Raw genomic sequence first — 1,106,100 nt, forward strand, 5'->3', positions numbered from 1 at the left:
GTTGTTTTTCGATGTAAATAGACGATTATTAGTCTTCAATCAAAATCATCTGTATCGAGGAATACAAATCACGTATTATTTGAAAGAATTCTTTTCCTCTTTACTCCCCAATGTATGTTTTCCTCCCTTTCTTTTACTTTGATAATCCCTTTCTTATGTTTTCTATTTTCTTTTCCTTTTTTTTTCTTCCCTTCCCTGTTTCCCCATATATCGAACTATGTCCATTAATGAAATATAATTCGACGATAATCGTTCGGTAAGAAAAAATAAATTTTACGGTAATAATAATATTATGATGTTTTATTTTCATTTTGTTCGTCTAGATTACATCAGCTCAGTGTTTATTTATTTTCTATGCGTATTCGCGCATTTCAATGCGTCGTATTATTTCTTTTCTACGTCGAACGTAATATCGAGAGTAATATGATATTGTAAACATACTTTCGTGCAGGTTCGAACTTGTCGGCGAACCTCCCCACTCCTCTCCACTCTTCTCTAATCGAACGTTGCTATGTAGATCGGGTCGCGCGGCTTTTACGACTTCGTTATTTATTATTATTATAATCTAATTATAATCTACTATTCGATTATCTTCTTTTCTTCGATCATCTTTCTAATTGTCGTATTTATCGAAATTAATAGAAATTAATAGAGATTAATCTTTCATTATTGCAAATTTTTCAAATAATCAACATTGTCTCTAAGAGCAAATTATAATATTCCATGTTTTGTTATAGTTTTCTTCCAGTTTTTATTTCTTCTATGGAATTGCATGGCTCCTTCTTGATGACGGCCTTCACGATGACTTTTCCTGGGTTACCAGAGGATCGACGACCCTGTTCTTCGCATTTAATGGTGAGTCGCATGCATTTTTGTTCCTCTGGTCACTCAATCATGTCGTAGGATGAAAGGTCCGAATCGACACGGGTGACTAGTTGTATTACGTAGAATTTTTGACGAGCATAGTGCTCGCGGGTATAATACCCGCCAGTAGTAACATTTTCTGTCTGTGTTTTATTTATTAGCTCAGGATAGGTTTTCTTGCACATCGCGGTTTTAAATATTGAAAATAATGCATTAGTGTATGAGCGTAACATTTATATATTACAATATAAGGAATTTGTACGAAGCACATAATGTTGCTAATGTGTATGCATATATGATCGAAAATTACATATGATGCATCAAATGATGTATATTTAATGTAACTATGAATCTTAAATGTATGTACAAGCATATGTACGAACATTCAAATAAATAACGAAATGATTTTGTTTAACTACTTTATAGCGGAGAAGTCTGATTCCCTTAGACTTCGTTACTATGAAAATTTCAATTATTATCAAAATTATTTTAATGCTTATGATGATTAGATTTAATCTTTATCCTCTATTTTACGATAGCATAGAACAAATTTGTTATTTGAGTTTTATATTCAGCATAATTTCCGTTAAATGTGAAATATGAGATTTGAAAGCACGAGTAAAGTTTAATTTTGTCTGTCCGTTAAAATGTATCAAATTTCATGTGCAAGAAGACAGTTCGCGTGAGGTGGATTTCAGAATCAAAACAAGTTTTCAATGTTTCTTTGTATTTAAAAAATATGTTTTGATAAAGAAATCGCCTGAGGATATTTCTATTTAATATTCAGTTAATATATCGATAATCATTGATACATATATTATTTGCAAATTAGTAAAGTAAAATGAAGATTAAAGTAATCTTTATTTGCCAATTAAATTTATTTAATAATTTTTAATTTAATTAAATTATTAAAATTCAGATCACATTTGAGAGCATTATCCGCTTAGATGCAAAATATAATTGTTAATCATACTTTTAGCATAGGATTTTCAGATTTAACCCTTTCCATGTTCATTGCCAGGACCCCATTTACGTGCCCAGGTGCTACTTGAGTGGGAGAAAGGCAATCAGCATGATGACTAGTTGATAAGCTTAATAACTTTTTAGCGACTGACGTTGCGTTAGTGTGTCGTGCACGACGTATTTTCCACTGTGTGTGTGTGTGTGTGGTTAGGCTGTGGAATTGCGTCGATTTTACTATTTATTATAATTTTCACAGATATGTGAATCCAATTACAATTAACAATAACAATGCTACTACATACGTACAATACATTATAAATAGTAATATGAACGTACGTATTAAATTACAATGATAATTACATTGATTAAGATACAATGGATGATATATACATGATTATATATATGCGATTATGAATATTCGATTAAAATTACAAAATATAAATATACATGATACTGTTACGCAATGGCCACTAGCCACCGTCAGTCGATTTCAGGAAAATGGTACGTACATTAGAGTGTGAATGTGTATGCGAAACTCGGGTGTCGGAGGCGTCCCGGGACGCCTCTCTAGTGTAGGCCTTTTGCGCCCGGGTTATGTGTGAGGACCGTGGAGCGAATGTGTTGGTGTGCTTGTTTTGCTATTTTTCAGATTTTAAATATAGGTTGCCGGGTAGGATAGGTAGTATATCTTCTGGTATGAGTGTTAACGATAAGTAGGTAGGGCCGGGCAGGTTGGCACAGTCTTCCGTCGGGTAGGCGCGTTTTCGCGTGACCAACCTGTTTCAGGAAATTTCATTTGAAAAATCGACGGTGAAGCTGACATCACGAATGGAGCATACCATTTGTCTTGAGCTTTGCCTATCGACTTTTCGAACATCGCGGTCGTGGTCGCGAATGGGGCATAGGTTCCGAAACGAACGTTTATCGCTCGAGCACGCACATGCGAACGGACAGCGATCGCTACGATCGTTGGTCGTCCATGCGCACTTGAATTAGCTTCCGCGATTTATATTTTTATTTCACCATTATAAGTTATTTTTTGTTTTCCGATTAGAAAGTCTCGAGCTAGATTTAAGTTTCAGCGGGCATCGCGCCCGAAGAAAGAAGAGGCTATGAGCCGAAGAGGCCCGACAAATTGTCATAGAAGAGGGCAACTACTAACGGCTTTCCATTCTCTGGGTAATCCAGAGGATCGTGTATAGTTGGAGCACTTGTTAGATAGTTTCATCGATTCCTCCATAATCATGGACTTCTACCTCGTAGTTGTTTTTTAGTAAAGTATCATGTTCGAAAGTTATTCTATTTCATCAAGTGTAGTGTACGATATATTAAATTCTACATTTAATTCTCTGTCAGCGTGAACACAACTATTGTAGAGGTATTCGTATCGCAGTCTCATAATAAAAATTTAATATTAATTCCATTCCTAACTAACCAACGCCGTAATCTTCTTTTATGAATCATAAAAAATTCATTAGATACCCGTCTGCGTTTATACGTGTAACAAACGAAGATTCTTTCATAGCTACTGTCCTTATTGCTCTCGATTGAGTCGAAATTAAATTGAAGTTGAATATACATTACTACTGTGTTCTCGTTGGCGAATCACAGACAGCGTAAGGGAGCCTAAGAACTGATTTTCTTCGGAGTCGATGTCCCAGAACGCGAGACATGAAGTTCTATATGATGTCAGATTAACGGTCAATATATTTGTCAAATACCATAGTCGATGATCATATCACGCGAGAGTATACAGGATAGACGTTGCATTATTCTCAGTCAGTGTGAAAACCTTGTGTCATTAATCGAAGCTGAAACTGTTCGAAATTCTTTGAAGAAAAACAAAATGATAGGTATCATGTAAAAAGTTTTGGAAGGTGACGCTCCCCTAGATAAAGCGTTAGCCAAGTCGAGGAGACGAGTTAAAGTGCTTATGAACGAAAGAAGACGCGGAAGAAGCGTAACGCAAATAAAGAAGCTGGCGTAGTTGAGTTTTTTAAACGAGGCTCAAAAAAAAAAAGAAGAAGAAATAAGTAAAAATATAAAAGAAAAATAGCAGCGAAGTTGCGGTCGTGTCGTAAATTCTGTTGCTAACGCAGCTTAACGATCTCTAAATCACAATATTATAAAGAAAGGATGCAACAGATTCATATTCTAAAAATCATCGTCCGTGATAATTAGATACAATTCTGTTATACCTATACTCGTAAATACACTCACAGCATTCGCGTAATATGACGAATATTTCGTTAAAAGGAATTGAAACGTGTCGAACAAAGATTAAGCGCGTTATAGAGCATCGTTTTGCTTCCCTGTAAAAACATAAACACGCACGAGTATCGTTTTTATCGTCGATTTTTTCGCCTGGAAACACCCGGAGCGTGCAATATTTATTTTTGAAACTCGAGCTCGGTGTTTGAACGCGTTTTATTACATTTCGACTTTAAAAGCGGTATATGAAGTCGCGGTAATGCGACGCGATGCGGACGATGCAATGGCAATAACCGGGCTGGGGCCATCAACGAAACGTCGACTGTTCGTCAACCGCAATACGCATCAACCTCGTTACGAGACTGCCGGACATTCTTGGCGTCGTCGCGACAGCGCGCGCGTTACCGCTGACTAAATCAGTTACTGGCGCTGTCCACGTTTCCTGCCCGGATATTCCACTTCGATATAGATCTGCTAGTAGCGTTGGTACCTCGGTATTTTGCGCCATTTCGATTCACGAGAACGGCTCTTGATTTCCGGCGTTCGCCTATCCACTTTTATTCGTTTCCATATATCGATCACTTTGGCGCTTCTTCTTTCTTTCTTTTACAAGTTTACATCGTTTTTTCTTTCTCTTCCTTCCTACTTTTATTTTCTTCGGCCGATACTGTGGAGGAATGTTGGTTCGCGAACAGGATTTTATACGCTGGAAAAACGTAGAGTAGTAGAAAGTAGATTCAGCGACAAAATGATAAAAAGGTAATGATAATGGTACTTTGTAAGAAAATGCTAATAAATAACGATAACTCTCTGGTAAAGTTCCTGCAATTTCGTTCGCCCCATTACGTGTTTATCCACTTTTCCTTTTTTCTCAAAAGAGATATAGACAGAATATGATATACGAGGAGAGATATACACAGAGCGTAGGGAAAATCGTGTTACTTTAAAAAAACTACTTTATTGGACAATTTAGGTACATTTAGTCGGGCGAGTATCGCGATTCAAAGAACCGAGATAAATTTTCGGCGTTTCCGGTACGCGATAGCGAACGCGTGCGGCTTTTCCGCCAGCGGAGACGTTAAAATTTTTACACGGCTCGTAGTTGACATGAATTTTCAATAGCCGCAACGCTTGAACGTGGAGTGCTGCGCTACTTCTGCACTTTGCCTGTCACAATAGAGGCAGCCGCGGCACGACGCGACGTGACTCGAGCATAAAACGTAATATCCCCACGGCAGGAGACGTCGTTGCACTTAATTCTTCTACTTACGGCTCGTTCCGTTTCAGCATACGTTAACATTCACCGTTTGCGTGCCTCTAAATGCCATGTCGTTACTTGCCAGGTAGAAATTGACGAAAATAATAGCAACACGCGTAGGATTTTTTAACGCAGACTCACCCATTGTTTTATTATCATTTTTTTCTTTTCAATTTGGAGGATCTTTACAATTTGTACAGGAGGCACATTCGGCACAAATTGTTATGGCATTGCGTGTGTTTCTTCGATAAGAAACGTCTGTACAATAGGTGCAAGTTTGCAACTAAAGTTGTGAAAGTAAATAGTAGATCGTGGAAGAAGGTTGCGGCGTAGGATTTGTAAAAGTACACTAGGTTTTGCTTTTCATGAAACGTCGATTTTCGCTAAATTGTATTTTTTCCAAAGCGGGGTCCTGCACGCCAAAATTTTATTCTTCAGCTTCAGTCTATTTTCGCATACAGTAGAACAATTTTCTGTCAATTATTCGCATCTCTATCTTACTGGCTTCTCAAATTTTAGAACTCGATCCTCTCGAAAACGGATCCTCCAACGAAAATTGGTTATTTTTGATTTTCATTTTATTTCCGTCCATAAAATCCGTAAAAATTTGTACCATGGATTACGGAACACTCTGTATAATATATAAACCAACAACACATATATCTATAATGTAGTCGATCAATGTTGGAAGCTGCTTGCAACATACTTGTGCTGATCGTTAATAATAAGTGCAACGAACACGGAAGAAGAAAATGTGAGGCAGCAGCACGTAGGCAATAGAAATACAATGGTGAACATGTAATCGTGCGAATGAGAATGCGGAAGACGCGTTTCAAATTGAATTCTTAATTAAAATCGGCGGGAAGCACGGTGAAAACGTCTGTCATTTCTGCGAATGAATTTTCAGCGAATTTCCGTGAAAATTGTTATTTATTTCTTTTGTTTGATAGTCTGATTAATACCCCTTTCTTTATTTTTGATGAGAAGAGGAGCGCAGCATTGCGCTGCATCAGACTGGACAAAAATTAATAGCGTAAAAGCGATAAACGCAGAGGTGGACTTAATTCGTTTATTAATTCTGTTGTCTGATTGTCTGTTGTACGAACATTTTATGCTATTCGATTATTTCGAAAGTGTGGTTTCCCGTTCTTGCTCATTCGGAGGAACGACTGGATAATTTTCTTCGTACGCGCGGCATATTTTAGTTTTTAAATTCGCGTGGTTTAAATCGTTGGATCGTAGAGAGCGTTGAGATTCCAAGTTGCGGATAATCTGAACCGATCAATTCGTAACTTCAGAGGGATAATTTAACGATAAACATTTTACAATGTATCTATTTTATTTTCAAAGCAGGCTAAAGCATACGGTGGGTAATTCTTGTTAGCAAGAGTACGTACCAATATTTTGTGGTGTCATCGGCTAACTGGATTTCATTCGTAAATCATGCAGAAATTTAACAAACAAATGCCAACGGAACATGATTGAAAGCGGAGCTGTTATAATTTGCAGAATCGCGTTTCCTCGTTGAAATTGTACGACTTTCGATATGTTGGCGTGTGTTTCGGAAATCCAGTTAACCGAATGAAGTTAAAACGAGCTGACATTTCACCGTGAAGTTTTATTGCACGTTGCGTTTAGCAAACATGATTTCCCATACTTTACTAATATCTAACTAATGACGGAATATAGAAACGCGTTTGAACAATTAACAGATTTATCTTGAATCGCGAATACACGTTTCGTTAGCAGGAGACACAAAGTCCAATGTTATTTCGCGCGAATAGTTCAATAAATTTAATATTATCTCATATGAATTCGTTTTGTAGATGTACAGTAAGCTACAACCTAATGTTTTCTTCTAACGCACACATAATATATTCGTAAAAAGATGCTATGAGCGTTGAAATACGATTCAAGCCGTTGTACGTAGATGAAATTATTTTACTGTTGGAAAAATTGTACTGTCCAAGCAGTACGTGTTACAGCTTGTTTGGATAGCGGGTAATGCGCCAACGATTCCTACGGTTCGCCGTAAATCCGAACCTTTGCACAGGTTACGAGACGCTGTACGGTGACACGACCGGTGAAGAAAGGAACGAAGAAAAAGGGGAAAAAGGTAAAAGGGGAGGAAAAACGTTATCGGAATGGTTAGTAGCGAAACCGCAGTGGCTAACATTGATTTTTACGGGGGGTTGTGACTTTTTGAAGGCCACGGATGGAATGAAAGCTACGGCCTTCAATTCCCTCTCGTTCACTCGTTCCGATCCTTTACGTCCTCGCACCCAACGTGTTTTCCTGCGATTCTTTCTCGCTTCCATGGACGCCGAGGCGTGTCAACGCGAAATCTCGTTCAATCTTCCCATCCTTTCTTCGACGCTGATCTCTCTTATTATCAAGGAAATGACGAAGAGAGATTGGTATTTTTTAATGACAACACGTCGGGTTCTATCGATAGAGATAATAATAGAGATAAGATCTGTTCTCTTAATATAGCCAAGACACGACATGAAATTGCTTCTCGATGGTCTTCCCTTTGTTCGCGAACGATTTATTTCTCCTTCGTTTTATGATTTTTCGTGTAGATATAGAGGAACGTCGAGACGATCAATATTATCGTTAATATCTAACGTCCTCAACATTATAGCACGTAAGAGACACCCTCTAGGCTCTGCTACTCTCTAGACGATCGGTATATATTGTCAATAGAATGTTGAGCATCTTAAATATTGATAGTTTCGATGGTTGGAACGGTTCTTTAGGTGGGCGCAAGTGCTCTGTCGAGATTAATAAAAGCATAAGCAGTCTTCGTATTTTCCATTATTTTCTCTGTGTGTATGTACCGTCCAATTAATCGTACGGCTCTACTTCTTGTTTAATCGATACCACCTCCCGCGAAGAATATTTTTATTTATTTAATTCAAGCATTTTTGTATCTTTTTATTATTTTTTTATAAACTGAGGGGTAAATTTCTTTTCAAGTATATTTATGTATTAAGTATACTTTCCGAGATGCTCGAGCGGTTCGAGATAAATCGGACACGCCGTAGAAGAAGCGACGAGGACAACGGGGCTAATTGATACCAAACGATCGAAAGTTATAACCTTTGCTCGATTAAATAGCCGTTTTCAAACACGTCGTAACGCGTGCACGCCGTAATTTTGTTTAACCGAGACGCAGAAGCAGCATGTGCTTCGCCTTGGAACCAATATCCATTACCGCGTTAATACACGGCGCAAATTGTCTTTCGTCGAACGTTCGCATCCAAGTGACCTCCGTTTAACAGAATTAATCCTATAATCGCCGATGGCATTATCGTAGTAACGTTATCATTCTGATAGAGCACTTTCAAATGATTATAGACCAGTCCCTTTAAACAGTGGCTTCGCGGCTGCCTTTATCGATTGATATTCAACAGTGCATTTTCAATACGAATCCATGTTGCGACGTACGCGTCGTCCGAACAAAGCCGATGGACTTTAACGAAGTTTGCCAAGGCATTTACGGGCAAAGGATCGTGGCCTGAAGCTGGACCACATATTTCCTGCAGGCTAGCCTCTGTTTAATCCTGTATCGGTCCATGAAATTTAGTGCTTCTGCCCGAGCAATTTTTTTCGTTCATCTACGGACCGTTCTTTCGCTTCGACGTTGTTTGATTCACACATTTTAATTCGTTCGTTGCTCTATCGACGATTAATGAATGATCCACGTTGCTGGTAACTAGACGTTACCAAAGAAAGCTCAGAATATGCCGTAGCATTGTGCAAACAATTTTGGCTAAATGGGTCGGTACTTTAATTAAAGAAGCAGAGTTAAAGTTGCTTACTGCAATATTATTTTGTCAACTTTTAAGTATCTTTTGAGATGTTTTGTAAATTGAAGGAACTTTAATCGTATAACGTTAGCAGATTTATTATGGCGTAGTAAATGAGAAATTGCTTTAGTCGGCCAACGATGGATGTTCGTGAAACGTTCAGCGATAGTAACGACAAGTATTCGTGCGATAAACGACGAACAAATATTGTCTGCTTTATGGCGATTTAAATCAGCGCATCAGGATATAACGCGAATTCTTTCTATATCGGATATAGCGCGAACTCAAACAATTACCGATATTAATCTTCTTTATGGTTTGTGATTGTAAAACCATCATTAGTAACACCCGTGGATGTTGTCGATGGTTTATCAGCTTGCATGACTACCTAATAACGCGAGTACGTAACTGATGAATATTCATTAAATCGAATCGGCATGAAAATTTGCCGACAAAACCTGACGGAAAATGAAGTTTACTCTGTTCAATTTTCTCGCTTTTATTTGCGCAAGATCGATTCACGCTACAGAGGGATCGTTAAACTTTTGTTATAAATTTATCAGTTTTCTAGTTGCGAGTGTTAAAAGCGCAAAGATTTTGTTAACACGATTTCGTTAAATAGACTTTATTGTGGCAAAACAGTGCCAAAAATTGTAGTCTTTTCACCCTTGATGTTGTGTAAATTATAAATTATTAACTGGCTAAAGGAAGCTTTGCAGAGAAAGTTCCAATAAACACGGAAAATGATAAGAATGGTAAAAACGAGCAAATACATTATACATTTTTCATCTCAGTTAATTCATATAGAAGCATTTCATAGGAATAGAATAAAGTTATTTCTAGTTTGAAAAATAATTGCCAACGATCTAAAAGTATTATGCTTGTAGATTCAATTATGTTATGAAAAATGGTGGGAAGTTTTAATGCTTTCATAAGATCATTAATTCGATCGTTACTTCGGATCTTAATTACTTTGGAACCGGCTGTAATTTTTAAATTAAGCTATTAGCGAAGTTGATTAACCAACTTTCTACGTAGCGGCTATCTACGGGATGATGGAAAAAAATATTAATTTAAAACTTTGACGAATTCGCCGTTGTCATTAGCCGGACGATACGAGAAGTACGAGATGGCTGATGAAAGAACGAAAGTCGCACTCTAATAAACACGTTACCAACGTGTGGCAAGAGCAGTCGAAGCGCGTAAAAGTTATGCGAGCCGCCGCTGCCAAAGAATTACCGGCTTTAGCGGGAAGCGGGACTTTAAATGACTGCTATAAATTATACCGGCAGACAGTGGAAGAGTACATCGATGGTCAGACCACGCGTAGTCGTAGCAGTAGCGTTAGCCAGGAGAAAAGTCGTGTGTGGGTCAGACAGCGAGCAGCGAGAGCACAGTTACATAGTTTGTGCTGGCTATTCATTTTGAACAGAAAGCACCTTTTGGACAACGGGTTAGCGTTACGTCTACAAATGAATTACGGCCATCCTTTTACAACTTGGCGGCTGGTTATTAACTTTGATATTAACTTCCCTGTATCCAGCGGTCTGTGATAATTCAGCAGGTATTTGGCCAGTGTACGTTCGCCCGCAATCGATCCAAGTGCTAAATTGCATGCATAGAATAATTAGAAGAGGAAGAGGACGTGGACATTTTGTGAGATAGAAATTAGAGGTGGGAAATATAAATAATATATACAGGGTGCGCCAGTATATTTTTCTGTCAGTTGCGGCCATGTGACAAGAAATGTTTCGAACTTTTAATGACGTCGAGTGTACTACTCGCGGGTTTCCCTCGTGAAAATGTTTCTCGACGGGTGCAGCGTTTAACTCGGTCCGCATATCGATAAAATCTTGCATAATTTATCATCGTTCTTTAGTTGGGCGCGACGGGTATATTGGCGAATGCAGAAAAAGCTCCTAAATAATTTCGAAACTATATTCGATGTTGTGTGTGCACATGCAGCGTTCCTTCTCTTCTCAAATCTTCGTGCAAGTACATTTGCGAAACATCGATTTCCTTTCGTCGAAGAAGAAACTCGTTTCAACGTTTTCCACTCTTGTCAAGTAGCACGGTTGTTTGTGTCCCGAGGCATTCTACACGTATTTCCAAATTCCGCGTCCGATATTTTGTTGAAACGTAGACTCGGATTATTACTTTATTGAAATTCAAGACGAACAATACGCCTTTCGTTGGTGTACTTGTTTGGAAATTCGAAGAGCAAGTCAATATGTAATAAATACTTGATGAAAAGGAATACGGAACTGGATATGCCATATGTACGTAGAATATGAGAATTTGCCGATTGTGTCGCGAATACTGGGACACCCTGTGTGTAATATAAGGACGTGTACGCCAAACCATGTTGAATTACACAGCCAGGTTTCATCTGGCCGCGAAAAAAAGTAACGTCAAAACTTTCCGTTCGAATTAGCAAAGGCAGTCTTGTCGAGGGGCCAGAGTCCTAACTGGCATTCCCCGTGGCGCTATTAACAAAGTGGAAACGAGTTTTCCGGCGCACAATGAAGCCAGACCACGCAGCACTTGCGAACTCGCAGATTAATCGGGCTTTCGGCCAAATAACATTTATTCTATTATCGAACATGTATTTGAAATTCAAATGATTTCCCGCCGGTCGAACAGGTGATTCCATCAGCGCGGTATTACCGCATAAAATCGATGCACCGCGTTTCGGACCCCCTCTGTACCCTTTCAGCATGTTAATAAGACCGAGGCAACTCGCTGAACGTTAATCACGAACTCCATGAAGCGACGATAATTAGGCCGAAAATGAAACGAATCGGTCGCATCGTTTAAATACACTGGAACAGAGGACTTGGCTTACGTATACATATCTAACTTTCGTTCATTCTCTCATCTTCTCACACGACCATCCCAAACTCACGTATCTCCTCATCTTTTCGTATAATATATCCAAAAATAAAAGTTGCCAGAGTTGTTGCATTACTTTCGTCACTGTAGTCTAATGCTGAGAATTCTCGCATAAGGGATAATTCAAGTACTTGGTGTTTTTGGGCTTTAAAACTGACCTACATACGTATGATATATTTGTGATTCTTCCATTCGGTTTTCAATCGTAATTTTATTAGTAATTTTATTGCTTCGACAGTTTGACATCTGATGTATCATTTTTCATCATTTTTTATCATTTCGTAGGAATTTTCAGTCGCATCCACGATGTGTTTTTGTCATGATTAGCTAAATCAACGCAAAATAACGTACTTATGAAACACACACACACATGTATATATATATACATATATATTGTTCCATGGGGAATCAGGAACAGGAACATTCACCAGGACATATATATTATTACACATACGTCCCACTTGGGTTGTAAAGGCTGTAAGGACTGTAACGACTGTAAGGGCTGTAAGGGCTTGTAAGGGCTAACGTGATTCCAGATATTGTTACGAGGCGATGGTCACTATCCTGTATTACATCTATGTTGTAGCAACAGATATAAGCCTATAAGATATGGTTAAGCCTATTCTTATATACTATGTATATTATAATCTAAATTTCTCGTAACACATACGTTTCTGTAAGAAATTATAATACGGTATCACACGTGTGTACAGTGTTAATCTACATATAGTACACGATTGCTAACGAAACAACTCATTTACTTTTCTTTGCGAGTATTTATACGGTGTCGAGCCATTACCGATTATTTCGTCCTTATTCGCTGTTGAGTTTCGATAGGCGATCGAACAATATACGGACAGAATACAGTCGTTCGGTAATCGGCACGCGACTATCATTTGACCGGCAAAACATTTTTTAAATGCTCGCCATTGTTGCTGCAGCGATGCGGAGGAGTGTCGATAATAGGCTGTTAAAAGCGAATACATTTGTATTTCAAGTATATGCAAGAACGCGAAGGTGTCGATACCGAGCTGTTACTGTTCGTTTGCTCTATTGTTCAGTGAACGACGGCCTCTAGATGGGCTTAGTCTCGAGCTTAATCGAATCTAGAGTGAAACGCTACGAGATGGAGTTTTAAACGCTGTCGAGCACTCAGCTACCGTACACCACATTTATCTAGTCTAAGGCTATTTTATTCTATAAAACAACTTTTATACTGCGTTCACGTTGAAAACAGCTAGACGCACGATCGCTACTAGAATGATGAAACTTGTCAAAATGACGGGTGTCGGGTGTTTTGTCTCGGCGATTCGTAAAAACATGCTCGTGCTTTTAGCAAAATTAATGTTGGCTTTTGTTATATACATATATAAGTATATACATCGGTTGACGAAAATATTGGAACACTTACAGGAGGTATCTTTGATGTATACGTCGTATGCGTTACGAGAAACGTTAAAAAATTGTATCTTGGTGGAATTGAAATATTATAAATTAATACAACATCGTTATTAGAGGCTCTTAAATGAAGAAAAAGTCGCTTCATTCTAAAAAGCCAATTATTAGATAAATGTTACGAATAGAGTGGGAATTTTCATGAAAATTCATAGAAATCTTTGAGGATACAATTAAAAGAGCAGAAACCTGACGGGAGACATGAACCGACGTTTTTAATTTTGTAAGCGTTGAGCACGGAAGTTGTGAATCGACATTTTTCATTTCGTTTGATTTGAAATATTTCTGAAAATTGCACGGGAACTGGGATAAAATTTATTTTACGGTATAACGTCGACATATGTTAAAGTTAGGTGTTACTTAATATCCTGAACTTGTATTTGTCGAGTTTGTTCGTTCTGATTTCCTCTACCTTCGTGTACTGTATTCAAATCTTTACGATTCCTCCCTTAAGCTGGACTTCTTCCCGTACGACAAATGTAATACGAGAGTTTCTATGTGGTAGTTGAAAAAGCCCCTGGACATTCTATTCACGGCATCGGTTCCTGAGATTTTCCAAGATTGCTCGACAGTGGATTTCATTTGACGATGTATCGCAACAGTAAATTTTTCCTTCTAAATTCCGCATCACTGTACTGTGATGAAACTTTCATTTAACGAGCAAGAGGTACATGAGATTTGTTGCTTAATATTTTTTACTGTGATTAATACGTTTTTACAATCACACGTGATTTACATTAACACCATTTCAATTATTCTATGCTGTTGTCTATATAAGACTCTGAAAGATCGAATCGATCGACTCGGAGCTTTTTAAATTTCCCAATTTCGTCATTCGCCATTCGGTTGATGTTAGGTCTACGAACCAATAATTCAATTTTTCCAGCGAAATTCAAAATCTATTTGAAGAAGAAAATGCTGCAAACTGTTGAATCAATGTATTTGCCTTTGCGTTTTATGACTTTGAGCCATCTATCAGGCAAGTGATGAATTCCACCATGGAAGAATGTGTCTTTAAACAAGATCCAGGCGTTAGGACACTGACAAAGGAGAACGTTCCGTGAAATTGCCGCCTGACAACGCTAGGTCATATACTGCTTCTATCACAAAAGACGTCATAATACGTCTTGCAGCAGCCAGTTTATTCACTAGGCACCGCTCCTTCGGATTACACCTGTTCCGATGCAATACGCCTTATCCTATACTCGTTCGCAATTAGTAGGTGAAATACAATCTCGGAGTAAAGAAAATTATCTGATACATTGTTGCTAATATCCTGATTATATGCTAAATTTTCCGAAATATTTTTATACGCAAATACGAATGCCAAGTTCCCCTTTATCCGTCCAAGTAACTGAAATAACCGAAGTAAGTCAAACAGAGCAGAACCTATTATTAATATTGTCTTAAACTTTCACACGAGACGCGGATGTACTTGAACTTTGGTACCTGACATGGTGTACAGTCGGGAAACACATTCGAACCGCGGGAAGTTAATAATTCGGAACAAAGCGATATACGGCTCATAGAAGTAACAGAAGGTAGCATAAAGATCATATTAGAATAGCCTCAAATTCTTATGCTTCTCAGACAGACGTTGAAGAACAATGAAAAAATGTAGTTTATCGTTTGATATTCGATTAAAATTGAAATATTCGTAGATCACGATTGCCTGGTTATGATAATTTGTAATTTACTTCCTTGACGTCGATGTTATTCGATATTAATGTAGTAACTTGTTGAAGTGGTCACCACTTCTACGAAAACTCCACATCTGGTCTTTTTAGTTTTCTCAAGTGCTGAAGCCATCGACAGCATATAGACAAAAGACTAGCACGAAGGCAGACCATAAACAGTAGACAGGCGCTAGCGTGCGGATCTGGACCAGCTCAAATTGTATTCCTACTTATTATTACACTTCTCTATTAAATTAAATATATATATTTTCTACCTTACACTTTATCCACGCGTTTTCTCTCTTTATACATCTGATAACCTCAACATAACTGAATGGGTTTTAAAGGAAGGACAAGTAACGATGTTTTAGTTTAACAAGCAATACTCAATACAACGAACTGATTACAATATCGTCGTACGTCTTATTATCATACTCGGCTCTCAACTTCCCGATTCATACTCTCCGGCTTCTGCACTCACTCTTTCTGACTTCTCAACTAACACCGTACGACTTGCCAACTAACTCTGTCTCTAGCATCCCTTTGTCTTTTTTCGCCCCACCACGCATGTGTTCCGCGAACACCCGTGGCCAGGGTCACTTAGGCCTTTTCCACGAAACTATTCACTTGAAAGGACCAACGACACATTGTTGGACCCGACGGCGCCTCGACTCTCGCGACATTGTTTACGGTTAACTAGACATTTTTCTTAGGCCCTTTTCCACGATACTAATTAATTAAACGCGTAGCTATGTATCATCTGCATTCTATTTTTGTTAGTATAGCGGGCTCTATTGTAAGTATCGTGGTTATTACGATTTTAAACAAAAGCCATTTCGGCAGATAGAAGTGCAAACTGTACTTTAATTATCCGCATAGGTGTTTACAATGTACATTCGATGTAACTGGTGCATATTATATTTATGTATATTAGGTGCATGTGTTATACGTGGTGCAATTTTACTAATGGAACGTTCATTACTGGGTTAAACGAACATTTCGTCATACGTTCGTCGTTAAACAGAAAATAAACTGCATCGTGGAATCATAAAATTCGTCTCTCCGTTTATTTCTTGTTGTCCATTACTTATCGTTTTGATGTGAAAAATCGTATTTATCATTCGATGAAGTCTAAATATAGCGGAACGGATCCACACACACACACACACACACACACACACACACACACACACACACACACACACACACACACACACACACACACACACACACACACACACACACACACACACACACACACACACACACACACACACACACACACACACACACACACACACACACACACACACACACACACACACACACACACACACACACACACACACACACACACACACACACACACACACACACACACACACACACACACACACACACACACACACACACACACACACACACACACACACACACACACACAAAAGCGCGCGCGCGTATAGAAGAAAGACGGTAGAAAATGTATATTTCGTTAGGTATCTTCTGACGTTCCGTAGTTCGATTATACGATAATAAGAAGCGTGGGAAATGTAATTCATTAAAGATAAGCTTGGTCCGAAGAAGTTTTGCGCCGAAGGAAGCAGCAGATTATCGGTTTATAGAATTTTCAAAGAACTGAACCGTATATCGTGGAATAGTAAAGCTTCTCTCCATAAAGTTGAAGATGACTGCAGTAAAATCACATAACGTGTTTATTTATAAGAAAAAAAAACCGTAAATTCGTAAGCCAGAATTTTCAACAAAGCACCTTTCTCTTTAAAAACTGGAGCATGAAGTCGACCTTTCCATTTCTCGTTAGAAAATAATTACTCTAAAATGGGGTTTTGCTCTATTATTTTCTCCAAAGGGGGATAATTTCCGTGTTTCAAAACAACAATAAGATCTTTGCATTTCGCGCCCTGTTGTGCCCTCGAATTTGACTCCTTTTATCTTCTGTAATAAATTACTTATTACTTGTTGGTTTACGATGACACACTCGCGTTTCAGCGATTCCAGATGTTTCAGTTTTTAAGAATCAAGGTACATTCACATTGGCCAGCAGTTTGGAAACGCGATATGTTTCGTTGAATCCACGTATATGAATAGAAAAAGAGACTTCAGCTGAGACGCAAAGATATGGATTTTTGTGCTTTTGGTCCAAGTCCAGGTTAGGTTGGATTATGCCATACTATAAACTCGTTCCATTCACAAAAGTGAAAAGTCGTCGTTCGCGTGAATTTTCTCTCTGTGTCGCAGCGTGGAACAGCGAAGGAGAAGTTAGAACACAGGTAAAGACACGTTGGAGGAAGACGGGGCGAGGTAGAAGTTGGACGGTAGACCCTATTTGCGCATTCGATATCGCAGTTCAATCTTTCCCGGATAAAAGATCTCTGGCTTGGTAAAAGAGCGAGCAGTAACTGGACCGAGGGAAATGGATCTGACAGCAGATTACCGCAGGTGAAAGTGAGATTTCCGAATGTCTTTATCCGCGTTTTCCAGCTAGTCGCCGCGATATCGGCAAACTGTCGCAGGAATGCTTATCTGATTATCAGTTGAAACATTTATTTCTGCGTTAGATTACGCTGCACCGAGAGAGCAAAGAGAAGCATAAGTAGCAAAGGTATACTTATACTTGTACTTAAAGGTATACATATACTTGTACGTCGAAACATTTGAAAATTAGAGCAGTTGGTTATGTTGGTCGATTTTCTGGAAGAGTGGCATAATTAGGAAAAATGTATTTCTCCCCATCATTCGGGTTGAGAATTGAAAACCTACAACTCGTGTAGCAAAAATATTATTCACGAGTTTTGGCAGTTACCAATGTCAATTTCCTTATTGCATACATTAGATTTCAAGAATTCCATCGCGTTCGAATATTGTACACCGTTACACGAGTACGTTTATGTGGTGCACGTAACTGTAACAAATAACGGAAGAATGAAAGAATCAAATAATTGGATACCTCGTTGGCCGTATAGATATGATTGAATTACGTTCTGTTGCAGAGAAGAAGCACGTCCCGAAATACGTTTGTGCGACGGTGTATACGTGCCAGCAAAATGAGAAAGGAAAGTTAACGTTTGTATAATTTATATGCCGTGGTTTTGTTGTTACGTTTAGAGAAAGTTAGTAGACGAGCTAAGAATCAATCGAGCAAAGTGCCACGCTGCACGCAACATTCGACTTTATACTAATCGACAAGTTAGACTAATCCACAGGTTATACTAATCGACAAGTTAGAGTAAATGCGGCTGGCCCACGATAGTCGACAAAGTTCCCGAGATTAGGTAGCTACCCCAAGACCCTTATTCGGCATGAGTTGGCACAACACTATACAATATCGTATAATAGTGCACCTAGTACTTAGGACCATTACGCCGAGGGAAGGACGGCAAGCAACGTAAACATCGTTGTTCTGGAAAAACACGCGTGTACGTGATCCTTCGTGGATGATTGTCGCACGTGGCTCTAGAAACCCTCAAGCTCCTTAAAACTAGAATATTTTTTAATATCGCTGTTCTTCTCAGCGCTTTATACACGCTTGGAAAAATTCCGTCGACGATTTCAAACATTACGTGACTTTTACCGCTGTCTGATGTACTTTACAAAAATGAAGAAATAGCTCGCAGTACGTAGGTTGAGACGCGATAATTGCATCCTAATTATGCAGAATCCACTAGCAACCCGTAACGATCTGAGAGCGAGAAAATGTAATTAAAATACCTTGAGATAAACGTAAATGCAAATATAATTTTGATAAATATGAATAGCTGTTGAAAGAAGTCGAGCTTTCTTCCTATCGTGTAATTAATATTATCTTAAATATTACTTTTTGCGAATTGCTATTATCGGAAAAATGCAAACAATCTGCCGAAACGAGGTGGCTCGTCTCTTGCAAGTTTCAATGTTAGAACATCTGCCACGAGCAACTTGCTTCAGATTTATTGTTTCAATAAGGTCGGAGAATTCATTTTGCATGACCAAGAGTGATTAGATCGAAGAGCGTTAGACTGCGGATTTTTAAAGCGGTTGTTCAATTTTGTTGCTTAACACAGCGAAAGTAACCAACCAACGACTTAAACGGTTTATTTCTCTGTATTACTTCTTCCATATTCGTATTAAAATATATTAAGGGAAAGAATAGTCGTTCGATCTGTACAATTTCGTATCAAAAGACTCGCAGTAATCTCGCAGAGCTGTCCATCTGTTGGTATTAGAAGTGGTACGTGACTTCAGTTCTATATGTAACAATCCTTCAGTCCATGCTTTTGTTTGTTCAAAAGCTTATCTAACCTGCTACTCTATCAAAGATAATACCTGGTGCTCCACGAAAGACACACGTTAGCTCTGCTCAACGATGATCTCCCATATTTTTTATGTTCTTATACCTAGCACATGTCTGGTATCGTGGTCATTTTGTGGCTCGGTTATGCGCAGATTTGTATTTTGCAACCCGTTTCTCAAATTGTAGCAGAAATTTCTCCTGTTGTCCTTTGGTCTTTTTGTATTGAACATATTCGTGACACTATCATCGGCAGATATTGGATTTCTACATTTACATGCAATCGCGACTCAGAAATTTGAGAGAAATTGGAGGAAACAAATTATCGTTACATATTCACGGCACGATTTTGACTACGATTTTGTACAAAAGTAATTTTCGTATTTAAACGTTACAATGAATATTATAGTCGACGATAAATCCAGACTTTAAAGCAAAGTTTCTATGACGAAGCTCCACGACGAAGCATGACTTGTGCAGCAGTTTGTCCTTAACAGTACTTCACCTTTAATCGAGCAGCCATGGAAACCCCATGGCTGCGGACGTGACCCATGATAAAGGTATCAAACGGAGGAGGATGGAAAGTTTCAAAGTTGAAGCTCTGAAATTTAAGTTACTCCATTTGATGTTATAAAAATTACAGAGAACGGTTCCTCGAAGAACGTAATCCTGTAACTTGCGAGATCTTTTGCAGTGTCTTGCAATTGGTTTCGCTGGCTAAACGTTACACCATCCGCGATTCCAGTAGGAAATAACAAAAATGACGAACGAAAACGAGATAAAGGGTAGAAAGAAGGGATACAAAATGTATAAAACGAAAAGAGCAGGGAAGCTTTTTCTTTACCTGGTAGTTTGTTTAATATTTTTGTTTAAATTTGATATAGAGAGGCTGAAAATAATATAGTGTATTTTTTTAGTGAAATCATTTTTCAAATACCGTATCTTTTCATTAATACACATTTTCATTAGCGGGTGATATAAAATGTAATAAAAATATGAATTGTGCGATTATTATTTGGGATATTTTATCTCTAAGTGTTTTTATATTAATAAATATCATCGTAGTTCGAATAGGCAAGATACTTAAACAGGAAAGAATAAGCTAAACGGAAAAAAGTTGCCTCAGTTGCGTCAGTTTTTATTGTAATTTTGGGTATGTATCGATTAGCCTGTTAAAGCAAGTAATTTACGTAAATTGCCATGTAGACTGAAAAGAACGTCTTAGAATAGGAAACTGTCCCAACTCTTTTCTCTATTATTGTTCTGTATCGAGAAAAGGTCAAGATGAAACTTTGTACTTACCGGAATTGTTCCCGAATAAATTGAAAAACTTAGAATGTGCTACCTGGAAGTAAGAAAACTTTATATAGCGTTTCAAAATTATTAATAGAATGACAAACTCTTTCTACGCCTTCAACCAACGCGTAGACAATTAGCCTCAGTTATCTATATTTTTAAAAGAAACAGTTCAAGTTAAAATCAGTAGTAGCGAATTAAATATCTTTAAACCAGGAAGTTAGCATGTAATTTGAACGTAGTTTAAGAATAAAATAACAAGACGAAAATTAAGAATAAAAAATTGCGTTTTCGCCTTTGTTTTTTAGTTATCGATATACGTAGAAATAGAGCAAACCTTCGTACACGAACGAGAGGAGGTCATGTATACACACATGTATATGTATATTTGTAATGATAAAAATTTTGAATTTGAGAATTAAAAAATAGCGGAATCATATACGTAATATACGTAATTAAAAAAGTCATATTCATCCTCCTATAACCTCTTAACACCGTTTCGACTCATTAATCGTTAACACTCGGGTTAATTGACACGTTGCAATATGCATTTCCTTGAAACGAAGTGCTATCCGATAACTGGAAATTAAGCAACGAAGACAAATCGGTAAATTAAAAAGCAACGATGACGCACGGTGACGTTGACAGCAACGAGGTCGCTTTAGACAAGATTAATTTTCATAATTTTTATTAGAATCTTCCATCTCGCCGCGTGATAAACGACCTGTGGCTCAAATTTTCTCGATATCCGCGCAGCTACGACTCGTGGTAAGGTTGCAAGTAAACCGTAAACGGAGTAGTACAATTTCTTCTGATCTTAGAGTTGGAACTCGTCTCTGGGAAGGCGAGAAAAAATTTTTATGCGATTCGATGTGTGGCTTTGAATTTTTTGCACATACGTATCCAGTCGATAAAAGTTTCATTTGTTTTATGAGAAATACCGACGTTGAGCGGCGTCTTTCTTTTACAAACGCGTCTTTTACAACGGTGCATCCTTATACAAACATGAAACCTAATCTGTCAGACGTTGTGATCTTTATCTTGATAGAGCAAAATGGACCGTACGTAATTCAATAAAATAATATAAAATAAAAAAATGTGACGCATCGATTATTTCCTTTTGAAACTTCTCGGACAAGTTGATACATCGACTGTCTGGTTTGAGAGCGTGCAAATACTATTGCACGCTGGTGTAGATAAAGATTTTGATAATTTCGCGATATTCGTCGGGACGCACAAATAGCGATCAACGACAAAAGGAATTTCAATCAACGCTCTCGCAAGAGAACCGCGTGGTTCGGTCGTGTTTGAATATCCATTGATAACGTGGCTGTCAGAGATCGATCGTCTGGAATGCCGTGACAGTTTTATCAGCGCGCAAGAAGAGGGTAGTCACTCCGGGTTTGGTTTGTCATGGCAAAGTGGCTGGGTGGCCACCTACGTCGTCCTTCCTTTTATTCTACCCTCGATCTCCTATTTTTGTCAGCAATTTCCTCGTCCTTTCCACCACTCGTTCCTCTTTGTCACGTCTTCTCCTATGTTTCCCTCCATTTTCATCACCTTTCGACCTCTCTACTCGCGTCTCCTTCGTTTCGATCCCTTTTGAACCTCGTCCAGAGTTTGCCGGTGTCTTTGGCATTTCAAGGATTTATTTATGCGTGCGGTGGTCGGCGTGTTGTCTTAAACACGCCAGGTCCGCAGCTAATGTTATTTTCCGATGATGTCAAAGGGGATCCTATCGACAGATAGTCTTTCGTATCTCGCGTACAATTGCGGTAGATCGTCGACCACTGTTTATAAGACAAATATCGATTTCTTCATCTTGTTTGCTCGTGGCGTATCTGTTTTTTTTTTTTCAGATAATCCTTTGCGATACGATCTACTCGTTTTGTCGTCAATCGTTGCTTTCTTATCAGGCTCGTACCAATTACGCAGGAAAACGAGCTGCTTGTTGGGTGATTTGCAACTTGCGTGGGTTGCAAAGTTCTATCGCCGGTTGAATCACGCAAGACGATCCAACGCTCGCATTCTTCTCCCTTATCGTCCTTTTCTGCGATAAAAGCAACGTAACAACAACTTTGCTACTTGTTTCGTAGTTGCTTGAAAATTGCCCTTCACTGTAACATCTAATCTGATCGACTTTCTCTTCCGATCGAACCCTCGTCAGAACAAGCAACATTCAGCCAAGATACACCGATCGCATTCAACGACGCGATCGTGTTCACAAAGCAGAACGCGCGCTGGATCGTTAGAGTTTGATAACTGTTCGAAATTAAGGACTCGTTGCAGGCTTTCGTCGGGGAATACGCTTCGTTACCTTCGATGCGACGTCCTTCATCCGCAAGTCGGCCTTTGGTTCTTCCCTTTGGCCGACGATTCTTTCATCTCAAAGGAGATTCAGTTGGAAATTGCGTCATCCGTCGATGCAAAATCCAACTGGATCAGTCGGTCCGACGCCGGGGAAAGGCCTGTTGCAAGGTTCCAATTAGCATCGAGCATCGTGAAAGAGTCGTGATGGACGTGCGCCTCTGGCTACGAAACCGCAGAATCGCACGGTGATTATCACTGGAAGAGAAGGAGCAACTGCGCGGCAGTTTGCAACCACATGAATTTGCGGACGAGGCTGATGCACGGTGCGCGCGAACAACATGCACAAGCAGACGCGAAGTGATTCATTATGAAAGAATAAGAAGAAAGAGCGGAGTAACATTTTTCCACGTGACGCTTCGTTCCCGAGAAAATGGAGTTTGGAAATTTATTAAGTACGCTTGAACATGATTAATCCCGGACTGGACAGAAATAAATAATCGACAGGACGTTATCGTAGGTGTGAAAATAGGTGGAAAATGTAGAAGAACATTTTTCCGCAAGAAAAATCTATTGTTTCTGAGAAAAATAAATCCCACGGCTTATTATACGCGCATACTAGGCCAGTTTTCAGTCAAACACGTTCAGACTCTATCTTCTTGAAAACGAAAGCTTAAAATCCGCGTGATAGTGTGTTTCCGCTGTTGCGTGTGTCGTGTTCGGTTTTCATTTTTCCTCTCTATTCGAACTTTCTTCCTTTCTTCTTTTTTTATTTCTTAATAACAAGAACCGTCGAGTAAGAGGAACACTCGCCATTTGGTGTTTTCGATCTAGACGTTTAATGGAATATATTCTATATAAAAATAAAATAATAAATAATAAAATATTCTAGTAAATATTTATAAATATAAGTATTCTAATAAAAAATATTCTAAATATACAAGTCAACGCTTGTTGTGTAAATAGTTTTACTTCTATCGGATGAATTTGCGAAAGAAAGTTTGGATAGAAATGTCGCGAATGTGGGTAATAGAGTTACAAGTGCATCGAAAAGATGTAACTCTTGAATATGAAATTTTATCTGAAATCTTGTCGGTATACCAGAGGACAAAGTAAAACGTCACCCACATCTTTAGCATATCAGGTGACGTGTAGTCCAAGAATCGCGTGTACTTTGCGTTAACAAGCGAAAAAGTTGGGAAGAATGATTTATAATGAGGAAACGCGAGCGCGCACATTTTTGGATATTTCTTCAGGTTGTTTTTCATGGATGGAAAAGTACCCCGTGTCAGATTATTGATTCGAACACCGCTACCTGTCCCATGAGAATCCTCCGTACTGTGTAACTGGAAAGCGGCAAGGCATAAACATTGTTCATCAGGAAAATAGGATGTAATGTGATTTAATAAAGGCGAAACAATCGAATTGGAAAAGCTACAGGAAGAATACAGATCGAAGATTTCAGGGAAGAAATGTCCAAACTTTAATTTTTTAGCGCAACAAACGAATAACTCAATTGGCAACTCTACAAGAAGAATACAGATTGAAGATCGTAGGAGAAAAAAGGCCAAACTCTAACTTTTCGCTATAACAAACGAATAAGTCAATTGAAAAATCTGCGAGAAGAATACAGATTGAAGTTTGCAGGAGAAAAAGGTTCAAACCTCGCTTTTTCACTGCAACAAACAAATAGTTCAATTGGAAAATCTGTAAGAATACAGATCCGAAGATCGGGGGGGGGGGGGGAAATGTGCAAACTTCAGTTTTCTAGTAGCTACGACGAATCTGATAATTTCGATGAAAGTGATAAAATTATGGATAGAAATACGAGAGGGAAAATTGGCCAATTAGTTAATTACTTTTTGAAATATCGTGTCAGCCAATTTAAATTAGTTTTACAGTGTGCATTTATGGGATTTACTCGGATGCAATTCTCGCTGTGTTTCTAATTTTATCAATATCTGGAACTCCGCCATAGATTTTTTTAATTGGTATATTGTGGTTTTAAAATTTGTACGCGTATTTCGACTCGGCAATCGAATATTTTTAGTTGAATAATCACAAATACTCAAGGTGTACCTTTCATCTCGTTTTATTTGTTTCGCAAAATGACAAAATGCAGCTGTCATCTTAGATCGGAGTGCCGCTATATAAAATATAAGAAATTAAAAATCACTATAGACATAAAACGTACGCTATTAGAGTAGTCTGTTTCCTAAATCCAAAGATAGATAAACTACCAATAGAAATTCAAAGGAAAAAACAAATAGACGTATGTAAAAATAATTATAAATATTGCTTGTCCGATAATAATTATCCTGATATTTACTCTGCTCAAAATAGCCACATTGGCAGCAGAAAAGCCGTAAGGAATTTTTAGAAACGATGACCTCGAACGCGTCGTCAGTATCTTACTTCTTTTGTAATGCGAATCAGGTCGGATACATGTTGTGGCTTGGAAGAAATCTTTCCACCGCAGACCGAACCTTTTCTGAAAATACCTAGTGATTTTCCTTCGTACACAACACATGGAAAAAAATCGTAGCTAATTCATAGACACCATTGTCTTGAATTAAACGCGCAGTATTGGCTCTATTCTTATAATGAAAAGTACCGCCTATCGAACGAACTAGAATAACCACCGACAATGCTGATGCACGCTATCAGTAATCGATAAAATGATAATGAATAGAAAATAAACGACGTAGCGAGGAGGGACGATAGAAGCGTGTATGCATATCGGATATTTTTCGAAAATTAGCGTCGAACATTTTAACAGCGGAAGAATTTATATAATTTTGTTTTACTACAAATTAGTTTTGTATTTTGCCTTGCCAATTTGTTTATAGGTTCCAACGAAGCGACTAGAAAATTTAGAAAATTTGACGAGTGGAAAATTTAAATAGGAAATAACATAATCATACGTATAGAAATGTTGATTAGATCTGAAGAAATCTGCATATCGTTTTGCCACTTTACAAGCGCGCAGTTTGTATAAACCGATGAACAAACTCTGCATATTTATGCATTTGCCATAAACGTGCAAAAACGTAGCAAGATGTACAGAAATTCAGGAATACACGAAATGTGGAAAGCAAAGCTTCGAAATGTATAATGTTCTTTGGTTCAACTTTTAATTTTCTTCAGCTAGCGTCTCTAAAAATATAAATTTGCACAACTCCACGCGATCTACTCATGAAATAATTATCACGAATAAATTGCGTTCCGCGGGAAGTATTTCTTCGCGAAGACAGATAGCTAGCGGAAAATTATCCGAGATTATAAAATTATAAGCTCGTCGGCAATGAGAAGCTACGTTTCTGCGGATATATACGTTCGTCCGGGTATACCGCCAGTCGTCTGCAAGATTTATCAGATTTTAATCCATGTTATTCTTCCACACGGTCCCAGGTTTATCTTCTCGAAATTAGAATGAGATGGTTGGTCGTTAAATGTTGACGATTTTATCCGCATTGAGAACTCTATCCATCGTATATCCATCGTATATCCATCGTATATCCATCGACCGAACGAGAAACATGGGGCACAGCGATCTATTTAAAAACAGGCGATCGATGTAATATTTTTATTCTGCTGACAAGATCACCGAACGAAATGCTTTGCCCAGACAGTCTATAGAATTTTTCTCCACCGTCCAGTCTCCTTTTTTTTTTTTATCTATCACCGACAAGCATACTTTTATCATCTGTGCCAAATGTCCTTGATGTTCGCCACTCGTCGAGGTCAGACGTCACGCAATGTTTCGGAAGGGGCAATTTCGTCGAATATCATAGTCCACTTGCTTTGATATTAGGCGTAAAAAAGAATCAAGGGCTTGTATGAATCGATCAGGATATTTTTATTCCTTTATCGTCGTTTTATCAGATTTCTTGATTATTTTATCCCTCTTGTACGTAGATACAGCAGCATGAAAATATTTGCAAACACTTACAGAGAGCTTTGTACATGTATCACGTGTTGTACCACACGAGACATTTTCAAGTTTCATTAACATCGTAATGAGAGTCGACTACTATCATGGTTATGTCGATAAATTCGCTTGGTCAATCAAATTAAACGACTTCCGGTTAAATCTTCCTGGTTGAGCATCCGGCTAGAACTTCCGACTCGAGTCATCAGTTTGATCAGCCAGCCGGAACATCGTTCAGTACAGATGGAGACAATGGGGCCTGAAACCCTGAGTTTCAGCTTTGCCCTGGAGAAATAGACTGCAATGTCTACGAAACGTTGGCGTAAAGTGAAAGTGCAACAGCTACAGACGATTGCCATCGAAGAAGTCAATATCATATTGATGTATCACCATGGTGAAACTTTGCAATCTATATCGATAGAGTTTGGAAGAAATCTGGAAATATACATCGAAGCTACTAAATATTTAGAGCGAGTATATATTGGGCTGAAGTCACGAAAGTATTTCTTGTTCTCCGCCTCGCAGCCCAAACAAAATCTGGTTGTAGAATTTCCCGACCAACCCGCTAGCATCTCTGAAGGAGCTGTCCGAAGGAGCTGTCTCGAGTAGACCGTAGATGTTTGTGCGTTTGTGGAAAATTTGAAGGTTAAAAAATATTTTCCAAACTACACGGAAATTGTACTTTTATAATCAAAGGAATGGAATCTTGGTTTTGTAGAAATTTCGTTCATTCACGTGAAACGGCGATGATCGAAACAGGATTTGAACAACTGTTTATATGAACCTCGGGCAACGTACGTTTTCCAGGACTGCATCAGATTACGTTCTATTCTTACCTCAGCGTCTGCAACGTTGACAAGACCGTACATACATGCATACACGTACACGACACATAGGCACCCACACAACATACGTACGGAGAAAAGCCTGATTTCCGGCCAAGACGTCTTCTTTTAATTTGCTCGCACATGGATCGGTATTGGTTTGGACTAGATTTTTTCGAGCCAGCGAATCCAACGAGCAATACGTATGTGTGTTACATACATACTCGTGGTACTTGTCAATGTTGCAGTTGGTTGGGCCCTGCGTGGATCGTCGTCGTTGCCAGTCAAAAATTTGTCTCGATGAAGTCATGTCTCGATGGAAACCGATATCGATTCTCTTACGAATTATATTACATAGCAAAGTACATTCATAAAAATATGTCGAGTCGTGAGCTGGTAATTTCGAAGAGCACGCGTAAGCTCGATAAACGCGATTCACGTAGAATCGAAATTGTGTAGGACTCATCGATCGACAAGTTGGTGGTCGACGAATCCGAGACAAGCTTGGCGGTTGCACGTTAATTACTAGGATGGTTGATGAATCGTTGGTTCGTAGATGGAGTTAGGACGGTCCGTACTCGTGGAGGACGATTGTTTTCAAAGCTTTGGCCCGTCTCGAACAATCGATAAATTTTCCGCGGTTCCCGTTGCGGCAAGTTCGTGAACCACGGTCACCGTGACGAGGGTATTCTGATTAATTACTTAAACTCGTATTGCCCGCCAAGAGCATCTCGTATTTCTCATCGGGCACCGTGTTAATTGTAATTATGTTACTATCAGCATCGCCCATTGTGCAAAGTACAATCCTGTACCATGCTGTTCAGTTGGTTAAGTATTCGTCGTGACAAGAGTCGTTGGATCGTTGTTGTTGCTGCCGCTATCGTTGCTGCTATTGTTGTTACCGTTGATTGCGTCCGATGGTTCTAACGGTACGTAGCGCGACGTCGAGTCGAGTTACTAGCGAGTATCTAGACTGCTAGAATTTATGACTGTCTCGTATGATGTATGGCTGTGACATTTGTTCCAAGTTATTCATCGTGCAAAGTTCGATGGGTCTGTAACAAATATCGTTGCGACGTGCTCGATGCTTTACTCGCATAGTTTATTATTTCTTCTGTCTATCACACAGATACGTTTGACATGGATATAATTCCTGCACAGAAGGAAACGGAAACGCGTGTCAGTCGGATAGGGTCGTCGATCGTTCAACATTCAACGGTTGTTAAACATTCCTGAAGTGTTTTGCAAAGAAATATATTCTTATAAGATGGTGGCGAGGGAAACATCGTCGTTTATCAACCGAAATATTATTCCATTCAGTTTGTTCGTTGTTAGATTCTTTTCCCTAGCGGAAAGCCGAAGAACGTAATTCCAAGAATATAAAGTTAGAACAACGTTGTATATGGTGTACTTATCACTTGGCTCTGAGTTCAATATAGATCTTCATTTTTAATTATAATCTCAACGATAAGAAACCAACATACAAACATCACACGCTGAGTTTTACATATATCAAATTATTTTTCTACATCTACTGTATCAACTAATATTCACAGTCGTGCAAGTAACATCATCGCTAGAAATTAAATTCCACTCACCAAGTCGAATGCAGCCATACCGAAAAGAATGGCAATGACTACGAGCGACCTCATAGTATTGCCCTAACTACCGGGGAACTAGAAAAACGATTAATGGGGCGATACAGAGCCAAAGAAAGCGACTGCTCTCTATCGCTCATAGTCGTGTCACGCGTTGCTATGTACATATTTATATGCCTTGGTCGTATACGTGTCGCTTACAGCCAAAATACACGTGCTCGTCTTTACGACTCTGATCGTTAGCTCCATCAGAAATAACCAATCAGACCCGCGTGTCTTGGCCTAATCGTCTTACCGGCTGTCTGTTATATCAACTGTTGCTCAATTACATTGACTGCTCTCAATTTACTGTTATGTCACGCGTTGCTACATCGTGTTATTTGCATGTGACGCTTTCGGCCAGTACGCGCGCTTATCTTTATGGTGGCGTTTGGTCTGTCAGAAATAAACCATCAGACCCACGTTCCCTCGCCTAACCAGCTCCGTATTGCACCGCACCGACGATTTCAACGACATTCCGGTGTTCTATCCCATTTCTTTCTATCCCATTCTTCGTGAATATTTCATAGCGATTTTATCCGTTGGATACAATCTAGTCAGAATCTTCTTCCTCCCTTTGATCAATCTGATCGTTGGATGCTAATCTTCTTATTAGGAGGACCGAAGTTACAGCGTCGAAGGAGTGTTTGCAGTGCACACGTGTAACGTATGACGCATCTAGCTTCACGCGCGTCTATGTAGCGGCGCACCTGGATCCGATTATAGACATGACTTATCGCACACAACATTAGGTTTATCGGATAAGTGTTTGCGGGCGTGGTGCAAGGAATATCCATCCCCTCGGAGACTATTCCCTTTGATCTCCGACATAACAGATTTTCTGCGATAAATGCCGTTGCATTTTTTACGCCGCTTCAGCTCCCGTGTACTCGGCTAACCTACATGTCTCGGTTTACTTAGCAACAGCAAGGTGTGGAATGAAAATTGGTGTGGAAGGGGTGCAGAGTAGGCGAAGCCGCAGGGACTACGCGTGATATCGGAGATTAAGCTCCTCCGCAATGGCGAACGGAGTACGATTTCGCGAAAGACAAATTGTTGTGAAAAATTGTCGCTCGGACTCGCAAGTTCCAAATTGTCGATGAATGATTGAAAATTGAAAAATGAAAATATACTATCTGCTAATTGATGTACATTCGGCAATACGTCGCGTTAGACTTTTTAGAGGACGGCCACTAGTGGACAGTGACTGAAGGCGTTATAATGCTATAGGTATTTCGATTTCTTCGAACCTTGTAATATCGTATCTAGACGAGATCCTTAAACTGCTTTGAATAGTTCGTAAATAGAACTAATTGTCTCGCGATTTTTACGAATTAATGCAAACGACGCTTCGTATTTCACAGAATTTCATTAAAATTAATATTTCAACAATTTCCAGAGATTTTCTATGATCATCATTAATTTACGCAATTGTAATTACGAAATTTTATAAGATCGAATCAAGCGTGTGCAGTAACTAAAATGATTCGTTGCACACGTTCTGTAGAATGCACGGAGATTTTACTAATTAATTGCATTCGGCACAGAATGTTGCAACGAGTATACATATATACACACTGACAATATAACAATCGTAATTAAAAATTAAAAAGCGTATTCATAAAATGATAGATGTTGTCTTGTACCAAAGGCTTGTCGTTTTTAATAATAAATGCAATCTTTTCGTTCATCGTCTATTTCTTATCGCCGGTAAAAAATTCCATTCCAATCTAATTCGCTACAGATAAAATTAAAACGACGATAAAAATGCATAAACGTTAGTAACAACTGCATATATGACGTCGTTTCTTAATTATTACATACACCGTGACTGTTTCATGGAAATTAGAGCAAAGGAAAGTGTGTTCTAAATAACTACGGGTGCTCGTGCTTTAAACTGTGTATTACACGGTAGAAAATGCGATTCGAACCTTGTTTTTTCCCCCTCGAATCTTCGATATGGCCGGTTCTGCCCCCGTATTCGTAACCGTGTCACGAAGCATTGGAACAGAAGGGTGCTCGTCGACTTTCTCGCCTTATTCAACGTCGTATCGTCACAGTTTCTTATTAATATTCTTTGTCTTTCTATACTTTTTAAAATACAACTCTTGAGAGTTTTCTATTCACTTTTCCTAGCTTTTTCTATTTCCACGCGTATAACTCGCAATTTATTAGGGCTGTCTTCCATCTGCAGCGTGGTTCACACGTGGCGATTAAACCCTTTTCACCGCGTATATCACTCGTCGCTCCGACAAAAGATACGTACATCCGCTACCCCTCTTTTCTGCCATCTCTTTCAACCTCGTGCTCCAATCATTTCTGTCCCTCCTTACCGCCGGTTCCTTCTCTTCCGCATTGTTTTTTGTCCTTCACCTCGTTCTCGTCGTTCCTTAATCCGCGCCTATTTCTACCGTTTCCTACTTCCTCTCGCCATCCTTCACCTCTCGCCTCCATCCTTACTCTCTCCCTCTCACTTTCTGTCCCTTTTCAGCCCGCAACCCTCTTTGATCCCCGTCCAGTCTCGGTCCATTCTCTTCCTCAGATCTACTCGTCTATTCCAACATTTTCTCGCTCGTGCACCTCTTTTTCCATCCCCTTAACCGTCCTTCTTGGACCGACCGACTCCATCCGAACCTTCTCCTTCTCTCTTGTCAGCCATCTCTCTTCGATCCAGTTTCCTCTTCGTTCCACTTTCCACCCCGTCCTCCTTTTGCCCCTCTCTCACTCTGTCTCCCTTTCAAGCCTACACGGCTCGATCCCTGTCGCACTCACGACCAACTCGTTCCCTTTCACTCTCGCCGCGTACTGCGTCTCTGTTCAACCAGCGCCCTCTTTCATCCACTCTGTCGGCCTGTTGGCGTCTCCGTTGGACGTAGTCGTCGCGTCGCACGGATCGGTCCTGCGCGATGGGGATGCTGCGAGATAATCGTTCCCCCTTCGGCCCGCGAACAGCCGACCCCTTTCGGACACCCCCGCGCCGAGGGAAGCAGCAGTAAGAGCCAGGCCGCCGCCATAGCCGCTCCCCGGGCAACGAAGGAGGAGAAACCGGCGTACCATTCTCTTTTCCTTTTTTCCTTTCTATTTTTCTCTCTTTCTCTCTTGCGATCCGCGAGCGAAGATACGCGTTTCTTCCGCGGCGACGTTGTAACCTGCACCAGCTCTCTGCACGAGCTGTCCACTCGTCCAGCGACGCTGTTCGAGTAACATCGAAGGGCAGACGGCAGCCGAGCATCCGTCAGCGGATCATGTGACGCGGACCTGAACACGCTCGACGTTGCCCTTAAACGCGTGTGCTCGATGACAGCGGGCGAAACGGCGCTGCCGACGACGTCGCCCGTGCTACGTCTTCGATTCGCTGCGTGGAACGTGGACGACAACCGGTGCAAGTTGGTGCCAGTGCGCTAACCTCGATTCCGTGGCATCGCGACGTCACGAACCTCGCGGACTGCGTTCACCGCTCGATCGCTAGCTCTCGCTGAGATTACGCCGTGTGCGCGGTAAAGAAAGCAGCGGGTCGCCAAGCTCTCGCACGAGATGCAAAGCTACGATGACACCGGTCATCGTGGAGAAACGACAGCCTGGAATTAGTAATCGGCCAATATCGACTAACGGTGGTATCGTTTGATGACTCGAAGCGACGCACGAGAACGTGGTCCGCGATGATGCTGATCGTTCGTCGTCACTGCCGAACATGCGTTGCATCGTAAGTCGCTTTCAGCGATCCAGCTTGCTTGCTTGCCTACGATATACGGCTGTCGCAATCGTTCTGGTGACGTGATTCCAAAGGATCGTCCACTAGGATGGTGGCGAGGGTCGTTGAGATGGGAAATGTTGACGCACGGCATCCCCACGTTTCACAGCCTCGCTGCATCGACGTGTTCGGCCAAGCAAGGCCGACGTTCTCGACGAGCTAATTGATTTATATCTTCGGGAAAGCCTGGCCGGTGAGCGATCTCGGCGTCATCGTTCGCTGCTCGGTAACAAAGCGACAGACGCTCGACGAGATGGCCGAGAGATCGCGCGAATGAAAGAAGAGAGTATATCGGCTGAGTATCCTTCGAGGGGAACAAAGAAGAGGAACACACGTGTTGCTCGAATGCAAAGCAGCTTCTTATACGTCGAGGCTGTCGTTGCGTGCTCGCCGCAGCCAAAAAGTTACGCGAGATTGTGCAACGTGCGAATCGATATCATTCGGCGGAACGTCCGAGAGCGATCCGAACAGCTATCGTATTTTACTTCTCGCGCAGAGGATAAAATTCTGGCCTGGTGCGACTTCTGTGCGCCACTGGATGACCTTAACCTTTCGCGTTTCGGGGGAAGAAGTGGTCGAGGGATTAGACGTCGGACAGGGATCGTGGAGAAGCGTGAAAATTCGAGAAAGAATCCCCCTGCGACGTGACGGATCTAATTGAACGTATAACTGTACGCTCTTATCGACGAGCAGCCCGTAGAAGCAAGGGACGGAAGAAAGGATGAGAGGCACGTTGACGCATTCGTGCTGGATTTTTAGGCGAACGATCGCTGCACGCGTTTTGTACCGCGACGATTTCTCATCACGTACGCCACTATGAATCTCATCGACCAACATAGTGATTCGTGCGCCGCCGAATCGTAACGCAATTACCAAGTGTCTTCTAAACGATAAGCATCGATCATCGACATCGAACGAATCTCTCCTTATTGAGAAGCGCGCCGCACGACGGAATATTTATACCGAATATTTCAACAGCCACTTATTCGATCGAATACGATCGGCGAAACATTATCCATAACCGCATACACGTAGAGCGAACAGACGCGCGAGTAACTACGTTCTTCTCACGAACGACAAACGTACGAGCCCCCGGTATCGTCCAAGTTTCATCAGCAACGGCCAACGTCGAAGACGCTCTTTGTAAACGAGTGCAGTCAGCGGCGCATACAAACAGCTCATTTGCATTCTAACGATAAGCAAACATGACCGGACGGTTCGCCTAGGTTTGGAACGCAAGTCGGCGATAGTTTGATCGTTTCGGCAAGATCGGTAGCGCTGAAACGTGGTGCACGTTCCGCGACTTTGGACACTGTGCTTGGGACTGAAGCGCGGATCGGTGGTGTCGGCCGATCGTGTTGAGTCATCGTGTTGGGCCTGCGATGAGTTCGGTTCAAGGATAAACTCAACTTGTTGCGAGAGAACACACGTACACGAGGTGGGTGGCGGAGGAGGAGTAGATGCGTGTGGAAGTGTGTCTTGACGTGAGGCGACGCTTTGGTGCGAATGTGTGTCGGCTGGTGTGGTCGTTGGTGTCGCTGCTGATGGTTGCATCGCAGCCAGCCGTAAAGGAATACGCTATTTCGCGCGAGTGTCGGTACCGTGGCGTCGTGGAGGTGTCGTTGCTCGGTCGACCGGTGTCGATTCCCTCGATGATCGATCGACGACGCGGCCTCCGTTTCTTTCGATCGATTTCGCGACCGTGTTGTATCGAGCGGCCTGGTCGTTCTCGCTCGTCCGTATTTTCAACCGCGTCGCACACGAGATGAGCAACGGGAGCAACGTGCTCGTCGAGCATCGGTGTTGGTGAGTATGGTCAGACGTATGGCGTTCCTCTGCCTCTCCATCCATGTGTGTCGTATGTGCGTGTGTGCGCGCGCGACTCTCGCTCCGTATGATCTACGTGTGCATGATCTACGTGTGTAGGTGTGCGGAGCCGTGGGTGCGCGCACGATAGGATGGTTAGGTACTTAGTAGCTCGTTACTGCCACCGAACTACCATCGAAGTAGTTTAATCCAACGACGTCGCTGCGTGTTGTATTAATGTCCTGCTATTAAACGGCACTAACTCTTTCCAGACAGACCGCTGCAACTAGCGCGCAAGCAGACGCCTCTTTTTCCCTATCGATAATTGGCTCTTTCGATTTGCTCGCAGGTGATATCGTTCCAAATCAATGGTTGTTGTTTTCTATAGGACGAGGTAGGTCAGTCGCGACGTGTGTTTAAAGACTACACGGGAAAAAACATGATAATCCAGTTTGTTGGTTTTCTGACTTGTATACTTTTATTTATATATCGACTGTAGGATCCGTGCAGAAGCTGAGGCCCGAGGCTGCGTATTTTTCATAGAGTACAATATCGAAAGAGCGGCCTGCCAGCAAATATGAATAACTCTTTTGTATAATGCGTTTACCCGACACTTTGTGCGTATCTTATCGAAACATTAAAATATTTATTTAGAGCATGGCGATGTGACTCTGTACGCATTCGATGGGAACTTATAATTCGTTCTTTGAGCTTGAATATTTCTTTTGTATACTTTTCAGTACTTCCTAAAGAATTTTGGAGAAATCAAGACCCTCTTTTATTTCCTTTTTTATTTATATCGCGATATTACAGTCTTTGAGGGAATGCAGGACATAACTGCACGCAGATAGATCTGCTTTGGCGAGTAAGAACTTTTTTAGTTATTTTTCGTAATTACGTTAGCTTAGCTTTTCGGTCCGTTTTGAGTGAAAATTCACCTTTACTATCTATCTAGTTGGTAGAGAAATCCATTAGACGTTAATATATTTGCTGTTATGGCGGCGAGATTTTGTCAACTGGCAGAAATCGATGGAAAAGCAAAATTATATTCGGTAAAAGAGAAGCGACAAAAAGTAGGTTCTGCCACGTATATGCATCGAAACTTTAAGCCGGTCTCTTTAGGAGACGAATCCCTTTATATTCGGATTTTGTTTCTCGGCTTTGGTTTATGTTTGCGACACTCGAGAAGAAAAATGCAGATGAGAAAAGTACATAGGGAAAGAAGGGAAGTAAACAAAATACGTAGAAAGAAGAAAGTAAAATACAATATCGTAGGAAAGGCGAGCACATCGAAGAAATTTGTAAAAAGTTTCATTTAAAAATTGGAACACGATAGAGGTACAATTAGAAAGAATATAACGCGACATTACCATAGCATGGATGCTGCTGATATTACAATGTCCAGTCGCAACGCAGTATTCTGATATATGTTGAAGTTATCTCTATTCTCAAGTTTTACGTTCTCCACGAAAAACATTGTAAAAGTTTTTTGGTCGTCCCGCATGTGACGCCTCGTCCTCTCTAACCGTATCATTATACTTGCTCTTGGCGGAATTTTTAACTCGCGTCATCTATGTACACACTCCTTTCGTAAGAATAATTTTCAAGTTTCGAACAAAACACAACGATTCCTTGGTATAAAAAGTAACATAAATGAATTGCCCTTCGTAAACTGGTTAGATGTATAATATCCGTAGATATTGCGATTTCAATGATTTAGTAATTAATACTATTGTTACTCATGTAGCAACCATAACGAATGTAACGAATATTTAACGCGTAATACAACACGAACGTAACAAATAGCCGAATCTCCTGCGCCGTAGGCAATAGGATATTTTATTCAAGCACGTTGTTTTCGCTCCACCATATCGTTCATTATTGTGCAGGTGTATTTTAAGTAGAAACAACAATGATTTCAATGATTTTGTGTAATTTTATTCTATAAATAAGAGACACGCGTAGTATTTTTCAGATATTAATCACTCTTGACGCGTTTCTCTTAATTAATTATTTATAGACGCATCGACTATTCTAATAATTAATTCATTGCAGTGATGGGTCGAGTTTCGTCATTTTTGCGAAACGTTCGTTTGTCTTAGCGTTGTCGAATAATATTAACCATAAAACTATTTAATTAGAAAGTGAGATTAAGAGCTGGGATCAAACAGCATCAAACAGCCCCGAAGATTAAAAAATAAATAAGATCAAATGATTGAAAACGAAGAATTAGATAAAATGGAAGATTTGCTTCAGTCGCTGGAGCAGGTATTAAGATTTTTCCCTGTCGCAGCGTTCGTTTGTTAGAACGCTGGTACTGCATTTTATCGGATTTTGTGCAATTACAGGATCAACGAGTGGGGACAAACTGCGGATAGAGAGCGAGACGAATTAAATTTATGAACGTCTAGCAAATATGATTGGGGTGATAAACGATAGAAAAACACAGGGTTCCTGCCATATGTGCGACGTTTATGTGACGATATTTGAGGCACGTGGCAGAATCGTAAAAACGGGGGCGCCAGTTTTAGTATTACCTATTCAGGACAAGGGAAAAGACGTTGAACCCCTAAAATTTGTAATTTATAGCCTGTTTGGTTATTTTATTTGCTCAGATAGGCTTGCCTTAAGCTTTATTTCTTTCCTTGCAGAATTTATAACTTTGGTTATCCGCAGGTATTAAAAAATTTACCCGATCTAATGCCATTCCACGCACATCTTTATATTTTACCATAAATCTACTATACGACCCACGATAAATTAGTTCTAGAGCCTGTTTCCTCGTTGATTTACGAGGATAATTATACTTGGACGTACTGATTGGAAATCATTTCGATCCTTTTCCGCTGCCTGTCGCACTGTGCAAAAGGGCGAAGCCAAGTCTCGAACTTCCACTTTGTTACGAGCATGTTTGAGAAAGATTTGTTCACAACGCATTAATTTTTATACGAATAGGACTTTTTGTAGTCTTGCTCGAGGAATGTTTAGCAACGGGAGTTGAGGAAAATTGCTTTACGCGAAAAATTTGCGACTTTGGTCGATTTATGGAAATAAGGTCTCGTTGCGTAATAAAGTAGAAGCTTTCGTCTATACTTTATCGTGCGTGTAATACTTCACTTCTGTACAGAGTTGCCTTAAAATAATTATTTTCTAGTTGGACGATTTCCCCCGTTGGTTGACATATTCGTGAAATTTTTCTCGCTTACAGAATTCATCGACGAAACGTTCACAAAAGCTTTGCATTAATCCACACGTTAAACGAATTAGGGGCAATCGTAATCTATTTTGAAACTATCGCGTATTTGATGAAACTTCGGCACAGCACTTACAGCGAAGTCGAGTACACGTGCACCGAAAAGATTTTCAAACTCGATTTTCCCGAAACTTAAATCTTTGACGAACAAATATTATTCCTTCTTTTCGAGTTATTTTTACAACGAGTTTACGATCTTCGAAGATTCGATGACGAAGAAAATGTAATATGTAATATATAATGTAAAAATATAACTAAAAATGAAATTAAACCAACGGAATATGGATATTAGCGTGTAGGTTGAAAGTTAGGCGGCGTTGTCGCACACTAATTACATGACTCGTATCCGCAAGTACCAACTATTCGTAAATTTAACGATAGCAGACGCTCTGTATCGATTTCTCTCAGCAAAACCGTCAGAATAATTCTTAAGAGAAAACTTTGCACGTACCAGGACTAGTTAAATGAAAGTTGAAATTGAAATGAAATTAAAGTAACAGAATATGGATATTAGCGTGTAAGTTGAAAGTTAGGCGGCGTTGTATCAGACTAATTACATGACTTGTATCTGAAAGTACAAACTATTGGCAAATTTAACGTTAGCAGACACTGTATCGATTTCTCTGGCCAAAACTGCCAGCGTCGGAGAATAATGCTTCGGAGAAAACTTTTCACGTGCCAGGAAAAATTCTGCCTGGCAATCTGAGCAATCCGAGCAATCTGAGCGACGTGCAAGGTGTCTATTACTCGCGTAACGGAATTTCGCGCAGGTATCCCGAGTGGAGAACGAATGTGCCCGTAAAGTGAAATCAAGTGGCTTATTAATCTCGCATAAAGCGCGGCCGAGGAATTGCTGCTCCAGCCGGAAGGAAATTCGATCGGCTGCGACGGAAGTTGTAGCGCAGGAACCTGCTCTTTAGTCGCAGCCGCATTTCATCCGTGAAGAATCGCTTAGATTATCGTTGCTGGATTGCTTACTGCGAGATGCCGCAACTATCGGTAAAGCGAACGTCGATGGAACGTGACAGGGGGGATGCGATAAAAATTCAGGCAAATTTATTAGAAACGATGGCGAAGATCTCGAAAGAGATACCGAGAGAGATTGCAGGATCGAATGAAGCTAGGTCAATCGTAAAAATTCTGATTAGTTTGAAGACGCATTAGAGATAGGAGTTTGAGATCGAATTGAGATTAAAACGGACGAATAATATCGTTTCCCCTGTGAATATTCTTGCGTCAATCGCGTGATCCGTATCGGCCGACCTAAAACAAACTTTTTTTTAATGACGAACTTGCCTTTATTTTTGTATCGCGTTTAAATGTTTGGAATGAAAAGAGCCAAGAATGATATTTGCATAGAGAGTTTCATAACTCAGTTGCAGAAAAGTCCTGAGCTTTTCAAAAGTTATAATTGAATGCATATGTCAGTGATGAAAGTATGCAGGGATTTGAAACGCATTTCAAACTTTCAAAAACTCGACCCTATATAACATGGTTTAGAGACGTATGCGATCGAACGAATTGTCTTACATAGAAATTATACGATATCACGTTGCAAAAATATTGTTCAAGATATTTCTATTATATTTTCTATTACGCCGATGTTTATTGTGCGATTTGACTTGGACCGATTTTTGCGAAAAACTCAAAGATACGAATAAGAATACTAAGACAATCCTTCATCTAATTTCCATTTCTTTTACTTATATTCATAAAAAGACAAATTTTTCAGTAATAAACAAACGCAGTTGCAAATTGTTACCGCAATGAGTAACAAACGATAGCAATTCTTTCGTCTGCTTTCGTGAAATATCATACGGTCTATCCAAAGATGAAAGAGTTTACGCATCCACACGGATAATCGAGAAGATATGCCATTTATTTCAGTTCTATTAAAACTTTACCTTTGTATGGCTTTGATCGAACCTCCAATTTTATCTGACTGGTACAAGTGGAGGCTCAAATTGCAGCAAGATCACTTTGCAACCCTTTGTATCACGAATATACCCTTTAAGTCTTTGATCCTATGAATGCCTATATGCGTTAAGCAAAATCCATTCTCTTGCTCTACGAACACACGCATAGATATATGGCTGGCTACACGATGAAGAAAATTCCATTGCTATATGAATACACGCAAACGAAGGAAATAATGGTGCAAGTCTGTGTACCAAGTTGTTGCACAAACAGAAACACACACCCATACGTGTCTTACAATCGCGAATTGAACGTCACTTTACGATTTAACGTAAATTGCAAGCTCCTAGACCTTTTCAAGAATTTACGTACGTCGTAATTAATGTTTCCAACGTTTGCCGCGAATATTAATTAGTAAGAATATTAATTAATAAAAGCATAATAAATAGACGCGTAAAATCCACTTGTTTACTTTTATATCATTTAATCGCGTTTTAATATCAAACCTACTTAGGACACTCGTGCGTATGGTTTTCACGTATGCTTTCCAAATGGTAACTATATCGTTGCACTGCTTTGCAGCCTATCCGTTCGCATACTCGCTGATGTTGGATTCCATCCGTGCGTTATTACCGCGATTTATTCATGAAACAGCCGACTCGCGTCTCACATTTATTCGACAGTTTTACAACTGTCACGCGAGCTATCGGTTCGCAATAAATACAGGAACGCCGGTGAACAGAGCGTACGCTTTTCCTTCGATATGATAAATCGAAGATAGCAAGGAAAGAAAGAAAGCGGCCACCTGCAGGGCGAAACATTCGACCTTGTATGGAAATTTAGCGCAGTTTATACGATACCCATAAACCATCCAGAGCTTGCAGCTTCTGCAACAACCGATTCAACGCTCTCACGAAGCTCGCTGCTTTTTATTTCCATCGTCGGTTTCCTCCGGCTTCTCCCATCCCTCGCCTTCGTTCTTCCCCCTTCGTTCTTTTTGCGCGTCCCTTTTCCATCCTCCCCTCTTTGTCTCTGTCTAATTTTTCCGTTCCACCGCTAGAGCAGGCATATTTGGAATACCAATTCGTTTAAGACGAGCAAAGAATCACAGCAGAAATATCATAGGCAAACTAATAAACTTTCGTATTATTTCAAACTCTCTGACACGTTTTAACGACCACTGCACCATTCAATACTTCTTCCACTCTGCAAATTGAATAGAAAATCCACAAATGTGCTGTATCGTTGGCGGTGTTAGAAATTCGATAGCGTCAGTGGTTTTTATTTCTTTTCTTCCCCAAGATACTCGCCAGTCTCTTAAACGTTCCAAACTAGCAACAGCGTCTGAAATATGCCGATCGTCCTCTGTCTATTTCTCGATTTTTCTTGCCAGCGGCGCGCCGGCAAATTTATGCATCATCCGACCGACGCGATAAATCATCCAGTCACCGATTTCGTCCGAGCGACGAAATAATAAATCAGCTTCTTGCGGCGCGTCCCCCAAGGCGTTGGTTTACTCTGCCTAGTGGTGGCAGCGTGTTCGATCCGCGAAACTCGATCGAGATTTACGAGACGCGGCGGCGTTGCTCGAGCTGAGCGCGCTATCGCCACGCGCGACGTTGTCTCGGCCTGATTGCGTCACGCGTCAGAAATCGCATCCGTTTTGTCGACGCCGGCTCCAACAACGTTATCTCCGCGATTCTTCACCAGCGGAACCGTTGCAAATTCACCCGCGGATGCGAAACAAGCGCGAATGCCAACGAGGCTCTCCGCGGAGCTGAGAATAATGCTGGGATTTTTTAGCATCGAGCGAGCACGAGGCGCGAATGTGACAAGCGACGACGTTCGTGGATCGAATAAATCTCGCTCGATTTCTACCCCAGAGGAAAGTACGCACAGCCAACCGACGCTACAACTCAGAGAATCAAAGATTACGATTGAGAGAACAGAGGACTACAATTTTCGACCGAAACCGCAGGAGCAAACAAGCAATTGTAACGCACAAGTGCAACGCTATACCGCAGAAAATATTACGCTTCTATACTTGCGTAGAAATATTGGCTTTCCGCGATTTACATAGATGGTCTCGAAGTACAAATGTAATTTTTCCCCAGCTTGATCTCTTATCGGAAGAAACTTTTCTCCGTATGCTGTGCATAGCCTACGACACTGCAGCGGCGCACGCGAATCGATCAAGACCCGTAAAGTTAGAACCGGTTAAGCGGTTTTTAAGTTACAGAGGCGCGAACAACCGTACATTAAGGCTAAACACGATGAAACAGTGTTCGTAGCGTGGTCGGGTAAAAATATCAGCACTTTCGGGATTAAAGACGATAAGAGCGTTTGAAAGGAGGAACCGCGGCACTGTTTTACGCAATGCAAACGACACTGCATTAAGTGTATGGCCGCTAAAGGGGAGCACTTTGAACGCGTAAAGCAATAATTCTCGTCAATTATTTCCGCGATTTAGTAGACGCACGCAAGTATTTGTACGCAAAGTTTCATCGAGATCAGCAACTTGGGATCGCGTAACGCTGCTTGTTAGTAACTTACTAACCGTGCAAAATAACTGTTAGCTCACTGTTAGGCGGAGATGTAGAAACGTTTCTGGCCGCAGATAAATTATCGCGTTTGAAGAGCGAAACAGGTGCTGCGATATTAGCTTCTTAACAGATTTACGCGGAGCTGAGCGTTTGTTCGTTGATTTGACGTGCAGCGCGCCGAGATAATTATTATCGGAATTATCGCAGCATAAATTTGTTTAGCTGCAATCACCGCACACCGTGCTCTCAAATTATTCTCTTTTTACACTTCAATCATCGTAGCCTCGTAATTATATCGATACGTCAACTTGAAATCGCTCGATCATCGCGCCCCTCTAAACCCAATTCGATTAGCTTTCACGACGAATAACTTTCTTTGCTATAATCGTTCGTGACGGCTATTGTCTTTGAACCGTAGCGAAAGCTTTATCTTTCAAGTATACGAAAAATGGAATATCCCCCGTTGTTTTTAAACCAAGCGATTAGACTCTCCGTATGTATGTAAGTATGCAAATAAAATACCTAGCGTAGAATAATTGACGTATGAACACGCGCGAAGAACAGCGTGAGTTGTATCACGAAGCGTATGACGCGTGGAAGATGTTGGTTGCTATACTGAGAACAACGTGCTGTTGCAATAACGCGGGCTTTACTTTTTAGACATTACGTTCGTGATTAAAGTTGCAGGAAGCTAAAAGCATTGTTCCTATCTACATTTTCACCCTTGGCAAATTTTCTCGAGAGTTTAATAAATAATACTGAATTCTTTGAAATAATTATGATAGACGTATACGAATATAGCTACGCCATATTTTTAAGACGCGAAGACCACGCGATAAGCCGCTCTTTTACAAGTCGTTTTCTGTCGGTCTTCTAATTTTTAATATCTTTATACTTTGCGACGAAAAACGCATATATTGGCACACAATATGCGAACGTGGAAAGAAACTGTTCGATATTTTAAATTCAGCGTTTTTACGAGCAATATGTTTTAATTGCGAGGAAGGTGGGAAAAATGCATGGTTACTACGTGCTTTAAAATAATATAAAATCACAATTTCGTTGGACGTGCCTCTAATTGACAGCGCATTGAATTTTAATATTTTAAAACATTTACTAGAAAAATGGGAAATTTGATTCATCACGTTCTTTTGTGCGGAAAATACAACACATAGAAAATAGAAGGTGATCGTAACCTGGTAAAGACGAAATAAATTCCTATCCACTTTCCAATTTATTACCAATTTCCCATAAAAAATATGCATCATCGGACTATCTATAACGTCCCTAACGTCAATTTGCATCTTCCAAGGAGCTGCTTTACCCTCCGATCGTATCGTATTCCGTAAAGTCGTCGGCGTTTTAAGCTCTCGCACTGTTATCAGCCAGACTATTTGCCTTCTTCGTGGATCCGAGGGCAGCGCGTTGTACCCGGCAGACTGGAAAAATTATTGAGAAGCAACGGAAGAGAGGGGAATTAGAGAAACTCTGACAAAAAGGGAATAAAATTTGTGTACAACGAAAAATTGAAATTTTCTAAAGATATGTCGCGGTTAATTAACAGACAGTCGAGAAGAACGTGGACGGAATCAAGTGAGAGTTTGCGCGCACACGAAGAAGCGAGGCAAGGACGCTCGTTAAGCTGGATGCTGTTTCCGATCTTTGTAGCGGATTTAGAGAAAGTAACGAGGAAAGATTAGAGAGCAGCCGGTGAAAAAGTTGTGCAGCTTAACGTGGACAAACGACACGGTGTTGTTGGCAAGGCAGCAGGTTGAAGCGAGAGAAACGACAAACCGTTTGGAGAAACAGCTGGAAAGGGAAAAGTTGATACCGAGGAAGAGGAGAAGTCGAAGATGACGATGATTTTCAGAGGAGAAGACGGAAGCAGCTTCTTCCGTCGTAGAAAAAGTCCACGCTGTCGTCTCTGTTTCGACTTTTCCTCGTACGATGGTGCGAAAAGTGCGTGAGTGTGGTGAGTCGGCGGTTTCGAAAGTAAGTTGGGCGGCGTTGTGGCAAATAACGAAGCAGCATTTCCCCTGAAATCGCCACAGTCTCGGCGAATAAACCAACGTGCATTATGGCTCGCAGGTCGATGCTTCCTATCGGAGCCATTATCTCGTTTTATTCGAAGCAACGGTGCAGGCGCGCACGTTGCAATCTCTTGTCGGCATCGTTTATCGGCTGCTTTTGTGATGCTGCAGCGGAACTAGTTTATCGCAAAATGCCTACGCAAAATATTGGCCGGCGGTTAGCGAATTTTGTATTCGAAGCCTGTTCTTCGAACGCCCATAGCCTGTGTGCGCTAGCTACGGGCCAAAATGTAGCGTGTTCGTGAATCAAACGATCGAGCGATAGCAAGCATAAACGCCTCGCAATTGCCTAATTAAATATGTGTATGTGTATTAAATTGAGGCGAAGATTTGACGAATCTCGAAGCACCGAAGAACCATAATTTTGGACAGTGTGGTCGACGAACTTCTCTGTCGAAGCAACGTTGGAACTATAGAACAGAAAAGGTATAATTCTAAAGCGCGACGCTACGCTGTACACCTGTACACTATACGTACTGTATAACACAGTATACCCCTGTAGAAAGTTTAACAGGAGCATAGACGCCGATTTCTCATTTCGCAAACATTCCAATTTTTGCAGTATCCAGAGAGCACCAAAAAATGATTAAAAAAGTATCATAATATATATATATATATATATATATTACGTAAAACAGTAATAAATATTACAGAGAGACGTATAACGCGAAAGCATAAAAGATAAATGAAGGTAATAAATCGAAGATAAAGGCAGTTGAAATGAATTATTGTATGAAATGCTACAAACTAAGGATACGTGGGTGTATCGAACGAAGAGATAAAACTGCGAATGAGAATTGATGTAGATATTATAGAAACCATTAAAGCAAAGTGTCTCAGATGGTATGGACATTTATAACGAATGGGAAAGGATAGATGGTCAAAAAAGATATTCAATCGGACTGGAGAACCGGGAAGGGAGAAGATGGCAGGTAGCGAGAAAGTCACGGGAAAATGAAGGCAAACGAAAGATGATGAATAAGGGATCCCAGAGATGGAATGTGTAAAATTCAGAAAATTGCTCAAACGCTTCGCCGCCGGTGTGTTTCCGTGATAAGAGCGCGAAATTTTACTGGCGATTAATGGAATTTTCTATTAATAGGACAATCGCTTTTCACGTGTGAGATTTCATTCGTTCAACTAGATTAATCGACAGATTCTTGAAATATTTATGGAGCCCATGTCTCCTCGTCTGTCAAGTCACATAATTCCGTCGATACAAGCGACTGCACAGAGTTACGTTCCTTTTGTACTTGGAAACATCGAACCTCTTTTTCGAACGCCACGAACGAAGACGAAACCTCTTCGTCTTTGTCGCGACGAAATTATTTTATTACGTCAGTGTATTTAAGGTTTCTCTACTGTCGCCAGCGTCCGAGGAATCTACGTGCTTTGGATAATTTTCGATATCGTCTTTCTGTTTTTTCAATGTCTGTGGTCCCTCCAACATCGCTTTTGCCCATTCCCTTGCGCTTGCACCACTTTCGAGTTGTTTAAGCGTGTCGTGTTTCGTTTCGACAGTCAGAACGCTGTTAGTTTCGTATTAATTTCATAATGGGACGTTTTAATGTTTAATCGAGCAGCCGTCAATTTCAAATACATTCGAAAGCAAACGTCAAGTGTTACATATTCAGTTTCAATGCGGATGCGGATCTCTCCTTTAATATATCTACGTAGACAAAGTATTTTTGCACTTTTGCGCTTTCAAATTCCCCATAAGCGTGTTAAAATCCTCGCTCTAGTTGCAGTCTTTTCTTTAAAACGTAGTTTCACGTAGTTACAATTTTTGAGACAGAATTACAACCCGCTTTACACACTCGCCACTTACGCCGTAATTACGAGACGAGTATAAATTATACTTGTTTATGCTAATTCTCGTTCGAAAGCCGTGCTTTGCCGCGTATTACGACGGCCAAAGGGTAGAAATTGCGGAAACACGGGGGAAAGGGTCAGCAGAGAAATCTGGTAACAGGGAAAATGGCGCTTTGGTTTTTGTCGCGCGACTATTTGCCCCTAAGCGCGGGTTAGAAGCAGCAACGAGGCTGCGAACGCTGGAAAATCACAGAAAAAGCGTTTCAACGCAGAACCTGGCCAAGGGATCGGCTTGAATTCAATGGAGTGTACCGGCACTTGCCTCTCTCCGCCGCTGTTTCATGCAATTCGTAACACGAGGACACCACCGTGTTCTACATTTTTTCGAGCGTAAAGATACTTCGCTACGCGATGTGCCGTAACTGGAAAATATTAGGCGAGAAACGAGATTCTGGAATGTGCTTAACACGAACCGCGTTGTACGCTCGGGACAAAGTTTAAGGGAGGTTTCTCGTGTAACAACAACGAAAGCGAGAGATTCTTTCGCTTTTCTCTTTTTCTTTTTTTAGACATAATTACTGGCTAGGTGGGACCAAAGCTTCGTGGAATGCGAATATAGTCTCGAGCTACAATTTTCTCTATTTTGTATCAATTCCTCGTATCGTTTATCAACTTGTTAAACTGCGCCTCGTTTGGTAACTTTTTAATCTGACGCGCGCGATAGTGGAAAAACTAATTGGCCAATCAATTTCGCACAGACCTCATTCGCTTCGTTACGAATTTCCACAGCAACGGAACGTCGAATTTTTATTCGATCGTTTGTTTGCAATATTCTTCTGGACAGCATGGACTCGATTTAGCCGCCGAATCAAGTAAATTTTCCTTCCGAACGCCTGCCACTTTCCACGTTCTCGTGCTTGTCTTTCAAAAATAGCCTCAGTTCCAGGCTTGACCATCTAACTTTGAGAAAAGTCGCAACTTTGGCATTCTGATTACTGCGACGGACGCTACGCAATGGTTACATTGTCAAAGACCATCAGAAATCGGCACCGGATTGAAATTATAGTCGAACACGCGTAAAAGAACGTATTGTATTCGAGGTACATGAAACAATGAAGTATCTTTTTCGTTTGACACTAATGTCTTTTAACCTTCGCTTAAGAAGAAGTTGAGATTCGTCAGGCGATATCGGTCTTCAAGTCTGTCTATTTGCATCGCGAAAAATCCATAAAAATCACTTGATTTTATCGTTGTTACATGAGAATCCGCTCTTAATATAATTGATGTAATTAAAAGTAGTTTTAATTCGCTAACGAATCGGAGGCTCAGTCCGAAAGTAAAACTTTGTACATATATGTACGCGAGTTAGGAGGCAAGTTGGGCAAGAAGAAAATTCGAAAAGAAACTTGGAACTTTGCACGAATGTAGTTCACGTGATTCTGGTAACGGAACAATTTCTTCTTCCTGCTGAAAAACGGTCGAAGGGGGTGGAAACACCCGCTCCGAGAGATTTTGACTTTTCGTATTATCGTGAATATTTAGGAAACTGTATGAAAGATGTAGGGAAAAAGTTAAATTAAAAGTTTGTTCAAGATTTATCTCCGCCATTCGTAATTTCTCCAAGTCCTATCTTTCGCTGTGACACACACGGCCTTGGAAGAGAGTATACAATTACAATAAAAAGATTTCCTACCTGTGCGTACGAATAAATTGATTGTTTCGTATAATGGCATCATTTTTCTCATTCAGAAGTCGGTCTTCTTCGACGTGTCAAATGAATATCCTTCTCGAGATGGTGCACTAAAAAGACCATTCTTTCCCTTAGAGTATCGCATCTTAAAAGCGTCAGCCTACATTTTTAACGAGAAACGCGAAAACATAAGAAAGTTATAGCATTTTCTCATAAAAATATTCCGTTTCGAAACCTACAGTGGGAAAGACTTTTTCTGAAAACGACGTCGCCTCGTCCGCTAAGTTTTTATCGTCGAAACATATTCCAGCATGTTCAAACTGCATTCTCAAAGTCTCTCCATTCGACGTCGTTGCTGTTGTTTTAAACAGCAACTACTTGAAAATTGAACTGAATTTGGCTGACCGATTAGAACGAGCGAGATTGGTGGAAGAGGCGTGACAACCCTCTAGGATTCATAAATTGCTTACCTTGATTGTACAGCACAAACTGTAAAGTATTTCAGTATGACAAAACTGCAAATACGAGAGAGGGGAACAGCCATAAATAACACGGAGAAAAATAGTTTATTTGTGGACAAACGCTCCATTTATTCACTTCGGCCGATACTTTATACGACGTTGCAGCGTCAATGCACTCGAACGTGTCATGTAAGTTTTATGTGTCTGCCAGATTAGCAAACACGAAGTCAATTTCAAAGGTCTATGTATACAAACCGAATTTTATATATTTTGTCACAGAAACAATTTATCTTACAACTCTTTTTTGTTTTACGTATTACATTTACAGAGCAGCGCAGAATACCTTAACATTTTTGCGATATATCGACGTGTTCGCAGAAGGCTCTTAGAAAGACTCGAATTATTTAATTGGTGAAAATTTCGGAACGAAATTGTAGCATAAACCAACTGAAATTATGTTAGGATCGGATCAGTGGTTTCATCGATGTTGAAAGATTAAATATTGAGACGGAAGAGATTAATATATCGTTACACTTTTACGATTTCATGGACAATAGATTGATTTTAATGCATATAAGTATTTAATAAATCGATATGATTTCATGGCGTAATAAATGCATATACGTTTTGGAGAGATTTTATTTTATACTCTTTTTTTGCCTTTTTCTTTTAACGCGCGTAATAATTTGCGTTGTTCCTATCTTTTGTTTAAATCAAATTGATAGGAAATTGAATCGGAAATCAAATTGATCGTTATATACATATTTGTTTCATCGGAGATCGTATTAATTTCTATAAGCTTTGGAATGTTTGATTTACAAGATCAGCTAATATTTAATATTACCGAAGGAGAAATTATCAACTAAAATCTTCGCTGATCAAAAACAATTTTCGTTAGGAATTGCATCAAAGAATTAAAAAGTCTCGCAAGTCTCTTAGAAGTTATAGTTGAGTAGCGATCAATCGATACGTAACTCAAAACGCAATTTATCTTATTTCCTTCGAAACGTTTATAACTTTTCCTTAAACCTTTTTATTTTTATTAAATAATGGAGGTTTCTTAATTTATTACAGGGTCAATGCTTACCGTCTATGTATATTGCGGTTATATTTATCTCAAGCTTAATCTAAACAAAGCAAAAAAAAAAAGATAGACCTTTGAAGCGATCAGCAAAATTAAACCTACTTTATACCTTTTTTTACATTTTCTAAGTTATTTTAGTCTTTGTATTTTCGGTTGGGTACATTGTCATTTTCTCTTTTCATCCGCTCCTTTTCTGCTTTCTATTTAATTTCTCTTTTCTCTTTCGCTGTTTGTCAGGAATTGTTATTTCTCACGATCGCAAAGCACAATCGGTTTATCGCTTTCCCGATGGCTCGGATCTAGTGATTTGAGTTTTCAACGAGATCAGTTTAAATATTATATTTAGGAACAACAGCGATCTGTCGTCCCTTCTCCTTTTCGTCGTTTCGTTTCGCTTTTAATTAAACGCATTGCTCATTTTATACACGTACACCGTCATAAATAACTTTTCCTTCTTTCAATTCGTTATTTATCAGTATTACTTGTTGCTTCACACGTTTCACTTTTAATCTCGAAAAATTCACAAGCCAACTTGGAGCATCACCAAAGTACCACTCAGCCTGATGAAAAAATATCTGTTCTCCTTTTCTCCCCTGTCCTTCCATTCTTCTTCTACCTTTAAACTGTCTTTTTACATCAAAAGCGTCTGTTTTCTCTCTTCGCGTCTTTCTCACATTTTTATTATTTATATTACATGCAAACGATTTAAGCACCGACTTTCGATTTCGACGGATTCAAATTATTTTAAACAAGTGGCAAATATAGAATAGAATTTTGCCCAGTTTGGAGATCCATCGAGCATTCTTGAACTTGGCTAATTTCATTTTCGACCGGAGTAAATAATCGACGGAGGGATTCTACGCGAATACAATTTTTTGATAAAACCCTGGGTTTTCCAGAAAAAGGAAAAAAGAGAAACAAACATGAGTTATGCGCGTGTACCAGACCGCTTATTAGCTAAACGTCTTCAAACTATTATTAATCTCCTAATAGCGGGTCTGGGAACATTGTGTTTTACATTTTGCACGTATCTCGGCACGCAGAACGATCTGCCGCTGATTACCCCTACGTAATCTGTAATTAGCCAAGTTTAAGCGTGCTCGACAATTTTCGAAACTCGATTTTCTCGAAAACCGAGCGTCGTACGAAACGATGTTAATTCATTTCCTCCACTTGTTTGTCTTCTCACGCGCAACCACCCTGTACCCAGTTGCAGCAGCAGTTACGAACCAGCCTGTATATATTTCGTTATATCATCGCTGCTTTCGCGATAAATTACCCGAGATCGACTACTAATTTCACGTTGCCTTTTATTCAGCTTCGTTGCAGCTTCGTCCCTCCCACTCTGCCTCCCTCTATCTCTCTCCTATTCTCTTCACCCCCTCGTCTCTGTTCATCCCTTGTTTTCCTACCTTTGCTAGCACGCGTCCTTGGGGCTTCCTTCGTTGCCGAGTAACTAAGTAATTATTGAGCTCGGTAGATCACTTAGGTGATTAAAGAAGGAAATGGATGAGCTCTCATTTCCCTTCGTAAGTATAATTGACAGGGAAGCCGGCCGTGCCACGTTACACGTATTTAAGGGAAAGCCTGTACAGGGAAGCGCTTTGTGACTGAATGGAGGCATTGAAAGTTGCAAGTAACCGGCTCGTCGATTCTTTCGTTTGTATTAATCGTCCATTGTCTCTCAGCGTTTCCTTGCGTAGTAGTGGTAGTAGTTGATGAAGATAAGGGTATTTAATGAAGTTTAGGTTGGCTTGTTTGGAAAGTTTCCAACGTTTCTGACAACTGAACGCTCCGTGGAAAAAGGCACATGCAACGACGATATCGCTTTAGGGGAGAAAAGGCTCGGGATAAAAGTAATTTTCCCAGCCAACTTGGCATTGAGTCGTTGTTTTAAATGGTAATTGGGTTAGATGATCTACGACGACTGTCGTATTGCCTTAGCTGCGAAATTTATTCTCTTGACGCGAAGTTTGTACCGATTTGGCATATTATTTCTTTTTTTTTTTTTTTATTACGTTTCGTTTCGAACGAACTCGTGCAATTTTTTCATACGAGTTTTCTATCAGTTTGATACATTATCCCGTTGAAAATAGCGTTTGGAAATAGATGGAGGAATATATAACACGTTAATAACGAAAAAGCAGTAATCAGTGCAACTGGTTTTTATTTGATTTAATAGTCATCGTCAACACGTTGAAGTTTTCCTTTCTTTCTCGCTCGGATCACGTTTCGATGATAAATACGCAGATTTTTTATCAGACTGCCAGCTAACTCCAGAGGATGATAACTATAAAAACACGGTTCTCGAATGTTTAATTAAATCTTGAGATTAATTTACGGACGATGCTCTTCTGTTTTTATGCAAATTTTACTGTCTCGTTATTAAGAAGGAAAGACTATTATAACGAAGAGCGCGTGTGTGCGTGCCTGCGTGCGAATTATGAAATGCCGAACGATATCTCTCTAAAGCGTTAAAATCAAGGCATCGGAATTGGGAATGGTAAAATTTCAAATTTTTCAAACGAAAACATCTTTGGCGTCCAGAAATTTTACGTTTTAAAAGTACCTTTTATCTATAAAATAACATAACGTACGTTGACACGGTGAAATATCGCGTGGCGAGCAAAGAAGCTTAAGCAAAATAGATGAGCAAGAAAAGACAATAAAAAGGACAGAATAAACGGAGCGTTTTGTCGATGGAAAGCGGCATCGATAACTTCTTATTTAAATAAATTTGCCAGCTACGCTATCGCGCCGTTTCGAGGTCGAAAGGATAGTGCTCTATAATGGCTTCTTTAATTGATTCAGCCCTGCTTATTCTAATTATCCGCCGGTGTTAGCAACACTGACCCAGCTACTTTGTCCACTTTATTTCCCTGGCCAAGCAGTGAAATTGGAGAATGGAATGCGTGGGAAACGGTGATCGGCTTATAAACTTATCCACCGTCTGCTTTTATCTCGACGAAATGTGTGTTTTGCTAATGCGAACGCCCTTTATCTCGAGAATTCAACCCTCTACGGTCCCGTCGCCTCTTCAAATAGGGGAAATCTCTACAAAATTGTATATATCGGTAGAACCTTTGTTATATCATAGAGAAAAATAGCCGAATATGGAACACCATTTTGTTTTTCGAAAGTCTTTCTTACGAAAGCAACAACGGCAGAGGATTTTTATGGCTGTTCAATTACACGTTTGTTTAACGTTCAGTTTTTAACATCACTTGTTTCGTACTTGCGACGCTAGGAAGAATTTTCAGTATCGAACGTTAACATCGGAAGAACAGAAGTTGTACCTGATACGAAACAGGTAGCGAAATATGGAATACCGAGATATTAGTTCATTACAGTCCTTACGCGTTAGTCGCCAGTCATTACTCATTGCACGTGACAATAATTGGCTCTATTTGTCAACGGCGATAATCACGCCCATAAGAACACCGAAGTCAAGCTGCGTTAGCCACGGATTACCCGGAACTGGCTGATCGTGTGCCGTCGGCACAAGAGCAAAAGAGACGGAGAGACAGAGGATTGAAAAGAGAAGGTCGAAAGGGCCGACGAAATGCGAAAGAAAGTGTTTCATTGGACAAAATAGGGGTAGTTAGCCCTTGCAAACGCCATCTCTCGAGATTTCCCCAAGAGAGAACATAAACGTACGTATACAAGTACATTTGGCTGTTTTCTTGGCAACTGTACGAAACAAGTTACACGACAATGTCTATGTTAATAGATACGATGTTTCGGAAATTATCAGAAATTTATCAAGAAAAATGTTACGTTGTTGGATCTGGTAAAACGTAATTTTATCAGGTATACATTTTTATATAATTTGTATATGGGAAAGAGAGAAACGATAGGTCAGTGAAAAGCACTGGTAAATACAATTGGTCGCGTCTGTCGTTCTTGGTCGATAATGAATCTCATTTAATGGTTCCGAATGGATAACCGCCTAACCAATCTGATTTCTTTTCTTCTAACGAACTTTCCCTTTCTAGCAAATTTTCCATGGAACTTTTTAATGGATTTTATAAGGCGACACACTGGATTCCTCGATAATTCAACTCTGCGTTCGGTTCGGTGATTTAAATGTCTTGTCAAATTTAACAAGCAGGTTAATCGAACGACCTTCTTCCGCTTCACTCGATGTAAGTTACGGGCTTTTGGGAAAGTTTTTTACGTCGTCGCTAATTTTGCAACTAGGCAAATTAGTTCCACCGTTTTACTGAATTTTTTGAGCCTTCGGCCTGGTTAAACTTTATATTTTCGTTAATGGCCCCTTATTGTATTATAAAATATTTACATATATAAATTTGGTCTTACTTTTACTAAAAATTAATCTCAACAGCAATGTATTTATAATAAATAACAAATATACAATATCGTCGTAAATACTCGTAAATTTACTACTACGAGCGTACCATACCACAGATCGTAATTGGAATTGTGAAATCTATTTGGCCTAAATTACGCAGAAACCTATCAACCCTCGATCGTCCGAAATTCATTGAAGTATATTTAGTTGGAAGTATATTTTGTTTGAAAAAAGCTATCGAACATATTTTATTTCTCGTCATTTACCTGCAATATTTTTTGCTCGCTTATCTAATAGCGAATAATATAATTAATACGTGGTTTGGATCTGTGCCGTATTCCGCTAATTTTTCTTGACGATGCTTAATGTTGATTTCTGCATAACTCGGCCCATTTAGTATCGTCGTACATCGCATTTACCGGAAACGAAGATGCGCAACAAATGAAATTGCTCAACGACGTAATCGTTGATCGATCCTTTTATTACGAGATACATCGTGAGATCCGATCAATTAACGATTCTCCGTTGAACGATATCGGCTCGCTGCATTAATCTTCGTCGTGCACGATTTCATGTAAACGAAATAATTCAGCCGACTGGTCTTTAAAGAGCTCGAAAGGTTATCTCTACAAGGTGATTTTACGATTTAACTTTTATGCACGCCCTTTGAAAACATAATAGTCATCCGCGGCCACGATTAAAATAACCTTGTAACCATTCGAGTTGCTCGTTATTGGCTGCAAAATAGAATTTTCTTGCACGCAGCGTGCGCGACACAAAGGTTAAATTTATCGGATACTTGTATATTCTATTTTAATTGTATCGAACGCCATGTGTTACACGGTTTAAAACGTATGAAACAGGACGGGCATAGTTCAAAGAATTGCTGACACGAAATAGAACGTTACGATGCATTATTTTGTCGAAGCGTTTTCGATAGTTTGTTGTTCGCGTGAACTAATCGGGCCCGTATCTTTGAACTTTATCGAACCCGTTATAAACGGAGAATTTTTTGACTATAAAACTCGTCGTTTTACGTAGCGAAAGAATCCCAAAACGTGCACCTCATAATTTGCAAGGACGATGATTAATTAGTTTATAGACTCTTGGCTGCCATTTATCAATTTCCTCGTCCTTTTACAAATCTCCTGCATTCGCGCATCAGTCTTACTTTTTCGTAGACTTTTTACATGATTTGTAGCACTTATTTCACTACCATTCGCCAAATCCATTTATTCATTCCATTTATTCTTTCCACGTTCGTTCCGTGTTCGTCTTGTTCGCTTTAGCCACTGTTCTAACGCACACTGGATTGTTCGAGCGATCTAGCTGGACAAAAGTCGCAGCTTGTACATAAATCATCGGTTAACCGGAAATGTTTATTATTTATTGGAAAAACAACATCGACGTTGCTTTACCACCCTTGAAACTTTCATCCCTCGGCAGCCCCCAACGATGCTCTCAAAGCGAAATTCATCCTGTCAACGCTTTTTACTAATTACACGCGTCAGAACCCACGAACGCGAACCTAAACGTATCATCGACAACTCTTGCAACGTTATGTCCAGTGCAGGTACAATTTTACGATTAGTTAGATGATAGATTGTCGTGGAATGGCACAGAATCTTACGTACCCATTGTGCGAGTAATCGTATGTACAGAAACATTTGTAAAGTGACAAGTCTAGGTAATCCGATAGAGTGTTGGAATTATGGATGAAGTAGCGGAAGGAACGTCTCTACTGTCTCGTAGACTCGGATGCGAAGCGAAAGCTTGGCGTCTTTGGCTAACCGAAGTTAACTATCTGTTTCTTCCAAGAATGCTCTTTTTACGCCACTCTTGGGGCTACCTACCGCCCAATCGGCGTTTTCTCCTGTCGTACACGAAGTTTTATCATTGTTGGTGGCCACGCGCCTTGCAGCATATGGCTCTTCTCTTACGCTTCTCGTCTGTTAAGTAAAATGCCACGCTAGTCCATAAGACTAGCCTTTTCTTCTTTTCTCACTACCTTGCGATAAAATAATAAACGATGGACCGAAGGAAAATAATAATACATGGGATAAAAGTATGAAGGAATTGGAGGGAAGATTTTCGATGGTCGTTTAGAAGAAGAAAATACATCAGCGTCGATTAGGATTATACGTGTATATCTGTAGGGAAAGGAGATTGTTGCGTTATAGGCGAATTAAGATACTTTCAATTAATTAATTACATGGCATAATCGTTTCGCTTTGCATCACTGTACCTTTGTGCGGCTATGTTAATGTATGTAAAACTATGTTAACAAGGACATATTATCTACGCAATTACTATCTCATATCAAATTATATCAATATTCGGGTAAACCAGTCACGATCACTTTGAATAATCGGTAATTAGATAAATTAATGAGAGAAATTAATCGAGCAAAGCAACAGCATATCGTCCCCTTCGTCGTATATCACCTAATTAAACTGATAATAAAAAAAAAATTGAACGTGTAATTACGAAATCCAATTAACTTTAAATTTTAAAAAATTGTCAATTTCTGCAAACGAGTGTAAGTAATTTTTGTCCCAGGCAATTTTTATCGTGTCAATATAATGGTCGATATCGTACTAGTATGGCAAACAACGTAATACGTGAAAGGTGGTAAAAAACGCGGCTTGTTCCACGATCGAATTTTATTATTTTACACGGGGAGAATCGGCTCACAAGTATTTCCATGTTGAAGGTTGATTCTCATTGGTGGAACTGATTTTCACTTTTCCTCGTTTCCCCGCAAATTGCATTCTCTTCCTGTCAAATGATAAAATTCGACGGCTGAACAAGCCGGGTTGTGTTGGTATTACTCATCGTGTGATATTATTCCACGCGTGTTCAGACGTAAATGCAGAAGATGCTGACGGCTAGAGCCTCCGATAGGGTTTTCAACTTACGTGTACTTTCCATACTGTTATATACCGTCTTGGGGACGCATCTGCATTTCCCTGTGGAACCAAGAAGCGAAACGTAGCTGGGTAAACATCCGTGGAATCGAAGTGAAAGGGTGCCGCCTTCATCTTCCGCTACTAAGGGCGAGCGAGATCGATAGGGGAAGAAAGATGAATGTACAGGGTGACTAGAAAAGAAGCGTGGACAAATCCTTCAAGTACACACACTGCCGCTTAAAAGTACAGAGTGGCTACACTTGGGTAGAGTAAGGCGTATTCAAATAGTCGTATCTGGTCGGTGAGTGGTTTCGAGAGAAATGACTTTTAGTATCCAATAGCCAGCCATCGATTTCACATACGTCCGAAAGTAAATATAATCTGTTATATCTTTGATTTGAATGCAGATACGACTTTCTTATTTAAATACATTCTTTGTGCTACCTGGCAGCAGGTGGTGTGACTTGATTCGAACGAAAGTTGGACGTACCTCCTTTTTGGGAAGAATTTTGCTGTTTCTGATGAAGTATAGCTCATGGTGTATAAAAGTAAATACACGAGCATATAAATAGGGAATGTAATATATATTTATATATAATATGATATAGTATCGTATAATAATATAATAATAAAATACCATATGTAATACAGAAGACTTCGATTTAGGTCAACGCAGTGATACAGATTTTAATTTGCACTTGTTTCTCAGGGATACTACGTGAAACTACTTCTATTAACTGATTGATTGTGATTCATGAGTAAAAATAACTTTTGATCCATTTTTAAGCGACCTTATATTTATTCAAATGTTGAAAAAATGGGATTCCCTGTCTATATGCTTCGCCACTGCAAATCCTATTTTTGTAAATTAATATATGGTTTATAGGACTCGACAATTATGTACATTAAATAACATTAATTGGCTAAGGGTGTCCTCAGGCAGTCAATAATATTGTCAATATTATTGTCAATATTTCAGCCTTCTGCTCTCAACGTCACCCTATAATATTGACAGTATCGTATTCACAATACATATTCCTTTAGTTGAAGACCTTGAAATATTGACAGTGTACGTGCGACAGGACACGTGGGACCCACTTCGGCAGCTGATTGTACAACGTAACAAAGTTCATATAAACATATGTTCTATAAGTATTGATAATATACAGAGTGTGACAGAGCACGCGACAGCCACTTCGCGAGCTGATTTTGCACCCACAAACAACGCTAAAGATTGGTACAAACGTATGTTGTATCTGTTTTCTTTTATGAGATATACCGTGCAAGAACCGGAAAATGTCGGCAATCCGATGCTCCGCACGGGTTTGGCCAGACTAAGATATTAAATTCACTCACGATCGTTAATTCGAGGTTAATTTAACGAAACATCATGGTAGGAGTAGTAATGTGTTACGTTTGCCAATATCACAGTGGTAGTAATATGAATCACATAGGCAACGAGTGCATTTGCATACTTCGTTATTAATTATCAGATTGTAGCGTATGAAATGCTCGTTTTTCTCGATTAACATGGACTTGCGTTTACTCTTGATCGGACTAACGATAAATTTATTGACTGAGATACGCTGTCTGTCGGAAGCTTTCGGTCAAATTGTAGTGCTATTTTAGCGTAACTTATCGTTAAGTTTCGTATTCTTCTTAAATCGAAAGATCATCATAATTTCTCAATTTATGAGATGCAGTGTATATCTGTACGACAGACTTTTACTTTCAGAAATTCTTTGTCTCGACAACGTAGTAAAATCTACACTGGATACGTAACAAGTTATCCCGTGAGATATCTAACAGACTGGATTGAATTTGCTCTCCAACCAACGATTTCAAACTTTCATGAACTTACTCTAGTTTGCAGGTTATAAATAGGATTTAGTTAAGAGAGATATTTGTGGTTGTGGATAAAGTTGCAACACCTGTAAATATCTCAACTATTACGTGTTTCGTGCTAAATTATTTATAGATTAACAGCAATACGTAGAATTTGAACCAAATATTTTATTCAGACCTACATGTATGACGTTTAACTAATATATTTTTTATTTTTTTTTACTTTATACACGTATGTATAAATTAGAGGCTTTATAGAACAAGGTTCCATAAAGGCTTTATGGAACAAGGCAGCTCGAAATATCCTGTACAAAATAACGATGGATATCAATTTTTGACAACGGTTGATTAATTCCTCATTTATTTATGATTAGCGCGTTTCATACCAACAATAATACTACATCGAATAAAAATCAAATAAACGAGCGATGAAATTCATAAAACAACAGAAAGTGAATTCGTAACCCTAATCTTATAGATTCTTCCAATACGTATTGTCAGTATTCAACCTAACGTTTCTAGCCGTGCAATAACTGACACTTCGCTTAATAAACTCTGTTGCTCAGAAACTCATATTGCTCTCCAGGATAACTCACATTTCAATGCGGTTCTATGGCATTAACTTGTGGTGGAGATAGCGTAGTTGCGGTACCACAGGTACGTTGTAAATTCGGTCGAAGTCTTACAACCTTTGTTCATTACCAACACACGGCTATGCTTGCTCCTAATCGCCAATTTCCTCGCTGAAATATTATTAAAGTATCGGATAATATCGAATATGCGAGTGTTTATCGGAGCAAATGTAAGAATATAACACAGCAGAAGAAACTAGGAATAAGAATGCAACAATCTTCTTGCAATAGACTATAGGCCTAAAGTACGAATAAATTATTATTACTATTATTATACAAAAATGTCTCATACTTTGAATCATTGAATCACATACTACATTGAATCATTCGTTGATTTTACCTGTTATTCTTTAATTCGTTTTTTACTAAAAAATTTGTTGACTTATTCTAGAGATAGTACGACAGGAAATATTCTATGCGAGTATAGAATATATGACAAGTATAGTAGAAATGTTGACTATAATAAAATGAGAAAATCGTCTGCATACAGGAAATTAAATTTCGTTTGTAAGTAATTTAGTGGAATTTAAGCGTTCGATGTATGCGTGTCTGTGAGAGCACGACAATTAATTGAAAAGTGAAAAAGTAAAATGATTTGCGTGCACAAGGATACAACCACAGATGGAAGATGATTAAAATCGAAGGATTGCGTTTCTGTACAGGACAAAGAATAATCTGCAGAGAAACCTCAGAACTAATCTCAGAAGAGAAAATGAGTTTCCATTATACGTATAAAAATGGGCGAAGAAAAAAAAAAGAGATTTAATTAAAAGTTATAAATAGTTGCGAAAAACGCATTGATTATTTTCTTGCCTATAATTGTCGTCGTCGCGATATTCGATCGTTCAGAAAACGGAATTATTTAAATGGACAAGGACGAGAAGAAATCTCGTACAGGTAGCAACGTCTTCGTGCAAGCAACTACTTGGGAAAGTGACTTTATTCGAATGAACGTCACCGTGGAGGCTTCTCGACTTTTACTTATCCGAATCCGCTTTGTATCTTGAAAGTCCTGCATGAAACTTTGGAAAATCCTATCTGATGGAAATCAGATAGAAGACTTCTGCATTGCCGCGGATCCTTACGGTAAATCTTGTTATACATTACGAACGTTTTATCGATTTTAGTTTGTGTTTCATATCTGCAAGAATGGAATGATCAGGCTGCAGATCTTTAAGCTTCTAAATTTCTTGCAAATGCATAAATATCTGTAGCTCATAGTAATCGAGATACAACTGTTAGAAGAAACGGGAAAGGTACAGAAAGAGCGCAGAACGTGTCTTACAGATTAAATAATTCGATTCCTTTATCGACAGCTGAACAGTTGGAAACTATATTTGGTTTCTACAGGGGAAAGAGTTGAAGGATCTTTTAAAATTGTTAACACGATCGTGATCGGTTACCGCGGAACACATGGAGGTTGCGAACACATATATTTCAGTTTTACGCCAACTCTCAAACTATTAATTGCTTTCCAAGACCGGGTCCCGTTGCGACTACAAACTTTTAAAGATTAATGGTATTTCCCGTGGAACTTTATTCTCGAATAAAACAACTGCGAACTGGCAGCCGGTCCGTGCGCTCCTGTTGTTTCCATTTTATCTATTACACGTGAAAGTTGCTATAAGTACATACAGTCAGCCAAAGAAGTCTACATGCGTGTCTTCAACGTGAAATATTACGGTGAAAACGTTGAATTTTTCTACACGTTAACGCACACATTCGAAAGTAATGAATGTAAGAACAAGAAAAAGTAAAGATAAACGATAAACGAGAATTGCATTGATAACTAAGTATACGTAGTTTTTAGCTTTTAGTTTCGCGTAGGCGATATGCCAGATGTAAATTCGATGTCGTAGAGTTTCGTCACTGTCCATACAAGGAAGCAAAGAAAAAGATCAACAGAGATAAATTGCATAGAAACTTATTTCCTCTTTAAAAATTCATCACTGTACTTACGTTCATCAGGTGTCTACCAAAGCATATAACATACACGTACTTGTGGTACCTGCTTCGCTCATGCGGAAAAGTGCATCAGGGAAGATGGAGGAACATAAGCACGTGGCTTCAGAAACATGAGAGGTGCATTAGATTAGAGTACGCGCGATATACATAATCAGTGCTATCAAACATACTTGCTTTCACAGAGAACATGAAAGTCATTTTAAAGATATGAATATATACTTTTTTAATAAAATGATAATACGATATAAAGCAGTATAAGGTAACGTAATACGATATTATAAAATTACGTCGCATTACGCAGATGTAGAATATTTGATCTCTACGAATGGTGGAAATTTTGGTCGAAGTTACCAATTGATATCGAATTGGAGAAAAAGTTACTCGGCACATCGGTTCCAAGAGGACTTTCCGTTCGGTAGAAAATTATATTTGTCGACTTTTTATTCAATTATATTTATCGAACATAAGCGTCAGCGCGTTTTGCGGGGATCGCCTTTCCCTTGGTCCTTTTCTTTCAGAACGACAGAAAGCAATTTAGCTGCGAATACGAAGGATCGTTCGATCCTGGTCGAATGCGAAACGATATTCTAAACTATTACGTGCGATCGAGATACGATTTCTCTGGTCGATAACTATCATACGCGATGGAAATGGAATTGCCCTCGCCAAAAATGAGTATACCAGTGTCATAAAAAATCTTCGATCACTCGCAATCATCTCCTGTAACTAGGACGTCTAACAATGGAATGTTTTTAATCGCGCTGTTTTTCCGAAAACTTTAATATCCTCCGCTTAAACGACAAACAAGTTTCTGTAACTGATTTGCCTCCTGTAAAAATTGTTAGGGCGACTGTTATCTTCCGTGCCTGCCAGGAACACGTTCTACGTACGCTAAGCTGCCAATTGGCGGATATCGTTGAAAGTAGAGTTCCCAGAGGTTGGCAAGCTTCGCGACGCTCCGGTTCTCCCTGTTAATTGATTTCGGATCGCGCGCGTATCCACCTTGGCTGCCGGCGAATGGAATTTCTCTGCCGGTGCAGGCTTTATCCTGATTAAATTCTCTGATTTACTATCAGCGTTATGGAAACTCACGAGAAAGTGCAAGTCCCGTTTGCATAGCGGAGCGCCGCTCCGGATCGATATACGTAGGAATGTCGGCGTTTCCGGTCCCACGGCAAACTTTTCCCAACCTGTCGATTCGAGCGGTTGCCTGACGACGATGCGTCTTCCGACACTTACGCCAAGGGACTCTTTCGCGACTCGAGACCTATATCTGTGTTCGATTTCTGTAGTTGCTTTCCGGCTTGAACCGTTTTCCACTGCCAACCGTACTCTCACTGCTCGTCCCTGCGACGCGAGAAACTCGATATGGATGCGGTATCGGTGAATTGTTGCGTGGAAACGTCGCCAGCGATGAGTCGCGCAACGTTCGATTAGTCGATGTCCCGATAATTCCCGCAATTGGAAAGTTTAAGCTCGACGTGTACCGATACATCGGTGCCAAAGTGACAGCGCCGACTGTCATTTACTCGTTAACATTAACTTGCTCAGCAGACCCGTTCGAACGATCGCTTCCAAAATTTAATTGAAAATTGCACATCCATTCGTTGTTTCTTTTATTCGTCTGACGTTATGTAGATTCCTGCGTTATCCGATTAATCAGTTTCCTAATTTTTCTCAATACAGGAATTTACACAAGGTTAAACGATGAAAAGAAAGAAGGACGAGTGTAAAGTTAGCGTTGAGATATCGACAGGTTGGTAGCTTCGTCGCAGTAAGCGTGCAATTAGGCAAAGAGAGCGAGGAATTAGGCGGCATCGTTGCTTGCTAATGTAGTAATCGTAGGTGGAATAATGTGAGAATGGACGAGGAATGTAGAGCGAGATCGTAACAGTATCAGTTATTATCCGATGTTCGTGTATATTCCGAATTTCATAAAGTTCACCTGAACACGTCGAGCTCGCGCGATCATCGGTGCGCTATTCACGCACGAAATTCAATAAAACGGCCAAAATAAGATAAATTTCATAGACTGACGAGTCGCCAATAGCGTGAACGATTTACGCAACATCGTCGGACAAAGGTGCGCAAATAAAATACATTTTGCAAAAATTAAACGTTACGGCGTAGCAATATTTCACCGTATCGCAGCTGCCAGGGCAAAAAATGTACAAAATGCTGGTGGTAGAACGAACGCGCTAAATGCTTCATTTTTACCCTTCCGCCGAGCATAAATCAACCCCTGGCCCTTTCAATATTTCAAGCTTCGTTCCAATGTATTTTTATGCAGACGCCGGGGCGATGGCCGGGCGCGAGCCAATCGAATCTCATCGCGAGCAACACAATAAATCGCAGACAATACATTAAGACAATGATAGCTAGCGCGGTGCGGCATATCATATTGTTGGAGACACTTGGTACGTAGTACGGTCTGTTCCAAGATATACAAGAGTCCAACGGGACTGTATGCTCCTGCAGGAGAGTCGCTATGGCAACCAGAGACGTCGACGTATACGCACAGGCGCTTCTGCCGACGCCTCGAGAGACGTGGTCGTCGTCGTCGTCGCGTAACACTCGCTCGAAATGCCAGACAATATTGGCCGAATTATTCACTGGGTCCCCACCGGAAACGATGCTATCGTCTTGACGCGTTGCCGCGACATCCACGACACATACGACGCTCACGACATCCACGGCTTGGGCCGTGCATGAATATCGCCATTTGATTTCGCGGAAACACTTCTGCACCGGCTGCTGATTATCCCACTGTTACCAAGCCACGAATGTGCTTCTTATCGAGCATTGAAACGTCCGTACAGGTTTTGTCTCTGCTCGCGTACGGATACGGACAGCTGCACGGTTTGAGAAGGAGCCTTTGTGCGAGAAGAATAAGAGCAGCTGATTGTCACGTGCACGTTTGACGTTGCTTGATGTATCTTTTTTAAATCTATTTATTTTACGTAAAAAGTTGCCAAAATGTTACTCGTTTGAGGGATAGATGTTCGCATTATGGCGCTAATGCAGGACAAAGTATCAACGAAGACATTTATTTACCAGTCGTATTTTGGCCATTCTACTGTTACTCGTAATATCGATCGTAATAGCCACTCATGATGTCCTTATGCAAAGTGGTGAAAGGATTCGATTTATCCGGAAGAAAGATACATTTTCATTATAAAAAAGGGCAATGCAACTATTAAATGCACACGCGACTGCCTGCAAGAAATATATGGCTCCAAAAATGTGGTACTTTTTGAATCGTTTATCTTCCTTCTGCAACATTTGCTTTTAATTACACTGGCTGAACTGCACTAAAGAGCTGTAACTTGTAACAACTGCTAGATTTAAAAAATAACGAATAACTTGTAGTATATATATGTGGATTTTGTATTTGCAAGAACAAACCATACATCGAACGAGAACTTCGCTGAACGTAACCGATCGATCGAACGAAAAGCTAGATATTAATAATCTTCGTATCTTTATTACAGATTTGTAATAGAGTGTTTACGACGTTTACACGTTTACCTAACATCTTTTTCTTATTTTTAATCGTGAAATATGCCGACATCGTCTGACGAGATAAAAATGAAACATTCTATATATTATACTATGCTATTAAGATACGTTATAATAACGCTATAATACGTTCTACTTAAGCGTAAAAGAAATATTTGCCAGGAATATCTTTTATACGTCGTTGCTGTCATTCCACGATCTTTTATTGGACAGAATGTGCAATCAGATGCCGTGGATTCGTCGCTCATTGCGTCTGCCCTGTGTTGTGTGAGATTGGCGATTACTAATTTACAATGCAGGGTTTCGAGTAATTAACGGTAGCTGAGCAGCAATGTGCACCACATCCGAGACCTGTGGTCTACGCGCTGACGTCAGGATTATACAGCAATTGCTATTGAACAGGCGATGACGATACCCTAATTAGTTATTCAGGTTCGTTCGTTGCCCCTTTGGTTTATGAACGTCGTAACATATCCATTTCCGATATATCGTTGCCTGCATAATGGTAGATATTTGTGCTACAAGGTGCAACAATCATCAGAGTGTTTCGAACGATCGAAAACGAGCGAACGATGATTTCTTAGATGTACAAACGCGATGAAAGGTGGAAGTTTAAAGTAGAAAAATGAAAATGGAATTTGTAAAAATGTATACGAATATCAGAAGAGTTAAGTTACTTTCAATTTTGGAATATGAACTGCCATTTTCTTGAAATTTTAGTTCCTCCGGAACGAGGCTTCGAGCGACGAAATTCCGTTCTTCGTTTTCAATTTATTTCAGCATATAGAACAATTGTTAATTAAATAGTCTATCGATCTACTATCGATCGGAGTCCAGCTGGAAATTGGTCGAAATCACGTGTACAGGGTGGTTGGTAACTGGTGGTACAAGCGGAAAGGGGGTGATTCTACGCGAAAAAAGAAGTCGAAAATATAGAATAAAAATTTTTCGTTTGAAGCTTTGTTTTCGACAAAATCGACTTTGAATTTTCGCTCGGTACGCGTGCACTTTATCATGTCTCGTTATAACGGATCTCACAGCACGCGTACCGAGCGAAAATTCAAAGTCGATTATCTCGAAAACAAAGCCTCGAACGAAAAATTTTTATTCTATATTTTCGACTTCTTTTTCACGTAGAATCACCTCCTTTCCGCTTATACCACCAGTTACCAACCACCCTGTATATGTACTTTGTAAGTCCTCGATTTTTCCCGAAAATGCAATTGCGACGACTAAGTCGTTTTCGTCCTATTTTCAGCCGTAGAATCCGCTGCTTGATCCCTTTCGTACCGTGAATTACGGGCCACCCTGCTTATCGTCTCTACGAAATAGCTTAGACCGAATTAAGAGATCGTATTTAATAGAGCGCAAAGTCGAGCTGTTTAATAGGATACAGTTTCGAAATACTTAATAGAGCATAGACTAGAAACTAATAGAACATAGACTGTTGAAGCGAACGTGGAAATTCCCACTGGAACACGTAGTTTCGGCAAGTTTCCAGGAAATCTTGACGCATCACTGGCGTCGCTAAATGCCTTAAACAATGTTACTGGACGAGAGTTGGGTACGTACCTCCGTGTTGGAGAGTTCCACTTTGCAAATACCCGAATTTCGTTGCGAATCACAACGACGTCTATTTGCGCCAACTTTTCGTTCACACAAAGTCGTTCGCACACTTGCCTTTTAAGACAGAAGTTAAACGCCTAGTTGCGATAATCGCGCGACTATCAGCTGCATATAACTTTCCATCGGTTTTAATACCATGCATTCCGCGAAAGCAGTTTCCAAGGAGCAGGAGAAAGGAAGAAAAAGTAAGAGAAGACAGAAAGAAGGAACTAGAGCGAAGCTACGATTCGCTCGGTCCATCCGATTTACCTAGCCCGGAAGGTTGGCAGGAGAAACGAAGCACGTGGTGAAAACCGTCGCGTCGTATCGTATCGTATCGTATACCTTTCCAACCTTTTCAATTCGTGGATCGATCCGTCGCTGGGCACGCCTCAAAACGTACCGCAATTTCCTTCTAATATCCCGGTTTAATTAGAGCTGATCGAATGGCTACGTATTTCAGCGGACTTTATTGCCTCTAATCCATTGATAGTCCTCGATGCGCGATACGGCGAACGCTGGAAACATTCCGCGTAACGTATTCAACCGGGCTGCGAGCTCGTAACTTTGATATAAAGTGGTAGGACGAGGTTTCGCGAAGTGGCGCGAAATGGATGGCCCTTACCCGTAAGCGGCGAAACGCTGCTACTGCCGAATTATAATCTGGTCGGTTAAATACGTGAAACAGGCCAGTAGTGGTATAGCTGGCGTACGGCTGTGTACATGGTTCCCCATGGGGAGACTCGGGCGGTGTTGAAACGCCACCTCCGAATAGCTTCATATTTGATAGCGCCGGCGTGTAACAAGGCGCGTACATATATAACTGTGCCACAGGGAGCGGTGATTATATTTGTGACGATGAAGAGTGATCCTCGACGGCCGGAACACCGGGGGAATCTGTTTCGAAACGCGTTCGACCGAGATTCCCGCTTCCAATCAATGACGATAGGTTCGTTGAGTCCTTTGTCATCGTTCGACGAGATTTCAGCTGAAACGCTCGCGTCTAGTTAAGGAGATGGATGCTACGGGATCTAGTATTTGCGGTATTTCCAGCGAACGCTGCATGTTCGCTGACGAACGGTCTTGTCGAAAGGTTCTCGTCTTGCGATTACTTGTGCAAGCGTAAGTGTACCATTGGAAAGAATTAGGGAACAGGGTACAGTCGCTGAGGAATGTTCGTCTCTTACATAGAAGATATTAACGCTTTGAGGATAATCAACAGGCTACGTAGCCTGAATTGCCGTGTACCTTTTGCAGCCATGGGAAAGATTCAAAAGGTCGCTCGACAAGTTCGTTCCGATTTCCATTTCCACGACAAGACGCCTACAGCCAGCACAACGGTATAATTTACCATGTGTTTGGCGTAACTTTGAAATTATCGTGGACTCGTCATAACCAACCTACGCTTATCATCGATCAGACGATCGTCTGTTATGCCGTTTCACGCTACAGCATTCTACTACGTTTTACATTTATTTTCATACGTTTCCATGCATTTCGCAACTACCAGCAACCAGCCTCGTAAATTCAACTTTGCTCCGGAACTTCCGTATCCGTGTATAAATGGTGGCTTATTAAATCGCATCGCGTTGCATTCGGATTGGGTTATCGTTGCGATCTTCCATTAGCTGAGATATCCTGCGAGCATTACGCTTGGTGACTCCGGCTGAATACGCCGCGACGTTTTATCGACGTTTTATCGATGTTTATACTTACATCGGTGCCAGTCGTAAAACAGCCAATGCAAAATATCGCGCAACCGTGTAAGGCCGTGTTTACGCGATACTTTTATTGGTCGCATCAACCCGAAGAAACTCGCCTGCGCTCCAATTTTTTCTCCGCCATTACGGCTCGACCGTGGAATTTCCGTTTCGGCTACTTTACCTCAAAGCAGCAACGAGCGAAACTGCATTACAAACAGGACGGAGAGATCGTTTTAACCATTGACGTTTTTAAACGAGCACGAATCAACGGAGCCGGATGATTTACCGTGAAAAAGTAGCGTTTGCTTTCGCGTCTCGGTCGCTGGAAATTGTCTCGTTAATCGATGCTTTCTGTGCTCGATCGTTAAACTTTTAATGCGCGCGCATAGAATTCGGGACAAAATAATAAGCGCGCTCAATTAGCCTAATGTTTCACGCGAGTTGTGCGAACGAAACGTCCTTATTTATACGTATGCACGGTATTGCGTGAAAAATTGCTTTTATAGGGCCTACTATCGGTTTTTGATGTTCCTCAACGAGAATTATACAGTTCTTGGTGTATAGTTTGACAGTAAAACTTTTAATCCAACAGTTTATCAGGAAAAATATCAGGTTTTTGGAGAATTACGAGGCGATGAACAGCGTAGATAATATGTATACGGTGGGCTCATATTTTACGTATTTTCATTGAATTAACTGACGCAGCGTAAATATCAGGGGTTTTCGTAAACAAATGAGAGCTTATCGTTAAACAACGTGCTTGCAGCGCAGCGCTGCCCAAGTTCGATTAAATTCCTAATTAAATGGTCCTTGGCAGCTCTCCATGCCGCAGGAGCCACTACATTTTCTCCATGAAAAGAGTTTAAAACAATCCTTTGTTCCTAAGGTAGCCGAACAGAAACGAACGAAAATCACGCATCCGTGTATCTACTGTACAGAGTAATCATTTCATGACAAAAGAACTCTATCTATATTTCGATACACATTCGATTCACAGATGCATTCTATCTGCTGACGTAATTTTCATTTGGAACATTGTTAAATATCGTACGCGATGACAATTTTACAATAGAACGTTGTCCAACGTCGTATCGTTCGTTTATCAACAGTTGGAATTTTTAGAGAGTCGGCCACTGAAAAGAGCGGAAAAGCGTAGAAAATAAAGGAAGGTAATAGGAGAAGGATTGGACGACGATGATGGATTCGAGCGTATCTTGATCGGATAATAGCAGAAGGAAAAGTGGCAGTGGTTGGCAGCGAAGATGTACGCCGAAACGTGCAGCCGTCAGAGTGTCAAAAAAGGCTCTAAGAGGTGTCATTCCAGCGCCGAATACTCTCAAGTTCGGATGCTGTACTAGAAATAATGTAGACAGCTATTCATTTAGACATTCGGTAGATTACTCGGAAGCGGTAGTGTCTTTGTGCTCGCGTCGCGTCCTGGAAGCCGTGACATTTAAAGACGAGTAATACAGATGCACGATCGTGAATCACGTTAGATTAAGTCGGGGTATTCAGAGCGCACACAACAGAATTACTGTGCGGCGTAAATTAATTTTACGAGCCGCCAGAATCCAATGCACGCGTTATTTAAGACTAATAATTTAGCGTGCTCGAAACTGTCACGTAGTAGCAACGGTGGTCGATAAATAATGCTTTACGTAGAAGGATGTTCCGCAGTATCTCGTTTGCCACGTTAGAAATAGAAAAGGTAATAAAACTCGTATGTCTTCGTTTGTGTAGTTTTGTCTTCTCTCTATGTTTCAAAAGTATTCGTTTCGTCGAAAGATAAACTACTCTTGCATCGCCGAGCAGAATAATTATTTATTTTCTTCGTTAAATAGAGTATGACTGACAATTTTCTGTTTCAAATCGAGTCCGTCGAAAATTTGTTTCCTTTTGTTTTCTTTTCTCGTTGCTGGTCATGACGCGACAACATGAAATCAAGTAGAACAAGTACCTACATAGTCAGACATCGTGCTCCTACAGGCAACGTGTTCATTTCTATCTAACGTACAATTTGGAGAATTTCTAACGAACGGACTTCAGCGAAACTAAAGTGTTAGAATCACTCTAATACGCGATATATGATACTCGTTACGTCGTAATCGTGAGTAATAGCGAGCGCGGTATAGCTGCTTACACGTATTAGCCCGAGCTCGACTGAGATTCTACTTTCAAACTCTCATTTCTACTCCCACACTCTCGAGTCAAGAATATTCGAATATCCCGCACCGAAACTTGCAAGGCGATCAACACTCGACAGATTTTAATGGATTTTGTCATTAATCGGTATTGACAAAATCCGCATTTCCTTAGTTGCCAACCCAGAAAATTCCATATTTTCATGAACTTTGCCAAATGGATGATAAATTGGTTCCTAAACAGATATTCCTCTCGTCTAACAAACGCTCGACGAGCACACTCGACGTATTACGAATCTTTGCGTATCTTCTCGCGTCTTTATGTACTTTATGTACATTTTGAAGATACTAGACGTATTAAGATTCAAAATTGATCGAGTTTTAAGACTCGAATCGGGTTCGAAGCGATTGGGTTTGAATTCGTCGCCGTACAGATTCCAGGCAATTGCAGGCGTCTCACGACCCGTCGGTCGATGCCTTGTCGCTTTAAATTGGTCGTTTAAATTGTACATTGTACAGACAAGCGGGATTCTATCGCAAGTTACCGGTCACTGCCAAAGTTTGCCGAGTTGTCGATTCAGATCGATTGTATCATTTCGTTTCTACGTTGAAGCAGCTTCTTTGCGCCTTCTGCTGTTTCGCGTATTTTTCGGCTCCTCGTGTTCCCTAAAATGTGTCAACTTGCGCGTTTCGCTCTTCAAACATGTAAATTTGAAGGCCCGACCGATTTTACGACCTCGCTATGTCGCTTCCGCGTACGTACGCACGTATAACACAACGCATACTTAGAAATTTATCCGATAATGTTGCGCTTAATTCAGCGAAACCGAATGAGCAACGGCCGAGTTCGTCTCAATCATCCGGCGATAATACGAACGCATCCATCGACAAGCGAGAAACGGAAGCGCGATCCCTTGTCGCTGTTCAGTCATTTACAATCAGCGCGTTCCGAAACATTGGAACGTTGTACATTGAACGTCTATTGCTTTGTATCCATAGGCAATGGATCGATCATAGCCAGTACGCACGTTACAGCAAGCTCCTTCGTGGCCGGTTCGCGAAATTTACATTCCAATTATTGACTCTACCGTTTTCCCTGTTATCTTCCTCGAGAAATATGTACTTAAGAAACGAGCCGGAAGAGAGTGTTATCGTTTTTAACGCGAACGTGGGCTAAACAGTTTCTTAACGAATTTCCCTCCACGAGAAATCGGTGTAAAACATGTTCAAACGATTCGTAACTTTAGAAATATGGATATCACGCGAAGCCTTGAAATTTGTCGAAGAAACGAACCGAATGAAAGCACCATCATTTTTAATTTCAATTCCAACACGAATATTCCTATTAATATAAGCCCAATAATCTCAAAATAGTTTTCATTTATACGGCTCGTATAAATGTATACGTAACTCTCTGTTAAGATAAATCACCTGGTATTTATGATATTTATGGTACTCTTGGTATTTTGAATCTGAGGAATTTTCTTGTCCAAGTCACCTACGATAAACGATACATATCTAGTTCCTCCGTTTCGAAACAGATTGAGAATATCCGGTTATCTCGCGAAGAAATAACTCGGACAAAAGCGGTCGCGATTGTCGACGCTTTTCCGCTATCTACGTCGAGATATTCGCCGCTCTTTGTCCGCGGAATAATTCGATATATCGTCGGCTGGGGCTTTTGCCCGTATCACGATTGTCGAGTGTCGTCGCTACTGTCAGTGCCCTTTTTATACGCAACGCGAGAATAATAGGTGGAAATAATACGTCAAGCCAACTGAACGCGACAGCTGAATGTCCCTGGTGTTCACTGTGCTTGTCCATTCTCTCTCCTCTGTGTCCGCGATCTTCGGCGCCGGCAACGATCCTCCCCACAATGATTTTCGTTCGTGAAATGTACATACATTTTGGTACTTTCCATTTCCACTTTCAAAAAGTGGACACTTTCAAAACGTAAAGACAAAAATAACGAACGAATTTGCGTGTCAGACGAAGATGAATCTACGCGTGTAGCATAACAGCAGGATTCGGACGATTGTAGTTCTTTCGTGGATTTAGCAATCATAGAAACGACGAATATTAGAAGCGTAATAAGATAGACATTACACAAACTCAACATTTTACACAGACGAGAGTACAATACAACGATCAATATGTAATGTACAGGGTGGTTGGTAACTGGTGGTACAAGCGGAAAGGGGGTGATTCTACGCGAAAAAAGAAGTCGAAAATATAGAATAAGAATGTTTAATTTGTGGCTTTGTTTTCGAGAAAATCGACTTTGAATTTTCGCTCGGTACGCGTGCACTTTATCACGTCTCGTTATAACGGATCTCACTGCACGCGTACCGAGCGAAAATTCAAAGTCGATTTTCTCGAAAACAAAGCCTCGAACGAAAAAATTTTATTCTATATTTTCGACTTCTTTTTCGCGTAGAATCACCCCCTTTCCGCTTGTACCACCAGTTACCAACCACCCTGTATAATATGAGTATCCTCGGTATTTTCAATAAATTATAACAAATAATTATGTTAAATTAAATAAAATTAAGTTAAATAATTATACAGGTCTACGTTGCTTGGGCTGTTTCATATTTTTGATTTCTCATTATTTCAAGTAATTCCTTTTTGCCCCTCTTCTTCCCCTCTTCGTTTTATTACTTTGCAACACGTTGCGAGTAATATTCTCCGTTTAAAGTTATCCTTTTGTCGTGTGCCCAATTTTTCTTTTTGTCTCGTGTTTCATGAAAGGTATTCAGTAACATCTTGACCACGATTTGTCATGCGCATGAACGAATGCAGGAAACTGGGTAAGGAAAAAGGTGTAACGACATAATGTAGATGTAAGTCGAGAAAACAACTTGTTGGCGTTGAAAGTGGTGTCTGAAGGGTGTTGCACTCAACGGAATGAAATTCGACGGAATATGTAACGAAATTCTGACTATCTGTGAAAGACGACTCGGCAATCTCGCCGTGTGATTGAAAATTTTGTATTATTCACGAGATGAAAGCACTGTGTGGAAATATTGACGGAGAATCTTTTACGAGTCAAATTGCAGGATTTATAAAAGTGCTTTGTATGATTTCTCTATGCAGCCTTTCGCATTCTATGCAACGCCTGATTAAACTTTTTGAATCTATCTAGTAAACGTTGCACCATAAAAAGAAAATGGAAGTAACACCGAATAAAAGAAGAAACACAGTCACGTTAACTGTCTAGTATCAGAGATTTTTTAAGAGAACAAAAATATCACAATATCTAATGTATATCAATGTACATATTATACGCAACACGTAAACTAATAAATATGTTTAGAAATAACAAATACATACATAGAAAAGATTTTTTGCACTGTAATACTTTCTTTGCAACGTTTTTTAATATTCTTCCATCGCTTTTCATTTAAAACAACTTTAAAGCTAAACACGTGTTTATCCGTTTGCTGGAAAAATCCTCCTATCCCATAATTGAACAATAAAGTGATACAAAAATCAGAAACTCAACAAAAACGTACCTATCATGTTCTACCCCCGTGATCTTCGTATTCCTTTGCTCCTTAAGAAAAAGATAAACACACTCGTACTATTTCGCGCTCTTGGAAACTCATGAACACCCAGATAAGTCGTATTTGCTATGAGCCCTTCGATTGATATAGAATCCACGACTGTTTAAAACTCGTGCTCTACTCTCGAACCATAAAAAACAGTTGGAAATTTGACAAGAAAACTCGAAGCTAACCGATGTATGATGTCGATGCAGTTTGATGGAAATTGGTCCACGGAGAGCAGATACTGGCAAATTCGAAGGTAGAGTTAATCGATCGGCTTATTAATGCGTCCGGAGGTAACTCTAGAATTCACCGTACCCCAGCAGAGTGTTGCCTCTAAACGAGCGTAACCGAAACCCTTGTTTTGTTAATATCAAATCACATGACTCACTCAGCCGAGTCAATTCGCTAACCGTTGCTCGAAATGGTCCTGACACACGAGCCTTCCTCCTGTCCGATCGGGGCCACGGATAATTGATATTAGCCATTTTCTCGAGGCTTCTTCTAATCCTCGACTCATTACTCGCTCATCAGCGTCGAGTATCCGATTCTGAAACGGCGGATCCTATTATCGTGACTTGGCAAGACCCAACCACGTAAATTTGCTGCCACAAATTATGAACAAGATATATTAGCCGCCTCTAAACGGGCCACGTGTGATGCATTAGCTTGGAGAGCGAAGGAACAGTAAATTTGTGAACAGCGTGGTTAATAATTGTTGGTAGATTTACGTTGTCCAATGTTTGCCCGTCTATTCTGTTTTCTATTTAGAGGCGAATAGTTAACGATTAATGCAAGGGATGATGGATCTTCCTGTAAAACGCTTTATCGATGAATGCGAAATGTTTCCCCTTCGAATGTAAAATTTTAATTGCAGTTTCTTCGAAATATCATAAATGGTATTTGATCGGAATAATTTTCACGCGATTCAACGAACCTTCTCGAGCCATTGTGCGATTTTATTATTTCAGGCTCGCAAGAAGATTCAATTCTAAAAGTCTATGATTCTTGCAATGATTTAGAAAATTGTTTATACGAAGCGGAATGTTCTTCCAATCTATCCCAAGTATGGTCCAATTTAGGTTTTCAATAGCTAGCTTTTCATCTGGCTGGTCAGTAATATTTTTGCAGCTTGTGATGGAATGCCGTTTGAATTTGGCGCGATCGGCTATTGTATTCTGTGAGCGACGTTAGCGTGATAACACTGCGCAGTGAGTTAGTTGAATGGCGTGATGCAATTGAATGTACAAATGTTCAAGTTCCACTTTTTCCTTTTCTTTTTCATGTTTCCCGTTTCGTTTGTTCCTTTTTCCTCTTTCGTGTGTGTGTGTGTGTGCTTTAATTTCGTTTCTACTTAATGAAGTACGTCAATGCAAAGCTGCTGCTTATGTACAATTCTATACAATCGACAAAAATAAACGGCCAGGTAGCGAAAGTAGATATCAATGGAGTTTCATCGAACTAGTACCAGTATCATATACTTAACTTTTATATACAGGGTGGTTGGTAACTGGTGGTACAAGCGGAAAGGGGGTGATTCTACGCGAAAAAAGAAGTCAAAAATATAGAATAAAAATTTTTCGTTCGAGGCTTTGTTTTCGAGAAAATCGACTTTGAATTTTCGCTCGGTACGCGTGCACTTTATCACGTCTCGTTATAACGGTTCTCACTATAGATCCTCGACTCCTTTTTTCGCGTAGAATTACCCCCTTTCCGCTTGTACCACCAGTTACCAACCACCCTGTATAATACACTACATAAAATAGTATATAAATTATATAGTACATAAACTGCATTCACATCTACTTCCACTACCTGTCCATTTATTTCTGTTCTTATAGTACATTATCGGCAGCATATTACCTATATCCTTATAGCGCATAGATTATTTAGTAAATAATAAAAATTAATATTTATACCGTATAAACGAGCCGTATTTAAAAAAACTCCATTAATACGTATTTACTTGACACTTTTACATTGATACTTTCGTCGCCGGCTACATTTACATATACATGCATAGATAATTTGCATTTCATTCTCCCTACCTTTCACTCTGCTGCCCAAAAGCCACGTTCGACAAACACCGATCGCTAAATTTCCAAGCACAGCGACGAACCTACTGCCGCTCGGCTCGATCATCGAGCGAATTGTCGTGCTCTAACCTGATTCATCCGCACCATTTTCAGGTACCATCGCGCTATACAGCGCTTTGACGGAAGTTAAGCATCGTGATCGTTGTGAAGAGAGCAAAGGACGAAGGGGAGCATCGAGTGGTTGGCAGCAGCAGCAGCAGCTCGTCGAAGAAAGCAAGCACGTGACACGAGTGCCGTGACCCGAGACACTTGTTGCACGGCTGCTGTCCCTTAAAGAGTCTGCTGGCTGCACGGCGTGTTCCTTCAACGCGACAGGATTAGTCAACGTTGAAAGTAACTAGAAGGAGGAAGAAGGGAAAAGAAAGAAAATAAGAGGGAAATAAGAGGGACGTACGTGTCGTGAATTCCGTCTAATATCGCGTTTCTTGCGACGTACTCGTGGCATGCCGGCGGCGTTTCCTTTTAACGTGGTTCGCGAGAAGAGGATCGTCCGTTGACGGGATGAGAAAAGCACGAGCTGTAGTCGTGTGATGCTGTCGAGGCGATCGTGGATTCGTCGTCGGCCAGCGAACGCACAGGCGACGCGTGGCTCTTTCTAGGATCAGTGGAATCGGAGTTTGGGGTTTCCGGGCGTAAAGAGGCAAGTGGATACCGGCAAGAACGGAGAACATGAACGTGATTCTGCGTTTAGACCGGTGACACCGGTGGCGGTTGTGTGTGCGTGGCTATCGTCGCTGGTAACTCCCAATTAGCAGACTATCACTGAGACGACGGATATCCTCACTCGGTGAGATTACTTTTTAGATTCTTTCGTTCGTTAAGTTGAAATTTCAGGCGAAATTTTTGAAATAGGAACTGTTATACCTTCATTTAGGAGACGCTGTTCGATCTAAAAAACAAATCTCGAGGTGACCAGAAGATTTCGAGGAATCGATAATAAAGTTGAGCAATTTTAGCGCATTTGATAAGTCACACGACTCTTTCAGCGGATTTAATTTGCAGAAATTAGATGGTTCTCTTGTCTGTTCCATTTCGTAGACTTTACAAAATTCTGTAGCAACAACGTTCCTATTTCTTGAAAGCAATAAAGCGTCGAGAAAAAACGAGGTTGCAAAACAAAGCAAGACGACATTCGTTTATAAGAAAATGTAGAAAATGTCTTTTATTGTTTGACAACGCAATAGAAGAATATTTTATGGTATTAACAAGATCTATTAATTTTTATATTAATAGAACATACTTTACACACACACACACATATTGTTTATCTATTTAAAATATAATACGTACAGAGAAAAGTCAATTTTCGTTAACTTGATAAGTATGCTTAATTAATTTAACGCGTAAATACAATATAAATTAATTTAAGCGCAGATTAACGCAAAATATAATCGAAAATGTAGCTCACAGAACATGAATTATGTACTAACTAACAATAAGTTGGTTAAACTTCCAATATCGAAATATAAATTATAGCGATTAGTATCTCCGAAATTAATTTCCATATTAAAATATTCAATTTTGATATTCCGGATTATGGAATGCATCATGAAATTATCAACGATTGAAGGAATTTAGTAATAGTCACACGTTCATAATGTACACACGATGTACATAGAAAATACGATAATTTCATTGCAAATACATACCAGCAGCCTCATTTGCATCAAAAGAATCTGTTATATGGTGAAATCAGTTACGTGTATAAATAAAAAATCGTAATAAAATTTTCCCGAGTAAATTATTCAATTAAATATCAATTATATTATAAAAATTATACTATTCGAATTTAAGTAACCAATCAAATTAATTGTTTTCATATCAATTACATTCTAGTTATTCGGGTGATTTCTGAACAAATAAATACTGATTATTAACTACTCTAGAATTACTAAAATTAGGTTATAGGCGTATATAGCGAATATGCAATAGAATTATAATTTTTAATCAAAGATTCAGGAACATATGCATACGTTATCAAGTATACTATTGTACATGCAATATGACGTACAGGATGTGCCACGGTTATCGTAATAATGTTAAGTTAATGTTGCTAGTATGTTTTGTATGAAAAAGAGGGATAAAAATATTATATAAACATGGGGAAGGTAATTGGTTTGTTAAAAAGTTATAACAAAAATACGGAATAACAAGAGATTGGTTTTTCGTCAGTACGGTTTTTTAATGAAATCTGAAACCAGACTTTCTGCCTGTATTGTTATTTACGAGTGCAGAAACAGTCTGATTTCTAGCAAGCGTGATTCAATTACGACGCGTATAAATTGATCGTTTTATCAAAGCAAATTAACTGCTCAAAACCGTTGTAAATATCTACCACGAATCAATTATTCTATTTGTTGTACCTTTTCTACCTTTATTCCATTTCGTTCATTAACGTGAATACACCAATTTATATCTCCAAACGAACGGCGTTTCTCGAAAACAGTATTTTCGAAATTGTGCTAATTACAAATCTGCTAACAATTATGCTAATAACGAAACGTGCAAAAATGGAGAGGATATTTCGCAACAGGGTAAAGTTCCAACGAAGATACCGTTCTGTGGTGTAATCTTTCTCATAAAAATACTGCAACGATATTTCATTTTTAATCGGGGAAAATTTCACGAAAATTAATTTCTACTTATAAAGACAGGCGAAAGATGATTTTGAAAATTCCGTGACCACGATTCTTGATGGAACTCCGAAATACTGAGATTTTAAGAGGCGTAGGCAAATTAGTGTTTAAATGGAAAGCTATTATAGAAAACGAAAAGGGAACGTTAGCGATCGAGTTCATAATTCTTTCCAGTATATTCACGTTAAACTTTTAATAAGAAAAACGTCACAACTTGTGAAACGACTTGCAAACAATGCAGATTTAAATTACTTTCAAAGAAGTAGTCGCGAATACACGCAAAATGCAACGAAACATTTCATAAACCAGTAACTCTGATGATCACCACCGCGATATAATACCGAACAAATTAAATTCCATCCGCCCTCTCATCTTAGCCTAACCAAATACTTGACTCGTTTCTCCCCTTCGATCAGAATACGCCCGACACAAAGATAGAGCACGCGAGTCGTACGTTACCGTGTAAATGGCTGCTGCGACATGCAAATAGAAAGAAAAAATGCCGCGTACAGGTCCCTTGTGTCCTTATTTAATCAGGCACGCGCACTGACGTTGCTCGTTGACTGCGGATTTTTATGCAAATCCGTATTTTCGAGAATATAATTAAAAACGGCATAGACGCAATAGAGAAATTGCTTTACCCTCCAAGTACGTAGTGTCATGGATACATGAACATCCGCGATCTACTAGTTCTCATCAGTCTGCCTCTGTCTCTCAGTCTCTGCCGCTTTTTCATCTCGCTGGCGCGCACCGCATCTCGATATCTCTACGGAATACACACTGTTGTTCCATGCAAATAAAACGAGCGCCGCCTGTAATCTAAAATCTAACGCGTGTAATTTAAAATGCGTAGGTGGATATCGTCGGGCTTGTAGACGGGGCGGGTTCGGCGAAGACAGGAAGAAAAAAAGACCGGAAGGCTGGATCACCTCCGTGGAATGTCTTCAGGCGCCAAGCGGCTGGTGCAGTCGCTTCGCGGCCGCAGCGGGGGTGGCAGGGGCAGCGGCGGTGGCCGCGGGGACGGCGGCGGAGGGGAAGGCGGCGGGGGCGGTGGCGGCGGAGCGAGCACCAGCGCGACCAGATTGTGCCATTACGATAGCGGTCACGAGCTCGACGAGATCTCGGTGGTTGGTGCCGCCATCAGGGGCAGCGAGGGCCTTCCCACCCCCACGACCCCCTGTCATTGCGGCGGCCTCAAGTATGGCAGCGGGCAAACGCTTTACAGCATCGCCGGCCTGGTGCCCCCTGCGCCCGCTGCACCTGCGCATGGAGCCCAGTCAGGTAAGTAGTATCGCTAGTATCCTCTCGTTGCCGTGGCTCGTACAGACACGTTCGGTAATTTAGTAAATTGTCTCGTATGAACGTTAACGTTTAATCGAGTGGTTTAGTAAAATGTTCGGTAATTTAGTAATCCACTGATCGCATCTGTAACTCAACTGTACTAATTCCTCACACTTTCAACCTAGATACTAAACCATCCTACGTATAAGCGATACTGGTGGTTACTCGACTGAATTATCGCACGTGTCTGTACTTCTGCCAGCCTTTATTTCCTTGTTTCAGCGTATCGCAATTACTTAGTTTACGAGTTAAACGGAGAATTGGCCATCGTCTTGGAAATAATATTTACTTTGTTTATTCGTAGCTCGCCCATATTTTGACGCGTCGTGCCATCCATCTTGGCCGAAGTTAATCCGTTCGGTTTTATTAAACTTTTACATCATACTACGCAGTTGATGCTACAGAAACGGCAGGTTTAGACAAAAGCTGCACTAGAAACAAATACTTGCCCGATAACACATTCCACGTAACACAAATCTCAGGTGTATTTTGCTATTCCCAAGCTTTATTCTTACGCGTATATCGAATAATTTGAATTTTCTTTTAAAATGGTAATAAAAGCACGTAACCTGCTTTTCAAGATCTTAAAATAAAAGGGACTGTGGAAAGGGCGGGCAGACGGTCCTTTCCAATTTTTATCCAGACCGGGATTTCCATAAGCAAGTGGATCATATCGTATCAAATTCTTTTGACAATGTTGTGCTTCACAAGGAACACTCGCGTTACAGGATGTTGAAAATCGTTTTTCTTGTTCTGTAGGATATGATCGTACTTTCGTATATAAAATTCGTCCCATGGTCCTCGAAATATTTTCGCATCAATCGATGACAAGTTATTGTATATCATTGATGATATATCGAATTAGTTGCCTCTTAGACAGCTCCTTCGTTCGTGCAGCAGTCGTTCTCAGGAAACACGTACAAAGTTACACATCGTATGAATTTCTCTTCGCGATACTATTTCCTTCGTCACGTGTGTTATGCGATCAGTTCCCACGTTAATCTTTCATCGAGTAAACACGATTCCTAACGTATTTCGTTTCCGTTGTTGAATCGACTGAAAGAAAAATTGAAGATTGTGTCAGTAGCTCCGATAACGTGAAATTTTTCTCCAACGTTCTAATTTTTAATCGAAAGTACATTTGTAATTTTAAAACACAAAGTGTTTCGATGGCGTATTTAAATTTCTCTCGGCAGCAATTAGCTTCTCAATTACCTGTTCAAATTTCACCGACTCGTGATACAGTTTCGAGTCTGGAATTTCTCTGCGGAACTGTATTTTATTTCGTCATAATTTTTCCTTTGGCATTTCCGACTACCAATATTTAATAGACTTGTCCGTAGAACGACTAATATATCGATTAATCGTAATTACTCGTTAATATCTAGAACGTTTGTGTACATCCTCACTTTTAATTTTCTCCAAGACTTTGCTAAATAGTATTGGATTTTATAAGATAAATAGGACGAACGCGAATGAAAGGCGCAAGATATGCAAATATGTAAAATAAATATTATGGTATTTACCGGGCTAAAGTCTTCTATAAATAAAATCAATCTCGCTACACCTTGATATCAATCTTCCCTAAAAATATACATTTGCGTAAATATCTTCGTTATTTACGAGCAAACTTACAAATTTCTCCTTAATCTCCATAAATTTGTTTCACTCGCAACTGTATTAATAAACTTGCCGTTAATGTGGTTTGTGATAATATTGTATCAGCCAGTGTAAACAAAATTTGATAATTCTCGATGTAATTTCCGCTGGAATATCTGATTTTATCGTGCATGTCAGCCATTCCACGTATGGCAATAATATCGACGTATACAAACGTATAGAATAACAGAAGGGTCCATCGCTGTTAATAAATAGTGCATTACAACGTCGTAAAAAGACATTTTGATAACGTAACGCTGTACACGTGTTTAACTTTAATTAACTATTTAATCGGTCGAAAGTTTGATTAACTGTTTGAACGGTACCTGATTATCTGCGCTTTCGTACTCTTTAACTTCACTCTTAACTCACACTCTTAAACTATCGGGAAAAAAATGAAGTTACGGTAAAGTTCAAAGCACCTCGGAGCTTTGGTCGAACGAGACTCGGTTAACCAAGACTCTCCGCTACACAAGGGGAAAAGCTAAACGATAGCGAGGAAACGTAGAATATTTGCATTTCCGAAACGATTGTCACTCTTCCGTAACAAACAGTATTCTAAAATCGTGCAGCCATAGTCACGAGAAAGAACGAATTTGCTCCATTGCTCGCTAACAGTGAAATTTTCAAATACCTGGTCCCTTTGAACGCATATCCATTCTTGTGAAATAGGTATATCCGCTAAAAGGTAGTTCACGATTCGCAAATTACTGGTCCGTAAGTTTCCAGAAATTTGTCTGCCTCTGCGTTTCCATAGAGAAACTTTCTTGTTGAACAATTCCCGTGAAAAAAGGTATGCGCCATCGTACGGTTGCACGTGCATGTCGCACATGCTCGTGACTTTCTCCGTACCGCGTTACGTGTAACGGTATAAAAGCTAGGGTTTTATTTCGATTTCCCGTCGCGTAGATTTCCATTTTTTCTGACGAATAATTCATGCAGCAGAGCCATCCTTGCCAACGATACTGACAAGTGCTTTGCTGCGATCTTCTACAGTGGCTACGAATAGTATCTTTTAATTTTGTTATTATTATTTATCGCTGTACATTACTTCGATCGTTTAATTATTTCTTTCATGATACATGTTCGTTAATTAGGTATATCGAGTGTATTAGTTCCATATCATTCGGTAATACGTACGTACATAGTGTGGTGCATGGTGCAGGAATAATTTACGGGACAATTATTTAATTTAAGTAATTAATTCAACATACGGTAGATCATTTCTTTATGTTACGACATCCCGCACGGAAAATATTGGATCAACGGAAACGTTTGCCTCTCCCTATTATGCAAAGAAATTTTATTTGTTCGTATCAATAAAGCATAGTATCAGTAATTAATTTATTCAAAAAATTCATCCAAAAAATCGAGGTAAAAGTCAGCGATAAAACGAAATGTTTCTTAAGGAATATATTCGAAGGGGTAAACATCGTGAAATTCTCATTTAGGAAGGTCCACGACCGGAATTGGAAACTTTTGAAGCGCCTCTTTTGGGCGGATCTCGGCCACTTCTATTACATCTCCGTTACAAAGGATGGCTAAAGTATGCAAGTGGGAAGTAGATGTGTTCAGTTAGGACGTGTCCGTCGGTCGAAGAATCTCGAGGAACGTCGCGATAACACTTTCGCAGAGTTCGCTGCCGTACTTGTGAGACTTTTAAAGGCTGACACTCTGAAGAGTGAGCAAGAAAGTTCGTACAGGTACCTAAGTGTTCTGTCGGAAGACACTCTGTACGAAGACATCCTCGGTGCAATGGATGTGCATGTTGGAGAGAGAAACTCGATTTCCGAACAGATAGCTTCATTTAAGATATAAGTACATTATCTAAGTTTTGAAGAAACCTATTTTTATCCGCACGTAACGACAGTCTTCTATTTGCGCGGATATTAATTTAATAAGATCGTGTACCAATTTGATGAAACTCTATGTTATATGTTACATTTACGTCCGTCGCATAATTCATTTGTACGTTCCGACTCACGTCAGGGGCATAAACATCCGCGTTTTACGTAAAAGGTTTCGGTCATTTTTCACGTCGCTGTGTTTCATTTTCCCTTGCAAACGCTTCACTCGTCGAAACGTTTAACTGTGACGCTTAGTTCCTAATAAGCTTAAAACAGGACGCGCAAGAAGACTCAGCATTTTGGCGAGCAAGTTTGAGCTAACGGCACCTAGCGTCCTATGAGCACACACAAGTCCTGACTTTGCTAAGTATCCGGGATCCCTGTACGCCTGGACACACTTAGGCAAAAGCTGTCTTGGCTGGCTAAAACGTTTTCGTGCACGAGCCTGGAAGAACTCTGACCAAGTTTTCGGATTAAGCTTAGAAAGCACAAGGAAAACTCGGCGCATTGTGCCACTAAAAGCGAATCTCCGTTACATAGTCAGATAACCATAGCGTCTATTCTTACCAAAAGTGATATTTCCTTCTTTTCCATCTCTTCCATCCATTAATTTAGTATCTTTAGTTGAGATGTTAGCTGTAGGATCTCTTCAAACGTCAGAGAAACGACACTTTGCGCGTGCCTTTTTACAAATATATATATACATTTCTTATTTATTAATCGCAGCCTCAAAACCAAGAACTGACGATTCCATTCTTCCCACATATCTCACCTCTCACTTCCCTTAATTTATTCGCCATCTTTCCCTACCAATCGACTACTACCTTCTTCTCATTGCTTCCACGCAATACTCCATTCGTAGTACCATTTCCATTTTCTGACGTTATTTCTCGTTAATTTTTTCCTCGTAACGGTTCTTTAACTTGTATTTTAACGTACACCTGCCACTGTTACATAACGCTCACCTGCGTTCACAATCCTCCGACCAATACCTGTTAAGACTCACTAAATTGCCACATCTTGTTCTAGCAATTATCTTGTCACTTTTCTCTCCCTTGCTTGCTTCCAGCCTCGTATTCCACCAAACTACCCTCGCCTTTGGCTCTCATAGTCTCTTCTTCCCAGTATAATATCGAAGAGATATAATTCTTTCTACCAACGTCCTGCTATATCCATTCCTCTCCATAAACTCGGATCTATCTTCACGGATAGATCCATTTCCCCTCCTCTATCGCGCCTTGTTATTCCTCTTTTGTGCGCAGCTTTTTGTATTTTAATATTAAAAACAAGAAAAATGTGGAATGTGTAGCTGGCAAAGATCTCCATAGGAGATTTAATTTTTACGGCAGCAGCGTCTGCTTATGTCGAGGCATTTAGCACGAGACCAGTGCATTCATGAGCAGCTATCAGCGAAGGAAGCTGCAGTTTGCGTTGCTGAGTGTGCACGTATACATAATAAAAGCGCGGTAATGCCTCTGGCGAGGCTCTCGCTAACACGTGCGATAAGAGGACAGCACTTTTCTCCGCAATTCGCCGCTAGATGCTATCCGCCAATTATTCGACTTGATTTGTCCGCTATTGCGATATTCTCGGCCAGCGGTTTCACGCTGAACGCGTACGTCACCAGGCACTGTAGCCGCCGGTACATAAGGAGTTTTTGGCTCGTCGAAGGCTATCTTGTTTGTTCGGTTGTACGCCAGCGGAATAGGTGTTTCCCCTGCCGTCGTTTAGTTTTTACGGACACACCGGAGGATTTTTGCTGCCGCGTTCGAACGTAGCGGCCGGAATTTTTTTGTAGGCAGAAGATTGCGAAGGTTGGTAATAACCATCATCATCGTTAGAGAACGGTAACGACCGGGAAGTAGCGAATGTACTTTTAACAAATACCAAACGTACACCTTATTGCGTGGGAGTAAAAAGTAGAACTGACACGTTTGTAATCTTTGATAAAATTACTTGGCAACAGAGTAAGACGGACCTAAAGGATTATTATAGCATTTATTATAAAATGCTTCCAATTATTAACTCGCAAGATTCTCTCTTCTTTACAGTTCGTGTGATACACAAGCACTAGGTAAATTTTTGATATATTCTCCCATTGGATCGTATTTGAATTCAGGCAAACTGATCTGTTTTTAAGATGTTCGATCGCTAGCATGCGTGTTGCGTAACTTGCTCGAGATACTTGTTGTTTGGATACTTGTTAAACGACGGAACTCGTTTGGCAGATGTCCTATATCGAATAAATTAATTAGGATACAGCAATAAAGCTATCGCGTAAGCTGAAATGTTCAGGTTTCACAATTCACGTTCTTAACGGCTTACCCGCTGAATTATAAAGCATATTTGTCTTATTATTTATGGAACGGATCACGTACATAGGTTGAGCACAGGTCGACGTTGACGTAATTGATAAATCATCGATGAATCCACTTCCGGACGTTTCTCGGCAATGCGCAAGTATCCTGTCCATCTTAATAGCCTACGAGACTGCCAGGATGGTAATTAGGCCGCTAGGGAATTAGGTCTAAGAACCGGCAGACATTGCGACCCTTGATTGCGCGTCGCATCGGAAATTCATTAGATACGCGTCAATTGTTATTAACATTTTAACATACTGCGACTGCTACTATCATGGAAATGGTAATCCGCTGAAATCGAATTGATTTCAGCCTGATGGCTTAGGAGGAAATTGGACTTGCGTCCAAGATCGCACGTGGCAGCCGAAAATGTATAAAAAGTCCAAAGCAGACAGCGAATCGTAATATTTGATCTGCGAAGGCGATTTCTATCCATTTGACGTTTTTCTAAATAATTACCTTCGCAAAAATATGGATTTGTACAAGCATCCACGGTCTATGGATATTTTTACGGTCTTACGATACTCGCATAATCGCAAATCTCGTGTGCACTTGTTTTTAACCGCTCTGTCCCTTACAGCGGCAGAATTTTGAAGAATTTGGAAATTGTTCGCTCGAGGGGTTGCAAGGAAACTTGGCAGAGCCAAGCGTCATTGTTTCTTAATTACCAACAACAAGTCGAATAAGTTCGTTGTGTAAACGCGGTTGAATGGAAGCGTGACGTTTGGCTGTGCTGGCAAAACCCGGACGTGAAATTTTAAGGGAGTAATTAAACGAAGGTACGCTTGCAGGCATTGCTGCAAAGTTGCCAAATAATTCGCAAATTCGCGCGTTAGCACTCTCGCCGGCGGCCAAAATGGAAAACCGTGGCAAACTTGCCGCCATTTCTGTTCCACCGACTATGCTCACCGGTGTCCGTGTTCCATTCCTCTTACTGTTGTTACTCCGAACGAATTAAGTATTTTTCTTCAGCATCGACGTCTTTCAATCTCGCCAAGTTTGCGATACGAAGTGAACTGGCTATCGATTGACATTTCTCGAAATATGTTTGAGATAGAATTTATCGTATTCGATCGGACTGATCATTTTTTGATGTTGACCTATTTATACCGAAAGACCATTAGTTTAGCAGATATTTTAACTTTTATCCGTGGAATTTGTCCTTATTTAACGTTTGAACTTACGACTGTCGAAGAAACGTGCTGCTCTTTTATCGGAGGAGAATGAAAGTTAATAAAGAATCCTCAATTCTTGATAAATTTTTAATTAATACGAAGTTGGTTAAAAGAGCGTTAAAGAGTCGCGAAATATCGTGGCAACCGCACGTCTATTATCCTCTCATAACACTAAATACGCAAGATTAATTTGGCGCACAGTAGCGTAGATTAACGTAATCTATTCACCAAGTTTATACGTGCAATTTACATACTGATACAACCGATTCTGCAAGTGAGTAATTAGATAGATTGCTTACGATGTTTATGCACCGCAAAAGTAATTTACATGTAATATAATTACGAAGATAACAGCGGGTAACGTTGTTAACAATTTGCTACGAGCTGCGCAGTTCTCTAGCGGCACCATACGTAATTGGTGGCAGTGGTTGATGAGACGCGTAATCGCAAGAACTATCAAATTTTCTTTCTTGGTTCGTCTCAAAGCACCGTTACAATTTTCTCTGTCGGACATACATCTTCCAAGTTATCGATATATCGCGAATATTTATGAAAAAATTCCTATTTTCACGAATATAATTTTAAAAGGGGTAGGTCTTGTATGTCTTGTATACTTTGACAAGTCTCGAGTTTAGGGTTTAGAGCGTAGTCGATATTTGACAAACATTTTCGATGCTTTGATCCAAACGATATCATTGACATAAAACATCAGAGAAGATCTATGAGGTTCAAGATATTAGAAATGTATCTACGCGAATGACTTGCAAGGTTTACGTGACTTGAAAGGCTTGCAAGTTTTCCAGGATTTACAAGACTTGCAAGACTTTCAGGATTTACAAGACTTGCAAGACTTTCAGGATCTACAAGACTTGCAAGACTTTCAGGATTTACAAGACTTGCAAGACTTTCAGGATCTACAAGACTTGCAAGACTTTCAGGATCTACAAGACTTGCAAGACTTTCAGGATCTACAAGACTTGCAAGACTTTCAGGATTTACAAGACTTGCAAGACTTTCAGGATTTACAAGACTTGCAAGACTTTCAGGATCTACAAGACTTTCAGAAATTTTAGTGTATCAAGTGTTGCAAGACTTTCGAAAGTTTCAGGCCATCGAGTCTTACAAAAGACTTTCAGCAGTTTTAGGGCATCGGGTTTGCAAAACATTGGAGACTTTCAGTTTAAGGTAGCAAGTCTTACGAGACTTTCGAGACTTTCCAGATTTCCCAAACCTTCAAGTGTGTTCAAAATGATTCGAATTCCGACAATTTCGAATCGAAGTGGAATCGTTTCGAAACTGAGAATCGAAGTGTACGCCTTTTTCAACATTTACGCGCGGAACTTACAAGGAGATAGGGCGCAAAATGTGCAGGCGAACGATACGAGTTAGATAGCGTGTAATGGACGCTCAGGCTGCTAATGATCTTGTCACCGAATCATCCAGGCCCCCGTTGCTATTAACGATACACGAAGAGATGAGAAATCATGGACGTTAATGCGATTTCGCGACAGACGCGCATTAATTCTGCACAACAACTACGCTCGTCCGCGTCCGCGTCCGCGTCCGCGTCTGTGCTCGATCGAAGCGATCCGCGGACGCAAACCGGACCAATTGAAATCGACAATCGGATAATCTGGCCTCGTTCATTCTCCGTCCGTTTCTTGATGATTTTTTCGCGCGTTCGTTGCGCGGCCTAGATTTGCTATTCGGTCAATTCCAGTTGCGCTTGTTTCGATCGATTCCGAATTGAATCAGCGTGGCCCGCGTCGAATAGAGTGGAATCTACAGACGAAAATGAAATTGCGATTGTTTGCGATTTATCCATCCCATATTCTAATATATCGCAGTAACGTTAACGTTCTTTTCGTAAATAGTCGCTAAAAATACTATTAGCCGATAATTAATCGTTTTAAAGCGCGACAAGCGATTTGAAGATATTAAGATAAAATTTCTGAAAATCTCCACCCGCAAAAATATTGTTACTGCCATATTCTGTATTATATCTCGTATATATCGTACGATCTTCGTGAATAAAATTTCCCCGTATCTGCGAAAAGAAGAGAGACGTCGAAGCTGATGAAAATTATTGCCCCTGTACACGTTATTGTACTGCACACGTATGAATTTATCTCGTTGCGTGCGTATCTATAAAACACTTTTAATGGGATTGATAAAACATAATCGTATATCAGGAAAATTGTAAGCAATCACCTTGATATTCTGCGATATTCCATTTCCCGTGTAATCCGAAAGTGACATTTATCCATACAAATTCCGTCGTCATTGAACTCGAAATTTGACAGTATTTCTGCATGCATAAGCGACGTCCATTAGTCTTGCCTCTCGTCATGCATGCATTTGATTAAACTTTTATTCACTTATCCAATGAACATTTCCGCTAAATTCCACGTTGCTTTTTATTATCGAGATGTTGTCTCCTGTGTATCAACGAATCGATTAATCGTTGGACCTGTTCGAACATTCATTAGCTCACCTAACTCGAAAATATGATTTTCAGAAGAATGTGCTGTACAGATCGGACCAGTGTAAAGTGTCACAATCTCTTTTCACCGATTCTCTTTCACTGTCGTGGATATCGACTTGAAATTTACACGCGTTAAACAGTTCAAAGCGGCTGACGCTTTCGAGCACAGCAAGTTGTGGCGGTGAGTTTCCTAGGCGCGCAAAGGGTGCAATTCCCATTTCTTTCTTCATGAAAACGTATCACGTTGTCCCGAAAATGTACCGACAACAAAATTCCTGGAGATGTGGATGCATCGGCGGCTTTTTTATCCTTCTTTTCCTATATTCTTTCGACGTTGGCGGCCCGGCCGAAATACTGTGACAGGAATAATAAAGACGGATCGGAGCACTCGAAACAGGTCAACCTTTATTTTTTGATTTTTTTATCAAGTGCGTTTCTGCTCGCACAAACGAACACTTAACGCGTCTAGTTTTACTCGTGTCCGGCGATTCCGATCCAATCAAACTCGAGCGAAATTCGACGAAATGAAATATTAGTTGGCGTTCCTACTCGATAACCGACGCACACGGAAAATTTTAACTAGACAGAAATTGGAATCGGACGCGAACTAACTGCACCAACGACGTGTGTTTGGACGCTTGTTTCTTGCGCGAATATGAAAGAAAAGTGTCGACGACTAGCGAAATAGAATAAAAAAATACCATTGCTCCGCGCTATTTTTCGCCAGAGGAATTTGCATAAATATCCTCGCTCTTCGCGTTATAAAGGACCTCTCGTTGGCAATTTTCGAAAGGACGAGCCACTCATTCTCTCTCCATTTTCCTTCTTCTATAGTCTGCCCGTTCTAAAATAGCTTTCTCGCCGCGGCTGCTATTGATATCACGCTAGTGTCATGTTAGATAGAAGGAGATCAATACTTTCGTACTCCGAACGCCTTCAGGAGTTGAAGGCGACCGTGAAGATTCCTTTGTAATAACCGCACAGCCTTTAACGAACGGCGATGTGCGTTATCATCAAGCTCTACTTCCTCCGCTTTCCTCATGCAGGACTGATTGACTTCCTATAGGACCCACGCTGTTTGCAATTGAGGCAATTGAGGCAATTAGAGGCGACGCGACCTAACCGCTGTCAGATATTGTTCCATCTGACTCATCCATTACGACACGAACGTTGCTATCGCAGCGAGAAATTTCTAATCGAAGGAAATTAATGGCCCGCCGTATCCGAAATATCCGCGAAATTTACGCTCGCGGATATTTCGTTTCGTCCGACTCTTTTTCCCTTTTCATCTACTTCTTCCGTAGGTTCGTTCGCTACTACGATGCTAACTTGTCAATTGTGAAATTGAGGAAAATTGTGGTAATTGAAATCGACCAACTGTCCTATTCGTCTTCTTATCTTGTATTGTCTGTAGATCATTTTAACAAGGTTTCCACTTTTATGGGCAGAAGATCTTGACAAAGTTTGGCTGCCAAAGGCCAAACCGTTCGTCCTTCTCGCGGAAAACACAGTCGAGAGGTTAAATTTTCCTGGAATTTTCACTCTGACAACCGGCTCGAACGCTAAATCGCTTCGTTCCGTGGCGGTGTAATCGCTGGTTACATTGACGTTTTTCGTCTCACCTTCGTCACGCGACTGGCCCATAACTTTAGCGCCGAAAATAAAACCACGACGCGATCCATTCGCGTTTGTCGATCGCTGTCTGGTACGACAAGTACCACGAACAAAACCGCTGGATTCTTCATAAATTCTACTGGCTTCGCGCCACCTGATAGTCGATAAAATCCGCCCTACATGAATTTAGTGTGTTGCCTTGATTTGCTCGGTTTCGTACATGGAAAACCGCGCATTATATTGGCTCGCCGCTATCGTATCTCGCATCCAAAACGATTAACCCGCGACGTTTTCATATCAGGTCTGTAAATATGAAACTAATAGGAATTTGCCTATAGATGGCCCTAGCTGATAATGTAGTTATCACTAAACTGCGTCGTTGATGCCAAAAGTCTTTGCTGACATCTCACAAACATTTTTGACTCAGAACAATACCGACGTAAGATTTTCTGCGTTTCTGTCCTTTCTCTGGCCGACTAACCAGTTAACTGTGTCCGACGACTATACTCGTCATCGCTTATTTCTTGCCACACGTTTTAAGCAGGCTATAATTTTTCGATGCAACAGCGAGGTGGTAAAAGGCTGCGATAATGGAACGTGCGAAATCGGCTTAAGCCGTTCGCCACGAGGAGCCTCGTGATAACTGGCGCGAGGCCAATGTTCTTTCGCGGTTCGGTCACGTTCGAATTTTAAATCGCTACAAAGCGAACTCCGCAGATTCATAAATCCATTTGCTAACCCCGTTGAAAGAGCCGGAGATAGAGCCGGCAGTGTTTTAAGGTGGTTTCGACATGACGGTTTCTCTTCTTTAATTTCGCTAGGGCAAACAATCGTCGATGAAGAATGCAGTTGCCGCTGTAGCTACATCGTCTCTGAGATTTTACGGTGCCTAGGTTGGCACTGTCGAGTTGTCAACGAGTTATTCGCTCGCTCCGTCAGCATGATTTTCGTCCGCTTGCCTGACTCACTGTTTACGCTTGCTCCATTTGTATCGTAACGTAGTCGTTTCAAGCATCGCCGGCATTGTCGCGGCAACGTTTCCTCTCAACCGGAATTTAGACCGCGTGCCGTCACTCCGTCCATTCAAATCGCTGTTACGCGAATTTTTATCCACCTCGAGCACCGACACAATAGCAGAATTAAACCTATATAACGTTAAACAAGCCAGGAAAATTCTCACTCGATGTTGTAGAACTACGCAAACTCTTAGAAAGATCGCGCGTCTCCAACGTACTAGAAATAGGCGAAGGATATGGACGATTTTATCGTCTTGTTGCACCAAATTTAGCGCGGTTCTAAGCATCGTTAAACGGAGCTGTGTTAAAAAATAGAATAGCGAGAGTCATCGAAACAGACGATGAATTTGAATGAACAGCGATGCTATTTTCACCGATGGCAAAAGCGCAATAGAAATCGTAATCAGAGAGAAATTACATAGCGTTTTTTTTCACTGTCAAGTGGCTTTTTTCATTGGTTCGCTCGTCGATACGCGACGCCCTCGTGGATTTTAATCAGACTGTTTTTAATCATTTCGTTGGGAACGAGGTTTGATCTTGCATGGTATTTTAATTTTTTCAAGGTCATTGAGATTCCATCGTTTCCATTATTTTTCGCGCCACAGTATGCTGATTAAAAACAGATCTCGTCAAAGTCCACGAGCGACAAATTCACCTTTTCATTCAGCGGCTACAGCTAAATTGGATTTAACAAAAATCAGTCGAGTTTAATATCACGATATTGCGTGGACGTTTCGTCGTTTTATTTTGTCGCGCTTTTAATATCACGAACTTAAAACCGCGATGTCTGATACATCGTCGCGATTTTATTTCGGTGACAGTGGCCACTGTGAGCTGTTCAAACAGCTCGCTACGTACTTTTCTTGCTTTCAGCTGACAGACGTAGCATCTCGAACTTACAAGAATATCAAACACCGGGTGACAAAGTTGGGCGAGTTAATTCTCCCGGAATAGCGCACACGCGACGGCCCTCGATTGTATATTATTCCCGCTGCATGATACGGCTCTGATTTATACAGGTCGTACACGAAATTGGGGAAATGGTCCGTGTCACGCGTACGCTCACAGTCGGCCAAGAAAGTCTAGAATAGGAAAGATCAAACTTTGGTGTTACGTAAGTGGCAAGAACCACAGGCATTTCTGAAGTTGCCGCATATGAATCGTGTAACTTTGAAACTGGAAATTCCGCGTCTTAGGAATTGCTCGACCCGGCTAATTTTCCAACAGATCCCCGATGAAATCGCAGGTGCTGTAAAATCAGCGCGCAACTCGAACCAACAACGCGGTCGAGAGGCGCGTTTGCCACGAGGCATAAAGCTCCATTCACACCGGCGATCGGGATACGTCGAATCAGGGAACAGTCAGGAGATTTTCGCTCGTCAAACGCGGTCGCTCTCGTTGGACTACGCCAGTGAGAATCGAGCCTTACGACCACCCACGTACCGATCCACTCTGTGGCAAACGCGAACGATTCGAGTCCAGAAAGCTGCTGAGCGAATATGTAAATCGCGTTCCCCGCAGCTACACACCGACGAAGGAACGTTTTACAAGGATTTTGGGTGCAGTTTGGAGCTTGGATAGCGTCCCGACGAGACACAGCTCGTTCTTCGATAAAGAGGCACGCGTTCAACCGCCACAAAAGCCCGAGTTAATAGCCCGCGTTTCACGAGCTTTATTTGGCTTACGCTTTCAATGGACCAGCCGTATTGTCGCCGATCGGCCCTGAAAGCTACCTCGCGCGGTTAATCAATCCGTTAAAGCAAAATGCTCTTCGTAAACGAGGAAGAGTTTGATACGCGGAACACTCGGATGGATTATGCGTTATAACTGCAGATGGATAATGGCAATTGTTGGAGTCGAAGTTACAGGTGCAATTAGTAGCATTCGTGGGATAGATATGACAGATCTTAGGATAATGGGTCGCAGACGAGCGCTTTATAATTGCCTACTGACCTACTTTGCCTAATTTTCGCGTTCATCGCGCGGTGATTCTCATTCGCGATCGTAAGACACGTTCGTTTGCAGATTGTTTCAGACCACGACTCGTGTACTTTACGTAGAAAATATGTCGCGACTTTACCTTTTTCTGAAAAGTTTGTTGTACGAATAGGCAAGGAAATGGAAAACGCAGAAGAAAAGTCAATAATTTTTGACCCCCTCTGGGCTGGATATATTGAAACTGCAAGGGAAATGTTTACTCGGTTATTTCCATCAAAACTCATCATGGAAGTGAAAAAGGGAGAAAGAAAGACTCAGGTCGTTTAGTCCAACTTTAAGAAAGTAATTCTGGCTTAAAGCGTGTGCCGATATTAACGTACCACGCTGCATATTTCCTCCCGATGGCTCTAAAGATCGTTGAATGGAAGTCGCGTCGTTCCATTGGCCAACGTGATAGCCGTCGATTCTCAGAGATTTGTAAGGATATCGGGTGAAATCTCGTTGGACCGGTTGGTCGGATCAAACGAGACGCGGGCATTGTGGATTAAGCGCTCGGAAACTAAAGAGTTTTTGATCCGCTTGATCCGCGGCATCACGGGAAGACCGGCGCGGATCGAAGCGCCGCTTTCTAAAGAAAACGGGAAAGTTGTGTAATCCAGTTGCACTTGCCGTGAGATGTTGCGAGCAGCTCGACAAAAGAGCTTCTTTGGAAATTGTTGGAACAGGCATCCAACAAAATCAGTCTAATCGCGTATTAAGTCGCGGAAGAAACGAGAGGCAAATGGTTGAACGCGACCTTGCCAATATCAGATTTATATTTTCACTTCTCTGTTCTTATCCACTGCTTTCATTATATAGATGCATTTATTTTATATATTTACATAGATTTTTATAATAATTTAAGAAACAGAAGAATAATTCACCTTCTCTGTCTTTATTGCACATAAATATATTTTATTTCGTAGTACGTTATCGTCTTATCTTCGTACGTGTTATCTTGCTCATCGTTAACTCGTATATTTTTGCGATCGATCTTTAAGTATTCTCATCGTGTATTATCTTATTCGTTATCCTCTGTCGTGTTATGCAGGGTGTTTGGTAACTGGTGGTACAAGCGGAAAGGGAATGATTCTACGCGAAAAAAGGGGTCGAAAATATAGAATAAAAATTTTTCGTTCGAGGCTTTGTTTTCGAGAAAATCGACTCTGAATTTTCGCTCGGTACGCGTGCACTTTATCACGCCTCGTTATAACGGATCTCATCGCAGATCGTTGTCTCGATGGATATTATCGCAGTTTAAGTTTGTTTTTGCCGTAACGGAAAATTAGGAATACATAATGAAATAATATGAAATAATCATAAAGTTTATTGTTACAAAAATTGCTGAAAATGTTGGCCATTCTGCCGAACACATACTTCTGCTCTTCTAATTAAATTTCTATGAACACTTTCTAACGTATTCGATTGTTTTAAAGTATGAAAGGCTACAATAATCTTTTCTTTCAATTGCTCGCAACTTCAACATAACGTAAATCGAGACAACGATCTACGGTGAGATCCGTTATAACGAGACGCGATAAAGTGCACGCGTACCGAGCCAAAATTCAAAGTCGATTTTCTCGAAAACAAAGCCTCGAACGAAAAATTTTTATTCTATATTTTCGACTCCTTTTTTCGCGTAGAATCACCCCCTTTCCGCTTGTACCACCAGTTACCAACCACCCTGTATATAGCATACTATTGCCGTGGACACGTGGATTTATGCCGCCTAAGTTTCACCAGTTCGATACATTGAAATTCATAGCACCTTATATATTTGCCAGGCAAAATGCCATCGAATAAATTAGCTCGTTGCACCAGCCGAAGCAAATTCATCAGTAACCAGCAAATTAACACTGTTGCGAAATGCATTCAGCAGTCTCGTGCATTTATTCGAACAGTGACTTTATATTCTTTCCTCGCGCCAATTTATTACCAAAATTTGTATCGTTTTCTACGAGGAAGCGAAGAATCGATGCCCGGAGATTTAAATAAAAGCTGAATTTCATATTACGTTACGATATATTATATAGAAGTCCCTATAGATTGTATGGTTTGGCTAAAAAGAAAGCAAACAACCGATCCATCAGAATTTGAATTCGTATTACAAACATAATCTCCACGCTGAAATACGTAGACACATAACTTACACGCCATATACGATTCTACTATGTTTAAAAACGTGTCAGCTCTCTAATCTTGAATATTTCATAGCTTCCAAACTAGTCGTCGCGCGAAGAATAAGAAAAGGAAATAAAAAATGACAGGATATATTCCTCTTTTGTCTGCTCGACGATATTAGAAACCTGTTGTTAGCATTTCTCGCTCCACCTTCTACTGTAATATCGTACGACGTTGAACACACACTGGAAAGAATATTAAAATGTAAAACGATTATTCTCCGGATGCTGAACGAAAACACCACCTTCGCGTTACCAAGAATACGACTAAATTCATCGAACTTGGTTCCTCTTTTTCGCTCTCCATTTATTTATTTCTCTGTCTTAAACGAAAGCGCCGAAGCTCGACGTCGTGAACGAAACAGTTTCGTAACATATTCCTCATTCATATATCCTTAACACGCGTTCAAAAGTACACAGCTCGAGCACATGGATCGCTATCGACAGCGACAAGCGGTCGTTTGAACGCGAGCACACGACACGCGCAACTCTTCTCGAAAGTTTCGCATCAGGACACGGAAAACTTTATTCAGCAGCGGCCGAGTATCGGCGAAACCGATTTGCACGCGCGAAAGCTTACCACCAACGTGGTGGCCGTCTGCACGGACTATACATAGATGGGAGATATTTCAGCTTTATATAGGCTTCACTTAGCGATCTCGGAGAAATTGCTCAAAGCTCTCGTCGTCAAATAGACACCTGCTGCGTGTCAATTCGATTTAACGTTAACGAAGTGATGCCACGGGGCTGCATTAACACGGCGTCGAAGCGAGACGCGAAGCCAAGCCCTGTCGAACAGGAGGGCGTCTCGAGGATAGAAAATATGTAACGGCGACGTTTTAAGAAGAGAACAGATGGGCTCTGTCGGAAACTGTTTCCGAAAGAGCGTTAAAGCCAGATTTACCACCGCCCCGTACCGAACCTCGTTCCAGACGCTTTTTATGGAGTCTCGCTTCGCCCTCCAAACAGAAATCTCCTCGGCGATTATCGCATGAAAAATGTACGAGTTATTAGCCGTACACGCGAATAACGAAGCTTCTTTTTAAGCGTTAAAAAGTTGCCAATAAGGCGAGAATTCAGCGTAAACGCAAAAGCAGCTTGCGCAGCAGTCGGAACGGAGGAAGGTGGGTGTCCTGCGAAATCGCCGCGCGATAACGTCAAACCACGCGTTGCTTCTGATACGAAAGACGTCGCAATGGGTCCCGGATGGGAAATTATGCATATTCAGCCGACGTTGCTCCGTCAGACTGTTACCGCTATCGAGATACAAAGTGCCAATTACCAGAAGGACCGTAGAGGCAAATGTAACGTCGGAGTTTGATTTTTGACTCTGTTTCCCAGCGTTTTACCGAGGTCTGTCCGTTCGAAAGCGTTCCAGCCTAACTGGCTGAATTTTACGGAGAAAGTGTATAATGAAACGAGTCGAATGGCAATATACTTAGCATAATGACGTAGAAGGAGAATTGCGAGCTAAATGTTAATATACATGTTAAAATTTGAATATCCTTTAGCGTACAGCGTTGGCAGGAGGTTCATTTTTCGTAGAAAGGCGGAAAACATTTTTTTCCCACGAGATTCGCAATCTCAATTTCTGAAGTAGGGTACTCGCCCGGGCATAATTTATTTTCGAGCACTTGAGCAAAATCGGCCGTAAAGCTCGGACTTTTATTAAAAGCAATCAGGCTAAAAGCAATCGACTTGAGTTAGTCGGACAAATGTCCACGGCACTCGGCTTTCAATCGCTTTAGCGAATAATTAAATCCGATAGCACGAGAATCGTTAATGAACCGACGAATCTGAAATCTATCGAGCAACGTCATAATAATATGTGCACCCGATCAAACGTAAAATACGATTCGTATCTCTGCCTTCTATTAAATGCAAATTTCCTTTTTCGAACGCGCGAGTTATTTGAAACGCTGAATTATCTGCTCACATTTCTGTTCATTTTCCATCGATGGACGAGCCTAACGCTTTAACGCGATCGTTTCCCTGCTGCTGTTTCATCGTCGAATCTTGCCAACACCTCGCGAATCGAAAATCCATCTACGACTACGACCATAGATTAAATAAATAGTAGACGGACAAACGAGCTTACTGAACGACGGCCTCCCCCGATACAAGGCGGTGAAAGGAACCTGAAAGAAATTAAACGTAACGTGACATTATACCAAATCAAGATATATTAAAAAGACATCGTAGGAGGAGAACGCATCCTCGACACGGTACGTCGCTTAATCTCTCGCAGAAGATTAATGGACCAGCCTAATCCTTTAACACGACCACGGCGTTACTCATTGGCCGGTCGTTTCGCCGTGGTAATGTAATCGCGGATCAAGCAGCTCTTTCTTCGTACGTATCCCCCGGCGAAAGGAACTCGAGCCTGGAAGATAGGAAACTAGCATAAAGGGCCCCACAGCGCGATTAAACGCTTCCTATGAAATGTTAAACGGCTGGTGGCGCGTTCAATGGGATTGCGCGATCCTGTGCACGCGTGATTAACGCGAGCTTGGAACTTGCCTTAATCACCCGACCGATCGTCCGTAATTCTCCTATCCTTGTGCCGCTATGCACGATCGAGCGAGTTGCTCGGTGATCGATTAACATCTATGGAAAACTTGGATTTCCCGTTGCTTTGTTTTGCCCTGCCTTTGTTTCGTTCGATCTCTGTCCGCGGGTATCGCGACGATGACGAACCAACGACAGGGAAAATGATCGTTTCACGAAATAAACGTGCTTGACGAAGCTGCGAGCTTGAAACGATTTTTGAGAATTTCATTTCTATAGACGTTCGCGTAACTTTGGCAAGAAAGGAAATCACGGTGATTGCGACTTCCGTGAGAAATGTTTGCCGAGGGGTGTAGAAATTTCGGCTCCGAGAGATTCCAGCGTGCCACCTCCTTCGAGCTTCTATTCTTCTCGTAGAAATTTGCAATTTTGGTCAGAAAGTTCTTACCGAGATGCAGAAAATTCCAATTCCGCGAAATTGTACCGCGCTACGTACAACCCCCTCGCAGCTTGCATTCTCCCGATACGAATTTGCAATTTTGCCGAAGAGATTATCATCGAGACCTGGAAATTTCATGCGACGTTGAACGTATATTTAAAAAAATAAAAGGATATTAAGAGCGTAAATGACTATGTTACGTTTGTGGAGAGCACAGAAATATATATATATATATATCTGCATAGTGGAGAGAACGGATTTTAATTTTGGAACTTGTGGAACCACACGACCGAAGAATTCACGTGTCACGCGATGCAGCACGTGGAAAAACGTCAAAGCTGCGAAACCCGGTTGCGGGACACGCATACAAACAGCCTGCATACGTTATTAATAAGAGAGGAAATTATAATAATTTAATAATATTACGAGATCCGCAGACAATTGAAAAATAATGAAATTGTAAAAATCGGCTGTAAGGTTCCTATTCTTCTTCTATTATTTAAGTTAATTAAAGATTGATCAATTTGAAATATTCCGGATGGAAAAGGAGAGAAGATCAACTACGAAAATTCAAGGCAATTATTACTACGATATTACTTTTTGCTGCTTGTTATTTATTACTTGTTACTCGCGTTAGCACGTGTTATTACAATGCAATATATCGACCTTCCGCGTCTCGATAATCTTCGTAAAAATATGCCAACCTCTTAGTTTCTTTGTATATAATTTTGTATTCCTTTATGCAAAATTTCTTCCGTACTTCATATATTTATTACCGCTTCCTCCATGCTATTATGCAGAGCGAACTGGATCCTACTGCATACACAAATAGGCAAATATTTAAATTGCGGCTATACATATTTCAGTCGTTGGTCGATGCATGAAAAAGTTCTTTCAGCAGAAATTTTTATTATCGAAGGGGAGTGGAAAAGGGGAGGGGAGGAATCCCACATCGGGAACAATACTTTCAGCGAGATTAATTTTTTTTTGTTCCGAAAATTAGAAAACGTAATTATTAAAATTATTTTATATTTTGTCAGAACAGAGAGAATCCTAATAACGTGAAAAAATTATCTCTATTCACGCATTATCCTAATTAACCGTTCGGCTCGATTCGTTTCATCGGCACTCGGAACATGTGAATTAATTATACAGCGTCCTGGAGACCGGGAAGATACGAATACTGAAAATCGAGACGAATGTCGGAGCAGTACCAGGTATGTAAATATGAAACCGGAATTTTTGTATAGAAAATACACGTTTATGAAAATGATTAAAAATACTTTATTCGAAGTATTGTCCATCGCTAGCTATACATTTTTCCCACCTGTCTGGCAATTGGTGGATGCCACGCCAAGAAAACTGTCGCTCTTTTGAGGCAAACCAGTCATCGAGGCATTTTCGTACATTTTCGTAAAAAGTGAAGCGCTGGTCAGAAAGTGCGTGTCCCATCGATGCAAATAAATAGTAATCGGACGGAGCCAATTCTGGTGAGTAAGCCGCGTGCGAAAGTATTTCCCAACTGAACGCTTCGATCGTTTCCTTGACCGGTTTTGCTGTATGCGATGGTGCATTATCACGAAGCAAAATTACTTTGTGTTGCCTTTTTCGATATTCTGGTCGTTTTTCACGCAAAGCTCGATTCAAATCGATCATTCGTTGTCGGTAGCGCTCAGTATTAACGGTTTCGCCAGGTTTTAACAGCTCATAATAGATCACACCCTTTTGATCCCACCAAACACAGAGCATTGTCTCATAGCAATACTCATAGCAAGAGTATGAATCGGGAAGTTGAGAGCCGAGTATGCTAATAAGGCGTGCGGCAATATTGCAGTTAGTTCGTTGTATTGAATATTATTTGTTAAACCAAAACATCATTACTTGTCCCTTAGCTACGACCCATTTAGCTACTACATTAATAACTATTTGCAAAGGAAAATCGCGCCTCTATACTATATATCCACGCCATATACTGTATACTAAACAATGTATACTATGCTATCCATGAATTGCAATTTTATACCAAACATTCACGGAATATTTTCCAGTAAGAAATCTCCAAATTTGTCCAAGCTTCCTGCAAGCGCCCTTCGATTAGGCGCCGTGGTTGCTGGTTAGAACCGGCAAAGTCGTCGATTATTTGGACACGCGTTTGGGGCCGGTCGTGTCATATCGATCGCCAGACGATTCTCCGCTAGACGATAGATGGAGAGCCGTGTGTAAAGCCCCGTAAAGAGATAAATGAAAAGGGTTGAAGCTGAAGCGAGACGCTCGTCTCTCCCCTCCGGCCACTTCTCTGTCTCAAGAAGCGAAAACGAACGATACAACGAACCTGAAACTTCCGACATTGTTAATGGTTCGAGGTATCGTCGGTAACAGAGAATTTCATTAAAACGCTGAGTTTCTGAACGCGATCCAATTACTTTAGTCGCAGCTGCGCGAGCAGCCGTTTCGTCGCGCGCGTTCCATTCGATCTTGGGCGAAGCTTCGAGTATTGGGTGTCAGCGTGTCTTTCCACCAGCAGAATATATACGCTACGAGCAGTTCCAATCGCGTTACACCACTTGCGCGTGTATTCGAACGATCAGGCCGTCTTACACGGAAACCTAGCAAACTTGCAAACGACAAAAAATTAGTTGAACACAGCGCGGATGCCTGCGGATGATGTGGTCTTCCTGTTGCGAGAAGTTGCTGACCCATGGAACGCAACTTTTACGGTACAGAGACATAACGTGGCAAGGAGACAGAGTGTCTCGTTGATTCGCGCGTGGAATAACAAAAATCAATTGTTATAGTGTTTAGAGATGTTTGTATAGAAAAATTATAATACTCGAACAACGCATAATTAAGGCGACCTCTGCATGTAAAAATCGAATCAGGAATCCATAGAAAAGAGATGTTGTTGACGCTTGGCGATCTGTTCGAATCAAACAACATTCGTAAAGGATAAATATAACGCGTGGAGAATAATAGCAGAGGATTTATCGCGAGAATGTTGTATTCTCGAAACTAAATTGCTCGGAATTAATGCCATTGTGACTGATAGTTGCAAAAGACGACGTTATACGTGTTTGCAAAAATCCGGTTAAAGGCGACGAAAGGGAAAAATTGAACGAGGGAAATCGTTCGAAAACACAGATGGAGAAAGTTTGGCGCGGCAAGTTTGGCACACGATCGTCGCGCGAGAAACTTTTTCATCCCTGCAGTTTGAAAAAGTTAGACAGGGTCAACGAGGTGTCGCGTATTTTGATACTCGGTTCATAATAGCGAAATATAGCGTTGGCCGTTGACGGTGAGAATTTCGAAACTAAGTTTTCGTTTCGACTGCGAAAAAATTCGCTAATTTCCCAACAAAACTCACGCTCTCTCCCGTCTTTAACTTTCATCGAGCTTCGTCAGGGACCAAAGTTGGTCTTTTTTCTGGCGGTTAAAAGCCGCACAGACTGTTTACTATAAAAATATTAAGGTCTATTAAACGAGAAACACGAGAAGACACCAGACGAGAAAAACGAGTTTCAATGTTACGAACTGTTTATAGTTTGCAGTTTCTACGATACGATAGAATTTCCAAAGTTCGCTCGTAGGATTCCGCCAGTAGAAAGTTCTTCCTTTTCGACCGTTCTTTGTTTACCAACGACTAAAAAATTACAAATTTCCGGTTACGCGAAGAGAAGCTGTGGAAAGACACGCGAACCTTGGTAAACTCCACCTGCGATTAGCTTTCATTCGCGGCGGAAGAAACGCGAAAGTTACCAACTCGCGGTAGAACGTACGTAGAAAGTTGGCGTTTCGTGGTTGACAAGGAGACAGCTAAAAAGAATGACGGAGGTGTCAGAGATCTGGATGCGTGCGGTTATTCGAAGAACTCGCAGCCGATGGAAAAGCCGGCGATCGACCTATGAATAATGTACGTACCACGACTGTGAACGACAATGACGAATTCGTATTCGATGCGTCCTTCTGACCACGCGAGACGAAGTGGATTAACAAACGAGCGAGCTGTTTAGATATAGCTGGAACCGAGAGGGATCGAGGATGCGATAGTTCGACTGGGGTTGGATCGTGGCGAGTCGCACAAACAAGCATTAATTCAAACCGTTACTCCCTTTGTGTTTGTCAAGATTCGCCGCTCGATAAGACGTACTCGTCGACCAACGCGGATTATTGGTCGATTCGGCCAGAAAATTGCCGCTATCGTCTCAACTCGCCAGCCAAATGGCGCGCTTCGAGCGCACGGAGACGCGATATCCGTTAAGCGATCGAGTCGCATAAAATTTGATCGATTCGCTGTGTTTGGTCTAAACGCAGAATATTTGCCAGCGGAACAAGTTCTACGAACAACGCGATACAGCACAATGTGGTGGAACGTTGCAGCGATAAATTTCAAGCGTCTTACGGGAGTTTCGGAATGCGAAGAACAACTATTTAACGAAACAGGAGGAGAACTATGGATGCAAAAAGCGACCGGACAGACTATTCAAGTTTCTCGTATGATTAAAGCAGCTCGTTCGAGAGACAGACATTTGGCAGACGGAAGCTTTATCACCGTAAATAGCTACAACAGTGTCAAACAGAATGCGATGGAAATCTAACGGAAAAGTAGATGGACGAGGAGAAATGTACAACTCGTAACGTAATTTATTTTGCATATTACGTACTTGCGTTACTTACGTACACGTCAGACTATACAGTCATAACGAAGTCGGCAATCGCAATCTCTATGATGTTATTATATGAAATATCCAATTACACGAACTCTTTGTCTTCTAACAAGATTGCAGAAGCAGATCGCGTACGCGTTTCAAACGTGAATACACTTTGCATATAACGTTCTACCTTGAAGATATTATAATACACAGAGCGTGTATTATAATATGCGTTGTAACAGAAGGAGCAACTGATATAGAATCGATGGAAGCGGATAAAATGTTAAGAAAGTACGGAGTACGCGCTGCCTATAATGTACTTTACATACACACACGTATAGAACGAATAGGAGATTCTTATTTATCGAAACAATTTCAAAAATTCTCAGCGTCATGCGTCGAGGAAGCAGGGTCGTTTGCAAGTCGCCGATGGAGCTGCAGCTGGGAAGAAAAATGTATCCGCGTCGGCGGAGACTGGTGACAAACGATCCTCGCAATTTACATGCCTAAACAGGAGATTCTTTGCGAAAGTCGTAGATTCTACGGACGATAGCGCTGGCCACGTGGCCATTAGCCGCGTCAAACGACTTGAAATTAATTCCTACAATCGGCCAGACGCGATTGATTGCAACGATTTCCCTGAAATTCCGGTATCGGACCGCGCGAGATGAATCGAAAGTTTCCTCGTTGAAGAACAAATGAAACGCAAAGAGAGACAGGGAAAGGAAGCACATACGTTTTAATCGTTCTACGCGTATCGAGACGAGTAAAAAAAATGATAGCGTCCGATGTGTGCGCGTTTGAACATCCGAGGTCCGAACATCTCGTTACATTTAAATTCGTTTCGTATCGCTGTTATTAATATCTGCGAGCGAGAGACGTACGTGCATTGTACGTATCCTTCATACGGTATGGAGTTTCTTTCTCAGTGCAGAAATTCCGAGAGAAGAAAAATCACATTCGCTGAAACTCGGTCAGTTCGTTTCGAAAGATACGAAAGCTAATTATGTCGTAATAAGCGTATCGAGAGTCCTGATACAGTAAACACATTCAAAAGCAACGATATCGTTCGAACGTATTAATGCCGTTTATGCGTTTACACTGGAAGCTATTTTAAACAATTTCATATTTTCAGCGATATTCGCTTGCACGCGTATCGCTACGATGCGCTAGCTAATTCAACCGATATCCATTTGTAACGTTAATATCGTTCAGAGTTGCAGCACATTATACAAGTATCGAACAACGATACTCATTGTGCAACTGTGCACTGGAACAACATTACGCGAATATTACGACCGACGGTTCTCTGTATTTAATCCGGCCGTACAGTTCGGATGTCGAAAAATGGCCTAACACCAAGCAAGGCGTTAAAGATAATGATTTTTATATTTGCGCTAAAATAGCATCGCGTTATAATACAAGTACGCGTCGAGTACGCGTGTACCCGAACGAATGATGATCAGACAGCTATTTCTAATCACACCTGTGTTCGTAAATATCGGCAACGCGATTTGTTTCACATCAGTGGGAGGTTTATTAATAACAAATCCGTAGCCGTGAGGATCATCGCGCGTCAGGCTATTCTGGTGGGTCTCTCGATCGAGATAAAATAAGACTTTGCTGTTACATGCATTGATTTTCACGCTTCTGCGGTGGTTTCAATCCCTTCGGACGCTGAGCCGTCGTTTTTAACTCGCGCTCGCCTCCATCTTTAAATATAATTTTTGATCGCAGCCAAGATGTTGTCGTACAGCTATTTCAAATAATTTGAAAACGTCAGATGTCCTTAAAAAGATCGAGAAACCCATTGTGGATCGCGTATCGTTGAAAGGGTTTTACAAAGTCTGTCCCTTTGGTACAGAGAATTTCACTTTTCATAATTTTTATCGTCCTGTTTCTTTTTCGTCGAATTCTCCAGTTGCATAAAATTGCACAGAAAAGAACCGAATTGTCATATAGTTTTCCTCTTATTCGAAATGGACTTGAGACCGCGCTCGAGTATGTCAAAACGAAGGGAAATTGAGTTACACCACTTTCGAAATGAACGTATCCATATCGCAATACGAAGAAGCAGGTAAATTAAGCGGCTCCAGCTTCGTCACGGAAGACATTGTAAAATTTGAATACCATCTGTATTAGCGTTTCGTATCGCCGGAAGATAACACAGCTGAAAATTACACTCGCGGGTTCGTTTTCCGCGGCGTGTCCCTCCGGAATAATTCTGCTACACCCATTATCCTCATCGATACAATCTGCACGGCACGCGCAAAAGCCAAGATATCGCGGTTCCCGCCATTATCCGAGCGATCTATATTTTTACACGTAATTGCCGCTTTTAATCGCGCCCTAATATCTGCCGAGGGAATAAATAAACCCGTTAAGCGTTGCCTTTAGCATCGGCTAATTGGCGAACAGCGAGCGCTCGTCCAACACTCGTGGGCCGAACGATTAACGTAGCGTCGGAAATGGAAACCGACGTTTCGTACGGTGGATCGTAAAGACTTTTCAGAGGCTCGATACGAATCTCGTACTCTTGCGTAAACGTTATTTATTTCCACAGTCCATGTATCTGCGATACGTAGAATTCTAGCGAATGTGTTGCGTATAGAAAAATTTCGTTGTCGTTTGCGTCGACGCCAAGCACGCGTAATTGTATCATCCGATCATGACGCACTGAAACGCGTACTCTGTGCTATTTACAAAGGAAGCTTATTTCGTTTCACGACCAAACGGTCTAACAAGATCATGCATACGTTGCAACTGAGCAGTATCATCGAAGCAGCACAGTTACTCATGTTGTTCAAACAGTATCACCGTGTATACTCATTGTCAGTATCCACATGGCACAATTGCTCAAATAGCGCGGGTATATGCCTTAATATAACGCCAATACGGGTTGTATTGTTCGACGCGTTCGATCGTAATATCGCTGACGAAGAATTACTTGTTTACGATCGAAAATGTTCTATTCCATTCGAATGGCTAAGGTTTTCAAACGATTTTAAACATTAACGCAATATCTATCGTGCCTACGTGAATTCAATTTCTTTCGTGATAATGCTGTTACGTAATTTTTCCTGCCTCTTTAGTTCCTCCCTTCTTTCCTTCGTGTCTCGAGCGCATCATCAAAGACGTGTCTTGAATTCTCAAGGTTCGCAAAATTTCAAGCAAGAACCGAGCATGACGTAAGAACATCAGCTTGAGGATAGGTTTTTCATTTCTGACGTCTCGAATAAAGTGTATACTCGAATTATATCGATAGTAATTCTCGATTCTCGATGGAGCAAGATACTCTGCCAAAATTCTCATTCTCTGCGCTTTCGCTGTGTAGACGCATTCTTCCAAATTCTTAACTGTAACTTACACGTACGTATTCGCACACACACCGTCTCGCCTTTGAACTCCGACCGGGGTTCATAGCCGCACGTATTTCCCACCAGCTTTTACGTTGGCGCGTTTCCTTTTTTCTATTTCTTCATCTGGTTCGCCTGATGCGGCTATTTGTAGCATGCGTTCGAGCATGTTCCCCGAAAATCCGACGTCCAATTTACATCTCACGTATGTTGGCGAGAGCATGACTTCGCCTAGACAACCTGTCGGTTCTTACAACCAACTCAACATTACAACCAACCAACCAAAATTCCCAATAGCGAATCCATTAAGTCGCTGTTAGATTAGCGCAAGACGCGGCATTAAAGCGGTTCCACCTAATCTTCCTACATTCCTAGATGATCTAAGCTCGAAGCTCATTGTTAGAACGGGAGCGCACGACCGCAGCTCGTCGGTTGGTTAACCAGTGGATTTCGATGCGACGCGTAATTCATAGGAGCGTGTTAATGAGATGCGAGCTGCGTCCACTCGATAGTGGCAAATATGCACGCGGCCAGCAGCAATACGCATTCGTTATGACGGTGTCGCGTGCGTTTGACAGGTATAATGGGCGTACGAGCGACGAAGCACGTTCTATTATAGTAATGGTCCGCTCTCCGACTCGGCAACCGTCGCCGTTTATAGCCTGTTACCTTAAGACGAGTTCTCGCTACGCGTATGCCGGAATTTTCTCGTCCGCTGACCGATTTAACGACCCAATTCCGCGCCCACGAAATGTTTCGTCTTCGTGAAACGCGGTCAGACCAGTCGCAGCCCTGTTTCTTTCCTCCCGGCCATTGATTTTCACAGTTTCGATAATACGTGTCGATGATCACGAAAGTTTTGTCGTGTATTACGTCCCAGCATGATCGTTACTCGATTGACTTTACGTTAGGATCGCTCGATAGACGAAGCTTCCCCTCGTGATAGAGGAACGTAGCCAGGCATGCAATGGTAGACACAGCTAATACGGAATGGCGCTCGTTTTTTAGACCTGACAAACGGATAGGCAAAGGAAGTCGGACAGGATTAAGCGAAGGTCGTGAAGAAGATCAGGCAGAAGCTGATCCCAGAGGATCGAAAGGACGGACAGAGAATTCTAGATTCTAGCTACGATCCGATGCACGGAAAATTCGGGGACCTGCGGATGTACAAATAGGAAGACCGTGTCCAGTTTCGACTGCCGACACTCTACACGACCTAGAGGATAGACACGGAATCCTGATTCTTTGCTACAATCCGAAGCGCGAAGGAGTCAAAGACCTGCAGAGATACAAATGCGAGGACTACGTTCAATTTCAGCTGCCAATACCCCAGAGCACCTAGACGATAGACACAGAGTCGTGAATTTTATCTGTAGCCCAATGTACCAGAGAGAATCGAACACCTGCAGACACGCCGATACGAAGACCATGTTCAGTTTCAGCTGCCAATACCTTGGAGTAGTTAGAGGACCTGGAAGATAGATACAGAGTCCAGAATTCTGACGCTTGAAGATGTATCTAGATGTTACGTAGAAGCTCTCAGGACACGCTAAGCGACCAGCTATCAAAGTCTGATAAAGTCGTACGGATAAAGTAATACAACGAATAAAGCGAGGTCGAAATCAGAGTGGTCGCGAGATAGATGGATTCGGACAAAGTGAATAGCAACACGTAATTGTAACTGGTGCCAGCGTGCGCGATGCAGAGGGTGTAAGAGAGATCGTCGAGGGGTAGCTGAGAGCGATAAGAAGCGCGCAAGGTGGTTAAGAGAACTGGGTCGCGTTATAATTGTTTTGGGAGTGAAGCGAGACGAAAGTGTTGCGGTGTTTTAAACGAACTTCAGCTTCGGAGATTTATGTTAGTTTTAAAGGAGTGAAATGCGTGGCGTCCACGGCGTTTACTTTCCGATAATGAAAATAAATATGAGACATTGCGAAAATGGAAATAGAAATGTTCCATCGTCTCGGAGGGGTTATAAAGATACTCATACTCCCAGCAAATGTTAGTTCGCAGCAACGTTTTTTTAACGAACCTCCGCCGGCCCAGAGAATCACGCGGTGGTGGTCAGGATGCTTTGCTCGCACCTTGTACACTGACTTGTGCCAAACTGCGACAAGCAGCCAACTACGCGACTAACAAATTGTCAGATGTCTTGGTAATTCTCTTAGGATCTCGAACATCTCGCCAATCTTGATAACTAGAGGGTCAGCGAGTTTGCGCTGCAGACCAACAAAGAGACTAAGCCCGCGGGAAGCTAACCTCTTGTATACTAATTGCGAGTGCACCGTGTTATGCCTTCAGCGTGCAGATGTCAGGATGTGATACTTTAGATAACCCGCAGATCTTATATCGCCATAAAGCAATCTCGAAGCCCTAACTTTCGGCTCCAATCGCTCGTCTATCGCGTGCCAATCTCAATTATTTATATATTTACATGTATATGGTTGCATGAAATTATTTACGATATTTCCATGGCCAGCACTTCCTGCGACTTCTACTACAACTCTGTTTTACGTTCTGTCTGTTACGACTCAACGGCCACAACTTTTCTTACTACTATGCTGTATCTGTTCCGTTTGTGTTGTATCTCGGACGTCGGTCTTCCCGAGAATTACGTCCTCGTTGCGTTCTGTCTCTGGGAAAGGTCTAGAAGCTCTCTGCTCTGTCAGGCTGGACGGTAGTTCGGTGGCCAACTTTGTGCAAAGTTCTACAGGGTTCGAGCCAGATGGCCATCGTCGTATAACGTTTAGAAACTCTGAACTTTATGACAGGATATTTGCTACCCAGGCATAAGAAAACGAGAAAACTAAATGCATTTTGTCTGTTCGATAAATGAACTACCGAATCACGTAGCGTTTTAACGTCAGCGTGCGGACGATAGCAGCGTCGAGTTCCATCTGGTGAAAGTAGCGATCGACTCGACCGTGTCATAAAGCTACGCGTGTAGTCGCTTAACAAAAACGATATATAGTCTTCTCGTCACGTCATCGTAAATCATCTAGTTGCCGTGTCCACGTAGCGAGGATACTTTTCCGAGAGACGGAACGCGTTGACTATTTAATGCGAGCCAGGGCACGATGTCTCGAGTCGAACGGAAACGCGGCAGCAGTTAGAAGATAGAACGGTCGGATAAGAAGGATCGTAATAGAATCGTAACAAACTGTTACGATTGGAATTCCTTCCGTCTTTAATTCTCCGCATAAAATTCCATTGCGCGCTCTATTTGCTTTCTCGAGAACACGCAGGTCTCAGAAGCAAATAAAAATCTTAAAACGTTCATTGAATTTGGAAGTGAAAAATAACAAACGACCCGCTTGTTCGCTCTAAATTGGACGAAAAAATGATAACTTTAAAGAATAACAGTTCTCATAAATGAAAGATTATTCTAACGTAACAACGTTGGCTGACATTGGTACTGGCGTTTTAATTGAATTCCCCACCCATTTATTTCGCATCTTTCTTCTTTTCACATTTAACAATTATACTTCCTTCGGCGTAATTAACGTACGGTAATTATGTGGACATTTAAAAGCAACGAGCAAACTCGTACTCCGTCAGAATGTTTCCATGTACGTCGTAGTTGCGACCAGTTTATTGGAAGTTTAAGCGGAAATTTCTTTAATTAGTTTCGTAATTGCTTCACGGTTTTTAGTACCGCGATTATCGCGTTTTATTAGAACGCTTCAACGGTCAGTCAGGGACGCAAGTTCCCACGTTTCAGTTAGAAGGATAGAAGAGGTTTTCAAGAAGAAAACCATTCCTTAGTCTTTCATCTTTCTTTTTAATCATCGTGCGCGTCGCTTTCAAAGATCGATAAACGATAACCAGAATGGAAATAAGAAGAAATGAATTTTCTACTTGAAAACTGTGTCTACGTCGCGGAAAAGCTCCGCTCTCGCATAACTAGTGGCCAGTGCGAACGAAATTGGCAAAAATTACTTGCTGTGTCACCGTTGTTACGCGAGAAACCGCCCTTAACGATAACATCTTTACCAACTCACGCTCTTCCTTCTGCTTATCAAAGAAGAAGAAAAGGGAGAGAGAACCTACTTATCCTATAAATATCATATCCTTTCTTTTTTCAAAGATGCTGCTATAGAGGAACAGCTTTTAACGTTCCAACGTAGTTTGCGGAAAAGCGGCCGTTCTCATTATCCTCTCGTTCTCGCTTTCTTATCTGCTGCCTCCCCTTAAGTTTCATCGAAGTCACCACCCTCCCCCACCCGCCCTCACTTTTCCCAGCTTAATTGAATCCGCAGTATCTTCGTAACGATTCACGGTGGAGGCCGGCGAGCTTTTATATTCACTGAAAGGGGAAGCTTTACCGCGAAAGCCAGTGGAATCGTAAAAACGAAATTCCGCCTATTTCAGCGAAGCTTCGCCTCGGGAACACGACGTTGCATCCGCTGCACGTGCTCGCCGTACATGATAACGCATGTACTTTCGTCTTTGAATACAAAGTTAGAGTTTCGTAACCGTGCATGTTGCAACGAAATCTCGTCAGCAACTATAAACGATGTATTTCGAATAAAAATGGAGCGGGCCAGGGAATGCCCGAAGAATATTCGCGAACGAGGATAGCTTTGATTTCCGACGCCGCGTTTGCAACCGCTTTGACCGACGATAGTCGGTGAATGCGTATATGCGAACATGTATCGCGCGTATTACGCGTATTACGCGTCGAGTATTCCGTATCGCGAAGCAGTTCCCTTATTCTCGCGTCGATCCGCGCGGAAAGTACAAATCCAGGTACAAGGAAACGCGAGAAGAAAATACACGCGCGTCGTGGAAGTAAATGTATCGGTATATTTTGTCGAACGCGTTATTCCATCCTAAATCATCGTGGAATTTGATCATCGTTCCCTCTCGACGTATATTTTTACGTCGTCGGCTAAGTTCTCGTATTCATAGCTCCATGGCAAGCGTTAAAACCTAACTAAAAGCGGTAAAACGTGACTCTCGCGGTAGCTGCATGTACATCGAAGGTTTTATCGGTACTTGCGTATTTGCGGCACGCAGCTGCATTAGTGGAAGTAGAATTTTCGAAACTATTTTCCTATGAAAATGCGAAAGCTTTCGGATAAAACTTTAAAATATCGCTTAATCCTCTTTCGGGCAAAGGAACGTACGGGGACGCGCGTCGCATGTAAAGCGTACACGAGTTGCTTATTTTCATATTCCTATCGATTTTGTATATCTCGATTTTTAATTGTACAACGAAAGCATTTCCGTGACGGTCGAGTCGAGTTTATCTTTTCAAAATTGAGCATTCGATCGTAGGATAAACGAGTCACACGTAATAATTTAGACGGAGAAGCTTTATTTCGAATCTCGCCTTGCAAAAGCTTGTCACTCGCCGTGATTTGAACATTTCGTACAAAACTGCGTCGAATTTGCCACTCGACTCGAGCGACGAACCAACGACGAGTCCTGTCGTTCGTAAAAGGAAACGAGAACACGATCGAAACGATTAAAAGGATGGAGAACCATTGACAGAGCTGGATTAAACCTTGGAGCAAACAGCAACGATAACGGCTACCGCGCGACGCAATTACGAAGGATTACGACGAAATCGTAGCCTGCAATTACCGCTAATAAGATTAAGCTGTTTCCAATTGCGACGAGAATGGTCCAAGTTATAAATATATTCCATTTGAATCCATAACGCGATCCGCGCTAATGGCGAAAAAATGCCAATCCTTCTGGCGAGTCTCAAGTTTTTTGATCAAACTTTATGGAAACCCGTAAAGTTTCTCGGTTTACAAAGTAATCTAAGAAGCTTTACTGTCCTCGCCATTTCACTTCGTTGAAAATACTTTCTTCCCACGACTTCTGTTTCTTACAGCGATTCGATTCTTATCGACCTGTTCATCCAGGCAAATGGTCCGCCTCTTATTCGAACACTTGAGATGGAACTAATTAACGAAATCGGACTGATCGATAAGGGAAAATTGATACTCCTCGAAGAATTCATTTTCATACATTTCCTCTTTGCGATTATCCTGGGAATACCCACCATTCTTTGTTCTTCGTTATTTATTCCTTTGCTGGCATAACGCATTTGCCTATAGAAAATATATTTCCACGGAGAAGTTCTTAAAATCTTCCATCACCGCAGCAACCGCAAAGGTTTCTTTGTCAATTCCGCGCGGTATATAGCGTCATCGTCCGATTGGCATAATTTAAGAAATATTTTTCCCACGATTTAAATAATTAATTTATCTTCGCTCGTTTGAGGGAAGAATATAATTTCCGACGAGTCCGCGGTCATCGCCAGACAACGGACAGAAAGGAATCGCCAAAGTCGCATAAGCTGGATGAAATTCTGATTTATCGACGATAAGATTTTTGTTATAGTCCGACTCTATCGCAAATAATCAGCTTACACGGTCGTTGCCGGCCTTTATATTTCGCTCGATGTCGTAGCTTTTACCGCAAGCTAGCTCTTTACCGAGATTAAATTCCAGTTCGGTAACCCTAGCAGCTGCCAGATATAACCTTCCAAGCTTTTCTTCGGTTTCGTCGTTCGTTCAATCGGATTTCAACGCGTCGAGAAATCGTCGATTTGTCACGGCGCAGAATTTCCACAATATAATTTTATTATTCGCTGCAATCCTATTTTCTAGTCTGCCGCGAGTTTCAAATTCTTCTTTCGTTACAAGGTTCCAGCGCGATCGTTCAATTTACCGGAGCCGAAGGATGTGAATTTTTTGGTTGGAAAATGTTTTTCGATTCGTCGATTATACGTACGACTATATCATTATTATTATTATTATTATTTTCTAGTCCGTGCCTTTCGGCTTTGGACGAACTTCCAGCTTTGCATCCTAACTCTAGCTTACATATTTCTTCATTTTTTCTTAAAACTACCGTCAGAAACTGCCATTTCACTACTGGTGGCTAGAGCTCTTGCGACTTTCTTCTTTGGTCTTCTTGCTGTGTGTCCATCTTGTCCCTTGCCTTCCTCTTCTCTATTACCACTTTTATCAGATATGTAAATATGAAACCGCGGTCAGTATTAACGGTTTCGCCAGGTTTTAACAGCTCATAATAGATCACACCTTTCTGATCCCGCCAAACACAGAGCATTGTCTTCCGTCCATAGCGATTTGGTCTTGTAGTCGATGTCGATGGTTCGCCTGGAGCTGAATATATCCACTTTTCATCGCCAGTCACAATTCGGTGGAGAAATGACTTTCTTTCGTATCTGGCGAGCAGCATTTCGCAAGTGGTTTTTCGGTTTTCCTGCTGTCTTTCATTCGGTTCATGTGGAACCCATTTTCCCACCTTCTGGATCTTTCCCATGGCTTTCAAACGTATGGAGACGGCTTCTCGTGTCACGTTTAATTGATCAGCGAGTTGTTGTTGCGTTTGAGCGTCATCCTCATCCAACGATGCTTGCAATTCGCTGTCTCGAAACTTTTTCGGTGGTCTTCCACGTTCTTCGTTCCTCGCGTCAAAATTGCCGCTTCTGAATTTTTTAAACCACTCAAAGCACTGTGATTTACCAAGAGCATGCTCACCGTAAGCTTCGACAAGCATTCGATGCGATCCCGCAGCAGTTTTCTTCATATGGTAACAGAAAATCAATGTTCAACGCTATTACAAACTATGCTGTTGTATGAAACTTGTATTGTTCTGAGTCGAAAATGTTTGTGAGATGTTAGCAAAGACTTTTGGCATCAACGACGCAGTTTAGTGATAACTACATTATCAGCTAGGGCCATCCATAGGCAAATTCCGGTTTCATATTTACAGACCTGATAGTTCTGCCAGCCCTTCTCCCGTCTCACTCAACGCTATACCTAAAACGTACGACTATAATTAGTTAATATATTTTTCGTTGAATGGATAGATTTCAATCTGCGAAATATTCAGTTCGCCTCGACGTCTTATCTTGAAGCGGCCGTGTGCTTTATTATTCTCCGCAACGTGCAACTATGTACTTAACTCGCTAACGAATTTTAACTTTCCACTTAGTCAGTTTAGTTAAATAGGAATCAAGGGAAGGCGGCAGTTAAATAGGAATTAACAGGAATATTAAGTATGTACTCGACTCGGCAACGAGTTTTAACTTTCCACTTGTTCGATTCGGTTAAATAGAAGTATTTCCTCGATAAATATAGGCAAGTAAGTTCACGCGTTGACTATTTTCGATGCTCCTTTTCTATCGCTACAGATATTAAATTAAATTTAAACGGAAATGAATAAAGTACTGGCGTCGATTTCATTAATTTCGTTTACCAAACGAGAGTGATTCGCGTAGATCTTTCACTCAACCGTGCGTCTATTCGGCAAACGTAATATCTTTAGTGGAAAGTGTTTTACAAGTTGCTAATGCTAGATGGAAACCAAATTGTCAATGGTAACTACTCGCAGAGAGGCGAGAGGAACTTCCTAACGAAGATGAATAAATCATCGACTGAGCACGGACAAGGTAAATTAATAAAAATCATTAATGGAAGTTAATTGCACTTGTGAAACGAGAGGCGAATATCAAAGGGAATATTATATCGAAATGGCTGCCGTATCGATTTTCCTATTTTCAACGATGATTTTATTGTGCAACTTCGTCGATACGTACACGTACACGCATACGCACATCTTCGCGTCGATATAACGACAGATAGCCCAACGATGATTTAGCCTAATGATAATTTATGACTCGAAGTCGCCGAGCTATGAGCTATGAGCTATGTGAATGGCACGGCTGTTTGGAGGATGCGCGAAACAGTTTGACGAAGGATAATTTGATAGAGAGGCAGACCGATGGCAAGCGAGTAGACAAAGTTGCATCGCCAAAGAATAGAGAACATCATAGTGATATCGTTTAACACTAAACATACAAGACCCGGTTTAAAACTTTAATCAAAAATCGTGCATTCATCGTCGTTTCTTCTATTCATCTGACTCTATGTAAATTCTTATATTATCCGATTGATAAATCTCCTCGAGTTTTGCTGATACGAGAACGTATATAAAGCGGATCTCGTGGAACCATCTACCACATATCCGTTAAGAGAAGACACCCGGTAGATCTTGCCACGCGATGAAACATCACGAACAATCTATGAATCCAAGTTTCAATTACGCGTATATCTTACACGCTATATGCGTATAGTGTAATTATAGCGTATACAATGTATTATGCAAAGAGGCGTGGGAGTGAATGGTGCGTGAAGAAATTCCGATGAACGAACGACAGAGTACGTAAAACGTATATAAAAGGAGTCAATAAAAAAAGAAAAAAAAGGACATGAATGGATAACTCGCTGTTTATATTTTCCGAGGAAAAAGCTATATTCGCTTACACTTGGAAGCAACGATATTCACTGGAACACCGTAGAAGGAAATATTTTTGTATTCTATTGAATCGACTCGCGAGATTTGACGAGCTCGAAAGCCAGTTTCTTGGCGATTATTCTTCCGTTATTTACAAGCTTTTTGCCGTCGTTTTAATAATTGCACGACGATCCCCTCTGCTCTCTCGTCGCCTTTCGTTGTTTGGAAAAAGTCTGCGGAACGATTAGATCGTTTCCGAGGGGAAAGAAAGAGCTCGAGTTCGCTTGACAACCGCACTCTGTTCGCTCCACGTAATACGAGGCGTTGCCTGGCTCCTCCTTTCCTTCCAGAAATGAGAAATAATGCTTGGCGCGCGTTTTGTAATTTATATTTATGGCGATGTTTCGAGATTTTTCTCGCTTCTTATAGATTTGGAAGCTTCTTATCGCGAACTGTCTCTCGGCCGTTCTTAGCCGCGATAATCGATCTCTTCTCGAAGCTGGATGACAAATTTCCAGCGTTTTAGTATCGGATCGTTTCATAAAGTTGTTCGCCGTGCTCTATTTGTCAAACGCCCGATGCGAAATTATAAAAGCGGATTATCAACGCGATTGTGAGTCTCCCGTCTTGCTCTACCGTTCCTCACCTAAAACCTAATTTTTCTGTATAGTAAAACGTCTAGGATTTTAAAGGCCCAAGAGACTCGCATAAAACTTTCCATCCTCAATTGTCTCCGATAGACTGCAACAGTCTGCATCGCGTACGCTCTTTAAATTACCACGATGCACTCGGACCATCGTCTACGACCAATGGAATAAGCAATTTACATTCTAGCGAAGAACCAAATCTCCGGTGTGCAAATAAACGACGCAAATTTTTCAGGAACTTCTCAGAGTTCATTTAGAAGGAACAAAAATACCGCGAATTGCTCGGCCAAGCCGCGTGCCTGTCGTTGCCTTCCGTAACGCGCTTTCAATTGCTACGCTCGCGATGGACGACTGTCTTCGAGTCATCTATCCAGACAAGTCCGTTTTGGTAGTCGTAATTCGCGCAACCGCAGCGGTTGCAACGCGCGCGAACGTTGGGGGAGCCGACGCGGTGTCGTAAATTTTTCGTCGCGACTTAATCGCGAAACAGAACGTTCTCCGGTTTCGCGATTAATTCGACCTCGCGACCCGACGTCGAGGATACTAACGCGGACGAGTGGCTACGAGGGAGCCCGATAAAAGGCAGCGCGAACGAGCATCATTTTTCTCGGCGCGCCGCGCGGCTGCTTGAAAATAATTTCACCGTAAAGCCGGCCAAGTCGGCATTGATTTATCGACGAGCCGGGCTAATTGGCGCCGTTTCTCTTCGTCTCGCCGGCAAATTTTTCCCGCTCAGCCGTCAATTACACTCGCGACGTGACCGAGCAGTGCGTTAGCGAGAGACGCGCGTCATCTCTGGATTCGACGAATTTCAATTAGCCGGATTAATCTTCCGGTTCGTTTCACCGAATCGTTGGCGCTGTACAAAGGCCAATTGTTTCCGGCTCGTGCATCGCGAACTCGCTCCGTTTCCTTTTTTTTCTTCTTTTTTTTTGGCAACGTACGGAGGATGTTTCGCGCGAGGAATATCTTCTGCCTCCGGCGCGTGATTTCGACGTCGTCGTTCCGTCCCTCTCTCTCTCTCGTTCCTTTTCTTCACAGTCTCGCGCTGCTTTAATTAACTTTTGCACAATACGCTTTGGCAAACAGAATCAAACTCGCAAACTCCGGACGGTTATCCATGGAGCGAGTGTGTCGTCCGATTTGGAACGCTGCTATATCTCGTCAAGCAGCTAACGAAATCAATCAACAACGGTATTTAAAGTATTTCGTTAAAGAGAAAGGACGAGCGTGTTCGCGCTTGAGCTTCGCTCGTGATAAATCTGTCGCTGAACGCAGCTGATTGCGCGTTTGAAAGCGCATGGAAGTTTCCGAATTAAATAGTGGAATTCTTCAGCGGAAACGAATTAGAAATATCGCTCTTGCATGATTTATCATCGAACGCGTTTGCTGTCGAGCGTTCAGAGGAAATTTACTCGAGTTCCATTTATCTTCTTCTTGGCGCAATTATCGTCCTTCTATCGATGTACGTGCGTGCCCAACACTTGGAACACCTTGAGCGTACATAATATGGAACGCGCCAATGCTACTGACGATCATGATAGAGAATTATATGCGTTTCGTTCAACGGCGTTAATTACTAGAGAGACGAGGATAATGAAAAATGGGTGCAACGTGTTCGGTGTCTTTGTTGCGGTCACGAAGAATGTGCTTCAGGTGCTTCATTCGCGCGTCGAACGCGTACAAGACGAAGAGAATTAACGTGACGTGGCGCAAGTTTAAAAAATGCAAGATATTTGTCTCGCCGCCTTTTTTATTTGCAAAGAGGTTCGTCGTTCGTGATAAGAACAAAGCTTTTGACCAGGAGTTTCACACTGGGTACCATTTCCACCTGTCACGAAAGGATGGTTTCCACGTGGAATTGGCAAGAAAGCTGCTCTTATCCTGTTTTTCACCGACGGCCTTCGCGTAGCTTGACCATTTTGTCGTTACATTTCTTTGCCATTGCTTCGGGGCACTTGAACCTCCGCACTTTTAACCAGCGGCACACGAATGTCCGCCGATCTGATCGCGCCTTGCCTGGTTAAAACTCGCGGAAAAGAAAGCGTCTCTTTCCCCGGGGAGCTTTTAAAATCAGCTGTTCCATGTTAAGCGCAGTTATGTTAAGCGTATTTGGCAACGAGACTAAAACTCGCAAGCTCCGAGTGGCTATTCGTAGGTCCACGTTTTCGTAAGTTTCTCCATTTTCTCTCAAGTTTCTTCGTGGTATTTTCCTCTTCTCTTTTCTAAGATTTCGCCTGGGCCTGCTTACCCTTCGTTTACATAGCTCGGCCAGGCTCTCGCGAACCTTTGTGCATTCGTCCCTTGTTGCTTTAACGTTTCCTCCGGCTTTTTCCATGCCGACTGTGCATTTCTCTGTCTCGTCGGTTATCTCCTTCCCCGAGATGCGACGCGCAGGAAATTGATCGCGCAACGCATAGAACTTGGTGTACGGAGGATCTCTTCGCGGAAAGACTCGAATTACTACGCGGTATGTTAACCGAATGCAGAAAAGGTTCGGCGAGTATTTTACGAGTCAGACAATCTTAGTATCCGAAAGTATCCTATGCATACAAATAAGGGAAAAAAGGGGCGATGAGGACCGACGATTTAGATAAGGCCAGCTTCTTCGCTTCGCATTCCGCGTAACTCCGTTTTTCTTTCTCCGAGTTTGAACGTCTTTGCAAGTTGCGAATCCTGAAGATCTTTCGGTGATAACCAACATGAGAAAAATTGATCGATTAGCGTACCTTTGGCATTTCCTTCGTTCGGTTGAACAAATCGGCGGAACAATCTTTGCGTATCGCAGCGTGTTTTATGCGTCGCCTCGAACAGGAAACGTAAAAAGTCCGAAGCTTGCGTAACAAATCAGTGTCATCGTAATTAAGACGTTGTTCGTTCGTTCTTTGCGATAATGGCACAAATGAAGAATGGAGGTTTCGAGGGAGACGAGTTTGAACGTTGCAAATCGTCGCGTAGTATCGTGACAACGCGATGGCAACAGAACTGCCCTCGCCTGGATAATTTTTCGCGACTGTCCTTTCTGCCCCAGTAACTGGAAAACTACGAATTTCGCAGCAAACGAGCGATACTATCGCCGCAGCGTCACTCGTGAATTTAACGAGGCGAATATAATTAGTGGCAATTGGCAGATTACAAAATCCCGCCGACAATTATAAAATTAATCATTCGATTATATTGTACATTGCGAATGAACTTTTGTTTCAAGCAAAATCATATTTGTCGCGAAATTACACAAGCGATTCAATTAGCACCGCCTGCGCTGCTTCCAACGATATTTTCCGCACGCAGATCGAACTCGATAAATTGCGTTTCCGCTCGTCCCAAATTTCAAGCATATTTTCTCTCGGCCAGTCGACGCTGCGGCTTCTCTGCGAGTTTTCGCCGCGTCGGTCGTTTCCGATTCGCTCGCCTGAAATACGAAACGGACCTCGGTCTCCCAACGAGACAAACAAAACCAACCGACTCGTGATTGAATTGCATCGCTGCTTTTGCCCAAGTACAGTTACTCCGGCTGCGCTTTACGTCTGACCAGAGGTAATTTCCTGTTGCGCCAACCGACCCAAGATTGCTGCTTTGTTTCATAGCGGCAGCCGCATAAATTATAAATCTATCGCGGGCAACTTGCCTGTCCACTTTGCGGCGAGCGCGTGAAATTAAAATGGCCAGCTAACGAAGCGTCAGGTGAAGCATCGCTAGGCATCGGCAAGCTCTCGGTAGACGGGAAATTCCTCTCGCGTAAACACCCGGCTCGTCCCGATGCGGCTCTACGCAATTCAATTACGGCGATGCGTCAAGAAATCCAACATCGACGTGGCTCGATGAATCCCAAGCAAACTTCTCGGAAAGATAACAATAACAACAGCCCCGTGGTACGTCAGAAACGAAGACTTTCGCGTGCAGCGCGCCGGCGGCAAACCGGAAGGAAACGCGTGCCAGCGCCGTAAACTCAGACCATAAGATCGCGCGGGAATCAACCGACGAGCCGTGCGAGCTGAAAAGAACCGACCAACTACTTTGTAACTTTGGTAACTTGGAGGGATTGTCAAGCCGGACAATAGCTCCTTGCGCGCCAGATTACCAGCTGAAAATTTCATGAATTGCTTTTATAGACCGGAATTGTCGCTTTTCGTATGAAACGTACAATCGTTGGCAAACTCGGTACCGGCTTTAACTCATTTTTCGCGAAAACGTAACACCGCCACTCGCGTTTGTACGTACATAACTTACGTGTGAACGAAAAGGTGCACGGCTCGTGGAAGGAACGAGACAGGAAGCCCGATGTCTGATACTTCGATTCCGGTACAGCTCGATCGTTTACGAGGTAATTAATTATTGGGAAAATGAAGGAAGAAGGAAAGAGGGAAAGCGTAAAGGAAAGCCGCGTAAGATCGTGTGGCAAAGCGAAACTGTATGCCACGCTTACTTGCATAAGTAATTAAAAAAGAATCGGCAGTCGTTTGAAAATTACTTCCCATACCGTGCAACTTTGTACCAGAATTTTAATTAGCATGCTTCTAATTAGCATAGTACAAAGAAACGAGGAAGAGATCGCCAAGGAACATCGGCAAGCATAAGATTCTGCTCCGTTTTCGCTAAAACGGAGGCTAAAATCTCAAAGTATCCTTTCATCCTGGCGAATCGTTGCTCGCGAATCGTTATTTTTAGAGCTGTGTTATCTTTCGCCGCTGCATAGTCCGACGCGATAATTCCTTCGTTTTTATCCGCACCGTGCATCGTGTCTTGTATTCGATTTGTATTTTTAAGGACCTCCGATAATTGCATACAGTCCCGCGAATTTTTTAATTGGCTCTCGTAGGCGATACTTGATAATCGAGTTCTTAATTATATCAGGAAGCGTACTATTCATTTTTATTTTATTTTTCTTTCCCCTACCGTCGTCTGTACCATCTGTGCCATTTTATGTCTGCAACTATTTCTGCCATTTATTTCTCGTTTACTTTTATTTGTATTTTTATTGTTTCTTTATTTGATTAGAGTACACACACACACGCATAATTTTTGCTGGCAGCGTTCGCTGCTTTTCCGTGGTAGCTTCGAGTTTCGAAAAGCACGCCGTTCGATCCTTTCCCATCGTTCGCATTAACAAAACACGTGTTTAAAGACTGTCCTCTGTTCATTGATTAAATTATTGAGAAGTGTAATAATAAATAGGAATACAATTTGAGCTGGTCCAGATCCGCACGCTAGCGCCTGTCTACTGTTTATGGTCTGCCTTCGTGCTAGTCTTTTGTCTATATGCTGTCGATGGCTTCAGCGCTCGAGAAAACTAAAAAGGCCAGATGTAGAGTTTTCGTAGAAGTGGTGACAACATCAACATAAATAATTTGCTACCGACGATAAGCACGTGCAAGGCAGGAGCACATTCCGCGCGGAGATTTCCAAGAGTTTCACAGACGCTTCTAAAGCCGAGAAGGTCCGCGACGTTGATCGAACCGAGATTATTCTCGGGAAAGCCGGACGACAAAGCACGGCTAGCAAAGGAACGAAATTTTCATTTACCGAGAAAGCTGAAAGCAGGCGAAGCACGGGAGCAACAACGCGGTCGAAAGAACAATTAATGCGAAGGAGAATGGAATAGGTTGGGGCGAGGCGAGCAGCCAGAAGAGATCCTCAACAGCCGTGGAAATTCTTTGACTCTGAAGAATTATCTTGCAGCTGAAGCGAAAGACACAGGGTATACTCGATCCTCGGCAAAGTAACGCATCGTTCCACTCTGTCATCCTATTTGGCTAATTCACTGCAAAGGCTTTTTGCTTGCGGCTCGGCGTGCAAGCGCAAAGGATTGAGCGAAAGTAGTCGCGCACTTTGCGGTTTGTGTTAATTTTATTTCGGTGGTTTCAAGGCGGTTACGATGATTTTAAAAGCGAGAACGTCGCGAACGAAAGAAGAAGAGTAGCGCGAAGTGGAGAACGGCAGCCTCGAAAGGCGGACGGTTTTGAAAACTCACGCGAAGCGTGCAAGCGTGTCGTCGCTTTGCCGAAAATACTTTGATGGGAAAGTCGTTGGAAATAGATCCAAACGTGCGAATACGAGATGGAACTCGCCTAACTCGTTACGTTTCGTCCTCTTTCTCCCAGCAATCTCGTAATCCATCTTCCGGACAATTAGCGAAAAGATCGCACGATGAATCGATGGAAATCTTGGAAGCGAGCAAAGTCAAAGTAAATCCATCGACAAGATCCATTGTATTTGACTTATCGACGTACTTTCGAGAGAACTTGGTACGAAAAAGTGCGACGCGATTGAACGATGCGATCTGCCCGGCCGGACGATATCGTCGACGCATCTCGAGCGAAGCCACCGCCGTCGACGATTCACCAGGTATGTAAATATGAAACGGGAATTTTTGTATAGAAAATACAAAAATGCATCCAACGATGCTCGCAATTCGCTGTCTCGAAACTTTTTCGGTGGTCTTCCACGTTCTTCGTTCCTCGCGTCAAAATTGCCGCTTCTGAATTTTTCAAACCACTCAAAGCACTGTGATTTACCAAGAGCATGCTCACCGTAAGCTTCGACATATGGTTTTCTTCATATGGTAACAGAAAATCAATGTTCAACGCTATTACAAACTATGCTGTTGTATGAAACTTGCATTGTTCCGAGTCGAAAATGTTTGTCAGATGTCAAGAAAGACTTTTGGCATCAACGACGCAGTTTAGTGATAACTACATTATCAGCTAGGGCCATCTATAGGCAAATTTCGATTTCAGATTTACAGACCTGATAGTTGGATGAGAAATATTCGAACAACCTTCCGCTCGCTCCTCGACCGTGTAACGCTCCGTGCAACGGTTATTTTGCCATTCGGCCACGAAACAATTGCTCAGGCGGGACAAAAGATGGTTGGCAGAGTGGCGGCACTTGGAAATTAATCAGTTACGCATTGTCCAGCCTGTATTTTATCAACATCGTTCCCATGGAAAATCCATAGTTCGCAGCAATTAGCTATGACTGTGTTGCCAGCGTATTCGTGAAATTGCGCTGCACGACAGGGACAGTCGCGCCAATTAAAACTCGCGAACGTAACAAATAACTAATGAGTGACGGACGTAGAGTTTCTGGCCGTGTACGACAGATCGGAGCACGATGGCCAATCCTAGGCGAACGCGCGACTAATTCGAGCCACGAAATTTTTGGCGAGAAGCTGCGATGGATATCGCGATATTTGTACGTCGGATAGAAACATTTTAGTGGAACGTAATTTGCCAGATATTTAGCGAGCGTGTTTTATTCGACCAACGTTCGCCATAGAACGACGCCGAAAGGGGCACAGCGAGAACGATGGGAAATACGAAAATATGAGCGGCAGGAGCGAACGAATGGAAATACAGGAAGAAAAATTGGAAGCGAGTAGAAAACAAAGTAAATGGTATAAAACGTAATGAGCACGAGAATACAAAAACGTGTGATAATCGGAAATTAACTCGCTGTAACAGGTCGACCATGTCCCGACGCACGTCGCATTAGCGTAAAATTATAAACATCGGCGAAGAATCGTTTGAAATTATCCCCCGATTTATCATCGGTCAACGTTTCGTCCGTGTATTTTATTCGATGCGTCATTTTACGAACACAACCAGGCGTAAAGTTTTTCCAAGCAGAACGGGGTCGCGAATGGGAAAAGTCGAAGAAGCGACGCTTTAAATCGACCCTTGGCGCTAAATGCGAGGCAACCACCTTCCAGACTAAGTTGGCGAGCAGAAAAATTGCCCCCCCTCGTCCTGTCGAAATCGAAGAAAACTTGGCCAGGCAATTAGCGAATATTCCGGCGAGATGGTACGTGCTACCTAATTATCCGAAACGAAGGTGCGAGCAAATAATACGGCTCGCGCTCGCGGATTCCCGCCTCCCTTTGACAGCTCAGCTTGCGGTCGAAGCTTGCCAACAATTTCTGAGCCAACCTCCGGCGAAGTTAGGAGCGTAACGCGGCTTTCAGGCCGCCGGGAACTTTGGCCAACTTTATCTCCACTTGTTTAACGCGCGGAACCGTGTTACTCTTCGATCTACCTGATCGCCATAAATAGATAACGATAACGTATCTTTGCGAAATTGAAATTCGCGGAAACGTCCCCCCCGGCCGAGTTAGCTCTACTCGCTTCTTCGTCGTTCGCGTGGGCGAGGATTCTAAGCGAAACGAACCGATCATTTACGCGGTGCAACTATCGTAGATATCGAGATTCGCTGATCTGCCGGCTGCAAGCTGGAAAACGTAGTTTCGGAAGATACGCGTTTAAAGCTTTAGGTTGATCTTTCTCGAGAATAAAAGGACGCACTCGTATTCGAGGTTATTCAGCTTGGATGTAACGTGGTCGATTTTTAGAATCTCAAAACACCCTTTTACCGCACTTTCATTTGTCCACGTTTATTCTGCGCTTATGTTTTCCTAAAAATAAATAAGTTATTTTTCGGATATTTATTTTTCTAGCTAACTCGTTCGTTTGAAAGCCAGCAATTTTAACACCTCGGCCATTTTTTGGAAAAACTAATAGTTTGCGAGATATTCCGTGAAATATGTTTGCAAGCCTTGGCTTCTCGGTCCGTTTTCACCCTTTCAGCGCGAATGTCAGCACGTAAAAAAGATACGCGTGAAATATTTTTTTCGAGAACTACGCGGCGCGCAAATTTCGTCGAAATGGGTATTTTACACGGCGTGTTGCTGCCGCAAGTAAGTCGGAAATTCTAATTGATTTCCAATTTTCGATCGTTTCGACTGCAAACATCTCGTACCGAAATACGATGGTCAGAACAGTCGGTTACTTTTGCACGTCATCGATCGCCGTTGGTTTTAATAAAATTGTTTGTCATCCCAGAGGTACTGCCACGCGTGATTTTCAGTCGAATCGGGATCACCTATAAATTGTCATATCATTCCGACGCGAATAACTTTTTTGATTCAGCCTGTGCCCCTGTGAAACGATGTGAATTTTTAATAAGCACAGAAGCGAAATAAATCAGACGGATCGAGCCTTTATAGAGCAAGGTTCTTTAAAATCGATACGACGTTCGTCCTTATCCATTCTACCATAAAGAATCCTCCGTACGTTTGTCTTCTGTAATAATATCACGTTAATTGTCAGGTAGCATGTCGGAGGCATTTTTGCAACGTGGTTGGTTCTCTGTGGAAATCAGCTTACGAAAGCGTTAAATATTCAGAAATGGGAAATAAGTACTCAACGATACTAAATACCTAGAAAAAGAAATGATTAGACACGACATAAGTAATTAATGGTATCCTTTGGCCAACGCGTCAAATTGTTTCCGGCGAGTTACCTTGCAATATTCGTATCACCGGAGATCATCCACGAGAGTCGACTTCCTCCGGCCGAGGATCTGACCAACGAGGAAGAAAAATGGGGCGGCGATGGCGTGGCGATTTTGCGATACACGACAGAGCCATTAAGCGAATTAATCGACGAGCCACGGACCGCGATAACTCGCAGAGGTTTCGTTAATTGATATTCACGATTGCCAAAGGGAAGGAATAAACGACGTGAATTCTCGTTGTCGCCTGATGCTTTCTGCTCTTCCTCCTTTCGGATCATCGAGCCTGATGATTCGAACAGCGGTGTGCCGGCTATCGGTGTAATATTTTAGTAACAGTTTTCGAACGCCGCACTGGCTCCGGTGAAAGCTTGTTATACGATTACGAAATTTATGTTCGAATAGAACAACCGATGCGAGAATATCTCTCACGCTTCCATAATTTTTTACACGCTATACGGATGGATATATGGTGCGCGTAGAGTGGCTGGCTCTTTGTTACACGTACGCAGGCGATTAAAAATTTGCATGCATGTGTTTTCGTCCTTGTGCAACAAAATTGCTGCGTAATCTGTAAAAATTGGATGCCGGTGAAATGTAGCTGGGATATCTCGCGCGATCGTATTTATGTCAAGCGATAACGTGGATTATATTAATCGACGATGCGACTAACGATATTCGCGAATCGACAAATCGGAGAGTGCAGGTCGCACTTTTCTTTCACCTGTTTTTCAATTACGAAAAACCATGCAGCTTGTTATATCGATAGGTGCCAATAAGGTAACGCGCAGCAAGAAAAAGGAAAAGCATCTTCGATTATGTTAATAGTATAAGATGTAACAGTGTGAGAAATTACAAATGAAAATAAAGAACAAATAAATTGTCATTATTGTTCATTATGTTATATTTTACAGTTTCGAGTGAAACAGGAGAATCAGACGATCGGAACAACGATAATTTACACGTCTTACAAGTGTGATTCTTTGAAATTTCCTCCGTTTTGGGATTTCGTTCGCTCTGTAACTCGAAGCTTGGGAAATTTCGCCGACGGTGATCTCTCGGCTGTACAAAGTAATGCTGACGCTGCTTTGAATTTTTCATCGAAATTTTGTGTTCTCGGTAGCCGCTCCTTTTTGTATCAACACGAACCTAAGAGTCTTTAAAGAAATCTCGCAGGAATTAATATCCGCTAGAATGGCATGTACGATCGTTCTACTTTGAGCTTCCTGAAAGAAGGAGGTTGAAAGTCTTTTGAGAAGACGCTCGAACGAAATAAAATTTCTCGTGTAATTTTAAAACACACGTTATTTCTCCAGAGAAGAGTCTTACCGATACACGATCTCTCATATTCTTGTTAATAAAGAGAGATTATTTCGTTAGGCGAGAAAATAGGGAAATGTTGATAAATTATACGATTTTAACGAAGGAGAGATTTCGCATTTTATACCGAATTCATAATTCACGATCAATACGTTCATAATACGTTCTACCTATGTAATTGATTTTATCGATTATACGAATTTAAAGGGACCAGGCAGGGTGCGTCGTTGACCGCAAAATAAATCGTGTCCGCTACACCGTACCGTTCTTCCAACAATAAGAATATGAGATACGTGCTCAATTTATATGACGGAAGGAAGCAGTGATTTTTTACGATTCAGGATAAATCGCCTGGTTCCCCCTGGATTACGCGATTATTAATGATAGGACGATTTAAAAGTTTGCTCGAAGAATTCCACGTCGCGGCGTCGTTCCTTTCTAAACATTCGCAAAATCCTCCGACGAATCTCTTCAGTCATATCTCTGCTCGGATCTTAACAATTGGTCGTATGAACTGAGATTCCAATGAAACAAAATTAGAGGAAATCGAGTCTCGGATGCTTCCATTGACGAATAAATAGAATAAAAATTGAAGGAATATCTAGTAAACAGTGGCTGGAGTCAATGAAGGGAAGCGAAGAGGTGTATCTTAATTGAAAATTCTACGTGCTACCGCCTGGATGTTGCTTATCTGCTTGGTCGTGACGCGTTAGCGGCCTCAGTTTTGCTTGGTCAAACAGTAGCGGACAAACAAAGCGGCAAAGATAAACTCGGTATTGTACACAAAATGCATGCAGCGAATAGTTATAAATGGTTTTAGCCCTCGTTGTTAACACGGTTTATATCACGCCATGTTACGTAGGTGGAGCATCCGACAGGAGAAAAGAGCGATGGTGCGGGTTTTGTAGATGTTACAAACTAACGGTAAATTATTTCTTCCGGTGCCAGTACACATAGGCGTATCGAGCGATCATTGCGAGAAATTTGTACGGAGACTGATCAACTGAAAGATCCTACTCAACGTTGAAAATGGAATTGCTTCTTTGGAAAAACTCGATGGAACATTCTGAGCGAGATCTCGCGAAGCCAGTGATCGAGCTACGACGAGCTACCGTCGCGAACTACAAAACTCGTAATCGTACTGAGCGCGAATACCGCAAGATCGCGATTTATTGAAATTCGATGATATCCTGTGACTTAATAAACGGAACATAGCTACCTGTATCAACCGGAGATTCAATCGCCTATAATCAGATCAAGCTTCGATAAACTGACGCTTGCACGCAGCGCTACTAATATCAGAATCAGCGAATCGATCAGAAACTCCGATCATCGTCACGCGAACTGCCCTCGCCGACCACGAACACGCGAACTTCTGCCATAACTTTGCTAGGTAGCGTCAATAATCGATGCTGCCCTGTGTCGATTGATTCTCCGGCAAAGATTAAGTTGGATGGAATTACCTGACCATAATCCGTACCATTGATAACGTATAATAGGATTTCGTAGCATTTCTACGTTTCGAGTTAATCAAAAAGACACCCGAAGAAGCTATCTATCTACTTTAAATTATTACTTATTCTTCTCTCGTTAATTATTACTCAGCCTGAAAAGTTACTCATCGTTGCTAGTTCTCCTCCTGGTTAATTTGGTAACAGGGAAATCAAAATCCTGATGTAGGAACAGCGTATCCAAAGTTGCTCCATTGTGCCTCCCGTTTCGTCTTCAGGATCTTCATCACGAGATTGGCTAAATCTTCTTAGCGATGATTTGTACACGTGTCTGCAGATAGATCTATTATAACTTCTTTGGCTACTCGGTCGGCTTTTCCATTCTGCGCGATTCCAACGCGGGGCAGAGGATCCATAATGCCTACTGTAAAATGATATTTTCTTTGCGAACAAGTTCCATATGAATTTCTAATGCTCGGGGAACAGTGTCCTTACTGGACATTTTGTCGTTAATGGGTAGTAGTGCACTTTCGGATCCAGACGGAATTAATGCATTGCAGTGGAATTTCTCTTTAGCTGTGATTCGTGCATGTTTAATTACCATAATCTCTGCCGCGAAGATCGATGCATCTCGCGAGTCTGATCCTGGTAGTGCATACACTACGTCTATTTCGTTTTTAGAAGCGTCAGTGTAGGTGGCAGTGTGTGGTCTTGCTACGTATTAAGTGTCTCATTAGTCAGGGCGGCAAACGCATCGGGCTTTTGTCTCGGGGTTTTGCGTAAAGCGAAATCTCCAGGCTGATTTCGATGCTCGGCATTGTCCAACGTGGTAATTTCGACAGTGTCCCAGGGTCGGTATATCTTCTTTTCCCTTTAATTAACGTTATGCGAGTTTCTGTACCGTGCCCATTGGCTCCGGGCTAATTTATCGCCAAACTATAAGTTGCTGTCAACTACCAGAACCAGAAATGGGTGAACGTTAATCGTTCAGCGAATGGAGGGAAATTTTGGGGCAGATCTCCAGGGGCTATCGGTAATCAGGCAATTGTTACGTGTTATGTTCTAGGGTTGTTATCGCAGAGAACTTGATATTTAAATGCTCTTCTGTATTTCGTATATTCCGCCGTAGAACGGTTATTCGAGCAATTTCGGTGTTGCAGATACTTCGCGTTAAATCGATTTGCGCGACGGTGGTACGAAGAGGTTTGCTAGGCGTTGCTGAGATTTTGCTATTGCCCCTAATAGCTGGCAACTCCGCGTACACCGGCGTCGTGCTAACCCGTGTCCCAGGCGACAAACACCAGCCTCACCGTCGCCTTAACGAATTCGTCGCGCTTTTCATTCGTTAGCCTGTCACGAAAGCGCGAGTCTCTCGTGATTGACTTCTCAGCGCTTCCTTCGACGACGAACGAACATGTCGCGTGAAACAACGAGTGGAAGTAGAAGCGCTGACGCGTACGGCCATTCGATGCCAAGTTAAGAGCCACAATGGGACTAGACGGTTTTATCAGGCGGCGATTTCGGTAATTTTGAGCGTCCGAATAGCCGTGGTTGTGCTCAGGCTGTACGTAAGAAGTTGCCGGGACTCTTCAGGGATACTCTCGCCGTAGGAACGACCGGTTTCCCGGCGACGATCGAATTCGACGGAATTACATCGGATCCGGAGACGCAGAATCACCGCGACGCGATATTGCCTCGTAATCGTGCGAGTTCATGCAGCAGGCAGCGTGTGCACGTACGCAGGTGTGTCTGCCACATGGATGCGCGTGTTAGGGCGTTGGTTAAACAAATCGCGGAGGCACAAAGCTCGGCGCGCTCAAAGCGTCGCGCGTGCGGCCTCTCTCTGACGCTATTGACACGCAGTGCGCTCTCGCGTTCCCTCGTGTCGCCTGGCCGTCTGTCCGGCGTTCTCAGTGTCAACGTTGCCGCGTATAAATATTTGCCTGCATCGTATTGCCGCTAGATTCGCGAGCGAAACGTACCTGCTTGCCGCTGCATCCATAATCCACGCGCTGGCAAAAAAGTGCTCATCCAAACGCATTTCCCTGATTCTCAACGGACAGCCGCATTCGCTTCGTTGTGAACGCAAACGTCCGTTGGCAACGCGGCGGCTCTGCAGGCTGCCGTTTACCCGCGTTTTATGCCGATTTAGATGGACTAGGCTGTGATTCGCGGGCTGCCTTTGAGCCTCTGTTTGGCTAGCTAATTAACGCGTGACGCAGCGTGCGGTGTGCGGAACGTCTGTGATTCGTCCCACGAGTGAAATAGTTTGTCAGTGATCGTGTGTTCTGCTTGGGAAACTCTCCGAACGCGGTCGATCCTCGAACAATGCGGAATCAGGGACGCGAAAAATCGTGTACATTCTGCCTGATGTTCGAAACCGCGATTGAAAGTTTGAGATACGCTCTGAGGCTGCTACGTACACCTAAGAAGCATCCAAGATGCATATAGTCAACAGGCAAATTCCAAGCACACGGTGTCTCCAGCAAATATATACAGTGCGGTGACCCTCGTGTCAGCATTGGGACGAACACCAAACACCTTTCTCCCAAGCCCTTGCCTGACCAACTCTTTCGCACAAATGGGTACATAGTTCTCTGACTTGATCTCTGTGCTGGCAAAATTTCGTAGTAGATACGCACCGATAATTCGCTCCGTGCATTTTTACGCGCTCAACAATTTTCCATAAATTCACGAACGATCCTCGTGGCTCTGAAATTACCAAGAAAACTCGCTGCTGTATAAGAAGGAAACAGAAGAATGAAGAGAAAAGGAACGTCTACTTGGATTAACGAAGCCGCAATAGAGTGGCTAAAGCGTCGCTCGGCTTCGAAAAAACTCAGGGGACTCGTAAGCCGAAAATTACACGCAGTTGTCCATAGATTCATAGATCCTACGACTGTGCCACCATTTGGATTATCATATCCCTTCGGGCATCGTCCCGCGCTCGAACGTTGTATCGAAGCGATGGAGAAACGTTTTGCCGTGTAATTTACTCGTTTGCCTGGAATTGGCCTATCGAGGTAATGGGCCATCCGTTGCATTGGACACCGGTTAAAACCACTGGCGACTGGTCAAAGTCAAATACCATGACAAATGCGTAGTTGTATAAACGCGCGCCTATAGGGCTACACGTATCGAATGGATTTATGGCTGAGCTTATTCCACGCGTATTGTATTATGGAGTAGAACGAAACAATATACGGTAGGGCCTCTTTATCCAAACGTTGGTAAGAAATATGAAAGTGTAAAATGCGCGAAATATCCAAAGTATAGCGCCTTGTATTTTACCTGACAGCCGAGACCAATTTTCTACTTTGTCAATCATGTTGTCGGAGCTATGAATTTTTCTAAAACCATACGGTCTAGTTATTGTCTGTTGCTGTTCTTGTTGCTATCATTAATATCAAAAGCTCAGACACGCGGGTATTTTGTCCGAGTGATCGTATTTGTGGAAAAACAGCTCGAGGCATACGTATGATGTAACGCGTCAACGAGAAAAATAAAGCGGAGGGCAAAGGTTGCCCATTTTAATGAGAGCTGTCGGTACACAAGAAACTTTGTCCAAGAAGTCTGCGCACCTCCGAAATTATTTAATGTCCTGTAGACTGGTACAACTTGCCAGACTCCTCCTCCTCCTCCCCCCTCGAAAATCGAATAAAAAAACAGCCTCGTTGTTTCTCGGACGCGCGAAACGTAGTTCTGTTCTACTTTGGCTCGTGGCGAGCCGAACGAACGCGATTTATTACCCCTCGTCCACGATCTTTTTCTCCTATTCTCTCCGTTTTTCTCCCTTTCTCTTTCCTTCTTTTCCTTCTTCCTTTTTTTTTCTTTTTAAGCTTTAAAAACCGATGAATTTTCCACCGATAGTAGGCAGATCGGGGGGAAATGGAATCGTTGGCAGTTAAAAGTGGAATCGTTGGCAGTTAAACGAGTAAGCTTTATGATCTATGCGCGGCTTGCTTCTCCGATCCAATTTCCAATGGACGTGCTGGTAACATTCGTTGTTTCTCGGATTTGTATTTCGAATATCGTCTTGATAGAAAGGTGTAATACATCATTTTCTACGCTTTACGACGTTTTAGTTTTATACGCCATAATTTCGTAGCGATTTGTGGTTTGATAATCTCAATTTAATTAATTTAATCAACCTATAACATTCTCGATCGAACGTTTTCGCATTACCATAATTCAGAAAGAGGGTAATATAGTTGGTGGGGTTTCTTAGCTAAGTACGCCGGCAGCAGCAGTGGCGTAAACGATATCATCGCGATCTATCTTCTTCTGCGTGACTAGCCATTTCCAGACCTCAGCATTTGTCATCGCTTAAAGGACCATCAATTTTCGACTGGACGATTCCTCTTGGAAATATCGATATTCCACGCACACCCCAGGGTTTCGAGCTAAATAAGTTTCCAGTCATGCTTTATTCGAGGAAAAGTGTTTGTGCCTCTGCCCGAATTATTTATACGTCCCCCGTTGCGCCCTTTGCTTCTCTCTCCTCTTCTCTTCTCTTCTCTTCTTCTTTTTTATCTCTGTCCGTTTCTTCTTTTCCTAGAACGCTTCGTCATAAATACCGTTTGAAATAATATCATGGCCTACGATATTAACAGCAGACAGACAGACGGACAGAGAGCATTATGCCCGCGTTACGTTCGCGTAGCATTTTGTAAAATCGAAACGCCTTCGTTTACGTCGTTTACCTCGCATGGATGAGCGCTTCAAATGTAAAAACGTAGCACGTACATCGTTCAACGCGTTCTTCGCCTACGAAAGAGTTTGATTTACACGAAATTACCTACTTGTCGCAATCGTTCAAATGTTTGTTGCTTATTATAGCAACCACGGCGTCGTAAATAGCTGTCAAGATGTTAACAAAGAGATTAATTTAGCCCATTTTCCGTCATTAAATTTTCCTGGTTTCTTGAAACAAAAAATAGGCCAGGAACTCGAAGACACAACCTGTGTATGTAATTTCACGCAAGACGTTGAAGACACGCTCCGTGCTACTAGGGAATATAATACCACGTCGTAATAAGAATTCGTAGTGAGCTATAGGAATCTTCTAGCTATGTGACAGCGTGAGTGACGCTGAAAAAATTACCTTACGTTTTCCATTGGTAATTCAGCAGAAATATAGCCACACGTCGGATTAAAACGTTCCAAACATTGACACTCGCTCGTAATTTAAATCGCGTACACCAATCGACGTTTCACGTTTTCGCAAGCTGCTGGTACGTCAAGCTTCCCCTTAGAACTCGTTTTATTCGCGAATGCAGCTTAGGACAATCAAAGACACGGATGATGATGGCAAAGCTTCTATGGATACGCGGATGGAAGGGCGACGAGGCGAGGATACGGCTTCCTGTGTTATTCGAGACAATCGTAACAGTTGGAAGGAAGGAGCCAATATCGAACGATCGATCTCTCGCATCTTGCGACACGCGGCGTAGCTGTAAGGAGTCGCAGAGCCAAAGGCGATACAAGTTGGACCTACCAGCTGATAAAGTACATTTTATTTCGCCTTCTAGAGGTTTTCACGGCGCAGCGGCAGGCAAATGAACGGAATTGCAGTCTCACGGAGGTTTTCGAATCGCACAGCTTCCGCTGTATTACGATAGAAATTGTACGTTTCCTGTCTCGAGCTTCCGTTCAGCGTACGTGTGTTATTCGTGCCAACAGTTGACGCTGTAAGTGGTAATGTAAATTAGTAGCGAGGACAGGCACGTATAAAGGACGATTTCTAAAGTTGGTTAGAAGAGCGTATTGTTTTAAGGGGGATAACACCTGGTCGTAGCTTTCCTTTACTCATTGCTGGCAAGCAATTTAGTCATAGCTTCCTTTTCTGTCCACAATTTTCCTTCGCTCGTATAGCGTCCTTTCGACCGCCACGAACTTAAGCCAAATTTATACCGTTTCGCTTTGCAGAAATACGGCGGACGAATGCCGCTTTCGTCTGTGTTTTTCACGCGCGGATGCTCGAGCAAAGACAACGACGAAAGTGGTACTTTGGAACTACGCGAAGAGTCAAAAATGCGAATCGATTCTCGAAAGCTCGAGCTTCAACAATTTCCTATCTTCACAGTTCTGTGAGATCGCGTTTCTTCGTATTTTGCAAAGAAGTACAATTTTCAAATGTCGTCGATAAGTCCTGTATTATCAATTATCGCTCCCCTATCATTCGATTTCGCGTGCGGTCTTCGATGGAAAATTTACCCGTCGACGTTTGATTAGACTCGATGTTGATTTCGGAAAATTCGACGCTCGTCTTTCAGCTAAACTGCGTTCTCGTCTTTCGGCCGTTCCACCGACGGCCGGATCATTCGATTTCACGTGACCACAAGCGAATCAGGAGCGCAAAGCCGATTACGCGGCCGCGATAACTATTATCACGGTTTACGCAGCTAATTGCTAAACTGCGCGAAACTTTGTCGTTTACTTTCAATTTGCGCACCGATCGTTGCAATCGACATAATCCACGCGATTGACGTATCTGACGTGTGAGTGCAACTTTGTCGCGGTAGATTTATCGCACGAAAAATACCTGCCTCGACATTGGCTCGTCCGTATCCTCAATTTCCTACGCCCCTGCGTAATATGGTGTCGAAAAAGACACACCACCGTGGTACCTCGTTAATCTGCTCGAACAATTCTCCAAAATCTGTTTTAACTTCGTTAGTCCTAGACGTAACTATCGGTAACGTCTTTTCGAGAACACGGTATGTATAGTTTAACTTGTATTTATTCTACAACAAGTAGAAAAATTGGGAAATAGAAATGGGATAGGGAAGAAGACGAGAACGGAAATAGAAATTAAAATAGCGATCGAGGTAATAGAAACAGGACGTTTATTTGTACGAATCTTTGATTTCTCCTCGGTAGAACTATATTTTCCCAGTGTAAAACATTTATACTCGCAAGGGAAATTCGGCAATCGGAAAATTCTCCAAAAATTCGGAGCTTCGAACAAACGTAGTTCGCGCGATGCCAATAGCCGAACAATTTTCTTTTGCTGCTGAAAAACAGCCCTGGGGTTTTTTGGTGGAATCCAAATACATGCGACGGTACAAGAGGAAATATCAAAAAATTATGAGCGCTGCGGATAAATTCTCAAAAAAGAGAATATATTTTTTTTAATTTATCGCATCCGTCGTACAGACCGCAAAGAAGACCGCGGCTTTTAATCGAACTTTTTTCCTTCGTCTCGCGTACTTCCTTAAATATTCGCGATTACACGAGGAGCGAAGATTTCTTTGCGAGGGTGTTTTTCACCCCCAGGATCGTTTCTCGGTGGGAGAAGAAAATTGCTGTGTTATTAGCATCGCGCGAAACTACGTTCGCGCAGAGTTCAGTCGGCTACGGATTTCACCGGAAACGTCATTTATTTTGCCATTTTACCGAGTCTGTCTGCCCGGTTGACTGCACTACCACTGCGCCACGACTTTAATACACGGTTATACTACTGGCAATAATGATAACGTTTATGACGTATACAGCCTAGCAAATATACTTCGCTTAGCATCTCTGCCGTGATCCTCGTGGATATTGATTCCGCCGACTCGTAAAGCTAAATGCCCTCGGTTTCCACGACGAGCTTCGACTCTTCCCACTTTGATATTTAAGCCGTTCAACGGGGTTGACCGACGGATGATGAAAGTTTGTTTTCAAAGAACCTTTGCGCGTCTTCGTTCTTCTTCGTCTTTTTCCATTTGTTTCTCTTTTCGTTTTCTATTCTTTTTGTGTGCGTGGGAATGAAGTATCCCGCGTTTCACGAGTTTTCAATTTGAAACTTCAAACGGTCGCCAGCACTGACTGTCTTTGGAAGGAACACGGAGCGCGTTGAATTTTTTCCAAGAGCAGAAGCACAATTCGCCAGCTTCGTATTATCCTCGGGTCTTTGGAATTTGTCCAGAGACCCGGACAATCGGTCAATTGGTTTAACGACGTTGTAACCGTAGCAAGTAGCCGCGTTTGTCCCATTGAAGGCACGTTGATGATAATTGCACGAACGCGATTGCGTTGTTTACCATCCACGAGCGAAGCTTCGAGTATCGTTGGTTCGCTGCAGCAACGACGCGATTAAAAAAATCACGTCCCTAGAAAATACGTGTGTTTGAACGTCGGTTGAATCGGTGAATCTGTTGGTTCCAAAATTGTCGACCTGTGAACGATTCTCTTACACGAAGCACTCGAACGAACTTGGCGGTTTCGCGCGTTACTCGTACGATCCGTTCCATATATTTTTAGCCAAACTGCCGCAACTGTTTTACACGTAGTCCATTACGCCCTTAACCACCGTCTGTTGGAACTAGTAAAACGAAATGCGAATTATACGGGTAGATTAAACAGCTGTGCTGCTAAACTTTTTCGCCAGTGTGTGTCACGCGCGGCGCGCATTCCAAGAGGAGGTGTTCCCTTAAGCGTCTAGGTATTTGCAGCGTAGGGTTCGTCAAAGGCTTCTAATTAAAGCAAGCCAAGCGGTTAATTTCAGAATCCGTTACGGTCATCCGCATACACGTTCGTCCGTTGGTCTTGAAGATGAGCTTATGTCACGTTAATCGCCTACACGACGGATATACCGATTTCTGTCCTAATTAAAGTTGCAGCCTCGTCGGATCGTACGTTGATGGGGTTCCGTACGTGCAAAGTGTCTGCCTGTCGGTTGCCTGTTCGACGAACAAAACCTATGGTTCCGAAGCGATTACGTTAGGGCCGACAGGAAGAGTAGCGTCTGCGCTGTTTTTAACCAACTTACTGTTGCGATCTCTTTGAAAAGCGAAGCGACGACGAGTATACTCGTCAAACGCAGCATATGCGTGGCAGGTTGGGACGGGACTATTCTTCCATTTTATTGGCGCAATCTTCTGCAATTATTAAATTGAAATTTACCAAATATGTAAATATGAAACTGGAATTTTTGTATAGAAAATACACGTTTATTGTATGAAAATGATTAAAAATATTTTATTCGAAGTATTGCCCATTGGTAGCTATACATTTTTCCCACCTGTCTGGCAATTGGTGGATGCCACGCCAAGAAAACTGTCGCTCTTTTGAGGCAAACCAGTCATCGAGGCATTTTCGTACATTTTCGTAAGAAGTGAAGCGCTGGTCAGAAAGTGCGTGTCCCATCGATGCAAATAAATAGTAATCGGACGGAGCCAAATCTGGTGAGTAAGCCGCGTGCGAAAGTATTTCCCAACTGAACGCTTCGATCGTTTCCTTGACCGGTTTTGCTGTATGCGATGGTGCATTATCTTGAAGCAAAATTACTTTGTGTTGCCTTTTTTGATATTCTGGTCGTTTTTCACTCAAAGCTTTGTTGTCGGTAGCGCTCAGTATTAACGGTTTCGCCAGGTTTTAACAGCTCGTAATAGATCACACCCTTCTGATCCCACCAAACACAGAGCATTGTCTTCCGTCCATAGCGATGTGGTCTTGTAGTCGATGTCGGTGGTTCGCCTGGAGCTGAATATATCCACTTTTCATCGCCAGTCACAATTCGGTGGAGAAATGACTTTCTTTTGGATCTGGCGAGCAGCATTTCGCAAGTGGTTTTTCGGTTTTCCTGCTGTCTTTCATTCGGTTCATGTGGAACCAGAAGGATCCAACCAGGGAGACAGTGGTCGTCGTTCTCAATGATCTCCAAAACTTCTCAAAAACCTTGCCGGAATGATCGTATGATCGCGCCAATCGCGCGAAATTTAATAAAACTTTGGGCAGCGGATTGATAAAGGTCTGCTGCGTGGAATTTACGTCGTTGATGACAGAGCAGCGAATTAAAATTTCCGGTAGCAAACTGCTTCACGATTTCCTGATTAGCGTCTCCGTATTGTTATCCGTCTGTTTCACCGTCGAAACTAAATTCCAGTTGCCAGCGACGCGTTCATCGCATTGGTCGTTGTTTCCGTTTGTTTCTGCTCTCTCGCTAACTCGCGAAATAGACGTTTAATTCATGAACGTGATTTGCGAGAGGAAGGAACGAAGCGGGTAAAGTTATAAGTATACAGTAGAATACGTAGCTTTAGTTCTCTGAATACGTTCTCATATCGGATGTTTAACATCGATGTTTACTACTGGCGAACAGTTGTTGTTAGAATAACTTTCGCATCAACGAAACGTTCTGTACGCGCATGTACGATTAGCATAAATTCGACTATAGCAGCTTTATTGATATCAATTTGGAAGTGCGGTGCACCACGAATTCTATTTATCGATGTTCAACTTGGTGCCGGAGTTTCGGTCGATTATCGTCGTAGTGGAAAATACTTAAATTGTCCGATTGTTCGATTCTTCTGAAACCCCTGGAACGAGGTTTAGATCGGAAGGATACGATATCCTATTCCTAGAAGTTGAGCGCTCCGAACGACTAATTATTTCTCCAATAACCTGGTTCGATCGTTACCTTGCGTGCGTGGCAGGTGTCCTGATACTAACGAGGGCGTAGAATTCTACAATTAAGTTGGAAACGTACGGTAACAATGGGAAAGCGGTGTAACAGAAGCGCATGAAACATCTACGTATTCACAGATCGTACGTTGCTCGGCGTAGGACGTTTACGCGTTTCATTGTCCACTTTAACGTAGAATACTCGTAATTAGCGTGAGCGGCAAGTTGGATAAAGTACGGCCAATGTGAATATGTTAAACTTTCATGTATCGTCTGTAGGTTGAGTTATTTGCAACAGGAAACCACGACATATTGATATAATTACTGGTAATATCGCGATACGTCTATCGATGCGTATGATATTATTCTCACCTACGTCGAATAATTTCCACATTATTTTATCGTTCTATTTGTCGTTATTCGATTTCATCTCCGTGTTTGTTCTTTCGATGTTACTCGCCACGTTCGTCTTTATGAATTTCAAATTCCGACGGATTAATCGTATCGTTGATAATTTGCAGACCCTGCTCATCGAATTTGGACTACGTATGAAACCGTACTTGGCCAACCAAATTATTATCCAATGCGTAGACGCTCGAGTACGTAACAATTAATTTATTACTGCAACATATCGCACAGCCAAATCCGACACGAAAACACCTAATACCAGGCAATCTACCTCTTTATTCGAATGCCGTTAACTGTGTCTCCTCCCACCAGCCACTTCTTGTGCATCCAACGTCGCATCACCCGACTTGAATTTGAAGTTTACTCGAAAATTCGCCGTGTTTCGTAAAACTCGGCGGTAGACTGCGGATTTTTATGCGTCTCCAAGATATTTGAAAATATGCGAAATTTTACAGAATGCAATGATGGACGAAATGATAAATCGCGGTTCTGTGGTTTGTAATTCGCATAAAAATTCTCAGGCTGCAACAAACTCTATAGTATCCTTATGTGTTTCGTAATTGGTGTAAGCATTTTTATTAGAAACGTGTTAGGATAAACCCAGAGTCGCAAATTTGGCTTGCCCCTTTCCGCACGAAATCGTACACGAAGCATTTCCGGAGATTACGGCAAATGAACCTGCACCAGTTTCAAAATATCCTCACGAAATTCCATTTATACATGTTTGTAAATTTGAAAGTTTCATTCGAACAAACTAACGTTCGAGGGTGAGGGACAAACGCGTTTCGCGATGGCGACGAGTAAATTTGGCGGTTTCGCGCGATTCGGAGTTTGCTAATCTGCTGCTAGCTCGCTGGCCGATCGTTTTCGCCGCGATTCGTGCGTTTCATTTTACAGTTGAAAACGCTTACAGCGAAATCAGAGGACATCGATCGCTTTAAAAGCCAGACAGGAAATGCATTTGCCGTTGCCGGCGAATTTCCTTTCCCAGATCTTTGCCTGCGCTCGTTTTATTTCGTCGGAGATAACGTTCAAGAGGGGGATCGTGAAATTCATTAAAATAAATTCTGAGTATAAAGTGGGCGCTCGGAGTTGGATCCTCGGAACGAGAACGTCGAAGGAGGGAAATCCTTTGGCGCGAGAAATCCCGGCGACGCCATCGGGGACGAGGAACAGCGTGCAGATCTCGGAAATATTATCCAGCGAGACGACCTTCTCCGGATAGGAAACACCGACTAATAGTCTCGAGGCCTGAAAATTCGCTGCATCCGATCCTTGGGCCACCCTCTATGCATACTTCGAGTCGAGATTGATTCCATTTCTTTAAATCGTAGGAGCAAAAGTACAAATTCTAGTTATACGATACGTAACTGCCTCTTATATTCCGAGCAACCTCGGTAATAAGCTCGTTTCCATTGCTAAATTATTCCTCGGCTGGTTTAAAGCTTCGACGATCATTTTTTCTAATATTCGTTCATCTTGGGGCGAACAAAAGCGCGTATTTCTCGGCGTTAACCAAAGTTAGTATGCTAAACGGATGAACTCGGAGAGTACATCTATGTTACGGTGTACTCCTGACTGGTTCTTTTAGTACGCAATTTCACGCAAATTTCTCGTTTTCCTAGCGAATGAACCTCGCGATCGATGTGGCATCCGTGATATACTTCGCTTCCGTCGCGTAGGAAACCGACTTTAACCGTGGCGTACGCTTTCAAGCCGTATCGCGGCAAGATCCCTGTGTTTTCAGCTCGCTTGAAAATTTCACGTGTTTTTAGTACCGCGGAACTTTATGACGCGCACGTATTTTACTAGAAACATATTACCAAGTTGATGGAGGTTACGAGGCTGAGACGAGCGAAGAAGAAGCGGAAAGGAATATACCACTTGGTCGTGCAACATCATCGACTTAATTACTTGACTTTTCCAACGAACAAATATTCGAGACACTTGAACCGAGCCGGAGAAAGTAGCGAGCAAACGTACTGACAAAGATTCGATAAACGGACTTCCAGCAAGTATCCCGGGCATCTCCTGCTATCGAATTTCAGGAAAACTGCACGTTACAGGCATCTGTCGTTGGAACGCCGCGCCGTGGAGCGTGCGAATTTTGATTCTCGTGCCGAATGCTCGTTCAGATGCCGCACCGTGGATCCACTCGAACCGCTCGTTGCAGTCGCCAGTCGGGCAGGTTATTATTCGTCGCGGGGACGTTATCCTGCCCGAACTTGTATCGTATTAATTCGCCCCTTTCGCGGACTTCCGACCGGCAGAAGTTCCTTTGGGCCGGGGAAAGCGACCGAAGTCGGCGGAAAAATAAGTTTCACGGCTCTGGATGAAGAGCGTCCGCGGAAAGCCGGATATTGGAAATACGATACTTTCATCGGGCAACTTGGAAAGTGAATACACCCTTTAGAAAAGTTGCCGCGCTTCCGAAGGAATCACGTCGAGGAAATACACAAAGTGGAACGGTGTTCGTGGCGTATCGAGCCGGGACGAGCTCTGAAACGCGTTAACGAGATATCTTGCCGCGAAGTGAACAGGGCAAGAGATATTTTGCGGAAGTTCAGCCGACGAGAGCCACTCGATACACGCTGCCGGCGTCTTTCCAGCCTGACAAATTTCCCCTTTCTACCGTGGCTTTCCGAATCTTCGACGCGAGCGTCTGACGTCGAGCGTACGTCGTCGATTTTAACCAAACTTACCACGCGTTCCTCGACTATCGAAAACGCGATCCAAACACCGATAAACTGCAAATAGCTACGTCGAGATTCAGCGTGTAATATGCGCAGGTTTCAGAAAGATCGATGACGAAATGGCAAATATCGACGACCCAACTAGTAATACTTTGTTGCGGTATAGCCAACTTTAAGGTATCCGAACATCTTAAATCTTTAATCTCCTAAACTGTCTCGAGCGACATAGAAATTATTTTCAGATTAGATTTCATTGACATTTCATCGGTATGAAAAATAAGTAAACGATACGTACGCGATTATTTCTAAAAGCAGGCGAGGACCCGGATTATCGATATTGGCTATGGATACGGTTATTTAAAATATTATTGCGAATATAATACGTCACTCTACTTCGTAATTATCTCGAGACCGGGGAACACTTTCGGAATGAAATTACTTAGGATATCGTTTCAACTGACACGTTATGTCATTCCATAATTATATAAGATAATTATTCGGGATAATTATGGAACAAATTAACTTGTTCCTTGTAATTATGCTTCAAATAATTATTCCAAAGATCGACATACATATCTCTTTATTGCCTCGTCTTTGCTATTATTTCCTTCGTCAAATTTTTCATTGGGAAATAAGGCAATAATTGCTGTTATTTGAGACGAGTCGATGTTGCCCGCCTCTCGCATATAGACCCGTAACGATATCGAAAATAACGGCGCGATATAAATTATTTCCAATTGTTATCTCCTGCTTCAACTTGGAATAAAATTTGTCCGACTCTGTTCTTCGATGTTTAACGGAGGATGAGGGACAGGATCGTTTGTACGCCGTGATCTTCCCGTAAATTTTTATCGATACCGCGCAACGCCTATAATAAACGTTGGTATTTCTTAAGACAGCGGCGTTCGATGTCGCAGTTACGACGTATCCCATAAAAGGAACTTGGCTTCGGAAATATCGTGCATGAGAAAGGTGGGATGGATCGTTTAGCGGTAATAAATGGAAGCCGTAAATTAAAAGGTTACGAGCGATGCACTGAAATCTGGTTTCATTTCTAGATAACGCGTATAAAGGACGCGTCTCGCCGCAGGATAGAAGTCAAGAACTGGAAAATGATCGTGGCTCTTACGATCCCTATTGTCCTGTTTAGAATTTCATTGTTTAACCGGCTATTGTCATACGCGGTGTCTGAAACAGCATCGCGCAAAGAATCGACAGAGTCTTTGCTATGCAACCGCTGTAAGTTCCTTTAGCTCCGTGTTGTCAAAATTCGATGCCTTCGACTGCAGCGTATTTAAATTATGGTATTTGCCAGATTGTTAATATCGTGCGAAATTGTATGTTTTCACGCGTGCTATTTCCTGATACGTTCAGCTTTTGCGATTAAAAAATGTATCGACGGAAATGGAACGGAATAGCGTGAAAGGACAGCTGTCGGAAAATGACTTATCGGTAAATTGAAATAGCTTCTGTAATAATGAGGCAACTATGGTGCGTGTATATATATGTGTGTGTAAATGTTATTACATATACGGCTATTAAACTTCACTTATCTTCTGAAAGAAATCCGTTAATTTAATTTTAATTAATTCATATTGCATCGCGAAGCAGTAGCTGTCTACTAAGTAGATAGAGAACGTCTGTCCAATTATTGACTTCTCTACTTATCAGGCAGAAGTGAATTTAAATTCATTGATTGTACGTCGCAAAATGATACGACATTTATGCAGGATCTCGCGGAACTCGTTCCAAACTCGTTGGAACCAAGTTGTTGCACAAAATTGAAAATATATTTATATTTGTTCTGTATAAAAAGGAAATTGTTATATTTCGATAAATAGGAAATTTCAGGAAACAGATGTTCAATGACTTCTTGCGCCATGAATTAATTGAACAATTAATTAAACAATTTTTCTGTCTCATTCTGCTGTCAAATTCATCTAATCAAATTCGTTTAATCAAATTCAAATCAAACTCATTGAAAGAATCTCTTCGCAAATTTTTCTCTGCAATCTCCGTTTTCAAATCTTTCTTTTAATAATTTTGTATACATGTAACTCGTCGGGTTACATGAAACGAATATCATTACAGCTTAAATCGATAAAACGTACGAAAGGACGAACCAAGCGGCGACTCTCTCTTCGACTCTCAAACAGTGCCGCGAAAATCACAAATAATAGGCGAGATAAAACGATGAATCGGAGACCACGTTCGATAGGATAGTAAATTCTAGGGCCCGATTCTTGCAGGAATTATCGGCCAATTGTATTTCCTTTCCGATGACAAACAATTCGAAGTTCGACAAATAATTGGTTCACCAAGTGCTGGAGTTCAAACGTTCTCGTCGGTCCAATTAGTCGGCTTCTCGCTTTCGGATAGTCAACAGTCAGTTGGCTCGGAGAATTCTGTCGCTTTCCTTTTTCCTTCGCTGTGTGTTTCGAATCGCTGTTTCATCAGGCATCGATCAATACGGCGCCAGAATCTCGCTTTGATACGAATTATAAGGCTTCCATGAGATGTCGTGAATCGACATCCTCGACCGAAAGTGAATGCTGCAGAATGCAGTGGTAACATTGTACTTTGATCTGCATTATTACCTGCAATTGCCTGGATTAGTTTTATTTCATACGAGAAACGATCGAACAAAACAATTCGGTTTGTCTACCCTTGCTTTTGACTTTTGTTTAAAGTATTTCTTTTTATATAGTATAGTATAGTAATTTAGGATAGTAGGCAATTCGAGAAATTTTATCTTATAAAATGAGCTTGAATGCTACCAACAATAACAATATCTACATTCAGGGAAATACCAAGATAAATAATTCAGAAAGCAAAAATTACAAAAATATTTGAACGCTTTGTGTTGAGCTTCCCTCTCTTGCTACTGTGTATCTGGCCGATTTTGTATCACACGGTAAATGTATTCCCTGTGAAGTAACAATTTACTATTCACAAAGCTTTATGAATGCAAAACAATATTGGTGCTCAAGACATTCATTGTTTTCGCGTTGAAAGCAGGCAAATGCTTTGTAACGTTTCGTTGAAGATATAGGCATATACATTTTACTATAATAATTATACGTAGAATATTATATAAAGAAGACTAGAAACTATGTTAATGTAATTACCATAACAATTACATATGGAATATTATTCGACGAAGATTAAAGACCTCGGCAATGTAAAACGTTTCATTCGACGTTCGTTTACAGTTCTTTCATTAAACTATGAAAGTGTAAGAATATTTTTAACATATGTAAAAGAGGTTTCGTAGCTTCCATACAAATTTTGCTATCGTATACAATGGGTAAAGATAAAAGAAACAAAGTAAATGTTACACAAGCACGAAAAAGTTATTCAAATAGAATTGTTTAACGTTAACGCAATTGAATAATCTACAATAATCTACAATAATCGTCGAGAACAATCATAGGAATTCGGAAACGCCGGGAACCCGCCTGCGCGATCGAGGTGCGCAATAGCGCCGATCTCGCCGCGATGTCGATAATCGATAGCATGGTCGATGGAGCGATGCAGCGCAGGGTGGGGATATTGCTCTACGTGCGACTTGTACGGGGTGAAGAAGGTCAGTTCGTATTTCGATCGATTGGCAGATGCACGTGCTTACGACTAGACGAACAGAGCAACTTTATCGTTTCTTCGCGTTCGTGCTTATACGGAATACAGTTTAATATACTGTCTTTATTCGTCGTCCAAGATGTTCGTAAGCGAAAATCCGAGTTTAAATCGCTGCCATACAAACGGATCTGGGCGTTCGCCAAGGAAGAGTCTAGAAGACCAACATGGCGTCGGAAGCAAGAACGTTGTGCGCGGGCATAACGTACGTATTCCTTGTCGGACAACAGAGGCCGGTGAGAATCTTTGGAGAGCCGATAGGACAATAAAGGAGAAAGACAAGGTGGGATACATTATTCTTTATAAGAGAAAATTCTAGTCGAAGCTCGTGTTTTTCCTCCGCGTTCTTCTTCCCGCCTTGCAACTGGGCATAGCTTTTAACATATTATCCGTTGGTTCACCCTTCCTAGTGGACGCAGAATTACGCCATTTCTTTTTTGCAATCTTGTAATTTTCAACGTGTTTCGACGTAAAAATCAAGTTTTATGATACTGAGTCGACTGGTTGGAAAGTTCTGCGTATATAAAACTCAACATTTCTAACGTATTTAGTAGGTCACTTTGACGCCATATTGGCTAAAAATGGTCGACTTTATATACGCATAACTTTTGAACCAGTGAATTCAATATCTTGAAACCTGCATTTTCGGATTTTACACGTCGGAAACTACAAGATTCCAGATAAAAAAATCGATAATTTTGCGTCCCCCAAATATTATACGCGGACCTTTTACCTCGATAACGTAGTTATTTTTGGTCGAAAGCTATACTTACTGTAAGTACGTATCGAATAGAATATTAAATTTAGGATTTTTCCACCCAAAGTACGAATAATATTGGCTAGGCTACAGTATTTTTCCCTTATGTAAGATTTTATTTGCTACATCGATTTGGATACTGATAATAACGCGGTATTCAGTTACTTCGTATACGATATATATGTTTAAATAAGTAAGAAAAGTTTGTTCTCGACGATTCGATAATTTTGGAATATGTTATTGAGGACATGATCCTAAATAACTTTTTCACATACGTATAATACCATCGGTCGACCTAGTTTTTCTAGACATTCGCAAAAAACTGTCAATACTAGGTGGACATCGAATCCTGCTCGTTTTGTGTATCTGTGACACAGCCAAAAACACAAACAATGCCGACACGTTTGCCGTTTGAGGATCTCTTTACATCCATCAGCCATCGATCTCCTCCTCGTTTCTCCCTCTGCATATTAAACATTGCGAATCGAAATAAAAAACTTCTGTATAAACCTCGTTTATAACTGCGTATGCGAGCGCTTGCGTTGTGATTCGACACAAAGAAAATTATGTATAACATATATTTTTACTTCATTCTGTACATCTGTTATTATTTTACACGCACATTGCCGACCGATATAATAATGTAATATAATATGATATAGTATAATAACATGTACGGCGATACAGATGCACAATTTATAGACAGAATTTACTGTAGTGATTAACTAAATTCTATGGATGTCGATATATAGGAGGTCAATATTTTTCGATAAATTTCAATCCTCTTGCAATTGAATACGCGATTCGATTGCGGGCTTGTAAAATTTAGTATGTTTAATGGTTTCGCAACTAACGAATGCGGATTTTGTCGCATTTCCTTACTTGCCAGCCCAAAAAATTCCACATTTTCATGAACTTTGCCAAATGGATGAAAAATTGGTTCCTAAACAGATGTTCCTCTCGTCTAGCAAATGTTCGACGAGTATACTCGACGTATTACGAATCTTTTTACGTGTCTTCATACGTCTTTGTGTATTCTGCGTACATTTTAAATACAAATATGTAGTAGTATCGTTTTGAGCGTGTTGAGATCGTAGTTTGAAACTGGAAGAAAAAGGAATGCTCGGATATTTCGGAATTTAATTTTCGGCTTTCTTTCTGATGTAATAATCCTTTATAGAAAGTTTCCGTCGCTACAAAATTTTATGCTTCAATCGTGTATCTCAGTTAGCATTTATGCACACATGTCGCACATAAAATCATGATTTCTTTTCTCCTTTTTTTTTTTTTTTTCTTTTTTTTCTTTTCATTAGACGATACTGGCCATAAAACGTGCGAACGAAATCGAAGCTTCAAACGCGCGCTGTAAAATTTCAATTTGAACACGGTCTTTGCTTTCCTTTTTTGCCGTCTACGCTGCCATCTGATACGTAGCTCGGGAAAGAGAAGAGGCTATAGATTGCGTAGGACTTGGTTCCAATATTTTTTCGTTTCATCGAAACATTCTCTGTAGCACGCTAGAATTTTCCTTGAAACATTTGTTACAATTCCCCCTGCTACGATCAATTTTACTATAGCTATATCTGATTCTGAATTTTTAACGTCTGTTAACAAAGCCCATTAAAAATTCGCGAAAGTTTGTTGCGGCTGTTCGCGAAATGAAAGAAGCTGCAAATTTAGTTTCGGTACTTCGTACGCGTTTTGTCTATTCTTTGAATTTTATTACTTCAGATATATATAAATATTAAATGGATAATACATCTCTACTACAGAGCAATATTTTGCAATGATTTGTTTACGATATTGACTTCTAAATTCTTGCTAACCGGCGTCACAAACGAACAAAACTTACAGCTAATAGCTGAGGTATTTCGGTACCGGAAACTCGTATAAAGTTTCATATACGAGGTGTGACGATAAAGTTTCGAGAATAATCCTATTTCCATCAAAGTTGCGAGAAAGTAAGTAGACAGTTACGTGTCTCCACTGTGAAGCTTGATCCTTCCTCTACCAGCATGCCAAAGAGAAACATTGTCGATTGTTTTAGTCGTGTAAAAGTTGGTTCCTGTAAAAACGTGTCGAATGTCAATAGGAAAACTGGAACGCCATTCAGAACAAACATTCTGATAAAATTTTTCGTGGATAGCGATTAAACATGGACAAAGACTTTCAAAAAAATTGACCAACGTTAAAGCTACATTCGTTTTTTTCGATTGGTCAAACAGATAGATATTAATACCGTAGTAAATTAAATATCTTTTTATTTAACTTTGCGTTTTTTATTTAATCCAATGTGCAAATAATGTCCAGAATAATTTCTAACTTTATCAATATTATTTTGTATTTTATATCGTAAGTTATAATACTAATTATCTTTGCAACGTATCCCGTGCCAGATACACGTTGTATAATGTATCACTCGAATTTAATTAATCGAAGTAAATATTATAAGATGGTAAAATAATTCAGCTGTATTGCTTGCAGCTCAAATGGTACGTAATATTTAACATTGAAATTAATATCGAGCTGCAAATTATTTGTTGCTCTATTCGATAAAGTTCATCAAAATGGGAAATTATTTGATCTTCAGAGAAACTAGGATTAGTTACTACGACTCATTCTCCAGAATTTTTATTGTTCATCTTCATTTCAAACAAGGTTTGTCCAAGTCTAGTGTACCAGGTGTGTAAATATGAAACCGGAATTTTTGTATAGAAAATACACGTTTATGAAAATGATTAAAAATATTTTATTCGAAGTATTGCCCATCGCTAGCTATACATTTTTCCCACCTGTCTGGCGATTGGTGGATGCCACGCCAAGAAAACTGTCGCTCTTTTGAGGCAAACCAGTCATCGAGGCATTTTCGTACATTTTCGTAAGAAGTGAAGCGCTGGTCAGAAAGTGCGTGTCCCATCGATGCAAATAAATAGTAATCGGACGGAGCCAAGTCTGGTGAGTAAGCCGCGCGCGAAAGTATTTCCCAACTGAACGTTTCGATCGTTTCCTTGACCGGTTTTGCTGTATGCGATGGTGCATTATCTTGAAGCAAAATTACTTTGTGTTGCCTTTTTTGATATTCTGGTCGTTTTTCACTCAAAGCTTTGTTGTCGGTAGCGCTCAGTATTAACGGTTTCGCCAGGTTTTAACAGCTCATAATAGATCACACCCTTCTGATCCCACCAAACGCAGAGCATCGTCTTCCGTCCATAGCGATGTGGTCTTGTAGTCGATGTCGGTGGTTCGCCTGGAGCTGAATATATCCACTTTTCATCGCCAGTCACAATTTGGTGGAGAAATGACTTTCTTTCGTATCTGGCGAGCAACATTTCGCAAGTGGTTTTTCGGTTTTCCTGCTGTCTTTCATTCGGTTCATGTGGAACCCATTTTCCCACCTTCTGGATCTTTCCCATGGCTTTCAAACGTATGGAGACGGCTTCCCGTGTCACGTTTAATTGATCAGCGAGTTGTCGTTGCGTTTGAGCGTCATCCTCATCCAACGATGCTTGCAATTCGCTGTCTCGAAACTTTTTCTGTGGTCCTCCACGTTCTTCGTTCCTCGCGTCAAAATTGCCACTTCTGAATTTTTTAAACCACTCAAGGCACTGTGATTTACCAAGAGCATGCTCACCGTAAGCTTCGACAAGCATTCGATGCGATTCTGCAGCAGTTTCCTTCATATGGTAACAGAACATCAATGTTCAACGCTATTACAAACTATGCTGTTGTATGAAACTTGTATTGTTCCGAGTCGAAAATGTTTGTCAGATGTGAAGAAAGACTTTTGGCATCAATGACGCAGTTTAGTGATAACTACATTATCAGCTAGGATCATCTATAGGCAAATTCCGGTTTCATACTTACAGACCTGATATATCCAACACTGTTTCTTCAACTCTTTTCATTCGCGACCTCAGTTATGAACGTAAAAAGATAGGTGAAATAAATACACAAATAAAGCATTAATCGCTAAGAAATCCAAGAAATTTAATTCGAAACGATCCTTTGACGACAGATAATTCACGTTTGAATTGAAGAAACCGCAGTAGAATTTAACACATTTCCAGAACAAGTAGTTGATGAACGATGATTTCATTTTTCCTGAAATACTTTCGCAAAGGAAAATTCGTTGTCGGAAATTGGGCCACCGACTCGAACAGGATCGCCTGTTGCTTGTACGGTGCAAGTCTGTATCGAATCTATTTAGTTAGAATATGATTGGAATCTCGTCGCTGTACCAGTTTATAAGCAATCTCGAGATACAGACGATGACACGTCTGCAAGCGACTTAGATGGTTTCCGTAGGATCCCGAACAGCCTGTCCACTTTGATAACTATGTGGAAGGTTAGCAAGGTAGCGCTGTAGGTCAACCGAAGTACCAGGCCCAAGGGGAAACGATCGTCGTACTCGCGAATTGCTCGTCTACTGCGCCAAGGCTTTATAACGCGTCTCTAGAGTTTCCGTAGCTTGCAACTACCAGAAACGCTGGTCCGCGTTGTTGGCTTTTCTCTTTCGTATCGAATACGCTCGATATTTTGAATTTTATTTCAGATAGCGACACGAGGATAGAACACACGTAAGTTCTTATCTAGTTCAGTTACAGTTCTCGCGTATTTGCTTGTTCCACACCGATTCCTTCGAACGAATATCATTGTACCCTTTTACGTTTATCTTCTTGTCGATTGCACCTTGATACCCTGACACGTGTAGATAACTTGTTCAGGCAAAATACACGTTCCCTACGTAGAGATATTTGGACGAGAACTTGTAATTTATTGTCACAACATAGTTTCAACTGAACGTCTCTGAGATCGTGCAATTACCTTTACACTTCGAGTAGAAAGCGAATCGCATTTGCGTATCTTTTTATTTCTAAGACGGTGTAACGTGTTTCTTGATAATTGTCACCGATTCTGTCAACTTTGCTGATTCACTGGAATTGGTAATTTTCGTTGCTTCGCCTAAATACGGAAAGACAGGAAATTGTTAAGCTGGATATTTGAAAAATACTTTTTCGATCGCCAATTAACGCCCGAAGCTAGCTCGAAATAAACAATCCAATAAAAAAGAAAGAAGAAAAAAAGAAAACGGGGTAAAGGGAATATTTCCACTCGACGAATCGAATATTCCCGTTCTTCGAAAAATATAATAGAAAACTGACGATCGCTGGCCATGGCTCCGGCCTCCATCAGCGCAGTTATAAACCGGTCGTGGTGTTTCATTCCCTGAGCCCTGCTAATTATTAGCCTGTCCGCGAAACCGGGAAATCCAATGCTCGACATCGATCTCGGCACAGTTATACGATGTTTGGCGACACTTTGTACGCGATATGCGATCGATAGCCGCTCAGTCGATTCTAATCGACAGCCCTCAGCGAGTTTTTGCTCGTTAGCGAGACGCTGTTCGAAAGAAAAGCGAGAAAGAAGCGATAAGACGGAAGGAAAGTGCTAGAGAGAAGAAAGACGGCGGCTAGGAAGGGGAACGAGGGAGACGAGAATCAAGCGATTTCCCTTTTGTTACAGGCATAATCACAGGGAGTGGCGGCGGAGGAAGAGATCGGTACAGCGGTGGTTCCGCTTCCGCTTTGAGCTGCGGCGGCGAGAAACTCCGCGAGGACAAACAAGGGAGGATGCTGGATGGCAAGACTGGGATCAGAAGAGAGAAGGAAGAGGACACGAAGAGCGCTGACAACGTTTCCAGGGGTGCTATACCTTCCAGGCAGAGCCTCCTGGAACTGGTCAGCAGCAAATGCATGAGCCGCCACACGCCCACTCATCATTATTATCATCAGCAACAGCAGGTCAGTACGACGTCCGATAGTCACGAGGCAAGATGCCCAAATCCGCCGGTTCAGAAGATCGCGAAACTTTGCCCTAACTGTTGAGGGTGTTAGATGTATAAAGAGAGAAAACGCGTGGATAAAGTGTAAGGTAGAAAATATATATATTTAATTTAATAGAGAAGTGTAATAATAAGTAGGAATACAATTTGAGCTGATCCAGATCCGCACGCTAGCGCCTGTCTACTGTTTATGGTCTGCCTTCGTGCTAGTCTTTTGTCTATATGCTGTCGATGGCTTCAGCGCCTGAGAAAACCAGATGTAGAGTTTTCGTAGAAGTGGTGACCACTTCAACACTAACTTATGCAGAGGATATACAGGGTGGACATACAACTAAATCTGCATTATTTGTTGCCCTATAAGAAACCGGAGGAGAAAGTTGCACTCTCTCAGAAAGCGCGTTTTGGTACTAGTAGTAATATGTAGTTTTTATTTTCTTCTTTTTGCTGATCCTTTTTTACGTGATTTTCAGATCATCGATATTTGGTTTGGAGATCAGACGGAAGTGACTTTGTTCGATGAGAATTATCGTTCGGGTAGAAAACTTATCGGTGTCATAGCGAGTCGTAACGGAAAATTGGAAACCAACCGAACGTTCAAGAGTTAATTGGTAATCCCCTTAGAGCGAATTTGGGTAGCAGAAAAAATTGCGCGATACGCGTCTGCGTATCCTCTCTCCATATATATGTTGCCTTAAGTTTCAAACTTTTCTGAATTTGCAGGTTGACGATGTTCCCTCGTCGGTTCGCCTATTCCGCGAGTGTTTCGCTGATTGCATCGATAGGTAGGCTTGGCGCTAATTGCGTTATTAAGTCCGACGATAGGATTAATCCTGGTACGTGTTCCGCGAGTTAGAACCGATCCAATAATCGCGTGGCTTTTCAGTGCGATCGAGTGAGTTTAATAAATTCGAGCGGTATAATTGAGCGGCTAGAGGATACGTGATACGAAGCTTGTGGAGGGAATTTTTGCTCTTTGGAATGTTCTTCTCGCGTTCTGTTGGCGATCTAGCGAAATTACATTATCGATCAAACGTCCTGTTAAATTTCCACTGAAACGAGGAATTGCCACGTCGAAGAAAGAAATATTACAAGAGCATTTGCTCGAATAAACGTTTCATCCCCGTTAGTGTTCCCAACACGCGGTATTCGCGATTTATTTGACGTTATGGGGGCCATTTATGCACATGCGACTAGATTGTACCGCCTCGTGAAAACACGTGCAACCACAGCTGCGCTCAAACCACATGTATATTTGCAACTTGACGTGGGAACAACTGTTCTAATGTCAGCGGAGCATGGAGTTTATTTAGCGTGTGATGTTTCTTCATTTTCGCTGGTAATAGGCTTAGCAATAATTCTTTGCGTCTTTGATAATTGTATCGTAGAAACGCAGTTTGATCAATTTAATTTCGCGTTATCATTATGGAAAAAATGTTACTTTATCAACTTGTCCTCTCAACTTCTTCTTCGTGTTTGTACCTCTTCGGATGTCTTCTCGTTTCGAAGAATTTTAATCGTGAAAAGCGTAGAATACACAAAAGATGGAAAAATATGAATGGAAGCAAGTTAAATTTACGTGTCATTGAAGACGAATGTTAACCAAACTGGAAACAGAGCACTCTCCTGTTGCAAATCTTGATTTGCATCCCTTATTCGAACATTCTACTTTCATTACACTCGTCAGAAATCCATCGAACCTCGAATCAACCTTTAGTCGCACCACTTCGTTCGATGCTTCCTTCATCCGACCGTATCATCCCAGTGCTTTTCCATTCTTTTCAGGCACCGTATTGTCTCTTAATTTCCTTCGCAGTGCCATTGTGTCAACGAAGACGACCTCCATTGTTCGTGCGAAAGCTACAGAAAAAGCAGTGCCTAAACCGGAGTCCGGGTAATCACTGGGAGAAAAAACAATTTCCCAAACGAAGAACAGTAAAAAGATAAGGGAAGAAAGAAAGGAAGAAAAAAGGAAAACTGTTCCTGAAGATTTTAAGCAGACTGGCATGACAAAGGGATAAATCCTTCCGGTCGGAAGGACACACGACGGAAGCTCGTTTTTAATCAAATAAATTGTCTGTATCAACTTCTTGGATGGACCGTTCTAGACCTTCTCTCGAGAAATCCATTTGATTCCCATCTGCTGTTCTTAACGTCGCTTCGCCTAATAGCCACCGCTGTTGCTTCTCCGATGGAGCCGACAAAGTGGCATTTAACCTTCTCGATATTCGTACACTCCACTGTTCGTATTTTGGCAATCGAAGACGCTTTTAGCGTGTACGCTGTCGTTTGACTTTTTTGGCAAATGATTATCGATATGCTTAAGAAGTATACTTCAAATAAATACTCTTCGAGGTACGAAGATTGTCAGAGTGGTTTTTCAATGGTTTTTCAATTTTCATGGAGATAAATAGATTGTATCTGTCATCTTTTAATTGCAAAATAATTTTTGTATCTTTTTGGCGGATCCTTAGTAGCATACCGTTTTGGGGTTAATATTATTCATTCGTTTGGACAATTGATATAGCGAGTAAATGACAAAAAGGAGGCAAACGATAGAGAAAAATTCAGATTATACTTCATTCATCTTATAGTTTCGTCCTTTATTTAGTTATAGATTCAGCCTTACAGCGAATCACAGAACTGTATCTCCCAGTTCCAATATTCACATTCATTTTAAGTTTAAACACTTTCCCTAACGAAGATGAGCTGAACAACTGAAACGCATTTATCATCGTCCAATCGACTGGCATTTATTTTATTAAAATTCAAGTGGTGTCTTCCACTACCCCGTTAACGTTCAGAATTTGTTCCGCGAGGCTTTCCTCGGAACTCGACATTCGTATTCGAATTTGCAGAAGTTTGCAACAGAAAGTAATCCCGGGGCGAGCATAGACAGCAAGAACTTTATAAGACGTGATATCGAATTTTCCATTCGACTGCGCCATGCTTTTCGTTATTATACCCTCCATTTCTTTTTCTTTTCTTCTTAAATATAATATTTTATTCTACCACTGTAAACTTTCCCTCCGTTTATTTTCAAACGCTCACTGTGGAATTGTGTACCAAAGGGTTTGTATACTCGTGAATAATAATAATAATAACAAGAATATGTTACAGGTGTACTCGGTACCGCAGCGATATTTCAGTTCGTCCCGCGACTCGCTTCAGGGGGCTTACGTGAATCGCGGCGCCAGTGAGTTCGACCTAAGCCGCAAACCGAAGAGGAGGGACCAGCTGAGGGGCAGATTCAAGCTGCCATACACCGTCGCGCTCACTTCTTCGCGCGACCAGTCGCACCTGCACACGCCAGCATCCGTCAATCATCTCAGCAATAGCAGCTGTAACGGCACCGAGACGTGAGTATCCGATCGAGTCGTATCCGCTCGAGACACCGTCTCCTACCGTCGCTAGGATCTACGGGTAGCCGAATTTTGGAGCACTCGGATACGCCAGCTCCATTAAGCAACCAGACAATGAGCTGCTGGTTACATTATATTATATCATATTATATTATAAATTTAGAGCGTAGAAGAAAGGCTTCTCGTACGTACATTTGAGCAATCACGAAAGAAAAGTCGATTGCGGATATTCTAGTACTCGGATTCAAGTTCGGATACCTGGATCTTCAGGCTCATATGCTGTTCTTCGGCAGGAGGATAACACCGAGTGCTCCGAGTGTTTGGATAATAAGAGCTGTGCTTGAAGAGAGTTAACTTGGATCAAAGTCTATCGAGCATTTTTTACGAAGCTATAGTCAATCGGCTGCTGCGAGAACTATAAACGCTTGCTTTGTCATCAAGGTTCGAGCTCGTGGTACAACGATAATATAAATTTACAACGCAACTTCCACGAAGAAAATTTGAAGTAAACGCGAAGAATTCTTAGAAAATTATTAAAATATTATTAGAGATCGTAAAGGATGCATACGTTCGATAACATGGCAAAAGTCTCGTCGATTATGTACCTACGATAGAATCAAGCGTTTGTCTTATCTATGCGCTGCGTTTTTCGCGCTCTCTCGTTTCCGTCGATACGCTTCCGCGCGTCTTTTACGGGCCACTCGTTCGTCTGAGCTATGTACGCGCTCCGAGGCACAGTTGCGCGACTCGAGTCACTTTGACACGGGCGGATAAACGGGAAGTTAGGTGTCTGGTTGTCGTATCCAAGGCAAGTTCGCTTTGCGCTCGTGTATTCTATGCCAGGCCTGTTGTCTGCAGCACGTGACACAGACCAATGCCTGCAGTGCGCGAATGTATCCGCAGCGGCGTGAAATGGCGAATGTACGGTGGTGAGCCGGGGGCGTAATTTTTGTCGGTCGTTACTCAGGCATGGTGTGTTTGACGGCAGGAGATCTAGCGTTCGATGGTAACCTGAAGTGGTAAATATCTAGCAACAAACGCTCGTGCAACGTGAAAACGTCGAGTGCACGCGTTGTGGCATGGAACGAACGTTCGAATCCGGCTGTGAGCTGGAACGAATGGTAATCCTGGTAGCATGGATTATTTGAAAAGTATTTGACTCTAACAACCATTTCTTGCAAAGCGCGCGTACACTGCTGTCCATTGCGTTGGCTACCAGCAACCGGATCTAGGAATCGTCGTATCGTGCGATACAGCTTTGCAGCCGAGTAATGTGTTGTAACGATATTTTATTTATTCGAATACAAATTCATCGATGGACAGGGACGCGAAGCAACGTATTTTTGCAAAAGAATCGAAAGCTTATTTCTTCTAATTTTTCTACAGCGTGATCAATTTTAAAGCAATTTCCAATATGCATCGAAAGCTGGTTTATACGCGTTTCACGATAATAAATTGTTCGATGTTTTCCACCTGGTGATTTCCTATCAGAACAAACGATACAGTCCCGTTTTCTTTCTTCCACGTTGCGAACACGTAGTTTATTCTAGCGAATTGCGGATTTCTTTTATTTATCTATTCTTCGATATAGGAGTATAAAATTCATGTAAACAGACACAGATTTTCAAAAATAATATTGCCGCATCGCAGGATAAAATAGTGGAATCGTGCGAATTTCTAGAAAAGCTGTTTGCTCGCTTTGGTATAACTATACCAGTGGAAAGGGATTGCGCGACACAATAAAATGGCAACTTGAGAGTAATTTTCTGTCAAAGAATATACATATATAATATATTTAAAATTTATCTCCAATGAAACGATAAGATCTTTCGGCAAAGTTGTGTAAAGCTTCGTTATATAATTTTGATGCAAGTTTCCTCGGCGTTGTAAAATCGCTTCTTTCAGTTCGGAAACAGCATTATATTGCTTCCATTATGCTGCTTCGTACAATAGCCTATTAAGTCTTCCTCAGGCGATTTTCTATGATATTAATATCTTCAGATCTTTCTGCCCAATTTAAAACACGTAATATATCTTCCATTTATTATAGTTGTGTCTCTTGAGAACGCTATTAAAGAACGTCGAAAAATGGAAGAAGAAGAAAAACATATAATCGTAAAATACTCGTATCCAGGTTGGATGCGTGTTGGAGATTCCAAGATAACGTTCGTCCGGCAAAACGAAACTGTACATTTATTCGCGCGATTCGATGCATTTTTTAATCCTCTAGCAAAAAAGGAAAAAAAGAAATATTAAGCTACTTGGTTGGAAAAACGACTAGTATGAAAGATATTTCAACTTTAATCCTGTAAAATGTCCCGAACATGGAGATCGTTCTGAAAGTTAAAGTACGAAATCCGATTGCGATATTAAAAAAAAGAAAAGCGTCGTTGCGCGATTACGAACTTTCGAAACTCGAGCGTCTCTGGTTTCCAGCGTCCTCGTATTAAAATATTAGAAAACTTGATCGCGCGGAGTTTCTCGATTTTCGTTCCAAGCCCTTCATTTGTCGCCTAATGTTTTCACGAGTCATTGTGCTGTTAATTTTCCATAGTAGGTATACGGCGCAGCAACAGCAGCAACAACGTGGTAACAGAGGCTACCCTGGACAAGCAGGAACAAAGGGTTTTCGTACGGGTGCCCCTAATTGGTCCTTCATCTTCGATCCCGCGGGACGTCTCTGTTATTACTGGTCGATGGTGGTCTCCCTTGCCTTTCTCTACAACTTCTGGGTCATCATCTACAGGGTCGCCTTCCAAGAGATAAACGGTTAGTCGTTTGCTCCGCGACTCGATAGATTCCATGCAAACGTTTTGACTCGGAAGAACGGGCGCATCTCGTCCAGGCGTTTCGCCTATGTTAAGTTTACAGCGATTGACAAAGTATTAATTATGTTTTTATCGTACCTTCTTTCACCCTTTTAGAGGAGCAATTCTAATTGACCCCTTAGACGGGCAGCCTCGAAGAAGGTGAATTTAATTACACGTAGATGTTTCTCTTGACAATTTTCGGAATTTAAGAGATTGGTCAGTTTATTATACCGTACGTCTGTAAATATAATAAAAAGCAATTTGCATACGCGTGCGTTCAGCGCGGACGGAGATGCGCCGTCGGAATGGAAATATGAAACAAGCATCGAATTCGATTTTATTTATTTTTATTTTATCGTAATATTTGTTTAAATCGACAATACAATTCCACGTTACGCGTAACAGTGTGATTTTAACGAAGAAAGATTTGCTCCTTTATCGGGAAATGGCGAATAGAAAAATAAGAAAATAAAACTCGACTTACCGAAGATAATCCTATCAGATATATGTATGTAAAACTTTGTGAAAATCATTGTAGACCAGATATTTTATTATCGAGGCAATTTGAGTTTCCAGGATTAAAATTACTTTGATTTTCTTGCTTATCTCCTTAAGAAATGATTCTTAGCTATTTGCCAGAGCTGAAGAAAGAAAGAAAGAAAACGTAACGTCCCATTGCTCGCCTCCAAGTAAATGCTCGACTTAGTGTAAAGCTTCGTACAAAAAAATGGTGGATTCGTAGAATTAAAAGCTTAAAAAGCTCTCACTTATAGACTTATGGGATTATGTATGCTAGTCTCGAATTGTTTAAAGAGTTTAACTTGGAATTGCTTATACGAGAATATACTTTAACATCTTGATACCAATGCGATGCATAATTCATTGAATCGATAGGACTATCGCATTTATATCTGTAATTGACTGATAAGAACAAAATATTATCGATATCTAATAGCGTGTAAGAATCGTATCGTTTAAAAATGCCTACGTATCTAAAATGGAAATGTGATTTTATGTTATTTAGGCGAAACGCGCTGGGTGTGGTTCTGCTTGGACTACTTTTCCGATTTTTTATACGTGCTGGACATAGTGTTTCACATTCGAACCGGGTACTTAGAGGACGGTGTCTTGCAAACGGACGCGACGAAGCTGCGAAATCACTATACAAACAGCACTACGTTTTACATGGACATCCTGTGCCTGCTGCCCCTCGACTTTTTATACTTATCTATAGGATTCAACAGTATACTTCGAGGTTTTAGGCTCGTGAAAATATACCGGTGAGTGCGAATCTCGATGGAATTTCCAATTATCCACGGACAAGCCGACAGAATATTTTACATTTAATCAACGTGTTAAATCGATTTATATTTAATCAGTACGTTAAATCGAGTTGTATTTATTTATATCGGTCGACTTTTACGTTGCAATCGCGCTTTAATTTGAACAGTCGATGGACAATCGCAATGATCGAGTAAGATATTTGACACGAAATTGAAAGGAGAAGTCGCGCGTATCAATGGAACAATCTCTGTATATTTCGATGGAACTAGAGACGCGTCTCGACGTTAGAAAAGTATCATTGGATGAGAAACGGTGGAAGTTTCGCTTAACCATATACCGAATAAAGGTTGCCGAACTGTGCTCGTGTATTGACCACGTTCCGTTTATCACCTACTTTCCTCTCCTCATCTTTTTGCTTTAGAAAGTTTCCCAGGATAGCGCAAAACAATCGAATGCTCAAACTTTCTTACGGCACTTGCGAGGGCACGTTATTTTTCGATCCTTCGCTTCGAGCTGACTCTCTCGCGAGTTTTACAAGTCTGTCCATATTAAACTCGAAATTCTGCGTAAACATTGTCGCTTCATGAACGTAACAGAATTATACTCCAAATGTTGGACGAACAATTAACGAAACAATAGCTACTCGATCATTGCCTGGAATAAATTATGCTCGAATTAAGTCTGAAACTCACGGTACAACGCGAACATAGAATCTGTTGTTTCTCAAAATATGCCAAAGTTGATCTAGACCCTTACTCGAGCTTCCCATTCGATCGATGAAGGAAAACACCGTGACGAGCATGTTGGAATCTCACGCAACCTTCTTTGTTGCATTGCCACACACAGGTTCTGGGCGTTCATGGACAGAACCGAGCGACACACCAACTATCCGAATTTATTCCGCTCCACATCCTTGATACATTATTTACTGGTGATCTTTCACTGGAACGGGTGCCTCTATCACATTATCGATAAGAACAACGGCTTCGGCAGTAAGAACTGGGTATTCAGCGACTCGGAGACCGCGGACGTGGTGAAGAAATATTTGCAGAGCTACTACTGGTGCACGCTGGCCCTCACCACCATCGGTGACCTGCCCAGGTAATTCGATTTTCCTCTCCCTGTTTCATCGCACTGTATTTCAGCCCACGCTGCTTTCCACGGGAGAATCAAGAGCTTTGCTCGAACCGCGAATGTTATAAAGTAGGAGAAAAAGCAGGATGTTTAAAAATGGCCATTTTTTGGTGCTCCTTGAGAGCGAGAAATTCTCGCAGGACATTCTAGAGCGTCTAACGTCGCAGGTAATTCGATTTCTCCCTATTTCATCCCACTGTATCGCTGTCCACGCTGCCCTCCGCGGGAGAATCACGAGATTTGCTGGAATCTCGAATGTTGTAAAATGAGCATTCCTGGTGCTCTTTGCGAGCGAAGAATTCTCACAGCAGATTATTTAGAAACATGTTTCAAGGAACAAAATATCTCATACTGTGAAAGGAGAATCGAAGAAGATAAGCAAAGCTTAAAAAGGGAAAAGTCATGTATCTGAGAGATTTGCGTTGGGATGGAATATAACCGCGCTAAGCGTACGAAGCATCTTCGAGGTGCCGATGTCGCGTGTATGTGCAGCCAACGAAAAAAAAAAAACGGAAGACATAAAAAGAATTCCTGTCCGTTTTATAACACCGTTTCGAAAGCTTCTCTGCTCGTTTCTACGTTTATGCTGATCTCCCTCGATCGCCGATGTTCAACTAGCTCGAAATACAATCGCTTAAGGGCGAAAATATCTCTAAAATCGGTAGTAAAACTTACGAATGATAAAACTTGGCGATTTATAAGCGCTGCACCTTGAAAGAAAGGAAATACGCATGGCGTCATCGAATCACTCTTTTCCATTTCGCTTTGCAGGCCGAGGAGCAAGGGCGAGTATTTGTTCGTGATAGCTCAGCTGCTGTTTGGTCTGCTGCTGTTCGCCACGGTGCTAGGACACGTGGCCAACATCGTCACTTCCGTCAGCGCGGCCAGGAAGGAGTTCCAGGGTGAGTGAAAAGCCGATTCAATTATTTCGCTCGCGCTTGCTTCTTTTTCACAGCGAAAAAATCGCGCGCCACGGACTACGATCGCAATTGTGCCAGGCGCGATTGTTCCGTTTTGAGAAACGTTCGTTGCACGCCACCGATCGATCGTACCAAGAGCGTGTGCCTCGTGATTTGCCGTAAACACGGCTCAAAGGAGGATCTTTCTGTTCGTACGCGCGGCGGTTAAACGCAATACGCGCGTGAAAACTTGCCACGACACGTGTTCAGATATTTCCGCGAGCCAGCGTACATAGCTTAACGAGAAACGAAATAAGACGTTAAGTTGTTTCGCGAGAGTGCGAGGAACGCGAATGGAAGTTACCTAACGATGCGGTCATCCCGCTTGTAAATTAAAATTCAGCGCTGCGCACCGACGAAGATGGCCACCGCAACATCTGCGATAGCCAGAAAGGGCCGGGAAGCTCGTACAAATGCGACGGCAAACCGCATTCTTAATTATAAAACTCGACTGCTACTCGCAGTTTCCGCCACGCTTACCCTCCAGAGAGAGAAAGAGAGAGAGAGAGAGTAAAGCTGGCTTTCACGAACCTGATTGCGCTGCACGGTTAACAGAGGCGGGATGAAATTTGCAAACTACACTTTCGTCTTTCGTTAGGACCGAGAAACGTGTTATTTCGCGTGCTGTGCGAGACCCGGTTAAATCGAAGTAAACGGTGCAGTTTGACGATGCAAAATAGCAGTTTCGCGAGCATCTCTGCCCACCGGGCAACTCTATAATGCCTTTGCACGTTGTCCTTTCTGTCGACCAAGGGCCACGATATTGCCCCTGTGTTTGGCTACCTTGTGGGGCAGCTGGAAATTTTCATGTCTTCATACCTGTCCACTAACTTTCAGTTCTCTCGGTTATACAATGCTAAACACTTGACCGGCTGGAGACGCAAATTCGCGCTTTGCATACTTCATGCGGTATCATCCTGCAGCAACGAAACCGCCATCGATACGTGTTAGATGTAACATTGGTCGGTCAGAAAGTTCATTGCGATTTTTAAGGAATTTCATAAAACAGTAAACTTTGTTTAATACCTGTGTAATCGGCATTAAAGTTGAAAGAACTCCAGATTCTGGGAGAAAATAATTAGAGACGTAATTGCTTGGGGAACATTAACCGGAAAAATAATTTGCGGCGTATTAACACGGAAGAGATTCTCTTTTATCCGGTTGAGGCGGCGTAAGAGGACGAAAATGCCGGCAGACGCTTGTAACAGATTATCCACGAAAGCGAGTGTTTTTTACTCGACCAGCCGTTGATGAATCGCGGGCATTAACTATATCCGCGTCGGGAATGAAAGGAGGCGCAAGAATGAACGCGTACTCTTAATGCAGCCGATAGAACGCCGACGACAAACAAAAATGGACGTGGTTTTATTCCGAGATACAGATTGCTCGGCTTTTTCTCGCCTGTTGTAAAAACGCATTAAGCAACGTTTTAGCCGCGAGTAGGAACACGAAAACAACATTTGCCGTAATTACAGCTTCGGCCTCGCCTCGGCCTCCGAGACGATCATTTATGTATATAACCGCGCGATAATTTTGACCCAGCGAGTCGAACAACGAACAGTGGAAAGCTCGGTCCAATCAACGTCCAATGGAAACTTTTTAAATCGTGTGTACACTGAGGAATTTCTCAAGCTCGATCAACGATAGCACAGAAACAGCCAAATATGAAATATATCTATTATTTATATTGGAATATATCAACTATTTTGTTGTTCGAGTGTCGCGCGTTCGATTTAATACGATCGAACGCGAGCTTTGATTCCGATTATTTAAAAGGAAAAAAGCACAGCCAGGAATAATCTCTCAAGCTCTATCTGTATAGCAAAGGAAAGTAGTCACATATCTATATTCCGTTATCCAATAAAATGTCACACGATCGATTTAATACGATCGAATTCGAGTTTCCGATTATTTAAAAGGAAAAGAGGACAGCAAGGAATCTCTCAAGCTGCATTTGTAGTAGCAAAGGAAAGAAGCCAAATATGACATACCATTTTGCTATCCGAGTGTCGTACGATTCATTTGATGCAATTAAACTCGAGTTTTGACTCCGATTATTTAAATGAAAGAAAAGGACAGCTTTGTTCGTATTAGAAAAAGACTTCTTAGGGAGAACACATATTCCCGGAAAAGAAAATTAGAGTTCATTCTTATAAAGTAATGCTTTTCGGGAATACACGGGTGCTACGAAGCGACGTGTGTTTTCTTTTTCAAAAAGACTTATTTCCCTTAAAGAGGAAACTTCTGGAAACATGAATTCTCGAAAGAGGAATTAACTTTGTTCGCTGCGATGAATTTAACAGCAGATGGTCTTTGTAAGTACCTATCGTAAGCTTGAGATAATTGTCGAAACGTCTTGACCGGAAACACCGCTCCTCGATCGATGCGAGACTTTTCATTTTAATCATGGACAGTTAATTAGCACGATTGCATTAATGCTTCTCGTCGCGTTGCATAGGATCGATAAAGAATGAGGCGACGTAGATTGCTTCGCTGTCGAGCATCGCCCGGACTCCACCTATTCTCGTAGTCGTTGAGCAACAAGAAATATTATTACATTTCCATCGAGTTAATCGACGTGCCACTCACGATCGCGGAAAGTAATCTTCTTTTTTGAAGGCATTCGCAGCGCAGATCGACCTGCTTGCGAGTTCCTTGAAATTCTGACGACACGTTATTCGGTGCATTATATTTGCCATCAATGACAACCTCTTCACGTTGAAACCTGCATGTCGATCGAGTCCTGATCACCGACTAACAGCAGATCCAATCCCTGCACCGATACGAGTGTCCTTCGCCGATATCGAACTACGTTCATTCGAAGATGCATCGCGAGACCTAAGCGTCGATGCATACGTCGCGTAATAATTCAAAGACTTATCGAAAAAATGTCGATCTCAAAACAGAAGGTCGATCTCTTTATTTGTACACGCTTGTACAATGTTTCGCAACGATAGACTTTAGGTCTGATCGAGGGTGGAATATTGCAGACTCACTCGCGTGATTTCGGGAGGAGTATTTATATGCCGTTATTTGTCGGAGTAGGAGAAAGACTTTGGTCGTACGGATGTGTTATATGGTTGGATGTAACTCTGCACTTCGGTTGTACGGACGTATCGTGTTTAGGATGACTGGACGTTACCCTGGCGGTGACTCAAGATAAGGCGGTTGGGATTACCTATCTTATCTCATAGTGAGGCAAATTTACCCCGTGACACGTACGTTAGACGCGTATATAAGCTTCTAACGAAAGAAGCAGAGATATACCGTGAAATACGGTCCATCCAGACGCAACAGCGTCGCTGATCACCTTACGCTGGATGCAACTTGATACGCAGAAAAGATTTCATGGCACAAGTTTGCGGATACGTCAAATGATTTCATTGTCTTACAAGTCAGAAAATTAACCAGTCCTTAACCATCATCTTGCGCGTCTTCCCTTTTCAAATCTCTTCGCCTATTTGTAGGCGATTGCCTTCGTAACGTTTCATCCATATTTCTCTCGTAATCAATCGCTTGGTTCGTGCGTACGCAAATAATTTATTATTAACGCGTTGTTCCGCGAAGGGATCGTCGGACATTTTCAAGACGCTTGACGGCATGGACATACCAAAGACGTTGCCATGAACGAACTTAACGTCACGTTTAATCTGTTTATACGTAAGACTTTAATCGCATTCTTCGCCCGGTATACTGGATCGTAACAGGGTTGCTGCGATGATAGTAAAAAAATTATTGTACCCCGTAGATACGTAGATTCGCCTCTTTGTCTGTCCACGTAAGCGCGTCTGACGCTTATAGGAAATCTCACCTTAAGAGGATTCTCCACATTCCTGCGACATTGCGTTCGATCCGCTTTGCAGCGGCATTTAAACGGGACTTGGGTGGAACGCGCGCAAGGCCGAACAGCAGATCAAAGAGAGTGTTTGACGGCGGTAGCTGAACCCTGGCACGGACTTCGGCGCGCCATTTTCGACGCCAGTTACAATTTCAAAATTTTAATTAACCAGCAACCCTCGAGACTGCTGTGCGCTTCGTTAAAAGGGGCACGAAGCCAACGGGGTAAATTGCCAAGATGCGCACAGTAAGGTATTCGAACGAGCATTAGGAAAAAGGATGGAAAATGCACACAACGTGCAGTTTTCCTGAAACTTGGTATCAGGAACTTCGTGTCGAGGAAAATTTGTTCGCTTGAACCTCAATCCGATTCGATCGAAACATCTTTGCTCCGCTGTTTGACACTGCGCACGGTGACGTTTCAATTCAAAACTATGTTTTCCCACTTTTCCCTAAGTGTCGTATAAAACGGCGTATAAAACCTGACCAAAGGGGGATGTTGGTTAGGCGATTATAACTGCACGACCATGTTGCGTTTGTAAGGAATATGCACCGCATACAAAACGCCCCGTAATTAGCGATACAACTGCGAAGAGCATGATCCTACAGGGAAGAAGCAAACAGAACGAGCAGAATTTTTAGTTTATCGCGCTTAGTTTGGCTTTGGAGGAAATCGAGTTTGAGGATTTTGCTGTTTCATTTCAGCATGGATACAGATGTTCTTTCGCTTGCATTTGCATGCAACAAGAGAATCTAATTACCAACGATCTTTGACGTTGAGGTAACGTTAAAACTAAATGAGAAAAGGAAACTGAAGAATAATTGAATAAGGAATCGAATAAAGGAGAAGACGTTTTGAGAACGTAGGGCGAAATTTTATTCATTTCTGTGCTGTTCTTCGTGCATTGCGCTGAAATATTTTGTTAGATAGGCGAGAAGCGTTTGTTGTTACCAGGTCTACCCAAATCTGTAGAAATTTATACAACACCCTGTTCAAAAAAGTAAACTTGCTTCGAGAAACATTGTTTCAACGTAGAAGATTGTCACAAAAATGTACGTACGTCGTACGTTTCTAAAACCAAACAGCGTACAGCAAGATTACTCGTCGCGCTTGCAACAGGCCAACCTCTGTACAATATACAACTTGTCATTTGATTTATATCAAATTATTAAACATTCGATTTAGAGGAATGGAACCTACGGATAATTCCAACTAATGAGAAGACGTAGGTAGTTATTACCATAACTCGTTCGTGCTAGATATCCTGCACAAAGTATATTTCATCTGAAACGTTATCCATCGAACACGATGTCGAAACAACATCGGAAAATTATTTCATTCGCTTAGAACGATACGCCTATAGGCAGATACACAGATACTTGCGAATACGATGCAGCAAATGTATTTCAAATCGTACGACGTTGCATTTGATCGACCACGAAGACGACCGCCGTGCAATGGGAGATGTACAATTTATTAAACGGTTTGAGAAAGGCCGTGATTTTTAACGCGCGTTATTCGCAAGACAGCGACGCTTGCAGTCGTATTCCCAGCACGTTAGCGTCGAAAGTTGTTTCAGATTGAAGCGCCGGCTTGGCCAGCTTTATTTACAGCGCGACCGGCCACGAGCAGGTTAATATTGTAAATGTAATCTCGCGGAATCCAAAGAGAGACGCGAAGCGGTCCGTGGCGATCTCGTAATGGCGGGATTTCCGTTCTACAATTTCCACTCGGGGGAATGGGGCTACATCTTGTCGGGGCGACGCTGATTGGATATAAAATTTCATTTTGCCCCGGCACACCTAAATCCACCGGTAACTCTCGATGCTCGCGATTCCGCTTTCAATAAAAGTCCCTTTATCTCCTTAATTGCTATCATCCTCGTGCAATTCTCTCGGAATCGCGGCAGATTTAAAAAAAAAGAGGAGGAACGACGTTGAAAAATGAATGAAAAATCATCGTTGGACCTGCTTCCATTCCATTGCGAAAACCTAATCGAACGAACAGTATCTCGATGGAAAATCGTTTTACCTAGCGGGAATCGTAAGAAGGCTGTTTCGGACTGGTCTTCGATGCAGCAAAATCTGAGACGACGATAAAATAAATCGCTGCGAACGTCTGAATATTATCGAGAAGCGCGCGCGGCCAGTTTTCGTGCTCTCGTTTGTCAACGCGATTTATCAAAGTTTGTCGGAATTGACGGTCGTTGCGGGCTAACAAGCTAATCGAAATAGCCGGTCGAAATTTTACCTACATCTATGCGACACAATTAGAAGTTGGTTCACGAGATGTAACGCGGAAGTCGAAGCATGGAGCTAGCGGTGCAGTTGCCAGTCGGGACGCGGTCGAATACGCCGGCGGAATAAAGGCGCCGGTATAAAAGGAAACGCGGAGTCGTCGTTTCTCAGCGCTGTTAAACCTCGTGTCTGTGCAACCGTATGCAGAGCAAACTCTTTGCGTGTCTCCGGATTGAACGTATATACCGCAAGGTAAAGCTATCCATTCGGCTATCCTGCTGTAATGCGAAAAATCAATATCGCATTAGTTGACGGCGAATGTCAGCGACGAAATTATGAAATGTCAGTTTACGAAATTGGAGAATTTTGCTGGGGAAATTCCTATTGTTACGAATAAACGTTTGAACGCGTACGTTTCCCTTATTTTTAACCTACGCGTTGTTATATTCTGTCGAAGAAATTAATCGCAACATGCAGCAGCGGGATACAATGGTCAAGACGACGAAGATTTTCACGCGGATAGGAAATCGTAGAAAGTACGCGACTTCGCAATTGAATTCTAGGATTATATCGGCTATCGTAATATGAAGCTACTCGCGTACACTTGCGGAACTTTGATGAATCTGCTAAACGAGTTCTCTTAAATCTGCAAGTTTCTTCAAAATGATAATCTACGAGCAACTATGGATGTTTTAACAGAGTCCAAATAGCGGCCAATTTGCCTCTGACTCGAAGTACGAAATTAAATCATTTCAATAGCTGTTCTCTAAACGATATTGAGAAATTGACGGTGAATATGAAAAGACTGGGAGGTAAAGGAGTATCGTCGCTGGCCGATCTCCGCTCTTTTATTGTTAGCAAACGGTTGCCGTTAGTTGTAACGTTAAACTTTTCACCTAATACAGCTTAATAAGGATCCAATTAGTAAGAAGCACGCGTAAAAAGCCGAGCGAACTTGGTTGCAGCGAAGGGAACGCAGAGTCGTGTAATCGTAGAACAAACACCTGTGTAGGAGCAGAACGACAAGACCAAGAATTAACCTACCTGCACAGCCGTAGGGATGTCCTTGCTTTAATTGCAAGTATGCCCAGGTTACCGCCATTATGTCTCGAAGTGCTGAACACGGCTGGCATCCTCTCTGTGCCTGCAAGTAATTTACTTGTAAACTAGTTGAGACGTTTTGCTCGCCATACGATCGAGCAGGAAGCTCCGTGCGATAGAATCCGAAGGTAATTCGAAGCTAAGGACACGAGGTCTCTCCGTCGTCAACTGGCTCTTCTTTTTTATACTGGCTCTTCTTTTTTTGACAAGAAGTCGAATCGCAGCATCGTTCGCGCGTTGGAGCAGATCAGAAGACGAAGCAAAATTACCTTATCCATAGGAATCAATCAGCAGCGTCGACAAAGAAAAATTATTAACGCAGACCTCGCTGCTATCTCGAGTATAGCGACGTACCAAGCGCGAAGAGGATCTCGTATCTACCGCCACGCCACTGTAGATAATTCGATCAACCTGGAAACCAGTGTACGCGATGCATTTATCAACAACGAAAACCTCAAAGCGATATGCTTAGACATGGAGAAAGCGCACGATATAGTTCGGCGTACCAGAGTAATCGCAGTAACTGACAACCCATTGCATCTCATACGGAATTTCCTAACAGAAGAAGGAGCGAAGGTTAGAGAGAAGAATATGCTGTGCATTTGCCCGGAAATAGAAAATCATATTGCTCGAGATTCGGTCATTAGCGTGACGTCTTTTCTTCGAGAGAAATTAATGATACTTGCAAGTAGATCGGAGATATTTCGCAGTTATTGCCATCTTCTCGTCAGTGTCAGACACGCTGCCGCACTTTCATCTACACTCGGTGCCTCCACCTGAAGAAGGTTAAGCGTAACGCACGAGCTGCTACTTTCTCATCTTCGCGCTCATCTTTCTCAACCTTCTTAGCGCGTTTTCGCTAGACGTCGGAACGACACTTTTTCTTCCTGAAGAGATGGTTCTTGAACAACGTTCCGTAAGAATTTCTCCGTGCAAAAATGCCAGCTTCTCGACATCCTTCTCTGTCTGATCCAAATGGCAAGTCAACGAAAGCACGCACGCATCCCCCCGGTCTAATCGAATACAATTGGACACCGGAGGAGGCATCGTCGAACGAAGGTTTATTTTACGAAATTAGCCAAACAACGCAAGCCATAGCGCGGTAAACCTGTCCGTAAGAGTAACTTTGATAGTTCGTTGACCCCCGGGCTCGCGTTTCCCCGCGGTGAACCACAATACGCCAGCTGGCTAACCTTGGTTGAGCCAATATTAATTTCATTAATTATGCGCCACCGTATTACGATATTAGCGCCGGCACGGCCATTCCGCTATGCGGCATAATTTCCCCGGGAACCGCACTAATTATCGCGGCAAGCCTTCTTCGAGTACGACGATCTGGTTCGAGGTCGTTCTTACTGGTTCCGAACGTGGGCGAACGAAAGTACCGCGCCGTATCGAAAGTTGCTGATATTAATTAGATGAAATAGCAGTGAAGGAGGAAATCCCATTTCTAAAAGAGGCGGTTCCTGTAAATGTTGGGGTACGGAGATGATCGGTGTGTACGATACGCGAGTTTCCGTCGCATAACACGGTATTTTTGCGACAGGGCCTGGCCTTATCGCGCTTTGAAAATTTTGCAAACCGTGGCGCGACGCGATTTCTCTTTCCACGATGGGAAAATCCAACCTAACTCCAAACCTATGAAAAACGAAAGTGTGTGTATTCGTGGGAGACGTGCGAATTGGAAAGAAAAGTCAATGTCCCATTGGTCTAGATGGTTTCAGACAAAAGCCAAAAATGCTGTTAACTAATTGCATGTTAATCATTAAATTATTACATGCGATTGCAATAATTGAACAGACGAGAATGTTGAAACGCAAGCACGTCATTCTTAGTTCAGCAAGCGCGATCTGTCGTCTTAGATTAACGTATGAAATTTTGATATACCGAAATTTGTGATCTATTGGTATTTGTATTCTCTTGCCTCCTATTCCTTTGCTTCCTCCTCCAACTTTGTTGCTCTTTTCCCTGTCCTAGTTCTTATCTTGTCTCGTTTCGTCTCTCCTAGCCCCGTGTTACTCTCGTGTACAGCTGTCCAGACCTAATACCCACCTTATGTATGTTATCTGTATCTTTTCCACTTGCCATCTCTCTTCTTAATCCCATCCCTCATACTCATACGCCAGTACGTTCAACACTGACACGCGAAACATGTACATTCTCAACTTTAAATCGCTCTTAAATTTCCTCCGTCCTATGCCCGAAACCTGGTTTAATCTAAGTTAAAACCTTTCTTAAGTTTCCTCTCCCTTATGGCTCGAATCTGGCTTAACTCGACTGAAAATCATTTCTAAGTCGTCTCTGTTCTATGCTGCAACAAACGTCGCTTAACTCGATTGAAATTATTCTTCAATTTTCTCTGTACAATGCCTGAAACCCGATTCAACGAAACTTTCGCTGGCCTCTCTGTGGCAATTGTTCATTTCTTGCCTGCTGTCCTTCTACGCGTATATTACAACAGCTCACTGTACTTTAACGTTGCATCGTATTGCCCCAGAAATCCATATCAATTAATAGTTTGGCTGTTTAATGCGATAAGTCTACCGCATAACGTTATGGCGTTTGATATCATCTCTTTGAAGTTGCATACAAATTGTAGCAGACACTTTGCGTAAAGTTGCTTACGCGGCGAAGGCAAAGCAACTTTGTAGAGTCTCGTTGTCAGTTAAGTTGTTGAAATATGCAATTAAGCGTCTCTTAACGAGCCGTAATACAGGTTACTAGCCGTAAATCGGCTACTATTAATTTTCTGTTAATTGTTGCACATTACTGTATTAACCCATTAATTTTCACGCGATAGCAGCCGCGCTGCATCTACGTAAATTGCTGTCAGTTATTAAAATACAGAAACGAGAAGAAAGGGATAGAGGGCTTTTAGGTGAAAAGAGAGCGAGCCTGATCCGCTTCGTTATAACGAACAACGCGTAACTCGTGCATAATTCGAGCCTTTAAATTTATGTATTTTCCTGGATAAACGTATCAAAATTAGCATCCAAGCTACGACATACTGCAACTTGCGATTAATCGTTTGTAAGGAATACAGCAATAGGGCAAGGATAATCCTCCATGTCCGTGTGATTTATCGTCGTGGCTACTTTTCTGTTTATTTCTTGCAACACTCTGATCTCGCCTTTTCCGATCTACAAATCGCTGGAGCTGATCGTGCGTGTCTAAGAAAAAAGTCAAACGACTACGTAAATATTGGATCATTAAAATAATGTTGGAAAACGAACGATTAAGTCGATAAGGAACTCGACAAATTAACGTAGGTGTTTTATTTTTGTATAACACGCGACCGTGTGCGAGCATAACACATGGACGTTTCGCCTACTATGAATCTATTTTACATAAAATTATCAACAGCACTTGATGATCCAGCAAAGTTCGATTAATTTTCCATTCAAAATTGGTCTGTAAAATAGCGAATATTTGAAATTAGAAGCGCCAATCAGATACGGATTAATGCTAAAATAATTTGTTAATACAATTAGTCCAATTATCAAGCGCTGCTTTCCAACGTAATTATTTCCTTTCCAATTAGGGCACAGTGTATCCGTCCTAGTTATTACGTAATTATAGCTATACTTTTTTCTTCAATGAGACGTAAAAATTCGTTAATTTACCCAGCTAATTATTCCTCGCTATAATATACAGAAGTAGATAAAATGCAAAAGTGTCGTTTAATCGATCGACGATTAACGATACTGCGACGGCAAACTGGAAAAGTTTCAGTCTACTTTCTCGTTAGACCTTGTTCGAAGGTCCATAATTCTTCATATCCAAAAATGTCGAATAAATAACATCAAACACATTATCCTCTCGCGAAGATCGGGAAAACTCGATTAAGTTGGAGCCAACCGTAAATCCATGGCTGCGTTAAGCATCGCGATATAACCGAGGACATTATCCCATGCTTAATACCACAGAAGGAATTACTTACTCTGGTATGCACGGCTTAAAATTACGAGCTGAGCCGTGCCTGTGTCGGCGGTTTCGTTGTGCTCGCGGTAAACCAGGGAGGAGAGATCTCGTCAGGTTATTGAGCGTATTTTATTGGGAAAAGACGATGTCAAAAAATGGCCACTTTCGCGCCTGCTTGCGGACGAAAAATCCCCACAGCAGGTTATCTAACGAATTATCAGAGAAATCCGAGTTTTATGTGTAAGGAAAATAACGATATAAAACGGAGAACAAACGTTTGTTTAAATGGTCCACGATATCGAGCGTACGAGTGATTTACAATTCTTAGTCGTGAAAAGTTGTAGCAAGTTTCCAATGGTGTTTCGCTTTCCTTCTTTCTCTGTTCGTGCTTTAATAAGAAGTTATAATCTGATTTTGCCCAGAGAAGGAAATAATTATTACTGTCCAGCTCGTGTTTAGGTTTCCCTCTTCTTTTTCTATTCGCGCTCTAATAAAAACTTATAATCTAATTTTCCTCGCAAGAGGAAATAATTAGTATTGTCTGGTCGATGTTTAGCCCCCTTTCTTTCTCATATTCCTGCTCTAACCTGAACTTATAATCTGATTTTTCGCCAAACAGCAGATGATCAGTATCGTCCGGCTGGTATTCAGGTTTACTTCTTTTTCCTGTTCCTGTTCTAATAAGTATTCATAAACTGATTTGCCCCGCAACAGCAAACGATCATTATCTGGCTGATCCTCGCGTTTCTTTCGTTTTCCACGCACGCTCTAATGATAAACTGTCTGGCGATTAATATCTCGAAATTTATTACACAGGCGAGCGCCGGAGGCAGTGAATTTGAAAAACTCGCGGAGCTGTTACAAATAATGTAACAAATCCTTCTGCAATTCGTCCGAACTGTCCGTTTGTTTGCACCCTTTTAAATCACGCGGATGAAAGCCGCGCGTGAACGCATCGGCTGCGTACGAAAAGCCGTCAAAGGGATTTCGAAAAGCGATTGCTATTTCTATCGATGTCTGTCATTCGTTTGAAGCCTCAAACGAATTGTTGCCAGCGTTTCGCTCGCGGTAAGTCGATACGTTTAACTAGAAATCCGACGTGTAGGCTAACAGAGACGTTCAATCTTTGGTCTCTGTGCTGACGTTGGCGTATTCAAACATAAAGCAGAGACTGGGCTGGCCGGCGGGCGAAAAACTGTTTTCTCAACAACTTAAATCCACTCGGACAGGATCCACGCCCCTGTCGAAAACTTTCCTGCGTTTTACGTTTGCTCGATAAACACGCCGTCCCGGCTATCTGCACTTTATTGCTTATACCGGAGAACACTTTCGCAAACAGCAATCCATCTAAATAATTTGCGGCCAAAATACAGACACGTACGCGAAACGTGGCAAGGTGGTGCGTTTTACTGGCTCAAGAAATAAAACAAATGAAATTGGCCGACACTATCGTACCGATAGTGATCAAAGTTTCACACATCCCGTACCGCGGCAGAATTGAATGTGTCGACGAAACTGACGACTGACTGACAAAGGCGACGGCAAAGGCAAGTTGAACAAAGTAAAACAGAGTAGGATAAAATAAACGGAAAAAACGAACGACTTCCTACAGCGAGTCGAAGCTTTTCCCGTCGATCGACAATCCTATAGCGAGTAGCAGTTTATGCATTTTGGCTGATCAGCCCAGAAATTCGACTTGGTTAGGTGGACTGCAGAATACGTAACATTGTCTTTATCGTGCGAACCTGGCTCACCGTAAACGCCAGAGATCACATTTTTTAGGTCAGCGAAGAAGCTTCTGATTCAACGTTAATTCGCACATAAAGTTAGGTGAACAAAAGAAACGACCCCTTACTTGGCCGGTCCAGGTAAGGTTAGCGTTAAGGAATATCAGCGGTATTAGTCACGCGTATCCCTAGACCAGATTTCCCATCGAACCATAAGACTAATAGACTGGCAGCTGAACCGCGATAAAATCGAACAGTCTCGCATCGTCCATTTCCCCGGCCGGGAAACGCCACGTTCTCCCTTGGTTCGCATCCATCATTCTCCGGTGTTTACCTATCTGCCTATATCAGCATTTCCCCGAGCCCATTTTTACCACGTTGCGCTCTCAGGCGAAACGCGCTGCCTTCAAAACGGCTCTTGTTCGGTCGTTGGCGTTTCCAACTTGCCTCGAAAATATTATCTTTAACGTAGCGGCTGACGAGGACACGGCGTTGTCGATATCACAGAACCAGGAGACTGCGAAAACATTGTTCGATGTTCTTCCATACTCTGGCACATGTTCAACCGGCACCGTCACCACCACCACCACCAACTCGTTCTCGCCCTGTTAATCCACCTTTTTTTTCATTTCTCCTTCTTTTTTTCAACCAGCCTTTTTTTCGATACGATCGCCACCGTAATTACCATTAATGGTAATTACCTGGAAGATAATTTCCAACGAGCGCAATTACATTTCTATCGGACAGAGTGCATCGATTATCGGCCAGCGAATATTATGCTGAATATTCGGATTTTACGGAGCCGCGGCGAAGGAATTTGATATCAGACGAAAGCAATCGAAAAGGGTGGAATGTATATAATTGGAATATTTTTGTTTCAATGAGATGGCGATGGTCCCCTCTGTTATTTCGCCAATGGCTCGCCCCCGTTGCGGTGAAATGTAATTTTCTGCGGTTTTCGGACTAGATACACTCCGAACGAAGGTAAAAAAAAATAAAAAATTTCGCTTTGAGATATGAATTTGCAAGAGTCGTGTTTTAGCTTCTAATTTGACGCGTAGAGCAAAAATTGTGGAAGAACCAATTGGTAGAAATTGGCGTTAAAAGCGACTGACACTTTCCCCTGGTCCGCTTTTGAAATATTTTCCAGTCCATCGTTTCAAAATTACGAATTGTTGGAAGGTATTTTTGTAGTAATTTCACGTAGATGAAAAATTGTTGGGGAACTATTTAGTAAACATTGGTTTTAAAGAATGATAATCCTTTCTTCTGACTCGCTTTTTAAATACTTTTCAAGGCTTCGTAGGATGTCCGTGTTCTCGAAATTTGCGAATTACTCGAATATATACTTTTGTCACGTTGTTAATTCTGTCTAATAGTGAAATTAAATCCGGCAAGTGTTGATTTTAAGCCTAAACCAGCCACGTTCTTTCGCGTCTTGTCGATACGATTAACCGCGCGCTTCTCGTCAAACAGAATCGAAAGGTGCAGAGTTTTGTTGTACGCAGAAAACAAAAGGAAAAGTTCAAACAGTTTAATTCGGTTCAATGGTAAAGTAAAATCTGCCGTGGCTTGAATTCAAACTTGAAATAATAATTAATGGTGCTGACCATACAGAGTCATCAGTTCCCTTTCTGCGTGCTTCCTTTCACGCGGACTTGCGAGATTTATGTAGATTCATTAATCAAGCCATTCACTATTCTCGCTGAATTAAAATATGTAATAAGGGAAATGATTTATCTGAGTAGCAGGTTTTGCAACAACAATTAAAAGCTCGCAGCGCCGAGAGAAAGCAACTTCTTTATAAACATTAACGACATGATTAACGAACAAAGGGAGAATATTCCTCCTTTTGCAAGAATATTTCTTTCTTTCACGGACCCTGTATACGTTTTCTCGAGGATACTTTACAGAGCAGAGAGAATAAAAAATAATTGGTTATTTGCTATCAATCGGTAATTTGCTATTCCCGCGCAAATAAAAATTAATTCGAGTAATATGCGAATATACGCGTTGAGTTCTCGTTGGAATTGCATTCTTCTTTCAGTTCGTTAGTAGCTGCACCGAAAGATGGTGTTTTCATTCCGCTTTTACATCGCCAATTCGTTTACTCCATTTCGCGTTCCTCACGCCTCCGTTATCAAGCGCATAGAATATACGTTATAATGTAACGTAGCATATCCCAGCATGCTCGTTCAGCCTTCCACTCGCATCGTTTTCGTTTAATTTACACATTGTTGCGATGTTTAACCCGCGAGAATGACTGTACGGGAATATAAATTTATAAGATTATAAAATACGTGGCCGTAGAAATCGGAATACAAATCGTAAACTGTGCGCGGTAATACGCAACGCTGTGCAGAATTTTCGTTCGTAAGATTGGCATTTTCTCACTTTCTAATTATCCCATTTTCTTGCGATACGTCGCGACCGAAACGAATGTGTAGCAGGCCTTTCAGTATCGCGAGATTTGAAACGAAAGACGAGCGCGTTGCTAAACGAAACAACGAAAACGGAAATGGCGAAATAGAAAGCAGTTCTCGCCGAAATCCCGCATTTATTAATTAAAAAACAATCGTTGTTTCGTCATGTAACCTTACAAAATTCACTTTAGTTACTCAAAATTGCACGTCGCGAATAGACAAAAGTGTGAATCTTTGCACCCGAAAATCGGAAAGAATATTTCAAGTAAGTCAATTCATTTGCAGTTACGTTGCGTTAATATGCCTGCGTATGCGTGACGGTTCGATTAGAATTTCATAAAACATGGGTTTTCTTTCCATATATATGCCAAATTGAAGTTGAACAAAATAACACGTATATCGTATTTATTTATTGTATCGTGCCTGCTCTTCTTTGCAACTAGGGTCCGCGATACGCTACGACACGGTTAGAAAACCAGCAATATCTTCGCAAAAATAACGGTTTCTTTTCGAAAGCAAGAAGAGTAATTTGTAACTGTAGATTAAAATTGGGCAGCCGGTATAATCCACTCTGAAGAAAATCAGACAGAGTACGAAGCAATCGTTTCAGGACTCGAAATTCTCGTACTTCCTTGGCAAATTTTCAACGACGAAGGCTTCGAAAATGATCGCTGGATAGAATTTCTAGACCTATCGCCTTCACGAAATGACCGACCAGGAAAGATCGAGCCGCGATTCGAGTCGTCCATCGAGTCGTCAATCGAGTCGTCCATCGAGTCGTCAGCCGAGCCACGAACCGAGTAGAGAGCTGAAATCTCGTAACAATTCTACGCCAAATCACTTCGATTGCGATGCTCGATGCGTGTCTCCTAGCACAGGGGAAGATCCAACACTGATCGTGCGTAGCAACCGAGTTTCTAATACTTAGACCGCGAATTTTTCGAAACTTATTTCACGTATCATAGAGACCAGCATACTTTCGGATATTTTATACGCAGTTTCTCGTGCAGTTTTGCATTTTCAAAATTCCTCCCTCGCGAGCCAGTTGATTTTATCCTGACAGAAATTTGTCTATCGATTAAAGCAAATATTAGCAATCAGCAGCACGAATGAACGCAAAATAAATGAGACGATATTTTTGATAAATACGCAAGTATAATAATACGCGTGGGGCTCACAGTGCAGCATAGCTGTTATCATAAATGTAATTTAAATTTCGTCGTTGTTTCCTTCGTTCGTCTAACTTTATGCAAATCAGTTTCCCGGCTTTTCTTAATAGAAGAATTTACATAAATTTAGACGAACGAAAGTAGCAACGACGAATGTACAATTTTAAATTGGATTTCGAAACCGGGCACTTGACCGAGCTTAGTGTTCCGGAGAAACGTATTTCGTGGTTCGATCAGTCTCTCATTTCGTATCATTCGGCCCTGTTGGCTCGGTGAAGCACGCTGCGGAAAGTATTTCGATTATGAAACAGAGGTGAGTTCCACGAACTGCGGCGTGCAGAATATTCGGGGCGGCGCGTCGATATCCGAGGTAATTCAATAAATACCGGTGCTATCAAGAACTTCCTGTACCAATGAGCTCTGAATAATTCCGAAAGTTTGCGAAATTGTGGAGCACGTCTCCGCCCGAAATCGCCAAAGTTCCCGCGTATGATGTTGAGCAAACCAACGCGAGATCGTCGCGTCTCTCGATCCTGGGTGTGTTGCGTAGCAGGTGACAAGGATATGACGAGATTTACACACACACACACATGGGAAATAGACGTAGGTCAGTTGTAGGAGGCCGATCGTAGAATCGACGAGGGTCCAGCAGGGGCAGTTTTATTATGTTTTCGTCGTATGTCAAGTTTCAAAGTAACAGAATACGAAACTTACGAGACATAGGTATAAATAAAGTAGAGATATTTTATACTCGAGAGCTGTGTATGTATGCTTTTACGTTAAAGTGACGTTCCTTGATGATGGCTTTCGAGTATTAACTATCATAGAGAATTAAAAAAAGAAAGAAAAACACTACGCTTGCAAAGTTAAATTTTTTCTGGTTTAATGTTACTTTCTATGACAGCCCATCGAATCGTACGAAGTACGCGCTTGCGACGCACGCTGTATGATGTCTAACTCTAAGGGACGATCAGAGGAAGCGTCCAAGTCAAAAAATTGTGGGTACAAGTACTGCTGAAAGAAGCAGAAGATTGGACGTTGGTCTGCGTTGAAGAAAACGCTTCTGGGTGGCGGAGATAATCTTGCGTCGAGCTGAAACAACACCTTTCTTCTTCCTCTCTTCGTAATTTTATAAAAACGTTCAATTTTATCCTTAAGCTCTTTAGTAGAAAAGTATTTATCATACCGTTCGTCTCTTCGCTTTTACAAACTAAATTCTGAACGTGCAATTAATAAAAATGCTGAATTTCTATTGCAGAAATCGAAGGACAAGCCACGGAATAGAATTTATATCGTAGTTTTATTTTAGATCTCTCGTTGCAAGACGTCGGTGAAAAATGCCTGTCATCATAGGATGCACGAAAGAGAACAATTGCAAAAAGCTTGCATTTTTAAAAGCCAAGATGCTTGAACAAGCTCGGGCCGCAGGTTTGCTTTATTTCACGTTAAATCCGTTAATCAAAGAGCAATAGGGAAATTGAATTAATTCGGGGGAAGGTTACTCCAAAGAAATAGAGGATCTCGTTAAATAATAAATACGTCTAAACAGATATATTAAATAAAAATAATTATAAGCCAAGTTCTGTTCGAGATATCTTCACAAATTTTCATATTTCACCAGCCTCCGAGTATTTATCATTGAGAAAACGTGATTTTAACGATCCGCCCGATTGAATTAATCCTGAATCATAGCAATATTCTACAAATTTTCTACAAATGCGCAGTGTCCAAGCACTTTGCTCGTTCATCGTACGTTTTCGAACACGTGAGAAGCACACGAAATACCAATTATTCGCGCATAAATTTAATCTGCTGTTTACCCTATCGATTCAAACGTTAAGTCCGCTTCTTGAAACTTCAGCGTTAAATATACCCGTAAATAACGCGCAAATTGCATCTGCGCACGTGTGTACTCATTTCCGGTTTTAGATTCGCTGAAGATACTTTAATTGAAACCGCTGCAAACCCTTTTACATTCAGCGGTTAATTAAGAAAAAACGCTGTATAATCCGAGGCAGATATTTCGTTGAAACACGTAATTTGCTAAAACAAAGACACGCGTAACGTCAAAGACGGTCAATTATTTAGAATACGGCACGCCTCGCCGATCTTGACGGCCTTGAAATGTGTTACTACGTTCAATAGTCTGAGCCAGACAGCTTTAGCTCCTCAGGTGTTTCCAACAAACTTCAGTTAAATCTAAGTTAGGATTACGTCGCCATTCTAGGGTAAAATAATATTACACATAAATTCTCTGTACCTCCGTATTATCCTTAATATTGAAACCGAACAACCGTTACATGCGTGTAAAAGGACAGTTGTTCGCCGGGGCAGATCCTCGGCTCGGAATTTGCAAAAATTATAAAAATTTCGGGCATACGTGGAGGACATATATTATTATTATTACTTAGTCCGTGCCTTTCGGCTTTGGACGAGCTTTCAGTTTCACATCATATCCACCTACCTCTTATTCACTCTATTATATCGCACTCTCTTAATTATTCTGTCTCTAAAACTATGACAACATTTGGAATTTTATCAGTTTCGTTTCTTTATTGTCGTTCCTCAGCGTCTTGTATTGCCCTTCTCTTCTCCATTATTGCTTTCAATTCTGTTAACCCTTCTCCAGTTTCATTTAATATTTTTTCGCCGCCTTTTGGTTTACGCGGAGGACATGCAATTTATACATTCTTTTTTCTTGCCCAAATTCGCTCTGATGAAATGAAACCGCCTGTTTCTCTATTCCGTCCCTCGCTACAACATCCATCAATTTTTTCAGCAAACGATAGTCCTGATCGAAGGCAGTAGCTGTGGCCTGTAAACTTCTTTCCTAGTTCTCACAGTCCCCCAGTTGTAACGAGAAACTAAAGGGTAGCCGGGTGTTCGGGGGTCGATCTCATCCCTCGGAGAGAATTTTGGGCAGCGAAGAAAAATTGCCCGATGCGTAACTCGTACGCGTATTCTCGGCATATCCGCGAAGTCTCGTAATTTTGTGAATTTGCGTTTTCGGGATCTACCCTCGTCAAAATCATGTCCGCGACGAGATATTCCGAGACCATCGAAATTGGCGAGGTCGGTCCCATTCCGAACGACTATCCAACGATGTAATACCGCGAATTCGAACCTAGAGAAGAGCAAGAGCAACGAGGTGGGTGCTAGCTCGGAGAAACCCATGGAAACGCCCGTACGTTCGACCGACACCGAGTTGAACCGCGAGCCAAGAATCGTGGAACAGCTGGAGGACGAAGAAGTCGAGCAAGGACCGATAGAAGGAGCCGAGGTTCCAGCTGAACTTCGCGAAACAGCTGGCCAAGCTGAAGCAACAAATAACGAAGACCCAACTGACGCCTAGGGCATTTGAAAATTCATCAGCACCAGCCAAGAATATTATCGAATAAAGGAGCGAAGAACTTGACCACGGAGCAGAAATCTTGGCAACGGACGCTCCTGATTTACTGACAGTTAGGTAATAATTGCTCGTTTCCCTCGACTCGAGATCTTTCGTCCCGGTTGCGTTGTTGATGGTCCCAGCAGGTTCCAGGGGGACTCGTTGTACGTACGACGTGATATTTCGCTCGCGCTCTGTCTTCCGAGTCCGACAAAACGACAAATCCTATCCGCTGCGTACAATCGAGTTCTCCAAACGATAATTCGCGGTCGTAGAGTCTGGATTTTCGACAAATTACAGAGAGAAAAGCATTTACGTGTATCAGCCCTCTATCTTCCAATGATCCGCGTCTGTCTTCGAGTCGAAGATCTACACTTGCAGCGAAACGACGTCGTTTCCAAGTACGTTTCGCGCTTATCATAAATTTGCATCGTTCGAGCAGAAAGCCAGCCGCCGGGAAACGCGCGACAGCCTCCGAGGAAGACTCGTTTAGCCGCGTAATCACCGGAGGCGGATTAATTCGCCGACATCGAGGAGCTGTGCAAGCTCGCGAGGCTCGGCCGTGCAACGAGAGGAAAACGAGAGGCAAGAAATCAAGGGAACCTTTTGTGCTTAACGACAGCCAGAGCCCGGCGGAGTCCTTGGGTAAATTTGCCGACTCGTCCGCTAACTAAGGACGTCCCAACTGACGATTTCAGCTCGGCTATCCGACTAGAAAAGAGGTCGCGCGGTGGTTGTTCGGCGCCGTGGACGAGATCAAGTTCCGTTGGTTCTTTGCCCGGTCATGTTGTATCGTCGTGGCTCGCTCAGAATCGAAATCGAATTAACGCGACCGAGGAATTGAAACGAGACGATCCGAAGCAGCTTAGAGTCGTTGGATGTTTCTCGGAGATCGGAAAATTGGTTCGTCCGAGGATATGGAGAGTGAACCTAACGGGCGACAGGAAATAGAAGGTACCGTAATGGAGTTAAGAGCAAAGAAAGAAATACGACGGTTTTCTTTTTTCTTTTCTAATCGGCTGTCTCAGAAATTTGTTTTTATCGGTCAACGATGGATTCAGAATATTTTAGCGAGAACTGAAGAAATAGGAGGAAAAATTATAATACTCTTCGTGAGTTAATTTGAACAGCACGCGCGTTCCTTTAAAGCACTCGACCTACCTTTAACAATTGCAATTTACCACTTACAATTTGCAATTTACAATTGCCGGTGGTATTTCAGGATATAATTTTCTGTTTTCAATGGAACAAATACGTTCGTTAACGATACGAATCTTGCTACTCTAATATCTGGCGAGAAGTAGGCAGAACGCAGTTGTTGCGTGTCTTGGGTGCAAGGATTTGAAATATTCGCGCGATCTTTCGTAGAAATTAAAGAGGCCGACGAGGTTGCAGAAGAGGCCGAGGGAGAGGAAGGTACCGAAGAGAAGACAACGAATGCAGGAACTTTGGACGAAACCGCAGAGAGGAAGCCGTTGAAGCAGGATGAATCGGTGCAGTTATCGATAAACGAAGAATGCCCGTCTCAAGAGTGGGACGAACACGCGAAAGAAAGTGAGACAATTTTAATTCCCCCGAGAGGTCGAAGCACGCGTCTCGACGTATCCAAAAGAAAACTCGCGGTTGCCTGTTAAAGAAAAGCGGAAATTTATTTCCAAATCCTTCCATGTTCCTGCATTTTGCGCGCGTCTTACGGCTCATTAAAATCACCAACGGCAACTCGTCGACGACGGTATTTGATCGTCGGTAGCTTTAACTGTCAACAGCTTCGTCGCTGTAGTTTTAACGATGGCCGGCCGCCAGGACCGCGTACCAAATCATGAATCCGATATTGATCTGCGTCGAAATTACGTTCGAACTTCACGCGAATTAATCGCAACCGAAGCAAAACTTGTTTCATCGCTACCATTCAATTTTTCTGCTCCGTATTGCGTTTGGGTTAGATTTTTCATCACTGTTCCATCAATTATCTGTAACAGTTGATCCTACAGAAGTAAAAACCCTCTGTTATTTCCCTGTGTTGATACTGCCAGTCAGTGGCAGCTGGCGTCAGTCAAAATTATCGTCGGACGATGATGTTGTCAGTCAGCTCCGCTGTCGATCAAATCCGTTGTCGTTAAAAATGGTGTCAGCGATCTCAGTGACGATTTTCAGAAACAACGCTAGAACTTGGGACAAGGTGGCAGCGAGTGCGAGCTTAACTTGCGAAATTCCAAGCGGCGCGGCACAATTTCGTCACTTTCCATTCATCGTCCGCAAATTTTACGGTAGCTCCTGCACGAAATTGTGTCTGCGACCGTCAGGAATTTCGCAAGTTATGTCCACGCCGGCTGCCAACTTAGGCGATACCATTCTACGAAGCTGGATCCTACAAAAACTGCTGTCCCGTTATGACAAGCTTATCGATTATGCGAGGAAAAAGTTTGTCGAAAGTTCTGTCGCTTCTTTGTGAACGAAGGGAAACGCTTGGTGCGTGTTACAGGCCGCCTCTGTCGTCTTCCCACTTTTAAATTCTGACGATAACGCACGCCCAATTTTTACTCTGCCAGGCACCGTACTAATCGCTCCTTTGCCTGATTAATCGTTCATTGCGCGCTTTGTCTATTCGAATTGAACGACGACCATACCTTCCCATGACAACGCTCTCAGTGTTGGCAGAAACCTAACGCTAAGGCGGAGAAAAGACGACAAAATTCTAGTTTAAAGTTTGTTGAAAGTATATTGAACGCATGGAACAACGCGAAGGTTTCTGGAAATTTTCTGCTTTTCATCGATAGGCTATAGGAACCTACTTTCTGCGCACTAACTATGATCGAACGAATGATTTCAAGTGGGCTGGGACGCGCGCGCGAGGCTTTCTCGTCGGGAAATTCGTTCTGTATGGTCCGCTACGTCGATTCTAATCGGCTTTATGAAATTTCGCAAGCAGCGAAGGATCCTCAGCTGGTGCTGCGCTTTCGGTGAAAAGCTGGGACGAAAGATCGAATGAAATTCGAAATGCCCCGGCCGTAATCGGCTTTGTCAAATTTCATAAACAACTGGAAACTGAACTCCGCGAAAGACGAACCGAGACGTTGCGAACTGCATGGGAGTTTGAGCGAAGCATCAAATTATCGTGACTTTAACGCGTCAAAGTATCTTCTCTGTTCATCTTTCTTCCTAACGATGCCGCGAGATTCTGGTTTGCAAAAGAGCATTCGCCAGTGTCACTGGAATTTTTATCTCAAATTATACTCTTCGTTGTCCACGTGCAATTGATCCCAGCTACTGAAAACGCTAACTTGTCAAATTTCATTCCAAATTTTCCTATTTTTTCCACGCGATGAGTTTGATGTTTGTAAAAACAAAAATTTCTAAGCACTTTCCGCGCGAATATTTCCCCTTCGCTTAAACGAAACTCAAGCGAGCAACGCTCTGGTCAAAACTCGGGGCTCACGATCGATTTCGATTCTGTTCCCGTAGGATTCGACACGGCCGTCTTCACTTTGGGCACGTGCGCTGCGGTTTTCGCTGTCTACATTTACATCGTGTACAGTTTGAGCAGTCCACCGACCGTGTTGCATCGAGTCTAACAGCGGTTCCCTAATCAAACGATCGAAAGACCGTGCAAGTCGAACGCCAGAGTCCACTGTTTGCGACAGCTGTGTACAAAAGCAGTGTATCCGAAACGTAAAATATACCGAGCAAAAGATGAATTTCAGCGCAATGTTTTCTTTAACACAGAGACTCGCTGACGGAGAGACTTTAACAAGCTCTTCGAGGAACTTAATTGTATATTTTACGTATTTATATATTTCATTACAAATTATATACGATACTTTGGAATTTCATTAGCACTTGAACTCCACTTGACTATCGTTGTTACGTTAATAACGGCTGAAACGAACCTGAGAACGTATGTAGAAATTTCCAGATACTACTCGATATTGCAAAGATCGTCAGGATATTGGCAAGACCAATTATTGACTATATTAATAAATCTCGATATCTAGTCGGGCCATTTTTACCACTAGCTGCGTCTTTGAAACCGCTCCTCATCTTGCATACTAATTTTAACAATGACGTTGAATATACGTTCACGATGAACGTCTTGCAACTTGCTCGTAGACTTTTGGGTCGATCTGGAATTTCGCTATTGCAATTAGGATATTGTCGTGTCTTCGTTACACAGCTAACCAAGTTCCACAAAGTTTCGTTCGATGCACGTAATATATTCATGAAAAAACGTTAAGGTACTCGAGGACTGTTGTCGCGATTGTATCGATAAAGTTTGAAAAGGATCCGAGGGTGTATGCATGTAGAGACGAGGAGATATTTATTGGAAACTATTTCGCCAAGACCGCCAATTTGAAAGATCAATTATTCGCGATATCACTATGCCAGAATATTCAGCGTGATCGTGTATAACGGTAATTTTACGATGCAGACTACTCTGTTAACGCCCTATGCTAATTTTTCACCGAATTTATGTTTTCAAGGCATATCCTGCAGCTTCTATACGCATCTTCGGCTTAGTTTCGAAATTTACCAGCAGAATCGGGACAATCCTGTCTCGTTACGGTATTAACGAAGTTTCAAAAAGTTTGGTACAATGTGCGTAGTATGTTCATAAAAAAAAAATTCTATATTAAAGTGTTTGAGTGCTTTTGCGAGTCACTGTACTTTCATAAATAATCGGGCTGGATGAAACGACGGTGTAGAAAAGTTTCCTCGTTTCCCGCTGAACGGTGAAAAGTTCTATCAAGTCAGTTACCCAACCAGTCGACTTGTTCTGTTGTAGATTAATTAATTTCTACCGCGTCGCGTGATTCAATTAACAGAGCTAATTGGATTTCATCGTTGGATCGACGCTCGCGTCAAACGGAATATCGATAGAATTTAAAAAGTGCTAATAACGTCGGAGAAAAGTATCACCGCACGCTGTCTCGTAGACGTATTTGGACACCCGTCACGGCTAACTTTCTTCTTTTTTTCCCAAATCTGTCGCTAATTATAAGAGAAGAAGGAAGGGGCCACGTTGCGCGAGTTTTCGATTGTTAACAGAAAGAAAATTGCGGATAATTTGCCGGTGATGAGTTTTTACCGTCGCATTGCTTTTTAACGAGTATTACTTTGCAATACCTTTGAAAGCTCCATCTGAAAATGCATTCGGTGTTCCAATTGCAGTCAATTAAAATGTTGATGAAGCATCCCTTATCGAGTGAAACGACACGACGTACCTATTAGTTGAAATAGACGGAATGTGACACGACGTAGCAAAAAGTTAGATATCGTAAAAATTATGGAACAATCAACGAAATGTTGATTTTGATAGCCCGTAAAAATGAATTGCCGTTCCTTCGGAAAGTAATACGTCAACGGTACGAGAATATGTCGTCGAATTGAATGCTTCGGTTTTATTATATTACAACGTTTCGGAGCTTCGATTCGAAACGCGTATTTTCTTCGACTGGAAACCTAGTTCGATCGATTTTCCGACGATTAGTCGATTGAATGGTACTTGGAAATTTAAACGGTGATTTCTGCCCGCGTGTATTTCTCTGGAACGTAATATCAAATTTCGAGAATTTCCACCGCAAACTCGACGCGTTCAAGTTTGACGTACATCCCGCTACCATTGACTCGGATTAATTAAATTTCTGGATTCCTTTGACGGAGAATGATGACCTTTCGCCTTCTCACGCTCGGTAATGTACACTCAAACCTGTCTGGGGTTGTCCGCAAAATTGCCATAAGTTACTGCGCCCCTTAAATACCCAGCGATCTCGGAAATTAGACGGAGCACGTGAAGTATAATACGTATATACCTTCGTTCTATAACGTCTCTCTGTAAGAGATACGCAAATCTCGAAGGTTTCGTGATTTCGAAACACGCGAGAATGAGGAACCCACGTTGTCCGAGCTTATAAGAAGGCGGCATAATTATTCGGATAATGGAATATTGCGCATAACGGAAGAGTCGCTAGACAGAGCGGAATTTTTATGCATTTATGAGAAATTCAAAGGCGCGGAAATGCGTAGAATGCAGGGAATATGCAAAAGTATATGAAATATTCAAAGTATAGTACTCGTTATAATATTCAGTACGTAAAGCAATTCTCTGTCTGGTTTTCATATTCTCTGTGAATATGCATTTGCATAAATATCCGCGATCGAACAATCACTTTTCTCCTATGAAATTGATTAGCGTGGATGTTTCGAGGTTTTCGCGCGTTATAAGAATTCTACGCGCTCTTGCGCTTCCACGAACGTAGTTAAAAATGCACGTTCGCGAACGTTGTCTGAGAAGAAAAAGAAGAAAAAGTAGAAGCGGAAGAGGGTGAGACGAAGTTCTACCGAACATGTTAAAAATTCCCTGCTGTCCGTCATTTCCTGTCCCACTGACTCTCCAGTGAAATATAGCACGAGCTAAAAGCAACAATACGACGCATAATTACGGAAGAAAAATGCAGAAGCCGCACTCTCCATTCGTATTTCTATGCGGAGAAATGGCAGAATAAAAAGAAGCATCCTGCTGGCCTCGTTATTTCGTTGTTCTTCTCGTCTATCCGCTTTTATTTGTCAAAGAGTGGATCGATGACGTCAGAGAACACTCGAAGGCTAATAGCTCCTTGAGCGTGCCCCTCGAACGAAAACGACGATTTCTACGATGGCGTCCAGAATCTACCGAAACTATCGGGACGTTTGATTTTCCGCAAACGAATGTCGAAATATTTATTCGTATCTGTATACCATTTTTACGTCGATACGCAGATGACGACGATGAACGGCAGCATTTAACGTACGTAAAGTTAGGCTTACGTTAGCCCAGACGATGGATCGAAGTAAAATCCAGCAAAAGATTGGAATAACGATGACATCGACCGGTTTCCAGTCAATTCGCTGGAACCTTGCGATTTGTTTCCACATTAACGAATTGATTTTTATAAGATACCAGTCTTGTTAATTGTGCTGTAAAATCGTAACCTGTAAGAGGCCTACCCTGACCCAATTTACAAGAAGAACATAAGAAGACCAGCCGCATTCTCTCAACCAGTTGTTCGTATCTTAACTGGTTTGGCGACCAGACGATAGACGCGTGCTCTATTGTTGATCTTGAAGAGGAATAACGAACCTGCTACAATTCTCCTGGTCTCTAGAGATCACAGATTCGACAAGAACATAATTGCATGTAACCACAGCCATGATCGGTAAGAAACGCCTATGTTCTGACGCTAACGCGAACCTAAGAAGACTACGCTGCAGATTCATTCTTCAATGAGCAGATTTTGGCGAGCAGATGATAGTGGCGTGATGTAAATGCGACGTAATTAGGGTGCAGTATAAAATAGAATTTACCTGTTCCTCCTGTACGGTCGAGTAATTAACGAGAGGAGCTTTCTTGGAAGAAACGTCATGGGAAAGGCGAAGCGGCACGGCGCTATGTGAAATTGCCACTTAGACCTTGTCGCGGATTGGGTTAAATTTCAATTTCTGCCACACGGGCTATACCTACCACGCTGAATTATTGGATTACTCGGAATGTTCGACGAATCTGGTCGCGTGACGGAATGTTTCGCGGCGTCTCATTACTCGCGCAATCGAGTTTCAGCCGGCTGGCTCGCTCGCATCGCGATGAATTTTCACGCTGCTCGCAACTTCCATCGCGATACTTGCATCGCGAACGTGAAGATCGACCACCCCGAAAATGCTTTAAATTGCACTGAATCGTGCGACGCTGTAGAATATGTAAAGTAATTTTACGCGTGCTCTGGCGCGCGAATATCTCCGCTGACGAGTTTCAACAAAAATGTGTTTCGTCGAAGATCGTGCGCAGTCACGAGTGCATGGCCATTCTTTTGCAAAAATGACGTAAATCGAACAGCGCGTTGAACAAGAGCTGACTTTTTAGAGTTCGTTGGCTTTACACGTCGGGAATAATGCGAACATTTTTTATTTTGTTTTTTATTTGGGCTGATTATTTACGGTTGCGTCGAATTACTGTCGATTACTGCATGACCAGTGACTTATTTTTGTTAGTCGATATCGTAGATCGAGTTCCGTCATCTTTGGAAAAAATTAGCTTCCGTTGAAATTGTTTAAACGACCTTTTATAAAAGAGTTAGCAATATTTAAGTACGATGTAGCAGCAGAAGAATTGTCGCAAGGCAGGATGAAATGGTGCACCGTAATTTTTGCAAAATAATACTCGACAACGCATACAACGTTTCTCACGGCAAGCGTTCAAATACTTTCTTCAAAACGTTTATCCTCGTCTTATAATATTTTTGTTCTGCGCTAGAACCACTTTAAAAGTGTCCAGTTAGCTCTAATTGAATTATGGCGTGACACTTCCTTCTCTTTCGCTCTGTTTATCAACGAAATTTCCAAAATGGAGATATTTATCAGAATTTCGCGTCGTATTTTACAGTCAAATTATAAAAGGTATCAGGAGACCTACAAAGCGTAGTGGAAAGTGTTTTTGAAATTTATTGGAAGACAGGAATAAGTATGGCGAATAAATTATGGCTGATGGACGAAGCGCGGTAGAAGTCAAAGGACGAAATGTATGAATTTTTGAAGGGATAGTTGCCAAGCTATTTAGAAATTAATTTTGAACATCGTTAATAGAACCCTTATACCTTTCAGCTACGCCACAGATAATTTACTATGAATCCTGTTATTAAACGAAGGAGAAATCATATTGGCACATGAAATGCGATAGTCTTCTGCATGATCGTAATTTGCCATATCTCTACGGCCTAATTTCGTTAAAAATTTAACAGGATCCGGAACAAAATAAATCCGATCCTCATTCACCGCAATAAATTTCGAACAAAAATAAGGTACTGAGTACCTAGTCATCAACTTGCTTTCCAAATTAAACTGGTCTAGACGACGAATCATAATTCGCAGTAACTCCAGGTTTAAAGATCAGCAGCCAAAAGTAGATTAATACTATTGATATCATGACGAGATAACAATACATCCATCAAAACTAAAGTATTACCAAAAAAGGTACTAGCATCCCCTGACTTACGCTGATAATTCGTTTCAAATTTCTCATTCATTTCTCACCGACTTCACGTGCGAATTCTTCCATATCTCGAATAGATCCTCAGGGAAACCCAACAAAAATAACAACTCAGACTCTAAATACCGCAACACCTCGCCTTGTGCTTTATCATACTTAGACATGTCGTTTTCGACCTGTCGCATCATCGTCACTTGAAAAGAATTCGTACCTTTATTAATTTCACGTTGAAATTCAACATTTGACATATTAGTCAAAACCAGAATTTTGTTGTCAATAGCAGACAATAATCGCTCGGAGATCAAATTAAGAGCAGGACGAAAAATAACATTGAAACTTTTTGCATAGTAAGCTATAGTCTGGACACTAGCATACTTTAAAGCGGCACTTATTTCCAAAGGTGGTTTTATCTTCGATTTTATCATATAATTATATCGATTAAAAGGCCGCAGGTGCAACGGCACATCACTCACGGCATTCTTTCGCACGGCGGGAGGCTGTTTAGCCAACCACGCATCACCTATCTGAGCATTCGATTCGATCGGGTTATCCCTGAAGCTATCAAACATGGAACGGTTTTCTATAGGAATCGCGGAATTCACAAAATTCTGGGGCATTCAAATTCCATTTAATCGCCCCCAACAACGATTCTGATTGTGAAGGTAAACGATCCGGCGGTATCATCGTTCGTAAAACCGGGCGTAAACGATCAAATTTCGATTGCTTTATTACACCTTTTACCGGATCAACAGTAATACTACCCGTAAACAGCTGTATGTCCGACATTTCCGCCATCGATTGAGTATTCTCAAATTCATTACAGGCAACCCTGGCAAACTTATCGCCATACCGTAATTGCAAGTGTATATCTTCAGAATGACAAGGTTCCTCCCACGGTCGATCCTTTAACTCATTAGACAACTAAACGCCCGCCGATTTAGGTCTTAATAACGAATGCGATGCATGCGGTACACTCAACAATGGCTCTTCATAAAAGAACGCATGAGAGTCAGGCCGCATCGATATATCTTCCGGAAAATAGTCCCCCCCAACTGATTTGTCCTCCATCTCTCTTATCAGATTGATCAGAGTCAAAGTTTGGTCGTCCATCGACGAAACCGACCCAACGAGAGACAAAGTCGCATCAGATACATCAGTATAATACACAAACGAATGTGTATGACGTGAGATGGCGACTATTGAAAATTCTATTTTATCAACAACGGTTTAGAGTTCATCCTAATCAACACAGTATGCTGGAAAGTCAGACCCTGCGCCTCATTTATAGTCAACGCCTTAGATGTAGTGGCTATTCCATAACCTCGTCTAATCAGATATTCTTTACCCGCTTGCAAATGAACTAAATATAAGGTATTGTCCATACTTTTTGAAATAACAGTAACATTATCCGAATAAGGCTTATGAGACACCGATTTTATTGTCTCGTTTTTACTATACAATCCATCATAACATCTATGAAAAGTATAGGCAACATCAAGAGGACACCTGTACGAACATTTTAAAGTCCTAGCTACCTTGGAAAACGAAGAGAGCTTGGAATAACTTATCGGGCAGATCTGATCCCGATCAATGTACGGGATCTGATCAACATCTCCGATCATGTACACCTGCGAAACAGATGTCAACACCGCCACAAAACCAATAGCCTCGTCTATAAATACTCCATCATACTTCTCCTTCGCGCCATTAACCAAAACAGATGCAACAGTTCGAACATCACGCAACCAAATCTTTTGCGATACTTCGGGGTGTCTCCGAGACAATCGTCCTCGTATTTCCTTAGCTTCCTCCTTCGTCATAGTCAATATAATATCACTCAGTTCAGGGAGAACAGCCATTGAAAACTGACTAATTAAATGAGTAGCCTTTCCACAAACCGGTGCGCCATTCACCCAGATTGTATTGGGTATAACAACGGCAGAAACGTCTATAGTCTTAATCTTATCATATATTTGCTGATTCAACTTAATTTCGGTTTTCCGAGAAACCAACAGATACTTATTATCCGTTTCAAACCGACCTAATTTCTCGTTAAATTTGACATACCCATGCCAAGCTATTTACAATTTATCGATAGACAGGAATGAGCGTGGCGAAGAATAAATTTATGGCTTAGTTGCGAAGCAGAGCAGCAGTGGACGACTCTCCGCAGTTTCTGCTAGCGGGAAACGTGCTGTTTCACGTTGCCGCGCCATACCCATATCTCACGGCAAGACAAATTGCCCACGAAACTGGAGTTGAAATCAATTTTCTAAACGTTCGTCGAAGTACCTGTGCGAGGATATTAAGCGACTAAAACCGCATTGCTAATCTGGCAAACCGTCGGCAGTGTTAAAGTTTATTTAATGCAAAACGAAAGGACGAAAAATGGAAACGTCAGTTACATTTATACATTTTTCCTTGGACGATCATCGTTGATGATTATCGAAGATTTCACGTACGAAACATCTGTCCGCAACGTAACATCTCCGTATCTGCTTATTTCTTTTCACCAAATATTTTATTGCGTCGATAGAAAGTTATATTTTTGTACGATTCAACTACGAATCCGCATCTTTTTACTCCCCACGCTATCGATATTAAAACAAGACGCGTTAGGGAGAAAGAAAGGAAAGTGCATTCTGCGACACACTGCTGCTTCGCTTGGTTTCATGAAGTAGCAGGTTCTGCGAAAAGTTCTGCACGAAATTGTGTCTGGAACTGTCAGGAATTTCGCAAGTTATGCTCACGCTGGCCACGACCTTAGGCGATACCGTTCTATGAAGCTGCATCCTACAAAAACTACCGTCGTACGTTATGGCAAGCTTCTCGATAATGATAAAAACTACGTAGCAAAGTATCAGGCACCGCGGAAAGTTGCGTCGTTTCTTTCTTAACGAAAGAAAACGCGAAGTTTCGGTTATACGATGTTTTTCTTTTTTTTTAATTTATCGATTTATTGATTTAGAGATACGCTGATCGCTAAGGATTATCCACGACTATAGTCGTAGACAATTGCATTTTATTTGACTTAGGCGATGTTAGTCTACTAGCATTGGTGGACACGTCGGAATACCTGTAACATACGCCATTTCTAGCGAATATCGTTACTTTTCGGCGGCTATGTGTCTCTTGGAAGCTATTTCTGTGGTTCTTCGATGTAACAAAGTAGCGCTGTTAACGGACCTACCGTCTCTGTGGCATGGAAAAATTTTCTCTGCTGGGAAAGTGATACCGTCGCACGTTACGTGCTAAACTCCATATATTTCGTATTGCGATAGTTGTTCTGTTCATTGGACTTTTTCTCAATTGGCACGTGACAGTGACCAAGTCGCGATTCCTTTCTTCTCAATGCAAAAGCAGATAAGAAATTCAGCGGTGAGTTTGCTGTTACCGTACCACAGTTGTCTGGCTCTCTCTGATCGTATTCTCTAACAGGAATTCCTTGAGCTACTGTCTCACTCTTCACTACGCTTAGTATGACTGTTCCTCTCTCTTATACGTCACCTACAGTCACTTTTGGTTACTTGAGTACCACCAATCTGACTATGCGTCCAATGCAAAATTGCGTAATTTGCTAACAGTATATTGTGTGTTATAAGAACTTTGTATCTTTTAGAAACAGCATGAGCTGGTTTATCCTTTCTCATATAGAATGTTACAAGCCGCGTCTGTCGTCTTTCCGCCCAGTTGAAATTCCTACGGATAACGCACGGCCAATTTTTACTCTGTCAGACACCGTACTAATCGTTGCTTCGCTTGATTAATCGTTCATTGCGCGCTTCGTGCATTCGAACTGAATGACAAAAGACTCGTGAACGTAGAAACGACAGCCATACGTTCCCATAGCAACACTCTTATTATCCAGAGGACCGTGACGCCAAAGCGAGGAAAAAGCGAGCCGATACTTATCGTCCATCGGAACTATCAAGCGGAGTAAATATTTCAACCACCGCGGAGCACTTTAGAATCGAACGATTTTATTTTATCGTGGGGATTTTTTTTTTATGCGACGTGTCTGCCGGAGCTTCCGCAGCGGCCGCGGTTCTAGAGCTTTCGGAATAGTCCAGGCTGAAAACAGAATAGTCCTGGCTGAAAACAGAGTATTCCTGGCGGGCTAGCTGGCGAGCCTCCGGCCTATCGACGAACGAATGTTCCAGGCTATCTGTCCCCCGGGAATCAGAGATCAAGCAGGATAATATCGTGATACGAGTTGGCCTCGTGGAGATTTTTCGGCGCAAGCTCCGCCACTTGAACGCGATATCGAACCTCGCGACCCGGAAAATCGTCGAAACATCGATTAATCGAACACTGCGAGAATGTCCAACGAACTGCAGCCACTGATTCGTTGCGCCGATGTTTCCGCAACATAATGATTTTTCGATCGTACATAGAACGTTTGATTCGATGTCGCCCGATAGAAGGAAGAACTTGGGATAGTCGAAAATTCGGATAACACGGGAAGGTGTGGTAGGAACGTAGGTAAATCGTAGGATAAAATCGTAGGAAGCATTTCGATAACGTTGGTAATTAATGCACGTGTATTTGGGCTTGATTAATTACGTAATCGATTGAACGTGCGATCGGTTACTTTCGCAATTCAAGCTGCGCTAAAATTTCGGAAAGAAGCGAAGTTTGGATTAATTTCAAAAGCATCTCGGATGATACGAGGCTTCGGTTAAACGAGAATCGGATAACCGTGACTGCACTGTATAGCTTGCTGTCTGTATTACTTGCTACGTAAAACAATTTTCTGCCGAGGTTCTACTTTTTTAATTATATTCTCGAAAATATGAATCTGCATAAATTCTGCACAATCCAGCCGTTGTAATTTAAAGCTCTACTGCAGCATGGCCGCACTTGTTCGTAAAAATACGATGAGGTCTCATATTCGGTTCATTTACCTATAATACGCTGTTCATCGCGTTGAGATACAGTTTTATGTACCTGTTTTGGCACTTCTCTCTGATATTTTCCCTTCTTTTTTCTCTGTTTCGCGTTGTATAAATTGTGACTTTATCACGGACAGAATTTATTATTAGCGCTGGGAATATAACGCAAAAATTCCTGATAAGCTGCGAGAGGTTATTCTCTTTTATTAGCCGAGTGCTGTTTAAAGCGTGTTGCTGTACCCGAGCCGGAGAATACATTTTGCTGTTTTTCTTTTATTTTATTTTTTTTTTTTTTTTTTTCGTCGCGGAATTTTGCGTGTTTTTGTTGATACTTAAAAATTTTACGCGGTACGCAGATCCAATTCGAGTCGATTATTTTTCCCATTATTTGTCACCGTTCGTTTATCTCGACGTTTATTCTCTTGTTTTTTACTTTAACTCGATTAAATTCGACGCTCGACCCAACGTCACCGCGGTTTCGATACTTCGAGGACAATTTGGACACGGAATTGAAGTCACGTTCGATAGCAACAACTTTTTCACGCTGCTCTCAGACCTGAGAAAATTTGTTTGACCTTTGATTTCCGCCTGTTGCTACGAGTCGTGTTATAAACACACACGAAGCAATCATAGTTTCATCTTTTTTAGAAACCATAATGTGTAGATTGTTCTTGACACAAGAATGTCAAACGTAATACAAAGCATATGTAGTTGTTATGAAACTTTTTTGGTTGACCCTCGAACGATCGGCAAAAACGGTCGACTTTTGTGTTTCTCCTCGTTTCCTTGACTGTTATTGAGATTAGCCGTTGAGAGCGAATAACAAACAAAATTATATGAATTTTGCTGTATTCGAAACTGGCCTAACTCTTTCGAACGAAACTCAATTATTATTCATTTTTATTTGCCCCGTTATTATCAAAGAAATCGCATCACACGTAAGAAATAAATGTCTACCACTCTGGAAAATGTAATTAAAACGCTATCTGAGATCATCGAGGTAAAGAGCCCCGAAAACTAAAGCTAAACGAAAAACTGGTTAACACGGTGACAGGATAATCTGTGTCGCGCTGACAACATGCACGGCAATTCGAGAGAAAATTAGCAGAAAGTAGGTTTAAAGACAATCACCGCGTTTCTCAAGTACAACGGCGCGCGATGACGAAACAGCGAGACGCCGTGTATGGGATTACGTTGGAGCGTATTTAGCAGAAACAACGAGATAGATAGTCCGGAGCAGAACGAGCTTCGCGACTACCCGAAGAGGATATCCTTCTCGAAACATAAAACGGTGATGATGACAGTTTAAGAGGCTGCAATAACCGTTCCCTCTTTAGGATGACATCAACTTTATCAAGAGGCACAATCATAAAATCCTCATCCACTAACCGAACGAGGGTCTCCCTTCATTTTCGTATTTTTTCTTCGCTGGGTCGTCTTATAGAATCGAACAAACGATAAACACTGAGAACTATCCTAGTATAATTTGCTTCTAATTCTGAATGGCAATTGATTGCAAAATTCTTCCAAATAAAAAGAAAAAAAAGAACGAAGAAACTGGGTTTTATACAATAGCGTGGCTGTAAAGTCGACGATCACTTTGAATGTCCTCGATACTTGCGATGGAAAGTGATTTTTATGGACCGCGCCAGCTAAAGCCTATTCGTTTTTTATTTATTTATGGGAGATTATCGTTTCTAGCTATGCATTCGTAGTGTTAGCAATTATTCCAAGTATTCTGAAATATTCATTTCGCGTAATTACAGTGGAAGCTCCCTTGTAAAATCGATGGGACGACGGAATTTCCCACGATGATGAAATTACCATTCGAATGACAAATTCGACGAATTGGAATCCTTTCTTTTATTCGAAATTTCATTTGCGCGGATACAGGTCGAGATTAATCGACAGATTCTTCGAATATTTATCGATCCCACATCTATTTGCCTGCCAAGTCAAACGCGTAATTAGACAACTGAAATTATTTCGTCACGTTGGCATAGTATTTTAGGTTCTCTTATGGTTGCATAATTTTCGATATCGTACTTTTGTTCCTTAACGCTGACCTTACCAGGTCCGGTCAAACGACACCTCGTCGTTATTCCTTTCGTTCGTCTCACCTTATCAAAGTTCCTGTTTCTCCAAAATTCGAGAAATCGGCGATAACGGTTATCGGAGATAACAACGAACGTACAATTTCAAATCACATTTTAAAACCGATTTTTCGAACTTGCCTGGTAAGGTTAACGTTAATGTTCGTAACGGTAGATTTTCCAGCAGCTTCTACCTTTGCTAATTCGCACGCTCGTACTCCATATTTCGAGTTTCCCAATTATTTCCTATTTTCATTCGATAATCAACACGCTGTTAGTTTGACCGTTATCCGATCGAATAAAATTCGAATGGAAGAGGATAAAAGGTCAGGATAGAACACACTGTATACGTATGCCAATAAAACCGCTATACGTACTTGAAACAAAAACAGGCAGTTCGTCAAATAAAAATATTATGTTGGGTCGATACAACGTCCTGTTATCACGCGTTGACACGACTGTTATCCGTATGTTTGCAGTTTTTGCGCGTGACTTTGTTATAGGACGCGTCGCCGGTTCGCCGATTCGTTTCAGTTTCGCCTCACTTGTGCCTCAGTTTCGCTCCAGACTCGATCCGAGTAACACTTGCTCCCGACTTTCGAAATATCGCAAGAATTTACCAGTCGCGAATAACTTGAACACGCGTCGCGTTCGTGGATCGTGTGCCCGGAATCGTAGAAGCACTCGCAACGGAGAGATGCGACGAGATCGCGAAGGAAATTCGACCCGCGATACATTTAATTGGCACATTGGTATCAAGTTTACGTTGATAGAGGTGCACGACGTTTGAAACTATACACGGTATGTATGTATGTACATATTTGTAAGGGATAAAGGCTTACGTTACCGGGAAATAATTATGTTCGATTAATAGAACGTTGGGATAATTGGTGTTCGAATATCCGCCGCTTTACCGTATATTGTAACCAAGCAAATCATGCCGTTCCATTGTACATTCCATCTTCCTACGGATTTCGAGTTATTAGCATATCCAACACCGTTAAATACTTGTTGCAGCATCCAGCGATTGAAACGTGGTTGATAAACCTCTGGAACGAAGCGTTTCGTATAAATTAGATCGAGGTGATAGGGTAGGTTTAAAATAAAGCAAGGATAGTGCTCTAGAAAGTAGACGGAGAAACAATATACAATTAGTAGTTTCTGCTTTCGTTGATAGAGTTTAATGTTGCAGTCTCTAATACCAAAGACGATTTTAGAACAGAAATCAAAGAATTATCTAAGCTAGATTCAACAATATAAATATACGTATATACGTACATCGTAATCTACATAGGCAAGTTCAATTTCTAGGCTAATAAGATGAAACGAATAAGCTATAATATAATAATAGAATCATGTACAAAACATACATGTATGATACACGTATATTTGATGCAATAATTCAGTAAAATGTTACTTCTGTACGTATCGTGACTCGTATTTTATAGGAGAACGCTCCACGTCATTTTCTTATCGAAATTTTTCCATTGGATTGTAAAACATTCTATATGAAATCTCGAAAATGTTCGATCTTAAGTTGCCTCTTTGCGCGTCATTTTGGAGATCGCTAATCGTAAAATGTTCTTTCGTTGTCCACTTTGGATCATTTATTCAGTAGGTACAAACATTTCAACGTTTGTTAAAGTATTACGGACGACTACCAGCGATACAGAAAGTTAGATTCTCATTTATCGTTGCATCGTTAACGCATAGCTTTGTGTTCGATATCATACGATCTTGCCAATGAAATAGAACCTCTCTATCTCGGTAGCGGTATCGTCGTTCGAAGCAGGTTAGTAGAATGGGGTAATCGTTTTACTAAATTACTGCGGGATAACTACGAGAATATAATTATAAATCGACGGGAATAGAAAGGATTTCAATAGCGGAGAGCAAAGCCCCAAAACCATCCGTACGATCCTACTGTCTATATAAACAGGATCGACAAATTGAAAGTTATATTTGCTCGCAAACCGGCGATCAAAGGAACCTTTGTGATCGATCAAAACATACTGATTTTAAAGCAAACTCCACCGAGAACAGTCGCATCGAAGGACCAGCGATCTCGCGACCAACGACGGCGGCGCGGCCAATTGTCACGCAGTTGCCCTTGATTTTCCAACGTATTCTAAACGCGCGATCCTCGCAAACATTACACGCGCGATACTATTAATTATAGCGTTAAGGGATTTACCGGGAACTCGATGCGCACGATATCGGAGCAAACTGGACGCGATAAATAAATTTTGCTCGCAAGTTGAGCTCGCGTTGACCGATTGAAAGGTGCTGGCGAACAAGGACGAGCGGCATGAAAACGGCAGGGATGCTCGTTAATCCGTCAACGGTATTAAACTGGTCGCGGAATCGTTGGGATTCGCGGGACAATTTTATCGGCTTTGTAAACGCCGTTATGAAATGCTACGCGAGGAGCGCGGTTCATTATCGATCAGAAGGATTAAGGTTGCTTTATAGCATCCTCGAGCGATAGGTGTCGCGTGAAACGCCATGTCCTTTATTGCTAATTAATTTTAAGCAGTAACGCGTTAGATACCGAGCGTTACGTATACGATATAGCTATTATACTTGACGACCACGTATATCGAGAATATCGTACTGACCATATACGTAGGGGGTTCGGAGAGCAATCTGAAAAATATTGAAACTAATTTTAGGCAAAGAGCTTGGGTAAAAATTACAAGAAAGTGCAGCGAATACGTGATTGCTTCCGTGTAGGATTGATTTTCAGGCTTGTTTCGGATTTTCCTAATGAAATCGTGAAATTCACGCTTCGTTACGCCAAAATGTCCCGTTCCACATTAGGTAAACGTAGGTTCGACGTTAGGTAAAAACGTCCATCCCGTGACCGTGGCTACGTTCGGCGACCGGTTGTGTCACCTCGAGCCCAAGTCCACCGCCGCAAATCTCGGACAAACATAATCGGATTGAATCATAGCAATTATCTCCAAGTTTTATTACTTAAGTATTGCTGTAATGTTGTTGAAAACGCGAAGTATATTTAAAATAATTAAATAAGTAAATATAAATGTAGTATCGGGGCCAAAAGGCCTAAGGTATCGGCCGAACCGTAAACAAAGTTGCAAGAGCCGCGGCATCGTCAGGTACATCAATGTGTCGTTGGGTCCTTTTAAGTGGACAGTTTTCGTGGAAAGGGCCTGCGTGACCCTGGCCACGGGCGTTTCGGGACACGTGTTGCGAAGTACGGGAAAAGGCAAAGAGACGCTAAAGGGAGAGTTAGTTGAGATGCCGGAGAGAACGGATGCAAAATGTGTGCAGAGTGCGAGTTGAGAAGCGATAGCGAGCGAGTGTAGAAGCCGGAGAGTGTAAATCGAGAAGTCGAAAGCTGCCTAAAAAGAGAAGACGAACGGCGACGTTATTTACGAATATCATTTAAATGAAAACATCATTACTTGTCCTTTCCTCTAAGACCCATTTAGATACTACATAAATGACGGCCAGACGCTCGTACCAGCAAATTCGCTAAGACAATATGTATAAGTCGCTTTCAGGTTATCTGAAATTTATTTCGTTTTTTTCTGATTCCAGTTCAAAAATGTTCAATCAGATTTACGTTTGAACTTTGCGGTGGAGTAATTAACGCGTGTGCTGTGTTATATACGATCCACTCTTTCACAATTCTAGCAGTATTCTTAGGATCATTATTTTGTTGGAAGTGGAAATCTTCCAATAATCCTAATTTACGGGTACTTTCTTCGAGGTTATTTTTTTAAATATTTAAATACTTATATGCGAATGACCTTTCTTTCTTTCTCCTACCGCTATGCTCTCTTTTTATCCTTTTCTTAATCTCACTTTTGTTTCGATATTGAATTGATAGATAGATATTGAATAACGTAGATATTGAATATTATCGGGCTAATTAAAATTAATATTGAATAACATCAGGCTCAACTTGTCCGACTCCCCTCACTGTGCAACATTTTTTATCTCGCTATTCTTGATTCTCACTCTGAGTTAGTTTAACGTTAATGTCAATTGTTCTCATTTTCTCCTCCAATTTCTCTCTGTTTATCCTGTCGAAGTCCACAAAGCAGGCATATAATTTCTCTTTTTCTCTTCTCCACTGTTTATTTAAATACTTATATTTATCAAATATTCGCTCAATAAATACGAAATTTCCGGTGTCAACTTCCAGTGTCACACACCCGCACACCACGGCCGATACACCTGCGTGTTTCACCGTTTGATGTAAACGTCAGATTTACAATGCCGTATTTGTTTTCCCCGGAAAGATGACTTTATTAATATAGATTTTTGCGAAAATCGATTCTTTTTGCGAATTACCGCGTTAATCGCGAGGACGCTAATGAAATTTTAGTGTTTCCACTAATACGCACGATATATTGGTAAAAATTGTGTACCAGCGTCGGAATACGTGGTTCGTGCGAATGAAAATGCAAATACGAGGATCCATTATACATAGAAGGATTTTATTTCGTGGCCGGTAGTTGATAAATTCGTCGCATCATCGACTATCGATGATAACATTGCGGTTCGATGTAGAGCCGCCATTTAGATTTCCGGTAATCATAGTTGGTCACTAGTTACGCAGAAAATCGAACCTATCGCCGCAAATTGATCGTCAAACGCGGCCACAAGCGACAGACACGTGCCATGTAAATCAGAATTGCCGATGTGGAAGGTGCAACAAGCAGAAAATATAGCATTCGTATGAAAATATTCTTCGTTTCACCTCCGCGTCGTTCCACCATTATGTTAATTAGTTGCTGTGACGGGGGTGCGATTAATTATTAACACGGCAAACGTATATTAACGTGTAGTGGAGTGGAATTTCGGTTCGCGAGTTTACGGTTCTCTCTTCTTGCTTCTTTCTACGAAGGAAATGTAACTTGACTCGCGTTGACTTAAATCGACTCAAGTTTCGCTCGAATTAAGTTGGCAATTGTTTACGGTACTCGATTATTTATGCCGAAGGTAAAGTAAAAATGTATCGACGATGGAATTTACGAGCAACTAACTAAACCATCGATCGGTTGCGAACAAGAAGGCCAAATAGAGTCGTTTCCAGACCGCGAATTTCCTATACTGCCGATTGGCAATGTAATATCGAGACACGGTGCACAGCGCGCAATTTGCATCGAGGACACGCATGAAAATGTGCATATAACGCGCAAATTTACCAGTAACTTGATATCGGCTGATTCGAACTGTGTGAAAGTTTCTATTTACCTTTGCGTCAAGTACCTTAAAAATCTGTATTTTGTCTGGTCACATCCGGAAACGCCGCGTAGTAGTAGTAGATTTTCGTTCAACTTTCAACATTTTCTTGCACCGATGTGATCGAGCACTCGATGCTCGACCAAATCGTGATTGCGAATGGATTTCAATAAAAAAGATGTTGAAACAGAAATCCTGAACAATTTCATTTTTACAAACAGGCGAAAAAGCGGGTCTTCGGAACTTTCTGTGCGAAATGGTCAAAGCAAAAGTGATAGGAAAAAGCATCTGTAAATATAGAAATCTAACGGACATACCGACCGATCAGTTGGAAAACTCCAGTAAAATCGACTAGATTTCGGGGGACGGCTAATTAATAAACGATACTTCAGCGCGCGATTTAAAAGAATAGCTGGTTTCCGGGCGGAAACGAGCGTGTCCCGTTTGCATCAGTTGGACGCATCGTTAAATCGTGTCCGAATAGGACTATAAATTATTTGTTCCTGCGTATTTTATGAACGCATCGAGGACAAAGCACGGCTATAAATCATCAGATACCATACGCATCGGTCTATTTTTATTCGCGAATTACGACCAGAGCAACGATTAATTGTCCTCGTGCGGGGTATCGTTGCTGTTATCTTACTGTTCGTGTCTCGATGGCGGACGCCGATAGGAAAGACACGAGTTTCTGATGTTCTCGAAGCATCTGGAATGCGTCAGCTACAAGAACGTGTAATACAAAATGGACAGGTATCCATATGAAAGCGATAGGATTAATTAATTAAACGTGCAGGTGTAAAATAAACGGAATATGTATATATTATATAAGCGATGTGAATAGAAGGTTCGAATATGGTGGCAAAGCGAAATAAATGAAAACCGCAAATGTCTCTCCATACAATTTTTCTTCGCGATCATTTTCTCTCGTCGTTTATATTTTGCCAGATATTTGAGCGAGTTTTGCAAGTTGAACAAGACGTCTCGTGTATTAGGATCCGCGCTCGAAGCAGGTAGTGTCCCTAATTTTCCACGGACAACGTTCGTATCCAGGATTATTTAATATCGCGGCAAATATCACAGGCTGGAAGAATCTTTTATTAAACGGTCGGAACAAGAATGGAACGGTCTGTCGAGAGAAAGGCGAGGAGTGGGAAAAAGGGCGCGCGATCGTCGTGTGTATGCAAATCGTCGTCGTTTTCTTCGTCTCGAGTCGAAGGTTGTAGCCCGAGACGGCAAACAATTCTCGTTTATGAAAGAAGGCTCGACGATATTTCTGCGGGCGGACCTTTGGAAAAATGCTCGGCATTTCGGCGAGCTGCGAGAGCCTCCCTCCTCGAAAAAATGCGCTCGTTCGATGCATTTTCTCCGAGTAGTTCCAACGTCGAACGGTCGTTGAAGCGCTCTCGTGTCAGAACGAGAACGAAAATGCCGCTTTTCCTCGCGGATCGAACGCGATCCGCAGCGATGAATTTTTCTATGAAAGCGCGTTGCATAACAAAAGTAAGAGGATCAGGTTTCTGTCACTGCTCTCTGCTTTCTATTTCTCCTCGCCAAAAACATAGCCCAGGCGTGCTACCTTTAATTTCTCAGTGACGCGTATAGAGTTCTTGGTCCATCACGCTGCCTCCTCCCATTTGTCGTCGAATTGCTCACATTTTCTCTTTCCTTGTGTAACGATAATAATATTGGAACCCATCAGGACGTCACGCGTCATTGAGAAATTAAAGATAGCACACCTGGGTTATCTGTTTGGCGAACAGTGTATGAGCAAATTCTTCGTTTCTTTATTTGCCTTGCCGTGCAGCGAGGGGATTAAAAGTTCAAGCAAAGATACGTTTCAACGAAGTCTTGGACTCGTGTAGTGTATCTGTTCAACGTAGGCATCGAGTTGTACGTTCGATTTAGGATATTGCTCTCCGTCGGATGGGATAGCCGAGTGCGAAAGATCGATAACACAGACACCAGCAAGAGGTAGTTTAGCGATTCGGAATTTGCGGTTAATGCGTTGATAACCGAAGAGCTTGCAAATTTTTTCCCTCGAAAACGGGAAGCCCTAAAAGAAGAAACCATATTCGGCTTATCTTTACGTGCTGCTCCTCCATCAGATCGCTTGTGCCACGGCTTCCCAGACGCCCTGTACGTAACTGCAAGCTGAACACGCGTATAACGTTATATACTCTACGAACTTTACGAAGTTCCTAATTTCGTTAACTTAACCTGATCCTAACCTACACCTTCATCTTACCCTACATTCCTCGCCTATTCTCTCGCTTATGCCACGTACTTTCTTTTCCGCGAGCAAGGAAAAACAGTCGAGATATACACCGTGGACAAGTTATACCATGTTCGCTGTAATACGAATGCGATTAGAGAGTTCTGGGTTGTTCGACGTAGTATGCCGAAGGTAAAATAAAATGTGTCGACGATAGAAGTTACGGGCAACTAACAAAGGCATTGATCGGCTCGAACAAGAAGGCCGAATAGAGTCGTTTGCAGTGCGTATCGAATTTCCCACACGGCCGATTGACGATGTAATATCGAGACACGGTGTACAGCGCGCAATTTGAATCGAGGTTCGGGACAAAGATGAAAATATGCACGTAAACGCGCAAATTTCTCTGTAATTCGATATCGGACGTGTGAATATTCCTATTTACCTTTGCTGTGGTTTACCCTATCGTAGCCCAAGTAGCCTGAAAATCTGTATCTTTCTCTAGCTACACACGGTAACTTTTTAGTAAACAACAAGAACAATCTGTTCCTGTTTTTTCCCAAGTTTTGCGTATAACAGACGTATCTGTCTTCTCGTCTCGTGAGATACATCACACCGACGTCTAACAAAGGACAGAGTTATCGCTCAATTTCCAAAATTTTCTTGCATCGATCCGATCGCATGTACACTTCTCGACCAAATCGTGATTGCGGATGAATTTCAATAAAAAGGACAGAGAAGATGCGGATTGGTATCCGAGGAGATAAGACGGAGGAAATAGCGAATTCCTTTAGAGAAAACGTCAGCGGATCGACTTGGATCCGGCAACAGATCGTCGCTCGGCTAACAGTGTATTTTATTTTATAGCCGAGCGAGAAGACATTCGCGTGCTTGTAGCGGGCGATACGAATTTCTCTTTAGATCGTTACAGAGAAGAAACGTGGCCCGGGGAATCACTTCAGGATCGTTCCTGTCCTAGACAGAAATTTATGTCTCTATTGCTTTACATTCGGCCGCTTTATCGTCGTCCGGGGTAAACATCACGATGAATGGAAATCGATTTCTCTTACGACTCTCGGATTAAATCGAAGATATACACTTGTGAAATAAGCGTCGATTTATTGCGTTCTACGCGTAGGCGCGCGTATTAGCTGTCGAATTCGTTCAATTAGTTTGCTGCTAGTTACGATTGTTATACAGTGTAACGATAATTATTGTTATTTATTTCTACTTTAGGTTTACAGCATATTACAAAGACGTTGTTCTTTGGCATTCTTATTCCTAGTTTCTTGCACTGTATTTTATATTCTTATATGGAGTTCTTTTGAAATTACAATGCTCACAAGCAGTGGAACCAGAACTAATTTAAGGGGACCACGCGTTATCACTTGAAACGATCGGGTAGAATTAAGTTAAAACGATCGTTTGGAATTTTCGAACGTTTCAAAACGTAAACGCGATGACGTTTTTCTTGGTGTATTTTCATTTTAGTTCTCGCTTGGTTAAACATAAATTATCCTACGTTCCAAAAGATATTTGTACTATATTCGATATCATTATGATTGATTGTGAAATCGTACAATACAATTTCGAATCGTCATCCGAGCTTCGACGTATGACATATCAAGTGTTAACGACAGTTATGCGATTAGAGACTCGCTGCAAACGTTTGTTGCAAACGTTAAATGACAAGGCGACAAATATTTTCCTTTCGAAAGCTTCCAATTCTTTTGTGAAGTAATATTTCTCATTTTAATCACAGATCGGCAAGATATCGCACGCATAGCTTTAGTTTTCTCTTTCCTCTCTTTCTTTCTGTTACTTTCTTTTTTTTTTTTTTTTTTTTTTTTACACCATAGAAACATTAAGGAAGTTTCAAACCGCAGCACTTACAGTGACCCATGAAAATATCTGAACATTTACTGTGGAAACCTTTTATGGATGCACTATGCGTGTTGTGCGAAACATTTTTTGAACTTCGTTAGTAGCATTATGAGATACGACGATGAAGATTATGTTAGCAATGTTTGAAACAGATTCGAAAATGTTCGCGCAAGTTGTTAGACGCTTGATACGAGCATAAATTTCGTAAAATTCACGGAACTGTAATATATACACATGAATGGCCTTGTACACACCGCGATAAAACTATGCAACACTGTACAAAATCACACAAACCTGTCTTATCAGTAGGATCTTCGCCCTCCTGCATAAACGTGTCATCTATTTTGAAAATATTCTAACATACATGTATAGTACTTTGAACAATATTATAAGAATACTATAAAATTTCGAAGGATAAAAATTGTGTACATACACACTGCCACTATTATTAACTACCATAAAACTGTAAGGCACGCTTTTCACAAACAATCAACTGAAAAACGTTGTTGCGTATAACCTCCAAAATTTTCCAGGGGACAGATTTACATAGCTTTTGGAACGCGTTTGGCTTTCAACCTTTCCATCTTTCTTCCACGCAGAACTCTGATTCGATTTAAAAGTGCGAAGAAATGCATCACTTCATGGCGTTCCCTTCCTTTTCTTTATCTGGTACACTTGTCTGCATCTTGGTTCCTTGCGTTCACGTGCATCGAGCAAAACGAGTTCTGGTAGGAACAGTACAGTTGACTGAATTTCCGAAGGGCGGATAAAAATTCTATGCAATCGACTAAGAAACATTGTTGCGTGTATCCTCCAACATTCTTTCAAGACACATTTCCATAGGTGCTGCACCGCATTTTCAACATTTCACCCTTCATGCAGACAGAACATTAATTCGATATAAAAGTGCGAGGAAATGCTTCACTTCGTTGCGTTCCCTTTCTTTTCATTATCTCGTACATTTGTCTGCATCTTGATTCCTTGTATTCACGTGCACCGGGCAAAACGAGTTCTAAATACTATAGTGACAAAATTTCGGAGTGCAATCAGACGGATAGAAATTCTATGCAATCGACTGGAAAACATTGTTGCGTGTATCCTCCAACATTCTTTCGAGGCACATTTCCATAGGTGTTGTACCGCGTTTTCAACATTTCACCCTTGATGCAGACAGAACTTTAATTCGACTTAAAAGTGCGAAGAAATGCATCACTTCGTGGCGTTCCCTTCCTTTTCTTTATCTTGTACATTTGTCTGCATCTTGATTCCTTGTATGCACGTGCATCGAGCAAAACGAGTTCTAAATTAGCAATTCTCGAAACGTCGGATTGCGATAAGACGGATTGAAATTATATGCAACCGACTGAGAAACGTTGTTGAGTGTGTCTTCCAACATTCTTTCGAGGCACATTTCCATAGGTGTTGTACCGCGTTTTCAACATTTCACCCTTGATGCAGACAGAACTTTAATTCGACTTAAAAGTGCGAAGAAATGCATCACTTCGTGGCGTTCCATTCCTTTTCTTTATCTTGTACATTTGTCTGCATCTTGATTCCTTGTATGCACGTGCATCGAGCAAAACGAGTTCTACTGCAGCAATTACCGAAACTTCGGATTGCGATAAGACGGATTGAAATTATATGCAACCGACTGAGAAACGTTGTTGAGTGTGTCTTCCAACATTCTTTCGAGGCACATTTCCATAGGTGTTGTACCGCGTTTTCAACATTTCACCCTTGATGCAGACAGAACTTTAATTCGACTTAAAAGTGCGAAGAAATGCATCACTTCGTGGCGTTCCCTTCCTTTTCTTTATCTTGTACATTTGTCTGCATCTTGATTCCTTGTATTCACGTGCATCGAGCAAAACGAGTTCTACATTAGCAAGTGAGAAAACTCCGGAATGCAATTAGACGGATAGAAATTCTATGCAATCGACTGGAAAACGTTGTTGAGTGTGTCTTCCAACATTCTTTCGAGGCACATTTCCATTGGGGTTGCACCGCTTTTTCAACACTTCACCCTTGATGCAGGCAGAACTTTAAATCGGTTTAAAAGTGCGAAGAAATGCATCACTTCGTGGCGGTTCCCTTCCTTTTCTTTATATTGTACGTTTGTCTGCATCTTGGTTCCTTGTATGCACGTGCATCGAGCAAAACGAGTTCTAAATTAGCAATTCTCGAAACGTCGGATTGCGATAAGACGGATTGAAATTATATGCAACCGACTGGAAAACGTTGTTGAGTGTGTCTTCCAACATTCTTTTGAGGCACATTTCCATTGGGGTTGCACCGCTTTTTCAACACTTCACCCTTGATGCAGGCAGAACTTTAAATCGGTTTAAAAGTGCGAAGAAATGCATCACTTCGTGGCGGTTCCCTTCCTTTTCTTTATCTTGTACGTTTGTCTGCATCTTGGTTCCTTGTATGCACGTGCATCGAGCAAAACGAGTTCTAAAGTATAAATTCCCGAAACTTCGGATTGCGATAAGACGGATTGAAATTATATGCAACCGACTGAGAAACGTTGTTCAGTGTGTCTTCCAACATTCTTTCGAGGCACATTTCCATAGGTGTTGTACCGCGTTTTCAACATTTCACCCTTGATGCAGACAGAACTTTAATTCGACTTAAAAGTGCGAAGAAATGCATCACTTCGTGGCGTTCCCTTCCTTTTCTTTATCTTGTACATTTGTCTGCATCTTGATTCCTTGTATTCACGTGCATCGAGCAAAACGAGTTCTACATTAGCAAGTGAGAAAACTCCGGAATGCAATTAGACGGATAGAAATTCTATGCAATCGACTGGAAAACGTTGTTGAGTGTGTCTTCCAACATTCTTTCGAGGCACATTTCCATTGGGGTTGCACCGCTTTTTCAACACTTCACCCTTGATGCAGGCAGAACTTTAAATCGGTTTAAAAGTGCGAAGAAATGCATCACTTCGTGGCGGTTCCCTTCCTTTTCTTTATATTGTACGTTTGTCTGCATCTTGGTTCCTTGTATGCACGTGCATCGAGCAAAACGAGTTCTAAATTAGCAATTCTCGAAACGTCGGATTGCGATAAGACGGATTGAAATTATATGCAACCGACTGGAAAACGTTGTTGAGTGTGTCTTCCAACATTCTTTTGAGGCACATTTCCATTGGGGTTGCACCGCTTTTTCAACACTTCACCCTTGATGCAGGCAGAACTTTAAATCGGTTTAAAAGTGCGAAGAAATGCATCACTTCGTGGCGTTCCCTTCCTTTTCTTTATCTTGTACATTTGTCTGCATCTTGATTCCTTGTATTCACGTGCATCGAGCAAAACGAGTTCTACATTAGCAAGTGAGAAAACTCCGGAATGCAATTAGACGGATAGAAATTCTATGCAATCGACTGGAAAACGTTGTTGAGTGTGTCTTCCAACATTCTTTTGAGGCACATTTCCATTGGGGTTGCACCGCTTTTTCAACACTTCACCCTTGATGCAGGCAGAACTTTAAATCGGTTTAAAAGTGCGAAGAAATGCATCACTTCGTGGCGGTTCCCTTCCTTTTCTTTATCTTGTACGTTTGTCTGCATCTTGGTTCCTTGTATGCACGTGCATCGAGCAAAACGAGTTCTAAAGTATAAATTCCCGAAACTTCGGATTGCGATAAGACGGATTGAAATTATATGCAATCGACTGGAAAACGTTGTTGAGTGTGTCTTCCAACATTCTTTCGAGGCACATTTCCATTGGGGTTGCACCGCTTTTTCAACACTTCACCCTTGATGCAGGCAGAACTTTAAATCGGTTTAAAAGTGCGAAGAAATGCATCACTTCGTGGCGTTCCCTTCCTTTTCTTTATCTTGTACATTTGTCTGCATCTTGATTCCTTGTATTCACGTGCATCGAGCAAAACGAGTTCTACATTAGCAAGTGAGAAAACTCCGGAATGCAATTAGACGGATAGAAATTCTATGCAATCGACTGGAAAACGTTGTTGAGTGTGTCTTCCAACATTCTTTTGAGGCACATTTCCATTGGGGTTGCACCGCTTTTTCAACACTTCACCCTTGATGCAGGCAGAACTTTAAATCGGTTTAAAAGTGCGAAGAAATGCATCACTTCGTGGCGGTTCCCTTCCTTTTCTTTATCTTGTACGTTTGTCTGCATCTTGGTTCCTTGTATGCACGTGCATCGAGCAAAACGAGTTCTAAAGTATAAATTCCCGAAACTTCGGATTGCGATAAGACGGATTGAAATTATATGCAATCGACTGGAAAACGTTGTTGAGTGTGTCTTCCAACATTCTTTCGAGGCACATTTCCATTGGGGTTGCACCGCTTTTTCAACACTTCACCCTTGATGCAGGCAGAACTTTAAATCGGTTTAAAAGTGCGAAGAAATGCATCACTTCGTGGCGTTCCCTTCCTTTTCTTTATCTTGTACATTTGTCTGCATCTTGATTCCTTGTATTCACGTGCATCGAGCAAAACGAGTTCTACATTAGCAAGTGAGAAAACTCCGGAATGCAACTAGACGGATAGAAATTCTATGCAATCGACTGGAAAACGTTGTTGAGTGTGTCTTCCAACATTCTTTTGAGGCACATTTCCATTGGGGTTGCACCGCTTTTTCAACACTTCACCCTTGATGCAGGCAGAACTTTAAATCGGTTTAAAAGTGCGAAGAAATGCATCACTTCGTGGCGGTTCCCTTCCTTTTCTTTATCTTGTACGTTTGTCTGCATCTTGGTTCCTTGTATGCACGTGCATCGAGCAAAACGAGTTCTAAAGTATAAATTCCCGAAACTTCGGATTGCGATAAGACGGATTGAAATTATATGCAATCGACTGGAAAACGTTGTTGAGTGTGTCTTCCAACATTCTTTCGAGGCACATTTCCATTGGGGTTGCACCGCTTTTTCAACACTTCACCCTTGATGCAGGCAGAACTTTAAATCGGTTTAAAAGTGCGAAGAAATGCATCACTTCGTGGCGGTTCCCTTCCTTTTCTTTATATTGTACGTTTGTCTGCATCTTGGTTCCTTGTATGCACGTGCATCGAGCAAAACGAGTTCTAAATTAGCAATTCTCGAAACGTCGGATTGCGATAAGACGGATTGAAATTATATGCAACCGACTGGAAAACGTTGTTGAGTGTGTCTTCCAACATTCTTTTGAGGCACATTTCCATTGGGGTTGCACCGCTTTTTCAACACTTCACCCTTGATGCAGGCAGAACTTTAAATCGGTTGAAAAGTGTGGAGAAATGCAACACTTCGTGGCGTTCCCTTCCTTTTCCTTACCTTGTACATTTGTCTGCATCTTGGTTCTTTGTATTCACGTGCATCGAGCAAAACGAGTTCTGGTAGGAACAGTACAGTTGACTGAATTTCGGAAGGGCGGATAAAATTTCTATGCAATCGACTGAGAAACGTTGTTGCGTATATCCTCCAACATTCTTTCGAGACACATTTCCATAGATGCTGCACCGCGTTTTCAACATTTCACCCTTGATGCAGACAGAACTTTAATTCGACTTAAAAGTGCGAAGAAATGCATCACTTCGTGGCGGTTCACTTCCTTTTCTTTATCTTGTACGTCTGTCTGCATCTTGGTTCCTTGTATGCACGTGCATCGAGCAAAACGAGTTCTAAAGTAAAAATTCCCGAAAGTTCGGCTTGCGATAAGACGGATTGAAATTATATGCAACCGACTGAGAAACGTTGTTGAGTGTGTCTTCCAACATTCTTTCGAGGCACATTTCCATAGGTGTTGTACCGCGTTTTCAACATTTCACCCTTGATGCAGACAGAACTTTAATTCGACTTAAAAGTGCGAAGAAATGCATCACTTCGTGGCGTTCCCTTCCTTTTCTTTATCTTGTACATTTGTCTGCATCTTGATTCCTTGTATTCACGTGCATCGAGCAAAACGAGTTCTACATTAGCAAATGAGCAAACTCCGGAATGCAATTAGACGGATAGAAATTCTATGCAATCGACTGCAAAACGTTGTTGAGTGTGTCTTCCAACATTCTTTTGAGGCACATTTCCATTGGGGTTGCACCGCGTTTTTAACATTTCACCCTTGATGCAGACAGAATTTTAATTCGACTTAAAAGTGCGAAGAAATGCATCACTTCGTGGCGGTTCCCTTCCTTTTCTTTATCTTGTACGTCTGTCTGCATCTTGGTTCCTTGTATGCACGTGCATCGAGCAAAACGAGTTCTAAACTAGCAATTCCCGAAACATCGGATTGCGATAAGACGGATTGAAATTATATGCAACCGACTGAGAAACGTTGTTGAGTGTGTCTTCCAACATTCTTTCGAGGCACATTTCCATAGGCGTTGTACCGCGTTTTCAACATTTCACCCTTGATGCAGACAGAACTTTAATTCGACTTAAAAGTGCGAAGAAGTGCATCACTTCGTGGCGTTCCCTTCCTTTTCCTTACCTTGTACATTTGTCTGCATCTTGGTTCTTTGTATTCACGTGTATCGAGCAAAACGAGTTCTGGTAGGGACAGTACAGTTGACTGAATTTCGGAAGGGCGGATAAAATTTCTATGCAATCGACTGAGAAACGTTGTTGCGTATATCCTCCAACATTCTTTCGAGACACATTTCCATAGATGCTGCACCGCGTTTTCAACATTTCGCCCTTGATGCAGACAGAACTTTAATTCGACTTAAAAGTGCGAAGAAATGCATCACTTCGTGGCGTTCCCTTCCTTTTCTTTATCTTGTACATTTGTCTGCATCTTGATTCCTTGTATTCACGTGCATCGAGCAAAACGAGTTCTACATTAGCAAATGAGCAAACTCCGGAATGCAATTAGACGGATAGAAATTCTATGCAATCGACTGGAAAACGTTGTTGAGTGTGTCTTCCAACATTCTTTTGAGGCACATTTCCATTGGGGTTGCACCGCTTTTTCAACACTTCACCCTTGATGCAGGCAGAACCTTAATTCGACTTAAAAGTGCGAAGAAATGCATCACTTCGTGGCGGTTCCCTTCCTTTTCTTTATCTTGTACGTTTTTCTGCATCTTGGTTCCTTGTATGCACGTGCATCGAGCAAAACGAGTTCTAAATTAGCAATTCTCGAAACGTCGGATTGCGATAAGACGGATTGAAATTATATGCAACCGACTGAGAAACGTTGTTGAGTGTGCCTTCCAACATTCTTTTGAGGCACATTTCCATAGATGCTGCACCGCGTTTTCAACACTTCACCCTTGATGCAGGCAGAACTTTAAATCGGTTTAAAAGTGTGGAGAAATGCAACACTTCGTGGCGTTCCCTTCCTTTTCCTTACCTTGTACATTTGTCTGCATCTTGGTTCTTTGTATTCACGTGTATCGAGCAAAACGAGTTCTGGTAGGGACAGTACAGTTGACTGAATTTCGGAAGGGCGGATAAAATTTCTATGCAATCGACTGAGAAACGTTGTTGCGTATATCCTCCAACATTCTTTCGAGACACATTTCCATAGATGCTGCACCGCTTTTTCAACACTTCACCCTTGATGCAGGCAGAACCTTAATTCGACTTAAAAGTGCGAAGAAATGCATCACTTCGTGGCGGTTCCCTTCCTTTTCTTTATCTTGTACGTCTGTCTGCATCTTGGTTCCTTGTATGCACGTGCATCGAGCAAAACGAGTTCTAAACTAGCAATTCCCGAAACATCGGATTGCGATAAGACGGATTGAAATTATATGCAACCGACTGAGAAACGTTGTTGAGTGTGTCTTCCAACATTCTTTCGAGGCACATTTCCATAGGCGTTGTACCGCGTTTTCAACATTTCACCCTTGATGCAGACAGAACTTTAATTCGACTTAAAAGTGCGAAGAAGTGCATCACTTCGTGGCGTTCCCTTCCTTTTCCTTACCTTGTACATTTGTCTGCATCTTGGTTCTTTGTATTCACGTGTATCGAGCAAAACGAGTTCTGGTAGGGACAGTACAGTTGACTGAATTTCGGAAGGGCGGATAAAATTTCTATGCAATCGACTGAGAAACGTTGTTGCGTATATCCTCCAACATTCTTTCGAGACACATTTCCATAGATGCTGCACCGCGTTTTCAACATTTCGCCCTTGATGCAGACAGAACTTTAATTCGACTTAAAAGTGCGAAGAAATGCATCACTTCGTGGCGTTCCCTTCCTTTTCTTTATCTTGTACATTTGTCTGCATCTTGATTCCTTGTATTCACGTGCATCGAGCAAAACGAGTTCTACATTAGCAAATGAGCAAACTCCGGAATGCAATTAGACGGATAGAAATTCTATGCAATCGACTGGAAAACGTTGTTGAGTGTGTCTTCCAACATTCTTTTGAGGCACATTTCCATTGGGGTTGCACCGCTTTTTCAACACTTCACCCTTGATGCAGGCAGAACCTTAATTCGACTTAAAAGTGCGAAGAAATGCATCACTTCGTGGCGGTTCCCTTCCTTTTCTTTATCTTGTACGTTTTTCTGCATCTTGGTTCCTTGTATGCACGTGCATCGAGCAAAACGAGTTCTAAATTAGCAATTCTCGAAACGTCGGATTGCGATAAGACGGATTGAAATTATATGCAACCGACTGAGAAACGTTGTTGAGTGTGCCTTCCAACATTCTTTTGAGGCACATTTCCATAGATGCTGCACCGCGTTTTCAACACTTCACCCTTGATGCAGGCAGAACTTTAAATCGGTTTAAAAGTGTGGAGAAATGCAACACTTCGTGGCGTTCCCTTCCTTTTCCTTACCTTGTACATTTGTCTGCATCTTGGTTCTTTGTATTCACGTGTATCGAGCAAAACGAGTTCTGGTAGGGACAGTACAGTTGACTGAATTTCGGAAGGGCGGATAAAATTTCTATGCAATCGACTGAGAAACGTTGTTGCGTATATCCTCCAACATTCTTTCGAGACACATTTCCATAGATGCTGCACCGCTTTTTCAACACTTCACCCTTGATGCAGGCAGAACCTTAATTCGACTTAAAAGTGCGAAGAAATGCATCACTTCGTGGCGGTTCCCTTCCTTTTCTTTATCTTGTACGTCTGTCTGCATCTTGGTTCCTTGTATGCACGTGCATCGAGCAAAACGAGTTCTAAACTAGCAATTCCCGAAACATCGGATTGCGATAAGACGGATTGAAATTATATGCAACCGACTGAGAAACGTTGTTGAATGTGCCTTCCAACATTCTTTTGAGGCACATTTCCATAGGGGTTGCACCGCTTTTTCAACACTTCACCCTTGATGCTGGCAGAACTTCAAATCGGTTTAAAAGTGTGGAGAAATGCAACACTTCGTGGCGTTCCCTTCCTTTTCTTTATCTTGTACATTTGTCTGCATCTTGGTTCTTCGAATTCACGCGCATCGAGCAAAACGAGTTCTATATTGACAAGGTTCGAAACGTCGGATTGCGATAAGACGGATTGAAATTATATGCAACCGACTGAGAAACGTTGTTGAGTGTGCCTTCCAACATTCTGTTGAAGCACATTTCCATAGGGGTTGCACTGCTGTTTCAGCACTTTACCCTTGATGCAGACAGAACATTAATTCGATTTAAAAGTGTGGAGACATGCATCACTTCGTGGCGTTCCCTTCCTTTCCCTTACCTTGTACATTTGTCTGCATCTTGGTTTCTTGTATTCACGTGCATCGAGCAAAACCAGTTAGACTAGTTAGAGTTTTAGTCTAGTTAGACTAAAAGTGCGAAGGAATGAATCACTGCGTATCGTTCCGTTACTTTTCGATGCTAGTATTGTTGTGAATAGCTACCAATAGACCACGCTTCGTGTCAGTCGAACGCATAATTGCCGTTTTCTTCCGTGTCTTTATCTTGATCACCTATCTGCATCTTTATTCTTCTTAATTTATGCGCTTCGAACAAATGGAATTTTCGCAAGATGCATGGAACCTGTCAAATTGCGGAAAGGCGACGTATTTTTTCTAACCGTGTCTTCGTACCAAGCTTCTAAGTTTGTCCTTTCTCATAGTCTTTTACTTGCAAGCTTCGATAAGTTGAGATCTCTACAGTTTAAATACTTTATTCGCTCTAACGTTCGGGATACCGAGATTGGACTGTGTTCCCTGGCGGTTTTATTCTCAGAATAATGTTCCACTGCTTCTGCGATACGTACACTCGAATCATTGTATGGGAAAATAAATACATCATTAGCTATGCTTTGCTCATATTCGAGTAATTTCGTGTTCACTATATTACGTTACTTTAAAGAGAATAAAAAAGAAAGGATAAACTCTAAAATATTTCATGGATCAGAGAATTAGTGGCGGAAGCAACAGAGAATAATTTACACAGCGCACGTAACAGGGGTTGTGTGTTGTGCATTTTTGCATCCGGAAATCAATGTCGTAAATATTTCGGAATGATATGGACAACATCGGAGCATCTTGGTCTGGTCCACTTTCCTGGAGAATTCCGTAGAATATCGTGGCCTGGTCAATGACCTGCGGTATCTCTGTACGTGTAGTATACAATGTCCTGTCGAACGGAAATCGTTCCGCTTTAGTGGTGCAGTTGCAAAGGACCCAGAGAAGCAGTAGCAGGTCAGCCAGCCGATGCATTCTTGTCCGCTACTAAATAAAACTAGGAGAAGACGTCCTCTGCTACGTCGATTCTTGCTTCTGAATATCGATTTTATCTCTACCCGCACGCCACAATGTTGCAGCGCGAGACAAAACGTAAACAAGGTTCTGCACGCGATCTCCTACCCATTTCCGATTTTATGTTGCTATTTTATCGCTTAGCTGATCAGCATATAGCTGTCGATAAAACTGCGCCTTTTTCTTACAAGGCGTTTCGTTCTTGCTCTGCGAAACGAGCAATTTTTGACTGCGTGCATTGCGTTGTTCGGCAGACCAAATCGCCGCAGTATCGCCACAACGACGATACAAATGATCAATGTGTTTCAAATCTCCTCGCCTATTTGTAGCCGGCGAAAGTTTCAGAAGAACAATGTCTACCTTGCTTAATATGTTTCGTGAACAGCCTGTGTGTTTCGGAATGAAATGTACGCGATAGAACACGTATAATAAGTATACGAGAAAATATGGAAGAATGCACTTGGGTTGAGCCGTAGTTGGCTTCGTTGTTACCAAGTTTCAGTGGCCGAAGTTAATCTCAATTTTCTTTAAAATCTTAACGACGCCGGGGCTAAATCTCAACTCGTTTCGCGAGCTGTGTTACGCGAGCCATAACATCGCGGTGAAGCGAAAGTTCTCAGCGAGAGAAGTTGGCCGAGTACTCGCAATTTATAATGTTACGATGGATGGACGGATCTGCACGAGCTCTGGCTACCTTATTGACTTTCTTCCCAACTCGCCAGCAACAGACGGACGACATCGACTTACAGGAAACGGCGATCCTCGAGCACCTTCGACATTCCCAAGTGCTTCTCCAAACGAATTCATCGCGCAACTTTAACCGAGTACTTGCTACTAATAGAAATCCACTTTACTAGTTCATCAGCCGGAGCCTCTCATATCCGCGCGGATAGAGTGGCGAAAATAATCGAGTAATGGAACAACCGCTTTCGTCACGTCGAGTTTCGTTCGTTCGTACAGAGACGACCAGAGTGTCAACTGTAAACGGATACGAAGAGATCGATAACATATTAAGAAATTACACAGGTGGAAGAGTTGGTTGCAATAAATTATTGCGTGTAATTGCGCGCCCCGTTGTAAGAAACAACGAACTAAGAAACGTAGAATTTGATCAAATGTGAGGTGATAGGTTGCGATAGTTGTAGTTGCTGGATGCCCGATGTAAGCTTTCGCAGTGATATCGGCGTTTCCTTGCGGCAGAAGCTAGCGACAAAGAACGATCCTCTTTGCAGAAATTGTGCGTTACGTACGATGTACCGTAATACTTGGCTGCTGCAGGATGCATAGGTCGATTACCCTAGCGTTATGAGAGAGCGTACGAAGACAGACTGTTTCAAAGAATCCTGCGACACGCACGCTATTCTTTCTTTATTTATTCCGTGAGGCAATAATGGTAAAACGAAAGGACAGGTCCCAGAGCCACGTTGTCGCAGTAGCACGAAAATGAGTTAAATGTAGACATAGCAATCTACGCAAGCGAGAGTAGAACTTAAAGAATAACAATGTTGTTATCTCTAGAAAATAACAAGCAAGTCGAATGTCGTGTTCGAATAGCTGGCATGCGGTCGCAAAAACGACCCTGGAAACAAACGATTAAATATCGCGGACGTTGTAATTTGCTACCTGTTACTGGCTTTATCTCCGCGGTATCGATTATTGCTTTGCGTTATCGCGCATTCAGTTTGAAGGATTCCATAAATAAGGATAAGATCGGTATTTCTCCGATTAACAGAGATGGGATACGGTGACGAAAGTGAGGGAATTTTCCAATGACATTCGTGCAACGATGGATGTAAAAGAAAAAAGAAGAAGAAGAAATGTGCGCGGAACCACTGTGTCGACTGTGTAGACGCAACAGTCTTTATTCCATCGGATCAGCTGTATCGTTAAAGAGTTCGGCTCACCGTAGCCAAGCTTCTTCTATCAGAGGTCCGATCATTTCGATGATTGGAAACTGAAAGCCGGAGGGGAGAAAAGGATGCAAAGAGTGCTGACACGTGGCGCGTAAAAAGCATCAGGCTTCGTCGGAGCGAGTGGCACAAAGCGCGCGATTCCACATAGCGCGCCTCAAAGAAAAGGGAATTTCCCATTTTCTGAATTATCGGTCCCGATCAACGAACGACCGCCCCCCTCATCCGCTTTCTCTCCTTTACCTCGAGTCGCAAACAATGATTTTCCTCACGTGCCGACCCCGTTGACCCGGCACAATGCGGAAAATTGCAGTGATTGCCGGTTCCGTACAACGCGAACGCCGCTTTATCCCCCCGACCCTATCGGGGCTCTGGGCCAAAGCAAAGAATTCTTGAAAGTGCGGCTGTCTCGGCCGTAATCGCGCTGTTAGCAACGTCACACGCCGCATTCTCAACGCCAAACTTACACGCTCGAACCGCACGTGGAATTCGACAGTTGTATAGAAAATAAAATATTGGAGCAAGAGTGGACAAATACCGCGTATATATGGAATAGCATTTTCTTCTTGGAACGTCATTCTTGCGGAATCAACAAAGCAGCGACCGAAGATCTTTATTGCTATTCGATCGTACGCTTCGTCATCAGTGGCGGATGCTGAGACCAGTTTTGCATGGAAAAGGACAAATAGAGCAAAGGACCAAGTAACAAGTATGAGAGAACGCAACAAATTTGCACAGAGTGAAACGATCCTGCCACGAGACATTGTTCTCTCGACTGCCGAATCGTTGTCAAGTCTACCGGATGTTTGTCAGACTTTTTAAAATATCACTGGTCCGTGTTTGACTATTTTTCTCTATCCTTATCACACGCTTACAGTCCACGCTGTAATAACAGTTGCCTTTTATCGCGTTGAACCATCGTTGCACTGCGTTATGCTGGTGCTAGGATTAGAATATTTTTTCCACTTGTTTGTTTATACGTACGTAGTAACTTTCTCGAAAGATATCGATAACTCGGATATCACGCGTTCTCTCTTTGAACGTCGGAATATAAGCAGCTTCCTTTCTCCAGGAGTATCGATTCGCCATCGATGGGAATAACGTTGCGGATGTATTGCCACCTGAACGAACCAATAGGTTCCTTTTCTTTTGTCTCGGTTGCATTTATCTTTCTTCTTCGTTCTCCTTTTTTCATTTCTCCCTGCTTTTAGTAGTCACGGATCACCGTAAACAACAGGCGCAACGTGTAATGTAAATAGAGAACGTACAAAGGAATAATCAATCGCGAACATGGAACAGACGCATAAATCGTATCCGAAGAAAAACTTTTCCCCTTCCTGCCTTTCGAGCAACGAAAAATGTCGAATTTGTTATCGAAACTGCTGGCTTTTTAAACGCATTCATTTTCGAAACTGCTGCTGCTTCACCTCGACAAATTCCGGCTGTGTTAATAAACGATCTTTACTCGAACGTATCTCGTTGCAAATATATTTTCATGTAATTTCTGCTTTTTCGATTCGGGTAGAAAATGATTAAGCTAAAAATTGATTGCCGCCTCTAAACGGAGGTTGGACCGTGCGTATCGTGCAGATTATTTATGCATGAATATAATTATTTCGCATTTCACTTGATACGAAATATTTAAAAGTCTCATTTGCATATTGAAATAATCCTGACACGATGAATTTAAATATTTAATCAAACGATCCCCACTTTTTTGTTAAACATCGCCGCTTCCGTGAAGATTATATCGTTGTAGTAATGGTAGTTCCGGTAGTGGTAGTTTATTGCCTCCCTTATGGGGTTACAAGACTTTCTCTTTATATATTAACCGTGCTTTGAAACCCAGCTACGTATAAAACAGAAAACAGGAAGAAAATCCGCCTTAGGTACATAAACTTTGCATAAAATCCGGTACAAATTAACGAAACGAACCAAGAGCTTTCGCAACGCGTACACAAATTTAAACCCAGTGATGTAACAAAAATGTAACGAAAAAGAGAAACGTCGTGATACTTTATGAATAGGGTGACCCATAAAATGAAAGAAATCCATACACGGAATATCTCACAATTGAGCCACTACTGGCGAGTTGGCGAAATTTGGAATTTAAAAATGTCTGGTAAAATAACAGAATTTCGATTTATGTGCTTATTTGACCGGTAATTATGTATTTGGGTGCCTCGTATTTTACGAGTGTCCAAGGCTAATTAAATTGCCAGACTGGCAGAGCTATAAGCGATAAGGTCAGCGACTTCAACTGATCATCTGAAATATCACGACTAACCGTGTATTTCGTAAATACGTAAGATAGTCGAGGGATGGTGATATTCCAAGTGGTGTTTTACACTATGTGATAAGAAAAATATGTTGTTGGTGTCCTGATTTTAAATAATCACAGGCAAAGCTTCCTATTGAAGAGGCTTAGCCGCTGATAGATAATGCGAAATAATGGAAGCAAATTATTGCTGTCACAGCTCGTTATATGTATTTCAATTAATCCAGTAGATATATGTACGACAAGTAATTCGGGGTCGGTACTCGATATTCTACAATCTTCTCTCCCGTCCGCGAACGCGTCTGTTTTTATTTATACTAGTCAGAGAAGAGTCGGAAAATTCGAATTTGTCCTAATCCGACGGTTGCATGTAGCGGCGACATTGTTTTGTCCGGAGTTTACATTGCTTGTATTTTAGCGGTCTTGATACTCCGGGACAAAACAACATGATTTGATTTGCCTTCTAAATCATGTGCCGCTACACTATCATTGTATGTATGCATACATGACAACCGAAAATAAAGAGATGTTATTTGCTCGATCTCCGCATCGAGGTATCTACGTGTTTAGATCGGTACAAAGATGTCCACGAGTGACCAAGGGCGGTTAAACTGTCAGACTGGCTGAACTGTGGACGTTAGGGCTGGAGACTTTAAACGATAGACTTATCGTCCAAGCATGCAAAATTACCCAGCGTCACAAGACACTCAAGAGACACTCCCAGATTAGGTTATTACACGATGCAACGCGAGGAATGTGCTGTTAGGTGTGAGAGAATGTACGACCAGAGAGGCTTCTTCTTCGGCACTTTTAGCGAGCTTCCCCGTGCATCAATGATCTCGACTATCGTATATATCTCATTCCCTGGTACTCGGGCGTCTTATAAGTCATGGACCTGGTCATTATCGAGGGATACATGTAGCCAATCTTGATACACGTAACCCGCCGCCATCCCCAAAGATCGAGATGAAGAGTAAATATAGCGTAGATAGTTTCGTCGATATATATCGTCCACTAGATCGAATGGGCATTATCGTCGAAAACGCAAGATCGAAGTCGTCGTTGGTAGTTAGCAGAACCCATGCCATTCGACCATTTGACGCTTCTGTAGTTTGGAAGACAATATTCGCCGACAGCCTGGGTAGCTTAATTGGGGTCAGATTGACAAAGCACTAGCGTGGCAAGCGGTAGATCCGACTTGCAATCCCGGCCTAGCAATACGGTCGGCCAAATATCTTTCTCCCTACAAATCCAATACAACTGTTCTCGGAAATAGCAAATATTCCGGTCCGTATCGTAAACTTTAGAAGTCGCGTGGATGACCCGAACACGTATCGTACTGCTGCACATATCACTACAGCGTCGCGTGACCGAAGCACTGATGGAACTCGCAGTACCCATGTTTGTTCGAACGTTGCACCGTAAAACATCGCAAGTGCAAGCGTATACGTGATTCCCTGCGACACGCCAAAACCCTGTAATTCCCGAATAAGGGGTCGCGTCTGTTATCCGCGCGGATGCTCGTCATCGCAAGGCACACGACGACCACCGGCCGATTGTCTATCAGCGAAGACGAGCGAAGCGAAACGTTCGGAACCGCTGCAATCTATCCGTAGAGATACACGTATATCTCGATCCCTGCTTGTCCATTCGTCGGCGTCGTTCAATTTTCCGTAATGGTTCCTTTCGTCGAATGACGTTTCACGCTGGACGCGATCAGGAACCCTCGCTCTTCGCAATATCTCGCGGACCAGCTGCATTCGAGAACCGATAGACCGTGTTATCTTCAAAAGCATAATTTCTAGCAAGCTCAAACTTTTTTCTTTTTTTTTTTATGGCTATCGTTAGCGCAAGACCAGTTACAGAAACATTAGGAATAAAATATAGTCGCTCGGGAATATTTATTGTAATTACGTAATCGGTTGTGCTTAGTGGTTTGAATTTTAGCGTTCGTTAACGAGTGATAGTAATAATAGTAGAATGTCAGGATTGCGAATTGGAGTATGTCTGATTTTAGTATAAATGGTATATATATGCCATTGCTTCGGTAATTATTAAAAGCGAGATAATGTTTTACGTGACGATTGACGAAATATCTAACGCAACTCTAAATAAGATAGATATCGATGTTAATATGTATTTCGTCTAATCGAAAAGTACGTCGGAGAAAGGAGAGAGACAAATTGAAGCGACTGTAATTGAAACTTGAATTAATTAAGTCGAGTGCAGCTAAAGGGATTAATCTCGATTTTGAGCATAGCCGTGCTAAGTGGATTCGACATCTTTAGCAATAAATGAATCTGATGCATATAGACTAAATAACTAATCGCTAATTTCCTGCTATTATATATTTATCGTTGCCCGAATTACTACTATTTCATAGTACAAACTGCGAGATTAAATCCTACGTTTTTAATAATAAATGAACCGAGCTGTGTAAATGAAATAATTCATTTGTAGCATTACTAATACGTATGGCTACGCAAAGTGGACAATTTAGTAGGACAAAATTTCATTCGCGAACAATTCGCGTTGTAAAGAAACACAGTTCGTTAGATCGCTAAAACTGTTGTTCCTATCCCGACATTTTTTCCACAAAAATCGAAGTAACGAAGCGTTCGGCCATTTAAATCTTCGCGATTCACTGATTCCTTTTTTATCTTTTCTTCTTTTTTTTTTTTTTTTTCGTCAACATGAATCGATAACGTAGTTTTAGTTCAGCTCGTTGAAACTGTCGTTGCGTCGCACGCCTGGCCAGATACGGCTATCTCCACTGAAACGTAACCCCGAATAGATTTTCTATTTAATTACGACATTTCTTTCTATCGTGTGTCCCCGTTCGTAGCCATTAGAACATGGTTGTTTCGTATAAAATTTGATGATCGACCAAAATTGTCAAAAAAACGTTCATTCGATCGCGAAATCTTCGCGATAGTCAGATACTTCGATACTGACTTTTCTACGAAACGCTGTGCCAAACTGTAAGTGCAAAGTACAATTGCAAAATCCAAAGCGATAAAGCAAGCGTAGTTTCGACAGCTTCGCGATAATACTTGAGGATTATCTCATTTTCTTCAAATGTCGCGTGGGTGGATATCGTCAGCATTGAGACTAGCGATGCAAATCGATCATATCAAATATCCGGTCACGCAAAAGTTGGTCGGCTATCCGGGTATCCTGTGAGACACCTGAGATAGTAAAGAGTTTTGATGATACCTTCGGAGGTTAGGCTACTATAGTACGTAGCCTACATATATCGAGTACGATATTTAATATACGTGGGACTGATTAATTAATATAAAACAGTTATAGAAAGTACACGGTGCAGTGCCTGTCAGACATTCGGGATTCAGGATTCAGCATTCAACATTCAGGAATACGGCTGAGAACAGTAGGCTGTTTTTTCAAGTTAGATATACTTTTCAATTTGACTGTACTTTCCAGCGGAGTAAGAAAGAACATGGAGAAGGCTTCGAGGCAGTCAGCAGCAATTCCCAAATGTGACGGACCGAGTAACGTATCACACGTCAGGGTTGCTGACAATTGTATTATATTCGTCTTCTGTCGAATGACGTTATCGTCTGTTCGACGACAAAAATCTGTGGCTAATCGCCTTTATGGATTACGTACTTTGCCACTTACTTGTGTCTTCTATCTTACTAATATCCAAAAGCAGAAGCCGCCGTTTCTTCCTACTTTCATTTCTTCTTACTTTAGTATGCTATCACGAACCAGACTCGGTGAAAACTTCGCCAATATAATTACGTCGATTAGGTGTCATCGCAGAGCTAAGGCGAATTCAAACACACGCGTAATATGTTCGTAAAAATTGCCGACGAGTACGAATGCTCTGACGAGCCACTGCGTAACAGTTGTCGGTGCACCATCGAGGCACTCGCTTATTTCTTCGTATAACGGAAATTCGTATCGAAAGCGCGGATACCAGACGTAGAATACCGAACAAATTGGTCCGTCAACCTTCTAATTCGGCTTCTGATTGATGAACGTTTTAGATGAAAGTCGACACAGGCTTACAGAAAGATCCTTCGAAGACGATTTATGGGAATGAAAGTCAGCGAGGACGTCTCCTCCTTGGAGGGTCGTAAGCTTTCTCGATCGATTCGTCGAAAACTTTTAAAAAGACCAAGAAGCTGGCCGCGTATTTCTTTGAAACAGAGAAGCAACGACTCGAAGCAGCCTACAAGGTGAATACAGCCAGCCGAACGATCCTTCGAGGATGCGTTTGCGCGTCGATCATAGAATTCATTTTCTGATTTCCCAGCAGACGTACCCCAGGTGTGTCGTAGCTAATCTCACCAAAGTTGGTCGCTCGTTACTGAAAGCGCTTTTCACCTCTATAAGAGCACTTTCGGGCAATTTTTCCCACACGGCTGCCTGATATCTGTTTCGTCCCAGTTAGAGAAAATACTTAGGTAACGTTTAGATCATTGAAACAAATTTAATTTCGTTTAAGAAGTGCAATTGAAAATTAAATTAAATTGCGTTAAGTGCAACAAGTGCATACATGAAGTTTACAATTCACGGCTGTGGATAATAAAAATAATCACATTGATAGGATCATCTTTTACCTTATTAATGACAGTATTAAAAGATGTCTGGTTTATGGATAGGTGTAATGATCTATGTCTACAATTTATTCGTTCTTGTCAAATGTAATTTTGTTTCCTGAAATCGTGTTAGCATCTTGCTACCACTTTTGTGGCAAAGACCTTCTCTAACCTGGTTTCGCACTTTGACCAGTCGAATGGACTGTGAATGGATTGCATTTGAGTCGAAATTAGTAGACGTAGTAGGTAGGAGCATTAATATCTGCAAACTGAATGCAATTAATTTGCAACAAAACCGGATCTAGTTAACATATTCGCTGACATAATTTCCATTCGCCTCGATTGAATTCTATGGTAAAATGAACAATGGAATACGTAATTCGACTTCTACCACTGAATTCTATAAAATACGATACGCGTGCTATACGTATATTCCTTTGTTGTTGCGCTCTTTTTGTGATTGTTATGCAGAATGATAATTTCGCAGTTGGAAATTAATTAATCTCGTATCGTACGTAAAAAAAAGGAATATGCCTCGACTCCTTTCATTCTTACGCAGAATTATGACTTTTCGGTTGAAAATAATTAATATCGTATCATGTGTAAATGCATATGATGGTCGACGAGATGTAAGCAAAGAATTCTGCGTTGGATCGTATAATAATCATCGTATGGGCGAATATACAGAGCACTGGCGCCATTCGCGAAGCGCCTGATCAAACAGGATGATTCCAGCAACCGAATTAACCCCTTCCCGTATTTTGGCGAGTCTGACTAGTACAGCTTTGCTCCAAGCAACGTCAGACGAAGATTCTGGAAGAACGTTCGTGTTCGACGCTTTTAATTCGATTCCAAAAATCGTGCGATTTACTTGTCATTATCTCGTGCAAATGTCACGCTTCCTCGGACCTTTCCTTCCAGTTGGATGAACACGGGTAAAGCTTGCGTTACACGTCTTCCTGGTTGCTGATCGATGTCTTCCGTTCGGTGAATTTTCACGCATCTTTTGCAACGTATCGTCTCGTACTAACCGAATGCTTGCTGCTGGATTGGCGTTCCTCTTGTTCATACAGCTGACCTGACCGCTGCGTAGAACGAATTAACAAATCGTAGCACCTTGTACCTAACTCTGCCCTAGCTCCCTAAGGTCCATTAATCTCGCGCCATTACGGTCTATTAATCTCACACGCAATCTTGCGGTGCTCAAAGCATGTAAACTTTAGCTTCTGACCGATCGCACGATCTCACCGTGTCTGCTAACTATATCTCTACGAGTTCGTATGAGAGCGTCTGAACGAAGAGACGACGGAGCAGCGCGCACGCGTTTCACGCCGGTCAACGTGAGCCACCCACTTTGCCACCCACTTCGCCACCCTATCCCGTTCCATTCTCTAGGTCAGGAGGATGAATGAGTCGAGTGAAGCACCCTCTAGGGATGTCACCAGCTTTCCAATCCCTCCGACGCCCCTTCCCAAGCGGCCGTGGTGCAGACTACTCGCGCTCTATCCCCTTCCGCAGGGTTAAAAATAGCCGGATCCGCTGACGTCATCGATCTGTCGTCGCCGGACCAAACTATTCCGACCAACTCGTCCCTGGGAAAGTGGCGACCCGACGCCACTAGAACGGCTCGTAGCTAGCGATGGGATCAAGTTCAATACGTGTGTAATTATAAATCGAGATGCAATACTATCAGCCGCAGTTCATACAGTTCTCATAGTTGTCATAGAATTTTTGAACAGTGCTTGTATGGTTTAGTAAGATTATTTGAGTCGCCAGTTGAAAATATTAAAATGCGATCTTAAGGTTCACGCAGCAAGGTTGAATTTCTTATATTTCTTCTTGATTTTCTTCGGTATCCAATCGAGTCCAGTTTCGAGATTTCATTAGCGCTACATGAAGGTACACTGTTTTTTTCCACGAAAAGTGTTCGAATTCGAAATACCTTGGCGGGCCATTCAACTTGAACCTATCGCTGCTCATTGCATTAATAACAGGTGCAGCGCAGCAGTTTTGCGACCGTCGCGTCTCGCCAACCTCGCCGTACTCGATCAATCGCCGATGAGGTTTTTCCACATGGACAGCAGACGTTCGTTTGATTTACTGGAATTCTCATCGCTGGAAAATTAAGCGGTCGGACGGGACGCGTTCCTGCGGATGTTTCAGCAGAACGCTTCTGCGGCGATTTTCCAAAGTTACCTGTCTCTCCGCACGCGCCACTATTTCCAGGCAAATTACAAGCCCGTAATTGCTGGCTGATAATTTCGCGGGGTTTAACCCTGTTAAGTAATCCCACTCATTTCCCTGCCAATCGTATTTTGCTGTCATTAAGCTCTTAATCAGGGAAGATGAATCGCCTCGCCGTTCGTATTACCAATTTCTTCGACACAGTGATCTCCTCGTTGCATTCCTGTTAAAAACGATAAATCACCTATGTTATATCGATACTTGCGAGTACTAGAATCGACCCGATTGAGATTAATTTATTCTAATATATTCGAGAGTTGTACATAGATTTTTACGACTGACTATAACGTTCATCAAATGCACCGCAGGGTACTCGTATCGACCGTTAAATACACTATGAAATTCTCGTACAAATTGATACCAGTTGTCTGTCTACTTTTCTCTCGGTAGTTTTGAATATTTCTATATCCGGATGGAATTTTAGGAATCGCAGAGAGTGAGCCAAAAGATCGCCCATATTCGGGCCCACCGTTACAAAACTGAATCTCGTAGCAAATAATACCGCGTGATGAGAACGCAGGAAATTTTCAAGTTGAGCTGGCAAATGGTATCTTGTTGACGAGACATCGAACGATCGATCGCCTTCTGAGATACAGCAGGTCCAAGAACTCAAAGTTCATTCGTGGACTACAGCCCTAAACATCGAATACCAGATTTGGATCATGCAAAATATGGAATTTCGGTCGAGAATCCCTTACTAGTTATTACATGTACATGACATCTCGATATGAGATCCCAATGGAAAGAATCACCACATTTTTATAGATTATGGATAAAAATAAATAGCTGGCTATTGCAGCCACATTACCAGACAGTTGTGCAGTTCCTAGGATATTGTTAACATTGGGACTGGCAATGTAAATGGAACATTTGAAATATCCGGTTACGCAAAAGTTGCCTGGCTATTCGGGTATCTCACGAGACACCTGAATACACGAGATACTGAACAGTATTGGTACCCTCCGAAGTTAGGCTACTAGAGTACGTAGCCTACGTATATGAAGAACGATATTTAATATACTCGGAAGTAATTAATTAATATGGAACTGTTATAGTAAGTACACGGTACAATACCTGCGAGACACCTGGGATTCTCACGAGGTTAAGCCGCTAGTCAGTTTTGCCTTGAAACAAGCAACCATCCCCTGTCAATTATTCGTAGAGCAGGTGTACTGTTCGACCTGACTGTACTTCCGAGCGGGACAAGAAAGAACATGGAGAACGAGCTTCGAGGCAGTCAGCAGTAATCCCTAAAAGCGGTGGACCGAGTAACATATAACACGTCGGGGTTGCTGACAATTGTATGATATTCGTCTTCTACCGAACGACGTTATCGTTTGTCCGACGACAAAAATTTGTGGCTAATCGCCTTTATAGACTTCGTACTTCGCTACTTACTTGGGCACACGTTGATGATAGTCGGATTTAACATTCCAAGGCAGAAGCCGCTGTCGACCGAATTATGGTATATGTGCATATGTGAGAACTGGAAGAAAAGATATCTCATTCCTGGAAGGAGTCACTTTGAAGTTGTAATATCGTACGATCAGCGTTCTTTACGATTTTTTAACCACTTTGGCTCTAAGTCTTCAAATGTCTCGTGTATCTGGTGCATCTCGTGAGCTATCCGGGTGTCCAGGTAGCATTTATCTACCCGGGTGAAATACATTTGAATAAGTAAATACGATTGGAATTATATCAAAATGTTTGATGAAGAATAAAAAAGTTACGGACTGTAGAGCTTCCCGATGCGTAGAGGAGAACCTGCAGCCGCAAAGTAACGATGAAGACCGAGCAATTAACGAAAGGATCCTGCTCTGCGATTATCGCATGGTCATGTGCACAATCTCGATACTTGTAATGCCATCGTCATTTTTAGAAATCCAGATGAGGAGAGACAAATATTGAATCGACCATTGTTTCTGAAAATCTAAGTTCAAACCCGTTGCTGCCAGTCGATAAAATCCACGGGACCAATTTCCAACATTATCGGACTGACGTAAAGTCGAAGCGCGTGGATCGACGAGGTTATAAATTTGGAGTTCTTTGATCTGCCATATCTTAGAAGAAAATCGATCCATCGATGTCTGTTCGCAATGTATCGTTTGGCCCAAGATTCAGTCCCAAAATCGTGGGACGCGAAGGATACGCGAAAACTCCTCTCACTTCTTAAAAGCTAAGGTACACCGGCAGTAGAGATATTGCGTGTTTGCGGGGTGAAACGGCTGAAACGTGAAATTCGCCGGCGAGGGAGAATTTAGGGAAACAGGGCGCTCTGGTGAACGACATATGCGACGTTTAAAATAAATGCAATTATAGAATATAATAAGCGGAGCCGGTCCGCGTGTTACGTCTGTCGAGTACTCTGCGGCTTGCAGATAGCTTTCTTAGGCACACAACACTACGAACTGGGTCGACGCGGGGATCGATGTGACGTAAATGAACGAAATTCCGCTTGGGACGAGTTATTACATCGCGATGGTGCTCGTTCCTCTTCGTTGAGGTAAGATTGAAAGGAAATCAGAACGAAAGAACGAAGAAAAGGACGGCCAGAAGTATAAAAGATCTCTGTCCCGAATGATTTTCTTTTCTCTTCTGTTTTATGTTTTCCTCCTTTTATTGTTCCCCGTTTTGGATTCTTTCTCTTTTTCCTTTCTTTTCTACATTTTTCAATCTTCCCTTTCCATCTTGAATACGTTTGCGACGCGATAAAAGATGATGTTGACTGAGATGACAGATCGTATGGAAACGGGTAAGAAAACGACACCAGATAAAGACAAGTTACGTCCCTCGGTTTTTTACAACAGATAACTCTGGAATGCAGTACGCGATCGTTTATTATCGTGCTAAAATTATTTGCTTTTGAAAATTACTATAACGATAGCAGTTGTTCGTTTCTCATCGATGGCAGGTAGCGTGAACGTCAAAAAATCAAAAGTAGACTCGTATTCTTTTCGTTGATGCTTATTCTCAAGGACATATTATTTTGTACGGGTATTAGGAATTACGAATAAATCAAAAAGTCCGAGTCTGTTCGTTTGCGACAACCTATAGCGAAACTAAACACCAACGACCGCAACCACAACCTCGTACTACGAGTACACGAGAACCGAACCACAAAGGACAGAAGCACGACGTAGAGCCGGACCCAGCTTTAACATCGTGAAACCGCATAAGGCACAGTGAAGAACTAACGCGTATTTGACGCGCATTAAAGCTGAATTTTCAGAAACGCCGTGAACGAGCAATGTAGATGGGCGAGCTATCGGTATCAGTGGTATCTTGCGGATGATACCCGCAGAAGTAGCACAAAATCTCTGTTCGCAGCTGTTGAAAGCTCGGTAACGCGTTTAAAGCGAGCTCGTCCGTGCCTGGTTAGTCGCGCGTGTTCGGCTGCCGGGTCCGAGAGTTAATTCGTCAAACGAAGAAGACAGAGAGGCTCCTCGTCTGATTTCAACGTCGGCTTTCCGCCCTACTTCGCGCACGGATCCACTCTCGCGCAGCGTCGTTCAAAAGTGTATCGTTGAATTATTCATGACGCGTGTTCTTTTGGACTACGTTAGCGCCGACCACCGCCCACCTCGCCGAGACTTCTCGTTAAGACGTTTGCACGGTGAATACAAACGCGCGATCCCGGCAGAAAAATAAGCGCGATCATCGAAGCGCGCTCGTTTTCCCGCCGCTTCCCTTTGTAAATGAAAACGCGGCTTCTTGCCGTAGCTAATGAAACAGAAAAGGAACAGCAGGGAATTGCCGTCCACTCGTACTAGGGGACATTTATAATACGTTGATTGAATTTCTCCAGTCACGCGCCACACACTTCTCAGGATAATCCAACATCCAATCCAACATTATCAGTCCCACTTCTCTTACGGTATAAAATTCGCGTTAGGGTGTCTGTCAGTAGGGAACAACTCGTGCGCACCGAATCCTTCCGCGTTGGACCTAATCGCGCCGCTTGTTGGAACCAATGGCCGATATTCTCTTTGATATTTCGACCTGCACGCGAGACGCGAAACGGCGGAATATTACCGACGATCGATCCACGATTATGCATACGTGACGTTATCCTATCAATCGGGATTCGTCGATGGTATCAGACCAGCCACCGGCACCGCCAACGAAGAAGCTCGCGCTAATTCTGCCACGGTTTGCAGACGACGTCCATGCCCTAATACCTGATTACGTATGCGTGCATCCGCGTACACGTTGGTCTACCGGGATTAGACCCTATCCGGACAAACGGCACCGGTCTGTTCCACTCTGGTTTAACATTGAGCCCTTAATCTGTACGTTATACCTCTTATCTGGCCGACTAGGCCACGCGGAATCGGCCGTGCCACATCGAAAATTCGCTACAGCTATTCATTATGGATTATCCGACGCAGCTAATCAGCCAGCCGGAAGACTATATTTCGGCCAGGTTATCCGGACGCACCGGAGGCCGGCTATCAGCCGTACGGCCGGTTAATTAGACATCGTCGATCCGGAGGACGACGATCGGCCATGTTCGTTATATGGCTATAATATTAGATAGTTGATTAGACGGACGGTGTCGCAAGGCCGCTGGACCGTTTGCTTGGGAAGGCAGTTAATTAAGGGACAATCGTTCCGCGGTTATAGCGTTAATTGGCCTGTTCGTGGACCGAGCGAGTTCGCATTCGCCGCAAGGAGTCTGTCGCCAGCGCGTGGCTGCTCGGCGTCCGGCGAAGAATCGTCGTCGGTTTAGTTTTACAACTTGCTCTGTCACTCGCCGAATAACTTGTTTAGTTACGAGATGAGTATCTCGTATAAGTATTAAGGCATAACGAGGGTAATATGAAAGACGTTTTCCATGGAGGATATATGAATTTCTGTTATTTGCACATGTAACAATCTTGCTCGAGAATGGGGTAGGATAAATTGGTTTAATTTCAAGTATTTAAGAGATGGTAATTGTATAGCCTATGATCGTATAAATTTGGATTAATTTGAAAGTGCTGTTTAAATACCTTGCATGGTTCTTTTAAATTAATCCCATTTCATACGATCTATCCTACTTCTACAATACCATCATACAACGAACAAATCTGTTTTTCGTCGTAAAAAGAAATAAAAAGAAATAAAAGTGAACCGTATTTAGCAAAGACCAATTGAAATTGAGCGAATAGTACAATTAACGGGTGGTTTCCAAGTTCTCTGCAAAATAACTACGAGCCTAAAAATGGAACTGTGGCCTGTTGCTTGTAATAATTATACAATGTGTTTAATTAATTTTGCATGATTTTAAGGATTGCTAGATCTCTTCGCATAACTCGTGGCTCGATCAGGTCTCAAGCTTGGTCCGATCTCGACCGCCGATTTTACGATATCGGCACCGATATATCCATCGACGATTCGGTCAGAGAAAAATCAGATCATGTCGGATATGGGACGTCAAATCGTCTACTGGAACGCCGACGGTGATCGAAATTAAATATTCAATCAGTCCTGAATGGAGTATCGAATGAAGCGGAAAGAAGAGAGCCAGAACGATCAGGTGGAGGCAGACAATGCCTTTATGAAATTACGTTAAACGATAGCCGCCATAAAAACGTCAAATCTGTTTCCATGGATCATGTCGCAGGGTAAAATCCATTTCTCTTTCTTCTTCTATTCCATCGTTATCGTCTCTGTAACCTTCCCTTGTCCGGATATCATCGCGCTTCCATCTTGACTTTTATTCGAAGGTAGGAATATCCCTGTTCGAACACGTGCATCGCTTACATCCGTCGATATTCCCTGGATCTTTAATCCCTTTCTGTTTTACGAGAGACCGTGAAGAATTGAAATAAACATTATCGATTGATATATTTATACTCTTGGATATATATATATATTGGCTCGGAAAGTAATCTCGTTCCTCGCATGGAGATGAAAGAGGATTATTTTTTTTTTATAAAAAGAGATAACTCCGTTCAGTTATGTAAATTTATATCAACCTCGATGGCGCATATCTGAAGTCGAAATTACCAGAAGAAAATTTGGCATTGGCGTTCGATCGACGCATGCTTTCAATACACGACGCGTAATCGTCGGATCAAGAAGAATACGAAGGAAACGTTCGACTGGGTTTCCACTTCGATTACCTGCGAATTCTTCAGGAATAACGCGGACCCGTCACAAGGTGCGGATGTTCGTACGATGATACTAACACTGTCTAAAGCTCGACTGTATTAGTAATATTAATACCGCTGTTCAAATTTGTCCACGTTCAACAATTGAAATAATTTCTGATATATTCCACAGGTTCCTCAAATCTACCGTTCAACAAAACTACTGTTCAACGATAGTGTTGCTAAAATCTATCGGTGATATACTAACGTTATACTTAAAATGTGCGGATAACGTGCCAGATACCTAACAATTACTCGAACCAGAAACGAACAAAAGAAAGCAGATTACGCGTGGCCGATGCCAAAACATATTTTTTCTTACGAGGACGATTAACTTGGCCAAAGACTAAACTAGCTTCTCATAACCGGTATTATACCTGAAGTATCGTTGGCGGTACGTTCAGCAGCAAACGATGCGAAACTGATGCGGCGCGCGATGAAATTGAAGAAAGACGAGGCGACACGACCGGGAGAGTTGCGGCCGTTCGAAACATAGTAGGAAGAAGAGATTCCGTCGAGAAGGAAACGGAAGAAAGTTCCGACTGGCATGGACGTGGGGTTGGTTTCAATCGGAAATGGGCTTCCAACCAGCCGAATAAACGACAACCGAGTCCGTGATAGACGGTGGTGGTGCAATTTAAACTTTCTCGTTCTCGCCGGCTTATGGCTCTTTCGACTCACGAACGAACCGGTCCAAGATAGTGGCTGACAGCTCGGAAGAAAGATGGCAAAAGGCGCCACTGATAATATACCTAAACCTCGGAATTCGCCTCGGAACGATCAAAGTATCGGCAAGATTTTGACAAAGATCGCGATCGCGGCGTTTAACATTCGCCGTTACAAAAGGCAGAGAATCTTTTTCTTCTTTTGTTTCACTATATTCGCGCTGTTACATTTAGTTGATACGTAGGTTAGTAGCCACGAACTTTGCTCGGTCCAACGCTGTCCGACGCATCGTGGAGAGTCCAACACCCAAAAAGAAAAGAATATCGACGTCTGGCCAGCATCGCGGTTGGCTTCATCGCGGTATCACTGAATGTCACTCGGTTGAGAGTCGCGGGTGAATGATCGATTTTCAAGTCGGATGATCGGCCAACAGCATTCTTAATTAGTCGGCTGATCAATTAAAACAGGAACGAAGAAAAAGCACGCTATATAGGGTGGAGATAAAAACCCGTATCTCGGTTGATGTGCTCGAGATGTCTCGTGATCTCTGTTCCTTTCCTATATTTCTTCGGCAAGTACCCTTTGTTCTTTGTTAAGACAAACGTCTTTTCAAAGAGTATCTTATAGCCGGTAGTTAGTTGGTGTTCCGCTACCGCTGACTGTACGTACTTCAGTCCGGTGCACCTCTCTTGTTCCTTGAGCCGTGTACCCAAGCTCCTCTCAGTTTCGCCATAGTGACACTCGAGGCCGTGAAAGTCTCAAGACTCGCTCAAGTTTCTCGATTTGTTATCCGTATTGGATTACTTGTCATGGATAGGAGCAAGTTAAAAAGTGGCCTTCTTCGGACCTCCTCGCCAGTGAAAAATGCTTGCAGGATATTCGAGAGCGTCTCTCGGGGAACAAAAAACGTTCCATTTACCCGAGATGCGATGGGAAATACGAAGGAAATGAGTGCAGAGATGAAAGTGATCGAAGTTTGGAATAGAGCAAATCCCAAGCATCACGGCATGGTTGTTGGCCATTGTTCTCGTACGTAGCAACAATCCGCTCGTACTGGAGATTTTCTCGATTTCAAGTTGCCTATGAATGCGTGAAAGCTCGCGGTCTAGTCATAAACTACGCAGGCGAAACAGTCGGTGCTTGTTCACGTGGCCAACATGGGATTTTGTTGATTTAATGACGCAGTATGATTGACTATTGCCCTGGCTATCCTCTCCCAGCCCTTAGTACACTGAGAAGACCTCCAAGGACACCAGTATAGCTTTCATCGATGCTCTTCGTCAACTGGTAGAAATACGAAAAGTACCAATTCTTCGTGATTTCGTATTTTTGTTGGAAAATTTATTGAAACATTTATAAGTCTACTTCTTACCCATAGAATATGTTTGCCATTCGGTAAAATAATTTAGGATACCTAGTATATACATATAGATTAGGAAGAATTGATTTTCTCGAAAATAAAATCTAATGCGAAAAAAGATCGCGCTGTCCGATCACACTCTGTTTTATTTGACTTCACTGGATAACACTGTGTGTTACGGCTAATAGGGTTGCCAGGTTGAATTTCATTTTCACCGACCAGTTCAAATAATTACTCAAAATTAATCACGGAAACGCCGAAAAGAGCACTTCCTTTTGGGACAAAGCGAACGGAAAATCGACGAGTCTGCAAACGGAACAGAATGCTGCGATGGTCAATATTTGGAATAGAAAAGCGAATTTTACAGAGAGCGATCAAAGCGATCATGAATACTTTGGTACATTTCCAACGAGCAGGGCCCGAAGCGGCACTTTCGTTATATTTAGTTTTATCACAGACATCGACGAATGTCGCTTATGACGATTCAAAGATACTCGTCTCGAAGAGTATCAAGAAATGCTGGTAACATCGTAATAGAGCGATTTCCTGATTTACGAGCAAGTTTTTAACTAACAACCATATATATTATATCGTAACGCTATCTTCAAAACGCTGTGGAAACACTCGATAATTGCTCAGAATGAGGACTCGAGTTTCGCAACCGCGACATCACCACCGTCTGACTGACTCGCCCAAATGAACCTTCGAATGTTCAGCTCAACTCGTTCGAAGTTGTACCGTCTGCGAGTTGTTTTCGATCATCGATCGAATATTTGCGGCAGAAAAATTCACGTAAGATGGTCATCGTGGAAACGCGTTTAGTCTTTTGCCTGTCACCTTAATTGATGCATTGACGAGTAATGTAAATGTACTGTAGTCAAAATTAACGCGTAGACGGCTGCCGTAATTTTAGAACTAGCCCCAGCCTAATTCGGTACTCGCCTACAAATTCCATACCATAATTTGCTGCTTTATGGGGATATTCCTCGTTCAGCGTTCCAAGTCCAGCGTTGCTTTTACAGCAGACCCAGTTGCCGAGGGTAACACGTTGTCTTCTAATGAAAATCGCTACGATCGTGCGACGATCGTTAGGTAAGTGACTTACCTACCGACCGTTTCATTTTCAACTTTTCATCCTCGAGATGGCAGCAGTCCTTGCTTCTATCAGCGCGAGCAACAGACCCTGATGATGGAATACTCGATGAATCGCCCTGCGTGAAATATCCATCGAACAGGAGATCAGTTAATTAGGTTCAGCTGGAAATTCATGAAATTCCTAATTATCGGCTGGACGATACATCCGCGCGAGACGTATCCGTGTCCCGTATCGTTTCCACGTAATTCGACGCTCAAACGCTGGCGATTACGTTAAAAACAACCTTTGTCTCGTTTCAGACGACCGTTCCGAACAACTTGGTTTCGAGTTTCAGTCAGACGTACGTACACTTGCCTATACCACCCAATTTCCTTCCACTTAACCGAGCGGATTGAGCAAAACTTGGCTGCCGCTGCGGACAGCTACGTACGCGCCAGAGAGCCACAAAGCAGAGGACCGAACTCTGCCGTCTCTTTGTTCCAACAAGTCCTGATAATTGTACATTCGTATCTTTGGTCGTTCTCCTTCTCATGATAAAATCGAGAATCGTCGCTGAATATATACAGGGTGTCCGGCCCTTTAGTACCTTGAATGCGTCGTGTATGGATAAGCGATATGGTTGTATTTTATTAAATATTTTATTGTACACGCTTATTGAACACGATGGTACGCAAGTGTTCAGAGTGTTCGGATGGAGAAATTTTCTCGCTCGTTGAATTATCATCAAAATCATTCGCAAATGTAATTCCTCCTTCTATTCAGGCTGTTGGTAGATCAAAGACATTGCAAACGTATTGCCATAAACGTAAGCAAATGATAAGTTTGAGACATCTTGCTGTTTCGTTGACTATCTTCTCGGGTTAACGGGCAGATCTCTTCTCGTAGGATTAACAAGGTAAAAAAGAAAGCGAGAGAATTGGGGAAACGTTCCCGCTAACGAATCCAGATAATCTCGGAGTTGGGAAGCTCGGGACAAATAGGCGAAAGAACACGTATCGTTGGACATTAAGCGTTACGTTTAATAAGGTACAAAAGCGTGTTTATACGACGCGTAAATCACGTGTGCTGCATTTGCCGGGCAACTCGTTGCCGTGTTAACCGTAGTATTCATATATTCCGCATCTGCAGTCGCACGCTCATGTAAATTACATAAAGCTTTCGGGGTGCAGTGTCGCGAACGAACAAGTTTTGCATCGTTGTTTGCTACATTGAACTGGGTTTATGGTACGAGCAGAATATGTCACTTTGAGGACATTATGCTCCGAGGAAGTTACCGATTGAATTCAAATTGCCACCGGCTATGAATCAGCCACCAGAGCGAAGCTTCTCTTTAAAGAAATCTCTGTTTTTCAGACGATATGTAAGAAGCCCTAAAAACGAATTCACGACAGTTCCATTTATAGGATGCGATGCATATGCAAATTGCGAATTCGTCAGGTTTATAGCAACGATTGGACAAAGAACGACGGGTGCCTACCCTAGGCGTCGCAGCCACGCAGATCACAGCTTTAGAAGGGAGTTGTAGAACCCTGGCAATTGAAATCGCAAGACGTCAGGGCCACTGACCCGTACACCATACGGATGAGGGCTCAATTTATGGCACCCTTAAGCTTTGACGACTGCTTTTCCTTTCCATGGCCGAAAGTGACGAAGGACCAGACGGTCGTCCCGGGTGTTCGAACTTGGCCTTTTCTTACAAATACTTTATGGCTTTCGAGATGCACTTCTGCAAGATCGTTGTCTCATATGGAAAGAGCAGATTTAAATAGTATCCAATTTGTACAATGTTAAATGGATATAAATCGATGGATGTAAATAAAGAATGATACAAAAATGATAAGCAAAGAAGTCTCTTTAATGTATCTGTTAGAATTTAATCTTAAAGTTAAGATAAATTATCTGTGGAAGATACAGTGTTTATGTTGAAATAATATTAGATGACATTTATTAAACAGAACCAAACGTATTTAAAATTTAAGTGAGTGACATGGCACAATTAATAAAGTGTGCAAGTAAAGAATTTATGGATTGTTGACAGTTGGCCAGTTACTCTCAGACTGACTGTAGGTAGTGACCCATGGTCCCTTATAGATTTTGAACCCCACTCTCTATACAGTAGTGAGTATAACCTGTGTAAGTGTCTGTATAAGATCGTTTATGCTATGTGTCTAATATCCTTGTATTCCAACAGTATCCCATGATTAATCGATGCAATCGTTTGACGAAATATCCTATAAGTTATCGAAATTCGTAAAAAAGAAGAAAGTTAGCGAAGGTGGTTTGCGTTATTGTTGCGTAATTTACAGGAAGAACGAGTTGCACCTCCATATAAAAAGTACATAATCGAACGTTAGGCTACGCCAATCGACAATAAGCCAGGCACCTGGCACGGCCTTAAACGACAAGACGACAGTTTCCAAATTATTTATTTACCTGGTGCAATAGTTCTCGGAATAGTAGAGCAAATAAAGTAAATTCGGGAATTATAACTGGGATTCGAGTTGAGTTATCAGTTTGATCAGCCAAGCGGAAGATCGCGCGATGTAAAGGGAGACACAGCGGGAGCTGAAACGCTCAGTTTCAGGCCCGTTCCGAAGAAATGGACTCCAATGTCTACAAAACGTCGCGTTAGCGCAGGATGCAAGTGGAAATTGCAAGTAAAATGGCTCCCGGAAGACCAATCTCGTGTTATCTCGCCATCGTGAGACTTCGAGATCTGAAACGTGCACTGGCGTCGTTACCTCTCCCCTGGACAGGTCGTCCGGTCGTCAAAATATCATTTTCCACTGAAAGGGGAATCGCCTTTTATCCTCCTGGCACTTACATCGTTTACCGTTTCAACTGTGCAATTAGAACGATCGTGGAAGGTGGTGAAACGTGACGTCGCGTGGCAATCGATATTTCCGGTCGCAGCGTTCCCGAGTTGGTTGAACGGTGCTGTTGGCGCGTTCCGCGAGCCTCTTTGAATTCGGTGCAGCCGGTTTTTACGAGCGGGTAGCGCTCGCAAAACGGTTCTCGGCTACGAAGGCCACGGACCACCGATGCCAGGAAGCACGTATCGGTCGTTAGTCCTCGCAACTTGCAGCGCTTTTATTCCGCAGCGGACGCGGAACGATGGACATTAAAATGCCAGCCGGGTGAAAAAAGAATCGTACGTTCGGGGAAATTCGAATCCGAGTGAATGGCGCGACCAACGAAAAGGCTGCACGAAGAGAAAGCTTTTAAATTAGGCGCTCCGCTCGTTAGATAGCTTTTTATGGAGGCCTCGAGACGAGCCTGTTGGAAGATAACCTCCGTTTTCTAAATCTCCTCTTTTCTTTCTCTCTTTTTCGTTCCAAGTTGTCCTACGTTCGTTCTACAGCGCGCCGAACAATCAACGATTCGAAGGACGCAAAGATTTCAGAAACAAAAAAGTGAAAGAAGTGAATTTCTTACCAGCCTGCATTTTTTGGAAATCGTGAGAAAATATCGTTGCAAATATCGCTACATCAATGCCGCGTTTTGTCGAGGGGGAAGCATGTAATTTGAAAAAGCTGTACTCGTGGGGAAATGGACGTTTCTCTTTATTCTAACAGAGACGTGGAATGCCCGGACCTCTCTATGAAATACGCTCATTTCTGTTCCTCTGGAAACCACACCAATACACTCGACTGTACACGCCACTAAATTAAATGTTCCTGGAGGAACAGCATCGCCTGTGGATGCTGTAGTGGCTAGAAATGTAAGGCTACCTACGAAACGCGATTTTTATTAACACATTTCCTACCGGAAAAATATTTTATGATGCTGCCTTTACGTCTCTTAGGACCTATACTACACCTCATTTTATGGCAGCCAACAATTTTCATCAAGACAAGGACAAGGGTTACGGAAGGATGGGCTGAATCGTGCCTGACCTTTTTCTGTCTTTTACTACGGTTCCTGATCATCAAATTAAAAGTGCAGGGATCACGAAAATGGAGCAAATCGTGTCGATCTTTGTTCCGACTCCAATTACAATTTCTCATCGTCGAATTGGAAATGATTTACAGAAATAGGGCAAATCACGTCTACCTTTGATCTCGCTCCAATTACAATTTCTCATCGTCAAATTGAAAACGATTCGAACTGCCGATCATCAAATTAGAAATGACTCACACAGCTCTAATTAACACAGCTCTTGGTCATGAGATTAGAACTACCTGCAGAAAGTATCAGAGCTCTTAAGAATTGTTTGATATTAGAACAACTGTTTGCAAAAATCTCGCCAGTCTCGTTAATTCTGTGATCTTGGTTTCGTCATTTGGCATCGATCTATGCGACCTATGCGTGGTAAAAATTAAATATATTTCTTTCGCCTATGTACGTCGATCACGTTTCTCGATCATTGGATCAATTTTCCCGGATCGATGGATCCATGAAAGGAAATATCCTTAGCTTTGTAGAACTATATCAGGTCTGTAAGTATGAAACCGGAATTTGCCTATAGATGGCCCTAGCTGATAATGTAGTTATCACTAAACTGCTTCATTGATGCTAAAAGTCTTTGCTGACATCTCACAAACATTTTCGACTCGGAACAATACAAGTTTCATACAACAGCATAGTTTGTAATAGCGTTGAACATTGATTTTCTGTTACCATATGAAGAAAACTGCTGCAGAATCGCACCGAATGCTTGTCGAAGCTTACGGTGAGCATGCTCTTGGTAAATCACAGTGCTTTGAGTGGTTTAAAAAATTCAGAAGTGGCAATTTTGACGCGAGGAACGAAGAACGTGGAAGACCACCGAAAAAGTTTCGAGACAGCGAATTGCAAGCATCGTTGGATGAGGATGACGCTCAAACGCAACAACAACTCGCTGATCAATTAAACGTGACACGAGAAGCCGTCTCCATACGTTTGAAAGCCATGGAAAAGATCCAGAAGGTGGGAAAATGGTTTTCACATGAACCGAATGAAAGACAGCAGGAAAACCGAAAAACCACTTGCGAAATGCTGCTCGCCAGGTACAAAAGAAAGTCATTTCTTCACCGAATTGTGACTGGCGATGAAAAGTGGATATATTCAGCTCCAGGCGAACCACCGACATCGACTACAAGACCAAATCGCTATGGACGGAAGACAATGCTCTGTGTTTGGTGGGATCAGAAGGGTGTGATCTATTATGGAGCTGTTAAAACCTGGCGAAACCGTTAATACTGAGCGCTACCGACAAAAAAGCTTTGAGTGAAAAACGACCAGAATATCAAAAAAGGCAACACAAAGTAGTTTTGCTTCGTGATAATGCACCATCGCATACAGCAAAACCGGTCGAGGAAACGATCGAAGCGTTTAGTTGGGAAATGCTTTCGCACGCGGCTTACTCACCAGACTTGGCTCCGTCCGATTACTATTTATTTGCATCGATGGGACACGCGCTTTCTGACCAGCGCTTCACTTCTTACGAAAATGTACGAAAATGCCTCGATGACTGATTTGCCTCAAAAGAGCGACAGTTTTCTTGGCGTGGCATCCACCAATTGCCAGACAGGTGGGGAAAATGTATAGCTAGCGATGGGCAATACTTCGAATAAAATATTTTTAATCATTTTCACAGAATAAACGTGTATTTTCCATACAAAAATTCCGGTTTCATATTTACATACCTGGTAAAGTCGTACAGACGTCCAAAATCTATGGTTACGATAAAAATTTGCGTAATAAATTCGCAATTATTCTGCTTAATAAACAGTTACGGAAAACGACGGTGTTTGACAATCTCGCTGACAGAAATCGCATTTTTTACCATTTCCTCCACGAAACCTAATTTGCCTTACAAATAGCACGTACATACACAAACGCCGCGCGATATTTGTCTTTTCTTTCATTTCAGTTTTCATAAATCCGTGTCGTAGAAACGCCAACACGGTAGGAACCGGCGAACACGTAGAAAGCACGCCCAAAAACAATTTGCAGCGTGACAAGTATTTTTATCCTGGAAGAATTTGCGGAATTTGCGATAATTGTCGCTTGTCATCCACTTGCTTCATTTTCATAAATTATCATTCGTCTGTATACGAGCGTTTGCGTTAAACGTAGCCCATAGAAGATTCGTCCAAGTCGAACGTTTCAATTTCTCCAATTTCCATTAGAAACGTATTAATAATAACAATTGCATAGATTACGCGGGCGTAAATAATTTCGTGACAATATAAAATACAGTTTTGATATACTCGATAGAAGATAAACGGAATTCGGTAGATGTGCGTAAACTTTCGTGATTAACCGTAGCATAAGTTGATCAAACGCATAGATTTCTCCGGCATATTTTTCCATTTGGACGTCGCTAATTAATTCAAACATCAAACGTCAGTTTCAGCCAAACACCGCGAAATATCCGCGCGTGAAATTTTCAGTTAATTCCGGTTCTCGTTCGAGCTGGAAACGTGTCCGCGTAGCTATTGTGACCGAATATACAAATACTTTTTAACCAACATTCTCGTTATAAAAGCGGCCGGTTGAACAGTGGAACGTATGGTTTAAAAATTAAATAAAGCGATCAAACAAGCGAGCTACCCGCTAACGGATATCGCGGCTTTCGGGATTTTTCATGCGACTCGGTTAAAAAATGTTTCGGCGAAGGACACGCGAGCGTGTTTTATTTTTTCGTAATTTATTTTTCACAGACCGGTAAGATTGAATTATTTTCTTGTCGATCGAATTATGCATTATACCGAGCCATCTACGATACCAACGTTCGACGATAATCGAATGAGACTCGACAAGATATAGAAACCGTAAGCCGAACCATCGAAATAATCTCGTCGACGATTTATCAAGCCAGCACGCTGGACCAAGACTCGAGAGGACTTGGCCGAACGATCTCTCGAGATAAGCTCGGTTAAACCATCGATGGATGGATGGTTTCCGACTCGAGTCACCTAACACCTAGCAAATTTACTCATTGATTCGCACTAATGACGAGCAGTAGTCCGGTGATGTAATGTTCAGACATCGCCAGTGTCTTCTACGAGTACGGATGAAATTGAGATGTCATGTGGCGAATAATACATTGCGAATGAACATTATGGGGAGGCTAAGGTTAATTCGTACAAAAATAAGGCACGTTTTTGTGAATTATTTGCGACGACACGGTTAAAATCTCATTATTAAAACCGATAGTACGTTAAAGTATGACGTTCGAAGAATACTGTATAAAATTTTCACGGAGAAATATTAAAAAATACGGCAACGGCAGCAATTATTGGGACGTGTCTCGGAAAAAAGGTAGAATTGCGGTGCCCCTGATAACTCGATGCTGGATCATCTGAAATCAAAGAATCAAAGTTCATTCGTTAGGTAACAGTTTTCCCTGGGTAACTCTGGAAGGGTTTTTCGAAATTTCAATTTTTCACTTTTTTCGGACACTTTGAAGGGAAAATTAATCGATTTTGCGAAGATTTGCGGCTAATTTTCCCTTCAAAGTGTTCCAAAAAAGTGAAAAATTGAAATTTCGGAAAACCCTCCCAGCGTTACCCGGGGTAAACTGTTACCTAACGAATGAACTTTGATTTTTTGATTTCAGATGATCCAGCACCAAGTTACGAGCAATTCTACTTCTTTCCGAGACACGTCCGAATAATTGCTGTCATTGCTGTATTTTTTAATATTTCTCCGTGAAAATTTTATACGATATTCTTCGAACGTCATACTTCAACGTACTATCGGTTTTAATAAAGAGATTTTAACTGTGTCGTCACAAATAATTCGCAAAATCATGCCTTATTTTTGTACGAATTAACCTTAGCCTCCCCTTAATAAATGATACGCGTATTCGAAGCGGAAAAGGCCATCCGTTAATGGGAAATGTTAAATAGAACGTTTCCGATGTTATGTTTTCGTCGTGTCGGTATGACGTACCGTATGTTTACTGTTTCAACGCTCGATTCTATTAAACAGCGTAGAGGAAAGATCGTTCCGTTTCAGTCTCGTTCTGCTTTCGTTCGAAGCAAGAGTTGCCGAATTTTCACAGCGTGTATTTGCGGAAGTGATTACGAATTTACGAATATGCGGATACGCGTTTCGTTGGCGACCTGTGCGCCGCAAGTTATAGAAACGCGTGCAAAGTTCGATTAACGAATATCCTACAAATAATTATATAAGTTTATGAGAGTATAATATTCGATAGTTAGTGGAGAGAGAATAGAGAGAGAGAGACAGAAGTTTGCATTAACAAAGGCGGCCGACACTTGGAAATACACGCGCGATTATACGATAATTTTACGTTTCATGTTTTTCCTATGAATTTTTAATGAACCGTTTGCCAACATTTTGCTACATCATTTTTAGTCTCGTCGTTGCCCTATAGAACACGCTGGCAAAGTTTCCACACTGTGTATATACGTATAATATTTAAAATAGGATTATTACGTTTGAAAATTTCACATTACACGGTGAAGAAATTCTCAGCAAAGGATCAACTAATCGAACGAATAGGATTTCGTTTAATTCTTGTCGATATAATAAAGTAGCCTAATTTATATTAGTCTACTTTATCTTATATTATTCTGCATTACTATGGATATATTAATCGAGTAATACGCTTGTTAATAGCACAATACCGAAAAGTGACGCGATATAGAGGAACATCGACTTGTAATAATCGCGATGCTTTCTTTTTCTAATTGCAGCAAAGCTGGATGGTGTGAAAACGTACATGAGAATGAGAAGAGTGCCAAAGCATCTACAGGTGAAGGTGATCAAGTGGTTCGACTACCTTTGGTTGACGCAGAAATGCTCGGACGAAGAGAAAGCTGTCAGCTGTCTTCCCGGTAAGCGTTTTCCACTTCTCTGTTTGAAACGTTCGTCTCTTTACCTAACAGCAAGTTAGAATAAATAATTTATTTACTTATACTAAAAATTTATAATTCTTGAGTTGTCGCTGCAAGAGAAGCAGCTATTTCTTGTACGTTGTTCCACTGGCAAAGTTGTACAAGTCCAGTTGAAAGATTCATTCGAACGCACAAACTCGTTTGTCCTGAAATCGTGCTTCTTTAGTTAGATATAAAAATCGTTGAGCAAAAATTCATTTTTATTTAAAGGAGAGCCAGAGTTATATCGGTAAGTCGCATAAAAGTTTCTCAGAAAATGAAATGATCAAGTATTCATCTTTCTGATCATTCCGACTACGAACAACTATAACGAACGGGTTAATTTTCGTTATGTATCGCGTTTATCGCGAGCTAAAATATTCACCGACGTGCTATCGGCGATTTGACGTGTTCGCGCGTTGACGAAGGTTGCTCGAAAGTGCATCAATTTGCTCGTGTAATTTTTTCCACGGCATTTAGCATCGCACGATTCGCTTTTCCTCTTCGGTAATTCCTCCTCTTCCTTATTTCTTCTCATACGTACACGTGAATCGCGTATCGAGGTTTATTCCACTGGATTTACCTTAGTCATGGCTGCAGCAATCTTATTTCATCCCGCAGTAATATGACGCACGTGGAAATCTTCCATCGTGATTCTCATTTAGCCAGAATGACGGACGTCGCTGAAACATATTTCTGCGGGATAGTTCGTTAAATCTGCCGCTGAATCTCCGTCCCGTAAATATTTTTTAAGCATTAAAGCACACCGGATGTAGCCGAAGAACACGCGCATGGCCAATACGTGGTGATTTCTCGTGAAAAAATAAGAAGAAAACATGGAATAGAATTTCTTTTCGACGTAATCGAGTTGCAGCATGTATAGGCCATCTTTTCAGGCTACTGTAATCGTAAAATTCATAATCGGAATATCCGAAGTGAAAAGAAAATCCGAAATCATCCTTAGCATAGCCTTTCTGGCGTCTCTCTTAAGCTAAACGTAACGCTGACAGACAATTGTCCGCGGCCAATCGGCATCAAAAAGACGGATCCGCGAGTGATTGGCTGCGACGCGTGGTTGCGGACAATTTACCGCCAGCGTTAGACTTAGCCTTATTATGGTCTGTCCATTCGTGAAGAAATGAATCGTCCAAGCCGAATTTATCGGCGAGGAGACCTTAAGATCTCGCAGCAAAGAAGCTGAACAAACGGAAGCTGAAAAGTCGCCGTCGTTAAATTAATCCCGTTGGAACGTTGCAGACAAGCTGAAGGCCGAAATTGCGATAAACGTGCACCTGGACACGCTACGGAGGGTGGAGATCTTCCAGAACACGGAGGCTGGCTTCCTGTGCGAGCTTGTACTAAGACTGCGACCAGTTCTTTTCTCACCTGGCGACTATATTTGTCGCAAAGGTACGCGTAATTTTCTTCTTTTTTTCTTTCTTTTCTTATTCACTTACTGCAATCACCTAGCTAGCTAGCTCAATGTCCAGTGCTCGTAGCGCGGTGTATCTATCGCCACTGCGGAATAACGTACACATGGACCGATTTCCAATCTAACCGCTGCACTGTAGTCGCTCGGCCCAGCGACTGGGTCGGTGTAAATCCATCTTTACAATATCGATAATCGTAGATGTTGTTAGATTTATGCTCTTGGGATGTTGCGTTTAGGTCAATCTGTTTATTAAGTTAATAGGTGGCTCGTTTTAGTTTGACTGGCCTCTATTGATTTATTCGATCGGATTAGTCAAGAGGCCAGTGTGGATTTTCACGAGACGTAATTCGCTTTTAAGTGGCTTTTGCTGAAGTTTGCGATTTCTTTTCCGATCTTCGATATTTCAACGTCATTGTGAAATGTTTTCTTTGACATATATCACGATACGTTGCATATAGTCCACAGGACGTATAACTATTTCTCACTTGCAATTTCTTCCTTCCTTTCATCCTCTGCTCTCTCCTCGTTCTTCTCGCTTGCTTGCTTCCTTCCTTCCTTCCTTTTACACATCGCCACGCGTTTTTCCTGACCGGGATTCTCTTGGAACGAACAGCTGGAACCCCGCCAAAAGATGTACCCTAGCTGGCAGAAGTTTCAGAAGCGATTGCCTACCCTCTCTACTTGGCCTCGTTGCCAATAGCGTACCCAGAAGGTGCAGTTATGAACGAAATACTTTATTCCGAGAAATAGCTAACCGTGTCGCGGATCGAAAGAATCATCCGCGTCGGATGACTGCAGCTTACTCTAAAAATTCTCTCCCGCCTCACGCGGAATCTTATCTTCTCCGGCGTTTCTCAGCGACTGCAAGTTCGTTCAAAGAAGAAACGTCGTGTGCTTGATAATGGGCCGCGATTATTTTCGCCTTGCTCGAACCTTTTTCTTTTTTCTCTTTTTTTTTTTACGTGGGGAAATCCTCGTGGACATTCCGCCGCTCTTCCGGGAAGCGAAGAAAGTTTTCGAGAAATCTTCCTATCGCAGTCAGTAGCCAGGTCGAGGTTGATCAACTTTCGTGTGAAACGTGTTCCCGCGAGATTATTGGAAATGCGAGAAAAGCGGTGAATCCTCTCTTAGACCGCACACCGCGTAGATCTTCGAAATTGTTGGACCACTTTCTATCGTCCTACGAGTAGCTACGATATTCTACGAAATAAAATCGAAGAAAGATGTAGTTCGTGATCAAAACGTTGGACCGTCAAGCCACTCCGCAACGCCGACAAACCTTTGAACAGAGTGGAAAGATTTGTTGCCGAAGGCAAGTGAATAAAATCGTCGATTTAATTAAAGGCAACCGAGCGTGGAATAGTTTTCGTTGGATACGTCAGCGATCGGTCAGTATTTCTTCGATGGGTCGCGCGAACGAACGTGACCAGCCAGCCAAATAATTTTCTCTTCCCCTGGGAGAGCATAGAATGAGAAACGAAAGCGAAGGACAAGAAAGCAGCCAGTGGACAGAGACGGACAGTTCGTGTGTGTATATGTGTGTGTGTGTGTAAGCGAAGTGATCGTCTTCTCTCTAGCCTCTTCATCGCCACGGAAACGACCGCCGTATGACCGTTGGTACGCGACTACAGCCGTTTTCTAGCGCCCTGGATGCTTCTGCTTGATGGCCGACCCTACGTCGAGTGGATCACTGCTGCTGCGACACAGTTGGCGACTTCGGCCTGACTTATGGTTACCCGTTACTACTTTAACTATTACGCTAATGTCGCGTGTATTAATTCAACGACTTGCAGAAAAAATGTCGATCTCAAAACAGGAGATCGAACTCTTTATTATATTTATATTCCTCTGTTTGTTGGAGTAGGAGAAAGACTTTGGTCGTACGGATGTATCATGTTTAGAGTGACTGGATGTTACCCTGGCGGTGACTCGTGATAAAGTGGTTGGGATTAACTATCTTATAGCATAGTGAGGCAAATTTACCCTGCGACACTAACGTCGTCTTTATCGTCGTCTTTAAACGAATCGCTTTCTCTCGGCGATTCGCACGATTTTACACACTCGCACACATGCACGTAGGTTGGATGAAATGACGACAGCGTTGGAACACTCGTAGGCGTCTTCTATACGAACGTATTATTGCCGGGAATTAGTTGACTAGAAAGTACACTCGCTGTATGTTCATTTTATTAACATTTTAATAGAATGTATGATCATTCGCTTAAAATGTTTATTTCGTCATTTGTTTCGCCACTTCATCTGAAATAATATCGTCGGAATAATAATATAGGTATTCGGTAGCTTCTTCGATATTTAACTTCATCGACGAAGCGAACATGGTTTTCTGTGATGCGCGAAATTTTTAATCCGACGTTTGACGTAAATTTTCAGATTTACATTAAATATATCTCTTTATTCGCAACAGCTCTGTGAATGTTAAATTTGATGCGAACTCGGAAGCATAAATTTTCTATGCTGGTACCCTGACTTCTTTAAAATTATTCAACGATCTAACGTCTCGCAGCAAACAGTTTAGTAAGTGTACGTTGAACATGCATGGAAAATCGGGCTTTGACATCGCTTGATGTGGGTTTAATCCTCATAAGTAGTGCAATGAATAGGATGGAACAGGGTTAGAACAAGGCTGAACGGAGCAGAACAGAGTAAACATAGGATGACGAAGCATAGCGGGTACAGAAGTGTAGCACACAAGAAGATACCAAACTGCTCGTGTAATGCAAGTAGGAACTATGCTCTATTTCCCACTAGGCTGCTAATGAAACGTTATCAATCAAAATTTAAGTATGATAATACACGACGAGCGAAACATCGTAGCGGTGTAAGCGAAAATCCTGAGAATTGGAATTTATTCGCTCATTTCAATTCCTACGAGTATCGTCTATTCGGTGTCATAATTAATGCGTTCGTAATTATCACTTTCTCTCGTGGTACACGTTTTCACGGTTTGGAAAACGATGGAAGATACAATATCAGGTCTGTAAGTATGAAACCGGAATTTGCCTATAGATGGCCCTAGCTGATAATGTAGTTATCACTAAACTGCTTCATTGATGCCAAAAGTCTTTGCTGACATCTCACAAACATTTTCGACTCGGAACAATACAAGTTTCATACAACAGCATAGTTTGTAATAGCGTTGAACATTGATTTTCTGTTACCATATGAAGAAAACTGCTGCAGAATCGCACCGAATGCTTGTCGAAGCTTACGGCGAGCATGCTCTTGGTAAATCACAGTGCTTTGAGTGGTTTAAAAAATTCAGAAATGGCAATTTTGACGCGAGGAACGAAGACCGTGGAAGACCACCGAAAAAGTTTCGAGACAGCGAATTGCGAGCATCGTTGGATGAGGATGACGCTCAAACGCAACAACAACTCGCTGATCAATTAAACGTGACACGAGAAGCCGTCTCCATACGTTTGAAAGCCATAGGAAAGATCCAGAAGGTGGGAAAATTGGTTCCACATGAACCGAATGAAAGACAACAGGAAAACCGAAAAACCACTTGCGAAATGCTGCTCGCCAGATACGAAAGAAAGTCATTTCTCCACCGAATTGTGACTGGCGATGAAAAGTGGATATATTCAGCTGCAGGCGAACCACCGACATCGACTACAAGACCAAATCGCTATGGACGGAAGACAATGCTCTGTGTTTGGTGGGATCAGAAGGGTGTGATCTATTATGAGCTGTTAAAACCTGGCGAAACCGTTAATACTGAGCGCTACCATTTTCACCTTTTCGTATCAATTTGGAGCAACTACGAAATAAGATATTAATGAATTTAATTTATCCATCGAATCTCTGTATCTTGCACATGATACGAGGGAAAATAATGTTCGCGTGATATCGTAGAATTTTACATCCTTGGCAGAAATTCCTGCTACGCATTTGTTTTCTATTCCTCGTACATTGCTGTAATCGTTTCCGAGAGAACCTTCTGCAGGAAGATTTAGCGAAACCTCCCCCAAAGAATCTCGCTTCCAATGACGTATTTGTGGTTCCTCGAAATTCGATCGTGTTTCTGTTACGGTAGAACTCCATTTACGGCGAACCTGTCGGGCTGAAACAATTTATACAATTGCAGTTCGTAGAATGGCGACTCGTCCGTCTTCCTCGCTACCTGCTAAACGAGAGTTTCTTCCGTTTAAAAATGTCTACCATTCGGTGGTATGCTAATTCTTTTGTCGGTCGAACGCATAATACCATCCCCTACCCTGCCATTAACCTTCGCATTTAGATACGTCGGACGAAACGATTTCTAAAAAAAAAGATTAAAATTCCGACACTTTTGGGGAAGGCGAACTGCGCCTTTGTACGAAACTGCTTTACATGGAATTTTCGTTTTGTTAAATCTCTTTTACCCGGAGATTTCGATAAGTCCGAAAGCTGTATAACTCGAAGATTTTAGTTCCTCCCTGGAGACTCGTGCTACCGAGGTCCGACCGTACCGGTTCGATCAAGCTACACCGATATCCGCTCCCACTACTTGCACGCTTATTTCTGTCCTCGATTCTATCTGTTGTTCGCACGAACGGATCTCCATTGTATTAACTTTCCTTTCTGAAATCTGTTGCAGGTGAGGTAGGCAAGGAGATGTACATAGTGAACAGAGGCCGGCTGCAGGTGGTGGCTGATAACGGGAAGACAGTGCTGGCTACCCTTAAGGCTGGTTCCTACTTCGGGGAGATCAGCATTCTCAATATGAGGACTGCAGGTAAAGAGTGCGGTAAATATTCCAAGCGGACCAGGGGCCCGTGAGCTGTCCCCCTCGTATTTCACGATCACGTTTTCACGATTCACGTTCTTACTACTCTGTGAGAGGGCGACCCGCCGAGCCGGTATGAGCCGATCTTCAAACCCAACTTTCTACTAACGATCATCTTTCTTTACTCTTGTACTTTCTCTGTCACCGACATTCCTATTGTCGATTTCCTCCTGCTACTTGCGCTCCCGACGACCACGCAACGAGCAAACGCGCGTTAAAGAAAGATGTTGGAATCGAGTGCTTTAGGTAGAGGAAAGTATCATCTTGAATGGACCTTTAATGGTTTCGGTAATTTCCACATCAAGTAGATACTTTTACCGTCTCACACTTTGTCGCGATATTTACTTTTGAAAGATTTTTGATAAGTTTCTGCTGGTCTCGGTATAATACATTTAAAACTGTTCTTTTTTTCTTTTCCAAAAATACATTTGCGAACAAAGCAAACAGATTTTTCGTTACGATGGTATCGACATCACAGCTATTGTGCGTTCAATGAATTTGAATAACCAACGCACAACACTTTGTTACTTCGACGCTTGGGCAGCGCTCTTTGTTCTTCTATTTCAATATTTTTCGTTTGTTGTTGCTGAACAGATTTAACAAATCTGGTCGGTTTTCGTTGAAATGACGAAAAATTCGCTCATAATATAGGTCATGAATATTCGATCCATTGAGAGGAGGAAACGCGTATTGTATTTGCAGAACATTTAAAGTATCCGATGCAAAATATGAAATCTAGAAAATCGGTAAAATGATTAGGTCACATCAAGTCAGCCACCGGTCGAGAGATTTTCACTTGACTTGATCGAACCACCTGCTGTGGATGAACATTAGCTTCCATTGGATTACGTATAAGCGATTTCGACCGGTGCGTGACCTGACGTGACCTGGCCGTAGTGCGATCGCTAGTGTGAATCAAGGTTTAAAGAAAAATCGATAGGGCGAAATCGTTGCGAGATCGTCGATGCGTATTGAACAAGGCCCGTGACACGTATTGCCCTTTAGCCTTCGACCCTCTGTTTTTATCGATTATTGTCTTCCAACCGATAAACCAACACAACCTACTGAAACGTAATAGATATCGTACGAAAATAAATGATACTATATAACACTGGGGCCTCTGTGCACGGCCTCGGCCGTGATAAAAATACCGAGCGTTCCGAAAATACGAGAGACAAGGCCGAAAGCGGGAGAAAATCAATCGTGGGTCGTGTCGGTCGATCGATCCAACCGGACAAACATACACAGTAACTCACGAAAGTATTTGGACACCCTTTAAAACGGAATAACTTTTTTAATATTGGACCGAACGACTTGAGCTTTTTTCGAGAAGTTAGATCGACCAGTTGGTAATTATGCAGAAAGAGGGGGGGCTTCGACTACAGTTTCGTTGAATTTCGGATATGGCGTAGGGTGAAAGTCCTTGAATAACGCGTGCACTTTGTCCGAAACGTGGGACGATCGCGGTTCAAAAGTTGTGAGAAAAAGAAAACGGTAGTTGCATTGCGTAGGACCGCAGTCCTCATAGCGGTAACTTATGGTAACTTACGTTAGGTTAGGTTAGATTCCATGGATAACCTAACCTAACTTTTGATCGCCTAGGGCAAAGTGTATGTTACTCGGAGCTTTCCCTTCTGTAACATATTCCAAGGACAAGATCATTGGAGTTAAGGTCCCCTTTCCTGCATAATTACCGATTAATTTAATCGATGATGTGTAAAAAAAAAAATTGCAGCACCTTGGAATCGCGAAAAAAAATGGCGAAGGTCGTTTTTACAATCTTTTCGGTGATACAGGAAAGGACACGCTCTCAACGATTTCAACGAGGTTGAAATATGTTGCCAAGGTCCTAATACACCTACTGCTGTAACCTAACCTATAACACGTTCATTTTTATGTACACGATATCAATCTCTTCCGTTAATGAGTTAAATTCCGGTTGATCTGCGTAAAAATGCGGCCACCTGTTCCACAATGAAGTATAACCGTAACGTAATTCCAAGTTCTTTGTAAATACCGCGAAACCTGAGATCCAGCGGAACAGGAACGTACTTAGGAAAAAGTTGTTCAGAATGTTGACCTTGACAACATATTTTAAGCGGTGAGATGCGTCCTGTTCTGTATGCTGTAGTGTCCGAATACATGGCAAATACATGGATCGGGACTCGTGCTCACTCTACCGTGCTGTATCGTGCGTGCATCGAAGATCAGAGCGAGAACCAGGCAGTGCGAGTGAAGCGGAATAGATAGAGCGCAATACCAACGATCGTAACCATAACCCGAACCCGGTTCAACTCTTAGTAATACGATACCGTAGAGTCGGCTCATTTCTTACTCCCGATCAGATATCGCGTAATTCTTTGGTTTAGTTAAAAATTGTTGCTCTAAAAATATAGCCATATCCGATATTATTTTCATCGTACGAATCTCAGTCATCTGACTAAGGCCATCTCGTAACGATATGATAGAAGATAAAAAAGATTACATTTTTCTCATTGCGGTAATTCGATATCGTGTTGAATTACGTCGATAAGGAACAAAGATAACACCGGAGCCTACCTCGAGCCAGCAGTTCCAGCAATTGGTGAGGATAATTTCCGGCTGTGTGCGCGGACAAATTTTTGATCGTATACCCGGAATTTGTTGTACGTACGCAATATGGACTGTAACGCAGATTTGAAAAATACATTTGCTAGATTTACGCCAGTAGATGAACTTCTCAGCATGCACACCTAGACGTAACTGGAATTGCAATCTCTTTTTGAAGCTTTTTTACACGTCATCCAGTAAACTAATGAAACTTCTCAAAAGAAACTCAAATCGTTTGGTCGGATATTAAGAAAGTTATTCTGTTTTAGTTGGTGTTCAAATAAAAAGGTCACATAGAAGGGTGTTTCGTGAGTCACTGTACTTTTTAGTCACTCCTGTTTTTATCATTCCTCTTTAGACACTCCTGCTTTCGTAGTGACATTAGAATACCTAGTTTAGATTTGACCCATTTGGAAACTGGACATGCTCTTTCAGCATTCTTTCATCTTCTTTCTGGTTACGTTTGCCGATCGATTTGCTTCTATGACATGCTGAAACATACATTTTACCCGTGATCTATCTGCGCAAGGAAATATTTGCGAGTCGTCTCTGCGAAACAGGCCATTTTTTATCCATCGTTTGTACCACGACCAATTCAGTTTCATCAAAAACTTGTGACCATCTTTGTTTGAGATATTTTTAAAAGAATTTAATTCTAACAATAATCGATATTCGTACGACAGTCTAATCATAATCATCGATATAACTGAAATATAATGATCAACGATGAATAAAAAATGTTGTGCTCTCACGCAGAGACAAGGGGCAGAGTACATAAGCTAAATATATCTGGTAAATATTTTCTTCGCTCACGTTCATTTCCATACTTTTCTACTCTATTACCCATATCAGTGCACTATTTAATTACCTATATCTTATTATCTTATTATATTTTTCACGATTCTTCTCTACCATTTTTTAACGTAGTCTCTTAATAATTATTGTAACTTATTGCTGCAATGATTCGTGCCCACGGATGTGACTAATTTGCACTGGAAAATTACATTACCTTCTTATATATGTCCGTATATTAATTATCGTAGTTAGTTTCCTGTATATTGAACCATCTACTGTGGAAAACAAATCTTATATCAAACACTTTTCGCTAGGAAGAATAGCCGAGAGCGATTCTTAAATGTCATCGATATTAGCAAGCATGATTTGCAGAATATATTACGAATATATTATGCAGTATCGATCGAACGAACAATCTCATCTCGTTAGAAACTTCTTAAACTACGAGCGAGGTAAATATCGCGTAAAAGTGCCAACGAGTTTTACAAGCAGCGTAGCTATTACAACATACGATTGGAGAAGGAAATTAATCAAATTTCGCTCGAATCACCATCAGTTTGCAACATCGTACAATACTCGTCGATACTCGGCATTCGCGTTGCAACAATATATTTTTTATCGGAGCAAATAAAACATTTCGATTTATGATAACGCGTACATTACGTGTACGAACAAAAGTATATTTGCATTTCAGTCATCGATAGGACATTCGTCGATTAGTTTGGAAATAAATACATGCATTTCTCCGTGTTTACCAACGTACAATACAAATAGGTACTTTGCATGTTCGAACATTATGTACACAGCCGCGAATAAATCGAATTTTACCCCTTTTAACTCTAGCAAATAAATTACAGTGAATTATTCCCTTTTAACATTTTAGCAATTAAATCGCACTCACCATTAATAATTAATTAATAATTAATATGCAATGCATCAAGAGTTGTGTTCCCATTTCTTCGATATAAATGTTTTACAATTAACGGTAAAGGAGCGACATATATATATATATGTTACGTGGCAAAAGAGATTACGCGCAAATGAACCTTTTACGTTCTTAGTCCGAAACGCATTAATCCTTCTAAAATATATATTTGAGAAGAATTTTATACAACGCGATACAACAGTAGCTGCCTTCGATTAAAAACCCTGTTTAAGACGTACAAGAATTTACACAGCACTTTCGTATGGCTCCAGTTTCACAATTTTTTCATTAAAATATTAAGAATAAAAAATCAGATTCCGTTGAGAGATAAGTGACTTGTCAAAGGGAAATTTAAGCGATCTGTTAATACGATTATGCAAGAATTAAAAAGTTAGAGAAAGAGATATGGAATATTCGTTTTTCCTTCTTTTCTTTTATCATCGCTATACGCGTATTACGTTATTTATTGCATAAAACAAATTTTTATTCCGATGAAAATATACGCATAACATATACGTATCATCACATGACGCTCTTTGTAACGATAAGAAAACTCGATCCCACCGAAGCACACACACAATACATAGATATAAAACATCACGTAGTTTGTCGGTTTTCAATGAAATTTTGTCGAGCATGATTTTTACGGCTTATGAGCCAAGGTTATGCTTTGATATGGTTTTCAAGTTGTATCGTTAGGTAACATCGACGTGTAAAGTAGCCTTCAGCATCGTCATATTCACAATTATCGCCCATTTAACAACACAGCACCGGCACCACGTTCCGCTGTCCACGCGTCAACAATGCTACAATTTACCATTATTCAAAGAAAATTACAGTAACAGCGCTGTTGCTTGACGAGCAGGCAGACGACAGAAAAGCGAGAGAATTTTGAAATTCGGAACGAGCAACAGCGAATTTCACGCGCTGTGTGTCTAAACGATTAATCACGGATGAACGAAGATTCTCTCTTGGACGTCGATGATCCGATATCAGATATTATTTAAAAAAATTAGAGCGGCAAATGCAAGACTGACATTTTATCTACGATGTTATTTATAGTCGTTGTAAAAGCTCAGAGTAATTAAATTAACGATCGTAGAAGATTGAAATGGTCAGCTTCGAAGCAATCAGACGATAGGATCTGAGACAGTTCGAATCGCTTGGAATCTGCATCGTATACGACAATTTTTCGGATCACGCGAGGAACAGGATTCGAAGCTTAAAACTCTGAAGAGTCTCGATTCAGATCGCCGATACCGGAATGAGAAAGCGTTATGCGTATCCTATTCGTCTTCTGCCGAACGACGATACCGTTCGCTCGATCGCAAAGATTTATAGCTTCTTGCTTTCACGAACGTCTTTCCCGTTTCCGGATCTTCCGGTCTGACGACGAGTCGGAATAGAGAAGCAGCAATAGCGAGTTGCTTGTTCCAACGCGGAAGCCAGCTTCGTGTTTCGAGTTATACGCCAGTTTCTTCTTTCGAGTCGGAAAGCGGCGGTTCATTTCGAGGCAAATCTGACGAGATAGCCGGGTGTCTCGCAAGTTAGAATCCCGTTTCAGATCCCATTACTACGATTGAGGATTGCTATCGAGTCGGCAATGAGGAACGTACGTCGGTGCTTGTGCTGTCGTCGTCAAGTGGACGCACTTCTGTTGATTAGAATACATGCAAATAATACGTGGATGCTGGTCTGGTGAGATTCAGGCCGTGTGCTGTTGGACGGGCGACGAGCTTTACACGATCGATGTACGATAGCGGAACGATCGGTCGATCGATCGGTTCCGAGCGGATACAACAGAAAGCTTGATGCATCTCGATAACCAATAAATGGCTACATCGACGCAGGTAACCGGCGAACAGCCAGTGTACGTTCGGTGGGCTACTCGGACCTCTTCGTCCTCAGCAAGAAGGACATGTGGGACGTTCTGAAGGAGTATCCCGCGGCTAGGATCAGACTGGAAGCCATCGCGGTGAAGAGATTGGAAAAATACAAGAGGGCTCCTCTCGAGAAAGGTAAGAACCTTTAAACGCTGCTTAATTCTACGACTAGAACGACGTTGAGTTTCATCGACTGTCTGTGACGGCGATTTTCAACCGGCAGAATTCTCGAAAGGCGCAAATATTTCAGACCGGCGCCAATTGCCTCGAACCTCTATCTTTTGGTCTACCGCGGAATTCCGATAATGAGTTTGCGCGTGCCGTGAGATGGAAATGCGTTGAAAATCGCTGCTCTATAAGCAGAGTTCTCTGTCTGCTCGTGACTTTGCTTCTTACGATCTTTCGTCCGAGATCTGCTAATTAACGAATGACGTTAAAAGATCGTTCAGCTTCGCTGTAATTGACGAGTAACGCAACACGTTCAACGATTCGAGTCGGTAGAGGTAAACAGAACATTTGCCTGCTAGGCACGTGATAGACGCAAGGGACTTGGACCGTTGGCTGGCAAACGTTCGATTCAGAAGCGCTTTACGTGGTTCATTGTTAGGGTTTGCTGTCGCTTTTAGGGTCTGTGGTACAGTGTCCGAAGCCCGTGTACCTCCACCGACTCGATTCATTGGACGCGCTATAGCAATGACTAAACAAGTCCGTTAATGACTAAATAAGATTCAATGTATAACGTACACGTACGTGGATAGAAGAATACACAGCATTTGTCGCAACTATACGGGATGAGACTAGCAACTGGGCCGGTCTATACAGGGAAATTGTAGGGGACAATTTTGCATTGTTTATCGAGAGGTTTGGGTTAGGTTTGGGTTAGCGCAGCGCGATTTTTTGATGGAATCCTACGATCTTGTTTGCGTCGATCGATTCCTCGTACTGTTCTGAACAAAAAAGTCTAATATTAGGGTAGATACAATGCTGGAAAATGGTGGCGATGAGGACTTCACGTGGTTCTTTTGTTCCGAACGTAACAATGCCACTGATTGACAATATACCGTGACTTTTAAATCTGCTCTTCCGTGAAAAACGAAAAATGTTGCTCTTCCCCTGTATTCTTCGTATCACGCTTCCGCCAGTTAGTCGCAGATCGGCGGTCGAACATGTTCCGCTCTGGCAAATTTCTTTCATCTAAGATTCTCGCGAACCACACTCGAGTCGTCGTAATCTCGCAGCCACGAAACGTTGCTGGAACAGCAACACTTCGAATCTGGATAAACACGTTCTACGTGTATTCACGTACACGTGTATCGTTGACAAATGCAAACGAGTTGAAATGTAGCTCCGCATTAACAGCAATTCTAACCGAATCTGTCTACCCGCTTAGCAGCAATTACATAGTTTAGAGCGAAAGTTAGCACGGAGATGTAATTTACTTATTAATTTACCCTCGTACACCGAGTATTCTGCAACAGATGGTAGAAAATTTAGCAGCCGCCTCTGTAAGCCAAAATAGCACGAAAATGAGGAATAAATATATCGCGTTTGTGGCTTTGTCCATTAGTTATTAAATCTTTCGTCGTTTTACTCGAACATTGAAACACGCGCACATTGAAAAGAGTAAACTTTAGACCCGTAACACTCGCTATACAGGGTGTATCCTAATACCCGGTGCCTACTTTGAGAAGTGGGCAAGAGGCACAAGAACAACAATTTATTTATAGAAATATTCTCTTCGTACGTTTCAACATCTAAAAACCCGATATACCGAAAGCTCTGCCTCGGCTGGGTAAATAAACTACGGAAAGAAAAATGTCACCGGTGGATGTAATAAATATCCAGGATCGCTATAACTGTCAAAAATCCTGGCCCGTAATACTACCGGTCACGCGTGTCGATTTGGACCTTTTATTCTATGACGTGATTGAGTGACCAAAGGAACAGAAGTACAAGCGATTCGTGGTTATACGTATGCAGAGAACGAACGCTGCCATCGAAGCTACAATAGCTCGAAAAAGGTTATCGTAAAGGCAGTTATCGAGGAAGAATTATACGCGTGTCGAACTTCGTTTGACAACTCGTGCAATGTTATAATTTGTTTTCAAAGGCACGCAGTGTGGATAGTTTGGAATAAGTAAAGAAGACTGGAAATCTCTGGTAAAATTTCTAGTTCTCTAATAGATTCCAATAAACTTTGATAAAAATCGTAGCTCCGTTAGAAAGAAGTTGGATATCCAGAAATTGAAAGTCCAATTCTTACGAATTTCACTGACTTTTCGCTGATCGTTTCTTTTCGTCGTATTTATGTATCGTTTAATTGAAACTTTAGCTGTTTGGGCAAAATTATCTTTGATGTATCTTTGCAAAGAAGGAACAGCTCTTTCGCGCGTTAACTGAGAAACCATACGTATACAATCTGTGAACGATGTAACGTACCGACAAATATCAAGCATGTCGTGTAAGAATGCCAGAATGAAACGAATAGGATACTGCGAGGAGAACCGTATCAAACCCACGCAAATCATTATTTCCATCGAAATTCCATCGACGATTGCGAGCTATCAAATTTCTAGCGAACGATTTCGACAAAAACGAAGCTCTGCGCAGCTTTGCTACTGATCAGGCTGCGGGTGTTCATGCATTTGTGAGAGATGTAGAGAAATACGTCGAACCCGATAGACAAACTACCTAAATCTTGGCGCCACTTCTTTACTCTCGTCTATAAAAAAGGAAAAAGAGAATACAAATTTGCATAAATATCCGCGGCCCACTAACGACCTTCTTCCGTGCGTTGCGGCTGGTGAAACCAATTAGAAAAAGATCCAAAGTACAACGAAACTACTTTTTCGCTCTTAAATCATGGAACAGCCTAACGATACACCGTAGAAGCTCGCGGGGCAGATTTAAAAGGATCTCGAACAACGAGGCAAACGGCTAGCGGGCACGTGAAAGGCGTCGTGAAAAATTCTCGATCGTCGGTGTGTCGCCGACGAACGCGGCCAGACCGTGGGCTTTCGATTAATTAATTCGGAAGTCGAAGAGCGAACAAACGCGCAGCTTATCGTCCTCTTCGCCCTGGCGTCGTTCTTTCGCTGAAAGAAAGTTGCTGTTGTTGCGAACTTTCCTACTGGCGAATCGCATCGTCTGTGCTGATGTGTACTCGCGTGTGTAGCTCTGAACGTCCAAGCGCTGTATATACACACTGACACAGCACACAGGCGCGCGCGCGCAAAACTCAACAACCGCAGAGGCAGCACCGCCGCACTGCCGCACTGCTGCACAATGAGAAAGGCGGTGGCTTAATTAAAGAAGCTCGCCGTGGTGAAAATGGGAGGCGGTTAGGCGGCATTGGCGAAGCGCGAGCAGATCCGCGAGGCCTGTTCTCGAACAAAGGACTCGAACACAGCGAACAGGCTTGAGACGAATTTCGAGAGGAAAAAAAGAACAGGAGAAAAAGGAGATCGCACTTGTCAAGGCAACTCGACGCAGAGTAACGAGGATGTTGTTCGCGTGTTTGCTTTGTGGTATTGGAAATATGAAGTTGCGTTTCAGCTCGCGGAAAGCCGTCGAGCTTGCAACGAACTGAGCCTAGTGGAAACTTGTGTACGTCTCTGGTTGAAGGATTTACGATTGGTTACCAGTATAGCGGCGGAATTGCTTGGATCATTATATTCGACTCTCGTTTAACTGCACGTCGTCGATTATTGTATAGCGGCTTTTACTCCGTAAGAGGAAATTCTATCTTTGCGAATAATGTAGCCAATTAAAGTGAAATCGAATATTATTAACGTTAGAACGAAATCCATTGTACAAGCTCGATCGATACGAAGCGCGTTCGTGAAAGCAGAATTCGAACACGAGACCACCGTTCGCAATGACGTTACGATTGTAAGTTCTCGTTAATTTTCGAAAAATTGTATCGACGTGAGATGGAAAAACGTAATTCGGTTGATCGGTGCACACGTTTTAGAAACTTTCAGCTTATGTGAATTTCATACTTGATCGTACTTTGACGGATCCTAATCTTAGAAATCTTAATGGGAAATTTATATAAATACCAAATATATCGAAAGTCTGTAACATGCACCAACTAAAAGTAAACTTTTAGTTACAACAATGATCTTACACATCTCCTTTCCAAGTATAATCCACTTAATCGACGAACTGTCCAGCAAAACGATCGATCTACGTAAATCTTGAAAAATACTAAGAAAAGAACACCTTTCGAAACCAAGTACAAGTCCTACCGATACCAAAAACAGCACTGTTACTCGCACATAGCAAAACACTGTCGAAATAAGAACATACAAAATACAAAACTTTAGAGAACTTGGTTTAAAATTTATGCGAAGGTATCAAACTAGCTGCGCATAAACTAAGTGTAAAACTCCAACCTCACGCACACCTCCTTCTCAAACAGCTTTCATTTAGAACGCTCCAACTGCAACTACCTCACAAAAACAAACAGTCAGTCTACATAACTCCTGAGAAAAAGAAAAAAAAAAAAAAAAAGATCTAAAAGACACATTTTCAAACAGACTACAAGCCTTTCCAAAACTAAAAGCAACACTGTTCCTCCGACAACCGAACTCCATACTTGTGGCATGTGACGTTTTACGCCCACGATACGAACTTTCAGCTGCAATGGGACGATGCCAAAGCACGCCAGGCCTCGTGGAGTCACAAGGTCGTATACCGTTGGAGGAGATGTGGGTTTCACCGGTGGACACCAAGTCCACTCACGCGTACTCGGCTGGTCACTCGTTGTTCTCCCCCAGCCCTAGTCCGGTGACGTCGCGCGGCTTGCCCAGCACCGCCAGCAACGTCAACGCGAGCAACGTTGCGAGGAGCATGGATAGTCCGATGAGTGCCACCAGCAGCGGCCACAGCAGCGAGGATCAGACAGCCAGGGCACCGCAATCCGCGGCCACACAGCCATCCACCGGCAGACAGTCCACCCACTCTGGCAAGTATTTCATCTTGAACGCCACCGACTGGAAATATACGCCCTCCTTCTGAATTCTTCGACCCCGATTCTCTTTCTTAACTCTCGGACCTTCAGATTGAACGCATTTTTCCTTCGTGATTTAATGGACGTTAAATCACCAAGGAATCTTCTTCCTCTTCCGTTGGAATCGAAGCTTCCATGCCTGATGCACAGTATCCTTTGATTTACTGGTCGGTTCACCTAAAAGGCTACCCATCGCCAAGAAAGAATTTGTAAGAATATCGAGATAAAGGGAACGAATGTATGAAAGTACGGATGAGTTGGAAACTCGTGATCATTTTCCTCCGTAGGAGGTTTTATTTTTCCGGCTGGCTGTGCTACCAAAGCTTATCGAGTATATATGCGTTTGGTATATAGAGTTCGAGTATGACTTGGCTGTGATATTTAAGGCCCGGAAAAATTGTTACTTGGGAAGGAAGGAACCACTCTGACACACCTGTTGTTAATTAGGATCCACGCACCGTAATGGCGATTTTTCTGTCAGTTGTCCACTGTTCGTAGAAGGAATCGTGAAGAGTTGTTTGTCTGATGATATTGCGAGATTTTAACGAACGATCCAAACTTAACCTAAACTCAATTTATGCTGATAGAAAGAAATTTGTTCAGCTTTTTAGTGGTAGAGTAAACTACTTGCGAATAGTATGAAATATTTTGTTTAGTGGAAAAACGATTTATGAAACTCTCCGTCTCCTTTAGAGTATCGGATTATTTATGGTCGTTTTCACGATCTTATGTAATACGTTGTAATGTTAAAAGTTCATCGAAGATCGAATAGAGACTCGTTACTTACCAGCAATTTATACGTGACGTTAGCACTCATCCGTTGTAAACGGGTCGCTGTAAACAGTTCAATGAGGAAATATTGCCTGAATGAATCCAATAAAAAATGAAGTCATTCGTCTAGAACAAGCATGTTTTAACCGGGGGAAACTGTACGCAAAATGTCGAAACAATTTGCAAATAAATTTCTTAAGTAGACAAGAGTTTCTTGCCTTGCTTTTATCAATAACGAATTAAACAGATACACGTAACGAACGTGTTTTGGCTAACCCGATACGAATAAATTAATTAAGCATACTAATATTGATATTATTGATTTGCTCGATGGATAAGACGATATACGTTATTTTTTCTAGGCATAACCAGCAGCATGACGCATTTAGTGAGCGAAGGTGCCACGCCACTTTTAGGCACTAACGAAGCTTTATTGGCTGAAATTAAACGTCTTCGGGAACGTCTGGTTTGTTTGGAGTCTGAAAACGCAGTAATGAGCGCTAAACTGAATCAACAACAGTGGGAAGTTGAGAATCGATTGGCTGAAATCGAGATGCAGATTTGCGGTGCCAGCTCGTCTTCCAGTTTAGAAGATAACAACGAGCGAAATCGAGAAAGTATCATTTAACAAGAAACAAGGCCGCGAGAGCGCGGCAAAACAAAGATAGCGCGAATACGACACTATTTGGCTGACGCTACAGACGACAGGTAAAGTGGTGTTACCTTGTTAAAGACGAGTATTCGATCAGATCCTGAGGCATTTATTTTCAAACATCATTGCTGAGTTTCCAGTTGAAGCAAATTCCGTATAAAACGTAGCATATAATTTTTATAATCTTCTCATGTGTGTAAACTTTATTACAGATACGCGGCGGATGACAGAGAAGAAATGGAAGAAACTAGAATCTCTGGTAGATCCAGCGATACAAAATCGATCGGTAGCCTCAGTCAACATTTCTTCGAAAGCGACGAAGATGAGAAATACTACGGCACTTGCAATGGTTACGCTTCGCAGCCTGGCAGCAAGTCAAACTTATTGTTATGCAGTGAATGTGATCAGAAAACCCGTACCTGCACGTACAGACCACAAACGCCTGGCTCCTATTCTAGTAGATACGTCGAGGAACGTTTCGACGATCGACTTCAGGAACCAGGAACTTCCCGCACGTACAAAAGCCCGATTCATATGTCTTCTCCTCGGTCGGTATATCACGATCAAGAGCATAGCGGTCAATCTTCTTCACCTAGGTCGTTGTATCGTGATCAAGAGTATCGAAGAGCCTGGCCCAAGAAATACGAACAGGAGCTTGATCGAAGGGACTATGAAGACAGAGACCTGAAGCAGGACGATGACAGTCCTGTCTGCGAAGTCTGTCATGGAAACGGTCATGTTGTTCAATGCGAACATTGCGATTTTTCTAGCGAAGGTGATTTAATATGCTTCCGATGTCAGAGCGACGAAGGTTCGTCAAATGGTCAAAATTGTCCTCGTTGTGAAAAAAATGACAGAATATTATCGAGTAGGGTAGGATCACAAAGGGGAACAACGTCATCGAGCGATGAAGGAAAGTACCCAGTAGATGCTGTAGTCAAAATCCAGGTTAACGACCATATGATTGACGTAGACTCGGATGAGACACCTGAAAGTGACTTATCAAGCAGTCATCACCACCAGAGGGGTACAATGGACCGACTAGATACTATTGTTGAGGCAAAGGGAGACACTGCCAGTGAAAATGACGAGGAAAACGGCGGTACAAAACTAAATGGAACTAACAGCGCAAGATATCTCAATTATATGATCGTACTGTTTCTGTAAATAACATGGTTATGGTAGCTGCAGTTGAGCTATGGATCATGTTGGTAAATGGAGAGTGTTGTTTCGTTGAAATTAGCAGTTGACAGATGATAAATACAGACACACTTGTAATACTTTAAAAGTTTTAAAGCTTCAAATGATTTCATAATATCTATATAACATTTATACTGCACTTATTATAATACTGTTATAATAACGTACTATTTGTATGCTAGTAGTATCGATAGTATACTATTATAACATACTATTATACTCTATAAAAACAAACCACTTTTTAATAGTATTTCGCTATATTGACATTTAAGCTAAAGCGATATAAAGCAAATATATATCAGAATATATATATATATTACAGGTTCCAATAAATATTATTTTAACAATTTTTTCACAATACAATAGCAGACAGCTGTGTTTGTTTTGAGTAGAATTTTTTCTAGTAAAGCAAAGTAGTCAACGCTACTCTATTAAAATCACGTTTCACCTCTATTAATTATAACTCTATAATTGTTTCTATTTTGATTACGAAGCATGAAGTAAATATAAAATGAAACTTGGATCGATTCGATATATTAAAATTATGATTATCATAAACATTCTCAAGATGGATAGATAGAAACGAAGGAAATGTCGTATCGAAACATTTCAAGCCCTTTTATACGCGTATACTATTTGTAAACACTCTGATAAAGGATTTTTAAGAAACATTTGGAGGATCGACTCGCTAATATCCGCAACGACACTCTCCATCCAAGACGAAGCATTTTCAAAAGTGCTGGTTCGCTACACGAGAGAAAAAATCTATTGATTTTAACGTGTCTCGCAACTTTTCAAAATGTTCCGTGCTTCACAGGTTGTTGCTTGACATCGAAATTCGTTGCCGTATGATATTTTCGGCGCCATGGCTCGACTCGCATGTAAATAAACTGCCAAAGGAACATTCATCCGTATATCGTAGGGCCGTATAGGTTAATAGATAACTCATAATGTTTAAAACGCTACTTGAGAGAATGAGGAAGAAAGAAAGAAAGATCGAACGAGAGAGTGGAGAGAAGAAAGAGAGAATGAGAGAGGGAGAGATGTTATATTACGTTCGACACGCGCAGTGTTACCATAAGCTGAGATCCATAATGCAACGATCGACACGATTCCATGCGCGACTTTTAGAATGGGTTTGTGCAGAAATCGTGCTCGTTTTAACTTGTATCTTTATCGTCTTTCTTTTTATAATTCGTTCCTTTAGAACGTTTTGTATCAAATTCGCTTTATTTCCCTCGAAGCAATCTTCGTCGTTGGTATAGAAGATGCAATTACAATGAATGAAAAAGAAATTAATTTATTTATTACGTATCGTTTGTTACGTGCATTTATCGAAACAAATTGAACGTATTAATTGGAAATGTGTGATCTGTGTTCGACATGTACTTCGAATGTTTCATTTATCAACTGATAAAGATTTGTACACAAACCTGAGTAACTCATGTTCGGGACCAACTAAAGCCACCATCAGCATCACTGCTTCCGATTTCTGCTTTCATTTCCGGTCATTAGATTTCATATTTTTTGTTCTTTTTTTACATATACGGAATACGAGAATAGCGTAGATAACTTGTGTATGTTTCACTTATGGAAATTCTACAGTAATTTCTTTTCAATGATACACGTTGGTTGAAGAAAAGATTAATCAGAAAAGTAGCGCTGAAAAATTGAATCTCACTACTACTGTACGTGTAATTTTATTTTTTTACACATCTTTCCTTTCGATGTGCCGAAACCAAACACATAGGAATTACGAACGTGAATATATTTCAAGCAGAGCAAAGCATTCATAACGAGTCGTATTATCAGCTTGGAAAGTTTCAATTCAGACGAACGACGATAGAATTACTTGTCCTCGTACTGACAAACCATTTCTGCTCGAGGGCCTCAACGGGACCGAATTTCTCCAGATTCGAAAAATCGAAACGGGATCACAACCCTTCTTCCCTATTTCCCCCGTGTTTAGAACATTATATTACGTTTATAATATAATACGATTTCGTGATCCACAATTTTCCCATTTATTCGGCTCGTTATTTTTCATTGCAGAAGTTATTCGAATGTTGCTTTAAATTTTGTTCTCCAAGTCTCCGAGAAAGAGTTATTTTTATATTTTTTACTTTTTCAATCGCGAACGCATACGGAGTTTCCATTCGAAGTTTCATATCCATTCCAGTCGCGATCCTTGATATAGCGTTCGAGGAACAAAGTCGAGAAATATCTTTCCTCGAGAATTATTTAGATAACATAAAAAGGTGCAAAAACGAAAAAAAAAAAAGAAAACACCACACTCATTAAATATCCGTATTAATTGTGGGGGAAATAATAAACCGCAGACTCGCCCGTTTGTATCATAGAGACAGCTAAGAAGAAGGCGGTGTAAATCCTTCGAACTACAAAATACGAAACGATTTGTAATAAGGATAGCAACTTTTTTAGTATTTATAAACCATCGAATAGACTTTAATAGTTAAATACATTTTTTTAACGTTCACTTTTCCCACTTTGTAAGCAGACCGCACGTTTACCGCTTGAACCGACGAGATTTCCATTTAACGAACGAAACGCGTAAATCTAAAAGACGAGAGGAGAAAAGCAGCCAGGTAGAGAAGAAACGCGCAAAGGGGTATATCGCATAGTTATCTAGCTAGCTTCGAACACTATCGAGGGACGTATTTCATGCGAAAGATTCCGCGGGATTAGACTTATATCAATCTATATGGTATTCACAGCGACAGACATTATCAAGAATACAGCGCAAAGTCTAAGCGAATAATCGTTAAGATACACCAGTATCCGGAAACCTATCTTACCTTGAAGCAAGGGCGCAATAACTCGAAGGGTTGAAGAAGTTACATCGTATTATCAGGATGTTTAAATTCTGCGAGCGACTAAAATTAAATACTTGTGCTGTGTACATATCGCAAACTCGGATTTCCTCCATTCCTCTATATACTTGCGAAGAAATTTTTAAGAATTTAAGAATCAATTGAAAGAATTAGTGGTTAACCGTTTTAAGAAAAATATTTGCTTCTCTTAGCATCAGGGCTGCTCTTCCTTTGTAATTTCTTTTATATCGTTACTATGGAAAGGAACTCTTCTGGTAAATAAAAAGTAATAGTATATCGATAATGTTACTAAATGGTATAATGTTTAAAGGATTAGAAGATGAGAGTAGGTCGAGTTACTTGGTCTTTGCGACGAGGTATCGGGTGTACTATTGTTCTACTGCCATGTTCTAAAGCTAGGAAGAACTTTGAAGTCATTGAGTACCTAGTCCTATGCATCATCGTAAGATCATTACACAGCAGACACTGGACGATTAAACTCTCTCTCTCTCTTCGTTTTATAAAAGTTTTACGCGCGATCGCACTTATTCAACGCTGTAAAAATCCATTTTGATCGTGGATACAGTTGAAGATACAACGGTATCGCTGGCGACTACGATAAAACGGAGAGAGAACGTTCAATCACATTCGAATAGGAAAAGAGGAGTCAGTTTAATCAGCAGCCTTACTTATACAATTATTATCTACATTATTGTACTAAATTTATAAGCATGATTTGTGTACGTATATGTATGTCGACGTACTTTTGATTATAGCCTTGAGAGAATGCTGTGGACAACGATAATCTCTGAGCAACGTATGGCTTGGTGTAGTACGTTTCCGGATAGCTATTGTACCTTTCGTTACGAGGAATATGTTCCATTCATTTTTGTTGCTCGATACTCGTACCATTTATAAATCTAAAAATTCTAGGCTATTTAAATGGCTGTGATACGTGTACGTTCATAATTTATTACTCGTTACCAAATATGTACTTAGTACTTTACGCAATATGACAATTTATTTATATCGTTTTTATCGTTTTTATCGTATTGTCTATGTATCGTTTACATATACCATGTATCTCTAATCTGTCTACAGATACGTCAGGAAATGATACCCTTTAATTATTTAGCCAGTTGCTCCGAGTCACGTCTTATTTCATAGTGTAGAATATTCCAGAGCACAGCATTGAAACTGCTGATGAACAATTTGTGACTTTACCCAATATTATAAGCCTTCCGATATCTTATCATGTATTAATATTGTTTCAGAGATACTAGATTTATAGTTGAACACTTTAAGCTCCATCTTCGACAAAAGTGTCTTACCTATACACGGGCGAACAAAATAAAATGATACCCTATTAGTGTAGCGGCTAATTCGGTATTTGTATACACTCCTTTTTGTTATTTATCAATTTACTTGAAACCCATCTAATTGATTAAAAGCAATGTTTATGGAGAAAGGTGTGTGTACATATATATCAGTTTCATTCACGGCGATAGAATATCAGGATGGCGCGGTTAAGGGAAACAAAGATGAGAATGTAGTGTCTCTGAAACCTTGGAACGCGGGCGAGGAGCGAGCTCGACGATTCGCGAGATCGAGCTCGCTCCTGCTCGCCTTAGTTTTTATTCGATTTTGAGAAACTCGAATTTACACGATCGATAGAACTAACTCGGATGATCTTCGCGGTATAAATCTCCTCACGACTGTTTGCATGATATTGATTTTATTGAAGATGTTTATCGGTGTTACGAAAGAGCTGAGACGCGCGTGAACGCAGAACTCATTGGACGTCGTCTCGCATTGTAGCGGGCACGATTCGTGAAAGTTTGTTAACAATCGATCGACGTGGTCCGATCGGCAGGTCGATTCCCGTTATACTATCCGATTGATATCTTATGCATGGAAACCTCCCAATCGCCTAATTGATATTGTTACGCGTATTGTATAATTTCGTTTAAGCGAATATTGGACAAAATGCACGGACACTCGATGGAACCACGTACGTTCGGGATCGATGGTTCGAGATACTTCGTCGGCTAGTGATCCTTGCGAGAATTTCTCTAATCATTTTGTGGATCATCATCCTCTTGAGCAATGATTTGCAACTTGTGCCAAGATTCACGACCGTCTTCCTCGCACTCTTCTCCACGTATATTCGTCAATGTTCGCCAAATGCTTGTCGTTGGTCAGTAATTTCGTTTTTACGTCGTGTGTCTTTAGTTGTTTCATTAGTACCAATTAGTATCGAGAATTTAGCAGATAATAACGAATAAGTATTTATGAATATTATTTACGAATAAGTGCCAATATTATACAGGAAGTATATTTGTTACGTGTATTCACAAGATTTTATAAATAAGAGTATTAATCGTCAATTACAAATACAATTTAACGATTTATTTTATATCGAATGAATGTTTATCTACTTTACAACCTGTAATCTTGCTTCTATAGATTCAAGAGGTTTATTCGCATTGAAATCAGAAACATTCCTTTCGCCGCAGCTTTACTCGCGTAATACGTAGATATTTTTGAAATTCCTAAAGTTTCTCAATGTTTCTTTCAACGATATATGTACCGTATCGTGATACGTCTGTTTTCCACAAAATGATTCAGAAAATTCTTAATTTATATTCGGAGTTTACGTAATAATATTAGGCCAGTTCATATCAAGCGATTAATTATGTGTAAATAGTTCGAATAACGTAAAGAATATTGTTCAGAATTAAGTCGAAATTATTATACGTGTTGGTAAATTAGAGATATTTAAATTATCCGTTGTGTTATACACATATTCGGCTCATAATTCGCATGGGTTTCAACAACCGTTAAATCTCCGAAAAGTGGATCATACAAATTCGGGAAACGTACATGTAACGCTGTTAACACCCTGCTGTTCTTTCCGGGACTATGCGATCCGAAATGAATGTTACGTTTCAATGGACATTATTAAAATATAAATAGTTTTTCAATGTTTGATTTCAGTATTCTGTATAGTGTTACAAATAGAGATATTCCAAAGAACGAGGACGCAGAGCTGAGGAGAACAGCAGGGTTGAACTTAGTTAAAAGATCGTTTTAAAAGAAGCAGTGATTTTTTAATATATCATATAAACAATGATTATATAAATGACGTTGCTTTAAACGATTGTCATTTTCTTCGGTATATAATTACTTTTGTCTTACGATTAAAGATATCTATCATTTTTTGAGCTGAATATGTCCGAAGGCATTGAAACGTTCGAGTCTGATCGATTTCGGCTTTCGAACGAAAAATTCTCAATAGTTTATCCGTAATCGGCTCGACTTAAGTATCGATTAACCATTAAAAATTAAACGTATTTCCGTATTTGTCATCTTACTACCTCGGTTTCTTATCGCCGCGCTTTAGCGTTAAAATAAGCTATCCGATAAAGATAAAAGGGGAGGGGGGAAAAAAAAGAAGAAGAAATAGGAGGCGAGTCTCTTAATGAATGGTCACTCAGGAATAAAGTTATAATGTAATAACAGTTGCGATATTGAATATTAACATTTAACGAACAATTTTTTGTAAATAGGAGTATAATTACAAATAAATATAGATATATAATGATGAATATATATGATAATAGTATGAAGACGTGTAGAAGCTGCGTGCAGGGTTATACAAAAGGTGCCATGCGATCGGAGCGTCGTTTCTTTCAACAAAAAGTTTACCAATGTACAAAAGGGAATTTAGCGGAGAAACCGATCGTTTCTCGAAGCGAGGAAAGCATAGCGGATCATGCGCGTGCCAAGGAAAATAGTAATCGTCGTTTCAATAGCCGAAAAAGAGAAGAGCAGCGTTAGTGTATGATACTCGGTCGAACTTAGTTGGAACCGTTTGCCCCTTTTTTTTATTCAAACATTTCTCCGATCTAACGCCTGAACGATGTCATCCTGCACAACTTTACGATTGCCCCAATAAAAGATAACAAGCCTGCGAGATAGTAATGCGTGAATGAACCGATATCTATATGTATACGTGTGTACATGAGGGACGAGGTAAGAAAGAGTGGGAACAAGAAATAAGAGAGAATGTAAACGCGTGGAAGATACGTTATGCGAGAGAGTCCACTTCCGATTACAAAGAATTGACCAAAACGTCTGCATTAAGGTTAGAGCGCGACATATGTTAAACGATCGTGACTGTCAGAAGGGAGACAACAATCGAGCTAACGGGAATCACAAATAAAATTTATAAAGAAGAAAAAAGACAGACAGCGAGAGAGAAAACGAGAGAAGAGAAAAAGATATCACGGCGAGAACACGACTGTAACCATACAATTATCAATTAGACTCGTAACGAGTATACATTGCGTGTATCATCGACTATGTACTGGAACACGAATTATGTCTACCCGCGCGATTACGCGTGAATTTTTGTCCATTTCTACACGTATATCCGTTTCCTCCTCGACGATAGAAGTTATTTTTAAATTTTCGAAACTTAGCTACGCCGCTCCCACGTGCGAGTGTCTGTACGATCGGATGTCAGTAGGAATTCAGAAATATAAATAGACGATTGAAGTTGGCAAGATGTATCCTTTAAAAAACACCTCTCTGCCTATATATGGCAAAAGATTCTCACTTTTCTTTTTCCTTTTCCTTCTATACAGTTGCGTCGACTGGCGTCCCTTTTTCTTTGCTATTAGTATATTATACCTATGCAGTCTGTACGATTTACTACCTGGACGTTGTATCGGTACGTTATTTACTTTGTTTGCCGGGTCTAAGCCATAGGTCCCTGACTATAGCTCTCCAACGAGTACCATCGAGCTTCCTCTCTAGTACACTCCCTTTCTTTCTTACTTTTCTTTTTATTTTATTATGGCGTGTCTGTGTGAGATCGATGGAGTGTTTCCTATGTTTCAGTCAGTCTTCCCGCATATCTGCATGCATCTGTATATAAGGTTTGTTTCGGCTTATTTGTTCGCAACATCGGAAGAATACGCATCTCTCGAAACCATTCAACTTTCATTCGAATCGTGAAACTCATAAACCAAATTTATCGCTAGATCATCGATCACATTTTTATAATATCATATTCGTTTGTATTGTATTCGATTGAAAGGACACGTCAGAAGAAATGATTATTTATCATCTTCTATTCGTACTTATTACTCGAAAGAATTTCTAATTGTAACGTTTCGAGCGAAATATTCGATTCAAAACATTCATAAGTACGTATTCTTCTGGAGCAACAGTGACCATGGGAACGATCGAATCTCTTTCCGCAGAGAATAATGAATCCAGGAAACAGGGATCTCCCCTCTTTCGTTGCACATAGCAACATCGAATGCTAAGAGTGAATAAAAACTGTTACTTTTCTTTCTCAAAAATCGATCGATACGAACTTTGAAAAGCGACTTCGTTTCGCTCGAATTTGGCTACGTTAATCACGTTTAAACTTCGTGATCATTCCGAAAACCTTAACATATTTTTCTTAGTTGTTTTATTATTCACTGGCAACAAAAATCGGTAACTAAAAACGCGATTAATTTTATGACGTTGATACGATTATGCATATGATTGAAATTGATCTTTGGAAAGCTTTTCCAAGATGTTATCTTTCGAAATACCTGCAAAATTTAATTGTATTGTCCCCTAATTCTGCCTTTGTAAGCTTCTATTATGATTCATGAACAGAAAAGATCGCGTACACATAATGAGTCGTCCGTTATTTTCAATGATTCATTCACCGGTTTGCAGAGAATCTGATTACATAACATCTCGTAACAAACAATAATTCTTTTCTCCGTGTCGATGTCATAGGATACTTTTCATGCACGAAACTAAGCACGGTATCCCTCAATTGGATATGTAACGCGTATTGTTATTAAATATTAATAATTTAGAACTAAAAAAACCGTGGACTGACAAGTATACCCTTTGAGTATAAAAATTAATTAATTAATTAATCACGCAATTATACGAATCATATCTCGCAATAAAATAATAAATATTTTCCGATTAATAATTAATATTCGATTTCTGGACGGAATTAAAATGTGTATGAATATTTTCAGACGACTGTTAAGTCGCAATTTCCAAAGATTATATGAAGGCAATACCATTATATTATCTATATTATACGTATGTGTTTGTAATACTCATAGATTTGAAATACTATAGTACAAAAATATTATAATAAATAGAAAAATATAGTATAGTAAATGAAAAAATTTAAAAAAGCTACGTTCTATGGTCGCCACCGGAAACGTATTGTAACAGCAATCCAGGGCTGTAACAAGGTACTATCAGTGGCCTTGAACGTTTATCCGAGATTCATACAATTCATACAATTCTTGAATTATTGATATCGAAAGATTCGAAGATTAAAGAGAACAGTATAGAATCACAAAATAGGTATCACCTTTCATACCAAAAAATAAATAATTTCATTATTTAACAAACGTTAATTTCATACCGAATATTTTAAAAATTGTGCCAAGAAGAAATAGAAAGTTTCGTTACCATGACGTCTTCACAGGTAAAGCCATAAAGCAGCCGTTCTCGAACTAGAGATTACAGACCCTTGCCTTTGCAAAAATTTAACCTGCTCTCACACATTTTTACCATATACTAAGACACTAAGGTACATGCGAAAGGCATTACAGTTTACAGTGCTTTGGAGCTATACTTATATTCTACTTATCTTTATATATTATCTTTCGATATATTATGCAATTTATCTTCCAACGTTTTCCTGTAATATCACCGTTTAATCCCTGTTAGTCTTTTTAGATAAATTTTTAACTTGTTACAGTAAAAAGATAATAAAATGATTTACAAATGATTGAAAACACTGTTACTTAGAAATTTATATATATAAAAAAAAGTTAATAAAAATGCGCCTGCACATTAATATGCTTATACCATCGAATACTGATTGTACCGTTAATTATATTATAAAAAAAAAAATAGCTTTGAAGGTCCCCAATACTTTAATTCAGACTTTTTACTATAGCTGTATTTAAATAATAAAACTGAGAAATAGTTGTTTATGATTTAATCGGAGTATGGGTACCCGAGATTTATGACTGTAAGCTTGCGCTCCAAGTGACATAACGGGTCGCTAAACGTACCCACGGTCAAGGTAGAGACGCGTACCTAACAGAGGTATGGAGTAATTAAATAGCTCTCTTTAAAAACATTTGAACAGTTTGACCCGAGGGGTGCAAAGAGGTACGGTGAAGAGTATATAAGGGCAGTTTCACTTGGACCGAGCCTCAGTCAAATAAGTTCTAGTTGTGCTAGAGACAAGTACGTTGAGATACATCCGAATCGTGAATAGGTAAGTTGAGTTCGACTCTTAGGCTGTGACAGAAATGTGAATTCGTTATCGAATCTAAATTCATTGTCGTCAACATCTCGATTATCTCATCACCGCTATTACTTGTTAAACTCTGTAGTAATTTCATTTGTATCAGTAAGATATCATCTAGAGCACATAACGACGATGGTCAATTCACGGGAAAATTCATTATACGCCCCTAACTCTAACGATAACCCGGCATATACATACGTATTACAAAAATATTAAATTCTTTATTCACGCAGTAATCTATATTGGCTAGACTGGTGGATTATAACATATCTATATTGCTTTTGAAATGAAACTGCATTGAATTCGTCTAGTCGTCGCTTATAGAACACTCTGGTAAAAGAAGAATTTCGAAGAAAATCAAATATTGCTTCGTATTATTGTTTGATATTGTAAAATTTGGCAGATTCGGGGTTGTAATATTAATTCTACTGTTACGAATACATTAATGCATCCCTGAATGTAGCGTGCTAACATTCTCTTACTCGAATATCCCTATCTTTTTCTCAATTCTCTACTCACACACATGCACGCATCCCAGGACTATCTATACATACATATATATGAGTCTCGGCACGCCTGTTGTTGCTGCGTAACCGTAATCTCAAACCCAGCGCTTCATCCTCTTAAAAACTCCAATTTCACCGGTTATTAAAACCAATAATTTTTTACAAGTTTATAAAAAACATGTTAACCAATATTTTCAATAATTCACAAAATTACTAGCTGTACTATAAAAAGGATAAATAATATGGAAAATAACGGTATATCGTTTTACAAATGATCAATATGGTGAGGGCGCTGGCTTCGAGGCTATGGTAGGAAAGCCGTATGCGCATGTCACTTCACTTGGACGATCTCTTTCTGTCGTAGCATCTGGAGGTGAGAGGTTGTACGAGGTTTACGCACAAGAACATAATCCGTCGATTTTCTTACCGGAAAGGTAGCATCGGACGTCAGGTACGGAATAAAACGACGCACGAAATACGGGCGAAATGTGTTGTGATAACAGTTTTTCTAAAATGTCATTTTTCTCGGTGAATTACAATATTAAAAAATGGGCGCGTGGTTGATCGTTATATTCGCCGGCTGTTCAAATACGGACCACATGCTGATTTTCGTTGAAATCGTTCGTCATATCTTTCGAGGAAAATGCATCGAATTTCGCAATTGATTGTTTGATCGTACGAAACAATTCGCGCGAATAAACGAATAACTAATTGAATGTGATTTTTAAATTAAAAAATTAGAAAAACTCAAATAACCGGATGCAGTATGGCGGTCGCTTGTCAGAACTGGAGTTACGGTCACGAGTTCGAGCATTGCTGGAATTCCGTTCGTGATGTAAAATCTTTTCTAGTTCGGGAATTTCTAAAAACACCAACGAAAGTCAATTTTACATGTATGATCGAAAAGGAGCTGTAATTGTGGCTTCAACATTTTTCTAAGTACGGTATCCAGATACGTGATGCGTATACTGGAAATCGTGTGCAATGACGACATTGTGGGACGACTCTTCGCCAACAATGGAGCTTGCTTGCTGATTTCCAGTGTGGTGGATCGTTAAATCAGTCAATTTTCTTTACTGTTATAAAGTTCATAGCTGTGTCAAAGTGATAATAAGTGGAAATTATATTGTGCGAAACTTGGTAATTGAACGGTATATCTGTATCAATTTATCGTAAAGTAATTGCATAATATATAGAATTTTGCAGCGCGTTTTTTTTATACATAATTTTCCAAATTGTAAATATTTCTAACCTTTTGTATATAATTAATTAATATTAATATTGTTTTCGATACGATTAAATGTTTTAGAAGTTACCTTATTGATACCGTAAAGCAGTTGTTCACGTGTAACTAAAATATATATTGCTTTTAACGGAAATTTTCAAGTAATTGGTAAAGTTTAAATATATATATAACATAGTACAGCTGTTCTCATTGGGAATTATTGAAAGTAATAAGTAACGTAGCATTGTGCAACGCCAAGCGTCAAGCAATTCTGGCAACGTTGCAGCTCTTCTCATCACGTACAAAATGGCTGCCAGTTCCGTTCTCGAATATTCAGATACCGCCACGTGGACGTTAATACGGACACCTGCTGCTTTCTCGATAAAAAAAAAAACAAAAGTCGCTAAACTGTATATTGTTAACAAAAATTAATATTTTTAAACGAAATTTTGAACAATATTCGAAAATTCTTAATCGTAAAATAAATTTGAAATTTGTTCGCTATTTGTAGGATGTTTTTTCGTTTACAAACAATAAAATTTTGATATTTAATTGTTTTAATGATTTTCTGATATGTTATTTTATTTCAGAGTTAACCAGTAAAGTTCTACGGAAACTCCATAATGGGTAAAGAGAAGATTCATATTAACATTGTCGTCATTGGACATGTCGACTCTGGAAAGTCAACCACCACTGGTCATTTGATCTACAAATGCGGTGGTATCGACAAACGTACCATTGAAAAATTCGAGAAGGAAGCCCAGGAAGTAAGTAATTATTGCATATAGTGATATTTAGAAGGAAACAAAGATTATATTAGTCACAATTACTTCTAAAAATTTAGCAAAGCTTTGTCACTGGTAATCTGTTTCCTTAGTACAGTGATAATTAGATATTACTTTCTAAACAAAATAGCTGGTTACTTGTTACATTTTTTAAATGTAAAGCATCGTGAAATTTTAGATGGGCAAAGGTTCCTTCAAGTATGCCTGGGTATTGGATAAACTGAAAGCTGAACGTGAACGTGGTATCACTATTGATATTGCTCTGTGGAAATTCGAAACTTCAAAGTACTATGTTACTATTATTGATGCTCCTGGACATAGAGATTTCATCAAGAACATGATTACCGGTACATCTCAAGCTGACTGTGCTGTATTGATCGTTGCTGCTGGTACTGGTGAATTTGAAGCTGGTATTTCAAAGAATGGACAAACCCGTGAGCATGCCCTGCTTGCTTTTACTCTTGGTGTGAAACAACTCATTGTTGGTGTTAATAAGATGGACTCCACTGAGCCACCATACTCTGAAACTCGATTTGAGGAAATTAAGAAAGAAGTATCATCTTACATTAAGAAGATTGGATACAATCCTGTTGCGGTAGCATTTGTGCCAATTTCTGGTTGGCATGGAGATAATATGTTGGAGGTTTCTGGAAAAATGCCTTGGTTCAAGGGATGGACTGTCGAACGCAAGGAAGGCAAAGTTGAAGGAAAATGCCTCATTGAAGCTCTTGATGCCATTCTTCCACCTACTAGGCCTACAGACAAGGCTCTTCGTCTTCCCCTTCAGGCAAGTTCCCAATCGAATTTCATAGCTGATTCTTTTTATTTGTTTTACATGATGATAACATTATTTGCTCATTCGCGGTTTCCACCGGAGAATTTTCTAATTTGATGACGGTTGGAGATGTCTGACTAAATCTAATTTTTCAAAAATTATTCCTGTTTTGAAAGGCATATGGTAATATTATTAAATATGATTGTAGGATGTATACAAAATTGGTGGTATCGGAACAGTGCCAGTTGGTCGCGTTGAAACTGGTGTGTTGAAACCAGGTATGGTTGTCACATTCGCACCTGCTGGTCTGACCACTGAAGTTAAGTCCGTTGAAATGCATCACGAAGCTTTGCAAGAGGCTGTTCCTGGTGATAATGTCGGTTTTAACGTGAAGAACGTGTCCGTCAAGGAATTGCGTCGTGGCTATGTTGCTGGTGACTCGAAGAACAATCCACCTAAAGGAGCTGCTGATTTTACTGCTCAGGTATGTATTTAATAATATGTTAAAAACTAGAAACAAACTTGAGTAAATTATTATCAATTAATTTGCACGAAGATGAGAACTTATTAACTTCATTCGCGGTTTCCACCGGAAAGTCTTTAAGGCTTATTGACGGTCGAAGGCGACTGAGTGCAATTTGTTAAATACATTTTATATGAATACTTACATCTATTGACCTATTTTATACCTACTTACATCTTAATTCTAAAAAAATTGTTCTATATGTCTGTTTTAGGTTATTGTGTTGAACCACCCTGGTCAAATCAGCAATGGATACACACCAGTGTTGGATTGTCACACTGCACATATTGCGTGTAAATTCGCTGATATCAAAGAAAAGTGTGACCGTCGTAACGGAAAGACCACCGAAGAAAATCCTAAAGCTATCAAGTCTGGAGATGCTGCCATTGTTATGCTTGTACCAAGCAAGCCTATGTGTGTTGAGGCTTTCCAAGAATTCCCGCCTCTGGGGCGTTTTGCTGTTCGTGACATGCGTCAAACGGTAGCCGTCGGTGTTATCAAAGCTGTCACTTTCAAAGACGCTACTGGCAAGGTCACCAAGGCTGCCGAGAAGGCCCAGAAAAAGAAATAACTAGTTTCCGTACATGTGTATCGCCAGATGGGCTTCGGCGTATAGTAGCTGATATAGTTTACTTCCTTTCTTCACGTTCCTCGCATGAGAACAGCGTCGTTATATTGTTGCCATTGGAGACTGCAATATTTTCTACGAAATCGCGACCGATAATTAGAGATAATAGAATCGATAAAGAATCGCGACGACTAGCATTTTTTGTGCATGTAATTGCATATTCGCCACATTTTTTTGATATTCGTATATTCCATTTATCAAAATGGTTACTTCGTCACTTTTCTCATCGCAAAGAATTCCGTAGGAAAGGTAAGCCAACAATGGTTTGCAAACAGATATTTTTCTCGCCTGTGAGTTCCATGAGAAAAGAAAGTAAACTATAAAAAGTTACTTATTACCTAGTCAAGTAATTGGAAAGTGATAGCAGATAGGTCACATTCTCCAATCAAATTTGTATTGAAATTACTAGTTAGTTTTACGATTACGTTTTTTTTTTCGAATTACTTTGTAAAATTCCATTGAAGAAACTTGAAAATTTTTAAAACTTTAACCGAGTCTTGCGGTGCATCGATACAAAATAATCAAACAGTGACTGAAAGAAAAATGATAATTTTATTACGAATTTGGCTGGGTATTGAAATCTGTTTTTCTATTACTTACCAATTGCCTGACTAGGTAAGGAATTGAACTACGAAAATATATATACACAAAACACTTTTCTATGATATATGTCTTTACAAAGATTTACCTTATCTTTTTACACGTCCTCTATATTAAAAAGAAGTATGTGCGGAAATATGATTGCTCTACAATGGTGCAGCACTTTTAGCCATAATTTTCTGATTGAAATTGGTTTAACAACGGTTTTGTGTACATACCTATAAATAATAATAATAAAAATAAAGGAGATACGGAAACTATTTCACGTATAGTATTTCAATACACCATTACCCTTATTGAAATATTTTAATGTCTTTCGACAATATTAGTTATAAAATATCACATGCATATAAGAATTATATCGATCAAGCATTCTTTGAAAACAATTTCAATAGCACAAATGCTTAATTCTTATTTATTAATAGATCGTAAGATCGATTGAAGTTGACTTCTGTTGCAAAATATGTACTTCGATGTGACTTAGTGATTTATTTTTACGAAATTAGTTGCAAAGTGCATTTTTGCAGAATCTGGTTCGGAGCGATATTTAGCGACCGAAACAATTTTCCTCTGGCGTTTTTTAAACAAATATCGATCGATATAGAGAACAAATTGGATAAAGAGGGCGATGCTATGCAACAAAGACCAGACATATATCTTCTGTTAAGCGAACATGGTAGCAGTGTGCAGCATGCATAGAGAATACGAGCGAGAATACGAACTAGGCAAACATGGCTGCTGTAAGGAATGGTTTATTGATATGTTCGAATTTTCTTTTAAATAGCACAAAATTTGCAACATGTGAGGTAAGTAGAAATATGTTTTCAAATTTTTTCATATATAATATTTACTTTCTGATGTAATATATTTTAGTAAACTATGTTGTTTCCAACAGATTTTATTTTTAGTATATTCTTTGTTTAGTTCCAGCAAATACGTAACAAATATGTTGGTCGGTGGATGAAACGTGATATTAAACGAAGAAAAATGGCAGAAAAATATGCGGAAGAACGACTGCGACTTCTGGCTATAAAAAGAAATAATATTTTGCCATTGGAAATTCGTGTACGTCATATATACTTTATATAACCTCAAAGTGTGATATAAGCATATGAAGAAATTTGTTATGTTGAAAGGATTAGACGACTACAGCTATTGGCTTTTGTTTATTAAATCTACTTTGCTATTTCAGGAAGAGGTTAATCAACAATTTGATAAGATAATTCCACGTCAGACAGCTTTAAGACAATTAACATCACGGTGTGTACTAACTTCTCGTGGACATGGTGTTGTGCTCAGGTGGAGATTATCAAGAATTATGTTCAGGCATTTGGCTGATTATAACAAGTTATCTGGTGTACAACGTGCAATTTGGTAGAGATTATATGTACAATGGTGTTTCAGTTTTTTTGTTAAAAAAATGTGAAATAAATACAACATAATTAATGTATCAGCTTGTAAAAAAGTATAAGAATGTTTTCTTATTTTATTATGTTTATTATCTACTATTATCAATTATGTTTTGTTGCTATCTTGTTAAAAATTGGAATTTCTAATAAAGTAAGAATTTCTTTTCTATAAGGAGCTAATACTAAAAACACAGTCTCAGACTTATTGTTAAGAGATATGTTTCTAAAAACATTTCATGTTATAAAGAAGACGTTAGCCTAATAAAATACTTTAGGATTAGCGTATGTTGTGATTTTTATTTACCCATACTATGTTTCAAGAAATGATAATTTGTCATAGTGTTACAAATATTTTAATCTTTTCGAGCTTCTCAAAATTTAGCATCTGGTCAAAAACATAAACAGTGATCAAACAATTACGTAAATTGATTAAAACGAAGATTGCAAGTGATTAAAGGCTATAAGGCAATGTTGATTTACTTATTTGCTGCAAAAGATATTTCTTAATGAAATAAACTCGTGAATAATGTGGTTGCATTCGAAATTACATTTATTATTTTTTATTCATTTACTCTCGTTTATGAAAGTTCCAGTAAAAAGGTCTTTTAATATTATTAGATTAAATTTATATATACAGTAAAATAGAACGCTTGTAACGGCATAAAGCATCAGTTAACTAAAATTTTTCTTTCTTTTATAACCGTGTGACTCCATAAATAAATGCAAGCTTAAAACTTTTATGATAACGTCGAAATAATAACTGGTATATAGTGAGAGTTCTATAAATACAATTAGCGAATATGTCTATATTCTGCCATATAGTTGATTTATGCCAAGTAAGCGCGCGAAAAACTAGTAGTATAAGCGTTTATCTGATCAGGCATGCATGGCGCAGGTCCGAGTCTCTAGTTCACTTCTCCTGAATCAAGGAATTTTTTACGAGGTAGTAACACAGTGGTATACTCGTGCAGTAGGATACTCTTTTGTTCTTGTTAAAAGTCGACCTGTTGCATTCGCTTTCTTCATTTTCCATAACGCAGGACGTCGAGCATATTAGAATTACATAGATGGCTGATTTAGTAAGTATTTCGATTATGTAAATTTCTTTAAAACTGGACTTTGATTAGTGATTGAGACTGTTAAATTATTCAGACGTTCTTCTATCATGTGGACGTAAAATGATATGCATTTTACACTATTTCTAATAATATCGTACACGCGTCAAATATCTGAAGTGAAAATTACCGAATTTACAAATTAAGAAACATACTTGGCGTTGTAAAATTATAGAGCGAGTTGCTTTTGTTTAATGATATGCAGATTCTTTTTACCGTGAACGTGTTTTCTCCAATTTCTCGTAATTTCATTGACTCGACTTGGATCGTAAGAACAGGAAAGAAAAGAAAGAAGAATGAGATCACACGCTTGAGGGAAGCGCGTTTAATTTTAACGAATTTGCGATTTTCTTGCAGTTTATTAGCAATCGATCGAACTATTTCGTCGAGTATTTGGAAATTAACGTAGTTACGAATACCGTGGAATGATTTGTTGAAAAACTAAATAATTTAACTTGTATGAAACTTTGTAAGACACGATATCTGATTTTTGTGCAGTTAGATTGTGCTGAAGATTTTCTTGTGTGAGAATAATAGCTTCGCGAATTTATGTGTACTTTGGTAAATTTTGTATAAAAGTTATGAAAAGCAAGCATTGAATATTTATCGGAATTTAAGAACAATCATTTTCACTTAATCTTTATTTCGAAGAAAATTATAAAATTATTTACCAACTGGTATAAGTTACTAAAAGTGAAATAATTTGTAAATTATTTTTGGCTAATTAATTCGCGATACTTTTCTATCAAAATTCGAAGTTAATCAAAGGCGTTTCTATTACTTCCAATAGTGTGCCATACTTTTTTTTATTATACATCAAAATGGATAATCTAGACGATTTCAATGACCTCCATCGCGAGGTTACTCGGCCATAAATAAAGGAGTAAAACAAGGAGCCTTACATTACAATAAGTATAATGCACGTGTATAAGTATACAATGTCTCTTTGTCTTATATCATGTGATGTTGTTGGCTTTTCCTGGCTCGCAATATCTTTTGATATTCCCCAAAGATGTAACTCGGTGAAATGTTTATTAGAAAGATGTGTTGATATTAAGCGTGTAAAAAGAGAATGATAAATTTAAAACGCCAAGCGTCCGGAGATGTGCTACCTACGCCTCTTATCAACTCCTCTGTATTTTTTTCCGTGTCGACAAAAATTGTGTGTACACATATATAACTAGGTAGAAATAGGAAGAGGAAAATCAAATGATCCGAGGTGTTAAAAATCGGCCAAAGTACCCCTGTACGCGAGCAAACCTCCTTACACGAACGAAAGGAGGTCAGCCTAAGCAGCGGGGCGCACTGTGATCGTCAATCTGATCGACACATGGGCGGCAATTTATCTCTTACAAGTCGTAGAGAAGAAGACTATGGTATTCGGAGACGTAAACTATGATTTTAGATAGGGGGTAGCCATTTCGATCAGCTTCTAAACAGTCGCGGATTATTGAAACACGAAAGTGGCTGTAATTTAAAGATAAAATCAGACAGATCACATTTTCGTACAAATTTTTCTTCCCCCTTGAAGCGGTCCCACGTATCACAATACATGCTGTATCATTTCATCGATTTCCTTTTACCCCTCGTTGCATAACAATTTTGTAAAGAAACGTTTCTTTGTATTTCTAAAAATAACGAAGAGATTCGAGTTATTGAATGGTACATGTCCTTGAGACACCGTGTGGCACGTATTTCTAGGTGTCTATTTTTATCTGTATCTTTATCAATGTAAGTCTAATATCGGCGTGCTATTGAACTTATTTGATAAACGAAGCAGTAATTCATAAACCTAGATTATACCGATGTAATAATAAATATCAGTTATCTATCCGTACGGTGTATTATATTAACAAGGGTACGTTCCTTATCGTATCGCTATATTTACATAACATATTTGTGTTAGTTTCGTGGCATTTCTCGGTATAACACGTAGGGCAAAGTTAGTACAATAACCTAGAAGACCGTGTGTGGCAATAGTTAGATTTTCTAAATTCCGATGAAAATTATACAATTAATTTAATAGTACACGTTTGATGGTTTTATTCAAAGATGAACGACAATCTCGGTAAATTCGACCAAAGTGTACAAATAAATTTTACGAATGTTCCAGTTAGCTGCTTGTTCCGTGTTATCTAATGTTTTTCAAATATTCAATTTATCCAGGCTTGCAGGGAAAAATTCAAAGCAAACAACAAAGTCAAACTTTTCACACAGATACATGCAGGAAATTTAACGAATGATCCTTGAAGCCGAAATAAGACGAAAATTAAGAATGAAAAAATTGTTTTCTGCTTCGTTTTTTAATTACCGATAATTAAATATCGGCCAGAATATCCCTGCACGCGAGCAAACCTCCTTACACGAACGAAAGGAGGAGTCGGTCAGCCGGGGCAGTTTTATCTTCCCATAAAAATTAAATGATAAAACTAAAGAAAGGGGGAAGGTATTAAATAATTCATCGTTTATTCTTCGACAAAAGAGAAAACGTGTTAAATAATTCTTCACTTCGTCGTTAAGAAACAGGTAACCGAAATGTCTAGAAATTCTTTCAATTTTCAACAGAACGTTTCCGTCTCGTAACCCAATTATCTTCTATAATAGTCTTCTTTGAGGGAAATGAAGGAAACACATCAGAATAGAAAAGCCGCAAATTAACAAGACTTTACAGTGTCAACACGTTGTTCCGCATCCTAGATAAACATGGGTCGCCTTTTTCCCTGGAATATAATGCATCATTGGGATCGGTTGTCCCGGGGCGTGCGTCATCGCACAGAATGTCCACGATGCTTGGCAATTAATCGAACTACAACGAGTTCTACGAACGATGCCACTTTCTCCTACGATCTATCGAAATTTGTCGCGTGTCTCGTTAACGTTAACCGCAGGGCTCGACGTGGATTGGAAATACAAGACGTTAGCTCGTGTTTCTGAAACGGCGAAATGTTCTTTCGGAGCACTGATAAAGCGTGAAATATTAGCACGATTAATACTACCACGTATAGATCGATCACATCTGATATCAAAGGTGTAGACTATAAAATATTATTTACTATCGTTTCTTTCTGAAAGACGCGTTTTAATTTATCTTTGAGGGGGAAACATCTTGATGTCTTGTCCGCGAATGAAATTTCACTTCTCATTTGGATCTCGCCAGCAAACGAACGATGATGTATGAATAAATAATTTGTAATAATTCGTCTTGTTCGTTTCATTTTGTACAATGAAAAATTCGCGAAATTAGTATGGTTCTATATATGCTGTTTTACGTGTACGTCTATTTAAATTTAATGTCTGTAAATAATAAATATTTAAAGATACAAGCAATCGACCATGTGTGTTAAAATACTTGAACAGCAAGTACACTGATAGTCCAGTTGGAGAGAAATCGATAGAATATAAGTCTAAATTTAAATATGCAGACGAAATCAAATGCACGAACCTTTTAACAAACGTCGTGCAATTTTGTCGACCAGAACATTGGACAAGCTCTACGATAAGAGTCAATTCGTGTTTGTCAAGACGTGCAGGAAGTTTGCATTTTTCGAAACAAGACCAGACATATTACATAAATTTTTCCTTTACCTTCCATCACTTTCTAACATTTCCATTGCTCTATATAATTTTGAATTAAATGTTAAATGTTATTAATAGAATTCTAATTCCATTTCTAGGAAACTAACCAGACAGAGAAGACCAAAAAACAAGACCAGACATATTACATAAATTTCTCCTTTACCTTCCATCACTTTCTAACATTTCCATTGCTCTATATAATTTTGAATTAAATGTTAAATGTTCTTAATAGAATTCTAATTCCATTTCTAAGAAACTAACCAGACAGAGAAGACCAAAAAACAAGACCAGACATATTACATAAATTTCTCCTTTACCTTCCATCACTTTCTAACATTTCCATTGCTCTATATAATTCTAAATGTTCTTAATAGAATTCTAATTTCATTTCTAAGAAATTAACCAGACAGAGAAGACCAAAAAACAGGACCAGACATATTACATAAATTTCTCCTTTACCTTCCATCACTTTCTAACATTTCCATTGCTCTATATAATTTTGAATTAAATGTTAAATGTTCTTAATAGAATTCTAATTCCATTTCTAGGAAACTAACCAGACAGAGAAGACCAAAAAACAAGACCAGACATATTACATAAATTTCTCCTTTACCTTCCATCACTTTCTAACATTTCCATTGCTCTATATAATTTTGAATTAAATGTTAAATGTTCTTAATAGAATTTTAATTCCATTTCTAAGAAACTAACCAGACAGAGAAGACCAAAAAACAAGACCAGACATATTACATAAATTTCTCCTTTACTTTCCATCACTTTCTAACATTTCCATTGCTCTATATAATTTTGAATTAAATGTTAAATGTTCTTAATAGAATTTTAATTCCATTTCTAAGAAATTAACCAGACAGAGAAGACCAAAAAACAAGACCAGACTTATCAGATAAACCGCCTCTTTATCATCCATATTATCTAACATTTTCACCGATGTACATAAATTTGAAATACGTTAAACATATTCGATAGAATTCTGTCTTATCTGTATGAAATTGAGGTAATAAAGCAGCAAATAGGAATACATTAATTATTATTTGATAATAACTATGAGAAGCGAGCCTTGTCAAATTTTTCAACTTTTTAGAGAGAAATATACACGGTGTCCAGTAATTAGAAGAAAGGCTTGCAATATGCTGGCGTATCGATAGCATCGAAAACGATCTATTCGTGTCTTGATTTACCTATTGTTGAATCAAAATGAACTGCTTCTACAAAAGCAACATTTATCAAAGCTTCGTCAAGAGTGGCTCTCGTTAAACGACTAGTGCTATATTTCACCGTTTTTCTTATTGTCAAGATTGATAAGAGAATATCGCTGATTGCTGTCCAGACGACGTATCAAAATGATTTGAATCTAGTAACAGCAGCGGTTAATATTGATATTTTTAAGAATTCCACGCGTTATTTGCTTTTCTTTATTTAAACCAGGCATCATCTTCGCATGGTCGAGCTACGTTGTTTAACAAACCACAATTTGAGAATGTTTCTCTCCAAAAGCGATCTTAGACACGTGGTAGGTACCGTGGCCCATGCACAGTTTCATTGGATATCTCATTTCCATTCAACTTCGTTCACGATCGATACGATTAAAGATAACGGGACAACTATCGTGTAATACGATCGATACTTTGTTTTAAAAAATTGGAAATTAAATATATTAGGGTGTTACGTGTTTCGCCGGCTCGGAAAATGACCGGAGTCGATAAATGTTGTCTTTGATACGAGCTAATCCATTGAAACAGCAATCGTAGAAGCTTGACGCATAAAATGACGGAACTTCCGCTTATCTTTATTTAAAATATAGGAGGAAACATAAAATATGATCACATCGATTAGTTGGTTAAATTACATTGCCACTACAATACATTGCTACTATTATCGCTGCATCATCGTCTAATAACTGCGCTATTACTTCGACAGGATCACTATTACACGATGTAATAGTGAGACGTAAAAACATGCAGGAGGATCAATGCGTGATGTTAAAATCGAAAGGTACGTTGTGCGATGTACCCGTGAGAAGCAAAGCTTCCAGCTTGAGGGTTTGGTCCTCTTTTACGTACCGCAGGAACGACAACAACGTCGGTGAATTAAGCACGAACCAGGAAAACAGCGTATCCGTTGGAAGACCTCGAGATGGACGAAACTATTCGGCGGACTTCAACGTGAGACTACTACGTATTAATCTCGAAAGAGAATATGCTCAAAATAATGAGAATTATGAAACGAAAATGATAAGAAACGTTAGGAAGAAGCGAACAGCTTCGTGTAAAATTCATTTTCTCGCTCGAAAAGAGATAAATAGAGCACGTTTATATATCAACTTTTCTTCGTTGTTTTTAGGTTCACCCTGTATAGACAATTGGCGAATCTTTCACCAGATGACAAGCCTAATTAAAAGAAGTAACTTTTGCCCGAGAGCTTATTTTTTATCTCTTACAGCTTGTAACGCAGAATCGCAAAATAACCAAATTTTACAGCTTGCAGTTTTACAGTTTACAGTTAGAATTCGAACAGCGAAAAGAATTGCGTGCCTACCTACGTGTGCTCTACGTATCTGCAAAGTTTCATAATTTTCTGAGTTTCCGGGTTGAGGATGTTCCATCGTAAGAGATACTCATTCGTGCGAGACGTGAAACACAGACGAAATATTATCTATAAGTTTATTCTCTTACAGGCGATAGAGAGCTTTCATTGCGCGATCGGGCCTGTTTTAAGCATAGCCCGAGTCTTTGGTTTATTTCCAGTGGCTGGAGTCCGGTCCGTGTCACCCTCGAAACTCCAGTTCAAGACATTTTCCTTCGTCACTTTTTATTCAGCTTTCATAGCCTCGACGATATTCTTTATGACGATCGTATCGGTGCTTCACATGGTGAAAACTCTTAACGCTAATACGATCCAGACACGTGGTAAGCACCGTTTATTACTCCGTTACATTTCTGTCTTTTATTTATTAGTCGAACAATTTTTTGAAAAATAATTTGCAAGATTATTGCGTGCAACTTTCCAAGCGTTTCCTATTTTCCATATAGTTATATGATTTATTTCTTGAAGCCGAGCTTGCGTCGGTTCAGTAGCGTCTGATCCAAGCCCGTTGGATCGTAACTGGAGTATACCGTTTAGCATACTCGTTCCAGTAACGTTCAAAAAGATATCTATCCCTCAGAAATCTCTAAAAAGCAAGAACGAGCCCGAGAGCACATCGTTTCCATCGACTTTTTAACGTGCCCCTTGAAGCAGCTTAACTTTATCCCGCGAAGCTTTCACGTACCGCGGCAAACGGGGCAGATACTCGGCCCGATCTCGTGTAGCTGGCTTCAAGGATCGTTAGTTGTTGAGGCTTTTAGCTGGCTTTAAGGATCGTTATTCGATATTCGAGGCGAGATAAACCGACGATGTTGTATCGCGTTGCAGGTGGCATAGCTTCGGCAACGGTTGGCGCGGTGTTCTACGGGAACAGTCTGCTGGGCAGCATCTTATTTTTCTGGCTGTCGTCGCGCTGGGTACCTCTTCAGTCGGAATGGAGGGCCATGGAACGATGCATAGACAGGTCGATATCTCGACACTCCTGCCAGGTTCACAGCTTGGCACGATTCGCGAGTTTGCTAATCGCCTTGTTTGTTGCTTATCTGCCGTGCACGCGAGCTTCGATACCTGTTAATCGCCACTGCACTGGCAAATTACAATTGGTTTGTCCTACCGTAAATGAGATGCCAATAGATTCACTGATAATCCAATGCAAGCCTTTTTCACGATACAATATTCTTCCGTGTATTTTACAATTTGTTGTTGGACGTTCTTTCTCTAATTGTCGATCGATACTGAGCTTAAACTCGCACCGGATCAAGGAAATCGTTGGAAAAGACACTGACTCGCTGTGCAGCTTTACCAGAGCCATTTCTCGCGTAACGCAACATAGCGACTCGGAAAGATTCGAGCTGATACGAACGAGACCAATAATCGGTAGGGAAATAAGTGGCGAATGTGGAATAGAATTTCCCTGTCCAAGGTCTCGTTCTCGGCAACGTAAAGTTCGAACACGTTCGAGTTACTCGACGAATGGTCAAACTCGCGAGCAAACTTGCTGTCATTATTCTTTCACAGCTTCCGTCTATTTATCTTTTTACAATTTACAGCAATTGCATAGAACCGACGCGACTGCGATGGAAATTTTTCTTCCTAAGTTCGGTGATACTGATGTTGGCTCTGATCGAGCACATCCTAAGCATGTTCAACAACGTGGATGGCTACGACTGGAACGCGTCGAATTCCACGTTTCGCAGCTTCCTGGAGACCTATACTTTGCGCTCGCATTCCTTCATCTTCGATACATGTGAGATTCTACCGCTTTAAACGGGAAAACCAAACGTCAAACGTTACAAAGACAATGACATCGTTTAATCAGCGTCACGTTCGTTTCCAGTGAATTACAACTTTGCCTTCGGACTGTACATCTTCGTCGTTAGCAAACTGGCCACGTTCACCTGGAACTTCACCGATCTGTTTATCATGCTGGTAAGTAAAAGTGGTTTCTTTTCGTACGGATAACTTTTAGTTATGCTTTTAGTTCGCGTATTTGTGGTTCGTCCGGTCTCGATCTTTGTCGCTTCTTCTCTGGCCCTTCTCCATCGAACACGGTATCCTCGTCATTTTTAGTAGACTGTCGTTGTTTCGGACCTTCTTTGGGATTTTCTTTAAGGCGATCGGAAGACTGATTTGTGCTGATTCTTCGCATACACGGTTACCGTTACTTGGAGCGTAGAATATATTTTTTTCAAGCCAAAATACTTGAAATTGTACGAGCTGTGCTTGCTCTAACTAGATCTTTTTGAGAAGAGAAGCGTCTTATTGGCTGAAAGAAAAAGACCACGCTGCATTTTTATCAGTTGAACGTGGCTATGGCGTGAACCGAAATAGATAATATATCATACCGAAGTTCGAGTTTTGATTTTCCAGGCTTTCCTTTCGCTCTTGGCACTCTGCCGAAGATTCTCGCCAAATTTGAAGTGTATGGAAAATAAAGTTGCGTTGAAATATTAACAATTAACGAACGATAACTGTTTCATTACGAAAAAGTTAACTTGCCTACGACTCCAATTTTCCCTAATAATTAATCCGTAATTTTGTCAAGATAATTCGCACGAAGGTTCAAACTGCTTTACTATTATACGACAAAGCCGAACCAGCAACGTATTGTCCGACGTTTCAATAAGATTAATCCTCTGTTTAGGTCGCTACTGCTTTGGCTGAAAGGTATAAATCTCTGAACAAAAAATTGGCAGTGACTGTGACAAAATATCGGCCGATATTCTACTGGCGCGAACTTCGCGAACACTATGCGATCCTGAGTTGCGTTGTTAAGAAGGTGGATGAGCACATCTCTCCCATAATCCTTTTATCCTTCGCAAACAATCTCTACTTCATCTGTCTTCAGCTATTAAACGGACTATCGTACGTATATTCGACACACAAGGCACGAACGTGCCACGCTCTTTTCCACGCTTTTTCCAAAGGGAAATTACAACCGAGAAACCTGTGCTCCACGTAAATTATCGATCTAAGTAAACAATTTCAATCTCGTTCGATACCTGCGGATTCCACCAGGAGGACGAATATTGCTTTCTCAAAATTTCCCAGCCCGGACACTATAGTAATTGCAAAAATGGAATTAACCTTGCAAATTTTTCAAACGTAATTATTCCAGTGCCCCGCCTTTACGAATGCCCTGCCTATCGTATCTCGGATATGATGGATTTGCATAATTATTCGAAAAGCATTTTCATTTCGCCTAATGACATCGGTTTTCCAGGACTCGGCCGCTTTGGAGTTACGGCTCGCCCCAATTGGGCGAGGCATTTCGTATTACGGAGAAATAAAGGTAACGCGCGTTGATAAAAGAGTAGGCCGATACGTGTTCGTTTGTAATTGGCAGTACGTACAGTCATGTTCCATTGACATCGAAGTGCTCGGCTTTGTAAAATATTAACGAAGTTGCAAGTCTTTATTGCCGGCAATCCGCCAGTTTAGCTGATTGCCAGATCGGTAAAATAAACACGACGAGCACGAGCAAAGTGAGATCGATGATACGTCGGCTCGGTTGGCAAAGTAAGAAATGTTCATAATTTTTGTCTTTCGGAGCACAGCGTTTCTCAGTTTCTCGTGGCAATCTCCAATTATTTATCGGTTTTACCATAGATGCGTAAACGTAGAGCAATGATGCAGTCTTCTTATGTCTAACTTATGTCTAACTTATGCAGTCTAACTTATGTCAAAACTAATTATGTCATATTTTTACAGATGCTTTCAAATTACATAACGTGCATTTATTACGATTAAAGTAATATCGTTATTTTACTCGTAATTATGTACCCTGCCACGGTCTGTGTGCCTTCCAAACGATCGTTTCTTCTTCCAAAGAGACAGGCACAAAGTCTACGATAATAATTTTCCATGGCCATCGATATGTTTTCAAATTTAAACAAATTTACTGTGCGATTAATTACACAGTCTCTTTTCTCGTATATAGCTTAATGAAAAGCACAGGAACGAAAAGTTGATCGCGTAACGGTCTCGATCACGAATTTGTTGATTAACGTTATTATTCTATTTTTGTTAAAAGCATAGCAGAAAAGAGCAGCCCATTGAGCGCAGTTTACTTCTTCGGCTCTTTCGGCTTCCTAATTATTCGCACCTGTGCTGTCACCTTACTTACTGCCAGAATACACGATCAAAGTAAAGAGGCCTTACCTTATCTGTACAATTGTTCCACATCCAGTTATGGCATCGAGGTAATTACCTTTTCTAGGAGCTTAATTCCTTGGAAAGTTCTTTCGTACCTGTTTCTCTTTTATTCTGAAAATTTACGTTACTCGCAATGAATTAAAAATGTACATTATCCGTTCAAAGGCGCAGAGATTGCAGTATCAACTGGCGACGGACGAGGTAGCGTTAACCGGATTACGTTTCTTTTCCATCACGAGAAATTTTATGCTTGCGGTAAATCAGCGTCTCTACGTACATCCAAATATAATCTCCAAAGTCTATGGTATAATTTATTAATAGAAAATATATCGGTATACAGGTGGCCGGAGCAATCATAACATACGAAGTTGTGCTTTTGCAATTCGTCGATGGTAAATAAAGGGAAATACAGTGACATCTATTTTATGCTACTACCGATCCGTTCATAATTATATTTTTGATAATATTGTTGTTACTACGTATGCAATTCATGTTTTAGCCTATTTCTGACGACATTTCTTGTTATTTGTATATACGAAAATATATAATTACTTTATTTAAACGTCACGGAGGTAGTTACTTGACCGGTTTAGCTAATTTCTCGTTTAATTAGAACAATTAAGAGCCAAGTGGATGAGACGCAAATGTTCTTCTCTCTTGGATGGGTTGATGTAATGACAGACCTTGATATTAAACACAGTTTCTCACATTCTTTTCATCCTCTTCTTTATTTTTCTATAAACAAGAAAACGCCTGTGTTACAACTACATACACCTGCACATTTCCAGAATAACAATTTCAACTTCGAACTTTCAGGGAGTATCAAGCAATTACACTTAGGTTACTTTGTTGCTTTTTTGATCTTACTCTTAATGTCAAAATTACCAAGCGAACGGAATAACGAACATTAGTCGCTCTTGCGTAGTACAATTGTTACGATTATTGTATCTTTTATTCCCAAGTGATACCAGACGTAAGATTTGTCGCACCAATAACTTTTATCGATATATTTTACGAGAAAGTTTAACGAATGATCGAGATTACAGTGTGCTAGCGTGCTCCAACGAGATGAACTTATACCACAGAAGAAGGATCCTGTCGAAACAAAGGAGCATTTAGTTAATTCCACTTATACGTTAACTGGGGCAAACAGTGTTCAACATCCGTAAATTTAATTCTTAATTATTATACGTAACAGTAATGGAAAGATAGTTAATAAGAAAAATGCACGTGACTGTTGTGAATATGGTAAACAAAAATTAGTGCAAGATATTTTTATATACAGAGGCAGTATTAACGTAGCGTAGTTATTATACATAGGTATGAGCTTGAAACTTTCTTTCGTCGTCCATTGTACTTCTGACGAAGGAGGAGATATGATATCGTCTATAATTCGAAATGCGGCCTAGCTATATTTTATCGTTGATAGCAGCGAATGGGTTAAAGAATGACTCAGACAACAGATTGATAAGTGCAGTTGGAAAGTATACGCCGAAGCAAGGAAATTATACTACTTATAATACATACGTACATATGTACATATCTACATGTCGTAAATTTTAGACGCAATATAACGTTTTTATAATTTGGATCTCGCGAAAAGCCATATTCTTCGACAAGTAAGTTTTCTTTTCAAGCATTCAAGGCACCTTTATGTCTTAATACGTATAATATAACAATATAATACAATACAATATGGTAGAACCCCTGTTACATCAACTAATTGGGAAGCTATTTTTTGGTTAGCGTTCGATTCGACCGAATACCTGGCATAAATAGAAATAAGACGAATACAATTTGTCTGTAGGTAACAAATTCGAGAAGATTCTAACGAAATTAAAAAGATCAAACCTATGGCTGTTAAATATGTTTGGCAGATGTGTAATATTATGTATTAATATAAACATATGTATATTTTAATACTTAGTGAATAATAGTTCATAGAATAATAGATAATATTATACATTATATTATAACATTTTTACCACTGAAAAGCTTTACATTACTATGCTACATACAAGCATTTATTAATTACTTTATTTCTAACGAACCTTATATTTTTGTACTTTTTATTCCGTTATATACAGAGTGGTTGGTAACTAGTGGTACAAGCGGAAAGGGGGTGCTTCTACGTGAAAAAAGAAGTAGAAAATATAGAATAAAAATTTTTCGTTCGAGGCTTTGTTTTCGAGAAAATCGACTTTGAATTTTGGCTGGGTACGCGTGCACTTTATCGCGTCTCGTTCATTATGTACTCCCAATTCTCCGTTACGGCAAAAACAAACTTAAATCGCGATAATATCCATCGAGACAACGATCTACGGTGAGATCCGTTATAACGAGACGTGATAAAGTGCACGCGTACCGAGCCAAAATTCAAAGTCGATTTTCTCGAAAACAAAGCCTCAAACGAAAAATTTTTATTCTATATTTTCGACTTCTTTTTTCGCGTAGAATCACCTCCTTTCCGCTTGTACCACCAGTTACCAACCACCCTGTATATTTAGTTCGTTCAAGTTACAGATTAATTTGCTTATGACAAATTACGACTTGATTTGTTCAAAGCAAATTTCACTGTGCTTAGAACAAATAATTGGACATTTCGATGCTGTAACAGTTTTGTTACTGTAACTGTATGGACTGATCTTTAATTAATCTTTTAGTTCCTCGAATCCAACGGTGATGTAAACGCCTGCTTTTTGATTGGTATCCATAAAACAAGAATTTTTAATTTGTTTTCGCGACCAGTGATAATTTGGTACTTACCCAATTTAATTGATTGTATGTTATCTCTACGATTCCAGATGATCCGTTTCAATTCTTATCGTCGAACAGTGCTAAAATTATACTTGAGAACGTTATATATTACAAGATAATATATTCAGTTTATTCAGTATTCCGTGACGCTATTAACAATCGAGTAATGCCTTTATTACCTACTCAGATTATACTCTTATTATTTCCGGTATTAATGTTTCATTCAATGTATGAAGCATTATTTTGTGCAAAAAGATTTTGCTGTCTGTTGCGAAGCTACGAGAAAAACATATCAGAAGTTACTCGATAAATGGACGTTCTCTAACTTTTAGAGAGGAAAATTGTTAATTATGTATAACGCATATTAACTGTACAAAAGTCTGTTTTCAAAGCGGCACTCACGAAACAATTTTTCTATAAATTACTACAGTATAAATCATTATAATTCAAAACTTAAACCATATACGAAATATAAAGCACAAATTACTTGAAATGTTATATTGTATGTACAATGTATATACATTGTGATTTTTCAATTATCAAGCCCAGCGCTTCTTAAACTTTTTCCACTCGCCACCACACTTTGCCCCGGGAAAATTTGACGCAATCCCAGTTATATATATAGAAAGGTAGATAAAATAAATATACAAATGAAACATTAATCGATAATAAACGAAGGAAGTTTAATTTTAAACAACTACTTGTTATGTTTCTAAGTTTACCACGCATTACCACTTACTAGGACAAAGCTAAATTCCAAGCAAAAGTCCCTCTGAACCTTTGTTTCTAAAGCTGGTGTTTTATACTTGTGTCGATTAATAACTCGACGAATTCCTCGTGATCCTTCAACGTGAGGTGACTTACGCGTCTTGTCTCAGTGGCGCGTGACAGCTGCAAAAATTTTCACGACCCCGTAATTCTGTTACGCGACCCTGTATCGGGCAGTGGTTTAAAAAGCCCTGATCTAGTCCTGAAGCAAACGAGAAGAAAGAAAATAAGAATGAAAATAAATCAAGGGGAAAACAAATCGAAGAATAATTCTACGATGCGATGATCTGAAGCAACTAAATGTTCTACCAAATTTAACGAAAACCGTTTAAGCAGAACCATTCTGGCGTTGACTTTATCATCTAGTCCACAGCCTGGACTTCCATTTCGTTACGATGTGTCGTCTCATAATGCTTCGCTGTTCTCAATTTCGATGGAAATAGCGACGTTGTCGTAAGATTTAGCGTGTAGTTGCGGATTTTTGCGGACGATATTTATCGTCGGATGTGCAGATTTTCATGCGTTCGTAGGATAAACGAAGATTCGGAAAATGTGTCTAACAAATAAGAACGTACGAGACATTCGAGTAAAATTCTCGTTACAGTTTCGAACAGAGGAAACAAATCTTCGCTCAAGCTCTATTTCCCGGTATCGCGTTTGCCTGTAAATTTTAATTTGCATAAAAACCTGCGGCCCATCTAATATCAATTTCCAGAGTTCCTTTGTAGAAGAAAAATTTCGTTTTCGGTGTCAGCTTATCTCTGGGACAAACGTAGGTCGCCCGACATTCTTCACACTGTGCACTTATGTACAGCGGTTTAGGCAATAAGCGCTATTCTACTTAAGATATGGGAATATTTATAATGGGAAATTGTAAAGCAAGATGTTAAGGCTGGAAGGCGATAATTTAGGTGAAATTCCTTGTAAGCGCGTCGAAAGATGTTTGAAAACGCGGTTACTTCACCTCGCACACGGTACTGTTCGACACTTCACTTTGCTGCGTTGTGTTGAACTGCACCAACACCAATTCGTACGTGACTATGGTTCCTGCTACCTGAAACAGATTTTCAATCATTTTGTGAATGCTATTATCGCCGACAAACACGTGCTCGATATTCGATAATCATTTTAGCGACTGATGGTGTCAGACGTGGCACGAGAATCAAATCCACGCGAAGCGAAACGGATTTTCACAAGTTTTTCGCAAGTGTTTGGAATCGTGCAACAAAATACTTCGGGTCAGCCTTCTGCGAGATTATTTATAAATTATGTGCAATGCGATACACGTTCGTCTATCTCTGATTCTCAGGACACAGCCTGTACGACGGACAAATGTGTTATATCATTATATTATAAAATCGTTATTTTACGTTATATATTTTCTACGTACTGTTAATACGAGGCCCCTGGTCACCGAGAAGAATTTCATCCCCGTCAAGCAAATGTTATCCGTTGTTACTTGTACTAGGAATCTCATTACCTACGAAAACGATAAAATTATTACACGCACGATATGGAAAGTTAATTAAACGGGCTGACATAGTCGTAATAATAAAGGGAAGAAACGCGTCGGGTATTGTAAGCTGGAAATTTAACGATGAGTCGTTAATTATTCAGAAAATTAGTGATGCTTTTATTCCTCGTTAGATAGCAACAGTGGACTTTAGATAAATTTAGGTTTAAGAAGAAAAATACTGCGATTTTCCGTGCTGAGACTTTCAGTGCAAACTGACTGTGAATTTTGACCACCGAAAAATCGTTCCTGCTATGAGCAAACGACTAGCTTCGGCACGTGAACGTTTTGCTTGCAGCTGCTGTCTCGACTCGTTGATCGGACTTCAAGTGCTTGAACAGGTATGGATGTACAAGTAATTAGGCACAGAAAGGGAAGAGATTGACAAGAAGGATATAACAAGACGCGGAAAGCAAGGGACAGAGACAACAAAACACGAGCGTTGATTACAGCGGCTTCGGGTTTAGGTGATTACAGTTTTTATAAGTACAATGAATTACACAAACGCGTAAGATGTACAGACATCTGGAGGTGCTTGGAGGAAAAGCGAAAATTTCCTGGCTAGATGCGAAAACTAGGAGGAAGGTAGCTATTTCTGGTGAGAAGAGAGAAGTTTGACATTACGACAACGAAACGTACAGACAAGAGACGTGACTCGCAGACAAATACTTTAGCGACGATCGACGATTTGGGATCGTGCACGAACTTTTACACCGGCCTAATATTTTCGTTGTAGAAACAAATAGAATGGAAATCTTACTTCCGTTGAGAAACTGCTTCCAGAAACGCTGTATAAGATCGGGGCCGGGAGTAACGACTCGTCGTGAATCATTGCGGCACACAGAGAGACCACTGTCGTTCTCGCCAACAGGAATCCAAAGGAAAAGCCGAAGTAGATTTTCTCGATAATGCCTCGCATCGGACTGCTTTTTAAATGTGCGATATTTAGTCAGGACATGCTGTCATAGAACAATGTCGTTGCATATTGAACGTGCGGTAATATTAAAGAATGAGATTTTGTAGTGCATACGTGAAAGAGAAAAGCAGTTGTATGCAGATGAAATACAGATCGGTAGCGAAAGATAGAAGAACCATAACGGAGATATGGGAGTCCAGTTGCCTTGTTAGCGTTGCCAAGTGATTATATTCACTCCTTGCCTCGGCCCACCACCATTCGGGCATTGCCTTAACAATGAAATGATGCTAAGGACCAACATTCGTTATTAAAAACTGTAATATTTTCTGCGCTACTTAATTCAGTTAACAATATAATAACGATCGACGATATATACAGGGTGGTTGGTAACTGATGGTACAAGCGAAAAGGGGGTGATTCTACGTGAAAAAAGAAGTCGAAAATATAGAATAAAAATTTTTCGTTCGAGGCTTTGTTTTCGAGAAAATCGACTTTGAATTTTGGCTCGGTACGCGTGCACTTTATCACGTCTCGTTATAACGGATCTCACCGTAGATCGTTGTCTCGATTGACGTTATGTTGAAGTTGCGAGCAATTGAAAGAAAGATCCGTTATAACGAGACGTGATAAAGTGCATGCGTACCAACCAAAAGTTCAAAGTCGATTTTCTCGAAAACAAAGCCTCGAACGAAAAATTTTTATTCTATATTTTCGACTTCTTTTTTCACGTAGAATCACCCCCTTTCCGCTTGTACCACCAGTTACCAACCACCCTGTATACGATATCTCGCGTAGTTTTCTATCGAATGATATTCTGTAATCTGCAAAATAACAATAATTATTTAATTACGTGAAATATTTAATCGCGCGGCAGTACGATCTCTTTCAAACAACAAGGCGCTTAAACCGAGTGAACACTTAACTTAACGATGAAATACTTGATTATACTGTATAGGAGAATATTTGCAGTCACTTACCTTGCCCCTTATAGAATTCAAACGACTATTTAGTTGACGAAACTGATCTGTCAAGGCGATGCTGATAAGGATGAGAAACAGATCGACAAAATTCCACGAGAAGGTACTGAGAATATTGCAGATGTCCACCAATACTCCTTTCCACAAACTGTACTGTATCCTAGAAAATATCTGACCAACACACGTTTCTATTTAGACAATGTTTTCGACTGATCGAGTTTCAATGAAAATTTTGGATTATACATTTGCATATCTAATGTAAGCCAGTTGTATGAATAATATGTAATAAGGAAGGTGAAAGTGGTGATAAGAAATATACAGGAACAAAATAGTGTGGAATATGGTAAATATAAGGAAATAAAAACGTGGATACCATAGAGTACCAAAGGATGGTTGAAAACTCTTCAGCTTTCGTAGATGGAACTTTTGTGGGAATAAAAAACAATAACAAAACACGGCATCTTCTAAAAAGAAAGAAATATCAATTTGTTGGAAAGAAAGTTGATAACAAGAGAAATAGGTGTTACCTGTGGAAACTGCATCTGGAAATACACACCAAGTATATCCTCTTCTGCTTTGTGTACGGCGCACTCTTTAGCTTGGATGTAGCCGTAGACTATCGACAAACCATGTTCAACTGTAACAGCAAATCGCAGTCCATCGATTAAGAGAAAAAAAGCAGAACGAATATTAGAAAAATCGTAGTCGCGGAACAGGCGGACGAAGGCAACTGTGAAAGAAAGAGACGAGCAAGTAGTATCGAGGGATCAAAAACGATACAGCAGAATAAATAAAACAATATGTAACAAACGGTACAAGCTTTCCACGTGTTTCGGTGTATCTAAGTAGCAAATAGAGGAAGAACGTGAAACGAAACGACAGTTTTCGTTTCGCAAGAGCGAGACGTGGGAATGCGAAGGCGAACGACGGATTTTGGGAAAAAGAAGTAAAAGAAAGGTACATTTCACGCGAGAGAAACTTGGAGACTTTGAAGCACTGGTTTGGAGGATTGCACAAACTGTGATTCCTAGGATCAGGTTAGAATTACGCAATAAATAAGTAAATAAATAAAATAACGATAAGACTGTGTCACTTACCTAATGCAATCATCATCACTACTATGGTCACGATACTAAATTTCGTGGCCAGAGTGATTCTCGAGATTTTTCTATGCCTGTACGAAAGCTCTTTCTCAAGTTTCTCCCAAGTTACCATCAAACAGGGCCACTGGATCGACAACTTTAGGAACAGCAACGAAGCGATCAAATTCGTCCCATTGAATACGAACGTGGCTTACGTAAATAAACAATAAAATATATTACTTATATTGTGATGATTAATGCTATAATATTTATGTAATAATAATGTATAAATAATGAATTTAATCCACCTATTGTGTTCGGATTTATCACATTAAATACATATGAACCAGTCGTGTTTTTAAACCAACGTAATCTTTTTCTATCAAATTTTAGTGAAATAATTCCAAATTTTTATATGTAAATATCTTAGAATATTTGAATGAAGTTTTGAGTTGAAAGAGTCGCAGGCACGCAAGTATTTTTTCATGAACGCGATAGGTAAAATATCTTGAAAAATCTTACTCATTTTCGTGGAATTTACTCCGGTAGCAACTATTCTCAAAATGTTAAATATCGTCATCATCGACGAACCAAAAATTGACATCACACAATATGCAAATTTCGGGCTGCGCCAGGTGAACCTAGACGTAAAAAGAATCGCGTTAATAATCGTAGTTAATGTTTCAGCCATTTGTACTTTTCCAGTAACATTACGTATCCAAATTGTGTCAAATATTTGAAATAATTTTGTAAGTAAAAATGATTTCAATTCTCTTGAAACTATCTGAAAGATGTCAGCCCATCCGTTTATTTCAGGTTTCGTTTCAGCTCTATTGCTCAGGATTATCGATTTCAAGAGATTGCTTGGAATATACAGGATGGTTGGTAACTGGTGATTCTACGGAAAGGGGGTGATTCTACGCGAAAAAAGAAGTCGAAAATATAGAATAAAAATTTTTCTTCGAGGCTTTGTTTTCGAGAAAATCGACTTTGAATTTTCGCTCGGTACGCGTGCACTTTATCGCGTCTCGTTATAACGGATCTCACCGTAAAGTGCACGCGAACCGAGCGAAAATTCAAAGTCGATGTTCTCGAAAACAAAGCCTCGAACGAAAAACTTTTATTCTATATTGTCGACTTCTTTTTTCGAGTAGAATCACCCCCTTTCCGCTTGTTCCACCAGTTACCAACCACCCTCCTGTATACAATTCCCTACAATGTAGCAACTAGGAGCTCAATGTAAGAATATAACTATAGCCTGTAACAGGCTATGGGACTAAAATACGAATAAATTGTTATCATACGTGAAATTCTTTTTCAACAAACTTTTAATCAAGTTTGGTGTCGGTGAAACCTACGTGGATGATCTCAAAGGGGTCCAATTGCTGTCTACCCGGCTATCCCCTAAGTTACGGGCACAATGAGCGCAATGGACTCAATCGTAGAGGACACATGGAGTTTCTAATCAAAAATTACCTGAGGTACGATGCATCGGAGTTGTTAATCCCGGACACAGGAAACAAGGAGAAGCATTGTGCCAACATGATGATCGGCCTCATAGACGCGTGTAAGCTGTCAGTCTTTGGGTTAAAGGCGCTGACGGAAGCTGCTACCGGCTCCGACACTGAAAATTTATTTTGTAAGTTTAATTCGAGATTCGTTCGACCCGCGCTCGATCATAGGTTTTTCGTTATATGAGCAACGCTTAAAATTTACTTCCGATAGTGTCTATCTCCGTCTTCAGATTGTCCAATTTGCCAAACTGCGAGCTACTCTTGGGTGACCTGAAAATTTCGTTACTCGCGTCAGTAACAAATACAGCATCGACTATACGCGCTGATTCTAACAATCATGCTTGGTTGTATCTCTGTTCCAAACTTAATTGGAAAACATCATAGACGAACATTCCCAGGAATGAAATTGGTGAAACAATATATATTACAGACGTTTACGTATCTACTCGTATACTTTTGTAAAATTATTACTTTCTTACTTCTATCTGCAACCCACTTGTTATCTAAGCTTGTAACGGAGCAAAGTCTAACACGATGATAACAACAGTATCAAAAATAGATAGTTCCGATATTAAATCGTAAATTTCACATTCACTCGAGTCGATCGAACAGCACTTGACACAACAGAGTAACACAGATATCCCGTCCACGTAAAGAAGCGACTTATTAAAAAAGCGAAATTAATCGAAGCGTGATAGATTCACGTTGAATGTTCGACCGTGTTGGCGATCACGATAAAAATGATAAAAACCTTCTGCGCGAGGCGTCGCGATCGACGATGTGCACGCCGAAGGATCGCATGGTGAACAGAAGATAAACTCGTTATTTCCGAGCTTTATCATACGTCAAAGGATAGGCGGAGGGTGTTTTATAGACAGTTCTAGGAAACTCAATAAACGTCCGGTTGAACAACCATTGGAAAGTTTGTTCGTCTCAATGGGGCTAACATGAGTGTTAGCAATTGTAAAAATCCCTGACAAAGAAGCGATTTATTCTCCTTTCTTGCTCGTCCTGGCGTACGAAAGCAGCATTCGTATTGTTGAATCCTTTTTTAATATTCGTTTCGCGTCCCCCTTCGCGTTCTTTTTCTTCATATTCTCGCGATTTTGTCTCGGAACGACTAGCGCAATTTTCGTGAATTATAAATAAATTAATAATCGTTGCTACGATATGGATGCAACACGATCGTAAAGTTCGTGTCTCGATAGTGGACGGTATAAAGGACTCTGGGTTTGCAGAGTTTTGGAAACGTCCGAACCTCAGCCACAAGAATATGTAACGAACGATGGAAGAAAAATTGGCTCTTTTTAACGCCATTTGTTTACTTTCGCAACGTTAACATTTATTATACAAACGTACTTAACGATGTAAAAGAGACTCCAGGGAAGCAAAGGTCAAAATACATTTTACGAGGAACAGTACGTTTTCCTAGATGTTGGTAAAAAGATCAAACGAATGAAGCCTGTGGTAATAGTTTCCGGAAACGATAGATCAAATAATTCTAGAAATCCATAGGAATATTATATAATGGGTCGAGGTTTTTTCAGAAAATAAGAAAGGCGGATAAAACTGCGAAAAAGTTAGATGAAAACGTTCGAGTTGAAAATTCTTTGACAATGTAAATTTCTTAATATTATATCAGATTAGCAAAATTAATATAATTAATATAAATAATTACCTACAATATTACACTATTAACATTATCATTACAATATTATCTCGTAATCTAAAGTTAAAGAGAAATTCCCCTTCACGTTTTAACTCCTATATTTAATAATGTTTAAAAATTACAACCGATAATATTACGTTTAACTGGCGCAAATTAATAATAAATAATAAATAAAATCGTGCTAATCGATGTTTAATAAATATACAAAGTTGCAAATACTTACTTAACATTGATCAATAACGCGTTCTGATATTTCACGGATGGCAAGTTCAGCGGCCGCATCCCGTTTACTTTTTTCCCTGTATTATCGTAATTCGACATGTTATTCATAGCATTTCGTCAAAAAACATACATCTCACACGATACGTATGCCACCGATCCGCACTAACTGCAATTCCAACGTGTACGATATTAGCGAGCCATTGTAAATACCATCGCGGACACTTTACCACCACCAAACATATTTCTATAGGTGAAAGAAAGCGGAGGACGAGTACAGGACACGTTGAAAGGTGTAGCGAATTAAAAAGCGCAGCTAAACAACGAGCAAACACTATACAGTAAGCGAAACACGACGAATACGAGCACGTTACGTACAATATGACACGACAGAGTTGTAAAAGCCGACTAATTGGGTTACGACCGTTGCAACTGAGCTACGTATGATCGAGAAATTGTGGAAAAATGAAAAGGGCAGAATTACAAACGCGGGGTATCACATGACAAATGTTACTCCCTTGGTTGTGTGGAACGTGTCAGGAAATGAACTGAAAGATATACGAGCCGCTGGCACGAACTATATATCTCATAGTTTATACATATAGATGGTGTATAAACTATGACAGAGAAATAACAGATATGCACTACTGGCTGTGTAGGTCTATGTATGGGCGGACATTTGACACACTCGATGCTCGCTTATCCTACCCAGTAACTCAACCGCGGGTACTCAACTTCCCGACTTTCCCTTTGCTCGCGATCTTCCTTCGCGTTTCGTCGAAATTACACAAATTCCACAATTACGGAAATCACGTCCTCAGCTCGGCCGATGTTCGCAACCGTTCTTCAGTTTCCACAAGGAATCGCTAATTGGCATTATCATCTCGTCCCAGCGAGGGTACTCAACTTGCGGATTTTCTTTCGATTTCACCGTCTGCTTTCCTAATCTAGCGAGAATTCCTCTTTGGAAAGAAATTTTACATCTTCGCTTTGGCCGACCCTGCTCGTTCCTCTTCAACTTTCACACAGAATCCCAACGCTATGGCACTAATTCGCGTATCGTCTGTTGCTGACTTCATCGAAGACTCGATGTTCGATCGGCTATCAGGTGAGCAAAAGGAAGAACCATGGAGCTGTTACCTTCGCATTTAATAGACGCAAATTCCTTGCTTGGCTCTGTTCTTACGCCTCCGAATGCCACTGTCCATTACGTTAGACGCTGCATAACGTTAATTGAGTGTTTTTAAGGAACATTATCGATTCATCGTTTTTCTCATCATCAATCATTATTCCATCGTTTCACGCCTGATCCGTTCGATATGAAATCCCTCTATTGGAAAGTTAATATCGTAGATAAGGAAGGATGATGACTGACACAAATTCGAGTGTGTGAATCTGTCTTTCATAAAACAAGCAAACCCTTTTTATGAAGAGATAGTGGTAGATTTTATATTTTAATATGGAATGTATCGTACAAAGCAAACTTAATAAAATTCCGCGGTTCCCTTGTGCAGCATAGAAGTCGTCAAACTATGCGATACAATTTTATTCTACCGCGAAGCTCCAGATCGATCAATTTTACTACCCTTTTCGCTGTAAAGCTTCTTACGTAAATGAAATTTAACGAAATTTCATTTATTCGTATACGTACGAGTTTGCTCGTTAAACGCGGATTCTATCAAATTTCATAATTCTATTTTGCTGTTTTATAAAATTAATATATTGTCCATGTATACGTTTGGATGCAACGTTTTTCTCTTTGGGCAGCGTTTATCGAGAAAAAGGCAATTTTCATTTAATGTTACTTTCATAGTCGCTGGCGCAATTACGTATTAATAGCTCGATTCTGAAAAGGAACGTCGAGCGACGTTTTCCTCGTTTCTTGTTTCCCTGCTGTCCACTTAAATCTTTAATAACTCGTTACTGTATTCGTGGGTATAGCGATGCATCAATCATATCTTTGCTGTCCCATCGTTTCGAAGGGATGCGTGAGAGTGTTGTGCCGTTTAACACGTTCGCTGCTGATCGTTGATCGGCCTTCCATCATCTAGAATACTATACACATATGCTAATAAATAATTTTCATAGAAATATGCTTCTATTTTTATGCTACAGGTATTTTATGCTACAGGCGAGAGCTTTCTTAGCACTCTGTGCTTGAGAAGCGTTTCAACTCACAATCGACACAGCGATGAAGAAATATCAAATTTGTAGGAAAACATTTTCCCAGATTAGACGACAAACTGATGACCCAAGAACCGTTAATGAAACCTTATGGGACACCGTTACGGGGAACGGCGGCGAAAAGTCAAATGGCAAAGATGAAAGTGATGCAAAAATTTGGAAAAATCGTAAGAATGATATCTCGGGTTATTAAAAATCCCAATGGATCTTGAATAATCGTCCTAATGAAAATTGGCGGTAGCGTGAAAGCAAATGAAAAATGATAAGAAAAATTTGGCAACCAAAGAGGCGATAACGACGCACGTCGAACAAGCGTGGAATCACAGGCGAAACGCTGAGAACACTCACCGACAGTTTGGCCGAGGTGGGAAGATCCTTCGATAGAAGAGACCGATTCATTTTCAAGGGGAAACTTACTCGCGAAACCTCCGTCCGGTTGCAACGCGTGCCAATGTCTTTCGACTCTTGAACGCGCGCCGATCTTTTGTGAAGGAACCTCGCGAAACCGAGACAAACTTGCCAGAACGCCATAGGAGTGCTTTGGTAATACGAAGAAAACCGAGAAGCCTTTTTTGAGAAGCTCGAATTGTCACTAAACAGCACGGTACACGCAGCTAATGACGCGGAAGTCGATGCGGAGAAACTTCAATAGGACAAACGTGGAATAAGGCAATTTTGTAAAGAGGACACGACGAGATACCGACTGCCATTTACCTCTTTTTAGCCGTTCGACTTTCCTTTTATACCTACGTCAGTTCAGGAATTATAATATCTCATCCTTTTTAAATGAGAAGCAAAGGCAAGCTCCAAGTTACATTAAATACATGGCGCGGTTAAATTTAGTTTCGCGTTCGTTGTAACGCACGAAAGATAGCGAGGTTCCATTAAAAGAGGAAAATAAAAGGTTAATTATCTTGATAACAGCGGGCATGAATTAAGTCGCGAGAAGCAAGCAACGTTGGTTGTATTAATCTTCCCGAGCTATCTGAATTATGCTTTACATACTCTTTTACATATCCTTGAATCTAACGCGAATATTCATACTTTTACCCGCTGATGAATCATTCTTCGTTTAATTGAACGTAAAGCTTTCGCATTAGCGTAAAAATAGCAAGCTTGACGGAGATCCAGGAGTCGCTTCGTGACAACATGATATTTATTTGAAGATGATCTACCCGTATACGTGCGCACTATGTTGGAAATACAATATTTCCGCGCTACGTTACACGCTGCCTGCGAAAGCACAAATTACCTCTGTGTACTTTGTAAACAGTTTTGACTGGACTGATGGTCGGACGCACGAGCTTTTACGCGCGTTTAGTTGCTGAAAGGAAAAGAAGACCAGTCGGTGTGCAGCCGATGCAACGTAAACACCAAAGTCAGCAAAACGAAGGAAAATCCTAAAGAAGTGACTCGAATTGAGAAGTCATTGTCGAACGTATCCAAGCTTTTAGAATCGATATTTCTCGTTTAATTTAACACGCGTGACTACATCGAAGTTCGCGTGCTACAGCAGATCAGTGGAATGAATCGACCTCTTCGTCGTTAATTAGAAACGAAAACGAAAGATTGGCAGGATACGTGCTTATTAAGTGGTGTCGTTGATATTAATATCTTCATAAGTTTATATTATCCACGAAATCATCGCCTGCCATATTCTCCTATTAATTATGCATATCGTAATGATTCTTGGTAATTACGCGGGGCAGGAAATTTCGATGGCCTTGAAATATATCGCCGAGGTCAGCATTTTGAATATCTTCCTTCCACGCGCAGAATCGCTGCTTAGCCTTAGTTTCCAAAATAGCCGCAAAATGCTCCGATTAAGTTCGGCTTGCGATTAAGCTTCATTCTGGAATCGACAGCCGCGTTTTTCTACGATCCGACATAAACTGAAAGCAAATACTAGGAAATAATGGTAAATATCGCGCGAGGAGAGAAGAAACACGACGAAACACAAACAAATCAAAATCATTTATAGTTTCGTACAAGCCCTAACGATGTTTATTCATCGTAGAGACTCGGTGCTTCGGTTTCTCTTTAGCGTCAGTAGTATTCCGTATACATAGGCGAACAAACGACAAGCTGACAGGCTGAGTAAACAGAATTTTTTCCATTGTCACGCCGCTTGCATTCGCTTGCAATGAAAAGGGGCGCGTATGTGGACCTTGTCTCGCAATTCCGACCCACTTTAATATCCTTCGATACCAATAAACGCACCGCACCGCGTATCGCGTCCCCTAGAAGATCGCAACTTGGAAGTTTCTTCTTCGACTGTAGGTATAATGAACAAACATGAACGGCGTTAGTTAATACGAAAGGTACGAGTTGGGAATAACATGGCTGTTACCACTTTTCGATAACATCATTTTCGCGGGAAACCTTAAAGCCGTAGAGTTGCTCGAGCACTCTCCTACAAATTGTGATTACATTTTCCTCGAATGTTTATCTGCCACGAAAATCCATGTTCTACGTTTCACGTGTATGTATGCATACATGTAAATCATAGGAGATTATCGCCGAGTCCCTAGTGTCAGCAAATTACATTTCATTTCCAGGATACAATTAGCAGTCATATTCCGATCAAATATTCATGTTGCGTGAACAGTCGTCAGATGGCGATTGCTTCAACAATGGTTCTCTGGGTGGGGTGGTTTCACAGAGTATAGGAGAACATCGGCAGTTGATTGTACGGCTAAAACAAACGATGAAAAATGTTCGTGTAAACATGTGTTCTATCTGTATTTGTCTATGAGATTTAGCGAATGTTAAAATAAGCAGAGCAAACTTATTAAAAATGTGCACACGCTAGGGTGGAAACTAGAGTGAGCTTTCCAACAAACTCGGGAAACATCGGAAATCGTGCCTGTGTCGACAAATGAACAAATAATTCATCGCCTTCGGTTCGTTCGTTTGTTAAGCAACAGGTAGAGTAAAGAAGACTGTTTCGAATTAACAGGAGGACTATGGTGTATCAATTCTGACGGTAAGACATTCGACGAAGGCAGACGGAACGTATTTATTTTTATACGAACGTTTCCCATTGTGTTTCAGGCGGCGAAATAGGTCCCATGTGTTTTGTTACGTCCTGTACATGCACTCGGGTTTGTTCGCTTCGATTATATTTGCTGAATAATTGTAGCCGCTTTCAACGTGATGGTTATCACGATGGCTTTCAAGATGGTTATCGTAGAAGAGCAATTGGAGAAACAAAAGCAAAAGTGGGATGAAACAAGGTGTCGGCCGAATCACACATACGAATTATATTTATGTTCTGTTCCCATATACGAGTGACATACATCGTTACAATCATGTTTATTCGCTAGACACAGTAGTTTTAAATAATGAACTTAATCGCGAAGGCCGTTATTGTACATGCTTGTACATGTTTCGACAAGATTTTTCATCGATCGACATTTATTATTTATTAATAACAGACTGGTCGTATCATAGACCGTTATCTGCGCTCGTGTCCTTATCGCTAAAGGCCTCTATACACGTTGAACCACGTTGCGGCGCATGCATCGACACTTAGGTCTCGTGATTACATGTTACGATGCATGTAGTTTGGTATCGACGAATCACCATTGAACAACAACTTTTATCGATGCTTCCCGTCTTAGTTGGCGTGCAAAGCCTCGTAAACACGCAGCTTTCAACGTGTAGAGGGCGCCATCGATACAAAACATAATTTACGTTACATAAGTAAGAAACCCTCGTCCAACGAATAGACGCTTATTCGAACAAACCGCAATCAATACCTTTTCCGTCGCTAACTAACGCTATCCTAAGTTTCAATCCCATCAATTATTATCAAAATTTTCTTCAAAATTTCACGATGTTGATTAGTACGATGATCTATTTGTCCGCTTGACATCTTGTAGATAATGCGGTGTACATTCGCAGGGCTTCACAAAAATGTTCAGAGATTTCCCAAGTACCTAAAAAAATAAAACGGTGTAATAAATAAATAAAAATAAAAATAAGACTGTTACTGATATCCGAAGCGAAATACAAACATTCGTGTAAAAATCGTTCGCTGGTATCTTCGTGAGATTAACCTCGAAGAACGTAACTCGCGAAGATTTCTACGCGCGTTAAAACACGTTGCGGCGAATCGGCATCAGAAGCGACTTATATCGGTGCAGCAATCACAATCCCGTGTTAGTTGGTAAGGTAGATCCTATTTGGAATGCAAATTTCAACGTACAGAGGGTAGCACCGACGTTGAATGTAATTTACGGTACACCCTCGTCGTTGTATTTCGTTCGTCGATCGTTGGGCGAAGTTGATGCGATTGAAAAGCAGAATCATGCGATTAATTTCGTATTTTCTATAACCAACATACCTCCTATCGGAATATAATCAAACATTTTCGGACACGTGTTTCAACGTTGGTACATTGGGAAGAGTCGGTAATGCGGAGGTAAACCGAAAACTGATGCAGATTTTATGAACTCTAAGCATCGCAACGTGTTTCAACGTCTATAGCGACCTTAAGAAGATACATTTCGAGTAACTATTGGATTAAATTATGTGTAAATTACATAAATTCGACTTTCCTCTCGCCGGTATAATCAAAATGTAGAACATTATTACAAGCTTCGAGTTGGAATTCATTTTCTATTACACGTTATATTTATCCCTTAGATTAATTACCAGTTACATACACAAATACTGTTAGGAGCTCGATGCTGTTTACTTGTGTGCCTCGCCTTATTTGGTAATAATATAATAAATATACACATACATACATAATACATTTATCGTATTTTAATTGTAGCAAAAATTCGATATGCGCGAAACAATATCATTACTCATAGCGTTAAAATTTTACGTCTTACGCGATAAAATAGCATAACGCTAAAAAACAGTTTCTTTACAGGAGATCATTCGTCAGTCATTTCTCGTTACGTGCTAAACATTCTGCCGCATATACGGTGCTGGGCAAGATTTAATTTACCTATTAAATAACAACTAAGAAATTGAAACAACATTTCAGTCGCGAATAACAACGAAATTTCTTATTTAAATAAGATATTTCTTATTTAAGTAATTCAATAATAGCCAACACCGCTCGCAATACATACATATATTTACAATTCGGTAATTCAAGGATACATTATTCTCAGTATCATCTGTACAAGCCCTTATATTGGCATAACTAAGAATTATGTATTTTGTACACAATTAACTTACTATACATTATTTTCGACAGAAATTTTAATGTTATTAAACAATTGAAGTTCCTCCATAATTACTATTCCACGTTCGTTAATTATATTCGTCATTAATTTAATTATCGATTATTTGCAACTAAGAATAGCGAAGTTTAAGCATTAAAATAAGTAATGTGCATTAAAATTGTGCGAAATTACAACTGAATTGCTTTGAGAATTATAATTGCAAAATAATTCAATTACACTCGTGGTTAAAGTAATTTGTGATTACAAATCGAACTAAATGCAAAGTTGGCGTTACGTAATTCAAGTACAATGTAATTACTTACTATACATTAAGTAATTAAATTACAGTGTAATTTAATTAGGACAACTGTAATATACACTGTTCTCCGTAATATTAACAGTGCAGAGAATATAGTCGCAGTTAAGGAGATTATCCTTGAATCCTGGAAACATTCTCAGAAGAAAAGACCTATTTTTAATCTTCTATCTTGACCAGCAGTATATTTCTTAGACCCATTAATGACTTCATCGATATTTTCACAAATTACATACAACGAAGCATCTTGTATTTATGCAAGTCTGACGATGATCTTGTTTCACATCAACAGTTTCGTGGTACGAGATTAAACAGCATTGCTGTAAACGAATATTAATATAACATAAATTGTTTTAAATTGAAAATCCTGTGAAAATGATTTAAGATGGAGGTAATTCTGTTTGTATCGCTATAGTATTTCATGGATGTATTCAAAGCACAACTAGAGTTAATTACGGTGCAAGACAATTTCGTTGCCACAATTAAATTACTAAGCGTTATAAATAATCTTTAGGCATGTAACAAATCACACGCATTTGTAAAAATATGAGAATATCAGAAAATACTTATTTCTCATCGCAAATTTTGAACACATAACATGATTTCTGATCATAAATAAAAATATATCTCTGCGCGTGTGTTTCTCAATAGGCCAATGTTTGTATAACGAATGTTTGTACAAAACTGCGTATCTTATATCAAACTTTTAATTCCTAAATATATGATATTTACGCGTACCACGATGCAAACAAAGGAAAGGAAACAGACCGAGAATTTGTAAGATATCTTCAGTGGTAACAGAACCTGACAAATTTATACAAAGGATCATACTTGTTTTTGTGAACCATATTCGTAATTCACAAGGTGCCCATGGGGGCGTACACACGTACAAACACACTGAACTATCCGTATACAACATTCACGACATGAAAGATTTATTCTGTGAGACAGACAACAAGTGTTTCCCATCGTGTGATTCTCGAGCTGTACGCACACGTACGCGACGTGCTCTGGTAGAAAGAGATTAAGGTACGACGAGATCTATCTCGACATTTTCATATTTTTTTATACGACAGAATTATACGTGCAACGAGACAACCTCGATTTTCTAGAACAATTATTAACTTCACAATTCACAATTAGTCATTTACCGATAACGAAAGAGTGGACGATTATTTATTATGAGACTGCGGATTTTTGTGCATTTACTTGTGCATTTATTTCAACGCGTATATCCAATATGTTAAACATCCAATGCAAGATATTTACTCTGATATCCAGTAGAGACGAAGCAAAGGTCCATTCCTTTAGTTCCATTCTTATGAATGTAAAATACAAAGATGTAAAAATGCACGAAAGTTCGCAGTCTATTTATTACATTAATACCAGTTACGAAACATCTTTAGGAAATGAGAGAGTCGACTATTTTTCTCGACAGGAGGATCAGGCGTCTTCATCCGCTCTTTTCTTCCTGGAAAGCCATGAAACAGCTGAAGGCAGACTTTATCCTACTTTATCGCAAGTACAGCGTGAAAAGAGCGCAGCACGATTTATGAAATGCAGCAAACATGTCACAGAAAGAAGATCCTGACAAAGCGCATACTCGTTTATCCCGCTGATTATTCTCACAGTGGCCGCTCTAATTACTTTGGAGTTGGTGCAACTTGACAATGCACTTGCAATAAAAAAAAAAAAAAAAAATATTCGTTCATCCGCCACTGTAAAGCGCGTAGTTCTAAACGCGTTTATCTGGAAAAACCATTTTCTCGCGGTGCTCTCTTTTTTCCAGAGAGCGTCGCCTACTTTTATCAACGACGCGTCGCAAAAGCTGCTAAATTGTCTGCGACGTTGCTGCTTCAATAATATCAAACTTGCTAACTAATCGCGGCTATTTCAATGCATATTGTGAACGTGTCTCTGTTCGTTACTAACAACGCGAGCTGCAACGCTCGTTTCCAATAGCATACTCTCTACACTCGCGTTAAATCACATGCTTACAGTAGCGCACGTGTGCAACTGGCTTTCAAGGAGCCATCACACCGGCGCATTCGCCAACGTAACGACAAGATAAACGATGCGTGAAGTTTGAGGCCAAGCGAGACATTCAGTGACGGTCCGATGCTGTGTGTTTCAGCAACTCCTTTCTCCTGCAACAACCAGTTCTTTTGTCGCTGCTGCGTTTCCCATCAATGGCACGTTCCGTCGAAGTTGCGACCGAGATATTCATAGAACGAAACCAGGGGCTGTGTCAACCCTGTTGTTTCGAGGTGGCTGGCGAATTTGGATCTTGCCCACCATTGCTCGATTGACCTGCAACTAATTCATTGAGAGTCAGATGATCAGTCTCTTAACCGGCTAAGTATTATCAAGTACGTCCTGTTGAGTATGACGACACGGGGGCAACGTTAGGATGTGATACGCGATGTCAATGAACCATCCAAATCGTTGGGCGAAACTCAAGCTTTGCGAAGACCTTCGGAGAAACCTAGGGAACAGAACTAACTGGTTGAGAAAGAGACTGTCCGATCGTCGAGACGCTGTAACAAACGATCTATACAGCCGATCTATCTTGAGGAGATTAGACAGGAAACACGTCGAATTATTAATAATATTATTAATTACACGATTAATTGAGAACAATGTAAGAAACTGACTGCTGGGAAAATATCTATGTGTTACCGGAGAAAAATAAGAATTGCCGAATGTCTCGGAGACAAATTACAATTTTCAGAAAGGAAGTGTGTGTGAGAAAGAAAATAAAGTTTAACTTCTAGTCATTTTATAACGTGGAACACATTTTGCTGGTTACAATTAGAATTACAGAACTATTCGTAACCATTACATAACTAATTAAAATTACATAGGATTATGAATTCCACGTTAAATAAAATTAAAGATTCGATGAGGAACGATGCTGGTTAAAAATAGAGCGTGTTCGCGTTCCACCGTAGTGAAATAGGAAATATCGCCATTCTTCTTACGTCCATTATTTCTGATTAGAGTGTAACTTTACGTTATGTCAAGAGTAATAAAGGCTCATGCATAGTAAGCGAGCGAAGGCCAGAGCATCTGAATATTAAGAAAATGGCAGGATCGGCCTTGATTTAACGATAATACAAGCGAGTACCAGCGTACTACGGTGCTCGTTTCGAACAAAGATTCATAAAACGAATAAGGATTAAAACAATATAAAAAGATTATAGTTTGCTTTTTCCAAGTGTCGCGTTATTATCGATAAATAAATTCAAACAGCCCTTCTTCCGATATCTTGCAAATACTTGGCACAACGAACGATACGTGCAAATTTATCGTAGCTGTTAGCGATCGCCGCTGATACGCTTTATGCCACGGCTGTTGCGTTTAGTTTGGAGTCCCCTGGGCGATTGCACAGATTGAACAGATACTTCGCACGTAGAAAGGTCGCTTCGGTTCTTGCCACACACAGCCGTGCCATAAATTAAGGATTCCGAAGGGTCTCGACCGGTGTCAAGCATCAAGTACCGGCGTCTCAATTCTTCAGACTCGAAGGAATTTTCTCACAGTCACCGGAGAGGCCACCTTCGATGATTCCTCGAATCACCTCTCACCCGCTCCAGAAATTTCTACGAAATTTCTACGGGAGAGACGCGAAATCTCTGAGATGTGCCGACTGGGTCTTGTTTTTTAGAGAAGCGGGGCAATCAGCAACCTTGAAGACTGTCGATCAGAAGGGTGACTCCTGGAGGAGGTGGCTGAGGCAAGGAAGACAATTTTAGAGTTCCGAAGCAAAGTTGGAAGCAAAAGAACCGGCATCGAAGGTTCGTTCGGTTCGGCAAATTTCACAGGACCAGATATTATAATTTTATTTTATTATTACCAGATATTATATTATAATTTAATATTATAATTTTCAAACGACCAGATTTCGATAAGACCGAAATCGAACCATGATTATTTCGATTTTTATCCACCGTGTGCATCGCCAAGAAATTCCATTTGGACGTGGCTTCTTACGTGCGTAATAAATCAAAGGTAGCAACGATAAAAATGAAAGATCAAAAGAAAGGAACGATATTAAATGCGGCGTCTGCGAGTGTTCGGATGCTTTAAGTATATTTGTCGTATGGCTAACCTGTCTCCATGGAAAGCTCTTCGAATCGATTCGGCAGATCCAACATCGCAGGTTCAGCGTGGCGGCCCAAAATCTCCGTCAGGGCATTCCTCCTTCCGGCTCTCCCGGTCGAAAGGAACTCTTTCGCCCTGTCGTCGCCCTCGTAGGAGCCCGGGCTGCGCGCACCACGCATGTAAGTTCCCGAACCATTTCCTGTTGCCCCAGGATCCTTCGTGTCCGGTACGTTGCCGATCTCCGCGGGATTGATTGATCCCGATCGTCCCGACGTTAGCATCTTTTTCAACGCTGCAACAGACAGATCGAGTTATTTTAATCTATTCCTTCGGACACTTTGATAACGTTGCAAGACAGACCCTTCCAAATAACTAACTGCAACGCGTACGATTTAATTCAGATTAGTTCGTCGTTTGCTACTTTGCGTACAATGTTATTAGCATCGTGTGTATAGAATTTTAGTACTGTTATTTGTATACGATTTTATTATTGTTATCCGTGTACAATGTTATTGTTCTTATCTACGTACAATGTCACTATCTGCTATGTGTACACAATGTTATCATTGTTATTTATATATAATCCGATTACTATTATCTACATACAATGTTATTATTTGCTATGTGTACACAATCCTATTATTATTATGTATACACAATGTTATCATTGTTATTTGTATATAATCTGGTTACTATTATCTGCATACAATGTTATTATTTTGCTATGTGTACAGAATGCTATTATTATTGTGTACACAATGTTATCATTGTTATTTGTATATAATCTAATTACTATTATCTGTATACAATGTTATTATTTTGCTATGTGTACACAATGTTATCATTGGTATTTGTATACAATCTAGTTACTATTATCTGTATACAATGTTATTATTTTGCTATGTGTACACAATCCTATTATTATTATGTATACACAATGTTATTATTGTTATTTGTATACAATTTTGCTACTGTTATCTGTATATACAATCTTATTATTGTAATTTGTACACATCGTTATCAATCAATCGTCATCATCAACAATTGATACGACAGCACGTGATACGGTAATTGGATATCCATTGCGTTTCATGAGGTGCAAAGTGCAAGCTATTTGGCCTAGGAGCTTCTGAAAGAACTGTGTCACCGATGCAAAGAATATTTCATTTCAAACGGGGCACGTTTGCCCGGGCAAGAGATAAAATAACGCATCGTTCAAATCTGTGTACGAAATATCATCGGTTGTTTTAAAACTTTGGTTCAACGCACCGGGAGGATTATTTTTGTAATCTAAAATCACAGAAGAGAGTTGTAAATGGAAAAATTCACGCTTGTCAAATTTTCATAAACTTGAACTTTTACTTGATATTAAAGAAATTATAAAAGAAATTATTGATAATCAATAGAATATTATGTACGAAAGATACAAATGCATTATAAAAATATACTTTACCAGGTTCGATTTGGAGAAGAAAAAGTCAGGGACGTTAACCCTCTTATTATCGACGTTTTGCTGCTTTTTATAAACACTATTCGTAAGTTTGATTGTTAAAATTAATTTCTCGATGATGTAAACGATTTATGGTATAACAAGCGATTACGATACTTCGATATAAGACACTAAGTTCGTAGACACAGAAAAAACGACTGCTCTAGCCGAAACAGCGTCAGGTGATAAATTTATCTTAGTATGCGATAAGATTATCTTAATATGACATAATTCGTATCCCCTAACTTTGACGCGAACGTCGTATTTTTTAAAATGATCTTGCGTTGCAGCTTTAACACATACGTTTATATTATTTACTTTTATTACGATAGGACGTGACGATCCAGCGAAACAAATAAAAATAGAAGATACGTTTAGTTCAGCAACGTTCCACGTATTTCGTATTAAATAAATGACAAAATACTCGAAAATCATAAAAGCATTACTCGAATAAACCAAACAACGTTGTGGTTTTATAAAAAGTGAAATAATAATAAATTCTATATTAATAATACTCGAATTAAGCGTCGTGCTCGTGTAAATATAAAATTTTAATTACCTATCGTTTTTATACGTTCCGATTATTGGTTATATTTCGCGAATATATGCCCGACATTGATCGAAAGTCATCTGCCGCTGTAAAATATTTATACAACGCAAAAACTGTAAAATATACCATTTCGTATCACTCGCGACGCTATGTTATAATTAACGATGCAATATGATAATTAACTCTGCTGTCCTCCTTGCTCTTCCCCTTCACCTTTGTGTCTCTTCGGATATTTACTCCTTTTTCCTATCTATTTTATTCACAGATGTCGTGGAATACGCAAAAACTGGACAAACCCGATCGAACAGCAAAGACAAATATTAAAAGGAAAAAGAGCCTAGTTCAAACAAAGTTGGCCGATATCTATCGAAATATAATATTCATGTAGGCTGGAGGAAAACAGCAGAGTCAAACGATACTACGCATAGCCGCCGATAAGGCGAGGTTAACTTTAATTCTCACCTAAGGCTATTGGAAATTCGAAACTTCGCGCGATAAAAGTTATCAAGGATACTTCGACGTTGCAAATTAAAAACGTACGTGTTCCCCGTTATATCGACAGTCGATAAAACAGTTACCAAATAACAGAATAACAGAAAGGGGAATCACAGTAAAAAGGATTAAATCGCAGGGAGATAGTCCGATTCCTTTTATTACTGTCGTATTTAATCTGGCTTTAATCCAGTTGGCAGTTGAAAAGCAGAAAGTTTCTCGAGGTGGATAGCGGCACGATTGCCGAGAATATTTAACAGAATTTCCTCTGAGAATGTCCAGCGAAACAATATAGATAATAAACGATGTTTTCCTTCGTCCCTTTTTTACGCGTTAGCTTCCTTCCTTTCCTAGTTTTCCACGGGTAAACCACTAACTTTCTCTTCGTTGAACTGTATTTTTCGATAAAAATCAGAGCGATGTTTCGTTGTGGTATTTTTGAATGACGACACATCCAGATTATCTTTTTAAACGGACTATACGGTACGCAGGTATTTTCGTATTTAATTTTAGCCCGTTCCAAGACGAGTTCAGTGATCCATGACTTTTCCACTAAATCCGCCACTATCTAAAATCAATTGAAAGTGCCCTTCGCTGGACAATTATACAAAAGAATCGCTTTTTCAGATGTTCGTAAAGTTAACCTTGGGAATCGATAGATCGACGGGCGCATTTAGTTCGGATGATGTCATAAAACCGGAAATCAGATGAACTCATCGAGCAACAAATTTTTAAATACATCACGAACTGTTTAGATACATAAATCGTGTTTCGATACTCACTTGGCTACTATTACGTGTCATTCATCTTAAACGTTCGCTGTCGAAACGAAATTAAGATGTCACGAACGTCGGACGGCGTTGATCAAGCGGTAAAATAAACCAAGTAGCATAGCACAAGATCCAAGCGAAGAACTATGCGAAATACGCGACAGGGGAAAACCAGGGTACAATGTGATGTTAGTTATTGGCAATAAAGGTGAGAATAAGGCTCAGAGAGATAGTGCGAATCAACATACTTTTGTATTATTATTACTCTCTTACTTATATGTTATAATATTAATTGTAAATTATTGTTAGTACCTAAACTTCTAGCGGATTACAGAAGAGCAACGATAATAACAATAAAAGAAAAATAATGAAACAAAATTATAAAGTCAGCTGAAATCACGTTCAGTCGATTTTCAGATATCGCGGTAAAAAGCGGAAGAAAGTAATGCTTTCTCCTTCTTTCTAACGATAAGTATAAAGATTATGCTTGTACCGTGATAAAACCAAAAGTACCGAGATTATTTTAAACGTTAGTACTTGCGTTAGCGTAAATTAGGATTAAATAAAAATGTAACACGTACGTTTGGAACAAAAAAAAATACCTTTTTCACGTAAGAGACGTTTTCTCCGGCGCCCTTTGTACGTCGAGTGGCCGAAAACGGCAAGGCAATTTCTCCCTGCCACTGACACTTTGCGCAGCTTCACCTAATCAAGTATCGTTTAGAATTATGAGCTACTGTTTAGGCCAATCAGATACCTTAAAATTCAAATTGAATGTAAAATATAAAATGGAACAAATAAATGAAGGAACAAAACGTGCAACCGTTTACCCATAGCGTTTCGCCCGAATAAAATTTCGTAACGACACGCCAACTGTCTGAACAACTTCAGAAATGTTCGAATCCTATCTAAAGAATTTCCAGAACGTCGAGATTGTATCTGAAAAATTTCCAAGACGCCGAAAAATCCTATCTGAAAAATTGGCAAAATTCAGTGAGACATATAGTTAGACATTTATAAATGTAAAATGTAACTTTCAGATTTTCAATATGAACCTCCGCTTCTACAACGATATGTACCAATTTCAGGAAATTTTGATGGAGATGGAAAATGTTTCGCGTGGGATAGTATTCAATCAGTGCTATTCAAATCCTTTCAGAGATATTTTCACTCTAGGGGAGCAAGTGTACGATCGACGAGTCAGCTATGTAAATGCCAGAAACGTAAAATTATACTATATAGCATGCTATTATATCATAATTCCAACTCCCAAGTAACACAAGGTGCAAACGAGATACTTATGGGATAAAATTAAACGATTACGTATGTATGTATGTGCACTGGAAACAATTATAAACCTAAATTGGAGCTATGGCTCGGAGTTGTTCTGTGAATTGGTAATTTTTTATATCACAAAATTATGGGATCCGTACACCGTTCGACGAATTATTTGCCGGATTGGAGGTTTCTGCCTAAATTGGCGCGTTTGCAGCTAATTAGCGTGATACGTTCTTTAACGAGAACATTTCGTTAAAATTTTTCTCTTACAAATTCTCATGTACATTCATATAGGATATCGAGGAACGGTAATAAATATTTTGTAAACGTGAAATTTCCGCGTTAAAGAGGAATATTAAAAACTAACGAAGAAGAAGCGAAAGCCATTAATTTCTAGGTGTTTGAAACATGACTTGAATTATAATTTATGTATGTCGCGTATACGCTTTGAAACTTCGTCTACGAGCTTCGACAAAGTAAACTGTGATCGTGCTTTTAGCGACAAGGAAATTTAAATTAATATGAAGCAAAGAAAAATGTAATTAAAATCCTATGCATACACTGTCATTTTTTCAAAAATAATCTCCATAAAATTTAACGAGCTGAACTCTGCTCGAAGAAGCACGCAAGAAAGAATTTTGGCAAATTAAAGATATAGCAAAAACTGCATTAAAAATACCATCTCGTTGCCGTTGCTTAAACCTGCGTTAATTGCACAGGCAACGTCCATTGTATCACTATGGTGCTCAAAACTCTAGTACTCTAAAGTGCACAACTCTAAAACCTCCATTAAAAACTCATTTAGCAACCAGAGATACGCAGTTGCGAATTATCGAGACACTAAAATGGCTGTGGCTTTCGAACAAGATCACACAAGACACACAAGGCTCTATTTCTGAAGTGTATTCCACATATTACGATACACGCTGTATAGTTTGCAAATATATAAAAATCTATCGTACCGTCAACCATTAGTGCTAGGAAGAAATCGCTTGTTATATTACCCGTTAAATTTCCTTCCTTTTTTTCTTTTTTTCAATTATTTTCTTCGTTCTTATCAGCTCGTAGATATGGTCCAATTATCCAGCACATTTGATTATCCGGCAGAGCCTCGATCCTGGGCTATGCCGGATAATGGGAATTCTACCGTACCAATATCGACAGAAATTGCTTTATAGACGCAAACGGAGCAAAAATCTTTATTACAGTAAATGTTCGATATGATTTGCTTCCGCTGTAACGCAACGCTCGCATTGTCGTACATCTTCGAATATTCCGCTTCGTCTATCGAGTAATCTTGATCGATATTTGTAATATTTTGCGCTGGCAATGCCGAGCTAACTCGGGTACTTCAGAATCAATCTCGTTGTTTACGTTCAACGAAGAAACTCACTCGCCGCATCCAACGTTCGTGGATGGTAAAAATCGACTTTACGCCAAAAGCATTAACCGCAGGGATCAAATCGCTTGGACACGTTTGCTCCTCTCCGTACGCCAGCTGTAAACTCCTACAGTCACGTACCCTCTTTTTTAACAGCCTGTTACATTGCTTTGCTTACATATTTACAATTTCTTGGAAAAAAAGACTATAGTCCAAAAATGTATAAGTTACGTGCTCTTTGTCGTACATCTTTTGTTCTTTATCTTTTTCTTTTTTTGAATCGTGAGTTTGCGGTCGCGTCAACATCTTGGGTTATTCAGCGACTACTTGGTCGCTTTACTTTGATACCTGATACTTCGGTAACTCGAAACGTGGTTGCGTTTATCGTTTAAATACGGTTCCTGAGATGTGTACATTGTTGATGAACGAGATTACGATAGTACTTCATTTATCTCAACGAAATTGTATTTACTAATAAAATCTCGATTGCTAATGAAGTTGCCAAACGTTCTACGACTATACACACGTAATATACACATGAAAGCTTTTTATGGTAGTATCCTATTCTATGCTCTATGTATCGTTGTAGATTATCTGCTACCAATACGGTAATTGTTATCGAGCAAGAAGGAATATAAAATACAGCATAGTTTCGATGAAGGTTTTAAACAGAATTTCAATTTACAAATGGCTGTTGCAGTCCAAGATTTGAAATAAAAAATAAAAGCATTTGCCAAAAAATGAATATAATTTTGCCCAGCCACTGTACACCTTCGATTTTATACGTGTATCGCCTTTCATAGAAATTGATAAAGTCACATCAACGCGACTTATTTTTAACGATAGGTCATACAATTTTCAAGTGTCCCAGACGCGATACATTGCACGGGAAATCTAAATTAATTATGAATAATTCAAGAGACCAAACTCGTCATTTTCAAATGTTTATCATGTAAACTAAATTATTCGATAAATTAGCATAGTACAATGTTAATATTTCCCAGATAATATATTCTCCTATAGTGACGCTAATAACCTTGTAGTTGACGTGACAGTAAACCTCGTCTGAACTGCGAAACTCGTGTCCAAAGAGCACGTCAAAAGAGTAATCGGAAATGCGTATAAAAACGAAAAAAAAGACAGATATATCGCTTAAGAAACAGGAAGGCAGTACTCCGCGTAGACGATAAATTACCAATGTACGAAACGATCGTTAAAACCATGTACAGTGAACCTGTAACGTAAATCACGTCAGAGACCAGGACACACACCGCGGGCAGGATGGTGTCACGGTCGGAGATAAAGATCTGGCGACTTTGGCTACAATGTATATCGCCGAAGTGCCTAATGAGTCATCGATATCCCAACGGTCCTTCCATCGAATGCTCTGGAAGCGTGGCAACGGTCCCGTACGCCTACAGGATAGTGGGGATATTGAGGGGTGATAAACAAAAAAGAAGCAAATCCCCCCGGAAGTCAAATTGTAAGATTTTCAGTCTTGAACAGTCGCGTCTAGAGCTCAGAAGTATATTATAAGTGTATTATTAAGTGTATAAACGAGAAAAAAATAAAGTTTCTTTTTTTTTTTTTTTTTAAATTTCTCCGTTTTTATTTTACGCGACAAACCCATGGAACAGTGCCATTGGTAACAACAGCAAAGAACCGCGTGGGTAAATCTCGATCGTTGCGATCGATTCTACTGACAATAGTTTGTTAACGGTTCGTGATACATCAGAAACGAGGATCCAGAAATACCAACTATTGAAGAGGAAACTAAGAGAAATGCGAGGAAACATAAGAAAAGCGCGTTGCACAACATCCTAATCAACTAGTCCTGGGGACGTACAAAGATCGGATTAAACGAGGCTTAAAAAGGAAACACCCTGCTGATCTTCTATAGAATTCTCACGGGATACTGTAAGACGACGTCCTACCGGGGATAATCATCCACATAATAATTTATAGCTAGAAGAATTTACCGAATGTCTAACAAGACAAATTGCAGAGAGAAATGGCTAAAATAAAATGAAAAACGTCAAAGTCCTATTGAAAAGGAAGGAAACTACAACGGTTGGGACACAGATTAAAAGTTTATCCGAAACGATATTTTGCAGTAGAATCGAAAGATAATACAGAAGCTCTTTCAGAAGCAGTCGTTCGGAAAAAAAAAAGTATCCGTCCGATTTCCTGCGCGCTATTATATTATCTTCTCTAAATAAAGGAAGGAATGTAAAAAGAAATAAAAAGCAATGACAGAATGAAAAGAGCGGATCCGCGCGCAAAACTTGCACGGTGCAGTTGCGCACGAAAAAATGCAGTTTTCCGCGTCACACAGAATTCGAATAGTCGAATGGAGCGTATAAAGGGTGTCCCGCGTGACGCGGCTCAGTATTTTTCAGCCATTTGCGAAGAATGTTTTGAACTATACTTTAATGGCGAACTTGTAATTCTCTCTCCCTGAAATGCAAGTAATTCTGATATATATCGACGGGTGAAATATTATTTCCACCATGATGAACGTGGCATTAAGTAAACAAAAATATCTGTAACACGTTTTTTGAATTTTTTTGAATTTTTCGTAAAATCCTGTACCATCTCATGGAAAAAACGACACATGGTATCGTATTTGCGTTCCCTAAACAGCCCTTGGTTTCGCTATGAAAATAAAGTATTTTTGGAATATTTTATCGTCGTTCGCAGTACACTCGGTGGTACTAAACTACATTTCGATACACTCTCTTATTACATGGACGCAGATGGCAGAAAAATACGAGTCGCGTTACACGAGACACCCTATACACAAGTATATCGAAATAGTGGCGAAAAATATGATCGCGTCACCTGCAGTTCGAGTATTTAAGTGGGATACACAGGTCTAGTCGCGAAAAAATTAAACAACAAATTGCTAGCATTTGTAGAAAATATACTATACAGGGTATTTCAAAATATTTTCTATTAGCAGATTATTTTTATACTTTTCCTTCGGTGAATGATAGAAATGCGTCGCGAATTCTCTACATTAATTTCTAGTCGCGTAATCTTTCTCTTTTAAGTTCTACTCAAATAGAAATTCAATGGCGTAATGTCCAACGATCTTGGGTTAGGTTAGTACCAAGGATAATGCTCGTTTAATCATTAAAATTACGTTCGTAAGTTTAGCTCCTTTCTTAGCTTAAGTATAATTATAATTAAGTATATTAAGTATAATTGTCTCTCAAATAGACGTATTTTAAAATGCACAATTTAAATTAAAAAAAGAATAATTTATATTTTTTTCATCATAATGATTCGGCTCTCAAGAAATTCAAAGCTACATAATCCATCATGCCATTTCGTATTTTTCTTGTAATTTTTAAATTACAATTAAATATTCAGTAAAGTATTTACGAGCCTACATCCTTGTTAACCTCTATTCGTAGAATATGTTAGTTTCGCTTCGCAGAAGATACCCAGAACATCCTACATAGAGTGATTTTAATAACCGAGTCAATTAACTTAAATTAAATTAAATCAACTAAATGAAATTAAAAATTGAGATTAAAAAAAGATCGTGAGAAAAATTTTGCGTTGTTTACAAGTGCTTGCAAGTTACTGTGCTTCTTTCTATTTCTCCAATCGAATTCTTCTACTCCTTCTGCGCAAATGTATTTCTACTATTACGCTACGAATTTCATTCCTTCGAGAACTTTTAATAAGTATTCAAACCTTTCACTCATATTCTAAGTACTGTTAAGAAAATTGATGATATTTTCCATTATAACGTCTAAGTTTTCAACGCTCGTGTTTAACATTAAATTAAATCGTGTTAAAATTAAATCATCACACGAGTATCGTGTTTCCTAGCAGTTCATTATAACTCTCATGTTATTACATAGTGTTGACGTTATTTCGTATTTGAACATTCATGTGATTCACTTAGTAACCAAATAGTAACGACTAAACCATATGATGGAAAATAGCAAGAAACGTACGAACGATACTGAAATACAATGGTGAAACGATTGAGAATTTACCACAAATTTTTTGACACGTGGAATATATGATAAATTTTAAAAACATAATAATACGACTAGTACATGTGTAATGCAAATTTCATATAAATAGCTTGCAATTGTATTTATGATACACTACATCTTACGATTTTTAAGAAATACAAATATTCTTAAAATGTTCAAAGAATATTGCCTGAAGAAAGGAACTAGGATCAAATAATTATTCCAAATAGAATAAATTTTGGATAAATTAAATTCCATTAAAATTCATAAATCGTGCATTTTTATAATAAATTTACAAGGCGCAAAGATGCTAATAAGTAATAATTTAAGCTATTATATAACTACATTAATCGAACTAATACATTTTCCATGAACATCGCGTCAAAACTGCTTGTAATTATTTAATACTGGCAAATAGTACATCGACTGACGCATCACTTATTAACGAATCTACTGTCTTATTCATACAGTAACCCTGAAAAGACAGTGATCGATTCGTACGTATCCCCGAACACAGTTACGACAAAATATGTATATCTTACGTCAGCACCACGTGCTTCCACGTAAAAGTCTGCGATACCACAGGATACTCGCAAATTTCGTAATACCAAATGTTGATTACCGAACCGACAGAACTGTCACATTCTAACAAGATTTATTCGAGAGCTGACCCTCCAGTGAACCTGAGCTGTCGCGTAACTGCAACTTCTGGCACGAACAAAATACGCAAGAAGCAAGTAACAGGCAATAACTGAAAGGAATGGTAATAAGGAGACGGATAAAGACGAAGCGAGACGGTGGAGAGCAACAACGTGTGTAAGTGCAAACCGTAGAAAACAATGGTCGAAAGCATGTCACTGAAAGAATGAAAGTGCTCGAGGAGGACATCGAATGCGAAAGAGCAATGAGACGTGACGCAGCAACACATCAGACACATGACGTAGCGATTCACGGACTCACCATCGAGATGTTGATAGCGTTGCTCTTCCGTGTGCGTAGCTCGGTGTCGCTGGCCACTGGATTAACTACACACGCGTCTGCAGCCGAAGCTTTACTGTCAGCGTGGGTGCTATACAGCGTGCACGCCGGTTGTAAACCAGTCGCCTGGCGAATCGATACTGCGCGAATCAAAGTATACAGCAGTTCCACGAGGGGACCGTATAATATGACGTATGATGCACGATGCACGGGACTACGAGAGGATTACGAGTAACAGAGGACAATGTGCAAGATGTCGATCCGACAAGTCTACCAAACGGTTTTTGGCCTGTGCACACTGTTATTATTACGCACACGAGATGCTGTTATGCGTGATCGGAACGAACTGTACGACTTGGCAGCAATTAGCAAGTTAGCACTTGCTGGCCAATAGCAGTGCAGACGTACGAGAGAAAAAGACCGATCACCACGACAAAGACGATGTCATAACTTCTCAACCGTCTGATTTCGGTCTGTCCATGAAACGAATGGGTCATGGCTTACGGCGCTCACGAAGCCGATTTTCTTTGTATTCTATCTACGTGTCATACGCTTCAACGACCGCTGCCGAATCTTGCCGACTTTTCCCGAACGAGCAACTGAATTTTGGTGCCCCGTACAGGCTTTTCCAATCTTCCGATTAATAAAATATTTACAGCTGTCATTGCTCGCTTACGTATTCTAAGTTCTAGGAATGTCGTATATGTCTTTTGGAAACTAGAGATTCCAGTTCTATTTCATTTTCTCTTATATTACAGTGACAAATATCAAGGTATGAAACTCGGTCGATGGTACGAATTTTAAAAGTAAATTCACGTCAACGAAATACTTGAATTTATTATTAGAAGAGGTAATTGTTATGTTACGATCTTAACGGGGACGAGAAATTATATATTTCTGTACAATTCTGTACAGAAAGTTTTTGGTTTTTGAAAGTTTCTAGTTTCTGGCGTAGGAAGAACCATGTCTAAAAAATATTCATTTTGATCTGTTTCAGGTAGGCTGTCTGCTCAGTCGGACAAATAAAGAATATGAACTTATGTTGGAACATAGTGCCATCTACCAGAGTCAATAATAGCTGCAAGTTTTTGAAAAATTGCTGCTTTGGAATTTGCAATACGTGATCAAAATTGCACATACAACAGCTATTTAGAAATGTTTAATATGTATTAGAAGTAACATTCTATAATTCAAAGATATATAATTAACTAAAAGTTTACAGGGCATTCTGATATTGATATATTAGTAACAAATATAATGTTGCTATTGAGTCTCATTGAAGTGGAATTAATATAATATATATTTTGTAGAAGGGTAAATCGATGAGCAGAGATGAAAAACCGATGCATCGAAGTGCTTTTACTACCAAATATTGCCAGTCAAATATTGAACAATTGAAGCAGAATAGACATGAACAGAATACTTCAACGTTCAATATAGAAGCAAAAAAGTAATTTTATCCTTTGAGGAAATATTTACTATATGTCATATTTCATTATATACATACATGTATATTATACTGAGTATAATATTCACAATGTATAATAAACCATATATATATATATATATATATATATATCACATATATATATTCATATAATATCTGAATTAGGAATTACATGAACAAATTTACGTTTACATGTTGTTTGCAAAAATTATTACAATCTAGGTAAGACTGGTAACCATTACGAGATGTTTTGCTCGAAACAAGCTATGTTCGGCTTATGATATCCAGGGATCGATTAAAACAAAACACCATCTATATATATATATATATATGTAAATGTATCTATTAAATTAGGTTTACTTAACGCATTGTGATATTGCACAACATTTTGGTACAGCTGTAATAAACGACTAATCAAATATTCAATATGCATCTTATTGCACGCGATAGAATTCTAACGCAATCTGTATCTATATTTCTAGCTGACAAGAGGAAATCATTTCTGCAATCGAGGCCACTTATAAACTTAGACCTCTACACCCACTGCTCGAAGATGTCATTTACTTTTCCCTGATCAGAGAAGAAGCATTATTACAGATTCTACGTGGAGTGCAGCCAAAAAGAGGGACCCATAAATATGTAAAGAATCTGTCAGCTAATCTTAAACTGTATTTGAATAAGTGAAATATCATATCAGAAGCCTGATTGTTTGTTCTATTATCCTGGATATAATTCCAATGTTCCCCAATAATGAGAAACGCGTCGAATAAATTATTCGTTTAACGAATAGAAACTTTCTTTAAACTTTTCTTGCGCCGCCTTTTGGAAGATTTGGCGCATTACTAATAAATATCACGTACTGTGTGTAACTGTATAAATTACAGGTTGGACAATGCGGAACAGAAGAGGCCATGCCGTTAACGAACGATTATGTAAGCGACGCTTTCGTCAGAATTTTTCTCCTTTGAACAGGTGCGTGTGACAGCTTATAAATTTTATATCATTTTTTTAAGGAGAATGGGACAAGCACACAAGAAGTACTATTATCACTAAATTATTGCAAATACCAATTTCATTATGAGGTGCTACATCATGTAAATTCTGGTCTCAAGTTCGTTTTTCCATTGTCCATACTTTTAGCATAATTTAATATTGCATTAATGAGACGTAACACTTCTTGGAACGCATATTTTGTATCACTTCGTTTAACAAATCCTTTGTCAGTTTCTAATCATAACAGTCGACCGAGGTTTCTCGTTAAAAGCTTGCACGATATTAGAATAGTAAATGTCTTGTGAGTCTTGTGCATAGATTATTTCAGATTACGAATACTGTTTCAGAATTGAAGATCAAGAATATTAAAAAATCGTTATTGATAAGCGTAGTATCTGGCTTTGACAAGAAAGAATCAAAGACATAGCAACGATAGAAGCAGCAGACTACCTGACCTTAAATATGTCACTATTGCTGAGAAGAATTATTGCACAGGGAAGATTAGCTGGCAAACAACGATGATAGCACATGGACTGAAATATAAAATAGAAGAGAACCTGCCGTGTCAACAATGCAACACTGGGGAAATAGAAAATAGAAAACACATATACCAAGCATCTGCACGATGTATTCAGAAGGACACTGAGACTATATCTAGACACGCATTGAGGAATAAAGAATGGCCGGAGATAGCAAGAACAGCAACCGAAAGACAAATATGACAAGTGCAAGACCTTGCAAAGTGAGACGCCAAGTTGAGGGCTTCTTGCATGAACAACAGACAGACCAGAGAAGAACTAACAGGAACAAAACAAATTTAGATCGCCTGGCTGCTAGATCAGCGGAATTAACAGCGATCAAACAAAATCTGCGTCATTCTCATCGGTAGGAAACTGGATTACCAAACAGAAAATTAAAATCAACCGGACAAACTCAAACCGTGTGAGTTCCTCCTTAAGGAAAAGCAAGGGCATGTGACTGTGAAGAGGAAGCAAATAGATCTACGATGCAAAAATATGTACAGCCTGTTTAGTAGAAAATCAACTTTATCGCACGATGACAGATACTTCATGGTATATATTGAATAAAACGTTCCACGATGATCCTGACGTCCCATTCGTCACAGAGACGATACAGGAAAGAGGCAACGGCTAATACATCCGACTAGATCCTGGCAGCAATCCTCTCGTTCAACTTGCACTTACGGAAGATTGTCCTTAAGGAACATGATCCTGGAAGATTGAGAAGACAATGACGAGCTGATCTCGAACTAGCTATAGGAGGAGGAGGCTCGATGGAGGAGGACTTGTAACGACGTATAATGGATCTGAGACACTAAACCATTAAATCAGCCTACAGAGAATCCTCACTTCGACCTGATCGATGCAAAGGGAAGAAAAGGCAAGGATGTTATCACATCCATCAACAACGTGTACCAGTTCTGGTGACATCGTGCTTGATGTATAGGAAATAAATCACCGCGTAATTAAATTTTCCTCGAACGCGTCCTTTTAATTCGCTCCGATACCATTACTCTCGGAACTTTAAGCGAAAATCTCCGTACGATACGATACAATATTTTGTTTCACTAGCGCATCACAATGGCTTTCTCGAGACATTAATTAAATCGTTAAAATATTAAATGAAAATTGGAGAGCTTCAACGGAAATAGGGAAATTTCTTTCGAGACACGCGTCGACAGTTCGATTCTTCTTGGCTTTCGTTTCGTCGAATTTCGCATGTGGCCAGCATGCAGGAACTCGAATGGCATCAACTGTATTAGGTTCAATAACTCGTACGTGGCATTTATGTTCACGATGATGTAGTCAGCTTTAATTAAAATAACTAACGTGCTGCGCGTAATATTATAGCATAGAGAAGGCCGGTCGCGCCGCGTGAATCGACAATGAATTATTGTCACTTTTCTTTGGCCAGCAATCGCTGATCCATTGACACATAAAGAGCATCGCAGTATCGCTGATTTTCATCAGTCCCGGCAGAGAATTTTGTATGCGTCGTTTGTGTTGCTTCAAATAATTCGGCGCAAGTTAATGCACCCGGAATTAACCACCACCTATCGTACGAATTATTATTTGCGGACGATCCTGCTCGTGCATGCCGTTGCATTCCTTCCCAATTTATATGGACGATTAAGAAAAGAGCAACGTACTTCTAATATCTAGTCTGTGTTTGCGTTACAACGTGAATGGTATATTTTCATTTATTTGTAAGTCCTTCGTTCTCAAATCGTTTCAAAGAATATTAAATATGCCAATGAACAATGTTGCAAATTCTCACGCGGAGAATTATTATATATCTCAAGTGAAACAGTAAATATTAAGGAGAAATTATTGTTACGAAGTTAATTATCTAATTATTATTCATTGCAATTATAGTCGGGTTTTCATATCGTGAGACGTAATTAGAATACGTACGCTAGGGTTTTATCCTCTAATATAACAATTGACTTGCTACACTAATAGCAATTACTCGCTAATTAGTTATTTTAAGACGATTGAAACATAACCGAGTTTATCGTTTAAATAAGATTACTGACACGTACGTGTATCGTTCATGAGACTCTGAACCCTCCAATTAAAAAAGAAATCGAACCGTCGAACGCTTGCAATTGTTTTAACGCAAAGGAGATTGAAATTAATTTTTTGTAACTCAATTAGCGAAATAGGCGGCAACAGATTCGAATAATTTGTATATTAAATAATCCATTAAAATAATTACTTTAATTTTCCTTTTATCAAGAAGCAAACATTTTCGCTGCAGCGGACACGTACTTTGCTGTTGCTGTTACATAACAAATTATTATTATATGTTCTTACTTACTGAGAAAGCATTTTACTGTTTTCTTCCTTTGCGTATAATGTACAACGTGTTGTCATAAAATTCCCGGAATATTAACATGCCACGTATATGTTTGTATGCATACAATTTTCCGCAAGTTTATAAACATTTTAATATTTAGATATTTGCGATATTGCGGCGAATATCTTATCAATGTTTATAGCCGAATGAAATATTTATCATAGCTCGCATCGCATTCTTGTCACAGCTGTTCTCTCAACTTGTTTATTTTTTATCTACCGTATAAAATATTTGTTTCTTCGTAATCGCATTAGGAATCGTTTATTTCAAATATACTACTAAATGTAGTATCAATGTTGTACTTTTAAATCTCCCATGAATTATAAATGCAGTCTGATCGCACTAAATATGTACGATATATTTAGTTTAGCACATTACAGATCGGTGATCCAGCGTTGATTAATATCGATGATTAATATCGTTGATTAATATCGATGATTAATATCGATGATTAATATCGTTGATTAATATCGTATAATACGAACGTGCATACATAGAAATCTAACCGTAAATACATCGACAGTCGTATGTGCTTTGGCGCACAAGTGTTAGTAAAGTATGCGAATTAATGAGAAATTAACCATCAAAGGAAATGCTATTTTCTCGAAGTTAGCATGATACGAAACTTAAATTGTCTATTTAACAGCTTGTTAGTCTTACGTTGAAATTAAGTGCGAGACTCGTCGTGCTGTAATAAACGTAATTCCTAGAATTAAGAGAAGAATATCAGGTTGGAAGTACCTTGTCTATGTTATCCGTAGCGTGGCGACCAAATTAATCGAGTTAAATAAATTCCTCAAGTATCGAACTTCCTTCACAATTGCATGACGCTTACAAACGTTCACGGTTAAGGAGCAAGCGTCATCCTGTCCTGATAACAATCGTCACATCCTTATTCAGTTGATTATAATCCTGACGTGGTCCTCCGATTCTTACATTTCTATCTCACTCTTCATTCAGCAAGTAAATCACTTCTCGTGTTTTTTAAAGTATAAAATAATCCTGGATCGCCCTGTCCGTAATTTTCTAATTAAATTACATCCTGTCAGAGATAAACACGTGTTTACGTACATTCGAGCGACGCTATACAAGGTGTACAGTATTATCCAGACACTTGTACGGCCAAAAGTAGCAGTTAAAATGCAGCTGGATGCGTGAGTTTTTATTTGTATTCACCGTATGAATGAATTCAAGTTTAAGGACACTGGAATGATTTTCTTTAGCCGCCAGTTGCTTCCTTTTCTTTCTCAATGAATCGTTCGTTCCGCTCTTAATGTTCACATCGCATATAATGCGATCAATATTTTATACGAGCGACATGCTCGCGTTTAAATTCGAATTTTGAATGCAAATTTTGTTACGCGTATCTCATCATACACGCGGAACGAACAGCCATATCGCAGAAATAAATATCTCGGCGGTTCCTCTCTGTTCCAAACGAGATTAGGATGTAAGAAAATTTGTAATAAAATCTTATTGAAAATTGCTGGTGATAACCTGGCGGTGTGTAAATACTGTCACGATATCACGCGGTATGTATGTAGCAGAGGCGTTGATTAAAAAAAGAAAGTAATCGTAATTTTTCAATTTAGGCTGGCGAAAATGAAGAATGAAAGACGCAATTCATGGAGAGCACGCGTAGATTGTGTCGTAACGATTACTAAAGAATGCAACACACAGAGGACCCCGACCCACTCTCTATTGCGATTCACACGTGTATATTAAGTATAACGAAGACTTCACAAATGTATCATTTACGACCGGCTTTGTTAAAGAAATAATAAGCGGCAAACTACGCGAACGATCGGGGGAAAGTATCGTTAAAAAGAAAGACCAGTCGTTTAAAAAGCGGACAATTTTGTACGAATAACCCGCAATTCGTATCTGTTTTACAAAATTGGCAAACATATATAGCGTTGAATGAGAAGTGAAAGAGTAAAAGATCGTTCGGTCAAATACGCGAAGCATTGAAATTCAGTACCTGTCTGCACGAATATATACAGGGTGTCCTGCGTAACTAGGAGATGATTTCGTTGAGCAAAATTAAATAGTTTTGGATAATACAGCGAAGCCTTGTACGCGAACATCAACATTATTTCAACGTCGTATCGAATACGAACATTTTCTACATATTAAAATACCGTATGAAAATGTACAAGGTGTCCACGCACTTGGCTTCCACAAGATTTCTGTCGACCACAGTAACGAACGAGGACGTAAATGAAATTCATAAAATATTAAGTCCAAGAGACGGCGAGAATATGCTGGCAAATGTCACGTTGACGAAGAACGCCGGAGAGGGCATGGGATAAATTTTTGCCCTATGGAATAACAGAAGAAAATCAAGAATTAGACTGCAGTGGAAACGACGAATAGGCCAAGTCGTAGCAATGCTACGTAGAACACCAGGATGCAACGATACGCGAACATCAACATTATTTCAACGTCGTATCGAATACGAACATTTTCTACATATTAAAATACCGTATGAAAATGTACAAAGTGTCCATGCACTTGGCTTCCACAAGATTTCTGTCGACCACAGTAACGAACGAGGACGTAAATGAAATTCATAAAATATTAAGTCCAAGAGACGGCGAGAATATGCTGGCAAATGTGACGTTGACGCAGAACGCCGGAGAGGGCATGGGATAAATTTTTGCCCTATGAAATAACAGAAGAAAATCAAGAACTAGACTGCGGTGGAAACGACGAACAGGCCAAGTCGTAGCAATGCTACATAGAACACCAGGATGCAACGATACGCGATACTCTGGCTTTTACCTTTACCATGACGGTGGATGCGACTTTGATAAAATAAAAGGTAATAATTAAATTAGATTTCGATGAACGTATATGGAAAAAGGTGAGCAGGTATATGGCGTGTGGTTGAGCATGAAGAAGTATTTACGTAAAAAGTAAAAAACGTATGAAAAGAAGAGTGAGCAGAAAGCAAATAAACAATTATCACGCGAGGTCTAAAATACTGAATGAGACGGTGCAGGTCCCGATATAACGACACAGCGTGGTTAATTTTTAAATAACGATTAGATTACAAAAATGGCAAATAAAATACGGAAAATAAAATAATAATTATTTAATGAAATAAGGAAGTTCATAACGTTCGTGAGAGAAAATCTAAATCTGATTGTGTATTGCGATGGAAATCGAAATGAAAGAACACCGTGATTAAAATTGGAAAAGAACCTCTTCGCGAAATATCATACGTTGGCTGTTCGTGACTTTCGTGTCTATTGATTTTGATAAAGAAAGTTTTACGTTTACTTTTAATACAATGTTCTTTGAAGTATGAAATGTAATGAAATGTAACGAAAGCGATAATTAAATTGGAAAATTTCACGTTTAACTTCATAACAATACGGGACAAAATACGTAATAAAACGTGCGGCTATGTAACTGATAAATTGAAATTTATAAGCCGGATAGTATTAACAATTCCTATTGCTTATGTGCAACTTCGGTGTAAATTTCTTTCATTAAGTATTATTTTAATATGATAAGCATTCATAAAGGGAAAAGGTACGACAGTGCAATAATATTTTTAGAATCGGACGTATTTCCATTGTTCGGTTATATAAAATAACGTCAAATTTCGTACGCTTCTCGTCTCAATTTAATCTTTGTTGTTTCCATGTATTGTTAAAACATCAGCTTGCTAAAGTATCGGGAGCCATTTGGTAACGCTATGTTGGTGCTCGCAGTTTCGAGTGCGATATACTAATTATACTAAAAGCTTTGCTAATTTCGAGTAAACAGAGCTAAACGTTGTTTGATTAGAGACAAAAGCAAAAGATGGCTAGAGAATCGCTTTGAAATGTCGCTTAATTAAACACAGACGCGTCGTATTCAACGAAGGAACGACATAAAACAAAAGAAGATACCTATCCTACAAACTATACTGTTATTCCCATCAAACTGATATAGGACTAGCAAGCTCCTTCGAAGACGGTTCAGAGTGGGAGAGGAAGAACGCAGCATTCACCCCTCTTCTATCGCCCCATTCGTGGCCACAAGTAACTCCGTCGTCTCACGATCACTCATAAAGCTCGCCTTCGGACGTCCAAGCAATACAGAAGTCCGTGAAACATTCGGTGGCGCACTTTTGCAAATTCTCTTTCGTTCGCTTCGCGTTTATCCCGCGAAACACAGCCCGTTCGCGCGCGAGCATCAGCCACGTTCGAGCAATTCTTCCGTTTCACCGTCTCGTTCCTCTAGAGCCTTGGAAATCTATGTCGAACAGGGTCGAGGAAACCGCGTAGAGTTACAGAGTGATCGTCGACGAGATACCCCAAACGAAATCGGATAATTCGGAGAAATTGACGTCGATTCGAATCCTGGCCGTTTCGTTTTTCTGTAAAAATGAGAACATTCGCCAGAGCATGGACGATTCTTTTAGTGATGAAGCTGTCGTACGCCGGGAAATCGGTGGACGTGTTGACGTCCAGCAGCCTCAACACCCTGGAAGAAGAGGAGATCCTCCGAGTGCTGTCGCGCAACGAGAGCACATCGGCCAATAATTTCACGCTGGTCGAGGTAATTGACAACTGGAGGAACCGCACGACCGAGACAGAGGCCACATGGCGGGCGAAGGAGTTGGATGTCCGCGCTAATCCCTTTTACAGTGAGTTCTTTCGCCAAGATAATTAACAGTCAAATGTCCGCCGTCTCCTACGAAATTGCCCAACCCCGTGGTCAAGAGTCGTACGTATCATGGTCGCGAGCCGAAGTTCGAATCGACTAAACTGACGCGTATATTTGTTATATTTGTTACTTTTGTCATTTTTGTGTATCACAACTCCAAGACGATAACACGATTTTGTTATGCACGTACGAGGCGGCTACGTACACGTATGACGTAATTGTTAAATTGATAAAAAGAGGTATTGACGTTTTGAATTAAAGTCGTCAATATCGAGTTTCGCGTTGCGGTTGCTTGCTTTTCGACCAACCGGCGATTAGTGGCCGCTGATAGGACACGGACAGTTTTAGGCAAGCGCGACTCTTCGGATGCGAGCATCCGTCGACCAGGTGTACACATCCATTAGAGCACGCGTGATTCGTGTAATTTTGCAATCGTTTAACCACGTCGTGCAACCTAACGATTCCAAGAATCGTTCGATTTCCATTCGTTTAGGTTGCCACTAATGCAATTCTCCTTATTTTTCGACCGACTATTGTAAATCACGATCAGGCGGATAAGCGTTTTCTTTTAAAAATCGTCAGTCCGAAGGTTCGTTCGTAAATCCGTATCATTCCGACGAGAGCCATTGTTCGATTTCTACGTTTTCGTCTTTTCCTTACTTCTCCAATTATTTATGCTTATTTGTATTGCATCTGCTGCTGGGAAAATGTTCGTAATTACGTGTAATTACGTTAAACGAAGAATTGAATAATTTTTATAAATGGACTACTTGCGATTAAGAACGTGTTAATTCGGCAAAGATAATTATTTTTTCCCGATTGTTGAAGAATGATTTATAGGTCAATTGCCTCAAACACGATACTTTAAGCGTTAGAAATAATTCGATACCGAAACACCATGCCTGTTCTACAATAGTTACCGTCGATTATGCTATTCGTGTGTCTCTGAAACTCATTCGTTACATCGAAGGTCGATCACGTCAACGATCACGTATTTTTCGATCGTTGGCTAATGCGGGTCATAGATATCGTTTAGGCCTTCGAAATATATATAGTCCAAACGTAAATTAGTATATTTCGTAACTATATTAAAATAATTAATACGAACGGGCAGATTCTGAAACGGAAATTTTTATTAATTCATTTTAATCTAATCATTTTACGAGGCTCCGAATTTCTTTAGATTCTTTTCCTTTCGACGTTTCTCGTCAATTTCTATGTACCTTTCCTCCTTCGTATATTTATAACTTAGTTGTATCCATACTTTTTCCGCATATATTCGTTTCCGCTCTCGCAGTCCCGAAAAAGACATCGCTCACAGCCTTTTTACGATGTCGATTCGCCTAATCCAACGACTCTATAATTTCACCTGTTCTACTTGGGCTTACTTTTCACATTTTCATAATTACGCTTCTCGGATGAGTTTTTATTTCCATATTTCGTAATATAATTCGACGCTATCGTAAATAGGAGCATATTAGGTTAATATTCTAATATGTATTATTATTGCCATAATTAAAATATCATCGTACATTACTGTCGTATAAATTAGCAACTTACGAGTACGTAAAAAAAGCAATCTATATCATAGATCCTACGACGACGTTTAAATAAAAGCATAAAAATGCAGTCTACTTATTGAAATACCATGGCAAAAAGAGCTGTTATTTCGTTTGATAGCACGAGCGAAATAAACTCGACCGTTGATCGAACAGATGACAGAAAAAAGCAAAACTACTTTCGATATTTCGAAATGCGCGCTACTAAAGTCCGATTTTCATCCATACACAGTGCCAGTATACCTCTCACGATTTCCCTACCCATTGTACCGCGTGCACGTCCTTACAATGAACCTGAACACGTAAAAAGTGCATCACGTTTAACCTTGTCTTTTCTTTCGGCCACCCAAATTCATTCCCCTGGCGTCGACACATGTGTCTCGGGTTCGAAGAAAGGAGAAAGAAAGAAAGGAAAATGTACAAGTGCGTGAATACGCGCGAGTTCTTCTCGCTTGCTAAAGCGAAGAGATCGAGACACGGAGATTGTCGTGGCCTGGATGCCCTGCCACAAAAATATCTTTTTTCGACCGAAGACGATCCTCCTGTTAAACGTAACGTCGATCAGCCGCGTAATCACAGAGCGTGCTAGGCAGAGCGAAAGAAGGGAAAAACGTAACGCAGCGTCGGTCCTGGTCCGACGAAAGACCATCAACCGTGGCAAAGGAGTTGAGACGTCGAACGGAGTTCGATAAGCCACCGAATGTAAAAATATTCGCTAATGGCCATACTAATCGCTACAACTTTAAAGAAAGTAAATAATAATAGGAAAAATGGCAACTAGAAATACGAATACAGAAGATCGCTCGCGCTTCTATGTTTGCAGTGGAAAAACTGCAACTAACAGGAAAATATAGATTACTATCTTATTGGTGAATTACTTTCTATATTTCGCCACATCTAGCATACTAGAATTTCTCGTCTGCTATATACGCTCAATTTCACCGAGTATTGCACAGCGTAGCTACATGTTACCAGGTCCCGAAAAAGAAGGCAAAAACGAAACTTGTCGTTCGGACGCGTAATCGTTGCAAGCCAAGTCCACGCCTGCCTCGTCGCGATGGCATAATCGCGGACGTTGTAAAAATGTATGCTACGCGTTCGATCCAGTTCGAAGTAGTTGAATTCTGATCGTACTCATTGTACGTTTCCGTGGTATCACGGGTGAACAGGACAGTAGGGCACAGAGTGTCGATTAAACGCGAGATAAAAACCTAACGTGTGAATTTATTTCGTTTTCAGACATTAGACGCGACGCTGAACGGACACGTATTTAACCACCAACTTTTCCTACATTTTATTATACCTCTATCAGCCAAGCCACTCGTTATCTGATTGATCAATTTCCCGATTTTTGTTAATATAAAGATTTACATAAAGTTAGACGAACGAAAGAAATAACGACGGGCCCGGTAACGTTGGTGTTAAAAATACAATAAGAACAGGTGACTTTCCGAGAATCGATCCGCGTTATCCGACTCATGCCGCTCTGACGTGCGCGCATCAGGGGACAGAACGAGAAACGGGCAAAGCAACAAGACGCTGTAGAGTCCAGTCATTCCTTGCTCCTAATCGCACCTTACATATTTCTGTAGTTTAGTTAAAAATTGTCGATCGGTCGTAGTTCGACTAAAGCCACCTCGCAACGATATGATAAAAACATGGAAGATATTATATCTCTTCTTATTCCGGTAATTCGGTACCCGGTCGAATGACATCTATGGTGATCTTATATAACACCATGGTTTGGCTCCAGCTAGCAGTTCCATGCTTTCACGAGCCACTGTAACAATTTTAAGACGCAAGTACATCTCGGTTAAGCAGTCATTCAACTTTTAAGTTATTGCTCGAGTGACCTTGACGTTTTCAATCGTCGGCGCTCGACAGCGATCGGGCAGATACGATTTGTCATAAGAGTAAAATACTATTAAAAGAGTATCGACATTTTTTCACATCCATCAGCAATCTTAGAAAGAAGATCGATGTAGCTTAGCTGACCCGAGCGGTGCGTTAACGTGGTTTTAGTTCAGCGTCTCTCCCGCTGCCTCGCTGTCTCGCGGTCTCGCTGCCACACTGTCCCGCGGCGAGTGCATCGCTGCGATACTTATTTTCCTTTTACATTATATCGCCTTCTTTTTAAGAAAGGAGTATTTTGTCGTTCAGTCGACGAATCGAGTAAATTAAAGTTAAGCAGTCAGCGATATATGTTGGTGAATTTATCATAGTTTGCCCGTGCGATCTTCGTCTATTATTCACTTCATTTATTCTTTGTAATCCTCCTTCGGGTTAGATCGCACTTCCAGTTACGTTTCTCATCGATTTGGAAGTAGACCATGAGTCTACTCCTGCGATTACCAAGCTTGACGTCTGTCGCATTTAACGTTCAGAGTCGACGTTTGAACTTGATCTTAGAACGTACCTCTTAATCTTCGTTTGTCGTAATTTATCAGAGAAATTTCATCCTGTGTAGCTAAATTGTATACGTAAATGAATTGATACGAATATTCTTGACCTTCGTTCCTCGTACTTGGATATAAATTTCTCGATCTAAAATCGCGAATGAAATGTCCACAAGCTGTTCCACTTCCTCGTTCATTCCTAGATTTACAGGCGCGTGCTATTTCGACACGTTACCTTAACAGGTTTAACAGGTCTCCGTCGATATACAGATTCCGTCAGCGATGTACTACGAATAGCAAGTTTATATTATTTGCAACGAGCGTTTCGGACAGGCTGTTTAAAAATATTCCACGCGGAAAGAATTGCATAATATTATACAAAAGGAAACCTTACGTAAAGGAAATCAAAGGCGTATTAAAATACCACGGTACAGTAGATATCTCAATCAATGGTACGTGCGGTTTCGGCGGATCTTTGGCCAAAGCCAGAGGTTTAACGAGCTTTCGAGGCAGCTGAATCTGGAAACAAGGTTCCATGTATTTGCACAGAAGGATCTCTTAAGCGACCCGACCACCTTAGCTCACCGGTGGAGACCGTTTCGTGCAAACGCGTCGAAGCAAAAGCTCTTGGATTGGCTTGAACCAAATTTACAACATCCGTAGTTAACAGCAAGGATGGGAGCAGCGTTTATCCGTCAAAGTGAAACAGCGTAAATTCGACTTTAGCTCGTCGGTGGACCTCCGGCTTTAGTTTCGCGAGCCTGGAAGATGTTACGAGCGGAGGACTGCGATTATCGATATCTTAAGCCCTTCAACGATTTCGATAACTCTTTGTAGGGTTGTAAAAATCATTTTTGAACGATCGTTCTTCAGTATTATACGAAATGCACACTTTTGATAAGATTCGTATACAAATTTGAAAATTCAACCGGAATGGCTATTTACACATAACGATAAAGGAAAGAAAAGAAAAGAAAGAAAACCTTGTTCCTTGGCAAGAAACGACTGGAACGTAACCAATCTCACGATCTGGAAATTTATGGCGACCTAACGCGTGTACTTGTATACCGATGCTTTGCATAGGTTAAAGTCTAACATAGATAAAACGCGTTTGAACGCGTTTAGTGTACATGTTGCGCACTTAGAAATTCCCGGTCAATAAAGCCTCTAGCGAATACTAAAACCACGATGCGAACCAGCCGTTTCATTTAATCGTTTCGACCGGTGTATTTGTAACGCTGTTCAATATTCAAACGCATCAACAAGTGCGATAAATACCGAAGAAACACCGAACAGCCAGCTTCTCTCATTGTGCAACTTGGTCGAGTTTGCCAATACTCGAGTTTGCTCACTGAGCAATCGGAACTACGTTTGAACAACGAATGTATTAGGTGTCAGGCGAAAATAATAGCCGCTAACTTTGAGGCGATACTCGTCAATTCACGACCATTATTTTCGTGTACACTTAATAAATAGAGAACCAACAGTGAATTATCGTTCACAGGAGCAACGATGCTTTCGTTTGCTTTTTAACGCCAACTTTACCAATTAAGATCATGAGGCGAAGATATAGGAATCATCGTAGAAGAATCTGCTCCGAGACCATGTCCAATATAATCTATCTATCTAATAAGTCGTATAAATCTGTCTATTTCTTTGCTTTTGAAATTATCTTCGTTTCATCCTTCCAGTTATCTTCGACTCGTGCGTTTCATTAGACCCTCGAATAATTTTAACAAACTAGTTACAGTTTCTGCAAAATTACGTAATATTCTTGGTTGTAAATTTCCAAGGCTTACGTATATTCAACTACGTTAGTGCCTAATAAAATATCGGAAAAGTCGAGTCATCGTGCTTCTGCCCTGCGTATATGTACATCATATGCGATTAACAGGACATTTAATCACGTTCATTCGAATTAATCGATTTACCAGTACAAGATAAAATATCAGATAAGACTTCGTCTATGATAAGATTAACGCGATTTCTTTCGGAACGAGCTTGTAAGCGATAGCATCAACTATTTGCTTGCGCAAACCTAATAATACGACGCTGATTAAGATCGATCGAAGGTAATTGATAGACGCAAGCATATACGGGGTGACCTACAAATAATTTCTTCGCTCGAAAGTTGTATAACGTCTTTTTATTATACGTAGTCTTACGTCGGACTGGCGGCCTTGAAACAGCACTCGGATTGCGATTTTTACGAACTTGGAGAAAATGGGCTGGAGAATGGAGAAACATTAAAAGGCGCTGCGTCGGAACAATAGAGTTGCTTCGTCGTGTTCCCACTACAAATTTAAAAATGCAAAAACTTTTTTTTTTTTTCTAGCAACACAAAGATTTAGACATACGCGTCGTGCAATTTTTAAAATGGGAAAGCGACTTATGGACCACCCTGTGCTTGACGTTTCGAAACTGTCGCGGGCAGGGTATCGATATCCGGTTCTATTTGCAGTTCGTCGACCATTGTTGCAACGCCTGGCCTTTCATTGCGACAAAGATGGAGGAAATCGAGTTCATCCTCCTCTGCTGATGCGATTATATCGAGACTTCGAATGAACATTAACAGACTGTTACGAAAACTGCTGTGACTTTCACTCACGATTTATTTGCATGCAACTATGTATGTAAATGTATGTAATAGATTTGCAAAAGAGTGGCCTAATAATTAGCTCACGGGTACAGGTTGATACGTGTCTCAATCGATGATAGGTTTGCCAAACGTGTTTCGCGGCGTCACGTTGCAGCTACAAAAACGTAAAAAAATACGCGGTATGCGAAACCCCTCGAGTTCACAGATAATACGACACCACGAAATATCCAGATAATCGATAAAACAGCCTGTTCTCACCTGTTCTATGATTTTTGTCTATTTTTATCATACACGCATGCCGTGGACGACAGCAAAACGAGTTTCTCGCAATTTCGCTGTGTTATCCGTACAGGCAACCTGTCCAATCGATCGAGGTAACCGGAATTAGGATAATCGAGAACAAGCTCGAAAGAATTAATGCATTCGCAGAGTTATCGGCTTTCGACGAAGATTAATCTCGCACGTGGCATCTGCAACGGACGTCATTAACTGCCGAGGACCATGGGACTTTTGTTCTAATATCGTCGTGCTGTGATTTATTGGACTGAAATTTCACTCGTCGTAACATATACGCGATTTTCTTCGACGAAAGCTTTTACAGTTAAATTAGTTCGATAGGAGTATCGCTGACGTTGAATGCTTAAACGATCATATTATTGTGCATTCCAACAATCGTACGTATGTATGGCGCGCGTTATGTTCCAACAATTACATACGTGATTTCACATTCATTACTGCAGCTGCTTTCATTTACATCGCATCAAGATTCAAATCAATGTCGAAATCGCTTCATATCAAGCTCGATTTAATATTCAAGGTGACAAAAAGTTTATTAGTACCGGGTCGCCAACTTCTTTATTCCCAATTATGCCTTTTGCATCGCATATGAGACTGTTTTATAATAAAACGAATGACACAACCAAGAAGGAAATAATCTTGCGAGTGAACGCAAGTCGAAAAGAGGATAAATTTGTTTCCTACTTTAGACTTTAGGTCGCATACACCTTTAGAGACTGTTGGCGATCGCTCTTATCAGTTTCCGGTTTAAGAGAGTAACGAGAAAGTAAGTAAGAGAGTAAATGAACGACGATGACCATCGAGCCCAAGAAACATAACTCTAATTGGCAGTTTACCATGACGAAGTACCGATTCCTCCTGGCGACCAATCCGAACTGCCCCTCGCGGAGTTGTTCGCGACCCTCTCAGAAGCTGCTCGATCTTGCGGAGGAAGAGAGCCTCTAGATCCTTCGGCGGATTTCGAGGTCCTAATCCTCTAGACATCTGAAAAAAGACAGAACCTCCAACTTACATCTAGCGACCAGACGATATCTACCAAACATGGGCAAAGACTGCAATTTACCTCAAAGAAATCCAGTTCCACCGCTAAATCTAACTTAAGGACAACAAGGCGGCATTGTCGCTAATGACTCAGGCGTCGATGCGACTTACGGCCGAAATAATAAAAGAAAGGAAAAGGGACGAAATCTGGCAATCCCGAGAAGAAACAAAGTAACTGACCATCAGTCAAGGGAATATGCAAATGACGACGACCGGTCCAAGATACAAGACGCGTGTCTTTATGTCCACGAATCATATCCTTTTCTTCTTTTTTTATATATCCCTGGACGAAACTATTCGAGCTACCATAAACGGTACTTTGACCTTCTCCGAAGTCCTAGAACGTCTTCCGTGATAGCCTAGCGTGGGCACTATAGCCATTGATCAAGTTCGTAGAAAAAATCACGTTTGTAGAAACAGTACCCGAACGCGAGCGTCAGCATAACAATGACAGAAGCTCCATCGGCTGGTACTGGCATTTATTTTCGCGTTGTAATCTCCTTTTGCACGCCAAACACGTACTTACACGCGTGTTACTTCATCGCGATACCAGCTGTATCCTCGAGACCACTGAACGAAGTGAAAGTCTTTCTTGAATCAACCTTGTCTCGATCTTGATTTCGCCTGTCGAAGAATCGTGATAGACCTCTTGATCGAACTTGGACTTGCTCTCTTTCTCGTGTTTAGCCAATTTTTTTTTTTTTTCATTAATTTACACATTGGCTGTCACGATGGTCATCGGCCACCCACGTTCTACTGAATTTTCTGAGATCGTTAAGGCGAGATAAATTTCGATATGACGTTGTCGGCAAAGATAGCGCGAATACGATGTATTGTTGGATGTATTGATGTATCGTCGTATTGCCAGAGCAGAGTAACGCGTAACGTTCTCTACGATTCGTTCAAAGTATACATCGAATGATCTAACTCGCGATCAAATCCTTAAAACACGTACTAATCACAGGTATTCGCGTTTCTTGTTTAGACGATTTTCCCGAAGAAATTGATCGAGAGGCAAGGAGATTGTTACAAGTTCTTCCAGCTTTCGACCCCAGTGTTGGACGAGTAAGTGGAGAATGCAAAAGGCACGCTGACATTTTTCATCGGGAGCTCGCCAAATTCACTTTGTGGGCTCTCAAAAGTAAGTATAATCGCGGCACAGAATTACGTTAATAATAATAATAATAATTTCGCCTATCGGGAATATCCATTTTATTCCGAAGAATCTCTACCGTGGCAGACTTTCTCAACGAAAGATATCGCAATTATTTTTCAAACTGTACTTTCGCTTCTATACTTTACTGCCACACCCTGAATAATTTAAATAATTTAAATATCCATTAAACACGGGTAAGCGTATCTTCTTTGCAGCTTTATTACTTCGTTACATCATTCTCGGAGGAACCGCATTATTCATGAGACGATTGAATTTCAATAAATCTTCTCGTCCACGTTCCGCAATCTCAATTTTAAAAATATTCAAACACTCTTCTTATCATCGAACATCGACGGTAGCCGGTACATCGTGTCTTACAGCATTTTTATTAAAGTTGCCAAATATGCTCGCAAATCACGCGAAGGAGCCATTGTCCGCAGCTGTAAGGTTCGGCTGATTTTGAAATATTCCTCGTCGGTCACGAGGCGACATCAAAGCGAAGAGAAACAAAGAAGAGAACGAGAAATATGTATTCGTCGTGGTTTCCTCCCTGTGATCGTCGTTTCCAATAATTCTCTTATTACTCTTTAAAGTGTACGACGCAACGGCGAAAATACCGTCTGGCCTGTTAAACGGAAATATAAATCAGTTTGGCGACTTCGACGAGTGCGTTGGAATCGAAGGAAGCGACGGAATTCAAGGGCAATATTGCTTGGCGTACCTTCAGCTGGCCGTCGACGAGTCTCGTCTAGATCTGAAGCATCTTCATCGGTTGGTGCATTCCCATTATGCTTTCAGAAGCAACATCACCGATGTAAGTACTTACGTGTACGTGTGGTTGCCGTCTCTTCGAAACCGCAGAAGCGATGTTTCTTCGCGCTGATGTTAACGCTTCGATCGAATATCGTGGCTTTTACATTCAAGGATAAAAACGTCGGAGGAAATCGGTTTAATTGTCGTTTAAGAACGACTGATTTATACTTCCCATTAACATACTTCATGTAGCATCTGCGAAATTTGTTTCTTCGACCGACCACGAAAATTCTTGCATATTTTATTCCTTTTACGATTTTACGCGGCGCCTCAAAGGGCATTGCCATAGTTGAAAATATATCAAATTTGTTTCTTTGTATTATTATTATATTATGTTGTTTCGTACGAAGGCATATAATACGCCGCTCGACTTTGTCCAAACTAAAGTTTGTTAAATTAAATATCGGAAATACCTGGTTATTATCATCACGGATAACGTTACCAATAAGGTATCATTGTCATAATCAGTCGGTCCCAAAACGCTCTTCCAAATAAATCTCATGCTACGAAACAATCGTACAAGTTGTACAAAATACATTACATCTTTCATTTCACAATTCATCTTATTCGTCTATTCCTTGTAATTCGCGTTACATGTACAAAGTTGCAGGAGAATCTCTAAAGAAGAGACCTCGAGAAGAGCGACGAGTGGGTAAATTTTCGCCGATTAAATTTAGACTCGAATTATCAAGAAGAAATCTGACGTCTGAGAATTTGCACCGTGAAAATACTCGTAGAATGTTAACGCGTTATTACGGACGAATGCATAATCGATTCGGCAGACCGTACGTAGACATCTGTGTAAATTGAGACGCGACAGGAGATATCTGTCAGAGGATAAGACGAAAGGAATTTATTTGATCCGTAGCTGCGGCGAAAACAGCAATGTATTATGAATATTAAGCGAGACACCTGCCACCTCGAAGCGTGCAGACAATCGCTAATAGGAAACCGTGTGCCTGCAATTGAAAACTGGCCATAGAAACAAACAATGAATACGTATCAAAGCCAAGATTCTCAAGGAAGCAACTTTTTCAAGTTTCAAAATGTTGCTTACCTTTTTACGTGTACTACATCACTTCGTGTACATATGTATATATCCTTCGTATCGTTTACCATCAACTCCTCTACCTCTGCCTCCTAATTTACTGTCCCGATATATTTATTCTTCTTATGAGAAAAATGCTGCTCTTTTTAACACAGTTTCAACTTTCTTGAAACGGACAAAAGAGAGGAAGAGCTTAAGGGACTGATTGTACGCGTAAAAGCAATGAGAAAGGTTCGTGCCAGCACGTGTTCCGTCTCCGTTCGTGAGATACAATCGAGACAAACGCGATACAGAAATAAAAATACGAGTTTGTATAAACAGTTTGCGATCTACTGATCTTGCGTGCTCCTGCTTGCGGCTGAATGCTTCGCCAATTTAAAGCTACGTCGCAATAACATCGAAACAGACAAAGGACAGGAAAAATATTTTCAATTATAACATGCAACCTTTTTCTAAAGTATGGCATTTGCGCTGGATAACCTGACACGCTGTAGCGACGAAGCAAACAAAATTCCTATTCCCGATCCATTAATCGCTTAACGACGATATCCGTGTATTAACAGGATTTCAATTTCCCGTTAGACTTCCTATTTTTGTTTTACAACGTTCGGGGCTTTGCCGATATTGCCACAAACAGATTACAATTTTTCCTCCCGGTCTCTTTCTCTCCCTTTTTTACGCCAACAGCACACGATCATCCGTTTTGAGTTAACCGTGTCCAACGCTGTTTGACTTCGGTGTTTGGTAGTTCCTGCATGGCCGAGGCCGTTGGCGAACAAAACCAATTATTCGTTTATTTCATCATCCATCCGTACATACGTTCGTCGATATATACAAAACATATTTCCAATTTACAATCTTGTCCGGAACCATTAAAACCAATACAGTTAAATATATCTCGCTTACGTAAATCAGACGTAAATCCCATGCAAGCTCGTCTTTTCTTCCTCTGCATTCGCACCTTCTTCGTTGCCAATCTCAGTCCTGCTGCAGCTAATTTCGTCATCGAATCCTTCGTATCTTCTATCAATTTCGTACGGTTCCGTGCAGGTTTACTTTCACGCAACTTGAATATCCTTGCAGAGTTTCTCAGGTTTCTCATGATTTTTTATGAAACGTATCCCGGTTACCAGCAAATACAAAATTAGATTCTATTCTGAAGAATAATTTTGCTCGTGCGATGTTTAACGTTTAAACACCGAAAATGAAATATTTCCGTGTCTATATAAAGCTATTAGTCAAATAGTTAGAATCGTGATACAATTTGCAAAGATATTATGTCAGAATTTCATAATAGACCACGTCTACTTTCATTGCGACAACTTCTACTAGTTTAACAATCAATACAATACTTTTAGATAACGTAACGTAATTCGAGAAAGCGTTTCGTGTCGTTGATTGTAACACGTTTCGCATTGGAATTACACCGTGTATTGAAGAATGTGACGAAAATACCAAAGTACGGTATTTTGACTGTTATGTACTCCGATATCTTTGTACAAAGTTTTCATTAAATCTCTAACAACATTTAACCGTTTAATGTTAAAAAATCATCGACGCTTACCAATGATGAAACGTCCAATCTAAAAAAATTCTCTATACGTCTAATTATTATAATTCTTTCTATATTTCTCTGTATGAAATCATTTTATTTATGCATTTTTACTACGTATAATAATTTCTATTTCTATTACACTTTTAGTTGATAATATTTTGCCAAGAGATATTAATCCCAATCTTTCACTTTTGTTCCTGCTTCTGTTATTAGAAATTCACTAAAATTCTCAAAAGCTATAAGAGATAATTACGCTCTGGTTAATAATTTATTTTTCTGGTTTTAGCCTGGCCATCGAGTACCTCGATTTAATATCGTAAATTGGGCAGTCTGTACTCCAGCATCGTGCAGTTTCAAAGATGTCGAGACGTCTATTCGCGAGATCCTTACTAGATACACCTCGCAAACTGGCGTAAAAGTTACGGTGAAGGTGAACAAAGAAATGTGTCAAGTAAAAACGAAAGAACCTGTACCGAACGAAACTATATTTGTTAGGTAAAAATATCTGAAAAACTGTTTGTTATAAATAAGTAGAGATCGTGGAAAATAATTTTCATGATACACAGTATCCTGAATCTTGAATAGAGAATAAAATGGTAACTGATATCTTTTTCAGCTTAATCTTCGTAGCTATATCTGTCTTAACAATTGTAGCAGCTCTTTACGATCATTACAAAATACCAGCAAGCGAATTACTTCTATCGTTTTCTTTGAAACGTAACTTTAAGAAGCTTATATCGTTAGAACGAAGGCAAAATGACATAGCTACACTTCATGGTGTACGAGCTATAAATGCTCTAATGCTGCTTTTAGCTCATAAAAGCATGGCTCTATTTTTTAATCCTTACGCAAACAGAACGGAAATGAGCGAAGTATGATTGCGCCATCTATGAAGATTATTTTATAATAAACGTCGGTTCCATTTCTAATTCTAACAAGGCGATCCATAATTTAATATTTTTCAGTATCTTGGTAAACCATGGACGGTCATAGGAAGAGCTGCCAGCCTTTACACAGACCCATTTATAATGCTTTCTGGTCTTTTAACGTCATATTCTTTTATTGGGAAACTAAAAAGAACTGGCAATTTGGACATAAAAGATGAATACATATCTCGTCTAATCAGGTGATACAGATGATTTATATTATCTTTTATATATTGTAATTTCAAATGCATTAAAAAATGAATAGAGATCAAAATAAATTAATCGAATCCAGTAGATCAAATTTCAGCATCTATTACTAATTGGATACTAATTTTTCTTCTTAGAATAGTGCCACCTTTAGCAACCTTGATATTGTTATGCACATACGTAATACCTTATATTGGTTCTGGACCACAATGGAATTTGGTGATAACCGAGCATGCAAATATTTGCAAGAGAACATGGTGGAGAAACTTTCTATTTATTCATAATTACTTTGGATTCGAATCTATGGTATAAGTCTCGCATTAAATTTTGTAAAATTATACAATAGGATAAGATATGCTAACAAATTAAGTATTTCTAATTACGAAGCACTTTTTTCAATTTTAGTGTCTTACTCATACTCATCATCTAGGCATAGACACGCAACTATTCATTCTTTCACCTTTAATGGTGCTTCTCCTTTATAAAAGGCCAAAGATTGGGACTATTGTTCTTACTATGTGTGCTTTATTTTCAACAGCACTTCGATATTTTGTAACGTATTACAGAGAATTAAGCAATTACGTCTTCTTTGGTACCTCGTAAGTTAATGAATTTGGAAATTTTAACTGTTTGAATATCTATACTCTTTGTATCTATACTTCTTCTTCCTAATCTATTTATATGTTTACAGGATAAAACAACTATTCGATACTGCAGATTTTTCATATACTTTGCCATCGCATAGACTGACAGTTTACACAATAGGAATTTTTATGGGCTATCTGTTAAGATATTTGCCAAGAGATTACAAGATGAATAAAGTAAGTAGCATAATATATAATCTACAGATATTAATGTAACATTAATTATTTCCATATCCTTTTTAGATAGTTCTTTACACAGGTTGGATCTTATGCACATTCATGTGCTGTTGTGCATTCTTTGGACCTGCACGTATGGGATCCATAAATTATATATATAACCCAATAGATGCTGCAATGTATAATGCATTTGCTCCCATTGGCTGGTGTAGCATATTTGCATGGGCAACTGTGACATACCATACTGGGAATACAAGTGGTAAAAACTATCTTATGAAATATAGATAATAGATATTCGTACAGTTATACAATTACAAATAGATACGAATGTAATAACTGAAATTATAGATTGGTTCAGTAGACTTTTAGCGTGGAAGGGATTTCTGATTACTACAAGGCTCAGTTATGCGATATATTTAACACAGTTTCCAATATACTTTTACAATGTTGGAAGAACTCGAAGTGCTGGACATTTTGCATTCTTCAGCATGCAAGTAAGTTGTAAATGTATACCTACGCATAAATATGGTTATTAATAATTTATTTAATTTTTTACAGTTTGACCTAAATGAATTTTTATGGATTTTTATTTTATCAATAGTTCTCACTTTATTAGTTGATACGCCATTTCAAAATATTAAAAGTTATTTAATGAAAAAATCTTCATTATCAGAAACAACGACAAAATCGTTGAAACAAGAGTAACTTTTTCACCAAATAATTGCAATTTAATCAAAACTATTGTAAATAGTACCTATGATCTTTATTTCATTTTTAGTAAGATGAAATCCTATAGCTTGCCTCGTATACAATGTATATGATAGCTAAGAACAATCATAATTTATATAAATATTCTTATATTTGATTTATATAAGTACTTGTAAATAATATGTATTTTTGTAGTTTTAGTAGTACATTTTTCAAATCTTTGTAAATGATAAATATTATGTTACGCGGACTAATGTCTAACTGGTTATTTTAATGTAGTGTTATTTATTTAAAAGCGGTTTTTTTTAATTGTACTTACTTCATTACAAAAGAATATTTAAGAACAATCATAGCAACAAAAAATTTACTGCGTTTATTTCTGAATATATTTCTTAAACTTAAACATTGCTAGATATAAATTTGAACTAATTTCTCGTAGATTTTGCCAAAAAACATTCGATAATAATTACTTGTTTTTATCTCTACATTTCCTTTATACATATATACAAACTACATATGTATATAAATGTATAGTTTTTATATCCTAAATTTATAGATTAGTACTTTGAATGAACTGCACATTGGTGAAAATTGTAAATGACGTAATAAAGTTTTATTAACAAATTATATTTATTGCAATGATCCTTTATTTAATAATGCTATATCTGTTTTAGCTATAATTGGATTAAGTTTTACATATCATCTAATAAAACGTAATTATTAAGGGGTAATAAAATTATTTATTATTGAGTTTGACTTGTTTATTATTTTATTCAGAATAAAGAGTATCATTAAAAAAGAATACCAGGTATGTAAATATGAAACCGGAATTTTTGTATAGAAAATATACGTTTATGAAAATGATTAAAAATATTTTATTCGAAGTATTGCCCATCGCTAGCTATACATCTTTCCCACCTGTCTGGCAATTGGATGCCACCAAGAAAACTGTCGCTCTTTTGAGGCAAACCGGTCATCGAGCCATTTTCGTACATTTTCGTAAGAAGCGAAGTGCTGGTCAGAAAGTGCGTATCCCATCGATGCAAATAAATAGTAATCGGACGGAGCCAAGTCTGGCTCCGCGTGCGAAAGTATTTCCCAACTGAACGCTTCGATCGTTTCCTTGACCGGTTTTGCTGTATGCGATGGTGCATTATCACGAAGCAAAATTACTTTGTGTTGCCTTTTTTGATATTCTGGTCGTTTTTCACGCAAAGCTTGATTCAAGTCGATCATTTATTATCGGTAGCGCTCAGTATTAACGGTTTCGCCAGGTTTTAACAGCTCATAATAGATCACACCCTTCTGATCCCACCAAACACAGAGCATTGTCTTCCGTCCATAGCGATTTGGTCTTGTAGTCGATGTCGGTGGTTCGCCTGGAGCTAAATATATTCACTTTTCATCGCCAGTCACAATTCGGTGAAGAAATGACTTTCTTTTGTATCTGGCGAGCAACATTTCGCAAGTGGTTTTTCGGTTTTCCTACTGTCTTTCATTCAATTCATGTGGAACCCATTTTCCCACCTTCTAGATCTTTCCCATGGCTTTCAAACGTATGGAGACGGCTTCTCGTGTCACGTTTAATTGATCAGCGAGTTGTTGTTGCGTTTGGGCGTCATCCTCATCCAACGATGCTTGCAATTCGCTGTCTCGAAACTTTTTCGGTGGTCTTTGACGGTCTTCGTTCCTCGCGTCAAAATTGCCATTTCTGAATTTTTTAAACCACTCAAAGCACTGTGATTTACCAAGAGCATGCTCACCGTAAGCTTCTGCAGCAGCTTTCTTCAAATGATAACAGAAAATCAATGCTGTCCGCAAATCGTAGTTTCCAGGCACAAAATTCGACATGTTCAACGCTGTTACAAACTATGCTGCTGTATGAAACTTGTATTGTTCTGAGTCGAAAATGTTTGTGAGATGTCAACGAAGACTTTTGGCATCAATGACGCAGTTTAGTGATAACTACATTATTAGCTAGGGCCATCTATAGGCAAATTCCGGTTTCATATTTACCGGCCATCTATCTAGGCAAATTCCGGTTTCAGACCTGATATATTTTTGTATACAATTATTATCACATTAAAGTTATTAAATGTAAAATGCGATATTAAATTCGTAAATAAATACACATAGATATATAGAACTTGAATATATTTTAATATTGTGTTGCTAATTTAAATAATTTTAATTAGAATTTAATTTTTATACAAGAACAAATGATTCCATTTTGAACATTTAAAATAGATACAAGAAATAATTCATATTTTCATCATATGAAACTGACTGTAAACCCATTGTTTTTCAAAATATATAGTTTCCCGCAATAAAAATCTACATTCATTTAAAAAAAGCTTATAAACTACTTCTACTAAATCTACTACTTAATATGTACGAATGTATTATATTAATGATATTAAAACAACTTAACTTAAAAATATATCAAACAGAATAATATATCAAATGATACTTACAATGTTATCACTCTACAGATGGGAATTTTACAACAAAGTCTTAATTACAGAGGCATTGCAAAAACTGAAATTAAAAAGAAATTACTAAATTAAAGAAAACAATATATATAGAAAAATTAACAAAAGTAATCAATGTCAAATATAAAAGATATCTAAAAGCATAAATTTCTAGCTTTTATAATAAATTATTCGTACCTTCATACAAACATATATTGTGTATAATAAAAATAAAAAATAAAATTGTGTAATAGAATATGTGTAACTATTTATTAATGTATATTTTTTTATGTTAATTATTAATTAGTGATCATACTACCATCATTAATGGCACAACTGTTATACTTTGAGCTAAATATTGTAAATAAATAAATAAGATTTTGAAAGATATACCATAAGACCTTATGTAGTTTAATTAAATAAGTAATCTTTTCATATATATTATATAAATATAACATGTCTATGAAAGCTCACACAAATAATGATAAAGTTTATAGATTAAGAATGATTTAATATATTAATCATTTTATATTATATAAATTTATATACCTGCTAATTACCACTCTTGATGTAAAGATAATGTATTTAAGAGAAATCCCGATTTGTTAATACTGCTGGAGCTATCAATGACCAAATATACAGTGTTAAGCACATCCAGGAAGATATAATTTTTACCCACATTGAAGCAGTATTAGAGTTCAAGGTATCCAAATTGGAATTTGGTCTATAAAATAAAAATAATATATATATAGAATAATAAGATTATGTACATGATTTTATTTGAACTAAATAAAAAATACTTACTGATACCAATTAGTAAGTGTCATCATAACGTATAAAGTGGCCAGAGCAAACATGAGATGGAAGAAACTCCAGTTGTAAGCTACAGCATCTTCTTCATTATCCCAAACTTTAGCTTCATTTCCAGTTTCTGAATCAGCATTGCGACCTTCTACCGGAGTATAATCTAATTACAATTAGGAAAAAGAGGAATAAAAGAGAAGACAATATTTATCTACAGTTCAATTATCAATGTATGAAATATTCCTGCTAGGATTAACAACAATGCTAGGCTCACAAGTAATACTACATACAAGCACATTATAATAAATTTGTTTTAAACTATGTGCACGTAAAAAGGAAAATATTAACCCAAGCAACATTATATAGATTAGCAAACAAAAAATAATGAAAAAGATATATTTTTATGTAGCATCAAAATTATATTTTTGATTAATAACTTAAAATGTTTGTGTTAAAAATATGACAACTATTTGTCAAAAAATTTAATATAAAAATGTAAAAACGGAAATATGCAAAATAGTGAAAGAAGGCACACGCTACTACTAAACGAATACTAAATAAATAACGATTATATTCTATACTTCAAAATTTGATTTTTCTAAAAAATAAATATTGCATGATTTATCTGCACTAGAACTTGAGAATTAATTAAATTTGTGCAAATGCATAAAAATATATTATATGCATATTATGTGATGCTACATTTTTTTTAAATAAAACAAAACAGGAGGGATAGAAACACTGAATTTGAATTCTATTTTAATTTAATAGTGTGTGCCTACCTTCATTGTTGATAAGACTTTGGTCTCCTGCATTCCTGACTGTATAAAAAAAGTACAATTTGTTAAAGACACTTTAACAAGTTATTAATGTATGTTTAAATACATAGTCTTGCTATACATGCATAAAACAATACCAGTAATGGTATATGAAATCTATGAGTTTGTGTATATTTACTAGAGAATAAGACTTATGTTTAATTATTATTTAGCTTAAATGGAAAGAAACGTATACCAATTCTATGTGAAATACAACTACATTTACATACCAGCTCCATTATCCTGGACCAAAATGTTTTCAGACATTGTAATCTTTGATGATTTAGATGCAGTACGCAAAGAACTATACAGTACGCAGCTAAACCAAATAATTAATCCAATAATGCTTTCCTTATCAAAGGCAACACGATTTTTTGCATCAGCATCATTGCCAGAAATTAATCCTAAAAATCCAGGATTGCACTCACGATCTGTAAATAACACAAAGACAGTGTCATACATAAATATATATCAATAAATGTTCACTATGTATATATATAAAATAATTTTCACTAATTTATAAATAAATATTAATATATTACATTCATATGTTCAGAATATATACCTGGACTATTTGAAATTCCACTCCAAGTTAAATAAACAACATACAGGGATACAATAGATGATTGAAGAAGACCAGATCGTGGATTATGTTCTTGCACAGTTGACAGAGTTGATATAATACTAGCAATTACACATAAAATCAGGTTGAAAGATATGAAAAATTTGTTCAAATCACAACTATCTGCCTATAGGAGAGAACAAAAGTAAGCAGAAATGAACTTAAAAGCTAAATATTAATAAAAATTATAATTATTTCATATGAAAACTTACATGTGTAAAGTATATAAACAATAGAACAATTCCAGTAATAGAAACAGCATAATTAAATAATGTTGCTCCCAAAAGTGCAGCATACCTGTATATTTAATTATATAAATTTATATTAATAATTGAAATTTGCTTGTTTTATAATAATTACAAAATAGGTAAATTGTAATAATATAACAACTAAACATACCATCCTTTTGATTCAGTATCTTCATAATTCCCTACCCAATTATCTGCCCATGTATGGGCAAAATCAACAATCAGAATTAATTGTATAATAATAAAAAGAAGGCCTCCTATCATACCAAAATACATCCATGTTGTCCCAAATGATTTTTCAGGTATAAAGAAAGCACCAATTATTCCACCAATTATTAGAAGATATTTAATGGCCCAGAATCTAAAAATAGAATCCACGTTAAATTAATTGTCCATAATGTACATTGTACATTAAATTATTTTATCATACCCATTTTGTATAGGAGCCCGAGGATCTTTAGAACTTCTTACTCTTATCATCATAATTGACATTAGGAAGAAATAAAGGGCTATAATAAAACATATTCTATAGACTGCTAAATATCCAACAGCAGATTCACAATCAACGGTGAATTTTGATGGTACGTAATTTGAACTATTGGTACAAAATGGAACCTATACACATAACATATACAGACAATGTATATTCTTGTATTTATTATATATATATATATAGATATTATATATATATTTGATTTGAGATTCATTTCAATATTTTCATATTTTGAAACGTTACCTTTTTAAGTGCATCTTGTAAACCAGGAGCCAATGTAATACAAGCAGCAATTGTTCCCAGCATTAATAATAATGCATACATAATACGAGTACTTGTACTGTTGCGACATGTTGGACATTGGGAGCAACAGAAACTGCAAGCTGTGCTTCCACAAAGGCAAGCAAGCTATATAACAAGATGTTCAAATCAATATGATGTATACAAAAGTATTTATATGTGTTTATTCTATTTAGATTATATTTCTTTTATTTATGCTAAAACAATTGATGCATTACAAATGGTAAGGACAAAATCAACATTTTGTGAAAAATTTTGTTATTTTATCAACTTGATCTATGGTAAACAATATACATATATATATTGGTTACAGGTTATATATATATACAGGTTATATATATATTTCTGACTACATTTCACAAGATACCTTTTTGTTTCAATATAAAACAAGGTTTTGTTGAAAATAAAGAACATTTTTGGCCGTTCACAGCTCTAATAATAGAAATAAATTCCATAGTCCTCACTGTGCCTTGCTGGTTGAGTTTGTACTTATGAAAAAAGTTTATAACACTGTTCTCTCAAAATAAACTTTTGTTGAGTTCACCCCTACCATCTGTAATTCCTCAATTGTATTTATGTAGTATTGAGGTATTATCTTGTACAACAATTTATAAATTTTTTTTTAAATCAAGTAATTTTTATATCTTATTTCGTAAAAGTTGTTTTGACTTTATTTCATTATTATGACTTTATTTTAAGAGAATTAATATTTACAGATTATTTTTAAGAATTTAAAAAAAATCAATATGACGTACAGTAGAATGACATAATCAAGATCATAATTAAGTTTCGATAATTCATGGAATTTTCCTCGTATAATTTTAACTAGCTGAAGAAAAACATTATTTTCATAAGACAAAATAGCTAACAAAATTATCAGATTAAATTGAGCGAGATATACACAACTAGTGATTTAAGTTATACAGACGCGTTCGGGAAAAAAAAGATACAAATGTTATTTAAGTTAATCTTTTTACCTGTGCCGTAGAGCAAATAAGACCCATTACGATGTCTTATATCCGTTCAATTTATTGAACGGTATATAAATGCGTATAATTTATCACGATATTAAATACGACGCTGTAAACCACGAACTGCAAGAGAACACAAAGAACACTGTAGCTCGGTGCAAGAAAATTTTCACAATAACAATGGCGTCTTGACAGATGACCGCAGCTAACTTCTCGCCATCAGCTGACTAAAACGTCATATCCCTTCACCATAAACATAATACATATGTAGATTCATTCCTTAACAGAACTTTCTATTGAAACTGCTTTATTTATCTCATTTCCTATTAATATTTTTGAATCCATTTATTTATCAAATCAAATCAAATCAAATCAAATCAAATCTATGCTTATACAGAAATCAATGAAACTACTTGATAAGTGCACTAACTATTCATAATATAATCGCGATCGCAGCCAATCAGCTCATAATATCATTTATAATACAATTTATAATTCTATCATGTATAATGATACAATTAGCAATTGTATATGAAATAATACCAAGCGCCCAGGTCTCACCACGTGGAGGTTGCTGCGAGTGGAGACCCATCCTATCCACAATCCCATCCACCCTCCTTTTACGCAAAAATTTACTAATTTTGAATAAAAAAATATTACAGCAAATTCCCCTTTTCGTGTGCGTTTGCGAAACGTTCGATCCTTCGATCGTTGCGCAAAAGATACATCAAAAGGAAATTTAAGGAAACCGACGCGAAAAGCTAAACGGATTCTAACAGCTGAAATAAAAAGACAAATTAAATCTTAAAGTAAATTATAATTCTTTATGAGACGGTATTAGACGGTATTAAAGAAATGTAAAATATTTAACGCTTAAAAGTATTTTAAAAAAAAGTAAAATGAGCATCATAAAGTATAATGATTTTTTATTATTAATTTAAAACAACAAAATAATTTAATATATCCAAAGTAAAAAGAAGTGATTAATCACACTTATCTTTACCTTAGTACTCTTAATAAATGATAAAATACTAAAAAAATATTACCCAATAAAAAAAAGAAACAAACGTATAAATTATAAATACCTTTATTAGAAAAAATTAAGTGTTACCATATCTGCATGAACAGCTATCACCGTGATTGTAAATCACCGTCTTTTCGAATTTGATGCGTCCAGGTTTTCCTTGCATTAAAGCAATTATCTGCACAAACATGGACCAAGACAATGGACCAAGATATTAAAATAAATGTATAAAAAGGACAAATTATATCAAAGAGAAGCAATAATCAAGGCATAGATTACGAATATAAGGTAAAAGAAAGTAAGATACTTACCGTTTTAAGGCAATGACTTGATGTTGCATATTGAATTTTCCACATTTACGACAAACTCTCAGCAGATACTTCCTTCTTCCAACATGTCACCGCGCGAAATGCTGTAATTTCAAATTTTAATTTAAAAATATACCATCAGAGTGCGCTTGGTTCAGAAACGTATCACGTTCCATTAGTACCCGCATACTACCTGGATTTTCTTGAAATTTATTTCGGTATTCATTTGTTTATATGGGAATACAATAAATCATGTTTACATATTGAGGACTAATCGTTTTATTACTTAGTTATACTCAGGATATAGTAAGGATATAGTAAAATTATTTTTCTCTAAATGACAACGATGGATGACAACAAGAATTTTCGTGATCAATCACAAGCATTATTAATAAACACGAGAGTTCTCACGGACGTGATCCGTCTACAATATGTTAAAATTATGAATATAAAACTATTTAAATTAAGATTTTCACCGTTTTGAAGCAATGACATGTCGATGTGTATTGACTTTTCCAAATTTATGACTTATAATGCTCTGCTTCCACTTTTCAATACGACGCCCCGCGAACTGATGTAATTTCAAATTTTAATTTCTATTTCTGCCACCAGACTGCAGCTAACTCAGGTACGATACTATAGCACAATCAGAGTATAACATAGTCAGGCGTTTTAGAGGAACTACTTCAAGAATTTCGTCACTACAATAATTGATTGGTCCTCGAAAGCATTTGATACTCCTTGAAGCAAATTGGGGAGCATTGTCGCTTTCAATTGTGCTCATATGAACAATGGCTACATAATCATACAGAGTACGTGAATACACGGTTTTATTATAAGTGTAAGCAAATTGTACAATAAGAATACCAATTTTTAACAATATTAACAACGCTTGCACATAATTAGAAATTCGCACATTTTTTCATCTACTTACACACATTTATGCTTAATTTTAAGTTATAAATAACAATATGTATAATATAGAATTTGTACTTATAAATGCCTACTTTACGAAATAAAATTGTATTATATATTATATATTATTTATTGTTGTATATGCTTCCATATTATTTGAATATATTTTTAACGTTTAATATGTGTTTTAACGTGGCTACCAACGATGACTCATTTTCCGCGGAAGTATTAAGCTAGACCGATAACATCTTGCGTGTATGATTAGACAAAGATTGAGTCACAATTAATTTCGTTCACTTTACTATTTTAAAAAATCGCAATGTCTTTTACTTCTTATTTTACGTGCTTTATATAAGTGTATCTGAGTTTATCATTGTTATCAATTGAACTACTGTAATTAATACTTACAGCTACTTGTAATCAAGTATGTATACTTCATAATATCAGATGCAATCATCATAATAATAAAATACAAGTTTTGATATTAATCATAATTTAGATTATAATCTACTAACTCTTTTACGATTAAGATTAAAAATACAAAATTTGTAGATTAAATTTAAATGTGATTCAAACACGAATATAATTTTATTCTTACCACAATTAATTTTCTTACTATATATATACTCCCATTTTTTTCTTTTTTAATGAATATTAATTCGTACAATAAATGTTTACGAAAAGTTTTATGATATTTAGACTTAATTAAATAGCATAATTGGAATAAAATTAGTTTAATTTTATTTCATGGTTGTATTATATTACAAATTGTTTGAATAAATTTTAACACGATTTTATATAAATAAGTGTTTCATTCTTGCAGGAAAAATAAAAATAAAATAATTAACTGGGAGCTAAGGAAATTAACTTTTTATATACATAACAAAAAGTTATGTAAATATCTATAAAAGTATAATAAGTTACATATTAAATTAAAATTTAATTAGTATTTAATACAAATGGAAGGTAACTGTGAAGACAATAAAGTATCTAAGCCAAATCCTTGGCCATACATGAATGTGGGTTCATTGACCGTATCATTTTTTACTAAATTGGCAACTGTTGGTTTTATTTGGAGCTGGGGATATCTAAACTTAAATATAGCATGGTTAATTGCACCAATTGCTTTGGTAGCATGGAAAACAGAACGCAGGAAAGACAACGAATTAAAAGCAATTACTGCCCAAGCTAGTGTTATGGCTAAAGAAAAAGAACTAATAATGAGTCGATTGGATGAATTACCTTCTTGGGTTTACTTCCCTGATTTTGATAGAGCTGAATGGTTAAATAAAGTATGGAAGATCTTGATATATCATTTTAATACTTTAAATTATTAATATATAATATTTCCTTCATATCCTAAGGTTTTGTACAAAATTTGGCCAAGTATAAATCAATTTGCTCGTGAACTTTGTAAACAAAGTATAGAACCTGCTATAGTAGAAAAATTAGGAGAATATAAGGTAAAGGGATTTCAATTTGAAAGGCTGGTCTTAGGTCGTATTGTAAGTACACTTTTATATTCACAATAGTTCTTTATTTTTATTATAAATATATCAATATTACAACTAATCCTTATATTTTATTGCAGCCTTTAAAAATTTATGGTATTAAAGCATATGATAAAAATACTTCGAGGAATGAAGTCATTGTGGATGCAGATATTATGTATGTATTAATTATTCGTGTGATTTTATTAACTCTATAATATTTTATATAATTTATTTCTAATTATTTAATTTTATAGATATGCTGGTGATTGTGATATTACTTTCTCGGTAGGAAATATAAAAGGTGGTATTAGAGATTTTCAGGTAAATACTATTAAAAGATATATGTTTGGTAATATATACTGTTTGCAAGCTTTACTAATTTATATACGCAATTAATTTTTAGATTCGCGGAATAATGAGAATAGTTATGAAACCACTATTACCAGCAATTCCTATAGTTGGAGGTGTGCAAGCATTTTTTTTAAATCCACCAGCTATTAATTTTAATTTGGTTGGAGTCGCGGATGTTCTCGATTTACCTGGATTTAAGTAAGAAAGTTTAGCAAAATAAATAAATTTATGGTTTATCTCTTGAAAAGAATAATTAATTAAATATTTTTTAATAGTGAAATTTTAAGAAAAACGATAGTGGAACAAATAGCAGCCTTTGTAGTATTGCCAAATAAAATTGTTATACCATTGAGCGAGGCAGTACCAGTTGAATCATTAAAAATACCAGAGCCTGAAGTAAACTTTTCATTTACAATATTTAATATCTAGATATTAATTGCTGATGCTCAATCGTTCAGCATAATATAATTATATTTCTTTCTTAGGGTGTTTTAAGAATTCATGTAGTAGAAGCAAAACACCTTATGAAAAAGGATATAGGAATGTTGGGTAAAGGTAAATCTGATCCATATGCCATTATAAATATTGGAGCACAAGAATTTAGAACAAAGACTATAGATAATACTGTGAATCCAAAATGGGATTTCTGGTGTGAGGTATGCATGCATCTTTTTTTAAGAAATCAAATATTGATAATATTTAATGCATGTGCTTTGCTATAATATTTTTTTGTAAGTCCTTTGAAATTTCAAGCACATCGTCTTTTATGTGGTAAGAAATATTATTTTTTAGATAGACAGAAGCACATGATATACAATAGTAGACATGTATTATCAAAAAACATTAGACAGAACATTTTGAAATTTTTTCATATTATTTTTGTTCTTTGGTCATATTACGATTCATCGTCATCATATCTATAATTTATTATTTTATTATCTTTTTTATACGTTTACAATCCCGTCTCAGTCAGATGTAAGATGTAAGATGTTGCTGATCTAACACATCAATGCTTTTTCCTAATAAATCGATGAACTATAATCATCTCTACATTTATATGTATAATTTTGCTTGGAATTGTTTGCTTAAAAGTAGATATAAAATAATTCATGGATAGATCGGAAACATCTTAGTCCATATCAGTCTAATTTAATTTCGTATTTTGGTATGTATGTATGTATGTGATGTGCGATGTGTTATGTGGAATTAGTGTGCCGTGACGTCAGCCATCGCTCAACAAATGACTGTGCTGTTATGGGACTATGATGACACCAAAGGAGATGAAAGTCTTGGAAGGTATGGGTATAAAGTAACATATATTTTCATTTTTTCAATTTTATGCTCAAGGTAAGCTGTATTATAAAAGCTAATGAAAAATTGTTTTAATCATACTTGTTACGTTTTTTATTTAATTATAACTGAAGATAATTACTATTTAATTTATCATTTAATTATCATCTATATGTTTCTATTGTATATTTTGATCATATATTATTGTATATTAGATCACATCATATATTAGGAGTATTATTACCATATTTGCAAATTAGAAGCATGTTGGTGCTGCATTATGGTATTTTAGCATTTACAATTTTTGGTTTATGAGTGGTGTTTGAATGTGTGTTAGTTTACTGTGTCAGCAATCACTTAATGCTTACTATAATGTGCAATAATAAATCTGTAATATTGTCTTTTAGTATTAGAATAAAATAAAATATTTTACTTTAACAACATTAATTATTTTTTATTTTGTTTAATTTAATTTAATTATTTGTTGTTTAAGTTAAAATTTTTTATTTTAATTATATTCATAGTCATCCGATGTGGCACATATTTACTCAAAATGATATATGTAGTACATTTATATTTTATACATGAGAGATTTAGAAAAACAATATTTTTGTCTATCATAGTTTATATGTATCATAGCATTTTCACATTATGATTATATTGGCACAGGCTGTGATCTGCTCATGTCTAATGCAGAATATTATGGTGTTTCTTTGGGATAGGGATGTAGTAACCATCCCAGGTATTCAATATGGTGACTTCCTTGGCAGGTAGTAGATACATTTATAGTATAATATTTAATAATTTAACAAAAATAGTGAACTTTAATTAACTGAAATTATTGCCTTACTTGTTATAGATCTTTCTTCTCTTCCTGCCATATTAATACGAGTCTTGTATGTTAATGTAATTTTCTTTTGAATAATTTATAAATTTATTCAACTTTAAATAGCAACAATATGCTGTGCTATGATATACTTACAATGTGTGCCATACATATGTATTTGGTGTGTTTAATTTTATCAAGTGTCATGATCATATAACAGTTTTTATGATTTGCATTAATTAAAGTTTTCTTTCTATTCTTTTTTTCATAATCATAATTAGGAGTCATTCTATTACATTATTATATTATTTCATTTATTTTGCATTTCGTACTTGCATTATTTAGTATCTGTATGACATAAATTACTTTCTTAAGTTTTTTTTTACATATATACATATTAGTTAATCTTGTAATGGTAATATCTTCTAATTTTGAAAACTTGCTTTTAATTGTATTTACTAATTTTATGGGAGTGATTAGGTGACTGCATTTGATAAAATAAAAAACTAAACTAGATTGTGTGATGGCAGTTTATAGTGGAAAAGAGCTTGGGAGCCTATTACAACACGGTGGCTGCCCACCTTTTTGACAAAGACAACGCTGGTCAAGATGATCCACTTGGCAGGTATTGCTACTTGTAGCAAGTACAGGCATAGAATGTATTTGAAATATTTTCTACAGTTAGCTTAGAAGAACGTTCCTTGTTTAAAATATTGTAAAGTTGTGTACTGTCATTATGGTGCATGTTACTGAAAAAGATGTTTAAGAAGACATGGTAAATTTATATTATAAGAATAGTGCAAAATATATGTGCCCTTTGCAATTACAGTAAAATGGCAATTTCTGTCACCACATTACTCTTTTTATTTCAATTATTGTTTTCTCTTTTTTAGAAATCAGTTTTCTTATACAATAAGGTACTGCTTATATGATTATGAATATATAATATACAGGAATTTATTGCTTATTTGTGAAACGAATGTTAGAAGTTTATAATGTATGCTGTAATTGCATGACTGCTTTATAATATACATAAACTAAATTTCATAAATATACTAATCATCATTCATCTGTATAATTATCATTGTAAACAAAATAGTAGCTAATTTCCTATACTTTAAGTAAAATATATAAATTACTAAATGCACTTATTTTGCCACAATGTAGGGCTACTATTGAAGTTAGTAGAGTGAAAAAGAAGGGAAATATTGATACAGTAAGTATAAAAAACAATAGCATTAAGGTAGTAATAAATTTTCAGTGATAATAAAAACATTATCTTCTAGTGGATTTCATTGGAACAAGCAAAACATGGTATGGTTCATTTACGTTTAACATGGCTTCAACTTTCAAAAAATGTTGCAGATTTGCAAGCTGTATGTATTTTTAACAGAATGTAAATATTTATATAGAATTTATAAAATAATATTATAAATGTATGTAGGCATTAATTGAAACTCAAGAACTCAGAATAACATCAATGAGTACAGCTCTTCTTATACTTTATATTGACTCAGCAAGAAATTTACCAGTAAGCATAATTGATTGATTTTAAAATAATAGATTTTTGTTTAAGAAAAGCGAATTAAAATTATTGAATTACAGTGTGTTCGAGGTAATAAACAGCCTGATGTTTATCTTGAAGCAAGTGTCGGTGGAAGCACAAAAAGAACAGCTACTATATTACGTTCTTGTGATCCAGTGTGGGAACAGGGTTTCACCTTTTTAGTGAGCAATCCACAAACTGGTGTTTTACATATAAAGGTTATTTATTATTTTCAAAAATATTTCCTTTTTACACTCTGTGAAAATTTTACACTTTATCTTATTTTTTAGATCACAGATGAAAAGACTGGTGTCATAGTGGGAGAAATGAGTCACAATATTTCTTTACTTTTAAAACAGAATAATCTTGAAATTACACAACAGCCTTATGATCTGCAAATGGCCGAAGTTGATAGCAAATTAATATTATCCATGTCACTAAATGTACAAACTCTTTGAACTTTTTATATTGATGCATTTGTAAGCAATAAGTACATTGTATTTATGCACTTAATTTCATTTGCAGATTTTGAAATACGAAGAACCTGAGCCTACTTCAGAAGAAGATGACGACGACCACGATATTAATCAACTGAATAAAAGAATCGAACGCCAAGAATCAAATATCAGCACGATATCAACTAGTCGTAAGTCTATCAATAATTACTTATATTTCAATAAGATTTAATAATCTTATATAATTTTATAATTCTACAATCTTTTCTAGTTCCTGATAGTCCATTGAAAAGACAACCTTCAAAAGAATCAGTTAAGAGTTCAACACACAGTACTGGATCTGCTGCCGTAATTGTACCTGAAGAAACAGGTACAGCAGAGGAGGAATTAATCGTCATTGCTACTGATCAATCTTCTGCTCCTGTTGGAGATCAACAGTTATTTCATAGGAATCCAAATCTGACATCATCCGCGGGTGAAGCTAAACTAGGTCGAATACAACTGTCTCTACGTTACAGTGTACAAAGACAGAAGCTTATAATCGTTGTACACAAAATAGCGTACGTAATTTAACAATGTGAAATTTAATTTAACAATGTGATATTTAACAGAATGTTAACGAACTTTTTACTGTTACAGTAACTTACCTCTACCACAAAATGATCCATATAACATACCAGATCCATATGTAAAGTTGTATCTTCTACCTGACCGTCATAAGGAAACGAAACGTAAAACAGCAGTAATAAAGGATAATTGTAATCCAATATTCGATGAACAATTCGAGTATGTTGTTTCTCAAGCTGATTTAAACAGTCGCACATTGGAAGTATCTGTATGTACTCAAAAGGGTTGGTTGTCGACCGGAAGCAACGTAATGGGTCAACTTTATTTAAGTTTGGCCGAAATTGATGTCACAAAATCGTCCACAAGCTGGTACGATATACAACCAGAGACTAAAGACTAGAAGTTCAAGAAAAGCAAGTGGAGATTTGAACAGTTGTTTATATGTTTCCGAAGACAATCTGTTGAATTTCCACGATGCGAGTTTTCGAAACGCTGACGTCTGTAATCATGCGTTTAAACCAAATTTCATCATATTACGAAGAGTAGAAAATTTTCGGAAGGGTTTAACCGATATGAAAGTTCTGAGAAAGTGTCAATGAGTACGTCTATTATCTATTTATACTTGGACCGTCCACTGTCGTAAAACTTGTTCAATTTTGTAGTTACTGCGTGCGTGCGCGCCTTTTTCTTTTATGTTATGTTATCTACGCTTGTAGAATATTTTTGTCGCTAACAAGTGCCAGTAAAACAATTTATTGTTGCTAGTATCTGCATAATATACGTGCGATAGTAACTTTTTGCATATTACGACTATACGCATAATATAACATCTATTATTCATTAAACATGACTTAATCTTTTTGCACAGAGGTTTATTAATAGAGTGTTTTAAATTATGTTTGATCAATGGATGTTTGATCTTGCTTCTATTACGCTTAACTTCTTATTGAATCTATTACCCCATTTACTATATATTTGTAATTTATTTACCATTGATGCATTTATATCATTTGAATAACGAGTTACCAATTAAATAGTATCATGATCTGTACATCATGCTCTTAAGTAATAAAATTAATAACAAATTATAGTCAGCAGTATAGTTCAAAACTTAACATAGATTGTTACGAATCAAACTAATATATAATATATACGTGTTATTATATTTATACCAGAATTTTTGCTATATTGTATATTGCTATATATTATATAAATTTATGTTTCTGCATATACTGGTATAAAATGTTACCAGTGTAATATTGCGAATTGTTGATGATAATAAAATATAAATATATATATATATATATATTAAAGCTGCAAGTACCTCGAAGTTCTTCTTTTCTCCTGATGAAATCAACTGAAGTATCTCCAAGGAAACACAACAATAGCAAATAGCAGTAACGCATATTCTTACGTCGATATCAGATACGTAAAGTGTTTCCTCGTAAATCGGCTACTAACTCTTCAAATGTATCATATTTATTAATCCAATTTCCATCGGCGGTAAAATGCAGCGTGATCTTATACTTCCATGTCTACCAGGATTTAGCTTCGATAAAAACGTAAGTCATTTTTCTTTTACGGTCTCATGACACTTTGTGTTTAATTAACCAATATATGCATTGGCTACGACATAGAATTTCATGAAATAATATTTATATTATTGATGAGCATAGAACATACGCACGTAATACATTATAATATAATACAAAAAGCGCTTGATGTATCTTCTTGTTTAGCTTGATCGAACAAACTTTGCCAGGAATCAATACTTTACTAAAATTCACGATGGAGTTTATTATTTATCGGAAAAGTTTGATAAAAGCGATCCAATTCGTTATCCGTCAATTTATGCTCGCGGGGAAGTTCAAGAACTGCCTCCTTGGATTGCTTATGATGGCCAAGTATGATCATTTATCTAGAAAACTAGACAATTAATATCGATGATGTTTGATAATTCATACAGGCGTTGTTTGATAATTAGACAAAGCAGATTAATTTATTGGATATATTTATAGCGATATTTTCTATTTCGAATGCACTTTTCAGAGGTTAATGTTCAAAGCATTCTTTCAAGAAACAGTTAACGAAAGATGGAAAGTAGCTTACCAAATACGCGTGGTAAATATCAGCTTCTTTTTGGAGGATGGAACGATGAAAATTTCTGAGCCTTCCGTGGACAATAGTGGTCTTGAGCAAGGTTCAACGGTGCATCCTCTTCGATACTTTTAATTATTTAATATATATTTAATCTGTCAAAGTTTTATTACTGAAAGATGAAACGCGTGTACTTAGGAGTTTTGTTAAGGCGACAGAGAATTCCAATGCCTAATCCAGTGAGATACAGATACTACGATATAATAGATCTAAATATCGGTAAAGAGCCGGAATTATTTGGGAGAGTATATAAGATTGTAGACTGTGATAAATTTACGAGACAATTTTTAAATCGTATGGGAATCGCCGTGCCAGATCCGATAGAAATACCAAAGGATCCTTATTTGGAACTTCATAAGCGAGTAAGTACAATAAAAAAAGTGTTCGACATAATTATAATTATTTAACTAATATTTTACTTACAATGAAACATTGAAAACTATATTCTTTACCTTCGTTTGCATATATCTTTACTTTTGCGCACAACTTAATACATACACGAATATTATTTTTTATCGTAATGTATGTGTTTACTTAAAAAGAGATTTTACCGTAAAACGTGGAGTTTGAAAAACACATAACGTGCATGGAAGTCTTTAATTTTATTTTTATACTTTAGGAACCAACATTTCTTTAATGTGATCTATATTATCACGAAATGGGATTCACATCTTTACATCTGTTTGTTTACATCAGCAATTGTCTGCTTACTCTACGCTTTAACTGATCGAAACAGGAAACATTTCCGAAGAAACCAAAACAGAAGGTGGATACTCGCGGCGACTTCTTGAAATACGACAAACAAGTGCTTCGATTTTACGGCTATTGGGATGACACGGATAACCTTTACGGCGTCGTACATGATCTGGAAATTTACTATTACCTAGCTGACAACACGATAGAGATCAAAGAGAATCTGCCGTCGAATTCCGGACGAGATTCTGGTTCCACGTTTTTGCGACGTATGCAAGTTCCTAAAGTAAGAATTCGTTGTACTGGTATATGTGCAAACTCGGAATTCTTGCCTAACACGGTACTTTGAGGATAGGATAGCGAAAATTGTAGCAATTTTTTTACTCTTCGACTGTTCCATTATAAGAAATTTTCACAGAATGATTCATGTAACAATTAAAAAACGATTATACTTATAAGGTAAAATTTTCATTATGAGTGTAATACGCATTTTTGTTTGTGTCATGACAGAATTTACAGTCGATGTACTCTCATTGTACGAGATAATTGAGTTCGCGAGTTTACACAGGTTGGCATAAATAGAACAGGGTAGACTGGACCGAAGATGCAAAAACCAAGTTGATTTTGGAATATGATTTTGCAAAACTACGAAAAGATTATTTACGTACCCAAAGATTGCAGGCAGTGACTCGCTGCATTTATACTCTGTTTATAATGGAATTTAGTTTCGCAAGACTTGTAACTCGAGGGATTAATGGACGGACATTCGAATATAGATCTTCTCGGAAATGGGCTCGATCGGAACAGGAGACGCTTTTACCGTTTTGAACGTGATGGGAGACGATACATCCCATGGTTATTACACGATAGATCCATTGAACACTGGAAAGGTTCGTAGGGAGTATTACAAAGAAAATGAACTTAGTATCGGCGCACAAGTAAATATCTTCGGCAGAATAATTGTCATAACAGACATGGACGCTTTTACGAAAGAATACTACAGGTAAAATATCCAAAATACATATTTAAAGGCGAGATAGTGAAAATAATAGAAATAGATAAAATATTGCAAAATCAGTTCATTTTAATGCGTGAATTCTATTTGTTGGGGATTATTTTAGAAACGTTCAGAAATAACTTGACAAAATTTTATATATATATATACACAAGGTATCCAGCTATAGGAGACCACTTAAATATCTTCGAGCATTTAACAATATAAACGTGCAAGTTCACATGTCATCCTAACATCGTCTTACAGTTTCATCATCCTTTTAGTGTTCACGGTCATCCAAAGATCGTAACTCAGGCATATTCATATTTTCTTGTCTGCTACAAGATGCAACAAAAAATAGTACGCGTTTCCTACATAAAACATAACTATGGCCTAGAAAGAGAAAATTAAAATATAAAAAGTAAAGAAAAATATTCATTTAAATCATTTAAATCTAAATTTTAAATCGTGCTACAAGCATTGCAAACAAGAGAGACATCGAAGCGATCTCCTTCGGCTGGTACATCCTGTGTATTTATTATACAAAAATATAATTTCCCATAAAACATCTCCTGGTTTCGAATCATCGTCGCTAATAACCACTTCTGACGCTAAGTTAATACTCACGTAAAAGGCGTAGAAAAGAATGTGTCACGTAAAAAGATGTTTCTTGTATCGCATCAAAGGAAGAAATACGGTCTGGATGACTTCACGCCCATGGAAAGACCTCGAAATGTTGGCGAGATTTGCGTGAAAGTGGAAAGATACATTCCACCCTACAATGGTTTTGGGTCCTACGAAGATTCCCTCGGCAACTGTTTCAGGGTGATACCGCAGCCACCTAAAACGGATGTCGTTAAGTTTCTGCATTACGACAAGTGAGCTTGAGGCGTGATCACGAATACTAGAATCTCGCGAGTACCTTTTCTTCCTCTTTTCCTCTTTCTTAGACAGGGCTTGGACAGCTACGTTTTGAGATTCAGAGCGCAAATGATATCGAACGTACCGGCTAATCAAGACAGGCAGTTCATTATAAGAGTTTTCCTCATGGACGATACGGTTTCTATTTTCGAATTGGCGAGAAGAAATTCAGGTGAACAGTTCTTTAAGAAAATACTATTATCGAAATTATCAAAATCAGATTACGAAGATGATAGCAAGTCGGAAAGGATTCTCCTTTCTCCTAAAATAGTTTGATGTTCGACACCTACGGGGTTGTCTTGAAGAAGTCATCGAATGTCCACAAACCAAATACCATTATACATAGAAACGACCGTAGCCTGATTATTAACATTCGTTTCGGTTTAGCGCCTCAACATCGTTTCCTTATTGATTGCATGAGTTTTTCACGTTATTTGCAGGCTTTAGACGATGCCTGTTCCAGAAGAGAATGCCGGTGATGTTACCTAATCAAGAGGTATTTGTAAGCAAGAAACCGGATTATTACAAGCCGGAGGATTTTTATATTGGAGCACGTCCTAACTTGAACGGTTTTATCTTCGAAATTACTTCGGCCGACGTTTATGCTCTTCGTTACATGGAGTTACATTGCGATAAGGTGCAATAATTTATACGCGTCTCGCTGTTTTTACTGTTCCACGCTGTCCCGAACTTTAGAACATCGGATTAGCGTTCCCCTGACGAACTCGGCCGGGCAAGCTATTGAAATATGAACGTTTCGTTTGTATTCCGATTTTTCAGTTCGCCAAAGCTAACGTCAAGTTAATCGTGGAAAAACTACGACAGACATTGAAACCGGTTTACAAAGAATTCTTACAGCTTTGCGAGCCAGCCCAATCAATCGACGGGGATGTTCGAGTCCTGCCGTACGAGAAACTCAGGTATACGTTTTGTTTCATTCGATTACCTATGAGGCGAATGACCAAAGTATTCGAACGGCGTGACAGGAAATGATTCGTCACGTAAAAATCGAAAAATCCAATTGCAATTTGTTGAAACGCACGCTACCGCGGATTACGAATTTATGTGAATCAGAGCATGCGGGTAAGTACAGCAGGTGTTGATTCGGCAGACTGAAATAAGAAGAAAACTTCGTATAAACATACGCCCGATACGACCACGTTTTCGAGTTACAGCTTATTTTGCGATGCTAAATGTTACTTAGATCAACGACTCCCTGGAAGATGGATATGTCGTGCTGGTCTTATTTCCTCATCAGCTCGCTCTTCGCACTTGGCCCCATTGGATTGTTAGTCACGGGAGCGTTTAAAGTGTCCTGTTTATACAACGTCGGTTGACAGTATCGAAACTCTTCGTCAAAGTCGCCGACGAATCCGTATAAGCTGTTGGAACAGGTTCCACGATCTACGATGCGATGCATTCACGCTGCTACCGGAGCTACCGATTTTCTGGGTGGTAGCTAAGCGACTATTACGACACGAAACAAGCTGTTACTCGACAGTAAGGTCATACGGGCAGTTTGTAGGAATTCTTCTTCTTATTTTGGCGCGCTGAATCAGCTCCTGCTGTACTCCTCTCATGCTCTGATCCACCAAATCTACATACATAAGATTAAACAAATTACACAACATTTAAACTAAGCAACCAAGTACAAATAACAAAGATATTCGAAAGCTGTCTTTTAGAGTCCTTGCAAGCCCTCAAATAAATATTTTATAAGCCACGACCTAACGTGCTACTAATCTTTTTATTTGTACTATATAGCAGTTTTGTTACACCATCAAATACTATACTATTTATACTGTACTATTACAATAATTGCATGAAAAATCAGGGAGATCTTGGGCAAGTATATGGAAGGAAAAATAACAGAGCACGAAATAATCACGATCGCTCGACACTATTCGTCTCATGAGAAAAAAGAGTTTCGCACTAGGGAATACATAAGGTAAGCGATCGTCGTTGGTAGAAACACCGACGTAAGATCGATTCAACATAGTAAGAATAACAATTAGACGTTTAACAGACAGTTAATGCATACGGAACTTTTGCGAACTTTGTGGAACGATCTCGATCGTTTGGAGGAGGATCTACATCATTGGGACAGAGGAAGAACAGGATTCTTACCACGCGATACGTTGTATACTACTCTCCGTGCTGCCAGAATTCCAGTCGACGTGGAACTTTTAAATTCCATGCTTGATCAGTACGTATATAAGTGGAGATCTTGCTGCAAAAACCAAGTCAGTCCAAATTTTAAAAATTGCGGGAAATTTAGCAACCAAGGAATGCGGATTTTGTGATTAGTTGGTATTGACAAAATCCGCATTTCCTTAGTTGCCAACCCAAAAAAATTCCATATTTTCATGAACTTTGCCAAATGGATAATAAATTTGTTCCTAAACAAATTTTTTTTAGAAGACAAATGGTCTTTATGTATTTTATGTACATTTTAAGCAATCATACTAACATTTTGGATCTAAAGAGGCATTAGTGTGACAAGTACACCGATTTTCCACAATTTTAAAGATTCGATAAATTGGAACTACATATATATAACTGTACACAATAATATTACTTACCAATAATAATATAGCATTCACAAGAACGAAAAGGAACAACTGGACTATAATGACGTTCTAAAATTTATCAATGTTAAAGTGGATCCTCCTCCACCTGCGCCGCCGATAAACGTCAAGGTATTTTTTTATCGTTATGTTTCATGCACATTTTCTACTGCAAATTTGACGAACAATATTACCTGGTAATGATGCAATATGTAATAGCAAAATTGAACTGTACATTGTTTAGACATGCAAAATAATATTCATGCACTTTTAGGCACATGAAATACTATTTCAAATAATTATTTGTAATTTGTCTTAAATATTCATTTCAAATTCATTTACCATATTTTATATAAACATTTTTCATATATATAGATGAAGTAAATATTATTTCATTTAAACAAACATATTTCGATAATTATTTTCAATATGTTTTGCTTGAAATATATCCAGCACTGCAGCCAATATACCCATACAAATTTTCTGCAGGAAGTATGCACAACTTTCACGAGTTGCTCTATCTATGACCTGAAACAAGATTCTCTTTGCATTAATCTTTTAGATTATTATCTCTTTCTAAACTTGAAAAATCAACTAGGAAGTTAACAAATTTCTATGTTTAGAAAGAAAATGACACGTGAGAATTTACATTTTTCTTTCTTGTCATATTGAACGACAGAAATTTATTAGTTACCTAAGCTATTATTCACGAATGTTTCAGACTGCACTTTGGTGGGCATCAGAAAAAGAACCGGACTGTGGAGCTGGTATAAACTGGTGTGTTTTCATAAAAGATTTAAATATTGTCGACGAAGAAACGGATTCAAATGAAAGCTCAAAGTCCCCAGAAATGCAAATCACAGACTGCAAAACAAACTATTGAATATTCCTATACAGTAATTCATCATTTTTGCCTATTTAAATTTGCCACAATTTAAATTTGCCTATAACGTATTTTCGATTATTTTACATAATTATACATTTACAATATTGCTCATAATTATTCAAACATCTTTTATACTTTGCTTCTGTCATAACAATCGATAATTATTATTAATTTTAAAAGTAAAGTATTATTTTTCTAATTTTTTATTCTCAGCTCTTGAAATTCTTCTCTGACGGTTTCGACGTCCTTCTAATACAGGACTGAATTACATTAAGTTGCTATACATTTGAAATACACGCGCGATACGCGAATCTTACCAAATTTACAAATTAATAGAAAATTCATGAGAATTGGAAGCGATATTTCTCATTTCCTCTTTGAAGTCGTTCGAATAATTACGTGGAATTTTGTACGTTATACTTCGATCGTAATTTATAACAATTTTTATGAGAAATGTATTTTATACCTATATCAATTGCATGCAATTCAACGTACCGTGCAGATCGTAATGCAACGAAACGTGTAACGATCAACAGAGGTGAATAAAATCTGCTTCTCCGTGTCAAGTGATATTTATTGTAGAATATAATTTTCAATACAAACTACGTCGAATTCAGCGAATTATTTACATTGCGACTAACCACGCCTATGTCTAACATGCTGCTAACGGTGTTGTCTGGTTTTGTGCCTGTGTACCAATATCAGTTTTTCATCGATGTTATTAATGTCTAATCTTTCCTCGTATCTCAATATTTTGGAAAATGTTGACTGACAACACTGGTGTACTATACTCGCAGCGTATCAAACACATAAATTTCAATAAATAGTAGACGAGATAAATAAGAGTTTCATCGAGTTTCCTTTTAACATTAAGTACTTTCTAATCCAACGTTTTCGTCATTGACGATTCGTTCGAGTAATCGACCATCACCAGCCTGAATCGTACATTTTCCACATTTTTCGATATTATTACACAACGACCTCTAAAAATAACTACAAATATGCGCTTCCAATCGCGATATCCTCCGATCGTTCCGAATTATCACGACGATTAATCACACCGCGTAAGTTCCATGTTTTTAAACGCAATGGACAAGTTTGTCGTTTACAGAGTTGCCCGTGAACAGTTTACATGAATTCTTGCCACTTGAGCTTGGTCAGGCTTCAATTCGAGATTTCTACGAATCCGTGCATTCATTTGCACTCGTACGTTTTCATAACTTTTCTGCACGTTTTGCACTTGACGTAACAGCAGCTGATGTACTTGCAATCGCATCGCTCTAAAACTTCTTCCGTTTTCGTCATGTGTCCTCGGCCGCAACAAAGGTACTCGCAACCTTCGTATCCGGTACTGCTGCCATTGCATTGCCTGAAATGGTAGAATCAAACGTATTAGCGTTGCTTTACATCCAAACGTATATTAGTATTTTTCGATCTATGTTGTTCTATTGGAACAACAACAACTGTGCGTTTATTATTTTCTTATGAAACGAAAGAGACTATTGGGACAAGCTAATACTTTCTTCCACGCAATTCCATTTCGCCCCATTATATCTATTTATATGTTTTTCATTAGATTTATATGTTTCATTAGTAGCTTGTAATTCTCACGCGTTTGATTTAATAGGTCATTACGTTTATCATATCATTTGTTACCAGTCGATTAAACGCGCTCTAATGTCACGACATCCGATATAAAATTGATATTTTAATGTCGCGACAAATATCATTGCACGCGTATACATATGACAATTAAATTACGAGCGAGGAAAGCAAATTGTCGTATGCCGTTTGCTAGGGAAGGAAATAAAAATACGTAGAATATCATTAAATAGAATACGTAAGTAAGACCGTATAAATTCTTCGAGGGCTTTAAACGAAATCGTTAACGTCTCAATATTACCGGTTGATTGCCCGATCGTCGATCGCACTTCCATAAAGATGCGCAGCCTGCGACACATTAAAAAGGGAAAAAGTCTGCCAAGTCACCTGGCATGTTGTTGCGGCCCACGTGTTTTTACACAGGCGTAGTGTTAAGAAAAAACGATTTCGAAAAGTATACGGTGAAATGGTCGAAGGCGTCCCGTAATAAACATTCACCACGCCTACTTTGTATAATTATACGGAGGGTTATAATTACCGGTTGTAAGCTGTAACCGGCAGGCCAGTCAGTGATGCCCAAAGAAACCAGGTACTATATACATATATTAACCGGCACAGATGAAATATTAACATGTCCAGAACTAGCATCCGATTAGCTTACGAATTGCTCACCAGTTTGGCTCAATCGTTCCATTCTTTTTTTTTTTTTTTCCTAATCGTACATAGGGAGAAATAAAAAGAAATTAACGCGTTTTCTACGGTAGAACTACACGTAGATGAGAGTAGTATAGTACCGACCACTCTAAGCTTTTGTGCTACGAATAGAACTACTCTTGGTAGAAGTGGAACTTCGAAAGAGTAACTTGTAGCACAAGTGGCGCTTAATAAAAGGAAACGAGTAGTCTCATCAACTATCCACGTGGTAATCGAAGCGGTAAATTTTAACTTCAAGGTTATTAGCTTCACTGGACCGTTCTTCCTCGGAGGAACATTTTCTGGCAAATAGGTTGCCGACTATCGGTTTACAGGACGCGTGAAACAGTTTGACCAAGGATAAGTCGATAGAGAGGCAGCGACTCGACGTTGCATCGTCAAACAGCAAAGAGCAGAGATTTCGTTGAAAGCATCTGGCCACGGAGTAGGAAAAGCAGCGACGTCTTTCGGTAAATGAACAATTCGTTCCAAAATTCACTCCTAACGTGCACTCTGATGCGCTGGGCTAACCACTGAGATAACAACCGACGTCACGAGCAGAAGGTACAGCGTTAAATTTTGCCCAACGAGACGGTACAATCGCTGATTCGATGGGTGATTTACAGAGCGGGCTGAACGGAACAAAGCATCGGAGCCAGAAGGGATGCCCGCGTTGTTGCTGTATCTTCTGCCGAAAACCAGTCGCCGTTCCCATGAACGGCGATCCCAGAATGCCGTGGGTGATCTTAATTCACGAACATCGAGCCGTGAATAATTCAGGACGACGAAGACGCTGCTTTCGCGTGCTGCCGGAAAATCCGTAGCGAATGCAATCACCGACGAAAGCTCGCTTTATTCTTTCTTTCTCGCTTTATCTCGCGCCAGCTTGCGCCGACAGCGATCGTTGCCCAAGCAGACCTTCGAGGCGGCCAGAATGCTCGCGATACTTCTTGTTAAGAATCAACTTTCGATGGATCTTTTTTGTCGACATAAATATCGTTAAACATTTGACTATGAAAGGTGTGCACTACCCCGAGGAAACAGTTTCACAACAGCTTGTTTTCATTCTATTCGGCTTTCTGTAATATACAGCGTGTCTGCGAAATCTCGGTACAAGCGGGCGGCTGGTGATTCCACGTGGAAAAGCAAGTGGAGGAAAAGAAACGACATTTTCTCGTCTAGAGTTTCGCTGTTTTTACTTCGCGTCAAAATCGCCGACGGTGAGCGCAAATTGTTACTCGTCGATTATGGTTTGAACCAGCCGCCAACACCTGACAACAGAAGGTTCCTCGTCGATTTAACGAGCACGCGGCTTCGGCATTAACCGTAAGCGAAGAAAGATTCTGCGTCGATAGCAGAGGGGCCATAGAATCGTTGAAATATCGTAAAACAGAGGATTTATTCGATTTCGAGAACAGGTTTTTCCATCGGCCGGAAAAATCAAGTTCCGCCCTATCTCCAGGGTCTTCCCTCATAGGTAATTACCGATACAGTCGTATAAATAAGCGAGTATCCGATCACCGATACCCCGGTCGGTGATCCGGCTATACCGAAGATAACCGAGATCGAGCCGAGAAATTCGTTGTGTGTGGCTGTTACACAAAAGCGAACAAGCCGAAGGATCGAGTCGACGTACAGGATGGAAGTATTTTATTAGCGCCAGGTAACGATTAGTTGACTAGCTCGGAGACAGAAATAAATGCCGGGATCGCCACGAATCGCGCACCGTAAACTCTTCTGAAATATCACTCGTCTGATATCTGCATTATGCATCGGATAGATATACAAGGTGTATCGTAACGCGTGGAATCCGCGTCGTAAGAACGCGTGTCCTGCCTGACCTTCTTTCCAAGTTACAGCCATTTTCGCGTTCCAGTAATCTGCAACTGCTCCCATAAATACGTTAAGAACTTGCACAGAGAGGAGAACAAGCAAAATGTATAGGTTTAAATATAGCTCTCACCTACGGAACAACCCTGGCACGAGTAAGACCGTCGAGTAAAACTGGGTGGAAGGTAAACGTCGAGGGTGTTACATATTTTATTAACGACAATGCAAATTGCAAACTGTGCAACTGGAACAAAGTGGAGACATTGGAACATACTGTGGTCAAGTGTCCTCGATATAAATCTAAACAAAATTCTCGACGAAGTATGAATATTACAAGTATCTTTTCTTTCCAAGAAGAAAAGCTAATAAAAGGTACATACACGTGCGTAAAATCGTGCATGGGATTAGGATCTTTCCGCGTGAAATAATGTACAGGAAAATAAGCCAGGCAACGCAATAGGAGCAAACCGAAGGAAGCGAATCCGGCGAAGTAGGTAACAACAAGAGACTACAACTTTAACGAAACAGTCTATCCATTGTATAAACCTAAAACACGATTTATTTGTACCGTAAGTTTGTATATAAATATTACTACTACTATTAACCCATAAGTTCTTATCTTTGTAGCAGGTGTTCGAACCCTGTTTACAAACTTGCTATCGTCGCGTGAACAGAATAAACAAAGTACCACGATATACGAAAGAAGAATTACGTCAAACACGTTGCAGAAAGAAAACAGAATGGGTCGAAGAATGAGTTTGCCGAAAAACTGCCCGCCAATAGAACGTAAATAGAAACAGTAGGCAAATTAGGAGCCAACGTGATACGAATTGCTAGTAACAGGGATAAGAATGAAACTGAAGAGGTACGATATACATCAACGCCGTACGAAATAGAGGTCGTTGCTTATACATTTTTGCGACGTTATTAAATAGTTTCTTACTTTTACTCGCAACCTACTTATTACCGAAGCTTACAACGGGCGAAAGCCAAACGCAAGAACAATAGTAATAAAGAAAAATGTTTACGAGCAGCTCGTTCATTTTTATGACACGTGTACCATTCTTCTGCGTCCACGCAAACGGATAAACGAAGATGCAACGAAGCGTCGTTAACTGGCTGTAGTAACGTAATTTTACGATTCTTGATACGCTTGATTATCGCTGAATTTCCATTCTTTTCTTCCCCGCAAAGGATTTTCTCCGTAAAAAGAATTCGTTACTCATTACGTTCCTTGAAAATGAAAAAATCATTAATAGTATTCGATGTTACGCGATGTCGTTCGTCGTAACAGCTAATTGGTTAATCAACGCCGAAGCATTCGTTTCTTTACGTTCAGTATCTTTGAAAACATTTAATAAAATTCTAATTAAATCATCGCATAGGCATATATACACGGTGGTACGTCAAAAACGTTCTCTGTTAAATGTCGTAGCTATCTGTAGCTGCCGGGATGTTATTCCTGACGGTTAGAGATATTACCACCAGTCGAAAAGAGAAAAAGTCGATTACTTATATTCGCCAATTATTCAGAAAGGCTTACATTTTGCAGAGAATTGGCGACGAGAAAATTAATAAGACGATCAACGAGAGAATTAATCGCTTCGAATCCTTTTCAACGGGAAACCTTTCCCCTTCTAACGAGAATTCTACGAAATAAACGAACGCTAATCTCTGTTGGAGAAGTTTTACCAGCGTTCTGACACTTTCTTCTTTATTCTTGTCTCTAGCCTGCAACCCTAGCGTTTGCACGAGACGATACTCATTCACCACGGTAGATACTTCGAATGCATTGCTTTCAGAGGATTATGTAACCGGTCGTACACCGTGCACGCGTATGTCACCGGATTTAGCGATGAAATAAATTAGCCTACGTTACGTGTCATTGATATCCATTCTAGATGTCGTTTATCGATGTAAATCTTCTCGCGAGGGTCGCTCGATTTTTCCTTCAAATTAGCCGACACGTGCATTGGCTGTCGGTAGAATCGAGAGATAAATAGCGACGATATTTGTATAAATTTGTTATATAACACCCAGCACATGCACTGGGTGTCTCGACTAAACGGAATCACCTAAATCTCTAATGTCTTTTGTCTCGCTGGTCTTACGGCAGTTGCGCAAATTTCCACCAACTCTTACGCTGGACCGGGTCCCATAGTTTAGGAAGAATACAGCGAACAAAAGATCACGTCGACTGGTATAAACAGATATGCAGAGTTCTATTTAAAAAAATACCGATAACCTTGCAGCCTCGTCAAGAAAAAGAAAACTGAGAGAAGATTCTTTCCTCGTAAGTAGTCCAACTTTGTCCTGAGAAGCTTCCTTATACGATCGTAAACGGGGCAGATATCTTAGGCGATTTCGTTTAACTGAGACAACCCTGTACAACGATATAGGTAACGCTGCAACGTAGTAGCATTGAATTTTCTATTAACAATACATTCTTGTATAATACGGACAGTATGAATAATGTAGTTCGTAGATTGATCTTTTTGCTGTTCGACTGACAGCATATTTATGGAGCTCAAAGTATCGACAAAAGGTACAGCGGTTTATCTCATTGGCAAATGGAAATTTTGCTAGATACAAGATATCTCAAGCTTTTTCTGCTAAACTGGTGTTTGAATAGTTTTTACATTACTATTTTTTGCACACATTTTTTACACGAGTAGGTAATTTCGTAGTGCTATTTTAATTTTGAAAACACGTTTGCCTATTTACAATTAAACACGAAATACGTAACACGAAAGGAGGTTTGTGTTACGATATTGTACAATATATGCGTGATTGTATCTTAGCCTTTAAGATTCGACCGAGAATAAAATTTACCCGGCAAACATTGATACGCGTGAAGAATTAACGCGAAAAATTAGTAGCGTACATTGCCTGAAGTTGTAGGGAAGAAATTCCCAATATAAGAAACATAATGTTTCCTATAGATGCGAACGTAAAGTCGTGCGACGTGAAAATCCTGTGTTTGTAAAGGCAATCAATATTTACGTACTGTGAAATCGAACAAACACAAACGTCAATTTACTTCTACGCTTTCTCGACGGCAAGTTATTTCGTATATCTCCCTTCCACTTCTTAGCAAAATATTTATTATTTCTGTTCGTCGGATACTTTCATCAGGCCCATACACTTATAATACTGTACTATGATACGCCACTACAATATGCTCGAATGGGAAACTCTGGGACACCCCGTACGTGTAAGATTAATATCCCACAGGAATCTATTTTAGAAGCGAAAAATATCGTTACATATGTAAGCATATTTGTATTTCGATTTTACTTCTTAATACGAGCTTCTGACAAATGGAACTACCGTAATGAATTCCACTCGGCTATCTACAAGATACTTGTTGTACGTTGTACATGTACCTTACTAACGAACTGAATAAAGTCGCTGACAAATGTAACGAGATAACACCTGACTGCGTTGAAAGGATAAGGAAATCAATGGCAAGGTGGTCGCGATCCTATATCAAAATGCAAAGTCATTTTCAAAGCAGAGCTACTTCCTGGCCTCCTTACGCCACCTCTTGCGTATAAAGACGCACAACTTATCTTTCTCCCTTTTTCCTCTTCTTTTTCCACGCGCCTACTTAACGATTGCGTTTATTTGCCGACGAAGTAGGAATTAGCAGACGCGATCGAACGAATGCAAGTTAAGATTTGTATTTTGAGCAATATTCTTATATTTCAGAACGTAAACCGTACATACAAAGTACAGGCTAACGTAAGACGACTTGAAGCTAAAAAGTTGACTCAGATAAGGAGCGCGTATTAAAGGAAATGATTATACAATATTTCTGACATAGTATTAAAACGAATCTAATTCTACGCCATAAATTCTGATTATATTTTGCATTAATCGGCTACTTTTCTAGATACATTCTACTTATGTAAATGTATAAATATATCGATATATTCTTACGAGTTGGCTACAGGCAAACTTGGTACATTATGTAACGCAATATTTACCAAGGATCTGGATGCTTACTATTTATTATTCGGTTACTGGGAATTCGATCGATCACAATCGCTATCGACGACAGGCGTAATTTAAGCGACAGTTCGATCGAATTTCTGCCAATCTATAGGCAATGCTACGAAAGAAGCAGATACGTTTCTCAATAATAATTTACGAGTATAATCCATTTGGAAGCTTAGAAAACTAGATACATGAGATTTCTCCGAATTGGCAGTAAGCGTGAAGCGTGCTAACTAGATGTTTGTGTACTTCTTTCTACGTGAAAGGAAAGTGAACCACTTATAATAAAATATGATCCTGTGTCAGGCTCGCAAATGATAAAATATCCTTAAATCCGTTGAAAGTAAAAAATTTATGGATACATCGATCAACGCATTTTAACTTACTCGTGTCTAACTCGTATCTTACTGAAAAGGATTTAAGGCAGATATATAATGTCTCTTTCTCGTATTTCTTTCGCCTAAATAATACAGAGAATAAAATACTGCGCGACACCAGAAATGATACAGGACACAAGCCTTCGAAAGGAAGACACAAGGAGAACAGTGAATTCCTCGTACAAACTCAAATACAAAGACCTGAAGGAGCTGAGAACGTTGAACACTGTGCACGCGCGAAATAAACCTTCGAATTAGAATCAAAAGAACCCTAACGCGGATAAGATTGGCAGGAAGAAAACAATGGAAAATCAACAGACTACAATACCACGATATATAAACGAAGAAGGGCAAACGTGTGACAACATAAAACCAGAATCAGTGGGACGCGTACCAAAAATAAAAATACTCAATACACAGGGCACTCGGACGAAAAACGTACACAAACAGAAACAACAGGCAAATCACAAAGACGAACATCGAGAAGGATTTGTAAGGAGCTCGTTCGGGACCATGCGATGTTAATTACTAGTAATAATAATGACAATGGGAAATAAAATTGGAAATTTAGCCTACAAAGGCCAGCGTTGAGACACAAACGTTCTGTATCTTTACTTAGAAAGGAGTTGCTGTGCACTGTAACTTCTAGAATTGCATTCAACTATCTTTCTTCTAGTTTTGTAAGGATTGGGTTACTTGTACAAAATGTGCATGTTCGTGAAATGTTGGTGGAAAGTTAGACGTGAAAGGAAGGATTTGAGAAGATTAGCCTGCAAAGTGCACTCATGTGTATCGCATAGAACGTTTCAGCTATTCTATATGTTCTTTATTACTCCATCTACTGCACATCAATTTATCGATTCGTTATTAAACCGTTGGTGTTTCTGCTTTGAAAATGTGGCAGAATATGCAAATCCATAAACCTTGGATATTTATGCAATTTCATACTTCTAGGAAGCTAACTATGAAAATAGAGTCTACGTGATCTGTATCAGCTACTAACTAGTATAATAAATATTTTACTTCGAATACATTAGATGTCTCTGAACATTCTGTGTATTCTATGTCTTTATGCATGTTTAGATTTCCAGTAAGTTCATAGACATCCACAATCTGTGAATAAAATATGCGCAAAGGCATATGCAGAAATATTGAGAATACGATAATATACGAATTTTTATTATTTAGGCACCACGATTATAGTTTGTATTACAGTAATCTACGATTGTGATTTAAGTCGCAACCAACTGATTATTTATCGATTGCATATAATTAATCCGTAATCTTTATCAACCAAAATTTTGAATTTCACGCAAACATGCCTACAGCTGAACATCGTACTACCGTACGACGTGAAGAAGACACGCTTAATCTTACTGCAGCTGCATTATTCAGCTCCTGTTCGTTTCCGATCATTTGACTTCTTCATTTATTCTACCAGAGATTTTCCACCTTGAGATTACAGTTCGGTTAGAATCGCTCGTGGCGTGAGAAGAAAACGCGACAGCGAAGCGTCTGTCATATGGGAGAAACAATCGCCTGCAAACGACTATATAGCACGAAACCGGTTCTACGATATTAGCGAAACAAATAAAGAAAGAGAAGCGTGATTTACCTGCCGACAGTTCCAAGACTCCCCCTCTTCTTGTCAGGAAGACAATAGTCCGGGCTTTTCGTGGTGTACAACAGATTATCGTGATGATATAGAGGCGGTAGCCTGCCTCCTGACCTCGGCCGAACTTCCGCCGCAGTTGCGTATCTCCGAAGCAATCGACTTCCTGCGGCTGCTGGCCCCGAAGAACCAAGACCTCTCCAACAGGTACGCACGCTGCACGACCCGGAAACTCCGTGACATTTACATTCCAGGGTCAAGGATTGTTCCACTGCCTTGTAACGATTAAATACATACAGATCACATGTGAATTCTGTTAACTTACGTATTTCTTGTATTTTATTTGAAGCGTACGAACGAATAATTGAAATTCCTCAGTGAGGCTCGGAGTTCATTTAAACAGAGCAGATATAGCAAATTGCTCGATCCAAGTATTTGCTTTTCACGGGAAAGTTTATATTAGGGCGGAAAGATATTGCGTCTTTTCGACAAGATCCAACAGCTCGCTTATTAACGTGTTAATACGGTAATTTAGTTTGCCGTGTATCAGTTTTTCCTTTCGTTTTCGATCTGTTCTCGTTTCTCATATTTTAATCCAAAGTACAGCTTCTACGTTTCTAATTATGCTCTGAAATATATGAATTTGCGTAAAAATCCGTGGTCTAATAATTACCGCGTATTCCTAAAGCCGGAAAAGCTACACGAATGAAACGTATAATGACGAAATGATTATCAGCGTGGATGCAAAACGAATCCAAATCCTCCGTCTTCCTCTTGTTCGTCGCTTTAAATTAATACGATTATTTCAATTACCCTTCGACCCGCCCGGTTGTTGTGCATGTTAACAGCGTGCATAAACTTCGCGGTTGCACCTGTGCCAGGAGGAGTGGCGCCTTGGAGAAATCTCTTGGCCATCCTGGACGCGGATCTGACGTCGTCGCCGCAGCCACCCCATTTGAACGAGTTCTTGGCAGAAAGCGTGCCGAACGAGAGCGACGTGGCGGTGAAGGACGAAGGTGAAATCAAGGCGGACGGTGACGGTGGCTCTCTTCGTGGTGGAGTGGCGCAGGAACAAGCCGCTAGACTGCCCAGGGCGCATCCTCTCGCTAGCCTCCAAACTGCAGCTGCAGCCGACATAGCGTACACGAATGCTTGTTCTCTGGTTCCTGTTACGGCAGATTGCAAAATATGTCTCTTGCATTTAAGAGTTCTCTCTTCTTTTCTCCCACGGAGAATTCTACAGACTTTCCAGCTTTCGTTCTATCTGACTTAATTTTCTACTTACTCTACATTGTAAGATCTTAAATGGAGCAAAGTTTGATATAATTTTTCGTTAAGCGTAACCCAATACTTAGGACAGCGTACCTTTCGAATAAGTAAATAATAATAAATTAATTAAAACGACTCGGTATCCTGATTCGTTGCTTCCATCCTCGTCGCAAAGAAAACCTTGCCCAAGCCTGTTCGAGCTAATGAAATTCGTTATAAACTCTCGATAAATCCGGACTTACAGAGAAAAAAGGAATGAAAGAAGAAGAAAGCTGAATGAAAACGTAGTAGCAAGCCGAACGTTCTCTCTTGCAACGGGCATTGTTCGGCTTGTCCATTGGCAAATTTGCTTAACAAGCTCGCGTTTAATTCTATTTTCGTTACATAAGAAGCTTTGCCGAGGCTGCTGCTAAGAGCAAAGGTCTTCCGATGAATTGGGTCGAAGGTCGAAGCGACGACGCTGCGATTTTCTAATAAGAAATCTCCGAGGGGGGCAATTAACGTGGCAAGAAGTCGAGTCTCTCGAACGGCCCCGAATAAAATCGGTAATGGTACGGTCCGTGGTGCCTTTAGAGGTCGCCATTCACGGTCTCTCCTCCAGCCGGTTTGAAATAATTGAAGGAAAGCTGATTAGCATAGCGGCAGCGAAAGGGCGGCTTTTCCGCTCCTCCGATACGTATCGAGCAACCGTGTGTTTTTCATCGCCACTGCGAACCTCACGGGCCGAAGCTTCTCGGTTTTCTCATTAATGAAGGATCGCTTCTCTTGCCCCGAGGGGAACACTTTTATTTACAATATATAATTATCGTCAAACGGCCAACAGTTAATCCGACATTCGCTGGCAACCGCTGCCAGAAAGGAAGGAAGCAGCAGCTTTGATAATGACCACTAATTGAGCCGCTTCTTCGAGGCCTTCCCATTTAACCTGATACGCTTCGCGGGATATACGATCCTCGTTTTCAGGCTCGTTTGACGTTTCTAGCAATAATTTTTCGTTCTACCGGCGCCCTCAAAAAAGCTTTCGCAGAAGAGCACAAAGAATCGAATGTCTTGTTCGACGGCATCTAATCCTAATTTATTCTCCTCCTCCGTTTAAAAACATTGATCGCTCAGTGGAGTCTGAACTTTTCTAATCCGATGCAGCTACGCTTTCCAGTTGAAGCGTGCTTAAGAAGTTTCTTAAATTGTACGAGCGTCTTTGCTCGAGAGAAGCAAATGATTACTCGCAGGCTGATTAGAGGAAGTGGGTTCTAGCTCTAACTGCGTTAGCGTCGTTGGACGAGAGAGGAATTTTTCTCAAAGCCACGCGAACGAAATAATCGCTCGTTTTACTTGCTTCCTAGAGCGATGAATGTGACGATAACGATACAAGTCGAGCAATTGACGCTTTTCTACTCTAGACTTTTTAGTTTAAATTAATTCCCTGAAAAGTTTACCTTTCTTCGTTTCGTCGCTTTTCTAGCAAACTAACACGACGGTATGAAAGGCAAATAAGGATTATAGAATAAGGATCTTTCGCAGGAATGAACGACTTTGCGCGGCTCCACTTTCATATTCGTGTAAGTTCATATCTAGGAAGCGATTTCCAAGAACGATAATACGAATAACTTCCAAGTGAAAGAGAAGGATTTAATGTTGGCGACATGTTCGTGTCAACTCGCGAATGTTGTTCACTTTCTCTGATCAGCCAGTTCATGCATTAACGAAACAAATACATTACGACAGCTCGATGTATCGCCCCGAACCGTATCGAATCGTCGTCGTGATTTACCTACGCCTTTGACAGAATTTAGTATGCTAAATATTACAGTCAATCAGATATATATATACCCATATACGTAATCGAATTTTCAATTAAATTCCTAGAACCCAATAAGTTATAGGACATGGATATTTCCACGGAAATAAAGAGACACGTCGTTTGCCATATCGTGCCATGTTACGTAATTTTATCTTGTCTGATCTAAAACGTAGAAAACTTCTATGCATTAAAATTCGATAGAGTATTTATTTATCGCATTTTAGAATTTTTTCTAATATCAAGTGAAATTTATGGGAAAGTAAACATTAGGCAAACACGTAAGAGAGTATCGTGGTTCGCAAGCATGTACATCGTGAATTCTGGTTTTTCGCTCGTTATTACGTTCGTGATCTTGAGCGATCTTAGACGACCATAGTCACGATCTTCTTCAAAAGGGCTACACGATCGTCTATGTTCAGAAGTACACGATTCCGTTGAAAGAGGACGAAGATGGCCTTCAAATCTCCTTCAATCACCATGACCAATGGCTCTTTTTACGAACGTTTCTTCTTATCTCAGAAATCGAAGGAGAAGAATTAAGCTTAGCCGACTGTACAGCCGCCTGAGAAACGCATCTTCGGCAACACCATCATCCTCTCTCTTCCTCCATAATTCCTCTCAATTTTCTCGACGCGCTGTTCCAACTACGTTTCATATTTCAGCGAATATCTACGACTCGATATCTCTTTTCGCGTCAATGTCTGACGAAATAGAATCTTAGATGAGCCGGGAGGGCAGCTTCGTGACTGGCCTCCGCGGTGTTAAATAAAAGGTGTCGAACATCCGCCATAGAACGTACCGGTAAGTAATTCAGGCGTATAATCCGGCGCACGCTCGATGCTGCTGCAATTCCACCTACGATGTCGAAATGCTTGCTGGCATACCGTCGATGTATCCCTGGCCGCTTGCACCAGGCTGGCCATAACGTCCGGCGTCGCTCTGCACGCCCTTGCCTGCTTCCTCTCCAAAAGGCCGGAGCTTTTCGCGCTGGTGCAGGCCTCCCTCGTCCACGTGTAGTCATCTCCGGTACGACCGAGAGCTCTGCAATTAAACGGCTCATGAGACGTCGATGATACGTTTGAACGAAAAGGGCAGCACGGGGAACATTTAGGTTTCGCTTTAGGAAAGTTTCTTCATTTATGTCCGTCACGTTGCCAATCGAATTTCCCGCGGAATTAAAACGTTCAAAAGGGGAAGCTCCTTTTGAATAAATAGAATTTACTTGCTCGTAAAATCTTTGCGAGAAAGATAGAGAATGTATCTGTCGCTCCAAATTGAACGATAGCAGGGAGTACGTTGAAGGAACGCACCGTCGAAAGCAGAGAAGCAGGGAATAATGTATTAGAGTACTCGTGCAACCCCACCTACGTTTACCAAACGTTTCTCTTCAACCTTGCAATACCCATCCACGCCCGAACGATGGTCACTCTCCGCGTTATAGCCTACTAGCCATCCACACACGCGAAAAGGGCTTCACCCTCCATCGTAAATCCGCCTATGCCCAAACAACTCTTACCCTCGCTACGAGTCGACATCCTGAATCGAAGGTCGAAGGACGAAGAGGTCACGCAGTCAATTTTCCAAAGGACGAAAACCGAACGATTAGATGCGACAACTGGTTCCAAACGTATGGAAACACATGTACTAGGTATGTAAATATGAAACCGGAATTTTTGTATAGAAAATACACGTTTATGAAAATGATTAAAAATATTTTATTCGAAGTATTGCCCATCGCTAGCTATACATTTTTCCCACCTGTCTGGCAATTGGTGGATACCACGCCAAAGAAACTGTCGCTCTTTTGAGGCAAACCAGTCATCGAGGCATTTTCGTACATTTTCGTAAGAAGTGAAGCGCTGGTCAGAAAGTGCGTGTCCCATCGATGCAAATAAATAGTAATCGGACGGAGCCAAGTCTGGTGAGTAAGCCGCGTGCGAAAGTATTTCCCAACTGAACGCATCGATCGTTTCCATGATCGGTTTTGCTGTATGCGATGGTGCATTATCACGAAGTAAAATTACTTTGTGTTGCCTTTTTTGATATTCTGGTCGTTTTTCACGCAAAACTCGATTCAAATCGATCATTTGTCGTCGGTAGCGCTCAGTATTAACGGTTTCGCCAGGTTTTAACAGTTCATAATAGATCACACCCTTCTGATCCCATCAAACCCTTGCCCTTGCCCTTCGATATCCCTACTACACACGCGTTTATTAGATGTACCGCGGCGGTTGCCGCGCGTGCATTCTTCCAAACATTCGGCGGAAGAACCACCATAGGGATATCGATGGCACATTAGGCACGTCGGCCTTACGCTTTGAAAATATAGCGCTTTGTGTCGCGAAGCCGTTGGAAAGTTCCGTGCTCGTGTGCCGCCACAATAGCAAAATGTGAACATTGTGATATATAAATATTACGACGAAATAAAACGATGGGATCATCTTTAATATCCACGTGTATACGCGTATAGCATAAAATAAAGTTTGCCGGAAGCATACGCGTGCTCGGACTACCCCTACGTACCGGTCACGTTCGGTAGCGACAGGCTCCGAGGTGACCGAGCGCGACGTTCGAGTGCCCGACTAACGGTTCGCGGGCAATGAAACAGAGCGCGCCGAGTTTAAGGAAAGGAAAGAAAGGTCCGACAATATCGAAAAATTCTGTGTCGCTGAGTTTTCCTTGGTTATAAATAGCCATCGACTGCTTCAACCGCGATATTTCTGAAGATTCGACGACTTTACGGCGACAAACGTAATTTTCCTGTCCTTGATGTTCGTCTTGCCGCCAGCCTTGTAATCTATTGCTTGGCTTCGCTCGTGCCTCGAGTTTATCCTACGACGAGTATCTCCGCGCGGAAGTGACGAAGGGATCCAGCGCGTAGGACGCAGCGAGCGAACAAATCTCGAAAATGGAAACTTGAGGTTGAAATTCACGGAACGGAGGTGGTTCTATCGGACGGTGAGTCGTTCGCGCTACGGTTCGAGCAGAGGGCCGTAAATCAGGGGTGAATTTCGAAAATTATAGGGCGTGAAGCTGAAAGGTGGCTTTAAGCGGCGCGGGTGGATACGTGCGCCGCGGCGCAAACCGTACCGAGGATAATTACGGACACCTGAAAGTCGAAATGGCTCGGGCACGGGATACGTCTAGACGTAACAGCCCTGGGAATGGCCGGCTCGCCAACCCCGTGTCAGCAGCCTACCCTCGAAATTACCCTATCAAAAGGCCATACCTCTAATTCATTATTCCGTCGCCGATCGCACCGCTGCTGTCGTTTCCAAGATGCCATTCGCGTTATGTGCTCGTCCCCGTTCATGACGCTCATACACCGGGACAATCGTAAATGCTCGCGTTCCCCATTTCTGCGGGGATTTACGTCCTCCTTGGCTTCGATATCAACTAGGCATCCCCTCCTTCTTCGTCTGCCACGCTCGTTTAACGACCAACTCGCTGCACGAAGCCTCGTTTAGATTAAACAAGTTATACGAATTCGAATTAACATTATACCGCCTCACGAAAGTAGTCGAACGCTTATCGCAACAAATCGAGTTTATGCCAGTGTTTATGCAGCGTGTGCCGCGTGACGCGACTCGTTATTTCTCCTCTGTTTGCGACGATGCTGTCGACCTTATTACAAATGACGACGAAATATTCCCAAAACACTTTGTTTTTATAGCGAAACCGAAGCTACTTCGGACCGTATCTTGTTTGTTTTCTTTTTTTCCTTAGACGGGGCTAGGTCGAGGTTGTAGGGGACTTTAGCACAAATTCAACGAAGCGTACTACGTGATATTCTTATTAACTCGATACCTGGTTTCCAGTAAGCTTTATTTTAACGCCTGATCAAATTTCATTGCGCGATAGCGTATTCTACTCTTTTGCAGAAGTTTCAGCGAGTTGTCGTTGTCAAAGTGGCTGCATGTACCAATCGTATGTAGAAGATCATGTAATACGTATTCTTGAATTTGTCCTACAGTCCTCTACAATCTCGTGAAGAATAGTTTTAAGATCTGACAATGTTCTCCGACGTAAGATCTTAAGAAACGTTCAGATGGCCAATATTATCGTCGATATTTAAAGTTCTCAACATTGTATTGACGATAATACTGAGAATCTGAAATATTGGCAACGATATTAGTCATCTAAACGCTTTTTAAGAATATTCTGAAAACGTGTGTAATTCGCTGAAACGTTAAAACGATAATGTCTAGTGAAATTACTCTTAAAAAGAAAAGATGCCGTGTTATATTTGTGCGAGGTTATTTATCGCCTTATGCGAGAGTGACACGCACCACGAATGAAAGGGGACTTTTTTGTCAATGGAAAAAGAAGGAAGCGAATTTATTTCACGCGTCAAGCGCTTCGGAACGGAACCGAGGGACGCATTCCTCACGCATGGCTCATTAAATTCACGCACACTGAAATAAGGACGCGCACGAAAGATCAACCGACCATGTTCGTGCGCTGCTCGCCAAATTGTTTGCCTAATTTTTCATCGTCCTCTCGCAAAAAGATAAGTAATTTCAGTGGCCATTGAACTTTCTCCGATTCTGGTTTCAAGCTACCGGTATAATCAGAATTCATCGGAAATATATATTAAAAATATTCGAAAAATATTCTCAGCGTTCTATATCTTCTTCGATTTAAAAGAAAAAAAAAATACGATAAATATTTGGTTGCCTCAAAAGATTCTTTCGTTTTACAAGGAAATAATAGACACACAACACTTTTTGTTTTAATGCAAACGAGACGTATCTTACGACGGCTAGAGGACCATTAGGTTAAGTTGACTACACGATGACAGCCAACCGGGCTTGTAGAGGTTAGAAAAAGTTTCTAATAAATAATACTGTATCCAAAGACATATTGCAAGTATAAACCGAGCAATAAACTATCATATTATATACAAATAAAATTATTAGTAAGAATTTCATAGGTAATATAGCGTATATCATAATTTTGATATGTATAGGGATATTGAAAACTTAATTTATATCTGATTGCAGTTTTATATAATTATTTCGTGATACTCGTATTTCATACTTCTTTTATATCTCTTTGTTTTGTACGTACCGTTAAAACCATTCTCTTTCTTGCAAAATTGAAAGACAACTGAGACATAAAAATTAAAGTAACTGCTCCACATCGGCCCAACCACTTTTCATGCAAAGCTTCAACGTCGTGATACATTCTCTTCGTGTTTTTATTTACGTACATATGTATATAAAAGTGCATCGCGATTGGCTGCAGGCTTCGAACAAACTAAGAGAAAGATAAGAAAAATTACAGGCATTGGTACAACCTAACGGAAACAAATTCAAAGGAAGACAGATTCGGCGTTCAACAAATGACACTTGACAGATTTTCCGTACAATTATGTAAATTGCTCCTCTGAAACATGCTGCTTGATAGGCAGCAATTATTTTAATGCGAGTGTGAGGTTTGCTTTCGATTAGTTTCTTTTTTTTCATTACAAAATATGATTGACAGAACTAAAACAAGCAGCCTGTAATCCTCGTCAATTCTTCGTTCCATTTAATTATAAATTATAAATATATATGAAATAATTTTTAATTAAATTTTAATTAAACCTCAAGTTGATATACGTATATAAGTTTCATTTGACAGCTAAATAATAAAATAATTTGAAGAAAAATCAATTGCTTGTTCAAAGAAACTAACGCATAATCATTGCAAAAAATAACATCCAATCAAATAAAATAAATATTACTTAAAACACTATTTCTCAAATATTTTACTTAAATAACGTTCAAGTTAAAAACAATAAATGTAAAAAAAAGCATTATTATATTCACTTTGTTAATTTTCTTCTTCTTAAGCATATTCTGACGTAATAAATCAAACAGCATATTAACAGAACATTCTAGGACATAAAGGATACGTGCAATTGGCTTTCTCAATTTCGATCATGAAACGTGCGTTGATAAATCATTCGCAGTGGTAAATACTACGACAGAAACTGTCCGATATCCAATTTGCAACGACCGCGCTTAGATTTGTTACGAGTTATTATTCACGTGCGGCGTATATCATGTCGGTAACCATTTCAATTAGCCAATGAACGCATTTTCGAGGCACTTTCAACAATCGCGGCGAGGTCTTGTCTCGCGAGACCACCTAGTACGCAACAAGTCCGACTACTTGTAGAAGGTGTCACGAATGAAGAATATATCGTTTGCCATTCATCTTGTTTCTTCGCAATCACTGAGGTTTATATTGATGTATCTACTTCCTTTAAGAGAGTCGTGTTCGGTTTTACGTTACTTCGCAAAACGTTCAGCGTCGTTTATAAAATGGCTTAAAAAAGTATTCGAACGCTCTAAGAAACTTTTTATGCGTACGAGAGAGTCGTAGAGCATCAGCCGAAGCTTGTTCTCGCTTCTACTGTTAGTTAACTACACTACAGGTGGAGAGCTAAATGCATACTGATATACTCTTTGATGTTACAAGTGTTGTAAGACGTTTACGCTGGTCTTCCCTTCCCTGTAGTCTTCAATTATCCAAATATTACAATTATTCGGCTAACGCTATACAAATTCCCACGCATATTACCACCCAATCTCAGCATTCTGTTAAACAGCAGCTTAATTTTCTCGAAAACCGACAACGAGCGTATCCAATTATAATAACCAGTTTACCCGCTAAAACGCGAGACGTAAACGCGACGACGTGAGCGAATTCGTGCGAATAATCCGCGTGGAAGGTATGCTACCGGTTCGCTCGTTTCCTCGGAATCGATCGGCAGCCGTGAGCTTTCTCGCAAAATGCCTCCTAAATTATAGAATCCTAAATTAGCCGGGTGGAAGAAGAAAAAAGAAAAGAACGTACCCATAAATTGGAGGAGATTTGGCCGGCCTCCTATACGCGATCCATTACGTGGAAGAGTGTATAAGGACAAGCTTGTACTCCCGAGGAAGTTCATGGTCGTTCACGGGTGTGTACATTCTTATGAAAATGCGGCGAGCTTCAATAAAACTCCGTGATGTACGTTTCGAAACGACCGAATGGACAAGTACCTCCGATGTCGGATGCAATTTCGAAATTCGTTTTGACTGGTGGAATCGTAAAGTGGCGTTTTTACGGGGCTGATAATAGGTCGGCGCCTACGATTCCCAACCGAGGACCTCTCGTGTGCGGCCACCAGCCCGTTTTCAACCGAAGAGGAAACGAAACGAAGTAGCCCTCGAGTTCCGTTAATATTACAATTCCGGATGCAGTCATTTTCACTCTTTATAGTTCTTTTATCTACCTCGTTATCTACACTGAGTCACGAAAATATTTGGACATTTATCATAGAAATCATTTGCATTCTACGCTTTATATAAAACATTTTGGAAAGAAGATATTAAGAAATGGTCGTTTATGTAACTTCTTGTGAGCGTAAAATTCTTGCACAACGTTTAAGAATATCTCTCAAGCAACACAAAATGTTCAGCACTTATTTGAAATATGAAAGTGAATATTGAGGTTAATTTGTATAATATAATGGGTAATTGACTTTGATGATTTCTGTGAAATATGCATACTTATACTAAGTATCTTTCAATTTATACCTGTTTTAGTACTTGTGTCTTAATATTTCTGTCAAATCTCATAATAGTGCTAATAAAATTTTAGGATGTATCATATAATGCACATAATATATTCATAAAAGGTGTCTGCAAGTATCCAAATACTTTTAAGAGCCTGTGTGTAATCGTTATTCTTCTTACATTACTCCTAATTTGGAAAATTTTTCATGATCAAACATTGAAATGGTATTTCAAAATTGTGTACAAACTTAGATGAAGTAAGATTAGGTTTTATCAAAGTACAAAACATATATTAGGGTAATGGATACATTACCTCCAAGTTGGAGGAACAGAAAGAAGTTTTATAATTTGAAGGAAAGTTCACAAGAAGTTTATAAAAAATATTCCTATAAAATACTTCAATTTGTTCAAGTTTCACAAAATTATAGTACCTATATAGAAGAAAAACATAATAATGATGAAAAGAATATTTAGAAACTTTTTGGAATCCCTTCTCAGAGTTATAATATGAATTTAACAGAGTTTACAAACACAATATATACAAATGAGATAACAAAACATGTCCAAGAAGATAACTTGAACATTTTCAAGTAAACATTGTGAAGTATTACATGATAAAGAGATACAAAGTAGAAATTTTCAATTTTAAATTTTCATAGTGATTAGATGACATATTTCTGGTTCTTTAGTTTTCAAGTATGTTTTATCAATACGTTATTTTATCATAAAAACCATCAAACTTAAACATCAAGACAGACCTCTAAATTCACAATGGAAATTTTCTAAAAGTCTGTACTTTTGCCAGTGGAATAGCACAAATGGATTGTTAAAGAATGTCATTGTCGAATCTAAGAGATCGTCTATCTGCAAATTTGACGGCTTTTATTAAACAACGTATTAATAGAAACGCGATTGAGACCCGAAGAACCGGAAATATATTATCTAGTGATCATGCAAATTTGAAATCTGCAATCTCAATTTTGTTTTTCTTTATCGTGTAATACTTTTGAATTTTTCGAGTTTAAATCGTATATCTGCACTTGCTAATTATCCTGTCACTACCTGCTTCATAAGCTTTTTCCCGCCACGCACAGTTGCCTTCTAACCTAACCTCGCTTTTCTTCCTTATGTTTTTCCTACTTACCTCTTGCTTCCTAGTATAGAATCTATCTTTCCGCCTTTCCACAATCATATTCACTGTTTTTTGCATCCACTTCTAGCTTGTATTCCCTTTTTTTACCCTATCTATCTCCTTAATTATTCAACATTTATACTTTACCCTATCCACACACACGACTGTACACACTATACACACTGTACACACTATACCATTAACATATACAATGTACTAATAAAAACATGATTGAAATCCGATAAAAAATTGTAAATGTGACAAAGTTGAAATTATCTTGTTGTAGTTGAACATGCTAATAATTCGTATTATTTTACGTATTCAGAGAAATGAAGGTGAAAATACATTTGAAATATCGTAATTCTCCATATTCGGTAGCAATCGATAGTATCGATACTCTTTCATCGATGAACGTCCGTTACGTTTGAGAATTCTTGTGGGAGGACCCGTGCCAGGATATACATTATAGATTTCTAAATTGGTTTTGACATATAGATCATAAAATACGATGTTTACAAGCTTGATAATAGCCCGGGTTTCCGAAGATCTTTGAATACTTAAAAACCGATTACCTATAAATTTGTGAGCCCATAACTATTTGATGTCTCAAGGAATTCTGCCACCATTGGGATCGACTAACGTAAATATTAATATTCTTCTATAAATTAATTAATATAGTTGTCAAGGATAATGTTATCCACTTTTAATTATATAAATACCCATACGTTCTTACTGAAGCTTGTTTTCATAAAATTTACACTTTCGTAGAATATAATATAGTATAGTATTTCATGTGTGTTTGTGTGTGTATATATATATGTATATATGACACAAATTTCTTACAATTAAGATGGCTGCTTATTCATGCTGTATAATATTTTTTTATTAAATATATGTATGCCGCAAATATCTTGGAATTTCTACATATATTTTTAAATCAGCTGCAAATTATACAACATATAATCATAGCAGTCCTGTCCCACTGGAGTAATAACAAAGTTTCAAAATATTGTATATAACACACACAATATGCACATAAAAGTTTCCTATCGTCCTTATACGTAGAAATCTATCTCATCCTCTAAATATCATAGCAAATACATTATCTTGAATATTTTATACATTTTCATTTATAACGTGTATTCTATAGATTATTGATTACACATTTAAATTAACCATAAACATATAAGTATTGGCAATCTACTTAGTACAATGTATCGTTTAATATAATAATAATTTTCCGATGATAATCATTCTAAACATTAAGAAACATTAATTTGATAATATTATAAATAATATAAATACTAATAATTATTTAATAATATGTACTTTGATTAGTTCTATTCAATGAATAAGTAGGGTTAGATCTCTTATAGTATAAGTATCAGAATATTATAAACCCGTATAAATAGGGTTCCTACCGCATGAAGGGCATCTAATTACACGATAATACCTCCTACGTTTCGCACAAGAATCATGCAACAGATGATTTACGAGAAAACGGATCGACGATACACTTACGTGCGAATTTTATAAATAGCAACATCCACGCGATGTTGCACCAGTCCGACGTTAATCAGGATACTGATGCAAATTATTATAAATCGATCGTTAATCCTCGTTCGCAAGGAGCCTCCTGTCCAGATCACTTTACAAGTGGCAGAGATTGCGCTGAAAGAACGGCAGAGATGGTTCTATAGCATAAAAACGATTGCTGATCTTGATCCAAATGATAGATGAACGTCTTCGTTCGAATCGTTAGATGAAGCATCCTCCAGTTGCTTTCGATTTCAAAATTACGACGCGAGGAAAACGAATTCACAAATATTTTGCTTCGACGTGTATCACGCTGTCATAGTATTGCAAATGCTATTCAGCTGTCTTCTTAAGTTTGCTTCTCTGTGAAACTGGTTTCTAGGTGGTTTGTTTAGAAGCAGTTTCGTGAGAACTGTTAATCTCTTCAGGGACAAATTTATTGAGAACAGGAGCAGATGATTATAATTTTATTTTTGCGTAAAAAGAAATATTATTCTTCATATTTCATTGTATATTAATAACACATACTCCAGTAAAGTTATCAGGCAAAAAGGACGTTCTATCAAGTATTAATTTCATCAAAGTAATAACTCTCATAAAGTGTGTCAATATTTTGGTTGTTTGTTTATATTCCACAAGTGATATTTTCAACAGTCCCCATTGATATCGAGTATGAAGGCATAGCAAGTGAAAGAAAGCCGTACGACGAATGAACACTGTTATATAATTATACAACTTTTTAAAATATTTCTGAAATACAAAATGAAAGATCTATCTGACCACTATAGAAACTTCTGCAACACCGCTGTACAAAATTCTCACTGTAACCTTACATAAGAGGCTACGTCCGATGGAGACCAAGCGTATCAAATTTTCTCCCGAGCTGAATGCTTGCCTGTGAAAAGAAAGTCCCTTCGTGAGGGCACAATTAACGGGCGAGGCTCATAAATTTCCTTTCCAAGAAAGGTCGGCCCGACGAGAGCACGCATCTTTCATAGGGCTGGACGTGACAGGATCGATGTAGGATTCCGGGCTGTATAGCGACAAAAACAAATCGCGTTGGCGACTTCCGAGATCGCCGTTCGATTGCCCCCGCTAGGCGGGCGGTGTCGATGATTATAAACAAAAGAAAAGGGGGGGGCGCCCAGATGATGGGCGGAGGGCTGGCGGAATGACGGAGGGGAGGCCTCGAGGAGAAAGAGGCTTCTTGGAAAGGACGTTTATAAATCACGAATCGCAGGCAACCCCTAATCTTCCACCCTGTTCGAGCCTCGCTGTCTTCCTCTCGTACTTTTCTTCCCCATTCCACTCGTATTTTGGTTTTGCACGCGAAACCACCATCACTCCTCCATTCATCATCCGACGGCGAGCGGCGTTCTCTCTTTCTGTTTCCGCTTTTCCAACCCCTCTCAGCGTCCCCCATGGACGCGCCCGATGAAATTCGCCCCGAATCACAGGACAATTAACGTCACGGCGTGCAGCTACGTGAAATAAAGGAGGTTCGAGCGATACTACGATCACGTCTGTTGCCGCGTGAGCGATAATGGGATATCTTCATGGTTCGCGAGCAACGGCTAGTAACACTAGGATTTCATATGCAAGCGTCAGATGCGCCATCTACACGTACATTTGATAAAAGCGACCCAGCCAGATCATAAAATCGGTCAGTTAACGTTTACAATTTTCCGTGACGTTATATTCGCAACCATTAAGTCTGATTCACACTAGCGGTCAAAGGTGCGGTCACAGGTCACGATCAATCAAAATCTAGGATTTGACCGAGGCATTCACACTGAGCGATCAGAAGCAATCAAATCTCGTCGCCAGTCACTCTCATCTTTATTTGTTCGCCCGGACAAGGAATAAGCGAAACTCGCGTTAATCTTTTACGAGGATGCATAAGATGGCGAATAAGATACGTTTGCGGTAGTAATGCGATGAGTGGAAATGATAAATGGAAGTAATTGCGATAGCTGCGTGGCTGTAGAAGTTTCCAGATCATTCTTCTCTATTTCCATCCACCGTTTCATCTTGTCAGATGTGTCGTAATATTTTTTGCCACTGAGATCATATGGTTCGCTGCAATTTCCTACAAATTCGATTAGACGCTCGTTCACCGTTCCAACTGTTGACGGCGATCTTGATCCGGCGCCGCGGTCGACAGATTTTCGTTCGACTCGATCGAACCGCCTGCTGTGGATGCTCTCGTTGGATTACGCGCAAGTGATTTTGACCGGTGGCTGACTTGGCGTAATCTTACCGTACCGTGATCGCTAGTGTGAATCTAGCTTTAATCCTTAACGGTAGAAAGGCTCCGCTATGGGCACATCATACTCGTATATACCATAGAAAACGAATGACTCCACGTATGAAGGTAGCATATGAAGAATTTCTATTTTTATTTCCATTCATCGTCATGTTGTATTCTATTCGACGATCGCGCGTGTTTTGTGTTTTGCGCCAACGCAAACCAATAACGTGGCGTCTTACCTTATACTTACCATTTTACCTTCATGCGAAGGGGCATCGCGAGGACCAGCAGATACCATTTTCGTAAAGCGTTTGAATATTTTTGTAACGTCAAAGCTACAAGTTTCTTATTCGCCGTTCAACGTTTTATTAACTCTAAGAGATCGATAAGCGAATGAAATATCTCTATTAACTCACGATATAAACCAATTATTAGAAACATTGTAGCATCCGGATATTTTTGCGACAGATTATATTTGAGGAAGATTATCTGCTTGTAAAAAGGAATAAAAATGTTATAATCCGTTTCTATTTTTATTCCAGAAGTTGCAATTTTATGACTCATCATTGTGCGACGTATACAGATGATCTTTTAGCTATAGATTAATAGATCTAGCTATGACTAGATTAATTGCTTCTGATCAAGTCTACATGACGCTGTTGTGAAAAATTGTAAACTTCGATCGCTGGCCAATATTACGACTGTCGCTGTCTTCGTACGTTCACTGCTCCCAGCTAGACGCAATGGTTACACGACCAGATAGGATTTTCTATAAGCATCAATTGTACGTGTCTGGATATACAGTTACTCATGAAAATAATCAAACACTTGCCACAGACAATTTTTACGAATATATTACGAGTGTTATATAAATCCTTCTGAAATTTCAATTGCTTCGTAACGAGACACTAATGTCGTGACTACGATGGAAAGAACAGTTTCGGTATTTGATATCCGATTGCTTGACAAGATGTTGGATTTTAAAACTGCTCAACTTCTTGTACGAAAAATATGAAATACGACCTATCCCGTCTTTGTTCTGTAGTCTTCGTACATTTTTACATATTCATATATATTTCATATTTTATATATTCGTACGTATCATATATCTTGAGATATCTCCTTAATTGTTCTTCTATCCTTGGTCTTATGAATAATAATCATAAACAGAGAAGTGGGTTCTATTATTCGAAAATTCCCTCGTACCAACAGTTAGGTGTGTCTCATTAATTCGGATGCTGGAGGTTCCACAGTACTATAAATACGTCAAATTATAAATGCGTGTATATAACACACTGTATCTGACATATTAGAATAGAAAGAGAATGGAATCTTATAGAAAATGCCATCATAACGATTCGTTCGTTCGGCCGCGGAAGAACCAGCCATGATTCATAAGAAATTGGCCTCTGGAATGAAGAGAATGATCGGAGGGGAAGCACAGGATTAATTGGTACGAAGAATGGGAATTAAGGCAGGAATCGACGAACGCACAAGGTTCCGTGAAGCTCCTTCGCAGAAGATTAATCGCACGGAATATTTGGCCGAGGCAAGGGAAGCGGAGGAAATTAGATGATTGTTGATTATGTTTAATGAATTTTGATCCTTCTTTCTTGCTATCGATCTAGCGTAGTCGAATTTCTATAGCTGCGAGAGAAACGAATGTAAATTGCACCCAAAGGCAAACGTATCATTAAGACGAAAGCGATTTGTACGATCGTCAAGATGAATTTAACTGTTTCGAGTATTAGTCGGCTGTTGCACGAAATTTCATTACGCTCGTTGATTACGTTTAATGAATTCTAATCCTCCTTTCTTCCTATCGATTCGGCGTAGTCGAATTTCTGTAGTTGGAAGAGAAACGAATGTAAATTGCGCGCAGAGGCAAACCTATCATTAAGACGAAGGTGATTTGTACGATTGCCAAGATGAATTTATAATTATTTCGAGTATTAGTCGATCGTTGCACGAAACTCCATTATGTTCGTATCATAGTGTTTCTCAAGAGTTCACGATTGAGAAAGAAAAGGTTCACCGGCAAGCCTAAATTCATTTTGTTAAAGAAGGTATAATAAATATTCGCATTCTCCCGGTCATTCGATGATCCATATTAACAAAATACACAGGATGATACGGGTCAATTTCCTATTGTAATTGTTAATACTTTTACGTGATTTTCTATACGGAAAATTGTACGTTATCGCGTTGCAAAATCGATTTCCATCGCGAATCGCCTCCTTATTAATTCCACGTGTATCTCGTTGCGTTGTATTCGTTTAAAATATATTTCTGCTGTAATCGTAGTAGCAAGATAGAGAAAACAACAATGGATTGATCCAGCAGATGTGCAGCAAATCAAAGTCGTCATTATCTCGTTTGGATGTACATCGTACATACTACATGTTGCGTATGCTTTACATGTTCATCTTTATCATGCCATTGTTCCAAGTATCTCGTTACCATACAAGATCCAATTTTCACCGCGAATAGCAATAAGTTTGAAGAACAGATCCTGTTCATTTCTTCCAAGTAACGAGCTGGCTATCTCCATTCCCCTAAGCTTCTTATCTATTTTCTTTAGCCTCCCTATATGAGACAAGCGATAGAATGACTTACCTTCGTTTGAACGGCCATTTGTCAGCCATATATTATTCTCGTTGCCTGCTACGTATTATTTTCAGTAATATTTCTTAGAACGTTGTTATCGATGGCGTGTCACAGCCCTTCTTTCGTCTCATTTTCAAACAAGAAACCATCGTATTTCCGAAGCTACCAAATCAGAAAATCTCTTCCTCTCGGCTAATCATATTCCTGCCAATTTCTCTTTAGTCTCTTCGATCGTGTACTTTTTCATACTCGAAGTACCTGCTATTACGGATAGCAAAGCCGCAGTTGCTGTTGAACGTAACGATCGAACATTTCGAAAGAGGCGTTTCAACGTTGGCGTCACACCGCGAACAGAGACGAATCGGTAACGAGGAGATAAATCGAAACTGATGCAGATTTCACGAAACCTAAGCGTCGTTACACATCGTAACGTGTTTCGCAAACGCGTAAACATCGCTATAAAATGTTTTCATCGGAATTTACGAGTCGGCCGGAGTACAAGGGACGCCCTGATAAACCTAAATTCGATGCATCACACGCAAGAGAAGTTCGAACGTGTAATAAATCCTCGTTGAGACTTATTGTTCCTCGGGGCCCCATGGCGCGGCCAAGAAAACAAGCAAGAAGGAAATCTTTGTAATAGAGTAAAATGATCCTCCTTGCTCCGCTCCCATTCTTCTCCGCGCGTACGTACATCTCGGCTGGTAACCTATTTGTTTCTCATTAACGAACCTACATTAATCTTTCGATTCCTCCGGAGGCCCCGTGAACAAATGTGAGAACATCGGGGCTGCTTGTTACGGAACGATTCATGGCAGCTTCGACAGAACCAAGCTTTTAGACCTTCGTTTAAATTACTTTACACAGGTATTCGGGATAGAGTATACTTGCAAGCATAACTTATCTCGTAACTGATTAACGACTATAATACGCTTCCCATAAAAATTCGAAGCTTTCGTTTCATTTAAATGAAATTTAATTACCAAATTATAGCTTTTAGATAAAACACGGTTCAGATCGTAGCTTTTTTACGTGGATTATAGTTTACTCGTATTCGTTGTAATGAACGTCATGTAATTTTTTACACTGCTGTACCAGCTATAGTTTAGATAGATAGGTTCTTTGATTAGGAGATGTTTTAGATTTATAATTCTACGACTATCGTTTAGATCTTCCGGCGTAAATTATTGCGAGCAAGAGTTCAAAGGTCAAACAGATTTTGCATTTTATATTCCAGAAGCGATATCTTAAAGAAGCTTAACCAATATCACGCATCCTTTTTAAATATCTCTTACATTAAAATCCCTTCTTTCGTCTAAATTATTTTAGAGAAAAGCTGTAGTATTGTATCGTATAGTAGCTTGAACATCGAATGGACGCATGTTGTTTCGCCAGAGAATTTTGCGCGTGCTTAAGATAAAATGTAGACGTAAGAAGCGATTAAGAAATTGTATTGTTACTTACAACCACTTGATGCACCTGCCATCGTGAATCAGCAACAGGAACAAGAGCAGCCAAGCTTCAGCACCGCTTCTCTTCGTTGCCGTCATCTTCATGCACTTTACATTCTAAAAGACCGGCATTCGTTCCGCTGCTTCGCGCATTAGAACTGCTCTATCAATTGTCCAATGTTCGACGACCGTCCTGGCACGCGCGCTCTTTCAGGGACCACTGTGTTTCTCTCGATGATCGGTGGATATCGTAACGTAGAACCGCGGTACCTTCGGCGTATCCATCTTCGACGAAGCCAATGAAAAAATACTCCAAGATACTGCAATGTAATCGGTGTAACGACCGAACCGAACTTCGCTTCCAATTATTCCGCTCTCGATGTAACTCTGTTAAACGCTACTCTAAATTGAAAAAAATGTTAAGGAGAAAGAACAATGAGAACTGGTTCGAAGATACAGCCAGAGATACCGGGGGGAAAAGGGCAGCGCGTCCGAAGGAAGATATAAATTCCAAGTCGGGAAACACTGTACTTAATTGCAGTTGTCGATGGGACGATAAAGCAGTCGCTTAGAAATCACACACGCGAGGCCCTGATTTATCACGGCTGATCACCGCGTGCGGTGCAATTATCGTCCAGCCTTTTTCTCCGTTTTTCTTTTCTTTTTCTTTCTCTTTTATCTTTTTCCTTTTCGAAGCGAGCTTTCCCACCGGCGAATAACGTACCGTGTGCACACTTGGCGAAGCTGAGCGGGAAGCGAAGGAGGCCGAGTGTAACAAAACAACAACCGGCACGTCCACTGTCACTCGACGATTGATCGGAGGATGATCAATGGAGGCAGCGGAGCAGACGTCAACGCGCGGTATCCTGAATGATCTGCGACCGATACGGTCCCCTATCGGGTGAGTTCCTTCGCGCCGTCCCGTGCTGCAGGGAGTCTGCGTGGTTACAGGTGTCCGTCGAGCCGTCCCGCAGGATTTGCCGGTCGCCGTGGAGGTGGAATCCTCCTACTACTACTCTATTTCCTCCTACTTCACCTACTCGGTTTTCGTTGGACGAGGAACCGGCCACAGGGATGGCGATCACGGTGCGAACGCGGCCACGCGAACAAGGGAGGAGGCGAGAAACTGGTCAAAGATCGCGTCCACTTGGCCCGAGAGGATCCGTTGGACAAAAATCGGGAAAGTCGTTCTTCCATGTCCGATCCGATGATACGTCGTGACCGTGTCTGGATATCTAAAACGACACAGCGTTCGTCGACGTAAGATTCTCAGGAATATCACCGTTTTTGCTCGAACGAACAACGAGCTTCTGGAATGGAACGTCGATGGTCCGAGGATTCGATACGAGTTCCTCCTGCTGTTTGTAAATACGCGCTATCCGAACGTCTCTTCTCTCGAAGAAACCGATTCTAAGGGATTCTCTTACGTAAACTAGTTGGATATCGTTTACATAAACAGGTGTAATACGTGAAATTGCGGAACAATTTATATCTATTAATAAGAAGCTACGTTTCGCTGAACTACCAATCCAAACTAATCTAGAAGCCGTCGCGAGAAGAGCAAGTTATTCTCGCCACGCTCAGAACTGGACAACTGTCGTTTAATATTCCTATTTGTTGTAAAAAGATCATTATTTGCCTGTACTCTTTTGGTCTTTCTACTCTTCCGATCCTCGATAGTTGGAGGACATTGCTGCGTCACACGCTTGATAGTTATTTTTCCACTGCAACTACTGCAGATAGATTTATCAATTTTTGTAATTATATTCTATCTCGTAATTATGCTTGTGCAATGTACATAATTGCTAAGTCAATTTGGCGCGCCCTATTCTCTATTTCATAAGGATGGTTTAACCTACTATTAAAATATCGTGACGCGCGATTTTACACTTTCAAATTCCCCATAAACGCATCAAAACCCGCAGTCTAACGATGTTTAGGTCCCAATACCATTTCAACGCTAGAACAATTGGCTTTAATACGTAGTTAAACGTTTTATGTATATGTATAAATTGATATCAATTCATACCTGATGACAATAGAGGCAAAGAAATTACCATTAGTGGAGAATCCTTACTATTTTGGGACAGTTGCATAATTGTCATTTCTGCACTGCCCTAGATTCGTTCTTTGTACGTGAACAACTTTATGATTCACCGTATATCTATTTGTTTCCATCCTGCCACTTTAATTCTGATCATCTGCGTATGACATATTTAGGCAAACATCGCAGGTCAGTAGATCTAGCGTCAAGAAACGATTGTATTCTTCGAGGCATTTTATGCATGTACACTGTACACTACCGCTCAAAAGTTTCCAGTCGCTTCTATTTTCTCGCTGCGGATTTTCACGCAAATTTACATTTCTATGGATGCGCTAAAGAAATGGAATTTAAATAGAAATTTGTTTGTCACATAGAACGTTACATAACGAATGCTCTGCTCTTATATATTTTTAACATTTCTGCATATAAATGCACGTAAACGCGTACCAATCCGCGGTCCATTTACTTTCGTCCTTGCTGGCTGATAAACAAGTATATTTATCAGCAGGACAATGCTCTTTTTCATTAGCCTTGTATCGTGACCATTCGCGCTTACCATTTACGGCTAATCATTTCCTTCTGTTCCCGATTATCCTATATTTTTATCGTTTATCATAATTTTATCGCGCGTCGATATTAAAACAAAATGCCAGATATCCCTACGTCAGAAAGACAAGAAGAGAAGTAAGAACGAATATAAATCAAGAACGTAAAAGTGAATTACAAACGCAAATTTCGTTCTTATTTTTAAACCGTGTATTCTTTTTATTTATTGCATATGACACAGGCTCGTGAAAATGTTCAGACACACGTAGACACCTTTTGCGAATATATTATGCGTGTTACGCGAAGCATATATTTAAGATGTTTCGCTAATCGCCGTGACAGGACTATTGTAATTTCCTTTTACTTGTCGTTTATCGTTGCGTCCACTGGCAGAGTATTAACCGTGGTATACCAATATTTGAACAGTATTTACCTGCTTAATTTGCCACAGCTAATTTAATTAGCGCTGTTAATTGGTAAACGATTAGTTAGCTACCAGTTAACGAGAGAATTAGGACAAAAACAATACAAATGTATTTCACGTTGCGTTCTACTGCAGATTAGGCATTTTTAAGTTGCGTCTTGTGTCTTCAAATCTGGTGCACCAGCAACGTAGATGTTATTTTTCGATACACCGTCCCATGCATTTTTTAACTCTCTACAAAAACGTACCAAGGTATCTGGGAAATGAAACAGCGATCAGTTTAAAAAATATCTTAACTTTAATCTCGTAAAACTCATCCTACGAACGATTTGCACGACTTTGTATCATTTTACCTCTACGTTGTGTCTTGTCTTTCGTACACCCCACACGATGGGATTAACATCGAAATATCTTTTAAACCAGACAATATTTTCACATACAAGTGCCCTGATAGTTTTTGTAGAGAAAAAAGGATGGTGTATAAAAAAGAAGTATGGTTTCGTTAAAAGAGCAAAGATTACCTTGAGATCTCGAAAACGCCTAGACAGATCCGGTGGTCGCAGTAAGACGTCTCCCCCTTGAAACAGAGCAAATTGCGTTTGAAACACTTTTTCCGATAACGTATACTTTAGCTGAGATACTTGCGTGGATCGAATAAAAGCAGACACCCTGTGTGCACTTATTTCACATTTTTTCTACGTTGTCGTAAAGATGGAAATCGATTTTAAAGTCAGCACTTTGGAAAATATTTTTGCTACATGTTCACCTACGCCATCGACGATAAAACGACGTCTTATAACAGTAAAATTTTCATAAAGCGAGTAGCGCTACTCTTTACTGCGCCGTTCAAGTGGAGCAGATGCAGAAGAAGACGAAAGTGTCCGGAATTTAGGACAAGTAGTAACTCTCTAATTAAGTATTCTAATATGACTTCCTCGCTCATATTTAAAGTTCCATCAAAACGCTTACTTCACTCTCGACGTAATGATACGCGAAACACACAGGGTGTCTCGTTGTTATCGACCCACAGAAATATCTCCCAAACGATAGATTAACGGAAAAAGCGTTTCCCTCCCTATTAGACCATGCCAAAAGTTTCTTTCGTTTTACAAGGAAATGACAGACTGCTCCGTTCGTAGTAATAGAACAAAATAAGCATCGTGTAAAATAAAACAATCGATAAGATAATGTAAAAGATAATATGACAATGTGACGCGTCTATTATTTCCTTAGAAAACGAAAGAAACTTTTCCGACTAGCCGATACATTTTCCTAGCGACGAATAAAATGAAACGCGCAACTTCTCGTTTCGTAGAACGCGATCCTGCGATACGAAGTTCGTTTTCCGCGATAAGAGATAGAGCGAAGAAACGCCGTGTTTCCCATTTGCGACATGTGTGCTCTTTAACGCGGTAAGCCAGGGATCGTAGCAGGTCTGTGTCACAAAGTATCGAACCAATTACGCGTACGATTTGCCAATTAGTTTCGAGGAGAAAGTGGCATCGTATATTTGCCGAGAAGCCGAACTTACCATTGGAAATATCGCACAGAAAGTATCTAGAAAGGTGTAAAGAGCCGGTTCATTCTCCAGCAATCATCCGGTTTCTATTTTATCTGAAATTAGACTGACGCTCTATCGTCCTTCTTGCATCTTCGTTAAACGCGGCGGACTTTTTTCTAATATCTGCTCGTCCGTTTTCGACGATGGGTATATTTTGGTTGGTTTATAATAGAGAGAGTCATAATGGATCAGCTGATTCTCCGAATACAAACGTCTCTATATTGTCAACGTAAATATGCAACACGCTCCGCGGACACGCTCAGTCCATACACATCGTACACGCTGAAAAATAATTCTCTCGCTGAATGTGACATCTGCGACTGTCGATTAGCCACGTAATCGCACAGTACTCTGTATACTAAGTGTACGAGTAAATACAACGAAGATTTTCCGATGAAACTACAAGTTTATCGACCAGTTAGCTGTCACGACCTCTTTGAAAAGCGTGTACCTACAATAGGATGTGTGGCAAGAGGTAAGCGACGAACACAGAGTACGCGTAACTGTTGTAGCATAGAATTAGGCGATACACTTCAATCGTTCTGCGGCTAAGAGTTGCTCGAGCATCGATAATGACGTGTAATAAATCGTCACAAGAGCGTTAATGGTAACTAACAAATGAGGCAATCAATGGTAATGACTGTTCAATTTGTTGATTACTCGAAGTGATTAATTAGGCGCATTCAGGATGTAAGTACATACGTATGTGCACGCAACACATGCATACCTATACGAATCTTCATTATGAAATCGTACGATTCGATATCCTTTTTTGCTCGGAAGTATATAGCCATATACAGGGTGGGTCAGTAGGAACTAATATCCGAAATAACTCGTTAGTTATTAGTTTCATCGAGAAAGGGACTCTCATCGAACGGATGAGATTTTGTTCTCCAATATTTTACACTCTCCGAGATACCAAGCTGAAACTTGAGCTTTTTTCAACGACACCGTATATTCTCTACAACGTTAGTCGACTCAGCTGGACATTTTTCACGGTACTCGATAAATATTCAAATTCGGTTTTCTCAAAAACCAAGTCGAACAAGTCTCATTGCTCAGGAACAACAGGTTGAGGTTGAGGAACAACGCAATTCCTGTTGAGCAAATCGGATAGTCGATATGTACCTTCGACTCTTCTTGTCGGTTCGAATGGAGAATTTTGGCGCACCACGCGCCAAGCGTCTCTTCCTAGACTCGTGCCGGACTCGTCGAAGCTGACAGCGCGCTTGCACGTGGCGATCATCGCGAAGCAACGTGCACCTGTCCGCGAAACGGCAACAGCGGAGCGTTTCCGTCACGACGGCTGGCGTCGTAGCTGGCCGAAGAATCTAGACGTGTGTCAGCGTTGGGAAAAGATCGGAAGACGCGTTGCGAGGCGACAGCGTTTGCCAGTTTGTCTGGCGATCCAGGACGACGTGACACGCGAATCGGCGGAAGAAGGTTGGCGTTAATTGCGCGAGTACTTTCACTCGGCGCTGTTAAAACGACCGGCGAATCGCGTTGACGCGCAAAGAGACGAAGAGAACGGGTTAAAAGCGGTTTATTGCAGAAGCGGCGCAAAGGATGGCCGCTTCTTTCGTTCCAGATTATTTCCTCCCATTATTCGTCGAAGACGTCTACCATAAAAAGGGGGCAAACAGATCCGGCGACAGCTGCTTGGCTATTAAAAGCGACTTAAACCCCAAACCCTCGGTGCGATCGCAAAAGTTACCTCGCTCGTTCCATCGAGCCCCCTTCTACCGCGTCTCGGCTCCTCTTCGCGATTACGCACAAAGCCAACGCATGTATACCGCTCGACAGACTTTCCTAGCAAATAAGCAAATTGCTAAATGAGCCGTAACGCCAACCCCCGCTACCGCAAAAAGGAGAAAGAAAGACGAAACTTGCAGAGGATTTCGCAAATTTTACGTTAAAATGCTACTGGTTTTACCGTGCCACGTTTACTTTCCAACGTTTCGCGATCTTTCTTTCGCGGTGACTCCGAACGCGAACGAGAAGTTGTTTTCGATAATAAGCCGCGGCAGTTTCGTTATTCCACGCTAACTTTATCAGGCCCGCTTTCAAAGTTTAATTTGAAATTGTACATCCATCGTTATTTCGTTTGTTCGTCCAACTTGCGTTTTCCCGATGGATAAATCTAACGAACGATCGAACTGATGTATCGGACGAAAGAATGAAATTGTATAATATCGTTTGGTTAATAATTAGTCATAGCGATCGTGTGCACGTTAAATCGAAACAAATTGAAAGTCGGAAGTTGTGTATCCGCGTGGATGTAGATTAATTAATTCGATACCGATGCAATTAAATTGATATCAAGGTGTTTCGTGAGGACGGCTTCTCATCTGCATAATCTGTATATAATAACATGGGTGAAAAAAAGGAATTAGTCCCCCGGCGATAAACTTTTTCCCACCCCATCGCTTGCTTCTCGAATCTAGAACCTCGTGCACTCGCTTCACTGCCTCTTCTCCCAAACTGTTAAAGCAGCGGATAAATTAGAAAAATATTCTTTCGGCCACTGATACCTCATAGTTTATTAGTTATCAGTATCAAATAAATTAGTATCTTATGGCCGTTTCATCTGGCCGATTTCTTATTTGACGAATAAAAACGATGCTTTAACAAACAAAAATTCGACGTATGGAAGCCTCGTACGAAATCGTGATCAAACGTGCAAAGTTGCTTCTCTGTACACCTTGCAATGTATCGTTCTTCCGAATAGATCTTTCGCGGTTGTCCGTGCAGATTATCGCCCGCTAAGAAGTCGAATTTCGTCGTCGGGTAATTTTATCCAGGGCATCCAGGTTCCATTGAAGTTCTCGGGATAAGAACGTGGATCCGTTTTAGTGGGCGTTTGAGTCATTAGAACTGTGAAGTATTCAGCAATGAAGCGATTTATCTCGTCGACAACCTACGAAGAAAATAACATTTCTTTACAGAATATTCTCAAATCGAGTAGAACAGATACAATTGCAATAGATATCCACTAAATTTGGTAGGAAATAAACGTAGAAAATAAAAAATATGCCTCAGTTCGCTACGTAATTACGACGATAATTCTTGATTACTTATAGTGATTTTTACCCGATTTTAAATAAATTCCGATACGATCGCTTCGTCCAATTTTCGTCAGGATCGTTAGGACGTTTTGATAAAATTGTAAAATAAGCAGCGCACAAAGTTTTCAATAGGAAACATTTACCGAATATCCGAATAAGGTCTCCGCTTATTCGAACAACCTTGTCCTCCAAACAATTCGGATAAATACAGCCCCAGCGTGTATATTTACCTCTGGATGTTCGCGCGACACGTCCGTAGTTTCGCAAGGATCGTTGTAGACGTCGAACAAACATCTGTCTAGACACTTAGGATAACTTGTAAAATTATCGCAAACAACCATAGCCGCTCGTCGAAGTTCGATTATACGCTCGCTGTTGAGCGTCACGTTCGAAACGCTGGCAAGAGCGAAACCGGCTGCCGAATGCAAAACGTTTGATACGTTGTACTCTGGGTACGATTCGCTCATGCCACTGTCGCCGTAGTAATCGCCGTACTGAAGCTTCGCTCCTACGTACGAGAGAAAAGGTTTAATCGGGCAAGATCATTGATAGATGATGATTGATCATTTACGAATCGACAATACGCGATTATTTACTGGCGGTATTTGTCAGTAGCGACTAAACTTAATTTGCTGTTATAGAGGGTGAGTCGGAACGTGCGAAGGCTACGACAGGAGCTGTCTGAACGCGCTAAAAGGAGAAGGAAATGTATTATCGATTAAAAAAGGATAATTACCATTGATCAATTTGTATCTTCCCATTAGAGCTCCAGAAAGATCTTCCTTCTCGTCGATGTTCAATAATATGTTCTTACGCCTAGTATTTTCTTCAGAAACGATAGTGGCCCATTGATCCACACCGTCAAGATTTTCCTCCAGATCTTCCAAATTACCGCCGGCAGCTGAGTAGAATGTTGGTAGCCAATCGGTCACGTGAATCAATTGGTTTGAAATTCTGGACGGATTTTTTATCGCTGGCGAGTAAACGCACGCTGCTCCGCGAACTCCGCCCTCGAAAAGCGTGAACTTCATCTGAAAAATGGATGCTACCATAACTTCTATTCTACCTTAAATGGAATAAAGTATTAATTCTGCTTATTTAAATAACTCCTGTCAAACTGAATGACATCTGATCAATAATTTTTGTGTCCTGTATAAATACCTCATAGTCCAGGCTCTCAAACGAGAGGATAACTGCTAAAGATTTGAACAACTCCTTAATTATTTTTCAGATTTATCTCGTCTTTTCTTAAGCACCCTGACACGTACCAAGGAGAACGTACAAGAAACCGCAGAACATAAAATACAGCGTTATATTACCCCACGCAGAGGATAGTTTGATCCAGAATTGTCCAAAAGACCCACAGTCTGTGCACCGTTATCAGACATAAAGAGAATAATCGAGTTTTCCAGCATGTTAGCCTGCTTCAACGCCTGGACAACTCTACCGACAGATTCATCCAAGGCGGTAACCACGCCTGAAAACAAGGAAACATACATTGCAATAAGGTACAGCAAGTAACATTTATGGTGTCCATAAATACTCATATTTTATGTTTCTGTTTGGATTCGCGTGTTATGAAAGTTTAGACGCTGCGAGAATATAACAAGTAGTAATCGATGCACCGAGAATAAGGCGACAAATATAAGAGTCACGGTCCAAGCTTGAGTTCAAGTTGGAGGTGTCAGATCTAAATGCAAAAGTACGAGGAGTGACAAGCTTGTCGATTGGAAACCTAGACCAGGGCTGTAACCCGAAAACGAGGTCGTACGTTTACATAAACCTCTCTTTTTATTTTAGTACGCTGAATCAGCCCCTGCTGTGCTTCACACGTGTTCTCATTCGTCCTATGTATTTTCAGATTGAGCTCAAATTTTACCAATACAGGGTGTACCGTAACATCCCACGTTGGATCCACTTCAGCAGAAGACGGGAGGGACAAAAACAACGAGAAAGGTTCGTACAAACATACGTTGACCAATCTTGAACATATTTGACCTTGCTTCAAATTTACAACCAGTCTGTGATTTTTTTAAATGCCGCGAAATTGTTTCACTCGATAACTACGAGGTTCCATGCAGGTCGAGGGTGGCGATTTCGAGCAGCTTCTGTGGAGCTAAGCAGTTGCGTGTTCGTACGAACTTTTCTCGCCATTTTCGTACCTCCTGCGCATTCCTGAAGTGGCTCACGCGTGTTAGAGTACACCTTGTCTAATTAAACCATATGATGATCAGCAGCCACGTCTCACACGGTGTTGATCAGGCTTCAAAATCTATTTTATATAACAAACGTAAAAGTTTTCCATGGCAAGCGTGCGAATACTTTTACTAGCCACGCTGTATACACATATGATTAACAAAGTCTCTCTTGTTCTCATCGCGTACCTGCGAGCTTCCTTCTATCAAAGTCTTCGATGTAGCCTAACGTGGCGTTCGTTTCTTCTTCATCGCGGACTTCCACCGTTTTGTTAATGTTGCTAGAATGAGCGGCAATATGGGATAACTGAAGGTACAGAGGTTTGCTATGATTGTGATTGAGAATTATATCTTCGGCCCTTTCCGTTATAAGGTCAGTCATATATTCGTGGCTGTACTTGACGGATAAGTTTCCTGCGACGTCGTAATGTAGATCGTATCCAACGTGGTGCTGTAAAAGAATTTTCATTCTCCTTGATCGTTTCTTTTGGAAAGGGAGTTTTCATTTACGCACAGTTCGGGTCCGAACCGATATCAGACGATCGAACAGATGCAAAAGGATGGCGATGATGAAGTCCAGCAAAAATAGTTGCTTCAAAAGTTAGGGAAATTATCGAAAGATATATTTGATGATAATAAGATTATAAAAAAGTGGTTATCAAAGTAGAGGAAATATTCCGTTATAGTCAAAATGGTAAAAATGTCCATGCTTCTCGCTATTTTACAAAACTCACGTTTTGCTCGATGGTGTGATTGAAGTATGTCATGAAACCACTGTAATATCCCAAGAAGGTGTCGAAACCACGATAGGCCGGTGTATGATAATCGCTATAATAGCCAACGTGCCACTTTCCTACGAGATGCGTGGCGTATCCCAATTTTCGTAGGTATTCTGGCAGGAGCGTATTGTTCAGAGGTATCGCGCGAACTTCACCTGGATCTAGCGGGTGACCTTGCATTCCTATTGTGCAAAAATGTGCACGTTACATTACGAAACATTCCCGATAATTAACACTTATACGTGAGACAGCCTATTAAACGATAATTAAATCGAGAAACCTATAAGTACTTGAGTCTACATCATCTTCTGTACAGGTGTCGAAAAATCTTTTTTCTTGAGATTATTCGTGATCGATACCATAACATTTTTTATTCGAGTCGAACTTAATCATTGTGTAATTAGGTAATTAAAAATAAAGAAACACGTTGTAATATATACGTAACATATAATACGTAGTATTAAGGTCAAGCGAATAAGAACACATTATATCCCTCTCGATATCGTACGACTTTCCTCTGAAACATTTTTCCGTGTCGTCCGTACTTTTCCAGATATTTGTATGTTTCCAGTTGAACAGAACACACTGTATGCAAATGTATATTTTTACAATACTACGTGCAAGGCCACTAAGCAAGAGATATCAAAGCAATTAAAAAATTTCATACATTAATGATAAGAAAAAGGAAAATTAGTTGCACAAGTGAGTAAATAATTAATTAATTCAACTTAAACGTGCCACGCAAATATTTTTCGTTGTTTCCATGTAACATGGCAATCTACTTGGATTCTTTTCTCGATCATTCAGCTCTTACAGAAGATGACATTGATTATTTATAGATAAGTGTTAGTTAAGTGTTGAAAAGTCAAGAGTTAAATAAACATAGTTAGATAAATGAATAATGTGCAGGATAAATAATTAGATTAAATAAACGATTATCTGCAGCTATAGTTAAAGAAATAAACATCCATATCAGAAGGATGTACGATCGAGAGTACAAGGCAAATAAGAATAACAATTCTAAACCGAGTCTCTCGTGATAGCCAACAGGCTGATACGAGTAAACTATCATCGTTATTAATTCGCAACGCAAAATTGTGTCAAAATAACATCTACTGCTACCGATATATCGGTCAAGTAATCATTTTGCAAGTATTTTATTCGAATAATTCTAAGCTTGAAACTAGCTCCTGACTTGAAACAGGTTGCTGGTTTAACAATCGCGGGTCGCGATAAAAAATTGATAAAAATGCAACGAGCCAAATGCCTGGCTATCGATCGCATAAATCATATTCATAGAGTACCTGTCCGAATAGGATAACGCCCTGTAAGAAAGGCCGTCCTCGACGGTGTACAAATCGGCAAAACGTAATGTCGTTGTAATATCACGCCATTGTATGCCAGGGCGTCTATATTCGGCGTAGGTATTTGATCGGCACCGTGAAAACTCACGTCGTTCCAGCCCTTGATGAGGAAATCCAGCAATTCAGTATTGTCTTTCGTTCGCCAATCGATGGGTTAGTTAAGAAAGGTTCGATGAAGATCTTTATCTCTGGGACGTACAGGGAATTGCTCTGACAACTGGTTTGTCGTGAAAATTAATCGCGGCCGGAAACGATCGATTAAAAATCTCTTACCTTTGGATCACGTGGCAAATTTTGCCGATCATTCATTATAAATCTACTTGAAAAGGATTCGATAAAAATCTTTAGATCGCGTAGCGAATTATCGAGATTTCTTGGTTGTAAAAGTTACTCGTACTCGAAAAAGATTAACCGAAGATCTTTATCTTCGAATCGTGCGGCAAGTCATCGAGATCTTGATATTTCCTCGATCGCGAAAATTACTCGTATTGGAAGTTAATTAAAGAAACCTTATCTTTGGCTCACGTGGCAAGTTTCATTGACGACTTCTCAGCCATGAAAATCGTTGCCGTTGTTGAAAGAAAATTGTTCCGAAATGTTTGAAGAACAGAGATAGAAAAAGATGCAAGTTTAGTTCGCAACACTTTTATAAAAACGTACAGAAAATTTACGATCGTATTTGTCAAACGTTCTTAGATACGACGAAACGAAACGAAACGAGCACAAGGATTAAAGAAATTATGTCAAGTTTGCTCCATTATCTTTCTTATTAGTATTCAAGAACGAATTGAGATTGCAACATGCATGCGTGCCTTTTAATCGATCTTCAACTTGATCTACATGCAACTATACACTGCTATGTTTTTGCAGGTCAGTTGCTTTGTTCGCAATTGCAAGAATGCAGAAACATATGGTCGAAAACATATTTCTCCGGCAAATGAAATCGAGAACATAGAAAGCGTAGAGAAGCAATATGCGTGTATTTCCACGAATCGAAGTATTTATTTCATAAATATGGAACCGCGTGGATATCTCCATGAAATATTGAGAAATTAATTTCTACCTTATCTTTTAATCGTATGTGTGCAATATTCAGGTGCAACGAAATCTGATCAAATATCCGCGATTATGAAACACAAATGACGCAACTCAGACGCTCCCTGATTCGTGGAAAATAGAATGATCAGGAAACAGGTCGATAAACTTGCATTTAACATCGATCAGAATAGAAATGTTACTTTATCCATTTGTTCAAAAGAGATCGATGTAAATCATCGGTGTGAACACGTCGTACGACGTTTGGCGAACCCGTTCCTGCAAAATGAAAGAAAATTCGGCTTCCGTTTATTGCCATATTTCCTGTTAAACGCTTTTTGTTCGATTTCACGAGCGACACCGACGGATTTGTCCTAGGAAATAGGACCAAGTGGAACGTTTTCGAAGCCCAAAAAAGCAGGGTAATCTTACAAGGTCGTCCGCCATGATAACTATAATATTTGGCCGCTGCTGTGCCTGAGCTTTCTGTTGCGCCAGTACGACGTAGAAGTAGAACAAGCATCCTGTGGCAATCATCACAGACATTGACATTATGCAGTTAAGGGTAGAACTTGACATTTGTTCCCAGGTCTCTTCTTCTAGCGGTATAAGAATCTCTGGAGAAAGATTTACACGATATGCGATAAGCAAAATTATACACTGTAAAAATTGCTTTCGTTTTACAAGGAAATAACAGATTCTGTTCTATTGCTATAAAATGGATCATACATAATTCGATGAAATAATATAAGACAAAAATGGTGCGCATCTATTATTTCCTTCTAAAACCGAAGAATCTTTTCGAACAATCTAATGCGCGTACAGGCAGGAAAAACAGCACGCTGCGAGGAGATACGAGACGCGTCCAGAAAATAAATTCCGATTGGCTATCGCATTGGAAAAATAGAAATTTGCTGCATTCTACGCGTAGTTTTTACCGTCATCTTCTTCGCTCGCGCTCGAGACCAGTTACCAGGTACCCTGGATCGTCGATATTAAATTGTATCGGACAGAGTGCGAATGGATCAACGCTCTCGTGACGAATATCAGAGCAAAGAAGATTCAAGAGAAAATCTCCGTGATAAAGACCGAGTTTCGTGCGTTCCCTTTTTTGCGAAGAGATATCGTTATCTAGCAAAATTTAACCACTAAATCCCTATCTCGCGCTGTCGCCTCTAACAGCCACGTTGGTGTAGCCGATGCGACGTTGAATCTACGTGAAAAATAAAATAAAATTTCGCGAGTTTCCCTTTACAGCAAGCGTTTCAATAATGGTAAACACCTAGTGGCAAAGTAGGGATTTAATAAAACGTCCGAACTACGAAAGTTATAGCGTCAATGCGTGAATCTTGGAGGTATTTCGTGTCACTATAGTTGCAGCTATCGTACGGACAATTTCTATCGACGAGACATTTACGTAACATAAACGCACGCCCTGACGCAACGATTTACCGAACGTCCCTTTTGCGCAAATCGCGAAGATCCTCGGAAATAGTAAAAAGCCAATCGGAACTTACTTTCGCAGATACGCCTCGTAGAACCGCGCGTGATCGTAATTTAAACACGTTGCCCGAGCCAAGTCACCACTCGACACAACGATTCACCATCAGCGATCCTGCCACGTAATACCGCGCCACTTATAACGCACCTGGGCTTTATACCGCCAGCGGAGAAAGTATTTTCCGGGATGCTACACTCTAACTATTATCACTGGCCGACCGTACGATCATTTAACTCCGAAGTCTGTACCGCAACTATCGAAAGCACGTGTCTCAAGGAGAACGTTCCGCTTTGTCCTGTACTCTTCGTAACTATGGAACTGATCTGTCCATGCGATTTTCTGATAATACGCTCCTCCGCCTTAAGTACTAGCACGTTTGCACGAGACTGTCGGATTCCTAAATATCTTTAAAATAATTAAACGCTCGATATCGCTTAATGAACAGGCGATCATTTAAAAAAACTGATAAATAGAGATATCGTTAATCTTGCGATAACTGTGTCATGTATTGTTTGTTATTATTGATATTATTGAATTGCGTAGCTGAGTATTGTTTAAGTAGGATGTCTGAAAAAGTATATGCAAACTGCAGTTGTTTTTTGCGTTTACAGAACAGATTATATATACGATTTAGATATGCAAAAATGTATGGAATAAATGTAGTGAAATGTAACATAAAAAAAAATATTCAAAGTGGAGTATTGGGTATAATATTTAAAGGGCAAAACAGATGTTTGTTTAAACGTCGTTTCTTCAGTTTCTTCCATAAAAATTTGAATTTATATCAACATCAGCAGTCTAGTAATATATTTTGTCTTGCTTGGCTGGATTCGACGACTGTCCTGCATAGAAAAGAAGTTTGTTGTCTGCGCTTAATCTTTCACTTGCAGTTAGATCTTTGACTAAGTGAGTATTTCTTTCGAGACGCGTACTTTCGGTTCAGTTACTTTTGGTACAAAGGGAAATGTGCCAGCAAATAATTGACAAACTATTTTGTATTCGATAACTTTATTATCTCTGCCACTTATTTTATTCGTATTTTAAAATATCCTATGGAACTCGTATCATTGTATTTACGTAAATAAATTAATCGCATGTTTAAAATATTTGCGTATGTACATTAAAATTTGAATTGTAATGCAAATGGAACGTTCGCCAAGATTCTTATCAGATGTATAATTTTTAATTTAAACAGAATTACTAAACAGTATGAACATTTCGTAAGTAATAAACTCGTAAAACTCGACTGCTAAACAAATGACTTAAGTTATGGCAGGTAACGAGTATACTTCGCTATAAGGCTATCGTCCAAGGCACCTAAATTGCGTATTCGTTCGAATTACGCAGCAAGGTCGGCAAAATAGTTAATTACAACGTAGATATGAAGCCATCTATTTCAATTTCAGCCTCGCTAATCATATTTATCGCCATAATTCATCAGTTAACCCGAAGCATTGCCAGCCATATTTTTATAATTTCTTTCGATAAAATCGCTCTACTATGAACGTTATTCTTAGTTGTTTTAGTAATAATAACAATTTACGTTCCAAATTGTTAGCGTTCCAACTGTAATCGCTTTGTTTTAACAACCAAACCGATTACGCTGTTAGATATTACATCGCTAGAAACATCTAATTTTATATAAATTTAATACAATATAAAATTATTAATTACAGAATATAAAAGATTGAACTAGTTAAAATACAAATAGCGGCATAAAATATTTAAAATTGTGCTATTCTTTTAAAACATTCATTTATTTTGCTAAAATTTCTTATGATGAAACAAATAGATATGTTCTGCTTCGCTCTTCCAAAACTGTTCACCTTGGCAAATTATTACCCTGTTGTTTAATACTCTGTGCGCCATTTCAAGTTGAGTCAACTGATTTTCGATTTTCGACAATCATTTGATACTGCGACAACATTTGCTTATAGAATCACTGCTCGGACAAACGTTGCATGGTCATATAAAATTGCTCAGCAATATCGAAACCAAAATCGCCGATATGTGGATGTAATAGACCAAGTTGCCAGGTACAGCTGCAGCGTTGCACGGTACAACCTCTGATTTCAACCACGGTCCCCACGTACCGTTTTTATTTCTCGGATCTGCCGACCAATCGATCGGCTTTTTCGTCTGCTTCACCAAAATCTGGCTATACTGTTCCAGATAATAGTTCAAGTCTCTGGCGATCTGCAGACGACAAATCAGTACATCATAAAAATATATAGAATATCATGTAGGAAGATCGTAACGACGATTTTTAATAATAACAATAATAATAATAGAAAGGAAACGAAAGGAGAGGGAGACGCAAGGCCGATCACTATAGAAGACTATGACTCGAAGAACATCGATAATGATGGCACAACGTTGAATGGCATTAGCGATGTTCAGCTGTGCACTCATTCGTGCTATTTACTGTACGCATTGTCGACATCGATATGACATCAGCATTACATCAGCACTGCATTAGCACAACATCAGCGCTAGATCAGCAATTCATTGACATATTGATATCGTTTTGACTAGCCGAAATAACGTAAAGGTATTCGTACCTATTACTCACCCTGACATACGTATCCGCGATGTTCCTTGTTTCGCATGGATCGTTCACTATGTCGAATAAACATTCCGTGACGTTGCAAGGCGTGAGCATCTGTCTGCGGTAATACGTGAAGTTTGCATTACACTGAACTGTTGCATCTTGCCGTAATCGTACCATTGTACTCGGTTGTGTCACCGGACCACCCAAATGATAAGTAAGGCTTTCAGAGATGGTACTTTTCATCACGATATCCGTGTACGTAGGTAGCGTCTCTAACGTCTTTCCAGAGTCGCCATAGTATCCGTCGTAATAACCACTTTCGATGGTACCTTGAACCATTTTTTAGGAAAAATCCCTAATTATCTAGAAAAGGACGAAATCTTCGTCGACTTCGATCACCCTAGCGGTGGTTTTTATTTTATTCTGCATTTTAGTAGTTACCCCTCAACAATTTAAATCGACTATAGATCGCTCCCTCAGTTTTTAAAACTTCGTCGATATTCAACAAAAGTTTATCTCTGCCACGTCCACGTCCTTCACTAAGTAGACGCCATTGATCGATTCCGTCGATCTCGCCTAGATCCTTCAAATCTCCGCCAGCTGCAGAGTATAATGTTGGCAACCAATCCGTTATGTGTACCAATTCATTGGATACGCGGGCTGCTCTCTGCAGCCTGGACGACCACAATGCCGCCACTCCTCTCACGCCTCCTTCGTACAACGTGTATTTTGTCTGTGACAATAACATTCTAAAATGTAGAAGTATCGTAATACGGTGGACTCACGGTTATCCGAGTCCCGTTCAACCGATATTATCCGAGATGCTTTGAGCTTTAGCGTAACTTCATTTTCGTCGAAATTTTGACACGAAATTTTGATTGATTTTACAGTGTCAATTATAACGTATAATAAATTCGATTATTCGAAAGTTTGAGATTGAATTTGAGAATGCTGAAACTTAGGTGATTCATTTTCAAGTGGATAGAAGCTCCGTCTTAATGACGTGATCTTACCCCTCTTAAGGGATAGTTGGAGCCGTAGTTCCTGTATCTACCGACCGAAGCTGCTCCGTTATCGGTGAGAAACAGAATCAAGGAATCCTTCAACATTCCTTTCTCGCCTAGCGCGTGAAATATGCGCCCAACCGACTCGTCCAACTTCGACACCATTTCTAGAATAAGACAAGCACATTCGATTAGTCGTGTGATTTATGAGATCGTAAACCGTACAAATACGAACTAAGATAACAAGATCTGCCACAGAAAAGATGAACTATTTATGCGGCTTTTAGGTGACCATCCTATTTTCATCGGATGAAGCCAATCTGAATTGTTTCCTTCGTAAATTTCTAAAAGACTCTTCTCTAAAATTTACATATTTCCAGTTGTACTGCTGTCAATGCGAGCCAGCTATGTCTAAATTAGACGCGTCTACGTACTAGCGTATTTGCGACGATTCGGCTCGCGAATGTGTATAGGCTCTCTATCGTTGTACACGTTCGCTGGTTGTTCTAAAGGTGAGTGAACAGCAAGATGCGATAACTGGAGATAAAGAGGCCTATTAAGTTCGTGATTCTCGATGATGTTGATCGCTTCACTGGTGAACATGTCTGTCGCGTATTCGCGATTCATCCCGTAAGCTGGATCGTCTCCGCGATGCATATCGTATCCGCTCATGTTCTGGAAGTGTACAAATATGATATTTTATGAAACTTCTACTTGCTTTGCTACTCGCACATTGCTTTTAGCATCTTACCTGATTCGAATAGTTGTAATCGTAGTAAGAAATATAGCTGTTGTAAAAACCGAGAAACGTATCGAAGCCTCTGTGCAATGGCGTGTACTGAGGTGTATAGTAACCCATATGCCATTTTCCAATTAATTTCGTGGTATATCCTAAGCCTCGTAAATGCTCTGGTAAAATTTTGATGTTGAGTGGCAGGCCACGTGGTTCGCCACCGCGAATGTCAGCTCCTTGCATCCCTATACAGATCGACAATTGCAAACCCTGATGTTACATTAAACAAGAATATTCATGAGATGTTACGTATACTATAGGTGTACAGAGCATAAATTCGTAGTACGATTTAGAGCCAGGTAGAGTCCCGTAACTCAAAATAATAATACTTTTAAGCGTGTACAAATATGTACCGATACGGATTGGATACTGTCCAGTGAAAAAAGCTGTCCTGGATGGCGTGCTTGACGGTAGCACATAGTGTCTGTTTAGTATAATCCCATTGTACCCGAGTGCATCGATGTTAGGAGTTGGTATCTGATTCGATCCATGAAAACTAACGTCATTCCATCCCTATCGGACAAAATAAACGTCAAATCATAAAACTATCTTCATACCATTACAAAGTTAACTTATTTTCTACGTAAATTGGGGTTCATAATTTTAGACATTGTAAAGCTTATAATTCATTGCAATGTTAAATTATAATGTAACGTAGCATTAGTACCAGTACTAATTAAGGTTATTGGTAATTCACAAAGAGACAGGAAATTGATTATTACAAATGCAGAGAATATATTTCAACTGATCTAATTTTGGCCTCTCATCTTATCTCCGATGAGAAAATATATATGATAAAAGCAATAATCGATATTAATGAAAGAAGAATAACTTTGAATTAAGTGGCATTAAATGTGTCTATTCAATGTAAAAGTTCTAGAACAATTGAATCCTGTCTTTGTTCTAAAAGTTAAAATAGATTTCACGAAATGTTAGCTACTCGTTAGACATAAAAACGAAACTTAAGTGGTGTAGGTATATTCCTTGTTTCGCTTTAAATTTAGCAAACTATCTAACCCCGCTTGTGGCAAGAAATAAAGGATTAATAGTAGAGGAATGTTCTTCAATCGTAACTTTGAAAAGATAAGTCTTCGGAACTCTGCACGGAATAAGACCTAAACCTAGTAACTCTGAAGGATTCTCATTGGATAATACCTTCTCGCCATATTATCCAAGATCACGTTCGCTAAATGACCTAATTGAGCCAGCTGTAAATTCGAGAAATAGGTTATATATGTAAGAAAGAGACTAGTATATCCGGTTGTACATTAGTGAATACCAACGTAAACTGGTTTCCTCACGTGCCAAATGCCAAAATGATGTACTCTTAAGGTAAATTACGCTTATACATCTATGGGCGAGATAATAAACGATTATGTAATAACAAAATATGACAGCATAATAGTAGTAATTGATATATCATGGTAGATAAGAGGGAGATTTTTGTTTTGCGGTTAGGATGAGTCACAAGCACTAGCATCCTTGTTAGATGAGGGGGCGTAAGTAATTTTCAAGTCACGATAATTGCCTTAACTAAGGATAATTTTAATTCAAAACGCTTTCGTACTACAGATTAATTGCTACGAATTAGACGAAGCAGACAAGCATAAGTAATATATGGACGGTTGCACTTTGCATAAGTACAACTTTCGTAAATTTTTATTTCGATTTGTAGTTTTCATCTACTTTCTGGACTGGGCAACTATAATAGGTCATGTCCTACTTCTTAAATTAAATTGGCACGTGTTGATCTAATGCAAAATGTTAAAATATTAAGTACACATTTCACGCGATGTAGCTAATCTTTTACCAAATCACTTGTTTTATAAAATTCTTAAATTTACGTGCTGTAAAAATAATTTGCATTTTAATTAATTCGCTGCAAATATTCTAAAAGTTTCGTACGCATATCAATGAATAATATATTTTAAATCTGTAATATTGATTGATATACCAAAACATACTAAAGCTAACTAATAATTTTGCTAAAAATATATAAGTTTAAATGAAATAAATATAAAAGTTAATGATACTTATTTATTGAACATTAATTTTAAGTAATATATTATAGTCTTACCAAATCGTCAGCCATAAACACAATAATATGAGGCGACGTTTCATACAGGCCGAATGCACAATCGATGAACAATATTAGGGGCAGCAAAGACGTACTTATCCAAATGATGGAAAACCGACGCATTCTTTGCAGAATTGAACGAAAAAAAGAAGCAACAAAGTAAAAATATAATAAAAATCTAACGAAAAATCGGAAAATGCTTAACACAGAGCACTTTTTCTTTTTGGCACTTTAAAACACAGTTCACCAAGGATGATGGTCAGAACATTGTGCTCGCGATGTTTACGAAGGAACTCCTAGGAATGACGAAAGAATGAGGAACAGAGATAAACGTTTATATAGTCCACCCACGAAGAAGCATGTCATGAATGGACCACTCGAAAGGGGAGGGAAAGTACACTAATAATTACGACAATAAAGAAGGTACGTGTTTCAGCTGGGTTGCTTCTCGTCTTACGTGTTATTTTCCGTACTTATGTAATTGTCTATCTGCGTACGAGATATTCTGTACGTGTCAACTAATTTTTAAGTGCTATTTAAATTATGATAGAATATAATATAATAACTGGATATATATTAACTGTTAGAACAAATCAAGGAAACGACATACTGATCTTGATGTCTGGTCAAAGTTTTATGAAATTCAAACAGGTTCACAAAAGAAATACTGATACGTGTTTTAGTGAATAAAACACACGTTAGTGCTGCATAAATTTATAATTATTGCAGCACTAATATCGATAAACGTTGTATCGTGAACTATCTCGCCCATAGATATAAAGGATTAATAATAAATTAAACGAAAGGATTAATAAATGATAATAAAATAAAACCTTTATTAGATGAATACAAATATTTCCCAATATTAGACTGAGGTAGACATAATTATTATCTGTCTGTAATTAAATATTTTAGCACAACTTTTCCTGTTAAATTTGTATTTCTTTAGAACACTCATATTTTTCTTTACTCTTGTTAGTTAAAGATGGAGATATCCGTCATTTCTAACATCCTTTCAATATCTTTGTTCAATATATTTTCAAATCATTAAATACTGTGATTCTATATTAAATTATTAAATCATAATGATATAATATTTTATTGTGCAACAAAAGAATTTAATGATCATATAACAGTTTATAATCACAATAATGTTTATTCATAGAATAGTTGAAAAATTATGCATATTATGTATATAAATAATAAAGTTGTGAAACCTTACATCAAACCATTTTCTATTAACCTTTGAAATGCCATTAAATAGAAAAATTAATATGTTAGTTTTTTAAATTAATAGAAATTATTTTTTAAACCTTTAAAACCCTTTTTAGACCTTCAAAATTTTTCTTAAACTTCTTAAACCTTTTTTATACCTTTTAAGCCATTTTTGAAACTATAATGAAGATTTTTCTATTATATTTTACTGATCATGTTCTATTATTTTATTGCATTATTCTAAATATTATATTCAATACATGATAAAAACAGTTTTTTCTTTGACTTTTTAATAATGAATAAACTTTCATTTAATGATTAAAGTGGAAGATACATTAACATAGAGATGTAGAAAATTGTTTTAGATTTATCATTCGTTGCAGTATAAAATTTTTATATCTTTGTATTTTTGAGTTGTACTTTTTATTTACACACTTTTTAGTAAGAAAATAGTATTTAAGAAAGATCAGTTCATGGTTTACTATATATTTACAAAATTATTTTTCCTATGACAAAAATGTATTCACAAAATTTATATAAGTATACAAATTGTCTAATGGTAATTAGCCAAGTTATCAAAATTATATTAAATATTTCAATATTTACAAAGTGCAAGTTTATATGAACAAATTTACTTTGTACTTATACTGCATTATATTTATAGTGTACAACTTATTGCATAAAACTAATCATCTTGCACAAATTTCATCCTCAAATCTTTTGTTATTAATTATTTAGATATTTGGATGGTAATAAAATACCTCGATTAACGTTATGTGTGATAAGGCTATTGAACTTAATTCTTTGTTCAAAGGTATTATAAAAATCTTTGTATTGTTTTATGATCCTGCATTTTTTCTAATGAATGTAGATTATCCCACCACGATAACAATTTATGCTTAAGAATTAATTTAAACCAGGGACTCAATGGACTAAGATTTTTCTCAATATCTTTGATTTCTGATTTTGATACCCAACGAATTTCACTGATTTCATCTGGATTTGGATCCAATGTTACATTATCTTTTTGTATAAATAACACATAATCTATTTCATGTTCACCCCATATACCTTCCACATCTTGATAATGAATTCTTGTTAAGTAGAAAAAATCTGATAGCAAAATTTGTGACAAAGGAATTCCTAACTCAAAATTCAGTCTTCTTCTTGCTGCTTTACGAATTCCTAGTGCCTCATGTTCTTCAGTTTCTTCGGGAATTTCAAATAATGGATGACTGCAGCATGTATTTGTATAACGGTTTGGGAATGTTATCTATAAAAAAAAAAATCTTCTGCATTAATCTAATATACTTAATATAAATGTACAACTTTTATATAAAAACTACAGAAGTAGAACATGATAAGTCGCATTTCCTAGTTCTTATAAGGCAGCTATTTTAAAATTCATTATATTGACAATAAATCTCATGTTAACAAAATTGCCCTTTTATTTGATTTTGGAGCTAAATATGTATTTTTTTTTTATCTTCTTTAAAATATTTTAGATATTTCTTATTATAATATTAAAATATTACTTATCTTAATAATTAATATAACAGAAGTTCTTCTTTGTAATCATAAAGTGACATTCAAATGAGAAATCAACAAAAATACACCTATCATATTTTTCTTCTGTGATCTACGTGTACAAGAAGTACATACCTTATTGGGAGACCTTTTTTGAAGTAATAGTTCTCCTTTACCATTGAATAAAAAGACACTAAATGCTCTATGAAGTAGAACTTGTCCATCAGAATTAACAATGTGACAGTCTCTTTTTGTAGCATTACCAAGAGGCTTGTCAGATTCATCAACAAGAATACAACGTTCCTCTAAAGCAGCTTCCTGTAAAGGTTGGGCACTACCGAAACTCCTCATTGGTGATGTAAAACTTCGTATAGCAGCACGCAATGTTCTAGCCACTTGAGCCATCACAGTAGTCAGTTCTCCTCTTAAATAGTATTGGAAAATGTTCAACGTGCAAGAATTTATACACTCAGGCTGGCTCCAATATATTATGATATGCAAAGTATAGGTTAATTAAATCAGTGACCTTCCTTTAAAAGTTATTTACATTATTTGAACTTGAAGATTACTAATGGACGCGATATAGCCAGGGATATGCAAAATTAGTAAAATCAGTAAGAAGTTAAGTCTAATATGTATATTTAAATGATGGTATCAACATAAAACGTTTAACTAGAAATATGACAAGCATACTAGGCGGGGAAACTTTCTTTTTGAGAAATGCGGTCATATATTTTTGACATATATATTACATAAATCATTTTTCCTGACGTCATGATAGCATCTTTTGAATAAATACATAAGATTTTTTGATGCACTGTGAATGCTTCCAATTGTAGATCAACCAGCTTTCTTATGATAAAGATTTACACATACTGAAATATAGAGAGCGTGGTGGTAGAGTTTTGAATATACTGTACTAATAACAAAATTGGCTATCGTGATGTGAAAAAAACAAGTTTTTGTCAAGAACGATATTTAATGCAAGCAATTAAAATAATCATTTAAGAATAAGTTTATAGAATGTATAGATAATAATTAAAAATACTGTAATTTAATCTTAAATTGTTATGATTATTTTGTTGCCTAATAAATAAAATATAAAGGATGCAATGGACATGATATTACAGAAAAATTACAGAAAATTTAATATATCAAAATGTTTTATATTATGCATAGTTATAGTATAATTATGTCGTTTGAATCGTAATGATCGATAGTTCTCGTTGGTTCTCGACTTCGATCGATCGAATCGCTTCGTGGGGTAGTTGAGTAGATTTCAGGATTTCAGTGTGTCTGCAATAAAGACCGTTATATAAAAAAAATTATTGTTTCTTTAATGTGTTATTTATTGTTATTATTAAATTATACGTTTCGATATAATTTAAGTCATTTTGTATCGTCCCATTAGTTTGTTAGTATAAAGCGCGAAATGAGTGAGAACGCAGAAATTACGGGAGTAATATCGCCAGAAGATGCAGCCAAAGCGGAAAAATTTAAAGAAGAAGCAAATGAATATTTTAAAAGTTCGTTTACAAATTTTCCTTATAAATTTGATCTTGCTATTTATTTTGTGTTTAAATGCCAAGCTAAGCAAAAATTCATGATTAACATTAGAATAATGTAATTTAGTCACGTGTACGTTAAAAACTAACCCAACTTCCGTAACGTAAATTATCATTAAATTATCAAGTGTAAACCTAATCATTAGAAGTTTTGAAATTCAAAACAATCAGGTTGCTTGTTATATCGTTACTACAAGTTTATTCTAAATAATTATGTTCATTTGTAATGTTTGTCACTTTAATTATGACATTTCATATAACATGTTTTATTTGATGTGTCAAATTTGTAGTAATTTCATTTTGACAACATAAAGGTGTTAATTTTCAGAGTACTTACATTATAGCGAAATAAAAAGTAATCCATTATCCTTCCGCTATATATGTTGAGAACAAACAAAACACTAATTATAATTTTTTCGCTATTAACTATCGTATATTTCATTATTTTCTTTTTAGATCAAGACTATACCAAAGCTATAGAATTCTATACTAAAGCTATAGAAGTAAATCCTACAGTGGCAGTTTATTATGGAAATAGAAGTTTTGCTTATCTAAAAACAGAATGTTTTGGATATGCACTTACAGATGCATCAAAAGCTATTGATTTAGATAAAAATTACGTGAAGGGATATTATCGTAGAGCTGCAGCTCATATGTCACTTGGCAAGTTCAAACTAGCTCTTAAGGATTATAAAACTGTTACTAAAGCAAGACCAAATGATAAAGATGCAAAGATTAAATACACAGAATGTTCTAAAACATTAAAAATGTTAGCCTTTGAAAAAGCAATCTCAGTAGAAGAAAATAAAAAAAATATAGCAGATATGATTAATTTAGAAGCAATGGGTAAGTTATATTTAATATTTATTTAATGAGTTTAAATATGCTTAAAGAAAGTTCTGGTGTGATTGTTTTTATTTTACAGCTATCGAAGATGAATATACCGGGCCTAAACTTGAAGATGAAAAAGTTACGTTGCAATTTATGCAAGATTTATTAGAATGGTATAAGAAACAAAATAAATTACACCGTAAATATGCTTATAAAATTCTTTTAGATATAAAAGCATGGTTTATGGCACAACCAAGCTTAGTTGACGTTACAATTCCTGAAGATAGTAAATTTACTATCTGTGGAGATATACATGGACAATTCTATGATTTACTTAATATATTTGAATTAAATGGATTACCATCAGAAACTAATCCATATGTATCCTTTATAATAGTAAATAAGTTATACTTATTATTACATTTCATATTTATTAATTTAATGATTAAATATACTATAATTAAATATATTACTAATACAAGTACAATAGTATCATATATTTCTTAATAGCTATATAGTTATTCAATGGAGATTTTGTAGATAGAGGCTCCTTCTCTGTAGAATGTATATTTACCTTATTTGGATTTAAATTATTATATCCAAACCACTTTTTTATGTCTAGAGGTATACCCTTACCAATCTATTTATATCATTAACATGTTGTACATATTCATAGTAAAATACAATATTTAGGTAACCATGAATCTGCTACAATGAATCAAATGTATGGATTTGATGGTGAGGTTAAAGCAAAATATTCTGCTCAAATGGCCGAGTTGTTTACAGAGGTTTACAATTGGCTCCCTCTTGCCCATTGTCTTAATAATAGAATACTTGTAAGTTTATATTGTTACGTACAAGAGAGATGTTGCATTTAATATAGTAGGTAACCAAGAAAGTTTGTGTTGTTTTAATCAATAACAATCAATAAAGGAACGAAGCAGACTTTCCTGGTGTTCTGATAGTTATACAATGGTGTATATATAAATTATGTGTTTATGGGGTTTGTAGGTAATGCATGGTGGTCTATTTTCAAGAGACGATGTTACGTTAAAAGAAATTCGAGAAATTGATAGAAATAGACAACCACCAGAAGAAGGACTAATGTGCGAATTATTATGGTCAGATCCACAACCACAAGCTGGAAGAGCACCCAGTAAAAGAGGAGTTGGTGTACAGTTTGGCCCTGATGTTACACAAAATTTCCTTGCCATGAACAATCTTGATTACATTATAAGAAGTCACGAAGTGAAAAATGATGGATATGAAGTTGGTCACTTTGGGAAATGTATTACTGTATTTTCTGCTCCAAATTATTGGTACATAAACGTGTATTATTAGTTTAAAAATAATTGTTCTTTATAAAATGAACGATCTTTAATACAGTCATATTGTATATTAATTTTATTTTTTATTCTTAGTGATACTATGGGTAACAGGGGCGCTTTTATCACGCTTAATGGTAAAGATATGGAACCCCATTTCACATCATATGAAGGAGTGGTATGTTACAAACTAATTAGTAAGTTTTATAATTTTTAATTGTACTACATAAGGATGTATTTTTGTTTCAGGCTCATCCAAATGTAAGGCCAATGGCATATGCTAATTCTCTACTAAAATTCATGTGCTAGTGGAACACCCTAGGTACTATTGATAAATAAATGAATAACAATAACTGAATACGAGTAGCCCAATCAAAGTGTGCGTAATATATTTGATACCGAAATGGAGAAGGTGAGAAACACTTAGGCTTCTCCAAAACAATAAAGTACTGTATTCTTTTTAGGAACATGAAAATCTTCTGTATCATAATAACTACAATGAAGATGTAATATTGATGGGTACAAAAATGAAAAAAGTTTGCTTGTTTTGAGAACTTGCGAACAGACATATATCAAATTTTCTTGTCTATGATAAGACTAATGCCTCATTAGCAATTTATGTTTCTTTGTAATGAAATGACGCAAAGAAAAAAAGAAACGTTTCTATTTTGTACCCTCAATTGAACCACCTTATTCACTAAAGATTTTAATGTTCACGCACAAGCTGAGTAAATGATCTCAAAGATCTCAACAGATTAACTTATATTCTAATATTTGCAGAAGGTGCTGAACATATAATGAACACACCTGTTATTCTTTTAATTTATTCTTTAATGAATAATGGTGGTTTTTACGAAACGATAATTATTACGAAAATATATAATACATATGCAATTTAGCATGACTATGTAGTACAATTTTCCAGCCAGTCACTATTTGTCACGTTATTTGTGATGACTACTTTTTTACAAATTTAACGTGATTGGAAGGATTTCTTTAATCTAACATTTTGTTTTTTTGTTAATAATAAACGATGTTTATAATGTATTTAAAATTTATATTGTTTTTCTTTAAAAAAAGGGAGCTTGTGTACCTTGTGAAATGAGCGGAAAAATTTCTCCTGGTAAATTATCTCGATTTTGACGATTAACATTTATAATTTTACATCTTTTATCTGCATGAAGTTTTTGGAACAATGATAAATGCCGTTGCGGTACTTTATGCATTTGAGGTATCGTCGCAATTATAAAAGGTATTTTTGAAGTTCCAAAAAATAACTTCACTATTTTATCATGAAATCTTTGACTAAACAATTCCATTTTTCCAATTTCATCTATGATTAATATGTCCTAAAGAAATCGAAAATTAATGAATTGATTACAATTATAAATATGTATAAAATATATAAAACTATTCTGCTTACTGCATTTGAATCAAAGACAGGCAATACTGTTGCTTCAAAATCATTGAGAAACACATGATAATTCCCCACTTTATATTTAGAATGCTGCGACTGGTTTATCACATTTCTGTTTACAAGTAGTATTGTCTCAGTCAAAAAGGAAATTAAACTTTATATATTTAAGAAATTAATACCAACTCAATTCGTGCCAATGTTGATTTTTCGTCACGGTTTTTCATTAGCACAACATCAAATCCAATCCTGCTACCACTTTGACCTCGAACTTCTTCAGTATAAAATCCATCAAACTTATAACTTTGTTCCTCCATCATCAAAGCTAACTTTTTACATAATGTAGTTTTTCCTATACCTATGGCAGTTCTCATTTTATTCAAAACCATTATAAACTATTTTTATTTACAATAAACGATTAGAAGATTAACTAATAAATTTAAAAAAATACAACAAATACGTTACTTATTATTATAAAATTACACATGTTATACGACAGTGATTTAAGTAAATAAGAAATGTAAATAATTAAAAGAAAACATATTAAATATTTTGAACATTGAGGATATGTAAAAGTTACTAGTAGTGGGCGATTTTTTGAACACCTTGTAATTTTTGAAAATCGCGGACTTACCAGGAGGGCCAGTGAGAAGTACGCGTGAGACACGCAATGCGGCGCCGGTATCCATGCTTCTTGTTTTTCTAGAAGTGTTTAAGTAACAGTTGTGAGTGACACTTGCATATAAACGTAAGAAGATAGTAGGTAATCGAAATAAAAAGAAAAAAATATTTTTATTTAATGGGGCTACTTAGTTAAAGATATATGTATCGATGATATGGATAAGAGATTGAAAGGGAAAGATTGATAATATTAGCCACAACGTGGAGTCGCTGAATAGCGATCAGCTGATTGTGCTCGAGTAAGACAATCTGTTCGGGTGAGCTGAAACGCCTTTGTATATGTGGGTATCTACTACCTACATATGTACTTTGGCTGCGTTCAGAAGTGCGTTGGTGCGTGAGACGCACCTCGTGTAGCTTATGTTTGTGTGAGTTTGTGAGGTGTACACTCGCGACACGTCTGTCACAGAATAAATATAAGATCGGCCACGACGAAACTTATAATAGTTACAACCTATAATAATCTTGTAAATTTGATTGCGTCACGAATTTCCCTATTCTATAGGTCTCCCCGGTTTACTAAGTACGCGAGACAGTCTTAGAAACTTTGAGGTGCACTAAGGGTACTTAATCGACGAAGAGAATACGGGCGTTAGTTACAGGATACATGGAAGAAAGGGACGAAGGGTGAAGACGACGGTTCTATCCGTTTTCGTATACGTATCAGTATATGCAAAGAAATGGCTCGTCCTTCCAATTATAATCCGCTCTCGTATTTCGTCGCAAGACAAACCGACGACAAAGTCGACTACTGTAAACGCCTCGTTAATGCAAGGTTCGAAAGCTCCGAAAATCTGTTTAGGAAAGATCTACTATCGCATTATGGATGCGTCAATGCGATTGAATTTTCGAATCAAGGAGATCTATTGGTTTCCGGTAAGAAGTTAACAAATATGTTTAATTTATTTCGTTCTTACACGGCCTATGCCCGTCGATTTAGAAAATTAAAGTTCGACGGAAAATCGGAGCCTTTTGATATTTTCAAGTAATTACACGATTGTGCAAAACATGTGTTACTTCCCGGATATATGTTTTTGTAATGTATTAAATTGATTATTGAAATGAAAATATATTTATTGTTTAAAATTATTTTATTATTAATTTAACAGGTGGTGATGATAGAAGAGTTTTATTATGGAAAGTAGAGCAAGCAATACAAGATGTGGGCAAACCCGTAGTAATGAAAGCTCAACACATTAGTAATATTTTCTGTCTTGGTTATGATACTAACAGAACAAAAATATTTTCTGCTGGAAATGACGATCAAGTTATTGTTCATGATTTACGAACGTATGAAGCTTCTTTCTTAAGCACTTTTATATATAAGCATATATAACTAAACAATTATTTATTTCTTGATATAGGGCAGATGTTGTGAATTTCTTCCTTCATGAGAAACCTGTTTATGGACTGTCAGTACATCCCCATAATAGCAATGTATTTGCAAGCGCCTGCGATGATGGGAGAATTTTAATTTATGACATACGAGGATCCAGTGTTATGGAAACATTTTGTTTGGCACGGTACAAAACTGCCTTTCATTCTGTAATGTTTAATCCTGTTGAGCCGAGAATGGTTGCAACTGCCAATGCTAAAGAAGGAGTTAGCATGTGGGATTTAAGGAAACCTTTGAGGTAAGTAAAAAATTCAAATAAAATCATATGAAAATGTTTCGCCAAAATAATAACATTTTATATTTACAGACCTACATTACGTTATGGAAATGATAGTTCAGTTCAGAGTTGTATGAATGTTAGATTTAATGCAGCAGGTAATAGATTGCTAGCTTTGAGAAGAAGATTACCTCCTGTACTTTATGATGTAGACTCTTCTAATCATTTATGTCAGTTTGATCATCCTGGATACTATAACAGTTGCACAATGAAATCATGTTGTTTTGCTGGAGATAATGATGAGTATGTCCTTTCTGGTAAGTAGTACTGCAATAATCATAAATCTTTTTATATACTTCTTCTGCCAGTATTTACATACATTTCAACTTATAATTTTAAGGTTCGGACGATTTTAACCTATATATGTGGAAAATTCCTTCTAAGGATGTAAAATGGGTAAATTTTGCGCACATGGTATTACGTGGGCACAGATCCATTGTTAATCAAGTACGATACAATCAAGCTAGTTGTATTTTTGCTTCATCTGGAGTTGAGAAACTCATTAAGATTTGGAGTCCATTTCCTCTTGGAAGCAATTGCTTAGGTGGATTAAAGGTAATTTATGGAATAATTTTATTATACATGTTGATAGCATATATCATTGTTTCTATATTTGTATTTTAGAGGAATGATGGAAGACAAGAGAGGCAAAGGAGAGTATTTACACATGATGAATATATTGGACTAGTATTACGTAGTGGACAATTTATGACACATGATTATAGCCATCAATCAACCAGAGAAGATCCTAGAATGATGGCATTTTTTGATTCGCTGGTACAACGTGAGGTTGAAGGCTGGAGTTCTGAAGATATGTCAACAGCACCTCAAACCCCTAGTGATTCTGAAAGTAATCTTATAACTGGACGAGTTTATAGTGCAACAGATTCTGATGGTAAATCTTTTTTTCAAATTTTTACATTGAAGTACTAAACAAAAATAATTTTGAATGAAATATTAATTTATTTTCTTGTAGACTCTACAACATTTGACCGTCAATTGATGTCAAGTATTTTGGGACCAGCGATAACGCTGTCATCTCGTGGATCCTGTGGGGGTGGAGTAGCTCCTGAAAGACCATTAGAGTCCCCGAATCGTATAACACGACTTATAGCATATCGTAGAGAAAAACTAATGAAACTTGCAGCTGTAGATTGTGATGCGCCAGCAAATAATGCCTCAGCTGCAGCATCAGAACCATCTGCATCAGGTTCTGCCAGTGATGGTGACAATACACAAGTTAAGTGTAAATCTAAATCAAAAGTAAAATTTCTTAAGAGGAAACATAGTAAAATTACTGAGATAAGAAGGGCCGGAATAAAGTGTGCAGTGTTACAAATTAATAGTGACTCTGATAGTGATGAACAACCTGTTGACACAACTCAGCCTAGTACCAGTTCTGGTGTAGTTTCTAGAAGATCACGATATGTTGTGCATATTGAGAGGGAAGCAAAACACTCAAATTATAGCAGTAGCAGTTCAGAGGATAACGACATTTCTGGTAAACGTAAGCATTCGAAAACTGATTCTGATACCTCCACAAAAGTACACAGAAGAAAACACAAAAAATGTAAAAGTAATTCAAAAAGTGACAGTACCAAAAATAAGAGCAAGCGGCAAAAAATTGATTATGATACAAAGAAGAAGAAATCAGGCAGAGATTGGAAGCTTTATTTAAATGATGTTAATAATGCAATAAAAATCCAGAAAGATGGTCCATCAGTGCCAGTGAATAAATCAAGCAAAGTTCCTTCAACTCCTGACAGTGGTATCACATCAGGAGTATCTACAAGTGAAAAAAATGGTGAACAAGCACAGAAAGATCAAAATGACGCAGAAAGCTCAGATCATGAGCAGAAACTAAAAAATCTAGAATATTTTAGAAAGAAGGTGAATGTAGTAAGAAGGAGCTATCGTATTCGATCTAAGCCTTTATCCCAAACTATTTCAACTACAACTGATTCTTCCGATTAAGCTCCTATTACCTTCAACATTTTAATCCCTTTCCTTTTGTACATAATAAATCTGTGATTCCTTGAAGTATATTTTTATAATACTAAGTTCATTCGCACGCGAATATGACCGGTTTTTTCTATCTTCTTTTAGACTTTATTATTTTTCCGTTATCTTCATATGTATGCTATATTTTATTGGAATCTCTTATCATACAAGACTGTCCCAGAAAAATAAATCTTTTTTCACCATATTTAAAACAATTTTCATTGTCATTTAATCACAATATTTTATAATTGGTACAAAGGATTGTACGAATTTAGTAGTCTAAAATGTTTAAAATTATTAATAACTGATGTCTCAATTGTTTAGAAAATTTGATTTATTATTATAATATAAACATGTTTGGATATGACCATTAAATCATATATAATCGAAACTCCAGCAAAACACCGCCGAGAATTATAGGTAAATTGATGCTACATTAGCTATAATAAGCGATTCAGCTAATGTGTATTGTTGACATGGTTTGTAAGTGTGATGGAAAATAATAAAACAATAAATTGATATACATTTTTTTCTTATATGTTTAGCTTTGAAAACAAGTTAAGAATATTGCATTATTTAATCCTGCATTTATATGTCTTTATTAACTTATAATAAATAAAGGAAAGAATGACCTAAATTTATGCATTAATTCATTGTCCAATAAATTTATGTAGTTCTGCTTTATTTACTATCAGAACACGATTTTCCTTTTAATTTGGATAGAAAGCATAAATATACGAAACAAATATGGACTAATTCCTTTATGATGTCATTGTGGTATCTAGATATGAAGTACTTCCTTCCTGTGAGTACAAAACCTTAATTCTTTCAGTTTTGGAAATAGCGTTCCCTGGTCTTTCATTTTACTAACATCAGTTATTCAGAATGTTATATTTAACTTTAACTTTATCAACCAAGATTAATATAATATGGTTTTATAGTTTTACATTTATAATTTTACAGTATAGTACACTAGCATATAATTTAGACATTGATAATGCCAAAATATTTAATATTCCCAAAAATTTTAGTTATCAACGGGGAAGTTATTTTGGATTTTCTGTTGCCCTTTATACAGATGGCCTAGATTCTGTACTACTTGTAGGTGCTCCCAGAGCAAATACAAGCATAACACAAAATGTAATTGAGCCAGGTACTATATTTCAATGTCCAATTAATGAAACATGTAAGGAATGGATTATTGATAGAAGTGGAAATGATAAAGAGAAGCAATATTCAACAATTAATCAAATTAAGGATAATGCATGGATTGGTGCAACAATTGCTATAGAAAATAAGACTACTCCTACAATTGTGGTATGTTGAAGTCTGTATTTCTTTTTTCATATATTTACCCTTAAAAATTTATAATTACTTAATTAAACTTGTAAATAGGTTTGTGGCCCACGATTGAAGTATAATATTATAAATAAACGCCAATCTAATTGGTTTATGTATGGCATTTGTTATTTGTCATTAATTAACGGTATTAAATCTTTTGAAAAAGAATCTAAAAGTAAAATTTTATCATTTGTGAGACTTAGAGAAGCTATCGATACAAAAAGATATGTTTATAATTTTGGCATGAGTCAAGTTGGTTTTTCTATACATATGACATCCAATGACCTAAAGTGGGATTTAATATTAGGTAGTCCTGGTGTATTTAACTGGAAAGGTATGCCTTTGTTAGTTACAAAATCAGTTGATGGTGAAATGCAAAATATAATTCCGTCAATTAAAGATGAGGGAAGTATTCATGCAAATAATTATTTTGGTATGTAACACACTTTCTTTTTACTACTAACTGAATATTTTCATAATATATATTTCATTAGATATCAAATTATTATTATATATTATTTATTATTATTTTTAAATAAAACCATTTTTCTTATCATTCCATTATAATTATTAAAAGAAGTAAAAGTAGCAAATACATGTAATTATCATAAAATTAAATGAAATTTTTATATTAATATTTGTATTTTCTATAAAAGATGTGTTTACAAAATAGTTGACTTTATACTGATATTAACCATAATATAGTAAACCTATAAATTAAGCGAAATAGTTTGTGTAAAATATTGTAAGTATATAAGATAGTAATTTATCATAATTTATTTAGGGTATGCAGTAACATCTGGCTATTTTAGAGAAGGAAAATTGTGGTTTGTTTCTGGTGCTCCAAAGGCTTCACTTATGTTTGGTGCTGTTGCTATATTTACCTTCTCTCATAAGGATAATGCAAAATTAGAAATAAAAAAGATTTTGAATGGTGAGCAATATGGTGAATATTTTGGTGCTGCTTTGTCATCGTGTAATCTTAATGGTGATAATAGAGATGAATTAATTGTTGGAGCACCATATTGGTCAAAAAATATGGATGAAGGTCGCATATATGTCTTTACTGCTCTACATAATGTATGTACGTTTTGTGATATCACTGAATTATTGCAAAAATAATACTTTGGCTTGAATATAGTAATCTGAAATTCCTTTTAAAATCTGATTAAATAAGCCTTCAATTTATAAATTAGTATAGTATGTTAGTATTTAACTTAATACACATACTGATCTCAAACATTGGCGGTAGGAAATTTTTGAAAAAAAATCATTTGAAGGAAAAATATCTGGAAGTAGATTTGGATCTACTATAACTTGTCTTGGTGATATTGATTATGATGGCTATGGTGATATTGCTGTTGGTGCACCATATGAAGAAGAAAGTGGTGCAATATATATCTTCAATGGCAATGGCGATGGATTACCTAAATATTATAGCCAAAGGATAGTTGGCAAACAATTTGGAAGAAATATCCGTGGATTTGGAATTTCAATTTCCGAACCTCGCGATATAAATGGTGATAAATATCCTGATATTGCAGTTGGAGCTTATTTATCTGAACAAGCAATTTTAATAAAATCAAAACCTGTTATAACAATAACTACAAAATTGTCTTACAATGACAAACAAAAATTATTGAGAAATTCTACATCTTTTCTAATTGATGTGTGCACATATTATGATGGAATAAATACTCCTAAATATCTTCGTAAGTATATAATTTAATTTTTATAAACATATATAATGAAGTTATACATAATCTGGAATATCATATTTAATAAATGAAATTACATTTAGGAGTTGTTAAATCTTTGAAAATCGATCAAATATATAGAAGAGCTTATTATGGTACAGAAAGAAATAGCGATAACATTTATAAATTGTCCGATACTTTATATAAATCTAAAAACTTATGCAGTCAACTTAAAATATATTTAAAGGTAGAATTTTATACCAGTATCTTCTTAAAAAATATTTTTTTAAATTATATTTTATTTTTTAATTTTGTTAGAAAAATATCCAAAATATAATAAATCCAGTTGAAATATCTATCTCAATTAGTTTAGAAAAAGACTTAAATTTAAATGGTAGTAAGATGAAAGCAAACTTTACCTGTACAACTTGTGTAGCTGTAAATAAATTGTTTTCTAAAACTGAAGATTTAATAAAATTGCCATTTGCTGTTGATTGTGGTGACGACAATATTTGTACATCAGATGTAAAGATATCACTTTCAACAAATTTAAATTCTGATAACAAATATATTGTTGGATCAACATTCGCTACCAAGCTTAAAATAGATGCTCTTAATTATGGTGAACCTGCTTATCAAGCTAAAATATATGTATATATACCGAAAATATTATCATTAGCAAGTATGCCACCTTCATGCATGGAAAGTTTTTATACGAATAATACTTTAGAAGCAATATGTGATCTTGGAAATCCACTTAGGAAAAATGTAAGTGTAATAAATAAATGTTAAATATCAAGAATTTTTCAATAAAGTAATATAATTAATCATTTCTATTAGAAAACATTAACATTAGATTTGGATATGAGTAAAATTCGGTTTGATGTTGATCACGTGGATCTATGGATCAATTTTAACACACAAAGTGAACAGAAAGATTCATTCAATAATACACATGTTTTAACTATATATTTTGATATTGATGTTGACATAGTGATTGCAGGGTTAGTATCGCTAGATTTATTTGTTATTATTATTAGTTATACTTCATATTCTCTATAACTATATTATCATTTACTAACTACAATTTTTTTTTATTAGAAAAGCGCAAGATAATTTATATTCATATTCTACTGACAATGAGGATGAAAAATTAAACAATATTCAATTTCAACATATTTATGAAATTCAAAAATTTGGAGATAGTCCAATTGATGAAGTTATACTAACAATTAATATCCCAATATACTGGAAACATTCTACTGGAGATATACAGATTATCAATATAAACAAAACAATTAGTTATCTGGATGGTCAACCATTTTACTGCACACACTTAAATTCTACACTTTCAACTGCTTTAATTAATATATCTGAAATTTACTTTGCAAATACTGAACTGTATACACAAAAAGGATTTATTATGGATACCAATATTTCTATAAATTTTCCACCAGAAAACAGGTCAATTTATATCAACTGTACAAATGCTAATGTTAAATGTACATATATTAAATGTGAGCTTGGTCCCTTTCTAAGTTCTTCATCCGTTGCAAAACTTTCACTCATATTGGACTTTTACTTATCTGATTTTAAAAGTAAGATTTTTCTTGATATGTTAGTGTATCTTTAACTTCCAAGATATGTTGACAAATTTTACCGTTTCTTTTTAATATTTATTACAGCAAAAATGATGGAAGAGAAAGACATAATATTTTTCTTGTCTAGCGGACACGTTAATATTTTAGAATCAAATCATCTTATGAAAAAAATTAGACACAGGTCTGATGATACTATTATTGCTACAATGTTCTTAGGTTCACCAATAACTCAACACATTGCAATGTGGATTATAGCTTTGTCAATTGTATTAGGAATTTTATTGTTAATACTGTTAATTTTAGCACTACTTAAAATTGGATTCTTTAATCGAAATAGGAAAAAAGAACTTGAAGCATTAAAATCAGAAACAGATGTAAGTTTTTTAAAACATTTTTTATTATATTATATATAGATATTACATTTAATGTATTTGTTACATTACAGAAGAGACATGGGAATACATTGGAAACATGTTCATAAACAGAAGTTTTTCAGGAAGAATAAATTTATTAATATATAACTTTTATGTTTTGTATACATATATATATATGTATATATATATATATATATGATTTTTATTCTTTGCATAATTAAGAAAAGAACAAATAACAACAACTTACATTTTGTTATCGCACTTGAGTACTATTAGTATCTTTATAAAAATATAATAAATCTTAGAAAATATCAACTTGATTATAAATTTTCAACTACAAAGCTTAAAAGGATTGTATTATAAATATTGTTTCATTTTGTTTATAATCTTTGCTTATGTTATGTAATATTCTGTGAAAATAATTCGAGCAAATTTATCATAAATAAATAATCTATATACAAAAATATTAATCTTTTTATATATAGCATGAGATTCGAGCAGCTTGTATTATAGTCGTTGTGGTGCTTTTTATTGAAATATCCCGTGCCAAAAAAATATATAAATATATATATATATATATAATTAGCTGCCTTTCATGTTAACTATCTTTAATACACAATCACATTGTGCACATATTTGCATATATCAATAACAGAGCATAAAATTTTCATTATACATAATTTTTTATATGAATTTTTATCTCAACTTACATTAGTCATCCAAACCTAAGCCTTTTGAAATTTCATCTGCTGTTAATTTATTTCCAGAAGCAGGACTATCAGAAGATATAGGAGGTTGTGCAGGCGGTGCAGAACTTGGTGTATAAGCTGGTGGAGGAGTTGGACGATTTTCTTCGTGAGATTTCTGTATGTACAATCATAATTATATAATCAGATTATAAAATTTACATATTCACAATTTTTAAAATATCATAATTTATACTTACATCTTTATCGTGCTTGGTAAGACCTCCTAAAGCAGAACTAAGAAAGGCTGATCCTATTCCAGATAAAAGATCTGAATTTGATGATTGATTGGAATATCCACCAGAAGGTTGGTAATTTCCATAACCTCCTGAAGGTTGATAATTTGGTTGTTGATTTCCACCACCTCCAAGAACACCACCAAGAATAGATCCTAATGCTCCTGTCAATGGATTACTTGGTTGACTTGGAGGAGGAGGTGGTGGTGCTGCATTATGCCCACTATTACCACCTTAGATATACAAAAATTTAATGTATTAAAATTTACTTATGAAGCATATAAAAATTTTACTTCAAATGCAAAATTATCTGTATTGTGTGTTTATCATGATTCACTATAACCTTTAATATAAATATAGCTTATAATAGATGACATCATCTATGTCATCACCTAACATTCCAACACTCAATCATACAATTATGAACAAATCACTATATTAATATCATCAGTTTGAAAGATTAAGAAAAGTATTATTTCATAATTTGATCATGTTTTAAGCATAAAATGTATCTATATCATACCTAATGCTCCAAGAATAGAGTCTAATACACCACCACCGCCACTTGATTGTTGGGTGTTGGTAGGGTAGCCTTGTTGTGCTTGTGAGTTACTTAAAGCATTGGTCACTAAACTGCTTGCTAAAGCTGCACCCAAAGAACCAAGATTTCCCAAACCACCTTCACTTTCTGTTTTTGATTTAGAAGCATCAGATTTTTCCTGATCATCTTGAACTTCTTTCTTTTTCTAAAAAATTATAAACATAGCATGCATATAACATATGTTATTATTCTTAGTATTTTATACAGATATTATTGTATGCTATTATTTCCAAAAGACTTGTAATTATTAAATTTATATACACTCATAGCGTGTGCAGCAGCTGCTATGCCTCCTGCTGCAACTAGTCCCCCTATTGCTAATCCAACTTTATCCAAACAACCACTAAATGCTTCTTCTTCTTCAGGCTTCTCATATCCAGGCTGATATCCATATGCTCTTGGAGGATTATAACCAGGTCCTCCATATACACCAGGAGGAGGTCCATACCCAGGTGCTGGAGGTGGTGGACCATATCCACCTTGTGGTGTTTGTGGACCTATGGTAGGATATAATCCTCCAGGTGCTAAAAAATGACACAGAATTTATTATGCGATTATTTGGTAACAGTAAAAGAATATAAAATGCTTAATTACGTGGTGGCCCAAAATTAGCAGCAGGTACATCTGGCGTGGGTACAGCTCGAGGAGAGCGAGGTGGATCAATTGGAACGGTCTCATATGTGATAGATTGTATTTCTACATCACCATCAATAACCAAATGCGTTACTTTCTCATATGGTAGTCTATGAATAAATTCTGCAAAATGTCTGCCATTTATGGCAATCTTATAACATGGAAAATCACACAAAAGGAACATCTCAAATTCTTGGCCAGGTTGTATCCACATGGGGCCATCATTTTCCTCTGGGCCCCAAGTCATTGATACTATATGATTTCTAGTAATAAATCCTTCTGCGAAACGTGGTGAAACATGAATGGCAATATCATCTCTTGGATTTAATGTAGGTCCCAATTGATAATTTACAGCAAAACGTACAGCACTAGGAGGAACTTTGCCTCGAATTTTTACCATTTTTCCAGGTATTAAGCCACCTTCAACAGCTCCCACATAAGGAATTGGCTATTAAAACATAAAGGTATTTATTATTTAAATGTAAAACTTCACAGTTCTGAAATTAAATTGTACTGCATTTAGAAAAATTAAAAATGCATTACATATCATTGTATAAATTGTTCATTAATACTTTATCCATCTTTTTAAATTGGAACTATTACAGATTTTTTGATCTCTTTTAACTTATACGATATTATTCTCATATAGAAAGTAGTTGCAAATAATCTAACGAATTAACAAATATAGTTGGATAAGTGTTTGGATAAACTATGTTTCATTGAGATCATATCAGCAGTGCAGATGCTATGTATATATATACGTATATCCTTTCTGGATCGATGACAATCAACTTCGCCAAATAAAATAACTTTTTAATCGATGTAAATAATACTTACAGGATCCAAAATTGGCTCAAATGACATCTTTATTGTTTAATTGTATTTCGCAAGTTCGGATAGAAGTTTATAATTCAATACACTATTTTAAAATAGCGAACACTGTGTACACGAAGAAATCCTGTGACTTGCCTTTCGTGTCTTCTTTTTAAAACATTTCTATTTAAAGTGGTGACGTTTCCAGCTTAAACTGTGCAATGCGGCACAAACTATACTTATATGATACGGCTTGAAATATATGATACATAGTTTCTTTGGCGCATGCATTCTCAAATTCTTTACAGTTACTGTAGTGACGTACATCTCGTATAGTAGTGCCGTAATATAGAAAAGCCGCGAATTCAAACTTATTTCGTGCAGAAATAGAACAAACCAATCAAATTTCTTCATATTTTATTTAATCCAGAAACACATGGAACCAATTATAAGAAAGGGATGACATGATGTAACATCCACAATATAACCAATAAGTTATATATTTTTTATAACTCTTATTAGACCATTACAAATACATTTCAATATAGATAATTGCTAGATTGCAAATTTTTCTGCATTTATGGAAAATTTAAAAATACAGAAACGTGCAAAATGCGCATTATAAGCGAAAATACATAATATATGTAATGTATAATATTCACTGAATTATTTAACGTTTGAAATAAATCACTGCAGCAAAACATCCGCAATAATATCCTAACAATAATTTAAAATAATCAAAAATAGAAATTAGTCTTAAAGTACATATATACAATTTTTAATAATTTATCCTACCTACATATATCCATTATTAGTGCGTTGCACGAATTGAGTTAATAACTGTGAGGTTATTAACCATCTTTATTTAATCGAAGATTATAAAATAAGTTCCTCAAGATACAGAAATGTCATAAATTACAAATTTCAATTCTGAGTATCTTTTAGATATTAGGCTATAAACATTGTGTGAAACATTTCCACTTTTATGGAGGGCGGCACGCTATAAACTGTCTCCATTGAAATTATCGCTTAAAGGTTGCGCAATTAATTATTAGAATAGTTACACGCGGGCACACGCACGTATTATCGCCTACGTTCATTTTCGTCCACGCATTGTTTAACACTACAGGAAACTAAATAAACCGTCCATTGAGATATAACAGGTTCAGTGAGAGAGAGAGTTTTTGCGTAGAAAAAGTAAACAGTTAAACGGGAGCAAGTTAATAGTGAACAGAACCGCTGTATCAATGTAAATCAATAAAATCGATGATGAAACACGGTAAAATTCTATGCATGGGTTACTTCTTAACCTTAGACCGTCATAAAATTTCAAAGGAACGAAATTTACGCTTATTTTACAATTCCTTATAACTGTAACAATTATTTCAAATTATTTTATTTGTTTTTAATACAAGATACAGTTACTGTCCTGATGTTATTTCTTAAATAAAAATACCAAAGTAATTGAAACAATCGACTACTGTTTCGAATTGTTATTCTTCATTTTTATCTTAAACAAAATTTGTCCAGGTCTGGCTTGCTACTATGTATGGGTGACGAACGTCAATCGGATATGTAAGCAGACGTATTGTGACTACAAGTTGTGCATTTTACGTGATCACTTCCAGGGACCACATACAGGGTGTGCCGCTATGAAACGTATGTGGAGCGTGCGAGGGCTAGGCACAGGCGCACCCACGATAAATAAGATTTAAATGTAACGATTCAACCGAATTATCGTCAATTTTTGTGCGTCACTTTATACAATTTTCACGCTTAATCAATCTTTTCAACAGCTGCCAGTATCCTTTTATTTCGTTGGTGCAACATTTATAGTAATTGTTAAATAGAGGAACAGATGCATAACCATAAGAAAAATTCAAACACGTGGGTGGCCAAAGAATCAGTCGGTTGAAAATTTATTCGTTCTACAATTCGAATACTAAATATACGTATAATTCATTACTCTATGGGAATGTCCTTGTCAGGTCTAAGGCAAACTGGATATCAGGATCAATAAAGGTTTTCCTCTATTTTTACCTATACTTCGCTGTAATTCGATTGATATATTTTTGATAACCTTTATAATAGAATAAATACGTTTATTGAAAACAACGTGTTCGAACATATTAACTTCTAATTAACTTTTTTTGGCAAATGAGTAAACATATTTTTATTTTCATGTTTATATTGATATATAGAAATGATATATAGTGAAGAAATATTCGTTGGAATTATTTTATTAGGACAGATATTTGTTAAGAGACATAATGATGAAAATATTCTTTCCTGTTGAAGATATTGGTAGGTATAGGACTGAACCAATGCAGGACTCACCGACAAGATCAATAAGCAACGTAAGCGGACCCTTCTTCGCAAGGCATTCAATGCTTTCTTATAAACGCCCTTTCATGTCGCCTTTATACTGGTCCTATCCTTACAAAAATCCAGGTGTCTGCTATCGCGAGAGTGGCCTGTACACAACATGCACAGTACATACATATATACTACGAAATCGTCAACGAGAAATGTTCGTAAATACGATTGTACCTTGCAAAAGCAACAACTGCGTTGTATATACTTGATCCATAGTGCTAATTTTTATAAAAATATACTCAATTGGTACACCTGTTGTGCTTTTTAAAAATATGCGTATCTAACGCAACATTGGGTATATGTATAATATTTTATTATTTTATGAATATGTACCATATAAATTAGGACTTGATTTAAAAAGGCGATAAAAATTTAACACAAAGGTAAGTTATTATTTCAGAATCAATAATCTACCAATACGGAACTCAATCGCCAAATCAGTGACATCTAAAAAATTTGCAGATTTACCTACGCAACGGCGCGCAATGCAATTTATTCCTCTTTTGTAAGCCCAACAATGTTTCATTATTTGACAGTCGCTGTCGCATTTTTCGAAACCTACCAGTCAGCTGCGTTTGTATAGATGTTTCTTTCGTCGAGTACTATTTGTTACATGTTTTGTTTAATACATCCTAGTCGAAGAAGTGGTACGAATATTGGAATCTGATTTGGGATTGGAGTTCCGTACATACAATGTATATGAACGGTTACACGTTTAAGCATTCGTACTCTGAAGCACGTATTCTTTTTTCTAGGGTTCTTAGTTGCTGGACAGTAAAAGTACGCACGTGATCGCGTTGCACTAAATGCGAATAGACTGAAGACCGATCGCTAGTCCTGATAGATTGCATTTTAAATACGGTACTTTCAATAGTAATTCCCTTTTAAGGATTCAAGTTACTATGTTTGTTTAAAAGAAACTTGATAAGAAGCTCGTTAAAATTTATCATCGCTTCGAGGACACAGAACCGTATTTCGTGTAACAGGTACATATCGTAACAGTTTAAGTACCTCACGACGATTCTTTAATAATGTAATTTAAAATGAACAATTATTACGCTTTCCAAAACCAATACGATATAAAACCAACCGTGCCTTGAGCACAGATTAAACAATTGTTGGTGGCAAAAATATAAGACGAGTACGAATTGACACAAATGATACTGTAAATTATGGTAACAGTGATTGCAGTAGCGGCAAAGGGTGAACTGGATATCGAGGAGTTTAGAAAAATTCCTAGTGGGTCGCTAAGTATTTGGGGCTGTTTTACGTAGAATTTGATTAACGAATTAAGAACAGGGGAACGGTGATGTCGGTAATTTTCCGGTAAAAATTGAAGTCCCAGTCCGCCCCTGGTAGCAGCAGTAGAGAACAGTGGTGGTAGTGGTGCTGCCTAATACTCTTTTCAGCCCTCGGCCGACAGTTCAGCACAGCCCGTAGTCTTCGACGGTTGCACGTCGTTCAATCCGGCATACTTTTATAACCATTGCACACTTCCTACTATCTCATTCACGTTTTATAAACAATGCGACAATCCACGGTTTCTTAAACGAACATTTCTCACTTTTCTCGATTCGTATCTACGTAATTACGATGCAACCAGCTGATTCGTTGAGAAAATTAAACGTGACTGAAAGTATTTTGTGCCAGTGAATCTGAACATGATATTTCAAAGGATTTGAGCGAGAAAATGGATCGTCTAAGTGTCCAACAAGAAGAAGTAATGGTGAGGAAATATTTTATAGCTTTTGTATTTACTACGTACGACATTTTGTGCGGGAAATATCAGACAGGATAAAGGTGTTATTGTAAAATCATTTTTCTAAAGAGATATAACATTCTGGCTACTTTTATCGTTCGTTTTGCAATAACGTGAATAACAGACTCATTTTTGAGATTAGCTTTTCATTGCGACAACTCTCCCCTCGTCGTTTTTTCCTTGGTTTTCGTAACAAGGAAACAGATAGATAATTCGGTCAAGTCAAAGGTTAGCTGGAGATAAAGCGGTCTTCCTTGAAAATGTATAACGAAAAAATGACTAGATAGGAACGCCTTACTTTTGATCTTTGTTCAAAGATTAACTTGTCGATGTAACATCTTTAAATAAACGTTGATGTAACATTTTTATTCACCATAATATCGAAGATAAGAAGGCGAATACGCGAAAACATTTTCTTATCAATAGACGGCGGACGTTTATGAATTTATAAAAAGTTAAAATGCGCAAAAATGTATAAAATACATATAGTATGCAAGAACATTTCTTTAACGATGTACACGAAATTCGATGTCTCTGTTAACACGATTTATGCTTTGTTGCCTTCGCTTATTTAATGTTTTCTTAGAAAAGCATGAAATACAGGTGAACTGATCTAACAATTGATATTGTATCTCTATTCGTGACAATTGTTAGCTACCAATTTGTAGATAAACGTAAAATATTCGGTATTACGTAGCTCGCTATAGAATTGTAGCTCTCTAGCTGATATCTTTCCTCGAAACGTTCATGCAACCGCACGGAAAATGGGAAAAGTCCAATAATATTTATTCCCTGGCGGCGAGAGGTCGCGCTATAAAATTGTAACATTCATCCACTTTTATAACCAACCTTGACTCTATGTTAACTCTTCAATGTTCTCGTCGTTATTCTTACAATACACTTGGTTCGCGTCTTCTTCTTCCTCTTCAGAGTCTTCTTCGGAGTCTCCAGAAATGACGTAATTGCTCGAGTAGATAAACCGTGTCCGCTTTCTGTCGTATCGCGTTCAATACCTTAATTAACTTTACGTGTTACGTCTTCGACAGTTTTGGGGCCAATGTTAAGAAAAACAGGAAGAAAATTTCGCTCTTGAAACGAGGACGCAATTAGCAGGAAGATATTCGGCGATGCCACCTTGATTCAAAAAGATGTCCAAGACGTCCGTGTTTCGCGTACAGGGCCCTTAATTGAGCTTAATTAACGATTGTCCGTCTTTGTCATCGGGCCGTGACTCACAGCGAATGTAACTTCTCGTACTTGTCTCGTTTTTCCCTTCACACTATTCTTTTACTCGTACTCGGTAATTTTTCTTACGTTACTTCTTTTATCAGAGTTGCACGTCTCCTAACAAGCTTTGATATTAGAAATACCGCTGAGTCAGCAGTGCTGGTCGTACTTAAATATTAAGACGCTTGTTGTACGTATTTAGCGCAAATTTAATGCCTTTCGCTGCTCTTATTTCCCAATTATTTTATCATCAGACTGTGAATTTTTGTGCAACTATAGAAAACTCGAAGGCACATGCAAAAATGCACACGGTGCGCATAATGCGAGCAAATTTCTGAAATACCCAGATATAATAGTCATTTTTCCAATCGTATTGGTGAAAATATTAATTTACATAAATGTTCACAGTCTGTTCATTGCGAAATACGTCTTCGTGATTAATATAATTAAATATAGTACTGAAAATAGAATACTCAATATACAATATAATATTCATACAATAAGTTGTTGTGTTCATTGGAATGTAAATTTGCATGAACATCCGCAGCCTGTCTATTATAAATCTGCCATTTCATTCGCGTATACGCTTCATAAAATGTGCAAGGGTAATGTAATAAGGTCGATAAAGAAAAATTTGTCGAGATTTATCACGAAATGCAACGAACAGGCAGGTGTCCTAATATAACCGGCAGTGAGTGTTCATCGAATAAACATTTACAGATTGCCTGCGAATTTTTTAATCAAATCTTAATTCGCTTCAGCAGTTGTCCATTCGATCGAACAGCGAATACGGGACAATATGAGGTTACGCGAATAGATACGGGTATTTTGTCTGGATAACACGGATCGTCTCGTTTGTTTGAATCTTTTCGTTTATAGGTGTACTGGACTATTTTATCGCCGTCCTGTTTGCATCAAAACACGCAGATACAATGATTATAAATAATTTTTGGAATCGTTTCACACATCACATTTTTATCGGTTCAATATTTCTATGGTAGGTTCGCTAACTATTTCTTCCTTCATATGAAACGAATATCGTCTAATGTTTATATTACAACGATTACAGCGATCGTTCGCTTTACGCATTTTTCTACCAAAGTTGACCCAAGTTGGCGAGCATAAGAGGGTAGCGAGGGATGAATCACTCCCGAAATGAAACGAATCGCACGATCGATATTAAAACCACTCGTTTCAGAGCGGAGCATATATTTTCTGTGCAACCTATGACATTAAAATACTACTCTATCTCGAGCAACAGATTCGAGGATAGGATGACGTAATTATACGATCTGGCCATTGATTCACGTTGTAATTTTGGCCCCTAATGTCTTCGCGATAATTAAACGAGATATATTATATTATTACTATTATTATTATTATGTAAAAATTCATTAACATTCGCGGTCTGGTTATTAGCAACTCAAACGAGGTTTACATTTCAGCTAGTACAGTAGGTCTTGGCCCTTTAAGTTGTCTCTCAAGCTGTGTTTTATGCCGAATTATCGTCCATGTAACGATCTTTTTAGTAATAAAAGATAGACGATAGAACTTTCCAATTAGCTAATAATTATCTCATTAGGAGGAGTATGTTGTCGAACGTACTTGCATGTTTTCACAGCATCGTGCTATTCAATAACGCAGCGGAAAAAATTGCTTGACGCAACGATTATACAGTTGGGAGAATATTTAAAATGTACACATTGATAAAACTCGTATTAGGTACAAAGGGACTCTTTTAAAACTCACCTTGGATGACGATAATACGACAATCGTTATCGTTCATATGGTACTGTCCCACCGGTATTCTTATCCCGTAATCTTGCATATACTTCCGGTTGCGACAGTCATTATACTATGCGTATGGAATAAGTCTGGGTAAGAAAGAAAAGGTATAAAAACCGTGGACAATGGAGCGCAATTAAAAGCATAAAACCACAGATGATTAAAAAGAGATATCTTGCAAGTAACGATTGAAATAATTATATAATTGATTCGCAGCTTCGATAATCTGGATATCGTTATACATTCGGTAAGCAATATTACGAAAGATTGCCAAATAATCGCAAATTGCTTATTTCTCTGTGCGATTGCGAAACAACGATATTTCGGGGGAAATACGTCGCACGTATTTTGAAACGATCGTGCGATTAATCCGTAGCTTTAGAATCGAACGATCTCTCGGACGCTGTCGCACATCCATTAACAAACGTTCCGAAGAACCAAATGTTTAAATCCACGGACGTTGATCGAAGAGTGCTCGTAGGAAACACTGCGAACGCGAAAATGGAAAATCTTCGATCTTCGAGCGGGAAATGTTCTAGCAATGAGGATAGAGTTTAAGTACAATTTCCCTTCCCAAGGAGATATCGGTAATTCTAGAAGATGGTGTCGCGACGTCGCCTCTGTAGAGAAAGACATAGTCGCCAATGAGCGCTGGTTGATCGTTTCGCGATTTTTTTCTTTGCTATCTGAATGACATCTGAAAACATTCCAGGCGAACGATCCAAATGCATGAAACACCTTTTTCTCCTTTCCTTACGACCAAGAGACCGCATATACCGGGTTTTCCACAAATACTTTGCTCTCCCGTGAATTTCGACTACACGAATGCGCGAGTTCTCTCTCCTCTTTCGCTCGCGAGGAACTCGTTCCGCGAAGCTCGCAGCGTTTTCTACGAGCACTTTTCGATCGTATTTCGAAGACAAGCGTGTAGCAACGAGCTTGACGAGTTTCGTGTTTGAATTTCAAGCAGCAGATAAAAGCGGAACTCGCGTAAGAACAGCGGAATCTCGATGATCGTCGAAGATGTCGAAGAAGAGGCGTTAGCATGAGCCACACCGCTGCATTCAGAGTACTGACGCTGATCCTGATCCTCGGTGATCTCGAGTCGATCACGGTGGTGAACCACCATCCGGACGAGGAATACTTCCTCGAGCACGAGGTCCTCTACGAGGAGGCAATTACGGAGGCGAAGAAGCTGCAGCTCTATCCTGGTAGGAAATATTACGCGTTTCGCTCTCGATACTAAAAGCGTTACACATGCCAAGCCCCTTGTCCGACTTCATTCTAACGTCTGGTCTATAAAGCATCTTTACGAAGCACCGAAATCTATTTATCTTTCCTCCGAGAATAACCTCCCTTTGATCCGTTTAAACGGATACTTGGGCCGCGTCCACCTACCGCGAATTAACTCCACGAATCGTCTCGTTTTATTAATTTCGCCTTTGTCTTGCCACTTTGCAGCCGGTACGGACAAGAAAGGTATTCCATCGATTCGAACGATCGTCGTCCTAATTTAGAGTCGGTATGCTTGTCGCGCGCCAGGATCCAAAGGCCACCTTCTTCCTTGATGCGATCGTTACCTGAAAATAATTGCTCGAGAGACAGGAACGATCTTGCGATTTTCAAACGTAAGCACCGCGTATCGTCGACGGGAAATAGAAATCAAGGTTACTCGGTTTTGTTTGACAATTTCAGCTAGCCGGCGATTTGTAACGATACACAGGATTCTAAGAAAAGTTGTATCTCCGATGGTTCCGCGAAGTTGTCCTTGCGTAAATAGATCTCTGTCATTTTTGATTCGCGTCGAACTACCGATTCTCCCGTTACTCGTTACGTTCGCTCATTTCTTTTATTCCGTTTGCGCTACTTTAAGTTATTCTCGTGGCAATAAAACGCCATTTACTTTATCTTATTTCGCGATGTTTTATAAGCTTTCTGTATGTATCGAACGACGTAAAACGAAATATTCGTAGCCAGTCAGTCCGATAAACGACAATAAATGTTTTAGGTGACGTAACGTCGGTATAGCGTTCAACATCAACGACATAACTTCGAAGCAGTTGCATAAAACCTGCAGGCACCAATTAACGCGAATTACACTCGTACTCCCTCGATTTCATGCGATTATCGTCTGTTTTAATAACAGCTCTACGAAACGAGGATAATGAAATGTAACTCTGAATCGGTCGTACAAAATTATTATTTCTTATTTCAAGGAACACGGTGTCCTTACCGCAGCTTAGTAGAAGGCTATCGGCTCTGCGTTCTTCTTCCAACTCGCGATTGCTCGCTTTATAGCGATAGCAGCGGTAGCGGCTTTCCATTGCGATTCAATTTTAATATTCATTTTTTGATCTACATCGACGGATACGAAGACGTTGCGATCAATTTAGAGACGGAAGCTTTATTTAGTGGCGTAAATAGATGCAACGTTTCATCGAATGGAAGAAATATTATACTTTGACGAATTCCACAGGTCCTATCCCAGGATGCAAGCCCTGCACGAGATCAGAGATGACTTACTGCAAAGATGGGAGCGTGATAAATGACCACTGTTGTTGCGATGTCAACTCGAACGGTGAGCAAAATTTATAACAACGATAGAGAGCAAAACATTCGATATCGATGTTTTCTCATCAGTCTTTTATAACGAGTCGATAATTACAGCAATGATCGGAGCAACGATACGATAATGAAACGTTTGAATCGAAAGGACCTTTCAGAAATTCTCGCGATTCGGACTCTGAGGTTCGTTTCCGTTTCAATTTTCCATCGTGAAAATTTCTGTGGCGCATTGCCGCTGTACAAAACTTTCTATATTGCACAGTACTCTGCGTTTAATGTCGCAATAAATATAGAAAATGGAACGATCACGTTGATTTCTCATCAGTTTCGCTTTTTTTTCCAATTACGTTGCTCGTATTTTAGGCTCGTCCTTCGTCGATTTACGTGCATATAAGAATCGGCTGGAAAACGACAATCGCGTGCAGACAATTCGTGCGTGAAGAATCGACCGTGCAAATGCTGGTGGTTTGATTGTGCAACTCTTCACGGAATTTTCGAGCCACGATAATAGACCCTGAAATTGTCGCAATACTTGCAATTCTACGACCGTGCAATAACTGCAAGTACAAATCCAATTAAAAAGCACGAGCGTTAAAAATGCACGTTAGTTTCGCAGGCAGCGAATATAATTTATTTTTAACAAAAACGACAAGACGCGCTGAAATATGCGCGATCTACAAGCGAAGAAGCCAATGGTCGGTAGGTTCCCGCAGAACTCGGCCCAGTTGTTCCCCCCACGTGAGAGTGACGCGTGAATTCGTGAAACACCTTCGAATCCAGCTGAACGGAAGGACAATCACCTGTTCAGGAAATCGTCGTTGTTCGTTTGTAACGATTGTTCGTCGCAACGATCCATCCTTGTCAGACACGCGCTTCTAAATGCGCTGAGACGCGCAGGGTGGTTACACATACCAGGTGATTCACGCAAAACGACCGGCCGTTAACAGGGACACTTAGGTATTCCGCGCATCCGTCGTCCCAACTCTTTAGTACTCTTTACGTAGTTATCGGCCGTTCACCTCTAACACCATTTGCTCGAATTTCTAATTAGCATAGTTTCTCCGATAGCCTTGCGCGCAAGGACAAAAACGTAATTGGTCTGAGTAAAATCAGTTCCTTCTTTTGTCTATCTTCGTCGTTATATTTATTGCCTTTTTATTGGTAATCGGTAGATTATACATATCGCGATTGTCGATTTGGTTTTTTGAAAATATGTTTATATCTACAATTAAGCGTCTGTTACAGAAACACGCGAGGTATATTGTCCTCAGAAAGGTACACGCGAAAGGGAAAAATACCAGAAGATAGATGATCGAGTTCGATGAAATTCGTTGTATACTAGTCAACGGGTAAATTTCAAGTACTTTGAGAAGCAAATAGGTAAATACCTATTTGTTAGTTATCTTCACGGCTAAATGCTTTTCTGTGTCTCGAACGGCGACGAAGATAATTAACCGTTATATTAGCGAAACACTGTGCAGCGAAACGCTGACAATAAAATGTGTGTCACGCTAGAAATAAACGAATACTTAAAAGGATCGTTTATTTTATATCGCACAGGGCGTATTGTAACACGTGGGACCCGCTTCGGGACTGGACAGAAGGCACAAAGACAACGAAGAAAGTTTATACAAACACGTGCTGCTCTACCTGATCTTGTATGTTAGTTGCATTATTTTATATTTTACGTTCAAAGGCATTTTCGTGGTTCGATAATCCGTAACTGTTTATCTTCGTAGAAGGTGCTCGAGATGGCTATCCTCGGATATCTCCTGTCCATTCCTGAGGCGGCTCCCACGTGTTACGATTTGCCCTGTACATTAGGTATACGAACGAATAGTCCAAATTTTTCAGTCTAATTCGAGGTTTAGTTTTAACAAATACTCTGAGTCAATGCTTTAAGGGCAACCGATAGATCCACCATGGAAATATGGAGTGTCTTTAAACAAGATCCAGTGGTCAAGGCATTGACAAAGGAGAAGCTTCCCAAAGTACCTAAGCGAGTACCTAAAACGTATGGCAAAAAGTAAGCGACGACGAGTATACTCGTCAAAGGCAGCTACCTGGTTAAGCCATCCGCCTTAAAGTTACGAGATAAATCAAGAAGATATAGAATAGAAAGTTCGTAGAGTACATTGACTGAACTTGAACAACTGGCTGTATTTTTAAAAAATAAGCTTCGAGTTTCGTTGAAAAATTGCGATTGCTCGTCTGTACGTCTAATAAGCATTTCTTTAGTCAAAGTGCAAGGTAAACAACGCGAACGATTCCCGTACAAACTGTAAACCATTCTGTAAGGTTTCGTTTGTTATAATAGTTTGACCACAATGTTCGCCGTTAAACGCTCGTCGAGTGTACACGAATGGCAACGGCGACGGTATCAATAAAATTGCGTTGCTGCACGCGTCGTGTGCACGAATCGAATACACGAGTCCATTTCGATCAGTCTTATGAATCACACGTTCTTCTTTGCCCATTTCTAATCAACCGATTCGATTACGCAGAAGTTACAATACGGTAAATAAGAGTATGCTGAAAGTAACAGAGTACGTGCACGTAGTTCCGTATTAGTCCAATGAAAAATCTGAAACGATTATAAAATATACAAATAATTGCAAAATTAGTAATTATAGTAATTATAAAGTATTAGCAATAGGAAAATGTTGTTAAAAATTCTTATTTCTACAACATATTCAAAGATTATGGAAATCGGTAACTTCCTATTTAAGAAATGAACTTGAGCTTGGAATTCCTCATCTGCTTCTGCAGCTAGGGGAAAGTTATTGATACAATTCCTTGTCGCGTTAAACAGCTTCCGTAAAAATTAGATATCCCAGCGATATTCCACTGGAAAGACACCACCCTGTGTATAATCCTTTTAAATTGATCATAAGGTTTCTCTGATTCATCGAAAGTCCGTTCCTGACACTCATAGGCCTATTGTTTCAGAGGTATTCCCCTTCGTGAAGCACACTTGTCGCATGGGGCCAGAAGAATGCGAAGTACAAGCTGGAGACTGTGCTGAATACGCGAGGCTACGGGAATGCTGCTGTCATTCCTACTTAGCTTCTGTATGTAAGTACTATTTCTCCGCTTACGTATTATGGTGAAACGTATTGTCGAGCTAGACGTCGTTGCGTAAGCGCGAGTAATCTAATATCTTTTGTTTGAGACGAACAGAGAACTGAAATTAGCGTAATAATATAATATAATTAATGAAAGAGCGGAGAAGGAAAGATCATTTTTCTCACTGGGAAAGTACAATGCCGTGAGTATAATACAAAATGCCGCGATAAACTCGACCCTATTTTTAGATGTTCGAAAATTTGCTATTGAAAGAAAAATTGGCAAAATCGTCTCTATAATTTCATATCGCGATATAAAGTTACAGTACCAGTGAAATAACAGTAACTTCTATCTTTCGAAGTCTGCAAGACAGGGAATTTTAAACCGGGGCTTTTGCCCGTGAAAACACATAAATCCAATGTTCATTTTCTTTCATCTACGGCTTCATTCCATATTTGCTGGGATTTTCTTTATCTTTTATTCAGAAACTTTTCATCCTAGAAACCACTTCTTTGTGGTGGCATTGCCTCGTTGAAAAATTGCCTTCCATTTCCTATTTCAGATACGATAGGCAATAATATGCTATGTAACGTCTCCTAACATCCCATAGCGTTCAATTTACTCTGTAAAAAGACATATCCATGATCTTCTTTGGTAACAAGAAAGAAGAAATAACGCAGTGAACGTGTTTGAGTCTGTAATTATTCGCAGCACTATATATGCTTTTTGTTAAAAATTAGATATTTGGGAAAACAACTCGTTATTAATTGGACTGCACAGTTTCACGCATTTATGGGAAATTTTAAGGGGCAAAAATGTACCGGACGTGCAATTTTATCTGAAACGTTACACAATTCTTAAAATCCGTTCCTTATAATTGACAACTGTGTTTTTTTTTTCAGGGAAATACTTGGCGAACGACGCGGTATCACCGACGAATACACACTTTATAAAGTTCCTGGCGATATTAACGGTGCTCAGGTGGCTCCTATAGCCGACCTAAAATCGACAGTACACATTTAATACCAAATATTTTGTATAGGACGAGTTATTTCAATAAATTATTTTTCCATCGGCGCGGGAGAACTTTAGAGGCCAACGAACGTTTTTAACATGCGACAACGAGGTGAAATTTCTAATAATTTTATAATCAATTTTTGCGGCATCACCTGTACATATGAGAAAGTGTAATTGTACAAATAACGAACATTGTCCGACGGCAACATTTGTATTTTAATGGATGAAATGCAACAAACTATGTACAAACGTGTAGCCAAGAGCCTATTTCAACCTCATCCTCTTCTTTTCTTACGGATGTGATGCAATACCGCTTAAACGATGCTTGCCTAACTGTAAACACAAAACGATCGCACGTAGAAACGTAGAAAATCGAATCGCTTCTCGAGAGTAAAACAAACGATTTTCCATGAAACGAACTCGTTGGAAAAAATCAAAGACGAACGTTACCGAGCAGTCTTGACGCGCAACAAGATGCGCCAAACTTTGATATGTACCTCTGATCATCGTCTGCGATGTACGAAATAAGTGATCATCGTGTGACCATTAACGTATGGACGAATCCAAGATTTCCTTTTCTACCTCATCGAATGTAGCGACGCAGAATGAAAGCGTGTTTCCCATCGCTCGACATTTTAATAACGGGACAAAACGTATCGTTGCTACGCCCTGTGTACACCGAACATCGATGTAGACATATAGTTAAAAAACTGCGTTTGCGCTTCCTAAAAGGCAAATCTTTATTTTTGGCGATTGGCAATTGCGAAATTAAACCGGATTCGTGCGATTCGACTTTCATCGGTGTCCTTGACGCGCCTCCGCTCGCGGTCTCGTCCTTATTCTCTCCCAAAGTTCTCTCCACCTCCAGACACACCGTCGAAATGTCAATTTGAAAAATAAGATACACGCTGCGGCAGATCGCACGGAAAATGATCAAAGATGCGTCGCGATACTCGTCGAAGATTCTCTCGGGCAACGATATCGTTTCCTCGTTTTCTTCTCTTTTTCGTATCAGCTTAGGAAGAGAGGAAGATCTGGATCTGTTACGAGTAACGGGTACTGGTCGACCGTATTTAAGCGATCCTGCCGTAAGCAAGCAGAGCTGGCTGTGTGTCAATAAACGTCGCGTGGGTTTTAAAAAGAAATCAAAGTAGAATCCACGCTTGTTTCTTCGGATCGGTCTGTCCGTGTTCGAAAGCGTTAGACGAAAGTGCGACAAGACGATTTCGATCGGAAAGATGCATATCCCAACTGTGATATTCGCCGGTATCGTGATGCTATTATCGCACGTTGCTACCGCATCGAGTAAGTACTACGAATCGACACGAAAAGTTTTCGTTAAAATCGAACGTATCTACTTTCATTGGTTGTTGGCAACTCCATCAATCGGTCTAATAGATTATTAGTAATCAGTGGATTTTTGTGTATTTATAAGAATTTCTAAAGTGAAAAATTGCGCAGAATGTAATGTGAGAAAATATCTTGAAAGCGTAAAGATTGTAACAGTTCGAAGATTTGTTTGATTTCTAATTAGTTATTAAAAAATAGTTGGTTTGTTTTAAAGTTCAAATTTCCTACATCATTCGTTAGTTATCGGGTTTGTTCGATTTAAAATTTACGAAGGAAACTGTTGGTAACACTTCGTTAACAACAGATGGTAAAATAGTCGGTTTCGTCCCAAATACTCTTTCAATACGTGGAACATTTTTGTTTTAACGTTAAAGATTGTCTTAGCAGTTTGCAATAATTCAAATATCAAGGTATCGGTATTTGATAGTTAACAAATTATTTATATTTTTGATAATTTATATTTCTTTCCATAATTCACCTCGGTAAGGCGAGCAAAGCGCCATGGCAGATAGCCAACTGAAAGGGGCCAAACTGGCATTATCACCCACTTCATCGTTGCAAACAGAAACGTATCAAGACAGCGTCAATTATTACAATTTCCCAATCGACGATACGTACAGACCGCTTCAGAACAAGTAAGTATATTGATTTTTGTAATTATACGATAACATATTTTTTAAACTTTCTAGAAAAAATCTTGTTTTGTCTAGAAAAAATGTTTTTACACTTACGATCCTACGTTGATATTCTGTCACTAAGGATTGTCTTTATTTTGCAGAAAGTGTCCGCTATGTGACAGCTCGGTCTATCCCTACTGCGGAGAAAAATTGTTGCACGACGCGTGTTGTTGCACCAATCCCTATACCCACGACTTACCCTATCAATGTAAATTAGCAGATTGCCGATTTTTGCATGCAAACAGTTGCAGGGAACATCGATTAATCGCAACCTGTTGCTGCAGCGATGACTATCGGTTTTTGTTGAAAAGTTTCCCGAACGCCTAACAAGTGTTAACTGCCAAGCAAATTTTGCGAAATCTGCCTATTTATCTTCGTCATTTTATATCATAACATGGTGCAATAAAAAAGAAAAATATTGTTAACAAGCGAAATTATCATAAACTATTAAGTCACGCGACGTCTAAAATTGTTAAAAATTCATTGCGATGTTCATATCTGGAAATACCTAAAAGAAATTAATCCATCTTAATTAATTTTTACTTTCCTATGCAAAAACGAACGCGAAGTCCGTTGCCCCTTTGATATCACTGAACCACGTGGCTATCCCTATTTTGTCATCGATCGGTAAAGTCACCACTGTATTATATCAGTATGTTTCGCAGCATTCGAGATCTGTAACAACTGTATCACTCGTGCATACCTTGTTATTGAATATAAGCTTTCGAATACAAGTTCTTATTAATACCTAAATTTCTTTTTTCCATTAAGCAAGTAGAGACAATACAAAATTATAGATTCAGTATCCTACAGGTTTCTCCCCAGGCAAATAACTATACACATATATATACACATATATCTCATGCATATATACATATATAGTTTTAAGAGGGATCGTAAACGGATTTACAAACGTGATTTATCAAAATTTCATTATACGTAACTTAGTAATTAAGTATATAACTTGGAAATTACTCTATTTGTCCGTAGCGAAGAACTCGGGATGGTGCGACAAACCATGTGCTGACATCTTTCAAAAGCGGAAGGAACACCGACTTGGAGGATGTGAGGACAGATGGCACTGCATGGTTTGTCCGTAGATAGCGAAGACGGTAACGTTGGAAAAGGACGCGTAATCTCGCGATAAAAGCAATAGTGTGCAACATGTGCAAATATATAAATCAATTGCTTCTTTCGAATGCATTAATCGCGATCCTATCTTCTACAAAATCATTACCATGTCGACGAAATAATCACCACACCGAGAAAATCGATTACAGTTAACGCTAAATAATTCTAACTACTCGTAATTCGTTATATTCCGAGCGTTATAATTACGTTTAAGAATTAGCCGTTTATCGGTGGAATTTCGGCAGTCATACATCGACCTTTACACTTATACTCAATTTTTTAATCGTAATACGTAACACGTCGTAATACGTATCGAGAATATACGCCATGCAAATATGACGTTAAACGAGTTTAAAGAAATAGGACGAACGCAAAATTCGTGTGCATTGACAAGCGACGCAAATATGGAATGTAAATAGCGATAAATGCATAATGAATTAATGGTAATATTTAATCATGCCACTTTGTGCAGTTCGAAAATGGGTCAGTGAGTCTGTAACAGATACACCGTTTAATTACGTATGGCAATTAGTCTGAACGCATGCCTGATAAAACGCCTCCGAAATTAAACTCGTTAACGAGACGTCCTTTTCCTTCCATAAAAATATAATATGGAAGAAATAGAAAAATACGAGTAAATAGAACAACTATAAAACGTAGATCTTTCGTTACAACAAGCGCGATACGCCTCGTTCGATAGATTTATCGCGCGACTGAAATTAAATCAGAGAAACAGAAGAAAAGAGAAAACTGTTTAAATAGTATCCGTAACAAGCGATAATGTTGAACGAGGTTTGAGGTCGTTTGCGTATTCTTTTTCCTATCAATAATAAGTGTAATTATTTTTATTACTGATCTTCCCTTGAAGTTTGCACGCTCCCATTAAATGACGATTTATCGTCCGTTTCGAAACTGGAAGACTTAAATAACCGTCGTTCACGCTTGAGAAAATAAAATATCGAGTAACCTCGATCTCAACTTCATCACGTGGATCATTGATTACAAAATCGTAATTGGAGAAATGCGCGATCCAACAGCCTCCTTGCCCCTTTTCCTTCCTTCCTTTTCATTTTCTGTCATTGTCGTAGCGAGAACAATATCAATCTCAATGAATAATAAGGTCACACGACGATAACGGAGCACGTTTAATAAAAAATATTAAATCGACTCGGTATCGAGAAGAAAAAGCATTGTCAAGCATCCGGATAATGTAATAAATATTTTCTACGATACCATATAGCACTAACGCTTTGATAAAATAATCGATACACCTTGAAATTACCGACAATAACATCCTCGATCTTTGTAATTCTTTTTCTTTATTTTTATTCACTTTAATTTATTTACTCTTTACATTACTATCGATTCTCGCATTGAGAATTATAAGTAATTTTAGCCAGTCACATGGCCAATTATTTATAACAAGTTAATACTTATTACAGATAAGATACTGGTTTATAAATAATTATTATAAATAAGTAAATATTAATTAATGCAAATATCTTAAGTCAAACGGGTAGTATGCGACGTGTCGAGTAATTTAGTAAATAGGGGGTTTCGATGTTCGATGACTCCTTTGTTGCATCTATCGCCGATATTTCTTCTTTGTCCGTAATCTTTCTAACGAGCGAAATATTATACCTTGGGCCGACGAATCCGAGCCTCGCAGTGGTAGTGGTGCATCCACGTAACGGTATGTATGGCCACGCTCCTCTTCGACTATGGAATCCTCGTAAAGGAAGTGATGCCTCTTCTCTGAAAAAAGAGAAAAAGGAATACTAGGAAAAGGAAGGCGACGTTTTTCGAAGTAGATGCATCGACCCTCGGTCTCGGGGGTAGATGTTCGTGAACAGCCGAGGTCAAAGTCAAGGTCATACACGTGTCGAGGGGACCGAACGGATGGCCCTCCGGAACACACGTGCACCCCCACTTCCTTGGAAGCGGACAGCGAAACCGCAGGTAGATCGGGTAAAGACTTTTGAACGGTCGATTGCTCGATTCTAGACGGACATGCATTCGTAAATCGATCGATCGGTCTTTCGCGTTCAAAGTCAAGGATCATAGCCGTTGTCGAGTAACGGAGACGTCTATGTTTCGCGTCTTTGGCTCGTTCGAAGCTAACATGGTCGTCTTGTCTTACGCGTGTTTTCTATTACGTACGTATAATTTTATTGGCGTAATGTTGAAACGGATCACGCTTCGGAATGGACATTGTAATCTTCTTCAGATTTGGACAAATTTCGTTCGAAACGAAGTTCAGAGATAACGATTTGGAAATACCGAAACATTTCCATTACTTTGTTGCTTTTATTTCAGAAATAATATTGAAGAGTAATTCTACGAAATATGAAGCAACGAATAATTTAGATCTTGATATTCCATTGAATTTCAATTACTGTATTTTTTATAGGTAAGTTTAAATCGTAAATAACGTAGAATTATTATCATATAACGTAGTAACGCAAGTACACTAAATTACTTTAATTTCAGTTGTCTTTGGATAACGTGCGAGAGGAAATACGTGTTTCCAATATAGGTAGTGGACAATCGACGTGACAGAATCAATTTATTCAAATGTAAAGCGTTAATAAACGGTGCATTAATTATCTCAAAATTACATTTAGCCGTTATTTAAATCGTGTTTTTACAAATACGTATTTATTTAAATAACGCTCAGGTTCGATCTTTGTCACGTCGTTTTTATCGTCGTTATTACCGTTTCTTATGAAAATATGCAAATATGAAAATAACGACAAAATTATTATACGATATATGTACATATAGACTGTTATACGTTTTTAATATAAAAACGATGATTTCGGCTAATTTTACCTTTGATAAATATTATTATAATCGTAATATATAATGTAAAATGAAGAGGGAGGGATTACACGGCAGGAAATGACAGCAGAAATTAAATATATGGAAGTATACGAGAAATTGTAGTCCTTTTTGGTATATTACGATACGCAAAGTACTTCTTTTTAATGTTTCGAAATGTATCGCTATCGCTGTAACCTTTGATTGAAAAAAAAAACTTAGGAATAAATATATTATTAATGTTATTTTGATAAACTATTACCCTGATAAGGGTGCCGTACGATGTTCATTAGCATGTTACAGCTTCTGACACGTGTATAGTATTTCTTCTGCTTCTTTTTTATGTTACATCATAAAGATAAGTGAAATGTCACGATAATCCGTATATTCTCTACATACATAGTAGCAAATTGAACTTTTTTCCATGCAGATTAAGTAATAACTGAAATACATAAAAATAAGTAACAAGATAAATAAAATAAGTCGTAGTGGGACGTGTGCAAACACCGTCCAAATACATGTTACAAAACGTCAGATTCCTAGAAGCGATAAAGAATTTTGGAAGTTTTCCGAAGTCGATGAAATTAAACGGAATTGCCTGCTCGAATGAGATAATTTCATTCTTTAACGGATAATTACATTTTTCTAACGAGATTTTTCACCTTAGAATGGTTTTAGAATAATTTTCATTGGATAAACAACGTTATCGAACAATTAGACAATTTTAACGAACCGTCCTCGGAGTCACGTATTTCCCTTTGAGACGATAGGTATTTCACCTTGCTGGCTAACCGGCACGTGGCTCTTTAGAATGTAAACAGACGTATAGTACGAAGTCAGACGTGCGCAGCCACGCCAATCGCGCGTAACAGCAATATGCATTTCAGAGCGACTTATCGTAAAAACACCTTATACCGGAAATATCTATCCTAATCTCGAAAGTTAACGAGTTAATCGCCGTGACTAACGATATCCAAGGAAAGCACCTTGATACTAAGATACTATGAACGAACGCTAAGAAACGCTCACGGATATTCGATATTCGTACTTTCTCTTTTTACCGCATTCTGCGCTATAGTCGCATACCTTTCTCCCGTCTTTTAAAACGTCAGAATTGCATATCCCAATCTCCTATTAGATATCACAGATATTTTTCACCTTAACAATGTTCGTGTCGTTCAAAAAACGAAACGATTCTTTTTTCTATAATTATATTACGATATGCTATGTATCAACTACATCGTAAACGAAATAACAAGTATTATCTTTATTAAAAAAAATTTCCGTCGACGTTACAGAAATGTGCGAAAAAATGTACCGATTATATAAGAAAGAAGATTATATTATGGAGAATAATTACTATTTAGTAATCGAAATCATTTGAAGAACGATATTGGGCGTTACGCCATTAACAATGTAGGTGTCATTAAGGACCATAAAAGCGATAACGTGTCAATTTCATCGAGAAAGCAAATTCGATGACGAGACATTAAGGCCAAACAGAGAGATAATCTTTTTTCCTTCCCGTATTATCCACTCTTTTATCCGTTTAATATCTATAATTTCAACTTTCTTCGACCTTCTAACCCCGAGTATTACGGTGCTCTATAGCGCAATGTACATCGACTATTTTGCATAAAGACAAATAATTTGCAAATAATTTACAGCTGATCGTATTTAAATTACGAATAAATCAGATGCGAGACTGGAGAAAGTGGATGAATGAAAAAATATTATTATGATCTTTTTCATCGCATGCATCATCGCATTAACTTATTATATATATTACGATAGACAATGGGATTATACAAATGTGCCTATTTCTTTCTTATCTATTAAGGAGAAACTAAAAAATTTCCTAAATATTAGCGAGATGACTCGTCGAACGTCTATGCGTATCCCGAGTACGATCTACCCTAGCAGACTATTCTAGAAGGGCTCGTACATCCTAGAGGGCTCTACCTAACGAATTAGGAAGGACCGTGAGAATCTCCTATGTTCTTAGCGGACATCTAAAGACCTCAAGGACGCCGGAGGGTTACACGTGCCGACCATTTCAGGGCAACAACCCTCGACGCCAGCAACTCCAAAGAAATTCCAATCCGTCCCTCCTTCGACTCATTCTAGATAAATCCATAAAATCGCCTTTCTCTTTTTCTCTCTCCTGCCGTTTTTCCAATTCTTCGTGTCCTATTCGCCTCGTTTTCTTTACACGTTTATCAGAATCCTGAAAGCCGCGAAATGAGTCTTGAAAATGCTTTTACAATGCTTAAATAATTTTCGAGACATTTGACGCACCGAGTCTTATTTTCCATTTGCCGGAACTGAATAATAAATATGCATTGAAAAATTCTGGCTGATATTGTCGTCCCACGCGTATTCCTGTAATCCGTAGCCTCGTATTTCATTTTCTGTCGAGGACTTCTCAAGCAATGATTCGGATAGATTTACAAGAAGAATGGGGAATGTCAAATTTGTTTTTTAATATCATAATGCCACGACTTTATATTTTCTCAAATATCATTTTATTCTCCGTTCTGTTCTGCGTTATATTCACTTACGACTTTAGGCAATACATAACGCATTAAACTCTGAAAAATGAAAAGTATTCGTTTTTCGTCGTACGCCTGAATTTCTTAAAACCACTCCAAAAGCGAGAAAATTTTAATTCGCGACGCGATACAGCGACCAAGAGCGCATAGAGTACGAAGAAATGTTAACCTCAAAATTCGTTACAATTGGCACTCGCCCTTTTTCCCTCCACCCTTCGCGAGTTACCAACTTGGCTACGATATCAAGATCGAATTCAAATTTCAAGTTTATCCAAATCGATCGGTGCTGCTGAATCGCGCGTGTCAATGAACGCAAAAATAAATCGATCCGGCCGAACTTTGTTTCACGTGTATTCCCGACGTTGAACTGCCATCTATGATACGTTTACGGTAACTTTCTAAAATTATCTGTAATCTGATCGAAAATACTTTCTCCTACTTTCGATGATCGTCGATGAATGATCGTAACGCCATAACGATCGATACGATCGATCGATAAAGTTTGACTGGCTATCGGAATAGTCGGAAAGAAGCGTCTGCAACCGTATGCGCGTTTCCTACAAACATTTACCGCGGATAACACGTTAGACGAGCGAGATGACATAACTTTAGTATGCATCATCGATATTTTTCTCGTACGAAGAAACGGACCGCGTACCAGACCAGTCTGGTGTAACCGAAACGAATCGGGTCTTCGTCCTTGTAAGTTTCAGCCACGTGAACGACTGATTATAGGTGGCATATTCAGCTCGTACGGCGGTTTAACGAATGCAACCGTTCTTGGAATTCGTACGACCCGACGAAAGCGACCGAAAATAAGCCACATTAATTGAAACTCTCTGTTACACTGTATGCCAATTTAGTTGCGCAAACCGTCGGACTGATATCTCGGTAATTGATCCATTTATGGAAATTGATTATGTCGTTCTTCGACTTGTGAAATCATTTTAATCTCGGCGTTTTACATGGCTCCTCGCGTCTGTCGATTATGGCAGGGACACGTGACCAATAACGAGTATTATATTACAATAAAATCGACGGATTATCATATTCGCGTAATTTAAGAATAGATCAACAATTTTTTAGTACGAATTTACAAAGTAATCGGTCAATGTATTACGATACAATTTATGAACTATTAAACTAACGTAATTGAGGTACAGATTAGCAATCTTTAGGTACAAATTTACATAGTAATTAATGATATTGTAAATTATAAGTTTGTATCGATAAAGATATGCTAAAGTCCTTTGCAAAGAAAGTATTAGCAACATGTTATGTAAGCGTTAACAGCATGCACGTATGATTTATTCGAACAATGTTATCATTTTAAAAAACACGCATATTGCATAATATTAATTATTGCATGTAGTCGAATACTTCGAAGATAGGAGGACTTGACAAATAATCTGAAAATGACCGTAACCGTATAAGATACAAAGTCTTAATGAAAAGAATTTAATAGTTTAAACGACACGCTAGAGTGTTTTGTAAGATTTAAGCGATTTTCAGAATCCATCGCACGGTTCGAATGACAAAACTCTACCAATTATTCTATGTAACAAATGCTTCAATTATTTCAAGCCATTCTGTGTTATTAGATGGATCAGTCTGAAAATACAAATTGCAAATTAATTTCGAGTTAATACGGTGCTATGTCCAATTATCTTTGCACTAATTTTATTGCTATTTATTATTATTCCTTTCATTTATATTCTCCTATTTCAATCACGGTATCACGGTCATTTTTAACGCCAGAGCTACTAACGTCTAATGTACATTTAAATACGTTAATAACCATGTTACACGCGTGTAAGAATAAACATATTAGTCTCGCGAGATTAGCAGCTGCAAATTCTTGGTACAATAGTGGAAGCAAAAAATCTGAAAGCTGTGGTATATCGGCTGGTAACAGAGCTCATAGTCGAAACATTCGTCGAAGAGGAAAAAAACTAAAGCAGAGGTAGAGTAAGAAAAAGATTAATGGAAGAAGTCGTGAAACGTAGTTACATTTGTCAAATGCATCTGTCAGACGCGGAACGGTAAAAAACCAGAGTACTAAGAGGTGTTGGCGTACTGGTTTTAATATGCATACATATGTATGTAATGGGAGGCGTCGCTGGCGAGATAAATGCAAATAGATTCGTAGCGATCACCGAAGATATATCGTCCGTCGTAGAATAGAACGGGATTCCCTTCCACGTGGCGACAATCGCAGTTTTCCGAGTAGATCACGTTACACGTGGAAATGCGCCGTATTACGTAATAAGGAAGGTCGCCTGTTTGCTAACTCGCGGAAGATCAGGCAGCTGAGGTCAGGCACGTGGAACTGACGTGTTACGAGAGAACGCGACCACGCGTACGTGCATATAGTAAAAACCCTTTATACAGGGTGTCCACGATTTAAACGTGAAAATTTTGGCAGACTGAAAGGTACTGACAAACCAAACCCCATTTTGGAGAAGAAAGTTTTCGTTTTTACCTCCCCCCGATAAAACTTTAAGTCTCAGCCTGCGTCTGATTACACCTAACCATCTAACTGTTGCGTTACATAGGACAATGACCGTCCTAATTGCACACATTGCTCTGCTGATATTCGATGCGTTGCTACACGCTGCCGAAGTTCCGACGTTCAAATCGCAAACACCGTGTACGTACAGAGTATGCGCGCTGTTAGTTTCCAGTGCTTTACTCCTAAACGATACGTAGGTGAAAAGATAAACGATGAAAAGCGAAGCAGTTATGGATTATTAAAACACAAAAATGGCTATAACTTTGAAACAACATCGACTGTCCCGTCCACTCGTAAAATGAGTCCCATATTGTTATGATACATAAAGTTTCCAGAAACGTACGAATACTTCCTCGAGCGTGTATATCGATTTTCGCATGGTAACTCGTAGCATCACATACTTCCTACTGCGAATCACCGTCACCGACGATCGTTAGCCCCGCGATTGCTAGTTTCTGTTTGTCCTATAATTCCGTAGGATTCTTCGAGCATGTCCGATCGAGCCCCACATTCGTTGCTTCTCATCGAAACGTTACGTGTTTTCGCGCTAATTCGACGATAAACCGATAATATCGAGCGTGCAAAACGATTTCCCTATATCCGACGCGAATTATAACGCGAAGAGGTTGTCTACAGTGTATAGCGCGATTCGCGTCAGTTTAAGTTAATTTCAATAACGCTAAAGAATAATTATTCGCAAATTCTGCACACGCTGGACGTTATCGCGTTGAAAGGTGCACGTCTGATCGTTCTAGTAGCACGTGTTCCTCAATGACAGGTTCGACGAACCGGCTCGCTTTCTATTCATCGTCACAGTGCGTTATTCCTCGCATTCGAGTAAGCTTCAACTTTTTCAACAGTTCTGTATAGTTCCTTTGGTTTCCCGCTAAACGTTGCAACGGAATCGATCAGGAATAAAAATCTGCCTTTCAGGTAGTTATGTACAGGTAGGGCGTACAAAAATGTTAGGAAAAATTTGAGGCGTACTTATCGAAAGAAGGGAAAAGGTTTCAACGAACATGGGTCCAAAAACGCATTAGTTTCTAGGGTTAGTTTCTGAGTTATGAGGTGTTCGATACGTCCCTCGTTTATTTCAATCTACACCCTGACGCATATCCTCATGGAAATACAATTTTTCAAGCTTTCCCAACTTTTTTGTATACTTTGTGTATATTCAACACATTGTAGTCTTTGCACATAGTTAATTATTTATCTTATTTGTTTTCTTAAACTTAAATCAGTCTCGAATCATAAACGGTATAGTAAGGCCTAGAATCAATAGACCTGTAAATAGACGGCTAACTGTCGTAATAGCATTGCTTTGGTCTCCATTGCAACTCGATTCACTCGCTCGAATTTCCTACCACATACACGCATCTCTCTCGCTAATCTGCCTCCTAATAAACTAATCATATTCTCGTTGCGTTTGGCTTGTCAATCAGTGTTATCGATTTACTGCATCTTTCTAATCGCGCGTTATTTTCAGAAAGGAAGAGAGCCAGAGGAAAAGAAGAGAAGATAGAAAGGAAGAGAAAGAGGAGGGAGCATATGTTACGCGTTGCATATCGATGTAATGTGCATTGACATCTAACAGAAGGACACGATTCATTCAAATGCTGATAGACGTTTCAACGCCGTCGTATAGACGAGTTTCTATGAACTGCAAATCGTTTACCTTTTATCTGGCGAAGTCCATCGTTCATCCATCTTTGACATTGTTATCTGACTCGTTATGTCGCATCGACATCAGCAGTCGCAGGCATTAATATTCAACTGCTTCTTAAAAATTAGCTTCGCTGATATATTAAAGAAACATTGTCGATATATCTCTTAGGTCGAGATAAGGATAGAATGGCATATTTATTATTGTTAAAGAGTTGCGTCAATAAAAGAAAAGGACATAAGAAATTAGCGGTAACGAACGCTTGTAAGTAGTCGGAAGATATTATAACAGTTTTACGATTCTAATTAAAATACAAGATTAACAGCGGCAAAACATTTAATTTATGATACAAAGAATTATCGTGATATTTCCTACTTACTATCTGATTAAACATTCCTGATCAGTTCATATCTTACAACGCAGTAACGTACGTTCGTTACAATTCTTTTGCCATAACTCATTAACGATTCTTCCAATGGCAGAACATCGTCCTTATCTCAACTTATAGAATATACAAACGGTTGGAAAGCAATTGGGACACCCTGTACGTTTTGCATCGTCTATATCCGTAGATGGCTAAATCGCGGAGATAAAATTAATAAAATACGATGCAAAAGTGATCACAGGGCTGTTGATTTAAATACCAGTAGCACGCAGATATCGATCAAATATTAGCTCATCCCATAAGTTCCGTTTTTCGAGCGGTTATATATGTTAAGATTGTTTAGATACCTTTCAGTTTCATGAAAAAATGCAATGCCCCTCTCGTTGTACAACTTCTTCCCATTTTTCAAGCGCATTGGTCCCTTATCGCCGTATGTTTATAAATCGACACACGAAATGTATACGCAAAAGTCGGCACGAACTTATGGGATAACCTAACATATAGATCGGACATCGGATCGAACGAAAGGTATTGCAAAAAATTTGCAAATGTATTAACCGTACAGACCGGCGAAGAGGGGAACAAAAAATTAATGGCGTTCTCCGTTAATTGTCCTTGGCTTCCTACACGTTCTCGTTTCAATAGCCACAAAAGAGACACAATCGAATTAATCAAACACATCGAAACTGCCTAACTACGGTAGAACTCCGTTTATCCGAACTGATGTCATCGCAATGCCCGATTTACCGAATATGCTTCTCAACTTTTGTCATCGACCGCAGGCCATGCTCCCTATCGCTTTTACGAATAAAGGTTTTTGACAACTTTGTTTTAATGCCAGTAACGGAAATATCCATAGATTTTATTAACGTTCACATACAATGCATTTTATCCTCTATTCGATCGAGTGAATTCTGATTGTCACAATTTAGTATGAAACTAGTAATTACAACTAGTAATTTTAGCGTTGCAACTATTACTGTAAAGTAACGATTAAAGAAATCGAGAGTGATGCAAATGCAACAAAATTAGGAAAAATATAAGAGACGATCAGAAACATTAAAAATGAAAAACACGATATTGAAAATTATCCGAAGCACGTAGATTCCTCGGATGTTGGCGTCGGTAGAAAAAACTTAAATATACCGATGAAATGGGTTTGTTGCGATAAAGACGATAATAACGACGATTTTATAGAAATGGAAACAGCAAACGAAAGTGGTAATGGAGAGATGCCTTCCCATTCCGAAAAATTTGTGGCATTCGAAACAAGGGTTTCGGTGATTCCAGATACAAAAAGAATGTGACTTTTGTGACAGGCAGAAAGATACGAGATTCATAAATATTTAAAAAAAATTGTCAATTAATCTCAGTCTGTATTTGAACAAATGAAATTTCGTACGACAAAATTCGATTGTTCTATTATCAGAACAATCTAGATTCTCTTCCTAATCCTATTCTAATCCTGTTAGTTCGTAAGAGATAAGGGAAGCTCTACTGCACTTACAAATTTCAACTTGGTAGAATCTATTTATATAAAAATTAATTCCGATTATGCGAATGGTAAATAGCGAAAGAAGTCCAGTTAAGCCAAGTCCACATCGACAGACGATCGTCCACGGACACGTGTTGCAGCCAATCAACATCCGTTTTTCGTGGAAAATCCGCAGAAAGGCAGATTCCGATTAACCGTGACACGTGTCTGCGGACACTTGTCTGACGATGTAGACTCAGCTTTATTCGATACGTCCAGTCTAGTTATCCGACACGCTTGTCCCCCGATCGAAAAATGTAGTTTTACCGTATCTAATGACATGTAACCGTATATAATTATAGGAAGTAACTACGTTCATCTATATTAAATGGGTAATATTTTCACAATTCATACAATGTTACGAAAACCTAATTTGTATTTTATCGATACAAAATCGACAAGAAAGTTTCAATCAAAGTCTACCGAACGCGTATGATACGCGAAAGTATGTATATATAAGATGTATAATTTCCAAATTCAGCGTTAGTTACGCTTATAGAAACATAAATTCGTATAGAAATATAGCGTAAGAAATCGCAGTGCACTCATTAGCGAAAAACCTGTCGAGAATGTTAGGAATAAAAGGTAGAACGCGCGAGAATTATTTACGGGTACGTTCGTGCGAAAACATCGACTATCAAATTATGCAATTGATCATTATCGATCCTTATAGCTCGCCGATCATTCAGATAGAAACTCCTAACGAGCATCAACCGGTCTTACTCGCGTTCTCAACGACAGCTCGGCATTCGTTCGAAGTTCGTTTACTCGAAGCACTCGGAAGTTTTTACGTCCTTTTTTCAATCACATTTTTGTGCATCTCGTGCGCATCGCTTCGTCTTCGTTGTTTATCCGAACTTAGCCTTTGTTCGATCGTCGGATTCTTTCGGTTCGCGCCTAACAGTGTTCGTAATTTGGCATGTGCTTAATCAAATCAGACTCGCTATTGTCAGTGAATGGATCATTGCCTGTACAAGTAGATGATTTCGAAAGAGATGCAATGGGAGTCGAAATCGAAAGTGCAACATTGGCACCGATTAAAATATCTTCTTAGAGAAAGAACGTTGTCAGCACGTCGAGGCGAACATTGTGCCGTGTTTTCATTTAGTTTGGAATTCTCCGCGAAAACTTTCTGTCCATCGAAGGTGACGAACGCAGTGAAATGAACGTTAGCAGTGAAAGTGGCGACTCGTTTGGCGAAGATCAAAAGTTCGATCGCGTTTAGTCGTACTCGTGGAAAGGTTATCGCAGGTACGCTACATACCTATATACGTCATCCAAAATTCTTAAAATCATTTCGTAGTTATGCGCCAAGCAAGATAATAACTTTCTTCTCGTGAAAACAGTAGCTTTCTTTCGTCTATTGCTTAAAACGTAAAGCGTAATTCCTAAAACTGAACAACATGGATACGTTCATCCTCCGTTGCGTTTCCAGATCACAAAGGTAAATGTTTCGTCGTTGATGATAAATAGAGCGCGAATTTTTTATATGAATTACGATATGTCAAAATATACGAGACGTTAATTTTTAATTCGCAATACGGTTTTCTACCAAGTCTGTACTTTTTCAATTATATTCTAGAAAACACAGGAACTCGCATAAGAATGCGTTTAGTAATAATTATCATAATTTGTCGCTGATAAAAATATGTCTTGGGAAATTTACGTTACGTTGGCCGCTCCTTTGCACGAATTACAAATTTTGTTACTTCCTATTCTCGATCCGGAACCGCTCGAAACATTTTTCCAAACCAATTTTGCTTTCCCTTTTAGATTTTTCTAATCTCGCGGCGATCCTTAAATTTTGGTATTTCGATTGTTCGGCTCGTTAAAGAAAGAGATTTAACCCGAAATAAGGTCGAGAACTCGCTTCGAGAGCAAATCTTCTCGTATTCTATTCGAAATAAAAATACGTTTTAATATATAATTAGGTTAGTCAAGCGATTAAGATTAAGCGATTAAGCGATACTTGTCGAACAAAACGATTAAAAAGTAGATCACCGTATGTGACGAGTTATTTCGCCGAGAAATCCTTGAATGCAAAGGTGGCTCGAACCGATAGCGTTCGAATCGTTCGTAATCTCTCGTGTATCTTTCACATTGTTGCTATTCGCATGTATTATTTATACGCGTACACATAACAAACGTGGACAACGTGGACGATGTAGAGAACGTACGAGTATTCACGAAACTCGATTTTCGCTAGGATAACTGACCGTTTGTATCGTCCCTGGAAATCGTTGCGCATAAATATGAATCGCGCGATCCAAGAGGCCGGAGCATGGTAGGTGCGTACTATCGGAAAAATTCATGCGGCGTATGAACCGATATTCCGTGAAAATGTAAATTTTCTACATTTTTAGTGACACGCGTACAAAGAAATGGGGGGCTCTACCTTTGTACGTAGAGTCAGTCGACGCCTGGCATATACACATACATGCACGTCTCACGTGTTTGTTTCTATTGGTGGAGGAGTTAGCCACTGGCCGCTGATGTAGTAGTAGTACACAGAGCATTCAGTAGTATATAAGGGCGACTCTTTCGTACGACCACGCATAACCGACAGGGAGTCATTCCATGACACGCGTTGCACGCGACCGGGGCAGCCTCTCTTCCTCCGTTTCTTCCTCTTTTTCACCATTCTTTCGCCGTATCCTGATCGACTACCGCTTAGTTCGTTAAAGTGGATCCCAGGGACCACCCTCGACCCTCGCTCTCGCCTTCCGTGCCTCTTTGCTTTTAGTCTTCTTTCCTTTTCTCGGTATTTATCATCCTTCGCGCGACTATTTTCCGCATTTCTACACGAGCACGTCAGTAATTATCTTTACCATTGAAAAATCTGCTTAATGGATTCGTCGTATTCGTTTCGAATGTCTCTACCGATGATCGCCATAGGAGGATCGTGGTTAACGTTAATTTTGTCCACGTGCCTGATGTTAATCGTTCTGTTATTGGTGGTCCGACGAGGGAGATTTCTGTATGCCCTAAGAAAAGTGCCATACCCGCCTGCTTTGCCCATCATTGGCAACGCGTATCAATTATGTTGCAGTCCGGAAGGTAAGCGATATGTTTTCTGAGACATCATCCACTTAAGCTATTCGTAGCGTAAAGACTTTCTTTTACAATTTCTTTGAATTTTTACGATACGTTGTTTGCTATATCATCTACACGCGATTCGACTCTTAGCCTAAACTAATCAACCGGGAATATTCCTACGCAAGATTAATCTAAAAACCGTGTATTTCATTGTCAGTTAATAATTGAACGTCTCGCGTCTTTTTTCCAAGAGAAATCTATCCCCCGTCTCGTCGTTCCCGCGCTACGAATATACCTTACACGTGCGTAAATTTAACAGATCCGTTTTTAGACGTAAAGTACGAAAATACCGAATTACACGATCATTTCTGTGACCATTTGATACGTGTCGTTTCTTAATCCGTTGCTATACAAAGTCGAGTAATACACGTGGCGTAAATTGTAGATTATGGTTCAAATGTGACAGACACGAATGGTACTCGTGATATAGATTATCCCGAAGAAATTCGTTTTCACAGTTGACCACTGTCAAATATAATCTATTCTGACATTTTTCATTCGCCCCGCTAAAGCAATAAATTACTCCGTCGCAGATAGTTTGTAAAAAAATTATTGTGAGGCAATTGAATCAAGCGTTATGTGAGTTAGCGTTTTAGGCAGCGCGATACAATTCCAATAAACCGTTTTCGCGTTACAAGACCGTAAGATTTCTACGAATTTATAGAAAGATCGCGAAAATGCGCGAAAATGAACGCGATCGAAAGTCCAATCCAACGATACTACGATACTCTCGAAAACGTAAATTCGCGTAAAATAATTCGACAGGTAGCCACGGGCCACGATTACCGCGCGTTACTGCGCGTTACGATACACGCCGTATTTGACGTAACACATTTTCGTTACTTGTTGCGTATTTCTTCGAAATACGAAGCTTAAGAAATTCCATAATTCAAGCATTTTTGCGACAAGTAGATCGTCGCGTTGATAAATATTATATGGCGAATATATCGCATTGGTAAATATTCCTCAAAAATACGAGATATCGGAGATATTCGTCAGATTCGACCACGTACGTAATTCTGCGTGCTCGCGTATTTACTTACTGTTATTTCCAAGTTTGTACAAGATTGCGATAACCTCGACATCAAAGAAATTCGCGCCATTGACCATGCAGGCAGATGCATCGATATCGAGAGCGGAGACACTCGCGGTCGGTATTTCGGTGTCGCGTAACCACAGGTAAACGTGTAATTTACACCGGTGAAAGCTAAATTGCGCGATGCTGGTGCGCTACTGGTACGGTACAGCGGTGCACTCGATACCCCTGGCAAATATGCGGCAGATTCGATTACGTAGTTTCGTGTAACGCGATGCCGAAAGCAATTGTCATCGACCGCGAACTTACCGAACCTTATCTTCGAATAATACACTTATTTCCATAAGAGAGATTAAAAGAGAGCATCTAAATATATAAATGCGATATCGAGAATTATCTCATTGTAAATACGTATGATTTATAGTAACAAAGTGAAGGATTTCGTAGATAGCCGAGTACGTTGCTTGGTATCGCTATATACGTATGTGTATAATTATTAATATATAGTAAAATAGCCGAACGAGAATCAATCATACCATACGGATCTTTCTGGTGCATCGAACGAATATAAATTTATTCTATAATATCGTCGACTTTGTTTCGCGACGCCGCTTCTTTTCCATACCTTTTTTGCATGATCCGACAGCGATCGATAAATATAGACGAAATATAACGGTTCAAAGTATCGGAATCCATGGGTTCGAGAATTACGCGTTGCAAGAGTTTGCGGTTAAACTTCGTTCCGGGACGCCGCTCTTTTTTTAATCTTCCGATAGTATTTGGTGAATAAGGAGGAAATATAGAGCGTGTCACAACATGTGGAGCCTACTCGAGGAGTGGACACGAGACAGAGAAGCAACGAAAAAGTTTCGCGTGGACACGTGTCCCATCCGACCTTCTTTCAAAGTTATAGCTATTTTTCCGTTTCGATGGTCCGCGACGGTTTATCTTCGCACGAAGTGCTCCCATCCTCGGCCTGTATCCAAACTCGCAGCCGGCGTGTTGAAGAATTTTGCAATTTCGAACAAAGAAACAATGTCGGATGGCAACACGGATTCGTACGAACCTTTTTCATCGCTCCTCGAGTAGGTTCCACGTTTCTAACACAATCTGTGTAGCAATTCTCAGCTTGGAAATTCATTGGCTTAACCGCCGTAATCGATATACGAGTCGATATGGCAGATAGTCTTAAACGTAACAGTTTTGAGCCCGTTGATACAGCAATTTAAAAATCGCGACCGATATACGAATCGACTTGGTAAATATCATTTTAGACAACGTGTTTGGTCTTCCGGAGGCCGGAGAATTAATAGCCCAGCCAATACTACGGCGATAATGTTCGTAATGTCAACAGAGACTAACGCTATCTTATGTCAGTAACGGTCTATCTTCAATGCATAAGATAGGGTAAGTTGTACACGATAGAGTGGGTTAAAAGTACCAAAATTTAACGAGCCATAATTTCCGAACAAATGAATTTCCACGTTCGAAGTTGTATCGCGATTCTACTCGCCGATCGCTATCGGATCTCGCGAAGAGAGTTCGGAAAAAGATTTCCTACCCCAAAAAGGAAATTCAGCCTAAATGCGTTAAAAATAATCTAAAAATATTATATAAAAGCGATCTTTGCGCTTCACCTTTGCCCTTCCTCCCGCAAAAGAAATAACTAAACCGAAGATATAGAATGGAATTTTACAAAAGTTACATACGCCTGATATATCTACGTAAGATTAGAAATATTGTATCATCATCAACCCTTTTATTCCAAAGTTACGAATAGCTAAATTTTTTTTTCGATTAAATAAACGAACATTATAACAAACATGGTGTAATAACGTAATGGCTATACCTACTCGTAAACTGGTTTCGTTATCTCCAGAATTATCTAACAATTCTACGCTCAATTATGGATTTCTACAATCCATCGAATGGTATTGGTCTAAGAAGGACGCTGCATCGCTTTAAAGTATATTTTACACCGTACACGTAGACCCGTAGTAATGAATAACGTTCTGGTATCTGTACGATGTTGAAAAAATCCGAGATTTTAATTTTAATTTGGCGCGCAAGTATAGGCAGAATTCTCCGCGGATATTTCAGAAACTATGTCGATTACGTGCAGCCGGTAACGTATTCGAAAATCGTGAAAATAATTAGCGGAAACTGAATGGCTGGTACCGGCGTGCAAAGTGGCAACTTGGGAGAAACGGTTTCTCGTATGCATCGGTCTAATAATTCATTTTCAACGCGTATCGAAAGTGGTCATGGTGAATGATAAAGTTCGATGTTTGGAAAACGACTTTTAATTCGGTTGGGGAAAGGCGCTCGTGGACGGGACGTTCATCCGTGCACTGGCGAAACAAACAGAAAGTCACGAGAAAGAAGGAGGAAAAAAGAAAGGAGGATTTATCCACCTCGGCCCGCTGAACGCTAAAGATAAATGGTTAGCCTGTCGCGCATAACCAGACGAAGAAAAAAGCGGGTCGAGGTCGTTCGCGGCCTGAATAACGTTATGATTCTTGTATGCAATTACACGTGGCGCGAAAAAGGAAAAAGTTCTTAGCAATAACGATGATTTTAAGAAATCGTTTAACAAGCAATACTCTCGTTCGGATATAAATCGTACATGATGTATAGATATAAATAGTTCGTCGTGTAAATCGATATGTACGTGTATCTGTTGCGTAATTACAGTCGGTATTGTATCGATATCGAATTAATTACGAAGGAACGTTATCCTAGTGTGACATAATTTAGATAAAATTTCGTAGAGACTGGCAAGTACGTTGCCAATGAACGATAACACCACTAGCGTAGCAGAGAAAGCAAACGGTGGCGATGACTCGAATTCACCATGATCCGAAGGAAAGCGTAAGCGTCTCGTTCGCGCCAAGGTCTACGAGAGTATGCTTGTTCTTTTCGTTACGAATCGTTGCTACTCGATGGCCTCGCGTTGCATTTTTACCGGTCAACGTCCGGTCAGTGTCAGCGTACAGCCATTTCTCTTTTACTAGAATCGCAACGCTAGTCTTTCTGGTTCGAATCTGTCTTGTTCCTTCTCTTCGCGACGTTTCCAGAAACGTCGAATCTCTAGGCGATAGCGTACAACGACGATCGTCGTACTGCGACGCTGCAACAAACGTTTAATTCGATAAAGCCATCGAATCTTTGGAAATAGTTCGAGCAATCGACTAGACCGTTCGTAACGAAGGAAAACCTAACGACGCGCAGTTTTATGCAATCGGCCTACCTTCTTTTTCTTTTCCTAAAATTGCCACGCTTTATCGTTTAATTGTTTGCGAACCGTTAACCGGGCACTCGAACGTCACGAGCGATCGCCTCGGGCCCTGTTGCTACCTGATATGACCGCGACATAGGGTTAGGTTAGGGTTAGGTTTGACTTTCTCTTCCTTGGAAATACGCACTCATCGATTACTCGTTCTCTCCGCCTCGTCCATCTCGAGAAAATGCAAAGTCAGAAAATTCGAGAGTCCGCACCCCTTGCCTAGCAACTGGCCTAACCTCAACCACTTTTTTTCTATCGTCAGTCTGCGCGATAAAAGTTCAACGAGCAAACACGCGTTTCTTCTACAAATCGACCTATATCCCATGGTTTCTTCCTTCCTTACGCTTCGAAGAAACTCGATTGTGTCGAGTTGGTCTTCCATGTAGTCGAGCGAGAGTTGCGCGAACGATCCTCCCGTATTGCACCAGACGTTGTTCTTAAGAACTTGGAACGCATCGGCAACCCGATACGTTCCTCTCGCTTGAATTGGGTCGGTCAGATACTTGGAAAACATACGGTTTCGGCAGAACGGGGCTGCATCTCGTACGACGCGCGATACTATTGTAATGTTGAAAGAAATTTTTCCCAAACTCTCTTATCCAGATGTACTCTCGGCAATCTTCGAGATAAATTTAACGTGTACACGTTGTTACCTATCTGTGGCAACTAGCTACCTGTTTGCAAGGCATTCCATTTCTTCTCCGACTGTCTTCGTGACTGTCTTCGTGACTGTCTTCGTACCTAGGATTTTTCCGAGGTCATCGTCACGAACTTACCGCGAAGCACTCACAACTGTGCCATGTATGATCCAATGCATCGATCCCATCTTTTTAATGCGGCTGTCAGCTGCTGTTCCTCGTAATTCGATGCCGTACGCCCAGATAGGTTTTCCGATAACTTTGTAGATTAATAGTTTGTTTTCTTTTTATTTTCCTTTATTCTAACTTCTTTCATACGTCGTGTCCCCGTGTTGGCCTCTTGCCTAAGTACGTTTCGCGATATTTTACCGTCTTCCATCGTGGTATATTTTTGTCGTTTCTCTAAAATTTGTAGAGCAGCGAAGATCACTTGGCCAATGTCCTATCTCGCACATACGTCATTGGAAAGACTCGACTAAAAACTATTTCCGAGTAAAATGATAGCGCTTCTTTTACGACACCCTGTACATACATACTATCTCATTTAAACGAATTCTATAGGTAGTTACGGATCGTTAAGGATATAGAAAGTTGGAGGAAGAATGAAATAATAGAGAACGGCGAACATATTATAACTTTTTCCGGATCGAACGATCGTTCTCAAACGCTGTGCATCGTGTTCTTAACAAGTAGGTAATTCGCGCCACGAGGCTGAAACGAGCTTAGAGATACGACAATAACTTGATTGGCCGCGATGATTACTGCAAAAAGTCTGTTTCTGTACGAACGATGTCTGGGGTCAGCGACCGCTGTAAATCACATGGAAACATCGACGATCTTACAAAACTGCGACACTTTCGACTTCCACTTCATTTCAGATAAGAATATTTGCTTCGAGACCTTCGTGAATCTCTTCTTTGTTCTGTTACTCTGTTGTACGAACTGTCTTCTTCTTCTTTCCCCGCTTCTTAATAATTCTTCTTCTATATTGCGGGCCCTTCGTTCCCACATCTCAGTGCGGTTCTCCAATCGGTGCTTCAAAGTCCCTAAAGTTTCTCTCGCGTAATACACGTCTGCTACACAGACTTCGCTGCTTGACTTTGTTTTCCGGTTACAGCGAGTTTTATGTTGAAATAATCCTACACAGGTCGGGAGGAAGAGATAGAAGGAAGCAGTCGTGAAGCTAGTGCGATTTACCTTATTAACAAGCAGAACGCAATATCTGACATTGAACCTTGTATTCTAATTCTTCGTCTTAGTATCTCACGCATAAATAAATAAACGCCAGATTATTAAATGTGAAGGTATGCAGATTTAGTTTGATAAAGGAAAAACTCGTTATAACTCGAAAACAAGGTCAAATAATCGTACGATTATGCGAGCGAGATCCACCGCCTGAGGATTCGGGACAAAGATCAAAAACTTCATATATCTTGCATTTTTTTTGAAACTCGATATTAAAGAATCCGATGTGAGCAAAAGTCCGTTTATCGAGTCTTCTTTCCCCACTCCCTGGCTCCATTGAAACATCGCTGAATGAAGTTCACTAAAAACACAAGCAACATCTAGCGTAGCAGTGCGTAGCGTTATTATATTATGCAATGTAACTGTAGTTGAAATAAGAAAAATTACATTTGTACTTCGAGATTATATCCGCGTGTCGGAAATCCGTCCAATCCTATACAACTAGTAGTTGGCCAAGAAAAAAAAAATTTTACGCGAGAATCTACCCTCCTCCCCGGAGGATATGTGTTTATTCGATATTCCTTCGCTTTTTGACGAGTCGAAGAAGCGATACGAGGCCGTCCAATATCATATAAAACATATACCTTCCCAGTTTATTTTCTAAATTGTATTCCAATCACATTGATCAAATTTTCAACCGATAACTTATCTTTGTGCATTACGTTTACAAATTACCGACCGAAATTCGATATTAGTTCGTCGATAACGAAAAGTCCCAACGAACTACCTCCGGTAAAAATTTCCCTAGGAAAACCAAAAAGATATTACTCTTATTAAAGATTTTGTTCGTCGTGTTTAGAATTAAAGAAAGGACGCTTATATGTTACAGAAGCCTTCAAAAAGATGCTAAAATGGGGAAAAGAGTTAGGAGATATGTATTTGGTTTGGGTAGGCATGCGACCGTTTATCTTCCTCTACAAGGCAGAAGCGATACAGCCACTGCTAAGCAGTAGCGTTCACATCGATAAAAGCTTGGAGTATGGATACTTACGACCTTGGCTTGGTTCCGGTTTGGTAACAAGCACTGGTGAGTACTACAAGGAACCGTTAATACGATCCATAGGTTTCTATTTCGCGTCCATTTGATCCTGCTTCGCTCCTCCGGTCATTTCTCGTCCAAATTTATTTTCCATTTAGACTCAAGAAAAATTGGTCGAAAAACCAGGCCAGATACTAATTAGCGATTCAACCGTCGAGAAACGGTATTCCGCATAGCGCGTTATATCTTTGCAAGAATGAAAAAATTCGCACACGTCGAACCTACCTACGCCCAAAGGTTCACGCGAAGAAGAAACGATACGATCGAAAGCGACGAAAAAAAAAAGATCTACAGGTAGATCGAATCAGCCCGATCTACTTGGCCGGCCACTAATTTCTGGAGGCTACATTTAACCGTTGCATGCCAGCATTTTTTCGGTTGAAAAGTTTCAGCAGATTGCCAGCCAGACAACCAGTAGCAAAAATTTGTGTGACGAACGAACTCGAGTCGAGTTCTTTATAACGTTCTACTGTCTGAATATTTTTTACATTCTACGGTATCTCGAACAAAATATTCCTCGGAACTTTAACCTGCACCCGAAACGAAATTGCGTGAACGCGAAGAAGTGATTACGTTGAAGAAACGTTGAATGACGTAACAGCTCTTTTTTCATCAAATTCATGTTTCCAAACTCATAAAACTCGTAAAAATGAATTAAGAATCTAGATTACGAGAATAGAATTTTATCTTACGATCGATTAAAAAAGAAATCGATTAAATATGCATGTATATTTGTATATAGCTGATTGGCATTGATAGTGACTGATGACCATAAATTTCAAATGGCATATTTTTAATTCCATGAAAAAAAACTTCCAAATTACCGAAAGCTACTACTTGGTATTTGGAACGTAAGTAAATCAGCTGATTTCAAATAAATGAACGAGAAGACCGAAAGACCTACTTTCAGTAGTTCGCCATCTTATCACCAGGGGATTGAAATTTAAGCTACCCTTCTACTAAGTTTCCCCTTATCTCCAGGGACAAGAGAAAAGCTGTACGTTTGGATAGCATTCGTTTAGAAACGCGATATTCATACCAATAGATTTAATTCTAAACATATTTTCTTCTTTTTGCGATTATTTAGACTAATCTAAATACAAAAACATACGACGATTCTCCAGACAGGAAAAAAGAACATATGCTGTTCTCATTACCAGTTGTATATGAACCATTGACACGGTCAGATTCGTTGCATCTACTTGTTCTGGTAATCGGATACTCTGAGTCGTGGAGAAATATTCTATTTGAAAAATTGCGAAGATTATTGAGAGGAGCAGAAATGTAGCGTTTTTTTAAGGATCCAGAAAACTACGCAAAACGGAAAAGTACGAGACATCCTAGAAAGATAACGTACAATGAAAGGAGAGCGACTTTAAGAGTAGCTATGACTTCAGAGGAAAGTGCTAGGAAACTGGCGTAAATACCATAAATAGTCATTTTTTACAAGACAGTAAATATTTTAAACGCAAGAAAATGATATAAGAAGCAACGGCTGGAATTTGCCAAGAGGCATTCAAAGTGGCTGCAAAAGTGGAGGAATGTTATTTTCACGGGTATAAAGAAGTTTAATTTAGATGGCCCAAATAGGTGGAGGTATTATCACCATGATTTACAGAGGGAGGAAAAATTGCAAGTTGCCAACAAATTGATGGTGCAAGTACAGTTGTGTGTTATTCCGGAAAAGCGAATACTAAAAAGTTTATTGATTTGATTGGCGAACAAATACAAGTACGTGCAATGCATATCACGGGGGGAAATTTTGTACGCTAAAACGATAATACCGAGGTCCGCGATACACGGTCGGTAAAGAAGTAATTCTTGGAGAAAAACGTCGATGTTTTACAATGGCCAGTAAAGTCAACTAACCTAAATATAATAGAAAATTATTGAGATATGCTCGATAGAAGACTTTATGAAGATGGACGGCAATTTCAGAATACAAATAATTTGAAAAACTGCATTGCCCACAAATGGGAAAAAATAGGTCAAAGTGAAATGGAAATGCTATTTAAATCGTTACAAATCAGAATGGTAACAGTTGTAAAAAATAAAGGAAGCTATACGAAATATTAACATGGTAATCTTTGATAAACATGAACAGCGTTTGAACAATCATTTTGACCGACTGAAAATTCTTACCATATTTGTAGAAAAATATTTGTTTCCACCTCAAAACTATAAAAAGCAAAGTTAATTTCTTAATTTAACGAAATATATCTCTGTATTTTTGTTTGTTATTCGATAAAATTTTCCAGATTTATACTACCTGCTATCTTTTTGTCCGGGAGTACACCATTAACCATTTTCTCGTCGTGACTCTTAGTTTAAACCCTTTTGATTAATTTCTTTAACCTATCGCAAGAATAACCGAGAGAAAAAGAATGAAAAATTAAACGTAATAAATCGTCTACCGTGTTCTAGGTGAGAAATGGCATTTTCGCAGGAAGTTGCTAACACCAACCTTCCACAGTGGTCTTCTAGAAGTATACTTGAAGACGGCAATCAAAGAAGCCGAAATACTAATCTCATGCCTAAATCAGGAAGTCGATAAACCAGAATTCGACATTGTTCCCTATGCCAAACGAGCGACGTTGGATATAATATGCGGTAAGACTACTCAATATTGCGTATCGTCGCTCTAGTTCTCGACTATTTACTATTTACTATTAGTTTATGAACTATGAAAATTGATTTTAAAGTTTATGGGAGTACATTTCATAATACGTACAATGCCGTGAATAATTATAAATTCAATCTCATTTTTCGATTTTTCATAATATCAAAACAAAAATTAACAAAATCGTATATATGTAATTCCATATTATAATATAAATCATAATATAAATATAAATATTATCTTTCTGTCTTCTATTTCGATTAAGAAAGACATATAACATCTCCTGATATCCTCTAGCGTTCAATCTACTCTTTACAAAAACAATTTTACTTAACATATCCAGACATGATATGTGGTTTCATAGAAACATTGAAGAAATAACGCAGAAAATGTGTTTGAGTCAATGATTATTCACGGCACTGTATATATATCTAGCGCGATATTTTCAAATAGAACGAAGGAGGAACGCAAATCGATCGTGCGTATTGTCGCATAATCGCAGATCTGCATTCCAAAGTGCGTATGATGCAATCAGTATTGATCGCCATCACGGATAACTATTTCCACCGGTAATTTTTCATAGTGATCGAATAATTATTCGTACAAAACATACTATACAAAATTTATAGAGTCATTGCTAGAATAAATTAGTTTGTAAATTTCGCTGACTTAACAACGCTTATTATCATGTATAAGTAGACATTAAAATATTACATACGGGTGGAAAATTCATTACGCGCAATTAGAAACAACGACTGTGTTATGAAACTGCGAACGACAATGAGAAAACATCACGCATCATTCTCAGTAGTCAGGAATGTCGACGAGTTTTCTTATCATCCTTCAATTTCAAGCCAACCATAATAATGGTCCTGTCGGAGTTTGAAGTTTTCAATTGTCTCTTCTTGTTCCTCATTTTTCGATCATTCTTATGACGAAGCAACGCAGTGTATTTATTGTCCAACTTCTTTTTACCGCGCCTTACGTAACTTCTGTAATAACAAGATTTATTTTTACATCAGATACGCAACGTGAATAATTCAGTTAACTTATACGCCTCCATTACTCGCAATCGTTTGAATTAACTACGTTATTTTTAGAATTGTACGTATTGTTTCAAAGCGCAAGATTAATCACGTCTTTTTAATTATACGTCGGAAAAGAAAAAAGTAAATAGCTACAGCAAACATTGTTTGCTTCCAAATAAATTATTAGAAAACATAAATATATGTGTGTCGTTTTATTCAACTCTTCCTTATTAAGGAGAGTATACAATTTACTAATTTAAAAAAGAGAAATAGTAAAGAAGAATTTTCTAACTTCTACTAAAAAGCAGATAAAATAGTTTGCAATATCTTACGGTGACTATCCTGCATAGTAATACTGTTTTTAATGAATAAGAATAGTTTTGTCCTCCTCTTTGCCCATTAATATTCATATATAACATTATTTTATTACCGCCAGGTAATTAAGAAAGACTTATGGCTATTTTTATGGACATAAAGAAAGATACAAAAAATGTGGAGGAAAAGCCACTAGATTCATAATAATCGTGCTTATACGCATTATTTATTATTTATCAATGATGGTAATACTATACGAGAAAATGAGAAAATTTCAATTTCGTTATTACCGTGACTTTTCATTATGCAATTTTGATTTTCTTTTGCTCGATCTCCGCTTCTTTTTTGGTTTCGATAATTCAATTATACGCTGAGTGGCTAGCAAACAAATTCAAATTACCAGTTATTTAACGATATACATATTTCACAGTAGCAATTGAACGATTAGAATCGAATAGTGAATTTAATCTGTCCAATTTAAGTCAACCGTTGTATCATTAATTTGGTACAATTATTTCATCGCCAAAAATGTCCCAAACTATCAGAAATGACAGAGAGCAGTCAGAGTTTTTAAAGAGCAATACGAAAGTGGTACAAAACGGCGGAAACAATAAGCTTGTAATTCGTTAAAAATCATCTCGACGAGAAGCGCGTTAAAGAAAAGGATACCAACCAACGGCCGTGAGAGCACCAGGCGCAACGTATCCAATCGGTTTAGGAGGATACTGATAAGGGATCCGTGGCCTAGAAAGTTCAATAATACGCGACGATGCTTTCGGAATCTGCGTTGAATTCGGTCGTGTCTGAGACAGCTTTTCTTCGATGGTTCGAACGCGTGGTTGGGCTAACTGATTAGTGCGATCTGTTATTTCGTATAGAAGTGCTGATGCTTTTACCTGATGCAGAAAAGAAGTCAACATAAAAGTGGATTGACGCTTCGCGATAGTTCAAGTAACAGAATTTTGGTCAAAGTTCGGTCGATCAGGCATTACTAAAATTTCTTTAGTGGAAAATGAAATTCATATAAGCGGAGTTTCGCTATAAAGCATACTTTTCAACGCAGATATGGTTTTAGATGTCATGATCGATCGATTATGATGTCGTGATCGAAGTCGTACACCTACGTGACTAGATTCCAAGACGATGTCATTGTAGGCCTTAGTCGTCTTGGATTTTGCAATTTTCGATGCAACATTCAACGCGTTCCGTTTCGCCAGCTGTTTCCGAGGAATGTCTTCAGGTAGACGATCGGACGCCGAAACTGACTTGTCATTGTTCGGCTTTTCTTGTGATTTTGTGAATTTGCTCGCGAATGTCTTGCTAAAGCAACTAAATGATTCGTCCGATCCCCAGTGACGAGTGGTGAGCAACATAGCCATTTCCTCTTGATAACATACGTATGTCACTTAACAAATTTTGTACATCGTAAAAATCTTCCGTTTTTATTTATCGATTCTTCTCCTCGTGTGGCATCTTATGCACGGGACATCTTTCAAACAACGAAGAATCAAACGTTCCCATTGCCTCCTTCAACTATAATCGAATTTTGTTAGTCTTAATTCGTCCCTTGTGTCAATTTGATACTATACGATAAATATAAAAAAGTAATATACTCTACATATCACTTTACTACGTGTAAGCTACACGAATATTCATACAGGAAACACTTTGCCATTGTAACGATTTGACACAGAAGGATAAATTAATTTACGTATATTCAAAAACTGTACCTGCGTGAACGAGTGTTGCGAAGGTTGCAACTGGTGAGAAGTTAGCCGGATTAGAATAATTTCATCAATTTAAACAATAGGCTTTTACCGCACTCTTTCTTATCGTTAGACAGGTTGGTACACTGGGAATTGATTTAAAAAAATCTCCATTCACGACTATGATCACTTTAATCAAAGGGATGAATTGTGAAAAACTTTGCGAAGCTTCGATAGTACATTACGTACTTTATTCCGTGCAACCAATCATCGTACAACTAATTCTCGCGAATTATCTTAAACATAACATCCGCCCTAACTCCGAATGTTCGTACAAACGAATTGTAAATTACTCCGAGGAAAATATAAAAAAAAAGAAACAAAAATATTTAAGAAAATTTTACATCTCTGTTTTGTAACATTACAGATAGTTCCATGGGATGTAACATTAATGCGCAAAAAAATTTTGAAAACGAATATGTGCTCGCTGTGAACACGTAAGAGTATTTTCTACTAAATGCACATTAGAGCAAGTGTCAAGTATGTTATTTATATATATACTTCTTCCAGACTAGCTTCCATCTCGCAAAGAAGATTCCTAAATGTATGGATGTCTTTTGACCCGATCTTTAAGCTAACAAGCTGGGGCAAAGAGTACGATCAAGCACTTCGTGTTACTCATGGATTCATTAACAAAGTATATACACAATTTTTCCTTTTACATTTCAGTTAAATACAGTTAAATCTCAACTTGAGCTTCTGTTCTGCCCCATTATGAAATTCTATACGAATCATTATATTGCTTCTATAACCAGAATTCAAAGAAGCTCTCTACAAGTCAAAGTTTACTTCTACAATCACATTTCACATTTTATTATCTGCTGGTTTGACAAAGGATAATACGTATTGCTTGTGACCATTAATTTCCTATTAATTTACATATTTTACTAACATGCATGTCCAAATACTTGTGAGCTGTAATGTACATATCTCTATACCTTACAATAAAAAATCATATTTCACAAATACTTACAGTCACATTCCCGTCCTATATTCGTCGTGCATTTTATGATCCTCAGGTGCATTGCCATAACGCATAAACTGCATAACGTAAACTGTCATTTAGTTTCGTAGATAAATAATTAACCTCTAAAAGTTGAATTTCTCTTTCTTTGAATACGTAATCCAACAAATATTAATACCTGTACAAAACCTGTTTATGTCATTTTCATTTATTCAACCTGTCTTGGAAAGCTCGATACGATAACCTCCACGATGCACAATATAAACAAGCAGTACAAAATAATTTGTTAATTAATTTGACTTTATTTAAATTTTGAATCTAAGATGTGAGATAATTAAAGGATGCAAAATTGTTGACTTTTTATGCCATCTTGCAGTTTTCGAGATATTTCGATCCAAGTGTATTTGACGTCATATTGGTCTCTAGCCGTTATCTGCTTGATCCGCATATATGAGGATTAAATTGAACTTCGAAAAATTAGTTTCACTAGCAATATGCGGACAATTTTAAAAATCGATAATTTTGCGTCCCTAAAGTAATTTACTCTTGAAAAATACTAATCACTGTACGATATTTATATCGCTATCACCTTTACAATCCATAATATAAACGCACAGTAGAAAATAGCTTGTTAATTAACTTAACTTTATCTAAATTTTAAATCCAATATGACTAGATAATCGCGGAAAGAAAAGCCGAGTGGAAAGCCAGAAAGGATGGGAATTGTCATGAACGGTCTCATAAACGTCAAGCTCTGTTAGACTTGTTGTTGGAATTATCGAAAGATGGAGAAGTACTTAGTGACATTGATATCCGTGATGAGGTAAATACGTTTATGTTCGCGGGTCACGATACCACTGCGACTAGCATATCCTGGTTCCTGTATGCATTAGGAAGACATCCTCAGTACCAGGTAATTTTACACCGCATACTTTTACATGCCCTGCAACCGATAATACGATTAGAGAACAGATGGTTTTACATGAAAAAACAAGTTAAAAATATAGAGCAAAACATTTTCACATGTGGCTTTCCAAGAAAATTACTTTACATATTTATTGATTTCATTGTAGATTAATAATCTCTAGTTATGTGTATGTTTGTTGTACTAAATAATGAAAACACTTGGATGGATAAATTTAATATGCATATAGGAATTATGTATTGTTATGTATAATTGATTTTCAATAAAGCGTGTAAAATGCTTACGACAATGTCTAAATAACGAAATTTACAACGTATAAATATCTTGTTTTTCTCTATATTTTCTCGATGTGTAATAAATATAAAATTATTAAATTACTAATTATTAAATTACTATATACCTTTGTCACCTTTCATTTTAGGAAAAAATTCTTGAAGAATATTATGAGATAGCAAAAACGGAAGAATTATCTCTAGATATACTAAGCAAATTAACGTGGTTAGAAGCGTGCATAAAAGAATCTTGGAGAATTTACCCAGTAGCACCGCTCATCGCAAGACAGATTTATCACCCTATTACCATTTGTAAGTATAAATGTACACTAAGATATGTTTTCATAGATATGTTTTCATGTTAGATAGAAAATTTGAATAAAGTAATTCGTTTCTAGTGGGGCATGAAATTCCAGTAGGATCGACGGTTCTCGTAAATTCGTTCCTTCTTCATCGTGATACTAGATATTTTCCAGAGCCAGACACTTATCGACCAGAACGATTTCTTCCCAATGGACCAAAATATCCTTCTTATGCTTTCATTCCCTTCAGTGCTGGCTCTCGTAATTGTATAGGATGGAAATATGCCACGATGATCGTCAAAGTTCTTATTTTGCATATATTGAAAAATTTCAAAGTCGAGTCCTTGGATACAGAGGATCAACTTCGTTTCACTAGCGAATTGGTATTACACAATGCTAATGGACTTCGTTTAAAAATTACACCACGAAAATAGGCAAGTCTTGTTTAATTTTATTGCAGCAATATACATGACTGAGTGAAATGAAAAGATCGAAATAAAATATATATATATATATATCATTATAGTGAAATGAAAAGATCGGAATAATATATAATAATTATATATATCATTATAGTGAAATGAAAAGATTGGAATAATATATAATAATTATGTATTATTTCGATTTTTTCATTTCACTATAATGATATATATATATATATACATACTTTGAACTATAAGCAAAAGGCTGATTTCTTCTGCATATCAATGTTAGAGAGATCATATTTTGTGATAACAATAATGATGTTAATTTATGTCATATTCTTATATTTATCACGACAGTCATTCGTATTTATTTAAGAGCAAAAAAGTATCATAGGAAATTAGATTAATAGAATTTGTATAATAATCAGTAAGAAATATCTATCTGTAAATTACATAAACATTAAGAATCGACTGTATGTAGTACAAATTGTATTACGTTGTTGTGGAGCTCAAGAGTCATGATAATCAAAGTTTTTGTATTCCTTTTACACAATTATTTTATGTCTTTCGAATGTTGCCACATTAAGTTATTACAATTGTATCTCTAATTTTATATGTTAACAGCCATTTGCCCACTCATGAAAATGTTGTTATTAGTAAGTAGGTTTTTCGCTGCAATTATAACTATTTTGAAGTTTTAACTCATTGAGAAGGACTTGTGTAATATATGTATATTGGACTTCTTTAAGTTTAATTGACGTTTATCTATAATAACAAAGAATGAAAAATGCTGGGTCATTGTATTAGTACACTAGCCAATGACTGGGAATCTGTTGATTATCTCGAAAGTGATATTAAATTTCATGTATATTTTCTTATTAGACAGCTATAATACTTAGTTATTAAATACTTTGCACTTATTGAGTGAAGGAGTGAAAACATAATTGTAATATTGTGATATTTTATAATATTTTTACTTTACAAGATGAAAATATGAGTATAAATATGATAGGATATTATACATGTAATAATTCTTAATCTTTCATCCATTTTTATTTAATTAATAAAGCACCATGTATAACCACAAAAAATTTTGATTCCTTACAGTGCAATAGTTCCTTATAGTGCAATAGATTCCTTATAGTGCAATAGATTCCTTATAGTGCAATAGCACTGCATTATCATGTAGTAAGCTCTCATTTAAAATTATTGTTCCATACCTATGTACATAATTAGTCCATGTTTGATGTTCATTGAATCGACGTTCTATAATCCGGCTCTTGACAGATGTTTGAGCAACGAACACCAGATGCGAACGTCGATTTTATCGATTTCTCGTAAAACAGATATCCTATTAAGAAAATAGAATATACATGTAATATCTCACACACTGTTAATTATTCCAAGATATTTTCTGAGATTTCCTTTCAGACATTCTTAAAATATCATAAAAATCAATCATAAATCATTTAGCAAGTTGCAGAAGTTATATGTTAGCAGCCTAAAATAAAAATGGAATACATTAGATAAACGTTCAAATATATACATATACATATACATATACATATACATATACATATATATATATATATATATACACAGTAACATATGTTTTTATTTCTTATTATACCAGTTCATCAAGATCAATATCTGAAATATCCAGAGACAAAACTGATTCCTTATACAAATTAGTTTCAACATCAGCTATGTCCTCTGTTTTATTAGACTCTTTGCTATCGATATTGATATCCTCATTGATCTGCATATTATCTTTCTGCTTCATCTCACTTCTAAATAAAATATATCATTTAGAATATATTACTATATTTTTATTGCTGCAAACAATAAAAGCTTTAATATATGTGTAGAAAATGCTTATATATATACTTCTCTTTTTTTAGATTTATGCTCTCTAATCGAAATAACTCCGCAATTCTCTGCAGATGGCATTTACTTCTTTTTTTTATCGATGGTATCTCAAAAATTTCTTTTAAATAATTTTCCACAGGCGGTAATGGTTTATCTGGATTAATAGCACGGTATGATAACATATCCCATCTATGTTGTACACCAGGATTTGGCATGCATCCTGGTAAAAAACACTCACACCCATCAATCTGACTATCATTTCTGTTTAATGTAATGTAAATGTGTAATCATATAGAGGATGGTTAATTACATATACCAAAATGCTAGTATCCTTACTCTGTATCCGTTAACATCAGAGAATCTATTAAACTATCTATAGCTTCATTTTGTGGAGTATTTAATTGTTTAATTGTGGACTTCATGGATCTTGTTTCCATGATCCTTCGATCTTCTGCAAATACTAATTGTATTTCTATCAAGCACTGTATACAAATATAAACAACATATTAAACAATATATCAAAAGATAATATACAAATAAAAACATATATTTTACAATACCCATGGTTCATCAGGAATATCAATACAAGGAAACAATGCAACCATTCTAGGCACGCCACCTTTTTTAAAAATTTTTCTCACAATAGCAACTGAATTTGTTTCATGCATTGCTTGCACTAAACTATAAAATGGTTTCACTACATTCTAAAAAATCAAGATAAATATATAGCTTATAGATATATAGCTTAATTCGAAATTCTTTTGGTATAAGTAAAATATTAAGACATACATTTGTTTGACTATTGGGTAAAATAACAGAACTGGAACTTTTGTAAAAATACTCCAAATCAACATTATTTCTGTCTGTAAACCCGTAAATTCGATAACTTCTTTCACTGTCTTTCTGTCTTATATTCATCTCTAAATCCTCTACATTTACAATAAAATACATGTATTATGATAATATATTGATTATAATACTTATAGTAATAAAAATAAATTAATATATACCAGGTACTGAAATAAAATCTCCTCCATATTTGTATCCTTTTTGAATGTTATCTGCTGTATAAGAAACCCTCTGTCTATCTAAGTATTTTGTTTCTGATCGGAGCTTTTGATCACCTTTGGCTTTTTTCCATGGCGGAAAATTTGTTTTTCTTACCTAATAGAAATAGCAATATTAAATTACAACAGTCACAATATAACATAATACACATAAATGATTTCTTGCTCCACAATTTCTCCTTACCTTACCATAAGAAACAACTGGTATTTTTTTATCAAGTAACTCTAAGCTATAATAAGATGGAGATGGTTTTGATGGTATCGGTGTATAAAATTTCATATCTGATATGGCATTATCAAATGTTATATGGTGACCATTAATCTAGTAAATAAAATAAATTAAATAATGACACTGACAGTAATATATTATAAAAATAGATAGTTTAATAGATAAAACCTTTTCATTGACATCTTTTAGAAGGATTTCACTAAGTGTAGGAGTAGGTGATATAGTTGATTCTGATCTGTAAATAATAAAATTATAAAATTAAATTATATACAATAATTTATATAACAAAATTAAAATAGATGTTTACAGTGTGACTAATATAATTTTGTTTGTTGAAAGACAATCTGCAATTGCATCTGCTTGAAATTGTGAAATAATATCCGGATCTTCATTAAAATCGGACATCAAAATGATTTTCCTTGTAGAAGGTAAAATACTAAAATAAGAAATATATTGTGAGTGATATTATAATATGAATTGGAATATTTCTATTTTTACCATTTCCACAAGTACAGTCGTAATATATTTAAACATACGTGTTTTCTTTCATAAATAATACTGCAGCCTCAAGTGCTTCAATCCAATTAGAACAATGGTTTGTACCTTCTAAAGCCATACATTTTTTTACAAGATCCCACTTTGGAATCTGAAAATCTGTAAATTCTTCTACATGTTCTGTATCCAAACGATTTTTTGTAACACCGGAGCCCATTAACATTATTGCAACTTTATCATTTGGTGTTAAGAAAATCTAAAAAATACCAAATATTAATAATTGAAAGTAAATAACATTAAATTAAAATTTTATAATACCATTTTTTGAATTTTTCGCTTGGCAATATGTTTTGCTTTCTCCAATAAGGAATGATTATTTTCTATATTTGGATTTGTTACTCCAATATTTATTAATAGTACTAATGATTCCTGAAAATAACATTAACATGTTTCTTGTATTATATTATGTGAATGGTCCAATTATATTGATATTCAACCATAAGTTTAAAAATGTATAAATTTAAAAGAAATGAATTAATAAAATATATTTTTAAAGGCGACAAAATATAACCTTTTGTGCTTTCGGTGGCATTTTACACAATTGGAATTAATATATGCTGCTCTCAACGATATTTATGTTTAAAAATGCTAAAAAGAAAAAAAATTATAGTTAATTACAAAAGAAAGATTAATTATTATTCGGGAAAAAAATGTTCTAATCACTGTTGCGGAAGAAGGGCGTATAATATATTTTTAACAACTATTGTGGAAACATAAATTATCTTGATAAGAAATTTCTTTTATATGTTATATCATATTAGAAAACTTGAACCAATTAAGTGTATACAACAAAATCTATATTTTAGTTTTTATATCTTTAATAGTTGGACAAAATAAAATAAGTCACACCTGTTAGTCTTTAGCAGTGTCGAAAGCACTTATAATATTTAATGGTGATTACAATGCTGATACAAAATGGTGATTAATAGTGGTTAATAAATGATTTAATAAAAGTGCGCTATGTAGAACTATGTAAAACGCAGATATGTAAAAGTGTAGAAATAATGATAACGTTGAAATAAAAGTACTATAATAGTAATGATGGGATAACGTAACAATACCCGTTTCACAAATTTTAACAGTAAAATGTCATCCCGCGCTATGCAACTTTCGTAAATTGCGAGTGGTGGGGACTTTGCAATATTTTACACCAATAGGTATGCTCGATTTGACTTTACAATATTTTGCACCAGTAAGAGCATCTATTTCCACATATGAGCGCGCGCTAATTTAGTTCATCCAAATACTTAAATTGGTAAGATTGATGAATAGAAAATATATTCAAGGCAATATTCGTTAACAATTACGAGTAAAATTATGTTCTTAATGAAATGTTTTTATATTTTATACGCGTATAACTGTTATTATTCAATAAAATATGGTATTGGCAAAAATACGATTACGATATATTATTTCATTATTCATACTGTTATTAATAAATATATTTCGATAATTTAAAAATTTTCACAAATAGAAAAAGATGGAAAAATGTCCTATCCTGTCCTCTAAGAGTCTCTGTTAAAAACAAGTGTCATTCTTTAAAAACTAGTAATTAACAATTTAAACTAATTAAAGTTAAACATCATACTTATAAATAGATAATATAATACACACAATACTATACATTAGTATATTTCTATAATAATAATTTCGCTCTTTATGCCAGCTTCAAATATTAGTTTTTTATACAGTCTCTATGTTCTGTTTTTACAGTCTTCTTCAACATGATTTTTATTTAATACAATTTAGAAAAAGCGGCCGATTCTCTTTTTAACCTTTGAATCCTTTCGAATCTATATTTTTGAATTTCATCCTTCGGATTTCAATACCTTAATATTGTTTATACCTAAGAAGAACTTTGGTAATACAACAAGAGCTATCGTCACTATTTTCCGGTAGAAAACAATTTTATTTATTCAAAATAAGAAATAAAATTTCTCGCTGTACATAGATTTGAACATTTATTGCGTAAGACGTATCTTATATAAGATACATAACTTATATTAGGCTACTAAGTTATAGTACGTATGGAGACTATTAGAGATTACGGTCGTATTAGTTGTATACGACCATGAAATAAATAAAGTCCTTCATATGTACTGACACTGCATTCTTTATTTTCTTCTATATATATAGAAGAAATTATGTGACGCTTAAACGATATGTGAGATTATTATGTATCGTGACTTACTGATAACTCAACCAGTTATTAGGCAACACGTTTCACATAATTTCGTGGTAGAATAGTAATACTTCTGGTAATACGAAGGAGCGTCCTATCGCCTGATGGTTTTAGGTTAAACTCTGTGATATTTATTAAACAATAAAATATGCGTGCAACTATTGCTATATTGTGCGTGTTCCTCGGTTGTTGTAGCAACGTCGTTTTCCTGGAACTTCTTGTTAAGTTAGTATTGCATTTTGTTTTTCAGATATATTCTATACATCATCTTTATATACTACTCTCAAAGTTATTGACATAACAACTTGCATCTTTCATAACGATATAAATTAGAATTGTGAAATATCAAATCAAACATTACCTATTATGGACAAAATAAAAATAATTACTTTTTCAGGGATGATCCAGGCAGTGGAAATCTTATTACATTTGCACAGTTCCTTTTTATATCAATAGAAGGATTTTTATTTACTTCAAAATGTGGGACTGTAAAGCCCAATATAGGAATAAAGGATTACTTTATATTAGTAACAATGTTTTTTATTGCAAATGTTTGTAATAATTACGCATTTGATTTTAATATACCCATGCCATTACATATGATATTCAGAGCTGTGAGTATTTAAATATGAAGTATATTACAAAATTTGAATTCCCAAGCAATTATTGTTTATATTCAATAATTTTAGGGTTCTCTAATAGCTAATATGATCATGGGTATCATTATTTTAAAGAAGAGATATGTTTTTAGTAAATATTTGTCAGTATTTATGATAACCCTTGGAATTGCTATTTGTACTATTGTTAGCGGCAAAGAAATTAAATCTTTGCGAGCCAAGAATGTAGAACAAGTACCTACAACACCATGGGATGATTTGTTTTGGTGGATATTAGGTATATCATTATTGACAATTGCACTATTTGTATCTGCAAGAATGGGTATCTATCAAGAAGTATTGCATAAAAAGTATGGAAAAAATCCAAGAGAAGCTTTATACTACACGGTATAATTCCCTATCTCATTTACAAATTTATAGAATATGTTCAGTTTAAATATACATACAGCATTATTTCTGTAATTATTAAAAATATGGAAAAGGTCTTCATATTAGAATTGTTTCATTTAATAGAGAAACTTGATTAATTTGGATTCTCTTCCAAAGTGTTTATATAGAGTGTATACATTTAAACTGGATATAATATGTAGTAAATAATATAAATAATGTGTATATATATATATATATATATAATTAATTATCTGATTTCAGCATTTACTACCTTTACCATTTTTCTTAACATTGGCTCCTAATATCTGGGATCATTTCATGTATGCTCTAGCATCAGATCCAATAAAAATATCAACTATTAATCTACAAATGCCAAAATTAATTCTATATCTTATAGGAAATGTTCTCACACAGTATCCTTTCACTAATATTTAGATATGTGATTAGTATATACAATCGAATTTTAATAATTTATAATCCTTAACAATAATTTTAGATATGTGTGCATTAGTTCCGTTTTTACATTAACAGCAGAATGTACATCACTGACAGTGACTTTAGTCATAACATTACGAAAATTTTTATCTCTAATCTTTTCTATAATATATTTTAAAAATCCTTTCACACTGTACCACTGGATTGGTACAATTTTAGTCTTTCTAGGAACAGTAATATTTACAGAATTATTACCAAAAATTATGGAAAGTCTGCGATCTACGGAGAAGATTAAAAAAGCCCAATAATAAATAAAATTGTTAGATATTGTTATATGTTGTTTAATGTAACTGTACAAAGCAAAACGAACATAGATAGATGATATAATAACGAATAAAATGCCTTATGAATGAATGTAATAATAGTAACAATAAGAAAACAGAAAAAGAATCATTTTTGTTTTTTTCAAGTTACATCTATTAGAACTAAGAAATAAAGACGATTTTTCTCTATTTTCTTGTGAAATCTATTTGTCTATAACGGATATCACTGAAAACATAATAAGTACATACATTATTTTCCCCTAATTGCGTTTCTTTATTTTACATAAACAAAATTTTTTATGAATAAACAATTTGAAGTAATTTGAATATTTTAGATATATAAATAGAAAATTGTTATTACGGACATGATTTCTATGAATCTTATATATCTATAACTTGATAATTCTATAGCGCAAATAAATTTCATAACCTTCTATAATCTATAATCTAATCGTTAATTTAAAAAAGCGATCAGATTAGAAAGTTATAATATCAAAATGGATGAAAAATTTGCAAGAAATAAATAACTAGTTTTTATATTTGTTATATTTATTTATAGCCCTAATCTTAAACTACATAAGTATAAAACGGGTGCATATAAGATGTATATATTTTCTCTACTTAAGAAGAATATGTGAAGTCATTTGTGACAGTGCTATTTCTACATTTTCTGTAATGTATATAATACGTCATAAAAATCATCAAATCTAAACTATGTAACAAATATATATGTTATTTGCACTATTAATTATAATTTTGTAGATAAAAAAACTGTTTATCTACAAAATATTGAATTACTAAAAAACTATTTATATATATATATAAATAGTTCTTTAATAATTTCGGTAACTTATGTGAATATGGTTTATTTCGTAAAATCAATAAGTTTTTAAATTTGTGGCATTATCCAAGAATGTTTTCATGGGATATAAAATATTTTAAGTTTAAACGCAACATTATTTTGATGGTACAAGTATATTTTTGTTTTATAAGATATACCTTATACAATACATACACCATTTCTATTTAGCAACAATTTATATTCAATATTAGGATTCGTTACGAATGTTGATATATCATCATATATTTGCCAGTAAAAGCTCGTTCATCACAAAGTTGTCTCAAAAACGAAGGAGCAAATGATTACATAATAATGATCTGAAAATAAATTTTATGTTTGCTATAAATCTAATTATTTTACAAGAGGTACTACATTTAGTGCCTTCAATTTAATATTAATAAAGATGAAAAATATATAAATATTATACAGAGAAATATTACTTCAGAAATAAACTATCCACATTCGAGTTAAATATATTTTTTAAAAACAAATACACAATTTCTGTATAAATGTACAAAAAGGTAAGTAAATAACGTTAAAATTGAAAAAACTGAACTGACATACCTTTATATGACTAAAATATGAGAAATGAATTGCTGCTTTGTAATATTTTACATTTTTTTACACAAAGTTAATACGATACTCAATTCTAATTTAATTCACATACATATATGTAATAAAGATTAGTAACACTTGAAATTGGAATTTCATCTAATATCTAACTATTTTTAAATTGGTCAACGTATATGAAAAATTTGAGATTAATTTCTCCCTGTTTTACATTAAAATTTTGGAACCTGAGTGAAAGACGTTTTCTTATAACTTAGTGTTTATACATTTACTCTTAAGAATAACCTTGTTTTCTCTATCAAAACATCTTAAAGGGAAAATTATCACGTATAAATCATGCAATTAACATTATTGTAATATACATTATCGAGTGATATCCAATTGATAACCAACAAAAGAAACTTTTTGCAGAAGTATCATTAAAAGTTGACAACAATTATTAGCATACATCACATAATTATTTACGTTACAAGATTCATTTTATAAATAATTCTCGTCGCAGTTTCGTCGAATTTTATAAATACTATTTTGTGATTGTAGAATAATTGTTATATTAGTTCAAGGATCTTTTGTACTATCGCTATGGATTAAAATGGAACGGCTTCGGGTTTTTCGACAACTTTAAAAATATTCGACAATTCGTCGACTAATGTTTCGTATCGATAGGCCACCCGAATATCCGGTACATTCGTTCGCGTAATATCATTACCGGCCACACCCTCTTTTGTATAATTTGGCCCAAGCCAGTATTGTTTACTCTATAAAGTAAGACAAAATGGTTATATGGTGTTAATTTGTTTACCTTATGAGTAGCCTATAACTATATCTAACCTTATGGTAGAACGCATACCTTGTGTGGAAAACCACTCATAAGCACGGAATTACGCGCTAGTTCACACATATCGCACGAACTAAGCTTCCATACTTGTGCAGCAATACTGTACTCTTCCATCAACGGTTCCTATAAAAAGATATCATTATCAACTTAGATAACGTAAATAAAAGAGGCGTAAGCGAGAAATATTTCGAACGAATAAACGGACGATTTTTACATCATGCTGACCTTGGTAAAGTGAAATTGAAGGGGATCATCCGTGGAAAGACTTACACACAATCCTCTTGCTAAATATTCGGGTAATGGATTACGATGATAATTTAAGAAAAGAGAATTATTACTAAGAGGCGACATTGCAATCCCAATTTGTGCTAAATAATATAGATATTGTAATACTGGCACTTTTCGAAGTAAAAGACCATGAGAGATATTTTCTGCCATCATATAACCGCAAACAAGATGTTGAATGGGACCAGCTTCGCCACAATGAGGTCTGAGGACGAAGGTGTTTAAACCTTGTTCCCTAATAAATAATATACTCTATATCAAATGTTTGTCTAATCAAAGAGCCAACGCCAATTACTAGTCGCAGAAAGCGTATACGTACGCTCTAAAATGATTCAAAACGGTCATGTTGGCATAAGTGTAGTATTGATAATATCCATAAGGAGGATTTTCAACATCATCCCATTCCGCAGGTGGACAGACATCTTTATCGAATAAAGGATTTTCAGGTTTGCTCTCGTCATCAACTGAATCAAATCCTATTACCTATAACGATGATAGTATCGATGATTCTAAAATACCAAACCAATTCCAAATATTATCAACGTTTATTGTTAAAAATCTGCTTACGTATTGGAGAAATTTATGTAGCTCTGGGTGAGAATTAGCGTCATTCGTTACTTCAAAAAGGGGAAGAAATATGTTGTTCATTATCTCTTGGAAATTTGTCAGCAATTTGTTCAATTTAAAAATGTCACTAAATGGAAACGGCAGATATTAGAATGATTTTAGCTGAAATATTAATCGAATATATGCTAAGTAACTTACTAAAGCCGAGGAATCTGAATGAGCCAGCGCACATTGTCCGAATATACGTCGCTTTGAATTGCCCATTTTGCTAATTTATCCCACTCTTCTGGGCTTTTGCCGTAAATCGAAAGACGTAGTTCCGCATTTTGGTACTTGGATTCTTCGAGATCGCTAGCGACTTCCTTGATTATTCTTGCAAAAAATTTACCATTCAAATAGTTATCCGTTTTTAGAAACACTTCACGCAGGCGACTTTCACCGATTGGATTGTATTTGGCGTTGAATTTGTCGAACCTATGGAACGTGTTTCTATCCTGAAAGAAAAAGGAAACGCCCGGGTAAATATTTTATTCTGAAATTTATCTTCCCATACGTTATGATATATCAATAGAAACTTACCGCATGCACATCCAACATATCAACACTGAGATCGTAAGTCGTCAGATTCATCGATTGAAATACCTCCCGTAAAGTCATTGTTTCTTTGTTCTTGGAGTACGTGACGATTTCATCTGCGTGATTCTTCAAGGTTTTCTTAATAAATCTGAGCAGATGCTTTTGATTCATGCAAGATGCTGCATGAATATGGGTATCAACCTGAAGTTAATAGAACAAACATTTCAATCTACTTAAAAGTATATTATCTCTTCGGTATTCAAAACGTTCATAATGTAAATCCGTAATATAATTTGTTTGCTGCTAGTTGTAAGTTGTAAGTACATCCGGCTAAGTACATCTGCTATACTAACCTTTCTGATGTTGTAGAAGTCCCTATGAGGGACTGCTTTTTGACTGGCAAGTTCTCTAAGCTCGTTCAGTAACACATGCAGTTGGAACTTTGACGAAAGATAACTCAGTCTTCTGTAGCAAAAAGATTTTAATGGACCATCGGCGATCATCGTACAAAGAAGGTTCATGTCCCTGACAAAAGTGGCTAAGTCAGGATACGAGTAAGGGACTGGCTTCCCATTAGCTAAATCTTCCTCATTAGCGTACAAATTGAAGACACCGTTAACGGGAGCAATTATGTAATTCTTTGCCATAGGAAATTCACATTGCCACGGATCTCCTCGAGATGCAGGTGCGTGCACAGGATGATCTAATAGTAACATTGTTTAGGGAGGACAAGTATTAAAACATCGTTCATCTCGAGTTACGATATGCAATTACTTGCAAGGTAATACAGAACTTCATTTATTCTTTGGAAAATTTCAACGTTTCTATACGCATCGATACATGGACAGAAAAGCAACTACGTGTGCTACGTAAGATGATACGATCTAACCCTGCTGCACGTCCTTTGGATCATTTCAGATCCAGTTCTATCTTTCTATCGTTAGAAAGCATTTCTCAAATCTGAGGAAAATATTTAAAAAATCATTATTCACTCTCTTTTTATTTGTACGTTGAAATGTCTTTCTCCATTGAAGTTGTTCGAAAGCAAGATTCAATGATCGCAGCAGGGTTAAAGCTGGTTCAGACACAGCCAGTCAAGTGGCAAGTAACAAGTAAACAACGTACTACTAAATAATCTGCCCGTTCGCAAACGACCAGTGGTACAGTAAAACGGTTCAGCCAAGTACATCCGAACTGTTAGATCTTCCGGCCAAATAGGAGAACGGAACAGCATTTCTTTCGCTAAATTTACCGGATGCGTCTCTTTAATGGAGTTCATTAGCAACTTGTCACGTTTGCGTTAGAATCGGGACGCTTGCCAAGTTTATCACCTGCTGCTTCGTTCACGTTTGGACGAAATTTCTCTTGCGACGCACAGTGGAACGTATCGTATATACTATATCTACTCAAACTTGGCTCGTTTTAAATCAAACATAAATTTACTGAACTCGAATCAAAACTCATTTAGTTGCTCTTCAGCTTACGCTCTGTATTGAATTTCAATTGATATTTTTAATCTATAAATTATCTGCAGCAATAAGCCTACATATTCAAGTCAAAAATCTTCTCTCATTTCCCTGTGGTAATAGCGTTAGTCGGTTAAAGCTGTTGCCAACCAAAGCTATCGTCGGTGAAATTTGGTGTCGCTGACAAATCCGATATAGGTAAACCGTAGTCGGTGACTTGAACGATAGCCTAAATTCCTTGTTACCCGCTTACTGTACTGGCCAATCTGTGTCTGAACCAGTGCTTGAAGTGGGTTTGAAACAAAGGATAAGAAGGATAATAAGGGAGGAGGACCTTTCAGAGGTGCGTCTTCGATCAGTGCATCCATGTATGCGTCGGATCAAACGTCCACGATTTCGCTTTCAACCGCCACTTCTTACCTTGAGAAACAATACGTTAAAGCAACTTTACGTCATGAACATTTAAGATGTCGAGAACATTACTTGACGTACAAGACGTACAGAGGGGATTCGATAAGAGAAAGATCGTCAGGCGTTAAGAAGCTAGTACTCTATGAATTTGAAATATAAATACCTGCAATGGCTTTACGATCATCGTGCTGAATTTCGTCGTCGCTGTTCACTGGCCTCTTATCGACGCTGCGTAGAAATCGCGATGTTATAGAAGGGAAGCTCTGTTTGGAATTATTCATGTATTTCTCACGTATTGCCAGTGCCTGAACCAACATCTGCGACGCTTGCTGCAGATCTTCCAAGGGTACCTGCAAACGTACGATGTTTTAGCTGGGTTTTGCAACTTTATACAAACGGTATACCAAAGTTACTTCCTTTCGCTTCCGTCTGCATTTCTTTAAAAAGGTGTCAGATATTTTATATAAAATTATACACAGAGTGTGCCATTTAACCGTGGACAAAATCTTTCGGCTATTTCCGATGGTCTGACAAAATCCGATGTTCCAAATAAAAGTCAATCGATGTTTCGTCAGCTACAAGCCGCCGTATAAAAAATGCCCAAAAAGTTGTTTTTTTCGATAAGATACCACGAGGTTACCTTGACTTTTTTAAATGACACGGTATTTTTGGCTTCGTATCGCTGTAACCGATATCAGGACCAGTTCACCGATATACCGTATCGTATTCTCGACTTTCGAAATTTCGGCTCGATATAAACGATAAATATAATCCGAGATGCTTTCAACTTTGCCATATTTTCCAAGATTTTAACTTGAAATTTTAATTTCGAAGCGTAGCTAGCGAGATATCGCTAAAGCGATTAATCAAACGCTCTCGACTGATTAAATAATTAATCAAACATAAATACGTGTATCGATTACGCGTGTATACATTATCAAAATCTTTTCTACGATTTCGTCGAGCTTCTATCTTGTATCTAAAAGTACATACTGCATCGTATATCGTATATCGTATACCGTATCGTTACTTTTACGAATTTCAATAAATCGTCGATTCTTTTTACAACTGTCGTTAATATTCTTCGTCGCATCACCACTCTAATTTTTCCATTTTCATTTCGTTGGAACGTAAAATCGATGTTTAGATCGTTACGCATCGTACAATACGATCGTGTAGCGATTAAAAGAGCTTCTTATAAAATAATGGAGCAGAGGCTTGGTTACGGAAGAGAGAAATCGTAACAGAGGTTTCCCACGTAAGGCAGCGCGCTCTTAAGGCTTCCTCTCGTAGAAATCTCAAAAAAGCATAATCTTCTACGTAACACAGATTTTACGCGTGGACTTGATCAATTTGTTCTATCCGTTACAACACGTGACAACGAAGTAACGATAATCGACAGCTGCTCGTAAAAGCTCGACCGCAATACGGTATAATCTAGCCGAGTTACGTTTGCCCGAAATAGAAGATGGAACATACGAATAGAAAGTAACGAATAAACGATTAATCGTATTTCAAGATGATTATAATCGTTGGTTTTAAACTTTCACGATGATTGGACGCATTTGCGGTTCTTCCTGGTTCAGATCCGCCAAAGGTGGCGTGGAATGCTCGCGGAACGTTCAAACGAAACGCAACGCAGGGCAGCTGTACCTAATATGGGTCGGCACTTAATATGGAACGACGTAATATCTGGACGAGTAATTGACAAAATCAATCGGTAACGGTATTTCGTTGAAAGCAAAGCGTATTAATCTTTTTGCAGTTTCGCTTGGAAATCTGTCGTTGAACGCGTTTGATCGTTGTGTTTGAAAGCGTATGACAGTTTTGGAGAGAGGCGAGTTTCCAGTTCTTCGATGTCCAAAAGAAATTTACCGTTCTATTTATTTTCTTCTTAATATAACTGTTATTTCACCGACGAAAGATACGTGCATCTAATATCAGGTTGTCGCACAAGTTGCTTTCGTTCTCTAAAAAAACAACGCAAGTGTTCTATTAATAAAGACACGGTTGGAAACTGGAAGAACCAAAAGTACGTCCAACGATCGTAACTTTGTCATTTAGTCATGAGTAGTCGTAACTAGTTAAACGACTACTGTCTGATTCGGTCTTAACGTACCCCGGAAGTATCTTCGCCGGATATGGAGACCCTCTGGAAATGTGGCACGAAGTCATTTTCCTCGAGATTGAAGATATGATCGACGTCATCGGGAACACCGGGCCCGAGCGATGGTTCATAATGGCTACGACGTTCCTCTAAATCCTTGGCAGCTCTGTAAGAACACTCTAAACATGATTTTTTCACTCGTGCAAACGTATAAGCCTGAATCGCGATCGAACGAACAAGCGTCGACAGTTTTTACGAGATACAACACATGCTGATATATATTAGCTGTATCGGCTAATCTGTGAAAAATTGATACAAAATAACGAGCACATAAAGAACTTTATACAGAAATCGAGTTATTTGCATCGGGTTATCGTTTAAGGATCAACCAACGAGCTACAGGTGCTGTTACGTTGTAAACAAAAAGTTGATCGCGTTCTTGGAAGGATCGCTGAATTTTTGGATGCTCGCTAAATTTTATGGAAACGTACGTTTTCAACGTCGTATTACCATATCAAGTATTACGAAAAGGCACGACATTTTTTACGAAATCGGAATCAGGCATGCCAGCAAACAACCTTTGCCTGCCTCGCTGTTAATAAAATTCTTTCGCCAGCACCGACACATTACTGCTCTGCTTTTGAATCAGCGATCCAACAAGTTGCACTAAACTTTGACACGTAGTTTTGCTCGTCCCGTACAATGTACGAAATACGTGGTCGTCCTCTGACGATTCTCTCGCAGCGACGAACAGTCGACGATTAACAGCGCGGATGAAAATTCACGCGCGTCTTGACGTATGCTCAAACTTGATCCTCCAAAAGGAAATCGAAGCCTCCAACGAAATTTCGTTGTTTTCGGCTATGGAATCTGCCTGGCCCCATTCGTACCATGAATTACGAACCCTGTACAGTTCCATAAATTGAATCGATCCAGTGACAAACCATTAGCACACTTCTAACCAGACAAATTGGAACTTTAAGCTACGTTTAAATGGTTGCTGGCTAGCCTACGTCATTCGAACATCGCGATTCTCAACTATCGTTCGTACAGAACAGCGCTTCTTAAACTTTCCCTATTCGCGACCCCGATTATACAGTACCAGAAGGTACATAGAATAAACGTACGAACAAAACGTTAATCGGCGACTAGATCAAAGTTTAAGTTTAAACTATTCTCCGTTGTGTCTATAATTTTATCGCTCGTTACCTCTTATCGGGACAAAATTAAATTTGCGTATTTATTTTCGCACGAGGAACCGAATATATCCGTGGAAGATATTTTGGTTTTACTGCCGCCAACAACGAACGCGTGGTTTAGCGGCAGGTACGTAGAATAAAACGTTACACGAGCGTTAAAAACCATTTTGGAAATCGTTTAAAATTCTGCCCTAATTCGAAAAAAGAAAAAAGATCCATTCGAAGGATTTTTCAAAAAGCCGATGGTTCGTATCCATGTCGATTAATAACTGGCGGAATTCTTCTCGATCTTTCGACGACGAACGATCGGTATTGTTCATTTCACTGATACGTTGTGGCATTTCGCAAAATTTCGACGACCCCGTAATCTTGTTACGTAACTCGCGTAACACGGGGTCGCGACCTACAGATTAAGAAGCCCTGGTACGGAACAAAGTCCTCGCATTTCGTCTTCGCTCCACGAAGAAAGATAACGATGAAAAAATGAATCACGATTGAACTAAAAGTAAAAAGTAAATGTAAAAGATCAGCGTTGCTATCGAACGAGAAAAGAAAAGTTATTGAGCACACGCTAACGTATTTAAATTAGATGCATCGAACCTGTCGTGTCTGTTTAACCGGTTCAGGACGGGTATGCGCCGTATTTATATAATATGACTCGAATATTTCAATATCTTTAGGCGATTGAGTTTCCTTTAAAGCAGAATTTCTGGCTGTGCGCTTCCATGTAAATCGCAATCAACTTTTATAATGTACTTGAAATTTTCGTATCGTAGCGTGGAACTTCGAGTTTCCTTCGCTTTACGATCGCCGAATTTTTAAACGATAAGACAAATGGTAATGAAATGGTAAAATAAGTGCGTTCGATCGGATAACGCAGTGTAATAAAATATTAGAAAGTACGATAGCGATAAAATGTATCGAGTCAAGTAATTAATGAGATAAGAGCAATTAGAATGTAAAACAATTAATAGCCGATAATCTACGTATACATTAATAATATATAGGTTACAAAGCGGGGAAAATTTGTCTTTCTTCGTTGGTATCGTTGAGAAAAGATACAAATTTTACCGAGAACAGCGGAAAAAGAGAATCGAACTATGGTCGAAATTAAATACAGACCATAAAACAGACAGAGAAACCACAAAGCCTAGACGTACGTGTAATTGACAATTTTAACGCAGTTGATAACCGTAATTGTCGCGACAATTCTATGGGAATTGTCGACAAAATTGATATCACCGTCTCAGCGCAATAGCGACGTACCTGCAAATTCGTAAACTTCGAAGTAAACGCATCGCTAGTCTCAGACATAGCTGATCTTTCCATTATAGAGGAGCGTACGAACGATCGATATTATTGTCAATATTTAAGTTTCTCGATATTGTACTGGCGATATACAGGGCGTCCTTGTTTTTTCCAACCTTGTCGATATATCCTATAGGTCAGGATAAGGGAAAAACGTCGATAAACGTATCGCACATCTGCTTCAACAACGACACGACGTCGTTCAAGATTCGTAGAGTTTTTGAGTCACGTTTCTTTCGTTTTCTAAGGGAATAATAAATGCACAACACGTTTTGCTTTATCTCTATGTGTCGTACGTTGTATTATCTCTGATATTTCCACGTATCTCTATCGCATGATCAAAATGGACCACACATAACTCGATAAAATAATATAAAGCGAGGAACGTGTGCATCCATCATTTCCTTGGAAAACGAAAGAAACTTTTGGGGCAACCTGATACTTTCTATCCCGTGAGTGAAGCTCTCAAAGATTCACCACGCGAAGACAGCTGTGCCGCTACACACCGCATCATCGCGAAACCAGAATAGTTCGGAACGTTCGATCTCGATCAGCCTAAAATCATGATTTGTCAGTTATCGTCGCAACGGATGATCGACCAATCGTTGGAAGCTCCGTCATGGGATCATAACGGAAAAAAAGAGAAAAAGGATAATGAAACGAGATAAAATGACCCAGCAAAGCAGCCTTACCTTAACGAACTTCCTTTATTACCGTATAAAGTAGCAATAGATCAGGAATATTTGCATGTGGTGGTAGTCGGAAGGTATCATAATATGTACTTCTTCGACCGCAACTCCAACGAGTAATAAACCAGGAACTTCAAAGGGTAATAAATTCGATCTTTCACCGCTGCCAATCTCGTATTGACAGGAATGCCGAACATCTTGAAAGGAACTTGTACTTGAAGTCGTACGAGAATCACGATAGCTTCTGGCTAGTATCAGCTGTAAACGTTTCTCGTCTATTAATACCTTGGGTCGTGGTAATGCACGTTCGTCACCGCTCGTTGCTTATATCTTTTCTTTTTTCTCATAACTCTTTAACGATGCTTCCAATGGCGTACGTTTATATAACTTTTTTTTCTTATCTCGGCCCGTAGAACGTGTACAGACAGCGTCTGGCCGGGAAAACAAAACTGGGACAGCAAACACCTTGCATATCGATCATCCGCAGCGTCTGCCACGTACGATATCGTTGAGAACCTTAAATATTGACGGTAATATCGATCGTCTGGACACTCCTTTAAAGTTTCATAATTTTCCGAACGTTGTTGACCGGTGGATGAAAGCAACGTCGCTACTGAAATATTTGTCGTTAGCTAACGCGCTTCGTAGCAATAACGGCGTAAGTTGTGTCGTAAACATAGCTAAAAGTAAAACCAAAGAGAATGCGAACCACGTTGTTTATCTCGACATTGTAAAACATTTCCTCCGTTATTTAATTACAAGTTTTACCGCACGAACAAACTCGTTCGCTTCGTCTCCTGAGAAATCACCTTTTTTTCTGCAGTTGCGTCATCGCTGCGCTGCAACGGCGAACGTACGTAAGGTACTCTGAATTTCTTCAAAAATCCGCATAGACCGACGCTAGGAAATAGCCCTTCGCTCAATTCGTCTTGCTAGTTATAAAGGTTTAGGTGAAACGTCTTAAATTCATCTTTCCGCTGTTTTCAACCGCAATTAACGAAAAGCGTCGTCAGACGGCATAATTCAACGATCAGATCTGCAATCTTATCGTTCGTTATCCAAGCTAACCGTTAGATTGCCCAAAAGTCTCATTTTCCGTTTTGTATTATTTCGTTGAGCTACGTTGTTACGATCCATTTTGCTCTATTACTACTTTTGTTACTTACTGTTTTCTTACTATTCTTTCGTGGTAATGGTAGCTGTAGGACAAGCTGGATCATACGGAATTCGACGAAATAACAGAAAATGCCGTGCATCTATTATTTCCTGATAAAACGAAAGAAACGTTTGGCACAGCTTAATACTTTTCGTTTCATACGAAGACCGATGAAAATCACTCGCCAGATGCAAAAAGAATATTCGTACCATCGTACAAGAAACACATAGCAAACCGACTGATTCGTCGGATCTCGTATCATCGATTTCTTCGAAAGTTCACACGCAAAAGAGAAACTGTCAGGGTAATACAACAAATGGTGATTCTTCGCCTATCTTTAAAGCCCCGTCCTGAAAGGGTTAAAAGGTGTGAGCAATCATGATGACGGCATTTTAATTTACCTCAAGAGTATCCTATTATCCCTGAGCCATCGTTTTGATTCGTTCGCACCAGCGAACATGTTACACGATCCTTCTCTCGTATTTTACGTCTGTTGCATGCACGCTGACAGCGTCCGAAAAACGAAATGTTCTCATAAGCAAATGTTCCTTTCTTGTCGCATGCTTTTTCATTTCTCTTTTCTTTACTTAGCGCAAAACTCGACAAAGCAAACAACGATATTCCAGTTTCCTTATCCGTTACATTTTATTATCAGTTTTCATCGTGAACTTGGTCGTTCGTTTCGTCTCGAGGTGAACTTTCCGGCGGGTTTTAATTTACGTTTGCCCTCGTTCTAAGCTCACATCGCATCCATAACGCGTTGTGTCTCGTCAAACGATCGTCTAGTTAGCTGGTTAAACGTTAGCCAGTTTACAATTGAGGGACCCAGATGTGGAAAACGTGCGAACATGTGGTACTAAAAATTGACGGCAAAATCAGCAGGAGAATAAATTCTTCTCGAGAAAGTTAACGTTAAATCGCGATCGTCTTAATCGCTGATCGACGCACATTCGAACAGCTCTTTTTACTGCACGGTATTCTGTCCAAACGTTAAACCGTCTGCCAAAGGCAAACACGCTGATATCCGAACGTTTTATTATGCGATTATAACGTTTCTCAGCGACCGATCCCTTCGTTCGTTTCAAATATGTACATATCTTATTAGCGTTCACGTGCGATGTATTCTTTCCTCTACTCCATCGAGTGAACTGTCATTATGACAGTTTGGCAGGAAACTATCGGCGTTCTAATTGTTGCAAGAAAATACGAAGGTGGTGCAAGTGTCGACAGAATGAAGAAAAATACGCGGCGTTGGAAAATCCAGAGACATTAGGAAACAAAAGCAAAAACATATCGAAGATTATCCAAAGCGCGCAGATATAAAGATTTTGTACAAACGGAAGTTGCTTGTGTTGAAAGAATTACGTGAGTTGGCAGGCAAAAACATACGGAACGCATAAATGGAATTTATGGAAGATAAGAGAGCTAACAGAAACCAAATAACGTATGTTCTACCAGTACAAATTATAAAAGGAATAGAACAAGCGTCAAGTTTCCAAACCAAAGATCGTACACGCGAGCCTCGTTGCAACAAGATAAATAATGATAAATAATATTGATAATTTAACAAACTAGTGCTGCGTACTACTGTCAATATTAACCAATTAGCTGTTGCTAACGATAGAAATAAAGTCGCAACGAAACGACCGTTTTCATTGTTTAATTCTATTACTGTAGTTTATTGCAGTTACCAAATTGCGATTTAAACAGCAAATTGTAACTACTTTTCACGGGTGACGAGTATATTCGTCGAAAACAGCTAACTGGTAGCGATTAACAGTTTGCTTCGTGAGCTAGGTAGATCGTCACGTTTCTTACGATGCCATCAGGTGTCCCAATACTTAGGCACTTTCGTCAAGCTTCGATGAAGAAGTGGAACACATACAGACAGATATAGATTGCACGTAAGAATTACATTGCAAGTTGTCTAAGGAGACGGAATAACGCGGCTTTCCTTCCCACTAGACACAGAGGAAAGTCGTACAGTACCGGCCAAAATTCTCGCTTCTACCGTTAGTTAACTGCGCTATAAATGGACAATTAAATAAATACTACGAGAATTCAAGGCGATAGGGAAAACAATTGCGAGGCGATTTGTTTTTTACGGTTGGAATTGCACGGATGAAGGTAAACTATTTTAATACGTTCCATATTGTACGAAATTCGAAACAATTTTCAAAACATAATCGAAAACGATCTTTTTTCATTAAATGGAAAACAGTTTTTCCCGCTTAGTTTCCCCTTAGTTAGGAAATGGCTACAACGCACGGAAAAAGACCGCTGACAAATATTAAAAAAGGAAATAACGTCGATACATGTATCGGCGCCGTCGCTAAAGAGCTTCTTCCTCCTCCTCGATACGCGTATCGACCCCGCGCTGAACGTGTCGATAGAAGGATGAAAAACGCAACAGAGATATCGATAAGTATTTCGAAATTTCCCCGCATATTTTCAGAGTCTGGTAAAACGGTTTCCCTTTAATTTAAATCTTCCGGTTGACGTAGGAGAGAACGCGGAGAGAGAAAAAGAATACGTTTGCCTACGGAGGGTTAATTTAATCCTGTTCGCAAAAGGTTACACGCTACATCGCTGGAAGGCGATGAAACGAACGGTAGAACGCACGAGCCACATAGTTGATAATAGAAAAAGCAAAGAGTCGATATAAATTGCAGCGTATGGCCTTTCTTCACTGAGCCCCTCAATCGTCGTGTTGTCACGAAACATGTAAATATTTACGATCATCACCCGGCATTTCGAAACGGTATCGAAGGCAGCCGTGCGTTTCATTATTTCTCGTTACCAGACAAACAGAAACAACGATTCCAAAAAAAGATACCACTTATCGGAATTCTACTGTAATATTTGTGCAATAACACGTTCGATTTTACTCGCGAGTTTTTAAGTCTACTTTATCGTAAGAATCTAGGAAATGAGCGTATAAAACGTATCTGCGATATTTACGGTATTCGTAAATCGTACTGTACGTGTGCGTTCGCAAACAAAATAAAATCGTGCGAAGATAACGCATGTACGATTCGACTGTTGAACACTTCGATCGCACATACAATGGCTGTTGGATAAAAGACGCAGACAGAATTTGTTCGCGACTGAACGAGATAGATTTCGAGTAGAGCAGCGGCCGTATTTGTCCATATGTTGCTACGATCGCTACGAAGGCGCAACGATTTTGCGGTAAGGAAGGTCATCGCGACTTGAACGAAGAAACACGAGAAAAGGAAATGTGTCGATGATCGACAAACGGGGGAACGAAATTTCCATAACGACGTACATCTGCTACGCGTAGCCTGTTACATAGAGCGCTTGTAAATCTTGACGATATCAAGTGCAGTACTACCGCACCTTTTCACGAGATCGGAAAATTTGTTCACGAAATATTCGAAGGAACGAATGTCCGCAGCTATCAACCAGTTAGCTGTTGCCACCTCCTTGAAAAGCGTGTAGCCAAAAAAGTGTGTGGCAAAAAGTAAGCGAGTTAACTCGCCGAACAAAAAATATATGTGGCTGTTATAATATAGGATCGAGTCGCAGCGAAAGCACTGTTTTATTTCTTAATTTTGTTACTGCAGTTTGTTGCAATTACCAAATTGCGGTTTAAACGGCAAACTGTGACTACTTTTTACGGTTGACGAGTATACTCGTCATAACACGAAATATTGCCACTTGTTTGTGTCGAGTATTCTCATCGAAAACAGCCAACTGGTTAAAGAACATAATGTCGAATCGTGCGTCTGCATATGTGCTCTATGTACGTATACGTGGCTCGCGAAAATATTCGCACGCTCCTAGGAACTGTTTATGCATGTACGAGTCGCTTAACGCAAAAGCGATGTAAACACAAAAATGCCGATCACTGATTAACGAGGAACGAAGTCGGAATCCTGTAACGTACAATAATATTAAAGAACGTTACACCTGTTTTATGTAAGTCACTGTACAGTTATGTCTGAAGATACCACATCTGCACGAAACAGAATCAAGGTTAAGCTTCGGAGATGCGTTAAACCAAATAGCTAGAAAACTGACTTACGCTACTTTCGCGTTAGACGGCTCGTATTATACGAAACGTTTTGAGACTTCATTGGCTCTGGAACGGGACACGACCGTCGTGATTACATTGGTAATATTCGAAATGAATCTGAAAATGTATGTAAAAATTAGAAGATATTTTATGGATTTTGTAATAGTTAGTGTATTTGAACAAAGCATTTGAACAGTGAATTATTCGCTACATGAATAATACACAATATGTAGCGAGACTATCTTTGGCACTGATTGCATGTCGAACACCATTGTTCATGCTGTGTATTAATTTTTCATTAACCGTATGTTTATAATAAATGTGTATGTATGTAAATGTGATAAATAAATCTAAAAATGTATGTAGAAGTTGGAAGATACGCAGTGGAAACGTACTGTTCGTTTGAATAGCCAATTATTCGCTATATTAATAAGCCATAAATGTATGTAGCGAAATTGTCTTTTGCGCTAATGGCATTGCTAAGACTACTTATTCATCCTGCATACTAATGTTTCGCTAACAAGCGTATGTCTGCAATAAATATTTTCTAACTTGTCTACATACATTTCCGGATTGCTTTCGAATCTTACTATCATAACCACGATAGTCGTGTCTCGTTACTAGACCGCGAATCTTTATGCAAAGATCGTTCGTTTGAAAATTGCACAAATCACACGTAATACGAGGAACCATAAGAAAACATCGAAAGTACAGCGCTTTCTACGATACGTGGTAGTTAAATGAATTTCCCATTTTCTAGAGATTCTTTTTTCTCAACTATATCCCTAAGAACACGAATTTCCGTGAAAATTCACAATCTACTCGTCTACGGTGCCAACGAAATATCGAAAAGTTTCGTACACGCATAATGTACAATGTACGATATTCCCGTAAATAAGAATTCTGTGGTAAGTTTTGGAACGCTTTCACGAACCACTGTATTTAAGTGTCAAGTGTCAAAATGTCGTTGAGGATTCGCTCGACAGTTTATCGTTGCACAGAACGGGAAACTAAGCGAACGCGAACTAGGAAGAGACGGGGCGGCTCGGCCTTATTTCCCTTTCCTTTCGTTATTCATCGATACATCTGTAACGCGTAATTCGAAGGTGTCGCGGCATAGTAAACGCGGCGAGAGTCCGCGAATGTAAAATTTCTGTCAATCGATACGTTAACTCACATAGCCTAGCCTCGGAAATTCTCGTGGCGAGGTCATGAAAGACTATCGTAAAGCCGACCGGGGATCATGCGGTCGTCCAACACGAGTCTGATATTTCTTGGTAGAGTACCGGAAACGATCTACGTTGCACGCAGAGCATACCGTCGCGCACTTCCTACCACCACGATGATCTTACGACTACTGAAAGGCCGGCCATGAAGGCTGCTCGCGAACCTAACCCCAACCTAACCCCTTCCCCACGTCTACGCCACTGCCACGCCATCATCGTCGCGCCACACCGAATCGCGCCACTCGCTCATTGTCAACCAAGCAACCACATTGTCCATATTGCGAAGACGTAGTTCGTTCGATGTAGCCCCTATAGGTTGTCGCTACTTCAATTAATCGCGGTAGCTCTATTATCGTTATAAAGAAACTTTCATTTAATCGTTTAGGAATTAACCCGAAGGTAACAGGCGATGCAATTGTATCGCCACAAGGCAGCTCTTGAAAATCAATTTCATCGCGCCATGATGTTCCGCTATGCGTAGCTGTGATCCTCGCAAAGAACAAAACCATCGCAAATCCTTTAATCCGCTATCTTGTAATTAGATTATATTCTGTCGCAGAAAGTTATATCCTGTATTTGTTTATCCCGATTTTGTCTCGGCCAAACGTTGTTGTTGTGTTCTGTAGGCACCGAGATAAGGAAAAAGTGTCGTATAAACGTATGCGTGTTATTGCGAGTATCGTCAAAGAGTTATGACAAAAGAACGATATAGGAAATAACCGATAACGAACTACGTATACTATACGTATAGTAATACAAAGTATGAATGGATTAAGAATAATTACATCTGATGGTAGTCAGTAGCCACGATTCTACGACTCCAACTACAAGTCCATTTCAAAATGTTCACCATTCCTGACGGTATAAGATTGGCAAAAGATCAAAGAGATGAAATTCGAATGGGTGCTGAATTTTTCAAGTTCATTCATAGCACCTACCAGCAGAAACTACAGAGTTTCATTTTATATCCATTACCTTTTCAAATTCTGTCCTTTTTTAGGGATTTTTCAATTTGGGGGATAGTCAAGAGTCGCAGGAGGGCCAGGAGGCTGACGAAATTGCACGACGTCGTGTTCCGTCAGAAACTGCTAGATAGAGCGCGATGAATGAGCCAGTTGTCGTAGCGAAGCACGAAATACATTCAGTCATCGCTTTTCCAAAACTCAGACCGTTTCCGTCTCACTGCGTCATGTAATCGCTTCCAAGTATCCGGATAATGCTCCTTGTGCTCCGTCTGATCTTTTGCCGCGTTTTTATGATAAACAATACCTTGTTGGACAAAGAAAACAGCGATTTCCTTGACCAGCAAGTACTGCGCTTGATTCTAATATAAATATATATGATACATGACATTAGTTAGAGTCACATCTTAAACATTACACAAAATACACCAGCTACAATGGTAACCACAGCAGATTAAACAGTAAACCAGATAGATCTACGTTGCAGTATTGATCGCTACTTTACTGCATACGAACTAAGATCTATCGTGTGAGATAATTTTACCAGTGCTCATTTTAATCGTAATGGTGCCTGTACTGAGAATATGTTAACGGCAAATTATGTGAAAAAATTAATCGAGTCGTAAAATCATACTTTCTAATAGAAATTTTATTCCAAGTTTTAGTTAACTGCACAAATCTTAGAATAATAAAAATGAAATATTACACAGGGTACTTGTTGACCTTTCGTTAGGCGGTTATTTTTTTTCACCTGGCCTAAGCAAGCAAATGTAATAGAAATTGAGCGCAACTGAAAATTTATTTTCAGAAGCTTCAGCACTCGCATCAAGAGGCATGGTATGGAACTAACAAGAGTAATAGCCAAGAATAGAATTGAATTAGGTACATGCACCTTCGTAGATAATCCCAATTATAGACGGCAGTTAAAAAGAGATCATAAATTCTGGCCACTTATAAAAACGCATTGCAATGAAATTTACGTCTTTTTAAGACAACACGAGACTCACAAGTGGATCGCATAAAAGTGCAGTTTTCAACATTAATAGAATGTCCTGAAGGAAATGTACCGGTGTTCTATTTTAAAAGCACGAAATGACCTCTAGAATGAACGTCTAGAGCAGGGAAAGATTACAGGCTTTTTTAGACGATGGAAAAGGGAAATTTCTTCTCAGCGGCGAATAAAAGATTACAAATTAGGAAATGTAAAAATTCCTAAACTGAAGAATTAAACGTAATATTAAAAGCATAATTAAATATATCATTTATCTTAATTCAAGTATGTATCAAAAGTATAATACTTATATTTTTAATGTAGTATATGGTTAATTGTAGTTATTAGTAACGATCGTAACGTGTAATATATTCCAGCAATTTTACGAATGTTTATTACGAGTATTGGGGTAATTGTAAGTCTTATTTCATTTTGTAGTTTTTAAAATTACTTCGAGTACGTTTTGTAATAAATGTTATTCTAGTAACTAGTATTTTCTTAGTAGTATCGTGTCCTATACAATGTTATATAATGTACATATAACGGATAATTTTGTAGTTACGTTACTAAAATTTTTGGTTAATGTCATGGTAGAAGGATAGCTTAAATTTTTTGGAGAATACGAGTACGCTGTAGCTTAAGGCTGTTTAAAATCGTCTTCGTTATGCTTTTCTCCCGCTATTCTCAGTAACGCTTTGAAAAGAGCTGTATCGCGACTACACATAACTACTGCAACGGGTTAAAGAATGACCTCGTTTCGACGTTGAATTTTCATGAATTCTGGAGCAAGGAAATCGATTTATCAAACTGTTCAACAAACTCGTAATATCTTCCTTTTTCAAACATTTACAAGAAAAATTACCATTTTTATAAAACTGCAGTGAAAACTGCTCAAACGTAAGAAAAAAGTTTTCAAGTAATTACTTTTGACCTACGTGATATAAAAAACCTTAAGGTATTAGTCAGATATATATATAGATAGTGGTCGAAGAATTATCAGTACTGATAATGAAAGCTATATCGATAGACAAACATCTCTACGTTGGATCTATAGAGTTATTGTGACATGTTTAGGTAGACTAATTGGATAAGTAAAGATTACACGTACATATTTGAACATATTCTTACAATTTCTTAATTTCATTTACAGTATCGTAAAAGATAAACGAAGAACATCATTTTACGTAACTTATAAGATAATTCGTAATAACGTCTGGATAAGCTCGAATAAACTGAATCAGAATAAGACTCATCTTAAATACATTTTATCGCTATCGCGAGTGGAAGAATACAAAAACCGACAGAACTTTCCAGTACAATAACTGAAATACTAAGAAGACCAGTAGCCATCGTACTTCCAAATTTTCCATGTATGATTCGCGCAATTTATCAACTGGCGTATTTCAGATCTAATTCGACCGGACTATACCGTGGCTGCTCTCATTGCGTCATGTGTAAACAAGTTTTATCGATGTCTGATTAGAAGTCATCCGGTCGTACCATGATCGCTAGCGCGAATCAAGGTTCACTTTCGGAAAGAAAAATACGAACTCGTTACTTACTTGACGGTTAATTGCCTCTGTATGAGAAGCTTCTTCTCGATTTGTTCGATCGGAAATTGTGGGACCTCATAGGGGGCAGAAATTTCATTGGGCAATTCGTGCGGTGCAAGTCTTAAGGCGGTTCCACCACCTGCACCTGTTCCGCCACCTTCCAGACCAAACACCGGACTTTCGCTTCCTGTAATGAAAAGCATAGACTCTTTTTAGTGGTAAAATGTTTATACCAAACGTATTATTATACCTGGAAAGCGGATGCAAAATGCCTTAAAACGAGTTTAGTCCAGTGCAGCGGTTCTTAATCTCTGGTCCGCGGACCCCAAATGGTCGCAGACTCTTCACGGTGTGACGCTCACGCGCAACTTGTTATTTTACTACTCGAGTAAAAAATATTTAACCAGTTATCCCATAAGAGATTTTTAAAACTAAATTCCGCAGTTAACCGGTTAAGGAGTACGTGTATGTGCATTTATCTTTATTTATTTAGACCGGATATCTCCTCTGCAAATTTGAAGGTCGTTGATGAGCGATGAACGAATGTTTTAAATATTTCGGGCATGTTACGGATTCGAAGTTTGAATCAAGTGGATACAGGGATTATCATATATACGCGACAACAGGAAATTATTTAGAATAAACGTGATTACCGAGAGACTAAGAACCGCTGGTTTAGCGGTACTACCTCAAGACTTGGTTAACTAGATTGCACGCTTCTATGTATGTCTAATGCAAATTGCTAAGTAAGTTTCAGCGTGCGTAGTTCATCGCTGTGAACTAGAAAACGCTTTCACTGTAACCGCGAATTATTTAACGTAAACGCAGCAAACATACACGTTGCATCGAGAAAATTACCATCGTTCTCCGCCTGTCCCGTTTTTTGCAACCATTCCGTAACAGAATTTCGCTTATATCCAGACAAGTAGTCAGTTTCGCTACCCAGCACCATCGTGCGGTTTTGTTCTGCGCGTCTAGAAAGATTTGCCAGAATTCTAATATCGAGCATGATTTACCCAAATTCTACTCGAATCTGTCGATCGTCCACGACAGTTCAGCTTGTTTACTTGCAAATAGAACTCGATATCAATTAGTAAAGAAAAGGTAATCAAATTTGTATACGTCGTATTAGACGTACAAAGGAATAATTCAAACTTTTCCGTGTAAACTGATAATTGTGATACTGGAACTGTCGACCTTTAACCAGTTAGCTGGTTTTGACGAGTATACATTTTAAGTACACGCTTTTCAAAGAAGTCGCAACAGCTAACTGGTTAATGTGTACCTAAATATATTGCACGTAATTAGTTGGAACTGAAGCAACATGACAAAAATAAATGAGTATGCGTAACCGTGTTTCTATCTGAATAAAGGTAAACGTTAATATCGCTAAAAATATTTGCTTGTTCACGGTATTTGCAAAAACAAAGAATCTGGCACCAGCCACTGTAACTCGCCTGACAGTTTTACTATTAGGCAGATTCGATTTACGAGTAGTTTAAGAAGTGTAAACAATAATCTCAACTACAACTATTCCTACGCATTAATTGATCGCCGAGAAGTCCCGATTTTCGACCAGTTATAAAGTGCATGCAATATTACGCAATTTCCTTTGCTGTCCAAATTCATTCTAAAGAGGCGAAGGCGAGAGATTCCGATTTCGCGTTACAATTCGCTATACATTGATAAATTTTCTACCAAACGATAGACCTCGTTAAAAGAAGTAACTTTTGTCTGGAAACTTGTTTTCTATCTCTTGCGGCTCGCGAGTTATGTGTTTAATCTAAAAGTTCGTGGAATTTTGGAATTTCCCGGTGAGAAAGCGCCGACTGAAAAAAGAAAACGTTTGTTCGTGTCGATTCACTCGTTTGCGATCTACCACAAACATATACAATACATACAATAAATCGAAAATGTAAATCACGGCTGACGTCAAAGGGCGATATTTAATCCTATTTTCTGTTTATGTTATATAGCAATTTTACGTACATATTTAGATATAGGATTATAATCTCGTGTTTATGTTGTACGTTTTTTCTACGAAAATATTACTTGCATTTGTCTAGCGTATCTCGAAAGTTGTGTCAATTGTTGACATGTATTATATCGATAACGATATCGTATTTAGCTTTTCACTGTTCGCGTTTCGAAAGAACGATTTATGAAAATGTACCTGTACTTAAATGAATAACAATCATACTGTACAGTATGCGAGGCGAATCTCTAATAAGTTCCATTTCTTTCTCTTATGTTCATAAAACCATAAATTTGCATAAACAACCAGAGTCTATTTCTAAGTCCAACCAGAAGTTGCAACAGCTTTCTGTTTACATATGCAATATTGAAGTCAAGTTAAATCAAAGCGTATGTTGTTCTTCAGAGTTCGAGTACTATTTTTGGAAATCCGAATCTTTCAACACGTTGCAGTTCTCTGACGCCAATACGCCAGCAACCTTGACAGCGTGACAATCGTTATTTGATTTTGCTTTCATCATAAACGACGTAAACCAAATTTACACACGTTTATAATATTTCCCTTTCTGAAACATTCTTTGTTTCAAGCTGGAGGCTACATGTGAGAGCGCTTATGCGCAAGTTCATTCTCACAATGTACCCGATTTAATCAATTTTTGTAATTTGCAGCTTTTATAGTCAATTTGATAAATAAAGTAATTGAAACCATGAACTATTACTTTTAGAAAGTAAATTTTTAAAATTATGGCGTAAGAATTAATATCTGCCTCTAGACGATTTTGATTGTGAATACTATATAGGACTAAAATCTTTTAGGTTACTGGTAACCATTATCGATGACGGAAATTGTTTTTCTTTGTGAATAACCATTATTGACAAGGGGAATTGTTTTCAGTTATGACTCACTATTATCGGTGACAGAAGTTTCGTTTGTCTAGGTTAAGAGTAATCAATATCGATGGCTGCTTGTACATAGCCAAGGCAGATAAATCTTAATATCTTTTTTGCAACTTTATTCCTCGAAAAATTTCCGCAAAATTTAACGACAGCTGATTTCCATTTAAATAAAAATTAACCTCTTCTATGATTTTCTTTTTTAATTTGTAAAATAATTGTTACTTTCGTTCTCTAATCGAAATGTTACTTCTTACGAGTAGCACGAAACGAAACTTGCGTATAAAAATTGATTTTAACCTTAATTACACCAAGCCCGAGCGACAACGCTTATATAAGATCTACTTCGTTCTGAATAATTCAGCGCGATTAAAGAAAACGCAATGTTTCGAACCAGAATTTAATTTAGGATTAAACTAAATTTTAACTAGAAATGGAAACAGAAAAGTTAAATAAACGAGCGAATGATATTATATAGATAAAGAAGAAATTCTATCGGTTTAAGCTTAAGATAACGGCATTTTTTAATGAGATTTTTATTTTAAATTTCCGAGAAAGCAGTCAACCTTAAACAAGCCGTTGCTTTCGTGACAAACAAAGCACATATCTCACAACTATTGCGAAATCAAGGATACGTATTATCACATATGTGTAGGTATACCATGAAATGAAAATACGATTCAGATCACATCGCTTGGTTATTTACATATGATGAAAGTAACCAATATGTATCCAATATGTATGTAGTTGGTGTTATGCTTGTGTTGGAAATTAGGCTACAAGGGTTACACCTATCAAACATCTTATAGGATAGTTAAAAGTTTGTTTTAAAAACAATTATTATTACTTATTTGATATATTAACGCAGAAATTTTTTGCAGAAATAACGCACGATCAAAACGTTATTCTGGATTTAAAATATTCGGTTCATAGGACTGATAACTCGATAAAGTTGTCACGACCTATAACCTACGTCAAATTTACAAAACAAAATGCGCAGTATTAATAGAACAGAACGTGGAGAATAGCATGAGACAAAAGGGCAATGGCTGTTTGCAGGCGTTAAGTACAGTGAATACTTTTTTGCCTTATGCTGTCTGCCACCTGATATAGACAAGTAATTTTGCCAATGCACAGTTCCCAGCCATAACAAACTGTCGGCTCACACTAACAAGAGTATGTCAACAAACAGTCGTTTCATTTTTTGCGCAGTACCTCCGATTCAATCGCGAGTGTACTATTTTTGTTCTTTAAACAAGAATCTTCGTATACAAGTAGTTCTACTAGTTTCAGTCAGCGAAACCGATGTTCGTGAATAACTATTTCCAGAAAGAATGTCTGCTCGCATGAGTCATCCTTTGACAGTTTCATTTGGAGTGTATCCAAAATCTAGAAATTAGATATGTATCTACACAGACGATTACTAAAGATAAATTGCTTTGAATCGTTTACGTGTTTTCTATAGTTACAGTTATAGGTAAGATATGACACATTGGATTATTTTAATATCACGAGTAAAAGGCAAAGTAATTGTAAATCAAACTAAAATCCTTCAAGTTTTTCTAATACAAAATCCTGTAATGCTTCGAGAAAATATCACATTAACCATGATGTCCGAGAAACAATACTGGTTCGTGAGGCAGTTACATGAATAATTAACGAGAAGATGAAAAACGTGACTTTAACATCTGAGACAACGACGTCTTTTGTTTCAGCAAAAGAGAATTTCACACGTATATGCAAAACTTATCGCACGGACGATCGACATTTCGAAAATCAGGATTCTGACAGGACAAATCTTACACAAATAAATATCACACTTTCTTTGCTTTCGACCACTAATGCTAATAACGATTTCCTCAATTATAATATCACAAAAACTCGACAGTACACTGCCGTTTCCGAAGAAAGATGACACAAAACAATTTTCCAGCTTTCCTCGTGTCAAATGCGATAAGAAATGTGTCAAAAACGCGGGGTTGAACTACAAAATAAAGGCAATACTCGTAGTTCGTAGTACAGAGGGCACTGACCACATTAACTGGTCGCGAGTATCGAATACACTGACTGTAGCGTACAGTTGGCACTTGGTAGACATCGTAGAATCGATACGCACGACCACACACTCGCCGGTCTACATGCACGTCTCTACCTCTAACACTAACGCAACCGTGTTTTCTGGTAGCGCCGTTAACGCACGCACGCCAACGTTGTGAAACAGTTCTCAAGAAGCGTTAGCCACCGCACGTTTTCTCATAACCTCATAAGATATGTACACATTCCTTCCTTTCTGCTCATCTTCCGAGAATTAGCGCCGTTGATTCGTGTACAGGAATTATTCGTTAACATGTTAACTACAACGCGAATTTTATATCTCTAACGATGGTCATTAATGATGTAACAAAAGTACACGTGGAATTTTCATATATACACGTATATATATATATATAGATTTATATATTTATATACATAATGTTTGTACTTGGTTTGCGTATTCTCATTTGATCCACATTCTTTAAAACTACGCATATAGTTACACACGATATACATATATATTTACACACAAAGTATAACTATGCATATACATACCACACGTGTAGTTTTAAAGAATGTGGGTCAAAAATAAGAATGTAATATATAATATACATGTCCTGATTATTATCGGTAACCAAAAGCATTTTGATCATTTATGACAGTTATTTCTAACCGAAGTCGGTTAAACTAACCTACTATTACTATTGTAAACCTAGTATTGAGTTAATAAAACTATCATGTAACATGCTTTTTGAATTGGACGTAAAGCCTCTACAATTTCATGGAAAAAGCAACAAATGGTCCCATTTAAGCTAAACATGAGTGGCCTTGGTTTCGCTATAAAAACGAACTATTTTCGGAATTCTTTTATCGTCATTTGCAGTATACTCGACACCATTAAAGTGCGGTTCAAAACATTTCTCGCTACATAGCCTCGCAAATAGCAGAAAAATAAAATCGCGTTACGCGAATACCCTGCATATTGGTGACCTTTATCGGTCTATCAGATCTACTGGGATGAGTTCTTCAGAACCTTCTCTGCATATACTGGTTATATAACTGTTAGCCAGTGAGTTGCTACGAGCTTCTATTCTGCTTTTATCATTTGTAGACATTTAATTATTAACAAAAATGTGAAACTCTCAGTTTAGAATTCATTATTCATAAATCAAGTCCTGGCACTCGACCAAAGACTGGTCCTAAGCGCCAAGAAGCCGCTTTTCATAAACGAGATCAATAGAGACACTTGGCGCAAGTGTACAGGTACGCGATTTGCAGATTTTTCATACGCCAAAATCATACGAATCATCCTCACTATAATTATATCATGCTTTTCATTTCTAAATTCAATTAACTTTGCCAAAACTTTAAATATCGTTAAATTGCTAAAAATAAAAGATTCCGCAGCTAAAATAGAAATATCTGCACTTTCGGATTTCACTGATACGCCATTACACGTTCCAACGGTTTTAATTCAAGAAAGTAATTTGTATAACGAAATTTCGATAAGATCAACTAAGAAATTGTAAAGATAGCAAGAAATATTTTCATTTTGTGACTAAATGACATTAGACTTACTTGACATAGGATATCTGTACCTGACAAAGATTTTACCTGTGAATAGACCTGTAAACCTGTGAATAGACAACTCTGAGACACCCAGCTACACGGCTTACTCGTCAGCAAGACCATCGCGGAAGATTTCTCGTGTCGTACGCGAAGAGCGGTTATCCCTACTCTCACTGCCACTCTTAACAAAATCATAAGCTCGCGTATTCACCAAAAACTTATATGATGGCGGTAGTGGCAGTGGGAACAAGATTATGGGGGTCATCTGGCAATGGCAACCCTGCCGCGAGATACCCTAGTAGACAAAATAACTCGGATACCCACTCGTAGAGATACATTCGTATCTCATGAGATAAGATACATAGCTAAGAACCTCGATGCCAGAGCTGAACTTGCTGAAAGTTCCAAAGCAGAAGCTGCGAATCAGACGCTATTACATCAAGGCGATACCACCTACATTGTGCACGTTGATTCGTTTAAAAATGTGATTTGTATATCTTCAGTCCTCGCATATGCAAATGTATGTATGTACCAAATATGGAACCTACCATTAATTCAATTAATTAATACAATTAAACACAATTAGCGTTGAGCGTGCGTAACATGGAACATGTCAATGATGCTGTTATTGCCCATCGTGTTGCAGAATTATATTTATTTTCTAGCTACCAGTTCTACAGACTATACCAGGCAGTGTTTTTTTTTTCTCGTCGCATTTGTTTACATTTTTTACCGCGACTTCGAGATTCTTAAATCTTTGCACAGTACACAATATATTAGGTTGTTCGAAAAGTGTCTTTCTTTTACAACGATGCATCTTTATACAAACATGAAACCTAATCTGTCGAACGTTATGATTTTTATTTTGATAGAACAAAATGGATCATACGTAATTCGATAAAATAATATAAAAAGGAAAATGTTGTACATTCATTATTTCCTTATAAAACAAAAGGAACTTTTCGGACGACCTAATATTAACATACGAATATCCATTAATCTCGTCGCATTTTAACATTAGCTTCATTGGGAAAAATGCATGTTTCTCTTCTTGGAAGACTTTTGAAATCAGCTGTTCCATATTAGGTGCAATTAATAATTATGATACGTATAACACTTTCATCCCCACCTTTTCTATTTAGATGCGATTTATTAATTGTTTCCCACGTTGATTCATACATGATTAAATTCCTTCTAGGAAATTACGAGAAATCTTTCAAACGGTAATTGCTTCCAGTTACTTAGCTTTGTCACACTTCGAGCACCTCCACTGCACTTACGTAAAGTTATAGCGAACGATACAGCTAGAACGTACGATTTCAGAGATGTAAAATTCTCAGAAGATCTGTTCTACAACTTCAGACATAAATTTTTTACAAGATCCTTCGTAAATAACGTTATGAAGGAATATGATCGTCCAAAATCGAAAAGTAGATGAGTTGCTATAGCGATGAATTACTACGCAGTAGATATATCGATATCAGTGACTTCTGATGATAGAATAAATTATCGCTTCAAGTACGTGCTTCAAACACTTTAATTGCAGAATACCACGAAAAGAATTGCTTTCTACGAAACGATTCAACCAATAGATAGTACACTTGGTTTTATGCACACCTCAACTACGCGAATGTCAATCGTCATAGATACTCGCGGAAAACTCCCTGTTTCTTACAATACGTAACGATAAAGCACAGATACCGACAGATTACGTGTGTTAACCACACGGACGCAGAATAATATATGCCAATGTGTGTATAAGGTAGCGATAGCGTATCACGTTTGACTTTAATTTATCCACGTATCTCAGATTCGTCTTTCACGACAGAATAGTAGTCGATAATATGCTATTTAAAAGTAGAAAGTGAAGGAAGTTGAACTCTTTTGAAACTGCGATTTATACATAAAATTTGACGATAAATATTAGCTGAATAACGTAAAAATTAATATAATAGGTATAGAAGTAAAAAGTTGAAGGACAACGATAAATAATTATAATATCGTGTATTTCTTGGTTAATGGTAACCAGAATAAGATCTCCATCATCGATGATGATTACCGATAATCAAAAAAATTTTTATTATCTATAACGATTATTTAAAAAATTGTATCACTTACAAAGGTTATCTGTAAGCCATGTTTCTTACTTAAGATATTAATTCTTACATCGTAACTTTTAAAAATTCGTCTTACAATAGTTACGATGTCTGGTCATATATTTATACAAAATAAACCTAGCAACTCGTAACATGATAAAAACCAATGTTTACCTTCATCCTCGGGATCTATGAGAAAGTTGGGTAGTCTCGGTAGGCAATGAAAAAAGTCGTTTTCCGTCGAGGTGACGCCTCTACTTGACATGATTCGATTTATATATAACCGCCAGACGCTTCACGTAGCACTCACGATGCTAATTCGGACTAATTTAAGTTCTAAAAATTGATACTGCGGTATAGTATATACAGTATATGTTTATATTCTAGATAGACATCTTCGCGTGAAAGATGTTCTATCTTCGAAACGAGTTCACCAATTTACTATGCTTCGTCTGCTGTACCGAGTTTTTCGTCTTGGTTATTACGCTGTTCGTTTAACAACTAAATTTTATAACGTCAAGTTAACTACGGTTAGACTATTCCATGTTATGACACGACCGTGCTAACCGTTTAATACTCGAACAAATATTGCTCGTTATCCATTAGCTGCACACGAAATCCACAAAGCCACTCCAATCTATTACAGTTTTTTAAACGTTGAAGCAACCAAATGCATACACGTTTGCTTGACAGCCCAATGACCTTAAACGATAGACCGAACGCGAGTCGTAGGAGAATTACATATGTAGTTGATATGACTTGTGATACGAATACACCAATACGTAATACACTGCTTATTGGCAGAGAACTTAGCATTCATATATCAACCATTCACAACGTGGAAAAACACTAGAAAATGTGACCGTCGCTTTTTCGTCGTTAATAAGGATAATTAAACGACTGCGAGTTATCTTCTCGTTCCTATTCACGTAGTAAAACTCTCGAACAGTCCAGCTAACGCAACAGTAAAGGGACAGAGGATGTTCGCACGAAGGCAAAAATACTATTCAGCTTCGCGAAGGCGAGAAAGAGGACGACGTAGAACGCAAACGGGATGTAGGCTCTATGCCAAATTTCAAAAACATTACCTGATGGTACAGTAGAACTCCATTTATCTGAACGAACGGTATAAACGCGTGAGACCCACTGGAGGAGTGGACAGGGAATAGTAAAGCAACGAAGAAGAGTTCATACAAACGCGTATCCTATTTGACCTTGTTTCTACTGCGCTAATAACGCTAATAACATTTGTTGTTTCTTCAGAGATCCTCTCAAATGTCCAGCAAGAATTTTTCATTTCCAAAAAGATCCAAAAATGATCAGGCGAGACAATGTTCGAACATATTTTACGAAGAGAGTAAGTTAACGACGTACGTTGTTCGTGATGCATGCAGGATGCGAATGATCGATGCGAACGACGCGGCTGAAAAGTAAGTACGACAAGGAACGATAATAGGATAATTTGTCAATTCGAGCTATTATTAAGCTGCGAGAACATTTATTACGGAGACGCTCTGCACGCTATCAAAGCCAGTTAAAACAAAACCGGTTGTTAGCGTCACACAACGGTTTATCGATCCTTAAAAACCTAAATGTTGGAAAGATAACAATTTTCACACCTATGCACTTAAGCTTACAGCTTAAGCTTATAGCGCTAGCATAAGCGACAACATTATTGTCGAAAATGTTTATCCATATCTTGGATGAGTTAAAATTACAGCATCATATTTAATAAAGTGTACTTTACGCTTTGACGGTGACCATACGGCAAACGCGTTAAAAAAATAACACTCTTGGTATAACTAAAATGTTTTACTGTAAACAAAGTACAAATAATAATAGCGTAGATGCTTCAAATCTTCTGATCAACAAAGTGGAATATATATAGCTTATGGTATAGTGATGTGCAAAAGTTCCAAGTCATCACGCGTATTAATTAATATTCGTTTGGTATATGTTTCTTCTCTAAAAGAATTCACACATACAGGAGTTCAATGACATGATAAAATATTACAATCAAACTTACGATCACGATGGTGGTCGACATTGCGTGGCGTTGTCGAACTGTCGGCATCACCTTCGCCGTCTAATTCGTAATAAATCCTATTGGTTCCACCATTCACGTCCTTCACGCCATTCACATCTACCAGATCTTCCATGCTTCTATAAACATGTACGTTTTGATTTTTCTCTGCGCATAGTGCAACATCAATTTATATAGGTGAATATGCAATACCGCAACAAATTGCTGCAGAGAAGGTACGAACTCGATAGTGTCATAAGAAACTATATGTTACTGACATCTATTGGCATATATACTTATTTCCCAATGAAACGTTTTTCGATCGAAATTAAACATTTCATTCTCATAATGTTAAATTTTTGTAGTCGCGTGAACGATATAAAATTTGATACACCTGGTTCCAATTAATTGATATGTAAATGCTTTAATAAATATTATTAAGGCTAACGGTTAGGGTACTCGTGAAAATTATCTGGCTACATGAGATAGTCAAGAGTTTCGATACCCTCCGAAGTCAGGTCACTATACTGTGTTACACAAAGCATATGTTGTTGGTAGTCCTTTAAACGATACAAAATTTAGTGTATTTGTTCGGATAGTTTTCAGTGGTAATGTATACTATTATACTATATTTTGTTGAACGGTATATAATATTATATTTAACACTATTCATAAAAAACGTACTTCATAGTATTCACCTACGTAAAATCATTAAAATCATTATTATTAATTTATGGCGTTTATATCTTACTTCCTCCTTGTTTATATCATAACGTTAATTAGCGAAAATCAATCAATTAAATCGCGTAAAATAATTAGATAAGGTCATAATGAATGATGTTTTTTTCTATGTGAAATTGATTTTTCATCCGGCACATACCTGGTCAAAGTAATCGACCGTCCAAGTGATAAATCAAGCTTGTTAAAAGTTCCGGGTCCGTTAAATATCGCTATCATGAACGCAAATCTAAATCATATTTATAAATCTTCATATTTACAAATATTTACAAATCTTCATATTTATAAATCTTCATTTACGTAATAAATATATTTAAAAAAATTAAGATAACGAAACAAGGAAAGACAAATGTAGAAAGCAATAGACTATAAACGAAAAAGGTCGTTTAGGTATTATAGGTGAGTAACACTTTTCGAAATAAATTCATCGACCTATCGGTCTATTTGGTATGGTTACCTATGATTATGGTATATGTATATTGACTTTTCAAGATTATTGGACGTCATCTATCATCGTTTAAGAAGATATTCCTCTATGAACGATGCGAAATTTAACAATTTTCATGATTTAAAAAAAAAGTTTTTGATAAACAGCGTAAAAATATAAATTTCCTACCATTGAGATAGCATGTAATATATAGAATAACCTATAAAAATTTCAGAACAATCGGCCATATAATTTCTGAAATTTTATCTACGCTAGGTGGAAGAATTACTTTTCTAGAAAAACGCGTGTAAATTTTACACTGGAAAAGTACTAAGCTTGCGAAAACATTACTTACGATACCAATCGCCGATCCCAGCTCCATATAAGACATGTCCAGCTTCCTCATACATATTTATCATCTAATTCTAGTCATAGAGCAATATCGCCTTAAACTTCTCCTCCTTCGTAGAAAATCCAGAAAATTTTGTTTATTTTATGCATTTGCAAAGAAGCAGCATAATACACAGTAATGAAATGATACTTATACCTTCTAAAATTACTCTAGTATGTAATTTGCTGGCAGACATCCCAGACAATTATCAAAGATTGTAATATCTTGTAAATATACATACATAAAAATAAAAATAATTTATAAGTGCCGAACTCGAAATTGATGGCATGGAAATTTATGGAAAATGATGACAGGAACATCATTATGCTGAAACCATATTCATCTGATAGCGAATTAAATGTCTTTCAGAAAATTTTAAACTTACAAAATAAGAAAATCATCATATTAACGATCGAAGCGACGAATTAAAAGTATCAATAGTAAATATACTATTAATAAAATGGTAAAATGGTAAATGGTAAAATAGTGTAAATAACAAAAATATTAATTGATAACAAATAACCTTTAAGTATATTAAAAGGTCAGTACATCAGAGGCCAATGAATTTATCTCGGAGTCCCTTATACACTTATAATAAACAGGACAAAAACATATACATATGAATGTGTAGCGTCATATAAAAGAAACGTTTACACACCACCTAACTAAGCAAAACTTGTAAATATCTCTATAAAACATCTTCTTTATATTTCTACAAGTTATATTTTAAACATTTTTCCGAATAATGAATAATTCGGTAAATAACTGCATGGGAAAATTTAAGTAGGATATCCCATTTGTATCGTATCACATAAGACAAAATAACAATGAATTGGTTCGTCATTATTCAATCTGTTATCAAAGCGTTGACTCTCTTACACTTTCGCTATTCTTAGAGCTTACGGGTGAAACGTCAGCATGCGTTTTTTCTCTTCTTGAATTAAGAAAAACACTTCACTTGAACAAATTACAATAAAGAATTACATGTACGCGTTACGCGTTGATCAAACCAACCACGAAGCACAATTTTCGGAACATCTGACGTTTGAACGAATGTATGTGTTCATGGAAACATTCAATTTGCCTTTTAGAGTAGCTTCCAAAATATAGAGTCATAACAAGGACATAAACATAGTTTAATGATATATATGAGAAAAAGGTTCACATACATGTATTGCTTTGCTACAGGATTTATCAAAGATGCAAAAGAAGAAACTTTGTTGAATGATAGTTCTCGAATACACTTTTTGATAAAAAGAAAAACACCACAAGTAAAACTTCCGGCACGCTGGAACGTGCTGTTAGCTACCGACTGTCACTGCACGTTTCAGCCACGATGTGTCGCGTAGGATCGTACCTACCGTTTCGAGGACCTCCCTGTAAACTCGACAAGCGTATTATCAGAATTTATATAAACGGTAAATATAATAGTAAACATAATAAAATCTGCTTCATGATAGTAAACGCAGTTACACTTTATCTTCATTAAAACGTATATTAATCTCTTTCAGAAACTGTATTTACAATCTCACATTTCCATTGACCATAATAAAATAACCTCATTTGTAAATGTAACCTTTACTTGTTTATTAACACATAACCTACAAAATACGCAGAAATAATAAGTAATTTTTACAATAAAATACACTTAATAAATTGACTACTCTTTTAAAACATTGAAACCCATTAATGAATAAAAAAATATCCTATTTTACTATTGATTGATTTCAAAATAAATATATCGTTTTAATGACTATCAGATCGTTGATTGTGGAATATTAAACGTATGTTTAGTGTCAATGTGACGAACAGCCCAATATTCGAAAAATGTAAAATTTTTCATCTGTAACCTTAAAAGTAGTAGAAACAAAGGAAACATACGGCAATGGGCACGATTGGTCGAGTGGCGCGACAGTGTCACACGACTGGCGCAGACTCACGACTGTCGATCTGCGAAAATCCATATTTCGCCACGCACTATCACTGATACATCCTTTAAATATATTAAAAGATTACATTGCATAAAGTTTGAGAAAAATATCTAGTCGTTAAATTGTGGATTCTTATGCAAATTCATATTTTTGAGAATAGAATTAAAAAAGCAGAGCCTCGGTGGAAAATCGTTTTACCTACCAAGTATTATAGAAAGCACTGTACTTTGAATATTATATGTATTTTATCATACGTGCGTTTTGTGCAAGTTTGCACTTACAAATTTCCTATGAATGCATAAAAATTCGTAAATCCTAGTAATTATAAAGGAACATTGACATTTCTAAACTCTATTTCTATCAAATGGTGAATGCTATAATTTGAAAGATTAATTATTTTGTAGATACCTATTTATATATCGAAACTTATATATATTATTCATGTTAAAACTTTAAAACTACGGCTAATAGTTTTGAGATAAAAATTCTAAAAATACATGTTCTTTGGCTGTTATAAAGATAATGCAAGTGTATATCGAACAGAAATAACAATAAAAAAACAAACAGGAATATTCTTCTTTTTTTCTTTTTTTGATTGAGAGATCCCTACGTGCTTTTGTTACATTATACTAAACTTACGTTGTCGAATATAGTCTAAGCGTATATCACATAGATGTGCGTTAAGAAATAAGAAGGAAATATCTTGCTTGGAATGTCAAATACATTTTATACAGATTTCCTTTCAATTTGTGGCGTTTCAATTAAAATCAAAATCACTTTCCGTATTTGAAACGTTCCTTTCGATAGTGCTGTCTGTATCAGAATCCAATAAAGATTTGATTACATCTTTCTTTTTCTTCGTCCCGTTCTCAGAAGATAATATTTCATTTTTGCCCTGGGCTGTATCAACTTTTCCCTCTTCATATTTTGTCTCTTCTTGTAAGTCTTTATGTTCTTGATTTTGCTTATCTTCTTCCTGTATAAGTTGCGCTTGATTAGAGTCGTAATCAGGACATGCGAAGGATTGATTTATATTAGTGTCACTCTGTTGCTTGGTTTCGTATTGTTGATCATAATCGTACGCATATTGTTGATTCGCGTCTTCTTGGTACTGCATGTTGGTATCGTGTTCATACTGATTTTCAGAATCGTATTGTTCGCCTGCATATTCTCCGTATTGCTCGTTCGAACCTTGTATATATTCCTGATTAACATATTCTTGATATTCTTGATTTTGATTTTGATTATCCTCATACACGTTTTGTTCGTAATTCTGATCTTGACCGGTTTTATATGATGAGCTTAGGTCGTAATTTTGTTCTTCATTGGTATCATATAATGCATTTGAATTGTAATTTTCATCTTGATTAGTTTCGTACGAAACATTTGGATTGTAATTTTGCTTTTGATCAGCGTTATACGACATATTTTGATCGTAATTTTCACTTTGATTATTCTCATACGACGCATTTTGATCGTAATTATATTCCTCATTCAAACCAGTATATTCTGCCTCATAATTTTGCGTGTAATTCTGTACTTGATTAGAATCTTCGTAGTAATTTTGATTAGTATAGCCATAATCTTGTACCATTACGTCTTGTTCATTATCTTGAGCTGTAACAGATGTAGGATTAATTTCATTAGGTGCTTGTTTTTGCTCACAGTTAGGTTCATTTTGTTCATCAGTCTGATCTCGTGCTGGTTTTATATTTTGAATAACAGCCTCATTGTTCGTATAACCATTATCTTTATATTCTTCTTTCTGGTCTTGTGAAGCAGAAGCCTCACTTACTTCTATTTCGTGTTTACTCGTAAGCTCTTCTTTTGATAGAAGACATTCGGTACCTTTTTGTTTTAGTTCATCCTCCGTAGTATTCAAATCTACATCTTTTCTATGCGAATCTTCGCTAGAACCTTTTTTATCCTCTTTACTTTCCATAGTTTCTATTTCATTTGAAGATTCAATTTGTTCTACGTCATCTTGATTTAGACTATCAATAACAACTTTTGTTTTACCAAATTGATTTTTAGCTTCGTTAGTTAAATCTATTTCTCTTATTCGTTTCTGTAAAACATCCATATCCCACGGTTCTAATTCTTCTAAAGTACCAAACGAATACTCATTAAGATTTGATTCTGCTGCCATATGAATATTTATGTCTTTTTCACTACTCTCTTCTCCTTCGATATTTTCGGACATAATACTCTTAGTGTCTTGTTTCGTAACCTTATCACTCGATGAAACGGCGAAATCAACGTGTTCATCTATTTCCACTTTTGGTAATTGTCGTTCATAATGTTCCAGTGTGTTACTTAGATTGCTAAGATTCTCTTTCCTAGAATTTTCAATATATTGATGTGGATCTATTTTTGTCTCCTGTAATATAATATCCCTGCTAATTTCGTCTTTTGCAAGCGTAACCGATGTTTTACAGCCGTTGCGTGTATCCGAAAATGCAACGTAGTTCCTTTCTGAAGTCGGTGCGCCGCTCTTCGTGGTTTGAACTAGATCGACATTTCTATTTCTATCCATACGTTCTTTTCCAGGCTCGTTGGCAACGTTCAGATCCACCGATCTAGACGCAAGATCATCCGCCAATGCTAAAACCTTCTCAATTTTTTTAGGAAAATTTTCTTTAAATTGATCTTCGCCAGGAAGAATCTCCGACAAATTATCATCGGACAAAGAAACGTTAAACATATTACCGCCCATAGTCTGCTCCTGATCGATCTCCTCTAAACTTTGCGCATCAAGGTCCCGATGAAGTTTCCGAATTTTATCGATGTACCTATCCAACTCGTTCTCTACGATCGTTGCTGTTCTACTTTCGTCTTCTTCCGCGGATTGTCTGGCACCCATCGACAGCCTCGCATTAGTGGAAGTTTCTGGGGTAAAACATTTGTATCGTCTTATCATATTGTCGACGTCGGAAGTAGTTAGCGGGCGCACGGAAGTACCGCTAACAGATTTGTGCCTTGATTTGAAATGATCAGGTTTCCTCCAAGAGTAATCAAAGTAACGCGGAGAAGTTTGTTTTGATAAAATTGGAGATTTGTTTAGCGAAGACATACCGCACAGGTTTCGTTCCTCAGACACTGGCATAGTCCTATAAACTGAAGATATTTCACTCGGGGATATATCGGCGCTTCTTGTCTGTGTTTCCGTATCATGTAACAATGCTCTATTACTTTTTCGTTGGAAAGGTTGCGCAACTGATGATGAATGTAGAGTCATCGAAGCAAATCGATTTGGAGACACATCCAACAACTTATACTGCGGCATGCTACAGTCGGTATGTTCGGGAACCATAAATTGCGACATAGTTTGAGGTATTTCCATTCGTTCCAACAAGGATTTGCTGCAGTTAAAATGCGAAGTAGTTTGTTGATTCAGCGAACACGATCGAGCTGGTGACACATATGGAATGTGTAAATTGGGATCAATTTGAACATACGATCGCTTTTGTTGAAAATTTTGTGGCAATATGTTCTGCGTTGTTGGTTGTTGTATCAATTCATTATCTTGTGGAATCGATGAATACGATCGTAAAATATTCTTATTGTTTATCTGCTGATTTAAAGTTATTGGTTGCGCATTATTTCGTTGATAATAGTCGTAACACATATTTTGGGTTGATTTAGCTAATTTCGATGTAGTTGGAGAAATCGATCGGTTCTTTTGACCGTTCAACCGCAGCAACCGAGGCGATAAAGTATTTTCTACTTCGGAGGAGATTTGTTCCACGGTGACATCTCTCCTTAAATACCTATCTTCACCTTGATTCGTTACATTGCCGTCATCAATAATATTCGTCGACGGGCTAGGGACTGTATAAATACGACGAAGATAAGCTTCATATTGTTTCTGAAAAATAACGAGATATTCTATATTGCGGTATGTATTTCGAATCGCACACATCGTATTTCAAAGTATTTCATATTTATACAGTCACATGCTGTGCGTTAATGTAAGTTGGTGTGCATTGTACTTACAAGTGCTTTCAAAGAAAAACAAAATGTATGATCTTAGTCCATATGAATTAACTTGCATAAAAATCTTTTATTTAACCAATACATAATAATCTATGAAAACGAAACACATGTAAATTACGAGAAATTATTTAATATCTCGGATATAACTATAACATATATATGTAGAATGATGAATTTTTTAATTTCAGATTGTAAAAGATAAAGAAACTCACTCTAAGAACATTAAGTCTATCTGTTTTTGCAGTCATCAATGCAAGGCTATTATCTACTCTATCCAATGCTTCAAGAAGTTTATGATTTCTTTCATCCCTTGTACGTTGTTCTTCTAAAAACTCTATATATCTTAAACGCAATCGATTTATACACGCATCATGCCTGAAATATCAATGATTTCATAATTTTTCCAAAATAAAATTCCCATTTCTTTAAAAAAAAGAAATCCATTTTAAAGAATATTACCAAAGTAAAAAATGAATAATCGTAAGCAAAAAGATCTTTCATTTTTGTTAATTACATCTTATATAGCATAGTTTGTCGAATATGTCCGCATAATTGAAGGACATTGCATGACATTGGCAAAAGATCATGTCTTTCCTATAGATACACACATTAGTATGTATGTATATGTACATAGTATATCTATATATGTATAATTGTGTACAAGTATGTATATCAAAATATGAAGGCTCCAGTGCCAAATTTTAGGGGAATGTCTATGCAAATCTTACAAATCCTGTACTACTATATCCGATTAATGTTTACATACATAGGTTAAGTTAAGGAAAAGTAGAAAACGTAAACACATAGAATAAGGAATTTATATTCCAAATCAATTGAAAGACAAAGTTAGTATTGATTGTGACATTGCTCAAAACTAGGTCGCTTCTAAATCAATACATAATCTCCGAAATTCTATCGTGTTATTATTACGTAAAACGGAAATAAAATCAATAACAACAGCTGCTTGCCAATGTATGTGTATGTCTAAACATATTCTTAATTACTTTTCAATAGCATATATAGTAAACATAATAAATCAATTTACTACTTTAAGAATTTAAGAAAATCTGTATAAAATACATGTATATAGAAATAAGAAATTGAAGAATAATACTTTTAAATAAATAACTTTCTTTTAAACACTCACCTATTACGAGATTCTTGTACGAGTATTTTAAATCTCTCTTCTAATCTTATTCTCTCCTCTTCACTGTAACAGTTGTTTACAAACATATACAATGACTTATCTATAGATTTAAAAATAACATGCTCATACTTAACAATTTTACTACAGATCATTGTTTCAAAAAGAATATATATTTTAATTACCTTTTTCGTAATTTTTCCTGTAGTTCCAGCATTTTTTTATAATAATCATAATTGTCATAAAACGATGTCATGATTGATAACAATGTACAATTTAACTTGAAACTAATTGAAAGTTCAAAGTTATCGATTGTATCGACATTCGATACTTGGCGCATGCTACGAAAAATTTTAATAAAACTAATATTTTTGTAAACATCATTTACAAAGAATATAATACTTTGCAAAAGTGATAAAGGCCCTATAACTACATAATATGTAATAAATAAACATTACATTTGTAAATAATGGATATTTATCTTGCTACTTCGTAAAACTATTTATTGATTGAATAACTAAGACGAATAGTCACTAAATTCATTAAATAATACTTGAAAGAATATGTTACATATTACTATGTAATATAAACTCATTTTATTTCAAACAATCATAACAAGAATAGTTGTAACGATCCTTCTTTGGTTCGGCACTACGAACAACTGTCGTATTTGACGTCGTGCAATGGTAGGATAGGGGATGCTACAGCAGATAAACACGCAGGTGTTGTCCCTACTCCCGCTCTAATACACGCAATAATAAGATATATAAGATATATATGTCTATACAAAGTTATATTTTAATGTAGTAATTATAAAAAATTAAAATATTTCTTTCTTTAAAATAATATTTACAAGTAAATAAAAAGTTTTATACAATTTTGTTAAGGTCATCCATATATGTATATACATATCTATTTTAAATGTTATGCATCATTTTACTACAGATTTTCACTCTTTGAAAACTTTATTGTTTCAATTAAAAATGGTTTTATTTAATATAATACCAATAAAATTGACGTACATATTTTTCATAAAATGCTTCTATAATTATAATACCACTACAATTACTATATTATTGAACCTCAATTTTATATCACATAACATCTATTGCGTGACACAGACTGTGATTGTGTACACAGAATATTACATACTATTACACTTTTATTTCTTTTTTATATATTTTGTACTGAAATTTCCTAATTGTATAAAATAGGAATATCTGTTAAAAGAATCTAAAGATTTTATTAACAATGACAATATACATATATATCATATTGTACAGTTCAATATAATTATATTGTATAGTTTCATGGGTCAGTTTCGCATTTTTTAATATAAACTGCATGTAAATGTTCTTGCAATTTTGTGTTTTCTGTAGCCATATATAATGTATGTTCTAAACAATCTCCAACAAGAGCAAATTGTCTTCGAAGCTGTTTAAAATAATGATTAATCATATGTTATTCTTTTAATAAATTAATTTTTAAGTAAATAATTATACCTCCAGTACTATAGGTCCTCTTGTTCCTTCTGTTGGTCTTCCTATATGAGTAGTTTTCAATTTAATGATTTTATCTTCAACAACTCCTTCTTCTATTGTTGTTACACCAAAGTTATGAGACAGCAGCATATATACTTTATTTTTATCAGGTATTATTTTCAAAAATCCAACTTCATAATGCATTGGAGTTTTTCCATCAGGCTTCCAACTTAATGCAGAATAATTTAACATTGGTTGACCGATAGAAGAGAAGGACATCTCTTCGCAATATCTAAATGGTTGAATTGTTGGATATTTACCAGCTCCAGGACTTTTAGTTCTCCATGTTCCTTTTAACCAAGCTAGTGGTTTAAGCACTTCATTCATTGGTAATAATCTCATATCTAACACATGAGAAATACTTATTAAAGTAACTATGTAAAATACAGAAATGAAATTAATACTATTTAGATAATTTTACATAATACTAACCTGTACAATCATCAGAAATGTCCTGCATTTGAAAAGTCTTTATATCTTCTACTTCGTTAATAATTCAAAATTTGTCTCTTTGTTGATACAAAATAATACATAATATGATTATTACGAACACTTTATTATAAAATGTATAACAATTTTGATATACGTATGTGTATCGTTCTTATTTATCTACGATATTATAAAAGATATACAATTCCGTATAACCGCGCATGATAAACTACACAGTTTACATACGACCTTCTTCCATTTTTAATTATTTTTCATTGTGTTTATATCCTCAACTTTTAAAAAATCTGCTATTTTCTTTTTGGTTTAGAGTTTCTGCGTTATTATAGTATCGATTTTCATATTACATTGTATATTAGAATAACGTTTCAATTAAAATGCATTTATACTTCAAAATTTAAGTAGAGAAACTAGAATAATGAAATGCTGAGGAGATACGTTAATTATTAATAAAGTTTTGAGGGAAAGACAAGAATTTAAAAAATACCGCGACTTCTAAATGATAATATGGCGACCGTTTTAACAAATTCGAGTAAATTATATGGCAAATAATTGTGCTATTTGTAACTAGTAGGACTTTTTGATAATTGTACGATAATTCAATTATTTTTACTAATTTACAGCATGCTAATCATGAGTTACATTATTTTTCGGATCTGAGTTCATAGTATTCATTCTGAGATAGGTTGGATATTTACGACAATAGTTATTAATATTTTAAAAGATCGTTTCGTATAAAAGTAATTTGACTTACATACATACATATTTAGATGTAATATTATAATTATCTAGAGGAATAACAAATATTGTAGTATTGGTTTTGTTTCTGTTTAATAATTAAAAAATTAATGTATTTATTGTATAAAATTTATAATATATTTTACTTCATTGAAACATACTAATTGCTAACATTTATTTATATTAAATGTTTTGATACAATGATATAATAAAGTAGACAATTATTTTTGTGTATTAATATTAGTGTTAATGTAATATTTTCAAATAATTTATCTTGAATTGATCTTAAGAATATTGAACTAAATTAAACTTAAATATATCATTTCTTGTTTGAGATTTTATCATTTTTATTGTAAATATTTGTGTACGTACAGGTTCATATATATATATATATGCATTTTAAAACAATCATGGCAGTTTCAATCAATGAAATTTGTGAAAATACCAAACTGGCTCGTGAAATGGCTTTGACTGGAAACTATGATACATCTGGAGTTTATTACCAAGGTGTTGTTCAACAGATTCATCGGTTACTTGCAAGCATTGCAGATGTCACACGGAAAGCTAAATGGCAACTTGTGCAACATCAAATTGTTCAAGAATTTGAAAAAGTAAAAGCAACTTCAAATACCTTACAACTTTTCAAAGTCGATACACATGGAGAAAGATTACTGGGTATGATTATTTATAAAAAAACTTGTAATAAGGATATGTACAATAAAGTAATAAAAATATAAAACAAACATTTAGGTACTTCATGTTTATCATTTGAGGAGCCAACAAGAGATCCAACTTTATGGACCTATAATAATTCAGATAGTTCATGGAATCAAACACCAGCAAGAGATCCAGATGTATGGCCACCTTTGACACCTGCTGAGCAAAAGTAATTTTATATTTAGATATACTTATTGTAAAAAAAACAAGTTTCAACCAAAGAAAATTGCATTATATTGATGTTATTAAATTATGTTCACATAGAAATATTAGACCACTGAAAAATCAACCAAAGCAACAACAAAATCGGACAAATGTACGAAGATCTGTAACTACTGGGAAAAGGCCAGATGCCAAAATTGCTAAAAAAGATGAGAGAAAAACATCAAGGAAGGATGACATAAACAAAGTAAATTACATTTTTATATTTTCGTAGTTAGTTATTTCCATATATACAACATGATAGTATTATAAAGCATAAATAATATTTTCAGGAAAAATTGGAAACTGAAAAAGTAGATGTAGAAGTAGAGGAACGCAAATTTGAGCCATCTGGAAATGATAGAGATTTGGTTGATTTATTGGGTAATATATATAATATTATAATAACGATCTTAATGTAAAATTGGTATATATTCATATAAATGTTACAGAAAGAGATATTGTTCAAAAAAATCCAAATATTCATTGGGATGATATAGCTGACTTGCATGAAGCAAAACGATTGTTAGAAGAAGCTGTTGTTCTTCCAATGTGGATGCCAGATTTCTTTAAGGTATATCTACCAATCTTGTATATTTGATATTTCTCATGATAAAAGTTTATATTTATATTTATTTATATTTTCAGGGAATTCGTCGCCCTTGGAAAGGAGTACTTATGGTTGGTCCACCAGGAACTGGAAAAACAATGTTAGCAAAAGCAGTAGCCACTGAATGTGGAACAACATTTTTTAATGTATCATCTTCCACTCTAACTTCAAAGTATAGGGGAGAATCTGAAAAACTTGTTCGTCTACTTTTTGAAATGGTAATTATTATCAACAGTGAAATGATATATTGTTTGGTAAAACAGTGAATGTATTTAAGCAAAAATTATTTTTAACTACTTTTTAATCATTATATATACTTTTATGCAGGCCAGATTTTATGCACCTAGCACAATCTTCATTGATGAAATTGACTCTCTATGCTCTAGAAGAGGATCTGAGTCTGAACATGAAGCTTCACGACGAGTAAAATCTGAACTTCTGGTACAAATGGATGGTATAAGCTCCAATAGGTAGAATAATTCTATATATAATTTTTTATTTATATGAATTGTTTATAAAATAAAATGTGTTTTCTAGTGAAGATCCAAGTAAAGTTGTAATGGTGTTAGCAGCAACAAACTTTCCATGGGATATTGATGAAGCTCTTCGAAGACGATTAGAAAAGCGTATTTATATCCCGTTACCAAATCGTAAGTTAATTAGAATTTCATAGGAGCAATTTATGTGATGTATACATTAATTTTCTCACAAAAAATTGGAATACACAGGTGAAGGTAGAGAAGCACTGTTAAAAATTAACCTACGAGAAGTAAAAGTAGATTTATCTGTAGATTTAGCAGATATTGCAAAAAAATTAGAAGGTTACTCTGGAGCAGATATCACAAACGTTTGCAGGTAAACAAAAATATTTAATATATATAAAATTTTATATGTGTAATATACACGTACATTTTGAGCATATTTATGTACAGAGATGCGTCCATGATGTCGATGCGGAAAAAAATTGCAGGCTTAAAACCTGATCAAATTAGACAATTACCAAAAGAAGAACTAGATTTACCTGTATCTGCTGCAGATTTTGATGAAGCTGTTGAAAGGTGTAATAAAAGTGTTTCTCAAGAAGATTTAGAAAAATATGAAAAATGGATGAGTGAATTTGGTTCATCCTGATATCATTCTACTCAAAAAACATGATTTCATAAAAAGTTGCTTATTTAGACGAAGATTATTTAAATTTTTTATTTGTAATTATTTATAAGCAAAATATAATAATCACAACATATCTATCAGTACTATAATAATCGGATTCTGGACTTTCTTCATCGTATTACTATTATGAGCAACTATATTTTTTCTAATTTATAATCAACGAGTAATGCAAATTCATACGATTTTCTACAAATTAGAATCTTTACTTCGATTTTGTAATACATTATACATGAAAAATTGCCCAAATTATATAATATTACAAAATAATTTTTTAGTGGAAGAATGCAATTTGATATTATGTTATTATTACTTGATCTATAGAACTAAAATGCAAAGAATGATATTAAATGATTTTATAGTCTATAGATTTTTATTTGTCTAAGTCAATTATTGTTTGATGTTTCTATAGTATATATGTACTTCAGAACTAATTTAGATATTTTGAAATGACTATATTATAAAAATAAAATTAACAGTTTCACTTACAATTTTGAATATATTTATTTTTATATTTAAATTATTAATAATTGAAATGTGTGTGTGTGTGTGTGTGTGAGAAGATTATAGAATTCATAAAATACAGAATATTAACGAAATTGGCGTTGTTCATTAACTCCACATTTAAATGCAACTAAATTATTGTTTTAACTACAATTTGTTTTAAAAATAATATTTAAATACATTTACAAAGGTTTAATACATACAATTATATTTTAATATTTTATACGGATTTCATTTGTACTAAAAGTAATGACTAGATTGCAGATGTTTATGCAAATTTATATTTTTATATTGACACTGATATAGCGTCTAAACCTCAATAAAAGTATGTTTTCTCTTCTAAATATCTTGTAATATATATTTTACTTTTTATATTTTTGTACATATATACTCATTGTCTTGTTCATTTTTGCATATTTGCATTCAGTGTCAATGCATAAACAACAGCAATCTAATAATGATATACTAATTATCACAATTTTTACTATATATTTTTGGGAGCACAACCTTCTTTTCTTAACCGCTTAGTCTCTTCATCAACATTTTTTGAATCTTTCGGTGCTTTATAATTTGCTACGTGATCAACTCTTATTATTCTGCCTAAGATCTGAAATGTACAATTGTTATTAAAGTTAATCAATATAATTTTTGTTTCATGTTATAATGTTATTGAAGAACTTAATACAAAACAATTTATTTCAGAAATGTTTCTACCTTAATACCATTTAAATTATCAACAGCTAATACTGTACTTTTTTGATTTTCATAGCATAAAAAACCATATCCCTTTTGTTTTCCTGTATTTTTATCCCGAATTAAATTTATATTTACTACTTCTCCATATCTATAATAACAATAATTACAGTTAACATTTATCAAACAGAAATTTATAAATTACCTTGAATGTTTAAAACTTACTGAGAAAATACAGTTATAACATCACCTTCTGTTAAATCATATGGTAATCCACCAATAAAGATCCAAGCACTATCTCCATATTGATCATGCCAAGATATACTCCTATTACTTACTAATTCTTGTTCTCCAAGCTTTTTTATATTTTTTACGTTTCTAAAAATATGTTCAAACAAAGTTATGCCTTCTTTTAGATTAGAATAAGTACATTTATATTCAAATATATTATAAAAATACTCACGTTAAAGGATTCATTTTAACTGAACTCCGGTTTAATAGAAATAAAATTATTGGAGTGAGCTTCGCCTCAGTGGAAATAAAATTATTTTCTTTTTCATTCCAATCTAGTAGTTTTTAATACGTTAAATCCAAAAATGCAAGTCTTTACTTTAGGAATTCAGCGGTTCAAGAATTATGCGTATATAAAGCTGAGCGTTTTTAGCATATTTGACAGATTACTTTGACGTCATGTCAGCTTCTATTCATGATTCGTCCAATGAGTGGTTTCGCTATTGCAAATGCATGTGGATTTCGGCCATTTTCCGGCGGCATTTTGAATTATGAGTATTAAATTAAGTTTGGATTATGTTTTCATCTTATATATACTAAGAAAATAATACATAAAATTCGTTAATACATTTTCCAATCAAACATTGCACGATATTGTTTTTGATATCATATACTATATGTATACATTCTGTATATAAAATTTAATTCATTTTTGTACTGTTAATTTGTGATAAAATTATACACGAAAAGTTATTAATATTTTTACATATGAGGTGTATATTATTCATAGATTAGTATAGGGTCTACGATATTAATTTTTTAAAAATAATTATGCATCAAATGTAAACGAGTATTCGAAAATATAACCTCAAAAACAATTTATATTGGCATGTATGCACGCGTGTGTGTGTAAATATAAAATTATCTATTTAATAAAAGATAATAGAAATACTATTATATTGATAGAAAGCTGATTGAGCTGATAAAATTAGTGGGTTAATTAGTTAATTTTTAATGTATCAATATTTGAATTTATAAATGTTATGATAATGACAAAAAATGGCGCCTTATATGATAAATAACCTTAAACTATCTTAAGTTAGTGAGTTTATAGTGGTAATACCAAACAATATGGTATTATCAACAAGAATGTCACATAAAGTGAATAGAATTTCTTATCACTATCACAATGTTTTTGTTATATGTTTATTAATATTTACATTGTTTATAATTTTTATTACTGCATATCATATCTTTAAATTTGGGAGTACACAAAAACGCTCTGTATATAATGCTATTATTCTTAACGACTTACAGTCATTGCCAATTCAAGTAATTGATGAAGATTTTCCAGTGGCAGATACTACAAACATTTCTTGCACATACTTTAGTTGTTTTAATGTTTATCGCTGTGGTAGTCAAGGAAATAAACTTTTAGTATATGTCTATCCCCCAAAAATGTATGTAGATTCCTTGGGAAGACCTATAACAAATCAAATAACAAAAGAATTTTATCAAATTTTAAATACTATTATTTCAAGTAAATTTTACACACCAAATCCATATGAAGCATGTATTTTCATTCCTTCAATTGATACATTAAATCAAAATAGATTAAAACTACAAGAAGTTTCGCAAGCCTTGAAAGCATTGCCATTGTAAGATTCATTTTATTTCATATACATTTGAATAAACAATATATGATATCTGATTCATTGTTTATATTTCAGTTGGAACAATGGAGAAAATCATTTAATATTTAATATGGTACCTGGAAGTGTACCTGATTACAATACAGTCATTGATGTACCTATTGGAAAAGCAATGATTGCAGGTGCAGGAATGTCATCATTAACGTATAGATCTGATTTTGATATCAGTTTACCAGTATATAGCTCTCTTGTGGATAATCTTAAACCAAATTTTAATAATATAAGGTAATAAAATATTTTTAAAAATTCTCTTTTATTTATTTAAAATAATAAATATGTACATATATTCTAGACCATGGTTAGTTATTTCATCTCAAATGAACATTAATTCAGCATTTGAACAAGATTTATTGGAAGTTAAATCTCTGTCGCCAAAGGATATCTTAATATTAGGTACATGTTTGCATTATAGTTCTATGAACAGTGCAATTCGGTGTGCAGGAGAAGATGTTTATAAGTATCCTAATGTGCTTCAAGTATGTAAGATTGTAATCACTGTTGTAATTAAAACAATATTTGTTTACTATATCCATTACTGTTAGACAGCAACATTTTGTCTAGTAATTCGAGGTGCAAGACTTGGCCAGAGCACACTTTTAGAATGTATGGCAGCAGGTTCTATACCTATAATTATAGCTGATTCTCTTACAATGCCTTATCATGGGATAATTGATTGGAGTAGGTAAGAGATAATTAATTATATATTAGCTGTTTTGAAAAAGATGTTACAAGAAATATATTCTTTATTTAGGGCTGCCATATTTGTACGTGAAGTCGATATCTTATCAATAATATCAGTTTTAAAAAAGATATCTCCACAACGAATTATAGAACTTCAAGAACAAGGTGCATGGCTTTATGAAAAATATTTTATGTCTGTGGAAAAAATAACAGAAACTGCATTGGAAATACTCGCAGATCGTGTATTTCCACATCTAGCTAGAGATTATACAATTTGGAATATACCATCTCATACAGAAAGTATAAACTATAATAATCAATAAATGACCAATAAATCAAATTATAACTATTATTTTATTATAAATGTAGGATATTATGTCTCCGCTGTTTCTACCAATTACTGCGCCAAAAACTCGAGGATTTACTGCTGTAATTCTGACGTACGACAGATTGGAATTGTTATTTCTTTTAATTAATAAACTTGTTAAAGTACCAAGCTTGTCTAAAGTTCTAGTTATATGGAATAACCAACAGAAAGATCCTCCACATTGTAAATTTTTATTTTTTATATTAATATTGTTATGTGTTTCTTTGGTTGGATGGTTTCTAAAAATTTTGTTTATGTATTACAGCATCTAGATGGCCAAAGTTAAATAAACCATTAAAAGTTATACAAACAAAAGAAAATAAACTATCCAACAGATTTTATCCTTATGATGAAATTGAAACTGAAGCAGTTCTATCAATAGATGATGATATTATTATGTTAACTGCTGATGAAGTAGAATTTGCTTATGAGGTATGTCTACTACATTTAAAAGTCAATTTTTAAAAAATTATATAAAATTAAAAAAGTAAAAATAATAATACATATGAGTAATTATTAGGTATGGAGAGAGTTTCCAGACCGAATAGTTGGTTTTCCATCTAGAATTCATATGTGGGATAATGGAACAAATTGTTGGAAATACGAAAGTGAATGGACTAACAGTATTTCTATGGTTTTAACTGGAGCTGCATTTCATCATAAAGTAATATAACACGTATTTTATTAGAAAGACTTAGAGTCCAATATATTTCTATTTCAGACCCCAGAAATATAATTTCTTAACTCTTGGACTTTGTTATTCCTTCCTGAAAAAGATATTTCCAACATAAATTTCCTGCATTCCTATGTTTCCGGATATAAGTTCCTAAAAAAATTAAGTATAATTTAGATTCTATTTGTAACTCAATATATTAGATCATGTTAATATCTTGAATAATATTTTAGTATTGGAATTATATGTATACCACTGCTATGCCTGGTGATATAAAAGAATGGGTTGATGAACATATGAATTGTGAGGACATAGCCATGAATTTTTTAGTGGCAAATATCACAAGAAAAGCACCCATAAAAGTAAGTGTATTAAAATTTGTTTAATTTGAGATAAATAATATATTAAATATTTAATATTATCATAGGTGACACCAAAAAAGAAATTTCGATGCCCGGAATGCACAAATACTGAAATGTTGTCTGCAGATTTAACACATATGGTAGAACGTACACAATGTATAAATAGATTTTCTTCAATTTATGGCACAATGCCGTTACAGTCAGTTGAATTCCGAGCAGATCCGGTTTTATTCAAAGATATATTTCCCGAAAAACTCAAAAGATTCAACGATATTGGAAGTTTATAAACATTTACCCATTCTAAAATATAATAATAGAGATCTTTCTAATATTAAAATAATTTATAAACAAGATACTATACGAACAGTTGCAAATGCATTTTAAAAATGAAATATGAAATTAGTATGAAATAGACAATTCATAGAAACATGTCTGAGTTTATTATATCAATAAACATAGGTAGATGTATATTTGGTGATTGTTATGTAGTTATATATGTAGATAATATTTGAAACAGAAATTCGTAGTTTTAGAAACCAGGATAGTTAGAGTTTTCGAAAAATATATTAATTTGAAAATATCAGGATTTCTTCAAAAGGGAATAACTGATCTTATATTCTTCTTATGTGATCTGATCTTATATATATTTATATCTAGAAAAATTGTTGTACCTTTTGATTAATAAATTAGTAGAACTCAAAATACGTATAGATTATAAGAATAGGAAAACATAAATGTTAACCATTTATTTCTTACTAATTTAATACATGTATGAGATGTCGCATTTTAATGTTAATAGAAAGAAAAGTATATAAGAATATAAAAGAGAATTATGTAAGTACAACGTATAACGCCTATTTTGATCTTTATGTGCTTAAACCTATATAAATATAGAACGGATGATGCTTATAATATCAATCATTCAATATATTTTTTGATATTATCAGACGCAACGAAAATACTAAAAATGCTCTCCTATTAAGTGAAAAATTGTTACATTATACAATTATTTTTAAACTATAAGTTAAACAAATTGTGTTAGACCTTGGATCATATTTCCAAAAGATATATGATAATTATTTTTATTGTTCTTTGTTAATTGTTTCTTTCTTTATCTTCTTTTTTAATTATCATCTTTTAACTTATATTTTTTTATTACAGCATTAAACATATACGTTATACTTCATAAAATAAGTTCTTTCTTTTGTATATCTAAAATTGCTTATAATATGTATGAGGTAGGTATGTAATATTATGTATGAAAAACTACTTTAATAACCAACTTTGAACAGATTTTTTTGTATACTACATGAAAGTAAGAAATAATTCACATTTTATTAAAAAAACCTACATATTGACATTATTGTATATTATTTCTTATATAATAACATAATTTAACACGAATCATAAATTCATTAACATGTTATGTAATTTTGAAACAGATTCCTTCAACAGTTGCTTTCTTGCCAACTTCATGAGATGGAAGAACAGCCATATGACTCTGAAAAATTATAAATATAATTTTTACATCTCTTTTTATTTTGAATAATAACCAATCATACCATTGGTGTTTGTTCATTTGAATTCATGTAACCTATTATCATTGAATTTGTAGAATGACTCCAAAGGAAATCTCCTACTCCTTCTTGGGCCGCATATCGAATAGCAATAACACCTCCAAGTTTCTGTTCAAGTCCACATAAAAATTTCGAATCTGAAAGAAATTTTTCTTTACTTATAATAACATAAACCTTTAGTTTATTCTTTTTAATATAAAAGATTTGTTGGCACTGAAAGATATTGATAAAGTAGTTACGAGTTTTCACCAATAAAATCAGCTTTCATAGAATGGTATAAGTTGATAATAGGACAAGAATTATGTGATATAGCTTCTGCAGTTGTTCGTGCTAGCAAAGTGCGAATGAGATGTTCGCCACAGCCTGATGTGCTTGTTCCTATAGAATATTTGTCTTTATATGCCCATGTTCCACATCCCCACATTCCTGCCTTAATGTCATAGTTCAATAGTATTATTATTATATCTGCTTATAAAATATCTGCAACCAATGCTGATAATAAAAAAAGAAAATGTTGTACCTGTCCTACTCTTCCTGGATATTTTAAAATAATACCACCACTAGAACAAGCTCCAGCAATATTTCCTTCTTTATCAACACATATTGCACCAACTGTATCCATTCTTTGTTTAGCATACTAAACCATTAAATTAATTTAAGATTATATAATAATGTACAAAGATATTGAAAAGTAATTTACCTTGTGAACATCTATATCAGAACTTTCTATTTTTCTTTTATAATGTTTATACATCTTCTGTGCTTTTGCTAAAAATTATAACAGAATATTAATTTATTAATTAAAATTAATGAAAATATATATAAATATAAAAAATATTTGTCATAAACATTTAAATTTTCATATAATAAAAGTTCCTTTTTTATCACCCTGAATAATAAGTTATATATAACATTTCAATATTTTACTCCAGACATAAAACAATAAATAGCTAACATTTATAAACATAGCTATAGAAAAATCACAAGCAAAGGTGGTTAAATTAATTGTTACATACTTGAAATTAGCTGTTCTGGTGGTAATGTTTGTATTCCCATTTCTTGTGCCCATACATGTGCACCATTCCCAACTAAAAAACTGATATCATAAAATGACTTTTTTAAAATTATTATTATTACTATTACATCATAAATTTACTTTTATTTTCTATTTTAAATTTTTATAATATTGGTGTTGTTGAATTTATAGAAAAAGTCTTATTGTTGAAATTTATTTTAATCATTTTTTTAATATATATAAACAGTAGGGAAAATAAAAAGAATGAGCAGTTGGGCATGCATGACCTTCAAAGAATAAAAATCATCCCAAAAATAAACAAGTTGAAGAAGAATTTTAATATAAAATGGAGACACTGACATTTATGTTTTATCATGTATTGTCACTAAAAGGGAGAAATTTATTTAGGTCACATTAAAGATGGAGATGAGACAGACGTTTTTTTCTTTTTATGCATTTCTTTGTGTCATGGCTTTACATCATACAACAACATTGCCAAACTTGAAACGCAACCCTCTTTAGAATTAAAATATCAATGAAAAATCACACATATGTATAGCTTAATGAACAATTTATATTAAGAATATTAAAGTGTTTTTATAAATGCTATTAAGTTCCTAAAGCTTTTCTCCACTTTTCCTCCTTTTTAGATTTTTTATTTTTCTGAAAGTTATTCAGGCTGTTCATGTTTTTTATTTTTGCTATTGTTTATATATATAAATGAATCAATTAGAACAAATGCCATCAAAATCTGGCTGCTTTTCTGCAAGTTGACCACAGCTTTTAATATTTACCTTGGTGGAATCCTACCATATGCAATTTTAATTGACTGATATTCGCAAAGACGTTTTGCCAATGAAACAGGATTTTTTATTCCACTAACTGCACCAACTGCTCCAAATTGTAATGTAGTACCATCCATTACACTTGCATCACATTCTACTGCTCCTTCCAATGTGAGATTTGACCCAAATCCAGCATTGGTTAAAGGAGAGTTTTCTAATACTATTACAGTTTCTACTACAGCATCTAATGAACTACCACCAGCCTTTAAATTTTGTATGCCCTTTAAAAATATTGTTATTTATTAAATTGCCTAGGATTATATCATATAATATATTAAAATATATTAAAATATAAGTAAAAATAATTTACAGCTTTGCATGCTTGACGGCATAGTTTCCGATATTTTTCTTTAAGAGCTTCTGAATGTCGTCCTGCTCCTAATAAAATATATATTATTATAACATTACAAATATAAACATATCATATAATTAAGACCAGATGTTTCATTTTATATGTTTCAAGTAAATAATAACATACCCACATGGACAGCAATAAATCCTTCATTAACATTACTCATTACATGTAATGAGTTCTGTACCGTTACTAAATCTTTATCTGTTTTACAATTACGACTTATCAAATATATTGTTTATACAGTGATTGTAAATATATCAATACCTGTAAATCACATTATGTTTAACTTATATTTTAAAGGCATACATACATACATACATACATACATGCAACATACATACGTACATACATACGTACATAAATATATATATATATATATATGATAGCCTATCTAATTACTATTTTTCTGCGAGTAACAGTATTGAATAATGATAAAATTTTGCATTATCTGAAAGAATACAAAAGAATCATGAAATTACTCATAAATATAAAATATGAAGTTATGTTTAAAAAACGCATGCGTATATCATTTATTGTATATGTACATATACTATATAACTATGACTTTATACAACTAACTTACATATGTATATGTATATTTTTTTATAACTTAACTATGTTAAAATAATACAAAAATATATCTTTCCATCAATATTATTATTTATAATTAAATGAAGTTATGATTTTTGTATGAATAAATTCGAAAAAATTATTACGTATTTTGTGCTTATCTAAGGATTTATTTTATGTGGATTGGTACCCATGGAGCGTAAAACATTTGCTAGTTAGAATGCGTGAAAATTTTAAAACTGTTAGCTAACTGTTCAAGACACAAAAATTCTTTTCTTTTTAAAAATTATGCTCCAGTTTTTCTTCATATTTTTAGGATCCTCCTTCCAGATCTCTATTATTCAGTACTGGATCAGATTTCATGTAACTAATCGAAAATTTTCTTTCCAGTTAAATTAACATTCAACCAAATTCTCAGTTTTCTGAATTTCTTGCTTTTTGAATTATAACCTTTTTCATATCATGTCATACGTATTGAATATTTCAATATTTTCATATTTAATGTGTGTATATGTACATGTATATACGTACATATATTTATGTACAAATCACAGTCATATGACCATAGACAATTTTAAATTTCGCTCCTAATTTACATATCGATATCACTAGGTATAAATACATTGAAACTAAGTTCACGCAATAACTTAACAAAGAAAGGAAATCAAATATGTAATTCTTGAAAGTGACATCGAAGGGCGTAAATTTTTCCATGAAATACGCGGGAGTTGTCAATCCATATTCTGCATTATTACAATGGAATTGAACACACGGTTTATTAGTATACTCGCTGTTTAAATTTGGATGTGAAGTACGTAACGTTAGGTGTAGAATTTTTTTATATTTCTTTGGAATATTACAAAATTCATAATGCCGGTTATTAACATGAAACCCCAAACTTTAAAATAATAAATCAAACTAATTATAGGTACAGTTGCATTCTGTGATTTATATGTAGTCATACTTTTCATTTACAATTAATAATTTATGCTTAAATATTTCTTCTATATTTATTTATCTTGATATTAAAATATCTCAAATAATCTTAAAGGTTATTTTAGGTTATTTGAATTAACAATTCTGACGTAGCGGTTATCAATCTCAATCTTCATGTATATGCACACACGTATATATACAGATATATATATGTTTATCTGCATACATTGTAAGTATTACATTTAACAATTTTTCTCTTTTTATACATTAGATACTTACTTGTATATCCTATTATATTATATTATGTTATGTTATATTATATTATATTATATTATATTATATTATATTATATTATATTATATTATATTATATTATATTATATTATATTATATTATATTATATTATATTATATTATATTAATATCGCACGTTAGTTCACTATATGACTGATGAAACTTTGATAAAATTTTCAGAATTATATGAGAAACAATAAAAGATACATCATTTACAATATATTGAATGGCCATATTAGTAAAAGACAGTTGGATTTTGTGCTACAAGCAATTGTTTTTTTACAACAATCATGATATTCAACTTTCTAAAAAAATTTTTTGGGTGGGTAGATGAAGCACCTAGAAAGCGTAGAGTTTCATTTAGTTCAGAAAAAGAATTTGTTACTCCTAAAAAACATCGTTGTGATTACGATATCATTAATGTGGAGGAAGAATCCATTGAGATTAAAGATGACAGCGATGGCGATATTCAAGATATCTCTAAAGATAAATATTCTCCTATTAAATCATCTAGTAGATTAAATGGTACATGTAATATTAGAGACAAGTCACTGACATGTTGTCCATCAACCTTTTCGTCATCAAAATCACATCAATGTTATGATAAAGCAAATATGGGACATTCTAGTAATAAAAGTGATAGAGGACAAAATGTTGTGCCACATCAAGAATGTTCAACATTATTTACAACTCATCGTCTGAGAGAAAAAAATCAGTATGAAGAGTTATTACAAAATTTTTTCCCACGTAGGATAGATGTTATATGTGATAAACGTGAAGATAAAAGATCTAGACAGAAGCCAATAGAAGTAATAGATTTAGATAAATCTGGTTCTTCGTCTCCTTTTCCTAAAACTCAGCCAGCTTGTAGAAAACATGATAGAACATTACAAATGCATTGGACTATTCCAATTAAAGAAAAAAAATGTAGAGAAATAATTATCAATGATGAGATAGATAATGATGAGAAAGAAAGGACAATACATTCCATTCACAATGAGGCACAACGTTCTAAAAAAAATACGACTGTAGAAAAATCTACACAAAATAAATATCCTGAAAGTATAGCTACAAACACCTTAAGAGATCGATTAGCAGCAAAAGCTGTAATGAGAGAGGATTTTGTCCCTCAAGTAACAAAAAGATATGATGAACGAATCAAACAACGTCATAAAGAAGCAGAGGAGCTTAAAAAAATGACCTGTGTTTTGTCTAAACATAATCGTTTAGCAAGAGAAGCTGCACTAGAAGAACATCTAGCACGATCTATAAGATTATGTGAGGCTGTTTTGGAAAGAGAAAAATTAGAAGAGCCAGAATTACCTACTTTAACGGAGGAAATGCTGCAAGAAGTAAGAAATGCTCTTATTTCTCGACCTTCAGATGAAGTTCTTGTTGAAGGATTTGGTTTAGGAATAACAAGAAGAGATATTCATACATTAGCTGATTTGAATTGGTTAAACGATGAAGTAATAAATTTTTATATGAATTTATTAATAGCCAGAAGTACTAGTAATGATAAATATCCAAAAGTACATGCTATGAATACGTTTTTTTATCCAAAATTAATCTCAGGTGGACATTCATCCTTAAGAAGATGGACTAGAAAAATCGATATTTTTTCACAGGATATTATAGTTGTTCCTATACATTTAGGCATTCATTGGTGTATGTCAATAATCGACTTTAGGGATAAGTCTATTCGTTATTATGACAGTATGGGTGGCAACAACTCCAAGTGTCTGTCAGCATTACGACAATATTTGGAAGATGAAAGTTTGGATAAAAAGAAGCAAACTTATGATACCAGTAGCTGGAAATTAGAGTGTGCCAAAAATATCCCACAACAAATGAATGGCAGTGACTGTGGAGTCTTCTCTTGTATGTTTGCTGAATATATTTGTGGAAATAAAAAGATCACGTTTACACAGCAGGATATGCCATATTTTCGAAATAAAATGATTTATGAAATACTGAAGTCCAAGCTTTTATAAAAAAGAGATATTTATTTAAACAACTACTGACAATGTATAAGCAGAATAACTTGCAACAACTTCCAAAAATTACAAAATATTTTAACATAAGAGTTTACTACTGGGTAAAATATTCTAAAGACATTCTGAGAATATTCTGTGAACATTTATATGGAAAAGTAATGTTATTCATATTATTACTATGGTATTTAAAAGAGTTACACAGATTAATCTTTTTTTTGTAGTATCATATTTGTTTAAAAGTGGAATATTAATTTCTTTTTTCAATGTAAAGAATAACAGTAATTTGTTAACACAAGTTGAAAAAATAATGTCATAATAAATAGTATTTCCTCTTAATAAGAATCACACTTATTTTAATAACAAAATTCATCAATAAAAAGTGTAATATTTAGCTACTGCACATTCTTTATAAAAAAATAAGAAGATGTAATGTATTATAATGCTTTATTTCGAATAAATGTAAAATTATAAAATTACTTATATACAGATATATTTTACGTTTAAAACTATTTATATAATAAAAACTAAGTTTTCTAATTATAGTTTTATTTTATAAACACTTTATTTCAGTATTTAAGCCTGACTTATACCTTAAACAATATCGAGTTGTAAATTTGACTGTCAAACTGTCCATATGTACATATTGTGAGTTTCATTCATATATAAATGTATCGTGGACGAAAGTCCTAGAGATATCAGGCGAACTACAAACAATGTTGCGAGAAAGCCGACAGGCCCAACAATGTATCGTCGGTCCTTCAATTGAATAGTTTCGCGGAAAAGGCCTGCGTGACCCTGGCCACGAGCGGTTACGGAACACGTGCATGGTGGGGTTAAGATAAAAGACAAAGGGATGCTAAGGGAGAAAGACAAATTAACAGTCAGAGTGTTGGTTGCGTTGTCGAGAGAGTGTAGTCCGCGTGAGAGAGAGCGTTGGATTCGTGGTAACGAGAGTTGCAAATTAACTATCTATTTGTCTTAATTATAATACATTATTGTAATTAGTTCACGTTAAACAATCATCGTTTCCTGTTTAACCAACATTTGTTTAATCCATTTATTGTAAATAAACTAATTGCAGTAAAGATCCTACATAAATGTATACTTATATGAAATATGGTAGATTTACAAAGCACTAACGTGTTCCATCAATCTGGTTTTTATATAAAATCGAAATTTACAGGGAATTTAGAATTGTTAATATTTAATACATACAAAAATACTTACATATTATCTTCTTTGTTTGACTATATCTGAGTTCCTATCTATAATAAATTAATATTATGAAAATGTTCGTGAAAATGATAAAATTTTATTAGCCAAAATAAAATATACATGGGTGTATGAAATAGGATTAATTTTTACATATATCCCTAAATTTTATTAGATATATGATATTTCATACACAATACAAATTTAACATATACAGAATGTTATATATCTAAATATACTAATTCGACCACATTACTATGATTTCAATTTTTTAATTGGTTAAAGAAAAAAGTATATATAATTTACATATACCGGCTAACGACTAGGTCGCTTTAATTTGACTGGCAGTTATTTCTTATTTATAATGACTAGGTGTAAAGGTAATGTATACAAAATGTACCATTATTTATGTCGCTTATTGTATAAGCCTTTAAATATGTATGTATAACAAAAATTGGACGTAAAACTTATATAGTAGGAATATATGTAGATGATGTGATACTACTTCTTAATAAAGTATCTGTAGCTTGTGGTGTAGCAGATCCTTTACGAGAGGAACGTTTATGAGGGTGAAGATTAAGGGGTGGTAAATTTGGATGTTCGATTCGTGTCGGCGAACTGACGTGTGGACGCGATGTTCCTCTTTGTATACCTATAATCAAAATCAAAATTAAATTACAGATGCGCTAATTATATTTATCAATAAAAATGTGAGTATTAAAACATTGCCTGGATCATTTGACTCCAAAACATCATTGAGCTGATAATAATCAGTCTTCATTAACGAAGGTTCTTCGTAATCTACAAACGCAGTGTTATCAAAGGCTTTGTCGTCCTTCAGGCGATTTTGAATCGGGGTAGTTACCGGTGGATCTGCGTAAGTCTGCAAAATCAATAATCTATCTTCAGATATTTTAAATGTTTCCTTACTTCATTCAAGGAATATACAATTTTTTGGAATAAATAATTGTACATTCTTTCTTTATTCTTACATTAATCAGTGTATATTGTTTCCGTTTTGTCATTGTTTAGAGTTACAATTATTTTTCACTATCGACAGTTTATTCGACTTATTGCAATTGTAACAAAATTTTTTGGGACCGTGTATGCGAATGAAAGTATAATTACGTATACAAACGTAATATTAAATTGCCTTAAGTTTTACATGTTCAGTTGGCGTAGTTGAACAGGCACGCTTATGGAATTGTCCACCGCCAATAGTTTCATAGGTATGTTCCTCTAGATAGTGTCTGGTAGTACCCCGTGGAGTCAGGGTAGCCCACATAACACGGCTATCTTGCATAGTATCAGCTACACAGGGATAAAGAACAGCTTCGTTTTGAATCCTCCCGTTTTTTGCTTGTATACCAGATGTTGTGTTTGGTATAGAAATTACCCCACTCTTGCCACTTCTATTGCTGCAGAGTAAAAGTTTATTGTTATTCTATATTGTTTTGGTTATAAAATTTATTCACTTGATATATATTTCGTAAAATATAATCATGATTTAATATTTTATTTTCATTTTCAATTTGTATTTAACTGATAATTTTGATTGTTCTCTATCTTATTATTCTTAAAAAATAAATAATGGAAGGAGACTTACAATTTGCATTTCAAGAGTAATATCGCTAGAATGATGCCTATGAAAATAACACCGATACAGGAGGATATTAGAACCAGCAACCATGTATCGTCAAATACTGTTCCTAAAAATGTAATAAATTATATATATTTATTTATTCTTAAACGAATTACGTATTTTTTCGTTTTGACTATTTTTAAAATTGAAAATGTTTAAAATATAACATGATAGAACATCGAATTATAAATACAAATAAATAAATTGATTAAACGAGTATAAATAAGTGAGTGTAAAATAATTATAGATTTCATAGTAGACCTTGTTGAGGCATTTCTATGTATTGAACACCTTCGGAGCGGCGATCGCAGAAATGTTTACAAGGGCTGTCATTGAGATGAGGTGGAAACGATAATAAATCCGTGTGCGGATAAAAGTCGGAACTTTGTTGGAGAATCGCTGGGAACGGCGGTGGCGGTATATGAAGAATATCAGGCGGTGGTTCGAGTGTGCAAGTCGCACAACCCGAATTATTCATTGTTAAATCAAAACCTCTCATCTATCATTAACATTACAGAAATAGTTAATTAATGACTAATATTCATTGTATGGTTAAGCGAAACGAAATTTGTTTAAACCACTTATTCTTTGCTCGATTAATTATATTTTTAATTTACTTAAAAGGAACAGCCAACAATATTAGGTAAACATTTATTATATATTTAACAAGATGATAATTATTTGATATTTATAAAGTTATTATATTTCATTTACTCTTTGCTTTTTTGTGATTAATTAACACCTTTGATTCCTAATGTTGGTTTTTATATTATCTTCAATTTAATTGAAAAAATAGGTGAACGATAAAAACAATATGATATGCATTGTTTTATTTATTTTTAAATACGAAGAAGACAATAATAACACTGAAAAGTACATTCTCACCGTTAAACAACACCCTCGTATGAAAGTACCATTAGAACGACTACTGGCCCCTTCGGAAGAAAAGCGCACGCGTTGTCGTATTGAACGGCGGAGAAAATTTCTTCAGCCAGTCTACTCCTTGCGCCTGTAACAATAACAATAATATCATTTAATTTATTCATGCAATAATGTTCTACGTATAATGCACATGTATGATTTAAAAAAAATTAATGATGTTATCTTTATCAATCGTAATTAAACTATACCTTTTATATTATTAAAGAAGTAAAATATATTATATTATTTAGAATTATTCGCTTAATGTATTTTATCGCGTATTTACAGGAGATCATTGCGCGACCGCAAGATTTAAAAGAATAGAAAATTCTTAAATTAAAATATAAATTTTATTAAAATATTATAATAGACATAGATTGGAGACGAAATAATCCTATAGTATTCAAAAACAGGATAAAGAATGATAAATGTATAAACACATTACCACTGTAATCAGTACACTAAACACGAGAAATAATTTGACTACTTAAACATACAATTAAATGTTTAATTATAATCATATAATATCTATGAATTTGCAGTACAAATTTCTTAAACGAACCTTTAAAAAACCATGTTTGTTAAACCAAAATGCATGTGTGTTAAACTTAAGAATAGCGTAATATCTAAACCGCGTGGTTCCGGTAAAACGTAATGAGCAATATGTCAAAAAATGTTTACTCAGAAAAATGGTATTTATATCTCGAATATAAAATTATTTCGAGTTTATATTTTTACCGATTATATATTTACCGATTTCCTTTCTAACTAATTAAATTTTCTGGTTAATAATTTATTGATGACAAGATTTCATATAACCTCTATATCGATTAACAGCAGTTATGGAGATAAATCCATTGAGTATAATTCTTGTGAAAAGTGATAGTAAAGGTGATAGACTTTTATTTCGATATCCACACGTAGCGAAACATATACGAGATTCTAATCAATGTACTAGAAGAAAAAATCCTTATTCTTTAACTATCACAGAGGATTTATTACAGGTCTGTTTCATATAATATTCTGACCTAGTTCTTTGTGACAAATGTTATTAATTCAATATCACATGATATCATTGCACAAATAAAGTAATTTAATAACATTCAATAAATTTTGTTAACAGTCTTTACCTTTTCCAATCTCTAACATAAGCAATGGGAATTTGACTGGAATAACTGATGAAGTATTATCTACATTATTTGCTGTTAAACCAGAATTATGTGAACAAAAGTTCGAATTAAAAGTAAATGATGTCCGTTTTGTTGGACATCCAACTTTAGTTCCATCTCATGGAATGAAAGAGGTTAATTCTTCGATGCTTTTTAATATAGTCTTTGCCCTTCAAGCTCAAGCCAGCCATTCTATAGTAAAATGTTATTATGATTTAAGTAGAAGGTTTGTCATATATTATATTATAAAAGCATGATATATGAAAGACAAAATTTCAAGTGTTATTTATCTTAGGTTAGGCATAGCTTTGAGACATGAAGAAAAGAGATGTGGATTTTTAACAGAAGAAATAAAGATTATGGTTTCTACTCATGATGAAGTTGCTACAAGGTATATAGAATTATATATGTGATAAAAGAATAACAATTAGAACTTCTTATATGTATTTATAGATCAGAAGGTGAAAGTGATTGTGATGAGTCGCCATATGAATTAATATTGCAAAGAAGTTCGCTTTCACGTGATTTGAAGTCTGTGTTTAGTAGTCTTACTACTTCTGGTATAATCAATATTATGATTAATAAATGGATTCAAGTACGTTTCTGTCTCCCACAAAAGGTTCATCAATCTCATAAAAAAGGATTTGTTATCAATCCAGAAATAATAGACAGGTAAATATTATATTCAATAATTACGAATTGAAGTAAATATTGAACATTAAACTTTATTGCAGGTGTTTAAACAGTTTAAGGCCTTATCACGGTATACTATTACTCATTGAACCTTTAGATTTATTAGATTCACTTCCAATAGATTCTTCTCCTGCACTTAAACGTCTAATCCAAATGTATAGTCCTTTAAAAAGTCTACAAACTCTAGCTGCTGATTCTGACTTAACACTAACTCAAGTTTTTCAATTGACTGGGCATTTAATATATTGGGCCAAAGCTACTATAATTTATCCTCTTTGTGAAAGCAATGTTTATGTTGTATCACCAGATGCTATTATTACAAATCAATTGTTAGAGGTATTTTCTGAAGAATTTCCTGGGCTTTGTCTTTTACAAGTATGTGAAAGAATTGTTTATATAATTTTATATAATTACTATATAATTATTTGAGTTGTATATAAAATTAAATTTCTACTGGTAATAGGTTCTCAGTGATTTTTCACTACCAATTTCCATAAGTCAACAGTTAAATCCTTTGAGTCAGTCACAACAACAAACACAATTAGTAAAAATAATAATATGGTTATTAAAGAATCATTTACTTTTACAACTACATACATATGTACAATATATGCCAACTGTACACGGACGAATATCATTGGTAAGTTTAAAGAAATTTATTTTCCAACTATAAATTAAATTATTTTTTAATTATAATCTGCCACATATTTTTTAAGGATGCAAAAGATGAATTGAATCATAATATAAATGAAATCACAGACAGTAGTAGTGCATGTAACTTAAGTGATGTTCCAAAAGGTACTTCAGCTGATATAAATGAAGAACTATCAATAACACTTCATAAAGAAAATGGAATATACAATTATCAATCGGAAGAGTATGATATTCCTTCTGATGATAGAAAATTACTTGACAGATTATGCCGTCTTGGTTACTTTAATGGAGGTCATCATTTAGAAGAGATTATGTATTTAGAAAATATTCGTAGATCGCAATTATTACAAATCTTAGATAAATTTCGAGACGTGTTAATTACATGCAAATGTGAAGATCCTGCTATAGCTCTTTTTTATAGCCAGTTTGGCTCTTAACATTTTCATTTTAAATAGATATAGAAAAATATTAAATTGTATATATATTATATTTTGCAAACATTTCTAATTAAATGATATATTCGTGGTTCTTCGGGTTCTGGTCGTGTTTTTAATAGCGCATTGGTCTTTATTTCAACGTTTCATGAACATTACAATTCTATTCTGTTTCAGGTCTTCCTCGAAAACGTGAACTGCAATGTTCATAAAACATCAGAACCAACACATTATTAAAGACACAATCAAATCTCGAAAAGCTATAAATATATATGTCGTCTAATAACCATCGTGAAAGTTTAAAATTAAAAATATCTAATTGAAAGTTTTAATATATTTAAATATACATATAATAACGTTATTGTATTATATTAAAAAAATTTAATTTTATAGCACAATTTAAGATTCATTCTCTTATTTTATGTAATTAAAAACATTTATTACAAAAAATTCGTACAACTTACCTAACAAATATTCGTTTCTACAAAAAAAGAAGAGTAATGCTAGTTACATAGCAATTATGTTACATTCAAATATGCAGAAAAATGATTAATAAAAATTAATAAAAAGTGTTATATGTACATGATACAGTGATATGTACCATCTACATATATATATTAATCTATAAACTTTATATGACAATTTTAAACTTATCATATCGTATAAAACTATGACCGTATGATGTATTTCCGTTTTAGATTATACATTTTTCATAATTTTACTTGAAATCGAAATTGTCAATTTCTTAATAAATAATAATTAGGTATTGATAAAAACTTAAAGGTATAAAAAATTATACAACTTCATTGGGAACAACTTCATTAAGAAAGAAGATATTAATCTTTAACTTTTTAAATTTAGCTATTAATTTCCCTAATACATATTAATCTTTCTATACAATATGTTTATTGTGTATATTTCTATTATAAAAAATTCCACCGGTTCTAAATCTTTTTAATACTGGGAAAATATGTTTAAAAAGCATATAATGTGTTGACTAGAATTTTGAGGAAAATTGGTAAACAACAAATTGCATAATTTATAAGATAATGAGATGCTCGAAAGATATTTTATGTCATAGAAAAAAGTTACTTACAATTGATTAAATCAATACTTATAATACATTGAATACCAGAGCTACATATTTCAATATAGCATATTTGAAAAATAGTTTTGGAATTTTTAAGTACTTTTTGTATGATTGTTTAAATATTTACAATATAACAATATATTTACGCTTCTTCCCCAAAATTTTGTTTCGTTAATTGTAATAATAAACTTCGATATATATCGTTTCTATTAATTCGTGCAATTCATAAATCCATCCTATAACGTTAGTGCAATGTTATTTTAGGCTAGGATACATAAAATTTGTTTATATTACAAATTCATAAGTATTTATGGGTATAATTTTATAGAAATATATTTTAACAGTAATACAGAAATTAATCTCATTTTATGTTTTCATTTTGATCTAATATTGTATATGCTATCATAGTTTATCTCTTGAATAATTCTGCATCTTCTTCAGCTTTTTTAAAGCACATTTTGCTGCAGTACATTTTGCAATTCTGTAATTTCTGCCAATTCCTTTAAAAGAGCCCTTACCAAAAACATCCACTGTAACTCGAACTCTTCGTCCATCAGCCAATTTTTCTGGTTTTCCAAATTTTGCTGTTTCAGGCTCTAATTCTAATAGTTCACGAATTGGAGATTTAGGAACATTGGTGCTGAATTGTTCTGAAATGGTAAAATAGCCCTGTTGTTTCTTTTCATAAAAAATTTATCTTTGTAATTAAATAAAAGATATTTTAAGAAATTACCAATTTCATTTTTCATAATGGCGTAATAGACGCTCCATACTGCATCCAAAGACATTCCACTATCTAAATAAATTGCACCAGCTAGTGATTCAAAAACATCACCTAATGCTTTTGGTACCTCTACATCTTCAGCTTCTTCGCATTCTTCTTCTCCAATTAAATAATACTTAGAAAGAAACAAATAATAGTAATAAAATATGGACACACATGTAATGCATATATATAAGCAAATTTGTTTAAAGATTCTTACTTCTTCGCTAATAGAATGTCCATTTTCTTCTTGAATCCTAACGAAACGATTTATAACAATACTTAGACCAGGAGAAAGATGTCGAAAATATTTATGAAATCCACATCTTACAGCTAAAGAAGCAAATATAGTATTATTAACTAAGGCGGATCGTAAATCTGTTAAAGCGCCTGGAGAATGTTGACGAGCATCTTCATATAAATGTCTTGTTATTAAATAATCTAAAATTACAATTTTTATATTAAATTTTTCACTATTGGAAATTATACTAGAATGAAAAGAACCAATTATTTGCTACCTAAAACAGCATCTCCAAGAAACTCTAAACGTTGGTAACAATCTGTCAGCCTATTAGGTTGATATGATGCATGAGTAAATGCTTGTAATAAATAACTAATGTCATGAAATTCATATCCTATACTTTTCTCTAATTCTTCATAACCATCAAGCATCATTTTTAATTCTTGTTCTGGATCAGGAATGTATCGAAGTAAGGGGTTTTGTGGTTCTTCCAATTTTCCATAACGAATCTACAATAATTGATATGCTTTATATATGATATTTATTTATAGTTATATAAATCAATTATAGATACCTGTGTCCATGTTGTTTGTCCCTTTTCGTTCGTTCCTTTTATATAAGGGGTACTACCTGGAACTCTTTCTCTTGGTTCTGATTCTTGTATAATAGTAATCTCTTCTGTAGGTAAAACATGAATCCCTAACCAAGCCATGAAAAGTAATGCACCTCTAGATCCACAAGCAATTAAATAAGCTCCAATTAACGCTTCCACGCAATCTGCGATACTTTTATCGGGAATGCTATGTTGCGTAATTAAATTGTACGGTATAAAACAACGCATGTTATCTAAATTATTCGAAAGTGATGTCTCATTCCGATCAAGTTCAGTTTTCATGACACCCAATTTTTGTTCCGTTTCTCGAACTAATTGAGTTATTTCAGAGGGATTTACGGCTTGCAAAGCTGGAATGTCGGCTTGATTCCACAAAGTAGAAGGTACACCAGATTCAATTAATGCTTGTTCAAGTTCCTTTGGTACATAATAGCAAGGAGGTAACCAATTGTCATGTGGTTCGAATTTTGTTGCTATCATGCTCTCACCTAACATTTTTTGTCTCCCTAATCTGTATAAATTTAAATTACTGACCTAAAAAGTTTTCATTATATTAAAATAAATTATTATAACCAACAAAGCTAATTAATATTTTGAATTTTGTATACCTGTTTAGATCTTAAGTGACTAAGCTTGCCTTCATGTATATTATCATATGTACAATATAAATAAGTAGTTATAGCATATTTCAAAAAAGAATCACCAATAGTTTCTAAACGTTCTAAGTTAATACCATCATTTGCATTGGACATAGTTAAAGCTTGTAAGATTAAACTAGGACTTGGGCCCGCATGGTTTTCTAGTTCTGGTTGAAAATCAAAGCTAAAAAGATTACTATCTGAATGATATGTAAATTTCGATGAATTAGAATCCTTTTTTATCAGTTGTACAGTATCATTGTTATTTAATATTTTTTTAGTGAATTTTTCGACTACAGTTTCTACATAATCTTTGTGTTTATAGTTCGGCAAATTTTCTTCACATTGTAAATTACATGAAGCTTTCTTCTTTATTGCAATTTCATTATCACAGGATATAAAAGATCCATTTTGCATTATTTCAAATTCTCTTACTTTAGCAAATTCATAATGAGCTTGTCTATGCTTCGTAATTGAAGAATTCTCTTTCTCTTCCGTGTACGACCATAAAACGTCATCCAAACTTTTCTCAGTTTCTAACAAATCCAAAATTTTTTTATTGGTCTCTTGCTTAGACATCTGTTTCTCGTCTTCTACAGCTTCTGCAATATTTTCTCCCATGTAAGAAATTCGTAACCCTCTGTTTTCATCTTCACTTTCATCAGAACTATCGACAAATCCATCGCTATAAATATCGTCTGATTCATAACCGTCGAAATCTGATTCACACGCAGGGGATCCGTATCGAATATCACTCCAGTTAAAATCATTTGGTAAAACAGTTACATTTAAGGGAAATGACTTTAAATTATTTGTTTCAAAATCCAGAGAATTCATTGCCATGTCGCTTGACCAAGTACCGATTTCTAATTCATTTTCGTCATTTGAAATTTGTTCCTCTATTTCGATTATCTTATCATTTTTTATTTGAAACTCGTAATTATTTTCATTCAAGTCTTCTTTGTCTGATTTGTGTAAACTGTCTATTATATCTTTAGGTATATTTTGACATTTATTATCAATTGTATCAATTGTAGAATTTTGTTGGATAGTTTCATTTTTGGCTAACTTTGCTTTTTCAGATTCCTTAGATTTCTTTAAAACCTCCGCTAAACTCCAACCAAAATCTAATGGTGGCCACTCAAAATCTAAAATATTTTCACATTAAAATCAAAAAACGAAAACTCCAGAAGTAATTTCTATAATTTTATATCTACCCATATTTAAATTCTCCTGTCCTAAATTTATCATTCGTGCAACTTGACACCGTATTTGATTAGCAAGTAATAGAGCATTAATTCTATATAAAATACAAGGTAAACAAACTGCTTGTCTCCAAAGTGAAGCTGGAAAAGGATGAATTGCGCATAATTCAGCAACAAGAATTTGTTTTTGCTCCAGATTTTCCCGTTTTGCCCGTTTTGTTTCCTCACTGCTTGTTGGTAAAGCAACACCTTTCCGATTAACATACCTAAAATAAAATATTTGATATAAATATAGTATATTTATTTTATTTCATATTTATTCAATAATAATAGTGTGTGTGTGTGTGTGTGTGTATTTATAATATTTATATATTAAACCTATATATTTATAATATTTACAATGTATATATATTATATATATATATATACATTGTAAATATTATAAATTATAAATATAATTATAAAAACAATTTTAAATATAATCATATATTTTGCATCATATTTACCTTGGTGTTAAAAAATTCAATCTAGCTGATGTGTGATCCACATCTAGTAAAGGTTGATCTAAATTTTGTATCTGTATATCATATTTTTTAAGATAATATTCTTCAAAAGTGCTATAATCATCACCAGGAAAAGAAGATTTGGGATTTAAATTTGTACAAATTTCAGCAACATAAAAGTACTAAAACGAGCAAGAAAATATAATGTATTTCAATTGCAACGTTTTTTCATTCATATTAGATTTTCATTAAAATACCTGAGGTTGATCCTGACTTCTATACCATGGCATAATTACTGCATCATGGTATTTTGATGCATCAAACTTGAAATTTTTTCTAATTTCTTCGGGAACTTTAGTTGGCCCTGCATTTCGATTTTTATATATACATTCTAAGAAATTCCAATCTACAATAACGTCAGATTGTTCATCTGTAAAAAATAGATTTGTATGTATATAATATCAAATATAGTATAAATAATGATAATATTTTTAAGAATGTCCACAGTTACCTAATTTCACAGGTACAATCATATATGAGTTTTCTGAAGCATTAGGATCAAAAAGCATCAAATATTGTTGTAATCTTAATACATTTGTAAAAGTATAATTAAGAAAAATAGCAATTTTTTCTACTTGCATTTCATTTAGAACTATAGTCTGTTTACTAAGTTTTAATTTTACATGAACTTCCCCAGATCTAGTATAAATAGGAAATGGACATAACTAAAATGAAAAGTTAATGCTTAATATTGCAAACAATTTACATATTTTGTATGTGTGTGTGTGTTTATGTGTGTGTATGTGTGTAATTATGACTACCTTAGGAATTTCTTTTAATGTTATTATACCAAAACCAATCGCTGATTCCTCAGGAGGATATATACGTCGACCTCTTGTATTTTGTTCTTCAGGTAAAGGACAACTCAAAACCAGATTAATATGATATAAATAAGAAGGAACTCCAATAATTGGTCTACAATCTGTTAATGCCTCGGCTGTCTATGAAGCACAATTTAATATTAGGATTAAATAAAGTATATATTACTATAATTTTTATCTTTTATGAATAAAACCTTTTTATAATAATATTGTCTGCGCTTGGTTGTTCCCGGTCGAGCTTCAGAAAAATCCACTTTACTTTCATCTGGTAGAGCAGGTACTTCTGCATCCTCTGGTTTAGCTTTAAAATTTTCCTTTCCAATGGGTAACAAATTATCGTCTATTTCATTTTTTCTGTGTAAATCAATGCATAACTGTAAAGCAGCCATTCGTCTTGCCATAGCTCTATTAGGCATAGGATATGACTGAAATAATATCTTAATAGTGTAATATACAATAATTCACATACACACATACATATTGGAAAAGATTTAATATTATGCTTCTATTATAAGGAACAAAAATATTTACCAGTACAACATATTTTACTGGGGAATTTATAGGAAGTCGTAAAGAACATGTGTACATAAATTTATTATCAACAACCATTTCTTGAATGGACCATTCTGGAGTTAACCTTGTAAAAGTATCACTAGGTAATTTCGCACAGTATCTAAACAAATAAAATTTTATAATAATATGAAATAATTTCTAGAATTATGATTATAAAATATTTAAAGTGTCTTCATTGTTTTCTATTCATAATTTTATACTACCTGTTTACTAGTGATATTGCAGAATTAAAAGTAACTTTAGGTGCATCATCTCCATCAAGCGGTTTATAATGTGGTATCATAGCAGCATACATGTCTGCTTCGTTTTCTTCTTCTTCAGACGGTTCGTTATTAGAACATTTTACTAACAAAGTCTACAAAATAGATTGATGCTCTTCCATTAAAACTTTCGACTGGAATGGACACAGGTAATGAACCACATTAAATGGCTGATATTAAAACTGGTACACACTGAAGTTTATGACTAAATTAAATCGAGCAGACAATATAGTCATTAATCAAACATCAGATCCAGTTCGTATATTCCATTAAATTTTACCATTAAAGTAATTAAAAAGGATTTACCATAATTTAATACCTTTTCTATGTAATGATATTGAGCTAGCTGCCATATATACTCCTTTGACATTTCTTGTGGTACTAATAACACATATAATGCGTCTGTAGCTCTTGCACGAGTTTTACATTGTACATATGACTGATAAGTTTTTGGAAAATCGTACCTCATTACGAAATTGCATTTGGGTATATCTATACCTAACAAACATAAAATGGTGTATTAGTATAATATTAATAAAATAGTATTTAAAATAAGTTAGTAGTAACAATAAGATAAATTAGTGACTAACCTTCTTCTAAAATTGAAGTCGAAATTAATAAATTACATTCATGTATCCTAAATCTTTTTAAAACTTCTTCCTGTTTTCTATGTTCTATTTCTAAATCTTTTGAATAACTAATATCCTCAATATTCCTCTCAATCGTATAAAGAGGTGACAAGAAACGTAAGTCTTCATCATGCATAGATATTTCATTCAACAAATAAAACAACACTTTTGCCACAAATGCCTTATTTACAAAAATTACTCCACAAAGTAAGTCAGGATCTGTAATACCACGTATGTGTCGTGGTGCTCTAGGTGGTTTTCTACAATTTTCTTCATTATTTTTCCAATTACAATCTGATTTTTTAGATTGCACAAATCTATCTCTAGTAAACCCTTCCCTATTATTTACTGATAACTTTTGAGAAATATTTTCTTTTAGTTTATTATCAGTGTTATTAATATCTTTATTATAATATGGTGTATATGTTTTTAAAATTTGCAATAATCTATGAACCTTTGGAGTAGTATATTTATATATTCTTTCCTTTTCAGATAAAACTTCAAATGTATTATCACATAAAGCTCGTATTTTTGTGAAAACAGATGCTACCATGTTTAATAATAGATAATGTCTTTCATAAGGTGTCTTTACTTTTAATTTTTCTGTTAAAATTAGAAGAGCCAATGCAGCACGATCTGCACACCATGGTCCAAGAGTTTCTAATATGTACAAAAAGTCTTGCATCATCTCAAAAGGTTTCTCTGTAGGATCTGGTATTTTTTGGATGTCTTCATAGAATTCCTCATTGTAAATCTCAGTTGGATCATGACGATGATCACGTAAAAATTCAAGAGCATGCAATATATAATTTTCTATAGTAGTATGTAATTTTCCTTTTTCATTTTTAGCATATTCTACTACATATTCTTTAGGCTTAGGGCTATATCTATTTAAAGAAAGATCACTATTGAGTAAAAACATCATATATTAGAATCATATAATTATAATAACTTTATTTTTTGTTTCATTAAAAATAGAAAAAAAAATGTAAAGAAGAAATGTTAAAATGTATTTTCCTAAGATTACATTTCATTTCATATATGCACCTAAAAATTGCAGTATATCATTTTAATAGAATTCTGAATACCTTTTTATCTAAGATAATATTAAGATATAATATTAGAAAAATTAATTATTCTGTAATAAGCTAAAAAATTTTTAAATTTAATATATTTGTGTCTTTTAGCATAGAGTTATCTCAAAGATAAAATATACATATATTTACTTCAATTTAAGACTTAATAAAACCAATTATTAATACTTCTACAAATTTTTTTTACAAAAAAAGACTTGTTCTCGGTATATTATATTGAACTTATGAAACAAGCAAAATTATGAGAAGAAAACTTTTTATACTAATCAATTTTTTGTATTTCTTACTCTAACCACAAAATTTACCTTGCATACTAAAATATACATACCGCAATATAGATAATATATCACTAGCTGTTTCAACTTCACATTGAAACGTATTTTCTACTTTTTCTATTTCCAATCCTAATCTTCCAGGCTCTTGTGTTAAATTAAACAATGGTACAGCTAGTCCAATGATTCTAGGAACATTCTCACATGCCAAAATAGTTTGTAAAATAAATTTTAGTTCGTTATTGTCTATAGATTTATGGCACTCATCAATTATGACTAGATTTATCTGACATGGTAAAATTTTTCTATCTGTCAATAATTGTGCACATGTCTTACCAGTTGTAACTAGTACCTAAAAAAATTATTAAGAATAATTTATAGAAAATTTAAGAAGTTAGTAGTATAATAATAATATATGTTGGTAAACATATTACTGATAAGACATTAAATATTCCTTACATGAGAAGTTTCAAAGTTTTCTATAAATTCTGTAACTGAACAAGTGTCACATAATAATACTTTTAAATCTGTCAGTTGTTGTATGTAGCTTGCTTTTATTGTACATTTTTCTTCATCAGTCAATATGAACAATGATCGTCTTCCTCCTTCACTTAATAATCTAAATTAACAATTTGCAATAAATAATTTTAAAAGAAATTTAATAAAATAATGCAAGAATTCTCCAGGAAGAAAAATTAATTATAACTATATATTATTACCTTCTATTGTTTGTAGCAAATTCTTGGATTAATTTTATAACAATAAAAGTTTGTTCATAATTTTTACCTAAACAAACAATAATGTCTCTATCTTTAGCAGCATAAAATAATTCTACCTGCAATAATATTTATTTTAAATATTGTATACAATATATTTTCTTAAAATCCTTTAAATAATTTAGAAAATTCTCTCTTACCTGGTATTCTCTAGGTGTAAAAGATTTTGTATAAATCTGATCGTTCAGTGGAAATGCCATGGGATCTATAACCTTCGTTATCTCAATATTTGATAAAATGTTATTCTTAACTATAGAACATAAAAACAAGATTATGCTTTTAAGATTTATTATTTAATCTTGCATTAAATTCTAATTTGAGGTTAGGCTAAGGTAATAAGCTAAAGTGATAACAGTTGAAAATTTTCATACTCGATAAGTACTTGTGTGTTCACTATATTATACATATATATACTTTCATGCATATGAAAGGTATAAATCGAAATTTGATTGGTTAACTATGTCTACTTAAGAATCTTCAGTATTTTAAGAAATGTTATTTAAATTTTTGTATCTTCAAATATAAATTTTTCGATGTTAATTAAAATTAATAAAAGTTTTCCTATATATGTGAATTATATATTTTTATATATAAAATTAAATATTTATGAAAATACAATCACAGTACACGTTATATTATAATTAATCCTCCTATTTTTAAACGATCATAATTTCCTTTCAATATTTTTGCAATGTGCTATTAAATAATACGTAAAATAAATATTAAGTTTAACAGAATATTGAGAAATCGTTATTTGCGATTTTAAAACAAAATCGATTAATCGTTTTGTTGTCGGATTATCGATAGTTCTTCATAATCTCCAACAACTTCAACATAAGGATCCCGTTGATCAGTATTGCGTCGTTCGTAAGTAAAAATTTTCGCGTTTCCTCATTTTAGTGTGATAAGTATTGTTACAACATTAATTTATTAAAGTACAGTATTTTTATAACTATATTTCATATTAGTTAGAATATTTTTTTAAGAAAAAAAAAAACTATTTTAAAATTAAATATGGTTCTTTTAGTAACACGTGTTAATCTTAGTCATTCATTCTTTGTGTGATCAGTTCGTACACGTTTGTAGTTTATACATACATATTTTTAATTAATTGGTATGAAATGTATAATTACTTTCAACATTTATATTTACTTAAATATATGTCGGAGATGGAGAGACACCGGAGCCTTCCCGTTGGAACCGGGGGAAAAACCCCTAATACTGTAATTTGGATTCTACCATAGCCGTAATTAAGCAACCATCGTCTTTCAGCCCGATTGTAATTGTCTAAAATTATGAGAATGAGTTTGGGTTCGAGGTGACAACCAGTCACCGAACGTAGCCGCGGTCAAAGGGCGAACGTTTTATCTAACAAAGTTATGGAAAAAGTCTATAGCCCTCCATAAAAAGAAATAGTTATAACGGCACTCGACAGTAAACTTACTAACTGTCTTGTGGCCCGTTATACGCAAACCCTATTCTTTGGGTAGGTTGATTGCCGGTTGTCGAGACCTATTCGCAAAATATGTTAAGCCAGCCTAATGACCCGTCATAAACCTTAAGCCTTAAGACAAACAGTCTTTTCCGTGAACGATACTATTAACAATAACTGCAATTTCCCTCACTCTCCGAACGAAGACTTTTCCCCACGAATATAAAAGACCTGTGGACCGGGGAGGGGAGTTCAGTTTTTCCTAGACAGTGTCACCGTGACGGAAAGAGAGTTTCGAGTACGATCTCATCAATTGAGGTATCATTTCGACAGAGTGCTTACTCCACGTGCTAACTGGGAGTACAACCTAGACGTTGCCGAAGAGTGAAGAGTAAAGAGTCCCGTTGACCGCGGATTCGTTATCGGACCTAAGACTATTGTCATTAGCATCGTGAGTGCCTAACCGCTGCAGTTATTTATCAAATCTATCGTCTCCATACTTGTGCCTGGATCGTACCATAACAATGGCTAATACTGGTGAAGATTCATTATCCGCCCACACCTCCAATCCTACCGTCAACCCGACATATATTTTATGTTAATTGAATTATATCTTAGACATTATAGCATTATATCTGTAGACATTCATATATATTCATAATTGCTTATAGGTTAATTATTAATAAAGTAGAATTTCATATAAAGTAAATATCTTAGATAGATATTAATTATTCTCTTAAAATATTAAATTATGTTTTTACAGATACTGTAAACATGCAGTTACACATCAGAGGAGAACATACAACTTTGGTCGAGTCACATGAAAATGAGACTATTGCAGACATAAAGGTATGATAAAAAAAAATAGTAATATTGTTATTGTAATTAGTTTATTACAGAATTTAATTCGATACAATATGTTTTCTGAAATGTGCTCTTTGAAATAAGAAAAGAGTTTTTGTTTCATATATATTTATATATTACAAGTGAAAGGTCTTTATTTACATTAATTCTAAACTAATTTGAAATACATTATCTTTTATCACATTGTCTTTTATCACAATATTTTATTGACAATATTTTTATTTTTAAAAACATAAATAATTTTCAATAATTCAAATTAACGTATATATAATTAAATTATTTATAGATAGATAACTTTATTTTCCTGTCTTTTGGACTTTAAAAGGGGGTTGGCATGTAATATTTATAATTATTTATAACTATTTTATATATAAGTAATTATTATGTATGTATAAAATCGATAATATTATCTTGATATGTATTTAATCATTTGCGCCGCGATGATACTCTGGAGTCTAAGCTTTATGCCTCTGGAACGAGCAACGGCGCAATATCAAATGACAAACTTATGAGATGGTGGTCAAATAAATCTTTTATTGAACACTATTCGCAAATGTATGTCAACAGTTATACGAATTAAAGAAATTTTGAAATTTTTAGAGGAAGTAATATTGATATGTGATAAGGCAATTAAACAGGCATTAAACTTGTTTATAATATAGTGATAACAATATAATTTCCTTTTATATTTTTTAGTATCTTATCACTATAGTAGATATTTTAAAAGTGCTTTAGGTAAATAATACTATTTGCTGTGAAATGACGAAAGATTAGATTCTAGAGCCTTTATAATTAAATATAAGATAATAATAATTAAAATTTATTTTAATTTTTTCCAGAGAAAAATTGTTGAGGCAGAGGGTGCTGTAAATACAGAATTTAACTTGTACTGTTCTGGTGTCTTATTAGAAAATGATGCTTCAGTTGGAGATCTTACATCAAATATTCTAGAATTAACAGTTTCTCTTCCTGGTGGTAAGTTTTGACAACTAAGAAAATTTTTATTCTTTTTGAAATTTCTATATTATTAGGGATGTGGGAAATATCTGGGATTTTAAGAATTTAAAGAACCTGAACATCATTTTGAGATTAGTTTGCATACAACTATGTTATGGGATAGGCAGACACTTTTTTTTTTGCATTTATTGCAATTCGCAGACTTCCCAAGTTGTAAGTATTATATGCTTAATTTAATTTTTTATAAGAATCACATACTATCGAAAACTATTGTAAGTATCTATCTAAGTAATTAAAAATTACTTTTATGTGTTATATTAATAGTTTGAAACAATTGTCAGAATATATAATATGTAATATATTAATATAAAACATGTTGTTAAATATTTATCCTAAGATAGTCTCAAACCTCGATTCAAATTCTCGAAATTCTTGGAAATCCCTATATTTTCAAAATCTCAAGATGGTTTCAGGAATCAGACTCTATAATATTTTTGTATACCTCTAGATATTATTGATCTTTAAGTTTACAAATATAAAATTATTTTAACATAAATAATCAAGTATTACTTTAATTTTTAAGGTAAGGTCCATGGATCTTTAGCGCGTGCTGGAAAAGTAAAAGCTCAAACTCCAAAGGTAATTAAGTAATACAATATATAATTAAGGAAAAATAGATATTGTAGATTAATGTACTAAATTCTAAAATCAACTTAAATAACATCTTATCATCTATCCAAATATGCATCTATCATATAAAACAATCAACAATTGGCATGCTACACACATTGATTCTACATTGTAAGACAATCTGATATCAACGTACATAACATACATTCCTTTGTTAATTTTTAAAATGATTAAAACATTCGTAAGAAATATACGGTTTAAAGTTACATTTAGTCAATTCTTAACCCTTTGCTCTCAGAATATTAACTGTACCAATGCAATATTTTTGATATCATATGATAAACATATTCACTTTATATAATTATTGAACTCGAACCTTTTATTGAAAAATATTTTTCTTTCCATTTTCTTTTTTTTCAAAGATACTATCATATGGTGAATTCATGTAGAAAGAAGTACAACTTCAGATATATCAAGAAAAATTATATATTGACAAGGACTCGGATAATCAACAACTATCTTGGTTTTATCAATTAGAAAATCATAGAATACTTCATTCTAAAAAGAATTTATTATTTTGATTAGAGTCAACAGTATGATTGAAAGAAAAGAATGAATATATCTCTTTCCAACAATACTCTTTGAAATAATCACTAGGACAAGAATTATAGAAAATATCACGCATAGAAAGCAGAAATTATATGAATGTTTTAATTTTCGTAAATTTGCCTTACTACTTTTTTTTTAAATATTATTTCAAATATTCTTTTCCATTACACAGGTGGAGAAACAAGAAAAGAGTAAAAAGAAAACAGGTCGAGCTAAAAGGCGAATTCAATACAACCGAAGATTCGTTAACGTGGTTCAAACTTACAGTCGTCGACGTGGACCGAACGCTAATACAAATTCATAATTGTATGCATATATATTTATATATATGTATATATACATATATACATCCTGTAATTATGAAAACGAAATAAAAAGTTAAATGTAACCATTTCTTTATTTATTTCTTACTCTTTGTAATCTTATTAGCATTTATAAAATATTTCAATATATTACAGTGACAATTCAATTGAAAGTTTAAAACTTCATTTCAATTGTTTGATATTAAAATTTTTAATATTAAACAGAGTTATTCACCAATGTAATAAAATTTTTATAAAAATACTATGTAATCCTAATTAAAAAGCATTTAGTTTATATTAAAAGATTTCCGAAATATTTTGATTAAAAATATTTACAAAAGATAGACAAATATTAAGACTACAAAATAAATTTTAAATTTCTTTGACAGAAACATATTACATAGTTTACGAAAATTACATATACATATGTACAGATTTTAGATAAGATTATTTTAAGTATACATATATCTTAACTTTTGTAACACTATATGTAATGTGCTTGTGTAATATTATATGTAGATATACATATATTAGATAAATATACACATATATTTCAGAAATAAACTTTCCTACGAAAGAGATCAATTAAATTTGTGCTTAAAGATTAAAATCGTGAAAAGACGTATTAGTTTTTTTTCGATATTAAACTACAGTAATACATAATATATTATACGAACTTTACTTATTTAGGCTTAATTCTTAATGATACTGTAATTAATATACCAATTCAACAAATTTTTTAATGTTTATTGCGTTAAACATATGCATGATTGTAGTTACTTAACTTTTACAAATATTATTTCTTCGTCTTAATCTCAAATTAAGAAATAATCATTTATTTCTTACAAAAAGCAAAGATACTAATTTCTTTACAATAAGTATTTAGTTGTATATAAAAAGAACTCCTATATATACATATACACAAGAAAAGAATTCTGTGGAATTCATTCTACTTTATACTAAATTGTATCTCTTTACAAATTCACAATTTAAATTTATTTCGTAATACTAAAGTAAATAATATATGACAACAAGAAATAGGTACATTAATACCTTCCTTTTTGAATAATTACAACAATTATATTTATAACAATAATTTCATATAAATTTTTTAATTAAGGTCAAGTCATACTCTAAGTAAAACTTGAAAAATTTGAATTAATATATTGCTATTTAATGTTCATAAATTTGAAAAAGTTTAACTTTGACAAATAGATATACCAAAGTTCCATAAATTATTACAATTAAAATTGTATAAATTTTTTACATAATTTAAAGTTAAACTTGCCTAACTTACGCTTAATTTTATATGTATTTCTTATTTTCTATCTTTGCTTTTTAGTATTGAGCAAGAAGATCTTTAATATCCTTGCAAAGAGTTGCAAAATCTGGTCTCTGATGGCTTTGTAAATGCCAACAAGGATACATAAGTTTTACATAAATTACTTGCGGACAGGTAGACGGACAAGGAAGACGAGTACCTCTTTCTAATGCAGCCAACAATTCAGTACTTCCTTTTTCTTGTTCATTTTGAAGACGGTCTATACTTGAATCAAGGCCGGGTAAACGTGGTTCTTCTCCAAAGCCAAATGTTTCATACATTGTTACACCAAATGACCATACATCTGATCGAGTAGAAAATTTTCCATCTCTAATACTTTCTGGAGCATACCTTAAAAAGAAAGGCTTTCTAGAATAGAATAGAAACTCAAGAACACACAATTTCGTTATATCTATAACTTACCATTTAATAGGAAGGCCTCGATCAGTTTGTAAAATGTAGTAATCATTTTTTCCAGTAACTTGAGCTAACCCAAAATCACTGATTTTAACTTTATTCTCATCTGCAACTAAAATATTTCTTGCAGCAAGATCTCTATGAACAATACTCATACTACCTAAATAATCCATTCCTGTTGCAATATCTAAAGCAAACCCTAATAGTCTTTTATGAGTCAATTCTTGTTTGTGAATTGTTAGATAACTTTGCAATGAACCATGTTTTACATATTCCATTACCAAACAAACTTCAGGTTCTGATATTACACCAAGAATTTCCACTACATTTGGATGTTTCAAGGTCTGCAATTTTATTTGATTAATATCTATTACAGTATTAATATTGCAATATTAATATTAAATTGCACGAAAAATAAATTAAAAGTTAACTGAATCATTAAATTAACCTTCATTATAGCAATCTCTCTTTCAAAGTCTCTTATATCTGCTTCAAGTGCTCTTGTTTTCAATTTTTTTATAGCAACTTGTTGTGGTTCAATATCTTTCCCATTTTCTCTTTCCAAAGTACCTCTATAAACTTCTCCATAAAAACCTTGACCGATCCTGCCTTGTAGAATTATATTACAATCGATGTCTAATTCATAAATGCCTCGCATTTGACCTAAAGAACCATTGCTACTTCTTCCAGATCCACAATCTTCTCCTGTTCCAGATTCATTTCTTCCCATTACCTATTTTTATATTAATATTATGTGTTAAGTTTACTGTAATTAATTAAAACCATTAATTTTTAGAAAACACGATTTGGTTAAATTATTTTTATTCTTTAGACTTATAAGTAGCAACTATTAAATTTAGATGTTGAAATATATTCAATCAATTAGTTTATTATTTTATTACCTCGCCTAAATCACCAGGGTGTCCTATTCGCAGAGCTTGAGTGGAGTGTTCAATACAGTTCATGTTAGGAATGTTATTTTGAGAAATTGAACACCCTTCTGAATCTCTTCTTGCATTAGATAACCAACCTAAATATGCAGAGAGGTCTTCTGTACTGCCTACATAATTATCATTGGTGTTAATTAAACTTTGCATACCTAAAATTTAAATAAAATAAATTTTTAAATTTTGTTAAAACAATGTTATTATAGCAAAGAAACTCTTACTATCATCAGTGCCATTCCATTGAAGACTTGTATTGTCTGTAGAAAGACTACTACTTCTTGATTCACTATTTATTGACCTATTATCGCTGGAGTCAGAGTTATCTGGCTCAAATTTTTTCAATTCAGGAGTAAATGTTTTAGGGAAAGCTGTTGCGTACGTATGACTTCTGCGAGAATTGTATACTTGATATAGAATTTGATTAATGTCTCTCATAATTGCTTGAGGTTGTTTTCTAGAACCACTTGAATCTCCCCAACATTCAAGCATCAACCTATATACGTCCATAGGACAACCATTTGGAATAGGTAAACGTTTTCCAGATTCATAATATTTCTTCATAATAGCAGCATTTCGGAATTCTTGTAATGTGGCTCCCCTAGGATTAAATAACACACACACATATTAAATTTTATTTTTATAAATTTTACTTTTATTTGTTAAATCAATGCTAAATCATAATTGGACTTATAAAATATTTGTAATAAATTACTATATTATTAAACACACATATTTTATAATTTATGCTATTAAAACAAGTTTATTTACTACATAGTTTTATACTATGAAAACAATTCTATGACTAAACTAAATCAAAATTATAATGAAATAAGAAAAGATTTGTAGATTTTGTTTATTAAAAAGCTTTACCTAGCAAATATTTGCCAAATTGTTGTTCCAACAGCCCAAACATCTGCCTGAAAACTATGTCTAGCCAATTCTGGATCATTATAAGTTTCTGGAGGTAACCAGTGAATATCTGTTTCTGTATATACAAATATTCCTGGGTCGGCAAGTTTTACGACAAAACTATTATTAGTATGGGCATGTACTAGCAGTTTATTGCATCTAATGTTACCATGAACTACACCATTCTCTTCAAGATGCCAAAGAGCAGTGGCTAAACAAGCTGTTGCTTCTACCATATCTACAGTTTTGATAGTTTGAGAAGAAGAACTACGTAAATATTCATCAAGAGAGCCATGTCGTACCAATTCCATAAGCATCCCAATGGATGGTGTTACTGTTAAACCATACAATCTAATACAACATATAAAGTCATTGTAGTATCAATATGATACACATAAATTTAAAAACGTTACTAATATTTGTTATACTATAACTTAAGATATTTTAATTATTACATTATTTCATATAATATTAAAATATAGGAAATTACAGTTTATATTTATTTTATATACCAATCTATTCAAAATGTTATTCACCTTACAACAGCGCTTGAACGCAATAGGGACCATTTTCCAACAAGTTCCAAAAATTCTTTTGTAAAATGTATTTCTTCTTCTTGTTTTAAAATTTTCAGAGCAACTTCTAATTTCTTTCCTTTAGTTAATCTCCAAATTGCTCTATAAAGAGCTGTTGGTGAATATTGTTGAATCCTAGTAGTTTTTAAAAAAGGTTTGTAAATTTCTAACTGATTTTGAGGTACACAACGAGGTCCAGTTTCTAAAACTGAAGCAACTATTTGTTCATCAGCTGCAACTTCACTAACTGCACTTTCAGGAGCACAAAGTAATAATGATGATTTATCTAAAAAAGCAAGTTAATTCTTTCTCTTATTAACATTATTACTACAGATCAAAATAAAACTAAAAAAACGTTCTTAATTTACCATATTCTGATGGTGGTAAACATTCTGAAAGATATGACTGTCCTTCAGAATCTTGGAAAGATGAGACACATTGTGCCAATGTATTGTATCGACTAGAAACACCAGTAATAGTGAAATCATCTGATTCAATCCTTTCTTCTATTCTCTTTGAAAATAATTTTCCTTCCTTATTGCATGCATCTAAATAATATACATTGTACTCTGTTTCACTCTCTCTAAGTATATAAGAACCTGGTTTATTAGCACGCTTTCGTTGGAGTTTCATATATGAAAATTCTTGCCTAAAATAAAATTTTAATGTTATGTTCTTATACTTTTATAAAATTTTATACTGCAACATTATATTAAATTAAGTAAATGAAATCTTACCCAACTGGACCATGACATTTTAATTTATGTAACCTTTCTAAAGAAGGGGTGACAATTTCTCCACATAAATTAAATGTCCATTTAACTGCTAGGCGATAGTAACCATCCAGAGCAGAAACAAAGGACACTAAAATTGCATTGTTTGAAAATATTAAGTATGAAGGTATACCATTCTTTCTTGATATTTCCACTGTGTTATCTTGTCTAGAAAATAATAGAAATATTAAAATTTGAAATACTGAAATATTACAAACAAAAAAGTGTTAATTATAATATTATATTAAGATGTTCAATGTTCAAAGGAAAAGAATTTTAGTTAAATTTTATTACAGAAGTTGCAATATTTAAGAGAAAAATAGTAGTAGTACTAAATTTGATTTTTGAGTTTTCTTTACATTTAATTTACTTAAATAGTATATTTAAGAATATTATACAATATTCTAAATTGTATACCACCAATGGATTATCTGCTACGTAAAATGTTAATAAGTATTTTATATAAAATTTACACATTTTATTATATAATCTTAATGAACTGAATGCAAATTTTCTTTTCTTAAGAAAGGATATTTTTATTACAATACGTAATAGTTTCAAATCAAATTTAATTCCTATAATAATCGTTTGATACAGAAATTGCGACTATGAATAAACGACAATTATAATTTTATATCAACAAAATCTATAAGAACAAGAACTATTTTTACTAAGAAATATTGCTTTTTACTAAGAAAAAAAAGGAAACTATTTCTACAGATAAAGATAATATTTTTAATTTTTTTTAGAAACAAAATATACAAAAATATAATTAACGATAATAATATAATTGTATTCAATTGCGATATATTAAATACAATTTACAAACAAATATTTCTTATGAAACGATAGTATCCTCTATCTTATTCTTTCTGTAGACAATTGAATAGTTAACTACTGAATAATAAAAAAGATTTGAAAATAAAAATATTAATAAAAAAAATAAAAGTATTAAAATATTAAAGTTAAAATATTAAAGATTGTCTTCATTATAATACATAATACAGTTTCTACTACAAAAAGACATTTTTCTGATAAAAAATGTAAAAATTACGTTTAAATCTTGTTTCTAATATTTATCTATTATATTTAACAATAAATTTAAAACCTTATAGAAACAAAACATAAATCTTCGATTGCACATAATGTAATCCATGGATTAGTAATTGTTTCACAATATTTTACTTCATCAAAATTGACTCTTAATGTAATTTTTGCTGGAGGATCTTGAAGACCTCTATCCATTAAAGCTTCATATTCTTCATATGGGTAATTTGGTGCCATACATTCAAATTGTTTCAAATACTGTTCTTTAACATAATTTGCATCATATCCAGATATTTTACGAAGTGCATTCTGAATTGGTTTTTTAATAAAAAATGCATGACGTTTTATACATTCTTTAGGAATATATTTTCTGTATTCCGCTTGCACTGTTTCTCTAGATATTTTTTTTTCTAACATCACTCTATAAAAAGACAACAAAAATTGTATTAATGTATTACAAAACTTGAACTTTATTTAACTAATAAAACCTATATCAGAATCAAAAAGCAAATTAATTGAAATAATAATTCTTACAAATTCCATATTTATAAAAATATTTCATAAATAACAATATAAAATATTTCTGTATTACACTACAAATGAAAATATAAATAAATAAATCATTAAGTGATTAAATTAAATACATTATACAAACCTATACATATCACTAACACCAAGACCAATTAATTCTTGTTTATGTCTTTCATAAACAATGTCTGGTACATTATTATCCATAACATCTGAACGTGCCTGTAGAAAATAATAATCGTAGGCTTTTATGTCAACCTGCTTCAGTCTGTGTAAGCTTGAAGGTTTAAATCTTAACCGAAAGTCATATTTGTTTTTATCTTTCATTTCCAGGGGATATGCTGATGGATACCAAAGTTTCGTATAATGATCTCTAAGAGTAAAAAGATGCCTGGCTACTGGACCTATACCAAGTGATTTACAGGCCTAAAAAATGATTCTTTATGTAAATTAAAATGCAAATTGAAATATTTGCTAAAATAAATAAGATAAATTTAATTTAGAAAGTCGTTATTATATTCTTGTACACATTACATTACATTTTTTATTAAGTCTAAGTTTCATCAAAATTTATATTAGATCTTTAAACAGTTCAAGTCAAAAATAAATTTTAATTCAATTTTAATTTCATTCAACACACACATTCAAGTTTAATTGATATTTACAAAATACCAATGAAACTATTCAATATCTTGTGAAATTCTAAATAAAATATTCATTTAACCTCAAAATAATAAGAAATAGAATTATGAGAAAATATAGCTTTTTAAAATTATTTTACCTTAATACAAAGGTCTTCAATTGTTTGTCCATAAGTAATTGTAAGAGATAATTCCTTGTCTTCGTTCGCAACATAAACGATCGCTGAACAATCGTTTTCCATTGTTAATACAGTTATACGTTCTTTTCACATTTTGTTACTTCAGTTGCTCATAGTATATTGTTTATTTACAATGCGAGTTTGGACTTTGCATTAACACGCATGCACGGGTGTATATGACCACGACATATATACATATATGTATATAACAACAATATACATACATATGTACTTATATACAGACCATGAATATATAAAATTAATTGAATATTTCAATTTATTTACGTAATAAATAATTTTGTTGACAATAAAATTTTACAAACATAAATTATTTATATATATGATAGAGGGTTAGATTAACAATAAAATGATAATTATATTTAAATTATACAGAATAATTTTATTCATATAAATCGAATTTGGTATATAGATTGTGATTTTCATTTATTTATTTAAATATTGGTACAGTGATAAGCTTTCAGTCGATGCGATTTTGCATAAACATTTAATATCTACGAATATATAGTTAAATAATATAAAATATAAATTTACTTAATTACCTTAAATTATTTAATTTATATGTTAAATGACTTATAATTGAAATTAAATAAATTATACTTACTTTCAGAATGTTATGGAATTAATAATTAATTATCATTAATTGAACTAAGAGCGATTAAATTTTAACTAACTTTTATTATCCAATTTTGAACCTTATAAGGTCCTTCATTTAGGATAGAACAGGGTTTTACTTTATTCGTGTTGATTTAGAAAATAACATAAGATATAGAAGTATTGTTTAGCTAAATAAAATCCAAGAACTTGTTATTCAATAAGTTTATGAAATATTACACTTTTATTCTGTTTACAGTTTAGAAGCTTCAATTAATGAATACTGGTATATACAATTTTTTAAATTTAAAATGATCAATATTGTAATATTTTCATTACTTGATTTTAGTCAAGAATATAATAAAACAAAAGTAGTAATAAAATTAAGCATAATAAAACTGCAGAGGTAATATAAATATTATTACAATTTACGTTTTATTCTTCATAAATATGCATGCTAATTAATTATTCATATTTTTAAATGGCTAAAACTTGTACTGTAATTTTTATAAATGTTTCCATTATGCAAATATTGTTTCCTTTTCATGATATGAAAGTATTGTATGATATTGTAAAATTGTACAATAGAAAAGTAAATAAATATATTGAAAACATACTTTTTCTAGAAAAATCATTTCTATTATTCTAATAGTCTATTATTCTAATAGTCTAATAGTCTATTTAATTTTTTAAAAAAGATTTTTGTTGTACAAGATTAAATAGTAAGACTTAGTCTAAGAAGATGAAACAATGGTCCCTAGAACATTTTTCTTATTTACAGGCGTAAATACTTTTGTCAGATGCAACCAATAACTCTTCTCTGTCTATTATCTCCTGGCTCTGGAAAACATATTTAATACATTTAAATAATTAAATATTTTATATATTAAATTACATACTGCAGTATGTGAATAGATGATAAAGTGAAGTGAAATAAGTAGATAAATGATTACAATAATGTACTAACTTACCTCCTTTTAATTAATAAATGACTAATTTATTAATAAATAAAGAAATAACAACTATAATAGATATATATGAAATATATATAAATGCTCGTGAATAAACAAATTATCATATATTATAATAAAATATATAATAAAATATGAAATAAAATATGTAATACCTAACAATCTTGTTACAACATAAAATATAATAAAAATATAGAAAAGTTTATTAGAAAATTAAACATTTTTTTTAAATAATAAGAATATTAATATAAAAGTAATAATTTATTTATTATATATTTTTTCCTAAATATGATATAATATATGCATATAACTATTTTGTATATATTAGTAAGTAAACTGAGATTTTTGGGCGATTATATCCAAAAATATATAATTAAAAAATTATAATAAAATTGTTCGATGATAAAATGATAAAATAGTATAAAATTGTATTATTTATTAACAGAACCAATTCTTTCATATTTGTTGACCTTCAAAATTAAAATTCTTTTGAATAATAGCTTTTAATAAAATAAATGTTCATAAACTAGATCAGTGAAAAATGTTATTGATATACAATTTTTCAATTTAAACATTTTAAGTATTATCCTAAAATATTTGCAGTTTAAATATTTTAATTGCTATCTTAAAATTTCACTATTTTTATAATTTAAATGATTCAAAATATAAAAATTCAACGATGAATTTAAGATTACTATTTTAATATAGTAAGCAATACTAAACAATAGATAACAAGTATAATGTAAAAGAATATTTATATGATATATGAAACCATATATTTAATGAACTATCTGTTAAATATGAAATATAAGTTAATAAAAGATTCGTATTAGTATTAGTCGAGTTAAACTTACTAGACTGTGATCTGTGACTATTGTTAGAATGTAGGTGAATTCAAGTTAGGGCTGCCTGGTGTCGAAGTAGGAGTTGATGGAGTACCTGGTGGTGAAGCATCCAAAGGACAGACCAAATTACCATAATCTGCTTCATTCTTGCTTTTTTTGCGTTTTAAAGTAAACTGAGATTTCTTGGGTACCTAAATCAATTTCATTCTAATTTAATTACAACATTTAAATTTAGTACAAGTTTGATTACATATCATTTATTTAAAGAACATAGACTAATTTTATTTATTAACTGTTACTTTAGTCCATTTAGATTTATTGTTACTTCGACTATTTGCTAATATATTTCCATTTCTAGATTCAGTTTTTATTTATTTTCAGATTTGTACTGGATTGTTGTTATTATAATACATATATAATCCTGTTATTTTTAAATATTTTCTATTAGTTTAAAGATTAATAAAAATTAAAGATAAAAAATTTTATGATTTTGGATAAAACAATGGAATGATAATGATTTCATTTTAGGTAAGAAAGTATAAAAGATTTCAAAGATATTCCCATTTTTAAAAATACTTTATAGTTTCCATAGTAGTCCATAGTTTTAAAACAATGGACCATCATTTAAGAAATAATTTATCTATGCTGCAAAATAATTAAAGTCACCTTTAAACGAGCAGTAAGCGTAAGTGGAACAAATCCAAGACTACTCTCAATTTCTCTTTTCCTTTGTACAACTTCTCTTCCAAGAATTTGGTTGAAATGTGTAGTTAAATGTCTACGAAGAAGAGTTTTTCCTGGAGAAATACTAAGTAATGTGGCCAGTAATTCTGAAGTAAATCTGCCTTCATACATCATTAAACCTCCATGTACTCCAGATCCTCTCATATTTGGTGCATATTCTGCTAAATCAACTACCCTAAGCCATTCCATTACTCGATGATTTGTCCACAGATGAACATTACCACCCTCTGCTCCATTACCATTTGTAGATCTTCTTTCAAGGTTATCAAATTCAAAATTTAGTTCTCGTAAAATCTATAAAATTAGATATATTTTTATTTCAGTATATCTATAAAATTAGATATATTTTCTTTTTGTTATTAAATTTGATATCTATCTGTTATATCCCGCGACCTAACCAGATGCTCTCATCCATCCTTCGGTCGGGATGTCCAGCAACTGTTTAAACATATTTGCTCGGACCCGCAATAATCCTAAGGAACCGTTACAAGATTTAACATTTTTTCTTTACTCTCGAGGCCCTTAATTATCATAATATGTTCAAAGACCACTTCCACCCGCGAGCGACCGTTGGTGGGGGGCGGCCAGCACCCATCGCTAGTTTTCCTTATAGACCTCACCATCACCGAACGTTATTTGCTACTAACTCTTCGATTAGAAGATACCTTGATTTGCTTACAACTATTCGCTCTAAACACTTCTACATTTCTTGCACGCACCACTCGCAGACACTCAAGTCGCAAAAGTTGTTGGAAACAGAAGTCATATTTAAACGTTATATTTAAAAGTTATACGTTTCTTTATATTACTATATCTTAATTTAGATTACTGTAGTTAGTGTAATATTTGCAACGAATTAAGTAAAATTAGGACATTTTAAGAATACCTGAATTCCCCGTCTAAGACTTGCAGCATGTAACTGTGCAGTAACTCCAAGATTTAAAAGGTCTTCAGTGGTGAGTCTATGTAACATTCTGCCATCAACTTTACCATTTTGGAAAGCTTCTTTATGTTGTGGTAACCCAATATCATCCAGCCATCGCAAAACTGCTGCATTATCCATCTATAATTTCATTAATATTTACGTGTTTGTACAATTCAAACACTAAATTGTAAAAATTACCTTATCTGATCCAAAAAATTCAGCTCCACCACTTTTTTCTGATTCTACCGCATACAATAATTTCTTCCTATGAAGAACATTCTTAATTTCTAATTCCTTTTCTAATTGTTGCTGCGAGCATTCTAACAATTTTGTTCCAGTAGCACCCCATCGCCTCAATTCACCCGCGTAACATTCTAATCCTAAATTTGCAAGCCAATCTCCAATTTCTTCCATTGAAATTTCTACCAGAGGTTTCTGAATCGACTCTATTTGAGAATTTGTATCTCCTATGATTGTTTTCTCCTCTTCAGCTAAAATGAGAATAATAAAAGAAATTAAATATCATCAAACTAGACTCGCTATTAATGTAATGTTATGCTGTATGTTAACAGTAAATGTAAAACAGCAAATAAATAATTTGAAGGTACAATAAATATCTTAATGTCCAAAACATATAAATGTTTTAAATACATGGTATTGTTACATCATATATGTTAATTACACATGAATTATATTATAGATCAAAACAAATAAAATCAACAATTTCATGCAAAACTCAACATAAAACTCGTTTTAGAAAATTAATTATGATCAACGTTAATATAATATAAGTTTTAAAGCCACGATTGCCTGTCATATAAAAAGAACAATTATTTTTTGAAAGAACATTTAAAGATGCATGCTTAAAGGGAGAATCAATCGCAACCTAGAGTAGGTGCAGACAGGCATCTCGCGGAGGCTCCTTTAACGGCGAATGGTACTGTTGTGTGTACTCCAGAAACTAAACTGGGTACCTTACCGAACACTACACCTTTCTTTGAAGAACTCGGTGGCCTAGGAAGACTACTATATTGACTGGTATGCCTCCCAAATTTTTCTCCCTGCAATAAATCGCTAACAATAATGTATTCTTCTATTTTTATCATAAATTTAGTATAACTATTTATATATTTCTTCTGCAAAGAAATATTCAATTTTATACAAATTCTTGTCAACTTACATTTGATACAGGACTTGTACTACGGAGTGCAAGATTTTCATGCTCTAAACTTGCTTGTTTAAGCTTCATTTCTGATAAAGAACTCAAGAGCTCTAATTTCTGTGTTTCCAAAGCACTTCTTGACAGTACTTCCTTTAAAAATTAAGACTATTGGAATAAAGTAAAAATAAAAATAAAATAGAAACAAAAAGAAAACAAGGTATATAAAAGTAGGATAAAATTATAAAGATAATATAAATTGTGCTACAAAAGAATAACAGCAATATTAATAGAAATATAATCACTATATAAAATAAAATCACCAAATTACTTTTTGTAATGCTTCTTCCATTCTTCTGAGTGACTCCTTCTTCTCTCTAAGCATATTTTCCAATTCTTGAATTTTGTTAGATTGTGCATCTACCTGATCTGACAAAACTGACACTTCCATACGTAATGTCCCACGTTCATTTTCTAATTTTTTTAAACGTTCCTGTAATATTATTTAATATTATGTATAAGATATAGTCTATTACTTATTATTATATTATCAATCAACACAAAACACATTTTCACAATTAACATACTCTTTTTAACATAATTCATTTATTAGCATAACAACATTGAATGAAACAAATAATTTAATTTCAAATCATACATATACTATGACATAGAAAGTAAAAAAAAATATAAAAGGAAAAATCTATGAAAAATTTTCCTTGTTTTAAATTATTCAGTATTAAGTATTAATTAAGATATATGAATCTTATCTCATCTCAATCTCATGTATTCATCTCAAGTTCCATAGTGTAAATAAATTAATATAACTTAATTACGAATTAAAAGATATAAATATTTACAATATTAAATGCAACAAGTTCATGATATAATATTCATATCGATTACTCTCCGATTAACTATTTAAATTATACATGTTATTGCACACATTTTAATTATCAATATACCTCAGTTTTTGCCTGACACTCGTTCCATTTTTGTACAGCTTGAAAGTGTTGTAGAGAACAACAATAAGGAAAGTCTTTTCTTCTTAAAAGAAGATCTGATTGTGATTTAGTTCTTTGTTCACGTGCTATTCTATTCCTCAATCGTCGTTTCTTTCCTAATTCTAATGATTGATTGCTTTGATTTCCTTTACACTCTTTATTGCCTTGACAGTTATTGGTTTTTGAACAAATGCTATTCAACCATGTTAAATAAAATCAGTAATTTAAAATTTGCAGAAAGCAATAAAAAAATAAAAACACAAAGACCTCATATTATATACTGCAGAACAGAAAGGTGGAAAAGTCCCAATATGTGCTAAATTTGTGGATGTACAGAGATTAGGTACACTTCCCCTCAGATTAACCATTTTAGCATTACCTAATGGACAACTCTAAGAAAATGATATGATTCTTCTAAACATTTTAGAAACACACTCTATTTTTTATATTCTTATTATGTATACATAAGGGCTACTTACATATAAATTAGAAAATTATCATTAATATAATTCTAACACTTATAACTATAAAAGTTACTAGATAAATATTTTGTTTTTATAATCATATATAATTGTAATACATATATTATATATGTTATAAATAAATTTATATATTTGTAAATAAACATATATATATTTACTAAAAACATTTATATGTATATATGTAGATATTAATAAAATTATATGGTATTCAACCTGGTACGTCATTACAACATATTTCTATCCTTAAAAATTATTTCAAGCTCGAAGAAAATGTAAAAGTATCATTATTAATATATGTGATTTCTCATTTCAATGTTATCTCATTTTATATTTAATAAAATTACAATCTTATATTTCGGAAAGATTAATTTTTCATAAAGTCTTATATACTTTAGATGTTAATAAATGAATTGAAAATCAAGTTATAGATATTTTAATCTTTCTTTTTAAATATTCCCTTATCCATTACCTGGCAAAAACAATTGCCAGATTCATGTATTTGATGCTCAACAAAGCCAATATTTGCAAACTCATCTTCTCCTTGTTCAGAATTTGATGTTCCTGAAGAATCATATTCTTCAGAAGGAGTCCAACTGCTATCCAATTGTTTTGACCTCGACATAATCTTCAATAACTTTGAACCTAGATCAATTTACGTAACTAATCCTTTAAAAAGTTCTATGATTTCTTTCACCAATCTTAATTTTTCTATTCAAATATAATACAATATAGAAATTTTAATAGACTTTTACAGAGAACTTGTTTCATCAAATAATATAGTGTTGCTAAAGAAATTTTTTTTTAATTATATATGACTTATAAATAGAAGAATTTCTTTTTAATGATATCATTTAATCTTAATCTTGGTGTCTTCTTTTAATTATTAATAGGATCTTTTGCAAGCTCTTTCTTTTCTTAATCCGTTATTAATTTTTTAATCTTAAAGTTATTTACTAATTCTTTCCAATCAGGTATTTTTCTTCATCCCTTTTTTTCAATCGTTTTAATGCAAACTAGACTGCACAAAAAAATATCAATAAAAAATAATTTTTATGAAACGATCACGACGCGGTTCTGTTCGAAACTAAAATTACCAATCTAAAATTTCTCAAGACGAGAGTAGTCACGTGACGTAATCTATACATAGATCATTCTTTATTTTTCGAAATGCCTAATACGAAAAAATTTTCTAGTTAACATCATTATTAAAATAATATCGTAATTAAATCTGTCATATTCGGAAATCTATATTATTCGTGTAGATTTAAATATATATATTTATTTTCAAACAAAAGAAAGTGTATGTTCAAATTTGGAAATTTATGAAATATATATATTAAACTTATATATTTATATTCAAAAATTTTTACATCAATATAATGCAATAAATGTAAATAAATAAAGTTTGCTTTTTAGGTATAATCTAATAAATTTTCCAATTTAATATGGAACTAGGATGAGAATCATGATTTTCATATTACTTGTAACAAATAGGATTTTATTGATTACACTATTTGTCACAATTTTTAATTAAAAATTGAAATCTATTATATATATTAAATATAATACATATAAGCAAATAGTATTTTGAGATGAGATTACCTCAAATTATAAATATTTAACGTCTTTTGCCATTTTGTATTTCAATTCATGTCTTAATCTGTTTGCAAGTATGTTTATAAGTATGTCAAATAAATCATTTTTCAAAATCTTTTTTAGAAAAATATATGCAACATTGAAGAGTTGAATCTCTATTTATATAAATAAAATCAAACAAAATATCATAAACTGTCTCTTATAAAAGCATTGCAGATATCAACTTATCCCTTCTCTTGCATTTTTTACAAATCATGAATTACGATAATTTTAGGTACAACAAATTTTTGATAAAATATTCTGATGGTGGAGAAGGAGACCTTAAAAGAGTGCAAAATGCTTAACATAGTATGGGTGATACTACTATTGTTTTAACACTGTTCTAATTGATATTTTACTTATTTTGTTAGCAATCTCAAAGTATGCCAAATTATATTTTTTAAATATATTCCTTTATATAACAAAATTTATGTTTTAATCTAGTTCTTTTATTTATATCATCTACAGAATAGAATATAATTGAAATAAACATCCAAATGTTTACCCCATCCAATGGTTGCATCCATTGCAATAAAATTTTAGTAGTATCTGTATCTGGAGGTGAAGGAGGACTTGGAGAATTCTTAATTGCTGTCACAAGATTTTTTGTGGCTTCTTTAACGGAATCCTTCCATTCAGCACTACCATCATTGTTACCTTCCGTACATACACCTATTAATATATGTATATTATAACATTAATGATCATGTGTCAATTAAAATTAATTAATACCAATAATTATTTATATTTTAAATATAATATACCCATATAATATACTCTTTTTAAATATGATATACGCTGATAAACCAAAGAAATTATACAATGAAAAATCTTATTATACTTCTAATCTTTAATAACTCTAATAATATCTAAGCTAATTATTATGTATTTTTATACACTTTAACTGAAATTATTTCAAATTAATAATCATAATTTACCAGAAATAATGTCATCCATTTGTAATAAAGCAGCTTCCAACATCTTACTAGCTTCACTTGATGTTTTTGTAAGAAAAGTTGATTCTCCTGCTTGTATTGTGTTTCCGTTTCTTTCTTCACTTTTACCCATTGCTAATTTCTATGAATAAAAAGAATCATATATTAAAAGTAATATAAAATAAATAACGAAACACTTGTTATACAATTAAATAATAAAAATGATAAGCATCAGAAAATTTTAAAACTTACTTAAAATAAGTAATTGTAACATATATAACCTAAAAACTTCTGTTTTAAAATTATTTTTAGATTTAAGACATAGTGTGTTTTTGAAAAGTATTTTATTCAAAGGTTCAAATATATAACTTTATTTACAGATTAATAATAAAAGAAAAAAGAAAGAATAATTGCAAGACAGAAAAAGATAAAGTTAACTGTCAAATAGGTCTGCGTTTCAAAATGGCGTGTTTACCTAAATCATTTATGTATTGAGAAATGAAATAAAATATAATTAACCATCCTTTATTAATTTACATCTTTTTCACATTTTGTGTGAAAAATGGATATATGTCCCTCTTTCAGTAATTAAATAAAATATACAGTTAAAGTACATTTCTGAAAAAGAATAACTTACCTCTCTGTACCATGATTTAAATTCGTGCATATAATTTGAAATTTCCTTAAATCAATTATTGACTCAAATCATAAAACCAATAAAAAGCAACAGGTGTTAAGAACAACGCCCAATAGTTTACCGCCATAGTAGCATTTTGCTCCTTTTTTCTAGCGTTTCGCCACCCCCTCCCCTCTCCCCTCCTCACATATAAAATTAATGAACTAGTTTTAAATTATATAAAGAGTATCACAACTAATATCTAGTAATATCATTCTCAAATTAGAGGAAATATCAAAGAAATAAGAATAACTATTTTAATTATATACTGCTATGCGTATTTGCAAACTATAGAATAAAAGGCAAATGTACATATATATATATAAAGCCATAGTAATGAACTTCATAAACTGAAAAGTACAGAAATTACAAACACTATTTTTCAAATTTATCTTAAAGTTTTCCATTAATTATGTCTTCTTTTTTCGATTAATGAACTTATGAGAGTAAATCATTTTTTCTTAAGAATAGCATATTAAAAATCGCCTACTTATACATATAAAGAAATTAGTTAATTAATGAAAAGTAGAATTGATCAATTTAGCTTCTGAGAGACTCTTATATATAGATATACATATAACATATACAATAATGATATATTTCAATTGTACCCATTACACCATAGTTATAGTAACATCAACAATTTCAGATTTTTGCCTATCATATTCTTAAATATGTTGCTATATCCTTAAATTTGTAAGAATGAATGGAATTGTATATTTGCATTTTTTTTTAAATTGAAAGTTAACAAGGGTAATATGGACTGTGGCTCTACAATGTTTTAAGTATTTTTATGCAATATTCATCATATTTTTGCAAGGCTAGAGAAAATACCTTCCCATTTGAATACAATTTTAATATTACGTACTTTTCCTAAACACAATCACAGTGTAAAGGCATACAGTTTAATGCTTCTGGTCCATTTTCAGTTAAATCTATTTTGCTTACTTTATGTTTGAATATTCTATGTATAATGTTAGGTAATATATTTTGAATTTATAATATGCAACATTTTAAATTATTTATATGAAAACCACTTTTATTCTCAATTATTGTTTTTTCGACTTGTTATTTGAAATAAGAATTGTTTTAAATAATAATATAATATTAAATATAGTTTTGCTACAAATCAAATTAACTTTTGTACAAAATAAACGTAAAGTAAATCAGTTTAGGCATGTAAAATACTAGAGATTATTTAAATCATAATTAAAAATTGTACCTATCCAATTGTACTTATCTAATTATATCTATATGTACTTTAAGAATTTCTAAAAATTTTTCTAGATTATTACAAAGACATCAATAATTTTACATTTGTAGAAATAGAACCTAAATCAATTAAAATTATTATGGTAATATTAGATTTAATTAAATTTAGTTTAACTAATTAATTAATTATTGAAATGGAGATGAACAATCACAAGATAAAATAAAATGGAAATATATATTCATATGTAGTAGCTTCTTCGCATGTGTTGATATAATATATTAATTTTTAAATCTTAACAGCTTCTCACATTAATATAACAAGAAAATAAAAAATAGCTCACAGCAAATTTTAAGATGCAAATTGAAATATTATTTGAAATATAGTGAAACACATATCAAACATGAAAGATTCGTATATATTCTTATCTTACTATTTTGTTAGATATCTTAATAATTCAATAATTTATAATAATGCAATAACAGTTAACTTTGATACATTGAGTTAAAAAATGAAATTCCACTGAATTCTTTTAAAAAAATTCCACTGAAAGAAATATTATTTTCTGTAGACACACAATTTAGATCGTTAAGAAATCAATTAGTTTTAAACAGGATGATAAAAATCTATATGTAACGGGTATATATAAAATAATCTAATTAATACTGCCCCTTTCTTATAATTCATGGAGCATTAATTCATTAGTATTTTCAAAATAAATTTAATTCTAGCACACTAAGATAGAGAATAATTTATTACATAATTGAATATGTACTTCTTTTGTTTTCTTTCTTAATTACATTTTCACGAATATAGTTATTATTAAAAACATTATTTGCTCACAGGCTCTTTTGCTTTTTTTACTTTTAAAGACAAAATAATTTAATAAGAAATATTTTCTGTATTTCATTTTTATATGATCGAGCAAGAATATGATGAACACACAGTCTGTTATAGAAAGATATTTAAGAAATTTTTACATTGACGATGCTAATTTAAAATTCTTTTTCTTAAGAAAAGTTATGTAATATTTATTTAAGATATTAAATATAATAATCATTTATATATTCATTAATGTTTACTTTTAGCGCTAAAAAATATTATTTTGTATCAAAAAACACATCATGTAACACATGATACATCATGATCAATGTAAAATATCTTATAATAGAAATATTTTACATTTTTTTATGAATTTAGATAATTTAAAATTTTGTTAACAAAAATTATTAATTGGAAAAGCTTCATTATTTCAAAAATATAACAATAAAACTTTGACATATGGTAGGAAAATACGAAAAATAATTAATTTTGAAATAAAGAAGCATCGTCAAGCTTGAGGCATATTTAAAACTTAATATATTGGAATGCAAAGTAACAATAAATAACTTACGTATCGATAAATAATACAATAATGACAATAATAATAATAACATAATCATGGTAATAACATAGTAGTAGTAGTAATTATATTAAATGTTACGCAATTTACGGAACGATCTTTAAATAACTACAACCATTGATAACAGTAATCGTGCGTATCGCGCTTAATGTACTTGTTTAATATAGAATATGTACACAGTACCCAATTTAATTACACATTCTATTGTAATTTGTTATTTTTATTTTCTGAAACTAACTATAATATTTCAGTATAAATTTTTAATAACTGTGATTCGAAATTTTTGTATATTACATAACACAGTATAATAACACAAATTTATGCACATAAATTGAATATTCTGTATTAAACGTACATACACACACACGTACACAAAACATTTATTAAGGTCTCGAAATCATATTTCGCAACTATTAATGAAATAAACTATTTTGTAGTTATTTATATTGAAATAAATATTTAATTTTCATTTGACCATAATTAAATACTGATCTTATTTTAATTTAGTTTGCAATTAACTTCTAACTTTATATACTTTTGTGTAAAATTTAACTTTAACAACTACATAATGATTTTTATTCTCATACTCTTTTTTTTTCTGAAATATGATATCTTGACTTTCTTATTTGCATACCTTTTTTATACTTTAATACTTTTCTGTACAAATATTTTTATATAAAATATTTCTTATGCTGACACAATGTTTTAGTTGTCATATCCTTTTCTTATTTATATATCTGTATTTATATGTAACACACGGCTCGGTTCTTTTTTCACACCATAATAATAAATTGACAACTGAAATTTAGTTTGTAAGTAATTTTCCTTAATTATTCGTGATTCTTTTCTACATACAAATAACCAAAGTAACAACATTCTGTAATGATCATAAAATCCTTTCTATAATAAAACTAAGTAAAATTATGTATAAGGACACATTACATAAATATAAAATTAATAAAATTTAACAAATAATTTTACAAAAGAAACCAAACAGAAAACAGTGCATAAAAAGAATTTGAATAGAAAAAAAAGAGCACATTTTGGTAATATAGTCACTGTTTTTTTCTATCTAAATATACATAACTATGTTTAAAACTATCAATAGAGCTTCTGGAATACGTTTTAGTAAAGCTCCATGGACGGATCATTCGTACCATCACAAATTAGCACGTTTCGGACGAATGTGAGCGTTGGCAAAGGTATTTTGATGAAGGCACGACTCTTTCCAGATTGCAAAATTATTTCTCGAACCTCGTTTACTTGATTTCTAATTAATCAATATCTACATATACAGATATTAAAATAAATAAAAATATTAAGTTGGAACATTGTAATACATATGCTTTATAGCATAAAACAATTCTTTTTAATTCAAAATTATGATCCTGTTCATATAAATTATAGTAAAGTAATTTATATTATATAATAACCATTTAAATAAACGAGGTTCAAAGAGCTCTTAAAAGAATATTATTCTTTCAATAAAATTATTGATGACTTTTGCTTAATAAATGCGAATTAAATTGATATAAGTTGCAACATTGTTCACCACAAATATTGCATTTCCAAGGATTGCTTTCACTATGACAACCTTTGTGAAGAAAATATAATGTTTGATCAGGAAAGGTAATCCTACAGTGAGCGCATTGAAGTCCACTACTTCGTTGATCGGGCCTTGTGGAACTAGGAGGTTCTCCTCTTGAATGGGGATTTGAATTTGAACTATTATTACCTATTACAAAATCAATTTAATTAATATATAATAATATATACAATAATCGTATATATTAATTAAATCGAGTATCAGGAAAACAAAGATAGTTTACTTATGATTGTCATATTCCTGATTAATCTTTATATATTTTAAGATATAAAATAGTAAAAATGTTAGAGAACATAGCTAAGATAAATATTTTCATAACAAAACATAAATGTAATTTATATTTAAGAACCATAAGTTATATTAAGGTACTAATAATATAAATAACTTAATAAGATAATAAAGTTACCATTATTATTATTGTTGTTATTGTTATTATTTCCTGAGCCAGATGAAAGTTTACGTCGTAAGTCGTCTCGAAGAAGGGATTTTAATGGAGAGACCTTTATCAAAGATGGTAATGGAAGATTGCTGGATGTTGCTCCATTTTCTTCCGCTCCATTACTGTTTGGTTCTTGCTTAATAGGAATTAATGAAATAGAAGGTGTAATTGCCTCTTCACTTCCACCAAGATTCCTTAATTAAAAAATTAGTTTAAAATAAATTTAAAATAACATAAAAATGAAAATCAATTTATAAAATCTTTTCTATACCTGTGAATGCCACTACTGTTAATTGGTAACTGATGGTGACTACTACTTGGAGCATTACTATTACTGTCTGCACTTTGAGGACTATTCGGACTATCTCCATTTAAAGGAGCAGGACTCGGATTTCGTTGATTTGTAGTTTGTTCTGGATAAGGAATTGATATTTCTATGTGAGGTGTTAGAAAATGCATTGGCGGTGTTGCATTATCCGCGGAACGATTTCCAGTACTGTCTCCACTGTCAGAAAGAGGAGCAGAAGGCATAGCTTCACCTGGAGCACAGCTATTCATCAATGAACTTGAACTGTTTGGTCCTGGATTATCTAGATCGATTCCATGTCTAAAATAGAAATAAATAAGTAACCACTTAACAACAAAATAACGTTATTATAAAATAATATGTTATTAAAATAATTAAACACCAACCTATTAAAAAAATGTAACCTGAGGCACTTCATAGTTGCTGCACGATAATTGCACAAAGGACAAGACTTGACCATATCATGTTGGCCGACATGTTCATTTTGAAAATGAGCTCTCATAGCAATTTGTCTTTGAAAACCTCGGTTGCAAATTGGACAATGATAAGGCAGAGTCTTAGAATGTGTTGTAAAATGTTCTGCCAAGTGATCCTTCCGAAAAAATCTTTTCTGGCATACACGACATTCATATGGTTTTACACCAGTGTGTCTCATCTATAAATAGTACTCATTTTTTCTTACATTAAAATCGCTTAGCTTTCAAATCTTTGTAATTTTAAAACATAAGCAAATTTATTTTATACCTTATGCCGTCTCATGTTAGCTCCATTGGAAAACTGCATATTACAAACATCACATTCAAACATTTTCCTATGAGAACGAATTCCAGGATGCGTTTCTTCTCCATCTCCATCATTTTCAGTAGCTTCTATATTCTCTGTGCTTTCTCCTGGCTCAGCACTAGCCAAACATTGATCCTGATGAGCGCAGAATGCTGTCTTATTTATAGTTTCATAGTTCTCACACCTTTCACACCTGTCCACACGTTATGGATCCTTTGATACGCTATTTAACACCTTGATTATCTAAACGTTTATTGGAATTTTTTTAAATACAAAGAATTAATTACATGAAGATGACAGACCTAAAAGCTGGTACAGCACCATCACCACTATCGTAATTAGTATTTAAGGCAGCTTCATTATCTGGATCCAAATTCTCCTCATCTCTTGGATTTGATGATTCTCCAACATCGGCGTGCGAACAGGAATGGGAATCTACCTCGTTTTCCCCGCCACCAGCATCAACCCCATCTGACATGATACTGAACCCTCCAGAAACTATATTGTTGAACCTGCACCATTCGTCGTTGATTACCTACAATATTGAACAAATATAATTCAATTTATCCTTTTTTTCAATAATACGAATTTACATATCTTAAATTTTCAATGTATTATACATAAATTTACACAATATACATGTAACATTAGAAATTTTTATGAAGACACATGCAGTATTCTGTTTCGTCACAATTTAATTCAATAACATAATGTTCATACTAATAATACGCCACTACTAATAAACAATGAAACAATGAATAACAAATGAAATAATAGAAAAGAAAAAACATACAATAAATATAAGTAACCCAACTATATTCTCGAAAATTTCGATGTTTACCTGTCAGTTTCGATCGAGGATTCGAGGATGACGAGACGATTGGTCAATCCTGAGAGTAAGAGAGAGAGAGAGAGAAAGGAGAAAAGAGAGAGAGAGGGGGTACTAGGACATGAAGTGAGAGAGATTCCGGCAAAGCGCAATGCCAGAGTACACTGCACTTTGTCCCAGTTTCGGGGGAATCCGTCACTGGTGACGTAGTTTTCCGCCGATCTGGCTGGCCTCGTCACCGTATGGTCAACATCGTTCTACGAGAAAGAGGGAGTCTGAAGTTTTTACTTAGTTTTCTTGCTCAAATTATACACAACCAACCATCTCCACTATAACCTTATTTTAATTTGTCCTTTGTTCAAAAATGTACAACACTTATATGAACCACTGCACACTACTCTCTTACTGCCTTCTTCTGAATGATCGATTAATCGAAATAATCGATTCGACGATATTCGACTTCATAGTAATTTTCGATCTATCAAATCGGTTATCTGTCGATTTTTTTTTCTATGTATTGGCTGCAAATGTAATATTACTCAAGAAATGAGTAAATGAACTAATCAAGGACTAATCTACGTAACATTTAATTAAGAAACATATACGTTGCGTAAGTAATGTTATACGCAAACGGTTGTTTATACACTTTTACTTTATTATATACATTTTTTCGGAAAAGATATAAATAAGAATATATTTCAATATGGAATCATATGTATGAGAGCAGATGAGAGTATGTCATATACGAATAATAAACTCTAAATAATTCATTTTTTGGAAGAGGAGAAGAGAGAGAGAAAGAGAGAGAGAGAGAGAGAGAGAGAGAGAGGAAAAAGTTTTAATATGCCTTTTAATATCTGATTATATCAATGATATATTATTAATACTCAATGTTAAATTGAGTATTGTTCGTAAAGATATCGAAATAATGTATGTATTTTCATTTTGAGTTGAATTGCATTCTAGACCACGAAAAATTTTTGACTGATATCTATATTTTCTGATACTCAGCTTCTAGTAATCGAAGAGTAGAATTCAAAAATACCTGTTTATAAGTTTCGAAAACCTTTCAAATTTAACCTAAACCTTAACTTTATCTTAACCTAATCTAAACCTCTACTTCACTTACAAACCGGACACTGTTATTAATTGTTTTGTGAACTTACCTATCTGTATTAAGTTCAATATAACTCGTGAAACAAAAGTAATATTCGAACAGGAAGTTTTTAAAATTCAAAATTAATATTTTTTAAAATATATAGACCAGTTAAAAATTTGTAATGTCTCAAAACAAACCTTAGTTTTGTGCATTTATGTTTTCAAACTATGGACTTACTTATTAAAAATAATAAAAAAAAAATTGAAGAATTATGAGAATAAAGTATAATATAATGATAAATATGACAGCAGTGCACATATTTTAAAGAAATAATTAATTTTTTTAATTAAGTATATATGTATGTATATATGTATATGTGACATATAAAAGGAATGTAAAATATATGTAAAATTTTGGAAAATTAATATATTAACTGATATTGTAGAAATAATATGTTAAAATACAAAAATAAACAATAGCAAAAGTTATAAGCTAAGTGATTTCACAAAGCAAAGTAGAAAAAAGCTTGTAATAGACATAGAACAAAAAGAATCTTAATCATTAATATCATCACGATATTCATATTTACTATTATTTTCTTAAAAATAAAAATAATTTTTAATTAATTTATATTTCAGTACCAAAAACCTTTTCTTTAAATACTTATAATATATGAATTAGTACAAAATTAGTCAAAAGATATATAGCTAACTATATAGAATAGCTACAAAAAATATTCTTGCTTTTTCCAATGAAGCATCTTTTTATCAATTCTACAATTTATTTTCATTGTATCAAATTTTTGCAGTCCTATGGAAAAATTATTGAATGATACAAAATCTAACATACTTGGTTCCAATTAATAAGTGTGTAAATACTATAATGAATAAAATGATGTGTAAATATTCTTTATAGCCGCTTGTATCTCATAAAAATAATTCTGTTCTGAACTTTATAGTTCAGTTTATGTGTTGTGATTATAGATTATATTATCTTATAAATACTATTAATAACGATCTTATTAGAAGTTGAAATAATGTTTTCGGTAAACAAGTAACTGTACTATTATGACTTTATGATTTTAAAGGTCAGTATAATTACATAACTTTAACATCGATTATCATGTTGTTAGTCAATAAATTAAAGAATCCTAATTACAATTCTGTTTAAAAAGATAATATAGCAAAGAGGAAATTTCCTGCCTGAATTAATGCATTAAATTCGACCTTGTTCATGAGATAGTTTTATTAGTAACAATTAAAAATTTAGTTAAGTCAAAAAACAATACGGAGCTTTCCTACGTACTAATGATATCTTTATCATCTTTAAAAAAAAACATTAACTCTAATTTTTCTTAAGATTTGACAATATGATAAAATTTTATTAAATTGGTACGCATGCGTATAAATCGTTCCTGCTGTTAGTTCAATGTATGTAATGGATAATGAAACACATGCATCTGTAAACTATGGCATAGAACGACAGTATAACACGGTGTGTCATGGTGAACGTGTTATTGTTGGTGCAAGTTTGTTATAGCTTTATCTGGAAAACTTAAACCGCGCAAATCATTTCGATATTTCTCGATCTTTCGACGTTTATACAAGACCGTGTTCAAAATCTTACAAAACTTGAATTTCTCGTTTAATCAGTGCTTGGGAAAAATAAAGTCGTAAATAGAGAAAAATAATAAGGAGAAAAAGGAGTAATTCTTGGTGAAAGTTAGGTACGTAATTTCTCTGTTAAAAAATCCAGTCTCTTTTATCAGCTGTTCATATAATGGGCGCAGCAGCCAATCAGGATGAGGTTCATATGACAACAGTAAGTTCATTTTCCCTTTTTTATATAATTTTGTCTTCTTAGTTATGATTGTTATGAATATGAATAATGGTATTAGTATTAGTAGTAATTTTAGCTTTAGTTTTAGTATTAGTATTAGTATTTATTGCACATTTCGTGCATCATTCAATGTTTTTGAATATGACACATAGTTAGCAATAACATATTACAACATATTAGTACGTATTAGTACATACAAGTTTTTAAAGTGTTACTGAATTATTATTAATTCAGTATAATATTTTGCGTATTTATTTTGTATATGAAATGTATGATATCTTTTTGAAGCAATAATTTTAATAATATTTTCATTATACCAGAAAGAAATACTTATATTATTTTTGTTTTCATATCAGTTATTATTTAATATTAACATAACTTAATATTTCATCATCACATATTACATTATTATTATATGATTATTATATAACGGTTAAATATGATTAAAAATAACAAAATAACAATAAAAAAGTGTTTTTCAGCCAGAACTAATTACTGTCCATGGTTATAAATCAGAAACACATCATATTTGGACAGAAGATGGATATTGTCTAGAAGTGCATAGAGTTTTACCAAAATCTCATCAAAATTCTGATTGCAATGTAAGTGGGAGTAATGAGCAAAATTTAAGTAATAAAAATACAATAGAGGTAAGTCACAAATATAAAAGTTATCACAAAGTTATTAATTATCATAAAGAAATTAATCCATTCGGACATTGAAAATTTAACTCTTTCCCTACTGAAAGCCATTATGTGATAAATTTCTTGTGTTTAAATATTTTATTTAAGCAAATGTATGTGAAAATACTGATAAATACCAATGGTATTTCAGTATTTATCAATTTATACTACTTTGTGTTAGTCTTATGTAATATAATACAATTTAAGTATAATATTTGATATAAATATCTTTTTTAATTTTTCAGCCATGCTGTAGTGAAAGAGTTAAAAATTATTCAAACTATATTAAATTATGATAACATAAGATTTATGTGAACATTACAAATAAATGTTTGATATTTAGTACGGAAGCCATGGAGTCAAGGCAAAAGAACCAATACCAGTTCTCATTCATCATGGACTTCTGTCAAGTTCAGCTGATTGGGTATTATTGGGCCCACAAAAGGCTTTAGCGTACCTTTTATGTGACAATAATTATGATGTCTGGTTAATAAATGCAAGAGGCAATGCATATTCTAGAAAACATAAAAAATATACAACTAAAGATAAAGAATTTTGGGATTTTAGGTAATTTTATGTAAAAAATTATTAAATAGAATAGAATAAATAATAATTTTAAGTAAAAATAAGTATAAAATAGATTAATCAACAGGATCATGCTTGCTTAGTATTTGCATTTGTATCTTGGTTAGTGATACATTATATTCACTATTTGTATAATTGGTTTCATAGAGTGAATTGTGTTATGCAGTAAAATATAGCTAAAGCTAGATCTTGTATCAGTGATGAGCCATTTGACTACTGATCAATCTACTTCACACACAATGTGAGTCAAATGAATTGGAAGAGAAAAACAGGCTAATTTTTGTAATTCTACTTTCCCGGATGGTATTTATGATGAAGTACCAAATCTGCAAACACTAAGCAGGCATCATTGTATATATGAAAAATTAATTATGTATTAAATAATTTCACTATTCTTTTAGCTGGCATGAAATTGGGTATTATGATTTGCCAGCAACAATAGACTACATTTTGGAGCATACTGGATATGCAGAACTTTATTACGTGGGTTATAGTCAAGGCACAACTGCATTTTATGTAATGGCCAGTGAAAAATCTGAATACAATCGAAAAATTAAAGGAATGATCAGTTTAGCACCAATAGCATTTCTCGCAAATCATAGAAGTCCTTTACTTAAGTGTGTTGTCCATTTTTATGGATTAATGGAGGTATGTTTCTTAGTATACATGAAATAATTTGTTATTGTAGCCAGAGGTGGTTAAATTACAAGTGTTATGTATCAAATCCCAAAAAGATTTTTTACAGAAAGTACAATATACAAAGTGTATTAAAAATCATGATACGAGCCAAAAAGGAATAATTGTTAATATTTTATTTTGAGAGTTCATTTCTGAGAAAATTGAATTTGGAATTTTTATATCACATATAATTAACCAATATCTTAATATGAGTGAATTAGCATGAGGTTAATTGTACAAGAAAAAATAAATTAGAAATGTAGAATTTTCCATTTGTATATTAAATATATAACTGTAATTATAACTGTAAATATGATATGCAAAATTATTACACAATAAAGCTTTTCATGGATAGATAAACAATAAAACCTTTTAGAGTACTTCTTTTTTCTTATTTCAATTAATAAGATATGCTGTTTTCTTCCAATAAATTATAATTTGAATAATATTCAAATATTCGTAAAAACAAAAGAATTAAATAGTTTTAATAAATGATAGTTATGTTTAGCAGTTGTCATAAATTCATTAAATAAGAAATATAATAAATGATTCAAGAATTGATATTATTTGTACATGCATAATTTATATTAAAAGATTTGATTCTTATTAAAAACGAATTTGGTATTAAGAATGCATATGTTAAAAATTTGTTGATGTTACAGCACTGGTATTATACTGATATATCATGTACTTATACATGTAGATCCACCTCTGGTCAATAGACCTGCTATTTATGATTGACATTTCTATAGCAAGTATGTTTCAGTGGGGATCCTCATATTGCAATCTACATCAGTGGTTCCCCCGCAATAGGTTACAAGCTCAAGCCTTGGGTACAATAATTCGAAATGCTCCAGTTGGTCTCACTAATGGTTTCTGTGTATGCTGGTTTTCACTAATTGCTGGATTCGGTAGTGATCAATTAGACAAGTCTATGCTACCATTAATCCTCGGACATTTTCCAGCTGGTGCTTCTGCGAAACAAATTATTCATTATAGTCAAAATATACTATCAGGTAATTATTTAATAATTAATTTAATAATATTTAGTGCTTTCATTTACTTCGATTATATTAATTATCTATTGATATAAATTAATACATTTTTATAATATAGATTTTGTACAAAAATTTCTTATACAAATTCACATAATTATTGTTCCATATTATTATTGAATACTATTACTTTTTTTTAACAGGATCATTTCGCAAGTTTGATTATGGAGCAACAGAAAATCTGAAAACTTATGGGTCAACACAACCACCAATATATGATCTTGAAAAAGTAAAAACGCCAATTGTAATATTTTATAGTAAAAATGATTTTCTCAATGATCCTGCAGATGTAAAGAGACTTACTGATAGATTGCCAAATGTTATAGAGACAAAAGAGATTGAATATTCAAAATTCAATCATATTGATTATTTATGGGGTAGAGATGCCAGGGTGATTCTCTATAATACTGTTTTAACAGTTTTACAAAAATTTAGATAAAATTAAGCTCTTAGTGAGCTTATGTTTTATTACCTTGTATATAATATTAACACTATCACATATTACATAAGGATATACAACAGATGTATTTCAAGAAAACAAATATTTTTTATTATTATTTAATATTTTCTTTGGGTTTTAATTCTTTATATATATAATTTATTAAACCATGTTATATAAAACAGTATGTAAAATAATCTTTTTCTTTTAATTTTTTTTATTATGTTTACAGATAAAATTGTAAGAATATAAAAAGAGATTGTTTTAATTCAATATAATTCTATATAAATATATGTATTCTTATATTATTTTTTTCAAGTTTATTTTGCAAATGCAAATGAATTGAGGAGAAATAAAATTTACAAACATTGCAAATTAAGGACTTCCCTTATTACTTTATTGTGAAGTATTTGTATATTATTAAATGTTATAAAAATATTTTTGTGAATAATCTAAGCACAATTTTTATTTAAATGAATTTTTTAGAAATGTAATAAATTATATAAATTGTTCAACACTATAGACAATCATACATCATATCAATGTAATTATAATTGTAAATAAGTTTTAAAGAACTTTACAAATCTAGTTGAAATAAATTCAATATGAAAAACGTGTAACAAATTCTAATGTACAATGATTTCTGTTTATATCTTGAATAAGTAAATAAGATAATGTTTAAAACTATATATTTGTATGTATAATATTAATAGCACAATTTTCTTGACAAAATTGTAGAATATTTTTTATTGCTATTAATCTCCTGTAATATGTAATTATATTCTGTAGAAACTGTAAAAATTTCTTAATTTATTAATATATCCACATTCTTTTACAGATATTTCATCCATATAAAATTAATTCTACTAATTTGTTCTTGTTGTATTTAATATTTTGTATATATTAACAGAGAAAATATTAATTTTATATCGTTAGTTCTGTAAGAGGCCACATCATTTAATAATGGCGGTAATGTCGGGGCACAATCGATGTTAACGTTGAATATCTTTATCTATATATTTCTTGGCGCAGAATATCACTAAGTAGATGCAGTATCTAGTTGTGTTGTCTTTCGAGGATAAATCCCGACGAATCAGCGGTCAGTTCAGTTACAGTTCGGTTAGTCTGCAGCGTCTTGTTCTGTCAAACTGGAGTTTCGAGACTGTCGTGAAGCAGTGAAAGTTCGAAGCGAAAGCGAAACGACGGGAGTGGCCCTTCACTCAACGTAATTGAGAGGGATTCATTAGAAATGAATTGATTTCTTAGTCATCCACTTACTGAATAGCAAAACTAATTTGTGTTCACAATTCTGTATTCTATTGCAATTTACAGCTGGAAGCCATGGAGGACTATCTGCCAAATGAATATGATGTCGTCGTCGTAGGGACGGGTATTGATTTTTGCAATATACGTCTTATTTATTTTGCTGCTTCTTTTTTTTTAATGTTTATAATGACTTATCAAATTTATAGGTATGACGGAGTCTATTGTCGCAGCAGCTGCAAGTAGAATCGGTAAAAAGGTCCTTCACCTAGACAGGTATGTCGGATTTCTCTCTTCTCTTTCTGATTCGATCTTACTCTTTTTTGCTTCCTCGCTTCTTACTTCTTGCTTTTTGTTTGCTCCCTTTTTTCTTTTTTATATTTCTCTTCCTTGTTCGCTTATATTTTCTCATGTTTTTCTTTATATTTTACATGTTTTCTATTTCTTTTCATGTTCCATATTGTATTATTAACTAGGAAATATTTATGTATTTTTATATACTTATATAAGGTGCTCGATTTTAATTAAATAAATATATTTATTCAGCATTTAATTAAAAATTTCTTATATATATTAGAAATATTTGTTTGAAAAATTATATTTAAATAATTATTTTTACACTTATAACTTCATTACTTTTACATTTATCAAACCTAGATATAAAATAAAAATATGATAATTTATAAACAATTGTATCTTTTTATTAAACATTTAATTCCCTTTTGAACGAAAATTTATGTGATAAAATGGAATTTTTTTTCACACAGTAGTAATTAAGTTCAAATGAACAAGAAATACTTTCAATTAGCGTTAAAAACTAATTTTACAAACATTTAATGAATTAATTTATGCAGTTTTTATAATAATAACTTTAACATTTTAATATTAAAAAATTTTTTAAGTAATATAATTAAACATCTGGGTCTTTGAATTTTCAAGATTATACATATTCATGTATATATCTTCCTAAATTCTGTGATACGATTTGTATAATAATGCATTATTATATATAATTACATAATAACACGGTTGTATAAGTTTATATTCTGTATAATGATCCCTTATTTGTGAAAATCCTTTATTGTTATATATCTTTTAAATATATCTTTTGTACCTTAATATATAAAGGAGACATTCTAAATTATTTAACCAATTAAATAGTTGTCTTCTTCATCTATATATTTTAGATAGATATAAACAGTTATGTATTACATTGTAGTATATGTATTAATGCATCTTTTCTACTTAACTAAGTTATATAAAATCAAAAACTTTCTATTCTATTTAAAATCATAGTTACCAAAGAAGTGTCGTATTTTTATAGATGGAAAATAATGCAAACAGATACAATACTTCAGAGTAAAACCTATTCATGCAAAATATTTTCTGAATGTCATAACAAGAATTTTTTAGTTTATTAGAGGAGTTATTCTGAAAATATACAATTCTAAATTTTAGTTTTTTAAGTAAATTTTTATTTTTGGAAATATAGTACATTATTCTCTGTGTTCAGCATCACCAAGATGATTCTATACTTCTAATCTTTTTATGAAAAGTTTCGATTTTTGTTTTATAATTTTTTGACTAAAAATTTATATTTGTAAGTAATAAAAAGATTACTTAATTCTTTGAAATATTTTTTGTATTATATATTTTTTGTTTTTGTTTTATATTTATATTTTAATACAAGTATGGTTTAAATATATCTCTATTATTCCAAAAAATCGAATATTTAAAAGTATAAATATTCGAATATTCAATTATTTTCAAATAAAATTTTGAATCTTGCTGTGATCTTTTTGTATTAACGATCATTTTTTACTGCAGTGCAATATTTTTTTTTATGTTTCATTAAATAATATATTTTCAGATTTTACTCCCTTCAATATAAATTTTTAAATCCTGAGAGTCTAAGACTTAGATATTTTTACTTTTTATACATCCTGTATATACATATATAGGTACATATGCCTATAATCCAAAATTTCTGTGATGATTCAAAATTATGTTTGTCTAAAACAGTTTTCTAATAATATCACAACCAAAAAGAAAATAAAGAAATATATAAAAAGTTGAACAAATAAGATTTTCATGAAGAAGTCTTTGATCCTAAGAAAGATAACGTCAAAAATTTATTATGGTATATGTATCCAATTTCATTAAAATTTGGAATTAAAACTGAATTTGGATTAAAACTAGGAATTTGATTTATGCAAGAAATTAAAGAATTTATGTATATTTATTAATACAAAAATCTGTGAGTAAACATGTATGTATGTGTGTATGTATCATGTGATTCAAAGTACTCTTCATATATCGTACATATGAAATTCTACTCTAAGAACCACATTAATGTATAATGTCTGCAGTGGATTTTCAAAATTTTTTAACCATATTTAAGAAAATCTTTTCTTTTAGTTTCCAAGGTAATTTTCACAAATACGAAATCAAAAGAAATACTGTACAATAAAATACAAAATTAGATTGTAGTTAATGTATGCATATGTATTTAATAAATTTGATTTTCGTTTAATTTATTTTATATATCATTTATTTTTTTATAAAGAAAGAAATCGTCCCTTTTTCCTTCCTGCTTTCGATAGTGAAATGTATATATATATATATATATATATATAGTTTTATAAAGGATGGCACATTATTGAAGGGGATGATTCTTTATAAAAAAATATATAAAATATACACGCACATACATCATTAATTATTAATCTTTTTACTATGAAACTAAGCTCCTGTAAACAATACAGGCTTATTTTAATGTAACAATTATTTCCAATTAAAAAAAAATGTATATGATGAACATTGTAATATTTTCATATTAGTGACAACAAACATAACTAAATAATTATCATTTACTTGTAGCGATGAATATTATGGCGGTCTATGGGCAACATTTAACTTTGATGGGCTACAGAAATGGATAGAAGACCTAAAAGTTCCCAAAAACACCACCAAGGATCTATCTGAAGCAGATTTGGAACCAGAAGAAAAATTTCTAAAAACTAGCAATGAATATTCAACTGTTGAAAATATTGAGGAAACATGGTATATTTCAAAGTAAGTTTCCTTTCATGAATGTATGCATATTTGTGTCTTGTTCTTCCTTTTAATTATATTTTTATTATAGTGAAGCCGATCTGCCAGTAGTTTCTTCAAAAGATACTCAAACTGATATTACTGGAGATGGTAGTGGAAGTGATGATGAAAAAGCTGATGATGATAAAGTTGAAAAAAAAGAGAATGTTAAACAATGGAGTATAGATCGTATAAGAAAAGAATACAGAAAGTTTAATATTGACTTGGCGCCAAAGGTATGAAGATAAAGAATATTATTATTACATTAAATACAAGATAAATAACTATAGAAGCAGATTATATTTTTCGTTCTTTTGGTTTTTCTCATTTTTGTTTAAATAAATATATCTACGAACAAGGTCCTGCTCAATAGGTGGAAGTGTAAGCGCGACACTGTTTTTAAGACTCATATTTATAGAACATTAAGTATAAGAAGCAATTTTTTCTTAATATATTTATTTAAGAATTGTGTATAATATACATATAAATAATATATAAATATATTTAAGAATTAAATTTTGTTTGTTAAATATAATATTATTTATTGAGAAGTCTCAATTAACTATCATCTTATGGAATATATTTATTATTGTTTCTCATCTTAATAGATTTCAGTTATCAAAAAATTAAATTAGCTATTTTTCTACTATTCTATGTATCTATTTCTGCTAAAATTCAAAGTGTTTATTAAGTATTAAAAATTGGTTAGGACATAGTTATACTTTTCATCTGTTGTTCTTATTTTTAAAATGCATCTGATTACCTATAATGATTTTAAAATAACTTTTAAAAAAAGAAAAGGTATATAATATTGATAAAATCTGAATTATGAAAATGTTATTTCATTTATTTAGGTAGTACCATATTAATATTTAAATATTTCATTCTATTTATATAAATATTTCTTATTTACCCATTAATTATGGATGAATATCTTTTTTAAAATAATTATTGTAGCAATATCAATATTGTAATTCCTTCTGTTTATGTAAAATATATTATGTCAGAAATTACAATTAATTGATTGACATTTTATCTATCTAAAACAGTTATTATTTGCACGAGGTGAACTAGTTGAGCTCTTAATCTCCAGTAACATTGCTCGTTATGCGGAATTTCGTGCAGTGTCCAGAGTAGCTACATTCATGGATGGGAAATTGACACAAGTACCTTGCTCAAGAGCTGACGTGTTTGCAAATAAAACTGTCAGTGTTGTTGAGAAAAGAATGTTAATGCAACTGCTCACTTCATGCATGGAGCAAGGTGCAGATAGCCCAGAATTTGATGGTAATTACTTGTACCTTTTTTTCATTTCAATTTAATTTTGTAATATGATGTCTAAAAATAATATTTTGTTACTAAGAAAACATTTTTAAAATATTCTGGGCAATATAAGATTCGTAGATGTTTTATTTAATAATTAAATTAAAATTAAATTAAAAATTAATTATCAAATACAATATAATGGTCTGTGTAATAAAAGTAACCTTTTTTGATACGCAATGAAGAAAAAATTTATTGAGTCAGTTTAGATTCCATTACAAAAAAGAAAAAAAAAATAAAAAGATTGTATGAGCATTATATTTTGCTATATTTTTTTACATTAGGAGAAATCGTTCATAAAATGGTATTGTTTATATGTAAATTATGTAATATACATAACATGCATACATGTATATGCAACAGAATTAATTCAATATTATAATTTATTAGTCGTATTTGCTATTATTATTTTATTAAATAATATCTATTAACAGGATTCCGTGATAAAACCTTCTTAGAATATTTAAACACGAAAAATTTAACACCAATTGTGCAGCATTATGTTGTTCAAGCAATTGCTATGGCTACTGAAAAGACTTCTTGTAGAGATGGTGTGAATCGCACGAAACATTTTTTGAATAGTCTTGGACGATATGGAAATACACCCTTTCTTTGGCCTATGTATGGTAGTGGAGAGCTACCTCAGTGCTTTTGCAGGTACAATTTTATACATATATATACAATAATGTATATATAATTATCTGTTATTATACTATTTAATGTGTAAATATCATAAATAATTTAGAAAATCATTACTATTATTTATAGATTATGTGCAGTATTTGGAGGAGTTTACTGTTTAAAAAGGCAGCTTGATGGTGTAGTAATAAACAAAAATAAATGCAAAGCTATCATTAGTGGCAAACAAAGAATAAGTTTGGAACATTTAGTTCTTGGTCAAGGTCATCTGCCACCAGAAGTTGTAGCTTTTGAAGGAGAGCAACGGATATCACGTGGAATTTTCATTACGGACAGGTAATAGTTAAAAAAAGCAAGAAGAAACAATTATATTGAATTATATTTGTAGTAAAAAGTTGTGGTCCAAAATTATCTAAAAAAAACTAACTATATGAAATTAGTATAATTGAGCTTGACAAAATATAAAGTATTAGATTTTTTAAATAATAAACAATATAATTTTATAGACAATAATAAATTTATATTAGTAACAGAAAGCCTTACTTATATTAATTATGATATACACAAATTTTTGCTTCTAACCTTTTTCTAATTTATTTTTCAATTTTTTTAAGTAGTATTTGCTAATAAAATTATCTTTTCAAATATTTATTTTAGGTCAATTATGCAAGGTGAGAAGGAAAATTTGACACTTTTATATTACCCTCCGGAACAACCTGATCAGGAACCTGTTACACTGATTGAATTGGGACCATCTACAAATGCTTGCCCTCAAGGATTGTGTATGTAGAACTATTACATTTATGAAAAATTTATATAATGTGAAAACCCAAATTTTTTGGAAATTTTTTAATTTATTCCAAAATAGTTATGGTTCACATGACATGTAAGCGAACAACAAATGCAAAGGAAGATTTGGCCTATGTTGTCAATAAATTTTTAAGAGCTGAGCCACTTGATCCATTAGCCATTCGTTCATCTATCCATAGTCATACACAGACTGTTTCTCCAGATAAAAGACATATTCAGGTATGTTTTTCCTGTATTAGTTATATAGTTATGGTGCAGGTAAATATTTATATTTATAATATGATAAGTATATTTTCCAATTTTTATAAACTATAGGAGAATTATATTATTGATCACATAATTACTTTATATTTTGTTAATTTACTTTACAGATGTCCTGGTACCACTAAAACAAATTGATTATAAAAGAAATTGGAAGATATTTTAGTAATATATATTCTAGAGTTTCTTATTTCTTAGATATTATAAATTTTGAATTAATTTATTAAAGATAAATATAGTTATGAAAATGTATTTATCTTCCTCTTTTATAAAATATTTCGAAATTTTTATAACTGCTATATTCATGTTGATTCAAAATAAAAACCAAATTTCTTGTATGCAGGAAGGTGATCAAGATAATAGAGAAGAGTCTACAGAGAGTCCAAAGCCTCAAGTTTTATGGTCATTGTACTTAAACCTACCTGCAAGTGATATTAAATTAGAAGAGTCCACGCCAAGTAACCTTCATCTGTGTTCAGGACCAGATTTAGAGCTTGATTTCGATTTCGCAGTTAATCAGGTTAATTTTCTCTCAAATTATAATTATAATTTAATAAGTTTTAGCGTAATTGAGTTTTTAACTGATCCCAAATGATAAAAATGGTATACATTATCATAAATTTTTAAATTTTGTCAAGGCGAAGAGCATCTTTGAATCTATGTATCCTGACAAAGATTTCCTTCCACGTGCACCTGATCCAGAAGAGATCGTACTTGAAGGAGAAGAAGCGCCGGGACCGAAATTTGAGGGAGATACAGAGGCTGAAGAGAAACAAGATGTTGAGAAAGCCGAAAAAGAGGATTAAATGATCTTTTTTCGTCTTTTCATCTTGAAAACACGGGCCAGCTCCCTTAGCCGCACACCTCTTTCTATCCAAAGTTACACGCGCCTTCTTTCGTTTGAAAGTCGGAAAACTTTTATTCGAATGATTAACGAACATTTTGTTTGTAATTGAATTACCAGCTATATCCGTAAATAGTGTTAGATATTATTTTAATCTAAATGTTTATTTAAATTAAAAACGAAATTATACTATTTATTTCGATTGTATAAAACATTGTTTTTGCCTAGCACTCTTTGTAGACGAAACTGTTCGGAAAAAGACTTTGGTTTCTTTGAAGAATTTTCATTGCTAATCAACTTAAAAGTTGTTCGTAAATTTTCGAATAAAATTCCAATCGACTGGCGCTCAAGTCTGCGTTACACTCGCTCTTTTATTAAATTACGGATCGATCGGCCGAAAGCATTAGTTTTTCTTTCTTTCCTTTCTGGTCAAACAAATTTACTTTCAATATTAAGTTTCGAGGAAGTGAAATGTAGTTTTATGATAATATATAAGAGAGATGTGGAAGAACTAAAACGAAGGATAGATAGTATTTATAAACTAATTCCTCATTAAGTTACGTTAGATTTAAAATTAATCATAAATAAAAAATATATATGATAATTCAATAATTTATAAATGTGATCGATTTCTAATTTAATCGGAAATTATTAAGACAATTTAGCATCGATTATATTTATAAATTACTGATTTATAAGGATACAATGAGAAAATAAAATTCTAAAATAATAAAATTCTCATTAATCTTATTTTCTCTAATCACTACGAATGTAAAAAAGCACATCATTCCACGTTTCTCTACTATATCAATATAAAAGATATCATAATGTCTTTTATCTGATTATTAATACATATTATACATCATTAGTGTATTTATTACGCATTATATTGCATAGCATAGTTTACTCATTATATATTGTTAGTGTAAGAACAAATTTAGACTGCGAAAAATCAATCGTTCCTCGACTATTTATTTATTTTTCGAATTATTTAACTATTACTACGTTATATTTCATTATGCGTTGTATTAATTAACATCACATAATTTTTATTAGATTCCATTATTTTTTCATTACTCTGTTTTTTAACTTTAATAATAATTTTTTACTTGAACAATATTACATCACTTTTATATTACTATCAGTAATTTTATATACATATATATATATATATTCTTTGGTTTTTCTAATCGTTACTATTTGTTTATTAAAGTTTGATTTACTTGTGTCCATTTAATTCATTGAGTTAAACTTCATTTAAGTAATTCTGTCAAATATTAGTTCGGATAACTAACATTATTCGGTTTATTTAAATTTTTATTTTATATTTTCTAAAACAGGTATATTTTAAATAATTATATTTTTAATATTTATGTAAGTTAACGAAAGCAAAGAGAAGAAATGCTATCGGCTGGTTCCGCTCGTATACTATGAAAATTTTTAGACACATTGATCGTAGAGCGGCTTGGATGTCAGAATTGATAATCTTTTTCTCGCCGTTACTGCTTCGATGTGCGCGCATTTATTTGCATTTAACTGATAATACGCCGTACTCAGCATTGAAATACAGTAAACTGATACGAACTGAAATATAGTTTGTTTTATCAAACTTATCTCCTGAAAAAATAACAGTGATTCGAATTTTGAAAGGAATTTCACTTCCCATTCTCATCACATCATAAATTCATAATTCTGTAAAATACTTATTTAAATTGACTTAATAACATTTAAAGGAATATAATTCCAAATTAATTCTTTCAAATAAAAATGATATGAAAGCATAAAATTTTTAGAAAATTTCATAACAAAACATATTACATTGTTTTATACTTGAGAACTTTAAACACAGATTAACAGATACATTTTAAAGGAATAAATCCTTTCAGAATTCAGTTTTTTACCTTTTCTGTGATCAATTTTTAAATAGGGAGATAAATTTTATACTTATTTGTTATTATTTCTTATTATATTAATATTCTGCTTTTTCAACACTATTTTTTTTATTATATGATATGATACATGATTGTTATTTTATATATTGCTTATGATTTATATATATATATATCATGATAAAATTTCATATGCACATATTGTTGCACTATATAAAACGAGTCAAAATAAATATTATTTTAATAAATAAATATTACAATGAAATTTTATGTAACTAAAATTATTTTTCGTTGTTATTTTATGTTTCTTTAATTGTCTTACTAAAACAAGCATACTTATACCTAATATTTCATATTCAGTATTAACAAAAAAAGCTAATTTTGAAAACAGTAAACATATTAATTATAATTCTATATAGGATTATTATTATTTTATTCAATATTTATTCAATAATGAAAGTAACTACAACTAGAATTATATTAGTATGTACTTCATATACTATACATAATACTACATTAAAGAATATACATATACATATATTAATTATATTGACCACAATTTTAAGATTTACAAGAGACATTTTTTAAAAAGTTATCGATTTTTTTAAAATTTATGCATAAAGTAGTTCATTTTTAAATATTAATATTTGTGTTAAAAGATGAAAATAGACTTTGGAATTCCAAATTTTGTTATTTCATTGTATATAATATAGCGTAGTTTATCTTTGTTAGAATCTTAAGTTATTTGTAGACTAGTTTGCACATGTAGATTATAGAAAACAAAATACAAAATACTGATATTTCAAAGTATTTCAAGTTCCATCCTAAACGGCCACTGATGGTACCCTGAATAATATCTACAACTAGTAATATTTATATTTATTTACATAATTATTATTTATTTACAATAATAACAATCTATTTTATGATGTACAGCATAATGAGACGAATATCTTTCTGTACTGATGATTTTGTCTTTTTCGTGAAGTGCACGTAGTAAATACATAGAATTTTACATTCCATAGTGTGGCTGTCAAATTCTTACAAGATTTTATTTTAAGACATTGAAATCATTGATATTTTTTATTGACATTATATGTATACTTTTAACTATCTAAATACTTATTTATAAATCATCCTTTAAAACAAAATATTAATTATAATAACAAATATTAAATAAAACAAAATAGATCAATTAATACAGATTATAATATTTGATGAATTTAAGACCAATTTTTTCTGTATTAAACATATTTATCTACAAATCAATTTAAATAAATCTAAATTTTAAAGTTAATCTCTATAAATATTATTATGTATATTGTAAAATACATAAAATACTATTTGTATTCTGTTATTAAAATTATTATATACATACATAATAAATTTTTATTACAATCAAATGCATATATTTTAAATAATGTTCTTTTCATATGCAGGTTTACCAAAAAGAATTCTATTAAAGTCAAGATTCGATAGGTCAAGTGTTTTATATTCTCCATCAACAATTAGTTCTGAAATTGCTCTACCTACTGCGGGTGCCTGTTGAATTCCATGTCCACTAAATCCAGTTGCAAAGTATAAATTCCGATAATATGGATGTGGTCCAATTATTCCATTTTGATCAAAAGTATTGAACTCATAATAACCTGCCCAAGAAGACTTTAACTGCAAAAATAGCATAAAAAATTGCATTTTAAAAGCTATTAAAATAAATAATTTAATTTAAGTAATTTGATTAATAATACAAATGTTATCAATTTATTCGTATGTATAACTTTAATATATTAGGTTGTTCGAAAAGTTTCTTTCGTTTATGAGGAAATAATAGACGCACAATGTTTTTTGTTTTATATTATTTTGTAAAATTACGTATGATCCATTTTGTTATGTTGAGATAAACATCGCGACATTTCGCAGACTTGGTTTCACGTTTATATGAAGATGCACTGTTGTAAAAAGCACGTTTGCGAAAGAAAGACACTTTTCGGACAACCTAATACATATCAGTGTATTTATATCATATTTCTATTATGTGTGAATCAAACACAAACCTTTAATTTTTCAAAAACTGGGACTCTGCGTGCGAGTATAGGCCAAATTTTTTCTTCAAAGAAATCATAATCAATACTTAAATCTTCAGTACTAGGTTCTTCGGATTCCTCTGGTGATCTTCCACAAATATACGTACCTGCCAGACCTTCTCTTCTAAAATAAATATTGATACTTAATTAGTACACAAGATATTTAGTTTCAAAATATTAGTTTCTAGAAACAACTTTTATTTTATGAATAATGTTTACCTAAGAAATGTTCCAGTATTATCTATCAATAATGGAGTATTTAAACTTGGTCCATCAGGACAATGAACGCAATAAACAAATCTTTTCCTATAACATCAACAATATTTGTGTTGGATTTATATTAATAAATAATAATAGTATTAATATAAACTTTCATTTCATACTTATTCAAACTTATTCACAATATGAAATTATGATTACCTTGGTTCAACAGGTAAATACATTTTCTCTAATCCACGTTCTGTTTTTATATTATCCAATTTATCAACTATTTGTCCACTATAAGCTCCAGCAGCTACAATGGCTATAGCAAATTTCATATTATGTATTTCACCCTCTTTGGTTCTTACCTAATAAAAAGTAAAAAGAGATTAACTGTTAAATACTAATAGAATAAAAATAAAATAAATGTAAAAGTATGTTAAAATATATATAAATAGATATAAACTTTTGCACAGTTTTGCATACTTTGCATACTTATTTTTTTCTTGTATATTACAGAATATTTCTATATGCTTGTCTCTGCATGTACATGCTTATGTTTACATGCATTAGTGAAACATATATATCCATAAAAATGTATATGATTTATTTAAATATTATTATAAAAAATAATAAATATATTAACTGCTAATATTATTTAGTTTATAAATTATATATTAATATCATTACTATTATTTATAATATAAATTGCACAGATATATATACACTACTGCTCATAAGCATCCCGACATTGTAACTGATTTGTAACAACAGTATATGAATATTAAAAAATGTATAAATTAATAAGAAACTAATAATCAAAAAATGAAAAAGAAATCCACTAATGATATATCGAAATTTGAAATATATTTTATTGATGTTTCTACTGGCTTCAAATAATTATTACTTGTTTTAATCACACAATCTTCCTTATGGATAGTTTAGCAACAAAACAATATTTTCAAACTATTTTGATATAAATTTTTATCTTACTACTCACTCGGTGAAATTATGTCCATATGTATTACTCCATATGTATTAGTTATTTAAAACCAGTTTTAATGTATCATTATAATGAGATAATAATATTGAATGTAGTCATTATTTATTAATATACAATTATTTCTTGAGGAACTGTAGTAAAATTTCATCAAAAATAAACAAACATCTGGATACTTTTTAGCAGTAATATAAATATAATACTGAATATCAAAAATTGGAGTGATAATTAATATATTACTTTAACAAAATTAAGTCTTACAATCAATCCATCTAGTTGAACAGTGTCATTGTTTTTATAAGTAAATCCTTGCGCTTCACCATAAATATATCTTGCTCCCAATTGTAGTGCTTTCTTTTTAAAAGCAGAAAGAAGAACCCACGGGTCAAACCAACCCTCTTTTTCTAATCCTAAACAACCTAGTTCGATACCTTCTGTATTTATCCAAGGAAACATACTTTTCAATTTAGCAGCTGATAATACAATATTTTTTGCTCCAAGGAAATTTTGTAATTTAGAATTTTCTATTAATATTTGAGCAGTTCGCTCAGATGCTAATGTTAAATAACCATATGGATGGAAATATGGATCAATTGTGGGTTCTCCTTCAATGCCCAAATATTCATTGATGTTACGTAAAAATTCTGCACCAAAAAGAGACATTTCAATATTTTCTTTCAGAGAAAATTGTTGACGTAAACCTCCACAAGAAAGAACTGTTGATGCTGTAGTATACTGAAAATAAAATTTATATTTACTTATTAAATAATTTCTTTATTTGATTATACCTTTATTCGGTAAATTCAATTGAATAAATTTCAATCTTTCAGTACAAGCCCTCTAATTTTTATGAAACTGAATATTATATTCATGTTATTATATTCACTTAAACTGTAGAACATAATTTTTAAATTATTTTTATACTGCAACTGCAAAACATAATTTCTGAAGAACGTACTGTAGGATCTCTTTCTATTACTACAACTTTGAAATAATCTGAAAAAACTCGGTTTTTCAACCAATATGCTATAGAACTGCCCATTACTCCACCTCCAATTATTACAACATCACAAATTTTTGGAAGTGTTTGTGGCCGATCCATCCATTCAGCTAATATATCATCAACATCCTTCACAACAAGAGATTCTCTTATCGATGCCAAACCTTTTTTAAGTGTTTTTGATACTATGGGCTTAGAATCTTTTTTATTTGGTACAATTTTATCTGGGGTATCCTGAAAAATTACATGGACTAGTATAAATTTGAAAATATGTTATATTATGTTTCTCTTATCATCTTTTATTAAATTGACATTACAATTAGATATACAAAATTGATGAATGTCATACAGCTTAAAATTATATGTACACATATTGAAAAAATTCTATTATATAATACTATATTTACAATTTATATATTTTGAAAAGAATTATAAAGTTGTTTTATTTGGTTAAAAAAGCAATTCCTTGTTTGACATTAACAAATTTATTTTCTCATTCGATACAAGGATCTTGTGATATTTATTAAAAAAATTAATAATGATTGGAGTTACATGATTATTATTCTGAACTACTTATATACAGGGCAACTTATTTAAATTAAAAATCTGAATTATTATCACTGCTATGAAATCTTGAAGATTATTCCAAGATCGTTGACATTATCTTTACATATTTATTTTTATAATATAATGTTAAAGTTCGCATCAAATCAAGTTGCATTAATCATGAAACAGTAATTTTGAAGAATGAACTGAGTTTGGATTAGCAATGTAAAAGTAATAAAATAAGAGAAGTTTTAATACAAATGAGTTTATTTCATATTCAAATTCTAACAATTAGTAATACTGTTAGTAGTAATAATACTAAATTGATTAGTTTTTAAATTTAAATACATTAGTAGTAATAATATTAAACAAATAATAATAATCTAACAATTAGTAATTGAGTGGGCTACAAGTTTCCAGAAAGGTAGAACAAATGCAGACAAATTTACATTTATTTTAGAATATGTACTGCAGAAGTTTGCAATGTAGTAGGAGTACTGAAGAAGATGTTCATGAACATGAATTTATAACTTCTAATTTATTCTTATAAATATTTTAATGATATTGATAATAAAATAATGATACAGCTGACATTAGAATAATGTTCTTTTATTCTGAAACATTGTCACTTTAACGATTAAAAATTAATAAATATACATTAATAAAACAAATATTTTTTCTTATTTAATCTAATGTTTTATTCTTTTATTATATTCATACCGCAATTTTATTAAAAATTGCGATACCTTTTTTAGAAATGTAGTAAGTTTTATAAATTTCGCGCAGATGGAAAATGTGTGTATAATAAAGCTTGTTAACCAATAGCTGATTTTGTAAATTATTAAATATTCTCAAACAGTTAAGTGAATGAGGATTGTAACAAATAACATACAATGGAAGAAAATAAATATAAATCGCACAAAATCAAAATAAATAACTTAAATTATTAACCTCAATATTATTGTTTACCACGTTACCTTTTTTGAATAAGTTCTTTTTGTTTGTGAGAACACACATCTTTGTAAAAAATTATTTTGTACTTGCAATTTAACAAAAGAAGGCAACATTCTTATAACTGCTAAATGCTTACACATACTTTAATTCAAACTAAAATTTTCCTGCTACTGTTTCGTTAACCGGTAATCTCATAATTATATAAAATTTCTTACAAATGATAACATTTCAATAAACACTGAAACATTAGATAATTCTTTTTTATGAAATACCGTCATTTCATCAAAACCATATTAAGATAAAACACGTATCTTTGTTAATAAATCTTATTCTGTCGCAAATTATATTCAATAAGTTGTTGTAATTTTCTCTGTATATAAATTGATTTAATATTTAAAATCTATTATTATTTCAGTTAGAATATATTATAAATAATACATTGCAAATTTGATATATTAAATACACTGACAAATTAATAGAATTAGATTATGATACACCATAATTACAATAGTAAAATTATTTATAAAATGAATTCATGTATGAATTTGTAAAACAAGAGATAAAGTTGTCATATCTATTTCTCATATTTATAATTATCGTATGGATGATAAATGTATTGCATAAAAATAAATGATATCACGTATAATATATTATACGTGCATTATATGTATACATATATATCTATAGATACCATTTATTTTTTAATTATTTTGATACATTATATGCATTCAACGATTACATTTACACATATATATTTGATAATTTACTAAAAAACTTTTGTTAAGATACGGGTATAAATGGAAAGTTTTAAGACGACAATGGTTCTATTAAAATAACTATATTTATATATAACAACAGCTTAAAATATAACGACAGCATTTATGTATATAGTATTTCTTTCAGTGTGTTATATAAAGATAAAACGCAGTCCTGAATACAAAAATCATTTTTATTTAAACTACTTTCTTAGATTAATATTCTTCAATTGTTGTGTGTTGCTTTCTTTTATGATAGAAGAAATCAATTTTATAATTTAGAATAAATTACGATAATTCTTTCAGGAGAAATAATTATTCTTAGAAATAATCAACCTTTGTTATTTTGTCCATCAATCATATTACATGGAATGAGAACTAACTTAGGAATCATTCCAGGTGGTGCTATAAATTGTTGAGTACTTTGGGGTGTGTTACGTCCAGAATACTTAAGTTCTGCTTCTGTTACAATTTTACAAATATTCATTTTAATATCTGCTTGAGCTTTTGGAGGGAGTCGCTTGACAGTTTGTGCCATACTGTCAAAAAAAAGCTCTATACTACTTTTTCCTTCAGGAGCTAGGTAGACTTGGTCGTAATTATTTTGTGTATCCTGAAACATATATTGAATTAAAGAAAATAAATTGCAATTAGGAAATACATACTAGTTTCGAAAATTGCAACTTACTTCTATTTTAGAAGAATTCTTTACAGAATTATTTGCAGCTGGTGCACTAACAAATATTGGTGTATCAATTGTTTTATTTTTAAAAGGTGAAGTTTTTAAGATACTGTAGGTTGCAGGCACTTCCAATGATTCAATTTTCATTTTTTTCGGTCTTATTTTTCTATATTTTGATTGAATTTGCTGAGCATATGAATCAACATCATGATGCATTGCATTTCCTACCTCTATACTTTTTACTATGTTATCACCATTATCATTTAATTCCATAGAATCACGATTCAACACTGGATCTGCAGTCGTTTCTTCCAAAACTTCTAAATATTCACTATAATCTTCATCATTACGATCTTCTAATTGTTCTAAAAGACCTTCAGAACTAATTCCACCTGCATTTATATCCTGAATGTAGTCTTCGGTTAATTCTATACTTTGAGGTTGGTAATCTGATTCATATCTAAATAAACGCTTTTATCAATATTTAATCATTTTGCTTGAATATTAAATAAAATTAAACAGTATAAAATTAATAAATAGAATATACATCACGTAAGCTTAGTAAAATTATTACTATATAGAAAATCATTAAGAATTTACATATTATTCTTACGGAAACTTTAAGAAACTAAGATGATCTTCAAAAATCCATTTTTTCCTACGAACTCCTTTTTCCGTTCTATTCTTATATTTAAGTATACGGCAGTAAGTATCCCTTAAATTTTTCCATCTTAATCTCACCCAGGTGGCTAAAAACATATTAATTATATCTATATACATATCACTTTATAACAGTACACTTAAAAATTCTAATTTATAAATGCAAATAAACGTAGGTTCAAAAAATTTTAATTATAAGAAACAAAAAATATTACAGATGTATAAATTCATATATTTTCATAGATATCAAAATAAATATTGTATAAAATAAAATAAAACGTTTTAACGCAATGAATAACCACATATTCCATTAAATATTATATTATCTTTTAAATACTGCAATAATATTCATTTAAACATAAATTTGAAATTAATACTGGTTATTATACATACTTCTACCCATGTTTTTGTAAATAAATATTATTTAAATTTCGTTTTATTACTTAAACTTTCGCAGTATTTACACAATAAAATTAATAAAACGAAATTAATATGTATATAATTTTTCAAACTATGTAGAAAAATTAAAGAAAACATTTTGACAGTAGAAATATTGTATAGCGATGATATATTAACGAACATACAAAATTATCCGAAAACAGTGAAAGAAGAAAAGAAGTTCGTACGATCAAGACCAAGTTCATCCGAAATCCTCTTCCAAACCTTCTGTCGAAATTCCTGAAGTTTAATAGAAGAACCTTTCACTTCAGCACTATATAAAACTGGATGTTGTTTTATCGCTTCAATGATCTTCAGCGAAATTTTATGCGAATCAGGCGGCATCGTCGGCACCATTTCGTCCGTTGAAAATCGTTCGAAGAAGTAAACAATGTCAATATTGAAAACTCGATCCTATGTTCTTAATTTGATGACTAAATCAAATCTTTATATTGGATGAAAATTTCAAGTTTGATTCGTAATATGAATACTGGAAATTTATTTAATAATTAAAAAAGATTAAATTAATGATTACATTTATTTTTACTGTTAATTCGTGAATTAAGTAAACAAGGTACATAAAAGAAAATAAACTATATAAAATTGTGCTTTAATATTATGATCAAATTTTTTAGTGAAAATGAAACGATTTACTTATTTGAGAAAATTGAAGGTTGGATTCTTTGGTTAATTCGAATTTTAAAGATTTTTGCCACAAATATTGCTGCTTAAAGCAAATTATACGTCTTGAGTTCATCGCACAATTATGTAATTGAAAGTTTCTTTAATTGTTGAAAAGGCTAAGGTCCTTGTCGCGTCTTAAAAATTAGTCGTTAAGTATGCTGAAAAATAAAGAACCCGTAACGTAAATAAAACGACAATCGCCATTCTTTGTGATTAACTAGACTTCCGTCGCGCTGTTTAACCGGAAGCATCCTATTTGTAATATTTTTCTATTTTAGATTACATATATTATTTGAATTTTACTATAATCATTTTAGCTTTCTTACGCTACAAAATAACATTTTCTTTCGATGTACTTACTATACTTTAATACATAAAAAATTCATATACTGATAACATTATCTAATATTTAATAAATTTAAAATAAATATATGTTAATGTAAATCACAATATAATAGTGAAACAAAATGCGAAAAGCAATAAATGAAAAATAAAAGAAGAATTATATTAACATTGCTTGTATTTTTTCTTATGATTCAACAAATTTTATATTTTTTTCTATACATAGCCCTTTTATAAGGGTTATTATTGCTGTAATTTTGTAATATAATAATAATCATTAAAAATAATTAGTAACAGGGCAATTTGTGATCATTACGATTTTTATAATCCCATAGTGCTATCTGTAGTTCAGTTGCATCATATAGTTCATGGCTAAGGAACAGTTAATCCTCGAATTGGTTAAGTAATTTTAAAATAAACAGAACAATACCAGTATCTAAGTGAATTAACATCGAATCTAAATAGGAATGGCCCAACTACCATCGCCTTTCATTAGTCATACTAGAAAAGTATGTAGTCTTTATAAACGCGCTTTACGTGCGATAGAAGATCAGAATATTAGAAGACACGAATTTAGGTAAAAATATGTTTAAATTAAATCTAGTAGTATAAAAACCTATTATTTTTGATATTAAATATTATTTATTACCAATTAGTATCAAAACATCAATGAGGAAACATAAATTTTGATCGTATTCCTATCATAGTTTTTCAGAATATCATACATTGTGTACATAATTTCACTTGTCTTGTTATATAATTTTGTTATGAATTTTATTACTATTATTATTTATATAAAATTGATAATAATATGAAATAAGCTGTTACTTCTAAAATAGACTTATTTTTGAAGATTTAATAAATTTATGTTTTGAACTATTTTTAACATTTTATAATTATTTACTTTTATTATATACAGATATAACTGTTTATTTTAAGTTTCAGTACTTGAGTTTTGAATAAATATTCATTATTATATATTCTTTTGATTTAGATATAACGCAATTTTATTAAGACAACGTTTTGAAAAGAATCGGAATATACCAGATGCTCGCATAGCTAAAAAGCTACTATTAGAAGGTGAAGAAGAATTATATGAGAATATGCATCCTGATCCATCAAAATTTCCTAATAGCCCAGGTGGTATATGCCATGGACGTTTTGTAATACCACCAGATGCTGTAATGGATTTTTGGGATCCAATTGAAAAAGCTAGATATCCAAAATATTTTGCAGAAAGAGAGAAACTTAAGGCGGAATATGAAAAATTATACAAGAAATTATATGCTGAAACTCCTGCAGAAACTGAACAAGGAAAAACAAATAAGTAATTCAAGTAAAACACATTGTTTATGTAGTTATAATAATTAGGATAAAGTATATTGATATTTATATAAGTGTAATACTTAATTATTACATATATTGAAAATAAGATAATCCCTCTCCGTGTAGGATCATTCATGTAGTCTGTCTTTGCAACGCAATCTTGCGTGGTTTGTCTCCGGACAAACCATGTAGTGCCATCTGTCATCACATTCTTCAAGTTGCTGTTCCTTCCGCCTTTAATAGATGGCAGCATATGATTTGTCCATAGGACAAAGAATGCAAGATTGTGCGACAAGAACAGATGATATTGCCATCTACCATTACATTAATTTGTTTAACAAAATCTATTTATTAATGAAATTTAAAAAATTATGCAGTAATCTCTACAATTGAAATTAATTATATAGCGACTAAAACATTTAAGTATCTGTATTACGTACAACACATGTGTGCGTGTCTATTAACAAATTTAATTTAATGTTGACATGAATAACGTATCATTCATACTTATTTTGGCAATATAATTATTCTACATCTGTTTGTTTAGAACTAGTGTAAATAATAAAGTCTCAATTTATGCAATATTTAAGAAATTAATAATTCATAGCATTTGTTATAATGTAAATGATATTCTAGATCTTAAATATAATTACATAGCAAGTAATATATTGAATTATATAATGAATAATCATTAGAACTAGCTACAACTAATTTTATCGACACGGTGAATTAAAAGTAATCTTATTTGACGTTAAAATCTCCTTCACTTGTCTAAATTATTGCAAAATGGTTTTGAAGGGCGGAGGTGTGTGAAAACGGGCGCAAAAATTTTAGATCTAAACAAGAAGCATCTTTGACGTAGGACACAAAATTGCATATTATGTCAGGTTAATAGTCAATGTATAATGTATTTAGTCAAATAGTTAATATATGTATTTAGCCAATGGCCATATCACAGACGAGTATATAGGATAGACTTTGCATCCTTATATATTATTGTCATTTTAGTATCATAAATAGTTCAATAATCTCCTGATAGAGAGCGCAGCTGTGTTTAAATATAGATTTGCAGATCTAGTGTATATGTACTTCATTTTGTAATTTGTAATGGAATACGATGTATTCATACATACTTTTAATTGCTATGTGAATGTTTATTAAAATGTTGTAAATTACACGATATATATATATATATATGCTATTATATATTATCGATTCCAATGAATGTTAATTCTCATTTATCATTTTTATTTTGTTTCTTAAAAAATGGTTGATTTGGAGGTGTATAAAAAACAATTGAAAAAGATTCGTCAATTTGCACGTGAAAATGATATTACGGAAAATGAAATCAATAAAGCTTTACAAAATTCCTTTCGTACTCTTGAGAAGAAAAAGAAGAAAGTTAATTTTCGTTTCTTTATGAAAAGTATGGTTACATTATTATTTATAATAATTATATGTTTTATATCCTTTGATAAAAAGTTCTTAGGTGTGATGCTACTGAGGAATTTACAGAATTCCATCTATCCAGGCTTAAAATTACTTAGAAAAATAGCTATACCAATAATTCAACATTATCCCTCTTTATCTGGTATGTTGATATTATAATTTATATTACACATACTATATTTTGTTAACAATTTCATTAGCGGCGGCTTAAAAATATTTATTTAAAATTTTTATTAAATTTTTTATATTTTATTATCATTAGATCATTCATTATCGTTATAGAATTTGATAAAAAATTCTTTATAAAAACATAGAGTATATATATACAAAACATGTAAATTAGAAAAAAGAAAATGATATACAATAAATATACATTGGAATATAAGACATCAGTAGTTATTTCTTAAATCTCACTTTATATAACATTAACAATAATTGATTTTAATAATAGTTTTCCACTAAAATTTCATATTGTTACTACTTGATTTATTCAATTATGTATATGTTTTTATATTTTTGCCTTTTAGAATTATATGACGAATGGTGCATATTAGAAAATCCATATTTTTATGTAAATGATATGGATTGTTGGCCCTGTAGTGTTGTACATTTTGTACCTGATTTAAGTAGCCATCATATATCTAGATCTTTTAATCTTGGCATTCCTTATACAAAAACAGAAAATTTATCTCAAGTTCATATGGAAGATATACAACAATTATTGTGGCAAAATTCAGGAGTATTTAAGAAAGATGCTATGAGAGTATTTTCTAACAATAAAACTTACAGGTATCATATATAAACAAAAATACTAAAGTGCCTTAAACAAAAGTTTGTAAATAAAAGCTTTAATATTTTAGAGATATTCAAGATATTATGGAAAAAAATATGGATTTAAATCGTTCTAAAAATTTAAATAATCATATTACATGGAGAATTAATAGCATGACAACAGGAAGAATTTTGAGAAAGTTATTTCCAAAACCTGTTGATACACCAAATTGGTGGGAACAAAGCACAGAAAGATTTATTATTTTTGATGAACCAAATTCTCCACCTTACTCTTTAGTAAGATGTTATTTTATTAAAAGCTTTTGGTTTGCATGAAATATTGCTTCATAAAGAACATCGATATAATAATAAAATTAATTATTGTGTAAATAGTAATATTCAAAATGTTTGTTGCAAGAAGCATTACAAAATAGCTGTAATATTTCAATATATGTCTGCTGTATTATTTTAATTGACAATAGATGTTAAAAATAATGTTATGTTGGAATTAAGCATATTGCTTGCAGTATAACTTCTTTAATAAATACTATTTCTAAAACTTTAGCCAAATCCTGAATGTAGTAATATAATGATAAGGTGTACAGCTGGTACAAGATTGATAAAAATGATAGCAAGTCCAGAATGTAGTGCATCTTGCGAGTCCATCATAGTATTATTATCTGCTGGAAAAGCTTGTAAGTATCTTAATTTATAGTCAGTTAAAGAAGTTGATGAACATACGTTTTATTATTTAAACTATTTACTTTATTCTTGACAGTGTCTAACATTAACAGAAATGAGTGTCCATTAATTTAAATTAATGTTTTGAATATTACATATATCATAATTGATACATTAAACAAGATATTTTCAAAATTATGTTTCTCTTTTAGTATGGTACAACTGGTGGTATTGGCGACCAGTCAGCCTTCCAGCTTTGAATTCAACTAGTATTACCATTAGTTATATGACTTCGTTCTGCTGAATTACTCTTTCAATTAAATTAATTTTATATAACTATGTTTCCACTACAAAAATTTTTCGCTAGTACAATTGGTTTTATTGTTACCCCTTTCCCTTTAAACAATTTTCTAAATAACTGCTTTTGTGAAAAACATACAACTGATTTTACATAAAACAATACATTAATATTTACGAAATAACAATCTAAATTTGTGCTCATTTTGTAAAGTTGTAATTTATTAGTAAATGCATGATATTACAGTATAAAAAATAGAAAAAACATCAACACATGGAATTGATACAAATTAAGTTACAATTAGAAAAAAAAGAAAAAGAAATCTAATTGTATTTAAGACTTTATATAACAATGTAATAATATAAAAAAAATTTTGTTTATTGGAATTGAATTTTTTAAATACAACTTAATTTGCTTTAAGTTTTAAATATTAAGATAAAGCACATATTTCTTTAAATAAATAAATCTGTTCAAAATTTCTTCCCTAAAGTTTAATCATATTTTTGTTGTAGTTTTTGTTTAAATAAAACAGGTACTAATGATAATACAGCAAATATACATAATATTATAATGCTATTCCACGACCATGCGTCAGAAGATGAAGTTAAGTTTTGTAATGTCTGACCTGCTTGAATAGCAACAAAAGATGGTGGAGCAACTCCAAAAAATGTGCCTAAGGCAAATGGTACAAGAGGCACTCCAATTACAGGACTGGCTAAATTTATAAACCAATTTGGTAGTAATGGAGTTATTCGAAGAAATAGCATATAATTAAAAAGGTGGTCTTTGTGCTTCTTTACTGTTAACGTCCATTCCCTTGCTTTTTCTGGGAAATATTTAAAAAGTAATCTACGTCCCAAAAGTGAAGAAAGAAAGTAGCAAAGTGATGCTCCTATTGCGCTGCAACTGCATACTAATAACAAAGCTAAAGGAAAGGGGAAAAGAAAACCAGAAAGGATCGAAAGGAAAATAGAACCTGGAATAGCAAAAGTTTGTAAGCTAAATCTATGTTAAGGGTTATCCTATAAATTATACTTTTAAACACTTATATGTTAACATTTAAAAATAATTGAATATAATATTATACGTGAAAAGTAGAATATTACTTAGATAAATATGAAATAGCATATTTTTAAAGTTTATGAATTATTCTGAAATTAAAAGATTTAATATTGAAGGATACAAAACATATGTAATAAATAATCCAGCAAGCACTTGAAAATAATAAAGATCTTTATATCGTCCGAGAAGTTTACCCAAACTTTTAGCTTCTTCAATATGTAATGGCAATTTCATGTATTGTCGCTCATCTCTGTAATATAATAAATTAAAATATTTCTTTATATAAAACTTTATTACAATTTTTTCTTACTCAGTAAGTTCTGGAAAACTAGTATAAGCATAAAATAATGCTGATAACGAAGCAATGAAAATCACACCAACTGTTAAGGTTGCTTGCCTTGTCGATGCCTCCTTAGAGGAATCTGAAAATGTATTTAAAATTTTATTAACACATCGTAAATCAAAATGTTCTGATCTCATTAATTTAAACATTTAGACATTAAGAAAGCTAGTAGTATTAATTTGAAAATTATATTGAATTTAAAGCGTTAAGGTCACTTAAAGTCATATTTATATTAACAAAGACATTCACGAGTAAAATTTAGTATAAAAGAGTCATGTACTAATAATTTAAAAATAATAAATAATAACTTCCATTTGTTTCATGAATGTATGAAATTCAATTTTAAGGTTAGAATTTTCTTAATTTTATTTTCACATTATTAAATATTGAATTCTATATCAATAAAATATTAGGAAGAATTAGATATATAAATAGCTCGAAGTTTTGATACTTATGTTAGAAAATTATTAACTACATAAAATCTTATTGACATTCAATGTTTGAACTTTGGAATTGTTTTTAATAAATGTAATAAGTTAAAAGTTATTTAAAGGAAAATCAATATCTAGTTTATTGTTAAGACATCACATCTTAAAGCGTTATCCTACCGAGGCTTTGTTTTATTTTAGTTTCAGTTTTCATAACTAGATTATCACTGTTTTCTTAGAAGACAATCGCTCAGTAATTCAAGATGGCGCGAAAGTAAAAGACTATCTTTTTTTATAGCGAGTTAGATAAATATTTTTTCATAAATAATTTAATGGTATCTAACAAATTTAATGTACTTATATACTTATAAACTAACCGAATGTCGGCTTTCTGACTAAAAAAATTAAACACGAATTAAAATCAATAACATATGTATATAAATATTGTATAACTATTAACTTGATAAACTTGAATTAAGATTTTGTATGTATGTATTATTATTATCAGGTGTATTATATTTTCTACATTATATTCTTTATCTTCAAAATTTGAAATTAACATTTCCCTTGACAAATTTAAAAAATTTCAAAAATTCTTTGATATAAATATTAGAAAAAAAAACACTTATGCAAAATTTGTGTAATAACATATATATTAAAGGAATTCATTAAAATTTGATAAAGTTGTGTTAAAATTTTTTCAATGAGATTGTCAAAATTACATTTAAGGTATATATATACGAAATGTCATCGATCCTAAGTTATATAGTTATAAGTTACAATATTTAATTTTGTTTATATATTTTATATATTTTATATTAGATGTTACAAAGAAATGACATGTTAATTAAATTCTAATATATTTCACTTTATTTACTTTGACTTAATTACACATGTAATAAATGTAATATATGTAATACATTTAATACATCTCGGATTTCATTATGTTCTTAATAATAAGCGATATAATAATTAGCGATGATCATACATTTCGAGTTAGCGAAACATTATCTTTTTACTACAAAACTATACTGTCAACGATAGGTAGCGACGTTTGAAGCCATCGCTACTTTTCTTTTTTTGTGTTTCACCGCGTGGCTCCCTCTGTCTTCTTTCATCTTCTTCCAGCTCTAAGTTTCTTTCCGTATCTCTTTCCTTTCAACATCTCTTTCTTTCTCATGAACGCGTTCTCTTTCCAAGGGAGGATCGTGGGCGGAAATTAGAATAACCAGTCTAGTCAGTTGTATTGTGGTCGGCGGGCGGTGCGCGTCTATTTCGTGGCAGTGGAGATTTTTTGAAATACCGCCTTTCTCTATTTGTATTCCAATATGCGGAAAAAGGATTTTTGTTAACTTTGATTCTAAGAAGGTTTAGGACTTGTAGAACTTGGTCTAAATAAATCAACCGTGATCTCGTTCGAATGGAAAGTTCAATGATATTTTGTGTATCCTGGATGTTTTGTCGGTTTCTCTCCCGGTGATCGATCTTGGATATATCGATTGGATTGCGTCATGACAGACCTGCATTTATCGAAGGCAGCGTATGTATCATTATATAGACATACATTTCTTTATATAAATGAACTGTCAGTATGTATTTCTTTAAGTATCATTCTAATTTGATAAAATATGTTCACTTCTAGTCAGTTTTTGATTTGATTTATTACACTTTTCGTTGCAGGTACTATATCTATTTGTAAAATTTTAGTAGTATACTATTTGTTTGATGATAGTTGATCTAATATTTGGTATGACGAGCATATCTTATAGTAATTCATATATACTTATTAGTTTGTATTATGATGCACACAATTGTCAAAGATAAATCTATCAACAAGTTACTTTAAATTGAATAAAGATTATATTTAAATTATTTCACATTTTTACGTATCACGATTTTATATCAAGATTATAATTATAAAACAAATAAAACTAAAAAGCGTTGAAAGATCTAATTTAAAGTGCATTTACGATAAGATGTAAAATATAGCGAAATGGCTTAGTTGACTTTTATGCGCGTATTCAATGACACAGCGAACGTAGAGAATGTCAATGAGATTTATGAATGGTCGTATAATATATGTTAATAGCAGTTATTACGATACTAATACTAAAGAATTGATATAGATATTGATTGGTTGAATCAAATTTTATTTTATATTGGAAGACAGTGCAAAATTATTAAACTATATAAATTTATTTATAAGTTCATAAAATCCAAACAACAGTAAAATCTCTTAACGATAGTACAGTTCATAGCCTATTAATTAAATTATAAATATTTAATGAAATTATATCGTGTTCAGAAATTATTTTCGAGGTAAATGTAATACATATGTTACATTTAATATTGATAAAGTGAGTTCTATATTATAGGCGATTCAAATTATGATTACTTAATATTGAATAATTTAAGTAGTTAACTATGAATTTGTTATTAGGGTTATGCATTATAAATCTTTACATTAGCTCCTAACTTTTGTCAAAGAACTTGGCCAAAGTATCGAGAGATCTACGGTGTATAGCCGTTTTGTGTTGCTGTGATTCTAGTACGCGAACTGCGTATGTTTGCCACGCAATCGAGAAGTACGATTGGTAGAAGCGCGCGCATCAAATTTTAAATAGCCCGGGAGAAACCTTCGCCTCGGATAGAACGTTACGCTTTCTATTTGAGCGACACAATTTTCTATTTCTAATCATTTCATTCATCCGATGACCGATTGAATCAAACCTTAATTGTCATTCGAAATCTACTACTACTATATCTTTTATTTAATTTTGTTTAATTTGGAATACCGAGCATTTACGAATTAATTAATGCGTAGATTGTTGACGTCGAAGGACAATCCATACGAACTAATCTTATTAAAATGTACAGTTGTTGAGAAACACGTTTTACTAATTACAGTATATTTGTCGTTAACGATTAGTCATGATACATATGCATGTATATGTATATACTAATATTAAAGAAAAATCGCAGCAAAGTCACAACCAAATCGCGGTCAATTGATTCATGTCAAAACTATTCTAATGCGCGTGCGTACGCATACTCATGACTATACCCCGCTCGGGATACAACTACGGATGTAATTACATCGCAAACGAGCCGGAAGTGGAAACGGTCTGGCCGGTTTTGCCGGTTAAATGGCCACTTTACACGCTCGATTGTTTCAACGAGTTGTTTAAAAAATACATTTTTGTCCTCACGAATGTTTTATCTTTTGTTTCATTCTTTCCCTACATATATACAGTCAATAAAATTAATATAAATTAGAATTATTTATATGATTACGATAGTTATATACATAGAATCGTTATAATTATTGCATCGATATTATAATCAATATTTTGTTTTCATATCTCTTGATGCAACAAGTATCTCCTTAATATAAATATTTATCAATTAAAATTAAAATTCTAAAAGAATTATTATAATATTAAAATAAAATTAAAATTATAGAGGAAATTCTATAACTTTTAATTTCGGATAGAAGCAGCTTAATACTCTTCTTTAGAGAATTAAACACTACATGCAGAACGGTGTATAAAAAACAATGTATAGTTCCATTTAAGAAACCAAAGGTCACCTTGAGATCTCGAGAACCCCTCCACCTGGACAAGTCTGGTAGTCGTCATAAGACGTCCCCCTTGAAACAGAACAAGTTTTATCTGAAACGTTCCTTCGAATATCCGAATATCGTACAGTTTAGGGGATATTTGCGTGGACCGATTAATACGAGTCTGTATATTACTTCTTTTACCGTCATTTAAATTCAAATACATGATAATTATTTGCTAGATTTTTATCAATTATCGTATTTATTTCTATTTGCTATTTACCGTTCCTCCCTCGTTTAAGGATGAGCTTTTTTAAGTTTACAATTCAATTTCTAGGATCAGAGATTTATACATTTAAGGCAACTTCGTATACGTAGATCACGTTTTACGTGTATCTCATTCGTTTCTACTGGAAACTGTCTGTGATCAAATTCTAACGAGATGGAAAACACTTAGACTCTGAGTGTCTCGTCGAGAGATGTTACAACCGATAAAAATTAAAAAATGCATGTTAACCGAGGACTTTGCAATTATTTATCGTTGTTTCGTACAACGAACATTTTCATTGCTTGCATACAAATTTTCCTTAATATCGTTATCATTGCTCCAGCGATTAAGGAATTGGTCGAAAGGTAACAAGCGTGGAAATTGTTTTAGGTGATGCCTCGGGAGCCTAATCGGGCATATCTGTTGGCCGTGTTGCTGCTATTGGTCGGTCTCCGCAAGGCTGGCTGCTCGACATCCGCTCCCCGATATCCGGTCTGTAAACCGGGTTTCGAATTTTGGTCGGTCGAGCGTGCCACCTGTTGGCCTTGCACCAGATGCGCTCCTGAATTCACTTTGAGTCCCTGCGCCGTTTACAAGGATGCTATTTGCGGACCGCTCTCCGCTCTCGAGCTCGACTGGTCTTTCCTCTCGACCAGGAAACGACCGGAAACCGGCCAAAGGAGCCTCGAAGCGGTTACCTCGAAGGTGTTATGGAGGTTCCCCGACCTGGACCAGCAACAGATTAGGCAAGAGTCGAAGGATTTCGCTGACAATTCACAGCCAGATATCCAATCGAAAACGAAGGACCAGGTATATAAGGTCTACGGTATTAAGTTGGTTATCGGAAATCCATCCATCCATTTCCCATGCATGTCCAGTTATTCACTTAGCTGAATTCACCACGTTGAAAGACAAGTGATTTATCAGTGACAGGGTGTGTCACAACGCGTGAGACCCATTTCAGGAGTGGGCACGAGAAACAACAAAGAAAGTCCACGTGAACGTGCGTCCGATCTGATTTTGTTTCAAAGTTACAGTCATTTACTTTTGTGTTTCAACAATTCGCAACAGTTTACCTTCATAGAAGGCCCTTGAAACGTCCGAAGGCCTCGGTCTGTACGCAAGTTTGCAGTTGTCCTATCAAAGTTTCGTGGTCTCTCAAAAATTCCAGGTGTATAATCGAATAATACAGAGTAATAAATTTGAGACAAGATCAGATAGGAAGTATGTTCATTGTTTTTATGCCTTCTGTCCATTCCTGAAATGGGTCCCACATGTTGCGATACACTCTGTGTATTTGGGGTTTGTTCATCAACGAATGGAACGTTAATTTTACAATGAAATTCTAGGTATCGAACGAGTCTTCTTATCCAAGGAGCGCAGCTACTTCCAAGGAGAGAATCCTGTGGGACTGGCAAACGGTCGCGCTGATCCTTGCGGTGTGTGCCTGTATTCTCTTTTTTCTGGTCGCAGGATGCTCGGCTTTGGTCTACGCGAGACAGTGGCGTCGGATGAAGAAAAACTTCGAGCCCGGTAAGAATTCAACTTGTTATTAGTAATCACTGGACTGCGGATTTTCCTGCGTTTATGGAAAATTTCGCGATGCGAAGATGCATCGAACGCGCACAATTTACGAAAATATATAGAATATTCAAAGCAACATACTCGTTACAACGTAATGGACGAACCAAAATCTCTGCTTAGCTTTGCTTTCCTACTTGTCGTTAATTATGTTCATAAAAAAATGAATTTGCATAAATATTCGCAGTCTAGTAATTACATCTATTGTTGCTTACGCATAGAAACGAAGCTTTATGAAATGATTGCACAGTAGGAAAATTGAGTTCCCCGTTAAGGGCGGAAGAGGAGATCTTTTACAATTTAAAGGTTGCTAAACGAATCGCTCTGAATTCCTATGAGAAATATATATCACGCGGTGTCCACGTGAATGCCAGCCGAACCCTGTCACTGTATTTTATGGGTGTAATGAAGCAGAAAATGTTGTATAAACGTAGGTTAAACAAAGCTTTATCAAAAAGTTGTAATAAAAGCACGAAGTATGGAAGGAATGGACTCGTGGTTTCGGTGCTATAAGACAAGAATAGATTTACAATCGATATAATCATTAGCTATTAATAGTCATGGTCAATGTTCCTATCGATATGAAGATTTACTCGGTATTCCTGTGGGTATTTTGTATTTTTACCATAACTTTTTAATAAAGCTGCAAATGACCTATACTTGTAATTATACCCGGAAATATCGCCTGCCGTGTGTATTACACTACTATCGAGTGTACACTATCGAGTGTACCAAACATTAGTAATAGGTAATATTTCGCGTTCTGGTATTTTGTTACATTCGATTCCGAAGGATTGTTATATGTTTCCTTGGAGGGGGATAAGAAGTCCTTTAAAATGCAAGACAGATTTTCTTCATTAGAGGGCCGCTCACGACCTCTGCTCACCTTGGCTCGATCTATCACGCCCGGATATGACGTCCCGGTATCCGATGCTTCTCATTTCTTTCGTGATGCTCCGTTCCGCGTTCTCTTTGTACTCGTTTACCAACTTATGTCATCAATGATTATACATATCACTCGCGAGATACGTGCCTTTAATTGGGGACATTTGGTATCATCGAATCGAAGTCGGTGTAAGGATTGCCTTTAATCGTAACAAGCCTGATACCTGCATTTACGTATCGTTTTTATCGATCAGCATGCCAATATTTAGAAAAACCTCTCATTCGACGATATTGGATTTCCGAAAGAATTATTTAATGTACATACAAGGTGTCTCGTTTTAATCGATCCACGCAAATATCTCCTAAATTGTACATTATTTGGAAAAATGTTCCAAACAAAGCTTGTTCTGTGTCGAGGAAAACGTCTTATAACAATCACCAGGTTTGTCCAGATGTCGACGTATTCGAGATTTCGAGATAAACGTTCGCGACCTTTTTGAGAATTAAATTTCCTTCGTAATAAATAGCTTTACAAATCTTGTTAACTTTTCGATATTGTGCATGACTTATTTAGTCACGTTACAGATATCAAACGTTGCTTCGATGCGAATTATATTAATTCTATACGAAATTTGTTTGCAACTATAAGAATTAATATGGAATTATAAAATCGAAGGTTTTTCATTTGCTCGGTGATATTGCGGCTGATTGTTCGCGTCATTGAGCGGCACGAAGGCGGGAAAGGCATTCGGAAGGCTGTCAAGATTTTTCGAAACGTTGAAATAACATCGCGTACGAAATCGCGTGACCCAGCTGCTTTAAATTCCTTACGGTTCGTCCAGTACTGTAAAGCTGTAAACGGGCAATGTTCGCAAATCGCCGTTACGATGTTCACAAACCAGAGGTTGCACGCGTATTCGAGATCGATCGCAGCTCATCGACTCTGCGTCTCGACGAACACGACGCACACTCGTATTTTTTGAGATCGTTTTGAGAAATTCACTTCCGAATAGGATTCAATACCTTAAAATTCCTGGAAATCTTGCAAGTCTAGAAAGTCTCGAAAGTCCCGTAATCTCCCTAAATCGTGCAAATCGCGGTCGCGCAAGTGCATTTCCGATCTTTCGAACTTTCAAAGATATCCAATAAATTCCAACACTTTTATGACTTTCACAACTTGCAAGACTTTTAGGAATTTTACGGCATTGAATACGATTCAAAGTGTTTCAAAGTACTTGGCAATCCAACATCATGGATGTACATCGTCAAAAATATCCGGACGTTAGTTTATTTTGCGACAAGACGTATTTTAATTATGAAACTACAGTTAAATCATACTTGAATCGCTATAGCTACTTATAATATACACGTGTTATATTAAGTATTATATTATACTCTTATATTACTTAAATATCAAATATACATACGGTGAATATTAGAGAATATGTAATTATAATTAAAACATATTATTTCAATATCTTCTAATGCGTGATTTAGATTTATATTCCGATGATTCCGTAAAGAAAAAGTAGCAAATGTTGCTTCTAATTACCAATTCGGCATTAATTTGTACACCTTGTACAAAATTAATAAAATTCACACGTTGTTGCTACAAATTAATCCAGATGTCCGTATACTTATGAGCGGCAGCGTACGTGTACAGAGAAGAGAGAAATTCGAATGGTGTTATGATCTACAATCTACAATGAACGTTTGTACGATGTTACTACCCGCATTTGCATAACGAGCGTTACGCAGAACTCATCAACGCCGGAACCCTCTCTTGTCCCCTCTATTCTTCCCGATACCCCCTTTTCCCCTTTTCCTCTTCCCCATCTTGCTGCCACCCACGCTTCCCGAGGAAGCGTACTATCTAGCGATAGAATCGATCCGTTCGATCCCTTCGATCTTTTTACGAATGTTATTGACCAAGCACAGCTACCCTTGTCGATCTATCCGCGATTTAGTTGCAATTATTTAGTACAAAATCGAAGAGTGCTCGTAGAGAACATCGTAACGGGCTCGTTCAGACACGGCCGATATAGCAAGCAAGTAGCAAACAATATAGTATCTTGCCCTGTGTGAAAGCTAAAATTTATTCAAGTGGTTTAGCAAAATGGTCATTCGAGTTGACGAAAATTTGTCTACTGTCTTCCGGTAAAATAGACCGCAGCTGTAGCAGTCGAAGTGTACATCTTTTTAAAAGCAAGATGTTCGGCGTAGGCAAAGAACCATTTTCCGGGCAATTTCCTTTCTTTCTTATTTTTTCCCGTCTGTTTCCAAACCTGATCGAAGCAGGTAATAAGCGTCCCGATTCTAGCGACGAATCTGACAAGCTACTAACGATCTTCGCTAAAGAAACAGAAAGAAGGAAGCACCTGATGTACACTTAATCCCATCGCTAGTGAACATTTGTGGAAAACCTTTGAATCGTCACACGAGTCGGTATGAATGAACCACTACTCTTTGACTTCGATGCCGGTACGACGCTGTTAATTCTACGATCAGACGCATAATGTTTCGTGTAATCTACTGTATCGTTGTAACAATCGTAGTATTATTTTTCCGAGAAGTGACCGGGAAAGTGGCAATCTGTTGGTGTAAATGGAGGTTTACAAGAACAAAAGTTAAAAATATAAATCGTGAGTTGATTATGGATAATAATAAAAAAAAAAGAGTGATATTCGGCGGAGAATCATTGAAACGAGGCTTTCGCGTTGAATCTCAGCCGAACGAATTCGCAAGGATATCGCTGGCTAACGTAATTGTGCTTGACATGTTCCTCAATTGGAATCAGAAGGTATTGTCGGCATTCTCACTAACGGATTGGTAATACAAGCGAATGGTCGTGCATTCGGTACCGTTTCATTGCTGGTTCTGCCTACTAAAGGGGACCGAGGATAGCCCGCCTCTTTTGTTAGAGTCCATTACCTGATCCCCCTAACAATGTTCCTTAATCGTAACAAATTAACGATAATTCTCCGACACGGACCTTCGCAAAGCGATTTGCATTGCTGCACAAGTATAAAAGTAATTCTCGCACTCGCGCAGTATAATTATAGCGACGATTCTTACAATTTCAGTTTCCTATTTCTTAATAATTAATAATTAATTTTAATGATTTTTATAGGAACGCTTTTAAAAGTAGCACTTGCATTTATACGAGTCTTTCGATCCCGTTTCATATCATTGCTACATGTAAGAAGCGACCAACAATTTCAAGATTACCTCTTACAATCTTAATACTTAGTCCGAGTTGGAAAAATTATTTAAATTCCTCTGAATCGTCTCTGTCGGTGTTAATTACGCGAATCGGTGGTGTAACAACAAAGTGTATACGAATTAAATTTCAAACGGTAGAATTTGAGAAAATACTTGTTAGAAGAGGCATGCCAAGCGAGGCATTCGTTTTTCTAACTGAATAGTTCTTCGACCTGTGACTAGTCAGGCTTTTCTTCATGGGGAGAGAAACATGACTTCAGACCGGAGCGAGACTATCGTTAGATTCATCCCATGGGGCCTTGAGAAAGCAGAACTGCATTCCATAGTCGTTCAACTCGCATTCCATCCTTGGGCAGGCGATACGATCGTTCCAACTTGTACCACTAGATTATCAATGAACAATAACTTAAATGATCAGTGTCCTAAATTACTGGATTTCGTAAACGTCGAATTTTCTAGCAATGATAGTAAATTAAAAATTGTTAAACTACAACATCGACGTTGACTCGAACCTCTTCATCTTCATCTTCGTCGCCTAAAAATCATAGATAGAATAAACAATGTAATATTTAATTTATAAAAATTACACGATTGTACTTTATATTTACTTTGCTGTTCTTAATATAATTGAAAGTTCGTTCGTTCGTAAGGAAAATAATTATAGTTTGAAAATTATAGCAAAAAGTTGGGAACTAATAATAACTATAAATAAATTACTCTATGGCAATACAAAATGGACGTGATCAGACTTTTACGCATTTATGAGAATGTGCTAAAATTTGCCAAATTGTACAGATTATGCGGAAATATAAAATATACAAAGACTAAACTAAATTTGTTGTTGAAGCTCGTGTAGAGTAAAGAGCGTTCGATATTTTCAGTGGGTCTAGAAGAGATCTCGGCTCGATTAAATTTAATGGTCAAGGCGGAACTAGCCGAACTGGTTGCCGGCGCACCAATGAACCCTGGTGATCCCGAAACAAGGTGCCAGTATCTCGAGAAACTCTTAGGTAAGTAAATTCTTTGAATCGGCTTGTTCGGTTTTAAATTGTATTTTCATCGTTAAAAATCTTCTCCGTATCTTTATGTACCCAAAAATGCTATATAATTGAAAAGTAAGAAGAAAATGTATGCTTTTCGCGTGACATTGTGCTGTATTCTATAGGGTGTATTATAACAAACGGCACTCGCTTCAAGACAGGAGTGAACAGGAGGCATAAAAGTAACGAAAAAGATTCATACGAACGCGTGTTCTACCCGATCTTCCTTTAAACGTATAGTCATTTCGGCGTTTCGATAATCCAGTTTCAATATGCCCAGAAACAATTTATCGTTTCTTCTGGAAAACATACGTTCTCAATCTGAGTCACTTTCGTCGCTAGTGGGCGATGACAATTTTCAATGGGAATATACTGTAGTATAGAGATAGCTCGACTCGCGTTCCTTCCTATTTGTCGCCTTTGTTGGCAACACCATCGGTATTTATTAAAACAGTCAGATTCGTATGTCCAAGTGCTCAGGCTTTTCAAGTCTGTGAACAATTGTTATGTGTAATGTGATTCACACGTTTATTTAAGTCGTAGTTTTGTGGTCTAATTTTATAATATACATTAATTAATCAATTAATAAGAATCTACCCCTACCACGTACGTATAGCGTTCATTTGCTGCAACAACGACGTAACTAAAAAAATCACAATTACAGGGAAAACGAGTTTGAATGCTCCGAACTGTTACAGTTTCGCGATGATGCAATCATCGTGAGCGACGCAACTGCCACCGTACGGCGAATTTTTGAACCTTGCTTGTACGTCTCTAGCGGTAAAAAGTACATGAAACAACTATTTCTACTGTACCGATAGCTCAAAGGCTACAAACTTCGTTTTCGGTTATGTCGTTGCTGCAGCAAATTACCGATGTGCTAAGCACATTGTACAGGCTGTGTCGTTTTAATCGATCCACGCAACGTACGACGTGGTAATGGTATTCGAACTAATAACTCGAACAATATAGGTATACATCTTCTTTTTTGCAGATCGAAAAAGGGAGACTCCTGTGGTGTCCGATTGGCCGGAAGTCAGCGGGAACGTTTACATAGAAGACGGAGATCCTTCGAAGAAATTACAAATCGCTAGAATTCATCGGAATATCGAGACGATGTTAAATCAGAAGAAAAGTTTCAGCGATTGATAGAAACGCAAGTGGAATATGCGTGAAAGAAACCGCTTTTGAAGAAAGTCGAGTTAAAATTTTAATCGAGGACTATTTTATATTTATATTCGTAATTACGACTCGTTATTCAACGCGGTAGTTGAAATAAGGAAATTACGCCGAAAGGTACAAAATCATATTCGACGATTGTACGCGAGCAATTTGTATTATTTTTTTAATAATTTAATAATTATATCTTTATATATATTTTGTTATTTAAGTAGATACACGAGTAAGGAGATGGAAGAAATCGTTGCTCGAAGTCTCGAAGCTCGAACGTGATCGAGCGACGACCGACTTGCCCCGTTCAATTATTTATTTCTTCTTAGTAGCTTTAAAAGCCGCCATCTCTGTATTATAACTATGCGATGTATGTATTGAAAAACAAAATAAAATGGCATAAACGTTTTCGCTATAATATTTTACATCTAGAAGGCGTGTGTAGAATTTTCTGGCCGACTACAGATCATTTTTCATAATATCCATATTACATCATCCTGTAGCGAGGAATTAGGCAGCAAACATCGGAAAGCGAAACAAAACGAGAGATACGGATTTTGTGAAACACGATGCGAGAGCCTGGATCATGTAACGAGGAGGTGCGAGAATGTAGAAGAGTTGGAAAAGATCTAAGAAGAATACTTGAAGATTCCGGTAAAGGATACGCGTGGACGAATGGTTTTAAACACAGAGCTGATAATATGCCGACAATGGCCATATGGAAAAATAGCGTCCAAAAAAGATAAGTATCTAGGTTATCTATGGTGTTCACGGATGACAAGGACGAGGTAAGGATAGAATAAAATTAGTATAATAGAAATAGGATACGGTCGTTCGAGTCGCTAAATTTAATTTGCTTTAAAATTACAGATACGATTTATATTAAAATAATTAACATTACCACGCGCAATCTATAAGGATCGCATTTTCAATGTTTCAGAAAAATATTCCCTAGAAAAAGACAGTTTTTTTCTCTTCTCACTCACGCGTACTCACATTCGTTTAGATCATCTTTTCTCGTCGTTCTCACCGTTCAAATTAAAGCTCGAACGATTTCTTAAGCTTTGGACTAATGATACCGAAAATACTTTTTTTATTCTGTTCTTTCTCTTTCTTCGTTTTCCATTTACAACTACCATGCCTGTACTGTTCTACATTGAGAAATAGTGCACTGTATGTGACGTATGGGAATTTTTCTCAAACCAATTTTTACTTATTATCGTCGAAAATATAGAGAGTGTAAGCTGTATGACGATTTCTCGAATTGATGTTTTATAATTAACCTTGGAGCAATGGAGAACTAAACTTTTCCGAATTCGTACATTTTCGTACCAACGAACGGAAGATTAAGCCTAATTTCGCGCACGTATCAAAGACTGTCGTCGTTCGTGTAAATGAACAAATGTTTATCAACAATTGGATTATTAATTATTAAACCATGTATATGTATATAACATTGTAATGTACGTACGCATATACACACTCATGTTAAAAAATGTATACATTCGTACATGTATCGAAAGATGTTGACGTATAAATAAAAAGATTTACAATCGTTGCGATTATTTATTTTGTATTATTTATTTATCGAAAGTAAAAATTTTGAAGATACAGTGGAACTCCGTTTATATACATGAAATTGTAGTAGCGCCTGGCTAACTGAACTTTAGCCGAGCTCCTATCGTCTCAACCATCGTCGAGCGTCGATCGACTTATACGAACGTCTAACGATAAGATATCATTCGCAAAAGGATAAAACAAATTAGACTTAAAAGGAAAGACAAGCACCGATCTACTAGTAGATCTATGGTAGATCCATCTAAGTCTATATGGACATACGGGATCCCTCATGCGTCGCAGTCGATACAAGTTTGTAGCAGGAGCAAATTTTTGAAATCTATTAATCCTATTAATTCATAAAATATTTATCTCGTTAACAGAACGAAAGACGATTGTTATATAAAATATCTGGTTATCCGAACCAACTTATCCCTCCATAACTTCGTACGAACGGAGTCCTACTGTATAGTTTTAAGATAATCTCGTACGATAACATGTATGAGACACGCTTTGGAAAATACCGACATTATCGACAACAGTGACGATATCTTTTACCTACAGTAATGATAATTAGTAGCTTTAATCGAGACCTACTCTAATTTATGATATATGCTTCTAAAATTTACGCTTCTCTCATTTCGAACGATTTTTGTTGGTTCAACGACTTTTCTCGATTTGTGTGGAAATACCATCAGATACCGATACCAGCAACAATTACGGGAGTTGACGATTTTTTAATTTCGAAGTACGGTCTCTGACTTGCAATCTCAATTTGTTTTAGATGAACCGTTAATTGCTTGATTTGTAAATGACAGATTTGGATAACAATAATGAAAAGTTATCGATTTTTAAATGATCTTTCCAGCTGACGTTATTTAAAAAAAATTCTCGAATAACAGTACCATTTGCACCGCGCGCTGCAATCCATTCGAATTGAAATATCGAATAGGAACGTATCTTCTAAAATATTATTACGTCTCAAGATTATAAATCGATATACCTTGAAAATATTTCCTCGTCGATAAATATTGGCAGCTTTCGATTCAGTACTTTCGATACCTGCTCCCTTCGATCGAAAATGACGAAGATTTCGATTTCAATCGTGGCCCGAACGTCGACTCTATTCGGAATCTAATTTCAAAATTTGATTCAAGTTCAAATAGAATTGATTTCCTTTTCATTGAGATTCTTGGCAATTCTCGATTATGGATTGGTCCTTTTCTTGTTTTTTTTTTTTTATCTTTCTTCGTACGGCAGATGACACGAGACTGTTGCGACGGCTAGGCTCAGAGGAAATAGAATACCCAGTAAATGGCATTGAACAGCATAAAACTGACTGGAAATATAATTCTCGAATATTTGTCGATAATGTTCACGTCTTTGATCTTCGGCATCGACACGCGCAATACGGATGCTCCTCTCCGTATCGCGTGTAGTACCTGCAACCATAATAATTTTTCCTCTTTTCTTTTTAAATGGTCATCGACGGTTCTTTAACGTCCCTCCTTTACCTTAGGTTTATGTTGTTTAGGGCCTCTGTATCTGAGGCCAGCGTTTCTCCCATATGTATTGTAGGCCGCGACTCTGGAAATTCGAAAGCTAGGAGGAAACTTGGCCGGATCGTGTTCTCTTCCGGTTCCAGGCGTCGAACTACTACTAACTAGGCCTGATCTGTTTCTTATACTTGGCAGGGGAGACATTCTGAGATCTTGAAGCTCTATTATGTCCGCTTCCGTTGAGCCAGGAAAAGGAGAACTCGCTTTGCTTCCTGTAAAGTTTCCACGGATTTCAAATGGATAAGGTCTTTTTCGAGATTTAAATATCAAACAGAGACAATCTAATTGAAGAAAATCTTACCTGATTTCGAGGAAATTACTTTTTTGTCCTCGGTTTCTTTCTTTTTTGTCTTCTTTTTGGCTCTGGCGCCCCAATAAGTGTAATTGACCGCTGCATACTCGAGCAGGGCAGCGAACACGAAAACGAAACACATTACCAAGTAAATGTCGATAGCTTTCACGTAGCTGATACGTGGCAGTGAACTACGTACACCTGTGGATATCGTGGTCATTGTAAGCACTGTCGTTATACCTACAAAGGGAAAATATAGCGTGACGATCGGCGATTTACACGATAATGGACTGTTATGATCGAGGTTTGCTACGATACATCGAAAGGACTTTTTGTTTTCGAACGAACAAAAAGCTTTCGTAGCCAACGAACTTTTGTATCAGTGATAAGCGTTAGGATTTACGATCTACAGGGAAACGATTCCGTATGTTTACCGAGAGCTACTCTAGCACTGGTTGCTTCGTGATTTATCCAAAAACTGACCCAGCTTAGCATCACGATCAAGATACTAGGCAAATAGGTCTGGAAAACGAAGTATCCGATGTTCCTTTGAAGTTTGAAGCTTAAAGATAATCTCTGGTATATACCGGTGGCCAGCCTCTCTTTACGATCGTTCGTTTCGTAACCGATTATCGTGAACTGTGGCAGTTCCGCTTCTTCCACACCACGGACCGGCGTTTGTTTCCAATACATCACCACGTCCAGCACGGTGTATCCGTCTACCAAAAAAATACGAAAATCAGTTCAAGTATACTTGACGAACGTTCGAACTCGATTTTCTCGAACTCTGTTTAAATAAACGATATCCTGGTACGAGGAAAGCGATTGTCCCACTTATACGAACATTCCATTGTCCAAATATTTTCGCTTGCATATTTCTTCGGATATGTGGAGCTCTACCGTACTTAGAGAAGAGAGAAGCGAAAGGGATCGATAGAAGGGGGAAAGAGCTACGACAGGTAATATCGACCGTACAGCTTTCGATCTCTACGGTGCAGTTCTGCGAATCGAGCGGATAGTAGTGCAGGTCCATCATGCAGGCCAGGGTCGTCGTGAATCTCATGCCGTAAGTGACAGATCCGTCTCCGGACAACCGAACGAGTTTATTGCGCTCGGTCACGTCGTGCAGGAAACTGCGAACAAACCGAAAATCAACGTTTTCTTTCTTAATCGCATTTCACCTCTCACGCTCTCGTATCTTTGCCAATCGGAGAAAACGACAGAAAGATAAACATAGATCGAGGCAGCTAAAACGGACCACTCGAAGATCTCGAAACGAAACAAAGTTCAAGTCCAACTAAATCAACTCCGATGCTCCTGTTCCTACCGTAAAAACAACCGAGTCGTTCTATGTGGTTTCAGATGCCTCGTCCTATAGCTGCGATATAGTTTAGAAAGTAATGGACGTAATATACGCGCGCGTCAGAATTGATTCGGACTCTGCCGTTCGAGGATCAATAACGGAGAGAATATAAAAATTGCCGACTCGGAGATAACTCGTTTTCGGAATATTCACGGCGCGCGAAAGGTAAATCAGAAAATTCTAGTTGAAACTGGTTGAAACTCGAGAACCGACCTGTTAAACTTTGATCATAATTATTCCTCTTTGGCAGAAAACGTAGCGGTTTCGTGAAATTGTCCCGACGTACCTGTTTTTGTCGTTGGCGAAAAACGTGTCTGGAACCCAAATCTTTTCCGCAAAGTCTCCACTGAGAGTGAGAACCTCCTCTTCTTGAGAAAACGCCAGTCTCTCGTCCTTCCAATACTGATTTAAATACATCGTTATCGTATAATCCTGTGGTAAAAAGAACATCGTTATCGTTTCTGTAAGCAAGAACGCATCTTACCGTAAACCGACGGAATCGCAAAGAGCTAAAAGACCCGAGCGGCTGTAGGCTTCGAACGATATATCGAAACGAATTTACTCTTTCTTCTTGACAAAAGCGGAAACAAATAAATTATACGACGCGCGAACGATACGCGTCTTGATGTATCGGAAAGATTCGTAAAATGGATGCTTTCGCCATAATATTTTACATTTTATATTTAAAAAGCGCGTGTAGAATTTTCTGACCGACTATAGATCATTTTCCATAATATCCGTTCCATCATCCTGTAAATCCAGCTTGCGCTGCAACGTATTACTGTCTAAAATATCGCAAAAAGTCGAGTTTGACGAGGGTCGGTTTTCTTACGAGCCCCTTGATAATGCTTACCATGTTTACTTCCGAGATTGCATCGAAGCTCGCGATCGTGAGGTCCATGCCAACCAACAGGGGCTCTCCTGAGAGAATTAGATATAGAAATCTGTATAAAATACGATAAAAGGAGGAAACGAGTAACAAAAAGGACTCGCGTATATCTAATTCGTCTTTTATAGGTCGGCCGATCAACGAGGATTAAAGAAATTACTTGGCATCGTTAAGCGGATTAATGGGAATTCCGGCCCGATCACTGACCCGTAAGACGTTCGCCATCGCTCGATAAATTCTCTTTACGTTGACTTTAGTTGGTCAACGTCTGAGATAAGTCGTTTAAAAATATTATAGCGCGTGAAATTCCCTAAAAGTTGCACGACTGACATTTCTATCCTTTCTTCCGCTACTGATATTATCAAAGGCCCGAGCTATGCGTTGTCACGCGTTACTCAACAACGCCAGTCGAGTGGTACAATTTATCGGGTCTGGTTAGCTAATCGTTACTTGTAGAAATACGTTTCAAAAAGGATACCTATATCGATTCCTAAAAATTACAAACAGGTAAACGTCAAGTTACAAACATCGCGCAGGTAATGCTTAATTACTTTGGACGAAGAAACATAAGATACACTTACCGCCGAAATTTGGCCTCAATCGAATATCGTAACCGTCGAGGATCCGCGATATAGTTTGCGTCACATTTTCTAATCTGTCAGACAGCCCTGTATTTTCGAGACTGGCCCTAAAAATCAACGCATTGCTTGGAAAAAAGGATCCAGACAGAGTGGAAACGAATATACGCGGATGCTCTATCGTCTTCTCAACGACGGGACGTGCTTGTGTTTTTGCGATCGTTATCTAAGCGTACCGCGGTGTATTGCGAGTACACGGATTACCAGGAAAAATGTTGAAACCCAATACGAGATTAATACGTATATATATAAATTTGCAATAAAAATTTCGTCTTCCTAAAAGTCGTAGATTTATTTCGATGCAATTTTTACAATAACGACTAAGCGAGGTACAAATTTCGCTTTACGAGCAATACGGTCGAATTCATCGACCTTTGCCAGCTAACTAAAGCATCGAAAGTAGACTTTTTCGACGAAGATAAAGTTAACGTCGATAAAACGATTACCAAGCGATCAGGTGAGCCATTTGCAGCAAGAGAAACGTCTGCTGCAGCCACATCCTGCGATGCATCCTCCGGAATTACGTCAGCAGGTAGAAGAGGACGTCATCTCGATAGGTCCTCGCACCTCGACATCGAGCTGCCAGAAACTGCAATCAGAACCGGTCTGATTTCCGTCCTTGACCCTTTTCGCATACCAACTGGTCGTCTAATCTCTCGTCTCTCGCATACCTGATACAGACAGCTATACGAGCTACTTTTAACAACGACGCAAACATCAAACTGTTGTAACTCGGCCAAAAAAAAAGTAGTTGAACGAAAGACGTGCTATAGATAAAATTCCAGTACAAATCGTATCCTTTCGTTCGAACAATTGCCAACGATCGACGTAAGTAAACGGGGATAGCTCGCGATTCTTGCTTTGGCAGCAGAATTGTCAAAAAATGATTAATTAGAGCGACAGACATCGGCTATAGCGTAGCTTGCTTATACGAGTATCCGGAGAAGGTGAAAGTGAAAGCAAAACGCATGTACGCGCGTCCTTTTGATCTCTCCGATGACAATGATTCGCCTTCTGGCTCGCGATATTTCGTTAAAATCGCCATCGAGAGTTCCATGTTTTTATGTTTAATTTCGTACGATAAAAATGTTCGCGCGATATTTTCTTCGCGTTTGTCGTGGCTACCGTGTACGTTCGTCGCGTACGTGTATTCCTCTTACGAGGAATCGAGGGTCGATCCAAAGACGGGGACAACGTTTTCCGAAAAATCGAAAGAATCGTTGGAAAGAACGGTGTACTCGTCGCGCGGAGCGGATGGAACGACGTCGACGGAAAGGCCGTGGACGGGATCCGCGGACATCGTCAAGGAGGGTTTGTCTCGGTCCGGGAGTCAATGCCTCTCGCTGTTCCTGGCACGGCAGCCCTTAAAAGGGCACACTTTCTCACTACCGAACAGACAGCTTCGTTCACCAGCACTGTCCAACGTCGACGTCGTCGTCCACGGTATTTTCCGACGCTTCGGATACTGCGCGCCGCTCGCCTTCTCCGCGTACCCATCCCCGTTTCGCTACCCCTTCGCTATCACCCTCTACCAACCTCCTTTTGGCTTCTCCGTTAGGATACGTTTCTCCTTATCCTTCCAACCTCCCCTCTTCCTCTGTCGATCTATCTATCTATCCGTCCGTCCATCTTTCTTTCTCACTTTCTTAAACTTTCACTCTTCCTCTCGAGCTCTACACATTTTTTATTTCACCGTCCACGCTGCCTTTTTCCGTCTCGTACAACGTACGAGTAATTACTTTCCATTTTCCCTTCGATTTCTCTTCTCCGAGCCTCGTAATTCCAATTTCATTCGCCATGTTGCGAGATTTCTCGACCGGCCTGATGTACAGGGTATCGCGAATGAAGTTCTCCCTTTCGTTCGTAAGTAATTTTTAAACGAAACGAGACACGCGTACGTATATTTTCGACGTCGGTCGAACGACCTCCTCCAGCTGTTCCGCGACCGCTCCGCCACGTATCCCAAGTTCCCGAGCACACCGCGTCTCACGAACATGACGTCGCGCGAGGTAAAGAGGCTTTCAAGATCTTTGATCGCGCGTTTGCACGACGGATGACCGACGTTGGCGATAAATCTCTGCCACAGCGACGCGTCGTCGAAGCGTCCAACGATCCACGAAAAAATTGTACAATGCACACCTCGCGATCGTCGACTAATCATCGACATATAACCTCGACGAAAGACAAACGTTATCGCTTCTTGCGCGACACCCTGTGCAAGCCCCGTAGAAAGCCTGTTCACCTGTTCGTTCGTTCCAACCATCGTTCCAACCTTCTTTATCGAATTTAGTCAACCTCTTTCCCCTACGTCTCTCCCTGCCTGCCATTCCCACCCTCGACCTCTCCCCTCTACTACCAAACGTTTCGTTTCGTTTCGTATCGGTGTTTCGCACTTGCACTGCTAGTACTCTCGAAGCCGGCTTCCCTATCCGTTCTCTCTCACCTATTTATCTTTCGCTTCCCTTTGCACGCCGATAACGCCAGCCTCCGTATCTCCGGGTACTTGGCATTCCTCGACTCCCGAGGCGGTCCGGAGGTTGGCGCAAAATGGACCACGCATGTGCAGCCCCGTTTCACCGCGACCTAGTGACACAGAGCCGGTCCTCGTGTCTCTTCGCTTCTCCGCCTCTGCCTCTGCCTCCGCCTCTGTCCTTCCTTCTCTCTATCTCTGGCCGCCTTCCTTTCTCTTCCTCTTTCGATTTCCACGCCACGATCGAAGCAGAGCCACCCTTCGCATGCCTCCGCAAAACACACACCGGCATCGAGAGTCGTTCACCTTACCAGATTACCGTTCCATCGATCTTCCCCTCCGAACGTGTACTTTTGTCCTCGGCAATATCGAAACAAGTGGTTTCGCGATAATCTATTCCTATCTTCGCGCTTTTCATCCTTCTTTTCTCCGCCAGGCACAACCCTTATTTATCGAGGCTCCCTATTTACGTAAGGAGCGTAAACGCGACGGTACGAGTCACGCACCCTACGAAATCGTCGACACCGCCGATTCTACAATTTTGCTTTAAAATTCCTGCTTCGTGTTACGCTCTTTCTCCGCGATGATGCAACGACTTTTGCCGCGATAAAATAATTACTTTCGTCGATCGATCGACCGGTTCCCCAGTTCCGCGCAACTTTTACGATTTTTACCGCGATTAGCGTCAATCGTCAGGAAAATTCCGAATCGCCCTGGAGTGCTACTACCGCTGAAACTACTTTTTTAGGGATCGCGGTCGATACCCAGGGCTAACAGTACCAAAGACGCGTTGCTTTCGTAAGGATGCGACAAATCGTTAAATGTTCCACCGTTACGTATTCTTTAAAGACTGGCCATTTTGACTAATCTTGCTAAAAGCCACATTGCCAAATTAGCAATTTTACGTAGAAAACGCACCGTGGTACGCGCGGAATTATCGACTCCGTAATGATCTGAAAATCGTCGTCGCCAACCGCCTAACGGAGCTGCTCTACGCGATCCACGAGATCATTTTACCATCTTCCACGTACCTGCTATTTTCCTACGCCGGAAAAGTGGCACGATGGTACCGCATACGATACACCGTTTTTACATCTTTCGATCACAAAATAGTCGTCGAACCGTATACGATGGAAACGACGGATGCGTGAAAAAGTCGTTTTCGTACGTGCGTAACTGTCATTTTTCTACGTAACTAGTTTCCCCTTTCCATCGCTTGCCGATGAAAAGGAAGAAGAGAATTTCCCTATTGCGCGAAATTAAACGATAGTAACGAAATTGCGCGAGAAATTCCCACTGCTAATTCCTTTTGATCGTCGTTCTTTCGCTTATGTATTCCTCGCGTATGATTTCACTTCGCCCTACTGTACTCGCACAAAGCTCGGTAAATTCAATATATTTCGTCAAACACGGCCGAAAGTAGAATGAAAAAAAAGAAGAAATTGTAAAAAGCGAGCAACCGCCGGATAACATCGTCGATGGTTGAACGTGCGGTACAAGGGAATAAAGAAGAAACGAATAAACGATAACAAAGTTCGTCGAACGTCGCGGAAGGCAGGATTGTTGGAGCTTGCGCGGCAGAAAGTTTGGTCCACCAGGTGGGAGATCCACGAGGATCCGTCGCATGAATCGCGCGTAGATCTTGCCCGCGAGTGTCGGTATTCGGTTCGCGCTTGTTCAATTTTTCAAAATTTCTCGCTGTCGCTTTATCGATCGTCGAAGAATCAAAGTCGAGGAAAAGGCGCGACGAAATGTTAACGTAAGTACGCTCTTTCGTTCCATTCCCATCGATCGACCGTTTCGTTTCGAAAGCAAAGGAGAATAGTCAAATATGAAATACCATTTTGTTTCTCCGATATTGGCTCTTACAAGAAAAATAGTCTTGTTCCTCTCTTGTTTCGCCCTTTTTCTTCTAACGAAATTCCGCGTCAAAGCAATCGCGTTAAAGTACGATCGCGTCTTCTCGCAAGGCAGAAATAAGGTGGTTCTGACCAGTCGAAAGCGGTCTCTCTTCTCGAACCACTTTCAGGGCTCGAGACGTTGTTTCCTCCTTCTTCCTTGTCGACTTTTCTTACGCCGGAAGAAGATATCCTGATATCTTATAAATAAAAAAAAATCTATAAAAAAGACGACAATTCGAACGTGGAACGTTTCATTATTGGACTACCAAATTGGCCATCCATATTCCCAATTTGACAAAGTCGAAAACGCGATATTCGGTTCGTAAATACGTTTGGAGCTTTTTCAAATTAAGAAAAGCGGGTGCTATATGCGAAACGAAGGGTTAAACGGGCAAGTAAATTATGGTAACGAAAGCACCGGCAAGGATCTGCATTCCGCGTCGATTGTTTAGCTAGCCTCGCAAATATGGCGATATCGATACAGACCGTTAATGAAAAAGCTGAAATTAAAGTGTACGAGTAGCCGGTAAACGCGTACCTGCGGTAGCCGCAAAGGGAATAATTACCGCTCTTTCGTCGGTTCGTATCTGCTCGTCGATTATTGGCTTTTTACAAGCCAGCGCAACTATTGTAATTTCCGTTTGACGGCTTTGAGGCGCGCATACGTTTCTCGTGCCTCGTGCTCGCCGAATAAATCTACGTTCGTACTTTTACGACACAAACCTATGGCTCGGTGCATCGAGTAGCGACGTCAGTACCCACAAAGTCGAGATATCGGCATCTAACGACGCGTTAAAAACTCCCGTTCGAATAATTTGCCGCGGACGAGTGTTTGAAAAAGCCACTTTTATAATTTTATACGACGACGTCGATTCGCGTGGTTCTCCTGTCTCGACTACCTCGAACGGTGTGCGTAACGAGCAAGACGTTTGGCGCGATGTCCAGGCAATGGAAAGATTCGAACGTGGTTCGCCGAAAGAAAAAGAACGGTTTTCACGTGGCAAAGCAGGGAGAAGGCCGAGAGGCAATTGCAGAGGGAGAGGGGAAGAGAGGAAGAGGAGTGGAAAAGTGCTCTCCTTAGCCGCGGATTCAGCAACTTCCGACGAGGCTGCCCCTCGATGTTTCGAGTGAACGTTCTCCCTCGTTACGTCAGAATCGCCCTTTAAGCCCTTCCGGTGCCCTTTTCGCGAAAAGTCCATCGAAAACAAGATTTTTTCGCAAATTTCTCTATACCACGGGCAAGATCTCTATCTCTGAGATATTCGCTGATAACGTTTCACAACGACGATCGTCGAGTACGCGTCGATCTTCGAGGCGTTTCGTCCAATAGTTTAAGCCTCGAACGACCGTGAAATATCGCGAAAGAAACGAAGAAAGAAGCTCGCGACGTTTACGGTGGTGACAGTGCCGTTGTTATTAACGTTAGATACAACGTTGCTGGAAGATGAACGCGTTCGCGAGACTACGATCGCGTTATAATCGACGGGACGTTAAATAAAACGATCGATAATAACGGTAACGTCGCTCGATAAACCGACATTTGACTTTTGCAGGTTTCTGCTATTTATATTACTGTCATCGTGGAGAAATCGAAACCACGCGCTCCATGTTTCCTCCACGTCCTCGAAGACTTCTTCGAAAGCTACGCTGACCAGAGGGACCGTCAACGACATCGTTTCCAAAAACATCACGATGGTTCTTGAGAACCTTCTAATGAACTACGAGAACAATCAACTGCCTACTCACGGAAAAGGTAAAGAGACGACCTTCGACTTTCGACGCGTTTACGATTTAACACGGTGATAATTTACACCGTGTAAAAATCAATTACGACGACTCTTCTCCCTGATCGAGGCGATCGTTCGTTCGTAAAATTTTGTTCACGCTCTATCGGGTCGCTCCGAGCAAATTGGATTAATTCGATCCTCGCGATGAAAGGATTAAACGATCGCGAGAGTTGCGGCTGAGAATCGGCGCATTACAGCGATTAAAAGGAAGGGGTAGCGTTTTTCTGCGATATCGATCGTGAAATGTTTACAACGAAAAAATTGGAGCATTGTAACGATCTTTGACAAGTGATCGGCCGGAAAGGGGAAAAATAGGAGCCGGTCCGATACGAGTAGAACGCGCGGAAAGTTGGATCGCAGCCAGCCGAAGAAAACTATCCCTTCGAAATCGCCTTTATCCCCGACACGCGGTCCCGATTTTCCATCATCCTTATTTTTTTTTTTTTTTTTGTCTTTTTCATCCAAAAGAACGAAAGAACTATTCTCTCGATTATCCCTCTGTACTCATTTCGGTCGGTCTATCTACGTATTATTTTTCTTTTCTCCTCTATGTAGCGGCCACCCTCTCGTTGCTCCTTTTCGCTAGTCCTATTCATCGTCCTACTCAAAAATTTATATGCACATTGATCAAGTTCGTGACCGTGGGTGTTTGTTTCTAAAACGAAACGAAACTAAATATTTGCAAGATGCGAGTAAACTGCGCTTACCCGAACCTGTCGACCGGACGCGAGTCGTCTCACTTACTCGTCTACTTTCCGCTTGCCGAGCAATTCGCGTTACGAGTAATAATACCGATCGTCGAAAGATGGACGCGTTTCGACGCGATACAGTTCCGTATTTCACGCTGATCGCGTATTATTACTATTATGCATTTTACGTAATTCTGCTAAACCGAATTAATTCGGTCAGACGAGATCGACGATAATCCCACTTTGCTCGATCGCGTGATTAGTCGATTCGAAGATACGCTCGACCTCCGAATCCTCCAAATCGCTAACGTCGTTCGTTCTCAAGTAATCGATACCGTTGTTTATTGAAAAGTCTGAAACTTTGGCTCTACGGTGGTACGGTGCCCGGGCCGCGAAATATTCTGCTAGGACGACAGCGAGAGTCATCTTCCAAGGAAATAAGGCGTACAAAATTTCGGTCAACCTGTCGACGTGTGACGTCTGTACGCACCTTGACGATACCGCTATAAAATTTCGTATCCTTAACCTGCTCCGTGCGTTGTCCTTTATGCGTTTGGATCGCGATCGTCGAGCGTCGGATTAGGTTTCGGCCGTGTGACACATTTAGCGTCGCGTGGATGCGTCTCTTCGATCCAACGCTCTTCTAGCCCCAGCCTCGCGGCTCGGCGACTCCGAATCTCCGACTATCGTCTCTTCGAACATTCGCTCCAACGCTCCATGCCGCGTTCCTTGCTGGCTAAGTCCCGCACACGGTCGTAAAGTCGCGGTAAGGCTAAATAGCTGCTTGCCATGGTGTCGTAAACGTAGGTATCGACGCATCCTATTCGATTCAAGATGTATGGAGGATGTTTTACGCTAGTTAATCTTGATTTTCCAGTTTATAAACGACGTAATCGCGCGTTTTCTTTCCTAGGAACGCCAACCGTGGTAAAAACCAATATTCTGATAAGAAGCATGGGTCCTGTGTCGGAACTTGACATGGTAAGTTTAACGTGTCAGAATAAACGATCCAAATTCTTCGGTGAAGCACAGAGTTCGCTCGAAAAAACTGCTCCTTTGGCAGTGGCTCGACGATTGGATCCAAAGACACGACATTTTTCCGTGATGGAATTTGTCGGACGCCTAACGGATGGCTCAAAGTTATAGAAAGCGTGGACAAATTCTTCTTTTTCTTTTTCTTTTTTTTTTTTTTTTAGTAAACGTTAAGTTTACCGAAAAATTTCGATTATCCAGGTCCACGAAGAAGTCAACCAACTTCTTGTATGCGCGATATGTATACCTTTTGTTCATCTTTCAGTTTCGTAGTGCGGAAAAAGAACAGGATGATATTTCTGTTACTAATGTTGCTTCTTACAGGATTATTCGATGGATTGTTACTTTCGACAATCTTGGCGCGACTCTCGTTTAAGCTTCTTGGGCCCGATAAAGTCGCTCAGCTTGAGCATCAAAATGTTGGAAAGAATCTGGAGGCCGGACACGTATTTTTACAATGGAAAACACAGCTACGTGCATACCATCACGGTGCCGAATAAATTATTAAGAATCTCGCAGGACGGAGATATACTTTATTCCATGAGGTTGTTATCAACGTAAAGACTTTGTTTGCATATTAAACACCGTAACTAATAGTAATAATAAGGAAATCGTAAAATAACGTAACGTTGATTTAACGTGGATCGAGACCATACGTTATATTCGTGTTTACAACAGGCTTACTATAAAAGCAAAGTGTCCGATGGAGCTTCGAAATTTTCCCATGGATCGACAATCTTGTCCGCTTATTCTCGGAAGTTGTAAGTATCTTTTAAACGATTCGAACGCTCGTAACAAAGAGGCTCTCGCCTTTCGAGTAATAACGTGCGTTTTGGTAGCCAGAAAGTAGACGAGATCGAATCGATATTACGAAAGACGAACTGTACCTCGTATTTCCAATTTTCGTCCGAGATTAATTCTTCTATTTCTTATATTTTTTGATACCGATGGTTCGTTAATTTTTCGATACCTTTCTGATCTTTGTCTGCCGGCTACATACATTGTGTATACATATTATATATATATTTATATATATCGTTCATTTGCCGCAACGATAACGTAACTTAGAAATCAAAATTTTAGAAAAAATGAATTTAAACGCACTAAACCGATATAGTTTCCTTATACCGACGCAGTATCGACGCGACTACCCTCTCGCGGTGACTTTCCCAAGTTTACTTGCAAGACTCCTCCGGCAAAAAGTACAAGGAACGCTATTTCTTCTTTATCAACAACTCAGAAACTACGTAAAATTAAATTCGATTGATACTAAAAAATAAATAAACGCATTTCGATATCTTCGGTAAAGATTCGCTATCGAAGATTTATGTAGAGAGATATTGGACGCATGTCACGAGTGTTTATTACCAGGTAAAAATATGCATACGTATATACGTACATATGCCGATATCATCCTGGCCTGGCAGCCGGTGTTTTACGATACGCGTAAATTTCCTGTTTGTTTCGGAATCCCACAGTGTCTGTCTTTCATTCGCTTGCTCTCTCTATCCGATAAAGTACGTAGACATTACCATTTTTCGATACGATACAAAATGATGCGAGCGTAACGAAATTGTTTCCTCTACATTTTTAAAGACGACTTTTAAAGAAATTAAAGGATGAAATTCATTGAAATGTCGCGGACACGATCTCCGCTGTACGTCGAACAATTGAATAATAATAGATATAATTGCAAGCCCTCCTAATATGTCTTAATTTTAATATTGTACGTTTTTAGATGCATATACGTCCGGCCAATTGATTTACGAATGGCAAGAGGGCTCCTCCGTAAATTTCGTCCCTGGAATGGCTCTTTCACAGTTCGATCTGATGGGTTCACCGTACAGGAATTTAACTTTTGTTCGTCGCGAAGGGGAATTTTCAGTTCTTCAAGTTTCGTTCAACTTGCAACGAAACACCGGTTATTTTCTCATCCAAGTAAGTACATAATTTTCGTTAATCGTTAACTCGACGTTCTGATCGCTCCGACAAATAATACTCACGATATTAACGAATAAGAATATTCTCTTTATGGTTCTGTCAGGTTTACGTACCCTGTGTTTTAATAGTAGTCCTAAGTTGGGTGTCTTTCTGGATTCATCGCGAAGCTACTAGCGATCGAGTTGGTCTAGGTAAGTCGGTCCCCTCGAGCATACGGAATATTAGTACATATAATATTAGTACAACTGTAGCAAGTTTCGTATCGTAAAATATTTGTCAATTTGTTTCGCTGGTGAAAAATCAACGACTATCCACTCGTATAATATCGTATGACACGTAGTCACAAAATTCTACGCTCTTTACGTATAAAATGTTACGACCACGAATATTTCTCCACGAATACTTGAGAACGATATCGAATGAATTATTGTTACAGGCATTACTACCGTTTTGACGCTGTCCACGATCAGTCTCGATTCCAGAACAGACTTGCCTAAAGTTAGATACGCCACTGCCCTCGATTGGTTTTTGTTAATGAGTTTCGGATACTGTATCGCTACTCTGTTGGAATTCGCCGGTGTGCACTACTTCACCAAGGTGTCTATTCGTAATGCTTAATTTTAATACCTAGCCTGTAGTATTTAGTAAAAGTCGAATGAACAAACGAGATAAAACGATAATAACTATAGCACGTACGTTGATTTACGTTCCACGAAATTCCTCCACTTGTAACACCCTTCCATCAGGTTGGTAGCGGGGAAATTCCTTTGGACGAGGAAGAGTTGGAAAATGAGAGTGAAACCGACTATCAGGATGGGTTTTGCGGTATCGTGTCGCGCAGTCCTCGAACGGTTCACCCAGAGACGATAATAGACGTTCCTCGAAGGAGAAGTTCTTTGTTATGCGATGTTTACGACGTTAATGTAAATATAACACGTCCAACTTAACAAACATCGATGATTTGACTCATCTTTGTCTTTTAAACTGAACTCCATGTTCTTCCCGTATAATCCGACTCGGCCTGTACACCTTCGAACAAATTTATATTTAGGAATCCGTCTCTTACGGAAGAGGATCGACGACAGTCTCCGTTACGTCGAAACCATCAACGATGGAAAGACAAACGCAAACGGAAGTGTGGATACCGAAATGGCGACAATTTCTGTACTGCCTCGCCGGCGACGAGGAGTTCAGGTAGAAATTTCCTTCGCTGTTTTCGATTCTTGCGTTATCGATTCTTGTTATTTGAACCGTAGGAGGCGCAGACAAAGGGAAGCGGCTGGAAATTGCAAGAAGAAAGGCGAAAAGATCGCGAGACACATAAATAGCGTGTCTTATATCGACAAAGTGGCGCGAGTCGTATTTCCCGCTTCTTTCGGGCTACTCAATGTCTGCTATTGGGTCATTTACGTCACTTATCAAGAGGAATTCAAGTGGCAAGATCCGCCATTCGGATCAATTTCTCACTGATTCGATCGATAAAGTAATTAAGGTAGCGGTGTGTATGTATGATATACGCGCAAGTCAGATTGATATATACGCATATATGTAATCGAAATTTAACTTTAGAAAGGAAAGCTCGAGTTTCATCGAATTATTGAACTAAATATTATACTCTTTAACGACAGATATATATATATATGTGTGTATACGGTGTTCAATAAAAGTAGTATTCCCCTTTTTTGATTTCGGTTATTACCCGCGTTTAAGGGAACGCATAAATCGATTTTAAAATATATCAGAGTATTTTATACGCATATACACGCAACACATACGTCGACCAAGCAAAGGACACTACTATTATAAATACTAAAAGCGAGCATAGTAACAAAGTAGTAACGAGAATGACCTTCCATTTTCTGGATTATCCGGAAGATGGAGAGCCATTGGTAGTTGCCCTCTTCTACGGCAATTTGCCGGGCATCTTCTCTCTTCGGGCGCGATGCCCGTTGAAACTTGTAAACGTTCGTTTCGTTCTACGCGTGACCGCGACCGCGAAATTCAAAAAATCGATAGGCAAGGCCCGAGACAAATGGCATGCTCCGTTCGTGGTGTCAGCTTCACCGTCGATTTTTCAAAACAGATATCCTGAAACGGGTTGAACACGCGAAGACGCGCCTACCCGACGACAGACCGTGCCAACCTGCCCGGCCCTACCTGCTTATAGTTATACTCATTCACACCAGAAAGTATAATACCACCTATCCTACCCGGACGCTTATATTTAAAATTTAAGAGGCGACGAAACGAGCGCACCGACACACTCGCTCCACGGTTCTCGCGCATAACCCGAGCGCAAGGACCTACGCTAGAGAAACGTCCCGGGACGCCTTCGACACCCGAGTTTCACACGCAACATTCACATTCTAGTATACGTACCATCTGCCTGTAATCGACCGACGAATCGGCTAGCGACCATTGCGTAAAAATATCACGTAAATTTGATTTTTAATTTTAACGAAATATTCATAATCGCGTACAATCATGCATGTATCGTCCAAAGAAATAATTTTACTAAAATAGACCATTGTATTTCGATCGATGTAATCGTCATTTATAATTTAATACCAACACGTATGTAGTATAAAATTATAATCAATAGCAAAAACGACGCAATTCCACAGCCTAATCACACACACACACTAATAGTGGAAAATACGTCGTGCACGATACACCAACGCAACGTCAGTCGCCAAGAAATTGTTAAGCTTATAAACTAATCGTCGTGCCCATTGCCTTTCTCCCATCCAAGTAGCACCTGGGCACGTGAGCGAGGTCCTGGCAATGAACACGGCAGGACTAAAACCTGAAAATCCTAGGCTAAAAGTATAATTAGCAATTGCATTTTCATCTATTACATTTTCCATCTAACCGAATATCGATCTCGTTTCGTTCAAATTTTAATGACTCTACATTTTACTTTGCTTTATTAATTGAGAAATAATAATTGTATCAATGATTCTAATTGAAATATCGATAGAAATATCCTCGGGCGATTCCTTTATCAAAACATAAAGAATCTTTTAAACGCAAAGAAGCGTTCAAATCTTGTTTTGATTCTAGAATCTGCCTGTCGCGAAGTGTCTTCTTGCACGTGAAATTTGATACGCGTTAGCGGACAGATAAAGTTACGCTTTTATTATCTTTGCATTTCATATTTTCAAATTTAGTAAAATTCTGCTGAATACCGAACTCGAATAATAAAATTGTTCCATACAATCATATAACAGATTTAAATAAAATCATCGTTAGCATCGTAATAATTTCGATCGCAATTGAAATTTCCATAGTAACAAAGTCCGAGGGTATCAAACTTTTCCACTACAGCTTATACGTATAGCGTTATATATATAACACTGTATGTTATTTCTACAAATTCTTTATCGCGTGATATGTAAATATTATACTTATTATTGATATATTGTCATCGATATCTAAAAACGCGATGTGCAAGAAAACCTATCCTGAGCTAATAAATAGAATACAGACATGAAAATGTTACTACTCACGGGTATAATAAATACCCGCGGTCACTATGCTCGCTAAAAATTCTACGTAATACAACCAGTCACCCGTGTCGATTCGGACTTTTCATTCTACGACACGGTTGAGTAACCGGAGGAACAAATGCATGCGACTAACGATTAGATGCGAAGAACGTCGTCGTCATCGATGTCGTGGCCCGGCGAATCCATCGTGAAACCTGCGCCATCGAATAAGAATCGTCGAATCCCAATGCCACCAAAAAATCTGTAACAAAACGTAGAATATTATAATTTGTTCCTAATGACAGTGTTAATTATTTTGTGAAAATTTGAAATAATAAAAGATTGACCTCTACCGAATAAAAAATTTCTAGGATAATACTTGATACGAGAATGAAAAGTTTATACTTGTCACATTTTTAATTAGATCCTATTTTTTAATCAATAATAATTTGTCACAGAATATAGAGAATAAAATGAAACAAAGTCCAAAACAAAAATCTATTTACATTCTGGGCTTTTCAAGTACCACAGGTCCAAGGTCTTTCCAAGGTCCAGCAAGAAGAGGAAGGAGTGACACACCTTTGATAAAATACGAATTATTATAATTTGTTCTGAAAATCGGCAAAGGTTGTTCGAACAATTTCAGCTAACGGAATATGAAACTCTACGAAAACTTGCAACTTCGATAACAAAAAGAATTTCAATTCTAATAAACTCTAATTACTATAACACTTGGAACATTAATATAAAAATTTAAAACCACACTTCACTTTCTAATTAATAATAATTGTTGCAAAATCCGACGGATAAAATTAATTGAAACGCAATGTGCAAAGGCTCTTACATGCTTAAAGTTGAAGCACTGCTACTATATTCTTTCCAGAGAGTAGGACGAAATTAAGTTGTGAAGAAGCTGTAACAAAATGTGTAAAATATAATTTGCTCTGAAAAGACATATTTTTGATTCTTAGAAAGTTTAGGATAATGAACAATTAACCTCTATCCAAAGTTGAAAGTAGAAAAATAATATCTGTCGCGGAGTAATACGCGCAAGTATACATGTAATCGATACAAATTTCGATATTGGAATGACCTGCCGTAACGCGATTTACCTTTGTTGGTTCGATTGGCGAGGAGTAGGGAGAAGTGACGAGGTTCTCCGGTAAGTCGAACGCGCACACAAAACAAAATGTTTTCAACAATTCGATATTACGTTCCAAGTAAAATAAACAATACATTAGACTAAAACACGGTAAGACACGAGTATAAAAGTAAACACGACTGAGCTAATATAATTCCAACGAACAAAATTGAAATAAAATATCAGAAAATTATTACCGTACATAATATTATTAACGTAAAATCGAACGATTATCCAACTATATTCGAACTATATTTCGATGTATCAAAGAAAAGGAAAGGAGGAAAAGAAACGGAAAAATAAAAATGATAATAAAAGAATTATCGAGGAAAAAGAAGAGAAGAGAAATGATCAAGGGGAGTGAAAAGGGAAAGAATTTCACTTCGATAATACGTCATTGTACTTCTCCATATAAGTGATCTTAATCAAAAACTAATAACCTTCCATTTACATTGAAAAACGATAAATCGCTTTAAATTGTCTTGGGTTATCGATAGAAAATGAACTAAATTAAAATTCTCACCATTTTGAAGCAATGACTTGGTGTTGTATAATAAATTTTCCATATTTACGACAAACTCTCAACAGTTATTTCCTCCTCCCGATACGACACCATGCGAAATGCTGTTATTTCAAATTTTAATTCGTATTTCTGCCACCAGAGCGCAGATAACTCCGGCATATATTGTGTACACATGTACGGCATGTATTGTGATTTGTTATCAGTCTTAAGTACGTCTGTAAAACGTGATTTTTCGTAGAGTATTAGATTCATTTTTCGTTTCAGTGCTCTACATCGTTTCATTTCATACAAAATAGTAAAAATGCTTCGGCAGGTAATCTAGAATTACGTTATATAAGATACAAAATTCTATGAGTTAACGTATAAGATTAAAAACATTGCGTTATTTTTAGGTTATCCCACGAATAGTCCAAAATATCCAAAAAATCGAAAAAAGACAATTATCTGCTGCTTCTATTGAGAATACGAAACTAGAGAAAAGTAAATAATAACACTTCATCTTTCTTTTACAATACACTAACAGTCGTCATAGTTATAAAGAGTTTAGTGTGGAGAACTTTTAATTTCTTAGATCGGCGAATTTGTTTAAGTGTTTTATATCTAAAGTGAAAAATATGAACATCAATACGATGCTTATGATATAGAAATAAGTAACATACACAATTTATGTATCTTTAATTGAAAAGTGAATTTCGATATAAATCATTTGTATCACGTGCTTTTGACAAATACAATAACGTAGTTGTGTACATCTTGATTCTATCACAAGCAAGTGTTTAAAATTTTACCAGATAAATACGATTCTCTCTCTCTCTCTCTCTCTCTGTTAAACATTAATCGTACGCTTAATCGTAGCTATAAATCAAGTTACCCTACTAGGAAGAGTAGGAAGCGATGCACAAAAAAGGGGTACCGAAGATCATCCTGTTGTTATATTTTCTCTTGCCACGCACAGCAACTATAGATATATGAATGGTACGTAGAATTAATTAATTAAATACAACATAAGTTATATATCGTAATGACTTTGAGTTATTATATACACGCGAGAAATTTTACACATTTAATTTATTAGTCATTCATTTTATTTAACTTCTACTTTATTAAAATAAAACTATATCGAACAAAATTTCAGGTGATTTCGTGCAACGGACAGAGTGGCATAGAATATGCATTTTTAAACCAGCTTTACGCGACACAGTTTTGAATTATTTGAAAAAAGGACAAAGGGTATACGTCTTAGGAAAAATAAATTATGGGGAATTTAAAGATGAAGAGGGTGTTGTAAAGCCAAGTACTAGTGTAATAGCGGATGATGTGATATTTTTCCAGTCTTAAACTATTATTACGTAAGAATTTGTCATGTATCTTAAAATGTATGTAAAATATATAAATGGTATCAAGAGTAACAGCATATTTTTGTTTTTAAATATGTTCATATATCAGAGTTATATATAATACTATATATATATATATATATATTATTTTCTTTATGTTATTATTTTATAATGTTTCCATTCTCCTCGAGAAGGATAATAAACTAGCTCTTAAGGTTAGCTTAATAAGTAAATAAATCTTTATTTACAGATTGCTCGTCCACTTGCAATGAGTTATACAATAAACAGTTTGCAATTTTCTAAAATTGTACAGGTTTTATTTTCTACAAAATCTGTAAATAGAAATGAAATATAAACTTTGTCGGCAGATTGGAAGGGAAGAGGATTGTAAATGCTGGGAGATAAAAGAATTTTCCAGGGCAATGATGCTCTTTAAAAATTCTACAACACATGCGTGATACACATGTATATGATATATTTCTAAGGATAATATGACAATTCGAACTAAGATCGTAATCGAGATCGAGACATGGATTTCTGCATTGCGTAGGGAATATTCTTTTTAGAACGTCCATTTTTAGAGTGAGATGTACATTCGTATGTAATCATGTGTGTATAACGTTTATGGATTGACACGTAAGTCTAGTACTTACGAATAAATAATTTTTAGATACAATCACACTTTAAGTGTATTAAATTGCATGTATAGGAATATCAAACTTTTGTTACGGTCCAAATCTGGGTTGTCTTGAAGAACACAAATTGCATATGTGTATTTCAATATATTTATCATTAATATAAATTGTTCTCTCATGAAAATTATATACACGATTGTTTGTTATGCATTTGCATCTTTTTATGATAAAAACTTCACGTAGATCACAGTATACAAATAGCGAAATACAACGGTTTTTTTTTTTTCTTTAGTTATATAAATCTCTTGCTTGCTAATGCACTTTTCATATTTGCAGACTTATTTGTCTTTCCTTGTCTTACTTTCTTGCGCACGCTCACTCATTCGCACATACGTAAACGTACATTGATTCACTCGTAAGAACTTTTCCATACTTTCTGTCCCGTTTGTATGTGAGTCTTTTGTAAAAAATACGATCTTAAAACCACTTTCTAATCATACACACGCCTTCGGTCCCTAGTTACATACCTTTTTTACTTTTTCTTTTTTTCTCTTTTTCTTTTTTTTTTTTTTCTTTTTTTGTTTAAAGTCTAGGTTCCGTTGGCGAGGAATGTGAGTCACAATCGCATCGACAACGAACGTAGAAATTTCGATTATAAATTTCTCTTCGGTACTAAAATATATATATATATATATAATATATATAGAGATTTATTTATACATAAATTTATATTCATATATATATGTATATATATAACTCTGGCCCCGAATTCCTTAAAACTCTCGCACATTTTTGTCTGCTTTTATAGAGTTTATTATATATATATATTTTTTTTTCCTCAATAGCTCGTCAATTTATGTACAAGTATCTACTATAGATGTAGGGATACAAACGATCTTCAGTATCGTTTTGACCACTTGAAGCGGTGATCGCGTCATTTTCCCCTTTTGTTTCCTTTTATACAGCACACTAAACTAAACGCTAATATGTACGTAATTACCGACGATTAGATTGGCACAACTGAGTCGGTGCAACGGGAAACTAGTTTCGAAATTTTCTCAAATTTAGTTATTTAGAAAACGGACCGCGTAACATTGGATCCTCTTTAAACGATTTGAGCTATATTACGTTAATTTTAAACTAATATCAATTGTTGCTCGCAACAATTCCTTTTCCTTTTCCTTTCCTTCGTTCAAATAAGAGAATGTTGGATAAATCCAATCTCTAGTTATACTTAAAAGTATATCTTACCCCGGGAAAATTTACTTTCAGGTTAAAGTTTACATCACAGAAGAACTTTGGAATAAAATAGCTGGATCGTTTCCCGAACACCGTTTTGTACGTTCGTCGATAACGCTCGATAAGCATTTCTAAAGTAGTTCGTTGTAGAAGCGAGAAACGTTTCACACTCGCACACGTGCGTTCACACGAAGGATGGAAAACGGATGGCGGAATATCCGCGAAAAGTTCAAGCTTCACTGAAGCGTCCTCCACAATTGTAGCACGACAATTGGCTCCTGGCGTCCTTGACAAGGTTCCGCGCAGCCAATTATATATTCGAAACGGGTGGAAATCGATGGACCGCTGTTTGTTCGTTGCTCATCCTCGAGCCCGATTCAAAGTCGATTGGACGTTGTTCGAAGTTGCGGCCAACGTCGAAATAATAACGCATCGTGATGCAGTTTACCATTCGAGGCGTGTCATCGGCTAATCATGGCCGAGGCAACGTCGTTGCTGCTTTGGACACCGTTCTTTTCGTCGCTTGACGCGGTAACTCGCACGATATTTTTATTTATCAGTCTTTCGTCGTGTATTTGCCCTGTAAACATCGATCGCAACTCGATCGCCAGTTTGTAACTGACTTGTTCGCGGATCTTATTTGAACAGTGGCTGAAAAATTACGATCTAGCGATGTTTGTACGGCAACGAATATCCCTAGATGCGTGTGTCATTCCGACAGCGAAGGCTAGAGTGACTTTGTCAAGATAGCTCGCGTATTTAACAGAAAGTACATCGATATTTTTCGCATCATCTCGGAACACGATCGTCTCTGATCAAATAACGAGTACGACGTTCTATAGTACAAGATCCGTTGACTCGGTTGGCGTTAAAAACGCACAGTCGGGTCGGGGCTACGTCTCGCGTCACTTTTTCTCTTCGGACTCTTGATTAGTTTTCACGAGATTATACGCGTGACTTCTATACTTTGCGGGTGGATCGTGAAGAGACAGAGGTTGCTGCTGTTGCTGCTGCTGCTGTTGCTGCTGTTGTTGTTGTTGTTGCTCGCTGGATGGCTGACTCATACTAGACATGGAGAGGTCCGTCGGCATATCGATTTCCGGCTCGACGCCACTTCCGCCTTCTTCTTCCGGCTCTGACTTTATCCGCATTTGCTGACGCAGCAGAGATATGTTCTTTATGTTCTTCAGCTCCGTTGGATTTCGCAGAAACCTAAATACATTGAAACCTGTTATAAACGAGTTCTATTCCATTTCGTAGGAAGCTCGATATTAAAGTTTCAACTTCTTAACTCGACTGAATTACGAAAGCAATTAAGTACATATATAGAGGAAATTACTTCATTTCAACACGTACGTAAATAGTTAAGGGTTTGAATAACCTCCAATTATGTACGTCTTTGTGCGTTTCGCTTTTCCTCGACTAGCTTTTATGCATTAGTTGTAATCGTCATATTATAAATATTTTCGTTCGACAGCTTTATATTCAAGCGGCTCTATGAAAATACTTTTCATTAAAATCGTATAAACATTTCCTTAGTATTTAATTTGATAACGGAAGAATATTTATATAATAAACTTTGTACATATCGTTATTATTCAAACTTTCCGAGGATCGAGCCAAATTACCAAGTATTCCTCAAAATTTATCTCTCGAATCGATGAAATCGTTTCTTCGATCAACTTGAAATGTTCCTACTTTTACGAAATCGTCTCAATTTCCGCAGCTTATTAGATAAATATCTGTATTATCTCGCCGTTAGTTGGCAATATGACAGCTAAATTATTACAACGACGGAATCAACTTACTGGTAACAGTGTCGTTCTCCTTGGACCTTTCGCAAGATGTTCACTCGGTAATAGTATCGGAGGGCTCTACTCATTTTATCGTAATTCATGGAAAGATGATTCTTCTGGATGCCCCAAAGCCTCGCGAGTCCAGGGGGGTCAACGATTTTAAATACCCCCGTTTCCCGACTTTTCCACGCAATGTAGTGCGTATACCGTTGCGACGGATCGTTCAAAAGTTGTTGCAGAAAATCCCACAAAAGTCTACCATCTGCGTGACAAAGAAAAAGGAAATGTTTTTATACGTCAATTTCGAGTCAGCTAATCTACGATATCGTTATTAATTATATCATCAGTGTCGTATTCTTGTTACCATCTGTACTGAATATAGTTAAGAACAAGTTTTTACAGGACAGTTTGGATATTTATTACGAACGTATCGTAGAGTATGCGTATATCTGAGTGCGTTACTTTAATATTTTGCTATCGTTGCTATCTAGTACAGAATTTTTAGGACCATGACCTTCGCAAGATTGATTTCAGATGCGTGTCAGGTACTCGTAGTGTCGCGTTGCGAGAAATAGTAACGAATAACTTTGATACACGACCATCCGATTATTATCAACATCTTCATCGAACGAACCGATCGTTCTTTGCCGTCTTTATCGAGCCGTTGCTTCGATTATCTTCGATATGTACATATCTACGAGTCTATGTCGATTTCTATGTAAAAAGTTATCGGATCCGTGTTTGTAGACGATCGACTCGCGTTCTTCGCGGAAAATTCGCAAACGTCCGAACTGGCAGACAATCGTCGACGAACATGCGTTCGCGGTCAATCTATATACGCGATGCAGGCAAGAGCCTCGTAAAATGCACGTCCGCGAACAAGTATCTCGTTCTCCATTGGAATGCAAAAGAAGGGGCAACGTCTGCGGGCAAACGTAGGAAGAACGTTCCTTTTTAGCCCGTTTGGCAAGCAACGATCTCGCTGTACAATGGGTAGGATTTACGACGCGACATTTGCTATCGGGACAAGGCAAGACGAGAGTAGAAAATTGAAAGATACAGGCTGTTTGTCGAAATCGCTGGAAAGCCGCGTACCATTTCATCGTGGACATGTCGCGAGGAATCGTCGGAGGTCGAAGAAAGTGCCGTGGAATCCTCTTGTACGAACACGAACTCCTATCAACTGGACGAAAAATGATAAATAGCGGGGACGAACGAATGGACCGACGATCTTACGCGACAGACGCGAACACCGAGAGGCGAAGGCTACTCGGCTCGTGAAATCCTAAAGCTAATATCCGCGAAGCGCTACTTACTCGTGTTGGGTTCCGGGGAGTCGCTGGGGAAAAATTCTCTCGCAGCGCTGGCAGGGTTCGTTCTGAAGGCACCGGGCGTCAGAGGCATCATCGGTTGCGTTAACGTGGGACTGGGCTGATCCTTGACGCAAACTTCGCTTAACCTCTGCGCTGCGAGGGCGGTCGGGGTGGCCGGTGGGCTTCCCGTCGCCGCCTGTTGATTGTCCTCGTCCGAGTCGCTTTTGTAAACCTGACTCTGTGTACCTTCCGTGTGCCCCGGCGAACCCGCTTGACTGTCGACCGAGGGCGCCGGGGACAGCGTCACCGAATTCGCCGACATCAACGAGGCCAGATTCGCCGTGTACGGGTTCTCCGTCCACGTTGGGGTAGGAGGATGCGAATGGGGGCTGAGGGGATACGCGGACGGTCTCGTAGGCGTCACTGGACTGCTGGGAAGACATCTTTGAAGTTGGCTAAAGTCTCTGGCCAGCATCGACAGCACGTTGTGCAACACGTCGCCAGCGCCTGGACACCTCTCTCCCAAATCCGCCTTTGTCAGCAGGCAGAGCGCCTTGCCGTTCATTTGGAACATGTCCATGTCGAATTGGGGTAGGTCGAATTCTCGCTCGGCCCATCGCAGGAACGTCGCCACATCCTCGCGAGACCATAGCCGTGGATCCGAAGCTGTTGAACATACGCGTTCCATTAATTTCTTTCTTTCTTTCTTTCTTCTCTTTTTTCCTTTACGCTTATGGTCTTTTTCGTTGGTTCGTCAAGACGACGGAGAGACCGAGTCCGATTCGACGACTCGAATACGCGAATACGCGTGTATCGATGCTTTTAATAAAAAGATACATCCAGCGATTAAATACATTTCGCGTCGGTTACGTAAAAATATTACTTAATCCGCGACTACGTGTACAGGTACGTACTTTTCTTCGTACTTTCATCGAATAACGTTATAGCGTTTCTACCAGTTCTGAATATAGTTGCCAATTACAGGCAATTATGTAATTTTGTCGCAAATGCAAAACGTTGTTGCGTCTATAACGAAGTATACGCGCAAAAGTCGAAATTTCGACCGCATCCAGAGTCAAGTCGTACGCGCCGCTCGACGCGATCGTTTCACGGTGTAATTTTAAATCGAAATACGTACGAAAAGCGAATCAGTGTTGGTCCAAAGTTCGAACAACCTCCGTAATACATTTTTCGCTCGAGTAAATTTCACGAATGGCAGTTGCAACGACAGACGTATTCGTACGCGTATTTAATTATGCGTTTCAATGACCACGTACTCGGACGTTAAAGGTCTCTAATTCATGCGTATTTAAATACTCGAACACGCTCGTGTCAACATATTCATATTCTAATTCATGAATCGTAGCAACGATATATGAATAATTGATATTAGATGTTGTTGGAAAATATGTAGCTGGAAAAAGAAGGCGATATGAAATAACGGTAGTACGATGGTTAATGACAATAACGAGAGTTAACGACCAGCGTCGATAAACGCGAACGCGTTTTTTCCATCGAACAAAATTTGAAGGTTCAGCGAGTAGAGGAGACGAAAATCGAAGGGAACTTACCCAAACTAGCTGGTAGATGCGTCTTGAAATCGAGAAAGGGACTCGGTGGCGGATGAGTGGGTGGAAAATTCATGGCAGGTCCGTATCGCCAGAGCAGCTCCGTCGGGCTAAAAGGCAGAGATATACCCGGTGGTAGTCGAGAGTCCATCCCCGTCATTCCACCCCCGGCCGAGACCGGTGGCAATTGCGGCAGCTGAATCGACGGCAACAATTTCATAACACGTTTTTCTCTCTATCTTCTTTCCTCTGAAATCGACAAAACACCAACATTTTCAAACACCGTTCGACGACGATCGTTGTCTCGAATTTTCCGCGATGGTTCGCCAAAGTGGCTTCGATCATAACGTATTATCAGGTCAGACTTCAAAGTACTATCGATAAATTCGTACGTCTATTTTGACTTCGATGCGAGTAGGAAATTAACAAGCAGGAAAAAAGTGCGTTGGAGACGCGAAGGAAAGGCAAAGATATCGGCACGCGAAGGTCGTTGCGCCATTGTTCCGCACCAGGAAATTCTCGTTCGGGAAGCGCCGACCACGTGAACCGATCGTGAGACGGAGAAAGAAGCTCGCCGTGGAACGAAAAAAGAGAGAGAGAACGATGTTAAAAGGAAAGAACGGAAACGCCACGACACCCAACCCCTCCGCCGTTTTTTTTCCTCCGATCGACTTTACATTTTACATGGTGTGTCGCGTGGACCTATTTTTGCGAACCTATCGATTACGTCGATCGTCGCTTTTTATACGACACACGCAAGAAGAAAAAAAAGGCAAGTTGCCGCAGACGCTGCTAATCATCGCTGGCGGAAAAGAAACAGGATGCATCTTCGCTTATGCCCGACCGCCCATAAAAGTCGGCAGACTGCGCTCGTACGAATAACAAAACCTCGATATATCTCTACGGAGAAGATATTTTTAAGCAGAGATATCGACGTATATACGTACGTATATGCGGATACGTCCTCGCCAGTTTCTCAAACTGGTAGCTCGAGGCAGGCTTCGGCGTTATCCGTGATCCGTATCGATGCGATTCAATTCGCTATCGAATTTAAAATATAGATAATCTCTTTTCTTCTACTTTATTATACCGTTACGGTGCAATGATATTAGACGGCCTTGGTCGGATCATCGAGAAACGCCGCGTTCTGTCCGACCGACGGTTTTTAACCGATACCAAAGAGAAATGTACGTAACGTACGTCGTTAGGAGCAACGAGAGAGGGAAATGACCTGACTCCGCGCTATCTTATTTCCCACTGCCTGCTCTTACCCTTGACGCACGAGCAACAGTCAAATAACGTGGGTTAATTCTCGGAATGTCACATCTCCGGATATACGAGCAAACACGGTGCCGGCCGGTGGCCGTATATCCGGACGTTGCTCTACCTACCGCTGTATTATACACAGTAGGATAGATACACGGTAATTATCGCGAGAGAGCCAAGTAATTACGACGTAACGCGATAAAATAGCGATATAATATAGTAACACCGCGACTATTATTCGCGTTAAGACGGACGAACGTAGAAACTTGTAAAATATCGGATATGTATTGCGATAGCTTTGCTCTAACGTAATTCACGGTGCGTTGAAAATTAAACGTTAATGAAATCGTACGCTTATTTGTTAAAAGAGCAACGAGGAAAACGCGGGCATCGTAAATCTCTCGTATCAAGATTTCGCCGTTCGTACTATCGACGCGAGGTACGCTCCTCCTTTATTTCCATTTGCCCAATATAATCGATAAACGCCGTATTACGTTGGAGCGTGTGCAATTCCGCATTGTCTCGTTACACGATATAACGTTCGATGGCGAAGATACGCGGCGAGAGATAAACCGGTCGCGAAGGATTTTAAACGTCCTAATTGCCAAAGGCCTGAAAGGCAGTTTTCGTTCGGAGGATCGTTCGAGCGGTTTCTCGCGTCGATTACGACTTCCGGTACAACTTCCTCCTTTCGTTGGCTCGTCGCAACCTCCGAGCCGGAAATGCCCGTTCTGGATGCTCGATCGATCACATTCCGTCTACCGGATTTCGTTCTGCCAGACATACGCGACTTTATCTTTACCACCACTTTGCCCAACCACATCGTCTTCTCTTTATTTATCGGAAAAACGACGTTTAACGGTATTTAATAGAATTTAACGACGAACCTGACGTAGTAACCGGACGGCGGGCACTTTCGCGCGTTTCAAGGCGCAAAATTTTACGAAACGCGCGTAACGTGAAAAGACGTGCAAAGTATTTTCCACGCAGGTCGTTCGATCGTGTTCTCAAAAATGCGAATCCGCGTAAAAATCCGCTGGCCATCGATAACTAACATCGGGAATGCGCGACAACGTCTATCGAAACATCGTAGGCAATTAAAGGCGACGAAACTAAGGAAAATAACGATATCAGCCATTCTCTGCACTCTACAGTTTGCTCGTATATAATTTACCAGAGCATATTGCCCGGCGGAAAACGCCAAGTATTATCTTCGCCGATGAAAAGATTTTCATTTAGATGCGCCAGATAGCGTAGGTACTCCAGGCCTGCTATAATTCGTAGGATTTAGCGCTACAACCACTGCGACTCTGTCCTATCGCAGGCTACGAGTTTATTGATTTTGCGCGCGATTTCAACAAACATCGCTCCGTCAAATACCGTTTCGTCGAGTTATACTCGATGATATTTTGGTAATACTTTGCAATCTGGTCGGTCCATCTTTTCGATCTTTTTTTCGATTTCGACGCATCGAGAAAGGCTATCGTTCGAAAGCTCGACGCAAACAACACGTGTCCCGTAAAATTTTTGTTTCAACGACTGATGACAAAGATCTCGCGGCAAAGAAAACACCGTGGAAATTGTCTCTTTGGAATCGTAGCGTCACGTTGAAAAATCTCAATTTCCACTAAAGATAGTGACTCACTCGTTTTATACGTATTCTGAGTCATAACGTTTTCGTTGATTCACGCATTAAAAATTACAATGTAACGATAAAACCGAAATCATTCTTTCAAAAAAGGAAAAGCTAACAAACGCAACGATAATAATTTATACGCGTATATACGTATGCGTGTGGCTGAACATAAATTAGAATGCCAATGCGCTATCATACCAGAATATCGAAATATTTAATTATTTCTTAACACGAGCATTATTTATCGACATGCTTATTGATATAACGCGTCTCTTTAACAGACGGCAAAATTTTGTACAAAAGTCACGCAGTGAAAATAAAAAAAAAAAAAAAAAAACCAGACGGCAAGAACGAGCAAAATTAAGAAAAGGAAACGGTTCGAAAAACACGAATACATAATGTCGTACAAACAGAGATATGCATACGTACAGAAGCACATAATCCGAATTGGAATAGCGATAAATGTAAATATAAACATAAACAGATAGGAAGCGAACATTCTCCCCGATCTTCCTTAATGTCAGAGGTTCGTTATGTCTTATTCATAGAAGCTGTTGCGTAACTAACGACAACCCGAAGGAAACTACTACACAATTTGATCGACATTAGCTGTCCCCCACGCTTTCTGCCAACTGTTCGCTGGCAAACGCTATTTCGATATTTAGCGAATCATAATGTTCCGTCGAAACGCGAAACGCGCGAAAGATTACGCTCTCGATTAAAGCCCTAGCACGATACAAGCCCTATCGCTATTTAAGAGAATCTCACTTTGTTGGTAATTAGATTTTTTTCGCGTTCGACAGATTACGGTTATCGATTATTTATCGATCGATGTTAGTTCTAAAGATACAGCTAATGACTTTCTTGTAAAATCGTAGCACGTTGCTGTACGTGTGAAAAGCGGACGATTCTTTGGCGATAAACGACGTTACTCTCGCACCGTGTCAAAATATTTAAGGCCGTAACGCGGAGTCACCTAAAAAAGGTATTCCGCGAGCGCAAAATCCGACCAAGGAGATACGAAAAGAGAGAAAACTCGCTTGGAACAACTGGTCGAAAACGAACCAGCACGCGGACGAAGCGTCGACTCGCGCTTTGCTTCCTTATCGTTGTGCTATCGTACTTTGTCGCGACAAAATGTTACAAGTGTTACGCGGATTTACCGCAACTGCGTGTTGTTTTCTTTTTCTCTTTTATTCAACGTGACTGCACACCGTTTGTCGTTAGGCGATTGTTTGCCAACAACAGCGCGCAGCTTTCCGGATCGGACGGGAACGAGTGCTTTCGTCTTCGGCTATAATTTGTCAACAATCCGAATTGTTATCGGGTCTCGCTTGCTCAAGCAAACCGAAGAAACCTCGGGATCGACTATGCTCCTTTTCTCCTTTGTAAACAAAACAGCTGTACGAGAAACAAGCCAGATTCGTCTGTTTGCGCGTATGTCGCAAAACTGTTGCATAAAAAAAAAAGCGAGTTTGCGGTTAACGCACGCGATTCGAAGGAAAATAAAGGTCGCGAAAAGAAAAAAAGCAGGGAGTTGTAAAATATAAGAGAACTCCGAGCCAAGCACGAAATCGTTCTGGTTAACGGTAGAAGGCGGAAGATCCTTGAGGAGGATTTAAGATTTATCGCAGAGCCAAGAGTCGATTCTCTTTTCTTCCGGGTACTCGACTGCTTCCTCTCTCCTTCTCGCTTTCTTTATCTTACTCACAGTTTTCGCTAATTCCTGTCGGGCTTCGTTATGTGGCAATCTACTATTGATTCATCGATAACGGAGGATACATCGCTGATAATAAGTTGATTTATTACCGGCGTAATACAAATTGTATTAGCCGTTGATCGACTCGTGGAAAAAGTTGCCTCGAGAAACTCCTAAACAATTTAAAACGTCGCCGGTTTTACTCAAAAAACAATTTCGGTTTACGAGAGATTTTACCTATTTCTTTCCTTTCTACCACGTGATTCAGCAGCATTTTCAAATTACGATACGCGTATTCCTATTATTGCGAATTACGTAACACGGGTATTTACGGTAGACAAAGTACCGTTGATTTTATTAAAATTAACGCTGAGATTAAACCATCGTCGACTGTGCTGCCAAATTTTACCTATCTGTTAAATAACGAGTAACAGATTGAAAGGACATTTTAGTTGCCAGTAAGAATGAAATTTCTCGTTTGAACGAAAACGTGAAAAATAACGTATTTACCCCGTTTCTTACTTGCGAATGAAACGTTACTTTTTATTTGGATCTGATTGTAATAAATGTTGTATAATACCGTTTAATAAAAATAAATAACGATAATAGTAAATGAAAAATAAAGATCTATTCGTAAACAACATTTAATTTCGGTAATTAACTTCGGTATTTTAAATAACAAACAACTTATCTCTGCTTTTCGTTTCGACTACCGAATAACAAACGGCTCTCTATTTAAATAATTATATAATTGAGAATTTACTCGATAATGCCCAACGCATTGACTATGACTCACTTCTGAGAAAGCGAATAATTACAAAAGCCATGTCGGTTTTCACTTGTACAAACGTTGATATAAATTGGCCACGTAAGATTCGACGTTTATCATGGAAACAAGAAAGGAAAGAACAACAAGAAAAAAGCAGAAGCCGCGCGAAACCAAAGAATAAAGCGTCGATCACGTTAGCCGACGTTATCAGTCCACTTCCGCGTACAAAACGGATTAAAAGAAGGCTTTCGTACTTGACATTTCGTAATCAATAACTACAACACGCTTCCATGTAACATCGTCGACGACAAAAATAAAAGTACATATGTACTCTCGAGATGGAAATACCTTTGACAAATATATTCTCATTGTTTGAATTTAGAAACGTTTGCAATTTTACTTCTCACGTAGGTATGTGTGCGTAAACCGATGATTTATCGATATCGTCCGATATCGTACTTACATTCGCTTTTGTCGCAATCCAATAGATATTAATGTCATCCACTTTATACCAACGTTCTTTGTACTATAACCGTAGATTAAATTACTTGTAATTTACCGTTAATCTACTACGTTAATCTACTACGTACATATAGCTATAGAAAAATTGTCAAAACTTTGCCTCTCCAACGAGAAATCAAAGTGCCCTTGATTTTTCCCAATGGGCATTATGTATTTTCGACTCGACGATTAGCGGAAACGTTAATAGGGAAAATTATTGTATCCGAACCGAATTACGCGTCGGACAGTTCCAACGTCGACGATAGCAACGGAGAGAAACGCCGAAATCGACACAGACCGGACGAAAAGTGTAAACATCGAGACACGAAGGCACGCGCTTTGAACCTTTTTCTGTAATTATCTATAACTCGGGTACATGGGACGTACGTTCACCTCCTCCAACGTGGACACGTATCTATCAATCACCCTACGCGTTCTATACATCGGCTACGCGCACAGAACGCGCCAAGCAATTAGGTCAAGTCGTAGCTTGACGACGATGGAAAATTCTTCTCGTCCCGGAAGTGGAAACGCGTCTATTCCGAATCGCCAAACCCTGGTCGACGCGATCTCGCTCTGTACGCCGGAGACGCGATATCGAGGTAAGAAGCGAAAGAAGAGGAAGAAGAAGGATGGTTCGCCGGTGCCCATCGACTGTTCGAAAAGCTATCGTCCGAATTTCGCAAGCCAAGCATAGGAGACGGTACGAGAAAATTACATAATAACAGCGATGCATCTATAGAGAAGAGAATAACGAGGGAAAACTTTCTCCGGTCCCGGTACACTCTGCTTACCTCCTCTATAATTTTCGTTACGCTCCAACTGCACGATGATCTATCGCACATGCGCCACGTAAATCACCGATTACACAGATTTCCTCGCAACGCCGCGTAGATGATCGTTTAAACGGGAGTTTACGTAGCTTTGGGTGCTTATCTGGCGCAAACGCCTTTTACGAGAACGCCGGTACCGAGCCGATCGTTTCCGGAACGTCTCGATACGATAACCGATTTTCCTTGGAATCGAAAAGGGACAGGAACGCGAGGCCCTCGTCGATGGAAGCGTGCGCAGCGGCGAAAAGTATCTTCCTCTTGCATTCTGAAACGTTATCAGCCTTTAATTTCATCTACGGTTATGCAGAAAATTCACCTAGCGTACACCTACGTCGGCGAGTAACACTGGCCGAACATGGAAAAACGAATATAAACGGACATTCGAAATAAAAAAAAAAAAAAAAAAAAATACGCGATATACGATGCAAATTTTTCATTGAAATTTGAAATTTGGAATTCGTTTAAAAAAACAATACGATATGAGTTGCTTCCTATAACTTTGCATCGCAATATTTTTCAACGCGTATAGGTGCTTTTTAGCGTTTGCCTGTAATACACAGCCGAAGCGTATTTTCATTTTGATCGTGTAAACAATTGCAATTTCTGCTTTTTCCGCTGGTAAAACAATAGTAAAATAATAAAACTCATAAGTATATAATACCGCCGAAACATACTACCTGCTTCGTATGGATTCGTATGGTTTCGCTAGCTTTACATCTCGAGACAAGCTCGATGCTGGTACGCGATCGATGCTACGCACTTTGACCGTTTTCATCCGTAGTCATCCATAATTCGAAAACTAAAGTACCTGGGATATATTCTCATACGACACATTTTACTCGTTTTAACGTGTACTCGTGCAACTTGTCAAGTATGAACATGCATTTACGAATCTGTTTACACAACGATGACATACGACGCGTAAAACGAAGCGAAGGAAACGTTTTCCATTGAAAATTCCACGATAACCGAAGCCGCTATTATTATTGATCAGGCAAGCTGTGCGAAGTAATATAGTTTGAGGTGGCGTCAAATGAAACTGTAGTGGCGCCGCTTTCGTACCACTAACCGATAACCCAATACCACAACCGTCTCGCAAACAAAAATTGCCAATATACGATATATCGCCGTACGTCATTCCTTCTCTATTATCTCAATATAGTATCACTGTTCAGTCATGTTTTTCGCATTCAGAGTTTTCTCTATCGTTTTATAGACCAACGCTTCTTACATTTTTTCCACTCGCGACCCGGTTTTGACCGGCATAATTTTCCGCGGTTACATACGCAACAACGAGGTACGAACAATCGACGATAAATAAAGTTTGCATTTATAATTTTATCCTTTCCTCGTCTACCCATCTACCCATCTACCTACTATCATCTAGCCGTAAAAAAACGAAAACGCGATATCGTAAAATTTAACGAAAGCACGTAGATTCTTCGGATGCTAACGACGGTAGAAAAACCTCGAGTATACCGATGTAACGAAATGGTTTCGTTCCGATAAATACGATAATAACGACGACTTTACACGAATGGAAACAGCAAACGAAAGTGGCAGCCAAGAGGTGACTTCGCGTGCCGAGGCACTCGTGGCGTTCGAAAAAGAGCCTCCTCGATACTTCCAAGTACAAAAAGAATGTGACTCTATCGAAAGAGTTACGCGACTTGGCAGGCGATAAAAACATAATACGATGATATTAAAGGTATATGTTTAAAGAAGCTATCGATTTCGTATCGTCAAAGTGATTGTTCCATTATTCGAAAATTCCATTGTCCGAACGGTTTTGTCTCCCTATCAATTCGGATAAATGAACCTCTCTCTCTCTCTATATATATATATATATATATATGTGTGTGTGTATATATATGTATATATATATAAAAAGAAAAAATACTAGACGTTGGAACAGCCACTGCAACTCGGTGAGTGGAATGGAGGAAACGAAAAAAGGACCGGGGAAAAGAAGAAAAGCTGGGTTTCCGCGACCTTGAGTTGGTCGGTGAACCCGATGCTCGCGCGTCCGCTTACGTCACGCTCTCGCCAACTCACAAGGAAGTGCTTTCTCGTTCCTCCGCGGGCGGAAAGAAAGAGAGAAAGAGAAGCAGAAAAGAGAGATGCGGGCCGAGATAGCAGCCACTGGCGTAGCGCACTACGCAAACAAATCAACGTCCGTCCACTTACTGGTAGAGGCTGGTTCGAACAGAGCCGGTGCGGTAGACGAGTAGCGAGCAAAGCCGAATCTACACCGTACACTTTGAAGAATCGGTGCGGATCGTTGACGATTTGTATCCTCGTCTCATCCGCCGTGGTCCTTCAAACCCCAACGGTCGGTTCACGGCTTAAGTCGGCTTTGTTTCCTAACAGCCCCGCTACTTTTCCCTACTGCATCCGGATATCGAAAGCTAGGAAAGATTCGGTCGTGACGGATAAAAAGATGCGTGCTAACCAAGACCCTTTTGTCTTCCGCGTTGGTGTTTCGCGACTCAATTTCCGACTCGGTTTTCCGTAGCCAGTGTCGAGACCTATTTACGCGATCGCGGTCCGAAGCAGCCTTAAGCGAATCTTGGTCGCTTCGTCGACGCGAATGTCGCCGCCGCTGCAACGGTTTGACGCCACTCTTCGTGCAACGGTGAACGCATTATGGCCTCTGCGTTATCGCAATTAAGAACAAGCATGGAAACTTTTTGCACGCCGACGAATCGCTCGATAAACCGATACCGTGTTCGCACAGTGTTGGCGTTCACAGAGGAGCAGCCACGCGGAGGATAGAGGTACGCTAGCACGCAGATCTTCGTCGTTTAAAGTCCCCCAAATGACGCGGATGTCGATTTAGATAATTTGCTTAACGGTGCGTACGGTACTGGGTGCTCGTGCGTCACGATGGGCGTTATTCGAATAAACTTTTATTTTAGTCGAATAATCAGTCACGAATAAAATTTTATTCCGCGTCCTATTAGAATTTCTTATTCGGTCGTTCGTTTGTATCGTATCATATTCGTTATTTTTGTTATTCGTTGCGCAAAAACTAAATTATGTACATATATATATATATATATATATATATATATATATATATATATATATATATATATATATATATATATGTATTATAGGCCTTAATTCGCGATACAACTGAAATCAACAAAATTCTATGGTCCAATACAAGCCGAAAATCAAGGATTATAAAGATACGATTTTTCAGGTAACCGAGTTTGTAATTATATATATACATATCCGTTTTGCAAATTTACCGTCTATTTCATTTTACGGGGCAAACGTGCTACGGGCAACTTGATCAGGCACACGCTATTGCCTTTTAACGGTTTAACGGTTAATTATATTATTAGACCAGGTCCTTCGACGAACCTTTTCTATCTTTTTTCTACTTTTACCTGGTTCGTTAATACCTTAATATGGGGATTCCTTCTCCATGACTTGTATTTCGGTTTTCGTATTTTACTGCATCCAGTCCAATTACGTGTTTGATGGATGGGATCTTAAGACGTTCGTGAAGTGTCTGGTTAGAGATATACCAAGGAGCATTTGTCATGATTCGAAGGGTTTTCGGCTGAAAAGTTTGAAGGATCGTCGTGTTAGATGGTTTCTTCGATAATATTTCGTCTCGTAATATTACGCGTAGTAGGATTATGATTCTACGTAAAAGTTTGAAAAAAAGTACGCGCAACGTTTCGCGTTTTCCCAAATGATTACCGTTTGTCCGTGAACTTTCGTGTGCCGCGAAAGCTCTTTCGAATCCATTATATCGTTTAAATTACAGGAAACGCCGCGGCGATAATTCACGTTCGAAGCCATGAAATTCCCAGTAAGCGGTGATTCTATCTGCCGTATCATCTATAATCCGGTCTTTCTTCGTCCCTCTGTCCAGTTACGTAAATATGGAAATCCATGCGTGTACATCGATCATGCGATATCGTTACAACGATTATAACGATTCATTTCGTTAATCGCGTATATGCACGCACGGAACGAAAATTCGTGTCTGAAATCTTCGAATTCGAACGATTATTAACCCCACTGTGATACTCGCATTCTTAATTCACGATCTTGGCTTCGATGTAATTCTCTCGTTAGCACCGAATGAAAACGAAGGCACGTTTCGATCCGCTAGAAAAATATCGTTGAAAGGTTAAAAAAAAGAAAATAGACTGCAACGAATACGAAACGTTTGTATACGACACACCATGCGAACGAAAACAACAGAAAGAAAAGATGGAAGGTTCTTGGCGGTTATTTCAAATCATAACCTGTCGCCAACTTAAGCTAAAGTGGTAGCTGCCAACTTGAAAAAAATAAAAAAAAGTGCTAGCCTAGTTAGAAAAACTAAAACTAATGAAAATAAGACTCGATCGACTGGCAAGGCTCTTGGCAAACGAGACGGGCATACGTTTCGCGCGTTTCGTTCAAACTCGAGATACTTTTTAACGTTAGAATAGTACGTACGATTGGGTCGCGAACGACCGAAAGAACGCAGTACGGTTAAGAGACCGTTCGTGTCGAATCGTTATCGCGAAAATGAATTAAAAAAAAGGAGAAAGAGGGAAAAGAGTGGCGAGCGAGGAGAGAGGTCGAAGAAGAGAGGGTCAGTGACACGTCGTCGAACAGAGGTTTATCAGACGAACGACCGACCCACGTGGTTAGTGTTCTCCGCCCTCTTTTATACCCTCGATCGCCGCGCCACTAGGAACTACTGCCGGAAAAAAACACGATTAAACGTTATTCCTCGCGCGTTCCGTTATACAGGGTGTTTCTAGCAACTGGGACAGGCTATAACTTGGTTGCAAGCAAAGTCGGAGAAAAATCGTAATTTTACACCGTCTAACGCGCACTATCGCGCTATACGTACTAGTTTCTACAAGTGGAACGTCGTAATTTTTTTTTCACACCGTTCGATGCGTTCTTACATCCTCTGCGAAAAGTTGTCGAGTTACGTAGTTGGACGGGAAAATGCCGAATTTAAAAGACATCGTAATTTCGTAAAACTTGGCATAGGAGAAAGAAGAAAACCAGAGAAAACCATGTACAGGGAATTCGAATCCGTTCCTTGTCTTTCGTTACGCTAAATTTGCTGCGACTAAGATCGAAATATCTTTAAACCAAAGTATACGTAAGATGATTCGTAACTTAGGTCCGTTTGTGACGTACGCGGAAATGTTGTAAAAATGTAGATAAAATTGTGTTTTACTTGCTACCGGTGATATGTTTTTCTTTTTGTAATAACGTACCTGCATATCGACCGACGATCACACATACAAAATTGTACGTTCTTCGAACAAATTGATATTTAAGATGAACGATAACGTTGAGAACCCTAAATATCGACGATAATATCGATCGTCTGTACCCTACTTTAACGACAGAACATAACGTTTCTAACCCTCGTTCTATCGTAACGTCTCGTACAATGATCTTTATAGAAAATGTTATACGCTGGGAGATAACTTACTTTGGTTTTAAAGATTACAAAGATCTCGTGATGCTTGGTCCGTTCTATTTAACGAAACGATTCTTATTTACCTTTCTTTATCGAAGGAGTAACGTTCGTGGAAGGAAAATGGTAGAAAATTAGACGTCCTTATATATCGAGGAAGGTGGCGCGATTTAACATCGCGGCGATAATTTCGAATGTAAAAAGGACTCGTCGCAATTAACCGTTATACCGTGGAAACGGTAGCGCGTAAAAGCGTAGAAATAGGAGGCGGTGAAAGATACGGAAAAGCTTTTTATCGGGCAGAAATTTCGTTGAACTTTCCAACTACCTGTTACTCGAGAAGAAGCAAGGAAGGAGAGCGCGAAAGATCGAGGGTGAATGAGAATCTCTGCGGAGGTACAAAGAGAGCATCGAGGCCTCGGATGCACGTGCGTGCAACTAACGCCGACCGGAAGTCGATAAAAAGGCTGCTTCACCCTCGTCACTCGGCAGCAGCTCCTCCTCATGGGAACCAGCCTCTTTCTTCTCTCTTTATCCCTGCTCTCGCTTCGCTCTTTCCTCCCGATTCTTCTCTCTCCTTCTTTCTGTTGCCCCTCTCGTCGCGACATCCCTCGACGTTGCACCGTAGCGTGCCAGCCACCCTCATCCCGGCACAGAAGGTTTCTTTCGAGTGGCCCAGTAAACTTGAAAACTATCCTCCGAAGATGCACTTTGCTCCACAAAGGTATTTCTTTCTCCCGAAAGAAGATGTTTCTCTATCTCTCTCGACAGAGAACAGAGAGTTTCTTCTTTCGTGATTTTGGCTTTGATTTGTTTCTCTCGTCAGCGATCCGCCCGTTCTCGCGTCCCTTTCTCCGCGTCTTTCGTAACGCGCGAGTCTCTTTGCCGCGACTACCATAGCGACGATTGATATCCCGCTAGACGGATCGCAATCGGTGGGCGGCGACGAATTTTTAAAACGCCCGACTATTTAGCGGGAAGCCGGCCCGGCTACGTTTCATCGTACGTGCCGCCGAGCGATGGACCCACGCGAACAACGCGTCATTCGTTACGGCATCAAAGGAGAAGCGTAATGAAAATCGCGACGCGTTTTCAACCGTGTCGTAAATTTCGTCGTTCCGGGCAACTAGACGGTTGGCTTAGTTTGCCAGCTACGCGCAAAAATATCCCGCCGCTCGGTCTTAGTTCTCAAGCTGGATCGGTTTAGTGGCGATATTAATCAGCCGCCGTGAGGCGGCCGTCCGGCATTGTTTATATTAATACCGATAAGGGGATTTGCGGAGGCTGCCGCCTCACCGCGGCTGATTAATAGCGCTACTAAGTTAGCGCTAACCCGCCTCGGCCTGAGAACGAAGGCCGAGCGGCACGATATTTTTCCCTGCAACTGGAAAACTAAGGACAACCGCCTGTTCCACGTACAGGAAAAATACGCGCGTGGTTTAAAAAACCATCAGCCTCGTTACGTCTGTCTATCGATGCTCCAACGAACAACGCGCTTTTCACGAGCGTCCGCACAACGAAACGTGTCCAACGCGCCTCTTTCGCGGTTTTCCTTTATTTTCCCCTCTTACTCGTCTTCCTGTTCGCGCGCCCCTTTTTCTACTTTTTCTCTCCGCGCGTGTTCGACGAGTAAGCTCCTGCCAGCTACCACGCACGATTTTCAACCGGTGTACCGCAAGAATTTTTCAAACATTCGCGCTACTCGACTGTTTAGTCAGGAGCACTGACCCGCGCTTCCAGTGGAACAAGATGTCTCTCGCTCGACGCAGAACGTTCCCACTTTCCTGGCCGTGCTTTATTTATCTTCTTACCTATCCTCCTGTCCAGGCGCCCCTTTTTCCACTTGTTTCGCGCGTACGCGTTTCGGCCGGCTGCTATACCGGAAAATCCGTAAAATCTTTATATCTACGATTTGCGATCGATGTGTCACGAGAATTTCTAACGATAAATAATAAGAATCCGTAATGTAAAAAACGTTACATTACATTAAATACTCGATCGTATCTCGGAAGAATTCTAGATAAGACACTCTAATTAATGGGGATAAAAATCGAAATTATCTATCAAGGAGCAGCGTATCTTTCTTTTTTCCATCGCATACACGGACGATCGGTATTTCAGATAACGCTACTCGATCGTCGCAGTCTCTGTAACGTCGACAGTCTCCGCGCTAGTATAGGAAAATCCCTTTTGGCCGATTTCTAATTTACAAACTAGAAACGGACGAAACTTTTGCAAATAAAACAGACGGTTGTAGGAGCTCGGACAATTACCAAGGCCAATTTCTTTTCGTATCGCGTTACAATCGAATTTAGCAGATCGCATCCATGAAAAGATCGATCGCATCGCATCGCGATGCTCTAATTACCGGTCATGAAAGATAAAATCAGCGCCGCTCTTTTTCTCCATAATTTTCGCATTAAATTACGTTCTATTAAAGGCGAGTACGCGCGTGGATATTTTTGAAATTTAGTACACGGCGTAGACACGCTTACGTACTCGCGAGACGGACAGTAATTAAAGGAATCGTGTTTTCGGAACGAAGGAATCGACGAAAGTAAGAGCGTACACGTACAAGGGTCCGAGAGCTCCGTCAGGGCCGTAAGAGGAAACTTTTCGCGTCAAAGCGAACAATGCGTAAGTATAATAACGGTGATGGTAATGATATCCATAGTGCGGATATCGGTTGAAAGCAAACGGCCGTGGATAATTAAGGTAATTGGGTTGGAGAGAGGGAAATGGCCGAGGTTGCTCGTCAAATTTATAAAACATCTTGTACATCTCCGAATCAACGAAAATCCTGCTCCATCTTTACGCCTATACGAATCTCATTGCGACGCCAATCGGTCGCGAGTCGAACGTTGGAAAATATTATTCTTTATTCTTGTACGCTAACGCGATCGTCCTCCGTCCGATTTTCTCACGTAGGTTCGCATTGTTTGCTATAAATACACGCTGTTTATCGAAATAAGCGACTTACCGAATCGCGCGTCGATGGTCGGCGCGCGAGCCGGGATAAATAAGAAAAGTAGATTCTTTCCAATTAACGACCCTACTCTATCGGGCCCTCTCTTTTCTAACGCGATATACAAAGCACGAAGCGGCGGCAGAAATATTTACGCGACGTCGCGGTACCGTAACCTTCTTCGACGTTAGTGGTTAGGCATACGGCGAAAACAAACGTCAACCGATCTTCACCGATCGAATCGACGCAAAACGAAACAGGTCGTATATGCGATCTTTTAGTCGTGTTCTTTTCGATGCTATAAATCCGCCGATGACGACGGCTTAAGCTCTCGACTCGAAAGAACGTTGGGACAATTTACCGATCGCCTCGTATATATACATATATATAGATAGGTATGCACGATGACTCGTCGCGACAACCACGGTCCCAAATAGTCGATCTAATGGGAAAAATTGCATCCACGGAAGAACCGAATCAGTTGCCGCGAAAGATGCGGTTTTGGATAAAAGAACGACGTTCGCAAAATACGTCGGACGCGAGACAATTCGAACTTGCGAGTTAAAATGTGACGGACGACGTTGTAAAAGCAGCTGACACACGCGGCTTCCTTCGACGCTGAGCTTGGAATAATCGCGCAATGACTGGTCTGGACGATGCGAGCTGTATCGTCGAGAAAACGGAAAGTTTGGCGGGTTATCGAGCGGTCGGGAAATCTGTATTTATAAATACAGGACGAAGGAAGTACGACGGTTAAAGTTATTACCGCGATATCCGTCGTACGATAAGTTTAGATCGCGCAATTTTCCGACCCACGAAACCACTTACGGCGTGTAAATTATACAAAGATGCGATGAAACGGCACCGTGTACTTGCAACAGGGAAACGGACAACGCGAGCGCGATAAATTATATTTTGCCGCTCTTTTCTATTTCATAAACCGCCGATTAAATTTAACGCGACTTCCAACTTGCCAGAGTCGAAATCGACGCGGAAAGGACCTCTCCTCGTACGTCGTACAAAAAGGGTCCTTCGAAACGAAACAACGAGACATATCGGTAAAATGGGAACAACGAAAATGAAATTCTCCGTTGTTTATCTCGTATCGACCGTTACGTTCTATTACATGGATAACAATTTACACGCATAAATTCAACACGCTATCGTCGTTATCGAGACGCTTTGCAACGCTGCGTTCGCTAGTTGGAAATCCGTATACGCGCGGCTGTGGCCCAATATCGCGAATAATACGAATAATACGGTGGAATTAATCGTGAAAGGAGTAACCGGGGATTCGAGCAAGCGGTTGATCTTGATAATTCAACGGTTAACTCAATCAGCTCGATCAATAGGTTTTTAGATAACCTAACGGTCGATTAATCAAGATTCTGCGTGCACAAAGGGTCAACGCGCGGCAAGAAATTAACGAGTCTCGACCGAACGATCCTCGACGAAGGAGAGGGATCAAAGAGACGCGACGAACGGGAAGGACGAGACAAAGCAAAGAGAAAGAAGTCAAAGCAGGGTGGATGGAGAGAGGTTCGCGGGACAACCTAATCCCCGAAACTCGAATCATCGCGATCGTTGCATCGAAACGTTGCTTCTCATCGGCAGCTGACCTCGATCGGAGTACGCGTTTCGCCGTGTTTTTAGTACAAAGATCGTAATTTAAGCGGCGAGGGAAGTTGGAAAGGAGGAAAAAGAACCGATAGAACGAGGAACCGGCGTAGGTATTTTAAACGCCACTTCCTCCTCGAGTTTTCCTCGAAAGAGGGGAACCGGATGCCATCTATCGCGAGCGTCTGCTTCCTTTTGCTCCCTCTTGGAATTAACCGGACGAACGAGAAAGAAGGGACACCTCACTCTCCCTCTCCCTCTCCCTCTCTCTCTCTCTCTCTCTCGAGAAAGAAGGCTGGCCAAGATGGAAGAAGAGGGAAAGGGTGGAGATCGGAGGAGAGAAGAAGATCGAATTGACCGCTCGTCGAATTCTTCAAAGAAGGAACGAGGCAACGAGACGGAGATAGCGAAAAAGAACAGTCCAAGGTCCGCGCTTCCGGTCCGGATACAGACCGGTTCTCTTCCCTGCGGTGCGAGAAGGAGAGAATAGCCGGACACGTATTCCGCGATGTTTCTCGTTACGCGATTCCTCGTCTTTTTCTTCGAACCCGTGTATCCTATTATTCTCTTTACCTGATATCCTAAATTCGCTTCCACGTTATTACTACTGTGGTAGCATCGTTTCGATCGAACGCCGCCGCTTCTTAATCTCTCTTTTCGCGATTCTAAGCGAAACGAACGTACGAACGATACGATAATAAACGATTGTATCTGTAATTTGACCACTCGTTACCGCTTGTTTCAGTTTGCGCGAAACCGAATTCGCGTATCGACGAGACGAGACAACAGAAAAACGTGGCGAGCATTTTTGGAAATTTCTGTAGGAATCCTACGAAGTACGAAGTACCGGGCCGAAAATGACGTGGAAAAATTCCAAGAACGATACGCGGCAGTTGCGCCTGTGCCGCCCTTTTTCTCCGAAAATTCTTATCCGAAACGAACGTTCGTACTTCGCGACCATCTATTTACATGCCAAAGAGTCGAGTCGTAAAAATCAGTCGGTCGTATCGTCGTTGCGCGAGCAACCTCCGCGAAAGGTAGCGCAAAGGATAAGGAAAGAGGCAGTGGCTAGAAATTTGCCGGTGGTTAGACGTCGACACCTCGTCCGTGATCTTAACGATCGATCGAGCCCTCCCCCGAGGCTCCGCAGAATTTTCCATTCCCCTTACCACCCTGCCGCGGTAGTGCTTCCTCCCTCGCTTCCGGGTTCTCGGCTCTTCCGGCCGGAATTACGTTTCGAAAGGCTTTCTTCTGCCGCCACCCTCGCCACCCGCTTCCTCTTCCCTCGACGTCGTTTCTCCCCTTTAACCTCTTATCGGCTCTCTCGACCGCGATAGAAAATCGACGTAAAAACCCTCCCACCGTTTCCAACCTTCTCCATAGCTCGAAACTTTTCCTTCTTACACGCTCGAAAAACGAATACCGGTTTATTTTAATTACTTTCCAAGAATTTCCACTCTTTCCCCCCCCCCCCCGCCCCCCGCCCTTCGATCCAACGATTCCGCTTAACCTCTTAACCGGTATCGTTGGGTCATGGCTGATTCCATCGGATTTCGGTTAGGTTACCTAATTTTAGATTATACGGTTAATTTTAACTCGCGCGTTCTATACCGTACGCGATAAATGTCATCGATTGTCTTCGCCGCGCAAACATACGCAACATTACAGGCTAACGCGGTTTTTAAAACTCGTTAAAGGCATCGGATTTATTTCGAGAAGAAAAAAGGTCATAACCATCCGCAAACTTTCTTATCTTTCTTCTCACTTCCATTCGTTATCGCGGAAACGTCCGCGTTATCGGTATCGCAACAACGAGTCGCGAATTATAAAAATAACATTTTCTTTCTAGATTACGATGCAATTAGACGAAGAGTTAACGCCTGACTACAAAAGTATTTTCCAATCGAGTGCTTTTTTTATCAGTCGTACATTTCATTTTTACAGCGCGGTATCATCGTGTATGTCGAGATCTATTATCCGAATGTTCGGAGAAAATACCAACGTTCTCGTCTAGAAACACGATTTTCGCAAATACATGCCGCCGGACATTCGCCATATTCTTCCAACTAACTAAATGACGTTTCCTTTCTAGTCGACGCGATCCTTGCACCTTTTGCCAGTCCGTCGGAACGTCGCTCTTTTCCACCTACGTTTCCACCAGCCACTCGCCACCGTTTTCGATGTAATCGATTAATTCTGTTCGCGGTGATTCGAGTTCGACCATGTGGCTACTCGCCGCCGTTGCCCGCGGGACAATCCCATAAGGCCGTACGTGGCTTTAACGATTGTTTCGTGTATCGCCAACTCGAGGCACAAACGAAAGCAACGGAAGCGATAAAAGCAGCCACCTAGACCGGTAAAACACGACGAGAGGACGCAAGGAAAGGGGGATGGTAATAAGAGAGCGGAGAAAGGTGGGACGAAACTTTTAAAACTAACAGGACGTTCGCTCACAGAAACGACCAGGAGAATAGGAATTGGAGCAAAGACGTACGCGCTCGTAGGACAACCAGGAAGAGAAGCAGTTTCGAGAAGAACGAAATATGGGAAAAAAGTCGGCGTGTAAATTAGCCGAACAGGGGTAAACAGGAATAGAATAGAAAGCAGAGTACAAAAGCGACGAGAACGTTCGGAAAAAGATGGCGAGTGACCGAAATAGCCTGGACAAATAACGCAAGCATCGTATCGTCCGTCTAATCGTCGAGTCCATCTATTTTCTCCACAGAGATTTGCATCTCTGGTTTTTAATCGATGCGTCTTGTTTATTCATCCGTATTTCCAACTATCTATCTTTTTTTACGTTGTCTTTCCGTGTAAATAAATATATCCTAGTAAACACAAGAGCGTAGAAATAGTTTTTTAAGTCAGCGATAGGAATAAATATTCAACAAAGACGGCGGTTAAACATTCCGAGAACTGGCTTTAGGGACTGGAGATCTCACGACGCGTAACTCGGTCGCGAAGATCACGCGAATTCTCGTCGAGTAACGCGTCCAAGTCGAATAGAGCGAACCGCTTGCCGGATCTTGGTCGATAGGCACGGTAGCAGCGAGCGAACGGACGCGGATAAAGGAGGCTGTTGTCTGGCGTGGATTCGCGCCGAACCTCCGCTTTGCCGAACACGGACGACACACGGGTTCTTCTTCTTTTTTTTCCAACCAAGGGAAAAAGGAAAATAAAGAGCGAAGCGGTAACGCAGCCGCGCTAAGGAGGAAGGAATTATGCATGATTTTGTTCGGGCTCACGTGTTATGTAAATGATAACGTGCAACTTCCTGAATAACGATCAAGGAGCGTAAGCAACAGCCGCTCCGCTTAGCCGTCGCGTCGTATACTCGTTCGTCAGTGTACATCGTGCATATGTGCGTAAGTAGGAGCGCGCGCGACCGTGCTCGCGCGTGCGTCGTTCTAAGTGCAAGAGAAAGAGAGCGGGTGGGGAGGCAGGGCTACATAAATCCTACGTAAATCCCTCGTTCGGTTTCCTTTTTTATTTAAATAGAATTTTAGACTTTTTAAACGCCAAATCCAACCTACGGGTTATGCTCGCGACTATATCACGCGTAAGACGTTAAAAGCGCGACATATTTCGTTTCCCCGAGAACGCTAAACGACCGGTTAAATTTTCCTTTCCCTTGGTTAACAACGACGACGGTTTGTTCCTTCAGCTTCCCGATCGTCGAAAAGGGTTTGCGATTCTTACTCTGTCAATCGTTATTTGCCTGCAACTCTCCGCCGTACGTATTTTCGTTATACATGTAACGACGTTGCGTCATTTTGTCGGTAGGAAATCTTTAAATTCCCTAATCGAGCGGATAGATTATGCTCGCTATTAGCCTGATCGAACGCAATAAGATGGCAATACGATATAGCGACTAGTAAGAACGAGCGTAAGAAATTAGGAATAAGAATACGATAATCTCCCTGTAACAGGTTATATTTCTAATTGCCTATATATAAAATACCAAAAGTAGGTTAAACAATCGGTCGAGCTTCTTTCCCTTTTTCAATCGCATGAAATTTTCGTCACCGACCGATTCCCATTGTTGTTACTATTTTTCCGTTGACGAATAAATTGTACTTGTGATTTACGAACTATCCGAGACGCCCAATTTATCGAGAAAAGGATGCAAGCGACGTTTCTCAAACGTTTAAATCCAGAACGGAAACGTGTATTTAAATCGAGATATATAACGTGGTAAATAAATGATTTGGACGAGTCAATGTTTTATAAAGTAAGCGATTAACGACTCGATAACTCGTAAACTAACGGCTGATATTTATTAGAAATGTCTGTATATGCTTCGTACCATGTCAAGCTATACCATACCGCGTGAACTATAACCTGCAACTTAATTTTCATAAGAACCTCGCCTGGAATTTTTTTAACCCATTTGAATTTCAAACTGGATCTTCGCGACATCGGAGAAATATTGCTCGCGTTCCTTTGGTGTTCGGTATTTCGTATAACGTATTAAAAATAGGATATTTAATTTTGCTCAGACTACCAGATAATTTAATAATAGTAGCTGTTATGCTTTCCTGTTATACTTTCAATTAATAACTCGATACCAATTAAAAGCGGAGAGATATTACAGCTATTATTGGAATTAATAATTGAGAATTTTTAAGATGCTTTTATAGATATACTTTCCCGGAGAAGAACGAGAAGATTGTTGCAAGTTTTATCGTTATCTATAATCCAATACGCCGATTAGCTGTCTTTTTTCTTGTAACAGTAGTTCCGTTGGAATGTAGGTTAGGTTATTAAACTAATTACAACGACCAGCAAGCTATGCACTCGGATAACAATTTTTCGTTATCGCGCCAAATATCCATCGCCATAACAAAGTTTATGCATATTTTACGTTTATATATCGGATAGAAGAAAAGCAGCGGCTACTAAACGCACGATGCTCGTGGCTTAGTTTGTTTACAACGCGTCAAAAATTCGATCGATACGTTTCACGTCGATAAACAACGTATAAATATGTATGTGTAAATCAACCACAACGGTCGAACGACGCTGGAAAATCCTCGACCAAACCGATCTTGGTCCAACCAAGCTCGATCGCGGGCACAGACAAACTTTAAACGATTTGCTTTGGCTGTTTACGCGATATCGTGCATTGTATCTTAATTTGAATACGAAGTACTTCCGGAAAATGTATAAACTAGGCCGATAAGATCGATACGAGTATCTTTTGTCGTCATAAATAATAGACCGTTCATTAAAACGACAAAATATTCTACGAATAACTCCATAATTCATCGTATTTAATAGGATAAAAAACGTGTAATCGTAATATTATAATTGATCTCAGCATGCGTCATTGTCGTAGGAAGGTAAAAGATCTTCGAACTCATCGGGCATTCGGCATTTAAGTAACAAAATCTTACATCAACGATAAAGTCGGATTAATTTCGCAACTCGATTGACGGACAATAGCGATTCTAATGGACGATAACAAGTTGTTGGCAATTTGAAAATTATCGGTCAAATCGTTCGTGCTTTCGGATATAAATGTCGAAATCGAATAAACTTTTCGTTTCGTAACGTACGACCAAAAGCGTTTCGACGAAAAGTTGGAAAGCTTTTATGCCTGAAATTATCAACGATTCGAATCTTTTACATAACCTAGAAAGAATCCCGCAGTCGAGATCGCATCGCGGGCGTATTTCCGAATTACAGGCGAAGAAAAGGATAGGAAATGCGGAAAGAAGGAAAAGACCAAACGATAAGACGAACGTTGGATTTTCCTCGCGTAGCCGTTTTAAACAGCTACGTCGAACGAAGATTACGCGAAAGTGGAAATAAAAAGAAAGGAAAAATAAGATGGTTACCTCGATCGCGGCTTAGCCGATAAACCGTCCGATGCGGCGTAATATCAATGGTGTAGATCGGTTAGCGAGTCGAAGCGAATCCCCTCGGCGGTCATCGGGCAGAAATCCGCGCCCTAATACGTCGCGACTACAGCCTGGCATCCACAGGTATCCTCGAGACACCGACCACGCGCACGTGTATCTTTTCTTCCGCTGCTCTTCTCTATCTCTCTCCGTTCGTCCGTCCGTCCGTCCCTCTTTACCTCTCCGTTCTTCCGCACCTTCTACGTATTTATTTATACACCCATTCCAATATCCCCGCTAATCGTACGGATCCCCTATGTTGCTCGCACACAACCAGAGATCCCCGTTCAACAACAACGATTAAACGTTCAGCGGATATCTGTACGCGAATATCGGCTTTCGGTGTCCGTACGAGAAAAGTCCACAGCTATCGAAATATCCATGTGTGTATACGCGTATATCACAGAGCTATCTACGCGGCTAAGTGTATCACAGTCGGCACCACTCGAATATCACTCTCCCTCTCTGCCGTTCTCTACTCTTCTCTTCTCTTCTCTTTTCTTCTCTTCTCCTCTCTCCTCTCCTCTTCTTTCCGTCTTTTTTACCCTATTTTCTCCACAGGTGGTTACCGCGGGTCTACGGCGAGCGGTAGACGAATTCGAGGAGGATACGCGAAACGGATTTCCTTTCACTTCGGACACGACTCGAGTCTTTCAGAGGCGCGACAACGACTACGCGACAAGATCCACTCACGGAGTGTCGGAGCTGGCGAGCGACTGAGCCGCAAGTTGCGATCTCCGCTGGAAGCTTGCCGCCACACACCCCACTCCTCTCGCGCGCGCCATGAGAGACTGGCGATGGTGCGCATGCGCCGGACTTGCCGCGCCGTATAACGCGTTCGACGAACGGAGACAAATGGACCACCGGAACGCGCGACCCTTCGAGTCCGACGAGGACGAATAGATGGCCGGTTATACGGCGCGAACGGAAATAATCGAAGCGTTGTAATCGAGTGGGAAATACCATAGGACGTTGGAGGGGGCTTCACCGACTTCCTCGTAGCTTCCTCGTAATCGCGATCCTCACTGTCGACGCGAACCTACCTTTTTGCCACCAGCTCCGACGTCTCCCCGAGGTCGAACCCCACTTTTTCCAATCGATGCCCATTTATTATATCTCTTTTCTTTTCGCCTCTCCGTTTTCGTTTTCCATCGAATTAGTAGCGAAATTTGCATCGTCTATGCGTTCATCTCTTCGAAATTGCAAATGTCTCCTTTAAATTATAGTTTCCGTTCGCTGTATCAGCAGAGAAAGATCATCGATCGTACAACCGAGATGTTCATTTATCGCCGGATAGATTCGATCATGTGTTATTTAAATTTAGGACCAACGTTGCAATTGGAAAAATGTTGCGCTTCCAAGAGAAAGTTCATAGTTTCCGAGTTGCGTAAAACCCGACGATTGTTCCGGGTTCGAGAAAAAGCCAAATTTTTTAAGATATCCGTACGAACGTTTTGTCGCGATCCGCGTATCTGTACAATGCGCGAATTCGTCACGTTGGAAAAACGCTTGAACTTGTTAAACCACGAACGAGAACCGACCTGGGGTTAACGAACTGGCGAGGTGGCATTCAATTTATTTTCGTGTAACCGAAGGAATTTTCGAGTTTCGTGGCCGAAAAGGTGTCTGTCGACCTGACGAAACGTTAGATTACCGAATCCGACGAAAAGTAGTCACGTCAAATAATTCTGTCAAGCCGATAAGATATAACGAGTCGATATCCCAACGACCTCTAAAAAGAGTAATCTCTCTTTCTTTATTATCCGAATTTTTATTTAACCTTTAGGATATTATCGACGATGATTAATCGACGAATTAATATCATTAGCGAAATTTCGCGAGTCGCAAGTCGAAAATTGTCCATGTGTAATAAACCGCCTCGCGTAACGGCAATCGATTAGATAACAAAACGAAAAATCCGTAGGTTCGATCGTACAAACAATTTTACATAAAACCATGGAAACTTTGTTCGCGCGGTAGAAACTTGCGTTACGTTTAATCTAATTCGTCATAGCATTCGCCGTCATATCGCGAGCAATAAATTAATCGTAGTAAATCGAACGATCGTCCAACGATGGTGAAGACAGTTTGGAGATTTATCGCTTTACAGTTGTCGTCCAACTCGCCTACATTTTTCGATTCGTCGCGATATTAATCGCAACGGATCGCTTTCAATCGTTTACGTGAAACAATCTCTTGTCCGAATCGTTTCTCCCTACAAGCATGTCGGGTGAGAAAAAAAATTGAAATTTCTTGCCGCTTGTATACACGCGTCATAGTTTCCTCGATGATAAAATCACGGAGCGGCTGTTTCGAGACGTTAATCGTCGTTACTTAACGAACAGGTGCATAGGTGCCGCGTTTCTCCCCTTTCTTCCGTTTTCTTCCGCAAGAATCGGCAGGCGAGTTTGAAGAAGGACCCCTCCGAGAAACGATGCAGGTAGCCCACGTTTCAGGACGCCCACAAACCTGTTTTACCTGTTATATCCCGGCTGGCTTATGAGTACTACCGATTCTTACGCTCGATCTTTTCCTTCTATCTCCCTTTTCCCCTATCTAAGGGATCCTACGAAAAGAGAGGCAGTGGCAGAGAGAGAGAGAGAGAGAGAGAAAGACGGAAACATGGAATTCATTAGTCAATTAAATCAGTCGACTCATCGTCGAACCGCAAACTACATTTAGGAAATTCCATATTGCCCGACATTTGTTTTATCGCGAAAAAGACGAGTCGCTGCATTTACAAAGCTTTAAACGTAGCGCAAGGTGAATTCGAGGCGCAGGAGTCGACCATATTTTTGGAAATATCAAACGCGGTCGATAGAGGCAAGTGTCGGGGGGGGGGGGGGGAACAACGAGGAAGAAAAAAGCGCTGTTTTCATAGTGTCAGCGGCTAAAATAGGAAATTGAAAAAAATTTTGACACAAATTTAAGCGGCGCGGATCCGAGGCCCGGCTATTCATAAACATTTCTCTCGAAAAATATCGTGTCGGTGGTTCTTTTAGAACAAGATCCTTCGGAATTCGAGTCCAAGATTTAATAGGTCCCCGAGATGGGTAGTAGAAAGGAGCCGGTAACTTTTCAGGACGATCCTTTCTTCGATCGATCAGATGTAAGCGCAAGCAAGCAAGCAGGATTCCGAGGAGTTCCATTGTGGATCATCGTTCTTTCAGAAGGAAAAAAGATTTTGACCCCGAGTCCTCGCTCGTACATACCTGTGCCATGATTAATGTTACGCCTCCTCGAAAACCTTTTTCGTTGCTTGACAACTGCCGGAAAATCCGGCTCGCCCAATAACATCGTCTTTAACTCTGTGCGTCACACTAAAAAAAAAAAAAAAAAAAAAAAAAAAATCATTTACGACTCGATATTTCTACACGAGATTACGCCGCTAGCCACAGGTATCGCGATATCCGCCGATATTTGGCAAAATCACTCGTGTCTTATACGTTTTGCGATATAAAGTATCGTGGAGAGAGGAAATGACAAATGGAAGAAGAATATAAATAGCGTATTAGGAGGCAGATTGACGAGAGGGTCGTGCGCGTACATGGTAGAAAATTGGAGCAATCGGCAGGGAAAGCGAATTGCAACGAAAATCAAAGAAACGCGAAAGAAACCAAAGACGATTGTTGGACTACCGAGACCGACTTGACCTATCGTCGATTCCACTAACTCGGGCTTCAGACCCGATCGAACCAAAGATGAAATTTGTTCCAGCTTTTGAACAAATACGCGTAACAACGTTTTTTACAGATTCGAAGTCGCTCAGTTTTACAGACTCGAAGGCTCGCTTGGAAACGTACAAAGTCACGCGTACGAGAGAATCGGTGGTTTTGAAAATACTCTTGGTTGGAAAAGCCGTTCGGAGTACACGGTTGAAACCAGACCGATCAGAATTCCGAGCGTTTCGCGTCTTGGGAAGAGGAATTTGCTTTGTCGCGGTTACGTCAACGCATCGGCCGAAGGAAGAAAGAAAGGGAGATCTTGCAGCCTCGAAGAATGCCGTGTAATGATGCTGCACATCCGGGAGGACGACTGAAACGACGTCGATCCCCTCCATCGTCCAAAGGTCCCTTCTCTTCTTCCTCTGTCTCTCCTTTCCTCCTCTTCGCCGTCTCGTTTTGCTCTCCGCGCTTCCTACTTTATTTACTCGATATTATTATCCTCGTTCTTCGCCTTTTCCGCACACCCCTTTCCCTTTGTTTTCGCCACTCTCCTCTTCTTTCTTCCCTCGATCGATCGTTCTACCTTTCCATTCTCCCGATCTTTCCTCGCCTCCCCTTTCTTTCTCTCCGTTTCTTCCGTCTTTCCACTTACAGTTTCGTTTCACTTCCACTTCTCCTTCAACTTTGATTTTTTCCATTCCGTTTTGTTCGATAGTCGCCTCGTTTCTAACATTTGTGCGCGCGCGCGCGTGTGTGTGTATGAGCGTGCGCCGTACATTATAATACAGGATTAGACGGAGGTGAGAGACGCCGTGGCGTAATCGCTTAAGAACACAGAAGGAGAAGGTGGAAGAGCGGCTGTACGAGTAGAAAGAGAAGGAGAGCCGTGGATCGGAGGAGGAACTCGGTGAATCCCAGAGACTAGTTTCCATCATCCGTTCTCCCGTTTGCGGAGCAAGAGCATTTAGCATTCGAGCGCATCGTACTCGCGGAATTAACGCCCGCTTCGTTCACTCGAACTTGTACGCTTTTTCGACGGTAACGCTCGTAAGCCGGGCCCGCGGCACGGTTCGAAAGAGTAACAGAGAGTAACAGATTTTACGTGCAACGATCATCGTTACGGGGTCTACGACCTCGTGGTTTGATCGAGTACGCGCTTAATGCCGATCGGCGTTAACCGTGTATGTACCTGCGTTTTTAGACCCCGAGGAAGATGGCTGTAACACCGGCGAAACGCCGGACGGAAATTCCCGTTGGACGCAGCTTCTAGCCGACAGTCTCCAACAGCTGTCGAGTATGTACGACGATCGGACCTGTGAAAGCCTCGAATCTCTCGACCAGATACGGTCCTTGGAAGATGCGCTCGTCGCGTAATATTTCTTTTTATCGAGTTACTTTAAATCCGCGACTCGTCCATAAATAGATCATTCGCGATCGATAAACGCGTAAACCACGAATTTACGCATTTACAAATTTTTATATATTTTTATATATATACACGACCGGTTGTTCCGGCAAGATCGACGATTTCAGTCCGAAATATCCATTCGTTCCGATATCCGATAGAACGTCGTTCATAATCGCTTGCTATTTTAATACGTAGAGGTAACGTACGGATATCGCTTGAAGATTAGACAATGTCGTTGTAACGTCCATTCGTCCAACTTTTGTTCGTCCGATGAAAAATTACATCGCAAGAGAAATTTCTTTCTTTTTAAGAACGCGATAACGCCAGCTATATAATACGCGATAAGGATATATCATTGTTTTTTTGTATCTCGCGGGATTAATAATAGATATTCTCATCCTTGAAACGTTAAGAGTGTCATCGCGCGTTACCGTATATTATACAAAGGACAATGTCGATCGTTCCATATCGTTAATAAATTTCTTCCGCCTATACCGTTCTACGTAAATGTTTAAAACACTTTTTTTTTTTTTTTTTTTTGTAAATTTATCGCAAATCTATCGATTTACTGGCATCGTACGTGGCTCTTTGGACAGTGCTCCTATCAATTTCGCGTCGATGCATTTTTTCATCGTCTAGAAAAAGGTGTTCAGGCACTCGAGTCGAAAGACGATTAATTTAAAAGATATTTCAACTCTAATCTTGTAAGGCTTATCGCGTAAAAGACAAAGAGAGATAAGGCGGTATTTTCATGTTTACGTTTCCCTTTTCTTTCGTACGCTCGATCATTCGACGAAATAAACATCGAAACATCAATCGTCACCGAGCGTTTTCAGATGCAAATTGGGAGAATTAAAAGCTGCATCGAACGAATGGTCATCGTAAAAGACGAAAAGGTTGACGACTCGAGACGGAACAAGATTCGTTTTCGTAGTCAAGTTCCGTAAAAGTCGAATCGCGTACGAATAACGTGTAATAAAGAGAGGGAGAGCGAGAATTCGAGACATCGAAACGAAATCTAAATCGGCGAATTACGCGAGACGACGATCGTCCGAACGTAAACGAGAGAGAGAGAGAAACGGCGGCGATTAATTTTTATCGCGTCGATATTAATCTAGCCGACAGCGACGATCGATCCAAGATTCGAACAAAAGATACGAGTCGCGCTACCCGAACGAATCGGTATAGGCGATGAAATTGAGAAAATGGCTAGGCGCGTGCGCGTGCATTCGAACGAGCAAAAGGTACACGGAATTAGATAATCGTACAAACGTGGCAACTTAGTATGTACGATGTTTCGAAACCTTTTTCCCTTCCTCCGTCTCTCGCTCTGCCCCTCCGCGGTTTTGCTCGCTCCTTCTTCCTCGTAGATCGCTCGCTCTCTCTTGGCCTTTCTTTCTGCGGTCTCCCGCGATTTCTAATTGGGCAACGCAATTTCCTTCCTTCGACTCACAGGAGGAATTCCTCGATTGCGCCAACACCAACGTGTATTACTAAACTTTTCTCTCCTCGTCTATCTTTCCTGTCCTCCGCGTCGGGGCTTCTTAAACCGCGGGCCATTCCCATATGGGATCACGGGGCCGTGAAAATTCGTCCAACCGCCACCAGCCGATGAAACGAAGCACCTCGATCGTCCGTCTTTAAACGATCCGGAACAACTTTTTCCTCTTTTCCCGCAATCGGAACGGAATCTCCAACGATTTCTCAGACGGACTCGGACACCCGTTTGATCGTCGCGTCGAACATTCGCGGCCAACATCGAACTCCTCCTGCAAAAATATCAATTTGTCGGTTAAACGCCGTACGGAAAAAGCGTGCAACCCATGGGACAACTTTTACGTTATGAAATTATGAAAACCGCCAGGCCACAGATTCCTTCTAGTCTCATAGTTGTCTGACGGAAAACTGGCAAACCACGTGGCTGAAAAGGACCACGTCGATAAAGGTGGAAATGAAAGAAAAGAAAAGGTCTTCGATCCTCTCGAAATAACGAATCCAAAGAAAGTTACTCGTGGCAAATGTTTTAGCACCGCGGATACTTTTGTTCGTCCATCGATATCACAGGCGAAACTTTAAAGTTTACTCGCTTGCTTTTCGGACAACGACACGGACAGTTTCGACGTAGAGAGCCGCGAGTGAGAATTTTTTCGACGATCGAGACATTTAGTGGAAATTTTCCCGGTTTCTCGATCTTTGCGATTTTGATCGATAGGGTTGCGCGTAAAAGGAAATGATAACAAGTGGCAACGTTACAAACGTGGCAAAGGATCGTTTAAATTTAAACTTCTTTCGTTTATTATCGATCGATGTTTTATTCGTACGCTTGTTTTATGTATCTTTCTACGTATACAACCGGCGTTACGCAAAATTTTCCCGGGCAAAATGGGGTCGCGAATGGGGAAAGTTTAGGAAGCGCCGTCCTAAACGAAGGTACGCTATCTTAGTACTCTGGGCAAATTGCTCCAATTCTCATTGCACCGTGTACGAAGCAGCGGAGCCTCTTTACGTCGTCTCGAGCGCGTTCGCTTTCGTAACTCGCCTATTTGTGTATATTCGTGGCCTTTACCTCCAACGTTTATCCGATTTATCCGATTTGTTTCGCGTGAAACGGTAGCGCGTCGATAGGAATTTTAATCAGTGAAATTTTTATCTCACGGTGATATCTCGTACTCGACCGTCGAATAATATCGTTTGCCGGCGACTTCTCCCGTTCGAAATTATTTATCAGAAAAACACGAGCGGTTATCGTCGGATTAAGAAATAATTTCTTAATTGAAAGCAAAGAGGCGCTTTAAAAAAAAAATGCTCGAGTATCGCTTATCGCCTTTTAAGTAGCGAGAGGAACGATTTTGTTCTTGTTCTTTCCTTACGGATCGTTATATTACGCGCGACGAATTTCTAAGAACGTAGAGAGCGAAGTACGCTTTCACGCTGTTCCGCGACAATACGAAAAGTCGCGATCAAAAATTTCTATGCGTCGTCCGCGAGAGCCAATATCGCCGGCCAAGATAAATTCGGACGGTCGGAAGAAAGGAAGAAGGTAAAAGCAAAGTATTTAAACGCGAATATAAGAAAATGGTAATAGGGGAAACAGGAACGAATTTAGTCGTTGGATTTTGCACCGTTATTAGGTAAGGATGGCTTGCGATTTATTCCGGCGGTATCAGCCGGATTACCCCTATCCTACGTACCGATCTGCCATTATATCGCGCAATTAAACGAGATTATATGGCATTTGTCATTCGCCGTGCGCCAGCGACAACAGGAACGACCAAGACGAGAAATTGCGACCGTCGGCCAGCGAGTTTGACCGAGAGGTGGAAGAAGCGAAGGGAGAGAGCGATAATTCTCGCAATAGCCGCGATCGATCGAAACCGATTTGGTTGCGGACACGCGACTAGAATATCTTCGCCTCGTGATTCGAGCGTCCTGCATAATTGAGTGCATTCCTCGGCCACGCGGATTCCGCTTTGCGTCGACACGGATTCCGTCCGCTGCCGATAATCGCGCGAACATCGCGCGCTTACTCACCTTCGACGCGCGACAAAAACGCATTCCTGCTCGTTAACCGTTGCCACCACCGTCGTGTACCGACAACGAGAACGAAAGTAAAAATCCGTCCACGCGAAACCACCAACCATCCAGAAAACGTAATCTTTCTCGAAAACAAGGTGTTTTCGTTTCGGTCGATTCGACGTCGATATTGGGATTATTTACGTACGAGGAAACACGTTGTTCCTACCGAATATGACTCGCTTTGATCGATCGGCCGATCCTATCTATCGAGACGTATCTAACCGATTGATTATTTCGAATTACGAAACGGGCAAAACAAATTTTACTCGCGCCGAAATCGAGACTGCAATTTCGATAAGCATCGCTAATCGTCCGATAGCTCGATAAATTACCTAACTTATTTCGCTTCCGTCCAGACAAATATTATTCCAGCCATTCGTCGTATCGTCTTAATCGCCGTTTGCGAGAAGTTTGAAAGCGCAGAAACGCGCCTATCGCCAATAGTTTACCGTTTACGGTGCAAGTCGGTCTGGTATATACATGTACGTACGTATATAGAACGTTGGATCGGCGGCTAAAACGCCCGCGAAACTATCGGAGAAATCTGCTTTCGTCGTCCGTCAGCTGTTCGCACGGTGTCCGATACCGTCGTCGTACGACGCGGTGCAGGCGCGCGATACGTCTTTGAACTTACGTTTCCCGAAAACGGAAAGTCTGGCGAGAAAAATTGGTTCCCGCGTTATCGATTCATCTTCGAACGCCGTACGACCCGGCTGTCGATCATTCGCCGCCACTCGGTCCGGAATTAGCCGAGTTTAAGTATACTTGCCAAATTTTCGAACAGAATTTTCTCGGAAACGAAACGTCGCGCGAAAAAGTGCCATTCTTCCTTTTCGACTTATTTTTACGCGTAGAACGGCGAACGAGCGGCGGCACGCTATGCGTAAACTTTGCGCGTATCTCGCTCGAATCGAATACTTTTCCGCGCGTAAACCGGATCGCGCGAAACAACTTTGAACGCGCGTTAAAGGCCAACGTCGCGTCGACGCGAGCTTTTCTTTGTTCGATTCGCCTTATCGAATCGTTCCGTCTTCCTTTCGGTTATCGTTTCGTCGAAATCGTTACCGGATGCTTCGCTCGAATCGCGCGAATCTATCGCGCCAAATATCCATTACTTTAATTACTCGGCACGGTGGACGGCGAGCGAGCGGAGCGCGGTCGGCTGCTCCGACGAACAAAAATAAGTTTGAAATTTCCGCGAGAACCTGTACGTATACCCTGGTAGGATTTCGGCCGGGCGGATAACAGCTTGGACCAGCTTGGACGAACGATACGGGCGAACAGGTTGAGACAAAGACCGGCGATAGAGCGGCGAGACGTTGCGAGGTGGTGGGCCGACAAGGTGAGAGGCAGGGGAAGGGGCAGCGAACTAGAGACTAGAATCGAGTATTAATAGACTCGGGTGGCTGGAAGCCGGAACTGAAGAGCGCACCTCCTTCTAGTCGAGTCGCTCGTTCGAGTTATTCGAGCCGAGAAAGAGGCATATAGAGACAGAGAGGCGGTCGGAGAGCGTGCAAAGAGACGGAGAGAGAGAGAGAGAGAGACGGGCGGTAAGAAAGAGGGACAGGTAGCGAGAGCGAGCGAGACGGAGAAGAAGAGCGAGATATTGGCTTATTTATAAACGCGAGATAAAGCGTGGCAGTGCCGTGAGAGGAAGCCGTTCGAGCATGGCTCCCACGCTTCTAGATACGCATTACGTATGCGCCTTAGCCTTTCGACTCTGCTACGTCGCGCAACCGCCCAAACGGACAACCATGGAACCATCCTTGTCCGCCGATGCGTACACGCGGAGATCTCCGATCGCTCACCGAACGCGTAAGCTACGTCAACGCGCGAATATTTCGACAGCTTCGAGACGACGCGGAATACGCGCGCCGCGCGCTTCGAACAGGACCGATCCTGCCACCGACGGATGTTACGTTTCCACGGATATCTCGTTCGAGTATACGCGGGTCTTAAATATTTGGTTGAAAGGTTTCGACGCTCCTTACTTACGCTTTGTCCATTCGCGACCTCGTTTTCGCCGGGAAAATTTACCGCCGGTTATGCGCGCAAAGTAAATATACGTCGATCGGACAACGATTTTTGATAAGCGAGCCAGTTACGAAGAGTATATATAGAGCGATGGAAAAAACGGCCGGTGTAAATCGACGCATCGGTGTTGTTCGCGTGCCTCTAACGGGCCCGCCGTGCGTTCCCAAGCCACGTGAAAAGCCACCCATACACCGACGAATCCAACTTATAGATAATACGCGATACCGTACCGTTGCAACCGGTACTTTTCGCTCGGTACTCGTTTCGAACTGGCGCTAGTCCCGCGTGCCGCTTCGCCTCGAGACGATCGCGTAGCCGATTCACGCGCTTCGCCCTCCTATCGATAAGGAAACGTCTTTCGTTTCCATTTTCTCGTCGCTAGAAAAATTTCATCGATCCGTTCCAGATTCCTTCTTCCTCTCGCGTACGAGCGACGAACGGCATCGGTGCCGTTCCAAACGCCGCTCTACAGCGACTTTTATAAGTAGGTCTCGTGACATCCGACGGCCTCGCGCGAAACCTGGTCTCGAGGCGCGCCTCGAGGAACATCTCGCCGCGTACAGCGTAGGGCGTCGTTCTCTCTCTCTTTTCCGGCCTCTTCGCGTCGCTCAAACGCCGGCATTCGTCACACTTTTTCCAAATCTCGCTTCCATCGACCGTCTTTCGAACTTTCGTTCCTGCTCCGGGCTCGGGCTATATGCGTGCTCCGCGTGATCGAATTTTTTCCAGCGAAACTGAAAATTTACGAAAAAAAAAAGAAAGAGAAGAAAAGAAGGTCGCGCCTTTTTCTTTCGCACGCACCAACGATACGTTATACGAACGGACGATAGGCGAAGAAATACGCGGCTGGGTTCCGGAGATCCGGAGATCCGGAGATTCGGAGATCGGTCGACGAAGAGGCAGAAATTTGAAATTCGTTAGCGAGTTTGCTGGCAATCGGCCGAAATTTCGGACGAGCAAGCGTGGAAGAAAGCCGGGCGTAGGATTTCCTCGGAATCGGATGAAGAGGTCGAGCTGACGGATACCCGGGCGAAAATAGAGTCGACCTCGCATAGACGCGTCTCTAGACACGAGGATAGACGCTAGGAATTCGAGTTCCTTCGTAACACGTTCTCGCGAGAATCGATATAAATACGACGACGGTATACCGAATTAACGCGCTACGCGGCACACTGGCAAATTTGATAGATCCGTCGAAACGTTTCTTCCGTAGCTTTCGGCGTAAACGGGCCTTTGTCGATAGAAACGTTTCTTACGCGTACGATCATCGCGTATCGCGCGGACACGATGGACGCGAACGAGAGAGAGCAAGATGGTGGATTTACACGGAGGCTAAGAGCGGCGGCAGCGACTAGATTTGCGAAGAAGAAACGTCGGAAAGGTTGGGAACCGGCGAGATGGAGGAAGAGGAGAACCGAGCGGAACTGAGGTCCGCGGAGCTTCCTTTCCTTCGGACATGCCTCGCTGCTTCTTCGTCCTATCCCACAGATTACCAACAGCTTCGCTCTCTTTCCCTCTTTCCTCGGCTATCTCTGTTATCCGCGTTCGTCTCTGTCCCGAACGCGACCATACGCCAACCACGACAATGCCGATCGCTATTACAACCGTCTCGGCCTCCGCAGTAGGAACTACGTTCGACGCACCTACTTCCTGGACGACCATCGCCGACAGACGATGGTTCTTCTCCTCGTCGGTTACGACCTCGCCGATCACCGTCGCCTTTTCTTTCTAATCCAACGGTTTCTTCGCAGCCACTCCGCGTATTTGCGGAGTAGGTTGGCTATCTCGCGCGTTTCCTCGTAACCAACGCGTACTCCCCGTCCCGTCCCGTCCCGTCCCGTCCCATCCGTCCATAATGTCCGGAAGACTAATACTTGGACGAGTAACAAAGTGCCACTTTCGAAGCAATAGATCCGTATATACCAGAAACGTAGATGCAAATAGAGCCAGGTATACACGGCCGGCTGTACGCACCACGATCGACGATCAACGATCCATAAGACAGGGTTTAGCAACGTGTAGCCGCCGAACGATCGATGCCACGGAATACGAGAGTACGACGAAAATCGGCATTGTTATTCGTCGAAGCGTTATTCTTCCATTTCGTCGTAACATCTCCGTCGCTGAGATCGTTGTTGTTATTATTGCTATTATTAATTACTATTATTAATAGCCGAGTAGAGGGAGAAATTGGACAGGAGGGACGAGAAACGAGCCTGGCAGCGGGAATTATCGACCGTTTTCTCTCTCGAAGGTGTCTCGAGCACGTGGCTACGTAGGCGTGTATCGATATATCAGCCAGATATATATCGCGACTGGAAAAGCTCGATGACCTAATCCAAACAAAATAGGCGAGTCAACCGCTCGGATTCTTTCCTCCTTCCCATCTATCGTTTCTGCTAGATCTTTGATAAATATCGCCGCGTAAATTTATCGTTTGTTTACGACACTCGGCTTCTCAAACCGTGGGCCGCGTAGCCGAATTACGATGCCGCGAAAATTCTGCCAACCGCCGCGCGCGATAACAACGCGCGTCACCTTCGATCCGTGGATCGAGAAGAATCGATCGAGACGCGGAACCGAGTTATCGGCATATTCGCTTCGCGAATGACAAGGCGAACGAAAGCGCAAGGAAGCTGGCTGGTTTACGCTGCGATCGCGCGCCTAAGAATTAGATTCGTTATTGGCTGCGCGACCTCCTCTCTTCGAGTTCCTCTACTCCGGATAATTAGATAACAGCAGGAAACCGCTACGGGTTGCATAATATCGATGTTGCGCAATCGATACCTTCACCTTATGCGCGGCTTACGTCGTCTCGCCGAGTGAAAATCACGAAGAGAGTGTGTGTACGCGATGGTAGATGCGATTGGTGGGGGAGACGGTGGACGGAGAAAGAGGAGCGACGGCGTTCGTAGAAAACCCAACGCTTTTCGACGCGCGCCTACTTTGCGTGTTTCGATTTCCTACAAACGCGTAAAAAATCAGTGGAAACGAACGGGAAGAGAAGACCGACCGGGTAACGTTTCCGTTTTACAGGATCTCTGCGTGACCGTCTACGCGGTAGACGAGAGTAGACGTCGATCGGAAGGATTGGAAATCGGTAGGAAAGAGAAGAAGGGTGGAAAAAGGGGAAGGGGAAGGAAAAGATTGGAAAAGGTAAGCAGGTAGGCAGCAGAGTGTTGCGGCATGCTCGAGCGAGCGTGATAGGTGATGTCATGGTGGGTAAACTGCTGCAGGACACGCTACGACCCTCTCTCCGCTCGAGAAACCTGTAGCAATTGGGCCGAGCTGTACGGTATCGTTTATACGCTCCAACATGGAGCATCGAATATCCGATGATATCGATCATCGGCAGGATTACGTAAAACGGATAAAAACAAACTGCGATTTTGCAACAACGGTAGCGGCGTAGGACGCCGCGCCAGACACCGGTCTACGGCAATTACGGCAAACGCGACGACGTACATCTCGATACGGAAAAAACGAACGCGCGAATAGTTTAGCTACCCGAAAATACCGAATTTCCCCGGTTCTCGGAAACGGGCCCTCGTACCCCGAGGATGCGACCAACGGGCCAAGTACGATACAAGCAGCGACGCGAAGGGTCGAAACCTCGCAGCGTCCGATCTGCCCCGAACAACCTTTCTTTACGCGCGAACATATTTCCTTTTCCGATTTCGCGTACAAACGGATGCGTACGAAATTGTACGTTTAAATGGAAACTCGCATTTTTATATAATTGGCGCGATGAAATTACAACGTATAGACGCGAAGAAGCAACGGAAGAGAGCAGAAGAGGAGGACGCGCAACCTCGCGGAGGAAGCAAGAGGACAGAGTCGAACGCGACGCACCAGTTGGAAAAGGTTGCCGCGACGCGGCGCGGCGCGGCCGAAGCGGCGGAGAAAGTCCGCTTCCGGCTGAACGCGTTTTAAGCCGTTTTAAGGCGTACTCGGACACCGGCGTCGTTTACGCGCCGAACGCCGTTATATAATCGTTTACGTTGCGAGAAGTAACGCGCCAGTTATGACAATCCACCTTATGCCGCTAACCCAATTCCCTGGCCGGTCCGCCGCGTCCCCTCCTCGCTCCTGTCGCTTTTCTATCTCCGTCGCCTCGCCGTTTCCAGCTGCGCTGCTCCAACCGCGCTAACGAGGAAAAGCCAACGACGAGAAGCATCGTTGTCCACGTACCGTGCACCCCGAACCGCCGTGCTCGCCAACGATATCGGTGTTTCCCGTACAGAGTCTCGCGTTACGCGGGAGAAATAAAATTACACGACGCCGACCAACGGAAAATACGAGGCACGCGTAATAGCAAACGGTGGAAAGTATGTCGCGGGAGAAGATGGTGCGAATTACGCGGATTTCTTCGTTTGATCGAGGTATACGAGGGACAGGTTGTTGAACGGCGAGTTAAAGAGAGCGAAGAAGGGGTCGAGGAACGTGGAGGGAAAGGCGATCGTCCCCCTGACCACGCACGAAAAATCACCAGACTTCCTGCGACGACAAAATCATTATCGTTCGCTAGCCGTAATTAGTTTCGCCAGGACTTTGGTTCCCACGAGCAACGATTAAACGCTTTAATAATTCTCTCATTTTGCCATCTTTCTTAAAAAACGGAACGACCGAGCAAATACGTAAAAACGTACGCGTCGAGGAAATTCGCATCGACTATCTTCGATCAGCTTCGAATCTTTCTCGAGGGACTTTGCTACGTATTCGCCGCAGATTCGCCGCAGCCGTGAAAATTTATCGAAACGCGTTATTCGGTTTGGAAATTATGAAAATATCGCCATTCGTAAACTTTTTACGCGATTTAAATACATTTATTTCGCTATCGTTCGTTCCACTTGCTCTTTGCACGTTTGTAATAATAATACGCGTAGTCGTTCGGCGCTGCAAAATGGAATCCGGTTAAATAAATGTTTCCGGCAGAGCGCACGCGAAATTCAACCTTTGCAATTTGCGAGATAAAATTTGACGCTATAATCGTTAAACTTAAATCGTTAAAACCTTTGAACGATTTAAGATATTAATTTCTATTAATCTGCTTTTGGAGAAACTTTTCGGTAAAACCGGTTATGCAAATTCCAATTCGTCGAATGGGAAATACGCCGTACTATAAATTAATTCGTTTCGTTAAATTACCTTCGTTCGTGTATCACTTTCTCGACTTTATAATAAATGCACCGAAAATGCACCGAGAAGCAACAACCCCTTGTTCGTTAACCAAGTCGACCTTGCGCCGTTAAAGTATCGTCGAGCGATCGGATCGAGCGAGTCTCGTATTATCCGACCTAACGCGTTAGACGACGTAACGATGGAAGAGAAAGGGGCAGAGAGAGAGAGAGAGAGAGAGAGAGCTTATACGACGATACGAGACAGAAGTGGCAAAGCGGTAAGTCGGTAGGCGGACTGGGTTCGCGTTAGAATAATAGCGTTATTAGAACTAGAAACCATGCGACTTGGAAGGCATTCGTGTTATTCGCCTTTCACCGGTACCGCGGCTTAATGCTCTTCAGGGCCGACCTCTTCGAGAACCTCCGCGTTTCTTGTTCGATCGTTTCTTTCGATTCCTATATACGCGGCTTCCTGTTCGCCGCCAATCTCTCTCTCTCTCTCTCTCTCTCTCTTTTATTCTCGATCGTATTCGTTGGAAAAAATCGTCTCCGCGCGTTTATAATAATAATAATAATAATAATCGGCCGTGTTCGCGACTGCTTCGACGTCGTCGACAGACGGAAGACGAGCTGGAATTTTATGGAGCGCGGTTTCGATCCGCGCCACGTAGATTGCCAGGCTATGGCGGCAGCGGAGAATCTCGAAGGAAGGTGTGGCAAACGAGGAGAAGCACGAGGAGCTCGGCAGGGGTTAGCTAGCTGGCTGGGAGGCATTTCATTTCCTCGGCGACTTCCGGCAAACGCGACGCTTCCGCCGTATCGGGGCCGCCGCCGTCGCTGCCGCCACCGACGCCGACGTCGACGTCGCTTCGTCTTCCTGCGCTCCCTGCTTCCGCTTCCGGTTCCGCTTCCAGCCTCTCTGCCCTGCCCTGCCTCTCCGCCATCCTTCCTCGCCCTCTTTCCTCTATCCACCCACTCGCTCCTCCTCTCCTCTCCTCTCCTCTCCACGCCTCTCTTCCACAACTCCGCGCCGCCCTTCCGCTTTCTCTTCGCCGTTCCCTTTTCCACTTCCGTTCGTTCGTTCCCAACCCCCGTCCACTTCCGCCGTTCGCCATTCTCCACCACCGCCCCTTCCTACCCCCGTTACTTCCACCAACTTCTCCAGAGATTACTTCTATTTCACCGGCCAGAATTCTCCAGCCTTCGGGCGTTACCTCCTGCACGCTCTACGCTCTAGACGATCCTTCCGACAAAGTCGCTCCGACGAAAACGCCCGACAATCGATCTTCCCATCCAGTATAACAGCATCGAGCCTGTCTTTTTTACCCAAACACAAAGTCCAACGCGTTGCCGTTCGAGCTTCGCTCGCATCGTTCGAAGATGGCGGCAAAGCTAGGGACCGCGATAATAAGAAATCGGTTAAAAAGTAGTTGTTAGCCAGTTTTCGTTGGAAAAACGGGCAATGATCGGTCACGTAAGGGTGGAGCACGTGTGTCGCAGTCGGACGAGGGTAACCTATCGCACGACCCGGCAACACGAGCCTCCTCTCACGAACACCATTCCCCGAAAGCCACGCAAAAGCTGCGACTCGTAGGCCACGGTTTAGCTTCGAGTTACAAATTCGACCGTACTTAACGAAAACAGTGGACCGATTATTTCTTCGGACGAAACGCCGTTTCTGTTTTCGGTAACGCGCGTGCTACGGCCCTACCCCTCGATATAATACGATGTCGTTTGGTAGAAAATTGGTCGGTGTCGCGGCCAATCGTAACGCGCGATCGAAATGGAATGGAATAGCCGCGACGTATACCGCGATGTACGTACGGCCAAAGTCGCGTAATCTCTTCGACTCGTAGCTTCCCGGGTTGATGGCGTGGGACACCCGATATAAAGGAAAGCGGTACGTTTCGTCGGAGAAGAATTTGGTAATAGCAGGTGTAAAGCAGGAAGGGCGAGGAAGCCGTTTAAACTCTACCTCGGAGAAGGCCCTTCCCTACCTCAACGTCGATACCTCGAAATTCCTCCGATGTATCGGAGCCTAGCGATTTTCTTTTTCTCCGTTTCTAACGAATCGATCGAGGAGAATACGCGCGGTGTTGGCTGCGGTTTTTACTCCACTTTTTTATTCTACTTTTCAAAGTTGGGACGAGCGGAACGAGAGGAACGCGACGATCGGAGAAAGAAGAACCTGCTGGTAAAAGTCGGACCTGTGCGCGGAAGGGAGGGTGTACAAGCTGGATAGGTCATCCGACACCCTGCCAGGTCTCCAGGGTGAGTTAAATAGTATCATTCCCATATGGAAGGGCCTGCGCCGCGTCGTAAACCACGCAAGACACCATCTGTGACCGTTTCGAGCAGACTCCCCTCGTTTTTCCATCGATCTGCCCTCCTTCCACGAAGACCACCTAACCGATCCAGCCGCCACGCAACGCCGCCTCTTCTCGCGCTCTCTCTCTCTCTCTCTCTCTCTCTCTCTCTCTCTCTCTCCCTCTCTCGCCCAAACGAAACCTCCGAAATCTCCGAAACCTTCGAAATCTCCGGGAGGTCTTCCTCGAGGGATCGACTGCGCGAGGATTGCGACGCACGTGAGACCTCCCCGAGAATCACGCTAGGAAAACGATACACCATGCTTTATGCACCATGCGCTTTTTTGCTTCCTGCTACGCGTCAAGGGCAACCTCCTTTCCCAACCGTTTTCTTCTCCATTCCGAATCGTATCACGCACGCCACCGTACGTTTCCACTCGCTCGAACGTAGCTTCGTGAAACGTGGTTTCGGACATGGTCCGATTATACGCGACAAAACGAACTTCTCTCGTTTGCCGCAGTCTCGGCAGCGCGGATAAATGCGCGGACCCTGTTATTTTCGATGTTTCCTACGCTTATTGGAAATACCCATCGGTGGGAAACGAACGGCCGCTCGAAGTATGCCGAGATTCAACGTATAATCGTCGCGATAATCATCGATCGTATCGCCAACGAGATTACGCTTTGTAGAATAGCGTGGCGTGATTAGTTCGATAGGTTTTTACATAAATTCATAAGTTACTGTACAATTCTTCCCATACGAACAATAACCGATCGCGCGTCTATCGAAATTCATTACGCCTATGCTAATCGAATGGAAACGTAAGATTCAGCCACATCCTGTCTGTTCTCCGAGCTCGTTCACCCTAAATACGTCGCGTCGTGGTCCGATGGATGCCTCGAAGACGTACAAAGCGCGAACGCTTCGATTCGAACGCGATATAGCGATTCGGATACGATATTATAGGTTAGCTTATTACTTAGGTATTAGTTCTAGGTATTATAGGTATTACAGCGAGAGGCAAAGTTTCGAGCGAAAGACACGGACCAACTTACTCGCGATAGGAGTCGGCCGAGAGCCGCGTAGAGACAAAGGCGAAGGCGGCGCCGATAACAGAAACGAAGACAAGAGCCAAGACGTGGAAAGAGTCGTTTCCGTTGGCGGAAGAAGAGGAGAGAATTTTGGCGAAGGAAAAGAGCGCAAGTGCGTGGATGGCATGCGATAGGTGACACGTGGAACACAGCGGGCGAAAGGATGGTAAAAAAGCATTAGGGAGAAAAGGCAAAATGGATCGAGGGTGGCGCGAGGGGTTGAATTATAAAGATGAAAGCCGTTGTCAATAGGGAGGACCACCGGCACCCTTCTCTTTATCCTCTCTTCCTTTTTCTTTCCCCTGTTTCACCACCCGCCGCCCTGCCACCACCCCGCCAACCGCCTCTGTCTCTCTCTCGTTCTCCGGCGTCTCCCTTCGGTCCGTACGTCCCTTTCATCAGCCACGCTACCGATACCCCGCGCCTCTAAAAATCGTTACCGCTTGTACGATCAACCAGGCTCCGTTATCGAAATACCTAATCGCTCTTTGTACCGAGCTTTCGTTTAAACGAAACAAAGAGAGAACCGCGAGTAACCTTTGTACGCCGGGCATGACCGAATAACGCGCGTGCCACCGCGAGACGGTTCCTCGCGAGTTTCCTCCGCCGTTGCTTCTTTATCTCGGCCGAGAGTTGGCCGGACCGTACGGCCAAACGAAATTATCGAAAATATCGAAACGTATCCGTCGATTTTACGATCGAATCGCATCGGCGTTACCAGCGGGAAGAGGATTAAAAACGTGGAAGACGGAAGAGGAAAAATCAGGCTTAGCCGCAAGCCAAACCGGAATTGATTCGACCTTGCAAAAAGGGGGGTAGTAACGCACCCCCGAGCAGGGTATCCAGCTGCGCCCGAATGACTAATACGCCAAACGCTCGTCGGGGTGCGAGCAGATTTTCAGGGGTGGAAACGAGCTGAATCGAATCCGAGATCGAACGTACACGCGCTTCGCACCCTTCCCCGATTCCGTCCGACTCGTCGTCCACCGGTCGACAACTATGAAATTTTCCGCCTCTGTTGTACTTTGCGCCATCTCTTTCGTTCTCTACGCGTCTCGAGTCGCCCTTTCGCGTAAACGTAAATCGCTAGAAGCACCGCCAACGATTTAACGACTCTTTGTCGGTACGAAGAAAGAGTACGAACGACGCGCGTCGTCGACGTTGGTCCCAGCTTCGTGAAAATTTAACAAAATCGGTTCAAGAGGAAAGAAAGAACGACGCGGCTAGAATGGTTTTTCACGGCGAACGAAGGGGGTCTCGCGGTTCCTGCGATCGCCCCGAAAGTCAAGATAATTCGTCGAAAATTACACGGCGATTTTCGAGCCCGGTTACCGATTCGTCTCGCGTTTTACGACTTTGCCAACCCTCGGCTGGGGTGAGAGAAACAGCCGAGGGATCGTTGGCCGAACGATTACCCGTCCGTTTCGGACGTTCCGGTCGCGATTCCTCGCCGCGCGGATCCGACGATGCGAACTTTATCGAGAAAGACGGTATTCGTGCGCAGTTTTTCTCGCAACCGGCACTTTCCAGCCGACGAACGCCGGCCGTGGATCGGAGGCGCGCACGGCCAGCTGGAACAAAGGGCGGCGGCTGCTGGACGGTGTAATGGCCAGTCGAGCAAAGGGTCAATCGAAGGCAACGAGGAGAGAACGAGCGAGGAGATATCGCGACGGATCAAACGGAAGGGAGAAACGGAGAGGGAAAAAAGAAAAAAGAAACGAGGAGAGAATAACACTCGAACGAGTTAACTCGTTGGTGGGACCGAAAGCGATCAAACGGTCGATTGACGAAAGAACCGGGAACGAAAGAAGGAGGAAGAGACGACGGAGCGCGTGCGGAGAAGCGAGAAGGGACGAAAAGGAGATAGGAAGAGAAAGATTAAGCGGGCGAGGGGAACGATACGAGCAGGCAGAGAGGCGAAGAGACAGAGAGAGAGAGAGAGACTCGTTGCCGAGATATGTGGGAGCCACTCGATCCGATCGTACACACGGACGGTTTCGAGCGACTTTAATCGATCGTACGTAGCGTGGAAAGAGGAGGTCGTGTCGGAGGTTCGGATGGATCCGAGTAGATTTTCGCGCAATTGCGACGAAAGCCGGGAAACGCTGGCTAATTTCAGCGCGTCGATCGACCGAGTTTGCGAGAAACGGCGAACGAAACCGGATCGATGGGAAAGAACGTGGCCACGCGTAATCGCGTTGCGAGACTGTTCCCAGGGGGGGGAGGGGGGTGGCGAGGGGGTAAAGCGAAGCAGAGGGTGTCCGCACAGGGGGCTGGACGTTGTTTGTCGGAAACCGGGGCATCCTGCTAATGCCTTGGTCGGTACTCCAGGTTCCTTTGTGCCACCCTCGTGCGTTACGGATTCGCCCCTCCTCGCGCGACTACGCAGCCCCTCTAGAACGCGATTTAAGCCGGCAGGCCACGCACCACGCTCCACCGGCCATCGCGTGACCGATCGATCCTCGTACGCGAAAATTCGTGTCCGGGGCATCGCCGCTACCCTTTTCTCTCCGCCGTTTACGGATATACGGGTAACGCGATCCGAAACTCGTATACCAGGCGACAAGTTCGAATCTCGCCGCCGCGCCGTTCGCGTCTCGCGCCTTCTCTTCGGCGGTAAAATTCGATTCGCTCGGAACGATAACCCAAAGCTTCCCACGTTCCTGCCGATAAGCCTGCCTGACTTACGAGGACACGCGACATTGCGCGATCGTTTCGGGTGCCATAGCTGCGAGAAACTCTCTCGCTCTCTGTCCGTCTCTGTCGCCGGTGTCGATGGTTCAAAAGACGCGTTCGCGCCACGTCGGGCCGTTTCGCGTGTTCCGCGGCGAGCCACTCTAAACGATGAGATTTTCGTCGATGGCACCGGTTGGATGCGGTGCAGGCACACGTACACGTACATGTACACGTACACGCGTGCACGTTAGAGAGAAGCAGCAGCCGTATTAAAGTATTGCTCGGATGTTTTTTTGTCACGGCTTTTGCTTTGCTTTTACGGTCGCCTGGAACAATGACGAATCCCCGACGTCATTGTGCGCTGGCCCTTGCAGTTGGAGAAAAATGCAGAAAAGGGAAGAAAGCCCGGAGAAAGGAGAGAGAGAAATAGGAAAAGGTACGCGTCGTGTGACAATCACTCGCCGCTGATTACACGGACCATTGTGCAAGGACAACGGAGTACGCGACGATAAAAGGGTTTCTCCTCTCGCTCTGCCAACAGAGCCAGATGATTCCGACGTCGGGACGAAAAGACGAGGGAACGGCCGCGCCATCCAAACGGACAGCCTGCTCGCTTTCTCGCTAAGCGTATTTTAGCGGTCACCTATCGACCGTGTTTCCTCTCGTCCGTCCGATTAATCCTTCTCGCTGCGCGCATTCCCATCCTCCGTTTCACGGTTTTTTCCGTTTCGTTTTCCGATCGAACCGTTTATCGGCCGATCATGGTTGGCCGATGCCACAGGCGGGTCCCGAACGTGGCCGTTTCCAGGTTAGACGGAGCATCGAGAACAGCACGACGGATACGCGCGTACAAACTTTTGCCACCGACTGTACGTGGCAAAGGAGAACGCGAGTCGATGCGTAGCAAACGGCCTGCAGGTAGCTCGAATCCTATCGAACGAGGATGTTGACTCCTGTGGATCGGGAAGAAACCGGAAACGCTTAGACGTTGCGAATCGAGCAGGTAGGACAGGTAAAACGGGTGGGGCTTCCGTTTCGAGATGGTCGATCGAGATCGATTCACCGATCGTATTTTCTTTGCAGGAAGCCTTTCGATCACCGGACGAGCCAACTTTTCACCGCACGGCTGTGTTATCGTTGATTTTAACGCTCGAAAGAAGCGGTTATACCGTTCTATCCACGTTATTACCTTTCCGATTAACTCGCTGCGCGATAAGAACGACGAGCCGCGAGTACCCTCGTTACGTATTTAATTGGCGCTAATCGATTACCGCCGATCGCCGCAACCAGACCGCGCCTACTCGGATCGGAAACAGCGGATACGTCCTCCGATAAAATCAATTTCTCCGCTTCAAAACGTTCCAGTCAACTTTGAAAATACGGATTCGCCTTTAAATAAACTTTGAACGAACGAAACGCTTCGACTTGGTCGATGCGAGTCGATAGGCGCCGTCCCTAAACTCCGTGATCGAGAGTCTGTTATTGCGATCCAGAGACTTTGGAATGATCGCGCCTGAGCGAGAACGCGTCTACGCGCGAGCAATCTCGGTAACAACGATTACGTAGCGGCTACGCGGAAGAATGGAAAGAAGAAAGGAAGAGAGGACGCTTTTTATCTTGTATCGCTTATGGCGGTTCGAGGCTCGATAACACCTGCGAAAAGTAGGAAGTAGAAAATAGCGCGCAACCGTGAGCAGCTTCGAGGTCGTAGAGGAGAAGAGGAAAAGGAAGAGAACGGAGAGGAAGAGAAGATCGGTGGTTAAGCCGCTTTTTGCCAAGTGGAGATGAGAAGCCAGGAGAACCGACCCGGTGAACCGAGGTCCCCGAGGACAGAACGGTACCCTGTGCCCTCCTCCTCCTCCTCCTCCTCCTCCTCCTCGTACCACCTCCACCGCAGTTCCTCCTCTCGTCGCGCAAGCTACCGAGGACGAGCAGTCGGTCCGGCAGCGCCTCGAGCCTCTTTCCCGTAAATTCCAACTCGCGTGTTTTTCATCCGCTCTAAAGGCCCGTATACGAGTTTCGCGATACGCCTTGCAACCTACGTAGTCCGGTATCGGCGAATCGGCATCGGAAGCGACTCGTATCGCGACGCGTACAAGCTGATACCCACTACGATACCCGGTACGTTTTTCCTTCGTTTCCCGTTCTTTCGACGACGCGCCTTTCGTCCTTTATCGATAAACCGAGACCGACGCACGCTTTGCCACGCGATTCAACGCGTATAAAGGCCTTAACGTGGCTCGTACGCGCGCGTTTCTTTCGCGAGTCGACGTCGCACTCTCCGTTTCCCATCAAACCAATTTTTCTCTCCCCAAAAATATTTGCCCCTCCGTTTCGCGGGAATTTTCGCGACTCGAAACGACTCGCTCGAGAAGTAACTTTACTTTACGAAGTAACGTTGAATCTCGTATTTCGATCGAAACTTTCGAACGCGCTAGGAAATAACCAGCGATTTTAAACGTTGCATTCTCCGTATGTTCGTGTCACGAACGACACGCTCGCAGTTATGTCACGATGTACTTTTACGTTCATTTATACGATCATTTTTTAAATATCTTACGTTCGGCACAGAGTCGAAGTCCGAGTCGAAGTCGGAGTCGGTGTCGCGACAGCTTGCAACGAAAGATACGAAAAGGGAAATATCTAAATACAAGGTCTTGCGTTCGTTACATACGTTTGTTGACAAACAAACGATAACACGCGATAGCGACGTAGTATGTAACGCGGCTGATGTAACGTATCGCGTAATATTTGTTGACGAATAGAAAAGACGCGTACGATCGTCCATGGATCGGCAAGAAACGCGCAAACGAAAATACCGTACCGCGTGTCGACCGGATTGTATACACGTCGTCGTATGTAGTACATATTTATCGACGAACACGGACATACGCGTTCTATCATCTTGCGTTTTATTTTTTATCCGTGCCTTTCGGCTTTCACTTGCCGTTACATCTTGTCTTGCATTTACCTTGGCATCTTACGCGCCATCCGATCGTCTCGCGACGTAATTTCTTTTACGGCAACGAGCACGTGAAACGTACGATCGTCGATGAAAACGTTCGTAACGCGAGTGGGGAATTTGATAATCGAGCGATCGGTACGCGAATAAGAAAGCAGAGACAAACGCGCGTTTAGGCGGACGCGAGCCGAGGTCGATCGAACGGTGTTCGAACGCCTCCTCGATTCCTCTATCGGGTGAAAGCAACGTGTTCCTGGTAATGACTTCGTCATAGTGCAGACTCCGCGCCCGTTGTCTGGTAATACTGGTAATACCAAGCAGAGTTACGGGACTATCGACGTACCGCTGTGCCACCGAAAAACATTCCTTGCCTATTTTGCCGCGCGTTAATTACCTAGCGCGTTTTATTTCCCTGTCTCTTCGGCCAGCTTTTCTTTCTCTTTCGATTTTTCTCCTAATCCAGACCTCCTAATCGAGACGCGGCCGTGTAAAAATCGTAACGGTCGATCGAATAACAACCGCGAGCTACGTATCGGCCGTTGCAAGCTAGAAATAGAAAACTGAAAGCAGAAATTGCGTACGTTTGCGTTTGTCGTAATTTTCCTTTTTATATAATCGCACGACGTAAGAGTTTTTCTTCGTAAACGCGCACCGTTAACGACGGAAGCCTGTAATTCGAAATTACCTTCGAAACTCTCGCTCACCATTCCAATGTTACAGCACGATCTCGTTTCTTATCCGCTTCTTATCCGCTCTTTCTACCGACCTTCTAATGGCGTATCATCTCGCGTTCTAACTCGCGCTCTAAATATAATAAACGCTGCTCCGCAAAACCAACGATTCTCTTTTAATTTCGAGCAACAAAAAAAAAAAAGAAGAAAAGAAGAAAAGAAAATAAAAACGACGCGATCGGAGAACGATAGAAAAAAATCTCGACGCGAGGAATTCGAGTCGGAGCAAAAAAAAGGAGATGGACCTTACCGGAAGTGGCCGCGACTCGATCACCCTCGGATCGTTACAACGAGGCTCGTCGTAGCCGTGGAACGATGCGAGGAGGCGAGCACGAGAGAGAGAGAGAGAGAGAGAGAAAACAGGCGGAGAAGGTGGAGAGAAGTTGACGGAGAAAGAAGGTAGAAAGGAAAGAAGGCAGGGAGGAAAGAGAAGGGCTCTACTGTCACGGGAACGCCACGCGTGATCGAGTTACCTGGACGAACTGGCGTGGCGCAGGTGAGGTTGGTGCACGGCCTGCGGGACAAAGAACCGCAAGAAATACCGATACTACCTTACTCTGGGACTGTAAGGTCGCTGTCGCGACCCAAAATCGATACGTCCGCGCGTTCAGCGTGCCTCGGTTGCCTAGCGAAACCGGCTATTCCGACATTCGAGTCGGCACGACCGAACAAATCCGTGAACCACGACAAAGCGTTTGGCGTTGCGCGTGAAAAGAAGGAAATTCGTCGGCGGTGGTCGTCCGGCGAAGCGCGCTTTTACCAGAGGCCAGACACGCGAGCCCTTCGCACGACATCGATACGACGAAACATAGATACCCTCTAGCATCGCCTCGTCCTTCCTGTGCGGTTTCGCCGTTACGTTCCCTCGCATACGCGCAACTATTCTCGCGCTTACTTACCGGCCCCTGCAGCTTCCTTTACCTTCGTACACGCGCTCTGCTCGGCATCCATGGCCGTACAAGTGGGAAAACCGCTCTTTTCTCGCGTCTTAATCGCGTTCCCCTTTGCAGTTTGCCCTGTCGGGGACGTTCGGTAAATACCTCTAGCTGTAAGTTATCACGCGGACCACTATCCCCGCTAGAAACGACAGTTGCGTAGTAGGTCGGCTGGATGTCTCCTTCTTGGCCTTCGTTTAATCCGCTCTCTGTACGTCCGCCGAGCTAGTCGCGCGACTCTTTTCTTACGTTTCATCGCGTTTCTCTTCGTTTCCTCTCCAACGGTGGATCGGATCACGGCCATCGTACTCGCTGGTAACCATCGTTATAAGCCTTAAACGCGTCGTTAAGTTTCTATTTGGTCGATCGTTTCGTAAACCGTCCGATATTCTCTTTCGACTTTTCTTCGTCTTAAGCACCGGCGCGCGCCAGAACCAGGCCGACGCCTTTTTCTCCCAACTTTGTCCGTGTCTAACGATACAGCTATTACAGTCGAGTCTCGCGTACTCGAACGAGAAAACATTTTTACCCGGCCTCCTATGACTCGCTTACTCGCCGAATGCCATCGTTTCGCGAAAATAACGCCATTCGAGTGCTAATTGCGTCCGTGTCGCGGACAATGCCGATACCGAACCGTTACGCGTCAGAGTATCGCCAAAATATCTAAGCGATATATTTGCAATAAAACTAAACGAAAATATTCGACGATAAAACGACTTACCGGACATCCTTGTACCGTGAAACGTTACACGTCCGTGTTCCTACGATCCTTGCATCGATCCATTTCTTCGATACTTTGCGAACGTTCGACGAACCAACGATTTCGATCGGCAGGGTCACACCCTCTAAACGGGTCGTCTAGGTAAGCTGGCCGATGCACGTTAGAAGCCATATCCGTTTCTTAAAAGAGTAAGAAAACTGCAACTACTCTTTCTATCTGGTTATCGATCGTCGTTGTAGTTGTACAGCGTTCGGATAGATCTTTGCCTCGTTAGAAAATTAATATTCGTTGATCCAGCCATTTCCATCGGATTCCACGATTCCATCGGTTTCTAACGAGGTAGACGGGCATTATCGAAACGAGAGAACGACTATAGCTTCGAAAGAAGGTCAAATAGAATATAAAGAAAAAAGACGAGATACCGCGCGACGGATTTCCGATGCGACGGTCGTCCGGAGAGCTTCGGTTATTCCGGACGGCTGCGTGACTCCCAGAGGGTAGCGGTCCGTGACGGCGGGTTCGCCGAGCTCGCGAGAAAGTTTGTCCAACTGATTTTTCACGCGTCGTCGTGGCTTTTCCCCTTTCTGCAAAAGCAAACGCATCTATAGACGAGGTCGAAAAATGTTGCGATCGACCAGGCGAAAGCAGTTTCGCGAATCAGAAAGAATCGCGATATCGTTTCGAGGCGCGAGAGAACCGATAAACGGTCGAAGAGACGATAACAACGAGATACGTACGAGTCTCTAAAAATTTGCGAGAAAAACGGCTGGCTGCCAGCGTAACTGTATACGCGAACTCGAGCGCGCTTCGACCGTTTATTTTGAATTTGTCGCGAGTTCGATGACCGATGACGACGAACGACGGCCGCGAAGAAAGGCTGCGTCCGCGTAACCATTCCTACATATGCATACATGTATTACAACGCGTAAACGCACGACGTGCATTCGCAATTTTTTCTCCTCGATCCCCTGTATTTTGATATTTGTTCGCCACGGCTGGCTTTTCCGTTCTACGCGAATTCTTACGACGCTCGAGCAGTTACTACGGTAACGAGAAAACCGGCCGTGACGATTTATCGGAAAGAGGAGAGACAACCGACGGCGAGGTTTTTCCCGGGGGGGAAAAAATTCAGAGGAAACACGAGCGAACGGGAAACACATGCCTTTGTTATTACAGGCGTCGACGAAATTCTACACCTTTTCACCAGCTCTTTAAATTCATCTCTGTTTAATTAGGAAACCTTGCCGTTTCTCTTTCTTCGAACGCGTTCCGTTTCTTACTCTCGTCAATTTTCACCTTGTTACGTAATTCGGCAACGATCGCGTTCCTCGTCGTGTCCTAGATATATAAAGGGGCGATTAAATAAAACGCACCTTGGCCACGCGATTCTTCGCGATAGATATTTTCTCGATCGACGATTTCTTCGAATCTTGCGTGGTTTAACGGTCGTGCGTCGCGAACGATCAAAGTATTTCGCGTAATGAACGAACGCGAACGAACAGAGAAGAATAAAAGACGAGGAGGACCGGGGGAGAATGCGGATAAGATGAAGGGAAAAGATGCCGCGGCGAGCCGAGCGGAGACACCTGCGTCGAAGACGAAGCCGCGTTGATAATCCGCCTTATCCTAAAGCAGGATCGACCGTAGAGATCGCGTAGGCGTGTCAGGACACGTCAGAGTTGGCCCATAACCGCGCGTCTTCCTCGTATCTAACCGCTGCTCACTTTCCCTGCCTACGATTCTCCCTTTTCCTCCTTTTCTTCTCGACGTCGGTTTCGACGCCAGCAGGACCAACATCCGCGCGTAGCCTCCGCGCGTTTTTCACTTCGTTCGTCCGATCGTATCCCGTCTTCACTTTTTCCCCTCGCCTCTTTTTTCTTCCATCCGAGAGTCTCGACGTCCGGAGAATCGACGAGCTTGAGGTTAAGGTGGGACGATAAGCCAGTGAAAAATGAAAAACCTGTTCCTCTTCCTGCGTTGGGATGAGACGGTGGTCATTACATGGTCGAGCGCGCACGGAGGTCTCAAATATAGGTGTACCTGCCACTGGCCGTGAGTATCGCGAGAAGCTACGCGAAGGATATGAGAAAAACCTCGAGTCGACCGGAAGCTAGTCTCCCGATAGACCACCTTATACAGGGAACGGCGAACGCTCCGTACGCTATTTAAAATAAAACCGCGGAAACTTGGTCGCAGCTATGGGAACGTTCTTTTTCTTTTTTTTTTTTTTATCTTATCGAGAGCGGCTGCTTCGACCGCTTTGCGTCCACTTCTCGGCTCCTAAGAACACGCGGCCAAGCCGTGTCTCGATACGATCGAGACCTAACGTACCGTAGGTATCGTACACGTGCCCTGTTTCGTGCAATACCGTGCGGTAGCACCGCGCCACGCCACTGCCGTGTGTGTGCAACGCGTGGAAACGAAAGCTACGAATCGCGCGTGAAAAACACGTTTCCGCGATAATTAGGCGAAAGTTTCGCGAAAAACCAGACGATTTTTACGTTTCGTTTATCGGAATCAACGCGATTCCGGTTCTCGACGTTGTCTTCGTAAGTGGCAGAAATAGATACGCTTGATACAGGGCGGTTTATAACGCAGCTTTCGAGCTTTCGTCGCGAGATTTGCGGCTGCGTGACTCCGTTAGGTAGGTCGATGGACGACGAATCGGTTGAATCGCAAGATCGCGGGTTAATGGAAGGCAGAGGCGTGAGATCGAAAGAACGACGAAAGGAAGGGAGGAAGGAAGGAAGGAAGGAGTAACTGCGAAAAAGTAATAGAACGATCAAGCCTAGATCAAGATATCAAGGGATATCCGAAGAATAGGAAGAGGGTGGATGGAGGGCTAAACGAAAGATAGGTACAATAGGAACGGCAACAGGAAGAGCAACGCGACGAGTTAAAAGTAGGTTTGAGAGTTCCCCGCGGGTACAACGGTAGGTAGCGTAGCTACAGTTTCGGAGTAGAAGAAAAATTATTCGATTAATTAGATAGAGTTAGGAGGAACGAGGCACGGTTCTATCCAACGTTATCCAAAGCGACGTTGATTTTGCTACGAAAACAAAGTATCTTGATCGTACGCGCGATACCACCAAAGTACGATTCGAGACACTTTCGTTACACGGCCGCAAATGGCAAAGGAAAATAACGAGTCGCGTTACGCGGCACAGCCTGCACGCGCAGCGACGTTTCCTTCGCGCAACGTTCGTTCCAACCTTACTCCTATCCTTATTTGTCGGTAATTAGTATCGCGTTGTCCCGAACGAAGGTACGCCGTTCTGGTACTCGCGTATAACGACGCGATTGACGAGATAATCGTCGGCGAGAGAGCTATCGAGCACCTGGTTGTCGGTCGTATTCTTCTAGATGCGCGATCTCGTTGGTCGTGGATTTTCCAACGTTTCCGTTCTCGCAGGAGAGACGATGGATTCGCGTATAACGGAAGGAATGAGAATAACGAGGGAACGAGACGGAACGGCGGAAAGGCCGATGGGCAGGGAAGGTGTTGTTTATCGGAATATTTACGAGCGGTCGAACCCCGTTGATGCGTGCCCGGCCGAAACACGTTGGCCGTACTAGACGGTGCACGTGTCTGCACGCACCTTCGACCATGCGTGTTCGTTCGTTTATGCGTGTATCCGCGTGCTTACGACGAGACGTGGCAACGCAGGTTGGAATGCAGTTTAGGAACGCGAGAGTCGCCCACGAGGCCAGCTCCCCTTCCCCTTCCGAAGGCCTTCTTACAGGAAGAAACCGAGGCTGAGGGGAAGCTCGCTGCTACCAGGAAGGAACTCGTTGGAATTCCCTCGACTCGCCTTCTTTCTTCTCGTCCACGGCTCTCCGTGCTTGCTTCTTCTCCTCCTTCTTTTCTTTTCACCGAATAATATCTAATATACCCATGCACGCAGCACCGACGTTTAAATTACACTGGCATTCGCCAGCCATCCATTCACGGTGACCGTTTACCAGTATCTGCGCGCACGTTTCTCTTCTCCGAGGTATTATTCGACGCGGCCGTGTCGCAAATTCTACGACAATGTCTCGCCGTTGCTTTCTATTATCTATGTTCGGGCTCTCGGAGGTAGCAGCGCGATGCTTCTCTTCGGGCAAACGTGGCGCGCGATTAAACGCGACCGCGCAAGGTGTTGCTCGTCAAGTACGTTCGAATTTACCAAGCGTCGGACCGAGCGGCGAAAAACCTCTTTGTCCTCCGATGGTCGAACGGAAGCGACGGAGATTGCCGAAACTGTTTTTCTCCGATCGAAACGGTCAAGGACAGCTTCGTACATCTCCAACGGCATTACGTAACATTCCGCGACGTAACCGGTTAATTTATTCGTACGCGAGTCGGTCTTCCATGTGCTTGCACGAGTCGAGTTGCAAGTATCTTTGTACGTCGCGGAATAATTTCCCGAGCGAGTTATTTAGAAAAAGCCTATCGAACACCCTGTAGATAGCGTACTTGCCATTTAAACGAGTTACGCTGGATATGTACGTCGATCGTCGTTCTCCGTAAGAACGGCTGATACGACACGCGAGTAGCAAGTTGGCAGAACGGATTCGAACGAATACGTTCGCACAGCGTACGTGATATGGAGACGGTGTCCGACTTGCGATCAGGCATTGTAATTTCCTTCTTCCATGCAATTTTCTATTCCTTCCAACAGAGAGCTTGAAATCAAATTTCGTGTATTTTGCCCCGGATGCGACAGTCATTTTTACCGAAATATCCCATCGTATCTCGATTATTCTAGAAAATGTAGGCGAGACGCGGATGACCGATGACCAATCTAGCGATCAACGCGTCAAACGCTTTCCACGAGTTCTTCTTCTTCTCCTTTTTACGTCGGTCTATTTGATTATCGCGCGAGACGAGAAGATGTCCGGGTTGATCTTGACGTACGTCGAATTTGCCTGGATCGTTTTTCTCGGCAAGGAAGATGGAAGCAGGACGGTGCGCGATCCAACACTCGACTCGTCGAGTCGACAAAGTCAACGGCAAAGTCAACGGCAAAGTCAACGGCGAAAATAACGGAGCTCGGTGGTGAGGACGAGAAAAGAGAAGGAGGAGGTCACGGCTACCTGGAAACAACATCGATGGAATGTCTCCCTTTCTTTATTTTTCCTCGTGCGTAGTTTCGAGGGAGAATCGTCGTTCCTTCCTAGAAAAAACGTACGCGTGAAAGATGGTCGCGGCGCTCGTACGAAATCCGCCGATTTACGACCAATCGTCGACGTGGCTTCGAATTGGGTCATACGCTGGTCGAAGCGCGCACACGCTTCGACCAACGTTTCTCTTTGACGAACGACGTCGCGTGGCGATCCGATCGATCGGTATCGTCGCGTAAACGACGACCGCGAATTGGTCGAACGAACTGGCGACCGAAGAACGCTAAGACGGCGCGTTATAGCGGTTTTTCCGCCGGCGTTCGGCCGATCGGCGTACCGTAGGTGAGTTTCGAGGCGAGTCGAGAAGGAAATATCGCTCAGGCCGGAGTAGAAAGCGCGAGGACGGTGAGTATCGCTGGGTAGATGACGTAATCGGACAAGAGGTCTCTTAATTGGCTCGGCGTCTAGCGCGTTAGGATCAATTGTCGACGTAATGCGAGGCAGAACGGCGCGGAGCGGAGTAACACAGCGTGACGAAGCGCGAGGCAGCTAACGCCGACGCAGCTTCCCACACTGGCGTGTCTCGAACGGCGCCTTCGACCGGCTTCCGATGTAACAGGTACTTTGGATCCGTCTTCTTTCTACCTACGATGGCTCGCTCCTCCGATTACTTCTCTTACCGCCGCGGCAATTTCTTTGCCGCGCGACATCCAATCCGCTCCTGTTCAACGAATTCCTCCGTCTCCGAGAATCCAACGAATAGACGAAATTCTAAGTAGAACGAACATTTCCGGTATTCCGGTATCTACGAAGGAAACGCTACTACCATTTTCCACCGATGTGACGAGAGACGTCTCTGGAACGCGAGAAAACTCGTACGCGGAATCTCGACTTTTCGATTCGCTCGTTCGAATCGGTCGACGGTGTGTACGTAAGCGTTTAATATCCAATTGTTATCGTTGATTCGTAGAGATCCGGGTAACAGAGGCTGCCGAGAGCCTAAAAGCCGTGTAATACGATGGCAGACGAGGAGCTAATGCGCCGAGTCGAACGAACTTCCGGGTGTTCGGCGACCCTCGTTTGTCTCGGAAGCCAAAGAAGTCGCAAGGAGCCGTTACGTAGTGGCACCGAGGCATTAAGGCATCGAGGCGTTCCAACCTCTCTCGATCGCCGTGCCTCTACCATCGCTCGAAAAATAACTCGAACCTGCTCGACCCTTTAAAAATCCCACGTATCTCGGTATTTTCGCGCTTCCTTCAAAAATACGGACACGCGCCAGTTTCTCGAAATTTGCACTGAAATAACGGGAGACAACGTCGCGGGAATATATCGGCGATCAGCGGCAACAGTCGGAGAAGAGGTTTTTCGAAAATGGGCCATAATCTAGAAATTTTGCCCGCAAATCGTTTCACAGCCGAGAGGAACGGAGGAACGAAGAAGACGGAAGAGCGGTAGTGGTAGGTGATCTGACCTTCCTTGGGACCAGAGGTGATCTGGGATCGCGCCCTCTGTCGGAGGTACGGTTACGCGGAGGAGAACGATAACGGAACGTCCTCCTCTTTCTCCACCGTTTTCTTCTTCTTCTTCTTCTTCTTCTTCTTCCTCTTCCTCTTGTTTCTTGACCGTCTCGTCGAACGGCATTCGGTCCCGCTGTCGACTAACCGCTTTCGGTGATGTGGAGCGACGAGATTCGTAAAAGAAGCGGAAGACCGGGTCCATCGTACGGTGGATTACTGGGAAACGAGGGAAAAGACGAGTGAAAAGAGACGAAAGAAGGAAAAACGGAGAAAAAGTAAAGAAGGGGAAGAGAAGCAGGCGCGTCGTTCGAGTCGAGACGAGTGTGAATTTTTAGTCTAAACGGAGAGGCCATTTGACAGCGTTCGGGGCAAAGTGGTTATGACCGTGTTCGGCGATTCGAAGCCCGGAATCCTGACAGAACCGCGGTGGCATTGCAGTCGCAATCGCGTGTCGACCGCTCGTTACCACCGCCGGAAGTTGTCATCGACTCGATCGAATACCTCGCTCGTGAGCAACCGACCAAGCGAGCGGAGCAAACCTGCTCGTTAACTTATTATCGATTACTCGACGCTTTCGGCGTTGCAGTCGGTTGGACTGTCGTTTCCAAGTACGTCGGACGTACCTCGAGGTCCGCCGTTGTTCGGCTCTTTCGTTCTCTCGAGAGGAGGACTGTGTCGCGCGAGACGGCCATCACCGGAAGCAGAAAAACTTGCGAGACAAAAGGATCGCACCGGTCTTCTCGAATTTTTATACCTTGCCATACAGTTTCGTGAGAATCTGGTCGCAGGTGGAAGCGATCCGGAGACAAGTGGAATTCGATCTTCGGCCTGGACCAAAGGATACACGCGGGAACCCGCAACATTGCGCATTCTACGACACTTTTAACCTTCGCCCTCCGTTTTTTCCTCTCCTTGGATTACGTGTTTTCTTCCACGCGCAAATCCGATTACTTTGCGCTCCGAACGTTTAAAAGTCCGCTCCTTTTTACGTTCCTTCCATAGCGTCGTAGCTGTCTCGCTCGCGATTCGTACACCGCCTGCTTGGTAGTCCGTCAATCTGTTAAAATCAACAACGTATCTATTTGTCGATCGATCTGTGGTATCTGGTAAGACGAAAGGGATAAGGAAAGGAGGAAGAGAGAGAGAGAGAGAGAGAGAGAGAGAGAAGGTGGATCACAGACACGCCCTCCTCGTTTCTTAGGGAGGAAAAGGGCGAGGCCCTTCCTCGATCGAGCCCACCTCGTTTTCGATAATCACCGAGATCCTTTGGAGAACGATCGCTTCTTTTATCGGTTTATCTTCTTCCTGCTCGAAGAAAAACTGGAATTTGTCTTGGCGAACGATACGCGCTACGTACGCTAAAAGAAAAGAAAAAAAAAAAACCGAGAAAAGAAAAATTATCCTCGAACCTACCACGGCTTTTCCTTTTTCATTTTTTACTTTTGTTTTTTATAGAACACGGTGATCCAAAATACGAGACAGCTAACCGAGAAAGTGGGTTAATGCTTAATCGCGTTTAATTGTCCGTTTCTCGGCACTGGTTCGCCCGCAATTACCAGAGGTTACCTTTCAAACTCCCTTTGACCCTTTTCAAACGGATTCAGCTTCTTGGCCAGAAATAGCAAGGAAATATTTCAAAGCGCGAATTAAACGTATAACTTGATTAAAAATATCGATTTCGTTATAAAGCACTTTGCTTGGCGATAGTCGTTTCGCCGAGTGTAACTGGAAATATTTATTTTCGAGCTGTTCTTTAAAAAAAAAAATACTACGACCGCTAGATCCGATTCTTCTCGATCGCACGTATTCTCGGAACGAAAGGGCAAAATACTGAAATTAAAACGGGATTTCCAAACGGGATGTTTTAAAGGATCGCGAACGGATCGATTACGCGCAGTCTGCCGAAACTCTGATCTATCGATAGAGCGAGTCTTTTCTCTTCTTTTATTAACTCGGCTCTCGTGGCAAATATTCGTAGCTATTTGGTAAGAACCGAGCTCGACGCGTACGCCTCTTAACGTTTCGCAATGTCCGAGCGTTCAAGGATGCTTCCTTCTTACCACCTACTTATATATATATATGTATATTCGATTTTCCGGCCAGGCCTCGGACACCGTACGTCCATACAGGCTCAACGACTGTTTCGTTACGGGAAAAGTTTGTTTGGCACGGCGTTGCATCGTTCGTACAGCGTGCTATTTCTATGTTTACGCAGCGTACGTTCCATCCATCGATAGAACTAAAGTAAAAAGTCGATGGTGGGAACTGGCGAGGGAACTTTTGAAAGGCGAAGACGTCGAAGCCGACGGCTGAAAGAACGCTGTCAGACTCGGTCTAACACCGAACCTCTAATTGAGATCATTTCAACTCGGTTTGCGTCAATCTACGCGAACGGACAAAGTTTTGTCCATCGCTCGGTGTCGCGACAGAGCTTGCCGACCGTCGGGAACGGCGGAAAAATTAGGGGTTTGCGAGCACGACTCGCCGAACGGCCCGCTTCGAGCACGGATCGCATTTGCCAGCCGTAGAACGAAGGCGATCGAGCGATCGGCATCGGAAATCGTTCCTCGTGCGACGAGTTTTATCTCGACACGTTAAAACGACCCTACTGCAGCATTAATTCAGACAATTTGCGACGTGGTCCACGCTCGGTCACTCTTGTTACATTCTTTTCGTGTCTTCCCATCGTCCTCCTGCCCCTCTCGGCGTTCATATACGTGCTTACTCTCCTCTCCTCTCCTCTCCTCTTTACTTCTCCTCTCCTCTCTTCTCTTCTGTCCGCCTGCTTCCGTCATCGGTTCGTCTCCCTAGTCGTTCGTCTCCTTCGGATGAAAAACGCAACGATCGACGCAGATCGGATTAGAAGCGATACTACGATACGATTATCGACATATATCGGCATCATCCGTCGTTGACATTATCTTATCGTTGACGCGGTCCAACAAACACGTTCGTATTTTTCGTTGGAACGCGACGTCGTAAACGAAAGGATGCAAAGAAGAAACGTACTGGATCGAATAATATTGCATCAGCGATCCTGGTAATCGGCTAGCTATTTCTAATGTCGCTGGCGAAGAACGCAACCGGAAAAACCGTAGTACGTTACGCGAGGAACGCGAACACGCGTTAATATTTATAAAGAACGGGGAATATTTACTATGAAGTTTAAAATAATCGCCTGTTTAACGCGCAATACCTACGCCGCGTTTTCAAATATCTCGTAGGTGCGAACGAAGAATAATCCGATCGCCCGATTAATTAAACTCCACCGATTAATCGCAAACAGCCGTATTCGTGCGCGGCATATCGTAATTCGGATAAAACGAGCAGTCTTTTCGTTCGCTGTCTTTCTCCTCGTTTCCCCTTCGCTGACGGATTCGAGGCAACGTTAACACCGATTCGGTCATGAACGCAACATCAACAATAAGTGCGAATTTCTTTGGTTAGCTGTCTTCTTGGTAGCTGAGGATACCGCGTGCACGGTGAATCGAGCAAGCAGCCGATGCAAAAAGCGGAATAACCAGAAATTTACTCGGAATATGAGCCTCGTGAAAAGAAACAACGGAGATCTCGTTGGAGGCCGAGACAAAAGGGGGGCTCGTTGCATGTTGGCCAGCCTTCTCGTAATTTCGCCCTTGCAAAACAGGAAGTGCGATACAAAGAGAGCGAGGCGCCGCGTTCTTTTTTTTTCCGCGATACTAACGAAATTAAAGGTTCCTTTGTCGCCAGTTTCACGAAATACGCGTATCTACACTTTGCAATAAGAAGGGAAGAAGATCGTTATAGAGGGAAAGGGGAAGAACGAGCCAAACTACTTTTTCGATTACCACGTTTTCTCAAACTCTCTTTTCCATCATCCTGATACGATTCCATGGTATAGTATTCGACGAGCATAAGACTTTTAGCCTATCGCGTATGCTTTGATCTTCGCGGTTCCGACATTGTTTGGGCTATATATTTTTCCGACCACCGCAATACCGGAACATGCGAAAAAAGTTGAAGAAACCAGGTTGAACCGAGAGAGACGTCGTCCGAAAGACTTTAACAAGGTACGTGTCGTTTCCGCGTTAGTCGAGAATCCAGACGCGTTCCTAGACAGACGCAACTATTTTTATTCCAGCGTTATCGTTGAGCATCGTTCCGACGTATCTTTCTCGCGAAACTTGCAAATATTTTCGTCGAAACAGAAAACGCGTTGATCGATTATATCTATTCTTCCATAACTCGCCTTAGTCGCAGTTATATCGATAAATAGCGTGGAAAATTAGATTTTAAAGCGAGCGCTAATTCCGTCGGGTTACCTAGATGGGCCGAGTGGTTCCGAAACGGTTCCAACGGCGTCGTTGGAAGAACAGAGAATCGCGAAATCCGAGTGCCTTTCATCCGTGATTGCGGCATACAGACACGATTTACCAGGTTCTTTCAATCGAGGCATGAGCCACGAGTTTTATCTCTGACGCTTCTGTTCTTTACAAAATCAGGAAATCCGTCTTTTTGCAAAGGGGCCGAGGCACGTTTCACGCGTCTATGAATGAAGATCCATTTACATACGGTTTCGTATGGAAATTAGGCTGTAGGGCGCGCGAAACCTGTTTCAAATGCTCTGCTAAAACCGATGCTTAGCTTCAAAACCGATCTGTATTTAATAATTTTACTTTTGCCGCTCACGTATGCGCTCGCGTACGCGTAACTTATTCTCCCAAAAATTCGATCGAGAAAGAGGAGAAAATAAGCGTTAACCACGATGTTTTCTAACAAACGAGATAGTTAACGACGCAAATAGCAAACCAACCTCGATCCGATACATTCATCTTCGATGAAACTTCTTACCAGTTGTTACTTACGCTTAACGGATCGCAACGCATTCACTTCCAACTAGGAGATCGTTGTCGCATCGTTAGTATCTACGGCATAACGTTTCCTAACGATAAACAACGATAACGACAGAGCACGTGGAGGAAGGGAGAGAGAGATTCGAAGCAAATATCGTTACGCGACAAACGGTAAGCCGTGCTAAGCGGTTTCGAAAACGTCTTACGAGGCTGGCAACGATTTTCCCACGACTCCTCCCACGACCTACACAGATTCTTCTCGAGGTTCTTCTTTGCCTTTTCGCCCCTCGGCTTGTTCTCGTTGGCTGTCTTTCTCGCGTATACGAATCGTATTGACCGAGTCTTCGTCTCGGGATGCGAAGAGCTCACTCGGTCATGTAACGGGATGCAAGGAAAACGCACTCCAACTCCCTTTGATTTGCTCGCACAATGACGGCTTTCGTCCGAACAATGGCCATGCGAGGGTAAGATACGTGCTTTTCGAAGGTATCCGCCCGGTCGCAGACAAGTTGAGGAAATCAGGACCGCAAAAGACGGGCTACCTGGCCGTCTGTAGCCGGATGGAGAGACGCTGAGGGAAGAAAGAGAAAAAAAAAAAAAAGAAAAGAAAGAAGAAGAAGAAAGAAAAAAAGAAAGAAAGAGAGAGAAAGCGCGCGAGGAAAAGAAGTCGTGAACGCGCGGAGAACGAAGAGGAGGGAACGACTCGAAATACAAAAAAGGAGGCACGAGAACGAAACGTGGCGGGATCGAGCACCTACGTCGATATACCGGTTACGCGCGCGCGACCATCATCCCCCTGCTCGCACTTGGCCGAAAAGTTTCTCACGAAAAGGAGGAACCGTACCTATGGTGGTCGACTTTGTCCAGAAGAAACGAAAAACGATCCTTCCACTCCCGAGCCGCGCTCCTTTTTTCCTCTTCTCCTATTTCTTCGTCGAGTCAGAAAAGAAGATGCGCTCCGTACGAGGAAACAGAACACGGATGCAGACCGCATAGTAGATCCGTGTATCCGTGCATTCGTGTATCCGTGTATCCGTGTATCCGTGTATACGTGTATCCGTGTATCCGTGTATACGTGTATCCGTGTATCCGTGTATACGTGTATCCGTGTATGCAAGCAATCGCCGTGCACTTACGTTTCGAGCTAGAAGCAAAGAGCAGGTAAGAAAATGAAATTACCGTAGCTAGAAAAATGGCGTCGTCCTATTAGTATTTACGAAGAAAATGTCAAGCCGATAAGCGTTTCGCCGAGTTCGCGCTCCTACCGCACCTTCCACTCCCTCCTGGATCGCTTACGTTACTTACGTTGCTTACATAATAAGCGATGAACTCTCGGAGAACTCTTCTCCTCGCCTTTCTCATCCTGTCCCGGTCCCTCCTTTCTTTTCTAACCGCTCGTCTCGTTTCCTCGCGGTGGCACGGCTGCACGGCGGCACGGCGGCACGGCGGCAACGGTTAGCGACGACCAAGGCGACGGCACACGAGCGCATCGCGATGAAGCAGCGATATCGGGACCCCGGCATCGAGAGTATAAAGGGAAAACGGTCTGGAACAGGAGCGAGCAGAGAGAACACGGAGGTCGGCGTTACGCCACTGAGAATTTCTTCTGGCGATCCTCTTCGTCCCGATAGCTGTCGGTACCGTCTTCCTCTCATCCACTTGTACCATATCTTTTGCGCAACTCGATTGGCTTAGCTCGCGCGCCACGCACATAACCTATTCCGCAACCACTCCGATTCCACCGACGATATTCGCCCGCCAACAATTTTTCAAATCCTACGCGCCATCTTCCAACTTCCGTGTCGTAATGTTCTCGAATTTCAACGCGTTCTAATTCTTCCTAACGATAACGAAACGAAAGGCGTATCCTCGGAAGGAACGTAACCACTTAGTATTTCATCCTTTCTCTTTTTCTTACGAGTCCTGTAAGCTGGTGAAAGACGCGAACGAACCTTTAAGCGGCCGATCCTCCTCGTAGATTATTTCATAAGCATTCCCAATACGGAAAAGTTCATCCGCTCGTACCCGGTATGAGCTCGAGCCGTTGCGCAAGCGATTCCAAAGCCGGGGATCGCTCGTTCGTGCGCTCCTTGCTTCTTTGCTTGCTTATACGCGTCCGTGTTCAAATTCTCTGACATAAATGCATATATAAATACACAGAGTTACGTACGTATACCTTCGAAAGTTGAACAGTACGAAGCTCGCAGTCCTTAAACGCATCGCAACGTTCGGATCGACTAGACGTTGCAAACATTGGACGCGTGCTGCCCTCTCTCGTCCTCTTTCTCGTTTAACTGCAAACACCGTGTTTACGCACCTATGCATGCCCACGTATCTATCAAACTAGCAAATATAAACGTTTCCATACAGTAAATAACTTTGTGCGAACGACTCGCGTTAATTATTATTTATATAAATAATAAATATTATAAGGATAACCTTTCCTATCTTAATACCGCGTTACCGCAAAACCTCACATTTGTAATACGCAACTTTTAATACAAACCGATTATCTTTTTGCGTGTTTCTTTCTATCCCATATTTAAATCGTATTACTCGGTAACAGTAATACCCTTTGTATTTGTAGAATCACCTATAGAGCGTATTTATTTTGGTAATTATTTTTGTTCGCTCGTTGAAATAACTACGCGTTCTTATCCTATTTACTCTTGCAGGACGACAACGTTTCACTCTGTCTATTTCCTTTCATCCGATTCAACAACGAAATATCTAGAGACGAATACAAAGCGTAACATTAAGCTACAAACTAACGATAGTATAAAGGACTAAACGAAACTATAAACTACTAAAACGTACAACGAAAAGCCATTCATACGGACGTTCTAGGATATTTTAACGATATTTGGAAGTACACGTCGAACGAATCGATTAAATCGATCGAACGACTTTTCATTTCGTGTTCCAAGCTCTGACTCATCGTATATTCTTTCGATAAGAATAACAGAAGGAGGAGCAGGAGGAGCAGGAGGAGGAGAAGAACGAGCGTAGAACCATGAAATTTGATTAGCTTTCGCAGGTACGCGTGTGTTGGTTATGTAAGTTGGGGCGAATTAGCATTCGGTTGGTGACCGAATCCAACGTAAAATTTAAAAAACAGACAAGAATATCGGGCCGTAACTCGTTGGTAATCTTTGGCAGAGTCTCGGTACGGCCGATTGCTAATCGCTTGCCTCCTGAGAAATTCAAGCGGATCTACCTCGATCACGTAGGGGCGATTTCAAAAACGGGACACGTTGTCGCGAGCATACTCACGCCCATGCGCGCACCTACGTGATCGGGTTTTGTTTTCCACGGCCTCGTGTACGCGGAAGAATTATTCCCAAAGGGCTTACCGCTTCGCGCTGTCCCGGAAAAGGTGTGCGTACACGCGGCCGTTAGCATTCCTCTGCAACGCAGACGTCCGATCCACGAAATCTAAAGGAACGATCGATGTTTTCCTTTTTGTTGTTTCTTTGGTTTTTATTCAAGGTCGCGTCGACTATTTCTTACGGTCGTTAACGGCCGCGATCAACGAAATACGCAATTAAAATACACAACGAACGAAGCGTGAAATAGGATGAGACAGGTTATTGACTAACTCGAATAACGATATCTACATATTCGTATTATGTATACCTTATAGATGCTTAGATGAAAGAGAAAACGGATGCAAGATACTTGGGCTCGAGCGTACCTCTTACCCACCTAAAGTTGGATAGACGATAAGCGTCAAAGGTATTACGTATTTTACTAACAACAATGTAAATTGCAAACTGCGCGGAACGAGCGAAATGGAGACGTTGCAACGCATCCTAGTCGAGTGTCCTATCCTTTCGCTCGAAAAAGAAAAACCAACCATCAAGATGTACGTACGCGTAGGATCTCTCTACTTGGAAGAACGAATAGGAAAAGAAGCCAGGCGATGCGACAGAAACAAACCAAAGAAACTCGTTTTGGCGGTGTTGGAAAGCTTGCGTTTCGGCGATACCATAGCAATAGCAATAGCGGCGCTGCGAAAAACACGTTCACGCGTCGCCGTGTTGCGGATCAGGTCACCTTAACGCAGGCGGCGCGCGCAAGATAAGAGTTTGTTGTATTCTGATAACGTTCAGAAATGGTGACATCCGTTTAAAAGCCTTAACAATAGTCGCCTTTACCTTTCGCCTAGGACGAAGGTCAATGTCATCGCCGAGTCAAACAGACGACAAATACCATACGACTATCCATTCGAAAAATTTATCCGTATCGTCTCGTATTTTTCCAGATATTTGAGCGTTTCCAGCTAAACAACGCGTATCGTACGCTGATCGTTTAGAGTCTAGAGGGTCTCTCGCGCGCGATAATCGGACATAAAGATAGGTCTGTCGTATCGTTCTACCTTCGACTTTTTCCATCGTCGTGAATTTTGACAAAATTCGGAAGAACCGGTTCCACGTTCTCCAGTTCTGTAGTTACGTCAGACGTTACTCAATGCGAAAGAACTCGATTGCACCAGCCGCAGAAGCGAGGGAGTTGTGCCATCCTCGCTTATCTCTTCCTTTCTTTCGCTATAGCGCGCTACTTCTTTGCCGTATAAAGTCGAGTCGCTTTTGAAGGATATCGTCGCGCTCCGAGTGCCACCTCGAGTTTCAGCCGCGTCCCCGTCTTTTCTAAAGTCGCTCGTTCGCATTGGACCTAAAATCAAGACCAATCGGTTTGTCACAATGATAAAGATACACGGACGACGAAGGAGATATTTAAAGAGAGAGAGAGAGAAAGGAAACTCGTTGAATCTGATGGAAGGCAGCGCGTTACGCATGTTCGATTACAGTAAGCACGCTTTCCTCGTGACATAATATTATTTAACCTAGAATAATACCGTGTACGATGGTTGCGTAAGGATAGAATTCGCGTGTCGGTAATTCGCGACACGGCTGCGAACGCGAGGCTGGTTCTTTTATTATATAAAGCCACGGGTTGCGCCGGGACCGTTCGGTCGACTACTGTCGCGGTCGCGGCAGCGCCTCCAGGACAGAAAGTTTCCTTCGTGGAACTGGCAAAGTTTTCGAACGGCTTCCGCCGAATCGAGCGCTGTTGCGCGATCAAAGAACTCGTCGAAACGAGACAATGCTATGCAGAATACGATACGTTAAGTCCTCTCTATGTAACATTGGTATTCCAGATAGCGCACACGCCTCTTGTCGACGAACAACGAGGAAAGTCGGAGAACGTCGTGCCGTTGCATCGCTAACGCGACTCTCTTTACTCGTGATTCCTCCGCTTCGTGAATCCTCGCGCGACTCGTGATCCGTGATTCGCGATCCGCGTTTCGGCCCTAAAGGTCGATGTGAAACGCCGAGATACGATCGTTTATGTAACACTCGCTTCTCTTTTACTCCGTCACCCCCCCCCCCCCTAGCCTTACAAACGCTAGTAGCTTAACCGATCTTTTCTCTTTTTTCGTTTTTTCTTCTTCTTCTTTTTCTTACTTCCGGCCACTGTCGCAAATTTTTATCAACGGTTACCGATAATCGGTACGCGGATAAACGACACCAAAGACGGATCCTCTATTCGTTTCTTACGTACAACTTTCCTTAAGCAGGCAGACCGGGTATATCCGCTGCAGTTAATCGTTCCGTCGGTGGGCCGAGCAACCAAAAACAAAATTCCATCGCGAATAATGGTTACTGACGACGAAAGCAACGACGACATACTGCAACGGCTATCGGTAACCAAAAACGCTTCGTTGATCTACAACGATCGTTCGTAATCGGAATCGGTTCAAATAATCCATCGATTCTTTTCGTCTTGGTCGTACCAACCACCTTCCTACACAAGATCGTTCCACTTTGATCGCCGTTCAGCGCGAAGCGTTACATCAATCGGCGTGCGATTATCGGTGATTCACCGTGTGTTACCGAAATCGTTATCGACTGGATGACCTTCTATCTTCTAATTCTCGAATCGTCATTTCGAGCATTTTAGAAGAATCCAAAGCTACAGAGGTTTTTACTATGCTTTACCGCTGAACGTTGTTGCTACTGCCGAGGAAACGTAAGCTCGCGTATCTACGTCCGATCCGACGATAAACATGCGACCAGTTCAAACAACGAATTCTAAAAATCCAATTCCTTGCTATTAGTATTCCGATACGTTGACATTCAAATATAACGCTTAGAGCTTAACAGACTTTGTATAAATCGAGAAACACAAGTGGCCGGAAACTTTTGGACGCGTTATACATATGCATTAGTAACTGATTTCCGATATTACTATTCCTCTCTAGTATCGTGTTATAATATATAAATACCATTGCTTGCAACTATCTGGAACAAACCGTACGCCGATTTGATCGAAACGATATTTTCGATATTGGCGATATTTTCTACGCCTGCCGCGCGTCTCCTCGTTGCTTGCCGCTGTCGTGTCACTTTCGTTTTCATTTCGAAAAACCCTCTAAAAAGAGGATCGATTTGTATCGTTCGGCGATACGGCGGCTGCATAATTTTCGATTTGCAGCATCCACGATGCTGATGCAACGCGCGCGGACGAGTTCACAAGAGACTCTCTTAACCGCTGCTGCAATTACGTTGACGCAACACCGAGAGACAGTCGGATTCGCTTTCTCTCATCTTTCTAGCTCTCTTCGCATCCTTCGACGATCTTTGCAATGTCCGACGTTAGAGATCGTTGGTTCGGCACACGTTCGTATCCGTATCATCGGTTACGTAAAGATCGTAACGGATACGATATCCGCGCGTTTCCTTCGTAATATACACGTGGAATATCGAATATTAGGAAACTTTGCAGAAACGCTATGCAACTGTTGATGAAATTGCACGAATCTTTTACGTACCCTGACTACGAAAAGTACTTGTTATATTTATTTTATTTAGCGGATAAATTTTGCTCTGTTCGTCTACCGATCGATCAAGATTTAAATAGGAACAGGCGTATCTGATAAAAAGGTGGTTTGGAGGAAAGCGAGCTTTGGCATTTAGCGACCAGCTATCGATTTCACGTACGTCCGAGATACGAACCGTTACATCTTCGTTGCAGTTTCGACGCGGAATGTACAGCGAAACGCACAACGAAACGCACAACGAAACGCACAACGAAACGCTTGTCAACGCGTTCATGTCTCTACGAATCGGTGTTGCTTAACCGTACATCAAGTATAGAGGAAAAACGTAATCCGTTAAGCAAGCGATACAGGGAGAGAAGAAAATCGAACGGAGCTTGGACGATGGATGGATGGATAACAGCGGATAACAGGGTCCCGGGGGCGAAGGAAGAATGCGAAGCAAGTACGGCCCGGGTACAACGTGGTACATAAGCCGGATGGGTTCGTCTCGTGTTCCAAGTATTACAAGAGCGACGTCCACGTGTCGGGACTGTCAATTCGTAAAGTCGCGCACGACGAGCATCTTCGTCTACGTTCGCCCACCTTCGGCCACCGGGTTTTGCCCCTTCCTTCCTCGCCTTTTCCACGGGAACGTTGACTCCGAGGCGTGGCGCCGGAACTCGAGAAACATCCTAGCCCGACGACCTCCTCGGAAATTACGCGAGTCGTGATCGCGTACCATTCACGATCGCCCATGCTACGAATCTCGTTTGGAATCTCCGCTGCATCATCTGACGCTCTTCGTTAACATTCGACCAGCCTTCGATCGACCATTACTTGCCGCCATTTCGTTGCCTCCCTCGGTTCAAATCGATTTCTCAGAATCGCGCAAAACAAACGAGATAATAATCGATATAATCGATAAGATAAATAACGGGAAAGATAAACTGCTTTTTTTTTCTGCCGTTTTGTTTGCGATTCCGCTTAAAGGCTGGTACGTCCGTATTTAGTCATCGGTTAGTTTGCACGGTCGACTAACGGAAAACGATACGCTTCACGCGTTCTCAATTTTAACGAGACGAGATACATTTTCTTCCGTAGCGAAATTCGCGCTGTTTATCGGCGGGACGCGTTCTTTTTTTTTTCTTTTTTTCTTTTTTTCTTTTTTTTTCTCTGTTCGATTTACCGAGCAAACGAAAGGAACGCGGACAAGTTTAATTGACGTAGCTGTAGAGCGAAATAAAGGTCTGTATGGAAAGAGGCGTACCGAGGCAGTTGCGTCTTGCGAGCAGAACAGACAGGAAACGAAGCAGGAACTGAACTAGCGAGCACGTTATTGATCGGTGGCCGCCAGTGCGCCAGCGCAGCGCGATCCTCGGGGCAAAACAGTAGCGATCTACCCTCGTTCGCGTTTCGTGCAGTGTTCCAGTGCTGTTTTATCGCCCATTCGGCGCTTCTTGTCCGACGCTTATCAAAGTGCCGTCGCGCGTTGCTAATATGTCCGGTGGTACGTATGCAAGCGTCTTTTCTTCTCTCTGTCTTCTTTCTTTTTTTCTTCTTTCTTTCCTCTTCCTTTCTTCTTTCGAGAGACGAGACTCTGCAAGAAAGGACAAGGGTGAGACGAAATCGAGAAGCAGGACAATGAAAAACAAGAAGAAAGGAGACAAGTCAGAGCGAACGACGACTCGAGCAAATTGTCAATCGTCTAATCGTTTCGTCTTATTCATCAAGACAGGGACTATATCGGATTCGCGACGTTGCCCGAGCAAGTGCACAGAAAATCGGTTAAAAGAGGATTCGAGTTCACCCTGATGGTGTTAGGAGAAAGTGGCCTCGGCAAGTCTACTCTGATAAACAGTCTGTTCCTCGGTGATCTTTACAAAGACCGACGAATCCTCGATGCCGCTGGTTGGTACTATACGTACAAACATACTAAGTCGCACGTTCGATGATCATTGCCAAAACTAGTCCTTTCTAGAACGCATTGAAAAGACAACAACGATAGAAAAGAAGACAATGGACATCGAAGAACGTGGAGTCAGGCTACGTTTAACGATCGTCGACACACCTGGTATAATTTCATTTATTACTTTATATACGGTCGAACAAAGTTTGCCAAAGGTCGCGGTTTCAGTGGACGCGTACTCGGGCTGACTGGCGTTCCAACCAACGTAACGTCCGAATACCGCGACGCGTGCACTCGTAAAAATCTCTCTCTCTCCCTCTCTATCTATCTATATATATATTTGTATTTGATTTCATTGACGTATCGAGTTCATCAGAATGTCAATTGATCGGAATACGCGTCCATTGTAACCGTAGCCCAACTCTCGTAACACGCGTTAACAATCGCCTACGTATTATTATCTTAACGAGGTGTCGTTACATAATTGCATTACTCCCGCATTCCACTAAATTATTTATACATCGTTCCGTTGTATTATTAATCGCGTTACAAAGAGCCACCACGTTACGTTACCAATTGCATCGAAAAGAGAGCCACGTGTCGAAGAAACGGATAAAAATACGTTTCGTAGTCGTATTATCGGATTGGAAACTGCGATTCCAGCAGTTACGCGAACGTCCAACTCGCACGCTATTACTTCGATACAGGTCGAATAGGCGAGTTTAATTTAAACTCGTGTTACGCGAGAGTCGTCTGGCCAGGAAAATGTCACGAAATTTCCACGCGCGCTACAAGACCATGAAATCTGTATTCAGGATTTGGCGATGCGGTAAACTGCGAAGACACTTGGAAAGCGTGCTCAGCCTATATCGACGAACAGTTCCGACAATATTTTACGGACGAGAGCGGATTAAATAGGAAGAACATCCAAGACAATCGAGTACATTGCTGTTTGTACTTCATACCTCCTTATGGACACGGGTATATCCGAGCATCTATCTGTATTTGACAGTGTATCGCGTCGTCTATTCCCTTACTACCACCTTTCCTTCCTCGTAGACTCAGACAGATCGATCTGGAAGTATTGAAACGATTGCACCGTAAGGTAAACGTGGTCCCTGTAATTGCAAAGGCAGATACGTTAACGACCTACGAAGTGAAAATGTTGAAGGATCGAATACTCGCTGACATCGAAGAGCACGAGATTCAGGTAGTATCCGTCGTTCCTGTAATTTTCCTCCGCTTAACGAACCTGCATGCTAAAGTAAAGAGTTAGTAGGGGAGGAAAAGCAGGCAATTAACGTGAAAAGACGCACGATGTTTTGCGCCTTAGATATATCAATTTCCGGACTGCGACAGCGACGAGGACGAGGAATTTAAGCAACAGGACAAAGAGCTTAAAGCGTGTATCCCGTTCGCCGTGGTCGGCAGCTCGACGGTGCTGGAAGTGGCGGGCAAGAAGGTCCGCGGTCGCCAATATCCCTGGGGAGTGGTAGAAGGTAACTAGATCTCGGATTTTCCAAACTGGCCGACGTTTCAAAAATGGCCATTTCTGCGTCACCTCGCGAGCGAAGGGTCTCAACTTTTCCATCGCATCTCGGACAAGCGCTAACGACGGTTTCTCTGCCTCGAGAGACCTCGTTCGCAAGCAGGCGCGACAATTGTCATTTTTAACCTGCTCTTTTACGAACACGGAGAAAGATAGTCGAGACAGTAGTGGCGTCGAGTAATCGTTCGAACAGGAAATTAACGTTTGACTTTCGATCGGCCGCAGTGGAGAACCCGAAGCACAGCGATTTCGTGAAATTAAGAACGATGCTGATATCCACGCACATGCAAGATCTGAAAGACGTGACACAGGACGTGCATTACGAGAATTTCCGGGCGCAATGCATTTCTCAAATTTCACAGCAGGCCATCCGGGAACGGAGGTATTTACGCATGTAAATAAGTATTGCATTTCAGTAGGTATACTTTTCTCTAGATGTGCGTACGTCCTTTTATGTATCTTTTTTCTCTTTCGTCGTTTTTCCCTCGTTTCTCCGTCGTTTCTCCATCGTTTTTCCATCGTATCGTTGTAATTTCTATAATATCCCATTCCTATTAGTTTCGTACTAGCTTGTTCGTAGTATACAAGGTGTCTCGGACGAATGAGAAAAAGCTTCTAATTCTTTCATTCGGGATATTCGGGCCATCTGATTTAGCCGAGACACCCTGCGTTTCATTTTCTTCTTCCAATTTTATTAATCGAACGTGCTATCCCGATCGAATGTAATCGATATAGCCGAATTCCGCCAACAAACGTGTAATTTTATTTTCTCTGATCCACAGTAAGCTGAAAAGAGATTCGGGCCCGCATTTTGAGAACAGCATATCCGATACCGACAGGCTACTGCTGCAGAAAGACGAAGAGGTGAGACGCATCGTTACGATTCGAACGATATCGATTGAAACAAACAGATCCATATAGACGATCGTGTCTCTGTTTGAATAAAAAACGATATTAATTTGTGCAAAGACGAGTCGTACATAATACGTTTTCGGTAATCGTGAAAAATACGAAAATCTCAAGCCCGGTATTTTACCGAATTTGGTAGTTTTAGCGTAATTTAGCGACGTCCGTGTATTTTGGTCCATGTTTATAGACGATATTCTTCAAAGTAACGCTAACAAGTGACGCAACTCTGGTAAAAGATTGCTGTTTCTAAGACGTTTTCATAAAAGCAATTGCATATTTGCGCCAGTGATCACGAGTATTTCCTGATTGAACAAAGTGCATCCATAGTTTTCGTATTTCATCGTTTGCAAACGGTCCCTGGAATTATTTCTAAAATCTTACCTTCGCAGATAAGAAGAATGCAGGACATGCTGGCGCAAATGCAAGAGAAATTGAAAGCTACGGGCCAGGTTGGAACTGGAATCGGTCTCAGAGGACGAGTCGGCAGCCTTGGAAACGATCTGGACTCTACGGACGTCGAAAAGAAACGCAACAGTATTATAGATGTTTAAACTTCCGAGTATCACGATATTATATATTATTATTATTATTATTATTATTTTCATTATTATTCTCATTATTATTATTGACATATTTAATTACGTTTAACTCGGTTTTACGCGAATGCGCACAAGATTATCGAACGTGACTAAAGAAACGAGCAAGTTTTATACGCTCCTGTACGTATTAGATTCATCGGGTGAAATTAATAACCCGATAGGGAATCGGACGAGTTTCTCACCAGGTTTTCACTTTTATATGTATAGTGCATACGTATCGACTTAAAAGACTGTCGCATTGTATAAACAGCGTTTGATATCACGATACGTATTCACGACGTGAAAAGCTTGTACCTACATCATATTGTACGTGTAAAAGATACAAGGAAACTACGATAGATGTAAAGAAAAAGTATACCGTGTAAGAAAAAGTTCTTGAACAACTTTCTTTCGTTTCGTTGATTCGTCACCCCGAGCTCATCGATCGTGTTTAACCGCAGCATTGCGCCTCCGAACCGATTTCTACAACGATAAACATATTATTTATGCAACGAATTCTGATTTTAAAGAATCTTTCGCAAGCAGAAGGTAATTTGAATAATTCCATAGCGAAAATGGTGAAAATTCAGGAGCGATTCAGGAACTGTTACGAGCGCATCAAATTAACGATTACCGCTGTATAGCCAGATTGCCAATGCGGTTTTATCATCAACTACAATTATAGGTATGGATTCGTATTAAAGTTCCCCCAAATCGCCGTGATTTCATCTCCGTTTCGTCGCACCCGCACCTCGAACGTGGTATAAAATCCACCGGCTTCGTAACATTAAGCTATTTTCTTTCAGCCAAGACACGCAGCATTTGTGCCAAGTTGCTAATGATTCCGAAGGTTTGTTCTTTGCGCGGTTCATAATTCTCCTTACGAATTTCCTCTCTCTCTCTCTCTCTCCTTTTCTTTTCAACTATCCGATAATCAACTAATCGCTGATAAAATAATAAAATCCATAGTAGCGTTGCAACCATGACAAATACAACGTTGATCCCGTTGTAATAAAACACATTCACCTCTGTAAATATACTTAAACGAATAACTCGCGATGGTTTTATCTTTGTCAATTATTTCAAAGTAGCTGAAAGGCGTAAAACATTTTTTTCCCTACATAGGCACTTCTGTTAACGATGACGTTGGTAGGAATTTTGAGCGAACCTCAAGGACCTGCCTATCTTCCGCCTACGGCAACTGGAGCGCGACCAACTCCTGCCGCTGGTCATCCGGACGAATGGGCCGGTGTAAGTAGCACCAGCGTTTCCATCTCTTCTCTTTCGCCCGAGTTCTTTTCACGAACAAAATTAATTCTCTTTAATTTATCTCACCGATATTCGTATTTTCGTATTTTTACGTTCGTAATTTCCTATTACAAAATTTACCCGATACGATAAAGATTTGCCTTATCGAATTATTTGCCCGTCGTATAGAAGCATACCTCGATAATTTCATCTACCTCCCCCCTCCCGCTCCCCCATCTTCTTTCGTCTTCGCAGGATTCAGCGAATTACGAATTTTTATACGAAGTGGAGGACGCAGTAGCTGGCTTAAACTTTGGCCATCACGAGTCACGAAAAGACAATGAAGCAACTGGAACTTATCACGTGCTATTACCAGATGGTAGAACACAAATCGTCGACTACGTTGCCGACGGTGGTGGCTATCGGCCAATGGTACGATACGAGGGGACGGCAACTTATCCGGCTACGGGATCTGCTTCAAGGACACCGGCTGCTACCGCAGGATCCACGAGTAACGAAGGATACAGATACTAAACATTTACAGACATCAAAGTTGCTTTTTCAAAGCAGGTAAACCTGCAGGAAATTTAACAAACGACAGAGCCGAAATTAGGCCAACGAGACGACGTTCGTCGCATCAATGACAAGACAATGCAGCTCCAAATTTTGATTTATAAAATGCATATACTTAGAACGTGCGAGCAAGTTATATCTTACAATAAAAACTCGGAAAACTATTTCTTCGTTCGACTACTCTCTTCCCACTGTACACTATTTTTTGTGTTTTTTAATAAACTGTAAGACTTCTTGCACATCTTCCTGTGATCCCAAAAATATCGCGGATCTTTGGTGGATTTTCTCGGGCACGATCTCCAAAATATCGATCTCCCCGTTCGTCGCCATACCGCCGGCTTGTTTTATTATGTACGCCATCGGAATACATTCGTACAAAAGGCGCAGCTACAAATAATAGTTTCGAGAATGATTATATGCACGCGTATATGTACTTGGAATAAAGAATAAATGTTAATAACGACGAGGGCGAAACGCGGCCGTTATACCTTGCCAGTAGGATGAGTTTTCGTTGTTGGATAAAGAAATATTCCTCCATACTTGATCGTCCTGTGCACATCAGCAACCATAGAGCCCACGTACCTTGAGCTGTACGGTTTCCCATTCTCAGGATATTTCTTCGAATGTATATATTCCTTGATGGCTGTGTCCCAGGTAGTCTCGTATCCTTCGTTGATGCTAAAATCATCGTTACCAGCTTTGTCATCCATTACATACGCAACGATGCTTAAAAAGCTATTACAAACAAATACCAGTAGATATTTCCTCTGGCAGGTATGCGTAAATTTTTTTCGGTCAAAATAAATTCTCCGATAGCTGGGTCGTAGGTAAAACCATTGACTCCATGGCCAGTCGAAAGTACCATCATGGTTGCCGAACCATAGATCGCGTATCCAGCGGCGAGCAAATTTTTACCAGGTTGAAGAGCATTCGCCTCCATAGACGCTCTCGGTTCGCTCGGTTTCTTAAAGATCGCGAATATAGAACCGATCGATACTAAACAATCGATATTGGACGATCCATCCAACGGATCGAAGCACACGATATATTTTCCGCTCGCTTCAGTTTCCACTTCGATCGCGTTCGTATTTTCTTCGCTTACGAGAACGCAAGTTGTGTAAGAGGATGTCAACATATTCACGAACAACTCGTTGCTCAATACATCCAACTTTTTCACATCTTCCCCCTGCACGTTTTGAGTTCCGGCTATGCCATACCTGTTCCGATAAAAAGTCATTAATGCGTACATACCGTGTAAATTCGTCAATTATAACGTTTCATTATGAAACGACGATTTGACAAATCGTAAATGAGACGCGTTAACCGTCTCGTCGGAATCGTTAGATAGCCGTTAGGCTGTGCGAATATTCCAACAAATAACGCTTATTGCTTGCGTGAGTTTCAGGCTTGAACAAACCCAATGAACAAACGCAACACGATCGATTATTTGTCGATCGTGTTTGTTATAAAATAATACAATTATAAGATAGAATAATTATTATAACGTGATTACGATTATTGACTAGTTTTGCAGAAGGTTTGAACATTTCAAATCAGAGGATGATAATCAAGAAGGAATTTTCAATGCACCGTAAGAAAAGGAGAAAGACAAACGATGAACCAAAGGCCTTAATCGAGTCTGATACGCGTCCAAGTGTGACAATTTTATCGCTTAAAAATTGTAGAAAAGAGCCAACAACCGGACGAATGGACTCTTCTTTAAATTAAGAATCTACCATCTGTAAGATCGATATTACCGTCGATATTCGGATTTCTCAACATCGTATCGGCGATATATACGTGTAAATAGGATGAATCGAGGGCCGATCCAGCGGACTAAAAGAAAAGGTCAAACTAAAAGTCGATATGAAGATATGCCCCCGATATGGTGATAATTATGGCGATAATTGTAGCTATTTCATGACACTAGACGTTACTTGGATCAACGATATCCTGACAAACGGATAGAGTCGTTGTCAATCCCTAACTATTTAGCTATTCGTCAAACAACTTACACGATCCATGATGCGACGCGTTCGCGCGCTTTAATCGAAACTGGACTCTTCTCGAGGTAGATAAGCAACTACCACGATAGGAAACAAACCGTTGCTCGAAAACAATATCGTATCGGGTTTTGTATTGATCGATCTAAAGCACCTCCTACGTACAACGATGTCGAGAATCCTGAATATCGACGGTAACATCGATCCCCCGAATCGCTCTTCTACGATCCGATAGACCTAATCCAAGTCCTAGTTATTGTTCATATAGAAAGAGTATTACTGTAACGTTATGAATTTATGCAAAAACATATTAGACTGGAAAAAATGATTGGCAAATAAATATATATATCGTAAATACTCACATATTGGCAATACCTGCTTTCCTAACTACCGAACTGACCGCTTTTACAGCAGTTTGTATGCTGTTCAGAAGCTGAGTTAAATCTCCCGTAGCATCTTGTATTTTTCGTTGCTCGGACAGTACAAATCTTGTCAATGTCATGCAGTTAGAATCGAAAGAATCGCTCTTCGAAGCCATGTTTTGCAACAGCTAACTATAGCGTTACTTCTATCCGACACCGTCTCAGCGAACAGACTGCGGCAAATCTGTTTACGCCTAGTCTTATATAAACTCGTTGTAACTGATCTATATAAATCCGTGCAACTTCTTGATATTAACTTATCTCTATAGCGAAAACAGTCGGGCGAAATGTAACAACGTATAAAAGTAGAACGATATCTGTCTCCAACAATTGAGAATATTATTTTCTATGCCAAACTGTCTAACAATCACCGAGTGACTACGGCAAACATCCATTACTAGACTACAGATTTTTATGTAAATTCCCATGTTTAAGAATATTATTGAAAGAATAAAACCTTGTCGTTAAAAATTCTTTCGCGCGTCACATACACAAGTATTATAGAAAGCACCTATACATTGGATATTTCATACATATTTTCGTATCGTGCGCATTCTATGCAACTTGTACTTTCACATAAAATTCCAAACGAACGAATGCGAAATATCTGCAGTCCAATGATTACAGATTACGTTATAACATAACATTACGGGCAACGCTTGATGCATAATTATTTACAGCGTTATCAGCTTATATGACAATAATATTCTCAATGATAAATTGTGCAAGGGTTATCGACGCTGCCAATGTTCTAAAGTTAACGCTCGTAACCGATAATATATTTGAATGTAATACGAGTGCTATCATAATGTATTGTACAGGGTGTCTCGTTTTAATCGATCCACGCAAATGTCTCCAAAACTATTGTATATTATTGTATATTATTGCGTACCTGCGTACACCTGTATATCATTGGAAAAAGCGTCTCAAATGAAACTCATATTGTTTCAAGGCGAACATTTTATCTCGGTAGGCGTACCTTCGAGATTTCAAGGTGACATTACTTTTTTTAATACAACTACACGTTTTTCTTATACGCCATTCGATGCAGTTTTTAATTCTCCACAGAAAAGTACCAAGGCACTTTAAAACGGTTGACAGATGATTAATTCAAATGTAAGTATTCGATTCTTGTAAAACTGATCGTACAAGGAAGAAAACAAGGAAAACAAATAAGACAATGCTTTTATGCTTATGCTTCCCTTGTCTTTCCTACGCTCAATTTGGTGAAATTAACATCGAAATATCCCTCCGTTGAACTAAGCATTTTCGCATAATCGTTAGACAAAATAGTTTAATACTTGAACAGTTGAAAGATGTATGGTCGAACGGTGTATAAAAATGTGTATAGTTCCGTTTAAAAAAACAAAGGATAAACGAAAACGCCTCCACCTAGGCCAATCTGGTAATCATCATGAGACGTCCATCTTTAGAATTAACATCGCTCCGTATTCGTCTGCATAATGAACTTGCCGGATCTCAGGCACAGTTCGCTTAATTTTTATATACATACGTAATAAAATAATGTTATGTAAATAACCAATATGTAGAAACTCAAACGCAACTTTTTTACTTTTTTATTTTCGTCTTACTTTACCTGCTACTTATAGACGAACCCCTTAAATATTTTGCCAAATCTGTATATATACTTTGAACATGCATATATGATATTATAAATATCTCTATCTACCACAGTTACATAATATTTATACATTATCCATACATAATTAATTTAAAGAAACGATGTATAGATTCAAATCACTTTCTCTAAACAAACATTAATTACGTTCCATCTATACGTCCGTTATAACATTAAAACTGGATTCCCTATACATACTGGCAAAAGATGCTATCAAGTTAAATACCATATTTCGTATTTAAAGAGCATTTAATTTAATACAATATCCATCTTTATATCGATATACATTTTATATATTTTTATATATATATATATGTATGTACAAAAATTGAATACACGCGTAAATAAAAATTAACTTGTAAACACTCCAAATATTGCTTAATGGTCGCTAGTGAATAATAATTTTTAGGGATGTTTTACATCATTGAAAAAAATCTGATAAACGGTATAAGTATATTTAATTAAACGACAACAGCTATATTTCCGACACTTCACTTTCCACCTAATCCTCGGGAAAATATATATGTGCTATTTTATAATATCTCAGATTTTCCCCTAGATTTTGATTACGTAATTTTATTTACCTTTTCTATTACCTGGATCTGTTAAACCAAGTGCTCGCAATATTTGAAAGATACGTCTATTTACAACTGGTTTCAAAACAATCCAACGTTCATAATTTTTAAGCAAAAGTTATGTTACATTAACAGGTAACTTCATGAAATATTAGTACGATATAATCATATTTAAAACAATCGGAAGGTAAAATTTGAATTTAACTTGAATGGGTAAAGATTATGTGCAAGTAGAATGTATTAAGTCAATATATAAAATAATGAAGTAATGATAAACAAATTGGCCGTAACATACAAATAATAATTGATTCAGGTACATACAATTAATTTATTCGTTATTCAGGAAAATGTAATTTTGAAAAAAGAAGGGAACCATTGTCAATTAATTACAATAGAAAATACAAGAAACGAGAAAATCATTCGACAATTGAAAATTCTATTTGTGTAATATTTACGTATTACAATTATAAATAGGCAACAATTATATAATAATAGTTTTATTTAAAACTAATGTTATATTGTCTCTTTTGTTTGTTTAGATTAAATTATATTTAGCTTATTGTTTAACTTATATTCAAAGATCTGCTTATTCCTATTAAAGGTGGCATAATGCAGAAATCTATCAGATTAAAACGTGAATTTGAAAAGCTTAGTCAAAATCCTGTCGAAGGTATTTCTTGTTATCCACGGTCTGAAAATTTTGAAAACCTTGTTGCGACGATTATCGGACCAATTGGAAGCCCATATAGTGGACACGTTTTTCAGTTATCCATAGATATTTCTGAACAATATCCGTTTGAACCTCCAAGGATTACGTTTCAAACACCTATTTATCATCCAAATATTGATAATAATGGCCGAATTTGTATGGATCTTTTACACATGCCACCAAAAGGTAACTGGAATCCAACTATAGGAATAAAAAATCTTCTGGATGCTGTAAAATGCCTATTGGGAAATCCAAATCCTGATGATCCTTTGATGCCAGACATAGCGCAAGAATATAAATTTAATAGACAAGAATTTGACAGAAAGGTACAACAGTTTATGATAGAAAGAAAAAATAAATTGTTATAATTAATCAATACCTATTTCCATTTTTTAAGTAATTCAGGCGTGTTACAAATATATAATATATTTATTACCTTTCTCTTTTTATAAAGGCGTAAGAAATTGACCTTGTTTTCTTTATATACTTCTCATATATTTAACGCAATTCCCTTATTTGTCATATCATCTTCTATATTTTCTTGAAAACTTTTATGTTGGCTTTTTTCCAACCAAAATTTATAAACTTTTATAAATATACACAGAATGTATAAATATTATGTATAAAGATCAATACAATTTCAGGTCAGTGGGCATTTGTAAGAAACGTTTGGTGAAAAATTATCAACTGCAGCTTGAATTTTAGTTTTAATTTCAAAATCTTTTTGTTTTCATTGTATTTTGTTCATCGTTGCATAAGAAAAACTTTTCAAACGAATATTGAATGGGACTGAAGGAGGGACTATTTGTTGTTATTAGCTTTCTTTATAAGTGGAGATGTAGGCCATGTAAATTATATTTTTTTATAACGCAATCACATTTCATAATGATGTGCCGATCGATGCACCTCATCTTCCAATGGTGATCTTTACGCATAATATTTATACACCCTCTACAATTAATAGATCATAGTTTACAAAACTCGTCATTCTTACTAAACTTTCTACTTGTAAAATTCCAAAATGAAAACAGAATGTTTAAGAATATTTCTTATTAGGAAGTCTTTAATAATTCAATGATAATCTTAGCAAAACTAAATCAGATTAGATTCATATAAAACCTATACAGAGATAGCAAAAATATATAGATGAATTGATGCACAATATTTTCATACTGTCAGAAATTACCAAACGACCTTAAATAATCACGCACCTTTCACATATTATATATAATTAAATTTATCTTCTATAAACTGCACACCTACATAAAGAAATATGTAGTTTTTAATTGAAAAAAAAAAAAAAAAAAAAGAAACTAACCTTGAAATTTTCAAAATGTATGCACCTAAATAAAAATGTATTAATCGTTCGATAACCGCATCCATAAATTAATTTCTCTTTGAAACATTTCTTTCAATATTTATCATCTTTAAAGACACTTGCGTGAAAATATATTTACTTAAAATATAAAACAATCTGTAATTAGAAACAATTATATCATATATTTTATTAACCTTTTTTTTTATTTATAGCGCATTAAAATGTGCTATATATTATACCTGAAAGCATTCGAATGTACGGATGATGCAATAAATTACTTACTACTTATGGCATTAACATTTATGAAAAAGAATTACCCCTTAAACGGGTAAAAATCTTTTTACAAATTCGAAACAATAACATCTTTATAACGGTATAGATACGCGATTTGAATTCATTTATTTCTACTTATTTCCAAAATTAAATAGAATGGAAAAAAATAAAATTATCTATTGCACTTTTTTTGCAACCAATCAAATTTCTTATAGAATGCACTCTCTCGTGAAATAGTACAACTACTGGTATGCTTGGAATGCCCTCTAGAAAGAAAAACGCGTAGCTGGTTTCTTCAATACATGTTGAGCAGATCTTCTCGTTTCGTCGACGGAAACATACTACTTGCACGTCAATTTGCGAATCAATAGTTTTCACATACAAGTAGTAGCACTATACATATATATATATATACATATATACATACATACACACATAAAGAGAGAGAGTGGGAGAGGGAGAGGGAGAGAGAGAGAGAGAGAGAGAAATCAAAACAAATATAATTTGGAAAGAGCAAACCGAGTTAAAAGAGAATAAGAGATTTGAAAAAATGCAGAGCTCAAATATTTGATTAAATTTCTATGGAATTACTTTTAGCGTACTAGGATATTCCGGAAGTTAAGTAAGGAAAGAGGAAAGTCGCCATTTTGTGCTCATTGAGGAGGATAAAGACATCGTGAATGACGGCTTGATTCAAGCCGAGTAATCTTTGTGTAATTATTGTTCCTTTGTTTTTCCTTCGCCATTTGTTCGGCTCTGCCGTGTTAAACAGCGTTGATGATTGGGATTCCGCGTGACGATCGACATAAGATCACGGTTAAAATCCGCAACAATATGAAAAGGAGCTCTAGTCGTGACACTCCTCCGCGCGTCAAGAGAAGTAGATCATCGATGGGACGGTAAAAATTTTTCATAATATATTAAACTCTATTTTTAGAGATTTATACGAACTGTGTATTATTTTACTTTATATTTCTTTACTAGAATAGATACTTAGGTATATAGACTTAGAGATGGTATATAACATTACCTAGAGGTAACAAGTACATATGTACATATAGTTGAAATTTTTTGTTTTACGATATAACAAAAAGTATTTTAGTTATAACTATATTTAAAAAATATATTTTAATTAATTTGCAGATATGATGATTCCAGTGATGAGCGAATAACTCCTGAAAGAATTCGTCGACGTAGTAGAGGTGCAAGAAGTCCCAGTCCTCCAACGCGTGCCTCCTCTCATGCTCGTTATGTAGAATCAAGCTCCCATAGAGATGATTATTTAAGAGCACCCAGAGAATTACCACCAGAACGTCCATATAGTTATAAAGTGCTTTGTATCAGTTCGATTCACCCAAAAGCAAGTGACGAAGTGATAAAAGATACTCTTTATAGAGAATATAAGAAGTTCGGAGATTTTTCTATTAGAATTTCTCATGAATTAGATGAACGTGTTGCATATGTTTGCTTCAGAAGTTCAGAAGATGCTAGAGATGCGAAGCATGCAAAACCAAGAATCATTATGTATGACAAGGTAGCGCTTGTTGAACCAGTTTATGAAAGACCTGATACTTACCGTCGTCCAAGATCGATCACACCCCCTGATTATGAAAGATACTACGCCAGAAGTCCTGGTCCAACAGATAGACATAGACCTTTAGAAAGATATGAAAGAGTTTATGGACCTCCAGTCGGTTTGCCTCCACCGCACAGAGAAATGAGGCGTGAAGCAATCCCTCCTCCTCATCATGAATTTGTTAGACCACCAATTCATCATGGTCCACCCCATGTTCATCCTGGCCCACCTCATCATTATGGCCCTCCAAGGCATATGATGATTCGACATCCAGTTCATGGATTTGAACGTGTGGAGAATAAAAAAGATAAATTTCCCAATTATTTACATCATGTTTCTCCAGAAGACGACCCACTAGCAACAAGAACACTTTTTGCAGGGAACTTAGAGATCAACATTACAGAAGATGAATTAAGACGTATCTTTAGTAAATATGGAATTGTTGACGATATTGACATTAAAAGACCTCCACCCGGTACAGGAAATGCTTATGCTTTTGTCAGATTTCAGACATTGGATATGGCACATAGATGTAAAGTTGAACTCTCTGGACAATATATAGGAAAATTCCAATGTAAAATTGGATATGGGAAAGCTACGCCTACCACAAGAATTTGGGTTGGTGGTTTAGGACCATGGACTTCCGTACCACAGCTAGAAAGAGAATTTGATCGATTTGGGGCAATAAAAAAGATTGATTACATTAAAGGCGATAGTAATGCTTATATCTTATATGACTCGATTGATGCAGCACAGGCTGCTGTAAAAGAAATGAGAGGATTTCCTCTAGGTGGTCCAGATAGGAGGCTGAGAGTTGATTTTGCAGATGTGACTCCTGGATTTGGATATAAACCAAGACCCTATCCAGAAGAAAGTGGAGAGTTTAGACCAAGGCCAGTAGATTATGAACCTCCTTACGATCCTTACGGGCCAGATAGTGATTTTGGTTATGGACCAAGAGGATTCCGAGGTAGAGGATCTGCACCTTGGCATGAAAGAAGGGGCGGAGGAAGAGGGGGTTATCGCGGGACTTATCCAGAAAATTACATGAGAGAAGAAGCCGAGTGGTCCAGCCGCAGACCGCCTCCAGAATTAGAGTATGAAACACCAAGAAGCTTACGTCGATCTTTATCGAGAGAACCTGGTGTAGATAGATCAAGATCAAGATCTCCTCGTAGAAGGCAAATTGACTCTGATTCCGATTCAGAGAATACTCGTAGCGGAATGCTTTCTACTTCTCGAACATTACCTGAAGTGGCAAGGAAATCAATAGCAATTTGGCAAGGAGCACTAATCTTAAAGAATTCTCTATTTCCAGCTAAGTTCCATTTAACAGATGGTGACACAGAAATAATCGAGGCCTTGATGAAAGATGAAGATGGAAAACATATGTTGAGAATTACACAAAGATTACGTTTAGATCAACCAAAATTAGATGATGTGTCAAAGAGAATTCAAACTTCTAGTTCGCATGCTATTTTCCTAGGACTGGCTGGTTCAAGTACAGTTATATCTACAGATGATGCTAATGTTCAAACCAGACCCTTACGCAACCTAGTATCATATTTAAAGCAAAAGGAAGCAGCTGGTGTCATTTCTTTGCTTAACAAAGATACAGAGGGAACTGGGGTGCTTTATGCATTTCCACCTTGTTCATTCTCTACAGAACTATTAAAACGAACCTGTCCAAGCCTTAGTGAAGAGGGACTTAAGGAGGATCATCTGGTAATCGTCGTTGTTAAGGGGGGTAGTGCTTAAGTTTCCTCGATAATCGCAAACCAGAACGGATACATGTATATACTGGCTGGGATGTTTAGTACCATTTCTCGTATTAAAAATGAGTTACAGTCTTTTAAAGAAATACTTTATATCTAAAATGTGCAAAATTTTAGAAGATTTATAATATGAATCTGTCTTTATGATCTTTCTTCTCGTAAATCACCATATTTGCATCGACAGAAAATATTTGTTAAAAATTGTACATTATATAATATAGATTGAAGTTTTGTATCAAAAAAAAAAAAAAAAAAAAAAAAAAGGGAAAAAAAAGAAAGAAAGAAAAAGAAAAGCTTAAACAAAAGGTATTGAAACAAAGTATCAAAAATATTCAGAGTAAACATACATGATATAAATTTTTTAAATAAGTAATTTTATTAATAAATGTTATGTAAAATGATACATACAATAGTTTCAATTGTGAAAGAAATTTCAAAATATAAATTCAGGCATTTATTACATCGTAAGAAAATTATTGTATCAGATCAATGTAAACAATTCCTTTCGTACTCTTTTTCTTTTAATTATGAATATTTAGGGACATCGAAAGGTTACTAGACGTACAAGCCTGTATATGCATAAAAAGAAATGAAATTATTATGAATCTGAATTGCAAGAAAAATTTAAGTTATATTAATAACAATATTAAAGTAATAATAATGATAACAATTCTATACAGAATGCTATTTTAATTTTCAATCAAATATATTGATTAATTTTTATTATAATATTTCCAGCTGTTACGTATATATACTCTTAATTTTTCTTTTTATTTAGAAAAGTATTCATAGCGTTTAACATTAAAGCAATTCAGAGTTCATTAAGTTCTGAGGAAACGCTTAATTAAGTTATTTTAATTATCATAAACAATTCGTAAGAGACGTAGATTTAATTTGTATTATAATCGTATAATCTGCGCATATATATATATGTGTATATATATATATATATGCGCGCGCGTGCGCGCATCTACATATACACACGCATGCACGCACGCGTACACACACACACACACACACACACAGTTCTTTCATATTCAAGTGAAATCTTTTAAAAAATGTTTTGTTTTCAAAATTTCATGATGAATCTTCTTTTACAATATGAATCTTAATGAAGGTAAAGGTGAAATATGAAAGGTCTGGTCGAAACTATATTTGATACAGTAATTAAGTCTAGTTAATTGTAAAGCTGCATTTTATGACTATGTAGAATTATCCGTGTGATATATACATCTAACACTTATGTAAGTGAATTGTGCGAACGTGTTTTGAAAAGTGAACTTAATGAAAGTGAAAGGACAGTATCCCCAAATAGCTCTATGTGCTTTTCTTCCAGTGAAACAGCACAGAATCTAAAAAGACAGTGTTTGGTGATGAATATTTGAAAAGCATAGAAGAAAAAAAGCAGAACGTGTACAGTGAAATGTAAAAAAAAAAAAAATCCAAGTGTTTGTGCTTGGCGACCAACACTGTGACGCTCTTTTAAAGTACTATTTTAAAAGTGCGTTATAGCATGGCGCAACCAAAGGTGCAGTGGTTCAATAATACTATAGTGTCGGAACAACAAATAGATGACTATTACGCTGAGTCAATGCGTTCATTATTCCTACTTTACCTACCAAAGTTTCAGTGGCGTCAAATGAAAGTAAAGATTGTTGCATTAGAAATGTAAATGATTTTTAACGGGAAGAATGCATTAATAATTTCAGTGGCATTTAAAGATGTAACGACCTAATTAATAGGGAATGAAAATTTTACAAGAAGAAATATTTAGTTAGTTTCAGTGGTATCAAAAGAAAACAATTATTATGTAGGAAAGTTTTAATTATATTGCTTAAAAAAAAAAAAAAAAAAAAAAAAAGAAAAAGAGAGAGAGAAAAGAAAAAAAAAAGAAAGAGAGATGCATGCTGTGACTTAACTTGGTCGTATGGGTTGAACACAAGTTTTCTCGTGAAGTTGATCGTGAATTTGGTGGTGTGATTTTCTTTGTTTTGTCAAGAAGTTCTTTCTCATCTTGCTTAGACCAATTGTGTAATTAGTGTTGTCTGTGGTCTGTGGCCATTTTCGGTTCTCCCAATTTTCAAAAAGTAACAAGCATTGAAGGAAAGAATAGCATTTCCATGTCTTGAATAAAATAAAAACAGTCGTGCCAAATGTAAAAGTGAAAAATGGTCGGTGTCGTTTCAGTGTTCCTTTTTAAATTTTAAATTCAGAAATTTTGTAAAAAAAATCCATTAACATTAAAAAAAGATTTGTTTCAGAACAGCCACAACGAAAGGATAGAAGGATAGAAGAATTCATCTTTACTCCAATGTATTTGATACATTATACAAATAAATCATTTAAATTGGCAAATACTTCAAAGTGCAATTCTTTTAATACTGAGGAGACACATAAAATAAAATAAAATATATGCAATAACCTCTCACCTATCATTCAGGCAAAAATATTAGTATAGATAGTACCATATAATGGTGGAAGTAAAAATTGATTCACAGTAGTAAGAAATTTATATTTCACGAATTGACTTATGATATACTAGAATCGTAAAATTTCATTGCTTTCATTATATTTGCTACGTTTATAATTAAACTTTGTTCAATTTTTCATTTCCAAAAACTGATCATAATAATTGGAGATTAAAGTCAATATTTTTGAACATGTTACACATGTATATATGTATATATATATATATAAATCAGTTAGGTCATTTTATTTTAGGTTATGTGATTATCAACTCAAAGGAAGTTACATATATATATAGTTAAAAAAATAGAATATAAATAAATCAATGATCTTTTATTTTTATACATAAAACTAGCATTAATTAAGAAAAACTGTTTTTAGTACAGAAAGTTATATTTAAAGAATCTGATATTAGATTACTTCATAAAATACATAATTGTAAGGACGATTATTTTTTACTAACATGTATATTTATTACATTCTCGCACTTATAGACAAGACATAATTATTTTTCAATACAAAAATGTTACATGGTCATTGTAAATGAATCAAAATTTTTATTTTTCAAATATTTATAAAATATTAATCGAAAAATGTTACGATCTATACATTTATGAACATTCTAAATATTTAACACCATAAAACCATCACATTAGTTTATTACAACAAAATATCTTTTGCCATGCTTTATTTAAATAAAATATATATTAACTGAATGTAGTAAAAATATAACAAAAGCGGAGCATAAAATAATAATTGCAAACAATTTACTAACATTCATTTTTTACTGCAGCTAGTTAGAGTTTATTGTATATGTAGTATAACCTTAAAATTATAGGTTAACATGTGTCCAGTTGTAGAATCACGAACAGTATTAAATACATTTTCGGTGCATTCTTAAATAGAATCAACTTCGGAACTTTTAAAATTGTTTTGTTTTTCATTTGTTTTTACTGCTATGTGACATTATTAGCGTGGTACTGTTAATGAATAAAGTAGAGAAGCAATTCTAATAAACTATTATTTCTAAAATGTAGAAAAAAAAAAATGAATAATATATTAAAATAACACTTTATAATAACAAACATTTAGTCCCTCTAATTGAAACTTGATATTGTTCTACACATAGGGACTCGTGTTAAATGCATACATTATTTATTACACATCATGCACAGCAAAGAAAATCAGCAAAAAAATAATTTCCGCTTGTAACTTGCCTTTTCTAAGCTGTAACTGAGAAGCAATTTATATTTTTATTTTTATTGTAGTTTGGAATTACAATTGCAATACATATTGCAATTTCTATTAATGTACATTATAAAATTTTTTCTAAAAGAAAAATTGTTTTACAAAACAATTATTATTTCATACTGTAAATCTTATTAAAACAAAAGAATTAATTAATAGTTTAAATTTGACATATGAAGGACTATAAAAATGTCATATTATGTGGGAAATCTTTCCATATTTTAAAACAATTTAAATCCAATATGATATAATAAAAAGTAATAATGTATATATATATATGACATAAAGAAATATTTGAAGCGCACCATTTAAATTTTCTACATTAATAATGTGTCGTATATTAACTTGATATATATTTATATCCTTGAACTATATATTTATATTTCCAAGCTTTGAATACTAAAAGACAAACTATTTGAAATAATAGCATGTTCTTGTCATTCAACTGTTAGTTAAAATATACTATTAAGGGATTTGAATCAAGACAGTAAACTTTAGCAAAATGTGTTAACAATATAATACTAAAGAATCTTACACTGATCTTAATTGGAAAAATTAAGAGGAATATATGAATAACCACAATATAAAGGCAATTAAATACTGACTGATATACACAATTCAAATGATTATAAAATAGTACCTACGTGATTCACTATGTATGTGTATACATACATATACATATGCTTATGTAAATATGTATACACATATACATATTTTAGTATGTGCGTTTATGTATGCATATATTCATGTACTCAATTGTTCACTTTTAAGGTTTACGATTTAGGAAAAGTATCTAAATAAATATCAATGTTACTCTTTCTCTTATTACTTAAAAAATACAGTTATGGCATCGCAGTATGACTGAATATCTATAAAAATTAGAGTCCCTTTTGGCATTTTTATTTTAATTGCGATCGTTGTAGGGCTTCCCATTATAAAAGGGAGCTTACTCTTTCCAGTCTTTCTTAATTTCAAATGACCATTCCCACTTTAGGTGTTCGTGTTTGTCATCATCAGTAAACAAAGAGCTTACACTATAAGAACCACGTGCCATTACTCCAGCTGGTGCATCCTCTGTTGGTGTTGTATATGATTGAATTTCCGTTTTTGGAGGATAAGAACCCACCATATGCATCATCTTATCCACTGAAAGGATAACAAGGCAAATGAATATTAAACATGTTAAACCATACATACATTATTGTCAATACTTTGTTTTAAAAATACCTGTGACACCTAAAGCAGAAAGCATTGAACAAAAATTAAATATAATGGTTTAATATTAATTTAGTAATTTAAATTAGGCATAATTAAAAATTTTAAGTTAGCAATAAAAAAGAAAGTTAAGATATAACTAATATTTTATCTTTAATAAAAATTTTACCTGGCATTCCAAGACGATAAGTTTTTTGAACATATTTTAGGCCATGCACAATTTCACGTTGAACAATGAAGTCAATCCTGATCCTGTAGCTAACACCTTCTTTTATTACAAACGTCTGTTTCTTTAACTGAGAGAGGTCACCTGTTAAATCTAATTCCATATCTGGCCGATCTGCTACGCACAGCGCTAACTTTTTTACTATTACTTTCCTGGGATCATTTGGATCTATAAAATTTTAGAGCATCATACCTTTTATTTATCTTCTCTTTTAGGTAATTTATTTTAAATATTTAGTGAAATGCGCACCTACAACAACACCTCCAGACTTTGCCTCTCCCAAAAGAGTTTCTTTATATTTGCGTAAACTTTCATCTTCTTTATCTGTTTCTAGGATTTGTTCTATTGTTTTTTCTGGTGGGGGTTTGTAGTTAGATTCCACTTCTAATTCTTCTTCTACGGAGTCAATGTGATCGGTATTAGGTTCTGACATGTTTACTGTGACAAAAACATATTTTATTAATAGCTTAAATACTATAAACTTAAATATTATAGGTCACATGAGAATATTCCAAGTATTTTATGAGAAATTCTACATCACGGATCCTGATAAATATTTCACTTATTTGACAACAGAACTTCACAGGCTAAACGGTTGCTGAATTATGAGAATAATGGAAAAGTTGGTTATCAATCTTGGTTAATAATTGATCGGTAATGAATCTGATACTTCTAACAGTAATAAACGTAACATTATGTTTAATCATTAACCAGTTTTTGAAATTCGAACATCAGTACAGATATATATTTATGACGTACAGATATGACCATGTAGATATGCTTCTATAGAATATTTTTGGATGATTCAAATTAAAAATTCAGCACAAATTATTCATGTTATGTATTTCTTCAATATTTTCATATTACTAAGAAATATTAAGTAATTATTCCATTATAGAATAAATGTGTGAATTATTCAGATAAGAAAGTGACAGAAAGATAAAAAATGTTTGAACAGACTTACGAACGAAAAAAAAATTCATAAAAAGTACTTTTCAACTAGAAGAGATACAATGTTCAAATAGTACGCTTACCACAAATATAAAATAATAAGATGAAGCTTGAAATGAAAACTTGGACAGAATTATTGGCAATTTCTTAATCCTGTTTGCCACCCCTTTGTGATTCGCCTCTGAAAGCGGAAGACATGGACAATATGGCGACTTCAAAAGGGCGGGTACTTCCTGTTTTAATACTTTTTTAAGGTTAACTTTTCCTTCCATAGGTTCCTGTGTTATTTCTCGTCGAAAAGGAATAGTTTATCTATATTATCATTTTATGAGATCTTTCGATTTAGCTAATATGTATGTTTATCTTTAATCTCTTGGCCATTTAAATATATTACAAATTTCCTAAATCGTGCACGTTCGTACATTCTTTAAGTCTATAGATCGTCTTCCCACGTTTTTGTATATACGTATTCATTTTTAGACATTAATTTATTTAATAAATTAAGTAGTAAATTCTTTGTAGGTATTTATATCAAACAGTTATTATATTTTCACGTTAATTGTTAAAAAGAATTGCCAGAAATTAAGATAACCTTAAAATGAGACGATATTTTAGCTTCTGTCTATGAAATTTATTTTGGATAAATTAATTAATTTTTGTTTACAATAATTATACATATACATTATACAAGAAATATTATTACTGAATAGAATATTACTCTTACATAATAACTAACAATTTTACTCATTGGTTAAAATAAATTGACAGTGTTCTATTAATGTTTCCATATCCCTTTGATTTCTAAAATTTGTCTTACATTTCTGAAGTTTCTGATATAATAATTCTGGATGCACTTTAGCCAATTCCTTTAATTTATCTAAAAGATAAGCATTTTATATATAACAATTATATTACAATTTGGATATTATATTAAAATGCACTCTTAATTTAAACATTATTACCTAATACAATATTTTGAAATTTGCTGTCCGGATCATCCAAATATATTATAATTGTGGTATATAAAGTATCTACATGTCCTTTATTAAACTGTATGTCATAATCCTTAGGTATTGCGTTCCAAACTTCTGTTAGAGCTTCTAATGATACTACTCTAACATCGTCACATCCATCATCAAGTCTTTTCAAAAGTATTGGATATATTTTATGTATGTATTCTTCCGTGAGGTGATCAAACTGCTTCCGGATACACATTATTAAATACATAGCTTGCAAAGAATAAAATCTACTTGTTTTAGAATTATCATCTGCAAGACTAATTAAGACAGGAATTATTTGATCAAATATTAAACAAATATTTTCTTCATCATGATTTGTAATTCTCTCCATAGCAGAGTCTTTTTCATATTTATTTAAAAACGAACATAAACAAGTTACTGCAGCGGTACGTATAGCTTCAGCAGTCCTTCCTGCTGTCCAAATCAATCCAGGAAGTATACAATCTTCCAAAAATTGACTAGAAAATTTTATATCCATAATCTCATTTGAAGGTCCTTGATTAAAATATTCTGATAATAAAATAAAATGTTTCAGTCTCAATTCAGGATCTGCATCATCCGTCAGAGTTTGTTTTAGAACTGGTAAAATAATGTCCATATTATAAGCAAAAGTTTGCCTAGCATAAGTTAAACATGCACAAAAAATTTGAGATTCTGGATCATGAATTGACCATGATTTATAGTCAGAAAATGTTGAAAATAATTGGCCAATGTATTTATGATATAACTCTCCGACATTATCAAGTGAATTAATGCTAGCAAGTATACTTAGTAATTCTTGTGCTTTTAAATTTATCAGATTTTCTTGTGTCATAGATAAAACGGTGAATATTATTATAAATAATTCCTTTGATATAAGTTTGCAATCCTAAAATTTGTTTAATATATTAGCGCAAGAAATAACAAAATTAATGATGTAGATATATATAAAACAAACCATTTTGCATACTAAAAGTAAAGAAGAACAACAAGAAAGTATTTCTTTTTGATATGCTCCTTTTTTACTTTGACAGATATGCGATTGTTGTAAGAATTTTCCAATATCTTCTAATAATGGAAGAAGTGTACACTGTTCACTACCTTTTAAAACTGCAGAAAATACTTTTAAATGACCTACGGATGGAGCGTCTTCAATAGTAGGGATTATCAAATGACAATAGATTTTTGGAGGTACAAAATATCCTAAATATTCTGCAGCTCTTTCTACATTTTCTACAACCCTGTTATCTTCATCATTACAAGCACTAATAAATAATTATTAGTCAACAGTATGATTAGTTAAATATTAATTTGACAATGTATATCTTAATACTAATACATTTACCGATACATAGGAGGTAAGAGTTTTCCAATATGCTGTATTATATCTTCTTCTATGTTTAAAATAAACACACAAAGTAATTGTGCAGATCGTACTCGTATGTCTGCAATCCAATCTCCTAATTCCAAACAAATTCCATTTATCAATTTACTGAAGCATTGTTGTGCTATCACACGACATCCTAAGTTTGGTCTAATAACTGTAAGAAATTTATAACGACATAAATAATATTTTATAACAATTTGTTAACTAAACATACCATTAGGGTAATGATCACGATCTTTGGTAAGAAAGTCCAGTTTGTTTTTCAATTTTTCATCATTCTGGTTTTCTTCTACATACAATTGTCCCGCAGCATCCCAGAAATTGCCAGCTTTCTGTCTAATTTCTTCTAATTCATCATGTAGACCCGTTAAAAGTAGTGGAAGAATTTTATGCCACCAGTTATATCGATCTTTTAGATTTAGATGCCAATAACCTGCTACTTCTATTACAGCTATGAAACAGTACAATGATATTGAATATAATTTGTTTAAATAAAGAATAAGAATAATGAAATACCTTTTCTAACAAGACCATTCTGATCAAACAACCTTTCTGCCATAGGTGTAGCTACTTCTTCTATAGATTTACTATTTCCATATTGGATTAAATCTCCTATTGTTTTAATAGAAGCGATTCTAATTCTATGATGTTGGTGTGTAAAGTTATTTAGAATTGGTTTTACAAAGTTTTGCGATTGCGCGTAGAAATATCTTGACAAATTCTTTGCAAATTCAGATATACAATCACAGCTTTCTCTTTTAACAAGTGGATAATTGTCCGCTAGACTTTGTACTAAAATTTTTGTTAAATCATCAATGTATAATGCTAATAAGTTTTCGTATTTCAATACAATTATTTTTAATAACGTAATACATTTCAGCCGAACTTCCTCTGAAATTTCTATTTGCTCAGAAGAACCTAATCTCTTGGATAAAATTGGGAGTAAATGCATAATATACTTATCATTCGATGCTAAATTAATTATAAATAACTTGATAATCTCCAGTGTTCGATCACGACATTCTTCTACAGAATCATTTAAAATTCTCAACAGATATTTATTTATAATATCCCATAATTTTACGGTTTCATTCTCAGATTGCTGTAATTCTAACAATGTGAAAACTTCCTTCAAACCTTGTATTCGTCGCTTTTTTACTTCCGATTGCAACATAACACAAATTCTAGTAAATTCATTATTTGCAGTTTCCACGGACATTCTGACAAAGCTCAAAAGGAAAGCTTAAAAGGAAAATTTCAAACAATTTAGAAGCTGCTGATTTTGAAGCTATAGTTGATCTATTGTCATAGCAACATTTTTATTGATCCGTTTGTTTCAATTCGAACGTGTTCACCGATTATGTATGTAATAATCGCATTCAAATTAGTTAAAGGAAAGAAAAAGTGTTATTCTATTTTCTGTTAAATTTATATTATTATTTCATATATTAGCGTAATACGTATATTTATGATCCCCATATCTTCAAATTTAGTTATTATTTGTTAAGTGAACAGTAGTACAAATTTTCTAAGTCAATATATACAACCAAAATTCGCATATACAACTAAAACCAAAATCTTGCAATCTATTTTATGTAAGTTTATCAGTTATCAGTTCAGATATACAGAAACTTAAATGTATAGATATTGTCAAGCAATTCAAATATGTGTGTGTATGTATGTATGTATGTATGTATGTATGTATGTATGTGTGTATCTATATGTATAAAACAGGACTAGCATAGTTAATTCTTCATAAAATAAAGTAATAGACAAAATTTAATAGATATGTTTTGCATATGGTCCTCAGATATGGAAACTGTCAGTATGTTTGAAAGATATTATCTCATCGTAATTTTTAATCTTCCAAAGAGACATTTTTAAACAAGTATGACATGGATTCTTTATTATGAATACGTCTAATAGCCTCTGCCAGCAAAATACTGATATCAACAGTTTTTATTTTTGGACACTGCATCTTTTGGACGTCATGAGGAACAGTATTTGTAACAACGACCTAAAAATAATATCTAATTATAGATTCAATTTTTAAAAAACTTAAATACATACATATACATATATACAGTGCCACCTAACTCTGCCACCCTTAATTACTCTCTCATTTGTCACGGTACAAAAAGAAAAAATGTTTCGAGAGAAAATTATCATATCTCAAGGACGAAATTAGACTATAAGAGTAAAGTTCATCTCAAGATCATATCTTCTGAGATTTTAATAGTAAAGTTTTTTAAACGGAATCACCTACTCTTTTCTTTACCATTAAGAAGGATGAGATCAAACTACATCATCAGATGGGACAACCCTGTATATACATGCATGTATGCACATATTCAATTTAAATGGAAACAATTAAATATCTCGGCAGATATAAAAGCCACGTAAAAGTATCTCAGACGAAAACTATAGTATATCAAGGAGCCATGCTGATATTTATCTAATCTTATGACGACCTTGAATCGTCAAGCGGAAATCTGTATTCTAATATCAGCTAAAAATATACAATACAAATCTACATGTTCATTTGAAAATATAATCATGATCTTCACAAGACTATTTAAGGTCAAGTAAATGTCAGTGAAATTGTTTGCTTACAAACTGCTTCACATGACTTATGTCTTTTTAAATAAGCTGTTAAATATTATACTACCTCATCAATTGGAGATTCTTCTATTAATCTTGGTGCATCAGAACTTAAAAGTCCATGCGTAGCTAGAACATAAATTTTATATGCTCCTCTTTCTTTAAGAACTTCTGCTGCAGCTACATAAGATTGAACATCATCTATCATATCATCCTGAAATATAACAATGCATAATAATGTAGAAATTTACCGTATGCAATGTAACGCAATGTAAGTATAATGTATCAAATGTACAAATTTTTAATACACTGTCCTGTTTTTTTTAATTTTTACATTTAAACATACATACCACCATAATAGCTATGCGTCCGCCTACCTCCCCCACTACATTAATTGGAGGCTTTTCTTTTGCAGGATGCATTGGCACACCAACGCCAACTTCCATTGTTCGTGAGGCCAATGCAGGTGGAGAATAACGTCCGTCATTCATATCTGACTCTGCCTCTCGCTGTTCTCCATGAATGACTGCTATTCCTAAACGTAATCTTTCTGCATAGCTAGTTGCTTTCTTTGCACTACCAGGATTTCTCGCAACTATCACTGAATTGTGATAATCTGGTATCTAATAAAATAAAATTCGAAGTTAAGTTATAAAACTCTATGATAATCAGTTTTACTAATATTATTTACGCACAGATTCTTGAATATATTGTAATAAAAACGGACTAGCACGCAAATTATCCACTGGTACATCAAAAAATCCTTGTATTTCCTTCTGGTGCAAATCCATTGTAATTATATGTGTTAAACCACTCTTACAAAGCATCTTTGCTAACAATTTAGAAACTATACAACCTCGTTTACGCATTTTGCATTGCTTAGAATAAGGCAAATATGGAATTACACCAACAATATTCTTTGCAGAAGAAGTTTTGCATGCATATGCCATAATCAAAAGTTCCATTATGTTATTGTTTACATCTTTTGTTCCCGTTTGAATAATATAGAGGTCTTTGCTACGTACAGAATCTCCAATTTCAACCATAGTTTCACGGTTCGATTTATGATACACAGAACATCCTCCGTGTTTAACACCTAATCGACTAATAAAGCAAAGCAATTATAATCGGAGCATTGAATGATTATAAATATACATATACATTTGTGAAAACGTACTTGGCAATAAGATTGGCCAATTCTGGATGGGAATTGCCCGCAATGAGTACAATATCAGAAGATACAGGTTTGTCCATATTGTAAATGCTTCTAAAAATCAAATGAATATATAATCTCTAACTTGTTTCTTTAAAAGTATACGAGAAAGTATCTTATTATCTTATATAAATAAAAGTCACACAGATCTCAGTCGCTTATGCTTCTATATCGCTCATAGTGCTTAATAATGACATAGTATATTTAATGTAAATACCTTATAACATGCAAAAATATGATAATAGATTAAACATCTATATTGAATTACGTATTATAAAGTATTTCTAATACTATAAATTAGATTATTCTTTATTTATTTATGTGTTAGTATTTCTATAATCCTATTAACGATACGCTGTTAACTTATTAATTCGAATGTAAAGTATGGTATCAATGTATCAAGATCAAGTCGAATTCGATCTAATTCTTATGTTTCGTCTCTTTGTCGATTACATACTGCTTCTTGAACAGCTGCTTAATTTCAGAAGTACCAACTTATTAACAAATAGCCATAATAAATCAAAATTTTTATTTCTTTCTTACGTTTCTTCTATAGTTCTAGAGCTGAATAAGCTGGGATTAAATTTTTATGATTTTAATTCTTGTCAATTTTTAAAAATATTTTTCTTTTTTTTTTTTTTTTTTTTTTTTTTTTTTTTGTTAAAAGCGTAATAGTGTGTTATTTTAATTTCTTTTTAAATCCGAGTTACTTTTTGTTTACGTTAGGATCCTTTCGTATCTAATATACTAATATGATATAGCATTTCTTATTAATACACCGAATAAATCAAATATTTAATTCATGTGTTTTTGCAATTTATTTTGTTTGTTTAATCACACAGAATACATTACGATAGCAAGTTCATATATTTTAGCAGCATTTTCTGAGATTTCAAAATTATAGTAATAAAACTTTTCATTTGAATAGGGCATTTTTATGTCAGTAGTTGCATCACGATGTTGTATCTCTTTGTATTCATGTTTATATATATAAAATCTTTAATAATTATTTGATATCTAATCGATCGATTATAAAGGTACAAAGCAATAATGTAATGAAAAAAGGTTATATCATAATAATATAACATACAATATTAAAATAGCAATGACATTACATCGTAATTTTATACAAATATTTTTAATATACGTGTTACATAGCGAATAAAGTGACACTAACTATTCAAAGAATTTAAAATATTTCCCGATTTCTCTTACACATATGTATCGTACTATTTTCAGATAAGATAATGCACACTACAAGAGCAGATACTTCTGAACGAAGGTTTGAAATACAATGTAAATTAGAAGCAGAAATTGCTTCTTTAGAAGCATTGAAAGAAGCAGAAGAACGAAGCAGGAAGTTAACCAGTAATGTTGTAGGAATTCTATCTTCTTTAGAACAACGTCTTGCTACATTGCGTCGAACTATACTTCCCGTTTACAATGAAACAGGGAACCTTCAAGCACAACAACAAAGTATATTATTATAAACTAAATGCAATTAATATATATTAACACTTTGATAGTCAGATTCTGTTGCTATAGCTTTTTTATTGAGACATTTTCAGCAAATGACAAATTAATTAAATAGTATTGTTTTTAATTCATAATATTTAGTTCAATCAGTATATCTGATCATTTTAATGTTAATCATATAAATATTTCAAATCTGTAATTTATCATGTAATAGTATAATTTCGTTTATTTTGTCTTTACAGATATAGAAATGACATTAAATGCTTTAGATCATGCTATTGGGTACTATGGTGTCTGTCAAGAAGTAGAAGCTACAGTGAGAGCTGGTCCAGGAGGATCTGGAGGACTAGATAATTTTTTGGAAGCAATGAATCGTCTTTACAATGCTCAACGTTATTTTCAAAAAAATAATCCAAGCTCTGTAGAATTAGAAAATGTAACAAGTTTGTTTGTTGTTGGTTTAGACGCTTTATATGCAGAATTCCATGATATTTTAACTAGACAAAGTAAACCAATTCTTCCAATCGTTCTTTTGGATTTAATTGGATCGGACGAAGATACTAGTGGTGAGGATGCCCCTCAATCCCTTTGTCAATTACCAGAAAGTATTTTAGGAGATTTACTTAAAATTGCTGCATGGTTGGAGGAGAGGGGACACCGTAAACATGTAAAAATTTATGCATCTGTACGTTCTGCTATTGTTTTAAGATCTTTACAGTTGTTAAAAGAACATCAAAGGAGTGCTAGTGGTGGCAGTACACATGCAGGAAGTCCTTTACCAGTAAGAAACTTAATAACATATTCCTTTGATAATAATTAATTGATTATTTACAATTTAATACTAGTCATATTACTATTTGTAGAAAACGAAATTTGGGAACAGACATTCACTGGGAATTCAAGAAAATAGTGGCAAAAGAGCTTCTAAAAGATTACAGCATGCTTTAGAAAAAAAAGCTAGTAGAATGTTACTAAAAGCTTCTCAGACTACTGGTTTGGGATTGTCTTTAACCGCATCTAGGAAGCCACCACCACAATTGTCTGGACATTCTGTAGAGGATACAGCACCAGATGAACAAGAAATGGAAAATTACTTGCTGTTAACGGTTGGTCTTCATAAACTTATGCAAGCGGAACGGTCACTGGTTGCTAAAATTTTACCGATTAGTCTACAAGCACAAGTATTAGAGGCTACAGTACGCGAAGCTATGGATCTTGTAGCTCATGATGGAGAGAGTATAGCAACTCGTGCTAAAAGATGTATCGTACGGCGTGATTTTTCTGCAGTGCTAGTAATCTTTCCAATTTTAAAACATCTTGGAGAATTAAAACCAGACTTGGAACGTACTGTTGAGGGCTGTGATTATGCCCTTAGATCAAAATTTACTTCTGTGCTTAATACTCTAAACATAACTGTATGTTGTAACGCAATACGATTGTATAATGCAAATTTTATTTTAAATTACATACTACATAATTTAACAATATAGGGGGCAAAAGCATTGGAAGATTTTGCAGAAAGTGTCAGAAATGAATCTAGTTCAATTTTACCTAAAGACGGTACTGTAGCAGAAAGTACAAGCAATGTATTAGTTTTCTTGGAACAATTAGCAGAATATGCAGATACAGCAGGAGCTGTGCTAAGACGTAGTGCTGATATGGAAGGTGCAACATCTATAAAACAAACAGAAAATATGTATAGAATTGTTCTTGGCACTTACATTAGTTGGTATCACTATTTCCTTATTTTTGGATATGTTATGAAAATATTATAAAACTTATTAATATTATTTTTTATTTTTAGAAAAGGTATTAGCGCAATTGAATTTGGTGCTCGTGAGTAAAAGTGATACTTCATATTCGGATATTGCATTAAGAGCATTGTTTCGTTTAAACAATCATAATCATGTTATAAATGCTTTACGTCGTAGTTCCTTGATGGAACTTTTATTATTAGCAGAACCTAGCGCAGAACAAACATATCACGATCTCCTGTTGCGTGATAAGGCTAACTACGTTTCTACTACCTTTGCAAAAGCGCGAGCTTATCTTGAACAACCCTTCGATGAACCAGGTTTGTATTTTGACAATTTAGAAAAACTTCATAATACTAAATAAAAAAAAGAAAAATGTTTTTGTAATAATATTTATTTTGAGTATAACATTAACTATGTGTAATAATGAATTACGTAAAATTAAAATACACGAAGCTATTTAATATAACTGTATAGATTTTAATGATATATATCAATTGTGTAACATGCAAATAGAAAAATGTTAAGAATGAAGATATAGGATTTTTATTATTTTCACAGAACCAGCAGCAAAAGCTTTGAAAGAGAAATTTTTGGGATTTACAAGAGAATTAGAAGAAGTTTCAAAATGTCAACGTTCTTATTCCGTACCTGATGCTCGATTACGAGAAGAATTACGAAAAGAACTTCAACAAGCTATTGTCCCTCTTTATATGAATTTTCATAATAAGTATCGAGGGATATCATTCTCCAAGAATCCGGCTAAATATATAAAATACACTCCGGAACAAATATCTATATTAATTGATACATTCTTTGACACAACGGCATAATAAATAAATAGAAAAATTTAATAAACACCCATTTAATAAAGCATATTTAGTTACAGTATCTATGATATTTTTATGGACTGAATCCCCATTCCCCGGATAGATTGCACAGGTCAGTGGATCTGCGACGATTGAAATAGATCTCGGTCCAGCCCCACTTTATATATATTTATAATATATATATAAAAAACAAGTAACGTCCGATTTAGATTCAGCAGCTTATACATGTAAAATGATAATGATAGGAATACAGTTTGGACTTTTACCATTTATGTACAATTATTTGTTATAGAATAATTCCTTCTTCTGTCTTTCTCTCTTGGCTTTCGTATGCACTCTTAAACATTCATACACACGTACCATTTTCCTCTACCTCTGATATTTTATTCTTTTAGCCATGTTGTGCGTATGAATTACAGCAAAATTGCAACAACATGAAAATACAGGAGAGGTAGAGAATTGAAATCACACTTGTATCGCTCATTTCTAAAACTTACATGATTATCTTATTCCATGGTATGTATATAGTAATATCAACCAATTTAGTTAAAGATGAAAATCATTTCATGTTACATACTTGCAATTGTATATTTACAATGAAAGATATAATTTATGATTAGTTACACTTAAATTATTAGCTGGAAAATTCAATTTATTTAAAAATTAAAAACAACTCCCGTTAATATGTACTGTTCATATTCAAATATTTTTTTACTTTAATGTTTTTAATGTATCAATCTCTTTGTATACCAAAAATTTAAAAATGACAAAATTGTCTGATTACATTTTTAATCTAAAATATACAATGCAAATTTACATAAAATGGTTCAGCTCTTCTATTAAATTGATTAGTATCTAGTGCGCTCACAAACGCACATACATAATGTTTAATTTCTTATAATTCGTATGTAATAACTAATATTAATAACACACTCTAATATACTGTACATTATCAGTTCAGTTTTCATTTGGCTTCCTTTCTCTCATCAGAACATTCAGCTAATGTCCAAAACACTTAAATTGCATATATTTTCTTCTTTATCTTTTTATACGCATTATATAAATTGGTTTGTGCGCTTTCATGGCAGATGCTTGTAGAGAGATGGACCGTACAACGGGGTTTTTTTAATCAAAGTTAGATGTCCTGCTGCAATCAAGTCCGATCGGAGGAGGGGTAGTACATTTGCACATGCTCCACCGTCGTTGGACATTTAATATTATAGAAGGAAACATCTGCGTTTTGGTTTCACTTGAAGAACAGGACACAATACTGCGCGAATTGCTTCATCAAATACTGTTTTCAAACCTTTCTGAGTAAGAGCAGAACATTCTAAATATTTTACAGCACCAATCTCTTTTGCCATGGACAAACCCTAAACATAATTTAATGCAAAGTTGTTATGTTATTAAATTATTATAAATATAGAGTAATAGCAAGAGGATAGTTTAGTTAATAAATTAAACAAATACATGCCTGAGGATATGTAATAGGTGCAAGTTTTTTATCTTTTAACCGCTCAATAGTCTCTTTGTCTTCACGTAAATCTAATTTAGTCCCTACTAAAATAATTGGAGTAGCTGGACAATGATGGCGTACTTCTGGATACCATTTAGCACGAACATTTTCAAAACTGGCGGGGTTAACAAGAGAAAAGCAGATCAGAAAAACATCTGTCTGTGGATAAGACAACGGTCTTAATCTGTCATAATCTTCTTGGCCTGCTGTGTCCCATAAACCAAGATTTATTGGTTTACCATCCACCATAACATTTGCGGAATAATTGTCAAATACAGTTGGAATATATTCTCCAGGGAAAGCGTTGGTAGTGTAGCTTATGAGGAGACATGTTTTACCTACTGCTCTGTAGAAATTAATCAGTTAGAGATAATTAAATTGACTGTGCAGAAATTCTGATAATGAAAAGGTTAATTATAAATGGAACATGAGTAAACAATTTTTACATTATCAGAATAAAAGTTATAAAATAAAATAATATAAGTTCGAATGAAATTTTAACGAAGGCGAAAAAAGGAAAAAAGAGGAAAACACGGAGAAAAGTAATACCTCGAGGCGATAAATTATCTAGAAGTTGATAATTTTAAATTAAGATATTCTGATTTTCTTTAAAAGAAAAAAAAAAAAAAAAGAGAGAGAAAAAAAAGAAAAGAAAAGAAAGAAAAGAGAATACATATTAAAAAGCACAACGGGTGTGGTACTAGCTTTTAAATAGTTCTTGATCAGGAAAAACCAATCGCCAAGGGGTACTTCGATGATTCTTTAGATCAATTAATGTGGATCGAAAACAGGAAAATGCAAACATATCACAAAACATTAGAGTAGGTATTAAAATACTCACCCGTCTCCTACGACAACACATTTGATAGCTTGCATCCTGAAGGTTGGAACCGTTCACAAGTAGAAATATCTACGTAAATTCGCAGGAAGGGAGGCTAGTTCGATTCGACAGAACAGGAAAGATTAAGAGAGATAGACAAGGAGTGGAAATGTCGTGAAATAGAAAGAGAGAACATAAAGGAAATAGGCGCAAGAGAGATAAATAAGTAGTGTCAAAAGTAAGATAGAAAAAGATCATAAAATGGAAGGATGTATAAATCAAAGGAAAAGTGGGAATGATATAGGCAAAAAAAATTATAAGTACTTGTGTAGAACTATTAACAGTGGTAATAAACAAATATATATTATAACGTCCTTGATGTCCTTGTTTTGTGATAGAAAACGCAGTTGGGGGTCTTTCGTTAAATGCAGCACTCCTGACCTCAATATATGGCCTCAATAATGAACGTAGACTTAAAGGTTTTATTTATTTTATAAGAATTAAAATGCTATTTCTATGAACACAACAAACTTTAAGCAAATGCTTTACTTATACACCGTGTTTATGAATATTGTTTTAAAAACATATTTAATTTCAATTAATTCATTTAAATGGAGGATCGGATACACATGAAATAATGGTTGAAATGATAACCAGTGCACTGTAAAGCGTAATACATTTGGTGGGGATTTTTACGAATGCGCATCAGCTTAATAAAATTCACATGCACGTAATAGAATAAAAATACGGAAATTTTGTAATATATATTTCAAAATTATGCAATACGTTTATATAGAAAATCTATACTGTTTAATTACAAAATCTATTATCTATAAATTTCTTAATTTTATTCTAATGGAAATTAAATATTAATGCTAATAAAATTAAAATCAAGCTAAATAAAATATAATAATGCAATTATATTATGCAATCTCAGAGAGGAGATTTCCTCTCAGGTAATGTACAATAATGGTTAAATTCAGTATTGTAATTTTATCATGTATATCTTTTAATTCTTATTAACATTCAAGTCGTTTAAAAATCAATTTATATAGGTATTGGTATAGAGAATAATAAAAAGTATATATGTAACATTCAAAAATGTTAAAAACTCAAAAAATTGAAGCAGAAAACAAAATTTTAATAAATAAGTACAGATATAAGTATAGGTATAAAATAATATAGAATAATCATGAAAAATTTCACATATTTACTGAACTGTAACTGTAACTGTTGTATAACTCAGCTAATACTATTAGTGAAATCTCTCATCATAAATTATCGGTATTAATAAATTTTCCTATATAACGCAATAATAACTTTGATAATAAAATAAATGAAATTTTAAAAGCAAATTTTACACATAAATAAATCGTTCGATTATCTTATTTGTTGCAAAATTCTTAAAGACAAATCTGTAACCTACAGTTTCTAATTTATCAACTCACTAATTACTGTTAATTGATAAATTATTATGTGGAAGGGTCCGGATTAATACACTACCATACCAATTTGTTTCTATTTAATATATTGGTGATATACATTTATAAGAAGAAGATTGAGAACCACTGCTTTATATATTTAAAAATTTGATGATAAAAATCATATAGATTAAGAAATATTATGTGATTGAGGATATTACACGCAATAAATAATATTAATTTACGATGAAAAATATATTTAATACAAATTTGCAAAAGATAATAAAAATATATATTCATTGTTTTATATGTACTTTGTTCGCACATAAATCTAGTTTAAAATGATGAAGTATACAAAATAAGTTAAGAAATACGAATATTGTTTCTCCCAATTACTGTTATTAATCCATTACTTTGCAGCTCTCTTAAGGCATCATCAAACATATCTCGTGTAACAAGCTAAAAATTATAACAACTTTCAAAAGTTTTCTGAGATACTGATGTTTACACATTATAACAATTATACTTATATGCACAGTACTTTTACTAACCAATTCAGAAGATTGTTTTATTTCTGCAAAAAGTTTTTGTTGATTAAGTATATGAATTTTATCCTTGCTTTCAATTAGTTTTTGAATTGCGTCACATAGTTCTTTCCTCCTTTTCCTAGTTCCTGTAGATATACCAGTAGTTAAGATAGTTATGTCTATTTTTCCGCTTAATGGATCGATTGCTGATTGTTTTATAGCTTCTCTGTGCAACCTATTGACAATAAATTAAATATCTAGATTTACTTAAAAGTTTTATATTGATATTATTATATACTTGTCAATTAACATAACCTCCATGCTTCTTCAACATCTTGCAACTCTACAACAGAACTCAATCGCACTTTAGCATGTGCTTCAGATAAACGTATTAAAGACTCTAATTGTCTAGGATATGCTGTTATCTGTCCATATCCTCTTCCAACTCTTCTCATATCAACATAAGCTTGTATCAGTCTTTGTTGACTTTCTTCATTGAGGACAGGATGAACGTGTTCTTTTGCAAAAACTATATAATCACGAACAATACTTCTATTTATCAGTTCATCTTCATCTTCCTTTATTGTCTTATAGTATAAAGATACCATATGAGTTGCAAGTCTACCATCATATGCTTCATCTTGTGGATCTAATATTAAAAAAATCAAATCAAATCGAGAAAGCAGTGTATGTGGTAATTGCACATTTTCAACCACCTGAAAATATATATTCTGATATAATGCACTCTATAATCACAATAGAATTCGTATACTGGTTAAACCTTGTAACGTTATTGCCTTAGGTTGTTATGTTGTTGTTGAACCAACTGAAATCTTTTTATTACAAACAAAATCCAGATTATCTCGTTGCTCTCATGATTATAGAAATAAAAACACAACATCATTAAAGAAAGTATATATAGAAAGATCGCGAAAGACTATAGGTTCGTTAGTAACAGAATAATTTAAGGTATTTACATTACAAGATTTTGTCTCATATAAAATTTAATAAAAAACGTACAGTTTTATTCTTATTCCATTGAGATTCACATGGATTAGCAGCTGCAAGTATGCTAGTTCTAGCATTTAATTGACAAATAATTCCAGCTTTAGCAATGCTCAAAGTTTGTTGTTCCATTACTTCATGCAGTACTGATCTTGCACTTTCATTCATTTTATCGAATTCATCAATACAACATATCCCATTATCTGCGAGTCCTAAAGCTCCTGTTTGTAATATTAATTGTCCAGTTTCTGGATCTTTTGTTATATAAGCTGTTAAACCAACTGCACTGGAACCTAAAACATACATTAGTACACATAAATATATAAATATATCGAATTCTATTAAACCGTTTACTCTTGTTTTACTTTACCTTTGCCGCTAGTATATTGAGATCGTGGTACCAAATTGTATATATATTGCAATAATTGTGATTTACTTGTACCAGGATCACCACAGAGTAATATATTAATATCTGGTCGAAAATGCTTGCCATATATAGTAAAAGTCTTTCTGGTTCCTCCAAACAATTGCAATATAATTCCCTTTTTTACATCATTATTTGCATATATACTAGGAGCAATATGTCTTGCTAATCGTTCGTAGATATCACCCTTTTGCGACAACGATTTCAAAATTTCTATTCTTTCCGGTGTAAAATTATGTTCTTTTCCGTCCTCTTGATCATATAACCTATGGGTAACTTAAAATAAATAACTGATGAAAACAAATTTTAGAATTTGTTTATTTCCTTACCGTTTAGAGTTGTGCTTTCTAAAATGAACTATATCAATATAAGTCTTATAAATTGCTTGCAAATTGTGATCAAAATTAGGTTTATGTGTTGCTGCTCTATAAATTCCAGTAACAGAGACCCTATCTCCAGGCATCACTGCATCTACTAAGTTATTATGCGCAAATAAAACAATAGTGTGTGGCGTCTGTCCTTGTGGCATTTCATCCGGAGCTTCTTGTAATCTAATCATTTGTTTATCAGAGAAATGGCTCAAATTATGTACTAAAGTGAAAGAATATTTATAAGTGCAATGTGCACATACTGTAGGCTCTTTGGTTTTCCCTTTTTCAATTTCTACAATGGTTGTAAAAGCACAAACGCTACATTTAAAATAAGCCTCTCGCATTTGTGGAATTAATCGTGATACTCTAATTACCATTCCTGGTATTGTAATCAACTGATCTACATCAGTAGGGTTTAGTTCTCTCATAGTTTTAATCTTGGTCACATTAAAAGGACGTACTTGAATTTGATGCTCCAGAACAGCCGCTGGAAATTTTTCAAAGAATAATTCATTTGCTGCCATATCTAGTGTTGGAATTGCTTCTTGAGGATATGAAACCAATTGTTGATAAAGATGTTCATTAAACGTTTTTACATGAGCGCAATTGACATTTAAATATGGTTCTTCCAAGGTATGTATCTCTTCTAATTTTTGAAGATACAAAGGTTCTGACAGATTCATATTTTCTGGTAGTTCATCATTTTCTGCATCTGGGTCAATAAATTGTTGAAAAAATGATTTGAATTGTTCTTTACACTGATTTATTACTATGTTTGTCCCCCAAACAACCAAATGAGCTCCTGCCGTATCACTTTCTGATGTACCATTTGGCGCTTCTGCAATCTATTGTCATTGTCATTTTTAATTTATTGTTCTAGTTATTAGCATTATCACTAAATTAATATCACCAATATCAATATTATTATTCATTTATTATTTGATATTAACATATGGTATTGATATTTAATATTTGATATTATCAAATATTTTTATAGATAAAATTAATAAAGTATAAACTTTTATTTTCATTTATCTAAACTTAAATTTTATTCTTTCTAAGGTAACTATAATACCTTTTTAAAATATTAAAACTTATTTAGTATTTTCCACAATGGTATAAAGTTTAAAAGTATAATCTGCGTATAATAAACTTATAAAACAGTTTTAAAATTAACTATAAAACAAAATTTGACTAATTATAAAAAAAATTATGCCATTTCACAAAAATTAAGTATTTCTCAAATTTCTAAATTAAAGAACAACTGTAACATCAAATATCATTAACTCACTGGTTCTTGTAACGTAAATTGACGCAATCGCCTATCCGTATTAATGTCAGGTCTATGCCTAATTGGAGTGCCTCGGATTCCACTTCTTGGGGTACGTATTGATCCCAACGAGCTTGGTGTACCATAATTAATCGGAGAAGATAATTGTAGACCACTTTCTGAACCATTAATTGGCCCAGAGTGGTCTATAAATTGATCACCAGAACCAATAGCACTTTCATGTTCAGAAGAAGCAACAATTGTTGCAGCTCGGTTTCCAGAACCTAAAGTACTTTGTTGTGTACCAGTGGTGCCCCATCTCAACGGAGTTTCGACATTATTATCAGCTCCATTACGAGCAGAATTACCTTATACACAAAGTTTATAGAATAAATACATATATATATATATCGTAATATAATAATGTATGTAACACATACAATAGCACTATAAGCGTAAACATAAAATAACCTTTAAAATATACATTATATATACTTACGGGGAGTACCAAAAGCAGAAGGGGATCTAGTATCTTGATTTTGTCTTCTAGGAGTTCTTCCAGGACTATCTACATCTGATAATCTCATAGGACTCGACATTGTCCTTTGTATATTTCTGATACGTTTCTGAAATGAAGAGAGAACATTAAACACTTGTTTTCCCGCGCTTGAAGCCCCTTATCATTAAAGATGAAATAAACTATAACTGCGGATAGCTAACAATACATAGGATCTAGTAACAAAAGATAATGCATTAATCCCTAGTCTAGATCCCATAAAAGTGGTTTACGTAGTGTCTCAAACCCATGTTTATGTTAGGCTGGAGATGAGATGTTAACGTTTTTATTAAATTTAAATTTCAGATGCCATAAGAAAATATCTAGGAAAAACTGCTTGAATAATATTATATCAAGGAACAAGTCCAGTAAAAAAGGAAGCGAAACATAATGAAAGATTAAGATTAACGAAAGAGTTTTAAACATAGTTCTTCTATACAATTATGATTATCTGCTATGAAACTGTAATAGTTCATTGACCGAAATAAATTTCAATTTTTCTTTAAGCAAATGAAGAACCATTCCGTTCCAGCCATTTCAGGAAACCGCTCCAACCAATCAAAACTAAAGAAAGTTTTGGCGCACAAAATTTTTCTAGTCTCTTTGCTTGTTCAATAAATTATTTGTTATTTATTATTGTTGAAACCAAGTTTCTAATAATTATTTCTTTTCGTTAATTTGGAAAGAGTAGGAAAAGAATAGTTAATGTAAGTAGGCTACCCGCATACGTACTACGAATTACTGCCTCTAGCGGTCAAACGTTCGAACTATTATATGTACATTTCTTTCTTCGCTGTTTCCTTCGTAACAGAAACTTATGCAAATCTAAGAAACGGTGAGAGACGAAATATCCGTTTGTACTGTGAAGCTTAGAATTTTTTGATCATTGGAACCACGATTTATATGACCGTGGTCAGAATACGTGTGCAATCGTGAATCGTCCAAAATCGTACAATTGAATCGTGTTTTTATTAGTGTCTTTATAAAAAAAATATACAGTAAACAATTACAGGTGCAAGAAAGCGTAGTTCATTTTTGTGGATTGTTGATCCTTGCAGCTTAGGTAGACACGTTGCTTCGGTTCCTTAGTTTTAGTGATTGATATTAAGTTTCTTCTTGTTTCTTACAATCGATTGCTATAACTTAAAAAACAGCAATAACAATGCATAGACACGGTACTTATGATAGATGTAAATTCGTTCATTGTAACAATGGAAAACACAATGGACACCGTTTGTTTCGATTTCCATCTAAACCAGAAAGACAGAAAATATGGATAGAAAATACAGGTAGGTAAAAAATATTTATACTTTTATTAAATTATTTGGCTGAACTTTACTTTAGAGTTTACTTTATAAAGCCAAAAAATTATTGACCTTTCTGCAATCTTATAGTTTTCGATGTGTAGAATGTAGTCATAAAAGTTATGACTGTTTCAAAAGTAAAAATCGAGCAACATTTTAGGGCACTTTACACGTTATTTTGACGCCATATTGTTCCTTTATACGTGATTCGTCCAATGAGTGGAGTAGTTAATTGTAAATAAATGCACGTGGAGATGGTGACTATTTTGTGACGGGATTTTGAATCGTGAGTATTGAATTCACTTGAATCAGGCTCGGGCCAATCTTCACTCTCCGGCCACCGTTTACTGTTTACGTTAGTACAAACCAACTTTCGATGAAATTCAGTTCAATGCTCATCTGCGCAGACAGGAGGAAATTGGCGTTAAGGTAATGTGTAAAATAAAAATGTTCAGTTTTACATAGTCATACCATACATTTGAAACCAATGGATTCCTCGCCTTAGAACTAGCATTTTCAGATTCTACACGCTAAAAACTACAAGATTACAAAATTAGTTTTTAATTCCTAAATTAAGGTTTAAGCAATGTGATTCGATGATTCAACAAAGCGCAAATCATTTGTAATTTGACAACTCCAATCTTTTTGTCCGGCGGATCGTAGCTTCTGCTGCTCGGTTTCTATTAAGATATTTGTAACGTACATTGACTTCCTCAAAGTTTTTCTCTTTTTTTTTTTTTTTTTTAAATTTTGGCAGTGCGTTATTTAGTACATTATCTATACATAATTCAATTTTTTAAGAAAAGCCTAAAGAAATGGAGATATTCACCTTGAAATTTGAAAGTTTTGGCAAATGTACAGAACGAACTCAACCTTCCTGATTTCGATGATTTTTTAATACTTGGTGGGCAATAGTATATCGTTTTGAATAACTCATTCCTATACATGTTACTGCCGATTGGCTTTGATTTCTAAGATATTCGCAAAAAACTATCGGCACCATTACAGTGAACCCTGCCTATAATTGTGCGTCTATGGCAGCGTATACGTCAGTATTGGTTGCCGTCCTCTCATCTTTTGTTTATAAACGAAGATCGGGCGAGTTTAGAGTCGTGCACAATGTGCATATACGAGACTGTAAGAAATGTGTTATAACATAGTTCAAGTAAAAGTGAATATTATCAATACATTGGGTTTGAGTTAGCTTTTTCAAAACCCTGATTAGTTTTTTCAGCAGCTATAGGTTTAGGTGATAAACGACAACATAATTCGTCATTATCGTACGGGAGGGCCATCCCACAGCTGCCGGACTTGAAAAAACTAACCCAAACTCAACACATTGATGATATTCGCTTTTGATGAAACTGTGGAACAGTTGCGTCCTTTCCGCTTTTGATGATTTTTGTAATGAATTTTTTGATTTTTGAATATGTGTCGGAGGCATGATTCCGAACAACTTTTTCCTGCACATGTAACTGTTGGTCGACGGTTGTATTCCAGATATTTGCAAAAAGCTTTCAGTACCACTGCAGTGAATTCTGTCTATAGTTGTGTGTCTGTGACAACGTATGCAATAGTATTGGTTGCTGATAGTCTTGCGGTGAACGAGTATAATGACCCGATCGAAACTTAGCCCTTATCTTTTGTTCATGGTAGAAATGTATATATAAACGAGGATTTAGCGAGCTTAAATCCTGCACACAACTGCATATGTGCGGCTTCAACAAATGTTTGTTACATATAACTCATAATTCAGTTGAATATCATTGAATATCATTAATGTATTGAGTTCAGGTTCGGATCAGAATCTTCAATCCGGACGCCTTGCGATGATCCGCAACACGCGCTTGAGATAATAACAAATTAATTATGAAAATAATAGGCGGATGAATAATTGATATTATTTTACGATAATCATTTTTACATGTATTCTACACAAGCGCTGTTCGCGGCAGTCGGATTGAGAAATCCGATCCAAACTTAAACCCAATATGTATAAATCTTGTAACTAAGAATGTTTCCTTCTTCTTTCTCAAGTCCTTCAGATATTCTGGCAATTTGTCTGTACCAGTCTCCTCCTGTATTCTTCATTGTATCTGGATACTCTTATCCTCTCCAATCTCTCTCTCTCTCTCTCTCTCTCTCTGCAGTAACCATTATCCTTATATACCCCTTTTCCACTTTGTTTAAATAATAATTTTACACGGCATTAAGAAATTACTCACTGTTTAATCATAAATATAAATAATAATAATTTGTTCTAAGGACTGAGAGGAATTTTAGTTAAAGATTTAAGTCAGAGTTTTAGTTTCCGTGTCCTAAAATTAAGTTAACAATTTACTGCGAATAAAAGTTGCTTAAAGGATGGTCATATTGCGTGCAATGCCGTAATAGAAAAAACTGTCGCGCTTTGCTATTTAACTGTCACATATATTAAATTATATGACTGTCTATTATATTAAGATGTTCGTAAAATAAATTTATAGCTTTTCGCGAAAATTATGCATCCAGAATTCAACACTACTAAAATTCACGCAGGAAATAGTTGGCTTCGATTCTTATCGACCTCCACGATCAGGACTGCAGGACTTTGCGATCTTCATTTCCGAGAGGAAGATTTTTGCGACGGAACGAAAAAGCGTTTGCTTCGGAATCGTGATCCAATCCATTGGAAGGAAATATCGACGCCCCATGGGCAGACACAGGCGATTGTTGAACCGCAAGAATCAGGGAATTCCACACAAGTAACAGTAGAAGTGCAGAAGCTTCAAGAACAAGTACCAAGTCCAAGAGAAATCTGTGATAAAAATCTTCAAGAAAATGTTAACTGTGATAAAAATCTTCAAGAAAGTATTAACTGTGATAAAAATCTTCAAGAAAATGTTTACTGTAGTAACCTCGACGATTTTAATATTAGAAAACAGTCGAACCCTAATTTATATCCTTCGGGGAAAGAATTGTTCTTTAACACTGCTTCGGATGATACCGATTTGTCATTTTTAAATTACGAATTAGGTGTACAAGCACCTATACCTTGCGAAAATGTGACAGTTGTTTCACTTGTATCAAAAAAAGATTTTCGATGCTCCAAAGAATGTAAAATATTGGTTGATTCCTTAACAAAAAAAATAAATCTTTTACAGATAAAGATAAAGCGATTGGAAAAGAGAGCAAAATGTGTACAAAGTAAATATTCATATGTACGCAAGCAATTAGAAAAGCAACTAAGCCAAAAAATTCGCAATATTGATGATTTTTTAGTAACGAATAAACTAGCTAAGGATGTAGGTCCGACGGCGAAGACTATAATTAAACTACAGTTGCGTACAAAAAAGACTCAATATACAGACGACGAGAAAGAGTTAGCAAAACAAATTTATTTTCAGTCACCAACTAACTATACTAAATTGCGAAATGTGGGTTTGATTTTACCCTCAGAATCCATAGTTCGAACATGGTTCTCCAAGTATGATGGTTCCGGGAATGAATGAAATGATCCTTTGAAAAATTTCTGTTTATGTAATTGAGAAGTTCGATAAAAAAAAGGGGGCATGTATGCAAAAAATCCCATTTTAAGAAAATTGATTTTAAAGTTTTCATTATGGTATTACTTAGCGAAAAGTAATTGAATCCAATTTTTTTAAGGTGTATTAATATATTCTTGAAACGTTCTGGAAACAGAAATAATGATTGAAAGATGATATGCGTTTTTATTTATAAGCTTTAAAAAATTGATTTATGTGCCCTTCTTCCATAAATAGAGTAAAATTATTTTTTTTATTATTTATTTAAGTATAATTTTATTTATTTATTCAGTTACAAATTTTTTTTTATACAGAACTTACATAAAAAATAGAAGCTTAAGATCAAAGTTAAACAAGAAATTAAATTTCTTAAGTAAATATTTTTATACAAGTTGCATGTGTAACTGTAGTTTACGCTTTTATTTTCTGATGTCACCTTATCTAACTCCAATGAGTTATGTACAGGTATACTCATCATCTTTTTTTCAAAAATGTTACACTTCCTCCTCGTTAGTTAACATGAATTTATCTTTATCAGGTTCGTTTGATACGATCTTCGCTACTTGAAGAACGTTTTCAATCCGTATTCTGCTGTCCTCATCCAGATATTAGCATAGACTTCTTGCGTCCTCTCCGCGATCAATTCTCGTAGAGCTTGTTCAATCGTTAAAAGCTCTAAATAATTTATGCGCTTCTTTCATAGGGATTTATTTCAGAAACCATAGGCTTTTTTTTGTCTCCGTTTACTGGATCCTAACCGAATGCACATAGATGCATTAGTGTATATTGTTACGTTAAATTTTCCCGAATCAATCTTTTTAATTGAGCTTATTCCTTATTCGGGATGGCAAATCCGTTTTCCTGTACAATTAACGTTTCTCTTATATAAACAGCCGAATCAGTGGTCAATTTATTTACGTCACCTACTTTGATTTTAGATTATTTGACAAGCAGGGCTATAAGGGTTTTGGTACGAGGAGGTAAGTCAAGGTCGGGAAGAATTCGTCGGAAGACGATGTAAACAGGGGAAATTCCTTATCACCAATCTGAAGACTATTCGCCTCATCGTTCCTAAATTTCAACATCGCATTTCGACTTTCTAAAAACGGTATTTCTAAGATTCCTGTCTCGGCAATGGAAAATTCATTATTTACAATTTGAAAGTTTACATCGACATAATGAGCTTTTTAATGATAATTTCGTCACAAGTAAGTATGATTATTGAATCAATGCCTGTGAGATTGTAGACGATATTAGTATTTACCATTTTGCTTCATTATATTAATTATAATTTTAATGCGAGGTAAAATTTAAAAAAGAGGTATTCGATGACTTTACAGCATTATGTTGAGGAACCATTTTTGAATGAGGCGACTGACTATCGAATTCAGGTAATTTAACAACAGGAGTGTCCATTTGCGTTGTCACGAAGATTGATTTTTGAGGATGCGATACGTCGGTAGAAGATTCGGGATTAGCAGTAACAACCATGGTTGAATAAGGCAATTGGTTCTTCATTTCGGGGAAGATCAACGATGAAGCTACTTGCTTATGTTGACAAAAGACTTAATTCTGAAAATTGTGATATGTCAACATGAGATTCGACTCGCATGGTTTCAAAAAATATATCTTCGACATCAAAAAATGAAATATTAAATCTTAAACTACGACTATTTTTACATTTCTTAAAACTTAACTCAAGGTTCATACAACCTAACAAATTTGATTACAAAATAACTATGTTTGATAGAATACACGATAGACAGGAGAGAATTTACAGATTACAATCTAATCAGGTGGTACTTATTTTATACGCAGGCTATTTTGGAGTCCAGTTGAGTCCAATTTTCCAGATGTTGATCTCATTCAGCGCTTGGATACCAGGTCGCAGGTCGCAGATCGTAATAGTCCTCCAATAATTGCCAAGAAATCCAATTGCGGTATTCGTTCAATGTCTCGATGACTGACCAGGGAATGGATCAAGATATGTCGGGTGCATTTAGCAGTGAGTGAATACTTGCACGGCCGTTGTCATCATTCTTCCGATATTTACACTCTACACTCAGGGAAAACTGTGCAGAAATTCAAGAGAAAGAGATTGCATCTTCGCAAGAAGCCACTCACCAGCCGGCAATAGGGGAAAGCTTCCTCTCGCCATCGATCCTCAAGTGTTTCGCCGTCTCTTCAAGATTCCACGGATATTTTGCGTATCCCATTACTGTCAGCAAAACTGTTACTGTTTCGGCCTAGTTTGTTAGAAAGTCGACATTTTGGAGCGAGTTCGGATGCCCGTGGAACGTTGATCCGTTCTGCTCATGATGGCTTCGATAATAACTCAAAATGTAATATAAAACCAATCAACATATATTTGAATTATTTAAATATTTTAAAACAACAAATTGAACAACAACTTAAATTTTACAAGAAGGAAAATTTTGAGTGTTTTGTGGCAAACATTGTAAGTGCCAAGAAACAATTTTTCGGAAACGATTCTTCACCAAGAAACGATTAATTACTGTTTATTGGGGCTTATATTTTTCTCTATAGAGGCGACTATGTAACACGATATTCTAGTATTATTAATAATTATCTAGAAAGGGAGGTTGCACTTAAATTCTATATCACAGTATTCTCATTAGTATGTAGGATATTTATAAAAAATCAAAAATTTTCAATTTTTTCACTTACTATGTTTTCTGGAAGCACTCGTCAACTAACTTCGATATTGCAGAAGGAAGCTTTGAGACACAATATGTTTGAATTCTTTGAACGCTTTGATTAATTTACCTATAAATCTCGTGGCTCAAATGTATCTCTTCCAATTACAAAATAACAAATTGCGATTTTTGTTACGTCCAATCAGAAAAATTGTTAATTACTAATGTCAAATACAAATTAATCTCATTAGTGGTTATCATAATGCAGAGCGAACCTTTTATGCCTTGACAATGCCCCTTCATATGACAACAGATATAAATATCGAATTGGCTAGTGACTCTAGCCAGTACTAATAAGCACAGAGATATAAAGATAGAGTACGCGAATCACATATTACCGGGTAATTGAATGCAATTTTATATCGCCCAATTGTATACTAGTATTAAGGAGATCCTAATTTGAAGTTACAAAAATAGCCATTTAATTATGATAATTATAAAAATCCAACTTTAGGTACGTTTCAAATTCTAAGAAAAACGACTGGCAATATTTTCTTGTAGCTTATTATGTGTTATGTTGGTAATTACTATAAAAAAAATCAGCTATTGAGATATAGTATAACATCACTGGTCTCTTTTGCAGTTTTGACATATGTTTTCGTTAATTAATTTCAAATTAAATAATTTTTCGGTTTCGAATCTTTACTAACTTTTAGAAAGTTAGTACACGCTGACTAAGTTGCTTTTTTGCAGTTCTTAAAAATTGCATCGTTTATCGCTGGCTGACTTGTTGTAAATTATGACAGACGAGTAGTCATTCAACCAGATCCAACACTTTACTCTCGAGTGTGCTCACAAGGTACTTGAGATACTCAAGTAGTTACATACTTAATATGTTTATAAACACTATCGATGTGCTGTTACGTCGTTCTTGCTTTCTTCTAATGCTTATTAAACTGAACTCACGTAAAAAACTTTTGCGCCTATAATCAAATAGATGACACTCTGTATGATCCTGTGTAACCCCACTGCGTGACTTACCTTATATTAAATAAATTAGTTAAAATCGAAGTTAATTAAGATTCAAAGAATTGTAATGTCATGTGTTATTACTGATGGCTCTTAATAGGGTGAATCTATGATGCTGTAAATAGAAATTCTATAGCAACATAGTCGATACAACAAAGGAATTTTGATAACAGATTTTATCATGATTTTATTGACTAAGTGTTATAATTATTAGTCATCATTGATAACTAGTTGTAATCACTCGTTTGTTTGCACGCTTACTTTTGTTGCTATGAAAAGGAACATTTCTAAAGTATAAAATGCCAGCTTTTTGATATTGTGATGAACACTAATTAGATATATTTTTACTAACATTAGCTATTAACAACTAACTCAACTGGATATAAGGTAAATAGATAAATAAATAAAATAAATTTATCAGTTAATAATGAGGATATATTATTATATATCAGACAACAAACATTAGAGATTAAACTTCTTGTTGCGCTTGAAGTGTCTAAGCTTTTTCCAACTGATAACGTAAAACGCTTTCTGTTTTTCAATTCATTATTCAATCAAAATGCTTAAGAATTAATTACATAATGTATAGGCAACTTGCTCTATTTAGGAGATTCGTAATTTCTTAATGAAATTTTCCTTCATGTAATTTCACTATCAATTAACGATCACACTTACTGGTTTCTGACCTCTTTGTAGCCATGTTTAAGAATTACTATTCATCATACTATTCATTATGAAATACGCGTTCGAATACTTATGTAACTTGCGTAAGCGATATATAGATTGCTTTTATTGTGCTATCAATCCTGCATACGTAGTCGGATCTTTTTCTAATTTTATTCATACATTCTCAAGATTTGTACTTTCTGTTTGAGGTCCGCGAATTTCTTTTTTTTAACTATTTGGAGACATTCGAATGTATTTTGTATATATACAGTTGTACATATACAATTGTAAAAAGAAATTTATAACAGCTTGTTATATTTTTTGTTTGCCTGATCAACAGAAGCTTATCTCAGAGAAGTAATGTATACACGACCGTAATTAGGTTTGGATAATTACTAACGCTATTATGTATTTTGAAGCATCATGCGAATTTACATATAGATACATACATGTATGTACTTACAAATTATTGTTATGATACCGTAATGGATTGAACTTCTCATTCACAGGTTTACACCGAGTTTACAACTTTCTTTTATATCATCTGATAATTTTTGCTGAATAACATAAACTTTCGATGCGCCTAACTTTTAAAATAGCGATCTCCTTGCCTTAAGTCTGCTATGTTTGCATTTTACACATCTAAAATATATAAGATAAAAATAGGTTACAAAACCGGTCTTTCTCAAAATAAAATTTATGCAAAAACTATATTTATACAATGCAAATTAAAATGTATTCAGTGTACAGAAGTCATATATACACACACACACAACTTTTAAGCTTGAAATATTGGACCACTGTCTGTTGTATACTTGAATTTATTTCAAAATTTATATTCAAATAAAGTAATCTTGAATCGTTTGCAGAATGTTCATATTTTAATTGTTTATTATAAATTTTTTATAGGTGTATACATATTTATTTTGTTACAATATTTTATTCTACAGCTTTTTAATACATTTTTTGAAATAATATTAAACCCACCATCAGTGGACCATTGTAGACAAACAATTTTTAAATAATAACATTATTTAGGAGCCATTCAATTCTTTTTGAATTTCTTCTAAAGACTTTCCTTTTGTTTCAGGAACTAATAAATACACAAAGGAAATTCCAATAACACAAATTGCGGCAAATAACCAAAATGTTTCACCTGTACCAATTGCCGTGGAAACGTTAATGAAAAATTTAGTTACAATAAAAACTAATACCGAATTTAAAAGGCAAGCACTACTTGAAGCTACACCCTTAATTTCTGGTGCAAAAATTTCACCCATCATTAACCATGGAACTGGACCAAAACCCATATTAAACATAATAATAAAAATACATAGAGACGTTAGAGGTAACCATGTAATTGAAGGTCCCTGGTTTTCTTGAAGGTAGAAAAAAACTCCAAGGGCGCAAGTTGTTAAAGCCAAAAATATTATAGATACTAATAGTAATATTTTTCTGCCTATACGATCTACAATTAATGTGCTCACAAAGACAGCTAATACTTGTATTGCACCTATTATAATAGTTGAATAATGAGGGTCTAAATCACTGCCAGCTTTCTGAAAAATGCTGTTTGTATAAAATATAACAACATTTACACCACATAATTGTTGAAAAAGCATAAGGCCATAAGCAATTATAAAGCCTTTTAAAGCTGCTTTAGATTTGATTAAAGTCCAAAAAGAGGTTGTATTTTGATTGCATTCTTCTAATGCATGTTTTTGATTTTGTAACTCATTTTCGATATTGTACTGAATACCGCGCAATCTAATTAAACTTTTCTTAGCAGAGTCTTCATCACCTTTTTTTAAATAGTAGACTGGTGATTCTGGCATAAACATAAAAACTCCAAAAAATATAACTGGTATAATACCAGATATAATTGACAGTACACGCATATCAACAAAAGTTCCCAAAACATATGATAAAAGAATGCCTATAGTGAGAAGTAATTGAAAGTAAGATCCAACAGTTCCACGAATTTCATTCTCAACTATCTCTGCTGTGTATATTGGTGCTACTGCAGAAAAAGCTGGACCACTGAGGCCAGTGATGAATCTACCAGCATAAAACATGATTAGATTGTTGGCAAAAATTAGAAGTAACCAGCCTAAGGTAAAAGGTATCACCATCAAAAGCATTGAAAATTTTCTTCCTATCATGTCAGCAAGAATTCCAATAGGAATACATATTACTGCTGAACCTATTGCAGTTATTGAGCTAATCCATGAAAATTCTTCTGGAGAAATAGGTACACCATATAAAGATTGTAAGTCTTTTCCATTATCACCAGCAGAAGAGGTCCATGCTAATGACATTCCAGCTGCTAAGGCTCCAAGATTTGCTGCCAAACTTGCAACATATTGAAGCAGTCTTTTAGCTGGCACACTTTGATCGTCATTGGAGACCAAGGTTTGTTGTGAAATTCCAAGATTAATCTCTTTCATTTTTTCTTTTCTTTTCTTTTCTTTCTTTTTTTTTTTTTTTTTTTTTTTTTAATTCACTAAATAGGCAAAAGAATTAACTTGATTATTATGATTATTCATAATCATATAAATCAATGTTTTTTTCTGTTTCTCAGTAATAAAATTTTTAATTTACTTATTTATTTTAATTTATATAATTCTGAAAAATTTTTTAGTCTTGAACATACTTCTTCACATTTTTTATTTCACGTTAAAAGTATTGACAATAAATTTTATTGCTTTCGTTATAAAAATAGAAATGAGCAGAAGTTTTTTACGATATTACTTATCGCATAAAATAAAATTTAAAAAATCGATTTAACGTTTTAAATAGCAAAAAAGAAAACTGGTTTAATTATTTTGTGTGTATATTTTATAAATTAAGATTTCTTACCATTTAGCTTCAGATTCCCTATTCTTTTCAATCGTAATATTTTTAATCTCTTATTTTGTATGAAATTCTCTACTTCTTTTATTTAATAATATAATTGTATATTTAGCGTATTGCCTACAACTTACATATAGCTTGATATAAAACGTTTTCCTAAAATAGTTACTAGAACTTTGTCCCATTGTATGAAGTATTTATTGAATGATAACATAATAATCATACGCTTATCTTATCTTACACTGTCACTTATTCTCTTATATAATTTGCAGAGTTACTAATACTTTTTTAATTCTGTTTTTTAACATTGGAAAGTCATGGTCAGTCCTTTCTAATGTAGATTTTAGGTATTCTCTGCAATAGTGTTCTTTTTGCAAATTTTCTTCTATTATATTTTCATTTTTATAAATCATTTTATATATACCATTTTTAATATCATATAATTGCTTTACTTTTCTTTGTTTAAGGACCAAACTATGTAAATTCTAAAAATTGGAAAATAGAATTGAATAGTTAGTAAATTATGTTATCTAATGTGATACAATTAGAAACATACATGATATTTAAGCAGTTCCAATTGTTCAATTTCGTTTTCCACAGTGTTAACATGTTCCTTTAAATTTCGTAAAAATTCTTGACAGTTGACTAATTTATCTTTAATACTTGTTATTTGATTGTTTAATTTCTCTATCATATTAATAGTTTGTTTCTTAACCTGTTAATAATAAAACATATAATTTGCTAATTTGAAACAAAAAAATTGTCTTAATCCTTACTTTTAAAAGTTGCTTAATTTTTGCTCTTTGATCAGACAAACGTTTGTGCATTATAACTTTCTCATTATGTTTTACTTTTGAATTTCTTTTAAGTCTACCAAACACTTTGTCAACTATAATATCTCTTCTTGTGATACAAAGATTCATATCGTGAATTAATTTTTCCTGAATCTTCTTTAAATAGGAAAGTCTCATTTCCATTCTATGAATTTCACTTTTCATTGATGCTATACTTCCAGTATTTTGCTCCTCTTTTACATTTTTAATTGTATCTTGTATCAGTTGTACCTTAATGACATAAATATTATGACAATAAAGAAATAAATGATAAAATAATATAAATTACCAATTACCTTTTTCTCCCATGCTAAACTTTCTTGTAGTACAGAATTTAATTCCTCCTTTAGCATTATTTTCTCATTGCATACATATTTTAAATCACTTTGTAATTTTATAAGTTCTAATTCCAATTCTTGAAAAGACGAAAGACATTCATTCTTTATTATACAATTTTTATCCTCCAAGCCCTTTTTCAGATCTTTTTGTACCATTAAATTTGAATTTATGCGGGATAACTTTTGATCGAGAGAAATTATAGCCTTATTTACATTTGCTTGTTCTTTTGTAAGCATTTCTAACGCATATTCCAATTTAAAATTCTTTTGCCCCATTATCATAATTTCTTTTTGAAGAAAATTTATTTCTTGTAATTGCAATTCTCTTTGTTGGCTTAACGAAACCACAAAACCTTGTTGACGCAACCAAAATTGTTGTGTCTTTTTAATATTTAGTTGAAATTCTTGAATATTTTTTTCTAAACCGACAATCTTTATATCTAATGGACTCAATTCTTCTGCACTAGTACTTGGTAGTATCTAAAATTGTTTGCTTGTAAATATATGACTTTTTAATTAAATTTTTTTTTAATTCAAAAATAAAAAGAAACAGTATATAACCTGCTCAAGAAGTTTATTTATTCCTAAAAGCTTTGTTTGTGCTTTTCCCATCATTACTTCATATTTTCTTGTCTCCTTTTGCAATTCATCTATTTGCTTTTCTTTTCCAGTATTTATTTGCGACAGTTCATGCAATTCTGCTTTTTTATTTACAATAAGATTTTTAAGTTTTTCCAATTGTAGAAGATTGTTTCCATATGTATTCTCTATACGTGCAACTGAAATTTCAGATTGCAATACAGCATTTTTTGTATTTATTAATAACTCATTTACATATTGAGTCGCCTTATTGCATATAACTTTTTCTTCCAACTTTTTAAATATAGCATCCTCTAGATTATTTCTTTTTTTAAAAATATTTTCAAACTTTTTATTCACTTGCTCTTCTTCGTATAAATAATTCTGATATTTCTGAAATGATGTTAGTTAAGAATAAAATCAGAATTATAGCATGTTTTACATTAGCATTTAACAATTACAGCATGTTTAACATACATTAAATATAACATTATAATCGTATTCTGTTTGTTCACTGATTTTTGTAAGATTTAGTAATTCTGATTTACTGTTTGCAATATTTTCATTATATTTTGATATTGCTCTTGATGTAATTTTAATATCGTTTTCTATTCGAAAGGATAAAGATGTCAGATGTTCATTACTCTCCATTTCTTTTTCTGTTTCTTTCCTTATTTTTTGTATTTCTAATAATAATCCATTGTATAATTGATGTGCTTCTCTAGAAAGATAAATATTTCAGTGAGCTTGAGATGAAATGATACAACTTTATATAATGTTCTTTTCTATAAAAAGTTCGCAATAAATTAATTATACTTGAATTTGACTAATTACCGACTGAATATGAGTAAAAAATCAACAGGATGTTATTCTAAATGCGAATATATGTAAATAATGTAGATGAAAATTTTTCCGTTTAACTATACTGCGATGCAAACATATTTGGAAACGTTTAGTTAACAATCAATTTGCTACACGCGTATGATAAATTTTCAAATCTACTTTTCTCGGAAACAAAGCGTCTTGTGAAAAAAATGTTGTTCTACACGTCCGATTTATTTTCACATGTAGAATGACCTTTTGTCGATTGTTCAGTCCCGTCCAGTCCGGAACTAGTCATGTTCATGTATAGTTTATAAATTTTCAAACTCGATTTTCTCGAGAACTAAGCCTTAAACGAAAAAATGTTATTCCATATCTTTCTTTTATTTTTTAGATAAGAAATCACCACGTATCCGTTTGTACATAACTTTTGGCCTCACCAATATGTCAATCAAATATAATTCAAACATATAACCAAATGTAAGATTACCACAATAAAATTCAAATTATATCTCTAATCATCATAGATTCATACAGAGAATTTTTAAATCTTCTGCAATACTTACTTTTGTTCAAAATTTAACTGATCATGAATACTATTTCTTTTAGAAATATTAGTTACCACAGATTTCCATATATTATACAGATCTTTATGTTCCGTATGTAGAGTTTCTAAATCTGTATTTGCATCAATTATCATTCTATTAGCATCTTGCTTCTCTTTGTCTTTAATTTGTAATTGTTCATCAATATAGGCTATTTCTGATTCAATTTTCCATATTTCTTCTTTTAATCGATATAATGTAAAGTCTCTTTGCTGTTTTCTTTTAATCAATATCTTATTTTTACTAACATCTTGTAATGACATTTGTTTTGATATTATTAAATGGTCGTTCAAATCCTTTTCCCATTTGGACAAATAAGAATAAAATTCCAATAAATTCTTTAATTTTTGACATAATTTTTCTTTTTTATCTTTCTCTTGTTTTAATTTTGAATAGTTTTCTTTTAAAATATCCTTAGCATTTTCTATATTATTATTCCTTTTTTCTATTAATAATGTAACTTTTGATAATGCCTCTATATATTGTTTTAATATTGTATGCTGATGTTGAACTTCTTCTTGCTTTTGATAAAGTTGTATAGCTTCTGATTCTAGTTCTTTTTCTGCATGTTTTATTGAGGCTTCCTAAAAATATTTATAATTAACCTTATGTCGTTATGTTATAACAAAATATTATAGAATGTAACATTCCAAAATATAATTTATATCCTTGTATTAAAATTATAAAATGTATTTTGAAATGTGATAACAAAATCATTGTTAAACATAAGAGCATAAAGTATACAAAATATTTATTATTTATTATATTTTGTGTAGTCAGTTACTTACAAGATCGAGTATTTCTTCTAAAAGTTTATTATCAACACGCAATAAATGCACATGTAGTGTTCTTTGAAACTTTTTCATCAAATTATCATTTGGATCAAGAATACTTAATGTAGATGTCATGATCAAGTTCAATTTATTGCACCTTGTTATGAATTTTTTAACCACTTTAAAAACTACCTTTTACAAAAATCGCCCTTTTTTATCTCTTTTCATATGTTCATTTAATGATATGAACATACATCTAAATTTTTTTTAATTTCTTAAAAGTTTCATTTAAATGTTCCATTTTCGTAGCACTGCAAGATTTGTTTACATTTAAATGAAATGCGGTTACCACATTAACAGCCAAGTAGTAACAAAATAATAGAAAGCAGTAGAAAATGAACATTTTGCTTTTTTATGATCAATATTTTTTTTCTTTCATTACTTAGTCTTTCAAATATGTATATGATGTATGTATAAATATTTTAGTAGATTTTAATAATTTACTATTTATACTAACGATTTACTATTATACTAAAAGATATTGTATAACAAAATTTTAATTTACCTTATAGCTATATATATTTATGCTATTTAATTAGTAATAGAAATATTTTATTGTATGTCGTTGTCGTATTTAATATTTTTAATATACCCTCATTAATGTAAAATAGTATTAGAATGTGTAACAGATTATATTTTAGAATACAAAATTGATTAAATTATCTTTTGTTTTGAAAAATTTTAAAACATAACGGTATAATATTATAAATTATAAGAATATTATTATTATCAAACATTACATAAAATCAGTATGATTAATCATTTAAATGCTTAATTATGGTTATGCTTTTAATTTTAATGCAGATGTTGGTGTATGTAGCAAGTTATTCTTTGTCGATGGATTCAATGTAGTGTAGTGGCACTACTGTTCATTTACAAATTATACATTTCATTTCTTAAATATATGTTACTTCAATTATAATATAAATATTGTAGATATTTATATACTGTAAATACGCGTTTCATTTTGAGTATACCATTTATTTACCACTTCTGCAATAATTTACGCTTTAAAGTAAGATATATAAATATTTCTTACTTACAAAATTTTTGTATTATTTGTAGGTTATTCTACAAGATATAACCTTAGATGTGTTATTAACTTTACATGTGTTTTTATTTATAAATAATTAGTATAAAAATATATTAACTAATTTCTCCATTTCTCTTTCTCTCTCTTTAAACAGATGAATGCTGTATTAAGTACTGTGCGTGTACTAAATGTATTTGCCAAGCGATATCTAAGTTCTGTTAAATTACCTTCAGAAATAGCTATACCAATGAATAAAGATATGATTATCTGTTGGCATCCAGAACGAGAATTCCCTTATGAATATTCATTACCATTACCAGAAGAAAAACAAATTTCATCAAATTCTGTTTTATGCATTGGCGAAAAAGAAATTGCTGAGGTTTTTAAGCAGAAGAAAGAGGAGGTTGTTGTTGAAGAACTTTCTAAATTGACATATACTACAAAACATAGATGGTATCCCAAAAACTGGCGTCGGAGATTGAGAAAAGTAGAAACAGAAAGACCATATCTGTAGTTGTATGCTTAAAACATTAATTCAATAAAGTAATATTAAGACTAATTAAATTTTTATTTAGAAAATACTATTGTCGTAGGCTATTTTATGTTTATATTTATTTTCATTTTATTGCACTTATTTCGATGTGAGTAACATTCCTACACTTTAATATATATATATATATATATATATACACACATACATACATACATACATATATATATATATATTATATTAGTCATTCTAATATATTATAATATTTGGTCCCTCAGAAGAAACAAAATTTACATTTTACAAATTTTGAGGTAGTATTTGCCTTTCTCCTTCATTCAACAAGATATGCATTGCTTGATATAACAAATATCTTCCAAAGTTACTTTTTTGTTCTATATTCCATGTTGCTGCTATTCCATAATAATCTCCACTTTTACAATTTTTTAGTTTTTGTATTCCTAAAGCATCAATCATAGCAGCTTCACGTGTGAAAGCTTCTACTGGAATACTGTTTTGGAAAATGTGAAGACACACAACACCATATCCAGCGTTCCAAATATCTAAAATATGCTGGATTTTTTCATTCTCAGGTTTTTTCTTTGAGACCCATGTAGCAAAAGCATCCTTAAGGTGGGAGTATGGTCTATTTCGTGTACCTTTACCCACATAAAATATAGCAGAAAGAAATGTAGTCCAGATCATGGACTCTGTCAAATGTCTCTTATGAAAAGGTAAGTCTTTAGTTATACGTGGATCTAAGAGTAAATAATTAAAACAAGCTTTATTCATCCCATCTCTCCATTTCCTAGAAGGACTTACTAAGGAAAAGTCTCTAAACGCATTTCTTTCAATGATCTTATATTCTTCTATATCATTTATCCAATCTCCAAATGTTAAAAATGGTTTCATATGAAATTCACAATAATTCGACTTATGCAAAGGAAGATGATTAACTTCAAAGGATGATGAATTATGTGATTCAAATTTTAACTTAGTGAGTTGTTTTGAATATAGTTGTCTTTTCGTATCTGTTACTGATCCAGAATTGACTTCAAAAAATGATGGATTATATGCCCCACATTTTAACTTAGTCAGACGTTTTAAATATAGTTGTCTTGTTGTATTAGTTATTGGTCCAGGATTGTCACCATAATGAATTAGTTCCCTTCGTAGCGCATCATCTGTTGGATATGTGTCCATTGATAAATTTAATGATTTTGGCCCTAAATAAATTTATAAATAGTAATTATAAATTCATAAATTCAATATTAAAGTATAAAATAACTTTAATAAATCTTACACATTTTGTCAGATGAAATACAATCTGCAGTTTTGCTACAAATTAATAACAAATTATTACAATCATTATTAATAAAGGTATGATTATTCTTAATATCTTACCATGGTGATAATGTGTAAATCCTACGTTCCAAAAAAGTTAAGCCTTCATCAGGATCTTCATATCTATATTCCTCTTGTACACTGACATATGACTGTGATTTGAAACTGTCGAAAGCAATTAATTTATCAGACTTAAGATACTAAATACGTTTATCATAAAATCTAAAGAAGATAAGATATAAAAAAGAAAAACGTGATAAGGTAAGAAAGGTGATAAAAACGGTTCAAAACAATTAGCATAGGTAGTATCCGCAAAATGGAAGAAAAACATGGTTCGAAAAATTAATATCTTCAGGGTTACAAACAATTTCACGTTTTGATTAAAGCGAATGACTTTAAATTTTTCTATCACGTACAGATATCCTTCGTACCACACAGGACTCCTACAACACAAATTCGGTCTAACATCGTTCGAGAATTTGGGAAATCCCTGTACGGAACGACACGTAATGGTGTATCATTGGATATTTTTCATTTGAGCAGGCGTATATGTTATCTCATATTTACCATTTAATAACTAATGTTGTCACCTCTTATAAGCGGAAGTTTTACCTTATTTCTCTATTTTTTTATGTTACATTACATAATATTAATATGTACTATTTTGTATTAATTATATTATTAATTAATTATTAATTCTTCTTTTTCTAATGACGCTATATATAACCTAGCTTTTTATATAGTTTTTATTTATAACTAGTACGCGCATGGCCTTACAATTAGTTATGAAAAAGAAATAGTGTACGTAACAAGGCATTTTTTCGGAAATTAACTACCGTGTTATTCGGATGATACCTATATATAGATAAAGATAAATATAAATAATTTTACCTTGAAAGAAAGGTACTTAAATTTTCTTTAAAAGTATTTATAGTATCGCTGATTTTTAATTCCACTTTATTTAAAGATCTTTTTTCTACTGCACATGCTTTGTCTGCTTTTACTTGTAATATATATTCTTTTAAATGTTCTTCACTTTTTTCCTTAAAATCTGACTCTTTTATGTGAAAATTTCTAAAATCATGATTAAGTCCTTCTGTAAAATCCTTTTTTAATATACACTTTTCGATATTGGTCTCATTTTTATTAGAATCTGTTGGTATATCATCATCATATTTATTTTCATGTAATCTTATTGCCAGATTTTTATTAAATTTGTAATTTAAATTTCTTGCGCAATTCTGGTTTGGTGACAAAGAATTTGTAGTATCAGGGCTTGTGTTTTCTGAAGACGTAAGTTCATTATTTCTTCTACATTTTCTAAGAGATGAATATTGCCTATAAAATCGTTTCCTTCTTCTTGGGGTAGACCTTGCTATTTCTTTTCCCATATTAAATTCTTCTGATTGAAACGACTCAGTTCTCATTATACAAGGTGTAAAAGCTTCAAATTTTATTTCTTTATTTAGTACTTTTGGAGATAAATATTTTTGTCCTTTCTCTATTGGTTTATTAATTAAAAAATTTGGCGATTTGCTTACGATGGAATCATTTGGATCATATACAGGTGTTATTGGAACTTTAATATTACTGCTTTGATTGAAAATTTGTCGCCGATATTTAGGCGTAACAGATTGCTTCTTTCCTTTCATTTTTATTGGAAGTTTGTCTTCGATATTGTATAGAATGCTATTATCAGTATTTATTGTAGATGAGGGACTTGTATCATATAGAATGTTTTTACATTGCCGATATTTTTCATTAATCTTTTCTTCTTTGGGATTAGATTTTAAAGAATTTGAAAGCTGATTAATAATTTCGTTGATTAAATGTTTTTCTTTATCCATTTCTTCTTGAATTCGAAGTTCTGCTGCACTTGTCATTGCACTTTCAGATTGATTATCATTACTTATATTACTGTAACTAAAATTAAAGGAATTTACATGTTTTGTGCCAGTAAATCTTTCATCTTTATGTCCCTTAAATATAGTTTCATTTATCATATTTTCTTTAGAAACGTTTGAAATTTGTGGAACGATATATTCTGCCATTACATCTTCGTTATTAATCAGAAGTTTATCTACAAAAAATAATTTATTTATTTATTATTTAAATATGTAATAATATATCAAAATTAATTTATTCTTTTAAAATACCAAAAGTCATTTTATATTTTGTTGTTTTTTCTTCCTCTATAGAATTATCACAATATTTTCCAAGTATCGCAATTGCTTTATAATATTTTCCATCAAATGCATAATGAAATGGGCTACGGCCTTCATCATCCAAACAAAGTGGATCTCCACCATTTGCTAAAAGTAATTCAAGTACTGTAACTCTACCCCATGCTGCTGCCACATGAACTGGAGTTAATCCATCTACTGATCTACAAAATTAATTGGAATTACCATATGTCAATTTCATGCGCCATATAAAAAATATATTATTGTAAAATTTTACATTATTTTTCAAAACACAAAATCAATTGTATCTTAATCGATTACTTTGATTTTATTTTAATTAATTACCTGACATTTGGATTACCTCCATGACGCAGAAATAATTTAGAGACTTCTTCAGCAAAAGCTTCAGAATCGTTACCTATTACTAAATGAAACGGAGTTACTCCATGCGTAGGAAGCAGTGTATTAGGATTTGCTTCCTTATTTAAAAGTAATGTAGTTACTTGCCTATCAAAACACATTAGTAACAATTCTAAATTTAAAAAAATATTTATGTGTTAATAATTGAATATTTAAAATATTATTAGATATCTAACATACAAACATAGTGGTAGATATTTAAAATAATTAAGAATAATATTAGTAATAAAGAAATATAATAATATTCAATTATAGGAAGTTCTTACTTTATATTATTATCTTCTAAGCCATCACAAAGGGAAGAAGCCAAAAAAAGACAACCTTTTGCCTTTAAAGTCGACATTATATTCCAATTAAAATTGGCTTATATTAGCACTATATTTGAAGTGTTTTTAAATCTGTTATGAAAGAAAATAACACATTTATACATCTTATAAATTAAAATGGTCAATACATCACTTATTGATATTATAAATGAAATCTAAAGATTTATGTACGATTAAAAGAAATATTTCATAATAAATACTCACAGACTTATTTTTAAAACACAAAATGAATGTACTTAATGATATACTCTACGTAAATATAAAACGATATTTTAAAAATACAAATGTAAGATAAATATCTTTATCGCTACAATATTAAAACCATCATTTAATAACTGTAACCAGCAAAATTAACTATTTTAACAGAATTCTCGTTAGTATATTATGTAAATTAATTATAGAATAATATATGACTAGTTATTTTATTGAGAAATTGTATTTTCTTATATTAATTCTTATTATAAAACATTTTTATATTACATATTTATTACGAGAATATGAGGTCAAAAATATTCAAACACTGTTTACCTCTCTTGTTTTCTCTGAAGTTGTATGTATTTCTATTGGCTGTTTAAATTCGTTCAAATTTGTTGTTCTTTCTTTGCCACTGTGTTAGCGTATGCAATGAAACAATCTTAATACCCTTCGAAAAATATTGTAATACCTAAGTGAAATAATATTTGTAGTTTTTTATTGTGACGATCTGTGATATAGTCTTTTTGCAATATTATAAGTATAAGCGTGACTGAGGAATAAAAATGAGTAATCAGAATTATTATGATACAGGTTAAGTCTATATTTTAACATAAAATTTGTATTTCCATACACTTTATAGTATTAGAATGTAATTATTCACAATTCTTTCATCATATGTTGATACCTTATTAAATTAATATTTAATTGCAGGTGCTATGCTACCATCTACTGCAACAGTAATTAAAATTACAAACATTTTAACTCCATATATTGTAAGAATTTATGAAGTGAAGGACTATAATGAAAAGTTAAATTCTATCAATAAGAAATTGTTAAAAGAAGAGAAAACGTTTCACAGTATTGAAAAAGATATAGAACCAAAAATAGGAGATGTAAGACCAATTTGTAATATATATATATAAATTTTATAATGCCAATATTAGTAATAATCAATTTAATTCTATATAAAATTAGCTATATCATTTTACTTATAATTATTACAAAAGAATATATTTTAAATTCGTATTCTTCTAGACAGTTATAGTACATAATAGATTAGATATTACAACTGATTGTCCTGGATGGTTATGCAGAGGATATATTAGTAGTATTGAAAATCTGAAAGACACATATAATATTTTTTTACCTGATTATGGAATTTCTATTGAATCACAAAGAGAGGACTTTATTATATGTTCAACTGGTGCAATTTTGGAAGAATATTTAACCTTCACAGTTGGTTTATATAATATTTTACCTGTGGATGTAAAACATAACTTATCTGTACAGAATGAGACTCTAACGTATGGTTACACTAAAACAATTTCATGATTAATATATTTCAGTAATTTACATATTAAAAACTTAAATATAGCTTTTTTTTATATTTGTATAAAGAATTTTAGAGGAATGGAGTACATCTGCAATCGAATACACAAAGGAATTAATAAATGCATCTGATATAATCTATTTTGATCATATAGTATCTGATCAGTATGGAAAATATTATGGTGAATTTTATCTCAATATAAAAAACAAAGTAATATGTTTAAGTGAAGCTTTAGTTCTACATCAATATGCTATTTATTTAAATAAAAGTAATTCAATAAATTTTTGTATTATATTATTAATTTTCAATTTTATCGAAAGTTGTTGTATGTATATAATGCTTTTTGTTTGACTTTTATATAGAATTGTTGCAGTTTATAGAAAGTTCTATGAATAGTGAAAAATTAAATAAAGAAATAATCAATGATGAAATTTTATTTTATTTAAATGTTTCACAAGTGTCGGATGGAACTAGTGAAAGAAAAAAGCAAAAGGAAAGGTTTGATAAAAAATATGATTAATTAATTAATCAATTCTGTCTTTTTTACATTTTTTATTAAATTTGCTTTTTAATAGTTTTCTAAAAAGAGCGAAATTTAAAAAAGACAATTATTTACACCATGAACTTCAAAGAGATGAAGAAAAAGTATTAATTTATGGAATGGATAAATATGAATGGTTAAGTTCTACATTAGATGTAAAATTCCCTGTAGAAATACACAAGGTATAATTATATAATAATTCTGTCTACTAAAAATAAAGACTAACAAAAATTAATTTGTATGTTATTACTTTTCAGGCTTGGAAATCATTGATACAGTCATGTAAACCAAGGAAAATACAGTCATATATATGGCCTGCTATAAAAAAAGGTTTAGACACGGTAGCAATTGGGACAGCAAAATGTGGTAAAACTATTGGATATACATTTGCTATTTGTGGACTTTTGGCTACAAATTCCAATGTAATATTTTCTCTAAAATAAGTGTTTGTTTATATTAACATTAAAACTAATATAGAATATATGCATTATCTTTCTTTCAAATACATAAAAGATTGTATAGTAATATAATCTATGATAATAATTGATTTCTATTAGATAATGAATAGAGAAGATAATAGTTATTTCTTGAAAATTAACGAAATATATAGTAATTTTAGAATTCACATATTATTTATTTATTATACATTAACTAGAAAAAATATATATATATATAACATTTTAAAGGATATAAATCTTGAAACAGCTTCCTCATGGAATAAATCCATCTGCATTGATACTATGTTCTTCCTCATCTGAGGTACTAGAAGTTCATTTTTTATGCACAAAATTCCTAGAAGACTATAAAACGATAAAATCTGTTGCTGCAATTAATGGTAAATCAGAAAGATCATTAGTGGTAAGTAAATTTCTTAAAATAAATTCAGGTAACACTAAAAATAAATGCAACGGTAAATATTTCAATCTGATATAAAATAATTTATTAAATTTTTAGGCTGAAATGTTTAATGGATGTCAGATACTAATCTCTACACCAAGATTTTTAATGCGCTTCATGAATAAAAACAAAAAATTAATGAATTTTAAAAATCTTCGATATTTAATTTTGGATGATGGTGATATTATCTTGGATAAATATTTTGATTCTGTAAGTTTATTTTATTTATAATAATTTTTCGCTTTCATATTCATATAAATGTAAAAGAAATTTTTTTAGATAAGTCAATTATTTAGACGACACAATATTATTTGTAACAGAGAATTAAAAAGTAAGACGTTTCAAATTATAATAACTGCAACATACTGGACACTGCATTTAAAAAAAATTGCCTCTATTCTAATGGAAAATCCATGCATATATATAGCATCTTTTATGGAAGCTGCAATTTTTAAATCTATACGTTTAAACTTTCATGTGATAAATTCAATGGAAAAACATGAAAGGCTTTTAGGTAAAATTTAGTTATTTAAAGAAATAATTATAGTAAAATTAAATAATTCAAGATCATTTTACAACAGATTCATTAGGTAATGAATATTCCACCTCTCGAACTATAGTAATTTGTACAAATAATAACGAAGCTAGAGAGTTAAATAACTTCTTAGAAAAACATAAAGAGACTCTTTTAGCTCATGGAAATATGAACTATGTTCACTTACAACGTAAGATTATTTATAAATAAGATATTTAAAGATATAAATAATTTTGATTCGTGATGATATTGTCATCAAATTATATCTAACAATTTTTGTTTGAATATAGGTATTAAGCAATATTGGAATGTTTGTATAAGTGGTTCTTATCCAATTTTAATATGTACAGATGATATATTACCAGATATAGATATTACAAACGTAGCTTGGTTGATACATTATTCAATTCCTTTACATTCAAAGACACAATTTAATTTTCGGTTCTCTACACTTTTAGAAAATTTACAAATGGTATGTTATTTTATTACAAAAATGTTTGTATAATTCAATAAATAATATTCATTTAATCAAATTGTTTTAGGAAAATAGCACTGGAAAAGTAACTATAATAATGGATGAAAATAATGATAGACAGTTTTTACATATAATAAAAATAATGCAACGTACGAATTATGTCATTCCTGAAAAGATATTAGAAAATGTTAAGGTATGTATCGAAATATTCATTAAAAAAGTAACATGTACAAGCCATATTTTATATACAAACTAACTTATGTTGTAAAAATCTACTTTAAAAATTTATTAAGTTTATAACAGCTACTTTAGAACAGAAAAAGGAAAATTATCCTATTTGTGACAGTATAAAATCTTGGGGATTTTGTAACAAACAAATTTCTTGTGCATTGAGACATAAAATAATTTCAAAAGTTGATGCTCCAATTACGGACATTCAAATGTAAGTAAAAATTTACGAATTAATAAAAAAAATTTGGTTAATTTTGGATATTATTTTAGAAACGACAAGGTAAAATTCAGAGTAGTGAGCATACATGATGCTACACATGTTTCTGCAAGGATTATATCATACATCAAATTTAATACATTAAAAGAAATAGAATTTTCTACTATTGAATATCTGCGAATTAACACAAGAATTCAAGAGTTCTATTCTTGTGTGGAAAACAGGTTAATATAGCAATAAAGATTCCTTTATATATAGAACGATATTTATAAATTTGTGAAATTAACGCAAAATTTAATCGTTTATAATATGAAAATGGAATCACATGTAACATTTTTATACATGAACTTTTTTTTTGTCTTGATGACTTTATAATCACATCCTATAAATATTGTTTACTTCTTTTTTAACACTTTGTATAAAAAGATAATATTTTATATATATTATTTAACGTGTTTATTGGTATTTATGTTTATTGCTGTAGAAAGAAATGTGAGACACTTGATGTGGGATGTATATGTGGCTTGGAAGAACCAGTAGATACTTTTAAGAGGATACAAATTTTACATATTGAAAGAGAAAATAAAACAGAAATTCCAAAGTATGTAAATGTAAGATGTATTGACAATGGGGTAATTTTGAAGAAAGTAGATGTATGTATTTAAGTAATATACTAGTACAAAGTAATATATTATATAATTAAATGAAAAAATATAATTTTATATTAACGTAATTTTTATATTAGGTATATAGATTGTTACATATGCCAGAAGAACTTATAGAATATTCTATACAAGTAGTAGAAGTATTTTTAGTTGGTATAGCTCCACATGATGAAGAGTATGTTTGGAATAATTGTGCAATTGATGCTGTGTACCAGTGGTTTAAAGAAAATGTTGATGATAGGTCCTATGTGATTGGAACGGTATATTACATTATTAGTTTTTATTTATTTTTGGATTCCCTTTTTTATATCTTTTTTATTCATTTTGTTTATGGATAAGATATATAATGTGGCAAAGAAATATGATCAAACTTTGGTACTGTTCTTAAGGATAAAAGGAGGTCTGATAAATATAGGTCGGAAAATTTTTCTTACATCGAAGATTCTTTGGAATAGTCGTTGGACATAGAATTTCAAGCATTATCATCATTTCTTTTGCTAGAAGTAGATAATGTGATAGAGCAAATTATGATATTGAAGGCAATGTGTTTCATAATAAATCAGTATGTATCTGAACGTTTCGTAGTGAAAACGGTGCTATCAGATTGATTTATTCTAATATCAAGCGCGCAAAACGCTACAGAAGCTTATTGTCTCTTATCAATAGACGATGTTCTGTTAAAAGTATTTTTGCTTCGACACATCGTAGATCGTAGACTATATATATATATCTCGGAAAGAGCTTCTGGATCTATGGTTGTATGACCTTTTTTTATTTTTAGAAACAGTAGAATATGGTACCAAAGTTTGATCGCCTATTTGCTTGTCACCCTGTAATATAGATTTAAATAAACAGGTAAATTTACATCTGGGAAATACAATATGGGTAAATACATTGAATGTTGGAACAAAATTAATTGGATATAAAGATTTAATTGGTTCATGTTTAAGAACAGAATTATTAGAAAAAGATCACGCTGTTGAAGATGACAAACATTTAAGTCGGATGTATCAACTTTGTAGAGATGCTGGGTTTTTGAACATAAATGGATATGATTTAAATTTTTAAATAAGATTTCAGAAATATCTTCAATTAATAGACCTTTTGTACCATTTCTCCTTTAATATATTAAATATCGTGATTGAAAAAGAAATGACACTTGTTTTAAATATTTATTACATACATATATATATATATATATGTATATATATATATATGTATATGTATGTATATTGGGTTGACATTAAGTGGTAATGACAAAATCCGCAATTACTTAGTCGCCAACCTAATATTATTAATTATTATAATATTTAGTAAATCTTGACATTTACAAATTTTGTTAAATCATGTAACTCCTTAAAGATAAAATAAGAAAAAATAATTTGTTTGAAGAATTTTCTGCGTACATCGTTTAATTATTGACCAAATTTTATTAATTTGTAGCGTTCACATAGCCGCTTCAAAGATTAAACAGCTGAAGTTATTATTCCTTAGATTCTGATAAACGTAGTCAACAGTTTAACCATAGTGTACATGTTTTATATTTCAAAACATACGGAATAATTAAAACCTCTACCTTTAACATCTCTTAAAAAATTATCTGTTTACCTAAAGGCAATTATGATAGTACATCGCTTGATGAATTCTACAAGCTAGCAAAATTTTATTAATAACTAAATAGGGTGCTTTAAAAATTCTGTTTTTCTGTTAAAAATAAAGCACGATCACATTTGAATAAATTTAACATATAGAATTGAAGAAATTATACACATATGATTTTATACAATAGTCAGGTACTCAGAAGCAAGTTGCATTGGATCAACATGATAAGAAGTAACTAAACGAACTTTTTGTCCATCTTGTGTTGTGAATTCTATTGCTTGTTCGTTATCGGCGATCCCCGATTGTTCTGTATCCTCCATTTGATTAATCGTTGCAACAGCACTTGCATCCGTATCTTCATCCTATTACATTTTAATTAGAATTGTATGTAACAATAAAATTTTTTATAAAATACATAATAATATATTAATTTATGTTATACTATGTATTTGTAAAAAGTTAGAATTTGTAAATAGAGCAGTTTCTGTTTAATTGTAACTAGTTTTTATAACTGAGTAGATGATTTCCAGAAATTACATGTAAATCGATTTTCTTTCTATGACCGCTCACCTCTGAATGAGTTTAAAGAGAAAAAGTATCGAATGCTCATCAGATGTAAGGAAGCTTATTAATTGAACAATTTTATTTAAACATATTACCTGCAATGCCTTTACGATCGCTTCTGCATCTGTTTGTACAGTTGAAATATTTTTCACTTTTGTTTCTACCGTATTAGAAATGTCGACATTCTTTATGTCGGAATTTTGATTAACGTGTACACTTAATGGTGCTGTTAATTCATCTGGAATAACACCAGAATGAACTCTAATTTCTTGCCCGTCACTAAGTTGATTGACAAATTGACTTTGAGATAATAGCTGTCGGGCATCTTGAATTGAAAGAGGAATTGGGTTACCTTCTTCATCTGTAATCTGTAAATATAATTACCGTTTTATTCTTTTGTTATTACTACATAATAACAGTTTAATATCTTATTCATCTTTACCTGCAGTTGAAGATCGGATTCTGAAAGTTCCACATTTATTCGTTCATTTGAGTTATTATTTTCATTAGCATGACCTGTATTAGAAAGCATACTATCATTGCTAACGCTTAAATGTGATAATGATTGATTTACATTCGTTTTCTCCTCTTTATTTCTCATCATTCCAGCATCAACTGATTTCAATGTAAAATATGGATTAGTTAAATTAGAAACAGATGTAAATTAATAAATACAAACGTTATGAAATTGTCATTTTTACCGAAATGTAAAGTTCGAGACTGATTAGGATCATCTGGATCTTGGTATGAAACATATATAATTTGTTGAATACCATCTCCTGATGTCTCATCTGTTGCAATAACTTGAGCCATTTGATCAGTTAATGAATGTTCATCAGATTCTTGAGAACTTGGTAAAATTTGCCAAACTTCTCCAATTGGAGAACCTTCTATTTCATTTATCGCAGAAAGTTTAGTCTCCCTATGTACCTAGAAGCAACTCGATAATAATTCCATCTTATTGAACTTCTCACTATTGAATCTATTAATACAATTTGGATTCTCTCTTACTTTTTTATGCTTTGTTAAGTTTGAACAATCAGCAAATGCTTTTCCGCAAACATCACAGGAATAAGGCTTTTCACCTAACAAATAAGAATATATGAAAACACATTTTTAAAAATAAATCTTAAACACATAAATTAATAATAAATAAATTAATTAATTAGTAATAAATTAATGTTGAAATTTTTGATAAAAATAGTAAATTTGTAAAAGCAGAATAAAAATGTTACCAGTGTGTAAACGAAGGTGCTTTTTCAAAGCCCATTGTTCTGTAAAACCTCGATTACAATGAGCACATTGAAAAGGACGTTCTCCTTTATGCCTGCGAACATGACATTTCCATGTATCTTTGTGCAAAAAGCACTTTGCGCAAAATTCACATTTCCAAGGGCGCTCGCCAGTGTGTCGTTTAACATGTAGCTTAAATTGTGAAGAAGTAGTAAACTTTCTGCCACAGTAATCGCAGCAATAAGGTTTTTCTCCCGTATGTATTCGCATGTGTTCTTGTAAATTTCCATTTTGTGAAAAACTTTTATGACATACCTCACATGTATATGGTTTGTGTCCTGTATGCCACCTAAATGTGAAATTATTTGTTTATTTAACTAAATTTAAATCAATGTATATAAATATATCTTTTATTTGTATAGTAACCTATAATGTAGCGTGAGACTAGTTTTATGTGCAAATTGCTGACCACAAATTTCGCAAAAATATTTTTTTTCCCCAGTATGTGTAGATTGATGATTGATTAGATTTGCCTTTGTTTTAAAACTGGCATTACATGATTTGCAAATGTAAGGCCGATCATCAGAATGTACAAGCTGATGACGTTGCAACAATTGCTTGTGTTTAAAACTTTTTCCGCATTTATTGCAAACAAATCGACGACCATTATTGTGTTCTGCTTCTTTATGATATACTACAGAACTAGGATGATTGAGTACTTTTCCACAAATATCACATGGATACTCTTTCTCTAACTTATTTCTCTAAAAAATAATAAAAAATATTTAATTATTATATTTTTTTATATATTGGGAACCTTTATAATTTTTAGAGTATAATTTATCCATATTCATTCTTTTACCTCGTGTATTGACATATGATGTTTTAAAGCCGCTTGTTCTGTGAAATTTTTATTACAAATAGTGCATATAAATAATTTATCACGTTCATGAGCCATTTTTAAATGCAGGTCATACATCTCCTTTGTTTCAAATAACTTTTCACAGTGTTCACATGGAACATTTTTCTGGGAATCATTAGAATTATTTGAATTATTTGTATGTTGTTCTTCAGTCAATGCATGATCAAGTGTGTTAGAAATATTATTTTCTTCGGATAAACGTTTTGATTCAAAGGTTGAATCTTCAACAATATGCTCAAAATCTTGATTAACATCATCTCCAATATGATGAGTTGCCTTCTGATGCAATTCTAAATTTTCTTTACTTGTAAATAACTTTTTACATTCCGAACATTCATATTTTATGCCTTTGTGGAAACTCCTAATTATAAAAAGCAAATATTACTTTCATTTTATTCAACGTTAAAATTTCGCTAAATTCTATTTACTTGTGTACAATATATCTGCTACGTTGAAGAAACCCTCGACCACATAATTGACACGTGAACTTATTTCTTCTACGACGTAATTTTGGTCGACCTCGTCCTCTACCTCTGTTTACTATCACTAACTCTCCAAGATCTTTTCCTTCTTCAGATTCTAAATGACCAATTATTTCTAAAATATACAAATGATTATTGATAAATAATTATTAGATAAATACCTTTAAATTAATCTATTTCACTATTTTTTACCTTCTTGGCTATCAGGAACAGACATATTTAATTGTTCTTCAGAATCTTCAAAATTATTGGGATCATCGTCATCTTCTTCATCAATTACTCCCTCCTCCTTATATATTCTTTCTAGCTCTTTGCCTTGAACTGCCTCCATATATCTGAATCATTTCATATGCTATTATAAAAATGATAGTAATTACCTTTAAATGTTTCTCCTTACAATCAATACCTTTTGGGAACTTTACGCTTTCTACGGCGTCTTCCATCTCCATCTACTTCATCTATTTCCTCTTCATGTTTATCTTCTTCTTCTTGACTCACTGCTTCTAGTACATCTCCCTTTGTTAATTCCTGAAATTTAATAGTTTAAAATATTTTATCTTAAACAAACATGTTACTTTTACAAACCACAGATATGTTCTCTGTGTGAGATTTTGGTGGACGTCCTCTTTTTCGTTTGGGTTTACTTAATCCTTCCATTTGTAAACTCATTTCATGTTCTGCAGCATACATAGAACCATCTGGCATTACTATTAAACAATATCATAATTAAAAATTTTGCAACCGATTTTTAATTAGAATGTGATATAATCTTTAATATAAAATAATACTTTTTATTATTATTTGTTGCTCAAAGTGGTCTTCTTCGTTATATCTTGGAATAATATCTAATTGTGATGTTTCTGATCTAACATCTGTGTTCTCCTTTTCTGCACGTAAGCGTTCTCGTTCAGCTTTACGTTGTTGTTCTATCTGATGCTTCCACATCTCACGAATTTTCCTTTGACCATCCACCAGTAACTCAAAAAACTGTATCGTAGCCTCCAGTTGAATATTACATCCAGGACAAATTGTACGTGGTAATTTCCCATCATCTCGAATCTTTAATGAGAATTGTATTATAACATTTATTTGAAAATAAATTCAATGCTTCTTTTTGTAGTATAACCTCAAACAATAAATCAATAATTACGCCAATTGATATTCATTATTTTTACATTTTGCAAGAGATTATTTAGAAAAACTGAAATTTTGTACATCTTAAAATGAAACTTATATGACGAACAGAAACATTAATATTTTAAAATAATATCATATCGAATCAAATTTAATAGGATTAATAACAATACACAGTATTGTACACGAATATGTTTAACATTAAATCATGAACATAACTAGAATATTTATTATCATTTTAAAAATTTTATTAACAAAGACAATGTTCTGCAATCATACTAACATTTATAAAAATTATAGTAAATTCTCAGACAAATAACAGACAAAGTAAATAACAATGTACAGTGTACAGTATCAGGAGGAAATATCGAACATTTGATTCTGGTAGTATTTGTGTATAAAGCAGGAAGTCAAGTTAGAGTCTAATGTTTCGAAATTTCGTACCTTGAGCGGCAAGTACCGATTGACCATAGAACTTAAATCTGGATCATCACCATCTGCCATATAGAGTAATTCTCCATTACCATTATCTTCTGCACATAACCGACAAATTGTTGAATCATAAAGTCGTACTTCTGCCATGATTCCAAGGGAACTGCTCACTAACGACTAACATCGATTTTATCCTAACCAAACCGACCAGTGAGTACGCACAACTACTGCACACAATTTATTTTAACCATACGCAATGTAATCCACCATTTGAAAATTTATGTATAAATTTTCGTACTATGTAAAGATTTTGGTTCTTTCCTACGTAATATTCTTTTAATAAATTTATCTTTAAATTGTAGAAAGCTTTTATATACAGTAATCGATATGTTGTCGATATTTCGACTTCACAGAACAAGCAATATATCGATATTTTATAATCGATATAAGTCGATATAATTTATTAAATGTCGATGATAAAGTATACAATTTTTAATGTCAGTTCTATCCATAAAATTTTTGTTAACAATATCTTATTTGTATATAAACATTATTTCATAATGTAACAGGTTTTTATTAAATATAAAAAGTATTAAAATATTTAGTTTTTATGAATAAGTCAATGCTCACTTTTTATTAATTTCTTTGAACACGTTACATGGTGTTTTGATTGTTTTTCATTTTACATAATTAAATTTTTTGAATATATAGATAAAATGAAATTGATTATGTTATTGATTACATAGGTAAGATGTATTATTTATTATCACCAAAGATGGAAAAAGAAGAAAGTACACTTGAAGGGCATGAATTTTATACAGCAGCTGTCAAATACTGGGAACATGTTCCACCTACAATAGATGGAATGCTTGGAGGTTTTGGATTTATTTCTCAAATTGATATAAAGGGATCCACAAAATTTTTAAAGGCTTTGTTTGAGGTATATATTATAATGATTAATTTTGTAATATTCATGATTCTTATCTTTAAGTTTTTTTAAATATTATGATACCTAAAGTTTGTTTTATTTCAGTTAAAAAATCCTCCATTGAAGACATATGCATTAGATTGTGGTGCAGGCATAGGAAGGATAACTAAGAATTTATTATTAAATCATTTTAAACATGTTGACTTAGTGGAGCAAAATTTAAAATTTCTAGAAGTAGCTAAAACATGTTTGAAAAGTCATTCAACAAGAATTTGCAACTATTATCCAATTGGTAATACTCCATTGGTTTATACAAAGTAGAAAAGACATTTAATTGATTAAATCATATTTCAAGGACTACAAAACTTTTGCTTTACTGCCAAGTATGATGTCATTTGGTGTCAATGGGTTTTGGGTCATTTAAAGCATGATGATTTGATAGAATTTTTAAAAAAGTGTTCGTAAGTATTTTGTTTAGCCTTAATAAAAGTTACAAACTATTTTTAGTCATCTAATAAAACTTTTATAGGAGTGGCCTAAAATCTAATGGTGTAATAGTGATTAAAGAAAATGTGACCAGTTCTGAAAATTTGGAGATTGATACAAAGGATTCATCAGTGACACGACCTCTTTCTGAATTCTATCGTATATTTCAGGAATCTAATTTAGCTTGTATAAAGGAAGAACAACAACATAAATTTCCACATGGATTGTACCCAGTTTATATGTTTGCTTTAAAGTCAGATAACAAACTTCAAACCTCAATGTAAAGACTCATAGAGTATTGAATAAATTATTTCATTACCTATACACATTCTATCAAAAAATTATATTATATTTAATATTATAAATTTGAAGTTCGTTCTAATTTTATAACAATTCCAAAAAGTATCTCTGCTTAAAAAAGTAAATTTATTTTGGACGTATCTTTTCATACATAAATCGTTGATTTACATCTTGAGGAGAAGCATTTATAAGTCGTTTCTTTACAGCATGGAAATGCATTAAAGCAAAGTTATACAGTTCATTTTCCATCTTCCAAACAACAGATTTTTGTATTTTGTCTATTGTTTCAGGTCGTGGATTGATCTTTTGAGTAGTTTGCCGCAAATGTGATTTATTATCTGCAATTTAATAATTCATTAGTAATTTAAAAAATCTTATTTCTTAATAAAATTTCGATTATATCATCTCTTACTATGCAAAAAAGAATTATAGGCTCCTCTAAAGAAACGTGGAAGTACAATTTGCAAAATTTCTACAAATTCTGTTAATTCTTCTGTCACTCCTACAAGGAGATAATGTTTTTGTAAATTTCTTTTTGCTTCTTCTAATGCCCAACTATTTCCAATTTCCCTATTAAATAATATTTGTTCATTATAAATTATGATAACTGTAATAATTCATTAAATCTTACCAACAAGCAGGATCATGACCACACAGAAATGGTATTTGTAACCACATATTGTCAGGATCACAATCTGGTTGTCCTGCCTCAATACACTCATCAAAAGTCTACAAAAATATATGTGATTTAGCATGATTAATATAATAATAATAAATATAAATTATTATTATTATTATTATTATTATTGTTATTATTATTATTATGAATACAAACCTTGGTGTCTCCATGCTTTTTTCTGATTAAATGTGGCCTAAAATTATCTCCATATCTTAAAAAGTAGTAATAGGAAACAAATCTATCTAAAGGTTTACGCAAGATATTTATGTATAAAGGCGATTGTCTTACACCAAATCTAAAGCATAAACATAATTTTTAAAAATAAAACAAATGTTTTTCATAATGAATATTTCTATATACTTACTTTTCAAAATTCAAGAATGCAACATGACCATGATAAAATGCTGGCTTTTTTGTATTCCAAACAGTTATATTATTTGCAAATTGAATCTACAATTTTTTAACGTATATTACAAATGAATTAATAAATAATAACAAATCAAGGATGATATAATATTACCTGATTAGGAAGTGTAAGCGTATGCATGTTATTAGAGACATTAATATGTAAAACATGGTATTTGTTGTGTTTGCACAGATCGTAGACCAAACCTACAAAGCTGGTTGATGCTGTCTTTGGTACCCTGTTGTAGATAATGATGAGATCATCAAAAGTTGATTTGTAAGAATGCTCACTAGCTTCAATCCCACTTTGAATATTGTTTTGTTCTTGCGTGATGGCATTGTCTGGAAGTACGATAGGATACCTATGTTATTCCATCACCTTTAACAGAACGAAATATTAAAAGGATGAAACTTTTGCTGTTACGAATTAATAAAATTAATTGTCTATTATAACGCCTACGCAATAGTTTGTAGTGATCCTCCAGGAAATTTAGTTTCATTTTTAAATAAATGATAGTGATTGTGAATATCACCACTAAAATCCATTGTAGTAAAAAGCTTCTGTGTATCATTATTTTTCTTATTAACTTTTTAATTGTTCTTTGTTATATGAGCAGGAAAATACACTTCATGAATTTTATGCTACTACCGTTTTTAACTTATAAATATTGATAAACTGTACTATACGACCAGTTTCATACGCAGATTCACTAAACGATAGTTATTTTGACCCAAACCAAACACTATACATTTTTATTAGTTAATAATATAATAAAATAGCAATTATATGTATTTTAGAAACAACATTAACTACAATTATTAAATATACGTATATACATATAATTGATATTTTATCTCCGTAAAGCTCACTTATCCACATCAATGAAGTTCGCTTCTATTACGTAAGTCGATAATCTAAGTCATCGATTAATCGCATATCGAATATCGATTATATTGAAACGAATATTGATGTATTAACCGAACAACTATTTTCAAAACTATGATAATGAAGATATTAAAATTTAATAGCTATTTAAAAATAAAATATCGTTGATAAAAAAAGTGTACATTTAAAATATGAATTGAATTAATGCATATTACGATATATAATTAACTTATAGTAATTTCAATATTTTTAATTCTTTCAAACAATTGTCAAATATTTATTTAAAATATCATACTTTTCATATAATTTGTTAACACGTAGAATTAGTATATATAAAAATTATAATATGAAAATTAATTACATGTAATGCTTCAAGTACTTACATTTTGTGAATACATTTAATATAGTCTCAAGCAGAACTTTTAAAAATCAATTGTATATATTAACTTTGCAGTAAAAAATCTCAGTTTATATGCGAAAGTTATATTTTTGTTTATTGATAAAATTATAATATTTATATGCATTTTTTTAATTTGTACAGAATAAGTAATAGTATATGTTATGTTTATATGTAGCAACATATAAAATGTTTTTATTATAACTTTCAAACATATTTATTTTCAAGTTCATTTAAAATTTACATAAGATAGAGTATGTATATCATTCAATAAAATGCATCATATAATAAAATTGATTAGTAAATACATTGCTTGTATGAAATTTTAACAATCAATATAAATTCTTAAAATGTTTCTCACTAACATTTATTCTAGCATTTTTATATTTTTACATAATAGTATCCTAAATTTATCATGTAAAAAAAGCAATGAAAATTAATAAATCAACTAACAGGATTTGTTGTCCTCGATGTATTTTACTTTTTACATTTATATAATATATTCAATTAATAGAATTAAATAATGTTAAATAAGTTTATTCCAATGAATTTAACATCAGGAGTTGTTTCAATACCTTTGTTTGACTAGTTTCCCTTATTTCACCAGCTAAGAACATTTCATCTACAACTGTATAGACCTATAACAAGTTTCACATTAGAATAAAATTACATTGTAATATAAATTTAGATATACACATACATAAAAAATTACCTTATAAAAATTAAACACAAGGTCCAACTCACATACATTATGGAAATATTCATTTAGTACTTCAACAAAATTATGTATTGCTTCTAGGTAACATAGATTATTATCATTGACATCAACGCAAATGCAAAAATATAAACCAGCATATCTTCTATATACAATTTTGAAGTTACGAAACTAAAATATGAAAAATTCAATATTTAATACATATTATAATGATACATGATATATAAAATTTACCTCAACAAAGTTAGTATGTTTAGCATCTCGTACAGTCACCACTGCATGAACTTCTTCTATTAGCTTCTGCTTCTCATCGTCATCAAAATTCATATACCATTTTGCCAATCTCGTTTTTCCAGCTCTGTTTTGAATGAGGATGAAACGGATCTGTACATTATTTGACAACTTTTTAGAGTTTATTTTGTTTGAATTGATAAATAATTTTGTAAATATATAAGCATTTACAATTTATAAGCTTTATTATTACAAGAAAAGAAGAGATTATATTTTACACTATTCAAGTAATGAAAACAAATACATTTACCAACACTTAATACACTTAATAATTACTTACCATGATTGATCTGTCTTTATAAGCTAACCAATGCTACAATTGCTGCACTTGACAATCGATTAACAAGAATACACGGGATCGAGTGACATTTGTTGACGCCCCTAAACCATCAAATTATGAATTAAACCGCACTCGTGTCTAGAAATCTGATAAGAAAATCTAGACAGTTCAATAATTACCTATAACAGTATATAACAAAATTTCAATTAAAATAAAGTATAATTGAAATTATTGAGAAAATACATATTTGTTCTATATTAGCTCTTTCTGCTTCAAATAACAAAATGGCCGATGGTGGCAAATTTGAATCCGTAAGTGGTGAAGATCTAGGACAAAACATAGAATTAAATTGGGAAACCGAGTATGAAAGCGTTGAGCAAAAAGAAGAAAACATAAATCAAGAGGAAAAAAAAGAGGAATATTCACTTATAGCTCGAAAACCTGATGATGGAACTATACCTGAAAATATTTTAGAATTTTTGTATCCTTAATAAAAAATAATCATTTTTCTTTCACTACATCTTTCTTCTTACATATTATATATTTAAATATGTGTTAGTTATTCTTATGGATATAACTGTCGAAAGTATTTCAATCTTTGTGTAGTCGATACAAATACTGTTGCTTTTGCTGCTGGCAATTTAATTCAGTTTTTCAATGTAAAAGAAAATAAAATGTGGTTTAAAATAGGTTCTGTTGGTACTGGTATTGGGTACATATCGGTAAATATTTGTATCTTTTTTTTTTAATACTAAAAAAGATTTAAATTTAAAAAATTCTATTATATTTTATTCTTAGAAAAATCCTATTTTTGAACACATTGCTGTTGGGGCAAATGGAGAAAACCCTCTAATAAATATTTTTAACTGGCCACTTATGAAAACTATAATTGTTTTAAAAGGTGGAACAACTAAACGTTATTTTCATTTATCATACAGGTAATCGTGAACCTACACAATTATTATTTCATTACAAAAGGTATAAAATTACATTTTGATAAATTATAGTCCAGATGGATTATTATTGGCATCGCAAGGTGGTGAACCTGATTATTATATTTCACTTTGGAATTGGAAAGAATCAAACATTATTTTGCAATGTAAATCTTATGTTCAAGATGTATATAATGTCACTTTCTCTAAATATATTCCTGGCCAGTTAACGTCTAGTGGAATAGGACATATTAAATTTTGGAAAATGTCTAAAACTTTTACTGGATTAAAACTTAAAGGTGAAATTGGTAAATTTGGGAATACTGAAATCTCTGATATTATAGCAATTCATCCCATGCCAAATGAGACTGTAAGAAAACATTAAATCTATTAAATAATAAAATTTATAGCTGTTTTAAATGTATAACTTTGAATAAATTTTTTAGATAGTCTCTGGTTGTGAGTGGGGTAACATACTCTTATGGGATGAAAGTTTAATCAAATTGGAAGCACGTAGAAAAAATAAAGAGCCAGCACATGTTGGCTATATCTCACAATTTGAGTTGCTTAGTGGAGAAATTATATCAATTGGTAATAAAAAAAATCTTATATGATTAAAAATTTAAAAAAACGTATATACAATAAATTATATTATGATCTGCGATAGTGTAGGATCTGATGGATGGATACGATTTTGGTTCTATGAGACCATAGACCATGCTGATCTTTCTGATAATGAACAATTTCTTGAAATTCAACCAATTTACGAATTTCAAATTGCAGAGGGAATAGAAAATGCAATGCTTATGAGTATCCAAAAGCAGGAACCAGATAATCCTGAAAAAACCATGTGGTATGCTCAGGTAAATAAGCACATTGTATTTAGGAAACATTCCAACATTTCAATATTCAAACAAATATTTAATAGGATGGAAATGGGGGACTGTGGCTACTTGACCTTTGTACTAGTAAAAAAGAACATGTTCAACAAAAACTTTTTACATGTCATGCTGGTCCTATTGTCGATATGGATACAGCAGATTGGGGACCCTTTGTAGCAACGCTTGATAAAAATGGAAATTTGCATATTTATAACTACATAGAAAAAGAATTAAATTTGATTTATAAATTTTATGACACTAGTAGTCAAGTAATTTGGCTTCCATGTAAGGTAAATTATTTCATTTTATTTTTAAGCGTTTTATACAAATACTATTTCATAGAAATGTTTAGATTGAAAAAACAGGTTCAACACTCGTATGTGCTTTTGAAAATGGTATTATTAGGATGATTACGGTAACAATACAAACAACAAATACCGGAAATGTAAAAATGGATAATACAAAACTAATTCAAGTTTTAAAACCACATTCAATGCCAATTACTGTAATGTCTTTAAATATATCTTGTAGGTGCGTATTATATGAACAAAATGATTGTACTTTAATTGTTATATATGACTTATTTTTAGCTTATTAGTAACGGGTAGCGATGATGCCACTATTTTTCTATTTAATATTCATACTACCAATAATTATCCTGCAATTGCACCTATTGGCTATGTGAAACTTCCATCACCTGCTACTTGCATGACATGGAATCCTCAAGAAGTAAATACAATTACTGAATACAAAAAAAACGTAATAAAAAAACAATAATTATAATTAATCGTACAAATAGGAAGCAACTCTATTAATTGGATGCTTAAGAGGAGATTGTATGGAAGTAAAATTGCCTACGATACCTCAGTCATACACAACAACTTCTTATGAATTAGTTAAATGTAGACCTGCATCATTTAAATTTGAATCAGTGAAGTCTGCGATAGAAAGACAAACTATAAAAGAAAAATATGAAGCAGAGAAAGAAGAAAGACTCAAAGAAAGGAGAAAAGAAATGGAACGATTAATTGCTGAAAATCCTCACATAATAATTGATGAAGATACATTTCTTAGTAATTATTTATTTTAAATTACGCTTTAGTAACTTAATTTAAATTGCATATTGCTTCTTTGTATTTATTTATTCTTTCAGCGGAGCTTGATGAAAAAGAAATGATTCTCCCAGAAATTTATATTCCAGAAATTCCAAATAAAGTTTTAATAGCACAATATGGCATTGATGGAAACATATGGTTATTTATGGCTGGGTTTGATGCAGGATATGTTTACGAATATCCACGTCCATTATCTGTAAAATTAAAACATAATAAACCCATTAGGAGTAGAATAATCGAACATGCAATAGACACAGAAATGCATAATTTCCTTTTTCGGTAGGGACATTTATAAATATTAAAAAAAAATAAAATATATAAAATTAAAAAATTACGGATTTTTTTAGGGAAAATAAGAAATATTTATATTTGGGAACACAATATGGACAGCTTTACGTCGTTAAGATAAAGGACAAAGATCCATTAGATTTTTCAGACTGTTGGATTTTACAAACACATGATCATTATAATGGACACATCTCTAATATTTTATTCGGTTATAATAAAGAAATATTGTTAACATGTGGCCAAGATGGAAATATATTTTCTTTTAAAATCAATGATGATACACCATATGAGGAATATGAAATACCAAAGTTAGAGTATTCTCTTTTTATAGTAAGTTAATTTCTAATTAATTAAGTTATTTTTTAATTAAGTTAAATCTAGTACTTATAATTGCAATATTTGTAATTAGCCTGAAAGTGTCGAAGATATTGAAGATGCTGATTATCCAAATTTGGAAGAAGTAATTACTAAAATAGAACAAGATAGAATTTTTTCAGTTGCAGAGAAGAAAAAGAAAAAAGTACTTGAAATCATACATGATTTAACAGAAGAATATGTTAAAATTATTACAAGGTATATGTTCTGTTTTCTTAATTAAAGAAGCAAAGGACCAAAACAACAAATGATCTTGTTTTATATTATTATTATTATTTTGATGTCCTCTCTTTTGTAATGCGATAATTAATTATACATATGTTTAATTTGGAATTGCCTGGATTTTATATTTCTTTATTCTTTGGTTCAATGTTTTTCATGTAATTTATTTATTATTGTTCTTGTTATTACTACTATTATTGTTACTTTTATTATTATTGTCATTATCATAATCATCATGCTTGTTAAAGTCTATTATTGAGATTTCTTTCGTTTATTAAGGAATAAACATCTCCTGCATTCACAACGAATATCGCAGTTTGAGCTGGATCCTAGAATAGTAGAAGACTTAGAACAGCAACTGAATACACATAAAACCTTAACAGAACGAAAGCTACAATTTGAAGTAGAAAAGAGGAAATTAGAATTACAAAAGCTTATGGACCATTTTGTTACATCTATTACTTACTTACCTTTTGCAGTGCATGGTATATTGTAAGTATTATTGTTTTTTTAATTATGTTCATTAAATAATGTTTACTAAAATTACAAGGTTGTTTATGAAAATTTAAAAACAGAGATGAAAATAGAGCAGTATATTCTTTGAGAGAATTACACCTAGATACTGACAACATTTTAAAATGTATGAAATTGCTGAAGGACAAAGATGAGCAACAGAAAGTAGGCAGGTATTTTTATTTTTTTATTATATAAATTTATATTATGTTTCTTAACTTTAAATTATTTTACAAGAAATGGAATTGCAGCTAAAGTTGGATAATAATTTATTCTGCGAAAAAACAACTTTGTATGTCCTTTACTATTTATAATATTTGTATGAACTATTATTAATTAACTAATTTTTAGTCATGTAAATTATTTAAAGATATTTTACTCTTTTCATATGCATTTTGTTATTAAATTATAGAATAATGCAAGAACAGGTTAAGGAAGACAAACAGAAATCAGAAGAACAAGAAATACAATATTTGGAAGGATTCTTAGCTGAAGATTTTAGCGATTTATCATCTGGATTAGGATTACAAATTAATCGAATGTTGTTAAAGTACAAGGAAAAGAAAGCTAGATTGATTGAACGACAGAAAGAAGTAAGTACTTTACTATAGAAAAGATCACAATAAAAATAATGTGTATCTTTCAAAAATATGTTATATATAGTGGCAGAAACTACATGCAAAAAAGCCAAATTTAGTTAAAAGTCGTTTGGAAGATGCAGTTTTCCTTGAAAAAGCGAAACAATCCATTGGTGAATACAATTTGAAAATGAATGTCGACTTTAGTTTAATGAAGAAAAAAGAAACTGCCGCCATAAAATATAAACAACTTATAGATTGTAGAGATAAGGTAAAATTGATAAAAAATTCAATGCTACAATAGTTTTTGACATAATTATTTTTTATAGCTTCATCATTTGCGAGAGAACTTTAATACAAAATTGAAAACGATTGCATTGAAAAAAGAAAAGATGCAGAAGGATGTTAGTAAATTAACAGAAGTTCTTAAAAAAATTCACACAGAAATTCCATTAAAAAATATAAAACCTTTACCACATCCACCAAAACTGTATTTTGATATTGAATTTCCTGAACATAATCTTGAAGTTAGTTATATTTTTTTAGTTAGTTAGATATAATTAATGATTACTTGTAACTAAATTTATGTAAAATCCCTTTTTATAATAATACCATTACAGCTTCAGAAATATGTATCTATGTCGGAAAAGGTGCAACAAGTAAAACGCCAAAGGCAATCATTAATTATAGATCAATTAATAGATCATTCTGATTTAGAATATGAAGTATTATATTGTGATGATAAAGCTATCTTTCACAAAGGACAAGAAAGTCTCTATATTCTTATTTCTGCTTCACAAATGAAAATAAAGGATCATTCATCCATAGCTGGAGATTTAATTCGAAATCTTAATATAAATGACTCTGTTCAAACTACCTGGGAACGTGAAATGAAACGTTCTCGAATGTGGCGAAAAATATATGAACAAGATTGTATTTTACGATATATCAGCGCCGAATACAAACAATTGGAAAAAGATTTAGATGAACTAGAAGAATATCGATTAGACGTAGTATATCAAAGTACATATATAAATCTGAATTTGTTAACTCTATACGAAGAATTTATGATCCTGCGGGAATCTGAAACAATGGAACATGCACTTGAAGAGAAAGTTATTGATAAATCAAATGAACGTGTTACAATGATGTTAAAGGTTATTATCCCTATAACAAAGATAATAATGATTTATATATTAACCAATTATTTATTAACAACATTATATTAATACATGATGTTAATAGATGCAAGCTACAAATATTAATATTGCTGCACGAGAAGAAGAAATAAAAAAATTGCATATAAAAATTAAAGATACTGCTACTGACTTTACAAAAGCTATTGCTGATAATAAATTTCAAAATTTCCTTCAAAAAATATTCAAGAGAAAATATACAGCATTAAAAAAACAAAATGGTATTAAATTTTCTTTCTAAAATTTTTAACTTTATAATTTTTAGTTGAGCTAAATTTTTTAGATTAGTTAACTTTAATAATTTTCGTAGTTAATTTTCGTAATTATAATTTGTAGGTTCTTTAGATTCGATTACACAATCATCAGAAACTAGTTCTGAAGAAACAGATGAAACAATAGATTCTGAAACTGAGTACATTCCATTTGATGAAAATGTCTGCCCAATGGGCTGTGATACACAATTATATGACATGGCATTTTCTATGAGAGAAAAACGATATACATATGAATTGCAAATCAGAGAAGAACAAAGAGAAATAGAATTATTGCAGAAAGAATTAGATACTGATATCAAACATTTAAGAATTATTGAAAGTACTTTAAAATACAATGAAGAAGAACTGCAAAATTTTGTGGTATTTTTAAACATTATTATATTATATATATAATAATTTGCAAAATAACTTATGAACTAAAGCGTTTTATTTTTCATAGCTGGATAAGCAAAAAAAATTAAATGAAATTAATGTAACAGTCATATTAAAAATTCATCAATTACAGCACATATTAGACTCTGGATGCACTGCAAGCATTCAAAATTGTATAGTTTTTAATAAAAAAGAATTAGCGAATTTATATGCCAGAGTTGGAGAATTGCAAGATGAAACATACAACTTAGAAGAAACCCGCAAGTATACTGAAAAATATAATAGTTTCTAAAAACGAAATATATTTATGGTTTATTGCAGGAAAAATGAAGTACATCTAAAACGAATAAAATTGGACTTAAAATATATGGAAACTCAAAATAAGAGGCTGAAGGAATACATTAAAGAAAAAATGATACAAAAATTTGGTTGTAAAGTGTCTTTGATTAACCTTTATCAGACTATTTTACAAAGATTAATTTATGATACAAAAATTGATGTACGGAAAATTATGAAGAGTTTATCTAAAAACATAGAAAGTAAATTATAAAAATTTGGAATTTTATAAAATTATTTTGATAAAAATTTAATAAACAATTTTAATAGTAAAATTTTTTAGATGCAAAATGGAATTGTAATAAAGGATTAATTGTTTTAAAAACTTTAATTCGAAATAATACCGAAAAGTTAAGTTTCTTGACAATATTAGAAAAAGAAAAATTCAAACTTAGAAAAATTTTGGAACAAACTTTACTCTCAGAAGTAAGAGAAATTTTGTTGCACCTACATATATCAATATACTGCGTAATTACATTTTTTAGATTATTTAACTTAATTATTATTTCATCTTACAGGAAAATATGCTACAAATAGAACATGAGCACAAAGTTGACATAGTTGCACTTGAAAATATTCTTTATAATCAAATACAGCAAAAACATATACTGCAATATGATATAGAAAGTCTTAAAACTGGATCAAAAAAATTATCTTCAATTTGTTTGGATTAAAATATATCATAAAAATATTAACTTTAAGTATAATTATTAGTTAGTTAATTATACAGTTAATTAATTATATAGTGGTTTATTTATATAATCATTTGGCACGCTTGAAAATAAAATTTCTTGAATTGGCCAATTTTTGATTTGATTTTCGGCGTTATCACCGACCATGTCAATCCAATGATCGCGATATATTCCGATAGGTAATCGTTACGATGGTTAAGAGAAACATAGGAACATTTCCTTCGCTACTGTCTCTTCTATTTTATACATCGCACCTCATTCCGTAACGGTCTCCGATCGGAATATATATTAATACATAGATATGTTCAAACATAAATTACAAATTCATAAATTGATAATTGCTTTAATCTTGATTTATTTTTGAATACAGAGATTTCTCATTTTTCAATAATTCTGTCGGAATTAAATTTTTGAAAGCTTGCAATAATTTATCAATTAATAACGCAAATTCATTCATCAGATATAAATAATAATGTTCATATCTTATATTCTAAGGTCGACAACGTTCCAAGAAACGTGGATAAAGACATGCTTCGCGTATATGATATCTATTCAAAAGCCAGCATAAAAATCTTTCAAGACCTAATCCAAATCCACCATGAGGACAAGTTCCATATTTTCGCTAAAAGAAAAGTGCATAAAAAATTTAGCGAAATTAACATAAGACAATATGTCATCATAAACAGAATCGATGGTGCCTACCTGATCGGTATACCAATAGTATGGTTTTGGGTCTATGTTTGCACTAGAATAGCCTTCCAACAATTCATCATAGTCCCAAATACGCATCGAACCTCCAACTATTTCACCAACATTCGGTAAAAGCACATCCACCGATTCTGTAAGACGTTTGTCATCAGCGCAACGTTGCATATAAAACGATTTGATTTCTGCAGGAAATCTACACAACATTATCGGTTCATTTATTATATCGGTCATTTTTCTCTCTGGCATTTCTGGAATGTCCTATAGATGAAAAAGATTATTATTTCTTTCCCTCCTTTTTTCCGCTAACATAAATAAAACAAAGGATAAGAATTTTGTAGCAAAACAATAATCAAATAATTTTATTGAATGTACTTCGCCAAATTCATAAAATGTTCCATCATCTTTGGTTATATTGTTAATTTGAAGATATTCGATTGCATCTTTGTAATCCATTCTTTTGAATGGCTTTCGTGGTATTTTAAAATCAGGATTTAATTCTTTGACTAAATAACCAAACTTTGATTTAAGGACACGATCAACGACATCACATATCATATCTTCTAATCGATCCAATAATTCTTCGAATGTAATAAATGCATATTCCGCCTCCACATGTGTATATCTGGAAGTTAAATGTTTTATGTGAATTTGACTTAAAATACGCTCAGATTATTAAAAAAAAAAAAACATTAAATTCTGCATATTTACTCTGCAAGATGTCTCCGAGTCCGAGATTGTTCTGCTCTATAAGACTGCGCAATACAATATACATCACCCATTGCTGGAAGGCAAGTTTCTAAATAAAGCTGTGAACTTTGAGTCAAAAATGCTTCTTCTCTAAAACAAAAGGTTAAATTCTCAAATGATAATTAAATTAGGTTAAGAATACAATACTGTTTTAATGAACAGGTATAAATTCGAATAAGTGATATGTTTACCCAAAGTAATCTAGCTTGAATAATGTTGATCCACCTTCTACCTGCGTTTGCACTAGTGTTGGTGGTGTTACTTCACTGTAACCCTTTTCATTAAAGTGATCCCTAAATGCCTGCATCAACACAGATCTCACAAGTAATACACGAGATGTCTAAAACAAATGAATTCACTGAAATTTATTTGATCAAATGAAAATTTATATTTATTATTTTTCTATAGTTATACTTTTAATAAATGGCTTATTACACCAATTATCTTACGTTTTCACCACGAATCATAATATGTCTATTATCTAATTGCACATCAGGAAGAGCTTCTTCGTTTAAAATGGAATCTGCACCACCAGGAGGAGATGTTCCTATTAATCTCCAATAATCAACATGTAATTCATGTCCATTCGGAGCCTAGGAAGGATAAGAAACATAGAAATTTGAGAAGCTCTTGTCAAAATTACATCTGGTATCATACATTTTTTCCCTCTGGTACGATCTTGAGAGTTCCAAATATTTCAATGGAAGCTTCTGTGGATAAGGTCAATGCATTGTACGTTTGGCATAAAATATTGCTAAGTACACATTGTAGAAAGCCTGTTCCATCTCTCAATGTAATAAACATAAGTGCTCTCCCTAAAAAGGTGTGAGATATTAATGTTAAGTTAGTAGGTACAAAGTGAATACATAATTTAAAATTTAGGTTACAAATATATATATTATACCCTGACGTCTAAGCCTATGCACCCATCCAAAAAGTTTTACTCGTTGATCTCGATGATAGATACTATCTCGAATTTTTATACAAATTGCAGGTGGCAAAGTGGTATCTTCTTGAATTATAATTGTTTTAGCTTCTTCCAAGTTCTTCAATCTTTTCTCTTCATCTTCTAATAACTTCTTTTGTTTGTCTTCATTCTTATATTCATTCCTTGCCCAAATTTTTTGTGCTTTTTTAAATTGTGATTTCGATACTATCACATATTTTTTTCCATCCTCGTTAGAATCTTGATAAAATGGTGGAAATGGCTCTTTTCCTACATAACGCATTGCTCTTAAAATCGTTTTAAAAGGATTAGTGTCAGTACCATTGCCAGTCTCATCGTTCCCATACTTTTGAGAAGTATAAATTGCATCTGAAAGAAAATTGTAAAACTTCTTTATTCCTTCATAGAAAAATAATATATATATTAAAGATAATTTAAATTTTATTAAAACCTTTTATTTTTGAGAAATTATAAAAACATATGCAATTTTACCTAATAATGATTTAGAAGACTCCATCACTGGCATATTACTTCTTCTTAATGACTTTTCCCTTGTATTTTATTATCTTTGCTTTCAATTTATTAATTATAGTACAGTTGCGTTTTAATCTATGAAAATTAGAAGATTTATAGTAATTACATATCTGAACTTTTCTATGTGTGTTAGTTTAGTCTCAGTAGAACTAGTAACAATACATGTGCTGTACAAGTAAATAAGTATGTTTGTTATCATCTATACCTGATACAACGTGCATTTTATAATTTCTAGTAAAAATCTTTAGTTTTACTCATTCGTGGTACACCATATGCTTTTACATATATACATACAAATATAAATCATTTATATACGTATATATTATATGTATGATTAATACGAATGATCACAAGGTGGCTACCTAGGTACTTACTGTTAGATAGTAACGTGGCACAACGTCGCAACGCAACTCACATTTATGTAATATCTATAATTTGTATGATTTGATTAAAAGGCTAAATTTTAGTTTAGGGGACGAAACATTATTGAACCGTTCTCTTTGCAATCCTGTATTTACCGACGTGACGATTCGACCTAAAAAAAATAAGTTTTAAGATGCGAAATCCAGTGGTTCAAAGATTAAGCGTACACAAAGTCGAGAATTTTTATCGTATTTGGCAGGTTACTTCGATGCTATATTGACTTCTAGCTATCATCTGACTGGTCCACACAAATGAGTATTGAATTTAAGTTCGCTGGAAATTATCTTGATCGGGGTAATCAGCCGTTTTGAGGCGACTGGAGAGTAACGAATATCCCAAACCTAATCTAATACCGTGTCTGTTTAAATGTTATAGATAAAGATATGTAAAAAATTAAGCGAGAACCTGTTAATAATAACAGGAAAAAATATCTATACAAGCCCATTTATTTCCTTATTTATTTCCTTTAATCGTTATTTTATAAATTCGGCAAAGCTGTTGAACAGGTAACTCCTCACCGATTCTAATGTCTTTGCGATATATCCTCAAGGTTAGGGTTTCATCAAAGTCAAGGTTTGATACCATAGCTATGTACTTTCTGTCTATATTTTATATAAAATTGTATATTAGAACTTATCCGTGAACTCAGAATATCTCAACGTCAATAGATTTAAATCGCCCATTTCTTAAACCGCCCTTACACAGCCCGCAACATTTAAACAGTTTAACTCTGCCTACTTCTTTCCATTATTAATTCATTTGCACCGTATAATTATGTGTAGTTATATACTAATACTAACCCTTAACTTATGAATTTCCTTCAGACTTGCGGTTTTGCAATTTGTTTCCATAAAACTTTAATTTATTTTCATTCTTATGAAAGGATTACATTATGTTGCTAGCGCCATTTACGCTCCCCGCGCCATTACGCAGGGATAATTCGAAGCAGGGAAAAGCGTTGTAATTGGGCGATCGTAGCACCTCCCTACTAATCATTGCGAATTAATTTCGAAAAAAGAAACTGATCTCTGTTAGTGGCGAGAAAAATTCAAACCTACCTTAACAGTTACAAATCTATGGTAAACTTTAAATTAAGTAGTTGTAAACAAACAAGAATGAGTAAGAAATAAGAATAAGAACAGGGATACAATAAAAATTTGAATTTATTTCTGTATAAGGAGTTTATATACTAATTTTTTCATCAAGTATAATGACAAAAATTCAAAGTATTATTTATCGAAGAACATAACCTATGAATATAATGGTTTAAGATTTTTTTTAAGATATGAGCATCATTGATATTATAGAAGTATACTGCACGTTTACGAATCTTCAGCAATTATTTGTCTACCTATAAGTTATTCCAACATTTTTTGGAGTTACGTATTTGCTATTGTTGTATTTTCCAACGTAAAAGAAAAAAATGGATCAGATGTTGCCTAGTCCCGGATTTAGCATACCAAGCATTGGTACTCCTTTACATCAGCCAGAGGAGGATCAGCAAATTTTGCCTAATGCGTTACAACAACAGCAACAGCAACAATCGCAGCAACCACAACAACCACAACAACAATATCAATTACAACAATTGCATGCTATGAGTCCAAACATCCAAAGTGGAATGCTTATGATTGGGACGCCACAAAAAACTATGCATGCCTATGCAACAGCACCTACATTTGCAACACCACAAAGTCTTATGCAACCACAAACACCGGTATGATTAAAATATAATCATTGAAAATTTATTGAATGCTATCTGTAATACTAATTTAAAAAATATTATATTCTTTATAGCAAAATATGATGTCTCCACATCTACAAAATAGTAATCATATAGCTCCTCCGTCTATAGCGCCGTCTACTCCTGGTCCTATGACACCTATGACACCAGCTTCTGCAGATCCAGCAATACTACCACAACTTCAGTTAGTAAAAACATTAATTTACAATGAAAAATATTTAGTATGTTCTATTTGTGTTACAGGAATATTGTTTCTACAGTTAATTTAAACTGCAAGTTAGATTTAAAAAAAATAGCTCTTCATGCTAGAAATGCAGAATATAATCCAAAGAGATTTGCCGCAGTTATTATGAGGATAAGGGAACCAAGAACTACTGCTTTAATATTTAGTAGTGGAAAAATGGTTTGCACTGGAGCAAAAAGTGAAGAAGATTCTCGATTGGCTGCAAGAAAGTATGCCAGAATTATTCAAAAGCTTGGTTTTCCTGTTAGTAAATATCCTAAGATATATCATTTATTTTTTATCAATTATTATTAATTTAATCTATTTTGGATAAAGGCAAAATTTCTTGATTTCAAAATACAAAATATGGTAGGCAGCTGTGATGTGAAATTTCCAATTAGATTAGAAGGATTAGTACTTACGCATGGACAATTCTCTTCATATGAACCAGAACTCTTCCCTGGACTAATATATCGTATGGTTAAACCCAGAATTGTTTTACTGATATTTGTTTCAGGAAAAGTAGTTTTAACAGGTTAGTAATTATTGTATATTTATTAGGTGGAGATTTTGTATATATTAATAATTCATTCTCCAAACTATTTTCTATATTTCTTTTAACTTTCTTACTATCATTTGAATAGGAGCAAAAGTTAGGCAGGAGATCTATGAAGCATTTGATAATATCTATCCCATTTTGAAGAGTTTTAAAAAGCAGTGAATTTATTTTTCTTTAAAACCGTTAATATTATGTGTTACATGGGTAAAACTGAGGTAAGCTATTTTAGTTTTTATGTGAAAGACTAATAAGATAAACTTTTTCTATGTATTTCTATGATGTTAAAAGATTTAAAAAATGATTAAAATATGTAGTGAAATATATATTTAAAGATATGAAATGAACGAATTAAAGAATATTTTTGTTAAAATAATTATTTAAGGAAAAGTTAAATATTTATCAATCAAAGCTTTATTAGACAACATTTAAAAGCAGGATCTTCAAAATTTATCCTCATGGAATAACCTGAGAAAATACCGACCACTTAGGAAGTAAAGTGTCTTCTCGATAACATGGTGCCTTGATCGAGAGGTAGTTATTGCTATACAGTTTGATTTTTAACTTATATATTTATATAATGTATATATTATTGGTGTAAAACAAATTTTATTTTATTTAATGCACTAAGTATAGTTCCAATTAAATAGAGATGGCTAATATTTTATTATATGCAAATAACAGCGAAGAAAGGTATTTATACGATTATCTATATCCTTAAATATGTTCATAACTCTGTAAAAATTAGATGACGTTTTGATGTATTGTAATATTGGATTAGGTATTTAAATGCCAGATAAGAATTATATAAATATTCAAGTATATATATTATACAACTTTTTTATTATAGAAATATATATTTAAATACAACACAAAATTGTTTCTTAATTAAGTATTTTACTATTTTGTTTAATTATGTAGTTTCATAATAGTTTTTACTAAACATTGTTGAAGTACAGGACAAATATCTTTATTAGCTGCTGTTAAAATTTCTGTTGCTTGTACAACAGAATTTGTGTTAATACTGCCAATTAAAAATACTTCAGATATTTGATTATGTTGTGGAAGACTAGCTAATGTAATTATCCCATGATTAAAATCGCCTTGGTTATCTGGTTGTGTATTGCATATTGCTTCTTCTATGTCCGTAGGATCCATTAAGTAATGATTATCATATATACCCTGTATTTTTGTTAAAATTAATAGTTAAAACACAGACAATAAAACAAAGTAATTGATGAAAAAATTGTAATCTTAGTAGTAATTTTTTGAATGATATTACTTACTATAGTAGAAGCTGTAACTAAACCAAACATAGGAACACCTGCATTAGCTAAAGCAGTACTAGCAGCCATAATTGCAGCTGCTAATGAAGAACCAGCATTATCCAGGACCATTACATATACATCTACTTGAAAATTAGGAAATTCATGCTGAAAGAGCCGTATTATATTTCAATTTATCATATGCACAATATATTCATATTTTATTTTAAAAAATGCAATCTTCTATTTTTAATACCAGGAATGAGTGAAAATATTTGATACATACTGTAATCATAATATTTTCTTTATGAATACTGAATCATAATATATGGAAAAAATTAACTAGATTCTGAGAAAATATAAAACATAAAATAAATTAAATAAATAAAAATAAATTGGTTTTATATATATTGATTTTACTTAAGATAAATAATTTTTTAAAAAGTAAGTTACTATGTACATAACTGAACCCATTTTAAATTAGATTGCAAACTTTAGTCTTAATTCTATTAGAACAAGATAAATGACATTTCTATCAGTAATTATATCAATTTGTAACAGTTATTACATGCATAATTCTATGTTAAAAAAATAATATAAATTTATAAAATTTTATAATTGCATAATCAATAGAATGTTTTACACATATATCTTACTTATGTTTTTTTATCTTAAATTACTAATAAGACTAATAATATATATACATATATTTACCAAGCACACAGCTGGTTCTAATGCCCTCTGTAAAATTAAGCTATATTGTTTTTCTTCTGCATTTTGCTGATGAACTTTTCGTTTTTGACAAGAGAATGGTGCAAATTTAAATTCACAATAAATTTCTCCTTGTGCGTAGTAGCTATTCTTGTTTGATACCTCCCTAGGATCAAACACCGAACAAACTACTTTTGTATTTCCCAATTCTATATATGCAGAACCTTTGGCTTGACTAACTATACCTGCTTTTAAAACTGTAAAAATAAAAACGTAAACAATTACTTTTATATTGTCTACTTGCATATATTTATCGGTAATGTAAAAAGTAATAGCCAGCAATTTAGTCAATATCTTCGAATTTTTCTAACTTTAATATATTAAGATCTAAATAAGCAAATATCACAAGAAAAGTGTCGCAAACAATTATAAGTGCTCTTAATTGTAAATTAAAACTAGATCTAAACCTAATTTAAATCTAAGACATACCGTATATTAAATTTTGTAATTTCACGATTCGTTCACTAAATCTAAGCGTAACCTTAGCCTAAACCGCACAAATAATGAGTTAGAGTTTTACCATGCTCTAAGTCTATACCACAGCTATTTTGTTAACAAATATTTTATTAAACTTTCTTTCTAACTGTTTACTATTTACATTCATTCACTTAATTTGCATTTATATGGTTAGGTTTAGTTTTAATTTAACATTAAAAATATCTATAAGTGTTTGTAACATTTCCTTTTTAATAATATTTTGACTTTTTAAATAACCCTTTCCATATTAAAGTATAGAAAAGATCGTAGATACCGATCAAATTATGATGTAATTCACAGTCTTACATATTTTTCGCATTTCATTGTTGGTCCGTTTATCACTTCTTTCACTAAGATCGTATTTTACTTCGTCACTTTTTTCATCGACATCAGAGTAAATATGATAAGGCACAGTTACTTCTGGACCATTAAGTCGTTTTTGATCGATAGGCATTTTTAATGAATAGAATAGTTATTGTTTTTATTAAAACACTTTTGACCAGTAGAAACGAAATAGAAATAACACTTAAACACAGTTTATTTCAAAGTTAAAAAATTATTAAGCTCTTAATATCCGATTCATAAATAGTTGGTTCTAATCCTACTTATTATGTTCAAGTGCTTTTTTTGGATTTTTGATTTTCGCGAACCACGTTCTTCTATTCCCTTCGTTATTCTCGACTCCTCTGTACACCATTCGTATTGTCTGTCCTTGTCGCATAGTATCGCCCTTTCTGTTAAGAACCATTCCTATGTCAACTCATGTCACAAATGTATCGCACTCTTTATTAGACACAGTATATACAACTGTCCTTGTCATACAATAATGCGTTCTTTGTCCTATGGACAAATCATGTGCTGACATCTATCAAAGGCGGAAGGAACAGCGACATAGAGAATGTGAGGACAGATGGCACTACATGGTTTGTCCATAGACAAAGAAAGCGATAATGTTCAAAAACGACGCGTAATCTCGTGTTAAAAGTGAGCAGTAATGTGCAACAAGTACAAGTTTATAAATCAATTGCATCTTCCAAATGCATCAATTGCGATCCTATCATCCTAATTAGATCCTGAACTTTACCATTATACTCCTTTTAAGCGTAAAAGGTGTAAATGAAGAGTCATAAACTATTTTCAGTAGATCAAAACATTAACTGGTACAGACGATGACCATTAAACAATTTCAGTAATTTTAATAATACTAAATAAATTTTTTTTATTAATATTAACCAAAAAAAGATTGCAGTAGTTACGTTCAAGATATACCAATGTATCTCTATTGTAACAAGAGCTGCAGATTGTTAATTCCTAAAATATTGCATGAAACACGACTATTAATTTATATTAGTTTTAATTAAATGCGTGTACAATAATTATATTGTAAAAATAAGTATGAATCATACATTATTTATATAATTTCATAAATTCAATCAATAAATAAGTTTTCTTAAAAAGCGAATTTGAAAACGTGAGACGTAGGACACAAAAGAGCGTCGAATATCACGTCTGTTCTGTACCTCTAGTCGTCGGTGCTTCTACTTGTAATTTCAATTCGTCATTCGTAACTATATGTACATTTCTATTGCGCATCTCCTGAAATGGGGTCAATAGAGTCAAGTGAAATTGATATCAGAAATGATCTATCAATGCACAAAAGTACTATTGTCTTTTAATGTTAAATGATATTGAAGTACAGTATTTTTATAATATCGTAGTGCGAAGTATTTTTATAAAATTACAAATATTTATTGCATACTACTATTTTTTGCATATGTTAACGCATGCGTAAAAACTCAATACTCAACAAGAAGTTAGCCGAACTACTATAGTAATATTGAGTGTATCACCTTAACCTGCATCATTCAAAATGGCACTTCGTATATTATCGTTATTATCTCCAGGCAGTAATTCTACAAGATATGGGTTGGTTGTGTTCCATGATGTTCCCTCTTTTGTTTCCTTTTTTGTTGAAAATAAGAAAATTAAAAAGAATTATATGTAATAACATTTTATAATTACATCTACACCTAAATATAATCTTACAATTACTTGGGAAAACTTGGAAAAAAACAAAATCAATCTTTTTTAATTTGGTTTACAGATTAACAAGAAGATTTTTCGCAAATACAGGTACAGACACTAAACCAAAAAGTGAAATAACAGTATCAAAAAGACTCAGAACTGATTTGATACCTGAAGAAGAACTGTTGGCTCAAAAAGCTAGGGAAGAAGCATTAATTGTTGTATCAGAGTGTGAAGATGTTGGTAGTTGTTCAGGAGTTGCAGAAACTCATATAAAGACTCGTAGAGTACGTATTTATTGTCCTGCAAAAAATGCTATGCAATCTGGAACAAATAACATAAATTACTGGCAATTGGACTTTGATACACGTGAACGTTGGGAGAATCCTCTCATGGGATGGACTTCCACGTAAGTATAATATAATATATTAAACTTTACTTATAGAAACTTTAATTAATGATACATTTTGTTTCATAGTGGAGACCCTTTGTCTAATGTTCAGGTAGCATTTACTACAAAGGAAGAAGCTATTGCACACTGTAATAAAATGGGATGGAAATATTATATTCAGAAACCAAATGTTAATAGTCCCAAGCCTCGTAGTTATGGTACCAACTTTTCATGGAACAAGCGTACTAGAGTTTCGACCAAATAAAAATTTACTAGAGAATAATGATTATAGTTCAATGAATAGTTCCAAATTATTATATATTTAATTCTTGTATGTAAAGTTTTAGACCAGAAATAAATTTTTTTAGATTAACATAACAGTAACATTACAATATTTAAACAAATGTCAATGATAAACTCCATAATTTATTTTTTAGCAATAGTTATATAATATCATTCATACATGGTTAACATTCTTATTATTCACCTGTTTTTTATTAGTATCGTTAGCATTTGTGTTATAATGTCAGATTTGATTAGACTGTATTTCAAAATTCAGTATTTGCTCGTATTAGCTTATAAACTATATCGAGCATTGTTAATATAATAAAGAGGAAGTACATTTGTACAAGTATATTATATATGTTAGAAGTTTAGAGAAGAAATTTGATTTAAATACAAAAGTATGACTTAAATATATGCCAAATATGATTTAAAAGCATACTAAATTGAAATGCATAGTGTAATATTACTAATGAGTTTATGAAACAAATAAGAAAATAGAAATTTACATAAAATTTAACTGGAACTAATATATATATATAGATATATATATATATGGAAGAACAATGCTCGAGTCTTTGTTTATAAATTTAAATGACAAAACAGTCATTTTTGCAAACTAAAGGATCATTATACTATTTACAAGTTTGATGTAAAGGAACGTTTTACTGCTTTGTTTTTAATTTTTATCTGATGAATCATTACAACACTAGTACAGAATTTTCTGCTCTGTCTGTTTGCTTGCTTCTTCGCCCCTCCCTCCGTCTAATCTTTATCTTTATATTTTGTCATATTTCCATCATTGTTGAATGTTAGAACATGATCTATACTCTTTCATCTATAGTGAATTCCTAACAGCGTTATAATTTTAATTTTGTAATAAATTGAAATTATTATTTATTAATAATAGAGTATTGACTGTTAAGAGTAAACGATATTGATTATTTTGAAATAGTTATACTAAGTTTTTTCAAAGTAAATTGCGTAAAATAGTGGAAGAATAGAAAAAAGCAATTTTCCTTCAAGACCTCGATTGTCATTAACCCTGTACTAATGGGTATCTCTTGTTTTAACATTATTACTTAAAAGATTTCTCATAACTATACGTTTTTTTCTTTTCGCCCGAATGAAAGAACATTCGATTTTTGTTGTTGTTTCATTGTATTGTGTGAACGATATTGTCACCTTGATGTATTTTCCTGTCTTTTTTATATAAAAAAATGTGAGGAACGTTAAACTAATTGGAACTAACAATGAATTGCACGATCGATCGCACGTTCCAGCGTCGAAAGAAAAAGCTGATAGTTGCAGTAATAATTTATAGTTAGGTTAGTGCATCCTGACGGTGTATTTAAATATGTATAGGTTTGAGCAGGTGTTATTTTATCGAATTTTGTTCACACACACGCACGCAGCACGCAGACACGCAGAAAGGTTTATAATCTAAATAATTTCGGATCCCTGGTGGATATCCGAGCGTGATTGTACAATTTTTTGGAATTTAACTATCCGTTAGTTTTAAGATAGTCGCGTGTTATGTCCAGTCTCTTATTTTTTTGATATATTTATAATATTGTATGTAGTATCTAGACGTATCGCGCGTATAGGCGCCAATTATGAATAACATACAGTATAATTTATGCCTTTAATTGACATGATACATAGCTTTACAATGCGTGTCTTGGAAAGATCACATTTTCGAATTAAATTATATTTTCGAAATATTAAATTTTTATCTTTAATCATATCTTTCTGTCTGGTTTACTTATCGACCTTTTTCTCAGTGATCCTTTATACTTAATAACTATGTCTTATAGTCAACGCGCGAAGAAACAGATTTATCAAGCATTAAGCATTAAATGCTAAACTCTAAAAGTAACGTACGTTGTACGTTCTAACGAGAGATTTTTACGTAAATTTAGCTCGTACTGTTTTCATGTACGAACGCTTTGTAATATGAAAATCTAATATACATGTTTATATTTTTGTATACATATTATATTAACTCGCAATCGTTTTCTAATAATAGGCACTATAGGTCCACGAGAGGTCGTGACGTGTTAATGGCAACGTTTAATTTGTGAAAGGAAAATATGAAAATGTTAACGTGAACATCTATTGTTATAAGAATCAATAAATTGTGTGACTTTTTTAATTTTAGGGATTTGAATATTAAATAAACAAATAAATAAATGAAGATGATCCAATAAGGTTACGCTAAAAATGTAACTAATTACTACAAAATTCGTTGTTCCTTTCTCTACGTGAATCTATTTAAAAAATTTTTTTCCCCACTTCTTCCTTCTGCTCTTTCCTACCTCTCTCCTTTTCTGTCATTAAATATTTCTTAATTTTTAGTTCCATGTTGTACGGATGTTAGATGACATAGTTTTCTATGATTTTGTCACACAAATTTAGCATAACAAAGAAAAAATAAAATAAAAAATTATTTTTTACACATATTAATTTTATACTAATACGTGTACATATATATACATACAACATTATATGATACACGTATATATACGTATGTATACATTACATATCGCTCATTTGCTGCAACAATGACAAAACAGAAAAAAGAAGAGTTTGAATGTTTTAAATTGTTATAGTTTCATGATGATGCAACAGCGATAGCTATTAGTATAAATAACAGCGGATAACTGTTGCCCTGATGTGGTGAATTTTTGAAGTTAATTTATAAAATTCCAAAAGAGGTACATACAAGGAACAATTGCTTTTTCTGTATCAATAATTCAAGTTATTCAAGTGATGTCCTTGTGTAGTAAATGAGCGATATCTATAATACTCATCGTCGAAGATTTAAAAATTTCTTTCATACAAAGTACAGTTCTGAATATAATAGTCTTTAATAGTTAAACAGTAAAAACTGTTTATACTGTTTATTGTTTATACAATTTTATCCGGAAAAGAAAATAATTCTTTCTAGATTAGTATAAATTCATTGATAAATTCAGTTTCACGAATTTCAATAAAATTATAAAAACAAATTGTATCATTGTTCTAAATATGTAGAAATTTTACTTTATTCGTTTATATTCATATTTATATCAATTTGTTAATTACTAAACTTATAAGATTTCTCTTCGAAGACAAGTATACATCGTTAGGTTTACATAAACCTTTTTCATGTTATAATTAGTTGAATGAAATGAATCAAAAAACAAAGATATCTATAATACTGTCGTTTCTTGTACTTGACATACTGTATGTAGCTATATTTACTGGCTTGCTCTTGATTTGTTGTTTTTTAATTATATAGAAAATGGAAAGAAAAGCAATACATACAGTATGTCCTGTTTAACTAGAAACGTTCAAATATCTGGAATTTACAAAGGAATAAAACATTTTCTCGTATCATTTGTATTTTTCCACATATTCGAGTGTTTTCAGCTAAACAGAACATACTGTATATTATGCCAATGTAGAAATCAATATGAATTTGAAAGTGAGATTTAAATTCATTATGATTTCTCCGTTTTTTCCTTTTTTCTTTCTTTTTTGAGCAATAGATACCGTGCGATATGTAAGTATAATTATATGTATAATGTAACATATTAATGCATTTTATTTCAAAATAATGCTATGAAGAACGTTAGAGGAGAGAGAGCCATCCTTTCTGGGCATTGTTCGATTTCCATACATGTTAACAGATTCTCGATAAATTTACTATTCTGCTGATTATCGATGATCGATATTAAGTTTTTCGCGTGTATATATATATATATATAATTATATACATATTATTATATATATATTATATATATAATGTACCAAATTTTAATTTCGCTTAATTAGAATATTATTGTTTCTCTTTGTTAGTTATTTGATTCCAACATAAAAGAAAATTATATCGTTACATTTTCTCCAATATTCTTGAACAGATAACATTGATTATAAAGTTAGCACATATATACATATACGGAAAGCTAAATATCGATCATTAGCGTAGTGAATATACGATTCATTACTTGAATACTATAACGTGTCCAGAAGAGAAAGTCTTTCTTTCTAACAAATATGGAACGAAAAAAAAGAAATATTATTAATTCTAAATTAGCGATAAGCATGTAATCTTATTACTTATTAGGAATATCGCAATTTCCTTGATAATTCTGAATAAGACAAACATCGCATACGTTTACGTTCTATAAATGCTATTGTTTATGATGTCTGATATTATACAAAATTAGTAGCGGTACTAGTATTCTACGTTTCCTTAAATGTGTAAAGAAAAACAACTACTTGGCTAAGTGTACAATCTTACAATCTTCTTTAAAAATTCCCGTTTGGTTTTCCTTCTTCCATCTTCTCTTTCCCTCTCTTTTTTGTCCTTTTTGTTTCTTTCTTCAAAATAATTATACAAATGAAAAATCTATGCTATTTAAGGCAGTATTATTTTTTTTGTCCACGTAATTATTATTCATTTCTCTTTATAACAAGTAGACCGTATCAATGATTTAACTTGAAGAAGGGATCGGAATTTAAATATATTTCACTAAATTGGTCCAATCACCCTTAATTATGGTAGAAGAAATGCGAGTTTCATGTAATATCGAGTCAATTAAACTACCTCAACTATATATATTCCAGCTATCACTGTTTCTATTGCATAAGAAAAAGATTTAAGCTCGTCGAGATAAATTGATTACTAAAAATAGGCTACTATTATTCATTAGGATCAAAAGTTTCGTTAGAATAGCTTTTGTAAAAGAAAAATCGTACTGTGTTTACAAGAAGATCTAATTATCGGAATAAATATTTTTATAAAGTTATTACTATTGTAATTGTTAGGAAATAATTTCATTGAGACTTCTCAAATGTACATATTATAATGAAATAGTAAGAACATTTGATGGTAATGATGTTAAGGCAACAGCGTCAAAGAAAGGGGGAGAGGAGAGGGAATCGGATGAGATTCGAATCTCGAGGTCACTGTAACGCGATAAGAAGCAAAATTTCGGTGGCTTTCAGCCTAGCCTCTCGTTTAAATTGATTTCGGAAGGATGTCAAGCATAACGATCTAAGATCAACTGGCATTGTCGGGTTGTGTATCTCGATATTCTTCACTCTCTCTATGAACGAGGACGTGAACGACCGTGGCGGCGGATTGTCGTCTAAGTAGTGCCGGTCTTGTAGGCGGTGCTGAATTCTCTGGACTGGGTTCTGTAACAAGTATGCTTACATCGGTAGATTCGATTGGCAGCGGAGCTGGTTCTGGTGCTGGTTGATGTTTCTTCCGGAGGCTACCGCAACGTCTGCTAAACGCTTCTTTGATGTCACGATGTAAGGTATTTAGAGAGAGTGTTGTAGCGCTTGGCGGAAGTGATCTGCGCTTCGTAGGAAGACTGGGGACTTCCTCATCGGGATAACTTTCAACGGCATTCTGCCGGCCGAGAGTCGGACCCCCGATTGATCTGTTGTAAGCAACGACCATAACAGTTATAATAAAAATGAAAATAGATGCGGTATAACAATCAATAAATTAGTTCAATTGATTTTAATTACGAATAACTGTTATAAATTATCGAAATGTTTTTGGTTACCCTAAGTTAATTGCGAGTAAAAGGAGAAACGCAAACCTAATGTGTAGATCAGAGGAAGTAGCAGAAGTAGCAGAGGAGCCGGTAAACGATTGTTGTTCTGTAGTCGGCGAGGGACGGGATACGGTCAGAGCGGGAGGAGGCAGGTCCTCGTGAGTACCGGTGGCGCCGGAGAGCAACAGCAGAGGTAAGTTTGGAAAAAGCCATGCCGAAGCTGTACCGAGCTCGCTGAAATCGCTGGCGTCGCTGGCCCTCGAGGACTTGCGACTACTGGCTCGGCTACCCCTATGCACATGTAGAAATGCCGATACTTTGCCACTCCATCCACCCCCGCCCCTACCCTCATTCCCACCACCAGGACTCGACGTTTGAGTCTGCGAGTCTACTTCTTGAGCCATCCTTTCACGTTCCTTTTTTGCCCTGAACACAATGGAATTTCTATTGCGATCCGCATTACAAGATACCATTACGTTCACTGTATTGATAATTCTAATATTATTAAGTTTCCTCTCTATATAATACAAGTACACAATATCTATAATACAAGTAGTTTTTCTTATCAACCAAAATACCGTTTGTTGATACGTCATCGTAAAAAGCTCAAACTCTTGTATTGTTGTATTTTAAAGAACAATCTATACATGTCTGCATTTCGAATGGGTCATACACAATGAATACATAATTGCCGTGCAACAATTACAAGGCAACGAATTAACTGTCAAAGGACTTGATAAAACGTAAGAATTATGCATGTCAAATTTGACGCACACGGTCCTTTGTAACAACCGTCATACATTTTTGTCGCATGTTTTGTCACTAACAATATTAAATATTTACATTTCGTATAAAAAAAAATAAAGGTCAGAAAAGCTCGGATCAATTTTTGTACAAATGACAGAATAACATCATTATTAACGTGAAAAATGTGTTAAATTGACACGAGGTATAGGACTGGGTTAAATCTCAAACCTTAAATTTTAAATCTAAGAGGACACCCTATGTATGCCCCGGAGCACAGTGAACGTGTTAAAGAAGAAATAGAAGATTAGTTACTCACGTTATAAATTCCCTGATAGTACGTTGAATCAGCCTAGCTGCTTTATCTTGACGTTTCCACATTCTCGTCGAAGAAACAATCTCAAGTTCTTTGCGCGTAGGAAATTGTTTCTTAAACTTGATATCCATCTGTTCCTGTAGCTTTCGGAAATCTTCAGACTCCTCTACATGTCCAAGGACGTGCTTGACAAGTGCGTGCAGAATGTCCAGACAATGAATCTTATTACCCTTTGCGATAGGAAGATTAAAGCTAACCAACGCGACCATATTTGGTTTCGAAATTCCTAACGGTGGATCCAGGCTTGCTATGAAATCGCTTAATTGCGAGAAATTTATGAACTGTGTCGCGTGCGGATCATACCTACGAATCACAATTACATACGTTAATGCCAAATCCTGATTGAGAGCATAACCAAAGATAGTATTGTTATACGCATAAAAGGGCAGTTCAAAAGCAATTCTTACTTGGACCATCGTATGTAAAACATTTCTAAATCATCTTCGACGATACCAATCTCTTCTTCTTGATGGGCCTGATTAAAATTCTCGAGGATAATAGCAATGTACATATTGATAACTATCATATAGCTGATTATGATGAAAGAAGTAAAATATGTTATTGCCAAGAGAGGATATCCGCAATTTCCATTCATCTGTCGACTGGTCGGAGTCGGATCGCAATCCGGTGGTTGTACCATTAAAGACTCTAACACATCGTTCCAACCGGCCGATGTCATTAATCGAAACAGTAATTGCATGCTTCTACCAAAAGTTTCGAAATTTACCTACAGAAAATGAGAAAAAAAGAAACGAAAAAAAAAAACACAAAGAGAAAAACAAAGAAATATCAATTAGCATGTCGTGTTCAGATAATATATGATCGAAGGAATAAAGATTCAAAGAAATAGACGATAAGGTTTTAATAACGTTTACTCACCATATCATCGAGCGCGCCTTGCTTTTTAACATGACCAAAGATTGACATGCCGATAATGGCATAAATAAAAGTAATTAGAGCTAACAGGGCACCGATGTTGAACAGCGCCGGAAGACTAACCACCAGAGCGAAGAGCAGTTTACGAATACCTTTGGCTGCCTTTATGAGCCTTAAGATTCGACCGATTCTGAACACTCTCACGACTCGCAGGAGCGTCGGAGACACCGGAAAGTCTACCATAATATCCTCCATTAATATTCCTAATATGGATGCCAGTACAAGGAGGAAATCGAACAAGTTCCATGGCACCGTGAAATAGTGATATCGAAGCCCAATTATTTTCACGATTGCCTCTAAACCGAAAACGGTCGTGAAAAATGCGTTGGACACTTCGAGAACGAAGAAGATTGGATGAGGCTGATCGTAATGCTCGATTCCCATTGTCAGCATGTTGAGGAATATCAAAATGAAAATTGCTATTTCAAATCTGGAAACATCGTAGTTGTTTATAAAACGAAATTGACAAAACGTAGTCGTGGTTCTTGAAAAAAAAAAAAAAAAAAAAAGAAGGAGACGAGTAGTTAAGAAAAAAGGGATGTAAATGAACAAGTAAAACTGAAATTCGTTACCTGCGTGAATTCGATAGGTCGTAAAACATTGCGAGGATTTGATTCATCGGACGCTTTATCACTTTTTGTGGCTTTTTACGGCCGAGCTTTTTCATGGCAGTGTAGTAGTGCTTTTGACTTTCGGTCAAAAACATTTCTAGCACCCCACCTTCGTACTGAAAATAGGGATAAAAAGGATAAGAAGGGAAATGGAAAAAATGTTTCAGCGTTCGATGAAATACGTAATAGAGTTATTCTTCGATAACGTCTTTTTGATCGGTTGTGTTTCTTACCTTTTTCTTCAACATATTAAAGTTGTCTATAATTACTCCGATAAAGAGGTTTAGTGTAAAAAAGGAGCCACAAACGATAAATATCACAAAGTAGAAATATGCGTAGATGTTTGCTTCTCTTTGAGGCTGAAGATCTACACCTCTTGCGTCTACTGCATCCTGCATCACCTCCATCCACCCTTCGAATGTGGCTACTTGGAACAGAGCTAGATAAGCTATTCCGACGTGATCAAACGTAATTTTACTATTTTCCCAAGAGTAATTTTTCCTCAGACAGTCGTCTTTCGTGTTTACAATCTAAGAAGTAACGTTCGTCGATTCGAATATTCCTTTCTTGCTTTTCGCAACCTGATATAGCAAAACTCCGTTTATATGAACCTGTCGGGGCACAAGTTGGTTCATATAACCAGCTCGTTCATATATTTTTGTGAAATTTTAGAAATAGCAGTCCTAAACCACCTATCTCTTCCCACCTACCAATATCGTTGTTAATATCATTGTCGGTATTTAAGGTTCTGAACATTTTTGTATGTAAGTGACGATTCGCACCAGCGATCACGGTCAAATCACGTTAAATTAGGTCAAATTAGCTCAAAATCGTTTACATATAATCCAATAAGAGCATTCACGGTAAGTGGTTCAAACCAAATGAAAATCTCTTGACTTGACCCGATCTCACCGTAGTGAGTGATCGTTAGTCTGAATCAAGTTTAACAGATCCTCTAGAGTCCAGCTGATCAATATATAGGGTGTCATATTACAGGTCAGCCACGTCTGGTTCACCTGCTGGAAAACGTTGTGTTTAAATATTATCTTACAGACTTGAAGTAAGAAAACGTCTTGTAAAACCGGGACTGTTTATTTGATGAGTGCTGCATGCTCCTAAAGTATGTCTTTTCCTAAAGTCTAGCCCCATCATTTTAGTGCACCCGATATATCGTTGATACAATGTTGAGAACCTTAAATATTGACAATAATATTGATCGAATGAACGCTTCTTTAGACATTCATATAAGCGGATTAATGCTCGACGGTAGTCCAGACATAATAGGAGCTCACCTAGAGTTCAGTTAATCAGGCATTACTAAAATTTCGTTCATATAAACAGAGTTCCACTGTACTCTGCTTTTGCGATCGTCAAAGCAGAGAAAGACGATAGAGAAGAGATTTTACTTACTGATATATCTAATAATTCGCCGTACTCGTCAACGCATTTGAAAAACTTGCCGCCGAAAAATTGTACACCCATAATAGAAAATATCAGCCAGAACACGAGACAGACGAGGAGCACGTTGAATATACTAGGTATCGCATACATCAACGCGTTCACTACGATCTAGCCAGGACAAAAAAGAAACAGCCGATACTCCTAAATTTCAAGCTCCCAGGAGATCTACCAGCAATCTACCAGCATAGTCTACAGCAAATTCCTTACCCTCATGCCTTGCCATCTCGATATCGCCCTTAATGGTCTCAGTGCTCTCAAGGTTCTTAAAGATCTTAGCACTTTTAAATTTTCGTTTTCTTCTATCAACAGACTAAACGTTGATACCTGTTCAAGAAAAGTTACATTACAATTGTTGAGAAGACACGTTCGTTTCTTCGAATCTCCAAAAAATAACATGCTGCTTGTACATATAGCTTGGCAGTATATTATCGTAAAGATAATGTAGTAATTAGTGTTTGTTTAACTCAAAAGAAAACGGTTACAAATTCTCATATTTACAAATTTCGTATACAAAATTCATATTGCAAGGAATTGAATAAACAAAAATTGTACAGCTACTTTGTATAAACAGCCAACGAAGCGTCGATAATAACGGTGTTTAGAATGCCATGCAAAGCAGTATTGGTGAGTTTCTTTTCAAGCATTTTACAAGTGGTTAAGGGTTAAGCACTATTTCTGTCAAATCCTGTATTCTCTTCGATTCATGGTACACATATCTATAAATGTACAAAAAATTAGAATACATTCTTTTGTTGTATTAAGTATGAAGACTTGTATAAAAGCTACATGAAATTATCTTTAATTAATTTCTATTGAGCCTTGCATATTTGTAGACTTAGGGTATGTCGTGTTTCACTAGAAACGCTCAAATATTTGAAAAGATACGAATGATATGGAAAAATGTTTCAAATAAAATCGCGATGACTTGAAAACGTTTTGTAAAGATGACATTAAAATTGTTTAATACCTCCGGTTTTTATTACATATTCTTGTAATTGATATTCAGATGTTTCCAAAATACTATAAACTTACGTTTTTTTTGTATCACCCGCCATCGAGATATAAACTTTCAAATTCGACAGATCGATAAAAGGAATTACCTAATCTGAAAGTGACGGCTCAGAACTGACTGTTTGGGAAACGTTTGAGAAAACTGCGGACTTGTGTTTCAGCAGTGTCATACTAGTGGTGGCATTGTGAGAAACATCTTTATATGATATACATCCCTGTGGTGTATAGCGGGTAATTCTAATGTAGGGGCACATTGAATTTTGAAGTTCATATTTTGATGGAAAATGGTACCAAAGACACGAGTTTGTAATCTTTTGAATACGTTCAGAATGTCAGCTACAAGAATATTTAATAAAAAATAAAAATAGCCGTTTAAAAATGTTAATATCATCTTTACAGAACGTTTCAAGATCGTCCTAAAATCAAACAGATAAAAGCACAAATAGATAATGTCTGCTCGATACTATACAACTTTTGTCTGGAACATCTTTTCGTGTCATTCGTATTTTTACAGATATTTCATGGGAACTATAATATATTTATTTTTAATAAATGTATTTAAATAGAAAGTGCAGATTGTAGTTATTTTTTGATAAATACGCGTATTTAAATATTTAGCATACATTTCTTGAAATTCAAAGATAGAATCTAGAAAGATACAATTGATAAAGTAGCTGAATGATATCTTATTCTAACCGGGATACTCTCACCTGAACTTTAACTCTTCTACATCAAGTGCAGTAGAAACAATAATAGCACGAAGTAATGATACGTATGGATATGGGCCAATGATTAAGTAAAGCTAAGCAGAAATCAGAATTATGTGTAATTTCTAAAATTTTCCTTTATCTTATACTATACGGATAAAAATAGTGGAATTCGTCATTTATTCTTATAAGGTTAAGGAAATATCCGGTGGAAAGGATATAACGGGCAACTGGAGGAAATAGTGTAATCAGTCTATCAATATGACAAAATTAGGTGGACAAATTTTTATAACTAATTGTAAAATATAAACTTACAATTGCTATGTTAAAACTAACAAATATCGAAAGTGGCAGATAATATAGTAAGAAGAGGCAAATAAATTAGGCAACATTAGCGAAATTATGATTAACCAAAATAAGACATAAAGCGTCAGAAATATACCATAAATTCAACCATAACCGGATGCAATAGGAGCAAGATATTAATTTTGCACGTACCTGAATCCGCAAGGCGACATATATAAAAGATTGAGAAAGAAATGCATAAAAATGAAGGAAACAGTGAGAAAAAGTGGCGAAATCGCAACAGGATAGTTACGACCAGCGGGAACGAAAAATCCATGCAGCAACGATGGACATTTGAAATTTGCACAGCATGCGCTCGCGCGCACGTATGTGCTGCCGCTTACACATACACGTAAACACATATATACGATACGAAATCGATGCTGCTGTTGAATGTATAGGCTTTACTTACAAAGACAATTATAAAATCCAAGATTGTCCAAAAACTGGTGAAATATTTGCAGAAACCCAGAGCTAACCACTTGAGTAACATCTCAATGCTGAAAAGCGTGCAGAAGCCAAGATTGGTCCAATAGAGGATTTTCTTCAAGAAAGGATTATCATCTAGATAAATATCTTCGAAACAAAGAGTTATGGAGGATGCAAAAATGAAAACCAGGATCATCCATTCGAAGGCAGGCGTGTCAACGACTGAAAGAATCACTGTTCGCATTCTGATCCATTTTTTGCCGATAGCTGTTGCAATACACCGGTCGATGCAGGTACACCTGCACACACAACGTATTGCTATCATATTGATTGGCTGGCAGGAGAGAAATTCCAAGTGCAGTAGTGGATTCTTACTTCTGATAACACTGTCGTGGAAAGCAATCTTGCGGTTCTTTGCGTCGGTTGCTTCTTCCAAATCCAGGAAAAGAACCCATGCCATCGATGTATTTTCCTTTACTATCTCTCCTACCGCCAACCGTCAGTTCATCGACGTAGCTGACAAGCGCGTGCCAAGGTCGTTTTGGTACCCGATCCTCGGGTCTAGGAAACGGATCTATCTGAGGTAGCATCGCGACTCTTTCTTCAACTGGTGCTTTGTTCGAAGACGAAGAGTCTCTCACGACATCGACTTCTTCACATTCCTCCTCTTTGCCTTCGTTTGCCTCAATCTCTTTTTCCTTACTCGAATAATTGTTTTCGTCGTCTGGCGAGCCGTCCTTCTCTTCTTCCTTCTCTCTTTGTCTTCCGTTTGTCCTTTGTTCTTCCGTTTGAGACTGAGAGTACATTGGGTCGTAAGAAAAAACGGGCTGATTTAAACTTTCTTGATAAGATCTATTGTAAACGTTATCTTTTGGAAGGCTGAGTACAGTCTCTTGAATAGCGTATTTAGTCTCGTTGTCAGACCGATCTATTACGCGTCGCACGATCTTTTCGAAACGAGCATCCTTCCCTTTCCCTTTAGCGACAACTTGAGACAAGCGCGAACATTTATTCTTCCGTATAATCGAACGGATACGATCGAACGATCTTGCGAGTTTCGAGTCATCGCCGACTTCCTCCTTCTTCTGTTTCAATTCCTCCGAATTAAAGCTGTTGAGCAGCAAAGCAAGAAAAAGATTCAACACCATGAAATTACCCATTACGAGAGCTGGCAAAAATATGGCGAAGCAAGCCTCGGGCCCGTCTTCCTCTTCTGCCCGCATGCAATCCCACAGGGGCTCGATCCATTCTCCGCATAATATACGAAATATCATCATGAACGAGTGAAAGAAATCGTTAAAGTTCCACCGTGGTACCGGATCTGGGTAAAATTTGTCTAAAGTGTAGTCTTTACTGAATAATTGCATGCCGATCACGGCAAATATATAAATCACGATCACCAAAACTAAGGTGAGATTTCCAAGGGCGCCGATCGTTGAAATAATAATACTGAGAAGAACCTTCATCGTCGTCCAGGATTGTGCCAGTTTTAACACACGCAGAAGTCTCAGTCCGCGTATCACGGACAGACCGTCTACCAGCTCGAAAGTAAGATCTATCAGAGACGCTGACACTATTATCAAATCGAAATTGTTCCATCCGTTGGCGAAGAAATCTTTACTCAGCGCCAACAGTTTCAGCAAACATTCGAAGGTGAAGATACTGGTAAACACTTTATTACCGATGTTGAGCGCCTGTCGGATCGACTCGCTCATTCCGTGGTGTTCCATTGCCAGAAAACCAGTGTTCAGGACGATGCACAATGTGATCGTCAACTCGAATAGTGGATCTCTCACTACCTAGATACGAGCCACTGGTCAATCGAGAGTCAAGCGTTTTCATTTTTCTCGTTTGCTATCCTTAGCCTTATTTATCGTATTTTACTAATAATTGGTTCGTTATTCGTTATCATTCACCTTGACCAACATATCCGCAACGAATATCGAACTCGTTATATTAGATAGAAATACTTGCTTTCATATCCGAAGACGCTCCTCTCTCGACTCTACTTTTACCTCTTTGGCATACCTACCTTGTACAAGCAATTCTGAAATCGTAGCCAACCCTCGTAATCTATACAGCATTGGATGCACTTTTCGCAATTTCTATCGGGAAGATCATCTGAAACCCACGATAAACGAATCGTTGTAACTGTTGTATGGAATCTTGGGTAATTGTAAGTAATCAACTGCAATTCTTTTAAATTACGGGGATATACTCCGGGCAGAATTATGAGTAACGTGCATTTTGTCCGAGTTGTAAGACGATCGTGGTTCGAATGTTATGACAAAAGAAAAACGATATTTGTTGCATTACATCTACTACGGTATAAGTGATTAATAAATAGTAATAAATTACGGTTAGACTTCATAGGATTTCCCCTCAAAAATTTAACCTAACGTAATTTTTGAATCACGGCCGTTCGATGCCTCGGACAAAGTACATGTTACTAAGGATCTTCCCCTCTGCAACATATCTCAAGGTTAAAGTCATTGGACTCGAGGCCACCTTTTCTGCATCATTACCGAATCTTGTCTTTGAATATGTACAAACGATGAAGAAAATTCGTTGCCCCTACCTAAAATAACAATGTGCGATAGATACTCTGGCGGCAAGGTGTACATCTGTTTCTTTGTTTTCACGCCGTTGCATTTAAACACTCGAATTTCTCTAGTAGTTCCGCTGGCAAGAGAAACTGGAACGTTCGTAGGCGCACGAAGATAGCCGCCGGAATGAGTTGCCTGTGACTTTTCTCTTTCATTGTCCACTTCTGTCTCGTTATTCGTTTCATTCTTCGTTTCGACCGCGTTAGTTTCGGCATTGCCATCGGCGTTATTATTCGTTGGTATCCTCTCTTGCCAATGGGCCCTGGATTCTTTGTTGTCACGCCTGTCGTGTTCTTCTACGGATGTGACATCGTCGCCATCGTGGTCGTCGACAACGCCTGAGTCGTCTAACGACGAGTGTTGATTACTGTTGTTACTTGCTTGTCGAGAATGAAGCATTCCACGATTTGGCGCCAATCTATGAATCCCGTTATTCTCTACAGTTCGTGGGCTAATATTTTGTAGAAGTAAGTGAGACGGTCGAACGTTCGAATGTCTTGGACTTGGGCTCGGGCTTGGTGTCACCGACCTAATCGGACAGAAAGTTACAATAAAAATCGTTGAAACGATTTTCCCTATTTGTCGAGCAATTCGACTTTATTATGACAAATGGTATACCTGCTTGGCACAGAGCCACCTTTATCTTGACCAGATGAACCAGAACCGGCAGTACTTCTCCCACGTCTTCTTCTTCGTGTTTTTTTGCGCGTGTAACTACTTAGGAGAACTCCTTTCCTCGCGTCTAATTTCTTTTGCTTTTCTTTGGCAAGCGTCTTCACATTGATTTTTGTCGGGTCGAAACTAAACGTCGAGTCCTCGCGATGGTCGGTTAAGTCCTTTCTTCGTTCCTGTCGTACCAGTTGCAAGATAAGATCAAAGGCAAACAACTCAAGGTAAATAATTACAACGATTATATACCTCGTTCGTAATTTCGGCTTCCTCCTCATAGCTCAGCGCAACGACAGCGAGCATCAAATTGATCAAATAAAACGAGCCGAAAAACACGACCACCGTGAAGAACGAGACGCTGATAGGTCCGCACGCCGACAATACCTAAAAACCAATGTAGCAATTCTTTTTATACCTCGCAAACTAACTTATTATGTAAATAGCGATTGCTTGGCGAAACAATTATCCGCGCGGAAAAGAAGCTGACCAACTACCTTATTATAGACGTCTTCCCAATAATCCAGAGTAATCAGTTGAAACGTGGTGAGCATCGACCACAGAAAATTGTCGAAATTTGTATATCCGTGGTTTGGATTTGGGCCAACACAAAGACAGATGTAACTTTCGTTGCAGTGCCTAAAATGTAGGGTTCCTCGAGTTAAAATTGGCATGTATCATTTAAAGCAGTCGCGCGTAATAAAGAACCAAGTTTGGCTAACCTGGCCCCGGTTGCGTTACCGCAAATTATTGGTTCTTCGTCTTCATCGAATGCCCAGTTGGACGAGTTCCAAGTCCACCTGCGGACGGTATAAGGTATCGGTTAATGCCTCTTGAGAGTCAACGAGCCATTGTCTCTCAAGTTAATACATATGTATCCGTATAAATACTTTGCAAGCAACATGTAAGAATCTAAGTAGAACATATTACGGCGAACAATACGTACTCTCTCCAATCGACTTGAGTATTATTGAATTCCACAATTTTTACACATTTATTCCGAAGTTCACCCATGTAAACTTGTAGAGCAAAAAGTGCAAAAACCATCAGGCAGAAGATCGTGAGTGTCATTACTTCGGCAAGTTGCTTAAAACTATGTAACAATGCATTGATGATGGTTTTTAAGCCTGCAAAAATATTCGATAAACGATTATCCTTGTTTTCGTCCCGTTATTTACTTACGAAAGCAATTTTTTTTTAAAGTAACTTTTTCCGATAGACAATTCTAACAAATTCATTGATTTACGAATTGTGTCAATTCTATCTGTTTCATGTCAATCAAAACGATAATGATATCGTTTATATTTTACTGTAACGCCAATGTTTCTCAATCTTTTTCCAGTCATGAATTCACTTTTTAATAGCCAAATAACCCTGCCCTATCGCATTTATATCACGTTACTATCACTTCCTTTCATTTACTGTATTATCTATATGTACCATGTATATCATAGTAGACGATATAGCTAAATTGGAACGAACGAATATCGGAAATTTGTCATGTGATTTTGCGTTGATAAGGTAAAGTAATTTCAACTAAAGAAACACGACAATTGCCAGAAACCAATTTGCAATTCCGTCGCGTCCACGGTCTAGGAAGCCGGGTTTTACACGATATTTTCTTCTAATCTCGAAGAGAGAAAAGAAAGGGAGATGTCTGTAGAAAGTCGGCTTTCTTAAAGATTTTTACCAGGCATAATGGAAACGGTTTTGAGAGCTCTCAATACTCGGAATGTTCTCAACCCAGCCAAATTTCCTACTTCCATTCCAATAGTCGCATAACCACTGGTGATCACCACGAAATCCAACCAGTTCCACGGATTTCGCAGGTAAGTGTATTTATTGAGCGCAAATCCCTTGGCTATCGATTTGATCACCATTTCGGCCGTGTATATAGCTAAGAATATATATCTGGAAAACAAAAGGGAAGAAATGACGTATTATGTTCCTAGAGGTTTGATTAATCCGAGAAGTTGCGCGTGGCCCGTGAAAATGCTTACTCGGCTTCCTCGATAGTTTCCGTCATGGCGAGGAAGGCACAATTTAATATTATCGTGGCCATGACTATATAATCGAAGTACTGATTCGTGCTTAGGTAAATACAATACCGCCTTATAGGATTCCACGGGGAAAATATGAACCAGCTGTTTGTCGCCGTGAATCGGTGAATGTAATTTTTACGAAATCTCTTCGATACCACGCAGAATGTCTGAAACACACGGTACGAGTGATACATGAATCAAATGTTCCGCCATGAATATGCCAGAAGAAATATTCTTTTTAAGGATTAAAAGGAAATAGCGATATCCTTGCTATTTTCGATAAATGAACGCATATGACGTACTCCGAGGCTGGCATTAGTAAAATCGAGCGAAACTCTTATAGACTAAAAATCAAACGACTAGTTTCCACGCGATTAGTTTTACTTTTTACAATTATTTTTACAATTACAATTATTTTTTACAACCTTACAATTATATCATAAATTTAAATCATATTAATCTTATAATTATTCCTTCTCCACCCTAAAATACAGGGGTGTCCGGTAGCATCGGGGAATCACTTTGGCAGTGGATCCTGCGCATGAAACATGAAAAGGGTTTGTCTAAACATATGCTCTTGTTATACGACCTTGTCTCCGAGTTATAGCGAGGTTTTTCTTTGACAAACTGTATCTGCATACCTTCGCGAGACGCAATCAAAAATGACCTGCTTAGATGCGAAGATTGGAGACGTTTTATCATCGAATGGAAATTTTCACAGGCGTAGAATACAATGTCTCCATCTTCTGATAGAATTAATCCAGTTGTAAAAAAAAAAAAGAAAAAAAAAAGTCCAAAGTTATAACTCAACTCGCTGTAACTACTTATAGAATGGTGCGCATGTTCGCATGAACTTTTTCTATTACTTTCATGTGCAGAGTTGATGGTGGTGAAGCGGTTCCCCGATGTTGCGGCACAGCCTGCATATTAATCGAATTGAATGTATGACGTTTAATTAATTATATCACGAGTTAACTAACGGTTAACCGATAAAATAATTTAAAAAAGCAGGAGTCTAAAGACGTACCTCGTCGTAGATAAAGTTGTCAATCTCCTCGAGAGGCCTACCGTAAAGCTCAGTTGGGAAAGGTTCGAATTTGTTTGGAAGCACCGCACCATCTTCGACCGACATTCGTCGTTTCGGCTGAAAGCCATAATCTCTGACGAGTTGTACGGTCTTGTTTTCCAACCTGTCGAGACTTTCCTTCGTGAAGAGTTTCACCGTTTGCTTATTGTTCCCGGTGGGAGTTTTAATGGACGACTTACTAGCGGTTTGGCCATTCTCAACTCCGTTTCTTCCATCTAGAATTTCACCGGCTGTCGTTGTTCTGGGAATGCCGAGGGGATCCACTTGGATCTCCGCACTTCCGGAATCACCGGTCCCAGAATCGGCCGAAACACCCGCTGCTGCGGCCAAGGGAGGTCGCAGCCTCGCGACATCTCTACATCTCGAGACATCGTCGTCCGTAGACCTTTCTAAATTCGATCTGGTTCGCCTCGATCTGCCGATCTCTTCCGCCAAAGCTTCATCCGGCTCCGACTCGAATCGGCTATCACGCTTTAAACGTTCGTCGCGTGCAGCAGTGAATTCAAGCCCGGCGTCCGAAATGGACGACCTCGAACGTCTGTGATGTGTTTCTTCCGCGTACGATGTCAGTGGATAATTTGGAAAAATCGGCGAAGGCGTTTCACTGGTCTCGTACTCTTGGCCGGTATACTCCGGCGGACTGAGGCCCGTATACGGTGGCGGTGATGATTTCTCCACTTCCGGAGGCGAGATTGCATCGCATTCGCTGGTCTCACTCGCGGGAGAAATAAGTATCGAGGCAGATGTTGTAACGAACGTCGAACTGTCAACCGGCCCTCTTCTCCCAGCGAGATCATCGGTCGAAACAGGTATCTTGGAATCACCAACGTCCGACTCCATCCACGTCGTCTGTTCGGAGAGCGGAAACTCGAGGAGAGACACACGAAGGGTACTGCACGCGGATCGAGCAATACATTCTTCCTGTTGCTCGTCCTCCCTCTCGCGAATCCTTTCGACAGGTGGCGATCCATAATGATCCCTTCGTCTGGTGGCGGATTCATCGAATCTGGATCTAGATTCGTGACCAGCAGCGTCCGTCTCTCCTCTCCTTAATGGCTGGGGTGTTCTCGAAATCCCGACTCTCGACCGATCCAAAAGCTCGAATTCCTCGGCTATGCCCGTAGGGAGATTTAAACTTCTCTGGCTTCCAATATCTCGTGGCGATCTTTCGAGAGTATCTCGCGTGAGACCATGAGATCGAGCAGTCTCTCCTGACGAGAATCGAACGAGCTCTTCTCTGAAGAGATTCGTCGCGTAAAGGCCTGCCACTCGGGGTCGATTAGCGAAGCCATTGTCCTCAGAGCCGTTGCTCGGAGGGTTGGCAGAACCTTTGTATCCCTCACGGCCACCTTGCGAAGGTATCATTGGAATCTTTGGTTCCTCGGCTCACCGTAATGTGTACCTTTCATCGTTGCGGTTCCTACGTACAGCTTATCGCGTTTCCGTTCTATTCTTTTTCACCGACTTCGCGACTCGACAGCTCGTGCACGTTCATCCATAAGAATCTCTTCCCTCGATAATAAACAAAAGCGTAGAAAACGCATAATACTGTTTGGACCGCCGACTGGGCCTGCTTCTCGATATCGTCGTAGCACCACCGTATTACGACAGGCTGGAAGCCAGCAGTTTCTTCTCCGCTAGTTTGATCGCCGGTCGTCTCTGGTATTCGATCACGATGCGTTCGTTTCGCACTCGTGGATATGCTCTTGTGTTTGCGCCTCTTTTGAAATTTCAAAGGATGCAGCTGCTATTGACTGAGCGCGAACTCGTATGTGTGTCGCGGTACAGTATATAGATTCTTCTTTTTTCGTCGATGACGATCGTGCCACTGCGGCGCGTTTCACCACCAAGCGGTAAAAAAAGTCAAGAAGGAGAACGAAAGCAAGAAACACAGAAATAATGAAAAGAAAGACAGGAAGGACGAAGAGTCGGTCAGATGGTTGGAAACCGGGTGACGAGGGACAGCAAGGAAAAACAAGGAAGGAGGAGGGAAGTATTAGAGTATACTCGAAAGAGACGTTGTGTGATTTTTCCTTGATATCTTGATGATCGATGTACCCCTAATCCGGCCTGGCCTGCGACGTCGTATCCTGGATATCGTTCACACACGATCCCGTGGTTGATCGCATCGCGAATAGAAAACAATACCGAATAACAAGATAGGACAACAACAAGGAATGACGTAAAACCCAGTCTGTTGATTACTGGTCACTCCAGTAACGTATGACACTCGCGAATCATATTTACCATTTGCTTTATCCAAGGAGATTCAAAGCTTGAGCTCTGAATAGCGTTCCAAATTGGATTTAAATGAGATGATAACGACGTGTCAGCCAATGGGATAAGGAGGAAGAAAGAATCAGGCACATAAATTTGCGAGTAACGAGCCGAGGGGAACGCGATATTATGTGTTAAAATCGAAACGATGGGATGGGATGGGATTAGGATAGATATTAACACGTATTTGAATATAACGAGAGAAACGAACGTAAAGAGAAAGCAGGCAGCAAAGAAAACGAAGGATTTAATAAGAGAAAGAGAACTGGAGGGAAAGAAAGGCGAAGATAGAAATAGAGATGAAGGAAAATAAGAAAGGAAACCGTGGTGTACCCTCGTCATATAGTTCGGTAAATTGTGACTTGAACAAGGGTGCAAAATCACGAACGTCTCCGACGAGAACTGTGACGATACTATGGGACGAAGTCGATTCGTTTCGCGCGCGCGCGTATTGAACGACCGAGGAAAACGGCTTTGAGGTCTCTCTTTCCCTGTATAAGCGAATCTATCTAAACCTAACACATCGAAATACATGCATGCACACGCGCATCGGGGGTTATCGCTACCGCGAAACTAGCGAACCACCAGCCTGCACGAATGCTCTTCGCTATCCCCCACTCTAGCTACAACTGACCCCTGCAGGTGATACTGTGGTCAACAAACATTATGACTCCTTTTTCTCTCAACCAATATTATCTTCTACTTCTTCTTCCTTTTCTTCTCCCGAAAATCAAACACAAACGACTTTAACGATAAAACATGGCGATGATTGTTTAATGTTTCGCAGAAAAAGCCTCGTTCTTTTGTGCATATGTACCGTGCTGTATATAAAATCCTGAAATTCGCTTTGGGGAGAGAGTTAAGAACATCATTACCTACTTTATTTCCTACTTTATTTCTTTGTCTCCAATCCTTTAAAATACCATATCGTACTTTCCCATTCCAACGTTTCCTTGCTATTCCGAAAATTGTTCTCACGAATCTTCCATTCCTCTCTGACACATGCGGTATTCATCTACGATTTTCTCTTTGATCGACTTTAAATTTCGAATAAAGCGTCCTAGTTCCTCAGGCTATATAGCTATAACTGCAAACTATCTTTCAAATACTTATTGATTTGTCCTCTAGCGTTGCTTTTGCTAGATGAAGTATTTGATTGGTATCAATTTTCATTAAGTACAACACAATACTTGATTCTTAAAGGTATATGTTTGTCAAGAAATGTCTAAAAATCGTTAATTGATACTTCGTATTCGTGAATGAATAATTTTGTCTTTGGTATTTCGTTTATTGATAATTATATTCTTTCTCGTCCTTTGGACATCTATTTATATCTCCCCTATAAAGATCAACTATTGAGAGAAGAACAGGAAATTAACTGAAATAAAAATAACGATTTATTATTAATAATTTGTTTATGAGATTTTGCTGTAAATAATATTTAAATAATACTTATTTTTACATTTATATTTTAACATTCATATATATTAAGATTCATATATATTACGTTTATGTAACCTCAATATTCATAAAGTTCATTCGTCTATATATATTGCGTACATGTCGTACCATATTTGCATATATACATATGTATATTGAAAATCGACATGATTATAAATTTTCATTTTTCATGTGCAACAAAAGATTTCGTATTCCTTAAACTTTCATAATTTGTCCTTTAAATCAGCAAGAATATGTTGGCTTGTACATGGACTAAAATTACTCTAGATGGAATAATCTATTTTCTTTCGATCATCGTTTATAGAAATTCTATTAGTTCTTTGAATATTTTAATCTAAAATGTACCAAGCAAAACCAAGAAAAATTACATTAATCGCAATCATATATGTATATACGTATGCATAATGGATATTCAAAAAATAAAATTCATATTATTCTTAATATTTAAATCCAATTAGTTTTGTAAATTGCAAGCAATAAAATTTGTTGCATTACGTGCCACTCTACCTAGGCATGTAACACGGTTAAACGTATTATTATTTCGCTATAAACGTTCGCTGTTTCGACTATAAAGATTCAAAGTTATAGATTCAAGAAATATAACGTTTTTAAATGTGATGTATATAACGTATTTCATGCCACATTATAAAATTTTATGGTCAAATACAATACAACACTTTTACACATTCGATCGACATGAAAACTGAAAATATAAAGAATTGTAAAACATATTAAGCACTGTTAATATTACTCTCCTTCTCCTAGTTTCTCAAACTTTGATTTTTTAAACATATAGTAAATAAATTGAGATTTGTCTTAATGAAATGTATAAAAACTCGGATAGTGCAATGAGTTAAAACTGTTCTACCTATTTATTATTATTATATCCTCATTTGGAATCACTAATAATTAAAACAAATTTCTTCTTAACAGTTATATGAAAATATCAAAAATCATACTGTTGGTATAGTGTACCCAATTGCTCGGTTGATACCATGCATTATAAAACACTGTATCTCTCATATATATATTTTTTATATAAATTTTAATTGAACAATACAGAATTAGGATCTTCGTTGTCAAGTTGCTTCACGTGTCTCAATACATCCTTCTTTGTAATAACTCCGAGTAGTCGGCTGCAAAGTTGAACGTAACCATAAAAAGTTAATATAATCTTGCATCGTACACAAAACATGTAATACGTAAAATAATAGGAAGTAATTACCCATTATGCGTAACAAGGGTTTGTCTTAATCCCAACTTTCTAAACATATCAACAACAGTCTCCATGGGTGTTTGGTCGGTAATTGTTATTGGAGCCATATCAAGGATCTTTTTCAATTTAAGTGGTGGAGGAGAATGAATTTGAATGTTATTTCCATTTGTAAATATAACCAATGATTGTCCGGTAATTTCCTCTGTCATACGTTTGGCATTTGCGATCGCAAGATTCAAATCTCTTCGTAACACGAAACCAACAAGGTATTGAGATTCTTTTGAAACTATCACCGGGAAACCATTATGTTCCGTTTCTTTCAATAAATTTTCAACGTCTTCGACTGTCATTGAGTCTTGAGTGAGCACATGAAGGGCTTCATTTCGTCTGAAAATATAGTTAGACTTGTTAACTGTGAAGAGAAAACGTAAAAATCAAATCAAAGATATTTTACAAGAATATAATATTTTAACGATAATGGTGCAATTACTTAGGTTGCATAACATCAGCCGCAAGAGTAGTATGTTGAAACTCATCTTTGCTATCAAGAAATGGATAACCGTTCAAACCAATGTGAGCATCATAAATGCCCTGTTTCCCAAGAGCATCGCCGACCCATTTGCTTGCCATAGCGGCCGCCATTAACGGTACAATATATCGTACACCTCCAGTTAACTCAAACATTATTACGACGAGAGAAACAGTCATTCTAGTAACACCGCCGAGAACTGCTGCGGCACCAACCATTGCGTATAGTCCAGGAGTTATACAATCGACACCAGTTGAACATGCTTCACTAAATATCCAAATATGTGGATAATTATACGCTAGTTGCTCCATTCCAATCCCCACAATACGGCCCATTATCGCTCCCAAACAAAGTGATGGAATAAATAATCCGCAAGGTACTTTCATACCGAACGTAAATATTGTCATAACAAGTTTTAGAATTAATGCTAAGACGAGAAGCCATATCGCCTTATAAACTCCGGGGCCAGCTGCTGCAACTTCAATCGCTGATTTTACAGCAGTAAAGTTTCTATTATAATCACTATATAAACAAAAAGAGAAATTTACTATATTTTAAAACTAATGTTAATTTTAAAAATAAGAGAGGGAATTTCTACCATAAAATGTCTGCGTTTGATACTCCACATTGTCTAAATAATAAATAAATGAGTTGACTTGTACTCATTCGTGTATATGGATTTGGATATCCAATAACAGCAGTTGCAACCGTTACGATTAGAACTTCGGTAACTGGATACTGGCCCAATTTTGAAGTTTTACGATAACGACACCAAAACAGATTTGCTTTAATAAACAAAGTAGCAATCACGCCCTATTGAAAGAAAGAGAAAGGGAAAAGGGTAATTTAACAATCTTTTAACCATAGAAGAAAATTTACAGAAAGATAAACTTACACCAATTATTCCAAGCATGACGAAGGGTATTAGCTCAAAAAATATCCAAGGCTTATTATATTCAACATAAAAAAGCACAGAATGCTCGTTGCCAAATGGATTTATAGATCGTAAAATAAAAGCAGCTATCAAGGCACAGAAAAATGATCTCCACAAAGTTTTTAGTGGAAAGTAATAGCTCACCTGAAAAATGTTGTTAAATATATTCAACCATTAGATGTATCAAACTATCATTCTCCTGATACATACCTCTTCAAGACTAAAAAGAACACCCCCAATTGGAGCACCAAAAGCAACTGAAACTCCTGCAGCAGCAGCTGCTGATAAAATTTCTCTTTTCTTTGCTTCATTTCTGCCATATTTTGGAAAAAGATAAGAAAATATATTTCCTATGCAACAAGCTATGTGAACCATCGGCCCTTCTTTGCCTAAATTTAAACCTGCTGAGACCGATAGAATCAAACCTACTGATTTAATTATTAATGTCCACTTTCCTAAATATCCACGAATAATAAATCCACTTAGGATTGTCTTTATCTAAAACATGATTTTTTCGGTATAATTAAAAAATCATTATAGTATTCATTTTCGTTTTTTATATATTTACCTCAGGAATTCCTGAACCACAAGCGTATGGTGCAAACATTCTTACTAATGAGGCAGAAAGTGAAGCAAACAAAAGAGCCCAAGCGATGTAAAACATATACGAGATCATATAAGGTCCTGCACCATCTTTTGACTGACTAAATACTTCTGGCCATGTCCACCACTGAGAAAAGATTATGAAACTTAACAAACTTAAACATTATTATAAAAGAGAAGATAATAATAAAGCACATACCTGAGAGCAGTTACCACCGTCAAAAGTTGTTTCATTATAACTCCAACAACATTGTTCTTTATTCAACCAAAATGCTTGTGGGCATATGCCAAATTTTAAATCAGTCATCCAAGAAGCCCCTATATCTATAATACCTGCTGCGACTCCTGTAAAAAGACCAACTAGCAAAACACAGAGCCATCCAGACCAAGCATCATGAGCTCCCTTGATTAAGCCCCAAATAGAATCATGTTTCTTTTTCACAATATATCGATGACGCATTCTATCTCGAGCGATATCTCGTTGCCAATCAATCGTGTGAAAGTCATCGTATTGTCCGATACCAGGAATGTCATCGGAATCAACTGAAACTGAAATACAATTGAGCAATACAGAATGAAACTGTGTTCTATTTTTTACAAATTAAGTGCAAATTACAATATTAAAAAATTACATTATTTATTACATACTGTGAGAGGAAGCATCGTCGATACGGATACAGTGTTCCGAAAGAACGGTGTTCTGTCCATGATGAGAATTTACATTATTAACTTCCAGCATGTCGTCGTCGCTGCTTATAGTACTGTCACGTGCAGTATTTCGATTTCGCGGTCGGACATCCTCTACGAAGTATACATCATCTGAATTTTCTATCTATAATTAATCAAAGTTTTCATTCTTTAAATTTTTGTTACTATTATTATTCCTTTTTTATTATTCTCTTATCAAATTTCTTCATATATTAATTTTTACCTTTGTATCAACTGACTGGTACGTAGTTAATGTATGCTGATGATTTTGTGGAATTGTATTGTTCGACAATGTTGTACCTTTCAGTGGAAATTTCTCCATGGCATTGCAACCTGTAAAAGGAACTTGAATATATATATACATAATTTATTTATGTACATGTATATGATATGTTTGAAAATAAGGAATAAGTTAATAATAACTAAATATTTTTACATAAAATAAATACATAAAAAATACTATTTCTTCAATTCTCGTTAAAAAATATATTAATAAAATTGGTATTAACAGTTAAACAATGCACTAACTTAAATGGATTATTTTATAATATAATTGTAACTCCTCTCAACACAGTATCATTGTTTCTGACTACATTACTAACTACGTTAGTAATATCATCTCATAGGAGATTATCTTACACTCATGTTGTAGGTACATTGTGTAGGATTATATTGATGAATAATACATAAAATCTTTATCTTAAAAATTAAAATAATTTCTGTTGATATATACTACATAATAATATATGACAATACTTATGACCATACTATATGACTAATTTTTAGTTTTTAAATAATATTAAACATAAACCTTGTATAACGAAAATTTAATTTAACTTTATCATTGTTATATATAAAAATATTTTATCTTATGAGATAGGCTTATGATAGTCTTCACATTAAGCATATTTTTGATCTGCGTGTACAGTATAATATTTATAAATAAACAGCATTGTCTTTTCGCAAAATTGAAAAACATGTAGCAATATTAAATATTATGTAAATGCAAAATATACTAATCGGAATATTGAAAATATATTCTCAAAATATTGTAAATAGCTGGATAAAAATATCTGGAAGGAAATAATAATTTAAAAGTAACAAAAAGATGATATAAATAAAATTGTATACATATGATACATTACTTAATATAATATGTATAGATTTACATACTTTGCTAAATTAATCTTTTGTAACTCATTGATAGTGATAAAAAGGTCTATATAAATTTTCTTTGTTTATGTATACAGAAAATTTATTTAATATTCATTAAAAATTATATTTAATTTATCTGCAGGGCAAATATAATGTAAGGTACATGCATAACGTATTAATTACTTATAAATAATTACTGACAGATCAGATAACAGATATATTTAAAATTTATTTGGATAATTGAATTGAATAAGCTATTTGCGGTACTATAAGATAACAGGAAATATTGAAGTGATCAATATACATTAAATGACAAAAAATTTCCAATGAAGATCGTTCATCGGCACATCATTATGATACTTTTACAATTGACATTGATGGACCAATTTCTGTCTTTCAAATATATAAATTAGGGAAAAAAAAGCAAACAGAGAGAGAGAAATATAAATGAGAAAATTTGATTACTTCAAACAAGTTGAAGGTGAGGTTATCGACATCCATGTAATGTGCAGGAAAAAGGTCTGAAAAAAGGTTGAAACGAACAGATGTTTAAATAAATCATTGAAGATTCATAAATTTTACGTGAAGTTTACCATAAGACAGTTTCTACCACATTCAACCTTTGCAAGGTTAGAATTGACACCATATTCTCGATAGATCAAATTGTCGAGTTGTTCAATCATACTTACCATTTTTTCAGGTAGAATGCTTCTCAACTTTCCATTCATGAATATCCTTTCTCTTTTTTATTGTTTTAACATCGAATCATGTCATTTATTTTCTTGCAGGTCAAATTTCGCCTTAAAATTGCGAATATTTCTTCTTAATCAAGGAGAAACTACGAGGATCGGACTAAAAGTAAAGACTTGTCAAAGCATTTTCTGTTTCTCTTACTCACTTAGTCTACTTTCTTACTCTTTATTTGATTAAATATGTCATCATGCGCCATCTTACCGAATTATATTGAACAAATGATTTTACTTACCACATTTCAAAATTTGTTTAGAGCTTAAAAGATAAACTCCAAAGAAAGTAGTTTTAATGATGAAAGAATTTACGTCTACTAAAAACACAAAAAGATTCAAATTTTTTAAATTTATCGTCAATCTAAAGAAAACAATTAAACGATTAAATACGATAATTTATACCTTGATATAATATAAGATAATCTAAGATTTAATACGGTTAATTTTGAAATTGAATTTTGTAAACACGGAATTCTCTTAGAATACTTTTATAACAATCTTTATAAATTTATAATTAAAATTTAAAACAAACATTTTGTTATTGCAGATACAAATTTTTAAAACCGAAGAAGATAATCAACTAGAGATATTAGTGTACCATTCGATCTCTTTATTAGCCAGCTGTAATGTTTGAGTATAATATTTACTGAACATGGTTTATACTCTAACTTTCGGTAACTTCGGTATACGGTAACTTTCAATTATTATAGCGAAGTAAACTGAATTATGCAAATCTAAAATTTTTGAGTTAACAAAAAAGGGTTTTCAAGCACAGGATTAAATGGAGAGAAAAGCTTTATTTCTCTTATTGTCTTCTTTTGTTAATACATTAATAAAAAGTTAAAGGATAAAATATATATGTTTCACCAATTTTTTAATTTCACATTGATGGTAGTCTCAAACTCCAGTTTCCTTAACCCTGAATTCTTCTTTTGCTGTAGCATTATTTGCAGAGCCCTGATATTTAATCGGGTAGGCCAATTGATTTCCTTTATTCCAAGTATAAAGTTCCTAGAAATAAAGAGGACATCACAATAAGCTTTAAAATCCTTATCTTATTTAATTTGTTTTATTTCTTAAACTTCAAAATATTTACTTTTGTTTTATGGTTGTAGCTGACTGCTGTAGTTTTGTGATAAGGATTCGTGAATGATAAATGAACAGGTATTGTAACATTTTTATAAAGATCAAAGGCCAACCTATAAGTAACATATCGATATGTAATTATAAAATAAAATATATTATAAAATATACTTTTATTTTTTAAGCTTATAACACTTTCTTATTCTTTCTCTTCTTTTTTTTCTTTTTCTAAATTTTACCTTATTTTCATTGTTTCTTCTGTAACGCTATGAACAGCGTAAAGCACTCCTCCAGCAATGAACATTTCTCCAAATTTATGATTATCTATACTAATGTTCCATGCATGTTGAATATTCATATTAGTCGCATCCATCTTTATTACTATTGTATTATTCGATGGTAAGCCGTATATTATCCATAACCCTGTTGTTAAAATAATGTACGTCTTATTTGCTATTTTTATTTAAAGAGAAATATTTCTTTTAAACAAATTACGATATAATTACCATTCTCATCAACATTGAAGTCAACATAATTAAAATTATGATTCGGTGTATATAAATAATTCCTCGTGTTCACTAATAAACCTGGAAGATGTAATTCACACCGCGAAGACTCCTTGCCACATACTTGATCAGAAATAGAATGAAGATTAAATCGAAAAATTGATGATCGGTTTATGGGATTATAAAAGAAAGATTTGTTATACACTACATGCCCATTTCCCTAAAAATGAATTTAACATGAGATAATAATACATAATTTTAAAAATAGTATGATATACCTGAAATGGATATGGCAATTTAATGGGATATGAACTCCCATGTTTAAAATGATCCTTTGAATCATATTCAAATATGAAAGAAGTTTCATTCTTTCGGGTAACCCAAAGTTTCTCTGGATAACCATCAGATTTAGTGTCATGCATCCAGCTTCCGTAATGATCATCCATAGTACCCTTTAAAACTGGTTTTCCTACTGCTTCTATTACACCATCTACAGAATTAAATAAAATTAATATCTCGTTAATTTATTTAATTATGTACAACCTATAATTATACATTTATTTTGAAAAGAAATAATAAATGTACTTCACCTGCCAATCTTAATGGAAGTCCAGTAAAGTTGACATTTTTGAGTGGCTGAATATTTAAATATTCAGCAACATCTGTAAAAGTACATCGTAAAACAGGGCAAGCAGCGCAAGTTTCATGTGGTGCACAAAGTTCATCTAAATCAACATGCTGCGGCGCAGGCTTTCCATATGTAACGTGTTGTTGTTTTCCTAGCTTTGACTTTTCCATGCTCTTCGCGTCATCTACAAAATATTTCAATGTCAATATTTATGTAATTATTTGAAAAATATCGAAACTAAAAATATATGTTACCATCGACTGTAAATGATCCTTTGGTGGTGTCAATATCATTTTTCACAACACAATGGTATGTACCGTAATCTGCTGATGTTATCTTTGCAATCTTCAGGCGCATTTTAAGCTAAAATATTACATTAAGATAAAGGTATATGGAAATATATATGAACACATTGCATAGGATGCTATTATCTTTTACCTTATACGTATCTCTTCTGTCATAAACTTCAAGTCTATATTTCTCAGACATTTTGAGTCTACGATCTTCACGTTCCCAATAAACAATTGGTTCTGGAAATGCTTCAACTTCACATTCTAAAACTACAGTACTTTGACTGCGTGCGCGAATCATTTGATTACGAATTCGAATGAAAGGTGGAACTGCAAAAAAGATACTTTCTTAATAAAAGAAATAAATAAAATATATATGTATATATAAATGTGTATATCAAAATATCTACATTTAACTTGAAGTTTGATTCTTTTCAATGCTCGAGGTGGAATTCCATTATCAGCTACACAAATATATTCTCCCATATGTTCTCTGTTAACTATACTGATATTAAATGTATGTCCAATTACAGAAGTCACTGTTCAATAAAATTGTATACTTATATAATTATATACTTTTGTGAAAGTTCATAATCGCGTTACTGACACGATTATAATTTTATATTACCGTGCCAAGATCCTATAGGAATGACACCACCATCGCTTCTAAACCATTGAACAGTAGGTTCAGGTTTGCCACTTGCTGCACATTTTAATCGTAAATTAGTTCCTTCATAAATGGAAATTAAGCCAGTTGAATTTACCGTTGAAGGTAACATTCGATCATCTGAAAGAATGTATAAAAGCTATATCGTTTGAGCACGCAAACTTTCAAAGTATAGTTATTTAAAGATAAAGAAGGTACTTGCCTAGAATGGAAGGAGGAATCAATAAGTCGTTTATATTATAATCATTCATGTTCACCTTCCAGGCTGTTATCCCTGGCCTGCCATCTTGTCCTGGTGAGCCTGGTCTACCAGGAGGGCCCATTTCTCCTAAAGTTGTTCACATCATCAACGTATCTCTTTTTCATCCACGTGCAATTAGAATGAGCGAATTTGAAATAATGTTAAGTTACCACGTGGTCCAATTGGTCCTTGAGGTCCCATTTGACCTGGCCTTCCTAAAGATATTGTATCTTTAGAAATTAAATTAATGAATACAAAAGATCTCTAAATCAAAAGGTGCATACCATCTGTTCCATTACGTCCAGGCCGACCAGGAGACCCGTTTAGTCCTGGTTTACCATTCATACCAGATAATCCATCTGTACCACTACGTCCAGGAATTCCATCAAGTCCAGGTTCTCCCGGTATTCCATCCCTTCCATCAAAACCAGCTGGTCCTATATCACCTTTTGGTCCACGAGGACCAGGAGGACCAGTCAAACCAGGTGGTCCTTTCGGACCAGTCATTCCTCGTAATCCGGGAAGACCTGGTTCCCCGGGAGCTCCTGGACTTCCTGGTGCCCCTGGTAATCCCGGAGGACAATATTTCATTGACGATCGACAAAAATTTTCAATCGCATCGAGCTAAAATGTGCAATATCTATGAATAAAATTTAACACATTTCTATTAGCTTTGGTTATTAAGAAAAGTTAAATATTTAACCTGCACACGAGTATCTGCATTTAACCATACCCAATCATGTCCCATAGGAGTAATTGGAGAAGATGCCAAACCTGTTTTTGCTATGGGAGATGAAGTTACTTTCTTAGATTCTTTTAATGTATCCTTCTCTTGCCAAATCTAAAATGTAGAAAATATAAATATAAGGTACAATTTTTATATGAGGCAACTAGAACCAAGAAGATGCAAGTGACTTTTTTCCGATATCAAGATAATTAAGTTTGAAATTCAAATGTGTTAAAAAAGATTGCACTGCAAAGTCTCTATGAAAATTAAGTTATATTTAATGCTTGACATAGTAAGGAGTATATACACATATTTTTAATGAATTTCATATTTTAGTTTATGAGTTATTGAATATACAGAAACTAATGTTATTACACTTGCATGATATTTCAATATTATTTGCTTAGAAGTCAATTTTTCTAGCCTTTAAATGATACTTTTATGTAATGATGGATTACTTAAATTATATATATATATATATATTGTATTTAATGATCTAATTAGCCATTTTTGCTTTTAATTAAAAAATGTGAAAAATATCACTTTTGTCCCTTTGATTCCAAGTGCCTTATGCTATATATTGATTATACATACTCTGGATGTATCTGAAACTTTATTATCTTCTGTCACAGGTAAAGCACTACTTCGTTTCCTCCTTACCAATTTTTCAGTTTCTAAAAAGTCTTGGTTTCGCATAATAAGAACATCTGTTTCCACATGGGCCACATAAGTATAAAGATAGATAGATGTTAAAAATTGTACCAAGAATTGAATTAGAATAAGAAACAAAAGGCTCCATGGTTGTAGTATCCATCGAGTAGATTTCATAGAAGCTTTCTTTTCCATGATTACATGTATGTCAAATCCTTAAAAATTATTTATTTATCGCTTTTGTAACCAAAAACGTATTACATTTAACTTACCAATGAAAACTTTATAAAAATCATACGCTCCTAAAGAGACTTGTATCCCTAATATATCAAACAAATTAGGAAGAAGGGGAGAGCAAACAGATTTGAATTGGCTGAATTGTTACTATCAAGTAATTTAATAGAGTATCCAATTTCTCCTAGATACAACTTTTATTCATTCAAGAGCTTTAAGCTAATAAAATGACATTTCAAAGAATCTAATTGATTTATATATATATATAAATCACATTTTGGCAAAATGCTAAACATAGATAATTCATTAAATACTTCATAAATATGTTACGAAAAATGTATTTTATATCAATAATTGTAATTAGCCATTGTAACAAAAATGATTATGTAAAAAAAAAATAGAATTCATCTTTTAATGACTTCAGCGTAAACTAACGCATCTGAATACTTACCACCACAGCCGGCAAGCAATGATATTTCGATGATAACGCATGCGCGATTATCATTCATTAAGGGTGCAAGTAGCAAAATAAGTTTTAGCTTTATATTATGTATGGCGGTAAATTTAAAGTGATTTAATCCTAAACTGATATGAGCAATAAATGTGTATTATTTTATTAAAAATGTGGTATATTTTTGAGAAATTTTATGATATTAGTATCCATAGAAAAAAAAATAATTTTAATTTACTTCCTCCGTATCCATACATGTATGTATAGTACATAAATATAGAATTGTACACAAACTCCCTTGTATGTATATATGTACAAAAACATAATACAATAAAAACTCTATAACTGCTGGCGAAGATCATCATTTCAATCGTGCTTATGTTTTAGCCTTAGTAGTATGATACGCCAATGACTTTCCTTTTAAGATTCGTATCGTCTTCGTATCGGCGAGACAATATCAATACAATGACGAAATCTTTTTATTTTCAGCTTTTTCTTAATAAGGATTTCATCTCATTACATTAGTTCTCTTTTTTTATTAAAACGAAACTAAAAACACTAAAAAGCTTAATTACGTTAATTTGGCCCGTGGATCTTTCTTCTTCACCAGCTGTTTATCTTTGCGAATAGAGAATAGAGAATAGAGAATAATGTCTATGGTTTACCAATCGCTTAGCGAAACCAACTCTTGAGCTCTTAGAAAGTCTTTACTGTAGTATCAATGTTATTGCTTTAATTCTTTACATAATTTTTTCTGTCATTAAGCAACGTTATTTCTATATCGTTATCACTACTCCTTGTCTTTATTTCCACATTGTACGTATTTGCCTGCAAAGACAAAGCGGTTATCACAATTTATACTAACTCGAGATGTAAATAAGTTATAATGAAAATAAATATACCAATTGTAACGAGGCTAAGAAATATCTAGCTACTTCACGAGCGGGCTTGTCTTGAACGACACTATCGAAATTAATTTTTTTCTGTTTTGATGCTTGCAACACTTTTATTATATGAGATGAATAATCACGAATTCGAAATGCAGGTCTCATTTCAGCTTCCGCTAATTTTGGTTGCAACGAGGCATGCCACTTTGCTACAGTCTGATCTAACTCTGTGATAACATTCGACTGTTCAAAAATCTTTTTCATTTTGTCCTCAATTAATGTTTGATAATTCGGCAAAGAATAAGACAAATTAATTTCTGAAGTTAAAGATTCACGCCAATTGTTAGACGAGTTAGGAGATTCTGCAAGCATATCCACTGTATTTTGACAAATTGTTGATCGTAATGGAATGTCAGTAGGTGAAGAACTTCTACTCGTTATATCCTCAATACTATTTTCAATTGAATCATTTCGATAACTTCTACTTGTTATATCCTCAATACTATTCTCAGTTGAATCATTTTGATTTTGGGATACATGAAAATCTATAGCAACATTTGTCACAGCTTCATATTGAGAATCATCATTTTCTTTTTCTATACCATTTAAACATTCGTCAAAATTCTTCATGAAGTCTTCTATTTCCTCTATCAAAAAAATTATATTTTGCAGTTACAACGACGACGACAACAACAACAACAACAACAGCAACAACAACAATAGTAATAATATAAAACGCGATTTGCCTCGGATTAACTTACGTTTCTGCAAATGTTTAAACTTCTGTTTTGTACATAAAGTAGCGTCTTTTTTTTTAAATAACTCAGTTTCACGTAAAACGAGCTTTGCTAAACATTCTGGTTTGTACAGTTTTGATGTAAATTTACGTTTTTTCTAATAAACAAACAAGAGGAAATAAATAAATAAATGCATAGACATACAAATATCTAAAAGATTATTAAAAGCTCTAAGTGGTTCAAGGTACGGAACATTAAAACTTATTATTTATACATACAGAACCAAATTTTGTTTCCAAAAGTGAAATGTAGTCTGGAAGTTTCAGGATACATGAATTGCTAGAAAAAACATGCTTTATTCCTTGAATAAGAGGCATTGGTTCCCAGTCATATTCATTTATATCATCTACAGAATATATTGATACTTTTGTTGTTTGGTTCCTAATAAAAATATTAGTTTTCATTGATTTAATATCATCAATTGTAAAATTAATAGAATAATTTTAATAGAAGAGATACCCTCTTTTCCGCATGCTAGGTAATCCATGTTTCCATCGTACATTATCTGATTCATTCAATTGAAAAATTTGACTCTCTTTGGAGAAATGATTTATTTGCTTATCATATTTTATTCGATCACTTGCACTAAGTTGTACTATATTTTCATCGTTATTCTGATCACTTTTTTTTATTTGATTCACTTGCACTGAATCTCTAATTTGGCATTCTTCTTCAGTTTGATTCATGTTTTTGAAATGCTGAATTGAACAATTTTGAATACTAACATTTTGCACCCTACTTTGTTGGATATGTTCTTTTTCTGATTCATCCTTTTCAGCTTGTTTTAAAATGCTATTATTAAGAAATAAACTTTCATGATTATTGTTTATTGTGTTTTGTTCCTCCATACTTTGTAATTCATTTACTGATGAATCGTTTTCCCTTAATGAAGAATTTTGTTCATCTTCAAATTCATCATAAACAAGTGTAATAGACTCATTATCATTTGGTGAAGTAATTGAATGATATCCTGAGGTTCCTGTACCCGGAGTTTTTGGTTCTGAATATAATGACAATGAATTTCTTCCCTCTTCAATATAAGATCTATATATATGAGTAAAATCATATGGTGTTAATTCATTCACCAACATTCCACTTGTATTTATGGCTTGATTGCACCTTAAAATTAAAAAGTTATAGCTATCACATAAAAATTAAAATAGAACAAAGATATTGCTGTTTACCGAAAATCATATTTCTTTCCAATGATTTCTCCTAAAATATCATATACTTGAATAGGAATGCATAATTGCAGGGCATCATTTTCTAATTGTGTAAACCGACGACTTAACAATTTAACTTTCTTCTGTGTTTGAAATTGATTTTTTTTATCAATATGTTTCCCGATATCTTTTTCTAAGTCAATCATTACAAAATTTCCCAAATTAACATGACTCTTCTTAAAAAATTTCTTTTCTTTATTCATACACTTCTTTATTCCTTTTTCCCTAATGAAAAAAATGAAGGAATTATTAGCTACAATACATACATCTTTCATTGAATGTAAGATAAATAATTACTCATAGCCGAAAAATGTTTGTCTCAAAATTTCTGCTTCATTGATTAGATGTTCAATTCTTCGAACGTATATGTTAGTTGAATTTTGTAGAATAAGCGCTGCTTCCCCGAAATTGATATTACACGGTTCTTCTAATAAAGCATAATATTCTTCTAAAATCTAGAATAACACGATAATATTCTATTTATATTGAATTATAATAACTTTAATAGTATAATATACCTGAGATAATGGAAATTTCCAATCAGCAAGATCTTTTGCTGGTTTCATAAGTTGTTTACTAATGTCTTGTAAAGTAATCATTTCAAATATTATTTAATTTTTTGAAGGACATGAAAGAACTAGATTCAACAAGTCAAGCATTTATATATAATTAAATAAAATGATTAAATTTCATTATTTAAAAAAAGATATTTAATGTTTTATACGTGTTCTCATGATATAAAAACTGAATTTACTCTGTTGTGTAAATGTCTGGATATTGATCATAAATTACAAGAATAGTAGATTACGAATCACAATCTAATTTACTATTCGAATTGTTTAAAATTCGATTTTCTATATATTTTTATAAACATGAATATTTGTAAAGTAAAAGCAGATGAAATGAAAAATTACTATCTAATATGTATTTATAGTAACACTTTATGCTATATATACATACATATATATATATATATATGTATGTATGTATAGGCATTTAATTACTGCAAAATAAAACAAAATTGAAACTGCTCTATTTAATATTTTATTTACATACCATATTATATCTAAACATAATATTTTATGATTTCATTATAATATGTAAATTGTTATTTCTAATAATTAAGAGATACATAAAAAACGGACAAATTTTTCATTTGAAATAAATGTAAAATATGTACATATGTGATATTTACACGATACATGTTGTACAAGTTCAGGTATTAGTATATTCACATTTACATTTTAATGAAAATACAATATATAACAAAGTGTTTATATACAATTTAAATAATTTTAAATTGATTTGTAGATCGAATATAATTCGAATTAAATATTAATTTCGAATGAAATAATATATAAATTTAAATTTACGTGTTAGCAATGCCATCTCTGAATTGTATGAAGTACTCAAATAGTCATATCGATAAATGATACCGTTAATTTGTTACAATAGCCCGTAGTACTCATATATTTCTTAGCAAATACAATGTTTGCTGTAATTTATTAATTTTAGTTATTATCTCCTTTTCTTTACTTTTTCCTTGTAAAATAGGGTTAAGGACTACACCTGAAAGGAAACTCATGTTTTTGGAAATGTCATTGGCATGATTGTTTATCCACCATTTTGTTTTGCTGTCGTCCTCAGAGTTTTTCCTGGTACCGTGGCCTATTTTACAATGAACTAGATTGACTCAAATTTCGAAAAATCGTAGAATCAGAGAACGCTCTGTGTTTTCGAAGAGATTTGTTTTTAACGGATTTGAGTCAGTTTTTTAATAAATGTTCTCATTATGAGAATTCGTGAAATTTCACCTCGAGTTCTGACCCAACTTTCCTGACTTCTTTAATCAAATGGCGATTACTAGATAAAACGAACAGTTTTCGCGTCATTTACCACGTAAGTTTAGTATTTTAACGATTCTAATTGGGTATAATAGCGCAAATTATTTAAAACTAGTCGAAAAAAATCGTTTTATTTCTTGTTTATTAATATTTCACATCATTCAATATTATTAATGTTTTGTGTTATTGCAATTTGTGTGATATTTTTGTTGACTATGAGGGTTAAATATATATGATTAATACAGTTTTCTTACTGCAGGATGTCAGGTCAGAGTGGAGGGCATCGCTTAAGGTTGTCCAAACTCAACGATCAGCTGACGTGCAAATTATGCGGTGGATATTTCATTGATGCCACTACTATCATAGAGTGTTTGCATTCGTGTATGTGTATTCTTCTGTCGCTTTTTTAATCCTTTTGTCTGTGGTGAATAAATACAGTTTCATCATTGCAAAAGGGTTAAGCGACGATTCCAACATATTGATGTAAGCGGCGATTAACGTCGCACTACAGTTTGCAGGAGCTGTATTGTCAAGTATCTGGAGAACAATAAGTATTGTCCAATATGTGAGGTACAGGTGCACAAAAGTAAACCACTACTCAACATTCGTCCAGACCATACTTTACAGGACATTGTGTATAAACTGGTACCAGGATGCTATCAAAGTAAGTTTTATTATTAACAAAAGAATAATGTAATGAAGATACATTTAAATATTTATATTACAGATGAGATGCGATGCAGAAGAGACTTTTATTTAAAACATCCTGAAGCATGCACTCAAGCAACATCTCCAGAGGCAAGAGGGGAACCAATTGAATCGCATATATATTCTCCAGATGAATCACTTAGTTTATCATTAGAATACTTTAGTCCATCCAAGGACATCAAAGGTATAGCTGTAAAACCTTTATTGAGGCGGTATCTTCGTTGTCCTGCTGCTGTGACCATTTTTCATTTACAAAAGCTTATACGAGCTAAGTATGGCTTAACTGATGCACATAGGGTGGATGTAATGTATAAAGAGGAACCCCTGTGTAGTAGTTATACATTGATGGATGTGATGTATATTTATCATTGGAGACGAGTAAGTATCAATGGTCTATTGAAAATATTTAGAAATTTTAATTCTATTGAAATCTTTTCTATAAACAATTTTTTTATCATATTTATTTCAGAAAGTGCCATTGCATTTAAGTTACAGAATATTTGAATCTTCTCCAAAGCGAATAAAACTTTCTGAAGATAATGTCAATTATAAAACAACTTTACTTCATGCTGGAATTGATTCCATTGAATCAAAAGAAGAAAAATCATCAAAAAGGGAATGGAAAGAAGTACAGTTGAAGATATCTGAAACTGGTATTATGAGCATTACAGATATAACGGACCAACAATTTAAGAAAAATACAAAAGTTGAAGAATCCATTACTAGCATTGAAACAATAAACACATCGATAGTTGAAGAAAATGACAGTAAAAATAACATACCCGAAGCCAGTGAAGGAAACAAACCGTCTTCAGACAAACAAGATGTTAGTGAGTCTGATAATTCTTCCAAATTAAACGAATTTGGTGAACAAAAATGCCCCAATCAAACAGAAACTGTGAAAACATTAACAAAAGGAATTGAAAATACGATAAACTTTAAATATGAGGAGGAATCGAAAAATCGATCGGATAATAACAATGTTGAAGATAAAACAATTTTACAGAAAAGTATTCAATCACAAGAGATGGCACAATATGTGAGTGAACATGAAATTAGAAATAATAACATTGAAAATAAAGATCAAAAGGAGTCATCAAGAAATAACAATAATATTATCGCGGATAAATTGGAAAACTCTAAGCAAAATTCAAGAAATGAGATAAAATTTATAAATACAGGATCGAAAATCAATGCTCTAAGTGTGAAATTACAATTCCAACCGAAAACTGGACAAATTAGCAGTAACAATGCTTCTTCGAAAAAGGTTACGAAAGATAGGAAAATCACACCACAGTCGTCTAAAAAGGTAGAGGTAAAGATTGCTGAAAACTTAAAATCTACAGAGCTGAAAAATTCTTTTGATCCTTCAAAAACACAAGTAATGACAAATAATGGTGGGGTTACATTAACCAAATCATTAGTTCCATGTTCTACAAAAGCCATATCACAGAAAACAGAATTACTGGATGCCACAGAACCTGTTTTATCAACGTACCCAAGTACTTCAGTTAATTCTGAAACGAGAGAAACGGAAATAAATGTAAGAAATGTGCAATCAACTGATCAGAAGGAAGAATATTCTTCTCAAGGAGAAAGTATTATAGAAAAAAAACCATATGTATCAGAGCAGATTTCAACAGAATCTTGTCAAAGAACCAATGGACAAGCAAATACACCTTCCCAAAAGTCGTACACTCAAATTGAATCGTTATCAAATGATAATCTCGCATCATCAAATCCTTCTACATCACTACCTATGTCTGTTGGTAATGGAATCAATCCAATTTCTACGTCAACAATAAGTCAATCTACATCTACATTTCCCTATATGGTCCAGGATTTGGTAAATAGTACTATGTTGAAAAATTCTCTCAAAAGTTTAAGTACATCAACGACGCAAAAATTATCCTCTACTGCAATTTCTGAAAATGAAGTACCTACATCTTCAGTATCAGAAAGTTCTACAGCATTTACTATACCTTCCTTGAACGTTTCTTCTTCTTTGAAAAGTAGTTATCTAAGTCCAAGTACTTCAAAAGAATCCGTTTTGAAAGCGAATTTGGAAATAACTAATACATATTCAGTGCCTCCTTGTCCCGATGCTATTCCAATCTCTTTGATGAAACCAACAATTCGTAAAAATGAATTAATTACGAAGGGTTCTAATTTAAATGAAATTTGTGCAAAAATTGGGGCCTCCGGTTCAAAAATTAATGATATTTGTGCTAAAATTGGGGAAAATTCTAAAGAAAAAAACAAAACGGAAGTAAGAAGTAAATCCGATATCCCAGATTTATTAAAAATCGGGAGAAAGAATGGTTCGCCATCAATCGCCATTGATTCCAGTAGTAAACAGCAGCAACATACAAATATTCCAAATGTGCCCGTTTATGCACCTAATAGTAGTGCAATCACAACAGAGAGCAAACATATTTATTCAAATGTAAAGGATAGTCTTAGAGCTACTTCGTTAATAACTACTTCTCCAATGGCTACATCACACTCTTTACAGAAGGTTCTCTCTGTCTCTAAAAAACAAAGTCAAGCAGTAGGTTACAAGACTCTTCGTGATCCCCCAAGATGCTGGAATCCTACACTTTCTAAAAACAATTATGTAGCAGTTAAGAATCAAAGTAAAGAGACACAAAACCAATTACATCAAACCACGCTTTTCGAAAGAAGTAAGACAATTCAATCTAAACCGGCTAAAATTTTTAAAATGAGAAACATGCCAAGATATTTGGGTAATCCCGCATCTGGAGTGAAGCCAATGTACGGTATCGGTAATGAATGTAAAGAGAAAGAACAGTCGACAATGTCATCAACAACAACTACAAACACATCTAGCAGTTCTAAAAATGGGAACTTGAGTATGATGAAGATAGATCCTAAAACTTTATCTCCAATTGTATCAACAGTTAATTCACCTATCGTTTCACCACCTCCATATTCTCCTAGTGCAAGGAATTACCCAAATCCTCCATTCTCAAGAGATATTTGTAGAAGTACTGGTTCGCCAATATCTCCAAAAAATTCTCCAGTAAACATGCTTTCAACGAGTCCTTTTATACCTTCTCCAACACCAAATATGAATCCTGGGCTAATCTATCCTCACTTTCCACGACCATTTCCAGATGCTACTAGATTTCCAAATCCTTTGATACGTTCACCAATAGGAATTCCATCTCCCAGTGCCTTCCATAGTAATTTACCTCCTTCAATTAATAAATTGTATCAACGATCTAGTTATATTCCACAAACTACTGGCTTTTCTCCAGTTTCACAACCTCCAACAGTTCAGAGAATACCACCAAGCACCTATTCTTCACCTAAGTCACCTAAAACTACCTCTCTAACAGCAATTTCTCCTGCATCTTACAACTTGGTCAAACCCGAAACACAAGCGATCGCAACATCTCTTGAGACTAATAACCTGCTTCTTCCAGAAAATACATCACAGGAAGATGTTAGTGCATTTAATTTGTCTAAGACTGGAAATTTTTGCAACACGGAGGTTGTTAACATGCCGACAGAGACAGTTCGAAATTCTAAATCAACTTCGCTTTCTCCCAGTTCAAGTGTTGGACAGAATAAAAATACATCGATCGTTAATTCTAAAGCTAAGTTAGAAACGTCTCCATTGGGTGCAGGCGATCAAGATCAAAATAAGGAACGGTTGGAAAAGGAAGCTATAAAATGTAAAGAACAAAATTTATATCTATCAAAAGGACAAAATTTGGAAAAGAGTCAACCTGATGAGGATAGTGACAGTGTAAATACGAAAAAAGAAAAATCTCCTACACAAATTAATGGAGATCTCACTAATGAAAAGAAGGACGAAGCAATAACAGAAAAAATTGCAGAACAGAATGAGCAAAATGAAGCAGAGATAGTACAAGTTTCAGAAAAAGTTGTTGAAAAAGAAAAAGTAGAAGAACCCAAAAACGAGAAATGTGAAAAAACCGAGGAGCAGCAGAATAATTCTGAGATTCAAGTTAACAAAACAAAGACATAAATTTTGCATTGAGCAACTCATGCAAGTTGTACGTTCGTTGACGTATGAAAATATTCGGATATTATTACATTTTATTTTATACAAAATATTTTGTCGAATCGTAATTCAACATATTTCAGATTCCTGACAAATTTTTTCACGCTGCTAATACAAAACTAATACGTGTTGTTATTTTAATTATTACGATTTTTAAACTGCAAAGCATTAAACATATTGAAACAATAATATGTTTAATGTATCACTAATATTTAAATCTTTATCTTACATAAAAGTTGTAATAATTAGAAATACATAACACATGTCTCTCCCTCTCTTTCTCTCCATCTCTTTTCTGGTTTAAACAAAAAAGAAAAAATGAAAGAAATGACTAAATATATTCAAGGTCACGTTCGACATAAGGGCTGTATAAAGATTATATAGAAAACGATACTGCGTATAGTTAATCATATTTATATGAGGAGTTTTTATAAAATAATTTCACGCAGTCTGTTAGTTTACATTATTTATCATATTTCTGAACAAATTTTATTATTTGTTTCTTAATATATCTTAGTCAACTAAATATTTAACCAAAGCCTCGAGAATTAATCTAATGTTCCAGGTAGATTTAGCTACGATACACTTTTTCGATTGGCTCTTTTTTCGCATATACCCTCTTTTTAAAAAGGAAACAACTATAGTAAATTGTCCGAGGCCTTATCACAGTAATCTTATATATGAAGTAATGTTAGGAAATCGAGAGCAAGAGAAAATCGTTGTTAAATGGTTTAAGAAGATGAGAAAAAGTATTACGCTATATAAGTGATTTCTCTCTTTCCAGCTTAATTAGTTAATATTATCGATGTGTCGCATCGCACCGAATTATTAAAATAGCACGCATGGATAAGAAGTCCACTATTAATTTTGATAAGTGCCGGAAAGAAAGAAAGAAAGAGTTAATGTATAGATAAATTTTTAATATTGGATGATTTTCTTTTTCCTTTTAGATACATTTACTTGTAAATAGTGTATAATGATTGAAAGAAGTCTATATCATGTATTAGATATAAAAAAAATTATCGATTATTAATATAATTTGACACGCATATTTTTAGGTATTAAGGATGTAACGATAGTATTTTTTGTCTAATACGAGGAAGCAATTTTTAGAGAGATGCCTGATTGTAGAGCAAAAAACAACGTATTTTTAATAAGTTATTAGTTGTGTGCGCGCGCGACTCTTTTGTATACAAGGTGTACCTGAATGAGTGAGCGAGTGAAAAATGTGTGTGTATAATTTTGTGTAAAAAAAATTTCAATATCGAAATTTTAAATTTCAATATCGAAGTTTTCGAAATTTTGTTTTATTTATAACAAAACGTTGATCGTCGTTTGTTTTGAAATTTATGTACATGTTTTACGTATGTTTGTGTGCTCGCGCGCATACTCTGAAGCGCGCGCGTTATCAATACAGTAATAATACTACGTAAAGTAGATGATGTTCTTTTGATTATAAAAATATAGTTGATTATACTTTACACGGTCTGTTGTTTGTATAAGATTTTACCATTACACTTATACGTACAAATATTGATTTTATTATTAAACGATTACTATAATAATTGTTGTGTAAATGTTAATATACATAAATGTTATAAGTTGCTGATAATTATAATTTATAGAAACTCACATATTGTAATAGAAATAGCTAAAACAAAAATAATTCCAAGGAAATTTGAAAATATACATGGATCATACTATATGCAGCAAATCAATAACTTAAAGACACAGCTAAACATTAGTAAGCTTCTCTGAGTATCTGATGGCATCTTTGAGCTTAAATACCAGTTCTTGCAACTGTTGTATTGTACATGAAAATGTTACATGATCTATTGTTTCATGTTTTTTAGTACTAAGTCGCACATGATAAAGAGGAACACCTAGTGAATTGCACGTGTCCAACTGAAAACGACTTTCATGAATAAGAGCAAATAAAGCATCAGTGAATGAAACGATCGGTGTTCTATTCACCGATCAATTACCTTGACACAGTAATCTAAATGCCAGTCTATATCAATAATGTGAGGTGGATTATTGCCTATCAATTCCAACTGAGACTGTATTGCCTTTTTATTATTAATGTATACTTCACATAATTTCGTAATTCTTTTTTCACCAATATATACAAGATTTAAAAAACTTCTTAAGCTTTCTTCATCTAAATCATGTCGGGTAGCCTCTATAAGTAAACATACCACATCAGCAAAAACCTTTTTTGTTAAAATTGGTTTTGCATCAGATGTTTTGATAGTGCCTGAAATTTTATTAGCTTCAATAATTATGTTAATTAATCTTATTTGTATTTGGCAATTACACCAAAACAAATACTCACATTTTATTTCTGTAGGATTTTCATATATATATGAAGTAGCCATTCCTAGAATTTGTAAGAAGTTATCGTCAGTAATAATATTTGTGTTTAGGATATTAGCAAGACCATCAATGGTGTCTTTTGATAATTCCATCATTATATCCTGAAATACTAAATTCACTTAATGATACACTAAAATCAATTGAATAGTATAACTTTCAAATAATTTAGTCGCTTTTATAATATATGTCCATTTGGATGACTTCATTTTTAGAACTATGGAAGATATATAAATATTCAATTAAATTTTAAAATATCGAATAAAAATTTCATAAACACGATATGTGAGGTTATCTTTCATAATTGCCAACTATGTGTGTTATCGATTTTCAATATCTGACCTATTATAATAATAAGCGGTAATAAATTGAATAACTTTAATTTATTTAATGTACTTTGTAAAATATGAATATATCACAGTTAATTTTTATTAGAACCAAGAAGAGTACAGATTCTACGTGTATTTATGTATGTAGTCACAAATATAACATACTTTAATTTTTATTATACTTAAAGTTTTAATAAATATTTGTTATATACATACTTGTATGTAGCATATATATTTGTTGTATAAAAAGAAAAAATATACGTTAATGATAAATTATTATTTATTTTAATCAAAAACTTTTTTCATACGATAGTAGCCACACACATGATATTGAATCTACTACTGTCAAATCTGATAAATCATACTAGAGATGAAGAAATAAGAAGATCACCAATGAACATAGATGAAATTTAGACAAGAGTACGCAATATGAATTATCTGTTTTAGTGTTAGATCTCTTACTATTACTCAGAGAAAACGAGCCGAGATATACATATATAGTTCTTCGGTTCGAATAATCGATTCGATCCAAGTATTCGAAAGATCCGAGCAGCGTGAAAGAATCGAGTAACTTGAACGATCCGAGTAGGTCGTATATCTTTTGTACAAATTAATTAGACCATCGCATTCGCTTAACGCAAGGTATAAACCACGTGTAATGTACGAAAGATGTACGACCTATTCAGATCGTTCGAGTCACTTAAATATTTCAAACCGATCGAGACAATTCGAGCTACTCGATTCTTTCGAGTATTCGGATCGGATCGATTATTCGTACTTACGAACCGAGTATTCGACGGTTGAGACTGTCACCGGATTACAGGGGCACCCCGAGGTCGGTAAGGTAGGTACATACAGTACATTATCAGAAGATTACTTTTTCTCTAATAGTGGATCCGAATATATTTTGCTGATAATAAACATAATTTATTTGACTGTGATCACGGTAAGTGACATGAAAATTTCAAGTAATGTTTGTTACAAGAAAACTCTGTCGAATGATGAATTTTGAGCAATATTGTGTATTTGTTTTAATAATTATGTTGATTCAAGCAATACTTTACAAAATTAAGGAAACGCTTTATCTAAGTAAATAAAAAAATTGAAATTTCTGCAACGATCGATTTATGAAGTCAGAAGCGGAAGAATAAGCGTACGCCTGCGCCACGTCCTGTACGTACTCTGTTATTTCAAGTACTCGTGCGAAGCATACAGTATTAGAAATTAAATATGTAGTTCAATTTTTACCAGATTTTTCGTACAACATCTTAAAAGTGATTGCATAAAACGTTGCACGAAAGATATTAGCAAAAATGCGCAACAATGTAAGGATTACAATAAACGATAGAGTTAATCGAGAGAAAGTGTAATTTGTTATATTATTGCATCTCTATTTGCTCGTTTCGATATTTGTCATTCCATTCTTTCACGTTTCTCATTTATTTCTTTATACGTGCATTTTTAATTTCAAATTGTGATAATAAAACAACAAAAATATTAACATAAAGATATTATTATAAATTGATTCTCTTGTAGGAAGGATCAGTGTTGTACTTGTTACTAGTATTAATCTTATGCGCAGAAGTATGTATGACAAACGCGAGACATTTGATTAAAAAGAGAAATTATAGCGATCAAAGCGTGAGAGGTTATTTGGCAGAGGTAAGGAAACTGTAAACGAACATTTATTATTAAACTGCGGATTTTTATGCATTTATGGGAAATTTTAGAGTGAAAAAATTCAGAGAATGCACGTAATTGATGCAAACGAAATATATGAAATATCCAATAAGTGGAACACTCTCAGGTGATAATATTCGTATATCCTTAACCGGACATTTTCGCGTATACTTCTTGCATGCTTGAGGCTACTTTGTTTTCATTCTGCAGATTTTATATTGCTGTAATTAATCAAAAGCCTGTAATGAGCCATAATGAAAGATACTACACAATATACATCACATATCTAGGCATTTTCAGCGCATAAGCGACAGTAATCCTCAAAACCCTTGAATCTTTTCTAACAATCAGCAAATCAAAAATTGCACCATCTTCGCTCTAACCTTTCTCCTAGCCTTTCAATTGTGTTTACAAAATGAATTTCCAACATGAATTTCCATAGATATTCGCAGTCTATACACTATTATGAATGAGTTATGAACGAATGTCTGTTTCTAGCGGACTTGTTGGTGGAACGAGGTCTGCAAAGAAGAATTTCACAGCAAATTCCGCTGCCGTTGTCCAAGATGGTCCTATTGTCGTGCTCCTGGCAGATATTACGACGCTCATTGTAGTATAACACGTACAGGCTACATTTGGACACAACCAGAAACTTCGTTGACGCTCGAAGTTAATAAATGAGTCCTTTTTGTAAATTCTGCTTTGATCGCACTTATCCAAAGATCAATCAAAAACTAATACAGTAGGATCCCAACTACGTGGGGGATAAGGCTGTTTGGATGAGAGAATTTACGAATAATAGAACAGTAAGTTACTCTCCCGATGTTCATCTTTACGTATGTATTGGAAAAAAAAAAAAAAAAAAAAAAAATAGAAGGGAAGAACATAAATATCAATAATAGCAATAAAAAGAATGAAATTAAATATAATTCGAAGTTGTTTTAGCTGTTAAATCACACAACTTTTTTAGCAGATCTAATTCGGTAAAGTTACATTCCATTTGTGACTGCTACCATCCTAACTCTATCTCTAACGCCTCAAATATGTACTTGGAAACGTTGAGGAATATCATTATATTCATGTTTCATTTCATTGCTCGAAATACACGTAATATTAGTATCGTGGTCAATCGAAGAAGATTCATCACATTGAAACTATTCTATCCGGTCGGCATTATCATAACCTCCATCAGTTTGACAGAAACCTAACTATTATACTAAGAAGAAAATTAATTTGAAAACATTTGAACGTGTTAATGGTAAATCATGTAAAAGTGATATTTTCTAACTTGCTTTCCTTAAAAAATTTCATTATTTAACTCGCCTGTTAAAAGCTTTTATACACAACGACAACTTTCAAACACAACGATCAATTGCATTCAACGACGCTGATTTCCAAGCGAAGCTCGAATGTGAATATATTTATCTTCTACTCTAAATAAAACACTTTACACTGTTGCCGGTTGATTTTGTTAATTCTATATTAGGTGTTTACAGTAATTCTAATAAGTAATGCAATGTTACATATATATTGAATATTATATTTATATTGTATACTATATCGTATTTCGATGAGCAATTTCGTTATGTATTTTAAATTATCTTTCGCATACATTTTATCGAATGTGTATTTTGAGATCAACAGGTGTATGCATATTAGTTACATGTTTAAATCATACACCTATAAGTATCTAAATGTTATAATTCAATTAATTATATTAAAATATGTATTTTTGTTATCCGTAAATTTATTATGAATGTATCCATACTATGGGATAAACTAATTTCAAATATAATTATCAAGCTAGACACAGTTTTAAGTAATGTAATTAAGAAAGGCAAATGAATTAGATAAAAAGATTTATTTATTTACTAATACTCAGTCAAATATTCTTTTAATTTATTTAATTTAGCTATTTAATCGTGACACATAAAACGTATTTTACAAATGTATGCATAGAATGTTTACAATAAAAATTATAATAAAGTACAGTAAAATTTGATGTAAAATGTTTGTCGAATGCATTATCTGATAAATCTTATTCTTTGTTTCGGTTACAATATTAATTATATACATTAATTTATATGCTATTACTTGATTAAAAATGTTTGCATCAGTGTTTAGCACAACGTACTAATTGACTCGAAATAGAGGATGAGAAAACTAAAAATTAATCATCCGATGACTAGAAAGACTCTTACTTTGCAAGAAATTAATAATAAATAGAAATTAATTTACGTAGAATGTAATTTAAACACGATTAAAAATTAATATAAGTTGAATGTATGTACACGTTAAAAATGATAATTAATAATTTAACGTCATATAAATATTAATTTTAAATATTATAAATATGTATATAGTACGTTTCTAAAAATATATAATCTTTTAAATATCAATATCTTTTGATCGTATATGTGTGATAAAAACTGGTACCTACATATATTTTCATGTAACATATGGCAATCTTATTTTTCTAATACATCGTCGAATTACATTATTTTTCACGTTGCATGATCCTTCGTGTGTTCTCTTATATTATTTTTGTGTTTCATATTAGATAATTTACTTTACCATTTATATACAATGAGAACAATACAAAATATTGCTAGTGAATTATTAATCAACGTGACAATATTATTTTAATCGTAATCAGGCAAGATGAAATTGACTGCTTCAGATGATATTGTGAGAGAAGTCATGAATCATAGTGTTCGTTGTTCCAAAGTAGTCAATTTTTTCCTCATACAATTTTTCGTAATACCTTAAAAAATGTATGCACAGGCGTCTTAAGACATTAAAGCAACCGAGACACACTAAACACCCTGTATTAATTAACAATACATCTATCCTTTTCTAGAAAAGTAAATGAGACCTAAATTAATGCTTGAAATAAGTAATATAAGTGATGTAGAAATCAGCTCCTATAAAATATATATTACAGCTTTACACATGATTTCTGTTACGAGTTATTTGAAGTTATTTGAAGAAAAAAAATTGATATACATCAGTTATATGTATAAGAATATACATTTACTCGTATGATCTTTCATTAATCATTCTTATGCATGATATATATTTTTCCATACATTTTATATTATACAATTACATAGCAAAATATTAAATCCTAGAGTAACTGTACTGCGTCATATAATTTGTACTATACCAATGATTAAATAATGAGAATTATTATATACAATTGCACATAATCACGTTAAAGTGGTTAACGATTTTAAAAATATTGAAGATCTGTTTCCATAAATTAGAAATTAGTCACTCTTATTGTATTCAATTCCGTGTTTACTAGATATTTTTTAATATTTTTTGGTATTTTTGTTGGAAATACGAGATCTCTTAGACCTTATGTCCTTTTTTGATAGAGTTTCATAGACTTATGTTTTTCGATTCACGATAAATCATATAAGTTTAAAAATTTGAACTTTACAAATATTTTGAAATTTAAAATAAAAATGTAATTATTCATCTATAAAAAAAATGTTTTTAATTTAACATACGAGCGTGATAATATTATTGTAATATATTTCAAAATGCAACTCGAGGAGTTCCGCATAATATGACCTTATTATCTCTACTACCGCATGGCAGTAGGCCATTACCTAATCAACGATCGAACTAGTAAATGCCGTTACGTAGCATTTTATAATTGTCCCTTTACATCAGGACTTCTTAAACTATGGATCGCAACCCCATATGAAATTGTGTAACAGAATTATGGGGTGTCGTGAAAATTTTCGAGATCGTGAATGCGAAAAGTTTAAGAAGCGCTGTTTTAGGCTCATAAATAGATTGCCTATTCCTTTTTACACATTCGCTCTAAATTTAATAGCTGTATCTTTATAATTGACGAGGTTACAGTAAATTTTGTAAATCGATATGAATCGTTCGGTAGCAGAGTCAAAGTAGTTAAATATAATTTTTCTCTTTATTCTTTTTTTCATTGTCTGTTCATTTAGATCGTCATAACTATTATATCTATTATTACGTCAAAATTCAAATTCTATTACAGGTAAAAAAAAAGCCTCGATAATCAATCCTTGGTTATATCTTGAGAGACATTAATGTACCTTGTTACAAGTTTAACAATTTTCTAAAATCATTACTTTGTAATAACAAGAAATATAATTATATTTAAAGAAATAATATTAAGATATTTAAAATACCTTAAATTAAATAATGAAATCTAAATGTTCGCGTGCTATTAAGCTAGCGAATGATATAAACGAAAACGTTAAACTAAAAAAATTATAGAAATTATAGTAGAAATAAATAAGAATAATTTTATGAATAAGAAAAATTTCTAGTCGATATATTCATCGTCATCATCGTCAACAAATTTGATATTTTGATCATAAAAAGACCCCTGCTTTAGGCAAAATGTTTCTATACCATAATCTGGATTTTGAACATTTAAAGAGGCATCGATATCTCTGCTATTTAATTTTCGTACTTGAGAAAAGCTTTTTAAAGGGCTCCCTGATAATTCTGTCATAGGAATATTTACTGTGTCCTTTATGTTTGTAATTGATTGAGTGCATTCCATTAACTCTTTATATTTACAAGACATATTTGTTATATCCTCGTCTTGATTGTTAGAAATTTTTTTTTGATTACAATTCTGCTTTATCTTTGAAAGATCTTTTTGTAAAATTCTGTTTGGCGTAGAACATAGTTTTCCTTTATTATTTTCATCGTTATTCAGCATATTTATTGGGCTTCCAAGAAGGCTTTTAGAAGAGTTCGATTCTTCGCTTGATTCTTCGTCTTTGCCTAGACGAACCCTATGAGGAGCAAAGGACATTAATATAGAAACGACTGTTTTAAAAATAATTTAAGAGATATGAAATATTTGAAAATGTATATTCTATTCTTCTTAGTTATTATGCATCATCGTAACATATGAATACAGCAAAGCCCTCGTGTCAGTTTTCTTAATCGTCGGGGTTTCATGAGTTACTTTGATTCACGTGTGGATTAGCGTGGGGAAAAAAATTATCATAATGTTAAATATGTTCGTAAATAAATGAAATAGAATTGAAAAATTATGAAATATAATAAAAAATCATATAAATTTATGTATGCATTTACAAAATATTTAAAGGCGCAAAAATATATGGAATGTATAATAAGCGAAAGAGACGTAAGAAACGATGTAAGATCGTAAAATCAGTAAAGTCAGTATTTAAAATTAACAACTTTCGATAGCTATAAGTGATTTGAGGAGATGTATTAAGGGTCATATGGACCTATACATAGTATAGAGTTTCGTTCAGGGCCGTACGATGTCAATTCAGAAACACTTTTTTCTTCGTTACAAGTTTCTTCCTAAGAAAACTTGTCCCCTTGTAAAGTTATAATACCAATCGTAATAAGTTATAGTAAAGGGATTATACTCACCGAGAGGAGTAAAAAATGTCTAATCAACATACATACGTATATCGGAGCAGGTCCTAAAATCAATCCTTCCAATGTCGATGAAGCGAAATGATGTTATTGCGAATTCAATCAAGCATAATAAATAAATGGTAACTTGAGGCAATGATAGAACGCGAAATCGAAAAATTTCACATTGAAAGGACTGATTTTAGGGATTTACATATGTTTAATACCACCGATAGTTATATAAATTACGTACTATTACGGACTTACCTCCGGTTCGAAATAACACAGTATTGTTTATGTTCGAGGATACCAGATACAGATTCCATGCTTACTTTAATACTAGAATCTTCTAGAAGTTTTTGGACAGGAAGTAATTTTTCAAATGTTCTTGTTCTGAAAGTTTCAGAGATTTCACTCCTAATTAATTTCCATAATCCAAATTTTAGCAATAGTCTTTTTTCTTTTTAGAAATATTTTTCATTATTAATATAAGACTAGTTGAACAGTTTTATAATTTAATGCATAAAATTAATCCATAAAAATATTATATCTGTAAGTCATTTGCAAAGTAATAATAGGTATATGTTTTTAATATTTACCCTTGTTCCAATTCAAATCCAAAGTCTTCAAAACTAGAAAGTTTCATTCTTCTATATTCGGAAGGTGTTAATGCAGCACCTTCAGTCTCAAGAGCCAAAATAGAATTTCTCTTGCTTCTGTTGATAAACAATAACATGTAATTATGTAATTAATAATATTACTGCTAAATTAAAAAAAAAAAAAAAAAAAAAAGGTCACTAGTTACCCTAAGAGAAGATCTTCTGTGTCTAGATGTAAATCCTCGATTGGTGGAATCCAAACTAAAAAAGCAGGATCCATTCCTAAGTAAGATCCTGGAACAGCACTAGCATTTGCTACATTGTAATCATAATAATCCAGTTCGAGTTCTGAATCAGGATTTGTTAGACTAAATTCTGATCCTGGACCTTGTAGAAGTTTTTCACGATTTCTTCTTTCCTTCGTTTCTTTCCCACTTACTAAAATTGATGGACTTGAAATAACACTTTCAGGTGAAGATTCCTATGTGTTAAGAAAGATACAAAATACAATGAACATTACACATATGATTTTCCTTTAAATTTTATAATTTCTTAGATAAAGAAATATTTACTTTTCCTTCTGAATAACTAATATCATTATTTTGATAAATTTTTGAGATGCTATTACTTTTATTATCTTTTAAGTTACCATTTTCCATTTTTAATACTTTCTCTTCTGAACCATCGTAATCTATTGTTTGTAACCTATATAATATATCAATAATATTGTAATTAAATTGCAATCTTTTAAATCTCTGTTATATCAAATAAAATACACAATAAACTCACTTTACGGGATAAGCATATTTAACTTCTGGTTTATGATACACAAGAATACTGGAAGCTGATAATAATTTATCACAGTTTGATTTTATTGATGTGATTGTTTTGTCAGAAGAACTTTCCAACGTGCTATTTAATTTTAATGTACTAGAACTCAATGTAGATTCATCCTTGCACCTACATTGGGAAGATATTTATATAATAATAGAATTTAAATATGATCTTTTTTATTGTAGAACAGTTTTTACAATTTTCTAGAATTTTAAAATAATATTATTCTTACCCTGTTAAGGTTTCGATACTATGGTAGTGGTCTTCTGTATTACTTAAAGTCTCCTTTGGAGCAGATTTAGTGGTTGTTTCTATCATAGAGATAACCTCGGAAATGATTGTACTTGTAGATAGAAATTTTGATCGATCAGGCATTAGTTCTGATTACAAAAAAAAAAAACAATATATATATATATATATATATATATATAATTACAATACGATTAAATTAAAAAATATATATAAATGATGAAAAATAATCATAATATTGATACCTGAAACATCATTTAGACTGTCCAAATCCTCAGCAATACGATACTTTCTATACTTTATAATAAATTGTAACGTCAAGAAAATAGAAACTATAAATATGAGTATCAAAAGCAAGGCAGTTGCTAAATGTGCTGGTTTCCAAAAGATCCATTCTTCTTCAACGTTCGTTGAATTTGTTTCAAAAGGCACAGTGGTGGTGGTTCTATTTCTTTTTAGATACTTTTTATCTATAAAGACGAGGTGTTGCAATTAACTATTTTTAAATAATCTACTTTAAAAAAGAATGCAATGTTTTAAATTACTATGAAAAACATGATTCTGTAATAATTATTTTTACCTAGTACAGCTGCATGAGCAAGAAAACCACCGATACAAGCATCTCCTGATGCTACAAGTTCATCACTAAAAAATTCCAGTAATAAATTTTGCCCAGAGCTGATGAGTGTTTTCACAGTAAATTGCATTTTATCATATGTAACATCGATTAAGAGATCTGCATTTAAGGAATTCCCATCCCGAACACGAAAATACTGTCCTGGGCAAGGAAATTTTAATTGATCTAAATGTAATCCAATTATAAAATTCGCCTGCGCCTAGACAAATTAAATCACACTGTAGACTATTGATGTTATTATCTGCGGTAATAATTTATTATTTATTTATTTATTATATTGATTATTTATTTTCTTATTAGTTATTTAGTATTACCTGCAGAAGCCAGAATGATCGGCCAGGACAAGCTTGAGTATTAGCTCCAAGGATTTTCCTGTAAGGTTGATGCTTTAATACAATACGACATCCACATCGACACTGTAATCCAATGTCAGCTAAAATTTCCGGCTTTGTTGCAGCCAAAACTGCACTATCGCATATCGAATTCTGAATTCGATTATGCCATTCTTCATTTTTAGAGGATGCTTCCCAAAATATTTTGCCGCAGAATTCAGTTTCTATTGCCTTTCCCTATCGTTTGATAAATAAATGTTAACTTTAGTGATTTTGTCATCGCTATTAAGAAATTGAACATACGTGTATAATAATTATTTATTTGGATTTCTAATTAACCATGTAATCGTACTAGCAACATTAATCGAATCTTGCATTAATAAATAGATATTTACCTGGCAAAATCTTGCTCCATATTTCGGAGGTGGAGTGTCACAAAAGCGATATCGATTTCGAATTCCTCCAAAACACGAGCTACTGCATGGGCTCCATGGACTCCAAGGTCCCCAACCAGCAGCATCACTTTCTAGATATAGCAATATTGAGCAAAAATGAAATATTAAAGAAATAACTTGTACGTTTCTAATATTTATACATGATAAAATGTATTATTAAGATGCAGTATAATGTATGCTTTCAGGACTTTGTACGTAACTTTGACAATCTTAATTACTCTCTTAGTTGTCATGATAAAAAAAAAAAAATTAAGCTACAGGAGTGAATATCATCTCAGGGAAATATCTTCTGATATTTTAATAATAATAATAATAATAATAATAATAATAATAATAACGTTTTTTAAACGAAATAACATATTTTATCCTTTATTATTAAAATGATGAGATTAAAACACGTTCAACGGTATGCCATACTGTGACCTTGAAATGACCTGGACCGAGAATTTCGCAAGTAAATGACTGAGGTGGAAGCTGACGAAAAATGAATTGCAGAAACAAAATCGTACTATTTATTATTTTAACGCGTGCTTGATGTTCCGATAACGGCAGCAGGTATAACAATGCGTATTTCCGACGCTTGTAAAAGCATATTTTCGGATACAATAAACAGAGTTGGGCATGCATTAGTTTTACGCCTAAATAAGTTTATTGAGCTTAGGGTACTTGCTATGAAACATCCTGCGTATGTACGTAAAGATAGATATAGTGTTAATATCATACATGTATTGTGAAAAGCTTGAATGTACCTTGGAGAGGGAAGGTGGGTATGCAGGACATATTAACATCCCCCATAGCACCTGTGACCGCCTGGCTAACATAGACGAAACAATATTCGACAAATTTTTCTGTGAAAAGGTCACAATCGAAAGCCAAGGAATGCTTGCCAGGTATTGATCTAGATTCGGTAATATAATGAAGACTGGAGGGTGAAGCAACGGAAGTAACATCAGCTTTCAAACGACCATAAACACGAACACGATCACCTTCTAGTCGACACGCAGGATATTCGAAAAGGACGGCTACACCTCCTGACCCTTCACAAGGATATATCGATCTTGCATGAACCGTAAGTTTAAATTCTTCAGACCATTTCACCTGTATTTCAAACGTAAAGTAAATAGAAATTTATAGAAAAATATTTATATACATTATTGTTTCTAATATGTTATTTATTAATGCACTGTTAATATAAGTCACGAAAACAAATTTTCTATTATTGTTTGAAGGATTTTATTATATGATGTGAATATTTGGATTGGAATAAAATACACCTTCGTGCTAATTACCTTAAAGTACACGCTAGTATTTGGTGCTGTGGGATTGGTATTCGAAGCTTTTAATCTTACAGCATAATTACCAGGTAATCCGAGCAATTCACATCGGAAAAAAATAGTCTTTGTTGGTAAAAAATCTCTTATTTCTTCGTAATATAATATCTGAAAATATAGCACGAAATTTACAAATAACATAATAATAACTGTTTTATTAATAATGTAACTGTTTTAGAGATGATGATGATAATAATAATAGTCTTTAAAATGTGAATAGAAATAGGTAAAAACAAAGTTGTAGAAAGATTGTTCATTTACTTGAATATAAGTATTATTCTGCAAATAACAAGCAGTTACACTAGATCCGCAATATATTAGTTGTAGGATGTAAACAGCTACAGGAACATTGTCAGATGGGCCGCAGTTTACTCCATCGTATCTTATTGTGGCTTTGACAGGCTTATCTGGGTAAGTAGTAATTTGCTGAGATTCTAAGAAGATTGTTGGTAGTGGCCACTTTACATCTAATATTTTACTTGTCTACGAGCATAAATGTGTATCATTACCATATTAATGCAAATATGCTATGATCATATTATAGAAGATGTAATAAAAAGTACATTGAATATTAACGATATTATAGAGAAAATTCTATAAGTATAAATGAGAAACAATAACAACCTGATGAAGAGTGGCAACAGGCACTGTTGAATTTTCATACTTATATTCAACTCGTAGGGCGTAAACACCGCCACGAGTAAAATACCCGCAGGGAATGATGATTGAAATGGTTTCATTTCCCGAAGGCAACTGTTCTAGTCGAATTTCACCTATTAATTCTGATATGTCTTCAAAAAGGTACAGTACTCTGTGAACAATATAAAAAGCATGTAACGGTTAGTTTGTAGATCGTACGGTCAAAGGGTAATCGTTTAAAACATTAAAATATTCGATCACTCTTAGAAACACTCTTAGAAACTATAGAAAAAATCTATATATACATTGTACAAAATGTTTTGGGTTTTCATTAGTACCGTAACGAGACACGACTATCGTTATTATCTTGGTAAAATTTGAAACGGATCTAAAAATATACGTGGAGGGTTGGGAAATTCAACATTCTCTGAAAATAAGTTACGTGGTATAGAAATTAATCTGTATATCTGTATACCTGTATTAATCGTATACGGGGTGTATTATGACATGTGGGACCTACTCTAGAAGTAGACAGAAGGCACGAAAGAAGGCAATGAGAGAAGTTCATATGAACATGTGTTCTATTTGACTTTCAATATTTTTCCAACGTTGTTTCAAATTTATAGCCATTTTTGCGTTCCAATAATCCGCAACTGGCTATCTTCATAGGAGGTGCTCGAAACGGCTACTCCCTCGGCTGTATTGTCCGATATACATCTGAAATTTTTTAAATATTGCAAAATTCTTTGATACGACGAGTGCAAACATACGCACAGGCCATCTTCTATGAAGGGGCACATGTTCATACGAACATTTCTCACTGTTCTTATGCCTCTTGTCCATTCCTGAAGAAATAGGTCCGACATATTATGATACATCCTGTATACGTATTTTCTAGGTGGTTTCAAATTTTGCTATTATAAAAATGATAGCCCTGTCTCGTTACAGTGCTAATGAAATTTCAAAAAATGTCGTAGAACGTATTCATGAAAAAATTCTATAGTAACTTCTCGAATATTTTACATTCTAACAGTAATTTTCAATAGCTTGCAACAAGGCGCAAACTAGCTTACCTCAGTAGAAAAAATTGATTAGAAATATTTTCATGTGATTTCGAATCTGTATTTTCTTCTTCTTTGAATCCATATTTGTACTTTGTTTTTTCTAACGTTTCAGTCGACTTTGTAACAGATATTGTAAGGTCTCCCGAAAGGGCGACGTGAGAAGAGGGAGAATCAATTTTCAATGCAACAAACTCATCTTCATCCTTTATCATTGATCTAGTAATATCTAAATTTTTTATTTTATTATTATTAATTATCTAATGATTTGTATTTAACACATATTCACATTAATGAAGTATACAATTAAATGGTAGATAACATTTTCATTTATCCGTATGTATGTCTTTCCATAACAATTTCAATGTGAAAAGTAATGAAATAAAAAATTTACCGAATTCAAGGAGGATGGTAACTAGTATTCCAAGGAAGAGCCATTTAAATTTCAAATTCATATCCAATCCGTCATCCGTGTTCAATTTCTAAACAACCGCAGACAAGTAAATATAACATTTAAACTAACAAATTGGAAAATTATTTTTACTTCGTCATTTTTACTTACTTTTAACTTTATAAATATTCTCAATGAACAATAATAAAAAGTCAGATATAATTTCTAATGTCACAGTCAATTAATTTTAAAAACATCGTGATATTTATAAACTTACAATTTTCTGGTTTATCTGGATGCGAACATTCTCCTCGTGAATAATTTTTCTCGCATTGAGAGGAGGAGAGTCATAAATGTGCTGTTGGTGGAGGATGCACCACTGCAATTTGCAGGAATCGATATCGAAGGACTTATGTACACCGCGAACTTTCACTATTCACTTCCCCAACATTTTTACACCTTCGCAATTTAGGAAAATGCTTGACAATACATTGTCTTTATTATCATTAACCATAATGTTAAGCATTAACATCATAATCTGTCTTATATATGTTTCCAAACTAAAACAATAACGATAAGATTAAAGATTCAACAACTATCACGATACAGTTGCAATTTAATAAATAAATTAAAAGAAGTTCAAACATGGACTGTAATATTCAAAGTTACACAAACATTTTACATTATTTTTTAGTAAAAATTACATATTACGGTTAACATATTTCTCAGCAAAACATTTTTGTACTTCACTGTAAACAATCTTTCATTTCAAATGCTCGCACGACGTTCTCATTAATACAATGAAACAGTCATACACAATAATGTATTAATCATAAGCAGAAAAAATCTATAGCAGACTGAATGAAAGAAATGTAAAAGGAATTTTAATCGAGAAAATGTAAGGGTAAAAACACGAACGACCCATACGCGGTTCATAAGGCAACTAAACTGTCGGGGTCGACGGCCAGTTCTCTCTCCCTTATTCGTCGGCCCACCCCACTACAAAGGTCGTCCTTTAGGGAAAGAACTCTGACAGAATATCGACTTTAATCAATGAAGGGATTATATTGACCTAAAGCCTGCTAAACGAAAGAGTGCTGTTTATATTATATTTGCATTATATATAATATAATATAATATAATATATATATATATATAGCATATTATAAGTGCAATTGGTGTAACGTTAATATGTACCTATTAAAAAAGAATCGACTGTTTATTAAAAAAGACTTCTATTTTTAAAGATTATAGTTTTCATATTTTTTAGTTTTAGCTATTTTCACTGTACTGCATACCTACGTATGTATACATATATCTTACAAATATGTTAATTCGGTAAATATATGCACATAGTCAATGTATATTTACTAATTTCATACCTAAATAAATACAATCACAAGCAATGAAACTTTAAGTAGAAGTATCCTGGATTGTTTAAGGATTAAGCGAGTGATTGCATAGTCAATGCATACATCTCAATTTTGCGCATTTTTATTATATGGCATAGCTATACATAACATATAAAAATTTTTAATCTTCATTGTATTGCTTATATCCTATGAAAATATTTAATATTTGTTTGAAAATCATTTTCTTAAGGATTAATATAATTTTAAACTATTGACAAAATGTCATCATGGCTATTTTTAATGTTATTATTCTTTTATTCTGTTATTATTTTAAATTTATAAATCTCGATATCCTAATTATTTTATTTTGAATAAAATTACTATAATCGATGTTATTAAAGTAAAATTGACTATTACCTCTTACCGCACTCTTGCAGTACGTTGAACTCTTATTATTTTATTGTCTATTTATGATATAATGACATATCACTTATCTTTAAGTCCAGGATCCAGGATCAAGATCCAGGAAACATATCAACAACTAATTTTCCAGAAATCGTCGTCTTATATTATATATGCTCTTTGCAATATTAAATGTATTTTATTACGAATGTTAATTATTTCACGTATTTATAAATGTACTACATACTACATACATGCTATTATCTATTACCTGTTTTAAAAACAAATATACTTCAAACATACATATTATATATATTTATATATACCTATATATATCTAATTACAATTTAATGATTTGTAAACATTAACGTCTTTTATTACTTAACTGTAATAATTTCTCAATTTCATTAAATATATACCCTTTTTGCTAACATTTCTTATTTCTTGTTAACAAAAAATAGTGATTTATAATGTTTTCTATGTTCCTAAATTTAAAATACATAAATATTGTCAATTATGTTTAATTAAAGAACTAATCAGATAATTTTATTTATTCGTTTTATATAACACATTAAAATAAAAAAACACTGAGAAAATTTGATCTAAAATGATAGGATATATTAAAGGAATTTTTGGAAAGTACTAAATATATTAACATTTACGTGTTTAGGTTGGTAGATAACCATTAAATGAAAGCTAGTAAAATACTATGCCGAACTGACATGATACGTAAGATCAAGACACATGTCAAAAATTATTATAATACACTTAATATAATAGAATCAACGTTAATTATTATAATAGATGTATTGTGTGACGCTATTGAATATTCCAAGAAATTGCGTTTTCTGTAGCATAAAACATATATTAATATATATAGTACATTGGAATGTTAAAAGACAAAATTTATGAAACAGAAAACAGGTCAAATGTTGAAAGAAATAAAAAGATATCAAAAAATTTCTAATTTAAGTAATTTCATCGTATATTAAAATTTTTTAAATAAAATATATTAAGCTAATAAATGAATATTTAAAACACATACACGCACGAATTATAAAATAAAATGGATGTGTTTACAAAGTTACGAAACACTGTTAGCAATACAATATCCAATACTGTTCAAAACACTGCATATGGTTTATCACAATTATCAAATGTCCTTCCTGGTAATCCAGTGACCAGAGAATTTGAAGTAACTGCTCATATAGCAAGTGCGGGACCATCGTTGCTATGGAAGGTTTACAATGGTTACAAAAAATCTACAAAGCAAGAAGCAGCGATATTTGTATTTGAAAAACGTATTTTGGATAAATTTTCCAGAAACGATAAAGAATTAATTTTAGAAACATTGAAAAGAGGTATCGCACAATTAACTAAATTACGTCATCCACAAATTTTAACTGTTCAACATCCTTTGGAGGAATCAAGAGATAGCTTAGCATTTGCCACTGAACCTGTATTAGCTAGTCTAGCTAATGTTTTAGGGAACCATAATAATTTACCACAACCATTACCAACAGCGTTAAAGGATTACAAGCTACATGACGTTGAAATTAAATATGGACTATTACAACTTGGAGAAGGTTTTACATTTTTACATGGAGATGTTAAATTATTGCACAGAAATCTATGTCCAGAATCTATTGTTGTAAATAGTCATGGAGCATGGAAAATTTTTGGGTTTGATTTTTGTGCTTTAAATCAAAGCGCCGAAGGTAAACAACCTCAGTGGTCTTACGTAGAATATGACATATCAGCTCCATCTATAGCCCAATCAAATTTGGATTATCAAGCACCAGAATGTATTTTGGCAAGTAGCGTGGGTACAGCTAGTGATATATTTTCTTTGGGAATGGTGATATATGTTTTACATTCTCCAAAGAATCTACTTCTTCATGAATCTAACAACGATTTATTGAAATGCAAACAGTTTTTAGAAAATTTTAAAAGTTCAAATATCGCTGATAGGTATCTTCCAACTTCGGAGAGCCTTAGAGATACAGTTAAATTGATGCTACATCATAATCCTGAATTAAGACCAGATGCTCATCAGTTCGTAAAGATTGATTACTTTACAGATATAGGTGTCAAAACCCTGAATTATTTAGACAAAATTTTTCAATGGGATAACTTACAGAAATCGCAATTTTACAAAGGATTACCTCAACTTTTAAAACAATTACCACATAGAGTTATATTACATAGAGTTCTTCCAGCTTTATACAAAGAATTGTTTAATCCTCCGATGATACCATTTGTTTTACCTAGTATAATCTATGCAATGGAAACAAGTTCTGTGGAAGAATTTAGAGAATATATTTTACCGAACATTAAATCAGTTTTAACATTAGATGATCCACCACAAATTAGCCTTGTTTTAATGCAACATGCGGATTTGTTATTAAGATTATGTACTACAGAAATAATAAAAACAGATATAGTCCCAATGTTATTACGTGCTTTAGAATCAGAATGGGAACAGTTACAAGAGTTATGTTTATCAGCTTTGCCTAATATTATAACAATGATCGAAGGACCAGTGATTAAAAATGCAATTTTACCTAGAATGAAAAAGATTTGTTTATATGGGAAGGAAAGCCGCAGGAAAAGTCTTGGAGTTAAAGTTAATTGTTTATTATGTCTTGCAAAAATGCTACCGCATTTCGATCGATGGCTTGTCCTTGATCAAGTGTTACCTTTTCTCCAAGAAATTCCACACTCTGGTGAACCTGCAATTCTTATGGCCATCATAGGTATTATATTACATTAAAATATTGATTTACATAGAATATTGAGTTACATAGCTAAGGTTAATATAAATAAAATAAATTAATTCATTTCTTATCAGGTATTTATAGAATGTTATTAAGCCACAGTAAATTGGGAACAAGTAAAGAAATATTAGCAACAAAGATCTTACCATTTTTATTGCCACTCTGTGTTGAACAAAATTTCAGTCTACCACAATACGAAATTCTCTCAAATCTCGTGACTGAAATGATAAATCGTGTAACATCAGAGCACAAAGAAGCTTTAAAACAATTAGATGCCATGCGTCGTGAGACCCAACAATTAGATCAAGAACTTTCACAAACCTCCACTATGTATAAAAATATTAATTCAAATAACGATGATGTAAATATAATTCCTATAGTTCCTACACCAAATACAAGCACAAGTTTAAAGTCTCTGCAAATTGAAAACGGATTGACAATGGATGATAAATTTCGGTTAGTAATAATACAAATTGTTATTTATTTTCTATTAATAAAGAGTTAAAAGAATTTTTTTTTTCTTTTTTGTGATTAAAGTATGGTTTTAGAAATGTAAGTTTTTAAAATTTGAAATATTTTTATTTACAGATTAGTTCAACAACAAGGAGCGCACCAAAGATTACAATCTCAAACGCCATTAACACCTACAATCGTTCAACCCACAAAACCTCCAGTAAAAGATTTAACTGATACTTTATTGAGATCTAATTTAGATCAACTAAATCTTTCAATGTCATGTTCAAAACCTGATTATTCGTGGAAATCGTCGAATTCAAATCAGTATCAGCACTTCAATTTACAAGGAATGAATGTAAAATTAAATCAGAAAGGAAATACTTGTGTTCCTAATTCAGTCATTCCTCGAAACAGTATTAATTATTCTATGAGTCAGGGAAATATTACAATTAATAAGTCAGAGTTTAATTCAAATGTAAATCCTAATACAAATAATTTTCCTATCAATCAGTTAGAATTTAATTCAAATCTGAATTCCAATTCAAATCAAAAAGTAGAAAAATTGCTACCTTATGATGTAATGGATCTACTTAGTTAATGATTTTACGGATGTAATACTGTATCATAATGTTTATTGTTACACAGGATAAGGATATTAATAAATTATGGATATTAATCTTTTATTATCCAATTTCTGAAATTTTAAGACAAAAGCATGTACACTTTTATCTAATCTTTTAATATTGAAATGTTTATATTATTATAATATGACATATTGTTATAATAACATATTATTACTCTTATATTATTATTAATACAATTCATATTAGGTACATATACTGAAAGTTATAAAGAATGTATGTACAATTGTTTACAGTATGTAATATATTTCTTTTCATGTAATACACTGTTTTAAATTACTTATCTTATTATTAAAAAAATTTTGTCACCATATAGAATTCTGTTAACATTTTAAAAGATCAAAGAAAGTAATACATATTTTTAGAAAGAAGATAATGATATTTGATAAATGTAAACATATGTTAGTAAAAAACATACAAACGTATGTCTATTACTGAATTTAAAATACGTGTACGTAATTCTTAATGTGTTTTGTAAATATCCAAAATAAATTAAAAATTATTACATCTTAATATCAAATATGTGTGCGTGTGTGTGTGTGTGCGTGTGTGTGTGTGTGTGTGTGTGTGTGTGTGTGCGCGCGCGCGCGCGCGCGCGCGCGCGTGTCTGTCATATATTCTAAATATAATATTTGAAGCAGCAAAATTAATATTAATGAATCTATATTGTATATACACATATAAAGCAAATTTTGATTCCTAGAATTCCTTGTGCTTATAGATAAGACCGATAAAATAAACACAGCATTGAAGCTAAACTATCGTCGTTTGGAACCGATCAAATTATTCCTTTGAATAATGGAGAATAACATTTTGTATAATTTTCATTTTCCTTTAATAGAATTGATTGCATTGAATGCCTCCAAAATAAAATTAAATAAGTTATTTATTTATATAATTATTGTTCTGAATAATCTCCTTTTCTTATTAGTTATTAGTGAGGGAAATTTTATAAACATTTTATGAGCATATAAAATATTAGAATACAAATTTTATAGGTATAATACATATATAATATATAACATGCATATAGTTGTACTTTAACGAAAATATAATATGCAAATACATATATGATTTATTACACAAATGTGATAAGAGTAATGTAGCATTTATTGTTGATTAACGTAACATAAATTAATTCTTCTTTAATTGAAATGTTTTAAAATATTAATTGCTAAAATCTTTTTTAACTGGTAGAAGTGCAAAAGCATCTTACGTCAATGCGATCCTGTATCTAACACGTGAATATACATGTGCATTCGTACGTTCAATAGCAAATCATAATATTATTTTCATTTTTTATGTATTTTCATTATACATAATTAGTTTCATTTTAATAAAATATATCTGAAACTTAACAATAGATAATGTCACAACTATTGACAGATTTTTGTGGGTTTATGTACAATGTGATTTTATAATTTGCAAATAACGAGGTTAAGTAGAAAAATACAATAATAAAGAACTGTTTATTAGAATTAAAATTAGCACATTTTGTTTGATTTAATTGAATCGTTTACCGCATTATTTAATATTGACAATTAAATAATTTTTTTTTTCATTTCTGTAGCTAATAGTTCAGTATAAAATATACACATTCCAAGCTTATAATCGGTAATTGTGATTGAACATACTTGTTAACGTAAATAAATAGATTTTTACTTTGTAATGTTACAAATCAGGACATATTTCTTCAAATGCATTAATAGAAATATAAACTCACATGGTGCACTATCAAATAATAAGCATTGTACTATAAATTTATTAACAATGCAGCAAAGGGAGAAGACAAAAAAATTCTTGCTGCATTTTAATGCAAAGTTAAAGGTATGTAAAACATTTATGGATAAAATGAATGAATGTTAAATAAATAATAAATAGTTATATATTAAAACGTAATAATGTTGATAATGATTTTCTTAAAAATTAATATCTTAAAACAGGTACTTGGTAGCGGGGCAGCTGGGGCCCCATCTTGTATATATCTTTTAACTGATAATAGTAATTACATGTTTAATTGTGGAGAAGGTACTCAACGCTTAGGTCAAGAACATCAGTGTAAATTATCCAAAGTACAAAATATATTTGTAACATATTCTTCTTGGAAAAATCTTGGAGGTATTCCAGGTTCTCTTTTAACAGCACAAGCCGATGGCGTAACACAAATAAATATTCATGGCCCAGAAGTATTTGATGACTATATAAAAGCAATTAAACCATTTGTGCATTTATCAAATTTAAAAATTACTTATCCCTTAATCGACGAATCTAAACCATATGAGGATCATGTAATGAGAGTTTCATATGTACCTATAACAAAAGTTTTAAAAGATACTAAAGAAAGTTCTTCAGATTTGGTAGATAAAGAATATCATATAAATGCAAATCATAAGAGAGTTATAGATGAAGAAACAGACAAACAAAACATTAATACAGAAAAGAAAATGAAAAGCACTCCACATTTAATATGTTATATCTGTGAAGTCCATCCACGACGTGGAAAATTAATAATAGATAAATGTATAAATTATGGTATACCACCTGGACCACTTTTAGATATATTAAAGCATGGAAGGGATATTACTAAACCAGATGGGACTGTTGTTAGAAGTAAAGATGTAGTACAACCAGACACACCTAAAACCACCTTCATAGGTACTTTTGAAAATATATAACCATATCTCTAGTGTGTACACAGTTTAAATATTATCCAACACATATTAAGTTATTAACTTACTTCTTCAGTTTTTAATAATTTGTAATATTTATAAATAATTAAAAAGTGTTTTCTAGAAAGCAAAGATATTTTTAGGTATCTATTATAACTGCGTCTAATTAATATGTCAAATTATGATTTTTTCTACTACTAAAAATTTTAAGTATATTCTTAAAAACTATATTTAGTTTTAGAATGTCCGACGGAAGAATATTTGGATTCCATTCTAAATCATCCTACTTTCTTAAAATATCAACAGACAGAATCAACGAAAGGAGAATATGAAGTATTTTGCATATTTCATTTTACTCCTGAAAACATTTTCACTACTCAACGATATCAAGATTGGTTAAAAAAATTTTCTTCAAATACTGAACACATAGTTTTAAACAATGAAAATACTTGCATGGGCAGCGAAGCTGTTTATAAAAATCAATATTTATTAAATATGTTGCATCCTGAAATATTTCCTCTATTAAATAAGGATTGTTTTGAAAAAGATAAAGAAGTAAGTTATATTAATGATGTTATTTATTTATTTAGCTTAAAAAAATAATATATCAAGAATTTTATATGATTAAATACTTGGAAAATTTTTTATTTCAGACTCAAAGTAATAATATCCATCGTGCAAGAACAGCACAGACATTAGAAGTACGTCCAGTACCAAACTGTTTACTTAATGCTGAAATTTACAAAGAACCAAAGACATATATTGACGAAGTTTTACAAATTCCTGACTTTACAAATGTTTTAAAAGAATTAAAAACAGTTATTAGCAAAAAATCAGCAGAACTTAATTTAGATACTATTTCGGATTATCCACGAATTGTGATGTTAGGTACTGGTTGTAGTGTACCGAATAAAGTTAGAAATACAAGCAGTATTCTTTTACGAATTAATAAGGATTGTAGCATTTTATTGGATTGTGGAGAAGGTACCCTCGCCCAAATTGTTAGGTTTTTTGGAGCTTCGGAAAGTCTCAACATTTTACGTACTATTAAGGTATATTAGTTATACTTTAAAATGATAACTAATGAAACCTATCTGTCTAATATTCAGCTTTCTGGAAAAAAATATAAGACTAATCTTCTTTCTTTTTCAGGCTGTTTATATATCACACATACATGCAGATCACCATTTAGGACTCATGGGTGTGCTTTTAAAAAGGAAAGAGGTCACAGATGAAATGTTGTATTTGATGGCACCAAAGTGTATGACCCCTTGGTTGAATTATTATAATGGCCAATTTGAATCTGTTGTACAGCAATATATTTTAGTGCACAATGATGATTTGTATTTAAATTCTCATAAGTTATCAAAATATTTTGAAATTACACTTTACAATAAATTAAATATTAATGAAATAAACACAATTTATGTTACTCATTGTAAGGAAGCATATGGTATTGCTATCACTCTTCAGGATAACAAAAAAATCGTTTATAGGTAAGATAAATAAAATGCTGGTCATAAAATTAATTAATATGATATATCAATAATTTTATAAACAGAATCCTATGCTTTATTTCAGCGGTGATACTATATTTTGTCAAAATCTTATAAAATTAGGACAAAATTGTGATTTATTAATTCATGAAGCAACCATGGAAAGCGGTCTTGAAGCATTAGCAAAAAGTAAATTGCATTCAACGACTTCTGAAGCGATAAGAGTTGGAAAATTTATGAGTGCAAAATTCATTTTACTAACGCACTTTAGTCAACGTTATTCAAAGATTCCTTTTATTCCAGACAAAGAAGCAAATGTTGGAATTGCTTATGATAATATGGAGTTTAGATTGCCGCAATTATCATTGTTGCCTCTTTTCTATCCGTGTATAAAAGTAATGTTTAATGAATATAATAAAGTATTGAATGAATAAACACTGAATACTATAAATTCTTCTTCTCCTTCTAAAAATGTTAAACGAAATATGTTCATTACCAATATTACATATACACATGTATATGACGTTTTAAAATTAATTCTAAGCTGCAAAATAAATTAGTATATAATTGATACATGGTTAAAAAGTACAAGTTATTATTTAAAATAAATGTATAGCGTATTATTAAGTATATTGCACAAGAGTACAAAAAACAAGACATGATTCGTTAAATCAAATGAATTTTTCTTAAATAATCAATCAAGCAAAATATTTTATTACTATATTATTGGAGTTATTTGAAAGGTTACAATCCTGGAAAGATGGTAATGTTTGAAAAATTTTAATAAACAAATGTTTAATAGCAGAATTTATTGCTTACATAATGCATTTAGTTTATCCCGCTTTCCTCAGTACGATAAATAACGTAAATTACAGGTAATATCGCTGAAATAACGACCTTAATATCAACCTTGTTTGTGTATAAAAAAATAGAGAGCAGATAAAAAAGGTATTATATAAAAGGTAAAAAGCATATCGAAAAATAATTTTTCTCTTTTTTGTCGAATATCAATATTATTAATACATATTAAACATATTGAAACTCGACAAAGGAAAGAAAAATCTTACCTATAAGCTAATCGATAAATTACACGCCCATAGAACTAATACTAATCGATATATAAAATTTATGGTTTTAATGTTTCTTAAACGGGCTGTGACTTATGTTTTTTTCGTAGAAATAGCTGTAAGAATGTTTTGACCATTGCACAGCTCACGGAATGTGAATTTCTTATACAGAAAAAGCGTGATCTCAAATTATACAGATTAATTCGATTATTGCATCGATTTCTTCAAAGACATTGTACACTAGATAGCAAGTTTACATTAGTGACATACTTGTGCGTTTATGTTAGTAGCGTATGGTTCAATAATGAAAAGGAAATATGTTTATTATATGGAATGATTACTTTTATCAACTGAAACACTATGTATATTACTTATTGACAATCTTCGAAATATGCTGTCTAGTGTATGAATTGCTTTATAGGAATTCAACATTAGTTAGTTATTACTGATATGAATATATTAATATGAAGACTAGAAAGCAGAATTTTTTTTAAATACTTAAATGATCGGTAAAGTTCTTCATATTGTTTATTTTACCTTAGAAAGGAAATTATTAGCAGGGTATTTCTCAATGATTACACAGTGAAGCTACCAATTAAAAGAAGTTGTAAAATGTCAAAACTATCTTTACATTAACAACTGATATAAGAAACTTTTTTATTAGTTTCAATTAAAGATACCGTGATTGTAAGAGTAAGGAGGTTTAATATATACATAATAACATTCTTACATAAAATTACCGATCAGTTAAGTATTAAATATTGAACAATAAATAATATTGCAAACAATACATTAAATCAAAGAAAGTAAGTTTTAATTTACATGATCAAATATTATTCAATTACTCTATGATCGAAAGACATGTTAAATCATGTTAAATTTTTCTTTAAATTATTAAAGTACGATGTAATAACCGCTAATTATTCTGTAAACATGCGAATGATCAGTCTTATACGGTATTTTATGAATAGGAGAATTCGTAGTTAGAAGTATAAAAAAATCGTAAAAAATTAATTTGACGATGTACTTCTAATTAAGTACTCGGTAGGAGCTCTTCCCGTACTTGTAAATATTAGATTAGATTACACTCGAAGCTATAAAAAGGGCAATGGATTTTAGCTATGTTCTTTTAAATCTATACTTTGCGTTACTTTTTAATACATTTCATTTCTCATACTAAAACATACGAGCATAAAAAATAGAAGTTGTTTAACCCTGCAACAAAGTCCTTGGCCTAAATTGCTTATTTTTTCTTCAACCTTTTTATGAAAAATTAGAATATCTATATCTACTAAATATAACTTCTTTAAATGTATAAAGAGTGAATTGATTGAATAAAATTTTAAAAGAACATAGCATAGACATGATCGTTTAGTTGATTAAAATTCCCACTTTGTAGCAGATTCATAATCTGTTTCTCCAAGACGCAACGCTCCGTTCTTTCCTGCGGTAAGATATCTTCCATCGCTATGTTTAATACAAATACGAGAAGGTTCTCGTAATTCTAGATAGAATCCATCGGAAGGTATATCAGAATCTACGGTTACGCCTTCGCTATCTGCGTGCCAGTACTTGCCATTTTGACCTGAAATAAAATTTACTTTTCATGAAAAAGTACTTTGTAAGGCCTAATTTTTTAAAAGTCTAGTTGACGTTTGAAATACATTTATTGAATTAATATTACATTCTAAAGTTAAAATTTTCAATTTTTCGTAATAAAAGAAAATTTCCGGTAAATTTGTATTATTTAAAACTATAATAACTGTAACTTTTCCATATTGACGTAGATACATTGTTAAGATAATTAATGAATAAGTTTGTTACCTTTAAATCTAACAATTCCACGTTCACATCTTTCTACTCTAATAGTTTCATAGATAGCTTTGTTGCATTCTAATTTTGAACTAGCTGCACTTTTGGGCCCTACAAATCCTTGTTCACAACGTAATACTAAAACAGGTCTGTTCATCAAATAGAAATAATATTTGCTAACATCTGAATCCAATCCGTTTACAGAATCGGCATTAGCATAAAGATGGCCAGAACGCTTTGTTGCTAAAAATTTGCCGTTGTTAGCACGTAGGGCCACTGTACCATCCTCCGATTGCCAAATCAAATCAAACAAAGCATTGGAAGAACGCTTGTGTTCTGATGCCTGAATTCCACCTCCTGCTTCAAGACTCCAGTAACGATCTTGCATGGTACGTACATACCATCTTTTAGTTACACGATCAAATTCTAACTGGAAAGTTTCATGTCCAGAAATTTCATCTTGATTAGCTGTCACATCAACTCCTGGAATCACGATGAATACTATTATCATATGAAAAGACTTCCGAGAATGACATTAATTAGTGATTGTAGTTAATTGATATTAGCCGAATAAACTGAAATTTACAATTAAAAAAAATACATACTTGTTTAATTTAATAATAACTATTAAATAATACAATTTAATAATTACATATTATAAACCTATCAAATAAGATAATTAGGCCATGTAAATTGAAGGTACCTTGTTTCACAGATACATATCGTTGATTTAAAGCAGCAACGAAAGAGGCTTGTGGTAATGATTCTTCCAAAGAAAACAATTCGTCTCTGGTCACAGTTGTTGATCTTGATTTTAGAACAGCCTTACTTCCAATAGGTGCCAAATATGCCCCATACAAATCTCTAATTAATCAAAATTTACGTTTTTATGCTAGTTATAATCTTTAAGGCAACTAAAAAATCACATAAACTATAAAGATATAACATACATGATGACGGGTAACCAAAATTTATTTGAATAAAAAATATCTTATTTGTATTAATGCATTTTGTTTATGAATCAAAGTGTATATAAATAATTAAATTATTCTGTCATACTTATATAATAGTTGTAATATAATATAGTATAAGATATAAACAATCCTTTCAGTAATATTTATGAGGAAATATTTTAACGTCATACTATAATAATAAAAGATGTATTGATAACTCTAACCTAAGTGCAAGTAATCCAGCATGAAATTCAGCAGCATAAAGGCAATCCCGGGTACAAGAATCCAAAAGTTTTCCATCGCGCGCCAAATATTTATTGTTACAAGTATGTAGAGCATAGTGACCACCTTCAAATTTGGAATGTTCTTCGCCATCATCTTCTATTGAAGCAGGACGAAATTCTAAAGTAAAAAGTGTATCCTCTCCCCATGGAACTGGTGCATCTACATGAATTTCATCTTGCGTTGCACTTAAGTGAGCAAAACGTTTTCTTCCGGCAGATTTTAAATTTACCTAGAACATATTTATATAACAAATTAAAATTAATTTGAAATACATTTTAAAATAATGTAATATATACTTTTTTATTATAATATGCATAAAAAAGGCAAAACTCTTATTAAGTATTGATGAAAATTAAGTTAATTTTTATAGATATATTTAATCTAACATACAATATTATGATGGAATATTAATAAATATTATCATTTCTCTTAACTATAAGAAATAATTTTCACATAATTTATGATTTTAATTTGATTTAAAAAAAAAATTTTTGATTTCTTAAAAAATTATTGCAATATCAAAATCACTTCATTCTTTATAAGATTTTTAAGAATCTATAAAAACATATTATGTTAATGATCATCAATTTGCGCATTTAGTAAATACATTTATCTTCATTAATCTTTTTATTTGCATCTATTTTAGAATATTTGAAAATCTTTGTCATCTTGCTCAAGGTCATGTGATGACATGGTATTGTATGTTATTGGATTTTGACCTTATGTATTACATTATAATGATAAGAAATATTGGTGTCTTAAAATCTTGAGGAATTGAGAAAATTTTTTTTCTTTTCTTCAAAACATAATATTTTCTTCTGACATCTTCTCCTATTGTCAAAAATAAGTGAAATATTGAGGATGATCAAGTTATATTATTAATCTATATATCGATAAATATAATTATATTAGTTCTAAGCTTTTAATTTCTGATTCCGTAATATATAAGAAAATTATTTACCTGAGGTCTAGCAGCAAGATGTACCAGCCAATATTCTGCTTCACTGGGGGCTTTGGCCATACATTTAAGTTCATCCTGACTAGAACCCAGGAAATATCCTCTTTGAATATTCTTCAGAGCCCACCTTCCACTTCCTAATAAATTATAATCAATAATTTAATATAAAAATTAATAAGAGAAGTTTTTTTAACTTATTTAATATTCTTTAAATATTTTATATAGAACTATTTTCAATTCAAATATTTTGCTATTCTATTCCAATGTGTACAACCTGCACTTGCAGATTGTTTCCTATTATTAACAAAAACTAAAAATTAATAATAAAAATAAATTATATTATTATATCAAATAAAAATGTTATATACCATCTGAAGCTAGTTGTATTTGGAAGGCGCAACCAGGATCACTAGGATCTTCTGCTTCACAAGTAACATTTCCAAACTGATCCACTGCTAAATAACGATCCAAATGGGATCGAAGGAAAACCTGTTGTTCACTACCTTCTAGAGTCCACAATTGTTTTTTCTTTAAACTTGAACCATTTGCGTTAATTTTAAATCCAAAAGTTTCAGCCGTAAGATACTTAAACTTTCCGTTTATTAATCCAACCTACAATAAATTAAATAAATATTTTTAAAAATCAACTTTAAAATGTCTGATCCAATTAGATTAGTTTAATTTAATTGCAATATACACAATTCAATATTATTTAGTTATTATTAAATTAAAATATTATTAAAATAAACATTAAATCTCCTTTTTATCGCTCTTAGTTTATTATTTTGAGTTTCAATTCATACAAGTTTCAAATTAAATATTCTTCGTAAATGCAAACTAAAACAATTTCTAAGCATTTTAAAACTGAGATAATATATGAAGCATAAACATATATAATAATATTAATTTTTTATAACTAATATATATATATCGTTTTCAATGATTGATAATTACCGTCCATCCTGATTTTTCGCTTGCATTTTCAGGACCGACATTTTCAGCACCGTTAGCCTGCATTGTTTATTTCAGCGATTCGGTCGCTATACAGAAACACGTGTCGCAAAAACTCTTCGATTGATTATGCTGTTAAATAGAAACTACGTATACAATAAACATATAAATAGAAAGGTAATAAATGTTAGAAGATACGCTATTGATACGCTATTAATACGCTATTAAATTATTTAGAATGAAAATAAGAAACGTTTATAAGTACACTCAGAAATATTCGAACATTTATCGCAAAATCTTTTTATGAATATATTATGTGCATTATGTGAAACCTTTTGAAATTTCGTTAGCACTAGAACGAAATGCGATTATCGTGATTATAATATTAACATTTGAAATCAATCCGAAAATGTTTATAGAAGTTAGGTACAAGACATATATTATAACAAGCACTTAATGAGTAATTAGTATATACAGATATAAATTAATATACATTAGTAACGGTCTTAAACATGCAGTTAATGTTAAAGATGATCTGACTATAGTTATATTGTGGCTTGTTAATACTTTGTGAAGTATATGCTTCCAAGAAATATCCTGTAACTTCCATGTACATTTTCAGATCCGTTCCAAATTTTACTAACATAATTACGACAGTCGTATCTCGTTACGGTACTAATGAGATTTCAAACTATTTTGCATAATATACGCATAAAATGTTTCTAGAATTGCTGAAATACTCTCGTGAGCCACTGTATATAGATACAGTGTATCTTACAACGGTATAACCATCTTATTTGTGTTTCAGGATTGAAATTGTTTTACACGAGCATACACATATAACCCTGATCTCCCCGGAAAGATAATTTCTAAAATACAGTTCCCAACTTAGAATATCACTTTTATCCTGAAATTTTGTCCTCTCCTAAAGCATATTTTATTTTCAACCCTCAACTTGGTGACTCATTTGTACGTGTTTCCGCCTGGGTGGGGCCAACTTCTTCTATATGAAAATGTTAACAGTACTGTTTCGTGCTTTATCAATTACTTTTTTTTGTTCACGGGCGAAACTTAATAATTTCTATTGATCGTCTATTTTCTTTAATCGTAAAAGAAGTATATTGTACTTTTTTTCCATAAATTCTAACGCACTTTATTCCATGCTATGACAGTTCTTCAATATCATTACCTTGATTAGATATTGTAAAGCAAAAGACATGTAATTAAGTATGCGTTAAATGCAAAATAGGTGAAGAAATTATATATAAAGAAAATTAATCTTTTTTCATCGTTTGATTTATTTATACCTTTTTTCCCCTGTTGTTTTATTATCGTAGTAAATATTTATTTAATGAAAATTTGTAGTAAAAATTATTTCAATTACTACTTACTAATTACTACAAATGACTAATTTTTGATAACCTTTTTATACCTATTCGCTATATTATTGGGCGATATAATTACATTCATATAAATGTATGTAATATTATATCTTAAATTCTTGCTAAATTACTAACAACAAGGATAGGAACTATACAAAAAAATGTAAGAGTATAAGACTCAAAAATCGGTTAATTAAACCGTAATGCAAAATCAATAACACGATACGAAAGCCAGAACAATGACTGGCGTTTCATCCACCCAGCTTGACAAAGCTATCTTTAAATTGTAAATTGTAAGCTGTAAGTCGATTAAAGTGACAGAATAATAACAAATAGTAAAGATCGAAGGTTCAAGTAGAATTATGGAAGAATAAAAAAAGAAATAATCGAATAAATCGAATAAAGTAACATTAAACTGAAAGATTCTAAATAATACTTTGTTTAATAAATATCAAGAAAAATTAGATAGAAAATGAAAAATAATTATTTTTAAAAAGGCAATTAAATACAATGACCAAAGTATAATATACAGTTATTATGCGAACTTCCTTCAATCATCCAATAATCAGTAAATATTAAATAAATAATATGTTTTTACATATCTATAGCTTAAATTCATAATTTTTATTAATAAATATATGACATACATGTATAATAAAGATAATTTAAATAAATTGATTTAAATAAAGCATTATGATTTTGTTGCCAAGTAAATCAAATATACTCACTAGACAAGAAGGAAGGCAGATATATGTGCAAGTCTTGAGAAAACACTAAAAAACAGACAGAGGAAAGTACCGCAAGAGAGGTACGAGTCACGAGCGACGAATTATATTCGTCACAACAAAGATACCCAGCCAGCAACTGACTTTGGATCGCTTGTTCTTCTCAGTTTGTGTTAAGGATCCTTCAGGAGTTCTTACGCATGCGCAAAATCTGATCCCATCGTCGAATCAGGACTGTCTATAGAACGCAATATTGTTGGAGATATCCTAAGATTCTTTTATTCCTTACCCTTATCGTTATTTTTATTGGTTATATTTATTATGAAAATTACTTGACGTCCTAATAATAATTTATATAATATATGGTATGTATTGGCACTTATCGTGTAGATAGATGAATATTTTCATACAATAAATGTAACAGATAGAGTGCGCGTCTTTAAATTCATACGGCCCTGCGAAATTTTACCAGAATATCGCGCGTGCGCCGTTTTAATAAGGGGGTCGTGAACGATAGAGGATATAGAAAGAGGAAAAGGTGGGGAATGAGCATACATCGAACTGTCGACTTTCCGGAGGACTGTGAACCACAGATCGACGACCCTACTACCTTTATGATAGTTATTTCCCCAATAATACTTTACGATGACAGTTCTCGACTTTCTTCAATTTATCCATTTCTCGCAATAATTTTCTTTTTGCTTAATTTATATTTCTTTCTTGTGAAACTTTCAAAATATTTGTTAGATGTATTTACTACTGCTCAAAAGTATTAGAGCACTAGACACTGACTTATTTTTGAGAAGATGTGCCTTAATTACAAAATTATGAACAAATTGAATTGTAATGACTTTATGCTTTATAATCATAATATGAATAATAGTATATTGGAACTTGACTTAATTGATTTTTGAAAATTAATATGCAATAATAAAACTGGTCTTTCCAACTGTCAGGTCTTATGAGATTATTTTGTTACCAGACAAACACTTTAGCTTCAAATCATAAAAAATGTAACAGTAGTTTATTGAAATGTTTTCAATACTAAACATATTATATTAAGTATTCAATGAAAAATCACTTTAGATTCTATTAATGCCAGCTTTATGTAATAGTGTATTGAATAATGTTTTTCTGTGATTTATATTTTTATTTGTATAAATTGAATTATACGAAACAGTTTGTATTTTGTTTATATATTATTTGCAATCAATTGTAGGACGTCATTGTCATTTTTATTTTTCTAATGTCTTAAAATGAATACATTTTCATCGATTTATTAATATATAATAACATTTTTTAATTATATTCTCCTCATAAAGAAATACACATTTAATGTAATTAGGAATTTAATCCTAGCTTCTTAGACAGTTTACAGTTAAACGATATACAGTTATTTCGTCCTCTTTATATTCGATATAGACTTTCTGCCATAATTACCTTTTTCAAAGGCCATTTAAAATTTCATCAATTTAAACTGGTAAACGGTACATACTTCTCCTTGAATTGAATAAATTTGTTTTTGATCTGCAACGTTTGGGATCGGATTTAAAATAAGCAAAATAACAATGGCATCTATTTAGAAATAAATATCCCATATTTTTTTTTTTAATTTTCCACATTCTTTTTCTTGGATTGTTATTTTCTTAGAATTGTGTAAGCTTAACTTTGAATCAAATGTTCTCAACTGTAGCTCAAATGATGTCGATGAAGCATATATATATACACCTTATATACTTTTTCACGGAAATCAATTTCTAAGAAAATAATTTTTAATTTCATTTCGCTGCGTAATCGAAATCATTCGTTTTAACTAAGCATGTTCATTTATTTTCGAATAATGAGATATTCATTCCTTGAAATTTCGTAATATGTTTAACATTATATGTCATTACCCATCAGTAAAACAAGGTCAACAGTGTTTGACTATTAAAAGTTTATATAAATCAATCGGATATTCAGAATTTCATCTTATGTTTCATTCAGGAAGTTAAAAACTTTGGAGCGTATCTAATAAGAGGTTTACACTAATTTGATTTTCTTCGCAAATCGCGGACGCAGAACAGCTCTGAATTTCTTTCATTTACTATTAAACTTGAACTTTTAGTAATTAGTAACTACTAACTTTTATTTAGATACATATACCATTATATAGACATATGTCCATGCATGGTATAGTTTCATTATATTACAATTGGTGCCTTTATTTCGAAATTTAATATAAAAAATTATACAGGTACTTGTAAATAAAAATTTACGCGCAAATGTTTTGTTTCGCGATGTGCATTATTTATATCAATTAGTATTTTATCATAATTACAATCAACATCATGTGAATAACTTGATTATAGATATGCGTGGTTAAATTTTGTGTGAATTTGTATGATAAAAAAGATATACACTTATATAGGTAACAATATTTTTCAAACTATAATTACAATAAATGTTATAACTTTCACGTATTAGGATATATAATGTATAATAATAATATAATAATAATACTTTATTGTATATCAGACTTTACATTCATTACAAGAAGTTTCCTTGGCACAGTAGATTGGTTTAGTTACAATTAGTATACTTTTCCTTTATTTATATTTATTATTTTAACTTTGTAACATATATTATAATATATAATATGTATATTATATAACATATATAATATAATGTATAATACACGTATATTATTTTCGTATTGTATGTTATATATACTATAAACAATTATATATATATTTATGTAGGTACATGTGATAAACTTGTATGAGGATCTGAGATTTGATAATATCAAAAGGAGATTATAAAGTTATTTAGTAGTTTTAAATACATAAGTCGTTCATTTGTTGCAGCAGAATTTGTCTTGCGATAGCCTGGCCTAGATGCATCTAGCAACGTCGTTAGGAAAACTGTAACTGATGGAGAGAAAGGAAGAATGAATAAAGAAAAGGAGAAGAGAGAGTTCGTTGACCGTCAAAGAGAAGTCAGGAGCGTGACTGTAACCGTGACTGTGATCGTAATCCTGATCGCAACCGTGATCGTAACCATGACCGACTTGCTATTACAAATCTTTAGAAAGTTTTGTGTGTGTTCGCGAACATATGTATGACTATAGGTTTAGGTTACACACGAATATTATATATGCATGTAAAAAAGTTTGTACATCATATACAATTCCTTTATTTTTTTTTCATCACTGACTTCTGAGTTAATGGCTTCTATCATTTTTGCATGTTACAAACTTTCTAAGAAATGATCATTTCTAGCAATTATTAATCACGACAATTCTTTCAATTACAATTTATCCATTTCTTGTAGTAGTGTCCTTTTTGTATCATTTATATTTCTTATCTATAACTTAACCTCAAATTGTTTTAGTTGACAGAGTGCAATATAGGCATTTTATATCTTTCAAACTTTAAACCTCTAAAATACTATTGGCAAAATACTGTTTTGTCGTAATAATATTTCATTATTAAATTTGGGTAACTATGATATAATATAAAATTGAATGCAAGATAACAATTAGGAGCAATTAAATTATGATATACATTAAATGCATATAAGCATTAAAATGACCAAAGAGAAGAACTGAGGTATAATTTGTCATAACTACTTGTAAAAACTTGACAATCCTTATATAAATAACAATATTAAACATTTTGCCATCTGACTAAGATTAAAATGAAATATATTTAAAAACACCAAATAAACAACAGAACAGAAATACAACAAAAGTAATCATTGAATATTAAAATTACATAATTATAAAATGTCGTATTTTTATCAGAAAGTGTATTTTATATTTGCAACAATCACCGCCTTAACTTTTAGTATAATAATTTACCAGGTATCTATATATTTACTAATAATATGTATTATATTATGTCAATATTTATTATTAACAACACATACATATACATAATGTATACACGTGTATATAATGTACGTTATAGCATAAAATATCACAGTATTTTCTATATATGCATATGAGTATACATTACGCTAGACTAATTTTATTTGCAAAAATAGTTTAAGATAGTATATCATCGTTATTTGAATAGGTTGATATTTATTAATATAAATAATAAAATATTTAGCTTTAATATCAATTAATTTACCATGTTATAATAACAAATTGTCAATTCTGTTATACAAAAATAAAAGAAAAATTAATAAATATTATTAATATTTAATTTAATTTTTAAACCTCTTCAAGGATGAATTTATTACAGGCAGTGAAAGATGATTAGTTTTTATTTTTTAATTACATTTCTTTAAAATATAATGCTTATAATTATTAAATGAAGTAGATAATATTAGAAAATATATTAACATGTGTGAAAAAATATGCCAGCATCCCTCAAATGGTTAAATGTTATAAAATAAAATTATATAATTATGTAAGAAACATTAATAATGAAATGTTTTATGCAAAATAATTGATAATAATAAATTAATAACCAATCTTTTTCTGCTCTGCAATAACAATAATTACGCATTAAATTATTTTAATACTAAATACTATGATTTAAATTATTGATAAAGTAAGATACTAATGAGGTTGATGAGTTTTAAGATCAATATTATTAACAGGTTTACTTAATTCAGAATGGTAACAGATTACATCATCCAGGTATATAAAATGCATCAAGTTTTTAATATCTCTAAAAAAGTATAAGATATAAACTAAAAGTATAAGAATTAAGAAAATATTAGTACATGTATTTTTATCATACTTTTTTAGATGTACCCATAATTCTATGGTGGACACCTTTTGGAAATGATGAAAAATTACGGGACTGTGGAAATTATCAGTGTTATTTTATAAGTAACCGATCCTTTCAATATCATAAACAGATAAAAGTAATGTATATAATACATATATGTATATACATTTTTATGACTTGTATTAAAGATAAATTTTCGGATATATTGAAAATTTAAGAAATTTCAGTTATTTTCTAAAATTAAGATAGTCCTATTATTACAAATTTGATTAATATTTTGTATTTTTCAAATAGTTGTAAACTATTATTGCTACTGAATAGAAATTAACTAATTTATTATTATAAAATCAACGATTTATAATTTATTAAATTTAATGTTATAAATGTGCAAATTGCTCATACTTGTTTTCAACATTATTATTTGAAATATATATCGCTCTTAATTTTCAGAGTTTTCTTTTCTATGGTAGTAATTTTCGAATTAATGATTTACCAAAATGGAAATCCGACGATATTCCGTGGGGTTTGCTTCATGAAGAATCCCCAAGAAATAATCCAATATTAGTTCAACAGGAAACTCTGAATCTTTTTACATACTCTTCAACATTTAGCAGATTTAGTGATGTACCTCTAACTCTTGCAGATCTACCTGGAATTACAGAATTATTAGGTGAATATAAAGAATTCAATATACATATACATTTAAATTATTAATAATCTGGTCCTATTTTCATTGCAGTATGGTGTTATAAACACAAGTTGTTTAATTAATAGTAACATTAACGCTTCAATTTTACAGATAGAAAATATTTTGTATCTACAAAAGAAAAAACAAGGTTGATGTATAAAAGAAATTTGGCACCATTACTTTATATACAATCTGATTGCGATACTGCAAGTAACAGAGATATTTATGTAGCTGAATTAATGAAATATATACGTATAGATTCATATGGCGCATGTTTAAATAATGCTCAACTCGAGAAAAGGTAAAATATTTTTGCAGACTTAAATAAAGTCAATTCTACCATTTGTATTGTTTCTATAAAGAATTTAACTATAATTTAGGTTAAAGGAAAATTACCTTGAAATATTGAACAGTGAAGATTTTCTTTCTTTTATTGCCAATTACAAGTTTACAATAGCTTTTGAAAATGCAGTCTGCGATGACTATATCACTGAAAAATTGTGGAGGCCCCTGATTGTTGGATCTATACCTATATATTATGGATCACCATCATTTAAAGTATTAAAATTTATTATATAACTATTATTTTTATTGCTTAATAGATTAGATTGATTTTTTTCGTGTGAAGATAAATTTCTTGATTTAATTGTATTGATATTAAAAAACTAATCAATGTTTAATTTCATTTAATGTAATTTACATACAAATTTCAGTTTAAAAACTACATAAATATTTGGTAAATATAACGTTATTTGATTTATTAAATTGATATTACTATTCATTATAAAATAAGCCAAAAAGGTTGTAAAAATTTGCCTGAAGCCTAGCATTGACAATTTAACAAAATTGTCTATAAATATAATGAGAATTTTGTAAAAGTAGTCAATTATTTGAAACAAAATTTCTTGTTCTGGGTAAACAAATAATTAACTAAAATAGTTGCATTCTTTAACTCCAACTGTCTAATATAAATATATACGTTCAACAAAATTGACTATAATATAATAGAATTTTTATTTTCTTTTTTAGGATTGGCTTCCAAATAATATGTCTGCTATATCAGTACTCGATTTCAAAGATCCAGTAAATTTAGCCAAGTTTTTATATAATCTTTCCGATAATGAAATTGAATATAACAAATATTTATCCCACAAATTAATTGACAACTATGAAATAGAAAATGAAAGATTAAGAAAGGCATTAGAGAGAAAAGAGGAATGGTTATCTAATGAATTTGGAAATTACGTTGAAGAATTTGAATGTTTTGTTTGTAAAAGCATATATCAACCAAACAAAACAAAAATTGTCAATAAGAAACATTATAACTGCCCATTGCCAAAAAATCCACTAACAAACAGAACTGATCATTCTAATTGGTGGACAAAACAATGGACTTTAGAAAAATGTGGTGCAAAGATATTAAGTTACCATATGCAAAATAACCTTACAATTAATGAGGAAAATTTTGAAATAGATAAAATGAAGCTTTTTGATAGAAATGAATGTTAATTTATTTATTTTTAATAAATTGAAAATTTGTTATTTTATATATTTAGTAACAGATACTTGTGTATGTTTTGTTTTTATTTTTATTACAGAGCTTTTAATATGTGAACTATATTTTTATAATAAAGATAATATCCAAAAAGCTATTGAAAACACTTCATTTCTTGATTTTCAAACATCATTTAAAGGGTAACTAATATATTTACCTATATAGTTACCATTTATAAATTATGTCCTTAATATAATATTAAATATTAAAAAAAAAAAAAAAAAAATTCAAAGCAACATTAGGGTATTATGCTACAATCTACTATTTATGATAATACTCACTAAAAAACGGTTAAAATTACGATGTTATTATGATGTTTGCTGTTGCAATAGAAGTTTTAATGGCAATTAGGGAGACCTGGTACCAGGGAGATGTAATGAAATAAGAAGAAATTGTTAAAAAATGTCTTTTAGTTCTTCCAATAGTAGATGTTTAAAAATTTCTGATTCTATGTGTGAATAAAGAATGAAACAGTAATAATATTGTTCATGGTTTCTAACTATCATTCTAGAAGCTATGATAAATAAAATAATTAGGGTCAAAGTTCATATTATCATATATTGTTCATATATATAATATAAAATTAGTTCGTAATATAATATGAAGTTCATATCCCATATTATTAGAAACGAATTTGATATCCAGGCATATATTATATTTTCTGGGCAAATAGCCTGTATGACAAAATAATGTTATAAAGAAATAAGTATTTTAAATCAGTATTCTACGTACCAATTTAACTGAGACGTGACAAAATTTAAAAACAAGCTCAGTTCATGACCTTATTTTGCAAAATAGGAGCAGGTACTTTCATTAAATCACAAAGATTATTTCTTATGGGTCGAAGTTCAGATACTGATTGTTCCCAGTCAGTGACATTTAATTCAGTCAAAATTTTCATTAAATCTTGTTCTGGAAGATCCATTTCTTCCCCATAAAGAGTTAAAGCTTCATATGTTCTTAATGCAGCTACTTTTCGTATGCATTTATATTTATGACAAAGAAAAATACTTAACTGACAAAATGCTCTTTTTGCAACTGGCCCGTGTATCTGTAAAAATGTGTTATTAGTTCAAGATCATTTTATTATTTTTAATTTTAAACATTGGAATATACTAACTACCTGTAAGAGCTGGCAAAATACATTTATACTGCTAATTAACAACTTAGTATTGTTCGTATTTTTTATTTCTTGTTTAAGCAGTATTAGAATTTGTTCTGCAATTTCATTTTCAAAATCATCAAGAACGACTTGGATACAACCGGAACTAAGTAAGCGATCTAAGAAAGCTAGCATTGATGTAATCATTCTTTCATTTTTATGGCTTTCCTCAAAAATATTTAAAATTTTATAGCATAAACTTTTGAGACCCAATTCATCTAATTCTTGTAAATAAGAAAATAGGGAAACACTAGAATATTTAACCTGAAATGAAAAGTCGAAAATGTTATACAAAAGATCGAATATTAAACATAATATATAATTCATTATATTTTCATTATAATTCCATACCAAAGATTCACTTAAACCGCCAACACTAAATATAATTCCACGTAGAAGATTCATTGTATAAGGAGGATAAGATAACATTTTAATAAATCGTGGAAAAGTAGCAGATTCCATTCGCCATTCTATATTTTCTTTACATTCATCATAAGGAAAAATAGTTTTTAATTCTGCATGATATGGAATGTTTGGTAAAAGAGGATCATTATGAATAAGAGCACTGAAAACAATTCCGGCTTGCGCTCGAATTCCATCAATTCTTTCAACAGCTTGTTGTGCAATTCCTCCAATTATATTTGCCATTAAGTTTTCATTTAATACAGAAAATAATTTTGCTTGTGATACTAAGTTTGTTAACATCTGAAATTATTTAAAGAGTTTTAATTTAAGTAAACACATGTATATGTAAATATGGGATATTGAAGATATTTTTACATGCAAACCAGTCATTGCTGCTTCTCGTACCCAAGCTCCTATATCTCCACGACTATCTATAGTATATTCTTTCAATGCCAATAAATAACAATCATATAAGTTGTGAATATATATACTCCACTTATCTGAAAAATATAAAAATATTATTTAAACAATATGTGGAGAATTAATTAATTAATTATTCTAAACTGCAATTTAAGAAATAACAAACCTGCTTCTTTTACTCCCAGAGTTTGACAAACCATTATTAATGCATGAATAGCTTCTTTCCTACTTTCTGCCCATTTTAAAGAACTTTCTGATATTTCAGTACATTTAATGAGAGCTTCTATTATATCTTTTACTCTTTCACAAATTATAAATAAAGGGAAATAGCCTACAAAAGAATAATTATTAATTAATAAATAAAATAAATACCATATTATGTTACAGGTCATAATTGACATAATAGACCTAACTTTACGTATACTATGAAATACATCATACAATACCTTCCACAATAAAATTTTTAAGAACGTTTTCACATTACCTATAGCTTGTGCAAAGCCTATTCGAACAAGTTGATTACTTGATTGTAAATTATCAAGGTAACGATTAATAACAATATTGCGATCTTGATTATCCATGTTTGCATAGTATTTTCGGAAAAATTCTGTATGTGCTTCAGCAGCTTTCATCTTTACTACAGATACTTCATGACCCAAACATTCCTCTAAAAGATTTTGCCAGTCACCTTCAAAAATAATATTTCTTTATTTATACTGTGCTTAAACTCATATAATATATTGTAATGACAATACAAAAAATATTTTCATGTACTATCACAAAACATTTTCAAATAGGAATTAATATTTTGTTTCACAATTTTATTATAGATGGTTAATACTTTATGAGTCAAACTTTAATTATATTTTCAGCATAAATTTGTTAATTGTTGTAAATTTTTATATTATATATATATATATATATATATATATATATATATATATATATAATATTATATATGTTTTTATGTATGAAAATTTATAATACAAGATATCGAACTTACAAATAATTTCAACGGAAATTGGAAAATGAACAATAGAGCACTTTTTTATGAGCACAGCACATGCTTGTTTCATTAATTCTCCTCCTAGACCTTTGAATTGTCCTCTTTTCCTAAATATGTTAACTATGTTTCTGACATTTTCCACAGCTGATGGTCCAATTATATCTTCAATTTTTTCATTACAGCAATTATACAATGCTTCCAAGATTTCTGCAATAGCTAATACTGCACCATGTCTAATATTTAAATCAATAGAATTTAGCATATCTAATAAATTTAATAAAACTGTATGCTTAATATAATTAGGATCAATAGATGTTAGATTGAAGAGGGCTTTGGCCGCAAGTTCTCTAATTGCTGTATCCCAATGTGTAACTTTTCTTACAACCAAATGATCAATCAAAGATTTTGTATACTCTTCATATTGTGCAATTTGTGCACTAATTTTTAAGTATGCATGATTTCTAACTCCAACTTCAAAATAATCAGCAATTGTAAGTATCTCTATTCCATGTGGAAAATTTCCTTGTCTTCCTACATTTTCTTGGAATGCTGCAGAAGCAGCTCTTCTACAATTAATTTCTCGATCAAAACAAGTAACAACTACTAACATAGCTGCAATTTCTTTTACATATGGTTGAATTATATCAGAATCGTATGCCCTTGGGAATGACCAACAGATATAACATGCGGCATCTCTGATTAAATAACCAATTGAACCATAAGCTCTTGGTTCATCAAATACTAAAGCTTGAAGAACAACTGGTATCACATCGTTTAGACGATGAGGAAGAAGAAGACCACGTCTTCCTAATTCTGCTAATGCCAGACAACCACCATGCCAAGCAGCATCCGATTCACGACCACAAAGAAGATTTAGCACAAATCCTACAACCTCATCTGCTAAATCCATTGGCAATCTTGCTGTTATTCTACCAATTCCTTTTGCAGCAGACCACCGTATTGTAATTGCTTTATCTCTAAGACCTTGTATAAGTTGTTCAATTATATCTTCTATTGCTGATGGAATGTCCCGGTCATCATGATTCAATGAAACATTTTTATTGTCCTCCATACTTTCCATGATGTTAGAGTTGGTATTAATATTAGGATCTAGACATATAGGTCTACTAGTTCTTTGATATCTCCATGGAGCCAATTTTGTTCCTAGTAACACCAATCCAATTCTTTGTACAATTTTAATTCCAAACTTCCGAATAAGATCTGCAGGATTATCATTCAGATGAAATTCTAAAACTTTATCCAAAATAATTTGAATATATGGTTTAACATCTTCTCTTGCACTGTGTTTTAATATAGCTGCTATAACTGCTAATGGACCATGTCTCAAAGGATCAGTTTCTACACATTGTAAACTCCATGTTATCATTTCTTTCAAATATAACTTTTTTACATCTGATCTTGATAAAAAATTGGCAATTAGAAAAACTGCAGCTACTGCACAAGCGTCCTTTGATACGCAAAATAATTTGCATATTTTCAATATTCTAACTATTATTGTTTGCTCGGAATTAGTATCAGAAACTTCTAAACGTGAGAGTGGAAATGGTATCTTTGAAATTATAGAAAGCCAAATTAAAAGTACATAACGAGTTTCCCATGTCTCCACATCATTTGGATCTTGTTTTTCTAACATTCGTAAAACAGGGAAAAGATCTGCTACCTGTATCAAATTAAAATATATATGTGGAGATTAAAATATAAAAGAGAGAGAGAGAGAGAGAGAGAGAGAGAGAATGGGAAAGAGGGAGAGAAAATAAAGTTAAAAAAATTGAAGCATCTGCATACCTCATGTGGAAGGTATGTAACAATCTTCTTGTATGTTTTGACGGACATAACAATGAAAATATATTTAAAAGCATTATGCCGCATAATTTCCGTAGAATTTTCATCTCTGATAATACTAATCAGTGGCTGTAGAATATCATCCAAATAAGGATCTAGCAATTGCCTTTGATCCTGATATTGTGATAAGATAAAATTAAATCGGTCTCGATTCTTTTCAATAAGGCTCGGAGAAAGATCCACCTTTTTTAGTTCAGTAATTAAAAAAGTCACCTCGTCGATTTCTTTAAAAGCACTAAATCCACAACCAATTGTTTCCGATTCCGGACAATCATTTAACACCATCTTTTTTATTCGTCACGTTTCGTGCTATTCGGAAAAACGACTACGATCAATTACAATTCATTCCTATATGATTACGTTTACGTATGACAGCCCAAAAATATGAAGAACAGATTCTTTCGAACGATTTCACGAAAAACGATGCTAAATTATGGCGCATGCGTGACTGTACAATAAACCTTTTATGAGTTTATGTAGCTTACACAAATATCCAATTTGTATTTATTTGAGACAGTTTATTATAAATAATGGAAAGTCTTCTTTAAGAATATAGGGTTTCTAAAATAATGTTTCAATTAATCATAAGGACTAATTCGAAAATAATTTATGAACTGAAAATTAATAACATTTGATAATTACATTATGAAAACGATATTTGCTAGTGATACATTATCTGTGCAATAGAAACTTTGTATGAAAGAAATATTATTCTATATTTTTTATCTATTTTTTCATATAGAATCACCCTTTTTCCAATTGTACCACTAGTTATAGAGCATTTTATACATAAGATTTGAAATAAAATAATAGAATTATAAAGTAACATTTTTTCCATGTTTTAAGGTTGTAAGATCATTTCTGAACAACTTTATTACAGTTAATTGAATTTATTTCTCTGTCAACAAAATGTAATTTTGAAAAGAATTAAAAGTATCAGGTAAAAAAACTCATTGCCATTAAGTGGTCATGTAATTTTAATTTTGAATTTTACATTATATATATATAGTTTCTATAAGAATATAGACATTAGTTTGTAGGAGCACTATGATTAATTATCTTTTGTCATTAACGGTTTTAATAATAGATACATTAATTATAATAATAGCTAGTTTAATTTTAATGATAGTTACTTTAATATTAAATATAAATTGAAATGAAATTATTTAAGCCATTCATATTTTTTTGTATTTATTAAACCAATTCTAAGGATATTTATTAATAAATGTAAAAGATGAAATAAAGTTGTAATAGAAGCAATTACACTAAAAGTACATATATATATTTTAGATATAACAATAAGTTTAAAAAATGTGAATGTCTGAAAATTATATTCAGTAATGATATTCACAGTAAGTTAGTAAATTATTAGAATAATACATTCTAACATTCATACATTTAAAAAATATAGTACAATGCAAATTATCACAGTAAGTCAATTTTTTCATTATTTACATTAGTGTTATTTATTATTATATATTATCATGTAATCTTTTTCTGTCGTTATATCTATAGAATTTGTTATGTTAGTTTATAATATTTACTAAAAATGCTATTGTCATAATTATCATTATTATTTTAACTCATACATGTAGAATAACGAATAAGCTCATTCTGAGATTTCGATGCATTCTAAAAATTCCTGTGACATAACCTGTTATGAGCAATGTACAAATGAAAGAGTATAATTTTTGATTTTACTTATTTTTGATTTTACAAATTCATCTAACTATCATTATACGTAATTATACTGTATAATTGATTACTCTGTAATGTTCCATGTGTAAGAAATGTTGAAAAGCAAGTAAAAATGTTTATCCGTGAACTGAAAGTGCTACTTGGTACCGTTTCATCGAAGCGGTGGTAGAATCAAGAACTTCTAGGTTTCGGAAAAATGGAGGTCGCAGCTTGATCGAAATCGTGAATCCACCTCGTTTAAGAAGAGTTAAATTGCGTTATTTTTTTGTGGGATAATACAGTTCTAATACCTTTCCTTGATTCTTGGTATTCTATTTTATTTATAAATTCAAAGTCTATAAATTAAGGACCGATTTTTACGCAGTAAAATGCAGGAGAGACGGTACATCTCTATTGTACGCTTTTCTCAATATACTTTTAAATCTAATACTTTTACTGAATTTTGAAGTATTCCAGTTGTTAAGAAAAATAATACATGCTCTTTTTAAACCTTAGTTTTCATATATAATTTTGTAATTTTGTAAATAACATCTTCAATTTTGCAACTATATTTATTCTCATATTGTTTCTTCTTTAACACATCTAATTTTCTTAGATTTATAACTAGTTGTCATAGTACGATTTATGAATTTCATGAACATTTTACTTTGTAAGAAATTTGATATTATGAGCTTATATAATTTAATAATGTATTATTCATTGCAGTTTTGAGAAGATAATACGTTGGATATACAACACTCAATACAAAATGAAATCAAAGGCAAAAGCTAAAAAATCAAATGGGAAATTTGGGAAAGTTAAATTTTCTCCTAAAGGAATTACTTCTATAAATCCAGATTTATCACAACTACATCCACCTATAGACATAAGTGATTCGACTTTATATCGTGTGAGCAAAATTTTAGAAAATGGCAGTGATGAAGTTAGATCTATTCTGGCATATGAATGTGATTTAGTATATGAATGTCGCATATGCCGAAGCCTTTTTAGAAGTTTGGTCAATTTTATTTCTCATAAACGTGTCTATTGTAAAGAAAAATTTGATGTTACATTTGTTAGGGACACCTCCAACGATTATGATATAGTATGTATGATATAGTATATGATACAGTATTTTAATATATTTTTATATAAAGACAAGATTGCTAAAAATTAATATTTGAAAATGTTGTATTTAAAGATTATTTAACCAATTATTTGACGGAATCTAACTTTAATGAAATGCGTCATATGGCAAAAAGTAGATAATAAGATTTTTAGATGATTCAGAACCTTATCTTTCTTCAAAATTATGTAATATTTTCAATTAAAAAATATATAGAACATTAGATAATGCATTTTAAATTTGGAGTTATAAAATATAAATAAATTGATATAAACCTAATATTAAGAATAAAAGGCATTTTGTTTTTATATAATTGCAATATTTTGTGATAATATTGGTGAAATATCTCATTTATTCGTTGTTTGAAATACTGTTAAATGTTTTAATTTGGATATATTTACTTAAGACTAGATAATTTTAATTAGTATCTAATTTATACATATTCAAGTAGTAACAATATTTTTACTTGAGGAAAATTTTTTTATTTCATGTACATAAAGAAAAATATCATATAATTATTCTACATAATACTTACTGCAACTTGTTTTGTAAATTATCTCAATCTGTTATATTTTTATCAAGTTGTAACAATTCATCTTAGAAATAGAAATGAATATGTGTATTATGTATAATATATTATATGTGCTATGTATTACATGTACATATATAAATGTATATATGTATATGCATATGGAATATATGGATTGTATATGTTACAGACTTCCACGAATAATTTAGACATACAAAAGACGCAGGACCCATTTAAAGAAGGATGTGGAAATGATCGAATTTTAAGAAGTCAAGCTTGCAAAGAAAAGGAAAAGAAGGACCTCACTGCGATTGTTAATACGCTGCAGAAAAAACAAATAGAAAACTTACAAACAGACACTCGACGATTATGTTTGGAGACTGTACATTCAAATTCATCGGCAGTATATCAAACTGTTGATTCAGTGCTTTCAACTGAGAATCATACAGATTTAATGAAAGCACAGGTATTTATAAATAATTATAATACTTGCAAATAATTACGAATAGAATTAATCAGAGCTATTTAAATTTTGTTCCAATATATTAATGATTTATTAATGTTTCAACCAAATAATATTTAGGTAACAGAGCTAAAAAATATAAATGAGAGGACTGTAATGTTAGATCTGAATGGCCAAGTCTTAGAATTTAGTCAAAAGTTGAGTGGTAATACAGTAACTCAAGTTCGTAATAATGAAGAAAGTGATAAGGAAGTTATTTGCCCTATATGTATGTTATTATTATTTTGTCCATTATATGCATAATAATATTTATTCATCTTAAATTATAATTGCATTGTTGTTTAATTTTTAGGTTATGCGAAGTTTTCAACGAAAAAAACATTAACAGTTCACACAAGGACACTACATACATCTCACAGGTTATGTTACCCATGTCCTTGTTGTTCTAGTACATTTGCAAATACGTGGAGTGTTTATAGGCATCTCTTTAAAGGTGTGTAAACAGTATTATAATAATATTTTTATTAACTCCAGTAATTTTCATTAATGATTATATAATTAAATTTAATTAATTTTATAACTTCGTAAGGAAAATAATTGTAATTTTAATTCTTTTACAACTGCGAGTATATCGTGATATATCACTGCATGGATGAGATACCTTGCGTGTCTTTATTAAGATGCTGAATGTCTTATTGGAAAACTTGGGATGAAACGTTGACAAAATGGTGATTAAAGCATACATTCTTATATATATTTAGTTTAAAGTTATATTATATATAGTTTAAACTATATAAATATCTATAAATGCAACTGTAAATGTAACTGTAATTAGAAACAAAGAGAGACACAGAATATCAGAGAGAGTCTGATGATTAACATTCTATTGGAAATACCGACATAAGATATTTCCTCCGTAGCATTGCATAAATATTATTGCAGAACGAGATATCTCATTCATAGCGTTGCGTAAGCGACATCATTATGGTGGCATATTTCGTCTATGGTGTTGACAAACGATATTGTGGTAACGAAACATTTCGTCGGCAGTTGCGAAAGGATTAATAATATAAAATCACGTTGGACTAAAAATTTTACAAGAATTAATTTTTTAGAAGTTAGAATTCTTTTAATGAAATTTTTAAATATAAAATATAGTTCATAGAAAATCTAATGAACAAGTGAGGAAACTCAGATCACAAATTCAAGAGAAAGCATTTATTAAAGATACTACCATTGCTGAAGATTTACAAAAGGAGGATGCTCAAAAAACTTTAGTGAATAATGCACTAAGGGCTAATGAAACACAGGTATTTTGATAATTATAGTTATATTTTTGTTTTTATCGAAGTATTGTTAATATAAAATACATTATTTTAATAGGAATGGATAGATCAGTTAGAATTGGATACAGAGTTACAAAGATGTGGTGGATGTGGAAAGAGATTTGATAGAAAAGCAGCATTATCAGCTCACTTGCAATATTGTAATAGGCGTGTTGCAGCATATGAAAGTATATCTAAAGACAAAAAGATCAATAAAATTCCATCAAATGATGTTTCAAATGGAAATACTAATGAAACATCTATTCGCGTGGAGGCAGTTGCCAGTTTAAGTAAAGCGGACTGGGATATGTTGAATAGCGAAGGACTAGTTTCACAAAATGTATCTAATGGGAATGTTGCTAGGATTCTCACAAATGGAGTACAAGAAAACTTGGTGAAAGACAATCTTTCTTCTGCAAGTGATGTTTCTGACCCCTTAGAAATTGTGTATACTAGTATAAACAAACATAAAGCTAATGTTGGAAGCAAGAAACGAAAAAATAAGGAAAGTACAAAAAGATTGAATAATAATGCAGGTAAAAGCAATATTTCATATTTTATATCTATAAGATTTAAGATATTATAGTTTATACAAATATATTTTACAAATCTTTCTATTTTGATTTTTGTTTCGGCAAAAAGAATGTAATATGTAAAATAAAAAGTATGCAATATGATATATTATATCATTCCTAGAAAATATTGTAAAAGGCATATTTGCAGAAGCGAACATTGGGCATGACACAGCGACTGAAAAACTGGATCATGTATTATCAATGGAAAAGAAAGTAGCTTCAATAGTAAACTTTGAGAAGCTTCAGTGCCTTCCATGTAAACGAAAATTCCCTTCTGTGCATAATCTAAGAAGACATGCTGCCATTCATATTGGATGGAATCGTTATCAATGTAGACTTTGTGACTATAAGTGTTTCGTTAAATGTGATTGTATAGCACATTGCAATAAAGTTCACAACGCTCAAAACAATCGTGTTGTTATAGACGAAATGATAACTCAGATTCCAGATGACCAATATTTGTGTGGTCAAGATATTACGTCGAATATAACGAATTTAGAACAGGAGATTGATGCTCCAGAAGTTGTAGAAGTTAACATTACACCAGGAAATGTGGGATTAGAAGTTAAAATGAGAGAAAAAGGTATGAATGAAATAGAGACAAAAATAGTTGATAAAAATTCGATGATGGTTCATGAAAATGGTAAAACTCAAGAAACTACGGATAATGGTATTAAAGGAAATACCTTGGGAGCGGATCAAGATCTTAGAAAAATGGTGATGGAAGTTATCTTTGGATCTTCCGAAGTTCACTCCGCAAAACAAACAGGTGTGAAAGAAACTGAACACTCTAATTCAAAATTACAAAATAAAGGGGAAGGAGCACAATTTAAGGATTCTAATTTAAAGGAAAGTGCGTATATGCAAGACAATTTAAGACCCCAGCGTCCTATTCGTAACAAAATAAAGCCTCTAAACAAGGATTTTATCTACGATTTAAAGGAGGTCACATTTCGTAAAGATTCTTTGATCGTGAAATCTTTAAACAAGCCACTTGCCAAAAAATCTCCGGTACAGGGAGATGACAATTTGGAGAAAGACTTAGACCAGCCGTCCAAGCGTTTTAAACCTATAGAAAATGAAGAAATATTAATTCCTTGTGCAAATAACCCCATAGTAAACAAATGCGAAATTGAACTCAGTAGAGGTCTTAAAAATAGTTTTACTGTTTCTCAGTGCCGCAATTAGTAAACATTGTATCATAGTGGAGTCTCTATTCAGTCAGAAATATATTGTTTAAATTGATATTATTCATCTTGATGAACAAATTTTTAGTAAATTTTAAACTATATTCTTCACAAATACATATATATAAAATGCATATTTGTTCATTAATGTTAGTAAATTTAAGATATTTAAAAATATTAAATATTTTTACTTTTGTTGTGCATTATTAAGAATTTAATTCTTCAACACATTGTTTTCTTAAGAATTAATAATTGAAATTATTGAGATTCCGATGCCGAAATTTTTATTTTTTGCTATATATAGATTTACTTAAAAAATTATTTAGGATATGTAATAATAAAAAAGAAAAGATAGCAAAGTATAGATAATAGCACATTTTTTAATGTAATACTAGTTATATGGAGAAAAACATTATTAAAATTTATAATGTATTGTATGATAATACATACAAGCTTTTTTGTTTAACAGAATTTAATTATATTGTTTTATTTCTTTCAGATTAATTAAACACAGATGTGTTAACGAAATATATTTATAAACTTTTAGTTAAAAATAAATGTATGAACTCTTAGATGGAAAGTTTATAAACACAATTTATCGATAATATGTGATGTTAATTTAAAATAGATAAATCAATGTTTGTTCTTTAATTAATAAAACCGGTAAATTCAAATAAATTTATTTTAGATTTGTATACTTATTGTGTTTTAAATTATTACAAGCATTCATAACTATTTTTGGTTTTTATATATTAGGGTGATATTATTTTTTTAATTTACAACTGAAAAATATTCTAAATAATAATAATTTATGAAAACTATTAAGGAATAAATATGTCATATATAATTTCACGTTATATATAAATAATTTATATGCTTACACAATATTAATAAATTATAAATATATAGAATAATGTAAAAATAAGCAGAAAAATTCTAACAAAAAAACATGGATTATTTATAAATGTGTATAAATAGAAAACGATTAAAAAAATCATCTTGTAAAAATAAATTATAAATATATGTATGCGATGGTTATAGTTATAATAAAATATCTGCAATAGCTTTATTGGATTTTTAATATTTTATTGATTAATAAATTAATTTCATTTGTAACATTATGTAATGATAAAATAATAATTAGACAAGATATGTAATATGTATCATGTATAGGTAATGTTGGGCTTTTCATTTAAATTTAAATTTAAATTTTATTAAATTAATTTTCATTTAAATAATTGTTTACGTAGAGTCATTTGTTACTTGAAAGTTGAAAATTAAATTGATCAGAAGAATTGTTGATGAACAGCTGATGGGTGTTTTAAATATACATATTTGGCACATTAGGCATTTAAATTTTCGAGTTAAGTCTTAAGGGTGCCCGGGTCTTAAGGGACAACAAAAAGTTATTTAAAGCAGGTCCGTAGTAAACAAAAGATTAAGAACAGCTTGTGTATATATTTGCGTAAAGGCGCGAAAACTTTCAACAGTATGATTTGTTTATGTTCGAGATGCTAGCTACTGATTAGTCAAGAGAGCTCCTATCACAGCAAAGTTGCCGCCATTGGTAGAAGAACTACCGCGACAGGTACCTGTGGTAGATGCGCGGCAAACAGCATCGAGAGACAACGTTTCTTTCTCTGCTCGTGTCAGTGTCTCGAGAAATCTGTTAGTACGGATGACGCCGGTAAAATTATTACAATTCGATTCTATTATCTTTACAATGGTGATAAACAGTGACGTGGTGTGAAGTGTATTATTTGCGTTAACCTTCTAATTTCCTGGAATCTTTTGCTGAAGGATTTTAGGCGCGGTATCGTAAACGTAAGTCATCTGTTCTTTTGCTTCTTTCTTCTCCTATCTTCCGTTAAGTATCACTTTTCATTTTTAAATTACCACTAAACGCGAAACTTTCGTTCAAGTGTTTTCTACATAAAATTTATATTAGTCTAGAAAGCGATTTATTAATATTAATTTTTGTTTCTGTTATAAACGTGATTTTTTTTTTTTTTTTTTTTTTTTTTTTTTGTGTGTATTTAGCATTTCATTTGTTTTCTCGTAACGTTCATGTGTAATATGTACGACTACGAGAATCCTGTTAAAAATGAGATAGTCTTTCGTATCTGATAAATTTTACGGAATTTCTTAATAGAATTGAAAATTAAACCGAGATTAGTATACGTTAAGAATAATATAAGCTAAAATATCTGATGTTATAAAAGTTGCAAGTATATTGATTGTAAATATATCGATTCTATTTTTCTTATTACGTTATCTATTTATTATATTACTTAGAAAATTTGAAATTTTCGTTTATTTCAAGATTTGTCGTTATTTTCGTTAGCGACTTTTTTCACAAAATACTTTAAATTTGATTAGAACAAGCTAATTTAATAAAGACTGAAATATAACCAACAGATGAGTTTAATAATAAAATCTTATTTCATAATTGATTCATTTTATTAATTCTCTGCATGTAATATATATGTGAATAAAGTTGGGTTTCAACCACAATTACATTTTTATATTGGTTAAAACATATACGTATGTAGTTTTATTAATATCAGTTTTCATAAATAACCTTCCTCTTATTATTTTTATTGTTCTGCCTGCTTATTGGTTTTCGTATTAGTATTTTATAGCATTATAAGTTTCTCACGAAATTTTACTCCTATTTGTCATACTATTTTACGTGTTTAACCAAATTTTGTTAGAAACGAGTGGATATAAAAATATCGGCATTCCTGGGAAAACACGTGCATTCATGAAACGTAATGTTTACTTTATTTCTTTTGCGTAATATGTCGTAAATAATTTATTAATCGAATTTTGAAATCAGAATTGACTATCTTATATTCGTTTTGTAACGAGGTGTACGACTTTCCCTTCTTGGAAATTCTCTCCTTTCTTTCTATCCTTGTCTTCCTTGTCCTACCTTCCCCTTCTCTTTCCTTTGCCTCCTTTTATACCGTTTCTATATTTACTTTTTGATAAGAGAAAAGATTTTGTATAGTATCTCTTCGTAATCTTATTCTTCTAACAGGTTCCTTATTACGTTTGTGTGTGTGTGTTTTAAACAAACAACATTAATACATCGCTGAATTATTTTCATTATTTAATGTCTCAGTCATAATTTATAATTTCTTAATTTGGGTAAACTTTTCCTCTGGGAATTATTCGTCTTTTAATTCGTTCTTTTCCCCTTTTTTTCTCGCATTTTCTGGTAGTGCTCGATGAATAAAGACGAAATGCAACGGTTAAGTTCAGCAATCTATTGAAAGTTGAAAAGTTGCGCGTCTTTAAAGTTTGGTTCTCCGGACATACCGTACGTGCTTTATTCAACGTGATAACAATTTAAATTAAACGATAAATTTTAATATCTATTTAGACATTACGGCCTACTATGCTGAAAACAGAATATCGTTCTATCATCGATATTATGAATCGATTTGTCAAATAATATATTTCATAAGGTTTTTTCATAACCTTTATTATCTTAAAAAACATATGGTGAAACCAGAAACCAGTCAGTGCAAGTCGATTAGCATTAAAACCGAGATGAATCAGATTTTTAGAAATTGGTTGTAAAAAAATAACGATGCTAGCAAAGATGTCAAAAGGATTTTTATTATAAGATAATATACGGATGAACTTAACTGCGAGAGAAACAAAGGAAAATCGCAATGACTTTTTAAAAGAAATCAGGTTGAATGAAAAAATTGCGACCTATATGAAATGTCGACTAAAAAATTTGAAAAAGTCAATTTATGTATCATCACTCACTCGCTATCGTTCTTTGCATCAAGGTTTTTGATTTGTCGTTGAAAAACTTTGGTAAAATGGATGGTAATGCGGCGGAATATAACGTTGTAGATGAAACGTGTGATTCTTTTTAATTTCTTTCACCGATCTACGGGTCTACGGGTCTACGGGTCTACGAGTCTGTATATGGTGGGTTTTGAACGACATTGAGCAAACTCGAAGGCCTCCCTTTTGACACCGACATCACGTTGATCTCTTGATAAATTGAAAAATTATTCTGCATTTATATTATCTTGTCTAATTAAACGGATTTATCACTCTTATAATTTCTTCTCTACAACTATTTGGTACTTTGCTTTTTGTCTTTTGATAACCAGACTTTCGCAATATTTATCCCCCTCTACCTCGTATAAATTTCATTATATGAGATTGAAAATATCCTCGATTATTTTATTTTATATTTCCGGATGTTTTTATATTATAACAGTCATGATATATTCGTTGGTTTACTTGGACGAAAGGAGTTAATCCGTTAGTATCTAAGAATTAAAAAAATTAAACAATACATAATTAAGTAGAGAAATATCTGTTTGTAATAAGAAATATAGAAGGTATATTCCACCGATCCTATGTATTATTAGAATTATTAAAGACTGGAAAGACCGGGAAAGTAAAGTAAAGAAAAAAGTAAAGATGGAAATTCTGTCACGCATCAGGATCAAATGGACGAGTTGAAGAAAGAAAGTCTCGGATAAAATCTTTCCGAGATAATCATATATCCGTTACCGTTGTATCGCCCGTGAACTGTTACTACAACTTATATCACAGTGATACTCGATCAATTAAACGTATTTGTTACATACTTTTAATATATATTGGACAAGGGATGAACAATAAATGTAGAAAAGCTGCTCTTGTGATGAATTGTGTTTCCATAACAACACATGGCATGCACTTTGCACGATGTCAATGCCCTCGTCATGTTACGTATTCAAGCTCGTTCGAACGAATATAATTGGACTACATATTTTGAAAGTGGTGATTCGAAGTCGATTTTTTGAAAAAATCGAGAAAACGGAAAACCTTCCTACGCCTTTATGCGAACTTTTTATTTATAAACGATATATGTATAATTCGAATGTCTAAAACATTCGTTTGTTTCAATTAATCGAAATTTCCTTACTATTATCGAGTTGTATTATCGTTTGTCTATTTTGAAAGTAATACGACTGCATTTCCTGTAATCTGTAGTCTGTCCAAACAAACCAATAATAATAATAATAATAATAATAATAATAATAATAATAATAAAATGATATTTTCATACAATTAAACAATTAAAGCATGAAACATGAAATTTAAATAATCGAAACTAAATGAATGGTACGATTCAGTGATTTTGAAAACAGTGAAATTCGCGAGTAATATATCAGAGTAACTTGTTTTATCTTTGTGTTGATCCGAATTGGAAGTGAGTTAGCCGGTCGGATAGGGGGCGTCGATCGGAACAGGTAATAATCGAAAGGAATAACGTTGAGCGAATTAAGCTGATTGCTGCAACATATCCCAAGCGAGACTCATTACGACGATAAAACAGTGTGTGGCCCGCCGTTGTCACGCGGTAATTTCACAGAACGTCCTCCTTTGTCGGTGCCCCAACCCACCGCATCTCGTCCAAAGACACATTTTTTTCTCGATGGAATTGGTCGCTCGCCCGATAGATAGCTCAAAGTTATAAAAAGCAAAGTTGAATACTTTGAACTTTGCTTAAAAACTTGGATTATTCTTTTGTACTATTTTATACATACTAGGCAAAAATATTTATAACGTTATTATATATTTATATTTTCTACATTTTCTATCATACGATACATGTACATTTTATTTCCGTATCCGTCAATATAAAAAGTATTTATATATAATCGTATAACACATTAAATCAGGCCTTGAACATTCGAGACCTCGGATGCCCCTGGAACGTCTTCTATGCTATAACAACGAACAATCCGGTTTCTTCTTCCGTTAATATCTTACGATCTATCCTCGTACTGACAACATTATAATTGTCTCTATATAATTTACAAACGTATTACGTTACGTTTCGAACGTGTCACGTGTCACGCGTAGTTTAGTAACCGCTACGATCTATATCGAAGAAGTTGACGACTCACTGTCACGTTTTTGTTCATTCTCATTCTCAATCGCTTCTCTTCTTCGTAAATATCGTAATTTCCACGAACCTAGGAAGCACGGAATTTTTCTTTCCTCTCGTTCTATAATGTTGCCTAACTAGGTAAATCCACGGACGATGAGAGACAAAAGTCAAGTTTAGAGAGGCAGAGAGAGAGAGAGAGAGTACACAGGGTGTGTTTCGTAATACGTGGGATCCACTAGAGGACAGTGGACAGTGGAGACGAAAAGAAGGAAAGAGTTGGTGTAAACGCGTATCCAATTTGACCTTATTTCAAAGTTATAATCGCTTCTATGTCTCGATAACAATCCGTACCTGCTTACCTTCGCAGAAGGTGCTCGAATGGCTCGGTCTCTCTCTCGAGAGACAACGTCCGTGGGCAAACGTAGGAAGAACGTGCTTTTTACCCCATTTGGCAAGCAACGATCTCGCTGTGCGATGCTGTGAAGGTAGAACATTTGAAAATACTAAAAACGTAATTTGACAAATCTCAAAATGCTAGATTTCCACGAAGTTACACGATTTTTCGACAAATAAATTGAAAATTAACGACACGCTGTTCTTTTTTTTATTTCTGTATCGACGTAGTTGCCATTTGTTGGAACAATGTTCCAAGAGTCAAAAGCGGAAAGCAAAAACACGCTTTAAGCGGTAATAAGTAGTTGGATCGGAGAGTGGTTTTCGTTCTCGTGAAACGTTATATGCTCGACTGGTCGTATTAATGGCTATTTGTTCGGCATTTAATCTGTTTAATTTTAGCGGTTCAACGAGTTTGACAACTTTCGACGATGACGCAATAACGTGCCTGCAAATGTATATCGTATCCTCGTTGCATAATGCACGCACGCGTGCAAGCCTAGAACGCGCTTATACGAGAAATCTAACTTAACGGTCGTAACGATTCTGTTTACAGCTTTTACGCATAGTACAAAGGGAATCTACGACACAACTAATACGCTTGCATCGTTTGTACTAAGCGAACGAACGAATAATCCAAATTTGTCAAAGTTTACTCGAAAAGAAAAACATACCGCAAGCCGTTGGATCGAGGAATTCGTTCGTCGTTGCTCTCTGTAACTTTGAGCCACTTGTTGGGTAAGCGACGAATCCCATCGCGATAAAGTGTCGCGTCTTTAGACGAGGACCGATCGTCGGGGCACCTACGAAGCAGCACGTTCGGTGAAATTACCGCGTGACAACGTCAGGCCCCACGTGGCTTCCAAAGACGTGGACAAAAGGGAGTCGTAACGAGTCTTGGTTGGCACGTCTTACAGCAGCCAGCTTATTCGCTAGACTGTTGCTCCTTGCTACGATCGCTACCTATTCCGGTATTCGCTTGCAATTAGCGAATCGGATAGAAAATTGACTTGCCTGTTGGATCTTCTTTAAGAAACACCGTACCTCAAAGTTATAGAAAGCAACGGCGAATACTTCAATACAAATCGGACAATTTGTTCTACTTTTTGTAAATATATTTCGAGTTTGGCTGAAAAATTTGCACTACTCGTTCCCACGCTTAATATTCAAGACATACCTACCAGGTCCATTTCTACGCGTTATCGCATTTAAGCTTGTTAAATACAGTGTTGTGAAAATTTTTACTACCGCCACGAATCGGTTTGACGACGATTAAACGATCAGAAAGAACCCACCAGGTTATCGATCGTAGACGTTGGTGTAACGCACCGGCTCTCTAAAAGATCGTTTCGCTTTGATCTTTGATCGGAATTAGGAGGGAAAGAGAAAGAATTACTTTACTTATTCCATTTTTCGCTCATTTTCGCTCAACACGTACAACAACCTTCCGTTAATCGTACATTTCTGTTCAAGCAAATTGAGAATTGGCCAAATCCGTATATACTTGATAAGTCCTCGAACTTGATCGTCTAAAAAACAAAGTCTCGTGACCTCGTTTGTGCTATACTTTGAATTGTGCCCCACGCTGTACAGCATAGGTATACTTATCTCATATAGGTGTACAGCGTAGGTATATACTTTTCCTGTTAATCGCTACACGCGGAAGACGATTTAAAAATTTCTTATTAAAAGACAAGTCGTACAACTGTTGGATACGTTAAAAGATCGTATTACCTATACAGATTACCTATACAAAGGTACGTAGCCGTAAGTAAAGCGTATATCAATATCGAAATATCAATATCGTTGTTAAAATACAAAATGCGGAGATTATGAGAGGTTGTAGGAGAGACGCAGAGATAGAGTAGAGATAGATAGAATGCAGCGGGCGTAAAAAAGATGTGTAACCTTTTCGCGAGTAAGCAATTGGCGAGGTGGCGATTCCCGTTCGGAGGACGATGACACGTGGAAAAATTAGGTCAGCAGACTCGATTATACCCGACCAACGGGTCGCTTTTCTTTTTCACTTCGATACTTACTCTCGTTACTCTTGGCTTTACCCTTGGCGGATTTACAAATTAAAAATGACTTTGTTCGTCCGTACTATGTAACCTGCACTATCCGAATTAATGGGAAGACGTAACTCTTCGGACGAGGGAATTTTCGCATAATGAAAGCCGCGTCTCTCTTTATAATTATTTTTCTTTTTTCTTTTTTTCAGCATAAGCAATCGAAATAAGCAATCGACGATATTTCTACAAATTTCAGATAAAATATATATCCAGATACTGTGCCGTACCTTCGTCGCTGATTTATTACCATTGCTTTACAACGGATCGTACATATTTATTTCTCAATTTCGTTATAAATTTCTTATTTTTCGAGTAATTTTCAATTACGTGTTTCTATTTTTGGCTTAGTTAATTACGAATCTTCTAGCGTTTTTTCAAACACTTTCACACCTTCCTCTAACTTTCGAAGCATCTTTTCCTCCCTTTCAATACGACGCTCGATACGACACGTTTCCACTTTGATGCCGTTATACGCGAGATATTAACGCGTAGAATATCAACTTGGTGTGAAAATAATAGAAAAGTGATAGAAAAAATGATAGAAAGGGCGCGTGGTAGCGGAGGACACGAGCAACAAATATTGCTCCGTTAATTAATAAAAGTTTGCAACGTTGTGATCGCCTGTGTGTGAAGCCTAGCCCCCGTTCATTAAATCTCGTATTTGTTGTTTTCATTGCTCCAAGTTGTTCTACGTTTGCTCTAGATCGTTTCAACTAGATAATCGTTTATCTCGAAAGTGTACGATTTCGAAGCTATTACATATACCGATGTTGTATACAAATAGTTGAAAGGGAACGCGAGAGTTTGAGTTTCCTCGTGATGATGTAATTTTTTATGAATTTACTCGTGTAATGGAGTATCCAAGTTGTAGTACTCCGATGCGAATACCGCACGAACATAGACCATCGTTAACGCGATTAATTATGCAAAATTCTCTTCTTTGTACGAGCTTCGTGAGAAGTAGATAACGCACGAGAATACGTTTACGAACGTGTGTAATTACCACGAACAAGCGTAATTTAAAATAACGTCTACTTAGCTTTTCTGAATTTTACAGATTCCTCGGTTTATTCAAAAGAATATAATTCGATATCAATCATATACGAACGATCGAACGATTAAGTCGTTACGTTTCTTCTTATGCGATATACATACGTACTCGTATATTGCGTAACGTCGTTGGTAAACTAATTTGATAATAATAATTATTCAGTAGCACGATATTATTAACCATGCAAACGCCTTATAACCTGTATACAGAATGCACACGATATCTACGTAATAGGAAGCACGAGCCAGAATATTATAAAAGCAATCTTTCTTTCGTAAGATACAAGTACGAACATTGCTGATAATTAATATGACTTAACATATATAATATGAATTAATATATAATTAATATAGGGCAACTGCGTCTAATATGGAACACTTATGACTCTTCCCTGAAAGGAGAAACACGCTTCTTTCTTTCAAGATTTATCCGCCCAAAATCCTTTTAATCGTTAAATCGCACAACTTTTCTAGCAGATTTCATTCGGTAGCATTCCTTTTCAAGTTGCATTCCTTTTCTGACTGCTAACGTCTTAACTCTACTTCCAATGTCTCGAACATGTACTCGAAACGTCGAGGAATTCACATCGTTGTCGCTGTATTCGTGTTTCGATTTCGTTATCCATTATTATATACGCAACGTCGATCGTGGTCGATCGAAGAAGATTCGCCGCGTTGAAGCGATTTTATCGGATCGGCGTTATCACGACCACCGAATTCTACGGTATCGTGGATTTCGATGCAGAAAAAGTTTCCTCTTGAAACTGGTGAAAACAGCGTCGGTCGGACAATGCGGTTCCTAATTTTCCCAATTTTTTAACCACATTCTTCATGATTCCGATGAAAACGATGAATACCTTGGACCCACTTTTCGTTATTATTGCTTCTTCCGTAATTGCCGCCACGAAATAAATACAATTCCGTATCGTCGTCATTAACAGCGTCATTGACACGTTCCATATTACCTACGATCGACAACGCGATAAATTTTAGAAATACATCTCGAACAAGCGATCGATTCCGGCCTCACGGTTGGATTTTTAATTAGCAAGAAACTATCGAAAAATATCTTTTACTTTTATTTGAGAAAATATCGAAAGATACTTTTCAATCGAACGATCATCGGCGTCACGCATCGCCGTTAATAGAAGATGCTTTTACGTTACAAGCTGCAGCGCAAAGATAGGAGAGCTAAAGCGGACATTCGCAGCGGGACCGCGACGTAACTCGGCCTAATAGCTTCCTGATTATTTCGTGAGCCGCTCAGCTGATTTCCTCTGCCTTCTGCTGCGATAGTTTCATTCCTCGTTGCCATCGGGACGATGAGTTATTTCTTCGCGTTTACGTTTGTGTTTACGTTTGTGTTTGCGTTTGCTTCGGATTATTCCCTGTATCTCTACGTTTTTTTTTCTATTATGCATCTTGAGCGATTTACCACTGCCTCGTTTCTCCTGCCTTTCACTGTTTCCTCCTCGCTCGATACGCTAGGCTATATCCCATAGCAATTCTCTGGCGAGCGTTTTAACGTACCTATTTCTATTTTACGAGGGACGCATTTTCTCTTTTCGTCTTCCAACGAGTGTCCTCTCTAGATGCCCTAAACGTTCTAGATGCTGTAGATGCTCTGCCCTTCCCACCGTTCCTACATATTCGTGTCTTCTCTTATCGTATCTGATTTTATCGTACCGCTCCTAGTATTACTATTCTTTGTCCCTTTAAGTTACAGTTTTAACTATATTCTATTGTTCCAAACGTTTCGCTCCTAGCTAACACACACACACACACACACACCACTATTCCTCGTTCTCCCAATTTTCTCTTCTTTTTCTTTCAGACACCCGTTCGTCAATACCTTCGATAAAACTCTCAACTGTCTCGCGTATTCGGATCGGTCTCCCAAGATACTTGAGTAACCTGAGTTCGGGTAATTTTTGTATAGCCGGTAATTTTTGTTACGTTACATGCACTGCAGTCGTCGATACGTAAACGCTGTAACATCGTGATTACTTTTGACGAAATACGAGGCCGTCTTAATAAAATCGGATGCATTAACGCGTCATTCGTTAGATGCTGTATTCGACTATGAATGCAAAGGACGTATTCTTAATTAACAGAAATTCGTCCTAATTCGGCCAATTTTCGCAGCTCTTTGTTTCCCGCCTACGATGATTTCAACGACGAATACGTCGTCTTAATCGAGCAACTAGAACGTCTCGTAGACGTTCTGTATGACGTTTAATTTCTTCTGTCGTAAATGCTTCGTAAAATTAGATAAAATATTTTACTATGCACACGCATATTTTACACAGCATAAAAATCAGTTCACCGATAGCGCGGCTAACGTTCGTTTACGAATTACTGTTCAAGTAGCGTGAGTTATGATATTCTTAATTCAGTACGCAAGAGTACCGAACAATATTTACTTTTTTTCAGTTACAGATACAATTTCAGTCTCAGCGAATGAACGAGGCTAAAATGGGCTGTGCTTCGCAGTGTGCCAAGTATTTTCTATGTTTCTTCAATTTCATTTTTTTCGTAAGTATTGTATTCCTTTACGACATTATTTGCGCATTCCTTATCGCGACATTATCCTACATATATTTATCGTTAATTCAATTCCTAATCAAAATATAATTTCTCCCTTATTTATATCCGCTACCCGGCAGCAACCACTCGATTTAAGCGAAAGTCGTAGATACGACCTGTTGATTTAAAACGACGACCACCTATTATTAACCTAGTTGGGCTACTGCTACTCATCCCTCCAACTATACTTAATTCTTATCTAACTATTTAAGTCTCCATCTAGTTACTAACTAACTATCTAACTATAATCGCTTAACTCTTTGCCTAACACCCCTAATACCTTCTTCCTTCTTCCCCTTCTTTTCCTTTCCGCTTCTCTTAGTCAGTTCGCAGCTTTTTCCTTCACTTTCTCGTTAACTATTTCCTCTATACCGACCGACCATCGTCCTCTCTCTGCACTGCAAGCAGTTCTCTGCACTCTCTCAACGTGTACTTGGAAATTCCAAATTCGCGTCACCGCAACCTCGCATCGTCTTCCCACGTCGTTTCTTTCCTTCAAATATTCCTTCAAATATCTGTTAACGACTAACTCGAACGACTGTTTAACCACCAGGGCTAGCGATTTCAGCCGAATATCCGAGATACCTGCGAGACATTTGTTTCTCTCGAAGGGATTCGACCGTTTCGCCACCGTTTCCCCACCGTTTCGCCACCGTAGTCATGTAATTCGCTTCTCACTCGCCAGACCCAATTTCTTACGACACCTTGTACCTCTAGATTAATTCTTCTTTCCGATATCGCTATACATCCTGGCGTGGTAGAAAATTAATTAAATTTTCATCGGATTTGTCTACAGGTAGCCGGAGGGGCTGCGTTGGCGGTTGGAGTTTGGCTCTTCGTCGATAGCAATTCTTTCACTGATCTCGTCGGCAAACTCGATCAGTCGGACATTTTGGTAAAGTTTCGGAACAATTCTCTCGAAACAAAAATTTTCCTTTTAAAAGAAACAACGAAACGAAAGAAGAAACGAAAAAATCTCACTCGACCATGTTAAAACGGTATTGCCAGAATATAGGGAAATTATTTGATCGAACGATTAAAAGAAAAGACAATCGGTAGTAAGATTATTTGTAGTAATAGGATATTCTTTACCGATTCACGCTTCGTTGATTGCGACACGAAAGCGTTGCCAATTAGTCAACTACCGAGAAGAATATATCCGGCACTTTCTACTCGTAAGCTCTTATCGTGTACAGGTTTTCATTTTCGTTTCCTCGCACTCGTACTTACTTTAGATTGTTCGCTTCTAATATAGACAGCTATGCTAAACAAATGATAATGATTATAATAATATTATTAATAAAACGAAAGCAATAGTTTTATACCGACCATCGTTCGCCCATTAGATGTATATATTTATTCATAGCAATGTTATCGAATTAATCGTCGCTCGAAGGAAACACGGTAGTAGCAGAGAAGAAATTATAAAAGTAACGTTCTACACGCTATATGTACCTATATATCTATATATTATTTATCGTAGGCTTAAATGTAGGCCTAAAACCTACTACAATCTTTCTTTATATAAGTGCTATTTTCTTCCCTTTGTTTTTTCTTTCACACTGTCTTCAACGTAATTTTTCTAACTTGTATACTAAGAGCAACGCTTACATCGCTATATCGTAATATATTTTTACTTTCAATTACCATAATATTATCTTATATTATATATTATTTATTATACATGTATACGTTATTAGAACTAAATTATAATATGTTTCAATACCTAAACAAGTCGTATAATTTGCTCTCCGTCTTTTCTTTCGCTTAAAACCAAGTATCTCTAACGTTTGACTTTTCAGAAAATCTACAATTTTCAAATAAACTCGAAACAAATATTTCAGACCTTACTAAAAGTTTAAGTTCTATAGCTTTAGCATATTGGTTTACTAAAATGTTTATTTAAAATCTTAACGGATATATTAATTCGATAGTACGTTGATCATAGAGTTAAATTCAATTATTTTGTTCGTAGAACAAAACGGACACCGACGTCATCAGGATAATATCGTACATCTTGATTTTGGCGGGAGCGTTGACCTTTTTGATCAGCTTTTTGGGCTACTGCGGAGCGATGTTTGAATCTCGGTGTCTTCTTTGTGTCGTAAGTACTTTTGTAGCCGAAAGAAACAGACTTTAGTGTCACACGATACAATTAAGTTTTTAATTATAGTACGGTGTTCTTATTCTCCTCGTTTTGATCCTGGAATCTGTTGTAGTAGGTTTGGCTTTTGGACTTAAAGGGGATGTAAGTTTATTTCTTTCATCGTATTATTAGTAACGTAAATTCCAATCTTAGATAGATATTAGAAGATATTAGTCTGTTCGTCGCAATTCTTTCAGGCAGAGCAAAGTACACGAGATTTTCTCAAGTCTACGATCAAATACTATGCCAGTAGCATCGATAAAACAGAGACAATTACAGTGACGTGGGATGGCATAATGACACAGGTTGTTAAAAATTTGCTTGTTTGATTAATTACGACAAATTTTAAGGCAAACAAATGCTTAAGCCCGAATAAGTTTTAACAAGCGGATTTACATACATTAACCTGTTATATGTATATGTTTAGCTTCATTGCTGTGGAGTAGACAATCATTTGGACTTCCGAGAGAGTACAAACTGGACATCTACAGATAAAATTCTACCTGAAGCATGTTGTATAAAGGAAAACAATATTTTGAAGGATCCATCTTGCCCTGTCAGTCCTACTTCCAATAATTCTTATTATAAACAGGTTTGAAAATACTTCGTTCAGATTAATAACTTTATAATCAATTTATTATAAAGACTATTCGAGATATATAAAAAGCTGTATAAATATCGTAGGGTTGTTATGGAGCAATAATGAGGACGATCGAAGAAAATGCGGCTATAGTAATCGGCGTTGCGGCTGGATTAGCATTTGTCGAAATCCTGGTTATTATTTTAGCTCTGCACTTGGCATGCTGTTACTGGCGTCCACAACACGGTAGGCTTGCACTTCTCACTGATTGATAACATGAATATTTCGTTTTACGAATATTACATCCGATCAAAACAAAACCGATATACGTATATGATAATCATTTGAGAAAACAAATTTTTCTCCTCTAGTACGATTTGAAACGATTTGAAACGATTTGAAACGATTTGAAACGATTTGAAACGAAAGTTAGAAAGGTTTCTTTAAAACATTCGAATAAATACATTCTTTTAGCTTGCGTCGACGTATCGTCAAAAAATGCTTGGCGAATTAACAGCAATGAGAATATTCTATTTATACTTTTCAAGGCTTCGAAAGTTAAGTGTTTCACTAAAAACCAATTAGTTTTCAAATTAATATAAGCTTAGTGTAATTCTTTTCTTTTATCCGTATATCTATGGCAACGAATTTCATTCAAATTGAAAAGAATAGAGGATAATTCCATATATTAATAAAATTATCAGTATTACTACAAATGTTGAATAAATTGGCAACATTTAATATTCCAATATGTCTATTATTAAAATTTTTAATTATATATACATATAATCATATTTTTTATTAACTATTATTAATATTATATCATTGCATATGATATATTTGTATTATTTATAAGCTCGTATATAAGTAAAATTACAAATTAACTAAAAGTCATCGTATTCCGTATTCGTAAAGTAAAGTACATTTTCTATACTTATATCATAGCACAATAGTTTATTAAAACCTATATATTTTTTGTATCGTTACGATTTTTCCGAATAATCTAATGATAACGAACTGGAGCAGTTCACGCAATCATTTGTCGTCAGTTCATATCGCGCACAAAACATTTTCGTTTGCAGTTTTAACTTGTTGGTGTTGCTGTTGACCACATGCATTAACAACCAGCTCTTCGTACCTTCTTCTTGGCTCCTTCCTTCATAGAAGTGAAAATTGGCTTAAACTTACTACTCGAAACTAGGCCAGAATACGTGTTCGTCATCTACTCGATTATATTTTATTACTTTTCTAAAAATATTCATAAAAGTGGAAATGTTTATCGAGTAATATTTTCTATGAATATTTCAAATGTATGTAAATGTAAATTTTTATTGGGCTAACAACAACTAAAAGCTATAAGTACAAAACTTTCAAATGCAATTGTTTTGTTTTCTCAAGCAGGACGCTCGATGATTTAGCTAGTTATATAATTAGGAAATTAATCTAATTAGTAAAAAGATGTTGTTCATTCTTTAAAGTAAACCAGTACAAAAACAAATAAAGAGTTTAAAAGCAAGACACTACAGAAAAATTACATATGCTTGCGTTGAACTACTTTTTGTGTGTGTGCTTGTGTGCGCGCGCGCGTGAGAGAGAGAAAGAGAGAAATATATATATATATATATATATATAATAAAAAGAAATATATATATATATATATATCTTTAACAATTAACACAGAACATTATACCGCATTATTTTATTAAGTTATATTTACTATAGTACATTAATATGTATAAATGATACATATTATAATCGCACTGTTTATAAGAGAAACTAAAATGTATAATAAAAATTTGTAATATTTTATAATGTATATTTTACATTGTTTTATACTGTACAAGAATCATGATAAAGATTTTTTGTATTCTTTTTAAACTTGAAAATTTTTTCTTAACTCCTCTCAATTGTACGGAGAAGCATGCTTCTTCTTACAATCGTTCACGAAAATATTAATCATAAAGAAAAAACTAATTGTTTTATTATTAAACAAACAGCAGTGCAAGTTGTAGAAAAAAATTACCTTACGATTATTGTTGTAAAATTCCATGAAGATGTTTAAAAATTGCAAATATGAGAGATAAATCCAATAATTCATAGTAATATATTATTTCCTTATTAATATATGTATATTAATAATTAATATACAATTCTGCACATATATGATTAAGTAATTGGTCAGTTATTTTATTCTCGACGATTAGTATAATTTATACACATTCCAAGTACGTACAGAAAGCAACTATTGATATTCTAGTTTCCAAATATAAATTATTTTATATAGATATTTCAAGAAACTTCTTTATGAAGCAAAATTTCGTATTACAAGAATCATAATAAAAATAATATATTATTATGAATTATTGGATCTTTTTAACATAAATGGGCATAAATAAATATTTTATTCAATTAAAAGATCTTAAAAATTTTGTCATCTATGAAACAGATACGACTAAAAACGTTGTTATAATTAGAAACATCGTGATACTATTAAAATTTATACATTTTTAACGGCACCAGATATCTGTTTATGGTAATATTATCATCAATGGTGCCTACATAATAAAGGTAATGTATAGTTATAAACATATTAAGATAATTTATATTTAAATTACATATAAGAACTATCATTTATTACATAGATGATCTTACATTATTATTCCATAATCTAATCGTAAAGTTCATTTATTCTATATTTGAACTAGTATCACAGTCACTGTTTTATAGTAAAAAGAATGTTTTTAGTGGCCAGCTTTTTCTATAACCTGCTAAATTTAACAATTTGATGTAATCGTCTAACGATAAATATGAAAAGAACTTGATGTTTGATTTTTCTTTATAAAGAATACAAAATATTACAAACTGTTTAATTATTTTCATAATACATCCCTCGATATAATAAAGTTTGTACTATAATAAGAGTTTACTATACCATTTTTCTTATAACTGGTGTTCTGATAATTGATAACAATGCATAATTATGTAAAGATGCAAGATTATTAAAAAGTAGGTAGAGTTTATTGGAAATAATTTCGCATTGATTTAATAAATAATTCTCAAGTGAAATTTGGTCCGTCTACCCTTAAGTTCGATACTAATGCTGTTCTTTCGTATAGCTTACTTACTTTTTCATAGTATGAGTTTTTATAAAAGAAGGCTTCTTTGATGAAGCAACTCTCCTACAATTCCCCGCTATAGTCCGTTGTATTGACGAACGAAAAAGAAGACTTATGCACATTCTTAAAACGGACATTACAAAATACGATTCAGTTGATCCATGATGACTGATTCGGTAAACTTAGGGGGTTAGGAGAGTAAAGCATGTCCTATTGAGGTGGTCCACCCATTATGCCCATGGGGGGCATACCTTGGATTCCATATGGTGCTTGTGGAGGACCTTGATTCCCAGCCATAGGAGAATGCAATTGCATTGCAGGACTTTGAATCTGTTGTGTTGGTGTTACTTGTCCACCAGCTGGCGATGGAACTACCTATAGGCAGCAGTGTTTGTTTATTTGTATTTTATTTTTCAAATACATGAAGTTATTAAATAAAAGATATCATTATCATTATTATTATTAGTTATATCGCCTACTATTATTATAGTATAGTTATATATATATATATATATATATATATATATATATATATATATATATATATATATATATATATATATATATATATATATATATATATATATATATATGTATATGTCATATAATAAGTAAATAATTAATATATTGGTACAGTATAATATAAACAAGTATTATAGAATATATTTAAATAAAAGTTTTTAACAGTAATTCAATTTTAACGTAAATTTTACACGCACATTCTAATTTTCTAATTTTTCAGTTAAGTAAAGTATAATAGATTTAATACATGTGATATAGCAATTATAATATTTTATGAAAGACTTTTGTTTTCTATAGGCAATTAAAAGATTCGTGCTCAGGTTAATCTAATCAATGCGCAAATCGTTTTCTCTGATCATATACATGTCTCTTTTAAATTGCAATTTTATGTAGGGAATGATTATTCTTATCTCACAAAAAATTTTGTAATATTCGATTCTGTAATACAATGAATAACAGTTGATAGGTTTACTACAAATTGTGTAGCAAATCTTTATAATTTTATTTGTATCACAGCCTTTAAAAAGATCCTTATTTAATTTTAGCTTATTCATAACTTTCTTGTTTTTCAAAGCATTCATCTTGAAATTAACATATAGAAGTATAATGTATGCATTCTTAGTTAAATGTAAGCTTGACTTTTCTTTATGTTTATAATTGCTTAAGTTTATATTTACCAACATATAATCTGATAATCGTACTTCTACATGTTGTTCTTTGTTAAAGATAAAAGACAGTTGCTTCTAAAAGGACTATTGGACAAATTAAACTCTTAATAAATTGGTATAAATTAAATACATTAATAATTTTAGAGACGGATAAAATCTCATTGAAAAGTGACACATATAATACAATGGCTGAATAAATGACTCAATTACAGAATACAACAGAACAAGGTAGTATATATAATAGTACATAATTAGTAGATAGATTTTATATAGAAATGCTAACAGGATGTTCTTTTTCTAAAGAAAAGCAAAAATTTGTTACGAATATGTACTAAGTATCCCTACCAAAGATATGTTATTTTTAGGCTTTCATTGATCTGTAAATGGAAAACGGCGATCTCTAGTCCCCATTTAACGCATGCAGTCAATGAACTTCACTCGAAACAGTAACTCTTCTTAAGAGCATTCGCAAACGTTCATGAACCAATTGCAGGGTTGATTAAATCCTGGTTTAATACTTTGAAAATGAAAAGATTTATCTATTTACCTGAGACATAACTGGAGGCTCTGAAGGAAGAGTCAAATTAGCTAATAAATCTCTAACTGCAGGAAATAGAGAACACTCAGATTGATTTGCACCATATTCAGCAAATCTTTTTAACTGTAAAGATGCAGCTGCCATTGCAGAAGCTGGACTTGGATCCCTTTTCTCTGCTAATTGCGTCAAATTTGTACTAACATCATAAACTAGCGGTAAAACCAATGACGGTGTTTCTCCTTGATACGGTAATGCAATCCTTGTTATTTGTAACTGTAACACAGACGGATGAAACGTTAATATAACTTTTATTATAACAAATTAATATAGATTAATGCAATATCGTCATTTTAATATGATAATAGTATTTTAATAAACATCTATGTATGTATACATACAAAGAAAAGGATTTTATTTCTGCAAACTAGTACAGCAGCCATGCCAGTTGGTACAATTGGAGTTCCAGAAGGAGGAATCCTTAAACACCATTGTACATTCCACTTAAGTTGTTGTTGCTGTGCTAATCCAGGTACTAATTCCAATTTCATTATTTGTACAAAATCTTTTAATACATTGAATGGGACGTTTAACATTCTACCAAAGCCAGAAAGTGTATTTGGTTTATATGGCGGTGCTGCTGCTCTCGTATCAAAAAATTTTTCTATAATCTGCAAAAGAAGAGGGAATATATAAAAATAGTTTTAAAGATATAAGCGAAAAGGATATTAAAAAACGAAAGAAAATTTGAATTATGAATTGAATTATGACAATTACTTGTAACTCTTCCAATGACCATTGATCTTTATGTTCAGGAAGTGGTTGCACCTTTATATGAAGAGACTGCAAATGTTGTGGATTTAAACCAACTCGACATTGTAAACTCTCTACCTTAAAGTGTACAACTCCTGGCTCTGTACTATTTACTGCAGTTAACTACAAATAATTTAATATATAACTTTTATAAATTGTGTTGTACTTTTAAAATATAATATACATAACTAGATAAAATATTCTTATTAAAAAATACTCTTACGCAGTCATCAGTTTGTATGAACCGTTGAAATTGTCTGCGCATATAAATGCACCCTAAAAATCTTTCAAGCGGTGAAAGATCAGGACCAGGAAGTCCAGAGGGATGTGGGGAAGGGCAACAAAGTAATTCCAAAGCTTCATGGGTTAGAAGCGTAGGTACAGCACCTGCCCATGAACGTTGTGGAAGTACCCTTGAGATATGGGTACCAGTTTTATGATCAGAAGCTTGTGGACTATGCAGTGCTGCATGTCCTGGACTCTGTGTAGGACGTGCTGGAGATGGTCTAGGTACACTAGGTGATCCTGGCCAATTAGAGGCTGCTGGAGAGGTCATGCTCTGTGAAGATGGAAACGGGCTTCCATCTATATGTCCTAAGTAAATAACCATAAAATCTCACTATATTATATTTCTAAGTCTAATAGAATTTATTACAAAAATGTTATGCTCTTATGTAATTTAATTGAAATTAGTGATATTGTCGCTATGTTTAGTAATATGCAGTTAATATAATGTTTAAGGTAATTTTTAATATTAACAATTATATTAAGATTTTAATATTTAGGTGCAACATTTAGTGCAACATTTTATAAAACATTTACTTATTTCTATAATACAAATAAAAAGAAATTATTAAACTATTAATTTGTATGACTTATAAATCAAAATTATAAACAATAGAAAGATGAGAGAAACATAATTCATACTATTGGATTACTACTTTTTTTAAAATAAATATAAGTTGTTAACAAATGTCATTTTTAATTGTATGATAAAAGCAAAGTTTTACCGAGAAAGATTGTTTATAACGTTATTTCAAAATCTACAAGTTTCTAATAATAAAAACTATTAAAAATGACATGGAAAAAATAATATACGTAATATATAACTTAACACGCGCGCGCGCGCGCGCGCACACACACACACACACACAAAAGAAAACAAGACAGAATGTTAAATAAATTGTTGATAAAATTGAAATATGTTTGACTTGAATAAAATCATATTCAAGTGTTCAAATGTGGACAAATTAGTTGGATCCAGAAATTATTAATTAATTATATCTTAATAGTATAAAGAAAAAACTTGTATATATATAGTTCAAGTGATACAATGTATCATATCCGAAAATATTGAATAATGTATGGATGATGCAATAAATACTAATACTAATACTAATATTACAGTACTATACCTGTTTAAGTGATATGATTTTGAAACAATACATATTGTAGTATTAACATTCTCAATTAAAAATTATTTCTTACCAGTTTGCATAAAGGATCCTGCTGGAGAATGTCCCACTTGAACATTACTACATGGTCCTGGTGAAGATGTTGGCATTAATCCAGCTGGACTAGGAACATGCATCGGGTTTAAAGGACTATTAGCGACTAATCCAGAACCTGGCGAAGGATGTGGTAGCATATTGGGAGTATTTGGTGGTAGTGATGGTGGTGAAGCCAAATTGAAGGAAGTAGCTGGACTACTTCCAAAACTTTGATGTTGACTCGTCTGAAGGAAATTGAAAATAAAAAGAAAATATCTTGTACCATTTGTACAGTATTGAAATGAATACAAAAGCTACCTGCGATATATTAGCAGTATGTGGACTAGCTGGAGTATGAGGATTACTACCAGAAGGTGGAGTCAAAGGTGGATGAAATCTTAATCCATCTCTTTGTTGTGCAGGTGATTGGGGTCCGCTTCTATGATGGCTTAGAAAACCTACATTTCCACTCCCACTACCGCCATCGCTATCCATTGTTACAGGAGAAGGAGGATTGTCATCCTCTGACTGAGATCTTCTGCGGGAAACTGCACTTTCATCCACATATTTGGATAAGAAGGCCTATACAATTAGCAAAAATAAATAATTAATAGAAAAATAAATTACATAAAATTACATATTCTGTATTTTAAGGTGTAATGTAAATTTTATAAAGAATAACTTCTTCGAAGTGAGATATCAAATAGAATTCTAATATTATTCTAATACATGTTCTAATATTATTAATATTTTATCATAAATGATTAATATTAAATCTAATACTATTAATTACTATTACCTTAAGACCTTGTGTAGGAGTGAACTCATCTACAACGTAACTTCTATCAAAACGGCTGTACGCTCCATCTCGTAAACTCACTAGACCACTTCCTCGTAGACGAAGTTCTAAACAATACATACCCTGATACGCAATTCTGACTAGAGTTACACATTGTGGCATGATAGTGAAAGTTTGTACTGGCACTTGAGGTCTCTATAAAAGGTACAATATAACTTATGGACAATAATAACAAAATATACAATATCTAACAAACAAAAATGAAATAAAACAAATTTTAAGAAAAACAAGTAATATTAAGATCATACCGAATTATAAACACAAAGTTGTGGAATCGTAGGCAATTTACTAATCGATGTAAGGGGTTGAAGTGTTTCATGTAGAATGTGTATAAGTTGGGCCAAATTTCTATGCGTATTCAAATGAGCTTCAAGCTGTTCCTTCATAATTGAATGAGCATTAGTAGTAGTGCTAGTTGGACCTATACATTAAATTTAAAGCTTTAAATTAGTAAAAATATATTAAATTAATAACGAATATAAAGGATGTTCACAAAAAGGTAAAAGATATATGGGTCACTAGAATGAACATCGTGTGTAATTGATATAAGATAAAAAGTAATATTTACTTTTTCCAAAAATCAATTTAAATGCTTTATCATTGGTACTCCATTGCACAGTAACGGTAGCTCCACGGTTAGGACCATAAGTAAGAACTAACTTACTATAGTTATATGATTTTATACTAACCATATTGCGCAGATTATATTTTTCTGTAACATAAAAAGCACAAAGGTTAATGATTTTAATAACATACAACTTCCAACTCGATATTATTTTCTAATAAAATTACAAGCTATACCCATTTTAAAATATTCTGCCAAACCATGTACAATAGAATAAAGATATACAATTTGAGCCCAATCATTGAGTAACGCATCTACTGTTCGCGAAACCGTATCTGCTGTACCCATTTCATATTGAAAATATACTGGTCTTCGTAATCCTAATACAAATTAAACAGGTTACATATAGATTATTTAAATGTATTATAATATATATGTTATTTCTTTAAAGTATTGAACAATATATTACCTTGTTCTTTCGGATGGCTGCTGGATAAAGGGCTACCATAGAATACAAACTCAGCCATCCATGTTTTAGCCATACCTTTGCCTTGAACTCTGATTGAAACACTGAGCAATCTTTTAAGAAGAGCATACCAAGCACAGCTAGTACTTACACCTGCAAAAGGGGCAGGTAACTGAACCAGTTTTAAAACTAATGCAGTAGCATTTGCTTCTACTTGAAGTCCTTGATGAGCTATATCTCTCCTAGTTAATTCTTGTGCTAATGTTACAAATGGTATCCTTTCATCACAAAGTGCAACCACATGTGCTAACTCCGGAATAAAATATGCAGGTTGTTTGGATCTTCTGTTCTGTAATGTAGTACTGGCATCAGATCTTCCACTGGTTCCTGTACTTCTTCGTTTAAGGCTATTTGTTTCAGAAGTTTCTGTGATACATTAAATATAACCGTTTATTTGTTCTTCTATTAAATAAAAATTTAATAACATTATTATATTAGCGCATCACAAATTAATATACTGACCATTATCAACACTGGTGAAAGGACCATGGGTTATGACGAATGTATCAAACTCGATTAAGCTTTGAACTTTCAAATACATTTTTGGAATTTCTGTCTCAATGCTATCATCATGAGGATCGTCTTCTATGGAACTATGCTTTACTACAGCAAGGTAAAACGAACATTCAATCTCACATGGTGAAGTTTCCTTTTCCTTAAATGCCACTATTAAAATTACTGTAGGATGTCGATGAAGTTGAACAAACATACGATGTCTACTAATCTTTGACATTGGATGATCAGGATGAAGAAGTACTGGCAAACGTTCATGAGATGTTGCTGGGAGATGCTGTAGTGTTTTCTCACATCGTCTTTGTGTTATCCAAAATCTGTGATATGAAATAGAATAAAATATATTAAAAAGTAGACAAAAGGAAGGGGAGGGGGGGAATAAAATGAAGCGAAAATTAGAACAATATTACCTTAGTTCTGATATTAACGTCGGAAGACGAGAATGATCACCATTTAATGCAGCAGTTAATTCAGGAATCAAAGGAACTTCATATTGAGGCACATGACATTGCAACATTCCAGTATGTGTATCAACAGTAACTAATAAATGTTCTGCTCTTAAACAAGGTTGCAAAATTGGAACAGAAAGAATAGCAGGTGAACCGGCTAAAGTACATTCAACATCTTTCAACATTGTTTGCAGTTCTTGCTTCAAATCTAATAATCTACTTCTGGTACGTACATATATTGTATGTACTAACAAACATTCCATTGATAACTGATCCGACCGAATTGCCCTGTCTGCTATTTCACTTTCTTTGCTACCTAAGGATGGAACATGTACTATTGCAAGAGGCCTTGCAGGATCATGTTGGTCAACCTGAACTGTTAATTTATATCCCAGCTCTGATCGAGGATCTTTGCTAGTCAGTTCTCTCCAATAAGAGACAGAAAGACATTTTCCTGGTGTATATTCATCCACGTGAATGTGATCATCCAATCTATCTCGTATTAATCGTAATGTTTGAGAGTAAAGTACTTCTAGCTGTAGTGATTGACAGAAATAGTGCAAAATATGGTAAACTTCAGATAATGGATTTGAACTCTCTGCCAATCTTGACTGAACCACCTTGCAATTAAAATTATTTACTTGAATATTGAGTAATTAAAAAATAAAGTAAATAACATAATGATTTGTTAAAAAAGATGATACTTGATGTACGTAACGAGTTTGCAATGGATGCACCAAAGCTTTTCCATCTCCTGTTTCTCTGTCTGAAACTAAAATTTCCAATTCTAATAATCTCCAAGGTACTGTTGGACCATCTCCCATTACTGTAAGTGATACTGAAAATTCTTGCTCCACAAGAAATGTTACTCTTCCTGCCTCAATCTTTAAATTGCGCATTTGTGGAAGCAGATTTCCAGTAACTAATCTATGTTGAATAACTTGATTTAATCTCTGCAGGGTAGTTCTTTTCTCTGCTGGTGTAATCGGATCTGGAGGGACAATTCTTTCCTATTGAAAGAATACGTGCCTATTTAAGTAAAGTTTGAAACTGAAACAATTATACTAATCTAAATCTACTACTAAATCTAAGTACACTGAGTATAATTATAAGTATCAGTAAATTAAAATTACTCTTATGCATGCTGGTAGACGACTATATGTTCCAGTTGTAAGAACTTCCACTGCAGCAGGAATATGGAAATTAGGTAATCTTGCATGTACTAATGTCTCACGAGCCATTCTTGCAAGCATATCAGCTGTATCAACAAAAAGCAGTGACTGCTTATCCAAAAAGGCCATTATATGCTGTTAAAAAAATTCCTTTTTAGTCAATAATCATTCGATTGTACAATAGATTAACTACATCAAACACTTAAAACGTCGCAATGAATAAACAAAATATTAATTTTTAATATACCGCAGATTTATCAACTTTGGAAGCACTGTTAGCCCATTTAACCAATGCTAATAATCGTACATATAGCTGTCTAGTTCTAGCTGAAAAGTTATAAATTTCTATTTTACGTTCCATATCAGTTTTCCGAGGTAATCTGTAAAGACATATTACATTTCGGTTAAAATGAATATTTATGTATAATAATAATAATAATAATAATAATAATAATAATAATAATAATAATAATAATAATAATAAGAAGAAGAAGAAGAAGAAGAAGAAGAAGAAGACAAATAGTTCATTTTTCAGCCTCCCAGCCATAAAAAGAGACCTGGTTTATAATTGTTATTCTTACTTGTCCTGCACTCTCAATCACACATTCTTCTGATACATATATTTATACGCTTCTCTTATCAGACTATTTAACTACTAGCTAAACAATTGCCTATTTATCTAACTATACTTATTTAACTCTTAAATACTCATGTATCATATATATTATGCATATTACTTCCATTAATTTACATTGAATAATGTTCAAACTATATCAATTTTCATATACACTGAATCTCTACTTTATGCAATGTAAAAGTATATGTAAATTTTCTTACAATTCGGCTAAAACTGTGAGTTCATGGTAAGTACGTTGTATGATGAAATCAATGAGCATGCCAAGAGAAATAGAACCGCCACGATTTCCTTCCTGTGGGATATTGTTAGTTACAGGTGTTTGGTGACCCTCTAGTGGTATTGGAGTCATTTTATATTATACTGTAATTGACAAATTCAAAAGTCAAATCAACATAATTAGGATGTAGATATCTATAAATATTAACTTGAATACCAATAATATAGTACTTGTATATGATATTATATATAATATACGTACATTATGATACTATATGTCTGTAGTATTATTATTAATATTTATTAATTATTTTACATTAATTAATTCGAATATATTGCATCAAAATTGCAAACTAGTTATTTGAAGGTGTAAAAATGATAACAAAATTGATTATTCATTTTCATACTAGTATACCTGTAAACATATATGTAATAAAAATATATCAACAATGAGGGAACAAACACAACAGAAAGAGATTAACATAAAATAAACATATTCTCAACTCCAACATTTACCTTTCGATCGTATACACTATAATAATATAATAGTAAGTGAAAATAGCTACTTTTCAAATATGTCATGAACGTTGGAAAACTAGATAGGATACCCTTTCATGGTGGCTCGTTCAAATTATTTGTATATTTCGATTCGAGTTTACGTTGCATTGCTACCACAAAAATAAATTAAAATGACTGTTTATTAACAAAAACATATAAATTTAAATATACCAATAAAAGTTCGAATGAAACATTTTATTAATTTAATTTCTCTTACTTATCCATCTACAAAGGCAATCTTGTAACTTATTAAAATTTTTTATCAAATTACACATTATAAATTATTTTAAAGGATGTTAATTATTTTCAAAAATAATTCATAAAGTTTACAAATTCAAATAATATATGAACATAATTTATCAGAAGATTTAATACTATTATTAACTAAGTATTATTTATTTATTTCCCATAATTTCATATCAATTTAAAAACATCATTAAAAAAGTAACGATGAATAAATAGTATGTTTAAAAAAATGAAGGATGATTAAAAATCTCTTATAACATAATATACATACTGAAAATTAAAAAATTAAAAAATAATTTGATTATAGCTATAGATAAATGTTTTAATCCTGAAGTTGGCATCAATTCACACGTGCTTATGATTCGGTAGTACCAGTAGTACATGTTTAGGCTTACGTATCACATGTATTTCTAAGCTCATTTGTTACTTCTGAATCGTTTAATTCTATTGAATTCAACAAAATTATTTACGAAATTCCATAAAAATAAATAGAGATAATGGAAATATTAAATGAACCTGTTCGACAAGAATCAATGATGTAAGTAAATATAACCTTAAATTAGGTATTATAAGAAATAAATAAATTTCATAATTTGTTTTTATTATATTTATAAATTTTTAAAGGTGATCAGAATAAAATGTTTTGTAAAATGATGTAACTATTAAGTACTTGTTTTATTTCTAGTAAATAGAATAACATAACGTCAACAAATTATCTGGAATGCTACCATATGTGATTAAAATTATGAATAATTACATTTTTAGATTATGTTGCATCTGCGGTATTGGTATTGAACCAAATCCAGCGAATATGTGTGTGGCATGTTTACGAACTCAAGTAGATGTCACCGAGAATATCCCAAAGCAAGCAACAATTTATTTTTGTAAAGGCTGCGAGAGGTAATATAATACAATTTATTTTCCTATTTGTTAACTTCTAAATGAGACGGTAGAAAAAATAAACATAAAAGAAATGATAAAATCTTTCTTATTCAAAATATTGGTTCATCTTTATTTTCTCAACAAAATTATGCAGCGGATATGAAAAGGATATGAAAATTGAAGTTGAGCTTTTAAAAATGTATTATAATTATTCTTATATTGTATATATTTACATTTATAGCCTATATTACTATAAAGTACTGCAGTAATAACATTGCTGTTGTGAACATTCTGTTTATTAAACCTTTTTATATATTTGTTCAATTATCTTTCTGAAATTTACAAGATAAGGAAAGTTTAATTGTTTTAGGTACCTACAGCCACCTGCAGAATGGATTCATGCGGCATTAGAATCCAGAGAGTTACTAACATTATGTTTAAAAAAGCTAAAAGGTCTGAATCGAGTGAAATTAATTGATGCTGGATTTGTGTGGACAGAACCACATTCTATGAGATTGAAGGTATTTATTATTTAATAGTTTTATTATGAAAAAATCATTTTATTATTACACTGTATCTTTAGGTAAAACTAACAGTGCAAGCTGAAGTTATGGGTGGAACAGTCTTGCAACAAGTATTTATAGTTGAATATACAGTAAATCATCAAATGTGTAATGATTGTCATCGAACAGAAGCTAAAGATTATTGGCGTGCATTGGTAAGATTTATACAATGTGTAAAAGGTATATAGCATGGTCGTAAAACTGGGAAGAAGCTTTTGAGTGTTAAAACGCGTAATTTGCCCAAGTACTTTTAAAGGCGTTACAATATTGATTTAGCTATTTCAAAAATATGTGTTCTGGTCCATGGTAACTAACAGGCTAATTTTTATCAGTGTAGTAATTCTTATTACGCAAAGAATGGCAAATACTTGGTGCCATATAGCTTTTATGGACGATTACGAGCAGAATATAATTTGCAAATAACTTTTACAACTCGAAATTTAAATTGCCTCTGAAAAGCAGCTGCTGCCCTAGGTGTGATGTCAATGAGTATACCTTCTTAGGTTTTAATTTACGACCACGCTTATATCGTTCTTACCTGATATACTTTAATTAGCCTTATATTAAGAGCATTGTAAATTTCACTTGTAGTAATAAAATTATTTTCTCTGTTTACAACTTACACTTTACAAAGGTACAAGTACGACAAAGAGCAACAAATAAAAAAACGTTTTATTATCTAGAGCAATTAATTTTGAAGTACAAAGCACATGAACAAACTTTGGGCATAAAACCTATTCATGGTAAGAACTCGCAATTATTTAAAAATATTATTAGATAAATTATCAAAGAGTTTAAAGTTTCTACTTACTAAATGTAATAATTTATTAAACTCATTGCGAACTTTTACAGAGGGTCTAGATTTCTTTTATGCAAATGAAGCGTCAGCACGTAAAATGGTTGATTTTCTTTCAAGCGTTATACCTTGTCGCTATGACCATTCTAAAAAACTGATATCACATGATATTCACAGCAATATCTACAATTATAAAATTACATACAGGTAAAGATCGTTTACATTAGTAAATTGATATAAAAATATTGGATATGAATACTTTCATTATTCCTTATTATGTAATTAACCATTAGATTGCTTGTAGTTGATTGCTTGTAGTTATTTATACATTACAATTTTTTAAATACTTTTCTGCCCATTTTTTGCATCTAATACCAGATCGCTTTACGCCGCTTCGTTTTTTATATTCAATTCCTGTGTCTGTATATCTTCTTCTGTTTGCATAAAGAACTAATCTTTACCACAGTATCGTATGAATAACATGTCAATTGACCTACATGATTCCACCACTGCTTCTGTTCACTTGGTTTATGCAATGGAATCATTCATAATAACGATCCTCTAATTGTTTTGAACAATATGTAATTGTAATTTCTCTTATAGTGTGGAAATAGTTCCAATATCAAGAGATAGCATAGTATGTCTTCCAAGAAAACTAAGTCATCAACTTGGAGGGATAAATTCAATTTGTTTAGTATATAAAATTACAAATTTTGTACATTTAATAGATGTATCAACTGGCCAAAGTACGTGTAGTTCTCTAAAATTTGATACTTATTTATCTAATTTCCAAAGTAAAATTTAATTCACAAAAAATACTATTTATTTATTTAGTTGCAGAATTAAGCGCTACACTTTACTGGAGACATACTTTCAACAGCATTTGTGACCCAAAGCAATTAATAGAATACACAGTAATGGATATTGAGCAAATAAAATTCAAGGATAGAAAATTTTTTCCTGGACAGGGAACTATTTCAAATAAGGTATCTATTATGTATCTAATTTTAATATTTTCTCTCAAATATAATGTTCACAAGGGAAGGATTCTTTTCGATCAAAACTAAAATAGTATAAAATAACCAAATGGTTATGAAATTATATACGTACGTATGAACGTTAATACGAACGTATTAACAAAATTACGAACAAAATTTTAAAACGTCAAAGAAAACTTTCCTTTGTAATATTCCTTTCAATCGGTACAAATTTATACATCTTTGCTTACAGTCATATCTTTGTTTCTAGCATGTTATAGCAGATGTATGGGTAGTTAGAAGTTGCGATTTGGGACTGACTGAGAACTTAATTCATACACGCACTCACCTTGGCCATATATTAAAACCTGGTGATACTGTCCTAGGGTAAAAGAAAAGGATAAAAAAAAAAATAAGGCGCTAAATAATAAATAATCTAATTGACAAAAGTTAAAAGATGATTTTATATTTAGGTATGCTCTTAATGAGAGTAACATTAACGATGAGAATTTCGAAATGTTGAATAAAGACGTAGTACCAGACGTAATTTTAACCAAAAAAAATTATACACAAGATAGAGCAGCACGTCGCAGAATGAGAGATTGGAAATTAAAACATATGATACAAGATAAAGACAATATGGTCACAGATAATAAGTAAGTTGTATAATTTTCTATTTAAAAATAACTATTTACTTGGATATTTAAAACTAAGTATAAAGTAAAATTATATATTTCCGTTTACTTTTACATTGAAAAATTAAATTTATAATTATAACACTATTTTAGTGACTACTATGAGTTTTTGGAAGATCTTGAAGAAGATCCAGAAATGAGACAACACATAAATATTTACAAAGATTCTAGGAAATTAATTCCAGTTGATACTAATGAGTTATCTGATCCCAATTGCCCACAAATTACTCTTGAAGAAATGCTTGACGACCTCGCATTTGATGATATCGAAGTTCCCCATGTTTTGTAACAGTACTTTGTATACTATTAATTTGTTTTAACTTATCCTAATAGTGCTTCGCATGTTTAAAGTGTTCATCAGAATAGTTTAGACATAACTATAAATAACCCTAAGGGTTATAAAACATAAGAATATAAAATACAATAGTATTATGAAACAAATAAATTTAGTTTATTATTTTTAATATTTAATATTTACTAGTTATATAATATTTACTTGTTCAGTGTGTGTGTGTGTGTGTGTGTGTGTGTGTGTGTGTGTGTAAAGCATTAAAATGTTTATATAGTCATGTTCTTCTCTATACTCCACTCGGTCAGGCCATGAGTTAGTAGAGGCAGAGATAGAGGTGGAGGTAAACATAAGGCGCATATGACGCCTACGAATACAAACCTAAACCTAACTTTTATCTTCTGCTTATAGTATGTATACATATGTATAAACGATAATTGGGAAAGTTTAAAGCTTCGTGTACAACTGCATGTGGGATATTCTAAGAAATGTCTATTGTAACTCAATTGAAAATCAATATCATCAATGTAAATATTGGGCTTTGGTTTTTGTTAATTTTTTCAATCGGACAGTCGCGAGATAGCCGGCAACACTTGCATAAAATAACAAGCAAATGAATAATTGATATTATCTTATGAAATAGAATAATTGTTATTATCGTGCGCATGCGATACCGGCGGCCGGCCGGCTTAAGAAAATAATAATACTTATTTTTAACTGAGTTATTACTTGTAACAGACATTTCTTACAACTTCGCATATGCAGTTATCCACTAGTAACAGACTCGTGCGTGTATTATTACGACAACGTCTAGGGCCGGTATCGTCGGTGTTGGACTTTGAAATTTGACAACAACGTCAAAAAATGCCTTAATCTTTTCAAGACGGTTTGTATCTTCTCTTGGAAAGATATTCGCCAAAGTATGATGACAGATCCTCCTCTTTATTTAATAAATTTATAATTAAAGAACAATTTAATAAATTTATAAAATTAATAGTAATTCAAATTTTTGTTCTTAGTCATTTTTCTAATTATTAAAAAGATGCAAATACCGGAAAAAATTCATCAATGCTATCAAAGTTTTGAGTTTAATGCTCGTCTCATCAAAAGTTACATCGAAAACAATTTTTTACCTTCATTAATTCTTGCCTAACAATGCCGGATACGTTATTAATAAATTCTTTACAAAACCTTGGTTTATATTCTTCTGCACAGATTCCAATATTTAATGTTTGAATACAAGGTAAGCAATTGAAAAAGCTACGTGTAACAAATTTATAAGTAATCAATGAATGAAAGTGAAGAATTCTAGTAAAGTTTCTGAGGTTAACAGGAAAGGGAGTTGTGGATTTATGTTGTTCCATGCGTGTTAACACTTTGACCGCCACGTCGAAATCACATGTTTCGCCCAGGAACGCCACGGTGTTTTAATACAGGGCACCGTTAGATGCACTCACGATCAACGTGGCCGTCAAAGTGTTAATAATTCTTGGGGATGTGGTAGTAGATGTTTTATTCACATGGTGGTAGATCATGTTTTATTCACAAAGACAATTATAGTCAAAGTTAATAAATATATAATAATATAAAATCATATAAGAATACAAGAGAGAATTGAAGACTTAAAATATGCAATATCGTAAAATCTGAAGTCCGTCTAAATCCAAAACGGAAGAACTATGTAATAACGAAATAAAATAATAAAATAGAAATATAAAATAGTTATTTTAAAACGACCTTCACATATTGAGCAGCATCAACTTCGTCACGGTTTTCCAAGTCTCTTATTAGAAGTTTAAAATTTTTTATTTTCTTTTCTTTGCGTGAATTCCTGTTATGAGCAGCTGCCATTCTACTTCTTTCATACGTTACTAACCTGAGGAAGCGATTCCAAGCTTCATCAGAAACAAAGTCTTCTCGAGTTATATGTTCTGTTTTAAAGCCAGTCATAAAACGAATTCTTTTAGGTGGTATTTTTTTGTTGAATGAATTTTTCCTAAAATTACATCGGAAAGAACAATTTAAAAATTGTATACTCTTACAGAGAATCACATACAATTTGTGATATCAACAAGATCGAAATTAATTTCTACAATCCTCTTTAGATCAGTCCAATCATGAACATCTGAACAATTATTACAAAGTGAATAATCTACCTTTCATTACCACTGTTTGGAACATTATTCATACTACTATTACTTTTTTCTCCAGTTAAACTATTACTTTTTTCTCCAGTTAAACTATTACTTTTTTCTCCAGTTAAACTATTACTTTTTTCTCCAGTTAAACTATTACTTTTTTCTCCAGTTAAATTATTACTTTCTTCTTCAGTTAAACAATCTTGTTCATTTGTGGCTTTAATACATGTATTAGAAACATCAATCACCATCTCAGATTTAGAACAGTCTTTATCAACGGGTCTTTCAAACAGCTTTTCTGACCCTAAATCTTTTTCTTTTGATGTATCATCTATATTTGCAGAATTAATAATATTGGTCAATGCTCTTTTGTAAGATTCACCACTGTTAGATGAGGTGGAGTTTAGGTAATTATTTTGAAAAGGGTACATCAAGCTGATTTCAATGATCTTCAGATATGTTGTCAAGTTTAATATTCTGAATAACATTTTCCTATATTTATGTATAATCGCTGCTCAGTCTTAGTTTCCAAAATATTCGCGATAAACTTCAATGAAGTTTAGATTGTGAAATCTGCGAGGTATACCCTTCTCTGGATAATTACCGGATTTTTTAAAACTTATCCTTTGAGGAACCGCATCTGGACGTAGTCGTTTTCTACTTCTTAATTCATCAGAATCGTGGAACGACTTGTCATCAAAATGGTCGCTGCATATATATGAAGTTTTAAAGTTTGGAGTTGTCAATAAATTTATTGCGTCCATCCATTTCTTTCTTATTAATTCATTTTTAGGAAACCTATATATGTTTATAATAAGGATTACTTTATTCAATTTTGTGGCAAGAAATCATAAATACACTTACATGTGAAAGCTACGTTTAGCTTTGGAAATTGGAGTCGCTTCTGTTTTACATATCATGCATTTCTTAGTCATGCTGAAAATTATTTAACCCATATAACTTATGAAATAAATACAAATACCACAGAGATGTGGACACAAAATAAATAACGACTTTCAGTTATGAATGCGCATGTGTTATTAGACAAGGACAAAGGAAGCCTGTTAACAGTATTCTCTTTCTATTCCTATATCACCTTTTCATTCCTATATTGCCTTTGTTCATCCACTTCTCTATCTTTATAATAGGTATATCTATGTAAACCCAAAAGATCAAAGGAGGCTCCAGCCACTAGTCACTGATATATATGTATGCATATCAGTGTTTCTAGCAATGATATCAATGACTCACGTGAATTTGTTCCTGAAGTCAATATCTGCCAGCTAATAACTGGAGTTCCTTGTGCTTATCACGTGCTTAACACCACCAACAATCTACAGAAATTTACAGAATAGGTGTGACAGGAGGTATTCAATATTATTTCATGTCCTACATTTTGAGGATCATCCGACTCCCCACTACCATTTTCGTGTCGCATGCGACGTTATCGATTCGGTATTGTTGTGATTTAAATTAAAGCTAAATTTTCCTATGAAATTACAAATAAGGTAGCAATAACAGTCAACAGCCAATAATAACGCACACGGTGTCACGGACGCACAATTGTAGTTAAAATTCTTATAATTATCTTATAAATATCTCGGAAATTAAGCCGAGCAACAGTAACATGTACAGAACGAAGTTGTTTAAAATCACGCCCCCGACAACGTATTAAGATTATCGAAATCCAAAATGGCAGTTCTAATAATTACCGCTTAATTTTCCACGTAAAGTACAATAATATTCTCTCGAAACGTCTTTTTGCACCATGAAAAATAAGAAAGCAATTAAGCAATTAAGGTGTCAGAGTTAAGCGGGGCACCCTATATATTATAAAATAATATCTAATAGTATAAATTTTTCTTTAACTGTAATATTAGTCATATATTTTTGTTCTAGTACTCTAGGAACTCATAACAATACAATCCTTATCGAATCTTTTGAAAAAATCTGCCGAATTTTTTCAATAATCGCACATTGTGGTAATAAAAAGCGAGATTTACAGCATGGTGATATATCAATATAATGAAATGCGTTTTACATACTCATTTCTTATTGAATGAAAATTGACCGATCTTTTGAATCGAATGATATTTTTTACCAGAGGAATGAGAGCTCTTATCAATATATCACAACCTTTACGTTCTTACACGATGACTCATGTATCGACAATGAAGAAGTTAATTGTTTGTTTTCCTCAATTAATGAACAATGTTCAATTTAAACGAGATACATTGTTTTCATATGAATTTAATTTGCAAATGTTTTACTATCTAAGGTAAGTTTCATTGCTAGTTATAAGGTCTATAATTTTACCCAATTTTTCTTTTGAATTATAAATAGTATAAACAGCAATTATACAGGCTGGGGCATATAAATTGGGATATCTACATATCTCCATTATCAATGGTCGTATGAAAAAGTTCCACAATTCAAAGTTATAGTATTTCGAGGGAAACAGACAGGACTTAAAATTTTATTGGCATGATTGGCCCTCCATTATTAGTTAATTAATTAATTAAATTCTATGTAAAGCGGTGCCGGATCTCTATCGATCTACCGGGAATTTTCCCAAACTCCCGATGGTCAGCCCACCCCTGGACATAGGCAATGGTATATAATGTTTTTTGTGAAAGTCATCTTTTTTAGTAAGATTTCAAGGCCATCATTACCTTTTTAGTGGAACCATACATATTTTTTTTTTTTTTTTTTTTAAATACATTAATCCACCCATCTCGGCATTATCTATAAGGAAGTATCAATACTTATTTATGTTGGATCACAATTAATTTAGCAGATATTTTAACTTTAATTTGTCAAATTTAACGTATAAAAGATAAAGACAACGTAAACACAGGAATACCGTTCCGCGTCCTTCCAAGAAATGTTGTTACATTGTGTTCTTTTCCTCGTTTAACAGTTTAGTATGAAATTAACACTTAAAAGTAAAATACGAGATCCAGATGAGAGCAATCGGTTTGATGTACTATTACATCTTGAGCTGAATTTATATTGGCCCAGTAGCATTCCAGTTCAGTAATCCAAATTCATTTGTTTTCATTCCAGTACAGTGCCGTAATTCCAGTAAGCAACCCGGCACAACGACTGGTTCTAAAGTTTACTTTCGGCATTCCAGCGTTACCGAAATCGTTTAGACAGTTCAATATCCATTGCTGGTTAGAGCATAGTACAGTGTACATCAGTTTGTGTTTTTAATTAAAAATGGCGAAAAAATTAAACAAAAATCAAACTTCTAAGTTCGTTACTCTGTACAGAGAGCATGAGTGCTTGTGGGACATCGCGTCTAAAGATTATAAAAATAAGGCTATGCGTGAATCTGCCTTGAAAAAGATTTGCGAAGATATGCAAATGGAAGGTTTTGGCGTGGAAGATGTTAAAAATAAAATAAAGTCTATTCGATCTACTTATTACTTAGAATTAGACAAGATTAAAAGGTCAACTACATCTGGTGCTAGTGGCAATGTATATGAACCTAAAATGAAATGGTTTACAGAGCTGGATTCTTTTATAAAAAATGTGGTGGTCAAAAGAAAAACGCCCGTAAGTCAATTCTTAATAACCTTTGTTACTTATTATTATTAAAAAAAAAAAAAAGAAAAAGAAAAAAAAATGTAGATATGTATTAATGGTATCATGTTGTTCTGCCATGGAAGTTTCCCGTCATCGCCAAGTAATTTGTAAACTGAGATCTTTCTTCTCCGACAGGCAAAGTAGAATTATTATTGTCCCGACGAGTGATATTCTCAAAAGGATTAATTCGATATCTCCAATCACCATGAACGAAAATAGAGTTAATGGTATCATGTTTCCGGCATGTTTATATATTACTACATAACCTGTGGTAATATATGAGCTTGTATTTTTTCATAGCCAGTTGCAGAAGGCACGATCATGTAAACAGGTCTCTGCGCTTGCTAGGGAAAACCGTCCGAGAATCGAGTCATGAAAAATCAACATGGAAAACAATAAAGTTCTCGTTCTTGCAAGATAGACAGAGATGAGCAGAGTGTCTCTGTATCAGTCTAAGATATTCGTAGCATGTCATTCATACGTAGAACGAGAACCTTCATCCGTTCTATGTCGATTTCTCACAACTAGTCAACTTTCGAACGTATCTCCTCAGGCTTCGGTATATGAGTATCGAGACCTGTTTATATGATCGTATGTAGGTGAAACAATGATTGTGATCAACTAATGTTATCAACCCAACGCTGTTCTCTTTTCTTTGTAATTGAAATTTAAGCTTCCATATTGTTTAAAGCCGATCATTTTTACACGTTTTCCATCGATGGCTTCATGGCACGAAGGGAAATTTCACCTCAGGAAATATTTCCTCGACTTATTCGATTTTCATTTTTAATTAAAAAGAAACAAAAGAAATTAAAAATTGTATTTTCAGGACAATAATGACAGTACCCAGTCTGAATCGGAAAATAATGTTACTGCAGCCCCTACTATATGTTCTGAAATAGAATCATCTAAAACGAAATCAAAAAAGAATAAAATGTCACGGCTGTCTTCAATAGTTAGTAGCGCGAAATTGCTACAAAATGACATATGCAGAGTAGAAGAAGAAGATGAATTCGATGTCTTCGGAAAGCACGTCGCAAAACAATTACGAAAACTTTCAACTGAACAAGGTATCGTAGCTCAAGAAGAAATTCAAAGCGTGATAACGAAATATCGATTAAATGATCTGCGTTATTTCAATGATTAATAATAATCAGATTAAACTAACTTAATTTAATGCTCTATATATTTCGCGCCAGACCACTGGTACAAATTTTTATGTAGAGGATTTAGATATCCGGAAGAAATGACTGAGGTTTTTATAATTACTTCCAACGGTCAGGGAAGATAGTGTGACTTCTAATATTAATTTTGTTAATCACTTTGTGCTGTTACGTTAAATGTTACTTGAGATTAAGGATAATAATTCTTCAAACTTTATATTCTATAAACTTTATATTATGTTTCATATATCGTTTTATCAGTTATTTTTTCTTCTTTTTTTTTCTTTTTTTTTTTTTTTTTTTTTTGTGCGTGTAAATCCATTATCACTTTCAATTTACCACTTTCAGCGGTTCAAAAAAGACTGAAACAATATAGACATCGAACGATTTTCAATTAAACCAATGGTATGCAATCGCTGAATCCATCGACTGAATTAGTCCAAATATTATATCCGATTTGTTTGAATGACAATCGGTCAATGTCTATGTTATTCTAGTCCTTTTCGTGCCGCTGAAAGTGGTAAACTGTAGTGACAATGGATTCACACGGAGCCATGAATACCGAGCCATTTAGAGTGCAGACGATTCCAGTAACGCTGAAATGTCATGTTCTCGATCGACGAGGATTTGAAAAGTACCAACTTTCGATCCAGTCGTTGAACTAGATCGCTTACTGGAATGACTACATTGTATTGGAATGAAAACGCTGTTTACATTACTCCGGTTAAGATTCATCGCTGAATTAGAACAATGGACTGGAATGCTATTTGACTAGTATAAACCCAGTTTTATACAAGTCCGTACTATGGCTGTGACAGCTCGAGCCCGTACGGCAAACAGAAAAAATATCAGAGACTACCAAATGTGTCCGGAATACATCCGGACCACGGATGACGAATGGACACAACACTGATAATGTATAAACTGCTACATTTAAAACTATAGTGATCGATTCGGGCACGGGGCTCGGCAGGGACACAGAACATACATAGTTCATAGTCGGTTGTGTATAAATGGACTTTTAATCTTCACATACGTTTGCTAACCATAACGATAACCAGTATAAATATTCACGCGATTCTTCATTATTCATTGTTATCTACATTAAAAACGGTACTTTAAATACGGTACTTATTGTTAGTCAAATAATATTAATACGTTTAAGTTTTCTTTACACCTGTTTGTTTAAAATATAAAATGTATACATATTAGAAAAGTTTAAAAAACGAATTAAAATTTCAAGGGTTAACTTGTTTAAATATTTGTTTAAGCAATAGATTAATTTTAGATAAAATGGAACATCAAGATCAAACATCAATTGATTTTGATTGATGCTTTATGTTTAAAATAATGATGTATTTAAGTCCGCTTAAGAGAAAATAATCGATCAGCCAGAAGAATCTGATTCCTATCTTATCACAAATCAACATGAAGATAGCATTTGATGATATTGACAGTTGTTATTACTATGAACCTTACGCAGAAAGATTGATACGTTAAAGAGTCTAAATGAAATAATCTAATCACATTTTTCAGAGTGTTCTGTGATACAAGTAGATATCATTTTATAAGCTTACATCTTTTCGCATAAAATAAAGTAACTCATATACAAACAAACAAAGAATACTTTACGAGATAAAATCCACATACTGCCACGATAATGTTGTATTGTATTGTATTGTATCGATCGTCTCTGACTTGTCAAAAATAGATTAAAATGCCGAGCGTAAGTATTCAAACTAAATTAAATTAAATACAATATAGTGTGCAAGACTCATCTTCTTTTTCTCCGTTTAAATTCCAATTGTTTCACAATCTTAGAATGTTATTCTACAAGCATTGGGAAATAGGCATGCCAAGGAGATGGCAATTACGATATTTATCAATGGGGAAAAAATCACTGAAACAAGATAAAGAAAACTGAAAACGATTGAAAATATATCGAACTGAACGCAGTGTTTGGTTAAACGTTCGTAGAACACAACAGTAATGTGGTTTCAACAATTAATTTTGAGTATATTAGTTTTAAGTATAAATGGTCTCGTCCGACATCCAGAAGGTAGGATTAAATCAATTTTGGTTAATTAAGTTCAACATTTTATTTCCCTACTAAATAATAAATAACAAATTAAAATAATATTTTAGCCGTGAATAGGAATTAAATTTCTTTTAATTGAATTTAAACAAAAGTAATTTAAGATGCTAACATTAATCTATTTATTATTTCTTATTTGCAAATGAAATTTTATTTTTTATTTGGCTTTAATCGAAAAATGAATGATAATATACAAATAATTATCATTTATCTATCTATTTCATTTTGATGTATTCATGAAATAGCTAACGGACATTATCAAAAATTGTAACTTACAGTAATTTCTCCGATTGAAATGTTATATTTGTGTAATAAATAACTAAAATAAATAAAAATCATAAATAAAAGATAACACTTCATTTGTAAATAACAATTAATTTCATTATTCTAAACAATATATTTAAACTTACCCAAGTAACAAATAATTTATTTACGTTTTTTAATTGAGCTCTCTATTTAAATAATTATTTCATTGAAAATTTATTCAACATAATACTCAACATTGGCTAAGTATACTTTAAATAATAGAAGTGCTTTTATTTTTCAATGAAAATAATAATGTTTACTATTTAAGAGATGCCTGATAGATACTCTCGAGATATGTCATTTTGGATAATTTTTTTCTGTACGTATAACGGGTAGTCGGTTTTAGTTTTCAAGTTATACACAAAAGTGTGTTTGGTGTCGTATACGCCGGGTGAAAACGTCGATTTATTACCTCCTCGTGAATTCTAGCGGGATTTTTTTTTTAAATATCTTCATAGTGACGTATAAAAAATGAAAAAAAAAATGAAAAAAAAAATAAAAAAAGAAAGAAATAATAAAAATTCCAGTCACTGAATTCCAAATGTAAACGGGGTGATATTAAACGTACTTTTGTGTACAATTTGAGAACTAGAACTGACCATCCTGTGACAGGATCTTCGCATATCCTTTACGCGCTCACCTACAGAAAAATTAATAACATCAGACCATGCCCCCTTCGAAGTCGTTCTACTTTTATTTGAAACATTTTTTTATATAATTAATTGTATCAATAATATTTCAGCTTAAACTTTAAACTTAGATGAATCATCCTGTCGTATGTATATGAAAAAATTGTTCAGAATGATGATCTTGATAACATATTTGAACGGTATCGGCATCGGTAAAGCGGTAATTATTCAGCAATTCGACCCAATTTTCTTCTGCCAATTGAAATTAAAAGAGAATAAACTTCCTTTCGATTGTTCAATAAAAACAATATATATCGTAATTATTTATAATACTTCTCTATATAATAAAATAAAGAATAACGAACTAATTCATCAACAGATATAGATGTGAATTCGTTTTCAAATGAAATTGAATTATGGACCAAGTTGGACTATGAGGGAGAATTGTTCAACGATATGATAAAATCCTTGAAAATTCCTACAGAACTTCAGAATTCTGATTGGAGATCTTTTACAGCAAATTCTGATACTAAGATATGTACAATATGTCGAGGAATTTTAAAAACGTTTTTCAATTTACGACGTAAAGGAATGTCAGAAGAAGATATAAAAGATAAAATAGTAAAATTATGTGTACTGTTCAATATCCAAACCGAAAGAGTTTGTAGAGGAGTTGTTGAATTGAACTTGGTAGGTAATATGATATTTTAATATTTAACATATTTAATTAGATTTATCAAAATATTTGAGAATTAATGTACAAATTATTTTAATATTCTATTATTTTTATAGCCTATTGTTCTGTACATAGTAGATTCGAAATCAAATTTGACAGCAAACACAGTTTGTGGCGTTGTTCTAGAATCAAAATCGTGTCCTTTAAGCGATCCTGAATTTGATTGGAATATTCATATTGATAACAATTCTAATGCAATAATTACTGATAATGAAACACAAAAGCAAATAAAAATTTTACAAATAACAGACCTACATTATGATCCTCTTTATGAACCATATGGCAATTCAATATGTAGAGAACCAGTTTGTTGTCGAAAAGGACAAAATGAACCTAACATGACTCAATTTGCTGGCTTTTGGGGAGATTATAACTCCTGTGATACCCCATGGCATGCGATCACTGATGCCTTAAATCATATAAAAGATACACATCAGGTAATCTCTAATGTAACTAATTTAGTATAGAAAAAAGGAACAAAATCCAGCTAATGTCTGATTAATGTACACTTCATTTGATATTCATAAGATATTTAACTAAAATAAATATAATCTTAAAATCTTGCCTTTATTTTCTCTTCTGCTTCAGTTCAAATCTAAATTAGTTATTGTAGATAACTATGCATAGTAAAATTTATACAAAAAATGAATTTTTAATTTTAATTTTAAATCAAATTTAATTTAATTCCCAGGATATAGATTTTATATATTTTACTGGTGATATTATAGACCATGGAGTATGGGAAACTTCAAAGGAAGGAAATGTACAAAGTCTTGTAAAAATTTATGAATATATTCATGATACTTTTAATGATACTATAATATATCCAATATTTGGAAATCATGAATCAAATCCTTTAAATCAGTAAGTTTATTGAAATTTCCAATGAAATTCACTACCATACATAAAGAATATTTAATAACACTTGTATATAAATTTATCAGATTAGATAAATGATTCTGTGTAAAATAAACTCACTCTATTCTAAAAGATAAAAAAAAAAAAAAAAAAAAATTTACATTCGTTCAGTTAACGAAACTTTATTTATTCCGTTTCAAAATAAGATATGTTTTTACGAAATTATATATTACGAAAATATTTTAGATCTGTAAATGAATATTGTTTTAGTTATAAATGACGATTTTCTGAATTATATGTAGGTTCGCACCAAAAAATATAACGCAAGACAATTTAACTACAAATTGGCTTTATAAATTAATGGCAGACCTATGGATTGTATATGGATGGTTACCAGAACATACTCGTTCTACTATACTTCAAGGAGGATATTACACTGTTGTCCCAAAAAGAGGATTTAGAATTATAGCTTTAAATAGCAATGTGTGTTATTCTTACAATTGGTATGTGAAATGAATACTATGCTATAATTGTATAAATTTCATTATACAGTTAGTATGTTACTATCAGAAGTAAATTTTCCAAAGAAAAATAGTAATATATGTATCAAAATCATATTCTATTTTATAATTTATTTTGTGATTTACTTTCCTCGTATTTCTTTCAATTATTTTATTATACAGGTGGCTTTGGTATAATCCGCAAGATCCTGATAATCAACTACATTGGCTTGCAACTATTCTTTCTGAAGCAGAGAGAAATGATGAATTTGTACATGTTTTATCCCATATACCCTCTAATAGTAATAGCTGTTTTAAAACGTGGAAACGAGAATATTTAAGAATAATTGATAGATTTTCCCATATAATTAAAGCTGAATTCAATGGGCATACTCATAATGATGAAATAGCAATATTTTATAATTCTGATATGAAAGCAAAAAATGTTGCCTGGAATGGTGGTAGTATAACAGCTTATTCGAAATTGAATCCGAATTATAAAATATATATAGTAAATTGCAGTAATTATGTAAGTTGTTCTTTCTTTCGTTTATAATATGATAAAAAATTAACTGAATTATAAAAGTGTATAAATAACTTTCTTTATTTTAATTTAGGGTAAAAATAATAGCAAATAAACGCTCAAATTTCTTTTCTTACAGGAGGTAGCTGATTACCAAAATTGGATGTATGATCTCAGTTCTGCCAATAAAAATATCCATGTAAGACCAACCTGGTATAAATCATATTCTTTTAAAACAGAATATGACCTTCCAGATTTGTCTGTTAAATCCTTAAATAATTGGCTCTCTACAGCAGCAAAGAATGAAACACTATTGAATAAGTATTACAAGTATGTTAGAACTATAATAAAAGTTATATCGTTCAATATTATTCTATTATTGTACATTATATAGTGGTTCGTTATATGTGTATAGTAAGAATTCATTTTGTTCATTGTAGGAACTTTTACAAACATGCAGGACCTAAATTGCAAGAACCTTGTGATATAAACTGTAAGAAACAGTATTTATGTCGTATAATTGTTCATTCAGAAACTGAACTATGTAATAATATTTTAAAGAATTGAAATTAAAATTGAAATAAAAAATCAAGTTTTCCTATATTGTAAGTTTAATATATTTGTAATATGAATTTTACCTAATTAAAATTTACAAATTCTTCCGCTCAGTATTAATGAGCTTCATTTGCCGCCTTACAAATCTACCCATTTTGCTATTGATCTATCAAAAACTTTTTCTGATGGAATTTTATCAAACACATGAATCTAAAAGCACAATGGTCGAGTTAATATATAATATTTAATTAAAAGACAATGTTTTAATTACCTGTTTTCTAACATAAATTAGAAGTTTTTCTAGATGCTCTGGATTGTTACATTCTAAGCAAAAGAACCTTCTCCATAATGCACTAGCTAATACCTTGTCATCTGACATGATTCCTTCGTCATAACCAACTATAGCTGCATTAAATTGATATGATAATTCTGCTACTTGTTTCTTTTTTGTTCTTGGAGTCATTGGCTAGTGATAAAAAAATTGTAAGTATTTTACATTATGAGCTGATTAGTGGAAGTTAAATTTAATAAAATAAAAATGAAACTAGAGGTACAAAACTTCTATATAAAAAAAATAAATTAGGGTAAATTAGAACTAGATAACAACGCGCAATTTATTGATTACTCACGCCAAGTAATTCTGCTCTTATAAGAACATCATGCCACATGGCCTCGACCATTTTGCTTATAACTAATTTGCCCTTCTCCCCTTCAGCCATGAAACGTACCATTAACATCCAAACATGTAATTCTGTGACTAAGAACCAAGAGAAAAATGTATCTGGCATATTGAAACCTAATAAATAAAAATAATGATTGAATAATTACAAAATTAATTCACTTAACGAAATCACATTAAATGGAATTAATAAGAAATTAAGGGCAATAACATACCTTTGTAAAATATCGAATAATTGAGTCCATCAGCAATGTCACCATACAAATCATAACCCAATTCATTTAAATGCTAAAATACAAAGAAATATAAATAATTATTATATCATTACGAATATTACGAATATATAGATATTATATTTGGAGACATTAAAATTACAATGAATAATCATACTCACAGTTTTTTTCTTAAAAAGATCAAGCTTATGTGACAATGTTTTAATTATTCCAATTTGACTTATTGGTTTAATTAAACTCTTAGATGTATGTACATTCTTATAAAAATGACAAGATTGAGGTTTGATTAAAAAGTTGATGCCATTATTATCAACCAGCTTGCATTCTGTGATATATTTTAATGTCAACGCTAATGGTATCTTCTATCATAAATATTTCATATCATCCATCAAATCAAGAAAGAATAATTTAATTAGATACCATAAATATAAAATTATAACAGTTACATTCAGTATTTATATTTTCACAAGACTGAATAAAAATAATACAACTAATAAATAAATGAAAGGGCATAAGATTATAGGATATATTTAAACGTATATATACATATAAAAATGCTCTGTATGTTATTAAAATTTATATATAATTATAGACTTACGTAAAGTATTATAGATTACTAAATAGATCATAATCGATTATGTAGACACAAATACTATTACTATGAATATAAAATTAAATCAATAAATAAAAGTCACAATATTTCATATATAAAAAAGCAAAAATTGTCAATAATCAAAGAGATTATTTATAATATGATAAATTAAAATTACTTATTATTTTTAAATATTTGAGGTTAAATTAACATCTCTTTATCATAAATGCAAATATACCTTTTTGAAAGTAAACGTTCTTACACAGTGCATCATTCTGCTATATATATTTAAAATTTTTCACACTATATAAAAGACATTTAACCTTTTACTTTTTAAATGAGAAACTAAATTGTAACCCCTGTCTTTTTTTCAAATACAGAGGCATTTTTCTCCATATGCTCCTGAATACAAAGCGCGGCAAAGTTCGAAACAATCGCATTTCTTATGATTTTATTAAAAATGTTTTTTAAGAGGTAAACTTGTCTAGTTCGGACATTTAGAAATTATTAACCATTAAATACTTACTATACGTTAAAAATTATAAATAGTTCCTTAAAATAATAAAAATCTTTTATTTAATTATAAGTATCTCAACTCTGATAATTTTATTCTATACAGAAATTTTCTTTTACATGTATGTAATATAAATGTTTCAAACTTTTTACTTTAAGCTTCATTGAAGCTTTTATATACTGAAGAAATGAAATGAAACAATATGATTACTATGATAAGTATTTATCTATATAACTATAGATATTCATATTCTTTGCATATGCCTATACATACATAAGAATCGTTTTTGCGTTTCTAATAAATAAATAAAATTAATAGTAATTTAAATATTTATATAGTAAAATGATCATTATTGACTATGTTTTTATCAAATTGAGAATTCTGAATTCACCTATCTATATAACTTAAAATATTAAATTAAAGTTTCGAATATTGGATAAGAATCACATTTATAAATATTGATATAAATGAATGATACGGTATACATATATGTATGTAAAGTATACACATACTTTTCAGAAAGGTTTACGCATGCGTTTTCACGTTTGTCATATGTCCAAATTTTTAATTATGTATGTATAACTTGGTGATGCCGCGTCAAAGATAGAAATAACTGAGTTGTACAAGTAAAATGTGAATTATACAGAAAGAAGAGTTGTAAAAATATCCAAGAAGTTTTGTTAAAATGTACTCTATAAAAACACCCACTTTAAGAATTGATGAAGCTGATCTTAAATGTAAAAATGGTTGTGGATTTTATGGAAATGCCGAATGGGAAGGTTATTGTAGCAAATGTTATCGAGAGTATTTACAAAAACAAAGATCAGAAACAGAATGTAATGTTTGCGGACAGAGGTACAATTTATACGTTTATTGATCGATTTATATTAAGTTAGATCTATCAAATTTTTTTTTTATTATTATTATTTTTTTTTTTTTTTTAAGCCATACGTCTGTATGTAGATGTAAAAATTTTAGTAATATTTGTTTTTTATATTATAAACTTTGTGATAACAATTACATTGCATTAAAATTATAATTAACATGGAATTAGGCTTCAATCGACATTAAATACGTTTATAATGTATGTATTTATACTTGAAAAACAGTTAGAAATTGTACTATTTAGATTTCATTCTTTTGTGCACCAAACTTTTTGTTCTTTAATATAATGTTATATTAATAATATTATATGTATAATAATAATCTATTTATTAATTATTTCTTAAAATATATGGATTTATATATTTTTTATATTTATTGCTACATTCTGATTAATGTTTCAGTGCCCCTTCTAACAAGAATGCAATTAGTGCACATCAAAAATATGAGGAAAAGAAAGTACAACAAGAGAAAAAGTATAAGTTATTAAATATATCTTTTCGTAAACCAGTTGCAAAAGGTACATTTGTCCTATAGTATATTTAACTTTGTATTTGATTTTTGTAAAACATTTACTCAATATATATTAAAAAAAATTTAATTGTTATTTTATGTATACTTTCTTTTATCAGATTTTTTGTAAATATTATTTACATTACTTACATTATTCTGAAAGTTTTGATTTTTACTAAAGTACAGGGGTACCAAGAATTACTTTATGAATTAACAAAAGATAATCCTGATCTTGAAAAAGTAAAAGCTGACAACCGCGACCTAATAGGTATAATTGCTAAAACACCGGTAGAAAAAGATGTTAGAAAGTGTATGCACTCATTTATAATTGAGATACTGCAGAATAAAGATGTGAAGAGAATAGAGGAACTTTCGGAGATTACACAAACTTTTTATCAAGTATTTGCTAAACGTTTAGAAAATAGTGTTAAATATGCAGGTATTGGAAAAATAAATTTATATTAAAATAATCTGGAAAATTAACAAATTAGTGTCTTAAAAGTAGTTACATGAACATTTTTAATTTACTATTTCAGATATATCGCCAGAAGTTAAAGAAAAATTATTAGATTACGTAGAAAGATATGCAATGACTTTGCTCTACAGAATTCTGTTTTGTCCGCCTTTTACAAACGACGAAGAAAAAGATTTGGCAATACAGAAGAGGTTCGCCTTATTCATAAATCAAATTAATAACATTTCAGATAAAATAGAATGACAATTATGATATATTACAGAATTCGGCAATTGAACTGGGTTAGTGGAAAAAATTTGGAATGTCGAATACATGAAACCAGTTCTGAAGTTAGAGAGCTTGTTTATACTTCCATAACTGGTTTGTTATTAAAAAAGTTTTAATCAGTTATGTTAATTTCCAACATTTCCAATTATTAAATGTGTTAGATTTATTCACCGATTATTTGAAAATAGCTTCCTAATTTGTTGTAGATTTATTAAATATGGATTCTGCAAAAGCTCCACAAGAAAAACTTTCTTGCGTTATTTATTGTTGTCGAAATATATTTGTAATGTTACAACAATCTGTTGGTGGACCTGCATCTGCAGATGAATTCCTTCCTGCCTTAATTTTCATCGTTCTAAAAGCTAATCCTGCTCGCCTTAAAAGTAACATAAATTTTATTACTAGGTTTTGTAATGCAAGCAGGTTAATGACAGGGGAAGGTGGATATTACTTCACAAATCTGGTAACATTTATTTTAATATTTATCAAGAGTGTTGCTATTATTTTATAATGAAACAATCAATAAATAAAAACAATTAGCTTTCCTTATATGACATTTAAGGTAATGAAATGTCAATAATAATAATAATAATAATAATAATAATAATAATTTCAGTGTTGTGCTGTATCTTTTATTGAAAATTTGACAGCTGAATCATTAAATATGGACGAAAAAGATTTTAATGCTTATATGTCCGGAGAACGTGTACCTGCTAATACATGGGAATCTGCTTTAATGATATGTGAAGTACATACTACATTATTCTTTAATGATATTAAATTACCAATTAAATATTTTTAGTATAATTTATTTTCACGTATGTGCAGAGTCTGCACTTAATGTGCGAAGATATAACCCTTCTTGATGAAATGAAGGCCAAAACTGCAGAAATAATGACTGAAGCATTAAACTTAAAAGAAAAGATGTTACAATTTCAGGATGAAATGAAGTCAGAAGTGAACACGGTTTTAGACAGAACTCCATTGTTAATTACACACAGCCAAAGACTGCCAACTAATTTAGATTGTGATGATATTGAAAGTTATCAATTACCACCTCCAATTATTCCACAAGTAAGAAATCTTTTTAATTAATAAATTTTTAATTAACAAATTCATTATAAATAGTTACTTGTAACAACAGGTTTGTCCTGCGACAATTAATAATTCCACACCACAAAACGACGTGAGAACTTCTTTAATAGAAGATTGTATTACACCATCTCCTACTTTTGATTTTCCTTCTTTCATTGGTGATGACAGTTTTGATGTAAGCAAAGCAGAGGATGAAACGAGTCTTATAAGTTTGGATACACAAAGTGATTTTGACACACAACAGGACAAATCTACAAATGAACTACTAGCATCTACACATTTGAATTTACCATGTTCTACAGAATCAGAACAAGAAGATTATCACGGTTTCACTGTTCAAGGTTCAAATATACCTACAATACCTTGTAGTACTGGTGACTTATCTTTGAATACTACAGAAATGGAGTGTGAAAATTATACAAATTATTTCCATAATGCATAAAACAGATATATCTTAGTTGAAGTTTTAGAAACTGTTGCTTCATTCCCATAAATAGATTGAGCGATATTACACTGTCCAATACAAATTTTTATTTTGCGGAATCCTTCAGGTGCTTTTTACAATTGGTATTACTTTATTACTCTCAGTTTTCAAAAAATACGAGTTCCCATAAAAGCACGTAACGTTGTGCAAAAATGAATAGAATACACACATACATACAATGTAAATTACTTAATTATTTTAATCCTACCAAATCTGTTCCAATAAAATATGGAGAAAAGTTTTTATCAAAAGGTTCGTCAAATAATTTTCCCATTACTCCTATATATTCTATATAAACTTAATAATTAAAACGTATATTACAAAAGTAAACAGTTAAAATTAATAATGTGTTGAAATTCTCTTATTCTTATAAGGTACTAAAATAATATTTAGTTTAACTGTATTATGATATAATTATTATTTCAAATATTTTACAATACTTTAATCAAAAGATAATCTTAATTAAATTATATCAAATTTAATACATAAAACTTCTCCAATACAAGTATAGAGGAAGTAAATTATCTTTCTTCTGTAGTTTTGCATTAAAGACATCAAAGTCTGCTTTTCTTAATTTATTTAAATACTTTTGCAAACAAATTATTGGTAAAAAGATTAAATTTGCTTCTTTTCCCACACTATGTTTAAGAGAAATTGTCTAAAAATAAGGAAACTTTTATAGTATATTAAAATATAAAAGATCTAATATAATCTGTTCCTTTTTTTCATTCTCTACTTTATCCATTTCCATTTTAATTCTGCACTTGATATATACTTACAACATCTAGATGTAATTTTCCATAGGAAGCTACATCATATACTACATCTTGAAGATTTTTACTGGATTGGCCCTGTAATACAGCTTCTGTAGAAACACTGTGCTTCATTAAAATATCTTGTGGTAACATATTCACTCTTTTACTGGCATTATAAGGAATCGATCGAAGTAAGTTAACAATGCCATGTGCCTTCCCCATATGACTGGCAGCATGATCAGCATTAATATTATTTACACCGTGTGCTTGTAAAAGAAGATAGTAAATGGAAGAACTACTATATTCCGCATATTTTTCTATTTCATCCATATTATGAAATGAATAATCCCGAAGTTTATCAAGCCTTATATCAATTAAACGTTTGAAATAATGTTTAGAAAGAGAATGTTTCTGTAAAATCTGCAAAGATTTTTCTTACAATTATTATAATTTATGAGATAATAAATAGTACAGAGAACCAAAGAGATAAGAAAATAAGATCATACTCTATGCAACTCCAACATAACAGGATTTCTTGGAGGATTTCCTTTATATGTATTATTTAATGCGTCTGACCAAAATTGTAATCTCATTTCCCCTATTTTATAATCACTAACTTGATCTCTTATTTGAGCTACTTCAACATTAAATGCACGAATTGCAAATGCGGCCGCTTCATTTTTGTTTGATAATAGCAATGTACACAGAAAGTTTTCATAATCATGTTTTCTGGAAGAAATTAACAATGTAAAAAGTAACAATTTATTTAATGATTTTCTATATATATATATATCCTTGATTATTTATTAATTGTTTTACAACTTTGGGAAATTTAATGTTTTCTCAAAGTATAATTATTAACATTTTCTCATTTATGTAATTGTTCACTTATATAATAACAAATAATGCTAGAAATAATATAACATTTAAAATGAATAGCATGTAAACATCTAAAATAACTATGACTGTCAACTACTATACATATATTCATTATCAGTAACTATAAAATACCTAACCAATTCCGAACAATACGTAGCTGGCGTTTGTTTTGTAGAACTTGAATGCCTTACACAAGTTTGTAACAACACGTTTTGTTTTAAACAATGATTTCTATTTATAATGGATATGGATATTTGCGTAATATTAGACATGTTCCACACTAAAAATGTAAACGACTTCAATAAAGGTAATTAAGTGAATAACATGTAAGAACCAGATAAATAATAATTGTTAACTAATATAGTCAAACTTAATATTAATTTAACAACGTATTAAAATATGCTGCCTTTATAATTTATTTAAAATGTATTACATATATATTCGAATCTTGTTTGAGCTTCGTTTATAATGGAATCGAATATCAATGTGGTTTTTAAGTAATGATATATCTAGTCCATAAATCTTTTTGAAATACAGAAACATAATATGTTGTATACTTATAAGCTTATGTGTTAATTTAGAAAATAAATGCACTGAGAACATTAATTTCTATAAACACAAATAATTGGAATATCACTAAGTTATAAATTTGTTGTATAAATAATGAAATCATTAGATTAATAATTTTCATTGTTTTTTATTTAAAACCAATGTAAAAATTATGATATTTGGAAAATTATTCTGTAACTTATTGTTTATCATATACTACTTAGCCTCTTAATAATTCTATATTCTGTTATCAACAACGTAACTCGAGATCCACGTGCGCGAGAACATGGACATTTGTACGCTTACTACTACAATCAAAACGTTAAATACGACATCTACGAGTCGCTGCTGGAACTAGAGTTAATTATAAGTAAGAACACAGAGGGAGTTTGGTGTCACCAGCCACTATGGTTACGGTGATACACATGTATATATAAATACAATTCATTCTAAAATTTTAGTAGTTTTCTACTTTAACTATATTAATAAAACAGAAGAATTTTGTTTCTGTCCGAAACAAGACTGCCAAAGATTATAATCTTGTTAGATAGTGTTGCTAATGTTCTCCAATATCGAAGCAACATTAAAACCAGAAAGAAACATTATGTTAATGTTATACATATGCAATATTAAATAATAAGCTTTACTTTATTATTTTCGAGTTAAAAAATTAAACTAATTGTAAGTTAACATACAGTTAGAAAATGTTGCTATTAAAAGGTTATAAAAATATATACTACATATTAATTTTCAATTGTTTATTTGTTGAAAAAATATTTTTTAAATTTAAATCGTGCAAAATATCTGCATAAACGTATTAATGGTTTAACAAGAAATAGCTATTTTCTTTTTAAATGTTATAAGTAGAGAAATATTTGTATTAGCATTTAATATATAGTATAGTAAAACTTGACATACTCAGTTTTCGTGACGTTAAGTTCAGTTAAGCTTCATTGTCAATTGGAAATTGTAATGCAATAGTAATGATTGGTTACGGCCGTTACGGGAACCGCTGGCTCCTAAGGAAGCGTCTGCTTAGTTAACAGTTTATACGAGCGACAAAGAATAAGTTTGTGTTTATCTTGAGTTACAGACAACGTAAATCTGATTCAACAGATAAAAATTGCATAAATTGTATAAGGAGCGGATCGATCGTTCGTCATGAATAGAAATTGACATACGACGCGGAAGGTGCTCCTCGTAATGTCCATAATTTAACCCCTTAACGTACAAATTTTCTTCCGTTTACCCATAGAAAATGAGTAAATCTTTTTATAATCAAAATGAGTATAATATATTTTTTATAAGATATATATTTTCTTATGAGATATCGTAGCTTGAATCCGTAAGGATCAATGACTAAAATAAGCAATTTGGCAAACGACGGACGTATCGGCTATGCCCGTATATGTCACGGCCGTGCGCTTTAAGTAATTAAAGATCTTTTTACAATTGTTAGGATGGCTATTATCAGTTTAATAATTATTCTGATTGCATGCTTTTTCAAACTTGTCCTCCTCTCTAATGGTAAGTAACATTTAGTGTGTTGTTTTCTACATGATTTTAATATAGAGGTTATGTTATAGGTCATCTGTTATTAAACAATTATGCCTAAATATCTTGTTATAGTTTATTTCTTTTATTATAATGTCACTGTATAATATGTTAATAATTGTAAAATATAATAATATAATATATCTAGATTTTATAATAACATAAAGTTAATTTTTACTACTACTTGTGTATATTATTTTTTATAATATTTATTATCCAACTTTGTGCTCCAATTCTTTTACTCAAATTTGACAATATTGCTTAATACTATGACCCATAATATTATTTTTGTCATAAATTTCGGAATTTTATCTTCAATTTTCTACTATCTAAATTTATAATAACAATGCAGAATTTTTTAATTTTAATAGTATGAATTATTATTTCTAGGATCGCCAACTCTTCTCTTTGTCACACAAAAAGATATTAGAATGGCCAATGCCTCTCGTACTAATAAAGTAACTACTATTATAAAAGATCTGTCTGAAGGTGCAGCATTAGATTTTTATTTTGAACGTGAACTAGTGTGTTGGTCTGATAGTGGTTTAGAAATAATTCAGTGCATTCAAACAAATGGCACTCATACTGGCGAAAAAACGATTGTAGTAAATTCCAGTTTAATTTCTCCTGATGGTTTAGCTTGTGACTGGTACACAGGAAAATTATATTGGACAGATGGAGAAAAGAATAGGATAGAAGTAACCAGTATTGATGGACGTCACAGAAAAGTCCTTTTTTGGACAGACATTTATCAGCCAAGAGCTATTGCTCTTGTACCAATGAAAAGTATATTATTTTGGACTGATTGGGGTGATGTACCTAAAATAGAAAGAGCTGCAATGAATGGAGATCCATCAACAAGAGAAGTGATAATTTCTGATGATATATTTTGGCCGAACGGTTTAACAGTGGATTATGAAAATGAATTGATTTATTGGGTAGATGGAAGACTTAAATTTATTGCAGTGATGGATTATTATGGAAAAAATAGAAGAAAAGTCATAGAAAAAGGGTTAGATTATCCGTTTGCAGTGACATTTTTCGATCACAAATTATATTGGACTGATTGGAAAACATGGTGTGTACATTCATACGATGTTCGTCAAACTCAAGCACTTCCTAGAGAATTGTTACATGGAGAATATATACCTGGTGACATAGAAGTTTGGGATGTTAGAAGACAACCATATGGGAGCCATCCTTGTGAGAGAAATAATGGAAATTGTTCACATTTGTGTCTCTTAAGTATGACAGAACCTGGATATAGCTGTGCATGTCCTACAGGTGTGAAATTAGTGGATAATTTGACTTGTGCACAAGGACCAGAAGAATTGTTATTAATAGTTCAAAGAAATGAAATCTGTCGGATTTCTTTAGATTCACCAGATTATACTAATTTTGTATTACCATTAACAGGTATTCCTCAATATCTTTTTCATTGATTAATTTGTTTTTCAAAGAAATTTATATATATTATAATTTTTCAATATACTTAGGAATTAAACATGCGATAGCAATAGATTTTGATCCTGTGCAAGAAATGCTTTACTGGACAGATGAAGAAGCTCGTGCAATTCGTAGAGCTTCACTTGATGGTTCCAATCAAGAAAATATTATAATAACAGAAGTGGAAAATCCTGATGGAATAGCTGTTGATTGGTTAGCACGGAATCTTTATTGGACTGACACGGGAACAGATCGAATTGAAGTAGCCCGGTTAAATGGTACAAGTAGAAAAGTATTAATAAATGAAGATTTAATTGAACCCAGAGCAATTGCTTTAGCTCCAGAATTAGGATGGATGTTTTGGACAGATTGGAATGAAAAACGTCCAAAAATAGAGCGAAGTAATCTGGATGGCACAGAACGTATTCTTTTAGTAAATAAGGATATTGTTTGGCCAAATGGAATTGCTCTAGATCTTGCACGATGGAAAATATATTGGTGCGATGCAAAAACAGATAAGATTGAAGTGTGTAACATGGATGGTACAGATAGAAGAGAAGTAATTACAGATAATCTTCCACATCTTTTTGGATTAAGTTTATTAGGAGATTATCTGTATTGGACTGACTGGCAAAGACGAAGTGTGGATAGAGCACATAAACTCACAGGTGGTGAAAGAGAAGTTATTGTTGATCAAGTTCCAAATGTCATGGGTTTAAAAGCAGTGCATTTAGGAAAAGTTAATGGTACAAATCCTTGCGTAAAAAGTAATGGTGGTTGTAGTCATTTGTGTTTAAATCGACCAGGAAATAAGTATGTGTGCGCATGTCAAATTGGATATGAGTTAACTAAAGATAAAAAGACTTGTGTTGTGCCAGATGCATTTATGTTATTTGCTAGGAAAGAAAATATTGGAAGAATTAGCATTGAAAATGCAAATAATGATAATATTATTCCATTAACTGGAGTTAAAGATGCAAGGTAAAGCTTATGCTTATAAATAAAAAGTTTTATGATCTGTTTATATTAAAATTTTTTTATAAAAACTCAAAGACTGTCAGAGGCTGTATTTATTATTATTATTATTATCATTATCAATATATTCTATTTTTATTAGCGCCTTGGACTTTAATATAGCAGACAATCGTATTTATTGGACGGATGTTAAATTAAAAACAATCACAAGAGCTTTTATAAATGGATCTGACATAGAAAGAGTCGTTGATCTTGGTTTAGAAACACCTGAAGGTTTAGCAATTGATTGGATTGCTCATAATTTATACTGGAGTGATACAGGAACACGAAGAATAGAAATGGTTCGATTAGAAGGTTGTAGTAGAAAAGTCCTCATTTGGAGTAACATTTTTGAACCTAGATGTTTAGCTCTTGATCCTAGCAGAGGGTAATTATAGTAACAACTTCTGTGTGTTTATAAAAGTGTTTGTGAAATAAATATTTCCTGTATAGTTAAGTTTTTAACACCATGATGGTTTTCTAGCCATATATATTGGACAGAATGGGGAAATTCTGGAAGTATAGAAAGATCATATTTAGATGGCACGCATCGTGAAATAATACTTTCCAATATTAGAAAAGCAAACGGTCTAACAATTGACCATTCAGCACGAAAATTATATTGGGCAGATTTATATACTCCAGCTATTGATAGCTTTGATCTGCTTACAAGAAAAAGAGTAGCAATTATAACAGAAAATATTGTATATCCATTTAGTATTACTCAGTATCAAGATTACATTTATTGGACAGATTGGAATACAGGTAAAAAAGTACATAGAATTATCAACTATGTTACTATTATATTACTATTTTTACTATTAGGTACTATTACATATACATATACGTATACATATTTCATATACGTCACGTTATTATTTGCAATAAATTTCGATTTTTATTTCAATAGATATTTTCTGAAATTTATAGATATTTTGAACAAAGTTTGATGTTGATTCATTTAATCAATAGGTGACATAGAGAAAGCTAATAAGACTACCGGATTAAGCAGAGTGAAGATACATAATAAGTTAGAATCTGTAACAGATTTATTGGTTTTCCATGCTTCTAGACAAGCAGGATGGAATCCCTGTGCATTAAAAAATGGCAACTGCACTCATCTTTGTATCGCTTTACCCGGAGATAATGAAAGCATGTCAAATTCTTTCAAATGTGGTTGTCCTACTCATTACAATTTATCAGAGGATAATAAAACTTGCATTGGTCAGTATATTTAAATTAAAAAAATTTGATTTATAATTTCCTTAAAATCTTTAATTATACTAGACTATTTTAAATTTTCTCGATTACGTTCAATATTAAATGCAGTAGATGTGATAAAAAAAAAGAAAAAAATGTATTTCAATTAGATGTGGAAATTTCGTCAAATTCTATGATTTAAGATATAATTTGTTCTTGTAATAAAAATATGAGTTACGAAACAAACAGCACTAGATAAAATAATACAACATCTTGAATTATTTAAATATATTTAATATTTATTCTGTAATATTTCTTCATTAATTGTAAAATAATATAATAATGTTCTGCACGGAAATTGCGCATATAAGTTTATACAATATACATAGCATGACAATACATGGCATACAATATACATTGTCTGAATTTAAATAATAGGAACGGATAAATATTTTTAAATATATAGTAGATACAGATGAGATTTCCAAATGAAAGTTGTAAGATATCTAGAAGGCAAATAATACTGAAATACCTATACTTAAATGCCAATACAATTTTGCAATAATTTCGAAAATACTACGGAAATTTTAAAGCAACTGTGATGTACAGAGTTCGTTCGAGCAATATTCTAACAGTGTACATTCGATAATATATCAACTTCAAAAGTTCATATCTTGATGCACTAAAAAATATAGGTTCCCATTTGAAAATTGAAAAGTAGCCTTTCTCTTCCCTTTCTTCTTTTTTCTCTTTTTTTTTTTCTTTCTTTTTTCCTTTTTTCCTTTTTTGTCAAAGTTATCACAAGGACAAATAAACATCAGCATAAGCTGTACTCCTTGATACCTTACAAGTTCCATTCAAAACATTTTCCTGAACATTTCATGCATTTTAAACTATTTAACCAGAAACATTGTACATGTTACATAGCTAAATAATAGATGATAACAATTGAAAGGATTGTAGTTGTACAAACAGTAAACAGTGAGTAGATTAGTAAAATGTGAGAAAGGTATTAAAATTAAGAATATACCTTATTATGTGGAAGAAGTCTTACTTCTGCCTGCAGCTAGCTTGTACCTTTTTTATTTAATGCTACCTTCAAAAGTAACGAAGACACACATATAAGATATCATATTCAATTGGTTAAATTAACGATGTAAATATATAAATATAAAATTATTAACTTAATTAATTATCTGTTACTGATATACTATATCATAATATATATAATATATATGCATAATATATATGCACGATGTATATTAATTTAAATCTAATAACTTATTCTTTCTGTTACAGCACCAAAAAACTTTATGATGTATAGTTTACGCAATGCAATGTTTCGCTTTCTTCCTGATACAAATGATTGTCCAGATGTAGTTCTCCGAATACAAGGTTTGAAGCATGTACGATCTATAGAATTTGATCCTATAACTCAACACATTTATTGGATAGATGGACGAACTTTGTCTATTAGGAGAACTTTGGAAAATAAAACACATTCCAGTATAATGATTTCTGGAAATTCTGGACATCCAGTGGATCTTGCTTTAGATTCACTGGGAAGGTTGCTATTCTGGTCATGTGCCATAAATGATGCGATCAATGTTACAAAACTTGACAATGGTTCCGCTCTAGGTGTTGTAGTCAAAGGTGATGGAGAGAAACCAAGAAATATTGCGATACATTCAGAAAAAAGATTACTTTTTTGGACAGATATTGGAAGAAAAATGAGAGTAATGCGCAGTAAAATGGATGGAAAAGAGAGAATTGTAGTAGCGACTGATCTAGAACAACCAACAAGTATTGCAGTAGATGCAATTTCAAGCATTGTATATTGGGCACATGGAAATCAGATTGAATGTGCGGATTTTGATGGGAACAATAGAAGAATTCTGGTTTCTCCCGTTGGACAAGGCTCAACTGTTTATTTGTCTATCTTTTTTGATTTTATTTATTGGTTTGATAGGGAAACATCAAGTTTAGAACGTATTAATAAATCTGGAAATGGAAGAAAAACAATCATGAATAAAGTACTTACAGATTTAATTGCAATAAATACTCCACAAGATGATGTAATGAAAACACATATTTGTAGTCCTTTTCGGGAGTATGGAGGATGTTCACATTTTTGTATAGGAATCACTTCTTCTAGGTACATTTTTAATTTCTCTTGATCAGTAAATAAAATATAAATACCATATGAAGAATCTACGGGAAAAAGGGGGAATGTCAATTTTAATGAATTTTAACGAGTCTAATATTTTTTCGTATGCTGCTCTTTATCATTGGCTATGTCGCATTGCGAATTGAAATTTTTTTAGTTTCACGGTAGTTATAAAAAATTGAGGTATATCACGAAAATTAAATACTTCTTATCTTTTAGAGTTTAATGTGTTACATATTACTTAAAATTATAAATAAAAATTGGAAATGATACAGAATGAAGTGATATTTTTTTATTTTTTATGTATGATGAAATACGAAGTTGTAACATATATTGAAAAACAAAATTTCGTTATCTGAAAAATGCTAAAATTATGCATTCCCTCTTTTTCCTATGGACTCTTCATATAGGATGATTCTTTCGCTAGAGGGGAAGTCTCTCTCGAAAGAAGAAGCTGCCACATACGTATGCCTGCATACGTAGGAACTGAAAACAAATGTATGGATATAAGAATGATCTCAAAATGGATCATATAAACAGCCGTTGTCATAACGGCAGCCGATAGCATAGGCATTACCATCCTTTATATAGCAATAATGTCCGATCGGACGAATTGGTGACTTCTCTTTTTAAAACTTCTAGCAAGAGAATCATTGCATAGAAAATTTTATATTAATAAAAGTATATAAAAGACATTATTTTCAGATGTTCTTGTCCAAAATCTTTGGTTTTATCTGAAGATGAAAAAACTTGTAGAGCTGCGCCAGCCTGTGGAACGGATCATTTTACTTGTGCTGCACCTAGTTCTGCAGTAACAAAAGATTGTATACCTGCTACATGGAAATGCGATGGCCAAACCGACTGTCCTGATGGAAGTGATGAATTAGGTTGTCCAGCTTGTAGTCGTGAGCAATTTAAATGTCAAAGTGGCCATTGCATTGGTAAGAATATTGAGTTATCAAATCATTCAAATTATGAATTAAATATAGTGAAATTGTGAATTATTATTAAAATTGTTAGACATGTCCTGGGTGTGCGATGGAACAGCTCAATGCCATGATGGCCTAGACGAAGCTCATTGTTGCCGTCCAGGTCAATTTCAGTGTATTGGAAGTGGTGTTTGTATTTCTGGTTCAGCGCTTTGTGATGGTTGGGACGACTGTGCGGACGGAAGCGATGAACTGGCATCTGCATGCACACCTGCAAACAATCCTCGACAAGAAAATAATTCATTAGAATCTGGAAAAATCACTTATGTTATTATTGTACCTATTGGACTGATTGCAACAATTGCTACAATTGCTTTCGGATTTTATTATTGTAGAAGAAAATTCATAAACAATGAAGAATTGCCTGATATTTTACATGATTCAGCTGGAGATCCATTATCACCCAAACCAGTAAGATTAGCAAAACCAATGTTCGCGCAAAAAAATTGTAGGAAAGATTTGAAAATTGGAATGGAAACTGTAAGAATGTCAATGTTAAATGGAAGCAGTATAGGATCAAGTTACGACCGCAGCCATATAACCGGTAACCTGTTAATTTACAAGCTAATATATCATAATTAAATTATTAGTTGATAAATAACAACGGGGTTCTAATATCTAATATGTCAAAATAGGTAATAATTATTAATAAATCATAAATCAATCATTTTAAGTAAAGTAGTACAAATGACTTGTTATAATAATATATAGAACAATTGGTTAATTAATTTTTGTAATTTAAGTGCCATCTTGTAAACATTTAGATTAGAAAATGTATTATTGTGAATAATATTATCCGTTATTATGATTATAATAATAAATATATATTCTGCTTTAAGGAGCTTCCAGTTCAACTCGAGGTAGTTCCACAGGAGGTTACCCACAAGAAACATTGAATCCTCCTCCGAGTCCAGCAACAACAGCCAATTCTACTAGATGCTCAAGCAGTAATGCATCTAGGTATAAACCTTATAGGCATTATAGGAGCATAAATCAGCCTCCACCTCCAACTCCTTGCAGTACAGATGTTTGCGACGAATCAGACAGCAATTACCCAGCAAGATACAGATATGAAAGTGAACCCTATCCTCCACCTCCTACTCCAAGATCTGTTTACCAAAGTGATGCTGCAATTAGTTGTCCTCCCTCTCCTAGTTCACGATCTTCTACGTATTTTAGTCCACTTCCTCCACCTCCTTCCCCTGTTCCTTGAATATATTAAAAATTGTTTATATTCTATTTTTTGAAAAATGAGGTCTTTTGGTAAGTCTTTAGAAATAATTTAAAAATGAAAATTTATTTTATTAAAACGTTTATATTTTATTAGTGGACAAGTAAAAACATTATTTTTAAAATATTCGAAATCGAAGAAAGTAAATGTTAAGCAATTTTTATTTATTTATATTAATAGATAAAATAATGTAAGACAAAAATTTTATCATTTTGTAGTTAAATTTCATTCATTAAATTTTATTTGATACCTTCTTTTAGAAGATTTTCGAGGAAAGATATCTTTTTGCAACATTATTAAACTTGTTTCAAGTGTTACTTATATTTGAATAGGTTTTTTTATTTCTGTAAAAAATTTATACCATCGTGCCTCTTAACTTTGTAATGTATTTGTAAGGAATTTAATCGTAAAATGTAAATATTGTAACAATGTATAAAAGTTGTATATGATTTTTAACATTCGAGATTCAAGTTGTTTTGCAAAGAAGTTTTTTTTTTTTAAGTACGTATATATTTATAGTGTATAAGAAATTAGTTGAGTAACTTTCATATTTACAATCAAGACATATCAAACTCTATATTAAAAATTAAAAATAGATAGAACAATTGAAAATTATTTCTAATGAGAGTAAAATCAAAATAAGCAATGACATATGATAATTAAATAATCTAAGAACATTTAAAATGTGCATTTATAGAAAAAAACATTTTTTATTTTTTACTGTAAAAGTGAGAAGTACTTCTTACATTTATTTGCATTTTTATGTAACGGCTCTACCGTGAAAGTGAAAATTACTAAATGTGTATTTATATATTTACATTTCTATATAGTAGTTAATCAACATATGAAAATTAGTAAGTTACAATTTTTAAATAATGATATAAAGTAATGCTGTTCCTCCAGTTTATAATCGGATTGTGCCATACAACATTTAGGATATTTAGTAAATGAAATTCAAAATTATTGTATATATAAAATGTACAATGTGTCGTGTGGAAATGATTTTTACCTCGCACTGCCATTACACAAGCCTTGAAGAAATACATTCTATTAAATTATTATTCTTGTTTGGCATTAAAGACTGAAATAATTCTTCTATATTTTTTTTACATTTACAACAAAAATATGTATTATCCTATGTATGTAGCATAATTGTATAAAAGAATAAAACTTTTGTTACATATTTTATATGATACTTATTATTTTATGATAAAATAATTTTAAAATTACGCATTTTAACAATAATTACAAAATATATTATTAATTGTCAGCTTTAGTTTTAATCAATTACCTCGTATTTTCTTGTAACTACTATTTATTTTTTCTATTTAGGTACAAAAACGTGCGTGAGTGTAATTTAACATATATTTTTATTAAAATTTATTCACTATTTACACACGCAATATTTGTGTACAATCGAAAGATGTAAAAATATTAATAAAAACATCAAATAGAATACTATATATACTAATTCACTATACAGACGCACTATTTACATTAGTCGTTTTTTACTTCTATCTATTTTACAGATTTTACAGGCTGACGCGCGCCACAGCTATAAAAGATTCTTAAAATCATATTCATCTCTTTTTGTTTTTATACAAATATACATACGCTCAGATTTCTCTGCTAACATAAATAATTGTTCCTCAGGCAGGTACGGTTTATTCTTGACGGCAGGAAGAATTTATTTTAAGATATTTTGTACCTTCAACATTAATGAATTAACAAATCAAATTTATAAACTATAAAGAGCCAAATTCAGGCAATAAGAAATTATGTTTAGGAGAAAAGAGATTTTAAAATTTATTGTGTACCCTGTTTAAGATGGTAAATTATTATTATTATACTTTTCAAGCTGTACAATATCTAATTATGGCATAAAATACGTGTTTTTAAGAGTTTTTACAAGTTCTTAAACAAGTTGTTACAAGTCCTTAATACATTCAGTATTTATTAGAAGAAAGAACATGTAATAATTAGTTTCCGTTTGTATTAGTGAACTAATAAAACTTGATACAGATTGTATAAATACTTTAAAAACATTTTATATACAACGTTTAGAACTTGTTTTAATTAATTATTAATTCCAATAAAATACAAAAATCTTATATGTATATTCGATGAAAAGATAATATCTGTAAAGAGATTAAATGATATTTCAAAATATATGTACTCTGGTAATAATTCAGTATTGTTTAATACTGCTCATATTTTAGCATATTATGTTATTTAATTAAAAATGGAATTGGAAAATGGAATGTTTGATAAACGCCTGAGATATCTTTGTTCAAATATTTGAAAAATTGTATTAAATCTATTAAAAATCTAACATTAATGTAATAGAATTTTAAGATACCACAGAGAAATAATTACGAATCAAATAAGACATAAAAATGAAATGCATAAGAAATTATTCAAAAAAGCTTTTTTTTAGATTGATAAATAAATATGGATGTAAGATTCTCAGTTAAGTATTTTATCAATATATATCCCTGCCGTCAAAAAAAATTGATTGTATGCTTGTTCAAAGAAAAATTTCTCATTTTGAACAATTAACAATCGATTAAAAAATTAATCAATAGTCAATAGCAACAAATTATTGTTTTAGAATCTTTCTTAACAAAAGGGGAGGGGGGGAGTATTTAAAATTTTGGCGCGCGCATTTACCTCGATTTAAATCCTCCTTTGAAAATATTGTCTCCTTTCTCAACTGTAAGATACTTTAATGTAAGGTACAAATACAAACAACAAGGATCAAAATCTTAAATGCCTAATTTTTTAAATCTTTCTTCCTTTCTAAACAACCACATAGACTTAATAAAAATAATCATTATGTCCAAGAAGAACTGATTGATATTTCTTATGCACAGAAAATTTTGGAGGACTTGAAGTATTTATAGTAAATTGTTTTTTATTCCTTGTATCTAAATTTTTCTATGATAATCAATAGACTGAAATTTGATTACATCATACAAATTTTTCAGATTCTTTTTATTTTATAAACATGGGATAAGTTAGACAACCAGCCTAATATTTGAAATTCCGACAGTTAATCAATCGTTTGAAATTTCCACATGCAATGAAACATTTAATAAACAATTCAACATACCCTCCAAAAATGGCATTATTTACTATTTATTCAATTTAATAAAATCTCAGTTCTTTGTTCCCTCATTTTTTAATGTCTCTTTAACTATTTTCATTTTTATTGCACATACATTCTTCACTGTAAAAACAGTTAACCGAACCAAATAGCAAATGGTCAACGACACCCACATCCAAGGACAGACATGTCCTGATAATTTTTCAATACTACTTTATTTTCTTCATCAAGATAAAGCATGGATATAGAGCTAAGAGCGGTAGGTACACAACAAGCTTTAGGCACCATACTTGGTTTTGTTGAGTAAACCAAGTTTTGGACAATTGCATGATTGGTAGAATTTAAGTGATCTGCTAATGGAAACGGGCAATCACCATGGCAATAAAAGGCATCGTAACCAGGGGGGGCAACAATCCAATCATTCCAACCAACATCAGCAAAATCAACATAAAGTGGATGTCGCCTACAATTTTCACGTCCATCTTTTCGGCGGTTTTTTCGAAGTGCTGCTCTTCTGGCACGACGGTCCATTATTTGACTTGCAGAAGACATCTTATATCTAAATAATAAATATTCTTGATATAATATTCATGTAAATTATTGATTTTATATTGATATAAATTATGTATTAATTATTATTAGAAAACTATTTCATATACTATGTAATTAATATTTTTTCTGTGAACTTATAGTTCATTATCAAATCATCAAAATATGAATATATTATATGTATAATATAATTTGTTATTACATGCAATTTAAATACATTGTTATTATACATATGTATGTATATAATAATAAATGTGTGAAATAAAATATTATATTAAAAGCTTTACATTTCAAATGCATAATTAAAAAGGGTTACAATAATGCTGTAGTTATCTTTTCTATAAAAAGGGATAAAAATATATGAAGGAACTAGTTTGTACCTGCCATCATCTGTATAAGTAAATAACATTGGACGATTAACAACCCATGTGTCGTTTCTTTCATTTGCGTTTCTCCTTAAACGCACATGCTCCTGTTTAGTTCCACGTACATGCACTAAAAGTCCATGATTATTCTTAGGATCTTTTATCCATCTTTCCACAGCAGGATGTACGTCTACACTAATTGTGCCATTTTTCCTAGTGTTTAGCGGTTTGCTATCAATTAAACGCAATAGCGGAGCGCTATGTCCTCTTGCACCAGGACGTAAAATATCATATATAAGTATTCTACCCAATTTTGAATTGGAATCATCTTCATTTAAAATAGGTACACGAGAAAGACTTAGTTCTGCAGCTTGTAACTTCTCCCCTGAAGGTATACTACTTAAATCAAACGAAAGACGAAAGCGATTTGGAGATTGAAATTTATGATCCACCTCACTCTCTGCATAAAAACAAATAAAAGAAGAAAAAGGTTGAGATACAAATAATAATGTAATAGTATAAATCTTAATTATCATATATTATTTAACCATTTTAATTATGTTATTATTATTATTATTATTATCTACACATATTGTGATGTACATTTATATTTTAAAGTCCATTAAATTTTACTTGTTGCATTGTTTAACTACATTATATTCTAAGTAATATTTAATCGTTATTCAATTGCAAACATACAGTATAATTTATTAACTAATATAACGCCAAAAATAATTTTAGAAACATTTACTTTTTATAAATATACTTACCGACATGTGAAAAGGAACGCACTGTATTAGCAGATCTGGCATGAATTCCTGGTTTAGCAATATCAGCCATACCAATCGTATTTTGTTTGACAAAAAGTTTTTTCAATGATTCAGGAACATAAGCTTGGCCTTGTGGTTTTGGCCTTTTAGCAAAACCAAGAAGAGACAAAAGGTTAGCTTCAATTCCAGCAATTGCTTGTTGACGTTCGCCGATAGCAAAATGTTTGGCAGCATCAGAATGTAGATGCCAGTGAATGTTTGCTGTGGTAGTTGCCAGCAGCAAACTTGCTGCGACTAAAACCAACCTCAGTGGCAGCAACATGCGCATTGTGATGTCGTTGCTCACGGATGTTGCCTCCCTAAAAGCAAAATAATGAAACCCTTGATATTATATGTCAATTATGAACATTTCCTTAAGGAGATTTAAAAATGGATAATGAAACAAACACAATTCTAATTTAATTATGCATATAGTCACAAGTTAATATTTTAATAGTGACATGAAAAATTAAGAAAAATAGTCAAAAATTAATTATTAATGACTGCATATTGTAGATTTTTACCATAAAAGAAACTATTGTAAATTTCATTTGCTCCTCATAGAAAAATTTGATAATGCTCTTTGATAATTCATAGCTAAAGTTAAAATTGTAGGAAATAAAACAACTTTGCATTAACTCCTATATTTAACTGTCAATTCATGATAATCATCTTATTAATTCATAGAAATAAGAATTAAATAATTAATCATATAACTCGTTAAACTCAAATATTAAATTTTTATATAAAATAATAGATAATTAAAAATACAACATTTAGAGATATGTTTAAAAAGTATATACGAATTTGTTAAAACTTTATTTAACGACAAATAGTTTTAACATAAATTGTTATACACATACAAATCACTGGATGCTAAAATAATCATACAATTAAGAAATGTAAATTTAAAATAAGATCAGTTGTTTGAAGTAGAAATGATTAATTTACTCAACCATTTAGCAATGAAAAAATTATTTTCTCTTATAATTTAACTAATAGTCTTAGGACCATTTTGAATTATGGCATTGTTCTTTTTAAATAGTATATACATATAATTTTGCTAAAGATATTATAATATTTCCATAACAATACACAAATAGCTCACTTTTACTGTTAATTCTTGCAAATATCTCGAAACTAATGATTTCTCTTATATGTCACTATTCGCATGAATAGATGAAAAGTAAAATGTTTGTATATTTTTATATGGTTGGATATAAAATTTGAGAGCCACTGAGACAGACCTGCATTCTATTACAGATAGAGATAGAAACAGAAAGGTTAGTGCCATGCTGTCTGCTGGCCGAATGATTGGGAGATTAATCTAGCCGCGAATTTTCAATGCGTATGCTTGAGTTACCTCACATAAAGCTGTTCCACGTGAAACGATTAAACTACTTAAACTGCTTTTTTTATTTTGCTATTTACATTTATAATTCAGATGTAGCAAGTGAAAATAAAATTAAACAAATCGAATGAAAATTTTTTTAACACATTATCAATACAATATTATTATTATTACTTTTATTGCTTGTATCACATATTGTGATAACCTTGTATAATGATAACATTTTTATCATATGTTATATTTAATTTAGATACGTAATTTCATAATCAGACACATGAAAGAGTTTTCATTTTTAAATTGAGATATTTTGTTTCATTAATGTAGCAGATTCTAAGCTTATTTATTAAATTTATTTGATATAAAATAGAACAATTCTCTATCGTTTTAAAAAGCTAGTTAAAATAATGCTTAAAGCGAAATATTAACCTTACATGACCAACATCAACCTTGTACCTTGAATTATTACAAGTCGATATTTAAATATCTTTTATTATAAGATAAATAAAAAAGATGGCTTTTAAAGGTTCGAAATTTTTAAGCCAGAATAGGTCGTCTTTGTAAGTATAATATAATAATGTCTGTTAATAACTTACTATTATAAATGTATTTCAAAGAATTAAACCTTGTGTTTATCATATTGGGTTGGCAACTAAGTGATAGCGGATTTTGTCATTACCACCTAATGACAAAATCCGCTATCACTTAGTTGCCAACCCAATATTTTGTTCTTAATATACTGTAAGTATACGTATATTCTTATTGTTTTGTACAATTATTTCAATTAAATACTGTTTTGATAATACATTATTAATTAGCGATAGTTCTATTTAATCAGATAGTAAATAACAGTTACAATAACTTATGATTTCTATACATAATACGGCGAAAAGAATAAAAACAATAAAAGCAAATATTTCTGTTATAGATGTTCAAATTCAGAATTTATTTTTTATATCTTGCAATTTATCTTAGAATTATTATTCAGGTACATCAACATCTCCAAAGTTATTTATTTGTATTATTTATATTATTGTGTTAACTGTATCCACTATATCCACTAAACTATATAGTTTTTTACACTACATATACAGAATACGGCCGAATAACATATACAAACGAGCATGAGGTAATTCCTGATGAAAAAGTGAGAAGAAAATATATAATAAAGAAAATTTTTCGCTCGGGGCTTAATTATCGAGAAAGGAATCGAGAAATCACCTTATGCCTGCTTGTACATTAAATAAATGTATAATTAATGTTTCAAAGAAATGTAAACGTATAATGGTGTAAATGTGATTCTATTAATGAGAATTGTATATAACGCTTCAAGAAGAATGCAGTGTTCTTGTACTGTACTAAAGGAATGCACGGCCACCCAAAGTATTCGATAACGTAACGCGAAGCTAATTCGAAGCTAATAGGTCGGTACATACTTAGGAGACCACTTCGCTTCTAGGAAACAAACTCTCTACCTGCTCTCTACGAAGAAAAAATTCTGCTGTCTATATCTGTATTTTCTTTTAGACTTTCTAGTTAAAGAATATTTAGAAAACGAATGGAAAGTTATGTATTAGAAAGATGTACATTTAGGATTATATATAACAGCTCTTATCATAATTATGAATTTAATTATTGCCTTCAAACTTAATATGAAAAAATATTTTGTTGGATAAGCGGAGAAAGTATTTTACATGAAACAAATGTAAACTTGCAAAATATTTGGTAAATATTTAATAGATATCTGTAGTATGCGTTTATGACTTTGTAACTAAAATATACAGTATAATATCATTAAATTGATAATTAAGGAGAACTAAATCTTACAACTTAAATATATCGAGAAAAAAAATTAACATAATGAATAATATAGTTCTGTAAAGGCAGGGGTCAAGAAATAAATATAATAAAATAAATAAGGCAACAAAAGTATATTGTAGAAAATTCTACAATGGTCAATATCATTTGTAAGAACGAAATGAACGTAGGTGGTTCTTTCCTCCAAAAGTAACTATAAAATCTCGTAAAATTAACCAAATACTTCCGTTGTAAGACAGCATACTGTTACAATGTTAACGGGATATCGATTAGGTATTGACGATTTCAAATACGTAGAAACTCCAAGATTAAGTAAAATCTACTAAAATAAATATGTTTAAATAAAAAAAAAATAAAAAAAAAAAGCAACAAATCGCTGAATTTTCAAATATAAAACAAAATGTTGTGAAACAGATATTTAAATACACAAAATAAAGGAAGAATAAATAAAGTTTCATAAAGGAAGAAAAGCTGATAAAATCGATGAATACGCGTAATATCGATAAGTTTGCTTTCTCTTACAGGACATAAAAATTGTCGTTTGATTAAACTTTTGAGTATTTTCAAAAATTTTTGCAGTAATTTAATATGCGCAATTAACAGAATAAAAATTTAATAAAAAAGATAAATTAAGAACAACGTTTTTGTTGAATGTTTTGACATCGTTTTCTATAGATCATTTCAATACATCGAAAGAGACAACGAAAAGTTGTAATTTGTAAAATAAAAATGCATAGGTCGTATTGTAAAATGTAAATAACACTCATGTTTATCTCGATAACAGAGATATAATACTCTATTGACATATATCATATCATGTAAACAATGAAGAATTTGACATGAAATGTTCATTTAACAATCCTCTTCAATGCAATATTAAAGCTGTGATATAATTAAAGCATTGAACAAAACACAGCTTAACCTGTTTTCTCCCATCTTTCTTCATCTAAATAAAGTATAAAATTGACATTTTTTTCAAAGAATCACTAGTTAGATTAAATAGTTAGAATAATCACAATTAAGCATACGATTTCCAAATGTTTCGTTTATTTCATAACTTCAAATAGTAAATTAACATACTGTTATACCAGAATATAATAATTTCGTTTATTACTTAAAATAAAAATTATATCAAATAACGTATTCTATAGTGTTTATATTATTTTTCATATAGTTGTAGGTATCTATAAAGATATTTTTTTTATTTTCAGTTTCGTGTATATCGATGGAAACAGCAGCAAGTACAACTGGTAATATCCTGTTTAACACAAATATCGCACAGTTGCACCGAAGGAATGCGGCACGGGTAGAGTAAGAATACAAGGTGTCGGGTATACATAAGCAGCACGTCATCGTCTAAAATAATCGGGCCAGCGACAATCAAACAAACCGACTCTTTCGAGCCAATGAAAACCATCTATTTTTCTGTTCTAAAAAAACTTCTTAGCAATGTTGTATTTCTATTAGACTCACCTGAGCTAATCGTAAGTCCGTTGTTTGAGCAGCCACGACATTTCAATGAGTCCATGTAACCTCACTCAGAAACTATTGTCTCAAAACCTCGCCCCCGGCAGTCTTTAGTATCGATACATCGATGTTGGAACTCTTTTGCGTTGTCTGATATTTTCGCACTTGTGTACTCACCAAAGAGAAAGAGCAATTCACCCGAATAGATAATAGACAGAGAGGAAATAAATTATTTTCAATTTTTCTTAATAGTACGCAAAATCATGAATATAATGATTAGTTTAATTTTTAAAACACTATCATCGTTTGCACAAATAGAGAATGTTTTCAAGAGCACGCATTAATATTGAACACAGCTCGATACATGGAAATATTCGAGAAGTCGAGAGGAATAGTAGAACCGTGGGATATTGCAACGTGAGAGGGGAAAGAGACAAACAAAGAGAGATAGTATCTTAATAGTAGGAGATGCAAATTTAGCACACCACACGTGATTACTTTATATGATTAAAATGTTACAATCGTAATCTCAACTACTTTATTTGGAAAATTATTTTTATTCAATCCTATTAAGATTTTCAAGTTGTTTCATCGTATCTTAATTTGCTAATATTAACATTGATTTTAATAATATTAATAAATTATAGTTAATTAAGAATAATTAATGTTTTTATAGCATCTTTAAGGTAATTAGAAAATATCTTACATATCCCAATCTTCGAGATCACGTAATAGCTATGTCTCTTCCACATAACACTTGATAATTATGTTATCAAATAGTTTCATTTCAAAAATTCAAATATGTTTGCACATTTAAAAGTGAAAGCAATTTTTATATACATCATCTAGCATCCTGAGAAATATATTGCAGTCGTTTGAATCTAGGGAAATTTAAATTTAAATATATATATGTATTTTCCAAAGTTTTTTGGTTTACTAGATACAAACTAAAGGAGAATTCTCATCACGTTGAATCGGCTAAACAAACGATATCACTATAGAATAAAATCTAGAATAGAAACAACAAATTTGTTCAAATTTCTTTCCTCGGTTTACTTTAATCTATGTTGAATGTCAGTTATATTGTAATGTTTGATATTTGTTGAAATGAACTTTTGGATTATTTCTAATCACTTATTAATGTTTTAACTCTTATGAAATAACCGCAAAGAATTTTAATTGCACGTGCATTGTTTAAATGCGTTTTATTTATTAGGCGAAGCAAACCTCGCTCCCTTTATACGATCAGGTACGTTTATCGTTTCTTTTAGACACATTATTTATTTGCATACTTTGTTTATTGCATACATTTTCTTATTAACTTCTTATCTATTTCGTTGAGATAAGAAAAATTTTTACACACAATCGTAATTGATTAGATTGTACATTTGCAATATATGCAACTGTTTGTAAATGTATATTTATAAAAGTGTAACTGTTATACAAATTTAAAAAACAATTCAGTTAGCTCCATAAACATTTGTAAAAGGAACGTATTATATCCATTTTTAAACAATGTAATACCTGCTACATTCAGCATAGAATTCCAGCTGTTCTAAATCATTGACCTCTTCATTATCAAAGAAATGTTAAGTGCTGGATGATGTATTATTTTCTTTACATTATTATGTATTATAGAGTTTTTTGATTAAGGACTATGTGGCAAAAAGTTTCTTTATAGTCTTATCATATATGCTCTAATAACTTTATAAGTACGAAATTATAAATCATATTGTATTATTTTACTTATCAAGTTTGTTATTTATTAGTGGTTTTATAACACATTAATTGCATATATGACATTATTTAAGCATTGTTTTAAGTCCTTGTTTCATATTTATACAACATTTTTAAAATAGAGATGTTCAATAATAGTTCAAATTATATATATCAAAGAAAGTATATCATACAGTAAATAACAGATAATTTTAATAATTTTACATAAACTTATACTGTTTATAATATATAATTATAAATCGATTATGTGGGTTTATTATATTGTTAAGTAACTTCTGTCTTAAAGGGAATAGAAAGATTTTTGGTTTTTTTTTTTTAGTGAAGGTCACTATTTTATAAAATGGCTGATTCCAGTGATTTGGATCGGCAAATAGAACAACTAAAAAAATGTGAAATCATCAAAGAAGCAGAGGTTAAAGCTCTTTGTGCCAAGGCACGTGAAATTCTTATTGAAGAGAGTAACGTACAAAGAGTGGACTCTCCAGTTACTGTATGTTTTTATTACAATAAATGTAAAGCGTTATTATAATCATAGTTTATAAAAGGCATGATTTATTTTCAGGTATGTGGGGATATTCATGGTCAATTTTATGACTTGAAAGAATTATTTAAGGTTGGGGGTGATGTTCCAGAGACAAATTATCTATTTATGGGAGACTTTGTTGACAGAGGGTTTTATAGTGTTGAAACATTCCTTCTACTTTTGGCATTAAAAGTAACTATACAAATTTTTTATAATGATACAATGCCTTAAAAATATAAGAAATTAATATGATGATCAATGAAATTATTAACTTTGAAAATTACATTGAGGAAATGAATTATTACCTCTGTAATGACAACTATGGATGTGAACATACTTACAGGTTCGTTATCCTGATAGGATTACATTAATAAGAGGAAATCATGAATCTCGACAGATTACACAAGTTTATGGTTTTTACGATGAATGCTTACGCAAATATGGCAGCATTACAGTTTGGCGATATTGTACTGAAATATTTGATTATTTATCTCTTTCTGCTATCATTGATGGAAAAATATTTTGTGTTCATGGTGGATTATCTCCAAGTATTCAAACGCTCGATCAAATAAGGACTATAGATAGAAAACAAGAAGTAGGAACTATGCTTAAATTTGTATAAAAAATATTGAACTATTTATATATATTAGATAAAATTTTATGGTATAAAATACAATGTAATAAAATACATATTTATAAACTTCTTATAGGTGCCACATGATGGACCAATGTGTGATTTACTTTGGTCAGATCCTGAAGATACTCAAGGTTGGGGAGTTTCGCCACGTGGAGCTGGTTACCTTTTCGGAAGTGATGTTGTAGCACAGTTTAATTCTGCGAATGATATTGAGATGATTTGTAGAGCACACCAATTAGTTATGGAAGGATATAAATGGCACTTTAATGAGACTGTTTTGACTGTTTGGTCAGCGCCTAATTACTGCTATAGGTAAATGAATATTTTAAGGATATAAAGAGATTACATCTTTGATCTTTTTTATAAATTGATATTTTTAATATAATATTTTTTTGATAGATGTGGTAATGTTGCTGCAATATTAGAATTAAATGAACACCTTCAGCGAGAATTCACAATATTTGAAGCAGCACCACAGGAAAGTCGAGGAATACCTAGTAAAAAGCCTCAAGCTGATTACTTTTTATAAAAAAAATTTAATTAAAAATGACTGCATAAACCAAAATATTTCCAAATGTTTTTTTTTTTAAAGAAAGAATCCATTTTAAACGATTGCTTGACACATATTTACAAAACGTTCACATAAGAAAAGAGGATTTGATCATGAGAATATTGTAGACAAAAACTAACGTTGATTCATTTGTAATTAAATATTAGCAACGGACTTCTATCGGTATTGGAAATATCAATTTGATATAATAAATAATATGAGTATATGTGTTTCTCAATATCATAATTTGTTAATATGAAAATCTGTATGACTCTACAAAACATACTGAATAGTTTTGTCCTTGATGATAGAAGTATATATCTTTTAAAAATGTGTATTTCGTCATTTCTCAAATTTCAAAGATACGTACACACACATATGCGAAAACATTTGTACTAAGTACATTTAATTATTATAATAAGATTGAACTTCTTTTGCTTTAATTTCTGTAATTATTTCATACAAAATGTTCTAAACGTGTGTAGAAAAGAATCAAATTGCGTAATTCTATCTTATATTGTATAAATATTTAATTTATATGTGATTTAATCTATAACTAAATTTTAATGGTATTAAAATAATCATTTAGCATGAAAAACAATAAAATAGAAAAAGTAAGTAGAATTTATAAGTGATTGTTTGACTTCAAGAGTAAGTAAATTTATTATAATTATAATAATTTTTTATGTAACTACGTTCTAATAGGTACGAGATTATAAATATTGAAGTAACAGACCATTTTATAACCCAGCTGTATAGTGAATTTCAAAAATAATTTGACAAACTGTAATTTCAGAAAAACTGATTTTATAGGGAAATAGCGTCAACGAAGCTTAGTTATTTCATTCCTTAGTTCGATTTTACCAATTTTAATTTTGTGTTATTAATATCATCGATTTCTTTATATATATTATTCTTAATTAGCAATTTACATACTTTTACATATAGTTATAATATACATTTTTTGATATTATGTAACCTTGTAAATGAATTATCTACATATAATAGTAAAATGATACACGAAAATTATAATAATATAGTCTCATTAAACAGATGTCTTTAATGATTAGATTTACATATTAGTTAATTAATATTACTTTGTTAATAGTATCAATGTAGATTTTGTGAATAAGTATTTATGTAAAAGTATTTGAGTAAAAATGTTGCAGAACAATTTTTTTCAAAATATAATAAAAGTCTGCTAAAAGCAACGAAGTACTATCATATTCTATAGTTCTATTCTTTTGCGTATATTGGCAACACTATTGACATAATATCTATCAAAGTTGTTTCCACGGTTGATTCTTCTGTTAAGCCGTGGTTGGTACATAAATACGAAGAGTACGTGACGTGTAAAACATTTTAGTTATTTAAATAAACATTAGACATTAATGAAATTAGTTCATAACTAGTACTTATTAATATATTGTGAAAGTTTTATTATTCACCGTACAATGACATAATTCACTTATGTATATCAATAATTAGTTGTTTACAATAACATAACCTATCAAATTATGGATGTTCCAACTCCTTCAAATGTAAATCATGGATTTTCCCATAATACTGATGGATTTTTAAATATATCTATTGAATCTCCAAATTTGGATCCATTGTCAACAAAACGTAGAAGGTGCATATTAATTTTTCACTTATAGATGTATTTACAGATTTAAATGATTCTATGTTCATATATTGTATACTATACATCTAAAGGCAGCTTAATTCTTTAATTGTACCACATAATTACATGACGTAATATTATTTTATGAAAAATATGAATGAATAACTGTTTTTATTTTAATACAATCAAATGAAAATATTATACAAGTTTGTGTTAATTAACTTTATATTAGTTATTAATAATGTCCAAACTAAGATTGATTTTGTAAATATTATAAATATTAGTACTAGTAGAGGAGGCAATGTATATATTTTCATAAATGTTAATTCTTTCATTAATTAATTCGTTCGTAATAGATTACTATTAACTCTATTGATATATTTTTATGACAAAACATTTAATCTAATACTAATTAGATAATATTTTATATATAAAAAATTAAATTCTAGTAAATAAATTATAACTTCAATTAAATTTGTTTAATTCTTCATAAGACGTATATAATAACATAACTTAAGAAAACATTCAGAGAAATAAAACATTTGCATGAATTATCTAAAATGAAATATTTATATATATAAAGGCAGTTTTGACATAATATCCTTATAAATTGACCAGCACTATAAAATGCGATTCATATATATATATATATATATATATATATATATATATATATATATGAGGTGAAGTGAAACGAAAAGAAACATTATTAATAAAACATGTTTGTGGCCATTAGTTTTTAAAATTAAAGATGAAATAATTTTGCACATAAAACTGTAAAATACAAACGAATAAAAGTAATTATCTTTCAAAATCAATCAACCATTTTATTGCAATTGTTGTTAATGCAACTGTAAAATAACATTAATTCTCAATAAATTTGTGTTCACATGGTTATCGTGATATTATATGACTTTAACATTGTTTGAACATTTATTTTATCCATTTACAAATAAAAGAACTGTTAAATTTATTTTTATTTATTTATGAGTTATGAGATAATTAAGTTATTAGAAATTTATAATCTATTCCTTCATTTATAAATTTAGAAAAATTTCTATAAGATTTTATTTTGCTTGTTAACATGGACAAACAAATACATTTGTGTAAGTACATATATAAATGCAAACAACTGTATGCACAAAGCGTTATTGAAGTCATACTTAATATAAAATCACATCTTACGTACAATATTAATTGTATAAGGAATATAATTAGGAAGATGCATACAATATAAGAATTACTTGTTTGATTACTTTTTATATACTTTATACAAAGGAAGTTATCAATAAAGATGACATACAATAAGTAAGAATAAAAATAATCAATATAATATAATACTCGATATATAATATAATATAATATAATACTCAAAGAATTAATTAAATTAATTAAATACAGATTAATAACTCTTATATATATCTCAACTATATCAATTGTATTTGTACTTTTAGTTCTTCACGTACAATAAAGCGTAGAAAATTTGATGATGAGCTTGTTGAAACAACATTCAACTTACAACCTCCAGCTACAAGTACAAAGTCTGCCTCCAGATCTAGAACTGTCTCAATTTCTACTACCCCAATAGAGTCTGCTGTTCCACAACAAAATGCACCAAGTCCTATTCAGGTTTCTACAAATGTTTCTCAATCGGATAGATGTAACAGACGAACAAGTAGACCAGGAGCGTCGAATGCTCCAGGACGAAAAAATAAGAAGAATAAAAATCATTCACATTCAGTAAATGCAACGAAAGATCTAGGAAGATGGAAACCAACAGATGACTTAGCATTAATCACTGGCGTGCAACAGACAAATGATTTAAGAATGGTATTTATTTTCTTTTTTTTTTTTTATTGTAAGCATTTAATACAAAGATCTAATTGCTTGAAATTAACTTTATAATACTAGAATTAAAGAAATACAATAAATGTTTTATTGTTTTACTAAGTATGTTAAGGTATTGTTAGTATCATTCATTTTGTATATTTTTTATTAAAATAATAATATAATAGTAATACATAGAACTCATTTATGTCCAATAGGTTCACAGAGGTACAAAATTTTCTTGCCGTTTTACATTGCAAGAAATACAACAAAGATGGTATGCTTTGTTATACGACAGTGCTGTTTCAAGAGTAGCAGTACAAGCTATGCGTAATTTACACCCGGAATTAATTGCTAGTGTGCAAGCAAGAACTTTATACAGTAAAGCAGAGGAAGATCTTCTGGGTACAATAAAATCGGTAATTAAATGTTATAATTTAATAAAATATTTTTTTAGCTATATTAATAAATTTAAAACATAAAATATTTTTGGCCTTAGTTTCTTATGCATATATTTTTTAAATAATAAGAAAACTTTTTATATTTGTTTAGATTACTCAACCAACGGTAGAAGTTTTTCAAGAACTTCTTGAAGCAAATGCTCATACATTTTATTCTGCCCGAACTGCAAAAGCTTTATTAGCTCATTGGCAGTTGATGAAACAATATCATCTTCTTCCTGACCAAACTGTACAAAGTTTACCACGGGGTGAACACGTTCTTAATTTTTCTGATGCAGAGGAAATGATCAATGATACAGAATTAATGGAACAGAAAGATGAGTTAGTAGATGCGGAACTTATTGCAGCAGATAGGAGAAATAAGAGAGAAATAAAAGTGTTAGAAAATGAATTGTGTAGATGGCAGGTTCTAGTTGATAGCGTAACGGGAGTAAATCCACCAGATTTTGATAATCAAACTTTAGCGATACTTAGGGGAAGGCTTGTTAGATATTTAATGAGATCACGAGAGGTAATTTTTAGAAAAGTTAAAATGAATCTCTTAAACTATATCATAGGAAATTTTCTGTTAAACTTATTTTGTATTATTTTAATTGATTTCGTATTTAAACTCTTCCAGTTAATTTCCAGTTAAATTTATCTTATATTATTTTAATTGATTTCGTATTTAAACTCTTAACTCTTTGATTAGATTACTGTGGGTCGTTCAACAAAAGACCACAATGTGGATGTAGATTTAACATTGGAAGGACCAGCCTGGAAAATATCTAGAAGACAAGGAACTATTCGGTTAAGAAATAATGGAGATTTCTTTCTTTCCTCAGAGGGAAAGCGACCAATTTTTGTAGACAGCAGGCCCATTCTTGCAGGAAATAAAATGAAGCTTAATAATAATAGTGTAATTGAGGTACTAAATTAGTTTAGTTTTATTATATAAGAGAATTTATTATATTATAAAAGAGAACATTTTACTCTTACTAATACACTTTCTACAAGACATATAATACTTTCAATGTTCTTTTTTTTCTTTTTCTTTTTTTTTAGATTGCAGGTCTGAGATTTATATTTTTGATAAATCAAGAACTGATTTCTGTTATACGTCAAGAGGTAGTCAAACTAAATTTGAAACCATGAGTGTTCTATTTCATTCCATAATTAATATTGTGTACTACTATAAATAATGTATTGTCTCGTATACGTTTATCGTATTATATATATATATATATATATATATATATATATATATATATATATATATATATATATATATATATATATATATATAAGAGTTTTGTATAAAGTAAATGTTCCATTAAAAGAAACTAATAAATTTTGCTCAATTTTGTATATTGTAATTTTGTTTCCTTGTTAATATTGGCTTGCATTGTACAAAACAGCTTGATTCATCTATATTTTGCATTTGTTTAAATATTAGAAAATTTACAATAAATGCACTACTGAAAGAAAAAATGAACATATGTATACCTTTGAGGAGCCGTAAAAGGAATTGTTTATATTCTAGAGGCAATGCGTAATCTTGAGCAGATAGTGGGGATCATGGAGCATTGTCTGGGGAGGGGGTGGGGATTGAAACGTGCAAGTGCATTTTTGAACTTTCTTTTACAAGATTTAAAATTTGCTTGTAATTTATATTTTGATATTTCTATCGGATACTATCAGCCTAAATAATTCAATTCACATTAATTATATACTTAACAAGTTTTTCAGAATGTGACATAATATTTTTATGTTTTCTTACTCTTTGGGGGTGGGGGGACGGTAGGGGTGATCGCCTTTTGGACCCGCCACTGTGGTCAGAGACATGGCGGAAATCTAGAAATGCGAATCCGGGGTTTGAGGCTGTTTAAATACCGGGGAAGAAAGAAAGAAAGGAAGATAGGGGATATATGTATGTATAATGTTCAGAAAAATTTCATTACGAGAAATTAAATGGTTTCGAGCGATGCATCACGCGGTGCACCTGTCTTTTCCGTAAGTGAACACATTCCAGAGATTTCAAGTTAACCTCTATTTTTCTAAATAAAACTATACATTGCTTTATTCGATGCACTATTCGATGCATTTTGTCATTCTCCGTAAAGATGTGTCGAGGTACTTGGATTGAACAATCATTAGTTTAAAAAATATTTCAATCGTAATGTTGTAAAAATTTTACATATGAGAAACGAAGGAACACGCAGAGCAGAATGCTTGTGTAATTTGTGTTTATGTTCCCCTTGTCTTTCATACATTAAATTTATTTCAAGTACCATTTATTCAAATAGAGAATATCAAGTAAAATAAAAAATCATTTCATTTGATTGTCAAATGACAAAGTAATTCAACGAAAAGTCACTTGATTATTTAAAAGATCTAATGTGATGATTATTTGAAGATAATGTCTTGAAATAAAGTAATGTCACATAATTAATTATATTTTATGCTCTTCTATCTTTTCCATCTTCTATATATCCCCCCTGCCCCCTCCGCGCCCTATTTACCATATACCAATTGGTAATGATCTTTCGGTCGATACAATTTAAATCACAGTGACGAAACAAACAACTAATAATATTAATGTAATTCGAGATGTATCATGTAGTGATACGAGCGAAATATAAGTTACACATATATTGGAAATAACATTTATTTTTTAAAGGATTATATATTATAGAAATTATAATCATGGAAAAAGTGAAGTGACAAATGTTACAATAATTCGATATTTTAGTAATGTTTTACTGGTTACTATCGGTGATTCTTCCTGCTTGCGTCATCATCAACCGCCCCTTCCTTCCCAACCACCTCCATGTCCATTTCCACCACCCCCGTGTCCACCGCCACCACCTCCGTGTCCACCGCCACCACCATTCCATCCATGTCCATAATGCTGTCTATCAGAGCTTAAAAACATTAATAAAATTGTTATTAAATTCGGGAATAAAAAGTTCTTCATAAATAATTTATTAATAAAGGAACGAACAAGTTACTTTGGAAATAATGTAATTCATATCTGGACTTTCAAAGATTATTTCATATCTGCACCTCAAAGCCAGAGTGTATTAAAGTTCACTTAAAAAAAAAAAAAAAACCATTTTACATGTTACTTGTATTAGATTTTTCACTCTTTTCGAAGGTAAACAATTTTCTCATTCTAAAAATTAGTTTTTAATATAATAGCGTAAAAACGATATTAGATTCATATCTTGTTCCAAGGAAAACGGTCTATTTTTATTTCAAAACGCAACAATGCCCAGGACACAAATTCACTTTTAAACAATAAAACGATAAACATTTTATCTGCGTTCAAAAAATTACGTATATATCTGTAATGATTTCAGTTACAAGGCTTTGCAACTGTGATTTGTTCTATGCTAAAGATTGAAAAGTGTGATTTAAGTTTGGCATTGGACTCTGGCATTGGAACCCAGATATAGTTAATACGATTTTAAGGTATCTAAACGTTGGATGCTTCGATTCTTTAGACTCGCGATAATCTGCCAAAAAAATGTTCTTAGCACGTTAGTCAGTATTGAATTAGACGTAATAATAAAATAATTATTTTTCTTTCGAGATATCCAAAAGAAACAAGAAATAATATCGTTTATTAATTTAATTTATCATAAAATCCATTCTACAATGAAAATAGAAAGCGTCCAGCAGAAAGTTATGAAACATGGATTATATTCCGCTACTTTTATCATCGTGTACGATAGAAAGTGTTTATTTTTCAATGATGAATAGTTTTTAAATCAACTCGTCAATTGTTTGATATCGTAAATTATTTTTACTTACTCATAAGCAGTTGCATCAGCATTCAAGTCCTTGACGTTATTCAAAGAAGATTCAACCTCCACAGTAGCAGGTTTTAAAGGCTTCTCCAAACAGGATACCAAAACCATCATTGAGACAAGTAAGATCTATATACGAAAGACATCCTTTATTTATATGACGGAACAGTAATACGGTATATTATTAAGAAAAAGAATAATAATTTTTACTTTCTAAAGTATTATACGCATATACATATATATGTAAACATATCGTTCGTTTCATGGAAAATAATAATGTGATTTTTTGAAATATAAACAGAAACAACGTCAAAGATTTTTTGAAATAAAATCGCAGTAAACACACTGAATTCAGTACTCACCAAATGCACTGGTCGCAACATTTTGAGAACTGAGATCAGATCGTCCAGGATCGGGCTTATATATGTCTTTGCTAGCACAAACAGTTGCGAAGAAGGATCGAGATGACACACAAGATTGCGAAGAATAAGGTAAACATTGTATAAATACGATTGAAAAATGTCGAATCACCTTTTTTAACAGTTTACACCAAAATTTTGTGGATAGCATTTTAATTTTCTTATTATATAAAATAACTTTGTGCAATAAAAAGTTACTGAAAGCATTAGAAGGATATTTTCAGTCTAAAGAAGCTGCGATTATTTGATATTCTTCTAGTTAATTCGTAATCTTCGTCTTTATATCTTTGTGTAGTAAATTATTTGTCAACTATTTGACATCTTCTATATCTTCTATATCTATTCCTTAAAATAATAGCACTGGTGCGTAAAGTCATCTTTATTTTACTATGTCTTTAAATAAATAAAGAGACAAACGACAAACTTTGTTTATCTGTTGTAACAAATTTTTATAAGAATATTATTTTGCAGGGAAATAATATCTTTGGAATATGCTCTGTGCAATACAAATCGATTATGCCCTAAGGTAATAACATTTTAAGAGCAGTAATAAGTACACCGTGGTCTTAAGTTTGTAGTACGAGTGAAATCTGTAGTACGAGGAGATATTCTTTGGTTCTGGATCTGAGAGAGAACATTGGTGTACATGGTGTACATTGTTAATCAATCGTATTGTTATTTTAAGAACAAGAAGTACGCGTAATATGAATAAATTAGATCGTTCATGATATGTTCTGAGAAATTTTTCTGGTAAACAGTAGGAAACTAATATAAGGAAAAATAAATTCCATATTATACGCAGTTTGTCTTTAAATACTTTGTTTACAAAATCACAAGGAAATATTGATAAGTAAGTATGCAGCTAAGAATGCGTTTTTTAATTACAGGATATGAAACGTTGTCTTATTACGATATAGTTATTGAAGGTGTAACCTGTTGTTTACATCGAGTCATTCTAATCATACGAATACAGTAGAATAAACAGGATTGTAATTACATTCGTATTCTACGATAAAATGTTCTTCGTTACTTATTTCATATAACATTCGATATTGTATACAGCGTGAAGCACGTAAAGCATAACAGTTGAATATCATTGAAAATAATGGTGATACAAAAAAGGTATCGTATTGAAAATGTAAAGTATTGTAGGGGGTACAACGTTTCGTGTAGCTAAATCTTTTTACATTAGGGAATGAAGAAGAATTTTAAGGTCACCAGCATTTTTTAGAACGCAACTATGTATTTTGTAATATATAGCTTGGTATATAAAAATACAGTTAGTAAATTACCAACTGTATATATACGCATATGTACGCACAATTCGATGTAACTAACAGTACACACCTCCACTAGCGATGTCATAACGAGTCAATCTTTCATATTCTGCGATAAATAAAGAATACAATCTTACCTTTATATACGTTTTGTAGTTGACGCTTATGCCTCTGTAAATAAAGCGTTTAAAGTCAAATTGCGGATCATGTGTGTTTATTTAGTATTTCTTATATTACTTATATTAGTTTATCAGAAAAAATTCTCAGAAGATATCACGATCGATCTAATTTATTCATATTACGCGTACTTCTCGTTATTAAAATAACAATACGATTGATTAACAATGTACATCATGTACACTGATGTTCTCTCTCACTTAGAACCAAAGATAATCTCCGACTTCACTCGTACTACAAACTTAAGACCACGGTGTACTTATTAGTGCTCTTAAAATGTTACTACCGTAGGGCATAATCGATTTGTATCGCACAGAACATATTTGAAAGATATTATTTCCCCGCAAAATAATATTCTTATAAAAATTTGTTACAGCAGATAAACAAAGTTTATCGTTTGTCTCTTTATTTATTTAAAGATACAGTAAAATAAAGATGACTTTACGCACCAGTGCCATTACTTTAAGGAATAGGTATAGAAGATATAGAAGGTATCAAATAGTGAACAAATAATCGCAGCTTCTTTAGACTGCAAATATCCTTCTGATACTTTGACTTAACTTTTTGTTGCGCAAAGTTGTTTTATATAATAAGGAAAATGAAATGCCATATCTTAGCGTAAGAAAAAGAATTAATCGACATTGGCTCAACATTCACCGGTTTATCCTTTATTGTGCGCATCCTTGTGTGATGTCAACCTTTCTTCGCAATTCTTTGTGTTTAAAGAGACAGATATATAAACCCGATCCTGGGCGATCTGATCTCAGTTCTCAAAATGTTGCGACCAGTGCATTTGGTGAGTACTGAATTCAGTGTGTTTACTGCGATTTTATTTCAAAAAATCTTTGACGTTGTTTCTGTTTATATTTCAAAAAATCACATTATTATTTTCCATGAAATGAACGATATTTTTACATATATATGTATATGCGTATAATACTTTAGAAAGTAAAAATTATTATTCTTTTTCTTAATAATATACCGTATTGCTGTTCCGTCATATAAATAAAGAATAAAGGATGTCTTTCGTATATAGATCTTACTTGTCTCAATGATGGTTTTGGTATCCTGTTTGGAAGAGCCTTTAAAACCTATAACTATGGAGGTTGAATCCCCTTTACAAAATGCCAACGACTTGAATGCTGACGCAACTGCTTATGGGTAAATCAAAATAATTCATACCTACAAAATTTTGTTCGGAACATTTTTTGGCAAACTTTCGCGAGTCTAATGAATCGTGGCTTCCACCGTTTAAATAGCTTAAAATCATGTAGACTGTGTCTGGAACCCAGAACCACAGTGTATATCAGGTCACACATTTGATACTTTCGAGAAGTTGAAGAACAAAACAAAGTTGCAAGATCCGTGAACAAGTGAAAAATTTTGTACCAGAAATATGTAGAATGACATTTTTTCTTTTTCTTCTTCTTTTTTTTTTTTTTTAAGGTCGACTTAATATTGTTTGGCTTTGAGGTTCGGATATGAAATAATTTTTGAATATCAATATAAAAATAACATTATTCTCAAGTAATTTCATAGTCTCGGTATTAGCGAATTATTTATACAGCGATTTCTATTCCTGAATTTAATAATAATTTTTCTAACGTTTTTAAGTTATGGAAATCCATGGCGTTATGGATTGTACGGCTCTTGGCGTGGTCGCGGAAACGGTTGTAACGGTAATAGCTGGGGAGGAAGAGGATGGCCAGGCAAAAGCGGTTGGTGGTGATACAAATACGACGAGCCTTCGATATTATTAATTGAAACATTACTAAACTTTAGAATTATCGTAACAATTGTCGCTTTCCTTTCTGGATGATTATAATTTGTATAGCACTATATATAATTCTTTATAAATAATCCTTTATAAATAAATTTTATTTACAATGTATGTGTGCAAACTGAAATTTCAGTCGTACATGGCACGATATATATATCTCATATTACGTTAATATCGTACTTTATAAAATCGTAGAATATCTCTCTTTTAACTTCCCGGCTGGTAGCAAAAACTGTCGTTCTATCTTCGAACGAAGATAAAATAGAACATATTCTATGTATGTTTAATTGCTAAAACGACGTTTTGGGAATAAGGGCAGAACATTTCGATATCATACCTTAAATCGACAAATTGCATCGTTAACTTTGAGAATAAATCCCGGCAGATACAAATTCGGCATTTGACGATCCTAATATCTAGTATGAATCTAACGTTGGCTATTGAAAATATTCGAAGAGACAGAGACGAGATAGGAATACAAACAATTTTCCCCTTCGATACTACGTCAAAAGCAAAAGAAAGAAAGGATATAGTTAAGGATTAAAATAGTAATGAAACTCATCATTTTATTAGTATTAATAGCAACATTTTATTATCTTATATTAATGTACAAAGTATTTTCTAACGCTAGTATAATTAAGGATATAAAAAAATATGCCTTCAATTTTATGTGGTGTATCGACTCGTTTAACAAACGAATATAAAATAAAAGATGCTAAATATATTACCCAAATCAACATTTTCCCTGTTAATTATATATTATTCGTATAACATTGTTATTGATAGACAAATACTACATTCAAACACTTATGTTCTGCGGTTACGGAGTAGGAACCCATTCAAGCCAATTTTTAATTTGCTTCTGAAGTTTTGATCCAGGACTCATAGTGGCTGTAACTTGTTTAGCACCGATTACACGAATATCTTCTCTAAGTATTCCTTTTGATTTGCCACAATGAATTAATGCATGCGCGGCATTCAGCATTTTATCACTTGCGGCCTTTTCTGAGTAAAAAAGGACATTGCATTTAACGTAAAATAATTATAATATAAAAATGCAAATGTATAATACATATAATCACAAAGGAAAGAAAGTGTGAATACCTTGAAAATTTCCTATAAAACCAATTCCGACAGATTTTTTATTATATCCAATGGTATGAGCTCCTTCACGATTCCAGCCGCGGCCCTCATATACATTCCCATCTCCACCGATTAGAAATCTATCGTGTAAAAATATTAAATAACAAACGGTAGAATAAAACGCTTATTGTTTCATACAATTGTCAGTTGCACTCTATAAATATAAAAATAATAAATAAAAAATACAAATTTCTTTAGAATCGTTGTAAAATATTGAAAACCGAAATCTAGTTAATGAGAGGCTAAAGTGAGCGGATTAAATTCCTTTTTCGAATTATTCAAAGTTCATTGTCACTTATTTTTTCTACATTTAAACTACAGATCTTATATGATCGTGTTATGTGGTGTAAGTAATGTATTTAAAATGATACTTAAGAGTATCCTATATCATCCCATCCATTACTATCCATGTGATAAGATCGAATGTTCTCGGCTTGAGCAATACATTCACTTCTAGTATTACATTCTGCGGTAACTGTATGATGAATAATGACATATGGTATGGGAATAATTAAATAATTTATGCTTTTTGCGTCTACATCAGTCCACTCGCTCCGTCCGATAATCTGAGGGCAACTTTCGTTTCCGTCTGAGAAAGTAAAATTTATATTACTTTATTCTTAAGAAACATATGTTTTGTATTTTTAATTTATAAAAACATCGTGTACATACATATCTATATTGTTTGATTGTTGAATAACGTCGAAATAATAATTTTCTAAAATGTTTACTTCTTTCAAATATATTTTCTCGAAAACAATTATTAGCATAGTTTTTAGTAAAATTACATTATCTTCGATAACATTTAAATACTGACTTACCACTGATACAAAAGAGAAGAAAGATTATGAACATAAATTTTTCCATCTTGTAAATATTAAAATGAAACTGGTATGATCACTTGTAAAGCTGGACCTGTATGTTCTTTATTCTTCTAAATAAACTAAAAATAAAAAAATACAATAAACTACTATTATATTTCAACAAATGTATCAATTATAAAAGGCGGAGCAATTAATAAACGAAGACAAATATGTGGTTAAATGTGCTTGCAGTTGGAAGCTATCTCACCCGACTAAAGTTCATATAATCTAAAGCGTTAATGTTTCTTTTCTGCATTTTATCTTTTCTTTTTTTTTCTTTTTTTTTTCCTGAATGTGCGCACAAGCGGGGATATTCCAGATATAGCTCATATATTTAATTTTGGATTCGTATTATTTCGTAAACTTTAGAAAAGATCAAGTCATGCTTCGGAGTTACAACGTATGTGCTTAAGTACATATTCAGTTAATAACATTCACTAAACTAACGAGGTAAACACTTTTGAACATTTTCTTTAATCATCCATAACTCAAGAAGTAAGCTACATACATGTACAGGGTGTACGATTTGAAGGTTCACACGCAATTATCTCCCAAACTATTTGTTATTCAAAAATGTGTTTAAATGAAATGCAGACCGTTTACTGGCAAATTCATCGACAATACAATACAATATTTATCGCTGTTATAATAAATAGTTAATTCATTTAGTCAATAATATAAAATATGTTATTCCTAGTGTCTTCCAAGATGAATTCGTCCTGTGTTATGTTCTTCTGCCGCGTGTTTCCAAATACAGTAAGGAAATTACAGGGGATATTTCCTTAATGTCGCCGTTTCTACTCGACACATATATGTACAGTCCTTATCTATGAGTTTTGATTATTTTAAGTCGGTATGTTTACCCTTCTCCATCCTTTAATTATTTCCTGTCTTCCTTTCTTAAAAATGCGTTCAAACTTCCCTCTAGTAGAACTACTCGTCGACCATCTTCCTTATCTATTTTATCGACCAATCAACGCACGCATTCCGCTTATTCTAGAAATTTATGAAATTGTAATAACAGAAAAAAATTAAAAAGGATGCAAGAAAAAAACTGACTTTTAAAACTAAATATGATAAAAAATCACACCGCAATTTAATTAATTTTATTATAGTGCATGAATATAACCGATCTTTGCATAGTTTTCGTCCACAGTAGCGTCCTCCTAGTTCGGTTAGTACGCGATAAAACTTTGGAAATAATTAAAAACTCATCCGCGAAAATAAACTCAAAACTGTTATATGTAATTCGCCTTCAGGAAATCTATAATTTAAAAATTCCTGTTGAACTTCAGGAAACCTATAATTTAAAAGTTCCTGTTAAACGTCTACGAAATACTTAATATCCCATCTCTGTGTTTTTTCAATCTTCAAATAGGTATACATTTAATAACAGATACATACAGCGGGTATGCTTTTTATGATCATATTACGTGTATTATACGAAACATCTTAAAATTCCATTAGCGCTGTAATGACACCCAACTATCAGATTATATTGGTAAAATTTTTAACGATTCTGAAAGTGTACAGAGGTTGCAAGATATTTAATACAAATATATATTTTGTAGAAACCTAACACCAATCACAAAAATATTTAAACTGGCAATCATCCACAACATTAATATGTCTCACTATATAGTGAGACCATTTTTACTACTTACTAGATATACGCTTAAGACGGTATTATTATTCATATTGTATATTAAACTTTTACTAAATATAGGTCTGCAATAAATACGTTGCACATATATAATATATAATAGTTTCAATAAAATTTTGCCGATATAATCACGTAATCACGTCTCATTGGTGTTATGAAAGTTTTAAAACGTTTTATATGATAAGCACAATATAAAAATGAAAACTTTTGCGACCCACTGTATACACACACACGCGCGCGTGCGCGTCATACAAATAAAGCTATCATTTTTTATACTTCTAAATAACTAGATTTTTAACTAATAGTAATAGAAAGAAATTCATATTTGTATCACCTACGCATATAAATAATATATCTCAAGTATATTATGAAATAAATAGTTCCAACTTTTATGGTTATTGTGGACTAACGTACCCCCTAACCTAATGAAAAAAAAGAGACGAAAATTGATGTTAGGGAATTTATTGGTAATGATTGGTATTGTATATTTTTGAATAATGATGGAGACAGTGCATCCATCTAGAAGTTAGGATTACCGATGTCCGCCGCGGCGGCGACAGAGTCAACATCCGGCGACGCAGAGATGCGCACGTTTCGGCGCTCGCCGAGGGAAAAGGGACGCCGCGATCGTGACTTCGAGACATGAGAGCGACGATGAAGCCCGCCAGCATACACAGCAGCACCTGAGGAGCACGTTCGCTTCCAGTAGTACATCCAATAAAGAATTCGGCCGGTTCACTTGGGATTTACGTAGGTTCGATCTTTGGTCCTAAAGTTTATTCTGAAACGATCGAAAGGCTAACTTTTCTACCAACGAGGTAACACACCTCTTCCTCTGAATCATGAATGGTTCTATGATTCTCTTTTTAAATAGAAATTATTGATAATTATTGTACGTTCTTTCGTTATCTGATTATCAAATCCCTTTATTCAATGTTGATAATATATTTTAAGTATCTTACCGATTAAATTAGTTATCTACTACAAATTATTAAATATGTTTTCACTTATTCTATAAAGATTTATGCATTTGTATATATTCAGTTTTGTGACAATTATTTTTCATTTTTGTTTAAGATATATGACTCTATATTTTACAAGCATTTATAAAATTACAGAATTTAATTAATCTCTTTTATGCACATCATTTTTCTTTTTTTCATATAATTTAAATTAACAAAACTGTCATGCAAAATTATATTTACTGAGGTTGTACAACTATTCATGTAATGTTTGTTTATGTAGAGCAGAATACAGAAATATGTGAACATTTGCTTTGTATCTTGTGGATTTGTTTTATTTTGATTTTAAGCACTAAAGTGTTAGTCGTATAAGGCAATATTCCTAATCTAATTTTTATTCTATCAATGAAAAGTCAATAATGAAATATGTAACGTCACAATCTATTAATTGGAATATTTAATTTTAAAGGTATCTTTTAAAAAATATTTGTAATTATAAATATATTTATAAATACAATTTTGTACATGAATTTATATTTATCATTCTAATGCTTTTAATTAATTTCATCTAATCACTTGAATTTTCCTTAATTACTATATATTATTATGTTAAAGAAATAAATTCTACTGAAACTATTTTTTTGTATTTTATCAAATTTTAGGTGAGAAGAGAATCATTCGTTTAATAATTTTTGGTGAGAATATACTATCATTGGTACTAAGAGTATTTCTCTTTTGTGTGTCTTATCCAAAGAGGTTCTCGACGTCCATAGTCAAGGGCACGAGGTTTGTTCTATTGTATCTTTGATAATTAATAGACCTATATATTTGTTTGTTATTTATTACCTATGTAACAATAATGAAATGTATATTATTAAACTTGATTTCTTGTATGCTATCTTATTACATGTATTTCTGAAGTAAATATATTTTACAGTTTAAGTAAATCATTTTAGAGCCATGTCATCAGGCGCAGGTTCCAGTGGAACTGGCCGGGGGCGTGGTTCATCACTGGCAGACAATAAGCCAGAGAGCAAGGAAGCGAAGCCTAATCCAAAGATGTCGAAAGCTTTAGGAACATCCGCCAAAAGGTAGCACATCCATCATCCAAAATTAAAAAGACTCTGCCATGGAGACTTAACAAGAGCTTAAACTAATCTTCTTGTCGCAGGATACAAAAAGAATTGGCAGAAATCACATTAGATCCACCACCAAATTGCAGGTTTGATTTTTTCCCCTAATTATTTTTATCATTTATGTTATTTGTGATATTAACACATTCAAAGTAAAGCTTATTTTGGCTAACTTTCGGTTTGTGCCAATAATACAGTCGAATCTGGATAATTCAGAAATCTATAAAATTACAATTTTGTTCATTCCATTCCTCTCCATTGCGAAAATCTCTGGAAGTTGAAGTAAAACTTACTTTGTAAGCTGTGCTATGTGTCACAGAATGTGAGAAACAAAAAATTCGATATTTCTTTCTTCTAGGATTGTTAGGATTGTTAGGATTGTCTCGAATAATATAAGACAAGGTTCGACTGTAGTATTCACTTAAAATAAACTTACTTAAAGTTTACTAAAAGGAAACAATAGTTTGACTTTCAAATTTCTTTCTTTTAGTAATTAGAAAAGCTTTATTACAATCAATGGTCTAATTGTTAATTTTTGCCAAAATCCGAATTTTTGCTCTTGTTTCTTATACTACTAAATAATCTATGTAACTTTGGTATTTATCTTATAGCGCAGGACCTAAAGGAGACAATTTATATGAATGGGTATCAACAATACTTGGACCTCCTGGTTCAGTTTATGAGGGAGGAGTATTTTTCTTAGACATACATTTTTCCCCAGAGTATCCATTTAAACCTCCAAAGGTACGTTAATCGCATAATTAATTATTATTAATTTTGTGATAAATTTTATAACGAAATTTATGTCAGTAAAAGTTATAGAGTTGATGTGCAATAATGCGATATTAAAATATAGAAAAATTGTTTATATACAAGATGACATGAAATTTGCAATAAATTATTTTATTTTTAACGCTTTAACGTTCTAATCAATGTTTACGTTATTAAATTATTATTCAAACTTTTTTCTATATTATACTATATAATGTTTTAATCACATGCATTTATTGTAAAATTAATAGCAAATAATACTCGATAAAATTTTAGTGACAGTTTATTAAACATGTAATTTTAGATTGTAATTTATTAAAAACAAAATGTAACGGAACTGAATATAGAAATAGCTTTGAAATAAAGAAGATGAAGTTATATGTTGATTTTAACTTTTCAATGTTAGGTACTTAATTTATAAAGATAATATAAGAATACAGCATATTTTCTTTGAAAAAGGGACTTTTATGCAGTCATTATAAAAAGTTTATAATCTCTGTAATTTCTCATTAACGGGCTGCGTATCTTTCAGAACATATTGTATTATATAGTACAAATAAAAAACAGTCCATTGTGGATCATCTATTAAAAGTAGTGGGAAGAGTGACAGAAAATCATTAAGATATAATTAATCGTTAATATAATGTTTTTAGGTTACATTCCGAACACGCATCTATCATTGTAATATCAACAGTCAGGGTGTAATTTGTTTGGACATTTTAAAGGATAATTGGTCTCCCGCGCTAACCATTTCAAAAGTACTACTATCTATCTGTTCTCTCTTAACAGATTGTAATCCAGGTAAAACGAACTTCATAAATATTATAGTTAAATTATTTTAGGTATTAATATAATATATTCTCTTCAAATAAAGCTAACGAAATTAATATATGTATTTATATATCTTCAAATTTGTTGTTGTGCAATTTTATATTATTCTAAAATCATCTTAAATGAATGAATATATTATGTAAAATAGGAATATGAATAAATTTACTATTATGCTATTATTTATGATATTATTTATGTTTCAGCGGATCCTTTAGTAGGAAGTATAGCAACGCAGTATCTACAAAATAGAGAAGAGCATGATCGCATAGCACGACTTTGGACTAAGCGTTATGCCACATGAATGACTTTTTGAATAAAGCTGATCTCCTTGTTCTTTCAAAGCAAACTTAAGGGAGCCCGTTCGACTATGCTAAAATTTTGATTATTCGGATTGATCATTCATTTTTAACAAATTAATAAAGATAATCAAATTTTCTCGATTAATCGAACGTTATTTGTAAGTTTAAAATTGCCTTAATGCAGTGGTACTTTTCTTTAAACTATATTTTAATTAAAATTATTTGTCCGTGTAAACAGTGATTATTTTACAGACATTGTTTCGCTAATCAGCATTAGATATAGTCGCATTAAAGGGAAGTTACCTCACATTAAAAAATGCCTCATAGCTGGCAAAAATGTTCGGTTATTCGAAAAAATGTACCGAAATGTACTTGATAATCATAATTTCTGTTTATATTTAAATTATACTTTTTAATAAATCCCATTAATGATTATAAGTGATCATTCGAATAATCATGGTTCAGGTTCTCTGCACCTTCGAAAACTTATCGTATGTATATGTATATCTATCGAAGGATTGCTTTAAATGAAAGACTCTTTAAGATCGTCCATACGATCATTGTGATGTGCTTTTATATCGAGTATGTAAATGTGCCTAAGATGAATGAATGTGCGTGCATGTGCTACCTTACTACTCTCGTTTTCACCCTGCAGCTCTTAAAACGCGTTTATATCTTCCAAAATGCATTCTTGTGAATATAATTGACTAATGATGCCATAAAAATGTACATCTAGCCTTAATATTTAGTCTCGAATCATTTTTTCCATTACATGTACTGATCTTCGCGCAAATACCCACTTTTTTTTTATTTATAATAAATTGTTTGTATGAAAAATATTTGCATCAATTCGATTCGAAACTTTTATAGTAGCATCACAAATTCTTTTAACCAATAAACTTTTACAAAATATATCCGGTATTGATATTAGTATTAGGTACCAATGTAATATATTAAATTCAACAGAAAGTATTCTTTTTTATTGTAAAGCATAGATCTATGATAAATTTTTCTTTTAAATTATACAAGATTTTTTAAATATAAAAGTTATTGTACAATGTCTTCCAGAATTAGAAGCGATTTACTTTTCAAGCTAAAGTAATAGATTGGTATTGTGAATTTCTGTAATATGTAAGTACACATTTTCATAATTATAATAAAGAGAACTTTTAGTTTCTTAAACTTTCTTAAAAGTATGGCACAGGGGTGAAAAAGTGAAAGTGAGGGCTTCTCTATCTTTTTCTTGTTTTCTCTGTTCCTTTTGTTTATTTGCTCGTTTTAAAAATTTGCGATGAGATAGTATTTAAAGTGGTATGTCCATTGAGAGTATCGAATTATATTGATAGGTTAGGCAATATTATGAACAATACAAATAATCTGACCTGTAAGTAATTAGGCTGATAGTTATCATAAGGGTCCCTTTAAAATGTTGCACTCTTTACATAATTTCTATATAAAGTATGATTAATCGTATTACGTAAAATTATTTGATCGAAATTAATTTTCATTTAAACACATTTCATTCCATCGAATTAACAAAGATTATAGTATTATGTAGAGATTTTTTACGTAGTTTTTAATCTATTTGATTATGCCTATTGGGTAACTGAATATAAATATGAATATGAAACAAATAATAACTATGAAAACTAAATTAACTTTGATAAATCTGTTAAAAATTGTGTACCAATCAATATACTTTTCAAGATTGTTTTAATCGGGCCCATAAAACTTAAATCACTGTAACTGTAAATAAACATAATTTTCTCTATGTTAACGATAAAGAGTCACAGTTCATGATTTCCATAAAATTTATATTGATTACATTAACAAATAATTCAAAAAGTAATACTGTTGTACAATTTTTTTATATGAGATTGAAGATGAACGAAGTATTCAAGTTATAGAACTCAAATACATTTTATACTGATTAATTATTAATTTTACTAAAAGATAAATTAACGTATATAAAAATTGTTCAGCTATTAACATCATCGTAGCCTCTACCACAAATGAAATTAATAATAACAAAAGACAAAAATTTTAAAGTTTTTAGAACTGAGCATTCACTGTCTTAATTAGTTATTTCATTCATTAATTATTGTACAGTTTGCGTCGCGCAAAGGGATTTTGTTTTTTATTTCATTGAAATTACTGTCGAGATTCTTGTAAATATATTCTGTGCGGTTCTTGATAAAATGATCTTTTGGACCCCTGAAATTGTATATAGATCGTACGTAGAAATTTGCTCTTTTGTAATTAAATGTTAAAAAAAAGTAAAAACATTTTTAATGAAGCGTGTTTCATCGTATGAATTATGTAAAGGAGATTGTTTAAACGATTCTTTGAGTCATTTGAAGACTCGCGTAAGAAGAAGGTTTCAATAATTTCCGAAATGTGCTAAATTTAAACAGCTTTTTATAACTCGTATAAAATAAGAGTGCGATAGAAGAATTTAGAGAATATATAAGTAGTCAATAATAACTAATGTTTCTAAGGTAATATTATGGCACAAAAGATCGTTTAAACGGATTCCTGTTCTATTTTTTCTTGTGAATTTCTTTTACTTTCTTTTCAACATATAGTTGTAAGACGCTACAAGAGAGCATCCTATATGATTAATAAATGTTAGTCTGCTAATCTTAGAGTGAATATAGAACAAAATAAAAGAAGAAAATCTGGTCGTATAGAATGTTTACTGATCTTTCTCTATTTTTGTTTTTATTTTCTTTTAAGTGAAACACATAAATAATTGAAGCATGCTTATAAGAAATATAATTTCGCTCTAATAATTATTATTTACAATTAATGGGAATAATGGTCAATTGAGGATACAAATGCAATCTTTACGTAATATATTTTATTTGTATAGATAAAAGCTATACGAACAAAATGTGCTAAAGTGGTCAGCTCTTAAAGAACGTTAATAATATATTAATTATTAATTGATGAATTAAATTACAAGTAGAAAAATATTGTAAGCGACTAAATGCTACAAAAAACAACTATTTACTTCTCATTTAATACTGACTTTGTTTTTTGTCTTTATTACATTATTATCAGTCTTTTATTTTTGTCAGCCAATCATCTAAGGTAACATTCGAATGCTAATTTTCGTTTCCATTACATAGAGTATGAATTACAATTTTTCAAAGAAATTATACATAAACTGATATAGATCAAATATTACCATTAAATGAGAACGTTCCTTATGGAATAAAAAGATCTTAATGTTGTAACATCTAACATATCATTATCGTGTAAAATCTAATAGAGTTTAAAATTAAATGAATATACATGTATCGAAATTAATGTAACAGAAACATTTTAACATCTACACATTTATACAACTTAATATTATAGATTAAATTATAAATTATAAAAAATTTATACAACTTAATCTTATATAAATTTAGAAGGTAGAAATTTAAAAAGTAGAAACTGTATAATTGAAATATGTTTAAAATAAACAAATTATCGTATAGTAAAAATATAGCAAATGAAATTTAGAATAGGAATTTAACTTGGAGATAATCTAAGACAAGAACTATTATTAAATAAATTCCTATAATTAAAGCACAAAGGTAAATAATGGAAAAGATTTGCTTCATATTGAATTATTTAGCTTAAAAAAACAAATCTTTTGGGTGCTTACTTTTAATTAAAATGATTGGTAATATGTCATTTAAATTAATTACTTCGATCAATTCTAATATATTAATTAATGATTTAGACACGTTGCAAGAAATTAGGCACACTTTAATGCTTCGGTATTATCTATCGAGAAATATTTTTCTTCGCTTATGATTTTTCATTATTTAAAATGAAACTCATTGAAACCTCGCTTATTCTTTTGAACATACTTTTTTTAGTCACGATTACTTTAGTAAACAATTATAATTGATGTAAACAAAGGCGAAATTTTACAAATTTTAAATTTTCTTTTAACAAATTACAAAATTAATTGAATGATTCCTTTCTTTTCATAATTTGAAAAATATATTATTACACTGAACCACTTAAACAATTACACAAAATAAACAATTTATAAATAAACAACATAAAAGATCTTTTTTACCAATTACCTACAATAATTATAAAACTAGTGATATACTGTTTAAAAAGAATCATCAAAATATGTAATTTGTTACTAAATGGTTTTAACATTAATATTTTGACAAAATTATTTTTGATTTAGTCAAGCAATTAATTATTTTTTAACATTCAAACTTTACTTACTTTTTGTCGTTAAAATATGCGAGATTTCAAACGAAAACAACAGTTATAACAATTCGAATAATTATAATAGAGTTCGTTAAATCGACGCAATGCCATAAATTTGTAATTTTATTGTGTAAATTTTGTAATGTTTTTTGGAAGCTGTTCCAATAGTCAACAGTGATGGACACCAGTCGTCGCAAACTTTAATGTTCGTGTCAGATGGTTATACGTTCAATTTCTTTAATTCTCTCACTGCAGAAATTAAAACTTTGGTCCAAACGTATAATTAGTTGCGAAATCATAATATAGTGCAACGATCATTTTCTTTCATTTTGATGACAAAATTAATTAATATACTCAATCTTCATTTAATTTATTGTATAATATCATTTTTGAAATTTTTATTTTTGTGGAAGGTGACAATTATTATTCTTTGATTAATACTGAAATTATGCGAATTATTACATCATATAAAAGAGTATAGTTATTAAAATTAGTTTTTGTTAAACTGTTCTAAAAAAATATTTAATGTACTTCATGATAAATTTCTTTTCTTTGAAGAGATTACAAAGAAAAGTAAATTGTAACGCATGATTTTCATGTTAACATGTTAGATATTGGAGTTGGGTAAAAGCTATTTTCATTGTTCCAAAACTAAAATCATGAAATTGTAATCAGATAATAATTAACAATTATAATCAGTTCGCTTTAGTGCTTGTATAACGTGATTCATTTAATCTTCTCTTACATACTACCACATTATCTTATATAGCTTGCCATCCAATCATTTTCTAAAAATGTAATTATCTTTTAATGCTACATTACATCAACGTATTTAATGTTTTTAATTTGCATTATTATTAATATTTAGCATATCAGCATATTGTCTAGAGTATTAGTAGAAATCATCATAAAAAATAAAATACAAAATTTCATTCATTCAAATTTACTTATTGACTTATTTTATTAAATCAATTTCCTTTATCAAGCTATAATATTTAGAAATAGAACATTTACCCAACCCTATGTGTATAGAAAAAATATATTTTATGTAAATACAATAGTTAGAATGAATTTAACATGTTACACAGAGTTAAAGTTTGAAAGACAATTTTTCTTTCCAAGAAATCAAGTTTTGAGAGAGCCTTTTAAATTACAATAAACGTCAAGTCAAATATGTTATGACCTTTCTATCTCTTTTTTAAACATTCCCATGCCATAAGCTTTAATTCCACATATAGAGCAGTCTAAGAAGGAGACGATTGGTCTCAATCATTTGGCAGGTAATGGCAGTATATTGAATTATATTCTCCAATGATTTGTTTTCTTCTTAAGCTAAACTGCAGATAAATATTGATTAATCTACAGCCAAATTCTAAATAAATGGTCTTGCGACGACTCTAGAATTATTCTCTTAATGAATGCACGACGAACAATATTTAGTTATAATGCCTCCTATTGGGTGTTGAATCAGTGCGCTGCAGTCTCGCTGGAAGTAGAAATTAATTAAGTTGACTGTAATAACACGCAACTTATCATAGATAATGTTGAATACCTCAAGTTGCAAGTGAGAAGGTGCACAGTTACCTACGCTTCCCAAAATAAGGATCTCAATTAAAATTTAAAATCTTTAATATTATGTTACATATTGCATATTATAACACTATTCATTGCATTACTATTCAAATGGATAATATTAAAGATTTAAGTTGCTTTGAAATTTGGACGTATAATTTTTACTTATTTGAAATAGTTCTTCCATTAATACTAAATTTCAATCAGAATGTATTTATTGGAAAGCAACTATCAAACTTGTGAGAACTCTGTCTTTGACACAAATAAGAAAATAAAGATTATTTTTATTCTTACAATATTATGTTACGTTCCGTGATCGTCGCGACCCGTAACTTGATCTAACTAAAAAATCAAGAAAAAAAAAGATATATATATATATATAACTTATATACTTTCATTTCCTCATGTAATTATAAATTAAATAACAATAAATAAGATTTAATTGTTATTCAAATCTATATACATACATAATAATACATACACAGTACATATATAATAATTAGTCGGACATTTCATTTTAAGGCAATAAGAAAGACGGAGAAAAAATACGAAAACAATGTGAATGTTACTTTAATATTTTCGTTTAAATGTCTTCAATTATATTTAAATAATGTCTTCATTTAAATTATAAATATTATATTAAATGAAATATTTAATGAAATATCATATTAACATATTAAATGAAATATTTAAATGATAATATTTCCCTTTAATATTTTTTGAAAACCAACAATAGAATTATTTATATGTAGCGCTAGTTTTCTGGGAAGAAATAAACCTTTCCATTTCTTTTACTGTAATCTAGTGTTAACATCCAGATAATGGAAAGCGTAGCTCTAAATTTTTAAAGAATCATATAGCATCAGTATTAATGAAACACAGCTGTTTATTAACAATACTGAACTTGTATCAGTGTAGAAGACAAGTTGAATACAAAATCGTCTCCGAAATTATCTAAATATACACAACTGTGTAATTATATAACCATATTTACTGATTGTAATCATAATTTATTGTATCAACATTATGTAAACTTTGTATACAACTTTGCATATAGAACGTTTTTTCTTTTATATAAATAGAGATTTTCTTAGATCATCTTTCTGTGACAATAATTTATCTATTATCTTTAAATAAGATAATATTTTAATTAAATAAGAGGCATGATGGTGCAACTATCAAATTAAAAAGTAAAAGTAAAAAATAATGAATTAACATAAATCAAAGTGATTATTATATGTGTTACTTTTATTTTATTTGATGATTAGACCATGATGCCTTTTAAATATCTTTCTTTACTTGAACGTAACTTTTTTAGTTAAAAATTGTTGTTTTATACATCGTGTCTTTATAGACTTATAGACTATTTTGGAAAATACCACATATAAAATCTAAGAAGTTACGGTGTTAAATTATTTTTTACAGAAGTACAAAGAAACTTAAATTTAATAAAAGAGAACTAAAATTATTTGACGAAAGAAACTTAATACTTTTAACAATTACAATAATATCATGTGTATACATACAAGGTCAAATAGAAACTGAGATAATATACACTATTATCCATGAATAAATTATTACAACATACATATGAATATATACGTACTCAACATAAAAATCTCTTAACATAAATATATAATTTTTGGTTTGTAGTTCTTCAATCTCAATGTGCAGTTTATAAGCAAAGTACAAAAGATTCTTCTCGATTAACATAGAATAAAAATGGTCAGTCTTAAAGAAACAGTCATAAAAGACATGATACTGCACAAAAACACTTGTCTTATTTGATATTAAAATTGCAATTTTAAGAATGAATTAATACGTTCAAAACCAAAAGTAAACGTTGTAATGCTGCTTCCGCTGTTAACGTTACCGCTGTTATTGATTTTAATAATAATATCTGCAATCAGTAGTAATAGCAATAGCAACAATTGCAGTATTAAATAGTTATAATAATGGAGAATAATAAAGTGATGTTACTTACGTATATATAAAATATAAAACATTACTGATAACAGCATTAATTAATTAGTTTGTATAGAAGCGATCTTATATATATATTATTTTGTGCAGCATGGTAAAAAGAACATATAAAGTGCTATTTGTGCAATACTCTGTTACTTAAAGAAGAACACAGAAACAATATACATATATAAAAGAGTGAAAGGAAAAGATCATATTTTGAAGTCTGAGTGCAATTTCTAGGCATTAAAATTGGAGGTATCTGTCTGCTTACACAGTCTCGTACTCGCGACGAATTGAACGTGCCAGACAACATGCAAAGACAACTCCAATTAGCTGAAACAAACAGATTCCATTTTAGTATATGAATCCTATTTTTTTTCGTTAGTGAATAATATATTACCTTCATTTAACAAATAAATGTCATGCAATAGGAAACAAGAAAAATGCGAACAATATGACCTTATTAAATTATTAAATATAAAAAATCGCATAATAATAGAAGAGAAGAAGAGTATTAATTTTTGCTTACTATGTTACAACTGAATGATATATATCTTTGCAATGATTGATTTGTATATTTTTATAAAATTATTTCTTTGATATCCTTTTTTAATTTAGGAACAATATTTAATTTTTTATGAATAATATAAAAATATCCTAAATTAGAAGAAGTGAATAATAAAAATTACCTGAATAATAGCAATGCCAATGCCAACACCACCCAAGATCAAAGCATTATGCTCAGTAGCAGACTGAAGATTGCCCATACAACCTTTTAGATGTATATGAATCGAATTTGAGTCACATTTACTTCCTTCTGGTACTTCTTTACAACACGAATTTGGTATAGTATTTTCTGGGAATCCAACATGAGCCCAATCATTAGGGCCAACCATACCGCAACATTCCAACTATAATTTGGCAGTTTATTTGAAATATATATTTATTAAAATTCAGTGAGAAAATATAGTAGAGATTTTTAATTAGCAACATTAACTTTTATTATGTACTAATTTATACTGAATAGTTCAATATCAGTATAATTAATAATATATATCATATTTACATTCAATACTACTAATATAAAGTAATATAACATAAATACTTTGAAAAGTTTTAATTTGAAAATTTATTACTTCTTTATTTCAAAACTTTTTAGTAAAAATAAGCATCATTGAGCATACTTACATCATGTTGCATAATATCCCAAGATTTACGAATATCATTATTGGTTGAATATTCTTCCATAGTGGTATTTAATCGATGTTCTACCATTGTACGCACTTCTCCACTCATCATATATCCAGCAATTCCAGCACCGAGTTCAAGTGCAAAGATTAAAAGCAGTAACACAGAAAACTGTACGGAACAAATATAAGAAAACAAAGATTGTTATCTAAGATTAATTAATTAACAAAAAAGGAAATACTTTTTCTTAGAAAAATAAATCAGATTTCAGGTTTAATCTTAATTGAATATCTATATTTGCTATAGTTAAATAATTATAGAAAAATTTACTCTAATATAAAAAAAATTATGATATACAAAATTATTATATAAATATTGGCTATTGCTATTATATAAAAATTATCATGTAAATATTATTGTATAAATAATGGCAGGCTATTACCGTTAATATCATGCAATGATTCTCTTTGACAGCTCCACAACAACCAAAGAATGACACAATAAACACAATAACACCAACTACAATCATCAATACTGGTCCTGTAAAGAACCAACTGTCCATAAAATTATTGTAGCCACTATAAACCACCAAGATCACAGTGCCAACTGCAATGAATACAATTCCTGTAATCTGCAATCAGAAAAATTTAACAGTTATTTTCAACGATAATAACAACAATAACACTAATAAAAATTATTATGATGTAATATAATATTATTTTTATGATGTATTATAACATAATATAATATTGAAAAATTATGTAATAATACAATAAACATATTGAAACCTTCAAGAATATGCATTTCTTGATAAACTGGAAACCTTATATTCCGTAATGTTTATGTAATCAATATTAATTGATACTAATATTATTTATGAATGCGTAACTTCATTTATTTTAATTATAATTTTAAGATAATTTATATTCATTTGTAACATGATAAAACAATAGATGGATCTAATAAGAACAGGAATTAAATGGAGATGTTTAATATTTATTTATTTCATATTACACAATTCTTGTTACAATTGAGATGTATACAGAAATTATCTTTTTTACCAGGAACAGAATGCAACTTCTCATTTAACAGACACATTATCATCTTGTGTGGTAGTCACAGTGTTATCCCCACCAATTTCTCGAATTGTTTGCACGGAGCGGGCGTCAGCGTTACTTCCGATCCGTGATCGACAATATCTTATTTACCAATTAGTTATCAAAATATAAAAAATGAAATTTTCACAATTTTTAATTTACGACTATTGTTTGCAATAGAAAAACGGAACTAAAAAAATAGGTTCGAGTTAGCTTTTTGCATAAATTATTTTCGATAATTATTATAATTACACTAATTATTTTTAATCTAAATTTAATAAATATGATTTAATAAGATATCATCACATTTCAAAATAGTGCTTATAAGAGTAGATAACAATATATAAACGTTGAGTAGGTTTACAAAGGAATAATTCATGAGGTTATGTGCAGTTACGTACACATACGTGACTAACATAAGAAATCATAAATACCCACGCAAATATAAGAGTAACCCATACAGATATGAGTATACTATATAGAGAAGAAAAAGTTATTTAATAATTCTTTAAACGATTTGCATAACGATGCAAACACGGAAAAGGCAGATTTTAATTTCTCTTTTTAAGAGAGAATTGAATAAAAAGTTTTGGTTTCTGACAAATATTTTAATTTTAACTTGATTACTTTAGGATAGGTATTTTAATATGTAGGTATATACGAATTGGAAATAAAATATTTGGATTTCACTGTAGAGTAGACAAAATATTAAATTAAAATCGGTTTAACTTCGGTTTAAGGGACATAAAATTATTGCTCTTTTCATTTGTCATTTAAAAAGTTTTCAGTACATAGAATCCAAAAATGTAGGTCTTAATTTTAGGAATTCAGCGGCTCGGGAGCACTGTGTATGTAATCAAATCAAATAATCTATAATTCGCGGCCCGATGGAATAAAAAATAATATCCAAATGATCGAATCTAATTTTCACACAAAGACGATTATGGGTACCATACGTTATAGCTACTTTAAATTTAAACCATTTAAACATTTCTATTTTTAATACAATTGGAATCGCCGTTTATTTTACTTCATTTTAATTTGTGTATTTATCAAAATTTAAGAAAATCCTAAATGAATGTTAAATAAATATCGAAAGAATGAGATCAAACGCAGTTGGAGCTTATGGAATAGAATATAAGTAACGAGCACAACATGGAGCAAATACTTACGGCGAATATCAGGTTGAAAAGAAACGTCAGGTATTTGATGCAAGCCATTCCACCGGACACCATTTTTACACTCACTATTCACTGACTTCGAGAAAGAGAAGATCAAGTATAAAAATGATAAATATCAATGTAACCAAACAGTATGAAAGCTGTGTGCGTCCTTTATAGAATTGCGTCAAAATTATGCACTCGGATTATTCACCTCAACAGCTCACCAAAGAATAGTCATATTTTCATCCATCCACCCTGCCTGACGTAGATGCGTGCGCACCTTCCCGGTAATTTATTAAAGAACCGACCATATTTCTCATAGAGCCTCGAGCTTTAAATTTTACTTCCTAAATATTTCTAAAGTGATTATATTATTGTCAAATATGTATATAGATTCAGTATACAAAATTATTTTCTAATTATCCTTTATAATTAGAATTATGAGTATTATAAATATATGCATTATTCATTGTTAGCATTTAAAATACAGGTATATGAAAGTATCTTTATATATAGACAAGTAACACAGTAAATATTTACAAGTCACATATTGATTATATCAAAGTGTAACGTTAATCTACGATATATACAGAATTCAACATTCTACGAAACATACAAATACTTTACGTGTAAATGTATATTATATGAGTTATACATATCATACTTTCAAAATAATAATGAGGAAACTTAAAAATCTTTTAAATGAAAATAAAAACAGAATCAGAATAAAATATACCAAAGAAATTTTACATGTCCTTAGCGACTTTTCTTTATAATGCTATATAAATATATTTATATATTATACAATTTCATTTTTTAAAATTGTACACAATTTTTCGTTAACTTAACTTTCGTTAAGTTTTGTAAAAATGCAAATTTTTCAAGTCGTAAAGATTAATTTAATAAAAAGTTGCAAATTATTTATATATACGAATATAATGTATAATAAAATTTAATAAGAGTAAAAATGTGTTAAACGTGTACATACCTAAAATTGTGTTGTAATAGGCAAAAACCTCAATACAATAAAGAAGCATAATACAATACATTTAATAAAAATAACATGAAACATTAAACTTTCAGTAGGTATTAAAAATAATTATTAATAAATTTAAATATTCTTTCTTTCTTATTTTATTTTATACTTAAAACGTAAAAGTTATACATACGTATTTATCTATTTATATATCATATTCGTTTTCTTCATTCTTGAAAATATTTAATTCTAAATGAGATATACAGACATGAAGTTGGAAGTGCTAGTTATATGATATATCATTCGCAATTGAGTCTATTCTTATAATCCCTTACTATCGATTCTTCGCATTATAATAGAAACGATGCGTTTGTATGTTACTTGCCTCAGTTCGATATAATACTTATTTTACGATTTATCGACTTGACATTTTTTTGATTTTCGCCTCTATGTGACTGTTGTATGCATTTATCATGTTAAAATTTGAATTTTTAACATTTCATTATTATTCTACTACGTACGGAGAAATTCTTCAAGTCTCATGAATATATTTCAGAAATCAGTTAAAAAATCTCAGCAGTAAACAACATCCCTATATTTTTGTAATATATATTGTATATACATACATATTTGTAATTTTTACCAAATAATAATAATAATGTCACCAATTACATATATGGTAAATTACATACAGTATGTTGAATAGATAAGTAAATCAAGAAAATTTTGTTTATTATAGTGAATGTAAACCAGATACATATTTTATATTTTCATGCATAATCTGTATTTCGTCATGTTTTTAGAACACTATGGTGCTCCAATTGGTATGGAAAAATTGTACTATATGAATATTATATTATGTATACATACTGTAATACCTTTTTTATTTGTTTTAATAGTTAGATATGATAAATCTCATTATTATTATGATGATCGTAATAAGGATATTGATTCAAAATCTGTGCAATTTCGATGTTCCAATAATTTTTGTCTGGTTAAGACTCTATGTATATATTATAGCTGTGCAATAGTTTTTATGAATCTTAACCAAGATAATTCAGGATTCACGTTTAATTAATTATTAATTATTATTAATTATTTAATAAATTAATTATTTCGTATATGTACATATATATAAAAATTTGCTTTTATTTGGCTTCATGTTCCCATGTAGATTTATTGTAATATTATATTTAATTAGTTTTCAATCGAGACGAATGATGGATGTTAGTATAAAATGTATAAAATGAATTTTGCGGTTGGTAACCTTTGAAGTTTCGTAACCTTGGTCAAGAGTATTATGATTGCGCATGCGCTTGGACACGCAGCCACGCGATAACTGTCTAAACATAGTGAATCGTTGCGATGTTGTTAACCGGTTTGTGCGCCTTTTTTTAACGTTGGTGGAGTGGAGAAAATATAACGTAGTTAGGTATATAGTTACATATTGCGAAATTAATAAAGAGGGTCTCGTTTAATTATAAGAAAATAATGGTTACTACTATGAAATTATCTCTTGGTTCAAGATGTGTCAAATATCTGATGTTCATCTTCAATCTACTCTTCGTTGTGAGTAATTTGCGTTTTTATTGTTATAATAATCCTTAATTTTTAAGTACTTTAATAAGTTTACCGCCGTACGTCGTTTCTCGAAAATTATTCAAGATATTGAATTATTTATTATATTGAGAAAACGATAAAAGCTCTGTTTCAAACATCTTTTGATTAGGGAACCATACTGAAAACACAGCGTAGTTTAAAAAGTTATCATAATTAGATGGTTCCGCATGATCTTACTTCCTTTTGATTTCTTAAATCATAGAAATCTCGTCGAGGTGATAATACGAGGTAACGTTATGTTCTTTTTCATAATTTACTTTATGTAAGACCATAGAAGACTCGCGTTAATTTCATACTAACCTAAATATAACCTAAATATCGATATAAATATCGATATAGATTCTAAATTCTATGAATGCTATTAGAATAATTTAATATCATAATAGAATAATTTATATATTACAATAATTACCATTTATATTTCGTTTTTAATATTCAACATATTAAATATGTTAAGTATAACAAACTAATTGCATATTGATAGAAAATTAGTTGATAGATCTGTCATAGTGATATGATTTTTTTTGTTTCGTATATGATGACATATTTGCATCTTGTTTTGCTGTTCTTAAGTTACGTATATATGTAGACCTCTACCAAGTAAACATGTATATAAATATTTCGCAGTAAAGTACTGCGTTTTGCACTCAAATAATGAATCATGAATACCAGTTAAAAGATGAAAAGACGAAAACATGTGAACTGCACATATATATATATATATATATATATATATATGTATATACAGCTAGTTTGTATACGTATAGATACCTTTTATCTGCATTTTTCAATAATTTTATTACATTATGATTTAATTACATGCATTGTACGTTATATAATATTATTTAGCAAAATCTGAATAGTAAATTTCTGTCTGCTCATATTATCGTCGCTAATAACAACATAGGTGCTGTGGAAACCTATATGAAAAAAGAAAGAAAAGAAAAATATACATTAGTAGCATATAACAATCTACATACATATGTATACATATAATATAATATAATATAATATAATATAATATAATATAATATAATATAATATAATATAATATAATATAATATAATATAATATAATATAATATAATATAATATAATATAATATAATATAATATAATATAATATAATATAATATAATATAATATAATATAATATAATATAATATAATATAATATAATATAATATAATATAATGTAATGTAATGTAATGTAATGTATTGCAATGTAATGTGTATATATATATATATATATATATATATATATATATATATATATATATATATATATATAAAGCTATAATACAAATATAACAAAAATCTTGCTTTCATTGTATGAAAATATTTATAATATTTGTTTACAATAATTGTTATAAATGGAAACAAATTATGCGTTATTGACATTAATATCAATCATAATGAAGTAAATTTATCCTCTTAATTACGAAATCTATGTACATTATGCGACGTGGCAGCATATTGTACTCACGTGCAATCTGTTTTAAAACTTTTAAAGATACTAAAAAATCGTTTTATACAAATGAAAAAAAAAGACGCTGCGGACAGGATTCGAACCTGCGCGGGTAGAACCCAATGGATTTCAAGTCCATCTCCTTAACCGCTCGGACACCGCAGCAATTGAAATTTCCGTTTATTTTATAGGAATATTAAAGACATAATTGAAGTAACGAATATTTGAATATTATACGATACAATATTACAAAATAAAATTTTTAACTTGAAACTTTAATTAATTAATTAAATTAATTCAACGTTCATAATTTAAAAAAATAGTTTTTAATTACATGAGAAATTATGTAGGATTGACATATACGCACAATAATAATAGTTTTACATAGAATGTAATAAAAAACGTAATAGAATTAGTTGACAAATTTGTTAAAATAATTATTTGTATTATCCTCTTTGCAATGTTTATTTTAATGTTAATCGAAACAGTAATTTTCGTCTAATTTCCTTGTTCCACATATTTTTAAAATTCATTTCGGTCTAAAGACCTCACAATTTGCATTTCTTTACAAATCGTTAGTGAAAGTGTCTCATTTTTATCAACGTGTGTCTAGAGGGATTTCATGAACGTCCAAAGCAACCGCATTTTTTAAAATCATGGCTTCGTATTAGCCTCGTTCCCCTGTCAGTTAGTAATTGGATATAAAGATCTTCTAATCTGATTTTCTATTGATTCAATTCGCAATGTAAACAGAGCTAAATAATTTATATATGACAAGATATGTCTAAGAATAAATTTTTACTTAAAATGGGAATATAGGAAAGATTTAAAGCAACACCCTATAGCAACGTCAACAAGCTAACAGAGTATTTTATATAACAAATGAATTTGATATAACTAAGACTACTGTTACGATAAATGCAGGTTCTAACGTAAATAAATTGTTGTCTGATGAATAAAATATCTGAAGATCAAAATATACGTATGTGTATACTCATAAAAGTCTATTGTATAGGTACTTTATTATTCTGACATACATATATCTACGAGGATACGTATACACTGTAACCATAGCCTAGCAACCTGGCCTAACCTCGGTACAGTCTGACCCTAATTTGAATGATACTTTGTAGAACTTGAAGAATAGCAAAAGATAATACCTGAAAAGAATAACATGCAATTAGAAGGACTTAAATCGATATCTATTTCACTCTATGACGTACTATATAAGCCACTGTTCGTAGAAGACAAAAATATTCTGGGAGAAATCGATTTTTACAATCACTAGAATGATCGGCTACTTTTGACAATAACTTTAATCAGGGGCCGACGGGTTCTTTTAAGAACTTACAAAATGCGAATTTAGTCACACGACGCTACAGTGGCGTCGGCAATCATTAAGCGCTTCATTCCGCATTAGCGATAACAATACATTCAGTATATGTTAAGTCAGGTACTGGGCGAAATCGTTTACGCGTAATCCAACGAGAGCATTCATAGTAGTAGGTAGTTCGAGTCAAATGAAAATCTGTGATTCGATTTGTGAATTCCTCGGTAAAATCTTTTATTTCGATTGATCGTGACCTGACGATACCTTTGACCGCTGGCGTGAATCAGGCTTTAATCGTTGAAAAGCGTCGCCGATCGTTATAACGTTAATGTTAAAATAACATTACAATTCATCTAAGCCTATATTATAATTTATTCGAAATGAGAAAAGTGATGATATGTGTAGAAAATATGTGTGTATTCTTATTTTCAGATCACGGGTATAATCTTATTATCTATTGGTATTGGGATTCATGGAGTTTATCACAGTTATCAACATTTCCTGGATAATAAATTTTTATCTGTTCCCTCTTTGCTGATTGCAATCGGTGCAATTATATTTTTCATAGCCTTTTTCGGATGTTGCGGCGCTGTACGCGAAAGTTATTGCATGATAGTTACGGTAATTTATATTTAAATAAACTTTTATACTTCTTTGTATTAGTATTTCAAATTTCTATTAAAATCGGAGATTATTATAGTTAACGTAACTCTAGGTAATCTCTGAATGAATAGTTTCTTAATAAATAAATTTGTACTTTTATTTAGTTGATAATTTTACAGGAAAGGGCACATCTCATCGATTTCCATGACCTTGAAATATGTTGTGAAGGTCTACATTGTGAACAATCTTTTTCCCATACATGTAACCATCACTCGGCCTTTGTTTCCAAGATACTCGCAAAAATCTTGAATTAAATTTTATTACCATTGCACTTCATTCTGGCATATTCTGGCTCATTGATGTTAATCACCTTTATGATAAATAAAAAAAGATAAGCGAATGCGTTATAGGTTAGCCGAGCGGTGGTAGCGATATGTTTCAAGGTCATTGAAATCGGTATAATGTGTCCCTTTCTCTATAATTACCCTTGTTCTTTGTACGAACATATTATCGATGTTCCTTCTCTTACATCTTTTGTCACGAGACATCTAGCATCAGCTTAGCGAAAATTTTATATTGGTAAATGGAACTAAAGTTTAATAATAAAATGTAATTCCTTGATTTCAGTTCACGTCGTTGTTGGTGGTCGTTTTTATTTTGGAATTCTCAGGTGGTATATCTGGATACGTTCTAAGAGCCAGGGCGTCCTCGATTATTCAGAATAAGATGCGAGATTCAATGCAAATGTATAAAAACAGTTCAGAAGTGTTAACTGTTTGGAATAATCTTCAGCGCGACGTAAAGTTTCTTTATTTTTTTAAACCTTTTGACTAAACTTTTTCTCTCATTTATATGTATTTATGTATTTATATCAGTTATTTGTACGGAAATTCTAATTCCTGAAAAAAGCGAGCTTAATACTTAGGAATCTTTAAATTAGCAATTTTATGGAAGCATAATTAAGGTACTTGTAACACGATAATAGATCTTAAAAGTAAAATACGTTAATAGTCAAAAGTCATAATTGGTAAAGGGGCTGTATTGTACTTTCTACGCGCGCGCACTGACGAACAATTTAAAAACGGACAATTTAGGAATGCCAATCTCATATTATATACATATTACAATTGTACAATGTATACATCGTATGCATTTTGGACGCCGCAATTACCGATACTACATATTTCACATGACTTTTGCTCGAAAACGCAGTCGCAACTGAATTTTTTCTTCAAAAAGGATCCTTCTAGCCATTTTAAACAACATATTAGTCTTTTAACAACTTTGTAAGAACTGTTTCTTTCGCAATTAATCAAAAAGTCATTCTACAACGTCCTGCTATAGGGATTATGTGTTAAAACTTTCAACTTTGAAGATGAACAATTCCATTTTGGTAAGGCTGGACTGTCCAAAAATTAAATCATGTAAATATACAGATAATGTATTAAACAACGTATCATCAAAATTTCGAGAAGATTGTAAGAAAATCGATCTATGCTACAAATACCTTAAATAACAAATATACATATCAGGTTCCTCGCTTCAATTTAGGCAATCATACAAACGAATATTATTGCAGTTCGATTGTTGCGGCACAACAAACGCGTCTGATTGGGTCACTATTGGACACATGAACGCGAATGACATTCCTCCCTCGTGTTGTATTGATGGAACAGGCGTAGAACCGAAAAATTGCAGTCTTACGTCAGCAGTGGTACACCAGGGTTGCTATAATAAGTTCCTTTCTTTCGTTAAATCTCATGCTATGCAACTTGGTGGAGTTGGACTCGGCATAGCTTTCGTTCAGGTAATCATTACATTTGGCACGTTTGGCACTGATAGTGGCATACATTTGAAAAGCGATAAAATTTTCGAGAAGGCGCCTTTTCAAATTCACATTTTTTAAAATACTAAATACAGGCCTTATTAATATAACCACCCTGTGACGAAAAATTGATAGAATTATAAATATAATGCCGCTTTACATGATAAAAACAATTATACCATTATAGCGAATTTGAAATATTTTTAGTTGCGCCACTATCAATGTCAAGCAGCGGTATGTGTAAATGAAAAGTAAAAAGTAAAGTAAAATGCGAGAAAGCAGAAACAATTGAGAAATTTAAACGAAGATTATAGATTGATGTAACTTTGTTTCTATGTATAATAGATATTTGTCAATTTCAAATATGAAGATAGTCCATCAGATCAGTTTGTTATTTGTTTCAGGCGATGGGAATCTGCTTCTCAGTTTTCTTAGCTCGATCGATTAGAAACAGTTACGAGTCGGTCTAATATCTTTTCAGCGATTTGAGAACGTATCACGTGCATCATGATAAAATGAAGATTAGAAATTAATTCTAAATGAAAGCTATAATCATAGTCCCATTTAAGAAGCGTTAAATGAAAAAGGTATTTTACGTTTCTAGGATTTACTATCATATTATAATCAAAGGAGCTATTGAATATGGTATGAAGATTGAAATATCTACATATTTCCTTTGTTTTCAATAATTAATGTTTAATGAAAAAGTTAATCACGACAAATTGTATATATATATGTGTACCTCTCGAAATCATGTAACTTTTATTTGAAACATTTTTCATTAAAATCATTGCTTACCTTATTGTACATTGTAATCGAAGTGGATCCAGTGGATCCAGGCATTTTGGCATTCTAAATCTTGGATTACAAATGTTATATATAAATTAATATTCTACTTACAATCCAAATGCAAGATATCATATCGAGCCTAAACACGGCTCTCATGCACTTTGTCTTCCCGAAAGTGCCACAAACTACATGTTTCAGCACTGAGCACGTGAAAACTTTAGCTTAGCTTTCCGCTGATTTTATGCGACATGCACTATCCACGTACAGAATATTTTCCTTAAAAAAAAAAAAAAAAAAAAAAGGAAATAATAATAATAATAATAATAATAATAATAATAATGGCCTCGATACATTCGAAAAGAAATGGTCACAGAAATAGTTCTGTCGTACATCGTGTCCTTCCTTTCTTTCGGAACTACTCAGATTATGCTTTATACATTTTTCAATATCATTCAAAACGAAGGAGACATTTGGATATCCAGGTTTTAGTATCCCATCCTGTTTACCGATGCAGCATATATCTTCAGTGAATATAATACAAAAGTTTTGCGATCTCTATCGGAAGAAATGAAATGTTGTGCATTCAGTTTGTACATGAAATAAAAGAGTAGAAAATCATTTTTCGTTATTTCATTAAAAGAAGACAAAACAAAAACTTCGTTGTACGTATAATGTACGTATTTCCTTGTATGCGCGATAAATATATGCGCATGAAGAGAAAAAAAACTACATTTTTAATTTAAATATTAAACATTTGTTCGATGTTGTAAAGTAATTTAAATTAAATTTTATCATCTAACACAATTTGCCACTGGGCAGTCTTTTACAATTTTTCCCATCAATTTTGTTTTTTTTCCATCATATATTTGTCATAGTTCTTCTTTGTTTCTATGTATATTATGATTTAGTTTCAGACCACCTACTCTATTACTTGTATAAGATAATTGCTATTTTACTGGTCGTTTCCACTTGAATCATGTAATTTTATTAAAAAACGAATTTGAGATAAAAGAAGACGATTAGAACGCTTGAAGCAACTTAAAGGGAACTTGAACGAAGAAAAGATTCTTGGTTTGAAATAAAATCAAGCACGGTTCGTAATACTTTTCAGAGTATGAATAATGAACGTGTGCTGAATTACATACCCACATGATAGGACGCATGAGTCATGATCTATGTTTTCACGCATGGGCGTAGCGGCCGGTCGATGTGCCAATACCGACCATTTGCAGGTTCTTTATGTTACAGCTTGATGCCTAGCATTTTCCTAAATGTCACACGATGTAGATTTGATGATTACGTGACCTACGTGATATATATATATATATATATAGCTACATTTAAGCATACAATAAAAGTTGAAAATCGCTGAATATTAGTACTGTTACAAGGGAGATATAAAAAGACACAGTTTGAAACATAAATATCGATTCGATAATGACACTAGTAAAGCGGCAATTGACTGATAAATCTTGTTACACAATGAAATATTATGAACAATTTATAACTTTAAGCTTTAATTATACTATATATCGAATACTATGAATAATATTATATGTATACAATACATCATGCAAAAAGGCGTGGGAGTGAATGGTACGTGAAAGAATGGATATAAACGATTGAGAATATGTATAACCTACAAGTAATTTCTAGTGACAAATGGATAAACTGTAACTATAAGTAGAATTAATGAAAAAAAAAGAAAAGAAAATAATAGTTGAAAATGATCCCATTGAAATCGAATAACAAGACTTATTATTATCGTAGGCCATTTCGTATTTTCCATTCACATCCTCATTTTACCCGCGAAAATTTTACGCAAACCCCGTTATATACATAAAAAGAAGCATAACATAAATATATCAACGTTCCTCAGAATTCAATTGTCAATGACAAAGACGTCGTTTTGCAACAAACATGTAGTACATATAAAGTGTTATATTAGCGTGTTCATGTTTATGTAAAAAGACAATTTTAGAAATTGCTGGAAATTCTATCCTAATTCCAAGCGAAAATCCATTTAAAGGATTTTTTTAAAAAGCTGGTGTTTTATACATATGTTGATTAATAGCTTGATGAATTCTTGAACCTTTGACCCCTTAATGACAGATGATTGATATTTTTCATTTCACCGGTCTTGCGGCAGTTGCAAAAATTTCCACGAGCTCATATTTCTGTTACGCGACCTCATATGGGATCGGGAATCATAGTTTAGGAAGAATACAGGGAATAGAAAATCACATCGACAGGGGTAAAAAAAATGTACAAATGTACAATTTAAAAAGATACCGATAACCATGCAATCTCCTAGAAAAAATGAACTTGAGAAAAAATTCTTTCTCCCACTACATGTACCCCTTGAAATAGTTCAACTTTGTTCAATTTGAGAAGTATTTTCGTATAATCGTAAATAATTAGCTGATTAATTAGCCGAGACACCTTATTGTATTTAACAGTAGTAATGATATAATCTTAATTCTGGTAATCTAATCCATGTATAACAATATACTTAACGTGTTTCCTTTAGTTGAAGTTGTTATTATATTGATACTTAAATTCCTCTGGCTTTATGCAAATGTTTTCAAGGTCTACGTTGTTTTCAATTTGCAATAACCAAAACATCGAACATTCTATTGCTACAGTGACGATAACGATGACATAATATTACGATAGGAAATTCTAAATTGTGTGTTACCGTGTTGAATCAAATTCTTTAGTTGAAGCTCGCAGCAGAATTAATCTTCCTTTTCACGATTTAATAATTTTTTTTTAGTCAACTGTTATATTTATTATAACGTGTGTTTCCGCGAATACCTACAAAAACAGACGAGGACGAATAGGTGTTGAGTAAAGAGAAGGAAAGGAGAGAGATAGAGAGAGAAAGAAAATAAACGGATAGATGCTTATAAAAACAAGTAAGCAGCGCTACGTGTGTCGTCGGTACGTATGCCGCTTTATCAGTAGATAATACGATACATCGAATCAAGTTTAGGTGTTTCCACGTTCAGTTCCGTAGTGCACCTGCGTGAAAGAGGATTCTCGGACACCAAAATGGCTGCCACACACCTCGACGTTGGCCTACGTTGCATCAAGTACCTGCTTTGCGCGGTTAACTCCCTCTTTGTGGTCTGTAGCCACATTCTTTTATTTTCTTTTCGCCTATCCTTCGATTATCATACGTCGCGTTTATTAGATACATACAAACCCGATTTCTACCTCGACCATTAACCAAGTAAATATTCGTTCGATCAGATCGATATTGATATTTCTTTTCATCCATTTAATCGTGAATTCAACTGTTCACTTTTCTCATTTTCTTTCCGATTCTAAATGCATCCTCGTGCGTTATTTCTAATTTTCCACCGATATTGCGTTCTTAATCTTTAATTAATTAATCGAGTAACAAGTTACGAGTTAATCAAAGTGATGATAATTAATGCAACGTAACCTTCCCGTCAGTACATATATATTATGTATACATATTGAAACATTTATGGATAAATACGAAACAAATAAATAGGAAAATAGTAACAAATGCTAGGTAGACGTAATGCAATTTATTTATTTTCACATATTTCTATTTGTTTCTCTATTTTCCTTCAAACAGATATTCACACAAACATAAAGTGAAAAATCTTTATGTAGTATATGGAGTATAATACATATATAATTTCCAATAAGTTACGATCAATCGTATATCAATTATAATATCGTTATAAAAAAAAAAAAAAAAAAAAAACGAACAAAATACCAAAATAATTCAAGATATTTGAAAATAATCGACTAACCTAGTATGTAAGATAACAATTGACCTATAAAATAGGTCATTTAATAAATGTGATCTACGTTAGTATAACGTGCGAGAAGGTGCCACCTATTTTAGTTGTCCTTCAGGAATAGGCTTATTGTGTAATTAATTAATTATTTTACATTAGATCCGTGGATTTTACTCTTTTCAGCCGTCTGTATCTTAGTGAGTTGTTGATCAAATTGCTGGCTAATGTATTCGCATGTATATTTATGCGTGTAACGGAAACTTGAGTAGTTGCATCCTGAAATGCGATTGTATGCGATTAAATGGGCAAGTAATAAGTAAGTACACGTTAATCGAATCGCGGAGAAAAAATGAGAACGATAAACGGGGTCGAGGTTGACTACGACGATAACCATGGCGACGTCGATTTTCCCTATATTCGGCCCTGAGATTCAACAAGTTAGGTCGACCCTCGATATAGACGCGGATCATAGATCTACCCTGTTGTTCGGACGTACAAGAGGATCGATATCGGCTAGGTGAGGTCGTCCCCGATGAATTATTACCGTGCAGTAGGTCTGCAACGTCGCGAATCATCAATGTTTGTCCCTTGCCCCCTCTTCCGTTCGTTCGTCATTTTCTTACTCGCTTACATTCGACAAACTTCGTACAACGGCCAACCGGTAAATTAAGAAAAGAAAAGAAAAGAATTACATTGCTCATTTTTTACTTTCTATATGAATAAAAATCATCAAGATACTAGGATATGAATTTTACTAACTAGGGAAATTCGCTCCTTTATAGAATGGAAATAATGTGGTTTCATTGCTCAACGATAAAAAAAAATTGTATGAAATAGATCTGCTGTTTCGTGATAGAATGAAAATCCTCATTCTCCGCGATTGGCATCAGAATTGGTAATCGTTATCTTGCAAACGTAAATGACTTGTCTTATCAGCTCAGATATTCTTGTAGTCTCATTGGTAACGATAAGCGAATTCCACTGTTTTCTTTCTTGTAAAATGTTGCATTCAGCGGAAAAATACGTATACACTTTTTAACTGATATTATACGATAAGGGGTTCGACAGCCCCTATTTGATGGGCATAAATATATTTGTACTACCTACATACTACGTAAATATCGTTTAAATACAACCACATATAAGTATCATTAATACTTTTCGTAACTTTCAAAAGCTGATATAATTAATTCATTGAGTTTTTAAAAAATAAATATCTTTGACTACCTTTTCCTTTGTGTAACGGGAATTTTATTCAATCCAAAATAACATTAACCTAGAAGTAATAATTTTAACATTTTGCTCGATTATTCTGCAGAATCTAGATTATTATATTATTTTTCGCTGTCTCCTAGAATGTTCCGTCTATCTTAGGAATAACGATGAAATTCGTGCTCTTGTTTTTGAAAATGAAATTGCAATAAAGAACTCAGATGCACATATAAATCGCAAAAGTTCTAATTAATTTGTTTAACTGAAATTTTGTAATATTTTTGTAATATTTTTGCTATGCGTGCCAACTGCTAATTTTTATATAGCGTAAATTAAACATTTTGTTCAATATTTTGTAATATCTAGAGGAGATCAATCACGTGAAAAGTGATGCATATTGTTTTCCCAGATTTGTTAGAAAATAAGATTTTTCTGCATATTGTACTACAATATCGCGGACGTATAGAATGCTAACGTACAAAATTCTTATTTTATCGATACATAATTTATTATTATTTCCGTTTGCATTTTTATAATAATTAATTAATAGTGCATTAATAGTGCATAAGGGAAATGAATTTTTTAAATCACTTTGGAAGTTGCAGGTTCAAATATTTTTATCATCAAAATCATTAAAGTTATTGCAAGAATGATTGTTGCTCTATGATTAAATATAAGTATCGTAGTATATCGCTAAAGAAAAAGAAAATACAATTTGTTTTAACATTTGTTTGTATTGTTAGATTTTACGTGTATAATAATTTTAATATCTTACATTTCTTAAAATTCAATACGAACGATGAAAGTTTGTAAGAATATAAACTTTTCATGTTAACGAAAGATGTGCTTTATATAAAGCACGGATGTGATTATAATAAAATTAGATAATTTCTACTTTGTACGGGTGTGTCTACTTAAATCATATTAAAAATAAAAAAATTTGGAACGTAAGGAATTGATATTATCATCGGCGACATTATAACAATATCAACAATGCCAAAAACTTTGTCATTGACGTTAAAAATTAACAAATATATATGAAATATTGAAATCCAATCATGTATTTATCTATATCTATATAAAATATTAATGTGTGTATATTTTTAAGTATTAGTTAAGAATTTTATGTTCAATTTCACTGATGTGAAAATACGTTATATATATATATATATATATATATATATATATATATATATGTATATAATTAACAATTTGATAGAGTACTCAACTACTATGAATGCTTTAATAATTCTTGGTAAAATAGTTATTACAATTAATTATCTATATATGAAATAGAAACTCGTAATTTAAAATAAAAATATAAAAATAATTTAATTTTCTGCAGTAATATTTTTCACTTATATTATTATAATAGAAATTATTTATTTATAGTTAACGGGGATAATGATAATATCTATTGGAACAACAATTTATGCTGTCTACGAAGATTTTTCCCATTTTTTGGATCCTAGCTATTTTTCTCCAGCAACCCTCTTAATCGTTGTTGGGATATTTGTTTTTATAATAGCTTTCCTGGGTTGTTGCGGAGCTCTTAGAGAGAGCACCTGCATGGTTCTAGTGGTGAGCATCCTAATATTTTTTTTTTCTGTATTATGTGAAGGTATTGTGTATTAAAATTTGACAAATTTTATGTTATCTCTCTCTTTCTGTTTTATATATTTCGACTTTGCTCGAACAATTTTATGCGTTATTAAATTTATTTATCTAATACTAATTTGTTTATTTCTCATTTAATATGTAACAAATAATAAAAATATATTACTATAATTGGATAGTTCGCAGTATCGCTTTCATTAGTTCTTGTCTTGGAATTGATCGCTGGGATTGCAGCTTATACCCTTCAAGATGGAATAAAAGATCTTCTTGCTGACAAAATTAATGCGACCATGCATCAATATGAAAACAGTGGCGAAGCTAGGAGTGCCATTGATTTTCTACAATCAAAAGTAATATTTCTATTTCTAGGATACATATAACATATATAAAGACAACTAATTTATATATATATATATATATATATATAGATATTTCTAATTATTTGCACGAGCAGAGACTAAATCAATCTCGTCACGTATTTTGTAAAATTAAAACAGAATATTTCAAAGATATTTCTAATACTGTTCTTTTTCTACATTACATAATTATCATCTGTCAAAATTACTGATTTGTTAAACATTTAACAAATGTTGTTTACATAATAGAATATATTATTCAACAGCTCTATTGTTGCGGATACAATGGATACGAAGATTGGGAAGAACAAGGAATGACTATTCCTTTATCTTGTCCTTCCACAGATATTAATAAAGCTATTTATGTAACTGGATGTATCGAACGTCTTTCAATTATCATTCACAGGAGTGCTCTTTATATTGGTACTGGAGCTGTAGCCATTGCTCTTATTCAGGTTAGTATTTATTATGTTTATTCCTAATTTGACATATAATTTAAGATATACTTTATTACTGTTTGATATTGTAACAAATCTAAAATAAATTTAAATTAGTTGGCATATCAATAAAAATGTAATTCTTCGGTTTTAATCAAGCATTTCATACATTCTAATTTATTTTTAGTTAACTGGAATAATGTTCGCCTGTATGCTAGGCCGAGCGATTAGGAGACAAAAAACAGAAAGGGAGAGACGTCGATGGGAATTAAGAGAGAGTTTAGTTAATGGTTACCAACCATTGGGAAAATCAGATCCCTTTACCACTTTTCCTGTTGTTTACATGTCCTCTGAACCTTTAAAGAATTCATAGAATTCTCTACTTTTGTTATGCATTCTTAATATGAAATAATTTTATTTATATTAAAATAGTATCTTTCAATTTCTTGAAGTTCTAAAAGTCAATATCTTTATTTTCTAAAGAAAATTATTTTTTATATTCCCTTCTTCAATTCTTGTTAATTAAGATCGATTTTTATATATTGCTCTAAATTTTGATATTTCTTCTCGTCAGTTTCTTTTAAAAATTAAATATCTAATAATAGATATCTAATTTCATTTATTATTACGTTTCTATAAAACTGTAGCTGTAGATATATATGTATATATATATATATGTGCTTATATTTACTTATATATATATAGAAGGATTTAATATATTTTCATAATACATAATGAAACGTACAAATATTTCGTACAAATTTTATATTACATACTTTGTTGGAATAAATTATTTTCAAAGCTTAGTCACACTTCATTGAAAGACCGAAGCTCTCTTTAAGAGTTCTTTGACTATTTCATTATTTGTTGAGGTGCATAAATATGGAGGAGTTAATTCGCGATAAGCCAAACAAATTCGCTTAGAAGTTATATCTTCTCTTAAAACACAATGTTCCCATTTGTACCTATAAAAGATATAGAAGAGAATCTAGTAATTATGTAAATAATGCAATAAAATTCACATTCATTATATTCTATTTTATCTATGTTATAAAATACTTTCACTTAAGTTGTACCTGACAATTAAAATAATTGTATAACTAAATTTGCCAAACAATTACAGAAATATAATACGATATAGATGTTTAAGTACTATTTCGCCATGTCTGTAAGAAAATTTTCTTGCCTTGCACTATCATAAAGAATCATAAGCGATCCCTCTGGCATTGGGAGCCTTACAACGATATCTTTATTACTTTCATTTTTATCATTTGTATCAAATTCGAAGCCTTCGAGTATAGTGGAATACTCTGCAACGCTTTCTAAATTATATTTCGTATCTGGACCATGGTAAGGACTCATTGTTAAAACTGAGTTACCCATGACATTCACAGTAACTATTCTTTCACCCCAAATCCAGCAGTCATCGATATGTGGATCTATCGAAGCTCCTCGTAGTGGATCATACTCTAAAGTACATTGTTCTATCGTTTGGAAATTATTAAGCAAGGGTACTTGGCAAAATTTTTGTTGCACAAATTGAGTAGACTTTGGAAAACCATCAAAGGAACCCAACCGAAGCTTTCTTTTCTTGAAGTTGCATTTTGGACCAAAATTCTGGAGTTTTTAAATTATGTCTTAAATCTTCCTATCTTATCTATTAATAAACTTTATCGATATTTCAAAATTTTATAATAATAAATGTAGTTATATATTATTCTGTTTGAAATACCTGTTTCCTTCTTCCACTCTGAGAAACTTCCCAAGGTATTTTTTCAAGCGCGTTCTTCAATGAATTAACTTCCCAAGGATTTAGAAAATCTAGCTTCGTATAAAAGTGAATATAAAACAATATTATCTCAAATATAAATAATAATAATAAAATTATTATTCTGATAATACTTTTTATCAAGTTCTCTTCGCTAAAAAATCTTTTACTTCTTTTTTTATAATTGGTGGTTGATAATCTCTTGTTATATTCTTAAATGTAAATTAGTTTGAAAGGGAAAATTAATGAATAATATTACCATAAAATAGAAATTAAACAATGGAAGGATGTATCGGATACAGGTAAGTAAATACCTTTATATATACACCAGGAAATTCTATGGCAGTTCCTCGATGATACGGATGATTTTTGTAAAGATCAGCATCCCAACCAGGCCACGATTTGTCACAATTTGGACAATATACATAACTGGAACATTTCTAAAATATTATAATCCATAATAGTTAATAAGACATAGAAAGAAATTTTAAATGTTATGTGTATAAATTTAATAAAAAAGTAAATTATCTAGTTCAATAACAATGTTACTTTTTATATTTTGTACATAAAACAGTAACTTTGTATCATATATACTATCAATGCTACTGTCTACATTAAAAATTACATACTTGCTTTAGAAAATCATTTGTTTCTGTGCATTCTATAAAGTCTAGTAAGAATTTCATAATAAAATAAGAGATTTTAATATTCAACATAACAATTATATTATATTAAAAGGTGTATTTTAAAGGCATTTTAAAAACTTCACATGTATATATGTGTATATATATAATACAAAGCAACTGAACTGATATTGATATCATATTTTTCAATGGAAAGAATGCAAGTAATACTTTCGAATATATACATATATATATATGAACATTGTTGAATATAAAAAGACAAGGAAGAGGTAATTATAAAATCAAAAATTCATTCAAGAATGATATAGGGCAATACATAGAAATCATTTACAAAATATTACATATACAAAATATTTTAAATTCTTATTTTTCTTCTTTTCATTGACGGATAAATTAAATAATAAATAAATAATTTAAATCTTTTACAAAAAATATTAAAAATAGCGATGCTACCCAAATAAATTAATTGTCCAAGTATATAACATAATACAAAACTTATTTGTAAAAAAGACAAACTTTTGGGACATAACCTCAAAATGTGTCTTAAGATTGGGTTTCACAATCTTATGTTCAGTTTCGCAGAGAAGACAAGATCTTATTCCCTTGCAACCACAAGATCGCACTGTTTCCATCCTTTAATAAGTAACAAAGAACCTAAAAATCGTTAAATACTTATTTCGAACTATATTCATATGTACATATGCACACATATTTTAGACACATAGTACGTGGAAGTCAGGGAACTAAAGGACAATGTTGATGCGATAGCGTAAGAAGGGCAATACGTTGATTGGGTCTTCTATACGTGTTAAGTTTATTCGAAATTATTAGAATAATTTACTATCGACTATAAATCTCCTCGTTTATAATAATACTTTTATAATAAACTTTTCAATTGATAATCTTTTTACAATCTTCTTTTGACAGAAGATTAGCACCTTGCCAAGTGCATACCAACAGGTATACAAGAACACACGACTTTCGTGCGAGGTTATTTGTGTTTTAATCATCGTACAATGAGCATCGAAGAATTGAACTTTTTCGAATTAAATTATCAATTTATAATATTTGCGTTATTAATTTGTAACATTCAAGCTACTAATTTACAACATTTAAACTATTTTTTTCTAACAATTTACTATTAATTTATTAATCATTTAAACTATTGTAGTATCGTGGACAGATTGTCTAAGAAATATCGGGTGAACTATAAACAATGTTGCGAGAAAGCCTAAGTGACAACAGGCCGAAAGGGTCGGGAAACTTCAATGGGCCAAGCGGCCTATCAATGTGTCATCGGTCCTTCAGTCGAGTGATTACGCGGAAAAAGGCGTACGTGATCATGATCGCGGACAGTTATGGAATAGGTGCGTGGTGGGGGTATGAGAAGAACAAAGGGATGCTTAAGGGAGAAAGGCAAATTAATTGGCAGTTGTTAATTGAGAGTCAAATCGTTAGGAGGTAGTTAGTTGCGAGTCGAGAATCGAGCTGAGAAGGTTGAGTCGAGACAGAATTGTCATGAGTTGTAAATTATTAGTTATGAGTTATTAATTATCAATCTAATTGTCTTAATTATATCGTATTACTACATTAAGTTCAGGTTAAATAACCATCGTTTCCTGTTTAATCCACTGTAAGTAGATCCATCTATCTAATAAATTTATCATACAGGATAGAAATCATTGGAAATCCTAATTTCTAATATTTCTGAATAAATAATCCTATATTATTAATTTACAATATTTAAAACATTAATTTATTAATTAAGATTTAAACTATTAATTTGTAAAATTACAACATTAATTTATAACATTTAAACTATTAACACTTTGCGGAAGGGGCCGCTCGACGAGCGAGCGTCGCTATGGACGAGAGGTATTGGCGCGCGCAGCTGAAAAAATATACAGGTTGAACGTTTGCGTTATTCATTGTCGAGGCTTATTATTATTTTCATCAATATTTAATTCATCATCATTGTCACTATTACTAGAAATATTGAAACATCTGAGCCGATTCATTGTTGAACGGTGTTCGTTTCCATTGTCTGAAGCACTGTCGTCGTCTTCTATCTTGTCAAGTTCAAAATAATGTTCACCACCACTACTATCACTATCGGACATGTTCTTTCTGGAACTTTCAGGCATCCTGTATAAGGTATTATAAAAAAGGTGTAAAAAGCTTTCTAATTCATGTGGCAATGCCATTGAAAGATTGAAATTTGTTCTGGCTCGACTATCATCCCGCATCGCGAGTTTACGTTACGTTAAACGGAAGATAAGATTTTTGAAGATCTATAATCTTCATAACATAATACTGTTTAGTTTACTATACCCATGCTCAAATACGCATAAGATTATCGCTCAGAAAAATAGACGTACGCCAGCCATCTCAAAATAACTGTCCGGAACTGTGAACAGATTCGGGCAGTTATTTGATTCGGGCGGACGCTCGTCCGCAAAAGGTTAATTTGAAACATTTGGAACATTAATTTATAACTTTTAAACTACCCTTCGCACTCGACGGCCTTTTCGGTTGGAGGTAGTCAGCAACTCGAGGTGATTTTGCGCGTTTGTGACGAGTATCTTGTAGGTAATGTAAAATGATTTTATACAAAAATTAATTTAAAAAGACATTATATTTTAATAATCCATATATATTTACATCTTTGAATACATAATTTTTTAATATTTTTTTTGTATCTTTTTTTACGATAACTTATAAAACATCTACCAAGATGCATGCTTGGCTGTTCATTTACAACATTCAAATATTTAATTTATAACGTTTGATCTATTGATTTAAAGCATTTAAAATATTAATTTACACCACTTAAAACTTTAAATTACGACATTTGCGCTGTTAATTTATAGCCTTTGAATCATTAATTTATAACATTTACAGTATTTATTTGTAACGTTTAAACCATTTATTTACAACATTTAAAAGGTACATTTGTGTTATCTGCAAACGATTTCTGTTTGACCGACCGTTGGCACCTTGTCACGTGTATACCAACAGGTATGCAAAGAACACATTTATCCTCGTATGATGTCAGTTGTGTTTCAAACACCGTACAATGCAGATCGAAGAATTAAACTTTTACGAATTAAATTATTAATTTATAACATTGCCGCTATTAATTTGTATCATTCAAGGTATTAGTTTACAATGTTCAACTGTTCTTTTCTTACAATTTACTATTAATTTGTAACCATTTAAACTATTAATTCATAACGTTTGACCTATTGATTCAAAGCATTTAAAATGTTAATTTACATCATTTAAAATATTAAATTACAGCATTTATACTACTAATTTATAGCATTTAAGTTATTAATTTACGACGTTTAAAACATTAATTTGTAACATTTAAACTACTAATTGGTAACATTTGGAACATTAATTTATGACACTTAAGCTACCAATTTTTAACACTTAATATATTAATTTACACCATTTAAAACTTTAAATTACGACATTTGCGCTGTTAATTTATAGCCTTTGAATCATTAATTTATAACATTTACAGTATTTATTTGTAACGTTTAAACCATTTATTTACAACATTTAAAAGGTACATTTGTGTTATCTGCAAACGATTTCTGTTTGACCGACCGTTGGCACCTTGTCACGTGTATACCAACAGGTATGCAAAGAACACATTTATCCTCGTATGATGTCAGTTGTGTTTCAAACACCGTACAATGCAGATCGAAGAATTAAACTTTTACGAATTAAATTATTAATTTATAACATTGCCGCTATTAATTTGTATCATTCAAGGTATTAGTTTACAATGTTCAACTGTTCTTTTCTTACAATTTACTATTAATTTGTAACCATTTAAACTATTAATTCATAACGTTTGACCTATTGATTCAAAGCATTTAAAATGTTAATTTACATCATTTAAAATATTAAATTACAGCATTTATACTACTAATTTATAGCATTTAAGTTATTAATTTACGACGTTTAAAACATTAATTTGTAACATTTAAACTACTAATTGGTAACATTTGGAACATTAATTTATGACACTTAAGCTACCAATTTTTAACACTTAATATATTAATTTACACCATTTAAAACTTTAAATTACGACATTTGCGCTGTTAATTTATAGCCTTTGAATCATTAATTTATAACATTTACAGTATTTATTTGTAACGTTTAAACCATTTATTTACAACATTTAAAAGGTACATTTGTGTTATCTGCAAACGATTTCTGTTTGACCGACCGTTGGCACCTTGTCACGTGTATACCAACAGGTATGCAAAGAACACATTTATCCTCGTATGATGTCAGTTGTGTTTCAAACACCGTACAATGCAGATCGAAGAATTAAACTTTTACGAATTAAATTATTAATTTATAACATTGCCGCTATTAATTTGTATCATTCAAGGTATTAGTTTACAATGTTCAACTGTTCTTTTCTTACAATTTACTATTAATTTGTAACCATTTAAACTATTAATTCATAACGTTTGACCTATTGATTCAAAGCATTTAAAATGTTAATTTACATCATTTAAAATATTAAATTACAGCATTTATACTACTAATTTATAGCATTTAAGTTATTAATTTACGACGTTTAAAACATTAATTTGTAACATTTAAACTACTAATTGGTAACATTTGGAACATTAATTTATGACACTTAAGCTACCAATTTTTAACACTTAATATATTAATTTACACCATTTAAAACTTTAAATTACGACATTTGCGCTGTTAATTTATAGCCTTTGAATCATTAATTTATAACATTTACAGTATTTATTTGTAACGTTTAAACCATTTATTTACAACATTTAAAAGGTACATTTGTGTTATCTGCAAACGATTTCTGTTTGACCGACCGTTGGCACCTTGTCACGTGTATACCAACAGGTATGCAAAGAACACATTTATCCTCGTATGATGTCAGTTGTGTTTCAAACACCGTACAATGCAGATCGAAGAATTAAACTTTTACGAATTAAATTATTAATTTATAACATTGCCGCTATTAATTTGTATCATTCAAGGTATTAGTTTACAATGTTCAACTGTTCTTTTCTTACAATTTACTATTAATTTGTAACCATTTAAACTATTAATTCATAACGTTTGACCTATTGATTCAAAGCATTTAAAATGTTAATTTACACCATTTAAAATATTAAATTACAGCATTTATACTACTAATTTATAGCATTTAAGTTATTAATTTACGACGTTTAAAACATTAATTAGTAACATAACTGCTAATTGGTAACATTTGGAACATTAATTTATGACACTTAAGCTACCAATTTTTAACACTTAATATATTAATTTACCCCATTTAAAACTTTAAATTACGACATTTGCGCTGTTAATTTATAGCCTTTGAATCATTAATTTATAACATTTACAGTATTTATTTGTAACGTTTAAACCATTTATTTACAACATTTAAAAGGTACATTTGTGTTATCTGCAAACGATTTCTGTTTGACCGACCGTTGGCACCTTGTCACGTGTATACTAACAGGTATGCAAAGAACACATTTATCCTCGTATGATGTCAGTTGTGTTTCAAACACCGTACAATGCAGATCGAAGAATTAAACTTTTACGAATTAAATTATTAATTTATAACATTGCCGCTATTAATTTGTATCATTCAAGGTATTAGTTTACAATGTTCAACTGTTCTTTTCTTACAATTTACTATTAATTTGTAACCATTTAAACTATTAATTCATAACGTTTGACCTTTTGATTCAAAGCATTTAAAATGTTAATTTACACCATTTAAAATATTAAATTACAGCATTTATACTACTAATTTATAGCATTTAAGTTATTAATTTACGACGTTTAAAACATTAATTTGTAACATTTTAATCATTCATTTACAACATTTACAACATTAATTTATAACGTTTAAACTATTAATTTAAGACATTTGAAATATTGATTAGTAACTTTTAATCTATTAATTTGCTAACATTTTCATATTCTAATAATGAAAATTCGCGGTATATTTTCTAATAGCAAAGAGTATAATTATTACGAACGATTGCATTACATTCACGGTATTCTTAAGGATTTGTTCGCTATCAAGAAATATCACAATTTTCAAGTAATATTTTTATACTTATTATATTATATTATTATATATATTTTTTAATTTATTATCTATAATTTTTTAAGTGTAAAAAAATAGCAGTATTTTCTAATTAAACATTCGATAGGGAAAAGAAGAAAATTGTCCAATCGGTTTTTCGCTTCTTTTCCACCCCCTCCCGCCACCGTCTTAAATATCTTTATTTTTAAGGAATATTTGTGACTGCGCGCAATGCGGTTGTAGAGTCAGTATTTAGTACGCTGTAGTTTCTTTTCAGTATTTTAAAATCATGATAGTTTTGATTAAATTCGATCGAATAATCGCACACGAAAGTAGTAAAATTTTGATGTACTTGAATTATGTATATTCTGTATATTTTTCTTTTAACACTATCAATTAAGAAATGCAATTTAATTGAAAATTTAGGAGGTTAGGATCTTCTGAGGTTATTCTTTCATTAAAGTAAAATAGATGTTAAAGCCGTAATACCAAATTATTAAACAAATGACTAACATATTTCAGAAACCATTAGATTCTTAATTTCTACATTTTAAGCTCTCATATTAAATTTTCGGTTTTTACACTTATCAAAGTTTATTAGATTATCAATCTTTATTATTACTAAAGTTACTAAAGTTAATAAACCTCCATTTTTCATTATCTTCAACTTTTTAAATAATCAGCAATCATTCATCGTGTTTTTTTCTGTAACAGATTTTTCTCAACATCCATTTCCACCACTGGACCTTACTCATTTCCTGCCTGATGTTAGTCTCCCTGATGATATTCCCCGGGATAGCGCATCATCCATGGTACGTCCTCTGTTTCTCCGCTTCGAACGGTGAGTCGCATGCATTTTTGTTCCTCCGGTCACTCAGTCATGTCGTAGGATGAAAGGTCCGAATCGGCACGGGTGACAGGTATTTTTTATACCTGTGAGTAGTAACATTCTTTTTTTTAATTTATTAATTTAGGATAGGTCTTCTTGCACAGCGCGATTATAATAATTAGCTTAAACATATACACTTGAGAATATATTCGTGTTATTTATAAATATGCATGTTAATATTCCGTATGAATATTTGAAAATGCCAAATATGTACACGAATATACCTGTTTGATATAAATATACTTGATCTTAAGCAATGAATTAATCGTGACAATATTAAGTCACGTTCGTTTATTTCACTTTGGCTAGAATTTAAAATATGAGTTAAAATTCATTTTTTCCCGTACAAGAATGTGTGAAATTTTACGTGCAAGAAGACACTTCGCGACAGGCAGATTTTTGAATCAAAGCAATAATTTTCAGGTTTAACCCTTTCCGTGCCCATTGTCAGGATCTCATTCACGTACCCAGGTGCTACTTGAATGGGAGAAAGACATTGGGCACGACGATCTAGAATTAAGTAATATAATAATTTCTCAGCGACTGACGATGTGTTAGTGTATCGTGCATGACGTATTTTCCACATTGTGTGTGTGTGTGTGTGTTGTTAGGCCGTGGAATTGCGTCGTTTTCTCTTATTCGTTAAAACTTCAAATATTAAAAATGTCGAGACATATATCGATTCAATTTACGTCTCGATACAATTAGAATTTCTGATAATATCATCCACATGATTAAGTGTACTCACACTCTTAATATTGCTATCAATCGCAATTATAATTCCAAGTTTACTTATATCTGTTTTAAAAATATAATTTCCTCAGACTTGTTTTATCACGTTTTACACAATGGTCACTAGCCTTCATCGGTCGATTTCAGGAAAAAGGTACGTACCTTAGAGTGTGCATGATGTGTTAAGCTCGGGTGTCGGAGGCGTCCCGGGACGTCTTCTCTAGTGTAGGACCTTTGCGCCCGGGCGTTTGTGTGAGAACCGTGGAGTCTTTGCTTTTTTGGCCGATGTATATATCGGTCCATCGTCCCATTGAGCAAATCGCGATTTTTCTTATTAGTGTTGCGACAAATTAATTACGGGTTGTATTAGAGTTGCGAAATAATATCACGGCTTTTCATTAGTGTGGCGAGAAAATGATTACGGTTTGAATTAGAGTTGCGATAAAATGATAATCGCGTTTGCTTTGGAGTTGCGAATTACGATATCGCGATTGTTTTTTGCAATTTGTATTATGAATTTTTAGAATTTATCCTATTTTCTATTGTTTAAAATTAGATTATAAAAATGTTAGTTTTCAATTAATCTTATAGTACTGCAAGTTGCAATATCAGAATATTTAAAGTAGCTTTTTCATATTAGTAAACAGTAATTTTCATTAAATTCACTATAAGAGTTAGCGTTGCGATATTGTTCCATCGCGAGTTCTACTTATTTTTCCTTTTATCGTTGCGATAATGAATGATCGCGTTTTCTTAAGTAGAGTTGCGTTTATAAAATGCCCAAACCCTTCGACTGTATTTGTCGGACATGGTTCCTGGATCACACGATACAGTTGCAAGAGCTGTGTAAGTGTGATCGTTCACTGGCAACCTCTTAAATGGTTGCACTTCGATCTGTCGCTATTAGTGTCGCGTATTGCTTAAATACGAGTGCGTAAATTTATACTTATTAGCGTTGTGTATCAAACTTCGGGTATTTTCAGAATTTCTTTTTTTTTTAATGGTAGATTAATTGATATTGCAGATATAACGGAGCATTCGTCCCGTTTTATTTTGAGAATTTTCTGCTTCATAAATATTATTAGTAAATTAGCGTTGCGAAACAAGATTATTCACTTCCACTCGCGGTTTGTTGATCGGGTTCATATAGAGTGGAACACGATCGAATTTTAGTAGCCCTTCTGGCTACTGCTTTGTTTCTTTTTCAGCGCCCCTTATTACTATTACTACGTTTATTACTGAAAATACTGCTACAAGACATATCCTTTTGTCAGCGTTAACGTTACCATGATTGCTGAAATATAAAATATTTTATTACGAATGTAATATATATATGTCGGAGATGGAAGGATACCGGAGCCTTCCCTTTGGTACTTTGGGAAAACTACTTAATACCGTAATCTAGATTCTACCATAGCCGTAATAAAGCAATTGTCGTCATTCAATCCGATTGTATTTGTTCGAGATCTGTGATAATGAGCTTGGGCTCGAGGCGACAACCAGTTGCTGAACGCAGCCGCGGTCAAGGGATGAACACTTTGTCTAACAAAGGCATGAAGTAATTCTATAGCCCTCCTTAGAAGAAATAGTTGTAGCGGCACACGACAGTAAACATTCCAACGGTTTCTGTCTCGTGGTTCGCCACACGCAGACTCTATCCTTCGGGTAAGATGATTACCAGATGTCGACGCATCTCCACAGTACATGTTCAGGTATCCTGAGGACCAGGTTATAAATCTTAAGTTTTAGTTAATTAAAGTCCTTCAAACAGATAAACAGTCTTTGTTCCAACTACGGAATGATAGGTAATATCTACACTAATCATAATGCGAACCCAACATATATATAATGTTCAAATTTGGATAATTTAGGGATCGATTCTAAGTCTGAAAATCGAGAATCGATTTTCCACGTCCTAAACTACCACTCTTCCTCTGTCAATCTTCAATACTCTAAATAAAAATTTCCTTTTTGTGATCGTGTCTATTTCTAATGTTCGAAATCCTTCTTCATCTCTAACCGTTCGTCTGTGTACTGACTGTTTGGCAAATCGGTTATCCGTAACGACAAATAAGGTCACATTGTCCATTAACAGAAAAAGCCCTTTTGTTTATCCGCGTTTGAACTCTTAGGAAGTTTACATATATACACAGATGACGAACAAGTAATTTTTGGGGAGCAGAGACTGGTACGGGTTCTCGAGATAGCGTAGGTCCGAGAAACTCCGATGGATCTGATGTTCGCCTATATCCGGACACACGTTGTGCGGTGCGGAGAATTTCGGAGAAGTTGGCGGGCTCGTGCCGGTCGAAGACCACTCGCCTCACCTTCTCGTCGGGGCTCCCCGTCACCCCGTACCTCGGTCTTTCTCTCTTTCTCTATCGAGGTTGCCTGGTACGGGGTGCGAAAGAGTGAGTGGCACCAGGACTGGACTCGACGGTGACAACCTTGACGACCAACAATATAGTAAAAATTACGAAGATGAAAATAGACAACAAAAAGAAGAAAACAATTTACGGTGCAGGGGAGGGAAACCCCAGTACCGGCGCAGACGCGAGTCGTCAAGCGGGCTCCGCTGCGTCGTTATCAAGCAACCGCGGCCGTTCGGGGGTGGACCGTCAGGCCCCCGTTCGCGTACAAGAGTCTGGCGAGGAAGCGAAGGAGGAACATGTGCATGTGAACGTTACGAAAAGTAATGTGAGAAGAAATGGACGAAGGGTTGAAGAGGATTCCGATGCGACGACCGTCAACGGCTCGGGGTCCATCGTTTGGAACGAGCTACCGTTACAGCGTGGCGTTGGTGGTGGTATCGACGGACGGGGGAGATCCAATGACCAGATGTCGACTGGTTCCTCGAACTCGGCCGCCGCTGCTCCCTCGCTGGGTAAACGTTCCTGCGGGAGGATCGCTGCCCCAAGCGCGTGCAGTACCGGTGGTATTAACAGCGGCGATGGGGGTGGTAATAGCGCCGTTCGAGGTGAACGCGAGGGAGACGAGAATTCGTTCGTCGAGATAACCCCCGTGAAGCGGAAGAGGAAGACTACTGGAACCAGCACCACCGCCTCCGGTTCAGAACCATTGGCGTCCCTGTCGTATTTCAGCACGCTGATGATGCAACAGACGACCGCCGACCTCGGAGCGGAAATAATGCGGGAGATGGAAGAGGTCGAAAGGATCGCTTCGACCTCCAAGAACTTAAAAGGTACGTTCGTGCGGAGGCTGAGGCTGGCGTCGCGAAAAACAAGAGCGGCCGGCGCTGAGCTCCAACAGCGCACGGTTGTCTCATCGTCACCTTTGGCAATAACAACAACATCGTCTTTGACATCGAGAACCATGACCGGCTTCAAACTCCGCCAACGCCGCCCTTGTGACGATGGTGAGCGCGACGACGACGGGATGGATGTTATATCAGTGGAAGATGAGGAGAAGGAAGACGAGAAAAGAAAAAATAGAGGAAAAGAACGCGAGGAAAGCGCACGCCAGAGGGAGAGAATGCGCTTCCTGGAGAGTGAGGTCAGCCGCCTCCAAGAGACGGTAGAGCGGTTGAACAAGAAGAAGGTGAGTAGAGAGAGAGATGATATGAAGAGAATGACGAGGATGTTGAGATCCCCGTCGATCGAAAGAGGAATAGGAGGACGGACGACGGTGGGACTAAAGATTTCTACGGAGGGAAAAGCGACGGGAGCCGCTGCCCCTACGAGCTTTATGGGCCCCCCTCCCCCATTGCCGCCCCTGACTACCCGGTCGGTCTCGAGCCGTCTCCACCGTGCTGGCGAGATGGGGAGCGAGGCTAGCGACGTTAATGAACATCATATAAGAAACGAAGGAGGCAGAGGAGAAAGTGTAGGAAATGTGAACAGACCCGGTGGTTCAGGGCCTCGGGATCCATTGGAAGATCTCAAGGCCCTGTTCCTCCGTAAGATCGAGGAAGTGCGGCAGAAGCTGCCGTCGCAGCTGTCGCCAAATAATTCCTACAGTTATTCCCACCGTAATAATTATTACTATCGGATGAGACCTCCGGAAACGAGCGCCCTCTCCACCGCGGATATATCTAACATGTGGATGAGGGGTGACATGTCGCCGTCAACGGCTGAATCGTCGACCAACGAGATGGAATTTCTCTCCACAGTCGTCCCGAGAGGTGTTGGTAGAGATAGAAGGAGGAGAGGAAGGAGAGGAAATAACAGGTTGGAGGCGCGTCCACTTCCAATGGCAGTTGCGTCTACCAGCTGTAGCGACGGTAAAAGTATGACGATGATAGGAAGAAGAAGAAACAGCAATAGCGAATGCCCGTCCTCATCGTTCTCGCCGTTGTCGCGAGCGAGATATTCGATGCTCGGAGATCACAACGACTGCGACACTCATGACGCGAGAAGAGAGGCTGCTGCCTCGGCGAGGTCTCTCACATTTGCCGGGATGGCCGCCCGATCCCGCGTGACTGCGACACAAGAGAAATTCGATATCGGCGGTGAAATGGGTGGAGGAGACAGCGAGAGCGGTGAAATTTGTACAACGGTAAGGAGGATGAAAGGAACAGGAGATGTAAGGAAACAGATAAATACAGGACGAGGTGCGAGGGATTCTGGGCAGTTTGTCGTAAACGCGAGGTCGCGCACTGCCGCGTGCTCCATGAAAACTGAGTCTAGGCTCCCTAAGATTCCTCGGTGCACCGCCGTGATGCTCACCATTCTGGAGGGTTCGAGAGTCACGTACAATGAAGCGATGTCGAGGGTCCGTCGAGAAATAAAACTCTCTGACCTCGGCATCGCCGAAGTGCGTCTTAGGAGGGCAGTCACTGGAGCCCTGATCCTCGAGATCGCCGGCGACGAGGGAGGTCGTAAAGCCGCGCTCCTCGCCGAGCGCATGGCGGATGTCCTCCGGGGTATTTCCGTCAGGATCTCCGTGCCGCAAAAAACGGCCGAAATGAGGGTGACCGGATTGGACGACTCTGTTACTCTCGACGAAGTGGTGGCCGCCGTTGCCGAGGCTGGCGGCTGTCGCACCGACGAAGTCACTGTAGGCGAGCCACACAGAGCCTCACGAGGTCTCACTTCCGTGTGGCTTCGCTGCCCATTGAAGGCGGCCAGGAGGATCAGCACCTCTGGGGATGGCACAAGCGACGATAGCGGAGGCACGAGGAGGATAGTGGTGGGCTGGTCCACGGCGAGGATTCGTCCCCTTCCGACACGCCGACTCCATTGTTTCAGATGTCTGGAGCTGGATCACGTGCGTCGGCATTGCGCGTCGACGATCGACCGCTCCGACCGGTGCTACAGGTGCGGCGAATCAGGGCATCGAGCCAGAGACTGTTCCTCGCGGGTTCCGCGATGTCCATTGTGCGCAGACCTCGGGGTGCTCGCGACGCATCGGATGGGGTCGCCGGCGTGCAAGCCACCGGCCCGCCGAAGGAAAGGAATAAAACCGGACGGAAATATCGAAGCCAGCAACGGAGTTGACACGATGACCGCCGTCACATCTGGCCCCGCGGAGGCAACTGACAACAGCAGAGGAAGAGAAGGAGGAAGAAGTGAGAAAGTTGACGAAGAGGAGGTCGGCCGGGTCGATCGCGAGAGGAGCGGCTTGGAGGAGGCCACGGACGTGGAGCCTTCGCGCGCATAAAGCTTCTTCAGACTAACCTGAACCGCTCCCGCCGGGCTCAGAACTTGATGTTCCAGAGCCTGGTGGAGCGTCGCGTCGGCCTGGCGGTGGCAGCCGAGCCGTTCCGCGTACCAGATACGTTTTGGGGTGCGGAGGATTTGAGTGGCACGGTCGCCGTTTTCTGGAACGGGACGACAGGGGGACCCGCATGCTCGGTTATCGAGCGCGGGCGTGGCTTCGTGGCGGTGAGGTGGGGCGACCTGGCCGTGGTGGCCGTCTACGTGTCCCCCAACATCCACCGGGCGGATTACTACTCCTTCTTGGACGGATTAGCGGCCTGCGCGATCCGTTTGCGCGGCGTTCCGTACTTGGTCCTCGGGGACTTCAACGCTCATGCGACGGCGTGGGGTTCGCGAGCGACTAACTGGAGGGGGCGTGCCGTGCTTGGATGGGCAGGCACGCTCGACCTCCGGCTTCTGAACAGGGGGTCGTCGAGCACGTGCGTGGCGTGGCGGGGTGAGTCCATCGTGGATCTCACGTGGGCGAGCCCCGCCGCCGTTGCGCGTATTTCGAGGTGGGAGGTGTCTCAGGAGGAGACTCTCTCGGATCACCTCTACATCCTAATGGACGTGGCGGTTGGTGGTGTCGCAGGCGACTGCCCATTCGGAGCGCGGGGGCGCTGTCGCGCATCGGATACGTGGACGATCTTCCCACGGTGGGGGTCTGCCGGCTGCGACGATGATCTTATGGCGGCGGCTGCGTCGGCCGTCGCTATGAACGAGAAATGGTCTGCGAACGAAGAGGATGTGGAGGCTGAGGCGATCCGCCTTCGGCGAGACTTGCGCGCGATCTGCAACGCGTGCATGCCGCGGGTTGCGTCCCACCCCCGTCACGCCGGCGGAGTGTATTGGTGGACCACGGAGATAGCACGCCTACGGGAGGTGTGCATCCGTTACCGGCGCCGGTATACCCGAGCACGCCGTAGAAAACGACATGACGCGGAGTTGGTGGCTCGTCTGTACGGTGCCTACCGTGAGGCGCGAAGGTCCCTACAACGGGTTGTTGGGAACGCGAAGGAGCGGGCTTGGAACGAGCTTGTGGCCACCCTTGATTCCGATCCCTGGGGGCGCCCCTACAGGACGGTCATGAACAAACTCCGTCCGTGGGCGCCGCCGGTAACGGAGTGCATGGATCCCCGGTTTCTGGAAGGGGTCGTCGGCACTCTTTTTCCAGACAAGGAAGATGACATGGATGAAAATATGAACACCATTCTAATGGAAGAGGCGGACACCGCGGAAGACGAGGACACCGCGGAAGAGGAGGACACCGCGGAAGAGGAGGACACCGCGGAAGAGGAGGAATCATTGCAGCCCCCGGAGGATTGGTGTTCGGAGCTGGGAGTATCCGAAGAGGAGTTGGCTGAGGCTGTCGGAAGGATTGACGTCGGGAAAGCTCCCGGTCCCGATGGAGTTCCGGCCCGGCTGTGGAAGGACATCGCCGGGGTGTTGGCCCCAAGGTTGCGGCGCTTGTTCGACGGCTGCCTGGCTCGGGGCGAATTCCCCCGCCTGTGGAAGGAAGGACGGATGATCCTGTTACCGAAGCCGGGTCGGCCTCCGACCTCTGCGTCCGCTTTTCGGCCGGTGTGTCTTTTGGACGAGGCGGGCAAATTGCTGGAGCGAATCGTGGCGGCCCGCCTCGAATCGCATTTGTCTCGATGTGCGCCGGGGTTACGTGAAGGACAATACGGCTTCCGCAGGGGACGGTCTACGATCGACGCGATAGCTCGCGTTCGTTCCCTGGCGTTGGATGCTGAGCGGCGGGGCTGGGTGGCGTTAGCCGTGTCCCTGGACGTGATCAACGCCTTCAACAGCCTTCCCTGGAAGAGGATAGAAGAGGCCCTGAAATATCATCGGGTGCCCACCTATTTGCGGGGCATTGTTCGGGCGTTTCTGCGGGACCGGAGTATCGTCTGCGTCGGCCCTGGTGGTCGGATGATTCGGAGGGCCGTGCGTCGCGGGGTCCCGCAGGGGTCGGTCTTAGGACCGTTACTGTGGGTTCTCGCGTATGACGCGGTACTTCGGGCGCCAATGCCCCCCGACTCGGCGCTGACGTGCTACGCTGATGACACGTTGGTGCTGGTCTGGGGCTCGGCGTGGGGTAGGACAGTCCGTCTGGCGGAGTTAGCAGTGGCCTGCGTCGTCGCGGCCATCAGGGATTTGGGACTGGAGGTATCTCCGCAAAAGTCGGAAGCCATGTGGTTGTGCAAGAAGGCCGATCACGGGACGCCCCCGGCGGGTTACCGGCTGCGTTTGGGAGGGGTCGAGGTCGAGGTTGGTACCCGGATGAAATATCTGGGTCTGACTCTCGACAGCCATTGGACCTTCGGCCATCATTTCGAGCGTCTGGTACCGTCCGTCGAGGCTACAGCCAACGCTCTGGGGCGTCTGTTGCCTCGGCTCGGCGGACCGGGCGTCGGAGTGCGCCGGTTGTACGCCGGGGTTGTGCGATCGAGGCTCCTTTACGGTGCTCCGATCTGGGCGGGAAGCCTGTTGGCCAATCGTCGCAGTCTCCTGTTGGTCAGAAGACTGCATCGTACGGTAGCCGTTAGGTCGGTGAGAGCGTATCGCACAGTCTCGGCCACGGCGGCGTCGTTGCTCGCGGGGCTCCCCCCGTTCGAGTTGGAGGCCCTACGGTCTTGCGAGATTTATCAACACACGCGAGCACCGTCAGGCGGGGTGGACGAGGCGGCACGCGGTGACGCTGTGATGCAGGCTCGACGAACCCTATTGGATTCGTGGCGGGCCGGTCTCGCAACGGGATCCGGTGCGCCAGGCCTCAGGGTCGTCGAGGCTGTCCTGCCAAACTGGGACGATTGGTTGGACGGCGGCGGACCTCCCTTGACCTACAGGGTGACGCAGATGCTCACTGGGCACGGGTGCTTCGGTGAATACCTGCACCGAATCGGGAAAGAGGCGACCGCGCGTTGCCACCACTGTGGTGCGGATGTGGACTCGGCGCAACATACACTGGAGCACTGTCCGGCGTGGGCGTTACTTCGCCGCGCCCTCGTTGCTGAGATAGGGAGAGATCTCTCTCCGCCGGCCGTGTTCGGTGCGCTGCTGGCGAACGAGAGGAGTCGGAAGGCGGTCGTCACATTCTGCGAGCAGGTGATGCTTCAGAAGGAGGCGGCAGAGCGCGAGAGAGAACGGGATTCCCATTCCGAAAGGATAGATGGACGACGGCGGGCTGGAAGTCGTGGGCACGCCATTTCCAGGCGAGCTCGGACCGCTTCGCTGTCAGGTGGGTTTTAGTCGCCGGCCTCTTCGGCGCCGCGGTGTCGCCAAATCACCTGGTCGGGGAACCAGAAGGTTTTGCACGGCGGCCCGTCGGGGGTGGCGCGATGCGCGGTGGCCGCGCATCGCGCCGTTAGTTAGTTTGGCATAACTCGAGGTGAACTCGGCGTGGAGGGGGCTCGTGATGACATGCTAATGAGCGTTTCTAGGGCCCTTTCCACCAGGCGTCAAGTACGGCCACCGTGGAGGTTTTAGCCGGTACGAATCCGGCACTACCCGGCCTCCTCTCCCCGGAGGGCGCGGGGCGCCTATGAAGGTTTCCTCCACGAAAAAAAAAAAAAAAAAAAAATAAAAATCGGTTGTACCCCAAAGGTGCTGGTGTCGTAAACACCCACACGTCGCAGGCCCGATCGGATGTCATGGCGGGTTAACCCTTTCGTTACGGGCGGCTTCTCCGGCGCGCAACGCCCGCTGAACGAGTTGCTGCGCCAAAAAGAAAAAACTTTCCTCGAAACAGGGTATTTATAACTTCTTAACACACTCACTTTTAGTTGGAATTTAGGTAGGTCTACTTATTGGCGGGGACAATCGTCTCCCCTAACGCTACAGTTAGTTAGTTAGTTCATAGGATTGGAACAACAAGAGGACGCGGGGAGTGCACCGGCAGTAATTTCCAAAAGGTCTCGGGTCACTGCTGCCAAACGCGTAGATAGGCCACCGTGGAGTTTTCGTCGATAGGAGGCTGACACTACTCCACTAATTCTCCAGAATGCAGCAGAGTGGCCAGGAAGATTTCTCCACGTAGAAGAAAAAAAGAGAGAAGGTGTTGAAGCATGTAAATAGGTGATATATCTTATTTCAATCCTTTGAATTTTGTTTGAATTATTGTGAATTACAATCACAATTTCTGATAATATCATGCACACGATTAAGTCTAACCACACTCAATCGTCATTGCTGTCAATTATAATTATAATTCCAAGTTTATTTACATTCATTTTAACGATATCATTTCTTCAGACGTGTTTTATTACGTTTTAAACAGTGGTCAGTAGCGTTCGTCAGTGGATTTCAGGAAAAAGGTAGGTACTTTATAGCATGAATGTTGTGTGTTAAGTTCGGGTGTTGGAGGCGTCCCGGGATGCCCTCTATAGCGTAGGTCCTTTGCTCTCGAATGTTTGTGTAAGAATCGTGGAGCGAGTATGTCAGTATGCCTGTTTTTCTGTTTTTTAAATATAGCGCTAGGTAGGATAGGTAGTATATTTTCTGGTTTGTCTGTTCATTAATTATAAGTCGGTAGGGTCGGTCAGGTTGGCACAGTCTCTGGCCTGGTAGGTGCGTTTTCATGTGACTAACATGTTTCTGGAAATCTAATTTGAAAAATCGGCATTGAAACTGGTACGAGTAGAGCATGTTCTCGTCCCTGGTTTTTCCTTTCGATTTATCAAATTTTGCGGTCGCGGTCGTGAGTAAGCTCGAAACGAATGTTTATTGCTAGAGCACGCACATGTTCGCACGACGATGTTAAAAATCTGAGCATAATGGAAATGTACGTATAACAGATACTCACGGGAAAAACCAATGAGTCTAATAATAAAATCAATAAATTAGAAAAAAAAGAGCTATAGGCACATATCTTATAATATACAGTGGCATAATCTGCAATCTATTCTAAAATAATTGATCCGAGCGGAATCTATTATAAAAGAAGGTTGCTGAATATGATAGACATTATCGAATACTGATCGAATAAAATCATTTAGTTAATTGTCATAGAACCTGATATTTCTTCGAGGAATCAATAAGTCTCTCGTGAATAGCCTAATAGATTCTTCGATAGATCTAACGAAGAAATACCTAACCGCGATTACAGCCAATTAATTGATGTTATTCGCTACAAAATTAATAACTGTATCACGTACAGCGACGCGGGCGGTACTGAAGAAAAAAAGCCATTTTACGTTACAACTATGACGAGTAAATTTACTCGTTTCACTTGAGAGGAATTAAAGAGGAACCTGAATTTTAAGTAAGCATTAAGTAAGAATTTTAAACATCGCAGTCAGTGATGTAGGTGTTATTCAAGAAAAAAGAATATTTTATTTTGTAATTAGCATGAGTAAATGAACGAATATCGATAATATAATATAACGCTTCATATGAATTTTATCCGTCTGATTATTTAATACCTTAACTAATTTCACAGTAACGTCATCGACCGCCGTTAGGCTTTTTCCCCTTTTTGTTCAAACTAATTGATAGTCGAAAACTAGTATCAAAGAAGTGAATTTAGTCTTAGTTTGTAGAAACTATAAAAATGGGAAAAATGGATATCGTATTAAATCGTTAAAGACGTCAATTTACGATAAAAATTCAGAAATTGTTCAATTTGATTTTGTTATAATGAAAAAACCACCACCAGCTGTGTCAAAATATTGTTACCGTTTGATTAACGTCCCGACACCTTGTTAAGTTATATAAGGAACACGCAAGTCGCGCGCGAGCTTTTTCGTGCTTGAACTCCCGGAGAGTGAACATCGGAAAGGAACTTAAACAAAAGGTAAATAAAAAAAATATCAAATAATAACATGGAAACTAGTAATTTATAACGTCTAACCCATTAATTTACAACACTTGAGTAACTAATTTATAACATTTAAGCTATTAATTTATAACATTTAAGCCATTAATTTATAACATTTAAGCCATTAATTTATAACACTTAAGCTGTTAATTTATAACATTTATGCCATGAATTTACAACATCTAAGCCAATAATTTATAACATTTAAGCTATTAATTTATACATTTAAACTATTAATTTCTAACAGTCAAACTATTAATTTATAACATTTAAGCCATTAATTTTTAACACTTAAGCTATTAATTTATAACATTTAAGCTATTAATTTATAACATTTAAGCTATTAATTTATAACGTCCAAGCCATTAATTTACAACATCTAAGCCACTAATTTATACTTCTGGACCATTAGTTTTTAACATTTAAACTCTTAATTTATAACATTTAAGCTATTAATTTATAACGTCTAAGCAATAAATTTACAACATTTAAACAATTACGTTATACATTTAAATCATTAATTTCTAACAGTCAAACTATTACTTTATAATATTTAAGCTATTAATTTATAACATTTAAGCTATTAATTTATAACATTTTAGGTATTAATCTGTAACATTTAAGTCATTAATTTGCGATATTTAAACTATTACTTTATACATTTAAACCATTAATTTCTAACAGTCAAACTATTAATTTATAACATTTAAGCTATTAATTTATTATATTTAAGCCTATTAATTTATAACATCTAAGCTATTAATTTATAACATTTAAGCCATCAAGTTATAACATCTAAGCCAATAATTTATAACATTTAAGCTATTAATTTATACATTTAAACCATTAATTTCTGTTGAAGTGGTCACCACTTCTAGGAAAACTCCACATCTGGTCTTTTTAGCTTTCTCAAGCGCTGAAGCCATCGACAGCATATAGACAAAAGAATAGCAGGGAGGCAGACCATAAACTGTATACAGGCGACGTTGGCTTCGGGGTTTTCAGTTATAAAGTAATACTGCTAGCGTGCGGATCTGGACCAGCTCAAATTGTATTCCTGTATTCCACTATCAAGTCAAATATATATGTAAAATCCCTAGAGTCCTTTTAGGATAGGGATTCTTTTTTTGTACGGGTAGCACGACAGGCTGTGTCTAACGGAGAGACCGATCTTTCTTTGTTGCACGGACGACGAGTGAAGAAGCACGTGGTCTCCAGACGGACGGATAGAGAGTACATTAGAGAGAGAGACAAGGCTATAGAATAAGTGTTTAAGATTGCAAAGACTAAAGATTTAAGATTTAAGACTGAAGAAGAAAGACAGGTAGCTCAGGACGTTGAAAATCGATTCTCGATTTTCAGGTAAACATCGTACCAAAGACTTATAATTTCCCGTTTAGATAATCATCGCTATTGATTGTTATAGTCGCATATTAATTGTCGCTCACTTTTGTATTTTATCCAATCATTTCATAATAAAAAAACCTCGATTTTCAGACTTCAGAATCGATCCCTGAATTAACCTATTATTGAACCTTATAAATCGATTTTCGCCACGCCATGCCGCTGAGAGTTAACCTACGCGTCGTCATGATCGAGAACGCGAAAGGGGAGAAGATAGAGAGTATAGAATCTATCAGGAGACCAGAAGACGAAATGTGCTATATTTTCCCCCCAGAATATCAAGAAAGAAAGTACCACCAACAATTATTTAGTTTACCAACAGTGAAAAAGACCGCAAACAGTCTAACCAAGGTAGGCCAATATAGGAATATTAAAATCACAATAGACGATGAGACAGCAGCACTGTATACCGATACGGATTCAAACTTCGTATTCCGAGACATTGTCTTAGAGGAAGCAGAAATAACCTACACAAGAAAAACAAAGACGGAAATCGAAAAACCCAACCTGGACATGGAAAGACTTCTAGAGGCCCTTCAAAGACGAGATAAGAGGGAGATAGAGGAAATAAACTTCAATATAGAACGGTTTGAAGGAACCCAGAAAGCCGCAAACTGGATAGCAGAGTATGAAGAGGAATGCAAAAAATACAAAATAAAAAGCGATGAGGAAAAAATCAAAGGTTTGAGAAAGTACCTAGGAAAAACAGCAGAAAAGTGGTATCAAACAAATCTACTGAAAGCTGAAGAACACAACTGGGAAGATTGGAAAGAAGCATTTCTCAAAACTTTTAAGAATAAAGGTTGGTCGGCAATACGATATGCTTACAACTTTAAATACCTTTCAGGGTCGCTCGTAGAATATGCAATAGAGAAAGAAAGACTAATATTGGAAGTAAAAAGGAAAATGGATGAAGAGGTGAGGATACACCTGATTGTCATGGGATTACCTATCGAAATCCAGGACAAAATCGATAGGGAAAATATACAGACAACAAATGACCTAATAGCAACTTTGGGACAACATGAAGACTGGAGAAAAAGGAAAGAAACACAAGAAAGAAGGATAGACGCGGTTAAAAAGGAAAACCCACCATTCAAAAAAAAACCATGCACAATCTGTGAAGCATTGAACTTTCCGGGCCGATTCCACCCAGTGGAACTATGTAGAAATAGAGACAGAAACCCCCAGAAGAAACCCAAACAAATAAATTCACTGGAGGCGTTCACATCAGAAAATGAAATAGCAGGAACATCGGATGAGGAGGAAGAAAAAAACTAAAATGCCCGGAGAAGCACATACCATTGATAAAACTGCGAGTCAAAGTCAATGATCAAAGAGAGATTAAAGGTATCTACGACACGGGAGCGAATGCAAGTTTTATTAACCAAAAGATCATTGATCAGATAAAAGCAAACATAAAAGAAGACAAGAGCATGTTCAAAACCATCAATGGGAAAGACTTCACGAGTAGCCGGGCGAGACTAAAAATGAGGATAAACAAGATAGAGAAAGAGATAGATGTGTATATAGTACGCAATGATAATTTCACATATGATCTCATCTTAGGGCTGGACGCCATAAGGGAATTCAGACTAAGACAAGACGAGAATTTGAGGGTTAGCCAAAAATTAGGCGACAAAGAGGAAATAATAGCTGATAGAAAAGAAGAAAGAAGGAACAATCAGAGAAGAAAGGTAAACGTTACCGAGCACAAGGAGACGGGTAAACCTATGGACAACTTAGAACACCTAAATAACCTACAAAAAACAGAGGTAAGCCAACTTATAGAGAGATATAAAGATGTATTTGCTAAACACAAATTCGATGTGGGAACCAGGAAATCACAAGAAGCTTCTATTAAGCTAATCGAAAATAAATACATATCAAAGAAACCATACAGATGTAGCATTCCAGATCAGAGAGAAATAGAATTCCAGATTACGAAACTACTAGAACATGATCTCATAGAGGAATCAAGTTCACCATTTGCAGCACCAGTGACACTAGCCTTTAAAAAGGAGTCAAATCGTAGAGATAGACTATGTATTGATTTCAGAGAGATAAACAAAATTGTAGTTCCGGAACCACAACCATTCCCAAGAATTGAAGATATCATAGTCAAAGCGGGAAATTGCCATTTCTTCTCAACGTTTGACATTAATTCGGCGTTCTGGTCAATTCCAATAAAAAAGGAGGACCGGGAGAAGACAGCCTTCATAACACAAAATGGACACTGGCAATGGAAATGTTTACCGTTCGGACTAAAAATCTCTCCTGCTATTTTCCAACGAGTGCTGGCAAACACCCTTAGAAGGAACGGATTAGCGGAATTTTGCATGAATTACATCGACGATATTCTAGTCTTCTCCGAGACGTTTGACCAACATATCAAACACATAGAACAATTGATGAAAACCATAAGGAAAGAAGGATTCAGACTAAAACTAGCCAAATGCAAGTTTGCAGAGAACTCGGTAAAATATCTAGGCCATATTATCGAGAAAGACGGCGTGAGACCAGGAAAAGATAACCTAAAGGCGATACGCGATTTCGAACGCCCAAGAAACAAGAAGAATGTGAGGCAACTACTCGGAAAGATAAATTTTTATTACAAATTTATAGAAGACGCGTGCAAGCTCCTGGAACCGCTACACAATCTACTAAGAAAAAATACAGAATTTATCTGGAATGAAGAATGCGAAAAGGCATTTAAAAAGATTAAGGAATACCTCTGTTCAAGCCCGATCCTTTCAATATACGACCACAACAGAGAAGTATTCATCTACACGGATGCAAGTGGAGACGGATTAGGGGCAGTGCTAAAGCAACCTCAAGATAACGGGATGTTACACCCGGTGGCGTATTTTTCGAGAAGACTGAAACCAACCGAGACAAAGAAGAAAGCAATCCACCTTGAATGTCTTGCTATCAAAGAGGCGATTCAGTACTGGCAGCATTGGTTAATCGGAGACCTGATGCACTACTTATCGCAGTACGACTTCAAGATCATCTACTCACCGGGAAAACACAACATAGAGGCAGACGCACTATCCAGGAACCCCGTCTTAGAAAGTTTTGAGGACGAAGAAGAGGTTTTGAAAGTAGCGAATATTATAAAAAAACAGGACATAATCCGAGATCAGAAAGAAAACAGGGAAGATATTAAAAATACGAAAGACCTTATAAAAAAATCAGAAATTTTTTTTAAAAATATTAAAGGATGCCAACGTATAGTCGTCTCACAAGAATTTGGCGAGCATATCATAAAGACAGTGCATGATTTCTTTGGTCATGTTGGAAGGAATCATATACTGAAAAAAATCCGACCCTTTTATTATTTCAAAAATATGGACCGAATTGTCGACAAATTCTGCAAACAATGCGAAATTTGCATTAAGAACAAAAGCAGAACGAGAAGACCGATCGGGCTTATGTCGAGACTAGGACCAGCGAGGAAACCGTTTGAAATAATGTCATTCGATACGATCGGAGGGTTTTCCAACAACAACTCACCAAAGAAGTACATGCATATACTCATAGATCACTTTTCAAGGGCTGTTTTTATGTCCACATCGAAAACACAACGCGCAGAAGATATCATAAAACTTATGAACTCGACAGGAGAAACTGACTCCATAAAAATTATCCTTGCAGACCGATACCCAGCAATGACATCCAAGGAAATCCAAGAGTACGCGAGAGAGAAAAACATTAAATTAATTTTCACCTCGACAGACCGTCCATCCTCCAATGGACTAAACGAGAGGGTAAATCAGACATTGGTAAACAGAATCAGATGCAAAATCAATTCGGAAAAAAAAAAGAGAAACTGGACAAAGATCGCAAAAGAAAGCGTAGAAGAATACAATAACACCAGACACAGTGTAACGGGATTTGCCCCAAATTACTTACTGTATGGGAAAATGATCGAAATCATCCCTAAGGGAATAACAGAAAAGAAGATAAACTTAGAAAGAGACAGAGAAGAAGCATTTAAAAACTCAGCAAGAAACTTCGAAATCAACAAACAGAAATACGACAAGAAAAGACGAGAACACAAATTTAAAATTGGTGATATGGTCTTCACCCACAACGGAAACAGAATGAATAGAAATAAGCTGGAAGAAATTAGGAAAGGACCCTTCAAAATTTTGAGAAAAATCTCAAACTCTATATATGAAGTGGACAACGGTAACCGGAGATCGGAAGGGAATCTCTTCCACTCGAGTAAGCTTACCCCTTATAGAGAAGACAATTAACGACGTAATTGTCAGCACGAGGAGGGGAGGTGTAAAATCCCTAGAGTCCTTTTAGGATAGGGATTCTTTTTTTGTACGGGTAGCACGACAGGCTGTGTCTAACGGAGAGACCGATCTTTCTTTGTTGCACGGACGACGAGTGAAGAAGCACGTGGTCTCCAGACGGACGGATAGAGAGTACATTAGAGAGAGAGACAAGGCTATAGAATAAGTGTTTAAGATTGCAAAGACTAAAGATTTAAGATTTAAGACTGAAGAAGAAAGACAGGTAGCTCAGGACGTTGAAAATCGATTCTCGATTTTCAGGTAAACATCGTACCAAAGACTTATAATTTCCCGTTTAGATAATCATCGCTATTGATTGTTATAGTCGCATATTAATTGTCGCTCACTTTTGTATTTTATCCAATCATTTCATAATAAAAAAACCTCGATTTTCAGACTTCAGAATCGATCCCTGAATTAACCTATTATTGAACCTTATATATATTTTGTATCTTACACTTTATCCACGCGTTTTTCTCTCTTTACATACTAAATAACCTCAACAGTTTCTAACAGTCAAACTATTAATTTATAACATTTAAGCCATTAATTTATAACACTTACGCTATTAATTTATAACATTTAAGCTATTAATTTATAACATTTAAGCTATTAATTTATAACGTCCAAGCCATTAATTTACAACATCTAAGCCACTAATTTATACTTCTAGACCATTAGTTTTTAACATTTAAACTCTTAATTTATAACATTTAAGCTATTAATTTATAACGTCTAAGCCATTAATAACAACATTAAAACTATTACTTTATACATTTAAACCATTAATTTCTAACATTTGAGCTATTAATTTATAACGCCTAAGACATTAATTTATAACATTTAAGCAAATAATTAACAACGATTAAGCTATTAATTTATAACAAATGAAACATTAATGGACAACATGTAAAACATTCATTTATAAGAATCAAATCATTCTTTAAGGCATCAATAAGTCTCTCGCTAATAGCCTAATAGATCGATAGTTTTAACAAAGAAATACCTAACCGTGATTACAGCCAATTAATTGATGTTATTCGCTACAAAATTAATAACTGTATCACGTACAGCGACGCGGGCGGTACTGAAGAAAAAAAGCCATTTTACGTTACAACTATGACGAGTAAATTTACTCGTTTCACTTGAGAGGAATTAAAGAGGAACCTGAATTTTAAGTAAGCATTAAGTAAGAATTTTAAACATCGCAGTCAGTGATGTAGGTGTTATTCAAGAAAAAAGAATATTTTATTTTGTAATTAGCATGAGTAAATGAACGAATATCGATAATATAATATAACGCTTCATATGAATTTTATCCGTTTGATTATTTAATACCTTAACTAATTTCACAGTAACGTCATCGACCGCCGTTAGGCTTTTTCCCCTTTTTGTTCAAACTAATTGATAGCCGAAAACTAGTATCAAAGAAGTGAATTTAGTCTTAGTTTGTAGAAACTATAAAAATGGGAAAAATGGATATCGTATTAAATCGTTAAAGACGTCAATTTACGATAAAAATTCAGAAATTGTTCAATTTGACTTTGTTATAATGGAAAAACCGCCTGCTGCTACGTCAAAACATCGTTACCGTTTGATTAACATCCCGACACCTTGACAAGTTATATAAGGAACACGCAAGTCGCGCGCGAGGTTTTTCGTGCCTGAACTCCCGGAGAGTGAACATCGAAAAGAAACTTAAACATAAGGTAAATAAAAAAAAATATCAAATAATAACATTGAAACTTGTAATTTATAACGTTTATGCCATTAATTAACAACACTTAAGCAATTAATTTATAACATTTAAGCTATTAATTTTTAACCTTTAAGCTATTAATTGATAACATTTAAGCTATTAATTTATAACATTACAGCGATTAATTTATAACATTTAAACTGTTAATTTATAACATTTAAGCTATTCATTTATAACATTTAGGCTATTAATTTATAACATTTAAGCTATTAATTTATAACATTAAAGCAATTAATTTATAACATTTAAGCTATTAATTTATAACATTTAAGCTATTAATTTATAACATTTAAGCTATTAATTTGTAACATTTGGGCCATTAATTTATAACATTTAAGCTATTAATTTATAACATTACAGCAATTAATTTATAACATTTAAACTGTTAATTTATAACATTTATGCTATTCATTTATAACGTCTAAGCCATTAATTTACAACATTTACACTATTACTTTACACATTTAAACCATTAATTTCTAACATATAATCTATTAATTTACAACAATTCGACCATTAAGTAACAACATTCAAAACATTTATTTTAACATTTAAACTATTAATTAACAACATTCGAAATATTTATTTACTACATTTAAACCATTAATTTATAACATTTAAACTATTACTTTATAGCATTTGCCCTATTAATTAATAACAATTAAAGTATTAATTTATTAGAATCAGTACATTAATTAACGATATTTTAACCATTACTTAAGAATAATTGAAGCATTAATTTATTATATTTAAGCGATTACTTAATAACAATTATATCATTAATTTATAACAATCAAACCATTAATTAACAACTTTTAAACCATTACTTAATAGCAATTAAAGCATCAATTTATAATATTTAAACCACTAATTTATAACATTTGAACAACGAGATCATGGTAAAAACTGTTTGAACACAATCTAGTTTAGATCATTCAAAACTGTCTCGATGATCTAGACCGGACTAATACCTCCCGATGGGTGGGACGTCGTGGGCAACCGCGGGGTATGGGCGCTTTGGCCTTAATTATTCATAAGGTAAATACAGATGTAAAGTGTATTGTGATTCTATTCGGTACAATGATCCATCTTGGAACGAAAAATAAAAATCTCTTTTCTCTTCATCCTCTTGCTTACTACACAGAAAAAATTGTCCTCGTTATTTTTCGCTTCGCGGTCGCTTAATTCTTTCACACTGTCGCGTGGTATACTCCCATATCTCTTTACGCAGGCCCATGGTTAAGTAGAGACGGTACTCGATATTCTGCCAATAGGTTGAATATCGAGATCGATGTATAAAGTTAAATAACCCATGGGCGGGTCTCTTGCGTAGTCACCTCCTCGTGGTGAGACCTGGTAATTGGCATCGTTTTCCAAAAAATTAATCCGTTGATTAATCTTTGGAAAACGATGCCAAGCTAAGAACTACGCACCAGTCCGGTTTGGATCTCCAAATGCCGCCAAAAGAATTTTGGATGATCTACACTGGACTGCACCGTTGGACATCGTTGGACACCGTTGGACATCGTTGGACGCCGTTGGACATCGTTGGACACCGTTGGACACCGTTGGACATCGTTGGACATCGTTGGACATCGTTGGACACCGTTGGACACCGTTGGACATCTTTGGACACCGTTGGACATCGTTGGACACCGTTGGACATCGTTGGACATCGTTGGACACCGTTGGACACCGTTGGACATCGTTGGACACCGTTGGACATCGTTGGACACCGTTGGACATCGTTGGACACCGTTGGACACCGTTGGACATCGTTGGACACCGTTGGACGACGTTGGACATCGTTGGACACCGTTGGACATCGTTGGACATCGTTGGACACCGTTGGACACCTTTGGACATCGTTGGACACCGTTGGACATCGTTGGACATCGTTGGACATCGTTGGACACCGTTGGACACCGGGGGACACCGTAGAATGCGAGCGTTTTAGGCTTAATTAATCGTAAGATAGATACCTATGTTAAGTTCATTGTGAGCTCATTCTGTACAACGATACGTATCCATCTTGGGACGAAAAAAGAAAAATCTCGTCTCTCTCCCGTCGCTTATCACACTGGAGAAATTGTACTCGCGATTTGTCGGTTCGCGATCACTCAGTTCTTTCAAACTGTCGCGTGGCGTACTCGCTCGCGCGTATCCCGGGTGCGTGCGGGTCAACGTGCACTAGATAACTCTTTGGATTCGTAAGACGGCACAAGGACATCTCACTCTTGGTGACTGCTCGACGTTTGCATCGCGTCACGGGTGTCACGTAAAAATAAAGAGAAATTTTATAAGGAAGAAGAAAACTTTATTTTTACTTCGTTTATACACTTATAAGACACTTCCGAGCTCTAGCTCTCATCGAGATAGACGAAACAATGATTATTAATTAAACCTCTTAACGCGGTATCCATCATTCTTTGAAAGGTAGCGGGTGCGTTCTTGAGCCCGAATGGCATTCTGTTATAGTGGAAGTGCCCTTGTGGTGTGCTAAATGCGGTGTACTTCCTCGAATTCTCATCCATGAGTATTTGGTGGAATCCCGAGGATAAGTCTAAAGCGGAGAAATATTTTGCGTTCCCTAGTTGCGATAGTATATCGTCAATGTCAGGTAATGGATATGCGTCTTGGTCCGTTAATTCGTTTAACTTCCGAAAGTCAATCACTATTCGCCACTTTTGTTTCCCCGACGCGTCGATTTTCTTTGGGACGACCCAGACGGGAGAGTTATAGGGAGAGTCGGAGGGTTCTATAATCTTTTTGTCTAACATTTCCGTCATTTGTTTGTTTATTTCGATTTTATGGTGTTCGGGAGGACGGTAGGATTTTACGTTGATGATTTTATCTTCTTTCAATGTAATGGAATGTTTAGCAAGAGATGTACACGGTAATGTTTCGCTGTCTAAATTAAATACATCCATGTAATAGAGAAGAATCTTTTCTATAGGTTCTCTGAGAGGTTTTTCTATGTGCGATAGTCGAATCGAAGATTTGAATTTTTGGATTTGATCTATGGTATTTGTATTTTCGATAATGTTAGAAACTTGAATTGAGGTCTTACCACCATTGATAAAGCACACTGGCGTTGGCTTCCCTTCGAGGTATACAATTTTTTGAATGGTTTCTCCTGGTGCAAGGGTTGGTTCTTGTTGCAACAGAAGGGTGTTGTTATCTAATTTCAATGTTTCGTTGGAGAGTTCGAATCGATATTGATTCAAACCGGGTAAGCCTAATACGCCATCTTCTATAATTGGGAAATCGTCATCTATTAAAGAGAAGTCTATCTTTTTGTCGAACAAATTCAATTTGACTTTGGAATTAGATTCGTATTCGGAATGTCCCATGGAGAATTTCTTTGTGTCTGGTATTGTTGTCTTTCCTGGGTAGCACCTTTGTTTAAGCAAGTTGATTCCTGCTCCGGAGTCAACGAGAAATCGCAATCCTGGTCGTCCTGGTAATTGTAATAGTATTGTGGGTAATCTTCCTGAGGTAGCATTGTTAATTCTGATTGTTCTTGAACGTGGTTTATTCCTGGAGGGGCTTTTCTTTGAGGCGGTATCCGAAAATTTTGGCATTGATTGGGAAGGTGTCCCAATCGATTGCATTTGGGACATTTCGCTTAATGGTCTGTTCCCAAACTTCGTAAAATTGTTCGTTCTTGGTAGAATATTTTGTGTGAGTGGAGTTTTATTATTTGTGTTACTTGTAATAGCGAGGCGATTGTCTACTGGATGAAAAGCCTGGTTACGATAAAATGGAGGGGCGGTTGTCTGTCGCGTCATTTGTCTGCGAGAGCTGTGCTCGCGAAAGTATCTTTCCATATTCATTGCTTTCCTTTCTGCTTCGATGAGATTTGGGGGGAGATTAACCATTAGCGTCTGCCCTATTTCTGGACGAAGGCCTCTTACATAGTCGGTCACAGAGTCCATGTATAGTTGCTCGTTCATCACCCGTCGAGTTAGTTCGTCTCTATACTCGTTGGTAATGCTGTGTTGGAGTTTGTTAAAAACACTTCGAAATCTGATGTTATAGTTTTGCACGCTTTCGGTTAATCCTTGCCTCATTCCTCTTAATTCGTCCTGTTGTTCTCTCACTGATACTTGCGCAGCTACATTACGTCTCAATGCCTCGTACAGAGATTCGAATTCGGTAATACGAATATTGCGGATTGCCATTGCGGCTTTTCCTACAATCTTCTCTATTTTAATCATTTTTAGTAATAGTGTTGGTTCGCTACACATTATTCTTACTTCTTGTATTTCATGAATAAAATCCTCCACGTCTATATCATCCTCTCCGTTTAATATCGGAATGCATTTTAATGCACTCTCAGCTTTTAGCTCTGGTTGCGTATATGGTTCAGGAAAAGTCCTTTCCCAGGATGGTTGAGGTGGTGTTTGAAGTAATGGGCGAGGTTCTCGAAGGACCGATTGATCTTTAGCGGTGTGGGTTACTTCGTCTACGGTTATTAGGGAACTGGCCTCCGATACATTTCCCGTTTTTGTGTTTGCCACAACTTCATCCATACGCAGTGTAAGCATACTCATTTGTTGGGTCAGTCTCTCATTTTGCTTTCATTCGTTCCAAGTTAGATAAATGTGTCTTTTATACCGAATGCTGCCAGTAGGGATACCAATTATTGTACAATATTTGTACCGATCTATGTAATCGGTGTGTGGGAGAGATAGCTGTGGCGTTATGTATGCTTTGCTCCACGTTTGTAAAGATTCATGTAAGCGCTGCGTTGGAGATATGTGTTTCGCAGTTAGGGTATGAAACAACTATTTCCTTACGCAGGCCCATGGTCAAGTAGAGTCGTAACTCGACATTCTGCCAATGGGTTGAATGTCGAGATGGATGTATAAAGATAAAGAAGCCATGGGCGGGTCTCTTGCGTAGTCACCTCCGCGTGGTGAGACCTGGTAATTGGCATCGTTTTCCAAAAAAAAAAAAAAAAAATTAATGCGTTGATTGTTCTTTGGAAAACGATACCAAGCTAAGAACTACGCACCAGTTCAGTTTGGATCTCCAAAAGCCGCGAAAAGAATTTTGGATAATCCAGACTGTATTGGAACGTGAGACACCTTGAGAGGACAACTACTACTATTACGGACAGCATAACGCACCTCTACAAAAACATCCGTACTGGTCCTTGCTGCAGACACCATTCAGGACACGACATTCATAACATACGTAGCGGCACTCGGCAGCGAACTTCCCAACGGTTTCTGTCCCGTGGCTCGCTACAGAAAGACTTTACCCTTCGAAGAAGACGACGGCCAGATGTCGATACACGTTCACCGAATATATTTTTCAGTTAGGACCCGGACCCGCTATAAATCGTAGGATTTACGTAGCCACGGTTCTCTTAAGGGACAAATAATCTTTGCCTGAACAGTTTCTACACATACCATCCGCTGCGGGGAAACGCAGGAAATCTGCTTTTCCTCACGTACGACGCTCCGGGTTAGCAACTTTTCCCCCAAGGTTGCCTAACTTCCCTTTTCAGCGACCAAGTCAGAATGAAGCCAATTAACAGCGAGGTCCATTTCCCTCACTCTCCGAACCAACACTTTCCTGAACGAATCCAAGGATTCCGTATCCTCAGAGACACTCATCACAGTCCTTCCTAAGGGACACAACAGGATTCTGTCGTATGCCACGAGACGAGCAAGAGTCCCTGATCCGAACTGATCGTTGGTAGTTGGCGGTAACAGCGAATCCGAATTTCTCGACTCGACATTTGGTACAATCGTCCCGACACGAATCGCACCGCGAAACGTAACACACGGAGCTCGAACTTGTAACCGCGAACCGATAATTGTATCACGCGTCCTGCGCACGAAGATATATCGTGAACCTAAATTAATTAATAATAAATAAATAAATAACTACCGTCGAACAATATCGAGTGATTTTTTTTTTTTTTTTTTTTTTTTTTTTTTTTTTTTTTTTTTTTTTTTTTTTTTTTTTTTTTTTTTTCCACCCCCCCCCCTATCGCGCACACCGCATCACCTCACAGAGAAAGATAGATAGATAGATACATATGTTAAGTGCATTGCGATTACATTCCTTTTCGTACATCTAGCATGTCTTTTGCCAACGAAATCATTTCCGAGCGTTGCCGCTATACCGGACTCGGATAACCCGGGCATCGCTTAGGGCTACAGGACGGTTGGGGGTCGGAGAGACAGCCGACGGGCTCTGGCGGGGTTGGAAATTTGTGGGACGGGGTTGGCGCGGGTTGGGAAGCAGTTCTACGGGGTTGGGAAGTAGTTCTACGGGGTTTGCGATGGTTGGGCAGTAGGGTGACGGGGTTGGCGAGGGTTGGAAAATTGAGTGACGGGGTTGGCGCGGGTTGGGAAGTTGGATGACAGGGTTGGCGAGGGTCGGGAAGCTGGGTGACGGGGCAGGCTCGGGTTGGAAATTTGAGTGACGGGGTTGGCGCGGGTTGGGAAGTTGGGTGACAGGGTTGGCGAGGTTCGACAAGCTGGGTGAAGGGACAGGTTCGGTTCGGGTTCCGGTTGGTAATTCGAATTCGAGTAACGGGGTTAGGTTGGGGTTAGGTTGGGGTTAGGTTGGGGTTAGGTTGGGGTTAGGTTGGGGTTAGGTTGGGGTTAGGTTGGGGTTAGGTTGGGGTTAGGTTGGGGTTAGGTTGGGGTTAGGTTGGGGTTAGGTTGGGGTTAGGTTGGGGTTAGGTTGGGGTTAGGTTGGGGTTAGGTTGGGGTTAGGTTGGGGTTAGGTTGGGGTTAGGTTGGGGTTAGGTTGGGGTTAGGTTGGGGTTAGGTTGGGGTTAGGTTGGGGTTAGGTTGGGGTTAGGTTGGGGTTAGGTTGGGGTTAGGTTGGGGTTAGGTTGGGGTTAGGTTGGGGTTAGGTTGGGGTTAGGTTGGGGTTAGGTTGGGGTTAGGTTGGGGTTAGGTTGGGGTTAGGTTGGGGTTAGGTTGGGGTTAGGTTGGGGTTAGGTTGGGGTTAGGTTGGGGTTTGGTTTGGGGTTAGGTTGGGGTTAGGTTGGGGTTAGGTTGGGGTTAGGTTGGGGTTAGGTTGGGGTTAGGTTGGGGTTAGGTTGGGGTTAGGTTGGGGTTAGGTTGGGGTTAGGTTGGGGTTAGGTTGGGGTTAGGTTGGGGTTAGGTTGGGGTTAGGTTGGGGTTAGGTTGGGGTTAGGTTGGGGTTAGGTTGGGGTTAGGTTGGGGTTAGGTTGGGGTTAGGTTGGGGTTAGGTTGGGGTTAGGTTGGGGTTAGGTTGGGGTTAGGTTGGGGTTAGGTTGGGGTTAGGTTGGGGTTAGGTTGGGGTTAGGTTGGGGTTAGGTTGGGGTTAGGTTGGGGTTAGGTTGGGGTTAGGTTGGGGTTAGGTTGGGGTTAGGTTGGGGTTAGGTTGGGGTTAGGTTGGGGTTAGGTTGGGGTTAGGTTGGGGTTAGGTTGGGGTTAGGTTGGGGTTAGGTTGGGGTTAGGTTGGGGTTAGGTTGGGGTTAGGTTGGGGTTAGGTTGGGGTTAGGTTGGGGTTAGGTTGGGGTTAGGTTGGGGTTAGGTTGGGGTTAGGTTGGGGTTAGGTTGGGGTTAGGTTGGGGTTAGGTTGGGGTTAGGTTGGGGTTAGGTTGGGGTTAGGTTGGGGTTAGGTTGGGGTTAGGTTGGGGTTAGGTTGGGGTTAGGTTGGGGTTAGGTTGGGGTTAGGTTGGGGTTAGGTTGGGGTTAGGTTGGGGTTAGGTTGGGGTTAGGTTGGGGTTAGGTTGGGGTTGGGTTGGGGTTTGGTTGGGGTTAGGTTGGGGTTAGGTTGGGGTTAGGTTGGGGTTAGGTTGGGGTTAGGTTGGGGTTAGGTTGGGGTTAGGTTGGGGTTAGGTTGGGGTTAGGTTGGGGTTAGGTTGGGGTTAGGTTGGGGTTAGGTTGGGGTTAGGTTGGGGTTAGGTTGGGGTTAGGTTGGGGTTAGGTTGGGGTTAGGTTGGGGTTAGGTTGGGGTTAGGTTGGGGTTAGGTTGGGGTTAGGTTGGGGTTAGGTTGGGGTTAGGTTGGGGTTAGGTTGGGGTTAGGTTGGGGTTAGGTTGGGGTTAGGTTGGGGTTAGGTTGGGGTTAGGTTGGGGTTAGGTTGGGGTTAGGTTGGGGTTAGGTTGGGGTTAGGTTGGGGTTAGGTTGGGGTTAGGTTGGGGTTAGGTTGGGGTTAGGTTGGGGTTAGGTTGGGGTTAGGTTGGGGTTAGGTTGGGGTTAGGTTGGGGTTAGGTTGGGGTTAGGTTGGGGTTAGGTTGGGGTTAGGTTGGGGTTAGGTTGGGGTTAGGTTGGGGTTAGGTTGGGGTTAGGTTGGGGTTAGGTTGGGGTTAGGTTGGGGTTGGGTGGGGGTTGGGTTGGGGTTAGGTTGGGGTTAGGTTGGGGTTAGGGTGGGGTTAGGTTGGGGTTAGGTTGGGGTTAGGTTGGGGTTAGGTTGGGGTTAGGTTGGGGTTAGGTTGGGGTTAGGTTGGGGTTAGGTTGGGGTTAGGTTGGGGTTAGGTTGGGGTTAGGTTGGGGTTAGGTTGGGGTTAGGTTGGGGTTAGGTTGGGGTTAGGTTGGGGTTAGGTTGGGGTTAGGTTGGGGTTAGGTTGGGGTTAGGTTGGGGTTAGGTTGGGGTTAGGTTGGGGTTAGGTTGGGGTTAGGTTGGGGTTAGGTTGGGGTTAGGTTGGGGTTAGGTTGGGGTTAGGTTGGGGTTAGGTTGGGGTTAGGTTGGGGTTAGGTTGGGGTTAGGTTGGGGTTAGGTTGGGGTTAGGTTGGGGTTAGGTTGGGGTTAGGTTGGGGTTAGGTTGGGGTTAGGTTGGGGTTAGGTTGGGGTTAGGTTGGGGTTAGGTTGGGGTTAGGTTGGGGTTAGGTTGGGGTTAGGTTGGGGTTAGGTTGGGGTTAGGTTGGGGTTAGGTTGGGGTTAGGTTGGGGTTAGGTTGGGGTTAGGTTGGGGTTAGGTTGGGGTTAGGTTGGGGTTAGGTTGGGGTTAGGTTGGGGTTAGGTTGGGGTTAGGTTGGGGTTAGGTTGGGGTTAGGTTGGGGTTAGGTTGGGGTTAGGTTGGGGTTAGGTTGGGGTTAGGTTGGGGTTAGGTTGGGGTTAGGTTGGGGTTAGGTTGGGGTTAGGTTGGGGTTAGGTTGGGGTTAGGTTGGGGTTAGGTTGGGGTTAGGTTGGGGTTAGGTTGGGGTTAGGTTGGGGTTAGGTTGGGGTTAGGTTGGGGTTAGGTTGGGGTTAGGTTGGGGTTAGGTTGGGGTTAGGTTGGGGTTAGGTTGGGGTTGGGTTGGGGTTAGGTTGGGGTTAGGTTGGGGTTAGGTTGGGGTTAGGTTGGGGTTAGGTTGGGGTTAGGTTGGGGTTAGGTTGGGGTTAGGTTGGGGTTAGGTTGGGGTTAGGTTGGGGTTAGGTTGGGGTTAGGTTGGGGTTAGGTTGGGGTTAGGTTGGGGTTAGGTTGGGGTTAGGTTGGGGTTAGGTTGGGGTTAGGTTGGGGTTAGGTTGGGGTTAGGTTGGGGTTAGGTTGGGGTTAGGTTGGGGTTAGGTTGGGGTTAGGTTGGGGTTAGGTTGGGGTTAGGTTGGGGTTAGGTTGGGGTTAGGTTGGGGTTAGGTTGGGGTTAGGTTGGGGTTAGGTTGGGGTTAGGTTGGGGTTAGGTTGGGGTTAGGTTGGGGTTAGGTTGGGGTTAGGTTGGGGTTAGGTTGGGGTTAGGTTGGGGTTAGGTTGGGGTTAGGTTGGGGTTAGGTTGGGGTTAGGTTGGGGTTAGGTTGGGGTTAGGTTGGGGTTAGGTTGGGGTTAGGTTGGGGTTAGGTTGGGGTTAGGTTGGGGTTAGGTTGGGGTTAGGTTGGGGTTAGGTTGGGGTTAGGTTGGGGTTAGGTTGGGGTTAGGTTGGGGTTAGGTTGGGGTTAGGTTGGGGTTAGGTTGGGGTTAGGTTGGGGTTAGGTTGGGGTTAGGTTGGGGTTAGGTTGGGGTTAGGTTGGGGTTAGGTTGGGGTTAGGTTGGGGTTAGGTTGGGGTTAGGTTGGGGTTAGGTTGGGGTTAGGTTGGGGTTAGGTTGGGGTTAGGTTGGGGTTAGGTTGGGGTTAGGTTGGGGTTAGGTTGGGGTTAGGTTGGGGTTAGGTTGGGGTTAGGTTGGGGTTAGGTTGGGGTTAGGTTGGGGTTAGGTTGGGGTTAGGTTGGGGTTAGGTTGGGGTTAGGTTGGGGTTAGGTTGGGGTTAGGTTGGGGTTAGGTTGGGGTTAGGTTGGGGTTAGGTTGGGGTTAGGTTGGGGTTAGGTTGGGGTTAGGTTGGGGTTAGGTTGGGGTTAGGTTGGGGTTAGGTTGGGGTTAGGTTGGGGTTAGGTTGGGGTTAGGTTGGGGTTAGGTTGGGGTTAGGTTGGGGTTAGGTTGGGGTTAGGTTGGGGTTAGGTTGGGGTTAGGTTGGGGTTAGGTTGGGGTTAGGTTGGGGTTAGGTTGGGGTTAGGTTGGGGTTAGGTTGGGGTTAGGTTGGGGTTAGGTTGGGGTTAGGTTGGGGTTAGGTTGGGGTTAGGTTGGGGTTAGGTTGGGGTTAGGTTGGGGTTAGGTTGGGGTTAGGTTGGGGTTAGGTTGGGGTTAGGTTGGGGTTAGGTTGGGGTTAGGTTGGGGTTAGGTTGGGGTTAGGTTGGGGTTAGGTTGGGGTTAGGTTGGGGTTAGGTTGGGGTTAGGTTGGGGTTAGGTTGGGGTTAGGTTGGGGTTAGGTTGGGGTTAGGTTGGGGTTAGGTTGGGGTTAGGTTGGGGTTAGGTTGGGGTTAGGTTGGGGTTAGGTTGGGGTTAGGTTGGGGTTAGGTTGGGGTTAGGTTGGGGTTAGGTTGGGGTTAGGTTGGGGTTAGGTTGGGGTTAGGTTGGGGTTAGGTTGGGGTTAGGTTGGGGTTAGGTTGGGGTTAGGTTGGGGTTAGGTTGGGGTTAGGTTGGGGTTAGGTTGGGGTTAGGTTGGGGTTAGGTTGGGGTTAGGTTGGGGTTAGGTTGGGGTTAGGTTGGGGTTAGGTTGGGGTTAGGTTGGGGTTAGGTTGGGGTTAGGTTGGGGTTAGGTTGGGGTTAGGTTGGGGTTAGGTTGGGGTTAGGTTGGGGTTAGGTTGGGGTTAGGTGGGGGTTAGGTGGGGGTTAGGTTGGGGTTAGGTTGGGGTTAGGTTGGGGTTAGGTTGGGGTTAGGTTGGGGTTAGGTTGGGGTTAGGTTGGGGTTAGGTTGGGGTTAGGTTGGGGTTAGGTTGGGGTTAGGTTGGGGTTAGGTTGGGGTTAGGTTGGGGTTAGGTTGGGGTTAGGTTGGGGTTAGGTTGGGGTTAGGTTGGGGTTAGGTTGGGGTTAGGTTGGGGTTAGGTTGGGGTTAGGTTGGGGTTAGGTTGGGGTTAGGTTGGGGTTAGGTTGGGGTTAGGTTGGGGTTAGGTTGGGGTTAGGTTGGGGTTAGGTTGGGGTTAGGTTGGAGGTTAGGTTGGGGTTAGGTTGGGGTTAGGTTGGGGTTAGGTTGGGGTTAGGTTGGGGTTAGGTTGGGGTTAGGTTGGGGTTAGGTTGGGGTTAGGTTGGGGTTAGGTTGGGGTTAGGTTGGGGTTAGGTTGGGGTTAGGTTGGGGTTAG

General features: G+C 35.9%; 112 protein-coding genes, 13 long non-coding RNA genes and 1 other non-coding gene across 351 annotated transcripts; 61 read left to right on the top strand and 65 right to left on the bottom strand.

Moving 5' to 3' along the window:
- The first annotated feature begins 32,375 nt into the window (after nucleotides 1–32,375).
- LOC100647879 (cyclic nucleotide-gated cation channel alpha-3) lies at nucleotides 32,376–266,278 on the top strand. 15 transcript variants are annotated; one of them, XM_048413991.1, is made up of 17 exons: nucleotides 32,380–34,968; nucleotides 76,187–76,880; nucleotides 79,583–80,010; nucleotides 140,231–140,308; nucleotides 152,727–153,004; nucleotides 156,163–156,401; nucleotides 158,962–159,173; nucleotides 160,239–160,494; nucleotides 161,345–161,599; nucleotides 162,404–162,534; nucleotides 247,227–247,367; nucleotides 248,664–248,816; nucleotides 253,439–253,588; nucleotides 256,486–256,524; nucleotides 259,787–259,954; nucleotides 264,462–264,788; nucleotides 265,967–266,278. In XM_048413991.1, exons 3-17 carry the CDS (start codon nucleotides 79,668–79,670, stop codon nucleotides 266,230–266,232), a joined length of 3,036 nt encoding a protein of 1,011 aa, XP_048269948.1. In that variant the 5' UTR covers nucleotides 32,380–34,968; nucleotides 76,187–76,880; nucleotides 79,583–79,667; the 3' UTR covers nucleotides 266,233–266,278. The 15 variants fall into 15 exon arrangements, with proteins under 15 accessions (XP_048269958.1, XP_048269948.1, XP_048269945.1 ...); XM_048413988.1 differs by having other exon boundaries at nucleotides 32,381–34,968; nucleotides 158,959–159,173; XM_048413993.1 differs by having other exon boundaries at nucleotides 32,381–34,968; nucleotides 158,959–159,173; nucleotides 259,802–259,954.
- Nucleotides 162,541–191,236, top strand: LOC110120026. Of its 7 annotated transcripts, none has more exons than XR_007227245.1 (6): nucleotides 162,541–180,130; nucleotides 180,317–180,435; nucleotides 182,136–183,040; nucleotides 183,111–183,349; nucleotides 183,764–183,949; nucleotides 185,858–191,236. It is a non-coding gene; the product is annotated as an uncharacterized LOC110120026 (long non-coding RNA). The 7 variants fall into 7 exon arrangements; XR_007227246.1 differs by having other exon boundaries at nucleotides 183,116–183,349; XR_007227241.1 differs by having other exon boundaries at nucleotides 182,136–182,473; nucleotides 182,838–183,349.
- Nucleotides 212,225–240,415, top strand: LOC125386809. The gene is made up of 2 exons (XR_007227247.1): nucleotides 212,225–235,464; nucleotides 235,587–240,415. It is a non-coding gene; the product is annotated as an uncharacterized LOC125386809 (long non-coding RNA).
- On the top strand, nucleotides 266,233–274,847 carry LOC125384657 (the record flags this gene model as incomplete). The annotated part of the gene is made up of 2 exons (XM_048414010.1): nucleotides 266,233–266,312; nucleotides 266,469–274,847. Coding segments are annotated over 2 exons (1,035 nt in total), but the record flags the coding sequence as incomplete, so codon positions are not given.
- A 3,599-nt stretch (nucleotides 274,848–278,446) lies between these two features.
- On the top strand, nucleotides 278,447–282,949 carry LOC100631084 (elongation factor 1alpha F2). 2 transcript variants are annotated; one of them, XM_012318108.3, is made up of 5 exons: nucleotides 278,447–278,604; nucleotides 279,969–280,145; nucleotides 280,342–280,950; nucleotides 281,147–281,422; nucleotides 281,676–282,949. In XM_012318108.3, the coding sequence occupies exons 2-5, from the start codon at nucleotides 280,002–280,004 to the stop codon at nucleotides 282,030–282,032; spliced, it is 1,386 nt and encodes a 461-aa protein (XP_012173498.1). In that variant the 5' UTR covers nucleotides 278,447–278,604; nucleotides 279,969–280,001; the 3' UTR covers nucleotides 282,033–282,949. The 2 variants fall into 2 exon arrangements, with proteins under 2 accessions (XP_012173498.1, XP_020723033.1); XM_020867374.2 differs by lacking the exon at nucleotides 278,447–278,604 and adding an exon at nucleotides 279,139–279,293.
- Nucleotides 282,950–283,336: 387 nt separating this feature from the next.
- LOC100647642 (28S ribosomal protein S14, mitochondrial) lies at nucleotides 283,337–284,383 on the top strand. The gene is made up of 3 exons (XM_003401945.4): nucleotides 283,337–283,495; nucleotides 283,614–283,754; nucleotides 283,882–284,383. Exons 1-3 carry the CDS (start codon nucleotides 283,421–283,423, stop codon nucleotides 284,065–284,067), a joined length of 402 nt encoding a protein of 133 aa, XP_003401993.1. The 5' UTR covers nucleotides 283,337–283,420; the 3' UTR covers nucleotides 284,068–284,383.
- A 607-nt stretch (nucleotides 284,384–284,990) lies between these two features.
- LOC100645426 (gustatory receptor for sugar taste 64f-like) lies at nucleotides 284,991–296,108 on the top strand. Of its 2 annotated transcripts, none has more exons than XM_048414009.1 (10): nucleotides 284,991–285,177; nucleotides 290,728–290,972; nucleotides 291,485–291,716; nucleotides 292,222–292,357; nucleotides 292,944–293,140; nucleotides 293,213–293,322; nucleotides 294,038–294,258; nucleotides 295,427–295,595; nucleotides 295,714–295,803; nucleotides 295,889–296,108. In XM_048414009.1, the coding sequence occupies exons 2-10, from the start codon at nucleotides 290,766–290,768 to the stop codon at nucleotides 295,946–295,948; spliced, it is 1,422 nt and encodes a 473-aa protein (XP_048269966.1). In that variant the 5' UTR covers nucleotides 284,991–285,177; nucleotides 290,728–290,765; the 3' UTR covers nucleotides 295,949–296,108. The 2 variants fall into 2 exon arrangements, with proteins under 2 accessions (XP_048269966.1, XP_020723090.1); XM_020867431.2 differs by having other exon boundaries at nucleotides 293,231–293,322; nucleotides 295,889–296,107.
- Nucleotides 296,109–296,209: 101 nt separating this feature from the next.
- On the bottom strand, nucleotides 296,210–312,158 carry LOC100647322 (gustatory receptor for sugar taste 64f-like). The gene is made up of 12 exons (XM_048414008.1): nucleotides 306,968–312,158; nucleotides 305,278–305,345; nucleotides 305,038–305,185; nucleotides 304,084–304,202; nucleotides 303,577–303,771; nucleotides 303,007–303,116; nucleotides 302,480–302,650; nucleotides 301,617–301,789; nucleotides 301,347–301,512; nucleotides 300,464–300,553; nucleotides 300,038–300,127; nucleotides 296,210–296,643 (listed from the first exon to the last, which is right to left on the bottom strand). Exons 1-12 carry the CDS (start codon nucleotides 307,072–307,074, stop codon nucleotides 296,623–296,625), a joined length of 1,458 nt encoding a protein of 485 aa, XP_048269965.1. The 5' UTR covers nucleotides 307,075–312,158; the 3' UTR covers nucleotides 296,210–296,622.
- Nucleotides 312,159–312,395: 237 nt separating this feature from the next.
- LOC100647044 lies at nucleotides 312,396–329,911 on the bottom strand. Its single transcript, XM_048414011.1, has 4 exons — nucleotides 329,669–329,911; nucleotides 322,657–322,759; nucleotides 318,761–319,045; nucleotides 312,396–316,965 (listed from the first exon to the last, which is right to left on the bottom strand). The coding sequence occupies exons 1-4, from the start codon at nucleotides 329,669–329,671 to the stop codon at nucleotides 316,898–316,900; spliced, it is 459 nt and encodes a 152-aa protein (XP_048269968.1). The 5' UTR covers nucleotides 329,672–329,911; the 3' UTR covers nucleotides 312,396–316,897.
- Nucleotides 329,912–339,041: 9,130 nt separating this feature from the next.
- On the top strand, nucleotides 339,042–355,421 carry LOC100646807 (nose resistant to fluoxetine protein 6). Its single transcript, XM_020867448.2, has 12 exons — nucleotides 339,042–339,648; nucleotides 348,546–348,701; nucleotides 349,310–349,530; nucleotides 352,419–352,627; nucleotides 352,749–353,004; nucleotides 353,098–353,258; nucleotides 353,403–353,571; nucleotides 353,671–353,864; nucleotides 353,957–354,086; nucleotides 354,153–354,345; nucleotides 354,435–354,580; nucleotides 354,645–355,421. Exons 1-12 carry the CDS (start codon nucleotides 339,387–339,389, stop codon nucleotides 354,789–354,791), a joined length of 2,244 nt encoding a protein of 747 aa, XP_020723107.1. The 5' UTR covers nucleotides 339,042–339,386; the 3' UTR covers nucleotides 354,792–355,421.
- LOC125386810 lies at nucleotides 348,912–349,572 on the bottom strand. The gene is made up of 2 exons (XR_007227248.1): nucleotides 349,438–349,572; nucleotides 348,912–349,341 (listed from the first exon to the last, which is right to left on the bottom strand). It is a non-coding gene; the product is annotated as an uncharacterized LOC125386810 (long non-coding RNA).
- On the bottom strand, nucleotides 354,485–362,106 carry LOC100646928 (serine incorporator 1). Of its 5 annotated transcripts, XR_001099462.3 has the most exons (12): nucleotides 361,528–361,738; nucleotides 360,494–360,658; nucleotides 360,188–360,372; nucleotides 359,909–360,118; nucleotides 359,722–359,806; nucleotides 359,453–359,636; nucleotides 359,118–359,318; nucleotides 358,852–358,890; nucleotides 358,070–358,232; nucleotides 357,815–357,989; nucleotides 357,269–357,332; nucleotides 354,485–354,599 (listed from the first exon to the last, which is right to left on the bottom strand). XR_001099462.3 is itself a non-coding variant. In XM_012318103.2 (11 exons), the coding sequence occupies exons 1-10, from the start codon at nucleotides 361,552–361,554 to the stop codon at nucleotides 357,851–357,853; spliced, it is 1,398 nt and encodes a 465-aa protein (XP_012173493.1). In that variant the 5' UTR covers nucleotides 361,555–362,106; the 3' UTR covers nucleotides 356,834–357,332; nucleotides 357,815–357,850. The 5 variants fall into 5 exon arrangements, 4 of the variants coding, with proteins under 4 accessions (XP_012173493.1, XP_003401989.1, XP_012173494.1 ...); XM_012318103.2 differs by lacking the exon at nucleotides 354,485–354,599 and having other exon boundaries at nucleotides 356,834–357,332; nucleotides 361,528–362,106; XM_003401941.3 differs by lacking the exon at nucleotides 354,485–354,599 and having other exon boundaries at nucleotides 356,834–357,332; nucleotides 358,070–358,217; nucleotides 361,528–361,737.
- A 1,395-nt stretch (nucleotides 362,107–363,501) lies between these two features.
- Nucleotides 363,502–371,619, top strand: LOC100646608 (extended synaptotagmin-2). Of its 5 annotated transcripts, none has more exons than XM_048414003.1 (17): nucleotides 363,502–363,694; nucleotides 364,592–365,060; nucleotides 365,133–365,273; nucleotides 365,360–365,436; nucleotides 365,516–365,582; nucleotides 365,665–365,810; nucleotides 365,888–366,008; nucleotides 366,098–366,268; nucleotides 367,572–367,672; nucleotides 368,896–368,944; nucleotides 369,015–369,104; nucleotides 369,173–369,259; nucleotides 369,334–369,492; nucleotides 369,565–369,717; nucleotides 369,800–369,920; nucleotides 370,001–370,289; nucleotides 370,369–371,619. In XM_048414003.1, the coding sequence occupies exons 2-17, from the start codon at nucleotides 364,728–364,730 to the stop codon at nucleotides 370,694–370,696; spliced, it is 2,433 nt and encodes an 810-aa protein (XP_048269960.1). In that variant the 5' UTR covers nucleotides 363,502–363,694; nucleotides 364,592–364,727; the 3' UTR covers nucleotides 370,697–371,619. The 5 variants fall into 5 exon arrangements, with proteins under 5 accessions (XP_048269960.1, XP_048269963.1, XP_048269962.1 ...); XM_048414006.1 differs by lacking the exon at nucleotides 367,572–367,672 and adding an exon at nucleotides 368,259–368,353; XM_048414005.1 differs by having other exon boundaries at nucleotides 363,502–363,665.
- Nucleotides 371,106–378,459, bottom strand: LOC110120031. Of its 9 annotated transcripts, none has more exons than XR_007227236.1 (8): nucleotides 378,323–378,459; nucleotides 377,971–378,156; nucleotides 377,644–377,822; nucleotides 377,189–377,291; nucleotides 375,063–376,658; nucleotides 374,768–374,981; nucleotides 372,406–374,028; nucleotides 371,106–372,222 (listed from the first exon to the last, which is right to left on the bottom strand). It is a non-coding gene; the product is annotated as an uncharacterized LOC110120031 (long non-coding RNA). The 9 variants fall into 9 exon arrangements; XR_007227232.1 differs by having other exon boundaries at nucleotides 375,063–376,173; nucleotides 376,262–377,291; XR_007227237.1 differs by having other exon boundaries at nucleotides 375,063–375,799; nucleotides 375,918–377,291.
- LOC100645304 (EF-hand domain-containing family member C2) lies at nucleotides 371,717–379,084 on the top strand. The gene is made up of 14 exons (XM_003402005.4): nucleotides 371,717–371,858; nucleotides 372,036–372,200; nucleotides 372,346–372,496; nucleotides 372,592–372,815; nucleotides 373,190–373,432; nucleotides 373,923–374,149; nucleotides 374,827–375,018; nucleotides 375,091–375,233; nucleotides 375,502–375,698; nucleotides 375,842–375,981; nucleotides 376,896–377,009; nucleotides 377,088–377,267; nucleotides 377,658–377,760; nucleotides 378,350–379,084. The coding sequence occupies exons 1-14, from the start codon at nucleotides 371,805–371,807 to the stop codon at nucleotides 378,509–378,511; spliced, it is 2,295 nt and encodes a 764-aa protein (XP_003402053.1). The 5' UTR covers nucleotides 371,717–371,804; the 3' UTR covers nucleotides 378,512–379,084.
- On the bottom strand, nucleotides 379,071–409,202 carry LOC100646489 (protein Wnt-11b-2). Of its 5 annotated transcripts, none has more exons than XM_012318098.3 (6): nucleotides 408,949–409,202; nucleotides 408,238–408,626; nucleotides 392,497–392,738; nucleotides 389,441–389,793; nucleotides 388,631–388,902; nucleotides 379,071–379,883 (listed from the first exon to the last, which is right to left on the bottom strand). In XM_012318098.3, the coding sequence occupies exons 2-6, from the start codon at nucleotides 408,327–408,329 to the stop codon at nucleotides 379,709–379,711; spliced, it is 1,134 nt and encodes a 377-aa protein (XP_012173488.1). In that variant the 5' UTR covers nucleotides 408,330–408,626; nucleotides 408,949–409,202; the 3' UTR covers nucleotides 379,071–379,708. The 5 variants fall into 5 exon arrangements, with proteins under 5 accessions (XP_012173488.1, XP_012173491.1, XP_003401985.1 ...); XM_012318101.3 differs by lacking the exons at nucleotides 408,238–408,626; nucleotides 408,949–409,202 and adding exons at nucleotides 396,768–396,956; nucleotides 397,597–397,973; XM_003401937.4 differs by having other exon boundaries at nucleotides 408,238–409,202.
- On the bottom strand, nucleotides 402,621–404,312 carry LOC125386811. Its single transcript, XR_007227249.1, has 2 exons — nucleotides 402,744–404,312; nucleotides 402,621–402,665 (listed from the first exon to the last, which is right to left on the bottom strand). It is a non-coding gene; the product is annotated as an uncharacterized LOC125386811 (long non-coding RNA).
- A 6,112-nt stretch (nucleotides 409,203–415,314) lies between the features above and the next one.
- LOC100646246 (arylsulfatase B) lies at nucleotides 415,315–421,816 on the bottom strand. Of its 2 annotated transcripts, XM_003401935.4 has the most exons (8): nucleotides 421,670–421,816; nucleotides 420,143–420,302; nucleotides 418,794–419,020; nucleotides 418,249–418,510; nucleotides 417,184–417,341; nucleotides 416,601–416,895; nucleotides 416,095–416,372; nucleotides 415,315–415,716 (listed from the first exon to the last, which is right to left on the bottom strand). In XM_003401935.4, the coding sequence occupies exons 1-8, from the start codon at nucleotides 421,814–421,816 to the stop codon at nucleotides 415,552–415,554; spliced, it is 1,692 nt and encodes a 563-aa protein (XP_003401983.2). In that variant the 3' UTR covers nucleotides 415,315–415,551. The 2 variants fall into 2 exon arrangements, with proteins under 2 accessions (XP_003401983.2, XP_012173486.2); XM_012318096.3 differs by lacking the exon at nucleotides 420,143–420,302 and having other exon boundaries at nucleotides 421,670–421,781.
- Nucleotides 416,825–424,090, top strand: LOC110120021. The gene is made up of 4 exons (XR_007227250.1): nucleotides 416,825–416,945; nucleotides 417,096–417,372; nucleotides 417,454–417,820; nucleotides 421,073–424,090. It is a non-coding gene; the product is annotated as an uncharacterized LOC110120021 (long non-coding RNA).
- LOC100646129 (arylsulfatase B) lies at nucleotides 423,730–429,459 on the bottom strand. Its single transcript, XM_003401934.4, has 8 exons — nucleotides 429,164–429,459; nucleotides 427,440–427,599; nucleotides 427,045–427,271; nucleotides 426,728–426,968; nucleotides 426,303–426,460; nucleotides 425,731–426,022; nucleotides 425,311–425,618; nucleotides 423,730–424,934 (listed from the first exon to the last, which is right to left on the bottom strand). The coding sequence occupies exons 1-8, from the start codon at nucleotides 429,284–429,286 to the stop codon at nucleotides 424,704–424,706; spliced, it is 1,740 nt and encodes a 579-aa protein (XP_003401982.2). The 5' UTR covers nucleotides 429,287–429,459; the 3' UTR covers nucleotides 423,730–424,703.
- On the top strand, nucleotides 429,448–430,197 carry LOC125386812. Its single transcript, XR_007227251.1, has 2 exons — nucleotides 429,448–429,586; nucleotides 429,751–430,197. It is a non-coding gene; the product is annotated as an uncharacterized LOC125386812 (long non-coding RNA).
- Nucleotides 430,198–430,408: 211 nt separating this feature from the next.
- LOC100646012 (isopentenyl-diphosphate Delta-isomerase 1-like) lies at nucleotides 430,409–432,353 on the bottom strand. The gene is given in 2 exon segments (NM_001280926.1): nucleotides 430,409–431,651; nucleotides 432,041–432,353. Coding segments are annotated over 2 exon segments (726 nt in total). The 5' UTR covers nucleotides 432,311–432,353; the 3' UTR covers nucleotides 430,409–431,195.
- A 795-nt stretch (nucleotides 432,354–433,148) lies between these two features.
- On the top strand, nucleotides 433,149–436,680 carry LOC100645178 (serine/threonine-protein phosphatase 5). Of its 2 annotated transcripts, XR_002308597.2 has the most exons (9): nucleotides 433,149–433,431; nucleotides 433,927–434,316; nucleotides 434,396–434,682; nucleotides 434,820–434,925; nucleotides 434,995–435,137; nucleotides 435,313–435,620; nucleotides 435,723–435,804; nucleotides 435,876–436,005; nucleotides 436,091–436,680. XR_002308597.2 is itself a non-coding variant. In XM_012318094.3 (8 exons), exons 1-8 carry the CDS (start codon nucleotides 433,338–433,340, stop codon nucleotides 435,933–435,935), a joined length of 1,470 nt encoding a protein of 489 aa, XP_012173484.1. In that variant the 5' UTR covers nucleotides 433,149–433,337; the 3' UTR covers nucleotides 435,936–436,680. The 2 variants fall into 2 exon arrangements, 1 of the variants encoding a protein (XP_012173484.1); XM_012318094.3 differs by having other exon boundaries at nucleotides 435,876–436,680.
- LOC105666647 (cancer-related nucleoside-triphosphatase homolog) lies at nucleotides 434,990–438,229 on the bottom strand. Its single transcript, XM_012318088.3, has 5 exons — nucleotides 438,022–438,229; nucleotides 437,675–437,742; nucleotides 437,227–437,398; nucleotides 437,050–437,155; nucleotides 434,990–436,975 (listed from the first exon to the last, which is right to left on the bottom strand). The coding sequence occupies exons 2-5, from the start codon at nucleotides 437,727–437,729 to the stop codon at nucleotides 436,697–436,699; spliced, it is 612 nt and encodes a 203-aa protein (XP_012173478.1). The 5' UTR covers nucleotides 437,730–437,742; nucleotides 438,022–438,229; the 3' UTR covers nucleotides 434,990–436,696.
- Nucleotides 437,736–441,918, top strand: LOC105666648 (DDB1- and CUL4-associated factor 5). The gene is made up of 8 exons (XM_012318091.3): nucleotides 437,736–438,089; nucleotides 438,227–438,597; nucleotides 438,831–439,011; nucleotides 439,086–439,355; nucleotides 439,425–439,651; nucleotides 439,735–439,949; nucleotides 440,019–440,289; nucleotides 440,371–441,918. Exons 2-8 carry the CDS (start codon nucleotides 438,402–438,404, stop codon nucleotides 441,366–441,368), a joined length of 2,358 nt encoding a protein of 785 aa, XP_012173481.1. The 5' UTR covers nucleotides 437,736–438,089; nucleotides 438,227–438,401; the 3' UTR covers nucleotides 441,369–441,918.
- A 137-nt stretch (nucleotides 441,919–442,055) lies between these two features.
- LOC100645065 (integrin alpha-8) lies at nucleotides 442,056–446,948 on the top strand. Its single transcript, XM_020867449.2, has 10 exons — nucleotides 442,056–442,712; nucleotides 442,791–443,169; nucleotides 443,521–443,816; nucleotides 443,989–444,448; nucleotides 444,538–444,680; nucleotides 444,752–445,201; nucleotides 445,274–445,437; nucleotides 445,535–446,031; nucleotides 446,119–446,408; nucleotides 446,480–446,948. The coding sequence occupies exons 1-10, from the start codon at nucleotides 442,281–442,283 to the stop codon at nucleotides 446,513–446,515; spliced, it is 3,147 nt and encodes a 1,048-aa protein (XP_020723108.2). The 5' UTR covers nucleotides 442,056–442,280; the 3' UTR covers nucleotides 446,516–446,948.
- On the bottom strand, nucleotides 446,410–449,726 carry LOC100645697 (SR-related and CTD-associated factor 8). Of its 2 annotated transcripts, none has more exons than XM_003401930.4 (6): nucleotides 449,462–449,726; nucleotides 448,586–449,072; nucleotides 448,253–448,515; nucleotides 447,914–448,136; nucleotides 447,355–447,623; nucleotides 446,410–447,272 (listed from the first exon to the last, which is right to left on the bottom strand). In XM_003401930.4, exons 1-6 carry the CDS (start codon nucleotides 449,486–449,488, stop codon nucleotides 447,120–447,122), a joined length of 1,422 nt encoding a protein of 473 aa, XP_003401978.2. In that variant the 5' UTR covers nucleotides 449,489–449,726; the 3' UTR covers nucleotides 446,410–447,119. The 2 variants fall into 2 exon arrangements, with proteins under 2 accessions (XP_003401978.2, XP_048269969.1); XM_048414012.1 differs by lacking the exon at nucleotides 449,462–449,726 and adding an exon at nucleotides 449,168–449,185.
- Nucleotides 449,727–452,814: 3,088 nt separating this feature from the next.
- On the top strand, nucleotides 452,815–463,487 carry LOC100645815. 4 transcript variants are annotated; one of them, XM_048414014.1, is made up of 6 exons: nucleotides 452,815–453,539; nucleotides 457,552–457,795; nucleotides 458,046–458,063; nucleotides 459,061–459,162; nucleotides 462,099–462,224; nucleotides 463,118–463,487. In XM_048414014.1, the coding sequence occupies exons 2-6, from the start codon at nucleotides 457,630–457,632 to the stop codon at nucleotides 463,207–463,209; spliced, it is 504 nt and encodes a 167-aa protein (XP_048269971.1). In that variant the 5' UTR covers nucleotides 452,815–453,539; nucleotides 457,552–457,629; the 3' UTR covers nucleotides 463,210–463,487. The 4 variants fall into 4 exon arrangements, with proteins under 4 accessions (XP_048269971.1, XP_048269970.1, XP_020723109.1 ...); XM_048414013.1 differs by having other exon boundaries at nucleotides 452,816–453,539; nucleotides 457,555–457,795; XM_020867450.2 differs by lacking the exon at nucleotides 458,046–458,063 and having other exon boundaries at nucleotides 452,821–453,539; nucleotides 457,555–457,795.
- Nucleotides 463,488–463,622: 135 nt separating this feature from the next.
- On the top strand, nucleotides 463,623–466,012 carry LOC100645507. Its single transcript, XM_003401928.4, has 3 exons — nucleotides 463,623–464,537; nucleotides 465,070–465,217; nucleotides 465,361–466,012. Exons 1-3 carry the CDS (start codon nucleotides 464,471–464,473, stop codon nucleotides 465,584–465,586), a joined length of 441 nt encoding a protein of 146 aa, XP_003401976.2. The 5' UTR covers nucleotides 463,623–464,470; the 3' UTR covers nucleotides 465,587–466,012.
- Nucleotides 466,013–467,723: 1,711 nt separating this feature from the next.
- LOC100645425 lies at nucleotides 467,724–474,279 on the bottom strand. 3 transcript variants are annotated; one of them, XR_007227067.1, is made up of 3 exons: nucleotides 471,509–474,279; nucleotides 471,173–471,437; nucleotides 467,724–468,145 (listed from the first exon to the last, which is right to left on the bottom strand). It is a non-coding gene; the product is annotated as an uncharacterized LOC100645425 (long non-coding RNA). The 3 variants fall into 3 exon arrangements; XR_132325.4 differs by lacking the exon at nucleotides 467,724–468,145 and having other exon boundaries at nucleotides 468,940–471,437; nucleotides 471,509–471,801; nucleotides 471,932–474,279; XR_007227066.1 differs by lacking the exon at nucleotides 467,724–468,145 and having other exon boundaries at nucleotides 468,940–471,437.
- Nucleotides 474,280–478,564: 4,285 nt separating this feature from the next.
- LOC100644743 (cytochrome P450 4c3) lies at nucleotides 478,565–501,572 on the top strand. 3 transcript variants are annotated; one of them, XM_003401924.4, is made up of 9 exons: nucleotides 478,565–479,107; nucleotides 487,987–488,184; nucleotides 490,621–490,806; nucleotides 494,293–494,362; nucleotides 494,436–494,562; nucleotides 495,566–495,802; nucleotides 496,236–496,398; nucleotides 496,485–496,822; nucleotides 498,715–501,572. In XM_003401924.4, exons 2-8 carry the CDS (start codon nucleotides 488,001–488,003, stop codon nucleotides 496,820–496,822), a joined length of 1,305 nt encoding a protein of 434 aa, XP_003401972.1. In that variant the 5' UTR covers nucleotides 478,565–479,107; nucleotides 487,987–488,000; the 3' UTR covers nucleotides 498,715–501,572. The 3 variants fall into 3 exon arrangements, with proteins under 3 accessions (XP_003401972.1, XP_003401971.1, XP_048269686.1); XM_003401923.4 differs by lacking the exon at nucleotides 478,565–479,107 and adding an exon at nucleotides 480,306–480,913; XM_048413729.1 differs by lacking the exon at nucleotides 478,565–479,107 and adding an exon at nucleotides 480,306–480,913 and having other exon boundaries at nucleotides 496,485–501,572.
- Nucleotides 489,863–495,414, bottom strand: LOC100645029. Of its 3 annotated transcripts, none has more exons than XM_048413733.1 (7): nucleotides 495,068–495,414; nucleotides 494,899–494,966; nucleotides 493,890–494,011; nucleotides 493,284–493,692; nucleotides 492,833–493,055; nucleotides 492,450–492,537; nucleotides 489,863–491,808 (listed from the first exon to the last, which is right to left on the bottom strand). In XM_048413733.1, exons 4-7 carry the CDS (start codon nucleotides 493,536–493,538, stop codon nucleotides 491,628–491,630), a joined length of 747 nt encoding a protein of 248 aa, XP_048269690.1. In that variant the 5' UTR covers nucleotides 493,539–493,692; nucleotides 493,890–494,011; nucleotides 494,899–494,966; nucleotides 495,068–495,414; the 3' UTR covers nucleotides 489,863–491,627. The 3 variants fall into 3 exon arrangements, with proteins under 3 accessions (XP_048269690.1, XP_048269691.1, XP_020723053.1); XM_048413734.1 differs by having other exon boundaries at nucleotides 493,778–494,011; XM_020867394.2 differs by lacking the exon at nucleotides 493,890–494,011.
- On the bottom strand, nucleotides 497,848–501,446 carry LOC100644625 (X-ray repair cross-complementing protein 5). Its single transcript, XM_003401921.4, has 14 exons — nucleotides 501,383–501,446; nucleotides 501,045–501,121; nucleotides 500,792–500,902; nucleotides 500,515–500,729; nucleotides 500,286–500,414; nucleotides 500,147–500,213; nucleotides 499,934–500,071; nucleotides 499,693–499,846; nucleotides 499,472–499,611; nucleotides 499,243–499,386; nucleotides 499,019–499,164; nucleotides 498,701–498,943; nucleotides 498,444–498,603; nucleotides 497,848–498,314 (listed from the first exon to the last, which is right to left on the bottom strand). Exons 2-14 carry the CDS (start codon nucleotides 501,063–501,065, stop codon nucleotides 498,300–498,302), a joined length of 1,683 nt encoding a protein of 560 aa, XP_003401969.2. The 5' UTR covers nucleotides 501,066–501,121; nucleotides 501,383–501,446; the 3' UTR covers nucleotides 497,848–498,299.
- Nucleotides 501,573–502,797: 1,225 nt separating the features above from the next.
- On the top strand, nucleotides 502,798–504,669 carry LOC100644420 (UDP-xylose and UDP-N-acetylglucosamine transporter). Its single transcript, XM_003401920.4, has 5 exons — nucleotides 502,798–502,940; nucleotides 503,113–503,329; nucleotides 503,405–503,719; nucleotides 503,984–504,135; nucleotides 504,219–504,669. The coding sequence occupies exons 1-5, from the start codon at nucleotides 502,864–502,866 to the stop codon at nucleotides 504,463–504,465; spliced, it is 1,008 nt and encodes a 335-aa protein (XP_003401968.1). The 5' UTR covers nucleotides 502,798–502,863; the 3' UTR covers nucleotides 504,466–504,669.
- Nucleotides 504,670–505,436: 767 nt separating this feature from the next.
- Nucleotides 505,437–538,712, bottom strand: LOC100644108 (AMP deaminase 2). 20 transcript variants are annotated; one of them, XM_003401918.4, is made up of 14 exons: nucleotides 538,580–538,711; nucleotides 536,735–536,821; nucleotides 535,858–535,994; nucleotides 525,274–525,451; nucleotides 512,154–512,307; nucleotides 510,198–510,384; nucleotides 508,511–508,860; nucleotides 508,161–508,358; nucleotides 507,780–508,075; nucleotides 507,582–507,708; nucleotides 507,334–507,497; nucleotides 506,955–507,249; nucleotides 506,742–506,852; nucleotides 505,437–506,649 (listed from the first exon to the last, which is right to left on the bottom strand). In XM_003401918.4, the coding sequence occupies exons 2-14, from the start codon at nucleotides 536,809–536,811 to the stop codon at nucleotides 506,479–506,481; spliced, it is 2,445 nt and encodes an 814-aa protein (XP_003401966.1). In that variant the 5' UTR covers nucleotides 536,812–536,821; nucleotides 538,580–538,711; the 3' UTR covers nucleotides 505,437–506,478. The 20 variants fall into 20 exon arrangements, with proteins under 20 accessions (XP_003401966.1, XP_048269672.1, XP_012173459.1 ...); XM_048413715.1 differs by lacking the exon at nucleotides 538,580–538,711 and adding an exon at nucleotides 538,314–538,506; XM_012318069.3 differs by lacking the exons at nucleotides 536,735–536,821; nucleotides 538,580–538,711 and adding exons at nucleotides 537,375–537,480; nucleotides 537,567–537,583.
- On the top strand, nucleotides 538,710–550,393 carry LOC100643670 (katanin p60 ATPase-containing subunit A-like 1). 5 transcript variants are annotated; one of them, XM_012318080.3, is made up of 11 exons: nucleotides 538,710–538,828; nucleotides 547,582–547,882; nucleotides 547,958–548,093; nucleotides 548,189–548,333; nucleotides 548,419–548,509; nucleotides 548,578–548,699; nucleotides 548,774–548,953; nucleotides 549,063–549,205; nucleotides 549,273–549,385; nucleotides 549,464–549,590; nucleotides 549,668–550,393. In XM_012318080.3, exons 2-11 carry the CDS (start codon nucleotides 547,600–547,602, stop codon nucleotides 549,864–549,866), a joined length of 1,539 nt encoding a protein of 512 aa, XP_012173470.1. In that variant the 5' UTR covers nucleotides 538,710–538,828; nucleotides 547,582–547,599; the 3' UTR covers nucleotides 549,867–550,393. The 5 variants fall into 5 exon arrangements, with proteins under 5 accessions (XP_012173470.1, XP_012173469.1, XP_012173468.1 ...); XM_012318079.3 differs by lacking the exon at nucleotides 538,710–538,828 and adding an exon at nucleotides 546,218–546,351; XM_012318078.3 differs by lacking the exon at nucleotides 538,710–538,828 and adding an exon at nucleotides 546,935–547,058.
- On the bottom strand, nucleotides 538,886–545,216 carry LOC100644312 (putative uncharacterized protein DDB_G0282133). 3 transcript variants are annotated; one of them, XM_048413714.1, is made up of 5 exons: nucleotides 544,940–545,216; nucleotides 544,667–544,822; nucleotides 544,485–544,584; nucleotides 543,550–543,712; nucleotides 538,886–543,209 (listed from the first exon to the last, which is right to left on the bottom strand). In XM_048413714.1, exons 2-5 carry the CDS (start codon nucleotides 544,722–544,724, stop codon nucleotides 540,099–540,101), a joined length of 3,432 nt encoding a protein of 1,143 aa, XP_048269671.1. In that variant the 5' UTR covers nucleotides 544,725–544,822; nucleotides 544,940–545,216; the 3' UTR covers nucleotides 538,886–540,098. The 3 variants fall into 3 exon arrangements, with proteins under 3 accessions (XP_048269671.1, XP_048269670.1, XP_012173467.2); XM_048413713.1 differs by having other exon boundaries at nucleotides 544,485–544,547; nucleotides 544,940–545,215; XM_012318077.3 differs by having other exon boundaries at nucleotides 544,667–545,216.
- LOC100643990 (peroxynitrite isomerase THAP4) lies at nucleotides 545,701–546,744 on the bottom strand. Its single transcript, XM_003401916.4, has 3 exons — nucleotides 546,455–546,744; nucleotides 545,984–546,366; nucleotides 545,701–545,915 (listed from the first exon to the last, which is right to left on the bottom strand). Exons 1-3 carry the CDS (start codon nucleotides 546,480–546,482, stop codon nucleotides 545,790–545,792), a joined length of 537 nt encoding a protein of 178 aa, XP_003401964.1. The 5' UTR covers nucleotides 546,483–546,744; the 3' UTR covers nucleotides 545,701–545,789.
- Nucleotides 550,394–550,490: 97 nt separating the features above from the next.
- LOC100643866 (RNA-binding motif protein, X-linked 2) lies at nucleotides 550,491–551,823 on the bottom strand. Its single transcript, XM_003401915.4, has 4 exons — nucleotides 551,563–551,823; nucleotides 551,325–551,477; nucleotides 551,121–551,250; nucleotides 550,491–551,013 (listed from the first exon to the last, which is right to left on the bottom strand). The coding sequence occupies exons 1-4, from the start codon at nucleotides 551,574–551,576 to the stop codon at nucleotides 550,891–550,893; spliced, it is 420 nt and encodes a 139-aa protein (XP_003401963.1). The 5' UTR covers nucleotides 551,577–551,823; the 3' UTR covers nucleotides 550,491–550,890.
- A 267-nt stretch (nucleotides 551,824–552,090) lies between these two features.
- On the top strand, nucleotides 552,091–556,043 carry LOC100643223 (exostosin-2). Of its 2 annotated transcripts, XM_012318065.3 has the most exons (10): nucleotides 552,102–552,988; nucleotides 553,061–553,267; nucleotides 553,335–553,518; nucleotides 553,585–553,724; nucleotides 553,794–554,019; nucleotides 554,093–554,273; nucleotides 554,356–554,522; nucleotides 554,611–554,754; nucleotides 554,997–555,125; nucleotides 555,191–556,043. In XM_012318065.3, exons 1-10 carry the CDS (start codon nucleotides 552,462–552,464, stop codon nucleotides 555,410–555,412), a joined length of 2,127 nt encoding a protein of 708 aa, XP_012173455.1. In that variant the 5' UTR covers nucleotides 552,102–552,461; the 3' UTR covers nucleotides 555,413–556,043. The 2 variants fall into 2 exon arrangements, with proteins under 2 accessions (XP_048269684.1, XP_012173455.1); XM_048413727.1 differs by lacking the exon at nucleotides 555,191–556,043 and having other exon boundaries at nucleotides 552,091–552,988; nucleotides 554,812–555,096.
- Nucleotides 556,044–556,377: 334 nt separating this feature from the next.
- On the bottom strand, nucleotides 556,378–559,406 carry LOC100643428 (threonine aspartase 1). Of its 4 annotated transcripts, none has more exons than XR_007227065.1 (10): nucleotides 559,275–559,405; nucleotides 559,041–559,181; nucleotides 558,873–558,940; nucleotides 558,512–558,783; nucleotides 557,719–557,798; nucleotides 557,403–557,470; nucleotides 557,223–557,339; nucleotides 556,942–557,132; nucleotides 556,688–556,839; nucleotides 556,378–556,626 (listed from the first exon to the last, which is right to left on the bottom strand). XR_007227065.1 is itself a non-coding variant. In XM_003401911.4 (10 exons), the coding sequence occupies exons 2-10, from the start codon at nucleotides 559,078–559,080 to the stop codon at nucleotides 556,549–556,551; spliced, it is 1,056 nt and encodes a 351-aa protein (XP_003401959.1). In that variant the 5' UTR covers nucleotides 559,081–559,181; nucleotides 559,275–559,406; the 3' UTR covers nucleotides 556,378–556,548. The 4 variants fall into 4 exon arrangements, 3 of the variants coding, with proteins under 3 accessions (XP_003401959.1, XP_048269688.1, XP_048269687.1); XM_003401911.4 differs by having other exon boundaries at nucleotides 556,952–557,132; nucleotides 559,275–559,406; XM_048413731.1 differs by having other exon boundaries at nucleotides 556,952–557,132; nucleotides 559,263–559,404.
- A 719-nt stretch (nucleotides 559,407–560,125) lies between these two features.
- LOC100643102 (sentrin-specific protease 1) lies at nucleotides 560,126–563,827 on the top strand. Of its 3 annotated transcripts, none has more exons than XM_048413737.1 (3): nucleotides 560,126–560,415; nucleotides 560,549–560,652; nucleotides 560,896–563,827. In XM_048413737.1, the coding sequence occupies exon 3, from the start codon at nucleotides 561,006–561,008 to the stop codon at nucleotides 562,707–562,709; it is 1,704 nt and encodes a 567-aa protein (XP_048269694.1). In that variant the 5' UTR covers nucleotides 560,126–560,415; nucleotides 560,549–560,652; nucleotides 560,896–561,005; the 3' UTR covers nucleotides 562,710–563,827. The 3 variants fall into 3 exon arrangements, with proteins under 3 accessions (XP_048269694.1, XP_048269695.1, XP_020723077.2); XM_048413738.1 differs by having other exon boundaries at nucleotides 560,126–560,298; nucleotides 560,539–560,652; XM_020867418.2 differs by having other exon boundaries at nucleotides 560,126–560,298.
- Nucleotides 563,828–564,054: 227 nt separating this feature from the next.
- Nucleotides 564,055–566,575, bottom strand: LOC100642981. Of its 2 annotated transcripts, none has more exons than XM_003401908.4 (6): nucleotides 566,452–566,575; nucleotides 565,828–566,065; nucleotides 565,531–565,633; nucleotides 565,090–565,342; nucleotides 564,654–564,807; nucleotides 564,055–564,576 (listed from the first exon to the last, which is right to left on the bottom strand). In XM_003401908.4, exons 2-6 carry the CDS (start codon nucleotides 566,063–566,065, stop codon nucleotides 564,392–564,394), a joined length of 933 nt encoding a protein of 310 aa, XP_003401956.1. In that variant the 5' UTR covers nucleotides 566,452–566,575; the 3' UTR covers nucleotides 564,055–564,391. The 2 variants fall into 2 exon arrangements, with proteins under 2 accessions (XP_003401956.1, XP_012173451.1); XM_012318061.3 differs by having other exon boundaries at nucleotides 565,078–565,342.
- Nucleotides 566,576–566,608: 33 nt separating this feature from the next.
- On the top strand, nucleotides 566,609–570,014 carry LOC100644948 (GATOR complex protein NPRL3). 4 transcript variants are annotated; one of them, XM_048413740.1, is made up of 9 exons: nucleotides 566,610–567,179; nucleotides 567,325–567,491; nucleotides 567,611–567,882; nucleotides 567,952–568,047; nucleotides 568,110–568,328; nucleotides 568,391–568,724; nucleotides 568,813–568,989; nucleotides 569,066–569,294; nucleotides 569,615–570,014. In XM_048413740.1, exons 1-9 carry the CDS (start codon nucleotides 567,161–567,163, stop codon nucleotides 569,647–569,649), a joined length of 1,548 nt encoding a protein of 515 aa, XP_048269697.1. In that variant the 5' UTR covers nucleotides 566,610–567,160; the 3' UTR covers nucleotides 569,650–570,014. The 4 variants fall into 4 exon arrangements, with proteins under 4 accessions (XP_048269699.1, XP_048269696.1, XP_048269697.1 ...); XM_048413741.1 differs by having other exon boundaries at nucleotides 566,611–567,179; nucleotides 569,066–569,147; XM_048413742.1 differs by lacking the exon at nucleotides 569,066–569,294 and having other exon boundaries at nucleotides 566,609–567,179.
- An 828-nt stretch (nucleotides 570,015–570,842) lies between these two features.
- On the bottom strand, nucleotides 570,843–579,373 carry LOC100642865 (endoribonuclease Dcr-1). 2 transcript variants are annotated; one of them, XM_048413736.1, is made up of 20 exons: nucleotides 579,116–579,373; nucleotides 578,919–579,034; nucleotides 578,659–578,818; nucleotides 578,256–578,551; nucleotides 576,795–577,720; nucleotides 576,524–576,702; nucleotides 576,148–576,299; nucleotides 575,903–576,044; nucleotides 575,566–575,796; nucleotides 575,312–575,491; nucleotides 575,002–575,215; nucleotides 574,748–574,920; nucleotides 574,494–574,672; nucleotides 574,000–574,253; nucleotides 572,753–573,930; nucleotides 572,106–572,678; nucleotides 571,809–572,040; nucleotides 571,511–571,731; nucleotides 571,261–571,426; nucleotides 570,843–571,177 (listed from the first exon to the last, which is right to left on the bottom strand). In XM_048413736.1, exons 1-20 carry the CDS (start codon nucleotides 579,173–579,175, stop codon nucleotides 570,930–570,932), a joined length of 5,880 nt encoding a protein of 1,959 aa, XP_048269693.1. In that variant the 5' UTR covers nucleotides 579,176–579,373; the 3' UTR covers nucleotides 570,843–570,929. The 2 variants fall into 2 exon arrangements, with proteins under 2 accessions (XP_048269693.1, XP_020723074.2); XM_020867415.2 differs by having other exon boundaries at nucleotides 576,795–577,738.
- Nucleotides 579,374–579,701: 328 nt separating this feature from the next.
- LOC100642544 (FAU ubiquitin-like and ribosomal protein S30) lies at nucleotides 579,702–583,855 on the top strand. Of its 4 annotated transcripts, none has more exons than XM_012318056.3 (5): nucleotides 579,702–579,842; nucleotides 581,171–581,256; nucleotides 582,111–582,246; nucleotides 582,812–582,867; nucleotides 583,640–583,855. In XM_012318056.3, the coding sequence occupies exons 2-5, from the start codon at nucleotides 581,182–581,184 to the stop codon at nucleotides 583,769–583,771; spliced, it is 399 nt and encodes a 132-aa protein (XP_012173446.1). In that variant the 5' UTR covers nucleotides 579,702–579,842; nucleotides 581,171–581,181; the 3' UTR covers nucleotides 583,772–583,855. The 4 variants fall into 4 exon arrangements, with proteins under 4 accessions (XP_012173446.1, XP_003401952.1, XP_003401953.1 ...); XM_003401904.4 differs by having other exon boundaries at nucleotides 579,796–579,910; XM_003401905.4 differs by lacking the exon at nucleotides 579,702–579,842 and adding an exon at nucleotides 580,395–580,858.
- On the bottom strand, nucleotides 582,869–591,291 carry LOC100642307 (tyrosine-protein kinase hopscotch). Its single transcript, XM_003401903.4, has 12 exons — nucleotides 591,068–591,291; nucleotides 590,414–590,712; nucleotides 589,820–590,179; nucleotides 588,676–588,879; nucleotides 588,307–588,587; nucleotides 587,900–588,224; nucleotides 587,325–587,714; nucleotides 586,676–587,052; nucleotides 586,410–586,606; nucleotides 585,956–586,240; nucleotides 585,514–585,851; nucleotides 582,869–585,441 (listed from the first exon to the last, which is right to left on the bottom strand). Exons 1-12 carry the CDS (start codon nucleotides 591,167–591,169, stop codon nucleotides 585,108–585,110), a joined length of 3,492 nt encoding a protein of 1,163 aa, XP_003401951.1. The 5' UTR covers nucleotides 591,170–591,291; the 3' UTR covers nucleotides 582,869–585,107.
- Nucleotides 591,292–591,782: 491 nt separating this feature from the next.
- LOC100642426 (liprin-beta-1) lies at nucleotides 591,783–601,284 on the bottom strand. Of its 9 annotated transcripts, XM_012318055.3 has the most exons (13): nucleotides 601,056–601,284; nucleotides 600,422–600,560; nucleotides 599,989–600,155; nucleotides 597,634–597,758; nucleotides 597,328–597,559; nucleotides 596,694–596,855; nucleotides 596,384–596,515; nucleotides 596,090–596,264; nucleotides 595,402–595,694; nucleotides 595,165–595,341; nucleotides 594,201–594,572; nucleotides 593,544–593,725; nucleotides 591,783–592,558 (listed from the first exon to the last, which is right to left on the bottom strand). In XM_012318055.3, exons 1-12 carry the CDS (start codon nucleotides 601,083–601,085, stop codon nucleotides 593,567–593,569), a joined length of 2,163 nt encoding a protein of 720 aa, XP_012173445.1. In that variant the 5' UTR covers nucleotides 601,086–601,284; the 3' UTR covers nucleotides 591,783–592,558; nucleotides 593,544–593,566. The 9 variants fall into 9 exon arrangements, with proteins under 9 accessions (XP_012173445.1, XP_048269821.1, XP_048269820.1 ...); XM_048413864.1 differs by lacking the exons at nucleotides 599,989–600,155; nucleotides 600,422–600,560; nucleotides 601,056–601,284 and adding an exon at nucleotides 598,318–599,059 and having other exon boundaries at nucleotides 593,629–593,725; nucleotides 594,201–594,312; nucleotides 594,388–594,572; XM_048413863.1 differs by lacking the exons at nucleotides 599,989–600,155; nucleotides 600,422–600,560; nucleotides 601,056–601,284 and adding an exon at nucleotides 598,318–599,052 and having other exon boundaries at nucleotides 594,201–594,312; nucleotides 594,388–594,572.
- Nucleotides 601,285–601,671: 387 nt separating this feature from the next.
- LOC100652330 (zinc finger protein ztf-16) lies at nucleotides 601,672–608,268 on the bottom strand. Of its 4 annotated transcripts, none has more exons than XM_048413869.1 (8): nucleotides 608,007–608,268; nucleotides 607,683–607,927; nucleotides 607,144–607,376; nucleotides 606,803–607,034; nucleotides 606,445–606,713; nucleotides 606,023–606,358; nucleotides 605,719–605,945; nucleotides 601,672–605,441 (listed from the first exon to the last, which is right to left on the bottom strand). In XM_048413869.1, the coding sequence occupies exons 3-8, from the start codon at nucleotides 607,317–607,319 to the stop codon at nucleotides 605,197–605,199; spliced, it is 1,485 nt and encodes a 494-aa protein (XP_048269826.1). In that variant the 5' UTR covers nucleotides 607,320–607,376; nucleotides 607,683–607,927; nucleotides 608,007–608,268; the 3' UTR covers nucleotides 601,672–605,196. The 4 variants fall into 4 exon arrangements, with proteins under 4 accessions (XP_048269826.1, XP_048269824.1, XP_048269825.1 ...); XM_048413867.1 differs by having other exon boundaries at nucleotides 607,992–608,268; XM_048413868.1 differs by having other exon boundaries at nucleotides 607,683–607,945; nucleotides 607,992–608,268.
- Nucleotides 608,269–609,180: 912 nt separating this feature from the next.
- LOC100652213 (lipase 3) lies at nucleotides 609,181–614,672 on the top strand. Of its 2 annotated transcripts, none has more exons than XM_012318048.3 (6): nucleotides 609,181–610,590; nucleotides 611,091–611,210; nucleotides 611,635–611,858; nucleotides 612,278–612,524; nucleotides 613,321–613,570; nucleotides 613,753–614,672. In XM_012318048.3, exons 1-6 carry the CDS (start codon nucleotides 610,549–610,551, stop codon nucleotides 614,046–614,048), a joined length of 1,179 nt encoding a protein of 392 aa, XP_012173438.1. In that variant the 5' UTR covers nucleotides 609,181–610,548; the 3' UTR covers nucleotides 614,049–614,672. The 2 variants fall into 2 exon arrangements, with proteins under 2 accessions (XP_012173438.1, XP_003401949.2); XM_003401901.4 differs by having other exon boundaries at nucleotides 609,182–610,590; nucleotides 611,091–611,258.
- Nucleotides 614,673–615,115: 443 nt separating this feature from the next.
- On the top strand, nucleotides 615,116–623,871 carry LOC100652095 (rab proteins geranylgeranyltransferase component A 1). Its single transcript, XM_003401900.4, has 12 exons — nucleotides 615,116–615,273; nucleotides 615,381–615,438; nucleotides 615,521–615,587; nucleotides 618,192–618,386; nucleotides 618,457–618,640; nucleotides 619,454–619,691; nucleotides 620,162–620,384; nucleotides 620,496–620,702; nucleotides 621,024–621,148; nucleotides 621,235–621,395; nucleotides 621,781–621,957; nucleotides 622,076–623,871. Exons 2-12 carry the CDS (start codon nucleotides 615,390–615,392, stop codon nucleotides 622,241–622,243), a joined length of 1,794 nt encoding a protein of 597 aa, XP_003401948.1. The 5' UTR covers nucleotides 615,116–615,273; nucleotides 615,381–615,389; the 3' UTR covers nucleotides 622,244–623,871.
- A 1,153-nt stretch (nucleotides 623,872–625,024) lies between these two features.
- On the bottom strand, nucleotides 625,025–630,297 carry LOC100644828 (FAD-dependent oxidoreductase domain-containing protein 1). 2 transcript variants are annotated; one of them, XM_012318041.3, is made up of 7 exons: nucleotides 629,953–630,297; nucleotides 628,414–628,689; nucleotides 627,717–628,190; nucleotides 626,675–626,823; nucleotides 626,474–626,560; nucleotides 626,225–626,378; nucleotides 625,025–625,838 (listed from the first exon to the last, which is right to left on the bottom strand). In XM_012318041.3, exons 1-7 carry the CDS (start codon nucleotides 630,016–630,018, stop codon nucleotides 625,584–625,586), a joined length of 1,461 nt encoding a protein of 486 aa, XP_012173431.1. In that variant the 5' UTR covers nucleotides 630,019–630,297; the 3' UTR covers nucleotides 625,025–625,583. The 2 variants fall into 2 exon arrangements, with proteins under 2 accessions (XP_012173431.1, XP_012173430.1); XM_012318040.3 differs by having other exon boundaries at nucleotides 629,979–630,296.
- Nucleotides 630,298–630,777: 480 nt separating this feature from the next.
- Nucleotides 630,778–633,397, bottom strand: LOC105666643. Of its 2 annotated transcripts, XM_012318039.3 has the most exons (5): nucleotides 633,145–633,397; nucleotides 632,679–632,980; nucleotides 632,006–632,141; nucleotides 631,399–631,852; nucleotides 630,778–631,323 (listed from the first exon to the last, which is right to left on the bottom strand). In XM_012318039.3, the coding sequence occupies exons 2-5, from the start codon at nucleotides 632,845–632,847 to the stop codon at nucleotides 631,042–631,044; spliced, it is 1,041 nt and encodes a 346-aa protein (XP_012173429.1). In that variant the 5' UTR covers nucleotides 632,848–632,980; nucleotides 633,145–633,397; the 3' UTR covers nucleotides 630,778–631,041. The 2 variants fall into 2 exon arrangements, with proteins under 2 accessions (XP_012173429.1, XP_048269828.1); XM_048413871.1 differs by lacking the exons at nucleotides 632,679–632,980; nucleotides 633,145–633,397 and adding an exon at nucleotides 632,446–632,589.
- Nucleotides 633,398–633,858: 461 nt separating this feature from the next.
- Nucleotides 633,859–634,908, top strand: LOC100651975 (NADH dehydrogenase [ubiquinone] 1 beta subcomplex subunit 9). The gene is made up of 2 exons (XM_003401899.4): nucleotides 633,859–634,093; nucleotides 634,511–634,908. Exons 1-2 carry the CDS (start codon nucleotides 633,984–633,986, stop codon nucleotides 634,845–634,847), a joined length of 447 nt encoding a protein of 148 aa, XP_003401947.1. The 5' UTR covers nucleotides 633,859–633,983; the 3' UTR covers nucleotides 634,848–634,908.
- A 147-nt stretch (nucleotides 634,909–635,055) lies between these two features.
- On the top strand, nucleotides 635,056–639,040 carry LOC100651739. Of its 3 annotated transcripts, none has more exons than XM_003401897.4 (5): nucleotides 635,056–636,433; nucleotides 636,819–637,080; nucleotides 637,152–637,359; nucleotides 637,628–637,757; nucleotides 637,956–639,040. In XM_003401897.4, exons 1-5 carry the CDS (start codon nucleotides 636,109–636,111, stop codon nucleotides 638,045–638,047), a joined length of 1,017 nt encoding a protein of 338 aa, XP_003401945.1. In that variant the 5' UTR covers nucleotides 635,056–636,108; the 3' UTR covers nucleotides 638,048–639,040. The 3 variants fall into 3 exon arrangements, with proteins under 3 accessions (XP_003401945.1, XP_012173426.1, XP_048269550.1); XM_012318036.3 differs by having other exon boundaries at nucleotides 638,554–639,040; XM_048413593.1 differs by lacking the exon at nucleotides 637,628–637,757.
- On the bottom strand, nucleotides 637,805–640,192 carry LOC100651859 (transmembrane protein 41B). Its single transcript, XM_003401898.4, has 4 exons — nucleotides 640,055–640,192; nucleotides 639,414–639,525; nucleotides 639,225–639,353; nucleotides 637,805–639,040 (listed from the first exon to the last, which is right to left on the bottom strand). Exons 1-4 carry the CDS (start codon nucleotides 640,086–640,088, stop codon nucleotides 638,533–638,535), a joined length of 783 nt encoding a protein of 260 aa, XP_003401946.1. The 5' UTR covers nucleotides 640,089–640,192; the 3' UTR covers nucleotides 637,805–638,532.
- A 913-nt stretch (nucleotides 640,193–641,105) lies between these two features.
- Nucleotides 641,106–652,007, top strand: LOC100651623 (tumor necrosis factor receptor superfamily member wengen). The gene is made up of 5 exons (XM_003401896.4): nucleotides 641,106–641,414; nucleotides 644,092–644,511; nucleotides 645,051–645,234; nucleotides 650,271–650,399; nucleotides 651,424–652,007. Exons 2-5 carry the CDS (start codon nucleotides 644,095–644,097, stop codon nucleotides 651,576–651,578), a joined length of 885 nt encoding a protein of 294 aa, XP_003401944.1. The 5' UTR covers nucleotides 641,106–641,414; nucleotides 644,092–644,094; the 3' UTR covers nucleotides 651,579–652,007.
- Nucleotides 652,008–652,432: 425 nt separating this feature from the next.
- Nucleotides 652,433–672,983, bottom strand: LOC100644703 (gamma-aminobutyric acid receptor subunit beta-like). Of its 7 annotated transcripts, XM_048413600.1 has the most exons (14): nucleotides 672,870–672,983; nucleotides 672,050–672,118; nucleotides 671,712–671,784; nucleotides 671,360–671,467; nucleotides 658,344–658,486; nucleotides 657,841–657,947; nucleotides 657,738–657,749; nucleotides 657,224–657,291; nucleotides 656,657–656,802; nucleotides 655,983–656,140; nucleotides 655,442–655,726; nucleotides 655,017–655,247; nucleotides 654,671–654,927; nucleotides 652,433–654,598 (listed from the first exon to the last, which is right to left on the bottom strand). In XM_048413600.1, the coding sequence occupies exons 5-14, from the start codon at nucleotides 658,406–658,408 to the stop codon at nucleotides 654,446–654,448; spliced, it is 1,482 nt and encodes a 493-aa protein (XP_048269557.1). In that variant the 5' UTR covers nucleotides 658,409–658,486; nucleotides 671,360–671,467; nucleotides 671,712–671,784; nucleotides 672,050–672,118; nucleotides 672,870–672,983; the 3' UTR covers nucleotides 652,433–654,445. The 7 variants fall into 7 exon arrangements, with proteins under 7 accessions (XP_048269557.1, XP_020723116.1, XP_048269556.1 ...); XM_020867457.2 differs by lacking the exons at nucleotides 657,738–657,749; nucleotides 657,841–657,947; nucleotides 658,344–658,486; XM_048413599.1 differs by lacking the exons at nucleotides 671,360–671,467; nucleotides 671,712–671,784; nucleotides 672,050–672,118; nucleotides 672,870–672,983 and adding an exon at nucleotides 660,341–661,321.
- LOC100651390 (gamma-aminobutyric acid receptor alpha-like) lies at nucleotides 661,997–669,398 on the top strand. Its single transcript, XM_003401894.4, has 11 exons — nucleotides 661,997–662,126; nucleotides 663,822–664,021; nucleotides 665,658–665,725; nucleotides 666,101–666,321; nucleotides 666,455–666,537; nucleotides 667,515–667,714; nucleotides 667,821–667,908; nucleotides 668,154–668,314; nucleotides 668,464–668,640; nucleotides 668,769–668,911; nucleotides 668,974–669,398. The coding sequence occupies exons 1-11, from the start codon at nucleotides 662,119–662,121 to the stop codon at nucleotides 669,185–669,187; spliced, it is 1,563 nt and encodes a 520-aa protein (XP_003401942.1). The 5' UTR covers nucleotides 661,997–662,118; the 3' UTR covers nucleotides 669,188–669,398.
- Nucleotides 672,984–673,025: 42 nt separating the features above from the next.
- Nucleotides 673,026–674,887, top strand: LOC100651506 (single-stranded DNA-binding protein, mitochondrial). 3 transcript variants are annotated; one of them, XM_020867463.2, is made up of 5 exons: nucleotides 673,026–673,182; nucleotides 673,262–673,349; nucleotides 673,725–673,844; nucleotides 674,005–674,245; nucleotides 674,457–674,887. In XM_020867463.2, exons 1-4 carry the CDS (start codon nucleotides 673,171–673,173, stop codon nucleotides 674,205–674,207), a joined length of 423 nt encoding a protein of 140 aa, XP_020723122.1. In that variant the 5' UTR covers nucleotides 673,026–673,170; the 3' UTR covers nucleotides 674,208–674,245; nucleotides 674,457–674,887. The 3 variants fall into 3 exon arrangements, with proteins under 3 accessions (XP_020723122.1, XP_012173425.1, XP_003401943.1); XM_012318035.3 differs by having other exon boundaries at nucleotides 674,005–674,218; XM_003401895.4 differs by lacking the exon at nucleotides 674,457–674,887 and having other exon boundaries at nucleotides 674,005–674,278.
- Nucleotides 674,888–674,973: 86 nt separating this feature from the next.
- On the bottom strand, nucleotides 674,974–706,736 carry LOC100651145 (ets DNA-binding protein pokkuri). Of its 7 annotated transcripts, none has more exons than XM_048413604.1 (7): nucleotides 703,339–706,717; nucleotides 690,875–691,035; nucleotides 687,423–687,726; nucleotides 680,761–681,006; nucleotides 679,193–679,855; nucleotides 677,889–678,138; nucleotides 674,974–677,292 (listed from the first exon to the last, which is right to left on the bottom strand). In XM_048413604.1, the coding sequence occupies exons 4-7, from the start codon at nucleotides 680,975–680,977 to the stop codon at nucleotides 676,986–676,988; spliced, it is 1,437 nt and encodes a 478-aa protein (XP_048269561.1). In that variant the 5' UTR covers nucleotides 680,978–681,006; nucleotides 687,423–687,726; nucleotides 690,875–691,035; nucleotides 703,339–706,717; the 3' UTR covers nucleotides 674,974–676,985. The 7 variants fall into 7 exon arrangements, with proteins under 7 accessions (XP_048269561.1, XP_048269562.1, XP_020723118.2 ...); XM_048413605.1 differs by lacking the exon at nucleotides 703,339–706,717 and adding an exon at nucleotides 693,245–693,367; XM_020867459.2 differs by lacking the exon at nucleotides 690,875–691,035.
- A 37,981-nt stretch (nucleotides 706,737–744,717) lies between these two features.
- Nucleotides 744,718–750,307, bottom strand: LOC125386636. The gene is made up of 2 exons (XR_007226980.1): nucleotides 750,173–750,307; nucleotides 744,718–746,756 (listed from the first exon to the last, which is right to left on the bottom strand). It is a non-coding gene; the product is annotated as an uncharacterized LOC125386636 (long non-coding RNA).
- Nucleotides 750,192–754,252, top strand: LOC100651025 (septin-2). Of its 6 annotated transcripts, none has more exons than XM_012318025.3 (9): nucleotides 750,192–750,412; nucleotides 750,637–750,813; nucleotides 750,884–750,976; nucleotides 751,627–751,792; nucleotides 751,871–752,021; nucleotides 752,145–752,310; nucleotides 752,586–752,754; nucleotides 753,143–753,224; nucleotides 753,659–754,252. In XM_012318025.3, the coding sequence occupies exons 1-9, from the start codon at nucleotides 750,403–750,405 to the stop codon at nucleotides 753,818–753,820; spliced, it is 1,176 nt and encodes a 391-aa protein (XP_012173415.1). In that variant the 5' UTR covers nucleotides 750,192–750,402; the 3' UTR covers nucleotides 753,821–754,252. The 6 variants fall into 6 exon arrangements, with proteins under 6 accessions (XP_012173415.1, XP_003401939.1, XP_048269567.1 ...); XM_003401891.4 differs by having other exon boundaries at nucleotides 752,586–752,742; XM_048413610.1 differs by having other exon boundaries at nucleotides 750,279–750,412; nucleotides 750,493–750,813; nucleotides 750,874–750,976.
- Nucleotides 754,253–754,389: 137 nt separating this feature from the next.
- Nucleotides 754,390–755,832, top strand: LOC100650909 (pro-resilin). Of its 2 annotated transcripts, XM_048413612.1 has the most exons (4): nucleotides 754,390–754,532; nucleotides 754,654–754,697; nucleotides 754,973–755,098; nucleotides 755,351–755,832. In XM_048413612.1, the coding sequence occupies exons 2-4, from the start codon at nucleotides 754,686–754,688 to the stop codon at nucleotides 755,627–755,629; spliced, it is 417 nt and encodes a 138-aa protein (XP_048269569.1). In that variant the 5' UTR covers nucleotides 754,390–754,532; nucleotides 754,654–754,685; the 3' UTR covers nucleotides 755,630–755,832. The 2 variants fall into 2 exon arrangements, with proteins under 2 accessions (XP_048269569.1, XP_048269570.1); XM_048413613.1 differs by lacking the exon at nucleotides 754,654–754,697.
- Nucleotides 755,760–758,280, bottom strand: LOC100650704 (fructose-1,6-bisphosphatase 1). The gene is made up of 4 exons (XM_003401888.4): nucleotides 758,034–758,280; nucleotides 756,421–756,885; nucleotides 756,157–756,346; nucleotides 755,760–756,055 (listed from the first exon to the last, which is right to left on the bottom strand). Exons 1-4 carry the CDS (start codon nucleotides 758,207–758,209, stop codon nucleotides 755,867–755,869), a joined length of 1,020 nt encoding a protein of 339 aa, XP_003401936.1. The 5' UTR covers nucleotides 758,210–758,280; the 3' UTR covers nucleotides 755,760–755,866.
- Nucleotides 758,281–760,230: 1,950 nt separating this feature from the next.
- LOC100650505 (ubiquitin-conjugating enzyme E2 T) lies at nucleotides 760,231–761,484 on the top strand. 4 transcript variants are annotated; one of them, XM_003401886.4, is made up of 2 exons: nucleotides 760,231–760,620; nucleotides 760,909–761,484. In XM_003401886.4, the coding sequence occupies exon 2, from the start codon at nucleotides 760,917–760,919 to the stop codon at nucleotides 761,382–761,384; it is 468 nt and encodes a 155-aa protein (XP_003401934.2). In that variant the 5' UTR covers nucleotides 760,231–760,620; nucleotides 760,909–760,916; the 3' UTR covers nucleotides 761,385–761,484. The 4 variants fall into 4 exon arrangements, with proteins under 4 accessions (XP_003401934.2, XP_003401935.2, XP_012173412.2 ...); XM_003401887.4 differs by having other exon boundaries at nucleotides 760,232–760,620; nucleotides 760,847–761,484; XM_012318022.3 differs by having other exon boundaries at nucleotides 760,232–760,442; nucleotides 760,847–761,484.
- LOC125386638 lies at nucleotides 761,080–763,089 on the bottom strand. The gene is made up of 3 exons (XR_007226983.1): nucleotides 762,574–763,089; nucleotides 762,335–762,490; nucleotides 761,080–762,275 (listed from the first exon to the last, which is right to left on the bottom strand). It is a non-coding gene; the product is annotated as an uncharacterized LOC125386638 (long non-coding RNA).
- A 53-nt stretch (nucleotides 763,090–763,142) lies between these two features.
- Nucleotides 763,143–768,315, top strand: LOC100650381 (RNA-binding protein spenito). The gene is made up of 2 exons (XM_003401885.4): nucleotides 763,143–763,506; nucleotides 763,751–768,315. The coding sequence occupies exons 1-2, from the start codon at nucleotides 763,385–763,387 to the stop codon at nucleotides 765,939–765,941; spliced, it is 2,313 nt and encodes a 770-aa protein (XP_003401933.1). The 5' UTR covers nucleotides 763,143–763,384; the 3' UTR covers nucleotides 765,942–768,315.
- Nucleotides 768,316–769,190: 875 nt separating this feature from the next.
- On the bottom strand, nucleotides 769,191–772,297 carry LOC105666642 (rho GDP-dissociation inhibitor 2). 2 transcript variants are annotated; one of them, XM_048413625.1, is made up of 5 exons: nucleotides 772,148–772,297; nucleotides 771,363–771,551; nucleotides 771,057–771,281; nucleotides 770,900–770,908; nucleotides 769,191–770,818 (listed from the first exon to the last, which is right to left on the bottom strand). In XM_048413625.1, exons 2-5 carry the CDS (start codon nucleotides 771,544–771,546, stop codon nucleotides 770,619–770,621), a joined length of 618 nt encoding a protein of 205 aa, XP_048269582.1. In that variant the 5' UTR covers nucleotides 771,547–771,551; nucleotides 772,148–772,297; the 3' UTR covers nucleotides 769,191–770,618. The 2 variants fall into 2 exon arrangements, with proteins under 2 accessions (XP_048269582.1, XP_012173401.1); XM_012318011.3 differs by lacking the exon at nucleotides 770,900–770,908.
- Nucleotides 772,284–774,491, top strand: LOC125386637. Its single transcript, XR_007226982.1, has 3 exons — nucleotides 772,284–772,417; nucleotides 773,135–773,469; nucleotides 773,619–774,491. It is a non-coding gene; the product is annotated as an uncharacterized LOC125386637 (long non-coding RNA).
- Nucleotides 772,681–775,711, bottom strand: LOC100644465 (dynein axonemal assembly factor 5). 2 transcript variants are annotated; one of them, XM_012318014.3, is made up of 6 exons: nucleotides 774,966–775,711; nucleotides 774,664–774,891; nucleotides 774,408–774,603; nucleotides 774,021–774,327; nucleotides 773,027–773,951; nucleotides 772,681–772,941 (listed from the first exon to the last, which is right to left on the bottom strand). In XM_012318014.3, exons 1-6 carry the CDS (start codon nucleotides 775,666–775,668, stop codon nucleotides 772,805–772,807), a joined length of 2,496 nt encoding a protein of 831 aa, XP_012173404.2. In that variant the 5' UTR covers nucleotides 775,669–775,711; the 3' UTR covers nucleotides 772,681–772,804. The 2 variants fall into 2 exon arrangements, with proteins under 2 accessions (XP_012173404.2, XP_012173403.2); XM_012318013.3 differs by having other exon boundaries at nucleotides 774,664–774,900.
- A 153-nt stretch (nucleotides 775,712–775,864) lies between these two features.
- On the bottom strand, nucleotides 775,865–778,738 carry LOC100650260 (phosphoribosyl pyrophosphate synthase-associated protein 2). The gene is made up of 6 exons (XM_003401884.3): nucleotides 778,481–778,738; nucleotides 778,228–778,317; nucleotides 777,746–778,154; nucleotides 777,401–777,673; nucleotides 777,118–777,264; nucleotides 775,865–776,466 (listed from the first exon to the last, which is right to left on the bottom strand). Exons 2-6 carry the CDS (start codon nucleotides 778,302–778,304, stop codon nucleotides 776,308–776,310), a joined length of 1,065 nt encoding a protein of 354 aa, XP_003401932.1. The 5' UTR covers nucleotides 778,305–778,317; nucleotides 778,481–778,738; the 3' UTR covers nucleotides 775,865–776,307.
- A 439-nt stretch (nucleotides 778,739–779,177) lies between these two features.
- Nucleotides 779,178–782,384, top strand: LOC100650018 (exocyst complex component 7). 3 transcript variants are annotated; one of them, XM_012318021.3, is made up of 7 exons: nucleotides 779,178–779,300; nucleotides 779,503–779,739; nucleotides 779,982–780,520; nucleotides 780,603–781,154; nucleotides 781,230–781,464; nucleotides 781,544–781,813; nucleotides 782,055–782,384. In XM_012318021.3, exons 2-7 carry the CDS (start codon nucleotides 779,511–779,513, stop codon nucleotides 782,324–782,326), a joined length of 2,097 nt encoding a protein of 698 aa, XP_012173411.1. In that variant the 5' UTR covers nucleotides 779,178–779,300; nucleotides 779,503–779,510; the 3' UTR covers nucleotides 782,327–782,384. The 3 variants fall into 3 exon arrangements, with proteins under 3 accessions (XP_012173411.1, XP_003401930.1, XP_048269574.1); XM_003401882.4 differs by having other exon boundaries at nucleotides 779,203–779,328; XM_048413617.1 differs by lacking the exon at nucleotides 779,178–779,300 and adding an exon at nucleotides 779,354–779,381.
- On the bottom strand, nucleotides 782,343–785,338 carry LOC100650134 (ras-related protein Rac1). Its single transcript, XM_003401883.4, has 3 exons — nucleotides 784,681–785,338; nucleotides 783,798–784,185; nucleotides 782,343–783,696 (listed from the first exon to the last, which is right to left on the bottom strand). The coding sequence occupies exons 1-3, from the start codon at nucleotides 784,713–784,715 to the stop codon at nucleotides 783,541–783,543; spliced, it is 579 nt and encodes a 192-aa protein (XP_003401931.1). The 5' UTR covers nucleotides 784,716–785,338; the 3' UTR covers nucleotides 782,343–783,540.
- An 826-nt stretch (nucleotides 785,339–786,164) lies between these two features.
- Nucleotides 786,165–790,404, bottom strand: LOC100649788 (DNA replication licensing factor MCM4). Its single transcript, XM_003401880.4, has 8 exons — nucleotides 790,177–790,404; nucleotides 789,699–790,045; nucleotides 788,366–789,252; nucleotides 787,983–788,302; nucleotides 787,628–787,905; nucleotides 786,923–787,323; nucleotides 786,632–786,842; nucleotides 786,165–786,539 (listed from the first exon to the last, which is right to left on the bottom strand). The coding sequence occupies exons 1-8, from the start codon at nucleotides 790,274–790,276 to the stop codon at nucleotides 786,444–786,446; spliced, it is 2,640 nt and encodes an 879-aa protein (XP_003401928.1). The 5' UTR covers nucleotides 790,277–790,404; the 3' UTR covers nucleotides 786,165–786,443.
- A 583-nt stretch (nucleotides 790,405–790,987) lies between these two features.
- LOC100651507 (39S ribosomal protein L42, mitochondrial) lies at nucleotides 790,988–807,868 on the top strand. Of its 8 annotated transcripts, none has more exons than XM_048413621.1 (4): nucleotides 790,988–791,522; nucleotides 794,076–797,403; nucleotides 800,504–801,825; nucleotides 805,233–805,356. In XM_048413621.1, exons 1-2 carry the CDS (start codon nucleotides 791,396–791,398, stop codon nucleotides 795,026–795,028), a joined length of 1,080 nt encoding a protein of 359 aa, XP_048269578.1. In that variant the 5' UTR covers nucleotides 790,988–791,395; the 3' UTR covers nucleotides 795,029–797,403; nucleotides 800,504–801,825; nucleotides 805,233–805,356. The 8 variants fall into 8 exon arrangements, with proteins under 8 accessions (XP_048269578.1, XP_048269581.1, XP_048269579.1 ...); XM_048413624.1 differs by lacking the exons at nucleotides 800,504–801,825; nucleotides 805,233–805,356 and having other exon boundaries at nucleotides 794,076–796,269; nucleotides 796,402–796,452; nucleotides 796,880–800,277; XM_048413622.1 differs by lacking the exons at nucleotides 800,504–801,825; nucleotides 805,233–805,356 and having other exon boundaries at nucleotides 794,076–797,066; nucleotides 797,128–800,277.
- Nucleotides 795,556–802,506, bottom strand: LOC100651391 (facilitated trehalose transporter Tret1-like). 2 transcript variants are annotated; one of them, XM_048413618.1, is made up of 2 exons: nucleotides 802,273–802,506; nucleotides 795,556–801,916 (listed from the first exon to the last, which is right to left on the bottom strand). In XM_048413618.1, exon 2 carries the CDS (start codon nucleotides 801,858–801,860, stop codon nucleotides 800,448–800,450), a length of 1,413 nt encoding a protein of 470 aa, XP_048269575.1. In that variant the 5' UTR covers nucleotides 801,861–801,916; nucleotides 802,273–802,506; the 3' UTR covers nucleotides 795,556–800,447. The 2 variants fall into 2 exon arrangements, with proteins under 2 accessions (XP_048269575.1, XP_048269576.1); XM_048413619.1 differs by lacking the exon at nucleotides 802,273–802,506 and having other exon boundaries at nucleotides 795,556–800,055; nucleotides 800,401–802,133.
- LOC100644349 (coiled-coil domain-containing protein 40) lies at nucleotides 802,273–806,958 on the bottom strand. Of its 2 annotated transcripts, XM_020867478.2 has the most exons (9): nucleotides 806,782–806,958; nucleotides 806,232–806,527; nucleotides 805,405–806,027; nucleotides 804,494–804,737; nucleotides 803,999–804,409; nucleotides 803,396–803,917; nucleotides 803,043–803,330; nucleotides 802,823–802,981; nucleotides 802,273–802,751 (listed from the first exon to the last, which is right to left on the bottom strand). In XM_020867478.2, the coding sequence occupies exons 2-9, from the start codon at nucleotides 806,349–806,351 to the stop codon at nucleotides 802,524–802,526; spliced, it is 2,595 nt and encodes an 864-aa protein (XP_020723137.1). In that variant the 5' UTR covers nucleotides 806,352–806,527; nucleotides 806,782–806,958; the 3' UTR covers nucleotides 802,273–802,523. The 2 variants fall into 2 exon arrangements, with proteins under 2 accessions (XP_020723137.1, XP_003402045.1); XM_003401997.4 differs by lacking the exon at nucleotides 806,782–806,958 and having other exon boundaries at nucleotides 806,232–806,636.
- A 36-nt stretch (nucleotides 807,869–807,904) lies between the features above and the next one.
- Nucleotides 807,905–812,710, bottom strand: LOC100650911. Of its 3 annotated transcripts, none has more exons than XM_012318004.3 (8): nucleotides 812,598–812,710; nucleotides 812,010–812,141; nucleotides 811,669–811,830; nucleotides 811,297–811,526; nucleotides 810,032–811,220; nucleotides 809,201–809,305; nucleotides 809,100–809,134; nucleotides 807,905–809,022 (listed from the first exon to the last, which is right to left on the bottom strand). In XM_012318004.3, the coding sequence occupies exons 2-8, from the start codon at nucleotides 812,084–812,086 to the stop codon at nucleotides 808,097–808,099; spliced, it is 2,724 nt and encodes a 907-aa protein (XP_012173394.1). In that variant the 5' UTR covers nucleotides 812,087–812,141; nucleotides 812,598–812,710; the 3' UTR covers nucleotides 807,905–808,096. The 3 variants fall into 3 exon arrangements, with proteins under 3 accessions (XP_012173394.1, XP_012173393.1, XP_048269573.1); XM_012318003.3 differs by lacking the exon at nucleotides 812,598–812,710 and adding an exon at nucleotides 812,274–812,434; XM_048413616.1 differs by lacking the exon at nucleotides 812,598–812,710 and having other exon boundaries at nucleotides 811,669–811,855; nucleotides 812,010–812,129.
- Nucleotides 809,723–818,308, top strand: LOC100644230 (putative ATP-dependent RNA helicase TDRD12). 3 transcript variants are annotated; one of them, XM_048413615.1, is made up of 18 exons: nucleotides 809,723–810,043; nucleotides 812,976–813,157; nucleotides 813,300–813,568; nucleotides 813,663–813,862; nucleotides 813,957–814,092; nucleotides 814,170–814,317; nucleotides 814,393–814,557; nucleotides 814,841–814,993; nucleotides 815,090–815,242; nucleotides 815,312–815,546; nucleotides 815,599–815,757; nucleotides 815,858–816,039; nucleotides 816,110–816,235; nucleotides 816,336–816,484; nucleotides 816,544–816,714; nucleotides 816,975–817,143; nucleotides 817,236–817,415; nucleotides 818,011–818,308. In XM_048413615.1, the coding sequence occupies exons 2-18, from the start codon at nucleotides 812,981–812,983 to the stop codon at nucleotides 818,221–818,223; spliced, it is 2,985 nt and encodes a 994-aa protein (XP_048269572.1). In that variant the 5' UTR covers nucleotides 809,723–810,043; nucleotides 812,976–812,980; the 3' UTR covers nucleotides 818,224–818,308. The 3 variants fall into 3 exon arrangements, with proteins under 3 accessions (XP_048269572.1, XP_048269571.1, XP_012173395.3); XM_048413614.1 differs by lacking the exon at nucleotides 809,723–810,043 and adding an exon at nucleotides 812,674–812,855; XM_012318005.3 differs by lacking the exon at nucleotides 809,723–810,043 and adding an exon at nucleotides 812,675–812,855 and having other exon boundaries at nucleotides 815,614–815,757.
- Nucleotides 818,309–818,565: 257 nt separating this feature from the next.
- On the bottom strand, nucleotides 818,566–823,674 carry LOC100650796 (zinc finger protein 568). 2 transcript variants are annotated; one of them, XM_003402049.4, is made up of 14 exons: nucleotides 823,537–823,674; nucleotides 822,747–823,017; nucleotides 822,544–822,665; nucleotides 822,365–822,486; nucleotides 822,151–822,293; nucleotides 821,905–822,073; nucleotides 821,417–821,837; nucleotides 820,981–821,318; nucleotides 820,557–820,903; nucleotides 820,333–820,406; nucleotides 820,023–820,251; nucleotides 819,764–819,936; nucleotides 819,417–819,689; nucleotides 818,566–819,119 (listed from the first exon to the last, which is right to left on the bottom strand). In XM_003402049.4, exons 1-14 carry the CDS (start codon nucleotides 823,672–823,674, stop codon nucleotides 818,934–818,936), a joined length of 3,006 nt encoding a protein of 1,001 aa, XP_003402097.1. In that variant the 3' UTR covers nucleotides 818,566–818,933. The 2 variants fall into 2 exon arrangements, with proteins under 2 accessions (XP_003402097.1, XP_012173388.1); XM_012317998.3 differs by lacking the exon at nucleotides 823,537–823,674 and adding an exon at nucleotides 823,376–823,465.
- Nucleotides 823,598–825,262, top strand: LOC100651146 (N-terminal Xaa-Pro-Lys N-methyltransferase 1). Of its 6 annotated transcripts, none has more exons than XM_020867421.2 (5): nucleotides 823,598–823,734; nucleotides 824,271–824,464; nucleotides 824,543–824,744; nucleotides 824,808–824,913; nucleotides 824,982–825,262. In XM_020867421.2, exons 2-5 carry the CDS (start codon nucleotides 824,276–824,278, stop codon nucleotides 825,220–825,222), a joined length of 738 nt encoding a protein of 245 aa, XP_020723080.1. In that variant the 5' UTR covers nucleotides 823,598–823,734; nucleotides 824,271–824,275; the 3' UTR covers nucleotides 825,223–825,262. The 6 variants fall into 6 exon arrangements, with proteins under 6 accessions (XP_020723080.1, XP_012173389.1, XP_012173390.1 ...); XM_012317999.2 differs by having other exon boundaries at nucleotides 824,558–824,744; XM_012318000.2 differs by lacking the exon at nucleotides 823,598–823,734 and adding an exon at nucleotides 823,974–824,093 and having other exon boundaries at nucleotides 824,558–824,744.
- Nucleotides 825,263–825,345: 83 nt separating this feature from the next.
- On the bottom strand, nucleotides 825,346–827,238 carry LOC100650546 (heparin sulfate O-sulfotransferase). 3 transcript variants are annotated; one of them, XM_003402048.4, is made up of 7 exons: nucleotides 827,193–827,238; nucleotides 826,438–826,664; nucleotides 826,282–826,367; nucleotides 826,074–826,212; nucleotides 825,870–825,967; nucleotides 825,651–825,808; nucleotides 825,346–825,576 (listed from the first exon to the last, which is right to left on the bottom strand). In XM_003402048.4, exons 1-7 carry the CDS (start codon nucleotides 827,200–827,202, stop codon nucleotides 825,365–825,367), a joined length of 930 nt encoding a protein of 309 aa, XP_003402096.1. In that variant the 5' UTR covers nucleotides 827,203–827,238; the 3' UTR covers nucleotides 825,346–825,364. The 3 variants fall into 3 exon arrangements, with proteins under 3 accessions (XP_003402096.1, XP_012173387.1, XP_003402095.1); XM_012317997.3 differs by having other exon boundaries at nucleotides 827,160–827,215; XM_003402047.4 differs by lacking the exon at nucleotides 827,193–827,238 and adding an exon at nucleotides 826,783–827,153.
- A 705-nt stretch (nucleotides 827,239–827,943) lies between these two features.
- Nucleotides 827,944–828,992, bottom strand: LOC100644109 (AP-2 complex subunit sigma). 2 transcript variants are annotated; one of them, XM_012317994.3, is made up of 4 exons: nucleotides 828,892–828,992; nucleotides 828,555–828,678; nucleotides 828,318–828,491; nucleotides 827,944–828,243 (listed from the first exon to the last, which is right to left on the bottom strand). In XM_012317994.3, exons 2-4 carry the CDS (start codon nucleotides 828,645–828,647, stop codon nucleotides 828,142–828,144), a joined length of 369 nt encoding a protein of 122 aa, XP_012173384.1. In that variant the 5' UTR covers nucleotides 828,648–828,678; nucleotides 828,892–828,992; the 3' UTR covers nucleotides 827,944–828,141. The 2 variants fall into 2 exon arrangements, with proteins under 2 accessions (XP_012173384.1, XP_012173383.1); XM_012317993.3 differs by having other exon boundaries at nucleotides 828,555–828,704.
- Nucleotides 828,993–829,175: 183 nt separating this feature from the next.
- Nucleotides 829,176–836,133, top strand: LOC100650305 (cilia- and flagella-associated protein 44). 3 transcript variants are annotated; one of them, XM_048413853.1, is made up of 24 exons: nucleotides 829,176–829,372; nucleotides 829,451–829,613; nucleotides 829,690–829,829; nucleotides 829,899–830,193; nucleotides 830,270–830,414; nucleotides 830,496–830,686; nucleotides 830,752–830,994; nucleotides 831,057–831,235; nucleotides 831,295–831,433; nucleotides 831,504–831,777; nucleotides 831,858–832,098; nucleotides 832,167–832,437; nucleotides 832,517–832,680; nucleotides 832,984–833,196; nucleotides 833,280–833,386; nucleotides 833,455–833,509; nucleotides 833,630–833,810; nucleotides 833,881–834,066; nucleotides 834,125–834,322; nucleotides 834,416–834,952; nucleotides 835,041–835,212; nucleotides 835,328–835,626; nucleotides 835,706–835,898; nucleotides 835,960–836,133. In XM_048413853.1, exons 1-24 carry the CDS (start codon nucleotides 829,176–829,178, stop codon nucleotides 835,977–835,979), a joined length of 4,803 nt encoding a protein of 1,600 aa, XP_048269810.1. In that variant the 3' UTR covers nucleotides 835,980–836,133. The 3 variants fall into 3 exon arrangements, with proteins under 3 accessions (XP_048269810.1, XP_048269809.1, XP_048269811.1); XM_048413852.1 differs by having other exon boundaries at nucleotides 835,706–836,133; XM_048413854.1 differs by lacking the exon at nucleotides 833,455–833,509 and having other exon boundaries at nucleotides 833,280–833,390; nucleotides 835,706–836,133.
- Nucleotides 836,006–836,778, top strand: LOC125386748. Its single transcript, XM_048413858.1, has 3 exons — nucleotides 836,006–836,177; nucleotides 836,258–836,400; nucleotides 836,493–836,778. The coding sequence occupies exons 1-3, from the start codon at nucleotides 836,006–836,008 to the stop codon at nucleotides 836,646–836,648; spliced, it is 471 nt and encodes a 156-aa protein (XP_048269815.1). The 3' UTR covers nucleotides 836,649–836,778.
- A 219-nt stretch (nucleotides 836,779–836,997) lies between these two features.
- LOC100650423 (asparagine--tRNA ligase, cytoplasmic) lies at nucleotides 836,998–840,926 on the bottom strand. 5 transcript variants are annotated; one of them, XM_012317989.3, is made up of 11 exons: nucleotides 840,825–840,926; nucleotides 839,976–840,136; nucleotides 839,560–839,676; nucleotides 839,026–839,436; nucleotides 838,779–838,936; nucleotides 838,571–838,714; nucleotides 838,313–838,461; nucleotides 838,083–838,211; nucleotides 837,747–837,996; nucleotides 837,369–837,632; nucleotides 836,998–837,288 (listed from the first exon to the last, which is right to left on the bottom strand). In XM_012317989.3, exons 3-11 carry the CDS (start codon nucleotides 839,591–839,593, stop codon nucleotides 837,157–837,159), a joined length of 1,671 nt encoding a protein of 556 aa, XP_012173379.1. In that variant the 5' UTR covers nucleotides 839,594–839,676; nucleotides 839,976–840,136; nucleotides 840,825–840,926; the 3' UTR covers nucleotides 836,998–837,156. The 5 variants fall into 5 exon arrangements, with proteins under 5 accessions (XP_012173379.1, XP_012173378.1, XP_012173377.1 ...); XM_012317988.3 differs by lacking the exon at nucleotides 840,825–840,926 and adding an exon at nucleotides 840,543–840,558; XM_012317987.3 differs by lacking the exon at nucleotides 840,825–840,926 and adding an exon at nucleotides 840,229–840,373.
- A 75-nt stretch (nucleotides 840,927–841,001) lies between these two features.
- Nucleotides 841,002–843,371, top strand: LOC100650180 (TATA-box-binding protein). Of its 2 annotated transcripts, none has more exons than XM_012317984.3 (6): nucleotides 841,002–841,741; nucleotides 841,822–841,952; nucleotides 842,012–842,255; nucleotides 842,328–842,526; nucleotides 842,636–842,765; nucleotides 842,983–843,371. In XM_012317984.3, exons 1-5 carry the CDS (start codon nucleotides 841,448–841,450, stop codon nucleotides 842,710–842,712), a joined length of 945 nt encoding a protein of 314 aa, XP_012173374.1. In that variant the 5' UTR covers nucleotides 841,002–841,447; the 3' UTR covers nucleotides 842,713–842,765; nucleotides 842,983–843,371. The 2 variants fall into 2 exon arrangements, with proteins under 2 accessions (XP_012173374.1, XP_003402092.1); XM_003402044.4 differs by having other exon boundaries at nucleotides 841,003–841,741; nucleotides 842,986–843,371.
- A 25-nt stretch (nucleotides 843,372–843,396) lies between these two features.
- On the bottom strand, nucleotides 843,397–845,854 carry LOC100650060 (exosome complex component MTR3). The gene is made up of 4 exons (XM_003402043.4): nucleotides 845,367–845,854; nucleotides 844,527–844,780; nucleotides 843,834–843,980; nucleotides 843,397–843,729 (listed from the first exon to the last, which is right to left on the bottom strand). Exons 1-4 carry the CDS (start codon nucleotides 845,512–845,514, stop codon nucleotides 843,457–843,459), a joined length of 822 nt encoding a protein of 273 aa, XP_003402091.1. The 5' UTR covers nucleotides 845,515–845,854; the 3' UTR covers nucleotides 843,397–843,456.
- A 666-nt stretch (nucleotides 845,855–846,520) lies between these two features.
- On the top strand, nucleotides 846,521–847,854 carry LOC100649862 (NADH dehydrogenase [ubiquinone] iron-sulfur protein 4, mitochondrial). 3 transcript variants are annotated; one of them, XM_012317983.3, is made up of 3 exons: nucleotides 846,521–847,061; nucleotides 847,165–847,494; nucleotides 847,564–847,854. In XM_012317983.3, the coding sequence occupies exons 1-3, from the start codon at nucleotides 846,931–846,933 to the stop codon at nucleotides 847,739–847,741; spliced, it is 639 nt and encodes a 212-aa protein (XP_012173373.1). In that variant the 5' UTR covers nucleotides 846,521–846,930; the 3' UTR covers nucleotides 847,742–847,854. The 3 variants fall into 3 exon arrangements, with proteins under 3 accessions (XP_012173373.1, XP_048269814.1, XP_003402089.1); XM_048413857.1 differs by having other exon boundaries at nucleotides 846,553–846,986; nucleotides 847,194–847,494; XM_003402041.3 differs by having other exon boundaries at nucleotides 846,571–846,986.
- Nucleotides 847,855–847,882: 28 nt separating this feature from the next.
- On the bottom strand, nucleotides 847,883–870,937 carry LOC100649642 (sodium channel protein 60E). Of its 5 annotated transcripts, none has more exons than XM_048413847.1 (21): nucleotides 866,278–870,009; nucleotides 865,209–865,417; nucleotides 864,899–865,119; nucleotides 864,155–864,335; nucleotides 863,931–864,008; nucleotides 863,706–863,847; nucleotides 863,461–863,595; nucleotides 863,161–863,390; nucleotides 862,515–863,071; nucleotides 861,969–862,057; nucleotides 860,312–861,735; nucleotides 859,920–860,235; nucleotides 857,652–857,768; nucleotides 857,394–857,552; nucleotides 856,217–856,513; nucleotides 855,945–856,099; nucleotides 855,316–855,802; nucleotides 854,844–854,911; nucleotides 854,380–854,739; nucleotides 853,362–853,742; nucleotides 847,883–853,196 (listed from the first exon to the last, which is right to left on the bottom strand). In XM_048413847.1, exons 1-21 carry the CDS (start codon nucleotides 867,700–867,702, stop codon nucleotides 852,809–852,811), a joined length of 7,419 nt encoding a protein of 2,472 aa, XP_048269804.1. In that variant the 5' UTR covers nucleotides 867,703–870,009; the 3' UTR covers nucleotides 847,883–852,808. The 5 variants fall into 5 exon arrangements, with proteins under 5 accessions (XP_048269804.1, XP_012173372.1, XP_048269805.1 ...); XM_012317982.3 differs by having other exon boundaries at nucleotides 854,844–855,163; XM_048413848.1 differs by lacking the exons at nucleotides 847,883–853,196; nucleotides 853,362–853,742; nucleotides 854,380–854,739 and having other exon boundaries at nucleotides 854,893–855,140; nucleotides 866,278–870,013.
- Nucleotides 870,938–871,088: 151 nt separating this feature from the next.
- On the bottom strand, nucleotides 871,089–876,129 carry LOC100643991 (H(+)/Cl(-) exchange transporter 5). Of its 5 annotated transcripts, none has more exons than XM_048413855.1 (11): nucleotides 875,910–876,129; nucleotides 874,289–874,398; nucleotides 874,006–874,189; nucleotides 873,557–873,900; nucleotides 873,323–873,484; nucleotides 872,965–873,252; nucleotides 872,716–872,898; nucleotides 872,419–872,633; nucleotides 871,782–872,342; nucleotides 871,301–871,678; nucleotides 871,089–871,211 (listed from the first exon to the last, which is right to left on the bottom strand). In XM_048413855.1, exons 2-11 carry the CDS (start codon nucleotides 874,385–874,387, stop codon nucleotides 871,121–871,123), a joined length of 2,505 nt encoding a protein of 834 aa, XP_048269812.1. In that variant the 5' UTR covers nucleotides 874,388–874,398; nucleotides 875,910–876,129; the 3' UTR covers nucleotides 871,089–871,120. The 5 variants fall into 5 exon arrangements, with proteins under 5 accessions (XP_048269812.1, XP_020723083.1, XP_012173368.1 ...); XM_020867424.2 differs by having other exon boundaries at nucleotides 873,557–873,906; nucleotides 874,289–874,410; XM_012317978.3 differs by having other exon boundaries at nucleotides 873,557–873,906; nucleotides 875,910–876,128.
- A 614-nt stretch (nucleotides 876,130–876,743) lies between these two features.
- On the bottom strand, nucleotides 876,744–881,650 carry LOC100648727. 3 transcript variants are annotated; one of them, XM_012317975.3, is made up of 16 exons: nucleotides 881,445–881,650; nucleotides 880,703–880,974; nucleotides 880,085–880,222; nucleotides 879,666–880,005; nucleotides 879,552–879,596; nucleotides 879,343–879,468; nucleotides 879,102–879,260; nucleotides 878,884–879,012; nucleotides 878,622–878,803; nucleotides 878,438–878,546; nucleotides 878,146–878,367; nucleotides 877,834–878,045; nucleotides 877,556–877,775; nucleotides 877,289–877,472; nucleotides 877,063–877,165; nucleotides 876,744–876,977 (listed from the first exon to the last, which is right to left on the bottom strand). In XM_012317975.3, exons 1-16 carry the CDS (start codon nucleotides 881,500–881,502, stop codon nucleotides 876,864–876,866), a joined length of 2,613 nt encoding a protein of 870 aa, XP_012173365.1. In that variant the 5' UTR covers nucleotides 881,503–881,650; the 3' UTR covers nucleotides 876,744–876,863. The 3 variants fall into 3 exon arrangements, with proteins under 3 accessions (XP_012173365.1, XP_012173366.1, XP_048269549.1); XM_012317976.3 differs by lacking the exon at nucleotides 881,445–881,650 and adding an exon at nucleotides 881,032–881,430; XM_048413592.1 differs by lacking the exon at nucleotides 878,884–879,012.
- A 2-nt stretch (nucleotides 881,651–881,652) lies between these two features.
- Nucleotides 881,653–885,234, bottom strand: LOC105666641. 2 transcript variants are annotated; one of them, XM_012317977.3, is made up of 8 exons: nucleotides 884,870–885,234; nucleotides 884,649–884,806; nucleotides 884,313–884,576; nucleotides 883,588–884,247; nucleotides 883,347–883,509; nucleotides 883,093–883,225; nucleotides 882,347–882,978; nucleotides 881,653–882,272 (listed from the first exon to the last, which is right to left on the bottom strand). In XM_012317977.3, exons 1-8 carry the CDS (start codon nucleotides 884,948–884,950, stop codon nucleotides 882,177–882,179), a joined length of 2,187 nt encoding a protein of 728 aa, XP_012173367.1. In that variant the 5' UTR covers nucleotides 884,951–885,234; the 3' UTR covers nucleotides 881,653–882,176. The 2 variants fall into 2 exon arrangements, with proteins under 2 accessions (XP_012173367.1, XP_020723072.1); XM_020867413.2 differs by having other exon boundaries at nucleotides 884,649–884,778; nucleotides 884,870–885,233.
- Nucleotides 885,235–885,811: 577 nt separating this feature from the next.
- LOC100648918 (mucin-3A) lies at nucleotides 885,812–892,438 on the top strand. Of its 2 annotated transcripts, XM_048413932.1 has the most exons (6): nucleotides 885,812–886,250; nucleotides 886,455–886,576; nucleotides 886,707–886,859; nucleotides 886,923–887,281; nucleotides 887,373–889,776; nucleotides 890,353–892,438. In XM_048413932.1, exons 2-6 carry the CDS (start codon nucleotides 886,456–886,458, stop codon nucleotides 890,919–890,921), a joined length of 3,606 nt encoding a protein of 1,201 aa, XP_048269889.1. In that variant the 5' UTR covers nucleotides 885,812–886,250; nucleotide 886,455; the 3' UTR covers nucleotides 890,922–892,438. The 2 variants fall into 2 exon arrangements, with proteins under 2 accessions (XP_048269889.1, XP_012173360.2); XM_012317970.3 differs by having other exon boundaries at nucleotides 885,814–886,250; nucleotides 887,373–892,438.
- Nucleotides 892,439–892,475: 37 nt separating this feature from the next.
- LOC100649156 (COMM domain-containing protein 3) lies at nucleotides 892,476–894,355 on the bottom strand. Of its 5 annotated transcripts, none has more exons than XM_003402037.4 (4): nucleotides 894,122–894,355; nucleotides 893,293–893,434; nucleotides 892,943–893,214; nucleotides 892,476–892,862 (listed from the first exon to the last, which is right to left on the bottom strand). In XM_003402037.4, the coding sequence occupies exons 2-4, from the start codon at nucleotides 893,426–893,428 to the stop codon at nucleotides 892,692–892,694; spliced, it is 579 nt and encodes a 192-aa protein (XP_003402085.1). In that variant the 5' UTR covers nucleotides 893,429–893,434; nucleotides 894,122–894,355; the 3' UTR covers nucleotides 892,476–892,691. The 5 variants fall into 5 exon arrangements, with proteins under 5 accessions (XP_003402085.1, XP_012173363.1, XP_012173361.1 ...); XM_012317973.3 differs by having other exon boundaries at nucleotides 893,293–893,442; XM_012317971.3 differs by lacking the exon at nucleotides 894,122–894,355 and adding an exon at nucleotides 893,876–894,115.
- Nucleotides 894,356–894,838: 483 nt separating this feature from the next.
- Nucleotides 894,839–896,220, top strand: LOC100649519. 2 transcript variants are annotated; one of them, XM_048413938.1, is made up of 4 exons: nucleotides 894,839–894,984; nucleotides 895,196–895,321; nucleotides 895,390–895,466; nucleotides 895,838–896,062. In XM_048413938.1, exons 1-4 carry the CDS (start codon nucleotides 894,973–894,975, stop codon nucleotides 895,956–895,958), a joined length of 336 nt encoding a protein of 111 aa, XP_048269895.1. In that variant the 5' UTR covers nucleotides 894,839–894,972; the 3' UTR covers nucleotides 895,959–896,062. The 2 variants fall into 2 exon arrangements, with proteins under 2 accessions (XP_048269895.1, XP_020723088.1); XM_020867429.2 differs by lacking the exon at nucleotides 895,390–895,466 and having other exon boundaries at nucleotides 895,838–896,220.
- A 1,633-nt stretch (nucleotides 896,221–897,853) lies between these two features.
- Nucleotides 897,854–908,372, bottom strand: LOC100648612. 6 transcript variants are annotated; one of them, XM_048413934.1, is made up of 19 exons: nucleotides 907,972–908,372; nucleotides 907,545–907,827; nucleotides 907,271–907,358; nucleotides 906,889–907,105; nucleotides 905,801–905,987; nucleotides 905,438–905,659; nucleotides 905,135–905,284; nucleotides 904,595–904,943; nucleotides 903,786–903,916; nucleotides 903,373–903,627; nucleotides 903,002–903,257; nucleotides 902,667–902,891; nucleotides 902,405–902,552; nucleotides 902,128–902,298; nucleotides 901,911–902,043; nucleotides 901,545–901,819; nucleotides 901,339–901,455; nucleotides 901,007–901,132; nucleotides 897,854–900,138 (listed from the first exon to the last, which is right to left on the bottom strand). In XM_048413934.1, exons 3-19 carry the CDS (start codon nucleotides 907,329–907,331, stop codon nucleotides 899,658–899,660), a joined length of 3,504 nt encoding a protein of 1,167 aa, XP_048269891.1. In that variant the 5' UTR covers nucleotides 907,332–907,358; nucleotides 907,545–907,827; nucleotides 907,972–908,372; the 3' UTR covers nucleotides 897,854–899,657. The 6 variants fall into 6 exon arrangements, with proteins under 6 accessions (XP_048269891.1, XP_048269890.1, XP_048269894.1 ...); XM_048413933.1 differs by having other exon boundaries at nucleotides 907,943–908,372; XM_048413937.1 differs by having other exon boundaries at nucleotides 904,832–904,943; nucleotides 907,545–908,372.
- On the top strand, nucleotides 904,784–905,225 carry LOC125386801. The gene is made up of 2 exons (XR_007227217.1): nucleotides 904,784–904,914; nucleotides 905,075–905,225. It is a non-coding gene; the product is annotated as an uncharacterized LOC125386801 (long non-coding RNA).
- A 1,619-nt stretch (nucleotides 908,373–909,991) lies between the features above and the next one.
- Nucleotides 909,992–912,940, top strand: LOC100649038 (SCY1-like protein 2). The gene is made up of 3 exons (XM_003402034.4): nucleotides 909,992–911,777; nucleotides 911,873–912,254; nucleotides 912,387–912,940. The coding sequence occupies exons 1-3, from the start codon at nucleotides 910,088–910,090 to the stop codon at nucleotides 912,850–912,852; spliced, it is 2,538 nt and encodes an 845-aa protein (XP_003402082.1). The 5' UTR covers nucleotides 909,992–910,087; the 3' UTR covers nucleotides 912,853–912,940.
- Nucleotides 912,941–913,978: 1,038 nt separating this feature from the next.
- Nucleotides 913,979–917,502, top strand: LOC100643867 (ribonuclease Z, mitochondrial). 4 transcript variants are annotated; one of them, XM_012317963.3, is made up of 7 exons: nucleotides 913,979–914,331; nucleotides 914,466–914,722; nucleotides 914,839–915,550; nucleotides 915,800–916,119; nucleotides 916,218–916,616; nucleotides 916,717–917,060; nucleotides 917,146–917,502. In XM_012317963.3, the coding sequence occupies exons 2-7, from the start codon at nucleotides 914,564–914,566 to the stop codon at nucleotides 917,492–917,494; spliced, it is 2,283 nt and encodes a 760-aa protein (XP_012173353.2). In that variant the 5' UTR covers nucleotides 913,979–914,331; nucleotides 914,466–914,563; the 3' UTR covers nucleotides 917,495–917,502. The 4 variants fall into 4 exon arrangements, with proteins under 4 accessions (XP_012173353.2, XP_020723067.2, XP_012173354.2 ...); XM_020867408.2 differs by having other exon boundaries at nucleotides 914,578–914,722; XM_012317964.3 differs by having other exon boundaries at nucleotides 913,979–914,156.
- Nucleotides 917,503–917,852: 350 nt separating this feature from the next.
- On the bottom strand, nucleotides 917,853–925,377 carry LOC100648492 (protein singed). 2 transcript variants are annotated; one of them, XM_012317961.3, is made up of 8 exons: nucleotides 925,197–925,377; nucleotides 923,090–923,232; nucleotides 922,504–922,747; nucleotides 922,139–922,272; nucleotides 921,117–921,406; nucleotides 920,643–920,803; nucleotides 919,952–920,422; nucleotides 917,853–919,712 (listed from the first exon to the last, which is right to left on the bottom strand). In XM_012317961.3, exons 2-8 carry the CDS (start codon nucleotides 923,150–923,152, stop codon nucleotides 919,507–919,509), a joined length of 1,569 nt encoding a protein of 522 aa, XP_012173351.1. In that variant the 5' UTR covers nucleotides 923,153–923,232; nucleotides 925,197–925,377; the 3' UTR covers nucleotides 917,853–919,506. The 2 variants fall into 2 exon arrangements, with proteins under 2 accessions (XP_012173351.1, XP_003402078.1); XM_003402030.4 differs by having other exon boundaries at nucleotides 923,090–923,218; nucleotides 925,197–925,376.
- Nucleotides 925,378–928,009: 2,632 nt separating this feature from the next.
- Nucleotides 928,010–932,120, top strand: LOC100643748 (alpha-(1,3)-fucosyltransferase 10). Of its 7 annotated transcripts, none has more exons than XM_048413965.1 (8): nucleotides 928,010–928,342; nucleotides 928,566–929,037; nucleotides 929,784–929,823; nucleotides 929,935–930,053; nucleotides 930,368–930,587; nucleotides 930,717–930,906; nucleotides 930,986–931,163; nucleotides 931,635–932,120. In XM_048413965.1, exons 2-8 carry the CDS (start codon nucleotides 928,960–928,962, stop codon nucleotides 932,112–932,114), a joined length of 1,305 nt encoding a protein of 434 aa, XP_048269922.1. In that variant the 5' UTR covers nucleotides 928,010–928,342; nucleotides 928,566–928,959; the 3' UTR covers nucleotides 932,115–932,120. The 7 variants fall into 7 exon arrangements, with proteins under 7 accessions (XP_048269922.1, XP_048269921.1, XP_020723075.1 ...); XM_048413964.1 differs by having other exon boundaries at nucleotides 928,010–928,334; XM_020867416.2 differs by lacking the exon at nucleotides 928,566–929,037.
- LOC100643506 (tubulin-specific chaperone D-like) lies at nucleotides 929,064–937,476 on the bottom strand. 2 transcript variants are annotated; one of them, XM_048413961.1, is made up of 10 exons: nucleotides 936,960–937,476; nucleotides 935,151–936,834; nucleotides 934,632–934,835; nucleotides 934,314–934,478; nucleotides 934,133–934,227; nucleotides 933,674–934,027; nucleotides 933,284–933,586; nucleotides 932,893–933,211; nucleotides 931,002–931,134; nucleotides 929,064–930,566 (listed from the first exon to the last, which is right to left on the bottom strand). In XM_048413961.1, exons 1-8 carry the CDS (start codon nucleotides 937,299–937,301, stop codon nucleotides 932,930–932,932), a joined length of 3,429 nt encoding a protein of 1,142 aa, XP_048269918.1. In that variant the 5' UTR covers nucleotides 937,302–937,476; the 3' UTR covers nucleotides 929,064–930,566; nucleotides 931,002–931,134; nucleotides 932,893–932,929. The 2 variants fall into 2 exon arrangements, with proteins under 2 accessions (XP_048269918.1, XP_048269917.1); XM_048413960.1 differs by having other exon boundaries at nucleotides 934,103–934,227; nucleotides 936,960–937,475.
- A 948-nt stretch (nucleotides 937,477–938,424) lies between these two features.
- LOC100647443 (zinc finger protein 800) lies at nucleotides 938,425–944,593 on the top strand. 4 transcript variants are annotated; one of them, XM_048413962.1, is made up of 8 exons: nucleotides 938,425–938,446; nucleotides 939,420–939,798; nucleotides 940,539–940,814; nucleotides 940,932–941,079; nucleotides 941,164–941,304; nucleotides 941,970–942,121; nucleotides 942,195–942,672; nucleotides 942,860–944,593. In XM_048413962.1, the coding sequence occupies exons 2-8, from the start codon at nucleotides 939,463–939,465 to the stop codon at nucleotides 943,897–943,899; spliced, it is 2,571 nt and encodes an 856-aa protein (XP_048269919.1). In that variant the 5' UTR covers nucleotides 938,425–938,446; nucleotides 939,420–939,462; the 3' UTR covers nucleotides 943,900–944,593. The 4 variants fall into 4 exon arrangements, with proteins under 4 accessions (XP_048269919.1, XP_003402071.1, XP_012173347.1 ...); XM_003402023.4 differs by lacking the exon at nucleotides 938,425–938,446 and adding an exon at nucleotides 938,550–939,096; XM_012317957.3 differs by lacking the exon at nucleotides 938,425–938,446 and adding an exon at nucleotides 938,550–939,096 and having other exon boundaries at nucleotides 939,420–939,603.
- Nucleotides 944,594–945,485: 892 nt separating this feature from the next.
- LOC100643385 (tetraspanin-1) lies at nucleotides 945,486–960,176 on the top strand. Of its 9 annotated transcripts, none has more exons than XM_020867383.2 (10): nucleotides 952,542–954,720; nucleotides 955,165–955,272; nucleotides 955,764–955,865; nucleotides 956,713–956,811; nucleotides 957,892–958,020; nucleotides 958,090–958,164; nucleotides 958,260–958,367; nucleotides 958,490–958,654; nucleotides 958,747–958,888; nucleotides 959,725–960,176. In XM_020867383.2, exons 3-10 carry the CDS (start codon nucleotides 955,791–955,793, stop codon nucleotides 959,748–959,750), a joined length of 819 nt encoding a protein of 272 aa, XP_020723042.1. In that variant the 5' UTR covers nucleotides 952,542–954,720; nucleotides 955,165–955,272; nucleotides 955,764–955,790; the 3' UTR covers nucleotides 959,751–960,176. The 9 variants fall into 9 exon arrangements, with proteins under 9 accessions (XP_012173338.1, XP_012173342.1, XP_020723042.1 ...); XM_020867382.2 differs by having other exon boundaries at nucleotides 955,165–955,254; XM_048413987.1 differs by having other exon boundaries at nucleotides 952,542–954,675.
- Nucleotides 949,479–951,252, bottom strand: LOC125386807. The gene is made up of 2 exons (XR_007227230.1): nucleotides 950,883–951,252; nucleotides 949,479–950,292 (listed from the first exon to the last, which is right to left on the bottom strand). It is a non-coding gene; the product is annotated as an uncharacterized LOC125386807 (long non-coding RNA).
- A 1,606-nt stretch (nucleotides 960,177–961,782) lies between the features above and the next one.
- On the bottom strand, nucleotides 961,783–971,358 carry LOC100645659 (mediator of RNA polymerase II transcription subunit 14). The gene is made up of 20 exons (XM_003402008.4): nucleotides 971,240–971,358; nucleotides 970,986–971,138; nucleotides 970,708–970,867; nucleotides 970,118–970,250; nucleotides 969,832–970,005; nucleotides 969,403–969,708; nucleotides 968,660–969,318; nucleotides 968,199–968,566; nucleotides 967,680–968,102; nucleotides 967,447–967,590; nucleotides 967,214–967,357; nucleotides 966,894–967,066; nucleotides 966,586–966,780; nucleotides 966,105–966,368; nucleotides 965,785–966,031; nucleotides 964,520–964,890; nucleotides 964,261–964,419; nucleotides 963,885–964,154; nucleotides 963,496–963,759; nucleotides 961,783–962,133 (listed from the first exon to the last, which is right to left on the bottom strand). The coding sequence occupies exons 3-20, from the start codon at nucleotides 970,854–970,856 to the stop codon at nucleotides 961,969–961,971; spliced, it is 4,608 nt and encodes a 1,535-aa protein (XP_003402056.1). The 5' UTR covers nucleotides 970,857–970,867; nucleotides 970,986–971,138; nucleotides 971,240–971,358; the 3' UTR covers nucleotides 961,783–961,968.
- Nucleotides 971,359–971,882: 524 nt separating this feature from the next.
- Nucleotides 971,883–975,881, top strand: LOC100644583 (60S ribosomal export protein NMD3). Its single transcript, XM_003401999.3, has 11 exons — nucleotides 971,883–972,065; nucleotides 972,293–972,427; nucleotides 972,780–972,930; nucleotides 972,993–973,127; nucleotides 973,607–973,715; nucleotides 973,825–973,975; nucleotides 974,372–974,514; nucleotides 974,603–974,754; nucleotides 975,017–975,132; nucleotides 975,219–975,401; nucleotides 975,534–975,881. The coding sequence occupies exons 1-11, from the start codon at nucleotides 972,025–972,027 to the stop codon at nucleotides 975,727–975,729; spliced, it is 1,512 nt and encodes a 503-aa protein (XP_003402047.1). The 5' UTR covers nucleotides 971,883–972,024; the 3' UTR covers nucleotides 975,730–975,881.
- A 1,369-nt stretch (nucleotides 975,882–977,250) lies between these two features.
- Nucleotides 977,251–979,496, bottom strand: LOC100643019. Of its 2 annotated transcripts, XM_012317944.3 has the most exons (6): nucleotides 979,119–979,496; nucleotides 978,964–979,021; nucleotides 978,732–978,803; nucleotides 978,472–978,665; nucleotides 977,886–978,198; nucleotides 977,251–977,725 (listed from the first exon to the last, which is right to left on the bottom strand). In XM_012317944.3, exons 2-6 carry the CDS (start codon nucleotides 978,990–978,992, stop codon nucleotides 977,452–977,454), a joined length of 882 nt encoding a protein of 293 aa, XP_012173334.2. In that variant the 5' UTR covers nucleotides 978,993–979,021; nucleotides 979,119–979,496; the 3' UTR covers nucleotides 977,251–977,451. The 2 variants fall into 2 exon arrangements, with proteins under 2 accessions (XP_012173334.2, XP_012173335.2); XM_012317945.3 differs by lacking the exon at nucleotides 978,964–979,021.
- Nucleotides 979,497–979,787: 291 nt separating this feature from the next.
- On the top strand, nucleotides 979,788–988,871 carry LOC100651586 (sphingomyelin phosphodiesterase 1). 3 transcript variants are annotated; one of them, XM_048413745.1, is made up of 12 exons: nucleotides 979,788–980,145; nucleotides 980,231–980,480; nucleotides 984,158–984,347; nucleotides 984,443–984,680; nucleotides 985,765–985,871; nucleotides 986,031–986,341; nucleotides 986,444–986,824; nucleotides 987,079–987,251; nucleotides 987,548–987,748; nucleotides 987,929–988,274; nucleotides 988,408–988,598; nucleotides 988,709–988,871. In XM_048413745.1, exons 6-12 carry the CDS (start codon nucleotides 986,108–986,110, stop codon nucleotides 988,833–988,835), a joined length of 1,653 nt encoding a protein of 550 aa, XP_048269702.1. In that variant the 5' UTR covers nucleotides 979,788–980,145; nucleotides 980,231–980,480; nucleotides 984,158–984,347; nucleotides 984,443–984,680; nucleotides 985,765–985,871; nucleotides 986,031–986,107; the 3' UTR covers nucleotides 988,836–988,871. The 3 variants fall into 3 exon arrangements, with proteins under 3 accessions (XP_048269702.1, XP_003402022.1, XP_048269701.1); XM_003401974.4 differs by lacking the exon at nucleotides 985,765–985,871; XM_048413744.1 differs by lacking the exons at nucleotides 979,788–980,145; nucleotides 980,231–980,480; nucleotides 985,765–985,871 and adding an exon at nucleotides 983,004–983,026 and having other exon boundaries at nucleotides 983,119–984,347.
- Nucleotides 980,677–982,838, top strand: LOC110120029. Of its 2 annotated transcripts, XM_020867443.2 has the most exons (3): nucleotides 980,679–980,850; nucleotides 980,934–981,428; nucleotides 982,288–982,838. In XM_020867443.2, exons 2-3 carry the CDS (start codon nucleotides 981,090–981,092, stop codon nucleotides 982,603–982,605), a joined length of 657 nt encoding a protein of 218 aa, XP_020723102.1. In that variant the 5' UTR covers nucleotides 980,679–980,850; nucleotides 980,934–981,089; the 3' UTR covers nucleotides 982,606–982,838. The 2 variants fall into 2 exon arrangements, with proteins under 2 accessions (XP_048269707.1, XP_020723102.1); XM_048413750.1 differs by having other exon boundaries at nucleotides 980,677–981,428.
- Nucleotides 988,862–990,748, bottom strand: LOC100642230 (ubiquinol-cytochrome-c reductase complex assembly factor 1). Of its 3 annotated transcripts, none has more exons than XM_048413748.1 (6): nucleotides 990,566–990,748; nucleotides 989,897–990,094; nucleotides 989,718–989,790; nucleotides 989,453–989,619; nucleotides 989,095–989,289; nucleotides 988,862–989,033 (listed from the first exon to the last, which is right to left on the bottom strand). In XM_048413748.1, exons 1-6 carry the CDS (start codon nucleotides 990,599–990,601, stop codon nucleotides 988,962–988,964), a joined length of 741 nt encoding a protein of 246 aa, XP_048269705.1. In that variant the 5' UTR covers nucleotides 990,602–990,748; the 3' UTR covers nucleotides 988,862–988,961. The 3 variants fall into 3 exon arrangements, with proteins under 3 accessions (XP_048269705.1, XP_048269704.1, XP_048269706.1); XM_048413747.1 differs by having other exon boundaries at nucleotides 989,897–990,097; nucleotides 990,566–990,747; XM_048413749.1 differs by lacking the exon at nucleotides 990,566–990,748 and adding an exon at nucleotides 990,334–990,379 and having other exon boundaries at nucleotides 989,897–990,060.
- A 650-nt stretch (nucleotides 990,749–991,398) lies between these two features.
- LOC100650795 (rab5 GDP/GTP exchange factor) lies at nucleotides 991,399–994,808 on the top strand. Its single transcript, XM_012317942.3, has 9 exons — nucleotides 991,399–991,696; nucleotides 992,128–992,243; nucleotides 992,418–992,675; nucleotides 992,773–992,902; nucleotides 992,974–993,071; nucleotides 993,185–993,441; nucleotides 993,595–993,726; nucleotides 993,807–994,052; nucleotides 994,123–994,808. The coding sequence occupies exons 1-9, from the start codon at nucleotides 991,527–991,529 to the stop codon at nucleotides 994,513–994,515; spliced, it is 1,800 nt and encodes a 599-aa protein (XP_012173332.1). The 5' UTR covers nucleotides 991,399–991,526; the 3' UTR covers nucleotides 994,516–994,808.
- Nucleotides 994,809–994,950: 142 nt separating this feature from the next.
- On the bottom strand, nucleotides 994,951–997,099 carry LOC100649603 (NADH dehydrogenase (ubiquinone) complex I, assembly factor 6). The gene is made up of 5 exons (XM_012317938.2): nucleotides 997,004–997,099; nucleotides 996,324–996,471; nucleotides 995,819–996,041; nucleotides 995,337–995,732; nucleotides 994,951–995,215 (listed from the first exon to the last, which is right to left on the bottom strand). The coding sequence occupies exons 1-5, from the start codon at nucleotides 997,032–997,034 to the stop codon at nucleotides 995,036–995,038; spliced, it is 978 nt and encodes a 325-aa protein (XP_012173328.1). The 5' UTR covers nucleotides 997,035–997,099; the 3' UTR covers nucleotides 994,951–995,035.
- Nucleotides 997,100–997,580: 481 nt separating this feature from the next.
- LOC100648695 (low-density lipoprotein receptor-related protein 6) lies at nucleotides 997,581–1,006,350 on the top strand. Its single transcript, XM_003401953.4, has 10 exons — nucleotides 997,581–998,267; nucleotides 998,685–999,710; nucleotides 999,791–1,000,721; nucleotides 1,000,858–1,001,142; nucleotides 1,001,239–1,001,519; nucleotides 1,001,727–1,001,978; nucleotides 1,003,254–1,004,109; nucleotides 1,004,827–1,005,062; nucleotides 1,005,142–1,005,654; nucleotides 1,005,950–1,006,350. Exons 1-10 carry the CDS (start codon nucleotides 998,201–998,203, stop codon nucleotides 1,006,321–1,006,323), a joined length of 4,821 nt encoding a protein of 1,606 aa, XP_003402001.1. The 5' UTR covers nucleotides 997,581–998,200; the 3' UTR covers nucleotides 1,006,324–1,006,350.
- A 1,288-nt stretch (nucleotides 1,006,351–1,007,638) lies between these two features.
- On the bottom strand, nucleotides 1,007,639–1,016,264 carry LOC100646366 (protein decapentaplegic). 2 transcript variants are annotated; one of them, XM_003401936.4, is made up of 4 exons: nucleotides 1,015,810–1,016,264; nucleotides 1,011,132–1,011,490; nucleotides 1,010,377–1,010,821; nucleotides 1,007,639–1,010,006 (listed from the first exon to the last, which is right to left on the bottom strand). In XM_003401936.4, exons 2-4 carry the CDS (start codon nucleotides 1,011,457–1,011,459, stop codon nucleotides 1,009,607–1,009,609), a joined length of 1,173 nt encoding a protein of 390 aa, XP_003401984.1. In that variant the 5' UTR covers nucleotides 1,011,460–1,011,490; nucleotides 1,015,810–1,016,264; the 3' UTR covers nucleotides 1,007,639–1,009,606. The 2 variants fall into 2 exon arrangements, with proteins under 2 accessions (XP_003401984.1, XP_012173327.1); XM_012317937.3 differs by lacking the exon at nucleotides 1,015,810–1,016,264 and adding an exon at nucleotides 1,012,279–1,012,299.
- A 529-nt stretch (nucleotides 1,016,265–1,016,793) lies between these two features.
- LOC100649716 (serine/threonine-protein phosphatase 4 catalytic subunit) lies at nucleotides 1,016,794–1,019,488 on the top strand. The gene is made up of 6 exons (XM_003401961.4): nucleotides 1,016,794–1,017,052; nucleotides 1,017,860–1,018,030; nucleotides 1,018,103–1,018,255; nucleotides 1,018,407–1,018,658; nucleotides 1,018,774–1,019,012; nucleotides 1,019,100–1,019,488. Exons 2-6 carry the CDS (start codon nucleotides 1,017,881–1,017,883, stop codon nucleotides 1,019,227–1,019,229), a joined length of 924 nt encoding a protein of 307 aa, XP_003402009.3. The 5' UTR covers nucleotides 1,016,794–1,017,052; nucleotides 1,017,860–1,017,880; the 3' UTR covers nucleotides 1,019,230–1,019,488.
- Nucleotides 1,019,489–1,020,347: 859 nt separating this feature from the next.
- Nucleotides 1,020,348–1,024,509, top strand: LOC100643064 (microspherule protein 1). The gene is made up of 6 exons (XM_048413752.1): nucleotides 1,020,348–1,020,883; nucleotides 1,022,329–1,022,704; nucleotides 1,022,920–1,023,120; nucleotides 1,023,254–1,023,673; nucleotides 1,023,854–1,024,069; nucleotides 1,024,207–1,024,509. The coding sequence occupies exons 1-6, from the start codon at nucleotides 1,020,768–1,020,770 to the stop codon at nucleotides 1,024,294–1,024,296; spliced, it is 1,419 nt and encodes a 472-aa protein (XP_048269709.1). The 5' UTR covers nucleotides 1,020,348–1,020,767; the 3' UTR covers nucleotides 1,024,297–1,024,509.
- A 472-nt stretch (nucleotides 1,024,510–1,024,981) lies between these two features.
- On the top strand, nucleotides 1,024,982–1,040,963 carry LOC100647680 (ubiquitin-conjugating enzyme E2-24 kDa). Of its 2 annotated transcripts, none has more exons than XM_048413755.1 (8): nucleotides 1,024,982–1,025,154; nucleotides 1,034,786–1,035,029; nucleotides 1,035,900–1,036,023; nucleotides 1,036,194–1,036,328; nucleotides 1,036,409–1,036,459; nucleotides 1,036,982–1,037,114; nucleotides 1,037,795–1,037,942; nucleotides 1,038,176–1,040,963. In XM_048413755.1, exons 4-8 carry the CDS (start codon nucleotides 1,036,198–1,036,200, stop codon nucleotides 1,038,271–1,038,273), a joined length of 561 nt encoding a protein of 186 aa, XP_048269712.1. In that variant the 5' UTR covers nucleotides 1,024,982–1,025,154; nucleotides 1,034,786–1,035,029; nucleotides 1,035,900–1,036,023; nucleotides 1,036,194–1,036,197; the 3' UTR covers nucleotides 1,038,274–1,040,963. The 2 variants fall into 2 exon arrangements, with proteins under 2 accessions (XP_048269712.1, XP_048269714.1); XM_048413757.1 differs by having other exon boundaries at nucleotides 1,035,992–1,036,023.
- LOC100643262 (glycine-rich cell wall structural protein) lies at nucleotides 1,025,794–1,027,438 on the bottom strand. The gene is made up of 3 exons (XM_003401988.4): nucleotides 1,027,316–1,027,438; nucleotides 1,026,958–1,027,082; nucleotides 1,025,794–1,026,065 (listed from the first exon to the last, which is right to left on the bottom strand). Exons 1-3 carry the CDS (start codon nucleotides 1,027,334–1,027,336, stop codon nucleotides 1,025,942–1,025,944), a joined length of 270 nt encoding a protein of 89 aa, XP_003402036.2. The 5' UTR covers nucleotides 1,027,337–1,027,438; the 3' UTR covers nucleotides 1,025,794–1,025,941.
- Nucleotides 1,031,308–1,033,091, bottom strand: LOC100651268 (peptidoglycan-recognition protein 2). 2 transcript variants are annotated; one of them, XM_012317934.3, is made up of 5 exons: nucleotides 1,032,821–1,033,091; nucleotides 1,032,571–1,032,692; nucleotides 1,032,125–1,032,338; nucleotides 1,031,711–1,031,829; nucleotides 1,031,308–1,031,611 (listed from the first exon to the last, which is right to left on the bottom strand). In XM_012317934.3, the coding sequence occupies exons 2-5, from the start codon at nucleotides 1,032,614–1,032,616 to the stop codon at nucleotides 1,031,427–1,031,429; spliced, it is 564 nt and encodes a 187-aa protein (XP_012173324.1). In that variant the 5' UTR covers nucleotides 1,032,617–1,032,692; nucleotides 1,032,821–1,033,091; the 3' UTR covers nucleotides 1,031,308–1,031,426. The 2 variants fall into 2 exon arrangements, with proteins under 2 accessions (XP_012173324.1, XP_048269711.1); XM_048413754.1 differs by lacking the exon at nucleotides 1,032,821–1,033,091 and having other exon boundaries at nucleotides 1,032,571–1,032,814.
- A 148-nt stretch (nucleotides 1,040,964–1,041,111) lies between the features above and the next one.
- On the bottom strand, nucleotides 1,041,112–1,049,750 carry LOC100649752 (CD63 antigen). 2 transcript variants are annotated; one of them, XM_003402040.4, is made up of 6 exons: nucleotides 1,049,490–1,049,750; nucleotides 1,047,663–1,047,851; nucleotides 1,047,221–1,047,391; nucleotides 1,046,722–1,046,943; nucleotides 1,046,304–1,046,365; nucleotides 1,041,112–1,043,981 (listed from the first exon to the last, which is right to left on the bottom strand). In XM_003402040.4, exons 1-6 carry the CDS (start codon nucleotides 1,049,550–1,049,552, stop codon nucleotides 1,043,963–1,043,965), a joined length of 726 nt encoding a protein of 241 aa, XP_003402088.1. In that variant the 5' UTR covers nucleotides 1,049,553–1,049,750; the 3' UTR covers nucleotides 1,041,112–1,043,962. The 2 variants fall into 2 exon arrangements, with proteins under 2 accessions (XP_003402088.1, XP_012173320.1); XM_012317930.3 differs by lacking the exon at nucleotides 1,049,490–1,049,750 and adding an exon at nucleotides 1,048,282–1,048,320.
- A 2,028-nt stretch (nucleotides 1,049,751–1,051,778) lies between these two features.
- Nucleotides 1,051,779–1,065,931, top strand: LOC100649282 (CD63 antigen-like). Of its 2 annotated transcripts, XM_048413758.1 has the most exons (8): nucleotides 1,051,782–1,052,025; nucleotides 1,055,304–1,055,492; nucleotides 1,056,102–1,056,272; nucleotides 1,057,054–1,057,281; nucleotides 1,064,472–1,064,660; nucleotides 1,064,876–1,065,046; nucleotides 1,065,319–1,065,507; nucleotides 1,065,677–1,065,931. In XM_048413758.1, the coding sequence occupies exons 1-8, from the start codon at nucleotides 1,051,948–1,051,950 to the stop codon at nucleotides 1,065,860–1,065,862; spliced, it is 1,401 nt and encodes a 466-aa protein (XP_048269715.1). In that variant the 5' UTR covers nucleotides 1,051,782–1,051,947; the 3' UTR covers nucleotides 1,065,863–1,065,931. The 2 variants fall into 2 exon arrangements, with proteins under 2 accessions (XP_048269717.1, XP_048269715.1); XM_048413760.1 differs by lacking the exon at nucleotides 1,055,304–1,055,492 and having other exon boundaries at nucleotides 1,051,779–1,052,025.
- On the bottom strand, nucleotides 1,053,625–1,053,706 carry TRNAS-UGA. The gene has a single exon. It is a non-coding gene; the product is annotated as a tRNA-Ser (tRNA).
- LOC100651027 (alpha-ketoglutarate-dependent dioxygenase alkB homolog 4) lies at nucleotides 1,064,552–1,068,850 on the bottom strand. Of its 4 annotated transcripts, none has more exons than XM_048413762.1 (6): nucleotides 1,068,355–1,068,842; nucleotides 1,067,572–1,067,686; nucleotides 1,067,222–1,067,314; nucleotides 1,066,676–1,067,106; nucleotides 1,066,266–1,066,454; nucleotides 1,064,552–1,066,136 (listed from the first exon to the last, which is right to left on the bottom strand). In XM_048413762.1, the coding sequence occupies exons 1-5, from the start codon at nucleotides 1,068,531–1,068,533 to the stop codon at nucleotides 1,066,304–1,066,306; spliced, it is 969 nt and encodes a 322-aa protein (XP_048269719.1). In that variant the 5' UTR covers nucleotides 1,068,534–1,068,842; the 3' UTR covers nucleotides 1,064,552–1,066,136; nucleotides 1,066,266–1,066,303. The 4 variants fall into 4 exon arrangements, 3 of the variants coding, with proteins under 3 accessions (XP_048269719.1, XP_048269718.1, XP_048269720.1); XM_048413761.1 differs by having other exon boundaries at nucleotides 1,064,552–1,065,034; nucleotides 1,068,355–1,068,841; XM_048413763.1 differs by having other exon boundaries at nucleotides 1,064,552–1,065,034; nucleotides 1,067,572–1,067,697; nucleotides 1,068,432–1,068,832.
- Between the last annotated feature and the right edge of the window lie 37,250 nt (nucleotides 1,068,851–1,106,100).

Source organism: Bombus terrestris, chromosome 17 (assembly GCF_910591885.1).
Source record: "Bombus terrestris chromosome 17, iyBomTerr1.2, whole genome shotgun sequence".
Lineage (NCBI taxonomy): Eukaryota > Metazoa > Arthropoda > Insecta > Hymenoptera > Apidae > Bombus > Bombus terrestris.

Coding starts and splice junctions, on each gene's coding strand:
- LOC100647879 (XM_048413988.1), top strand. CDS start 79,668: ATGTCTTCAGGCGCCAAGCGGCTGGTGCAGTCGCTTCGCGGCCGCAGC. Junction 159,174..160,238: donor CGCCTTCCAAGAGATAAACG/GTTAGTCGTTTG, acceptor TATGTTATTTAG/GCGAAACGCGCTGGGTGTGG. Junction 259,955..264,461: donor GAGGGCTCCTCTCGAGAAAG/GTAAGAACCTTT, acceptor ACGAACTTTCAG/CTGCAATGGGACGATGCCAA.
- LOC100631084 (XM_012318108.3), top strand. CDS start 280,002: ATGGGTAAAGAGAAGATTCATATTAACATTGTCGTCATTGGACATGTC. Junction 280,951..281,146: donor CTCTTCGTCTTCCCCTTCAG/GCAAGTTCCCAA, acceptor ATATGATTGTAG/GATGTATACAAAATTGGTGG. Junction 281,423..281,675: donor CTGCTGATTTTACTGCTCAG/GTATGTATTTAA, acceptor TGTCTGTTTTAG/GTTATTGTGTTGAACCACCC.
- LOC100647642 (XM_003401945.4), top strand. CDS start 283,421: ATGGCTGCTGTAAGGAATGGTTTATTGATATGTTCGAATTTTCTTTTA. Junction 283,496..283,613: donor CAAAATTTGCAACATGTGAG/GTAAGTAGAAAT, acceptor TTCTTTGTTTAG/TTCCAGCAAATACGTAACAA. Junction 283,755..283,881: donor TTTTGCCATTGGAAATTCGT/GTACGTCATATA, acceptor TTGCTATTTCAG/GAAGAGGTTAATCAACAATT.
- LOC100645426 (XM_048414009.1), top strand. CDS start 290,766: ATGCAGGAGGATCAATGCGTGATGTTAAAATCGAAAGGTACGTTGTGC. Junction 295,596..295,713: donor CATCCAGTTATGGCATCGAG/GTAATTACCTTT, acceptor ATCCGTTCAAAG/GCGCAGAGATTGCAGTATCA. Junction 295,804..295,888: donor CGAGAAATTTTATGCTTGCG/GTAAATCAGCGT, acceptor ATCGGTATACAG/GTGGCCGGAGCAATCATAAC.
- LOC100647322 (XM_048414008.1), bottom strand. CDS start 307,074: ATGAATAACATGTCGAATTACGATAATACAGGGAAAAAAGTAAACGGG. Junction 301,790..302,479: donor TGAATTCTATAAGGGGCAAG/GTAAGTGACTGC, acceptor GTTGGTCCTTAG/CATCATTTCATTGTTAAGGC. Junction 300,554..301,346: donor GAAGCAGTTTCTCAACGGAA/GTAAGATTTCCA, acceptor TCGTTTTCGTAG/GTAATGAGATTCCTAGTACA.
- LOC100647044 (XM_048414011.1), bottom strand. Junction 319,046..322,656: donor ACGTCTCTTACGTGAAAAAG/GTATTTTTTTTT, acceptor TGTCTGTTGCAG/CGTTGAAAAAGATGCTAACG. Junction 316,966..318,760: donor AGAGCTTTCCATGGAGACAG/GTTAGCCATACG, acceptor TCAATGAATTAG/TTGCAGGTCAATCGAGCAAT.
- LOC100646807 (XM_020867448.2), top strand. CDS start 339,387: ATGAGAACATTCGCCAGAGCATGGACGATTCTTTTAGTGATGAAGCTG. Junction 339,649..348,545: donor CCGCGCTAATCCCTTTTACA/GTGAGTTCTTTC, acceptor TTTCTTGTTTAG/ACGATTTTCCCGAAGAAATT. Junction 352,628..352,748: donor AACGAAACTATATTTGTTAG/GTAAAAATATCT, acceptor TATCTTTTTCAG/CTTAATCTTCGTAGCTATAT.
- LOC100646928 (XM_012318103.2), bottom strand. CDS start 361,554: ATGGGTCTTATTTGCTCTACGGCACAG. Junction 359,807..359,908: donor GATACTGAATCAAAAGGATG/GTATGTTTAGTT, acceptor TTAAATATACAG/GTATGCTGCACTTTTGGGAG. Junction 358,233..358,851: donor AAGTCTTATCAACAATGAAG/GTAGGCACACAC, acceptor AATTGTAATTAG/ATTATACTCCGGTAGAAGGT.
- LOC100646608 (XM_048414003.1), top strand. CDS start 364,728: ATGGAAGGTAACTGTGAAGACAATAAAGTATCTAAGCCAAATCCTTGG. Junction 366,269..367,571: donor AATGGGATTTCTGGTGTGAG/GTATGCATGCAT, acceptor ATATTGGCACAG/GCTGTGATCTGCTCATGTCT. Junction 369,921..370,000: donor CAGCACGATATCAACTAGTC/GTAAGTCTATCA, acceptor AATCTTTTCTAG/TTCCTGATAGTCCATTGAAA.
- LOC100645304 (XM_003402005.4), top strand. CDS start 371,805: ATGCAGCGTGATCTTATACTTCCATGTCTACCAGGATTTAGCTTCGAT. Junction 374,150..374,826: donor TTTACGAAAGAATACTACAG/GTAAAATATCCA, acceptor ATCGCATCAAAG/GAAGAAATACGGTCTGGATG. Junction 375,699..375,841: donor TGGAGTTACATTGCGATAAG/GTGCAATAATTT, acceptor CCGATTTTTCAG/TTCGCCAAAGCTAACGTCAA.
- LOC100646489 (XM_012318098.3), bottom strand. CDS start 408,329: ATGAAGATGACGGCAACGAAGAGAAGCGGTGCTGAAGCTTGGCTGCTC. Junction 392,739..408,237: donor GGCAGGTGCATCAAGTGGTT/GTAAGTAACAAT, acceptor GTTTAATTGCAG/AGCTCTCGGTCGTACCGGAG. Junction 389,794..392,496: donor TACGCCTGAATTACTTACCG/GTACGTTCTATG, acceptor CTGCCGTAACAG/GAACCAGAGAACAAGCATTC.
- LOC100646246 (XM_003401935.4), bottom strand. CDS start 421,816: ATGTCAAGTTCTACCCTTAACTGCATAATGTCAATGTCTGTGATGATT. Junction 417,342..418,248: donor TGATAGAAGGAAGCTCGCAG/GTACGCGATGAG, acceptor CCTTGTTTTCAG/GCGTGGTTACCGCCTTGGAT. Junction 416,896..417,183: donor CAAACTATCCTCTGCGTGGG/GTAATATAACGC, acceptor TCCATTTTTCAG/ATGAAGTTCACGCTTTTCGA.
- LOC100646129 (XM_003401934.4), bottom strand. CDS start 429,286: ATGCGTCGGTTTTCCATCATTTGGATAAGTACGTCTTTGCTGCCCCTA. Junction 427,600..429,163: donor TGTTTATGGCTGACGATTTG/GTAAGACTATAA, acceptor TTTGTCCGATAG/GGATGGAATGACGTTAGTTT. Junction 424,935..425,310: donor TCGCGGATACGTATGTCAGG/GTGAGTAATAGG, acceptor TGTCGTCTGCAG/ATCGCCAGAGACTTGAACTA.
- LOC100645178 (XM_012318094.3), top strand. CDS start 433,338: ATGAGTGAGAACGCAGAAATTACGGGAGTAATATCGCCAGAAGATGCA. Junction 434,317..434,395: donor GATTAATTTAGAAGCAATGG/GTAAGTTATATT, acceptor TTTATTTTACAG/CTATCGAAGATGAATATACC. Junction 435,805..435,875: donor TCACATCATATGAAGGAGTG/GTATGTTACAAA, acceptor TTTTTGTTTCAG/GCTCATCCAAATGTAAGGCC.
- LOC105666647 (XM_012318088.3), bottom strand. CDS start 437,729: ATGGATACCGGCGCCGCATTGCGTGTCTCACGCGTACTTCTCACTGGC. Junction 437,399..437,674: donor ACTTCTCACTGGCCCTCCTG/GTAAGTCCGCGA, acceptor GAACTGCCATAG/GTATAGGAAAAACTACATTA. Junction 436,976..437,049: donor CTGTCTTTGATTCAAATGCA/GTAAGCAGAATA, acceptor CGATTTCTTTAG/GACATATTAATCATAGATGA.
- LOC105666648 (XM_012318091.3), top strand. CDS start 438,402: ATGGCTCGTCCTTCCAATTATAATCCGCTCTCGTATTTCGTCGCAAGA. Junction 438,598..438,830: donor AGGAGATCTATTGGTTTCCG/GTAAGAAGTTAA, acceptor TTAATTTAACAG/GTGGTGATGATAGAAGAGTT. Junction 440,290..440,370: donor TAGTGCAACAGATTCTGATG/GTAAATCTTTTT, acceptor ATTTTCTTGTAG/ACTCTACAACATTTGACCGT.
- LOC100645065 (XM_020867449.2), top strand. CDS start 442,281: ATGTTATATTTAACTTTAACTTTATCAACCAAGATTAATATAATATGG. Junction 444,681..444,751: donor AACTTAAAATATATTTAAAG/GTAGAATTTTAT, acceptor TAATTTTGTTAG/AAAAATATCCAAAATATAAT. Junction 446,032..446,118: donor TTACTTATCTGATTTTAAAA/GTAAGATTTTTC, acceptor TATTTATTACAG/CAAAAATGATGGAAGAGAAA.
- LOC100645697 (XM_003401930.4), bottom strand. CDS start 449,488: ATGTCATTTGAGCCAATTTTGGATCCT. Junction 449,073..449,461: donor TTGAGCCAATTTTGGATCCT/GTAAGTATTATT, acceptor ATGTTTTAATAG/CCAATTCCTTATGTGGGAGC. Junction 448,137..448,252: donor CTGCTGCACACGCTATGAGT/GTATATAAATTT, acceptor ATAATTTTTTAG/AAAAAGAAAGAAGTTCAAGA.
- LOC100645815 (XM_048414014.1), top strand. CDS start 457,630: ATGAGCCACACCGCTGCATTCAGAGTACTGACGCTGATCCTGATCCTC. Junction 459,163..462,098: donor TTGCGATGTCAACTCGAACG/GTGAGCAAAATT, acceptor CTATTGTTTCAG/AGGTATTCCCCTTCGTGAAG. Junction 462,225..463,117: donor TTCCTACTTAGCTTCTGTAT/GTAAGTACTATT, acceptor TTTTTTTTTCAG/GGAAATACTTGGCGAACGAC.
- LOC100645507 (XM_003401928.4), top strand. CDS start 464,471: ATGCATATCCCAACTGTGATATTCGCCGGTATCGTGATGCTATTATCG. Junction 464,538..465,069: donor GCACGTTGCTACCGCATCGA/GTAAGTACTACG, acceptor CACCTCGGTAAG/GCGAGCAAAGCGCCATGGCA. Junction 465,218..465,360: donor TACAGACCGCTTCAGAACAA/GTAAGTATATTG, acceptor TTTATTTTGCAG/AAAGTGTCCGCTATGTGACA.
- LOC100644743 (XM_048413729.1), top strand. CDS start 480,703: ATGGATTCGTCGTATTCGTTTCGAATGTCTCTACCGATGATCGCCATA. Junction 480,914..487,986: donor ATTATGTTGCAGTCCGGAAG/GTAAGCGATATG, acceptor TATATGTTACAG/AAGCCTTCAAAAAGATGCTA. Junction 495,803..496,235: donor GAAGACATCCTCAGTACCAG/GTAATTTTACAC, acceptor CTTTCATTTTAG/GAAAAAATTCTTGAAGAATA.
- LOC100645029 (XM_020867394.2), bottom strand. CDS start 493,538: ATGGCTATGTTGCTCACCACTCGTCACTGGGGATCGGACGAATCATTT. Junction 492,538..492,832: donor TGGTGCTCTCACGGCCGTTG/GTTGGTATCCTT, acceptor TTTGTTTGCTAG/CCACTCAGCGTATAATTGAA. Junction 491,809..492,449: donor TTGCATAATGAAAAGTCACG/GTAATAACGAAA, acceptor TTGTTATTACAG/AAGTTACGTAAGGCGCGGTA.
- LOC100644625 (XM_003401921.4), bottom strand. CDS start 501,065: ATGCCACCGAAAGCACAAAAG. Junction 500,730..500,791: donor AGCGAAAAATTCAAAAAATG/GTATTATAAAAT, acceptor GGTATTTTTTAG/ATTTTCTTAACACCAAATGA. Junction 499,612..499,692: donor AGATTTTATTTCAGTACCTG/GTATATATTAAT, acceptor TTGTAAATGTAG/AGGATTTAGAGATGAATATA.
- LOC100644420 (XM_003401920.4), top strand. CDS start 502,864: ATGCGTGCAACTATTGCTATATTGTGCGTGTTCCTCGGTTGTTGTAGC. Junction 502,941..503,112: donor TTCCTGGAACTTCTTGTTAA/GTTAGTATTGCA, acceptor TTACTTTTTCAG/GGATGATCCAGGCAGTGGAA. Junction 503,720..503,983: donor GAGAAGCTTTATACTACACG/GTATAATTCCCT, acceptor ATCTGATTTCAG/CATTTACTACCTTTACCATT.
- LOC100644108 (XM_048413715.1), bottom strand. Junction 510,385..512,153: donor CCGGCGAAGATACTTCCGGG/GTACGTTAAGAC, acceptor GTACGTTTGCAG/GTACCCTTGGAAGATCTGCA. Junction 507,709..507,779: donor ATTCAGATTCCTCGGCTTTA/GTAAGTTACTTA, acceptor GTTTCCATTTAG/TGACATTTTTAAATTGAACA.
- LOC100644312 (XM_048413713.1), bottom strand. CDS start 544,821: ATGCGCCAAGTATCGAATGTCGATACAATCGATAACTTTGAACTTTCA. Junction 544,548..544,666: donor CAGGAAAAATTACGAAAAAG/GTAATTAAAATA, acceptor CAACTGTTACAG/TGAAGAGGAGAGAATAAGAT. Junction 543,713..544,484: donor GTACAAGAATCTCGTAATAG/GTGAGTGTTTAA, acceptor TTGATATTTCAG/GCATGATGCGTGTATAAATC.
- LOC100643990 (XM_003401916.4), bottom strand. CDS start 546,482: ATGCAGGACATTTCTGATGATTGTACAG. Junction 546,367..546,454: donor CATTTCTGATGATTGTACAG/GTTAGTATTATG, acceptor CTCATGTGTTAG/ATATGAGATTATTACCAATG. Junction 545,916..545,983: donor GAGGACCTATAGTACTGGAG/GTATAATTATTT, acceptor TATTTTAAACAG/CTTCGAAGACAATTTGCTCT.
- LOC100643670 (XM_012318080.3), top strand. CDS start 547,600: ATGCATTTTAAAACAATCATGGCAGTTTCAATCAATGAAATTTGTGAA. Junction 547,883..547,957: donor ACATGGAGAAAGATTACTGG/GTATGATTATTT, acceptor ACAAACATTTAG/GTACTTCATGTTTATCATTT. Junction 549,206..549,272: donor GATGGTATAAGCTCCAATAG/GTAGAATAATTC, acceptor TGTGTTTTCTAG/TGAAGATCCAAGTAAAGTTG.
- LOC100643866 (XM_003401915.4), bottom strand. Junction 551,251..551,324: donor GTTATAACTGTATTTTCTCA/GTAAGTTTTAAA, acceptor TTGTTATTATAG/ATATGGAGAAGTAGTAAATA. Junction 551,014..551,120: donor ATAATTTAAATGGTATTAAG/GTAGAAACATTT, acceptor TGTACATTTCAG/ATCTTAGGCAGAATAATAAG.
- LOC100643223 (XM_012318065.3), top strand. CDS start 552,462: ATGGTATTATCAACAAGAATGTCACATAAAGTGAATAGAATTTCTTAT. Junction 554,274..554,355: donor ACAGAAAGATCCTCCACATT/GTAAATTTTTAT, acceptor TATGTATTACAG/CATCTAGATGGCCAAAGTTA. Junction 554,523..554,610: donor AAGTAGAATTTGCTTATGAG/GTATGTCTACTA, acceptor AGTAATTATTAG/GTATGGAGAGAGTTTCCAGA.
- LOC100643428 (XM_003401911.4), bottom strand. CDS start 559,080: ATGAGTAATGTTAATGAAGGATTTATTGCTGTCCATGTGG. Junction 557,340..557,402: donor CTGATATAGATGTTCACAAG/GTAAATTACTTT, acceptor TTAATGGTTTAG/TATGCTAAACAAAGAATGGA. Junction 556,627..556,687: donor CAAATGAACAAACACCAATG/GTATGATTGGTT, acceptor ATAATTTTTCAG/AGTCATATGGCTGTTCTTCC.
- LOC100643102 (XM_048413737.1), top strand. CDS start 561,006: ATGATATTCAACTTTCTAAAAAAATTTTTTGGGTGGGTAGATGAAGCA.
- LOC100642981 (XM_012318061.3), bottom strand. CDS start 566,065: ATGAGAGGTTTTGATTTAACAATGAATAATTCGGGTTGTGCGACTTGC. Junction 565,343..565,530: donor TTACTCTTGAAATGCAAATT/GTAAGTCTCCTT, acceptor TTTACTCTGCAG/CAATAGAAGTGGCAAGAGTG. Junction 564,808..565,077: donor CTGAACATGTAAAACTTAAG/GCAATTTAATAT, acceptor TTGATTTTGCAG/ACTTACGCAGATCCACCGGT.
- LOC100644948 (XM_048413739.1), top strand. Junction 567,492..567,610: donor TCACAGAGGATTTATTACAG/GTCTGTTTCATA, acceptor TTTTGTTAACAG/TCTTTACCTTTTCCAATCTC. Junction 568,329..568,390: donor AATCCAGAAATAATAGACAG/GTAAATATTATA, acceptor ACTTTATTGCAG/GTGTTTAAACAGTTTAAGGC.
- LOC100642865 (XM_020867415.2), bottom strand. CDS start 579,175: ATGGCATTTCCACTGAACGATCAGATTTATACAAAATCTTTTACACCT. Junction 577,739..578,255: donor GATATATTATCTATATTGCG/GTATGTATATTT, acceptor TTTACTCAATAG/TGATCTTTCTTTAAATAGAT. Junction 574,673..574,747: donor GAAGTCAGGATCAACCTCAG/GTATTTTAATGA, acceptor TGCTCGTTTTAG/TACTTTTATGTTGCTGAAAT.
- LOC100642544 (XM_003401906.4), top strand. Junction 582,247..582,811: donor AACAGTTTCTCTTCCTGGTG/GTAAGTTTTGAC, acceptor TTAATTTTTAAG/GTAAGGTCCATGGATCTTTA. Junction 582,868..583,639: donor TAAAAGCTCAAACTCCAAAG/GTAATTAAGTAA, acceptor TCCATTACACAG/GTGGAGAAACAAGAAAAGAG.
- LOC100642307 (XM_003401903.4), bottom strand. CDS start 591,169: ATGGAAAACGATTGTTCAGCGATCGTTTATGTTGCGAACGAAGACAAG. Junction 586,241..586,409: donor ACCCTGGTGATTTAGGCGAG/GTAATAAAATAA, acceptor ATATAAAAATAG/GTAATGGGAAGAAATGAATC. Junction 585,442..585,513: donor CGAGGCCTTCCTATTAAATG/GTAAGTTATAGA, acceptor TTTCTTTTTAAG/GTATGCTCCAGAAAGTATTA.
- LOC100642426 (XM_012318055.3), bottom strand. CDS start 601,085: ATGCACGAATTTAAATCATGGTACAGAGAG. Junction 600,156..600,421: donor AATGGATGACATTATTTCTG/GTAAATTATGAT, acceptor ATATATTAATAG/GTGTATGTACGGAAGGTAAC. Junction 596,265..596,383: donor GTACAAGTCCTGTATCAAAT/GTAAGTTGACAA, acceptor GATTTATTGCAG/GGAGAAAAATTTGGGAGGCA.
- LOC100652330 (XM_048413869.1), bottom strand. CDS start 607,319: ATGTCAGATGGGGTTGATGCTGGTGGCGGGGAAAACGAGGTAGATTCC. Junction 607,035..607,143: donor GGTGCTGTACCAGCTTTTAG/GTCTGTCATCTT, acceptor ACGTGTGGACAG/GTGTGAAAGGTGTGAGAACT. Junction 605,442..605,718: donor TAACAACAATAATAATAATG/GTAACTTTATTA, acceptor ATTTTGTAATAG/GTAATAATAGTTCAAATTCA.
- LOC100652213 (XM_003401901.4), top strand. CDS start 610,549: ATGGGCGCAGCAGCCAATCAGGATGAGGTTCATATGACAACA. Junction 611,259..611,634: donor GTAATAAAAATACAATAGAG/GTAAGTCACAAA, acceptor TTTGATATTTAG/TACGGAAGCCATGGAGTCAA. Junction 611,859..612,277: donor AAAGAATTTTGGGATTTTAG/GTAATTTTATGT, acceptor CTATTCTTTTAG/CTGGCATGAAATTGGGTATT.
- LOC100652095 (XM_003401900.4), top strand. CDS start 615,390: ATGGAGGACTATCTGCCAAATGAATATGATGTCGTCGTCGTAGGGACG. Junction 615,588..618,191: donor AAGGTCCTTCACCTAGACAG/GTATGTCGGATT, acceptor ATTTACTTGTAG/CGATGAATATTATGGCGGTC. Junction 618,387..618,456: donor GAAACATGGTATATTTCAAA/GTAAGTTTCCTT, acceptor TTTTTATTATAG/TGAAGCCGATCTGCCAGTAG.
- LOC100644828 (XM_012318040.3), bottom strand. CDS start 630,095: ATGTGTAAGCATTTAGCAGTTATAAGAATGTTGCCTTCTTTTGTTAAA. Junction 628,191..628,413: donor TAATAGAAAGAGATCCTACA/GTACGTTCTTCA, acceptor TTTTATTTTCAG/TATACTACAGCATCAACAGT. Junction 626,379..626,473: donor AATACTGGAACATTTCTTAG/GTAAACATTATT, acceptor TATTTATTTTAG/AAGAGAAGGTCTGGCAGGTA.
- LOC105666643 (XM_012318039.3), bottom strand. CDS start 632,847: ATGGTGCCGACGATGCCGCCTGATTCGCATAAAATTTCGCTGAAGATC. Junction 632,142..632,678: donor GGATGAACTTGGTCTTGATC/GTACGAACTTCT, acceptor ATATGTTTTTAG/CCACCTGGGTGAGATTAAGA. Junction 631,324..631,398: donor AGAATTCTTCTAAAATAGAA/GTAAGTTGCAAT, acceptor TATATGTTTCAG/GATACACAAAATAATTACGA.
- LOC100651975 (XM_003401899.4), top strand. CDS start 633,984: ATGGCCCAACTACCATCGCCTTTCATTAGTCATACTAGAAAAGTATGT. Junction 634,094..634,510: donor ATTAGAAGACACGAATTTAG/GTAAAAATATGT, acceptor CTTTTGATTTAG/ATATAACGCAATTTTATTAA.
- LOC100651739 (XM_003401897.4), top strand. CDS start 636,109: ATGGTTGATTTGGAGGTGTATAAAAAACAATTGAAAAAGATTCGTCAA. Junction 636,434..636,818: donor ACATTATCCCTCTTTATCTG/GTATGTTGATAT, acceptor TTTGCCTTTTAG/AATTATATGACGAATGGTGC. Junction 637,758..637,955: donor ATTATCTGCTGGAAAAGCTT/GTAAGTATCTTA, acceptor TTTCTCTTTTAG/TATGGTACAACTGGTGGTAT.
- LOC100651859 (XM_003401898.4), bottom strand. CDS start 640,088: ATGAAAACTGAAACTAAAATAAAACAAAGCCTCG. Junction 639,526..640,054: donor TAAAATAAAACAAAGCCTCG/GTAGGATAACGC, acceptor ATACATTTTCAG/ATTCCTCTAAGGAGGCATCG. Junction 639,041..639,224: donor TTATTTATTACATATGTTTT/GTATCCTTCAAT, acceptor ACATAGATTTAG/CTTACAAACTTTTGCTATTC.
- LOC100651623 (XM_003401896.4), top strand. CDS start 644,095: ATGCCTCGGGAGCCTAATCGGGCATATCTGTTGGCCGTGTTGCTGCTA. Junction 645,235..650,270: donor GAAGAAAAACTTCGAGCCCG/GTAAGAATTCAA, acceptor CGATATTTTCAG/TGGGTCTAGAAGAGATCTCG. Junction 650,400..651,423: donor GTATCTCGAGAAACTCTTAG/GTAAGTAAATTC, acceptor TCTTTTTTGCAG/ATCGAAAAAGGGAGACTCCT.
- LOC100644703 (XM_048413600.1), bottom strand. CDS start 658,408: ATGCATCGCAGGATGTGGCTGCAGCAGACGTTTCTCTTGCTGCAAATG. Junction 656,803..657,223: donor CAATCTCGGAAGTAAACATG/GTAAGCATTATC, acceptor TTTTTACCACAG/GATTATACGATAACGATGTA. Junction 655,727..655,982: donor CACCGTAGAGATCGAAAGCT/GTACGGTCGATA, acceptor TTTTTTTGGTAG/ACGGATACACCGTGCTGGAC.
- LOC100651390 (XM_003401894.4), top strand. Junction 665,726..666,100: donor CTGTGTCGGAACTTGACATG/GTAAGTTTAACG, acceptor TGCTTCTTACAG/GATTATTCGATGGATTGTTA. Junction 668,315..668,463: donor GTGTGCACTACTTCACCAAG/GTGTCTATTCGT, acceptor CCCTTCCATCAG/GTTGGTAGCGGGGAAATTCC.
- LOC100651506 (XM_020867463.2), top strand. Junction 673,350..673,724: donor GAATACGAAACTAGAGAAAA/GTAAATAATAAC, acceptor GCTTAATCGTAG/CTATAAATCAAGTTACCCTA. Junction 673,845..674,004: donor CAACTATAGATATATGAATG/GTACGTAGAATT, acceptor ACAAAATTTCAG/GTGATTTCGTGCAACGGACA.
- LOC100651145 (XM_020867459.2), bottom strand. CDS start 680,977: ATGAAATTGTTGCCGTCGATTCAGCTGCCGCAATTGCCACCGGTCTCG. Junction 678,139..679,192: donor CTCCCCGGAACCCAACACGA/GTAAGTAGCGCT, acceptor TTTGTCACGCAG/ATGGTAGACTTTTGTGGGAT. Junction 677,293..677,888: donor GGAGAACGACACTGTTACCA/GTAAGTTGATTC, acceptor CAATGTATTTAG/GTTTCTGCGAAATCCAACGG.
- LOC100651025 (XM_012318025.3), top strand. Junction 751,793..751,870: donor ATACCTCCTTATGGACACGG/GTATATCCGAGC, acceptor CCTTCCTCGTAG/ACTCAGACAGATCGATCTGG. Junction 752,022..752,144: donor TCGAAGAGCACGAGATTCAG/GTAGTATCCGTC, acceptor TTTGCGCCTTAG/ATATATCAATTTCCGGACTG.
- LOC100650909 (XM_048413612.1), top strand. Junction 755,099..755,350: donor ATCCGGACGAATGGGCCGGT/GTAAGTAGCACC, acceptor TCGTCTTCGCAG/GATTCAGCGAATTACGAATT.
- LOC100650704 (XM_003401888.4), bottom strand. CDS start 758,209: ATGGCTTCGAAGAGCGATTCTTTCGATTCTAACTGCATGACATTGACA. Junction 756,886..758,033: donor AAAGCAGGTATTGCCAATAT/GTGAGTATTTAC, acceptor TTATCGGAACAG/GTATGGCATAGCCGGAACTC. Junction 756,347..756,420: donor GCCAGAGGAAATATCTACTG/GTATTTGTTTGT, acceptor CGATGATTTTAG/CATCAACGAAGGATACGAGA.
- LOC100650505 (XM_003401886.4), top strand. CDS start 760,917: ATGCAGAAATCTATCAGATTAAAACGTGAATTTGAAAAGCTTAGTCAA.
- LOC100650381 (XM_003401885.4), top strand. CDS start 763,385: ATGATTGGGATTCCGCGTGACGATCGACATAAGATCACGGTTAAAATC. Junction 763,507..763,750: donor AGTAGATCATCGATGGGACG/GTAAAAATTTTT, acceptor ATTAATTTGCAG/ATATGATGATTCCAGTGATG.
- LOC105666642 (XM_048413625.1), bottom strand. CDS start 771,546: ATGTCAGAACCTAATACCGATCACATTGACTCCGTAGAAGAAGAATTA. Junction 771,282..771,362: donor GTCTGGAGGTGTTGTTGTAG/GTGCGCATTTCA, acceptor AAAATTTTATAG/ATCCAAATGATCCCAGGAAA.
- LOC100644465 (XM_012318013.3), bottom strand. CDS start 775,668: ATGTCCGTGGAAACTGCAAATAATGAATTTACTAGAATTTGTGTTATG. Junction 774,328..774,407: donor CTCTTACCTCCTATGTATCG/GTAAATGTATTA, acceptor ATTATTTATTAG/TGCTTGTAATGATGAAGATA. Junction 773,952..774,020: donor TACTTTTAGTATGCAAAATG/GTTTGTTTTATA, acceptor AACAAATTTTAG/GATTGCAAACTTATATCAAA.
- LOC100650260 (XM_003401884.3), bottom strand. CDS start 778,304: ATGGACAAACCTGTATCTTCTGATATTGTACTCATTGCGGGCAATTCC. Junction 777,265..777,400: donor GACGCATAGCTATTATGGTG/GTATGTATGTTT, acceptor GTTATATTTCAG/GATGATATGATAGATGATGT. Junction 776,467..777,117: donor AAGAATCTCCAATTGATGAG/GTAGTATAATAT, acceptor TATTATTTTTAG/GTCGTTGTTACAAATACTGT.
- LOC100650018 (XM_048413617.1), top strand. Junction 780,521..780,602: donor ATGCAGGAAGTCCTTTACCA/GTAAGAAACTTA, acceptor TACTATTTGTAG/AAAACGAAATTTGGGAACAG. Junction 781,155..781,229: donor TTAATACTCTAAACATAACT/GTATGTTGTAAC, acceptor TTAACAATATAG/GGGGCAAAAGCATTGGAAGA.
- LOC100650134 (XM_003401883.4), bottom strand. CDS start 784,715: ATGCAAGCTATCAAATGTGTTGTCGTAGGAGACGG. Junction 784,186..784,680: donor TGTGTTGTCGTAGGAGACGG/GTGAGTATTTTA, acceptor TAATTTCTACAG/AGCAGTAGGTAAAACATGTC. Junction 783,697..783,797: donor CACCTATTACATATCCTCAG/GCATGTATTTGT, acceptor AATTATGTTTAG/GGTTTGTCCATGGCAAAAGA.
- LOC100649788 (XM_003401880.4), bottom strand. CDS start 790,276: ATGTCGAGTCCTATGAGATTATCAGATGTAGATAGTCCTGGAAGAACT. Junction 786,843..786,922: donor GATGTTGAAGAAGCATGGAG/GTTATGTTAATT, acceptor TATTGTCAATAG/GTTGCACAGAGAAGCTATAA. Junction 786,540..786,631: donor TAAAACAATCTTCTGAATTG/GTTAGTAAAAGT, acceptor TATAATTTTTAG/CTTGTTACACGAGATATGTT.
- LOC100651507 (XM_048413621.1), top strand. CDS start 791,396: ATGCATAGACACGGTACTTATGATAGATGTAAATTCGTTCATTGTAAC. Junction 791,523..794,075: donor AATATGGATAGAAAATACAG/GTAGGTAAAAAA, acceptor AAATTCACGCAG/GAAATAGTTGGCTTCGATTC.
- LOC100651391 (XM_048413618.1), bottom strand. CDS start 801,860: ATGAAAGAGATTAATCTTGGAATTTCACAACAAACCTTGGTCTCCAAT.
- LOC100644349 (XM_020867478.2), bottom strand. CDS start 806,351: ATGACATCTACATTAAGTATTCTTGATCCAAATGATAATTTGATGAAA. Junction 803,331..803,395: donor GTTTAGCATGGGAGAAAAAG/GTAATTGGTAAT, acceptor TATGTCATTAAG/GTACAACTGATACAAGATAC. Junction 802,982..803,042: donor AAATTAAGCAACTTTTAAAA/GTAAGGATTAAG, acceptor TATTATTAACAG/GTTAAGAAACAAACTATTAA.
- LOC100650911 (XM_012318004.3), bottom strand. CDS start 812,086: ATGTCGACTTTAAAGGCAAAAGGTTGTCTTTTTTTGGCTTCTTCCCTT. Junction 811,831..812,009: donor TTAGAAGATAATAATATAAA/GTAAGAACTTCC, acceptor GTGTTTTGATAG/GCAAGTAACTACATTACTTT. Junction 811,527..811,668: donor GGAGGTAATCCAAATGTCAG/GTAATTAATTAA, acceptor TTAATTTTGTAG/ATCAGTAGATGGATTAACTC.
- LOC100644230 (XM_048413614.1), top strand. CDS start 812,828: ATGAGTAATCAGAATTATTATGATACAG. Junction 814,318..814,392: donor TCCCTGTAGAAATACACAAG/GTATAATTATAT, acceptor ATTACTTTTCAG/GCTTGGAAATCATTGATACA. Junction 816,715..816,974: donor TATTCTTGTGTGGAAAACAG/GTTAATATAGCA, acceptor TTATTGCTGTAG/AAAGAAATGTGAGACACTTG.
- LOC100650796 (XM_003402049.4), bottom strand. CDS start 823,674: ATGGCAGAAGTACGACTTTATGATTCAACAATTTGTCGGTTATGTGCA. Junction 822,666..822,746: donor GCAACAAATAATAATAAAAA/GTATTATTTTAT, acceptor ATTGTTTAATAG/TAATGCCAGATGGTTCTATG. Junction 822,074..822,150: donor TGTTCCTGATAGCCAAGAAG/GTAAAAAATAGT, acceptor TGTATATTTTAG/AAATAATTGGTCATTTAGAA.
- LOC100651146 (XM_020867421.2), top strand. CDS start 824,276: ATGTATTATTTATTATCACCAAAGATGGAAAAAGAAGAAAGTACACTT. Junction 824,465..824,542: donor TTTTAAAGGCTTTGTTTGAG/GTATATATTATA, acceptor TGATACCTAAAG/TTTGTTTTATTTCAGTTAAA. Junction 824,914..824,981: donor GAATTTTTAAAAAAGTGTTC/GTAAGTATTTTG, acceptor AAACTTTTATAG/GAGTGGCCTAAAATCTAATG.
- LOC100650546 (XM_003402047.4), bottom strand. CDS start 826,894: ATGATACACAGAAGCTTTTTACTACAATGGATTTTAGTGGTGATATTC. Junction 825,809..825,869: donor GGTCATGATCCTGCTTGTTG/GTAAGATTTAAT, acceptor ATTATTTAATAG/GGAAATTGGAAATAGTTGGG. Junction 825,577..825,650: donor CTATAATTCTTTTTTGCATA/GTAAGAGATGAT, acceptor ATTAAATTGCAG/ATAATAAATCACATTTGCGG.
- LOC100644109 (XM_012317993.3), bottom strand. Junction 828,492..828,554: donor AACATACTAACTTTGTTGAG/GTAAATTTTATA, acceptor TTCATATTTTAG/TTTCGTAACTTCAAAATTGT. Junction 828,244..828,317: donor TTGTGTTTAATTTTTATAAG/GTAATTTTTTAT, acceptor AACTTGTTATAG/GTCTATACAGTTGTAGATGA.
- LOC100650305 (XM_048413852.1), top strand. CDS start 829,176: ATGGCCGATGGTGGCAAATTTGAATCCGTAAGTGGTGAAGATCTAGGA. Junction 829,614..829,689: donor CTGGTATTGGGTACATATCG/GTAAATATTTGT, acceptor TTTTATTCTTAG/AAAAATCCTATTTTTGAACA. Junction 832,438..832,516: donor TAGAGTATTCTCTTTTTATA/GTAAGTTAATTT, acceptor ATTTGTAATTAG/CCTGAAAGTGTCGAAGATAT.
- LOC125386748 (XM_048413858.1), top strand. CDS start 836,006: ATGGAAACTCAAAATAAGAGGCTGAAGGAATACATTAAAGAAAAAATG. Junction 836,178..836,257: donor TTTATCTAAAAACATAGAAA/GTAAATTATAAA, acceptor AAAATTTTTTAG/ATGCAAAATGGAATTGTAAT. Junction 836,401..836,492: donor AACAAACTTTACTCTCAGAA/GTAAGAGAAATT, acceptor TTCATCTTACAG/GAAAATATGCTACAAATAGA.
- LOC100650423 (XM_012317989.3), bottom strand. CDS start 839,593: ATGCCAGTGATGGAGTCTTCTAAATCATTATTAG. Junction 838,462..838,570: donor TTATGATTCGTGGTGAAAAC/GTAAGATAATTG, acceptor CATTTGTTTTAG/ACATCTCGTGTATTACTTGT. Junction 838,212..838,312: donor TTCAAGCTAGATTACTTTGG/GTAAACATATCA, acceptor CTTTTGTTTTAG/AGAAGAAGCATTTTTGACTC.
- LOC100650180 (XM_012317984.3), top strand. CDS start 841,448: ATGGATCAGATGTTGCCTAGTCCCGGATTTAGCATACCAAGCATTGGT. Junction 841,742..841,821: donor TTATGCAACCACAAACACCG/GTATGATTAAAA, acceptor TATTCTTTATAG/CAAAATATGATGTCTCCACA. Junction 841,953..842,011: donor GCAATACTACCACAACTTCA/GTTAGTAAAAAC, acceptor TTTGTGTTACAG/GAATATTGTTTCTACAGTTA.
- LOC100650060 (XM_003402043.4), bottom strand. CDS start 845,514: ATGCCTATCGATCAAAAACGACTTAATGGTCCAGAAGTAACTGTGCCT. Junction 844,781..845,366: donor CAATGAAATGCGAAAAATAT/GTAAGACTGTGA, acceptor TTATTTTTACAG/TTTTAAAAGCAGGTATAGTT. Junction 843,730..843,833: donor TAGTTACAGCTTCTACTATA/GTAAGTAATATC, acceptor ACAAAAATACAG/GGTATATATGATAATCATTA.
- LOC100649862 (XM_012317983.3), top strand. CDS start 846,931: ATGGCACTTCGTATATTATCGTTATTATCTCCAGGCAGTAATTCTACA. Junction 847,062..847,164: donor AAAATTAAAAAGAATTATAT/GTAATAACATTT, acceptor TTTGGTTTACAG/ATTAACAAGAAGATTTTTCG. Junction 847,495..847,563: donor CTCATGGGATGGACTTCCAC/GTAAGTATAATA, acceptor TTTGTTTCATAG/TGGAGACCCTTTGTCTAATG.
- LOC100649642 (XM_012317982.3), bottom strand. CDS start 867,702: ATGATACCTTCGCAAGGTGGCCGTGAGGGATACAAAGGTTCTGCCAAC. Junction 864,336..864,898: donor AACCGTTTCCATTATGCCTG/GTAAAAATCTTT, acceptor ATATTTTTGCAG/GCTTAAAAACCATCATCAAT. Junction 863,072..863,160: donor GGTGGCTCTGTGCCAAGCAG/GTATACCATTTG, acceptor CTGTCCGATTAG/GTCGGTGACACCAAGCCCGA.
- LOC100643991 (XM_020867424.2), bottom strand. CDS start 874,387: ATGGAGAAATTTCCACTGAAAGGTACAACATTGTCGAACAATACAATT. Junction 874,190..874,288: donor ACCAGTCAGTTGATACAAAG/GTAAAAATTAAT, acceptor GATTAATTATAG/ATAGAAAATTCAGATGATGT. Junction 871,212..871,300: donor ACCCTTGTTACGCATAATGG/GTAATTACTTCC, acceptor TCAACTTTGCAG/CCGACTACTCGGAGTTATTA.
- LOC100648727 (XM_012317975.3), bottom strand. CDS start 881,502: ATGAATGATAATCGCGCATGCGTTATCATCGAAATATCATTGCTTGCC. Junction 879,261..879,342: donor GATTCCTCCTTCCATTCTAG/GCAAGTACCTTC, acceptor ACATTCTTTCAG/ATGATCGAATGTTACCTTCA. Junction 878,368..878,437: donor AGGATCATTTACAGTCGATG/GTAACATATATT, acceptor AATATTTTGTAG/ATGACGCGAAGAGCATGGAA.
- LOC105666641 (XM_012317977.3), bottom strand. CDS start 884,950: ATGATTACTTTACAAGACATTAGTAAACAACTTATGAAACCAGCAAAA. Junction 884,248..884,312: donor GGAAAGAAATATGATTTTCG/GTAAACAGCAAT, acceptor TTTAATTTTAAG/GTGCAATCAAGCCATAAATA. Junction 882,979..883,092: donor GTTTAAACATTTGCAGAAAC/GTAAGTTAATCC, acceptor TTTTTTTGATAG/AGGAAATAGAAGACTTCATG.
- LOC100648918 (XM_012317970.3), top strand. CDS start 886,456: ATGTCAGGTCAGAGTGGAGGGCATCGCTTAAGGTTGTCCAAACTCAAC. Junction 886,577..886,706: donor CATAGAGTGTTTGCATTCGT/GTATGTGTATTC, acceptor GTCGCACTACAG/TTTGCAGGAGCTGTATTGTC. Junction 886,860..886,922: donor GGTACCAGGATGCTATCAAA/GTAAGTTTTATT, acceptor TTTATATTACAG/ATGAGATGCGATGCAGAAGA.
- LOC100649156 (XM_003402035.3), bottom strand. Junction 893,215..893,292: donor AAATCCTACAGAAATAAAAT/GTGAGTATTTGT, acceptor ATAAAATTTCAG/GCACTATCAAAACATCTGAT. Junction 892,863..892,942: donor ATTTAGATTACTGTGTCAAG/GTAATTGATCGG, acceptor AGTCGTTTTCAG/TTGGACACGTGCAATTCACT.
- LOC100649519 (XM_048413938.1), top strand. Junction 895,322..895,389: donor TGAGAGGTTATTTGGCAGAG/GTAAGGAAACTG, acceptor GGGAAATTTTAG/AGTGAAAAAATTCAGAGAAT. Junction 895,467..895,837: donor AATAAGTGGAACACTCTCAG/GTGATAATATTC, acceptor GTCTGTTTCTAG/CGGACTTGTTGGTGGAACGA.
- LOC100648612 (XM_048413934.1), bottom strand. CDS start 907,331: ATGAATTTGAAATTTAAATGGCTCTTCCTTGGAATACTAGTTACCATC. Junction 903,258..903,372: donor GATCATTCTGGCTTCTGCAG/GTAATACTAAAT, acceptor TAATTTGTCTAG/GCGCAGGCGAATTTTATAAT. Junction 902,892..903,001: donor TGCTCATGCAGCTGTACTAG/GTAAAAATAATT, acceptor TCGTCTTTATAG/ATAAAAAGTATCTAAAAAGA.
- LOC100649038 (XM_003402034.4), top strand. CDS start 910,088: ATGGATGTGTTTACAAAGTTACGAAACACTGTTAGCAATACAATATCC. Junction 911,778..911,872: donor AATTCTTATGGCCATCATAG/GTATTATATTAC, acceptor ATTTCTTATCAG/GTATTTATAGAATGTTATTA. Junction 912,255..912,386: donor ACAATGGATGATAAATTTCG/GTTAGTAATAAT, acceptor TTTTATTTACAG/ATTAGTTCAACAACAAGGAG.
- LOC100643867 (XM_012317963.3), top strand. CDS start 914,564: ATGTTACAAATCAGGACATATTTCTTCAAATGCATTAATAGAAATATA. Junction 916,120..916,217: donor GTTTTGAAAAAGATAAAGAA/GTAAGTTATATT, acceptor TTTTTATTTCAG/ACTCAAAGTAATAATATCCA. Junction 916,617..916,716: donor ACATTTTACGTACTATTAAG/GTATATTAGTTA, acceptor TTTCTTTTTCAG/GCTGTTTATATATCACACAT.
- LOC100648492 (XM_012317961.3), bottom strand. CDS start 923,152: ATGCAGGCTAACGGTGCTGAAAATGTCGGTCCTGAAAATGCAAGCGAA. Junction 922,273..922,503: donor AATACAACTAGCTTCAGATG/GTATATAACATT, acceptor ATAATTTATTAG/GAAGTGGAAGGTGGGCTCTG. Junction 920,804..921,116: donor GCTGGATTACTTGCACTTAG/GTTAGAGTTATC, acceptor TTGATTAATTAG/AGATTTGTATGGGGCATATT.
- LOC100643748 (XM_048413963.1), top strand. CDS start 928,123: ATGAATAAAGAAAAGGAGAAGAGAGAGTTCGTTGACCGTCAAAGAGAA. Junction 929,824..929,934: donor TAACAGATTACATCATCCAG/GTATATAAAATG, acceptor ATACTTTTTTAG/ATGTACCCATAATTCTATGG. Junction 930,907..930,985: donor AATGCTCAACTCGAGAAAAG/GTAAAATATTTT, acceptor ACTATAATTTAG/GTTAAAGGAAAATTACCTTG.
- LOC100643506 (XM_048413960.1), bottom strand. CDS start 937,301: ATGGTGTTAAATGATTGTCCGGAATCGGAAACAATTGGTTGTGGATTT. Junction 934,028..934,102: donor CAGCAATGACTGGTTTGCAT/GTAAAAATATCT, acceptor AAATAATTTCAG/ATGTTAACAAACTTAGTATC. Junction 933,212..933,283: donor TATTTTGCCAGCTCTTACAG/GTAGTTAGTATA, acceptor ACATTTTTACAG/ATACACGGGCCAGTTGCAAA.
- LOC100647443 (XM_003402023.4), top strand. Junction 941,080..941,163: donor GGAAGTTATTTGCCCTATAT/GTATGTTATTAT, acceptor TTTAATTTTTAG/GTTATGCGAAGTTTTCAACG. Junction 942,673..942,859: donor AAGATTGAATAATAATGCAG/GTAAAAGCAATA, acceptor GCATATTTGCAG/AAGCGAACATTGGGCATGAC.
- LOC100643385 (XM_048413984.1), top strand. CDS start 955,559: ATGACGTTTAATTTCTTCTGTCGTAAATGCTTCGTAAAATTAGATAAA. Junction 955,697..955,763: donor GTTTACGAATTACTGTTCAA/GTAGCGTGAGTT, acceptor ACTTTTTTTCAG/TTACAGATACAATTTCAGTC. Junction 958,021..958,089: donor CTCGGTGTCTTCTTTGTGTC/GTAAGTACTTTT, acceptor TTTTAATTATAG/TACGGTGTTCTTATTCTCCT.
- LOC100645659 (XM_003402008.4), bottom strand. CDS start 970,856: ATGACTCCAATACCACTAGAGGGTCACCAAACACCTGTAACTAACAAT. Junction 970,251..970,707: donor CTCACAGTTTTAGCCGAATT/GTAAGAAAATTT, acceptor ATGTCTTTACAG/ATTACCTCGGAAAACTGATA. Junction 964,155..964,260: donor GGTCATTGGAAGAGTTACAA/GTAATTGTCATA, acceptor CTTCTTTTGCAG/ATTATAGAAAAATTTTTTGA.
- LOC100644583 (XM_003401999.3), top strand. CDS start 972,025: ATGGAAATATTAAATGAACCTGTTCGACAAGAATCAATGAT. Junction 972,428..972,779: donor TTTTGTAAAGGCTGCGAGAG/GTAATATAATAC, acceptor TAATTGTTTTAG/GTACCTACAGCCACCTGCAG. Junction 973,128..973,606: donor AAGATTATTGGCGTGCATTG/GTAAGATTTATA, acceptor CACTTTACAAAG/GTACAAGTACGACAAAGAGC.
- LOC100643019 (XM_012317944.3), bottom strand. CDS start 978,992: ATGAACAAAGGCAATATAGGAATGAAAAG. Junction 978,804..978,963: donor GGCAATATAGGAATGAAAAG/GTGATATAGGAA, acceptor AATAATTTTCAG/CATGACTAAGAAATGCATGA. Junction 978,199..978,471: donor GATAAGTTTTAAAAAATCCG/GTAATTATCCAG, acceptor CTGCAAATATAG/ATGATACATCAAAAGAAAAA.
- LOC110120029 (XM_048413750.1), top strand. CDS start 981,090: ATGGCGAAAAAATTAAACAAAAATCAAACTTCTAAGTTCGTTACTCTG. Junction 981,429..982,287: donor TGGTCAAAAGAAAAACGCCC/GTAAGTCAATTC, acceptor TTGTATTTTCAG/GACAATAATGACAGTACCCA.
- LOC100651586 (XM_003401974.4), top strand. CDS start 984,611: ATGTGGTTTCAACAATTAATTTTGAGTATATTAGTTTTAAGTATAAAT. Junction 984,681..986,030: donor TCTCGTCCGACATCCAGAAG/GTAGGATTAAAT, acceptor ATTCATCAACAG/ATATAGATGTGAATTCGTTT. Junction 988,599..988,708: donor CTATTGAATAAGTATTACAA/GTATGTTAGAAC, acceptor TGTTCATTGTAG/GAACTTTTACAAACATGCAG.
- LOC100642230 (XM_048413747.1), bottom strand. CDS start 990,601: ATGATGCACTGTGTAAGAACGTTTACTTTCAAAAAG. Junction 989,620..989,717: donor TTATTCGATATTTTACAAAG/GTATGTTATTGC, acceptor TTTATTTATTAG/GTTTCAATATGCCAGATACA. Junction 989,290..989,452: donor TAAGAGCAGAATTACTTGGC/GTGAGTAATCAA, acceptor TTTTATCACTAG/CCAATGACTCCAAGAACAAA.
- LOC100650795 (XM_012317942.3), top strand. CDS start 991,527: ATGTACTCTATAAAAACACCCACTTTAAGAATTGATGAAGCTGATCTT. Junction 992,903..992,973: donor GATTTGGCAATACAGAAGAG/GTTCGCCTTATT, acceptor GATATATTACAG/AATTCGGCAATTGAACTGGG. Junction 994,053..994,122: donor CACCTCCAATTATTCCACAA/GTAAGAAATCTT, acceptor TTGTAACAACAG/GTTTGTCCTGCGACAATTAA.
- LOC100649603 (XM_012317938.2), bottom strand. CDS start 997,034: ATGTCCATGTTCTCGCGCACGTGGATCTCGA. Junction 996,042..996,323: donor TATTGTTCGGAATTGGTTAG/GTATTTTATAGT, acceptor AATTTCTTCCAG/AAAACATGATTATGAAAACT. Junction 995,216..995,336: donor GAAAATTACATCTAGATGTT/GTAAGTATATAT, acceptor CCTTATTTTTAG/ACAATTTCTCTTAAACATAG.
- LOC100648695 (XM_003401953.4), top strand. CDS start 998,201: ATGGCTATTATCAGTTTAATAATTATTCTGATTGCATGCTTTTTCAAA. Junction 1,004,110..1,004,826: donor ATAGGAATCACTTCTTCTAG/GTACATTTTTAA, acceptor CATTATTTTCAG/ATGTTCTTGTCCAAAATCTT. Junction 1,005,655..1,005,949: donor CGACCGCAGCCATATAACCG/GTAACCTGTTAA, acceptor TTCTGCTTTAAG/GAGCTTCCAGTTCAACTCGA.
- LOC100646366 (XM_003401936.4), bottom strand. CDS start 1,011,459: ATGCGCATGTTGCTGCCACTGAGGTTGGTTTTAGTCGCAGCAAGTTTG. Junction 1,010,822..1,011,131: donor GCGTTCCTTTTCACATGTCG/GTAAGTATATTT, acceptor GTTTTTATGCAG/AGAGTGAGGTGGATCATAAA. Junction 1,010,007..1,010,376: donor ACTTATACAGATGATGGCAG/GTACAAACTAGT, acceptor TTTATTATTTAG/ATATAAGATGTCTTCTGCAA.
- LOC100649716 (XM_003401961.4), top strand. CDS start 1,017,881: ATGGCTGATTCCAGTGATTTGGATCGGCAAATAGAACAACTAAAAAAA. Junction 1,018,256..1,018,406: donor TTCTACTTTTGGCATTAAAA/GTAACTATACAA, acceptor ACATACTTACAG/GTTCGTTATCCTGATAGGAT. Junction 1,019,013..1,019,099: donor GCGCCTAATTACTGCTATAG/GTAAATGAATAT, acceptor TTTTTTTGATAG/ATGTGGTAATGTTGCTGCAA.
- LOC100643064 (XM_048413752.1), top strand. CDS start 1,020,768: ATGGATGTTCCAACTCCTTCAAATGTAAATCATGGATTTTCCCATAAT. Junction 1,020,884..1,022,328: donor TTGTCAACAAAACGTAGAAG/GTGCATATTAAT, acceptor TTGTACTTTTAG/TTCTTCACGTACAATAAAGC. Junction 1,022,705..1,022,919: donor AGACAAATGATTTAAGAATG/GTATTTATTTTC, acceptor TATGTCCAATAG/GTTCACAGAGGTACAAAATT.
- LOC100643262 (XM_003401988.4), bottom strand. CDS start 1,027,336: ATGTTGCGACCAGTGCATTTG. Junction 1,027,083..1,027,315: donor TGTTGCGACCAGTGCATTTG/GTGAGTACTGAA, acceptor TTTCGTATATAG/ATCTTACTTGTCTCAATGAT. Junction 1,026,066..1,026,957: donor GCTGATGCAACTGCTTATGA/GTAAGTAAAAAT, acceptor AATGTTTTTAAG/CTCTGATAGACAGCATTATG.
- LOC100651268 (XM_012317934.3), bottom strand. CDS start 1,032,616: ATGGAAAAATTTATGTTCATAATCTTTCTTCTCTTTTGTATCAGTG. Junction 1,031,830..1,032,124: donor TGGGATGATATAGGATACTC/TTAAGTATCATT, acceptor TTTACACGATAG/ATTTCTAATCGGTGGAGATG. Junction 1,031,612..1,031,710: donor TTTTATAGGAAATTTTCAAG/GTATTCACACTT, acceptor TTTTTTACTCAG/AAAAGGCCGCAAGTGATAAA.
- LOC100647680 (XM_048413755.1), top strand. CDS start 1,036,198: ATGTCATCAGGCGCAGGTTCCAGTGGAACTGGCCGGGGGCGTGGTTCA. Junction 1,036,329..1,036,408: donor TTAGGAACATCCGCCAAAAG/GTAGCACATCCA, acceptor TTCTTGTCGCAG/GATACAAAAAGAATTGGCAG. Junction 1,036,460..1,036,981: donor GATCCACCACCAAATTGCAG/GTTTGATTTTTT, acceptor TTTATCTTATAG/CGCAGGACCTAAAGGAGACA.
- LOC100649752 (XM_003402040.4), bottom strand. CDS start 1,049,552: ATGGTGTCCGGTGGAATGGCTTGCATCAAATACCTGACGTTTCTTTTC. Junction 1,047,852..1,049,489: donor TTTTCAACCTGATATTCGCC/GTAAGTATTTGC, acceptor TTCTGATTGCAG/ATTACAGGAATTGTATTCAT. Junction 1,046,944..1,047,220: donor GGGATATTATGCAACATGAT/GTAAGTATGCTC, acceptor GCCAAATTATAG/TTGGAATGTTGCGGTATGGT.
- LOC100649282 (XM_048413758.1), top strand. CDS start 1,051,948: ATGGTTACTACTATGAAATTATCTCTTGGTTCAAGATGTGTCAAATAT. Junction 1,056,273..1,057,053: donor GGAATAATCTTCAGCGCGAC/GTAAAGTTTCTT, acceptor ATATTATTGCAG/TTCGATTGTTGCGGCACAAC. Junction 1,065,508..1,065,676: donor TAGCCATTGCTCTTATTCAG/GTTAGTATTTAT, acceptor ATTTATTTTTAG/TTAACTGGAATAATGTTCGC.
- LOC100651027 (XM_048413762.1), bottom strand. CDS start 1,068,533: ATGGAAACAGTGCGATCTTGTGGTTGCAAGGGAATAAGATCTTGTCTT. Junction 1,067,687..1,068,354: donor TGGACAATTAATTTATTTGG/GTAGCATCGCTA, acceptor GAAATGTTCCAG/TTATGTATATTGTCCAAATT. Junction 1,067,315..1,067,571: donor TTCCTGGTGTATATATAAAG/GTATTTACTTAC, acceptor TTTTATACGAAG/CTAGATTTTCTAAATCCTTG.